Below are 1,082,915 nucleotides of genomic sequence, written 5' to 3'. Positions count from 1 at the left end.
TGTTTTTATTTTGAGAATAACAACAAACATTTCAAAAATTGATTAATCGAGACTTTTTTTCTCGCTGTCAAAATACTAAAATAATAATAAGGGGCTGTCCACATACCATATGGACAACTTTAGGGGGGTAGGAGGTACGAAAATGTCCACGTTTGTCAACGGTGAGGGGGTGGGAGTTCAGATAATGTCCACGTGGACACGTTAAACAAAAGTTTTTTAAAAACACATTCAGATCTGTTTTCAAAAATAAATAAAATCTGTTCTGCAGTTTAAAGAATGTTTAAACTTTTCGCTCATTTTGAGTACTCCATATTTATCCATAAAATGGTTATTTCTAATATTTTTCCATATCAGCGATCTTCTCCGCTCAAATACGTATTCTAAATGAAACTTACATAAACGGTGAGTGATCAAGTTTCCATTGGAAGTAGAGGATCATTGTTTTCAACTTCTAAGCTACGTCATTTGAGCATAAACTGAATTCTGTGCTCTAGGTCCAAGTCTACGAGGGTAAATTTGACATGGCGAACTGCTGATACATTTTTATCTGCAGAGTACTTGTGGAGTGTTGATAACATGATGAAATGACTGGAATATTTGGAGGATTATCTAAATAATTTGGGAAGGACTTAGGGAAATGAGCCAAATCTCTATACCTGCACTCGTGTAATAGAAGAACCAGATTCAGTCCACCTTTTCTGAGTACCCTCGTTCCCGAATATTTCCCGAATTTTGTTAAGCTGAATTAGACATGCTCAGCGCCAGAGAGTGGTTTTTTTGCGGATCACTTTGTCCTACCGAACGAAAGATTGGGATGTTACAAGTGAGTTTTCCGTTAATTAGTACATGTTATTACAACATTCGAAGTGCACCCGTGGCCGAGTGGTTAGCGTCTCACATTATCATGCCGGGTGTTCGGGTTCGATTCCCGTTCTGGCCGGGGGATTTTTCGTCAAAGAAATTTCCTTCGACTTGCACTGTGGTCATGCGTATTCAAGAGCTTGCCCCTCGGAATACATTCAAGGCGTGTTATTTGGCTTAAGAAATCTCGACCAAGTATTAATAAATGACGCTAGTTAATGCATACGTTGAGAAGGCAAAAGTTCCACAAGGGAACGTTAACGCCATTCAAGAAAAAGATTACAACATTCGTGTTGTTTTTCAAGAGGCATTGAATCCGGGATTAGATTACATATTTTGCACCACAGCCAAGCGGAAACTGCTATCAATTAGATCAATGGCATAGTGGAAATCACAAGCGATAAGTCTTCTTATATTTGAAATTGAACTTGACAATTCCACGTTTTATGGAATTAACCGCATCGAAAATTGGAGCATTTTAGGCATCCAAAAAATTAAGCAAAAATTAGAACAAATAAAACAATATATTTGTTCTAATTTTTGCTTCTATATTTGAACTTGTATCTCGCTGTCAAAGTTCAATAAAGAAGTATCCCGAAATCCATTGGTTGTTTCACCATTGGAATGCTTTCGACACATTTTTCTTAATAGTATCTTGATTAGCTTCATTCAAAACAACATTCAATTGTGCTAAATCATTTCAGAAGTCTTCAGAAAAACTATGTTTGATAGACACTTGTTTCTCGCAGGCGAATGATTGCCAAATAAGTTTCTTTAAATGTTATTTCATGCGTCATTTGATTATAGTTTATTGATTCAGCTGTGATTTTACGATTACAAAAAAAGTTTTTGCTAAATTGTGCAGTTCTACTGCCGTACCGTTTTAACCATTAGAAAAGCAGATATGCATTTGTCGTTGGTTTTCTCGAATGTTCTCGAAATGCGATTTTGAAGGAGTAATATTTTGGGTATAATACAAGTTATCATAGTGGAATTATTACATAAATGATTAAATAGATTTCCACAAGCATTAGAACAAATGAGACGGAAAAGAACGAATTTTACCCACCATTTCATACACACTGAGAGGAAAATTTAGTAAATATGACAAATTTTTTGGTACATGTTACCAATTCTCTAGTCATTTTCTACCCTACTAATCATTGGTACATGTTACAAAAAAAGAATGGTAGGCACATATGTCAAACAAACTACAAATTGTTGGTCCAACATTGGTGCAATAACAGTGAAAATTTTGCTTCATATTTGTGAGAGGTTATCATCAGGGATAATGACAATATTTTTTAATAATTATTTTTAATTTAAAAAATTGTATTTGATTGCGTTTAATTCTACATACTTAGAATACATTATACTAATAACTTATTCTATAAACAACATCAATAATTCTCGTTGGAATCATTCTATAAACTGCGTACAATAGGCAAATTTTAATCGCAGCTTCAACCACCTCAATTTGATGAGCATTCCCAAAGCAAGTTCCCGTTCCTCTTCCTGCTGCATCGCTCTGATTTGCATTAGCTGATTAGCAGAGTGACGGTAGAATTAGCACGTTTCATCCGTATTTTGTTCTCTCGTGTCCCTATGAAGAAAAGAAATACATATGTTAATGATATTAAATATGCAATAAATTATGTATGTTCACCTTAATTTTTTTACGGTCGATGATGTGTTGAAGAAAGTCGCCGTTACCTTCAGTCCCATAGCTTGGATGGTTTTTGGTAAACAAGTATTACGAGTCTGGGATCATGCCAGCTGTAAAGACAAGGAAAAAGGTCAATAGTGTTGTAATGTATAGAATATAACTGATGTTTATCCTTGGCGGGAACATGAAAATAGTTTCCCGACCGAGGTGACTGATGTAATGATGTAGAAAAAAAGAATACTTATCTCCGATTTGTTTATGATGAATGATTGTACTGCATATAATTTTAAGACCAACTAAAAAAGAAAAAAGTGCTATTAGGTCAATTATGTTAATATGGATCAAAATTTCTTGTGATATTTTCCCCGCCGAAAATATGAAAACTAATTCTCGGGGGAGATGAATACATAATTGAATTCAATAAAAACAAAGTGCTTGCCTCCGAATCGCTTCGTCTCCAAAAGACAAATGGCGATTGCAAAGTGTGCACATCACAGTTGTTAGGTATGACAATAAAAACAAACTTACTAATGGTATGAAGTAAAATATACGAATTCCTGGTAGGAACATTCATTGCGTTTTTACGCAATTTTAGTAATATTTACAAAAAATGTGTATATTTTACCAATGTTTTTGCTACTAAAGATTTGGTAGCTGCTTTTACTAAACTATTTCTCCAGTGCAGTTGCCATTACCGAACTTTCCCTGCGAACTTTCCTACATATTTTCAAACTGTAAGATATTTTGGTAGGAAGAGGTGCAATCAATCAAAGAATAGAAAACAACCGCAACTACTAATGAAGCCTATTCGCATTTTTTTTTTCTTTTCAAAAAAGGATTTAGGATTATGATCCGAATAAAACGTTTTCAATGTTGCAGGCTCCGGAAGTTAAGCAGTTTGCGTTGCATCGAAAGAAAGATGCGCTGCCTGAGTCAAGAATTGTCTAGGTGTAATTGTGTCTCACGAGCACTCCGATATTCTGGATATTCAATGCAGAATGGTAGCTAGGAATTTGTTATTAAAACAAGTTTTAAATACGAAAAAACCAAAACAAAGGACTTTTTTTTTCTTGTTTTTTATCATTATAAAAACACAAAAAAAAATAAGACTAATTTAAAATCGAATATGGACACAATGCAATTATTTCTTTTTTTACAATTAAAATATTTGGAAGAATGTCCACGTGGACAACAGGGGGGGGGGGGGGGGGTTATAGTCAATGTCCACGGTTGTCCACGGAGGGGGAGGGGGGAGTCTAAAAACGTGCTTTTTCTGTCCACGTGGTATGTGGACAGCCCCTAAACAGAAATAAGTTTCATATATCTTTTGGTTTCATTGATATTTTTTCTACCAGCATATGGTTTCATCACTCAGATGTTTTGTTATTATAGATGTATTGGATAAATCAACGAGTTATAAAAAAAAAGTTTTAAATCTATATGCATGTGCTCCCGTAGCCGAGTGGTTAGCGTCACACCTAACATGCCGGGGTTGTCGGGTTCGATTCCCATTCTGGTCGGGGAAATTTTTCGTAAAAGAAATTTCCTCCGATTTGCACTGTAGTAACGCGTATTCTCGAGCTTGCCACTCAGAATGCATTCAAGGAGTCTTATTTGGCATAGAAATTTCAACTAAGTACTAATAAAGATGACGCAAGTAATACTACGTTGAGACGGCGAAGTTCCTTTAGGAACGAGAAGAACGTTAAGAAGAAGAAGAAGAAATATATATGCATGTACAGTAGAACCCCGATTATCCGCGAGATAGTCGGGCCAGCTAATCACGTATAACGGAAATCGCGGATAACGCAATATAGCACTAAAAATGACGTACAAACACGAAAAAAGATATTTTAGCATGAAAACTATGCTTCATCAATACAGAAAATATTGAACTATCAATCTGTAAGGTCGTGTACATCACTGATCAGATAATGTGAAAGTCATGACCAAAACAAAAAAGCAAGACTCTACCACTCACGGACAAATTTCGGGAAAGTTTATAAAATTACTAGGGAACTCACTTTCGCGGATAATCCGCACCGCGGATCAACCGCTCGCGGATAATCGAGGTTCTACTGTATTTTTTCACAGTTATACAATGAAGTAGTCTAGTTTTTCGACGTAGAACTACGTCTTTCATTAAGGGTGCCAAATCAGAAAACAGGTCACGTTTTTATGAAATAAAGTTAACGTTAATAACTATTTTTGCCGCGAACGGATTTTGGCGATTTACATACCAAACGAATTGGAAATTCCCTAAGATTTGTTTGGTATGCTATACATTACACTCCCATAGTCTGTATATGGTTTAAATTGATTAAAATTGGGAGCATTCCCATTTCTTCATACATTTGTTCTGTCCATTTGTGTGCTTTCCCGAACAAAGCTGTCGATAACGAGCAACTTATCGACGAACAACGAAGGGGAAATCGAAAGATGTAATGTCTCCGTGAACAAAGGAAAAGAAGAAGAACGAAGGGGAATATTTGCCTACAGTATAAACAGTGGATCTCGCTGAGGCAAACTTTCATTCTTCGTGAGGAAATCGATTGAACAACATGGTTGCTGGGCGAGCTGGACGGCGAGGGATTGAATGGTTTTGTCAAGGCAATGAGGGCGGAGGAGTAATATGATGGATAAAGTAAAGTTTCCCAAGAGCCTTTTTGAGGATAAGAGACGAATGAACTGAAGCAGTTTAAAGTCTCAAGCAAGGAAGGAAGGCAAACTTTCAGTATCGTATTCAAAGCAATGAATATCGCTTGTTCTTCCTTGTTTTGCGCCATCGCATGTCTTCGTTTCGGACTTAGCTGTGGACGCGACCAAATTACTCACTCGCTGATGTCTCTGGCATTGCAATCATTGCATCAAACTGACGCCATTGCATTAATGTTTTGAGCTACACAATTGTGTGGGGAATCATCAAGCTAGGCTATCGTCAGCTAACCAAGAAAATGAATGTTCTGGAATTTTGTCAGTGATTTGGTTTCACATGACGGTAGGAAAACTCTCTCCACAAAGGATGACAGCTAAGCTAATCTAGACTGGCAATATTAACAGGAATGGCTTCTGTTGAGAAAAGCGCAAAACAGAGATAAGTGTGTGTGTATATGTAGTTGCTTCAAGCCATCGATATATGGATATTTGTGTGCGTACGTGCGTGCTTCATAACCCGTACGTAAAATAGCGCATCTTCGATACGTTGAAACCCCATTTATAATGATAAATATAAACAAGGAGGGAATATAGCGGGAGGGAATTATTTACGCTAGGGTATTAATAATGAATCTCTGCTGAAGCAATTTTCCAAGCAGTTAACATTGTTTATTTTCTGTCATCATAAAGGCTTCGTTGGTGCCTTTGACATTGCATCAGTGCATTGAACTGTTGCATTGAAGTTTTCTGCTCATTGTTTATTCCTGAAAATTAAAAACAATCTCTATTCTAGGCATCGCAAAATTGAGTGTACACTTTGAATTTCTCCGAACAAATTAACCTTGTAAGAAGAATCTTTGCGAATTAGCGTAGTGTTGGTTTTTGTTTTTTATTGATGTTTGAAAAAGTTTTTATCAAAATGGCAAACTAGAGGAAAGAAAGAGATATTGTTACACATACAATGAATATAAATATGAGTTGTCATGGAAATACATCGCAGGAAATAGTAGATATAGTCGGAAGAACCCACTATACAGCAAAGAAAATCATAAACAAGTGGAAAAAGACGGGTGGGTAATGTCGGGGACATAACCGGAGTGACGTAGGACTATACAAAGAGGACAGCTTTTGTTAAATATATATTTTAAATATATTGTTTTATTTTCTTCTCCTACGTGAATACCTACCTATCTACCTGAAAAATGGATTAGTTTACTGTTTACTTTTTATGAACATGTTGATGGTTCTGAAAAGAACCTTTGGTGTTGTGTTTTTGTTATCACTCGATATCCCCATCTTGTTCGGCTAAACCTTTCTGTTTAGCGATTGCGTTTGCCACTCGCCACAGCTTTCACAGTTAGAAAATTTCTTCCCATCCAGCTTTGTGACATGTTGTACAGTAAATTACATTCAATGCGACGTGCCGAAGCGCCACTCAGTGTCGCATTGGAGGCGATTTTAACCTGTAATTGAACATTTGCGATGACAGTGGTACAGTGTCGACTTTCAATGTGGGGTCATAATTTGGATCTCTATGTTTACAAAAATGTCCAACTAAATAAGTCGCATTACATGTCCGTCCAATTAGCTAAATGTCGAACTAATTGTAAATTACTGTACTCTACTATTACTGTAATCTGGAAACAATTTAAGAATTGGTGAAAATTGAATAATCAGGAAAGTCCCCAACTATCAATAAGCTCAGAACAACTGCCAAATTCACATACTCATCAGATCCTGGCAAACAAATTATGAAAAAATCAATTTGTGTTTTATTATTATTTATTATTTATTATAATGTTTTAGAAAGCATTGAACTGTATTTCCTAAACTCTTTTTTGGAAGGTTTAATGGCCCTGAAAAGCGCCTTGTTTTATGGAATGGTTCCAATTTAGAAAACTTAGTACTCGTGGTTTTGAAAAAAACCCATTTCGAACGCCCTCGATGCCGCCTTGTTCTGGATTTGCCACCAAAGCAGTTTGTATAAAGAACAAACTTTTTTCTTCTGCTACCTGATGCCGTTTTGCGATTGCGTTTGCCACTCGTCACTCGCTGCAACTGTCTGTTGTCTTGATGCCCACCGAACCGAATGTGTTCTGTTCCGAATGCGGGTTTTCTTATCGTCGCGTGCAGCTTTGCCAGCTAACTCGATCAATTCGGCGGCCGCAACTATATAACGCCGGCTAGGTGGACTGGTGCACTGGTACTAACGCGCTCGGCCTAGCTACCCTTGCGGGGAACTCCAGATCAACACGGTTCGAGCGGGATTTTGCCTTTCCCTTCGTTTTTCCTCCTTTACCATGTCCAGACATGGCTGCTTAGGTTGGTTTGTTGATGTGTTGTGATGCGAACCGATGTGGTGTACGGTTTGAATGAGAATGATCGTTACGGCAGCGGAGCGGGGATTTTTAAGCTGACTGGCTGGCTAGAGAATTACGCATGGAGAGACTGCGACCAATGCTTCGTTCTTTTTTTTTCTTTTTCCTTTCCAATCGTGCTTCATTCTATTTCGCTGCTGCTCTGGTTGCCCGTTTTGGTCGTTACGATTTGAGGAGCACAAAATGGACCAATCAAAAATGGGCACATAGTGCATTTGGACAATGCTTGATATTTCACAATTATTCAATTATTTATCTCAAGTAAAATGAAATGTTATTCGTTATGATAGATGCGTAGATATATTTCCTATCAATTGATGCAAAAACCTTTGCGATCTATTGAGATATGCTCGAGTTATAAGCGTTCCAAATCTTGCATTTTTTCCTACTTGTTCAGTGCCTAGATTTCCATTTCACCCCCTATATCTTCCGGTTAGACGTAGTCCTACGTCAATACGAAGGAACCGTGGGAAATCACCTGAGTAGAAGACACAAACGTATTCTGTCTTCTGATGATGAACGAATAATTGTGCGAACATTTCGAAAGAACTCTAAAACAAACATTCCTAAATTGGCTACCGAAGTAGCCCACACCATTGGAAGACCTGTCAGCACAGACACTGTCCGGAAAGCAGAATACAGGAACAATCTGAGAGGTCTTGTTGGCCGTGAAAAGTCTCAAAGGCGAATATGAAAAAACGAGTACAGTTTGCTAAGGCATGTGTAAACTGGAACAAGGTCTTTTATATGGATGAGTCGGAAACCAATCTTTTTGAATCGGATGAAGGACAGATGGTGTGAAGAAAACCAGGATTGTTCCCACAGTAAAACACGGTGGCGGCAGTCAGATGATGTATGGTACGATGGCGCCTTCTGGAACTGGAACCTGTAGAGTAAGCCATCTATCCCCAGTGTCCCCTATCACACAATCCTGAGAGATGCAACGAACCGAACAGAGCGAATGAACGAGAGAGCGCCGAACAGCGCAATCGTAACACGAGTGCACAAAGCAGTTAGTTAGTAGCCAACCTTTGTAATAGGAAGTTCTAATAAATAAACTTCACGTGCTGAACCGCTGTAATTATTCACATACCACCGATTAATCCTATAATTCCCTCGCCCAGAAGATTCTACAATTGGCGCAGCCGGTGCGAAATAAAGTGGGTAGTTTACTTTTTTTCCTTTCTTCCTCTTTTGTCCGGGAGAAGTGATGTGCAAGCGCTGTTGCTAGCTGTGTTTACTGTGAAAGAGAAGAAAAAAAACTACAAAACCTAGCAAAAGCAACGGTAGGAAATATTGTTCGAATGAACCAGCGGAGTATTGTGAAATTTCAAAATGGACGTTAACATACATTGTGTTTGCATTATTATATAATGGCGCTGCATAAAACAAGCGTCACCTAACCGTTCGGTAAAATTTTAATGGTTATGTGACAAATAAACCGTTACGGTCGTATCACATACACACTCGTGTGAGTGCAACTTGGTTGAAGCAGACAGAAGGAAAGAAATTTTATATTTCAACAGCGGTTGCTTCTGTGGTGATTAGCACAGAAAGTGAGAAGTAAAACCAACACCAATGGCGAGGCCGGTAGTGAACCGTAGTACCGAAGAAAAAATGAGTGAAAATTGAAGCGTATTAATACCAATGGCGAGGCCGGTTGAGGACCGTAGCGCCGGAATAAAAGCGAGTCCGACAAAAAAGTCGAAAGGCACCAACACCAATGATGAGGCCGGTTGAGGGCCGTAGCGTCAGAGTGAAAAGCGAGCCCGACAAAAGTCGAAGCGCACCAATACAAATTTATGACGAGGCCGGTTGAAGACCGTAGCGTCAAAGAAGAAAGCGAGTCCGACTGCACGTCGAAGCACTCTAATATTGATAGCGAGGCCGGTTGTGAACCGTAGCGCTGTAGAGCAATCATATCTTGCCAAGAATTAAAACGCACCAATACTAATACGGAGGTCGGGTGATAGTCGTATTGAGAAAATACTCACTGAAAATTTAAAAACATTAATACTTCTACCAATCTAGAAGTCTGGCACGGATGAAGCGTGAGTGATTGTAAAACGGCAACATCAAATCAAGCAATTAGAATTATTGTTTAATCGAATAATGTGTTTGAATTGGTTTGAAATATTCTTTTATTATGAGATATGTCTAATTGCAGAAAATTTCTGCTTATCGAGAAGCAGATTATTGAAATGATAGAATTTCTTCATTATTTTGCAGATGGATTCCGAAAAACAATGCCCACTAGAAACATTCAATGATTCAGTCGATGCTTCCGACTTACGTCGAGAATGGGAGGAGTGGCTAAGAGCATTTGAGCTAATTTCAGAAATGAAGAATATTAATTCCCAACACGAAAAGTTAATATTCATGCTCGCTCGCGGTGGACGAGGTCTTCAAAGAATTTATTATAATTTGAGACCGGTATCAAATGAGATCTATCCAGAGCCGGTCAAAATTCCGCTAGTGCCGCAGGATACACCCGAATATGACAATGCTATTAAACGGTTGTATAGCTTCTTTGTTGGAAAACGTAACGAACGTGTTGAGCTTGAAGTGTTCCGTTCGTTGAAGCAGGCATCTGGCGAGCCGTTTAACAAGCAGCTAGATGTGACTTTCTGGATCGTTAAGAGAGGGAAATTCTACAGCAAGTTACGATGGGAGCGCGAGATGAACGCGTACGCGACAAAGGTCTTGAAAATATCATGAATTTAGACGAACTCACAAACTACGCGGTCAATCGAGAGGTGCTGGCGAAGCAGAAGGAAAAGCTACACCCTTTCGGAATCGAACCGAATGCTACAGCGATTGCTTATGTAAAGCAGGAACCAAGTACTAGTGGAAAATCTACATTCAACAATGGAAGAGCATTGATGAGAAATAGACGCACAGGTATCGAGTGCAGTCGATGTGGATCATGGAAACATCGCGAGGACTCCCGTGATTGTTTTGCACGTAGCGCACGATGCAACGGTTGTGGCCGCGTTGGTCACTTCGCAAGGAAATGTCGGACGCAGGACCAGGTTAATCGTAGTGGACCATTGGCACGTCGTTCATGGAAGCGCTCATCTAAAACAAACGCTGTTCGTGAAGAAAATCATCCGAGGGAAGAACATATTCGCTATGCTGAATCGGGCGAAACGCGGGAGGTAAAATAAGTGCAATTCTTTGTTTATACCATTTGATTCTGTTCCACTGGAATGAAAAAAAAAAACGAGGGCTCGTAGAATCTGGGGCAAATGACATGTTTGTTGAATATTAATAAATATCTAAAATTATTATTATTGTTTCATTGTTCGTTGATAGGGTGACGCTAGCAACAGTGGGATGATCACTTGCAAGATCGATTGCTTTCCCGTAGATTTTTTGATAGACTCCGGGGCAACAATTAACACGGTTACCGAACAGGTATGGAACGTCCTTGCCGCAAACGGAACCACATTGTACAAGAAAAAGTTTAATTGCGATAGGCGTGTTACCGCTTATGCTAGTCAAGCACCTTTTGAAGTATTGGTGATGTTTGAAGCATGGATATCCGTAAATGATACCAAGCATAAAGCCTCCGCGGAGTTTTTCGTTATCCAAGGAGCTTGCAAATCGCTGTTGAGTAAAAGAACAGCTGAAGATCTTAAAATGTTGAAGGTCGGACTAGTTGTTAATAGCATTACCCCAAAAAGCGATGCTTTCCCGAAGTTCCCGAATGTCCAAATAAAGTTATCAATCGACAAATCGATCCCTCCCAAGAAATTGGCATATCTGAGAATTCCGGCCGCTATGGAAGAGAAAGTCGATATGAAAATTGAACAAATGTTGGATAACGATGTTATTGAGCAAGTCCCCCGGAATGGATTTCTCCGATGGTAGTCGTGCCTAAAGGAAAGAACGATATAAGGCTGTGCATCAATATGAAGCTTCCTAATCAGGCAATACAACGGGAACATTACCCACTAGCTATGATTGACACGCTCTTAAATAAGTTGAAGGGCTCAACATACTTTACGAAGTTGGACATAACATCTGCTTTCCATCACATAGAGCTGCACCCGGAATCTCGAGGGATCACAACTTTTATGACAAACAGAGGTCTCATGAGGTTCAAGAGATTGATGTTCGGTATCAATTGCGCGCCTGAAATTTTTCAGCGGGTTATGTGCGACATGTTGGCTGGTGTAGAAGGCGTTATCGTTTACATTGATGACATAGTGGTGGCAGGAAAAACCAAGGAGCAGCATGATGCTAGGTTGGAAGAAGCGTTATCGATCCTTCGTGAAAACAACGCAACACTTAATAAAGAGAAATGTTTAATTGGCGTTAAACAGTTAGAGATCCTGGGTTATAAGGTCAGCGCAGCCGGGATAAGTCCATCAGAAGACAAAATTTCAGCTATCCGAGATTTCAGACAGCCAGAAACCAAAGAAGAAGTACGTAGTTTTCTAGGCCTCTTCAACTTCGTAGGACAGTTCATTCCTCAGCTGTCCACCAAAACAGAACCATTGCGGCAATTCATAAGGGGGGCAGTAGATGACTTCGGTACGGATCAAAAAAGACGGGTGGGTAATGTCGGGGACATAACCGGAGTGACGTAGGACTATACAAAGGGGACAGCTTTTGCTAAGTATATATTTCGAATATATTTTTTTTATTTTCTTCTGCTACTTGAATACCTACCTATCTACCTGAAAAATGGATTAGTTTACTGTTTACTCTTCATGAACATGTTGGGGGTTCTGAAAAGAACCTTTGGTGTTGTGTTTTTTGCGTTTTTTTTTACAAACTTGATTATTGTTTTTTTCTGAAGGCTTTGTACTTATTAAATGTTCAACGCCGGGCATCTTTCGGCGTATACACATATCGTACAATCAAAATGATGGCTGTGATAGGGAATGCATAGGTGGTTATCAGCTCATTCACTATCATATATTTCACTATTGAGCACATTACCGTACCTTAAACTGTGGTTTCGGAGACGAATGAATTGTAAGATTTGTAGTCTCCGCAAACAAAGTAAATACAAATGAAAAAGAACTGAGGTTTTGGAGACGAACTCTACGATCTGTCGAGAAATAAACGAGCTAGAAGCGTTCTGAAAAACCAACAGTGAATACAGCGACGGATGACCTTCGGATTAAAGTCCTTTTACAAAAAGAACAGAGCAGCAGGAAATACATAGCTCATCATGTTGCTCCTTAGTTAATTTTCTATGCAATGCAGATGTAACGTCAGTCAATTTTCAACACCAGTTATCAACCAAAGAAAGCAGTTCTTGCTACCGAGAAAATTCGTCAATGCCATCCTGCATACAATGTGTTGTAATTTGAAGCCACTTTTAATTCGGAAACCAAGCATGGGTTTGTGAAAACTGAATGATCAATTTAAAAGGCCCCAACCACCAATAAGTTCAAGAACAAGCATAAACAAAATAAATCAGTTTATATTATATGTCATATTATGTCACTTTAGAATGCATTGGTATTTTGAATAACTTTTAATAACTCTTCTTTGAATGGTTTAATGGCCCTGAAAAGCGCGGTGTTTTACGGTGGCTGGTTTTGTCACCAAAGCAGTCTGTATAAACAAACTTTTTCCTTCATCTACCTGCTGCCGTTCTGCGATTGCGTTTGCCACTCGCTGAAACTAGTTGTTGCCATCGAACCGAATGTGCTCTGTTCTGTAGGCGAGTTTTCTTGTTGTCGTGAGCAGCTTTGCAAGCCAACTCGAGCACTCCGGCGGCCGAAATTCTATAACCGCTATTAGGTATACTGGTGCTCCGGCACCAATCCGTTGATGCGATGTGATGTGGAACGATGCCATACAACCACACTGATTTACGGTTTGGAAGAGAATGATATATTTTTCAGCGGATCCGCACGTTTTGTACTTTAGCGGTACACGCTCACAGGATAGAGAAAAATCGGCAGACTCAGCCAGAGGGGCGAGTCCAACGAGACGAACGAATGAGCGTTAAAAGGCAGCGATGGCAAAAAAATACATTCATTACGATTTGTTCGCTTGTTGGATTCACATACAGGCTAAAAAGGGTCCTTTTCAGGATCACAAAATTATCTTCAATCTAAAGAGTTTATTGTTTTGTTATCACTCGATATCCCCATCTTGTTCGGCTAAACCTTCCTGTTTAGCGATTTGTTGCCACTCGCCACAGCTTTCACAGTTGGAAAATTTCTTCCCATCCAGCTTTGTGACATGTTTTACAGTAAATTACATTCAATGCGACGTGCCGAAGCACCACTCATTGTCGCATTGGAGGCGATTTTAACCTGTAATTGAACATTTGCGATGACAGTGGTACAATGTCGACTTTCAATGTGGGGTCATAATTTGGACCCCGAACTCTATGTTTACAAAAATGTCCAACTAAATATGTCGCATTACATGTCCGTCCAATTAGCTAAATGTCGAACTAATTGTAAATTACTGTACTTTCAATCTGGAAACAATTTAAGAATTGGTGAAAATTGAATAATCAGGAAAGTCCCCAGCTATCAATAAGCTCAGAACAACTGCCAAATTCACATACTCATCAGATCCTGGCAAACAAATTATGAAAAAATCAATTTATGTTTTATTATTATTTTGGATATTATTTTAGAAAGCATTGAACTGTATTTCGTAAACTCTTTTTTGAAAGGTTTAATGGCCCTGAAAAGCGCCTTGTTTTATGGAATGGTTCCAATTTAGAAAACTTAGTACTCGTGGTTTTGAAAAAAACCTTTTCGAACGCCCTCGATGCCGCCTTGTTCTGGATTTGCCACCAAAGTAAAAAGAATAAACTTTTTTATTCTGCTACCAGCTGCCGTTTTGCGATTGCGTTTGCCACTCGCCACTCACTGCAACTGCCTGTTGTCTTGATGTCCACCGAATGTGTTCTGATCCGAATTCAGTTTTTCTTATTGTCGCGAGCAGCTTTGCCAGCTAACTCGATCACTTCGGCGGCCGAAACTAAACACGGTTCGAGCGGGATTTTGCCTTTCCCTTCACTTTTCCTCCTTTGCCATGTCCAGACATGTCTGCTTGGGTTGGTTTGTTGATGTGTTGAGATGCGAACCGATGTGGTGTACGGTTTGAATGAGAATGATCGTTACGGAAGGAAGGAAGGAAGGTATTGTATTATAGAGACTTTAAACTTTTGCAGTTCATTCGTCTCTAGCCTTGAGAAAGGCCCTTTGAAAACTCTACTCTACTTTACTCCAGCGCTACCACCTCCGCCCTCTTGCCTTGAGAAAGGCACTCGATCCCTCGCCGTCCAGCCCGTCCAGCAACGATGTTGTCCAGTCGGTGTCCACACAAAGAATGATCGTTACGGCAGCGGAGCGGGGATTTTTAAGCTGACTGGCTGGCTCGAGAATTACGCATGTGTGAGACTGCGACCAATGTTTTGTTAATTTTTTTCTTTTTCCTTTCCAATCGTGCTTCATTCTATTTCGCTGCTGCTCTGGTTGCCCGTTTTGGTCGGTACGATTTGAGGAGCACAAAATGGACCAATCAAAAATGGGCACATAGTGCATTTGGACAATGCTTGATATTTCACAATTATTCAATTATTTATCTCAAGAAAAATGAAATGTTATTCGTTATGATAGATGCGTAGATATATTTCCTATCAATTGATGCAAAAACCTTTGCGATCTATTGAGAAACGTTCGAGTTATAAGCGTTCCAAATCTTGCATTTTTTCCTACTTGTTCAGTGCCTAGATTTCCATTTCACCCCCTATATCTTCCGGTTAGACGTAGTCCTACGTCAAAAGGGCGTTTGATGACCTTCGAAATGAACTCTCCGGCACTGTACGCAGGCTAGGATTCTTTGATCCAAAAGACTTAATCGAACTATATGTTGATGCGTCCCCAGTAGGCCTGGGCGCTGTCCTCACACAAAAAGACAAATTCAACAGACCGCGAATTATATGTTTTGCCTCGAAGGGTTTAACGAAGGCGGGAAGAATCTATCCTCAAACGCAACGGGAAGCTCTCGCAGTCGTTTGGGCTGTGGAGAAATTTTATTCTTATTTGTTTGGTACCGAATTCACCATATATACTGATCACAAAACTCTCGAATACATTTATGGAGGTAAACGCCGGGATGGTAAGCGTGCTTGCTCTAGGGCAGAAGGTTGGGCACTACGCTTGCAGCCATACAATTTCCGTATAAAATACATTCCAGGCTCGAGTAATATTTCAGATGTACTGTCACGACTTTGTCCACAGTCTAAAGCTGAGGAACCCTTTGACGATAATTCTGAGCACTATCTATGTGCGATTGAAGATATATTAGCAGCTATCACTCTGGATGAAATCCGGAATGAAACAGCTAAAGATGAAACCTTGATTGCAGTCATTGAAGCGATTCATAGTCAATTATGGCCACCAGGCCTTTTCCATTATCCGCCTTTCTCCAAGGAACTTGGACTAATCGATGGTGTACTAGTTCGAGAAGACCGTATTATACTCCCAGTTAATCTACGTACTAGAGCATTAGATATTGCTCATCGGGGACACCCAGGTGTGGTGACCATGCGACGAATCCTTCGTGAAAATTTGTGGTGGCCTTACATGGACCGTGACGTTGGCGATCGAATCCAAGAATGCGCAGGATGCGCATCGGTGAGTGTACAAGGTCCGGCGGAACCGATGATACGGAAAGAAATGCCAGAACGTGCGTGGCAAGAAATAGCAGTAGACTTCTTCTCTGCGAAAGAATACGCTACCTTCCTGGTGGTAGTGGACTATTACAGTCGTTTTTTGAAGGTCATTGAGATGAAAGGCACCACAGCGGCTAAAACTATAGAGGCCCTTGAATCTATTTTCATGGAACAAACATATCCAGAGACAATCCGCAGCGATAACGGCCCTCCATTCTCAAGCGAGGAGATCTCAAATTACTGTGTTCGAAAGAATATTCGATTGATTCGCACCATCCCCTACTGGCCGCAAATGAACGGGCTCGTTGAGAGGCAGAACCAGGGTGTTTTGCGGGCGCTCCGAATTGCTAAAGCAGTCAATGCAGATTGGCGTAGTGTCGTTAAAGATAACGTACACATGTATAATACGACGCCTCATACAGTAACCGGTAAGGCCCCGTTAGAATTATTGACTGGAAGACCAGTGAAAGATCTTTTGCCTTCTCTGAGAACTGAGCCTTATTGGAATCGTGATCCTGATATACGAGATAATGATGCTATTAACAAGATGAAAGGGAAGATATATTCCGACAAGCGCCGACATTCCAAACCGTCTGAAATAGTTGAAGGCGATACTGTAATGTTGAGAAATTATGAGACTGGGAAGTTGGAGCCCAATTTCAGACTTGATAAATTTACGGTCATCAAAAAGAATGGTAACGATACGATTGTAATGAATGCGGAGGGGATTAGGTACCGACGTCCCGTATCTCACTTGAAGAAATGGCATATACCTTCCTCTGAAACTGTTCAAAGTTCTTTTTCGGAAGATAAAACGATTATTGTTGAGCAAGAACCGGAAACAAATCCCAACATAAGAAAAGAAGCAATGGAAGAAGAATTGACATCTGAGCGTCCAAAAAGGGCACGGAAGATGCCAGCCAGATACAATTGATGGAGTGGAGATGGGATTGTAGAGTAAGTCATCTATCCCCAGTGTCCCCTATCACACAATCCTGAGAGATGCAACGAACCGAACAGAGCGAATGAACGAGAGAGCGCCGAACAGCGCAATCATAACACGAGTGCACAAAGCAGTTAGTTAGTAGCCAACCTTTGTAATTGGCGATCTAACGCAAAACGTAAACGATCGGTGAGACATCTGGATTTTGTTTTTGAACTAAGAAAATGATGCTAATGTAACCTAAAACTCAAAAACAAATCACGTATATTTTACTTCCGGGCTTTCCAAGGTAGTTCTCACATGCAGGAATCGTGCATTTTTCTACTTGTGTTTGATTGTGGTCTCGAATTTCCTTCTTTAATTCAACCGTTGGCAACATTTTTATAGTTTTCACTACTGAAAGAGGTAAATAACTAACATGTTATATATAAAATTGCGCAGAATTAAATTTCTTACAAACTCATCGCAATCAAATAATCTTCTATGATTATAACATTGTAATTTGTGGAAAGAACTACAAACCTTCCATAAGTTCACATGGCAAAATTTAAAACCATCACCACTTTCACCGCAGCGCCGCCTAGGTGTAGATTTGTACGTTAGATCGCCAATAGGAAGTTCTAATAAATAAACTTCACGTGCTGAAACGCTGTAAATATTCACATACCACCGATTAATCCTATAATTCCCTCGCCCAGAAGATTCTACAGAACCATGGAGTTTATCGATTCGGCGATGAACAAGATGGCTTCATTGAACATCCTGAAACGTAACCTTCAGTGTCCCATGCAGAAATTGGCTCTCCCTCGTAATTACTACTTTCAACAAAATGATGACCCGAAGCAAACTGACCTCATCATGCAGGAATACCTATGTGCTCCCTTGGCCGAGTGGTTAGCGTCATAACTAACATGCCGGGTGTTCGGGTTCGATTCCCGTTCTGGTCGGGGGAATTTTTCGTCAAAGAAATTTCCTCCGACTTGCACTGTGATCACGCGTATTCTAGAGCTTGCCACTCAGAATGCATTCAAGGCGTGTTATTTGGCATAGAAATCTCAACTAAGTACAAATAAAAATGACGCAAGTAATACTACGTTGAGACGGCGAAGTTCCTCTAGGAACGTTAGTGCCATTGAAGAAGAAGAAGAAGAAGATGCAGGAATACCTGCTCTATAATGTCCCAATCAACTCAAAACACCTCCGAAATCACCGGACTTCAACACTATTGAGTATCTTTGGTTAGAAATCAGGAACCATTTGAAGAATAAAAACCGAGGGAACAAAGCGGAACTCGAAACGACGATTACGGAGATCTGGGAGGTACTTCCGTCTACAGTGACCAGAAATCTCGTCTCGTCGCTTGCAGGATGTGCTGGACGCCAAAGGGGGGCCATAGTATTTACTAGGGGACTGATTTTTGTTATCTGTTAACATTTCTGAATTTCTGATTTCACTTTTCTTTTTAAGAAAAACTTGAACTGTACACTCAATTTTGCAACGTCTGAATCGAAGATTTTCTATTTGTTTTTAAACAAGAAGTAGAAATGTGATCATTTTAATTTTCTTTCTTATCACTACATGAGAGTGAAAAGAATCAATTTTACGATGAATATGAGTTGCTTTTAATTATTTACTTTTTCATCCCGAAAAACTAAAAAATAACAAACCAACACGGGGTGTACACTTAATTTTGCGATTTACTGTATGCTTCGGTCGGTCACGCATAGTGCTATTGGCGATCTAACGTACAAATCTACACCTAGGCGGCGCTGCGTTGAAAGTGATGATGGTTTTAAATTTTGCCATGTGAGCTTATGGAAGGTTTGTAGTTCTTTCCATAAATTACAATGTTATAATCATAAAAGATTATTTGATTGCGATGAGTTTGTAAGAAATTTATTTCTGCGCAATTTTATATATAACATGTTATTTATTTACCTCTTTCAGTAGTGAAAACTATAAAAATGTTGACAAAACACCCTATTCATCGTTTACTTATTTGAAAAAAATTAAAGTTACAATACTTATAACAAGCCATTCCTCGTAATGTACATAGCACATTGTAAAATGATGATTTTCTAACCTTTTCAGCGTGGAAAGAATTCATGAAACCGGGAAATTTGAAGATAAATTCTGATTTTTCTAGAAAATTTGAACGAATTTCATACCAAAAAAACAAAACATCCTCATTTTACTCGCTGCGCCATCTGGTTGTAAATCCAACGTAAATTCGTCAATTGCAGATCCTTCTCGTATCGGTCGAAAGGAAGCCCCTGTATAATCGACGGTATCAACCAATTTGATGTGATATCGATTGCATCGTCATTTTTCACAGCTTCTGAAAAATGTGCGAAAGTTAGTACTCATATCCAATATTCACTATCAAACATAAACATTTCGAAGATTATCTATGACTTTGGTCCAATCGCGTGTTGAGACCATTGTAAATAGATAAAAATGTAATTTTCTTACCACTTATTGATGAAATTAAATGGCTAAAATGATTTTAAATAGAAATTAATGAGAATAATCACGACCGAATCGCGCTGTTCAGTGCGTAAAATAAACAAACACCCTCACTTTCGTGGTTTTGAGCTCTAATGTAGATGTCGCATAAGCTGATTCAGCTTTGCGTAAATTCGTCAATTGACGAATTTACGTTGGATTTACAACCAGATGGCGCAGCGAGTAAAATGAGGATGTTTTGTAACACAAAACGTAAACGATCGGTGAGACATCTGGATTTTGTTTTTGAACTAAGAAAATGATGATAAGGTAACCTAAAATTGAAAAACAAATCACGTATGTTTTACTTCCGGACTTTCCGAGGTAGTTCTCACATGCAAGAACTATGCATTTTTCTACTTGTTTTTGATGGTGCTCTTGAATTTCCGCGTTTGATTCAACCATTGTCAATATTTATACAATTTTCACTACTGAAAGAGATAAGAAAATAACATGTTATATATAAAAATGCGCAGAATTAAATTTCTTAAAAACTCATCGCAATAAAATAATCTTTTATGATTATAACATTGTAATTTATGGAAAGAACTACAAACCTTCCATAAGCTCACATGGCAAAATTTAAAACCATCATCACTTTCACCGCAGAGCCGCCTAGGTGTAGATTTGTACGTTAGATCGCCAATATATGAAGCGCAACAAATGCCACCCATCATTTACCTAGTGAAAAAATGTAAATTGAACCGAATCATTCGTCATATGTTATGAATGAAACAATGTAAAATGGTGATTTTCTAACCTTTTCAGCGTAGAAGAAATACTTGAATCCGGGAAATTTTCAGATTTTTCAAAACAAATCAAACAAATTCCATACCAGAAAAAACAAAACATCATCATTTTACTCGCTGCGCCATCTGGTTGCAATTCTAAGGTAAATTCGTCAATTGCACAGCGTGAAAATGTGAGCTTTTCGTACAACCATAATAGGCAGCCCTATTCTGTATTCCGACGGATTTCCATTTCGTTCGAAATCGTTATTTCGTTCGAGCTATAATTTCACATCCCCTGTTTCGAACGTTCTGCTCATTTTGTGTTCAGAAACATATCGAACGATCACCCCTATTCTGCATTCCGTCGGATTTGCATTTCGTTCGAAACTGCGAACTCGAACGAGTTTTAATTTTGCTTTCCCTATTTCGAACGTATTGCTCATTTCGATCGAATTATTTCAAACTGTTCGAAAGAAATTCGAACAGTTCGCGTTGACGACTCACCGATGCTGCCACCTGTTTGTTTGTGGGATTGCTGTGAGCTGTTTAAATTACTATGGCAAAAGACTATTTTCAATTTAAAAGTGGTTTGTGAAAACTGTTACCATATGTTTTTTAAATGCTTGCAATATGCATTGCCATTCCTTTACATCGATTACATTTACAATATAATCGAAATGAAAAGAAAAGTTTATATTTATATTAGGAACCATCATAAATCGCTTTTTATTCCACTACTTTATAGACAACTAGTCAAACTATAGTGTAAAATACATTTTTGATACAGAGAACTCAATTTTATTTCATAATTTTTGTTTCGAAAATTTATATTCATTAAGAATGCATCATTTTGTTCAGCATAAAAATGGCCTCCTTACGCAATTATCCTATATGTTTTGACATAATTAGCATTGGAGAAGATTACCCTTTCGTTTGATACTCTATTATTTGTATCAACAAAATCATACAAAACTGCACGATGTTTCCCTCACAAATACCAAACGCCAAAACCCAACGTCGTCGAATGCCAAAATAAGCAAAATAAACCTAAAAGACAGTTGTGCCGCGTGCTGAAATTTAAATTTATTTGAATTGTTCTTCGGTGTGAATAGAAAATAAGTGAGAAAATAAATTAGCCAAATGGATTCCGCCTTATTGTCGGTATTGGCAGTGTATGAAGAAATCGGAATACTTCGTTTTAATCGACGGAATTTGCGCACATCCTGTTATTTAATGAAGCTTTAAGACGATGCGTAAGTGAAATTTATTTGTCTCTGAATTTCTTAGATTTTGACGTAGGACTACGTCTTTCATTTCTATACCGGGGTGTAAAATCAAAGTTTCGAAAACGAAAGCGTTACGCCGGAGACCGAGATTTTGAGCGTTAATAGCTCCTAAACAACTGAACGAAATGGTATGATAAACACTTCATTCGAAAGATAAAATGTCTACGCGTTCTATACTTGTTACTTTTTGATCCAAAAACTTGTTTCAATAGTCTTAAAATTGCTTTCAAAACAGGCTATTAAAATCACCAATCGGTATATAAGAGAGCGCCGCTCGGAAATCCACTCAGTTCTAATTGAACAGCGATTGGAGCATGTTGTCGCTGTTGTGGTGAAGCTCTTCGTTTATCATGAAAGCGCGGATGAACGGTGTCACCAAGAGCCTGTTTGTACACCCTAGGCCAGAAGGGAATCCATCAGGAGGAGAGTGATGCCACAAACGGTTCCCCGGGAAGACATCGCTACACACACATACACGCGCAGAATTCTTTCCGTTTGGATGCCATTCAGCATCGAGAAAGTTCCGGAAAGATCTAATCATTGCTGTAAAATAATCTGCCAGTTCCTCTGGGAATTTAAAAATACATTCATGTGAAAGAGTTTATTTTAATGTTTTCTATCCATGTAACACTGTGACCAAATATGTTTCAATCAAGTGCTATTTACAGATGGTTATCGAGTTAGCATTAACCACTGGTGGGCTTCCAGTATCGAGGAAAATGTGGCAATATTTAATCGTTACTGAAAATAATCTGCCAGTTCCTCTGAGAATTTAAAAATACATTCATATGAAAGAGTTTATTTGAATGTTTTCTATCCATGTAACACTGTGACCAAATACATTTGGTTTTGTGGTTTTTCAATCAATCGCAATTAACAGGATAGCTTCAGAAGATTATTCTTCTCCATCAATAGGATATTTCCGTATCCAATATTGTATGCGCCCGCAATCGATTATTGCTCAGTCGCCGAAAGTTCCAAGCTCAGAGAGTTCATTCCCCTCTAGTTTGCCTTCCAAATTGCCATCGTAAACCACACCTCAAGTGCACCCGTGGCCGAGTGGTTAGCGTCTCACATTGTCATGCCGGGTGTTCGGGTTCGATTCCCGTTCTGGCCGGAGGATTTTTCGTCAAAGAAATTTCCTTCGACTTGCACTGTGGTCACGCGTATTCAAGAGCTTGCCCCTCGGAATACATTCAAGGCGTGTTATTTGGCTTAAGAAATCTCAACTAAGTATTAATAAATGACGCTAATTAATGCATACGTTGAGACGGCAAAAGCTCCACAGGGAACGTTAACGCCATTCAAGAAGAAGAAAAAGAAACCACACCTTCTCTCGATTCAATCACACACAAAAAGCATACTTAAGCGATATTCTGGTGGTGAGACACATTCATTTTTCGTGAGGACATCGACAAGACAACATCGTTGCCTAACGTGCTGGAGGAGGTGGACGGCGAAGGATCGACACATACACGCGCAGAATTCTTTCCGTTTGGATGCCATTCAGCATCGAGAAAGTTCCGGAAAGATCTAATCATTGCTGGAAAATAATCTGCCAGTTCCTCTGGGAATTTAAAAATACATTCATGTGAAAGAGTTTATTTGAATGTTTTCTATCCATGTAACACTGTTACCAAATATTTTTCAATCAAGTACTATTAACAGGTGGTTATCGAGTTAGTATTAACCACTGGTGGGCTTCCAGTATCGAGGAAAATGTGGAAATATCTAGTCGTTGCTGGAAAATAATCTGCCAGTTCCCCTTGGAATTGAAAATTACATTCAAGCGAAAGAGTTTATTTTAATGTTTTCTATCCATAAAATATCCATATAATACATTTGGGTTTGTGATTTGTCAATCAAGTACAGTTAGCAGGTTAGCTTCTGAAGATTATTCTTCAGAACAAGGTTTTTCGTATCCTATATTGGATACATAAAACCTTGTGCCTCCAACGTAACGCTCTCGTTTTCGAAGTCCCCCAAATATTCATTTATTCATTCATTCAGAATGGATTTAGATTCAACTTCAAACAAATGATCTCTAAATCAACGATAGTCCTACGTCACCCTTGCGGTTATACCATAGATATAACCCACTTCCTGTTTTTCATTATCGATTTTCCTCTACTATGCAGATTCATTGAAAGCTTTCGTTTAAATAAAGAGGCATTGCTATACGTTTTGGGGGAAATTGAACACGATTTTTCCAATACAAAGAAAATTGGTATTCATGTTGAGAAAAAGCTGACGGCGTGTTTGAGATTCTTCGCTGAGGGAAATTACCAGCTTGGAGCGGGAAAAGATTTCCATATTGCGATGGCACAGTCCACATTTTCTAAGGTGTTATCTGAAATGTTGAACATACTGGAGCGAAGATTATGTTCTAAATGGATATCATTGGAAATGTCGGAAAATGAACGTGCCAAGCTTTATTTCTATGAGAAATCTGGAATTCCAGGAATAATCATGTGTGTTGATGGAACACATATAAAAATGATTCCCCCTAATCAGAATCGAAATTTATTTTATAATCGAAAGGGGTTCTACAGTCTGAACGTTCTCATTGTAAGTACAGCATGCATTAAATTAAAAATATATAGGGGCTTGTATCCAAGACACGACCGCTTAGGACGTAGGATTACACACTCGGTCTATTGAATTTCTTCGTATATCCGGCAACGATGTTGCTTAGATGACAACCAAACGAGAAATAAAAATTTTCCTCGGAGAAGATGTAATATTTATATGCTAGCAACAGCGTACTTACTGTGCAAGGGTGGAGTTTACGTCGCAAATATTCTCTTTTCGCTATCCCTATCGTTGTTTCTACCCTCGCGACAGCATAAGTTACCCGTTGTTGACAGCACGGTTAGGAAAGTACACAAATAGACATAACAAATGTATGGGAAAATGGGAATGCTTCCAATATTCATCAATTTAAACCATTTCCAGACTATGGGATTGTAATGTATAGCATACCAAACAAATCTTAGACAATTTCCGATTCAATTGGTATGCAAATCGTCAAAATCCGTTCGCAGTAACAATAATTATTAACGTAAACTTTATTTCATAAAAACGTGACATGTTTTCTGATTTGGCACCCTTAATGAAAGACGTAGTCCTACGTCAAAAATTGTATTTAAATTTTTTTTGGCATTATAGGTTTGTGACGATCAGTAGAGGATCCGTTTTGTTGATCCTAGCTTTCACGGATCTAATCACGACGCTCATATATGGCGATTAAGCCCAGTACGAACCTATTTCGAGCAGATGCATCGAAACGGCGAAACACAAACTAAAATACTGGGTAACCAAAATTTATTAAATTTCCTAGATGTGCATTATAGAATTGTTTGTCGAGGCATAGTCGAACGAACAAACGGTGTTCTTAAAAATCGTTTCAGATGTTTACTTGGAGCGCGACAACTACATTATACTCCCACAAAATGTGCTCAAATTGTGAATGTGTGCTGTGCACTTCATAATATATGTGTGGAATACGGATGCTCTCAGTAGGGGGCATATTTTGATGAGTCATGTCAATAAATTTTTGTTCTCTGCCATACTAGCAACTATCATCTATTATTACTTTTTGTATGCGGTAAATAGAATAATACGATTTAGTGATCTTATGTCTAAACTTTGTGTTTATTTTTATAATGCAACATTTCAATGTTCGGAAAAATGTTCTATTTGCATTTCTAATATTCGTTTTTTAACCTCCAGCTTCTCTCGAGCGGTTTTTTCCATTTCGCGGTTATGTCGATTTTGTTCTTTCAACATATCTTCGAGACCAGTGTCTATTGGCGATCTAACGCAAAACGTAAACGATCGGTGAGACATCTGGATTTTGTTTTTGAACTAAGAAAATGATGCTAATGTAACCTAAAACTCAAAAACAAATCACGTATATTTTACTTCCGGGCTTTCCAAGGTAGTTCTCACATGCAGGAATCGTACATTTTTCTACTTGTGTTTGATTGTGCTCTCGAATTTCCTTCTTTAATTCAACCATTGTCAACATTTTTATAGTTTTCACTACTGAAATTCACCTCTTTAATAACATGTTATATATAAAATTGCGCAGAATTAAATTTCTAACAAACTCATCGCAATCAAATAATCTTTTATGATTATAACATTGTAAGTTATGGAAAGAACTACAAACCTTCCATAAGCTCACATGGCAAAATTTAAAACCATCATCACTTTCACCGCAGCGCCGCCTAGGTGTAGATTTGTACGTTAGATCGCCAATTGAGTTGATTGCTTTGGCGAATTGGCGTTGGTAATGTACCATATCATTGAGATTTTTGTTTGAGGTACCCAACAGCGATTGCATTTCCGAGTGAAATTTCTGTTGTTGTTCAATTTGTATTTGAACTAAATTGAGGGCAGATAGCCTAGGTCTCTTTGGTTGTGAGCGGTGAGGAAAAGCCGTATCATTCACATCGTCGGACTCGCCAATGGAATCGCAACTTACATCTGCCTTAACCTCGTTGTTTTTTTTCCCTTAGGTGTTCCTTGTGAAGAACAACCTGGTATTCCTTCTACGGTTTCCAACAGTCCAGTTAGCTGAACTGCTTGCTCCTCTAGCTCAGACAAATGTATCGTTCTGTTGAGTCCTCCTTCAGTTGCCTTTTGCTTTTTTTTGTTGTGAGAGAGTTTGCGCTTCAACGCTGATTTATAATCCGCCCACACCTGCCGGACATGAAAAGTGAAATACGTATGTATTATTTCGAAATAGTTTCAATAAATACCTTTTTCCATCCATACCCGTCACGGATGGGTGGTCCCAAACTGTTTAAATCAGCAGCACAATCGTTCCAAAATGGTCCGGAGTTACCACGTATAAATCCTTTTGCGATGTCGGGATTTTTCTCCAAAAGCTGCACTAGCCGCTCAAACTGTTTCTTTGTTGTTGTTATATTTTTGTTTTATCCCTTTGAATAGAAATTTTATTAAAAGAATCAATTAAAAGCAGCCGATATAAAACTTTACATACATTTTTTTAGCAATCCGCAGTGAAAAAATATCGGGAGAAATTCGACTGCAAACTACCACTCGAACGAAATAAAGAAAGGGTTCGACATTCGAGTAGCGTCGAACGAAAGATGTTATACAATTCAAACGGAATACAAAATGGCATTTCATCAAATCGTTCGAAATATTTTGAATCGATCGAAATACAGGATAGGTGTGAACATGTAACATATGCGTCTACACAGTATTTGCATCGAAACAGCCGCTTCACAGTATGAAAATCTCATTATTCTGATCACATAATCCTTACCAAAATGCTAAAAAGCAAGCATCGATGGGACACACTATTTTTAAACTAGATTTTTCAACAAAAGAAAAATATTTCGCATGGAATCAAGTACCAAAATCGACAAAGAAGAGATTTCTGATGTTTAAAAATATTATTAGGGCCATTAAAAGTATGATTCGTTTTTAAACTAATAAAAAACTCACTCGTATTACCATAATAGGTACTATTGCGGTAATAGGTACTTCTGCCCCAGTGGTTATTCAGATAAGGTTTGAAAATGTCTCCTAAAACTTGACCTAAAATTTGGTTTTTTGATGCATTTGGTCATAGGTGTTCGGATCAAATATGAACTCTGCCGAAAAAATTGAACATTACTTTATTTACGGTTTGAATTTTTATTATAATTATTCTGGCGTCAAGTTACATTTCCCTAGTTTTTTATATTACACTACCGATTATTTGAAACTTCAACTCTGTACAGTATTCGGTGTTCGGATCAAAAATGAACTATGCCGAAAAAATTGAATTACGGTTTGAATTTTTATTATAATTATTCTGGCGTCAAGTTACATTTTCCTATTTCTTTATATTACACTACCGGTCATTTTAAACTTCAACTCTGTTTTGTACAATATACATCACTCAATCTTCAATCTAAGTTTAGTCTTTCACGGAAAAAAAAACCCTTTCCCGCTGACCAATTTGTGTTCGCTAATAAACCTGATACTTCTCATAAATTCAGTCGTTGGAAGCTTGTCATCGAATTCATTTTTGGTAATTCACGAAGCATCCTTATTTATAGTTTTATCCAAAACGTAAAGTACAGCCATGCCATTGTAAAATAAGACTAGCTATCGAAAAAATCATTGTTGGTGAAAACAAAACAAAAATATCGAAAAGAAAAGAAGGTTTATATGTAAAAGTTACCAATATATAATAAATATTATTTTGAATAAACTCCATCATCTGATTACATATGTATGGCTAATGCACAAACAAGTTTTCCGTGCCGCCGGGATGGCACAAAACTAAATATTACAAATTTCTGAGCGAGAAGCGTCCGATCTATTATAGTTAAATACGCTAGATATGTAACGTATTTTCGTTCCGTTCAATCGAACATACAATGATTACTGAATGGTACAGAAAATTGTACCCTATAACAACATAAAGGGCTAGGAGCTACCTTAGCTGTCCGATTTCGTCGAGAAATCAATAATTTCTACTAGACAACGACCAAATTCTTCGAGAATCATGCGCTCCGCTGTGCGTATATTGCAGCCACGTTTCTGACACTCGTCCGCCTGCGCAATCATGCATTGCACTGTTGCCTCAATCACATCCGGTGTCATAAAGTTGTACGGTTGTTTCGAAGGTGGCAGTTGCGTGAGATCCGGCTCCGCTGAGAGCGATCTCTTCATCCCTGCTGTTGCAGTCGAGGTCCCACTAGGACCGGGAGCATTGCCGGCCACCGGTGCAGCTAAACTTGTGCTAGTAGTACCCGCACCAGCACACACCGCAACACCTTCGGCCATTTTTTCGTCACCTGATTGCAGACGTTTTTCCAGATCCCCAAACACTGACTTTACGTCGGTATCAATTCCCGCTGCGACGACCTCGCCCCCAACAGCACCACCCGACGCGTACTCGTACTCCTTCGCGTACTGTTCGGTGTTGCGACAACCTGGGAAAGAGAAAAAAAAGTGCGATAGTCATATTGAGCCAAAATGAAACCGTTTCAATCAGTCGTGTTTGCTTGAAGCTTTGTTTACTTTATACTTTACGGGCGAGCGTGATAATTGAGTGCGAGCGTTATTCTTGTTCTATTTCTCCACATTTCTCTACACATTCAATTAAGCACAGCTACGCGCGATGTGTGCTGCTGTTGTCCGCTTACCTATGCACTTGCAGTTGCCGGAGCAAGGTATCTTCGCTTCGTAACACTCGCAGTAGTTTTTGAGACAACCGGACCGTTTGCAGTTGCAGCCTTTGGTGTGCTGCCGCAGGGCATCCTCCGCGGCACTGACCGCACCGATTTTTGGTCTGAAAGAAGGAAGTGGATGAAAAAAAAACAATGGTTTGGAACGGTTTTTGTATGATGCAAAATTCGTGCTGAATGGCTGGAAAATGTATGCTGAAAAGCAGTGGTTACTTCGATTGAAACAAAATGAAAGAGCTAAAAACTACGCTGCAGTTTAGCACAACGCTGGAAACAGCCACAAACGATCGTGCACATTGATTTGACAATACAAAGATAAAAAGCCGTTCTGGCTGATGTAGCGATAGCGATAGAATCGGAAAATATGTGCAATACCATTTTTAATGTTTTTGATTTGTTTTTTAGATGATAAGTGAATATGCTAATTTTTCCAAGTAATTAGTAATCAAAATTAATCGAATTGTGTGGTGGCATACGATTGCGTAATATCATTCAGATAGCGTTTTTGGTCACGAGATAATTTTACACGATCTATCATAGTTTTTGCTTGTCGATTTTGACGATTTAACGTTTAGTTTTGAGAATACTATAATAACCTGTTTTCCTATTTTTCCACATAATATGCATTGTTACATAGCACGGTAGATTATTTGGAAGATATCCTTTTGCAGTGGTGTAAAGATTGTTACTTTTCTGATTGGAGATGCTCGGGTTTGTGCTTAGTTTGATTTGTCATTCAATCATGAATTATTGGACACATGCAAATTGAGCAGAATTTTATGAAAACCATGGCTTATGCACACGTTAAGTCCAGAATTGTTCTTGCTACGCTTCCCATTCATCCCTACCTAAAACATTTTCACAATATCAGTATCGGTCCACGCTCTCCAAAAATATTTATTGTATAAAAAGAAAATATTTAGAAATTCGGCTAGACATATCGTAAAACATCCGCAAACAATTTTTTGACGTAGAACTACGTCTTTCATTAAGGGTGCCAAATCAGAAAACAGGTCACGTTTTTATGAAATAAAGTTAACGTTAATAACTATTTTTACCGTGAACGGATTCTGGCGATTTACATACCAAACGAATCGGAAATTCCCTAATATTTGTTTGATATGTTATACATTACAATCCCGTAGTCTGTATGTGGTTTAAATTGATGAAAATTGGAAACATTTCCATTTCCTCACACATTTGTTCTGTTTATTCGTGTGCTTTCCCGAACAGAGCTATCAATAACGAGCAACTTATCGACGAGCAACGAAGGGGAAATCGTAAGATGTAAAGTCACAGTGAACAAAGGAAAAGAAGAAGAACGAAGGGGAATATTTGCCTAGAGTATAAACAGTGGATCTTGCTGAGGCAAACTTCATTCTCCGTGAGGACAGCGACTGAACGGCGAGGGATAGAATGCTTTTCTCAAGACAAGGGTGGGGGGGCGAGTAGTAATATGAGGAAAAAGTAGAGTTTTCCAAGAGCCTTTTATAAGGCTGATTCCTCTGGCATTGCAATCATTGCATCAAACTGACGCCATTGCCTTATGTTTTGCTTAATGTTTGCTACACAATTGCGTCGGGAATCATCAAGCTAGGCTATCGTTAGCTCACCAAGAATATGAATGTTCTGGAATTTTGTCAGTGATTTGGTTTCGCATGACGGTAGGAAAACTCTCTTCATAAAGGATGACAGCTAAGCTAATCTAGACTGGTAATATTAACAGAAAGGACTTCTGTTGAGAAGAGCGCAAAACAGATAAGTGTGTGTATATTTAGTTGCTTCAAGCCATCGATATATGGATATTTGTGTGCGTGCGTACCTGTACGTAAAAATAGTGCATCTTCGCTACGCTGAAACCCAATTTGTAATGATAAATATAAACAAGGAGCGGAGATAGCGGGAGGGAATTATTTATGCTAGGGTATTAATAATGAATCTCAGCTGAGTCAAATATTCATCTTTTTTCCAAGCAGTTGACAGTTTGTTTTCTGTCATCATAAAGGCTTCGTTGGTGCCTTTTTATTTGGGGAATACCAAGTTATAAGAAGTCATTATTTTATTTGGGTTCGCGTGCAGATAGAGTTTGTTTCGCTTATTAGGTCACCAAGAAAGTAAATGTTGTTCTGGAATTTTGTATGTGATTTGGTTTCGCTTGCCAGTAACAAAACTTTCTCCACTAAGGATGACAGCTGCGCTTATCTCGAGCATATATTGTTCTGCGAGCACAAGAATGAATCATCAAACAATTATCGTCAAATGATTCTCACATAAAAAAAAACATTTCAGAGCGACCTGGTAGAATGGTTATTTCAAATTTTCTTAGCATTATAAAATAATATCCGCAGTTATAAACAAGCGACTTGAATCAAACTACAGCGTAGTTTTACGTCAACAATGCGGTCGTGTCTTGAACACAACCTCCTATATTTTAAAATGCGCGCCACTCAGTTAGTTGATGTCATAGCGGAGCGCTAGTGGTCTCGTTCAAGAGGGGATACTGTAAAGTTTTGTCCCGACACGGTTCAGTCGCCATCATGCGTTGGAATAGTGAGGAGCGTGCCTTTGCCGTTGAGGTTTACTTTTCAAGCGGATGTTCGGTTATTGCGATGAAGCCCATTTTCATTTGTGTGGGTCGGTTAACAAACAAAACATGCGCTACTAGGCTGACACCAACCGTCGAGAATTGCATCAAAAGCCTTTGCATTCACCCAAAGTCACAGTGTGGTGTGCAATTTCCTCAGCTGGAATTATTGGTCCCAGGTTTTTTGAGGAAAATGAGGTTACAGTGACAGTGAATTCGGACCGATATGTAAACATGCTACAATTTTTTTCCCACGGCTAGAAAATTTGGATTTGGGGGACACTTGGTTCCAACAAGACGGTGCAAAGGCACACACTTCAAGAGCATCGATGGCTGTTTTGAGGGAACACTTTCCAGAGCGCCTTATCTCAATTAGAGGCGATTTGGAATGGCCGGCATACTCTCCCGATCTGTCCCCTTGTGATTTTTTTCTATGGGTTTTTTTTGAAATCCCGTGTTTATGTGAATCGTCCAAGAGCCCTACAAGCTTTGAAGACTAACATCCAAGAAGAAATCGCCAACACAACACCTGCTATGCTAACGCAATGTGCTGAGAATGGGGGACGTCACCTAACAGATTTGATCTTCAAAACAATGTAAATAAAAACTTTAGACATGTACCTACATTATAAAAAATAAATAAATATTTTCCGATGCATACAATAGTTTTTATTGAGTTTTGAAAAAAGGAAGTTATGCTGCCGCACCCTGTATAATCGGTCTAATTATTTTTAAAGGTTTTCCTTCTCAGGATTCCTGAAGATAATCTCTGACGCGTATTGAGGCACATGAAATTTTTGGGATTTTCGTTACGTCGAGTGATCGATAGATCGAGTTTCTTACCTCTCCCCACTAACAACTTTCCCTTCCATGATAATCGCAAGGGAACCACGCTCTCATACCAATATTCCTTCCCTCCCCCTGATGCCCGGCGTCGTTATTGACTATTTGAAGCTCGAACCACCGGAACTTACACAATGAGAATGATATGCTACTCCCAAGCGTCTGTCAATGTGTTCTTTGTGCAATTTCGCTGGTTCAGGTCAATCAGGGAGAGCAACTACGAAGTGTACAGTCTACCCGAGCTCAAGCTCAAGCTAAAATGATAGCTTAATTTATTAGCTATCACTTACCACCGAGTTCATTTAATGTTGTATAACATTATTATTATTAATCAAATATCGCACACATTCTCGCTATTCTGGGGCTTGGTATTATTCCGAGATTGTTTTCTTTCACTGGACTCGCTACTAGTGCCGGGGTATGACCGGCGATGTCGATAGGGTTCCTACGGCACGTTTATCCCATAATTTGCTCAACGTATCTCCACCTGGTCTTGAGCTGGTCTATACCCTTAGCAAAAATGAAGCTAACAAGTTGCTGAAATACTCCGTAAGGAAGTCCGTGACCTCCTGCTTAGATCTGAATTCCCTATTCCTCATACGATTGAGCATAGATCCGAACAGGTGTTAATCTACTAGGCTTAGGTCGGACGAGTACGGAGGATGTTCTAATATCTCAAACCCTTCGCTATTTGCGATTACTGCGCCTTCGCTATTGTTGGCGATTAACAGAACACCTTTACTGTAACCCTGGAGAAAAACTGTTGTTTACGTCTACAATTTGCGACCAATGTCCTCGCGATGAACCTCATCAGCTGATTACGGACGAAGAGGGAGTTGTAAAAAAAAACCGGGTGATAGTAACGGTACGGCTGACTATTGTCGGTACGAGAAACCCACTAGCGGAAGCGAGAACACTACTACTATTGGATAAACGTTGTCTACACTCAGGGCCCGAAATCTTCGAAGGTGAAAAATGAGGACCGACTCTACTCTCAGTAGCTTCGCTTCGACTAGAACTGCTTCGGCAGTCGCCGGCAACAAAAAGTGACTTGACTAGAAAATTAATTGACTAGCGTTGACTAGCGAGGATGACTGGTGAACTAGTCCAGTCAGTGACTCGACTAATGAATACAAATCTGCCTCTTCATTCAACTGACTTCAATCTACACTTCCATTCCCCCCTGACACTAATTCATACCCGCGTACGCAATATTATTTTTACGTCCATATAAAGTGGAACAAAAACATGATTTCTGATGCAAAAAAGAAGTTACCCCATCAATGGACGGTTTATTGTCTACCCATCGTGAACTCAAACCAACGAACTTAGACATTTATCAAGTGTGCTATAAAGGTCCTCGCGTTAGTATTAGCGTGCAAAACAGCGTACACACACTCAGCAGCGTAGTGAGGGTAGACAGCGCCCCTGGCAAACTATGAAAATGGCGCCCCAAAAAAAACCCCTTTTTTCAAATTTATCACTATAATTACAATTAGGTGCCTACTCTTTCAAATTTCTTTTGAAAATCCTATTCAATTTGAACAAGGAACGTGTTATTGCTTAAATAACTGTAAAACAGCATAGCACGGAGAGGCGCCCAGGCATGCGTAACGGAAAAATCAAAAGGGTATTGGTTTAATATGATGTTGGGTGTTCCAATTATTCGAAAATCAAAGAGAGGTTATTGGTTTCATGTACGGAAAGAAGCAACTGCTCATGATGGATGTCTTTTTACTTAATTGAAATATGAAATATAATTCGGGGAAAAAATTGCTTTTGAAAAATCTAGGATTTTGGCACAACCAAAGGGTCAGCGCTTCCGGCAATTGCCGGGTTTGCCACTACGCACACTACGCCGCTGCACACACTGACGCTGTTTTATACGTGTGAGTAATTTTCGTGTATGATACAAAATAATCTAGCTTACCTGTAGCGTATGTCAAACCACGTTGAACTCAAACATCGATGCATGCACACGTACATGGGAGAGAGAAAGAGAGGAACATTCGTTTTGGGGGAAGTAACTTCAAAATGCAATGAGGACAATTTGACTGGGAAGAATGAAATGATATAGTTGAGTCGATAGAGGGAGATAGCGACTAAACGCCCAACTGGCTGTTTATTCGTTTTGGCGGAGAGACTGCGTGAAGATGCCAAAAGTCATTACTAACTGAATACGGGTATAGTCAGTCAGATAGTCAGCCGACTATCCTCAGTTGACTATAACTATGCAGAGCCCTGTCTACACTATTCTCGCCCTTGCGAGACGATAATGATCACAATGAAAGGATCTACACAAAACGGAAGAAAAATCACCACTTTACCGGAGCCGAAGTACAAAACATCGCACAGCGTAAGGATCAACAACAATAGCAGAAATTCGCAGCAGAATGTAAATTTGAGGAGCTGCGGTAGATCAAGATCGACCGCCACAAGATACATATGGATATCGAAGGAAGTGATCGTTAATTATATGTTGTATAATTGTGAAAATATCCTTGTAAATATAAGTACTGTAGTACTGTAGTACTGTTAAAGAACTTGAAATGTGATTAAATGTGTAGTTATCCCAGCATCTGTTTTTCAATTATCCACGTAAAGGAACCAGGGATGGTAAAAAATCACATTCAACGATCAATGAATAAGTATATCCCTCTAGTCGGATGTTTTCAAATCACCCCCAGCAGGCGAGGCTCTTTTATTCTTCATATGTACACAGAGAGAATACTTGGAACTGTGAGCTACCAAGATCTCAAAAAAGCAATATAAGAGCGGAATCCCCACTGCTTGCACTCTCGAAGCATTACTTCTACTACTCAAGTTTTATCGTGAGTGCAAGCCACAAACGATTAATCCCATTCCATAGAGCGGATGATGAGATCTTGATCGGAAAGTGTAACAAGAGACGATCAACTGAAATCTTACGACACTCATCGAGGGATTTTTAATTCTCTATTGCACAGACCGCAGTAAGTGGCTGACTCAGTCTCGTGTCGATTTTATTTTGCTGTCGTCTCCCGCCCGATAAACAGCAGACGGGTAATGGATGCAATTGATTAATTTTATTACCAGCAGATTTGGGCGAATCTCATCCCGCCCAAAATCGTTCCAATAATTCTGAACATTCACATTTCTCTCCAAATAATTTTTCCAATAGTAATTCAATTAGTAACTTCACGAAACACCTTTCGGATTCGATTGAATTTCAGACCCTTTTTTATTTTGTAGATAAAACGGATCACATATTTGATTAATTCAATTCTGTATGGTTACGTTCTTCGTTGCGAATAAATGTAATGAAATAGTATAGACGTATGATATTCATGTATCGTGGACTTCCGACATATGTGGCAGTAGATTTATCGAACGATTAATGTTTTTTTATATCCCTTCAAACTTGTTGCATATCTCAAGTGTACATACTGCTTTGACCGCAGATTTGCATGGTTGAATCTGGTTAATTTCAGGTATTCAGTCTTCATTTTGTCGAATGGATACTGTTGGAACAATAGGTATCGCAGCAAATGATTATCAACATCCTACCTTATTATCAAACGGTATGCGAATAATTTCAGTGAACTGACGGCATTGGAATATATGCTTTGTGAGGACCACACAATTACTATCAGAGCGAATAAACGTCCGACTGGAAGTCATGAACATCAATTCAATGTGCCCAAGATAAATTTAATATTGTTTTTGCTATTATTCTGATGTTTCATAACACGGCACTCTATTGATTATTCTCCGAAAATGAATAAAAAATATCCTTGAAGTTAGCCTACGGTTTTAGTAGCAGTGCAATATGGTGAGCCAGTCTCAGGATAAGAAAACATTTTAAAATAAAGCTTTTTTTTTTTGAATGAATCAATAGTAAAACAAAACGTCAAAAAATTTCTCAGCTTTGTGATAGCAGATAATCATTATCCATTTGAGTTGTATGAGTATTGCATCCCCCCACAAACTGTGGATAGTCTATCGGCATACCAATTATGTAGAGTGCCACAATCCGAAAAAAATATGAGCAAATATTTACGTGCTTACACAAAAAAACACATGTTGACATATTTGCGCTAATTTATGTTTTTTCATTAATTCAAGGTAATCAAGGTCTTTTCTAGACACCAGTTTACTCGGCCCCGAAAAAAGTGGTCTGTATTTGGGCAGACGGAAAAATATATCTCGCAAGACCACGTGTTCGATGTCGTAATAGCCTTGGCCAATAACGCATTTACATTAACTCATAAAATTAGTGATTTGAGAAAGATTATTGTTTGTAGTCTCTTGATTAATTTAAACACCATCTGAGAAATCCTCTGTGAAACATGAAACATTAAAGTCGTCCTATCTGCTGTAGCGCATTTTTTATTTTACCCAGTTTCATCGAAGTAAACGCGCTCGGAAAGGAAAATTAAACGCCCGGACGAGAGAGCGAGAATCGTATGTCATAGAGACACTCATTCCCATGGAGCAAATTCTTGTTAGGAGTTGAAAACAAAACGAGGAAGGAGAGTAACTCAATTATTCGAACTAGTTTCAGTCTAGCAATGCTTTGGTCAACTCAGAGTTACCGAGAGAAAATCATTTGGTTATGATGGGTGAGGATTAATAGTTAGTCGCAGTTTGCACAGATTGCGATCTGTGCAGTTTGCGATTAATCGTAAATCACATCATGCTCCCTTGTTTTCCATCCTTGAAAGGAACTGTTGTGCTGGTCAGTGGTGCTTGCCGTCGGCAATGCGTAACCGCAGTTTGGTTTTATTGTTTCTCCGCCGACGGCAATTCGAATTTGTGTTTTTGGTGCGTTGTTGGGTGCCTGAGATTATTAATTGAGTTATCGAAGGTGACCAGTTTCGCCAACAAAAATATCGCAAAGTTGATCCTGATATCGGTGCTAATCGATTTTTTCACGTGTATCCAATAACTCCCAGTGGATCACGCCATGGTGATTCCAAAATACGCACAACATGAAGGAACGGTAATTGCGGAACTTTTTTGGATTAGATTCCGATGGCATGCCTCTTCTTATCCAGTGCAGTCCTCTGTATGGAGCATACGTCGAATCGATACACAGATCGATAAAAACTTTTGTAAGACACGAATCAAGTCGAACATCAGTAAAGGCATATGTTTCAATATTCGTCCGTTTTTTGTATTAAACCGTTCACATGAAGCTTGTTTCGGATTTATCACACTCAAAGATTCTAGCAAGCGCTACGTAGGTTCGTATCCCGCAGAGGAAGATGTGGATGGTCTCCAAATTTCGTACAGATGAGGGAATTTGATGGCATTTTAGTTCTCCGAGCTTCACATTTTCTAGAATAATTTAAGGCAGCGTTTCGGCACAAGAAATTTTGTTTGCAACACAAACTTTCATACAATATCTTCGACCAATAGAATTATCCATATCAAAAATCGCCAAACAAAAAAAAACAAAACAAAAAGACCACTGACAGTAGTATCAACTTAAAAAAATGAAAATGTTCAGTGGAAAATTTTTAAAATTACAAATTCCCGGTATATATTTGATAAAATGTACCGTGAAGTACCAAATTGTTATGACAATGAATCGTTTTGAATAATAGATTTGACAATGTTTTTTTTTGTTATGAATAAGTGAAATGAGATGAAATTAATAATCGAATGAATTACAGTAGTAATAGATCGTTCATTTCTTGTTCTGTTCCTTTTTTTGTGTTTTGACGACAAGTTTCAGCTCTTTTTTTCTCTGTCTTTCATCTTTTTTCTTTTGTTTTTCCCTTTCATTTTTTTTCTTCGGCTTCTTCAAGGTTTTCATATACAAACGGTAGGCCTGACTGGTAGCTATGACTGGCTTCGCAACACGGCGTTTAGTCGGAGTTTTTGTAGATACAGATGGAATACTAAATCAAGTATTAAATGCGTCATGTGATACGAGACCTTCTGGATTTCGCAATACAACCTGAGTAATTCACATCATCAGGATCTAACGGATGCAATCCACATCGCCGGAAACCGTTGATTAATGTCGATTGTAGGTTCGCTATTCTATCCACAGCTTGTTTTAAAAGTGGTGCAATTTCTTTCCATCTTTCTGTTGGACTAGCGATGGATAAATCACATCCTTGAGAAACAGGAGAAATATGTCCCGGTTCATCCAACCCGATTCCGTTCTTGCAGCGGCCCAGCTTTCGGGCAATCTCTGCCAGTACCTTCGAAAATAGTCACGAATATCGTGAAACCAGTTCCTGATTTGTGGCTCGAAAATGGCCGCACGATGCCTTGGCAATACGCTTGGCACCCGTCTTGATATTTCTGGATGCCGTCTAATGAACCCATTCATCCATTAACGACCAGGTATCCCGTTTTTGAATGAATTGGAACTGATTTTCGCACATAATGTGCTATGCTTGTCAGTAATCGCTTTATGTCCACGGGGAATCCAGCTTTTGCTTTGGCTGGCAGCCATTCAACTATTCGTCCTTCTTCCGTGGCATCGAGAACGATTGTTTTTGGACCTGGTCTAGAATACTTTTTCGCGCAGTGTTGAATACGGAATTCCATGCAATTTGACCGTCTTTCGAACGGAACATCCGATTCTCACCATTCCACAGCGTCTGCTATTTTCCACCTATCAAATTGCATGCGTTTCTGATCGGCGTTTGTTTTACTCATCGCAAGATAGCAAATGAAATCTGTTGGTTAGAATAAGAAACAAGTAGAAATATGGATGTCCTTGTTCCAGCCATGTTTATTTTGGTGATAACCTATCGAATTTGCAATGAAAAGATGTGAAAAAAAAAACTATTAAATCAATGCGTACCTGTTTCGTTCATTTTTTATTACTTTCCGAAGATTTTCAATCGTTTACACTTTCTAAAATGGTAACAACTGTGGACAGTGCTATTAGCCACTTTGCTAAGGAAAACAACGAATATGGCGAATGACAGGTCGACGAACGCTATTGGCTGAAATTTATATAATTAAGGTAAAGGTGGAAGCTAGCCATTGTTGTAGTTTAGTGAACCCACGTGTAAGAATGAAGTAATAGTGTTTGTGAGAGAAGCACAAAGCACACGTAAATAGTTCAATTCACTTATCAGACTGTGTGGCGCTTCATTGACATGAGTCTTTGAATACATTTGAAAAAAAAAGTAACAATTCAATACTAAAGTAAAATGTATAAACGATATGTTCCGATGAACAATTGCAAATATAAATATATATAGAAAGTGCATTTGCATATGAAGTAAAATTCTGATTATACGCGAGCGTAACTTAAGCAAATTTATAACACATGCGAATTGGGGTTCTTTTGGTATTAACAAGTTCTTCCGCATAGTAACATAGTAAATTCCTCAATATTTTCCTTCGTTGATCGTATTGTTTTCACATATTCACGTTGAAGAGCCTTAACCCTTCTCTTCGTTGGCCGAGGCATTTTGATTGAATGTAATACTTTTCCGTTTACTGTTTTTGAAAGCATAAGCAGCCGTGACAGTATTCCGAGCTCTGCAGTACAATTTTCTTACCCAATGTAAAAGTTGCTAAAACTTACATTATAGACCAATAAACGTAAACGTAAAAATAATTATTGTATTGATATCAACATAATTTTATTCTATTGATTTTCATGACATGAAACGCTATGAGTCAGGAATAACATTTTATTGAGTGGTTTGTATAGCTGTTTCGATGTTGTTGTCTGGCATCAGTGTCGAAAAAATAACGATGCTTTCACTAATACAACAAATACAACAAAACCATTGCCGAAAATTGAAAAATACAAATTCAACTTTCAGAGCACTAGCTCGAGTTTTTCACTATACAGTGCGACAGCAGATGAAAATTTAATATCTTGTGAGTAATCGATTAGAGTTTGGTTGATATTAATTGATGGAAAGTGTGCGATAACGATCATTTTCTTCACACTGTTTCGCAAAATTATTGATTTTCGGATGAAAGAAATGAGCGCCATTGTGGCAGCCATTTGTGGTTAGCTTCCACCTTCTCCTTAAGCGTAACTAATAGTACTTGGTTACCAATTTTTCAAATAATTATAATTTTGCAAGCATACACAAAAATAGTTTGTCAGAAGAAATAAGGTAGCCAGTGTGAAAAAGAGTACTTTGTGTCAATTGGGAGGAGTTATGCACTGGCTAGTATACGGTGCTTACTTATCACGGTGGACGCTTTATTGAAGTGGGTGCAAGTTTTCGCCACCAAATCCTGCACAGCGCAAATTGCTTTGGAAAAGCTAGCTGAATGCATTGCCAAATTCGGTGTTTTTGACGAACTAGGAGTGCGACAACGGCACCCAGTTTGCTGTAACCGACGTTCAAACATTCCTGGCAGCGAATGACATACGACATAAATTGACAAGTCCAGGGCACTCTACATAAATATGACCAAAACTTTTAAAACATCCCTCTGCAACTTTTTGATTAGCCGTAGGAAGGCAGTGCATAGAGATGTCTAAATTTTTCATGTATTCGATTATCGATTAATCGTGGGGCCATTTTTAAATAATCGATTCATTCGAATAATTGTCTTTCAGTATTCGATTAATCGAGCGAATATTTATTTCTTGTAATCAAAATGAACAGACACTTATAATAAAAAGATTATGCAGAATATACAGGATAGTAGTTTTTGAATGGTATTTCAGTATATTGACCATTTCATAATTTTGTTGCGGGCGATTGAAAAAAGAGCACATCATGCAAATGATGCAAAATATTTTTATTGCACCAACATACAATTTTTTGTGTTCAAAACTGCCTGTTCTTCGAATGTTGTTGAAATAGCACATTGATTTGAAAATTTCTACTTGGTCCACTAGTCTACTAGTAACTACTAGTTCAAAAGAAGTATTTTTATAGAATTATTGACCACTAGTATTTTCCTTGACACTCTGAATTTGATTACTACCACTTTAGTACAGGAACTTAGATCGCCTCCTCTAATTCCGTCTTTTACTCCTGCAGACGCTGAATTCTTTTCCCCAGTCTCCTCCACCATCAGGGAATTATCTTATGCTTCAACCGTAAATGGTTTAGCATAATCGAAGAATTTCGACAAACAAATTTCACATTGTGCACTGTATTTTTTGAAAAAAATTGTTTCCTTTATCATTAATCGCGATTACTGTGATAATTATTCGATGTACATATTCATATTTTGATTTTTCATTATTCGATACAAAATTAGTCGCTTCAAATTGCAGATATTCGATTATTTCAATTAATCGAACGATTAACCGACGTCTCTAGCAGTGCATTGCTCAACTGGATTCTCTCCTGTCAACATGATGCTGGGAAGGGATATACGAAATTCTTTGGAATTGATGATACCAAATCGCTTACAAATCACGGATAGTGAAGAAGCCGCTAAAGCTTATCTCAAACGGATGCTGAAGGGTCAGATGAGGCATTATCCCGGAACTAGGGAAGCTGTCTTCAGTGTAGGAGATCAAGTCGTAGTACGAGCCATTTCAAATCCCATTGGAGAAACTTGGGCATCAGCAGTGGTTACAAAAATGCTTGGAGATCGGAATCGAGACTATATCATTCAGAAAAATATAAAGCAGCAATCCAGCCCAACCCTGTTTAGTAGTAGCTACTCAAGTATTACCGGTCGAGGGAACCATTTTCACCGTGCTTCTATGCATCTCCAGAAAAGGTCAATTCATCCAATAAACATGGGAATGCTGACCAGTCAATTAAGAACCAGTGTACACCTATTTATTTATTTATTTATTCACAATGATGAAGAGATCGGATCTTATTCACAACATTGTTCCGCCAGTGCACCCGATCCATAGCTACAGTTCTTCAATTTCTGGCCGCACCGATTCTTGCTGAGCCCTGCTCCACCTGGTCCAATCACCTCGATCGCTAGACCGCTCTTCTTCTTGTTTCCACCGGATCCGATGTGAACACCATCTCTGCAGGGTCCTGTCCATCGCACTCGTCCAGCTTTGGCGTCTATGTAGATGCGGGGTTCGCCGTAAAGTTGCGCCAGTTCGTGGTTAGTCCTCCTTCTCCATACTTCGTTCTCCTGTACATCACCGTATATTGTTCTGAGCACTCGGTGTGCGGAAACACCAAGCGCTTGTGAGTCCTCTTCGAGTATCGTCCATGATTCGTACCCATACAGAACAACCGGTCGAATCAGGGATTTGTACATGATGCACTTCATACAGGGTCGAAGTTTGTTGGACCTTACGGATTTGCGAAGCCCATAGTAGGCGCGACATCCGTTGACTACGCGTCTTTGAATTTCACGGCTGTTGTTGTTGTTAGTTGTTATCAACGGGCCAAGGTAGACAAATTCATCTATCACCTCGAACACTACTACCAAGAAGAATTCTGTTGCGGTCAGTCCATCCTGCTATCATGTGTTCAATCTTAGACGCATTGATCCCAAGCCTGTCCTGTTTCGTGTTTTGGTCGGATATTCAAGTCGGTTACCGTCGCATGTGTTCTTCCGATTATGTCCAAGTTGTCGGCGAAGCAGATAAACTGACTGACTAGACATCGAACCCCGCATGTTGAAGCCCGCTCTCCGTCTCAAATACAGGGTCGTTGTCGGTTAATTGCATCATATGGAGCTTTGAAGTCGACGAAGACGTGGTAAGGACGCGTAGGGACGGTACTTTGGTAGGTTCTACCGCAGTGTTAAAATATGGTCTGTCGTCGAGCAACTGGGTGTGAGTGAATCCGACCTTCCCACAAATTTGTTTACTATTGGCGATAGACGGCGAAAGAGGATCTGATACAAAATTTTGTACAATTCAGCTTGTCATTTTTTTATAGATGGGACTTTCCACTCTTCCGATAGTTCTACGTCTCAGATTATGACTATCAACCGGTGTATACACTCTACAAGTTTTCCCTCCCTTGAAAAGCTTCACTGCGAGACGATCCTTACCAGCTGTTTTTGGGTTCTTTAGTTGGTTAATGGCCTTCTTAACTTCACCCATCCTAGGAGGTGGTACATCGTCCGGTACGCCGGTGTCGTCATCTTCAACGCTATCTTGATCTCCTGAATGCGAACTGTTCAGATGTTCATCGTAGTGCTGCTTCCACCTTCCAATCACCTCGCATTCTCTCGTCAAAATGCCTCCTTCCTTGTTCTTGTACATTTCTGCCCGCGGCACGAAGCCTTTGTGCACGGCGTTTAGTTTCTTGAACAATTTCCGCGATTCTCGAGAACGATAAAGCAGTTCCATCTATCCCGTCCCATCTCCATCCCGAAAAAGATGTGTATGCTGCCCTCGTTTCAATCTGTATCGTTCCACGTTTTGTCGAGTCGCTCGTTGCAGCTTGGCTGGGTGTGCTGCATCATACTCGGCACTCGGCACTCGTCGTCAAACCATTCGTTGTCCGTTGTCCACGTTGTTCATACCCGATGACGGTCTCTGCTGTGCTGTTGATTGCTGCCTTCAAGCTGTTCCAGCAGTTCACTAGATACCGTACGCAAATTTTTCGAAATCAATATGCGGAACTTAACCACGAATATAACCGTGTTGGGAAGCAATTTTTCCTACATTATCAACGTGAAATACAAAGGAAACTAAATCCACATCACAAATTGACAAAAAGGAGAATACTCACACAAGATTCAATAATATGTGAACTATTAATATACGTGTTAGTAAAAACATCAAACATTATTCGACAGCAAAAACAATTGGAAAATGATAATCTGTTTTTCTCTCTGGCAAACAGGCAAACAGAATATTTTCTAATTAACACATGTTGCCCGCCCGAGTAGAGATGTATCGTTCAGCAGAAAAGAAAACATGAATGCAAACCTCGTTAACATTTTAGCGAAATTTTAAAACTTACTTGAACGCACTGGGATTTCTCTCCAGCGTGGCCCGGATCGCCTTCTGCCGCTCCTCCTCGTTCTCCAAATTGTTATAACAATCCCGACAGTTACAATTGTAGCAAAACTCTCCGTTCGCAAAGCAATCACAGTACAGCTTCAAGCACTGCGATTTCGTACAATTGCACGGCCGCTTTTTGTAAGCCTCGTCGGGGAAGATTGTACCAATCGCGGGCCCCTTCCGCGCTTCGTCATCCGATCCACTTATCGACTCGCGCTTCACCGAAATAATAGCCGGAGCTTTGCACGCGGTGGATGATAATGTCGCGGCGAGCGAAACGGTTCCCACCTTAGCCTTAGCCTGGTTGTGCTCCGATGGGACCATTAGGATTTTGGTTTTCCCCGATGGGCCCGACTTGAGTTGGTTGATCTGGGAACCCGTCAGCGCGGTGATGGTGTCCGAAGGTTTGCTGTCCTCCTTCCGCATCACCGCATAGTAGCGTGTGGGTTCTCCCTCTTTCCGGATGATGCTACGAAGGAGAAAGGAATTGTAACGATATTCTATCATGGGATTTGGCGAAATTATTACCCCGTTTGATTACTTCCGGGATGTATGGTTTTCCGAACCAGCGTGTGAGCACCGGGAGTAACCGTTCGAACTAGTTGGCTCGAATTTGAGCCGGCTCTTACAGCTGTCACGTTACCATTACTAACAACGTAGGTTTTATCATTTTGCACTATGATTTTCGACCCGGAACCAGTTTTGTTCATCTGCACTTGAAGGACTTTTTGACCGGATCCGACAGAGGGACCGGAGGTGCCGGACGAGCTACCAGAACTGTGATTTAAAAATCGCACATACTGTATCCCTTTCCCGGGAATATTGATCGCTTGGATTTGACCAGATTGTTGCCCCGCCTGGATTGCACTTTGCGGTAGAAGAACTTTACGACTTTGGACGGAGGCTTTCGGCGCTGCGGTAACTGAGTTTGCTTTGATGATAACTTTTTGTGGCGGTTCTTGGATGCTAGGTTGAGGTTGCCTCAGTCGAACCACGCTTGCATTGGAATTTGGACCCCCAGAAGAATTGGACAATATTTTTACCGGTGATTTGCTTGCGATTTGAGATCCTGAAGGTTTGGGTTTGGCCATTGTAACCATTTGTTTCACTTTATTGTTCAAAAGGCCCATCTGATGGGCCTCGGCTACTGTGACCGTTTTGGTGGTTGTTCCAGTTGATCCTTGAGCTTTAGTCTGGATCACAACGTGAGTGGAAGCGCTGGGGATTATCTTGGATTTGGTCAGGGCGGTAGATGACTCCGAGATTGGGACAACTCGTCGGACCATTGTTGGGGTTCCAGTCTTCGGTCGCATCACGACGCCTCCTCCTTCACTTTTAATCAAGTGGTACGACGTGCTACTAACGGGTACCGATAAAGGTTTGCTATTGTTCAGCACCTTTACTGGTACCGAAGAAGTGGTTGGTTGTTTCTGCATTATTACTACTTTCCCGGTAGTGTTAGCAGCGCGGATGAGTTGCGTTGGTTTCGGTGCGATTTTCTGTAGTGTCGTTACTACCGGCTTACTCGCATTGATCAACCGCTTTACCGTTATGTTGCTATTCAACGCGTTCTGGATATTGTTGCCAACAGATACCTGTGCCAAGTATTGTGTTTCAGATAGGAGTTTATGATCGAGAAAAATGCTATGCTTACCTCATTGTTCACGTAAACGATCTCTTCATCTGGTTCTTCCTCGCCAGCGGAATATTCTACCAAATCATCTGATCCAATAATGGTTTCCTCTTCTAAACCATCCATGTCTATTTCTTCGAACCCTGACTGATCCTCAATCGAATAGTCTTCATCTGCACGAAAAGGAAATTTAAATGAATGTATTATTTCAAATAATCAACTGATTTCATGTTTCGAAAAAGTATGCACACATTCTGCCTTCCACCCACAGACGTAAATATATGCTGGCAGCATTGCATTCATTCAGGAGGGATTCGCAGCATTGTCCACTGTCAACGATGAAAACGATAGTATGCTCTGTTGTTGTATTTATTTATATTTCATTTGTTCCAAGTGCAATTGTAGCTCATAGTTATTCATTTCTTCGCGTTTTTCATAACGGTTTCAATATAAAATTTCCACCAACTGTCTGACTGAGAATCACCTCCGTCCATATTTGAATTCAAATTCGAACCATTGTAACCCACCCTAAAGCAGTTTTTCTATAGGCTATATTCAGCCAATCTTTTCTACTCACGACTTACCGACTTCCATTTTACGTACGGCTAACCACACTATACAATTCTAGGCAGAAAATATACATCGGTTGTTCATAAAATTCGTTCACGCGCCCACCATTGGTGGGTCAACAGTGCCTGTTTTTGCGTTCGATATTTGCCTTCCAACAACAGTAGCAACAACAAACTCAAGTAGAGCTAACACACTCGCCGCGATTCCAACTGGAAATCTGTCAGTCCACCAGTCGTTTTTCGCGAAACGCCTCTTCACAACGAAATCAACGCCGCTCGGTGGCTCCAATTCAGCCCCAGTGCCTTCTGTTGTCTGCGAGATACTCTTAGAGACCGTCTAACATCCATAAATTGCCCACGATATGACCAAAATTCAAAGTAGCAAAATAAACTTTTCAAAATCAAATTTATAATTTCTTCGTTTTGCTGCACTTTTGGCTCCTATTTTCTTATTGGTAGAACTGTCAGTTCGGTTTGGCTGCAGTCTATGCGCCGTGAGCGCAACCAATGATGCCAACCGAAAGCAGAGGGCTCCCAGCGTCCGCATCAGACGCTAGCAGACGAAAGCCGTAGCAAACACAGAGTAGAGAGAAATGATTTGAGTTTGAATATGATTATCTATGATTACGATGAAAAGTTCTCTTATCGATGATAATCTTCAAATTTTGAATGTTTATATATTTTACAAACCTATGAACGTAAATCAATATTCTACATGATATTAACACGGTTCCCTTTTCTAAATTTGTATCGTGTCTATAAAAACATGTTGCGAATACCTTACCGTAAGAAATACTTTTTTTGCTGTATAAAATAACACTTTCTCTGCGGCAGGAAAATTAAACACATCTTCAGGAACAAAATTATGAATGAAAATAAATTTCTCCGTATGAAATTAATATTCAATGTAAAAGTATAACGAATTTTCTGGAAGTGGTTAAAAAATCGTGAACGAAAATAGTGTCTAACAATGATTTTTCTCGCGTTTTCTCATATAGTTTCTCGTATAGGTAATACGGACAGTGGTGGTAATATGGACAGGTGGTTGATTTGTATTTGTATCAATTTCAGATTTCTGTTAATGAGAACACCTTCTGCATTCTATAATATTTGAGCCACTTTATGGCAATGAATACTGAGTGGAAAGGCGTCGTGCACAAATTACGTAACACTAAAAATCCGGATTTTGGACCACCTCCCCCCCTACGTAACGCAATTTCCTATCTCTAATACACAGAAAGTAACGCAACCTCGACCCCCCTATCCCTCCACCCCCCCCCCTTTTTCGCTTTACGTCATTTGTGCACGACGCCAAAAGGGAAACAAAAATCGAAAATCATACATTATTCCGCGTGTGGATGTAATTCTAACTGCTTCGATATTTAGCATTTTGAGTGGTTTAATAACAAAATTCAATTCGCTGATGGTTATATTTCGGTTTGTAAGTTAACAGAGAAGCGATATTCGGTATGTACGGAAACGTAATTTTATTTTTGATTGAAATTAAATCACTGAAATAATTATACTGGTGGGGTAAAACGGACAGTTGCCTGTGGGAGTGAGGTGGACTGTGAAAAGTCTATTCCTAAGGACTAGCCTGCGTCTATAAACGGAAATCAAATCGCCAAAGGTGGATTGTCTAGAAGCTGACTGGAACCAAAAGCAAAATAGCTGAGGGCCTGTCCGTTTATACTGCTGAAAAGCACGATATCACTTCCAGGCAGTGTTTGCCAAATGATCCACTCATTGAAAAAATCGCTTTCGTTCGTTCAAATATGATCTTTCAGGAAACATTTCCCCCAGCGGTATTCTATTATTGTTATGTGCTGCAAATCACGACACAAAAGAGAACGAGACAACTCTGCATTGGCTCGCACTTCATTGCACACCAGCATGCAAGCAAAGCTATCACCTATCGACCTCTCCATGCATCATGAAACAGCAGGATCATACGGACAACGCAAAGCGAAAGATTCATATTCAGCTAATGTAGCAGATCCTGATTTTTAAGTCTCAGAGAGTGCAAACTATATGATTATTTAGCTCGATAGAGGCTAAGGGAAGGGTAGTCAGATTATATTTTCCATTTTTAACGCCGCTATCCCTTGAAATGTGTATATTCATATAGACCGCATAGTTTTACTAGCAACACCGCTCCAGTGAGAAGCAAAAACTCTCGCGTTTTATCTCTTTTCCCATTCGCTGCTCTCCGCAAATGGTGACGTAATGATGACGTAATTTTTCTTGTATCATTTATTGCTTTACACTTGTCTGTGCAGTGGGTTTCGCTATAGTAAAATGAGACGATATATGCGGTTCAAACTTGTATGCAGGCTTCGAAAATAGTGTGCCATGTTTGATACAACTCGAATATGCAAACAACAGTCTTCGTTCCTCTCTTAGTTTAATCACTAAATGTTACAAAAGTGATTGCTGACATTCATACAAGTATCTGAATGATCCTCTCATATTTGGTTATATGTTCGTGAGAGTTTACTTGCATGACACATTGTGTATCATTTGATTTTGATCGAAATCCAAACACTGCTTCCAGGTGTATTAGTTCAATTTTTTCATCATTTAACGGACATTTGTGATCTTGGTTGAACAAAATTATTCCTCTTGCGATCGATAAACCTCCACGCTTCATATATTACAAACCTGTCCATATTCCCCCCACTATAGGTCCATATTACCCGCATGGAAAAAAAAATTGTACTTTTCGGTCTGTTTTAATTTCACTTAAAAACATTGAAAAACACATGTTTGTAAAATATTTGGCCAATTTGATAGAAAAACAGTATATTGAATTGCAAGAAACTGCATCAAAGTTTTTGGAAACATGAGTTTCCGAAGATATAATTGAAGTTCTTTTTAACATGTCCGTTTTCCTCGATAAGTCTTACTTATTATCATTGTACGTGTAACAATATCTATTTCTTTCCTCTTACTGGCCATTTTGATGAGAACTTTTTCAAACACCAAAAAGCAAAAACCATCACTGCCCAAGTAGGGGTATGGTGTTGACATTACCCGCTGAGGAAAATAAGTACGCTAATTCGCAAAGATCTTGCTAAAAAGGTTAATTTTAAGGTGTACACTCAATTTAACGATGCTTAGTATAGAGATTGTTTTCAATTTTTGGAATAAATAATTAGCAGAAAACTTTTCGCGAAATTTTCTGACGCGCACAGTTAGTTAAATGTGTATGTTATTAATGTGCATCAAAAGAAGAAATGTATTCTAAATAATTTGTGCCAAATAAATGGAGTGTATCGTCAAGTAGCATTTTTTTTATTAATTCGTTTATTTTTACAGGCTCAGTTACTTAAGTTTAAAGGAGCCGAATTCTTAAATATAAATTTAAAACTTTAAATATACACAATTTACTTACATCTATGTAAGGCGGGAAACCGATTTCTCGCGGTGTACTCGAGTTTAGAAGGGTGACATATTTTTAGGAGAAGGATGGGATATAAGGAAATCGTAACAATGTTGATGAACACTCAATTCTTAAATCTATTCGTATATCTATAAAGTATTTACGTTTCAACTTGTTCTACTGTTTGAGCAATTACCCGCAATGGAAGAAAAGGAAGGTATAAGGATATAGTGACAATCACACACGAATATCGATAGCTTTAAGGAAAACATATATATGGGACATGTAATCAAGGTCTAACCGAGCCAACACATCTCTCGCCGGCACATTGGGCTGTCTTCCTCGGGCCCGAAGGGGTCAAATAGCACGTGTATACTCAATTTTGCGATTGACTGTAGATAATCTCCGGTGCGGTGGTGTTTCGCACGCAGACCTGGGTTCTACTGATTGCCCAGTTAGTTTGAAACATAGGATACGATCCTTTAGCAATGTCTGACCGAGCTTTAGCGAGCGTCGGACGGCATACGATTGCTCGGGGCGATATGTTTGCCCGGTTATTTTTTGTTTTCAAATACAATACCGCGCCACAATATTTCGAGCCTACTACACTTTTTCTGAGTGGTTGTTTCTGTTGCAGTCGTTTTCTCCAGCGTTTTATTCCGCAAACCGTGTTTCCTAAAACTGCCATCAAAACCAAGGTGCCTTACATTACATGGCGTTTGTTCAAATTCTTTACTTACACAGCAATAGAGGCGCGCAAACCAGCTCATCGTGATGAACAGATCAAATCAACTCTTCAGCTCAGTTGTCAGTGTCATCTGGTGGCGACTTTCAATTTGTATCACAATCTCTATCAGATTAAAAGACACGAAGCCAGTTTTAAATTTAAATGAAATTTTTCACACCATGTTATTAAATTACTTGAAACACGTATTCCTTACTCTTATTTAACCATTTTACTATACATTTCCGACATTTTTACTTACTTTACTTTTCATTATAATATAAAGTTGTTTTCAAAAACAATTCTCGCTTAACTTTATAAAAGGTCCTATGTAACAAAAGTAAACAAATCGAGTTAATGGATGCACGCTCTTAGTTTTCAATCATTGAATGCATTACAAAAACAATCGTTCATGTATCTATCTTCTTCATCTTTTTATCGCCGATACAAAAAATATCCAATGTGCAGATTCGTATTTTAAGCACTCGGCTGTTACTTCGGACGCCACTTTCCTCCGACGCTCGGAATGTCCGAAGTAACAAAGCAGTCAAAACAACACAAAGTCGTACTTCGGTCGTTTTGGGTTTTTGTTTCTTACAGGCGTTGTTAGCGATTTCAGTGCAATTCAACGAGTGATAACAACAATAATAAGTCTTTAGAACGAAATGCTGATATTTGAATTGCTGTTTAGTAGTTAGTTTCAGATTCGCATCGTGCAACGTAATATGTCCAATGTGCAAATGCGGGCAGTCAAAAGGTCCAATGTAACATTTTTCGCTCCTAGTCTTCAACTTTAATCTCAAATCACAGAACAACAGTTACGATTGGTTTTTCAGAGTTATTCTTGACTTCTAGTGGTGAAAGTAGCGATAGAGATCGATACCTTTCAATACAATTCGCAGATTAATGTTCGGGTCTTCAACTTCGTTTTTCTCGAGTTGACGAAAATGTTACATTGGACCTTTTCAAAATGTACGCGAGAATTTTCTTATGAGATTTTTTCACCGCCTACAAAGTGCTTTTTAATTGAAATAGAATACTAATTTGATGCACAGAAGTTAATTTTCATTTACAATTTTAATTTTAAAAACGTGTCCATTCTGCCTGAAAGTCAATTATTATCTTTGGTGCCTCCTAAACTAGCGAACAAAGCTCAATGCCGTCAACGCGAATATAACAGTTGAAAAGACGGGTAACATATGAAACTGAACTGATGGCATAACACGAAAAGCGAGAGGTCCTCAGTTCATTTGAATGATACAGCTCACACACTCTCTGCAATTTACAGCTCTTTTCTCTCCTGCATCATTATCAAAGTGAGTTGAAGAGCTGTTTGTTTTTTTGCGAGCTGTTCCGTGTCAACTCACTTCGAAAATCGATTCTTCGGAACAGCTCATGAGCGGATGGCACATCTCTACACAGCAAATATGTTGAATTCAAGCCCCGGTCAAGAGGATATGATTCGCGAGTCAAGATGTCATTGCCAAACTATCAAACTACTCGGTGAGCTCAAGGCAGATCTATGAAACAAGGTGCGCCTATTCGCTAATCATAATTAACTCGAAACAATCGTCAAATTTGCGAAAATTTAAAGAAGGTAGTTTTTCAATCTTAAAATTTGAATGGAGATTCTTGAGTTATTCGATTACTCAAAACACGACGCTCTTTTAACCATTTTTTCACAACACACAACATTTACAAAAACTCGCCATTATGATATCTTCAGACACAATTTAAGTTCAATATTACGTAATACTGTATTGCATAGAATACATATTCGAAACAGAAATATAAATATTCATTCATTATTTTTTATTTTAGAAGTATGTTAATGTCATCCTGTAAATTCATGGCCTTCGAATGGTTTTCACATTTTGACCCACCAGGCGGTATGTTAAGCGCCTTGATTTGAGTGACAGAGTGACAAATTGCATTTGTGACCCGGACATGTTTGACGCTGTCAAATGCTGTGTATTAGTATATGGATGCCCTGAGGGTGATTGAATTCAATTGAATTCGAAAATTGTTTCATTCAATCAAATTCGGTAGTCCCACGTCAACCTTGCAGTTATATCATCAGATATAATCCACCCTTTTTTAGCCGATTCATCGAAATCTTTTTTTATAACTATATTTTTTATAATTTTCCTAGGATTTTCGCTGAAACTTCATCAATAATATAAAATCACTATCAGACACTTGATGGTTAGACGTGATGATTTTTTGTTAAAGAAGAGAAAAAAATAAAATCGTTGGTGGCAACATACCCAGCAAACATTAAATCGCATAACGAGCGTATATATAACATCATATGCCCTAAAATTTGGTTGGCATATAATGCGCCTAACTGGCATATGCATGCAAAAGTGGAGGCCATATACATACATGGCAAATGCTTACCGAATTTGTTTGGATGAATATGCAACTTTGACCGGCTATAATAGCGATTATGTTGAATTGAATTGAATTCATGAATATAATCATGAATTGTCAAAGCACCAAATACGACTTTTGCCATACTCATATACGATTTATTACAGACATAGAAAAAAAACAAATGGCTCAAAATATTTTCGTGAAATGTATATTATAGCCTCACGAATCGCCATTTTTATATATGAGTATTTATGTTTGTAGAAATAACAATTGTTTGATTGACTTGTGTTGGGAGTGGAATATGAATGTTTAAAATGGCACAGATTGATGTTTGGTGAAAACTGCTGCGATGTGGGTTCGAACTCCGGTCGTCTGGATTATCATCCACCAGCTATCTGAAATATAATTCAACAGCAGTTAAAACTTTCGAGTGCATCAGCTTTTCATTGACATTTCAATATGATGTAATATGTTCTTTATTAGGATCTAATATGATTTACTGTTTCATGATTTTCTTCAGCATGCAACACGATTTACTACAGTACTGAATCTATTTAAATTATACGCTTATACGACACACAAACTGCATCAGCGTAATATACGCATATGATGCGGATTAAATATATTTTACGACAATGTACATCATACAATTGATGTTTATTATACCGAATTGCGACTTAATTTGATAATGGCATATAAAATCGAGTTTTTACATTTTATGCGATTTCAAATATACACGATACATACTTTGATTGATATTATATGCGATTATGATTTATTCTGGTTTCTTGTAAGACTTGGCACGTGCAAAATTATACGATTTAATGTTTGCTAGGTAGTAGCCAGTACCCGTTAAAGGGTTGAGGCATGCTGATTCAAAAGAGTGCATTGAAATTTACAACTGTTGTAACGCGGGTCACAAAATAAAAGAGTGATGTCCACGACACGACCTCATTGTTAACTAAGGAATATAAACTTCCCGTATTCAACTCGCCTTCAGCTCATTTTTCATTATCGATATTAACATAGGAAGGGACGAAATGTCATGATTAACTCTTTAGGCGTCGTGCACAAATTACGTAACGCTAAAAATCCGGATTTTGGACCCTCTCCCCCCTCTACGTAACGCAATTTCCTATCTCTAATACACATAAAGTAACGCAACCTCGACCCCCCTCCCCCCCTTATCGTGTTACGTAATTTGTGCACGACGCCTTAGTAGAATTTTTGAATGATGATCATGGTATGAATTATTGAGGCTTCGAAGTATTCTCAGTTCATTTGCCTCTTGCCTTGGAAATAAACAATTTGGAAAACTAAACTAAACTCTCGGCTTCGTAAAAGGCCATTTGGAAAGTCTCGCTGCCGTCTGATCAATGGCTGGATCGTGAATGTTGTGGAATCGCGAATAGTACTCAATTAATAGAAAACGGGCGGAGCTTACGTTACAATATTTCCTGTATCCACGATGAATTTGCTATTTCTATTTCTTATGGCGGGTTTACATTAGGGAGATCTATAGCTATAGATGGATTTATTCACGTGAAATAGGTGTAAACGGGTGAGAATAAATATGATAGACTTATTCGAGGTATATATAACTTGAATAAATTCAGCATATGTAAACGCTTGTGAATTTCTCACTGGTGAGAAACCACTAAAGTTGGATGCAGTTCTACTTCAGGTGAATAAATTCACCGAAGATATGAATATATTCATTATAGAAGTTCACGCTAGTGTAAACGGTTGATGCAATTTCTATAAATCTCATCATATTTCTTCATATGAATATATCACTAGTCTAAACCCACCCTTAGAAACTTGCTCTGTTCTCCAATTTGGCGCCAATACTGATTGATTTGGTTACGGTAATGATTTTTCGTTATGGTTACACGTACCAAATATTTTTAAAAAAACGAACGCCAGATGAACCAACCAGATGAGCCGGCCGGGCCGCAAGTTGAGTATGACTGCATTAAAAAAATCATTAGTTGATATTTGATGCTGCTGCAAGCATAGACTGCATGTGTGAATTGATGGAGACGCGGACGTTTCTTTCCGTGACGTTCCATGTGCATCGCACGTTACACGTGTACCTAGAGGCGAATGAACTGCAAAGTTTAAAGCCTCTTAAAAACAAAGAAAGAAGAAGTTACACGTGTACGCAGCATGAACAACCTTATGTTGCTATTTGGTGTGGTGCATGATAATGATCGCAAAGCCTTCATATCAACAGAAGAACTTCACATTCGAGTGTTCCAATTTTTTCCAATAAATCAATTGTGGCACGCGTGGTGTGGCATGAGGGACGAAGGAACTTTCTTTCAATGAGTGACAACAATGTTTTCTACATCACTTTACATTTTTCAATGAAATAATGAAATCATTTATCAATCAATTCTGTTTGATATCTTCTGAAACTTCGCAGATTAAAACAGACACTTGGATATAGTTTTGAGGTTTCCCTTCATACATTTCTGCATCGCCCCAGCAAATAATAAATAGCTCTCTAGTTGCATTCTAGCTTGTCGAGCATTTGTAGAGTTAAAAAATAAACATAGATATAAATAATTATAACTTTTGTTCGCGCACGCCAATTGACTGTGAATATGAGAAGTATATCGGTCGCTTTCCATTCGTAATGAGTTAAATCTATATAAAACATTAAACGTTTTTTAGGTTCCTTAAAGTAAGATACACAGATACATCACAGGGCAAAGTTTACGAAGCGCAGTACCCTTCCCCTTTAATTCGCTGGTTTTCAGTTTCTTTGGATAAGCTTATCGATGATTAAAAAGGAAAAATAAAGAGTGTCTACACTATTAGACGTAGAGTTTGAAGAGATCGAACGATTAGGAAGTACACGACGTTGCAGGTTCATAGCTTGCAATCACTGATAATTGACATATGCCTCGGCAGCTAGTGTGAACGGGATACTGTGATCGATCTCGCCCGGTAGCCTAGCGATCATAGGTATCCGGAGTAGTTGTTGGTCCAAGCAGGACGAAGGATAGAGAGTGGAGAATGTCGAGACCTGTTCGAGATTTCCGGAACATTCATTACCACCAATCGGTGCTGAAGCCAACGGATCTGCGGGGTATTGTCCCGTAAAGGCGCCGGAGTCTTCGGTGGCGAGTTGCATCAATGCTAGAGCTCCCTCAAACTTTCGATTATTTTCTTCCGGTCGATTCGGTTGAATGGTGGTAAGCGTTTGCTCGCTGAGAGGACGAGCGCAGTCTTTGCTTGCAACCATCAGAACCGTGGGACGCATCTGATTTGGATCCATGGCTGTTCCGTTCGAGTGCTGTTGTCGTAGGTTGCTGCTCTCCTGATTGAGCTGTTGCTTCAGTGCGGCTGTCGAAGTGGTGCTAGAGAGGGCTTGCGGTGAGATTATGTTCGGCTCTAAGGGTTTAGCTAAATCATCCTGCCAGGCGTCGCGCAGCCATTTCTTCTTGGGATTGAAAGTTGACCGAGCAGCTGGACATCGAACAACGGATTCGTCACCAGAGTCATCTTCCTCCTGACTGGTCGGTTCCTGCCACTGAAGCAGTTTGGGAACGTTCGGTTTGGTTTTCGCCGTGAGGGGACTAACCGCTAGTCCCATTCCAGCATTCATGTCTAACTCACACATCAATCCTTTGCGACTCTTGAATGGTGATCGGGGCGTTAAGGGGGACAGGAGCATTTGTCCGTTGATCGTGTGATTTTCATTGTTGCCTATCGACTGGGATCGGTGGTGTTTGTTTTCATTCTGGGCGTTCTGATTGGTTCGCTTTGGAGTTTTCCGTGTAGGAGTCCGATCCTCTCGTTCCATCCTGTACTTCTCCAACCATTTCAGCACGTCACCATTTTGCTCAGGAATGGCCTGAAAGACGAAATCATCACACCGTTTGAGCGTTTCGTATGGATGGTCCGGACAGTGTCGGTTTGCATGGGTGAATCGCATTTGGCAATTGGTGGCCGAGCATATGAAGGGGCGCTCTCCAGTATGCAACCGTTGGTGAGTCTTCAGCTGTCCACTTTGAGTGAACGCTCTGGCGCAACCGGGGTAGTCGCAGTGATAGGGACGCTCGCCTGTAATTATACGGGAAAAGAATTATTTATTAGTATTAGTATTTATTAGTATTAGTATATTCTATATTGGAAGGCTAGTCTAAGAGAAACACAATCTTTGGATTGTATTAAAGTTCATTCGTAAAAGCTCAGATCCCATCTGTTTATTTTATTAGGCTCATTAGGCAACTCAGCTGTGACAGAGCCGAAGTTATTCGTGTACATTTTTATCTACGATGATTTTGTCGTATATTATACAGTAGCTATTTTTTTGACGTGAGAGTATTCCTATCTTATCGATACACATTTTTATCTATTACACAGTAGCCATTTAGGCGTAAGAGTATTCCTATCGATACACATGTCGCGTTTTCTCGGCGTGAGAATATTCCTATTGTTCGAATTTTCACAGTTGGACCGAACACAGCGGGACTGTTGATATGCGGCTTCTATTGTTGTGTTACGAGAGTCACTATTTATATTTCGGGAATTGGCAACACTGATGTCATGTGAGTCCATCTGACGGTTCCATCGTAAAGTTTGACATTTTTGACGATATACGTACTCAGAACATTTTTTCATACGGACGCTATTTATTTATTTTATATTCAGTTGAAAGTTTGGTCTCGGCAAAAAAATGGAACTGAATCGTGAACATTTTCGTGCGATGATTTTTTACGACTTTCGACGTGGATTATCACAACAAGAGTGCGTCAATCAACTTAATTTGACTTTTCGCGATGAAGCTCCATTAAAAACCACTGTGTATCGCTGGTATAGTGAATTCAATCGTGGTTGTAGTTCGCTGTCCGACGAGTTTCGTGAAGGTCGTCCAAAATCGACTGTAGTGCCAGAAAACATCGATGCTGTGCACGAAATGATTTTTTTTTTTTTGTCTTTATTATAGTGACTTTCAACTCATTTGGCTGGTTCGTCACTTTTACTTCCATTTTTGGAAGAATGTCGGGAGTGAGAATTGAACTCGTGACCTTTAGCGTGAGAGGCATGGATGTTACCACTACGCCAGATCGGCTCCACCACGAAATGATTAATATAACCTATTGTGAGATTGAGGCATCCCTAAGCATTAGTTCCACCAGCATATATGCGATTTTACATGAACACTTAGTTGTGCGAAAATTATGTTCACGTTGGATCCCACATAATTTGACAATCGCTCAAAAAAAAAGGCTCGTGTCGATTGGAATAAATGCTTTGAAAATTGGTTTAAGCGCATGCAAAAGTGTATCGATCATCGTGGCGAGTACTTTGAAAAACAATAAAAATATATTCGCAGCTTAACTATTTGTTTTTGTTCCTATTCCCGAAATATAAATAGTGACCCTCGTATAAATAGTACCAATTACCGATGCAGCAGACCGTAATGTGAGCTGTAAGGGACTGAGATTACCGTCACATGATGATTGTTGCGTGGACGTAGTAGCTAGAATAACATACAAAGATTGTCAGTTGAGGGCCCTGAGTTATGCGCTCTTGATCGTTCGGCTACGAAGACCCCCGAATAGATCATAGTTTCAGATAGGTGAAAATATTTTGTTTGATAAATGGACAATGATTGAGGGAATCATAATTTATGGATTATGTATTATGTATTATGTAAAAAATCTTTAGCTTTCAAGAGAAAATATTTAAAAAATATAGCGCCCTCTAGTCCAAAGCCATGAAGAAAACAACAAAAAACCAATACAATCAGTAATTACAAGAACAGAACCCAATTGTTTTGCAGGCGTAATATTTTTTCGATATAGACTAAGTAATTGGCGTTAACACATTGCGGACCGCTCACGAGTTTTCTCGTGTCTCGCGATCCGTCTGTTAGGCAAGGCGCAAATTGAGACGCTGCGTTTGTGGCACGTACGAGTCGTGTTGGTAGTCTCGCGTTCGCTTACGAGCGCTATACGCTTCTCAATTTGCGCCTAGCCTTACGGATGGATCACGAAATAACCCGTGTTTTCTACGCTTGAAGGTTATATCCTTGGTTTACCAAGAATCTAACAAGGCCTACCGATGGCTCGCCTTCATCTCATCCACATCGAAGCAAACGATCTCATTCGTGGAATCCGAACAAATGAAACGTTCAAGTTCGCTCCAAAACGTGCGGTCCTTAATGTGTTAATTTGATATATCGATCATCTGATTCTGTCCAGTAGTTCAAAAGTTATGCATTTTAGAAAAAAGTTTTTTTTTGAGGAAAATGCAAAAAATTGATTATTTGGAAATCACTTCGACGACACGCATCAACCCCTGACTAATCTGGACTTCGATGGACTTTCAAGCATATTGTTGCAAGCATATTTCAATAGTTTGCTTTCAGTGCAGTATTTGAGGAATGGAAACAAAATTTTCAGTCAATACTTATTCATACATCTTTTATCTTTCGAAAGTGTTTGTCAAACCACTTCGTTTAGCTGACAAAGAGATATTATCGCCCAAACCAACATGCTAAATATGCTTTCTATATGCTGTCTCCTAACTGAAGCGAGAATGTGACTTGTATAATGATGATCATGGTTTCAATTACAGAGGATTTTAAATTTCACTAGTTATTAGCCTTAAGCTTTGAAAAAGGCCAATCTGGAACTGAACTAAATTCTCAGCCTTGAGAAAAGCCATTAGAGAGCCTCGCTGTCGTCTGGCCACTAATTGGCTGACTTATTCTCAATAAATTGAAAACGGACAGAGCTTGAATCGCAATATTCATCTATCTACATTGTCCGTAGAACGAACACTGCATTTGCTATTTCAATTTAATAAAGACCTGTTTTCTCACATAGTCCTACATAAAAAAAAAATGTAATAGTTTATTAGATTATCGTTTGTTACACACACAAAATTGTTTAAAATAAAGTAACACCAGGTGGGCCAACCAGAATAGCCCGCCGGCCCCATGCATTAGAAGATCACATCAAATAGGACCTCAAAAATCTACGCAAATTACATCGTTTGGCCTCCAAACATCGAGCTCTATATAAAAACGGCCTGCGAGAGCAATAATCAATTTAAAACGCCTTCAATTTAAAAAGCTCCCCTGCTCCAACACATTGCGAACGCGCGTTCATTGTCCCCGTTGCCGCCGGTGGTTTCCTATATACAACTTGAGAGCCGCTGCCACATCGACCGTGTTGGATCGTGTAACACCGGTGGCTATTAAAACCCAAGCAAGCGACAAGAGAGGGAAAATAACAAGACCAATGTGAACTGTTCACCCCACACAGTTTCCAAACTACATGTGTCTAAGTGTGACCAATTCCGGTTGTGGTTTGTGATGCTTTTTGGGCCTAAAATAAAATAGTTTCTTCACGAGAAAATAACAAACGCACCCATAAACACAAAACACGCCGGAGTCGAGAAGAAAATACGAAGTGGTTTTAAAAACCACGAGCTTTATGGCATCAACACAAAAAATCATACAAACGTAAAAAAGAAGGTGAAACGCGTAAAAGGAAATAAATTCGCGAAAATCGCAGCTCAATTTGGCTCGGTGGTGTTAGATTTTGGCGAATTCCGTTGCATATTTGCTGCTGTTGGACGCGGGGTGGTGTCCGATTCAGCCGAGATGGGCCAAAGCTTCAGCTGGTTCGAATTATATAATTATGGTGCAGAGGTGGTTTGCATGCACGAGCTCGTTTCATACATACGTACATAAATAAATTGAGCCGGACGAAAAAGATTCCGAAATAGGAAGCGAGATTTAATGAACATGAAAATAGTCGGTTTCCGCTTTATTTGCAAATCATCGTTGCAAAATAAGGAGAAAAAAAAGATACAAGAAGAGCAGTGCCACGTAGAAGTTTCCCCCAGATTGCAGATTTTCGTGGTTTGACAATGTGAATGAATGAATGAATGAATGAATGAAAGTTTGGAGTATCGAAGATCGATCGATTCGCGGTAGCTTCGCAAATTGGAACCTGAACATATCACATATCATAATGAATTGATAGATCAATTCTGTAAACAAAGATGTGACTACGATGGTAAATTTAGTGATAAAGTCAACTGTCAATTTAGATTTTTTAAAAATAACAAAATAAGTACTAGAATGTAAAACTTTCTGACTAAAACAACAACAAATACTATACGCGACTATAAAGGGTGGGACGATCAAAATTTGGTTGGAGAAAAAATCGTGTAGATTATTCAAAAAATCATCTATTTTTTCAACAAGTAGTTCAATCAATACTATGCAAAGAAAGAAATATTCATTTAATCTGCCAGGCACAAACAGCCGTGCCTTAAGCTTAATACCCGCCATTAATGTTTTGGACAGCGACCCCGTCGCAGAACGCCAGTTTGCTTTGAACTACCTTCAATTTTCAGTCATTTTTTGTTTCTCCTCCAAATTTCGCTTAACGAAAGTCCAACATCTCTGGGGATTGGGAGGGTTGTGATTTTTAAGCATCATTATCGCGTTATTCATCACTTTTTTACCATAATGACAGGATGCCAAATCCAGCCAAAACATAAAGATTTGGTCTGGTTTGTTGAAAAAAGTTAGGAGACAATTCGTCAGGCATTCCTTGACGTATATGTCCTGGTTGATGCCCTGTTGAGCGCGGAACTCTCCACTTGTACACTACGTCTCGAATTGAGAGGTTGGGATTGCGCTCAACCCTTCCGCTACGAGCGTCGTCGTCAGTATGACATCAGGGTCATACTGCACATCGATCACACCAGCGCGATATGCATACTTTTCGGCGCAATGCTCCGAGCGGTTCAGCGGTAGCACTCCGACGGAGCACACTGCCGTAGAGAAAGGGTTGAAAGTGCACTTTTTCCGTCGTCGCCGAAGCTTCCTATTCAGCCCCGATCCAGGCCCACTGGTAGACGATGGAGTTCCCTGATCATAAGAACAAGCTCAAATATAAATTAATTTTTATATTTGAGGCAACCGCAATGATAAACTTAACCTTGTCTATGGCCGGGGTTGTGAAAACAAATTATTCCAGCTTGCACCGGTTCATGCATATTTGTCGTTCACGCCAAAAGTCGAATTTTAGCGTTACGTAATTTGTGCATTTGTGCCTTTTTGTCGTAATCAACCCGTATCGTATAAAGTGTTCGAAAAATCAAACAGAAGATTTGATGATTTTTCATGGCTATGACTATGGTAATGTTTTTGCCGCAATTGATAGCTTAATTTATTAGCTACCACTTACTATTATTTTAATCTAATGTTGTATAATTTTGTTTAATCTAATTTCGTGGCAAACAATTCGTTTTGAAGAAAGTATGTGCGAGGAAAGTATTGCTTCCTTTCTGTATTATAGTGACTTTCAACATTTTTGGCTGGTTCGTCACTTTACTTTGGAAGAATCTGTAAACTTTTCTATAGTATTACTTTGATAAAAACACATTGTGATGTAAGAAAAAAACCATAGGATGAACCTCCTACAAGAAAAAAAATGCAGGTTTTAGCCAATGCTTTTGTTTGACGATTTTTCGCAATTTTCCTAAAAATAGAATAGGGGAAAAACATTTTTGAGCATTAAGGTTTCTTTAGTGCCAATAATCGAAATTATACCATGGCTTTCGTAAAAAAAATATTTTTGAAGCTTCATAGTTGATATGTTGAAAGGGGTATAGACAGTAAGGATTCGAGTTAATACTTCGAAAGTAGTAACTGCGAATATTGTATAGGCGTAGAACTGTGTGTCGATTCATAAATCAATATAAAGTACCGTTTTTAGCTTGGTAAAACTTCTATAGAAACGCAGCAATTGATAGTATGCTTTAGTGGAAACTACTATTGATTCGGTAGCAGTGTTCTCGAGTGGATACACTTACTTCAAGGATGGCCTGTATCTACAATCATATTATGAATTCAACAAAACGTTTTATACAGGTAGAACACGTTCGCCACCAACGTTTGTCGAGAATAATTTCAATCTAAACAACAGTTTTTTTAAGTTCTATGAAACCAGTTGCAGCAATAGACAGTCGGTTCAAAACAAAATTGTCGCACGATTTCAAAACATTTTTGTCACATGTGTAAAAAAATGTTTTCGCTTTTTCGCTTATCTGTTTCATCGTTTTAAGTTTCTTATGATGATTTCTATCAGGGCTCGGCATAGTCATATTCAACTGAGAATTGTCAGGGAACTATGAAGAAATTCCCCTTCGTATTCAATTGGAAATGACTTTCGGCTTCTTCCAGCAGTTTCTCCGTCAACATGACTCAACAGTCAGTCGGGCGTTTAGTCGCTATCTCCCACTACGACTTGACTAATTCATTTCATCCTTTCCCGTCGAATGGACTTCATTGCATTTTGATGTGACTCCTTCCAGACTGAATTCGTTTCTCTCCTTCATGTATCACGTATGTAAGTATCCGAGATAGAAAATATAAGGTGGGACGATTTTCAAATCTGTGATGTCACAGATTCTGTTTGTGTGTGTTACTTTTCTTATAATAGTTCAGTACATAGGAAAAGCATTGTTTTCAAAAGTAAAAATAATCGGATGAAATAAACGAACTTTTTTTGACGTAGGACTACGTCTTACATTGAGGGTGCCAAATCAGAAAACAGGTCACGTTTTTATGAAATAAAGTTAACGTTAATAACTATTATTGCTGCGAACGGATTTAAACGATTTGCATACCAACTGAATCGGAAATTTTCTAAGATTTGTTTGATATGCTATACATTACAATACCATAGTCTGTATATGGTTTGAATTGATGAAAATTGGAAGCATTCCCATTTCCCCATACATTTGTTCTGTCCATTTGTGTGCCCTTCCGAACAGAGCTGTCAATAACGAACAACTTATGCAGCCGCTAGAATGGAAACACCGTAGGGGGATAGCGAAAAGAGAATATTTGCGAAGTAAACTTCACCCTTGCATAATAAATAAGCTGTCGCTAGCGTATTGCATCTCCTCTGAGGAAAATTCTCAGAATCTTTCTGTGCCCGAAACCACAAAGGTCGCTTATTCTGCTCGATTTGTGTTTTATGTTTCCCCTCGAGCTGTGAACGCTAGCGAATATTCCACTTGAAGTTCATCTGACATTGCAATCAACACAACCATCCGAGCCATGGCAGAGCAGGCGAAAAAATAGAAGAGTGCAAATTAATAAAGGTCGCTTCTAGCCATCAGCGTTTGGCTTTGTGTGTATTGCTTGTATTCGTTGCGCGAAACTTAGAACTTGTTCATCTCCTGTACATGTGAATAGCACACCTCCGAAATATTCAGTCACCATTCGTATTTGCTCTCGTGTGTATCGGCTCTGTTCTGATGCAGCAAGCTCTTAGTTTTGTTGACTGAGAGTCTAGAAACGATTTTCCATAAACGGTCATTCCCGCGATGTTTCATTTTTATCGCTACAACTTTGTGCATCTGTTAGACGCGTGTTTGATACTTGTTGAATGACGATGCACGGAAGATGACTCTCGTTAAATAGTCAGTGCAATGCGTGCATTGATATAAAGAAACAAATTGCGACATATGACCAATTAGTGTATTGTTCTCGCAAAGGCAAGAAAGAATCGTTGCTTCGCGAAATGATTCTACAAAACCACGCAAGCCATTAAACCTTTTCAGGGTCCCCGGAACTTTTTACTAAAGAGTTATTCATGAAATTTCGACGTATTCGCAAATAATATCCGAAATGATAAACCAACAAATTAAAAAAAAAAAGATCGCATAGTCCTACGTCCTAAGCGGTCGTGTCTCGCATACAATCCCTCGAATTTTTCTTAATTAATGCTAGTGTTCATAATCTTATGGGCCCAACTGACATTTTAGCAGGAATTTAAATTTCAGCTTTATTGAGGTATTCTAAACTCAATTACAATTCTTTTTAATTTTGCTTCTCGTCAAATAACGCTAGAATTTTATTAATTGAGCTTCTTCTTTCATCTAAACAGCTAAAAATACAAATTATACAAACTACAGCATTTACTTCATTCAAGTTCATTCAAAAAGCAAAAAAAAATCAAGAGGAATGCATGCGACTTAAAGGGTGTGTCACATCAAATTGCATCACGGAAAAAACGCTGTAGAAATTCGCCCAGTAGACCGATCCTTTTGAAAATTTTAGACAGTAAAATAATTAAACAGTAAAACTATTAAACAACTTTTGGCATTTTCTTTTTATTCATACTTCGAGCCCAAGCCCGTATGCTCGCACCTTCCTCTTTACCCCGTCCATAAGGTTCTGTACAACGTCAGGTTGTAGTTTTTTTTGAACAGAAATCCATTTTCTCTTGAAGTCCGCCTCCGATTTGACAACTTTTGGGTTCTTCCGGAGGGCCTGCTTCATAATCGCCCAATATTTCTCTATTGGGCGAAGCTCCGGCGAAGCTCATAATCGCCCAATATTTCTCTATTGGGCGGGTTCATTTCCTTTGGCACGAAGGTGACCCCGTTGGCTTCGTACCACTCCAACACGTCCTTTGAATAGTGGCACGAAGCGAGATCCGGCCAGAAGATGGTCGGGCCCTCGTGCTGCTTCAATAGTGGTAGTAAGCGCTTCTGTAGGCACTCCTTAAGGTAAACCTGCCCGTTTACCGTGCCGGTCATCACGAAGGGGGCGCTCCGCTTTCCGCAAGAGCAGATTGCTTGCCACACCATGTACTTTTTGGCAAACTTGGATAGTTTATGTATGCGAATCTCCTCCGGAACGCTGAATTTGTCCTCTGCGGAGAAGAACAACAGGCCCGGCAGCTGACGAAAGTCCGCTTTGACGTAGGTTTCGTCGTCCATTACCAGGTAATGCGGCTTCGTCAGCATTTCGGTGTACAGCTTCCGGACTCGTGTCTTCCCCACCATGTTTTGCCTTTCGTCGCGGTTAGGAGCCTTCTGAACCTTGTATGTACGCAGGCCCTCCCGCTGCTTGGTCCACTGGACGAATGAACTTGACAAATTCAGCTTATTGACGACATCCCGGACCGAACTTCTCGGATCACGTCTAAACTGCTTAACTACGCGCTTGTGATCTTTTTCACTGACGGAGCATCCATTTTTGCCGTTCTTCACCTTCCGGTCGATGGTTAGGTTCTCGAAGTATCGTTTTAGTACTCTGCTGACCGTGGATTGGACGATTCTCAGCATCTTACCGATGTCCCGATGTGACAACACCGGATTCTCGAAATGAGTGCACAGGATTAATTCACGACGCTCTTTTTCGTTCGACGACATTTTTCCAAATTTACGAAAAATTGACAGTGAAGCATGGCCAACGTGATCTATACACTCTTATCTGATTATAAGCGGAAGCTGAAGATATAATTCCTAAAAATTAAATTTCTACAGCGTTTTTTCCGTGATGCAATTTGATGTGACACACCCTTTATATGAACATACATCGGCTGTCGCGCTTTGTTTTTCTCATTTTTCAAGGTTTTTCTGTGTTTATTTTTTTTGGAGAAAAAACGATTCAAATCCTGGAAGTTAGGTATAGCTATTTAACCGACAAAGAATTTCAATACAGTGGAATCCCGATTATCCGCGGTAAGGATTATTCACGACAGCAAGTTACAAAGTAAATCTATAAGTCTTCCCGGAATATATCAGTGAGTGATAGGCTCATGCACATTTGTTTTGATCATGGCTTTCACATCATCTGGCGCACTTGTGTACACGACCTTGTAGATGGATAGTTTAAAGATTTATGTATCGATGAAACATAGTTTTGATGCTGAAATATCTTTTTGTCGTGTTTGGAACCCAGTTTTAGTTCTTTATTGTGTTATCCGCGATTTTCATTATTCGCGGCCAGACTATTCCGTGGATAATCGTGGTTCTACTGTATTTCGAATAACCATTTCCTGAATGTTCGATACCTTCGTCTCTCAGCTACATGTAACAAGTATCTAACGTCACAAAGTATTGCAAGAATTCTGCAGAAGGATAATTTTTCTTTGATAAATTCTGGTTCGACCAAAAACGTAAATGAACGAAATCCGACTCACAAAATCGACAGTGCATGTGCACTAGGGGGGCAATGGATGTATAGAAAAAATTCCATCGACGAATTTCTCAAACCGACCATGAACAATTTGTTTATTGGGATGGGGGAGGGTGTGGTTGGTAAAGGAAATTTGGAAAATCGAAATATTTTTTCGATGCCAAACGACTTGAAGATGCATGATCTGGTGACATCTCGAAAAAATTTTTTGGAGAGGCACCTTGGAAGATTTTTGAGGATCAAAAAATCTAAATTCGAGAGCTTTGAGGCACTCCTAAATCATGTCCGATTGAGCTGAAATTTTGCACAGATAATTTTTTTGGGGCCAATATACAAAATGTACGTGGTCGGTTCTTTAATTCAAAAATATTTTTTTTTCCATACTTTCATTCCATTCAAGTCCCAAAAGTCGATTTTCGGCCAATTTTTTTTTTTGGAGATGACACTAGATCTCGACGTTTCGCATTTTGAAGTAACTACTTTTTTGCATGAGGAATCAAGTTTTCGTTTCACTTTATTCAGACGTAAAAATTAGATTGTGTACGCGGGTAAAGAGATTCGTGTCCTGGGGGAAGTAGAAATGTGGGTTGAAGTCAGTTAAATGAAGAGGCAGATTTGTATTTATTAGTCACATCAATTAGAATAATCATTGACTTGAATAGTTCATCAGTCATCCTCGCTCTCAACACTCATTAATTAATTTTCTAGTCAATTCAAATTATGTTGACGGTGAATACCGAAGTAGTCCTAGTCGGAGCGAAGCTACTGAGAGAAGAGTCGATTTTCATTTTTTATCTTCGAAATTTTCGGACTCGATTTCGATGATATTCGATAATCATCGATTTGTTCGCAGTCGAAGGAGTAGACTCGTCAATTCCACTCTTCTTGAGTGGTGGAGACAATCTAACAAGACTCAGAGTTTTATTGTACGTTTGTTCTTAGACCTATGTTCTCGTTTCACACCAGTCAACTTCTCTACGGGTGACTCAGTCCATTGAATAAATTATCGCTATATCAGATGTGGGACCAGACACTGTACTAGGTTCATGAGTCACACTCTGAACATACTTCTTAGGGAGTGATCTTTGCACCAATATAATTTTTAGACTACAAGAAGGCTGCATATGACGTTATTGTCGTTTTAACTGTCTCAGTATTTCTTGATTCTGCAAAAGGAGCATTGGAGATCAGTTTTGTTCTAATTATATTTTGCTCTTTGAGGAAACCGTGCAATTCTGCTGTTTAAACAGTGGTCATTGCACCTGCAATTGTTATTATATAGTTATTCACTCTCGCGAGCCCTTCCAGCATACAGCCTCGTTGTGTCGGGATTTGGTTGAAATCGGCTATCGAACAAGTTGCGGGCAGTTTTTATTGCCTCGCCATTGCCACTGTTCTTTTAAGAAAATCCAACTGTTTTGCCAGCTCCCGAGTTTTTTTTTGTCCCATTTATTTATTTCAGGCTCATTGGCATTTTAGCTGTAACAGAGCTGAATTTGAATCGTGTACATGTCACATATTTATCATATCTATAATTAGCACATTACACAGTTGCCATTTTTCGGCGTTAGAGTATTCCCTTCTATACCATTCCATATGGTACACACATTTACACAGTAGCAGCCATTTAGGCGTAAGAGTTTTCTATCTGTTCTTCCATTATCCAGTTAGACCGGACAGCGGAGACAGTTGATTGATCATTGTTGAGTTATTTATAGAACACATGTCTTGGCAGAGCAGAGCAGTTGTATGGATGAATCGATCATATTTCGACCGTGGATCGATCTCCATCGCTGATGATTGTTGCGTGGACGTAGTTATTCTGTAACAACACAAAGATGGTCAATGAGGGCCCTGAGTTTCGAACTCACGATCGATCGCTTACTAAGCGAACGCGCAACCAATGTGGCTACGGAGGCCCCCATCTCCCGAGTTGACGGTGATGGATTTTGGAGATGATTGTGTATTTAAGTTAATTTTCTTTTTCCTCCTGTATAATGGAAATCTGAGAACAAAACAGCGAAAGAATAGATCGAGCATAACTGTTTACAAACAACGAAAAGCTGTCAAAAGCTTGCATTTCCGACCACCAGGAGTGTCGCTAGTGACACTGTTAGGAAGATCGACCGACGTGTTAAGAGTTGATATCGACAAAGAAGCGCTAATAACATTTTTCTTAGTAATTCTTTTGATTTTAATGACATGTTTCCTGCCTTGCTCATGTCGCACCATGACAGAATACCACCCTCCTGGACATATTTAGAGTATAGTGGAATGATCACTTGACCTCTGTATTATTGATTAGCTTACCAATTTTAACCTATTCACCTACAACATCGAGTCTCATAGATGGTGCACGTGCATATCATAGAACGTTGGACGTTAAACAGAGTAGTGAAGGAACTGACTTTTTCACGCTAAGATGATTGGATGCATCGTTCCGAAGTTGATTAGCTCTTGCTTATTAGGTTGAAATTCGTAGATGTAACTGTATTCTAACTGGATAGAGCACTTTAAAAAAAATCGAGACTACAATTTCTAACTGAGCGAATTAGAATTCATTTTTCATAAATTTATTGTGACGACTTAATTTTGACTGCTGTATTCTAGAAAATCGTGACAATGACGAACTTTGAGCTTCATAGATATATGTCTCGGTAACCCCTTTTCAAATAGAATATCTCGAATGATCGCAAATATTACACTGCAAAGGTGAGCTTAGAGCTAAACAATGCAATGTTACCTAGATACACACGTACCGGATAGCAAAATGTGATTCATCGTATACCCAAAACTATCCCTCCTTTATTGGAATAGCAACCTTCATATGAGAAAGAAAAACTCTTGATCCCTTTCCAAATTCAAAAGGATCCAGTCCCTCTCTCTACCTGCCCAATCAAGCTCGCAGATGTATTGTACAATTGTACTTTCTTCCTTTCCTTTTTCAGAGTTTCATTTCAGCATATACAATACAAAAGAATGCAGGATCCTTAAATACGCAAAAAAAGGAAACCTCTGCCGCTACGTGATGGTAAAGGCAGCAGCAGCACACCTTTGGGCGAGGGTTTAAAAGCGTCGTCGTCACGGAACACGTGCAAACGCATCATCCCCTTTCCTTTTCAAATGTGGAAACAAAATAGTTCCAATGTGATACACCACCACGGCCGCCAGGTCTCGTTGCTGGGAAACACAGCCGAGTAGAAGCGGCCATCAGCGCGTCATCGTAATCATGAACGATCCTGTTAGATTATGGCGTGGCGTGGCATGGCACTACAAACAGGGGCTCACACAACTAAGATGGAAACTGTTTCATTCGTAATAAGAAACACAAAAAAAACCAAACCTGAACGGAATTGGAGATTTGTTTGTTTGCGCAGCGACGACCCGCAAGCAAGCAAAAAGGTAAACCAAAACGGTTCTGTGCCGGTTGACACTTTTTAAATAGCTGCGCATATATTTGAGTTTTGCGTATAGAAACCTGTTCTGGGCAGTGGACTGTGCTTGTTGTTTTGATTAGATGCGTTTTGTTTTGTGTACGTGATGGGAATTACAGTTGTTTTTAATTTGGTGTGCGTTCGCCCCGTCTCGTGGCGTCACGTGGACAAGAATTCAAAACAAATAACACAGGAACTTTGCATAAGAAGAATCACTAACTATCGTTTGAAGTATTCAGATTGATGATCATTTATTCTTGCGTCTTTAAATGAAATCAATAAATTTAGAAACATTCAGTTCTGACTCAACATTTTGGTCGGATTTAAAACAACCCTATTTTGTTCCTATCCGTCATAATCCTATATACCCACGTACACACAATTCGTCTCACTATTCTATTTCTTTCCTGCTACGTTCCCCTGAACATGAGAGCCCATGTGTTCAACTAGTGCTGCTGGTATGCCAAAACGGTCCCCTTCGGTTTACGCTTTGTTGGTTTTCTCCCATTCCATCGCGGTCCCGCCGCGTTCTAAATGTGTAGAGGGTAACACCACACGTAGCAAAAGCAACAGGCTGTTGTTTACTGCGATTCTACTTATTTATTATTGTTTTCCTCTGATCCCCTTTCGATTCGACCGACCGACCGATCGGCAACTTTTTCATTAAATGGTTTAAATCGCTTTCCTTTGGTTCTCTTCTTCGTGTTGCTTTTAGCAACAGCTATGCTTGATCCATGATGCTTTGTGTTGTAGTTTTTTTCCCATCTGTGATGTTAATTTTCCGCATTTTTTTGCGCTGCTTCTGTGCTCATTACATTCCTGCAGGCATTAATTTACTATTTCTACATGCGATTTTCACCTATCATTCTGACATTGATCTGCGGAAAGCTGTTGTAGAACATTTTCGTTCCATTAGTGAAGCGTGGAAACTCACTACCAACGCCGGATTACGACGACGACGACGAATGAGATCTAGCTAGAATTGGGTGATTAGTGACTTCCGGCCGAAAGGGGAAAAAACCTCTCGATTTTGATACCCATTTTACGATTCAACTAATCGGCGAGACGAATTGTATAGGGGAGGCGCGTGTAAGACGGACAGCGGGGGTATGATGGACAGGTTGTTGGTTTGTATAGTTGCAATATGAATTTCAAATTCCTGTTGATGGGAACCCCTTCTACATGCTGTTCTATAATATTTAAAGGTACTTTCGTATTAGCGTCACCGGAGCAGAAATACAATATACAGGTAAACTTCGATATAACGTACATTTCACTTCCAAAATTGTACGTTGTATCGAATTGTACGTTACATCGAAGCATAATAAAGTACTCACAAACGTAGTCTATAATACATTATTGTGTTGCTGTTTTAGTAAAGTTAATGAATAACTTTAATCAGAAAACGAAGCCAGCCTTTCTCATGATGTTTCCCTTCGTACTGTTGATTAACGATTGATTCATTTAGAATCCGGAATCACAAAACCAGCTGTATTTCATGATTGATTGAAGGTACAAAACTTGTTTTAGCATCACAATACAGATGATTCATTGTTCTATCAGAAAAAAAATATTGAAAAAATTTTTCCTTTACACTTTGGAAATGTGTACGTTATATCGAGGTAAAATGTACGTTATATCGAGTGACGTTATATCGAGGGTACGTTATATCGAAGTTTCCCTGTATAGAAATTACTTGACCGGGCAAAAGTATGCTGTCCGACGCTCGCTAACGCTCGATCGGACCTAACTAAAGGATCGTCTCCTACGTTTCAAACTAACCGGGCAATCGATGGAACACAGGTTTGTTTGCGAAAGGCCGCCGCTTCCGACGGCGGGTCCGCGGCCGGCTCGGATTGCGTCACCTCGGCGGCTTAGGGCCGCCTCTGTTCCTTATCCTCGATTGATACGTTGACCTCAGAATAAATTTAATTAAGAAAAACCAATTCATAATGAAAATTGCGCTCCGGTGGCGTTTAACCTTAAATACCCCAAATCCCAAATACGCATTTTCTTAGCACTAAAAAATGACAAAACACTGCATACAACAAGGCAACAACAATACAAATAATATTTGAATGCCAGTGCGAACAATAAGAATGCTATCTATTATATTTCGGCTCCGGTGACGCTAATACGAAAGTACCTATTTAAACCATTCTATGACAATGAATACTGATCAAAAGTGGAATAGGGAAACAAAAACCGAAAATCAAACATGATTCCGCGTGTGGATTTAATTTTTACGGCTTCGATATTAAGCATTTTGAGGGGTTTAATTGCAAAATTGAACTCACTTATGGTTATATTTCGGTTTGTGAGTTGACACAGAAGCGATATTAGGTATGTACGGAAAAGTAAATTCATTCGTAAGGGTGAAATTTAAATTATTGAAATAATTGCACTGGTGGGGTTGAAATGGACAGTCACATCCATAATCACATCCAATGCATGATAGAAAGCGTAGGGAAGAAAACTCAACTCTTTTTTATATTGCTTTCTCTGTTTGTTCTGTTTCAATTACTGGACACTCAAACACTGAGAGAGAGCGAAATTATTCCTCTCGCGAGCGATAAACTTCTACGTTTCGTATATTATTAACCGGTCCATATTCCCCCACTACATGTCCATAATACCCGCATTGATAAAAATGTTCTACTTTTCGGCTTGTTTTTATTTCAGTAAAAATCAATGAAAAACACATTTTTATAAAACATTTGGCCAATTATTTCGAAAACCAGTATATTGGACAGTAAGAAACTGCTTTTAAGTTTTGGAAAATATGAGTTTCCAAAGATACAATTGAAATTCTTCTTAACATGTCCGTCTTACCCCCACTTCCCCTACTAGGTATTTAACTGCTCCGAACGAACAACAACAACAACGACGGAGTTGGCTGCTTTCGTGTCCTCCTTTTTCTTTTACCCAATTCGAATCTAACGAGAAGCTATTGGAAAGTAAAATGATAGGAATCGGTGAAATAAATATGGTGAGACGACGTGGGAAAGCAGCAGAGGTAGTGGAGGAGAGCACCGTCTTGCAACAATGACACCACTCCGTGGTGCAGATGGAAATAAAAGATCGATTGGATTGGAATAAACTTCACAGAGAGTAACAGAAAATGTATTTTTTTATCTCATTTATTTATTTATTAGGCTCATTAGCATTTTAGCTGTAACAGAGCCGGGTTTTAATCGTGAACATGTACATATGTTTATGTTTCTATATATTGTAAATTACACAGTAGTTAGTAGTAGCCATTTAGGCGTTAAGTTTTCTGTTCCATTACATTATGGTAAATTACACAGTAGTAGCCATTTAGGCGTAAGGGTATTCTTTCTGTTCATCCATTATTCAGCAGACCGGACAGCGGAGACAGTTGATATTGATCATTGTTGAGTTATTTATAGAACAGCAGCCCGATGAGTCTTGCAGAGCAGAGCAGTTGTATGGATGAATCGATCTTGGTGGCTTGGATGATGGTTGCGTGGACGTAGACGTATTCTATAACAACACAAAGATGGTCAATTGAGGGCCCTGAGTTTGAACTCACGATCGATCGCTTGGTAAGCGAACGCGTAACCAAGTGGCTACGAAGACCCCCAAACAAAAAATGTAGATCTCGTGCTTGATAGTCGTCATCAGATTCGGGATCGGCTTGATCGGTAGCACTTTAAATGCCAATGTTTTTTGCACAGTAAATTTGGTTTTGAGATAGTCATACCGTAATTATTGGGACTGCTGGAGGAACCTCTTGAGCTTGGTGTGATCTTGGACCACGCGACACTTTTGCACCACAACACATATGGACTATCGAACGATCAGTTCCTCAGTTTCTGTTGCTTCAACAAAGCATGCGCAAAAATGCTTGATTCTAATGTATTTGTATCAAACTTCGTTGTACGCATCCACGAAACGTACTGCTAATGGTCTGCCAGCATTGATACTGGGGCTTTGTGTCAAATTATCAACGATAGTATATGTAAAGTACCCTTCATTGTGTTCTTTGGAGGATTCCGGACATTCAGGTTAATGACGGAGACGGAGAACTACGAAGTGTACTGACTACCAGAATCCAAACTTACATCCAATTTCCGACCTATGTATATTTGATCTATGCTAGACCCATTCAGAGATAATGTTTAACGCAACAGTAATTGTGGCTCTCTCTGATTTAACCTGGCCGTATCGTTGAAATCTTCCACTTCTGGTTTCGTCATTCGAATCGTCGACACTTGTTGATGTTTCCATTATTGTTCCAATATATTACAACTATCATTAATTGAACTCTTTTGATGTAGGATTACGTCTTTCGAGAACATATTGGGGTACAAATTGAAAATCGACAATCGAGCACATCGTGAAAATAGTCCAATTTCAAACGCTTATTGCTCAGTCATTTCATGATGGATTGATGAAATTTTTGCGTCAATCGATTTCGGCACTCCATAACAATTTTTTATATTGAAGAAAATAATATGTCATGAAACTAACTATCGAACAGTCGAAATCATTGAAATTTCATATCAATGACCGATAGTGTATTGTAAACACTTGGTAAACACTGGTGGAGTAAACAAACAATACCCAACAACCAAACATAGTTGCCCTTTTCAGGGCCACCAAATCATTATCAAAGAGTTTAACGATGTAATTCTTCAAACATAACCAAAATCAACATATAGCCTAACGGTATCCTACGTCAACTACGCGGTCGCTATATACACGTATTGGAGAATAGAGCATTTTCTGTTATTTTTCGGCTCATTTAATGTAATAAATCGGGATGCCATAATATGTGCTAAAATTATCTTTGGGTGTACCCTGAACTAATCGAATACTTTTCAGCAGTTTGTTATTCGATACGATTCATCGCTTCAAATAATCGATTAATCACACTGAGAGCAATAATTAGTTAGACTAATATTTTTCATTTGCTAGAAAGCCATCTGGAATCAAATAAGTGCTCATTCTGCCTGGAAATCAATTATTATCTTTAATTTGCGTTGACAGCATTGAGCTTCGTTTACGAATTTAGGGGAGCGTCAAATTTCTGTAGGAAGTATTCGATTAATCGAACGACTATCGGGGATCACTAGTCGGGGCTTCGAGGTAGCCACACCATTGGCTTGATCCGGGCCGATCGGAAGAATACTGCTGTTTTCTTCGCAGTATGCTTGGGGGTTGCATATTGCTGGATGGTGTAGTTATCCTCCAGTCCCATTTTCAACAAGGATTCTTCTAGATTCTCGCACAAAATGTCGAAGTATAATCATTGGCAGTTATAACATCGTTGACCTGCGCTAAGTTTCCCACCCCAGCCCACAAGAAACAGCCCTACACAATGATGCTTACACCATCGTGCTTTATAGTCGGTTGTGGATACTAGGGATATATTCATGTGAAGAAATATGATGAAATTTATAGAAATCGCATCAACCGTTTACACTAGCGCGAACTTATATAATGAATATATTCATATTTTCGGTGAATTTATTCACCTCAAGTAGCACTGCATCCAACTTCAGTGATTTCTCACCAGTGAGAAATTCACAAGCGTTTACATCGCTGAATTTATTCAAGTTATATATACCTCGAATAAATGTATCATATTTATTCTCACCCGTTTGCACCTATTTTAACGTGGATAAATCCATCTATAGCTATAGATATCCCTAATGTAAACCCGCCATAAGACCTTTTTCGAATGTGAACATGTTGAAGTAATCAGATGCAAGATTTCATGCATCACTCAAATTTCATGCAAGATTTCGCCAAAGCAACGAGGAAAGTGTCACCCGTACAGTGATCGTTCGTTAATTGAGCCGGAAAATCAATACAATACTTATACGCTAGCGACAGCTTACTTACAAGGGTGGCGTTTCGTAAATTCGCAAATATTCTCTTTCCGCTATACCCCTTCGTTGTTTCTATTATAGCGGCTGCATAAGTTGCCCGTCATTGACAGCTCTGTTTGGGAGAGCACACAAATGTATGAGAAAATGGGAATGCTTACAATTTTTATCAATTAAAACCATATACAGAATATCGGATTGTAATGTGTAGCATATAAAAGTAATCTTAGAAAATTTCCGATTCGATTAGTATGCAAAACGTTTAAATCCGTTCACTGCAAAAATAGTTATTACGTTAACTTTATTTCATAAAAACGTGACCTGTTTTCTGCTTTGGCACCCTTAATGCAAGATTATGAAAAATGATTTTTTTTTGTAAATTATATAAAAATATATGTATTAACTTCACAATGATTTTAATGTGATTTATATAAACAAGATGTTGTCGCTTGAGACACTTATGCGATTATTTGAATAACATGAGACATTTATGTAAACAGTAGTTATGACACTTATGAACAATCTTTTCCATCACACCAAAATGTTACAATGGCTAAATACTGCTGTTATGATTTTGGTCCCACATTCCTATGCACTCAACGCCCTGTGCGTTGTCTTGTGTGGGTGACTACTTTGTTTGATACTGGGTATTGTTATCTATTACTCATAGGAGCACCGTATTGATTCGTGAACAGACATCAAACTTCGTTTTGGAAAAGCATTGAACTGATACTTGGTTGAGTCAAATATAAGATTGGTATGGTTTCATGCTGTGGTGGCTGAGAGCAGACAAACAACCACAAAGAGTTAATAATTTTGCTCCGGATCAACGATGATTCCAATTGTCGGGGCTTGGAGAGGGGGTATTATTTTCGCTGGGTAGTTCCGAGGAAGAATCGATTTTTCCTTTGAGCGTTATAAATTGTTTTCCGACTAAACGAAGTGGTATGATAGTCACTTTATTCGAAAGAAGAAATGTCTAAGAGTTACATGCCTGTTGTTTATTGATTGCTGAGCCAAAGTTAGTCCTACGTCTACCTTGCGGTTATATCACAGATATAACCCGCCTCGTTTTTTCTGCAACATTTTTAGTAATGCGGGGCGACAGTTTTTGAATTATTGCCAATACATTTGGGCATAAACAGCACGTTTACACCGATAGACAAAGGCCGATTTCAAAGCGGAGTTCAATATGCTAGTAATTATAAACAAGAGTAATAGTAAACTGCGAAAAGTTTACTGGATAGTGTTTGGATGAACGGAACGGAACTGAACGGAGATTAGTTTATAGTTTATTGGATATTATAGGCTGTAAGCCCGTTACCCTTCTTAATAAACATAGAAACAGAAAATACACATTTAAAACTTATACACTCAGTTGGTCTCTTAAAAATAAGCTCAATTTTCTTCGAATTTCTTCTGTTGTCATACTCACAGAAACCACATCATGTGGCATGTCAAACTCACGCATGAATCTAGTTGTCGGTTCATGCTGGGTGTAGTTTCTGTATCTAAGGGGTGGATTAAACATCTATATACTATCTTTGTATGTAAGAAATAAGAACGAAATTTGTCATTGAATCATTTAATTTTGAAACTGAATTACATTTGCAGTTTGAGTCGTTAGAAAAACATTCATTGTAGTTTGTCCGAGGTGCGAAATATTTTCTACATTATTTTGTTCTATAAACAGACAGAACTTTCCGAAGACTTGATACAAACTGTTGCTAATATTGACTTAAAGATTATTCCCCGTGAAACATCCAACATGAACATGATGAATCTTGTGCGAACCCTAATCTTCCCCGAATCATTCCAAACAAGAAATCGACAATGTTGGGTCTGGATTGTGCAAACATTTAGAAACCAGCCATAAATAACTCAAAGAAGTTTTAATGAATGATTAGATGCGGTTATATGATAGATTAAAATTTAATGATTGACAATGCCAAATGCTTTGATACTTCGAAATTCATGCTGAAAAATACGATTACGTGACATGTAGTCCAGTGGATTACAAATTTGTTATTGCTTTAGTTTTTTTGGCCGTGTCAACTATGCTATCGACTAAGAAAATTGACTCAAACCCAAAATGCATCATGGCAATTTAAAACACTTCGGCTCATCAGCACATATGTGCTGATGCGATCCGTTTTGATCTTGATCCCGGTTTCAATTTTGGCGAAACCATTTGGTTCGATCTAGCAGCTCTGTCCGAAACCCCCAACGGAACTCTTGGAGAAAAAGAAAAGCAAAACCCTAGAGGCCTTACATATAAGAGAAAAAAAACTGAAGCCCCTTTATTCTTTTTCGGCGAAGCAGGTGTTTAAAACCTGCTGCTCGGACCAAGTGGCCGTCTGCATTTAACCGAGAAAAAAAAAACCCAAAAGCTGCAAAAACACAAAAAATAAACACTAATATTGGTTTCAACCGTACCTGTGTGCGTCCGGAGATGGGCCTGGAGTGATTTCTCCCTTGGGAAGACTCGGTGGCAGTAACGGCACTTTATTGCCGACGGAGAAATGGAGCCTTCCACCATCAGGGTATTGAGTGCTTCGGATCGCGGCCGGCCACGTTTATTTTCCATTTTGTCCGCCGAGTTAGAACCGGGCTGATGCTTCCAATTGTTATTATTGGTGGTGGTTGGTGTGGATATTTTCGATGGGATAGCCTCTGGAGAGCTGCACTCCGATGCGGGGCTGACCAAAGTTGTTTCCGATGGCCACCCACCAGCACCCGAATGCCACTGATAACTGTGCCTATGATCACCCGGTGTTGTCATAATCGTGCCCAACGCTGTCTGATTTAGCGCAGGAGGACTGTTTATGTACTGTGAGGAAATCGTCTTTATTCGCTTTGGTGTATCCATTTTTGTTTTTTTCGATTCTCTATATCATCGAGCGTAATTTTTGCACAATTCACCTCACCACAATAGGAGAAAATTAATTTTCAACCAATGCAAAATTAAATCACAATTGTTTTGGTAATTATTTATCACTCGATACTTCGCACCAGCGAGTCACGCCGCGCGACGTTTTCAATTAATAAAAGAGACGCTTCTGTTGGCATCCATTTAACTACACACTCGAATGTTTTCTTCTTCTTTCCTTGCCAAACGCGTGATCCGCTTCATCCGAACACAACACAACACATCGAACGCAGCAGATACGACTTGTCTTGCGCAGATTCGTTACTCGACTAGAGGAGATTGTGTGATGAATGTGCAGCAACGCGAGATAGAGAATGGAAAAGTGGAAGACAGTGTCAAAGCTTATGACGTCATAGACTCCGTAAGCATCCATTGAACAGCGGTATGTAGAGATGCCAGCAGAATGTGGTGATAACCAATACTATAAGAATTCATGAAATTTCGTACCCTCTTTGTATCGCTAAAACGAGTTTTGTGTTTTGTTTTGGATTGCAGTGTGTTCGTGTGTCAATTTGCGCGCTAAAATGAAGGAAAATTGCGTGTCAAGATCGTTTTCTTGCATAACAAATTCGTGAACGAACTTTGCTACTACACGTTAAGGCTGAGGACATAGTGAACGCAGTGCGATGCGAAGGCGGGCGCGGGCTCGTTTGCGGGAAAGCTCTTTCGTTCACGAATGCGGAAAACAAATGCAAACCGCCCGTACCTGACATAGTAAATGCAATGCAAACACGATTTCAATGCGGCGAAATTGTATGGAGTGTTTTGCCGCGAGTCAACGTCCTGGAAAAAAGGTAATGAAGATGGTGGTTTTTCGAGCGACATAGCATGCGCTACCATAACTATTTCTGAAATAGTGACGTTAGTCGTTGTGTTTATATTTGATTGCCTACCACATCCATGTGAAAATGTTATTTTCAGCATGTGTTTTATCAATGAAAAACATACATTTTATCGAAGTTCCCGCTGATTATGAATATAATGTGACAGCATGCTGTGGATATTTGTGATATTACATTGAAAAAGTCGAATAAAAGTGATATTTCAGTGCAACATTTTCACTCCCCTACGGTCATAGAAACAAACGAACATTCATTAGTTTCACCATATCATATTGATATTACTATGGCTCTCAGTGTCGGTGTGATGTGGGAAAATAGTGTTCAATAAGGCAGCATTTCACCGGAAATGGTAATGTTTCCGAAGACTAAGCATACGACTGCTCTCTGCATTACACCGCACCGCGAGAGCAAACGAGAGCCACGAAATTTTTTTTCTTTGCTCGGAAAAAAGTTGGATAGTGAACGGAGAATAAAGCTCCAAAAAAAAACAATCTAAATAACTTGAAAATCAAACATGCTAGACTCCACGTGACCTAGTGTAAAAGGGGCTGTCCACATACCACGTGGACAACTTTAGGGGGGGGGGGGTAGATGTAACGCTTGTCCACGGTGAGGGGGGAGGGGTTTTTGATAATGTCCACGTGGACACGTTAAGTATTTTTTAAAGTAAAACATTCAAGTTAATAATCAAAATTGAATGAGTTCTGATTTGTATTTACTAGATTTTTTGAACTTCACGCCCGCCCTGAGTACTGAACTGCCTGAGAGTGCTGCTCGGTCAAACATCCATATTTTTTCATATGACTGAATCTCTTTCCTGAAATGCATATTCTGAAGGTAACGTACATGAACTAGGATCCATCAAATTATTTCAATCGGTAATAGAGGGCCATTAAATCCGTCAGGATAAAAACACCCAATAACACAAAGAATGTTGGATTTTTTCTAGTATTAAAAATCACGACTTAAGTGCGGGTTGAATGAAGCTTTTGCTCTTGATGACAAAACTGTTTGTTTTTTTCGAGAACTCTCAAGGATTTCTGAACATTAAAACGAACAATAAATTCTTCCATGAGTGTACGGGCCGTATCTCTGGAGATCTATTTCTTGCAATCATGTTGTTGTTCATTGATGTCTGATAATTTTTCTAATACGTTTCTTTTGAGTTGTCTGGAAAGTGCTACTGCTGATTAATTAAAAGAAAAATATGCTACCAAATTTGCTCCGCACTCAAACCGTTAACGGGGATAGAGATACGAATTTCGGACGTTTCTTCGAGCTCCGCAAAAGTAAAACAAAACGTATTTTTACCATCCATTATATCACTATTTGTTTATCTATCTTTCAACAATAAAACAAGAATTGAATGGAATAAAATATATCCATAATAAGAAGCTGATCAAGTGAGGGGGTTCAAAAAAAGTTGTGCCATGGTGTACACGATTCCAGCCCTTCTGGTTATCTGAAACTAACAGATTCTGAATCAGTAAAGACGCCACTATCGCATGAACCTCGGACAAGTCAAAAACGTGTTTTTGACAAAATGGCGGTTATTTGAAAAAAAAATGCTGTTTGAAACATTTTTTCAAGTTTCTTGTTTTTTTTTAAATAGTAAAGTTACAAAATTATGATTGTATGATATCGCATCACTAAAATGGCTATAACTTGATAAATAAGATTTACGAAAAATCTCTTCTATGGTATATTCTTAAATGTCTGAATTAGAGAAATATGAAGAAAAAAAATTGATTTTTTTTTTCAAATTTGCTTCTACCAGGCAACTAGTTTCGATGAATTCCATGTACAGCTAGCAGCTGAACGTATTAAACTCAACGATCCAGAACGCTTCTAGGGCACTTCTAAAACTCCACCCGCCTTACTCACCAGATATTGCATCTTCAGATTATTAACTGTTAAGATTCTTGTAAGAACTTCAACTTACTGCATAGCATAAGTTCTGAGAGGATGGGATTCTCAAGTTGCATGAAGGATGCTGAAATATTCAGGATAGAACGATGCATCTATGATCGAAAAGATGTAAGTCTACAAAAATTTGGTTTTGGTTTTTTCCTTAGAATCGGCACGAATTCTTCAGGACAATATTTAGCATGATTTAACAATTAAGGGTTGTAGGTCAACGGAATCATCGAGCACGATGATACTGAAGATGTTTTGTTTTCACTAGGTTTATTATAGCCATCAGGCACTACCGAACCTGTAAAAGCGAAAGTCATTGATTTTTAGACGAGAAAACTCTGTTTTCAAACAAATTTTTTTAAAAATCAAACAACGAGCCAACTTTAATAAAAATACTTGAGAATAAGTTCACAATCGATATTTTAAAATGGATATGGAAATAACGTAAATAGAATTCGGAAGAAAATGATGAGCTCCCGGACAATGTTGAAAAATTGAATATTTCAAGACAATTCGTTAGCATTGGTAAGGCTATAATTGTTATCAATAAAATATGGAATAGAAAATAGGAAAATAGAAACAAACTTGAAATGAAATTCAAGCGAAAAAAATAGAATTTTTTCCTCAAAACCGGAGGAATGTCCACGTGGACCACAGGGGGAGGGGTATAAGGAATGTCCACGCTTGTCCATGGAGAGAGAGGGGGTGTCTAAAATCATGCTTTTTCTGTCCACGTGGTATGTGGCTACCAATAGAAATACTTTTAACGACGCTTTTTTAGGAATTAAAAATATACAACAAACAACAAGACAACTTCACAACTTTTCACAGTTTTCAATATGAAATATCTATGATTTCTAAGATTTCAGCAATGAGCTAAATGAGCTATTCCATCTAATTTTACATTCAATTCAGTATGGTTCTTACTGTGAACGAAGTAATGCCCAGTTTCATATATTTCCGAGCGGTTATGGACTCCCAACAGGCAAAACTGCCTATCGTTTTAGGCCGAGGACATAGTGAATGCGATTCGATGCGATGCGGGCGCGGGTTCGTTTGCAGGAAAGCTCTTTCGTTCACGTATGCAGAAATCAAATGCAAACCACCCGAACCTGACATAGTAAACGCGATGCGATGCGGATTTCAATGCTACGAAACAGTTTGTGGAGTGTTTTTTCGCGAGTGAACGCAAGTGATGGTTGCCACACGATTTATCTATAAGTATCTTCACAACCGAACTCATAGAACGAAAATAAAAATTGAGTTGTTGAGAGAAAAAGTAACCAAATGCCACTAAGAAAAATGTTTCATTTGCTGTACTTTCAATTTAGATTTTCGGTTGAAGCTTTTTTGAGAAAAATACAATTTATTATCGAATTAAATATCTCACAATTCCATTGAGTGGAATGGAACATCAAAAAACGCGCGATCTTAAGCGATCAGTATGTCATAGCATGCGATGAGTATATGAGTATGAGTATAAATAGTTTTTATTTTTACTGATAAAATACAAATGATGTATTTTTATTTTGATCTCAGAGACAAATTCAACCAAACCTGGACAAAATTAAAGATATATTGCGTCAAAGGCAACAAAGCAGCAAGAAGGTGCGAACGATGCAGATGATTCAAAAAATCGTTGTGTTGTTTTATATAATCAAAAAATCTACGAACGAAGAGCATCACCCCAAAGGATAGATACAACTGAAAACATTAACGAAGGAAATGTAGCAGATCGAATGGAGCGGACTCTATTCCATTGAGTGACACGTTCTCTCCAAGCAGGTCGCATTGAATAATGGTGCCACCAGAGACGATGAAATATGAACGATGACCGAAAATGTGATGTGGGTGAGACGTTTTTTCTGATGTGCAATGGAACGTCGGAATTTCTACTTGTGAATTTTTTCACCTACTCTCCTGCTTGCACTGGTTCAGTTGTTTTTTTCGACAGCGTAAAAATGGTTTTAGCTCCGGAAGTATCTTACTCGATAGATTACCATGCTATGTTACTATGTTCGGTAAACTATAGCTGGACTCATCTCATCGAAATCGCAAACGAAAACATCTTCACGAACATAACAAAGTTAAAAACCGGTAGGTATGAGTAGTTTAAACTTATTCTTATATGTTATAAATTTTATTTTCTCAATTTTTTTTCAGAAACAAACTTAACCATTCGACATCTGATACCATTGCAATTAAGTGTTCCAGCTTCCACTGTAGTGCACGAGTGTCACAAAGGTCCCGATGAAGAAATAGTCAGCAGTCGGATTTTCAGTGATACAATCGCTACTGGTTATATAGGAAACACCAACAGTGAAGATCAATTGCCATTTTGATATGTGGATCTTTTCAACTATACTCGTAAGCATATTGCAGAAATATTCATGATCTCTGAGTAAGAGGAACACAAAAAGCCTCTATTTTTGTCCCATCGGAACAAAGAATAGGGCTTTACATACCCCAAAAGTGCATATACTTTAGGTAGAAAATAAATTTTGGTATGTTTTCACACACTTTCAGCCTTTACAGGCAGACTGTTTTTATATACCCGAAGCTGCTTTGAATAAATGGCAGAAATGTTTTATATACCCGAAACTACTTTAAATAAATTCTGCACCCGACCGCATTATTCTATCGTTTATGTTTAGCCAATTTGTTAAGACGAAAAGCCCCAGTGGTTGAAGTGTTTCACCTTCCGTACCTTGAAGTGGGTTGCGTTCTCGGACTTTCTAGTTGTGTCAGAAAATCAATGTTTTTGTTTACTGCGTTGTAAATTGGAAATTCCTGTTTCAATTCGTTTGGTGTATTCCTTTGGAAAATAAATCAACGGAATGGAAACAACTACTTCAGCAGCGGGAAAACCTTCCTCTATGTCGGCACCTTCGACCGCGTCGAAAAGTTTTGCCGAAAAACATGCCGAGAGGATGGAACGCTTGAGGAAACTTCATACGCAGCGAAACGAAGCTCGGAACTCAAATCACCAGGAAGTGATAGCGGAAGATGAACGAAAAAAGTTACCTGCCAATTGGGAATCTCGTAAACGACAGGCTGATTGGCTAGTCGAAGATAGCAAAGCCAAAGTGGAAGCTGATGCCAGGGGACTAGATTACAACCGTGTCAAATTGCTGAAGGTTTCGGCAGCAGAAGCGGACCGTTTTGATAAGTTGAGAGCGAAAAAGAAAAACACCGATCCAGGTTTTTCGGATTACGAAGCACAAACTGCGCGGCAGTATGGGCGACTGATAAAGGGTATGGAACCACGGGATTTGGTCAAATACGAGGAGCAAAAGCAGAAGTATGGTGACGCATTCTACGGAGGTCCGAATGTGGTGTTGCAGGGATTGCATAATGATACCCCAGGGGCGATTGATAAGATGGTGAAGGATCTCGAGCAACAGATCGATAAGAGGAAGAAGTTCTCGCGCAGGAGAACCCACAATGATGATGCGGATATCGATTACATCAATGAGAAAAACGCAAGGTTCAACAAGAAGCTGGAACGGTTCTATGGGGAACATACAGCCGAAATCAAGCAGAATTTGGAAAGAGGAACTGCTATTTAAGAGGGTATTTTTATCAGTGTAATTTACTTTAGATTAAGTAATTCTCAAAAACAGTGGTACAGAGAAAATTAATATGTTTAAGGTGCAGTAGCCTGAACAATTAAAGTAGTTCCCCATTTCTTGCGATCCCTTTCCCGCAATATATAAATATAATAGAAGGTAATATTATTTTATTGTTGCAACCGAATTGAATGAATAAAATACAAATAATAAATCATATTTCCGTGGCAATATTGATGAAGTAATTTCCTAAGTTTCCCTGCTGTGTTGGTCGCTTCAAACTGCTGTGCGCTGTGCCTTTTGTCGAAACTATCTGATCTGTTATCGTTTTTTTTCGAAGAAAACCAGATTTAACACGAGACAAATCACTGTAATAATAAAAAATTGAATAAGTGTTATGTTAAAATTTCTATGTCAGAAAACACGCTTTGAATGTATTCTGGGTGGCAATCTCGAGAGTACGCATTTCTTTGTTCCTAGTTAATGAAGCTGAACATGCTTTTACTTTTCTGAGATTTTTCATTTCAGAAAATTCAGAGAATTGATCAAGTGTAGGTCGCACCCTCAATAGATAGTGGCTAGCACCAGTGAGACCGGAAGAATATCATTTGTTCAAATTTCCTTCCAGAACAGGAATAGAAGTCAAAACATCCATCACGATATGATCTCGTGAGCCAAGATGACCGTGTTTTCCCGACATGACACTTCGAGAATTGAAAATGGGACTGTTAAAAGTATATATATATATATATATATATATATATATATATATATATATATATATATATATATATATATATATATACCCACATTTCATGCCAAACAGATAAAGTGAATCCTAGATTTCCGTTAGAATTGGTAGTTTTGTCTCTTATCCCAATATATTAGACCCGTATTTTTTTATTTTCTGATTAGGGGCCCATTTCTAATTTAAGTGTGGTCCGAAATTTTTTCCTCTTTTCCAAAAATGCCTTTTTTCAAAAATTCAAAACTTTTGAACCACGGAACCTATTTACATGATCAACATGAAACAATGAAGCCAATGAGATAGTCTTCTTTGCAACTGTTAAAGGAATTGAACCTTGTTTTTATAATTATAGATTGTATTTGTTTTTTATCGTTTACATGGTTTCGAGACCAAGAGCGCTATATTTTTTATGTTTTTCCATGAAAGCTGAGGTTTTTTTAATAACATTTTGTTTTGTTTTTGAGTTTATACCGCTTCCGTTTATCTTCCTGGTACTCTTCGTTATAGTGAAGCTTTGAACAAGAACATGCTTGCTTAACGCTGTGTGCTGCAACCTTGGCTCCATTGTAGCGGTTGTATTCCAAACCTTTTTCTTTTAGATTCCTGTTTTCTATGCGTTTTTGAAAAGCTGTTCGTTTGATAGAATGTATGAGATTCCATTAAGGTAAAGGTGGAATCTAGCCATTGTAGTAGTATAGGTAAACCCACGTGTAATAATGGGGTAACAGTGTTTGTGAGAGAAAAGCAACGCACACGTAAATAGATCAATTCACTTATCAGACTGTGTGGCGCTTCATTGACACGAGTTGTTAATACGCCCGTCGATTCGGCGATCCCCTCGTACGGTACACAGTAGCAATGTAACTGCTTACTGATCGATCGTCGTTCGTCGATCGTCCGGTCTGCTTGACCATCACGTAGCAATCGTGATCTGTCAGTGGACGATGATCAGCATTTTTCATTTATCTGCGAGGGACAAAAGAAGATCATTTGCAAGAGCCTTAAGATATACGATTCTATTCTAAATTAAAAATACTTTTCCTAAAAGTTAGTACCTTATTACCTAGTGATTCAGTTCGACTGATTATTATCTATCTATCTATCTATCTATATATATAAAAATGGAGTGATGTCTGTCTGTCTGTCTGATTCTTATAGACTCGGAAACTACTGAAACGATCGACATGAAAATTGGTATGTAGGGGTTTTTGGGGCCGGGGAAGGTTTTCGTGATATTTTGAGACCCCTCCCCCCTCTCTAAGGGGGGGGGCTGCCATACAAATGAAACACAAATTTCTGCATTACTCGGAAATTAACCAAGCAAACGAAACCAAAGTTGGCATGTGAAAGTTTTAGGGTGCAATAAATGTTTCTATGATGGTTAGACAGTCCTTCCCCCACTCAAAGGAGGGGCTGCCATACAAATGAAACACAAATTTCTGCGTTACTCGAGAATTAATCAAGCAAATGAAACCAAATTTGGCATGTGGAGGTTTTAGGATGCAATAAATGTTTCTATGGTGATAAGATACTCCTTCCCCCTCTCTTAGAGGGGGCTGCCATACAAATGAAACACAAATTTTTGCATTACTCGGAAATTAATCAATCAAACGAAACCAAAGTTGGCATGTGAAAGTTTTAGGGTGCAATAAATGTTTCTATGATGGTTAGATAGTCCTTCCCCCACTCAAAAGGGGGGGGGGGCTGCCATACGAATGAAACACAAATTTCTGCATTACTCGAGAATTAATCAAGCAAATGAAACCAAATTTGGCATGTGGAGGTTTTAGGATGCAATAAATGTTTCTATGGTGTTAAGATACTCCTTCCCCTTCTCTTAGAGGGGGCTGCCGTACAAATGAAACACAAATTTTTGCATTACCCGAGAATTAATCAAGCAAATTAAACCAAATTAGGCATATGGAAACTTTAGGGTGCAATGAATGTTTCTATGGTGGTTAGATACCCCTCCCCCCCTCTCTTAGGGGTGGCTGCCATACAAATAAAACACAAATTTCTGCATTACTCGAGAATTAATCAAGTAAATGGGCGGGACGAAGTTTGCCGGGTTAGCTAGTATATTATAAATACTAGGATAACCATAAGGTAACGTATACGTTGAATTTGATTTGAACTTATATTAAGACCTAATGCTCTTTAAATTAGGTTACAGCTACAAATAGAAACTAAGAAGAAATTACTACTTACTATTACGCTATACCTACAAATAATCTTATCGGTGAGAATCTGAACTTAAAACTATTATACAATTCTTAGAAAATATATAATTTATAAATTTACGATATAGAGCAAATAAGGAAAATTCGACACACATTCGGATTTATATGTGGAAGAGGAGTGAAATTACTAAAAGTAAGTCGATTAAAATTAAGATGATTTATTCAAAAACTTATTGTACCTACCCTACTATAGGAATTTATAACACACGTTATTTACTCTCGGTAATAAAGTTAATGAATTCGGTTAATTCTGGCGACGTTCGCGACTATTCTTCCAACACGAGTCTTTGAATACATTTGAAAAAAATAACAATTCAATACTAAAGTAAAATGTATGAACATTGGGCAATTTTCTTACCCAATGTTAAAGTTGCTAAAATATACATTATAGACACATTAAACGTAAAAATAATAGTTGTATTGATATCAACACAATTTAATTCTATTGATTTTCATGATATGGAACGCTATATTTTATAGCTGTTTCGATGATGTTGTCTGGCATCAGTGTCGAAAAAATAACGATGCTTTCACCAATACAAACAAAACCATTGCCGAAGGCTGAAAAATGAAAATTTAACTTTCAGAGCACTAGCTATTTTCTTATTATTTTATTTTCTTCACTCTGTTTCGCAAAATTATTGATTTTCGGGCGAGGAGTGAGGGAGGGAGATGAAGAAATGAGCGCCATTGTAGCAGCCATTTGTGGCTAGCTTCCACCTTCACCTTAACGACTTGGAACCAGGATCATTGATGGCTGCACGTCGGGAAAATGGACCTGTACATCAGAATAATGATCAGTATTTAAATTTACAAGGAACAAAAATATAAATTACTATCGGAATTATTGCTTTCTTTGCACGACTTTAGAGTAGCATAGTTTTCAACATGATCTTCATCTACATCAGCAATTATAGCTTGATTGTGGTAGACCGCAAAGTATTCATGTACTGAAAAATCGTTCAGAAGCGTAGCATCACTTACTTTTCCAATATGGCCTTCTTCATCACCTTCTGGAGTTCACGCCTCCTTTCTTAATAGTGGAGCTTCGTGCTTGTTGGCCTCTATGGCGAAATCACTTTGGCGATTGAACATTGGAAGCATCCGCATCCAGAGCCCGAAATCTTCGAAGGTGAAAAATGAAGACCGTCTCTATTCTCAGTAGCTTCGCTTCGACTAGGACTACTTCGGCAGTCGCCGTCAACAAAAAGTGAATTGACTAGAAAATGAATTGACTAGCGTTGAGAGCGAGGATGACTGACGAACTAGTCCAGTCAGTGGTTATTCTCTAAAACATTATTCTGACTGTTGGGACTAATGAATACAAATCTGTCTCTTCATTCAACTGACTTCAATCCACATTTCTACCCACCTAAGAACGAAATTGTTACCCGCTCACGCAATCTTATTTTTACGTCCATATAAAGAGGAACGAAAACTTGATTTCTGATGCAAAAAAGTAGTTACCATTAAAGGTAGGTTTCGAGTTCCCGTGAACGTGAACGCGAACAAACACTTTTTTTTTTGTTAATCATTCATCAGTCCATATATAAAACGCGAGGAAAACATCTTGAAACGATAGGAAGAAACATTTTCTAGTTCAAAAACATATTTAAATACAGTTCATATTGATAAACATGTGCTCCCGTGGCCGAGTGGTTAGCGTCATAACTAACATGCCGGGTGTTCGGGTTCGATTCCCGTTCTGGTCGGGGGAATTTTTCGTCAAAGAAATTTCCTCCGACTTGCACTGTGATCACGCGTATTCTAGAGCTTGCCATTCAGAATGTATTCAAGGCGTGTTATTTGGCATAGAAATCTCAACTAAGTACTAATAAAAAATGACGCAAGTAATACTACGCTGAGACGGCGAAGTTCCTCTAGGAACGTTAGTGCCATTGAAGAAGAAGAAGAAGATTGATAAACATGGATTAATTCAATATTTCACAGCGATTCTGAATTTCCACCGTGGAATCGAGATGTTGATGATCTCACCATAGTTCACCGACTTCGGTGAACGTGAACGTGAAAACAGTGGTTAATATAGACGTCAAAATGTTTCCTCATTCATGTTCACGTTCGAATGTCCCAAGGCATTCTGAAAATTATTTCACCGTGAACTGTTAAAGGGTGTATCAAGCAACTCTCAAGTTTTCAGTGAAAATTTCCATATGGATGCAATTTCATTCAATCGGATCTCTGCACGGGTCCAAAAACTTTGTTGCTTCAGATTGTCCCGTGAACAACTGTATATTTTATCTAAATTACTTTATTGAAGCTCGAGGTTTATTTTCTTCACGTTTACTGGCGAACTTTTAATGTGAACGTGAACAAGAACATTATAATTACCACAGTTTTCTGATTTGTTTGATCGCAATGTAGTTCATCGTGAAATGATCGTATCATTTCACCACCTGTTCATGTTCACGTTCACGGGAACTCTAAACCACGCTTAAGGTAGGTTTAGAGTTTCCGTGAACATGGATGTGGACAAACACTTTTTTTTGTTAATAATTCATCAGTCCATGTATAAAATGCGAGGAAAACATCTTGAACGATAGGAAGAAACATTTTCTAGTTAAAAACATATTTCAACACAATCCATATTGATAAAAGTGAACTGGAATGTCCTGTAGGGTTCTCAAATCGGAAGCTTGCCCGATGGGTACTAGCATTCATATCCAGCGATGTGAGAAATCTTGGATTATGAGCATACTGAATATTGTTAACTTGTGCATACACAACATATTTAGCACATGTATAAACATGAATTGAAAATATATTTATCCAATGTCATCTGTATTCCTTTTTTGAGTCCGTGATTGCACTCCATAGGGATGATTTGGCTGATACGATTTAATTTGATAAACTATATCTTCGGATGTCTGTGAAAAAACAGACAGTACACAGAAAATATGAAACGGATGCATTCAATAAAAGGACCTAACTTTCGGACGAATAGGCTGTATATACGGCTTTCTCCGGATTGCAGAAATGTTTCCGACATCCACATCTCTTATGTGGTCAGGCTTTCTACTGTTAGCAATTATGAATGCTCAACCTCAACGTTTTCAAGACCCACCGGTGCCAAAATCCCACTCAATGCTTTCTTTGGGATAAATCCAAAGCTCGCCGGAGATCGCAAGAAATCGATTTATATATCGATACATATGGATAAAGTTTGATGACATCTGATGTGCTGGGATCAACAATTGATAGGTATTGAATATGTAGGTTGATGAGACAGTATGTTGTGGGTAGTCTCCTCTGAATTGACTACTCGTCATCGTCTGGTTCAGTATCCAAATATTCCACCGGCCAGTTCTCGTCGTCTTCATCCAAACCCGCGTCGAAGTGGTCATTTTGCTGTGCGATACTCAAACTGCATAATAGTTTTGAGCTTGATTGACTGCCCCGATGTATTGAGCTTGGGTCACTTATATCTTGCCGAAAGTAATTTGAGGACAATAAAGTCACTTTGCTCAAGTTCCGTAACGTTGAACAGAGTTTTTCACTTGATTTGGGATTTCAAAACAGCCCAATCGCGCGAGGTGTCTATATCCACCGTATTTTGCTTTATTAGGTTTAGTATGGGAACACCTAAGAGGATCTAACTCAAAACCAAGTCGCCTAGAAGTATATCCAAAGGTGTGGCCGTTTTGTCACTAAGTTGGTTAGGGGAGCGGTATATGAAAACAGTACGGAAGAAAGCAGAAAGGGAATTATTTGCTTGAAGCGTGAAAGAGACAGACTGATTAGAAGCGAGCTTCGGCACTAGCGTATTTAGTTTTGTTTACAGACAAAACACAGTAGACTTCCAAAATGGCTGAAGTAAAAGCAAGATGGCTGAAGAGTGCTTTTAGCAAGTTGTGCCTTGCTCTAAACCCAGGCGCCTCTATCTATACCAGGTGAAACAATCATATGAAATGCACTTTCAGTCATATTGGAATTGCTGTCGGTATTGTTTACAAACAGCATCAGAACGCTACCGGCGGCTCTCTACAAACTGCTACGACGCTTATTCGAACGATGCCTACTATGTTCGGCTTTCGCGAATTTATGTGAAAAAGAAGGGATGATTTTGTAGAATTTCCTTCCCATCCAGTTCATCCACTACTCTCGCATGTGAAAATGCAAAAATGCCGTATCCTAGCAATAACAAAACAAACAACCCCCGCTCCACAAACCGTAATCCCCTTCTCTTTAAAGTGATGATGTTGCTTCACCTGTTATACATTTATACAAGCGCCTTGCTCAAAACAACACAAACATTACCAGATCAACATGTCGAAAAGGTCTATCTTCTTTGATCGATTCTCTTCATCTACATTCTCTTTCATTAATAACTCAGCAGTAACAGGATTTCCTGATGTGTTCGACGATAAGGAGTTGAAAGGGGACCTCGTTTGTCAAACTACATGGCAAAACTGCAGCAAAATCTGTCTGAAAGGCCGTGGTTATCGAAAGAGAAAGTCGGTGAAGAGAATCGATCAAAGAAGATAGACCCTTTTGACATGTTGATCTAGAGATCAAACAAAAAGGGTTTAACTGAAATCAACAAGTATAAAGGGGCTATACATTAATGTTGTCGATCATTCCAAAAATTTGAAATGTTAATGTTGATTTTTCGTAGTGTCGTATCAATAAGTGAAGAATATATTTTCGCGCTTCTGTTGATGTTGATAACAACGTTGCTGTTGTTATCAACATTTGAAAAAGAGAGTTCAAATTTCATTTGGATTTGAAAAAGATAGTTAAAATTTCATAGTAATGATTCTCGAAACTGTCACATTCCAGTTAGGCCCTATTCACATGTAGCTCTAGAAATACAACATCCCTCTCATATTTTTACCACTGGGAAGAGAAAAGTCACCTTTGTTGTGCGCGATGCTTCGTTTGTTGGTTTGTTACTTTTTGTGTGACAGTTCCATCGATCTCCCGAAAGTTGCCGAATAGTCTAGAATTATTCCTTGAGGTAAGTGTTTCTATCCGCCTGGCCAGACGATCGCAACATTTGAGCGGACAGAAGATTTTCATTTGTGGTACAGTACGTTTAAGCTAGTCAGCATATAGTGGCATATAATCTTTCTGCAATAACCATTCTTGCTTCAAGCGTGAATAAAATTGTTCTCTTTTTAGAACGGCTTGAAAACTAAATAGTTCTGAGAGAAACTAGAGAATTAACCTCAAAGTAAAGCAAGAGGTTTTCTGGAAGTTTTCCCCGTGTGTTCATTCCGCATATATATTAGAGGAAAAACAAATAGAGATGGCCAAATGGGGTGAAGGTGATCCTCGCTGGATTGTGGAGGAACGACCGGATGCTACCAACGTTAACAACTGGCACTGGACAGAGAAAAACGCCACACCATGGTCGAAGGATAGACTGAAAGCTCTGCTACAGGACTTTGTAATCAGTGGATCTGGCCAGGAGTGCAAAGTAGTCGAGATCGAGAAGCTCGAGGGTGAAGCGACGGCGAATAATCGAAAGGGGAAACTGATATTCTTCTATGAGTGGAATATTGTTCTCAAGTGGAAGGGAGAAATCCTCGACGAGGAGGTGACCGGCAAGGTAGTGATCCCGAATCTATCGGAGGAGAACGATATTGATGAGGTGGAGCTGACCGTTTCGATCGACAGTTCGAATGACGCCTCAGAGAAGCTCAAAGTGTTCATGTACAATGTGGGACGTGATAAACTTCGGAAACAGCTCGAGCTGTACGTAAAGGAACTGAAGCGGGACTTCGCCAAGGGTCTCATATTGCCGAAAAAGGGAGAGGAACACAACGACGCACCAACGATCAAACCGGACAAGGAAACGGTTTTCGCCAGTGGGTTCAATAAGCAAAAGATTGAACTGCAGACAGTCGCTAGTGAGCCTAAGAATGTTGGCTGTAAATTGGATGTTAAAACACTGGAGACGGTAGAAACGTTCCAGTGTAAGGCAAATGAGCTTTACGATGCGCTAACGCGGACGGATATGGTGACGGCGTTCACGCGGGGTCACGTTAAGCTGGATCTTTTCAAGGGTGGAGAGTAAGTTTGTGAGGAAGTTCTTATATAACAGCTACTAGAGATGGATTTTTTTCCAGATTTGTTTACTTCGGTGGAAATGTAAGCGGAAAGTTTGACGAGATTGTTCCAAATAAGAAAATTTCTCAGACGTGGCGGTTGAAGCAATGGCCTGCCGGACATTATTCCAATGTAGTGATGCAGTTGGAGCAAAAGGTGAGATAATAATTTAATCAATTGAGTCCAAATAATTGATGTAATGCTTCTCCGCAGGATGACCACACTGAATTGAAGTTAACCCAAACGCTGATTCCGACTGCGGAATTCGAAGTCACAAAGGCAAACTGGAGCCGTTACTATTGGGATAGTATTCGATCGGCATTCGGTTTCGGAAGTTTTCTGTATTAATAGCAAGCACTTCAATTATAAGCCGGATCACATTTCCACAGCGCAATCGTCAGTAATTTTTTTTGTCCGCTTGCCCTTTGTGACCTAAACAAATATGCATTGGGAAAAAACTGTGTTTATGTTTGCAGAAAAATATGATTCTTATCTTTTTCGATGTATGTTGATCAGGAAAGATAGGCATATTGAAGATCGAATGTTGACATTATGACGACGGAAAAGTTATTACGGAAAATAGTTCCGAATCGGATCGCAGTTCATAATAATGGCGCTGATACTTTTGAGCAAACATTCAGTACCTCTACCAAACCGACCGCATCCTTTCCATCCGTAACGTTTAGTTCAATTTTATTCATTTACTTCGATTGGATTAGCGCAACAACAGCATTCTGTAGATTATATTTTATTTATTAATATTGTGTATCGGAAATGTTTATCAAAATGTCAATGCTTAAGCTAAAAATTTAGGGTAAAGATTATGTGATTGGCGATAATTTGAATCCTATTTAGTGAGATAAACAGTGCATCGGTAAAGCATCCCAACCCAAGGCGCTATTATCGAGTCTAAAGAAGTTGAGTTGGAAATGAGAAAATAGGTTGGAATAAATGATGAAAATAAATGGATACGTTTTTGTGTTTGTTGAAAGAAAATGTTCAATCCTAACTGATTCCTGCAAAATTTAAAGCCTCAAAAACAAAGATTGGAATTCCTTTTATCGTGGAGGGGAAGGAACAAGGATCTTCTTGAATGATCCATTGTTCTGACACTAAATCATAAAAAATAGTTCGACATATTTTAAGTAGCAGAAAAGCGCTGCTACTCTCACTCAATCGTCGCTCAAGACATCTCGTATACTCCCGCTAATTCCATGGAGTTTTGAAATTGGCAGTGGTCGCAGAGTAGATAGAAAGGTCCTCCGTATGAATCCATGTGAGACCGAGCAGTGACCGGTCCTCAGTCTGGAAAGGATTCGTTGTTCTATCATTCCTTTCTCGTCGAGGAACCTGACAGTCGAGTACTTTTTTTTTTCTTTCCCCAAAATATATTTTTTATTAAGGCACATGTGGCGTTAGCCTGACGGGGCCGGAAGTCCAATATTTTGACAATTTTTGTCTTACAACTATGTTAGTAATATGTAACCGATTACTCGCGGTTGGCTCGAGGTTAGTATTACAAGTGTTCTCATAATTGGTATGTTGCAGTCTTCGATGCTCTATACGTGTGCCCGACACGGGCTACTTCCTATTGGGATGCAGCTGACCATTAATCAGCAACGCTCCCTAGTCTGTACCCCATATCTAGCGTGGTGCGTCTTTCTCGACTCGAGGAATCCAGGATAGAATGGTCACTAGCCGGCGCAATCATCAGTTCGTGTAGAGTTGTCATGAGCGGTACAACCTTTGGCTCTTGTTGAATGAACAGTGGACTGCACAACCTTTGGCCCGTGCATCTGTAAAGAGTGTGTGTATGTATTGCCGCGACTAAGTAAAAGTTTATCGATCGGATAGGAGGGATATGAAACGGGGACACAACGAAGGAAACATCATTTAACGCTGACATCGGCGTTTCTGAGGAACAGGTATAGATGAAGCAGAAGATCAGGATCCCGGCTACCTAAGATATCCCGGACGGGGATATCCGATTGTCTGCCTTTTGCTCTCAGTGCTCTAGAGAGCTGAGAGCGAGCAGCATGGAACCGGATACACGACCAGACAACATGCTCGATGTCGTGGTAGCCATCGCCACAATCACAAAGATTGTTTGCTGCGAGCCCAATGCGATAGAGATGCGCGTTTAGGTTGTAGTGATTGGACATAAGCCGAGATATCACGCGAATGAAATCACGACCTACATTCATTCCTTTGAACCATGCACTCGTCGAGACCTTAGGGATAATCGTGTGTAACCAACGACCGAACTCATCTTAACTCCACATTCTCTGCCAACTAACGAGTGTGTCCTGACGAGGAATGTGAAAAAATTCATTATAGGCAATTTGCCTTTCAAAAAGTGTGCCTTCTGAAGCGCCCACCTTAGCTAGCGAGTCCGCTTTCTCATTCCCCGGAATCGAGCAATGAGAGGGAACCCATGCTAAGGTAATCTTGAATAATTTTTCGACCAAAACACTCAATAAGACATCTATATTCTTGTTAGGAAATAAGATGAGCGTTTATCAACTTTCATTGAGCGGATTGCCTCTATTGAGCTGAGACTGTCTGAAAAAATAAAATAATGGTCGATGGGCAGTGTTTCAATGATCCCTAGAGCATAGTATATCGCACCCAGGCGTCCCAAAAGTACTGCATTTTCATTACAGTCGGTATGAAATAAAATCGAGACTCACTGTGTGCGCGCTACATTCGCATACAAGCGACAGAGCACGAATGAATAAAATAAACCTGTGCTATAGCAGTCGGTGCTTCGTCGAATTTGTCTGATTTGTCGGGCCCGATCGTAGTGAGCCAAACGTACTGTTAATTTTCCATTTTTTCGTGTCTGCTACTCCATTAATTCTGTCGCTGTAACAGTTGCTCACGATGCGATGAATATCATCGGTTTACCCGAGTTACTGTCAAATTTGACTGTCGCAAAAAAAATGTCATGACCAAGAAATCGCGATCGTAAGACAAGCCTTTATTTTATGCGTTTGTGCTTTTTCACCAGTACGCTCTGGGATTTGGTGTGAGCACAAGTTACGTATATACAGAGACAGCCGATTCAATTTTAGATCGGCTGTATCGAGAATGATGTACTGTTGGGATGGCCGAATCAAGATAGGTACACAAATGAGCAGCAATTCATAGGAGAAACAAGCACGGATTCCTTAATGATTCTAGGCGAGAGTTTCTTTGTTAATATGTATATTGATGACATCGGGAAATACTCAGTGATGGGAATGTTTAGGTTTATCCTCCAAGTAGGAAGCCAACTTTAAACGTTCGAAAACCGATGGATTTCAAACAGGCTCAGTACAATTTTTTTTAGAGGCGAACCAGCTCAGGAGGCTGAAAGTCTCTTCAATAAAGAATTAAAAAAGGACATATTTTTTATTATGTATGGTCCTCATGACCTAGTGGCTTGCGTGGCGCTTGCCATGGGGGCTTCGAGTTCGATTTCCGTTCGGGTTAGAAACTCCATCCGAACGATCCACTCCATCGTTGCTCCTACCCGCTCCACTACCCCCAGCTTCACTCTCATCTGGCCATGCATTTGCACCCGCGAAACTTTCATCTACGCTAATTCCACCCACAACACTTCCTCTCGCATTTCTTTCAACAGATTCTCCCCTGTTGCTCACACTCCTCACTACTCACAATTCGGAATATGCTGCAGAATTCACCAGAAACTGAAAATTATCTTCCGTTTCAAAGCCTACAATCTATAGTTTGCGAATGAGAAAATGAATAAAATACAGGTGAATAAAGAACACACTTTTGTAAGCGAACGACGTTGCATAATATATACAAAGACACCCGACATCATCAGCACGAGGGAAAAAAATCATTCACGACAGTAGCAATGCATTTACGATTGCATTCCGAATCTACAAACAACATGACTAGTTAGCAACCAGGCCTGTCGCAGGCGAATGAACAAAATACTCACATATGGAAATGCAGCCGTGTACAGCACACGACAGTAAATATAAATGTCGCACGACATTTTCACTGTGTGATTGTCGTTAATAGATTGATCTAACGACTGTTACGGGCCAATGATGGTGACAATCGTCAGAATACAGTCGTGGTGCGGTACATTTGGTACCCCTGATCGCACCCATTTCTGCGACATACACGGAACAAGGATCTTTGAGTTTGAAAGAGGCACTGGAATTTTCATTGAAGATGCCGAAGCCAGTGGACCCGTTTATGTATGAACCGTCAGTAAAGAACATTTTATCAGATCCAACTTTCCCATATTTTTCCGAAAATATCGACGGAATAACATTGGAGCGTAGGTGATCTGGTATTCCATGGATTTTTTGTCGCATGGACAGATCAAAAATGACAGAGGAATTGCAAAAGTATGGGAAGCAAACTTGGTTGGAGATGCCTGGTGAAGGGTGCACGTCGTGGGTAAGGTACTCATGGTATAAAGACATAAAACTTGACTGAGGAGTCAGTTGGAGTAGATTTTCGAAGTTATCAATCACCAATGGATTCATGATCTTGCAACGGATGAGAAATCTGTAGGATAATTCTGTGAACCGAAGAGTAAGCGGGGGTACTCCTGCCAAAACTTCGAGACTCATCGTATGTGTCGAATGCAAACACCCCATTGCTATACGCAAGCAACGATATTGTATTCTCTCCAGCTTGAGAATATGAATCCTGGCAGCTGATCGGAAGCAAAAACTGCCATATTCTAACACTGACAATATCGTTGTTTTGTACAACTGAATGAGGTCTCCTGGATGGGCACCCCACCATGTTCCGGTTATTGTTTGGAGAAAATTGATTCTTTGCTGGCATTTCTGTTTCAAATACGCAATGTGTCTCCCCCAGGTACATTTAGAATCAAAATATACACCCAGGTATTTGAAAAACATAGAGTGTTGGATCGTTTTGCCGGATAGGTAAAGCTGGAATTGGGCGGGTTCGTGCTTCCTAGAAAAAATGACCATTTCAGTTTTCTCCGTAGAGAATTCGATACCCAGCTTGAGGGCCCACGTGAACAGATTGTTCATGGTATCTTGCAACGACTTTTGAAGAGCGACGGGATTAGTACCCGTGATGGAAATAACTCCATCGTCTGCAAGTTGTCTCAGCGTGCAGTCTCTAGTTAGACAATCATCCATATCATTGACGTAAAAACTGTACAAGAGGGGGCTTAGGCAGGAGCCTTGCGGTAGGCCCATAAAACTGTAACGAGAAGATTTTGAGTTGCCATGAGAGAAATTCATGTGCTTTTCTGACAGTAAATTGTACAGGAAATTATTCAGAATTGGTGAAAGTCCACGATTATGAAGCTTCTCTGAGAGAATTTCCATGGAAACTGAATCAAATGCCCCTTTGATATCGAGAAAAACGGAAGCCATTTGTTCTTTGCGAGCAAATGCGATTTGGATTTCAGAAGATAGCAGCGCGAGACAATCATTCGTCCCTTTACCTCGGCGGAAGCCAAACTGCGTATTTGACAGCAAATTGTTCGTTTCGACCCACTTGTCCAAACGAAGTAGAATAATTTTCTCTAACAATTTACGAATACAGGATAACATTGCAATCGGCCTATACGAGTTGTGATCGCAAGCCGGCTTGTTGGGTTTTCGTATGGCTATCACTCTCACTTGTCTCCAGTCATGCGGGACAATATTCAGCTCCAGAAACTTGTTGAACAAGTTCAGCAAACGCTGTTTTGCCAAGTCGGGAAGATTCTTCAACAAGTTGAATTTAATCTTGTCCGACCCCGGAGCTGAATTGTTACATGAGAGGAGGGCAATTGAGAATTCTACCATCGAAAAATTCTCATAATCGCATTGGAGCGGAATGTCGCGTACGACGCTTTGTGCAGGAACAGAATCGGGACAAACCTTCCTTGCAAATTTGAAAATCCAACGGTCAGAGTATTCCTCACTTTCATTGGTATGGTTCCAGCCACGCATTCTCCTAGCCGTATTCCAAAGAGTACTCATAGCGGTCTCCCTTGACAAACCATTGACGAACTTCCGCCAATATCCACGCTTTTTTGCTTTAATCAGACCTTTTAGTTTGGCTTCTAGAGCTTGATACTTTCGAAACCATTCCACTAATCCAGTTTTCCTGAATTTTTTGAAAGCGGATGATTTTTCAAGGTAGACCTTTGAACACTCCTTGTCCCACCAAAGTGATGGAGGATGACGTCGGAAAGTGGTAGCCGGTACACGTTTCTTTTGAGCTTGAAGTGCGCTATCGTAAATCAAACTTGATATAAAATTATACTCTTCAAGGGGAGGAAGTTCATGCATCGAAATGATTGCTTCAGATATTAATTCCGCAAATTTTCTCCAGTCAATATTCTTCGTGAGGTCATACGCAATATCGACTGACTCACTAGATTTTGATTCATTGGCGATCGATAAAATTATTGGTAGGTGATCACTACCGTGGGGATCTTGGATTACCTTCCATGTGCAACCCAGGGATAATGAAGAAGAGCAGAGAGATATGTCTAGCATGCTTGCCCGTGCAGGAGGGTTGGCTATCCTAGTTGCTTCCCCAGTATTTAAAACTGTCATGTTGAAGTTGTCGCACAGATCATAAATCAACGTGGCACGGTTGTCATCGTAGAGTGACCCCCATGCTGTTCCATGGGAGTTGAAGTCACCTAAGATTAACCGCGGCTCCGGCAATGCCTCGATAATATCAAAGAACTGATGGCGGCCTACCGTAGTCCTGGGAGGAATATATATCGAAGCAATGCAGAGTTCTTTGCCATTGATTTGTATCTGGCAAGCGACAACTTCAATGCCTGTAATCGATGGGATAGTGACTCTATAGAAGGAGTGACGTTTTTTGATCCCCAATAGTACGCCACCAAACGAGTCGTTACGATCTAGGCGAATAATGTTGAAATCGTGAAAATTCAGCTCGTCGGCTGAACAAAGCCATGTTTCACAGAGAGAAAATACATCACAGTTAGAACTGTGAACTAAAAATTTAAATTGGTCTAGTTTAGGGATGATGCTTCTGCAATTCCACTGTATGACAGTGGTCAAATCCTTGACCTCTTGTGCTGAATTAGGCATCGAGGGAAATGAACGCTGCTAAAAAGCCACATTTTTCTTTCAAAAATGTTCTCACAACCGGAAGCAAACATAATACTATGCTTTTAAGAGGATCATTTATATTTAAAGCATTTAAAATGTTATCCACAAGGTCTGAAAGCGCAAGCAGGCCAGGTAGTGGCTGTTGCTTCGACTGCGAAAATGGAACAGACGTGTTCGTTGTTGTTCCGGGAAGTGCTGAGTAAAAGCGAACGCGACAGACACACAAAAGACTCGAAGACCGAAGGGCTCAGAGAGGAAAAAGTGAAACGAACTGTACTCGTTGAAATCACACTTGGAATGAATTTTTATTATTAACAACAGTTGACACTTCACGAAACGCCACAGTTGATAAACGCAAAGTTGTAGTATTGGTCGAGGGGTACACGCACGTATATTCGGTTGTAATTACACTCTTAATACCCCCCGTCAAGCCGATAACCCGAGCAATTCACGCAACTTCACAAACTGAAATCTTGTTAATCCTTTTGTCATTACATCAGCAATTTGACTGTCTGTTGGAATGTACACTAAGCGAATCACTCCTCTCTGAATCTCATCTCTCACAAAATGATATCTTACGTCCACATGCTTCAACCTCTTCATCGGTTTATCTTCTTCAGCCACTCGAATACACGCTTGATTATCTTCCCTTAACACGGTAGGTTCTTCAATCTTCACTCCCAAATCCGCTAGAAGAAGACGCAGCCAAATAACCTCCGTCACCGCTACGCTGAGCGCCATATACTCGGCTTCAGCCGAAGATAGCGCCACCGATGTCTGCTTTCGTGTGGTCCAGGATACTGTCGATGAGTAGATCTTGAAGATGCAACCGGAGACTGACTTTCTGTCGGTAACATCTCCCGCCCAATCCGAGTCAACAAATCCATGCATGACGCCATCCGTGTCATCCCGATTGAACACCAGCTTCAGGTCAATTGTGCCTCGTATGTAACGCAATATACGCTTGAGATAACTCCAGTGTTCATCCGTAGCACAACTTTGAAAACCGCTAAAATAATTCACCGCTGCACTTATATGAGGACGCGATGTCACGGCTACGTACATTAAGCATCCCACAAGCTCTCTGTACGGTTGATTAGTGTACTTCGACGGGTCAGTACACTTTTCCAGTTTCAATCCAGCTTCCATTGGTGTGTGTATCGCTTTGCATTCTTCCATGCCAAAACGATGCAACAGACTTAGCAGGTATTGCTTCTGGCTAATCCGCAATACGCCCTTCTCTTTATCACGCTCTATCGCCAATCCGAGGAATATATTCACATCATTTAGGTCGGTCATTTCGAACTCCATGCTCAGCTTCTTCTTTAAAGTGTTGATGACGACTAAAGAGTGGCTGGCAATTATGATGTCATCGACATAAATTATCAGGAACACAGCTTCCCCGTTCTTGCACGCGATGTAGAGACAGCTATCCGCTTTACTCTGCCTGAACCCGTGATCCACAATAAAGTTATGGAATCGCTTGTTCCATTCCCGCGAGGCTTGTTTAAGGCCATATAAAGATTTCTGCAACTTGGCCACAGAATCCCTTGCACCAAACTCAGCAGGGAGCCGCATGTAGATATCCTGTTCCAAATTTCCGTTCAAAAACGCGGTCTTAACATCGAGTTGGTGCAGGTGCATGTCTCCGAAGTTCGCTACAGCTAATACCGCACGCAAAGTAGTTAGCTTAGCTACCGGAGAATATGTATCCTCGTAGTCAAAGCCTCTCCGCTGGGTGAATCTTCTGGCAACGAGTCGGGCTTTATAACGATCGATGGCGCCGACCTCGTTCCGTTTGATCTTAAAAACCCATTTGCTGTCGATCACGGTTCGTCCAGCTGGCAACGATGTCAGAACCCAGGTTTTGTTCTTCTCCAGTGCTTCGATCTCTTCCGCTATCGCTTCCTTCCAGCGTGGCCAGTCGTCTCGCTTCTTAAGGCCTGCCACTGTGTTCGGTAAATCCTCGACGAAATTCTCCGCACTTAGCGCCAAACCGGATACCTCGTAGAAATCATACCACACAGGTTCTCTTCTTGATCGTCCACTGCTTCGAACCGCTGGCTCCTGCACTTCACCATCTGGAACACTGTTTTCATCTGATACAACCTCTTCCGGTTGTTCAAACACTCGCTCTGGATCAACCTCTTCTGGTTGTTCACCCACAGACTTCTTGTGAGACAGCTCGACTTGATTTATTGTCACTTCCTTGGCTTCTCGCTTCGCGCCAAACAGTGAGCTCTCGTCGAATACTATATCTCTGGCTACAACCACCCTGCGTTTCTCTGCATCCCATAAGCGATATCCGTTGACTGTATATCCCACCATGTACAGCTTTCTTCCTTTGGGATCCAGCTTCGTTCTCAACCCTTTCGGAATGTGAGTATACGCCGAACACCCGAACACACGCAATTTGCCAACGTTCGGCTTCCTACCGGTCCACAGTTCGTATGGTGTTTTCTTTACATCCACAGCTGCAGTCGGGCACCGATTCGTTATATACGTGGCGGCGCAAACGGCCTCACCCCACATCTTCTTACCGAAACCGCTTTCCGCTAGAATGGCTCTGGCACGTTCCATCAGAGTCCGATTCATCCTCTCGGACACGCCATTTTGTTGTGGCGTGTAAGGGATGGTCGTTTCCATCGCAATACCTTTGCTTCGACAAAATCGACGCATCTCATCCCCGACGTATTCACCTCCGTTGTCGCTTCTAAACCGAGAGATTCTTGTTCCGAAATGAGCTGTCACAAGAGCTTCATAATCACGAAAACATTGCAGCAATTTGTCTTTCGACGTCATCAGATAAATTATCGTAAAATGAGAATAATCGTCTATAAAAGAGGCGAAATATCTTTTCCCATCCCATGTGTATGGAGTTATAGGACCGCAAATGTCACTGTGGACGAGTTCCAGGGGCCGCGTGGATCGTCTTTCCTCAGCGCCCTCGAAAGGTAATCTAACTATCTTATCTGACAGACACGGCTCACACACGATGATATCGTCGTCGAACTCGGCAATATTCAATCCATCCACCATGTTATGCCGGACGAGCTGTTTCAGATTATCGCTACCTACATGTCCATATCGTTGATGCCACTGCATCACATTCCGCGACACTTTCCCGGAAATCAAAGCACATCCCATTTCACTTTGTTTACAGTGCACATCCAGTTCGTAAAGTTTGTCTTTGAGCCAACCTACAGCCCAAACTACACCGTTCTTCGAGATTTCGGCTTTATTCTGATCGAAACTCACTTGAAATCCCAGTCGCGTAATTCTTTTCACTGAAAACAGGTTGCAGCTCAAGCCAGGCAAATATAACGTCTTTTGCTTCGCACTTCGTGGTTTTCCCGTTCAATCTTACATACATCATGACATGTCCACTATATTCCACTAGAAGTTTTTGTCCGTTTGCCACTAGAATCTCCACCGGATTCACGAGACGGCGCATCGACACGAAAAATCTAGCATCATTCACCATGTGGTCTGTCGCTCCCGAATCGAGAAACCAACCGATCTTCACGAAATTGACCTTACCGGCTGCCACGAAAGCCACTTCTGGATTTTCTTCACGCACCGCAACGTTTGATTTCTGTCCATTTCCCACATCACTCTTTTGTTTCTTCTCATTTTCTTTTTCGTTTTTCGACGCGCGACACTCGGCCTTTTTGTGGCCCACTTTTCCACATTGGTAACACTTCATCTTCTTTTTATGCTTGCTCGCTAACGCCACACCGTCGCCGCCTCCGTCAGCAGCGGAGTCCAAATTCCGACGCTTCATGTCCACATCCAGCAGACGCTTTTTAACGAAATCCATCTTAACGCCCCCCGGGACGGTTTCAATTGCCGTAACGACGGAGTCGAAAGTCGACGGCATTGTCAACAATAAGTGACAAATGGCATCCGAGTCCTCGACGTTGGCACCGCTCCCTTTGAGCTCACGAATCAGTCGATCAAATCGCATCAAATGTTCCGACATCGTCGATTTGGCTCCTTCCGTGTACTTTAACGTAAGCAACTGTTTTCGAATATATAGCTGACCTGCAACACCATGCTCTTCGAAGATATTCTTGAGTGTATTCCAAATCGCTTTCGGCGTTTTGCAGTCTTTAATTATTTCCAGTTGACTATCCGCAATCGCCTGCACGATGAGTGACTTGCACTTTTTCTCCTGCGATTTTCGTTCGAGAACTTTCTTTTTCTTCTCAACCTTCTCGGCCGCCGTATCATCGTCGGTCTCCATCAGCTCTTCGATTTCCTCCACCTCATGCTCCAGGCAATCCAGTAAATCGAACGTATCGAGAACCGTCTCCATCCGGAACCGCCAATTGTGGAATCCGGAACCATCGAATGGCGTAACCTTCGTCTTTTCCTCCATGCCTGGGCCCATAACCTAAAAGCGAACGCGACAGACACACAAAAGACTCGAAGACCGAAGGGCTCAGAGAGGAAAAAATGAAACGAACTGTACTCGTTGAAATCACACTTGGAATGAATTTTTATTATTAACAACAGTTGACACTTCACGAAACGCCACAGTTGATAAACGCAAAGTTGTGGTATTGGTCGAGGGGTACACGCACGTATATTCGGTTGTAATTACACTCTTAATACTGAGGACCCCTGGTTGGTAGCATGACCACGTAAACCGGGAGGTACTTGCTTCGGCCTATTCTCAGCACGTTCAGTTCGAGGCTTCATTCCAACTTGGGAAGTTTCGGTATTCTTTCTGGGGAGTGATGGAAAAGAAGTAATTTTTCTTTTCCTGATGGCACCCTGCGATGTACCGGAACATCCGGCATTGGGAGCGTCAGCAACAGGCTCGTCGTTCTGCAGAATGGAGTAGGGATTGTCCTGTGTCGTTGGCACGGAACTCTTAAGCATTTCTGCAAAAGTCCGCTTGGAACGTTCCTTTAAGGAACGCTTGAGTTTTTCCCCTCGTTGTTTGTACACCGGGCATTGAATAAGTTCATGAGGAGTCCTGCCGCAATGAAGACACTTGTGCTCTTTCGCGCAAGGATTCTCATCATGGCTCTCTCCACAATCTGCGCAACGTTTTTTATTGCAACAATAGGCGGCCGTGTGACCGAGTTGCATACATTTGTTGCATTTCATTACCCGGGGTACAAACAATCGAACAGGTAAACGAAGTGCCCCTATTGCAACGTAATTTAGAAGGGCGGAACCCTCAAAAGTCACACGAAAAGAGTTTGTCCGATTGAGAATTCTTTTGTCATTTTTATGTGACACAGATTTCAGTCGATCGCATGCAAGAATCTTCACAGTTTTTAGTGTGGAGTTCTTGAAGCGACCGACACCATCGATTATCTCTTTTCGGGTCAAACCCTTTTCGGTTATTACGCCGTCTATTTCGACGTTGCAACAGGGTACGTATACACGATACTCAATCGCAAAGAGGTCGCAGCGCGTTATTTTGTTCGCCTGGGTCCTGCTTGAGACGACAACTCGTAGTTTGTCTGGCCCCATCCGTGTAATTTCGGTAACGTCAGAAAAATGTTGAGTTAGTTCCTTCGAGATACGAATGACATTGAGAGGTTTGGATTTTCGTCTAAAGTACACAATGAATGGGCCTTTGGAGCCTTCAGGGCATTCTTTAGGACGAAAATCCTGTTTCTCGTCAATTTCCTCATCTTCGGAACTATCAACTTCGTAAACAGAATTTTCTACCTCAATTTCTGCTTCATCCTCCTGCTCTTCAGGAGGAGGTTCGGTATCAGAAATATTCAATTGCGTCAACGGGGGGTCCTTTCTGCCCTCAGCCATATTAGAAAAATCGGCCAACTGTTCGATATGAACAGAATATAATAATTATCAAAATGAATAAGTAAAAAAAAATATTATAAGGTTATGCTGCGGATAATATTTATATTAATTTATTTTATTTATATAAAATTCTAAAATGAAAAAAAGTTCCAATAAAATTTCAACGGTAATGTAACCAAGAAAAAATAGACACCCCTAATGCCAACGTTTGCCGATTTGGTAAACACACAGATGAACAATGGTGTAAATCGAGCACAGATGGTAGAAGGAATGATAGGAGGACAAAAGAAAAATAAACTTATACTTGCCGCTGCTGTGTGGCGTGTGTGATAAATCTGTCTGAATTGTATCCTCTGCGTCTCGGTCGCGCACCACTTTGAGCTTCGCTCTACTCGCAAGCGCAACCGATGAAAAAAAACACAGTCTGATTCGATGTGGAAAAAAACACCTTTGTTGGATCGTTTCGAAAACCTATCCGATCTACTTGCGAGTAGTGATCCCCGATAATCGTTCGATTAATCGATTAATCGAATACTTCCTACAGAAATCGATTATTAATCGAACGAATACTGCACAACCAATAATCGAAGCGAACGAATAATTTACGTCGATTAATCGATTCAAACCCAGAGAGAAAAATACGTACGGCCGCTTCAGTTTTATCATGAAAATCAATCATTATCTTTGACGCTTCCCTAAGTTCGTAAACGAAGCTCAATGCCGTCAACGCGAATTGAGCTTCGTTTACGACTTTATGGGAGCGTAAAAGATAATAATTGATTTTCAGGCGGAATGAACACTTTTTAGATTCCATATGGCTTTCTAGCAAATGAGAAATATTAGTCTAATTAATTATTTCTCTCAGTGTGACGATTAATCGATTAATCGATTATTTGGGGCGATTAATCGTATCGAATAATAAACTACTGAAAACTATTCGATTAGCTGATGAACGATTAATTTCAAAATTCGGGGATCACTACTTGCGAGTTATCGAACGAATGGCTCTCGCATCGTTTATAGACCGCAGAGGTCGAGAAGAAATAAAAACTCGTTGATAAGACGAGGTGGACCGCTTCCACCGTCGTTGGTAGACTGCGGAGGTCGGAAAAAAAATTTAAACGTGATGATAAAGGCCGTTTTATATTATCAGGCACGTAGCGTAAACGGCACGTACCGACACCGGCAGACAAATACATGATGTATTCATATCATCAGGCATAGCAACTTCTCTGTACGAACCGGCAGCGCAGACGGAACGGAGAAATGCTACTGGTGATTGAACCGATGTCGTACCGAAGAGCGACGAACGCACCCACACCACGAACTTCGACGTTGGGTTTGTATGTATGGTGCTACTCGCCCATGTAGTTCGTGCCCGGCACCGGCAAAATATTCTTTTCGAGAATTCCTTCATGCATTTGTCTGAAGCGTGCTGTGTATGCCAGGAGCCGTTCCGCTATATATACGCATACACATTTGAAACACACGCAATAATATTTGTCTTGCATGAAACGTGCCGTGCCGGTTACGCTACGTGCCTGATAATATAATATTACCTTAAGACGAGGCGGACTGTTTCCACCTTCGTCGGTAGACCGCGGAGGTCGAAAAAATTACGAGTTGATAAGACGAGGTGGACTGTTTCCACCGTCGTTGATAGACTGCAAAGGTCGAGAAGAAATTAAAACGCGTTGAAAAGACGAGGTGGACTGTATCCACCGTCGTCAGCAGACCATGAAGTTCGCTGAAAAAGTTCCTGGATAGTAAGAATAATTCCAAAGTATAACGAGTTGAAAAGACGACTGTTTCCAGTCTGTCGGTAAACAGTGGAGCGAATTCGATGAGAAAATACTTTGGAAAAGCGATCGAAAGCACGACGAAAGCTCGGATTCGATTGTGTAGGACTCCTCGTCGGATACTTAAGTCAGCAAGGCCTAGCAGCGAACATACGGATCCGGGTAGCCGCCAGGCAATCAGCGAGGTACAACCGGAGGAAGCAAAATCCGAGACTACTGAGAAGATCGTGCGCTTGGAGAAAGCCATATCGATGCTAACAAAAAGGTTGTGCACGTACGAACGACCACGACTGGTAAGCACAACGCGTCTCAACGTTAACGAGAATTGTAGTGCTCTTTACGGTTCGAGTGCCCGTGGCGACGGTATTCGAGCCATTGTGAGATGGGATCACATTAGACCTTTCCCGAGTGAATTTCCCGCCAACAAAATGTAGTAAGAATGGAACCGCTTCATTCAAATGATGAAAGCAGCTTAATTGCGGCCAAGCCTGACAAAACCCGACTGTTATTCAGTCTTCGTGAACAATGTCCAGCGGTATCTGCAGTCTATGACGGACGCAGCACAGAACACGAGGCGTTCGCAGGGAATAAATCGAGTCGACCAGCATCCGACCAAACAATACTCGTTATCGTTCGTAATCGTTGCCACCGTTGTAATCATCCCTTACACAGAAGCGGTACTACAAGTCCAGAGTTGAACAAGACTTGCCATGGATACGGCGATCGCGGCCACTTCATTGCACTGTACTGATAGCGACGAGTAATCAATGCACAGAGTGATGTCAATCGGGTCAACCCTTCCGGTTGAACTGATGAAGAGAGTGAAGACAAAAAGGTATAAGCAAGTGGAGCTTGTGAATTGTTTCGAATAGATAACTAGTTTCGTTTCGAACTGAACGAACAAACTGTTTTATTTACGTTCTAACGTTTCTGCAAGTTATTGCCGCTTAGCGATATGTTGGTTGATTGTAACATGGGACCTATGATAAACTCCGAGACCATCCCTCATCGAAGGGATGGGTGCTCCTAAAACGCGTATTTCGCATAGGACGAGCTGACCTTCATCCCGTTCATCCGTCTATCAAATAGGTTACACGCTTACGGCTAAAAACTGCCGATAGCCATTATAGCTGCCTTCATAGCTGAAATTATTGTGCATGGAACAACTAAACCTCCTACTGTAGCTTTATTTATGGTTGAAAGTGAAGTACGACGTTCGTTACTTGGTAGATCGACGACTAGAGACATGAGCTTGTTATATGTGGGAGAAGCCAGTTATGAGAAACCAAGCAACACACAAGAGTTTCCCAAAATGCCGGGAATCAATATCAAATTCAGCATCGACAGTAGTGTGGTCCCAGTCAAGAAAGTCTATTACAACGTTCCAGCGGCTTCCAGAGAGGGGCAAGGGTCTTACTATGAGTGATGGAAACACGTGGCATGATAGAGCGAGTCACTAAAACAACGGAATAGATTAGCGGATTAGCGAATAGATGTCTGCAGTTACTAAGGGCAAAGACCGTCTTCGGATGGTCGACAACATGCGAGGACCTAACAAGGCAATTAATTTTAGAGATGAATGAACTGCAAAGTTGAAAGCCTCTTAAAAACATCGTCTACCGTTGATTGATGGAATGAAGATAAAACATTATAGAGCTCGCTCCTTCTCAATTTAAATAACGCATACTACCATCTAGAACTGTGTAATGAATCCTTACAAAATTCCTAACTGAAACGGAAAAGTTTCGTTTCGCCAGGTTAATGTTTGGCGTTAATTGTATGGGTAGACGTTTCACACTCCACATGGATGCTCAGGGAGTAACTTTCATCTTGAATCGAGCTAGGAAAAAGTAGAAGAGAGCCCTCACTCGAGCAGATAGCTGGGAACTTCGTCTCAGTCCGTTCTTTATGACAGAATATGTCCACGGAAGAAACAACATCGCGGACACATAGTCACGGTGATACAGCGCAGTTGATAGTCCGTTTGATAAAGAATCTAGTTTTTTGGAAGAAAGCGCCCTGGTCGAGGCAAACGCGGTTAAATTTCTGACTAATGCAGAGATAACGGAAGCTACTGCTATAGATGAGACACTACGATCAGTGATGAAATATCCCGAAACTGGGTAATGCACCGGCATGTGTCGCAAACTAAAAAAGAGAAAAGTGATCAAATGAACTAGGCAGCACAGCAACGTTCCAATCGCCAAAGAAAGGTACCAGAGTATATGAGTGATTACGTCCTTGCAGTGAAATCCTATGATCTGGAAATGTAAATAAACATAAGCAACTTGATTGTTTTTCTATAAAAAGTGATAAGAATAAACCAGCCATCATCGAAAAAAACACATCCAGTTCTCTTTTTTTTCGTTTGTTTTGATTCTATGATTTGGCAGATACGCTGAATAGCTGAATGAACGAGTACGGGATCAATAACATCATAAGTAGGTTAGCACTAAATATCAATGACAATTCAAGCGCCCTGTGTCAGGTGCTGCACAGATAAAAATTGTCTTAGGATTTGCATGAGCTTTAATAATTTGAAAAATGATGGGTTGAGTTTTTTTCTAAATATGCCCCTCGATAAGAGTAGTACATTTGGAGAGGTTAACACCAAGGCGCGTAGAAGTATATCCTAAGGTGGGCCAACTTGCTAAAACCACTCTTCAGCCATCTTGGAAGTCTACTGTGTTTTGTTTGTAAACAAAACACAATACGCTTGTGCCCAAGCTCGCTCGTGATCAGTATGTCTCTTTCACGCTTCAAGGAAATAATTCCCCTTCTGCTTCCTTCCTTACTGTTTTTATATACCGTTCCCCTAACCAACTTAGTGACGGAACGGCCTCACCTAGTACCATAGACCCGTCTTGGTTAACACCACCTTAATGCGAGCTTTCATTATCGGTACTGGCAACACGTCATAGTGGCGAGAAGATCTGACATGTTGCATAGGCCTCTTTCGACCACGGACCGACCTTGAGGTAAGATGTGCAAACGTGCACTCGAACAAGTGCTCTGTTGCGCCGGATGATTCTCGTCTGGAATTTGGGCCTCACAATCAATATATCTTTGGCACCGTATGGAAACAACAACAATGACAAAACTTGCAAGTATGAAATATCATGCAACATGTTATTTAGTATTGCCTCAAAGGAATCGCACCTCTAGTCATCGTTCGTACAACGTAAACCAAACGCCAAACAAGCGTTCGCCATAGCATGCATACAGAGCCATACATTGGTGGCTTGAAACTACTAGGAATATAAACACTTCTCATCATTTTGCGCTATTCTCAAAAGAAACGTTTCTGTTAATAGTACTGGCCTCGAAAAAAGTTGCATTACTTTCTCATGCACGAGAGAAGCGCAGCTGTCACCCTTAGTGGAGGAAGTTTTGCTACTGGCAAGCGAAACCTAATCACATATAAAATTACAGAACGACATTTACTTTCTTGGTGACTAAACAAGCTAAATAAACTCTTTTTGTTAATAACAACCTCGAGAACAGTAGCAATGCTTCATTATGATCAATATTAGCGCAAATGCAATCCTAGTTGAAGGCAGTTTTGCGACTGGCACGCGAACCCAAATAACTTATAACATTCCAGTAAGACATTCAAGATGCTTGGTATGCCCCAATGTCCTGGAAAAAAGGTAATGAAGATGGTCGAGTTTCTCGCGACATAGCATGCGCTGCCATAACTATTTCGCAAATAGTGACGTCAGTCGTTGTGTTTATCTTTGATTGCCCACCGCATCCATGTAAAAATGCTATTTGCAGGAAGTATTTTATCAATTAAAAACGTAAATTTTGTTAGAGTTCTCGTAGAATATGAAGCTAATGTGACAACGTGCAGTGATATATTTTCTTGTGCCTTTTTCATTCCCCCACGTTCATAGAAACAAACGAGATTTCATTATTTTACCGTTATGAAGATGATGTTTCGAAAGCTCTCAGTGTCGGTGTGTATGCTGTGAGATAATAATCGCCAATTAATCAAAATTTCACCGGAAATGTTACTGCTTTCAAGAACTAAGCTTTTTACCACATGAATAAACGAAATAAACCACGATATAATTGTCATCTGTTAAAAAACAACCAGTTGAACGATTTCATGAGGATTTTGGCTCGAATCATCATGCAACTGTAAGTACTTTCCACATTGTTTGGTTTCTTCAATATACATTCCATATTGAATGCAAATAATTACGACACGACATTTGGCTTGCCAATACAGATACACTTCGCCTACTGCTCCACCTCTATACGTACCTCATTGGGTATGCCCCAGGTGTATGACACGATTATCGCTATCTCACTCTACCTACCGTCACCGCTAGCTCACTATCCCTCTGCTGTAAAGCGGACCTTAAGCGGACCTTACACGGTCAAATTTATTGACAATATGATGACATTTGAGAGCATAATGACAGCTGAACATGGCCGACAACGCAGAAATCCGGATTTTCTGATTTTCGGGCTTCAATATCGTGACATTCCATATGGATGCATGATGTTGACGTTTTACCTCACGGACTTCCAGACTGAGTTGCCAGATATGCAAGCGCACATTTAATTTTTGTTAGTCTTTTTTGCGATTGCAATTAAAATTCATAAACCACTGAAATTGTAGGAATCGTAAATGGAAGCTTTTGGTTTGGAAAACCGATACTTTGAATAGCAAAATACGGTACTTTTCACGATACAAATCAAAACTTCAAAGTAAACTGACAAAGTGATGGTGAGAGAGTGGATGAAACTTAACGTTTTAGGAATTTTTTAACGTTGAACTCGGTCATTCTTTGCGCTAGTGCGCGGGTTGTGTGTTTCTTCACACTCCGCTATAAAATTTAGATAATGAGAAGATCTTGGAAAAGCACAGATGAAAAAACATCATGTGTTAATTCAAGCTACAGTAGAATCCCGATTATCCGCGGAATAGTTGGGCAAACTCACCGCGATTAACGAAAATCGCGGATGACCCATTGAAGGATAAAAAAATGCAAACACAAAAAGAGATGTTTCAACATAAAAACGATGTTCTATCAATACAGAAATCAATCAATTATCCATCTATAAGGTCGTGTACACCAGTGGCTAAATAATGTAAAAGCCATGATCACAACAAAAGAGCATGGGCCTACCACTCACTAACAAATTCCGGAAAGGCCTATTGATTTACTATGGAACTCGCAGTCACGAATAATCCGCAGGGCGGATCACCCGCTCGCGGATAATCGGGGTTCTACTGTCATAGTCTCATTTATGGAATAAAAACATTTGCTTGCAGATAAAATAACCTGCATATATTTTCGCAAACTAAAATAATCTGGCATCTCTGAAACTGAAAGGAACAGTCTGTATTTGTGAAACGAGTATTATGATGTATTTTTGAGAAGAAAAACCGAATTCTAAAGTGTAAATTATGAATGAAAATTAACTTTTACAAATCAAATTAGTATTCTATGTGAATGCAAATAACTTTTTTCCTGCAAGTGGTGAGAAAATCTCATACAAAAATTATGTCTGAAATTGACGTTATATTATAATAATACATTTTAGTAGGAATATCTGAAAATTCAGGGGAAATAGGTTAAGTTAAGGTTAGGACTACAAGCTTCAACTAATTGAATAATACCAAGTAGATATTTTCATTCAAATTTTACCAATTGAAAATTACCTTATAGCCTTCTAATCTGATAGAGAATAGTTTGGATCCCAAACTCAAATGTCGCCACTAGCCATCGCGGATATTTTCGTTGTCTCGGGTTGAGGGCGATATTGACCGTGTAAGGTGGAAAAATATTGATTGAGGTTAGATCAGATGTTGAAAGCCTAGCTGTCACGATATTGAAGACACTTATTGTCAATCCGGTTGATCGTGTAAGGTGCCCATTAAGCGGACCTTACACGGTCAAATTTATTGACAATATGATGACATTTGAGAGCATAATGACAGCTGAACATGACCGACGACGCAGAAATCCGGATTTTCTGATTTTCGAGCATCAATATCGTGACATTTCATATAGATGCATGATGTTGACGTTTTACCTCACGGACTTCCAGACTGAGTTGCCAGATATGCAAGCGCACATTTAATTTTTGTTAGTCTTTTTTGCGATTGCAATTAAAATTTATAAACTACTGAAATTGTAGGAATCATAAATGGAAGCTTTTGGTTTGGAAAACCGATACTTTGAATAGCAAAATACGGTACTTTTCACGATACAAATCAAAACTTCAAAGTAAACTGACAATGTGATGGTGAGAGAGTGGATGAAACTTAACAACGTTTTAGGAATTTTTTAACGTTGAACTCGGTCATTCTTTGCGCTAGTGAGCGGGTTGTGTGTTTCTTCACACTCCGCTATAAAATTTGGAGAATGAGAAGATCTGGGAAAATCACAGATGAAAAAACATCATGTGTTAATTCAAGCTACAGTAGAATCCCGGTTATCCGCGGAATAGTCGGGCAAACTCACCGCGATTAACGAATATCGCGATGACCCATTAAAGGACAAAAAAAATGCAAACACGAAAAGAGATGTTTCAACATAAAAACTATGTTCTATCAATACAAAAATCAATCAACTATCCATCTATAAGGTCGTGTACACCAGTGGGTAAATAATGTAAAAGCCATGACCACAACAAAAGAGCATGGGCCTACCACTCACTAACAAATTGCGGAAAGGCCTATTGATTTACTATGGAGCTAGCAGTCACGAATAAGTGCGATTCACATACAACATCCACGTCACGTTCACGCCCCGTCACGTTCCGTTACGTCAGTTATTCTACCATGCAATTCATATGAAAACATTCACATACACCGGCAACGTAACGACCCGTCAGCATAAGTTCAACGAAAACGACCGGCAGGATTTGTAGAAAAGAATAATTGACGGAGACGGACGGCTCGTTGGGTTTTTGTCTGGGCTTTGTGTCTCGGCTTTTGTTTTGATTTTGGCTGCATTTTTTATGCCAACATATCTCCCAGTTTCAAATTTCTCAGTTAAAATCAATTCACGACTAGCTGAGAAAAACAGTCTATATATTATTATTGTTAAAAAAGGGTCGGGACTACAGGTTTTAGGCATTTAAATAATATATTTCAATGATTTTCCCTGTTTTTTTTTGTAAATTTAGGACTGATTCTAGGTATGCTGATTTGAAAGAGGGCATTGCAATTCAAAATTGTTGTAGATGGCGACACCATGAAAAACATTGAATAGATCATTCGTTTGACATTTGACGTGACGGTGCTGGTGCAAGCATTGACTGCATGTGTGAATTGGTGGAGACGTTGACGGAACGTAGACGTTCTTTTCCGTAACGTTCTATGTGAATCGCACAATAATCCGCAGGGCGGATCACCCGCTCGCGGATAATCGGGGTTCTACTGTCATAGTCTCATTTATGGAATAAAAACATTTGCTTGCAGATAAAATAATTTGCATATATTTTCGAAAACTAAAATAATCTGGCATCTCTGAAACTGAAAGGAACAGTCTGTATTTGTGAAACGAGTATTATGATGTATTTTTGAGAAGAAAATCCGAATTCCAAAGTGTAAATTATGAATGAAAATAAACTTTTACGAATCAAATTAGTATTCTATGTGAATGCAAATCACTTTTTTTCTGCAAGTGGTGAGAAAATCCCATACAAAAATTATGTCTGAAATTGACGTTATATTATAATAATACATTTTAGTAGGAATATCTGAAAATTCAGAGGAAGTAGGTTAAGTTAAGGTTAGGACTACGCGCTTCAACTAATTAAATAATACCAAGTAGATATTTTCATTCAAATTTTACCAATTGAAAATTGCCTTTTAGCCTTCTAATCTGATAGAGAAAAGTTTGGATCCCAAACTCGAATGTCACCACTAGCCATCGCGGATACTTTCGTTGTCTCGGGTTGAGGGCGATATTGACCGTGTAAGGTGGAAAAATATTGATTGAGGTTAGATCAGATGTTGAAAGCCTAGCTGTCACGATATTGAAGACACTTATTGTCAATCCGGTTGATCGTGTAAGGTGCCCATAAAAGTTCATCATCGACATCACGATATGTCAGATGGTGGTAAATTGGTAATTCGCGATGACGTCGAGGTCTGGTTGCGACTTCAAATTAGAGCCATAATTTGGGTCCCAAACTCGTTAGTGTAATCTCTACCAGATTACAATACATGGAGCCGCGTTTCAAATTTTAAAATTTGAATGAAAATTTTCACATTATGTTATTTAGTTAACACGTATTTCTGACTTTCATTCAATCATATGGCCATATAATTCCAACATTGTTGCTGAATTTTTTCATTATAATATAGAGTTTTCTTCATAAACAATATTCGTATGAGACTTTTTCTCCACCTGCAAACAAAAGTGTTTTTAATTTAAACAGAATACTAATTTGATATGGAAAAGCTAATTTTCATTCATAATTGTAATTTTGAAAACGTTCACTCCGATCAGCTATTCTTTAACGCTCCCCTAAACTAGTAATCGAAGCTCAATGCCGTCAACGCGGATCGCTGTTTTGAAGAAAACAAATACTTTTGACGTTTGAGATGTTGGCACCAAAAACATGGCGGGTGCCATACAGTTGGTATGCCCCAAATAATTTTTTGGCGCACAACCTTAACGCCTGCTTTGCTATACGTCAGTTTAATGCATTGATGCATTCTCAAAGGAACCAACGAAGTCCTTATGATGACGGAAAACAAACAATGTTAACTGCTTGGAAAAAGACTGAATTATGCCACACAGCTTGTACTCTGCTGTAACACTCGTCGATGCGAATTCGCTAATGAATTTGTCAAGAGCGACCACCTTCACCACTAGCGGGGGGAGCTTAATTGTGGTTGCTGCTTGGGTAACGGCGTTTTCATTTTCGACCGACGCGCCGAAATCGCCTACTTCGCTGTTGTTCGATGTGGTGTCACACTCGCGAAGGCTCGGTGCAGTGCGAGCGCTTTTCACTGCACCAACATCGCGTGCATCATTAGATGACGCTTGCCTCAAAATTTTATTGCCCCTGGCAATGCGTTCGTTTTTTGCAGGGCTACAGCCTGCCTTCCTCTTCTTCTTGCTCGTCACACACTACGTGAAGCAAATGTATGGGAAAATGGAAACACTTAAAGTTTTCATGAATTTTAACCATTTAAAGACCAGGGGATTCTAATGTATAGCATATTAAACAAATCTTACGGAATTTCCGATTCGTTTAGTATGTAAATTGCCAAAATCCCTTCGCTGCAAAAATAGTTATTAATGTTATCTTTATTTCATAAAAACGTGACCTGTTTTCTGATTTGGCACCCTTAATGAAAGGCGTGGTTTACGTGGTTACAAGTGGTTTACAATATGATTCTTCATTTGTACCCAAATTATATTCCGCTGTTATTCTGGTTGCTCGCTTTTGTCTGTTTTGGTCGGAGCCATTTGAGGAGCGTAAATCGAGCCAATCAAAACGAGGCACACAATGCGTTTGGACAATGCAATGCAATTAATCAATTGTTTATCTCAAGAAAAATGAAATGTTATTCATTGTGATAGATGCGTAGAAATATTTCCTATCAATAGATGTAAACACCTGTGCGATCTGTTAAGAAATGCTCGAGTTATAAGCATCCGGAATCTTTTATTTTTTCCTTCATGTTCAGTGCCTAGATTTTCATTTTACCCCCTATATCTTCCGGTTAAACGTAGACCTACGTCAAAATTCCCAATTGCTGTGGAATACTCATATTTCCTTCAACCCAAACGGAATACAATCTTTCATTCGAATCAAAAATACTCATGTTTTGTTATTTGTCGATTTCATTGCTTTATAGCAATTGATATAATAGTACTGTTGGGGTGAAATGGACAGTTGCCAGTGGGAGTGAGTTGTACTGTGGAGAGTCTGTTTAATCTATTCCTACAGAATGTTCTGCGTCTGTAAATGGAAATTCAATCACCAAAGATGGACTGTCCAGAAAGTGACTGGAACCAAAAGCAAAATAGTTGAGGGTCAGTCCGTTTATACTGCAGAAAAGCAGAATATCACTTTTAGCTGGATTAATTTGATTTTTTTTTTATCGTTTAACGTTTTTCATTCGTGAAGAGTTCAGACCTTGTTTGAATAAAATTATTCCTCTCACGTACGATAAACCTCTACGCTTCGTTATTACAAACCTGTCCATATTACCCGCATCGAAAAAAAATATACTTTTCGGTCTGTTTTAATCCTAGTAAAAACATCGAAAAACATTTTTTTGAAAACATTTGGCCGATTAAGTCGAAAAACAGTACAGGAAACCATTTTTTGTACGGTCGTTTTTGTGCGAATTTTGACGTGGAACTACGTCTAACCGGAATATATGGGAGATAAAATGAAAACCTAAACACATAACATGCAGGTAAAAATGAATGATTTGGAATGCTTATAACTCGAACATTTCTTGATTTTGCGTCAATTAATAGGGAATATTTCCACGCATATATCGCAATTAATAAAATGTTGTTTTTCATTAGATAAACAATTGAATAACTGTAAAATGTTAAGCTTTATCTAAACGCCCTAACTGCCTCGGTTTGATTGGTCCGATTTACGGTTTCCCCAACACAGTCATCAAAACCAAGCAACCTCGGGGAAATCTGCATTGCAAATACTGTAGAACCCCGATTATCCGCGGAATAGTTTGGCGAAGCCAGCGCGGATAACGAAAATCGCGGATAACGCAATAAAGTACTAAAAATGAGGTTCAAACACAAAAAAAAAAAGATATTTCAGTATGAAAACTTTGTTCTATCAATACAGAAATCAAATCTATAAGCTCATGTACACCAGCGTTCAAATAATATGAAAGGCAGCACCAAAACAAAAGAGCAAGAACCTACCACTCACTTACGAATTTCGAGAAGGTCACGAGAATTACTATGAAACTCGCTTTCGCGGATAATCTGCACCACGGTTCATCGTATCCAATATTGGATGCATAAAACCTTGTACCTCCAACGTAACGCTCTCGTTTTCAAAGTCCCCCAAATATTTATGTATTCATTCATTCAGAATGAACTCAGATTCAACTTCAAACAAATGATCACTGAATCAACGATAGTCCTACGTCACCATTGCGGTTATACCATAGATATAACCCACTTCCTGTTTTTTATTCGATGTTTTATATGTGTGAAAAAAACATATTTACGTCTAAATTATCGACTTCTCCAATAACTCCCATACCTCCATCAAATGCTCTAAATTGCGCATGACATGATTTCTAATGGCAACAAGTTTCGACATGCAACTAAAAGCACTACACAGCCACGCACAACTGAAAAGGCAAACTGTCCCATCACAAAGCAGGGAAACAAAAGGAAATCGAACGGTGAACGGCGTGGATTTGGAAAAAGTTTTTTTGACGTAGGATTACGTCTTTCGGGAACATATTTGGGTACAAATTGAAAATCGAAAATCGAGCACATCGTGAAAACTGTCCAATTTCAAACGCTTATTGCTCAGTCATTTCATGCACTCCATAACAATTTTTTATATTGAATAAAATAATATATGTCATGAACCTAACTATCGAACAATTGAAAAATCTCAACACCTATCCTAATGGAAATATCCACTTCTAATTGGTCGAAATTGACGACACATGCGGCGGTTCCCTAACAGAGACATCAAAACCAAGCTACCTGGGGGAAATCGACATTGCAAATATATGAAAGTAAGGGGAGCTTTTGTTCCCACCGAAATGTGTTCCCTAATAGAGACATCAAAACCAAGGTGCCCGAGGGAAATCGATATTGCAAATATATGCAATTCGGGGGCATTTTTTTATTGCATGTAGGGTGAGTGATACGATTAGTTCTAGCAAATAAAATTTAAACTTGTTGAAACTTTAATGTTTGTTTGCTTCGTGAAATTTCATATCAATGACCGATCGTGTATTGTGAAAAATTTAGCACAAGTGTAATTGTAAAATTGTATATGGTAGCAGTTGTGTTAAAAATGACTTGATATATGAAACGATTTATTTCAATTTTCATAAATAAAAACTATGTGTTTTCCCGCTCGAGAACGAGTCGTTCGGTTTTGTTGTGTTCATTTTCACCCAAGGAAAGGGCATGCGGCGAGAAAAAATTGGATAAGTGAAGAAATATTCAAAAAAGGGATTTCCCATAAGCTCTACATATACTCGCATTGGGTTGAATAAACTCTCAGAAAGTGAAAATTATAAAACAAAATTATCTTTTCCATTTCAAATATGTTTTCTCTACATTCATGTAACATGGTTATACTGATGAGAAAAATTTATAATTGTGCTCGTATTGGTAATTATCTAATATTACATTGGTGAGTTTTTTTTTCTTTATTTCATCCATACATAACACAGGAGGCATCTCGTCTAGGGTCACAGAGGGCGGTTTTCATCATATCTCATTCCACTTCGGCATCTTCTATCTGATACACACCACCCAACGACTGTTTACCATACTTCTGTCATCATCACTCGGTAAACACTGGTGGAGTGAACAAACAATACCCTACAACCAAACAAAACGGTCCTTTTCAGGGCCACCAAAGCATTATCAAAGAGTTTCACGATGTAATTCATCGAACATATCCAAAATCAATAGATAGCCTAACGGAATCCTACGTCAGCTACGCGGTCGTATCTCGGACACAACCCTCCTGTGACTTTTTTTTTCAAATTGTGTACCGAACACGATTTTTTAAAAGTTACTGGTGAGGTTTTGTACGATTTTTCGACATAGGACTATGTCTTTGATTTTTATTTAGGGGGGTGACTCTACGAAAAATGTAACGATTTATTAAGAGTTTTCAAACGCATATTACTCAAACTCGTTATTGCGACATATGTTGTGTTATATACCATTAGACAGGAAATTTATGCAGCATTTTAGCATTTGCAGCATTTTGCTTGAAACACGAACAAGAAATATAGTAAAAAAGTTGAGCAATTTGACGATTAAAGTGGGTATTTTTTTCGATGGCACTAACCACTCGTTTTCCCCCCCGACGCAACGAGTAATCTTTTTGCCTGCATTTCGGCGTTTACTCACAATATGAAACGATGCGTATCAGGAGTAAGAAAGGGTGTGTCACATCAAATTGCATCACGGAAAAAACGCTGTAGAAATTTAATTTTTAGGAATTATATCTTCAGCTTTCGCTTATAATCAGATAAGATTGTATAGATCACGTTGGCCATGCTTCACTGTCAATTTTTCGTAAATTTGGAAAAATGTTGTCGAACGAAAAAGAGCGTCGTGAATTAATCCTGTGCACTCATTTCGAGAATCCGGAGTTGTCACATCGGGACATCGGTAAGATGCTGGGAATCGTCCAATCCGCGGTCAGCAGAGTACTAAAACGATACTTCGAGAACCTAACCATCGACCGGAAGGTGAAGAACGACAAAAATGGATGCTCCTTCAGTGAAAAAGATCACAAACGCGTAGTTAAGCAGTTTAGACGTGATCCGAGAAGTTCGGTCCGGGATGTCGCCAATAAGCTGAAGTTCATTCGTCCAGCGGACCAAGCAGCGGGAGGGCCTGCGTACATACAAGGTTCAGAAGGCTCCTAACCGCGACGAAAGGCAAAACATGGTGGGGAAGACGCGAGCTCGGAAGCTGTACACCGAAATGCTGACGAAGCCGCATTGCCTGGTAATGGACGACGAAACCTACGTCAAAGCGGACTTTCGTCAGCTGCCGGGCCTGTTAAGGAGTGCCTACAGAAGCGCTTACTACCACTATTGAAGCAACACGAGGGCCCGACCATCTTCTGGCCGGATCTCGCTTCGTGCGACTATTCAAAGGACGTGTTGGAGTGGTACGAAGCCAACGGGGTCACCTTCGTGCCAAAGGAAATGAACCCGCCCAACGCGCCGGAGCTTCGCCCAATAGAGAAATATTGGGCGATTATGAAGCAGGCCCTCCGGAAGAACCCAAAAGTTGTCAAATCGGAGGCGGACTTCAAGAGAAAATGGATTTCTGTTCAAAAAAACTACAACCTGACGTTGTACAAAACCTTATGGACGGGGTAAAGAGGAAGGTGCGAGCATACGGGCTTGGGCTCGAAGTATGAATAAAAAGAAAATGCCAAAAGTTGTTTAATAGTTTTTATTTTACTGTCTAAAATTTTCAAAAGGATCGGTCTACTGGGCGAATTTCTACAGCGCTTTTTCCGTGATGCAATTTGATGTGACACACCCTTTATTCCATTTTTCGGACAAACAGGCATTTTATAAGTTGGCAGAATCAATCAATGGAGAGGTGATCGTAGAAGATGGTTTTACTCTATTATCTCCAAGATTCAATCAATTCGGGCTCAATTCACGTCTGTATAGTGTATGTCAATTTATGTAATTGTGGTCCTACACGCCCTACAGTACATAAACAGAACTTAGCACCCAATGCGATCAGTTCACTATAGGAGCCACACGAACTTCCCAAGAGAGCACAATATATATCATCTTACAACCCCTCTACAAACAATGTTCCGGACAATGTGGCAACGGAGGAGAAAAAGCTGTTGATATCTATGATATTTTTCTGTGCTCATAGATTTATTTGATTTAGGCTTATATTTATGCAGATCTTAACTATTTAGACTTGTGTTTAAAATGATAAATGATGACTCCTTGTCTTCTACTGCATAATTGAATAAACAGAAGAAAAAGATAGTAATGGCTTTGATAGTATTTTTATGTACATTTTTGAATAGAATGTGATTCCGGATTCTACCACGTTATCTCAGTTAACCCGTTTAAAGGACACAAGTTCATACAGGAAACGGTTTTTCAGGGTTTCCATTTGATGTATTAAAAGAGAATAAATTAAATATTTTGAACAACGGAAAAACTAAATTCAAATGCAATTACAACACACAATCACAGTCCTATGTCAAGTTCCTGTCCGTACCCCTAGGCTCAGACCCTTCAAATTTTTATGCGAGTTTTTGGTGCGGTCTCTATCAATCGCATAAAAAAGGTTTGCCTGTATATTGAATTGCAAGACACTGTATTTAAGTTTTGGAAAAGTCAATAGGGACGAGGGTTCCTACGAGAGAAGCAGAAATGGAAACACCTTCAAAATAGTAACAAGTTGAGTAAAACAGTATTCAACCAAAATTTGATCATTCAACATAGTAACATTCTAACCATTACTGGTATAAAGAGATGTGAACGTGGTTGGACATGAAAATAATATAATATATTTGTATCAACAAAACTTCTCTTTCCTATTTCGGCTCTCTCAACATATTATTCGCTATCATGATATAAGTCGCCGTAAAGCTGTATCATGCGAAGTTGCCAATTCAAGTCAACCAACGGAACTTTGTTTTTATAAAGTTTCTTCAAAATAAACCCAGTGGATAAAAATGAAGTAAAAGTAAACAACTCGCGGTTCCACTATACAACTTGCATTTCATTCCACACTATTCCCCAACAAGAATCTGGCACTCTGTTCTCGTTTATACCCGTATGGGTGATGCTCCATCCTGAATCAATACGACCCGTATGTGCCTCCGGTATTGGTACATAAAACTTAATCCCACGACTAAAAGCTTTATACTAGCGAAATGAAATTCCGCCCTCCTCTTCTTTGGAGTGCTCATAATGCAGCATGATGGCGAAATCATTTTTCAGAGTCATATTCATGAGAGCTATGACAAAAACCCTCGCGATTTCGGAGGATGAGGAATCTTATTGTAGATCAACAATGTCACGCAAGATTTAACAGGACACATGTGTACACACAGAGACACGCGTGGCCATCCCCACTGCTCTTGTTGTTATCTATACCACCAGTATACCCGCCCTTCGGTGGATGTGGCTGAGCGGATCTGAAAATTTATTTCCCTCCTTTTTTCAAAGTGATGGGTGTGTGTGATTGAAAAGCTGTCGTGTTGGCTGCTCAGGGCTGCTCCTTTGGGTTTTGCACCATCTGGTATGCACATGTACCCCGGAAGTAGGAAGTACGATTGAAATGCCTGAATTGGCTCCCAACATTTCCCTTATTTGTGAGCTGTGTCATGTCGCGTGTTTGGATGGCAGGATCCGACATCATCGAACGAAATTTTGCCTGTCAAAGATGATGGAGGCTCCTAGTTGCTTGCTGGAGAGGATAACAAGTGGAAGAAATATATGCACTCGTATTTTTTACGAGCCTGGTAACTTCCGTGCATTGATTTACGTATACAAACTAGTGCATCATGTTTTCGTTTCTCTCTTCGAATATTTTGTTCTGAATTCAATTGTTCGTAGAATATCCTAGCGCCTCAATGTTTAAATAGAAATATTTTTTAAAGAATTAACCCTTTGCGGTCGGAATTATTTTTACTTAAGAATGTAGTGATGTATAACTTTGTGAGTTTACATGCAGAATATGTATAACTTGTGAGATTATGATAGATGAATAAGCTTTATTTATTTTTATATAAATTTCAGATAAGTATCTACTAAACAATGTGTTTTCATGTGTTGTTTTCATTAAAAATTGTAAGGGGTTGTATCTAGGACACGACCACATATTTTCGACGTAGAGCTACGAAATTATATTATGGAATCCACTTGTTTACCACTTCGAATATTGTTTTAGAATGCATTGATTTTTTTTCGTAATAGATTATGTTTTTCGTTACAAATAAATTTGATGAACGTCCTTTTACGTTTGATATGATGCTTAGGACTACCAAAATATTTGAACGGAAAAATTGTCAAACGATCATTGTATTTTACATTTCCCTCTGAAATTTTTGCACATCTCATGTTTACGTAGTTCTCGAACCGCGAAAGTTCATTCACCTCTGGTATCTGAAATGACGATTTTCTCAGGCTTCTCAGTACCAAGCAAGAACAAAAGTACTCAACATTAAAAATTACCCCCGACTTGCATGTATTTGCAAAGCGGATTCCCACAGGCACATTAATTTTGAAGTCAGTGTTAGGAAAACACAGCTCGGTGGAAACAAAAATACCTCCGACTTGCATGTATATTTGCAAAGCGGATTTCCACAGGTACATCGATTTTGAAGTCTAGGTTGGGGAAACCGTAAATCGGGCCAATCAAAACTTGACATTTAGGGTGTTTAGATAACGCTTGACATTTTACAGTTATTCAATTGTTCATCTAATGAAAAATAACATTTTATTAATCCGCGTTGACGGCATTGAGCTTTGTATTACGAAATGGGGGAGTAGGCATGACAATATGGGTTTGCAGAAAAAATGAACACACTTTTAAAATAAAAATTATGAACAAAAATTATTTTTCCCAAATCAAATTAGTACTCTATGTAAATGAAAATCACGTTTGCTTGCAAGTAATGAAAAAAAAAATTGTGTCTAAAGATAATTTTATATTTTAATGGTAAGTGTTGGTGAGAATATCTGAAAATTCGTAGAAAATAGTTTAGAATAGGGGCAGAACAACGTACTTCTAGCAGGTAAATAATGCCAAGAAAAAAATTAATTCAAATTTTAGGAATTTAAAACTGCCTTAGGGCCGACTAATCTGATAGAGAATAGTTTGCCTCACACAAACTAATGTCGTATCGAGATGTCGACACAATTCCGCCGTCAACGCGAATTGTGATAGACGCGCAGAAATATTTCCTATCACTTGACGCAAACATCTTTCCGATCTGTTAAGAAATGTTCGAGTTATAAGGATTCGAAATACGGGTATGGTTAGCACACAAATCGGCATAACAAATGTATGGGAAAAAAGGAACTTTTCAGTTTTCATGAATTTAAACCGTTCAGAGATTAGCGAATCGTAATGTATAGCATATCAAACAAATCTTAGAGAATTTCCGATTCGATTGACATGCAAGTCATGAGAATTCGTTCACAGTGAAAATAGTTAACGTTAACTTTATTTCATAAAAACGTGACCTGTTTTCTGATTTGGCACCCTTCCTGAAAGACGTAGTTCTAAGTCAAAAAATAAATGCTATAATTCGTATAATGTCTTTCGAAACAGTCCTCGAAGTGCAGTTCAGGTGTTCGCATGTATCAAGCGAATTGACGCTGCTATAAGCGTCTTTGCCCAATCCTGGTGGTACTCTGGACGTAAAGCAGCAGTATCACGGTGGCAGTATCACGGGTTGGTCGCAGGCCTTGCAAGCCGCACTACTAAAACACCAAGCAACGAACGATACACAAGAAGATTTGAACCGGACTAATCAACACAGACCCAGGCGACGAAAACGGACTAGAAAAATTGTGAATCAGGCCATGTTGTAAAGATGTTAAGCCAAAATAAATAAATAAATAAATAAAAGGCAATTTAGAGCACAAGATTGACGTACAATCAGTGATTTGAAGTTCCGGAACCACATATCAGAACGCGGAACAACATTAACATAACATGAAAAGTTCTCAGTGAAAATAAACAAATTAACTATCTAAATAATAGGTTGTTCAAAATGTTGTACATCACTTCCGGCAATCTATCTGGCAACTTGAGACATTCTTGACAGTGACTCTTATTTTTTTGAGACAAGGTATTTCACTAGCCAACTTTTTATACCCTGTGCTGAAATATATCGTATCCTTTGCGCTTTGTATCGATTGAAACGAGTAGTAATTAGAAGTGTTCTAGTTCAGCAGGACGCGGTAGAACATCTCTAGCTTAGATCCCTACCACCGTTTTTTGTTCAAATGATTTTCAATCAGCATAGCAACACGAAACCGAGCGTTGTCATGTAAATCGAAACGCGCTGTCAATTGGACTCCTATCAGTATCACAACGAGCAAAATTTCGTATTTTGTAAATCGAGTGAATCTTATTGAGAGGAGCTCTTGCTAGGACTCTGTAGGTGTTGCTAATTGCTTATTTTGAAATGTTTCTGAAATGTTTCCCAAAGCAAAATATCAGGGATTTCAACCAAACTAAACTGGGAAGCAACAAGCATACCAAATTTCTTCTTCCTGAAGAAAATATGTCACCCTACTAAACTCGAGTCGACCGCCAGTAATGGGTATCGTATCCTTTTCAACATAGAATTAAGCAACATTGTTTTCAATTATTAGTCTTAAAAAATAGAGTAAAGAGTTTGACCCCTGTAACTGAGCCTGTAAAAATAAACGAATAATAAAATAAAGCATATCAAACAGCTTGGAAAGTTATGACAGATAAACCGATAGCTTCCACTCGGTTGATGCGACCGACATTATCGCCTCGTGTTGCCAGCGATTCTCCAATTTATGTATCACATCCTAAAGTAATTTTTCGGAAAGCTTTCAAAAAATTCGTCTATTTCTGTAATAAGGTTTACATCCGCAACAATCTGGACCAGGGTCCAATATTTTCGAAGATAAAAAATGTAAATCGACTCTCTTCTCAGTTCGCTTCGATTAGATTCAGCCTTCGTCGTCAACATGACTTGAAATGACTAGAAATGAATTGACGAGCATTAAGAGCGAGGATGACTGGTGAACTATTCTAGCACATTGTTATTATAATTAACGTGACGAATTAATATGAATCTACCTCTTCATTCAACCTGACTTCAATCCATCACTTCTACTCCCCTTGACACGAATCTTGTTACCTGAAAACACAGTCTTATTTCAACGTCCATATAAAAGGAAACGAAAACTTGATTTCTAATGCAAAAATGTAGTTACACCATTAATAGACAGCTCCATTATTTACACTAGGATTGGGCGATCTTTACAAAAAGATCAATCTTGATGGATCGATTTTCTAAACGGCGCAGGGATCGATTCACTGATTAAATCGGTACCAAAGAATCGATCTTTGAAAAATCGAATGCCTTTGTCCAATTTATTTACTTGTTCTATATAAGTATTGTCTTTTCTTTAAACATGCAATAAACATTTCTCTTTTCTATTCTAACCAGCCGGGTGCTGGAATTGATGCTAGGATCGTTAGCAAAATCTCAAGCTGAACTGTCAGTGGGGTACCCAATTCATGTGAAAACAAAGGAAAAATGTCAGAGCCCGATGTGTTGGCTTCTGTCAGTTCAATAGGGGTTAAACTTGGATGTCACCTACGTGATTCAAACATCAAAGGCATTTCAGTTTGACTCTCAAAATGAAGGTCACAAAATACTTAAAGGCCAAGAAAAAAATTATTTTCATTTGATTTTCATCATCATAATTTTCATCAATCATTTAATTAAATAAATTAATTGAAAATTATTATTAGAAATTCCACGACTGATATTCATCTAGAACCCCACTGACAATAATCCAGCTGAATCCTGGCATTTAGTCGAAATCTTGGTAAAAGAACGCTTCATCTAGACCTGATGTCACCATCCCATATCGTCACAATTTTCACTGTCAGGCAAGTGAATGTTGATGGTGTAAATATAGCTTGTTACCACATGTTTTGTAATGATTAAACTTTCACTGCTTCTCTCTAATTTACGACCACTAATTTGACAACCTCGAAAGGGATCCAATGTTAAGACATTTGTCAAGTGGATTGTGGTGGGAATCAATGTTCATTGAAAAACATTTTGCCATTTTTTTTTCTACGATCAAAAAGATCGAAAAGATAGCAAAGAAAAGATCGATTTTCGATTTTTTTTGGAGTAGGAAGAATCACTTCGAAAAATCGGAAATCGGAGAGGGAAAGATCGATCTCTTAAATATCGATCTAATATTGCTCAATCCTATTCACTATCACTAATTTGACATTCTCTAAAGCTATCCAAATAATGACATTATGTTTATAAAATTTGTCAGATGGTGAGATTAAAAATAGATGTACATTAAAAAAAAACCCAAGATCGAAAAAAATCGAAGGAAAAATATCGAACTTTACGATTTTTTCGGGTACATTGAATCGACCCAAAAAATCTGAAATCGTAATAGAAAAGATCGATCTTCTGAAAATCGATTCAAGATCGCCCAATCCTAGTTTACACACCGTGAAATCAAACATCGAAACACGCACATCGTTTTCAGAAACATCATGGGCCCTATTATAGAAATCGGGGCGATAAGAATTTTGCTCGTTAGCTCTGTTTTACTATTACAGAAATCGAGCAATTCGATAGCACCGAGCGAGTGATAACTATCGATGCAAGTGTCAGAACTTTTCGAGTTGTTTAGTTCGCTTGTTGCATATCTTCAGAGAATTATTTTGTTTTGGTTTGCGTCCCTGATATTTCCCTTAGGGAAACATTTCAGAAACGCTTAAATATATATGCAATTTTCAACACATGTTCGTTTGTTTTAATTAGTATTTGTTTTACGGTGCTGCCAGAATAGTCTATACAAGGTAATTGTTCAATCCAGCATTATTTATATTAATCATGTTATAATTTACAATGCAGAACTTACTTCCAGCGCATATTTTAGTGGCTGAAAATGAGTTGACAGACAAGTCACCACCAGGTTGAACGACTCGTTGAACTAATGAAAGCGAATGTAAACATTGCTCGAGGTATCTGTGGAGGCAGTTCAAATAGAATCCCGGTTAAGGAAGAGTGGGAGGAATTCAGTGAGGAGCTTAATGCACTGAGACCATCAATGCGTCTTGGTTCAGAATGATAGGAAGTAAGTGTTTCTTCTACGATACATATAACTTCATAAGTAAATTTTATCATATTCTTTGAATCAACCGAATTTCCTACCTAAAATTGCTTATTCCTGCTAGCGTGCATTAGTACGTATTACTTTTGTCGGCAATTTTCTTTTTTATTGCTATACCATACCAACTTTCTCTACCATATGCTAAAGCTGAAATGTCTTGCAAAACAATAATGATTTTTTTTAAATTACAGATTTGGATTGACATGAGGTGAAAGGTAAAGAAAACACTAGCACACAACAAACGCGAATTCAGGTCCACAGGTGGTGGCCCAATACAATGAAGCTATTGACGCCGCTGCAAGAAATCGACGCTAGAAGAGAATTAAATGCAAAAAAATTGTTTTGCAGAAAAAAGTGGAATTCATGTGTGACTCCTTACGGAATTCCATAGATTGCAGTTGTGAAAATACATGAAAAGATTCATTTTCTAATAATTATATTTTTGTAAAGCAAATTGTTCCATGATGTCGTTTTTATTACAAACCCATGCATGCATTACGCCTATCGAGCTTCATTCGTTGAGGGAATATCAGTTTTCTCCAAAACATAACCATATTAACACTTTTGGAAAAATAGATATTTATAATTTTCATAGCAAATGTCTCAAAAATTGGCATCCTTTCTATAGTGCTTCGTGAAACATTTCAAACTCGTTTCAAAATATTTCTGCAACGCCACTAAAATTCGAGCAGAGTAACGAATCGAGCTGTTTTCCTCGATTTCTATAATTCCAGATTTTACTCGGTGCGATAGTGATAGTGATTGTATCGAATCCTCGATTCGATTTCTATAATCGGGCACCATGAAATTAGAGAGTGTACGCGGAGAGAAGCTGAGTGAAGATCATCAAGCAGCTGACGATATTCAACGTGACTTTGAAGAGTTTGTCTGAATATCTATTCCATGAGCAAGTTTATAATACCAACGAATTGGGGCTTTTTGGAAGTGTCTTCCCACTTAAGCCTTTGAAACTGAAACAAATGTGGCATGTTATCAGAAAAAGAAAGAAATAAGTACAATCAGCAAAAGCAAAAAAAAATTATAATTCCACAATGACAGTTGTACAGTACGAAGGCGAATTTCTTTATAGTACCCTGATTATCCTCAGTTGAATATAACTTTGCCAAGCCTTGATGAGAAAGAAATCAGACACGAAGTGAATAGGCCAAAACGTGGAACAACAAGTGAAACGTAGTAACTGAAAAATAAGGCTAATATTCATTAATCACAAATTCGGGCTAAACTGTTTTTTTCGCAAGCAATTCATTTTGTCAGGTGAACTTCCCTTTAAAGTAACAGCGGAATACAATTTGAATTCATCATTACTACTGCCAAAACAATCGCCACGCCTTCTAGAGAGCCGTGAAATAAGTGTCCTTATTAGTGACACTATCTTTCGCCACTTTATTGTCGAGAATGGCTCACACGATTGAGAACCATCGGGTTGAGATCAGGACTTTGTGGTAGCCATTCCAAGGGGTTTTATTTCGCGTGAACGGAAATAGGCTTTGGTCTTCTTAGCAGTATGCTTCGGGTCGTTGTCTTGTTGGGAAACTGACGTAGAACAATTTTTCAAAGCGATTCCTTGAGGACAATAATATAGACATATGCTGTCCTGATTCTGTGAATTCGTACCAGATTTCCAACACCAGCCCCGGAAAAGCATCCTCACACCTTTACATTGCCTCCTCCGTGCTTGACTGTAGCCTGTGAATAACGTTCCTGCAATCCTTTATCATCCTTCCGCCACACTCTTTTTGAAAAAATCAAATTTCGATTCGTTAGTCCAATATATTTTTTGACGTAGGATTACGTCTTTCGGGAACATATTGGGGTACAAATTGAAAATTTAACTATCGAACAATTGAAAAAATCTCAATCCCTATCCTAACGGAAATACCCACTTCTGATTGGTCGAAATTGACGATACATGCGGCGGGTCCCTAACAGAGCCATCAAAAGCTGCCTGAGGGAAATCGGCATTGCAAATACACGAATGTAGGGGGAACTTTTGTTCCTATCGAAATGTGTTTCCTAACAGAGACATCAAAACCAAGCTGCCTGGGGGTAATCGGCATTGCAAATATATGCAATTCGGTGGCATTTTTGTATTGCAAGTGAGGTGAGTGATACGATTAATTCTAGCAAATAAAATTTAAATTTGGAACTTTAATGTTGGTTGCTTCGTGAAATTTCTAATCAATGACCGATCGTGTATTGTGAAAAATTTAGCACAAGTGTAAGTGTAAAATTGTATATGGTAGTAGTTGTGTTAAAAATGATTTGATATATGAAACGATTTATTTCAATTTTCATAAATAAAAACCAAGGTGTGTTCCGGTTCGTGAACGGGTCGTTTGCTTTAAGCTGTCTGTTTTGTTGTGTTCATTTCCACACATGGAAAGTTTATATGACGAGAAAAATTGGAAAAGTGAAGAAATATTAGGAAAAGTGATTTCCCATATGCTCTACATATAGTATTAGATGTTGTTAGTCCAATTAAAATTAGCATTGGGTTGAATAAACACTCAGAATGTAAAAATTACAAAAGAAAATTACCTTTTCCATTTCAAATATGTTTTCTCTATATTAAAGTAACATGTTTTTACTAATAAGAAAAATTGATAACTGTGTTCGGTATTGGTAATTATCTTATAACTCACCAATTTTTTTTCTTTATTTCATCCATACATATTACAGGAGGCATCTGATCTAGGATCACAGAGGGCGGTTTTTATCATATCTTATTCCACTTCAGTATCTTTTATCTGATACACACCATCCAACGACTGTTTACCATCTTTCTGTCATCATCACTTGGTAAACACTGGTGAAGTGAACAAACAATACCAACCAACCAAACAATACGGACCTTTACAGGGCCACCAAATCATTATCAAACAGTTTAACGATGTAATTCTTCAAACATACCCCAAATCAACAGATAGCCTAACGGAATCCTCGAACACAACCCTCCTGTGACTTTTTTTTTCTTCCAAAAGTCCTTTGCTTCTGGGCAAATTCCAACCATTTCAGTTTATTTTTCTTGTTTGATAAACGGATTTTTCTTGTGAATCTGCTCTTGAGTTCATGCTTAGCTAGTTTGCGGTGTATGGTTCTAGCCAATACGCCAACGAGAGGTTCTTCTGAATGACTTTGACTGATACTTTTGGAGATTTCTTCCGATGATTCGTTGGCCCGTTCGGCTATCGGTCTTCCGACGACGGCCTCTTCCAGATCTATCAGAACTGAACAGTAAGCTTTGTCCTTGTGCACAATTTCACGGAGTGCTCTCGGGCTTTTCCGTTTTTTCTGCAATCTTCCGATGTGAAATCTGCTGCAAATGATCCTGAACAACAAGATTTCAGACATGCATGCTGATTTTCTTCCTACCCATTTTGATTTGGTAGAAAACTGAAAATTGTAGACAACAACAATCGACTTTTATGGGCCAACGTAAAAACACTTTGTTTATATCGCGTCAACTGAACCACTGAAAAGTTGTAAATAATATCGCACAGCCTTAGCTGTTATAACATGCTGAAAGGAGGGGTTACAACAGGGTTTGAATGATTTTATTATTATTTTTTGAGGGTCGGCTTTTATTTTTATCATCGCATATTTTCACACTTTAAAGAAGTCACGTAAGGAAGTGAACAAAATCTAACAAAAAAGGCTTGTTAATTGAAAGAGAAATAGTTAGTATACTTATTTATTTATTCATTTCGTCAAACGATAGTAGACTACAATTACTTACTTACATAATGATTCATAAAAAAACTAACTAAGAAATAATCATTAAAATTAGTTCTATATAACTAATGCGGTGTATTTTACGATGATCTCTCATGATAGATTTTTTTTTAATAAATTTTAGTAAAATTTAGTATAATCCGAGCATACTATTTGCCTTATTGGTCATCGCGTTGCAGTGCTCGACAAAAGTGAGTTTTGAATCGAGAATCATACCTAAGTCTCTAATTTTTACACATCTCTCTACAGTTTCTAGACCTAAAGAACATACGAAGTTATAAGTCTCATGTTTTCGAGTATACGTTATAATATTACACTTTTTAACATCAATATCCAGAAGACTTTTTACGCACCATTCATAGAAAATATCATTTTCCTGTTGGAAGAGTTCGAGATCACAACGCTTAGTTAGTTCTGTGAGCTTCTTGCTATTGATGCAAATCCCCCAACGCTGTAACACGGCTTACCTGAACGAAGGTCCGAAGAGAAAAGAGGGTGAGTAATGGTTATTCTCGCAGTTAATGATTATCCCGTGTAGAGATTACACACACGCACTAATCGAACTCCCTAGCCCTATTTCGCCTCAAGTCAGTCCATGCTACACTGTTCCATATTCAGCCCACACATCTCCCTTCCTCACAATAAAAAGGTGATCCAATCTCTTTGATTTTAAAAGATTTTTTGATTATTCCTAAAATGCATATAATTCTGTTTCTTATACGAAACTTACACATCGGAGATGTTCGTCAAAATAGCTAGCGTACATGAGTCATCAAAACCTATCAAACTGAGATGGGTCTTTTTTCCATGCGTGTGTTTTCTCTAATGGTATTTGGCAACACTTGCCCTGGGTATCAAATACTTCACACTGCGCTGAACTGTCACTTCCAATAATCGAAACAAAAACAACTCGACTAAGATGAAATTATACACTTTTTTTAGCAGTAATTTTCGTTAAACAGTGGAAAGTAAGCAGTTATCTCGAGATTGGAAACATTGGAATTATTTACGAAAGAAATGCTTATTTACTTCAACTCTTTATTTTTCGTTTCAGCAAATTGCATTAATTACATTGTGGTTTTATCATCTATGTCACGCAGATGAGAGGCTTCCAATTTTGCAATGGTTCAGTTTCAGCTGTCTCAATTAATTCTGGCGAAGACTGATGGGATTGCTGGGTAGGAACGACAGTTTCTCCATTGTTACGCCAAGAGGAAATCTTTTACATGATACGTGTCGTTTTGGTACTTGATCTTCACCGTCATTGAGGGTAAGACTACCGTTCCTTTCCTGGATGACTGTATACTGCGTAGGAGCGAACCGTGTCGGCTAATGGATTTGACCGGTCTGACAGAAAGATACCTAGACCTGTGGTCAACGATTACGAGGATTGAAATGATTGAAACCCCTCCAAATTTAACATATATGTATGTCGACTTGAGTTCAGTGGACATTCCTACAGACATTTCTGATTATATGCCACACAACTTCCATGTCCAATTTCATATCATCAGCATAAATTAGAACGTTGAGATTGGTTAGTACAATCGATACACAATTTACAAACAATAAGAATAGTAGGGGGCCTAAATGAGATCCCTGTGGAACTCCGGATGCGACATTCACTGGACTAGAGGTTTTTTTCCCTGAAGCGCACAATCTGTGTTCTATCGGTAAGATAAGAATAAGAATACAATTTTATGCAGTTGAGAAAAGTTTTTAAATGTGCAAGGTGAGCTTTTTTATGCCTATCACTGTAGCTGTCACCAACACAACAAAATAGACATCGGATTTTCTGCTGCCGTTCAGCGGAAGGTAGTAGTTTTGTGAATAATTCCATTGGGAATGTTTTTGGGAAGTTTTGCTAGGAGATACTGGGAAACTACTTGGACATGCAATGAGTTCAGAGTTTCAGTGTAGCTCTAGACATCGAGCAATCAACAGTACATATTAATGCTGAGGCTGAGAGTTAATTAGAAAATTCTATTAGAATGGTTTGCGCCGCTCAGTGTAGGCATATATTTTGCTTACATTACATCACTGACATGTGAATAAGAAGCTACATAATTAACTATTTAGTCCTACGTCTCTCCAGATATGTCTTCGACATTACCCGCATTATTGCTCAAAATGAAGTCGCATTTCCATGAAAAAACAGCGATTTGCGTGAAAGTTAAGATTTTTTAGTCACAATGTTAAATTTTCTCAAATATGCTCTTTCCAAAGCTTGGCGATGATATGTTCCAAATGAATGAAATTAAATTTTCATTAGCTAATTCGAACGAGATTCTATTGCATCATACAATGATTCCCTCGCCAACAAGACCGTTTTGTATTTCAACTACGAAAGTCACGTCAGCTTAGCCAACTTTCCGTACAATCATCCACGGGGTCAATGAACAACGGAGGGCAATTTGTTTTCGCGAATTCTGTAATTGACTTTCTTCTGACTTTTCATCAAATTACAGCTCACTAATATGTCCCGGGAGAAATCATGGTCGCTATCGATGAATGAAATATTAAAACAATCCCGAATGGAAGAGAGAGGGACTATCCAGGGACTAGGCCAGGAAGAGAGATTCACGCAAGGGGAAAGCGTGAGTGTTATCATATGTTCGGTGGATAAATCCTCATGTTTATGTGAGAGTACAAGCAAAACAACATGACCGATGAGATGCGAAACGGTGAAGTCTCACGACTCACGGTCCCATAGATCTTGGTCTTCCTGGGATTGACGGAGCGCGTGCGTGACGCGCCCCGAATTCGCCTGAAAAATTCGCTCCCAGTTACTCATTTTCTCAATCATTCACGGGGATGCTGGGGATGCTGGGGTTGCCATCATACTGGGCTGCTTGAAGCTTTTCATCCCCTGTACTCGCGCGGGAGAAAGAGAGATAGAAGAGCCAGTGCGATGGGATATGGGAGGATGCTGCTCCATCTCGAGAGCGCGAGATTTCATTTCGGGGGAAAAAATTTGTGCTTGATGTACGACAATCAGAGGACAACGGCTGTCACTGCTGAGAGCGAACCATTCCTCGATTAGTCCCAGCCGAGACTTGGTTCAGAACTCCTGTGTGCGATACCCGTGCAGCGCGAAACGAGTGCGTTTTTTTGGGGATTCTTTCCTGGATTACCCTGTTCACCCGCGTGTGGTTGTCGCGTCTCCATCCGAGAACCTTCCCGGATTGCCACGTGCAGAGCAGTGTTGAATCTTCTGCATATAGCATACATACCCATAGCACCGGACGGCTGGATGGTACGGATTTGCTGTAGCAGGTCCAGAACGATAGGAAACGGTGGTACGTGATGCTGCTAGAAAAACATTGAAACCGTAATGGATTTCAGCGGATTTGTTGGGAGATATGCATATCTGTGTAACCCATGACGCGGAGAGATTTGCCCTAGTGAGTGTTCAGTGGATGTGGGATAAGAAAATTAGCTAGTGTTTTTTTTTGTTATTCAGCTTCAGATGCGAGAATCTATGCATTTGGGTTTAGGAGAATTGAACATAATTGTGTTCGCATGAATTGGTCGGTTTGTGCAACGAAAAGGTGTGCTTGTGTCAGAGCAGTGAAAAAACGGTCCGAGTGTACCGAGGAAAATTTTCCACTGATGTAAGAGAGCGAGAGCAAAAAAGTTGAACAACCAAAGTGAATCCCCATGGAGTATACGTACATATTGATAGTTTCAGCCTAGTGAGTGGTAATGAACATAGCCAGTAGGAGAGTCACCAGCATAATTGGAGCATTAATCACCAGCTGTTGGCACGGGAAATACGTGATCAATTAGTGTAAGTGTAAAAATGGCACTTTAGTGTTATCCTTGATGACAGCTTTTGCTGGCTGTCAGATGTAGCGCTCACTTTCATTTTGTATACAAATAAATAATACTGCGAAAAGCCGTGTGGTAAAATGTGCTTCGTGCTACCTTGACCTCGATTCGTTAACCTTTATCTGTTGGAGAAGATGGGGCCTATTACAATAGCAGCCCCTCAAGGGATGAGCCTTCTCGGTTGTCCGTTGTCTGCATATTGTTTTTCAATAACCGTGGTTCAATAACTTCTCGAGGACTCTCATCAGCCTACCCGAGCCGCCGTACGTGGGGAGATCTCATCTGCTTACAGTTTCCTTCACTACCCGTAAGCATCTGTATTCGTACCCACACAGATACATGTTCATTTCTCGCACTTTGGCCATGCATTTGGGGGGCAATCTATTAACGTTGTCTTATCAATTAAACTTAGCATGGGTATACAAGCTTGCGGGTATCCCATGTTAACAATTGTTTGGAGATGAGGGTCTTCCTCTGACCGGTCGCGATTAATGGTGACAGCGTTTGCAAGGGAAAATGAATCTCGGTTTGCTGTACGTGCTTTAGTTTGATTTTCCTGGATCAGTGGCGAAGGTTTGCATAGGGGAGAGGCTGGGAGTTGGGAAGCAACCCGTTTGTTCCGCCTTTCGACCAACTTCCGGACATTTTCTCTGCTCCATCGGATGATTGATGGTGGTTTTATCGGCGAGAAGTGCAATTGCTGGTGGCATTGTTTACCATAGGCTAGGGATTCAGCTATTTGCCCTGCTCGGAGGCTGTTTGGAGAGTGAAACATTCGCCAATGGTGAACCATGAATCCATGAGAAGGAGATTTTCCTGGTGAGAAAGAGAAGGAGAGCGATTATTTCAGCCGGAGCGTATCGAAATGACAGGACTTTCAGCGAAGTGGTGTGGGTAATTGTTCCTTGCCAGGGGGCAGCCGTGTGTTTCACCATTCCTTTTCGGCAGCAGGGAAGACAAAAATTGGAATTTTTAATAAATTCAGAATAGATGGAACTGATATTGCGAGCGTTTCGGGTGGGGATGGGTATAAATACTGTATTTAGGTTATTTTGATTGAAGCGGGAGAGCAGAGCGGAAAACTTCGAATAGGATGTTCCGTAATACACATTTTGATTGTGTTGTTTCACTCTCGGTCATTTATAGAAAAAAATATTTGTTATTACTATCCCGTTGTTGAATTGTTTTCTTTCGTGCGATGGTTTGTTTTATGGTCCTATTCAGCACCGATTTGAGTGAAACTTAGAAGTTCGCTCTCCAGTTGAATGCTTGCGAAAATGAGTGAAAATAATCTAATCAATAATCAATATTCAATCAAAGCTGAGTGTGGAGTTTAGGATACCATTGAAATAGTTTCAGTTTGTACCATAATCTACAAACACATGAAAGATGATTTTATTTTTACTTTTCAGATAAAACAAAGCTTGGCTTGAGAGACTGTCAAGTTGTGTTTTGCGTTTGTGTTCGTTCTTCCGTCATGAACAGCAATCAATTCTACAAGACATTCAATTGGAAGCATAGCTTTCGCATCTCTGATCAACTGTTGCTTTCAGTTATCATCAGTACCCCGAAGCTCTCCGTCATTGTGCTTATTTTTGGGCCACCTGCCGCTCATTATGATCGTCCAGATCTACTAGGCTCTTCATATTTTGTTTTCATACACAATTATGTTCAAAACAATAGCAGCTATTATTTGAAAATTGAAATGAAAATCGAAAATTAGAATTTTCTCCGTGGTGTATTTTGAAGAAAGTTCCAATTGAACAAGTGTATGGTATTTGTTTCACGATTTCAATTTATTATTCATCAACATTACCACATGTTCCAAGAAGTCAGTGTTCTAAAAATGGCAGTACAGTAGAACCCCGATTATCCGCGGGGTAGTTGGGCAAGCTCACCGCGAATGACGAAAATCGCGGGTAACGCAATAAAGGACTAACAATGAGGGCAAAGATGAAAAAACATGTTACAGCATAAAAACTATGTTTTACCAATACAGAAATCGTTAGGGGCTATCCACATAACACGTGGACAACTTTAGGGGGGACAGCTTGTCCACGGTGAGGGGGGAGGGGGTGTTGATAATGTCCACGTGGACACGTTAAATATTTTATAAAGTAAAACATTCAAGTTAGAAGTCAAAATTGAATGAGATCTGTTTTGTATTTACACGATTTTTTGAACTTCACGTCCGCCCTGAGTACTCAGTATCCATCAATAAAAATACTGAACTGCCTGAGAGTGCTGCTCGGTCAAACATCCATATTCTTTCATATGACTGAAACGTATATCCTGAAGGTAACGCACATGAACATGGCCATTAAATCCGCCAGGATAAAGACACCCAATAACACAAAAAATGTTGGATTTTTTGTAGTATTAAAAATCACGACTTAAGTGCGGGTTGAATTCAGCTTTTGCTCTTGATGACAAAACTGTTTGGTTTGTACGGGCCGTATCTCTGGAGATATATTTCTTGCAATGATGTTGTTCTTCATTGATGTCTGGTAATTTTTGTAATACGCTTCTTTTGAGTTATCTGGAAAGTTCATGCTGCTACTGCTGATTAATTAAAAGAAAAGATTAATCTTTCATGCACATGAATTAGTAGATTCACTACAGATGTCGAAAATCACCGAAATCACAGAAACGAAACATCACGAAAAACATGCATGTAACATACAAACATGAAACAATGCATGGACTACATATTAATCCTTATTACGGAACCCGATCGGATTTGACATATCGCAATCCGAACGAAATAAACTTTTGCATTCTGCATTTCAAGGTTGCAAAATTTGTACAATCCGATAGGATTTGACTCGATCAGATTAAGGGGGATAGAGACACGAATTTTGGACGTTTGTTCGAGCTCCGAAAAAGTAAAACAAAGAATATTTTTACCATCCATTATTTCACTTTTTGTTTATTTTTCTTTCAACAATAAAACAAAAATTGAACGGAAAAAAATATCCATAATTAGAAGCTGATCAAGTGAGGGGGTTAAAAAAAAAAGTTGTGCCATGGCGTACAAGATTCCAGCACTTCCGGTTCTCTGAAACAAACAAATCGAACAGATTTTAAATCAGTAAAGATGCCACTATGAACCTCGGACAAGTCAAAAACGTGTTTTTTGATAAAATGGCGGAAATTTGAAGAAAAAATGCTGTTTAAAACATTTTTTTTAAAGTTTCTTGATTTTTTTAAAATAGTAAAGTTACGAAATTATGATTTTTTATAGGTTTATGCGTTTATGCGGATTCCGGAATAAGATTTTATTTTACCGAAAAACACTTGAAGGGACTGCGATTCGTTTCATAAACGCGACGAAAATATATATTTGTAGCGAATTATAAAGGGCAAACCATTTACAAGAATGTTGATTTAAAAAACATCTCAGCAAGTGAATGAGTTCTGAGAGGATGGAATTCTCAAGTTGCATGAAGGATGCTGAAATATTCAGGAAAAAAAGGTGCATCTATGATCGAAAAGATGTATGTCCTTAGAATCGGCACGAATTTTTCAGGACAATATTTAGTATGATTTAACAATTGAGGGTTGTATGTCAACGGTATCATCGATCACGATGATACTGCAGATGTTTTGTTTTTACTAGGTTCATTATAGCCATCAGGCACTACCGAACCTGTAAAAGCGAAAGACATTGATGTTTAGACGAGAAAATTCTGTTTTCAAACGAAGTGCTTGATTTCATTGTCCGATTTTTTGAAAACTCAAACAGCCTGCCAGCTTTAATAAAACTACTCGAGAATAAGCTCACAATCGATATTTTAAAATGTATATGGAGATAACGTAAATGGAATTCGGAAGAAAATAATGAGCTCCCGGACAATGTTGAAAAAAAATCGAAGATTTCAAGACATATCGTTACCATTGGTAAAGCTATAATTTTTATCAATAAACATATGGGATAGAAAATAGAAATAAACTTGAAGTGAGCGAAAAAATAGAATTTCTTGATTTTTTCCTCAAAACCGGAGGAATGTCCACGTGGACAACAGGAGGAGGGGTATAAGGAATGTCCACGCTTGCCCACGGAGGGGGAGGGGGTGTCTGAAATCATGCTTTTTCTGTCCACGTGGTATGTGGACAATCCCTTAAACTATCCATCTGTTAGGGGGTGTCCACATACCACGTGGACAACATTATGGGTGGCTACGAAAATATCCACGAGAGTGGAGGGGGTATGTATAATGTTCACGTGGACACATTAATTTTTTTTAAAACAGCATTTATATCTGCTTTTCACAATACACAGCTTTTCTGCATTTTCAAGATAAGTATAGAAATTTTATTAATCAAGCAAATGAATTTCGCTGTAGAGGTTTCAGGGTTCAATGATTTTACGGTGGTTCAACACTCCCCCCTCCCTCTCTAAGGTTGGTCTGCCATACAAATGAAACACAATTTTCTCGATTACTCGAGAATTAATCAAGCAAATGAAAACAAATTAGGCATATGGACGTTTTAGGGTACAATAAATGTTTCTATGTTTAGATACTCCTCCTCCACTCTAAGGAGGAGCTGCCATATAAATGAAAGACAAATTTCTACATAGCTCGAAAACTAATCAAGCAAATGGATCCAAATTCAGCATGCGATGGTTTTAGGGGACACGAAACGTTTCTATGGTGAATAGACGCTCCTCTCCTCTCTCTGAGGAACCATACAAATGAAGCATACAATTCTGCATAATTCAAGAACTAATCAAGCAAACGGAACCAGATTTGACATGTGGAGGTTTTAAAGGGCAAGAAACATTTCTAAGCTGTTTCAACACTCCTCCCACCTCTCTAAGTGGGGCGAGGGGTTGCTGTAATAGAAATGAAACACACATTTCTGCTTAACTCGAGAACTAATCAAGCAAACGGAACCAAATTTAGCATATGGAGGTTTTAGGGATCGATAAACGTTTCTATGGTAGTTCGACACTCCTCCCCCTCTCTAAAGGGGGGCTCCCATACATATAAATTTTGGGCGGGACGAAGTTTGCCGGGTCAGCTAGTTGTTAATAAATCAATTAACAATTTTATTAACTTTAGATTCAATGACAGCTTGACATCGACGGGACCTACATTCAGCCAGCTTAGCAGTCGATTCTGGTTTGATTCAACCCACTCAGTTACAATGTTTTGACTTGTCGTGATTACTTATTGCTTTTTAGATTATGTTTTTGAAGTTTAATTTTAAAAATAGATCACATATGTTTTATTGGGCCGGGAACAGAAGACTGTGCTGACCACCCCAAAATGTTGATTCTCTTTTCTATGAGCTATTGCGATACCAGCTTCGATGTATGCCTTCATCTTGTATTTACGACCGATCTTGAGTTTTCGCGCACTTGCAAGAAGTCTTCGCTTCAACATGCTACAACCCTCTGCCTACTGCTCAGTGGAAACTAGGATCTGCAGGATCGAAAACAAGAACAATGTACATTAACACTCACACTTATCAATGTTATGTTGTTAGCTGTAATTAACTTATGATTCGGGAATAATCATGAACCAAAACAACGAGGTTCACACTGCCACAGGGTCAACTGTTTTAGATCTAACCTCGCATTGAGGGAGGCATGAAGACACCTTTCGTGTTCGGAGAAAGCAGGAATAGTAAAACGAAGTGATTTCAGAACACCGTGAAGAGTTTTAAACTATTCTAATTATATAAACAATCAACAGAGTGTACTCTCTCAATTTGGAATAATCTGAATATGCTATATAAGTTTTCTTCCTTTAAACCTGAATGTGACGTCACATACTACTACTTGCGGTTTTGTCTAAAAGATTTTTGGGTCTCACGGCGACGATTCAGTATTGTTGTTGTTGTTATGGTGTCGACGTCGTAAGTGATACGATCTGAACACTTCTTCGCATGGTCCTTGCGGTTTCCTTCCCGTGCATCCAATAATTTGCAGGTAGTCTAATTCTCTTGACTCGAGATGGTGGTGCAATGTCTTCAATTGGGGCTAGATAATAGGATCGGGTAGTTCCGAATCGCTTAGACGTCTCTCGTCTCTGAATCAATAGCTCATGAGCTACTGGGACCTTCTATAGAACCAAGTCTATTGTTGGATCTTCTGTCCTGAAAAGCGCCGAGGAACACAATGGCATCTTTGTGCCCAACGAGTCACTGTAAAACTAAGACAAAATGTTGGGCAAAACAAAGGGACGATATCAGAAGTCTCCACTGTCGACGGTCATCTGCCATGGATTTCATTTTCCGCCAGATAAGATTGGCATCAACAGTTTGGATGTCATTGGTAAGGCTACGCCGCTACGAGCCTCTGGGTCTGCCTCTTCTGTGCTGTCCTTGTGGATTCCAGTCGAAGGGCCTCTCTGCAGATCTCGTTTGCTCCTCTCCTCAAGGTGTGTCCGATCCACTTCCACTTACGTTCGCGAATTTCTGGGCGCTGATGACATCGACAATGTAGTTCATTGGATATCCAGTTGTGAGGCCATCATGCTCGAATTATATATCGCAGGCAACGATTAACGAAAACCTGGAGTTGTCTCCGGCGAGACGCACCACGTTTCGCAGGCGTACAGCAGTACGGATTTAACGTTGGAATCAAAGATTCGGATTTTTGTATGTAGAGTGATCTGGTTTGAGCGTCAGGTATTTCGTAGACCTGTAAAGGCAGTCCTGGCATTTTTGATCCGTGTGGCTATATCGGTCTTGGTACCACCATCCGGCGTTGTTTGGCTCCCAAGATATTGGAACGTTTCCACATGTTCAATTCTTTGTCCCGCTACTGTGAAGCTAGAGGTATTATCAGTGTTCACTACCATGGATTTAGTTTTGGCGACATTTACTGCGAGACCTGCTGCTTGAAAGCTCTCGGAGAGGTCGTCTAGCTTGCTCTGCATATCACTTCGACGTCGGGAGAGCAAAATAATGTTGTCGGCTTAATCCAGGTCGTTAAGTGCTCCATTCTTAGAGGATTCCTAGGCAATCCTCTGTTTGGTCCCCTGTCAATAGCTTCAACTAGTACCTCATCCAAAATGCCGTGCATCCATTCCACCGGACAGCGATGGCGCATCGGAGTTTACGCGATTAATGCGACGAACTACAGGTGCTAAGCGCTGCTGGTTGTCTTGGTTAGTTGAGAGTTACTCAAAGTGTTCAGGCCATCGTTTAAGCTGGTCTGTAGGGTCTGTCAGTAACTGACCAGTTCTGTCATTTAGCGGCATCTTCGTATCTATCCTAACATCATTAAGCGCGGCGAGAAATGTCGTACAACAGGCGGATATCACCATTGGCGGCGGCGGTTTCCCCCTCTTCAGCTAGGGAGTTGGTTCAGGCTCTCTTGTCCCGTCTACAAGCCCTCTTAACAGTCTTCTCCAGCTCGGCGTATCGCATTAAACGTAACGCATAAAAATAATAATGTGTGCGTGTGATGCAAAAATACAGACGCCGTCTCCTTCAGATGGCATAAAAAATGACGCAGTGCTCTCTGTGTTTCAGAATCAAGTGAACCTTACACGCTCAATATTCTTATGAATATAATGACATATGGCAACATAATGACAGCTGGCACAGCCGACGCTCAATACTGACGGAGAAATCTGGATTTTTTTTCTCTTTTATAGTGACTTTCAACACACTTCGGCTGGTTCGTCACTTCCACTTCCATTTTTGGAAGAATGTCGGGAGTGAGAATTGAACTCGTGATCTCTGCGTGAGAAGTATGGATCTTACCACTACGCCAGATTGCCTCCACTAGAAATCTGGATTATCTGGATTTAGAGCTTCAATATTTTTATATATCAAATTGATGTATTTTGTTTATGTTTTATCTCATGAACTTCGAAGTTGAGTAGCCAGATTGGCAAGCGTGTCTGTAAACTTGCAGACATTTCATTTTTGTAAGAGTCTTTTTTGCGATTGCAATTCAATTTTACAGACTTTTGAAGTTCTAGGAAACATATCATTTGTCTCAAATTACGAACACTTAAGCTTTGTTGACCATTGAATAGTGTCTCATTTCTCAAAATGGTACTTTTTCGCATAAATAATTAGATTTTTGAATGCAGTAGAGTCATCTCTTCCTCAGCTCAGTTCTCTCTCATGGTCCCTCAGAGTATATGAGGGTAATATTGCTTGTGACGGAATTTAGAGTTTCTGACGGAAACTAGTGCTGCACCCCATGACGATTCTCACGTGGATTTTAGGTGACCTGTGCAGAGATCGGTCATAAAGAATCTGTACAAATACAGATTATCCTTTAATTGTGGCATCCCAGCCAATCTTATGGCATTTGCGGTCGGTTGATTGTTTTCTCTTTCCTATAGCTTGAGATTGGATTGGGATAAATCATCCTTGTTTGTGCGTCTCTCCACAGGCTCCACTAGGGTTGAGTGCCTGAGATTTCCAGGATTTCCTTGTACCTCAAGAAGCATCTGGTTGAGAAAAGAATAGGAGTCTCATAAGTATATATAAGATCAGCAGCATCTCCATCTTTTCATTAAATGCCCTAAGTTGTACTAATTACTATACAGCGGAAGCACCTTTTTCATTGCGAAGCGGGTAAATTCAATCTTTCCGCTATGCTCCCGTTCAAGGATAGGTTTCCGGGCCTATCTTTTTGTCCTGAATGGCCATCCCATCGCGTATCGCTTTCCGCCATCGCATCGCACCGAATTGGTTATGCTTTTTTCACTTGAACATTCTCCAAAGTGCCCGATATTATATCGCTTTTTTTGTCATAGACTGTTTAGTCAACCGGCAAGCCAGCAGAAGCAGCAGTGGCAAGAGCAAAATCAGCCATACACACACAAAAAAAAACGAGATAGGACAGTAGCAACACAGAGATGCCCATTTCCCGATAGCGAGCAGCGAGGCGGAAAAAGGATGTAAAAACTTTTGTTGTTTTCCACTGGCGAAGGCTTTTTACCTGTCGGTGATGTTATTATTTCACTGCTGCCGCTTGCCGAACGTCCCTTTTGATGTTTTCATCTCGTTCTGTGCATCTGGGTAAGATTACATCGCCGGTCGTTTCGGAAGGGGACCCGGCTCGCGGTCGGTGGGTGGTCGCGAAGTTAAGCTCCAAAAGGACGGGAAAGTTACCCAGTCATTTAAAAGTCATTCGGTCACCAGGTTTGTGTTGAATATATTTTAGTATTTTTCTCTCGGTTCGTTCAGCTTTTTTTTCAATGAGGTTGGTCGGTTATACGCAATAGTATATAATGGAAATCGACAAGTATTGAACAAGCGCTCACAATATTTCATTGTGTTATGTTGCACACGTAAGTCTAAAATACGACAGAATATAACCGGAGAAACGTAGGAACACACTGAGAGCTGTCAATGTGAATATATTCTTATATTAGCTGACCCGGAAAACTTCGTCTCGCCCACAATTGCTATTTTGATTCAAATAATTTCGAACATTCACGCTCCCAGAAAATTATTTTATCTGTGTGCGATCTATATTTGCGGTATACGAGGTCTGTTCAAAAAGTATCGCGACTTTCGAATTTACGCGTGTTACGTATACATATTCGATTCTTGATTTTTTGTGGCATTATGTTGGTACTCATGTCTCTCACTTATGCTTACATTATGCGTATTGCCTATCTCTAGAGAAATCCCTTTGTAGCCTTCGTACCTAGATGTCACAATCAACATTCCGAATGTGCTCGCGCACTTAATTTTGTTTTTCACACAAAATTTGATACAGATTATTTGATCCATTTTTGCAATAGGCAAAAATCGAAGATGAACCAAAACATGTGTAAGAAAAGCAGTTGTCAAAAATTATCTGAACATTCAAAAAAGCCGTACTTGTCAGCATAAGCGCGAGATATGAGTACAAACATAATGCCACAAAAAACTAGAATCAAATATACGTGTTTAATCTTCATATTCAGACAAAAAAAACAGTATTAACTCGTAGACCCAATAGCACAAAAAAGCCATAAATCAATCTCGAGCCGATATATAAAGCCCATAAAATTCAATCCCTAAAACAAAAAGGGTCAGAAAATACGTGAACAAATGTCCGAATAGCTAAACGACGAAATTTGAATAGCCATAGCATGAGCAGAACTCGAAATCGCTTTGTAACAGCATCCAATAGCTCTTGGTCCAATTGTACGAACCTTTTTTTCTCATTATCCTTTAAGTTAATTGTGCCGATAGCCACCGGTCAGTTGATATAAAACCAATTGTGAAATGTATAGAGAACACTTGAAATAAATCTGTCGAACCAAACGCATCTATCGTATTTTATCTCGCAAAGATCTAATCCTTTTGTCGCGCATTTAAACCGCTTCTCGCCGAACAGTGTCGATATTATTTTCATTTGTCGTGTCGAAACAATACGTAACCCGCGTAAATTCGAAAGTCGCGATACTTTTTGAACAGACCTCGAGCACTGAATTTGTTTAACATCTAAGTAGATTTTTGGGATCGCTTAGCAAAGTTATGTCTCCAACAGGCCCAAAGGAATAATTCACGAAACTAAGAAAATCTGAAATGCAACAGATTGCATGTGAAGTCCAGCCAACCAGGAACGTCAACACCGAAGCCGAACATCCACGGTGTCAATGTAATGCTCTATTTTTTTAAACGGTTTTTTTTTTTCGTGGGATAAAAAGGGTGTTCCACCACGTGCTGTTAAAATCTGGCCAAACGGTCAAAGGATATTTTTACAGACATCAATTGATTCGTTGAAAGCGAGCTATTGCTGAAAATGTCCAGATTATGCGACCAGACACGAGTCGATAATATTCCATCATGACAACGCGCGGCCTCATGTTACCGTTCGATTAAAATACTATTTGGAAAATAGTGGATGAGAAATTCTGCTTCACCCGCCAGACCTTGCCCCTTCTGACAACCATTCGTTGTAGAATACTTTGAGTGGAATACGCTTTACTTCAGAACAGGATATCAAAAACAGTGGCTAGCGATGCCAAATATTTCGAATAATGTGTTAATTCAGTTTATTACTCAAATGAATGTGTTTTTCATGCAAAAAACGAAACGAACTAAGTTGCACACTTAGTAATATCTGAGTAGTTTTATCTCTTAGCAAAATTACATCTCAAACGCACTCGAGAGCATCATTCCCAAAGAAATAATCCACAAATTGTACTATGCCGTACATTCCGCAGAATTGCGACAGAAAATCCGATCCTAATCAATAGAGGCGATAGCAACAAGTTTTCATGTTCAGTTTAGGATCGAAAAACACAAACTTCAACACTGGAAAACACGTTTTTCACATCTAGCTTGAAATATGTTGCACTTTGATACCACTTTTACCTCCAAGAAATACATGAATTCGCGAAAATTGATCGATCGCACGGAAAAGTTCCCAACAAGTCCAAACCATCTTCAATTTACACAAACCTTTTTCTCTTTGTTGTTAATGTATATTGTAAAAAAATAATAACGAGCGTTGTCTACGAAAGTTTGAGCCTCGCGCGCGTTTGGTAGGTCTGGACTATGTTAATAGTGAACACTGGTAGAATACTGATACACAATGAAATTTTATATGGGGTCTGAAGTGGAAACTGGAATGGGGATAGCTCATTCAGAATTGTCGTAAACTATCTTATCATAAGATGGTTATATCGAGTATTTCTGAATAGTGGCAGATCTCTAATATGTTCTTAGTTGACACTTTTAGATATTGGGTTAAATTCCCAATCAGTCAAGGATCTTCCCGGGTTGGAAATTTTCTTGACCGGCCTTGTGAAAGCTTTGGATCTGAAGTTGAGACTATGATTATGTCAATACGGATAGAAACATTGTTTTTTTTACAGTTTTCGCCAATTTATAATATTCGATTAATAGAAATTCATGCCTGCAACAGAGTCAGTTCGTTTTTGATTTTGCTTTATAATGCTGGTCTCTTAAATTTTATGCAAACATACATACTATCTATAAGATAAATCGACCTGTTCAAACCTTTGTAGGGGTATGAGGTGGGTCGTTATCATCATTATAATAACAAGCTCTCTTCGAAAAAACAACTTTGGATACTACTTTAGAATACATTTAACTTTTTGAAACAACTCTTCAGTGAAAGTTTTGGGGGTCCTAAAAGTGTTGAAGATGGTAGATTCTTGTTCTCGCGAGAACAATACATTAGCTCTGTCCAACTTCTATAAGACCAGGTAATGATCTTGCTGCTTTGTGCCATTGTAAACAAACAATGTTTCAATTTATATTCTAGTGTGTAGGTTGGGGACTACCATACACTGCATGATTTTCATATGTGTGTGTGCAAGCGCTGAGCGTAAACGAATGTTTTTGTATTTTTCAAGTGTCAAGTTTCTAGAAGACCAGTTACATCTTCCGTTGTTTAGTTGTTTTGATCAATAAATCTGAAAGATGCCGAAGGGAAAAGTGCTCACGGAGAGAGAATGAAGACAAATAAATCCATTTCACCAAGAAAATGTTGGTATCAGAGAAATTTCTCGTCGGATTGGACGATCCCATCAAATAGTGTTCAATTATTTGGCGAATCTTCAAGGATACGGTAAGAAGGAAAGAGCCCCACGTAAATCGAAGCTCTCTGACCCGGATAAGCGGAAAATAGCTAGAACAGCTTCGAATACCTAAAAATCACTTATGCAAATAAAGCAATATTTCAATCCTAGAGATGAACCTGCCTTTGGCTGAAAATCTCTTCAATTAAGAAAGAAAAAAAAATTCAATTTAAATAATACTCGAGTGACAATTCGTCAAGCTTTAGTAAAAATCCACACTTAAAGAGGGCTTCAAAGGGGAAAGCTCCTCATGTCACATCATCTCACATCGGAAGACGTCTGAGTTTTGCCAAAGCTCACATGAACAGACAGTGGGACATGGTATGTTGTGACAAAGAATTCCAAAAAATACGTTTTGCTATATAGCATAACGAAAAGTTCTTCAATGTATAGGTTATCTTCACTAATGAAAAAAGTTCAGTTTGGATGGTCCTGATGGTTTCAAGGGGTACTGGCGTGATTTACGGAAGTAGGAACAGTATTTTCCAACCAGGAATTTTGGAGGCTCGTGCATAGTTTGGGCGGAATTCTGTGCAACCGAAAAGCTCAAGATAGCTTTCAAATCATTCAAGGATTACATATATGTTCTGGAATCCTCTCTCTCACTGACAGAAAAACTTCTGTGGATATCGTCAGAAAAAAAATTTATCACGCCGGGTATTAAAACTACTCAACAACTGCTGAGCCTTAATAAAAAAGACTACAGCACATTCATTGATCTTGTAACAGGACACTGTCCGAGTAAATACCATCTCAAAAACATAGGTTTAACACAAGATGATATTTTTCGCTTTTGTAATGCCGAAAGCGAAACCTCGGAACATTTGCTCTGTAACTGCAGAGCTCTAACAAAACGCAGACTTCAACACCTTGATAAAGCTATGGAAATTTGGTCTGCGTCGGCGATCAGGATTATATATTTTATCAAACAGATTACTCCTGATTGGTACCTATCTCGTTATAGCTTTCAGTCTACTCCTTCATCAATAAGCTTGAAGTGTAGTATAAAAAAGGGGTATACCACAATAGTTTAAAATAATGGACGCAGTGGTTCACACCCAACAGGTGAAAAAAAGCTTCCTTTGAATGGAGCAAAATCGTTGTATGTGATATCAGCATTAGGTAATACTGTTGTTTGGCTGCTAGCTTATGCGAGATTGAGCCCACATTCACATTGCAAAACAAACAAAACAAACTTGACAGCTCGACCGAATTGACAGCTTGAGTCCCGAGCGTACACCGGAATGCAAAATAATGTGCCACATCATAATTTTTCTACAGAATACAGATGCACTGGATGTGAGGTCGAAGAATGCTTTTGCCTATCGACCAATCAGAACGTTGGATTTCAATTTGAATAATGGTTGAGAATTTTCAATTGTTTGATAGTTCTTTTCATAGATTTTTTTTATTCATTGTAATGAATTGTTATGGATTGACTCAAAAATCTCATAAATCCACCATGAAATTACACAGCGATAAGTGTTTGAAATTAGGGGGTCTCCGTAGCCACATTGGTTGCGCGTTCGCTAAGTAAGCGATCGATCGTGAGTTCAAAAATCAGGACCCTCATTGACCATCTTTGTGTTGTTACAAAATAGCTTCGTCCACGCAACAATCATCAGCGACGGAGATCGATCCACGGTCCAAATAAGATCGATTCATTCATACAACTGCTCTGCTCTGCAAGACACATCGGGCTGCTGTTCTATAAATAACTCAACAATGATCAATCAACTGTCTCCGCTGTCCGGTGGTCCAACTGGATAATGGAAGAACAGACAGAATACTCTTACGCCTAAATGGCTACTGTGTGAATGTACCATATGTAATGGTATAGAAGGAATACTGGCGAACGGCAACTGTGTAATGTGCTAATTGTAGATATGATAACCATGTGACATGTACACCATTAAAATTCGGCTCTGTTACAGCTGAAATGCTAATGAGCCTTAAATATATAAATGGGATAAAAAATAAAAAAAAGTGTTTGAAATTGGACAATTTCAACGAATTAATCGATTTTCGTTTTTCGATTTGTACCCCCAATATGTTCCCGAAGGACGTAATCCTACGTCGAAACAGTGACAAAAAAGTGCCCGCTACAAAAACCGATATGTTTTCAATAAGTTTTCATCGGAAGACCCTTCGATCCCGTACCTTCCGCTTTGACCTCGTTCGCACCAATCGAACGCTATCGATACATGACTTGGCTCCTCCTCCGTTAATCATAAGTTATGTAAATTAATGTGTAGAGTTTTAGAATAGGTCATATGAAAGGACTAGCTTAGAATGCGGCCCAGAGAGTTCAATTAGAGTTAGTGATAGAATCGATGATAGTGACAGTGATCAGTGGTAATGGACAGTATGTGAGTAGTTATCAACGTGATGATCAACTCAGTTAGTTTAAAAGCAGAGTTATTGACATAGTGCTTGGAGACGGAACGGCGTTTCAATAACGATCAATAAAACATCGGCATCTTCAATGAAAATTCCAGTGCCTCTTTCAAACTCAAAGATCCTTGTTCCGTGTATGTCGCTGAAATGGGTGCGATATACTATGCTCTAGGGATCATTGAAACACTGCCCATCGACCATTATTTTATTTTTTCAGACAGTCTCAGCTCAATAGAGGCAATCCGCTCAATGAAAGTTGATAAACGCTCATCTTATTTCCTAACAAGAATAAGACAACTATTGAGTGTTTTGGTCGAAAAATTATTCAAGATTACCTTAGCATGGGTTCCTTCTCATTGCTCGATTCCGGGGAATGAGAAGGCGGACTCGCTAGCTAAGGTGGGTGCTTCAGAAGGCACACTTTTTGAAAGGCAAATTGCTTATAACGAATTTTTTCACATTCCTCGTCAGCACACGCTCGTATGTTGGCAGCGCATGTGAAGTGAAGATGAGTTCGGTCGTTGGTTACATACGATTATCCCTAAGGTCTCGACGAGTGCATGGTTCAAGGGATTGAATGTAGGTCGTGATTTCATTCGCGTGATATCTCGGCTTATGTCCAATCACTACAACCTAAACGCGCATCTCTATCGCATTGGGCTCGCAGCAAACAATCTTTGTGATTGTGGCGATGGGTACCACGACATCGAGCATGTTGTCTGGTCGTGTATCCGGTTCCATGCTGCTCGCTCTCAGCTCTCTAGAGCACTGAGAGCACAAGGCAGACAATCGGATATCCCCGTCCGGGATATCTTAGGTAGCCGTGATCCTGATCTTCTGCTTCATCTATACCTGTTCCTCAGAAACGCCGATGTCAACGTTTAATGATGTTTCCTTCGTTGTGTCCCCGTTTCATATCCCTCCTATCCGATCGATAAACTTTTACTTAGTCGCGGCAATACATACACACACTCTTTACAGATACACGGGCCAAAGGTTGTGCAGTCCACTGATCATTCAACAAGAGCCAAAGGTTGTACCGCTCATGACAACTCTACACGAACTGATGATTGCGCCGGCTAGTGACCATTCTATTCTGGATTCCTCGAGTCGAGAAAGACGCACCACGCTAGATATGAGGTACAGACTAGGGGGGCGTTGCTGATTAATGGTCAGCTGAATCCCAATAGGAAGTATCCCGTGTCGGGCACACGTACAGATCATTGGAGACAGCAACATCCCAATTACGAAAACACTTGTAATACTAACCTCGAGCCAACCGCGAGTAATCGGTTACATATTACTAACATAGATAATAAGAAAAAATTGTCAAAGTATTGGACTCCCGGCCCCGTGAGGCTAACGCCATATGAGCCTTGATAAAAATATATATTTTGGAAAAAAAATAAAATAAAATAGTGGAATAAAATAAAACATGATTTGTGTTCAACATCTTATTCCGAGAAGCACCTTCATGTATATCACATGGCGACCGTGACAGGCTTCAAGTATATTACACAGGAAACTCTTCAGCTATCACTTTTCGAATAAAAATTCGAGAGGCCTAGAGAACCAAAAGTGCTGGGTTTAAGTGTGACGTGGCGTAGATCGGGTGAGGAGCTTCAGGAGCGCCACATCCAAGCAACGGTGAATCATGGAGGAGGGAATTTGACAGTCTGGGGGTGTGCTTTCGTGGGGTGTAGTGGGGAGCCTCGTGGAAATCGAAGGAGTAATGACGGCAGATTCCAATGTCAACATCCAGCAGGAAAATCTGAAGGTCTCGCTGATTGAGACGGGCCCTGAAGAGATGTTCAAATTTTAGTAGGACAACGATCCGCTGCCAAGAAAAACAAGTGTTTCTGTCGATCTTGGTGGATCAAACTGCTGGAATGACTTCAGCAGAGTCCGGCAGGAATGGGCAAAATCGCATCGAAATTCGTTCAACAACACTCATTCATAGATAAAACTCACCCTTCTATTCTCCGTTTATGCCTCACTTTATTTGAGACAGAGAACATTCACCTATCATCTTCGCAAAGTTCATTCTCGATTAGAACGGAAAAATACTGTCTCGATTCCGCTCATCTATTCTCAGAGAATTTTGTATTCCCTCATTTGCCTCTCGGAATGACGTTAGATGGTGATAGAATCAAATTGGAAACTTTTGCTTGAGCCAGCGAGTGTCTCTGTAAAATCATTCATTTTTCACTCAAATAGCAATCATTGAGTCTCGATCGCGGCAATAAAATATAGGTAGATAGTTGAAATCGAGTTGTTTCCTGTGCACTATTGCAAGGACATTTTTTGTTTCTAGTACGAATCGATCTAATCCATCGCAAAAGACCATATTAACGCAAGTTATTGGTGAGCGGGAAGGTGGATTCATGTGTACTTGAATGCTGACAAGGAAAAGAGTACAAAGAATAATAAAATAATACATACAAGCAAATTCAGTCTATTTTGACTCACTCGTTATTTTGTTTCGTGCGATCCTTCCAAAGGAGTATTCATGCATTGAATGTTGTTTTCCACTCTTTGTTTTGTTATGTTCACTCTCAGTCCCGATTGAAGACGGTCGGGGAGTGAAAAATGATTAATCGTGCAATCTCACGATTGATTGCCAAGATTATTCCAAGCAGATACAATAGTGATTTATAATTAGGTGTGGAGAACTTGGAACCCGGAGACCAACCCCACCGAGAACTTGTGGGTGATTCTTGATGTCAGGGTTAACAAAACTAGTTGTTGTTGTTGTTGTTTATTTGGGATACTTTACACCAAGGCAGCTGGTGCATTCGTATCAACAAAACTAGTGGTACCATTAAAAACAATTATTTGGAAGTCCTGGAGTGTGCCTGGGAAGAGTTGGATCCACTCCATACATTTTTTATAACTATTGATAAGCGATTCAATTACATTGTTTAGCTTATGTTGAGAAATGGAGTTCAAGCCTCGATTAAAGTCATTCGAAAGACCCTAATGTTGTCAAAATATTCCATTCTTAATTTTGATTTAATTTGTAGAAAAACAGAATAGACACAGGGTGCCAAATCAGGAGAATACGGACATGGACGTGATCACAAGAAAAAAAAATTGTCTAACGATTAGTGATTTTGGACTTGGTGCATTATCGTGCAATAGATCCCAACATTCCGGATTGTGATATTGGGGTCGAATTAGGTGGACTAAAATTTTAAAATCTCTGTGATAATATGCTCGAGTAGCCGTTTAGTCAGACATTGTGTTGAGTCCCGGAGCTCAATTGAAACATTGTGCAACTGTAACAAACGGTTAGCCATCTTCAGAGAAAATTCAGTGCTGGGCACTTTTTTCGTGCTCGAACTTTATGTAAATATCAGTAATCTCACATCATATTTATCTGCCAAACGGTAGCGCCAGGCATACAAATGTGAAAAGTGAATCGAAAAAAATTGGGAGGGGTGGACGGTATTTTCTCTCCCCTACCACTGTTTGCTATTTTCCGTTCTATGAATTCGAATATTTAATCGCCAACACACACACACACACACTCACACTTGCACACACATTATATTGTGACCACAGAAGTTCATGTTAGTGGGGCAGTCCGAAGAGCAGACCTGTGGACCGTAATAATTTCGAAGAGAGAAATATGGCAGTGTCTGTTTTCCTTTCTCACCGAGATTGGAATTGGTTGGGCTTTCATCCTCCAACCCAGTCTCCTTGCATCGCTCTTCGGAAAGGAAGCAAGCAAAAAAAAAAGACGGATGATGGAAACTTGGGATGGCGCTACAATCTTTTTTATGGCATAACAGATAATGCTACTTGAGGATAATATGAAGCAGCCCTCTGCTCTCTCTATATCCCAGAGAGACTGTGACGCATGCTGGTAAATGTGGCGTGGAGTCGAGAAGGAACAAATTTTGAGAACGAGCCGGATGAGGAGTGTATACATATATCGAGGGGGGGAATGGTTATGTTTGCTACGACCGGGAATGTCTTATATAGCTTGCGCACTTCTGCTGGTCCAGAGGTGCCGGTCCGCTTTAATGGTTCACTGGCTTCGGATTCTGTCCTGTTACTAGGCATTGGATAGGCTGTTATTTGTTTTCATTTAACGTGTGCAGTCAAGCGGGTGGAGGCAAGCGGCGAAGTCTTCTGCTAACGAAGAAAGAATCACTTTCGGAATTACGGTCTAGTATGTTGTGTCTCCGGAAAACTTTTACGGAAGGACCGGATTTTAATTTCGCTGAAAGCTTCCATTGTTTAATTTGATGCTTTTCTTCTCACCAATCCCGTATAGGGGAGAGGAGGGACTGATACGTTGTGGTAAATAACTACCGTCTTGGGTTGAACCGAATCTTGTTTATCGTGTTTGTTGACGAATCGGAACATCTATCTACAAATTGATGAAGATGTTGTTTTGGGGTTTGTTATAGATTACAGAATAATGACGATGAAGTTGTGTTTTTGTTTTCCATCAGTTCGAGCTGTGATGAAAATCTGGGTTTTCTCATCCTTGTTTCGCGGTGTGAACGAGGCTAATATCCATCCAATGCGTTCATCGAACTCTCGAATCTCTAACGAGAAAATTATTTGCCATTTACTACCTAAATCCGGCGAACTCCCCGTTATCTAAACACTCGCAAAATTAATTGGCAATGGGTTTGCCTCCGAATCCTTTTCTCGTTACATGAATTGGAGCTTGCTTGCAAATATTCACCAGCTGCTGCTAACCACCATAGCACACAGCGGTTGCAATGGAAAGCTCCGTTCCGTGGCTCGTTACCCCAGGATACCCGAAGGAATACGCCCCGGCCAAAGAACGGGGGCTCAACGTTAAGCAGTTAATTTTAATCATTATAGGTATTTTATTCTTCCCGGAAGGTGCCATGAACCACTGTTACGCAGGAAATGAGCGCTAATCAGCATTTTCTTACGGTTGGCCTTTAGGTCGGATTCGTTCGGGTGGATGAAGGGCATAATCAAATGTCTCTGCCGGAAGCCTGCCCCGCCGATGGTGGGGGATGGATATCATCGAACAACGAGTAATTCAGCGCGGATCTTCGTGGGCGTATTCACGCGAACATTTGCACGTTTGCACAGATAATGGACACGATATTTCCAGGGAACTGGATGCTAACGAACGGAGGGAACGTCACAGATGGGCGTTTCCGACCAACGAAAACACTGCTCGAGGTTTGAAGCCTTGCGGAATTGTTGCGAAAGTTGCGGGTCTTTGTGTTATCTGTTTTTATTCGTTGTGATAATAATTTCATAACAGCAATCAGAATGCTTGGTCTACCTTTATCAATTTGTGATACAACTTTAATCTCAACAATAACAAAGTTGTTGCTACCTTCGAAGCTTACTAAAACGTGTTTCCCGTCGCATTTTTCGGCTCGATCGAACAGAAAGAAGTCACAGAGATAAGGTGGAAGTTATTAAAATATTTAAATCATTTGTACTAATAGAGAAGACGGGGTTTTGATTCCCCCTAATTCTCTCTCGAGGATAAGGAACGGAGGCGGGCTCAAGCCGCCGAGGTAACGCAATTCGAGTCGGCCGCCGACTCGCCATCGGAAGCGGCGGTCTCTCGCTGGCAAACCTGTATTCGTTTGTTTTGGAACATAGGAGTCGATCCTTTAGTTGGGCCCGATCGAGCGTTAGCGAGTGTCGGATGACATACTTTTGCCGGGATAATGTTTGCTTTGAAATATATCATCATTGCTATTCAAAATTATTGTACCAAGATCTGAAGAAATTTTCACACATAAAGCTATTTTGGTTTGAAATTTTACCTGTTTTTGGAAATGTGAGGTGATGTAACATTGTGTTATTCTCCGTTGCCATTCCACTCTGCGCTTATTCCCATTGTGATTATGACCTTTGCGTTTTTCAGGGAACCATCCATTTCACGCCGCTCGCAGGAATTGAACTTGTTCCGAATGAAAGCGATTTTGATTTTCATCGAAAAATCATGTTTTCGGAGTGAATAATCGAGTCGGTAAATAATCGAATAATTGTTTCATTAAAAAAATGGGTTGTGTTATATCCATAATATAACCGCAAGGTTGACGTGGGACTACTGTTGGCTTAGTAATCATTTGTTTGTATTGATTGAATGAACAATTTTCGAATTTAATTGAATTCAACATATTTGTTGTGTAAGTAAATAATTTCAACAAACACCATGTAGTGTAAGGTTCCTTGGATTAGATGACTGTGTTTGGGAACACATTTCGGTGGGAACAAAAGTTCTCTCAACTCGCAGGTATTTGCAATGCCAATTTCCCCAGGCACCTTGGTTTTGATGGCTATGTTGGGGAAACCGTAATTCGGTCCAATCAAAACGGGGCAGTTAGGACGTTTAGACATCTTACAGTTATTCAACTGCTTATCTCAGGAAAAATAACATTTTATTAATTGTGGTAGATGCGTAGAAATATTTCCTATAAATTGGTGCAAACATCTTTCCGATCTATTAAGAAATGATCGAGTTATAAGCTTACGAAATCATTCATTTTTTCTGCGTGTTCTGTTTTCATTTTCCTCCCATACATTTCGGTGAGACGTAGTCCCACGTCAAAAAACCCCGCGTCTCCATTGATTCATTATATCCAGATCGCCATTATGGAGACGCATGGGTTTTTTTTTCAAATGAAACAACACTTAAAATAAAACTATATACCGTTTTGTCTCATATTTCGAACACTTAAGCTTTGATGACCATTAAATAGTGTCTCATTACTCAAAATGGTACTCTTTTGCGAAATTAATTTGATTTTTGGATACAATAGAGCCTTCTTTTTCATTTGACTACAAGGAAGTTGATTTACAAATACGTGTTCATGGTGAAAAACTAAAAATATGTTTAATCACTTTTGTCTCGAATTCCGAACACCATTTTTGTCACTGACTCATATTCCGAACTTTTTTGTCTCAAATTACGAACAGCAAAAGTGCATTTTAAAAAAAGTATAACTTTCATACTACTGGACCGATTCATATGAACGATATATCAAATTAAAGTCAATTAGCTAGTCTTCTTTGGAAAAATGTTATGCTCGCAAAAAAAATATGGATTTTGCTCTTGTAATTATTGTAATTATATTGTAATTATTGTAATTATATTGTAATTATTGTAATTATATTGTAATTATTGTACTTATTGATTGTATTTACATGGTTTCGGGACCAAGGGCGCTATATCGGTATCGATACCTATAAATGATGTTAAAATTAAGTCTATAACCCAAAGAATGTCAGGGTTTTTAATATTTAATTATTTATAACATTAAAATTCAGTAAAGTAACATTTAAAAAGTGGTCGGCAATTGAATCATGCGTAGAAACTTGATTCATATTCCGAACACTAATTTTAGTGAAGATTTCTGCATAAAATATCATTTTATTTCATCCATTTATTATAGATTTTAATCATTTATAGCACTTAACATGGAAACAACAAACAAAATAGTTGAAAAAACTACAAGAACTGAAAACTTAACGATGCTTGTTTTTACAGAATTTGCTAACGCAAACATTTTATCATTGGTTTTGAATGTCACTTTTTTGCAAATGTTTAATATTATAAATTATAGGCGGTAGTGATACCTGTAAATGATGTCAAAATGAAGCCTATTCCTCAAAAAATGTCTGTGTTTTCATCATTCAATTATTTATAACATGACAGTTTAGTAAAGTTACATTTAAAAATGAAGTGTTCGGAATTTGAGACTGTTCGGAATATGAAACAAAACGGTATACCGAGAATGACAAATAAGTGTTTCTGAAATTTTGATATTTGATGTAAAAAAAGTCTGAACATTCCGGAACAAATATGAAAAAAACTGAAGTCTGAACATTCCGGAAAAAAAAAGAAAAAAAACTGAAGTCTGTTTGGGAAATTCACGCTCTCTCCTGAAACTATACCTTTGATGTGCACTATAATATTTTTTCAGAAAAGTTTACCAAAATATATTTTACTTGTACTCAATTAATCGTAAATCGGTCATATGCACCAAAAATTATAATCTTTCAAACTTTCAAAATGAGCGTGTTGGTGTTGGATTTTCGGACTGAATGATGGACCCTAAGGGTGGAATAAAAAACACGGTTCTAAGATTTTTCGGAAATAAACAAATAAAGAAGGTATGAGCAAAATCTATGCTATTTTTTCCAGTAGATCGTTTTTTTTTTTCATGGAATTACTGCAATTCATTATAGAACACTACAATGCTACCGTGTGTTCGTCCCTGGTTCAATTTAAACACATCCCAAAATTTGAATGACTAATTAGAGCAGTGGCTTGTATTTATCTTATTGGAGACTTCAGCAAGCAAAAAAATAAATAAAGAACCAAGTTCCAACGTCGGATGGGTCTCCAAGGATCGACAAGACTGGTGCACTGTATAGGCTGTCACCGCTCTCAGACGAACTACGTATTATGTGAAGAAAAAATTGTGTCAGTCACTCCTTGGTCCAGGAGTTTGTCCATTTTATTCTTTAAGTGATAGCCATGGGTAAGAGCTATCACTACCATCCTAGAGGGTCCAAATCTTTGATCTGGTTCTCAATAGTTTCAGGTTCTTTTTCGGACATACTGCTATAAAGATCCGTTATTTGCAGTTGGAGTCGGAGGATTTCTTCCATAGATTCAAAAATAGAGATTAATGGCTTATGAAAAAAGTCACTCTTCTGCATTTTCAAAGTAGACCCAAATTGCTTGACTCGATCGAAGAGTTGATTAAGGTGTTGGATTATGCTTCTCGACCATGTTATTTACTACGATGACGTCGTTCAAGTAACTAGTAGTAACTTCATGTGCAGCGATCAGACACTGCGTTTCATAACTATAGAACCACTCCACCACCATTCGGTTGATATTGAGAAGATGTCTTGTGAAAGTGTCGGCCGATATGGCACAGATACGGAATCGACCGTTCGTTTTGATATATCTACTATCGATACTGGTGTGACGATTCTCAGTTCTTGAAGACTATCCAGCTCTGCATCGTATGGACTTTGAATGCTGCAACGTATGGATGTTCTTGACGACACATTGGATTTGTACCGGGCTTTACAGTAAACGATTTCTATGCAATGTCCGAAGTTGTTCGGAGAATCAACATCTGATAAAATACGACGTTGATTGACGCTGACACTGGTATCTTATATTGAATAACGAAGTCTATCTCCTGAATATAAACGCAATAGTAGTTTGTGTACTTCTAATGCTATACCGCAATCATGTTTCGAAGCAGAAGTCCCACCTTCGCTGCGCGATCCAGGTTCTTGGTTGTTTGCTGGATAAGTCTTCATACCGAGATAACCTTGTTGAAATGTAACGATGGCTCCTGATCGTACGAAAATTTCATAATTTCGATGATAATGACTGCGAAGCAATGCTATGTTCCTTGGCTTTGAAGTATCAGGGATTTTCTTCCTTGACTATCTTACATCTCCTTGCTCCACTGAAGGTTGTTTTGCTATGTGTTGATCGAGAATTTTCTGTTAGTTTTGTAGAATATTCAGATTCCATATCTACATTCCATATCTACAGGACAGATTCCATATCTATATATCTACATGACTAAATAGAAGAGTATTATATCAAATGTTGATGCATCTTAGATCAACAAGAGGCTAGTCGAAGCAAAAATAACAGTTATTTTCGTACTGTTTCGTAAAGAGCTACTAAGGAAATGGCAAGAATTATATCAATAAATGATACTTTGTGAAAACGCTCGCATTCTAATAAAAAACCAATGAAAAGACGTTCAAAAACATTCTCCCCAATAGCGAATGGGTCGATTTTATCAGAATTATATTTCACAGATGACAAACGCATGGCGTTTGTTTTCATTTCTGCCCGAAGGAAAGCAAGTATGTTGTTTTCGAGGGTTTCCACGGATGTGCGATGTGCGGATGTGCGACGCAATATTTCCCCGAAAAGCCCGAGATCCACTTGGGGTATCTGTAATCGCGAAAAGGTATGTCTCCTCTCCCGGTAGGTCGTCGCTTCGAATCTTTTCCGCTCCATTTTTCGGCACTTTTGTGTCCTGTTATCCTAGACTAGGTGGGGCAGAAATTAACCTCCTTTGCTGCTCTGTGTGTAGTCATTCAATCGTGTGGAAGGGATGATTATCTTTTGTGGCAATAGGATCAGATTACATGCCAACATGCCTTTGAGGGGTTGGAGCAGATGGCGACGGTTGCTGTTTTGCCAGGACACATCACTGAAGCTTTGAAATCCGTTATGTGTTTTGTCGAATTTGGTGAGTTCGAGTTTTGACGATGTCGTCGATAACGAATAAATAAATGCTATCTATCATCAGGATAACGCCATTCGTGTGTACCGATTATACCGACAAGATTAGAAAAAAAGAATACATTCCCCTTTCATCATCATGATACCTAGGGTGACAAATTGATTAATTGGTCTACATATTTTTTCCTGTTTTGTTTGCAAAAGATGGGACCCATAAGTAATGACAATAAATTTCCATTCCCTCGTGCTGTGCTATGAAGTGGAATGCAAATGTTATCACCGACAAAACAATCCTTCGTCATATACGAGATTCGGGGGGATTATTTTTTTCAGATGAGATGCCTGACTTGAACGTGTATCACGAACCATCAAAGGCACTCACCAGCTGCCTTCACACATTCTGTGACGCCATTCACTTCGCCTATCGTTTCCTCATTTGCTCACAAATAGGGTACGAGAGGTATATTCCATATGCAAATCACCACGCGACTCCTTCTGCCAAAAGCTCTTTGATTATCCGAATGATCTAAATAAATTTTTTTCTACTTCTCGTTGTTCGATTGTGTGGCACGGCAAATAATCTGGAGGAGATCCTCGGGGATAATGGACTGCCAGCAGGTTTCTCTCCATTTGACGTGTTAGTGTTTATCTTCCGTTTCGAGCCATCTATATGTTCGCACATGTATCTGTTCGGTTGTTCGGTTAGTGCTTTCGATTGTTCGGTAGTGGTTTACGTGTGAGTGTATGTGTGGCGAACGAAATATATGCTGCCCGGAATGGATGCCAGCATCCAGTGGATTTCGTCATGCTCCTTTTTGTTCCCGATTCGCCAGCCTGAAGGGTTGGTGATGGGGAGGGGTGCAAAAAATGGTTTCCACAACAGCAGCAGCTTCATTCCATCTGCTATGTGTTGTCGATAAAGTCGGGAAAGTCGATCGAAAACTCATTTGAATAATTCGATAAATCATCACCACTCAATTGGGCTGTAGCGAAACATTTTGCAGTTTTTTTTTCTATATCTCATTGATTCTATCGAATGAAAAGACGGGAGAAAATATGGATCTCGCATTGGCTCTGTGGGGGAAAATCAATACATGCTTCCAAATATAATGAAATTAATTGCTAAATTCTGACCAAAATCTACCGAAACTAAAATGTTCGGTTTTATTTTACGACGAGAAAGACCACCGTTTGCTCGCCTAGCATTATCTTACAAATGGCACAAAGGAATGGTAATGCCATCAGTGAATATTGGATGCCACTGTACGGATGGCCATTTCCTGATGCTTTGCATCTCTTTCCACTTCAGCTAGCTTCGCAAAAACTCATGCATTTATATGAATCTTGTCCCGGCATTAAGTATTCATTCATTCTCAACTTGTTGCCCTGGCTGCTGCTGTTCGGTGGAGGAAGGCTTCAACGCAAAGCTAGGCGATGTTTTACGCGAAACGGAGCACATTTCTTAATGTGCAGTGGCAGTGGCGGCTTAACATCACAAAGGAAATCATATGCGGCAGCATGTAAACTACGATACGAGTATACGATAGGCTTGACATTATACGGCGAACTGGGGTGAGGATGCTTCCGGTAGCGAATCGGAAAATAGCGTTCGTATTTTAATCCAACTGCGAGAGTGGATGAATAATTCAAGGAGAATGAAAGCAAACGGCGATTCAAACAATCAATAGCGAGGATTTGCGATAGCGAGTGAAAATATTTGTCCCTAATTATTCAGATGTACTGCTTTCTAGTACAAGGCATGAATTCTGATAATTGTACATCAATGAAAGCACCGACATTGATTGACTTGGCTGTGTTGGTTGAGTGCTGGGTATTTCGCCAGTACTGAAGCCCCATAGGTGAACTTGAACGTAAACAATACCTGAGAAAAGTTTGAAGGTAACGTTAATTAATAATTATTATTAAAAAAAGATTCAGCGAAAGTAACTGGAAATGTTATTAGAGCAATTTCACGCCAAAATCAGACGAAAGTCTTCCGATTTCGACGCGACCCTTCCCAATTTTGTTTAATCTTTGCACATAAAGTTACAAATTTTGATGAAGACTAGATCATTTTTTTTTTTTTCCAAATATATATTTTTATAAAGGCTCATATGGCGTTAGCCTCACGGGGCCGGGAGTTCAATACAATTTTTCTTATTATCTATGTTAGTAATATGTAACCGATTACTCGCGGTTGGCTCGAGGTTATTATTACAAGTGGTTTCGTAATTGGGATGTTGCTGTCTCCAATGCTCTGTACGTGTGCCCGACACGGGATACTTCCTATTGGGATTCAGCTGACCATTAATCAGCAACGCCCCCCTAGTCTTTACCCCATATCTAGCGTGGTGCGTCTTCTCGACTCGAGGAATCCAGGATAGAATGGTCACTAGCCGGCGCAATCATCAGTTCGTGTAGAGTTGTCATGATCGGTACAACCTTTGGCTCTTGTTGAATGACCAGTGGACTGCACAACCTTTTGCCCGTGTGTCTGTAAAGAGTGTGTGGACTAGATCATTCTCTTCAATTTAATATGTCGATCATTTCAATCGGTCCAGTAGTTCAATAATTGTGATTTAAAAAAAAAAAATTTTTTTGGAAAAAGGAGGGAAAACCTGCTTTTTCAGACCAATCTGAAATGGAAATTAGCCATAAACATAATGAAAAATTAAAAAAAAACGGACCTAATATTTTTCGAAAAGAAACAAAATTACAACTTATTATATGACTGATTTCGATTACGACTAGGTTTGCCAACTATAATTTTCAAAAATCAGGGAGAGTGAAACAAAAAATCAGTATAGCTTATATTGGGTTTTCCGGAAAATTTGTGTTGAACATCATTTTCGTCATCTTCCACGCAGCTTCAAAATTCTACATGAACACGCTTGCTTTCTCGTCGAAAACTGCTCGAGATATTTTTTATCCGGACCTTATAGATGAAATTTTTGCCTTTGAGAGAATTTTTCAGGGACCTGTTTGAATGAAAGTACAATATTAGTTTAGCTGGTGGGACCGCACTTCCCAGCTAGACTGTAATATAATTTGTCGTGTTGTGAAATAGATATGAAACCTGCCGTTGCCCTGATGGAGCACGACGCCTACCATATTGACTAATGTTGGAAGTTTGTCCTGGATCGTTGCCTTCAATCTATCTAGTTGTGAGCAATACTTGTGGGAATTTTTCGACTGATTGTTTGGTAGAAGCTCGTAATACAGAATTCCTTCCCAATCCCATCAGACACAGAGTATGACTTTCTCCGTGTGTATACCGGTTTCAGGGTTAGCTGATGGTCCATTTCGCTTACCCTATGTTTGCTCAATATTGTTGTAAATGACCCATTTTTATCATCAGTCACAATTTGTTTCAAAACGATATTTTCTTGACGTTTATGAAGCGTATCGTAGATGAAGATACCATTCATTGAAGAATTTTCGGTCAAATTTTGTGGAACTGACACATCGTAATGATTTATGTAACAAAGCTTCACCAGAAGTTCATGAACAGTAATATTATGGCGGGTTTACATTAGGGAGATCTATAGCTATAGATGGATTTATTCACGTGAATATAGGTGTAAACGGGTGAGAATAAATATGATACACTTATTCGAGGTATATATAACTTGAATAAATTCAGCATATGTAAACGCTTGTGAATTTCTCACTGGTGAGAAATCACTAAAGTTGGATGCAGTTCTACTTCAGGTGAATAAATTCACCGAAAATATGAATATATTCATTATAGAAGTTCACGCTAGTGTAAACAGTTGATGCGATTTCTATTAATCTCATCATATTTCTTCACATGAATATATCACTAGTCTAAACCCACCCTTAGATATCTGTAGTGAATCTCTTTATTCATTTGTTGTGTGCCGAGGATTATTCTTGATCAGCGCCTCGATTTGGTTATCATCAATGGCAGCACGAACTTCCCGAATAACTCATTTTTTCCCGTCTGTTTATTTTATTAGGCTCATTTAGCAATTCAGCTGTAACAGAGCCGAATTTGCCGAAGTGCTCCCGTGGCCGAGTGGTTAGCGTCACACCTAACATGCCGGGGGTTCGGGTTCGATTCCCGTTCTGGTCGGAGGAATTTTTCATCAAATAAATTTCCACCGACTTGCACTGTGGTCACGCGTATTCTAGAGCTTGCCACTCAGAATGCATGAGACGGCGAAGTTTCTCTAGGAACAGTGCCATTCAAGTTAAGTCAAGTCAAGAGCCGAATTTATTCGTGTACATTTTTTTTATCTGACGTTAATTTTTGTTGTATATTACACAGTAGCCATTTTAGCCGTAAGGGTATTCCTATCTTATCGATACACATTTTTATCTATTACACAGTAGCCATTTAGGCGTAAGAGTATACCTATACTATCGATACACATGTTGCATTCTTCAGCGTAAGAATATTCCTTTTGTTTGAATGTTCACAGTTGGACTTTACACAGCGGGTCTGCTGATATGAGGCTTCCATTGTTGTGTCATTGGCAGAGTAAACTGGCCGTAGCATCCTCCAAGACTGTCGTCGAAGAATGTAAAGTGTGCCTGGTGGCACTCGTACCTCCCGATTCACTTTCGATTGGTTGTTCAATCGATTCTCATCGTATACTCGTATACATCGTATGCATCGTATACATCCGATCTTCAAGACGCTGAACATGTTCTATGTAAATTATCCCAGCGCGAAATGTTTCCGATCAGTGGTAATCAGTGGACAATCGGTCGACAAGACATTTCCTATTATTTTTTTTCATCTAGAATCTAGGACGGCTTCATCAAGGTTGGTGGTTGATGGATAACCGCCATCAGACATAATTATCGGATACACGACCGTTTTCAGTCTCCGGCGTTGACTATTTCGTTCACGGCGTGAGAAAGTCTGCTAACTTCATTCAGAAATCAGGTGGAAATTCATCCTATCGCATGCACCCCACTTTCGTGTGGGAGGCGAAAGTATGACCGTTCTGAAAAAGACGGTCAAAAATTTTTTCTCGTCTTACTTTACATTTTAGAGGTTGGGTGTCTTCAGAAAAGTTGTTTAGAATGTTGATTCGGATGATTTGACGATTTCAGTAAAAAATATAAAAACTATTTTTTATACTTACGAGATCAATGAGTTATGTTCAGCAACATTGTAGAGCTATAAATTTTATGAAACTTTGTTGAATATACGTTATATCTATGTGTCAGTTCTTCAGAGATATAACTGTTTTTCTGGGGAGAATATCTCAAAACTAGTTAATTGAATCTTCCATGATGTGGAAATAACAATATTTGGTTATACAATTAGTTCTATCATAATAAAATATTACGTTTGTTACAATTTTTACAGTTAAAATTTCACATGTGTGCTGGAGCACAACACTAACGTTTGACCACGTTCAAATACTTAAGGTTTTTTTCTTCAGACGTGTTACCATAGGTAGACCGAGTCGCCTTGCTAGTGGGTTTGGATGATTCTTCACCTTTTCCGCATATTTCCTCCTCGTTTTATGAAGTTCCTCTTTAACCGTCGCCATCCCTAAGTCTCGATGTATGACACTATTGCGGATGTACCAAGGGGCGTCAGTAATTTGTCTTATCAGTTTATTTTGTACTCTTTCGATGATTTCGATATTACTTGCTGAAGCTGTTTGCCAAAGTTGGTAGCCATAATCTAATCACAGCTATACCTAAATTACATTATATCAACTCAACATGTTCCACAAAGTTTTAGATAACATTAAAAACACATAACTTTGCTTAAGACACTGTTAGTGTTAAAAGACATCCTTGCGATGTACAGTGGTTACAAAGCAAAAATATGTCATTTTTATTCATTTACTTACTCAAAAATTTGCACATCTGTGCATCAATACTCAACGTGATTTTGTTCGTCAGAGTTTGGAGTATACGGCAAACTACTTTTTGAACTCGAGACCTCTCGGGAACACCACTTTTTATATCAATTTTTACAGCGCAACAAAAAAAAACATATTTAAAAATAAATTATTAATTTTTTTTTAATTTTGAGGCTCAGTACTGATTTAGTTCACAAATATAAAAAAACACATGCGAACATATTTAAATATAAATTAAACCCGTACTGAGTCTCAAAATTCTAAAAAAATACCAATTTTTTTAAATATATTTTGTTTTGTACCGCGCAACACTGCCAAAATTCTGAAAAGCATCACACATATCTAGAAAAGGCGTATGAACACATTCTAAACCTTCATCATCTTTCAGAGAGACCAGCATTCAGGATGTTTCTGTAATATTGCTTATTACATCCGACCCTCTGATAAGCAGTTTGGGAAAACGAAAATCGAAGAAGGTCCAATTGCTATCACCAACTGCAATAAAACTACTGCAAAATAACTCAAATTTGAGCTTTGATAGTGAGAAAGAATCAGAAATTGATTTATAAATTAATATAATGCAAATAAACATCAATAGCAGATAAAGTATGAAGAAAGCAGAGTAAAATATTGAGTAAATTGCGCGGTAAAAATTGGTATAAAAAGTTATGTTCCCGAGAGTTCTCGAGTTCGAAAAGTAATTTGCCGTATACTCCAAACTCTGACGAAAAAATCACGTTGAGTATTGATGCACAGACGTGCAAATTTTTGAATAATTAAATGAATGAAAATGACATATTTTTGCTTTGTAACCACTGTACATCGCAAGGATGTCTTTTAACACTAACAGTGTCTTAAGCAAAGTTATGTATTTTTAATGTTATCTAAAACTTTGTGGAGCATGTTGAGTTGATATAATGTAATTTAGGTATAGCTTAAGTTAAAAAACTAGTTTTGAGATAGCCTCCCCAGAAAAACAGTTATGTCTCATGTCAGTTATGGACTGATAGATAGATATTATATTAGGCTGTCAAAAAAGTCCTGCGGTATTTCCGCGAGGTGTCGTTGTAAGCGCGTAGTTCTAGTTGTATTCATTGTATCGAGTCATACTATAGCTTGTTGGAAAGGTATTTTTGCGCTATAATATAGTCCTTGACAGTGTTTTGTTTGGTTAAGTCGTTCGTGAGTTATAGTGTCGTAAATATGGAGCAAAATAAAGAGAAAATCCGACATATTTTACAGTACTACTATGACAAAGGCAAAAATGCATCTCAAGATGCCAATAAAATTTGTGCAGTTTATGGACCCGATACAGTTTCCATTTCCACCGCACAACGATGGTTTCAACGTTTTCGTTCTGGTGTACAGATCGTCGAAGATGCGCCACGCTCCGGAAGGGCTGTCGTCGAAAATCGCGACAAAATCGCTGAATTAGTCGAGAAAGACCGGCATAGTAGCAGCCGTAGCATCGGCCAAGAGCTGGGGATAAGTCATCAAACCGTTATTAACCATTTGAAGAAGCTTGGATTCACAAAGAAGCTCGATGTATGGGTGCCACACACGTTGACGCAAAAAAAACATCTTTGACCGTATCGACGCATGTGAATCGCTGCTGAATCGCAACAAAATCGACCCGTTTCTGAAGCGGATGGTGGCTGGCGATAAAAAGTGGGTCACTTACGACAACGTGAAGCGCAAACGGTCGTGGTCGAAGCCCGCTGAAGCGGCTCAGACGGTGGCCAAGCCCTCATTAACGACCAGGAAGGTTCTGCTGTGTATTTGGTGGGATTGTCAAGGAATAATCTATTATGAGCTGCTTCCCTATGGCCAAACGCTCAATTCGGACCTGTACTGCCAACAACTGGACCGCTTGAAGGTAGCTCTCATGAAGAAGAGGCCATCTTTGATAAACAGAGGCCGCATTGTCTTCCATCATGACAACGCCAGGCCACACACTTCTTTGGTGACGCGCCAGAAGCTCCGGGAGCTCGGATGGGAGGTTCTTTTGCATCCGCCGTATAGTCCGGACCTTGCACCAAGTGACTACCACCTGTTTTTGTCCATGGCGAACGAGCTAGGTAGTCAGAAGTTAGCCACAAAAGAGGCCTGTGAAAATTGGCTATCCGAGTTTTTTGCCAATAAGGAAGCGAGCTTCTATAACAGGGGGATTATGAAGTTGGCATCTCGTTGGGAACAAGTCATCGAACCAAACGGTGCATATTTGACTTAAAACAGATGATTGTAACTAATTTTATGAACAAATGAAAATTCAAAAAAAATACCGCAGGACTTTTTTGACAGCCTAATATATTCAACAGAGTTTCATAAAATTTATAGTTCTACGATGTTGCTCAAGACATAACTCATTTATCTCGTAAGTATAAAAAATTAGTGTTTCTAATTTTTACTGTAACTGTATATTTTTGGCCGTATTTTTTTCAGATCGGCCCCACTGTGCGGCGGTGAAAACGGCAAAGAGTCATCTTTTGAAGAAAGTTGGTCATGTAACCGTAACCCACGAAGAATTGCTGACTCTTCTCGTCGAGGTCGAGATGTGCTTGAACTCGCGGTCCATAACTTACATGTCCCATGATCCTAAAAAAAATTGAGGTTCTTACACAGGGTCATATTGCAGAAGCTGACTACAAACACTAACCGGACAACATGTTCAACCGTTGGCAGGTAATGCAAAAACGACTCCAGGTGATTTGGAAGTCCTGTCCTGTCAAACTTACGCTTCTTACAATCCACGGTGAGGGAGGAGCGGGTACAGATAAGTCTGAGCTGCCTGAGAGTGGAACCTTCATTTTTTTCTCACATCGTCGAACTTTTTCACTTCAAAAAAGGGGTCAAGGGAGGGGAGGGTTGAAGCTTCTGTTGGTAGTGGAGAATCATTGTTTCCAATTTCGAGTGTACCTGATTTTCTTGCCACCTTATATTAGAGAATAAACTGAATCTATGTTCTAGGTTCACGTTAGATCAAATTTTACATGTCGGGCTGCTGATACGATCTCGTCTGTTAAGTAAAGTTGCATGCAGGATTTTTTGAATCTCCAACAGATCCCAGGTGAAAGGAATAGTATTCTAAAATAAGTAAATAAAAAGTTACAGGAGCATTATGAAAATTAAACAAATGCGGTCGTGTCTTGGACACCACCTTCTTATTTTTTTTATAATTTCACTATCGAAGTGACTTACTATCTGGCCGGATACCGGATATTATAAAAATATCAATAATTGCTCTATAAAACAAGATAAATCATATTTTTTCAAGATTAGACCCAATATCGTCTTAGACTCAAAGCTAACGTTCAGCGACCATATCTCATACATCACCACCAAGGCATCTAGGATTCTAGGTTTCATTTTTCGCATCACAAAGCAATTCAAAGACCCACATTGTATCAAAGCTCTTTATTGTGCTTTAGTGCGCTCTCATCTTGAATATGCGTGCATAGTATGGTCTCCCTACTACCAAAATAGTGTCCAGCGAATTGAGGTGATCCAGCGGAAATTCGTCCGTTTCGCCCTACGCAACTTGCCCTGGAGCGATCCTTCGAACTTACCCAGCTATGAGGATCGTTGTAAATTGATCGGACTCGATTTGTTGAGCTTACGTAGAGATGTAGCGAAGGCAACTTTTATATCCGATCTAATTTCCTCGAAAATCGATTGTGCTGATCTTCTTCAGTCGATCGATTTTAATATACGCCCTCGTAACCTGCGTTCACATACATTTCTCTGCCTTCCTCACTTTCGCACAAACTACGGTTACAACGAACCCGTATCGAGTATGTCTCGTGTATTTAACCGCTGTTACTTATCTTATGACTTTCACTTATCTCGCGCCAGTTTAAGAAAGGCATTCTTGACCGCTCTTTCCAGTTAGGCATAGTTTTAAGTAGATTAAGTATTTTAAGTTATTAATTTATTAGGTATCATCAGGGCACTCATGTCCAGGCCTGTTGATAGTAATGAATAAACAAACAATTCATTAAGGGGGGACCCCTGTCTGGAAGGTCGAAAAATGATGAATCTTCGTGATTTTTTTTCGGATGTTAGGAATAAAGTGAAGTGTTCGGGTATTTTGGTTATTGTTGAAGGTATATTTGAAGATGTTTTTTCCATTTTTTGAGTGCACGAATAATGATTATTACGCTGTTTAGAGCTGGATGCGTAGATGTTGTCTGAAAAAGATACCTTACTGGTGGTATCGGTTCTGAAGAAACGGGGGGTCGTAGAACGAATTCCAATGAATATTTTGAATCCTTAGGACAATACCTAAAGTGTTACATAGAGGTTTTTTAAAATTCGAAAAATTTCCAAAATGGCGGCCATTTTTGTTAAAAATACGTCATTTTTCATAAAAAATCGCTGTTTAAAAATTCATAAAAAATCGAAAAAATGAAATATCAAAAAACGGCTATGTAACACTTTAGATAATTCATTTCTACATTTTTAGATGCCAATTTCAGCCAAATCGGTCGAGTAGATCCTGAGATATCGATACCACCAGTTGAAAAAACATGGTTTCGAGAAAAACGCGTTTAAAGTTTTTTTCAAGTTTTCGGTCAGCAATGCGTTGCAATAAATGAAGTAGATTATATTGAAATGAGTTTCTTTTTTTCTTTAAGTAGCTGAATACCTGTCCGTTACAAATTTATGAAAAAAAAGAAAATGGCGGATGCAAAATGGCGAATGAAAAATGGCGGATCAGAAACGGAAAACATATGTTTGAGGAATATTAATGTATTTGTAACACAAAATAATACACTTTTAGAAATGATCAACTTTTAGTTAGCTATTCCGGCTCCATACACTTCGCCTTCGGCCTCCAGGAAGCTGTCCGCAGCACTTTTTCTGGCCGCAGCAATCATTTGTCGAGCAATCTTACTGCTCTCGTATTTCTTCACTTCTGCCTTGGAAATTCTTTTTTTGTTCAGTTGCAAATATAACGCATGGCAGCTCGGTCCAATCAGCATTCCCATTAATTTCATCATTTTCAAAACAGAAATATAGCCATCGTTAAACAAACTAACTGCTGTATAACTAGCGAAGTCAACAGTGTGTTTGCCACTATGCTTGGATTTTGGAGCGATTGACCAAATAACTGAATTGAGGCTTTCATTATTGTTCTGCGTAAACCCCCCTTCGCATCGTTGCAATAAATTGTCTGCCGAAAGGTCCTCATAGACTGGTCGAATTGCGTCCTGCACATCTTTCGGCAAAGGTTCGTGGTGATCATAATCCTTCAATGTGTTCAATTCGTTTGCTTTCAGATATGAGCACCAGGCACTATCACATAAGTCATGTTGTGGATGCCTGTTGTTCGAAACTTTGTGAAGAAATGTCGCCCAAATCGCCTTCTTCATCTCCTCTTTACTGTCAGAATTGCGTCGAATTGCTAGACCGTAGTAAACTGTCAATTCATTGATTAGTTTATCGGTCAGCTTTCCTCTTCCTCCCAGGCCTTTGTTGTTCTTTTTAACACTTCGCAGTCGAGTTCCCATTCGCTTCTGTACATGTCCTATGCATTCCTTCTTTACAATGTTGACGCCTTTATACGGATTGCTGTCGACAATTCCCTTGTAAGTCTTGCTGTCACCATCACCAACGTAATTAGTATATCGAACGGAGTACTTTTCCTCGGAGCGCAGAAACATCTCCCGAATCGCGTCAACTTCCATTCTTCCAGCTGATCCCTCGTGGTTGTTGCTGCAGTGGTTCGCGTGATCTTCTAACCACGAATCGTATTCCGGGCTTCCCATCAATTTCTTCCAGGTCTCGCATTCTTTACAGTACGATGATTTTACATTTATATCAACCACTTTTCCACTGTTATACCCAATCAAGGACGACACTCCAAATAGTGAAGAATACCCACGTTTCTTCCAAGTGCCGTCTCCAGAAACCGTGATGTCTCTGCTTCCTCCACTCATTTTTGTTTCATCAGCGACTGCATTTTCCATAGAACTTTCACCGATAACTTCTGCTGCTTTGAAAATGTAGGAACTGATATTGTCGTACGTGCTCTCCGCGACTTGCTTTGGGAGATCCATTAGTCCACAAAACTTTTCCAGCGCAGCATAGCCAAGTCCCAGTAACTTAAATACGAAGGTGATTTCATATGCTTTTCCACGGATTAAAGGACTCGAAAAAACATATGTTGGTTTACAAGACGGACAGTTGATCACCAGTTTAAATCCAAGTCCGCGGCAACTTTCCTCGGAAAATGTTACATTTCCATCACATTTTTTACATTTCGTAACTTTCGAAACGACAGAAAAAACTGTCAAAAAATTGATTATGCGATACCCGAAAGAATCATTCACAGCAATGTCAGACAACTTTGGTGCTTTTAGCTTCTTCGCCGATCGACTTGTATTCTCGATTCTTCCTCCATATCTGTTTATTGGATAATTTTTTCGCTTTAAGGATACACGGTGTGGTCTCGCAATTCTTGAGCCTTTCGTATCGCGATACACACTTTTCGGACTCATGTTTAGGCAAAATTTGTAAAACTGTCTATTTTTATACCTGTCAAACACAAGCGAGTGAACAACTGAACAACAACAAACAGCATAACCAACACCAATTTAGAAAGCTCCCTACACAAATACAAATACAATTCCAACAAAATAAATATATGTATGTACAGAAAAAACTAAAATTACCATCTTTCACTAATCGGCAAAACAGCTGATACTTCACCCTTCTACATCCTCCATTATTTATAACTGTGTATGTGTGTTTCTGTATGTGTATGTGTATGTGTATAAGTCTGCATGTGTATGTGTATGTGTGTATTTGTATGTGTGTGTATGTTTGTGTATGTGTGCGTATGTATGTATGTGTTCGAGAGAGTATGAGAGCAACCAAAAAGCTAGCAAAACGGCTACTGCTACTTTTCTTGAGGTCACCTCATACTTTTGGCTGTAATTTTTCCAACGAAATCAAATATCGAAAAATCCTTTTAGGACAACATTTCTGAGGGCATAAGCTTCCCAAAAATGCAAAAAAAGAAAATTCGATTTTTTCGATTTTCCAGACCGGGGTCCCCCCTTAATACTATTACTCTTATTATGAACTATTTTACCGACCGATTACGCTTTGCTTCGTAAACCAGGCCAGCTTCAGAGAACAATCTTTCTTTGTGAACACTACTGTAAGGAGCTGAAAGACTCTTACGAACCTTGCCAATCGGGGTACTGCTTAGAGCTGAATTACTACCAAACGTGAGGAACGTAATTGCGATACATTCGAAATCTTTTCGCATAACAGTCGATATCGTTAGCAATGAGATTTTTTTTTTCCTAAATGCGACGATGACTATCATTTTCATTTTTCACTTCGTAGAAACTGGTTTAGGTGTCGCGAGCTTCACCTATCAGGTTTAATTCAGTTTCGTCTCTTTCGCTTCGTTTAATTTGATTTGTGTCGAAGTAAGGGGCTGGCCACATACCACGTGGACAGAAAAAGCACGATTTTAGACTCCCCTCCTCCCCCTCCGTCGACAAGCGTGGACATTTTCATACCCCTCCTCCTGTTGTCCACGTGGACATTTTTCCCTATTTTATTAGAATAATTTAAAAAATAACTGAATTGCTGCTTCCCTATGGCCAAATACTCAATTCGGACCTGTACTGCCAACAACTGGACCGCTTGAAGGTAGCACTCATGAAGAAGAGGCCATCTTTGATAAACAGAGGCCGCATTGTCTTCCATCAGGACAACGCCAGGCCACACACTTCTTTGGTGACGCGCCAGAAGCTCCGGGAGCTCAGATGGGAGGTTCTTTTGCATCCGCCGTATAGTCCGGACCTTGCACCAAGTGACTACCACCTGTTTTTGTCCATGGCGAACGAGCTAGGTAGTCAGAAGTTAGCCACAAAAGAGGCCTGTGAAAATTGGCTATCCGAGTTTTTTGACAATAAGGAAGCGAGCTTCTATAACAGGGGTATTATGAAGTTGGCATCTCGTTGGGAACAAGTCAGCGAACAAAACGGCGCATATTTGGCTTAAAACAGACTAATTTTATGAACAAATGAAAATTCAAAAAAAAAAATACCGCAGGACTTTTTTGACAGCCTAATATTTTGAAACTTTAGGACAATACCTGAAGTGTTACATAGGGGTTTTTGGAAATTCGGAAAATTCCAAAATGGCGGCCATTTCTGTTGAAAACGATTTATTTTTCATGTAAAATAGCTGTTCAGAAGCTCATAAAAAATGGAAAAAATGAGATATCAAAAAATGGCTATGTAACGCTTTAGATAATCCATTTTTACATGCTGATAATAAAATTCAGCCAAATCGGTCGAGTAGATCCTGAGATATCGAGGCCACCAGTTGAAAAAACATGGTTTCGAGAAAAAACGCGTTTGAAAATTCGTACAGCAATACGGTATTCCTTGAGGGAACCTCACATTTTTGGCTTGAACTTTTCAACGAAATTATATATCGAAAAAAATTATATAACGAAAATTACATATCGAAAAAAACATTTCTGAGGGCATAAGCTTCCCAAAAATGCAGAAAACAAAAATTATATTTTTTTCGATTATTCAGACCGGGGTCCCCTCTTAAGTTTATTTTGTTTCATATTTTACTAGCTGTACTCTGCTACGCTATAGCACATTGAGGTTTAATGACAGAGAAATGAGTAGCAAAAAAATACGGTCCGCATCCGAATATAAATCATACAATACCAAAGATTGATCTAGAGCAATCTCAATCGAATAAAAATAAATGGATTCAAAATCAGATACAATTTTAGTTCACGATTTTTAAACACTTTCAAAGAAATGTGCTGCCATCACATAGAATACATATTCAATACTAGAAAATTAATTACGTTCACAGCATAATTTCAGAAGTGTGCTCATTCAATCTGAAAATATTAAAGGTTCCTGAGGCGTTGGCAGTGGCCACAACAATCTTTGAAGTAGATTGCATATTGAATCATAATATGTATTCCATCAGTGCCGAACTTTTCAAGTTTTTGAAGCGCACAAAAACGAACAGAACAGTTTTATATGCATGGATTATTTTTTATCAATTAAAAAGAATTTCAAGAAAAGAAAAGATTAAATAGGGAGCATGCACTGATATCTATTGATCCTTTGTCAAGATCGAGGAGTAAACTGTCGAAATTTTTAAGGGATTTTGGAACACTTGTAGCTTCGATTTAAATGATGACATGAAGATAAAAAAACAGAATTTTCAAGCTACAAATTTCTAGATCAGGGATATCGTACGTACATATTTTTAGTGTGATGTGTATAGGCGTTGTAAACAAAAGACATTGTATGAAGATATAAAGCGTTTTTTGTTTGCTTTCAAAGTTTCTATAGATTTTAAAAATAAATGCCCAATAACAATCCAATCATCTCGATTGTTTCGCTTCTATTTGGTTCATAGAAAGTTTCAGTAGAACTATTTACTACAGAAGTATTCTCTATCGAATGAAAAATTATCCTTTAATTTTGAATTAGGAATATTTCATGAAATAATGAACGCACAACAAATCGATGGTCAAATATGCCCACCGCAAACTTGAAAATATTTTATACAAGGTCCAGTTGTGGCTTTTACGAATGCATGATTTTATAACAGAGTTATAGCGTTTTTTAGATGTCGCATTTTGCTCCTCTTTTATTATTCTTTTGTCGAGTGTAGTTCTTTGCCCACTTCGGAAAACGATCGGTCTTAGTCGTCAGCGCAATACGAAACTGCTGATCCGGAATATTTAGGTGATGGAGGATCATAAAAAATATTCCACGCCTATGGTCAAAGATCAACTACGAAAGAATTATTGAACTTTTCCTCGAGACCGGTTTTTACCTTAAACTGACTTTAATTCGAGAAGTACGCTGCTTATCACAATTCAATTGCTTCCATTTGAGGAAATTTTGTATTGAATTCTGTTGTGAAACATTCAAATTAGTGGAAGATAACAAGAAGGATAACAGTGTGGTGTCAAGGAAGGAATTGTAGAGTGGTTGGAGAGCTTTAATTTAGTTGATAGAAACAATCCAGTTTATCATGCACTTTTGGAAAATTAACAAAAAACACAATATTTTAAATTTTTTCTTTTCGCTACATCTAAAAGTTACTTGGTTTCATTTATTCAAATGTTCTACAACTGCATTCAACGCAAAATTTTCTAATCTTTCAAATGAGCAGCATAATTATTCCTAAGCGTAAGCATAAACATAAGTAGTGTACTTTCTAAATTTTACTCAGTTCAAGACATAAAATTAGGCTCGAAAAAAGTTCAAGTTCAAGTCCTAGTGACTAGTGGTGCAAGGGCAATCTCATGCAAATATAAATATTGATTCCTAGAAATTTCTGAAATTAAAATACTTTATAAAAAAGATTTCACACGCAATTCTGTATGAGAAACTATACAGACATTATTATCCTAGAACTAGCTGTTCTCGAGATATAACAAAATGTATAGAAATTATATTTGATGAAAAATCAATTACCCAAATCACGAAATTTCAACTCAAAATGGTTGAGCTTTCATGATATGGATCGTTTAGTTTTAATTAGTTTTAGTCTATAAGGGTCTACGCATACCCCGTAACTACAAAAGTTCGATCATAGGAAATAGTTTGGTCATTCACAGTTCACGTGAAATATTTTTATAATACAGATTTAAATGAAGATCAATGATCAATGAAAAAATATATGAACATTTGATCGGGCAGTTCTCTTAGGTGGCTCAATCCGTTTTTTGTAAAATACGGAGTTTTGAAATTCATGAATATGTGTTAATTAATATCATTTTGAATGTATAAGTGGTTGTATTTAAAAAGAAATTTTCCTATCCACGTGGACCCAGTCTATACCCCCTCCCCCATCTCCGTGGACAAGCGTGGATATTTCCCTACCCCTTAACCCCCCTAAAGTTGTCCACGTGGTATGTGGACAGCCCCTAAGTATACCCTTCTCAGATTATCATCTCTCAATACAGATCCCATTTTTTAATCTTGAATGACAATAATTGGTTGTTGTTTTTAGCTTACTTAAATTTGTAGTACTTACTTTAACTCGATTAGTATGAAAATCATTACAATATATCTACAAAAATTTCATCACTGTAGTAGAAAATTTTTGGCAGAAAAAAATGTGTTCAATATTCCTTGCAGAACACTTGATTCCCTATTAAGGAATATTCATTCAATACGGAGAATTTAATAATTGTTATGTATTTTCATGTGAAGATGTGTTTATTTCTTCCTAAAATGTAAGCTTTTATTAGCTTCATGCAAACATGCAGTTTCTCCCAGTTTCGTCTTGGCAAATAAAGAGCGGAATATCCGACCACCGGAGATCCGGGTACCCGGCCAAACTACTATCCATTTCATCACTAGTATGAATCGAGGTAGCTTCGCACTGTATATGGCTGATAGAAGCACATGCGATATTTGGAAAACTAAATAGTAATTCGAATGAATAATAATGACGGATAGACAATGGGAACGCCTCTCCGATGGTGGATTAAACCAATTGTTTTATTTTTGTAATCTGTGCCAAGTGATTCATTCTCTTCTGTGTTATTTCTCGCAACGTTCCCCTCCACTAATTTATCCACAATTTGACGACCTAAACAATGTTTTATTGCGGTGATTTATAGCCCGGGACACAGAGCAGTTGGGGCGCATCGTAAAAACATAGACTATCGGGTAATGTTAAAATATCGCATTCCATCCGCAAAACTGACTCTATCATGTCAACAGCAATAAACATTAAAATTGAAATATGCACAACTTTTTATTTTGTTTTCTCTTCCCATTTGTGCCATTTTCAGGATCACGAGAGAGCGCAGCGGAGCTAAACCCGAACCCGGATTTCCATCCTCTCCTATGGTGGCGAAAACAACGTGACAGTAATAAAATTGCACAAAAAAAAATCATCAAATCCGTGGAATGTTTTCGCTCGTTTCGCGGAAGCAAAGCTGTCCCGCCCGGAACGAGTTGAACCAAACGATGGACAAAGAACGACAGCGGCCGCGGGTTCCCATGTGAAGTGCTCATCCCCGCCAGCAAGAGCAGGGTTAGTAGGGGGATGCTATGGATAGCGAACAAAGGGGGATTATCGATCACGTAAACAGATCGTCGAGTAATAAACTGGCGCTGAATTAACATCTCCCGGTGTGGCGAATGGATGTTTTCGTTTCCAATATCATAACATAATGGGAGTGTGTGGGGAATATGTGTGTTTATGAAATGTTAGCGCTCATAAATGTTTTCTGAGTCGGTGTGAAGAGCAACCGGAAATTGGCAAATGGCACACATCATTGAATGGGCATCGGTTTAATTAAAATTCGATATGTAAGTGAGAAAAAAGTGGGGTGGAACAACTTAAACAAAGCACGAGAAAAAACGAGTAAATCCGTAAGATAAACATTCAACAAAAGAAAGCAGAAAGAAGAAAAAACACTTGCGTCAGCCCAAAAAATTTGAAGACCAAAACTTGCCGCGTGAGCAGAAATCGGAAAATCGAGATCGAAGGAAGGTAAATCGCTGCATCGAATTGAAGTCTGCCTCCCTTTTTTGGGCACCCGTCTCTGGCAGTTATGTAAGTTATGTGGAATTTATGGAAAGCATTTCCAGCTCAACGAGCCTACGGATGCTGAGTAATGTTCGGGGCGGATCATTTCACGGTGCGGACGGCAACGGATTGACGGGAAAGGACTGCAGGGAGGCGAACGGAATTTGGAATATAATTCATAGCAAAATTGATGAACATCAACGGTTGGACAGTGGTAGCACTGCTGGGTAGGCGTCGGAAGCCGGTGATAGACCGGGAGGATTGGAACCAAATCCAGTCGGCAGCTGAAAATGACCCAAACAATTTCTGGTCCCAGTCGGAAGTGTAGTTATAGCGAGTGATGTGTGGAAATTGGTGAACTGTGTGAATAAAAAGAAGATAAAAGAAAAACGAGGGGCCATTTGTTCGTTTTCGGAGACAGAATTCGTTTCCGATTGGAGTGCTTTTCGGGTGTGCCTCGGTGATTTATTGACAGTGACATGATGGGTAGAGCACATTCGAAATGGATCCACAGCATCAGAACGTAGTCACGCGCGATTGTCATATGATAAGGTGAGTGTTCGTGTGCTCTTTTATGTGTTTGAGCCGATAAAAATCAATGTTGAAAGCCAACATAAATTGCCAATGGCTTCGAGCTGGCAAAGACGTTTGTTAAATCGCATTTTCTCTGCAGCATCAAGATGATTCAATTTGAGGTCGATCCTGTATACACTAGCTACCAAAGCGAAGACAAAAAGTTTGATCTGAGTAGAAAGTTTTGTCTCCCATGGATGGTGGCAAAGGTGAGTTGGAGGCGGTCAAAATTAGGCACACAAAGTTTCGCTGCACGCCAGCACGATGTTCGGGAAAGTAATTAAATAAGTTTTCCGTGGTATGAGTACAGTGCAGTTCAAAATTGTTTAAACTCATATGAGTTCATTATTTGGCCCTTTGGGATGTTTTCATCTACAGAGGCTGCACTGTCGACACCAATGTGTGTGTGATTCAGAAGCGCTAGAAGATAGGCTTCGCCTTCTGTCAGCTAGATGCTGCTGCTGTCAGTGGAAAGCTACTCACCATCACGGCCAACGTGTGATGTGAGATTAATCTGTGCAAGAACAATTTGTGTGCGCTTCGGTGCTTTGTGCTTTGAGAATTTTGATTACAAGCGGACGAGTCTCCGTGTGTGCAGATGAATAATGAATTATAATATAGTCCAAGTTTAATTATGAAATATGTCCTGCTCTGGGGAATTTCGTTGGTGATGGTATACTCAAGGCTGATGAGAGCTAGAGGGGAACAATTGGCCGTTGATGTTTGTTGGCACGTGACAGCTATTTTGCGAAATTGCACCGAATTGGGCTGGTGGTGGGAGTGACCCAATGGCTAGCCCGATTCAATGTCATAAAATCTTGCAAGATTTGCAAACGGTACTTGCTTCGGTGCACCCGTGGCCGAGTGGTTAGCGTCTCACATTCGGTTCGATTCTCGTTCTGGTCGGGGGATTTATGTCAAAGAAATTTCTTTCGACTTGCACTGTGGTCACGCGTATTCTAGAGCTAGCCCCTCGGAATACATTCAAGGCGTGTTATTTGGCTAAAGAAATCTCGACTAAGTATTACTAAATGAAGCTAGTTAATGCATACGTTGAGACGGCAAAAGTTCCACAGGGAACGTGAACGCCATTCAAGAAGAAAGAACTTGCTTCGGTGCCTTTAAAAGAGTCTAAACAGAACCAGCGAAATTTCTGAACGAGTGAGTCCACAAAGCTGTTCCGAAATGAAAGGAACACTTTGCTTCATTGGTACCACTCGCGTGATGCAGATGTCGAATTATGATCGAGCTCTGATCCTCCGTGAATTTATATTGACTCCAAGTCGACCACATAAATACAACAGTTTCTGGAAAATCAAAGCTAATGTCTCTTTTCTTGCTTTATCTAGGTTTATCGGCTTAGTCGATAGGAACAAACCATCGGATTGTTGCTCAAGTTGTATTCCTAAAATTAAGCCAACAGCGAAGAGGATAACTAGAAAATCGAACTTTCCAATTGAGTTCGAAAAAAGCTCGGCATTAGTAGAAGTTGCTTTTTCCGATCATGGTTGGAATAGCTCAATGTATGCTTGGAGTGAGTCATGTCTTTGGATTTAGAGAGTATAACGCATTCGCTCTCGATTGGATTGTCTTCCTTTTTAAAATATACATGCGATTATATAAAAATTGGTTATACAGTTAACTCTCCCTAACTCGATGTTCTGTATCTCGATATTTTCCCTAACTCGATGGATTTCATGGCACCTTCGATTTTACAAGCATTCTTCTCTCCATAACACGATACCTCCCTAACTCGATGCCTCTCTTACTCGATGTGTTTTGATTCATTTTTCCATGGATTTTCACCTCCCTAACTCGATTGATTTTCGCGTACATGTTTTTGTGCGTTATTACCTCAGATTTCAATTGCCCTTGAAAGTGAAGACGGAGTGTTCGTGTCATCAAACAATTTCTTTTCAAGTATGGAAAACCACGAGAAACCTTTCAAGCGAACAATCAAAACGCTAACCATTGCGCAAGGTTTGAGCATCATCGAGCAGGTCGAAAAATATGGACGGAAGGGGTCTGAAGCTGCAAATAATTTCAGTATTGCACAAAGTGCGGTATCAACACTACTCAAACTAAAGTAAAAATGGAATCGGAATGGAAAATTGTATCTAGAATAAAAGCATATAAGGTTGGTCAGAATCGAGAAGCTGGAGCGGTCAATGAATTTTTGTCTTGTCAAGCTAGACAGAATAATTTACCCCTCTTCTATTCTTCGGGATATGGCTTGAGAATTTGTCCAGAAACTGGGAATTCCTAACTTCAAAGCACAACCAACATGGACGAGAGTGATATTCCGCTGGCATAATTAATGCGTCGTGAGCTTGCTGATGTCGACGGTACAATACCGTTCGATTGCTCAATGTCTTTTAATATTTAGTGCAAAAAGGACCAAAACGTGATTTGCTGTGATCTGATGCCAGATACCGATATACTGGGAAGTGTTGAAAAACCTGAGAAAAACGCTGAAGATAGTAGTTCTATTGAGATGTTAATTCGAACGTTTAATCAAACCTGAAGAATATGTCCGGAATATTGAAATCAACTGAAAATGTTCCTGTGAAACTATTCGAACATTTCTTGGTGATTGAACAGTTCCTGTGTGATCGTTACAATTCAGTTTGAGTAACATACTTAATCAATATTTTCTTTGTTAACCTAGTGCCTCATGCAAGTTGGACTCGATTATATACAAACTTGATTATATATGATTCGATTATGTAAAATTTAGGACTTTATACAGTTTGAAAAAAAAAGTTTTTTTTTATAATTCAAATATGAATAATTTCAAGAAAAAAAAATAACCTTCCAGCATTAAGGTGAAATTTAAGTGGCTTTTATAAGTACAGTGGGTTAAAAATCGCGATTTTTGAAGATTTTGATTGAATCTTCTTCAGGAATTGTTTATATCGATATTGCAGCGAAATTAAGAGAGATAGAAGTTGGGCGTCAAAGAACAAATTGTAGAGAGGTTAGAGAGCTTTAATTTAATTTATAGAAACAATCAAGTTTAGTATGAATTTTTAGGATAAAATTAATAAATACAAATAAAAAAAAAAATTTAAATTTTCCACTTCTAAAAAGGTTTAATCCACTAATTTAGATGTTTCACTACTATATCCTGTACTAAATTTTCTCATCTTTCAAATGAAAGCAACAAAATCGGATTACGTAGCATACTTTTCAATGTAGAGTCAGTTTGAGCCAACAGAATCCGAAACAAAGAAAAAGTTCTATAAGTCTGTCATCGTTGAAATTCTAACATATGCGTAGAAGGATTTTTTTCGTGAAATATAACCGTCTATCACCTCCTGAAAGATTCTGGAATTTTTTTTTTTTTTTTATATGAGAAAGGTGTTTTTTCACTTTAAGGGAATGAAATACTAGCTAATGACACTGAAAAAGAAAAAGCCCTTTTAAATTTTTTAAGAGACAGCAATTTGTTCAATGAGATCTAATTAGTTATAATTAATGCAGCGAGAAAATGAAAAATGTAAATCATAAAATGACACGAATGCCACGCATTTTAGTGGTAAAGTGTCACAAATAAATAAATAATAATAATAACTTTAAGGGAATGAATCAAAAATTCAAATTCATACCATAATTGGGACACTTACCCTAATATATGACAATTTGAGACATAAAAAAAAATTAGGAAAAAATGTTCTGTATCTCGATACCTTCCTAACTCGATGGTCCCTTTGGATATCGAGTTAGGGAGAGTTGACTGTATTTCGATAATGGTTAGTCTTAGGGAAAACGTTATATACACCTTTTCATGTAGAATCGCATGTAGGTTCCATGTTAAAGTTACTCTTCGAAAATGGATGATTTTTTCAGAATTTTAAAAACACATGTTTTCGAGAAAAAATATTTTTAATTTCTAAATATTTTTTTCAATTAATTTTTTTTTCAAAAATTTGTTTGATATTTTTTTTATGAAAATCTAAATAATTTAATTTTTTAACTAACAATTTTTAGATCTTATAGTTTTTAAATCAAGATTTTTCGGAAAAAGTTGGAAAAAAACTCTTAAAAAATTTCTGTTAAAGAATGAAATATAGGAAATTTTTCATGTTTTCATTTAAAAATATCAAATAAATTTTCAAAAAAAAATATTTCAAACAATTATTTTCAAAATTAAACTTTTTGAATTCTGAAAAAATGCATATGAAAAGCACTAATAATTCCCAACAAGTCATTCATACATCGGAAGATGGACACGTCACCAGGGAAATAGTTTTTCGAACAACAACTTTTTCATGTTTTTCTTTGTAAAATTACTATTAATGTTTAATTTGTATCATTTTCATGTATAAATTATCGCGATTTACATGCTCTGCAAACTTTTTTCTATTTAGAAACATGCCAAGAACATGTCAAACGCGAGAATTCAGACACAAAATGGCTACGATTAAAGCATTATTTTTTCAGGGGTCTCCATACAAAAATGCCTTATATTCCAGGAAGTGTAAAAACTAGTAAGTTGACATCTTTGACGAATGTTCATATTTTAATGAGATCGAAAATTTGGCCAAATACACTATATCTGACTTTATAATTTTGGATTAGTTGAAATTTTTTGAAAAAATACATTAAAAAGTTGTTGTTTGAAAAACTTTTTTCCTGGTAAAGTGCCTATCTTCCGACTTGTTGAAAACTGTAAGAACTATTCACATAATTTTTTGAGAATTCTAAAAAAATACATTTTTAAAAAAATAATTCTAATTTTTTAAATATTTTGAGTGAAACAAAAAAAAATTTATGGAAATTCAAAGTTTCCTACATTTTATCCGTTGACCAGAATATTGTAGGTTTCATGGTTTTTGAGTTATAATTTTCTGTGAAAAATCAAAAACATTTTTTTGGCTTTATTCAAAAAGTAGTCTAATTCTTTTTTGAATGCTTTGAATATTTCAATCAAACTTGCTCAAAAGGCTCATGTGTTGACACCCACAACATTTCACTGCAATTTGAGATGGTGCTTCCAACGGCCAATCGAGTTGGCATAAAGTTTGTGTATACTTGAAACTTTTTTAATTGAAGGGGTTTTTTTAACAACATTGCTGAACATTTTATTTTCATCAGCTGGCATTCATTTAGGGGGGTCTCCGTAGCCACAATGGTTGCGCGTTCGCTTAGTAAGCGATCGATCGTGAGTTCAAAACTCAGGGCCCTCATTGACCATCTTTGTGTTGTTACAGAATAGCTACGTCCACGCAACAATCATCAGCGATGGAGATCGATCCACGGTCGAAATAAGATCGATTCATCCATACAACTGCTCTGCTCTGCAAGACACATCGGGCTGCTGTTCTATAAATAACTCAACAATGATCAATCAACTGTCTCCGCTGTCCGGTCTAACTGGATAATGGAAGAACAGATAGAAAACTCTTACGCCTAAATGGCTATTGTGTGAATGTCCCATATGTAATGGTATAGAAGGAATACTGGCGAATGGCAACTGTGTGTAATGTGCTAATTATAGATATGATAATCATGTGACATGTACACGATTAAAATTCGGCTCTGTTACAGCTAAAATGCTAATGAGCCTCAAATAAATAAATGGGATAAAAAAAAAAAAAAGGTGGCATTCATTTAGTACTTCAGGCAAATTTTGATCGAAATTCAACTCCCTTACGTATTGTCACAAATTGATGAATTTTGAAATTCTTCGAATTTCAAATTTCTTCCCCAGCTGAAGATCCGTAGAACGAAGTGGCGAATCCAAGTGCGATCTGAAATGATCCTGAGTTGCGATCAGGCCGGCAAGCTCTCTGCTAAGAGATGATATTCTTCGTTCCACGCAATTGAATGCGCTTGTCTTTGGAGCATTAGTTGCAATGAAAATAGCATCTAAGTTGGTCAGTGTTATATCAAAGGAACCATGTCGTAAAATATGAAATTTCGAGTTAATGATTGCATTAGGTTAACACCTTCTATGACCGTGGAAACTAAGCAACGAATCGAATTCAACTTCAGAGAACATAATCCTTACATGAGGAAGAACACCTGTTTACCTTCGATGAAAAATTGAAAGGGGTGTATCCATGATACGACAGCATTTTCGGCGTAGAACTGTGAGATTATATTATTTAATCTGCTTGTTCATCACTCTGGATGTTATTCTGGAACGCATCGAAATTTTCGAAATAACTTTTTTTGTTATTCAGTTATTGAGTTATTTCTACTCTACTTCAGTAGTAAACAGTTTCATTTATGATTTGGACAATTTTGAACTGCTTTCGGGCCTTGTAAGCTGATAGAGAATAATATGCTTCACTGAATGGATATCGCTACCAGACGTCCTCACTGTAGATCTACATATTAGATATGGTCGGGGTTCTGCCAAAACGAACCAAGCGCCAAAAATGTCAATTTGAAGATTGGGCTCCCACTAATTGACTGTGTCGGATCAAATCTATCGTTTTATCGTTCACGTGTTACAAACACGATGTCAAACATAATACTCCCTTTCATGCTGTAAGCGCACATCTTCGTCAATTTCTGATACAGAACCTTTAGAAATATAAAAAAAACAAAATTATGTTTCTGCTGGACACGCGAAACTTCGTTTTCTTTGCAGCCAGAGCGAACCAAGTCCATGCTAGCTATTAACATAATATCATTACATAACACATTAGTATTTTGTAACGGCTCTTGACTAATTTCATGAATGGTATATATGTTGACTCACTTTTGCTGTTTATGACAAAATAATATCTTAATAAATGATAATAAATTGATTTAGGAATGCATTACACTTGGTTCGCTGTGGTTGAACGGAATTTTGAAAAATGCAGATCAGCGCTTCTACATTTCATTGCAGCCCGTAGGCTGTCTTACTTACCGGATCCCTACGACATTTGATTCCAGGAGCTGTCCGAAGCACAGAAATCTGTTGAAGATTCGTATCTGTCTTCTTGGAGAAAACGACCACTATTATCAGATGCCATATTGTGGGTTTTTTACAGTCTGCTACACAGAATTCTTGTTTTGGATCTGTTGTCAATTATCCGAATGACATGGTCAATTTACAGTCGATAGATTATTATTTTCTGCATCCAATGGTGTAAGTAACTCAATTTTGAAAAAAATGGCGTTTGGTTCGTTTTGGCAGAACCCTGACCATACAGAACATATTAGATACAGAATATATTAGATATATAACATATTATATAGGACTGAGATGAACCAGCCCAGGAGGCTGAAAGTCTCAAAAATAAAGAAAAAAAAAATTATATAGGACAATTCCTCGTCGAATCGACCAAAAAAACAGCAAATGTTGACTCGACGCTCGCTTTTTTTTAAACTTGTACTTGACTTGAAACTTGATTATCACCATGAAACTGATCAGAAACTTGAAACTTGAAACTTGGTACTTATGATGGAAGCCACCCAAAATCACAATTTTCATGATCATATGACCAATTAAAATTACGGCTTATTTTTTTGAAAGGACGTTGAAATCATTGATCTTTCTTTAAAAAAAAACATAACTCAAAATCCAGACATCTGATTAAAATATGATGTTTGACAAAGTTGTTGGAAACTGTTTGGAAAAAATTACAATTTTAATACACTGTTAAAAAATCTCACTAACTGGTTGTTTTCCCAAATTCGTGATACAAAGCTCAATATCGTGAACGTGAATTTATCTTCTTGCTCCAAAAACATATATCTCGCTCCGTCTGTGCTGTCGGTTCGTGCTAAGAAGCTACTATTTTTTTTTATCCCATTTATTTATCAGGCTCATTAGCATTTTATCTGTAACAGAGCCGGGTTTTTATCGTGTACATGTACATATAATTATGTTTTTATAAATTGTAAATTACCAGTAGTAGAGTAGCCATTTAGGCGTTAGGTTTTCTGTTCCATTACATTATGGTAAATTACACAGTAGTAGCCATTTAGGCGTAAGAGTATTCTATCTGTTCTTCCATTGTTCAGCAGACCGGACAGCGGAGACAGTTGAAATCGATCATTGTTGGGTTATTTATACAACAGTAGTGCGATGTTTCTTGCAGAGCAGAGCAGTTGTATGGATGAATCGATCTTTGTTCCACCGTGGATCGATCTCCATAGCTGATGATGGTTGCGTGGACGTAGTGATTCTATAACAACACAAAGATGGTCAATTGAGGGCCCTGAGTTTGAACTCACGATCGATCGCTTATTAAGCGAACGCGTAACCAAGTGGCCTCTAGTAACCCCTAGGAAGCTGCTATGTCTGATGATATAAATACTTCATGTATATGTCGGCGCCCGTGCCGGTACGTGCCGGTTACACTATGTGCCGGATAATACAAAACCACATTTATTGTTCTCTGTGTACATCATGCTTCATAGTAAACCCTTATTTTATTCAACAAATATCATACAGGGTTTTCCAACTTTAAATTCCGAAAGTAAATTGTAATAAAACACACTTAGAATTCGAATTTCGATGATACTTTTATTTCAAATTAAAGTTTGGTTTATGCCATTATGTGTGAAATACAACATCATTCAAATGTTCACCTAGGGCTTCCTCGCACACCTTGATCCGGAACAGGTAATTTTGGATGACTTTTCGGCACATATGGGGCGGTATCTCGGGTTTGCGGAGAGTTGGCATAGACACGGTCTTTCGCATAACCTCACAAAAAAGTCTAGCGGGTTCAAATCGCATGATCTGGACGGCCAATTGGTATCACCAAAATGCGAAATTATGCGTCCCTCAAATTTCGTTCGCAATATGGCCATGTTCGGTCGTGTTGTGTGGCACGTGGCGCCGTCCTGCTGAAACCACATGTCATCCGTATCCATATTTTCAATTTGTGGCAAAAAAATTGGTTAACATGCGGCCATAGCGCTCACCATTCACAGTTACCGTCTCGCCGTCCTCATTTTTAAAGAAATACGGCCCGATGACTCCACCAGACCATAATGCGCACCAAACAGTGACTTTTGGCGGATGCAATGGCCTCTCAACAATCACGTGTGGATTTTCTGAGCCCCATATACGGAAATTTTGGGTGTTCACATAGCTCGAAATGTGCCTCATCGCTGAAGAAAATTTGATGCGAAAATTCAGCATTTTGCTGCTGTTGTTCGTTCACCCAATCGACATATGCCCGACGCATTCCATGGTCACCACGCTCTAATTTTTGTACCAGTTGGACTTTTTATGGATGTAGGTGCAAGTTCAAATGCAAAATTCGCCACAATGATGTGTTTGACAAGCCCAATTGCTGAGCACGCCGTGGAATCGAAACATTCGGGTCATCCTCCACACTGGCAGCAACAGCAGCAATATTTTCGGCCGAACGCACATTACGATGATGCACAGGTTTCACAATATCCACTACGGATCCAGTTTGTTCGAATTTACGCACTACATTAGCGATTGTGTGCTCTGTAGGCCGTCCATGACGACCAAAATCCGTCCGTAATGCTCGAAAAACATTTGCCGGTTTTTCATCATTTTTATAGTATAATTTAACAAAATTAACACGTTGTGCGATGCTAAAACGATCCATATTGTAAAATGGCAGACATTCAACTAACGATATGACGCTTTGGTTGACAGCTATGTCAAACGGTTGTCAGCGCAGGGCTGTATACTTTCGGAAGCCCGAAATACAAAACCCTGTATATTGCACAGAATGCTTGCGCTGAGCTGCGCGAGTAGAAATATTTCCTATCGACTATCGAGAAATGGCGAAGCTTAAGAGCCCCCGCAGACTGCAGACTGACTTGTCGACTGATAGTTCGGTCGGTTTCTTAATCAGTACGGAGAGGTATACATGTGCGCACATTACACCGATTCAGTTGGGTCGGTTTTTGCACCAGTAGGCCGATCCGACCAAACTGTCGGCTGAAAAAAAGTCTGTAGTGTGCGGGGGCTCTAAATCGCAGTAATTCCTATATCATCTCTCCATTCCATTCGCTTGGTGAACCTGGTACAATTCTTACAGAATCGAACCAGAATAATCCGAAACGGAAGAAACGTAAATGTCATAATAATGATGATGATAATGTTCTTCAAAATAAGATAAGTTTCGCGGATGTTGTAAGAAGTTCTAACATTGTTAATGAAAATAAGACAACGGATATTAGTGTCAAGCAAAAGAATCGTAAGGCTCATCCAGTCATTGTTATAAAACCTAAAAAGTCCAAACAAGCTTGCGAGGATACTCGAAAGCATTTGAAAACGAAACTTGATCCAAGAACCCACAAAATTAACAATTTTAGGAATGGTAGAGATGGCTCCATCATTGTTGAGTGTGCTACTCGAGCCAATTTAAACGATGTAAAAAATGACATCGAAAGCAATTTGGGTGAAAAATACAGTGCTGTTGTTCCCACATCGGTGCCCAGATTAAAAATTGTGGGTATGAGCGATCAGCATTCCTCCGATGTATTCATTGATTATCTCAAAAGTCAAAATGAAGACATTGCAATAAAAGACGTAAAAGTTTTAAAAGTGTACGAAAATCCACGCTTCACATATAACAAGTTCAGTGCTGTAATTGAAATAGATGTTGACACATACAATAGTTTATTAAATGCGAAAAAAGTAAATGTCGGGTTTGATCGGTGCTCCGTAGTCCCCGCGATAAATGTGTTACGATGCTTCAAATGCGGAGAATTTGGACACAAGAGCACGGATTGCAAACAAAATTGTGAAACGTGCTCTAGGTGTAGTCAGAAACACAAGACATCTGAGTGCAGGTCAACTGTATTGAAATGCGTTAATTGTTTGAAAAAAAATTGGACGTCAATCATGCCGCATTTAGCTCAGAATGTTCAGTGTATCAAAGACTTTTTGTTTGTTATTTTTGTTATTAATGTAGTAGATAATTTCGTTAATAACGATGATTTTGTGAAATTAAAGTGCTGGAGGAAATATTCGAAACATGCCGTCTCGAATCTTGTATTGAGAAGCTTGGATTTTCCATTCGGGACGAGTAATTTAGATGAATCAGCAGCTGTTCTAACTGATGTCTTGAAAACGTATACCAATCGATTAGTTACGCAAAAGTTTGTATGTGTGAAAAACTCGAACAGCTGGTACAATTTGGATTTTTTGCGTCTCAAACGTAAGAGAGACAGGTGGTACAATAAATTTCGTAGAACTAATAATGAAAATCATTGGAATATGTACACGAACGCGCGCAATAAATATTCACAATCTGTTAAGAAAACTCGTTGTGAATATATTCAGAGGAAGATTGATCAGCATCAAAGCAACAGCAAAGAGTTATGGAAAATTTTGAAATCCCTTTTGAAACCTAATAATAGCAAACCGCGATCCATAACTTTTAATGGCACACTTGAACAGTCTAAACAGATAATAGCTTCTAAATTTAACGATTATTTTGTCAATAGTGTTTCATTGATCAATCAATCTATTGAATTGGTCGATGAACCTGATGAAATAAAACAGTCGATTAATATTAATTGTAGTTTTGAAAGTTTTCATCCAATTACATTAAATGAACTTAGAACTATTTGCTTTTCTTTAGGAAAAACGGCTGGAGTAGATAGTGTTAATGCTAGAGTTCTTCAAGATTGCTTTCATGTTATTGACTACATCTTGCTAGACCTTATCAATAAATCTTTACTAACTGGACATGTAACTCAGGTGTGGAAAGAATCCCTGATAGTCCCTATTCAAAAGGTTGCTGGAACGATTGAAGCCGAAGAGTTTCGTCCCATCAACATGTTAGAGAAAATATTAGAATTAGTTGTTAAAGGCCAGCTGTTGGAATATTTAAATCATAACACTTTGCTAATACCAGAACAATCGGGATATCGGGAAGGTCATTCCTGTGAAACCGCATTGAACTTGGTATTAGCAAAATGGAAAGATAATTTAGAATGTAAAGAGACCATCATTGCTGTTTTCTTGGATCTAAAACGCGCTTTCGAGACATTTTCTAGGCCCTTGTTGTTGAACACGATTAAGCGCTTTGGAATTACGAGTACTGCATATAAATGGTTTGAAAGTTATTTGTATGACAGAACTCAACGGACTATTTTTAACGATTTCATTTCCAGCCCCGTAGGGAATAATGTTGGAGTACCTCAGGGAAGTGTCTTCTTCTTGAATGGCGTTAACGTTCCCTTGTGGAACTTTTGCCGTCTCAACGTATGCATTAACTAGCGTCATTTATTAATACTTGGTCGAGATTTCTTAAGCCAAATAACACGCCTTGAATGTATTCCGAGGGGCAAGCTCTTGAATACGCATGACCACAGTGCAAGTCGAAGGAAATTTCTTTGACGAAAAATCCCCCGGCCAGAACGGGAATCGAACCCGAACACCCGGCATGATAATGTGAGACGCTAACCACTCGGCCACGGGTGCACTTAAGCCACTCAACCACTCAGGGAAGTGTATTAGGGCCCATTTTATTTATTATGTACATTAATGACATGCGACGAGTTTTACGATTTTGTGATATCAATCTTTTTGCAGATGATACCTTATTATTCATTGCAGCTAATGATTTAAACCAGGTCGCGTAACATTTAAATGGAGATTTGCATTCTTTAAGTAGATGGTTGAAGTATAAGCAATTAAAATTGAAAATAAGTAAAACGAAATACATGGTAATCTCGCGAAATCGTTCAAATGGAAACGTCACTATTGTTATTGATGATGAGACTATTGATCGCGTTCGGGAAATTAAATATGTTGACGTGATTATTGATGACTAACTCAAGGTCAACACTCACATTGACAATGTCATCAAGAAAATTGCCAAGAAGTATGGAATCTTATGCCGATTGAAAAACGATTTAACTATTTGCAGCAAAATATAGCTATACGAATCAATCATCTCTCCTCATTTTGACCTTTGCTCTTCCATTTTATTTCTGACCAATGAAGCACAAATATCGAGATTACAGCGTTTGCAAAATAAAATAATGCGGTTGATACTAAAATGTAACAGATTCACTTCCTCATCTTTAATGTTGGACGCTCTGCAATGGTTATCCGTGAAGCAAAGGTTTGTTTATTTATTATGGTGTTCATTTTCAAAGTAGTTAAAGGTTTACTGCCTCGATATTTGTGTGATCGAGTTGAAAGAGGAAGTGACTTTCACAGTTATAACACAAGAAACGCGAATGAATTGAGAACACCCAATTTCTTGACATGTGCTTCACAAAATTCGTTGTATTTCAAAGGTATAAATGTGTTCAACTCGATGCCAAGACATATAACACTTACAGAATTTAAGAGGCACTGTATTTCACACGTGAAAGCTGTGTTTCATTAACAGCCGACCGATATATTTTTAAATTTTATGACGAAGATTGTTACTGACGAAGTTTTATACGAACGGATAATTTAATGTGGGATTTTTTTTGCAGTTTGTTTTTAATATTTTCAATGAACCTGAAGAAGTTTTTTTTGGACGGATTATATTTTGCAAACTTAATTTTTTAAATTATCTTTTTTTTTTAATTTGTATTTATGTCCTCTCTATTATGTCCGTCATGATCCTGGTGATGATGGACTATTTTTATTTTTATTTTGTTGTTTTATATTATATTAGTTAAAAAAAATAAAAGTAGTCTACATAAGATTGAGCGTCGCGCGCGTAACACTCAGATATAAAGGATATTAAATTTAAAGTTTTCTAAGTGCTGGTCTAGAAATTTTTCGTTAAGGAAATTTTCTCGATTTCTCTGGATGAGGATATTCATAGTCAATCCAATACAAGGCTGGCGGTTGTGCTTGTGCTCTAGTGGACCACTCGGCTGCAAGGGCCTCGTCGGGACCGTATCGGCTCTGTTGCGGACATGACTGAGTATTGGCTTGTCATTTGACATTGCAATTTTTTGAATCTGTAAATAAAATCAGTTCTTTGTTTTTTTTGTTTGCCTAACTGATTTCAATGCTGAAAAAAATAACTAAATTATCTTTTAGATAACTCGTCTTGCTCAAATCTCTGTAGGGAAGGAGGCGGGGCCATCATCATCATCATCATTTATTCTATAATTCAGGGCCCTCAACTGACCATCTTTGTGTGTTATTCTAGCTACTACGTACATGCATCAATCATCATGTAAAGGGTGTGTCACATCAAATTGCATCACGGAAAAAACGCTGTAGAAATTCGCCCAGTAGACCGATCCTTTTGAAAATTTTAGACAGTAAAATAAAAACTATTAAACAACTTTTGGCATTTTCTTTTTATTCATACTTCGAACCCAAGCCCGTATGCTCGCACCTTCCTCTTTACCCCGTCCATAAGGTTCTGTACAACGTCAGGTTGTAGTTTTTTTTGAACAGAAATCCATTTTCTCTTGAAGTCCGCCTCCGATTTGACAACTTTTGGGTTCTTCCGGAGGGCCTGCTTCATAATCGCCCAATATTTCTCTATTGGGCGAAGTTCCGGCGCGTTGGGCGGGTTCATTTCCTTTGGCACGAAGGTGACCCCGTTGGCTTCGTACCACTCCAACACGTCCTTTGAATAGTGGCACGAAGCGAGATCCGTCCAGAAGATGGTCGGGCCCTCGTGCTGCTTCAATAGTGGTAGGCAGCGCTTCTGTAGGCACTCCTTAAGGTAAACCTGCCCGTTTACCGTGCCGGTCATCACGAAGGCGGCGCTCCGCTTTCCGCAAGAGCAAATCGCTTGCCACACCATGTACTTTTTGGCAAACTTGGATAGTTTCTGCTTGCGAATCTCCTCCGGAACGCTGAATTTGTCCTCTGCGGAGAAGAACAACAGGCCCGGCAGCTGACGAAAGTCCGCTTTGACGTAGGTTTCGTCGTCCATTACCAGGCAATGCCGGTATACAGCTTCCGGGCTCGCGTCTTCCCCACCATGTTTTGCCTTTCGTTCCGGTTAGGAGCCTTCTGAACCTTGTATGTACGCAGGCCCTCCCGCTGCTTGGTCCGCTGGACGAATGAACTTGACAAATTCAGCTTATTGGCGACATCCCGGACCGAACATCTCGGATCTCGTCTAAACTGCTGAAATACGCGCTTGTGATCTTTTTCACTGACGGAGCATCCATTTTTGCCGTTCTTCACCTTCCGGTCGATGGTTAGGTTCTCGAAGTATCGTTTTAGTACTCTACTGACCGTGGATTGGACGATTCCCAGCATCTTACCGATGTCCCGATGTGACAACTCCGGATTCTCGAAATGAGTGCACAGGATTAATTCACGACGCTCTTTTTCGTTCGACGACATTTTTCCAAATTTACGAAAAATTGACAGTGAAGCATGGCCAACGTGATCTATACACTCTTATCTGATTATAAGCGAAAGCTGAAGATATAATTCCTAAAAATTAAATTTCTACAGCGTTTTTTCCGTGATGCAATTTGATGTGACACACCCTTTAATGGTGATCCCAGCCTCTCACTCCACATACGATCGATCTGCTGCATTGTTAATTGATGCTATTTATAAACACAACAATGGAAGCAACATATTAACAGTCCCGCTGTGTCCAACTGTGAACATTCGAAGAATAGAAATATTCTTACGCCGAAAAATGCGACATTTGTTGTGTATCGATAGAATAAGAATGAAAACTCTTACATCTAAATGGCTAATGCGTAGTAGATAGAAATATGTATCGATGATATAGAAATACTTTTACGCCTATATGGCTACTGTGTAATACACAACATGAGAAAAAAATGTACACGATAAATTCGGCTCTGTAACAGCTGAATTGCTAGATGAGCCTAGTAATAAAAATAAACAGATGGGATAAAAAAAAACATGTGATCTTTATTATGAAAAGTAATAATTATGTTGACATAATTTCATTGGATTTTGAACTAGAAAACGAAATGTAAATAATTATTTTATAATAACTTTTTGATAAACGAATTTCACATGTGAAAAAAATTGGGGACTTTGGGGAGACCATTCGAGTGCTGCAATGCATCGAGATCTGAAATAGAACTTTGTCTTTTGGAGATTCGTAATAAGTGTACCTATAATGGTAATAGTCATTGTCGCATGGAAAAAAGTGTTAAAAGGATTCAAATAATACTTCAATAATAATTTTTAAATAAAACTATGCCTCTAAATCTTATTCCTAGTATGCAATACTATGTCGTTGATTCTACACTCGACGGAGCGCGATGTCGAAATTTTTAAAATTTTAGTGATTTTAGAATAATTTTTTATAATAAATACTTTTTCAATAATGCGGTTATTCCCAAATCAGAAGGCAGTTTTGAGAATTCCAATAAATTCTGTACAAAACTCATTATTTATTATTCATTATCCATCAATTTTTGCCGAATTTTAGCTTTTGTTTTGAACGATTCTCTTAATTGACTTTCTTTTACGATAACCATGGCCAGATTGCCACATAATTTAAATGTGCAAAGAAGATCACCCAATTGTTTGTATTCAAAATTAAAAAAATAAGAACTAAAAATAAATAAGGGGATGATAACCTGAGAGAGGACACACTCAACTACAAACCAAAAAAGAATTAACAAGCATTACAAGTTCCGGTTATGATTTATCTTCTGTTAATGAGAAATTATTGTTCTTTGACATAGGACTATGTCTTTGATTTCCACATGGGTCACTCTACGAAAAATGTAACGATTTATTAAGAGTTTTCAAACAAATATTTCTCAAAATCGTTATTACCGACATATGTTGTGTTATATACCATTAGACATGAAATTTATCCAGCATTTTTTTTAGCTTAAAACATGAACAGTAAACATAGTACAAAAAGTTAACAATTTGAAGATTAAAATGTGTACGTTTTCCTTCGATTGCACTAACCGCTCGCTTTCATCCCCGACGCAACGAGCAATCTGAATTCGAGCGTTAGCTCACAACGTGAGTTGATACGTATAATGAATTATTCTCCATTTATCGACAATAGGCATTTATTAGTTCTTGTATTGTATGTTTCCCAATCAATTCGTGCTCAATTCACGTTTTCATCGTGTAGGTCTCGCTACTAACAATTTATGTAATTATTGCCCAGGATGTCATAATATCGAGCATGTTGTTTGGTTATGTAAAAAATGCTGATTTAGAAGATCGAAAGGGTATACTCCCGCATATCAGATTATAATAGCTTGAGTAGTCTCGATCTTGATATTATGCTCCCCATATATATCTTTCTAAGAAACCCGCTTCACTTCCTTGAATGCACATGCCCATTCTTCTTTTCCTTTCCTATACATGGCCATAGAATAATCAATATACATCACTGGGCTATAAAGTTATTACAATCAATATTCCGGACAACTTGGCGACGAAGGAGAAAATGAAAATTGAATAAACAGAAGAAAAGGGAAGTAATGGCTTTAATGGTATTTCTGTGTACATTTTTGAACAGCCCTCAACTAACCCTTAAAAGGATACAAGTTCATACAGGAAACGGTTTTTTTCAGGGCTTCCATTTGATGTAAAGAGATGTAAATGAGAAAAAAAAATTAAAAAGAGAAAATATTACCTATTTTGAAAATTTGCAACTATCACACACAATCACAGTCCTATGTCAGGATCCCGTCTGTGCCTCTAGACTCAGACCCATCAACTTTTTTTCTAATATCCGGTATCCGGCCGTATACCAAATATTGACCGGATAGGCAGGATACCGAATATCCGTTTCATCCCTAGATTGGACTGTTGTTATGTGCTTCCCGGTTGTAAAATAAATAACTGCCTGCTCCTCGTTGCTAGGCCTCTGTGCTAGCTGACAGGTGAATCACAAAGGCGTGAGGGCTGTGATGCAGTTTTCGTTCTCTTCAGGAACTAAACAAAGGATATTAACTCATTCACCTAAGATTTAACCCTTTGCGGTCGTTTTAAATTTGGGCATGGCTGCCGTACTGGTCGGAATTATTTTTCCTTGGTAAAACAGTGATACATGCAAGGTTATGAACAATTTACATATTTTTATTTTTTTTTGTGAACTATATATATGTATTAACTCTTTGTCGTCTGTCTGCTCTCAGTCACCATACCTTTTTTACCGTTCTGGTCGTTTGTCTGCTCTCAACCACCACATCAAGGAACAATGCTAATCTTATATTTTACTCAACCAAGTATTAGTTTATGCTTTTCCTAAAAGAAGCGTGATGTCTAGTGAACCTATTCACGAATCAATACGGTGCTCCTATGAGTAATAGACCACGGTACTCAGCATCAAACAAAGTAGTCACCAACACAAGACAACGCACAGTGCGTTGAATTTATAGGAATGTGGGAAAAAAAAGATAACAGCAGAATTTAGCCATTGTAACATTTTGGAGTGATGGAAAAGATTGTATCAGAACTACCGTTTGCATAAATGTATCATGTCATTTGAATAATCGCATAGGTGTCTCAAGCGAAAAAATCTTTGTTTATCTAAAGAATACGCAGAAATCATTATTCGAGTAATTGCTGGTTTAAATTATGTAGAAGTAGTTGTTTTTAAAGAGCAGAATAATTGTTTGCATAAGTGTTTTATGTCGTCTGAATAATCTCATGTTAAAAAATCTTTGTTTGTTAAAAGTGAAAAGTGCTGATCTCTTCGGAAACACATTGCTGGCATTAATGGATTATTGCACCAATGGCAAAAGTGTCTCATATTCAACGGATAATAAAAATTAATTTATGTATTGATTATACTTCACATTATTTACTGTTGGAGACTGTTCCGAAAGATTTCACACGAAGACGAATTATAAAATATAATTTTTATACAATTGTTAAGTTATACAGTTTGTTAAGTTAATTTTCAACAGAGTGGATCAAACAAATATGCTTCGGTCGGACACGCATAGTGCTATTTCACAACACTACTGAGCGTTTAAAAGCGCCCTATGATATGCAATTGCACAGCGTGAAAACGTGAGGTACAACCATAATAGCATAACAACCATCACATAACAACGTACAACCATAATAGGAGCAAGGCAGCTTTCGATAATGCGATAATTGGCACGTAGATGTATAATTGTACCAATTATGGTTATACAAAAATACATGTTGGTTTCGATAAAATCGTATAAATTGGTCGAATCACAACATCAAGAAGATTGTAATGTAGGCGTCTACACTGTGTTTGCCTCAAAACAGCCACTTCACAGAATAAAAATCTCATTATTTTGACCGCATATTGCTTAGTAAAATGCTAAGATGCAAGCATCAATGGGACACACTATCTTCTAACTAAATTTTTCAACAAAAGAACAATGTTTCGCATGGTATCTAATACCTATATCGACAAAGAAGTGATTTATGATGTTTAAAAATCATATTAGAGCCTTTAAAAATAAAATATGTTTTCTAAAATAATAAAAAACCCACTCGTATTACCATAATAGGTACTATTGCGATGAGAAATATTTCTACCCTAGTTGTACATCATATAGCGCCTAAGTAAAATACACACACCCAGCAGACTAGCGGAACAACTCGATGTGATTGTGTTTGGGTCGTGCTATTGGAAATTAATATGTACGGCAAGGGGTTAATGCAATAAACGTTTGTTTTCTCAACAAAAAAAACCGGTTCCATACCTGTACACATAGTAGGTAAGCTTACCACGAAATAATGACTTCCACTATTCAATTCAGATGATACTAGAATAAAAAATGGTTTCTGATCTGTCACACTAAAGTTTGCTTACACCAATTGCGTTAATTCGAAGCTGCGACAAAAGACCCTATAATGTTATTGAGAAAACGTTTAATCAAACAAGTCCCCGAGAGTCATTCCCAGAGATTCCTGATCCCTTCTTTGTGAATACTGATCCATGCTACGCCATCGCCCCTAATAGCACTCCAAACTTAATTAATTATTTACAAACTGCTGGTTAACTGGTTTGGCTCTCGATGCCGTGCTATTGTGTCGGAGGTACTGGGTGAAAAAAAAATGGCGGACAGCGGCTCCAATGGATTGTGTCAGTGGGCGAGAAAGTAAATTGACTCTAAAGCATTGTTTAAACACCGTCAGCCGTTCTCCCTGGTGTATGTGCGTTTGTGACTGTGTGTATGTCCGTATTTATCCTCCTTCACGAGCCAACCTTCTAGCGACGACTGGTGCTCGGGTCTTCAAAACGTGGGATTAAAGATATTGTTCGGGGGAAAGTTCTTCATAAAACGGTGCATCCCCGGGCGGCGTCGAGAAACAAGAATAAATGTTCTCCGGGCTAATTAAAAATATATCACATTTACCCTCGAGAACCTGACGCCGGGCCGGGCTCTGACAGAAGCACCGAGCACCGAGGCAGGAGAGCGAGCTAACAAGGGTTTTCAACTCGAGGTTTTGATCGGCGTTTGCTGTCACACAATTACCACGACACGAGCCCCAGATTCGGTCGGATTCTGGTGAGGCTGCTGGCAGGATGAGCGAAACCGAACGGAACGAAGGCGGAGAAGCAACACAGCGGGGAGAAAAAATATTCTCACTTGGCTTTCAGAGAATGGAATTAACGTCGCGAAAATCCTTTTCGCGAGTGCTTCAACGCGGGAATGAAATGCTTCTCAAGATGGTGAGTGTAGTTTAAAAAAGTGGAATCACGACGAAGTAGAAAAAAAAAAGTTGAGGCGCTTGGAATTTCTGACCCAAATGCTTTGAGTTGGTTGAAGCATATTTCACAACAAACGAACGAGATATGCAAACGGCAGCATCATATAGTAATGAAATCGTCCATATGCGAAGGGGGAGGAAAAGAACGCTTATGGCTCTGCCGTAAACCCACTTCCTCTTCCTCTGGTCATGCTGGGTTCTGGCGTTTTTATTCAGAGCTCCTTCGCCGTATGTGTGTACATAAGGATTGTAATTTACACAGCAGTAGGTAGCATTTTGGGGGCCGGAAATCCTCCGTTGCGACACTTTACTTTTTGGATAGAATACAAATTTAAGCGTACTTTTGGGAGCCTCCCCCACATAAAGCGTAAGTTTCGGGGGATTTGGAGTATCAAAATGGATGGATTTTTACCGTACGACACGAGCGATAGAGCAGTTCAATTTTTTTATCGCGTTGGCGTAAGAAATTAATACCAAGTATTTCAGACGTAAGAACGCAGATATTTCAAGCAATCGAGGGTGAATAATTCATTTCGGGGAAAATGAGTGCCTTCCTTTTGCTCTCGAGAAGTAATTCCAGGAGATTGTTTGGTGATTGAAAATTTACAGAGCAGAGGATTGACGTCAGCCCGCGTGATCTCACGATGCCGTTGTCTAATGATTTTCGACAACTTTTCGCTTGATTTCGTTGCTCAAACGACGAACGCGGCATGTGTATGTATTTACTTTACAAGAGCGGCGGCGGAGGGTGAGGGTGTTCGTGTGGATAAATTGCGACGATTTAAAAATCCAGGATTTCAGCAACACATCCCAACTTGAATTATGACCGCTGGTTTTTGTCTGTTTTGCTCCCTTCAGGTTTCTCGAGAGTTTTCACTGAAATTCATCCACTTATAAGATACCGAAATCGCATTTTAGCACACTATTTCAGTTCCATTCTAGCGTTCGCTTGGCATTGTGGAACACTTGAGAGCATATGATAAAGTGGTTAAACTGACATCACACGCGGCGGTGACACCCAAGGCTGTAAAACACAAAAAATACGAACACATTTAGTTGAAATTTCAAACTGAATTGGATTTATCAGTATAAAAGATGCGAGTCAGCGTATAATGCGGAATGCTTCATGCCAAATGGTATATGGTTGTGGTTAGGATCACATGGTGTCAGATGACAGAATTTCTCAACAGTTTTCAAATGCTTGTAGATATAGTGCATTGCACAATGGTCCAGGAGATGTATTTAAGTGGAAATTAGCATTTAGAGCTCGACAGTTATTCTCTAGACACAAACTGGCTTCGACAAAGTTGTTATATACAACAGACCGCTTATTTTTATGTTATCAAAAATAGGGTGACCAAAATTGTTGTTAAAAAAATCTAACTTTCTTATCTTTATAGATTTATAGATAGGGGTAAATATAGTTCGACAGTGTTGTAGTCCCAGTTATTTGAGACATCTTCGTAGAACAAAGTTTTTTTCTATCTCTTGAAGTAACCGATATAGCGCCTTTTTTCTAAGTTGCGTTAGGGTCACCATGAAAAAAACGGTTTTTTTGCTCTAACCTTTATATTTCAAATTCTACACACAAACTGTCTTCGGAAGACTTTTAGAACTTTCTAATACAAACAATTTTCGAGACAGAACTTGTCTATATCTTAACTTTACTAAAAGTTATTGATATTTCTTTCCAAAAAACACGCTTTTTTCATTTCTTTGTCATTCTTTCTGGGCAAACATAAAAAATTGAAAGAACAAACTTCACTCTATATAATATGTGGTTTTCGAAACTATGTTATTTTTTATGTTTGAGTAAATTGAAATTGAAATCATGAGTTTTTGGGTAAAAAAACCATCAATAACTTTGAGTAGGATTAAGATATAGACAAGTTCTGCATCGCAAAATGTTGGTAACGATAAACTCTAAAAGTCGTACGAAGACAGTTTTGATGTAGAATTTGAAATATAAAAGTTAAAGCAGAAAAAACACGTTTTTTCATGGTCACCCTAATGCAACTTAGATAGAAAGCGCCAAAAACAACATTGTGGGAGATATTTGTTCTTTAGACAAAAACTGACTTCAACAAAGTTGTTACATATGGTAGAGCGCTCATTATTATGTTATGAAAAATAGAGTGACCAAAATTGTCGATGAAATAAAAAATCTAACTTTCCTATCTTTATAGATAGCGATGAACATAGTTCGACTATGTTTCAGCCCCAGTTATTTTAAACAACTCTGTAGAACAAAGCTTTTTTCTATCTTTTAATATAATCGATTTAGCGCTTTTTTTGTAAGTTGCATTAGGGTGACCATGAAAAAATGGGGTTTTTGCTTTAATTTTTATATTTCAAACTAGCTAACCCGGCAAACTTCGTCCCGCCCATTTACATGATTAATTCTCGAGTAATGCAGAAATTTGTGTTTTATTTGTATAGCAGCCACCCCTAAGAGAGGGGGGAGGGGTATCTAACCACCATAGGAACATTCATTGCACCCTAAAGTTTCCATATGCCTAATTTGGTTTAATTTGCTTGATTAATTCTCGGGTAATGCAAAAATTTGTGTTTCATTTGTACGGCAGCCCCCTCTAAGAGAGGGGGAAAGAGTATCTTAACACCATAGAAACATTTATTGCATTCTAAAACCTCCACATGCCAAATTTGGTTTCATTTGCTTGATTAATTCTCGAGTAATGCAGAAATTTGTGTTTCATTTGTATGGCAGCCCCCCTTTTGAGTGGGGGAAGGACTGTCTAACCATCATAGAAACATTTATTGCATCCTAAAACTTTCACATGCCAACTTTGGTTTCGTTTGATTGATTAATTTCCGAGTAATGCAAAAAATTGTGTTTCATTTGTATGGCAGCCCCCTCTAAGAGAGGGGGAAGGAGTATCTTATCACCATAGAAACATTTATTGCATCCTAAAACCTCCACATGCCAACTTTGGTTTCGTTTGCTTGGTTAATTTCCGAGTAATGCAGAAATTTGTGTTTCATTTGTTTGGGGGAGGGGTCTCAAAATATCACGAAAACCTTCCCCGGCTCCAAAAACCCCTACATACCAATTTTCATGTCGATCGGTTCAGTAGTTTCCGAGTCTATAAGAATCAGACAGACAGACATCACTCCATTTTTATATATATATATATATATATATATATATATATATATATATATATATATATATATATATATATATATATATATATATATATATATATATATATATATATATATATATATATATATATATATATATATATATATATATATATATATATATATATATATATATATATATATATATATATATATATGTATACATATATATATATTCAGAGGACCGACGCATACCAATAGGTTATTGACCGTATTCCGGACCCAATAAAATTGATTCCGAACTATGGTGGAGACCCGAAAACACTCTCTACGTGGATAGAATCTGAAGAATCAAAGCTTTGCTATCTCAGACAAAATCAAATGGAAGTAGAAGAATTCTATACGCAATGTCGGACACTATTATCCGACATTCGTGCAAAAATTACGCTGAATGATGAAACAAAACCACACGCGAAAGTTATGCTTGAATCGTACGAGCTAATGATTACGAACTCCTTCATTGATGGATTACATGAACCATATTCGTCGCTTACTCGAGTTAGTAGACCAAAGGATTTACTAACCGCCTATCAAAATGCGATTGACTTAGTCAATGCCGTAAAGAGGAAGAAGGAAAAATTCCAAACCAGACCTTTTAGACCTGGGGAACAAAGGTCGATGCCACCTCTGATCCAATAGACATAAATTTCCTAACATTTCTGGTAAAGAAATGTACAGAATTGCATGTACGTTATATAACGGAACAATACACACATCTATTAATCTAAAACCTCGAGAAGTCTTTTTCGGCATTAAAAATGGCCAAGAGAGATCTCTCGATGCTACAGAACTGGTTGAATCTAGTAACAAAATATACGATGAAGCCATAATAAAAATTCAGGAAACACAGAAACACAGGCAACTAACCTATCACAACAAAAGCAGAGAGGATCCACCTGCTCTAGAAGAAGGACAACTTGTCCTAAACAAAACCCAAGGAATAAAATCGAAAACTAGAAACCCTTTCCAAGCAGTAGAAGTAGCCCGAGACATTAACGTAGCCTATAATGATGTCGACGGTCGACTTCTACACAAGGCTAAAATGAAGCGGATTCGAGAATAAAAACAATAACTTGAACATAGTTTGTAACTCGATTTTCTTTCTTTTTCAGAAACCATACGAAGACATACTTACCAGGCTTACCAGACGCTATCCCCTGCTCCAGAATTAACCCCAATAAGTAACCAATCTAACTAACAAAATTACTACCATGAAAGTGTTAATAACCCCCATATTAGCCATAATGGTACAACACTCCTTTCAAATAATCCAAATTACCTCCCTTAACGAAAATCCCGGGTTATTAGCACTTCAAAACGGAGAAAGTTACGTGAAAAAAGGAGAACATAGAATTTTCCATATAATCAATCCTAAAGATTATGATCAAACAATTGAAAGATTCTCTGTTCTGCTAAATGGCTTAAAAAACTTTGGAAATTTTTCGGAATTAACCTATAATGGAAACGAAATTTAGAAGTGTCAAAAGTCTATACAACGACCTTCAACCGCTGTCAAGAAATAAGAGAGGTTTGCTAAACTTTATAGGTAGTGGAATAAAAGCGATTACAGGAAATTTAGACAATGATGACTTGATATCAATTTCTAAAGATTTACAAGATTTACAGTTTAACAACAAGATGTTAATCAACGAGAATAACGAACAGGTAAAAATTAATTCCATGTTTCAAGATAAAATGAACAGAATCATTAAACAAATAAATGCTCAACATGAGGAAATAACGAAGAATATCATCCAGGCTAGATATCTAAGCAACCTCACACAAAGTATGAACGTTCTAAAAGAAATTATAAGAATAGGATACAGTCTAGATCATACAAAAAATCATCTCTCAGATATTTTCGAAGCAATGCAAGCAGCACGAATGAACTTTATTTCCAAAAGGTTACTATCACCAGGAGAATTAAATTTTGCAAGACAAATGCTAGATCAACAGAACATAACTATTTACAATACAGAAGAGATTTACGAATTCCTAGGGATATCTGCATTCTACAATAAGACAAAATTAATCTTCATAATTTCAGTTCCAATCATAGGAAAACCAATTTATATGAACTTTATCATAGAATCCTTACCACTAGTAGGCAACAAAGTTATAGAGCTACCGAAACCACTGGTCCTGAATAGCAACGAGAAAAGTTATTTCATCGATGAAGCATGTTCACGCGTAGGAAGCATCAACCTGTGTGAAAGGTCTCATTTAACCATAATCCCCCAAGAAGAATGCGTCACGCAATTGCTGAATGGAAGACCCGCTAATTATACGTTTGTACCATTCAGAAAAGCGTTCGAAATCAAACCTTTGACGAACAATCACATAATATTGAAAAACGTGAACAACGTGGAAGTTAAAACCAACTGCGGTATCAGCGACCGCAATCTCTCTGGAATATTTCTAATTGAATTCCACAATTGTACGGTGAAAGTCAATGATTCCACCTTCTCCAACATAGAGATCACAAGATCCGAACAATTGGCTATATTACCATTAGAAGGATTGAAGATTTCAGCAAAATACTTCGAGCAGTATACAGAAATTGAAAACCTGAACTTCACGAATCGACATCACCTCGAAACGTTCATCCGTGAGCGAAATATCCACACATATTCGTCAATTACCATATCCCTTATCTGCGTTCCGATCGGCATCATTATCGCTATCTACATAACAAAGAAGAAGGAAATCCAGGTGAAAATTCCAACCATAGGAATCTTCCAGAATCGAGACGATTCTTCTTTAAGGGAGGGAGAAGTCAAGGTCACAGCTGATAGCATCAACCTAGAACTGAACGAGCTGCAACAACAACAACAAGCGGTGGCTTCATCTTTACACGCGCTAGAACGGGCGCTGACGGTGTCATCGAAATCGGAAGCCTAGTCTCGGCGAACGACATAAACGACCGGTGTCATCACAACGGACGGCGGCAAAAGTAACTCGAGAACCCGCGGACGCAGCAAATAGCTGAGAACTGGTAGTTAGTAGGGCAACGATAGGGAAAATATGAATTAAAATAAATCACTTTTTGTCAGCAGCTCAAACTGGTAAGTCGTAATCTTTCGAAAACCTTTTCTTTCCTGTTTTTTAAAAACTCCCTCCCGTTCATCAAGAACGTTGTTGTTATATATATATATATATATATATATATATATATATATATATATATATATATATATATGCATATTATCGCGATTTACATGTTCCGAAAACTTTTTCTACTTTGAAACATGTCATGAACATTTCAAACGTTTTTACACACAAAAATGTTACGAATAAAACGTTACTTTTTTCAGGAGTCTTCTTTATAAAAGATAGAAGGTAGACGTCTTCGACAAACCTTCTAAAACCTTGTTTTGACATTAAACAAAATTTTGATTAGTTGTTATTTTTTCAAAGCAAACATGTAAAAGTTGTTTGCTGGAGAGACATTTTCCTTGTAAAAGTGCCCATCTCTCAATGTATGAACAACTTGTTGGAAATTGTAACGGCTATTCACAAATTTTTTTTTAGAATTTAAAAAAATATACCGTTTTGTCTAATACTCCGTACAGTCTCAAATTCTGAACACTTCATTTTTGAATGTAAATTTACTGAACTTTCATGTTCTAAATAATTGAATAATGAAAACCCTAACATTCTTTGGGGTATAGGCTTAATTTTTTACAGTTATTAAGGAATACAGGTATACCGCCTATAATTTATAATATTAAACATTTTCTAAAATGTCAAAGTCAAAACCAGTGATAAAATGTTTGCGTTAGTAAATTCCGTAAAAAAACGGAATTCGGAGCATCGGAAGTTTTCAGTTTTTGTAGGTGTTTTATCTATTTTGTTTGCTGTTTTTATGTTAAGTGCTAGAAAAGGTTAGAATCTACTATAAATGGATGAAAAATGATCTTTTATGCTGAAATCTTCATTAAAATTATCGTTCAAGTAGTGTTCGGAATTTGAATCAAGTTTCGACGCATAATTCAAATTTTTCAGAAAATTATTACTTTTGAACTACTAGACCGAAAAAAAATTAAAAAAATATGGCGCTCTTGGTCCCGAAACGATGTAAGCTATAGGAAACAAATATAATCAATAATTACGAAAACAAAATTCATTTCTCTTCAGAGTGTATTATTTTTTCAAACAAGACTAGCTTATTGGCTTTAATTTGATATGTCGATCATCTGATTCGGTCTAGTAGATCAAAAGTTATGATTTTTTGTAGTAGAAAAAATAGGAAAAAACGATTTTTCAGAACATCGGTCATCTTTGAAAAATAATAACTCAAAAACGAAAAAAAAAGCTTCCCTGGTTTCGAGATATGCTTTGTGAAAAATTCTCAGTTTTCCAGAAAAAATATAAAAAAATATAATGCCCTTGGTCCCGAGACCATGAAAACTATAAACAACAAATACAATCGATTATAACGAAAACATAATTCAAATTTGTAATTGTAAAATTTGCAGCTGTAGTGAAGACCAGCTAATTGGCTTTAATTTAATATGTCGTACATCTGAATTGGTACAGTGGTTCAAAAGTTATGAATTTTTAAAAAAAGTAATTTTTGGCAAAAATGAAAAAAAAAAAGATTTTTCTGACCACCCTAAAAGAGAAATGGTCACCCTAACAAAAAAATAAAAAAATACGACTAATGATTTGCTATAAAGAACAAAACTACCACTTTTGACGACAATCTGAGAAACACTATAATAAAGTTCCAATGATAGTTACGGGTTGATGTTAATAATATTTTTTATTATCTCACCTATTTTATTCTTATAGCCTTCGAATCACCTTGAATGAGAATCATCTGGTTTCGATACTCATGATGTTCTACATTCTGATGCAAACATCTGCATTATTAACATTGTTTATCTTTTTCTCACTAAAGCACAGAGAATATAAAATACAAAAGTGTGCTCATAAATGTCGTGAAAATTCATTTGCTTTGATTTTTTTAAATTTCTAAAAGCCTACAGTGGTAGACATTCGTTTAGCCGCACCCTATTTTTCCTCAATATTTTAAAAATAAGTCAATTCTTTGTACAGTTTTGTTCATAAAACACTATCATTGTTTATTTTCATCGAATTCATTTAAAAAAAAAGTATAAATTCACTTTTTGTTTTCTAAGTAGCTCAAAAATGTGGAATCAGGGTGGACATTCGAAAGTTTCGCTTCGATCTCACGACTTGCCGTTGACCTCAACTGTACCAATAGCAACTGTAACAGTCCGGACCATTCAAATTGAACTTTTTCGCCGGAAAATACAACATTTCTCCATTCTAGTTTCCATTCCATGTATTGGTGAAAATGAGATGGTTCTGCCTATGGATGGCGGTCAGTTTTGGCTTCCCTTGAGGTTTCTTCCACATGATGTTTGGTGACTCATTCAAGATGCGCGCAATATGCCTCTTCGTTACTGGAACAACCGATTCTGCCTTAATGTATGCGCAGGACATCGTTTCCTGGTTGCTTCGTGTCTTATTCGACCTTAAGGACGCAAAGTAACTTTGTTGTTCCCATTTGTTGGTCGTTATATCCCATATTTCTAGCACTATTCAAAGAAATTCCGTACCACTTTCTCAGATCGACCAATTTTTGTTACGATCGAGCGATTAGAAAACTTTTGTTCACTGAGTATCTTTATTATTTTCCGCCCCTCTTCCGTCAATAGAATACCTTTCGCTATTCCTTTCAATTCTACGTAAATCACTAATCTGACCAACTTCTTACGTTGCACATCTAATATTTATCTTGTAAATTGAACATTCCCAAGTATTTTTTCAAAAAAAAAAAACAGATACAGGCTTGGTGATTATGCGAAAACCTGATTTTTATGCCCTGCGGCTAAACGTATGTCTCGGGAAAAAACGACGTTTGAATGTTTATATCCACCGATGCCGCCTTGTGTGTGTGTGATTGTGACACACACGTCCTTTCAATAAAATTGACTTAAATATACTACCACTACAGCAAATAAGTATCCCGATAAAAAGAACATACGTAGTTGTTTTGTGAGTGTTTCAATTTTTTTTCAAGAGTAGCTAAACGAATGTCTATCACTGTATCTGAAAAAAAGCATCGATACGTTCTGGCACAGGATTACGTTTTCTAAAACATATGGGAAGTACAGTAAAACCTGTTTTTGTGCGGTTTTTTGTGCGATTTTCCGTTCTTGTGTGGTTTTTTTGTGCGATTTTTCTTGTGCTGTATATGAAAAGAAGCATATTTGGCGAAGTTGTCGTCCATTCAGTTTTTTTCGATGTTTTATATGCATTTCAGTGCGAAAAAGCATATTTGCGTCTCAATTATCCACTTCTGAAATCATTCCCCTCCTCCCATCAAATGCTCTAAGTTTTTCTAAGTTTTTGCATGACATGTATTCCAACAGCAACACGTTTCGATATGCAACTAAAAGCACAAAACAGCAACGCGCAACCGAAAAGGCAAAGTGTCCCATCGCAAAGCAGGGAAACAAAAGGAAATTGAACGGTGAATGACGTGGATTTGAGTTATTTTCTTGGGGGAAACTTTTTTTATGCGGTCCCTATCTACCGCACAGAAAAAGTTATTTTCAAAATGTCTACCGAATACGTTTTTTTAAAGCTACTTGTGAAGTTTTGCATGATTTTTTAAAGCGATTTTTTTATGCGGTCCCTATCCCCCGCACAAAAAAAAGGTTTAGCTGTACATATAAAAATATTTGTCTACTTTGATTTCATGATTCATGACGTTTTTGCACCAATCGATTTGGACACTACCTAACAATCTATTGGAATGCCATTGTAAAATTGTCAAAATATCGTTGAAAATAGAGCTTTTAATTTCCCATAAATTTATGTCGACCGCAAGGCGTTTCCCTAACCCGGTCTAGAAAATCGGTCTATTCCGTATTAGAAAAACACATTGCGGTCTAGACATTTATAGTTTCTTTTTTCGCATAACTCAACGCGAAAAGAAGGGATTAACTCAATTCAGAGAATATTGAACCATTGAAAATGCTGAATTCGCCCGCAACAAAATGACATTCACTGGAATCCGCCGTAAAACATAGCCTAGAAAGATTCAATTATGGAAGAAACCAAAAAATAAAACGAGGTTTGAACAATTTGAGCGACTGGATGACCAAACCATTTTTTTTACTGTTCTTTGAACTACGTTTTGTTAGCGATGGTTGAATTGCTAACTCAGATTAATTCGAAGACCTGGACACCTTATCTTATTCTCTTGAGTAATATATGCCAAGAATAATACATCCAATCTGATGTAGCAGGACACGACTTTGGGGATTTTGGAAAACATTTGAAGATATCTACGTCGCTGTTGAAGCTGTAGAAACAGATGCTCGGAATTGGGCGAGAACCAAACAATAGCTTTTAGCACCATCTACTAAATCATCAAATAGTTGAACGACGAAGGTTTGAATACAAAAAAGGAATTTAAATAAAAACATACCCGATTCGTTTATTTTGAATGAGAAATTATATCGAAACCATTCTGTTTCTTAACCATTAGCTTTTTGTCCCCTTTTCAAGCGTTGACAGTTCTCCAGTTTTTAAATTGTTGTCTTATCATGCTATATTTCAATTCATCGAAACCATTTCTTTTTTTTTTGTGCATTTGAAATATACTATAATGAAGTTATTTACATTACGCAATGTAAACATGCATGTCCTGGTAACTGAATAAACTTCCATTACACCTCAATGAAGCATTGTATTTTGAGTACAGTGTATATGCTTGCTTGCATACAAATTTAATACAGATTCCAAAACAGATTTTTTTAGAAAAAACGTAGATAAAAATATTTGTTCAGACCAAAAACATAGATTTTATTATGGCAACCCTGCTCGTAAGATGAGTTGGCATGAAATTCGTCTATAATGAAAAAGTGTCGGGATTCAAAAGCATTTCTGTACCTCAAAAGTGGATGCAGAAGAGTTAGCTGTTTTCGCAACAAAGTGTTGTTCCTCCTACAACATCTGTTTAATTGAAACTAAATGTTGCAGCAGCTGTTGTCATTTGTTATTTTCCCTTTTGAATGGTTCTGGGTTGAATTCTTTAAATCGATTTTGAAATTTGTTTCATGAAAGCCCTGAAACACAATGCGTCTCCACCGTAAAGCGCAGATGAAGGAAACGGATGGTAATTTCCCACAACGCTTGTTGCAAGAAGCTTCCCGTTGGGAGGGAGTTTAATCGTGTGGAATCGACCATTGAAATGCAGAAAAATAGACCCCCATATGTTATTTTCATTCTCTGGCAATCAAAATTTCGACACCATTAAATCATACTCTCGGTCCGGTAAAAGCATTCATATTTCTTCACGGAAATCATCCCAGTCGCTTGTGCTGCTGCTGTTGCCGCTATGTTCGGCCAAGCGAGATTAATAATTCTTGCTTAGCAGGTGTTTCAGCCTGATTTCACATACTGAAGCCCGGGTCCCGGCGTCTTTTCCGCTTGGATGATAACCATGGGAATAGGATCTGATACAGCTGCTTATTATGAATTTATTATTTATGAATGGTGTACAAGTCCCAAATTAGCAGGATCATTATTCATGTAGAATGATTTGCTTGTAGCGGTGGCGGTGATAGCAACGTGTTCTGGCTTAATTTATTATTGAAATTTAGCCTCGAGCGAGCGGATAATTTCGCTCCGCACTTGTTTCGATCAACTTTAACCGTTTCCGGGAACAAAACCTTCCGCGTGGGAACTAACTGTTGCTGTTTGCACGAAACTTTACCATCGATTAACTTAATTCGAAGTTTGTCACATTCGCCCACTCATCATCAGCTACAACCGGTTCCGTCATGCATCCTCGTTTGCCAGATTATTATAATTAACGTTCTCGAACTCTAGAGGCTGCCAAGTCCAGTTATCACAGCGTTTGCTCTATAAAGTTGTCAATGTCGAGCAAAGGCGAACCGGTACTGCAAGACGGCACTGATGCACTGGAACTACTGAAACTACTACCACACCGCTCCTTCGGACAACGTGAGAGGATAAGTTCACACTCCAGTCACGTTCATGTCTAAATGAAGGAAAACCCATTTTCCCGGCACTTGGCCAGGGCGAAGAAAACTGCGCCATTGTTATTTCCGCGTTCTGGTAGTTGAGTGGTTTAGTAGGGTATTGTGTTCTGCCCTTCGGAAGCTTAAGTTTGGGACGACGATGTAGGTTGGGGTTTGTTTTTGCATCCTGTTTGAAAAATTATTTTAACAACTCTGCTTACCGGCACATTCATAGAACTCAGTTTCATTAGCCGTTTTCCAGCATTCGTACATTGTTCATCAGAACAATATTAACCTACCGAACCGCTGTGGGAAAAAAATATGAAGACCCTATGGATGGCAAGTAAAACAAAAGAATTTCCAGAACACCACTCAGCCGGGAAGAGAGAAACATTTAATTCTTTCCCGTAGTGAGCAAGGAGAGTTCTCGAGAGGCAATTGTAAATACCCCGAAGAGGATAGTATGCAATAAAAGCAGATAGTGGGGAAAAGGATTTCGGTGTGTATTAAGTGGTGCTTTAGATGCGCAGCGCAATTACATATAATCGTTGAGATCATTTTCATTGCAACCAGCCAGCTGCTATGGGAGCTGCTGCTGCAACTTCGAAACTGTACTCAAAAGGGACGTGAGAACTTTGGTGTGAATTTTTCCCTTTGCTCTGTATTTTTTTCTACATTCTGTGGAGTGATCTTCGTATGGTTTTTTAAAGTTTTGAAACATTAAGATATGTATAAGACAAATCGATTAGAAGAGCTTTAAGCTCTGCTGCTGCTTGATAAAAGTAACTACTGAATAATCTCGCTCCACACAATTGAACATCTGGTGTTGTTCTGTTACTTGTTCTTTCAGCTCAGTCGGACTTTATTTACTGTTTTCGCAAAGACGTCAAAGTTTAAGTCTTCCGAAAACCGTAAAATCCCCCTAGAGGGGGGTGCATGAAATCGAAGTTTTGAAAAAAAATGTTAATGCCTAATGTCTTCAAAATGCATGAAACGTTGGGATCTACTGTCATTTCGATTTTTTGTCATCAAAATTCCGAAATTCAATTTTTGATACGGCTGTGCGACACTAGTAAATAAAATTCGATTTTGCTGAAATTTTGCATAGGGCATTTATTGGTGGGAATCAACATTTTGCAGGAACTCCCTTTTGAAAATTTTAAAGTCACTTTTTTCAAATACATTCATTGACACTCTCATGTGCATAGAATGCAACGAAGCAAAAATTGAAAACTCATAATTTTCTCTGAAATATATTTACGTAATTCTCGCAGCAGGAATTGTCGTTCCAATGGCAATTCGTTTTCATTAGTCCAAGTAATAACTTTTCCGATTCCACATAAGGTTGTTTCATTTGAAACCTAATTTTCGGATTCTTCAATGGAATCAGTCGGTACCTCGTCCCAAGCCTCGGTTACCCAAAACATAGCATCCCTAATGTTTATTCGCTTAACCATGTCATTGAACTCTCCTTGACTCTTGGATACCAAGCTTTTGCTCACGCATAAGCCTTTGCTTGCAGTTGAAATTGACCATTTGAATAATATTTTGGTCCATGAGCTGTAACAAGGCGATGTATTTTTTTCGATTCTCAAAACATGACCCCTATCCCCAGGGAGCGCCAGGCAATTTCAGGCTACGACACTGCAATATATATATACAAATGGGTTTCTGTCTGTCTTTCTGATTCTTATGGACTCGGAAATTACTGAACCGATCGACGTGAAAATTTGTATTTAGGGGTTTTTGGGGCCGGGGGAGGTTCTTATGATAGTTCAAGACCCCTCCTCCCTCTCCAAGGGGGGGCTGCTATTTCTTCCCCTGTTGGGTGTGAACCACTGCGTCCATTATTTTGAACTATTGTGGTTTACAACTTTTTTACTACACTTCAAGCTTATCTACTACTTATTGATGAAGGAGTAGACTGAAAGCTATAGCGAGATAGGTGCCAATCAGGAATAATCTGTTTGATAAAATTTATAATCCTGATCGGCGACGCAGACCAAATTTCTTTGGGCTCCAGAATAGCTTCATCAAGGTGTTGAAGTATGCGTCTAGTTAGAGCTCCGCATTTACAGAGCAAATGTTCCGAGGGTTCGCTTTTGCTAGTATTTACTCGGACAGTGTCCTGTTACAAGACCAGTGAATGTGCTGAAGTCTTTCTTACTAAGGCTTAGTAGCTGTTGAGTAATTTTAATACTCGGCGTAACAAATTTTTTCGCCTGTTTTGAAGTCATCCAATTGGCTGTCACTTCCCGGTGGGACATTTATTCAGCTCACTTTTCAACACACAATCAGAAAGTCCACAGAATGGGTTTGGATCAGTGAAAGGTGAGCCAGGACTCCAGTACAATTGTACCAAACTTATCTGACTTAATTGCCGTAAAAGGGAAATGCATTCCCAGACAATTTTTGAAGAGCATTGAAAAGCATTTAGAACTTTCAAACAAATTTTCATACAAATGAAAAAAAAAAATTCTGCATAACTAAAAAACTAAGCAAGTAAACATAACAAAATTTGGTATGTGGAGGATTTAGGAGGCAATAATTGTTTCTATGGTGGTTTGACAATCCTTCACCCTCTCTGAAGGAGGGGGGGGGGTCTGAATAACTCGAGAACTAATCAAGCAAATAGAATTAAATATGGCATATAAAGGTTTCAGGGATCGACAAACGTTTCTATGGTAGTTCGACACTCCTTCCCCATTTCTTAGAGGGGGGGGGGTCTGCTATACAATTAAAACACTAATTTCTGCATAACTCGAGAAATAATCAAGCAAATGGAACCAAATTTGGGATGTGAGGGTTTTTGGGGTACGAGGAATGTTTCTATGATGGTATGACACCCCTCCCTCCTCTGGAATGGAGAGGGGGTTCTATAAAAATATTACACATATTTCAAACAAACATGACAATTGAAAATTTTCGGAAAACTTTGAAGGAAAATGGGAAAATTCGGGAAATTAAATTTCCATATGTTCTACAATTACATGGTGACAAGCGTTGTTAGTCCATTTGAGCGTTTTGAGGCATCCCTAAACCATGTCCGATTGGGATGAAATTTTGCACATGTCATTTTTTTTTGGCCCAATGAACAAAATGAACAATGAATAATGAATTGCATACTTTAGTGATCAAATTTGAGTCAACATTTTCGCGGATGTTTCCGTGACAACGAAGATATCGCAGCCACAAGTGAATCCATCCGAAACGACCCAAAGCGGTCAATTGCACGGCGTTCTCAATAATTAAGCATCTCCCAAACCTCATTGTGGCTTGTTTTGCGAAAATATCTTGGGCTATATCCTGACAAGATCAAATTGACTCAAGAACTAAAGCCACTTGACCATATGAAGAGCTGAAATTTCTCCAATTGGGCTCTGGCGAATCTTGAAGTAAATGATGATTCTTATCACAAAAGCTTCTAAAGCGATGAGGTTAATTTCAGGCTGAATGGCTTTGTCAACAAGTAAAATATGCATTATTGACTAAATGCAAAGTCATGTGTGCCATGAACCCCATTGCATCCGCAAAAAATGCTGTTTAGTGTGAGTTTCATGCCGTAGAACGTGATTTGGCCGTATTTCTTCGTCGATGAGAGCTATCGTCATGTTACCGTCAATGGAGAGCGCAATCGCGAAATGTTGGAAGACTCTGTTTGGCCAGAATTGGATCTTAACATCAATTATATGGGGTTTCAACAATACGGTGTCATTTGCCACAGTTAGTTTGGTGAATGTGTTATGTTGAGAAATGGACCCGTCGATTGGTCACCTCGTTCGTACGATTTGACGCCATTGGATTTCTTTTTATGGGGCTATGTCAAGTTACTGGTATATGCCAACCAGTCAGCAACTTTAGTCTAGCTCAGAAGTGTGTGACCGAGTAGTGGAAAATAGGGTCCAACGGATCGATTGTTGTAAACGTGCCCGTGGTGGTCATAAGACCGAAATCGAATTTCATTCTTTAAATATAAAAGTTTAGTTTTTTGACGGAGGACTACGTCTTTCATTTCTGTACCGGGGTTGTAAGTTCAAAGTTTCGAAAACGAGAGAGTGACGCTGGAGTGCACGTTAATACATCTTTATCGGCTTAATGGAATCGTCCAATAATCACTTCATTCGAAAGATAAAATGTCAAAGAGTTATATGATTGTCACTTATTGGTCCAAAAATCGTTTCAATAGCTTAAAAATGGCTTTGGAAACAGGCTATTGAAATCATAACAATCTAGCTCATTAATGAGTATTGCTTTTGTGGTGATCGGAATGTGTTCCCGAACATGGACGCAAAATCAGTTTCTATTCTGCTTCCGCGAGTTAACGATCGAGCATCGCAAGGAATTTGCAGACCAGGCGAATATTATGCTGCTTGGCTGATAAACAAAACATCGGATCCGCTAGCGAAGAAATTGGAAGCGTGTTCATAAAATAAACATTATCCGAGGCCCGCCCGCATGGTGCTGAGTTGTCATATGTAGGGTTTAGCAGATAAGCGATTATGTTAGCATTATGAGGGTATAAAGTTAGTCTTAGTTTGACCGTCAAATGGAATACATCATTTTTTAAAAAGTAATCTCGTGCCCGTTTATTTTAAGTCGCGTGGAGTGGTCATGAAAACACTCGTGTATTATTCTCACGAGAACAAAATATAGTTATGTATCAAACTTCATCAGTTGCTTTTGCAAAACCATGCAAACCCAACGGTTCTTTTCTGGACCACCAACAATTTCGAAATAGTTAAATTTTACACTAACAAGGAAGACTTTCAGCAATCTTTAGAAATAATTATTCATTCATTGAGAATTGATTCAAATCCAATTTCAAACAAATGATTACAGAGCTAATGGTAGTCCTACCGCTAGCTTGCGGTTATATCACAGATATAATCCATTTCTAGTTTTTTATTTATTTTATTTCTATAAAATTCATAATACAAGTAACCTAATAATGGTTCTCAAAGTATGTATTACTACCGCTATCTATAACGAATCTAATCACATAAATGCATTTCACCCGCTTTTCTGAATTTATTGAATGAGGTTGTTGATTTGATCGTTCGTGGCAGGCTGTTCCATAGCCTTATTGCTCGATGTTCGTAAGAAACTCTTAAAATATTAGTTTCACATCTTGGGAGTAGCAAATTATGGGTTCGTGGAAGTGATGAAGCAACGAAAAGGTTTTCCAAGCATATTGGGGCATTTCTTAGTATTTTAAAAGTCATAGTCCGGAAATCCAAATATTCGCTGTAGCTACAGTTGAGGATTGATTTTGAAAATTCTGAGATATGGTCAAATCTATTGAGTCCGCGAGTCTGGTAACTGAATTAAAGGCCAATTGCAATTTGCGAAAATTTTGGGTCATTGATTTGGCTTTAAGTACACCTCCATACTCAAATAGTGGAATGATTAATGCTCGAACAAGTTTCAATTTGATATGCTGAGGAGTAAATTGTTTGAGTGCCACCAAGGTCAGCATCGCATAGTACACTTTTTGACACACTGCATTAGTCTGAGCTTTCCAGTTTAGGCTACTGTCCATTAAGATGCCTAGGTTTTTCACAACTTCCGAGTAACTTATGTTCTTAGTATCCATTTTGACAGACGGAGCTTCATGTACATCTATGTGTCTTGATTTAACAATTATAGCTTGAGTCTTACAAGCATTGAGGATTAGTCCATTGTTATTACTCCAAGAAATAATATTTTCAATATCAATGTTGATCATGTTTACGATATTCGTTAAGTCATTCAGCTTACCTGATAGGTAGAGTTGATAGAGTTGAACTTAATATCTCAAAAAAAAAAAAATGTTTTATTGAAAAAAAAAGTTGGCAAGTCCATAATGAAAGACCCGTTATTATCATATCCATAAAATCAAACAAGGAATGCCTTGTTGGAACTGACAACGTTAACGTTCTTCGAAAAGAATACAAATCCTGCCCTTCATCATTATCACCAGTTCACAATTCGATGTGAAGAATGTTCGCTGTGTGACCCTTCGGAGCTCGCTCTATCATCCGATACTAGCATTTTGAAATAGAATAGCTGGCCATGATTGTGCATGTCGTTGCGAAAGTACACACCAGCATCCTCCTTGCTACTCTCGGAACCAAGAAGGACAGCAATTAATGACTCTGCGTGTCGTACGTTCGTACGCTGTTAACTTATGGGCCCCCGCTCCGGTCGACGTCGGTATCTAAACGAGTGGGTGTTGAATTTCCGCAAGCATAGCTCAACTACACGCTCGGAGATGGGCGTTGCAAACATTGTACAGCTGGTGCGCTGTGCTGATGCTTATGCTGATAGCTGTGCACAAGGAATGTATAAGGTTGCCTGCATTTGACTGATGGATGAACTCATTATCATAGAAATTAAATAATGACGCTAACGCATTAATGCAGAAATATTATCAAGGTTCAGGTTTCGCTCGAAGGAATATAATATTGTTAACTGGGGAACAAATTGCGAGATCTGATGTTCTTAGTGGTCTATGGCACTAATCCAATTCAGATCTTTTTATATAGAGTCATTTTTTTTCGCTCGCCCTACATTCCCGGTAGATTTTTAAATATCTGCACACAACGAGTAAATCATTGCCGGTATTATACATGACATTTGTACGCGAATTACTCTCCGGGCGTCCGTATCCACCACTCCAGTTGGGAAACTAATTAGAAGACTCGGAATAACCCAAAACAAACTATGTAATTCCCGAACGTAACTCGCCAAATCACAAACATGTGATTTCCATCAGTGTAATTAGGACGGTACATAGCGCAAAACACACAACCAGAAAATCTTGTTAAGGCAGTCGGAAATCATCAAAGTACCACCAAATGTGCCTCTTGGGGGATTCTGTACAAAGACTCCGTCCAGCAGTATGAACGTGGAATGTGTTTGCATTTTTCGTCCCCCCGACGTGGGTCCAATGTTTGCCTGTGTGACTGCACTATTTGGGATCCTTCCTTAATGTGTATGTGCAGCACACTGCTCGGAACAGAGGATTCTAGCATCAAAACGCCTGCCCGCCTTCCCTTCGGCCCATCTGCTATTGGCTTTGTTTGTTCAGCCCAGCAGATTTTCCTACGTGTGACCTATTTTCCACCCGGGATGCAACCGTTAGTTGTTCTATTTATGAGCGTGCATTGTAATAAATAGAGCTCAATGTATTAGCGTGTACCATAACATCAGAGAGCGATACAAAGAAGCTCATTTGTTTCTCCAGCCTTCAGAATGAACACCTAGTAGGTACCGGGCAGAAGAGTTTCTGACTTGTTTGTGATGGAATATGCAATTTTTCGAAATCCTCCTCCGGCATGTGCCCTGAGCCGTGATTTAAAGCTCAAAATTAAGTATAAGTAGCTGTTCAGTGTGTCCCTGTTGCTTCGCTATTTTTTTGTGTGCTCATAAGGTTCCAAAGACAGTGTAGCACACGTCGGAGGTGTGTTCATAATAACGAAATCGCATTCTAATTCTGATTTCTCCGGTTTTTTCTCCAGCGATCTGCACACATAAACATGAGCTTTCTGGAAATCCATTTGCTCTGATTAGGAACAAACACTTCCAGGTAGTAAGGCGAAAACAAACCGTGTTTGTGCAATGATCCGAAAAAGGAGATGTGATGGAAATACATCGCACATGTATCACAAGAGTGATGGCTGTGACTGATCAACCTTGCCAGCAATAGAATAAACTGTTTGGCTAGCGTGAAAATTCTCGTTATTAGAATGTTTATTTTTATTTTTGTAGATTATCTTGGATATTTGTGATTCTGTTGGATCCTCCGGAAGGTTCATTTGAGGGACCTGTCTACACAATATTAAAATACTTTTTTGGATCTATTGACTACGCATATGCCACGGCACATGATAACAGTACCTTCCGCCTAGTAAAATAATATGAGAAGAAAACTATAAGTAAAGAAGCTTAGAAGAAATTAAACGATAAGTTTTCTCTACGTTTAAACGATTTCTCTCTCGAAACTCCCTAATTTGGTTTTAGAAACGTTTCTAGCCTGACCAAAAAAGGTATTTTTATAAACGAAGATTTTGTTTACAACACTAGGGTAAGTGTACCAATTATGGAGGACATATATCACCAACTTGCAGAAATTGGCGAATAAATACTCTATTTTAGTTCAAAAGTATACTTTTTCTGGCAGTTTGAACTCTATTTTTGAAGATTCTCACTGATAAAGGGTGTGTCACATCAAATTGCATCACGGAAAAAACGCTGTAGAAATTCGCCCAGTAGTCCGATTGAAAATTTTAGACAGTAAAATAAAAACTATTAAACAACTTTTGGCATTTTCTTTTTATTCATACTTCGAGCCCAAGCCCGTATGCTCGCACCTTCCTCTTTACCCCGTCCATAAGGTTCTGTACAACGTCAGGTTGTAGTTTTTTTTGAACAGAAATCCATTTTCTCTTGAAGTCCGCCTCCGATTTGACAACTTTTGGGTTCTTCCGGAGGGCCTGCTGCATAATCGCCCAATATTTCTCTATTGGGCGAAGCTCCGGCGCGTTGGGCGGGTTCATTTCCTTTGGCACGAAGGTGACCCCGTTGGCTTCGTACCACTCCAACACGTCCTTTGAATAGTGGCACGAAGCGAGATCCGGCCAGAAGATGGTCGGGCTCTCGTGCTGCTTCAATAGTGGTAGTAAGCGCTTCTGTAGGCACTCCTTAAGGTAAACCTGCCCGTTTACCGTGCCGGTCATCACGAAGGGGGCGCTCCGCTTTCCGCAAGAGCAGATCGCTTGCCACATCATGTATTTTTTGGCAAACTTGGATAGTTTCTGCTTGCGAATCTCCTCTGGAACGCTGAATTTGTCCTTTGCGGAGAAGAACAACAGACCCGGCAGCTGACGAAAGTCCGCTTTGACGTAGGTTTCGTCGTCCATTACCAGGCAATGCGGCTTCGTCAGCATTTCGGCGTATAGCTTCCGGACTCGCGTCTTCCCCACCATGTTTTGCCTTTCGTCGCGGTTAGGAGCCTTCTGAACCTTTTATGTACGCAGGCCCTCCCGCTGCTTGGTCCGCTGGACGAATGAACTTGACAAATTCAGCTTATTGGCGACATCCCGAACTTCTCGGATCACGTCTAAACTGCTTAACTACGCGCTTGTTATCTTTTTCATTGACGGAGCATCCATTTTTGCCGTTCTTCACCTTCCGGTCGATGGTTAGGTTCTCGAAGTATCGTTTTAGTACTTTGCTGACCGTGGATTGGACGATTCCCAGCATCTTACCGATGTGCCGATGTGACAACTCCGGATTCTCGAAATGAGTGCGCAGGATTAATTCACGACGCTCTTTTTCGTTCGACGACATTTTTCCAAATTTACGAAAAATTGACAGTGAAGCATGGCCAACGTGATCTATACACTCTTATCTGATTATAAGCGAAAGCTGAAGATATAATTCCTAAAAATTCAATTTCTACAGCGTTTTTTCCGTGATGCAATTTGATGTGACACACCCTTTACAACATTGTCGAACTATGTTTACCTCTATCTATAAATATAAGAAAGTTATATTTTTTTTTTAACGACAATTATGATCACCCTATTTTTGATACTACAGTTTAGCGTTCAAGTAAGACAGTTTATAAAAATTATGAAAATTATTCTAGGAGCAAGTTGTCAGGCGTGCAAAATGCAGACCTGTTTTATTACGCATTAGAATATTTTTTGAAACCGATTGAAAACGATATTCAAATTTGATCATTGAATTCTAATTTCGCATTTTTGTCTCTCTTTGCAGGTATGCCCTTCCCAAAGTCTGAATATATTTTCCATAAGTGTGGTCAGTTCTGAATGTAAGTACTCTCGTAAACCACATCCACTGGCAACATTTGTCTGTAGCTGAACGTTTGTAATAATAAAAGCCCTCCAAGAACTCACACGCGGGGAAGCTAATGATTGATTGCAAGTCGGGACAAATACGATGTACCACCATACGAGTGCGTTCCTAGGAACCAACCAACCAGAACCAGGATATTTCGTTCCTCGAAGGAAACGCTTTTGATTTATGATATACTGTGTTGTCAGCTGAAAATTGATGCTAAGTGCACATGGGGTACCCTGGTTCAACGGAACCGTGTGGCCGACAACAAAGAGACTAATATAAAGCGTCATGTGGTTATTATTCCATTCCGTGTGATGACACAGAACCTGGAAAGGCTCTCGGCTTTTAGCGAATCGGCACTCTTATTGGTACTGTTCGGTGTACTGCCATCGTGTAGTATTCCACCCCTCCGGGTTTCGGTGACACAGAAGGCTCCTCAACCCGTTTTGTTCCAACGTTTTAAGCATGATAATGACGGGATGGTTTGAGATTCAACTGGGTGGGTATTTGACGATGAACACTGGTGATGCTTTCTGACTCTACCAACGTTGTTCCCTAAATGCAGGAATGAAAGTACTCGCTTGCACCGATACAGAAGCTAAATCAATAATTGCCATGAACGCATCGACAATGCTAAACGTGGCATTCGCTTGATGTTTACATTGGTTCATTTGTTCGTTTGGGTTGATATACCTTTGAACGAAAATGTTAGCAAACGTCACGATTTAGGGTCAAGTTTGTAGGTATTTCCACTAAAATTTCGAGCTATGAAATGTATTTTAAGTACAGGTGAACCGTGAGCGCTATAACTTCCCATCCGTGCACCTGAACTAGACAAAACAAAATATTTCCGAGCGCCATCAGTATTCCATCGGTGTCACGTATCTGCCCTTCCGAAGGTGAAATAATCATCACTTGACGTGTCATCAACATATTTTGAGAAAGGGAACAAACATCCGGAAGGAACGACAACGGCGATGGTGGCGATTTCAGACCTTCCCTAAGCCGGGGAAAATATGATGGCTGCGAGCAGGAATGGCACACCACCATGGGAAGCCGCCCCGAGCGGGTTTCGGGGATGGAGTATGAGTGCGAGATTATATTACCGGATAATCACGCGGCTGTTCTTTCTCCCTGTGCTTATTTCGCGCTCCGGTAAGGGGCGCACTTGGCAGGACGAAACGCCACTAGAAATCGAATTAGACGTAATGGTATGGAAAAAGAGCAGCAGATAGAATTTGGGGTTGCCGGGCGTGGGAGTCAAAGGCGCAAAGCTAATACACTTCACACTTCTGACTTCACTGTGGTGGCATTCACTGGATGCTGTGAAATAAATTACGAATAATGAACGAGGCGCATTACAAGTGCTGGGAGGACGACGATGGAGGATGGCTACTGCTGGGCGCACACGATGGACCAAGATTTACTATGTTAATAAATTTAATTTAGATGCGAGAGCTAAAAGCAACTCGCAACAGTAGGATTTACTGGTGGATATTTCGAGATAAGGAAGCAAGTGAGAAAAAAAGTATGTTGTTTCATTCGGTTTTGTATTTGGGGCAAAGCTGCTGGAAATTATATTATGATGATGAAAAAATAGGATTTTTACGAAGCGGCGTTCTGGATTATTTATGCAGCTGTGGGATTGACAACTGATGAATGTATGCTTTCTTATGAATGTATGCACACATGATCTTACGTGAATGTTTGTGAAAAACATATTTTTGAAATTAATATGGGAAAGTCGGGAATTTCAAAGACAAACATTGTGTATTGAAAACAATTTGATCCTTCTTCTTTTTTTAAAGATGGCCAATAACTACGTTTGCAAGAGCAACCAGATATCATGGACGAATCAGCAGAGCGGTTTTGAAAACGCTATCCGAATCTGTCATTTCGGATGCTGGAAGCTATTTTAGACATGTAAAAATGAGAAAAATTTCGGGGCCCTTCTAGGTGATTTTAGTCAAGCCTTTTTGTTCAATCATTTTTTTTTTCGAATTTTTGAAGACTTCTAATACTTCGAGTACATAAACTAGAATTTTCAGTGAATACCCATCTTTTCCGTCAAGTGTCCGTCTTTCCCGACTTTCCCGACTCATTATTACACATCCCGTTTTGCAAAATGTCTGCCTCAAAAACAAATTTTAATATAAAAAAAGGGCCTTGACTATCAATTTGTGGTGAGATGGCTATATATTTTTTTGTGAAATTCACGAAAAAAATTAACGTTTACTTAAGGTGTCCGTCTTCCCCATCCTTTCCCAAAATCCTTTTTTCCTCAAATGCTGGATTATTTTGCGAACAATGACCGACTCGCAAAGACGCTCGCGTTTTATTTGCGGTTTAGGGTGCCTTTTCTTTTCGAGTATAGTTCTCCCAATGCGGGTAATATCAGGCAACCGATCACTCACGCAAGCACAACACTAGCTAAGCCCTTCAGTATAGATGGAATGGGTTCGTCAGTGATGTGTACATCGAAAAGAAATGATCTAAGATCAGAGCTTCCAATTAATCACATTATATTAGGCTGTCAAAAAAGTCCTTCGGTATTTTTTTGAATTTTCATTTGTTCATAAAATTAGTTACAATCATCTGTTTTAAGTCAAATATGCGCCGTTTTGTTCGATGACTTGTTCCCAACGAGATGCCAACTTCATAATACCCCTGTTATAGAAGCTCGCTTCCTTATTGGCAAAAAACTCGGATAGCCAATTTTCACAGGCCTCTTTTGTGGCTAACTTCTGACTACCTAGCTCGTTCGCCATGGACAAAAACAGGTGGTAGTCACTTGGTGCAAGGTCCGGACTATACGGCGGATGCAAAAGAACCTCCCATCCGAGCTCCCGGAGCTTCTGGCGCGTCACCAAAGAAGTGTGTGGCCTGGCGTTGTCCTGATGGAAGACAATGCGGTCTCTGTTTATCAAAGATGGCCTCTTCTTCATGAGTGCTACCTTCAAGCGGTCCAGTTGTTGGCAGTACAGGTCCGAATTGAGCGTTTGGCCATAGGGAAGAAGCTCATAATAGATTATTCCTTGACAATCCCACCAAACACACATCAGAACCTTCCTGGCCGTTAATGAGGGCTTGGCCACCGTCTGAGGCGCTTCAGCGGGCTTCGACCACGATCGTTTGCGCTTCACGTTGTCGTAAGTGACCCACTTTTCATCGCCAGTCACCATCCGCTTCAGAAACGGGTCGATTTTGTTGCGATTCAGCAGCGATTCACATGCGCGATACGGTCAAAGATGTTTTTTTGCGTCACCGTGTGTGGCACCCATACATCGAGCTTCTTTGTGAATCCAAGCTTCTTCAAATGGTTAATAACGGTTTGATGACTTATCCCCAGCTCTTGGCCGATGCTACGGCTGCTACTATGCCGGTCTTTCTCGGCTAATTCAGCGATTTTGTCGCAATTTTCGACGACAGGCCTTCCGGAGCGTGGCGCATCTTCGACGACCTCTACACCAGAACGAAAACGTTGAAACCATCGTTGTGCGGTGGAAATGGAAACTGTATCGGGTCCATAAACTGCACAAATTTTATTGGCAGCTTGAGATGCATTTTTGCCTTTGTCATAGTAGTACTGTAAAATATGTCGGATTTTCTCTTTATTTTGCTCCATATTTGCGACACTATAACTCACGAACGACTTAACCAAACAAAACACTGTCAAGGACTATATTATAGCGAGCAAAAATACCTTTCCAACAAGCTATAGTATGACTCGATACAATGAATACAACTAGAACTACGCGCTTACAACGACACCTCGCGGAAATACCGCAGGACTTTTTTGACAGCCTAATATTATTCATTGTGTTTCTAATACTTTGCCTTATGAACACGATATGTATCAAACATGTGAACCATGGTGTCCTCGGCGCATTTTTTTAAATTTAATTTTTAAAAATATTTTTAAATATTCAATCATGATAAATTTGTTGGAGCAGAAATCAGGGATATTCCGAGTTGTCGAAGAAAGAGATGTACATTAGGGTGCCAATGAATGTATGGGAAAAAATCGACTCTAGAATTTCAAAAAGTTACCCTATACAAAATGTTCACCACCCCGAAAAAACACCCTATGCCGATTTTCAGCCGGGCTTAAGGGAGAGTGGCGCAAAGCGGTCAAAGTTTGAGTTTTTTGAAAATCGAAAAATCACCCAAGGGGGGTGGGATTAAAGGAAATCGGGGTGTTAAAAAATTTTTTTTATGCCAAATGTCTTAACACCTTCGTCGCCCAAAGCGATTCGGTCGAGTTTCTTGCGGGGCCCAAATTCAACTGTCGGTGCGCCAGAGAAATAAGCGGGCTACGATAATAATGAATTCGGGTTCGATTCAGGATTAGTTTTCTGTTGAATCAGAATGAAATCAACCGACTGCTGATTAGGTATAAGTTTCCTAATATAAATAAGTAAAGTTTTAGTAAGTTTTCAGTCAATTATACAATGCTGAAAATGATAATGAAAAATGAAATTCAACGAAACGTACTTGCTTTATATACTATATTCGATGGCGATGAATAGCTACAATTTTATTGGATAGTATGGAATATTCTGTTCAATCGATTGCGAAGATTCTGCGGATATATCATACTGAGAACATATGTCACATTTGTGGGAAAATAATCGTCATAAACTACATCACATTTGGCAACTCCGACTTTCCACGTGATTCGTTTTCATTGTTCTTTGCGCTTGGTAGATGAAAAGCTAAAAGAAGAAGCAAGTTGCAGGTTTTTCTCTGAGAATGAGAATAATAATTGCGCAACGCGGAGAAGCACCTGTTTATTCCAAAAAACAATATGTCTATTATTATTTTTTTCGGTTTTTGTCATCCTTAAAATGTTCACCGGACGGCGTAATAGTAAATCTGAAAGCGAGGAAAATAGTAACGACGAAATAGTGTGAAGCGTTAGAAGAAAAGTTTCGAGTATTATCTCATCGAGTTCCGATTAGGATATTGAGGAACTATACGCAAGAGAAAACCTGGACGATATGTTAGAAGAACTTACTATAGACGGTCGGTGTTAAGTCAGACCGGACCATGTGATATTTTTCTGATTTCAAGAAAAACGAGTTTGAAATTTGGTGCTATAAGGGGTTTTTATTGGGCGCTCAAAACAATTTCGATAAATTATTCCTGCTGTACGCTGATAAATGTGGAATGTAGCTTACAAAACGTTTAACCTAATGCAATCAAAAACTCGAAATTTTTAATTTTGCGACTTGGTCCGCTCTGTCTTAACACCGACCAAACGACATAAAGATATTGATTTTTCAACAGTTCTACTAGTCAATTTCGTTTGATACCCATACTGATGAATTGAAAAAATGTCCCATTTTGTGATGGCGGTCATTTTGGATTTACATTTTTCATAAATAACTGTGTTCTACTAGTCAAGCCCTTTCATTTGATACCCATATTGATTGGGTTTTGATAAAATATGTAGCCCGCCATTTTGTAACGGCCGCCATCTTGGATTTTCAAGATCATAGAATATGTAGTTTTATAACGATAGCAGAGATAAAGGCGTGCTCCAAATTTCAGATCAATCGGTCAGCAGGAAGGAGGTTAAATTTCTATCGATGTGGGACAACCCTGCAGATAAACATACAAACATATTTACAGTAGGTAATGCTAAATAAAACCGTTTAAAAGTATAAAAAGTAGTATAAAAACTATATTTTTATGCTTTTGATTTTTTTATCATTCCTCATAACCCATTTTGTCAAAATCGGCATTCTGGGACTGGGAAATCATGGATTTTTTTTAAAAAAATTGGTGCCAAATGTCTTAAAATTAAAATTAATTTGCATGACACGTCGAGATTTACAGTTATATCAAAACAATTTTTTTTGTCAAAAATCGATTTTTCAGGCGAAAAAACGATAAATCTCGACAAGTAACGCAATTTTAAGACATTTGGTATCAATATTTTTTTTTTGAAAACCTCGATTTTTGGAGATTTTTCGTTTTTCAAAAAAACTCAAATTTTAACGTTTATGATATCAGTAAATGAAGCTCGAATGAGCTAATATTTTGCATAGGGTATATTATCGTGCAAATCAACATTTCGTATCAAGTTTCGAATGAAAAATCGAGATAACTATTTTTATTGGCACCCAAAACCATACTTTTCGCTTCGTACTCCGAAAAAAACCCAGAATGCCGATTTTTGACAATTTTTTTTTTCGAGATGGCACTAGATCTCGACGTTTCATGCAATTTCAAGACATTTGGCATAAAATGGAGTGTCTAACCACCGTGAAAACATTTATTGCGCCCTAAAACCTCCATATATCTAATTTGGTTTCGTTTGCTTGATTAATTCTCGAGTTATACAGAAATTTGTGTTCCATTTGCATGGCAGCCCACTCTAAGAGAGGGGCGAGGAGTATCTAACCACCACAGGGGGAGGAGTCTCAAACTATCATGAAAACCTTCCCCGGTTCAAAAACCCCTACATACCAATTTCCATGTCGATCGGTTTAGTAGTTTCCGAATCCATAAGAATCAGACAGACAGACAGACAGAAATCCATTTTTGTAGATATAGTTTTTAGATATTATAAGGTATGTCATTTCAGTCATTTCAGTCAGATTTTTGACGTAGGACTACGTCTAACCGGAAGATATAGGGGGTGAAATGGAAATCTAGGCACTGAACAAGTAGGAAAAAATGCAAGATTTGGAACGCTTATAACTCAAGCATTTCTCAATAGATCGCAAAGGTTTTCGCATCAATTGATAGGAAATATATCTACGCATCTATCATAACGAATAACATTTCATTTTTCTTGAGATAAAGAATTAAATAATTGTGAAATATCAAGCATTGTCCAAATGCACTATGTGCCCATTTTTGATTGGTCCATTTTGTGCTCCTCAAATCGTACCGACCAAAACGGGCAACCAGAACAGCAGCGAAGTAGAATGAAACACGATTGGAAAGGAAAAAGAAAAAAAAATTAACGAAACATTGGTCGCAGTCTCACACATGAGTAATTCTCGAGCCAGCCAGTCAGCTTAAAAATCCCCGCTCCGCGAAAAGTGAAGGGAAAGGCAAAATCCCGCTCGAACCTTGATCTGGGGTTCCCGCTCGTGTTGATCTGGAGTTCCCCGCAAGGGTAGCTAGGCCGAGCGCGTTAGTACCAGTGCACCAGTCCACCTAGTCGGCGTTATATAGTTTCGGCCGCCGAAGTGATTGAGTTAGCTGGCAAAGCTGCTCGCGACGATAAGAAAACCCGCATTCGGAACAGAACACATTCGGTTCGGTGGACATCAAGACAACAGGCAGTTGCAGCGAGTGGCGAGTGGCAAACAAAATCGCAAAACGGCATCAGGTAGCAGAAGAAAAAAGTTTGTTCTTTATTCAAACTGCTTTGGTGGCAAATCCAGAACAAGGCGGCATCGAGGGCGTTCGAAATGGTTTTTTTTCAAAACCACGAGTACAAAGTTTTCTAAATTGGAACCATTCCATAAAACAAGGCGCTTTTCAGGGCCATTAAACATTCCAAAAAAGAGTTTAGGAAATACAGTTCAATGCTTTCTAAAACATTATCCAAAATAATAATAAAACACAAATTGATTTTTTCATAATTTGTTTGCCAGGATCTGATGAATATGTGAATTTGGCAGTTGTTCTGAGCTTATTGATAGTTGGGGACTTTCCTGATTATTCAATTTTCACCAATTCTTAAATTGTTTCCAGATTTAAAGTACAGTAATTTACAATTAGTTCGACATTTAGCTAATTGGACGGACATGTAATGCGACTTATTTAGTTGGACATTTTTGTAAACATATAGATCCAAATTATGACCCCACATTGAAAGTCGACACTGTACCACTGTCATCGCAAATGTTCAATTACAGGTTAAAATCGACTCCAATGCGACACTGAGCGGTGCTTCGGCACGTCGCATTAATGTAATTTACTGTACAACATGTCACAAAGCTGGATGGGAAGAAATTTTCAAACTGTGAAAGCTGTGGCGAGTGGCAACAAATCGCTAAACAGGAAGGTTTAGCCGAACAAGATGGGGATATCGAGTGATAACAAAACAATAAACTCTTTAGATTGAAGATAATTTTGTGATCCTGAAAAGGACCCTTTTTAGCGTGTGCATGTGAATGTGAATCCAACGAGCGAACAAATCGTAATGAATGTATTTTTTTGCCATCGCTGGCTTTTAACGCTCATTCGTTCGTCTCGTTGGACTCGCCCCTTTGGCTGAGTCTGCCGATTTATCTCTATCCTGTGAGCGTGTACCGCTAGGGTATAAAACGCGCGGACCTCAAAAAAATATCTCATTTTCTCAACCGTAAACCAGTGTGGTTGTACGGCATCGTTTAACATCGCATCGCATCACATCATAAAAAGAAAACAAGCAGCAACGTGGACGTGTGGACGTAACAAAGGAGGACAAGTTAAGGGAAAGGCAAAGTCTCACTCGAACCGTGCAGGTCTCCAGTTCCCAGTTGGTCGCATTCACTGATTGCTCCGCAAGGGTAACTAGGCCGAACGGATTGGTGCCGGAGCACCAGTATACCTAACAGCGATTATAGAGTTTCGGCCGTCGGAGTGCTCGAGTTGGCTTGCAAAGCTGCTCACGACAATCAGAAAACACGCATCAAGAACAGAGCAGCTTCGGTTCGGCGCTCATCAAGGCAACAACTAGTTTCAGCGAGAGGCAAACGCAATTGCAAAACGGCAGCAGGTAGAAGAAAGAAAAAGTTTGTTTATACAGACTGCTTTGGTGGCAAAACCAGCCACCGTAAAACACGGCGCTTTTCAGGGCCATTAAACCTTTCAAATAAGAGTTATTAAAAGTTTTTCACAATACCGATACACTATAAGTGACATAATATGACATATGATATAAACTGATTTTTTTTGTTTATGCTTGTTCTTGAACTTATTGGTGGTTGGGTTCTTTTAAATTGATCATTCATTTTTCACAAACCCATGTATGGTTTCCGAATTAAAAGTGGCTTCAAATTACAACACATTGTATGCAGGATGGCATTAACGAATTTTCTCGGTAGCAAGAACTGCTTTCTTTGGTTGATAACTGACGTTGAAAATTGACTGACGTTACATATGCATTGCATAGAGAAATAACTAAGGAGGAACACGATGAGCTATGTATTTCCTACTGCTCTGTTCTTATTTTAAAGGGCTTTAATCCGAAGGTCATCCGTCCCTGTATTTACTGTTGGTTTTTCAGAACGCTTATAGCTCGTTTATTTCTCGACAGATCGTAGAGTTCGTCTCCAAAACCTCAGTTCTTTTTCATTTTTATTTACTTTGTTTGCGGAGACTACAAATCTTACAATTCATTCGTCTCCGAAACCACAGCTTAAGGTACGGTAATGTGCTCAATAGTGAAATATATGATAGTGAATGAGCTGATGACCACCTATGCATTCCCTATCACAGCCATCATTTTGATTGTACGATATGTGTATACGCCGAAAGATGCCCGACGTTGAACATTTAATAAGTACAAAGCCTTCAGAAAAAAATCAAGAATCAAGTTTGTAATAAAAACGCAAAAACACAACACCAAAGGTTCTTTTCAGAACCCCCAACATGTTCATAAAGAGTAAACAGTAAACTAATCCATTTTTCAGGTAGATAGGTAGGTATTCACGTAGGGGAAGAAAATTAAACAATATATTTAAAATATATATTTAGCAAAAGCTGTCCCTTTTGTATAGTCCTACGTCACTTCGGTTATGTCACCGACATTACCCACCCGTCTTTTTATCTCGGTGTCATTCACTCCCTTGTTTTTCACGACTTTCACTTTCACTTTCACTTCACAATCGAAGGTTTTTCGGTTACGTACAATTTGAGTTATTTATAGAAAAATTGACAAATATTTTTGCCATTTAAATCTATCTAGCCCACCCTCATAGAACATTTATTACTTCATTTTTAAACTCATGTAATTTAGTTCGTGGTCGCGCAAAATATATATTTTTATTGAAATAAACTTCAAAATCTCAAGGTAAATTTAATGAATGCTCTATATACGACAATTATCACAAACCTTAAATAATCTATCAAACATTGTTCAAAATTAAGTTATGAATGTTAGTTTCTTTCAATATGACTGTGAAGACATTTTTTTTGTACCATGTGAAAACATCTGAAAAAAATCCCTGCCATCCATGATTGAAACCACACGAACGCAGAAATTGAAATGTCAACAGCAATTGAACGAAAAGGTTGCCGACACACATCGCGCGCCACTCGACATGCTAGGTTGAATCGAAAAAGTTGGTCTGACCTATGTTGCCAGTTGCCTAGTGTACATGCTCCCATTTGATTACACATGCTCTCAAATTTTATGCGACATTTGTTAAGTTGGTTTCCAACCTACGTTGCCTGGTGTGTAAATGGCCTAAAACATTGAACACAAAAAGCTGGTATTATTATTATTCTCTTATTACTAAATTATGAATTAATTATACGACACATTGAGCAAAATTATCACTGCTCCAGAATTAAATCTTGAGGCATATTTCAAATCATTATAGTCTTACCATATTTCCCCAACAAATGAATGATTCCATTATGCCGTGGATAATTCTTAGCCCTGTACAGATCAAACAGTTCAAACCCACCCCAAATGGGTCATCACGTCTCCAACAGATCAAACTGACTCGAATGGTATTATCATTTGTACTGAAATTTCGTCACTCCTATATTTTTAATGCATTTTATATTTGCCCATCAAACAAACAGCCAACCGAGCCACTGCCGCCTCGCCGTTTGTTGCTTATTTCTAGGGTGGATACCGACTGAGCCCATGAGCCCCTCGCGGCACTATGTAGTATTCATAGCGGACAGTCGTAGACGAGGAGGGCTTTTTATTTATTAAATCAAATTAGATTATACGGCCATAACGTGCCGCGCTGCTGCGTTGGCGTACTTTTGCTCTCTGTGGTCTCTTGTTGCGCCGCCATGAATTCAATTATGCACGCGCCAAAGTTCGACTGCCATCAGCCCGATGTGTTTTTTCGCTCTCCACTTTTTTGGCGTAGGAGAAATGACCCCGGGACTGGGCGGTAATTTGTGTGGTGGCGTGTTGTGCTTAACAAAATATTAGCTCCCCAGATCGACCACACCGCGTATCGAAAAGAACGAGCCTGCAACTGTTGGTCGCGGACAACGGATTTGTAATTCGTCCAGCCAACGAACTTTAATTTTCCACTGTCAGCTTCGGTAAAAGTTTTGAGGGTTCGAGTTCAAGAAAAGTCGCAATCATATTCAGCAATTCCAAATGAAATCGTCCTGAAAAAGCAGATTTTAAAAACTTGTATTTTTGATTCCAATGAAAGTGTGTATTCCGTTTGAGTTAGAGGAAATATGATTTTTTGACTCAAGCGTAACTTTTGAAAAGGGCGTATCGATTTTAGTAAGAGAAATCTTTGATAATTTATATCTCAAAAACTATGAGTCGAACCGAAATAGTGTCTTAGAAAGAGTTATAGAGTATTGGTGGTTGAATATGAAAATACGTACACTGAGAAAAAAAATAGTACTCTTTTTTTATTTACAAAATAAAAATTCAATTTGCAATATCCAAAATACATATTTTTTGATTTTTTTTTTTAAATAATATAAATATAATTTTTTCATACAAAATAGAAGTCATGCAGAAAATTGAAAAAAAAGGGCCCAAGATGGTAAAACTATTTTTGACGAACTTTGTGGAACATCGTATTTTTAGGAATTTTCGAAACTTCGAATTTTTGTATGTTAACAATCATTTTTAGCCACAAATTATATATCCGGATGTGATTTAAAACAAAAAAGGTTATTATCAATCTCTTTCTCAATGTAGCCATTCTCGAAATATTTAAAAAAATATTTCCAATTTATTGTCTTTTTTATAGTAAATAATCCCTTTTAATATGTTTGTCGTGTTATACCGTCATGTTAATGAAATTTTTTGAATTTGCTTGTAATTTCCAACAACTTTTCCAAATACATAATCATGGTTCATTTTTTGACTCAAGCGTAACTTTTGAAAAGGGCGTATCGATTTGAGTAAGAGAAATTTTTGATAATTTATATCTCAAAAAATATGAGTCGTACCGAAATAGTGTGTTAGAAAGAGTTATAGAGTATTGTTGGCTTAATTTGAAAAAAATATGCACTGAGAAGAAAAATTAGTACTTTTTTTTTATTTACAAAATAAAATTTTAATTTGCGATATCAAAAAATATGTATTTTTTATATATTTTTTTTAATTTTTTCATATAAAATAGAAGTCATTCAGAAAATTTAAAAAATGGGCCCAAGATGATAAAACTATTTTTGACGAACTTTGTGGAACATCGAATTTTTAGGAATTTTCGAAACTTCGAGTTTTTGTATGTTAGCAGTCATTTTTAATCACAAATTATGAATTCTGATGTTATTCAAAACAAAAAAGGTTATTATCAATCTCCTTCTAAATGTAGCCATTCTCGAGATATTTAAAAAAATATTTGTGATTTATTGTCTTTTTAATAGTAAATAGGCCCTTTAAATATGTTTGTCGTGTTATACCATCATGTTCATGAGATTTTATTAATTCGCTTATAATTTCCAACAACTTTTCCAAATACATCGTTATGGTAAAGACATATGTTTAAGAGTTACGTTACGAAACATTCGAAGACATGTGGGTTAATACAAAACGTAGCGAAACTAAAAACTCTTTTTTATTTTAATACAAACTTCAATCAATCAAAAAAAATGTTGGAAATTATAAGAAAATTCATAAAATTTCATGAACATGACGGTATAACACGACAAACATAATAAAAGAGATTATTTACTATAAAAAAAGATTATAAATTAGAAATATTTTTTTAAATATCCCGAGAATGGTTGCATTTAGAAGGAGATTGATAATAACCTTTTTTGTTTTAAATCACATCAGAATTCATAATTTGTGGCTAAGAATAATTGCTAACATACAAAAATTCGGAGTTTCGAAAATTCCTAAAAATTCCACAAATTTCGTCAAAAATAGTTTTACCATCTTGGGCCCATTTTTTAAATTTTCTACATGACTTCTATTTTATATGAAAAATTGAAAAAAATACAAAAAAATACATATTTTTTGATATCGCTAATTAAAATTTTATTTTGTAAATAAAAAAAAGAGTACTATTTTTTTCTTCTCAGTGTATATTTTATTCAAATTAAGCCAACAATACTCTGTAACTCTTTCTAACACACTATTTCGGTACGACTCATATTTTTTGAGACATAAATTATCAAAGATTTCTCTTACTAAAATCGATACGCCCTTTTCAAAAGTTACGCTTGAGTCAAAAAATTCCCAATTGCTGTGGAAAACTCATATTTCCTCTAACCCAAACGGAATACACACTTTCATTCGAATCAAAAATACTCATGTTTGTCATTTGTCGATTTCATTTGGAATTACTCTATTAGAGCTAATTGCGCATTACGTTGATGAGCTTCCTGGAGCATGACAGCAAAAGTCACGGCATTATGTGACATCGCTCGGATATCCCACCAACTGTATTTCAATTTTCCAACCATGTTATTCACTTTGTCGGGTCGACTGATACACACATACGACAGAAAACAGAAGCCCATGCACATACAGCAAAAAAAAACAAATTGAAACCACGGAGAAACAGGAGAAATGTTTTCCGCGACGGACAAAAAAAACAGAGGTGAACAGAGCGTATGTAGTTTCCACTGTGGGGGAAATCCGCTTGATTCCCACCATGGAGCACAACTGGTGACATATGCTATCCAAAGACGCTCGCTCGTTTCCCACAACGACAATCGGAATAGGCAAAACGGAGAAGCAGGAGAGGACGGAGAATCCATTTCCGATATGTAGGAAGCAGCTCCCCCATTCCAGAGGCTTTGCCCGATTTCTTTACACCGCCTGGCATACAGTTGGGATCGGCATACATGAACAACTGTCTCTCATTGCTTCTTAGCATTTATGTACGAATGTATGTGGTATATGATGTAAGCAAATGGCACGTTGTATCCGGTTGATAAAGTCTTTTCAACGGCCCTGTGTCTTCTCGTCACAATTCTACATGAGGAATTTTTTTCGCCACATTTGGCCTGAGCATCGTAACGATTCCCAGCCCCGCTGGATGGCTTCAATGACGATGGTCCCAGCGAGAGTCACACCACACAGTCAGTGCAAATGAAAAGCAGTGCAGTTTTATAACACGATTTCCACTAAGTCCCCGCCCCGTTTCCGACAGCAACGCCAGATGGGAATGGAAGGCTCGGAACCGGATATAGGCTTCAGACTTTGGAGTATCGGAAAGAGAATGTAGTTAGCACTTTGTATTGAAGGTAAAACATACACCCCCGCAATGGGCGAGTTGGTGTTCCACAGGACCGGTGCAAGCCAGTCAGTCAGTGTACCATCGTAACTGAGTGAGGTGCAACAATGCCGGATAATCAACAGTTTTATCGAGTGCGAAACACCGGAGATGGTTCGTTCACGCTGCCGTTTTGCTTGGCAGGAATGTTTTTATTCCCGGCACCATTTACGAGGTGGCCACATGTTATTTACCTGGATTACCTCTGTGGATAATGTGGAATTCCTTGGCGGGCGGACGCGCGGAACGGTCTATTTTATTTGCCGAGCTGGGACTTTGTAGCAATATAACAATGTTTATTTTAACATATTGTTTTGCATTTTATGCACGAGTGAATTATTCATGTGCCAATTTTACGTTTCAAGAGTGCGAGACTCTGTTCCGGAGATTTAAAAGGGCACGTACGCAAAAAAATACTTAAATTTGCATTGGACAAAAAATGTCACATTTGCTTTAAATTGAAAAATGCTACCGCCTCTAGGAAACGTGAGTTTAGCGGTTCCAATTATGTGCGAAGATATCTGCAGCATATTCGTCAACTGTGACTCTCTGTTCATCCAACCCAGCCATTCCAGCTCAATACTCTTGATCCACTTGCAAATAACATGTTTCTCCGTTACATGGAATAAATGCTTGATATTGAAAATATAATAAAGTGAAGGCATCTCAAATAGGACGATTCATTCCTCGAGTTTTGCGCTTACACATTTTTGACACATTACACAAAACATTTGGCGATCCAGCCCCCCCCCCCCTCAATGAGAAGGGAGGAGTGTCAAATCACCATAGAAACATTTGTTGCCCCCTTAAACTTCCACTTGCCTAATTTGGCTCTATTTGCTGGATTAGCTCTCAAGTTATGCAGAAATTTGTGTTTCCTATGTATTGTCAAATTGTCTTTTCCATTAGAAGGGGAGCCAGAAATTTTTCAAGAACATGATATAACGTTTTTGTTCAAAAATGTGCAAGTGTTAATAAAACTGCAGTTCAAATTCAATTACTTTGGTGTATTCTAGTGTGCAAATCAACAAATGAAAAAATATACCAAAGACAACAATCCGATGTAACTGAAATGTCCACTTTCGTAAACAATCTAATACATATGACCATACTCAATTTTACCTTTTTATAATTTTGAATATGCGACTATACCCTTTTTTTATTTTCTTACATATTACTTGGAAATTCTTGCACCTTGAAAAACTTCGAAGAAAATAATAAAACAAAATGATTTTCAATTTACCTATATCTGGCATCCCTGCTTTCGTCATTGGGTTTATTTACATTACCGGTTTTCTCACGCAAGACGATCATATGATACTAGGTGAGGCCGTTTTGTCACTAAGCAGGTTAGGAGAGCGGTATATGAAAACAGTACGGAACAAAGCAGGAGGGAAATTATTAATCTGAAGCGTGAAAGAGACAGGCTGATCACAAGCAAGGTTTCGCACAAACGGATTGTGTTTTGTTTACAAACAAAACACAGCATACTTTCGAAATAACTACAGAGTGGTTTTCACTTATTGGCCCACCTCAGGATATACTTCTATGCGTCTTGGTCTCTCGAACGAATGTTGTTGACGGTTCAACATCTAGCGAGGATCGTTCAACATTTGGTTGAATGGATGGATACAGAGATGGGCAAAACAGTTCACTTTGATGAACGGTTCACTCGCTAACCGTTCATCTGAGTGAATCAGTTCTTTTGAACCGTTCTTTCGCTCTTTCGTTCAGCGATATTAAGAACAACATAGAATGTTGGCTGGAACTCAACATCAATAGACAGCTATTATTTGATATCGTTGGATTGGACAGTGTACGTATGGGATTTATATTTTTGAAAGTTAGTAGGGAAAGATAAGCTGCTTCATTAAAAGTCGCAAACTTTATGTGAAAATATGTTTATCGTTCGACAAAAGTTTATATAATAATTTGATGCGCACAAAATATGTACAATTTTTCATATTCTTTTTTTGGACAACACGCAGGTTCCATGTAAGATCATATTTCATAATGTTCATTCAGGGAGAAAAATCAGCAGCGATTTTGACTAACAATCAATCATACAAACAATCACGATAACACGTATACGCAATAGGGCAAACAATGAATTGAGAGCAACGAAAAAACTTTTTTCTCAACATGCCCTCACTATAAAATTTTATGTTTACCTAATCCATGAATCGCCCCAGCTTCCCCCAGATTTTTTTCTGATAATCAGAAAGTATATGATATGTATATGATGTTTTGCTTTTGAAACTACGAAAATCTAATTTAATATTTAACCCAAAATTGAGAATACATTTACAAAATAAACCCTGCGTTACATGTATTTTGCTCATGAATGACAAATCATTTTATTTTCCTTACAAGCGTTCTCGTTATATTTATCCATTCCATCCAGCGCAAATCAGTTCAGCTGCACTCGTTCGTTCGCAAACAATTTGCCCGCAAACACTTCGTTCACTCTCAATCAGTTCTTTCCCATACTTTCTCCTACAGTTCACTCTCGAACAGTTCACTCTGAAACCGTTCTTACGGAATCAGTTCGTTCACAAACCGTTCTTACGGAAACAGTTCGTTCACAAACCGTTCGCTCGCAATCAGTTCGTGGGGAGAACTATCGTTCTTTGAAAAAGAACGACCGTTCGTTCACTTTTTTCGGCGAACTAGTTCTTTCGTACCGTTCGTGAACGGTTTGCCCATCTCTAGATGGATATGTGTTCAACATTTAAGGTTACAGAACACCGCTGAAAAAATATGTTTTTTTGAACAATGCAAGCATAATAAATATAACAAGAAATGACGCTTAATGGTTGCTATAGAATGATGCTGGGGAGTTTTCAGTAATTTCATGTGTTATCACGAAGAAATCACAAATATATGAACATGCCTAGCATTTGACGAGTTACCCTATATATACTGTTTGTTCAAATTTTAGGTCGCGGTCTATCAACGTTGACTGTGTCAAAAAGTCATTAGAAAATGGATGTACCGAGATTTGGCTCTAATTGGACATGCCAAAGCATCGTTCAGTGTCGTATTAGAGGCGATTGAGACTTTTAATTGGTCATATAAACAAACACAACACAAGTTAAAACAGGAAAATCTAACAAATAATAAATATAAACCGCCATGTAAAACGTCAAAACAAATCGAGGGGAACTTCAATGAATTGTTTGACTCGCGTTACTCGTAGAATTCTATAAACAAAAGGTTTCCGCTGGAAGTTATGCATTGGGTGCGACAACAGGTATGGTATATAATTTGGGGAAATTATTTTTTTTTGTAATTTAATCATTGTTTTTGTCATGCGAAAATAATCTCAATTTTTATAACATCTCAAATTACATTCGAATGCCCTCTCAGCAAGTCTTCAAATTGAATATGGCGTAAATTGTTTATAAAATTCTGCTTTTTAACTAGGCCAAGAACAGTACAGGTTCAGTTATCGTTATGTTATGATTACTGTGTCAGCTTTTAGTTCGCTTTAGTTTGAATTTGCAAAAAAAGTGCGGGTTCGGTCAATGTTCGATTGTTCGAATAGTCATTCCACGGAGAATGGAAGATGGGAAAAATAATTCTTGAATATCGGGGTTTCTTCAGCGTCAATAATCAAAATTACACCAATGGATTTCATCAAAAAAAATTTTTACGGCTTGGTCGTTAATGGGTTAAGGAAATTGTCATTTTGTATGTTCATAAAGCATTCATTCTCCTTCAGTTATGAATTTTTGAAAGAAAATCATTTTTGGAAGAAAAGAGGAGAAATTATTTTTTCGGACCACCCTGAAATGCACCCTAATGAACAAATTATGAAAAATACGGATCTAATATTTTGCGATAAGGAACAAAACTACCAATTTTCACGGGAATCTGAGAACCACTACTATATTGGTTTGGCAATTTTTTTTAAATATGAATAAAAAACAAAAAAAAAAATACACATAATGAATATTTATTGGAAAAAAATCTTTCTGCCTTCCCATGATGATAAATATTCCTTCAACCGTTTAATATTTCTTCAGTTCACTCCATGGGTGGAAATTCAGCTCATTCCATGGAAATTCCAATCTCTGGCACTGGCCAAACCCTCTTTTTTGCACACTCTCCCGTTCGATTATCCATCAATTGAAATTCAATCCGTCACGCGACGAAATCGAACGTTGCGCAATTTGAATAATATCATTGGTGGTATACAATATTGCGGCATGACTGTGCATACCAAACAGGACGATACAATAGTGAGAGAGAGTTTTATCGCTGTTGCTTGACGCGAAACCTCCAATTCCTTCCGATTCAGATATTTTCCAATAACACGTTCAAAGCTTCCAACGCTGATCCAAATCAGTCGATTATCCCCTCCGAAATTTGGTAATTGGAAAAATGGTACACTAATAGAGGATAACGTTGAAGTTTTTCGCTTCCGGAATTGCTCCGAATAGTCGGTGACTTTTCCGCTATCACGAGAAGGATAGTAATTCCGCTCCAACAACATGTTTCTCGTTTCTAAGTGGGTCTTTGATGAAACATCCGGTTTTTGGCACACTCCTGCATTCAAGAGAGTGAGTTCTCCCGCAGCAATCAGTTCCGCTACAAATCTCGAAACGTTTCCTGTCAATCATTTCAACATGAAACTTGAACAGAGAGTGGGGTTGCGAGCGATGGTATCAAAGGATATCAATGGATATACATAGGTATACATGTTCCCCTTTGACATCTCACAAAGTCCCAATCGGAAACGTTCAGATTCGCTCCAATTCGGAGCCTAATAACAATCGATTCACCCTTTCGGTTGAATGTAAATTTCAGAGAGGTTTTGTTTATGTTGCGGTATCGATAGCTCGGGTCGCTGAGTTTTAATCTAACATGTTGGACTGATGTGTGAGGCTAGTCTGATTGTCGAACGACGAATAAACGTATGGCACAAAATGAGAGTGTAATTACAATACTTCTGCCTGGGTCATTTCCTGGAATGACTTTCCGATGTTACTCCGATGGAGTAGAGGAAAACATGGCTAGATTCAGAATGTGACTTTTTTGGAAATCGGAGAGAAATTTCTACTCCGGATTTGTTACAGACTGATCATCATCAGCGCATGTCGTGGGATACGACTAAAAGTTGGGGTGTAGACCTTGTAGATGAAATAGCGATCGGACAAACAATAATGGATTCAGAACTGAATTAATCGCTTCTGTTTGAATGGCTCATGCTGTGAATGAATATTTATGAATTAAAATTCAATAAACCTACTGCAAGGAGGATTTAATGCCAAATATATTCGCGTGATTACTTCATCCTGTGGACGCAATTGTATGTGAACCCTTTCTTTGTGGCACGTTACATGCGTATCAATCGCTGGGTTGTGTCGGACCAATCAATCAAGAGTTAGTTGAAACAATCGAAGCATTTCAGTCAATTCTCTCCGGAAGAATGTTATTGATACTTCTCCCACTATGTTTCATTCATTGAACTAGAAAGGATGAGAATATTTTCTACGGAAATTTTCTATACCCGTAACTTTATATTGCAGCTAATTCAAACATCGCTGCACTGCTGATTACAGCAGATACTGCACTTTTCCGATCGAACTATAGATGTTGAGAATAGTTAAATAAAGTCATACGAGTATATAAACTTGTTCGTTCGCGATGTCGCTGATCGAGTTTGCTTGGAAAATTGAAAGTCTATTTTCTTATGAAGTTTCTTTAAACTTTTACACCATACTGATATGATGCAATCGCAAACTTCATTTCAATTATTTACGTCTTTTCTATCATCCATAGTGGTGAATCGACTCATGTTCAATGTTTGGATGAATGAATACAAGGGGGTAGAATAAAAATAATTAGAATTAGGGGGGTGTTCAAGAAATGAATGTTAACGTAGGGCTACGAAATTATTGTCGATGCGTACAAACATAAAAATTTAAAAATAAACTTTTTTTTTTTTTTTTATCCAAAATATATATTTTTATCAAGGCTCATATGGCGTCAGCCTAACGGGGCCGGGAGTTCAATATTTCGACAATGTTTGCTTACAACTATGTTAGTAATATGTAACCGATTACTCGCGGTTGGCTCGAGGTTAGTATTACAAGTGTTCTCATAATTGGTATGTTGCAGTCTTCGATGCTCTGTACGTGTGCCCGACACGGGATACCTCCTATTGGGATGCAGCTGACCATTAATCAGCAACGCCCCCCTAGTCTGTACCCCATATCTAGCGTGGTGCGTCTTTCTCGACTCGAGGAATCCAGGATAGAATGGTCACTAGCCGGCGCAATCATCAGTTCGTGTAGAGTTGTCATGAGTAGTACAACCTTTGGCTCTTGTTGAATGATCAGTGGACTGCACAACCTTTGGCCCGTGTATCTGTAAAGAGTGTGTGTATGTATTGCCGCGACTAAGTAAAAGTTTATCGTTTGGATAGGAGGGATATGAAACGGGGACACAACGAAGGAAACATCATTAAACGTTGACATCGGCGTTTCTGAGGAACAGGTATAGATGAAGCAGAAGATCAGGATCACGGCTACCTAAGATATCCCGGACTGGGATATCCGATTGTTTGCCTTGTGCTCTCAGTGCTCTAGAGAGCTGAGAGCGAGCAGCATGGAACCGGATACACGACCAGACAATATGCTCGATGTCGTGGTAGCCATCGCCACAATCACAAAGATTGTTTGCTGCGAGCCCAATGCGATAGAGATGCGCGTTTAGGTTGTAGTGATTGGACATAAGCCGAGATATCACGCGAATGAAATCACGACCTACATTCAACCCCTTGAACCATGCACTCGTCGAGACCTTAGGGATAATTGTGTGTAACCAACGACCGAACTCGTCTCCACTCCACATGCGCTGCCAACTTACGAGCGTGTACTGACGAGGAATGTGGAAAAATTCATTATAAGCAATTTGCCTTTCAAAAAGTGTGCCTTCTGAAGCGCCCACCTTAGCTAGCGAGTCCGCTTTCTCATTCCCCGGAATCGAGCAATGAGAGGGAACCCATGCTAAGGTAATCTTGAATAATTTTTCGACCAAAACACTCAATAGTTGTCTTATTCTTGTTAGGAAATAAGATGAGCATTTATCAACTTTCATTGAGCGGATTGCCTCTATTGAGCTGAGACTGTCTGAAAAAAATAAAATAATGGTCGATGTGCAATGTTTCAATGATCCCTAATGCGTAATATATCGCACCCAGTTCAGCGACATACACGGAACAAGGATCTTTGAGTTTGAAAGAGGCACTGGAATTTTCATTGAAGATGCCGAAGCCAGTGGACCCGTTTATGAATGAACCGTTAGTAAAGAACATTTTATCAGATCCAACTTCCCCATATTCTGCCGAAAATATCGGCGGAATAGAATCGGAGCGTAGGTGATCTGGGATTCCATGGATTTTTTGTCGCATGGACAGATCAAAAATGACAGAGGAATTGCAGAAGTATGGGAAGCAAACTTGGTTGGAGATGCCTGGTGAAGGGTGCACGTCGTGGGTAAGGTACTCATGGTATGAAGACATAAAACTTGACTGAGGAGTCAGTTGGAGTTGATTTTCGAAGTTATCAATCACCAATGGATTCATGATCTTGCAACGGACGAGAAATCTGTAGGATAATTCTGTGAACCGAAGAGTAAGCGGGGGTACTCCTGCCAAAACTTCGAGACTCATCGTATGTGTCGAATGCAAACACCCCATGGCTATACGCAAGCAACGATATTGTATTCTCTCCAGCTTGAGAATATGAATCCTGGTAGCTGATCGGAAGCAAAAACTGCCATATTCTAACACTGATAATATCGTTGTTTTGTACATCTGAATGAGGTCTCCTGGATGGGCACCCACCATGTTCCGGTAATTGTTTGTAGAAAATTGATTCTTTGCTGGCATTTCTGTTTCAAATACGCAATGTGTCTCCCCCAGGTACACTTAGAATCAAAATATACACCCACACATATATTTGAAAAACATAGAGTGTTGGATCGTTTTGCCGGATAGGTGAAGCTGGAATTGGGCGGGTTCGTGCTTCCTAGAAAAAACGACCATTTCAGTTTTCTCCGTCGAGAATTCGATACCCAGCTTGAGGGCCCACGTGAACAGATTGTTCATGGTATCTTGCAACGACTTTTGCAGAACGACGGGATTAGTACCCGTGATGGAAATAACTCCATCGTCTGCAAGTTGTCTCAACGTGCAGTCTCTAGTTAGACAATCATCCATATCATTGACGTAAAAACTGTACAAGAGGAGGCTTAGGCAGGAGCCTTGTGGTAGGCCCATAAAACTGTATCGAGAAGATTTCAAGCTGCCATGATTGAAAAACATGTGCTTTTCTGACAGTAAATTGTACAGGAAATTATTGAGAATTGGTGAAAGTCCACGATTATGAAGTTTCTCTGAGAGAATTTCCATGGAAACTGAATCAAATGCCCCTTTGATATCGAGGAAAACGGAAGCCATTTGTTCTTTGCGAGCAAATGCGATTTGGATTTCAGAAGATAGCAGCGCCAGCCAATCGTTCGTCCCTTTACCTCGGCGGAAGCCAAACTGCGTATTTGACAGCAAATTGTTCGCTTCACCCCACTTGTCCAAACGAAGTAGAATCATTTTCTCTAACAATTTGCGAATACAGGATAACATTGCAATCGGCCTATACGAGTTGTGATCGCAAGCCGGCTTGTTGGGTTTCCGTATGGCTATCACTCTCACTTGCCTCCAGTCATGTGGGACAATATTCAGCTCCAGAAACTTGTTGAACAAGTTCAGCAAACGCTGTTTTGCCAAGTCGGGAAGATTCTTCAACAAGTTGAATTTAATCTTGTCCGACCCCGGAGCTGAATTGTTACATGAGAGAAGGGCAATTGAGAATTCCACCATCGAAAAATTCTCATAATCGCTTTGAAGTGGAATGTCGCGTACGACGTATTGTGCAGGAGCGGTGTCGGGGCAAACCTTCCTTGCAAAGTTAAAAATCCAACGGTCAGTGTATTCCTCACTTTCGTTTGTATGGTTCCAGCCACGCATTTTCCTAGCCGTATTCCAAAGAGTGCTCATAGCGGTCTCCCTTGACAAACCATTGACGAACTTCCGCCAATATCCACGCTTTTTTGCTTTAATCAAACCTTTTAGTTTGGCTTCTAGAGCTTGGTACTTTAGAAACCATTCCACTAATCCAGTTTTCCTGAATTTTTTGAAAGCGGATGATTTTTCAAGGTAGACCTTTGAACATTCCTTGTCCCACCAAAGTGATGGAGGACGACGTCGGAAAGTGGTAGCCGGTACACGTTTCTTTTGAGCTTGAAGTGCGCTTTCGTAAATCAAACTCGATATAAAGTTATACTCTTCGAGTGGAGGAAGTTCATGCATTGAAACAATTGCTTCAGATATTATTTCCGCAAATGTTCTCCAGTCAATATTCTTCGTGAGGTCATACGAAATATTGACTGACTCACGAAAGCTTGATTCATTAGCGATCGATAAAATTATTGGTAGGTGATCACTACCGTGGGGATCTTGGATTACCTTCCACATGCAATCCAGGGATAACGAAGAAGAGCATAGAGATATGTCTAGCATGATTGCCCGTGCAGGAGGGTTGGCTATTCTGGTTGCTTCCCCAGTATTCAAAACTGTCAATTTGAAGTTGTCGCACAGATCATAAATCAAAGTGGCACGGTTGTCATCGTAGAGTGAACCCCATGCTGTTCCATGGGAGTTGAGGTCACCTAAGATTAGCCGCGGCTCCGGCAGTGCCTCGATGATATCAAAAAACTGATGGCGGCCAACCATAGTTCTTGGAGGAATATATATCGAGGCAATGCAGAGGTCTTTGCCATTGATTTGTGTCTGGCAAGCGACAACTTCAATGCCTGTTATCGATGGGGGAGTGACTCTATAGAAGGAGTGACATTTTTTGATCCCCAATAGTACGCCACCAAACGAGTCATTTCGATCGAGGCGAATAATGTTGAAATCGTGGAAATTCAGCTCATCGGCTGAAGAAAGCCATGTTTCACAGAGAGAAAATACATCACAGTTAGAGCTGTGAACTAAAAATTCAAACTGATCTAGTTTAGGAATGATGCTTCTGCAATTCCACTGTAGTACAGTGGTCAAATCCTTGACCTCTTGCCCTGAATCAGGCATCGAGGGAAATGAACGCTGCCAAAAAACCACATTTTTCTTTCAAAAATGTTCTCACAATCGGAAGCCAACATAATACTATGCTTTTAAGAGGGTCATTTATATTTAAAGCATTTAAAATGTTGTCCACCAGGTCAGAAAGCGCAAGCAAGCCAGATTGTGGCTGTTGCCTCGACCGCGAAAAAGGAGCAGACGTGTTGGGTGCTGCTCCGGGAAGTGCTGAGGACCCCTGGTGCGTAGAAGAACCGTTTAAACCAGGAGGTACTTGCTTCGGTCTATTCTCAGCACGTTCGATTCGAGTTTTCATTCCAACTTGGGAAGTTTCGGTTTCCTTTCTGGGGAGTGATGGAAAAGAAGTAATTTTTCTTTTCCTGATGGCACCCTGCGATGTACCGGAACTTCCTGCATTGGGAGCGTCAGCAACAGGCTCGTCGTTCTGCAGAATGGAGTAGGGATTGTCCTGAGTCGTTGGAACGGGACTCTTAAGCATTTCTGCATAAGTCCGCTTGGAACGTTCTTTTAAGGAACGCTTGATTTTTTCCCCTCGTTGTATGTACACCGGGCATTGAGTAAGATCATGAGGAGTCCCGCCGCAATGAAGACACTTGCGCTCTTTCGGACAAGGATTCTCATCATGGCTCTCTCCACAATCTGCGCAACGTTTTTTGTTGCAACAATAGGCGGCCGTGTGACCGAGTTGCATACATTTGTTGCATTTCATTACCCGGGGTACAAACAACCGAACAGGTAAACGAAGTGCACCTATTGCAACGTAGTTTGGAAGGGCGGAACCCTCAAATGTCACACGAAAAGAGTTTGTCCGATTGAGAACTCTTTTGTCATTTTTAAGTGACACAGATTTCAGTCGATCGCATGCAAGAATCTTCACACTTTTAAGTGAAGGGTTCTTGAAGCGACTTGAAGCGAGTCAAACCCTTTTCGTTTATTACACCGTCTATTTCAACGTTGCAACAGGGTACGTATACGCGATACTCGATCGCAAAGAGATCACAGCGCGTTATTTCATTCGCTTGGGTTCTGCTGGAGACGACAACTCGTAATTTGTCTGGCCCCATCCGAGTAATCTCGGTAACGTCGGAAAATTTCTGTGTCAACTCTTTTGAGATGCGAATGACGTTAAGAGGTTTGGATTTTCGTCTAAAGTATACGATAAATGGGCCTTTGGCGCCATCAGGGTATTCTTTTAGACGAAAATCCTGCTTCTCGTCTTTTTCCTCATCTTCAGAGCTTTCTATTTCGTATACAGAATTTTCCTCCTCATCTTCTGTTTCATCCTCCTGCTCTTCAGGAGGAGGTTCATTATCTGATATATTCTTTGGCGTGGGTGGGGGATCCTCCCCGCCCTCTGCCATATTAATAAAAACGAAGAAGTAGACAACTGTTCGATATGAACTGAATATAATAATTTGGAAAATATAAATTAGTGAAAGAAATTATATTTCTATATTAGTTATTGTTGAAAATTTTATTTATTTCAATTTTTGTTATTATGTGTAATTTGAAAATGAAAAAAGTTCCAATAAAAGTTCAACGGTGATGTAAGAAATGAACACCCCTAATGCCAACGCTTGCCGATATGATAAACACAATGATAAATAATGGTATAAATCGAGCACAGAAGCTATACAGAATGATGGAAGAGGTAAGAGGAAAATAAACTTTTACTTGCCCCGCTGCTGTGTAGCGTGTGTGATGATGTGACTTGCTGCCGGATTGTCTCGATAGCAGTGCTTGCCAAATGATCCACTCATTGAAAAAATCGCTTTCGTTCGTTCAAATATGATCTTTCAGGAAACATTTCCCCCAGCGGTATTCTATTATTGTTATGTGCTGCAAATCACGACACAAAAGAGAACGAGACAACTCTGCATCGGCTCGCACTTCATTGCACACCAGCATGCAAGCAAAGCTATCATATACGCTTTCAGTGCAGAAAGCTTATTTTCTTCTTTGCCTCTAACATATGCATACCGACCTCTCCATGCATCATGAAACAGCAGGATCATACGGACAACGCAAAGCGAAAGATTCATATTCAGCTAATGTAGCAGATCCTGATTTTTAAGTCTCGGAGAGTGCAAACTATATGATTATTTAGCTCGATAGAGGCTAAGGGAAGGGTAGTCAGATTATATTTTCCATTTTTAACGCCGCTATCCCTTGAAATGTGTATATTCATATAGACCGCATAGTTTTACTAGCAACACCGCTCCAGTGAGAAGCAAAAACTCTCGCGTTTTATCTCTTTTCCCATTCGCTGCTCTCCGCAAATGGTGACGTAATGATGACGTAATTTTTCTTGTATCATTTATTGCTTTACACTTGTCTGTGCAGTGGGTTTCGCTATAGTAAAATGAGACGATATATGCGGTTCAAACTTGTATGCAGGCTTCGAAAATAGTGTGCCATGTTTGATACAACTCGAATATGCAAACAACAGTCTTCGTTCCTCTCTTAGTTTAATCACTAAATGTTACAAAAGTGATTGCTGACATTCATACAAGTATCTGAATGATCCTCTCATATTTGGTTATATGTTCGTGAGAGTTTACTTGCATGACACATTGTGTATCATTTGATTTTGATCGAAATCCAAACACTGCTCGATAGCGCACCACTTTTTATGAGCTTTACTCGCTCGCAGCGCACCAGATGAAAAAATACACACTAGAAACGGATGTAAAAAAAAACACCTGTATCGGATCAAATATAGGTTCGACCGATCTGCTTGCGAGTTGTCGAAGCAATGTTGTATAAACTTTTTATACAACAAATGTTTACGTTCAGTTTTCTCCGCTGGAAAATGCATCTAGCTTCAAATATGCTGTACTTTGACAGCCCTTTTGACCCGGAAACAATAGTAGAATTCATGAAAATTGAATGGTCGACCGAAAAAAGTCCCCAAATAAGACCGAATACACTCCTGAACTAACACAAGCTCTCCTGTGGCAACGAAAATTATAAAATTCAGTTCGCTTCTTGTAACTTATGAATGCATCAAAACTATACAAATAACTCTTGAATAGAAAGTTGTGGTAACCACGAAAATCGCTATTGACCAATGATTCACACGGTTTTGTGAAAGCAGCTCAATATGGTTGATTAATGAATCATCTTGTCTTCTCGAGATTATCAAACAAGCTGAACATATGTCGCAATTTGTCAATGCACGCACCGCACTGAATATGTATGTGCTTCTGTTAAAACATCAAAATCAAGCTGACCCACACTGCGATTACAGGCGATTATGTATTTGTTCCGCCACCACAACTTCAATCTTCTTGAATGGCTTTGACGTACCCTATAGAACTTTTGCCGTCTCAACGTATGCATTAACTAGCGTCATTTATTAATACACTGAAGTCGCTTTTTACGCGGTTTTTTTATACACGGTTTTATTTTACGCGGGTTTTGGAATTTACGCGTTTTTTTTACGCGGATTTCGAAATTCACGCGGTTTTTCCAACGCGGCTCGCGTTAACCGCATAAAAATTGAATATGCTAATTGATGTGACATTTCACGAAAAAAGTTTGTATTGTATCACTGATTAGTAACTGAGAATTAAAAGAAGATACAGACAGCATGATTGTAGCATGCAAAAAATTGAGGAAATCAGTTGTTAGAGTATGGGTTGCATTTTAAACTACTTATTCACTGTTTGTTAGATTTTTACACGGATTTTAAAAATTACCCAGTTTATTTTTACGCGGATTTTGGAATTTACGCGTTTTTTTACGCCGATTTTGGAACTTACGCGGTTTTCTTTTACGCGGTTTTTGTTTACGCGACACGTATCCCCCGCGTAAATAGCGACTCCAGTGTACTTAGTTGAGATTTCTTTAGCCAAATAACACGCCTTGAATGTATTCCGAGGGGCAAGCTCTAGAATACGCGTGACCACGAAGGAAATTTCTCTGACGAAAAATCCCCCGACCAGAACGGGAATCGAACCCGAACACCCGGCATGATAATGTGAGACGCTAACCAGTCGGCCGTGGGTGCACTATCACTTCAATCTACCTCCGTAATACACAAGCACACTCTACCTGACGGTATGAAAACCGACGCGGTGCTTCTTTCCAACGATCCTCGTTTAGATGAGCCTACACATTTTTTAAAAAAAATTATTGAGATTCGGTGCAACGTATTGTTATTGGAGTTGATTGAGCTTTGAAATCAATTTCTTCAGTTTCATGGATCTCACTGAAAATTTCTTGGAAACGTATTACGTGAATTTGAGTATTACTACTAATTATAGATATAGTAATTATAGAAATAATAGGAATTTATATATTCTCCTATAATCACATAAGATGTCTATCGATGTTTATTCTCTCTGCTTTCCTTGTTAATTTCACAAAAAAATCGAGATATCAGTGGATTTAGACGTTTCATTGTAAGGGGGAAATTTGAAAAAATGGATTTTTTTTCATTTTCTGAAGTTCGGAAATAGATTGATAGAGTTGATAGAGCCCTCCACTGCCGTAATCTCGCAAAGTGACGCAAGCGCCAGAGGGAAGAATTTTCAGTACGAGAGTTTTTGTGAATTTGTATGAAAAATCAGCATACGCGTACATTACGAAAATCTGATCTGTACAAAATGTGCATTGTTGATGGAAAACCATTGCCATCGGTTTGATTTTTGAAAAACTGCAGTTTTTTTCAAGCCATGCAACCAACGCCAATTTGTTGTGGAAACAGCAAATTTAAATCGCTGTTTCCACAACCAATTGGCGTTCATCCATCAACGTATGCGAGAATCTGTTTCCAATTATTTTCTCCAGCATGCCGCCGTTGAGTGAAGCATGAGGAAGCATCATCAGAACCCGATTGTAATAATTATGGACAGAATTCGAATTCAAAATGCAGTTGAAACCATCCGTCTTAAATAAGATAATGCCATCCGAAATTATCCGATGTTAAATAGATACCGATTACGCGAGGATGTTTTGAGTTTTGTTGCAAGATGCGTTTCGATGGAGCATTTAGAAGAGTGCACCTGTTCACCAAAACCGACATTTACCCTTAAATCAACACTAAGCTGTAATTTATCCGAAAGAGGAATTGAGCAGGCGAGGAAAGTAAACATTGTCGAGAAGCTTTGTCCCTTGATGCCTGAAGAAAAAAGACACTACATATTAGGCTTGAAATCAACAATTAAATTGATGAGTTTGAACTATTTAGTTCTTACCGTTATGTGCTATATATGAGAACAACAATACACTTCAATCTAAGATAAATTTTTCCTTTAAGATGAGTTTGATTTTATGAATTTAAAGTACATGATTTTATGAGCTTCTTAGTACATGATTTGTAGTTCTGAAACAAAATTGCTATTATAAAAGTAGCATTGCACGGAGAAGGACTGTTTTTGATTAAAATATTTGGCACGACGAGCTTTTCGGAAAAGTGTTTTTTACAAGAAAGAAGGCATGTGACTTTTATTATGCTAAACGTTCATTATGGAAGGTGTTGTTATGTGAAATTTGTTGTCCCTGTCCGTTCATCCTACGCTATCTTAACAGATTGAAAAAATCACATCGCATCATAATCAAATAACATCACAACGAATGTTCTCACATTTTCCTCAAGATACCTCAAATTTCTATTCAGAACACGTATAATAAAGTCGAAAGAATGATTGTTTAGAGTGTTTAAACGGTAAGGACATGAAGTAAGTTATATAAAGCGTAAAGGGTGTGTCACATCAAATTGCATCACGGAAAAAACGCTGTAGAAATTCGCCCAGTAGACCGATCCTTTTGAAAATTTTAGACAGTAAAATAAAAACTATTAAACAACTTTTGGCATTTTCTTTTTATTCATACTTCGAGCCCAAACCCGTATGCTCGCACCTTCCTCTTTACCCCGTCCATAAGGTTCTGTACAACGTCAGGTTGTAGTTTTTTTTGAACAGAAATCCATTTTCTCTTGAAGTCCGCCTCCGATTTGACAACTTTTGGGTTCTTCCGGAGGGCCTGCTTCATAATCGCCCAATATTTCTCTATTGGGCGAAGCTCCGGCGCGTTGGGCGGGTTCATTTCCTTTGGCACGAAGGTGACCCCGTTGGCTTCGTACCACTCCAACACGTCCTTTGAATAGTGGCACGAAGCGAGATCCGGCCAGGAGATGGTCGGGCCCTCGTACTGCTTCAATAGTGGTAGTAAGCGCTTCTGTTGCCTTTCGTCGCGGTTAGGAGCCTTCTGAACCTTGTATGTACGCAGGCCCTCCCTCTATACATAAATAATTTTCCTAACACTATGGTTAGTAAGGTGGAAATCCGATTACTCGCGGTTTACTCGGGTTTAGAGGGTGACATCTTTCAGGAAAGGGATGGGATATAAGGGAATTGTTACAATGTTGATGATCACACTCGATTCTTAAATCTATTGTATATTTACATTTCAACTTATTTTACTGTTTATACCAAGGGGGCCAATCGCTCGCAATGGATGAAAAGGAGGGTATAAGGACATAGGTACAATCACACACGAAGATCGATAGCTTTAAGGAAAACATATATTTGGGTCATGTAATCAAGGTCTAACCGAGCCAACACATCTCTCACCGGCACATTGGGCTGTCTTCCTCGGGCCCGAAGGGAGTTTTCTAAATTCGATCTGGCGACAAGATACATCTCGCACGACCAAACAACATGCTCGATGTCGTGATAACCTTGACCACAGACGCAGAGATTGTTGCTGGAAAGATTGAAACGAAAGAGAAGCGCATCTAACGAACAGTGATTGGACATGAGTCGGGAGAAGGTGCGAATAAAGTCCCGACTCAAGTCCAGACTTTTGAACCACGGTTTGAGGCTAACCTTAGGGATAATCGAGTGAAACCACCGGCCCAATTCATCTTCGTTCCATTTGCGTTGCCAGTTAGCGATGGTATTTTTACGGACTAAGGAAAAAAATTCATTGAAGGCGATTTGACGCTGGTAAATGTCGCCTTCAATCGCACCTACCTTTGCTAATGAGTCAGCCCTCTCATTACCCGGAATTGAGCAATGTGAAGGGACCCAGACAAAGGTAATGACATAACAGCGTCTGGATAAAGCACTCAAAATTTCTCGTATTCTCTCAAGGAAGTACGGCGAGTGCTTTTCCGGCCTCACTGAACGGATAGCTTCGACAGAGCTAAGACTATCCGTTACAATGTAATAGTGTTCAACAGGTCGTGAGGCGACGCTGTCCAGCGCCCAATGAATTGCTGCCAATTCAGCAACATACACTGAGCAAGGATTCTGAAGACTGTGGGAGGTGCTAAAAATTTCGTTGAACACTCCAAATCCTGTGGACTCATTCATAGAGGACCCATCAGTAAAGTACATATTATCACAATTGATACCCCCATACTTTGAATCGAAGATCGTTGGAGCGATCCTCGATCGTTGATAATCTGAATATCCATGGATATCCTGTTTCATGGACAGATCAAAATGCTCAGAGGAATTGATGTAGTCAGGAAAACAAACACGGTTGGGAATATACGAAGAAGGATCAACCTGCATGGAGATGAATTCATGATATGAACTCATGAATCCGGAGTGAAAATTTAGCTCGATCAGCTGCTCAAAATTCCCGATCACCAATGGGTTCATAACCTTACACCGGATGAGGAACCGAAGAGATAATAAATTGAAGCGATCTTTTAGTGGGAGTAGGCCTGCCAAAACCTCGAGACTCATGGTATGCGTTGAGGGCATACATCCCAACGCAATACGGAGACAAAGATACTGAATTCGCTCGAGTTTAATGAGGTGTGTTTTGGCAGCTGATTGAAAACAGAAACTGCCATACTCCATCACTGAGAGAATAGTTGTTCGATACAACATTATAAGATCTTCGGGATGGGCTCCCCACCAGGTGCCGGTAATTGTACGGAGAAAGTTTATTCTTTGTTGACATTTTTTACTCAGATACCTAATATGGGCCCCCCAAGTACATTTGGAGTCGAACCAGACCCCAAGATACTTGAATGACATAGCATGAGTGATCGGTTTACCCAAAAGTTGAAACTTTGGTTTTGCTGGTCTATGCTTCCTAGAAAAAACCACCATCTCTGTTTTCTCCGTGGAGAATTCGATCCCTAGCCCAATGGCCCAGGTTGAAAAATTGTTCAAAGTATCTTGTAAGGGTCCTTGCAGGTCGGATTCGTTTGATCCTACGACAGACACCACTCCATCATCTGCAAGTTGTCTTAGGCTGCAATTTTGTGTAAGGCAATTGTCGATGTCGCTTACATAGAAGTTGTACAAAAGGGGGCTTAAACATGAGCCCTGGGGGAGGCCCATGTAAGAGAACCGACTTACTGCCGAATCTCCGTGAGAAAAGTTCAAATGTTTCTCACAAAGCAAGTTATATAACATATTATTCAATAGAGGCGGCAGACCCCGAGAGTGTAATTTGTCTGACAAAACCTCTATTGAAACAGAATCGAAGGCCCCCTTTATGTCCAAGAATACTGAAGCCATTTGTTTTTTTTCGGCGTAAGCCATTTGAATTTCTGAAGAAAGCAACGCAAGACAATCATTCGTCCCCTTGCCCCTGCGGAACCCATATTGTGTATCTGAGAGTAAGGCATTCGTTTCAACCCAACGATCAAGGCGAAACAAGATCATTTTCTCCAACAATTTTCGTATACAAGACAGCATTGCTATTGGGCGGTACGAATTGAAGTCGGACGCGGGTTTTCTGGGTTTTTGAATAGCTATAACTCGTACTTGTCTCCAATCATCCGGAACAACATTATGCTCCAGAAACTTATTGAATAAATTCAACAAGCGATGTTTGGCCACATCGGGGAGGTTTTTCAACAAGTTGAACTTAATTCTATCCGATCCTGGAGCCGAATTGTTACTTGAAAGGAGAGCAAGAGAGAATTCTACCATCGAAAACTCGGAATCAAGATCGCACCTATCTTGTGGTATATCTCGAACAATTCTTTGCACGGGAGCGAAATCGGGACAAACCTTTCGCGCAAAATTAAAAATCCATCGATGTGAATGTTCCTCGCTTTCATTCGATGAAGAGCGATTTCTCATGTTTCGAGCCACTTTCCATAATTTTTTCATTGACGTTTCTCGTGACAAACCTCCCACGAAATTTCGCCAATAAGCACGTTTTTTACCTTTGATCAAGTTTTTAAATTGATTTTCAAGGTCTAAATACGTTTGAAAATTGTCAATGGTTCCTCGTTTCCGAAAAGCTTTAAATGCATTCGATTTTTCTACATAAAGCTTTGAACATTGGCTATCCCACCATGGATTGGGAGGCCTTCGGTGAATGGTGGAACCTGGGATGGGTTTCGTTTGAGCGCGAACCGCGCTGTCATGGATCAAACGAGAAAGGAAGTTATACTCCTCCAATGGAGGTAAACCATCTCTGGAATTGATGGCTAGAGCAATCGCGTCCGCATATTTTTTCCAGTCAATGTGTCTTGTGAGGTCATATGCCATGTTTATAGATTCAGAAGAATTCGACCCAATGGTGATGGAAATTTTGATTGGCAAGTGATCACTACCGTTGGGATCCTGGATTACATTCCACTTGCAATCTAACGATAGTGAATTCGAGCAAAGCGAGAGGTCAAGAGCACTTGGGTTAGCAGGAGGTTTAGGCACACGTGTTGTTTCCCCAGTGTTCAAAACGGTCATATTGAAGCTGTTACAAAGGTCATATATCAACAATGAACGATTGTCGTCGTACTGTTCCCCCCAGGCAGTTCCGTGAGAGTTGAAGTCTCCCAAGATCAATCGTGGCTCAGGAAGGAGTGAGCACATGTCAACAAGTTGTTTGCGGCTAACCGCAGCTCTCGGAGGCCAATACAAGCTGACAATACAGAGGTCTTTGCCTTTAATGTTTGCATGACAAGCAACAGCTTCGATCCCTCCAATAGGTGGAAGGTCAATTCGGAAAAATGAGTGGCACTTATTGATCCCCAATAGCACCCCTCCGTATCTGTCAACACGGTCCAAGCGTATAATATTAAAATCGTGGAAAGAGAGATCATCTCGCGAAGAAAGCCAAGTTTCGGACAGAGCAAAAACATCACAATTGAACTTATGAATTAAAAATTTGAATGCATCCAATTTAGGGATAAGACTACGACAATTCCACTGTAAAACAGTGATATCTCCGACCTCTCTATTCAAATTAGACATCAAGAGAGATAATCATTGCAAGGAGGGGCCATGTTTGCATCAATTGTTGCAAAATTGTCTTTAGTACTGGAAGCATTGAGATGACAATGGTTCTGATGGAATCGGATACATTAAAACACGTGAAGATTTGATCCACAAGGTCAGTCAACTTTATAAATCCCGATTGGGAAGTTGAGCTGGACGCAAAAAAAGGGACAGTTGGGGTTTTTGATGTCCCCTCGAGTGCTGGGTCGTTCGAAGGTGAACTATTCCCACGGAAGCCAGGAGGAACCTGATTTTGCTTGTCCGCTGCACTCGATATTTTAGGCAAGCTAACATGGGGTACCACCGATGGGACTTGTCGTTGAACTTTGGGAGTGGACACATTTTTGCGCCGGGAATTCCCTTTGAAAATAAACGGTGTGCCCTCGTTAGCTGTATCCGCTTCCAATTCGTCAACTGGCAGTGAAGCAAAGACATTGTTTGTTGGTAATGGTTGTTGTTGAGCCAGTGGGGAAGCGCCCTTTAAGATATCCGCGAAAGTGCGTTTCGAGCGTTCCTTCAAAGAGCACTTTTGTTTATCCCAGCGACTCTTGTAAGTTTCACAAGCTGAGAGCACGTGTGGGGATCCCCCGCAATATGGACACTTATGCTCAGTCGCACTGCAGGATTTCCCCTCATGTTGCTCTCCGCATGTGGCACAGCGCTCCTTGTTGGCGCAATAAGCTGCTGTATGACCAACTGACTTGCATTTGTTGCAAGTCATGGGCTTTGGCACGAAGAGTCGCACCGGCAGCCTCAATTTGTCCACCATAACGTAGTCAGGGAGGGCGGCACCAGCAAAAGTGACTCGAAACGAGTCGTACGGCGTAAATTTCTTTTCTACTCCTTCCTGGGTAACTTTTCCAAGTTGGCGACATTCCAAGATTTTGACTTCCATCGAAGGAAGCCTCTTGAACCTGCCAACTCCCATACTTTCTATAGTTTTGCACGTCAGACCCGTTTCAGATATAACGCCCCCAATTTCTACGTTATGGGAGGGAATAAAAACTCGATATTCGAGGATGAAATGCTTATCAGCAACAATATCGTTCGCGTCCTTTCGGTTAGTCACGACAACTCGCAGTTTGTTCGGTCTTACTTTGCAAATTTCCGAAACAGAGGTGTATCTTTTCAGATCTGTCATAATCTGTACGACCCTCAAGGCTTTACCATTAGGTTTGGGCCGGAGAAAAACAACCCAAGGACCAGCGTCAGGCGCATCGTCCGGATAAACCCTGACACGGGGAGCGGAAACAATAGGAGAGGAATTCGAGGACAAGGTTTGAGTGGGGACAGTAACATCAGAGGGGGGAAGGGATGTCGATGATTGGGTGGAAGTATTGGAGGAATCAGGGGAAAGGTTTGCAATCTTTTTTTTGGAGGGGGGCTTGGTAGTGTGAGTTGACTCGTCCCCAGAAGAAGAATCTTCGGGCATAGGAGTCCGTTTAAGGGACTTACTACACCCTGCTTGAGCAAGCGAGGGGGAGTCTGAAATGTCCATGTCTAGACCCCCACCCTCCTCCATTCTTAGAACGAACGATTATTATCTTTACAATTTTTTTATCTCACTTGTAAAAAAAAAAAAACTTAAATAAAATAAAAATAATCACATAAATTTGTTGTTCCGATATGCGCTCTGTTACCCTATTAAGGGAGACACAAAAGTCACGCGCTACGGAGACAACACAATAGCAGAAGTTATTGTTGTACTCAACTGAGCGTCAACCACGTGTTGACGATGCCGTTATGGTTATTGATCCACTACAGACGCCGATCCAGACCACTGCAGAGGCGCTGCTTCCTCGGTTCTGGCTGCTTTGGGCACTTTGGGCACTAATTCACCACAGAACACACGAGAAAAAAACACCAACTCGTTGGGGAGAAGAGAAAAAAAAACTTCGAGAACAATGCTTGAGGAGTGATGAATAGCACATCCAGCTCCATCAAGTTGTTAGCGAGGAAATGAAAAGCTGAAGATATAATTCTTTAAAATTATATTTCTACAGCGTTTTTTCCGTGATGCAATTTGATGTGACAAACCCTTTATAAGCGGTGTTTCGATTCGAATTTCAGCGGGAAAACCATCAAGACAACGTAAATGGAATTTGGGGGAAAATGAAGAGCAATAGAAATAATCCCCGGGAAAATGTCATTCAAAAATGACAGTATTGAAAACAACCGCCTCTACTAATAAATAAGCTTGCTTTCATTTTTTACAGAGGTATCATGTGATCTGAGATTATCAAGTGTATAAATATGAAACCGAATTTTCTTTGATTATACATACACGTTTATCATTTTTGAATGGTACAAAATATTTTATTCAAAGCATGCACTAGATGATCACGACTGAGTAGCTCAACAGATTCCCTGGCTGATTTTGTTCGGCGTGACAAGGTATTGTCATCAAGAAAAATCATTTTTTAATGATTTTTGTGATATTCCAGTCATATTTGGAGCAGCACACGTTTCAATTTGAACAGTTGTTTTCGGTAAAGTTCTCTTTTCACCGTTTCACTGGTTTCTGGTGTTCTCGAACACTTGCACATGATGCACATATGCACATGAACACTTGCACATATGCACATGAGAATGGTTTGGGAAGGTTAATTAAAGACCGAGATTCTGTGATCGATAATATAATGGTGAACAAGGTTACCATGGACAAGAGAACTACTAGATATTCAGCCATTCCATGTCAAACCGATATGGTAGTTCTCAGATTTTCGTAAAAAGTGGTGTATTACTGTGTGATTACATGTTCGAAAAACAAAGTGGAGTAGGAGGTGTCTAAAATCGTGCCTTTTCTGATCATGTGGTATGTGGACAGTCCCTTATCTGAAAAAAAGCAAGTGAACATAATAGGGGAAGCCCGGGCAAGACGCCCAGGATGAAACATATATTTTTACTACATATTTCAACGTTTCTTCACATCCCTAACGTAGCCACGCCCGTTTTCTTTGTAATGACATGAGCAAGAACGATTACGAATCGGCTAACCAACAGCATGAACGAAAATTCTAAACGCATTCATATTGCACCATTCTCAACTAAGCGAGGTAAAATGCCCATAAGCGTGTCCAAATGCACCACAACAACGGGTCAAAATGTCAAACGACATAGAAGCGTTTATTTCGGATAATTCTTTATTCGTTGCTTATACCTTCCGCTTCCATTATGTTTCTTCCAGTTAGGATAATCAAATGATCTCGAATTTTCGAGGCATTTTTGAAGTCGAACCGAAAACGCCGACGAATTTTAAATCCAACATTCGTGTTTACAATCGTATTAATATGTGCCGCTATTCATAACAATATTGCTACGTGCCGTTGTTCACAAATGGGCTGCCAGGCTATTGGCCGTTATATTTAGGAGTTTTTATTTTGTTTCTAAGGTTTGTTGTTTATAGCTGTTGTTTATATCATCCTTAATAATGGATGAGTTTTAGTAGTAGGAAACATTGTGTTCGTTCTGGATTTTATTACATAATACAAGAGAATATATTTTAAAATGGTTTTATGCTTTTCAGAAACCATCTAGGCATAAAACAATTGCAGAAAATATCTGAGTGATTTGGTAACACTGGGGCATTTGAAGGAAAACAGGAAACTGTTAGATGTTGAACTTTTACGTTCTGGAAAAAATCTTCTTGAACGCTTCTCATTTGTTGCTCTTGAAATCGGAACACAGATTATCGAGGAAATGAGTGTTGTTTTGATAAAATAATGATAAAATAATATTGCTCTCTAACTAGTATTGAAGTGGTTTGGAAGTTATCTGAATGAGAGAATATGAAGACTGTAAACCATCGGCAGAACGTGAGAATCTGGGTGTGTCTCAGGGAAATTTTTTGGGGCCGTTCTCATACTTGCTTTATTTCAATGACATCGAACAGGTGTTCAATGACAACGACATGAGCATGTTTGCTGACGATACTGAAAATAAAAAACTGATGTTGAACATATACAAAACAAAACACATGATAATATCGATACGCAATCTCTACAGTGGAATTCTTGGTATAGGTATAGATGGGCAACCAGTGTAGAGAGCGTCATCAATCAAACATTTTGACATTATTCTTCGCTTAGTGCTTAGTAGCGTTAATCAATTGTTTACCCATCGAAAGAAATATGACGATCTGCAAACTAATGATTGCTCCGAATTTCGATTATTGTGCATATGTGCCAGTGAAAGAATCTTTCTTTCACTTTCTTTGAGAAGTTTTTAATTCATTAAAAAAGCTATAAACAACATAAGCCAAGAAATGCTGGAGTATGTAAATCTCTATATCATACTCATCGTTCGCTGTGATTGAACTTTGCCTAGCAATGAATGTATATGTGTTCTGGCTCACTATCGACTAGGAACTTTCTTAAAAGATTGCGCGTGGAATGCGCATAGCCACAAGCTTTTTTCAGTTCACTAGACGCGAGTGACATCAATCATAATCGCTGATATGAGACACAATTGAGAGGATAGAGCCAATGTAGTGGATTATTCAACAAAAAATGTTGATTGATTGTGATGAAGAAAAATGTTTATTGACATATAATTCATTCCGTCCCGTCGCGATGATAACACTGTGTACTGTTTTTAGTGTAAACTTCGATCGTCGTTTTTCGAAAGAGCCAACGCATGACATCGTTCCTCGGAACGCCATCGCTATCAAGTGCTCGCCATCTTTTTTTACCATAATATCCAACAGTAACCGAAAAAAAAAGAATCTGCGAACCGAAGCTATTTCTTTTATGCTTGAAATGATTGATTGGATTGTTTTCTGTCTCTTTTTTGCCGACCTGCGCGCCGCCCTATTGTTTAGTCTGCACGGTTCGGTTCACACCGGAATCCCACCACTAAAACCGCCGCGGTTCTCCTTTTACATCAAGGGAGAATACCATCTCTACGCTACGAGATGGCCAAATCGTCGGAAGCGACGGAACACGGGCATCCTTTCGAGAGGAATGAAAGAAAGGACGGAATCGGCTATGTGATTAGAAATGAATGAGCATAGCAATGAAAATAAATAATATCTCTGATCGTTTTCCTTCGTCATTCTACACACACATAAATTAAAGGACTGATTCCTCAGAGGAAGTAGCCACGGTGGAGCACAACAAGAATGGAACGACGGAAATAATGGAAGCCGATATTCAATAGAAAGGAATACACACGCACAACGGATGAGTGGGCCGCCAGGAAGTCTGCTTGGGTGCTATCCTTTGCGCTTTCGTTGTCACTTTTCCGTGATTTTGCCTCCCAGCGGACGAGTGATTAATAGATAATTAAATGATGAGTTCCGCGATTCTTATCTCTGTCGTAGTTCTCGTTGCAGTCGTTGATTCGAAGGCTTGATGGGCTAGGGATGGGTTTTCGGTTGAATTTCGATGTTCAAATGAGTTAAAAGTATTGCAGCTGACCGCAGAAAAGGCTGCCTCGTGTCTTGGCTTCATGTTTCGAGGGAACACCAAAATTTGATTGATTCCTTGCAGAGTGAAACTCTTGCGCACTTGATATAACAAATTGCGCCGCTTCATTCCTCCTTGGACCACCAATCCAGCCGCGGATTCAGTCAGAAATAATTAACTCGCTGAAAAGGTAATCCCCTTTTAATAAAGCACGTACCAGTGAGCGTTTTATAGCGAACAATCTCCGCCTCGCCTGGATGTGACTTGCGTATCGGGACGCGCGGTGGGTTCTCTGGTGAAGATGTTTTCTTAGGTGGGATTTTGGGGATGTGTACCGAATGGGTACGGAATGGCAGTGGGCGTATTGAGAGCGAAATATCGTGGGCGAATGTTTGATTTACGTAACGCGCTTTATGGAGCCTTTTCGCTGCGGAAAGGCGGCACGTTGTTCCGTTTCAGACCACCAGAGGACGCAAGTGCCTCCGTGGCACCCTCTTACGGAACAGATGGAGTGCTTCTGTTTTATTATCTATGATTATCTACGTTTGTGGTGGTGGTGCCACTTTATTCTCGGTCTGTTGAGACTCATCGCATCTCGCGCCGGAATTCAAATCCGTTGTGTGAATTGCAGAGAGAAATATAAAATAGTTTTTGTTTTTCTTTGATTTCTAGGTAATTTTTTGGCAATTGCTGGTGGAATCAGCGGTGAGTTATCTCTTCAATTATAGATTTTTCCATTTCTCACCTTCGAAGCAGTCCAGAACTACGCCCAAAATTAAGTTTTAGCACATGTTTTGGCATCCCGATTTATTACATTAAATGAGTCACAAAATAACATAAAATTCGCTACTCCCTAATACTTGTATATCATTTGCATAATATACTAGCTGACCCGGCAAACTTCGTCTCGCCCAAAATTTATGTTTCGTTATCACATCCACGGTTTCTTACTAAGCGCACATTCATGGGTCCAGCAGCCCCCATGCCCTTAGAGAGGGGGTAGGTGTGTCGAACTATCATATAAACGTTTCGTGCCCCCTAAAACCTTCACATGCCAAGTATTGCTCGACTTGCTTGATTAGTGCTCGAGTTATGCAGAAATTTGTGTTTCATTTGTATGGGAGCCCCCTTAAGAGAGTGGAGAGGAGCGTCGAACTATCATAGAAACGTTTATCGACCCCTAAAACCGCTATATGCTAAGATTGATTCCATTTGTTTGATTAGTTCTCGAGTTGTTCAGCAACCTCCCCCCCTCTCTTTAGAGAAGGGAAGGGAGTGTCAAACTACCATAAAAACATTTATTGCTCCCTAAAACCTCCACATGCCAAATTTGGTTCCGTTTGCTTGATTAGTTCTTAAATTATGCAGAAAGGTATGCTTCATTTTTATGGCAGTAAATCCCCGCCTCCCCCCCCCCTCTCTTAAAGAGAAGGGAGGAGTGTTTATTCACCGTAGAAACGTTTTGTGTCCTCTAAAACCTTCACATGCCAAATTCGGTTTCATTTGCTTGATTAATTCTCGAGTAATGCAGAAATTCGAGTTTCATTTGTATGGAAGCCCCCCTTTAGAGAGAAGGTGAGTGTCTCACCACCATAGACACATTTATTGCACCCTAAACCCTCCATATGACTCATTTGGTTTCATTTGCTTGGTTAGTTTTCGAGTAATGCAGAAATTTGTGTTTCATTAGTATGACAGCCCCTCCCTTAGAGAAGGGAGTGGAATGTCTTAACACCATAAAAACATTTATTGCACCCTAAAACCTTCATATGACTAATTTGGTTTCATTTGCATGATTAATTCTCGAGTAATGCAGAGATTTGTGTTTCATTTGTTTGACAGCTCGCCCTTCGAAAGGGGGAGGGTTCTGGAACAATCATAAGAACCTTCTCCGACCCCAAAAACCCATACATGCCAATTTCCATGTCGATCAGCACAGTAGTTTCCGAGTCCATAAGAATCAGACAGATAGACAGACAGACAGACAGACAGAAATCCATTTTTAAACGGTTTTATTAAGCTTGCCCTGTAATCTGTTTGTTTGTTTGTATGTTTGTAACATGTTTGTCTGTAGTGCTGACCCACATTAATAAAAATTTGACCCCCTTCCTGTTGACCGATTGATCTGAAATTTGGAACACACCTTTATCTCTGTAGTCATTATAAAACTGAGTATTTCATGATCTTGAAAATCCAAGATGGTGGCCGCTACAAAACGGCGGATCACATATTTTCTCAAAACCTGATCAAAATGGGTTTTCCAAACCCCCATCAATATGGGTATCAAATGAAAGGGAACGGTTATTTAAGAAAAATGCAAATCCAAGATGGCTGCCACTACAAAATGGTGGACTACATATTTTCTCAAAACCCCAGCAATATAGGTATCAAATGAAAGGGCTTGACTAGTAGATTATTTATGATAAATGTAAATCCAAGATGGCAGCCACTACAAAATGGTGGACTACATATTATGTCAAAACCCTATTAATAATGGGTATTTATGAAAAATGCAAATCTATGATGGCTGCCACTATCAAATGGCGGGCTGCATATTTTCTCAAAACCCGATTAATATGGGTATCAAATGAAATGGCTTGAATAGTAGATCACAGTAGATCATGAAAAATCCAAAACCAAGATGGCCGCAATCACAAAATAGCAAATTACTTTATTAAACGGTTTTATTTAGGTTGAACTGTTCGTATGTATGTTTGTATGTCTGTAGGGTTGTCCCACATTAATAGAAATTTGACCAATAAAGGGTGTGTCACATCAAATTGCATCACGGAAAAAACGCTGTAGAAATTCGCCCAGTAGACCGATCCTTTTGAAAATTTTAGACAGTAAAATAAAAACTATTAAACAACTTTTGGCATTTTCTTTTTATTCATACTTCGAGCCCAAGTCCGTATGCTCGCACCTTCCTCTTTACCCCGTCCATAAGGTTCTGTACAACGTCAGGTTGTAGTTTTTTTTTGAACAGAAATCCATTTTCTCTTGAAGTCCGCCTCCGATTTGACAACTTTTGGGTTCTTCCGGAGGGCCTGCTTCATAATCGCCCAATATTTCTCTATTGGGCGAAGCTCCGGCGCGTTGGGCGGGTTCATTTCCTTTGGCACGAAGGTGACCCCGTTGGCTTCGTACCACTCCAACACGTCCTTTGAATAGTGGCACGAAGCGAGATCCGGCCAGAAGATGGTCGGGCCCTCGTGCTGCTTCAATAGTGGTAGTAAGCGCTTCTGTAGGCACTCCTTAAGGTAAACCTGCCCGTTTACCGTGCCGGTCATCACGAAGGGAGGCGCTCCGCTTTCCGCAAGAGCAGATCGCTTGCCACACCATGTACTTTTTGGCAAACTTGGATAGTTTCTGCTTGCGAATCTCCTCCGGAACGCTGAATTTGTCCTCTGCGGAGAAGAACAACAGGCCCGACAGCTGACGAAAGTCCGCTTTCACGTAGGTTTCGTCGTCCATTACCAGGCAATGCGGCTTCGTCAGCATTTCGGTGTACAGCTTCCGGGCTCGCGTCTTCCCACCATTTTTTGCCTTTCGTTGCGGTTAGGAGCCTTCTGAACCTTGTATGTACGCAGGCCCTCCCGCTGCTTGGTCCGCTGGACGAATGAACTTGACAAATTCAGTTTATTGGCGACATCCCGGACCGAACTTCTCGGATCACGTCTAAACTGCTTAACTACGCGCTTGTGATCTTTTTCACTGACGGAGCATCCATTTTCGCCGTTTTTCACCTTCCGGTCGATGGTGAAGTATCGTATTCTCGAAGTATCGTTTTAGTACTCTGCTGACCGTGGATTGGACGATTCCCAGCATCTTACCGATGTCCCGATGTGACAACTCCGGATTCTCGAAATGAGTGCACAGGATTAATTCACGACGCTCTTTTTCGTTCGACGACATTTTTCCAAATTTACGAAAAATTGACAGTGAAGCATGGCCAACGTGATCTATACACTCTTATCTGATTATAAGCGAAAGCTGAAGATATAATTTCTAAAAATTAAATTTCTACAGCGTTTTTTCCGTGATGCAATTTGATGTGACACACCCTTTATACAGTGAAAAAAAATCGGAGACTGTATATAATCGAGTCCGCGCTGTATACATATTTGGGTGCCAATGAATGTATGGGAAAAAATCGACCCTAAAATTTCTAAAAGATACCCCATAAAAAATGTGCAATCAACGATTATGATGAGCACGAGGAATCGCTCTGTTTACACAAACGAGAGCGTGAAGTATAAACCAGAATAACATCGGTGAATGAACTCGGTGTATTTATAATGAATTCTACCAAATGTTTACAGTGGCGTGCAATCCGGAATAAGGTTGTACTCACTCCACATTGTTTTCACGTGTAGTGTATTCGGGAATAAGGCCCATCGTGTACGCCAATTTGGAAAAACGAGATTCGAGGAATACACATCAAAAAATTTGAATGAATGACGTACTAGATTAATTACAGCGTCACAAAAATGGCCATAACGAAGCATTTCGAAAATATGTCATCGTGTTAATGTGATTCTGTGATGTTTTGAATATTTCAATGCATAAAATAAATAAATGGTAGCATTTTAGGTGTGTCTGGATTTTTGAGTGTTCAACTTTTATCAATTCTCACATTATTAAAAAACTCCCACGGAGGACAATGAACGAACGGTGTTGAATCATTCGGAAAACCAACACCAATAGACACTATAATAAATGATGAGTCTTTTCATGGATGGCGGTGTAATCGATTAGGAGACCGGTTGCAGAAATTCTCATTTCCGTTTATTCCCCTTATTTACGACATCACAACTGACCCACCCACTTACAATTAAATTAAAGCCCCACTAAACAGCGTGCAAAGCACTGTAAGCCCTACGCAGCACTTTTCCTCACCGGGCATCATAAACTCTCTTATCTCATTTTGATTCAAGCCCTGGCGGTAGACTTCGAATGGACCAATCGCCACACCACGTTACCCTGGGTATAACGCCCGTCCCGTGCGACCCACTCGCAAGACCCAGCGGTAGTGGGCGAAACGAGCAAGACGGACAATGACGGCACGAACGTGAACGGAATTGAATGGAACGGAAATGAAATTTAAAACATTTTTCCCCCAGTGGTACAAGTTTTCCATCGTACTGTGAATTGTACACCGGTGCTAGGAGAGAGAGACCGAGCTACCGGTGAATCCCGTCTCTGTGGGGTTTTGAGCTGACGCAACTCCCTCCCCCACCGGGTTGCGAACGCGATGGTGGATGTCTCGGAGTAAAGTTTGCAGTATTGATATCAATTTCGATATTTCCTTCGGATCGCTGGCTCCGGCAAAGGTTGAATTCGTTTTGAGAGCTTCTTCCCCTCGATGCGATGGATCGATGCAGGAAATCCGAATCGGATACCGAGTCGGTGATCCGAGCATAGTTTTGAGTGCAACGGAACTTTTTTTATCGGGGCTATGCTAGAAGTACCAGAGCGTAATTTTGTTCTGTAGTTCGAGTTTCCCAAAAAGAGTGCACAACTTTTGCGTAGCAATTTTCTAGATGTATCAAATAGCCACCAGATATATCCATCAACTCAAATTCCGACCAATTTGTAAATTGATTGAATGAAACAATGCAAAATGTGTTGATGTCTATTCCCGATGGAGAATGGCGTGGCGTTCGATTGCGAATTGCGTCGTCGCACTCGAACGAACGAATCCCTGTGTCCCTGTGGGGCTTCTATTCCACGCGGTGGGAGTCTGGTGCATCGCAAAGCATAAACGTTCCGGAACATTCTTTCTCTAGTGCACCACAATAATAACAATAATTTATTCTAGTGAAAGATTGTGCAACTGGATCGACCATTCGCTGGCATGAGAAACGATCTCTTCGCTGGCTGCTGTTGCCAGGCTGTGGCTGGGCATCGTAATTGGAAATTGATTCAATCGGTGGAAAATAATTTTTAAAATATTGGCACCCGTGAAGGGAGACCACGAAGAAGAAACATTCAAGGACAGGAATTGGAAGCCAGATGCAAGAGCTGATGAGAAATTGCCCTCTGTGAGGATATTTTTCCACTGGTGGTTTTAGAGGTTCCCTATTTTTCTGATTTTCGTTGCATTGTTGGGAATTATATCAGATGAAGTGTCCACGATTTGATCAACTTATTCTGTTCAATTATTAGCACGTCTGATTGTTGAAAAGGTATACTTTCGAGCGATTTCGAACTTGAAAACGTTGATAGCACACAGAGAGGCGTTTCGCGGTAGAATATTAATTTTGATTGGAAATATAATCGGCATCGAGTCGAGACGCTCTTGAGGGAGCGTGCATTACCATAATCGATGGTTGAGCATCGGTCTGGGCGAGTTTTCGATGCGGGCGGAACAGCCTTGAAGAATGAGAGAAACGTGAGCAGCATTATGGGAGGCGTAATACAATCTAAGCATTGAACAGTGAGTTTGTAATTTTTTATTACATATACACTGCGTTTCATAACTATAGAACCACTCCATTTTACTGAGTTTTCTGAGAGGTATGTAAGAAGTCGGTTGAATTGAGATATATAGTGTAGAATACAATATTTATCATCATTTATATGACTGGTCATTTAAATTTTATTGTTGTGTGCAGGCGCGAAAAATTCAATAAAAAAAAGGAAAAAAAACTTTTCAAGTTAAACGGTTTAATGTACTAAAATCTAGAAAATAATTGGGCAAGTAGCAGTTAATATTTATCACATCACTTCCTTCATTGATATAGGGCAATGATGAGACTGAAATAAAATCCTGGGCATATGATGAAACAACTAACTGTAGATAATGGAAATCCATTGTGCCCCACGATTTATTTTAGTCTCATCATTGTCCTAGATTAATGAAGGAAGGGATGTGACAAGTATTAACAGCTACTTACCGAACTATTTTCTAGCTTTTAGTACATTAAACCGTTTAACTTAAAAAGTTTTTTTTTACTTTTTTTATTGAATGTTTCGCGCCTGCACACAACAATAAAGTTTAAATAACCAATCATATAAATGTTGATAGATATTGTATTCTACACTATATACTTCCTAGTCAAGTCTCTTTATTTGATACCCATATCGATGGGGTCCTGAGAAAATATATAATCTGTCATTTTGTTGTGGCGACCATTTTGGATTTGCATTCCTCATGAATAACTTTGTTCTACTAATCAAGCCCTTTCATTTGATACCCATATTGATTGGGTATTGAGAAAATATGTAATCTGCCATTTTGTTGTGGCTGTCATTTTGGATTTGCATCTTACATAAATTACTGTGTTCTACTAGTTAATCCCTTTCATTCGATACCCATATTGATGGGGTTTTGAGGAAATATGTAATCCGCCATTTTGTGGTGGCGGCCATTTTGGATGTATAACTGTGTTCTACTAATCAAGCCCTTTCATTTGATACCCATATTGATGGGGTTTGAATAAACACCATATAGATAGGGTTTTGAGTACATCTGTAACCGTCATTTTGTAGTGGCCGCCATCTTGGATTTTCAAAATAATGAAATACGCAGTTTTATAATGACTGTAGAGATAAAGGTGTGTTCCAAATTTCAGATCAATCGGTCAACAGGAAGGAGTTCAAATTTCTATTAATGTGGTAAAGCGCTACAGACAAACATGTTACAAACATACAAACATACAAATTATAGGGCAAGCTAAATAAAACGGTTTAAAAAGCTGAAATTCCAGTGTTTCATAACTATAGAACCAGATGGAAAAGCTCTCAATATTTTACAAACTTAAAGTCTATTTCACATGAATTACAATAGGTTTCTAATACGTAGGTCATCTTTAGTTGTCAGTCAGTTCAAATGACCCATTCGGGGTGGTTTCGACCAAGTTGCGCCATGTTGTAATGTGTATCTTATTCTGCACAGAGGATACTGCTCGTTTAAGATCTTCAAATCACTCATACTGCTTGTAAGCTGAATCTACTATTCGTACGATCACTTCTCATAAGTTCTTGATAGGGTTTTGATATGATAAACAAGCTGACCTGTCCAGAATCTGAAGCCCTATTCATTAAACCATGCCATGACCTTCCGGATTTTTTCAATTAATGTTATGTGTGTTATGTAAAAACTCCTCAGTTTTCAAGAAAAATACCAAAAAATATAGCACCCTCTAGTTCAAAGCCGTGAAAAAAATAGAGAACGACTTTAGTCAATAATTACGAAAATAAAATCCATTTTTTTTGCAAGCTGACTATTTTTCAATATAAAACTAGCTCATTGGCTTCAATTTGATATGTCCATTTTCTGAATCGGTTCAGTGGTTCAAATATTATGAATTTTTGAAAAAAGGCATTTTTGGGAAAAAGTGGAAAAATGTGATTTTTCGGACCACCCTAAAATGGAAATGGTCACAAATCTGAGAACCACTATATCGGTTTAGCATGAAATGGTTGCATACACGTCTGACGTGTTATGATTCATTCTGAAAATAATAAATACAAATGCCATACAAATGAAACACAAACTTTTGCATAACTTGAGAACTAATCAAGCAAATGGAGCCAAATTTGGGATGGGGGGTTTTTGGGTACGAGAAATTTTCGTATGATGGTATGACACCCCTTCCTTCTCTGGTAAGGAGGTGGTTCCCCATATATTTGCACATATTTCAACAAAACATATTCCACCCAAACATAACAATTGAAAATTTTCGGAAAACTCTGAAGGAAAATGGGAAAATTCGATAAATCAATTCGCATGTGTTCTACAATTATATATTGACAAGCATTGTTGGTTTATTTGATGTTTGCGGTAACGAAATTGATCTTCGTTCGAAAGTGGAAAACGCACTCCTATAGCGTCTTCTATCTATATAAATAAAAATGGATCGCCGAATGTGTCGAGAAAGGAATAGTCCGATTTAGGGCTGTCTTCATTCTATCTTATTTTCTGTATCAAACATTTATTTCATGTAACGGAGAAACATGTTATTGCAAGTGGATGAAAAATTTTGCACGAGAATTGTGTTTCAAAATAATCTGATATTATAATGTCGAGTTTTGGTAGAGGTACTGAAATTTTTCTGGTAAAAAAAAATTTTAAAGGGTAGATTAGAAGATCAATCAATGAACAGTTCTGCTATCGGATCTATGAACTTGCGCTTAGTAAGAAAACTTGGATGTGATAACGAAAAATAAATTTTAGGCGAGACGAAGTTTGCTGAGTCAGCTAATCATTTATATTTATGGAAAATTCTAGAAAAAATTATTTTCCTGCCAGCTTTATCGCATGCATAAAAAACCTTTATAGCAATGCCTTTTCACGAGTTCTTTTGAGTGGATTCCTTACAGATGAAGCATTCGTTCTTCCGTGAGACAGGGATGTCCATTGAGCATGCTACTTTTCGTTCTGTACATTGAACCGCTACTGAGGAAAATAAGTGATGGCATTGCGGGTGTAGGGGAAAAGGGGGGAATTTGGACAACCTAAGCAAATCGCCTAATATTTCCAAACCAATACGGTCTAAATAAAAAATATCACATTGTATATTAAGCTACACTTGTTTCTCTCAATAAATAATGTTTAATCATTATATAAAGCCATACTCTACCATATATATCATTATATAAAGCCATACTCTACCATATATATCATAAAATAAAAGAGATGATTTTTGGGCATTAACACGTTGACTGCCAAATTTTTTTGTTGCTTTTTTCATAAAAATGGTAAGTAAACATAGGACGAGATAACTCGTAGTTGGCGTCCTTAAAAAGATCGCAATCTACGAGTTATCTCGTAGTTGGCAGTTAACGTGTTAAAATTTGATGCGGGGTGATTTGGACCGTCTGTGGGGTAATTTGGTCCAGTGTGTGTTTTGTCGAAAAAAACATACTTATGTTTATGTAAAGTATTCTGGGATAATGTTACAATCAGTAACAATGTTTTGGGATCGATACCAGGTGTCTTGGCCAGATTCCACACCAGAAAAGTTCGATTGAGACTATCTCGAATCCTGCATGAATCTTTTCACTGTTGGTCGAGCATTTTCAAACACTTTTGATGCTTGGTCAAAGAAATCCGATCTTGATGACCTGCGTTGCTCTTTTAAGTTTCCCTTCTTCCAACGTTGTCTGTCGATCCTCTTTTTGGAATTCAGCGGCATCTGGAATCAATTAGACCAAAGAAAAGTCTCAAACCTGTAAGACCAATTCACCCCACAAAAACGTGTCCATGTCACCCCACACAACATGCAAAAATTAAAACGCAATTAATTTCATTTATTGTTATCAAACTTACAGTTTCGCTACATCAAATTGTTCTTCTTCTGTTCGAACAGAACTGTACGGCACAATACACGAAAAGTTTGTTTAATTCGCGGGAAGAAACCTTAAACCGATCAAAGTGCTTGCTGTGTTCATGCTACCGTTTCCCTCTACTTGTGAAGTTTTACCAAAGTTTTTTTTTTACTTTAGGTACATACGGTTCAACAATAGAAGGAAATGCCGTTATAAAAATCCAAGTTGAGCCGTAATTTTTGAGATAAATGGGTGGTCCAAATCACCCCGTGTTGCCCTACTTATTTCCGATAAGTTCATTTAAACTATCGCATACGCCGACGACATTAATATTTTTATTAAAAATGATCAGGAGTTCGATTTACTAATCCAAATTCCAAACTCCTTTGAATCATTTGGAAAAATTGAAATGAATTATGGAAAGTCGGTTTATAACGCAAAATTAGGTCTTCAAATGTTCCGCGAGGCTCGGAAATTGAAAATACTAGGAGTTGAATTCACAAGTAGTATTAGCGAAACAATCAATTTAAACTATACTAGAATACTTTCTAACGTAAAATAAACTCTACAAATTCATAGCACGAGATTTGATTCAAATTGATTCGCTCAATTTGATTCAAAAAAGCTGGTTACTAAACGCATTTATTCAATGTTTCAATGTTTTGGTATGTATCACAATTATTCCCCCCTTTCAAAAAACATATCGATTCTATCAACACGGCAGCATTAAGATTTCTATGGGCTGGTTATATAGTTAAAACTCACCGTGATCAATTATATCTTGACTATAATGCAGGGGGAATTAGGTTGGTGGAATCTGAATTGAAAATGAAATCTTTTTTCATCAAGAATGTTTTGTATAATGAATATGACCCAACATAGCAATGTTTACTGTCATACCCGAGGATACAACAATTGCCATGAATGTTCAGAGATTGAATAGAAAAGATGCGCATAGTCAAACAAGATAATAAACTATACAGTACTCTATCAATTTACAGACATTTTATATCTGAGAGAAATACTATTCCAAAAATAAAAAACGATCATCCTTCAATCCTTTGGGGAATTATTTGGAAAAACATAAATTACAATTTCATTCCTACAGAAAACCGTGCAAGAATGTTCAGTCTTTGTAACAATTTAATTCCGAACAGAGATAGATTGTTGACTTATAATATTGGACATTTAACAGACAACTCTTGCGAACTGTGTGCGGGCGAAGACAACAATATACATAGAAAAACTGAATGCCCTCAATCTCAGATTATCTCGAATTGGACGTTGAATGTAATTGAAAGATTTTGTGGCTTGAAAATGGAAAGTTTGAAAGATATTTCATCATTCGAAATCGACACAAGGAAAAAAACAGGAAGTGGGTTATATGTGTGGTATAACCGCATGGTTGACGTAGGACTATCGTTGATTTAGTGATCATTTGTTTGGTTGAATCTGAATCTGAGTTCTGAATGAATGAATAAATGAATATTTGGGGGACTTCGGAAACGAGTGCGTTACGTTGGAGGCACAAGGTTTTATGCATCCAATATTGGATACGAAAATATTCTACTGATGGGGAAGAATAATCTTCAGAAGCTTTCCTGTTAATTGCAATTGATTGAAAAATCTTAAAACGAAAGGCATTTGATAGCAGTATTATATGAATAGAAAACAATAAAATAAACTCTTTCGCTTGAATGTAATTTTGAATTCCAAGGGGAACTGGCAGATTATTTTTCAGCAACGTGTGTATGTGGCGGCTGCTCCCATGCATCAAACAAGACTAATTATCGATGCTGGTACTCTCTTGGTCGCCTTCTCTTCTCCTCCTGATGGATCGGCTCCTCTGCGCTCCCTCACAGTTCGAAACATACTGAATGCGTTTCTTTTTCTTCTTCTTTATTGAATTAAAGAGACTTTGAACTTTTCAGTTCATTCGTCTCTAGTCTTCAAAAAGACCCTTGGGAAACTTTCCTACTCGTTCCAATATTGGATACGAAAATATTCTACTGATGGGGAAGAATAATCACAAAACAAAATGTATTTGGTAACAGTATTATATGAATAGAAAACATTAAAATAAACTCTTTCGCTTGAATATTATTTTCAATTCCAAGGGAAACTGGCAGATTATTTTTCAGCAACGATGTCATCTTTCCGGATTCTTCTTAATGCTCGATAACAACCAAACAAAAAGAGTTGCGCGCGTGTACATGTGTGTGTGGCGGCTGCTCCGATGCATCAAACGGAACCAATTTTCGATGCTGTTACATTCTTGGTCACCTTTTCAGTGGCATCACTCTCCTCCCGATGGGTTCTCTTCTGGCCTAAGGTGCACAAACAGGCTCTTGGTGACACCGTTCATCAGCGCTTTCATGATTAACGATGTCAGCCTCGCCACATCAGCGACAACATGCTCCAATCGCTGTTCAATTATAACTGAGTGGAGTTCCAAGCGGCGCTCGCTTATATACCGATTGGTGATTTCAATAGCCTGTTTTGAAAGCAATTCTAAAGCTATTGACAAGCAACAATTTTTTGGATCAAATAGTAACAAGTATATAACGCGTAGACATTTTATCTTTCGAATGAAGTGTTTATCCTACAATTTCGTTCAGTTGTTTAGGATCTATCAACGCTCGAAATCTCGTTCTGCGGCGTAACGCTTCCGTTTTCGAAACTTTGAATTTACACCCGGTAATGGAATGAAAGACGTAGTCCTACGTCAAAAATGAAAATGCTGCTTCATTCCTATGTATTAGAGCAATGCCACATAATTTGAAATGTTATCCCAGATCAAGCTTATATGTATTCCAAAAGGAGTTAAGAGAAATGAAATGGAAAAATAAACTAGCGTTTTAAAATATTTTCGGAAATAACTTGAACATATGCTAGGAGGTTAGAGTAATAAAATAGTTAGACAAAGTATAATCAAGATAGCAATATGTGATAAGTAATTTATCAATCCGTTATTTAGCTTTCGATCTTTTGTTAATTGTAATTAATGTATAACATTCCGAAATAAAACGTAATTTAAAAAAAATAGGCATGGTTGCAAAGACCAGGCCATCATCGTCGCAGCCATAATCGGCCAGGCGGTATATAACCAGCGGAACCTAAGTATGGCCTATATGGACTATAGGAAGGCATACGACTCCACACCTCACCCGTTTCTCGTCCGGGTATTGGAGCTCTATAAAATTGATCCCGTCGTCGTTAGGTTCCTGCAGCATGCGATGAGGCAGTGGAGCACGTCTCTACACCTTAGTGATGGGGAAAATGTTTTGCAGTCTAGAACGCTGCAGATAAAGAGGGGGATATTCCAAAGCGACTCTTTCAGCCCGCTTTGGTATTGTCTCGAAATTGTCTGGCACTGAACCCCCTCAGTAGGACGCTCAATTGAAACGGTCATGGCTATAAAATAAGCTATGGCGACGGCGCCCACGAAGAAGTGACCCATACCTTTTACATGGACGATCTCAAGGTCTACGCTGATTCACGTCAGCGTCTAGGTGTAGCTATTCGAGTTGTCGAAGATATAAGCAGAGACATCTGCATGGAGTTCGGCCGCGAAAAGTGCCGCTATGACGGAGAAGTTTATACAAGACATGGTTCGTGGCGAATCTTACAAATACATTGGATCCCGACAACTCACCGGGATTCGACACTTCGACATCAAGACGGAGCTGATTTCACGATTCCCCTGATTTATTCACGATTCCCCTGCTGACCCCTTGGTGTAGTCAAGTGGCGCAACTTACCTAGAGGACCATGAGAGAAGGATGAGGAAAGCATTCAAAGAGATCGGAATGCACCATCCTCAATCGGCACTGGAGAGATTTTCACTACCACGCAAAGAATAGGGAGTTGGAATCTGCGCCGCTGACAGAGGATACAGTGCTCCGCACTTGGCGCGAGCGGAGTACCAACTCAACTGCAATCTGCAGACAATGGAGGAGAAGATTGCTGCTTGGAAGCAGAAGGCAGTACATGGTGCCCACCCCCATCAACTGGACCGGCCACACGTCGACAAGGCCGCATCTAATCTGTGGCTAACGCGTGGTGAACTCTCTTCAGTAGTAGAAGCCGACATGATATCCATCCAGGACAGGACAATGCCGACGAGAAACTGCAGGCGGTACGTCTGGTATCAAGACGTTGATGATATTTGCCGGATATGCCATCAACCTGGTGAAAACATAAAGCACATTATGGGAGGCTGCCCCGTTTTGGCCAACGCAGCCTACACCGAGCGTTACAACAACGTGGGCCGTATTGGTCATCGACAACTGGCGCTGCAATATGCTCTACTGGAAGACAACGTACCAAACTACCGGTACCTGCCTGCACTTGTCCTGGAAAATGACCGTTTCAAGCTGTACTGGGGTCGCACTGTTCTGACCGTCCTCTCGATCCACTACAATCGCCCACATATAATGGTTTACGACAAGAGCGACCGCAAAGTCACCATCATCGATGTTGCTATTCCATTGAGTTATGAAGTGAGTAAGTCTGCCAAAAAAACACTGATAAATGGATGACTTTTCTAATCTAAATCCAATGGACTACTTGATCTGGTTCATTCTAGACACAAAGTTTTGTACTGAACCTGGCACTCCGTAGGATTATCTGATTGCCATTCTATATTTGAGAAGAAACTAAAGTTCATCGTCGATGATTTTTCTCAGCTGAGTTCGTGACATTGATGATGTAACTAAACACAAAGTTATGATCAAAATATTAAACATGGATACATCTCCCTGGTAACGTTTCACCTTTTTACAAAACGGAATCACCAATTATGACGTGAAATGCATACGAAATCTCTTTATATTATTTTGTTTTGATTACACGAGGTGGAGAGCTTAGACCTCAAACAAGAATCTCACATTTGATTACTCAGTTAGATTACTGTGAGTGCAACCACACCCACTCGACCAGTTGACCAGCAACTGGGATCCGGGTGAGTTTGCAATTTTAATTTATTTTATCGAATCGTACCGTAAATCGTAGCGTATGGAAAGGTAACTCGTAAATCATCGAACGTATCGAGTGGACAAAATCGGAACACTTGTGATACGCCACATTTTATTCGGAAATACGCGCGTGGTAAACTCCTCTTGTATCGAGATGTTGCTATATCCTATTATTGCTCGCGTATCTCCCACGCGGTGGTTCCCTCCATTTCCGAGAAGTAAATGTAATTATCAGCACACTAACGGACGCTTGCGAAATCGAATTCCAATGTTTCGTTTGTTATTGTTCACATGATTGGTTTTTGCAAATAGATGTTACGTGTCCCTACGGGATCGGGAGGAAACGCCGTGCATCCTGCATTTGCTATCTAAAATACACGTAGGAATGGTCAGTAGAAAGGGTTGGATTAGAACTGATAAAAGGGTCCACTTCATTCATGTAGCAAAAGTTAACGGTTACTTTCACCGGCTTGCCATAATTTTCAGGAATGTGAGTGGTTTGCTTACTGAAAACTATTCCAATGGGAAGCTCCCGGAAAGCCGTAAAATTTTATTAACGTTCATAGTTTTGTAACTCTTCGTAGTAAACTTTACAGCGATTTATCTGTCCGGCTACAGGGCTCGTGTGGATCGACCCCGAAATGCCAGTAAATCCAGTGGGTGGGCTGGGAAATTTTCCCGTTTGAAATGCTGTGCATTGCAAACAAGTTTCGGTATTTTGTTACTCGAAAATTTGCTTCTGATGCACCCACGCGAAGCCAATATGAACGGCAGTTACAGGCAGCAACGTTTCGTCCGTTCGATAAATATTGGTCGTCCAATTAGTATGTCACCAAACAATTCGATAAACTCGGTACGGTTCGAGAAAGAGTTATGTATATTAATTGGAGTTAGTCAACAAACAGAAAATGAAAAAAATGAAAACATCGATTTGAAAACTAAATTCCAAACAAATATGTTTTATTTGGAGCTTACCTGACCGCATACTAAACCATCTACGACCAGGGTTACCGTAACTGCCGAACAATCTGTATTTCTACAGAATTTTCGGACTTCATTAAACCGTTATATGCGTTCGAAAAATCGAACAGCAACTTGGATAATTTTTCATGGCTTTGGAAAGCAACCAAATGCTAAGATTATGGTAGGGTTATATCTTTAAGATTTTGGTATGGCTATATTTTTGGCTTAGTCTACTAGCTACCACCAACTGCCAATTTCATTCAAATTTGTATCACGCCCAATATCATGCCCAATAACATAAAAATAGGTTTGAAGCAACGGAAAGGACATAACCTCACATAACCTAACAAAAAACAAAACCTTACAAAATTTAAGAATATCTAAAATTTTCTACAATATTACTTTGATAAAAAATACTACTTCATCACACATTGTGATGAAGGAAAAAAAACATTGGATTGAACCTCCTACAGGAACAAAAAATATAGGTATTGGACAATGTTTTTGTTTGCCACTTTTTTGATTTTTTGCCATTTTCCGGAAAACAGAAGAACGGAAAAAATAATTCTTGAAGATTGGGGTTTCTTTAACGCCATTAATCAAAATTACACCAACGGCTTTTGTTGAACAAATATTTTTTACAGCTTGGTCGTTAATGGGTTAAACTAAGAATCTGTAGTTACAGATTACTAATTTTTTGGGGTATAACATAATATACAGATTTTTTTAAGATGTCGTTTCTATGGCGTTACGTTTTGATATCAACAGTAATTTCTCCCATCTCACCTTTTTCACATGTCATTTGAATCAGTCTAAATGAGAGTCATCTGTTTTTGACATTCGTATGCAGCGTGATGTCCTGCCTTCAGCGTCAGCGTCTTTGGTTAGCATAAAGGGTGTGTCACATCAAATTGCATCACTGAAAAAACGCTGTAGAAATTCGCCCAGTAGACCGATCCTTTTGAAAATTTTAGACAGTAAAATAAAAACTATTAAACAACTTTTGGTATTTTCTTTTTATTCATACTTCGAGCCCAAGCCCGTATGCTCGCACCTTCCTATTTACCCCGTCCATAAGGTTCTGTGCAACGTCAGGTTGTAGTTTTTTTTTAACAGAAATCCATTTTCTCTTGAAGTCCGCCTCCGATTTGACAACTTTTGGGTTCTTCCGGAGGGCCTGCGTCATAATCGCCCAATATTTCTCTATTGGGCGAAGCTCTGGCGCGTTGGGCGGGTTCATTTCCTTTGGCACGAAGGTGACCCCGTTGGCTTCGTACCACTCCAACACGTCCTTTGAATAGTGGCACGAAGCGAGATCCGGCCAGAAGATGGTCGGGCCCTCGTGCTGCTTCAATAGTGGTAGTAAGCGCTTCTGTAGGCACTCCTTAAGGTAAACCTGCCCTTTTACCGTGCCGGTCATCACGAAGGGGGCGCTTCGCTTTCCGCAAGAGTAGATCGCTTGCCACACCATGTACTTTTTGGCAAACTTGGATAGTTTCTGCTTGCGAATCTCCTCCGGAACGCTGAATTTGTCCTCTGCGGAGAAGAACAACAGGCCCGGCAGCTGACGAAAGTCCGCTTTGACGTAGGTTTCGTCGTCCATTACCAGGCAATGCGGCTTCGTCAGCATTTCGGTGTACAGCTTCCGGGCTCGCGTCTTCCCCACCATGTTTTGCCTTTCGTCGCGGTTAGGAGCCTTCTGAACCTTGTATGTACGCAGGCCCTCCCGCTGCTTGGTCCGCTGGACGAATGAACTTGACAAATTCAGCTTATTGGCGACATCCCGGACCGAACTTCTCGGATCACGTCTAAACTGCTTAACTACGCGCTTGTGATCTTTTTCACTGACGGAGCATCCATTTTTGCCGTTCTTCACCTTCCGGTCGATGGTTAGGTTCTCGAAGTATCGTTTTAGTACTCTGCTGACCGTGGATTGGACGATTCCCAGAATCTTACCGATGTCCCGATGTGACAACTCCGGATTCTCGAAATGAGTGCACAGGATTAATTCACGACGCTCTTTTTCGTTCGACGACATTTTTCCAAATTTACGAAAAATTGACAGTGAAGCATGGCCAACGTGATTTATACACTCTTATCTGATTATAAGCGAAAGCTGAAGATATAATTCCTAAAAATGAAATTTCTACAGCGTTTTTCCCGTGATGCAATTTGATGTGACACACCCTTTAACATATAACACTATCTTTTGACGTAGGATTGCGTCTTCCATTTCTATACTAGGGTTTTCTTCTCCTCGGTAGTAGCGGGGACAACAGAAGCTGCGACAAACAACTCAACACCATCAAACACAACACGAGAGATTTTGTTTTGTTCTCAGCATATCAAATAGGTCTTCTCAGAATTCGAAATTTATTTCAAGCGAAAGAGTTTATCAAATACTGTGATCAAATATATTCTTTTTTTTTGTAATTTCTTCCATCAAGTGCGATCAACGTGAAATTGCGTCTATCGGAAACTTTTTAGGGGTGCGTGATGAATCTTGAGAGAGACAATTCATTCACGCTCGACGCTCGCCAGCAAATGATGTTCACTCAACAATTTTCCAAAAGGAAAGTAGGTGTTTAGAGGTAGGGCAGAATGAGCGCAAACTTTATGTAGCCTGATTGGAAATGACAGATACAACGCCGAATATAACGCCTTCAATGTATTCTGGAGTGGCAAGCTCTAGATTACGCGCGATCACAGTGAAAGTCGGAAGAAATTTCTTTGACGAAAAATCTTCCGGCCAGAACAGGAATCGAAGCCGAACCCCCGGCATCATAATGTGGGACGCTAACCACTCGGCCATGATTACATGTCCCAAATATATGTTTTCCTTAAAGATATCGATCTTCGAGTGTGATTGTTCTTACATCCTTTCCCCCCATTTTCTCCTCCTTTTCGTCCTTCGCGAGCTATCGGTTCCCTAACATTAGAATAAGTTAAATAGTTAATACATATTAGATGTGAGGATAGTTTAAGAATTCAGTGTGATGTGTGAGTATGAATGTGAAAGTGAGTGTGAGTGTGAGTGTGAACATGGTTACAATGTCCTTACACCCCATCCTTTTCCTAAGGAAAATGTGTCACCCTTCTAAACTCGAGTCGACCGCGAGTAATCGGTTTCCTATTTCATTAACCGTAGAATTAAGAAAACATGTTAATAGTAAAAGTATAGTTGAGAGCTTGGCTTCTTTAAACCTATGTAACTGAGCCTGTACAAATAAACGAATTATAAAAAAAACCACTCGGCCACGGGAGCACTATTTTATCTATTGGAAATGGTATAATATTTTTTTTGTCTGTAGTATACAGACTTTCAAAACTTTTGGCTGGTTCGTCACTTTACTTCCATTTTCGTAAGAATGTCGGGAGGGAGAATTGAACTCTCGACCTTTAGCGTGAGAGGTACGGATGTTACCACTACGCCAGATCGCCTCCTTACAAATGATATCACTCACAAAGGGGTGAAAGAGTTTGAAGGTTAGTGACAAGCAATTTAGTGCAAACATGAGAAAGCGAGAATAAATTTAGCACCAGCTTGCATGATTGCTTCTTCTGCTGAATATTTGTCTTCGCTACATTCAAGTTGATCGCAGTCGTTGTGGACAAAGCGAACGAAAATCTTGCTTTGCCAGCTGTGTCTTGCAATATAGAAAATAGAGCTATAGAAAAAATTGTTACTGAAAAGGGCGCTGTGCTAGTTGAATTAAAGCTAGGCACACACACACACAAAGTCGCGCTAAACCAAACAGAAAAATACACAACGGCAAAATGATCCGCGCTGTCACTACTACATCTACTGCTAGCATAAACGGAACCCGGTGAAAATCTGTTTTCGGGTTTTCCAAATGAATGTAATTCATGGATTCTGTTGAATTCTGGATTCGAATTGAATTCACTACGGCAGGAGAACCGGTTTGTTACAAATTCACATACTTTTCAGAGCAATAAAACACTATCTACGACCGTAATTTAAAAATAAACGAGGAGCGAGAACGCGCACGTCTATCACCAACCGATGCTTTCTCCAGTGTAGTGATCCCCGATAATCGTTCGATTAATCGATTAATCGAATACTTCATACAGAAATCGATTATTAATCGAACGAATACTGAACAACCAATAATCGAAGCGAACGAATAGTTTACGTCGATTAATCGATCCAAGCCCAGAGCAAAAAACAGGAAGTGGGTTATATCTATGGTATAACCGCAAGGGTGACGTTGGACTATCGTTGATTTAGAGATCATTTGTTTGAAGTTGAATCTAAATCCATTCTGAATGAATCAATAAATGAATATTTGGGGGACGATAAAACGAGAGCGTTACGTTGGAGGCACAAGGTGTTATGCATCCAATATAGGATACGAAAAACCTTGTTCTGAAGAATAATCTTTACCAGCTTTCCTGCTAACTGTACTTGATTAACAAATCACAAACCCAAATGTATTATATGGATATTTTATGGATAGAAAACATTAAAATAAACTCTTTCGCATGAATGTAATTTTCTATTCCAAGGGGAACTGGCAGATTATTTTCCAGCAACGATTAGATATTTCCAAATTTTCCTCGATACTGGAAGCCCACCAGTGGTTAATGCTAATTCGATAACCACCTGTTAATAGCACTTGGTTGAAACATATTTGGTCACAGTGTTACATGGATAGAAAACATTCAAATAAACCCTTTCACATGAATGTATTTTTAAATTCCCAGAGGAACTGATCGATTATTTTCCGGATCTTTCTCGATGCTGAATGGCATCCAAACGGAAAGAATTCCGTGCGTGTATGTGTGTGTGTAGCGGCTGCTTCGATGGTCATCTTCTCTTCTCCTGAAGGATCGGCTTCTCTGTGCTCCCTCACAGTTTCAAACAAACTGTTTGCGTTTCAGGGCAGATCTCGATCCTTCGCTGTCCAGCACCCTCAGCAACAATGTTGTCTTGTCGATGTCCTCACGAAAAATGAATGCGTCTCACCACCAGAATATCGCTTAAGTATGCTTTTTGTGCGTGATTGAATCGAGAGAAGGCGTGGTTTACGATGGCAATTTGGAAGGCAAACTAGAGGGGAATGAACTCTCTGAGCTCGAAACTTTCGGCGACTGAGCAATAATCGATTGCGTACGCATACAATATTGGATACGGAAATATCCTACTGATGGGGAAGAATAATCTTCAGAAGCTTTCCTGCGAATTACACTTGGTTGAAAAATTACAAAATCAAATGTATTTGATCGCTGTGTTATATGGTTAGAAAACATTAAAATAAACTCTTTCACATGAATGTATTTTTAAATTCCCAGAGGAACTGGCAGATTATTTTCCAGAAATGATTAGATCTTTCTGGAACTTTCTCGATGCTGAATGGCATCCGAACGGAAAGAATTCTGCGCGTGTATGTGTGTGTAGCGATGTCTTCCCGGGGAACCGTTTGTGGCATCACTCTCCTCCTGATGGATTCCCTTCTGGCCTAGGGTGCACAAACAGGCTCTTGGTGACACCGTTCATCCGCGCTTTCATGATAAACGAAGAGTTTCACCACAACAGCGACAACATGCTCCAATCGCTGTTCAATTAGAACTGAGTGGATTTCCGAGTGGCGCTCGCTTATATACCGATTGGTGATTTCAATAGCCTGTTTTGAAAGCAATTTTAAGACTATTGAAACAAGTTTTTGGATCAAAAAGTAACAAGTATAGAACGCGTAGACATTTTATCTTTCGAATGAAGTGTTTATCATACCATTTCGTTCAGTTGTTTAGGAGCTATTAACGCTCAAAATCTCGGTCTCCGGCGTAACGCTTTCGTTTTCGAAACTTTGATTTTACACCCCGGTATAGAAATGAAAGACGTAGTCCTACGTCAAAAAAGTACGGCCACTGCAGTTTTATCCTGAAAATCAACCAATGACGGCGCTCCCCTTAACTCGTAAACGAAGCTCAATGCCGTCAACGCGAATTGACCTTCCTTTACGAGTTTAGGGGAGCGTAAAAGATAATAATTGTTTTTCAGGCGGAATGAATACGTTTTTGATTCCAGATGGCTTTCTAACAAATTTGAAATATTAGTCTAACTTATTATTGCTTTCAGTATGACGATTAATCGATTAATCGATTATTTGGGGCGATTAATCGTATCGAATAACAAACTGCTGAAAAGTATTCGATTAGTTGATGAACGATTAATTTCAAAAATCGGGGATCACTACTCCAGTGCACTAGAGATGGGCAAACCATTCACGAACGGTACGAAAGAACTAGTTCGCCGAAAAGAGTGAACGAACGGTCGTTCTTTTTTCAAAGAACGGTAGTTCTCCCCAGGAACTGATTGCGAGCGAACGGTTTCTGAACGAACTGATTCCGAAAGAACGATTTGCGAGTGAACTGTTTGAGAGTGAACTGTTTGTGAACGAACTGGTTCAGAACGAACTGTTTGCGAGTGAACTGTATGGGAAAGAACTGATTGAGAGGGAACTGTTTGGGAACAAACTGTTTGAGAACGAAGTGTTTGCGGGCGAACTGTTTGCGAACTAACGAGTGCAGCTGTACTGATTTGCGATGGACGGAATGGATAAATATAACGAGAATGCTTGTAAGGAAAATAAAATAATATTATTTATGAGCAAAATGCATGTAACGCAGGGTTTATTGTGTTAATGTATACTCAATTTTGGGTTAAAAATTGAATTAGATATTCGTAGTTTTAAAAGCAAAACTATATATTTTCAATTTCATGTATTTTTTCAATTCCGCGTAACATTCATATATTTCCTGATTATCAGAAAAAAATCTGGGGGAAGCTGGGGCGATTCATGGATTAGGTAAACATAAAATCTTATAGTGAGGGCATGTTGAGAAAAACGTTTTTTCGTTTCGCTTATTGCGTGTACGTGTTATCGTGATTGTTTGTATGATTGATTGTTAGTGAAGATCGCTGCTGATTTTTTTCCCTGAATGAACATTATGAAATATGATCTTACATGGAACCTGTGTGTTGTCCAAAAAGAGAATATGAAAAATTGCACATATTTTGTGCGCATCAAATTATTATATAAACTTTTGTCGACCGATAAACCTCTTTTCTCATACAGTTTGCAACTTTCAAAGAAGAAGCAGCTTATCTTTCCCCACTAAATTTCAAAAATAAAAATCCCATTCGTACACTATCCAATCCAACGATATCAATTAATAGCTATTGATGTTGGGTTCTAGCTAACATTCTATATTGTTCTTAATACCGCTGAACGAAAGAGCGAAAGAACTGATTCACTTAGATGAACGGTTAGTGAGTGAACCGTTCATCAAAGTGAACTGTTTTGCCCCTAAGATAAGATCAGACAATAGGGGGTCTTTTACGGACCAAATTTCTGTCAGATACGGACCAAATTTCTGTCAGTCTTTCTGATTTCTGATTGGTCGATTTCGATAAATTTTGTAAACAAAGTCGATTTTTCCAGTGTTGCCAATACAAATAAATTACGTTGGGTTTGTATTGAATTTAAAAAAAAATTGAATTTAATTGATATTACGATATTTAGTTTAGAGGAAATGTGAAGGAATTGTATACACGTTTTACCTAATTATTTTGTTACTATATTTTGATTGAATTGAAAAATTTATATATATATATATATATATATATATATATATATATATATATATATATATATATATATATATATATATATATATATATATATATATACATCCATTTCATGTCAAACCGATATAGTGCTCCTCAGATTTCCATGAAAAGTGGTAGTTTCTTTATTGCAAAATATTAAACCCGTATTTTTTATTTTTTCGTTAGGGTGACCTTTTCTTATTTGAGGGTGGTCCGAAAAATCATTTTTTTCAACTTTTTCCTAAAAGTGCCTTTTTTAAAAATTCATAACTTTTGAATCACTGAACCGATTTAGATGATCGATATATCAAATTGAAGCCAATTAATCTTTTTTGGAAAAATATTAGGCTTGCCAAGAAATCGAATTTTGTTTTCGTAACTATTGATTGTAGTTGTTTTTTGTTATTTTTATGTTTTTTGTTTTTATGTTTTTATGTTTTTATATTTTATGTTTTTTCTTGAAAGCTGAGGATTTATTACATAACATATCTCGATATCAGATAGGCTTTTTTGTGTTTTTGAGTGACTTTTCAAAGTTAACCGGTCGTCCGTAAAATCATTTTTCCACTCTTATCCAAAAATAATTTTTTGCAAAAATTTATTACATTTGAACTACTGAACTGATTGAGATGATCGACATATTAAATTGAAGCCAATAAGCCAATCTTTTTTGAAAAAATATCACACTTACCGGAAAGATAGGATTCTAGTCGCATAGGTCTAGTCTAGTCACATAAGAATATTGAACGAAGACTTAAAACATGTTAAATTTACAAAATAATGACTCTAAAACGAAAAAAACACCTCTCTAGAACCCTCTTTCCAAGTTCAATACTTTTTTCAATATTTTTTCTATTAAAAATCTACCTCATTGGCTTCAATTAGATTTATTGATCATCTGAATCGGTTCAGAGGTTCAAAAGTTATGATTTTTTGAAAAAGTCATTTTTGGGAAAAAGTGGAAAAAATGAGTTTTCGGACAACACTAAAATGGAAATGGACATAAGTTTAGTTTAATAATAATCTATTTGGTTTCTGATACTAATATATTTTATTTCTACCATGCCATGCTCCTGCTATCAAATTTTCGTTTCCTTGTTTTTTTGTTTTCTCCGCTTTTTAAACGAAAAGATATAATTTTTTTTATAATGTCATTCCTTGTTTTTTCACAATGGAATAAAGTGGATGGCAAAACATACATTTCTCCTGCCATTTTCTTCGGCAAATCAGCTTCGTTAGGTTCCAAATGCGATTTCATATTTCGGAATAGAATTTCCATTGCTAAGAAGAAATTAAAAGTCTCATCATTCACTATGCAGATGGGAGAGTTAGAAGCTGTAGGTATTTAAAAGACTTATTTTATCCTTTTAAAGCATATTTTTGAGATTGTCTATTTGAAAATATGCAATAATCATTGAATTCGCACCAACCAAATGTTACGATTCATTAAAATAGAAATTTGAAAAATCCGATATTTTATAATATTTGGCAGCTCTGGCATCTTCATGTCATGGCTTCGTTTTTGGACGACGAAGAAGAGTAAGAAGCCAGTTGTCTGGTCTTGTCTTAGTTTTGCCCATCTCTACAGTGCACCGCTGGCAGTGTTATTTTTTATGATTATGAAACACGGAACGTCGTCGCCATACAGATGAAACACAAATTTCAGAATTACTCGAGATTAATTATTATGAAAACGAAACCCATTTTTTTGCAAGTGTAATATCTATTCAAAGAAGATTGGTTCATTGCATTTAATTTGATATATCGATAATCGAAATCAGTGTAGTAGTTCAAAAGTTAAGAATTTTTGAAAAAAGTCATTTTTGGAAAAAAAGTGTAAAAAGTTGATTTTTTGGACCACCCTCATAAAAAAAACAAGAAATGGGTTATATCTGTATTATAACCGCAAGGATGACGTAGAACTATCGTTGATTTAGTGATCATTTGTTTGAATTTGCATCTGAATCAATTCTCAATGAATGGATGAATTAATAAATTGCAAGATTGGTGAAAGTTCTTCTTGTAAATCTGTGAGTGGATGAGTATATGTATGAAATTATCATAGATATTTAGAAAACTTCAATTGAACTCTTTCAAAGTTATGAAGCGGTCCTGAAAAGAACCGGTTTGGTGTTATATGGACCTGAAATGAGTGATTGCCGGATGGTTTGATTGGTGAGCCCATGTGCGGATTTGAAAAGAAACAAGTGGTATAAATAAAGTCATAACAAGATCTATTTCAAATGTGTATGTGTGGCGGCTGCTCCGATGCCTCAAGCGGAACCGTTTTTCGATGCTGATACTATCTTGGTCGCCTTCTTTTCTCACCAGAATATCGCTTAAGTATGCTTTTTGTTCGTGATTGAATCGAGAAAAGGTTTGGTTTACGATGGCAATTTGGAGGGCAAACTAGAGGCGAATGAACTCTGAAAATGAAATTGAAAATTAAATGATTATACTAGCTGACCCGGCAAACGTTTTTTTTTTTTTTATCTTCGCTTATTTTTCGTCAGCCTATTTCCGCCACTTTAGTGCCAATCACCGACATCAGGGAGGCGACTCCACCTGTTCCTACCTATCAGACTCAACAACTCATGAGCCGGGCCAACTTCTTTTACTTCCGCTCCGAAGGAAGACGTAACCAGAGATTTTTCGCCTCAGAAAATCCCAACGACGCCAGCTGGGATTGAACCCAGGCCGATCGGATTGTGTCGGCAAACGTTGTTTTGTCATAAAAATTATTTCTAGTAAATATGTTGGTTGTTAAATAGAAAATAACTAATGTAGTGTAAGTGTGTTTAAACGTTTTAACGATCTACATATACGTAAAACGCTCGTTACTTTTATGTTTGACATACCGAGGACATATAGAGCGCCAAGTCAATGACGATTGAAAAAAAAACACAAACCATTCTTTGTATTCCATTCCCGATCTATTTCATTAACGAATCTGAAGTGAAAACGAAATATATTGTTGTCGTAAAGTAGACAATTTAAATGAAGAATATCAATATAAATTTCGTTGTTACTTTATCGAACCACAGAACTCAACATTAATATAAGCATTGAATGTTTTTCTCAGCTGAGGCGAATATGGCTCTGCCGAACGATTTTTCATGGCAATGTCAGCGTTGTTAATTTTTATGAATGATTGTCTGTCTTTATCAGTTTCTAGTCGTTGATACATTGGACATCCACCTAAGGTTGCGGTCGTGTCCTTGGTGAAATCTTTAAGAAAATGCATTGTACATTTTCCATCTGCCATGCAAGGCTATAAAAGTTTTAGATTACCGCACGGTCATGAACCATGTTTGTGGTAGCAATATCACCTGACCTGACCTGGAAGCAATTTTAAGTTGTTGAAATTTGTATTCCATAATTTTCATAATTCATTATGTTCATTCAAAAAGTCTTCCAGCTCGCTGGCAATACGCATGGCTTTAGCCGAATTAAGGTTATTGGCGCATGTGAGGATGAATGTGCTCAATGAAGTGAACTTAGCGCCATCTGTCATTTAACAACTTAAATAAATTCGCTCTCTTTGAAAACCAAACTACGGGTCGATTATTTGAATATTATTCATACCAAAATACTGAAATCGCGATTAAAAATAGGAGATGGGGGTGAACCTTTGAGGTTATAATTAGTTTTATGCCAAATTTGAGAAAAAATAGAAATCATAATTAATTAGCATAGGGCCTAATTTTTTTGCATAGGGCCACTCTAATCGGTATTAAACATATGGTAATTGGTACCCTAGCGGTATCATATATAGTTTACGTCCTATTCTCATGCCTACCAAGTTTTTTGTGCATAACTTCTTGGAAATCGTCCGAGCCGTTTCGGAGGAGTTCGACCACGAACATCGCGACACCAGATTTTTATATATAAGATATGATTATATGAACATTTTCCGTTGCGCGCGCATCCAGTATTGGATACGAACATATCCTACTGATGGGGAAGAATAATCTTTAGAAGTTTTTCTGCTAATTGCACTTGATTGGAAAATCACAAAACCAAATGTATTTGATCGCAATATTATACAGATAGAAAACATTAAAATAAGCTCTTTCGCTTGAATGTATTTTTCAATTCCAAGGGGAACTGGCAGATTATTTTGACGTAGGACTACGTCTTTCATTTCTATACCGGGGTGTAAAATCAAAGTTTCGAAAACGAAAGCGTTACGTCGGAGACCGAGATTTTGAGTGTTAATAGCTCCTAAACAACTGAACGAAATGGTATGATAACACTTCATTCGAAAGATAAAATGTCTACGCGTTCTATACTTGTTACTTTCTGATCCAAAAACTTGTTTCAATAGTCTTAAATTTGCTTTCAAAATAGGCTATTGAAATCACCAATCGGTATATAAGCGAGCGCCGCTCGGAAATCCACTCAGTTCTAATTGAACAGCGATTGGAGCATGTTATCGCTGTTGTGGTGAAGCTCTTCATTTATCATGAAACCGCGGATGAACGGTGTCACCAAGAGCCTGTTTGTGCACCTTAGGCCAGAAGGGAATCCATCAGGAGGAGAGTGATGCTACAAACGGTTCCCCGGGAAGATCTCGAAGCAGCCGCTACACACACACACATACACGCACGGAATTCTTTCCGTTTGGATCGAGAAAGATCCGGAAAATAATCTGCCAGTTCCTCTAGGAATTTAAAAATACATTCATGTGAAAGAGTTTATTTGAATGTTTTCTATCCATGTAACACTGTGACCAAATATGTTTCAATCAAGTGCTATTAACAGATGGTTATCGAGTTAGCATTAACCACTGGTGGGCTTCCAGTATCGAGGAAAATGTGGAAATATCTAATCGTTACTGAAAATAATCTGCCAGTTCCTTTGGGAATTTTCAAAATATATTCATGTGAAAGAGTTTAATTGAATGTTTTCTATCCATGTAACACTGTGACCAAATACATTAGGTTTTGTGATTTTTCAATCAATCGCAATCAACAGGATAGCTTCTGAAGATTATTCTTCCCCATCAGTAGGATATTTCCGTATCCAATATTGGATGCATAAAACCTTGTGCCTCCAACGTAACGCTCTCGTTTTCGAAGTTCTCCAAATATTCATTCATTTAGAATGAATTCAGATTCAACTTCATACAAATGATCTCTAAATCAATGATAGTCCTACGTCACCCTTGCGGTTATACCATAGATATAACCCACTTCCTGTTTTTCAGCAATGATAACATCTTTTCGGAATCTTCTCGATGGTGGCTAACAACCGAACGAAAAGAGTTCCGCGCGTGTATGTGTGTGTGGCGGCTGCTCCGTTGCCTCCAGCGGAACCGTTTTTCGATGCTGTTACTTTCTTGTTCGCCTTCTCAGTGGCATCACTCTCCTCCTGATGGATTCCCTTCTGGCCTAAGGTGCTCAAACAGTCTCTTGGTGACACCGTTCATCAGCACTTTCATGACGAACTTCACCACCAGCTTCACCACAACAGCGACAACATGCTCCAATCGCTGTTCAATTATAACTGAGTGGATTTCCGAGCGGCTCTCGCTTATAACCGATTGGTGATTTCAATAGCCTGTTTTGTAAGCAGTTTTAAGGTCATTGAAACAAGTTTTTGGATGTATATAACGCGTAGAAATTTCATCTTTCGAATAAAGTGTTTATCCTATCATTTCGTTCAGTTGTTTAGGAGCTATTAACGCTCAAAATCTCGGTCTCCGGCGTAACGCTTTCGTTTTCGAAACTTTGATTTTACACCCCGGTATCACCGGTATCACCCCAGTATCTATGAAAGACGAAGTCCTACGTCAAAATACGGGTCTAATGTTTTGCGATAAAGATCAAAATTACCACTTTTCAATATGAGAACCACTATATCGGTTTGACATAGAATGGATGTACATCCAGTTTTTTTACGCGGGTGATACGTACCTCGTAAAAAAAACCGCGTAAAAGAAAATCGCGTTAATTAGAAAATCCGCGTAAAAAAACCGCGTTAATTCTAAAATCCGCGTAAAAAACCGCGTTAATTGGAAAATCCGCGTAAAACATCCATGTCACCTAATGATAGATATCAAATGGGACTGTCTTTACGTAGAACGGAAGTAAAAAGTTAAGTGTTGCTCGCTTCCGAAAGCCTTTGGTTTTTTCCTGCAATTTCGTTGGTTACTGGTAGCTATAGTTCGGTTTTCCTCACGAATGAGGTCATCTGCTGTTGCTAGAAGATTTCCTAAAATCAGGGAAATCAGGGAAAGACATTCACGAATCGCTGCCGTAAAAACCCCGTCCCGTGCTGACCAAGTTCGACGGATGTATTCTGATGGACGATGAGACCTACGTGAAGGCGGACTTTGGGCAAATCCCAGGTCAAAAATTTTATTTGGCGACGGCTCGGGGGGATGTACCTGCAAAATTTAAGTTCGTGTTTGCGGATAAATTCGCCCGCAAGTACATGATTTGGCAGGTGATATGCAGTTGTGGACAGAAAACCAAAGTCTTTCTCACTGACAAGACAATGACATCAGAAGTCTACAAAAAAGAGTGCCTACAGAAACGGATTCTGCCGTTTATTCGTGCCCACGACCGTCCAGTAATGTTTTGGCCGGACCTCGCAAGCTGCCATTACAGCAAAACGGTTATGGAATGGTACGCAACGAACGGGGTCAGCGTAATACCGAAGGACCTCAACCCCCCAAACTGCCCCCAGTTCCGGCCGATAGAGAAATACTGGGCAATCACGAAGCGGAGGCTTAAGGCAAAGGGAAAGCTTGTTAGGAACATGACTCAAATGAAGAACTGGTGGAATCAAATCGCCAAAACGGTGGACGAAAAGGGTGGGTGCCGCCTAATGTGCCGTATTACGGGAAAAGTACGAGAATTTCTTCGAAACAGCAATGAATAATTTTTTTTATTTTTTTTAATGAAAGAGTAAAGAAAATGCTACATTTGTATGAAAAACAAATTATGAATTCGTTAATAAATGACTGAACTACACGCAATTGTTAGTGTTCCAATATTAAATGAAGCAGACTTTAATGTTTGCTGCGGAAAGACTACCGTCATGATACGAGATTTCATAAAGGGGTTGGCGCGAAATATCTCAGAAGTAGTGTACGGTTGGTAAGACAAGTTGAGCCTCTTCACTCCTACCTATCCAATTTGAACTCGACGGAGTAGTAATATCGCGTTGAAAGTAATGACTCACCTGCCCCAAGAGGGTCTATTCATTTAGGATTAGAGGTCTGCATAAAAAGATTTCCAACTGTATGCATTACAAAAGGGCTTCTTTAATTACGATGAAGCTCCCTTTTACAAGGTGGTAGAGACAACTGTACCCACAGACGCACAGTTATGAAAAGAATGCTTGGGGGAAATATCCATGGCACGTGTTGGAAGACTTACTTCATGATAAGCTGTACCAACTGTTAAGCAAACATTGGAAGACTTTTCCTAGTCAGCAAGACCTTATTTCTTCTTTACATCAATCGAAGAAAAACAAAACACATGTATGGAATTACCATCAAATGTCAGTTTAAAAATACAGTACGATGTTTGTTTCGATGTGAAACAAGATCAGCGTACCTTGCTACTATTGGGACAATTTCCCAGGAACAGCTGTTCCTAGAAGCAAAAAAACAAACGAAAAACAGTAACAACTTTACCGCTCAGACATCTCAGACACACATCTGCATACACATAGTCATCCTCTACATCACATCATCACACGCGGCGGATGTGATGAGCATAGTTGCACCCGACGACGCACTTCACCCGTAACAGGATGATAGCATTATGGTACAGAATCCTGTACAGCACATTTGCAAAATGAGATAACAATGGGAATAGCTTCTACAGCGTCACCTCCGCCGCCTCGTCGGCTTCGTCGTGGCGCGGCGTGGGAAGATATTTTCCATCTTTCCCGTTTTATCAGGAGATCTTTTTTTTTGCGCCGCGCTCGCAGGCAAGCCGACACTGACTGCCTCCAACTGTCAGGCTGTCTTCATTTTATGATTTTCCATTATCGCGCGAAGGTGCACCTTGGAAGGCGGAAATCGAGGACGTTATTCTAACAGACACTCGCGCTTAGGATGCCGCATACCCGTCCCAAGAGGAGTCCCGTCTGGAGGGCGACACTCGGACCAGGGAGGAGCACATAATCTGAAAGATAATTTTAAGCGCGTTTCCATTTATTCAGCGGATTATATTTCGGTTTGACGAGGGAAGGTGGAACAGGCAAACAAAAAACTGAATACAGAAATAAAGTGATTCGTTCGGAACAAAAAGATTCAAATTTTGATAAGGATATAAATGTTTTAAACAAACGAAACGAAAAAGCATTTATTATTTTTTTTCTCGAGCATGAGATCACCCTACCCCCCAATGGTGGACAACATAGCGATATAAAACACTGCACTTTGCGCTGCCTTTGTTCTTCAAAATGCTCACCCAGAGTCGCTTCGGGGCCTCCTCCAGCTGAGATCCAGTTTTTTTTATCCTCCGCGAAAAGTGGGACGTGATTTGTTCGTTGCAGCAGCTGCAAGTGCATTCGTTGTCACCCTGTCATCCATCTCATGGCCGATGGAGGGAGGAATGGAATAGGGATGCATCTGCGTTTCCGCACACCCCCACTCCCAACAACATACCATTATCCGACGACATGCTAAGCCTTGAGATCCTGAGCGAGCGTGCGAGTTTCTTAAGTGCATTGTTCATTTTTCTTCATTTTGTGCACTTCGTTGACAGCCGGGGCGGAGCGACGGGCTGACGGAAATATTTTGTCGGTTCTATCACTTGCTGAAGAAGACTAATGGTATTAGCGAGTGGCGTTATGTTCGTGTACGATCTTTTTTTTTTGCTCACTATGAAAGGCACCAAGTGTTGCATCAGATTTCACGTTCTAGTGAACAGAGGAACATGGATTTCATTCAGTTCATTGTGTTAAATGAATATTTTCACACAATACGGAATCTTTGTGTAGGTACATAATTTTAAGAGACGATTGTGAGTGTCATCGGTGGTTCTATATGGGCTCTAAATGATATACGCAGCACCATTCCTTTTCATCTAAAATTGCTTTGGAAATAATAGCGGTGCCGAATTAATTAATTATAGTATTATTTTTCATTTTTTTTATCTAACAATTACGAAAGCTCAAAAAATAATTACCTATTTTTGGACGTAGGAGTACATCTTTCAGTAATTATGCTGAACAAGAAAACATGGCAAATTCTTTTGAAATATAAATGCAGCGTTCGTTCTACGGACAATGTGGATAGAGAAAATATTGCAATTTAAGCTACGCCCGTTTTGAATTTATTGAGTACAAACAAGCTTTTTGTGATTTCACGACACTCACGATTTATCAGTCATCCGGCTAGCGACCAGACGACAGCGATGTTTTCCAAATGACCCTTCACAAGGCTGAGAGTTTAGTTCGGTTTTTTTATAGGTCTTTCTCAAGACTAGAGGCAAATGAACTGGGAAAATTTGTAGTCTCTATAATTCAAACCATTATAACAATTATTCAAGTCACAGTCTTGCTCCAGCTAGCAGACGACAGTCTTTCTCAATGCTGATGTCAAACACAACCGTTTTGCTCGACACAAAGGGAGAATGGAGGAAAAATATCGCACACAGTGGTGAAATTTTGTTCGGTGGAGGCACCGCGTGGTTTTTAATGTCGCCTTGTGAAGAGTGCTTCCGTATTGTTGCATCATATCATTCCTGCATCTGTACTTGGGTGTAAGATCAAAATATTAGCGTTACGTTCGGGGTGCAAGGATTTGAGTTTTGATATCTCTTTTCCGGCTGAACGAAATGGTATGACTTTTTTCCGTAGCTCAATATTTGTGAAATGAGCCCAAAGTATTGAAATCACAAAAAATATTGGTGAAATCACAAAAATGTATAAATATGCTTGAAAGTCCTTCGAATTTAAGATTGATCAGCGGTTGATGCATGTTGTCGAATGTCCGCTAAAAATATTGTGCCTGCCCTGGTCAACCTCGGTTGGAAGAGAGCTCCTGTGAATTTAGGAGCGTGTTCGGATATATTGGTATGAGACCTGTCACGGTCTCCATTTAATGTGCTCCGGATTCGCGGAGGGCCAGATATTAAAAGTATAACACAACTGTATGTTCGCTCGTGTTGATTTTGTCTTGTTCTCTTGATCTCTATTAAAAGTCGTCTGCTTGAGAAGGTGGAGCATTCCTTACAATTCTACAACATATTGAATATTCAAAAACTGAGTATCGCGCGAGAGAAAAATGGATATAGAAAGAATGAGGAAAAGGAAGGGAAAATGCATAAGCCGTCTCAGGTTTCCGGTCAAGTCGTGAAGCGCCTAATGATATTAGTCATCCACTAGGCGCTTCACGACCTGACCGGAAACCTTAACGACGTGTGATTTGATATGGTTTGGGATATTGGTGAATCATATTTCACTAGAAGTGAAATGAGATAAACCCTGCGTGGGAAAAAGGATAATTGATTAGAATCGTGGGAAATTTTGTAAGAAAATATAATATTGCTACAAGTTCATTCGCCTCTAGCCTTTAAAAAAAAGTAATTTGTAAACTCAAACGAAACACTCGGCCTTGAGAAAAGCCGTTTGGGAAGCCTCGCTGCCGCTGCCATCTGGTCGCTAGCAGAATGACTGATAACTGTCGATGCTAGCGGGTGTGATGCGACCTGATTCGGTTCAAATTTTCTGTTGCGTTCCATGTGTTTTTTGGAGCGTTGGAAATGTGTTGTTGCTAAGAGATACTGGAAAGCTACCTGGATATTCAATAAGAAATGGTCCGAACGATGCTTCGGAGATTCAAAGCGTTGGATTGTGGTAAACCTCGGTATTTCTGAAGCAGCTCTGAGAAAGTGTTTCATATTAGTAAATAATTCTATGATTTAAATCTTTCTTTTATGGACATTATTTAAAATAGGGCGACCAAAACTGTCGATAAAATAAAAAAAAATCTAACTTTCTTATCTTTATAGATAACCATAAACATAGTTCGACAATGTTCTAGTTCCAGTTATTGTTATCAACTTTGTAGAACGAAGCTTTTTTCTATTTTTTAATACAATCGATTTAGCGCTTTTTTTCTAAGTCGCATTAGAGTGATCATGAGAAAACGGATTTTTCTGTTTTAACTTTTAGATTTCAAATTCTACATCCAAACTGTCTTCGTACGACCTTTGGACCTTATTAATATTTTGCGATGCAGAGCTTGTCAATACCTTATTCCTACTCAAAGTTATTGATGGTTTTTGACGTGGGACTACGTCTAACCGGAGTATATGGGGGATAAAATGAAAACCTAAACACAGAACATGCAGGAAAAAATGAAAGATTCCGAATGCTTATAACTCGAACATTTCTTACTGGATCGGAAAGATGTTTGCATCAATTGATAGGGAATATTTCTACGCTTCTAACGCAATTAATAAAATGTTATTTTTATTTGGATAAATAATTGAATAATTGTAAAATATTAAGCGTTATCGAAACGCCCTAACTGCCTCGTTTTGATTGGCCAGATTTACGATTTCCCTAACACAGCCATCAAAACCAAGCTGCCTTGGGGATATCGGCATTGCAAACACATGAAAGTTGGGGGTATTTTTGTTCTGACTGAGTGTGTTTCCCTAACACAGACTTCAAATCCATGGAGCGTAGGGAAATTGGCATTGCAAATACATGCAGGTCGGGGGTAATTTTGTTCCGATTGAAATATGTTTCCCCAACACAGACTTCAGAACCAAGATGTCTGGGAAAATCGGCTTTGCAAACAAATGCAAATTGCGAGTACTTTTGTACTCGCTTGCCTTTGTGCAAACTAGGAAATGTTTCCTTAACACGGTCTCCTAAACTTAGGAACCTGGGAAAATCGTGCAGACACTAGAGGCGAATGAACTTTCAAGTATAAATCCTCTATAGTATAAAAAAAGAAGTTGAAGTTGTTGATTCATGCAAGCCGGGGTACTTTTTTGCACTCCGAAAAGTGTTTCCTAACATGGATTACAAAAGCGGGTACGAACACAACACTTTGGCTCGGTTATTCGAGATTTCATTGAAGGATATGCCTTCATATCTTCTGCTCACTGAATTTCTACGCATACCATTTGATGATTAGGAAAAATGTTGATAACTATTTGGTTGATTAAACAATATGTATTCGACGCACATGTCAAAATTGAAACTGAGTGCCTGAAGTTTATTAAATCAAGCAAATTCGCTGTTCGTGAAGTACATACACTTGAGAGATGCAAATTTCAGAAGGAAACGTAAAATAAAATAATCGTTTGACAATTCTTCCGTTCACATATTTTGTCCTAGGCATCATACCGAACGTAAAAGGACCGTCATTAAATTTACTTGTAACGAAGACCATAATATATCACAATGTATGAATTGACCATACTTGGCATTATACAATCTTTTTACTCACAAAAAAAATATATTGACGTCAATTGAATTCAGAAATTGTTTCATTCAATCAAAAATTAAACCAATCCAAACAAATGATTGCTAAGCTAAGGAAGTCCCACGTCAACCTTGCGGTTATGTAATAGATATAACCCACCCATTTTTTTATTCAAAAACTCATGATCCCAATTTTAATTTACTCAAACACGAAAAATAACATAGTTGTGAAAATCACACATCATGTAATGTGAAATATGCGCTTTCAAATGCCGTTAATAAACTTTGTTTATGTTTGCCCCAGAAAGAATGACAAACAATTGAAGAGGGCGTATTTTTTGGGAAGAAATATCAATAATTTTGAGTGAATTTGAGATATTGACAAGTTCTGCATCGCAGAATGTTTGTATTAGTATGCTCTGAGAGTCTTTCGAAGACAGTTCGCATGTAGAATTTAAAATATAAAAGTTAGAGCAAAAAACCAGTTTTTTTTATGGTGACCCTAACGTGGTAATTTCAAGAGAAAGAAAAAAATACTTTGTTCTACAAAGATGTCTCAAATGACTGGGACTACAACATTGTCGAACTATGTTTACCTCTATCTATAAAGATAAGAAAGTTATGTTTTTGATTTCATCGAAAATGTTGGTCACCCTATTTTTGATAATATAAAAATGAGCGCTCTGTCATATGTAACAACTTTTTTTAAGATAGTTTTGTCTAGAGAATAACTGTCGAGCTCTAAATGCTAATTTCCACTTAAATGCATCATTGTGCATTGGGCAAAGCGATTCATGATGGTGCCTGGTGATTGTTTTTGCAAAAAAAAAATAAATAAATCCAGCACGGATCCAAACAGGTTACATAGCTGGCAGAAAGAGATTGGACATCTCGCTTCATGAGGATGCATCGTGTGTCTTCCCGAAACCTTAGTGGAGGTTTCTAGCAGCCTAGCCAAAATCATGGGATTCAACAAGGAGCAAGTCAACAATATTCCACCCCCTTCTAGATGATGTCTTCACACGCTACTAATAATGTTTTCCCCTGCTACTAATGATAAATCATTGATTTTTGTTACAAGTTATCTCAAGAGTTCACTTCATCTTCGAAGATTTCGGGCCCTGGTTGTAAACGGTCGACATTTTTGATGACCATCACATACTGTCCTTGAGCGAAAGATACTGCTCAATATGTATGTTCTCTCTTTCTATCGAACTTTTTTTCGGCTAATTTGCTAGTACTATCGACACTTTTACTTCCATTTTTGGAAGAATGTCGGGAATGAGAATTGAACTCGTGACCTTCAGCGTGAAAGGTGTGGATGTTACCACTACGCCAGATCATCTCCACATAAAAGGCATGATCATCCCTTGGTTCTCCTTTATCATCAAATATATTAATTTTGAATTTTGAGTTCAGAATGATGTTCTCTCAATTGGTGCCAACGGCCGGCTGGAGGGATAATAAGCCCTAACTGACACGCATTTGGTACTAAATGAACATGGAACAGATATTGTTTCAGCTTCACAACCTAAAAATAATGATGAAACTTCAAGGATTCAGATCAATGTAGAAATGATTTTTATCACTGTGCTCGTTCCCGGTATTTCAATAGAGCATTCTTCCGTACATCGACAGTAGCATCTGCGGCTGCAACGCTGGAAGCAGCAGTAGCAATAGTGAAACGAAATGAACATTCCCGAACCCACGCGCAGCAGTGGAATTTTTCATAAAATTTAATGAAACATCGCCCGCTGTCCCGCGGGAGTGAATCGTTTATACGTCGTGGAACCCATCCGAGTGTGGTTCCGGCACCGGCAGCCTACCCACTTTCCATTGCGGGGTCCATTTCGAAACCAACCTGCACAGCTCCCGTGCCAGATGACGACGATTACAACGATGACGGAGCAGATGACGGTGATGATGTTTGGTTGCTGACCTAGTTTAAAAGCGTGTACCCAACCATGGGACCGATCTAGTAAGGGGAGAGTTTAAATTCGTCCCACACAGCGTTCCACAATTGCTCCTGCTGGGCTAGTTATCGCACAGTGTAGCGGAAAAGTAGCTGAAGTGGCCACTGTACCGAATGAGAGTGAGTGCAAATGATGTTCAGTCTAATCCACTTTGCCATTACGGATGTTATGAGAGATGTGTGAACAACAGAGGAGCCGTGGAGCCGCAGGGCGCGACCTGTCGGTTAGACTGTTTCACGGCGGAAGAAGCTTTCAGTAGAAAATTACGACAAATTCCACCTTAAGCTGATTTTCGATTCACGATACAGTTTAGTGATACAAAAGTCCCGAACCATTAGTCAGGCGCTTGGGGAAGGAGAACGGTAATTTGCGCCCCATTGTCTACTGTTTGTACTCACAAAAATTGGGCTTTTGTGGAGGGTGTGCTAGGATCGGGCTCCTAAGTGTTGCCGAAGGTGTGCCAGCTCAGTTTCTTCCCTGTCTACCAAACTCTCTGGTCGCGTGGCACTTTCACAATGAATTCGCAGCTCCGGTTTTTGTGCTGTTGCTCTATTGACAGCTGGCGGCTATGTGGTGTGTGTCACGCGAAGGTTGGTAGATTTACTTTCCATGAGCGATATACTGGTGGTGTTTGTAGATATATGTAGTTTCATGTGAGCCACACAGGATATTGCTTAATCCGTTTTTGTCGAACATAAGAAAGGTTGCTTCAATAGCTGTAAGCTGCCATTCTTCAATTCTCCAATGGGTGTAATGTGATTACAGAATTACTTTAAATGCCGAAAGGCAGTACACCTATCCCTCGATTTACACTAAAGATAGGTTCCCGACAAAACCGTGTAAAATATAATCCCCGATTTTTCTATGTAAAACCGTGTAAAACGAAATAAACTCCCCATATGTATTTATTTTAGTTATTTATTTAAGTGAAACAAAAGTAAAACATCTTAAAAATCTACCTATTAAATATATTATTCAAGAAATCAAATATGTAATAAGTTTATTCGCTGTCATCTCTTTCAGGAACTACTAGTCTTTTGTTTCTGATTGATCGGATCAGGAATGCTCTTGTGATGATGTCACTTTCATCACAAGAGCATTCCTGATCCGATTCTGCTTCAACGGTCGACGAATTCGGGAAGAGCATATATTGAGGGGATTTTGTATTAACATCTGTAATTAATAGTTGCGTAGGTTTTTTCGCCAAACCTTTATAGACCTCTTCGTATTGACTTAAACATCTGTTAATATCTTTCTGGAAATGAAGAGCTCGTTCAACATTCGTGTCGCATTGTAGAAAATGATTTCCCAAATTTCTTCCCAAATCAAGTCCCACACTGATGGATTTTGCTGTGAGCGTAACTGGTTCAGATTGATCTTCATCAGAATTATTATCTTCATCTGGTTTGTCGTCTTCATGAATCATGTTAACTAAATCCTCTTCATTTAGTTCGTCATCTGCCAATATTTCCTCAATATCTGCTTGAGCAAAATCTTCAAAACCTTCTCCTCCTATAGAATCCTATAGTTGTCATGAGCGGTACAACCTTTGGCTCTTGTTGCATCATCAGTGGACTGCACAACCGTCGGCTCGTGCATCTGTAAAAAGTGTGTGTATGTATTGCCGCGACTAAGTAAAAGTTTATAGATCGGATAGGAGGGATATGAAACAGGGACACAACGAAGGAAACATCATTAAACGTTGACATCGGCGATTCTGAGGAACAGGTATAAATGAAGCAGAAGATTAGGATCACGGCTACCTACGATATCCCGGACCGGAAAATCCGATTGTCTGCCTTGTGATCTCAGTGCTCTAGAGAACTGAGAGCGAGCAGCATGGAACCGGATACACGACCAGACAATAACGGGTGTTAAATAAAAAATGAGAATTTTTTCAATACCTTCAGTAACTCAAATAAAGAGCGTAAACTTTTCTTTCTCCAAGAAAATTGCTCTTTGGGCACCCTAGAAACAGTAGGCGTGTTTGGTGTTGTCGGAAATATGGCTGCTTTCACGTATTGATCCATCGGACCCTCAAGATGGAAGGAATCGTCTGCAGGAAGAAGACGAGGTCGCCGGAGTACACGAAGGAGCAGATTGAGACGGTTCAATCACAGTGTCGGTGGATGACCAAAAAATACCGCGGGACTTCTTTCGTTCTGGACGACGAAAGCTATTTTCCGCTGTCCAAAACGCATATTCCAGGAAATGATAATTACTACTCCAGCGACCCACACCGCCTGAAGTGAAATACAAGTTCAAGCACAAGTTTGAAAAAAAGGTTATGTTGTACATCGCCATTTCCGACCGGAGCATTTCAAAGCCTTGGCTTAAGCCGAGCGGTCTGGCAGTCAACCAACAAATCTATCGAGAAGAGTGCCTCGATAAAATCCTGCTGCCGTTCCTGAACGAGCATCACGCGGATGGGAAGTACGTCTTCTGGCCGGACGAGGCGTCTTCCCATTACGCCAAGAAGACGCTGGCGTATCTTGAGGAAAAAAAGATACCGTTCGTGCCGAAAGATCGTAACCCAACAAACTTGCACCAGTGCCGCCCAATATGAAATTTCTTTGGCTCACTCAGTGCCCTAGTGTATAAAAACAATTGGAGGGCCAAGGACACGAAGCAACTGACTACAAGAATCCGGAATTGTATCCAGAAAACGGACGTAAGTGCCGTACAACGTTCTTGTGAGAGCATCGCGACAAAGTTGCGTCGAACAGCAGACCACGGCCCTTACTCAAACTTTCACTGACATTTTTTTGAAGAAAATACATTATGTTATTAAAAAAAATACTGAAATCGATGAAAAAAAAACATTTTTTTATATGTGATTGAAAAAGTTCTCATTTTTTATTTAACACCCGTTATGCTCGATGTCGTGATAGCCATCGCCACAATCACAAAGATTGTTTGCTGCGAGCCCAATGCGATAGAGATGCGCGTTTAGATTGTAGTGATTGGACATAAGCCGAGATATCACGCGAATGAAATCACGACCTACATTCAACCCCTTGAACCATGCACTCGTCGAAACCTTTATGGGATAATCGTGTCTGCCAATTAACGAGTGTGTGCTGACGAGGAATCTGAAAAAAATAATTATAGGCAATTTGCCTTTCAAAAAGTGTGCCTTCTGAAGCGCCCACCTTAGCTAGCGAGTTCACTTTCTCATTCCCCGGAATCGAACAATGAGAGGGAACCCATGCTAAGGTAATCTTGAATAATTTTTCGACCAAAACACTCAATAGATGTCTTATTCTTGTTAGGAAATAAGATGAGCGTTTATCCACTTTCATTGAGCGGATTGCCTCTATTGAGCTGAGACTGCCTGAAAAAATAAAATAATGGTCAATGGGGAGTGTTTCAATGATCCCTAGAGCATAGTATATTGCATCCATTTCTGCGACATACACGGAACAAGGATCTTTGAGTTTGAAAGAGGCACTGGAATTTTCATTGAAGATGCCGAAGCCAATGGACCCGTTTATGAATGAACTGTCAGTAAAGAACATTTTATCAGATCTAACTTTCCCATATTTTTCCGAAAATATCGACGGAATAGCATTGGATTGAAGATGATCTGGGATTCCATGGATTTTTTGTCGCATGGACAGATCAAAAATGACAGAGGAATTGCAAAAGTATGGGAAGCAAACTTGGTTGGAGATGCCTGGTGAAGGGTGCACGTCGTGGGTAAGGTACTCATGGTATAAAGACATAAAACTTGACTTAGGAGTCAGTTGGAGTAGATCTTCGAAGTTATCAATCACCAATGGATTCATGATCTTGCAACGGATGAGAAATCTGTAGGATAATTCTGTGAACCGAAGAGTAAGCGGGGGTACTCCTGCCAAAACTTCGAGACTCATCGTATGTGTCGAATGCAAACACCCCATGGCTTTACGCAAGCAACGATATTGTATTCTCTCCAGCTTGAGAATATGAATCCTGGCAGCTGATCGGAAGCAAAAACTGCCATATTCTAACACTGATAATATCGTTGTTTAATACAACTGAATGAGGTCTCCTGGATGGGCACCCCACCATGTTCCGGTAATTGTTTGGAGAAAATTGATTCTTTGCTGGCATTTCTGTTTCAAATACGCAATGTGTCTCCCCCAGGTAGGGTAAATGATCTTGACTTGTTCAATTTGGGGTGTTTTTACGCAACTAGTAAATGCAAATCGATTTTTCTTCATTAAAATCACACATAATCGATACGAGTTTGGGTTTGTTGCAAAAGCCCCAAGTCTCTAGTTGCTAATACTACCATAAGGTGTTGAAATTATCAAAATTTTTATGTTTTTAACGATTTTCCTTAAAGAAGAATTATGATCATGGTTTGACTACCTCTGATCATGGTTTGCTCAAAAAAATGATCATGGTTTGTCCGGTTTTAGAAATCACCATTTCTGAATGAAAACATTCGAATTAACAAGTAGATGTTGCATTTATCATTCCTTGAGTTTACTCTCATCATATTGATTCATTCATAATTTAGGCTTTCTTCAGAATATTGCCTTTTCTTGGGCATTTTAGAAGTGTTCACCTCAACACACTCAACACAGAGAAACTTTATTTCTGCTATCCGAGAAGGACACAAAAACAAAACTGCAGCGCGCCAAGCGGTTGCCATAGAAATCATGTGGACAAAACAACATTATTGAATTGGACAACTCATGATCAGAATTAAGTTCATCAAAATGCGGTAATTTAATGGTTTAGCTATGTAAATCCGATACAAATGGTGAGCAAGCATGATGTTCACAGTATTTATAAGTGTTGTAATCCAGGAAAGGTCTGAATACGTGCCAAATAATCATCTGGTGATCGATTGAAAGTTAGCTCGAATGAGGGGCGCATTGACACAAATAGAAGGTGTATTTTATAATCCTTTAAAACATGTGATTTCGTAAAAATATACTATCAAACTACTATAAATCATGTAAAAGGCAATTTCCTTTATATGTTTCGAAACATTCGAAGGCCTTATTTGACACAGGAGCGCTGAATTAGAGCATTCAAAAAAGTGGGCAAACCATGATCATATTTTCGACTGGACAAATCAAAATCATTTACCTTACATTTAGAATCAAAATATACACCCAGGTATTTGAAAAACATAGAGTGTTGGATCGTTTTGCCGGATAGGTGAAGCTGGAATTGGGCGGGTTCGTGCTTCCTAGAAAAAACGGCCATTTCAGTTTTCTCCGTAGAGAATTCGATACCCAGCTTGAGGGCCCACGTGAACCGATTGTTCAGGATATCTTGCAACGACTTTTGCAGAGCAACGGGATTAGTACCCGTGATGGAAATAACTCCATCGTCTGCATGCAGTCTCTAGTTAGACAATCATCCATATCATTGACGTAAAAACTGTACAAGAGAGGGCTTAGACAGGAGCCTTGCGGTAGGCCCATAAAACTGTAACGAGAAGATTCTGAGTTACCATGAGAGAAATTCATGTGCTTTTCTGACAGTAAATTGTACAGGAAATTATTCAGAATTGCTGAAAGTCCACGAATTGGTAAAGTGCTTTAAATGTCGAAATTATCCATTGGTCTAAGGGCTGTAATAAGGAAGTTGTATTTTTTGGTAAAAAAAACTACTTACACATTTTCGTGTTGTAAATCTGGAGGATGACCAGGTGCATTATCAATCAATAGAAGTGCAGCCCTTTTCTACTTAAATATCTCTTGATATCTGGGACAAAAAAATTATGAAACCATTCCTTGAAGGCCACGGCTGTGACCCATGCTTTCTTATTAGTCATCCAATAAACAGGAAGATTTTTTATATCTACTCCTTTGAATGAACGCGGATTTTTAGATTTGTTTATAACCAATGGCTTCATCATATAGTCGCCTGAAGCATTGCAACAGAAAAGAATTGTTATACGACTTTTTTCTACTTTATGTCTACTGACTGATTTGTGAGCTTTGGCTAAATATGTTCTTTCAGGCATTTTTTTCCAGAACAACCCGGACTCATCAGCATCAAAGACCTAATCAGAAGTGTAAGAGTCAGTGGCAATTAGTTTAGCGAATTGTGTGGGATAATGTCGTGCTGCGTCTGAATCAGCAGATGCGCTTTCGCCTTTCATTTTTATGTTATGTAGAGAATGTCTCATTTTAAATCTTTCAAACCACCTATGGCTTGCGGAAAACGATACCTTCTTTCCATCAGAAATAGTCGACGAGGACTGATTTTGAAGCGTTCCATAAATCCTTAAAGCCTTATTTGTAATAGCATATGTATCAACCGGGATCTTCTTTTGGCTTTGGTCTTCGTTCCAAATCACTAGTGCTTTTTCCATATTTTCCAGTGTGACATCTCTCTCATACTGCTGCAAATTCCAGCTGCTACACTGTTCCTAATGGAATCTCCATTTTTTCGTATTGTCTTTACTGTGGCTTCATTCATGGAAAATTGTTTAGCAACATCCGTTACTCTTTCTCTATCACGTAAACGATCCAATATTTTTATTTTTGTTTCCAAAGGTATTACTTTCCTTTTCTTTTCTATTTTTGTCGATGTTTTTGGAATTATAAAGCTTGAAAAAGTGATACAAATTACCTTTATATAAAAAAGCTATCAAATTGATAACTTACCAGTTCTAATACAAAACATTCGCACTCGTAGTCAAAAATATGAACTGTTTTTCGTTTGCTTCCACATGCACTACTTTGAAATCCGTAAATGTAAACACAACAATACGGGAAGTCTCTCGTTATCGCCATCAGTGATGCCAAATGAATGGGAGCCACAATGTTTGCAATGAAAGGTGTATATGCGAATATTCAGCTGTTTATACATTTTTATAAGTTTTTCAAAATTTGTTAATTTAAAAACCGTGTAAAAGCGAAAACGTGTAAAACAAGTACCGTGTAAATAGGAGGATAAGTGTATCGTGATATCGAGATGCCTTCTAACTAACGTTCGAATTTCTTTAAATTATTGAATTTCGACAAGAGGTTACAAGAGTGATTCACAATGATTCAGGAACGTTTGTTTCATAATTTACGGGCTGCAGAATCTACAGTTTTTTCCAAGAATGGTTCACCTTCCTATGGCTCGTACTATAAGACCATCGTCAGTCATATTGCAATGTTTGCTTTGTTACCTTTTTTTCTAGGCTCAAAAATGATCGGAACCATAGGAAGGTGAACAATTCTCGGTAAAAACTGTAGATTTTGAAGCAGGTACGAAGGAATGTTTCTTGTAAGCATTTCGAGAATGCAACGATTTCAAAAAATCGATGCCTTATCATCGAGCTTTTGAATGCACTTGTCCCACTTACTAAACGTATCCTAGCTTAAGACTTCATGAATTGTGAAATCACACTGTGATATCTCGATGAAGCATTAAACCAGTAGCCAAAATAGATTTGGTTTGTTGAATCGTGGGAGAAATTCGGAAAAAATATAGTAACCATGCCATCAGCTGTCGATTTGGGCCTAGAGGACTAAGGAAAAGTAGAAGGGCCTGTGCCTGAGGGCACGGACAGAGGTTTGACGCATTACTGAAGTTGTTCGCTTCCAGTGTTTTCGTATTGACGGTTGTTTTATGCCGTCTAAGTTTGGCAAGAGAATGTATGAGTATCATAAAAAATAGTAATCAATTTTATGTAATATATTTTCCATGGGATTTTTCTTCGATTTTTGAATGAAAAAGTACAGATGAAAAAGATTTTCACCGCTTCCAGTATTTACGAATATGTAACAACACTGGATACAATGCTCATGCATTTAGTTTCTAAATATTAGCAGGAATCGGCCAGATTTTTTATTTGTATCGATAAAGTGAGGCCAATGTTGATTGATAACTTCGAAAGTCTAGTTCAATTACTTCGTCAGACAAGTTTCTCGTCTTCATCGATGCGATTTATAGACAGCAACGACCGTGTTGCATAAAATTTCAGCAAATTTCTGGTTAATTTCTCGTGTAATGTTTTTTTTTTCGTTTTTTCACGCCGTTCTTAATAGCCTTCAGATACAATATGAAACATTACTAAAATTTCATCTTTCTAAAAAATTCCATCTAATCGGGTTTGGAAATTGAAAATGAAAACCAAATATTTAACATTTTGATTTTTCGGTTCTGCTCCAATTTTAATGTGTTTGTATGTTTATGTATGTTCCGCGCGGGACAAAGTTAATATTTTTTGTTATTATGAGTTTTTTTTTTGTTCTGAGATCCAGTTCTACTTACATCGTTATGTAAATCGTTTCGTTTGTGTATTTTTTAAAATGTGTTCATTTCTTCTAGATTATTAGATTTTTTTTAATTGAAAACTCGAAAAACAGTTTTTTTGTCCTTCGCAATGCTCTAAAAATTCTATAAATACTGGCATACAAAACGTACGAACATATTTTTAAAACAATAAAGTAATACTGGGTATTACGTTTTTCTTAAATTTCAAAATACAAAAAACATTAAGACGAACTTACGATTCGTCGTTAAGTGAAAGAGCCATTTGACGAAGGTTCAACACATTGCAAACACATATCTGCCGTTCTACACATAGTTGTCCCATGTTACTTTTCGACAATTTTCAATTTTTGTTTTTATGCCTAGTCTTCCGGAATAACACAAGAAAAGTTATAGTTTGTTCCCAGTTTTTAAAAAAACAACGTCAAGTTCAATTGTAGAATATCAACATCATAACTGTCCCACCATATATTTTCCGTAGATCCATATCAAATAAATCAGTTCGAGTACAAGAAATTTATGTCACGCTTTTAGCAGGGCTAATGTATTCATCTCTGGTTTGGAAGAACGAACTAATTCTCAAACAAATGAAAAAAAGTTTAACAGAACACGGGTACACCTTGTTAGTGAATGTCTAAAAGCAATGAGATTTATATTCTGCAAAGTATTACAGATCACCCACTTCTTAATAAAACGGTGTTGCATAATCTTTCGGAAAAACACAAAAAAAACTTATTGTTTGTTACCAGTATTTTAAAAAACAACATAAAGTTCAATCGTCTCATGTTGATGTTCTAGGCATAACTGTCTCACCATGAATTTTTAAGTCTGTAACCAATATTGATTGATTTAAATGCTAGATAATTATCCTTGAAACAGTATTTTTATTTTTTTTTATCTTCGCTTATTTTTCGTCGGCCTATTTCCGCCACTTTTAGTGCCAATCACCGACATCAGGGAGGCGACTCCACCTGTTCCTACCTATCAGACTCAACAACTCATGAGCCGGGCCAACTTCTTTTACTTCCGCTCCGAAGGAAGACGTAACCAAAGATTTTTCGCCTCAGAAAATCCCAACGACGCCAGCTGGGATTGAACCCAGGCCGATCGGATTGTGAGGCTGTTACGCTAACCATACAACCACTGGCGCCGTCTCCTTGAAACAGTATAAGCCTTACGATATTTTAAACCATGAAGAAATAAACGACAAGCATTTTGGGAAAAATAGAAAATATCATAAAAGAGGTTGTTGAAAATTATTTCAAGCCAATAAAGGAAAAACAATTGGTTGGAGTTCTATTACAATTTAACCAGCCATCAACGGTTATAGAGTCCGAAGTTTGATTCTTGTTGTTCCCGCCATGTCCAGTGACCCGCCGGGCCCCAAGGTCCCCACTGTTGCTAAAGTCTATGCATCCCAACGAGCACACCTGTGAGAGAATCTTGAGATGGTGATGATTTTACAAACGTCAAAAAATGAGAAGAAGGGTGAACCGATAAAGTGGTTGCAAAAGAATTATATAGATTGTGAAACTATTTCCCTTTCTACCGCATAACTTAATGGCAAATTCCTAAAACTTACCTTATTATATACCCTCGAGTCAATAATTATCAGGTAATTGCCATTTGATGAGTTCTAAATTTAAAAATTTCTAGTCGAATAACATTTCATAAACATGCCTAAATAACCTACAGTTGAAGACCAGGAAAATATCATAATCTCCCGCGAGATTTGAAAGGCAACAAGACTACGCTAGATTGCTCAAATATATTCATTCAAAGCGGTAACGAATCAGCAAAAGTAAGATAAATTTATGTTAGATGCTCGTGAAATAATGCTTCTCATTATATTTAGGATTTTGTAATTGTCTACATTCTGCTGGAATAAACTCACCAAATCAACGATTCGTTTTTTTTTCATCGTCCAATAATTCTTATTCGCTTCATTTGAAAAGAATTTCATTCGGTAATTTTTTTATGTGAATTGGACAACTCATGATCAGAATTGATTTCATCAAGATGCGTTAATTTAATGGTTTAGCTATGTAAATCTGATACAAATGGTGTGCAAGCATGATGTTTACAATATTTGTGAGTGTTATAATCCAGAAAAGGTCTGAATACGTGCCAAATACTCATCTGGTGAACGATTAAATGTTTTAAAGCTCGAATGAGGGGCGCATTGACACCAATAGAAGGTGGATTTTATAATCCTTTAAAACATGTGATATCGTAAAAAATTACTATAAAACTACTGTAAATCATGAAAAAGACAATTTTATTCATATGTTTTGAAACATTCGAATACCTTATTTGACAAAGGTGTGCTGGATTAGAGCATTCAAAAAGTGGACATATTGATCATATTTTCAACTGGACAAACCAATATCATTTACCTTATATGTGTTCGCGTTAAGTTCTGTGTTTGAATTTAAATATCTATTTTGTCTGTAGAGTATCCGAAAATTTCAGAACGGTTGCGCGCGAACAGGTGTAGTAACTTATCATCAATTTCAGTTCGTAACTGAAATAGTTACTGAAGCCTGTCAGTCTGCAAGATCGAAATTTGCATGTGGTAAAGCTTCCAAATAACCATGAACAAGTTCGAAAGCCAACACTCGGTATAACTACGTCCAAACAAAGTTAGATAGATTCGAGAAACAGAGCATAAATCTGATCTGAATGGCGGGCGACCCATTCAATAAATGGAAGCGAAGCTCAGCCTCACCATCAGTACTAGAGGCTCCATTCCATTCCTGAATAATATGAATTTATTCCGTTCTGTGCACATTATCTCATGCATGAGTGTTCGCTGGTTTTTTCTGGTTTAGTTCGCGTTTCCGCAACGATAGTTTTCAATCATCCTTCCCCACCTTGGGTGCCAACTGCATGTAGCGGTTTTTTTGTTGGATCCGGACCACCAGCGAAATGCCCCACCGAGTGAGAGTCGTTTCTTGCTTGTTCTCACCCGCGCAACCAATTCGCCGTTTTTTCCCCATCGAGGTACCATTCGGCAGGATCGCGCTGTTTTAACGCCCACCCCCGCCCCCAAAAAAACATTGCGTGTATGTGTGTAGTAGCACTCTTAGTTTCATAGATTGAATTCAGCGGCGGTAAAAAGCAGAACGACTGAACGTAATCACTTGGGTTGGCGGCTATAAAAAAAGAAAGACCGGTGCTCGGTTTTGCGAGCTGACCAGAGTGTTTCAGTGGGGTGTTCCGGTTGTGGGACAAGCGACGAGAGTAATGAATTCTAGAGATAAACAAATATGTTGGTACGGAGCGGGAGATTTTTATAACGTAAGGGAAATAATGAAATCAGTTCTCCGGCCGGAAACAAATTTGTGTAATTATTTACTCGCAGGATCGGGGATTGTGTTATTTCAATAATCGTTCAGGCTTTTATTGGAATTTTGCTATTCTCTTTTAAGATCGATTCTTTCAAAGAAGAACATTCTACAATTATCACGAAAATTATATCATTATTTATTTGTATTTGTCAATGTATTTAATTCCTGATCGGCAGAGGTTTAGTTTTAGAAATGGACTATCTATCAACATTTCATGGAATGAATGCGTTCAGATAGAGCCTAAACTTGGTTTTTTTTTCAATTAGCGATCTTTATCTGTAGAACAAGTAGTTCTTCTTCTTCTTCAATGGCACTAACGTTCCTAGAGGAACTTCGCCGTCTCAACGTAGTATTACTTGCGTCATTTTTATCAGTACTTTGTTGAGATTTCTATGCCAAATAACACGCCTTGAACGCATTCTGAGTGGCAAGCTCTAGAATACGCGTGATCACAGTGCAAGTCGGAGGAAATTTCTTTGACGAAAAAGTAGTTGGTTCCCTTTTTTATCAAACGGGTTTATTTAGCTTGCCTTGTAACATGTTTGTATGTTCGTAACATGTTTGTCTGTACGCTATACCACATTAATAGAAATTTGAGCCCCTTCCTGTTGACCGACTGATCTGAAATTTGGAACACACTTTCATCTCTGCAGTCATTATAAAACTGCGTATTTCATGATCTTAAAAATGCAAGATGACGGCCGCTACAAAATATTTTTTTTACATATTTTCTCAAAACTACATCAATATGGGTTTTTCCAAAACCCCATCAATATGGGTATCAAATGAAAGGGCTTGACTATCAGAATACAGTTGTTCATGAAAATTCAAAACCAAAATGGCCGCCACTACAAAATGGCGGATTACATATTTTCTGAAAACCCCCTCAATATGAGTATCACTTTCATTTGACCATTTGACCAGGATTGACCAGTAGATCAAAGCTATCTATGGAAAATTCAAATTCAAGATGGCCACGGTTACAAAATATCCAATTACTTTTTTAAACGGTTTCATTCAACTTAACCTGTTTGTATGTCTGTAGGGTTGTCCCACATTAATAAAAAACTAGAAAATAATAAAGAAGGTAAAAAAAAACTTCTTAATTTAAACGGTTTCATTGTGATGAAACCAGAGATCGAAATCTTCGCTCGGATGCACGATAAATATTCAGTCAATCAATCTAGTTTTCGATGAACCGTGTATTGTTGATATTTTCGTCTCTTCCTTTTCACCGAAAATTCTTTTTCAGAGAGAAAGAGATGTGGAAAATCTCTATCTCGGAAGTTCAACGAGAAAGCTTTTTCGTCTCTCATTTGGTACTGAAAATATGGAGCGAAAAATCATAGCTAACTTTACCAACGTTAGTCTGTTAGGACAGCGTCCAAACGATCTACATTTGGACAGCGTCTGAGTTGTACAAATATTAACCCTTTGCGGTCGTATTAAATTTGGGCATGGGTGTCGTACTGGTCGGAATTATTTTTCCTTGAAAAAGCAGTGATACATGCAAGATTATGAAAAATATTTTTTTTCATTTTTTTTAACTATATACTCCAACAGTATCATATGAAGTATAATCAACACATACTTTTATTTTTATTACCCCTTGAATATGATACACTTTTGCCATTGATGCAATAAATGTGTAATTAATGCTAGGAATGTGTATCCGAAAATATCAGAACTTTTCATTTTTAACAAAGATTTTGTTTACATTAGATTATTCAGATGACATAGGACACTTATGCAAACAATTATTCTGCTCTTTAAAAACAGCTACTTCAACATAATTCAAACCAGTAGATACTCAAATAATGCTTTCAGCGTATTCGAAATGAGCAAAACTTTTCACTTTAGATAAAAAAAAGATTTTGTCTCTTGAAACACTTATGCAATTATTCAAATAACATGAGACATTTAAGCAAACAGTTGTTCTGATACTATTGAACAATCTTTTCCATCACACCAAAGTGTTACAATTACTAAATTCTGCTGTTACATTGTTTTCCCGCAATCCTATGCATTCAACGCACTGTGCGTTGTCTTGTGTGGGTGACTACTTTGTTTGATACTGAGTACCGTTATCAATTACTCATAGGAGCACCGAATTGATTCGTGAACAGGACACTAGACATCAAACTTCGTTTTGGAAAAGCATAAGCTGATACTTGGTTGAGTAAAATATTATATAAGATTAGCATGGTTTCTTTCTGTGGTGGCTGAGAGCAGACAAACGACCAGAACGGTAAAAAAGGTATGGTGGCTGAGAGCAGACAAACGACCACAAAGAGTTAATCCATCTCATGTTCACTTCACGATGAAACCCAATATTGTCGCATATTTTCATGCGATGTTTTCAGCTGTACTGAAGAAGTGGAAAACCAACAATAATACAGATATTGTACTAAAGCCTTAAAAATAATCAGGCATGTAGCAGTTAGTAGTTATCACACCCCATCATTTACTTAAGGGCATTGATCTTCTTCTTCTTGAATAGCGTCGTTAACGTTCCCTGTGGAACTTTTGCCGTCTCAACGTATTCAATACCTAGCGTCATTTATTAATACTTAGTTGAGATTTCTTAAGCCAAATAACACGCCTTGTATGTATTCCGAGGGGCAAGCCCTAGAATACGCATGACCACAGTGCAAGTCGAAGGTAATTTCTTTGACGAAAAATCCCCCGGCCAGAACGGGAATCGAACCCGAACACCCGGCAAGATAATGTGAGGCGCTAACCACTCGGCCACGGGTGCACTAAGGGCATTGATGAGACTAAAATAAAATCGTGGCCACATATTGGATATCCGTTATTCATAGTTAATAGTTACATCATATGACCCACGATTTTATTTTAATCTATACCGATACCGATTACTGTTTATTTAATACCGATTTGGGTGGTCCTATGCAAGAATTTTTTTCTGAATAATGTTGTATTTTTGCATAAATTTGACTTGAAAAAATACATATATAGGGTTGGGGAAAAAGAAATGTCGTATTTCTGATCGAAATTTGGCGCTTTATTTAACATACTTAAAATTATCCAATTTAAGTCAAATATGCGCCGTAGAAGGCAACTTCATTATTATCGGTTTCCACGACGATTGGCCTACCAGTACGGGGTGTATCTTCGACAGCCACTACACCAGAACGAAATTGATCAAATCAAAGGTGTACTGTGCGAATCGTTACAGTATCGGGTCCATAAATTACACGAATTTTTTCGGCCGCCTTCGTTGCAGTTTTACCTCGCAGGTAGTAAAAACGTTAAATATGGCGAATTTCTTGCTTGGTGGACTCCATCTTTGACGCGCAATATCTTGAGATTGAAAAGGACAATCACAACACTGTCAAAACAACACTTGTAGCACAGATTGTCGTCTTTAAATAGCCGTATAGTATGACCCGATGCGATAAGTACAACACAAGATATGTTTAAGTGTTGCCATATATTGACAATATACGACATTTCTTTTTCCCCAACCCATTATAAAAATGGATTTCTGTCTGTCTGTCTGATTCTTATGGACTTGGAAACTACTGAACCGATCAGCATGAAAATTTGTATATAGGAGTTTTTGGGGCCTGGAAAGATTTTCGTGATAGTTTAAGACCACTCCCCCCTCTCTAAGGGGGGCTGCCATACAAATTAAATATAAATTTCTGCATTAATCGAGAATTAATCAAGCAAATGAAACTAAATTAGGCATATTGATGTTCTAGGGTGCAATAAATGTTTCTATGGTGGTTAGACACTCCACCCCCCTCCCTCCTTTGGATTGGAGAGTGGTCCCATAAAAATATTACACATATTTCAACCAAAAATATTCCAACCAAACATGATAATTGAACTTTTATTATCATTCAGCTCGCGCAGTCCGAAGACATCGGTCGCAAATTTGTTCGCGTCTATTATAGAGTGGAGATTATACCGTTATCAGTTCGTGGCTGGTGAAGTTATTTCGCTCTAACGGGGTTCTCTTTATTGCGCGAGTGAGGAGAGCAGCAATCACTACCAGCGTGAGGAAGAAGTCCTCCACGGCGGACGCGGTGCGTGTGCCGTATCATCGCTGTGTGTGCTTTAGCATCGTCATCGATTCCATCATCGTGTTGTGGTGCGATATACCGTTGCATCTGTGCCGAGCGATTGCCACGCGGTTCGATTGGGACACCGTTTCATTTCATTCGCATTGGTGTGCGATTTAGGTATAATATATATTAGGTTTAGAAATACAAAAAAAAAATAAAAATTATATTATTTTATATCTGCCGTAATGGCAGAAGGTCAAGTTGAAATGGAGATTGAAGCTACTGTTTCCTCCTCACTAGCTACAACGGGGGCTGGGAAGTCGCTGAAACGCGTTCCCCCCTCAGAAGATGTCTCTTCAGAGAAAGAGGTAATCTACCTTAACAAGCCCCCCTAAAGAAAATTGGCAAACTTTTCCTCTTCGCCCCCTCAATCTCCCGCTCCCGCTTCCGCTCTACTACCGAACTTGCCTCCCAGCCCTACTGATCCCGCTCCCGTTCAACAATCGACCTCGTCCTCCCCCTCAGTTGTTTCCTCTCCTCGTGTCAAGGTCTATCCAGACGATGCACTTGGAGCTGGTCCATGGGTTGTTTTTTTCCGGCCTAAACCAAAAGGAAAGTCAATTAATGTCATTCAGGTTTCGAAAGATCTGGCAAGATTATATTCCTCCGTGGTCGAAATCTCTAAGGTTAGACCGAACAAACTGCGTGTTGTCGTGAGTGATCGGAAACACGCGAATGCAATTGTGATCGACGAGAGATTCTCCCTAGAGTATCGCGTCTACGTGCCCTCCCATGACGTAGAAATCTCGGGGGTGGTAACTGAAACTGGTCTGACGTGCGAAATGATAAAAAAGGAGTTGATAAATTTAAAACACTCCCGTTGGTGGGTGTTAAAATTTTGGACAGCCGCCAACTAGGAAAAGTATCCCAGGAAGAGGGAAAAACTAAATTCACGCCGTCAGACTCGTTTCGAGTAACTTTTGCTGGTTCCGCTCTACCTGACTACGTCATGGTGGGCAAATTGAGATTGCCTGTGGCCCATGACTTGCCAAAAATGCAAGTCAGTTGGTCACACTTCAGATTATTGTGCCAACAAGGAGCGCTGTGCAACTTGCGGAGAGCAACATGTGGGGGAATCCTGCAGTGCGACTGAGCATAAGTGTCCATATTGCGGGGGATCCCCACACGTGCTCTCAGCTTGTGAAACTTACAAGAGTCGCTGGGAGAAACAGAAGCGCTCTTTGAAGGAACGCTCGAAACGCACTTTTGCGGATATCTTAAAGGGCGCTTCTCCACTGGCCCAACAACAACAACCAATCAACACACAAAATGTCTTCGCCACGTTGCCCGTTGACGAAATAGAAGCGGACACAGCTAACGGGGGCACACCGTTCATTTTCCAAGGGAATCCCCGGCGCAAAAATGTGACCACTCCCAATGTTCAAGGACAAGCCCCTCCGGTGATACCCCCTGTTAGCATGCCTAAAAAATCGAGTGCAGCGGACAAGCAAAATCAGGTTCCTCCTGGTTTCCGTGGGAATAATTCACCTTCGAATGGCCCAGCACTCGAGGGGACATCAAAAACCCCAACTGTCCCTGTTTTTCCGTCCAGTTCAACTTCCCAATCGGGATTTATAAAGTTGTCTGACCTTTTGAACCAAATCTTCAAGTGTTTTAATGTTTCCGACTCCATCAGAACCATTGTCATTTCAATGCTTCCAGTATTAAAGACAATTTTGCAACAATTGATGCAAACATGGCCCCTCCTTGCAATGATTATCTCTCTTGATGTCTAATTTAATTAGAGAGGTCGGAGATATCACTGTTTTACAGCGGAATTGTCGTAGTCTTATCCCTAAATTGGATACATTCAAATTTTTAATTCATAACTTCAATTGTGATGTTTTTGCTCTGTCCGAAACTTGGCTTTCTTCGCGAGATGATCTCTCTTTCCACGATTTTAATATCATACGCTTGGACCGTGATGACAGATACGGAGGGGTGCTATTGGGTATCAATAAGTGCCACTCATTTTTTCGATTGGATTGATTCGAAGCTGTTGCTTGTCATGCAAACATCAGAGGCTTGTATTGGCCTCCGAGAGCTGCGGTTAGCCGCAATCAACTTGTTGACATGTGCTCACTCCTTCCTGAGCCACGATTGATCTTGGGAGACTTCAACTCTCACGGAACTGCCTGGGGGGAACAGTACGACGACAATCGTTCATTGTTGATATATGACCTTTGTAACAGCTTCAATATGACCGTTTTGAACACTGGGGAAACAACACGTGTACCTAAACCTCCTGCTAACCCAAGTGCTCTTGACCTCTCGCTTTGCTCGAATTCACTATCGTTAGATTGCAAGTGGAATGTAATCCAGGACCCCAACAGCAGTGACCACTTGCCAATCAAAATTTCCATCACCATTGGGTCGAATTCTTCTGAATCTATAAACATGGCATATGACCTCACAAGACACATTGACTGGAAAAAATATGCGGACGCAATTGCTCTAGCCATCAATTCCAGAGATGGTTTGCCTCCATTGGAGGAGTATAACTTCCTTTCTCGTTTGATATATGATAGCGCGGTTCGCGCTCAAACGAAACCCATCCCAGGCTCCACTTTTCGTCAAAGGCCTCCCAATCCATGGTGGGATAGCCAATGTTCCAAGCTTTATCAGGATAAATCGAACGCATTTAAAGCTTTTCTGAAACGTGGAACCATTGAGAATTTTCAAACGTATTTGGACCTTGAAAATCAATTTAAAAACTTGATCAAAGGGAAAAAACGTGCTTATTGGCGAAATTTCGTGGGAGGTTTGTCACGAGAAACGTCAATGAAAAAATTATGGAAAGTGGCTCGAAACATGAGAAATCGCTCTTCATCGAATGAAAGCGAAGAATATTCACATCGATGGATTTTTAATTTTGCACGGAAGGTTTGTCCCGATTCCGTTCCTGTGCAAAAAATTGTTCGAGATATACCACAAGATAGGTGCGATCTTGATTCCGAGTTTTCGATGGTAGAATTCTCTCTTGCTCTCCTTTCTTGTAACAATTCGGCTCCAGGAACGGATAGAATTAAGTTCAACTTGCTGAAAAACCTCCCTGATGTGGCGAAACATCGCTTGTTGAATTTATTCAATCGGTTTCTGGAGAATAATATTGTTCCAGATGATTGGAGACAAGTACGAGTTATAGCTATTCAAAAACCCGGAAAACCCGCGTCCGACTTCAATTCGTACCGCCCAATAGCAATGCTGTCTTGTATACGGAAATTGTTGGAGAAAATGATCTTGTTTCGCCTTGATCAATGGGTTGAAACGAATGGCCTCCTCTCAGATACACAATATGGGTTCCGCAGGGGCAAGGGGACGAATGATTGTCTTGCGTTGCTTTCTTCAGAAATTCAAATGGCTTACGCCGAAAAAAAACAAATGGCTTCAGTATTCTTGGACATAAAAGGGGGCCTTTGATTCTGTTTCAATAGAGGTTTTGTCAGACAAATTACACTCTCGGAGTCTGCCGCCTCTGTTGAATAATATGTTATATAACTTGCTTTGTGAGAAACAGTTGAATTTTTCTCACGGGGATTCGACAGTAAATCGGGTCTCCTACATGGGCCTCCCCCAGGGCTCATGTTTAAGCCCCCTTTTGTACAACTTCTATGTAAACGACATCGACAATTGTCTTACACAAAATTGCAGCCTAAGACAACTTGCAGATGATGGAGTGGTGTCTGTCGTAGGATCAAACGAATCCGACCTGCAAGGGCCCTTACAAGATACTTTGAACAATTTTTCAACCTGGGCCATTGGGCTAGGGATCGAATTCTCCACGGAGAAAACAGAGATGGTGGTTTTTTCTAGGAAACATAGACCAGCAAAACCAAAGCTTCAACTTTTGGGTAAACCGATCACTCATGCTATGTCATTCAAGTATCTTGGGGTCTGGTTCGACTCCAAATGTACTTGGGGGGCCCATATTAGGTATCTGAGTAAAAAATGCCAACAAAGAATAAACTTTCTCCGTACAATTACCGGCACCTGGTGGGGAGCCCATCCCGAAGATCTTATAATGTTGTATCGAACAAGTATTCTCTCAGTGATGGAGTATGGCAGTTTCTGTTTGCAATCAGCTGCCAAAACACATCTTATTAAACTCGAGCGAATTCAGTATCTTTGTCTCCGTATTGCGTTGGGATGTATGCCCTCAACGCATACCATGAGTCTCGAGGTTTTGGCAGGCGTAATCCCACTAAAAGATCGCTTCAATTTATTATCTCTTCGGTTCCTCATCCGGTGTAAGGTTATGAACCCATTGGTGATCGGAAATTTTGAGCAGCTTATCGAGCTAAATTTTCATTCAGGATTCATGAGCTCATATCATGAATTCATCTCCATGCAGGTTGATTCTTCTTCGTATACTCCCAACCGTGTTTGTTTTCCTGACTACATCAATTCCTCTGTACATTTTGATCTGTTCATGAAGGAGAAAATCCATGGAATTCCAGATTATCATCGATCGGGGATCGTTCCTACGATCTTCAATGCAAAGTATGGGCGTGTCAATTGTGATAATATGTACTTTACTGATGGGTCCTCTATGAATGAGTCCACAGGATTTGGAGTGTTCAACGAAATTTTTAGCACCTCCCACAGTCTTCAGAATCCTTGCTCAGTGTATATTGCTGAATTGGCAGCAATACATTGGGCGCTGGACAGCGTCGCCTCACGACCTGTTGAACACTATTACATTGTAACGGATAGTCTTAGCTCTGTCGAAGCTATCCGTTCAGTGAGGCCGGAATAGCACTCGCCGTACTTCCTTGAGAGAATACGAGAAAATTTGAGTGCTTTAACCAGACGCTGTTATGTCATTACCTTTGTCTGGGTCCCTTCACATTGCTCAATTCCGGGTAACGAGAGGGCTGACTCATTGGCAAAGGTAGGTGCAATTGAAGGCGATATTTATCAGCGTCAAATCGCTTTCAATGAATTTTATTCTTTAGTCCGTAAAAATACCATCGCTAAATGGCAACGTAAGTGGAACGAAGATGAATTGGGTCGGTGGCTTCACTCGATTATCCCTAAGGTTAGCCTCAAACCATGGTTCAAAAGTCTGGACTTAAGTCGGGACTTTATTCGCACCTTCTCCCGACTCATGTCCAATCACTGTTCGTTAGACGCGCTGCTCTTTCGTTTTAATCTTGCCGATGGCAATATCTGTGCTTGTGGCCAAGGTTACCACGACATCGAACACGTTGTTTGGTCGTGCGAGGAGTATCTTGTTGCCAGATCGAATTTAGAAAACTCTCTTCGGGCTAGAGGAAGGCAGCCCAATGTGCCGGTGAGAGATGTGTTGGCTCGGTTAGACCTTGATTACATGTCCTAAATATATGTCTTCCTAAAAGCTATCGATCTTCGTGTGTGATTGTTCTCATATCCTTATATTCTCCTTTTCCTTTTCCTTCGCGAGAAATCAAATCCCTTCTTACTAACAATAGAATAAGGTGAAATGTAAATACATGTTAGATATAAAATTGGCTTAAGAATTGAGTATGATGAATTTGAGTGCGAATGTGAGTGTGAACATTGTCAACATATCCTTATATCCCATCCTTTTCCTGAAACAAAATGTCACCCTTCTAAACTCGAGCAAGCCGCGAGTAATCGGTTCTCTACTTCATTAACATTAGAATTAATAAAAAATGTTTATATATACTTGTAACTATACAGATAGGAGTTTGGCTCCTTTAAACTTATGTAACTGAGCCTGTAAAAATAAACGATTTAATAAAAAAAATAAAAATGATAATTGAAAATTTTTGGAGACTCTGAAGGAAAAAGGGAAAATACGGAAAATCAAATATCAAATGTTCTACAATTACATAGTGACAAGTGCTGTTAGTCCATTTGATGTTTGCGATAGCGAAATTGATCTTTGTTCGAAACTGGGAATAGATTTTAATGTGATGAAACGCACTCCTATGTCTTCTTCTTTCTATACCAATAAAAAAGTATCGCTGAATGTGCTGATTAGAGCAAAACTCGAGGAAGGAATTGTCCGATTTAGGGCTCTCTTCATTATATCATATTTCCTGTATAAAACATTCATTCCATGTAACGGAAAAACTTGTTATTTGCAAGTGGTTGAAAAATTTCGAACGAGAAGTGTGTCAGAAAATATTCTGATATTATAATGATGAGTTTTGTTAGAAATATTAGGAATTTTATAGTAAAAGGTGAATTCAACGGGGTCGATTAGAAGATCAATCAATGAACAGTTCTGCGATTGGACCCATGAACTTGCTCTTAATAAGAAACTGTGAATGTTTGAAGGTATTGATAACAAAAAAAAAAATTTGAGCGGGACGAAGTTTGCCGGGTTAGCTAGTATTGAAATAAAAAAAAAAATTCGGTTTTTTTTTAAATTTTTATCGGCGGTCATCGTCTAAAGCGCTCCATTCCTCTGTATGTTATAGATCTCATCTCCATCTCCACATCACACTCAGATTCGGGAAGTCCACTTTCCCACTGTCCAATGCAATACACGGTCAAATATTCACGTATCTGCTCGATATCCACGTGGAATCTATCCTTCATCGACCACAATCGATTAATTTTATAGATCGTTAAAACATTTAAACACACTTACAATACATCAGTTATTTTTTATTGAACAGCCAAAATATTCACTAGAAATAATTTAAATGACAGAACAACATTTGACGGGTCAGCTAGTTATTTTATATAGCTCGTACTCGTACAGCTCAAGTCAGACAAGAGAATCATTTGACGTCTGTCCAATCCCTAGAAAGATCTGATCTCATGATTTCAACTTCATGTTAAATCGGGCTCAACAGGAGGAATCTCGTATTCTACGAATTGAAATGAAACACACTAAACTCTTCCTTGCCAATCTCTCTGCGGACGCTTGTTACACGAGTATCAGCTAATGCTTTTGCATCCAATAAATTATCGCCGGCACGGATGATGTTGCTTTTGTGCAATCCTCATCTCCAAGCCTTGTCGCTACTCCCATGCTACCGATGAGAACAACTGTTTGAGGCGCAACACGGTACATTGAGACAGCTAGGAAGCATTTACATTCCGTAGTGTTTGAATTCGTAGAAGAGGGAAAGCAGCATCTTGCAAAAGCATCACTAACATGGTACCGTCTTTCCGGTTTGGCCGGATGAAATCGCAAAGCAAGGAGGATGCTTGTTTTACATTGTAAGCCCAGCGCTGTCGAATCCACCACTCTTTCCGTTTGCTCGAGTCTTTCTAAGAGGAGATTTATGGGTGTAAAAGTTATTTTCGAATTGAGAAGTTCCGAAGTGTAATTAATAAAATAGTGGAAGTTGGGCGGTGACAAAGACAAAATTATTATTTTGCCCTCGTTAAAACTGTACTCAATCCGTTGTTTTGTTCCGTTACAAAGTGTTGCTGGAGGGAATGGAACCACCACCCATTTCGACGGAAACTTGAAACCGACAATAAGTCTCACTGCAAGTTCTTATGTACTTCCCAAGGATGGTCTTTCCTGCTGGCTGAGTGACAACGCTTTCTATATAAAACCATCGAGGAGGCAACTCATGCACACGACTTCTCAAGTTACGCTAAACTTTTGTTATCAGCAGACACAGTTCGCTGTAAATTTGAAATGTTCATCATTCCCGGTCTGTGCCATCATCCATGTGGAAAGTTATTTCGCTTCCCGGGCAGCTCGTGCCCAGAAATTCATCGCACGTAATGATTGCTAGAGGAGTAAACCGGAACGAGTTGATCTAAGGAAGTGCGCACTGGTGTGAGGCTTTCCGGGAATTGCTGGCGCTTCCAGGGATCCCAAGTGTTGTGTTGTACTCCATATTTGCTCACTAAAGCGAAGTAAACTCGAGAATGTCTTCCCGCCGTTGAATTCTAGGAGAAAACGTGCCGCCGCTGTTTTGGAATGATTGACACGAACAAATGCGGCACATTAACACAAATCGCTTGTTTATTTCCTTTGATGAGTTATAAGGCATCTTCCACCACGGTTGCTTCTGATTTACACGTCTGATTAGGTTCAATGTGCCACAGCCATTCGAACAATCGTAAATTCATCGGTATTGAAGAAGGTAGACTCGAGTCATAATCGATTTCGTGGAAAGGGTCGATGGGAATTGTCCCCAACATCCAATACAGTTCTTGTTAACTTAATTGCCAGGCTGGTAACCGCCAAAATGATCTCCAGCATTATATTTCACTGCTTTCGAATGGTAAAAGTGTTACCATCCATCCTGTCAAGTCAACCAGTCCCGGGAGGGCGTTTCATCACGTGGAACGAAGACGAGAGATATTTAAAATTTAAGGCATCCCATTATCATAAACTCGCTGCTGCTATGTGTTTTTCATCTCTCACTCGTTTGTTTTGCTGGCGAATAAATGCACCTTCTAGGTGTGGCCATTCGCTGTCGTATTGCATTTTTAATGCGGACTCACGTTAGTGACGTGATGGTAGTCATGGGAGATGGAATTCTTATGAATACTTGTTTTTTTTTCTTATCGGGTAAAGTGGTATGAAAAGAGTAGTTAGAGTTATACAGTGATAGACATTCGTTTAGCCGCACTAAAAAAACTTGAAACACTTACAAAACAACTAGGAATGTTCTTTTTATCGGGACTTACTTATTTGCAGTATATTTAAGTCAATTTTATTGAAAGGATGTGCGTCACAATCACACACACACACAAGGCGGCATCGGTGGATATAAACATTCAAACGTCGCTTTTTCCCGAGACATACGTTTAGCCGCAGGGCATAAAAATCGAGTTTTCGCATAATCACCAAGCCTTCATCTGTGTTTTTTGAAAAAATACTTGGGAATGTTCAATTTACGAGATAAATATTAGATGTGAAACGTAAGATGTTGGTCATTATTAGTGATTTACGTACAATTTAAAGGAATGGCGAAAGGTATTCTATTGACGGAAGAGGGGCGGAAAATAATAAAGATATTCAGTGAACAAAAGTTTTCTAATCGCTCGTAACAAAAATTGGTCGATCTGAGAAAGTGGTACGGAATTTCTTTAAAAAGTGCCCGAAATATGGGATATAACGACCAACAAATGGGAACACCAAAGTTACTTTGTGTCTTAAAGGTCCAATAAGACACGAAGCAACCAGGAAACGATGTCCTGCTCATACATTAAGGCAGAATCGGTTGTTCCAGTAACGAAGAGGCGTATTGCGCGCATCTTGAATGAGTCACCAAACATCATGTGGAAGAAACCTCAAGGGAAGCCGAAACTGACCGCCACCCATAGGCAGAACCAACTCATTTTCGCCCGGCAATACATGGAATGGAAACTAGAATGGAGAAATGTTGTATTTTTCGGCGCAAAAAGTTCAATTTGGATGGTCCGGACTGTTACAGTTGCTATTGGTACAATTTAAGTTAACGGCATGTCGTGAGATCGAAGCGAAACTTTGGTGGAGGAAGTTTGACAGTGTGAGGAGCCGTTTCCTATCACAGCAAGCTTCCCATTTGTTTAATTTTCACCCGAATGAACTCCAAAAAGTATCTTCAATTACTGGAGGACGTTTTGAGTGGCCATATTGAAAATAACGCTACCGAGGATGTCGTTTTTTCAGCAGGATTATGTATAGATCCGCTCTTTCAAGCAATCGAAGGCATGGTTTGAAGAGAAGGACATTCCGCTTCTTGAATGACCTGTTTGCAGTCTATTGCAATCCCATAGTGAACCTATGGAGAATCTTGGCCTAGATGGTCTATGCTAACGGATGACAATTTGACATCATTTCCAGTCTCAAGGCAGTAATTTAGGAGTGTTGGGCTATAATCAATATGGTAACACTTTAAAAGCTGTCTGACTCGATGCCAAATCGAGTTTTTAAAGTGATCCGAAATGGAGGTGGACATACTAAATATTAGCTACCGATTGGACTCGAAATTTGCCGCACAAATTTTCTTTTATTGAAATTATAGGATGCGGCTAAACCAATGTCCACCCTGATTCCATATATTTGAATTACTTAGAAAACAAAAAGTGAATTTATACTTTTGTTTAGAATGAATTCGATGAAAATAAACAATAATAGTATTTTATGAACAAAACTGTACAAAGAATTGACTTATTTGACGAATGTCTACTACTGTATAAAAAAACACTAAACGTATCCGTTTGAGGATTTCTGCAAAATATATCTGTAACTCTTGTAACAAGTAAAACCATATTTATACCTTGAAAAATAACAGATCAAAAAGCCATCGGTGAAAATACTCTGAGGGCTCACTTTTTTGCTGATTTCGATCTCATGAAAGCGGTTCAAACAAATGGCAAATGGAGAACCATAATTTGAACGCAACAACCTTTTACCCCAATCATTGAACACGTATATGTTCGTGTTTGGCGAATTTGAAAGGCAATGTTTTCTACATTAACACATACATCGAATGTATGTTTCAGTGTATACCTGTATACCTTTTGTTATTTTCTTTACTGATGAGAAATATATGTAATGTGTCCTAACTACCGCAACTTGACCTCTGCAAACATTCATATGATATCAGAAAGATTTGTAACTATGTGTGGTCTGAATGAATCGCTCGGCTATCTAAGAAGCACTCAGGTATAGGATTATTAAGTAACTAATTGTATGTATCGCTGTTAAAATAGATTTTGAACAATAGGGCATTGGAGACAGCAACATCACAATTACGAAAACACTTGTAATACTAACCTCGAGCCAACCGCGAGTAATCTGTTACATATTACTAACATAGTTATAAGGCAAACATTGTCGAAATATTGAACTCCCGGTCCCGTCAGGTTGACGCCATATGAGCCTTAATAAAAATATATATATTTTGGATAAAAAAATAGGGCAAATCAGGGTAAAACCGACGGCGGATGGTTTTGTTGTTCAGAGGTGCTCAAAAGTTTAGTTTTGAAATTTCAAGTCATTCGAGGCTCGTTCAAAACAAACACGTATTCTTTCTTGGTACGTAGTGCACAAAACTCATGAACACTACAGCGCAAAATGTGCCCGGCGCAGAATTCAGATACTAAACATCACTTCTCACTTGTGTGATGCGCGACTCATTTTAAACACGCACACATATCTAATTCTAGCGCCTGCTTTGCCTTCGCTCGTTCTAAGCAAAGTATAAAAACAACAGCGCGCCTCCATACGAACCGTATACGCTTGTGTGAAGAAAAAAATCACAGGAGGGTTGTTCCGTTAGGCTATCTGTTGATTTTGGATATGTTTGAAGAATTACATCGTGAAACTCTTTGATAATGCGTTGTTGGCCCTGAAAAGCACCGTTTTGGTTGGTTGTAGGGTATTGTTCGTTCACTACACCAGTGTTTACCGAGTTATGATGACAGAAGTATGATAAACAGTCGTTGGGTGGTGTGTATCAGATAGAAGATGCCGAAGTGGAATGAGATATGATGAAAACCGCCCTCTGTGACCCTAGACGAGATGCCCTTTGCGTTATGTATGGATGAAATAAAGAAAAAAAAAACTCACCAATGTAACATAAGATAATTACCAGTACCGAACATATTTATATTTTTTTCTCATCAGTACAACCATGTTACTTGAATACAGAAAAACATATTTGAAATGGAAAAGGTAATTTTGTTTTATAATTTTCACTTTCTGTGTGTTTATTCAACCCAATGCGAATATATGTAGAGCATATGGGAAATCATTTTTTCGAATATTTCTTCACTTTTACAATTTGTTCTCGCCGCATGAACTTTCCTTGGGTGAAAATGAACACAACAAAACCGAACGACTCGTTCTCGAGCGGGAACACACCTTAGTTTTTATTTATGAAAATTGAATTAAGTCGTTTCATATATCAAGTCATTTTTAACACAAATGCTACCATATACAATTTTACAATTACACTTGTGCTAAATTTTTCACAATACATTTGATATGAAATTTCACGAAGCAACCAACATTATAGTTACACATTTAAGTTTTATTTGCTAGAATTAATCGTATCACTCACCCTACTTACAACAGAAAAATGTCCCCGACTTGCATATATTTGCAATGACGATTTCCCTCGGGCACCTTGGTTTTGATGTCTCTATTAGGGAACACATTTCGGTGGGAAGCTCCCCCTACTTTCATGTATTGGCAATGTCGATTTCCCCCAAGTAGCTTGGTTTTGATGTCTCTGTTAGAGAACCGCCGCATGTGTCGCCAATTTCGACCAATTAGAAGTGGATATTTCCGTTAGGATAGGTGTTGAGATTTTTCAATTGTTCTATAGTTAGGTTCATGACATATATTATTTTATTCAATAAAAAAAATGTTATGGAGTGCCGAAATCGATTGACGAAAAAATTTCATCAATCCGTAATGAAATGACTGAGCAATAAGCGTTTGAAATTGGACAATTTTCACGATGTGCTCGATTTTAGATTTTCAATTTGTACCCCAATATGTTCCCGAAAGACGTAATCCTACGTCAAAACCTATAGAATTGCCATGGAACTAATAACTAATAAACCTCCTGGCGATTTGTACTAGTTCGCGTGAGTTCTCGAAATTGTTTTTCAGAATACCACCAAGCCGTGGTTTTGGCGTAGTAATCTTAACGAAGTACTAATAAAAATGCTGTAAGTAATACTGCGTTGAGTCGGCTAAGTTCCTCGAGGATGCCAAGATGTCCATTGTTAACGCTCTTGATAAAATAATTCTCAGGAAATAAACACTATTAATATGTAATGGTGTCCCTCCAGGAGGGCAATATTTTCCAGGAATGACCGTAACGCTTACCCTGTACAGTAGTGGGTTCCGCTAATTGGTTTTACGCAACGATAAACTAGTTGCAGAAGTATTGAGACAAAAAAGTTATGAACACCGCTTGTAGAGAAAATTAAGAGTGAAAGATGAAAAAAATACAGCAAATATCCAAAGGGAGCAAAGTTTTATGCTTTTCCTTATCGGACTGTTGACTTTGACCATGTTGATGGGAAAAGTTTCTTAATTTATATTTGTCCGCGTTGTTTCTTTCTCCCCGTTCATGCAGCCCAGGTTGCCAGCCTTTCCGGATTCGAAGACATTCGGGTGTTTGAATTCATTATCCAATTTTCCTTTTTCTCGGCGGGCCCGATATGTATTGAGATGTGTATTGGGCCACAGTTTGTTTTCGCTGCCCCACGATAATGCAGCGTAATCCGGGTTGGAGTTGCGAGTTGCGACAGAAATTATTTATTCATATCACCAATCAAGCCATTGAGCTGACCGAAAAAGAAAACCCTAAAAAAGTTTAGTCGTATTAGTTGTTGACATGAGCTTCGGTGAATTTAATTATACGGCGGTTATTCGAGAAATGCGGCATCTCTAATCGCACCAATATCGTATCGGGTATTTCAGAGGACACGTTTTGCGACACGGAATTCCGCTTGGAATTCGATAAGCTTTGCTAAATAGTTTAGTCTGCTCTGTATCCCCCTCTGATATTCTAGCCTCATTCTTTCGGTCATTATAAGATTCCAGTACGGGAAACAATGCTGTAACCTGGTGTCTTCTGGTGGGTGAGGACTTCGGCGCAAAATTTTTCACGTAGCTGCGATATTAATTATCCTATTTCGCTTTTCTTCATTGTTTGCATGAAGTACGTTCATTCCTCTGTCTCCTGGAGTGGATGTTGGCCAGTGTTTCGATAATATCGTGCGATTTTTCGAGAACCATTCGTTAGGTTTTCGAACATCCTTTGCACCCATTTTATTGGTTGGATTATCATTATTGCTGGTAGCTTGGAGGCTATCCGTGGAAAGTTAAAGCCCTTAAGTACATTTAGGGGTTTATTCTCGTGTACGCGATCCGAGTTTTTAAGCGTATCGGCCAATTGATCATATTTTAAATCTACTTTTGTTCTTTTTAGTTGTTGATTGGAAATAATCTGAACACCTAAAAACTGTAACCAATTTCAAAAGTAAGGCTCACAAATCATCACTTTAAAGAACAAAATTAATATGTTCATCACTCTTAGGGAGTCTTCGTAGTCTAAACGACTGCGTGTTCGCTTACCAAGCGAACGATCGTGGGTTCAACCTCAAGACCTCCATTGATTGGTTTACCTTTTTCAAATTTTAGCATGGTAACATGACGATAATCGGTGTTTTAGATGAATGGCGGCAACCATTTTTAGAAGGATTTTCTTATTGATTGCGGTAATAGAACATTAGTTCTTCCTGCCACAAGTATAAGCTTCCCGACAAACAATGTATGTTTTGGGAACTTTCGACTATTTTGGCTTCCTTTCTATTGTCAAACGTAAAATTTAAAATAATAATAGAAATAGATTTCTAATGCGATTCAGTACGTCACCAAACTGTTCTAAAAAATCAAACGGAACATTCGGCCAAGAAAGCCTACATCAACAGAGGATTATCAGATGCATCGCCAGTAATAGTCAATAACACCCGCAGAAATAAGGGACAGGAAGCACTGAGGAAAATCTATCGTTGAGATGAACTTTCGTGCATGACAATGGTCCAAAGTATATGAGTACTTCAAATCTTGTGAAGCAATGGCTCTCAATCAAACTTGATATAAAGTTATACTCTTCCTCCCCTTGAAGAGTATAACTTTATATCAAGTTTGATTTACGATAGCGTACTTCAAGCTCAAAAGAAACGTGTACCGGCTACCACTTTCCGACGTCGTCCTCCATCACTTTGGTGGGACAAGGAGTGTTCAAAGGTCTACCTTGAAAAATCATCCGCTTTCAAAAAATTCAGGAAAACTGGATTAGTGGAATGGTTTCAAAAGTACCAAGCTCTAGAAGCCAAACTAAAAGGTCTGATTAAAGCAAAAAAGCGTGGATATTGGCGGAAATTCGTCAATGGTTTGTCAAGGGAGACTGCTATGAGTACTCTTTGGAATACGGCTAGGAGAATGCGTGGCTGGAACCATACCAATGAAAGTGAGGAATACTCTGACCGTTGGATTTTCAAATTTGCAAGGAAGGTTTGTCCCGATTCTGTTCCTGCACAAAGCGTCGTACGCGATATTCCGCTCCAATGCGATTATGAGAATTTTTCGATGGTAGAATTCTCAATTGCCCTCCTCTCATGTAACAATTCAGCTCCGGGGTCGGACAAGATTAAATTCAACTTGTTGAAGAATCTTCCCGACTTGGCAAAACAGCGTTTGCTGAACTTGTTCAACAAGTTTCTGGAGCTGAATATTGTCCCGCATGACTGGAGACAAGTGAGAGTGATAGCCATACGAAAACCCAACAAGCCGGCTTGCGATCACAACTCGTATAGGCCGATTGCAATGTTATCCTGTATTCGCAAATTGTTAGAGAAAATGATTCTACTTCGTTTGGACAAGTGGGTCGAAACGAACAATTTGCTGTCAAATACGCAGTTTGGCTTCCGCCGAGGTAAAGGGACGAATGATTGTCTCGCGCTGCTATCTTCTGAAATCCAAATCGCATTTGCTCGCAAAGAACAAATGGCTTCCGTTTTCCTCGATATCAAAGGGGCATTTGATTCAGTTTCCATGGAAATTCTCTCAGAGAAACTTCATAATCGTGGACTTTCGCCAATTCTGAATAATTTTATGTACAATTTACTCTCAGAAAAGCACATGTTTTTCAATCATGGCAGCTTGAAATCTTCTCGATACAGTTTTATGGGCCTGCCACAAGGCTCCTGCCTAAGCCCCCTCTTGTACAGTTTTTACGTCAATGATATAGATGATTGTCTAACTAGAGATTGCACGTTGAGACAACTTGCAGACGATGGAGTTATTTCCATCACGGGTACTAATCCCGCCGTTCTGCAAAAATCCTTGCAAGATACCCTGAACAACCTGTTCACGTGGGCTCTCAAGCTGGGTATCGAATTCTCTACGGAGAAAACCGAAATGGTCGTTTTTTCTAGGAAGCACGAACCCGCCCAATTCTAGCTTCACCTATCCGGCAAAGCGATCAGGCACTCGATGTTTTTCAAATACCTTGGAGTATATTTTGACTCTAAATGTACCTGGGGAATACACATTGCGTATTTGAAACAGAAATGCCAGCAAAGAATCAATTTTCTCCAAACAATAACCGGAACATGGTGGGGTGCCCATCCAGGAGACCTCATTCAGTTGTACAAAACAACGATATTATCAGTGTTAGAATATGGCTGTTTTTGCTTCCGATCAGCTGCCAGGATTCATATTCTCAAGCTAGAGAGAATACAATATCGTTGCTTGCGTATAGCAATGGGGTGTTTGCATTCGACACATACGATGAGTCTCGAAGTTTTGGCAGGAGTACCCCCGATTACTCTTCGGTTCACAGAATTATCCCACAGATTTCTCATCCGTTGCAAGATCATGAATCCATTGGTGATTGATAACTTCGAAAATCTACTACAACTGACTCCTCAGTCAAGTTTTATGTCTTTATACCATGAGTACCTTACCCACGACGTGCACCTTTCACCAGGCATCTCCAACCAAGATTGCTTCCCATACTTTTGCAATTCCTCTGTCAATTTTGATCTGTCCATGCGACAAAAGATCCATGGAATCCCAGATCATCTACGCTCCGATTATATTCCGGAGATATTTTCGGCAGAATATGGGAAAGTTAGATCTGATAAAATGTTCTTTACTGACGGTTCATGCATAAACGGGTCCACTGGCTTCGGCATCTTCAATGAAAATTCCAGTGCCTCTTTCAAACTCAAAGATCCTTGTTCCGTGTATGTCGCTGAACTGGGTGCGATATACTACGCTTTAGGGATCATTGAAACATTGCCCATCGACCATTATTTTATTTTTTCAGACAGTCTCAGCTCAATAGAGGCAATCCGCTCAATGAAAGTTGATAAACGCTCATCTTATTTCCTAACAAGAATAAGACATCTATTGAGTGTTTTGGTCGAAAAATTATTCAAGATTACCTTAGCATGGGTTCCCTCTCATTGTTCGATTCCGGGGAATGAGAAAGCGGACTCGCTAGCTAAGGTGGGCGCTTCAGAAGGCACACTTTTTGAAAGGCAAATTGCTTATAACGATTTTTTTCACATTCCTCGTCAGGACACACTCGTTAGTTGGCAGCGCATGTGGAGTGAAGATGAGTTCGGTCGTTGGTTACACACGATTATCCCTAAGGTTTCGACGAAAGCTTGGTTTAAGGGATTGAATGTCGGTCGTGATTTCATTTGCGTGATATCTCGGCTTATGTCCAATCACTACAACCTAAACGCGCATCTCTATCGCATTGGGCTCGCAGCAAACAATCTTTGTGATTGTGGCGATGGCTACCACGACATCGAGCATATTGTCTAGTCGTGTATCCGGTTCCATGCTGCTCGCTCTCAGCTCTCTAGAGCACTGAGAGCACAAGGCAGACAATCGGATATCCCCGTCCGGGATATCTTAGGTAGCCGTGATCATGATCTTCTGCTTCATCTATACCTGTTCCTCAGAAACGCCGATGTCAACGTTTAATGATGTTTCCTTCGTTGTGTCCCCGTTTCATATCCCTCCTATCCGATCGATAAACTTTTACTTAGTCGCGGCAATACATACACACACTCTTTACAGATACACGGGCCAAAGGTTGTGCAGTCCACTGATGATTCAACAAAAGGTTGACAAAGGTTGTACCGCTCATGACAACTCTACACGAGCTGATGATTGCGCCGGCTAGTGACCATTCTATCCTGGATTCCTCGAGTCGAGAAAGACGCACCACGCTAGATATGGGGTACAGACTAGGGGGGCGTTGCTGATTAATGGTCAGCTGCATCCCAATAGGAAGTATCCCGTGTCGGGCACAGGTACAGATCATTGAAGACAGCAACATCACAATTACGAAAACACTTGTAATACTAACCTCGAGCCAACCGCGAGTAATCGGTTACATATTACTAACATAGTTATAAGGCAAACATTGTCGAAATATTGAACTCCCGGCCCCGTCAGGTTGACGCCATATGAGCCTTAATAAAAATATATATTTTGGATAAAAAAAAAAAGCAATGGCTCTCAGATCAGCATATTTATGTTTTACTACCTCAACGTACTGATCTCAATCCAATTATGAATTCATAGAAATTTGATTGGAGTTCTATAAACCGAACGCGCGATGCATAACAGAACATATAGCTGGGACTTTTGTTTCTAGGGAAGTTCTCTCGGTTACCTTACCGTCGCCGTAGCTATACATTCGCATACTCCCTATGCTGACAACTAGATAACTTGTTTTTAATATTCTTACTACGCCTCAATCCTTGACAACCGTCGAGCACGTATTTCTAGATTATGGAAACAACAAAACTAGGTTTTGAAATCGGTTTACCAACGTCAGGAGGAACCTTACATTGCGTAATGGTACAGATTTTTGGAAGAGAAACTACAATGCAAAAGATTTTTAACCTTTCATTACAAATGAATATATGGCAACACTGATTACGACGGTGTTCAAAATGGCCTTTTTCAAGACTGACAGTTTAGGTTGAATTGCAAAAGTTTAAACACTCTAGTTTAGTTTTTAGTTTTAGTTTCAATTTTTAGTTTCACTTTAGATAGTGATCAACCAACATTATGTGTCAAAGCCGAGAGGTTTTTTTTAGAATTTATAATGGATTGAATTTTTGTTGGGAGAAAGTTTGTGTGAATTAACAATTTTCGAGCTTATTGGGGACTTTCTTCGATCCATCATTCATTTTTACGAATTCGTGCATTGTTTTCGGATTTAAAAAGGCGTCGAAGTGCAGCACGTTTCAAGCCGGATGTAAAGCAGATATTTTATTGCCGTGAGATCTGTGTTCTTCGGTTGAAAACTGAAGGTGCATATTTATTCTGTTGCACACAGCCAATTCGGATCGGACTTTTTGTTGCCGCTTTGAGATAGATGAGGCATAGTACAGTTTCTTTGGAATCGAAATTTGTGAAAGCGTTGTAGGTGTAATTTTGCTGAGAGATACTGACTAATTTATTTTCCGGGTAGCTTACTTCACTCACAAATATAATTATCATTTGAAACATTCGAACAAATGATAATCTATATATATATATATATATATATATATATATATATATATATATATATATATATATATATATATATATATATATATATATATATATATATATATATCTATATATATATATATATATATATAAATGGAATGTACTGAACACTGAACCGATCGACATGAAAACTAATATGTAGGGGCCAAACGAATGAAACACAAATTTCTGCATACCTCGAAAACCAACCAAGCAAATGAAGCCAAATTAGGCATGTGAAGGTTTTAGTCGGATTGACCTTCCACCTATCGGAGGGATCGACACTGTTGCTTGTCATGCAAACATCAGAGGCAAAGACCTCTGTATTGTCAACTTGCATTGGCCTCCGAGAGTTGCGGTTAGCCGCAAGCAACTTGTTGACATGTGCTCACTCCTTCCTGAGCCACGATTGATCTTGGGAGACTTCAATTCTCACGGAACTGTCTGGGGGGAACAGTACGACGACAATCGTTCATTGTTGATATATGACCTTTTTAACAGCTTCAATATGACCGTTTTGAATACTGGGGAAACATCACGTGTACCTAAACATCCTGCTAACCCAAGTGCTCTTGACCTCTCGCTTTGATCGAATTCACTATCATTAAATTGCAAGTAGAATGTAATCCAGGACCCCAACGGTAGTGACCACTTGCCAATCAAAATTTCCATCACCATTGGGTCGAATTCTTCTGAATCTATAAACATGGCATATGACCTCACAAAACGCATTGAATGGAAAAAATATGCAGACGCGATTGCTCTAGCCATCAATTCCAGAGATGGCTTACCTCCATTGGAGGAGTATAGCTTCCTTTCTCGTTTGATTCATGACAGCGCGATTCGCGCTCAAACGAAACCCATCCCAGGTTCCATTATTTGTCGAAGGCCTCCCAATCTATGGTGGGATGGCCAATGTATTTAAAGTTTTTCGGAAACGTGGAACCATTGAAAATTTTTAAACGTATTTAGCCCTTGAAAATCAATTTAAAAACTTGATCAGAGGGAAAAAACGTGCTTATTGGCGAAATTTCGTGGGATGTTTGCCACGAGAAACGTCAATGAAAACAATTATAGAAAGTGGCTCGAAACATGAGAAATCGCTGTTCAACGAATGAAAGCGATGAATATTCACATCGATGGATTTTTAATTTTGCGCGGAGGGTTTGTCCCGATTCCGCTCCCGTGCAAAAAAAAAAATGTTCGAGATATACCACAAGATAGGTGCGATCTTGATTCCGAGTTTTCGATGGTAGAATTCTCTCTTGCTCTCCTTTCATGTAACAATTCTGCTCCGGGATCGGACAGAATTAATTTCAACTTGCTAAAGAACCTCCTTGATGTGGCGAAACATCGCTTGTTGAATTTATTCAATCGGTTTCTGGAGCTCCTCTCAGATACACAATATGGGTTCCGCAGGGGCAAGGGGACGAATGATTGTCTTGCGTTGCTTTATTCAGAAATTCCAATGGCTTACGCCGAAAAAAAAAACAAATGGCTTCAGTATTCTTGGACATAAAGGGGGCCTTTGATTCTGTTTCAATAGAGGTTTTGTCAGACAAATTACACTCTCGGGGTCTGCCACCTCTATTGAATAATATGTTATATAACTTACTTTGTGAGAAACATTTGAATTTTTCTCACGGAGATTCGGCAGTAAGTCGGTTCTCTTACATGGGCCTCCCCCAGGGCTCATGTTTAAGCCCTCTTTTGTACAACTTCTATGCAAGCGACATTGACAATTGTCTTACACAAAATTGCAGCTTAAGACAACTTGCAGATGATGGAGTAGTGTCTGTCATAGGATCAAAAGAATCCGACCTGCAAGAACTCTTACAAGATACTTTGAACAATTTTTCAACCTGGGCCATTGGGCTAGGGATCGAATTCTCCACGGAGAATCAGAGATGGTGTTTTTTTTTCTAGGAAGCATAGACCAGCAAAACCAAAGCTTCAACTTTTGAATGAACCGATCACTCATGCTATGTCATTCAAGTATCTTGGGGTCTTGTTCGACTCCAAATCTTATAATGTTGTATCGAACAACTATTCTCTCGGTGATGGAGTATGGCATTTTCTTTTTTCAATCAGCTGCCAAAAAACACCTCATTAAACTCGAGCGAATTCAGTACCTTTGTCTCCGTATTGCGCTGGGATGTATGCCCTCAATGCATACAATGAGTCTCGAGGTTTTGGCAGGCGTACTCCCACTAAAAGATCGTTTCAATTTATTATCTCTTCGGCTCTTCATCCGGTGTAAGGTCATGAACCCATTGGTGATCGGAAATTTTGAGCAGTTGATCCTTCTTCGTAAATTCCCAACCGTGTTTGTTTTCCTGACTACATCAATTCCTCTGTGCATTTTGATCTGTTCATGAAGGAGAAAATACATGATATTCCAGATTATCTTCTATCGGGGATCGTTACTACGATCTTCAATGCAAAGTGTGGGTGTATCAATTGTGATAGTATGTACTTTACTGATGGGTCCTCTATGAATGAGTCCACAGAATTTGGAGTGTTCAACGTATTTTCACACAGTCTTCAGTATCCTTGCTCAGTAAATATTGCTGAGTTGGCAGCAATATACTGGGCGCTGGACAGCGTCGCTTCACGACCTGTTGAACACTATTACATTGTAACGGATAGTCTTAGCTCTGTCGAAGCTATCCGTTCAGTGAGGCCGGAAAAGCACTCGCCGTACTTCCTTCAGAGAATACGAGAAATTTTGAGTGCTTTATCCAGACGCTTTTATGTCATCACCTTTGTCTGGGTGACTTCACATTGCTCAATTCCAGGTAATGGGAGGGCTGACTCATTAGAAAAGGTAGGTGCAATTAACCCCTTCACGTATAACGTCGAACCTCACTCGTGGCCATTAGACAGTGCCAGAACGTACAACATCGAACCTCACTCGTGGTCTATCGATGTGAAATGGATACATGCTTCAGGCGTGTAATGATGCAGGACTGCTACGATCGTAAGTAAGGTACACACACTCAGCAGAGTATTGAAACGACTCAATGTGCTCGTGTTTGGGCACTGTTGTTGGAAATTAAATCGTACGGCAAGGGGTTAAAGGCGATATTTATCAGCGTCGAATCGCCTTCAATGAATTTTATTATTTAGTCCGCAAAAATACCATCGCTAACTGACAACGCAAGTGGAATGAAGATGATTTGGGCCGGTGGTTTCACTCGATTGTCCCTAAGGTTAGCCTCAAACCGTGGTTCAAAAGTCTGGAATTGAGCCGGGACTTTATTCGCACCTTCTCCCGACTCATGTCCAATCACTGTTCGTTAGATGCACTACTCTTCCGTTTCAATCTTGCCAGCAGCAATCTCTGCGTTTGAGGCCAAGGTTATCACGACATAGAGCACGTTGTTTGGTCGTGCGAGGTGTATCTGGTCGCCAGATAGAATTTAGAAAACTGCCTTCGGGCCCGAGGAAGACAGCCCCATGTGCCGGTGAGAGATGTGTTGGCTCGGTTAGACCTTGATTACATGTCCCATATATATGTTTTCCTTAAAGCTATCGATCTTCGTGTGTGATTGTCCTTATATCCTTATACCCTCCTTTCTTTCCTTTGCGGGTAATTCGTCCCCGTGCTATAAGTAGTAGAATAAGTTGAAACGTAAATACACTATAGATATACGAACAGATTTAAGAATTGAGTGTTCATCAACATTGTTACAATTTCCTTATATAAAGGGTGTGTCACATCAAATTGCATCACGGAAAAACGCTGTAGAAATTTAATTTTTAGGAATTATATCTTCAGCTTTCGCTTATAATCAGATAAGAGTGTATAGATCACGTTGGTCATGCTTCACTGTCAATTTTTCGTAAATTTGGAAAAATGTCGTCGAACGGAAAAGAGCGTCGTGAATTAATCCTGCGCAATCATTTCGAGAATCCGGAGTTGTCACATCGGGACATCGGTAAGATGCTGGGAATCGTCCAATCCACGGTCAGCAGAGTACAAAAACGATACTTCGAGAACCTAACCATCGACCGGAAGGTGAAGAATGGCAAAAATGGATGCTCCGTCAATGAAAAAGATCACAAGCGCGTAGTTAAGCAGTTTAGACGTGATCCGAGAAGTTCGGTCCGGGATGTCGCCAATAAGCTGAATTTGTCAAGTTCATTCGTCCAGCGGACCAAGCAGCGGGAGGGCCTGCGTACATACAAGGTTCAGAAGGCTCCTAACCGCGACGAAAGGCAAAACATGGTGGGGAAGACGCGAGCCCGGAAGCTGTACACCGAAATGCTGACGAAGCCGCATTGCCTGGTAATGGACGACGAAACCTACGTCAAAGCGGACTTTCGTCAGCTGCCGGGCCTGTTGTTCTTCTCCGCAGAGGACAAATTCAGCGTTTCGGAGGAGATTCGCAAGCAGAAACTATCCAAGTTTGCCAAAAAGTACATGGTGTGGCAAGTGATCTGCTTTTGCGGAAAGCGGAGCGCCCCCTTCGTGATGACCGGCACGGTAAACGGGCAGGTTTACCTTAAGGAGTGCCTACAGAAGCGCTTACTACCACTATTGAAGCAGCACGAGGGCCCAACCATCTTCTGACCGGATCTCGCTTCGTGCCACTATTCAAAGGACGTGTTGGAGTGGTACGAAGCCAACGGGGTCACCTTCGTGCCAAAGGAAATGAACCCGCCCAACGCGCCGAAGCTTCGCCCAATAGAAAAATATTGGGCGATTATGAAGCAGGCCCTTCGGAAGAACCCAAAAGTTGTCAAATCGGAGGCGGACTTCAAGAGAAAATGTATTTCTGTTCAAAAAAAAACTACAACCTGACGTTGTACAGAACCTTATGGACGGGGTAAAGAGGAAGGTGCGAGCATACGGGCTTGGGCTCGAAGTATTAATAAAAAGAAAATGTCAAAAGTTGTTTAATAGTTTTTATTTTACTGTCTAAAATTTTCAAAAGGATCGGTCTACTGGGCGAATTTCTACAGCGTTTTTTCCGTGATGCAATTTGATGTGACACACCCTTTACCATCCTTCTCCTAAAAATATGTCACCCTACTAAACTCAAGTACACCGCGAGTAATCGATTTCCACCTTACTAACCATAGATGTAAGAAAATTGTTTATACATATAGTTTTAAAATTATATTTAAGAAAAAGCCTGTAAAAATAAGCGAATTAATAAAAAAAAGTCCAAAAGTCATTCACCGGAACCGGAATGAAACTCAACATGCATTTGCTCACCAACTATCGTGTTGTAACTATATGGACAGGAATATTACGTTGTCAAGTTCAAATTGGACCTTTCGGAGTATACTGGAAAAACAAAGTTGTATTGTCAAATTTATTACCAATTGCTTTCAATTTCATGGAAGTCTATAGAACCCTTCTTCTAGATTTGAGGCAATGTCAGAGAGTGAATTTTGCACTTAGTAACACACCACTTTTTCTTTCTTTTCAGAACATCCCACCAGCAAGCGTTCACAGCACCAGCAGTTATCAGCAGTCGGCAGTCTGCACGATGGCGCTCTATGAGAAAACCACGGTCGACAGCTTCCTGTCGCGCTATATTCCCGTCACCGGCGTACCGGTTACGGGAACGATGGCGGCCGCGACGGCCACGACGTTTGATGATCTGTTTTTCAACATCACCTCCACGACAGCAAATGCGACGGTGGGAAACGAAACGCGCAACAGCCAAGACGATGAGCCCACCTATTCGCTGCTTCAAGTCATCATTCTGGGCATCATCGCCACCGTGCTGAGTATCCTGACGGTGGCCGGCAACGTGATGGTGATGATTTCGTTCAAGATCGACAAGCAGCTACAAACAATCAGCAACTATTTTTTATTCTCACTCGCAATCGCGGATTTTGCGATCGGGCTGATATCGATGCCGTTGTTCTCGGTGACCACACTGTTGGGCTACTGGCCTCTGGGGCCGCACATATGTGACACCTGGTTGGCGCTGGATTATTTGGCATCGAATGCGTCCGTGCTGAATCTGCTCATTATTAGCTTTGATAGGTACTTTAGCGTTACTAGGCCTCTTACATATCGAGCGAAGCGAACCACGTCCCGGGCGGCCATCATGATAGGAGCCGCCTGGGGCATCAGTTTGCTGCTGTGGCCTCCCTGGATCTACAGCTGGCCCTACATCGAGGGCAAGCGAACGGTGCCGGAGGATCAGTGCTACATTCAGTTCATCGAGACAAATCACTACATCACTTTCGGGACGGCGATTGCGGCCTTTTACGTGCCGGTGACGGTCATGTGCATTCTCTACTATCGGATATGGCGGGAAACGAAGAAACGGCAGAAAGACTTGAAGAATCTGACCGGCGACCGGAAGAAGGATTCCTCCAAGCGGTCCAATTCGAGGTAAGTGCTCCGTGCCGAATCCATCACAAACGAATAAAGAATTCTGAATTCAAACCCACTCCAATGTTGACAACTGTGAATCCCTGGGCTTGCTCCATCGGCATGCAGTTTGTGGATTACTTTTAAGTTATTACCAGCACCAACCTCTGTTTCGTAATTTGCCCACAAGCGCGAAGTGGCAGTTACTGCCATAGAATCGCTCAAATGGCACGAACGTTTGTGCAAGTACCTCTATTACTGGTCGTTCGGTTGGAGAAGCAGTTTGCTATTGAAAATAAATATTCCGAACATAAATACACAGCTCGTCGCTCCGTTCTGTTGGCGTATCTTTGCCCATTCCGAACACGCTGGACAAAGTGGAAAGCATTGCTCTTGTGGGCAACAATGAGGCGTTTATGTCATGGAACGACCTGTGTACACTTACTCAAGTGGGTCATTGTTCCATTCGGCTCGATGAGTGTTATAGTTTTCTCCTCATCTACTGGGCAGCTAGTACTTCTGGAAAATGGGGTTGGACTGTCATGTTGTACAATTATTCAACAGAGGTGAAGAAGGTGAGACAAATCAGAACATCCTACAGAGTGGCAGCAAGTTGTTGGAACCCATAAAAATCGGCTGGATAATGGGGAACAAAAGAGATGGTTTATAGGTATAACTCAAATGATTTATTTTTACGGAAATTTCTGTATCTCCGATGTTTCTTAAGGAATCTCCGATCAGTATTGAACTCGTAATGAATTTTTGTTTTGTTGCACCGCTTCAACCGAATGGTGCATCTCTGAATATTACTCATGATAAGTTGAAGGCTGTGAGATATTTGAAAAGCAACATCTTTATCATTCAGCAAGAACGGATATAATTAATTTCAATTCATTTCTCTCTCCGAATATTCGCTGATTTCATGAATTAATTCGAATGATAAAAAACAGCGCCGTCGAAAATGTAACCATTACACATTGAATTCGATAATGCATCGGCGGTTCGTGGAATCGTCAGTATCATGCCACTCAGCAGAATCCGTTCGCATAATTTAATTAGCGAAGCACATAATCCACTTTCCATAAATCATTCGCGCCGAAACCGAAACCAGTTAATTCGATGCAGCCCCCCTACTCGGCGGTTGATATATGACGTATATCTATTTTTTCCATTATGGCACCCTCATCGCTGTTGATTACATTCGCAATAATACCACTCTGGCATTTTTTGCTATTCGTTGTTATTCGGTGGAAAATGAACCATTCCGCTAAATTCGCCAAATATTACCCGATACAGCATCTGCATGCGTTTGTCATATTATTTGCATCCAAACGACGGTGCACTTAGTTTGGAAACGCCCATACTCGGGAGCCCCCCTGATGGGATCCCCCATATCGGCCCAAACAAACCGACAATCTCGTTCTCGGGTTTATGTTGAATAAACGTTGTTTGCATCTCATTGTAAAATTTATGCTGCTCGCGAACATGAATTGCAGATGAGCCGAATAGATCATGCGACACACACACATAATACGAATATACATGGTTGTGCACCATCAAGCCACGCTGATAATTAGACAAATTTAATTAAATTTGACACTGCACTGTTCGGAGACAATAATTTATTGAGGGGGAAATTGTTTGCGCGTGGTCTACTGAAATACGGTCCCTCTGGTGGCATTGTTTGACAATGTAGGGCAGGGGTTCTCAAACTGTTTTGGGCGATTGACCCGTTTTCCAGATTTATGTCATACCTTAGATCCCCATAGCCAAATTTCTTTGAAAATCCTATCCTTAATTTTTTGACGTAGAACTACGTCTTTCAGGAGCGTCGAGCGGGAGAGGATTGTTTCTTTGTCGGGTGAAATAGGAGTAGGGAATAGAGTTTCTTTCCACAAGGGCCTTTCTCAGGGCCAGAGGCGGAAACCAAAAATAGAATAGAATGAAAACACAGGGTATGGAAGAGTATCCAGAATTTTGTAATAAAGATATACACTGCATTTATTTCGATAAACATATATTTCATGAAAGTATGCTTTCAAATTCCAGCAGGATAACCTTACTGTTGCATGTTGTGGGGTTCGATCACATCTCAAGCGGAATATAAGAGCAAATGGGTTTATAGTTTGTGATTGCTATCTGAGTGGGAAGGAGAAAGTCTGATGTGAGTTGAACCAAATAAACGAGAAGTACTGATAGCTTTCGACTCTAAGCGACTCTTTCGAGTCTACTGAAGTAATAAAAAAATAAATAGCTAATAAGTAAGATACTACGAAAATTTCGATGCTATCTAAAATAATATCCGAAGTGATAAACAAGTGGATTGAATAATATAATTCCGTAGTTCTACATCGAAAACTGCGGTCGTGTCCTAGATACAACCCATTACAATTTTTTTCTTACTTGACATTAGAAACTCATTTTTTCATTTTTTTTTCTTTATTCAGTTTTTAGAAACTTGACATTATTTTCTCACGGAGGCGATCTGGCGTAGCGGTAACATCCGCACCTCTCACGCAAAATGTCACGAGTTCAATTCACACTCCCGACATTTTTCAAAAAAAAAAGGTAAGGTGACAAACCAGCCAGAAGTGTTGAAAGTCACTATAATACAGAAAATGAATCATTTTCTCATCATATTCAACAAAATAAATAGAGATAAAATTTAGTAAATACCAAGTGTAATAAATAAGTATTAATACAAATTACTCACAAACTATAAAAAACATTCAAATCGCAAACCAATCTATCCACAACTACCAATATATCAAAATACGGTTCAATATTGGTTAGTTAAAGCCTTAAATCTCCGCATACGTTGATTTTCAAACGGTTCCTTCGGTTTCGCGTTGTTTATAACCATAATGAAGCCTTTGAAAAAGGGCTCCAAAGGCAAACAAAATATGATGATGGAAAAACGAGAAGATATTTTTCAGCAATGTCTCACATCGCAGGATACTGTTTTTCAATGTTTCGTTATAACTAGAACATATGACATCCTGGGTTGTGCTTCTGCCTCATCTGAAAATTTTAAGATCTAAAAACATTTTAGTAAATCCTTGTGTAATGTGTCCAGGTGAGTGACATATGATAATATGACATGGTCTTGAAGCTTTTGTGATAATTTGGACAAATGCGGAAACTGTGAATATTCTCTTCTGCTTAAATTTAGTTTTGAAAGTTTCGTCAGAAGAGGCCGATGCCGATGTTATTGATATTGTTTCAATTAAAGGGGCTCTTGGTGGTCAGCGAACTCCAGCGTGTAGAAGTAACCGAGTAGATTTCGTCGTTTTCCTCATATAGTTGAGTAAATAATCGAGTGTTCAAAGAATTGCTCCGAAGGTTTTTGATAGCACTCATAACATATAGTAGAGACTGATGCGATTCTGATTGTGTAAATTCTTTTTCATACACTTTATTTTAGCTCACTTCATTTAGTTATGTGAATAGCTTGTAATCTCTTGAATTAAATTAGATGTTGAGTACATTATCATTCAAGCTTCAACGTATTTCAGAACACATTTGAACTTGCAACCTAAGGGCAAGATTGTTATACAGTAACATATCAGGAGTATGTTTGGACATAAATTTGATGATGACTTCCTTCGTGTTAAATCGTGTATATGTTCAAAATACAGAGAAAAATGTTAAACATACGTGAAGGACTCGTACGCTCAAACACATTATTTTGCACGAACCTATTCAGGTTTTTTTACTTGCCGAATTTTCTATTTTGTACTTTTTGTACTTTTTTATTTTCATCTTGTGCATACTCATCGTCTTGTTAAGTTTTTAAAATGTTTGTCAATAATAGTTTCTATTAAGATATTAGTCATTCTCAGGGTTGCTACGTATAGAGTAGTGCGGGGCAAAGGTGCGCAACTAACAGTTGTCGTCCAATAACTCTTGAAATAAATGCAAATAAAATTCAGTTCACTTACCAAATTGTAACTATATATATATATATATATATATATATATATATATATATATATATATATATATATATATATATATATATATATATATATATATATATATATATATATATATATAGTCTTCGGAACGTAGTACAAGAATTTCTCGAGTTTTGTTTGTAGTTAGGCAAAAACCTTTTTTAATACAAAATGGCAAATGCGTACTTTTGCCCCATAGTGGGAGCAAAGGTGCGCACCGTACGGGGCAAAAGTGCGCACTTATTGAATTGTACTTCTGAGGCAACTTGTATCAAAAATAAATGCTTTATCATTACCAGCGGGAGAAGCAACACTACTAGAGTGTGTAGGCACCATCCAGTGGGGAGGAGGTGGGTGTTGTATAATGTTTTATGGGTGGAGATGGGTCGGTGTTATGGTCGAACATACCAGATGGAAATTTTTGGGAGGTTGGAGACTAACAATCTTGAGTGAAATCGTGATGAACGGATACCAAATCATTTTTAACCATATAGATCATGTTTATAAATACATAATTATCTTCACTTGATTTATTTGAAACTAATTGTTGAAAAAAAAAAGTTATTTGAAGTTCATTGTTGAAAACCATTATCGAATTGCATGATGAAAATAAAAACATTTTTCATTTGAAATTCATTTTGAATTAATTTTAAGCAATTGTTTATTTTTCTTCCTCTTCTCGGAATCGGTTCTGAGGATTCCGACGCTTCGCCTTGGAGCGCTGTTGCTTCGTTGTGCTGTTGTGGCGAAGAGACAGACGATGGTTCCTCATTAAGCTAGAATCCTAATCTCTTCCTGCCAGTTTTGCAACTTGGTTGAATTCATGCTGGAGGTTGTTGGCTTCCGCAAAATCAAACGCTAGATGACGTAAATCTTTGAGAGTCATGCCATAGAAAGTTCTGTCCAGTGCTCTGCAGTGGTCTGCCAGATCATCAGACTGCTCACTCGTAAGTACTTGTCTGAACCGCCCTAGGTGCTCGCTGGCATTTCTGGAGTGCATTTCTTCAGTTTTCGTCTTATGGGTCCCGTTATAAATTAGGTTGAAAACATTTTATAATTTTTTTTCAGAGCAAAACTCTGTGCGAACTTTTGCCCTTCAGGCACTGCGCACCGTTGCCCCATTGTTGAACTATTCGGATTTTTTTTTAAAAAGCCCTTGATCTTTTTCACAAAAACGAATACACACTATCAGTGTAGTTTCGAACTTTCCAGTTATTTTAGGTAAGTTAATCATCATCTCCAAAACTGAAAAAAATAGAACAAAACATCGCAAAACTTTTTTTACCTCATATCTTTTTGCCACTTTTATGAAATATATCTTGTTTATATGTTTGGGCTGCTGGTGTAATATTGTATCAAACGAATACACTGTAGTAGAAATTTGAAGTTCGTTTGCTTCAAGAAGGCCAATGCGCACTTTTGCCCCGTGTGCACCTTTGTCCCGCACTACTCTATAGAATATTCTGTATTTTACAGATTTTCGCCATATTTCAGATACAGAATCAGTATATACAGATTTACAAATTTACTGCAAAGATACTGAATTGAAAGTTATTTTTGAATTCAAATTTAAATGTGAAATAAATTACAGTTCATTTTCCCTGCCTACCTTCTTACTAATAAACTTTAACCGTTTACTTATTTTTTACCTGATTTTTTTTTACTTGATTTAAAAAATTTTGTACCATATATAACGTCACCTCACTTCTCCATTACTGCTAAGGATGTTTTTGGGACACTGTTGGCTTCCACAATGATGGACTCTATTTTGAAAATAAAGAACTATGTATCGGCTCAAGGAGGAGCGTCAAGCAATGTTGCCACATTGAAATCAGTATTTCCGTGCAAAAAAATCTTTTTTATCTGTAGTGAAAATAGCAAATCTGTATTGGAATCTATATAACGGATTTTGTACCTGATAAGACTTTTACATTAGATTTACGTACAAAGTAAAAAATAGCATACTTGTAGTAAAGATTATATATCCTGCTTATCCATATTTCAAAGTTCGTGATCATTGGCACAGCTTGTCAATTTTTTTTAATGAGACTATTTTTCAATTTTCAGGTCTATGCAAAAAGTTTACTGTGCAATTCGTACAGAGGTCCAATTTGATAAAAAATGCGAAATATCTTATATTGAGAGTTTTAGATACATAGAAAATTATGCCATGAAAGCAATGAAAACATTTTAAAATGTATTTTTAGGGAAAACCGCCGGAAACAGTTTATGTATTCATTCAATTCTCACTTTGCTCGTGGTGTTTCGACATCTTGTAGGATTTGGCCACGATGTCGTTTGACAACAGTATTGAAGCACTTCCCCCTCGGATTTTAACAAATAAATACGATTTGATAGTTGCGTTCATGGTTTCTGTAGCGAGACGGTTCCAAACTTTTATTTTATTCGCATTATTTGAGAAAAAATACGATTTCTATCACCAATATATTTGACACATTTGACAGTGGCAAAAATAGTTCATTTCCGTACTGTTCGAATTGTCTGATTGTTAATTGTTGTTGCGTAAACTGATCAAATATTTTAAAATTAGTTTGGTTTGTTACTAAATCTGTATAAAATCAGCATGGATATCCAATAATCTGTAATCTGTATATACAGATTATTGGTCAAAAAACATGCTGAAAATCTGTATAATTACAGAAAAATCTGTATATGGAGCAATACTGGCGTCAAGGATGAAATTGACGGAAAAATTAAGAAAACCATGTGTAAACATCATACAATTTATTATGAGAAAACTTATTTTATGATTTTTGTTGTTGTGTTGATACGACTTAAGCAAACCATAAATACAGCCATTCCATGCCAAACCGATATAGTGGTTTTCGGATTTTCGTCAAAAGTGGTAGTTTTGTTCTTTATCGCCAATTATTAGACTAGTATTTTTTTATTTTTTTGTTAGGGTGATCATTTCCATTTTAGGGTGATCCAAAAATAATTTTTTTCGAATTTTTGCCAAAAATGACCACTGGACCAATTCAGATGTTCGACATATTAAATTAAAGCCAATTAACTGGTCTTTTGTGGAAAAATACTACAGTTGCAGAACATTTCAATTATGTTTTCGTAATTATTGATTGTAATAGTTTTTTATAGTTTTCATGGTCTCGGGACCAAAGGCGCTATATTTTTTTATATTTTTTCTGGAAAGCTGAGGATTTTTCAAAACAACATATCTCGAATTCAGGGAAGCGTTTTTTTTCGTTTTTGAGTTATGATTTTTCAAAGTTAACCAATGGTCCAAAAATTATTTTTCCCTATTTTCCCAAAAATTACTTTTTTCAAAAATTTATAACTTTTGAACTACTGAACCGATTCAGATGATCGACGTATCAAATTAAAGTCTGCTATTAATTGGATTATAGTCACATACATCCAGTCCAGTCACATAGAAATATTGAATGAAAACCGAAAACATGTTAACTTTGAAAATCATAACTTAAAAAGGAAAAATAACACCTCTCTGGTATTTGGATATATTATGTGAAGAAACTCTGCTATCAGGAAAAAAAAATATAAAAAAATATTGCGTCCGTGGTCCCGAAACGATGTAAGCTATAAAAAACAATAATTACAAAAACAAAATCCTTTTTTTTATTCAGAGTGTATTATTTTTCAAAATACGACTAGCTCATTGGCTTTAATTTGATATATCGATCATCTGAACCGGTGTAGTACTTCAAAAGTTATGAATTTTTGAAAAAAGTCATTTTTGGAAAAAGTTAATTTTTCAGAAAACCTTAAAATGGAAATGGTTATCCTAATGAAAAAAATGAAAAAATACGGGTCTATTGTTTTGCAATAAGGAACAAAACTACCAATTTTCACGAAAATCTGAGAACCACTATATCGGTTTAGCATGGAATGGCTAAATAAGAACAATAAATTCGAAATGAAAATAAAGCTTTCTTTCCATTTTTCCCGTTAGTTTTTTGATACATTTTTTTTTGCTGAAAATACAGATACACAGATTTTTTTTCAGAAAATTTTACAGGATCAAATGTGGCAACCCTGGTCATTGTTATAACAGGATGGTTCACGTAACTTAAATATTTGAAATAAGAACATTCAGATCCCGTCGACCCCCAAAGTCAATTTTCGTTTCTGTCGACCCCGGAGAAACCGAAATCGACCCCTATGGGAAACCCTGATGTAGGGGTACTGGTGGTAAAGTGGAAAAGAATATGATCATTTCCTGCATCTACACAACGCTACAATCTCCGTTTTTTCGAAGAACACTGTAGCTTACATAATTATTGTCCAAGATATTAAACGGTTATATAATAACGGTTATCTATATAAATAAAAATGGATGATCAAATGTGTTGCTAAGCGCAAAACCCGAAGAAGGAATGGTCCGATTTGAGTCATCTTTATTTTGATGTATTTGTTTTGGCTCATAGATCAATATAGCGGATAGAAAAATCGGAAAATTTTCGGAAAACTCTGAAGGAAGTTCGGAAAATTCGGTAAATTGAATACCCATATGTTCGAAAATTACATCATGATAAGCGTTGTTAGTCCATTCGATGTTTGCGCTAACGAAATCGATCTTTGTTTGAAGGTGGAAATGGATTCTCAGGCGGAGTAACGCATTCTACCTACCGCTACCGCTATCTACCGCTCCGAATCATATTTCGGACAACGTCATATTTCGGACACTTTGTTCTAATATTTTGAAATGCTTAATGCACTGATGATATAACTATAAAATTAATATCACAATTGTTTCTTTAGAGTAATCCCTTGGTTTCACTATCATTTCATATGATCATATGACACTACATTCGAATTATAACATAATCGGCAAAAATCTGACAACACTACTCATTATCGTTTGTGTCTGACGTTTGCTTAGTGTGAGCATGTAGAATTTGGCCCTTCATCAATATTTAAATTTCTCTCGTGTTTCATCAGTTCTCATCATCGTTATCAGGTTACTGATTGCTTGGTAAGTGTTTCGCAGTTGACTATAAAAGATAATGAAGTGTAATGTAATTTTCGTTCAAAAAAATTACAAAATAAAGTGTCCGAAATTTGAATTCAATCTGTCCGAAATTTGATTTTTTTTTATGAATAGTTTCCGGAGTTTGATTCTTGGCCTACTTTGCAGACCTCGAGAAAACGTATTTTTCAGATGGATTAAAGGAGTTGGAGCATCGCTGGGTCAAGTGTATCGAGCTAAAAGGAGACTATATTGAGAAATAAACCACCACTTTTCCATTTTTTTTTTAATATAGGCTAAGTATTTATTGGACTGCCCTCGTATATACTAGGGTGGCAATGGATGTGTGCAAAAAATTTCATCATCGAATTTAAAAAACCGACCATGTAAATTTTGTTTATTGGCCCCAAAAAATTATCTGTGTAATGTTTTAGCTCAATCGGACATGATTTAGGGGTGCCTCAAAGTTTTGATTTTTTTTATCCTTGAAAATCTTACAAGGGGGTTTTGTGCATTTTTAAGTCATTTGGCATTGAAAACATTTTTTCGGGTTTCCTAATTTTATGTATACAATCCCCCCCCCCCCTTGAGAGATTTTCGAGGGTCAAAAATCTAAACTTTGAGCGTTTTGAGGCACTCCTAAATCATGCCCGATTGGGCTGAAATTTTGCACAGGTCATTTTTTTGGGTCAATAAACAAAATTTACATGGTCGGTTTTTTAAATTTGACATGGCCATTTTATCTGCCACCCTAGTATATACCTTATTAAGTATTATAATTCAAAAACATACCCTCGTTTCACAAACATTGTTCATTAAAGTCTCATGATATATTGATGGTTCAGGTGGATTTATTTCGTTGCGTGTCACTGCAAGTATTTAAGGAAACATACATAATATACATAATACATAATCGTATTGAACCATTTCGACTGGGAACAAACCATTCGAGAGAGAAAACAATTTTGTTATAAAACTGTGAACCAAACAAGTGTATCTAATAGCACAATCCGTTTAATGACATAGAAATTCCGCCACCAGAAGCTTTCGAATGATCCATAGAAAGAAAGTGGGAAATAAAATGACATAAAGTTGTACAGCATAAGAGCCATCATCAAATTTCACCAGTCTAACCACAACATACCCAACTTCTTGTTTTATTATGGTTACGGCTTGTGCCTGGGAAGTACGCCCAATTAAAAGGACTCTTTGCCATTTCCTTCTTCTTGGAAGAAGAAGGCACCGAGGCTGCTGCCCGCAACCCACCCATCTGCGATGTATGTTGTGGTTGAGACTTCCATATTGGTGAAGTGCACAAAAACGAAAAACTACCTTTTTATTCCGAACGATTCCCCCGATACAACGTAAAACAATTTCCAAGTACAGCTGCCAAAAACATGAACAAAACCAGCGTTTTCTTTTCGACATTAGCATCACCGCAGCCGTAATCTCTTCTAGTTGGGCTTGTGCTGGTTAGGAATATTTGCTCTCGTTTGCGTTTGCCTTTTTCATTGTATAAAATGTCTTATTTTACCACCCCTGGAAAATGATGGTGGCATATGTAAATAGCGATGCAGGCGGAATTCATCCCACCCACACTAGCCTCCGATCGTGGGTTTGTTGTCGAAATAACGTCAACCGTCTTCCATAGTAGCATTGTTATTCGTTTCACAATTCCCCGCCCACTCCTTCTCGACCCAACAGGACCGGTGCCGATGTGATGAAAAACGGAGATTTTCCTGTTTGGGTAAGCGCTTCTATCCATGCGAGCCAGCATCTATGGCCATCCCGGCAGTCGATCTCTGTGGTGACATGTATGCATACATATTTATCTTGTCATTCCGTCACATATTGCATTTTCCTGGGGATCTTCGTCGATGGAACCGAACAATTCCGCCTTTGAAAACTACTGATTGGAGCCATTCAGATGTTTTTTGTGGGGAAAGATTGAACTTTTCTCACAACTTGCACCCACATTCGCGAATAAAGACGGACGTGTTACCATACTTTCCGAATGGCTGCACGTGCAGAATTTACATCGATTTCTCATACATCAAACCGAACTCAGCAGCAGTCTAATTTGTGTCCCGTTTAGTATACTCGCCGTGTACAACAAGATTTCGTTTAGCATATTGCAAACATTTCCCGCCACCGAAGGAATGTGTATATGCTCATGGAAACAGTTATAACACCATCAGCAGCAGCAGCAGTGGCAAGAAAATATTCAACCAGAACTACAATAAATTACGGTCTCCTTCAAAGAGCTTTATGCGCACCAAGTTTGCAATGCGATGTCCTGACCAGAGACCGAGCTGCGCTCGGTTGGGTGCAGTAAAATTTCCTTCCTTGTTCCGTAAGTACATGTTATTCTCTTCTTCTCAGGAGAAATTCATTTTTCTTATTTTTTATTATCGCGCTCCTGCACTTTTGACACCTACACCACCTCCTCCACTATCCGCAGCAGCAGTGAAAAGCTAAAACAACGGAAAATGTAAGTCAGGATGTTACAGACTGAAATTGTTTGCGAACCCATTGTTGCTGGAGTAGCGATAACCATTGTGTCCATATTATGCTGTGGTGGTTGAGGGGACTTCGGCAAACCAACATTGATAGGTGTTCAGATGGGTGGATGGGGTGGACGTTTGATGGGAAAACTTTCGTCGATTGATGTGGAAACATTCGTTCGCTAGCGATCTGTTCTGGCAGTTTTCCGCAGTTTTTTGAAGTCATCGATAGTGTGCAGTGAGTGTGAGAGAACAAGAAGTGGGTACATGTTTTTGACTAAGGATTACGTCTTGGAATTCTGTATAGGGGGTCACATTATGAAGAATGTAACGAAAAATTAAAGGATTTCAAATCCATATTACGCAAAATTACGTTATTGTAATATATGTTATACCACACTGCGTTTCACAACTGTAGAATTACTACATTATCCGGAGTTTCCAGAGATATGTAAGAAGTCGGTTGAATTGAAGTATATAGTATAGGATATAATAACTATCTTCATTTATAAGATTGGACATTCGAACTGTATTGTTGTGTCCAGGAGCGAAACATTCAAAAAACTAAAATATAAGTGTTTCATAACTATGGAAAAACTCTCACTTCTTTACAAAATTAACGTCAATTTCACATGAATAACAATAAGTTTCTTATTCGCAGGTCATCTCTAGTTCTCAATCAGTTCAAATAACCCACTCGGGGTGGTTTCGACTAAGGTGTTAAGCCCTCCAAATCACTCATACTGCTTGTAAACTGCATTTATTATTCGTATGATCACTCCTCATTAGTTCTTGATATGGTTTTGATCTGGTGAACAAGCTGACCAGCCCAGAATCTGAAGCCCCTATTTATTAAACCATGCCATGACCTTCGGGATTTCATGAATTGATGCCAATTTACACAATTATAACGGTGTTTTTTTTATGTAAAAACAAAGGTAAATGAATCTGATGTACTGGAAATCATTTCAGCGGGAACTTCTTACACAAACTAGCGACGTGGAACACAACACAAAATAGCAGACTAAATGGTGGAAAAGCACGTTACACATTCATTTTCTATGGATTGGCAGAAAACAACATTTGCTACGGAAAACCTAACTGAACAAAGAACCCCGCAGTTTGGATGGCCACACATTAAATATGCTTAAAAATCTATTTTGTGTACAGATATATTTCTATTCATTACAAGCTGACCCGGCTAACTTCGTCCCGCCGTCCCGCTCGAAATTTATTTTTCGTTATCACATTCACGTTTTCTTACTAAGTGCACGTTCATGGGTCTTACCGCAGAACTGTTCACTGATTGACTTTTCTGAATTTTCTCAAATTTTCCCATTTTCCTTTGGAGTTTTCCGAAAATTTCAATTGTCATGTTCGGTTGGAATATGTTTGGTTGAAATATGTACATTATTTTTACGGGACCCCTCTCCATTCCAGAGGAAGGAGAAGTGTCATACCATCCTAGAAACATTTCTCGTACCCAAAAACCCTCAAATCCCAAATTTGGCTCCATATGCTTGATTAGTTCTCGAGTTATACAGAAGTTTGTGTTTCATTTGTGTGACATTAGAGAGCAGGTAGATGTGTCGAACCACCATAGAAACATGTATTGCTCTCTAAAACATCCGTATGCCAGATTTGGTTCCATTTTGCTTGGTGTAGAAATTTGTGTTTCATTTGTATGGCAGCCTCCCCTTAGAGAGGGGGTGAGGAGTGTCTATTCACCATAGAAACGTTTGTTGCCCCCTTAAACGTCCACATGCCAAATTTGGTTTCGTGTGCTTGATTAGTTCTCGAATAATGCAGAACTTTGTGTTTCATTTGTCTCGACTTTCTATCTTTCCTTCAATATTTTCCTTTCTTGTTTCGATTGCTCGTTTTCTTCCATTTCTTAAAATTATTCGAACCTATTCAACTTTCTTGGTAAATTTTCATTAACCCTTTCCCGTACAACATCAAGTCTCACTCGTGGTGTACTTGCATAACATAGGGCGCTAGGACGCTCGGCGGAGTTGTGAAATCACTTGATGTGTGACGTATTAACCCTTTAACGGGTACTGGCAACTGTATTGTTACCAACCAAAAATATTCTATTCGCTGCACTTGGAATATTATTTCAATATTTTACTTAGCCAAAATCTACTAAAGATATCTGGCAATACTCCAATTTATTTGGGCTGCTGAAAATGTACGATATTAATTTGGAAGTCATTTTTATGTATCAAAACCACGATTTTAGAGCGCCGGCAGAAAATTCTGTTTAAATTCGTTGAAAATGCAACAAGTTGAATAGTTTTTCACTGTAAACGTACTATTTAGGATCTACTGAGTAAGGACATGTAGTTTTCTCATTTAAATAAATGACGAATTTCATGCCAACTCGACTGGCCGTTGGCAGCACCATCTCAATTTACATGCACTGCTATCTTTTCTCTATTTAGAAATATGTCAAGAACATGTTAAACGTGAGAATTTACACACAAAAATGTTTCGAGCAAAACATTATTTTTTGCAGGAGTCTTCTTTAATGACTTATTTCCCAAAAACTATAACAGATAGAAAGTTGATGTCTTCGACAAAAGTTTATATTCTAACAAGATCCTAAACTTTGTCGAATACAGTATATCGCTATCTTGACTTCAAACAAGATTAGAATAAGTTGTATTTTTTCCAAAGAAAACATGAAAAAGTTGTTGTTCGAAAAACTTTTTCCATGTAAAAGTGCCAATCTTCCGATGTATGGACGACTTGTTGGAAATTGTAAGGGCTATTCATATATATATATATATATTTTTGGGAATTACAAAAAAATACGTTTTTGAGAAAAATGCATTTTAATTTTTAAAATAACTTTTTTGTTAGTGAAATTTTTTTCCAAAAAATTTTTGGGGTTTTTTTGTGAAAATTTAAACAATTTTCTACATTTCATCCTTCGACAAGAATTTTGTAGGTATCATAGTTTTTAAATTATAAATTTTTGTAAAAAATTAAGAAAAAAAATTGGGCTTTTTCCAAAAAGTAGTCTAATTCTTTTTCGAATATTTGAAGTATGCAAAGTTGCTTAAATATCCCATGTCTTTACACTCACAACGTTTCACTACTATCTGAGATAGTGCTGCCAACTCCTGAGACGAGTTGGGATGAAATTCGTCAAATGGTGTATTTGATGAAAAATTGAAATTTTAATTTTTTCCTTTGGAACTCTATATAAAAAAACAAGTTTTTTCGTTACACTAGAAATATCGTAAATCGTTGAAATAGTCGGTATCACTGCACTAGAAATATTGTATTGATTTTTGCATAACTAAAGGCGCAAAAAAGTGAAATGTTTTTGCCACCAATTTTTTCAACTATTTCAATAGTTCATTTTTTTTCACATGTAAATATGTTTTATTCCTCATGTAAGGATTATGTTCTCGGAAGTTGGAGTCGATTCGTTGCCTAGTTTCCACGGCTCCTTGAATGGTTTTATAATACGGGAAGGGGTTTAACTCTTTAACGGACCGTGGAAACTAGGAATAACACATATTTACCTTTGAAAAATTTTTATTATTGAAACAGTTAAAAAAATAGTTGCCATTGCCCGTTAACCCCAATAACACTGCCTTGTAAATTTACTTTATTACGCCTTTGGTTATGCAAAAGTCAAAACAATATTTCTAGTGCAGCAAAAAAACCTGTTATTTTTATATAGAGTTTTCAAGAAAAAAAATTTTTTTTTATCAAATACACCATTTATTTCATTGAAAAAATTGCATGATCTTACACAGTAGATCCTAAATAGTACGTTTATAGTGAAAAACTTTTCAACTTGTTGCATTTTCAACGAATTTGAACAAAATGTTCTGCCCGTGCTCTTAAATCGTGGTTTTGTTACATAAAAATGACTCCCAAATTAATATCGTACATTTTCAGCGGCCCAAAAAAAATTGGAGTATTGCCAGATACCTTTAAAAGGTTCTGACTAAGTAAAATATTGAAATTATATTCCAAGTGCAGCGAAAAGAATTTTTTTTGTTACATAGTTGCCAGTACCCGGTAAAGGGTTAAGGCCGTTTCCAATTCGCTCACCTATCCCAATTTTGCTGCGACGACAGAGAACACGATAACCACTCCGACAAACAAGCACAACATAAATCTATTTGTTTCGGTTGGTGTCACAACTAATAACTAAACATTTAACGATTTGACGGCCATGGTGTTTGGCCAAAAAGTTCTTAAAAACCTGGAGGTTGATTCTGGTTGGTTCTTATACTAGATGGTGCCAGGAACCCATCTAGCATAAAATTTCATCCCCATCTGCCATATAAGGGTAAAAACTTCCCCAACTCAAGGTAAACGAGTAAAATATCTATAAAAATCATTATAAAACAATTTATTTTTCTCGAAATTAAGTTTTTTATATCATTATTTCGAACTCGTAAAATGTCTTCTATTAAAACAATCCAGACATAAAAACATTTCGAAGCATTTCGGGTAGTGATAAATGATAGAATAATACAAGCAGTGATGCCTATCTATGATATTGAAGTGACCTACTATATATTGAGGCCAGTAGAAAATGGAAAACACATTAGTTTTAACGTAAAACTTGTATTGTAGCGCACACGTTTTAAACTTTGGAAAACTTCGCGTGTGCAGTGCAGCACTCATGGCCCCAGCGGAATAATTTTTGAGTGCAGTACGGCACTCATGGCCGTCTAAGTGTTAAGGTAGCTTGCTATACCTGGACAATTAAGCCTAACACTTGTTTCCGCCCAAATAAATAAATCAATGAATTTATAAATAAGCAATGTACTGAACAAACAAGCAATTTCAAATAATCTTATAATGCATAAATAAATAAGGAATAAATAAATAAAAAAATAAATCAACAAATAAATAGCAATTTTTATTTTCCTAATACTAAGTAAACACCAACCTGCGGGTCTGCGATTAACTGTTTTATTTGGTTCCTTCCAAAAAACTAGACTCAAACGTTTTCTCTACGACAGTTAATCACAGACTCCCAATACTATTTTTTTATTTGTGACTTGAAAAATTAAATTAAGTCTTCGTGTTTGTCACGTGTGGACACGTACTGTAGATTTCTCAAGTGACAAAATAGACAAATATTTTACTTTTTTTTGATAATCCAACGGTTTACCTTTCCACCAAATTTCACATTGTAACCAAACGATTGGTTACAATCCCTAGAACCAGGGTTGCCACATTCAATTCTGTAAAATTTTCTGAAAAAACAGAAAGTGGGTTATATCTATGGTATAACCGCAAGGGTGACGTAGGACTATCGTTGATTTAGAGATCATTTGTTTGAAGTTGAATCTGAATTCATTCTGAATGAATTAATATTTGGGGGACTTCGAAAACGAGAGCGTTACGTTGGAGGCACAAGGTTTTATGCATCCAATATTGGATACGGAAATATCCTACTACTGATGGGGAAGAATAATCTTCAGAAGCTATCCTGTTAATTGCGATTGATTGAAAAATCACAAAACCAAATGTATTTAATCACGGTGTTACATGGATAGAAAACATTCAAATAAACTCTTTCACATGAATGTAATTTTAAATTCCCAGAGGAACTGGCAGGTTATTTTCAGTAACGATTAGATATTTCCACATTTTCCTCGATACTGGAAGCCCATCAGTGGTTAATGCTAACTCGATAACTATCTGTTAATAGCACTTGATTGAAACATATTTGGTCACAGTGTTACATGGATAGAAAACATTCAAATAAACTCTTTCACACGAATGTATTTTTTAATTCCCAGAGGAACTGGCAGATTATTTTCCGGATCTTTCTCGATGCTGAATGGCATCCAAACGGAAAGAATTCCGCGCGTGTATGTGTGTGTGTGTGTGTGTGTGTTGTAGCGGCTGCTTCGAGATCTTCCCGGGGAACCGTTTGTGGCATCACTCTCCTCCTGATGGATTCCCTTCTGGCCTAAGGTGCACAAACAGGTTCTTGGTGACACCGTTCATCCACGCTTTCATGATAAACGAAGAGCTTCACCACAACAGCGACAACATGCTCCAATCGCTGTTCAATTCGAACTGAGTGGATTTGCGAGCGGCGCTCGCTTATATACCGATTGGTGATTTCAATAGCCTGTTTTGAAAGCAATTTTAAGACTATTGAAACAAGTTTTTGGATCAGAAAGTAACAAGTATAGAACGCGTAGACATTTTATCTTTCGAATGATGTGTTTATCATACCATTTCGTTCAGTTGTTTAGGAGCTATTAACGCTCAAAATCTCGGTCTCCGGCGTAACGCTTTCGTTTTCGAAACTTTGATTTTACACCCCGGTATAGAAATGAAAGACGTAGTCCTACGTCAAAATATGTATAACTGCATTTTTTGCGAAAAAAATTGTATCGAAAAATTAAGGGAAAAATGGAAAAAATAGGTTTATTTTCATTTTGTTTTTATTTCTCTTATTTATTGGTTGAACAAGTTGTATCAATACAACAAAAGGATTCGTAAAAAGGATTTCTTATGATCCTGAGATTTATTTGATGTTCATACATGGTTTTTTTGAACTTTGTCTTCGAAATTTTCGTCCATTTCATCCATGAAGCTCCTCCTTGAGCCGATACATAGTTCTTCGCTTTCAAAATAGAGTCTATCATTTTAGGTGCCAACCGATTTCCGGACTTTGTTTCGTCGCATTGAAAACTGTTTCACGAATTTCACGATTTCATTGAAATCTGTTTCAATATAGTTACTTCTATATCCAATCGATCGATTTTAGGGTCCATACAATCCTTTTTTAGCTTGTTCTGTGTCTATACCAACGCAAACATCCTCAGGCTTCTTCAGAACGTCTTCAAAATCTTTCAAATTAAGCTCAGCATCAGCGAATGACGCACGTAGCTTTCCAATATAAGTTACCCAACATTATCAACAATAACATTCTTGTCTCATTAAAGTATGTAAAACTGATAAATTTCTGATTAAAAAGTGCAATTTCCGTTATTGATCAGCAAAGCAAATTTTAGGAACAACATAATCGGTTTAGTCATAAGATCGTTTAAATGAGTCAATATACGATTTGCCGATTGACTATGGTCATCAGGGTGACAGCGAAAATGGTTATGTCAAATTTCAAAAAATGTGTACATGGTCCATTTTTCGTTTATTGGCCCAAAAAAAAAGATCTGTGCAAAATTTCACCTCAATCGGACATGATTTGGGGATGCCTCAAAGCGCTCAAAGTGACGATGAAGCATATTTTTCCATACGTGATAATACTCTTCTCACGCTATTTGACTGGCTTTGGTATGGTCACCAACGATAATCGAAGTACAAAATTTGTGGATTATCTTTGTGTGAGTACCATCATTTGATACTCACGACAAATCGCAGCTTTGGATTCTGCCAACTGATTGTGTAATATACGTTTAAAATCTCTCATGTCTCATTTTTAATTTCGTAGAGTGACCCCCCTATATAGAAATCAAAGACAACCGTGGGCTGCAAGTTGAGTAAAGCCGCTATATACCATTATATGGAAAATTTATTTAGCAAAACAATTTAACGAATAAAGAATGTTATGAAATTTGTTTTTTTAAATATTTTGCTCGCTGTGGGAGAAGAGCTACAAACAACATGTTCGCATACAATTCGGGCGTTAGCCTCCATGGTAGAGATGGGCGTTCGCGGACGGTACGAAAGAACTAGTTTTGCAATGAAAGAACTGAAGTGGTTTCCAATTGAGAGGGTGTACCCTTTCGAACCTGATAAATAAGCACCGCCTGTTGGAATCAGCTCACTGCAGAATTCACACAAATTTCACATGTAACATCCTGGATTAAAGCCTGTCCACGTTAAATTTCGGACACCAAGATGATGCCAGTAAAATAAAAATTCACGTAATACAACAAAACCGATTGTTTATTTCAGTAAAATAGACTTATATCCAAAAACAAGGAAAGCTTATTTCGATGTTGATTACGTTGTCTGTAAAATTCACGAACTTTCTTTGGAACATCTGCCATTAGGTTCCGTACAGTATCCTCAGATATGATGGCGGCGGCGCTTTTCCATCTTCTCTTGAAATCATTAATGCCATTCGCTTTCTTATTAGTTTCGAATAGTTTTCGATTTCTTCAGAGCCCTGTACTTTTCCACTGGGCGAAGTGGACAATTCGGTGGATTTGCTGTTTTTGGCAAATATTTGACCTCATGTACATTATACCATTCCAGGGTGGATTTTGCATAGTGACAAGAGGCCAAAATCTGGCCAAAACAACGCAGGAGAGTCGTGGTTTCTTATGAATGCTAGCAACCGCTTCTGGAGACATTCCTTCTCGTAGACATCTTTGTTGATAGTGTCGGTAGAGACGAAAGATTTGGATTTTCTGCCAAAACTGCATATGGCCTGCCAAACCAAGTACTTTTTGGGGAATTTAGACTGCTTCTTGGTCCGGACACACTCGGCTACGGCATTCCTTCGTATTGTAGTATAAAAAGCGATACCCGGAAGCTGTTTGAAGTCTTCGAGAACATAAGTTTCATCGTCCAGTATGGTGCATGAACATTTTTGCAAAAACTGGGTGTAGACCATCTTAGCACGGCTTTTTGTAGTGGAATTTTGCTTATTATCACGATTGGGCACCTTTTTCACTTTTCACGCCTTCAGTCCATGCCTCTGCTTCACTTTTTGTACATATGATTTTAATTTTTCAACCTTTCCACATTTCTAACTGAAAGGCTGGGATGTTTCTCAATAATGTAACCACCTTCCGGTCCATCTGTCGGGAGCATACTTTTCGATTTGTTCCGCTTCCAACCTTCCGATCCACAGTTAAGCGCTGGTCAAACGAATTGCACACACTAAACACGGTACTCTTCGACAGTTTTAGCTTTTTGGCGAGATCGCGTACCGACATTGTTGGATTTTGATGCCGTTCGCGCAGAATGCTTTTGCGTACTTCCACTTGATTCGACGCCATTTTACCAAACTGTAGAAGAATGTAAACATGTTGGACATCGAAATAAAGATGAGGGTTTCAGCTGTCATGTAAGTGAAATATTTCATTGATTAGGGAAATATTTCATAAACTACACTGAAAGAAAAGTGTCCGAAATTTCACGTGGACCGGTTTTATCCGCTGAAGCGAGCTCTATAGTAATTTTATGAAACTGTGGTGAGTGGTTGGCTCCTGATCTTTTGTTTTGGTCATGGTTTTCACATTATCTGTCCTATACACGAAGTGTTCCTGGGCATGAGTTTGTTCACCCACGAATTTATTATGTAGCGACATTGGGGTAGAAACCAGTCGCTGGTTTTCATGATGTTTGAGAGCATCACTGTGTAGAGCAATGAACGTTAACTCTTTGCGGTCGCTTGTCTGCTCTCAGCCACCACAGCAAGGAATCATACTAATTTAGCCAAGTATCACTTTAGACTTTTAGTCAAGTGACGAACCAGCCAAATGAGTTGAAATGCACTATAATACAGATAAAAAAAAAAAAATAAAAAAAACTTTAGACTTTTTTTTTTAACGAATCTTAACGTCTGGTGACCTTGTTCACAAGTCAATATGGTGCTTCTATGAACGGTACTCAGTATAAACAAAACACTAATAGCGTGGAAACGTAAGAAGATAGTCGCGAGGCTGAATATCTACGATACATCGGACACAACAGCTATAATAAAAAAAAAATTGAACGAGTTGGCACCGTCTACGTTTGTAATCCAAACTTCTTTTTAAACTACGATATAAACATGGGAGGAAAACAAAAAATTGTGCGAAAGCTGGTCGGATGACTTGTTGGTTCATTGCCTTTATTCGAGAGACTTAAAGCGGTAGGCTGGTTCGTCTGACTTGTAGATTATTATCGTGTGATATACACGAAAGAGAATTTTAAAATGTTAAATTTTTTATATAAAAAGACATAAAAATACACATTGTTCGGTAAATGCAAATTTAAAATTCACAAGAAATAAACATTTATTTAGCTTTCATAATCTTACATGATACATGCAGTGATATATGCTTTCTCAAGGGAAATTAATTCCGACCAGTATGACATCCATATAAAAATTTAATACGACCGCAAAGGGTTGATACAAGAAATTCGCTACACACGCTAGAAAGCGAAATCAATCTTTCACCATCAAGCGCGTCAGCGTCTGCTCGTCTCAGTAAATCCCCTAGATACACAAAAGCCGACACATGTCTAACATACGGATGCACAATAATGAAAATTTCCCAAGAAACGTCTGCGTCTGGGATAATACGAGATCAAACATTATAAATAATGTTCAAATTGCTTCTCTCCGTCATTTTTTGTGCGTCTTTTTGTGCGAGGGACTTAACATCATATTTTTGATCCTACAAACTACGACGACGACGCACCTGATGATGTTTCGAATCCCAACTGAGTTTGGGACTACGTGTAAACAACTGCACGAGGACCTAGCGGGCAAGGTAAATTTACATTCCATCCGGTCTGTCATATTTTATGCTCCCCTTTTTCCCGCTAAAGGTCACGGCTACTGATAAAGCTGTCAAGCAAACCAAAAGCAGGAGTTTCACCAGACATGGTAACAACTCGCACAAACACACATCGCCCAGTCACCACCATGAAGGTCAATATCAAACAGGCTTTCATCGCACTGGCAACCGAGTTCGAGGGTCACTCACCCGTGTGACACCGGTGCGAGTTCAAGATTGATAGTGGCGGGTTCCGAAGGCTTAGGATATTACAAGCCCAAATGCTAAATTTTTCTGGCCTATGGCTGAACTCTGCCAAGCGGCACAGTTCGGTATTTTTGACAGAGAATGATTTATGCATGGGACCCCCCTTCGGGGGTTGGAGATAATTATGTGGAGTAAAATATGCCTCGTTGAAAGCAGCAGCAGCAGAAATTTTCCCGAACAGGTAGCGGGAACAGGTTGTCAAAACCAAAACAAGCATTAGTGTTAAATTATGAATGATTAATTTGAGCCTCCACGAATTTCCTACAGATATGCTTAATTACACTGGAAGGGGAATCGAGTCGATTTTAACATTAACAAGTTTTATCATCATATTTTAGTTTATGCTCACTGTGATTCGTTTGTCTTTTTGACGTAGGACCACGTCTTTCTATCAGGGTGCCAGATCAGGAAACAGGTCACGTTTTTCTGAAATTAAGTTAACGTTAATGACTATTTTTGCTGCTAACGGATTTTAACGATTTGCATACCAATCGAATCGGTGCTCCCGTGGCCGAGTGGTTAGCGTCATAACTAACATGCCGGGTGCTCGGGTTCGATTCCCGTTCTGGTCGGGGGAATTTTTCGTCAATGAAATTTCCTCCGACTTGCACTGTGATCACGCATATTCTAGAGCTGGCCACTCAGAATGCATTCAAGGCGTGTTATTTGGCATAGAAATCTCAACTAAGTACTAATAAAAATGACGCAAGTAATACTACGTTGAGACGGCGTAGTTCCTCTAGGAACGTTAGTGCCATTGAAGAAGAAGAAGAAGATACCAATCGAATCGGAAATTTTCTAAGATATGTTTAATATGCTATACACTACAATTGCGTAGTCTGTATATGGTTTAAATTGATGAAAATTGGAAGCATTCCCATTTACCCGTACATTTGTTATTTCCATTTGTGTGCTTTCCCGAACAGAGCTGTCAATAACGGGCAACTCATGTAGTCGCTAGAATAGAAACAACGAAGGGGATAGCGAAAAGAGAATATTTGCGAAGTAAACTCCACCCTTGCATAGTAAGTAAGCTGTCGCTAGCGCTTAAGTATTACAGGAAAATTCTCAGAATTCCATTCCAATCTTTGTTTTTGAGAGGCTTTAAACTTCGCAGTTTATTCGCCTCTAAAATTCTCAGAATATTTCTGTGTCCGGAACAAAGGTCGCTTATTCTGCTCGTTTTGTGTTATATGTTTCCCCTCGAGCTGTGAACGTCAGCGAATATTTCACTTGAAGTGCATCTGGCATTGCAATTAACACAACCATCCGAGCCATGGCAAAGCAGGCGAGAAACGAGAAGAGTGCAAATGATTATAGTTCGCTTCTAGTTATCAGTGTTTGGCTTTGTGTGTGTTGCTTGTGTGCGTTGCGCGAAACATAGAACTTGTTCATTTCCTGTACATGTGAATAGCACACCTTCGATACTCTTAGTTGCCATTCGTATTTGCTCTCGAGAAACGATTTTTCATAAAAGGTCATTCTCGCGATGTTTCATTTTTATCGCTGCAACTGTGTGCATCTGTTAGACGCGTGTTTGATGCTTGTTTGATGCTTGTTTGATGCTTGTTTGATGCTTGTTGAATGGTGATGCACGGAATATGCCTCTCGTCAAATACTCAGTGCAATGCGTGCATTGATATAAAGAAACAAATTGCGACATATGACCAATTAGTGTATTGTTCTTGCAAAGGCAAGAAAGAATCATTGCTTTTCGAAATGATTGTACAAAGCCACGCAAGCCAACATTTGGATCCCTTCTTTAAGCTTGCTGACAGTCAGTCTGATTCTTCTATGATTTACTTCCGTACAAGTGCTAGTAGCTACAGAGGGACGCGACGTACTGCAACCAGTGGTTACACGATCACTGAACTGGATTATGACATTAGTTCCAGTCGAAAGGTTGTTTTAAGGAACTGACGTTAAAACCAAGATTTGAATTTCAATAAAAATTATAAATAAATAAATAAATAGTAAAAAAGGCTTTCGATTTTACAAAGATGGATTCTATGGTAGAGATTTAAACAGTGAATTGATTCCTACGCTGTTTTGAAAATTGATTCGTCAAGATCGATGTTTTTATGGAGATCGGTCTATTCTAGTCGTAAATATAGGAGATGCAGTTGTGTAAATTTGATCATTACAAAACGAGCGATTGCCCAATAAGATTGCCCACTCCTACATCAAAAGCTTCACAACTCTGAGTGAGTATTTTCAGAAATCGCTTGGTCACAAACTTCTTAGTTTAAAACAGACTGCCGAGATATTATTTGGATCTCAGAAGTTAATAGACATTGTTGGAAAACAATTGGCTAACCAAAAAAAAAAATAAAATAAATAAATTGTTGAAAAACTTACACAAAGTTGAGATTATGAAGTTAAAATGCTTTTTCCAAAAATTCTTTACCTATACATTTTTTTATTCATATAGGGGAAGGTGGGGAAAGACGGATTTTCTATTTCATCGAAATAGCTGTACTCCAGAAATATCGATGTTAAAGGAATACCAATCGGGTAAGTTAAAGGAATACTAATCGGGTAAGTCGGGTAAGACGGACACTCCACCGAAGGGAGATACAAACATTTAGCTTTAAAAACAATTAGATTATCTCCTCCTTTTTTTTAACAGATGCCCACTAACTACGTTTGCAAGAGCAACCAAATATCATGGACCAATCAGCAGAACGTTCTTTAGAACGTAATCCGAATCTGTCATTCCGAATGCAGGATGCTATTTTAGACATGAAAAAATGAGAGAAACCCCAGGTGTCCATCTTTCCCGACTCAATCTTATTTTTTCAAAGGAGCCGGACACAATTTCATTTTTAAAAATTTTTGCCTCAAAGACATATTTTATTATAAAAAGAGACCTAGACTATCAATTTGTGGTGAGATAGCTATATATAAGATGTTCATCTTTACCACCCTTCCCCTACTGAACAATGTATTCAATTTCCTAAAGTATGGTTTGTCAACCATGCTCCGGAACTCAAACTGGTATCAATGAGGTGTTTGTTCCGGCTGTGTCCCATTAATCCGAATACCATTCACAAGAAACACGTTTACCCGAAGAACATTTATCTGAATGTAACACATACCCGAATGATATTCACCCGAATGTAACAAATACCCGAATGTACCGTTTACACGAATGAAGAAGGAAAAAATCTGACAAATAAGGTTACCAGTATGGTCGAATCTCTTGTTTTTTTTTCCAAAATATATATTTTTATCGAGGCTCATATGGCGTTAGCCTCACGGGGCCGGGAGTCCAATACTTTGACAATTTTTCTTATTATCTATGTGAGTAATATGTAACCGATTACTCGCGGTTGGATCGAGGTTAGTATGACAAGTGTTTTCGTAATTGGGATGTTGCTGTCTCCAATGCTCTGTATGTGTGCCCGACACGGGATACTTCCTATTGGGATGCAGCTGACCATTAATCAGCAACGCCCCCCTTGTCTGTACCTCATATCTAGCGTGGTGCGTCTTTCTCGACTCGAGGAATCCAGGATAGAATGGTCACTAGTCGGCGCAATCATCAGTTCGTGTAGAGTTGTCATGAGCGGTACAACCTTTGGCTCTTGTTGAATGATCAGTGGACTGCACAACCTTTGGTCCGTGTATCTGTAAAGAGTGTGTGTATGTATTGCCGCGACTAAGTAAAAGTTTATCGATCGGATAGGAGGGATATGAAACGGGGACACAACGAAGGAAACATCATTAAACGTTGACATCGGCGTTTCTGAGGAACAGGTATAGATGAAGCAGAAGATCAGGATCACGGCTACCTAAGATATCCCGGACGGGGATATCCGATTGTCTGCCTTGTGCTCTCAGTGCTCTAGAGAGCTGAGAGCGAGCAGCATGGAACCGGATACACGACCAGACAACATGCTCGATGTCGTGGTAGCCATCGCCACAATCACAAAGAATGTTTGCTGCGAGCTTAATGCGATAGAGATGCGCGTTTAGGTTGTAGTGATTGGACATAAGCCGAGATATCACGCGAATGAAATCACGACTTACATTCAATTCCTTGAACCATGCACTCGTCGAGACCCTAGGGATAATCGTATGTAACCAACGACCGAACTCATCTTCACTCCACATGCGCTGCCAACTTACGAGCGTGTGCTGACGAGGAAGGTGAAAAAATTCGTTATAAGCAATTTGTCTTTCAAATAGTGTGCCTGTGTGTTCTGAAGCACCCACCTTAGCTAGCGAGTCCGCCTTCTCATTCTCTTGTTGATAAATAAAATTGAATCGAAGCAACATGAGAGAGCAACAAAAATATGAAGTAAAATGAAAAACTGTAATAAGGAAACTTGAAATGATGCTGGAGACTTCGCTGTGTCATTTTTAGAAATTAGTGTAAGCACGATTAACATTCCGTCTTTTTTTCTTTTCCGTAGTATCCGTCGAGGCTAAGAGATCATTTAGAAATGAAAACGGGCTATAGAATATTTCCAAAAATGTGTCAGAAGCGGCGGCCTTGAGATATATCATTCATATTTCAATGCAAACAAATACCGGGCAAACGTTCGCCGTCCAACGCTTGCTAACGCTTTTACGGATATAACTAAAATATCGTTTCCAATGTTTAAAAAAAACAGACAAACGGTGGAACATAGGTTTTTTGCGAGAGGCCGCCACTTCTGACGGCGGGTCGGCGGTCGACTCGGATTGCGTTACCTCGGCGTCTTGGGCCGCCTCGCTTCCTTAACCTCGATAGATGGGAACTTTGTCCCCATTACATTGACCTCAGAATAAATTTAATTACGAAAACATACACGTATAATAGAAATTGCGCTGCAGTGCGTAAGTATCGAAAAAAAAATTTATACAATTTTTTCATTTTAAATTTGAGCTGTTCTTTTGCGTTTATTCTTTTCGTTTGAAATATTTGAATTGGATTTGACAAACGTAAATTTCTCAATTCAATAATTACAGAAAATGATTCCTTCTTTGACGAATGAACTTTTCTGGTGGGAGGTGTTCCACTGATTTTAATTTATTATCAGGATTATTAACAAAATTTTATTCTATTTTTTAACCTTTCTTTTCTTCTCATTCGGGTAAACGTTCTATCCATATAAATGGTATTCGAGTGACCTTGTTTCTCGTAAATGCTCTAGAATATCGTTGTGTTATAATACTATTTTTTTATCTCCTTCCAACGAATTATCTGTCGTTTTTTAAAATATTTCAATATTTCGTTCTACAAATTTTATGGCGACTGTTTGCAATTAACAATTTTCTTGGGCCACGTGATCCAAATGATTGGATAATGTTGATAATCGAATTCGAAAGTCCATCATTCATACAAAATTAATAATTTTATCCAGAATCTGCAGTTACAGATTACAGATTTTTTAAATCAACGTTCTAGTATTAGTTACAATTTATACTTTTTATTTAATAGAGATCCATCTAACTTGTGGTCTACATAAACCAAAATAAGATTAAAATAAAAAGTCAAAAACATCAAGGCACATCCATGGAACAAAATAAATCGAATAAATGAAACACATAATTAAATTCATTTCAATTGTATTCGGTTCGCATAAATCCAATCACAGGAATTCTCATCATCTCAGGACCAAAACCGGTGCGTTTAAATCGCCCAAGAATATGGGAACTATGCAGAGTTTCTATACCAAGCAACTGGTAACGATTCTTATACGGTAGCACAGCATGGCTGGTCCATGGAAGAGATCTCAGTGTAAATTTGATGAACCGTGACTGAACAGCTCAAATTCCATTTCTCCAAACGTGCGCATATGGACTCCATTCAGTAGAAACCGTGTCCAGAGCTGAATGATCAAGGGCGTAGTAGAGTGTTCGGAGGCAATAAGGATATCTAAAGTTTTTTGCAGTTCTCATCATAACGCCTAAGTTCCTGTTTGCCTTAACTATTATGCTAGAGTAATGATCTCCGAAAGAGAGCTGTGAATCGAGATTATCTCCAAGGTTCTTCACCACGCTGAGCTGTTCGATCGTATCTTTGAATTGACGCAGAACAATCGTCGAAACAAGTCGAAGTTGAACTGATTGCGCATTAAATTTCCTTGACGATCGAATTTTGTTCGAATCGAGAAGATCGGACTGAAAAATGCAAAGTTGAGTTTGGTTTGCAAAATTCCGAATCGATCGATAACACCTTTCCGCTTCCAGCAAATACAGAGCATAGGGTCCTATTTCAGAAAACGAGACGAGCAAAATATTCTATTCCAGTACACGAGTTTCATTGAAATGTTTTATTTGGTAGACTGGAGAGACTTTAGTCGCTTTTTCTCGGTATCATCAGTGGTGTCAGATGGATGAGAAGACATGTTTTGATTTTAAAAAAACTACAAACATTTTCAAAATTAATCAATCGATACTCTCTTCTCAATGCCAAAATATTAAGAACATAATGAAAAGGAATATATCTTTTTGTTTCGTTGATATTTTTTCTCGAGCATATGACATTTTTTCTCACTCAAACGTTTTGTTATTATGGACTTATTGGTTCGATTTGTTCGATTTTACAAAAAAGAAAAGTTCCAAATCTATATGCATGTATTTCCAATAAAGTAGTTGTTTTGAATTAATCATTCTCGTTCAATATGATGTAAAGACAGTTTTCGTGCCGTGTTAGTGTATCAAAACAGTCATCTGGCATCCATGGGTATTCAGTGTTTACATTTGGTTGTGTTGTTTGGAGAAGGCCTATTTGAAAATGCAATACTTGTTTAGCCGTATTGCATTTGAAAATGCAATACTTGTTATTTTGCTTATGCAATACTTGTTTAGCCGTGAAACAATTTTCACGTACTAGTCTCGTCTTCTGGAATAGGGCCCATAGGCTTGGAATAAAGAAAATGTTCCATTGAATATGATTGAGTAACTAGAATTGCGAGGGCTAAAAAATTGGTTTTAAGAAAATTTTACGAGGGCATAATAAAAGATGATAACAAGTGGCAAATAAAATTTTGAAATTTTTTTCGATGCCCTATGCTCAACAACAAACGGGCTCAGAGAGAAATGCGAGAGTGCATGTGTTAGATTTCTCTCTCGTTCCCCTCTCTCTACTATGTTTTTATTTTGTTTATGCTTGCTCAGTATTGCTTAAAATCAAATCTGTCAAATCTGTTTTTGGAATTTGGATTATGAAATTTGAATTTCAGTTGCAGAAAAAGAACATTAGAAATTAGAACAGACGAAATTAGAATAAGGTATCAGTTCACACAATTTGGAATTTTTCGAATGAAAATCTTAAATTCGAATTTGGAATCGGTGTTATGGACAATAAAGCTCTCACTAACAAATCCTCTAAACTGGATCTCCAATGAATCTGAATTGAATCTGGAGATGAAATCTGGTATATGCAAACGGGTTTGAGAAATCCTAGAATCGGGGATACCAAAGAGCATTCATTTTGTCTTTTATTTATTATTGGGATTTTTATTCCAGAATCAAGTGTCTAAAACTATGATCTGAAATCTGTTTGATAGATTTGGATTTCAAAATGTGAGATGAATCAATAGGAATCAGTAGTAGTTGATTTGGAGCCCGAAAAGTTGATTGTTGAGCGACCTAAAAATTGTTAAAATTAGAATTCAAAATCTAATTTGAAATTTGGAATGCTAAATGCAGATTGCATTTCAAATTTAAGTTCTCCTGCGTTTAGCTTGTGTTATTAACTAGAGGAATTTGGGCTCTAAAATTCGAAATCTGAAATCGACTTTTGGAATCTAGAAGTCTGAATTTTCAATCCTGAAATTATCAAAGTGTGCTTTCCGTGTGCCTTTTAAGTCTGAATTTGATTTTTACGATCTTGATTTGGAAATTCGAAGACTGGAATATCACGTTAATTCCTTTATCTGACGCTTGAATTCTGGAATATGTAATTGGGATTCACAAGTCCTGTAGTTTTAGATCTGAATATTATAGATTCATAAATAGGATTTGATCATGAAAATGGAATCTGAAATCTGTGTATTGGATTCGTGATCTTGAATCTTTGTGTGGTGTTCGATTCAGGGAAACTGAAATGTGGTGTCTCGATCTGTCACTTGAGTTCGAGTACGGAGAACAAGGGATGGTGATTTGGAGTCCAAATATGAATTGTGTTGTTTGAATATGAAACTAGGATTTGATAACGAATAATATACCATATGCATATGAAATCTGAATGTGGAATTTGGGATTCTTAATTCTAAATTTGAATCCAAAATAGCATACTCTGGATTGGAATCTAAAAATTGAAAATCAAGAATAAAGAATTCAGATGAGAATTTGAGTCTGAATTTGGATCAGAAATCGGTAATCGAAACTAAAACCAGCTGTCGGGAATAATTTTCTATGTGGTGTTTGAATCTGCATCTGGAACGTGGTAATCTTAATTAGTATATGGAGATTGAAATTTGGAGTCTGAAAATTGAAATGTTTATCTGAATTTTGGGATGACGCTTGTTTAATCTGAGATTTGGTTTGTGAATCTGGCATCGGAATTCCGAGAATCTGTCGAAATGTTTGGACAAGGAATTTGGAGTATAAATATTAAATTCAAACATGGATTCGTACTCCTAATTTGAATGGTATTCGAAATCAGATTCCAATCTACAAATGAAATTTGTGTATGCAAATTCGAATTCCATATGCATTCTATTCACATACCATTGGTTGATTAGAGACACTTGAATTCGGAGAATTCTTCGAAATATGAATTCGGATAACAAAATTCCAAATTTTATTATCGTACTCCTGGTTTTGTTCCCCAATTAAAGTCGGTGATTCCATTTACGATTCCAGTTCAAGTTCCTAGATCCAGAATTTCAGATCGAATGTTTCGCATCTGAAATTCGTAAAAATTGATCATACATAACCCAAACGCCGATAAATTTTTTGATATGGATACTGTATTTAAAATTATGAACTTGAAATGTAGTATTTGCTTCAAAACTGATGTCATCACACGGAATATAACGTAATATTCATACTAAAAAAACGATAACATATGGTGTTCTATATCTCGAATATTTGTTCTAAAATTTAGAATCTTGAAACTAAATCTGGAATTGGGGATATGAGTTTGGAATATTTGTATAGATATTTGGGTAGAATCTCGGGTTATGGTATTTTGTATCTGCAATCGAAATCCAAATGTCGGCAATCTTAATCTAGATTCTGTCCCTGAAATTCATATCCTTTAATATGAATTCAAATCTAGAATTTGAAACTGTTCATGGAACCCAGTTTGAACCTGAAATCGGCATTTGCAATTCGGAGTGTTGAAAATGAATGCGGAATTGTGAATATGAAATCTGAAATCAAGAATCTAATCTGAAATTTTGATCTATAAGCCGAGTTTCTTTCTGAACGGGAATTGAGAATCCATAAATTAAGTTTAGAATCGTGATTTTGTTTTTTCCGTTTCAATTTTAAAATGCGGAATCTAGAATATGGTATCGGTATTTGAAATACATTTAAGGCATTGGAATTCGGAATTCAAATCAGAAAAAGTAAACATGAAGAATCCGTACTTCAGAAATTTTGAAATTCGTAGATTTAATAAAAGTGGTAATTAAAAAAGATTGAAAAATAAGTGATAATTCTATCAGGATCTGAATCTTGTATCTGAATTCTATATGTAAAAATGTTAACGTAGACTATGATATTTAAAATCCGTCTTTTCTGGAATTGGATGTTTCGAGTATATGATCGGGATTTGGAACATTAAAATCAGGTATCTAAAATTGTTGATTTGGATTTTGGATTCTGGAATCAGGAATGTCTACATCCTAGATTTGTAGCAGGAGTTTAGAATTCGAATTCTAAAACATCCACTCTTCTTGAAATTTGTTGTCTGGAGGACGGAATCAGATTCATAAATATCTAAATCTAGAGTTCCAAGTCCGTAATTTATTGAGTTTCGAATCGATAATTATCTGAAATCTGGAAAGTGGAATTTGGTATGTAGATTTTTTAACTTGCTCCTCGATATTCAAAAATACCACGAATAGCAAACAGCAAATAGTTGATTGGTAAACTCAAGAGATGCATTCGCAAAGTTAATATGTAGGCCTCTTCCGATACCAAACAGAAGCTTCGCCAAACAGCCGATTACGGAACATTTTCAAATGTTCACTATTTTTTTTTCATCAATGGACGATGTATCTTTAATTTCAATAAATCAGATCCGAGAGAGGTATTTTGTTTTGAGGGAGGAATTCAGAAATTTTTATTGTTAAAACTCTTGAGCCAAAATCAAATAATCAATGACTCCATTCCATCCAATAACATATTTACACCAGTTTACACCAGAAGAAAATTTATTTTTCTTTATATGAAGACAAAAGATTTCTTGCGAGTATTTGGAACAAGCAACACCGCAACAACTCTCACATCTGCTTCTTTACACAATTTAGTAAAAGTGTTTGAAGGATCGTTTATACCCAATAACATCGAACCGAGACGTCAATCGAATGTAAATTCCAACTGAAAGAGGAACAAAAACACCTAAAATATTTAGAGTTATGTAAAATACAAGAAATACAGAAAGAATACAATAGATTTAAATAATTAATGGGGAAGGGCAAACACGTTAGATATTCCGCCGAAGAACGTTACATAAATATTTTAATGAGTTTCACATTTTGAATAGATTGGAAATACTTTCGTTCGTTATCAATACAATATTCTGATAAATCTTAATAATCTGGCTCATATAAATCTGTGAGCAAGGTGGTTATACCAAGTGGAGCATGACATGGTGAGCACGGGGTGCCGCGGAATTGGAGAGAGAGATAGCCACGAACCGAGTTAATTGGAGAAAAATTGTGAATCAGTTGTTGATTGTTTAGAATCAAGAACCGATATGTCCACAAGTATATGAAAAATAATATAAGGTTACGGTATCTATCTCAGTGTTGTGGTAAGCTTTCCAAGCGCAACGGCATGTGATAAAATATAATGGTGGCTTCTATCAGTTCTGTTCAGGCAACAAAACTAAAGAATATCATCGCTCATTTTCAAAAGCGCAAACATACTTAACGGTATCAGCATTCTTTGGCCAGAAATAGAACGCCCACGAGTATTAGACCAGAAAGGAAACTTGTTTGTAGTATCCCGCATCCCCAGAGCACACATTCGTTGTCACACATACCCACAATGATATATATATGCGAATCTACGTTTCAACATCGGGAACTGAGATTGGGAAATATTCATAGAACGACCTTTTCATTTCATGTTTTCTCTGAATGTGGAACGGAATAGCTTCATAACTATCGCTGATGTTCTTGGTACAACGATGTTCATTTTATGCCAATTAGAGCAGAATTGACAACGAAGCCGCCGAAAACACTGATGTTCCGAGTGATGAGCACTGTTCAAGCTCAATTCATTCAGTATTCAGAGCACGCCAAATCGCAATTTTTGAAAAAATGGTAGCACTTCACCTCCTACGTTCATCATGTTCCTATCGCTCAAATCATTCTCGAAGGCACATCACTCTCCGCCAGAACCGGTGATGAAAAACCTTATTCAACTTGCACCCATCTTTAGTCTGAGGCGCGTAAACCTTTCCTTTCCCCCACTAGGCTATCTTTTTCTCAGCAATGGCAGCAAGCATAAAACGAAAAAAAAAGAAAACATTTGCCCAGAGGGAGCCGGATCACCTGTGCTTGTAACTGGAAACCTGACTCACTTTCTCAATCCCCCCAAGCATCTTGATTTTCTTCTTCCAGTTTGATGTGATTGCTGGTATGTGAAATAAGTCTACAATATCACAGAAGCTGGTGAACAATACGAAACTGGGATGAAGACGACTACAATCTATTTCCGAGAACGGGATGTAGCATCAGGTGTCAGTTAACTCCCGAGCTCGAGTATAATGAGAATGAATTGAAATTGGATACCGTGGCCCACTGGTTGGTTACATAATGGGTATATATGATTGCGATAACAGGTGTTGCCAGAACTAGAGCGCGCTGGATAGCCAGTATGGCATCATGACATCACCCCGAAGCACTGAATAACAAACAAACAACAATCGAGTGCTTCAATTAGCGTAAAAGTTTATTGAACTATAAATGTCGACATCGTCACCACATGATTTCCTGTCCCCCAAGAGCTCTCAGAACACTCGCATCCTCCGGGCGGCACTTTCTCGTGTAAAACAATCACCCACAAGCGGCATCCATCATCCCACCCAACTTGGTTTTCATTGCATGCCGCGACAAGGAGGAAAACCGACAAAACCAGCAAGTGATTGATGGCAGCAGACTTTATTTTAGAAATTTACTTTCGGGATTACGACCATTAACGGCCCAGAGAGAAATTCTGTTGCTTCCGGTCGACTTCGTTCGGACAGACACATACACTCCCATCTTGATAGATGGGGATGGGAGAGGCTAGATTTTCATAGCCTAATTGTGCTTTCGATTGATGCCGTCCGCAATCGAACGGTACTTTGTAGGGTCGGTTGGTTCGATTCTAGGACTAATGTGATCAAATTGATATTTACGCTACGCTATCTATGGTACCCCGATGTTATGAAGCTCATGTGTTGAAGTACAGAGAATATTTCGGAACGAAAGTGATTTTTGTTTCCTTTTAGAAAGAGGTCTCTACAATTTTCACAATGTAGCGTACACAATTGTCCAGAGTATTATATAACATTCACTTAGAACAACGACAAACTGCGTTTTTGATTGCTCCATTTAGCAAACGATTTAATGTTGAACATTACTTTAGACATCAAACCGCTTTCTTTTGATTCCTTTAACGCTCCTGTAGGACTAAATGAATAATACTTTCAATACAGAGATATTTTTGTTTGAATGAAAAAAATCCCCTTCATCTTTGATGATTAATTGGATGCTTCAATTGCCAGATCAATTAACTCCATAAAACAAGAAGTTGAGAAAAATGATAAAATATTAAATGTTGTTTTTCAAAATTCTTTTCAAATTACAAATTCAAAAATACCATGTAGAATGTATTATTGCAAAAGCGTATTTGATATCGTGGGCTGAAAACATTTCATCTTTGGCAGAAATGATGCCATTTCGTGTGCTGGAGGGTCAAATGCGCACATAATGAGCTGTTCTAAAAAAGCTTTAAAACGGTTTGTATGTATGCGAGCAAACCTCTCTTTCTGTGTTCTTTTCTCATTTCATTTGGGATTGTGCCTAAAAAAAGACCATACGACGTCAATGGGGATCGACCCAAGGCCGGCTGGAATGCAAAGCTATTTCACACGACCACGCTATCCATATAGCTGCCAGTGCTGTTATATAGAAATATTACACCTCATCATAAAATGAAGTTGGAAAGTGTTTTCTTAGAGGATAAAGAAGAACATGAACGAGAATATATCTTTCTCTGTCTGGGCCGTGTATTTGGCAAACTATATGAAAAGCTTTCATACGCATTCATTTAAATGTGTCTCCTGTTTCGCTCGCTCATATTGGCTCTTCTTCTTCTTGAATGGCGTTAACGTTCCCTGTGGAACTTTTGCCGGCTCAACGTTTGCATTAACTAGCGTCATTTATTAATACTTAGTTTAGATTTCTCAAGCCAAATAACACGCCTTGAATGTATTCCGAGGGGCAAGCTCTAGAATACGCGTGACCACAGTGCAAGTCGAAGGAAATTTCTCTGACGAAAATCTCCCGACCAGAACGGGAATCGAACCCGAACACCCGGCATGACCATATTGGCTCTAGCATATATATTATACAAATGGTATACATGTATTGGGGAGTAGAACATTTTCTGTTATTTTTAAGCTCATTTAATGTAATAAATCTGGATGCCATAACATGTGCTAAAAATTAACTTTGGGTGTAGGATGAAATAAACTTGGAGTATTTGTTATTATTACTACATTTTTTCGTGATTAGGGGATCTAATCGATTTGGCAAGTGAAAGCCAATTATCAATTCTAATTCAGTCTTTGAACATTTTTTATTACGAAATTGAAAATGTTTTTTCAAATGTTAAACGTCCACTTCTATTTCTTCATCGTACACCATTCATTATGTTATGCTTTTGGACAGTTTGGTCCCATTTATCAGTATTACGGCTTCTTTTTCGTCCAGTCGAATATTTTGCTGCGATTCTTTCATTGCTAGGATCAGATGACGAATCCGAATAAATACAAAACCGTTTCCGTTTTGCCGAGCTTTCTGCCAGTAATTTGTGTTGAAGAATTATCCAATTCATTATTTTTCCTACTCAAATCACTTTTATTAACACCATCCATTTTAATGTTATAACGGTTCTATTTTTTTAACGATTCAAAGTTCGATTTTTTTTATCGAACTTCTTTCGTGTAAGCGATTCGCGATGACAGCAGTACGGTTTCGACAACTGGATATGACATTAGTTTGTATGACCATTACAATATAAAATTATCTTTAGACACAATTTTTACACGACATTTTTTCACCACTTGCAGGCAAAGGAGATTTCCATTTACATAGAGACCTAATTTGGTTTGGGAAAAATAATTTTCATTCTTAATTTCATTTTAAGAGTGGGTTCATTCCTTCTGCAAACTCATATTGTCATGCTCAATGCCCAATTCGTAATACGAAGCTCAATGTCGTCAACGCGAATAACGAAATTAAACGAAACAACTTACAGATGACTCCGTAGGAGAGGAAAAATATTGCAGCGGCTTAACTAGATTTCTATTATGATATAAATACATTATAGCATGGAGTTAATCGGATTGGCTTCTGACATAAATTATTGATTCATCAATGGCTAAAAAGATTTTGTCATTTAGGGGTGTTAATACCGTTCTGAATCATATTTCGAACACTTTGTTCTAATATCTTGAAATTCTCAATGTACTGATGATATAACTATAAAATTAATATCACAATTGCTTCTTTATCCCCCCGCTCGGTGTAAGTTGCGAAAATGGCTGCAATCTTTCACGCTTTGGAGAAAATTGAATCCTTGTCGATTGATCACTATTTTATCTAATCAGATAGCCTCAGCTCAATAGAAGCTATCCGTTCTTTAAAACCTATAAGAGCCTTATGTTATTTTCTTATGAGAATAAGACAGCTCTTGGGTAGACCAGTGGAAAAATCTTATAGGATTACATTAGCCTGGGTCCCAGCCCATTGCTTCATTACGGGTGTTCGATGAACGAATGCAGAGCCATCTGTATGAAATGATCGACATTGTTTGCAAGAAAATTTATTACCTTCAAGCTACAAAAAAACATGACAAAATCAATCGAAGTAACCAGGAAATTAAAATTTTCACTTCCGCCAACCAACATCTATAAAAGGCTGTTGAATCGTATGCGGGGTTTCTTTTTACCGCTCGGTTTTGACCGATGAAGACCAGCTGCTCGAAGTTCAGTGAAAAATAATTCGTGAAATTGTTTTATTGAAATACTCTGTGAATTGTTAAATGGTGAAATTATGGAGAAATAAAAATAGTTATACTTACCTGCAACGAAATACAAATAGAATAAACATGTGTATACTTACCTGAATCGAAGAACTCTTATCTATCGCGTCGCCGTTCTGGAGAGTGTTATCTGGGAGAAAACTCACCACGTGTACTGCGTATTTTCCTGAAGATTGCTGCCCAGTGATCCTGCTCTTCTTTGCTATCGACAAAGTGGTCCTTCGAACCGGATTAACGTCGAACTCCGTTGATCCGACATCTCTATCGCTTGTGGAATCCTAACCACATGGCTGTGCGCAGTTGAGGTTAGCTACCTGGTACAATTCCCTTCAGAACGGGCTTCGATCTCTTCATAAGACAACTTACATCACCGCTGGTTACTGCGTTGTTGTAACTCATACAAGGCATTGAAAATTGCCTTGAGAAGGTAATTAGCGTTCCATTCTCTCACATTTATCTGTTTGTGCTGCGCGGTCTTTCGCTTTCCAGATCCCGCTTCATCATGTCCAGCGAAAGGCGAATCAAATCACTGAAAACGAGACAAAAGAGCCTCTTATCATCATTCAACCTCATCGCAACGTTCGTCGACAACTACGATGATGAAACCGATGCTGTTGAGGTATATGTCCGTTTGGAGCATCTTGTCACGATCTGGAATGACTTCACACCGTACAAAGCGATTTGGAAACGCTGAACGAGGCCGGCACCGAAATTCATCTGAAAACCCGCATTGAATTCGAAACTGTTTACTTCCGTGTAAAAGGATTTCTGCTGTCGCTGCATAAAGCTCCATCAACTCCGGTTAACCCTGCGTCTCCAGCCAACCATTCAAACCAGCATTTCCCTACAGCATCACACATCCATCTACCGGACATCAAGCTGCCTGTCTTTTCGGAGAACATCGATCATTGGCTCAATTTCCACGATCTGTTCGTCTCACTAGTTCATTCGTCGCACGAACTCTCTAGTGTGCAGAAATTTTATTACCTTCGTTCGTCTTTGGCTGGGGAAGCATTAAAACTAGTGCAGACAATAGCAACAGCGCCATCTCGAAGCCTGGAATTTGTTGTTGGAGCATTACCAGAACACCATAAGACTAAAGCATTCGTATATTGACTCGCTCGTGTCGCAAATGCCATGGTCACCACCACACTCAGCTCTGCTCCAATTCTTCGTCCACATTTCCTAGCGCCAATGTTCCAGAATCAACACAACCAATGAAAATTCGAGCACAATCAACGGATAATAAACCGCCGATGTCAATGTCAGCAGCCATCGTTGAAACGTCTGTCAACGCTTCATCAGGTCGTGGAGTGAAAAGCGTTGTTCTGGCAACAGCGATTGTATTGGTGGTTGACGACAATGGTATTGGACACCATGCCAGAGCACTTTTGGATTCCGGCAGTGAGTGCTGCTTTGCAACAGAGTCATTCATACGGCGGCTCAAAATCCAACGTCAGAAAATTAATCTCCCGATCGCTGGAATAGGACAACGTTCGAAACATGCTCGCTTCAAAATTGTTTCTACGGTGCGTTCTCTAGTAACCGAATACTCTGCTCCGGTTGACTTCGTTATCCTACCACGAGTGACTGTCGATCTACCGTCTAATTCATTTGACGTTTCATCTTGGAAAATTCCTACCGGGATCCAACTCGCGGACCCATTGTTTCACCAAACTGCTCCCATCGACATCATATTAGGTGCCGAACTATTCTTTGATCTGTTCAAAGCCTCTGGCAGAATTCAGCTTGATTCCAATGGTCCACTGTTCGTGAACTCCGTCTTTGGTTGGATCGTTTCCGGAAGAAAATCGACTGGCCAATCATCAGCTCCAGCATCGGTTAATATTGCCACCGTCGTAGATCTTCATCAGCAAATGGAAAAATTCTGGACTGTCGAGGAAGATAGCGGCTCTGCAAACTACTCGGTGGAAGAAGCAGCATGTGAAGAACACTTTCAACGCAACGTATGTAGAAATTCAGAAGGACGCTATATAGTTCGTCTACCAGTCAGAAACGACATTCTCTCCAAGCTGGAAGACAATCGTCGTACTGCTATTCGCCGTTTTCGTCTTCTGGAAAACCGTCTGTGGCATAATGAAAATCTCCGGAAACAATACTGCGACTTTCTGGAAGAATACCGTGCCCTCGGACATATGCATCGAGTGTACGACCATGAGACAGCACCATCTCCGTCCTATCATCTTCCTCACCACTGCGTTGTTCGTGATGACAGCTCTACAACAAAGTTACGCGTAGTCTTCGACGCGTCTTGTAAAACACCGTCCGGTCCCTCCCTAAACGACGCACTCATGGTGGGTGCAGTCACCCAAGAGGACATCAGGTCAATCATCATGCGATCCCGGATCCGACCTATAATGATAATCGCTGACATCAAACAGATGTACCGACAGATACTGGTGGACGAAAAGGATATTCCGCTTCAGAGAATTGTGTGGCGATTCTCCCCGGACGATCCTCTCGAGACCTACGAATTGAGGACGGTTACCTATGGGACGGCTAGTGCTCCATTTCTAGCGACACGTGTCCTTCAACAATTGGCCGAAGACGAGCGGTACGAGTATCCACAAGCTGCGACGGTCCTGAAAAGGGATTTCTATGTGGACGACTTGTTCTCAGGCGCGGATTCCGTGCAAGAAGCCATCGCACTTCGGCAGCAGCTTGAGTCCCTTCTCAACAAGGGAGGATTCCAACTCCGTAAATGGGCTTCGAATGAGCCAGCCGTATTAGAGGAAGTTTCGTTGGACAACCGAGCTCTTCAGGCATCCGTGGACTTCGATCGAGATTAATGCATCAAAACCCTAGGCTTACATTGGGAACCATCGACGGACAACCTGCGCTACAAGATCGAACTGCCAAATGTTTGCGAGGAGAGGCTTACCAAACGCATAGCTCTCTCCCAGATTGCCCGTCTATTCGACCCTCTCGGCCTAGTGGGGCCGATCGTTACCACCGCTAAGTTATTCATGCAGGCCTTATGGACGCTTAAGGACAGTGACGACAATGTTCTAGGCTGGGACCAAGAGCTCCCCCCACCGATGATCGAACATTGGGCATCGTATCTCTCGCAACTCCCGCTACTAAACGAGCTTCGTATTCCTCGTTACGTTTTATGTCGTAATCCAACAACGGTACAACTTCACATCTTCTCCGACGCATCGGAGCCCGCTTATGGAACTTGCGCTTACCTCCGCTCGACGAACTCCGACGGAACCATAAACGTAGCGCTTCTTACAGCCAAATCGAAGGTAACGCCATTAAAGAAGCAAAGCATACCACGACTCGAACTCTGCGGGGCACTGCTTGCGTCACAATTGTACGAGAAAATTACTGCGTCTCTTCAACTGTCAGCCGAAACATTCTTTTGGGTCGATTCGACGGTGGTACTCAGCTGGTTGAATTCCACCCCATCAACATGGACAACTTTCGTGGCGAACCCTGTTTCAAAAATTCAACTCGCCACGGTTGGATGTCATTTTCATCATGTGGCAGGACAACAGAACCCTGCAGACTGCATCTCGCGTGGGACAACAGCAGAGCTGCTATTCCTGAATGAACTTTGGTGGAGCGGACCCTTTTGGTTGCAACAACATTCCAGCAGTTGGCCAATCCAGCAGCACGACGAACTGGAACCTTCGGATGTCCAACTAGAAATCAGAAAAACACCAGTTGCCTCAGTTCCCGCCATAGCCGAACCCACGTTCCTGGACTTATTCGTGGAGAAATTTTCCAGCTACGATCGCATGCTGCGTGTACTCGCTTATTGTCAACGATTTCGTCACAACTGTCTCGCCAGGCCACGTCCAAAAAGGTCTAGTCTCAGCTCTGATGAAGTCTCCAAGGCCGAGAAAACGCTGATCTCATTAGTTCAACAACAATGCTTCAACAGCGACTGGACTCAGCTTCAGCAGGGAAAACTCATTTCCGCCAAATCACCTCTACGATGGTTTCATCCTTTCCTAGCACCAGATGGCCTGATACATATTGGGGGCAGATTGGAAAGATCGCAACAGCCTTTCGAAGTCAAACATTCAATTCTTCTACCGTCGTCACATCGCTTTTCCCTACTGTTGGTTCGAGGTTATCACCACAAACATCTTCACGCAGCTACACAACTATTGCTCACCATAATTCGTCTCCGCTTCTGGATCACAGGGGCCAGAAAGCTTGCGAAAGCTGTGGTTCACAACTGCACGACTTGCTATAGTTCGTCCAAAACACGTGGAGCAATTTATGTCCGAGCTTCCTGCATCACGGGTCACCGCGGCGCGGCCATTTTCCGTCTCAGGAGTGGACTACTGGGGTCCAATTCTACTCAAGCCAGTCAGTCGAAAGGCAGCTCCACGAAAGGCTTACGTAGCTGTTTTTATTTGCTTCAGCACAAAAGCAGTACATCTGGAGCTCGTTCCTGATTTGAGCACAGCAAAATTTATCCAGGCACTGCGCAGGTTCGTCTCACAACGAGGAATCTGCTCCGAAATCCACAGCGACAACGGGAGAAATTTTGTGGGCGTAGCAAACGAGCTTCGTCGTCTATTCCGCAACGAGCATCACCAGCAGGCAGTTGAACAAGAATGCATGAAGAATGGAATACGCTGGTGCTTCAATCCTCCTAAGGCTTCTAACTTCGGGGGCTTGTGGGAGGCTGCTATCGCGTCAGCACAGAAGCATTTCTACCGTGTTCTCGGACCCAACAAACTAGCTGACGACGACATGCAAACTCATAAGCTTCGAGTAACCGGTCGTGTGCTGTGAGCGTCTCCGTTGAAGCATTGTTTTCGGTTACCGTTGGCTGTTATTATTTTTTTTTGTCGCCCGGGTGTGCTTTTTTCGCGCGTTTTCGAATTGTTCGAGATATCGTGGAACGCAGTGTGAACTCGGAATTGGTGAGAAAGGCTGAATCGTCAAAGCCTGGCAAGGCCAGCCGGCTTTCAGTTATCGCCGATTTGTCGCCATCGCAGTCGAAGTCGGACATCGGTGGTCAGTTGCACGCACACAATACCAGCGCGATTCGCTGCTAACTTACAGCAGTGTGAAGGAGAGCATCACTTCTTAGTGGTGTGTGATAGTGCCGAGCGCTCAAGCGCTCCGATTGAGAAGCAAGCAGCGGTTGCCAGTTCATCAGCACTGGGGTGCATTGTGGTGAATAGAAATAAATAAGATATAAGATTTATTTTTTTTTAAATTTTTTTTTTAAATTATTATTATTATTATTAAAAACAAATTATTAGAATATAAGTACGAATTACAGAATGGCAGAAGGAGGGGGAGGATCTCCAGATATGGAGATCTCTGATGATGACTCCCCTCTGGTTGAAAAAAGTTCTAATAAAGGAACAGCGAAGACACTTAAACGCGTTCCTACATCAGAGGATGTTTCGTCCGGGGACGAGTCTGCTAACTCTAGCAAGCCCCCCTCTAAAAAACCTGCAAATACCTCCTCTCCAACCCCCCTCGCTCCTACAACAGCTCAGATTTCGCCTCCCCATCCTGTTGTCCCCGATCCCCTTCAATCCTCGTCATCTCCTTCTCGTCCTGTAGTCTTCTCTCCACGTGTCAAGGTCTATCCTGAAGATGCACCTGGAACTGGTCCGTGGGTTGTTTTCTTCAGGCCTAAGCCAAACGGAAAAGCACTTAATGTTATTCAGATCATGAAAGATCTGGCAAGATACTCCTCCGTGACAGAAATTTCGAAGGTTAGACCGACCAAACTGCGTGTTGTCGTAGCTGATCGGAAAGACGCAAACGGTATTGTCGTCGACCAGAGGTTTACCCTGGAATATCGTGTCTACGTGCCTTCCCATGACGTAGAAATCTCGGGGGTGATAACCGAAACGGGTCTGACGTGCAAATCAATTATGGAAGGAGATGGCAGATTTAAAAAGCTGCCTTTGATTAAGGTTAAAATCTTAGAATGCCGACAACTCGGCAAAGTCTCCCAGGAAGGGAAAGAATCGAAATTTACGCCGTCCGACTCGTTTAGAGTCACTTTTGCTGGCTCCGCCCTCCCTGACTACGTTATGGTGGACAAATTGAGGCTACCGCTGCGACTCTTCGTGCCAAAGCCCATGACTTGCCTGAAATGCAAGTCAGTTGGTCACACAGCAGCTTACTGCGCCAACAAGGAGCGCTGTGCCACTTGCGGAGAGCAACATGTGGACAAATCCTGCAGTGCGATTGAGCAAAAGTGTCCATATTGCGGAGGAACTCCGCACGTGCTCTCGGCTTGTGAAACTTACAAGAGTCGCTGGGAGAAGCAGAAGCGCTCTTTAAAGGAACGCTCGAAGCGCACTTTTGCGGAAATTTTAAAGGGCGCTTCTCCATTGGCCCAACAGCAACAACCTTTAACCGCAAACAATGTCTTCGCTTCGCTGCCAGTTGACGAAATGGAAGCGGATACAGCTAACGAGGGCACACCGTACATCTTCCAAGGGAATCCCCGGCGCAAAAATGTGACCACTCCCAAAGTTCAAGTACAAGCCCCTCCGGTTATACCCTCTGTTAGCATGCCTAAAAAATCGAGTGCAGCGGACAAGCAAAATCAGGTTCCTCCTGGCTTCCGTGGGAATAATTCACCTTCGAACGACCCAGCACTCGAAGGAACATCAAAAACCCCAACTGTCCCTATTTTACCGTCAAGTTCAACTTCCCAATCGGGATTTATAAAGTTGACTGACCTTGTGGCTCAAATCTTCACATGCTTTAATGTTTCCGACTCCATCAGAACCATTGTCATATCAATGCTTCCAGTATTAAAGACAATTTTGCAACAATTGATGCAAACATGGCCCCTCCTTGCAATGATTATCTCTCTTGATGTCTAATTCAAATAGAGAGGTCGGAGATATCACTGTTTTACAGTGGAATTGTCGTAGTCTTATCCCTAAATTGGATACATTCAAATTTTTAATTCATAAGTTCAATTGTGATGTTTTTGCTCTGTCCGAAACTTGGCTTTCTTCGCGAGATGATCTCTCTTTCCACGATTTTAATATTATACGCTTGGACCGTGATGACAGATACGGAGGGGTGCTATTGGGGATCAATAAGTGCCACTCATTTTTTCGAATTGACCTTCCACCTATTGGAGGGATTGAAGCTGTTGCTTGTCATGCAAACATCAGAGGAAAAGACCTCTGTATTGTCAGCTTGTATTGGCCTCCGAGAGCTGCGGTTAGCCGCAAGCAACTTGTTGACATGTGCTCACTCCTTCCTGAGCCACGATTGATCTTGGGAGACTTCAACTCTCACGGAACTGCCTGGGGGGAACAGTACGACGACAATCGTTCACTGTTGATATATGATCTTTGTAACAGCTTCAATATGACACTTTTGAACACTGGGGAAACAACACGTGTACCTAAACCTCCTGCTAACCCAAGTGCTCTTGACCTCTCGCTTTGCTCGAATTCACTATCGTTAGATTGCAAGTGGAATGTAATCCAGGACCCCAACGGTAGTGATCACTTGCCAATCAAAATTTCCATCACCATTGGGTCAAATTCTTCTGAATCTATAAACATGGCATATGACCTCACAAGACACATTGACTGGAAAAAATATGCGGACGCGATTGCTCTAGCCATCAATTCCAGAGATGGTTTACCTCCATTGGAGGAGTATAACTTCCTTTCTCGTTTGATCTATGACAGCGCGGTTCGCGCTCAAACGAAACCCATCCCAGGTTCCACCATTTCCCGAAGGCCTCCCAATCTATGGTGGGATAGCCAATGTTCCAAGCTTTATGTAGAAAAATCGAATGCATTTAAAGCTTTTCGGAAACGTGGAACCCCTGAAAATTTTCAAACGTATTTAGCCCTTGAAGATCAATTTAAAAACTTAATCAAAGGGAAAAAACGTGCTTATTGGCGAAATTTCGTGGGAGGTTTGTCACGAGAAACGTCAATGAAAAAATTATGGAAAGTGGCTCGAAACATGAGAAATCGCTCTTCAACGAATGAAAGCGAAGAATATTCACATCGATGGATTTTTAATTTTGCACGGAAGGTTTGTCCTGATTCCGCTCCTGTGCAAAAAATTGTTCGAGATATACCACAAGATAGGTGCGATCTTGATTCCGAGTTTTCGATGGTAGAATTCTCTCTTGCTCTCCTTTCATGTAACAATTCTGCTCCGGGATCGGATAGAATTAAGTTCAACTTGCTGAAAAACCTCCCTGATGTGGCGAAACATCGCTTGTTGAATTTATTCAATCGGTTTCTGGAGAATAATATTGTTCCAGATGATTGGAGACAAGTACGAGTTATAGCTATTCAAAAACCCGGAAAACCCGCGTCCGACTTCAATTCGTACCGCCCAATAGCAATGCTGTCTTGTATACGGAAATTGTTGGAGAAAATGATCTTGTTTCGCCTTGATCGATGGGTTGAAACGAATGGCCTACTCTCAGATACACAATATGGGTTCCGCAGGGGCAAGGGGACGAATGATTGTCTTGCGTTGCTTTCTTCAGAAATTCAAATGGCTTACGCCGGAAAAAAACAAATGGCTTCAGTATTCTTGGACATAAAGGGGGCCTTTGATTCTGTTTCAATAGAGGTTTTGTCAGACAAATTACACTCTCGGGGTCTTCCGCCTCTATTGAATAATATTTTATATAACTTGCTTTGTGAGAAGCATTTGAACTTTTCTCACGGAGATTCGGCAGTAAGTCGGGTCTCTTACATGGGACTCCCCCAGGGCTCATGTTTAAGCCCCCTTTTGTACAACTTCTATGTAAGCGACATCGACAATTGCCTTACACAAAATTGCAGGCTAAGACAACTTGCAGATGATGGAGTGGTGTCTGTCGTAGGATCAAACGAATCCGACCTGCAAGGACCCTTACAAGATACTTTGAACAATTTTTCAACATGGGCCATTGGGCTAGGGATCGAATTCTCCACGGAGAAAACAGAGATGGTGGTTTTTTCTAGGAAGCATAGACCAGCAAAACCAAAGCTTCAACTTTTGGGTAAACCGATCACTCATGCTATGTCATTCAAGTATCTTGGGGTCTGGTTCGACTCCAAATGTACTTGGGGGGCCCATATTAGGTATCTGAGTAAAAAATGTCAACAAAGAATAAACTTTCTCCGTACAATTACCGGCACCTGGTGGGGAGCCCATCCCGAAGATCTTATAATGTTGTATCGAACAACTATTCTCTCAGTGATGGAGTATGGCAGTTTCTGCTTTCAATCAGCTGCCAAAACACACCTCATTAAACTCGAGCGAATTCAGTATCTTTGTCTCCGTATCGCGTTGGGATGTATGCCCTCAACGCATACCATGAGTCTCGAGGTTTTGGCAGGCCTACTCCCACTAAAAGATCGCTTCAATTTATTATCTCTTCGGTTCTTCATCCGGTGTAAGGTCATGAACCCATTGGTGATCGGAAATTTTGAGCAGCTGATCGAGCTAAATTTTCACTCCGGATTCATGAGTTCATATCATGAATTCATCTCCATGCAGGTTGATCCTTCTTCGTATATTCCCAACCGTGTTTGTTTCCCTGACTACATCAATTCCTCTGTGCATTTTGATCTGTCCATGAAGCAAGATATCCATGGATATTCAGATTACCAACGATCGAGGATCGCTCCAACGATCTTCGATGAAAAGTATGGGGGTATCAATTGTGATAATATGTACTTTACTGATGGGTCCACTATAAACGAGTCCACAGGATTTGGAGTGTTCAACGAATTTTTTAGCACCTCACACAGTCTTCAGAATCCTTGCTCAGTGTATATTGCTGAATTGGCAGCAATTCATTGGGCGCTGGACAGCGTCGCCTCACGACCTGTTGAACACTATTACATTGTAACGGATAGTCTTAGCTCTGTCGAAGCTATCCGTTCAGTGAGGCCGGAAAAGCACTCGCCGTACTTCCTTGAGAGAATACGAGAAAATTTGAGTGCTTTATCCAGACGCTGTTATGTCATTACCTTTGTGTGGGTCCCTTCTCATTGCTCAATTCCGGGTAATGAGAGGGCTGACTCATTAGCAAAGGTAGGTGCGATTGAAGGCGATATTTATCAGCGTCAAATCGCCTTCAATGAATTTTACTCTTTAGTCCGTAAAAATACCATCGCTAACTGGCAACGCAAATGGAACGAAGGTGAATTGGGCCGGTGGCTTCACTCGATTATCCCTAAGGTTAGCCTCAAACCATGGTTCAAAAGTCTGGACTTGAGTCGGGACTTTATTCGCACCTTCTCCCGACTCATGTCCAATCACTGTTCGTTAGACGCGCTACTCTTTCGTTTCAATCTGGCCGGCAGCAATATCTGCGTTTGTGGCCGAGGCTACCACGACATCGAACACGTTGTTTGGTCGTGTGAGGTGTATCTTGTTGTCAGATCGAATTTAGAGAACTCCCTTCGGGCTAGAGGAAGGCAGCCCAATGTGCCGGTGAGAGATGTGTTGGCTCGGTTAGACCTTGATTACATGTCCCAAATATATGTTTTCCTTAAATCTATCGATGTTCGTGTGTGATTATCCTTATATCATTATACCCTCCATTTCTTCCTTTATGAGTAATTGGTCCGCTTGCTATAAACAGGAGAATGAAATGTAAATTCACAATAGATGTACGAATAGATTTAAGAATTGAGTGTGTGTGATTATCAACATTGTAATAATTTCCTTATACCCCATCCTTTTCCTGAGAAAAATATGTCACCCTTCAAATCTCGAGTTCACCGCGAGTAATCGGTTTCCCACATTACTAACCATAGATTTAAGAAAATTGTTCATATATATAGTTTTAAAAATATATTTAAGATTTCGGCTCCTTTAAACTTATGCAACTGAGCCTGTAAAAATAAACGAATTTATAAAAAAAAAAACATGCAAACTCTACTCAAGCAGATCGAGTGTTGCCTGAACTCTAGGCCACTCATTCCTCTCAGTGACGACCACACCGATTTCCAACCACTCACTCCCGGACACTTTTTGATTAGTTCTGCGATGAAAGCAATTCCGGACATGGACCTCATGAAAATTCCCTCCAATCGACTTCGACACTGGGAGCACACGCAGAAACTTTTCCAACATCTGTGGCAGCGATGGCACAACGAATATCTTTCGACGCTTCAACCACGATCGAAGTGGTGCAATCCACCTGTAGTCATCGAGAAAGGTCGCCTGGTGGTTATAAAGGACGAGAACACTCCTCCTGTGCACTGGCCGACAGGACGACTCATCGAACTGCACCCCGGAGCAGACGGGATCACTCGAGTGGTAACTCTTCAAACACCCAGCGGAAAATTTGTGCGGCCCGTATCGAAGATATGCTTGCTACCCATCGCGACAACACAACCAGCAACACCATCAGAAGAACCAACGAAAACAGCAGAATTATAAATCCGTAAGCTCATCCAGTTTTTCTAAAAAAGCAAGAGGTCATCATAACAACCAGCCATCAACGAGCAATCGACATTTTGAAATTTCTGAAATGGGATTTCAGAGGGGCCAGTATGTTCGATGAACGAATGCAAAGCCATCTGTATGAAATGATCGACATTGTTTGCAAGAAAATTTATTACCTTCAAGCCACAAAAAACATGGCAAAATCAATCGAAGTAACCAGGAAATTAAAATTTTCACTTCCGCCAACCAACATCTATAAAAGGCTGTTGAATCGTATGCGGGGTCTCTTTTTACCGCTCGGTTTTGACCGATGAAGACCAGCTGCTCGAAGTTCAGTGAAAAATAATTCGTGAAATTGTTTTATTGAAATACTCTGTGAATTGTTAAATGGTGAAATTATGGAGAAATAAAAATAGTTATATTTACCTGCAACGAAATACAAATAGAATAAACATGTGTATACTTACCTGAATCGAAGAACTCTTATCTATCGCGTCGCCGTTCTGGAGAGTGTTACCTGGGAGAAAACTCACCACGTGTACTGCGTATTTTCCTGAAGATTGCTGCCCAGTGATCCTGCTCTTCTTTGCTATCGACAACGGGTAACGAGAAAGCGGACTCTTTAGCTAAGCTCGAAGCCTTGGAAGGCACTATTTTTGAGCGACAATTAACCTATCATTAATTTTTTTGTACTTCTCGTAGTTATGTACTCTCCAATTGGCAACACATTTGGAGTGAAGATAATATGGGTCGCTGGTTACATACAATTATTCCCGGGGTACGACGAGCGCATAGTTCAAGGGATTGAATGTAGGTCGGGACCTCATTCGCGTGATGTCCCGCCTAATGTCTGATCATTACTTGTTAGATGCACATCTGTATCGCATTGGGATCGTTGATAGTAATATTTGCGTTTGTGGTAATGGTTATCATGACATGCAGCATGTGGTCTGGTCCTGTATAAACTTTCAGTTTGCCAGGGCTCATCCATCGGATTGACTCAGGGCACTAGGAAGGCAATCTGACTTACCGGTTAGAGACATCTTAGCTAGTCGCTACCTCAACCTTATGCTTTCCCTTCACCAATTTCTCCTCATCAAACCAAACTACCCCACTTGCTCCATCCTAGTCCTAAATCTAAATCCAATCCAAAAATTAATCTAGTGTTAGATTTAGTTATTACTGAATTGTTAATCTTAATTATATACAAATTAAGTTATATTTGAGGGTGACATTTGGCTCTGTAAACGTTAGATAATAAGTAATTGAGTCTGATTAATTGGAAAAAAATTGCTTCTTTATAGTAATCCCTTGGTTTCACTGTCATTTTTTATAAGAACTACATTTGAATTATAACATAATCGGCAAAAATCTGACAACACTACTCACTATTTGACGTTTGACGTTCACTTATTTTTTTTTTTTTTTTTTTTTTTTTTATTATCTGTATTATAGTGACTTTCAACTCATTCGGCTGGTTCGTCACTTTTACTTCCATTTTTGGAAGAATGTGAGAGGCATGGATGTTACCACTACGCCAGATCGCCTCCACGACGTTTACTTAGCGTAAGCACGTAGAATTTACCCGTTCATCAATCTTTAAATTTCTCCCGTGTTTCATCAGTTCTCATAATCGTTAACAGTTTACTGTGATTTCTGTGTAAGTGTTTCGCAGTTGACTATAAAATATAATCAAGTGTAATGTAATTTTCGTCCTAAAAATTACAAAATAAAGTGTCCGAATTTTCAATTCAATCTGTCCGAAATCTGATTTTTTTATAAATAGTGTCCGAAGTTTGATTCTTATTCGCTTCATTTGAAAAGCAAATTATTCGATGATTTTTGACGTAGAACTACGTCTTTCCTTAAGGGTGCCAAATCGGAAAACAGGTCACGTTTTTTATGAAATAAAGTTAACGTTAATAACTATTTTTGCCGCGAACGGATTTTGACGATTTACATCCCAAACGAATCGGAAATTACCTAAGATTTGTTTTTTATTCCCCTGGTGTATAAATGGTTTAATTTGATGAAAAATAGAAGCATTTCCATTCTACCATACATTTGTCATTTGTGAGCATCGCTACCCATGCCGTCAACAACGAGCAACTTATCGGCGATCAACGAAGAGGAATGATTTAAAGTCTCTGTGAACAAAGAAGAGCAGAAGAAGAACGAAGGGGAATATTTGCCTAGAGCATAAATATTGGATCTAGCTGAGGCAAACTTTCAGTATCGTTCTAGATACGAAGCAATATGTGGAGAATCATCAAACTAGGCTATCATCGGCTCACCAAGAAAATAATTGGAATTTTCTGTGTGATTTGGTTTCGCATGACAGTAATAGAACTATCTCCACCAAGGATGACAGCTACGCAAATCGAGACCGGGAATATTAATAGAAAGGGCTTCTGGTGAGAAGAGCGCAAAGCGGAGGACTTGAACAAAATAACAGGGTAGTTCTAATTAAAAATTAGTAATTTATTGAAAATAATAGTAATTAATTACAAATATCAACCAAATAATACCTGTGCATAAAGTTTAGATCTGTTTTCTGCATTATATGCCTTAAGCGTCCGAAATATGATTCAGAACGGTACTTATTATTAAAGAATATGTACAGTTAGGAGTAATCAAGTGCTTTGAATTTGAAATTTAATAATATTCAGAAAATGGAGTTGATCGATTTGGCAAGTAAAGCATCCAATTGTTCAATAAATATTGATCGCGTCGCAAATCGAGCAGCAGCTTTTTGGCTCTTTTTTAAATCGATGCAAAAAATTTCAATAAATTGTTTTTCATAAATGTAACAAATTATCCTCGTACATAATTTCTTGATGTTTTCAAAATATCCTTTCGATTTACTATGCGATCGTTATTTATTGAAAAAATAATCATCAACACGAAGGGAAAATTTTTCACTCAAACAAAAATATCTCTGTGATGAAAGGTCCTACAGGAACGTTATAGGAATCGAATGAAAGCCGGATCCAAACTGTTCAAGCTTTCTATTGGTACTGACCTAAATTATCGGGTACAATATAGCTTTAGCCTAATGTTACAACAGGGTTGCTAAATTAATTAGTCGACGCATCATTTTTTGGGCAACAACGAAGTTGGCTGCGTATTGCTGCTGAACACTACACTATTGTTCATCAGAGGCTATTCGTTACGTTATTTCACAGAATCTTTGAAAAAACAGAAAGAAATCGATGTTCCTCATTGTGTACGACATCACCGCTGCGTAGAGCTCTCTTTTGTGTGCATTGTTTAAATTATTGATTAAACTAGTGAATGAATGAAACTATTTACGAATTCAATTGCAAACAAATCCCAATTTAAGTCAATTCATGCATTATGGTAGTAGTTATCGCAGCAAATAGTTATCACATTTTGCCTTTTGCGGTATGCGTAGATGCAGTCTAGAATAATCGAGCCAAAGCGTTGCATTTGTACTCGCTTTTGTAGACCGTATTAGCAAAATTAATTCCGGAGTGTAAAAACACATGGGAGTATAGAAGTATTGCCGATATGAATGTATCCGCAATGCCGATTTTCCCAACTGCTTGGTTTCGGAATATGTATTGGGACAACACATTCCGGCTTGCAAAAATGCAAGCGAGTACAAAAGTTCCCGCTAATTTGCTATGAGCCTGTGAAAATCGGCTCCATGGTTTTGAGGTCTGCGTTAGGAAAACATTCCGATTTCCAGAAACACAAGCGAGTACAAAAGAACCCGCAGCTTGAATTTATTTTGCAATGTCGATTCCCCCAGGCTCTATGGTTTAGAAGTCTGTATTGGGGAATCACTCATCCCTTCCAGCGATCGTACCTCAATCGTTGCGCAATCATAACTGAGTAGATTTCCGAGCGGCACTCGCCTATATACCGATAGGTGTGATTTCAATAGCCTGTTTCCAAAGCAATTTTAGGGCTATTGAAATAAGTTTTGGATCAAAAAGTAACAAGCATATAACGCGTAGATATTTCATCTTTCGAATGAAATGTTTATCATACCATTTACAGAATCTTCCAAGAAATGGTCAGTGAAGTTGAGATTTCATTAAGGCAACACTGACTTGCAACTCGCACCGATCCGTTGGCCGTCTAATTAATCACATTAATCACATTAATTATATAATTTAAATGCATTAATTGAAGATAGTCGATGTACAACGACGATCGTCACTCAACAGCTTCATGACATGAAGCGGTATGTGGACGCTGGGAATGGGTATATTCCTTAGGGTAACCACTATGCCCCCACTTCCCCTATCTTGCCGCCAGATCGAATTCAGTAAACTCTCTTTCTTACATCCTTTTCCCCTCCTTTTCGTCCTTCGCGAGCTATCGGTTCCCTTCCTACTAACATTAGAATAAGTTAAATTGTAAATACATATTAGATGTAAGAATAGTTTTAAGAATTGAGTGTGATGTGTAAGTGTGACTGAGAATGTGAATGTGAGTGTGAGTGTGAACATTGTTATAATCTCCTTACATCCCATCCTTTTCCTAATGAAAATGTGTCACCCTTCCAAACTCGAGTCGACCGCGAGTAATCGGTTTCCTAATTCATTAACCATAGATTTAAGGAAACATGTTAATATATTCTAGTAAAAATATAGATAGGAGTTTGGCTCCTTTAAACCTATGTAACTGAGCCTATAAAAATAAACGGATTAATAAAAAAAGAGAAACTGGAACTGGTTCTCGGTTCTCTCGGTTCAGTATAAAAGTATAAAAGTATAAGTATGAAAGTTACGCAAGTTACGCAAGTGTCGCAATATTTATCGACTCACCCTTTAGTTAACAACTTTGATGGTGGAACCAAATATTCCTTAACACGTTGATCCCCTAGGGAATGCCATTGAGATATTCGTTAGAAAATCGCAAGGCGGTATAATAAGGTGGAACGTTATGTCAGAACTGCTGTTCAGCCATTACTTGAGTTCGAATTGACAGCGGCCAAACGAACGGCTAGAGTTTTCCGAGAAAGAGGATAACAAATGGCATGCAATGAGGAGTGCATGCCGCTATGTGTTTGCTGCGCATAAATGTTGGTTTTGTTTACGCTGTTGGCATCATTGTAGTGTTTCGGTGACTGCTGCAAGTTATTGTCTGCATTGCTGTTCTACGGGACGTGAGGGTTGTTGCCCTTGCTGCTGGGATTGGAAACTCAGCGATTGTGGGAGCTTTGCTAGTGGGTATATAAAAGAGGTGGCTCTTAATAACCGGTGGGCTTGTGCCGTATTGCTTTAGCTGAAGACTCGCCTGATCGTTCGGGTTGTGAGACACAACAGCTAGTTCGATTGAAACCAGCCCAGCGTAGGTATATGTTGGTGGGGACCGATATGTAGCATAAAGATTTGATCTACTTTGTTTATAAACAAAAAAAGCCGCTGTCATTTTTCATCCCCTCTCGCATCATCCATGCCTTACCCTCATACTGTCGAAAACGAACCACCTGTCAATTCCAGCTCCTTGGAAAATCGTTTATCATTGGGACTGACAGTTACTAAACAAAGAAATAAAAGGAACATGGTTTGCTTTCGAATATTTTACGATATGTGACTACTTTCTAGTCGAATTTCTAACTATTTTATTTTTATACAATATTTATTTTTAGTAGCGGGGACCGACACTGATATTGTGCAAAGACTCTTGACGCGTATTGAATGTAAAGCGCAGCAAGAAAAATCCCGTCAATCAATTAATTTTCAGCTTTCCTGCAATTTCAATGGCGATCAGTATTCTGACAAACATTAAACACTGCACATCTTTTATATTTACATCATAAATTTACAATTCAACAACCCGACCTTTTTCTAGAAATTTTTTTTAGAAAATAAGTTTCAGGGTAGCTTCGTGTAATCGGTATAATGCCCCATATTTGATGTTGCGTTCAGAATGATCCGTGTTCAAATGTTGTTCAAATAGTGACGGCTTCAGAGTTTCGTCATTTATCACACCCATGCACACACTGTATTATATAAATTCCTTGGAGGCAGCAGCGTAGTGTGCAAAATCCAATTATTTTGAATAGCATTTTTTTCATCTTTCAATTCAGTGAAAAAACATCTACCGTGAGTAGGGGAAAAGGGGACCACCTAAGCAAATCGCCTAATATTTCCAAACCAATACGGTCTAAATCAAAAATGTCACATTGTATACTGAGCTGCACTTGTTTTCTCTCAGTCAATAATGGTTAAGTATTATATCAACTTCAAACTACCAAATATATCATAAAATAAAAGAGATGATTTTTGGACATTAAAATTTGATGCGGGGTGATTTGGACCGTCTGTGGGGTGATTAGATGCAGTATGTGTTTCATCGAAAAAAAAACATACTTATGTTTATCTAAAGTATTTTGGGATGATGTTACAATCAGTAACAGTGTTTTGGGATCGATACCAGATGTCTTGGCCAGATTCTAGACCAGAAATATTGGATTGACCCCAACTCGAATTCTGCACGAATCTTTTCACTGTTGTTCGAGCATTTTCAAACACTTTCGTTGTTGGTCAAAGAAAATCGGTTCTTGATGGCCTGAGTTGCACTTTCAAGCTCCTCCTCCTCCAACGTTGTCTGCCCATTTTTGTAATTCCGTGACATCTGGAATCAATTAGATCAAAGAAAAGTCTCAAACCTGTAGGACCAATTCACTCCACTGAATCGTGTCCATGTCACCCCACACAACATTCAAAAATTAAAATGCAATTAATTTCATTTATTGTAGACCGAACAGAACTTTACTGCACAATACACGAAAAGTTTGTTTAATCAGCGGGAAAAACCTTAAAACCACGATCGGAAAACTCACATTTTTTGACAATCAAAGTGCTTGTTGTGTTCATGCTACCGTTTCCTTTCACCTGTTGAATTTTACCAAAGTTTTTTTTTACGTTAGTTACATGCGGTTCAATAATAAAAGAAAATGGCATTATAAAAAATCCAAGTTGAGCCGTACATTTTGAGATAAAAGGGTGGTCCAAATTCCCCCGTATGTCCAACTCACCCCGTTTTATCCTAGTTGCTTCCATAACCTCTCTTTGATTTTCGCAAATTGAAATTGAATCACATTACATCAATACCCTTTGATTTTCACTTCATATGCCTGGGAGCCCTTCCATGCTGTGTGATGTTATATAATTAAAGCCAGTTTCAGTTAGAATTTGATCGCATAAAGTAGGACAATTCTTAGCATAGAAATAACGTTGAAAAAGGGAAGGATGTCATTTTGTAGATTTTTCGAAGAACTTCAAGGGGAAAAAACATGAAAATTATTCGTCAGCTGTTCGAATAAATTTTCGAGCTCGTCGTGTGATACCACCATCATTTTCAGCACAGTACTGCTGGTAACCTTATTTTCCATTTGAGATGGTTTCTACTTTTTCATTTGAGCTGGTTTTTTGATGGTTTGCCTTTCACAATTGCCCAATTTCTCTCGATGGGAAGAGAATCCGGAAAATTTGGTGGATTGATAGTTTTTTCAATGAAATTGATCTAATTCTCCTTATATCACTAGACGACAAATCCTGGCGGTAACGGCCGCTTGCCAAGTCAGGACAGAACTTCAACGGACCTTTATGTGATCGAATGAACGGTAAAATCCTGTTCTTAACACACCTCTTTGTAAATTTTTCCTTTCATTGTTGCCCCAGTGATTAAAATCTTTGTCTTCTCTCCACAACTACAGATCCCTTGCCAAATCAACAACTTATGGGCAAATACATCTGCGTAAACAAATGTGAACCTACCCGCAACAACCCCTTTACGCTTGGCAAGGCAGAATTTTTTACCGGCTATTTGTCCGAAATCCATTTTCACGTATATTTCATTGTCCTTCAAAACGCATCCTTTGTACTTGTTCGTACAACTTCCTTGCACGAGTTTTACCAACCTGGTTTTGTTTCAATGTCCTGTTGAGATGTTTGCTGGCATTATACGACCGCAAGCCTTCTTGCATAATAATTGGCCTAACTATATTGTGGCTAGTCGTGAACTTTTTCGCTAAATTCCGCAAGGAGAGACCAGGATTGTTCTGGACTGTTCGTATCACCTTTGCTCGTAGATTTCGATCATGTGTTCCACCTCTACGTCTGATTGGTTCCGCCCGATCCAACGTAATGGTCTCCCGGTAACGTTTGAGTGCGGTATTTACAGTCGATTTTGGAAATTTCAGAAATTTTTTAATCTTTTTTCCTGACTTCGTCGGGTTCTCAAAGTAATTATGCATATTTTGATTCTGTCTTTCGCGTTTCATCGTCGATAACTTTTGAATGTGTCCTTCAATCTTGATGAAATTTTCACTACTGAATAAACAAACCATCCGCATCAAAACGCTGTCAATCGTTTCTCGATGTGACAACTAGGGGCGCTGCAGTAAATAAAAATAAGCGATAAAATTCTAATTGACGAATTTACGTAAAGCTGAATCAGCTCATGCGACATCTACATAAGAGATCAGAACCACAAAAGTGAGGGTGTTTGTTTATTTTACGCACTGAAAAGCAAGATTCGGTGGTGATTATTCATTTTATTTCAATTGAGATTCATTTCAGCCATTGAACGTCGTCAGTATATGGTAAGAAAGTTGGAGTTTTGTATATTTACGATGGTTTCAACACGCGATTTAACCAAAGTCATAGATAATCTTCGAAAATTTTAAGTTTCATAATGCATACCGGTTATTGATACTATGGATAATTGCGATGAAATCGATATCATATCAAATGCGCTGATATTATTGATAATGTAGGGGCCGATACGAGAAGGATTTGCTGTGTTTTTAGCGCAAAACACCCTATTCATCGTTTACTTAGTTGAAAAAAATTAAAGTTACAATACTTATAACAACCCATTCCTCGTAATACACATAGCACATTGTAAAATGATGATTTTCTAACCTTTTCAGCGTAGAAAGAATACATGAAACCTGGAAATTTGAAGATAAATTCTGATTTTTCTAGAAAATTTGAACGAATTTCATACCAAAAAAACAAAACATCCTCATTTTACTCGCTGCGCCATCTGGTTGTAAATCCAACGTAAATTCGTCAATTGAAACACCTTTATTGCTTAAGCTGCATTATAAGAACGCACACTTCTTAATAATATTAGTGGTATAGAAAGGTTTATTCTCCTTTCCTCGCACCGTGGTCAGACTGAGCATTTTTGTACTGGAATGAAAAAACAGCTAGTCTGATTTACACCAAAGAAAAAATGGCACAGATCGCGCATCGTGCGAACATAGTTTCAGGAACCTTAAATTGATTGAAAATTATCTGCATTCTAAAATGAGCTAAGACCGACTCAATGGCTTGGCAATTATTTCGATCGAGAAAGAATCGCTAGCAGATCTTGATTTAGATGCAATTGTTGACCATTTTGCGTCAGTTGAAGCACATATTACTAGCCTTCTAAGTACGAATAAACTGCTTAGGATGAACATTGGTATAAGTGAGTAGTTTTCTCAAAATATCATAATCTCAAAGTTAGTGAAAAAATCGAAAAAAATGTACTTTTGGGGGCACCATTTTAATAGTTTACCCGGGGCGCTGTCTACTTTCACTACGCCGCTGTTTGGAGCTTAGAATCGTGAATCCCTATGTATTCTTCGGAAAAAAAACTTGTGTTCCTTTATTCAACTGAAGAGATGTAATTTACATAAGATTTTCGGTGTCCCCCTGTTGATCTCGAATCACCAGTTGGAGGTTATTGTATACCAAAATAAACTGAAAATAATATTCATTATTTCATACTGTCTAAAAAGATTAAATGACATTGATTGATAGTGGGCAAAGGGACTCATATCTCACTCTATTCCCTAATTATTCAACTTACTCAGACAATGAGGAGAGGTCAAATAGTTGACCTACAAATGATTTACATCCATACAAATGTATTCACTCGAAAGTAACTTCTACCTTTTTCTTTTAATCACTTTCAGCGACGAAAACACAGCCGTGAATCATTCGGGAGCGATAGCGCAGCTGGTTAACGCCGAACCGGACGGCTGGCGGAGGCCTCGCAGTGAGTCCTCGGCGGACGCGGAGAGCGTCTATATCACCAACGCAGTCATATCGGATTCCGCCTATGGCCATGGGATGCTCTCGCGTCGCTCTAGCGTATGTACCCTATTAGATCAGCTGCACTTTTTCATTTCCAGCCCGCGGTGGAATCAAATCCGTGCTGACCTCATGTTCATGTCTTGTAGATTACCGCCAACGGTCTGCCGAAGAAACCGGTGTCGTTCTTCGGCGGCATCAAGGAGTGGTGTATCGCGTGGTGGCACTCCGGGCGGGATGATTCCGACGAGTACGGGTATGATGGCGAGGAACCCTCGGATCTCGGGTATGCAACACCTGTATCCATAGAAACTCCCTTACCAAGCTCAGTTACCAGGTAGACCACCCGTGCCGCCGTGCGGGACGAAACTTGCTTTCATTTCTCACTAGCAAACTCAATGTCAGTTTTTTATGTATAGAGCTGTTGATGGAACTTTTGGGTATCTGTTTTTATTTGATTTCAATGTTTTTTTTCGTTCTGATGTGTAGATGCATAGTGCATTTATTCTATAAATGGCCGCACCAATATCTTACGATGGTGCCCAAGTGCTAATACACTGTTTCCTCTTGCACTCCAGATGCACCTCGTTGAACGTCATCCGTGACCCTTACTCGACCACGGCTCGGGGTAACGTGGTCAGTATGATACCGGATATTTCGCCCACGCCTATGCGGCCCACGTTGCCACCGATGTCACACCTGCAAGACCTTCATGGACCAAGAGATTCACGCTCACTACCGAATAGCAACCGTCTGGGCTCGCGCTCCGTAAGCCAAGACTCAGTGTATACCATTTTGATTCGTTTACCACCGGAGGGAGGATCCGGCGACGAGCGGGCACCCTCGATCAAGATGATTCAGGACGACGTTCCGATGTCGATGACGGTTCCACCGAGGCGACCACTGCCCTCCCGGGATTCCGACTATATCCTGCCGATCGGAAGACGGCAGTCGACGGCGACGGCAACGGACATCCGGCTTCCACTGACGACCAAGATCATACCGAAGCCGCTGTCCAAACAGCAGCAGATTCACCAGGCCAACATGCTGCAAACTGCCCGGCAGGTGAAGAAGAAGAAAAAATCTCAGGAAAAACGTCAGGAAACGAAAGCGGCGAAGACGCTATCCGCGATTCTGCTCAGCTTCATCATTACCTGGACCCCGTACAACATTCTGGTGCTGCTGAAACCACTGACGGCCTGCACCAATTGCATCCCCCAGGAGCTGTGGGATTTTTTCTACGCCCTGTGTTATATCAACTCCACCATCAATCCGGTGTGCTACGCGCTGTGCAATGCGTCCTTCCGGCGGACTTACGTTCGCATCCTCACGTGCAAGTGGCACACGAGAAATCGCGAGGCGATGACACGGGGTGTTTACAATTAATTTCGGGTTTCCTCGTTCCTAGCGCAGGTCTGTGTGTGTATTCATTGGGGGGGTGGTAAACATGAAGTGTGCATTTTGTCTCTCTCTCTCTCTCTCTCTTTCTCTGTCATTCGGGGACAATCGATAATAGTGTTTTCACTTATTGGTAGAAGCGTTTTGTTGTCAATTCATTAACACTGAATCGAGCTCAATTGCTTTCCTGCTCAAATGAATTTCGCGCATTTGGCACATCTTTGATGTGGATGTGTCGTGGCGAGACGTTGAATTACTAATTGCGGCTGCTTATCAGACAGACACATTAGCCACTGACGGGATCTTGACGATGAATGGTAAATATGGAACCAAATGGGTGCTTTTCGTGCGACGTTTCGGGGGTAGATTTTCACTGCTGAGTCACTAATTAAGCTGTGAATGAGCGGTGGTTTGAACGAAGTTGGAAGACGGTCCTCGTGTGCACTGTATTTTCCATTGTACGTTGTTGATTTCCGTTTGATACTTTGAAGTGCGAAGCTACATTCAGATGGATGCAGATTGGGGACAATGCAGCTGATAGTGAAAATTTGAAGACAGCATTGAAGACAGCCAACGGGCGGCTGGGCGTTGAATCGTGCATGTATGACTCATGCACTCATGGAAAAATATGTGCTGCATTCGACAGGCACTACGGGTGTCACATCACTTGGACAAAGGCAAAGAGTGCAGGAAAACTATTTTCACACTCTCGAGTTCTTTGATGGGAAAACTTTTACGCCTTTGAGTCGGACTTTCCCATTGAATCGCAGCCATTTTCAGCCGTGTATGCTTCGGTTCGGTTGATAATGGATGCACTTTCAATGTACATGACAATGCGGATTGTGAAGATTTTTTTTCTGAATCGCACACAATCACATGTGATGAATAATCATGGAAAAGCCAACATATGTTTATTTAGTGCACGGTTTGATGTAGCATAATGTACAAAGCTAGTAATATGAATCCCAATCAAAAGACTATTCTACTTGAAAAACTATGAAACATTGGGTACTAATAGCGCTTTGAAGTTGGCCGAAACTAATTTTCATTTTCTAACAATGATTTGATCGTCGTTAATTAGGTTCCGGGACTCAAACTATTTATTAAATGGTGATGGAACTACCTAGTTTGTTGCACCTGGCTCAACAATTACCTTCCTTATTTTTTGTTTGTTTGCAAGAGCTTTCATTTTTAGTTCATTCGCCTCTAAACGATGACTGGATGACATGATCTCAGATTTTCGAAACAGAGTTTCGGAATCCACTGAATTCGATCCGAATAAAAACCGTTTCATAATACATTCACAGCTGAGTCAGCAGTGAACATCATAATTTGAATCATGTTTTAATGAACTTATTCACGAACCAAAACGGTGCTACTATGAATAATAGATATCGGTATCCAATAGAAACAAAAGTTGTCATCCATGCTTGAGGAAAGGATTATTGGAAAAATCCATGTATTGCGGCCCTGTGTAGATGTTAGCATCACATATGTGTTTTTTCGAGTAAAAACAATTGCGACCAGTACGACACACGTGTCGAATTTTATTATGACCGCAAAGGATTAAATAAAATATAATATGCCTTAAAATTGGACTAACAAAGTCCAATTTTAAAGCATAATCTTAGCTTTAGTTTTATTGCTTCGCATAGTTATTATGATTTTACACGTAAAAATTCGCATTCACTGTGCTTCAGTAGGAACAATACAAATTGTGTTACTTATTTATTGTAAAGCTAGTCTATGAGGAAGACTTTTGCATCTTTTCGCCTTATGCTGAACATGAGAAAGCAGAACTACACGTTCACCGTTCAATTTCCTTTTGTTTCCATGCTTTGCGATGGGACAGTTTGTCTTTTCGGTTGTGCGTGGCTGTTTTGTGTTTTTAGTTGCATGTCGAAACGTGTTGCTCTTAGAAATCATGTCATGCAAAAACTTAGAAAAACTTAGAGCATTTGATGGGAGGAGGTGAATGATTTCAGAAATGGATAATTGAGACGCAAATATACTTTTTTCGCACTGAAATGCATATAAACCATCGAAAAAATTAAATGAACGATAACTTGGTCAAATATGCTTCTTTTCATATACCGCACAAAAAAAAATCGCACAAAAAACCGCACAAGAACAGAAAACCGCACAAAAAAAATCGCACAAAAAACCGTACAAAAACAGGTTTTACTGTACTTTAACTCTTAAACTAAGGTCGGTGTGGTTTTTTTTTTGGTATCAATTCACAAAATTCTTAAATTTCTTAGATCTATTAATAATAGTTTTTCGCCACAAAATGAATGGAGTACACCTTCCGCTTCCTGTTTGCCGCGAAATTCTCGATGGACTTGGTGGACTTCGGAACAAAATCTATCTTCAAGAAGTTTATCTCCTCCAGCGACTTCTTCGCGTAATGGGCGGAGGTCAGAACTCCACATCCTCGTCCGGATGATATTCATTTTTATATAAAAACACCACATTAAAAGACATTGTTCAGTTCACGAAAAATTAAATGAATCTTGTAGATCTTTCATAATGTATCACCATCTATCTGGCAATTTACGAAGTCTGTCCGAAAGGAACGTTCATCTTTTGAAACCTGGAATGGATCTAAATGGATCTAACAAAATTCTGTTCTGAAGTAAAGTGTATTCTACCCAAAGCATTCTGCATCGGTCCAAACAAGAGGTAGTCGAAAGAGACAAGGTCAAGATCAGTGTTGCCACACATACAGATTTATCGGAAAAGGTACAGATTTTTTTTCGTTATTTTTGGTACAGATTCTGTACGGTACAGAGTACAGTTTTTCGTCAAACAGTAAAGATTGGTAGAGATTTTTTTCCGCGTGTGAAATTTTTTACATTTGAAGTAAGCAACATAAAGGTACATGACGACATGACGACGCCGCAGAATCGCTTGGTGCTGCTGATAATAAAGGATTAATAATGCAATAATTGATCACTTTCATATGGACGAAATTCGTTTACAGGGTTCTACGATGGGAATATACAAGATCTGGAGAATAAATTCCGTACCCTAAAGGTGGAATAACTCCATAAGGAATGATATTCATTTTTAGAGAACGAGCATATGTAGGATTGGTGGACAAAAATTTGATGTCCAAAAAAAATTTATGGTTTAATGTCTAAAAAGAATTGACGCACCCATTTTCGGTGCTTCGATGCCTTGTTTGTATCGTTTTCACTACGTCTCACTCCTCGGCCTTTTTTTTAAATATAATCGGAACGAAAATAAGCTTCGAAATCGGCTCAGCAACGATACGATGAACACTATTTTGAGACCAGAAGATTTGATTAAACGTAGTGGCTTTGTACAGGGTGCGGCAGCATAGCTTCCTTTTTTAAAATGCGCGCCACTCAGTTAGTTGATGTCATAGCGGAGCGCTAGTGGTCTCGTTCAAGAGGGGATACTGTAAAGTTTTGTCCCGACACGGTTCAGTCGCCATCATGCGTTGGAATAGTGAGGGATGAATTCGGACCGGTATGTAAACATGCTACAAATTTTTTTTCCCACGGCTAGAAAATTTGGATTTGGGGTACACTTGGTTCCAACAAGACGGTGCAACAGCACACACTTCAAGAGCATCGATGGCTGATTTGAGCGAACACTTTTCAGAGCGCCTTATCTCAATTAGAGGCGATTTGGAATGGCCGGCACGCTCTCCCGATCTGTCCCCTTGCGATTTTTTTCTATGGGGTTTTTTGAAATCCCGTGTTTATGTGAACCGTCCACAAACCCTACAAGATTTGAAGACTAACATCCAAGAAGAAATTGCCAACATAACACCTGCTATGCTAACAAGAGTCATGACAAACGCCAGAAATCGGTTTACGCAATGTATGGAGAATGGGGGACGTCCCTCAACAGATTTGATCTTCAAAACAATGTAAATAAAAACTTTAGACATGTACCTACATTATAAAAAACAAATAAATATTTTCCGATGCATACAATAGTTTTTATTGAGTTTTGAAAAAAGTAAGTTATGCTGCCGCACCCTGTATAAGCATCATCAAACACTCGAATGACTTGCACATGTAAATGTAGTATTTGTATTAAATAAATGATTTTTTTTTCATTCTAATAAAATATATTGTTTCTACAACGAATATTTTCGATGGTACTGATTTTTTGAAGAAAAAGTACAGATGAGAAAAATCACCGTTCGACATCTCTCGCTTTCATTTTTTATGGAACATAATTTTTCTTGCTTTTGGATGTGTCCTACGACTTTGAGTCGTTTAGAAATAGCTTGGCGAGTTACTCCCAATGATTCTGCAAGCTCTGTTTGCGTTTGACACGAATATTGATCGAGTAATGTCTCTAACTTTTTGTTTTCAATTTTTTTCGGTTGACCCGAACGCTTCCTGTCTTTAACACTAAAATTACCACTTTTAAATCATCCAAACCATTTCCTGCAAAAACTATCCGATAGTGCAGAGTCGCCAAAAAAACTTCCACAAGCATTCAGTGCGCCTCAGCTGTACTTTTATTTAAAAAAAAACAGAAAATCCGGCAAATGGTGTCCATTCGCAACGAAACTTTACATTTTCAACGCAGTAAAAATTGAGCAAGTAATGCATCTTTGAACACAAGTCACCATGCAGCAGTTTAACAAGTTCGTCGCTCCGTCACCCAGATATGGGTGACACTTTCCTCGTTGAAATTGAACAGGATTTTTAAACCGAATTTGATGGAATTAACACCTAAATATAGATTTACGATATGTAGAAAAATCATTAAATCAAAAAAAATATCACTAAAAATATAGTGTTTACTCTATGCTTTTGATTACTTCGTATTACGAATGGTTCGTACTACATTTCCATACGAAAACCATGTTATATGACATTGGCATATGTTATTGTTGTCAGTTCGTCTTGAAACTGAAACACTGAATTGCTAGATCATGCGAAAAATGCGTACAAACATAGTTTGATCTTCATTTGATAATTTATCCGCAAGTTAGGCTTCGAATGAAACTCAGCTCGGTAGCGTTTGGCGACGAACGAGTTAACAGATGTGTTTTTCCATTATTTCTATGTTGAAAATGTTCTACTTTATGCGACCAAATTATAACCGAAACAGTTTTTATTATATTTTAACGTATTTTCCTTATCGCGGCGCAAAGGTTAATCTGAGAAGGTCGCCGTGAGGACTCTTAAAAAATTTCGTGAATCGACGATATGTTTTGTTATTCATACATAGAATATAGTTAAAATGTTATAAACTGCCAGTTCATTGTGCTGCATCACAATATCAACTAAGAGAAATTATACTCTATTTCTAAAATCTTCCTATTTATCTCATATACTTAATTGATAGGAGCTAACTACCAAACAGAAAAGGAATATGAACATGAACTCGTGAATTTTAAAGATTTTTTGAGGCCAACGCTTATAACCAAAATTTGTAAAAAGCACACAAGAAGTGGATTGCAACATGTGGCGAAAAAAATCGGACCTCCGATACTGGCGCTGTTTCCTAAGCAAAAGTAAGGTATTCTATACAGACTATACAGACACAGATTGTAAAAGACTTGAAGGCGTGCCCAATACCTAATATACCCAATGAAAATCAGCATCGAGAATTCCTGTAGAAGAAAAAAAAGTTTTACTAAATTACTTGCCATATAATGTAGTGTAAATCTAAAAATGAGTGTGAAAAAAAACTTCCAGTATGGGGAGCTAATAAGTTTCCTGATGTGAAAAAAGATATTGTTTTCCGAACAAAAGATACGATGATATTTTCACTAAAGTTGTATCACCATCGGAAATATTATTGATTCAGAACTACAACAAATGAACAATTTTATGTCCCAGGGAATTCTCACGTCTAAAATTTGGAGTTCTCTATTCATCTTACAAACATTTAATATTTTATGGTTTTACGTTTCCTTGATTCTGGAATGGCATTCACTTTTAATTTATTTTCTAGCTATATTAGACAATAGAATTCAGATATTTCCATATATTTCACATTAAAATAGTTTAATGTTCAAACTGGTACCGCATCTTTCGTTATATCCCGTTATATATTTATGAATACCTTGGTGGTGATGTAAACCAATGTCATGGATTTTATCACTATTTCTCGCACTAAAGGAAAATCATCGGCAGGTCTGTTTTCGGGATCAAATTTCATCAACATTGCCTTGTTTTGTTCTTTATATATATATTATTTTCTACATACAACCGCAACCCAACCCACAGTCTGTGGCACTTCCTTAATCTCGTCGGACTTCCTGTCATTCATTCGAAACCATTTCCTGGTTTCGTATCTCTGAAACAAAAACAGACGCCCGAGGGTTCTAGCTGTGGACGACACACAATCCACTGTGTCCTCAGGGCCGGCCGGGATAAGTTTTCTATTCATATCTTTGGTTGACCCGGCTCCCTCCCCCTAAAGTTCACAACGAAGTCATTGTCGACGCAACCGTCTTTGCCGACGTGATGGGCTTTCGCGACTTCCAATCAACCTCCCAGCTTGTTTCTCCTGGTGGTTTCTCGTGTGATTAATTAAGATTAATGACCACACAGTGCGAGAGCTATGTTTTGTGATATGTAGCAGAATTATTGCAGATTTATTGTTTGCGCTTAGTCGATGTTTGTGTGCTTAACGTGAATGAAGCAAATGAACCCGATTTGATTTTACTCGGAAATAATTACTGAGCGTTTCGGCGCAAGCCATCCCCATAAATCCATACCGTTCCGATTTACCATCGTAATCTATTTCGTTATCCGGAAAAAATGGCCTCACAACATCTATAATCAAATTAGATTGCTTCTTTCATGCTACGGTCGAGAGAAAAGGGAGTGAAACTTGCTCACGCAACATGTGCCCTGGACACAAACGCATCTCTTTTTGGGCTGGGAAAACCAATTTCCGAACTTCGCCATTGTCGTTTTCACACGTCACTCACCCATCTCAACGCCGGCTCCGGGAGTGTGTGTGTGTGTGTGTGCGTCTGTTTGTGGTGCGTGGCTGCCTTTGGTGGCTTTTATTGCCAGCGTGTTGATGCCTTTGTAAACCCTCCCACGCATTCAGCCACCCGAGCAAACTGATGCGAGAAAACGCTCGTCACGTTCTTGTGGACCTAACCAAGATACAACGAAAAAAAAAATGAGTCCGACAAAAAGGGAGGCAAAGACGATTAGCGGCGTAAAAAGATACTAATTAGATTTTCGCCGCTCGCCTTTCGTTTGGATTTAGCCGGGAGAAAAATTCCGGCGAATCCAAACTTTCGACGGGCAACCCCTTCGGAGTTTCTGTGTGGTCCATGTTTACAAACTTTCGGCGGAACTAATTGGGATCTATTCAGTGTGGGGTTTGTTGAAATAGCCCTTGTGAAATGACGTATGAAAATTGGGACAGTATTCCCGCGAGAGAGGGAGAGACAGATGTGCACTTTCTGTTGCTGCAAAAGAAGAGAATTCATCGAAACAAGATTAAACGGTTAATAAGATACTAAGAAAGTGAGATTAATTGTATCCTCTAGCGAAAAAAAAAAAAACAAAACGAGTGTATAGTGAGAAGTGAACAAGAAAAAACGCATCATTCATTCATTAATGTATATGATAGGGAGCTGTAGTGAACACTGTAGGACATAATACTACTCACATGTATCCCCTAAACCATAAAGTAGTCGAATAGTGAGAGAAATCTTTAAGCGTGCTAAACCATATTAACGGTAAGACTAGTGTTAGACTTCATCTATTCCAGTCTGATTTTCCATTACACGGTTCCTTTGGCCTAGGTTTGACTCATCTCGAGGCGATTGGTTGTTTTACGGCCTAAACGATTTTCAAACTACAAACTCATGAATTCAATCGCCTTCCATTCCAGTCGATTTATGTGATCTATGTTGTGTGTGTATGTACGTTTGCTATCGTTGTTTGGTGGATTATGTTTGTCGGTATCTTTTATTGTGTTTTTATGTTCAGTAGTGTCTATCATATGTTTTGTTCAATGTTGTAAATGGGAAGATTTGAGAGATAACTGACCTACACAAAAATACACACCCAATTCAATTTCAAAAACCGGTGGGAAAGTTTTGAAGCTATCTGAACAGTGATTATATTAACACGTTAAGCCTCAATTGTATCTTGCTGTGCTTTCCATTCAGCCCGCTTTACGAGCGTTTGCACAATATCAGTGGCGGTCCCAGTTCCCAATGATACTTATTGTATAAATAGAAAACAGTCAGCAATTCGACTAGGAAGTAAGCACATTTTGTGAAACATCCGAAAACAAACCGTATATATTTTAATTTTAATATTTTGTAACTGTCAGTCCCAGTTAGTCAGCACTTTCCTACCAAAAAGCTCAACGTCGGCCCCTAGGGTCCGACGTGTGATAGATATATCATCGCTTACCTCCTTGGTAGGGGACGTCAAATACCCGACTCACGATGTCCAACTTCTTCGCTCCGGCGTGGAGCTGGCAGTACGAACAAACTGATTTTTTGTAAGACATATGAATTATTTACAATGGTCCTACATTTCATTAGGAGATGCAATTTTTCAACCTCGAACTACACAAACTTTTCGCAAATCCTGCTTCACCTGATCCAATTCGTCCAATTCGCTTGCCGGGCTTCTCTTGTTCTTTGAAGGACCAAAGCTCTAGTGAACCCCTATTGCAGGAGATGACACAATTAAGTTTAAGTTCGATTCCGCTGAAAATTTTGCTAGAGAAATATAATGTAGCATGAGACGGACGAAAACCCATATTTTCGTTCCAAATAGGAAATCTTAGATGTACAAATACTACTTCAGAACTCCATTCTTCTGTACATCAAAACGAGAGATAATGGTAAGTGGCCTTCTCGACATTTTTTTAAAATTCCGTCCAATTGTACCCATTTTCGCGCAATTTAATTACAGTAGAAGCACTCCGTAAATTTGACTGTGAGTGGTAGGCTCTTACTCTTTTGTTTTGGTCGTGGCCTTCACATAACGATTGCTGTATTACTAAAGCATAGTTCTCATGCTAAAATAACTTTTTCCGTATTTGGACCTAATTACAGTCCTTCATTGTGTTAACTGTGATTTTCGTTATACACGGTAACCTCGCTCCCCAACATCCCAGTAAATCGGGGTTCTACTGTATTGGGCAATGATCGGATGAAATCTAAATAAAATAAGTAAAAAAAACTTTTTAAGTTAAACGGTTTAATTGTGATTCAATTATTATGTTATAAAAAGCTAGAAAATAATTAGGCAAGTAGCAGTTAGCAGTTATCACTTTTCTCCTTCATTAGTCTAGGACATTAATAAGACTAAAATAAAATCGTGGGACATATGATGGAGTCGCTATTTGTGGATAATGGAAATCCAACATGCCCCACGATTTTATTTTAGTCTTATCAATGTCCTAGACTAATGAAGGAGTCGTGTGATAACTGCTATCTGCTACGTGCCTAATTATTTTCTAGCTTTTAGTACATTATTATGATTAATCACAATTAAACCGTTTAACTTAAAAAGTTTTTTTTACTTATTTTATTTAGATTTCATCCGATCATTGCCCAAAACAGTAGAACCCCGATTTTTTGGGATGTTGGGTAGCGAGGTTACTTAACTGCTACTTGCCTAGTTATTTTCTAACTTTTAATATAATAAAGAAAGTTTTCCCACAATTACAATCAATGAACTTAAAACTATTTGCTTTTCTTTAGGAAAAACGGCTGGAGTGGATATTGTCAATGCTAGAGTTATTCAAGATTGCTTTCATGTCATAGATCACATCTTGCTGGACCTTATTAATAAATCTTTGCTAACTGGGCATGTGCCTAAGGTGTGGAAGGAATCTTTAATAGTTCCAATTCAAAAGGTTGCTGGAACGATTAAAGCCGAAGAGTTTCGTCCCATCAATATGTTGCACACGCTAGAGAAAATATTAGAAGTAGTCGTTAAAGGCCAGCTGCTGGGAATATTTAAATTGCAATGCTTTGCTAATACCAGAACAATCGGGATATCGGGAAGGTCATTCCTGTGAAACCGCGTTGAACTTGGTATTAGCAAAATGGAAAGAGAAACTAGAGTGCAAAGAGAATGTCATTGCTGTTTTTTTGGATCTAAAACGCGCTTTCGAAACAATTTCTAGGCCCTTGTTGTTGAACACGATTAAGCGCATGGGATTTACGAGTACTGCATATAAATGGTTCGAAAGCTATTTAAATGACAGAACTCAACGGACTATTTTTAATGATACAATTTCGAATCCCCTAGGGAATAATCTTGGAGTACCTCAGGGAAGTGTATTAGGGCCCCTTTTATTTATTATGTATATCAATGACATGCGAAGAGTTTTACGATTTTGTGATATGAATCTTTTTGCAGATGATACTGTGTTATTCATTGCAGCTAATGATTTAGATCAGGTCGTTTTACATTTGAATGGAGATTTACATTCTTTAAGTAGATGGTTGAAGTATAAGCAATTGAAATTGAACATAAGTAAAACTAAATATATGGTAATCTCGCGAAATCGTTTAAATGAAAACGTCTCCATCGTTATTGATAATGAGACTATTGATCGAGTTAGGGACATTAAATATCTTGGCGTGATTATTGATGACAAACTCAAGTTCAACACTCACATTGACAATGTCATCAAGAAAATTGCCAAGAAGTATGGAATCTTATGTCGATTGAAAAACGATTTAACTATTTGCAGTAAAATACAGCTATACAAATCAATCATCTCTCCTCATTTAGACTTTTGCTCTTCCATTTTATTTTTAGCCAATGACACACAAATATCGAGATTACAGCGCTTGCAAAACGAAATAATGCGGTTGATACTAAAATGTAACAGATTCACTTCCTCATCTTTAATGTTGGACGCTCTGCAATGGTTATCCGTGAAGCAAAGAATTGTTTATTTAACTATGGTGTTCATTTTTAAAGTAATTAACGGTTTGCTGCCTCGATATTTGTGTGATCGAGTTGAAAGAGGAAGTGACTTCCATAGTTATAACACTAGAAACGCGAATGAAATAAGAACACTTAATTTCTTGTCATGAGCTTCACAAAATTTGTTGTACTTCAAAGGAATAAATGTGTTCAACTCGATGCCAAGACATATTAAATGCGCAACAAAACTTACAGAATTTAAGAGGCACTGTATTTCACATGTAAAAGCTGTGTTTTCTTAACAGTTGAACGAGTTTTTGTTTATTTTTATGACGAAGATCTTTACTGACGAAGTTTCATACGAACGGATCATTTAATGTAGACAATTTTTTTGCAGTTTGTTTTCAATATTTTCAATGAATCTGACGAAGTTTTCTTTTGAACGGATTATATTATGTAGATTATTTAATTTTTTTTTTAATTATCTTTTTTTAAATTTGTATTGATCTCTATTATGTCTGTCATGATCTTGGTGATGATGGACTATTTTTATTTTTATTTTGTCGTTCTTATAGTTGTATTAGTTTAAAAAAAATTAAAGTAGTCTACAAAAGTTTGAGCGTTGCGCGGCGAGACACAGATATAAAGGATATAAAATTGAAAGTTTTTTTAAGTGCCGGTCTAGGAATTTTTCTTCTTCTTCTTCTTCTTCTTCTTCTTCAATGGCACTAACGTTCCTAGAGGAACTTCGCCGTCTCAACGTAGTATTACTTGCGTCATTTTTATTAGTACTTACTTGAGATTTCTATGCCAAATAACACGCCTTGAATGCATTCTGAGTGGCAATCTCTAGAATACGCGTGATCACAGTGCAAGTCGGAGGAAATTTCTTTGACGAAAAATTCCCCCGACCAGAACGGGAATCGAACCCGAACACTCGGCATGTTAGTTATGACGCTAACCACTCGGCCACGGGAGCACCTAGGAATTTTGCGTAAAGGAAATTTTCTCGATTTCTCTGAATGAGGGTATTCATAATCAATCCAAAACAAGGCTGGCGGTTGGACTTGTGCTCTGGTGGACCACTTGGCTGCAAGGGCCTCGTCGGGACAGTATCGGCTCTGTGGCAGACATTACTGAGTATTGGCTTTTTTGGACATTGCAATTTTTTGAACTTATATCTGTAGATAAAATCAGTTCGTTTTCCATGTTTGCTAAACTGATTTCAATGTTGAGAAAAATAAATAAATTATCTTTTATATAACTCGTCTTGCTCCAACCTCTGTAGGGGAAGGAGGCGGGACCATCATCATCATCATCAATATTCTAGCTTTATTCAAGCCGTTTCATTTAATACCCATATTAATCGGGGTTTGAGAAAATATGTAGCCCGCCATTTGGTAGTGGCAGCCATCTTGGATTTACATTATTCATAAATAACTGTTGAAGCACTGGTTCTTTCTTTCTTTTCCTTTCCAGTCAGAAACGACGGAACGCGAACCTCACCGGCTCGAATACTTTTATTCAACCTTCTAATTTTAAATATCTACCTTATTTACTAACTTAAAACCTAGGGCGCGCGGTCGTCGCGCTGAACTTCCGCGCACGCAAGCGATCGCACAATAAACAAACAAACTAACGATACCGCCGGCTCACTGTTGCGTCGTCACGCTGAACTTCCGCGCGCGCAGGCGACCACACAATAAACAAACAAAAACTTACTGTAGCACGACAAATTACTTCACAACCCCCAAAAGTGTGCCAAGTTCACAACGGGGTTTTCAAATTAACTAAATACATCCGCTTCGGACACATCCGGGTCGCTACACTGTGTTCTACTAGTTAAGCCCTTTCATTTGATACCCATATTAATGGGGTTTTGACATAATATGTTGCCCGCCATTTGGTAGGATTTTGATGGATTTGTATTTTTCATAAATAACCGTGTTCTACTAGTCAAGCCCTTTTATTTCATACCCATAATAATAGAGTTTCGAGAAAATATGTAGTCCGTTATTTTGTAATGGCAGCCATCATGGATTTGCATTTTTCATAACTACTAGTCAAGCCCTTTCATTTGATGTGGTAACATCCATGCCTCTCACGCTGAAGGTCACGAGTTCAATTCTCACTCCCGATATTCTTCCAAAAATGGAAGTACAAGTGATGAACCAGCCAAATGAGTTGAAAATCACTATAATACAGAAAAAAAATTCATTTGATACCCATATTAATGAGGTTTTGAGAAAATATGTAGTCCGCCATTTTGTAGTGGCAGCCATCTTGGATTCACATTTTTCATAAATATCCGTATTCTATTAGTTAAGCCCTTTCATTTGATATCCATATTAACGCAGTTTTGAGAAAATATATAGTCCGCCATTTTGTAGTGGCACCCATCTTGGATTCGTATTTTTCATAAATAACTATGTTCTACTAGTGAAGCCCTTTCATTTGATACCCATATTAACGGGGTTTTGGAAAACCCATATCGATGAGGTTTTGAGAAAATATGTGATCCGCCATTTTGTAGCGGTCGCCATATTGGATTTTCAAGATCATGAAATACGCAGTTTTACAATGACTACAGAGATAAAGGTGTGTTCCAAATTTCAGATCAATCGGTCAACAGAAAGGGGGTCAAAGAGCCTGGCCGGGTAAGGGAGTTAAAAGTGCCCCCAAACTAAATCACTAGCTGTATGGAAAATATTGTACAGGATATTAAATAAGAAATTTTGGCGGTTTTTTTGAACCCTTATGTGGCTTAACATAGGATCTATAGTGAAAAACGTACTTTTTGTTTATTTCACGTTATCCTTAAAAGCTTCGAAAATTTGAAAAAAATCTGAATGTGCATCTCACTAAGGTGTATCAAGCAAAATTATCAGAAAAATTGCATCAAAAATTGAAGTACTAAAAAAAAATTGAAATTTTGAATTTTTTTTTGGATTTACAGATTCAGTACTACTCTAATTCATATTTGAATGTGTTCCTACGGCTTTTCTAGATATGTGTGATTTTTTTCAGATTTTTTTCAGTGTTGCGCACACAACACAAAATTATCTTTAATTTGAAGAGTTTATTGTTTTGTTATCACTCGATATCCCCATCTTGTTCGACTAAACCTTCCTGTTTAACGATTGCGTTTACCACTCGCCACAGCTTTCACAGTTGGAAAATTTCTTCCCTTCCAGCTCGTGACATGTTGTACAGTAAATTATATTTAATGCGACGCGCCGAAGTGCCACTCAGTGTCGCATTGGAGGCGATTTTAACCTGTAATTGAACATTTGCGATGACAGTGGTATATGTTTACAAAAATGTCCAACTAAATAAGTCGCATTACATGTCCGTCCAATTTGCTAAATGTCGAACTAATTGTAAATTACTGTACTTTCAATCTGTTATATAAGATTTGGTGAAAATTGAATAATCAGGAAAGTCCCCAACTATCAATAAACTCAGAACAACTGCCAAATTCACATACTCATCAGATCCTGGCAAACAAATTATGAAAACATCAATTTGTGTTTTATTATTATTTTGGATAATGTTTTAGAAAGCATTGAACTGTATTTCCTAAACTCTTTTTTGGAAGGTTTAATGGCCCTGAAAAGCGCCTTGTTTTATGGAATGGTTCCAATTTAGAAAACTTAGTACTCGTGGTTTTGAAAAAAACCATTTCGAACGCCCTCGATGCCGCCTTGTTCTGGATTTGCCACCAAAGCAGTTTGTATAAAGAACAAACTTTTTTCTTCTGCTACCTGATGCCGTTTTGCGATTGCATTTGCCACTCGCCACTCGCTGCAACTGCCTGTTGTCTTGATGTCCACCGAACCGAATGTGTTCTGTTCCGAATGCGGGTTTTCTTATCGTCGCGAGCAGCTTTGCCAGCTAACTCGATCACTTCGGCGGCCGAAACTATATAACGCCGACTAGGTGGACTGGTGCACTGGTACTAACGCGCTCGGCCTAGCTACCCTTGCGGGGAACTCCAGATCAACACGGTTCGAGCGGGATTTTGCTTTTCCCTTCACTTTTCCTCCTTTGCCATGTCCAGACATGGCTGATTGGGTTGGTTTGTTGATGTGTTGTGATGTGGTGTACGGTTTGAATGAGAATGATCGTTACGGCAGCGGAGCGGGGATTTTTAAGCTGACTGGCTGGCTCGAGAATTACGCATGTGTGAGACAGCGACCAATGTTTCGTTCATATTTTTTCTTTTTCCTTTCCAATCGTGCTTCATTCTATTTCGCTGCTGCTCTGGTTGCCCGTTTTGGTCAGTACGATTTGAGGAGCACAAAATGGACCAATCAAAAATGGGCACATAGTGCATTTGGACAATGCTTGATATTTCACAATTATTCAATTATTTATCTCAAGAAAAATGAAATGTTATTCGTTATGATAGACGCGTAGATATATTTCCTATCAATTGATGCAAAAACCTTTGCGATCTATTGAGAAATGCTCGAGTTATAAGCGTTCCAAATCTTGCATTTTTTCCTACTTGTTCAGTGCCTAGATTTCCATTTCACCCCCTATATCTTCCGGTTAGACGTAGTCCTACGTCAAAAAAGTTAAACCTGGTCAGCGACACTGGCTGACGAACAAGACTGTAATATGAGATAAATCGAAGAGGTGGATGTACTCGCGGGCTCGAAATTGGCTGGCGCTTCAGAAAATATAAAAATGTAAGGAATGTAACTTCCAAGCACCTTTACACAATGTTTGATGATCAGGGGCGCTTCACATGTAGCGCAATTTCTTCTTGAAATTCTAAGAGGAATGCGCAAAAAAAAAATACTTTTTTGGCCTTTGGGCATTTTTAACTTATTTTGAATTTGGAGGTCCAGTACTGCTCTAATATTTATTTAAATATTGTTTTTATATGTCTAAATTTTGTCGGTATATTTAGAGCATTGCGCTGTACAAAGATTTTTTTCTCGTATCTTAAAATATATGAGAATATCTTTACATTGGATTTAGATGGTTTACCAAATTCACAGGAGCTAGCAGTACGATAGAGTTCTGTGAGAAAAAATAAAATCCTTGTGGAAAGATCATTCGGATTAATGAGAAGAACACTTAAAAAATCCAAATTATTATTATTTTTGTCATTTTAATCTTTCAATTGAAAACCACGAATAAAATGAAATAATCAATTTCAAAAAAATAAAAATAATAATGCAGACGATGATTTTTGTGTCTCGCAATGCTCTTAAAAATTCAGGAAATAAAACGGTTTAACCTCAATTTCTGAAGAATAAAATTTGTCTATATTTTTCTTTTGTATCGTGTTCTCGGATACACTTTCACGTTTCGACGTGTTCTCTTCGTGTTCGGATTTGATCTCTTGTGCTGCAAAAGACTGTTCGACTAACCAGTGAAAAGATTACTTCTCGTCGGGATTATTTTGCTTCGTTGATGTTGCTGCTGTTGCTGCTGTTGTTTTTGTTGCTCTTTTTTCTGCTTCGGTTTATTCGGCTTCGGTTGTCGTTCGTCGTTGAATGGAAATATCGTGAATGTGTGCGTGTCGCGCACTGAATATTCGTGGACTCCAATGGGCGTGGCTGGAAACACGAATCTAATACTTTCATTGAAGACGGAACAAGCGATGAGACTCATTTCTGGCTGAATGGCTTCTTCAATAAGCAAAATATGCGTTATTGGTCAGACAGCAAACCACACATACTCCATGAGTCACCATTGCATCCCGAAAAAATTACGGTTTTGTGCGGTTTATGGTCCGGCGGCGTCATTGGGCCGTATCCGTGATGATCAAGACCGGCATGTTACTGTGATTGGGAATCGCTACCGCTAAATTATAACCGAATACAGGACGGCGCCACACAGTGAAATTAACAATCGATATATTGGAAACCAAGTTTGGTCAGCTTGTTATCTCACGAAATGGCCCAGTCAATTGGCCGCCTCGGTCGTGCGATTTGATGCCGTTAGACCATTTCAAGTGGGGTGGAGGGGCCTGCCATACCAACGAAACACAAATTTCTGCATTACTCGAGAATTTATCAAGTAAACGAAACCAAATTCGGCCTGTGAAGGTTTCAGGGTGCAATAAATATTTTTACGGTGGTTAGATACTCCACCCCCTCTCTAAGGGGGTGCCGCCATACAAATGAGACACAAATTTCTGCATAACTAGAGAATCAATCAAGCAAACGAAACCAAATTTGGCATGTGGAGGTTTTAGGATGCAATAAATGTTTCTATGGTGGTTCGACACTCCTACCCCCTCTTTTAGGGTGGGCTGTTATACAAATGAAAAACAAATTTCTGCATAACTCGAAAATTAATCAAGCAAATGGAGTCAAATTTAGCATGTGAAGATTTTAGGGGGCACGAAACGTTTCTATGGTGAATGGACACTCCTCTCCCCTCTCTAAGGGGTGAAGAGGGGAAGAGTCTGTCTTTATTCTATCATATTTTCTGTATCAAACATTTATTCCATGTAACGGAGAAACATGAAACATGTTAATTGTGTCTGAAAATAATCTGATATTATATTGATGAGTTTTGGTAGAAGTACTAAGAATTTTTTAGTGAAAGGTAAATTCAACGGGGTCGATTAGAAGATCAATCAATGAAAAATTCTGCGATTGGACTCATGAACTTGCGCTTAGTAGGAAAACGTGAATGTTTGAATGTATTCATAACAAAAAACAAATTTTGGGCGAGACGAAGTTTGCCGGGTCAGCTAGTACCAGATAAATTCCACGTAGAACGCAATCAGTTGAATCTTGATAAGTGTATCTTTCGAAGAGTTGTGGCTGTTTGCATAATGACGAGTTTTTTTCTAGGTTCATTATTTTTATCTCAACATTATCATTAATGAACTGAGATGTTATTGAAAAACAACGCTGGAAGTTGAAGCGTGTTGCATTATACATTCTTTCGTTGGTTAACTATCAATCGGTCAAAACCATTGTTACATTTCCAAGAGTTTTTTCCTAATTTGCTTGCACAAGCAAAAAGTTTTCCTGTAGGTTAAGTTATCTCTTTCATCTGTGGTATTTTCCAACATTTTGTCAGTTACATTGTTGGCGAGTTAAAAAGTGCTCACTTTAGTGATATTACAATTGTCTGTAGTATTCTATCTCTGTCGAACGCTATTCCTTTCCCTAGACAAACGTATCAAGTACTCTAGAGATCTTTCCCTAGCGGACATTGTAAAAGCAAAACCGGAACCAAACGGAAGAACACACATTTGAAATATTGCTCACTGCTGTTAGATGATGGTAAAAAAAAACAATGACGAAATGCCCCCTGCATAGGAGTGTCGTGCTTAGAAAACTGTGAAATTTAGTTAAAACTCAAACACAGGTGGTATTGATATAATACAATCAAATTGAGTAGTCAAACGTACCCGAGCAGAGAATAAAAAAGAAAGAGAATTGGGCAGCTAAGGACGATTTTTGTACAGCCCGAAACGAATCGTTTTAAGTGGTGTAGGTTAGGTAGATTGTTAAGGTAGCCCTAAGATAGCGATAAGAGAGTCGTCAAAGGCGCAGCTGAATGTGAATGTGATGGCTTTGTAGCACGGGCCAAACTCGATGTGCGGTACGTAGGGCAGCAAAGTTTTTGTATCCATAGCTATAGCTGAATTAACTGTTAGTGCTAGAGCACCATCTATTTATTTTGACATGAACACTACGGCGATAATACTGGATATTGACAGTGCAGATGTTTAGACGATAAGACCATACAAGTGTAGATTAGACAAAACTATATTTTGCTAGCGTATTCACTAAGTTTCCACCATCGAAAGCTGGCGGCTGACTGAAATGGATTTCCGGTTTGCATGCGAACGGGTCTCCGCTTGCATGATAGCTCGTGTACAAGTTCACTGACAGTGTTATTGTGTTATGCATTACCCACTCACTCGCTCTCATACGCGACCGATGTAACGGTCCAGTTTTGTCAGCCGCAGATGTAACGATGTGTAACGCAATATGTAATGCTCATTCTTGCTCGTGAAATCGAAATGTATCTTCGCTCGAGCTCATTTCTGGCTCAAGGAAATTGAAACAAGCTCACTTATAATCGCGAGGGATATTTTTTACACTCATCCACCCGTTTGCTAGTTTAAACAATTAATGATACCGAACAGAAAATGGCGGAGGAGAGATTTTCTTCTACGGAAGTAAACTGAAGCGAATCAAAGCGTTGTTTAAAACTATACATGAAGTATTTATTATTCTGCAGACAATAATAACAGTAATTAAATATAAAACTGTACTCCTAATGAATGAGGGTTAAACAACACAAGGAAGTTGTAGTAGCTAAATCAAGTGATTAAAAATATAGTTGATAATCATTTGCCGGCGTTCTTGATTCGTTTTCATCACATCCAAATAATTTATGCGAAACTCATAAACTGGTGTTTGATTTAGTTTATCAATGAAAAATACAATCAAGGCCTGTTATTTGGCATCGGAGTATTAACCAAGTACTTGAATAAAACGCAAGTAAAATACTATGTTGAGAGGGCGAAGCTTCCTCTATGCTAGCGAACAAGATGTATGTAAAGTATATTGTTATCGACTAGTGAAACAGACAAAGCTCTATATCTTCTTGGAGGCGTTGTAGTTTTTTAATACTGTAGGAAAGTGTGTAATAAAATCGCATGGCTAAGTGTAAGCGTAACATAATGTCTCATAAGCAAACAACGTGTAATTAGAGTAATTAATCTTAAACAAAGCAAGTGCAAAGTATTTATTAGTTTTAAATTTGAAACAGGGTGATTTGAAACAAAACGAAAAATCAAATTGTGTAAGAGAATATTTTGATCGTGGGTGAAAGAGAGGGAGACACTATCGTTACAATCCTAGAACCAAGGTTGATGTCATGTTTTCTCCAATTTTACACACTCATTCGGGCAGCACTGATTGCAGAGAACCAAATATTGGAAACCACAATCGACATTTTATCCTGAAAATCTGTGTTCTTGGCGAGAAGCGCTTATCCTAAGTTGTTTGTAGACTTCCGAGGAGAAGGAGAAGAAGTATGACTAGAGGTGTGTCTCAGAGGCGTGTACCAAAAACAAACCGAAACCGAAACACTGAATCCAAATAGCAAATGCGATAGTATTGTTACTCACCCACAAACCGTTAACCAGTAACACAGCATCCATTATTCATAAATAAAGATTGTTTAATGAACTCATATAAGTGTTGAAATATAACGAGTAAATTTCATACAACCAAATTAACGCACATTTTGATGTATTATATTGAAACAAGAAAATGAGAAAAAAGTAGAAAAAGGCAAAAACAAAACACAAAAACAATATAAAATTAAGAAGTCGCAAGTACTGTAAAACTGTAAGAGTGGAACAGCTGATGCTGTTTTGTGGAGTTTATCGATATTTTTCATGACATTTGTATACTTATCGGAGAAAACCAGCGATAACACACTAGCTAAGAGAATAAAAAAAACTCATTGAGGTGGTTGCAATCGATAACGATTTCGACCCGTATAGTGGTTGGGGAAACAAGGAAAACTAGAGCAAATAAGAAACTCGAACTAATTGGAACAAAGGAATCAAGAGAATCAAATATTTATACACTAGACAAAACAAAGAAAAAAGTAAATAAGTATAATAGTGAAGCCATATTTATGTTATTCCATTTTTCCGTTGTTTTTATATACAAAAAGAAAAAGAGTAATTGCTAAGAGAAGAGAAAACGGAAAACTGTAAGAGAAATAGAAGCGAACAATTCTGACAGTTTCACTAATAGTAAATGTAATAGTTACACAATATCAGAGCGAAAGAACAGCTGCAAAGTTCTAGCAAACCAGATGGCATACTGTATACTCTCGTCGTCGTCGTCGTCGTCGGTAGATTTTATCGATATCGCAATAGGAAAGAGAAAAAGACACAACTGACGCCAGGTGGGAAGTGACTGAAGAATATTCTGAAGGCAGGAAGCAGCGCAGAGAGCACTCGGTTTGATTCGAGGTCATGTGTGTAGACTTCATGATGGTCGAAGTTATTGTGATGTTAGGGTTTCGCCGGATTTTTTGTATACCTCACTTCTTGGATATCCCTAAAATAATCATCACAGTGTTCTGATTATAGAAAATTACTATTAAGTATGTGTACTCTTTTATCTTGTTTGAAGATTTCTAACGATAACACATCATATTATGTGTACTTCTGTCAGTTATTGGAATTTCTAAATAAGATAAATTAACGATGTAGGACAAAAGTAAGGTGACTAAGTACATTAAGTATCATGACGTAATTTCAGTCGCGAGTTTGACATATTTGATTTCGTTGAGGGCTGCCCATCCGATTTACACCCATTGGTAATATTGTTTACGGGTCTGAAGATCATACTAAAATATCTACGTCTCATCTCCAGTAACTTCCCGACTTTATCTTCTCCCTGAATGTGGGACAATAAACTGTCCCTGATTCATTTTCTCTCATTTTTCAAACCAAGCCTCTTTCTAAAAACATACCAGAAGTGCTATCACAATGAAATCTAAACTGAAACTACATTAAAGGTTCCCTCGAGACCGACTGCAGTACCTGATCAACTCTTTCGAAGAATTACTATTAGAACGTTCAGAATACAAAACTAGAAAAAGCCTCTCGAAATCTTAAAAGGAATATGACTAAAAAGGAATATCTTGGTTCGCTTGGACAAATGGTTTGAAAAAATGGGAAAAATTGCAAGAAACTGCCTTTAAGTTTTGTAAAGCATGAATTTCCATCGATATAGATGAAGTTCTTCTTAACATGTCCATATAACCCCCACTTCCCCTACTCCAAGCAAACGATCACTTTTTTTTCTATTGTTTCTTCGATCCTTCATCCGGTGCGAGGTTACGAACAAATTGATGTTGTTCAAAAATTATGAGCATACAACCAAGAATATTTTATTTGAATCCTTTATACAGGTTGGACTCGATTATCCGGAGTATTGATTTTTTTTTCACTACGGATAATCAAATCCTCCGGATAATCGAGTCATAAAAAAACGAATTTTCTCTCGGTAAACGTAATATAAATATGATTTGCACTAATTTATTAAACGTTTTATTTAGCTTGAACCCGTTTGTATGTTTGTGACTTTGTAACTTTGTAACTTTGTCTGTAGCGCTGTACCACATTAATAGAAATTTAACCTCTTTCCTGTTGACCGTTTGATCTGAAATTTGGAACACATCTTTATCTCTGGTGTCATTATAAAACTGCGTATTTCATGATCTTGAAAATCCAAGATGGTGGCCGGTACAAAATGGCGGATGATGTACATATTTTCTCAAAATCCCATCAATATGGATTTTCCCAAAACCATTTTGGATTTGCATTTTTCATAAATAGCTGTGTTCTACTAGTCAAGCCCTTTCATTTGATACCCATATTGATTTTGTAGTGGCCGCCATCTTGGATTTGCATTTTTCATAAATCACTGTATTCTAATAGTCAAGCCCTTTCATTTGATACCCATATTGATAAATATGGGTATCGAATGAATGGGCTTGACTAGTAGAATACAGATGTTTATGAAAAATGCAAATCCAAAATGGCCGCCACCACAAAATTGCATCATATATATTTTTTTTTCAAAACATCATCAATATGAGTATCAAATAAAAGGGGTTGACTAGTAGAACACAATTATTTATGAAAAATGTAAATCCATGATGGCCCCCGCTACAAAATGGTGTATCACATATTTTCTCAGAACCTCATCAATATGGGTATAAAATGAAAGGGCTTGACTAGTAGAACACAGTTATTTATAAAAAATACAAATACAAAATGGTCACTACCACAAAATGGCGCCATATTTTTTTTCAAAGCCCCAGCAATATGGAAATCATATGAAAGTGCTCGACTGGTAGAACACAGTAGGTCATGACCGAATCCAAGATGGCCAATTACTTTTTAATGGTTTCATTCAGCTTACCCTGTTTGTATGTATGTTTGAGAGTTTGTAGGATTGTCCCACATTAATTGAAATTTAACCCCTCTCCTGATCACTGATTGATCAGAAATTTGGAACATACCTTTAATTCTACTGCCATTATAAATCTGCATATTCCATGATCTTGAAAAATTCAATTTAGCCGCCGGTGAAAAATGGATGAAATTAATGTGGGACAATCCTACAAACTCTCAAACATACATACAAGCAGGGTAAGCTGAATGAAACCATTAAAAAGTAATTGGCCATCTTGGATTCGGTCATGACCTACTGTGTTCTACCAGTCGAGCACTTTCATTGAATACCCATATTGATGGGATTCTGAGAAAATATGTGATACGCCATTTTGGATTTGCATTTTTCATAAATAACTGTATTCTACTAGTCAAGCCCTTATTGGCTATTCAATATGGAATTATTATACAAATTAATCAAAGTTTCTGAAAATCAAAAATAAAATACTCCGGATAATCGAGTCTAAAATTCCGGATAATCGAATCCCGCATAATCTAGTCTCCAGATAATCGAGTCTCCGGATAATCGAGTCCGACCTGTACTTGCTTTTCATAAATTGCGAAATGAAACCTAGGTCTACCCACGGCTATTCAAACAAGTATTTAATTATCCATTCAATGCTATATAGACATTGAAATTTGATTAGGCAAATGCAGAGATATCTTAAGAAACATTAAAATATTGAAGACCTAAATTATGTTAAATATAATATAATATATAGTTCAAATAATGTTTTCAATTTTCTCCTAAAACTAGACTACCGAAATTTGGTTTTTTGGTGTATAATCTCATGAAACGAGTCATTGGTTCAAAAGTCACCAGTGATACTCAATTTCACAATTCACGCATGTAGGGGTAGTGGGGGCAAATTGGTCACCTGCTTGTTTGGTATTGACAATTGATGCCGTATTGATAGTTACCTTATGCTTGAGAAATTTAATGACTTTCGAGTCACCCTATAGTTCAGTAATGCTGTCGCATGTCAAAATACAAATAAAAACAGAAATTACTCTCTCGATAGCCATTTGGCTGTAGTTCTGTGCGCATGGTATCTAAGAAATTTCTCGTGAAATTTAGTTTATTCAATCTGATATATTGGACAAATCATCAGTTTGGACGACTGTTCACATATTCTAGGAGAGCTGAACAGATATTTTGTTTAATCTCAGCGATTAATTAGCATATACATTAACGTAACGTTTCTGGAGATATGTCTGAATTCTGAAAAAATAGAACTAACGACGAATATGTTGCTTTGCAAGTATTGATTCAATTTTTCTCGCCTATTTCTTCCAGAGCGTCTGCAATACTTCTTCTCTTCGTGGTAAACTCTGCCCTCTATCACACTTTTTTTCACGACATGAACCTCCCTCCAATCTGGATTGGACCGTAATGGATTACTTTTTCCCCATACTAATATAAACACAGCCACTTAGTGACTATAGCGTGGCGCTGAAAAAATTATGGGACAACCAAATATTTCCACGGAAAAGTATTTATTTATTCATCAATTCATTGTTCCCATTCACCTTCAGGTATTGATACCAGTGCCACAAATTATCAAAATTTATTCACGAATGAAGAAATTAGCTTTTCCCAGTATCGGATGAATTCTCTTCTGTTGAAACTCAACACCATATTCTGTCATAATGAGTATAACACAAGAGTCGAGACGCGTGAACTTTGTCTGGTATATTAAACGGAAACAGCATGAACAAAATTCGTAAAGCCTGTATTCAGGCACTTTCCGTTTCCGTTTCTTTTTTTATGTTGTATTGAGTAACTTTCAACACTTTTCGGCTGGTTCATCACTTCCAGTTTCGGAAAAATTACGGGAGTGAGAAATTAACTCGTGACCTTCAGCGTGAGAGGTACAGTCAGTTTCCGTTTCCGTTTCCGCTTTATATGCTCTTTTATTACCGCCATTTTGCTCTAACACGATTTTAGTTTCTTTCTTTGTCTAACTGCACTTCACTAACTCCATTTTCGGCCGTTTTCAATGACCCGGAAGCCAGCATCTTCTTTTCCAAAATGGAATACGATATCGATATATTGTATATCGTAGGGGTTGTATATTACTGCTGGTCATTTAGAGCCAGTATCATTAAACCAGAAATCAAAACAAGATAATGTTCGTTTTCCGCTTGTCTGTTATTTATAATTGGGGGTGTACGAGATTCCTGATTAATCGGGAGTAGATTCATAAAACATACAAGAGTTTTACTATACATTCCATTGCCGAAGTCGCCAAAAACAAGAATTTTGTGTGATGAAAGGCCATCTGTTACCATCAATCGAATTCACTCTCAATTGGTTGACGTTGAGTTTCATGCTTTGATTTCCACTAACACGCAATGATCTTCATTTTCGACGTTACGAATATCATGACCAAAATGAAGATGCAATCAAAAAATGAACTTCATGGCAAGCTGATGTTGATGTTCATTCCACTGGTGTTCATTGATAGTGTTGTTTCATATTTATCGACTCTCGCTTGAGCAGTAGGTTATCAATACAAGGCAGGTTGAAAATTGTCGTATTTGAATGTCTTGAACGTGATTTTTTTCGGTACTGATTGATACAGATACACTTGTATGAAGCATGAATGTGGTGTTATTTTTGGCAAAAAATCTCACATCCAATGATGATTAATGTGGTCTTAAAATTCATTAATTGTTTTTCCTATTTTTCAAATTTCAGAGTTTTTTTTTTCATATTGCTTCTCTTAAACGGTACATAACTTTGAGGTAGGGATTTCTATTGACCGTAGGACACTGGGAAAAAAGTTGCACTACGCAACAGTGATCGAAAATAAAAGTGGGCAAAACCTTGATATTTGATCGATTTGATCGACGTCCTTTTTTTAACTTGACTCCCCTGGGCTCTCCTATTTTGACATAAGAATTTGGGTTAGACGTCCACTAATATTACGGGTGTCTGTTATTTCAGGTGTTTTTTCACTATATTCGATGCAAATTCTCCGATCCATTATTTTTGATAGCATGAAATTGTCGAATTTACGTAAACAAATCTAACATTTGTACAAAAACAAACATAATATGGCATAACAGTTTGGTATAAAATCTAACGGCTTTATTCCCGTTTCCACTTCACGGTGAAAACGAAATAAAGTGTATCCGTGATGACAACAATACGGTGTCGACATCTGGATACGAAATTAGTTTTCTACTAAATCTTATCGTTATAATATAAAATTATCTTCAGATACAATTTTTGTGAGAGATTATTTTACCACATGAAGAAAACACTAATTTGATAACGAGAAGGTCATTTTCATTCATAATTTCCATTTGAAAGGTGTTCATTCTGCCTGAAAACCCATAGTTATCTTTGACACTTCACCAACTCGTAAAACGTAGTTCAATGGCGTGCCGTTCATTTCGTTTCCACCGTGAAGTGGAAACGGGAAGAAAGCCACAAGTCTCGTCTCCAAGTATAGTTGCAACTGAAAACATTTGTTCCAACTCAACACAACAAAAAACATAAGTGTTTCGTGCAATGTTCCGGTCGAAATTGCGTCCCTTTCGAGAGATAAATGATATGACCCATTACCTTTATCCGAGTATTCTTGATTCAGAAGATTTCCTTCTTATATGGTGCTTTTTATTATTTTTATTAAAACCGATGAATTGCTTCAAACCAACTGTTCGACAGACGCAATACACTCATTGATCTATCCCGATTACCAACCGATGACAGTTTCAATTAATCTGTAACTGTGACACAGTCAGCTTCCCACCGGCGTCCAACTTGCATTGATCAACGACTAACAGACAAATAATTCGCGGAGCAAAACCATAGCAAGAAAATAAGAAGAAGACGAATTAAGATTTTCAACATATTACTCCACCATACCACTCGAGAAAAGAATCAAACATTTCAAGTATTTAATAGTAACAGATAAGAAAAAAAATCATCACATGTAAATCGTCATTCTAGCCCACACTCACACTCCTCCTAGCAAGGAACTAAAATAAATAAACCAAGTTTAGAGAAAATCAGTAACAACAAGAAAACAAAACAAAAAAAAAAGTCTCAAATATTTAGATGGATGTTTAGATAACTAATATTTCGAGAAAACTCTTACTTTTTTACGATTATAATCGACAAACGGCAAACATGAAGAAAAAAAAACACATACACATTCAAGAGAGAACAAAAAAAAAAGGTTGTTACTTTTCCGGTATTTTGTGTCGAATGCAATCACAATTTTTGTAATACGTAGAGCGCGCGTGACGCAACAAGCACTGAGCGGGAAGAGTAGGGAAAAAATCGCGGACGAGACAAACAAACAACAAAAAGAAAACCCAAAAGAAGGATTTCCTTTCGTGATCAGCCTAAGTATCCTAAGAACAAAGGAATTGAGAGTATCATCATAATATGTTCTTGTGAGGCGAATTGTTTTCTCTTTTGCAACGAGAGATATTTTCCTAAGACACAGAAAGGATTACAAACAGGGGAGAGATTGAGGAGACGAGAAGGACGTTTGGAGTGTTTGTTGGGGAGGGGAAAGGCACAAAAAAAGAAACATATATGGAGAAGTTTTTATTTTATATAAAATATTATACGGGTATGCCAAAGTATTATAATTATTGACTATTGATTATTATTATTATTGAGGATGTGGAATGTTAAGTTCAAATGATCTATATATAACAAAAAATTAAAAGTATATAATGAAAGTGAAAAGATTAATAAATGTATGTTTAATAAAAAACAACGGATTTGTGTTTTATTTTTTATATTTCTACAATTGGCGAGTTAACCTTTCTCATTGTTATCACTTTTTTCTTCTCCTGTTTCGGGATCATTGATAATTGCCTCATCAGTTTTGTTATCTTCCAGATTTTCATCCTCTTCCCCTTCTCCCTCGTCCTCTTCTTTGATGACATTTACATCGGCATTTTCTCCGTTTTCTGCCTTCTCTATCGTGGTTGTTTTATTACAGCGGCTAGCCAAAAACTGCAATTGAGAACCATTTCGTCACACTTCGGGAACCTGTTTTTTGAACAAAACATACCTGCTGACGTCTCATTTCCGCGGTGGCAAGTTTCTCCTCCAGATCCTCGATGCTCTTGGGGGTGGTCGGTCGTTCCTCGAGACGCTTGAGTCGCTTCGGTGGGTGCTTTTTAATGAGACTCTCGGGATTGTCAACGTCCAGAGGTATCTCGAAGGCCTCTGGTGGCGCTGTGGGATAGGGATTGATGTTTCTTTGTTTTTAAGAGGCTTTAAACTTTGCAGTTCATTCGCCTCCAAGTAGGGATTGATTGTTTGTTTCTTTGTTTTTAAGAGGCTTTAAACTTTGCAGTTCATTCGCCTCCAAGCTGTAGGGATTGAGTGACATGTATGTTACTTAAGGATTCAGGAGCATGCTATGGGAGTGATGCCCAATCGATAGGAAAAACATTTCTGTGTTGACACTTCTCTAGATTCGTACCGCACAACCAGAATTTCGATTTATACCAATTATGCGGATGAATCGGTTCTGATCGATTTGCTGGACTTGATAAGGTCAACCGAGTTGCTTAACATTGCTAAACATTTTGCACGAGTCCCTTGAATTGATTAACATTGGCAAGAAAAATGCATGAGAGCACCAATGAGACATGAGAGGTGATTTTTTATTAGTGAAAATAAGGATTTTGGCTTCAAATAACTATCGTTCCAGAAAGATGGAGTTATGAACCACAATGAACACAATCAGTGATTTTGATATTATGTGTCTTGGCCGCCCACCATCGTTAGCAAACGATGTAGGAAGAACTAGGGGGGATGTGGTCCCCCTAAGGTAAACTGACAAGACGTCCCGCTTTCCGCGGGACAGTCCCGCGTATTAGCAAACTGTCCCGCGTTAGATTATGTCCCGCGAAATGTCCCGCGTTTGTCAAAACTTCTGATAAATAAACTTAATTGCTATCGATTGTTCCTGCTAAATTGATCATAAACACCATGAAGTACATATCGACATAAAGCTTATCCCTTCTGTCATACGATTTTCTCGTAGTCGAACACTAGTTAACTTGTAAGATTTTGTGTCACTTCCTGGCGAGGCTTCTGATATTACCGCGAACTGCAGAACAAGATAGCAGGGGATTGTGCAAATAATGCAAACAAGAACTCTGGCGGTCTTCTTAGGAAACAACGTTTATGACGAATTCAGGTGGCAGCGGATCAACTTCTCGTAGGTTATGGAAGCATCATCAAATATTTTTATCCCTTTTTCCAGCTCACAAATTGAGCTTTTTCTTTCGGCGAACATGGTAGTTTGTATGCCTATAGTGCTGAATTTAAAGTGTTTTTTGTGTGTGGAATTCACGGCTGAAATTGCTGAAAAATTGTGCAACAGACGGCGAATTTGAATAATTATCAGATAAGTACAAGTTGCTTGCATGTTGATAATTATTCTGTGTATATTTGTGTGATTTTGCGTCGCGGCTCTACGGCTCGCTTTCGCTCAGGATAGCAACCGTAGCTGTTTGTGTTGTGTTTTGTGTATTGTTGTATTGTTTTTTTTTTCATCCGCTTTAGCCATTGCTGCCGCACGGGGCCTACTCGAGATGAGCGAGTGTAAGGCGTGTGACGGCAAAATAATGATTAGCGATGATCCTGTCGCTTGTGTAGGTAAGTGCGGTGTTCGATTCCATCGGCGCTGTACTCCACTTACAAAGGCAACAGCGAAACTGATTGCAGATAATGCGAATATTCAGTTTGTATGTGACGAATGTTTGTCGAACCAGAAATGTGGCGTGCGAGATGATGGTTTAGATGTTGTGGGATTGCAAAGAGAGATGGAAAAGGTCTCGCTTTCTCTCACTAGCATTCAAGAAAACATCATCGAGCAAATAAACATTGCGATTGAGAAGGAAAGGGATAAGCTTGTTAAATCTTTCGACGAGCTTTTCAAAGAGAAGCTTGCAAGCTTGGAAACCAGTGGAAAATCGATGAACATCAAAATAATAGTAAAGGACTATGGAGAATATTAAAAACATTATTAAATTCGAAAAATAGTATACCGCGTTCCATAGTTTTCGGAGGGTCAGAAGAACAGTCAGACCAAATTATTGCAGAGAAATTTAACAGTTATTTCGTTAATAGTGTTCTGCTGATCAACCAAAGTATTGCGTTGGTCAGAGAACCTGACGAAATAATACAGCCGATTACTATCAATAGCAGACTAGATTGTTTTTCACCTATCACTTTTGTTGAATTGAAAGGTATCTGTTTTTCATTGCAAAAATCGGCTGGTACCGATAATGTCAACGCGAAAGTGATTCAAGATTGCTTTCACATCATTGGACACGATCTGCTGGACCTGATAAATGGGTTTGGCATCACTGCCGTGCTATTGAGTCGTGTTCTCCTATCGTTCCGTTTATTTATTGTTGTTTCATCGAAGTTCCTCATCTACCATCGCTCAGCGCTGCATCTGCTCATCCGCTACGACTCGAATAAACCGCCTACGAAAAATCGCAATATTCCAGTCAGGTAGGATAAGTGAAAAATCATATTTTTCCGAGCTGGCTGGAGTGTGGTCGAAATAAACTGCCCGTCGCCATTGCCCCATATCAAAGGCCTCCCACCTCGCCGCTCTCCACCTGTACTGTTTTTTGCAACACTGTCGCCCCGTGCCGCCCACCGAAATAGAAACATTAGCTCATCTTCCGTTCATCATCTCATCATCAATTTCCACTGTCATAAAAATTCATCTGTATCAATCTGATAATATATTTATCCCGCTGCTGCTCATCTTCTCACTCCGGATTCCGAAACAGACTCACAAGCAGCTCGCACATACATCCATCATCATCAGTTTTTCCGCATCGCGGCAGTTATCACCCTCATCGTCATCCAAGAGCAAAACGTAAACATACCAATCGTGAGTTAGTGTGCGTATTGCTCAGAGCGAATAGTTTCTTTCTATTTCGTCGTCCCGTTCCGTTGCCTATTGTGTGTTTTGATTACCATCTGACATCTATACGTGCGCCCAGGTGGTGTTTTTCGAGAAGTATTACAGTGCTGCCAGTTTGTTTGCTCCTCCGTAAAATGGAAATCTGCAATAGTTGCGCATCAAACATGACATCTGCTGAAGTTGTCTGTGGTGGTTTCTGTAAAGCGTCTTTCCATTTTAAATGCGCCAGAATAACGGATACATTATACAAGGAAATCTCTGGAAATCCCGCTATTTTCTGGATGTGTAAAGGATGTCGCGACATCATGGCAAACGCACGCTTTAAGAACACGATAACATCGATGAATGCTGCCACCAAGGAACTGAACGATGTGTACCAAAAGGTTGTCGATAATCTGAAGACGGAGATAAAAGACAGCTTGATTGCCGAGCTGAGAGTGGAGATACAAGGAGGCTTCAATAAAATTTCTCCAGCGGTATTGTCGCCCCTGCCTCACCGTTTTCAATTTGGCAATCGATCAACACCGAAAAGAGCCCGCGACGAAGATCCCGAACGACCTGAACGGCCAACGAAAATGTTTCGTGGTACAGGTTTGATGGCGAACGGAGCAACTATCGCAGCCACAGAAAGATCAGATAACAGATTTTGGTTGTATCTTTCGAAAATTTCACCCGAAGTTTCTGAAGTGGAGATCCAAAACCTCGCCAAGGAATGTCTGCAGACGGATGATGTAGTGGCAAAATCGCTTATTCCAAGGGGCCGACCGTCAACCACGTTGACGTTTGTGTCGTTTAAGTTGGGAATCAACCAAAACCTGAAGATGAAGGCAATGGACCCCTCTACTTGGCCGCAAGGAATTGAATTTCGCGAATTCGTGGACAATGGCACCTCCACACGGCATTTTTGGAAACCTGTGCCAATAGCCGACCCGGGAGCAACGTCGACGTAACAATTCTGCCAACCTCAATCAGCACTCGTGATTTCTTGACCATTTATTATCAAAACGTCCGTGGTTTACGTACTAAAACGAACGCTTTGCTTCACTCGTTGCTCTCCTGTGATTTCGACGTGGTAATTTTCACCGAAACGTGGCTTCATTCCGACATTGCGAATACCGAGTTGGCAGCTAACTATACAATCTATCGTTGTGATCGGAACTCTCGCACCAGCTCATTTCAACGTGAGTATGACTTTGCACGGTGTGACTTTAACGCTATCAACGAGCGAATCGGCTCGTTGAATTGGACAGAGCTTCTTGACCTCTCTGACATTGATGCAGCCGTCTCTGCCTTCTACGACAACATATATCAAATAATTCAAGACACCGTTCCTGTTAAAAGATGTAAGCCTTCCCTAAATTTCACACAACCATGGTGGAATTCCGAACCCCGTAATCTGCGTAACCGTCTGCGAAAAGCTCGGAAACGTTATTTCCGCTCCAAAACAGCTGCTAATAAAACTGCTGTACAGTCGGCTGAAGCCGAGTATAGTGGTTTACATGAACTTAGCTTTCGGCAGTACATTGACAATTTGCAGAGTAGTTTCAAGATAAATCCATCATCTTTCTGGAATTTCGTAAATTCCCGAAAAGGCTCTGCACGTATTCCAGTGGACGTTACATACTGTAGTCAAAGCTCCTCTGACGCTGCTAGCTCTGCTAATCTCTTTGCGGAATTCTTCCGAACCGTTTACGAAGTCGATCAGGCTCCGACTCCGCAGGAATACATCGATAACTTGCCGAGTTTTGATATTCGTCTACAGCAAATCACCTTCAGCCACGACGATATTTTCAAAGCCCTCTCTTCTGTTGACGCCTCGAAAGGTCCTGGTCCGGATCGAATTCCACCTTCCTTCATTAGGAATTGTGCTGCATCATTGACCATCCCTGTGAAGTTTATTTTCAATCGATCACTTCTTGACGGCGTCTTTCCTGAGTCATGGAAGCTAGCATCCATAACCCCGATCTTCAAATCTGGAAACATTCACAGCGTGGAAAACTACCGTCCAATCTCGATACTGGACTGTTTGGCGAAAGTCCTGGAAAGACTGCTACACGATAAGCTGTACACGGCAGTCCGATCGTTAATCTCGGAATTTCAGCACGGGTTTATGAAGAAACGCTCCACCATTACCAATCTGATGACCTTCACTAACACTCTGGTTGGTGCCATCGAGAAGCGTCGTCAAGTTGATGCCGTGTATATCGATTTCTCCAAGGCGTTCGACAAAGTTCCGCATGGTCTCGCTATCACAAAACTGAGCCGCCTCGGTCTTCCTTCGTGGATTGTTCGCTGGATAGAATCGTACCTTTCGTCCAGGAAAGCTTTCGTGAAGGTTCACGATGCCACATCGAATGCGTTTCAACTACCGTCCGGGGTTCCTCAGGGTAGTCACCTTGGTCCTCTCATCTTTATACTTTTTTTAAACGATGTATGCGACCACCTAAGCTGCTGCAAGCTCTTGTATGCAGATGACCTAAAACTCTACCGCATTATCAAGACGACGGTTGATTGCCTGGCTCTGCAAGCTGATATTGAACGCTTGTCATCGTGGTGTAAGATGAACGGAATGTTGGCAAACCCAGCCAAATGCAAAATCATCACCTTCAGCCGAAGTCGAACACCGGTCACGTTCGAATATTCGATGAATGAGTCACCGCTTGTGTGAGTATGCTCTATCAAGGACCTTGGGCTACTTTTAGACAGGAAATTGAGATTCAACGAGCACATATCGATGACAGTCACTAAAGCAAACTCCATGCTTGGCTTCCTGAGAAGAAATACAGCGCAATTTGACGACGTACATGCCATGAAGTCACTGTACTGTTCTCTGGTTCGCAGCGTATTAGAGTATGGAGTGCAGATCTGGGCCCCGTATCACAGTGTGCACGTAACACGTATCGAAAAAATCCAGAAAAGTTTTATAAGAAGTGCATTACGGCGGCTCCCATGGACAAATCCCGACAATCTACCGCCTTACGAACATCGATGCGCGCTCATCGGACTCCAAACTCTGTCGAGCCGGCGTAGTTTTCTGCAAAGGCTGTTCATCTACGACGTACTAAGCAACAACATCGACTGCGGCAGCATACTGCAAAATATTAATATTCACGTTCCGAACCGCCAACTCCGAAGCACTTCCTTTCTCAGAGTTCAAGGGCACCGTACTACATACGGATATAACAATTCGCTAGATAGATGCTGTAGGCTTTTTAACGATGTGCACGATATTTTTGATTTCAACATAAGTAGACTAGTTTTTAAAGATAGAATTAAGAATGTCTAAATAGTCTGTGTGGTCTGTGACCAAAGATGGTAAATAAAAATAAATCGAATTCGGACTCTTTACGAACTGGGCACGTGCCAAAGGTTTGGAAGGAATCCCTTGTGATTCCAATCCCCAAAGTTAATGGGACGGATAAAGCCGAAGAGTACCGCCCTATTAACATGCTGCACATATTAGAGAAACTGTTAGAACTTGTTGTGAAAGGTCAGCTGATACATTTTATAGATAATAACAGTTTGCTAATACCAGAACAGTCGGGACATCGAGAGGGACACTCTTGTGAAACCGCGCTGAATCTGGTATTAGCAAAATGGAAAGAGAATATCGAGGCGAAAGAGACTATATTTGCGGTATTTCTGGATCTTAAACGCGCTTTTGAAACAATTTCTAGGCCCTTATTGTTACAAACACTGAAGCGCATTGGAATTGTAGGGATGGCGTACAAATGGTTTGAAAGCTATTTGTGCGATAGAACTCAAAAGACTCGTTTCAACGATTCTGTTTCCGATCCCATTGGCAACTCACTCGGGGTGCCACAGGGAAGTGTTTTAGGGCCCATTTTGTTTATTTTATACATAAATGATCTGCGACGAGTTTTACGATACTGTGACATTAATTTGTTCGCGGATGATACTGTCCTGTTCATCGCAGCTAAGGATATAAAAGAAACCGCGGAACACATAGACGAAGATTGGCTCAGTGGCTTAAATTTAAACAATTAAAGTTAAATGTTGGCAAAACAAAATACATGCTCATTTCTGCAGCAAACTCCAGTATTGACGTAAATTTTGAAATAGATGGTGAGACATTAGAACGCGTGAAAGAAATCAAATACTTAGGAGTTATTATTGATGACACGTTAACTTTCAAGTCTCACATCAATAATGTCATCAAAAAGATTGCCAAGAAGTACGGCGTTTTGTGTCGTTTGAAGAAAGAGTTGACAATAAACAGTAAAATTAAATTGTATAAATCATTGATTTCACCGCACATAGATTTTTGCTCGTCGATCCTCTTTCTTGCAAATAATACACAATTAACGAGATTGCAGCGTTTACAAAATAAAGTAAAGCGTTTGATTTTAAGATGTAGTAGATACACTTCCTCCAGTTTGATGTTGGACGCGCTACAGTGGCTATCTGTGAAGCAGAGAATTTATTACATGACAATGGTGTTCATCTTCAAAATTTTGAACGATATGCTGTCGCGATATTTGTGTGATCGAATTGAAAGAGGAAGTGATGTTCATAGATACAATACAAGAAACGCGAATGATGCAAGAACACCCAACTTTATGTTTAGTAGGTCGCAGAACTCGTTGTTATATAAAGGTATAAATTTCTTCAATTCGATGCCCAGAGAAATTAAACGTGCGGCAACAATGGCAGAGTTCAAGAAAATGTGTATTTCACACGTAAAATCTGTTTTGTAAACAGGTTTTATAATTTTTTTTCCTAAATCATTCATTTATGTTTTCAATTGATAAAAATTAATAAAATTTATTTACAGGTTAAACACCATGTTCGTACTGATGATGATGATTTTTTTTGTTTTGTTTATGTATATTGTAAAAAAAAAGTAATAAGCGTTGTCTACGAGAGTTTGAGCCTCGCGCGCGTTTGGTCGGCCTGGACTATGTTAATGGAACACTGGCAGAACACTGATATATAATGAAATTTTTATGTGGGTCTGAAGTGGAAACTGGAATGGGGATAGCTCATTCAGAATTGTCGTAAACTATCTTATCATAAGATGGTTATATCGAGTATTTGTGAATGTGGCAGATCTCTATCATGTTCTAAGTAGACACTTTTAGATATTGGGTTCGATTCCCAATCTGTCAAGGATCTTCCCGGGTTGGAAATTTTCTTGACATGCCTTAAAAAAACTTTGGGTCTGAAGTTGGGATTATCATTATGATAATGTCGATAAGGATAGGACCATTGTTTTTCTTTTAAAGTTTTTGCCTATTTATGATGTTCGATTAATAGAAATTCATGCCTGCAACAGAGTCAGTTCGCTGTTTTGTTTTATAATACTGATATCTTAATTTGGTTAAATATAAATATTATCTATTAGATAAATCGGCCAGTTCAAACCTTTGTAGGGGTATGAGGTGGGTCATCATCATCATCTACCCGTTAGGGTTGAGAAACTGAAAAATTTTAGTGAGAATGCGGAGTTGGTGTATATGAAACTTCTGGGTAAGGTAAGACGGTTATCTTTGATGTCTGCAATCGACCGAATTATGTTCATGTTTAGATCATGGGAATCCTTTGTTTCGTCTATTGACAATTATCAACAGTCAATAGTTCTTAAAAGTGACTTCATTTCAGGCATAATCAGGCTGCAGAATTTCACAGTACTGTGGAGCAGGGCACGGCATAGTCATAGTTCAACTGAGGATAGTCGGCTGACTAACCGACTGACTATATCTCAGTTAGTAATGGCTTTTGGCTTCTTCACGCAGTTTCTCCGCCAAAACGACTGTCGGGCGTTTAGTCGCTATCTCCCTCTACCGACTCGACTATATCATTTCATTCTTCCCAGTCAAATTGTCCTCATTGCATTTTGAAGTGACTTCCCCCAAAACGAATTCGTTCCTCTCTCTCTTTACCCTTTTATTTTTATGCATGCATCGATGTTTGAGTTCATCGTGGTTTGACAAACGCTACAGGTGAGCTAGGTTTTTTTGTATCGTACACGAAAATTACTCACACGTATAAAATAGCGTGCTGTATGTGAGCTATTTTGCACGCCTAATACCAACTAATACTAACGCGAGTACCTTTATACCATACTTGATAAATGTCTAAGATAGTTGGTTTGAGTTCACGATGGGTAGAAAATAAACCGTCCATTGATGGGGTAACTACTTTTTTTGCACCAAGAGTCAAGTTTTCGTTCCTCTTTATATGGACGTGCGTACGCGGGTACAAAATTAGTGTCAGGGGGAAATGGAAATGTGGGTTGAAGTCAGTTGAATGAAGAGGCAGATTTGTGTTCATTAGTCGAGTCAGTTGAAATAACCACTGACTGGACTAGTTCACCAGTCATCCTCGCTAGTCAACGCTAGTCAATTCATTTTCTAGTTAAGTCATTTTTTTGTTGGCGGTGACTGCCGAAGCAGCTCTAGTCGAAGCGAAGCTACTGGGAGTAGAGTCGGTCTTCATTTTTCACCGTCGAAGATTTCGGGCCCTGCTGTGGAGAATATCGAGAGTGTAAATATCACAATCAGTTGTAAGCTGTATCTGAAATGGAAGATCACTTGTTTAAGTTTCGTTAAAGAGCAAGTAATAACTTTTTGCCAACAACTTCATTGTTTATTCACAGAACAAGGTGGATAAATGTCAGGAACATTTCAGGATTGTGGTTCATAAAATGTGGTGCCAAGACTCAACTAGCCAAAATATTGGGTTGGGGAAAAAGAAATGTCGTATATTGTCAATATATGGCAACACTTAAACATATCTTGTGTTGTACTTATCGCATCGGGTCATACTATATGGCTATTTTGCTGTGTGTTTGGTGGGATTGGAAGGGAATCATCTACTATAAGCTGCTCAACTATGGCCAGACCCTCAACTCGGTTCTCTACTGTGACCATTTGAAGCAGGCGATTGACAAGAAGCGGCCAGCAATGAACAATAGGAATGGTGTTGTTTTCCACCAGGACAACGCTCGGCCTCACACATCTTTGATGATCCGTCAGAAGCTACGGGAGCTCGGATGGGATGTCCTATTGCACCCAAGCGTCAAATTTCGATCAGAAATACGACATTTCTTTTTCCCCAACCCTATACTACATCTTTCAATTTAATTTTTAAGTACTTTGTCTGACGTCCTGCTTTTCGCGAGTTGTTGGGGAAAATGGTTGTTTAAAAGGATTCAATGCCAGTGTAAGTAAATTTTATCAGAAATGTATTGATTATTTTGAAGTTCGAGTTGCATAATTTGACCATGTTGATTGTCTTAAGGGGGTATTTTAGTCAAGAGATTTTGAAACATGTCAAAATATTTTTTCTTCATATTTTCTAAAGTTTAGACATTCAAGAATGTGTCCTTGGAGGTATTACTCGGAATTCCATTTATTTATCGAGTTATAGCCATGTTGGTGGCATTCTAAAAGGACTTTGATTCAAAATTTTCCACATCTTTTCTCGAAACATTTTTTTTCAAGCAGGTGTTCACAATATCTCAAATTCTGCTGAACTGATTTATTTCAAATATGATATGAACATATCTTTGTCTAATATCTTATCTATCGCATGATCCAACAATAAAAATTAAATTGTTTCATTTTACTATTTCTAAAAAATTGGGATCATCATAGAATCCAAAATAAAATAAGTAAATAACCCAGAAGAACGAAATTTTGAGGCACTTCCAAAATAATCATATTCCATTCGGTACAATTATATACTTAGCATACAATGTATACAATCACAAATAAGTGTTGATAAGTCGAAAGAAATATTACAGATAAAGTTTAATTTCCAGGTCAAGTGCGAAAAATTCAGTACAGATATCTCCAACAACGTTTCACTTATACGCGAAGTACGCGGAGCCGAAAAATATGTTTGATTTTCGTAGGTGACGTACAAATTGAACCCCTATTGAACTGACAGAAGCCAACACGTCGAGTTCCCCACTGACATTTTCCCTTAGTTCTCTCCCTGAATTGGGTTCCCCACTGAAAGTTCTGCTTGATAGATGTTAGCCTCAATCATAGCATCCGGCTGGTTTGATTTTATTATTAGGTTTATGGAACTTGAGTTTCTTCCATTTCAACCATTCGTCTAAGTTTAGCAGTTCATGGTTCATCTTTATGTAGCTATCTTGCAATGTATCAGCTACAACGAAAATAACAGTGTCGTCAGCAAATAAGTTTACGTCACTGCCATTTAACACCTGTTTGATATCATTGATATAAAGCAAGAAAAGCAGCGGCCCCAGAACACTTCCTTGAGGCACACCCAGATTCAATGATACCGCCGATGATTTACTGTCCGTATAAATAGTGATTTGTGATCGCCCTTCCAGGTAACTTCCAACCCAGTTCAATACAGGTCCAGTTACATTATAATTGCAAAGCAAGTTTAGTAACTTATGTCGATCTATTATTTCAAAAGCCCGTTTCAAATCAATAAAAATACCCAACACTACTTTCTTCGCCTCTATAGCTTGTTTCCACTTCAAGAGCAACAAATTGAGAGCCGTTTAACAGGAGTGATTTTTTTCTAAACCCTGACTGTTCATCTACCAGAATCCCATTTTTCGTTGTATGTTCCAATAATTGATCTTTGACAACAATTTCTAGAATCTTTTCGTACAGTGGTAACATATTAACTGGCCTACGATCTTTTGGTGTGGAAGATTTTGGATTTTTTGGAATCGGTATGACAACAGATTTCTTCCAACTATATGGGCATTCGCCACGAAGCATGGACTCATTTACTATATACAGGGTTTTCCATTTCGGGCTTCCGAAAGTATACAGCCCTGCGCTGACAACCGTTTGACATAGCTGTCAACCAAAGCGTCATATCGTTAGTTGAATGTCTGCCATTTTACAATATGGATCGTTTTAGCATCGCACAACGTGTTAATTTTGTTAAATTATACTATAAAAATGATAAAAAACCGGCAAATGTTTTTCGAGCATTACGGACGGATTTTGGTCGTCATGGACGGCCTACAGAGCACACAATCGCTAATGTAGTGCGTAAATTCGAACAAACTGGATCCGTAGTGGATATTGTGAAACCTGTGCATCATCGTAATGTGCGTTCGGCCGAAAATATTGCTGCTGTTGCTGCCAGTGTGGAAGATGACCCGAATGTTTCGATTCCACGGCGTGCTCAGCAAATGGGCTTGTCAAACACATCATTGTGGCGAATTTTGCATTTGGACTTGCACCTACATCCATATAAAGTCCAATTGGTACAAAAATTAGAGCGTGGTGACCATGGAATGCGTCGGGCATACGTCGATTGGGTGAACGAACAACAGCAGCAAAATGCTGAATTTTCTTCAGCGATGAGGCACATTTCGAGCTCGGTGGCTATGTGAACACCCAAAATTTCCGTATATGGGGCTCAGAAAATCCACACGTGATTGTTGAGAGGCCATTGCATCCGCCAAAAGTCACTGTTTGGTGCGCATTATGGTCTGGTGGAGTCATCGGGCCGTATTTCTTTGAAAATGAGGACGGCGAGACGGTAACTGTGAATGGTGAGCGCTATGGCCGCATGTTAACCGATTTTTTTGCCACAAATTGAAGATATGGATACTGATGACATGTGGTTTCAGCAGAACGGCGCCACGTGCCACACTACACGACCGAACATGGCCATATTGCGAACGAAATTTGAGGGACGCATAATTTCGCGTGGGGTGCTCCCGTGGCCGAGTGGTTAGCGTCATAACTAACATGCCGCGTGTTCGGGCTCGATTCCCGTTCTGGTCGGGGGAATTTTTCGTCAAAGAAATTTCCTCCGACTTGCACTGTGATCACGCGTGTTCTAGAGCTTGCCACTCAGAATGCATTCAAGGCGTGTTATTTGGCATAGAAATCTCAACTAAGTACTAATAAAAATGACGCAAGTAATACTACGTTGAGACGGCGAAGTTCCTCTAGGAACGTTAGTGCCATTGATGAAGAATAAGATAATTTCGCGTTTTGGTGATGCCAATTGGCCGTCCAGATCATGCGATTTGAACCCGCTAGACTTTTTTTTTGTGGGGTTATGCGAAAGACCGTGTCTATGCCAACTCTCCGCAAACAACAACATTCGTGAAGTTATGACCGAGATACCGCCCCATATGTGCCGAGTCATCGAAAATTACCTGTTCCGGATCAAGGTGTGCGAGGAAGCCCTAGGTGGACATTTGAATGATGTTGTATTTCACACATAATGGCATAAACCAAATTTTAATTTGAAATAAAAGTTTCATCGAAATTCGAATTCTAAGTGTGTTTTATTTCAATTAACTTTCGGAATTTAAAGCTGGAAAACCCTGTATTATTCAATTATTCGTATAGAATGAATATTCCTTAATAGAGTATTATAAATTGAAAAAAGTGAAACTGTCTTCAGGGATGATGAACTGAGAAAGGGTACACTTACTTCACAACAAATCAAAACCATCATAGGCGACTAAGCACGCTAATTTGACGACATGACAGTGGGGCTTTATGAAGCAGTGCGCAAGGCTTCTGAAGCCGTTTGAAAAAGAAACAAAAATTATTCCTGCATCCGAAGTTGCCACATAAAAAAAGCATATATGTACATAGAACACCGACTTACTCGTATGAAATTATCTTTTAACGCTGGATTGGGAAGTCATTTCAACTCAGGACAAGATACAAATTACCTATCTGTAACTTTTTTGGACTTGAGGTTAGACTATTTAGATGTTGTTATAATAGCCGAGAGGAAATTTTATTGGAGTGTATGAAATATTTTGCGACGAATTTTCCGAGAATAACAACTCAATGCTGACTTCAACATTTATTAAACGAAGAGACGAAACTGAATGAACGCAAACACGCAAAGCTCACGACACTTTTTGGGACAGTTGGCAAAGTGGCAAGTGGCAAATGAAAATGATAGTCAGCGTCGCGCTCGAAATCCAATTTCTAACGATATCGACTGTTATGCAAAAACATTCGCACATCAAAAACACATCAGTCGTAATCACGTTCCATACGTTTGGTGGTCATTAACCCCTTCACGTACAACATCGAACCTCACTCGTGGCGATTAGACTGTGTCAGAACGTACAACATCGAACCTCACTGGTCGTCTATCGATGTGAAATGGATACATACTTCAGGCGTGTGATGATGCGGGACTGCTACGATCGTAAGTAAGATACACACACTCAGCAGATTATCGAAACGACTCACTGTGCTCGTGTTTGGGCCCTGTTGTTAAAAATTAAATCGTATGGCAAGGGGTCGCCAATTGGATATGTTTGCTAGAATTTATCTTTCAACTCCTTGCAGTAGTGTTTACAGTGAAAGACTGTTGTGGCCTGGTGTGCGAAGCAATGTTTACTTTGGATTCTTTTTTACGCGATTTTTGACGTAGGACTACGTCTAACCGGAAGATATAGGGGGTGAAATGGAAATCTAGGCACTGAACAAGTAGGAAAAAATGCAAGATTTGGAACGCTTATAACTCGAGCATTTGTCAATAGATCGCAAAGGTTTTTGCATCAATTGATAGGAAATATATCTACGCATCTATCATAACGAATAACATTTCATTTTTCTTGAGATAAATAATTGAATTATTGTGAAATATCAAGCATTGTCCAAATGCACTATGTGCCCATTTTTGATTGGTCCATTTTGTGCTCCTCAAATCGTACCGACCAAAACGGGCAACCAGAGCAGCAGCGAGGTAGAATGAAACACGATTGGAAAGGAAAAAGAAAAAAAAATGAACGAAACATTGGTCGCAGTCTCACACATGAGTAATTCTCGAGCCAGCCAGTCAGCCTAAAAATCCCCGCTCCGCGAAAAGTGAAGGGAAAGGCAAAATCCCGCTCGAACCTTGATCTGGGGTTCCCGCTCGTGTTGATCTGGAGTTCCCCGCAAGGGTAGCTAGGCCGAGCGCGTTAGTACCAGTGCACCAGTCCACCTAGCCGGCGTTATATAGTTTCGGCCGCCGAAGTGATCGAGTTAGCTGGCAAAGCTGCTCGCGACGATAAGAAAACCCGCATTCGGAACAGAACACATTCGGTTCGGTGGACATCAAGACAACAGGCAGTTGCAGCGAGTGGCGAGTGGCAAACGCAATCGCAAAACGGCATCAGGTAGCAGAAGAAAAAAGTTTGTTCTTTATTCAAACTGCTTTGGTGGCAAATCCAGAACAAGGCGGCATCGAGGGCGTTCGAAATGGTTTTTTTCAAAACCACGAGTACAAAGTTTTCTAAATTGGAACCATTCCATAAACCAAGGCGCTTTTCAGGGCCATTAAACATTCCAAAAAAGAGTTTAGGAAATACAGTTCAATGCTTTCTAAAACAATATCCAAAATAATAATAAAACACAAATTGATTTTTTTATAATTTGTTTGCCAGGATCTGATTAATATGTGAATTTGGCAGTTGTTCTGAGCTTATTGATAGTTGGGGACTTTCCTGATTATTCAATTTTCACCAATTCTTAAATTGTTTTCAGATTTAAAGTACAGTAATTTACAATTAGTTCGAAATTTAGCTAATTGGACGGACATGTAATGCGACTTATTTAGTTGGATATTTTTGTAAACATAAAGATCCAAATTATGACCCCACATTGAAAGTCGACACTGTACCACTGTCATCGCAAATGTTCAATTACAGGTTAAAATCGACTCCAATGCGACACTGAGCGGTGCTTCGGCACGTCGCATTGAATGTAATTTACTGTACAACATGTCACAAAGCTGGATGGGAAGAAATTTTCAAACTGTGAAAGCTGTGGCGAGTGGCAACAAATCGCTAAACAGGAAGGTTTAGCCGAACAAGATGGGGATATCGAGTGATAACAAAACAATAAACTCTTTAGATTGAAGATAATTTTGTGATCCTGAAAAGGACCCTTTTTAGCGTGTGCATGTGAATGTGAATCCAACGAGCGAACAAATCGTAATGAATGTATTTTTTTGCCATCGCTGGCTTTTAACGCTCATTCGTTCGTCTCGTTGGACTCGCCCCTTTGGCTGAGTCTGCCGATTTATCTCTATCCTGTGAGCGTATACCGCTAGGGTATAAAACGCGCGGACCTCAAAAAAATATCTCATTTTCTTTCAAACCGTAAACCAGTGTGGTTGTACGGCATCGTTTAACATCGCTTCGCATCACATCATAAAAAGAAAACAAGCAGCAACGTGGACGTGTGGACGTAACGAAGGAGGACAAGTTAAGGGAAAGGCAAAGTCTCACTCGAACCGTGCAGGTCTCCAGTTCCCAGTTGGTCGCATTCACTGATTGCTCCGCAAGGGTAACTAGGCCGAACGGATTGGTGCCGGAGCACCAGTATACCTAACAGCGATTATAGAGTTTCGGCCGTCGGAGTGCTCGAGTAGACTTGCAAAGCTGCTCACGATAATCAGAAAACCCGCATCAAGAACAGAGCAGCTTCGGTTCGGCTCTCATCAAGGCAACAACTAGTTTCAGCGAGAGGCAAACGCAATTGCAAAACGGCAGCAGGTAGAAGAAAGAAAAAGTTTGTTTATACAGACTGCTTTGGTGGCAAAACCAGCCACCGTAAAACACGGCGCGTTTCAGGGCCATTAAACCTTTCAAATAAGAGTTATTAAAAGTTTTTCACAATACCAATACACTATAAGTGATATAATATGACATATGATATAAACTGATTTTTTTTGTTTATGCTTGTTCTTGAACTTATTGGTGGTTGGGTTCTTTTAAATTGATCATTCATTTTTCACAAACCCATGTATGGTTTCCGAATTAAAAGTGGCTTCAAATTACAACACATTGTATGCAGGATGGCATTAACGAATTTTCTCGGTAGCAAGAACTGCAACATTTAATGAACATTTAATAAGTACAAAGCCTTCAGAAAAAAATCAAGAATCAAGTTTGTAAAAAAAACGCAAAAACACAACACCAAAGGTTCTTTTCAGAACCCCCAACATGTTCATAAAGAGTAAACAGTAAACTAATCCATTTTTCAGGTAGATAGGTAGGTATTCACGTAGGAGAAGAAAATTAAACAATATATTTAAAATATATATTTAGCAAAAGCTGTCCCCTTTGTATAGTCCTACGTCACTTCGGTTATGTCACCGACATTACCCACCCGTCTTTTTTTGTGTGATTTTATTTTCCGTGAGAGCGTTTGCGAGTGTACACCCAAACTAGCGTTGGCAGAAAACATTTCATCTTTGGCAGAAAAGATGCCATTTCCTGTGCATGAGAGTCAAATGCGCAAATAATCAGGGGTATGACTAGAACGTCAAATCCCTCATATTTCCAGTGTACCCAATATTGCTGCGGTTTACTGACATTTTGGTTCTGTCAATTACTGTTGCTTACAACTCGGTCCGGTTATATAGTCGAATAGTGGCTAACTTTAAACTCCATGTTAAATGTGAACACCGCCATGTGAAACCGAAATATGAAAATCGCTCATGCAGTATAAAGCAGCGCATTTTTCATTATTTTTACTATCTCCGTGATTTCAACGATTTCAATCCTCGCAAATGATATGTTGGTAAACAAATGACGCCATATTGATTTTGATTTTGGGTAGCCTATATTCAATTGATGTCTAACCCCTGCAAATAATGAGCTATTTTGAAAGCTTAAAATGGTTTGTATGTATGTGTGCAGACATATTTTTCTGTTTTCTTTTCTCATTTCATTTGGGATTGTGCAAAAAAAAAATCCATACGACGCCAATAGGGATCGAACCTAGGCCGGCTGCAATGCAAAGCTAATTTACACGAGTATTTGTGAGTCATGACATTTTCTGTTATGTTATGTCTCGTTTAATGTCATAAATTGGGATGACAAAACATGAGCTAAACATCAATTTTGGGTGTAGTTGTGACAAGCGCGTAACTTGCTCGAAATTACGCGATTTTTAAGGCGATTTTAATTTTTGCACGCATAGTTGAGATTTGAGCTTGATGCAGAATGTTTGATAAAGATTTGTAAAATAATAGAATTTTCGAATACCCTTTTAATACCATTTGAAAATTTTCCGAACTATGGCGAAAAAGGTTTCGTATCGCGCTACCGACTAAAGGTAAATCGAGACTACAGAGTGAAGATGAATCAGAATTTGCATTGATCGATCATATTCCGGAGTGGGCAAAGAACTGCACTCAACAAAATAAATAAATAATAAGTAAATTTTGGGTGATTTTTGGAACGCTGTAACTCTGTCATGAAACAATGCATTTGTCAAAGCAATGACTGGATATTGTAAAGAACATTTTCATACTTTCACAACTGCCAATTTTCATTTTTCACAGCGATCGTTATATCATTAAATATTCAAAATCCAAAGTGAAAGGATAATTTATCATTCGATCAAGAATATCTCTGTAGTAAAAAATGTTCTACTGAAATTTCATATGAATCAAATGTGAATCAAATTAATCAGGTTATGTACATTCTTACTGGCGAAGATGGTAATGAATTTCCAGAAGGAATAAGTACTCTTCTGAAATAAGGTTGTGAACTAAAATAAAATAAACTAAAATTGTATTTGAAGATGATTTCAATAAATTCATTAATTTATATTCGACTAGCTGACCCGGCCAAAATTTGTTTTTTTGTTATCAATACCTTCAAGCATTCATGTTTTTTGCTAAGCGCAAGTTCATGGGTCAAATCGCAGAACTGTTCATTGATTGATCTTGATTGATCCCGTCGAATTTACCCTTTACTATAAAATTCCTAGCACTTCTACCAAAACTCATCATTATAATATAGATTATTTTCTGACACAATTCTCGTTCAAGATTTTTCAGCCACTTCCAAATACCATGTTTCTCCGTTAAATGAATAAATGTTTGATACAGAAAATATGATAGAATAAAGACAGCCTGAATCGGACAATTCCTTCCTCGAGTTTTGCTCTTATCAATATATTCGGCAATCCATTTTTATTGGTATAGATTGAAGAAGATAAAGATATTTCGTTAGCGCAAACATCGAATGGAATAACAATGCTTGTCACTATGTAATTGTAGAACATAAGGGAATTGAATTTTCCGATTTTACCTTTTTCCTTCAGACTTCCGAAAATTTTCAATTGTCATGTTTGATTGGAATATTTTTGGTTGAAATATGTGTAACATTTTTATGGGACCCCCTCTCCATTCCAGAGGAAGGAGGGATGTCATACCATCATAGAAACATTTCTTATGCCAAGAATTCCAAATTGTGCTTGATTAGTTCTCGAGTTACGCAGAAGTTTGCATTTCATTAGTATGGCACCCCCCCTTAGGGAGAGGGACGAGTGTATTCATCATAGAAACGTTTCGTGCCCCCTAAAACCTTCACATGCCGAATTTGGCTCAATTTTCTTGATTATTTTTCGAGTTATGCAGAAATTGTTGTTTCATTTATATGGCAGGCCCCCTCTTCTTAGAAAGATGGGAGGAGTGTTGAACCACCTCAGAAATGTTTCTTGCCCCCTAGCCAAATTTGGTTCCGTTTGCTAAATTAGTTCTTGAATTATGCAGAAATGTATGCTTCATTTGTATAGCAGCCCCCCCTTACAGAGGGGGGAGGAGCGTCTAACCACCATAGAAACATTTATTGCATCCTAAAACCTCCATGTGCCTAATTTGGTTTCATTTGCTTGATTAATTCTCGAGTGATGCAGAAATTTGTGTTTCATTTGTATTGCAGCCCCCCCTTAAAGAGGGGGGAGAAGTGTCTAACCACCATATAAACATTTACTGCACCCTAAAACCTCCATGTGCCTAATTGGGTTTTATTTGCTCGATTAATATATATATATATATATATATATATATATATATATATATATATATATATATATATATATATATATATATATATATATATATATATATATATATATATATATATATATATATATATATATATATATATATATATATATATATATATATAGATTGGCATTGTAAAAATTATATCCAGATGCAAATTGTTCCTCACCTGCTCAACTGTACATTGCGTGTTTCTGCGTTGACAAACCAGATAACCTTTATGTCTTCGCTGATGATGACAAAAAATATTTTATACTCAAAAGTATTTCAAAATTAAACTCATATGAAACATGGGCTTTGCACTTTGTACTAGCTAGTCATTTCTCTATCATATAAAACCAATGTGCCACAGCAAAGCAGGTACAGCAGGGTACAGCTAGTAAAATTTGATATAAATTAAACTTAAATGGAGTTAAAATTGAATTTAGGCGCAATTCAGTTTTTGTAACTTTAATTAAATAAGGAAAAATGTCCACGTCGACAAAAGGGAGTAGGGGTATGGGGTAATGTTCACGTTTGTCCACGGAGGGGGAGGGGGAGTCTAAAATCATGGTTTTTCTGTTCACGTGGTATATGGACAGCCCCTCAGTCGCGTAAAAAGAATTCAGTGTAATCGGTTGTGTCAAAAATTTATAATGAAAGAGTCAAGAAAATTATGTTATAAGTTGATATTATTTCTATTTTGAAAAAGAAAAGATTTATCGTGTGTCAATGAGAATTTATTGATTTTTATTTGATATCCTGTATCCGGCCGGATAACAAATACGGTAACGTCTCGATTATATCACTGGGCGTTTTTAGCATGTCTCGTTTATAATACTCTCGATTTCATCACTGAAAGTATTTTATTTATATCACGTTTTTCGAAACAAAAGAAAAAATGTGCAAATTTCAATTCGTCGTTGAGGTATTGAACAAAAAATGAGTATTAACCAGAAAAAAATATTTATAAGTATTCATACCACCTCCAGTGATCAGCCGTATTCATGTAGCTTACGAAAAGTCTTCTTAATTTAAAATTTGTAGGGAATGTTGCGCATTTCTTTTGGAACCCTCTCTGTAAGCTTTGACTAGTTTTTGACGTAGAACTACGTCTTTCATTGAGGGTGCCAAATCAGAAAACAGGTCACGTTTTTATGAAATAAAGTTAACGTTAATAACTACTTTTGCCGCGAACGGATTTTGGCGATTTACATACCAAACGAATCGGAAATGAAACAGGTGTTAAGGTTATGCACCAAAAAATTATTTGGGGAATACCAAGTTATCCAATAAGTTACATTAAGTTATTAATTTATTTGGGCTCGCGTGCAAGTCGCAAAACTGCTTTCAACTAGGATTGCATTTGCGCTAATCTTGATCATAATGAAGCAGTGTTACTCTTTTCAAGGTTGTTGAGATATACAGATAGAGTTTATTTCGTTTATTTAGTCACCAACAAAGTAAATGTCGTTCTGGAATTTTGTATGTGATTTGGTTTCGCTTGCCAGTAGCAAAACTTTCTCCACTAATGATGACAGCTGCGCTTATCTCGAGCAAAGTATTGTTCTGCGAGCACAATAATGAATCATCAAACAGTTATCATCAAATGATTCTAAAATAAAAACAAACATTTCAGAGCGACCAAACTGGTAGAATGGTAAGCGACTTGAATCAAACCACAGGGTAGTTCTACATCAACAATGCGGTCGTGTCTTGAACACAACTTCCTATAATTTTTGGCGATATCCAACTTGAATGTTATAGCAAGCGACCACTTCTATGACAAGACAAACGTGACCAGAGCACCAGAAAGTTGAACATCAAAGATACCATTTTGAAGAAACTAAAAAATGATTCACTTGCGAACTAAATTTGAACGTGGTATAGTAGTTATAGTAGTGCCTTAATTTTAAAAAGAGTTTCGGCATTCATAAGCTTCGAATATGTGCTCCCGTGGCCGAGTGGTAAGCGTCCCACATTATGATGCCGGGAGTTCAATTCCCGTTCTGGTTAGGGGAATTTTTCGTCGAAGAAATTTTCCCCGACTTGCACTGTGGTCACGCGTATTCTAGAGCTTGCCACTCAGAATGCATTCAAGGCGTGTTATTTGGCATATAAATCTCAACTAAGTACTAGTAAAGTGACGCAAGTAATACGTTGAGACGCCGAATTTCCTCTAGGAACGTTAGTTAGCCACTTAAGAAGAAGTGAAAAGAAATATTTCGAAAAGCCTGAACAAAATTGATGAGCTATTGTTTAGTTGTACACCGATGGAACCATCTATCCCATTTCGACCAAAAAAAGAAAGCGTCATCACAAGTATCCCTCCTGATAACACCTACGGTAAGTCCCTTTCGATCCATTCGATGTATTATCACCGTCCACTGGAACTGCTGCCGAGTTGGAAGGCCCACATCCCATAGTTGCAGAGCTGCAGCCGTAATCTTAAGCTAGCCAAATTCACTAATTCACTGTGTTTAGATCGTCTGTATCTCACAAAATCCAGTCCAGAGAGACGTGCATCTATTCGCGGGAGGAGTGGATCCAAACCGTTCAATCATCCGTGGTCAACTAAATTTCCCGCGGCACGAAAGAGCCTGCCAGGTATTGCCCCATTAAGGACACCACCCTCGCAAAGGGATCGAAGTAAATGCGACGCGAAATGGTAATAATAATACACCCCGTTTCCGTTCAATCATGCGCGTTCTCTCCACTCCATCACCGATATCCACAAAAAAAATATGAAAATAAGAACCACTATCAACCGTTCAGAATCGCTGCTAATGTATACACCACATCGGCGTGGTTGGAGTGAAATAGTTTATGAGAATGAAAATTATTACAGTGGGTTGTACGAAATGGGCAGAAGAAAAAATGGAAAACGATGTTTAATTATGATTTGAGTGGGTCGCCAGGTAAACAATAATAACCAACAGTTGGTGATATTCTTGCGGTGGCTTTGAGGGGGGTGGGGTTAGCTTGTTGAATATGACGACCTGCGTGTGTCGACCTCTGGGAAACTTCAGCGCTGTCGATCTGGTCGAAATATTTTACGGTTAGTTCGACGTTTCAGGTGAAGGTTTAGCTGTAGGTAATCAATTAATCATCAAACGGTTGGATTTGAGCAAACGCCCACCGTATGTCCTGCGAGTTTTGCTGAGGGCATTCAAATGTTAACATCATTTGGGATTCAAGTTCAGTGAACTATTCGTAGGTGTATATAAAATTTCAATATTGATCAACAGTAGGGATTGCATTACCGTGCCAAAATTTCAAATTTCGGTTATTCGGTAATGAAAATTTCAAAATTTTCAGAAGAGTAATTGACACGTTTAATGATGTTGGAACGTTTTTATCAATCCGTTTATAGACGTTGAGTTTAGGCTGGACGTTGATACCTTTGATTGCCGCAATCGTCGTTCAAATTTTTCTTTGATGCTCTACTATTCTGCAGGTTCTGCATCGTCCAGTTGATTTATTCCTTCCTGCTGTCCAGTTACTGAATCAATATCAAAATCATCAAATTTCATCAAGTCACGAATGATTTCAAATGCCTGCTTGATCAATGCAATTCATGACTTTTGACAGAAGACGCCGAAGTCATCATTAATTGTGTCACGACCACAAGCAGAATGATTATTCGGATACGCGAACAAATCTGCATATTCGAAAATAAAGAAAATAAATTACTATGATTAATCTGATATCACAATTTTATTAGGTATATATTACTTAACAAACAAAACATATATTGGTGTCAATTGGAGTGTCCCCTGAATAGCCGCAACCGGTTTGATGAACCCTTGCTACCAAAACCTTGTAAACTGGTGGGAGTTCTACAAGGTTTTTCTAGTGGACCGATTTCAATCAATGATTTTTTACGTAATCTATATTTATAAAAATGGATTTTTTTCTTATGGACTCGGAAACTACTGAACCAATCAACATGAAAATTGGTATGTAGGGGTTTTTGGGGCCGGCGAATGTTTTCGTGACAGTTTAGGACCCCTCCCCCCTCTCTAAGGGGGGGGGGGCTGCCATACAAATGAAACACAAAATTTCTGCATTACTCGAGAATTAATCAAGTAAATGAAACCAAATTTGGCATGTGGAGGTTTTAGGATGCAATGATTATTTCTACAGTGGTTAGACACTCTTCCCGCTCTCTAAGGATGGGCTGTCATACAAATAAAACACAAATTTCTGCATAACTCGAGAACTAATCAAGCACAATTTGGGATGTGAGGGTTTTTGGGTATGAGAAATGTTTCTATAATGGTATGACACTCCTCCCTCCTCTGAAATGGAGAGGGGGTCCCATAAAAATATTACACATATTTCAACCAAAAATATTGCAACCAAACATGACAATTGAAAATTTTCGGAAAACTGTGGAGGAAAAACGGAAAGCTCGGAAAATTAAATTCCAATATGTTCTACAATTACATTGAGACAATTGCTGTTAGTCCATTTGATGTTTGCGCTAGCGAAATTGATCTTTGTTCGAAACTGGTAATGGATTTTAATATGATGAAGTGCACTCCTATATCTTCTTCTATTTATACCAATGAAAAAGTATCGCCGAATGTGTTGATAAGAGCAGAACTCGAGGAAGGAATTGTCCGATTTAGGACTGTCTTTATTCTATCATATTTTCTGTTTAAAAGATTTTATTCCATGTAACTGAGAAACATGTTATTTGCAAGTGTTTGAAAAATCTTGAACTAGAATTGTGTCTGAAAATAATCTGATATTATAATGATGAGTTTTTTTTAGAAATACTAGGAATTTTATAGTAAAAGATAAATTCAACGGGGTCGAATAGAAGATCAATCAATGAACAGTTCTGCGATTGGACCCATGAACTTGCTCATAGTAAGAAAACGTGAATGTTTGAAGGTATTGATAACAAAAAACAAATTTTGGGCGGGACGAAGTTTGCCGTGACAGCTAGTCTAAGATCTATTTCCTGTCATCGTTTATTTTTCAAAATAAAAAATATTATAGGAGGTTGTGTCCAAGATACGACCGCATTGTTGACGTAGAACTACGCTGTTATTTTATATTAGTCGCTTGTTTATACCTTCGGATATTATTCTATAATGCTGTGAAACTTTAGAAACAACTACTTAGTAGAATAATCTCTGAAATGGTTTTTTCATTGTAGAATCAGTTGACGATAATTGATTGATGATTCATTCTTGCCCTCGCAAAACAATGCACTAGCTGATCGTATGTCGCAATTTATTTCTTGGTTTACATTGGTGACTTGAAACTACTAGGCATATAAACACTTCTAGCATTTTGCGCTATTCTCAAAAGAATACCTCTGTTAATATTACTGGCCTCGAAAAGAGTTTCATAACTTTCTCGTGCTCGAGAGAAGCGCAGCTGTCACCCTTAGTGGAGGAAGTTTTGCTACTGGCAAGCGAAACCTAATCACATACAAAATTCTGTTATTTTATATTAGTCGCTTGTTTATACCTTCGGATATTATTCTATAATGCTGTGAAACTTTAGAAACAACTACTTAGTAGAATAATCTCTGAAATGGTTTTTTCATTGTAGAATCAGTTGACGATAATTGATTGATGATTCATTCTTGCCCTCGCAAAACAATGCACTAGCTGATCGTATGTCGCAATTTATTTCTTGGTTTACATTGGTGACTTGAAACTACTAGGCATATAAACACTTCTAGCATTTTGCGCTATTCTCAAAAGAATACCTCTGTTAATATTACTGGCCTCGAAAAGAGTTTCATATCTTTCTCGTGCTCGAGAGAAGCGCAGCTGTCACCCTTAGTGGAGAAAGTTTTGCTACTGGCAAGCGAAACCTAATCACATACAAAATTCCAGAACATTTGCTTTCTTGGTGACTAAACAAGCGAAATAAACTCTTTTTGTTAATAACAACCTCGAAAACAGTGTCAATGCTTCATTATGATCAATGTTAGCGCAAATGCAATCCTAGTTGAAGGCAGTTTTCCGACTGGCACGTGAACCCAAATAACTTATAGCATTCCAGTAAGACATTCAAGATGCTTGGTATTCCCCAAATATTTTTTTGGCGCACAACCTTAACGTCTGCTTCGACATAACGGCAGTTTAATGCATTGATGCATTCTCAAAGGCACCAACGAAGCCCTTATGATGACGGAAAACAAAATGTTAACTGCTTGGAAAAAGACTGAATTATGCCACACAGCTTGTACTCTGCTGTAATACCCATCGATGCGAATTCGCTGATGAGTTTGTCAAGAGCGACCGCCTTCACCACCAGCGGGGAGCTTGATTTTGGTTGCTGCCTGGGTAACGGCGTTTACATTTTCGACCGACGCGCCGAAATCGCAACTTCGATGTTGTTCGATGCGGTGTCACACTCGCGAAGGCTCGGTTCAGTGCGAGCACTTTTCACTGCACCAACATCGCATGCATCCTTAGATGACGCTTGCCTCGAAATTTTATTGCCCCTGTCAATGCGTTCGTTTTTTGCAGAGCTCGAGCCTGCCTTCCTCTTCTTCTTGCTCATCACACACTACGCGAAGCGTCCAATTTATGACGCGGAAAGAAAAGCACACAATACGAATAACGCGAACAGAAAAACCAAACGACGATATCCAAGTTGGATTACCACTGGTGGGGTCCAATCTTAGATCGAAGCGCAGCGAAAGCAAAGTGAACTGGATTGCTCAACAGTCCGATGCCGAATGAAAGTTTGCCTTTTTTTTTTACATTAATTTTGATTTTATTCATATTAACTTTTGATATTTACAAAGTTCATACAGGCTAAGTGAGACCTAATGGTTTTCATCTTTGTTACAACGTTTTTTCAATAATTGTCAATTATTTAATTTTGAAATTAATTATGTTTCTAATAAATTGATTGATAAATGTATAAACATTTAGTGATGAGGAATATAAAATTATTAATAAAAAGAAAGCTGCCTACTTAATCTAACTTAACCTACTGTACAGAAACCTTGGGTTTACAGATTTTGTATAATCATATGTTCGGAAGATGAGCACCTCTCTCTGTATTTTTGATTGTAACGGGCAAATTTCACCTCTAGGGTATCCAGGAAAGCCTTCTCGTGTACCTCGCTTGTTCTCGTCCAAGGCGGCAGACTAAGGATCATCTTAAGGATCTTATTTTGTACACGCTGGAGTCTCAGCCTGTGAGTCATGGCGCATCCCTTCCATACCGGGACCGCGTATTCTATCGCTGGATAGATTACTTGTTTGTAGACAGCCAACTGATTTTCTAAGTTCAGTTTTGAAGTTCTACATATAAGCGGGTACAAAGACCGGACAAGTATGTTGCATTTCAAAATTATTTTATTAACATGAGACCTGAAGCTCAGTTGTCTGTCTAGCGTGAGTCCTAAGTAAACTACCTCTTCGGACCACTGAATTATCGAGCCGCCAAGCCGAATTCTGCAATCAGCAGCCGGGATAAGTTTTGGCGATTTTGAATGTGGAAACAAAACGGCCTGAGTCTTTGCCACATTGACAACAATTTTCCAACTAAGATAATAATCAGCTAAAGCATCCAGACCTCCCTGTAACCTACGGGTGAGTGCACGTATAACACGACCTTCGTACATGATGGCAGTATCATCCGCGAATTGAGACAAGACACCACCACCTGGAAGAGGTGGGATGTCCGATGTATAAATATTGTACAGGATAGGCCCAAGGATGCTTCCTTGAGGCACTCCTGCGGGGATATCGAAGGTTTGAGAAAAATTGTTATGCAGAGACACCTGGAATGCTCTGTTGGAAAGGTAGCTTCGGACGATTTTTATTAGGTACATTGGAAAATTGTGTTGAAGCAGCTTGTACACCAGACCATCATGCCACACATTGTCAAACGCTTTTTCAATGTCCAAGAGCGCCATTGCTGTCGTCTTGGACACCGACTTGTTCCGCTGAATTAAGTTGGTAACTCGCGAGAGTTGATGGATGGTGGACCTTCCTTTGCCGAAACCAAACTGTTCTTCCAGGAAGACGCCATTCTCATCAGCGAAGAATAGAATTCGGCTTTGTATAGATCTTTCGAACAGCTTAGAAAGGGCAGAGAGTAAGCTGATGGGTCGATAACTTTTAGGAACAGAAGGATCTTTCCCCGGCTTAAGGACTGGGATCACTTTTGCTAACTTCCACATTGATGGGAAGTAGCAAAGCTCCAAGCATCTGTTGTATATTTTAGCTACAAAAGCAAAAGAGGTTCGACTCAAGTGCTTGAGCTCGATGTTGAAAGTACTGTCAAAACCAGGGGCCTTCATATTCTTAGATCTAAGAGCAAAACCCATCAGCTCATCCACTGTAACCTTTGCTTCCACTGGAACTAAACTGTCGGAATGATCAATAATGGCGACTCCTTCAGTAACCGAACGTTCATGTGGACTATTAATGTGTCTCCCTAAATTGTGTGACATCACAAACTGTTGCCCCAGCGCGTTCACTTTTTCAATGGGTGTGATTAGAAGATGACTCACATCTGCATCTTCGGACGAGACAAGTGGAGGGATTGGCTTGGACTTTTTCTTTAGGATTTTCGTCATGGACCAAAATGGTTTAGAGTGTGGGGGAATTTGACGAATATTTTGTTTAAAATCCCTATTTCGAAGATCTTGAATCCTCTCCTGGATTACCCTAGTGAGGCTGTTGGACATGATCTTTCTGTCTCGGTCACCAGTCCTCTGATATTGACGTCGGAAAATGTTTCGCAGGCGCATGAGGTGTTTAGTGGTGCTGTCTATTACGAGAGAGGTACTCACCTGATGTTGATGCACCGGGACCGCATTGCTGCGAGCGATGTTGATCGCCCGCTGGAGGGATTCCAGCGCCTGGTCAATCTCCTCTGAGGAATCTAAAGGATGATCAATATCGATATTATTATCGACGATTCTCTGGAATTCACTCCAGTTGGCGCGGTGATAATTCCTCCGAGGTAGGCTAGCCAGCGTATCAGCAGAAGCTCCCAGTTTCAGCACCACTGGGTAATGATCGGATGATAACTCCTCAAAGACGACCGGATCCTCAGAGATGGCCATGTTTGTCAGGAAGACGTCCAGAATGGAATGAACTCCTGATTTAGAAATTCTGGTTGGACTATCTGGTGCCAGGATATTATAATGGCCGATATCCAAATCCTCTGCAAGAATGATCCCGTTCCGGTTACGCCTTCGATTACCCCACATCTCATGCCGAGCATTCAGATCACCTGCAACAATGTACTTCGCCCGCCGCCGCGTCAGCTTGGCCAAGTCGTTTCGTAGCTGAGCGGCCGTACCATCCCTAATGGTGACTTGCTTAGGACAGTACGCCGCGATGATGGTGATTGGCCCAAGCGATGTGCAAATCTCGACTCCGATGGCTTCGATTGTTTTAAGTTGAAAGTTCGGCAGCAGGCGATAGTTGATGTTTCGCCTCACAGCAACAGCCACTCCTCCTCTATCTGCATTAGTTCTATCTAGTCTCAAGAGCCGGAACTCCGAAAGATAGATATTGTTTTCCGGTTTGAGGTGCGTCTCGGTGATGATGGCTACGTCAATGTTTTTATTGTTCAGAAAATCGAGTAGCTCGACGTGCTTACTCCTTAGCGAGCAAGCGTTCCAGTTTGCAATGCGAATAACTTCACGGGACATATTTCTTGATCAGAGATAATGCAGCTTGGAGCTGTTCGGTTTGTGTTTTGCAGGTACGCATTATTATAATAACCTCTGATACCAACGTTAGTAATTCCTGCGTTGTGAACATGTCGGAGGAAATACCAGATGCAACATCTGCGTATGTTAATGTTGGGACAGACGAGTATCCTTGCATCGGCTGGGCGGCAGCAACTGCGAGGCGGGGCTGTGCTGAACGACGGAGAGTATCCGTTAGGTTGGAAGAATTCGCAGGAGTGAAGTTACTGGAGCGCTGATTGTTGAGAGGAAGTGGTGCTAAATTAGGGACCTGTCGGCGATGTTGGAGAGCGGGATACTCAGCTTCTGAGTTGATCGGTGGAGTGCGAACGTTGCGCTTGCGTCCGGGCTGGTTAGAAGTTGTCGCTTTCTGACGGATGGAAATGAACTCAGCCCGCTTGGGACAGGCCCGATTTGAGGTGCCATGATCACCACCACAGTTAACACATTTCAAAACGCTGTCATCAACTAAGCCACAGGACGCAGTGCTGTGATCCCCAGCACATTTACCACAACGAGTCTGCATATGGCAGTTTTTGGTACCGTGCCCGAACCTTTGACAGTTCGTGCACAGCGTGACGTCTCGGTGCTGGGGACGATACGGTTCCCATGACACAATCATTCGGAACAAATCCTTCATGTTCTTGAGTGCACTGATATTTGTGGTGCCCTTGGTGAAATGCACTAGAAACAACTGATCCCTAAAGGTTATGTTTTCAATTGAGCGGCGAGTCATTGGATAAACATTAAGCGCTGTCAATCCATTTTTCAATAACTCGGCTTTCACCTCATCCGTGCTGAAAGGCAACAGACCTCGCAGAACCACCTTGAATGGCTTCGTTGATGGCATGTCATGGGTGTAAAACTGCACACCTCCAGCTGTCAGGTGGGCCCCGACTTTTTTGTATTCATCTAGGTTGGAGCAAACTATTTTGATGCCCACACTGCACAGCTTAAATCGCGGGCGAAGGTTTTGTTGAGAGAGTCCGGATTCTAGTTTTACTAAGTCCGTGCAAGATGTGAAGAGCGGGGGAACGCGCTCTTTCTTGGCGAGGACAACGTTACTTCCACTCTCCTCCGGGAGCACCGAGAAATTATTGCTCTGGAGGAGCCGATTTGCTGCTTCCTCCGCTGGGACAGCGGACTGCGTTCGGGCCTTTTTCGGAGGGCCACCAGTGGTTGCTGCACTCGAACGGTGACGTCCCATATTCTTATTTTTGGCGATATCCACCAAGCACGCTAAAGCGTGTGATGTTGAATCGATTTCCAATGTGCAGAAGAACGAATAAAAACAACAAAAAAAACTTTGACTTTTACAGTAAGCGAGAGCGAAAACAGAACACGTGTTGTCAACGCGAGCGTAACACCCTAATGAAAGTTTGCCTCAGCGAGATCCACTGTTTATACTCTAGGCGAGTATTCCCCTTCATTCTTCTACCTTTTCCTTTGTTCACGGAGACTTTAAATCCTACGATTTCCCCTCCGTTGGTCGTCGATAGGTTGCTCGGTATTGACAGTTCTGTTCGGGAAAGCACACAAATGGACAGAACAAATGTATGGGAAAATGGAAACGCTTAAAGTTTTCATGAATTTTAACCATTTACAAACCAGGGAATTCTAATGTATAGCATAATAAACAAATCTTACGGAATTTCCGATTCGTTTAGTATGTAAATCGCCAAAATCCGTTCGTGGCAAAAATTGTTATTAATGTTAACTTTATTTCATAAAAACGTGACCTGTTTTCTGATTTGGCACCCTAAATGAAAGACGTAGTTCTACGTCAAAAAATCCTACGTACGATGACAGGAAATTTAGTGGAGAATCTGGCAAAAACTATTTCATCAAAATCGGATGGACCGTTCCGGAGATAGAACTTCCACCAGTTTGCAAAACTTAGTTTCGAGAAAAAACGCGTTTGAAATTTTGGATCCGCACTCCTTACGCAAAGACTTAGGTCCACTAATAGGGTTGTAACTTTGGAACGGAGCATAGGACAAGCCTGAGACAAAAAATACTGTGAAGTAGACACCCCAGAGAACATTTAAGGCCTGAACTAATTTTTTAAATATTTTCAAGTTTCCATTGGGCCCCCTTAAAAGCAAATATTTTTTATGGTGTAAAAATGAAAATTACCGAAATTTCCGGGTATTGATTGTATAATTACCGGTAATTCGGTAATGAAAAATGACCCGGTATTACCGGTAAAACCGGTAACGGCAATACCGGTTAACAATCCCTAATCAACAGCTCAGCGTTGGGATGCAGAGACTAACCTTTGCAAAGGGTTAATAGAGCAGTGATCCAGTGTGTTATTCTCTCCACCTTTGAATGGTAAAAGCGTGTCGAAAAACTATCAAAATTATGGAAGAAAGTCACAAGGGGGTTGTGTAAAAACATAACCGCATGGTTGACGTAGGATTCCGCTAGGCTATTTGTTGCATACTGATTTTGGATATGTTCGAAGAATTACATCGTTAAACTCTTTGATAATGATTTGGTGATTGCCGAAAAGGAATGAGATGATTTTTCTCACTAGAAAAAAAAACATGTTACTTTATCATAGAGAAAAGCTATTTTAAATGGAAATGGTAATTTTCTTTTATAATTTTTACTTTCTGAGTGTTTATTCAATCCATTTACATTTTCGCTTCAAACCCAACGGAATACGATGTTATATGCCTCAATGCAAATTCCAATTGAACTAACAGCACCCAATACGATATGTAGAGCATATGGGAAATTAGTTTTTCGAATATTCCTTCACTTTCCCAATTTTTCCCGCCGCATGAACTTTGCTTGGGTGTGAACACAATGAAACAGACAGCTTAAACCGGACGATCCGTTCTCGAGCGGGGACACACATTGGTTTTTATTCATGAAAATTAAATCGTTTGATATTTTATGTCATTTCAACACAACCGCTACCATATATAATTTTACACTTACACTTGTGCTAACTGTGTCACAATGCATGATTGGTCATTGATATGAAATTTCACGAAGCAACCCACATTAATTTTTTTTATCCCATCCGTTTATTAGGCTCATTTAGCAATTCAGCTGTCACAGAGCCGAATTTATTCGTATACATTTTTATGTTAAGATAACTATTGTTGTATATTATTTAGGAACCCACCCACATTAATGTAATTAATGTATATTTGAATTTTATTTGCTAGAAATAACCGTATCACTCACCTTACTTGCAATTAGAGACGTCGGTTAATCGTTCGATTGATTCAAATAATCGAATATCTGCAAATTTGATCGATTAATTTTGTATCGAATAATGAAAATTCAGAATATGAATACATCGAATAATTGATAATCGGGATAAATGAGAAAAGGGAACATTTTTTTCAAAAAATACAGTGCATAATTTGTTCAACCCTCCTGTACTCGTGTGCAAAATCATAACACATATACTCGCGCACGGTGTCACAGACCGAAAGTTGAACTTCTCTGTAATATTGCTGATGTATAGTTTTTTAGCTTTATTGGTATTTATTTGAAGAAGAGGGTAATGTCCAGAAATGTGTTTCTTCATCTCTTCAAAACATAGTAATTTTTGATACTCCTACACAAATAACGAAATTTGACATTTTCCCTGTTATTATTTGAAAGTAAGCAACTGAATATAATTCATGATAGTACAAAGAGCTGTAAACTAACATTAAAATGTATTTATCGATATAGATTTCATTAGTAAAATAATCAGAACATACCACAATTGCATGCTCGAGACAAACATATTTTTTACATTTCACACAGTTGTAGCGTGTTTTTTCGGTCTTTTTTTTTGGAGAGTTTGGAGAGAATAATGTATAACAACCTTCTAGAATTTTACCAGATGATAAAATTTCTGAAATTACAAGTTATCCTATATCCAACATTCTGTTCTCGGTTAACCAAAAACTTAATGCTTGTTTTTTTGATGGGGCATAAAAAGATGATATAAAAGGATTTCTAGGAACTTCCTGTGACCTGTTTTCTCGTCGATATTGTTCAGCTCATATATTATAGAAAAAAAAGCTGTAACTGTAAAAATAACCATAAGCCATCGATTAATGTATTGTTTACAGTTTACAATTCTTCCGCGAGTGCAATTCTTTCACAAGTGTGTATATGTGTGACCATTGTATTTAGTGAACAACTATACGAATGTCAAACATTTGTACTTTACTTTTGAATGTATCGATAAATAATATATGAATCCGTTCAATCCGGTGACAAAAAGCACTCAAAAAATATTCCACTGACATTAATTTATACATTTCATTGAACAATATTCTAAAATAGGAAAAAAGTCACTTGTCCAAAAAAGTTACTGCTATACTCGCGTCGGTGTCCGAAAGTGGAAAAAAAGAAAAAGTGATACACGCCCCCTTCGTATCAACTCATACGATACGTCAAACGTCAGTTTCTCAGATTTCTGCGCGAGTATAGGAGTGTTAACCGTCATGGTGTTTCGTCGAAATTCATCGAATATGCTAAACCATTTACGGTTAAATCATAAAAATGATTCCCTGGTGGTGGAGGAGACTGGGAAGAAGAATTCAGGGTCTGCAGGAGTAAAATGCGGACTTGAAGAAGGTGATCTCAGCTCCCGTTCTAAAATAGTAGTAATCGTAGTAATCGTAATACTAACCGTAAATTACGAGTGCCAAGGAAAATATACCATGCTAGTGGTCAATGATTCTATAAATATACTTCTTTTGAACTAGTAGCTAAAATTATGTTCGTGTTTATGTTCGTGAACAGAAAAAAAATTATGTTCGTGCAATAAGAATATTGTGCACACCATGAATGCTCTTTTTTCAATCGTCCTCAAAAAATCATGAAATGGTAAATTTATCAATATACTGAAATACCATTTCATTCAAGAACCATTATTCTGCACCATGTTTATTTCAAAATTATATTTAATGTAACTTTAAAAATTATGACATCATATTTTTTTTTCTTTTTGATTACAAGAAATAAATATTCGCTAGATCAATCGAATACTGAGAGACAATTATTCGAATGAATCGAATATTTAAAAATGACCCAACGATTAATCGACAATCGAATAAACGAGAAATTTAGACATCTCTACTTGCAATATTAAAATGCCCCCGACTTGCATATATTTGCAATGCCGATTTCCCCCAGGCAGCTTGGTTTTTATGTCTCTGTTAGGGAACACATTTCGGTGAGAACAAAAGTTCCCTCTACTTTGATGTATTTGCAATGCCGATTTCTCCGTATCTTCAATTTCGACCAATCAGAACGAGGTATTAGTTCCATATAATATATTATTTTATTCATTGTGATGAATTGTTATGGAGTGCTCGGATCGATTGATGTAGATAACTCGTAAATCCATCAGGAAATAAGGAAGTGGGAGGAAGAATTATTCGAAGGAGGCTCTGTGTGCGCTTGTAACTAGAAGCTTGGATTCTTATCCGGTATCGGGTGATTCAGAAACCAGGGCATCTTTTCTTACAGATTCTCTGCGAACATGTACTAAAGAATTAGTCAAACTTAAGTTGGTCGAGACTGAAAACACAAGCTTTTAGTATTGTCTTAACTTAGTGCGAATGAAACGTACGAGGGATAGATGTTACAAAAAGTTTCGTAGAAATAATAGTGCTATCGATTGGCGTTATCATACAGTTGCTCGTAATAATTATTCGAGATCGTTTAAAAAAGCCAGAACAGATCATATCCAGAGAAAGATCGTTCAGAACAAAAATAATAGTAAACAGTTGTGGAAAATTTCAGAAAGCTTGATGAATTCTATAAACAGTTGCCCGCGATCCAGAACTTTCGAGAATTCAGTTATAACATCAGAAAACCTAATAGCCAATAATTTTAATTCATATTTCGTTGACAGTGTTTCACTTATTAATGAAAGTATCGATTTAGTAAGTGAACCTGACGAAATAGTACAGCCGACGGCCAGTGGATGTAAACTGGATTGTGTTCACCCAATAGCTTTTGCGGACCTTAAAATAATTTGAACAACTGAACGAAATGGTATGATAAACACTTCATACAACAGATAAAATGTCTACGCGTTATATGCTTGTTACTTTTTCATCCAAAAACTTGTTTCAATAGTCCTAAAATTGTTTTCAAAACAGACTATTGAAATCACACCAATCGGTATATTAGCGAGTGCCGCTCGGAAATCCACTCAGTTATGATTGCGCAACGATTGAGGCACGTTCGCTGTAATGGATGGGTGTTTCCCTAACACAAACTTCAAAATAATGAAGCCGGGAAATCGGCATTGCAAAATACATGCGAGCTGCGGGTATTTTCGTACTTGTTTGCTTTTTTACAAATTGGAATGTTTTCCTAACATAGACTTCAAAATCATGAAGCACGGGGAAATCGGCATTGCAAAATAGATGCGAACTGCGGGTACTTTTGTGCTTGCTTGCGTTTTGACGTTGGACTACGTCTTTCATTTCTATACCGGGGTGTAAAATCAAAGTTTCGAAAACGAAAGCGTTACGCCGGAGACCGAGATTTTGAGTGTTAATAGCTCCTAATCAACTGAACGAAATGGTATGATAAACACTTCATTCGAAAGATAAAATGTCTACGCGTTCTATACTTGTTACTTTCTGATCCAAAAACTTGTTTCAATAGTCTTAAATTTGCTTTCAAAATAGGCTATTGAAATCACCAATCGGTATAAAAGCGAGCGCCGCTCGGAAATCCACTCAGTTCTAATTGAACAGCGATTGGAGCATGTTGTAGCTGTTGTGGTGAAGCTCTTCATTTATCATGAAAGCGCGGATGAACGGTGTCACCAAGAGCCTGTTTGTGCACCTTAGGCCAGAAGGGAATCCATCAGGAGGAGAGTGATGCTACAAACGGTTCCCCGGGAAGATCTCGAAGCAGCCGCTACACACACACATACACGCACGGAGTTTTTTCCGTTTGGATCGAGGAAGATCCGGAAAATAATCTGCCAGTTCCTCTAGGAATTTAAAAATACATTCATGTGAAAGAGTTTATTCGAATGTTTTCTATCCATGTAACACTGTTACCAAATATATTTCAATCAAGTGCTATTAACGGATGGTTATCGAGTTAGCATAAACCACTGGTGGGCTTCCAGTATCGAGGAAAATGTGGAAATATCTAATCGTTACTGAAAATAATCTGCCAGTTCCTCTGGGAATTTAAAATTACATTCATATGAAAGAGTTTATTTTAATGTTTTCTATCCATGTAACACTGTGACCAAATACATTAGGTTTTGTGATTTTTCAATCAATCGCAATCAACAGGATAGCTTCTGAAGATTATTCTTCCCCAGCAGTAGGATATTTCTGTATCCAATATTGGATGCATAAAACCTTGTGCCTCCAACGTAACGCTCTCGTTTTCGAAGTTCTCCAAATATTAATTCATTCAGAATGAATTCAGATTCAACTTCATACAAATGATCTCTAAATCAACGATAGTCCTACGTCACCCTTGCGGTTATACCATAGATATAACCCACTTCCTGTTTTTTGCAAATCGGAATGTTCCCCTAACACGGATTTCAAAACAATGGAGCCTGAGGAAATCGGCATTGCAAAATAGATGCGACCTGCGGGTACTTTTGTACTCGCTTGCTTTTTTTGCAAATCGGGGTGTTTCCCTAACACAGATTTCTAAACCATGGAGCCTGAGGAAAAATCGGCATTGCAAAATAGATGCAAGCTGCCGGTACTTTTGTACTCGCTTGCGTTTCTGGAAATTGGAATGTTTTCCTAACACAGACTTCAAAACCATGGACCCTATGAAAATCGACATAGCGAATTAAATGCAAGCAGCGGGAACCTTTGTACTCGTTTGCGTTTTTGCAAATTGGAATGTTCGCCTAACACAGATTTCAAAAATATGGAGCCTGGGAAAATTTAAATTGCAAAATAGGTGCATACTATAGGTACTTTTGTACTCGCTTGCATTTTTGCAAATCGGAATGTGTTTTCCCACTACATATTCCGAAACCAAGAAGTTGGGAAAATCGGCATTGCAGATATATTCAAGTCGGCAATGCTTTTATACCCCCATGCATTTTTACACTCCGGAATTCGTTTTGCTAACACGGTCTACAAAAGCGGGTACAAATGCAACGCATTGGCTCGATTAAGACTGCATTGGAAAATATCTCTCCATGTTGTCAGCTCACTGAACTTCATACCGTTTGATGATTAGGCAAAATGTTGATAACTATTTGCTGCGATAACTACTACCATAATGCATGAATTGGCTTATATTGGGATTTGTTTACAATTGAATTCATAAATAGTTTCATTGATTCACTAGTTTAATCAATAATTTAATCAATACACACAAAGGATAGCTCTGCGCAGGGGTGATATCGTACCCAATATGGAACATCCAAGGTGAGATTATTGCTAATTGAAGAAATACAATTGATTACTAAGCAAACGGCAGTACTACGTCAACCTTGCGGTTATATCATAGGTATAACCCATACATAGTTTTTGCGATATAAATTTATTTGCGGACGATATAGTTCTGTTCATAGCAGCTAGAAAATTGGAATCCGCAGCATTGCACTTAAATGGAAATTTGCATTGTCTTAGTATTTGGTTGAATTATAAGCACTTAAAATTAAATGTTGGAAAAACCAGGTACATGGTATTTTATTCGAGATATTATAACACCGAGTGTTTGGTAGATATAAATGGTGAGACACTTGATCGCGTTAGAGAGTACCTTATCTCTCTTGTAGTTACTATAGATGACAAACTACTTTTTAAGTCTCACATAGATAATGTCATCAAAAAAATACGATATCATGTGCTGTTTAAGAAATGAGTTGACATTTTCGAGTAAAAATCAATTATATTAATCAATAATATCGCCACACATAGATCTCTGTTCATCCATTCTTTTTCTTGCTAACGAAACACAAATGTTGAGGCTACAACATTTACAAAATAAAGTAATGCGCTTAATTTTGCGTTGTAATAGATTCACTTCCTCAGCTTTCATGCTAAACACGCTTCAATGGCTATCTGTGGAGCAAAGGATTGTATATTTAACCATGGTGTTCGTTTTCAAAATCATAAATGGATTGCTGCCTCGATATTTGTGTGATCGAATTGAAAGAGGAAGTGATATTCATAGATATGTAACCCGCGACGCTGGTGGAAGCGCGCGAGCTAGTCGCTACCGGGGTTTTGCGCAGATTAGCGGTTGATTTAAGCGCCACTCCCGCGAGGGAGACCAACCGCCGTGTTCTTAGTTGTTGCCCGACTATTGAGACACTCAACACCTTAGGGCGGGTTTGTCCTTCAATCTCGAAAACCCGGTTTGTTCCACGATTGTTTCCTGCGCTCTACAAAGACCCGCGACACCACTCGTCCGCGATAAAAAGAAAGCACAGAAGAGCTACAAAATCGGTTCCAGAAACGTCGTTTCTGCCGAAAATCTCATCATCGGCCCTACTCGTTATAACGATCTTCCATCCACCTTGAAACTAGCTTCAGAGGTCGGGGAACGGGGGTTGATGAATGTACTACAAAAGAAAAGGAGTCCCAATCCTGGGCTCGTGACCTAATTTCAAACTAAACACGGTTTGTCGGTAATTAGGCTACCGCTGGCCAGTAAATGAATCAGATTTTTTTCTAATTCTACATTGAACGTTATTTATTGTTCATAACAAAAAAAAAAAACAGAACGCCAATTCAATTCTAGCGATGCATAGATATTTAATAAAAAAAAAAGAACAAATCATAATACTACGTTTTCAATATTCAATCATCCTATCATATAACAAAATTTCGTTCATTCCATTCCTGAGTCTTGAACCTCAACTCATCGAGCTCAGAATACGACGCGTCTTCTCACTGACCTAATCCTCCATTCCTATATGCATTCGTTTTATTCTGATGAACTTATCATCATCACTGTGCTATTTTAGCACGCTTCAAAATGTGTGGCTTTGTGCGTGTGGCATTGTTAAATAGTAGGGTGGCATTTTGTTCTCTATTGTTCTCTTATTTTTGGATATATCCCTACATGCGCATGTGTTAATGGGTATATATTTAGAACGGTACTCACGACCTTTTTACTTGGTGAATTTTCCGCCGGCGGCTTTTCCCCACTCATGGGGTGGTTGACGATGAACGCAGGTGGTGAATGCTGGCGGCGTTTCCTGAAGCTTTCCACCCCACACGCGATCGTCGTGCGGAGTTCCCCTCAAACGAGGCGTTTCGCTTATGCAGTTGTATACGCGGCCACCTTCATCGCCAGTGACGACTAGATGATCCCAAATGTTGGTGATGCAGGTGATGATGAACCGATGGTGTTAAGGCGTGATCACCACCGCACACGTGTTCTTCGTGCGGTCTCTCTCCCGGGAGCAAGTTCGCGCCAAAGTGTCCTTGCGCGGCCTCGTTTTTGGATGTAGGCGGCGATGGAATCCCAAAAGCTGATCGTGGGGTCAGAAGCGGCTTGCCCTAAATGCACACACCACAAAGGACGGAGAAACAAACCACACGTATGCCACATTGGTTATTTTATCTAGCCACATGTCGTAAATGCCATTGAAGCTTACCTCTACTTTCTTCGACGGATGCACAGGAGGGCACTAATTATAATATTGTCTCTAACTTGCTAATGCCTAACTAAGAGCTAATAAAAAAAAAACCATTAGCACACCAACCACGAGGTAACTATTACCGACTACCTTTCCGTCTACTTTGCCCGATATAGTGAAATATATCCGCTCCTGTCCTCTTCCACGGTCACGATTGGAATGAAAGATTATAATTTTCGGTCCTCAGATCAGCGGGACATTCTTCGAAACCGGAACTACGTAATTATTAACGAACAATTCCGTAGTTATTCCGATGTTCTTCTGTGCTAGCTTCTATCTCGCTTTTAAACATTCTCGGGCTATATTGTCTTTAACTCCCGAGCACAGTTGAAGTCGATTCGCTTCCCGGGTTTTGAGACACAAAAAAACCCCACCGAGAGATTTGCGGAAAAGTGTTCATAAAGAAAATGAACAAGGTGTATTTGATGATTTCGGGTTTCAATTAGCGTCCTGGCTTAATTGAGCCGCCGAGTCACATCTGACACTCAAAATGGTTAACCGCCCAGATGTAAAAAAAGAGTGGCACTCGCATTGCCGTCCATCCAAGACCCAAACTTCTGAACAGAAGAACTCAGACTCACACAACTGAGTTGTGTTGAATGTGGATTTCAAATATAAGAAACGAGGGGATCTACAATGTTGTAATATGTGGTACCATGCTACAGATATAATACCGGAAATGCAGACGAAGCACGAACACCTAACTTCTTAAGTAGAGTGTCGCAGAACTCCCTATCTTTAAAGGTGTAACTTATTTCAATTCGATGCCTAGGCACATTAAAAGAGCAATCACATTAGTGGATTTTAAACGACAGTGTATTTCACATATCAGAAAGGTAATCTAAATGGTTAAATTGTAATGAACGAAGTTGTTTTTTAACGAATTGTGTTTGTGTATGTGTATGAAAGAATGAACTGCCATCTTCGTCCCAATGATAATGAAAGATTTTTTGTATGCTTATAGAAATGAAAAGATAAAAAAAAAGAAAATAGAAAGTAGTCTACATAAGTTTGAGCACGCGCGCGATAATGCAGCCATGAGAAATCTGAATTGTGATAGCGATTGGAACATGGTTGACTTTGTTCTTATTGTGAGATTGGATATGTTAGTTTCGTTAAAAAGAAGCACAGCTATGATTGGGGTTCGTTTAAGATCGAGGGAACGACTGTTGTCAAGTAAAGAAGGCTCAATAGCGATTTCTGAACGATCAAGCAGACAACCGTCAGAATGTAGGGATAGGCTACAACCTGAAATTCATCCAACGGGTCAATTGTTCGATTAATCTGAAGAGTTAATAGTCTGACAATTTTAGCAGTCAGGTTACAGTGAACTCAGAAGATGCTATGGGATAGCTTGACAGGACAGCAAGCGTTTCTTCTTGAGATTTGACTGAACTGAAAGATTTGCTGTGACTTCTTACAAACATGTCTGTTGCCGCCGCCCTTAAGTATAACATCGGTGGGCACGCTGATGAACCTGTCGGAAAACGATCGTCGTGACAGATCTGAACAGAACAGAGTTTGACGTAAAGGATTGATAGAAAAGAGGAAGTAAAAAAGAATTGTATAGAGAAGAAAGCATTGAATTGAATTAAAAAAGAGAGCTATATTCAAAAGCACTTAAACTGAAATCATAAAATTAATTGAATTAGTTATTCTGTTTGTTTTCGGATAAGTAAGTAAATTGTTTAGATTACAACTATGATTACTACGAAATTTATTATTCCAGGGTTGATCAATAGCGATGCAAGTCGATCTAAGAATTTGTTCGGTTAAAGAAACCGATTAACAGAAACACTAATGTGAGTAAATTGAATGCGTAAATTGTCATAGAAATAAATATATATTTTGCAGTTTTGAGCTGCGTGCTACAACCTGATACAAAAAGGGTTTTTTTCTATTTCGATCCGCACAATGTCCGAAGAAACTTTTGAATAGACGAAGCTAAGTGAAATACCGATATCACAAAGAGGTGATTTCATACCTGCTAATTCAATCAGTTCGTTTCTATTTGTAAAACTGGTTATGTATTAATCAATTACCAACTAGATAATCGACCAATTCAATCCTATGTAGGGGCGGGACCTTCATCATCATCATCAATAACTGACCAATAAATGTAAGTACGTGAGCCGCCGCATATGTCGTCAATTTCGACCAATCAGAGGTGGGTATTTTCGTTAGGATAGGGAGTGAGGAGTGCCGAAATCGATTGGCGCAAAAATTTCATCAATCCATCCTGAAATGACGGAGTGCTAAACGTTTGAAATTGGACAATTTTAACGATTTGCTCGATTTTCGATTATCAATTTGTACCCCAATATGTTCCCGAAAGACGTAATCCCACGTCAATATGTGTTGAACGCTATACATAATAAGCTCTGCGCATTTCGATCGGTTAAAGGTGCCCCCGATGAACAGTCTGACGTCAACATGATGTCCTCATATCAGTCAATCCAGACATTGCATGATTATCATCATGTACTTCGTGGCGCTAGCATGCGGAACACACAAGGACTGAGGTACAGGGACAAACATCCGACAGGGTGCGAGGGCGAGGGGAGCGATGAATTGACGCATATGCAACGATTTGCATTTACATGGAAAAAAGGTGAGGATAATTATTTCCTGGCACCGGCGAAACATCAAAACGGTATGAAAAATCGATAATAAAGCATTTATTCGGCATCATATGATGATGGAAGGGTGATATCGAGTGAAGCAATTGTAGGTCACACTTCCCTACTCGGGTAGATTGACAGGTGACAGACAGGCGCTAATCGAATCAATATTTAATGAATCCTAGAAGTGACACTTCTAGGCCGTTAATCGATGCGCATTAGCGCGAAGGGACAGTTCTTTCGAAAAAGTGGAAAAAATAAGTGTAATTATTTTTATTACAAACACTTTCTTTTTGCAACATCATAATAAATTACCGTTGTAAATTAGAACTAGGAAATAGAACTATTTAGAAAGTGAAAAAAAAATAAACGAAAGGCAAGTGATGGTTCCATTTTTCTGGGCGCTTAACCTAAATGTATATAATGCGTACGTAGATTGAAGATTTTGCTAAAAATAAAGACTTTAACATCCTTTAATTTTTAATAATGACATTATTCGGCTTTTGCAATCCTTCAAAAAATAAATGTTAATCAAGCTTAAACTATGTCAAGTTTCAAAGTTCCAAACTCGGTGATAAGGTAATGCAGCGAGCTCGGTGTGCAAACTCTGAACATGTTTCTGCACACAAAAACACATGAGGTTGATCCGAATTTAATGATGGCAACCAATGCACTGCACTGAGTTAATGTTAATACAATATGAACGAATTGGGTGCTCTAATAATGTGGTGCTGTTGATACGAGCATTATCTGAATCTTCTTCTTCTTTGTTTTTAAACTTTGCAGTTCATTCGCCTCTAAGAGCATTATCTGTATTATATTATTGTTATTATTATGAAGCTATTCCCGGCTCTGAAATTTCTTTTGGCAAAATGGGTTGATTGATGGATGCTTTCGCATGATGAATAATTTTTTGTTTTGGCATCGAAAAAAGCGAACTAATTTCTTCTATGATAATAAATACACAAGTCTTTGAACGTCGAAACGAGAAACATAAAAAAATAAGTAAGATAATATGATACCCTTTTGGAAAAGGCAGAGAGAGTCTCTAATCATTGACTTCCGTCTTGATGGTGATTTCTTTGGAAGACCCTCCGGGCGACCCACCATAATGTCGCCCAGCAGCAGTGGATGATGATGATGAAGATGACGATGATGATGCTATTGTTGCTGCTGCTGCTGAAGATGATCTGGAGTTGGTGGAGTTTGGCTTGGCACTTGATGCGTTGGTCACGTTGGCATGCTTTTGGTCTTGCTTCAGAATCGACATGAGGGAAAGAGGGATGGTTATGTACTGTTGGGCGCCATCTGGAAGAAAATGAGATTGAAGTGTGGTTTAGAAACGTAAATAGTAGATAAAACATAGATGTGGTCCAAGTGGTCGATAGCAGAGCGCGATGGTGATAATACACCTGAGTAATTATATAGAATGGGTTGGAGATGCGGTCGAATACAACACAAAAATAATTTGTTTATTTATTTATATGTATCAAATTTTGATTTTCTGAAAGAAAAATTTTCATTACGAAAATGACCCACTAATCTTTCGAGTTGATGTAATCCTATAGATATATGTGTTATTCAAACAAATCAGTGCTAATTTTTTTACATCCTTTCCATGCTCTTTGATTTATTTGACATATTGGAATAAAACGATGATCACTTATTTTCCACTCTAATGTAAACGTAGTGGATAAGCATATCAGGGATGAATTGATTGTTTCGGTTTATGTTTCAATTCTTCTCTAGACTACAAAAGCTGCATTTGGAATATCTTGCATACCAAGGTCAGGATTTATAAATTATTCTCGAACATTAATTGTAGATTATTGCTAATAATGTTTTTGTTTAGAATAATTTCAGGCTAAATTAACCGGCTTAACTGTCTCCATTTTTCTAATTTTGTATATACGCTGAAGGCTACAAAAAAATATGATTTCTCACTATAATATGATAAAGCATGAATGACGATTGATTATTTTTTAAGGAGGTAGCATTTGTTTTTTTTTCAAAAAATTAAATCTCGTATGCCTGCTGTCTTCTTCAAATATAATATCCGACAAAGTTTTCGATAGAATAATTAATCTATCTGATGAAATTCATACCAACTCGTTTTAGGAGTTGTGGATATCAAAACATTGGTCATTTAAGCAACTGTGTATACTTAAAAAAAAATACACTACTTTTTGAAAAGAGCCAAAGTTTTTTTTCATAAATTTTGACGTAGGACTACGTCTTTCATTTCTATACCGGGGTGTAAAATCAAAGTTTCGAAAACGAAAGCGTTACGCTGGAGACCGAGATTTTGAGCGTTAATAGCTCCTAAACAACTAAACGAAATAGTATGATAAACACTTCATTCGAAAGATAAAATGTCTACGCGTTATATACTTGTTACTTTTAGATCCAAAAACATGTTTCAATAGTCTTAAAATTGCTTTCAAAACAGACTATTGAAATCACCAATCGGTATAAAAGCGAGCGCCGCTCGGAAATCCACTCAGTTCGAATTGAACAGCGATTGGAGCATGTTGTCGCTGTTGTGGTGAAGCTCTTCGTTTATCATGAAAGCGCGGATGAACAGTGTCACCAAGAGCCTGTTTGTGCACGTTAGGCCAGAAGAGAATCCATCAGGAGGAGAGCGATGCCACAAACGGTTCTCCGGGAAGAGCTCGGAGCAGCCGCCACACACACACACATACACGCGCGGAACTTTTCGTTTGGATGCCATTCAGCCTCGAGAGAATTCCGGAAAGATTCAATCGTTGCTGAAAAATAATCTGCCAGTTCCCCTGGGAACTGAAAATACATTCATGCGAAAGAGTTCAATTTAATTACAGGTGGTTATCGAGTTAGCATTAACCACTGGTGGGCTTCGAGTATCGAGGAAAATCTGGAAAGAACTAATCGTTGCTGAAAAATACTCTGTCAGTTCCCCTGGGAATTGAAAAATACATTGATGCGAAAGAGATTATTTGAATGTTTTCTATCCATATAACACTGCAACCAAATACATTTGGTTTTGTGATTTTTCAATCAATCGCAATTAACAGGAAAGCTTCTGAAAATTATTCTTCCCCATCAGTGGAAAATTTTCGTATCCAATATTGGATGCATAACATGAAAAACGGAAAATGTTTCACATCGCGAAAATCATATTATTTTCCAGCGATTATTTGCTTTCTACTCATATAATGTTGCGACCAAATACATTTGGTTTTGTGATTTTTCAATCAAGTGCGAACAACGTAAGACCACGTCTTTCTGCAATTTATTAGAGGTGCAATGAATCTTAAGAAGGAATTTCCGCTCTACACGCGCTGGCAAACGATGTTTACTCAACAATTTCTCAAACGAGAAATGGGTGTTGTGAGAAAGGATGAGCGAACGCAAAAATTATGTAGACTGATTTGATGCAACAGATATTTTGTCTATTGGAAATGGAATACAAATCATATCACAATACAAGCAATGTATTATGTATTATACAACTTTCGTGTGATTGCTTCTTTTGCTGAATATTGTGCCTTCAACGTAACGCTCTCGTTTTCGAAGTCCCCCAATTATTCATTTATTCATTCTTTCAGAATTGATTCAGATGCAACTAAAAACAAATGATCACTAAATCAACGATAGTCCTACGTCACCCTTGCGGTTATAACACAGATATAACCCACTTCCTGTTTTTTAACAAACAAAATCTTACTCAGAAACTATAATAGCTACTAATTTTAGGTAAAAGAATGAAAAAAAATATAGGAGGTTGTGTCCAAGACACGACCGCATTGTTGACGTAGAACTACGCTGCAGTTAAACTCAAGTAAACTCAAGAATCTAAATCACATACAAAATTCCAGAACGACATTTACTTTCTTTGTGACGAAATAAACGAAATAAACTCTTTCTGTTAATCTCAACAACCTAGAAAAGAGTAGCACTGCTTCATTATGATCAAGATTAGCGCAAATGCAATCCTAGTTGAAGGGAGTTTTGCAACTGGCACGCGAACCCAAATAAATAAATAACTTATTATAACTTATTGAAGAACCTGGTATTCCCAAATAATTTTTTGGTGCACAACCTTAATACCTGCTTCACCATAGCGTCAGTTCAATGCATTGATGCAATGTCAAAGGCACCAACGAAGCCTTTATGATGACGGAAAACAAACAATGTCAACTGCTAGGAAAAAGGCTGAATATTCGCCTCAGCAGAGATTCATTACTACTACCCTAGCTCAAATATTTCCTTCCCGCTATCTCCCTTCCTTGTCACCACGTTCGGATCGACATGTTCACCCGCAACAGCACAATACGTTAAAACGCACGTACGTACACACACAAATATTCATATATCGATGGCTTGAAACAATTGAATATGCACACACTTATCTCCGCTTTGCGCTCAACAGAAGCCCTTTTTGTTAATATTGCCGATCTAGATCAGCTTAGCTGTCATCTTTTGTGGAGAGAGTTTTGCTACCGTTATGCGAAACCAAATCACATACAAAATTCCAGAACATTTATGTTCTTGGTGAGCTGACGATAGCCTAGCTTGATGATTCCCCACACAATTGTGTAGCTCAGAACCTTAATGCAATGGCGTCAGTTTGATGCAATTATTGCAATGCTAGAGACATCAGCGAGTCAGTAATTTGGTCGCGTCCACAGCTCAATCCGAAACTAAGCCATATGAGACTTTCAACTTCTTTAGTTCATTCGTCTCTAACCTTCAAAAAGCCTCTTGGAAAACTTTACTTTTTCCTCATATTACTCCTCCACTCCTCACCGTCCAGCTTGCCCAGCAACGATGTTGTTCAGTCGGTGTTCTCACGAAGAATGAAAGTTTGCCTCAGCGAGATCCACTGTTTATACTCTAGGCAAATATTCCACTTCGTTCTTCTTCTTTTCCTTTGTTCACGGGGACTTTAAGTCTTGCGATTTCCCCTTCGTTGCTCGTCCATAAGTTGCTCGTTATTGACAGCTCTGTTCGGGAGAGCACACAAATGGACAGAACAAATGTACGGGAAAATGGAAACGCTTATAGTTTTCATGAATTTTAACCATTTACACACCATGGAATTGTAATGTATAGCATATCAAACAAATCTTAGGGAAATTCCCATTCGTTTGGTATGTAAATCGCCAAAATCCGTTCGCGGCATAGATAGTTATCAACGTTAACTTTATTTCATAAAAATGTGACCTGTTTTCTGATTTGGCACCCTTAATGAAAGACGTAGTTCTACGTCAAAACAATGTGACACAATTCCTATATATCAGGGGTGGCCAAACTTTCGGGCATAACGGACGACTAATTGTTCAAATGTTAGGCCGCGGTCTACCAACGTTGATTGTATCAAAAAGTCATTAGAAAATGAATGTAGTACTAGGTTATAAAACATACTTTTAACCCTCTTTCATTCGCACGCAAAATCATAATTCATATGTCACAGACGGTGCGTGTCTCTTTAATTTTGCAAAAACTTAAACTTTTTATAAAGTAAAAAAGAAAAAAAATAAAGCAAAAAAGAAAAAGAATTGAATGAAATAACTCTAGAAAATATTTTTGTTTCAACTAAATTCAGTTTTAATAGTTATGTAATTCAGCCTCCTCAAAACAAAATTATTGATTTTCGGTCTGCGAGGTTGAGACTGTGAGAGGGTTAATTCAACGAAAAACATAGGTCACACTAATAAATATTCAATAAGAAATTAGTTTATAAAATTAAAAATAATTATCGGTTACTAAATAAATAATAAGTATTACTTTATTTTCTGCAAAGTTTCAATAGTCAATATTAGATATAAAGTTTCATCGTAGCCTAAGTGGTTGCGTGTCCGCTACGAAGCGAACGATCATGAGGCCATATCTCAGGAGCCTTAATTGATCATTTTTATGTGTTATTCTTGCTACTACGTTCACGCAACAATCATCAAGCGACGATAACCCAAGCCCCTTACCGCTCACATTACGGTCTGCTGCGTCGGTAATTGGTATTATTATTAACACAACAATGGAAGCCAGATATCAACAATCCCGCTGTGTATGGTCAAATTGTGAACATAAGAACAATAAGAAAGTTTTTATAATAAGATAGGAATATTCTTAATTCGTCTCTGGATGACTAAATGAGACTGATAAAATAAACAGAGACATAAAAAATATCAAAATAAATATTGTTAATTTTTTAAGGGGATCGTCATTTATAAACATACAAAGCAATTATTTTCCATAAAAATACTCCAGAGATTATTGTTATATTCCTCAATTAGAGATAAAGGGTCATCCTTTAGCGACTCAAAAGTTTTGTGTCTTCGTTTGAACGAACCATTAAAACATTTTAATTATCAGTCAATGTCAAAACGTTTGTCAAAATCAACTTTTTTCATCATATAGAAGTAAGGGGGTCTTCGTAGCCACTTGGTTACGCGTTCGCTTACCAAGCGATCGATCGTGAGTTCAAACTCAGGGCCCTCAATTGACCATCTTTGTGTTGTTATAGAATAACTACGTCCACGCAACCATCATCAGCGATGGAAATCGATCCACGGTGGAACAAAGATTGATTCATCCATACAACTGCTCTGCTCTGCAAGAAACATCGGGCGGCTGTTCTATAAATAACTCAACAATGATCAATATCAACTGTCTCCGCTGTCCGGTCTGCTGAACAATGGAAGAACAGAAAGAATACCCTTACGCCTAAATGGCTACTACTGTGTAATTTACCATAATGTAATAGAACAGAAAACATAACGCCTAAATGGCTACTACTAACTACTGTGTAATTCACAATTTATAGAAACATAAACATATGTACATGTACACGATTAAACCCGGCTCTGTTACAGCTAAATACTAATGAGCCTAATAAATAAATGGGATAAAAAAAAATAGAAGTACACGAGCGAGCAACGCTTTATAATTGTTAAAAATAACTACCGAAATTCGGAGTCGGTGGTTGCAGCTTTAAAAGTGCTTACTCCAATTTTCGGCCGTAATAATCGTCCTAGCCGGAAGGCTGTGCATAGTTTAGTGACAAATTTGAGTCTATATTTGGCTGTTGGATGTTCCCGTGCCAACGAGAAACCGCCCGCACGAAGCAACGAAAATATCATAGGCGCAAATGAATCCATCCGAAATGACCCACATCAGTCAATCGCAGTCATTGGCGTATTTTGCGAATAGATCTTGGGCTGCAGCCACTTGACCATATGAAGCGCCGAAGCTTCTCCGATTGGGCTCTGGTGAATCTTGAAAAAAATGACAATTTTTATCACAAAATCATCTCGAGCGATGAGGCTCATTTCTGGCTAAATGGGCAAAAAATGGTTAACAAGCAAAATATGCGTTATTGGTCAGATGCGAACCCATTTGTGCTTCAAGAAGCACCATTGCAATCGCAAAAAATATTTGGTGTGGTTTTAATGCCGGAGGAGTGATTGGGCCGTATTTCTTCGTCGAAAAGAACGATCGTCTCGTTGCTGTCAATGGAAAGCGATATCGCGACATTTTGGAAAACTATTTTTGACTAGAATTGGAAGATCTTAACATCAATGATATGTGGTTTCAACAAGACGGTGCCACTTGACACACAAAGCAAGTTACAATGAACTTATTGAAAAGTTAGTCTAGTGAACCTATTATTTCGAGAAATGGATTAATCGCCTCGTTCATGCGATTTGACGCCATTAGATTTGTTTTTATGGGGGTGTGTGCAAGCGCTGAGCGTAAACGAATGTTTTCGTATTTTTCAACTATCAAGTTTATATAACACCAGTTACATTTTCCGTTGTTTTAGTTGTATTTATCAATAAATCTGGAAAATGCCGAAGGGAAAAGTGCTCACGGAGAGATGAGAAAGACAAATTGATGCATTTCACCAAGAAAATGTTGGTATCAGAGAAATTGCTCGTCGGATTGGACGATTCCATCAAGTAGTGCTCAATTATTTGGCGAATCCTCAAGGATACAGTAAAAAGGAGAGTGCTCCACGTAAATCGATGCTCTCTGACCGGGATAAGCTGGCAATATTTCAACTACTCAACTACTCTGGTGACAATTCGTCAAATTTTGGTAAAAAAAATCTTCACATAAAGAGGGCTTGAAAGGTTAAAGCTCCTCACCTTACACCATCTCACATCGCAAGACGTCTGAGTATTGCTAAAGCTAACATGAACCGACAGTGGGACATGGTATTTTGTGACAAAGAATGTTTCCAAAAGAATACATTTTATTATAACGAAAAGATCTTCAATGTAAAGGTTATCTTCACTGACGGAAAAAAGTTCAATTTGAATATTGCTCATGGCTCCAACGAGTACTGGCGTGATTTACGGAAGAAGGACCAGTATTTTTCAACCAGTAATTTTGGTGGAGGCTCATGCATGGTTTGGACGGGATTCTGTGCAACCGGGAAGCTTAAGATAGCTTTCACACCATTCAAGGATTACACACATGTTCTGGAATCCTCTCTTCTACCGTTTTTGCTTGGATATCGTCATAAAAATTCACATTCCAGCAAAACAATGCTACTATTCATACCAACAAGGAAACTAAGTCATGGGTTAAGGGCCAAAATTTTTTTAGACTGGCCGGCTCGCCTCCAGACTTGAATCCTGTTGAAAATCTTTGATCCTTGTACGCAGAATCTACACCAAGAGAAAACGGTACACCACGATTGAAAAACTCATAATCGCAATTTCGGAAGCATTGAAAAATATCGAGAAATCCGTTCAGCAGAATTTGGTAAATAGTATTCCAACACGAATTTCCCAGGTTATTAGTCGAATTGGCAAAGTTGGCAAATATTGACATGTAAATCAGCCGATTGTTTTGAATTTTTCATTGATAATACTTATGAATTTTAAAGTGGTCTTATAGAAACTGGACACCTAAAATTATCATATTGAAGCACAATACATAAACAACTCTTTTGAACGAAATTGACGTTAAATATACTTTATTCTAAGCATTCAACAATGTATGTATGTATCTTGTTGAAACTCTAACTGTTTGTGTTGCAACGAAATAGAATCAGGGTGGTCTTATAGAAGTTGGACAGAGTGTAAAATGATCACGGCAAAAGGTGCATGGATATGTAATCCATTGCGTTTGGAGGTGACACTATCCTAGACCAGCGAGCCATACGTTTGGTCATCTCTGCTATATATAATACATCGGCATGAGTAACGCAACCTCGAATACTTCCTCCCCTCCACTTCACGAGTTACGTAATTTTTGCATGACGCCAAGCAACAAAAAACACACATTTTCGACAGAGCATAGACTTAACGTTGCTTAAAAAGCTTAAAATACGTTGTTTCTTTGTGAGTTAAAAATTGTAAGGAGTTGTATATAAGACACGACCGCATTTTCAACGTAGAACCACGGAATTATATTATTCAATCCGCTTGTTTTTCACTTCGGATTTTTTTTTAGAATGCATCGATTTTTTTAATAACTTTTTAGTTATTTAGTTATTTTTACTACCTCAGTAGTAAAAGTTTTCATTTGAATGTTGAACAATGAAGAAAATTGTCGAAAGCTTTCAGCGCTTTTCGGTTATTTGGTTCCGCCCTCATTGAATTGCACTGGGATTTGAAAGCATACTTCCATGAAAGATACGTTGTATTTAAATTAATGAAGAGCATGTTGTATGGTGGATCCTGCTTGGGTCTCCGACCATGCTCGTTTCAATGTTTGTCTTCCGAAATTCTGGATACTCTTCCATATCTAGTACGAATATGGAAATTCAAACATTTCCCGTATACTGCTGACACCTTCTTTCTCGCTCGATGCTCGCCAAATGGATGATTTATCAATGGTTTATTTTGAGCAATGTTAATAAATTAATGTTATGAGTTAATATAAATTCAATTTTGAACAAACATTCTTGCTTTTCAGTAATTAAACATTATTTTTAATTATATATGAATGATGTTAATGAGCGATTTTGTTATGAATTATCTTCTGTTAATGAGAAATTATTGATTTTTTCTATCCGGCCGGTTACTATCCGGTATCTGGCCAGATAGCAAATTTTGACTGGATAGGCCGGATACCAGACAGTTACAGGATATCCGGTTTATTTCTAGTAAAAAAACAGGAAGTGGGTTATATTTGTGTTATAACAGCAAGGGTGACGTAGGATAATCGTTGATTTAGTGATCATTTGTTTTTAGTTGCATCTGAATCAATTCTGAAAGAATGAATAAATGAATAATTGGGGGACTTCGAAAACGAGAGCGTTACTTTGAAGGCACAATATTCAGCAAAAGAAGCAATCACACGAAAGTTGTATAATACATAATACATTGCTTGTATTGTGATATGATTTGTATTCCATTTCCAATAGACAAAATATCTGTTGCATCAAATCAGTCTACATAATTTTTGCGTTCGCTCATCCTTTCTCACAACACCCATTTCTCGTTTGAGAAATTGTTGAGTTGAAACATCGTTTGCCAGCGTAGAGCGGAAATTCCTTCTTAAGATTCATTGCACCTCTAATAAATTGCAGAAAGACGTGGTCTTACGTTGTTCGCACTTGATTGAAAAATCACAAAACCAAATGTATTTGGTCGTAGCATTATATGAGTAGAAAGCAAATAATCGCTGGAAAATAATATGATTTTCGCGATGTGAAACATTTTCCGTTTTTCATGTTATGCATCCAATATTGGATACAAAAATTTTCCACTGATGGGGAAGAATAATTTTCAGAAGCTTTCCTGTTAATAGCGATTGATTGAAAAATCACAAAACCAAATGTATTTGGTTGCAGTGTTATATGGATAGAAAACATTCAAATAATCTCTTTCGCATCAATGTATTTTTCAATTCCCAGGGGAACTGATAGAGTATTTTTCAGCGACGATTAGTTCTTTCCAGATTTTCCTCGATACTCGAAGCTCACCAGTGGTTAATGCTAACTCGATAACCACATGTTAATAGCACTTCATTGAAACTTTTTTACGTTTGCTTAGCGTGAGCACGTACAATTTACCCGTTCATAAATATTTAAATTTCTCCCGTGTTTTATCAGTTCTCATCATCGTTAACAGTTTACTGTGATTGCTTGGTAAGTATTTCGCAGTTGATTATAAAATCTAATCAAGTGTAATGTAATTTTCGTCCAAAAAATTACAAAATAAAGTGTCCGAAATTTGAATTTAATCAGTCCGAAATTTGATTTAGTGTCCGAATTTGATTCTTATTCGTTTAATTTGAAAAGCATTTTATTCGATGGTCGAAATATGATTCAGAACGGTACCTTATCTACCATTCCACCCTGTTATGTGTCCCCCTGATATTCATTAATCATTTTCAGTTAGACAGTTGAATTTCCTGCCAGAAGCTTATAGTCTTTCTCTGTTCATTAGAATCCGTTTGAAGGTCATGAGTACGTACAACAAACGGTCCTTTTCAGGGATACTATTTAGAGTTTCAAAAGAGTTAAACTAACAGATTTATGAACAATGAAAAGAATTACATTTAAAATAACCAAGTGTTCTGAATAATCACAGTCCTACGCCAAACTTCCGCCCGTGCCCTCTAGGCTCAGACCCTTCTACTTTTTTCAACGAAAAGCTCAACGTCAGTCCCAAGGGCCGACAAGGGCCCTCTTGAGAAGATATCAAATGTCAAATCTTGCATCGCACCAGGAACCGAGAAATTGTCTTTCTTCAAAGGGTTTGTAGCATAATGTAACATTTTGTCCGGATAATGTTTCTTAAAGTGTATTGTATTGTGTGTAATTTTATGTTGTGTATCTTATGTTTATATTTTAGTGATTGTTTCATTGAATTACTTCTAAAAATCTTATTTAACTTTGGCAAAAAGCGCGGTTGCCCATACTTTGGCAACGAGGCATCCTAGAAAGTAAATCAGCCACCAAGACAAGGATGACGTCACGACGAACGTGTTGCAGAAACTGTAGGTGCAGTATCATTTTCCTGGGAGTTGAATGGAAGTTTACAATGAATCCCTGATTGTTCAGAAATCTTTTACAAAATTTCGGGAGCTCATTTGAGGGCTCAAAAAATATCAACAAAATATTTTTGCTTTGCTTTCAACCGTATCTGCAATAAACACTATGTCATTGGTCGGATCTATTCCGTTTCTGAATCACGGTGTTGATTGATCAGGAGCAAAATACTTAATATCAAGGATCTGAAAACAATCTTGCCAGCAGCAATCTCTGCGTTTGTGGCCAAGGTTATCACGACATCGAGCACATTGTTTGGTCGTGCGAGGTGTATCTGGTCGCCAGATCGAATTTAAAAAACTCCCTTCGGGCCCGAGGAAGACAGCCCAATGTGCCGGTGAGAGATGTGTTGGCTCGGTTAGACCTTGATTACATGTCCCATATATATGTTTTCCTTAAAGCTATAGATCTTCGTGTGTGATTGCCCCTACATCCTTATACCCTCCTTTCCTTCCTTTGCGGGTAATTCGTCCCCTTGCTATAAATAGTAGAATAAGTTGAAATGTAAATACACTATAGATATACGAATAGATTTATAAATTGAGTGTTCATCAACATTGTTACAATTTCCTTATATCCCATCCTTCTCCTAAAAATATGTCACCCTCCTAAACTCGAGTACACCGCGAGTAATCGGTTTTCCACCTTACTAACCATAGATGTAAGAAAATTGTTTATATATATAGTTTTAAAATTATATTTAAGAATTCGGCTCCTTTAAACTTAAGTAACTGAGCCTGTAAAAATAAACGAATTAAAAAAAAAAAAATCTGAAAAATACAAAAAAACGTTCCAACTCACCTTCATTGTGCAGCTGGATCTGGCCGGACTGCAGCAGGCTAACCAGCACATCCTGAGGTAGATTGGCTAAGGCTGCGGCCGGATAGATAACATTGCTTGACACTTGATTTTGCTGCTGTTGTTGTTGTTGTTGTTGTTGTTGCTGTGATGACGATAGTTGTTGCTGTTGTTGCTGTTGAATCTGGTGCTGTAGAGCTTGCTGCTGTTGCTTGATCTGCTGCTGAATGGCGGAAAGTGCGCCACCGCTTCCACTTGCCGCCGACGCTGCCGAAGCCGACGTATTGTTGGAGGACGACGTTAGCGGCGCTATACTAACACTGTGATTATTACTATTATTGATCTGATCATTAGTTATATTGTTATTACTACAGCTGGGTCCAGGCGAATCTGGAGGCGAGTAGTCGTCGGTATCGCTACCGGAAGACATCGGTGAGCGCTCATCCTGGAAAGGGAAAGAGGGAAATAGAAAACGAAAATTAGAAACGAAAAAAAACAAACAATATGACTGAGTGATCAATTTGTTGGCCGTCGAGATATTACGCAATTTGTTCGTCGCGGATCGGGACCGTAAACGACACAGAAAAAGAGAACACAACGGTGGATTAGCGTGTGCCAAAAGTGGGCTATGCTCGGAGATAAATCGTTCTTCGCCAATTTCAGCGATAAAAGCGAGCGCCAAGTGCGCATACTTCCCTGGTAGCAGCGTCGTCGCCATCGCTCCCATATTGGACGATTTCATTGAGAGACAGTTTTAGCTAATATGTGAGTTGCCCATAATATGGCGGAACGCGAACGCAAAAAAAGATATATTCATGGCGTGTAAAAACACTTATGAAATCTTCACTGGTGCTGGGTACTCACAAGTGATTGCATTGCCGTGTGGGGGGATAAGCAGGGACTTGCGGTAGGACGGATCAATCGTGCCAATTCAAGAAAAGGTAAGGTATTTCATTAATAAAATATTCCACCCGGATTTGGCAAGTCGAGATTGAGCGATCGGATTCGGAGTGAGTGCGATAAGTTAGAGTTTCTTTCTTGTTATCTGTCTGCCGGTGGCATATTGTTCGGACGCAATGCGTAGAAAAGGATTCGGATTCGAGGCCCAACCGGAGATGCGAAGCAACAGCGGAAGCGTATTTATTAATGAAGCGCAAAATTATGACGCGAATCACAATATTTTATAAGCGTCTTTGGAAAGGGATTGATTGTATGGATAGATAGTAAACAGTGTTGCCGAGAAGACGGGAGGAATTCCAATATTTGCAACGGATGAAGGTACGTTTGTTCTGAAAACCCTTCCACTTCATTGTCAATTGTCGTTATCATCATCGTCGTTTTCCAGCAACAGCAGCAGTAGCAGCACATACCAACGCTCCATAAGCATCGTCGACACACTTTGCATCAAAGTTTGGTAAAGCGAGAAGACGTGCGCTCGTTGATCCCGATATGGCCGCCGCTCCGGAATGGGCGAAAATGGACATAGGCATCAGGTCCAATGCAGCCGCAGCCCGTCAGTCTGCCAGAGTTTGCCCACGCTGCCCCTCGGAGCGCGATGTGACAGACGAGATATTCTCTATTTTTATGTTTATATATGACAACCTGTGAGGAGCGATCCGAATTTGGTTGACGGTAGCAGATCGGTTTGTCTGTGCTTTTTTTTGCTCCACCACTCTCGCCCCGCCGCAAATGGAATCGCGAAACATGGTGTTGCGTGTCGTTAGGTGGAAATCAGGTGCGATAAGGAGGATCGGGAAGGACACCGATTCAGCGCTCCTCTGATAAGGCCCGGTGGCTCGCTGTTTGAAGACTTGATTTTCCATAATCAACGCAAAGACAAATTACGAATTCAGAAATTTTCCCGTCCCCAACCGGAGTCGATCGCATGGTAACCAGCCTTGCGAAGAGCCTTTTTCTTCGTTCGAGTTCGAGAGATTCACCTGCTGCAAGAAGCGCAAGGTTGCGAGCTGTCAAATCGTGTAACATAAACATGTTTGCAACAAATAATGCACTGAAGCCACTGACAGAAACTGCCTTCCGTCCTGATGTATTGTAAATGGAATATATTGTACGACATTTTTCACAGTGTCCACAGAGCTATCATCGCTATGCTGGCAAGTGTGACACCGGACGGACCATCGATCAACCCAATCAGCCTCGATCGCATAAATTAAAAACACCAGCCAGACAAACTATTGCCATCGTTAGAATCCCCTTTCATCGGTGCATCAATTGACGTTTGTCACATCAACAAATACCTTTGGGTCCTGCGCGCAGGTAGAGGGGGAAGGAGAGAAGCAGCGATCCACCAGAGAGACATTTCGTCTATCGCTGTCACCGCGTCGAGTCGTCGCAAGTGTCGACTTGCACTGGTACGGATCTTAGAAAGCGCGCTTGTTCTTCAAAGCGCAAACACACATTCGTACGCGTCCATCTGGTTGCCCCCTTTTCGGGACAGCGGTCCGCACGTTTTGACCATATTCGCCCGATTTGTACAGCAAAAATTGTTCGATTCTAATCGTCAATAAAATGCTGTTTGTCATAGGGCACACCATTTATGATCGGTGCGAGACAGTGGCCGGCCCCGGGGCCATGTGAAGGTGAGTATCGCGTCTCGTCCCGCAGGAGCAGAAACCTCCCGAACATGTGTCGCATTTCATCAATCATCACCGATCAGCAGAGGGCTCGAAGGCGCGCATCAGTGCCTGCAGCAGGTTCGTGCAGATTGACGATAATACTGTGTCATTGAGGATAGATTCCATCGGTTGGTACAGTGGAGCGTTGGCATTTAGTGTTTTGGTGGGGTCTCCGTAACCGGAGGGTTGGGTGTCGGGCGCTTATAGGCGAAAGATCGTAGGTTCAATCCCAAGGCCGTCCATTGATCGATTTTAATATTGGTCTTTTTCAAGGTTGGAGACAAATGTTCATTTTAAAAAATATATATATAGTGGGTGGTGTCTAGAACACGTGGTCGTGTTGACGTAGGACCACAGAACAATTCCATTCAATTAGCTTACTTATCGCTTCGGATTTTATTTTAGTATGCATCGAAATTTCAAAAATAATCCTTCAGTAGTAAGCTCTGGCAGTTTGCGTAGTTTTTCTTCATTAGCATCTGTAGATGCTTAATTCATGACGCATTATTGCCCCCGCGAGAACAATACACAAGCTGGCCCTATGTTGAAAGTTGAAACTCCTTCTATTAAACGTGAAGCAGACATACTGGTGCCATGGGCGATTATATTTTTGTACTACATATACTATATACTCGGACCCGATTATATACAATTTTGGACACAAATATATACAGTTTGGAAAAAAAATTTTTTTTTAATTTTTCAAATATGACTCATTTCAAGAAGAAATGTAACCTTTCAACGTTAAGATGAAATTTAGGTGGTTATTACATGTACAGTTGGGTAAAAATAATGATTTTTGAAGATTTTGCTTAAATTTCACCAGGAATTGTTCATATCGATATTGCAGTCAAATTAAGAAAGATAGAAGTTGGGTGTCAAAGAACAAGTTGTAGGGAGCTTCAATTTAATTGATAGAAACAATCCAGTTTTTGGGATAAAATTAATAATAACACATTAAAAATAATTAACTATTAAGATTTTCAATTCCAAAATGTTATTAAAATCCACTAATTTAGATGTTCCATTACTAAATCCTGTACTAAATTTTCTCATCTTTTAAATGAAAGCTATAGAATTGTCTTCACTCGCGTACTTTTTAATGTAGAACCAGTTTGAGGCAGCAGAGTCAGAAATAGAAAAAAAGTTCTATAACTCTGTCATTGTTGGAAATCTAACATATGCGTAGAAGGATTTTTTTCATCAAATATGATCGTTTATCACTTCCTGAGATAATCTGGATAAATTTATTTTTTCATGTGAGAAAGGTGTTTTCTGTCTTTAAGGGGATGAATCAAAAATCAAATTCCTCTTTTATATTCGAAAAACGAACAATACATGCAAAAAAAAACAAATAAAAAATATTTTTTTTGACTCGATTATATACAGTGAAAAGAAATCAAAAACCGTATATAATCGAGTCTGCCCTGTACCATTATTTTTTTATTTACTAGCTGACTAGGCAAACTTCGTCAAACCACCATAGAAACAATTATTGCCTCCTATAACTACCATCCTATTTAAATATATTTTTTATGCCAATTGTCCTAAAATTGCATGAAACGTCGTGATCTGATCTGGATCCCCGATTTTAGGTGATCTTTCGTTTTTCAAAAAACTCAATTTCTAACGTCTTATAAATGAAGGTCGAATGAGCTAATATTTCGCATAGGGTATATTATCACGCAAATCAACATTTCGCAGCAAGTTCCGAATGAGAAATCTGGATAACTATTTTTATTGTCACCCAAAACCATACGTTTCGTCTCGTATTCCGAAAAAAAACAAAGTCCTAGAGTGTCGATTTTTTACACAAAAAGAATCGAAATGACACCAGATCTCGACGTTTCATGCAATTGTAAGACAATTGGCATCAAAAAAAAATTCGAAAACCCCGATTTTCCTTGGGTGTTTTTTGATTTTAAAAAAATTCAAATTTTGACCGCTTTGCGCCATTCTCCCTTAAGTTCCATTGAGCTGGTATTTTGCATGGGGTGTTTTTCCGAGGTTGTGAACATTTTGTATAGGGTAACTATTCGAAATTAGATATGACCATTCTCATTGGTACCCTAGCCTCCACCTTTGATTTGAGAACAAAATTTTAAACAAAAAACATATGGATCGGTTATATCTTATATATAACCATAGGGTTGACGTAGGACTAACGATGGCTTAGTAATCATTTGAGTATATCGATTAAATTATTGATGAATCCAGTGATTGAATGAAACAGTTTCAGATTTCAATCGCCAACAAATCCCAATTTAAGCCAAATCATGCATTGTGGTAGATTACGTTCTTCGACTTCCAAAATATGTGAATATGTGTGTGGAAGAATGGCTAAACGATCAATGTATTTTACATTTTCGTCTGGGTATAAAAGTACCCGCATCTTGTATATTTGCAATGCCGATTTTCTCAGACTTCTTGGTTTTGAAGTCTGTGTTGGAGAAACTCATTCTGTTCTGCAGAATGCATGCGAATACAAAAGTACCGATACCTTGCATCTATTTTGCAATGCAGATTTCCCCTGACTCTTTGGTTTTGAAGTCTGCGTTGGGAAAACTCTTATCGGTCTGCAGAAATGCATGCGGGAACAATAGTACCCGCACCTTGCTTCCATTTTGCAACGCCGATTTCCCTGGCTCATTGTTTTTGAAATCTGCGTTAGGTTGATGTACGATCGATGGAATCTGTGTGTTTCCACAGATTCCAGCTATCGTACATCAACCGCTGCGCGATCATAACTGAGTGGATTTCCGAGCGGATATTCGTTTATATACGATTTGTGTTATTTCAATAGAATGTTTTCGAAGCAACTTTTAAGATATTGGAACAAGTTTTCGGGTCAATAATTAACAATCATATATCTCTTGGACATTTTGTCTTTCGAATGTAGTGATTATCATATCACTCCGTTCAACCGGCAAAGAGATATTGACGTTCAAAACCTTGCACCCCAGCGTCACTCTCTCGTTTTCGAAACTTTGAACTTACACCCCGGTACAGAAATGAAAGACGTAGTCCTACGTCAACATACAAAATTGCACTGTGATATCACATGTTTCAACCTTAACATACTATCGATCATTCGAACCGAATAAGAATTCACAAACGAAACTTATTTTATACTCGCGAGTTTACTTTGTGCATATTCTGTATTTGTTATGTTGCTCCTTATTCTTTTGACGTAGGACTACGGATTTCAGTTTTTTTATGGAAAACAAACTTTTGCATAATTTGAAGATGTGAATCATAATCCAAACTGAAATCCCACGTTCTGGTTGGATCGTTATTTATGCGATATTTTCGGAAACAGTATCGAATGGGTCTCGTATGTTGCCTGTTGTTTTTACCGTTTTGTCGTTGTCGCATTTTATGACTTTTTGTTGGTGTTATTTTTCTTTTGCTCGGCGATTTTTGATACGGATAATACTATTGGTCAAAGATATTGAGTAAAATTTTGTGCTGCAAACAAAATTTCTTGTGCCGAAACTTTGAAAATACTGTAAAATACATTTGGTGACTCAACTATGTCGAAGACACGAGTGTATCAATGGTATAAGGCATTCAATGACGGCCGAGATGAGATGAGAACTATTTGCCACGTCAAGGACGACCTACAATTTTTTCAACTGATAAAAACATCGACAAAATAAAAGCAATGGTGCTCTAAAATCGTCATTCAAGTATGGGAGAGCTGGCCCGTGAATGAAATATCTCTCACGAACAGTATTGCCACACGTACAGATTTATCTGGAATGGTACAGATTTTTTCGTTATTTCAGTTTTTCGTCAAAAAGTACAGATTGGTACAGATTTTTTCCGTGGGTGAAATTTTTTACATTTGAACAAAGCTACGTTAAGGTTACTTTTGATTACTTTCACGCCGCTGTATCGTTTGGTGCGACAGCTTGGAGTTTTTAATAACTGATAGTATGCAATCTAGATTTGAAAAAACCTGTTTCCTAGTACCGGACCCGTTTTGACAGCATTGAAGTCATAAAAACGAATCTCCAATCTTATAGGGTCTGACAAAAACACTGAAACCTCAATAGAGGCGAATTAACATTCATGTTTAAAGCTTATTGTTGCCTCTTACCATTCACAGGAATGGCAGGCCATACGGCTGTAGGAAGCCTCGCTGTTGATAGCTTCGATCGCGAAAAAGTTTTTAATCTTTGACCTCGAAATGAATATGAATAGGAATAATAAGAATAACAGGAATAATAGGAATAATAGGAATAATTGTAATAATAAGAATAATAGGAATAATAGGAATAATAGGAATAATAGGAATAATAGGATTAATACTAATAAAAGGAATAATAAATAAATGTATTCCACGTGATAGACGAACACGTTTTTTTGAAAATCATGAAAAGCATAAAAATGTGTATCTGATAATGATTTCATATTATTATGGTATGTTTTTTTTTTGGACATATCAGAAAAAAGAATAGACAGAAGGTTGAGTAAGAGTCAAGAGTACATGTTTTGACTACTCCTAAAACATCAAGTTATAGGGTTGGGGAAAAAGAAATGTCGTATTTCTGATCGAAATTTGACGCTTTATTTAACATACTTAAAATTATCCAATTTAAGTCAAATATGCGCCGTTTTGTTCGCAAACTTGTTGGCATTCAGAAGGCAACTTCATTATCTCCTCTTATAACACCCCCCCCCCTCCTTATTTGGAAAAAAACTCAGACAGTCAGTTTTCGCAAGCCTCTTTTGAGGCCAACTTAGTATCACCAAGAACGTTTTGCATGGTCCGGAAGAGATGATAATCACTTGGAGCCACGTCCGGACTATACGGTGGGTGCAATAGGACATCCCATCCGAGCTCCCGTTGCTTCTGACAGGTCATCAAAGATGTGTGACGCCGAGGGTTGTCCTGGTGGAAAACAACACCATTCCTATTGATCGCCTGCTTCAAACGGTCGAGCTGCTCACAGTAGAGAACCGAGTTGAGGGTCTGGCCATAGTTGAGCAGCTCATAGTGGATGATTCCCTTCCAATCCCGCCAAACACACCACAAAATCTTCCTGGCCGTCAATCCGGGTTTGGCGATGGTTTGGGCCGGCTCACCACGCTTCGACCACGACTTTTTTCGCTTTAGGTTGTCGTACGTTATCCACTTTTCATCACCACTCTCCATCTTCTTCAAAAATGGGTCGAGTTCGTTCCGTTTCAGCAGTGCATCGCAGGCGTTGATTCGGTCTAAAAGATTTTTTTGCGTCAACTCGTGTGGCGCCCATACATCCAGCTTTTTTGGAATCCACTCTTCTGCAAATGGTTCCAAACGGTTTAATGGTCTATACCCAGTTCCTGGCCAATCGAGCGAGTGCTCACATGCCGGTCTACTTGGATGATTTCAACGAGTTTATCGGTTTCCACGACGATTGGCCTACCAGTACGGGGTGTCTCTTCGACAGCCACTACATCAGAACGAAATCGATCAAACCAACGCTGTGCTGTGCGAATCTTGACAGTATCGGGTCCATAAACTATACGATTTATCGGCCGCCTTCGTTGCAGTTATACCTCGCAGGTAGTAAAAACGTAAAATATGGCGAATTTCTTGCTCGGTGGACTCCATCTTTGACGCACTATAACTTGACACTGAAAAGGACAATCACAACACTCTCAAAACGACACTTGTAGCACAGATAGTCGTCTTTAAATAACCATATAGTATGACCCGATGCGATAAGTACAACACAAGATATGTATAAGTGTTGCCATATTTTGACAATCAGTGTCTTAGAATATCAACAAATATTCACGAGTAACGAATATAATTTTATTTCAGTGTAAATCACTTTTTTTCAGCTCGAAACACACTGCCCTCATTATATAGATGACAATAACAAACGAGTTCATTTTGTTCATATCGCTGATGCATGAACAAAATTGCTATAATGAATGAATGCGGCATAGAGTGGGGTTCATAACTTTATTTTTTTTCCAATTCGTTTATTTGTAATAAACGAAAATAAACATCAAAACATATTGATAAACAAAAGTTCATTTGCTCATATTCACTGGTTGCTTGGATCTGTCATTTTGATTTTCGTTTGGAGTATATAGGTTTTCGATGCAACCTAGCCCGAAAATATAAGCTTTCGAGCTAAACGAAGATGATTTTTTTCAACACTGTTGACAATATACGACATTTCTTTTTCCCCAACCCAATATTATTTTCATTCAAAATATAATGATTGCAAACTGCCCAAAAGTGCTAATCCGATGGAGTATCTTTCTTTCACGCCAACTTCAAATTTTAAGCGGTGAGTGTGAGTGTGAACATTGTTACAATACCCTTATACCCCCTCATTTCCTGAAGAAAATATGTCACCCTTCTAAACTCGAGTCGACCGCGAGTAATCGGTTTTCTGCATTATTAACATTAGAATTAAGGATAAATGTTAATTCCAGTAACAATACAGCTAGAAGTTGGCTCCTTTAAGCTTGTAAAAATAAACGATTTAGATAAAAAAAACTTCAAACAAAAAAAATGTTTCTCCGATAATGCGAATCGCATCGAAAAAGATAGATAATAAACGAAAGATAAGCAATATCATTGTCTTAGAATATCAGTAAATATTAATATTAAAAAAAATATAAATAAGTAACGAATCTGGTTCTAGTGTCGATTGACACTTTTTACTTGAAAAGAACACAAACTATATATACTATATTTATTCATATCGCAGGCTCATGCGCAGATTGGCTATTTGCTATATAGTGCTAAATGGCATTGAGTAATTAAGCTCAAAACTTCGTTGTTAATTATACTTTGGATGTAAAATGCAACAGATTGAAATTTATCGCAATCGATTCAAACAACGTTTCTGGTAGTGACTTTGAGTCCAACTCAAAAAAAAAAAAACAACTAAAAATCAGTGAGATATTTCACTTGAGGTTATTTGATTACATAAACTCGTAGTACTGAGTGTTGTCTCAACAAAACACATCATCATAATGTAAAATTACTATCAGACAATTTTTTTACCACTTGAAAAAGAACATGTTACTCTATTACATAGAGTTCATATTTAATAAGAAAAGATGATTTTCATTTTTAATTCTTACTTTAAAAATGTGTTTAAATCCATTATCATTTCTGCTCCACAAGTCGAATACACGAAGCTCAATGCCATCAACGCGAATAACAGCTGATATTCATTTCACCAAAATGAACTTCAGTTTTGACGTTTTCAATAATCAACATGAATATGACACTAGGTGGAAAAATATTTTAAAGAACAAAAGTTCATCTGCTCATATTCACTGGTTGGTTGATCTGTCATTTTGATTTTCATTTGGAATGTATAAACTTCCAATGGTTTTTTTACGGAAAATTTTATTCTGATGATGCAAAAAGAACGAAAAATGGGAAAAATCTGGATTATTTCAGTAAAACCAGGCAAAATTGAGTGTTTGTCAGGATATACGTTCCAAAAAAATTTGGGAAATCCAGAAAAATCAGGAAGGTTGGCATTTCTGCTCATGATGTATGGCTTGGTGGCGGTCTCGAAATGCTGCCTGTTTTCACTGATGCTGTTCTTGAACATAATACCGAAATGAATATCGGTATTCTAAAGGACCAAGAGCTTCCCTGGGTGAAGAAAAAACATAAGATCTCTTTATAGAGAAATTAATTTGACCACAAAGGGTTGAAGGAGTTGACAGTGGAATTAGAAAAAAAAATACCATAAATTTTCGCATTTTTCCTGCTGCACCCTGTAGGCTACTGATACCACCGAAGACCTTAAGGTAGCATTGTTACGGTACACTTTTTGTCTAGTCCGTGTTAGGGAAACGCCTTGCGGTATATATTAGGCTGTCAAAAAAGTCCTGCGGTATTTTTTTTTTTATTTTCATTTGTTCATAAAATTAGTTACAATCATCTGTTTTAAGTCAAATATGCGCCGTTTTGTTCGATGACTTGTTCCCAACGAGATGCCAACTTCATAATACCTCTGTTATAGAAGCTCGCTTCCTTATTGGCAAAAAACTCGGATAGCCAATTTTCACAGGCCTCTTTTGTGGCTAACTTCTGACTACCTAGCTCGTTCGCCATGGACAAAAACAGGTGGTAGTCACTTGGTGCAAGGTCCGGACTATACGGCGGATGCAAAAGAACCTCCCATCCCGGAGCTTCTGGCGCGTCACCAAAGAAGTGTGTGGCCTGGCGTTGTCATGATGGAAGACAATGCGGCCTCTGTTTATCAAAGATGGCCTCTTCTTCATGAGTGCTACCTTCAAGCGGTCCAGTTTGTTGGCAGTACAGGTCCGAATTGAGCGTTTGGCCATAGGGAAGCAGCTCATAATAGATTATTCCTAGACAATCCCACCAAACACACAGCAGAACCTTCCTGGTCGTTAATGAGGGCTTGGTCACCGTCTGAGCCGCTTCAGCGGGCTTCGACCACGACCGTTTGCGCTTCACGTTGTCGTAAGTGACCCACTTTTCATCGCCAGTCACCATCCGCTTCAGAAACGGGTCGATTTTGTTGCGATTCAGCAGCGATTCACATGCGTCGATACGGTCAAAGATGTTTTTTTGCGTCAACGTGTGTGGCACCCATACATCGAGCTTCTTTGTGAATCCAAGCTTCTTCAAATGGTTATAAAGGTTTGATGACTTATCCCCAGCTCTTGGCCGATGCTACGGCTGCTACTATGCCGGTCTTTCTCGGCTAATTCAGCGATTTTGTCGCAATTTTCGACGACAGGCCTTCCGGAGCGTGGCGCATCTTCGACGACCTCTACACCAGAACGAAAACGTTGAAACCATCGTTGTGCGGTGGAAATGGAAACTGTATCGGGTCCATAAACTTCACAAATTTTATTGGCAGCTTGAGATGCATTTTTGTCTTTGTCATAGTAGTACTGTAAAATATGTCGGATTTTCTCTTTATTTTGCTCCATATTTGCGACACTATAACTCACGAACGACTTAACCAAACAAAACACTATCAAGGTCTATATTATAGCGCGTAAAAATACCTTTCCAACAAGCTATAGTATGACTCGATACAATGAACACAACTCGAACTACGCGCTTACAACGACACCTCGCGGAAATACCGCAGGACTTTTTTGACAGCCTAATATATAAATGTATGATAAATTAGAAGCTCTGATTTCGATGCTGTTCAGAAAAAAATTACTTTCGAAAAAATTGATAATTTTCTATATAGTAATAGATTAAAACTTGAAATCTAATGTTGACTTAATTTTACCGCACAAAACATCGTCCAACTGTATTCCCGCCCGGTCACGTTTATTCGGATGAAGTCCAATTTCGTCGATTTGTTGCTGTCTCTGTGTCCAACGCCGTTACAACTTCGCCGGCCTCTTGTGTAAAATTAATCTATTAATTATTTGTACCAGGAATCGCACAGCCTCCGAGACTGGTTGGCATCAAAACGGAACGTCCGAGGGTCCATCTGAAGAGATCATTGTTGAGAGCTGAGGGGTGGTGGGATAACGCGTTTTCGCTATGAAATATGCGTTGATTTTTCTCACACATGTAGACATTCCGTTCGTGGCCTTGTTTATAGCTGTTCACACCAAGGATACGGAGTTGTTACGTTTATTTTCACATCTGGATCCACGGGATCAACGGTGTCTGCGGACGCAACGAAAACCTTTCACCCACAGAAAGGACTCATCAAGGATTCTGCTCATCTTCGGACTCGCTCACATTCCGAGCAACATCTCAATTATGGTGCCACCCAAAAATTCACAGCAAGAGATATATGTTCTGGCGAGATGGGTGGTCTCGGCTGCTGTTGCGCGATGATCGCAGCGCATTTGTGATGCTCCCAAACCCAGCGGGATGTGATGAAGTGCTGCGCGAACTAAGTGCATTCCTGTGCCTGTGGCTCCCACTGCACACTGGGAGAAAACTCCCAGCGGGATACGATGTCACCGCGATCAACGTCGGCGACGGACGATGGCTTGTCGTCGCGATGTCAACGAATTTTGTTCCAGCGGCGCTGGGGACGTTGCCCGTTGGGCTTTGTTTTTTTTCGACCACGTTCACGTTGGAACATTAATTGTAATGATACTTGTTACGATTTTTAGTGTTTTTGATTGGTTCTTTAAAATTTTCAAAAATATGAATAAGGCGAAATGCAATTTATGTAATATTTTGTAACTAGACATTAGTTTAAAAATACGGTTTATTCATATGACATAATTTGTATTTTCTCCTGAGAATCTTATCAGGTTATTCATGATAGTGTTCTATCAAACCTAAAGATCATATTTTTGCAGTTGATGTTCAAATAAACTTTGACTGTACCGGAGTCACCGGAAGAATCAGCGGTGGTCAATCTTGTAAACAGAAATTCGAGAGACTGAACGAAATTGGTTATCTTCAAACGTAGATGAGACGCAAGCAATTTATATCAATCGTAATAGCAGAAGTTTTTCGCATATTCGTTTTCATTAAGGATAGACTCGTTGAATATTTTGGCAATGTAACTAGTCTTGTCTATCGTAAAAACTCAAAATAACCTAGGATATGCATATACCCTATGATCAGACTGTACCGGGAATTTTAAAATTAAACAAAATAGAGTTAAATTTCAGGCAAATTTATTTGATCTCCTTCAAAGTATGATCCATCTGAAGCAACACACATGTGCCAACGCTTGACCCAGTCCTCCACGCATCCCTGGTAGTCCGACGAAGGAATGGCCTTTAGTTCCCTTGTCGCATTTTCTTTGATCTCCTCGATCGACTGAAATCTCTTTTCACGAAGTGCCAACTTCAACTTGGGGAACAAAAAAAAAAGTCGCACGTGGCCATATCAGGTGAATATGGTGCTTGCTCGATGGTATTTACTTGATGTTTGCTGAATTTATTCAGTACAATTCGGGCTCATTTATCCCTTCCTTCTCCTGAAGAAAATATGTCACCCTTCTAAACTCGTTCCATATGCAATACCAAGTTCACTAGACAAGCTAGCATGTTGATTTTCAAGCACTTTCTTCACGTTTTCATCGGTGTTCGACGTCGATGGACGTACCGAACGAGGCCGATCTTCCAGCACTGTACGATCACTTTTAAAGCCTTTATACCACTCGTATGCTCTTGTTTTAGATAGAGCACATTCGCAAAATGCTTTTCGCAACATTGATGATTTCGTTCGCAACACAAAATTTCAAACAAACTCTTTGTTCAATAAAATTATCCATGGTAAAATGCGACAATTGGAAAAATGTGACTGATGTAAACAAACGCCAGGCAGAAGCCAATGATCGGATGGCACTAAAACCTGACGATATGCGTCTTAAGGTCGTGCCAATATAAGAAAAAAATAAACCGATTCCCGAATGCACGATACGTTTAAATAAAAAAAATCTGGTACCTTCTGATCTGAAAAAATTATGGATGGGTAAGATCCCTAGGCCTAAAAACCAAGTTTGGGATAAAAACTTGGTTTTTAGGCCTTATAAAACCTTTTCAGGGTGACCGAAACATTCTACTAAACAGCAATTCCAAATGAAATCGACAAATGACAAAACATGAGTATTTTTAATTCGAATGAAAGTGTGTATTCCGTTTGGGTTAGAGTTTTCCACAGCAATTGGGAATTTTTTTACTCAAGCGTAACTTTTGAAAAGGGCGTATCGATTTGAGTAAGATAAATCTTTGATAATTTATATCTCAAAAACTATTAGTCGTACCGAAATAGTGTGTTAGAAAGAGTTATAGAGTATTGTTGGCTTAATTTGAAAAAAATATACACTGAGAAGAAAAATTAGTACTCTTTTTTTATTTACAAAATGAAATTTTAATTTGCGATATTCAAAAATATGTTTTTTTTCATATTTTTTCAATTTTTTCATATAAAATAGAAGTCATGTAGAAAATTTGAAAAATGATGTGATGTGATTTAAAACAAGAAAGGTCAATTATCAAATTATCAATCTCCTTCTAAATGCAACCATTCTCGAGATCTTTCGTCGATCTTTCTGAATTTATGTTGTTCAATTCTCCAAAGACAAGTCCATTCATTTTGAGTGGCAGCCAAATTGAATTTTTGATATTATGGAATACGCATAACTATAATGGCAATATAGATAAAGGTGTGTACTAAATTTAAGAGCGAATAATTAAAACGATCTTTCATTTGATACCCCATATGCGTGAGTTGTATGAAAACTTTGTGACTGCGGCCTTCTTGGATTTGAATTTTTTCATGTTCTACTAGACAAGCCCTTTCATTTGATACTCATTTTGAAGAGGTTTTTAGGAAATATGTAGTCCACCGCTCTGTAGCATATGCTATTTTATAATGATTTATCTTGTGTTAATAAGAACTTATAGATTTTATTCAAATATTCGTTATCCAGCTGAGTAGCACATATTGGCCGGATAGGCCGGATAACGAATAGTTACCGGATATCCCTTTCATCTTTAGGATATACACACTGTTGGGTAGCTGGTTCGATGCCAGTACGCAGGACCCCATCCTGCGTTTCGTCGACCTGGGACTGTCGCGGGTTTCCTTCCTGGGTTTATAATTTGGGGGGTGAGTAACCACCAAATAAACACAGCACCAACTTGAATATACAATACTGTCTGTTTATTTATAATTCACAACTCATATATTTACAATTCATTCCCATTTATATTATTTACAGGTAATTTCAATTGGACATAAATAATTCGACCGTTCCAATGGCCGTTTTCTTCCAACTCTATTTCTATAAACCTTCTCCTATTTTGTCTTCCTTTGTTCCTTTTTTCCTTCCTTTCTGAATGATTATTTTGTACACCTTTCTCCTATCTCTTTCTTGTTATCTCGTTTAGTTTTGTTTTGGTTTGCTTGCTGTATTGGTGATTTGTTTTGGTCGAATTGAGACCATGCAGCAAATTATGAAAGTGGAGGTTGGCCAATGCGAAAGATCTCCTTCTCTATTCAGTAATCGACACACATTTTCAAAATTAAAATTTTGAAAAAAGATTAATTTTTATATATTGAAAATTTATTCTATGTAATAAAAAATAGAGATGAAACGGATATCCGGTAACTATTTGGTTTGCTATTGCTGCCGGATATCGGATAATGACTCACTATCCGAACTCTTTATTACCTAATTACTCTTACTCGACCAATATTATAATTTTCTCAATACACTCACACTTACTTACTTACTTAAATCTACTTATTATAATTAATATAAACCATTATCAGAAAAAAAACTGTTCCAAATTCCTTGTAGAGAACATGATACGCTTTTAAATAGGATTTTTTTTTCAACTGGCAATAATCGCACCTCGGTAAAACCTCATTGGTTACGATGCGCAAAGCTAAATAGGATATTTACTCCAAACGAAAAGTTGAATATTCGTTCAAATTTTTTGTTTTGAAATGCGTTCATTTCATTTCATGTCGTTTCTCTTCATTTTTTTATTTGCTAAGAAAGAGCCGAATATCCGGATATCCTGCCTCGAAACTGGCCGGTAGCCGGCCAAACCACTATCCGTTTCATCACTAATAAAAAACACGTCGAGATCTATATTTGATAGTGATTCAATGTTATAATACAGCCATTCCATGCCAAACAGAAAATTGATAGTTTTGTTCTCTATCGTAAAATATTAGACTCTTATTTTTTATTTATTTTTATTAGGGCGCCTATTTCTATTTTAGGGTAGTCCGAAAAACAAACTTTCCTCTTTTTATCCAAAAATGTTTTTTTTTTCAATAATTCATAAGTCACGAACTACTGAACCGATTCAGATGATCGACATATAAAATTAAAGCCAATTAAATAGTATTTTCAGATTTGCCGAAAATTTGTTTTCGTAATTGCTGATAGAATTTGTTTTTTTTATAGTTTACATGGTCTCGGAACCAAGGGCGCTAAATTTTTTTATATTGCATCTTGAAAGCTGAGGTTTTTTTTTCATGACATATCCAAAAATCAGCGATTTGTTTTTTCCGTTTTTGAGTTATAATTTTACAAATTCAATAGATGGTTCAAGAAATCATTTCTCTCGTTTTCCAAAAAATTATAATCGACATATCAAATTGAAACTAATGAGCTAGTCTTTTTTGAAAAAAGATTGCACTTTCGAATAAAATCGATGGGTTGTATCCGTGACACGACCGCTTAGGACGAAGGACTACGCAATCTTTTTTTTTTTTAATTTGTTGGTTTATCATTTTGGATATTATTTGCGAATACGTCGAAATTTCATACATAAATGTTTAGTGAAATCTTCCGGGGATCCTGAAAAGGTTTAATGGCTGGCATGATTTTGTAGAATCATTTCGAGAAGCAACGATTCTTCCTTGCCTTTGCGAGGACAATACACTAATTGATCATGTGTCGCAATTTGTTTCTTTATATCAATGCACGCATTCCACTGAGTATTTAACGAGAGGCATCTTCCGTGCATCGCCATTCAACAAGCATCAAACACGCGTCAAACAGATGTACACAGTTGCAGCGATAAAAATGAAACATCGCGATTATGAAAAATCGTTTTTCGACTCTCGGTCAAGCCCATCATCAAAGCTAGGAGCTTGTTGCATTAATTGCATCAGAGCGCACGAGAGCAAATACGAATGGCAACTAAAAATATCGAAGGTGTGCTATTCACATGTACAGGATATGAACAAGTTCTAAATTTCGCGCAACGAAAACAAGCAAAACACAAAAAGCCAAACACTGATGACTAGAACCGACCTTCATGTGAAATATTTGGTAGCGTTCACAGCTCGAGGGGAGACATAAAACACAAAACGAGTAGAATAAGAATTTTCCTTGAATTCGAATTTTGCTTGAATTTTCCTCAGAGGAGATGCAATACTTATACGCTAGCGACAGTTTACTTAATATGCGAAGGTGGAGTTTACTTCGCAAATATTTTCTTCTCGCCATCCCCCTTCGTTTTTTTTCTATTCGGCTGCATAAGTTGCCCGTTATTGACAGCTCTATTCGGGAAAGCACACAAATGGACAGAACAAATGTATGGGGAAATGGAAATGCTGCCAATTTCCACCAATTTAAACCATATACAGACTATGGGATTGCAATGTATAGCATATAAAACAAATCTTAGAAAATTTCCGATTCGATTGGTATGCAAATCGTTAAAATCCGTTCGCAGCAAAAATAGTTATTAACGTTGACTTTATTTCATAAAAACGTGACCTGTTTTCTGATTTGGCGCCCTCAATGCAAGACGTAGTCCTGCGTCAAACATTGATCGCATAGATCTACTCCACTCACATAGGAATATCTAACGAAGACTGCAAACATGTTATATTTGAAAAAACATAACCCAAAAACGAAAGAAAACACCTTTCTGATTTTCGGGTATGTTATGTAAGAAAACCTCAGATTTCAAGAATTTTTGTTTTAAAAATAGCGCTCGTTGTCTGAATGAGTGAAGAACGAATAATTACGAATATAAAATCCATTAATTTTCCGCAAGTGTAAGAAGTCGTGCACAAATTACGTAAAGCGTGAAGAGGGGTGGGGGTCTGAGGGGTCGAGTTTGCGTTGCTTACTGTGTATTAGAGATAGCAAATAGCGTTACGTAGGGTGAGAGGTCCAAAATCCTGATTTTTGGCGGCACGATGCCTAAGATGTTCTCGAAAAGACTAGCTACTTGGATTTAATTTGATATGTCGATCATTAGAATCGGCTCAGTTGTTTAAAAGTTATGAATTTTTGAAAAAAGAAGTGCACCCGTGGCCGAGTGGTTAGCGTCTCACATTGTCATGCCGGGTGTTCGGGTTCGATTCCCGTTCTGGCCGGAGGATTTTTCGTCAAAGAAATTTCCTTCGACTTGCACTGTGGTCACGTGTATTCAAGAGCTTGCCCCTCGGAATACATTCAAGGCGTGTTATTTGGCTTAAGAAATCTCAACTAAGTATTAATAACTGACGCTAATTAATGCATACGTTGAGACGGCAAAAGTTCCACAGGGAACGTTAACGCCATTCAAGAAGAAGAATTTTTGAAAAAAGTAATTGTAATCAAGTAATCACCTGATGTATGTCTTACTTCCCGACGGGAAAGAAAATTGTGAATTATCGTACTAGTACGACGAAACATGGCAATTTTCACGAAAAATCAAACGCATTCGCTCAGCAACTCATAGAAAACGCGATTACTGTCAATGGAATACGGTGCAAAGACATGATAAACCATTTTAATGGTCAGAATTTTAGATTTTTTTTCGAGTTGAAAGGCAATCAAGTAATTTTCCATCTCAACGGTCTAGTCCGATCTAGATTACATCAGTGAAATACCTTTTGATTAAAAATCACACAGTCTCTTATGTATTCAAGGTTATTAATGCCCTAGAACGATTAAACATCATGTTTTGCATTCCATCCCCACAGCAAACAGTATCATCAGCTTCGTTTATTCAAGAACATGTTATACCAGCACCGTTTGCCAGCACTAATAGTTACAATTCATACATTTATCGAGCCATATTTCAACAGCGATCCATTGCAGTTGATCAATTCAGCCGTCATCGGTTCGTTAACATGATATGCAAAGTGCATATCTTATTACTGTCCTGCCTGTCATGTGTCCTGTTGGTAATACTCGTCAAAAGCATAACGTTAGCCACTCACTGAGTTGTGCATTATATGCATGCACTTCTGGTCGCTAACTGGTGCGTGCAGATTTGCGCCATTAAACCCACCTCGCAGTCATTCAGCGATCCGTTCTCGTGAGACATAATTGGGAAGGAGGAAAACCTATCGAATTCAAATTCCCTCCCCCGGAGTGGTTTCCCCTCACGAATCCATCACATGCTGTCTTCTATCGTGGTTCCGCGTCGCATTATTTGTTTATTCATTTGTCAAAAGGTGGTACGGCTTCATATTTGGATGCAGTTCACCTGTGTGCCTTCTACTCTCGTGCCCTGTTAACACACGATCAAAAAATATAAACAAAAACTGAGCATATCGCAAGCTTTGAAGCGAAACACTACGGGTATTAACGGAGCAACACAAAACTGTTTTCTCGTTTTTCCCCTTCTCCCTTTCCAGTCGTGCCAATGTAAATTGATCGATTTCGATTTCGATCTAGATTTCCTCACTGAATTGTATGCAAATCGCCAACTTTTCGCTGAGAGCACGCGGAATTTAAGACTCGTAAAATGCACACAATTCAAACATACACACAATCGGAGCAGGAGGAGAGAACAACCTGCCACATATCGGGGACATTTCCAGAAAACCACAAAACTAACCGTTCCAAATCAGCTCCGCCACTGCTGGATGGTACGACGCGGCGAAGGAGGAAGAGAGATGCGATACCGGGCTTTACGAACCACGTTGCGGGGGATGCGTTGGCCTGGTACAACTCTAACCGCGTTCCGTTGCAAACCAAGTCTGCCCGTATCTTATCATGTCACGAAAAATGTCGAACTCGGGTACCTGTGTAAGACGTATAACATCGCGCATAAAATGATAGGTTTAAAGTTTCGATCTGAGCATCATGCATGTTATATAAATGGTAAATTGAGTTTGTTTCTGCCTTCTGAGCTTCTTTCGCCGTTTGTAGAACATTGGGAAGAATTTGTTCGATCGATGGGCAAACAATATTTGCATTCATTTCCATTATTTCCATCACGGATAGGGATAGTCCCTGTGTGCTATTGCTACGGTAGCACCGAGAGAGTAGCATCATTATCCTTTCCCAACGATGTCGACGGCGACTCATCTCGTTCAGAAAACAATCATTAGTGATGTCCCGTCGTTGTCGTCGTCCATCGTTTCGCGGATTGTACAAGCGAAGACAAAATGTCAAAACTAATGAAAACATTATGCGCATCTGCTGTAATATCGACAAAACAAAAGTATCGCATTAAAAAATGTAAGCAGAACTGTCCCACTCCTCCACCCCGTGTCGCCAGTCATAGCTGGGTGGACGTTCGTCGATCGTCGATCACACCGAGATAAGATTTATTGCCCCGATGGACGGTTAATTTAACGTAAGAATAACGCATAATGTTCCCTCCAAAAGTGGACATTGGCAATCATCGGCTCGTTCCGGCGATCTCTGCGATGCGAAGGACAATAAATTACGCTACGAGAGTGATTATTGGTTTCACCGGAGGTAGTCTAATTTAGAAATTTATTGCTGACTTGTTGAACATGACGGGGAAATCAAATACTCTGTTGAAACGGTCCCGCGTGAAGGTATAGGTTGAAGAAATTTCAAGTTTTTTAGCTACAATGTATCTCAGCCAGATTTTATTTGTTAGGAAGCGGGAAAACATCATTTTTTTGCAAAAATGTGCAATTTTGATTCATCGAGTCCCCATTTTGAGTCTGATAGACAATCAACAACTCTCTCAGGTCGATCGATTGTTTTACAATCACACGGTTAGAACGATTTTACCTAACTTCATAACATGTAATATGAACTTTATTTGTAACTGTCAGAGTTCCCCTTGACATTGCTATGAAATTTACCCTAACCATCGATCTCCATTTATTATTTTGACGTAGGACTACGTCTTTCTTTTATATACCGGGGTGTAAAATCAAACTTTCGAAAATGAAAGCGTTACGCCGGAGAACGAGATTTTGGGCGTTAATAGCTCCTAAACAACTAAACGAAATAGTATGATAAACACTTCCTTCGAAAGATAAAATGTCTACTCGTTATATGCTTATTACTTTTTGATCAAAAAGTTTGTTTCAATAGCCCTAAAATTGCTTTCAAAACAGGCTATTGAAATCACACCAATCGATATATAAGCGGAAATCCACTCAGTCATAATTGCGCAACGATTGAGGTACGAGCGCTAGAATGGATTGACGTTTCCCTAACATAGACTTTAAAACCATGGAACCAGCGGAAGTCGGCATTGCAAAATAGATGTAAGCAGTGGATACTTTTGTACTCGCTTGCGTATCTGGAAATTGGAATGTTTCCCTAACACAGACTTCGAAACCATGGAGCCTGAGGGAAATCTACATTGCAAAACTGATTCAAGCTACGGGTACTTTTGTACTCGCTTGCGTTTCTAGAAATCGGAATGTTTTCCTAACACAGGCTTCAAAACCATGGAGCCAGGGGTAGTTGGCATAGTAAATTAGATAGATGCAAGCAGCGGGTACTTTTGTACTCTTTTGCGTTTCTGCAAATTTGAATGTTTCCCTTACACAGACTTCAAAATCATGAAGCCTGGGGAAATCGGCATTGCAAAATATATGTGACCGGCGGGTACTTTTGTACTCGTTTGCGTTTCTGCAAATCAGAATGTTTCCCTATCATAGATTTCAAAACCATGGAGGGGAAATTGGCATAGCGAATTAGGTTCAAGCAGCGGGTACTATTGTACTCGGATTGACTATGGATTTGATATGATATGATACGGTGTAGCGGATATGATCGAAGTGGATATTATATTACATATCGAAGAAATCACATTTATAAAAGTAGCGTTATAAAATTATTTGTTTACGAATGCTGCAATCGATCGTCGTTATTGGGAAGTTGGAATTGTTGGGAAGGGGGTCTTATTTTCGCTGTGTTATTCCGAGGAGGAATCCATTCCTTCTCAAGCGTTAATAATCCTGCTCCGGATCAACGACGATTCCAATTGTCGGGGCTTGGGGAGTGGGTACTATTTGTGCTGGGTATTTCCGATGAGGGATCGATTCCCCCTTTGAACTTTAATAATTCTTTTCCGGCTAAACGAAGTGCTATGATAAACACTTTATTCGAAAGATGAAACGTCTAAGATTTATATGCTTGTTACTTCTTGATCGCTAAGTCAACGTTAGTCCTACGTCCACCTTGCGGTTATATCAAAGATATAACCCACTTCTAGTTTTTTGAATTAACTAGCTGACCCGACAAACTTCGTCCTACCCAAAATTAATTTTGACATAGGACTATTAGGCGTTAGCTCATAATGTGAGTTTATGCGTAAAAAGAATTATTCTCTATTTACCGATAATAGGCATTCATTTTATATTATATTGTATGTTGTCCAATCAAATTGTGCTCAATTCATGTTCTTATCGTGTAGGTCTGACTACTAACAATTTGTGTAATTGTGGTTCAGGATGTCATAATATCGAGTATGTTGTTTGGTTAGACGAAGAAGTTAGAAGATTGAAAGAGCATACCCACGTAAATTAGATTATGATAGCTTGAGCAGTCGCGATCTTACAGGGCTATAAAGTTATTACAAACAATGTTTCGGACAACGTGGTAATGAAGGAGATAATGCTATTTTTATCTATAATATATTTTTGTAGTCATAGATTGATTTGACTCAGGCTTATATTTATGTAGGTCTTAAATATTTAGACTTGTGTTTAAAAATGATATATGATGACTCTTTGTCTTCTTCTGCATGATTGAATAGACAGAAGAAAAGGGTAGTAATGGCTTTAATGGTATTTTTGTGTACATTTTTGAACAGAATGCGGTACCGAATTCTACCACGGTTTTTCCAGGGCATCCATTTGATGTATCAAAAGAGAAAATAATACAGATTTTGAACAATGAAAATCTGAGCTTGAGCTTGGGTAGACTACAGATTTTGAACAATGAAAAACTCAATTTAAATGCAATTACTACACACAATCACAGTCCTATGTCAAGATCCCGTCCGTGCCCTTAGGCTCAGATCCATCAACTTTTTTGATATGAATTCTTTCGAACATTCACGTTTTCTTACTTATCGAACGATTGTGGGTTCAATCGCCGAACTCGCTTTTGATTGATTTTCTAATTAGCCATTTACAATTTTCTTTTATTATGATTTATAAATTTACTTCTAGATACCAAAACTCGTCATTGCAATATAAAATTTCGCTCAAGATTCATGACTTACTTGCAAATTACATGTTTCCCCGTTAAATGGAATACATGTTTGATACAGAAAAGTATATTTTCATTCATAATTATTATCTTCAAAGCGCGTTATTCTAGCTGAGAATTGATTACCTATTTCGCTTCACACCAACGGAACACGAATCGTAACATGGTCGGTGTTAAGTCAGAGGCCAAATTCAAAATTTCGAGTTATTGATTACATTTGCTTAAGCATTATGTAAGCTACATACAACATTTATCAGATTTGAAAAATCACGCGAACAGCAGGAATAACGAATCGAAATTGTTGTGTTTGATTAACGAAAACCCCTTACAGTATGCAGTCAGAGTATATTGTATATTGAATTTGAACAATTTCTGAGCGCTGAATTCAAACCGACAAAACATTTTCTTGAAGCTAATAGGTACCGTGTTGAAATGTGCTGGATCCCGTTAGTGTAAAATGTGCACAGTCTGAGTATATTAAAAAATAAACTTGGTCCACTCTGACTGAACAGATTAGTGGAAAATGCTGGTCTTCAGTGTGAATGTTCGCAAAATGTACTATTTCAGAGTGCGATTTAGACTGTAACGATGACAATGAATTCGAATTTAACGAATCTATTGACGAATACTATTTAAGATGATTGAAAATGTGAAGTTTATGCTTTAACATGTTTGCCGTGTAATTCATGCCTGTAATAGATGGCAGAGACTATTATGCTGAACGCAACCAAATGTTTACGCAGTTCCATCCTCACACCCCTTCTCGTTCTAATTTACATGACAGAATGGCACACTTTGACTCACAACTGTTAAATAATTTCGAAATTGTTCTGTCATAGTGAACAAGTCTTAAAAAATGCTTCATTTGGTTCAGCCAGAGTGGACCATGTACGTATAGGCAGCCAAATAACTGCCTTTTTTGGCATGATACTTTTTTCAATTATTATACGTCAAAGTATTGCCAGAGAGCAGCTGACATTTCTGAGAACAATATTGAACGAAAAAATTAAATACTTTGAAAATTGCAGAGCACTAAACTTCAAGTTCGTTTCTCTCTAAATCATGAAAATGTCACCGATCTGAACTTAACGTTTACCATATGGGAACTCAATTTTTCGAATTTTCCGAAAGTTTTCCTATTTTTGATCTACGGGAGGAGACGAATACAACAAAATAAAGACAGCTCAAATCGGACGATTTCCTCCTCGCGTTTATATTTGGCCTTACTTATATACCAAAGGAAAAATTATGGTCATAACGAAATAACCAGTGGCGAGGTCTTGTTTAATGGTTGATTAATGTTCATGCAATATCCGTTTTGTCCTTTCAGAACGGCTGAGGAATTTTCGTCAAAGAAACACTTTTGACTTGCACTTGTAACTCAGAATACACCAAAGCCGTATTGCTTAACATAGAAACCTCAGCTGAGCCGGGGAAAGTCGGGAAAAACGGACAGAGTGGGAAAGGCGAACACTAGGGTGCCAATGAATGTATGGAAATAAATCGACCCAAAATTTTCAAAAAGTTACCCCGTACAACATGTCACCAACTCGAAAAAAAAACCCTATGCAAATTTTCAGCACATTCGGACTTAAGGGAGAGGGACGCAAAGCGTTAAAAGTTTGAGTTTTTTGGAAAATCACCCAAGGCGGAATCGGAAATCAGGATTTTCAAAAAAAAATTTGACGTCAAATGGCTTAAAATTGCATGAAACGTCGAGAATTACGGTCATCTCGAAAAAATTTTTTTTCAAAAATCGACACTGGGACTTTTTGGAATACGAGGCAAAACGCATGGTTTTGGGTGCCAATAAAAATACTTTTTACAATACAATTGACTTGCACGACGATATACCCAATGCAACGTATTAACTCAATCAGACTTCTTTTGCTAGTGTTGCAGACGTTAAAATTTGAGCTTTTTGAAAACCGAATATTTTTTTTGTGAAAAATTTATTCGACATTGAAAATCTCTTTAATAAAGAAAGAAAAAAAAATATTTTTTTTGTACCAAATGTCTTCAAATTGCATAACACGTCAATATTTACAGTTATGTTAGCGCACATTAATTTTTTTTTGTCAAAAACGACCTTTCAGATAAAAAATTATAGGAGGATGTGCCAAGATGCAACCGCATTGTTTACGTAGAACTACGCTGTTATTTTATATAAGTCGCTTGTTTATAACTTCGGATATTATGCTGTGTAATTTTAGAAATAACTGTTTAGTAGAATGGTTTGATCGCCCTGATTGATGATTCAATCATGCCCTCGTAGAACAATTTATTAGCTGTTCGTATGTCGCAATTAGTTTCATGTCAATCATTGAACATTTACCTCAAACGCTATTCCGGTGGCCTTTTTCGCAATTGACATACACTCGGTTACAACGATTATATACTTGTTGCATCAGCACCATTATTCTACATCTCATAACTACATCAATATATCTTTGACATCGCATGAAAACAACAACAATGACAATATCATTTAGCATGGTATCAAATACCATGTTACATTTTATTTAGTATTGCCTCAGTAGAATCGCATCTTTAGGCATAGTTCGTACAACGTAAACCAAACGTTCGCCGTAACATGCATACAGAGCCATACATTGGTGGCTTGAAGCTACTAGAAATATAAACACTTCTCATCATTTTGCATCATTTCATCATTCTCAAAAGAAACGCTTCTGTTAATAATACTGGTCTCGAAAAAAGCCTTTTCTGTTAACATTGCCGGTCTAGATTAAATTAGCCAAATCACAGGCAAAATTACAGAACATTTATTTTCTTGGTGAGCCGAGCCAATTGTGTAGCTCAAAGCATTAATGCAATGGCGTCAGTTTGATGCAATGATTGCAATGCCAGAGATATCAGCACGTGAGTAATTTGGTCGCATCCACAGCTCAATCCGAAACGAAGACATGTGATGGCGCAAAACAAGGTAGTACAGCGATGTTCATTGCTTCGTATCTAGAACGATACTGAAAGCTTGCCTCAGCGACATCCACTGTTTATACTCTAGGCCTTTGTTCACGGAGACTTCATATCTTGCGATTTCCCTTTCGTTGCTCGTCGATAAGTTGCTCGTTATTGACGGCACGGGTAGAAAATTTCACAAATCAGCAGAACAAATGTATGGGAAAATGGACACGCTTATACTTTTCATGAATTTTAACCATTTACACATCAGAGGATTGTAATGAATAGCATATCAAACGAATCTTAGGGAATTTCCGATTCGTTTGGTATGTAAATCACCAAAACCCGTTCGCGGCAACAATTGTTATGAACGTTAACTTTATTTCGTAAAAACGTGACCTGTTTTCTGATTCGGCACCCTTAATGAAAGACGTATTTCTACGTCAAAAAACCACCGATCGCCAAAAAAAATTGTGTTTGACTTTTTTTTTTTCGAGATGACAGTATATATCGACGTTTTGTGCAATTAATATATCAGAAATTTGGCATCAATTTTTTTTAAAACCCCCGATTTCCGGTGAGTTTTTGGTTTTCAAAATACTCAAATTTTAACGTCTGCAACACTAGCAAATGAAGTCCGATTGAGTTAATATTTTGCATTGGGTATATTATCGAACAAATCAGCATCATGCAATTTTAAGACATTTGGCATCAAAACAATTTTTTTAAACCCCGATCTTCGATTGAAATATCTCTTGTCACGGAGTTTCTGGTCAATCTCTAGCTTCAAACGGTCCATTAGTTGATTAATTAAAAAAATAATATTAGAAGAAAACTTAAAAAATGTACTTACAATTATTGCTCAGCAATCTCCGGATGGATTTATGAGATTTTTGCTAGCTATCTTTAATCCATCATGAAATGACTGAGCCTTTGAAATTGGATAATTTTCCCGATGCGTTTGATTTTCGATTTTACTCAACCCAATATGTTCCCGAAAGGCGTGATCCTACATCAAAATTCAATTGACCGTATGTAGCGTGGTACTGGTTTCGACATTTGGAAGCCCCTCGTTTAGTTATTTTGAAGTTCAGATTCTACACCAGCTCACTTGTGTGAATCGGAGCCTCTCTCTTCTTTCAATGTATTGGATGTAAGGCAACGCGAGTGCCGCTCCTCTTTTTAGATTTGAGCAACTTGGCATAATGGGTGCTGGATGTGACTCGACGGCTGTGTTTTAGCCAAGACACCCAAATACCAATACACCCGAAAGACTCATGCTTTCCTTTTTTCATTTTTTTCGTTTGGATATTTCCCCCAAATAGCAGAGTCTTTCGGCGGAGGTTTTCTTGTTCTTGGAACCTCAAAAACCCGGCAAGCGATTCGATTTGAACTGCGCTCGGGAGGTTAAAGGTGATCGCCCGAGAATATTTGAATATGAGACCGATGTAGGGACAAGGGAACTTGGCATGACTTGCGTGATCATTAACTTCGTTAATAATTACGCAGTTCCGGTCCTATTGATTAGTACGCTGATCTGAGGACTAAAAATTATGTTCTTCCATTTCAACGTGGACCGTGGAAGAGGTCGGAGTGGTGTTATTTTCTTGAACCGCGAATTTCACAAAAGGTAGTTGGTGTTTTAATTATCGCGAGTTAGTTGTGCTCATTAGTGTTCTTTTTTTTTTTTTTTTTTTTTTTGTTCAAATTTTGTTAGCTGGATAGTCGATAGATTTAGGCAAAGTTGAAGTTGTACCCTCCCGTGCATCCGTTAAATACATCCGGAGGTAAGAATGGCATTGTGGTTTGGCTCATGTGGCGTAATTTTGAATGGTTCTTGTGTGTGCTTTTCGTGTAACCTCTTTAGGAAGCGCCGCTACTGACCCCACGGAGTCAACGTTGGAATTGACCAAAAATCCAGCCAAGGCTCAAACCTTTCCGCCTGGTTCGAAGACTGCGCTGCGCGAACAATACTGGCAGCCGCAACAGGCGTAAACCGGAAGTTAGGACCGCTCATCGCACGCCCAGCTAGGAGTAGAACCCGTCGACGTAGCGAATCACATAAATCCATGGTAGTGAGTACCTTTTTTCCTTATCCATTATTAACATGCGCATGTAGGATAAGTGATATTGAGCAAAACGCTATAAATAGCTACTAACCACGAAAGCCACACAATTCAAAGCCATACACACACAAATAATGCATGCAGTGGAGAGCTCACTCCATATGACTGTGTAATTTCAATCGCTATAAGCGAAGCCATTCATGAATAGCCTAACGGAGTAAATAGCAAGCGCGCCGTCTTCTCAACCTAGATGTGATGAGATCGAGACTTGGGAGGAAAATTAGAGTAGAGTAATGAAATTTGATTAATGTTCTTAGAGTAAATAAATTTTCTATGTTGATGGATGTTCTTTCCTGATTGACTAAATGTTCAATGTAGAAGAGAAGTGTTGATGAAGCTAATTGATTTAAGTGATTGAGAATGTTGTGAGAGATGTTTTGATATTTAATGTAGTGTAAAATAAACTTTTCCGTTCGATTTATATGTTAAGGTCTAAGAAACAAATGTGTATTTACTGGCTCGCGGTGGCCTAAACACCGACGAACCCGTTCACTCTTCTTTTTGTGTTAATTAGGTCACGAGTCAGGGTGGAGACTCCTTTTTTGTTTACTTCCACTCTCACTCCTACGCTCCGAAGCGAGCTCTGAAGTTGAGGGGAAGATCATTATTAGTAGGTCCAGTGAGGAGACCTCAGCATAAGTGGTAGTCAGTGGGATCGACCCAGACTTCCTTGTGTCTGCATTACGTCTCGTGGACAAACGATATCGCGGGTTCTCCCGAGAGTGCAGGAAAAAAGTCGCGAAGCTAACCGGGTTTGTGAGGAGAAAAGGACAAACCCGCCCTCAGTGGGTGTCTCATTGCCGGGCAAGGAAAATAACACGGCGGTCGGTCTCCCTCACGGGAGTGGCGCTTAAGCCGACCGCTTATCTGCGCAAATTCCCCGGTAGCGACGGGCTCGCGCGCTCCCCCGGCGTCGCGGGTTACATTTGGCGCCCAACGTGGTTTTTGGCACGACATTTGATGTCATTGGAAAATAATTTTGGGAAAATTATTTGAGAAATTATAATTTTTTTTTCTTTGTCTTCGGAAAAATTTATGTTTTTTGGTGAAAGATTTTTTTTCCCTTTTTTGAGTTATTAATTTACATTTTCGTTCATAATATTTTTGGTATATATTTTGTTTATTAATTTCTATGATAATCTTCATCAATTATTACATTTAATTATTTTTTGTTTATTCATACAAATATCTATTTCGGTAAGAATCCTTGAACATTTAACTCGCATGTATAATACATTTATTTTTCTTGTTAATTATTCATCCATATCAGCTCAAACATAAAAACGATATTGGGCAGTTATAATTATTGTCTTCTACTACGTAATTATTCTCAAACACATTTTTCGTATCTAAAACTATTTTTTTTTGTTGAAATTCAGCCTCTCTACTGTATTATTGATTAAAATTGTTCTTTATAAAATTATTGATCAAGCATTCGGAATCAGTCAGCTACGTCCCGTTGTCCTGTGAATTAAAAAAATATATATATATTAATTATTGGTATTGTTTTAATTAATCAAAATGGATAAATTTCCGTCTGCGGAGTACCTTACGATGGACGAAGTAGACTACGAGCTGAGTATTCGGGAGAAACTCGATGAGAATACAATCGGGCTAGACCTCTCTGAGAAACAGCGGTGTTTGAGGAAATTATTTAAGGCAGATGCTAAAATAGGGCGGAACTATCGTTCCAATTTAAGTATACGGGACGAATACCCAGTGGTGGGAAAAAAATTCGACGAAGTGAAGAAGGCTTTGTGGCGATATGGGATGGACACCAGATGGGAGTCGGTTCTTTTACATTGCTATTACAGAGCGAAACGGTGTTCAGCTGAAAACGAGAGCGAGAAGATACAAAAAAGAGATTTGGTTCGCAGTATTGGGGAATTGATGAGGCAATACAAGGTTGGTCCACCAGCATCACCGGTGTTGGATAGGATTAATTACATGATTAACGAGGCAGAGCAAGCCAAAGCCTTGAGTCCTCCACGTACTGAAAACGAACAACATCATCTACCGTTGCCAGAACTGACTACACCTGTGGGGGCAAACAATTTGCCGATTAAAAATACTGGTGCAATACCAAAAACCCGACGAGTGTGGGAAACTGAACTGCAACAAGAGAACAGGGAATTGCGAGAAAAAATCGAACAACTAGAGAAAACCATGCAGAGCGTTCTGGCAACTTCTAATAACAACAGAATGACTTGTGTGGTAGGGAATAGGCTTAATGGCGATAGCAACCAGACAACCAGTGAACCCAGCAGGAGGGAAAAAAAAGTCCGGTTCGATACATTACGACCCGATGCACCACGACCCGTATACAGCGTCTTAGAAGGTCCAAATACGATCACACATCAACCGACAATAACGAGACAAACTCAGAATGTTCGACCAAATTTAAGTGAACAGTACGCTGGAAGTTCGGATGACTATGAGTCCTCAGATGATTCATATTCCTACCGGGAACCGCGATTTACGGACAGAACAAGACACGAAACAAGAGGGCATCGACGTCAGAATCAAGCACACCAGACGGGCAGAGACTTTTACAGAGTCGAAAAATGGAAGCTTAGGTTCACTGGAGAAAACAGGTCGGGAAGTGTGGAGAGCTTCCTGTATAAATTAAAAAAGATTGCGGAGCGAGAGGGAGTTTCAGATAGACAACTTTTACGGGATGTGCATTTGCTGTTGGATGGTCTTGCCTCTGACTGGTTTTTCACATTCGTAGATCAGTTTGACGACTGGCAGACGTTCGAACACCTGATCAAATACAGATTTGGTAACCCAAATCAAGATCAAGGGATACGGCAGAAAATCCATGAGAGGAAACAACAGAGAGGCGAGTCATTCATCGCATTTGTTACAGAAATCGAAAAACTGACAAAAATGCTCTCCAAACCTCTGTCGAAAAGCAGAAAATTCGAGATAGTGTGGGACAACATGCGCCTACACTATCGTTCGAAATTGGCAACGATCGAGGTGAATGATCTGCATCAGCTGATAAAACTGAATTACCGCATTGATGCAACTGATCCTAGCCTCCAGATGGGTTTCCTAGAACCAGCAAGAAGACCGGTAAACAACCTGCAAATTGACGCGGCAGAGTACACGAGTGACGAAGAGGAGATGGTTAATGCAGTGGAACTAAACCAGCCCAGAGAACGTCAAGCAATGAGACCGAGAACATTGATTGCAAGAGGGAATAGGCAAGAGGAACAACCGAATACATCAGCGCCACCTACACGAAGTTGTTGGAACTGTCAACAGCCCGGACATACATGGCGGGACTGTTCGAGACCGAAAACAATTTTTTGTTTTGGGTGTGGCATTCTAGGAAGGACGATTCGATCATGCGAACGTTGCTCTTCGACGATGACGTTTCGCAATCGTACTAACGATTCGGGAAACTAACTCGAGGATGTGAGCAGGGGAATCCTTCCGTCCTTGGAAACCTCACGATTCCCAATACAAAAATAAAAAACTTTGACCCACTAGCAACGATACATCACATCACGATCAATTCAAGTAAATGTCCCCATATCACAGTGAGAGTTTTTGATACCGAAATCGAAGCATTATTAGACTCGGGAGCCGGAGTGAGCGTAACAAATTCGTCAGAATTTGCAATAAAATACGGACTGAAAATCCTTCCAGCAGCGATTCGAGTGAGTACAGCTGATGGAACAGCATACAAGTGTCTGGGATACCTTAACGTACCATACACTTACAAAAACATGACTCGTGTCATCCCGACCATTATTGTACCTCAGATCAGCAGAAAACTCATTTTGGGTACGAATTTCTGGGAAGGGTTCAGCATTAAACCGATGATAGATATGGGGTACGGTTTGGAGAAAATTGAAACATTGGATATCGGGCAAACTTCACAAATGTGTTTCACAGTGGAGCCAACCGTGGAAATTCCGAAAATTCCAGAAAAAGAAGATGAAACACTAGATTTCCCAACATTCGATTCTCCGGCGGAACCGATACCTGATGAGATCGAAACGGAGCATAATCTCACAACGAAAGAGCGAGCACAGCTGATAACGACAATAAAACAATTTGCCTTTACTGCCCCTGATAAACTTGGGAGGACGAACCTCATACAACACGAGATCATATTGAAGGAGGATGCCAAACCGCGGAATCAACCTGTATATAAATGTTCACCCTACATACAGAAGGAAATTGATGAAGAAATAGAACGTTTCAAACAGTTAGATGCGATTGAAGAATGCTATAGCGAGTGGACGAACCCCTTGGTTGCTGTGAGGAAATCAAATGGAAAGATCAGAGTTTGTTTAGATTCGAGAAGGATAAATGCGATGACGGTAAAGGACGCATATCCTATGCAAAATATGCAGGATATTTTCCATCGTTTAGAAAATGCGAAATTCTTTTCAGTAATCGACCTGAAAGATGCTTACTTTCAGATTCCTCTGAAAGAAGAATGCAGAAATTTTACAGCCTTCCGAACATCAAAGGGACTCTTCCGGTTCAAAGTATGCCCTTTTGGACTAACGAATGCCCCATTCACGATGTGCCGGCTGATGAATAAAGTGATCGGATTCGATCTTCAGCCGAACGTATTCGTGTATTTAGATGACGTGGTGGTGGCAACAAAAACGCTCAATGAGCATTTCAAATTACTGCGAATAATAGCGGGGCGGTTGAAAGCAGCAAGACTAACTATTTCGTTAGAAAAGTCGAAATTTTGCCAAAGAAAGGTCATGTACTTGGGGTACCTTTTATCGGAACACGGAGTGGCAATCGATGAATCCCGTATACAACCCATCCTTGATTACGCGAGACCGAAAACAGTGAAGGACGTCCGACGATTAATGGGATTGGCTGGTTTTTACCAAAAATTTATTAGCAACTACAGCGAAATAACTACCCCAATAACAAACCTTTTGAAAAAGGATAAGAAGAAAATTTCATGGACTGAGGAGGCGGAAACGGCATTTAATAAGCTGAAATCAGCGCTCATATCGGCCCCAATTCTGGGCAATCCGGATTTTTCAAAGCCTTTCACGATAGAGTCTGACGCTTCAGACAACGCTATTGGCGCTGCTCTGGTGCAGGAACTCGAAGGGCAAACGCGGATTATAAGCTATTTTAGCAAAAAGCTAAGCAACACTCAACGGAAATATGCAGCGGTCGAGAAAGAATGTTTGGCGGTTCTTATGGCGATAGACCACTTCCGCCATTATGTGGAAGGGACAAAATTTCGGATAGTAACTGATGCCAGAAGTTTACTGTGGCTATTTAAAATAGGGGCGGAATCAGGAAACTCTAAATTGCTACGATGGGCCCTAAGAATACAGTCGTATGACGTGGAACTGGTTTACCGAAAGGGGAAGAATAACATAACTGCAGATTGTCTGTCGCGCTCAATTGAAACCGTAACGGTAACGTCACTCGATCCTCAGTACGACGATCTAATGTCACAAATTGAAGCAAACCCCATTCAATTCAAAGATTACAAAGTAATTGACGGGAGAATCTACAAATATTGCAAATCCCAAAATAAACGATCCGACCCTCGATTCGCGTGGAAGTGGTTCACTCCGAAAGCAGCAAGAACGGATGTGATTAGGACCGAGCATGGGAAAGCCCATTTCGGCTTCGAGAAGACGCTGGGGTCTGTAAAGGAAAGGCATTTTTGGCCAGGTATGGCCAAAGAAATAAAAAACTTCTGTAGAGAATGTGTGCAATGCCAAACGAGCAAAGCGGTGAATATAAATGCAACTCCTCCGATGGGATCGCAAAAGCCGGTAGAGTACCCATGGCAGTTCGTCACTTTGGACTATATCGGACCACTGCCTGTCTCGGGGAAAAAGCGTAGCACGTGCCTACTGGTGGCCACGGACGTCTTCAGCAAATTTGTACTCGTGCAGCCTTTTAGAGAGGCGAAAGCTGATTCACTCGTAGACTTCGTAGAAAACATGATTTTCCGACTTTTCGGAGTTCCAGAAATCGTTCTTACAGATAATGGAACTCAATTTTTGTCCAAAATTTTCCGCGAACTGCTAGTTAAATATAACGTAAACCACTGGTTGACACCTGCCTACCACCCACAGGTCAATAACACCGAAAGGGTGAATCGCGTGGTAACCACAGCCATTCGAGCCACCCTTAAAAAAGAACATAAGCATTGGACGAACAACTTACAAGAGATTGCCAACGCAATTAGAAACGCAGTTCACGATTCCACCAAATATAGTCCCTATTTCGTCGTTTTTGGGCGGAACCAGGTCTCGGATGGAAAGGAATACGCCATCATTCGAGATAACCACCAACAGGAAGAAAACTGTCAGGAAAAATTGTCAGAAGAACGGAAGCAATTGTTCGAAGAGGTGAGGAATAATCTGGCAAAAGCTTATAAAAGACACGAAAAAAATTACAATCTGCGATCAAACACAGATTGTCCACGGTATGTTGTTGGGGAAAAGATCCTGAAAAAGACATTTGATCTGTCAGATAAAGGCAAAGGTTTTTGCAAAAAGCTCGCTCCTAAATACGAACAATGTGTTGTAAGAAAAGTCCTTGGTTCTCACACCTATGAGCTGGAGGATAACGCTGGAAAACGCATTGGCGTATTTTTCGCAAACCAGCTCAAAAAAATGAATTTTCCTTCTGATGCTCCAAAAACCTAAGGGTTATGTGTTCAAGCTATGTACCTTTCAGAAAGGAACTAATAATAGAAAACACACCTATGTGGAAAGTCTACGTCGAATCCCATCGATTGAGGAATCGTTGAGACTTTGGAAGATTGCCTAAAGTCTGGGTTGAAAGCTCACAATGATTCAAAAAAAAAAAAAGTAGCAAAGTTCACGAAGAAAAGGAAAGAGTCGGAGCGATGACCTGTGCAAAGTAGCGGTCATGGTACCGCGAAGCGTAAAGCGAGCACTGATGATGATTTTCGAAACAATCAGTAGTGGACTTTGTGAAGGAACGAAGAGGAGAGCGCCTCAGCACTTGAAAGCAGTCGGAAGAAGAAGAGACTAGATAAACCTCTCGATCTGGGTGATTCCGTAGAATCAAGCATTTGAAAGCTATGTAGCCGAAGTGACTAACGGGAATCCCAACGAAAACATCAAGAAAGAGACCGACCTTCGGAACCGAGTTGGTAGGGAAAAGCGACCCGGATTGTAAATATTTGTAAATATTAGTTGTAGTTAGTTATTATTTTTTCCTAGTTCCCTAACCCTTACTTCTAGTGTTAGTCTTAATTCTAGTTAGATTAGTTTGTTAATTCATTAAAAAGTTATAGTCACTCACGTTTTTTCTTTGTTTATATTCCATATTTTTCGGTTGTTTTTGTTTTTTTCGTCATTTTTGGCGTTCCGGTATTCCATTATTTATTTGTTTTTTTTTGGTTCGAAGAAATTCCGTTTAGTTTATTAGGTTATCCGTGTTGGTACAGTTTCCTTAGTTTAATTCCTAAAATAAGTAAAAAATTAATAGATATTTAGATTGAATAATTACATTTTGGTTATCGTTGTGATTTTGGTCTTGTCACTGTGTCCTCCAGCTCATATTCCGTGTCCTATCCTTGAAAATTTTCCTGTCCGTGTTTCCCTTGTGTTTCACCAGTGTCCAGATCCAGTTGTTCCCGTTTTCTACCGGCTTTTCAGTAGCCTCCATCCTTTTCCATTACTGTGTTTTCTTTTGATGATTTTCATTCCATTCCTGTGTTTTCCTTCAGTTGTGGTTTCCAAGAGTTGTCCTAGTCGTTTTGCAGATTCCTTCATTATTTGTCTCCAATGGTCCCGTTCAATATTCCTCCGTCCTTTTTGTCCTAGTCCCTTTTTGGTCCCGTTCCTGGTCATCCTCGTCCTTCGTCGTTGTTTGGATCGTTTCCTCAGCAACAATCCAGTCCAATCGGTGATGCTGTTCCCCTTGTCGAACCTAATCTGGGAAAGAAAAAGAGAAAAAAAAGCTTAACACCTAAGAATTGGAACGACTCACCATCTTCACTTTCCTTTTCCATCGTTGTCCATATCGCTCACAAGGTTTTTTCTTCATAAACACGGAATCGTCCGTGTGAAACACATAAATTAAAAAAAAAAAAAAAAAAAAAAAAAAAACAAACTTCACTGACCAAACCATCGCTCCGGTTTGTTTACTTCTTAAACACTGTTTAGTTGGCAATAGCTTGAGTGACTTGTGTGAGTGTATTGGGAGAATGAGTGTACATCGCTTGTAAGCGAGGGGTGCGTGAATGTGTGATTGGTTGATTATTTAGTTTTGTTTTGTGATTTTGTTAGGAAAAAGGTCATCTCATCGTTGGAGCATGCCAACGATTGAGAATGGCGAACTTTAAGATTTTTCTTCGGTGGAAGCACGCAATCTTTGGAGTTTCCAAAGTAGCTTCCATATCCGAAGAAATTTCGGGCTAATTTAAGATGGATATTGTTTTCATTCCTTTTTACTCGGGTAAAGTTCTGAGGTCGGAATGAACAATATTCATCGAGTTATTTTTTCGACGTAGGTCGATAGTACGTTTTTTTTTACATCTCCAGAAATACTTCTATTAATGAGAAGTGGAGGATGTAAGGATTTTAGTTATAGTTTTGGGTAATTTTGAGTATATTTTTTCTTCATTTTGTGTGAATAGGATTGTCAACTAATAGTAGTTCTTGAAGGTCAGATCGATTGATGTATTTTCGAGTTTTTCTTGTTTCTCAGTTCAGTAGTTAGTTAGTTGCTGTAATGCCAGTAATTTTTGATGGGCGTTTTAGAGTTAACCTTTTACAGTGGTTCGCATGACATTTCGCTGGAGACCGGAGCTGTAAAGCGTTGATGGTCAGTTACAGACAGATTACCCGATCTGATACTGGAGATAGAGGATGAGTCAATTCAGTTTGACGATGACCACATATGACCCCGAAAATGTTAGTGAACATTCTGCGAAGGGAGACTCTATTTTCGCCTTCGAAAATTTGATTGGTTTATGCCAATCAAATTTTCGAAAATTCAGCAGGGAATGATGTAGCGTGGTACTGGTTTCGACATTTGGAAGCCCCTCGTTTAGTTATTTTGAAGTTCAGATTCTACACCAGCTCACTTGTGTGAATCGGAGCCTCTCTCTTCTTTCAATGTATTGGATGTAAGGCAACGCGAGTGCCGCTCCTCTTTTTAGATTTGAGCAACTTGGCATAATGGGTGCTGGATGTGACTCGACGGCTGTGTTTTAGCCAAGACACCCAAATACCAATACACCCGAAAGACTCATGCTTTCCTTTTTTCATTTTTTTCGTTTGGATATTTCCCCCAAATAGCAGAGTCTTTCGGCGGAGGTTTTCTTGTTCTTGGAACCTCAAAAACCCGGCAAGCGATTCGATTTGAACTGCGCTCGGGAGGTTAAAGGTGATCGCCCGAGAATATTTGAATATGAGACCGATGTAGGGACAAGGGAACTTGGCATGACTTGCGTGATTATTAACTTCGTTAATAATTACGCAGTTCCGGTCCTATTGATTAGTACGCTGATCTGAGGACTAAAAATTATGTTCTTCCATTTCAACGTGGACCGTGGAAGAGGTCGGAGTGGTGTTATTTTCTTGAACCGCGAATTTCACAAAAGGTAGTTGGTGTTTTAATTATCGCGAGTTAGTTGTGCTCATTAGTGTTCTTTTTTTTTTTTTTTTTTTTTTTGTTCAAATTTTGTTAGCTGGATAGTCGATAGATTTAGGCAAAGTTGAAGTTGTACCCTCCCGTGCATCCGTTAAATACATCCGGAGGTAAGAATGGCATTGTGGTTTGGCTCATGTGGCGTAATTTTGAATGGTTCTTGTGTGTGCTTTTCGTGTAACCTCTTTAGGAAGCGCCGCTACTGACCCCACGGAGTCAACGTTGGAATTGACCAAAAATCCAGCCAAGGCTCAAACCTTTCCGCCTGGTTCGAAGACTGCGCTGCGCGAACAATACTGGCAGCCGCAACAGGCGTAAACCGGAAGTTAGGACCGCTCATCGCACGCCCAGCTAGGAGTAGAACCCGTCGACGTAGCGAATCACATAAATCCATGGTAGTGAGTACCTTTTTTCCTTATCCATTATTAACATGCGCATGTAGGATAAGTGATATTGAGCAAAACGCTATAAATAGCTACTAACCACGAAAGCCACACAATTCAAAGCCATACACACACAAATAATGCATGCAGTGGAGAGCTCACTCCATATGACTGTGTAATTTCAATCGCTATAAGCGAAGCCATTCATGAATAGCCTAACGGAGTAAATAGCAAGCGCGCCGTCTTCTCAACCTAGATGTGATGAGATCGAGACTTGGGAGGAAAATTAGAGTAGAGTAATGAAATTTGATTAATGTTCTTAGAGTAAATAAATTTTCTATGTTGATGGATGTTCTTTCCTGATTGACTAAATGTTCAATGTAGAAGAGAAGTGTTGATGAAGCTAATTGATTTAAGTGATTGAGAATGTTGTGAGAGATGTTTTGATATTTAATGTAGTGTAAAATAAACTTTTCCGTTCGATTTATATGTTAAGGTCTAAGAAACAAATGTGTATTTACTGGCTCGCGGTGGCCTAAACACCGACGAACCCGTTCACTCTTCTTTTTGTGTTAATTAGGTCACGAGTCAGGGTGGAGACTCCTTTTTTGTTTACTTCCACTCTCACTCCTACGCTCCGAAGCGAGCTCTGAAGTTGAGGGGAAGATCATTATTAGTAGGTCCAGTGAGGAGACCTCAGCATAAGTGGTAGTCAGTGGGATCGACCCAGACTTCCTTGTGTCTGCATTACGTCTCGTGGACAAACGATATCGCGGGTTCTCCCGAGAGTGCAGGAAAAAAGTCGCGAAGCTAACCGGGTTTGTGAGGAGAAAAGGACAAACCCGCCCTCAGTGGGTGTCTCATTGCCGGGCAAGGAAAATAACACGGCGGTCGGTCTCCCTCACGGGAGTGGCGCTTAAGCCGACCGCTTATCTGCGCAAATTCCCCGGTAGCGACGGGCTCGCGCGCTCCCCCGGCGTCGCGGGCATTGGACAGAACGTATATTCAGGAATGCAGATGATTGTTTCAAATGTCGGCACAAAAGGCTTTTTTCCAAGAACATGCTGAACAAAAGTGTTTAAAAACCATGACATGGCAACCGTTTCCTGTAATATGCGTTTTTACTCGATTCTATGGTGATTGCAGTCGAGTCGAGTGGGTACATTTGAAAGACAGAATATGTCCCCATTATTTGATAAACAATATGACCACGTTTGTTGAAGTTTTAGCATACATTGCTCATGTTGTTTAAGTAAAAACCAAGACATGGCGTAATCGAATTTCTTTCAGTCTTTGCAAAATTACTGTAACTAATCTAAACCTAAAAAAGTCACAGGAGGGTTGTGTCCGAGACACGACCGCATAATTGACGTAGGATTCCGTTAGGTTATCTGTTGATTTTGGATAATTACTTCGTTAAACTCTTTGATAATGATTAGGTAGACCTGAAAAGGGCCGTTTTGTTTGGTTGTTGGGTATTGTTTGTTCATTCCACCAGTGTTTAACGGGTGATGATGACAGAAGGATGATAAACAGTCGTTGGATGGTGCGTGTATGATACGAAAAAGACTATAGTAGTCATAGCAGTAGTGTAGTAGGTAGTCTAAAAAGCTTCACGGTAGTCGTAGTCGAAAAGCTCCACTGCAGCGAATACACGACTGCACTATTTTCCGATAGGTGCCGATCATTTCGAGCAGTACGAAATTACTCTACTGTCGTAACATTGTTACAATATAAAAAGGCGAGGCATCCATGATACCGGCTCTCAGTTTTTGAATGTCCAATTAACAAAAGGCGCACGGCCGGCCATCATAGAAAATATTAGAATTAAAGTAGCTAAGTAAAATAAATGTAGTGTTAATTGTCAAATAAAGATTTCGTCTTGTGTAAATGTAACGTGTAATAAAGTTTTTAAATGTTGTACCATATTGTACAATGTTGTGTGTAATCGCGTGCAATAAATAAGCTCGAAGAGAAAGAAGCTTTCGTAGCGACTTTATACCAAAGAAAGCAGCCCACACAACAAATAAAGGGAGAGCGCGATTCAATCACCCCGGGAATCTAATACGCGTCGGGAATTGGAAAGACCACTATTTTTCGGAGGTCACAACATTGGTGCCGTGACCAGGATAGTGGTTCTTTGGAAACGTACCGACGCAGAGACGCCTTTGGGTCTTTGGACAATTGAATAGGCGCCATTTTCACTCGTTATACAATCACGAGACACCATCACGATCAATGTGAATTCACTGGGCGCTGCGATCACGGATTTTGGAATCAGGATTAAGGAGAGATTGAAAAATAATACAAGGCTCATTAGACAGGCCTTCAAGGTGAGGACCTGTCCAACTATTTACATTCCGCTTTCATCTATACCTGGTCGTTTTCTTGGTCCTTCATTTCAATCTACTTCGACGGAGTTCTTGGTGGCCGGATACTAAAACGGTTCTTACGCGTTAATTGGACTACTGGAGGACTCGTAAGGACACTTCTAATACAGCTTGGTGGACGTTAGACGATATCGAGTGTTTGAGAGCTTCTGGACTGACTGGGGAGTGCAAAATTCAAATTTGGACACCAGACGACGAAGGGAAAAGCAGAGACAACTTTTTTAATTTAATACAAGGCCTATTTGACAGGCTCACCAGTTCTTGCTTGTTATTCGTGAATTCTATACGGTGCCAGCAGCATGTCAACGTCGAGGAAGTACAAGGCCTTGATACGCAGCAGGGACTGCGTCATCAACTTTGTTGAACGGATGGACCACTTCCTGAAAACAACAGAGGAATTCGATGAGCAAGCGGTCAAGATTCGTTTGGAGAAGCTCGATCAAAAATATCAGGAGTTTGAGGATCTCCAGAGCGATATCGAAGGCATGGAGGACAACGAAGAAAGCTTACTGGATTACCAGCAGTCGAGGGCCGATTTCGAGGATAAATAATTCGAGGTAAGGTCAGGGTTGGCCAGAAAATTAACTACAGAACATGCGACACCAAATACTGCCACTACACACACAAACAACGTCCCTCATGTACATGCTTCCGTGCGACTTCCTCAAATAAACCTACCAGAGTTTGATGGCAATTTCCAAAATTGGCTTCCGTTTCACGACACTTACGTGGCTTTAATCGACTCCTCGGTGGAACTAACCGACATACAAAAGTTCCATTATTTGCGTGCTTCTCTGAAGGGCGATGCTTTGAAGTTGATCGATTCTTATGCGATGAGTGAGGCTAATTACAGGGTGGCTTGGGATAGTCTGGTTGATCGGTTCTCCAACAAATACGCCTTGTTCGAATATCCTAGAATCAAGAGGGAATCAGCGACTGGCCTGCATGAACTCATCGACTGTTTCGAACGTAACACGAAGATCCTGGATCAACTAGGGGAGAAGAGGAATGTATGGGGAGCGATGCTGGTGCATCTAATGGTCTCGAAGCTGGACGAGGTCATTCAGAAGCGTTGGGAGGAAAATGTCACACCGGATAGAGAACCGTCGTACACTTCATTGGTCGAATTCCTCAAGAGGCAAACTCGGGTGCTGGATGCTGTCTCTGTCGATCAGCAGATGTTCTCCACGTCTTCGTCGTCATTCAGTGGTAGCAAATTCCGTCCAACTAAAGTTTCGGTTAACTCGGCGACTGAGAACTCGCTCCCAAACTGCTTCGCCTGCAGCGAGAAGCATTGGATTACTCGGTGCCCAACTTTCGCTAGTCTTCCGGTGGATAAACGGCTGCAGCTTACAAACTCCAAGCGGCTCTGCAGCAACTGCCTGGTTCGGAATCATTTAGCGAGAGATTGTCCGTCTAAATTTCGATGCAAAACGTGCTCCAAAAAACATCATTCGTTGCTGCATCCTGGTTTCCCTGGTTCTGGATCTAGTTCTGCTCCTATCCCCACTCCAGCGAATGAAAACGGTAACACTTCTGCTCCATCAATTTCCGGCGGCGCTTCGAACTCTGGTCAATTGGTTTCTAGTTCGGTAGCATCAGTTTCAACCAACATGGCGATGGGGCAGCCAAGGTCATACTCATTTCTACTCACGGTTTTGCTAAACGTGAAGGACGTATGGGGAAGGGCCCACCACGCAAGGGCACTTTTGGATTCTGGTTCCCAAGTCAACCTGATGTCGGAAAATCTCTGCAAGCTGCTTCAATTATTACGGCGGGATAGGAAGGTGGAAATAACTGGAATAGGACGATCACGAAGCCGCACGGCTTTCGAAGTTTCCACCACAGTTTCTTCTCGGGTGCAGAATTTCTCGACGTCATTGGACTTTCTGGTTCTGGGGCAGGTCACCGACGACCAGCCATCTGTCTCGCTTCCACAAACGCAACGGAAAATTCCACCCGATATGGTTCTAGCCGATCCTGAATTCAACAACTCTGGTTCGATCGATTTGGTATTGGGTGCACAGTACTTTTACGATTTCCATGTACGCGATGGTGGCCGGTTGCAAATTCGCAAGGTCGACGATACGCTTCCAGTATTTGTCAATACGGTGTTCGGATGGGTGGCAGCCGGCGAAGCAAAACGCATGGATGAATCAACACGGGTCAGCTGTCACGTTGCCAAGGTAGAATCTCTGGATAAGGCAATCGAAAAATTCTGGACGGTTGAAGAGTTGACGATCAAAACGCCACGGTTACAGGAAGAGGAGGACTGCGAGACGCACTTCGTGAACACATTCACACGCGATGACACCGGCAGATATATCGTGCGATATCCCAAACGCATGAACTTCAGCAGCATGGTTGGCGAATCGAAGCAGACGGCTCTGCGACGATTTCTTCAGACAGAGAAACGATTGGAACGAGACCCAAACCTACGATCGCAGTACGTGGATTTCATGAAGGAATACATCAAGCTGGGCCACATGAAATACATCGGTGAAGCAGACGATTCTCGCTTGGATAAATATAAAACGGTCTGCTACCTTCCCCACCACCCGGTATTTAAGGAATCTAGTTCCACCACAAAGGTACGGGTAGTCTTCGATGGATCGGCGAAAACGTTCACAAATCATTTGCTGAACGAAGCTCTACTCACCGGCCCTACGATTCAGGATGAACTCTTGGATCTGATGCTCCGCTTCCGGAAACATCTTATCGCTTTGATCGCTGATGTCACGAAAATGTACCGGCAAATCTTAATCCACCTCGACGACATTCCCCTTCAACGAATCCTGTGGCGAAGTGATCCATCAGAACCAATTCAGGTGTACGAGCTGCTAACCGTCACGTACGGTTTGTCTCCATCATCATTTCTCGCCACACGTGTGCTGAAGCAACTGGCTTTGGATTCCGCTCACAAGTACGAACTTGCAGCACGGACCGTGCAAGAAGATTTTTACATGGATGACTTTCTCTCAGGAGCAAACACAGTAGAAGAAGCCATAAAACTCCAGAAGGAAGTCCAATCACTACTGGCCGAAGGGGGCCTCGAGCTGCGTAAATGGAGCTCCAATAGTCCAGAAGTCCTGGAGAACTTACCCATCGGAGCGCTTGGAGGAGAAACAATGCTGCACTTCGAAGCGGACCTGAAAATTAAAACGCTAGGAGTGGGGTGGGAAACCGGATCAGACCAGCTTTGCATCGAAGTACAACCATCTACGAACGAAGGCATTTGGACAAAACGCAAAATTTTCTCGGTAATTGCGAAACTATACGACCCACTCGGATTGGTCTCACCGGTTGTGGCATGGGCCAAGATAAAGATGCAACAGCTTTGGCTGTCAACTTTTGACTGGGATGATCCTATATCTGACGATATCGCCCGGAAATGGGAGGAATTCGCGGCCTAATTGACCCTTCTGAAAGGCTACAAGGTTCCTCGGTTCGTCTTTCTGGCCGATTCGATCTCCACACAATTTCACATCTTCACCGATGCGTCCGAAGTTGGGTATGGTGCCTGCCTTTACACACGTTCAACCGGCAAGGAAGGTCAAATTAAAACCGAGCTCGTTGCGGCAAAATCACGGGTTGCCCCTCTCAAACGACTTAGTCTGCCGCGGCTCGAGCGGCTGTGCTGCACTTTTGGGGGCGAAACTATACGCCAAGGTTTCAGCAGCGCTGCGGATGGAGGGTATTCCTTGCTGGTTCTGGTCGGACTCAACGGTCACACTCCACTGGATACAGGCACCACCCAATACTTGGCAAACGTTTGTTGGGAACCGAACGTCTGAAATTCAACAGCTAACTCACGGCCATAGCTGGAACCACGTGAAGGGAACAGAAAACCCGGCGGACCACGTTTCTCGCGGAATGCTTCCCCAGGAATTCGTTGCTAACACCATCTGGCGACACGGTCCTTCCTGGCTAGCGAAATCGGATGAATATTGGCCTAAACCCATAACTGGTACTCCACCGGAAGATCTACTAGAACGGCGAAAAACGGTACTTGTGATACATCAACCACAGGAGCATTCTAGCCTATTTTACCGGTACTCATCCTTTTGGCGTTTGGTTCGGATCATCGCTTTGGTTCTTCGTTTTCTGAATCGTTGTCGTCGCAAACCTAACTCCTATCCTCACCAACTCGCATCAGTCGGGGAGCTAGAGCACGCCAAAGAAACGCTTACGAAGATTGCACAGCAGGAGATGTTCACTGAAGAGTTTAAGGAGCTCGTTAAAACTCGATCCGTTTCCAACAAATCATCGTTGAGGTTACTTGGTCCATTCCTCGACGAAAAAGGTATCATCCGACTCGGTGGCAGACTTGAACACTCTTCAGAGAACTATCAGACCAAGCACCCTATGATCCTACCTAAAATACACCCACTCACACGCCTCATCACCAAACACTATCACGAACTCTGCATGCACTCTGGTCCTCGCATGACTTTAGCCATGATGAGGCAAGAATTCTGGCCAGTGAACGGTAAAGCCATCGTCAATCTTGTGTGTCGCAAGTGTCCGCAATGCTTCCGCCAAAACCCTGTCCCTGTCACGCAACCCGTTGGTCAACTACCGCAGCCTCGTACAGCACCTAGCAGAGCCTTCACTGTGGTCGGAGTGGACTACTGTGGACCCGTGTACACGAAACCAGCGCACCGACGAGCAGCACCACGAAAGGCATACATCGCCGTGTTTGTCTGCTTTGCATCCAAGGCTGTACATCTCGAACTGGTCTGTGATCTGTCCACGGAAGCCTTCATCGTAGCTCTACGTCGCTTCATCGCTCATCACGGAATGCCAACTGAGATTCACTCGGACAACGGTACGAATTTCCAAGGGGCAAACAACACACTCGCCGAACTGTACCGTCTCTTCGAAAATAAACGCACCCGGGAAGCAATTGTCAGCGAATGCAGCAAACATCGGATCCAGTGGCACTTTATACCGCCGAGAGCACCGTCCTTTGGTGGCCTATGGGAGGCTGCTGTAAAATCTGCGAAGACATCTCTGGTGAAAACACTCGGCAACCCCTTTGAAAAATATGCGACTGTGCTGGCCCAGATTGAAGCGAATATGAACAGCCGACCTCTGACGTCCCTATCAAGCGATCCAACAGAGCTGGATGTCCTCACTCCCGGGCACTTTCTCATCGGGTCGCCGCTTATCAGCCTGCCGGATCCGGACTACACCCACGTACCAACCAACCGACTCAATCACTATCAGCAGCTGCAGAAACTCATCCAACAACACTGGGACCGATGGAGGAGGGAATATCTGACCGAATTGAACCACCAGCGGGAGAAATCCTCACTTCCGATGGATATCCGAGTCGGACAAACGATCCTAGTCCAGGAAGACGGAAAATCGTCCGTTTCTTGGCCACTTGCACCCATCGAACAAATTCATCCCGGAGCAGACAGAGTGGTACGAGTCGCGACATTGAGAACTGCCAGTGGAACCTACAAGCGTCCTATTTCGCGAATTTTTCCACTTCCTTATGACAACGAACCGAACGACACTCTAGGAACACAAATAGCTAAAAAGGGAGAAGATTAGTTAGTAATTTTGATCAAAAATTGCATTCCTCGGTGAAATTGTTGCTCCGTGCATGTCATGCCTTTTGTTTTTGTAAATTTGAGCTGTCAAATTTAGGTGGCCGGCTATGTATGATACGAAAAAGACTATAGTAGTCATAGCAGTAGTGTAGTAGGTAGTCTAAAAAGCTTCACGGTAGTCGTAGTCGAAAAGCTCCACTGCAGCGAATACACGACTGCACTATTTTTCACATCAACGGGCACCTCTCCGCTCCAATCCAAATCCAACGTTCTGTCCGACAAGGGGACCCTCTCTCGATGCATCTCTTCGTGCTCTATCTTCACCCACTTCTTCTGCGATTAGAGCAAGTGTGTGGGGCAGATTTAATTATCGCTTACGCAGATGACATCAGTGCCATTGTATCGAGTGCCGAAAAGCTTGATGCGATGCGAGGCTTGTTCCAGCGTTTTGAGAGAATAGCAGGGGCACGCTTGAATGAAGATAAAACCACCGCAATTGACGTCGGATGTGTGAATGATCCAATCACTGCACCGTGGCTTCGCACGGGAGGTTCCATCAAAATTCTTGGGATAATCTTCACCAACTCGGTCCGAGGTATGGTGAAAACAAATTGGGACATACTCGTGATCAATTTTTCGCGTCTAGTATGGTTGCACTCTTCAAGAAGCTTATCACTACACCAGAAGGTAACACTGTTGAACGTTTTTATCTCATCACGGACATGGTACATGGCAGCAAATCTGTCTCCAATGGCAGCACACGTGGCAAAACTGACAACCATTATGCGACGCTTTCTTTTCCGTGGTGCGTGTGCAACCATCCCAATGGAGCAGCTAGCGCGAAGACAGGAGGATGGCGGTCTCAACCTTCAATTGCCAGCGATGAAGTGTAAGGCGCTGTTAATCAATCGGCACCTACACGAAATGAGCTCCCTTCCCTATTACAATTCCTTCCTCTCCCAAACAACCGTCCCCCCCTCAGACCTTCCTTGCCTAAAGCTTATCCTAAATCATCATCCAAATTTCCCCTTCCTTCCGCCAATCTCATCCATCGTTTCTTCATAGAACGTACAGCAAAACCGAAAGTGGAAATAGCAAATCCTGCAATTAACTGGCCCCGTGTGTGGAAGAATATTGCTGTTCGGAAGTTATTGCCTTCACAACGTAGTCTTCTTTACATGTGGGTAAACGAAAAATTCTCGCACCGGCGTCTGATGTTCGTTATGAGGAGAACGGACGATGAACCTTGCTTAAACTGTTCTTCGAGTGTGGAAACAATACAGCACAAATTTTTTGGCTGTCGGACAGTACGAGATGCTTTCAATGTGCTACAACAAAAGCTGCTAGTGGTATCTGGTAGACAACGCGCACTCCATTTAGAGGATCTCCTTCGACCGTCGTTGGAGGGGTTTGAAACAAATGAACGAATTTTGATAATGAAACTGTTATTGACATATATCACCTTCATTGATAGTAGTAATGGTAGGATTGATATAGATGAGTTGAAATTTAGTTTTGAAGTCGAGAATGAATCAACCATGTAAATAAATTTTTACCAAACAAAAAAGACAAATAAACGTATTTATAAAAAAAAAAAAAAAAAAATAGGTGCCGATCATTTCGAGCAGTACGAAATTACTCTACTGTCGTAACATTGTTACAATATAAAAAGGCGAGGCATCCATGATACCGGCTCTCAGTTTTTGAATGTCCAATTAACAAAAGGCGCACGGCCGGCCGTCATAGAAAATATTAGAATTAAAGTAGCTATGTAAAATAAATGTAGTGTTAATTGTCAAATAAAGAATTCGTCTTGTGTAAATGTAACGTGTAATAAAGTTTTTAAATGTTGTACCATATTGTACAATGTTGTGTGTAATCGCGTGCAATAAATAAGCTCGAAGAGAAAGAAGCTTTCGTAGCGACTTTATACCAAAGAAAGCAGCCCACGCAACAAATAAAGGGAGAGCGCGATTCAATCACCCCGGGAATCTAATACGCGTCGGGAATTGGAAAGACCACTATTTTTCGGAGGTCACAACAGTGCGTATCAGATAAAGGATACCGAAGTGGAACGAGATATGATGAGAACCGCCCTCTATGATCCTAGACGAGATGTCTCTTGTGATATGTATTGATGAAATAAAGAAAAAAAATTCACCAATGTAATATAAGATAATTATTAATACCGAACACAATTATCAGTTTTTCTTATCAGTAAAAACATGTTACTTTAATATAGCGAAAATATATTCGAAATGGAAAAGGTAATTTTCTTTTATAATTTTTACTTTCTGATTGTTTATTCAACCCAATGCGAATTTTAATTGGACTAACAATACCTAATACTATATGTACTATATGTAGTGAGAATCTATGTTGTACGGGAAAGGGTTAACACAACGGCTATCGTATACAATTTTACACCTACCCTTGTGCTAAATTTTTCACAATACACGATCGGACATTGATATGGAGTTTCACGAAGCAACCAACATTAAAGTTCCAAATTTAAATTTTATTTGCTAGAATTATTCGTATCACTCTTCTTACTTGCAATATAAAAATGCCCCCGACTTTTATGTATTTGCAATGCCGATTTCCATCAGGCAGCTTGATTTTGATGTCTCTGTTTGGGAACACATCTCGGCGGGAGCAAAAGCTCCCTCTACTTTCATGTATTTGCAATGCCTATTTCCCCTAGGCAGCTTGGTTTTGATGTCTCTGTTAGGGAACCGCCGCATGTGTCGTCAATTTCGACCAATCAGAAGTGGGTATTTCCGTTAGGATAGGGGTTGAGATTTTTCAATTGTTTGATAGTTAGTTTAATGATATATATTATTTTATTCAATATAAAAAATTGTTATGGAGTACCGAAATCGATTGACGTAAAAATTTCATCAATCCATCATGAAATGACTGAGCAATAAGCGTTTGAAATTGGAAAATTTTCGCGATGTGCTCGATTCTCGATTTTCAATTTGTACCCCAATATGTTCCCGAAAGACGTAATCCTACGTCAAAAACCTAAAAAAATATAGTTTTGACATTTGTTTGATTGGAAATATGTCGATATTCATGAGAATGGATCAGGCTGGGCTAGCCGAAAATTATCATATTGAGGAAAAATGCAAAAGAAACCGCATCACATCTGTCTGTGCCGGCCTCAAGTATAACCTCCTAAGGTGTACTCACTCCATGAAGGACAACTATGTGTGCATATGCTTGCAATGGTTCTCGATATTTTCTACAAATCGTTCCCATAAAAGGAAAACCTCGCTCCAAGGACATTCATATTGGCAAGAGCGCTAATTGCACAACAGTTGTTAATTATCCCACGCGTTCGCATTATTTCAGCGGTATTGGAAAACGACGTTTCGCAGTTCTGTTGTGTTTCACGTAAAAATATGCCCACCGATAATTTCCAGTTCGAATATAATTTATTCAAAATGGCCCCCGGGGCGACACTCGACGCTGACAGACTGTCGCAATGTGATCGATCGAAAGGCGTGTCCTCGGCGCACTTCTCCACAGTCGCGTAATGGCAAAGCTCACTCAGCTTTTTCGCGCGTACCACAGCCGTACCTGCTCTGCTCTGTGCGGTTTGTTTAAAGTTGCTGTAATTATCCCCCTCGGCTGTGATCGGCTTTAACCGGAGCGCCGAAGTCATTCGACTGTTTCAACAAGTTCATATGCAATCAAACGCAAACTATTCCAAACTGCGGTTCACCTCCGGCCCCCGGTTTAGACCTATCGCGTAGGACATGATCACTGGGCAGCGAAAATCAAAACACAGTGTGCAAAAAGCTCATGGAAAACCGTCCATCAACAAATCTACTGCCCACAAAAGTGTCACCGTAATTTGAGGCACATTTCTGCATTTTAAATCAGATCCAATCCATCACCACGTGAAAGGCGGTGACGGCGGGAAAGAAACAGCGGTAACCGCGCGAGTGGCGATAGCGTAAAACTTTGAGATCTTCGAGGTTCGTTGCACCGGCAAGGGCCGACCGACTCCTTGTTACTGCTGTGAGTCCTGAAGGCGGGTTGGATCCCAATAACGTCTACCGGTGTGTATGCGCGCCTCTCCGTTTGTGTGATTTGTTGATGGACAACAGGAATTTTTGTGGCTCGGTTTTGTTTCGCTGTGGCATTTACGCGAGAGAAAAAATTACAACAGCAACATTACTGCGAGAAGGGTCGTGAAGGGAGAGAGGTGTACATTACAAACTCGTGCGCATCTTCATGATCATCATTTCGAACAGATCGAGAATGGATTCCCCGTGAGGCTATGTGCCAGAATCGCTGCATTCGCGCATGTTGAACTGTTCTGAGAAAGCGTTTTTTTTACTAAAGTCTCGTTGACACGATCTCCTCAAACGACAGGGTTACCTAGGCGTGTGGAGCTTTCTGACGTTAGAAACGAAGTGCGGAGATTTCATCCCTGGAATCACACGAGCAGCAGCCAAACAGTCTCTCTCAGTGGCACTCCACTATCAACCGTGTTCCTTTTTCAGTCCAAAACACACAGCGAAGAAATTCTGGACTTGTTACAAATCAAACTGCCCGCACTTGGCAGCGACGCTGAGTGAAATGAACGATAAAAAACTCAAGTCAGAGCCAGTGCAAATAAACATATAAATAAGTAGAATATTTCACCGGTTTTTCTGTTGTTTTTGTCCGTTTTCCCCAAACCCAACGGCGTTCTTTGCTTTGACTGGCGTGATACCATTTGGAGCGCGATGAGCTCGCATCGGTCATCAACGTCTTCTGCCCAATGCACCGGAGGAGACGAACTGGGGACACCACATCCCAGATATAGGCAAAAACAGCAAGTACAAGACACTTTGCTACCAAACCCCGCCCTGCCCCGACAGTTGGGGAGGTTGTAACGCTTGCGCAGTCTCCGATGGGGCAAAACAGTATGGCCATTTATGCGCACTGCTAATGCTCCAGCAAAGTGACAGGGAACATGCTCTGAATCGTTGATGATCATCGGAGGGGGCGAAAGTGGGAGGAAATCACAGAGACAGGAGATGAAAGTTGTCGATTGTAAGGTTTGATGTGTGTAATGAGAAGTGATGCGTTTTATGGGAAATGAAATCTCGGTTATTTATTGCAATGTCGCGGCTTCTGGGGTTTTCGGGACCCTTGCCGATCAATTCAAAATTCAGAATTTCTGTTGCGTCGAGGCCGAATTCCAAAGCGTATCGATATCTCGGGTTTCTTTTTCCGACCGATTACTGATAGCACGTATCTACAACATCAACGACGACAACAAAAACTTATCATTTCCATGCGATCATAACTCATCCAGTTGATGGAAGCCTCCGTGATATCGCTTGCAGTAATTGCATTTTTCGCCATCCGAAGTTATTCCAAACATGCTCGCTTGGGCCGCCCCTAAAATGGCAAGCAAGGAATAGAGTTTGAGTCGAGACAGCGCGGATTCCGCGAACATATTTTTCCTGACGAGCCGCGAGTGGAGCTGTCGAAAAAAAAGTTTAGCCCCGAATGAGAAGGAGGAAGAAATACACGCACATACACACACATGCACGACTCGACATGATCATTACACATTTTTCTGATTAAACAATAAAATCGAATCAAATCAGTGAACCATTAAAAAATTCCGTCTGCAGCATCCTGAGCGCACACGTTTTCCATTTAGGAAAATTGCCTCTTGTTTGCCTCAGCCTGCGTGTGCGTGTGTGTGTGTGGCAGCGAAAGGATCCCGATAATCGATGCAAAAACGATGTCAATAATAAGCTTCTTCGGGAGATTCCAGTGACCATAAATTTGCTGGGCACGAGACAGGGTAATGTTTATTATTGTACTTATGTTCGGGTTCATTTGCTGCAGAATGGCCCGAGAAACGATTTCATTATGCGGACGTTTAATTTATTGTGAGTTTATATCTTTGAGCATCAGGTCAGAAATCGTGAGCAGTTTTTGTGGCTGGCTAGATTCGCGAGAAAATTCTGTTCGTTTGTTCAAGCTTATTACTTCCGATTTCGACTGAAACCTCTAGTACTGGATGGGAATTATAAAATACTGATAAGACAGTTCGGTTTTTCAGGATTTACAGGGATCCTTCATCCTTGTTTGGAGGAATGAAGCCGGAAATACTTATAAACTCAGATTATGATAAACTCAACCGATATCGCAGTTCTCGTGCGCTGATAACGTGCAGGATAACTGATTATATAAATACTAGCTGACCCGGCAAACTTCGTCCCGCCCAAAATTTGTTATTTGTTTTTGTTATAAATACCTTCAAACATTAACGTTTTCATACTATGAGCAAGTTCATGGGTCCAATCGCAGAACTGTTCATTGATTGATCTTCTATTCGACCCCGTTGAATTTACCTTTTACTATAAAATTCCTAGTATTTCTAACAAAATTCATCATTATAGTATTACATTATTTTCAGACACAATTCTCGTTCAAGATTTTTCAATCATTTGCAAATAACATGTTTTTCCCGTTACATGGAATAAATGTTTTATACAGAAAATTGGACTCATGAACTTGCGCTTAGTAAGAAAACGTAAATGTTTGAAGGTATTGATAACAAAAAACAATTTTTGGGCGGGATGAAGCTTGCCGGGTCAGCTAGTGTACTATAAAAAAAGACACTAAATTAGAAACATTTTTTAAATATCTCGAGAATGGTTGCATTTAGAAAGAGATTGATAAAGAGCTTCTTTGTTTTAAATCATATCAGGATAATTTGTCATAATTTGTGGCTAAAAATGGTTGTTTACATACTAAAATTTGAAGTTTGTAAAATTCAGAAAAATTAAATGTTCCACAAAGTTCGTCAAAAATAGTTTTACCATCTTGGACTTATTTTTTTAAATTTTCTACATAACTTCTTTTTTATATGAAAAAAATATAAATTTAAAATACATATTTTAGATATTGCAAATTAATTTTTTTTGTATATAAAAAAGAGTACTAATTTTTTTTCAGTGTATATTTTATCACGCTTTAACATCAATACTCTATAACTCTTTCTAAGACACTATTTCGATACGACTCATAGTTTTTGAGGTATAAATTATCAAAAATTTCTCTTACTAAAATCGACACGCCCTTTTCAAAAGTTACACTTGATTAAAAAAAAAACCATTGATGTGGAAAACTTTTATTTCCTCCAACCCAAACGCTCATATGTCAAAAATCTCGTAGATAGCGTTCTGAAAAGACTAAAAGGAGTTGCAATGAACAAGGATTACTATACAAAATATTGAATCATAAAATTGATCAACACATTCGAAATATTCGAATTCTTTTGAATTCAAATTATTTCAAATACCGTACGAATATGTGTTTGAATAATCATACATTCGCCATTTTCAGAAAGAAAATATTATGTTCAAAGCAGATGGCAAAACTTTTCACTCACTTTTACTTGACATTATGATGTTATTTAAATAGAATGTTTCGATAGCTTGTTTTCGACTTTCAAAAGAAGGGAAAAAATCTGCATGGAGGAGTATGAATTCGAGTTTGTATCACTGCATACACCCAAACTAGCGTTGGCAGAAAAGACATTATTCTGGGCAGAATAGAGGTTTTTTCTTGTTTTAAAGCGTCAAATGCATGTATGAATGGGGCAGACCTCTCATTCTCTCGCACTGAATGTCAGCTTGGAATTGTACCCAAAAAATCCTAAACGATACCAAGCAGGTATCGAACCAAGACCGGTTGGGTTGTAGGTTAATTCGATCTTATAAGTATACACGGAAAGGAATTTGTTTTTGCTGATAATAAAACGGAGAGCGTGAGCAACTTATTTTTACATTTAACCCCATGGCGTATGATTTAATTTTCAAAAAAGTGGGTCAAGCATTGAGTAATTCACTACTCTGCTGAACGTCTTAGCGCCTTGTGATATGCAAGTGTACCACGAGAGAGACTCGATGTTGTACGTTTTGGCACCATCATTTCACATAAAAACTGTCTTTGTACAGCTTATCGAGCGTATCAAGATCAACATTTTGCAATGCAGAACTTGTCAATGTCTCAATCTTACTCAAAGTTATTGATGGTTTTCACCCAAAAAACCCATGATTTCAATTTTCATTTACTCAAACACAAAAAATAACATACTTTTAAAAATCACACATTATGTAGAGTGAAATATGCTCTTTGAAATGCCGTCAATAAACTTCGTTTTTGTTTGCCTCAGAAAGGATGACAAACAAATGAAGAGGGCGTATTTTTTGGGAAAACATATCAAGAACTTTGAGTGGAGTTGGAATATTGACAAGTTCTGCACCGCAAAATGTTTGTATTAGTGAACTTTAACTGTCTTTCTAAGACAGTTTGCATGTAGAATTTAAAAAATGAATGTTAGAGTAGGAAAACAGTTTTTTCATGGTGACCCTAATGCAATCTAGAAAAAAGGCGCTGTATTGGTTATTTCAAGAGATAGAAAAAAATTGCTCTACAAAGATGTCTCAAATAACTGCATAAAATTGTTGAACTATGTTTACCTCTATGTATGAAGAAAAGAAAGTCATATTTTTTTTTTCATCGACAGTTTTGGTCACCCTATTTTTTCAGCCATTCCATGTCAAACTGATATAGTGGTTCTCAGATTGTCGTAAAAAGTAGTAGTTTCGTTGTTTATCGCAAACTATTAGACCCGTATTTTTTTTGTTAGGGTGCCCATTTTCTTTTTAGGGTGATCCGAAATATCGAAATATCTTTTCCCCTTTTTTGCCAAAAATGACACTTTACAATGATTCAGAACTTGTGAGTTACTGAACCGATTTATATATATATATATATATATATATATATATATATATATATATATATATATATATATATATATATATATATATATATATATATATATATATATATGTGTGTGTGAACTACTGAACCGATTTATATGGTCGACATATCAAATTAAAGCTAATTAGCTAGTCATTCTTGAAAAAATGCTAGGCTTGCAAAAATTTCAGGTTTTGGTTTTGTCATTATTGATTGTATTTGTTTCTTTTTTAGTCTCGGGACCAAAGAAAACCAGGGAAGCGTTTTTTTCGTTTTTGAGTTATGATTCTTCAAAGTTACTCGAATGACTTTTTTTCAAAAATTCTGCATTTTTGAACTACTAGACCGATTTAGATGATCGGCATATCAAATTAAAGCCTACTAGTTTTTTTTGAAAAAATAACGCACTTGCCAATTAATTGCATTATTGTCACATAAATCCAGTCTAGTCGCATAGAAATATTGAACGAAAACTAAAAACATGTTAACTTTGAAAAATAACTTAAAAACGAAAAATAACATCTCTCTGGTATTCGGATACATTATGTGAAAAAACCTCAGCTTTCAGGAAAAAATATAAAAAATATGGCACCCTTGGTCGCGAAACGATGTAAGCCATAAAAAACAAATATGAGGGGCTCAGAATGCAAGGGGTGTAAGTGATTTGATCGATTTCTCTTCATCAACTTTTTATTTATTTCATAACTCAACTGCAAAAACGTTTCAATTTAAGTTTGTGATGGAATCCGATCGATGAGGTTCTGACCTATCTTCCACATTGCCAAATACAGCTGGGAATGTATTTGCAGCTAAATTATGACCAAAAGAGTGAGTCGAAGTAGAGAAATCGATCAAATCACTTACACCCCTTTCATTCTAAACTCCTCATATAATCAATAATAACGAAAACAAAATCCATTTTTATTCAGAGTGCAATACTTTCTCAAACAAGACAAGCTCATTGGCTTTAATTTGATATCTCGATTATCTGAATCGGTCCAGTAGATCGAAAGTTATGATTTTTTGTGGTGGAAAAATGGGAAAAAATGATTTTGCGAATCATCGGTTCTCTTTGAAAAATCATAACTCAAAAACGAAAGAAACGCCTCCCTGGTTTCGAGACATGTTATGTGAAAAATGCAGACCGGCTAATTGGCTTTAATTTAATATGTCGAACATCTGAATTGGTCCAGTGGTTCGAAGGTTATGAATTTTTAGAAAAAATAATTTTTGGCAAGAATACGAAAAAAATAGATTTTTCGGATCACCCCAAAATGGAAATAGTCACCATAACAAAAAATAAAAAAAAACGAGTCTAATAATTTGCGACAAAGAACTAAAATACCACTTTTGACGAAAATCTGAAAACCACTAGATCGGTTTGGCATGGAATGGCTGTTTGATAACATACAAATGAGCGCTCTATCATAAGTAACAACTTTGTCAGTTTGTTAAGACAGTACTAATAAAAATGACGCAAGTAATACTACGTTGAGACGGCGAAGTTCCTCTAGGAACGTTAGTGCCATTGAAGAAGAAGAAATATTATGTTACTGTTGACAAAAAGTGAGATGATATCAGATGAAGAAATAAACACATTATTAAGACAACGGCATCAGATGTTTTAATTAATTTCTTCACTAGGATGACTGAAATGAGCAGCGCAGGAAAACGAAGTTAAACATTGATCCTTACGAACTTATTTAATAATTTTTTACTGGAACTTTAAGAATTAATTCGACTAATAACATAGTCTGATTCAGCTACATTTAATGAATTAGTAACTCTATTACTTAATTTTTATACTGTACATGATTGCTAGAGGAACGATTCGATACCCACATATGATAAGGGCAGCTATTTTGAAGAAAACCATGGATCAAGCCTAGGTTTACAATAGCGAACGGGAACAGGAGTGTCATATTAGTTAACTATTATACCATTGAATGAATCAACCGCAATATCAAACTCAGGTTACTTATCAAGACAATTCCAGGGAATAGTTGCCAACAAAAAATATCATTCATAGCCGACTCATGGAAAATATATTCCGTAGGATTTGAATAATAAAATACAGCAAATAAATCATATGGATATAAAATTCTATCGTTGGTAAGCCACGTTTCTGTTACGCAAAGAATAGCAATTTTCATATTCAGAAACACACATACTCTGTATATTGACGTGGACATGGCACTTAGAATAGCTTTCTAGATTAAAAAACACATAGTAAGGTACAACACAACGAAATAATCAGTTTAGAAACTACAGTCGAAAAAAAAATGAAGTTGAAAATTTTAAGTAATTTTCGAAATGCTGTAAATTTGAACCAAATTTTATTAAAACAAAGTGTTAGGGAAATCAATACAAATGATGAGTTATATAAGTAACTAGCTGACCCGGCAAACTTTGTCCCGCCCAACATATGTTATTTGTTATAAATACCTTCAACCATTCACATTTTCTTACTATGAGCAAGTTTATGAGTCCAATCGCAGAACTATTCTTATAAACCCTGTTGAATTTACCTTTTACTATAAAATTCCTAGTATTTCTAACAAAAATCAACATTATAATATCAGATTATTTACAATTCTCGTTCAATATTTTTGAACCACTTGCAAATAACATATTTCTCCGTTACATGAAATAAATGTTATATAGAAAATATGATAGAATAAAGACGTCCCCTGTAATTTGTATTTCATTTGTATGGCAGACCCCCCCCCTCATAGAGGCGGGGGGAGGGGGTGTTTAACCACCATAGAAACATTTATTGTACCCTAAAACCTCCATATGCAAAATTTGGTTCCATTTGCTTGATTGGTTCTCGAGTCATACAGAAATTTCTGTTTCATTTCTATGACAGACCGACCACCCCCCCCCCCCTCGGAAATGTGAGAGGAGTATTGAACCACTTTAGAAATGTTTCTTGCCCCCTAAACCCTCCATATGCCAAATTTGGTTCAGTTTGCTTGATTAGTTCTTGAATTATGCAGAAATGTATGTTTCATTTGTATGGCAGTACTTCTCCCCCTCAGAGAGAGAGGAGGAGTGTGTATTAACCACTATTCATGTTTCGTGTCCCCTAAAACATTCGCATGACAAATCTGACTCCATTAGCTTGATTAGTTTTCGAATTGTGCTGAAATTTGTGTTTCATTTGTATGGCAGCCCCCCCTTGGAGAGTGGGGTGGAGAGTCTAACTACGATAGAAACATTTATTGCACCTAAAACGAAAGAGGGGAGGGGTCTCAAACTATAACCAAAAACCTTCCCCGGCCCCAAAAACCCCTACATACCAATTTTCATGTTGATCGGTTCAGTAGTTTCCGAGTCCATAAGAATCAGACAGACAGGCAGACAGAAATCTATTTATATATATATAGATAGATACAATGATAAAGCAACAATTGGTTCGTAAAAGGATATTGGAGTATAGACTTCTAGATGAATTCAAAATAATACTCATATGTCTCTCTGTTTTGTCCCTTCATATTTACTGCATGCAATAAATGTAAATCACGCATTAGTGAGAAAAACATACAGAATACAAACATTAAATCGAACGACCGCTCCCCCGCAATCGCAGAGCAAATATTGGCGGCATTCAATTTCTCGTCCATAACAATCCAATTAACAATCGTTCGATCATCACAGCAAATAAAACATGTAAATAGTGAGAATGGGTATCATTTGTTGGCAATTTACAGCTATTAAATGGTTTTTATACTTGCTAAACCCTGTTCAACACTAAATCACAAATAGACAGCCTCAATTGTTGTCGGTGGCTATACTTGAAGGTAATTAATGCGCCCAGAGAATGGCACACCCGCAACGGGACGACTCGCAGCAGACAAACGGTAACAATCAATTTTCCTTTTAATATCCCACGTCAACGAGTAAATTCAAAGAGGGTTTCAGTGATCATTCATACACAATCGGGCCGAGGATTTATTAGAAAGTTGTCAGCGGTGTATTCTGCGAGCTAAAGTTTCAACAAACTGGATGCTAAACAGAGTGTACCTGCCGAAAGGAACTGAAAGCACTTTTATGAGCCGTCTGCGCACCGCGAAAAAGCAAAATATCGCGCAATGCCATCGGGCAATGAAGGCGAGACATTATTTATTTCCATCTCTCCCCAAGGCAGTGACGAAGTTAACGGGCAGCTAATCGATGCGAATGTTACCTCGATTTCAATGATTCTGAACGGGTCCCCAAGTGGCACTAGCAGAGCAAATATTTAAGCTTTTCAATTAACGGTGGTAATAAAATGACGATTCGCGAAGAAAGCGGCTCAGCGCTTCCACAGCTCGCAGTGTGTGCAAAAATGGAAGCTCGTTTTTAATAGGCAGACATGTCGATGCCCAGAGCAAGCCGCTTAACTCCCGGCGGTTCAATAATATTTTACTCCGCGTTTATCAATCTCGAAAATTTATTTATTATGTACTTTTTGCAGTTAATTAATTAGTTTAATGGTTACATCGGCGGAGGCATCGACGAGAAGGTGGGTGAGAAATGTACCCAAGTGACGAGTTGAAGACTGCGCCGGGACGAGATACGCGTCGAACTTTATGGGTCCACTTAGCAACGGCGTTGATGCAACGCGGTCGGGCCGATGGCGTCGGGGCAGCGATTATTGTGACGCCTTACGTTATTCCAATAATTTGCATTAAAATAGTTCCAGATGGGGCTGAGTCACAGGAACCTCGTTCACTCGAACTCGCTTGGCGAAAGGTTGCGAAACGAAGACAAGTTCTAGCGAAAACGATTAAACAATCATTTGAAGGCACACAGGACTTGTCGTGCGCCGTCAGATGTCCGCAGACGAACAGGAAGTGGACCGATGAATGCATTTTCTTGCCGCCCCGACAGCGTGAAGATTTATGAGGTCTCAATATTGGGGCGCTTGCACAACCCAGGTTCAATGCATTCGTCGACGCGACAAATTGTCGTCGCTGCTGGACAATTGACAAATTTATGCATTGCGTGTGACAATGAACAACATGCATTTATAATGTGCTCTCCCGATGATCGAAGATAATCTTTCCCGGGCCATGTTGGCAGATGGTTGTCAGACAATCGAAAAATGTTTACAATCTGCCCTTTTTATTTTAATCTCAATTGGTTTGATACGATTCAGATGTTGCTTAATTGTTTGCCTTATATTCGTACTACGAGGCAGTTTATGAACCCCATCTTGCTAACCTATTCTGAACGGCCTCCCACTGCTTAAGTTCAACTGCTGTTCATTAAAAACACCGCATGTTCACAAGCAAATGCGCGTTTAGATAGTGACCCCAAAGCTCCTAACCGGCCGCGTGCAGCTGCTTTAGATAAGCTACTTTTTCACAGCGGAGTGGTCCCTTCCGCTCGATTGTTATTTGTTCTAAAGTGTGGGCAATTCGTACACAGCATTACTCCGACCCCGCGGATCGTGTGGAATGCAAATAAGGCACCCTTTATCAACAGCAGGGGTCCAATAATTATCTTTCACCACAAGCGCCACCCACGTATTTCTCTCTCTCGTCTTGCAGGAACTTTCCAACGAGTATAGTGATGTTTTTGAATCCGGACACTTTTTCATTACATTACATTACATTACAACCATAAATTTTTTTTTTCGTTGCAACACAAACAGTTAGAATTTCAACAAGATACATTCATACATTGTTGAATGTTTAAAATAAAGTATATTTAACGTTAATTCCGTTCAAAAGAGTTGATTGTTTATTTGTGTGCTTAAATGCGATAATTTCAACTGTTTCAAGTATTATCAGTGAAAAATTCACAACGATCGGCTGATTTACATGTCAATAATTGGAAACCTTGGCATTTCGGCTGATAACCTGGAAAATTCGTGTTGGAATACTATTTACCAAATTCTGCTGAACGGATTTCTCGATATTTTTCCATGTTTCCGAAATTGCGATCTTGAGCTCTTCAATTGTGGTGTACCGCTTCCCCTCAGTGTAGATTCTGCGTACAAGGATCCCCTTAAGATTTTCAACAGAATTCAAGTCTGGAGAGTGAGCCGGCCAGTCCAAAAAAATAAGTTCTTAGTCCTCAATCCATTGCTCGGTTTCCTTGCTGGTATAAATAGTAGCATTGTTCTGCTGGAATGTGATTATTTGTGACGATATCCACGCAAAAATGGCAGGAGAAAGGTTCCCAGATCATGTATCAGATCCTTGGATGATGTGAAGTTATCTTGAGCTTTCCGGTTGCACAGAATCCCGCCCAAACCACGCACGAGCCTCCACCGAAATTCCTCGTTGGTCCTCCTTCCGTAAATCACGCCAGTACCAGTTGAAACCATCACAACCAACCAAATTGAACTATTTTCCATCACTGAAGATAACCTATACATTGAAGAACTTTTCGTTATGGTATATAGCAAAATGTATTCTTTTGGAAATATTCTTTGTCACAACATACAATGTCCCACTGTCGGTTCATGTGAGCTTTGGCAAAACTCAGACGTCTTCCGATGTGAGATGGTGTAAGATGAAGAGCATTAATCTTTAAAGTCATTTTTTACCATAACTTGACGAATTATCTCCCAAGAAACATTTAAATTGAAATATTACTTTATTTGCATAAACGATTTTGAGGTATTCCTCGCAGTTCTAGCTATTTCCTACTTATCCCGGCTTGAGAGCTTCGATTTACGTGGTATTCGGTATTCGGTATTTTCCAGATTTATTGATCAAAACAACTAAAACAACGGAAATGGTCTTATAGAAACTTGACACTTGAAAAATACAAAAACAAGCGCTTGCACATACACATTTGAAATTCATGCAGTGGAAGGTAGTTACCAATACCTACACACTAGAATATAAATTATAGCATTGTTTGTTTACAATGACACAAAGCAGCAAGATCATCACCTGATCTTATAGAAGTTGGACAGAGTGTAGTACCTAGCAGTTGACAAAAACAAAATGTCAAAAATCAAAATGAATATTTGTGTTTCACAACCCATGTCCGGAATAAAAAGCACATTCAGAAAATTATTTTAAATCCGAAGGGATCAGAAGCTAACGATTAAATTTCTTATTGAAGGAGTTGCATAAGAGTATGTTAGAAGCCCTAGTATGGAGTATGGATTATGGAGCAAAGATTTTCGATCCAGGAGACCGCAAAACTCTTCGGTATACAGGACGGACTCGATTATCTACAGTCTCCTATTTCTGTTCACTGTAGATAATCAAATCTTGTATATAATCGAGCAAAACAAAACAATATTTCATATACCGTCGATGAGGGTGAAAATAATGGGGGTGAAATTGGGTCAAAAATGGAGAAAGTTACTATTATTAGTAGCTTGACAAACATTGCGAATATTTTTGAAAGCTGTGAACCGTTTAATAGGGGACATATTTCCACAACTTCCAGTGCGTAATACTTAACTGTATCATTTAATAATTCATCAAAGTTTGGTATGTAAATATCCATCAAATAACACCACAGTAAAAATCGTATGAGTCATTACTGATTTTGAACATCAATTTTTTTTCCATTCGAATTTCAATATTTTCGAAATAATCTCTTATTTACACTGAATGAGGGTGAGAATGGGTTAAGCACAAAATTGAATTCCATGCCATACCGATATAGTGATTGTCAGATTTTCATGAAAATTGGTAGTTTTATTCCTCATCGTAAAATATTAGACCCGTATTTTTTATTTTTTCATCAGAGTGGCCATTTCCATTTTATGGTGGTACGAAAAATCAACTTCTCCTTTTTTCCAAAAATGACCTTTTTCAATAATTCATAACTTTTGAACTACTGGACCTGGGCAGTGCTCTACAAATCAACCAACACCATACGGTGCGGCAAAGGAGAGAAAGCCATCGGAAACCAACGATGGATGCGGTGCGGCAAAGGGAGCAAAGAAGAGGAAGCAGCGGAGAGCATCGAATTAAATCTAGTGTGCATTGCTGGTGTGCTCCTCTTCACATCAACAATTGGATGCGGCAAAGGAGGCAGAGGAGCGAAGTGCATTGCATCGCATCGTATCACACCCGCTATCCGTCGTTTAGCTCGTGGTGCCAATCAAACCCTCGCAAATCGACGCACAGAAGCCGATGGCGCCAAAGTCAAGGAAAGCATCAGCGAATCCGTAAAAGCTACCGCTCCCAAAACTAAACTGCTACATCCGACTGAAACGCAGCAGATTCCGTACAACCCATTCCAGTCCTTCTCAGGACTATCAATTTGTTTTGAAACAAAAGAGTTTATTTTACTGTTTTCCACTTAACACAAAAACTATATAAAACCGATCAAAAATACTGTTTATTTTTACATTTTCTGCTAACAACTAACATGGAACGTATCACGTCAAAAAAATACACAGCCCGTTAGGGACGAATGACCTTTGGGTTAAAGTCCCTTCAAAAACAAGAACGAACGATACACAGCCCGTATCAGACAAATGCATGAAGGAATTCTATAAAATAATATTTTTGCGGTGCCTTTGCGCCAACTACACGGGCGAGTAGCACCATAGTAGCAAAAAATGTCGAAGTTCGTGACATCTGGTAGCAATATTTTTCTTCTTTTGAATTATAGAGGCTTTAAACTTTACGTTCATTCGTCTCTAGCCCTGAGAAGGGCCCTTGCTAAGAAAACTAGTTCATACTCTTTCTCGACCTACCTTTAGAAAGACATTTTCATTGTCGCTCAGCACTCCTTAGCAAAGGAGTCTGCTTTCGGCGGCACCAAGCGACGCCATGAGCAATATTCATTTAGGGAGGCAGATTAATCTCCAATCGAACTAGCAGGCCCGAAGGCAGTTTTGAATTGATAAAATTTAAATGTATTTATTTTTTGACGTAGGATTACGTCTTTCAGGAACATATTGGGGTACAAATTGAAAATCAAAAATCGAGCACATCTTAAAAATTGTCCAATTTCAAACGCGTATTGCTCAGTCACTTCATGATGGATTGATGAAATTTTTGCGTCAATCGATTTCGGCACTCCATAACAATTTTTTATATTGAATAAAATAATATATGTCATGAAACTAACTATCGAACAAGTGAAAAATCTCAACCCCTATCCTAACGGAAGTACCCACATCTGATTGGTCGAAATTGACGACACATGCGGCGGTTCCCTAATAGAGACATCTAAACCAAGCTACCTGGGGAAAATCAGCATTGGAAATACATGAAAGTAGGGGTAGCTTTTGTTGTCACCGAAATGTGTTCCCTAACAGATACATCTAAACCAAGGTGCCCGGGAGAAATCGGCATTGCACATATATGCATGTTGCGGCCCATTTTATGTTGCAAGTGAGGTGAGTGACACGATAAATTCTAGCAAATAAAATGTGAATTTGAAACTTTAATGTTGGTTGCTTCGTGAAATTTCATATCAATGACCGATCATGTATTGTGAAAAATTTAGCACAAGTGTAAGTGTAAAATTGTATATGGTGGCATTTGTGGTAAAAATGACTTGATATATGAAGCGATTTACTTCAATTTTCCTAAATAGAAACCAAGGTGTGTTCCCGCTCGAGAACTTGTCGTTCGGTTTAAGCTGCAACTTTAGTTGTGTTCATTTTCATCCAAGGAAAGTTCATACAGCGAGAAAAGTTGGAAAAGTAAAGAAATATTCGAAAAAATTATTTCCCATTTGCTTTACATATAGTATTAGGTGTTGTTAGTCCAATTTAGTTTCGCATTGGGTTGAATAAACACTCAGAAAGTAAAAATTATAAAAGAAAATTACCTTTCCCATTTCAAATATCTTTTCGCTATATTGATGTAACATGTTTTTACTGATGAGAAAAATTGATAATTGTTTTCGATATTGATAATTATCTTATATTACATTGATTATGAGTTTTTGAGTTTTTTTTTCATTATTTCATCCATATATAACACAAGGAGGCATCTCGTCTAGAGTCACAGAGGGCGATTTTCATCATACACTGGAGTCGCTTTTTACGCGGGGGATACGTGCCGCGTAAACGAAAACCGCGTAAAAAAAAACCGCGTAAATTCCAAAATCCGCGTAAAAAAAAACCGCGTAAATTCCAAAATCCGCGTAAAAAAAACCGCGTAAATTCCAAAATCCGCGTAAAAAAAAACCGCGTAAATTCCAAAATCCGCGTAAAAAAAAACCGCGTAAATTCCAAAATCCGCGTAAAAATAAACCACCCTAAATTTTAAAATACACGTAAAAAACTAATAGTCAGTGAATTATTGATATAAAATGCAACCCATATTCAAACAATTTGTATATTGTGTGCATATATTGCGTGACACAAGGCTTCACGAAGGTAGCTCCTTGGCCGATTGCATGTAAATACCTGTTTAACCGTTTGAGTGCGGAGAAGCGCGATAGCGCTCCTCTTGTTTCTGCGGGGAGCACCTTTAAACATAGGATTTTGTCTTTCTGGAACATGTTGGGGGTACAGATTGAAAATGTCCAGATTCTACCGCTTATTGCTCATCCATTTTTCGATGGATTTAACACGTTAAGCCCCGATTTTTTCGTGCTCTGCTTCCCATTCAGCGCGCATCAAGAGCGTTTGAACAATATAAGTGTCGGTCCCAGCTCCCGAAGATACTTATTGTATAAATAAAAAACAGTCAGAGATTCAACTAGAAAGTAGTTACAAGTAGGTTTTTACGCATTTTATGCCTGTTTTATCTTTGAATTATCTGTAAATCGCTACAAGTTGTTGTTCCGTCCAACGTGCAACAACCGAGTGGTAAGTAAAGAGCTGTTTGGTTAGGTGGCATGACCAAAATACGTAGAAGCATATTTTAACCCTGCCTCAAATTACTATTTTAACAACAAATTTCAAATGTAAGAGTATACAAACTGTTTCTACAGTATCTTATATATGTATTGGCTACATTGAATTGTTCTAAAAGCATACCTATCTGTTATATGGTCGGTGTTAAGTCAGACCGGGCCATGTGACATTTTTATGATTTCGAGAAAACGAACATAAAGTTTAATGCTCTGCAATTTACAAAGCATTTAATTTTTTCGTTCAATATTGTTCTCAGAAGTTTGAGCTACTCTCTGCCAATACTGTGATGTATGATAGTTGTAAAAAAACATCAAGTATCATGCCAAAAAAGGCTGTTATTTGGCTGCCTATACGTACAAAGTCCGCTCTGACTGAACTAAATGATGTATTTTTTGAGAGTTGGTTCACTATGACTGAACAATTCCGAACAGTATTCGTCAATATATCGTCAAATTTGAACTCATTGTCATCGTTACAGCCTAAATCGCACTCTGAAATAGTATATTTTGCGATCATTCACACTGCATTTTTCACTGATCCGTTCAGTCGGAGTGAACCAATTTTATTTTTATGCAGTCGGGCACAGCGTGTGTTGGTGATGGCTAGCTCATAGTTGCGCTGTGGGCGGGGTACTCGTGGTTTGTGGGGTCGTGTGCAAATTATGTGTGCTGCTAGATGCTGTCGCTTCAGTTCGTTCGGTGTGGAACTGAACACATATAAAAGGACGAAATCGCATTAAGAAGTTATTCGTGATTTAACCTTGCAGTGAAAGTTAAAGTGAAAGTGCAGTTCCTGAACCGTGGTGGTTGTAGAGTCTAGCCAGTTTGTGTTCGGTCGAGTTCGGCCAGTTCCCAGCGAGTTACCCAACCTTGGGGGTAATCGTGTGCAGTTCCGCTTTTCGACAGTTAGCTGAAGACGTCAGCAGTATTCAAAATTTTTGATTAAAGGCATACTCTAAAATGGCTTCGCAAAAAACCGCCTTCAAAAAAAACAGATCAAGAGTGTCTCTTTCTTTGGAAATGAAGCTCAATATTTTGGATGCCCTTCAAGATGGGAAATCTGTTGCAAACGTCGGCAGGAATTTAAAAATCAACGAATCGACTGTGCGTACAATTAAAAAGAATCAAGATAGCATCAGACAGACAGCAGCTCAGGGCACTATCTATGCAACAAAATCCTCATCATATACACGAGATCCATTGATGGTCAAGATGGAAAAGGCACTTCATATGTGGATCGAAGATCACGCGCAGAAGAAAATACCCTTGGATCAGGAATTAATAAGGGAGAAAGCTTTGAGCCTTTACCTTTGGTTAGAGAAGAATGAGCCGTCTTCAAGTAAAAAGAAAGACTTTACCGCGAGTAAGGGATGGTTTTATAACTTTATACGTAGTAATTCCATTCGCAACGTTAAAATCAAGGGTGAATCCGCATCGGCCGATGTTTCGGCTGCAAATAGTTTTCCTCCAAAGCTCGCTAAGATCATAAAAGAAGGTGCGTATCATGGTGACCAAGTGTTCAATGGAGATGAAACGGGTCTTTTTTGGAAAAGAATGCCGTCTCGTACCTACATTACGCAGCAGGAGCAATATGCCAGTGGTTTCAAAGCGGCCAAAGACAGGGTTACCCTGTTATTTTGCAGTAATGCTTCAGGCGACCTTATGTTGAAACCGCTATTGATCAATCGTGCTATGACGCCCCGCTCGTTGAAGGGGGCTGATTTCAACAAACTGCCAGTGCACTGGAAAGCTAACACTAAAGCGTGGGTCACAAAAGCCGTTTTTGAGGAATGGTTTTACGATATGTTTATTCCGGAAGTGAAAACATACTTGGAAGGAAAAGGTTTGGAGTTCCACGTGCTTTTGATTTTGGATAACGCTCCAGGACACCTAGTTATCAAGCACCCAAACGTTCAAGTTGTGTTTCTTCCACCGAATACAACTTCTTTGTTACAGCCTCAAGATCAAGGAATAATTGCTGCTTTCAAGAAGTTGTACATTAAACAATGTCTTCGGTACATCCTCGAAAAGCTTGAAAGCGATGAAACGATGACGGTAATTCAAGCGTGGAAAGAATTTAAGATAAGAGACGCTCTGACGTTCATAGGAAAGGCTCTGTCTTCTATGAAATCTAAAACATTGAATTCGTGCTGGAAGCCACTATGGCCAGAATGCGTGAAAGCTGGTTCAACAGACCCTTCAAATGTGGAAGAATCAGAAATTCTCATTCTGGCACATGCAATTGGAGGGAAAGGATTCAAAGATATGGATAGTAGAGACGTTGAAGAGCTTCTTGAAGACACCGAAATTGAAGATGATGAACTGATGCAGAGTTTAGTCACATCGGAGCCTTTAGAGGACGATGAAGACCGGGATATCAAGCCATGTGATATCGAAGACGGGAATAAATTAGCGGATACCCTCGTAAAACATTTTATGGAAAAGGATCCTTGTGTTGAGAGAGCCGTTTCATTTCGGAATGATTTGAAACTGTGTATGCTTCGCTACAATAGATTGAACGAAAAAACACAGCCAACAGTTATCGATGAAGGTAGTGACATTGATGTTTAAAGTGAAAAGTATTTTAATAATATCTTTACAGATGACGAGGATTTCAGCTTACCATTGGAACGCAGACGATCTCGTCCGATTTCTTCGGATGAGGAAGATATCGCCACATCATCTAACCGCAAACATCCACGTGTTGCTAATGATAGTGATTAGATCAATAAAAGAAATTCTTTTTTCCACTTGACTACAATAAAATTGATTTATGAATACATTGGTAAAAATATCATGGTAAAAAACTAAAAATATGTTTAATTAAATTTGTCTAAATTCCGAAAACATTTGTTTGTATTGTAATTTTTTCAAATTGCAAAAATGCAATTTGAAAAAATTACTTTCGAACTACTGGACCGCTTCACATGATCGATATATCAAATTAAAGCCAATTAGCTAGTCTTTCTTGAAAAAATGTTATACTAGCAAAACAGTTGGATTTTGTTTTCGTAATTATTGATTGTATTTGTTTGCTTATAGTTTACATGATCCAAGGACGCTATATTTTTTTATGTTTCTTGAAAGTTCTGGTTTTTCCACACAAGATAATCGAAAATCAGAAATGTGATTTTTATCGTTTTCGAGTTATGAGTTTGCCGATGGTCCGAAAAATCAGATTTTTCTCTTTTTCTATAAATAACTTTTTTCTAGAAAGAAGAAGCTTTCAAGAAAAAAATATTTAAAATATAGTGCCCTTGGTCACGCAACCATATAAACTATAAAAAACAAGTACAATCAATAGTTACGAAAACTTGGCAAAATTGGTTGTACTGTTCGAAAAATGAGAAAAAATGTTACTCTATGTTTCTATATTTTGTATTTTATATGAAACATCTAAATTGGTAAATTTTATCAACAATTAGAGCGACAAAAACTCTAAAGTTTTTAATTTGTTATTAATTTTATCAAAAAAAAAAAAATGCATAATAAACTTGATTGTTTCTTGAAATTTAATTGAAGCTTTCTGAACGCTCTATAATTTGTTCTTCGACATCTAGCTCCTATATTTTCTTATTCCGCAGCAATATCATTTTAAACAATTCCTGGTGAGTCTTCAATTAGAATTTCCTAATTACCACGGTTTTTACTCCATTGTACTTATAATATCCAATAAACTTTCACCTTAACTTTGAAATATTACTTTTTTTCTTTCTTGAAAAAAGGCTATTTGAGATATAAGACTTTTTTTTCAAACTGAGTGTATTATAGTCCAAAATTGTATATAATCGAACCATAGATAATCGTGTCAGTATATAATCGACTCTGTATATAATAGAGTGAATATATTACTTCAGAAATCCGGTTTCATTATTGTGGTTTTAGTTGAAAACCTGACCAAGAAAATTCATTTTGCTTTCGTTGGATTGCGCCTGCGAACTATGTGCTACAAGAACGGAGCTTACAAACATCTTTACATCAGTTGCTCCACAATTGGACTGTACTTGCATCCTAATTTGTGGACTATTGCTGTATTTGCCTGAAAATAGAGTATCCAAACTACAGTTCGGAATATGAATCATGCGTCGAAACTTGATTCAAATTCCGATCACTACTTTAATACTAATTTTAAAGAAGATGTCTGCATAAAAGATTTCTAGTAGATCCATACCTTTTATAGCACTTAACATGAAAACAGCATACAAAATAGTTATACAACTACAAAAACTGAAAAACTGCGGAATTTGCTAACGCAAACAATGTGTTATTGGTTTCGACACATTTTTTGCAAATGCTTAGTCTTATGAATTATAAGCTGTATCGATACCTGTAAATGTTATTTGAATGTAGCCAATACCTCAAACAATGTCAAGGCTTTCATTATTCTATTATTTATAACATTAAAGTTTAGTAAATTTACATTTGAAAATTAAGTGTTCGGAATTTGAGACAAAACAGTACTTTGAGCTCCATCAACCAAATGTGTCTATCTTTTGAGTCGTAGTAAATGATATCTGCTTCTATGAAATGCTATAATATGCATGAACAAATTCAGTTCAGAAAAAAGCAAAAAGCGTTTGAACTTTTTCACCGTGGAGAAATATTAGGTTGTCTTATGTCCGATTGGGGCAGTCTTTCTTTGGAAAAAGTAAATAGCCTTTGTGAATCACGAATATACATATTTTTACTGGTAGATGAAGAACAATCGCTAAGATCGGACGCAAATAGATAGCATCCTTTTCTCCAGAATAGTAAAAAAAAACTTGAACCCTCGAAACTGTATTTATTTCTATACAAACATTTGAAACAAACCATCTCGATTACTACGGCAAAAAACTTCACCACATATGGTTAAGGGTGCTTCAAGTAACTCAATTTTCAAATTAGGCTTTTCAAAAGGAATTACATTGCTTAAAAGTGGTATCTCTCATTCGTTCAATAGATTATTTTCAAAATTACACAAATGAATTTCGAATACTTATTCAACCATTGATCAAAATATCCGACAAATCTTTTGACATATTGTAAAGTGACAGTCAAAAAATATACGATGTTACATACTTCTGTCCGGTACTGTGAGTAAATTTAACACTTAACGCCCACGTTTAATCTGGGAAAGCAAATAGCGCAAAAAAAGAAAATGTAGAACTGGTTTTTCCTAAATGAACAAATAAATTCCTATTTAACAATCATAACATTTTCCCCTCCAACAAATATGTCACCAGAGGAGAATTTTCGATCATTGCTTTCTACGGAAATCAAGTAAGGACGCAATACATTTTAGATGTAAGGATAGTTTTCAAGAATTGAGTGTGAAGTGTGAGTGTGAATGAGAATGTATGAATGTATGAATGTGAACATTGTTAAAATGTCCTTACATCCCATCCTTTTCCTAATGAAAATGTGTCACCCTTCTAAACTCGAGTCGACCGCGAGTAATCGGTTTCCTATTTTATTAACCATAGAATTAAGGAAACATGTTAATATATTCTAGTTAAAATATAGTGATGAATTTGGCTCCTTTAAACTTATGCAACTGAGCCTGTAAAAATAAACGATTTAATTAAAAAAACAGTAAGGACGTTGGTCCAAATGACGAACTAGCCAAAGGCTGAGTGTCATAAATAAAAATAAAAAACGGGGACATATCTTTCACATTTTTTAGATTGGTGTTTGACATCTCTTGAAATTTTTTTTGAATTCATATCGCTTGGAGTCTTTTGAGTAAAATTTACAAAAGATATTTCATATTAAATTTGTGTTGAAACATATAAAATTTCGCTGAAATACATCCGAAACAAAAAAAGGGGATCAAGCTCACATTACTTACACTATTGTTGTTTATTCTTTTTCCATTCGGTTACCAAAATCGTTTCAACGCTAGCTGAAATCGAACCCAGAATCAGGTACCAATTTCGCCAAGATTGCGACAACGTTATCACGAGAATACTAAATCTTATCCCTCAGATATACCGTGTTAACCTCGAGCAAACCACAGTTATTTAACTCAATTCCCAGGAGACAAACATAGAAAAAATGAATTTGGCTCCAAATATTGAAGCAAACGTACTTAAGTCTTACAAATGAACAAATTGAGAAGAAAATACAACATACCGCGTATAAATCGATTCTTTTGGAAAAACCGCGTAAATTCCGAAATCCGCGTAAAAAAAACCGCGTAAATTCCGAAATCCGCGTAAAAAAAAACCGCGTAAATTCCGAAATCCGCGTAAAAAAAAACCGCGTAAATTCCGAAATCCGCGTAAAAAAAACCGCGTAAATTCCAAAATCCGCGTAAAAAAAAACCGCGTAAATCCCTAAAACCGCGTAAAAAAAGCCGCGTAAAAAAAAAACCGCGCAAAAAAAAACCGCGTAAAAAGCGACTTTAGTGTATATCATTCCACTTCGGCATCTTTTATCTGATACGCACCATCTAACGACTAATTATCATCCTTCTATCATCATCACTCGGTTGTAAACACTGGTGGAGTGAACAAACAATATCCAACAACCAAACAAAACGGCCCTTTTCAGAACCACCAAATCATTATCAAAGAGTTTAATTCTTCAAACATATCCAAAATAAACAGATAAACAGCCTAACGGAATCCTACGTCTATGCGGTCGTGTCTCAGACACAACCCTCCTGTGCCTTTTTTTAATTTATCATCATTCATTCATATAACAATCACTGACAAATAACGTCCGAAATTTGCAGCAATGTTTAAAAAATAGTCGATTTTCACTGGTTTCAACTTATCCCAGGGTTGAAAAAACATGGGTTGAGTTCAAATGCTCAGAGCTTCACGAAAAAAGATTTTTAAGTTTAGTTTTCAAAACCACGTGCGATTCTGGCGATATTTTTGAAAAAATCAGTGTTTTCGAACCGATTCAGTCAGCGCGTAAAAATGTTTGTTTTGATTTCACAGAACAAGGAAAAGTAAACAAAGGCGCGGATTGCGTTAAAGCATCTCAAAATTCTGGCAATGGGTATCATAAGGTGGGTTGAAAGATAATGTTTACTATATATATTTTTATCACGTCAATCTATCATTCCTTGTAAAAGTTATGTTTTCCGTTTTAACTTACCCCGAATTTCAACTTGCCCCTGTGTGTTCTTTCAGAATGTGATAGAGAATCATATTTGATGAAGAAAATCCTCCTAAGCATATGATTGAATTTCAGCAATGACAGAGTTATTGAAATTCTTTTTTGTTCCGAGTTCTGTTTGTTTAAACTGGTTCTACATCAAAGAGTCAGCTACGTAGAAGAATTCTGTTGCTTCCATTTGAAAGACGAGAAAATTTGGATAACCTCTAAATTTGTGGATTTAAATAACATTTTGGAAGTGAAAAATTAAGAAGTTAGTGGTTGTACTATTACCCCAAGAATGCCTGATAAACTTGATTGCTTCTATCAACCAAATTAAAGCTCTCTAACCCCTCTACAATTTGCTCTATGGCACCTAACTTCCATTTTTCTTAATTTCGCTGACATGTCATGTTGAATAGTTTGCGGTGATTCTTCATTTAAATTCTTCAAAAATTTCGATTTTTTCTTTACTTATAATCACCAATTTACTTTCACCTTAACTTTGAAATATTACCTTTTTTTAGATAATTGAATTTTTAATATTTTTTAATTAAATTGAAATATATTTTTAAATATCTACATTTGATCGGTGTTAAGAGGGGACCAGAGGGGCCCAAGTCGCAAAATTGAAAATTTCGAGTTATTGATTGCATTAGGTCAAGGATTTCGTGAGCTACATATCACACTGATCAGATTCGGAAAATCACGCTTGCAGCAGGAATAACGTATCGAAATTGTTTCGAATGCTCAATGAAAACCCCAAACTTCAAGTTCGTTTTTCTCGAAATCATAAAAATGTCAGATGGTTCGGTCTGACTTAACACCGATTATTTGAAATATAAAAAGTCACAGGAGGGTTGTGTCCGAGACACGACCGCATAGTTGACGTAGGATTTCGTTAGACTATCTGTTGATTTTGGATGTGTTTGAAGAATTACATCGTTAAACTCTTTGATAATGGTTTGGTAGCCCTGAAAAGGGCCGTTTTATTTGGTTGTTGGGTATTGTTTGTTAACTCCACCAGTGTTTACCGAGTGATGATGACAGAAGGATGGTAAACAGTCGTTGGATGGTGCGTATCAGATAAAAGATACCGAAGTGGAACGAGATATGATGAAAACCGTCCTTTGTGATCCTAGACGAGATGCCTCTTGTGATATGTATGGATGAAATAAATAAAAATAACTCCCCAATTTAATATAAGATAATTACCAATACCGAACACAATTATGATTTTTTTCTCATCAGTAAAACATGTTCATTTAATATAGAGAAAACATATTTGAAAAGGAAAAGGTAGTTTTTTATAATTTTTACTTCCTGAGTGTTTATTCAACCCAATGCGAATTTTAAATGGCTTAACAACACCTAATACTATATGTAGAGGATATGGGAAATCACTTTTTCTAATATTCCCTTTTCCAATTTTTCTCACCATAGAAACTTCCCTTGGGTGAAAATGAACACAACAAAACAAACAATTTAAACCAATCGACCCGTTCTCGAGCTGGAACACACCTTGGTTTTTAATTTTAGGAAATTAAAATAAATCGTTTCACACATCGAGTCATTTTTAACACAACTGCTACCTTATACAATTTTACAATTACACTTGTGCTAAATTTTTCACAATAAACGATCGGTCATTAATATGAAATTTAACGAAGCAATCTCCGACTTACATATATTAGTAATGCCGATTTCCCCCAGGCAGCTTGGTTTTGATGTCTCTGTTAGGGAACACATTTCGGTAGGAACAACCCCCCCCCCCCTACTTTAATGTATTTGAAATGCCGATTTCCCAAGGCAGCTTGGTTTTGATGTCTCTGTTAGGGAACACATTTCGGTAGGAACAGAAGTTCCCCCTACTTTCATGTATTTGCAATGTCGATTTCCCCCAGGCAGCTTGATTTTGATGTCTCTGTTAGGGACCCGCCGCATGTGTCGTCAATTTCGACCAATCAGAAGTGGGTATTTCCGTTAGGACAGGGGTTGAGATTTTTCAATTGTTCGATAGTTAGTGTCACGACATATATTATTTTCTTCAATATAAAAAATGTTATGGAGTGCCGAAATCGATTGACGCAAAAATTTCATCAATCCATCATGAACTGATTGAGCAATAAGCGTTTGAAATTGGACAATTTTCATGATGTACTCGATTTTCGATTTTCAATTTGTATCCCAATATGTTCCCGAAAGACGTAATCCTACGTAAAAAAAATTGTTTTTGTATATAATTCAAGTTCGACTTGTCCACTCAACATCTCATCTGAGAATGGATTAATAGGTACATGGTTTCAAGCAGTAGGTTTGTATCTCAAGGTTGTTGAAGTTGTGTACACATTTGATGACCCAATAAGTGCCTGTTATCCCAAAAAACTGGGTTTTTCATGGTGACCCAAATGTAACTGAGTACAAAAGCGCTAAATCAGTTGTTTTGAAGGATAGAAAAAAAATTATACAAAGATGCCTTAAATAACTGGAGCTACAACATTATCGAACTATGTTTACCCCTGTTTATAGTGATATAAAAGTTAGATTTTTGGTTTCACTTAAAATCATGATCACCCTATTTTTGACAACATTAAAATGAGCGCTTTATCATACGTAATGACTTTGATTTTAAACCAGCATAGACAACATATGTTGCTCAAATACAATAATGATGGTAACCTTAACTGTATCTCATTCTATTCAGATAGTCTTCAAGCATTAACTTTGACATGGTTATATAAATTATTTCACTGTGTTCGAAACAGAGGTTCGTCACACGATTAATAGGACCACATTTGGCATAATTTTTTCTTCGGTAGTCTATGTAAAAATGTTAGAGTTTCTCAGATGCCTAATGGTTGTGCAAAAATTTAGGTTTCCTAATATTTCTTCTGATTCCACTCGTTGTGATATGATGTCAATAATAACTAGAGTCATTGCAGAGTTCCGACGTTCTTTAAAGGCAGTATTCTAGTCTAGAAATTTGAAAAAAAAACTTTTTTTTTTCTTTCTTATTTCTGTAGTTTAGGCTTTCAAGAATATACCATAGAAAGGACTTATCGAAAATCCTATTATTTACCGAGTTGGAGCCATTTTGGTGATGCGGTATCTAACCTGCTACGGCCATAACAATTAACTTGAAACGCGTTTTTCTCGAAACTAGTTGTTTTAAACTGGCGTACACGATATCTCAAGTTCTACTGAACCGATTCATGTCCGATTTATATGGATACAATCTACAGGTATCTCTCTATCGCATGAACCTCTAAAAAAATATTTAAAAAATTACTATTTTCAAAAAATCGGGACACGTAAGAAAAAACGTTTTGAACCGCATTTTGTTTTTCAAACGGTCGCCATTTTGTCAAAAAAGATGTTTTAGACTTGTCCGAGGTTCATGCGATAGCGACATCTTTACTGATTCAGAATCTGTTCGATTTTCTTGTTTCAGATAACCATAAGTGGTGGAATCGTGTACGCCATAGCACAACTTTTTTTTAAATCCTCTCACTTCATCAGCTCTTAACTATTCTAGTTATGAATATTTTTTCTCCGTTAAATTAGCTTTTATATTGGTTAGCCTGCAACGTGCTTCATATGGAGGGAGATGATTTCTTGATATTCTAATGTTGAGCTGTAATAAACTCCTAGTGCACCAAGTAGTTCATTCTTTATTTCCATATACAGCTTCATATCATCTACGTAGATAAATGTCTTAACACTTTTGAGAAAAACGCAAACATCATTAACAAATAGAATGAACAAAAGAGGTCCCAAATGAGACCCTTGAGGAACTCCAGATGTAACAAATATTAGTTTCGAATTTTTTCCATTAAATCTTACTATTTGCATACGGTCAGTCAAATATGACTGTATGATATGAAACTGTCGCCCGCGGATGGGCCAAAATTTTTCACGCTGGAGGCCAGGGTGAGGCGGCCGCCACCGTGAATTAGTCGTAGGTGGTGAAGTATAGTGAGAAGACGTGTATAGGGGTGAGGATTAGGTAGGAGGATGGGATGCTTTGTTATGTATGGCTGCTCTAGCAAATTCAATCTACCTCCCACTCTGATGATGCCTTCTGGGTCGAGTATGGGGCAAAGACGGCGAATTGGCGATTTTTTGGAAACTGCATTGCTGCTGCGGAGGTCTTTTAATTCTTCCTTAAATCCATCGAACTGGGCTAGCTTTACGAGTACTGATTCGGCAGCGGCAAACTCATCTCGTGTAAGTAGTTTGCTGTGGAGTGGACTACTACTAGAGGGTTGTGTTCGAATTTTCTCACGACAGTGGCGGACAAATCGAAGGCAGTATGCAGTGATGCTAACCATTCCTGTATACGTCGAGAAGCGATCAAAGTAGGGATTTACGCGAGATTCGTTTCTGATTGCTGCGGCCACTACGGCTTTACGACGCTCTTTCCCGTCTTCAGGGTACTCTGGTACTCTTTGACATGGCCATTGTTGTGTGGGTAGGAATAGCCATTTCGGTCCGTGCTTCCATTCCTGGCATTTAATGAAATCGTCAATCTCCATGCCTCTGGATACCAAGTCAGCTGGATTTTGTTTGCCGGCTACGTGGTTCCAGTGTGCCCCGATGGTTGCTGACTGGATGGCAGAAACGCGATTAGCCACGAATGTCTTCCAACAGTTGGGTGGAGCGCGAATCCATTGAAGCGTTACTGTGGAGTCACACCAGAAGTAGGAATCAGAAATTTCGATGTGGAGTGCATCGGTTATTTTAGCGTGAAGTTTCGTTGCCAGATCGGCAGCACAAAGCTCTAACCGTGGAAGGCTGATGCGTTTCAGGGGAGCGACCCGTGATTTGGATGCTAGTAGATGAACAGCTACATTGCCCTCGGTATCTACAGATCGAGCGTACGTGCATGCACCGTATGCTGCTTCTGACGCGTCTGAGAATGTGTGCAACTGGATGTTGGCATTTGGAAGCAGAGCGTAGCGTGGTACACGGAACTCGGATAGTCTCGGCAGCTGTTTTGTGTTGTTTTCCCACTTCTCAGTGATCGATTTTGAAACTTCGTCATCCCAGCCGTAAGGCTGCAACCACAGGAGCTGCATCATAATTTTTGCACGAATGACCACAGGTGAGACAATTCCCAAAGGGTCAAAAAGCTGAGAGATTCCGGATAAGATGGCTCTCTTCGTGATAGGTCCTTGTAGTGGTCGCAGTGCGGACTCGAATCGGAATACATCCGCCTCGGGCATCCAGCTGATTCCCAGCGTCTTTATCGTGTCATCCTTGTTGAATTGGATCGCAGATTGCGTTCCGATTTGGTCAGGTTCGAGCCCCTGCAATACTTCGAGCTTGTTGGAAGTCCATTTCCTCAAGGAGAATCCACCCTTTGCCATAAGTTCTCCCAGTTCGGTCCTCAATTGAATTGCTTCAGGAATAGTTTGAGCTCCGCTGATCGAATCATCAACATAAAATCCTATCCTGAGTGCTGGTCCTCCCAGTGGAAAGGCATCTCCTTCATCATTGGCTAGCTGCACTAAAGTGCGTGTAGCTAGGAAAGCAGACGGTGCCATGCCGTAGGTTACGGTCAGAAGACGATAGGTTTGCACCTTCTCAGTTTTGTCAAATCTGAACAGTATTTGCTGCAGCGATGTGTCGTCAGGATGATGAAGAACCTGGCGGTACATTTTTTCAACGTCACCTACCACTGCCACTGGGAATGTTCGGAAACGAAGACTGATGGAAAGCAGGTCATCCTGCACTACAGGTCCCACAAGAAGTGCCTCATTCAATGAGTAACCTGAAGACATCTTGGCTGAAGCATTAAAAACGACACGTACTTTTGTCGTTGTGCTGGCCTCCTTCAGCACAGGGTGATGGGGAAGAAAGCATTGCATTGAATCGGTAGCTTCCTCCTCGGAAACTAAACTCATGTGGCCTAAATCCAAATATTCGCGCATGAATTTATTGTATTCTCTTTTCAGTTGAATATCCTTATCAAGTCTGCGCTCAAGCAGCTCGAAACGACGTAGCGCGATGGCTTTAGATTTTCCAATCATCTCGTCGAAATTGGGCTTTCGCGGCAAGCGAACTACATATCGGCCCTCAGAGTTTCGACTAACTGTAGAGGCGTATATTTCTTCGCATCTTTTCTCTTCCAACGAATAAGCAGACCTGGATTTAAGCTCTTCTATCTCCCAAAACTTTTTCAGACTTTCTTCGAGGGTAACTAGAGATACGGTCGTAATGGAGCAAGCGGATGCTTCTCGGGAATTTTTGGGAATGCTGGCAGCACCAGAAACTATCCAACCAAAAGTGCTGTCTATTAGCCGTGGTAAATGTTCCGACAAATGGATCTGAGCAGCAGTTTTGAAGCAGGAGAAGAAATGCTCATTTCCGATTATCATATCGATACTGGAGCTTTTGTTGAAGTATGGATCAGCGTAAAATAAGTCCTGTGGTAGATTCCAATCATCAACGGATACATTGTAGGCAGGAAGCTTAGGGATGACGTTTTTCAGTACCAGAAAATCAACATCGAGTGAGAACTCTTCTTTTCGTGAACGGATTTAGGTTCGGACGGAATTTTGTGCGAGCTGCGGATTTTCACCAACTCCATGAATCATAACATTCACCTTGTTACGTCGTAAACGTAGAATTTGCGCCATATTTCGGAGATTATATTCGGCTGGGATGCACAATCGAGCAGAGCTCTCGCGAGATGCTCCTGAACATAGCAATCGATGACTTTGAGAACAACAGTCAACATAAAAACGTTCCGATTGCAACTTTGCATTGGCACACAGCATACACGCTTCTCTGGTTTCGTTAAAGTGGATGCTGATAATAGCGATGTTTCTTCGGAAGTGGTCGCATTAGTTTGCACGGTGGACCTAGGTGAACTTGACGATGACGAATCGACGTTGGAACGGATGGAACTCTCAGTGTACGCAGCATGAATTAATGAATGGTGACGTTTCTGGCAAACCTTACAGTTATATTTTGAAACACAATTCCGGGCGAAATGATCTCTGCTGAAACAGTTGAGACAAAGTCGTTTGGAGTTAAGTATATTCAGCTTCTCTGAGATCGGCAACTTCTCGAATTTATTGCACTTTACTAGCGGATGACGTTGATTGCAGGCGTGACATTTCAACGACGAACTTTCTACAACAGCATGGGAGGAAACTTTCGTTGGGAACGGCTTTCTGGGATACGAAACTTGAGTCTGCATAGACGCTGGTTGATGATGTTGATTCACCGAGATCGATTCGAGGACCCGCATACGACGCTGAAGAAATTCGATGAGATGTTTGTAGGTAACGGAATTCAAAGTAGACGCATAATCCTCCCAAACTTTCAGTGTATCGTCGTGAAGTCGCGTACATAATATATGTTCCAGGATGGTGCTCCACGCATCAACAGCTTCACCCAACTGACCGAGAATTTTCACATGCCTTTCGAAGTCGTCGACTATGGCATGCAGAGCGGACGCAGATTCTCGCTTCATCTTTGGACAGTCCAACAAGGCTTGCAAGTGGCGCTTTTTGAGGAGGTATTCGTTCGCATAACGACTTACCAGAGCATCCCAAGCCAAAGGATAATTGGCTGTGCTGATGCCTATCGATTCAATAAGTTGGGCTGCTTCACCTTTGACAGCAGCCCTTAAATAGTGAAATTTTTGGATGTCCGCCACATCCGCATTATTGTGTATTAGTGCTAGAAAAGTGTCGTGGAAAGCTAGCCAATCTTTGTAGTCACCCGAAAACTCGGGCAAAGAGATAGTTGGCAGTTTCAGACCCTTTAGAGTGGAAGGAGCCCCAGTAGTAGTAGTTTGAGGATTGTTTGCGTGCATGACAGTAAGAGTGGGAAGCTTAGAGCGTTGAAAAGCTTTTATTTTAAAGAGCAGCGATTCAAAATTAGAACGATAAGACAAATTGTTCACCATATCTTCATTGCCTTCCTCCATCTCCTCCAATCCGGATTGCGCATCCTCCAACCCCTTCCAGATCACGTCCAAGTTCTCCAGCCTTACTTCCACCTCGAGCATGTCCCATTCCTCCTGGTATTCCGTCATGAAACGCTCCGCACGGTCCAGCGAGGCGAGTAGGATAGCGCGACGGGATATTAAAACTTGCTTCCTCTGAGCATCAGCCATGATGCTGATGGTCCGACGTCTGGTATGGCAGCGAAATCTGACAAAGGCAGAGAATTTGCCTTGTATATTTATAGTACGCAGCAACACAGCGGAACGCCAACGAAATATTTGCTCCACAGATCACGGAATAATTCTACTGGAAGGTAGAGGTCGTCAACACGTATCCACTACTTGATGTCAGCATGCACAGAAACTTCAGGATTCACAACTGGTTGTCGTCGGAATTTGGAACTGGCAGTGTCCAATTTAGGATTACGTAGAACCACGGCGTGGTTGGGTATCGTCGGCAACTAGCAGGAAAATGTTGACCGCTCGACGTAGGAGCAGATTGAAGAAGGCGGATGTTCACTTCCACCGTAGCAGATCGATTAGCAGCGAATCAGCATGCACATGCAAAATAGAAAATCTAAAAGCACCCGAAATACAAAGAAGGGCAATTGGACCTGCAATTACCTTCTGCCTGATCTAATCAGGCCTTGAATTTTTATAAATCAGGAACCAGAACGGGAATAATTGCTGGTATTCAATGATCCAGATCGATGTGGTAATGATGGCGGTTGGCGCTACTCCAGTTCACAATAGGAGGCCTTTGTTCCTATTCAGGTCAATACGCAGGATGGCGATGGTATTCAAATTGTTCCACTTAAAAGGACACAATGAAGTTCTTTGTTCCGAGCGTGGCGTCCAAAATGGCGAGTCGAACGGGAACTCGTTGTTCCGGGGCGTAATGATAGAAACAGTCGGCGACTTTTCACTCACGTAAATGCCGCTATCCTGGTCACGGCACCAAATTTATGTTGAGGCAACGGCTCAAGAGTGCCAGGATATGGCTTGGCGGACCCTACAGGATTGGCAGCGACTCACCACTTCAACGATCACTTGGTCATTGATGGACCAAATTCACACAAAATCGTTTCGTTTGCAGATTGAATAAACACGTCTGGATAGATTGGACTATTGATAACGACTGAATATTTATTTCTAGTTATAAGATTACAGTGCGTAGTGTTCTAAGTGTAAGTGTGCAGTTTGAACGAAACAATCGATATTCGCATTGCGATTAGTTGGCCTAATCGGAACTGGATTCTGCAGCTGTGACGATCCTGAACACTCGATATTCCCATCTTGTTCGGTTAAACCTTCCTGTTTAGCTATTGCGTTTGCCACTCGCCACAGCTTTCACAGTTGGAAAATTTCTTCCCATCCAGCTTGTGACATGTTGTACAGTAAATTACATTCAATGCGACGTGCCGAAGCGCCACTCAGTGTCGCATTGGAGGCGATTTTAACCTGTAATTGAACATTTGCGATGACAGTGGTACAGTGTCGACTTTCAATGTGGGGTCATAATTTGGATCTCTATGTTTACAAAAATGTCCAACTAAATAAGTCGCATTACATGCCCGTTCAATTAGCTAAATGTCGAACTAATTGTAAATTACTGTACTTTCAATCTGGAAACAATTTAAGAATTGGTGAAAATTGAATAATCAGGAAAGTCCCCAACTATCAATAAGCTCAGAACAACTGCCAAATTCACATATTCATCAGATCCTGGCAAACAAATTATGAAAAAATCAATTTGTGTTTTATTATTATTTTGGATAATGTTTTAGAAAGCATTGAACTGTATTTCCTAAACTCTTTTTTGGAAGGTTTAATGGCCCTGAAAAGCGCCTTGTTTTATGGAATGGTTCCAATTTAGAAAACTTAGTACTCGTGGTTTTGAAAAAAACCCATTTCGAACGCCCTCGATGCCGCCCTGTTCTGGATTTGCCACCAAAGCAGTTTGTATAAAGAACAAACTTTTTTCTTCTGCTACCTGATGCCGTTTTGCGTTTGTCACTCGCCACTCGCTGCAACTGCCTGTTGTCTTGATGTCCACCGAACCGAATGTGTTCTGTTCCGAATGCGGGTTTTCTTATCGTCGCGAGCAGCTTTACCAGCTAACTCGATCACTTCGGCGGCCGAAACTATATAACGCCGACTAGGTGGACTGGTGCACTGGTACTAACACGCTCGGCCTAGCTACCCTTGCGGGGAACTTCAGATCAACACGGTTCGAGCGGGATTTTGCCTTTCCCTTCACTTTTCCTCCTTTACCATGTCCAGACATGGCTGCTTGTGTTTGTTTGTTGATGTGTTATGATGCGAACCGATGTGGTGTACGGTTTGAATGAGAATGATCGTTACGGCAGAGGAGCGGGGATTTTTAAGCTGACAGGCTGGCTAGAGAATTACGCATGGAGAGCCTGCGACCAATGTTTCGTTCATTTTTTTCTTTTTCCTTTCCAATCGTGCTTCATTCTATTTCGCTGCTGCTCTGGTTGCCCGTTTTGGTCGGTACGATTTGAGGAGCACAAAATGGACCAATCAAAAATGGGCACATAGTGCATTTGGACAATGCTTGATATTTCACAATTATTCAATTATTTATCTCAAGAAAAATTAAATGTTATTCGTTATGATAGATGCGTAGATATATTTCCTATCAATTGATGCAAAAACCTTTGCGATCTTTTGAGAAATGCTCGAGTTATAAGCGTTCTAAATCTTGCATTTTTTCCTACTTGTTCAGTGCCTAGATTTCCATTTCACCCCCTATATCTTCCGGTTAGACGTAGTCCTACGTCAAAAGTGTTTTTAACAGCAGTTGAGTTGAGCTGTTCGCAAATGTTCAGATAATTTTCGGGATTAGCGTCAGATTTCTATTTCTTATAAGTTTTAGGTTTAGGTTTAGGTTTAGTTTCTGGTTTTTGTCATTTTTCAGATTCTGTATGTTTTGTATTGATTGTATTGTATTGATTGAATCAAACCGAATATTTTGTGTCTATGTTTCTTCTCTTTTGTCTTGTTGGTATCTCCTGCCTTGTGATTTCATTGATTATCGTGGAAAAAAGCGTCACTGCTTCTTCAATGTTTTCCATATTTCTAAACAAACCCTGCCAATTGATATAATTAAGTTTACACCTAATTGATTGGTAGTTTGCTTTTAGTGTAATTAGAGACTCCCTCAAATTCATAATCAAATGGTTTTTGGATGTTATCTATAAATATAGAGCATTCGATAGCTTTGTGGGAAGCTTCATTTTTCCATGGTGGTGTTAATGATTCAGTCACACAGAAATCTTCGGTCATATTTGTCAACAAGAAATCTAACAATTATTTCTGGCGATTATAAACACTTCTCGCTATTTTATCTATATGTTGCAGAGTCTTATTCTCATCAGCAACTGGAAACAAAATAAATTCATTATCGAAATCAGTGATAAAATCCGCATTTCGTTGATTGGAATCTCCGTAGGGGAGGTGGGGGTAAAACGGTCATGTTAAGAAGAACTTCAATTATATTATTAGAAACTCATGTTTCCCAAAACTTTGATGCAGTTTCTTGCAATTCAATATACTGTTTTTTTACTTAATTGGCAAATATTTTACAAAAAAAAGCGTTTTTCAATGTTTTTCACTGAAATTAAAACAGACCGAAAAGTACAACATTTTTTTCGATGCGGGTAATATGGACAGGTTTGTAATACATGAAGCGTAGAGGTTTATCGATCGCAAGAGGAATAATTTTATTCAACCAAGGAACTCACCACGAATGTCCGTCAAATGATTAAAAAATCTAATTAATCCGCCAAGAAGTGATATTGTGCTCTTCAGCAGTAAACGGACAGGCCCTTACCTATTTTGCTTCTGGTTCCAGTCAGCTTCTAAACAGTCCACATTTGGCGATTTAATTTCCATTAGACGCAGACGCAGGGCATTCCTCAGGAATAGGTTAAACAGACTTTTCACAGTTCATCTCACTCCCACTGGCAACTGTCCGTTTTACCCCACCAGTACAATTATTTCAATAATTTAAATTTTCTACTCAAAAATGAATTTACTTTTCCGTACACACCTGATATCGCTTCTCTGTAAACTCACAAACCGAAACATAACTGTTAGCGAATTGTAAACCACTCAAAATGCTTAATATCGAAGTAGCTAAAATTACATCCACACGCGGAATCATGTATGATTTTCGGGTTTTGTTTCCCTTTTCCACTTTTGATCAGTATTCATTGCCATAGGGTGACTTAAATATTATAGAATAACATGTAGAAGGTATTCTCATTAACATAAATCTTAAATTCAAAATGTAACTATACAAATCAAACACCTGTCCATTTTACCCCCACTGTCCGTATTACCCGCGGTTCCCCTACATGTGGATTTTTGATTCTGGTGCAAAGGAAGATAAAATGTTTTCAGCAACACGTTACGTTACCATTAATGGAAAAAGCCCAGCCTTTTTATGTTTTATTTAAAAACTGTTGCTTGTAGAGCCGTCTGGATCTGAAGAAAAAAACAGTATCTACGAAAATGGTCGCTTTTGGTGCGAAGCGGGATTTTCTAACCTGGCTGGCTGACTGGAGAAATACATGAGGTGTGGCTAGCGACATCATTTTTCCCTTCTATTTTTGCTCATTTGCTTTGGAAGAACGATATGCGCGGTTGCTTACTACGAATGTTTCGCAGTGGTATTGAAGTATTTAAATTATATTCCGATGTTACTCTAGTTACTCCTTTTAGTCAGAACAATTTGAGGAGCACAAATTTGACCAATCAAAACTAGGCGCATAGCGCGTTCGGATAATGTCAAACATTTCACAATTATTCATTTGTTTATGTCAAGAAAAATCAAATGTTATTCATTGTGATATATGCGGCAAAATATTTCCTATCAATTGATGCAAACATCTATCAAGAAATACTCGAGTTGCAAGCGTTCGAAATTTTTCATTTTTTCCTGCTTGTTCAGTGAATAGATTTTAATCCTCTTTAGCTTCCGGTTAGACATAGTCCAACGTCGAAATAGTCCGGATTTAATGTAGAAATTTTGAAATTTTGTACAAATATAAGATGCTTTTGTGGAATTCTGTGATTCATAATGTCATGAATGTCTTCTAATTCTATAGGAACGGTAATTTTTCATGCTATGATATGTTAACACTTTGACGTCCGCACGTTTCGTAAAAAAATATTCGCTTGGCGCAGGCAGCGCTAATTCGGATTATTTGGCCTGTCACCGCCGGTTCTTGACATTATCGGGAAATTATAAATTGTTTAGTTCTACTAATCTCACCGTTAGTTTCCATTAGCTCTCGACCCTGTTCCCTTACTTTCATGAAATTTCGAAGATATATACACTATGTAAAACAAATATAGACACCCTCGTAATAGTATCAGCATTTTTGTTTAAGATATTAACACACTCCTATTATTCAATTTTTCTTTTAGCTGTAAGTGATGTCCCTATTGAGTAAAGCAAAATGAGCAGAATAAATAAATTTTTGTAGTAGTATTTATTTAAAGGCGCAGCAAATAAACATGGCCATCCCTACATATGATGCCAAAAAATTATGCACACCCCTTGAAAAATGACATTAGATGGTAGAGCTTTGTTTTGATAAGTAAACAACCAACGATAAACAAGTTGAAAGTGGAAGTCTAGATCATTTTCTGTGATTTGCCAAAGTGTTGGACAATTTGGTGTGGCAATAATGGGAAAAAGACGCGAAGTTCCTTTGAATATCAAGCAATTGATAATGGTTACCAAACAATAAGTCAAATGGTCAATTTGAACAAAAATACAATTGCGTCGATCATCCAAAAGTATAAACGATTGGGTACAATTGCTCGCCAGAAGGGACAAGGACGAAAACGTAAAACAACACCTAATATTGACAGATTCATCAAACGAAGGATTCAGGAAAATCGGCAACTATCTGCTCCAAAACTGGCAGCTGAGCTTCAAACCTTCTACAATGTTGCAGTACACCCTCAAACTGTCCGGAACAGAATAAAGGAGTTGGGGTTTGGAGGGCATGTAGCTGTAAAAAAGCCATGGTTGTCGAAGAAAAACATAAAACTTCGCTTGAAATGGGCCAAAGAACATGCAACTTGGACAATTGATGACTGGAAGCATGTGTTGTGGTCTGATGAGACAAAAATCACCTTGTTTGGCTCTGACGGAATCATTCGGACGTGGAGAAAATCAGGAGATCGCTTGAACTTGAAGTGTTTGCGACCTACCGTGAAGCACGGAGGAGGTATGACTATTTGAATAATATTTATTGAAGGAGTGAAGCTTTATTGATAGGTTATATTGCAGGACGAGTGATGGTGTGGGGTTCTATGTCCTGGAATGGTTGCGGAACGTTGGATTCATTGACAAGATCATGACAAAGGAAGTTTACTTGGACATTCTGGAACGTAAACTCCACACCAGTGCCATAAAGTTGAAGATGTCTCGGAATTTCATCTTTCAACATGATGGTGATCCTAAACACACCTCGAAACTAGTAACGCAATGGCTTGAGAAAAATAAAATAAAGGTCCTGGATTGGGTTCCTCAATCTCCAGACCTTAGCCCTATCGAACATATATGGTCCATTCTCAAGATAAAAGTTCGAGAACAAATCCCAACGAATCTGGGGGAGCTAAAGCAGGTCATCGTTGATGAATGGAACAAAACCGAGCCATCCGTTTCCCTTAAGCTTGTGGAATCCATGCCGGATCGATGCCAGGCCGTAATCCAGGCAAAAGGAGGCCACACACGATTTTAAATGCGCAAATATCTAAGGGTGTGTTTAATTTTTTGGTGTTGATTTCTCTTGTTATTTTTTCTAACATTTACCTTCTGAAGTATGAGATAAGTTTGAAATGTTTTTATGTTACTGAATAAACGTCAAGTAATAAACGAGTATGTTCATACTGTTTTTTGAGTTTTATTCATTGCCATTCAAAAGATGCCAGCTAGACTAAAAACAGTCAATAGGGGGTGTGTATAATTTTTTTACATAGTGTATATAAAGGGTGTGTCACATCAAATTGCATCACGGAAAAAACGCTGTAGAAATTTAATTTTTAGGAATTATATCTTCAGCTTTCGCTTATAATCAGATAAGAGTGTATAGATCACGTTGGCCATGCTTCACTGTCAATTTTTCGTAAATTTGAAAAAATGTCGTCGAACGAAAAAGAGCGTCGTGAATTAATCCTGCGCACTCATTTCGAGAATCCGGAGTTGTCACATCGGGACATCCGTAAGATGCTGGGAATCGTCCAATCCACGGTCAGCAGAGTACTAAAACGATACTTCGAGAACCTAACCATCGACCGGAAGGTGAAGAACGGCAAAAATGGATGCTCGGTCAGTGAAAAAGATCACAAGCGCGTAGTTAAGCAGTTTAGACGTGATCCGAGAAGTTCGGTCCGGGATGTCGCCAATAAGCTGAATTTGTCAAGTTCATTCGTCCAGCGGCCCAATCAGCGGGAGGGCCTGCGTACATACAAGGTTCAGAAGGCTCCTAACCGCGACGAAAGGCAAAACATGGTGGGGAAGACGCGAGCCCGGAAGCTGTACACCGAAATGCTGACGAAGCTGCATTGCCTGGTAATGGACGACGAAACCTACGTCAAAGCGGACTTTTGTCAGCTGCCGGGCCTGTTGTTCTTCTCCGCAGAGGACAAATTCAGCGTTCCGGAGGAGATTCGCAAGCAGAAACTATCCAAGTTTGCCAAAAAGTACATGGTGTGGCAAGCGATCTGCTCTTGCGGAAAGCGGAGCGCCCTCTTCGTGATGACCGGCATGGTAAACGGGCAGGTTTACCTTAAGGAATGCCTACAGAAGCGCTTACTACCACTATTGAAGCAGCACGAGGGCCCGACCATCTTCTGGCCGGATCTCGCTTCGTGCCACTATTCAAAGGACGTGTTGGAGTTGTACGAAGCCAACGGGGTCACCTTCGTGCCAAAGGAAATGAACCCGCCCAACGCGCCGGAGCTTCGCCCAATAGAGAAATATTGGGCGATTATGAAGCAGGCCCTCCGGAAGAACCCAAAAGTTGTCAAATCGGAGGCGGACTTCAAGAGAAAATGGATTTCTGTTCAAAAAAACTACAACCTGACGTTGTACAGAACCTTATGGACGGGGTAAAGAGGAAGGTGCGAGCATACGGGCTTGGGCTCGAAGTATGAATAAAAAGAAAATGCCAAAAGTTGTTTAATAGTTTTTATTTTACTGTCTAAAATTTTCAAAAGGATCGGTCTACTCGGCGAATTTCTACAGCGTTTTTTCCGTGATGCAATTTGATGTGACACACCCTTTACGTATATATTACAAACCTGTCCATATTCCCCCACTATATGTCCATGAGGGTAATCATGAAAAAAAATCTACTTTTCGGACTGTTTTAATTTTAGTAAAAACATTGAAAAATTTTCGGCCGATTAATTCGAAAAACAGTATATTGGAATGCAAGAAACTGCATTTAAGTTTGGAGAAACATGAGTTTCGAAAGATATAATTGAAGTTCTTCTTAATATGTTCGTATTTCCCCACCTTCCCTACTTATAAAAAACATAAAACTTGTTGGCGTGTGTAAGTTAATGATACCTAAACAAAACCCCAACAGAATGCAAACGATACTAAAGAGCAATCGCCGGCCGCTTAGATACTATGCGCATGTAACCACTGTGGTGTCGCCGGACGCCAAAGTATTAATATTTTTTGCAGTTGAAGTTATTATCGTAAGCACGTAAGTGTCCGGATTTCGATACATTACGATACCAGTGGAGTCTGTGAGAATACTATCTTCAATGCGGCAGCAGTTGCACAGCAGGACCACGCGGAAAATGTTACCCATTTGTCTCACTGGCTCACTGGCAGCAAGCGCAGAGAAAGAGCGCGTCAGGAAAGTAATTTAGGAAGGCATTTGGCGGAACGAGCAGTCGTTAGCCGCAAGTGAGAAGTGCGCGCGGGCAAAATAGATCCAACAGGGTTCGCGCCCTGCAAGCGACGAACCTCCGAAGCATAAATTAACTCTCGAGGATTAAGTGCATACATTGAACGTGACATTCTATTCACCACAGCCACCGCCCTATAATTTCCGCTCCAGCTAAGTGAATTTCTTCGATTGTCCCGCGTGGAAATTGATCGAATTTCGCTGGCGATACCCCGGGTTGGCGCGACGCAGTCGATGACGACGACGCAGACGATGGCGGACTGAAAGTAACTCTTTCCGCAATTTGCATTTAATAAATAGCAAATGAATGAAGCGAACGCTCGGTGTGTTGTGTGTTTGCAGCTACAAACAATTGCGCTGGGCGCTCTGTCGCTGCAATTGTGAAAACAATTGTACGGCCGCCTGGTGCAATCAAATAAACGACGATATTTAAATTTCGATAGCAGTGTGGGAGGGGGGAAGGTGCACGCGCTGGGAGTTGGCCAAACGGGGGTTCGTACCGCGCGCTGCGGATCAAAGCTCCGCATGGGCTAATTCAATATTCAGATAGGCATTTATTACGATTGTCATGTGCATTTGGAGAAGGTGCGTTCCGGTGTAGAGGTCGATACTGTATTATTGCGATGGAAAACATGTGAAGTTGGGGATGCGTAGCGCCATTTAATTATGTCGATTGTCGGTGTATTATAATTTGTGGCAATTTTTGCGAGCTGAATTTGAGAATATCACGAGGGCTTAATCCAGGTTGTTTGAAGAGTAACTATCGGTTTGGCATGGAATGACTGTATATTCCATGCCAAACCGATATAGTGGTTCTCAGATTTTCGCGTAAAGTGGCAGATATGTTTCTTATTACAAAATATTGGACCCGTGCCCATTTCCATTTTAGAGTAGTTTTCGTCTTTTTTCTCGAAAATAACTTTATTCGAAAATCCAAAATTTTTGAACTACTGAACCTATTCGGATGATCGATCTATCAAATTAAAGCGAATTACCTATCCTATTCTTTTTTGAAAAAAATATTACGCTTGCAAAAAAAATGGATTTTGTTTTTGTAATTATTTATTGTACTCGTTTTTTGTTGTTTTCATGGCTAGAGGGCGCTATATTTTTTTATATTTTTTCTTTAAAACTCATGATTTTTTACATAACGTATTCAAATATCAAAGATGTGATTTCTTTCGTTTTAAAGTCGGTTCCGATCCGAGTCCACCGCCGACCCGCCATCGGAAGTGGCGGTGTCTCGCTCAAGGTCAAAAGCAAAATTAAAAAAAAATAAATTAAATGATCATGGAGCGAGTTAACTGTTTCATTCTCTAGACATTATACCAATGCTAGGGTACTTGGAGACTATAGACAAATATTAACCAGCGCAAACCCTCACTTTTGTTGTATGAATTTAGGGTTTTTGCTCTTTGCTCTTTGCTCAGACTCATTTGAATTGACAGAAAATATTTCATCTTCAGCCGAAAAAATGCTTTTTCATGTACTGGAGGGTGACATGAACAAATAAAAGCGCATTTTTCAAAAGCTTTAAAATGTTTGTATGTATGAGCAGACATCTATTTCTCTTAGACTGAACGTCAGCTTGGGATTGTACCCAAAAAAAGTACAAACGATGTCAACGGTGATCGAACCAAGGCCGGCTGGAATGCAAGGCTGTTTTACGCGACCACGCTATCCACATAGCCACTGGTGTTGTTGCATAAATCCGTGATAAAATCACACCACTTCAAAAAAGTAGGAAAGAGTTTTCTAAGGGTAAAAAAGAGAGCATAAACGTGAATTTTATATTTGATTTATATTTAAGTGTTTTTTTTTAATTCTAATTTCATTCATTCTTCAGTGCAAGCCACAACCAAACAGTCTTACTCAAGACCAAAGTATCAGATTTATCCGATTCCCGAGCTATCAGCATTGCGGCCTCCTTCAGCTGAACCATCCTCCATTTCCGTTCAATGGTCAATGGATTTCTTGTAGAAAACAAAAATATCAGCTCAATCGGACTTCATTTTCTAGTGTCGCAGGCGTTAAAATTTGAGTTTTTTGAAAACCAAAAAATCACTGGAGGGGGGAGCAAGTTCGCTTTAAAAATTCGAAGGTCACTTTTTTCCCATACATCTATTGGCACTCTGCTGTATATATTAGGCTGTCAAAAAAGTCCTGCGGTATTTCTGCGAGGTGTCGTTGTAAGCGCGTAGTTCTAGTTGTATTCATTGTATCGAGTCATACTATAGCTTGTTGGAAATGTATTTTTGCGCGCTATAATAGAGTCCTTGACAGTGTTTTGTTTGGTTAAGTCGTTCGTGAGTTATAGTGTCGCAAATATGGAGCAAAATAAAGAGAAAATCCGACATATTTTACAGTACTACTATGACAAAGGCAAAAATGCATCTCAAGCTGCCAATAAAATTTGTGCAGTTTATGGACCCGATACAGTTTCCATTTCCACCGCACAACGATGGTTTCAACGTTTTCGTTCTGGTGTAGAGGTCGTCGAAGATGCGCCACGCTCCGGAAGGCCTGTCGTCGAAAATTGCGACAAAATCGCTGAATTAGCCGAGAAAGACCGGCATAGTAGCAGCCGTAGCGTCGGCCAAGAACTGGGGATAAGTCATCAAACCGTTATTAACCATTTGAAGAAGCTTGGATTCACAAAGAAGCTCGATGTATGGGTGCCACACACGTTGACGCAAAAAAACATCTTTGACCGTATCGACGCATGTGAATCGCTGCTGAATCGCAACAAAATCGACCCGTTTCTGAAGCGGATGGTGACTGGCGATGAAAAGTGGGTCACTTACGACAACGTGAAGCGCAAACGATCGTGGTCGAAGCCCGCTGAAGCGGCTCAGACGGTGGCCAAGCCCTCATTAACGGCCAGGAAGGTTCTGTTGTGTGTTTGGTGGGATTGTCAAGGAATAATCTATTATGAGCTGCTTCCCTATGGCCAAACGTTCAATTCGGACCTGTACTGCCAACAACTGGACCGCTTGAAGGTAGCACTCATGAAGAAGAGGCCATCTTTGATAAACAGAGGCCGCATTGTCTTCCATCATGACAACGCCAGGCCACACACTTCTTTGGTGACGCGCCAGAAGCTCCGGGAGCTCGGATGGGAGGTTCTTTTGCATCCGCTGTATAGTCCGGACCTTGCACCAAGTGACTACCACCTGTTTTTGTCCATGGCGAACGAGCTAGGTAGTCAGAAGTTAGCCACGAAAGAGGCCTGTGAAAATTGGCTATCCGAGTTTTTTGCCAATAAGGAAGCGAGCTTCTATAACAGAGGTATTATGAAGTTGGCATCTCGCTGGGAACAAGTCATCGAACAAAACGGCGCATATTTGACTTAAAACAGATGATTGTAACTAATTTTATGAACAAATGAAAATTCAAAAAAAAAAATACCGCAGGACTTTTTTGACAGGCTAATATATCCTTCTCTAACAATTTGCAATATTTTTAACCCTGAGTAACCCAGCACCCTGTATAATACTAGAGAAATTAATGTTTTTGTTACGGAATGACAATGAGAATATTTACTCACGCAAATTCAATGTGAAACTGAATGTTTAAAACCGAAAGCTTTGATATCTGGGCGTGATTTGTTCGTTTTTTCATTCTGAATAATAGAAAATGTTTACTGCAACTGGAAATCACCGCTGAAGTTTCGAAATTTTACCGAATATACCAAAGATGATATTAATTAAACATAATAATAATCTACATATTTTTTTTCATATAAATTGCGTACACAATCTATGTTTTGCATAGCATTGTTCATAAAGCTTCAATTTGGCAGTATTTGAGATTCATCCTTTTTTTTAAATTTCTATTTCTATTTTCATGTGGCTCCACTAGCCGTTTTACATTGAAATCAAATTAGTTTTTTTTCTGAATTATAGTGATTTTCAACACTTTTGGCTGGTTCGTCACTTTTGCTTCCATTTTTGGAAGAATATCGGGAGTGAGAATTGAACTCGTGATCTTGAGCGTGAGAGGTATGGATATTACCACTACGCCAGATCGCCTCCGCAAATCAAATTAGTATTCTAATAACAAAACATCGAAGCATGATGTTTTGAGATACAGATTTCAATGATAAATTCAATAAAATCCAAATAGTCGAATGAATATCTCGCTTTCACAAAAAACGATATAACTTATTCAGATATCAGTGACTACCTAATAAATGATATATCTCTTAAAATAAGCAATCCTGTAGAACACGTTGCTATGACGAAATCAACTCTTCGCATTCAACAGTGAAATAGTGAATTTCAAAATTAAATATTGACATAGCCATTGCCAATTATTGACATTACTTGTCGATGGATCAAACTCAAAATATTAGAAAAAAGTAAAGACAATAATAACAGTCACTTGCAAAATGTAGCTAAAAACAGCTGATGTTGCTCAGCAGAAAATGTAGAAGTGGGTAAATTAACGAGCCCTTACGTGAAAATGGGAAAATTGAAATGAAATAACGAATAGGAAAAAACAAAATTTTAATATTTAGCTCAACAATAAATGGTTCAGTAAATAACTCATAATTTTGTTCAGTATTGGAACAAAAAATCAAGCAAGTATTCCATGATATGATATAAATACCTCGCATCGCATCTAGAACAAACTATTTTTGTTAGCCCTACTGACGAATTAGTGGTGGCTTTTTTGATAAAGAATTTAGCCCTTGACAGCTAGTGTCTCCGAAATGTCTCCGGGACGGAGACGCTTATTTCTACGAGGTTTTTCTTACGGAGACACTGACCGTAAAGAATTAACACGTCGAGCCCCGTTTCGGCCCCTAGGGATTGGCGTTAAGCTTTTCATTACTGGTTAAAATCATTAGATAAAGTTTATATTTTCACTGTTAGCGACGCGACCAATCTGACCCATTTATCAGAAAATAAATCCAAAATTCTAAATTTTTCAAAATTTTTTGTAAATACTGTATTTATTTAGGTCGTTATTTCAAAACTGTTTCAGTTTTTTCAGTTTTTTGTGTTCTTATCGTAAAAAAAAGTAAAAAAAAATAAATCATTCCCAAAAGCTGCTTTGCGTACTGCCCATGTATTTTCCTTTTTTGAACAATGAAATAATTTATAAATTTCCGCAACACTGCTATATGTGTGTAGATGTTTGAAATTCTTGTTCGTTGCTTGCAATTGGACTGCAACAGACCAACCGATATCTGAATGCGAACGGCAGGCTTCTTGATTTGGCATTCGTAAGCCTACCAGACCAATTAGACATAATCGAACCCAACTCGCCTCTATTGGCAGTGGACAATCACTATCCACCGTTCGTTCTGCTATTCGACGTGGACAGCGACGATCTTATTGAGCACAATGAAATAGACGACAATTCTTCCTACGATTTTAAGCTATGCAATTTCGCACAGCTGAAAATGGCTCTGTAGGCTGTTGACTGGGAAACTCCACTGCAAACCGGATCAGTAAATCTACCACTTTCAGCATTCTATGAAAAGCTCTATGCAGTGCTTAATGACAATGTGCCTCGCAGAAAACGTTCATTCAGCTCAATGTCCAGTAGACCGTGGTGGACCCATGAACTCCGAAACTTGTGCAACATTCTCAGGAAAGCTCGTTACCGCTTCTTCAATTCGAAGTCTACAAACGATCGAAACTACCTCCAATAGATTGAACTATAGTATAAAACAACGCTATCAGACACCTACGGCAACCATATAGCCACTATTCAAACCAGAGTTAAGCAAAACCCGGCGTGCTCCTGGGACTTTGTGAAGAAAAGATAATCATCCACTCGCATACCACGTAGTGCGAGCTTTAATGGTGCCCAAGCCAACTCAATCGAGGAAACCGCAAACCTTTTCGCTACGTTTTTCGAGGGCGTATTCAGCAAAGCATCACCCGTACCAAGAGGGGACTGTTTCGCTCACATTCCTGCGTACAACATCGACCTCCCTGTCATCCAGTTTACCGAAAACGAAATTGTGAGAGCTATCGACGACTTGGATATCAAAAAAGGATGCGAGATGGATGGAATACCTCCCATACTGCTTAAAAACTGTTCCAAAGAGTTAGCGGCTCCGATTACACATTTACTCATCCAGTCACTTTGCCAAATGACCTTTCCGGATGCCTGGAAAGCTGCTTACATCGTTCCCATCCACAAATCTGGTAGCTGCAAGATGGTGGAACATTATCGGGGTGTTACAATACTATGCTCCATTGGCAAAGTATTCGAAAGACTGGTGCACAATGTTTTGTATAGCGTAATGTCTGCCATTATTTTTGAAGGCCAACACGGGTTCATGGGGCGTCGATCTACAACATCGAATATCATGTGCTACGTTACTGCCTTGTCTCGCGAAGTAGACGAGAGACGACAAGTTGACGCAGTATATGTTGATTTCGCGAAAGCATTCGACACGGTTCCACATGTCCTTCTCATCGAGAAGTTGAAACACATGGAATTTCCGGATTCACTTACGAATTGGATTTCCTCGTACTTGTGTGACAGAACCGCATATGTCGCCCTTTACTCAACTCGATCCCGTGTCTTGAACATCACGTCTGGAGTACCGCAGGGCAGCGTTCTTGGGCCGATGTTGTTCAACATGTTTATTAACGACTTGTACTTTTTGCTTTCTTCGTCCAGACTTTCATTCTCCGACGACCTAAAAATCTTCCGCACCATCGATTCGTCTTCAGATTGTGATGCGCTCCAGGCAGACATCATCATTATGTTGGCATCAGTGTCTTAGAATATCAACAAATATTCACGAGAAACGAATATGATTTTGTTCCAGCTTGAAACACAGTGCCCTCATTATTTTGATGACAATAACAAACGAGTTCATGCGCTGTTGCATGAGCAAATTTGCTATTGAATGAATGCGACATTGAGTGGGGTTCATAACTTCGCTGTTGTTTATACATTGAATATCAAAAGCAACAAATTGATCTTCATCACATCCGAAACGATATTCGTTCTGGCAGTGAATTTAAGTTCAAAATAAATTTTATTTGGCAAGACGGTAGCAACGGCATATGCAGAATGGATACAACGAGTGGTTTTAGCTACCGTCAAGTCATTTGCGACATCGGGAATTTCAAAAGGTATTTCCGATTACGGCATCCGGCAACTGCAAAACACAACCGCAAACAGCAGTTTCAGGTTAGAAGTTAATAAAAGCTGATGTTCATTTGGCTGAAATGAAATTCAGTTCTAACGTTTCCGATAATCAAAATGAAAATGACACTGGGTGGAAAAAATAATCATCGAAACATATTGAAGGACAAAAGTTCATTTGCTCATATTCAATGGTTGCCTGGATCTGTCATTTTAATTTTCGTTTGGAATATATAGGTTTTCGATGCAACCTAGCGACAATGGGATGCATGTGAACAGTAATAAATTCAGTCATTTCCTTCGCCCGGTGTCAGAGCCCTGCCAGTCATCAATATTAGATGGAAACGGAAGTATTGGACCGTGTATCGTCCATTTACGACCTTGGAGTCACAATCGACTTCAAACTCAGATTCGGTATGCACGTGGCCGCTACGACGGCGAAAGCTTTCTCCGTACTAGGCTTCATACGACGCCACGCAGCGGAGTTTACAGATATACACGCACTGAAAACACTTGTTCGCTAGTTCGTAGCACGCTGAAGTATGCAGCGCCTGTTTGGTCCCCTTACCACACTGCTCCTGTTATATCTATCGAGCGGGTTCAGAAAAAAATTATTTATGTTCGATATTCTCATAGGATCTATGGACTGTGCTGAATTGCTTGCACAGATCCCGTTCAACATTTCTCCTAGACGATTTCGGAACTCCCCACAATTAGCAGTGCCATACCATAGAACGAACTATGCCTATAACAACCCGTTCGATTCCTGTCTTCGCCAGTTCAATCTGACAAATAACGAGTACGATTTTAATCTGACGAAAAACGCATTTAAAAATAAAATAAGAAGTTTACCATAGTTATAGGAAAATTACAGTCTGTGCGACTTGTCGTAGACAGTGTGAATAAAATAAATTGTACCTAGAAATTTTATTGATTTTTCAGCATAATATAGGGTTGGGGACCCATACATCTAGCTTTTTTTTGGGATCCAATCTTCTGCAAATGGTTCCAAACGGTTTTATGGTCTATACCAAGTTCCTGGCCAATCGAGCGAGTGCTCACATGCCGGTCTACTTGGATAATTTCAACGATTTTATCGGTTTCCACGACGATTGGCCAGTACGGGGTGTATCTTCGACAGCCACTACACCAGAACGAAATCGATCAAACCAACGCTGTGCTTTGCGAATCGTTACAGTATCGGGTCCATAAACTACACCATTTTTTTTCGTTGCTGTTTTACTTCGCATGTAGTAAAAACGTAAAATATAGCGACTTTCTTGCTTGGTGGACTCCATCTTTGACGCGCTATAACTTGAGATTGAAAAGGACAATCACAACACTGTCAAAACGAAACATGTAGCACAGATTGTCGTCTTTAAATAGCCGTATAGTATGACCCGATGCGATAAGTACAACACAAGATATGTTTAAGTGTTGCCAAATATTGACTATATACGACATCTCTTTTTCCCCAACCCAATATATAATTTAATTTGACCGTTGGCTTTTGAGGTGTGATTTATGAAAATAGGTCATTGGAGGAATGCTGTTAAAAACAAAGTTGCAAATAAATAGGTTAATAAAAAAAAAAAGGAATTTTCATTGCAAGTTCGAAAATAAAGGAAAGGGTCGGAGGAGAATTAACTGTTTTACTGCTGTTTTGACGTGGAATTGCTCTATTGTATTTAACATTTCGTATTTTGTTGCTTATAGCTTTTCAAAATGTCAGCTAAGTCAAGTTCTACTTTATTTAATAAGCTTGATATATAACCAACAACATTTGGGCATCGTTCCCAAAAAGTCAATTTATCTAAATGATATATCAATGATTCGTTCATTGATATAACATTTAGATGAATTGATTTCATAGAAAAAATTATAAAAAATCCCTAGACGACTACCAATTTCCCTAAATTTTTGAAGCTTTAAATTCTGCCCCCAGTAATATTGATTCATTACTTTATATGTCCCTTTATTCGTTTTATTTGTAATTGAATCAGAAGAAATTATTTCGCTCAGTATTAGTTTCAATGCGTATCGCAGCAAGCCACGCCCGATGGTTGACGTGGTTTTTTTTTCTGCCGGAAAAAATGTCAAGCTCTAAAAAGCTTGACAAAAAAAATTATGAAGAAAATTAAAGTTGGTAATTCAGTGCATTTCTTGGACGATCACTCGACCTGATCGAGATAATATTGTGAGAAAAATAGTGCATGACAATAGTCTCATTGGCACCTATTGTGCTAAACAAACAATAAGTGGAATCTTTTGAAAACAAAAAAATAGAAATGGAAACCAGAGTTCGAAAGAATACGGTTAAACTGGTGTGCTCATCAGGAAGCAAGACCCCCACGCATCTGGAAGTACTGAAGTTCGCGCTACAGCACCTGAAAGTTCCCCCAGCAGACCTTCATTCCATATACCGGGATGAAAATAAAAACAGATTTTATATGAAGTTTATCGATGAAATAAAGTTTTCGGATTTTGTGAGAAATATCGAGGAGACATACATGTTCCACTACGACGATGGTACCATAACTTAAATAATAAAATAATAAATTCATTACTTAAAGATTTCATATGGGACAATGACTTGGATGTTATATTTCTCCAGGAAGTGTCATTTGAGTGTTTCGGTTTCATTTTGACGCACCAAGCTTTTGTTAACATTAGTTCGACACACAAAGGCACAGCCATTCTTCTACGTAAGAATATTGATCCCCGGAACATTCTTCTTAATCCTAATGGGAGAATATCGTCTATTATTTTTGATAACGTGAATTTTATAAACATTTACGCGCACTCAGGCTCCCAGTACAAGAAACAAAGAGATCTTTTGTTCAATGAAGACATAATACCCCATTTATCTAATGAACATCCAAATATTTTATCGGGAGATTTCAATTGTATTCTAGATTCAAACGATTCTAATTCAGCCGTGGAAAATTTCTGTGCAGGATTGAACAACCTTGTATTGTCAATGGATATGAAAGATATTGAGAAATCAGTTAATAATTCAACATCATATACCTTTTTTAGAGCAAATTCGAAGTCTAGACTAGACAGAATGTATTGTCCGGAAGAATTTTTGAAACAAGTAATATCGATTGACATTCTACCAACAGCATTTTCTGATCACCATTCAGTGATCATGAAATATAAAGTATCTGATTCAAGCTGCATGACATTTTCCGGAAGGGGATATTGGAAAATTAATCCAACTATAATGGATATTCCAGATGTCACTAACCGATATATTCAAATATACGATAGTTTGAAGCATCACAGCTTTACTGAAAATTTCAATGTGTGATTTTTTTTATGAATTTTAAGAATAAAACTAAATATTTTTTCAAATCAGAGACGTTTAAAATGAATGAAGAAATACGAATGGAAAAATCGTTTTTGTACGCATGCCTAAAACAAATTTCTGCATCTATGATGAACGGACAATCTCATCCAGATGAAATGATATATGTAAAATCCAAACTAATAGAAATAGAAAACAGACGCATTCAAAGTTACCGCCAAAAATACCAACCAAACACTCTGCTTGAGGATGAAAAGCTAGGGTTTTTTTTTCAAATTTCATCTAGAATAAACCGAGATAGCAAATCCAATTTGTTAAAACTGGAAGTAAATGGTGCAGTAACCACCAACAATGCAATCTTGAAAACTTTTTTAGAAAATCATTTCCAAGAACTTTTTGACAGAAAAGAATTTGATGCAACAGGTGTTGAACAAGTTTTAAGTCACGTTAATAGATCCCTGAATATGGCTGATCAAAATAGATTATCATCTCCAATTTCAGACGACGAGTTTGAAATAGCTCTAAGGCAGGTGGCAAAAAATGAAGCCCTGGTCCAGACGGGCTAACGTACGAGTTTTACAACACTTACAAAGAACATCTGAAAAATGGCATGATAAAAATATTCAACATGTATCTCGTTGAAAGTGTAACACCACCTGCGAACCTTTGATTCGCATGATATATGAAAACATTAATGGATGCTTCATAGACAACAATTTCATCAATATAGCCTTTGCTGACGATATCAATATCTTTGTTCTCAATGATATGGAATTTGATACTGTTCTTACTCTCATAAACTATTTCAGTATTTATTCAAAGATTAGATTGAACATGCAAAAATCAAACTTTTTGTGATTTAACAACTGTTTTTCTGGTCCACATCAGTTAAACGAAGTTAACAAAATGAAAATTTTAGGTGTTTCATTCACTTCGAGCTTCAAAACTATGATAACAGAAAACTATGATGACATTATTAATAAACTGAAACACGCCATAAAAATCCACTCTAGAAGAAATTTAAATTTGTTTCAAAAAGTTCATATTCTTAACTGCTATATTTTATCTAAAATTTGGTATGTTGCTCAAATATTCCCGGCTGATAATAAACAAATTGCACAAATTCGAAGAATTTGCCAGAAATTCATTTTCAATTCAATGATTTTCAAGGTTCAATTGCAGCAACTATATCTAGATGTAGAAAATGGAGGCTTATCCTTGATCGATGTGGAAAATAAAATGAAAGCTTTGTTCATTAAAAACATAGTTTTCATGCAAAATGATCAGCAAGTTGACAAGTTCATGATGGCACAAAAATCTAACCAACTACTAACACGCAACACTCGTGAATGGATAATATTGGCAGAGGAAAAAAGGAAATACACAAGATCTAACACATGTAGTCTTATATATGAAAGCTTGATATATGGACTGAAAATCGTTCCGAGGATAGAATTAGAATTGCCAAGTCTTGAATGGGAGATTATTTGGAAGAATGTGCACCAGAGTTTCTTATCCACAAGTGGAAAAAATGCCCTATTTATAGTTCTAAATGGCATTGTATCATGTAAAAATAAATTGTTTCGTCATTCTATACGTGACACAGTCTCTCAACTTTGTGACACCTGTGGAACCGAAGATTCATCCATGCATCGCATAAAAAAGTGTACAATATCCAAAATTATTTGGAACTGGGTATTATATATAATCAATGAAAAAATGAGGACAAGAATTTGTGACCCAGAAGAAATGATTGTTAGAAAAATTAATGGCAAATCAACTAGCGAAAAGTCAGCTCTATGGCTATGCACAGAGGCTATTGCTTATAATTTGATATATTTTGAATCTGGTTCAATGTACCATTTCCGCAAAACCATAAGAGAAAAAAGATGGAACAGCCAATTATTGTTTAGAAAGCACTTCGGAAATTACTTGAATGTTTGTTAATGTAGGTTTAGATAGGTTAAGTTAGTATAATCCCGAGTAGGCCGCGGGTAAACGGCCTACCATTAAATTTTAAGTTAGGTTAAGATTGTCAGTTCAATAAAGAAATGGGTAAGGGATTTGTGGGTGGATGTGTGAATGGTGAATGTGTGAATGGTAAAGGTGTGAATGGTAAATGTTCGAATGGTAAATGTGTGAATGTTATGTGAGAACGTGAACTGACCCCGTGTAGGCCACGATAAACAGTCCCACAGACAAATCTTGAATTAAGAATGATGGAAGCAAAACGAAAATGTAATAGTTATATTGGACACTTTGTATAGATGGATCACTAATTTGCAAAAAAAAAGTCATTATCTTGGAAAAAAAAATTAGTTTTCGGTACGAATTGTTGTTATCAAATCTGCTTCTGGAATCAATAGCAAACGATTCAGCACATTTGTCGCATGCGCCAATAAAACTCATCTGATAGGAACCTTTTTTATTTGCAAATTAACAAACTGGCGCTTCTTTCGAACAAACCTACCGCGATTTAGTCTCTGCTACATTCCCCATAGAGCGTATCGAGGGAATACATTCAGCTGAGTCAACTGTGTTACCCTACTGCTGCACAATGGTCAAGCGGCAGTAGATATCGCTACCACTTCCAGCGTGACATCCGGTCCCTAAGCCCTGCATGCTTTACCATATAGCTAAATTGGATAACAAAAATAGTAACAAACAATAATCTACTTTTAATATGCGCACGCGGAATAATAACAGACAAACCAGCAACCAACCGCAGCGGGACAAAGCGAAGGGCAGCGAAACGGACACGAACCTTGGTTATGCGCGATATTCCCCGCAATTCCAGCCGTGGCGGTTGAGAATCCGATCGATCGCCGGAGAGGATCAAAGGCGAACTCTGCGAATCTCTTCGCAAACAGAAGCGCGATATGTATACCGGTAGCTATTGTTTTGCCAGCCTTTCCGCGAGACCTCCCTCGCTTCACTTCTTCTGCATCATCCAACCGATGGAAATGTTTGTAAAGATCTTTGCAGGCTATGTTACGCTTTTCGGTGCCTGAATTGCGGCGCGATATATGTGTGTTTTCATCGCACGCCGCACGCTGCTGACTTCCATTAGCGTGTGTGACCTCCAACGGAAGCAAGCATATAGGTATGCACACAAAACGATAAGTGCCGTCCCCATGGCGCGCGGTGCGGTGCATATGCTGGCATATGCTTGCTCTGACCCACGGTTCTTACCCCCTCGCGGGGTATCTTTTCCCGATCCCAGTCTTGGAATATACATTCAATTCGATTCACATTAGGAGCGTGCAATAGGCGAGCGCAACAGCGAAAATCCTCCAGCGCGCGGCGTAGGAGTAGAATAAAACGATTTCATTTCATGCATCTTCCAGCTTGGGATGAAACTGCCGGCGGAAAACGGAGGGTTGACTCGGGGTGAGAAGGGCAAAAATTGAATAATAAGAATTAAATTGAATTAAATTTATTTATTAAAGAAATTTAAAAATAAGAAACTGCCATCAGGATTGTGCATGTTGTTTCGCCTCGTCTTCCTCTCTTGTTCACGGCGAGATACAAGCAAAAGAATGAAATGCGCAATTGCCTCCCGACTTCGCAGTTCGGAAGCGGAGGAAAGTAATTGCACTTTGGCAAACGTAGCAGCTGCGGTAGAAGCGGCACAGCAGCTCAATTGAAATTCGTTTATAATTTCCTATTGGTTCAGTTAATTTAATTTAATTGACTTGGAATACATTACCGGTAGTCGCGATGCACGTTCTTGCGAAATTATGGTATGGAGGAAATTGAGAGCAAACGGCAAGAAATGAAACGAAAAAAAAAAACAGTGCACTAGTTTGCTCTACAATGGGGCCTTATGACGTTTGTTGTTTGTTGAGTTCGCGAGCACGTAGGTAACGACCCGTTTGGGATGGTGAAACAACTGACATCCGGCAAACATATGCAAATGATTTACTAGAAGCAAATTGGTTTTAGGTTCCAAGGGTTCTGTAATACAAGGGCTTCGACGAACAGAATGCCACAAATCGCGGAATGCATATGTACTTCAGTACTTCAACTATAACTAGAGAGAACAAGACGAACATAAAGAATTTCTGATATCACTTTTGCAGAGCGCAATTATTCGTGGAAAAGAAATGCTGTTGGAGCTTTCATTATAAAATCTACAAAAAAAAAAACGTGTGCAACAACCGTTTGAAACGCCGAATCCATATGGAAGGAGCGCAGAACTTTGAAACTTTGCTATCAGTTTCAGCCTCACAACTTCCAACTTTTGATTTCAAATTATGTATTCGCAAAATTCTGAGGTTCCGATCTTATGTTGCAGATGTTCAATGCCATATACCGGATTGTAGAATTAGATTCATTGTTCCAGGTTCGTATTTTATGTATATATTTAAGATTCAAGACACTTGACCTTGCTCCCGTATTTCAGTCATTCTGATTTACGTTCAAGATTCTGGGTTGGGATTACAAATACAAATCCCATATTCAGTCAACCAATTTCACATTCAAGTATCGAGTCGAAAATTTCGAATTTAAATTTATTTCAATTTAATAACACAAGTTTAGATCCATGATTTTGATTCCACTTTTGGATTCTGGAGAACATACTGTAGGTTCTGGTTTTCGACTCGGGATCCAGAGATCCTTTCGAATTATATGTTCTTAAAACGGATTTCATTTCCAGAAACCACTTTTTACATTTTTTATTATGCCAGCTGACCCGGAAAACTTCGTCCCGCCCAAAATTATGAAGAAAGTCGTATCACAATAAAAACATTTCTTGTCCCCTAAAACCTCCTAAAACCTAAAAACATGCCAAATTTGGTTCCGTTTGCTTGCTTGGTCCTCATGTTATGCAGAAATTCGTGTTTCATTTGTATGGTGGCCCCTTCCCCTTAGAGAAGGGGGAGGAGTGTCGTACCACAATAAAAACAGTTCTTGTTCCCTTCACATGCTAAAGTTGGTTCCGTGTGCTTGTATAGTTCTTGAATTATGCAGAAATGTATGCTTCATTTTCACTTCATTTGAATCGGTCCAGTAGTTAAAAAGTTATGAATTTTTGAGAAAAGTCATTTTTGGAAAAATACGAAAATAGGACGACAACCGTAAAATAATGAATGAAATATGGCTCTAGTATTTTTTGCGATGAAGAACAAAACTACAATTTTTCACGAAAATCTGAGATCCACTATATCGGTGTGGCATGGAAAGTTTGCATACAGAAATGTGATGAAAAAATTACTACCGAAATAATGCTCTAATTTCTAAATTTTATTTTATTTATTAAAAATATATCTCAAAACCCAAACATACCAGCATTCGAGCCATGTGGAAAAGTCTCAGTTAGGGTATCTTTGATTTATTCTGGTGCTTGTGATATCCATTGAATTATTCAATTTAAAAAGGTTGTGAGAAATCTTCTTTATCTGATAACTACAACAAGAACATCGATATTTCTGGGAACAACAATGGTTAAGTTTCACATTTTTGAGTGAACTTGGGAGAACTTTCCTCTCTACTTAGGAATATCTGGGGGCACTAATTATGCGTGACACTAACATATCTCATTCACTTTTGTTACTGGTAGCTAAAATCGGTTGTTTTCGTGCAATCTTTATTTGAATGTAAATAGAATTGGTGGAGAAAGTAAAGAAACTATGGCAGGGGAACGAAAAAAAAATTAACTTATTTAAGTTGAAGAAAATTGTCTCCGAATAGAGAAAAGCGAAAAATAATACAAATTATTGAAAAGGCACCGGAAACTTTTTCGTCAAAAATGCGCGTCGAAAGAGAGCTGCCGAGGATCAGTGGGAAAGAAATTCATTCAAGTTCAAGAAGTTCATACCCGTAGGGTAATTTCTTTTGAAAATTTGGGTAGAAGTAGAGCGTATTGTTCACACTGTATTTTTGCCGCTGTCAGTTTTTCGAAAATTGAATAAAATTGCGTCATCCGAAAAGCAACGTCGCGAATTAGTTTTGTGCAAGCACCTGGAAAATCCTCAACTCTTTCATCGGGACATCAGAGAGCAACTCGGAATCGTGCAGTCAACAGTGAATCGTGCGATTAAACGTTATTACGAAACTCTGAGCATCGAACGGAAGGAGGAATGCGGTCAAAATGGATGTTCTATAAATGAATGAAATCAAATGATAAGGATCACAAGCGTGTCGTGAAAGCGTTTAAGCGGAATCCCAATGTTTCGGTCAGGGATATGCTTAAAATGTTGAATCTGTCCAAGTCTTTCGTTGAGAGGGGCAAAGACCGGGAGGGACTACTTACGTAAAAAGTGCAGTAGGCTCCGAATCGTTTTAAAGATGTCATGGAGTGGTACGGGGTCATTTTCGTACCCAAGGACATGAACCACAAACCCCCCCCTCAGATTGAAATTGAAAAATATTGAGCAGCATTTTATCTTTCAACACGTTAAGCCCCGCGTCGGTCCCTAGAGACTGACACTGAATTTTTCATCTTTTTCGCGCCGATCTCACCGGACTGACAGTAGACTTTTCTTTCGGAGAGTGTCTGGAACCGACACGAGCCTGACGAAAAGTTCATTGTCGGTCCCCTATTTCGGTCGGGGCTTAACGTATTAACCATAAAACAAAAATTGAACGAAGAAAAAGAAATTTCACAACGAGAATAGTAAAAAGCTGATGAAGTGATAAAAAAAAAGTTGTGCCATGGTTTACACGATTCTAGCCCAGACAGATTCTGAATCAGGGTTGCCATTATAAAATCTGGGTTTTTGGTTTCAAAACATCTTTTTATCTGAATTTTTTCTCGGAAAACCTGTATTGAAATCTGTATGACCCTTTGCGGTCGTTTGTCTGCTCTCAACCATCACAGCAAAGAAGTATACTGCCATTTTACTTTATACAACAATGTATCAGCTTTTTCTAAACGAATTTTCATGTCTTGTGAACTTACTCACGGACCAAAACGGTAAATACTTATCAGAAGTTTACAAAAAAACAAAGGAATCTTGTTCATCTTTCATAATCTAACATCTCTGGTTTTCCAAGTAACAATAATAGCGACCGGTACGACATACATGTCGAAATTTGATACGACCGCAAAGGGTTAAATTTTTAATTTCACTTCTAAAGTATAATCTTAGCTTCAGTATCATTGATTGCCATAGTTATTATGAATTTGACGATGTTGATAGTCTCCACTTAAAAATTCGCATTCACTGTGTTTTAGTAGGAAAAAAGATAAACAGTGTTATTTATTTTTTGTAAAGCCGATTTTTTTATCCCATCTGTTTATTTTATTAGGCTCATTTAACAATTTAGCTGTAACAGAGCCGAATTATTTTGTGTACATTTTTATCTCACGATAAGTTTGTTGTATATTACACAGTAGCCATTTTTTTAGCGTAAGAGTATTCCTATTCGATTACACATGTCGCCTTATTTTCGGCGTGGGAATATTCGTATTGTTCGAATGTTCGCAGTTGGAATGAACACAGCGGGACTGATGATATGAGGCTTCCATTGTTGTTTTATTAACCCATTTTAGGCCAAACGTTCGAAAAATCGAACAGCAACTTTGATAATTTTTCATGTTTTTGGACAGGAACCATATGGTAATGTTTTTGCACCAAAAAGTAGCTCAACTTATTAGCTACCACTTATATCGATTTCATTCAGTTTTGAGTAACTTTATTGGATAATAAATTCGATTTAAAACGAGTATGTTCGGAAGGTGTTTTCAATTTCAATTAAAAACCCCAATAAAAGACAAAAATATGTGAAGTTTTCTACAATATTGCTTTGATAAAAGAACATACATTGTGATATAGAGCGAAAATCATTCGATTGAGCCGCATACAGGAAAACAACAGCCGGTACGTTGGCCATTACGAACATTTTTTTTCTGCTGAATCAATACCAACACATCTAACCTCCGCTGCGCATTTTGATTTGTTTACTTTAGAAGATGGAAGGTGTTTCCTTTATTCTTGCATTTTCAGTTGTGAATGTTTGCGAATATCGATTAATTTAGCAAATATTATTGAAAATCTTTATGATTTTTTGTCCGTAACAACCTTAGGTGATGGCGGCCCGTAGGATTATTTTTGTGGGGGAGCTGGAGGAAATGATCAGTACGTGTAACGAGGATTCTAATGAGATTGTTTGTGTGAATATTCTTCCGCCGGACAGAATAATAACCTCCCAACCCTCTATGCCATTGTTTTTTAGCAGTACTCTGGCAGGTTTTGGAAAATGTTCGATTATTTCGGGAAATCGATAATTGGAGAGGTTAGTTTTTAAGCATTGACATTTCTCCACAGTTAACAATAAAAAATAACAGCATATGCTTTCGTTTGAAAGAAAAAGCCTGTCAGTAATGTGTTAAAATTACATGAAATAAGAAATGCTACATCTCACCTTAGGTGGATTAATTTGGATTTATACTTAGAGACCTCCATTCTCTTGTTCTTGTTCTTCCGGGAATCCAAAATTGATGCATCTATGAATACCGTATATTTGCTAATTGAAGTGACTTTTAGTTCGTAGTATGTTTGTACTTGCAAAAAAAAGTGCGGGTTTCGGCCAATGTTCGATTTTTCGAACAGTCATTTCCCGGAAAATGGAAGATGGGAAAAAAATAATTCTTGAACATTGGAGTTCCTTTTTTATAATCGAAAATACAACAATGGCTTTCGTCAAAAAAATATTTTTTCAGCTTGGTCGTTCATGGGTACTTAATACTTAATAGTATTAGTAATATTAATAATAGTATAGCTAAAACTTGAGATATCGTGTACGCCAGTTTGAAAAAATAATTCCGAGAAAAACGCGTTTGAAGATCATTGTTATGGCTGTACTTTGTTAGATACCGCATCACTAAAATGGCTATAACTCGGTAAATAATAGGATTTTCGATAGGTCCTATCTAGGGTATATTCTTGAATTCCTCAACTACAGAAATATGAAAGAATTTATTTTTTTGATTTTTTTCAGATTTCTAAACTAGAATAATGCCTTGATATAGAAATCGATTATTGGAGTAGAAACAGACAAACAATTATCAAAGTAAAAGTCATTAGAAAAATGTGTAAAAATGTTGGTTAATTATAAGATGTGTTTACAAAACATGAAAAAAGTTACATTGGTTGATTAACCCTTTGCGGTCGTATGGCTGCTCTTACTCGCCAAAGCTAGGGCCTATACTAATCTTATATTATATACAACCATCATCTGTTTACACTTTTTCTGAACGAATTTTAATGTCCCGAAAACCTAATCACAAACCAATACGAATAATTCGATTCGATAAATTCGGTTTTTTTAGCTCGAGCGAAAACGATAAAACCTTGTCCCGTGTGCGAACTTCCATTTGATTTCACATACTCTCAACTTTCGTCAAGTGGAGGGTGAGTTTGATTTGGGCCGTGTTTTTTTTTGCATGATAAACTTATTTGTTTGAAAAAATAATTCATTTAATACATTATTCTAAGTATTGGTCATCGCTAGCCACTACTTGTTCCCGTCTTTCTGGCAATTTACGGATTCTGTCGCGAAAGAAGCGTTCATCTTTTGAAGCCAAGAATAAATCCAGCCAATTGTTGATTCCCAATCAGAGTGTTCTGCGTCGATCGGAACAAATGGTAGTCGGAAGGGGCAAGGGCTGGGCTATAAGGCAAGTGAACCAGAATTTCCCATCCGCTATTCTCCAAATAGTTTTTAACCTGAACAAAAAGACTTCCTTCTGTGCAATTTAAGCAACATTTTGTACATGCAAAATCGTCGTTCGACATCTCTCGCTTTTAATTCGTATTGAGCATAATTTCCTTGCTTTTGGATGTATTTTGCGGCTTTGAGTCGTTTAGAAATAGTTTGTCGAGTTACTCCCAATGATTCTGTATGCTTATTTGCAATGAAACTCGACATTTTCAACGCAGTAAAAATTGGACTTGTTGTGCAAAACGCAAAGACTTCAAAGCAATATTTGGTTGATAGATGTCGACACTGCACGATTCCGCAAAAATCAGCCGTCGACTATTTATAGCATTTATAGACAACTTCTACATGATTTAGCCTTTTGAAACTGACAATCAAAATAAGGTCAATATTATAAATGAAAAGATTTCGTAAAAAACAGTAGCACATACCATCCGAAATATAAATTAATAAATAGTATGGTATAAAAATGATATTTCATTGGTTTTCATTTTATGATTATTTTACATATCCTAAATTTATATTTAGGTGTCCAACCATCAATTGAAAAAATGTTTAATTATATGGAAGATTGGGAAAAAATAATTCGTGCGCATTGGGATTTGCTTAGCGCTAATAATCAAATCGTATCAAATAATGACTGTGGAGCTTGGAATCACTTCTTTTATAGAATAACTAAGAATCTTCTTCCGATTGCTTTCATCATTGATTTTCTTAACCATAATTCACGTTCATCATTGTACAAATCACTCAAAATCATCATCACAGTCTGGATGACTGGACCAACAGCCAACCAAAGATTTTAAAATTCAATTCATGATCCCAGCTGAAAAAAACCGGGTCCGATAGAAATTTATGGCCCCATTGAACTTGTCTCCGGCGTCGATTGAGAAATGGTTATCTCGCCGTCATAATTTCATTAAACAGGGAGGGAGTTTGCCGTTGTTCCTGCGGCGATCGCTGCCCGTAAAAAGTGGTGGCGTTGAAAGAACACCGCCAATCGGGGTGGCCTTAAAAGGCGCGCGCGCAAAACAAAGCGTCAGCAAAAACTGGCCCACCTACGCAAGTTCTCAGGCATAACTCTGGCTGGCCGGGCTGAAGCTTTGTTACTAAGACCCGTGGTGCTTAGTCTCAGTCAGTAGCGAAGCGACGTTCTATTTCGCTACTATCAGTGGGGGCTACTGATGCTGCGGCCGCTAGCCGTTAGTGGATGCGTGCTGCTTGCTTTACGTAAGAGACACGGCGACGACATATCTATCAGTAGCTGGACCAACCGAGAGCCGGTGTGTGAGAGAGGCCCCCAGTGGGGACCATATTTGGAGAGGTCACCGTAAATGGGCATACGTTACGACGACAGGGCGGCGAACGGTAGCTGGTAGGACGACCACGAAGACGACTGCGACGTTCGGGAAGATCTGTAAGTTGGCCAATGGAGGGAAATGGACCGGTGAAGGTGCGCGCTATCGTGATTCGTTCGCTGCGTAATAAAATTGCATTGATAAATAAATTGCGTGGTCTCCTACCTGTGAGACATAGCCGAGCGCGCACGGAGGGAGATACGGTTGTCCGGTGAGATAAGTCGCGGTAATTGAAGCTGATTGCGAGCACTATCGCAGCTCAATCTCCACCGCTTTGGACTTGGAGGGGAAGTAAGAGCCTCAAGCACGCCCACTTTTGGAATGGCTATTATCACGATCGGCCTAAACGAGATGAAGAACTGGAAGAGCGAAAGAGATGACCATAGGCTAGACACCGAATACAATCATAAAAGCCGAAGGCTTACTACCACTTTGAAAGCTCGGCGTTCGGGTCCGATGGGTTTGTGCATATTGGTGCGAGCTTTTCTGTGCTTAGCCGAGGATCGATCGCTCAGTCAGTTGTAGTGAGCCGATGCGGGATTGATGTCAACGCTGCCATCGCTTAACACCACCAAGAGCAAGAGCAGCAGCTTACGCGGCGAGTTACCAGCTGTTTGCACCAAAACCCGGCACATGTTTTCCCGAGCTAGGCAATGCCGATGCGATGCAGCCACAGGATCGAAGATTTTGCGAACACGCACCTGAGCCAATCGGTCAGTTACAGTGTTCCCCAGGATCCGGGCTGGTCAGATTTGGGAAAACTCTGCCGCGGGCGTGAAAAATCGCCGAAAAATGTGCCAGATGGTAGCATCCAGATTGCGCCGAATTGTCGAATCTAGTTCGCCGCAAGATCGTGAGTGTGATCGAAAGCGACAGTTGGGTTTGGTCGGTGGGGGGGGGGGGTGTCGCGAGGAGAGGTACAAAGGGCCGCTGGACGATGTGTGTGTGTGTGTGTATGTGTGGCTGATGTGGGAAGATGATCGGAGCGGGAGACAGCGGGAGAGGTAAAGAATCATACGTCATGCGGTGAAACGCGACTTGTTTGTTGCGCTATCTTTTATTTTGGTGGTTTCTTTTGCTTGGGCTCATCTCTCTCTTTTCTGTCGCACCTCGGTCCCATTCCTGTAGGCTGCAGAGTGTTTCACACTTTTTGGCAATTTGATGATGTATTATCATTTTCTTTTGTGGCTGCGGATGCTGCCGTCTTTGGGATAGCCCAGCAGTGGAGCCTCGTCTCTCTGGCTTACGGGCATCGATACTGGCATATCGAAATCTTGTTAGGAGCGTAGACTATTTAACTTCATGATTAGTTTGTGTATTGTCCGGTAATTAGATATTGTTTTGGCTCGGACTAGTATGAAAGAAGGGGCACATACAGGTGTGAACTCGTTGTGTTCGACTGGATGACAAGACGTTTTTACATTATGTTTTTTTTTGTATTTTAAGGGTCTCGAGGCTATTAGAAAGCTTATCGCTGGGGAAATCTTTGGCTAATTGATGAGGTGAAAGTATCTATACGTTAATTGAAATCACCTATCAGCAGAGAAGTCGGTTGATAATGGATTTAACATCTGATGTGCGTCATAACCTCTATTATTTAGCTGAACACTGCTTTTTGAAAGATCAAACGTCGATTCATTACTATTTATTTAGGTAAATAGAGGTTTTTGATTCGGCCGTCTTGGGAAATATGTCAATCTGAATAACCGATGGTGAACCAACATTCACAAGAAGCAAATCAATTCAGATTGTTTTTTGAAAGGCAGTATTCGTGCGAAGTTCAGTATTGGATGAAACATTGGCAATCAATTATGCACTATTATAAGCTGTGTTTAAGTGGATATTGGTAGGCAATCCAAAGGAAAATAAATGCAAAAATTTCGGAACATTCACTATTCGTATCCAAATTATAATTGATTTCAAATAATTCATTACGAATTCATTATTTTCGAATATCGATGAATTGATCCGTAATGTAGATGCAGTAAAACCTGTGTTCGTGCGCTTTTTTACGTCTGAATACACTCGATTATATATTTTTTTTTATAATTCAACCTTAAGATGAAATTTAATTGGCCATTACAAGTACAGTAGTGTGAAAATAGCAGTTGGGTGTCATAGAACAAATTGTAGAGCAGTTAGAGATTAATTTGGTTGATAGAAAAAATCAAGTCTATTATATTTTTTTTGTGGAAAAAAATAATAACACCTTCAATGCCGCTATCTTTTAAGTTATTCACTTCCAAAACGTTATTTTAATGTTTAATAACTACATTTTTCTCGTCGTTCAAAGGTAAGCAACAGAATCGTCTTACGTTGTGTACTTTTTAATGTAGAGCCAGTTTGAGGCGAACATAGCCCAAAAAAGGTCTATATTTCTGTCATTGTTGAAATTAGACCCAGAAGAATTTTTTTATCAAATATTATCGTATACACCCAAACTAGCGATGGCAGAAAATATTTCATCTTCGGCAGAAAAAAATGCGTTTTCGTGTGCTGAAGGGTGAAGTGACCAAATAAAAGCATCTGTTTAAAAAGCTTTAAAATGTTTGTTTGTATGGGGGCACACATCTCTTTCTTCTTTCTTTTTTCTTCTCTTTTAGGATTGTACCCGAAAAAAAGTCCAAACGATGCCAACGGGGATCGAAGGCTGTTCCACACGACTACGCTAATCACATAGCCACTGGACTGTTGCATAAATGTGTGATTACATTACACCTCATTATACCATGAAGTTGGAATGTGTTTTCTAAGAGCAAAAAGGAGAGCATGGAGATATAGATTCTTTTTTCTCTGTCTGGGTCGTGTGTCAAAGTATGCGAAAAGCTTCAATGCGTGCTTATTTGCAATGTGTCTCGCTCACTCATATTGTTCTTATATTGCTATAGCATATACGAGGTCTGTTCAAAAAGTATCGCGACTTTCGAATTTATGCAGGTTACGTATATTCGATTCTAGATTTTTAGTGGTACACCTATACCTTGCTTTACGGCCTAGATACGTCCCTGTGCCGCTAAGAGAAAAGCCGTATAACAAATCAATTATTCCAATACAAATTCATACGAACTCTATCGGATCGGTTCCATGCTTGTTCAACGAAAAGCCATATAAAGAGCAGCCGTATAGCGAGGTATGGGTGTATTATTTTGGTACTCATGTCTCTCACTTATGCTGACAAGTACGGCTATTTTGAATGTTCAGTTAATTTTTGACAACTACTTTTCTTACACGTGTGTTGGTTCTTCTTCGATTTTTGCCTATTGCCTATCTCTAGAGAAATCCTTTCGTAGTGCTGAAGCAAAATCGGTGAGAGACATAAGTACCAACATAATGCCATAAAAATCAAGAATCGAATATACGTAACTATGTATGATACTTTTTGAACAGATCTCGTATGTTATTTTATTTTTTACCAGCTGACCCGGCAAACTTCCTTCCGCCCAACATTTGTTTTTTGTTATCGATACCTTCAAACATTCACGTTTTCGTACTATGAGCAAGTTCATGGGTCTAATCGCAGAGCTGTTCATTGTTTGATCTTCTAATCGACCCCGTTGAATTTACCCTTTACTATAAAATTCCTAGTATTTCTAACAAAACCCATCAGAGAGGGGAGTGTAGTGTCTAACCACCGTAAAAACATTTATTGAAAACCTAAAACCTGCACATGCCAAATTTGGTTTCATTTGCTTGATTTATTTTCGAGTTATGCAGAAATTTGTGTTTCGTTTTTATGGCAGTCCCACCTAAGAGAAGGGGGAGGAGTATTTAACCACCAGAGTATCTAACCACCACCATAAACACCATAAAACAGTCTAACCACCATAGAAACATTTATTGCACCCTAAAACCTTCACGTGCCAAATTTGGTTTCATTTGCTTGATTAATTCTCGAGTAGTGCTGAAATTTGTGTTTCATTTGTATGGCAGCCCCCCCTTAGAGAGGGGGGTGGTGATCCTAACCATCATAGAAACATTTATTGCACTCTAAAATCTCCATATGTCTAATTTGGTTTCATTTGCTTGATTAATTCTCGTGTAATGCAGAAATTTGTGTTTCATTTGTATGGCAGCCCCCCCTTAGAAAGGGGGTGGTGAGTCTAACCATCATAGAAACATTTATTGCACCCTAAAACTTCAATATGCCTAATTAGGTTTCATTTGCTTGATTATTTCTCGAGTAATGCAGAAATTTGTGTTTCATTTGTACGGTAGCCTCCCTTAGAGAGGGGGAGGGGTCTCAAATTATCACGAAAACCTTTTCCGGTCCCAAAAACCCCTAAATACCAATTTTCACGTTGATCGGTTCAGTAGTTTTCGAGTCCATAAGAATCAGACAGACAGACAGACAGACAGACAGACAGACAGACAGACAGACAGACAGACAGAAATCCATTTTTATATATATAAATTCTTTTATTTGCTCAGATTAATTGTGGCGTAAGACAATATCTTGGTGCCAATGAATGTATGGGAAAAAATGACCCAGAAGTTATCTCATACAAAATGTTCGTCACCTCGAAAAAAGACCCTATGCAAAATTTAAGCTCAATCGGGCAAAACTCTGGGGCTAAGTTTGTTTTGGAACTACGAGACGAAACGTATGGTTATCTCGATTATAGTTATCTCGATTTTTCATTCGTAACTTGCTGCGAAATGTTGATTTGCATGATAATATACCCTATGCAAAATAATAGCTCTTTCGTACTACATTAAAATTACGTAAAAAATCGTTAAAATTTGAGTTTTTTGAAAACCGAAAAATCAACGAAAATCGAGGCTATCAAAAAAAAATTATGATCCCAAATGTCTTAAAATTGAATGACACGACGAGATTTACAGTTATCTAAAAAAACTTTTCTGTTATAGTTCCATGTCAAACCAATATAGAGGTTCTCAGATTTTCGTGAAAAGTTATACTGCCGTTCTACGCATAGTTGTCCCATGTTACTTTTTGGCAATTTTCACTTTTCTTCATAAAACGATGTTTTTATGCATAATCTTCCGGAAAAACACAAAAAACCTTATTGTTTGTTCCCAGTATTTAAAAAAACAACATCAAGTTCAATTGTCCCATGTTGATATTCTAGGCATAACTGTCCCACTATGTATTTTTTGTAGATCTATAATAAATGAATCGATTCAAGTACAGGAATGTTATGTGCATTATTCATATAATAACATAAACTGCTAGGAGTGCTTTTGAAAGAAAAGGGTCATCCATAAACCACGTACATTTTCAGGAAAAGAGGAGGTTTGGTCGATTTGTAACGATTTGTAAAAAAAATCCAGAAATGTATGCATCAAGAGAGAAGAAGAGAAGGACTGAATTGACTGAAAATGAACTTACGTGGTTTATGAATAGCCCCAATTGATATAATCTAATGGAAGTTTAATGTGTAAATTGAATGTGATGGCAGCATAATAAACATTGAAATATTTTGGTATAGTTTTTTTAAATTTTTATTTTTAGTATATCTATCATTTTAAGCTCTATCACATGGTAAATAAAACGCTTTGTAAATGAAGAAGTATATAAGCATTAATTTGTTGGCATGTTCTCGAAAAAAACCTTCTTGGCTTCTGGAACAACTATAAATATTGCTGCCAATAACAATTTCTTCCGTTGCTTTTGAATTCCTCTCGGAACTTTTTGCCACTTCATGCTGCCATCTAACGAAAAGTGACCAGCTGCAAGCATCTTTTGCTGTTTCTTAGATAGCAAAACACAATAATTCAGTTGCTTGCTGTCAACAACATCAGAATAGCCGATATCATACCGACCTTTAGCAATTCTGACCCATCTAATATTCTCAATATATAGCCGCGGATTTAATTTATTGAGAGTGTATTGAGTAACGGCAAATTCAGTTTTAAAAAAATGTATGCTTTGCATGTCCATCACATCGACGCGCTTCTTGGCCCCTCCAACAGCCTTTTTGAATTCTTCGAAATCCACTACTCGGTCGTGTCGCAGTTTCAACAGCAGCATGAAAACTGTCAGCCGCCATGAACGTATGACCGGATTCGAAGTATTTCAATACAATCTCCTTAACGTCAACTTTATCGTCGTTCAATAGGAGAACAAGATGTAGGAAAAAGTTCCAGTACTGATACTAGGGATACTACATTACTATATACTACACACCGATGCCACTTGCTAAGGCACCAATTATGACAGTGTCGTTTTACGCATAGTTCTCATATGTTACTTTTTGACAATTTTCACTTTTGCTTCATAAAAGAATATTTTTATGCATAATCTTTTGGAAAAACACAAAAAACTTATTATTTGTTCCCAGTATTAAAAAAAACAAAATCAAGTTCAAATGTCCCATGTTGATATTCTACGTATAACTGTCCCACCATGCATTTTAAGACCCTAATCCACCTAGATTGCTTCAATTGAGGGAATCTCTCCACATTTCATTAAACAATAGCTTAGTGCTTATAAAATATATCGTACCTAAAACTTCTGACCAAAAAAATGTTGCAACCTTGAGTTCTATTCATTGTTACACTTCTCTTCTGCATATATTCGGGGCATATAACGTGGCATATACTCAAAAGAAAATTCAGGAAATCGATATTCAACATATGCATTTTAAAAGATCTCCAAAAAGCGTAACTTATGTTAGCAAGTATTTGTTTACTTGATTGTTTCCCTAAATTCACGCGTTAATACCAGACGTAGGTGCTTACCGAGACAGAAGAATGTTATTCAAGAAATGATGCAAAGATCTTGTTCGCCATCCCGCAACCAGTGATGTACAACGACAAGGATGAAAATTTGTTGACTGATGGAGCTATCTTGGCTGCCAGGTGTAAGGAACACTGATACTGTTACTGAATGGACCGGGTAATGGAGATCAGGGCTTGACCGGGTAATGGAGATGAGGGTCATTTGAATGGGCTATACATCACTTCCAGTTTCACATGTGAGAGAACGATCACTGCTTTCAATTGAAAGTTTCATTCGATTTCATTTCTCGAAACTGTATTTTCCCTGACCGTCTTTCAAAAAGAAAAAAAAAATTGAATTAAAAGAGACATATGAGGTCATATTAGTCTTACAACCAGCGCCGACAACTGATTACGCCTGCTGGCATAGTGCACATTCTTCCACATCGTCATTTTCATCATCACGGTTCGAGCTCCAACAAAATTTTCATTCGAAATAAGACGCTTCCATTTGATATGGAATCCTATCATTTTCATTTGACGATTTGATAACTTCGCTTCAGTGTGAAGAATGAAAGAAATGAACGTGAAATGAAACTAGAATGTACGGAGGTGAAGTGAAATAATTTTTATTGAGCATGAAAAGAGAGAACCACTATTTTCAGCCTGCATGAGTTTGCATGAAATTGAAAGGCAATAGGCTCATTATTGAGTAACGATATGTCAATTGAATTGAAATTGTAATGCCCTGATGGAGATAATTTCTGAAACCGAACACGAATTGAGTATGCTGGTCAGGCTGTGAAGTCGCCCACGCTAGTAGAAGTAAAAAAAACCATGCAACATGAAGTCAAAAATGAGAAGGTTGCTGAGAAAGTCGGAACTCTGGTAGATCTTCTTAGAGTGGAAAGTGAGCCGCTGCACGAAGCAATCCATTATACGATAGAAGAGACCTAGTTGGTAGAAGAAATCGTTCCGTTGTAGCTGAATGGCCTCATTGTTTCACTATTCAAAAAAGGAAATCGACTTGATTGGGGTAATTATTGGGGAATTATACTAACCAACTCTTCATATAACATATTCTACCGTAAACCGTTCATCTGTTTGTAGATTTGTAGGCGGTTATGATTTGGTAAAAATGAATGTATTGTTACAGGTAGTACACGGCTTTTTTCATGAATCCTAAAACACTGGATAGATAAAAGCCAAACGTCAGAATAGCTGGTAAAATGTCAAATTCCTTCGTAACAACGGCTAAATTGAAGCAGCGCCATGAACTCTCCAACCTTCTGTTCGTAATAGCACTCGAAGGGGCGATACAGACTTTTCGGAATATTCAGACATCCAGACTATTCTTTGTGTAGTCCAGACTACTCATGATTTGTCCAGATTTCTCCAGCTTTTCCAAATAACATTTATAGAAATTAGTCAATGGCATAGCTGATTTTACTGTTAAGCAGACTATGATGCTATTTTGACAACAGGGAAAACTATTTGAGTTATCGTTTTACAAGCTTTTGTTCATTAGTTTCATCGATTGATGCATGTTGCTGTTAAGAACAGGCTATTGATTTTTGTGCATCAAAACAGAATATTTGTTACGTTGGTAGTATAGCATAAATCAAGGAATCTATCCAGCATTTTCATGGCGGAAAAACATATAGAGGCTCTAGTTGAACAATTTTACTGAATTAATAGGAATATTTTTTATTAAACTCGCCACTCGTATTCTTCCACAATGCCACAAACAATACTATTTATACAACTCGGACATCGAATATGTTGACAAAAAATACACCAATGATTGAGAGACTAGACTTAGTCGGCATGCTCAAAGTAAAGTCAAGTATGCTGTTTGTAATAAGGACATCCAGTTTCTCTGTGGCTCGAAAGATTTGCTGAAGCCGAGAAGTACCAGGAAAAAGAATGTTTTCCCACAGGAATTCAACATTGGGACGGTAGACAGTCCAGCATTGGAATGGCAACTGAACTTCACTTGTGTGCTTGGGAAGCCTCACATAACAAAGCACGGAAAGCAACGGCTACAGAAATTGAGTAATTTGCTTCATTTATGCGGCAAGTATGTGTTGATTCGAACGTTTGCCAAAAATCAAGATTGGTTGGACTAATGTAACATTTATGTTCATAAATTCTCTGAGAAAAGGCCAACTTGGGGAGCCCATGATATGTTTGTTCAATCACATTTTTTTTTATTTCAAACGAATCGTTGTGTCATTGTTTCATTGAGATGTTTCATTTGTTAAGATTTTTTGCAGAAGTAACTTAATTGGATTTGGCACAGAAGATGTAAACAATATGATGTCACCAGGAACATAACTAGGCACTATCTTGAAGAGAGCAAGCCCTTCGCTTTTCGTCATGAAATGTATTTGTTTGAACGTCGCCCAGATATTTTATATGAGCGAACAAAACTCCCAATTTAAACAATTAAAAACGTTGCTTTAAGAAAATATCCAGATAAATCCTGACTTTTTGTTCTTCGAGAGCCAGAATTTGCTGAAACACACTTGGAAAAACTGGTGCAAAGAAACGATACAATCATCACTGAGTCTCACATGCTCCTCCGTTTCGAGGACGACATCGTGATTGTTGGAGTTGATCGGAGAGCTGGAGGCATTTGTAAAATTAAAAAAAAAACTTGTTATGGAATAATTATTCTTTCATTATAAAAATTCTCTAGAGATATTTCTAGAATCGTTTCAATAAAACGACCATTAGATTAAAATAATTTCGACACATACGTCCACGTTCGGAGAGAAAAATTATATACATTGTTGCAAAGTATCAATAAGTCGATGTGGTAGGCTCCGATGCTGTAAAACCCAATGCTCAGCCTGAAACAATCGAGTTTACTGTGAAAACAACCGTTCCGAGCAAATCAGCTTAGATTTGCATAACATTATCTCCCTGTGGTCCACAGACCCGGAGTCCATGAAACGAATCGACGAAGAAAACATTGTTAAAGAAACAAAGCCGAATTCCCCGCTGTTTTCGGACATTCCAATGCTTTCAATGTCTTATTGAATCAACCAAAATCAGAGAAGAAGTAGAAAAAAAAACTTGCTTCTGTTCGCCAGTCAATCAGCTTGTCCTTTTGTTATTTCACTGAATTCCCTCCAGCAACATTTAAAAAAAAACAGCAACAAAAAACAAAATAGCGTCATCAACAAACTCTCCTCGGTCCGCTTGGTGCCACCAATCACTCTTTGAGCGCACATTTTTCTATTCTGCATATTTATGTACTTTCCACCCGTCATCGTACGCGGCTTAAGACCAAGGGAGTGTGTCCCAGTAGCCTATCGAGCCTATCAGGCTACCAATTTTACCCCCATGCCAACAGTACATACACACGCACAGGCGCACACAAGCACATAAAACTACCTTTCCTCAATGAGATGCCCCAGAGCCACGCGGTCATCCGTCGTGAACAATCAGGAGAACAAATAATCACGCATTTCATTGCGACTGGCAGCACACCTTGCGGGGCTAACCCACCCGTCGATACCGGTAGGACTAAGAGGAGGGGGTGGGTGGCGGTACGATAAATTTGAATATCATCATTACAACTCATCAAATTATCAAAACAAAATGAGTAGCTAACACCATCTAAAATGGGTCAAGCAACAACAGCCGCACAGAGATAGATAAGCCAATGGTGGGGTGGAAAAAAAAATAAAAGAAATGAACAGTGGTTGAGAGGAAAGCTTTGTTCGACCGTTGCCATTGAAAGGTGTGTGTGAATGTGTTTTGTAGCATTGTCAACTCCAGCTGATTTGGAGGATGGAGACCTCTGCGCGAAAAATACAACTTCAAGTGGTAAATTTGACACACGCAAGATTAGAGGATTTGATGAATGAAACACGAGACGGTGTCCATTCGATAGGGGTTATAGGGAGGGGGTGGAATGAAGTAAGATCGATTTGTGCGCTGAGAGTTTTAAGAGTTACGTGTACCTGGAGGAGAATCGTTGAACTAAAGGTGATGGGGTTGAACACTAATGGGGCGGGATTTCTACAACGGGTTAATCGCTGGGATTTCTTCGTGCAAATGGAAGACTCCAATCTTGATCGCTAGATGGACCGCAGATGATTTCAACGGGGAACACTCGGAGAACATTCGGGGGACACTCGGGGGACACTTTATCGAACAACGAACGACTCGTTACACTATTTCGGGGCATTCATAAAATCTCGCGGAATTTTTAACAAAACTTCAGTCCCTTCAATACGTCTTCCATTTTTGAAGGTTCGATACAAAGTAACAAACTGGGTGAAAAAAAGTTGCTATTCGCGTCATCGAAGGTACGGTGTCGCCACCTATGAAAGTTTCGCATGTGAGTGAAAAATATGTAAACAAACCGTTGCATATTTTCTCTATAATTAATATACTGATTTCTCGAAAACTTGTACCGTGTTTATCTTACAATTAGTGTAAATTGTTGAAAAATAGTTTTTCTTAGCTGTTTCGATGCTCCGAACCAAAATTTATTGTCATTTAGTAGTGAAAAAAAGCCGTTGAAGTACACCCTCTGTCAATCTACCTGCGAGAGAGGTAAACCGAATTAATGAAATTTGATATAAAAATATCCGCTTAGTGTTCATAAAATACCTAAAATACAAAGATCTTGCTTCTATTCAATCAGTGCTCTAATTATTTTCAAAATATTTTTCTTAGAACGTGTGAAATATGGACGTCAAAAGCTGCGCAAATTGCCCGGAGAACATGCAAGTCGGACGAAATTTGCTTGAGGCTGACTCCGAACAATCTGCAAAATTCAAAAGCCGTATTGTTTGTGTCGTCCCCGGATGTAAGCAGAGATATCGCCCCGGAATTTCTTTTCATGCCTTCCCTCCGAAAACGGACAAATCGCGGTATCTAGACTGGATCCTACGACTACGGCTAAAGATAGAACCTACAAAAACCTCCCGTATTTGTAGCCTCCATTTCACCGTGTCGAACTTCTACTCTCCAAGTATTCACATTTTCGCACTTTTGAAAAAGTGTGAAACAGTCCAACTTGGTGCAAAATGTGCGATAATAAAGAAATAAAATAAAACATACTTAAGCAAATGATACAAAACAGCCATGACGTGTTTTCACTTCCCTTTGCCAGCTTTAAAGGAACAAGAAAACAACCATTTGGAGAAGGAGATTTTCGTACCAATTTTTATTGTATGGGGTTCCGAGCTTGGAGATGATGACTGGAGGCAGGACGAGAAAATACTGAAGCCTTCATCGTGAACTTCTTCAACAGCAACTTTTAAAAGATGTCCAGCTTTGAATACTCTTTCGCTTTCGACGACTAAACGGCTTCCACCCGCAGCGGAATCGAACACATCCGCAAACTCCACAGCCACGTAGCAGGTTTCATTTTCTCCGACTGATGACACTTATAAATTAAATTCAGCTTAAGCTACAGCAAAGTTTTTTTTCACTGCATAAGGGAAACTCATTTTCCAACCGTTTGGAAGATAAATTTTGCACACAATTATTAATTTTTATTAAAATTTAGTATCCTAAAAGTTTGTTTACTTTTTCACAAGTAAAGACAGTGTCCTTTGGATGCGGTAAGAAAACGTTTTCCCCTGCAGTAAATTTATGTGATTTAACTAAATTAGCATCCTAGAGGATAGTTCTTTCGATATATACTCACCATTACGAAAATTTCTGCTAAAAACGTTAAAAACGGTGCGTTTAAAAATCACATTCTTTTTGCAATTCTTTGTTGACATTCGCTTCACGCACACAAGCTGTCAAATTCAGCTTCGTAGTCGCGAATAGGAGCGAAAAACATTGAGTTGCTAGATTGCACAAGTCGCAAGATTACTAGATGGCTCGATTAACACCTTTCGAATCCTGATACAGATTGAGCAGCTGGAGCTTAAAATGTATTGAAACCAACAGTTTTTTGCGTACAGCCTCGTCGTGGAATGTCTTTGGTTGCACTACTTTCATCAGATACAATTTAGTCGCGTTCGTAGCTTGGACGAGAAGCACTCGGACATGGATCCGGCCATATTTTGAGCGTATAGTACAGATGAAGCGGATTACCAAATCCACTATATTCAGTAACATATTATATGACGAGAACCGCAGGAACAGTTTGCGGGAGAGAGTAGCTTGATGAGTGAGTACTTGACGTTGTTCGAGTTCTTCCGTTAGGAGCTCGGAGAGAGGGAGATTTTGAATTGGCCATATTTCCTTGGACTCACAGGATGCTACGAGAGTAGCACTCAGCTCGAATAGTGGAAAGCTGATTGGCTTCAACGGGGCTATCTCCAACTTGGACACTTTGACGTTGCTATTAGCATCTTCCAAACGTATATAAATTCATGCTTCATATGAATTTTTTAATGTGCTACGGTACTGATTCCGGGATTTTCCAATGGGTAGTATAATATGAAACTGCTGGGGTATCGCTGGTAACTTTTCGCAGAACGAGAAAATTCATTCGCTGCTTGAAATCATTCACTCTGGATCGGAGCCCAGTTGTCACCTGATATTTAGCGTTCGTAAGGGTGCCGTTTACACCCGTTATGGGACGTTGACTGTTGTGCGAGTAAGATGCAATTGCTGACACAACCGTTCACTGATTGCGTTCGGCTGCGACCCTGTGTCCAACAGGGCTCGAGACAAGTGCTCTTGTCCATATGCATCTACGATTATTAGAACCACGGTAGAAAGAAGTACATTCATTTTGTTTCCTTCTGCAGCTGCACTGGATGCTACTACGTGAGCATTATTGTCGGCAGCCAGAGTCTCGGTGGTGGCAATAGCAGTTACCACGCAGGATGGACCAGGTAGGGACTCGTTTTCTGTTTTTGGGGTTTGTCTCTGATTTAGGTTCCGGATGCGATTGAACTTCGATGTAACCGGGATGTATCATCGTGTGGTGTCGATTGGTGCATTGCAGTGCTACGGAAGCAATTGCTACATAACTTTTCGTCGTTTACGACCCTCAAACGTTCTTGAATATTCATTTCGTTGAATAAGAGGTAGTCCATCAGCGAATGCCTCTGTTTTTCACAGGAGGGACATAACGGATATTCCTTGTTGACACTTTCAGCCATAGCGTTGGAGCTGACACGGGAGGCGTTCTGCTTTTGGATTCCAGAACTGTGGTTTCCAGTTTTGGATTGGGATGGGCTAGGGCGGTTGACCATAACCGTCTCCAGTACTCGAGTTCTTTTCTGCAGGAACTCGACCATTTTTTCGTAGGTCGGATTTTCATTTGATGCAATTGATTCCTCCCATGCGCTATGTGAGGCGTCATCTAATTTGTCTACCAGCAGCTCTATCAGAATGGAACTAAATTGTTCGACAGGTTCTCCTAACTGCTGCAGTACCTTGGTGTGCCGTTGAGAATCATCAAGAATGCGGTGGAGCGCCTCCACAGAATCATTTGGGATCTTTGGGTACTTCAGGAGCGCTCGTATGTGCTTTTTCCGTAGTAAACTCTTATTGGAATAACGCTTGATAAGCGTGTCCCACGCAACAGAGTAGTTCGCAGCGGTGATGAGCAGCGCGAGGATAGTGAAATTTCTGCACACTTGATATCTCCGTTGACGAGTGAATCTTGGAAAGGAAGGTATCGTATCGAACTCGGGCAGCGTGATCGTCGGCAGTTTAACGTTCGACAGCGGGGTGGAAAATGGTAGATGCGCGGGGATAACTTGAGTAGAGGTTGATGCCACAGCAAACTGTTGGGTTGGGCGCTTCGCTAGCAAACCAGCTTTCACTTGAGAATATTTTTCTTCTTTCTTTCTTTCTTTGTTTTTAAGAGGCTTTAAACTTTGCAGTTCATTCGCCTCTATATTTTTCTTCGACCTTGGCTCTTATTCCGGCATTTTCCAGTGCAAAGTTTTCATCAACATCCAGCTCTTCGTACTCTGATTGTACCGTTCGAAAGACTCCATGAACTTCTCTATACGCTCCAGTCGTAGTGGAATTTCGTGCCCATGTTCATCAGGATCAAAATTCCGCAAGAATGTCTCCAAACGCGTTCGAGTCAAGAATGTTTTTTCGCTTCAGCTCCTTAGCTTTCATTCTTTTCTCGTTCTGAAATGACTTATTGACGTTAGCTCCGAACACAAATGGGCAGCTAAAATGGTCGAAAAAGACCCACCAGTACCGAAAACTTGAGTAGACGTTATTGGAATGGTACTCACCTTGTACCTTTTCCAAAGAGGCCTTGCATAGTTAATAAAATCAGCAACTGACGGGAAATAACGGACTTTGATAACTGGACAATGGGCAGCTATACACGGGTGTGCGTGGCAGCATTAACGAATTTTACCAATTTCCTTAGAAGTTCGGGCAACGGGCTAGTAACAACGGGGTTTATCTCTGTCAATCTTCTTGATATCGTACGGATACCGGATGCTTTGGGTGTGTGTCGGTTTTCATGTTATGTGACCGTTCTCGTTTGCGGGGCGAATTGTGTGACCTTTATCCTGGTCACGCCACCAAAATTGATGGGGTTGAACACTAATGGGGCGGGATTTCTACAACGGGTTAATCGTTGGGATTTCTTCGTGCAAATGGGAGACTCCAATCTTGATCGCTAGATGGACCGCAGATGGTTTGGACAGGGAACACTCGGGGGACACTGTTTGACTTCTGCTATACAGCAGTAGTATCGAACAACGAACGACTCGTTACACTATTTCGGGGTATTCATAAAAAACTCGCGGAATTTTTAACAAAACTCCAGTCCCTTCAATACGTCTTCCATTTTTGAAGGTTCGATACAAAGTAACAAACTGGGTGAAAAAAAGTTCCTATAGGAGCGAAAAACAGCGTTGCTAGATTGCACAAGTCGCAAGATTACTAGATGGCTATACTTCTACAATATTCCATTTCAGATCTAACAAAAGGTATGTGCTATTGATACAAAACTAATTCTTGGAATACTTTGGGTCGCATAATTCAGCTACGCGGGAGTCATTTTTTATCTCTGTAGGTTTATTCCGAAATCATGTTACCATGAGCTAACTTCATGCAGGTTCGTTTATGCGCTACTACCACACCTACTATTTTTGTTCAGGAAATATGGCTGTTTTTCTTTTATTTATTTAATTTGCTACAATTGGATGAAGAGCCATCATCTAGCAGTACTTTTTATATATTTTTATCTTTGTGTGTGTAGTGGGCAACAATATCGGGAAGAAATCATTTCTACCTTTGCCCTTGCGGAAACCGAACTGTGCATCTGATAATATTTTTTTCGTTTCGACTTATTCGTCTATACGTCGGAGTATCAAACTTGGAACACCTTGCCGTGTTCAAAAGATTGCTCATAGATGCTTCCCTTGACAAACCATTAACATACCGCCGCCATTGAGTCATTATTGCGAAAATTTTTGAAAGCGGAGCATTTACCGAAATAAGTATTTGAGCACTTTTTGTTCTTCCAAGGAGCACCAGGATGTCGGAAAAATTTCGCACCAGGGAAAGTTATATTTTGTGCTCCAATGGCAGTGTTGTAAATCAAGCTGGCAAAGAAACCGTATTCTTCATGAGGTGGGAGTTCGAGTGTCGTATTGAACTGACCCAATATCAACTTGGGTTCAGGTAAAATGTCGATAATGCCAACGAGTTGGTTGCGTGAAATCCCGACTCTGGGAAGAATATACACCTTATTGTTCTCTGACAAGCGACTACCCCGATTCCTAGAAATGACAATGGCAATTTTTTAAATCCCCAAAAGAACATTGCCGTGTGAGTCTCGTCGGTCTATACGGATAATATCAAAACCGTGGAAATCCAAATCCTTAACAAGGGAAATCCATGTTTCATAAAGAGCAAAAACGTCAGTAGATGAAGGTGTTTGCTTTAGAATTGTATCATTCCCAGAAGACCTTTCCATTGGTTTTACATTTTCTTGCTTCTTGCGAGAAGTCGGAGGAGTAAGAGAAGTGTACATTTTTTCGAACCTTTCGGTGATGACTTGAATGTTTCTTCATTGGACGTAAAATCTTCACCTTCATCGGTTTACAGAATTGCGTAAGGGTTCTCTTCTCAGGATTGGGGATCTCTTTTACCACAGCCCTTTTGAGCATTTCAGCATAAGACAACTTTAAGTGTTGTTCGAGAGAGTACCTAACTTTTTTTCTCCCGCGATTTGAAGAAGGATCGTAAACATCACCTTTACAAAAAATGCAACTATCGGACGGATGCATGAGGATAAATGCAACTTCAGAGCATGATTTATCCTCATGCATCCCATCATATTTTGCACAAAGTATCTTGTTGCAGTAGTGGGAGTCTGTATGCTCCAATCGCTGACACTTCAGACCACTCATCACTATAGGTACGTGAAGGTGCACCGGAAGCAAAGCATTTGCAATTTCCAAGAATTGTGGAAGAGCTTCTTCGGGAAAGGTTACCCGAAACGAACTTGATTCGAAATATCCTTTCCCTTTTTCGGAATAAGATAGTGAATTCAATTTCTTACAAGCGAGTATCTTCAGAGGATCAAGATTGGCATCATTGAACCGACCTTTTTTTTCGTGTAATATTTCATCACACGTTAGACTGGGATCGGTGATGACTGTCTGCAAGCCGGTGACGATGTTGACAGAGGTCCAGGTAGTCGATGGAAGCACCGTTCAGATCCTGAACGCTAGTCGTCGATTAGATCGTCCTCGATTACTTCCTCTGGGGGTACGTGAAGGACCGTTGCTATGTTAATAAACCACAAAATTTGGAGGAACTTAAATAAGAAATAACTCGGTTTTTCAACAGCATCGAAGTCGTTATATTAGAGTGGTGAATGAAGAATTTTGTTCACCGTTTAAAACGAGTTATCGAAAAAGGGGTGGTCATATCGAACATGTTTTGTAGAAGTTATAAAAATTAGTTGCGTGAGCTTTTAATCTGAGAGACCCTGTACTTGCAAAAATAATAATTTTGAATAGCGTGCAAATAAAAATAAAATTTTGAATACAGCAAATAAAAATAACCTGATACTTCCTTTCCACTCTCGAGCGACAGAAAAACATGTTCTTCTCCGATGAGATCAGGGAAGGAACCAAGAAATATGGCTCGAACGTTGCTCTTTTTCTTTTGATTATTACGGTGGGTTTAGACTAGTGTTATATTCATGTGAAGAAATTTGATGAGATTTATAGAAATCGCATCAACCGTTTACACTAGCGCCGTAGCTAGCGTTTACACGTAGCCCCGTTTACATTTATTTTCGTGTGAATGAATCCATCTATAGCTATAGATATCCCTAATGTTAACCCGCCATTAGATTTTAAAAATGGGAATACACTGCGTTTCACAACTATAGAACCACTCATTTTTTCTGGGTTTCCAGAGATATGTAAGTAGCCGGATGAATTGAAGTATATAGTTTAGGACACAACAACTATCTTCATTTAAAAGACTGGCCATTTGAACTTTATTGTTGTGTTCAAGCGCGAAACATTAAAAAAACAAAAAATCTAGTGTTTTAAGCCAGATAGAAAAAACTCTCACTTCATTAAAAAATTAACGTCAATTTCACATGAATTACAATAAGTTTCTAATTTGTAGGTCATCTTTAGTTCTCAATCTGTTCAAATAACCCATTCGGGGTGGTTCTGATCAAGCTACGGCATGTTGTAGTGTGTATCTAGTTCTACGCAGATGATACTGCTCGTTTAAGCTCTTCAAACCACTCATACTGCTTGTAAGCTGCATCTACTATTCGTACAATCATTCATCATAAGTTATTGATAGGGTTTTGATCTGGTAAACAAGCCTCTGTTCAACAAACCATGCCTTGATTTTCCGTATTTTATGAATTGGTGCCAAATTACCCAATTATCAAATTGTTGACGTACCAAGTGGAGGCGATCTGGCGTAGTGGTAACATCCATGCCTCTCACGCTAAAGGTCACGAGTTCAATTCTCACTTCCGACATTCTTCCAAAAATGGAAGTAAAAAGTGACGAACCAGCCAAATGAGTTGAAAATCACTATAATACAGATAAAAAAAATAAAAAAAAATTGTTGACGTAGGACTACGTCTTTCATTTCTGTACCGGGGTGTAAGTTCAAAGTTTCGAGTGAGTGACGCTGGACTGCAAGGTTTTGAACGTTAGTACCTCTTTACCGGCTGAATGGAGTGATATAATAATCACTTCATTCGAAAGATAAAATGTCAACGAATTATATGATAGTCACTTATTGGTCCAAAAAATCAAAGCTTTAAAATTGCTTTGAAAGCAAGCTATTGAAATCATGACAATCTAGCTCATTGATGATGATTGGTGATTGCAATGTGTTCCCAAACACGGACGAGAAATCTAGGCACCTGGAGAAACCGTCATAGCGGTTACATGCAAGCTGTGATTTGTTTTGCTCGCTTGCATGAGTGTTTGGGAAGCCACAGCGGACACACGCAAGGCGTGAGTATTTTCACTCGCATCAGTTTCTGTTCTGCTTTCGCATGGAACAATCGTGAAAAAATGTTTGCGTGTGAATGCGTCCGAGCGAAGGAATATTCGCACCCATTTACGCATTCGGCTTGATGGTCCCGTGATGAAATCCTAACGCATCAGTTTCTTTTCAGCTTTCGCATGGAACAGTCATGAAAAATTGGCACATCACGATAAAAACGGAATGAATTTTATGCAAGATTTTAAAACTTTATTTCGTTTTCACCGTGAAGTTACGCCCTCAGTTTCTATTCTGCGTATGGAGTGATAATGGAAAATCTCGTGTTATTCTCAAGAAAACAATAAAGAATCATGTATCAAACATTTTCAGTTGCTTTTACAAGGCCACTCAAATTCCATCGGTTCGTTTCGGGACCACCAACAAATTCGAAAGAGCTGAATTTTATGTTAATAACAATGCCATACTTATACTCATTCATCCACAAATTAATAAGAAAAACTTTCAGCAATGTTTCAAAATATTCATTTATTCATTCATTAAGAATTGATTCTGATCCAGTTTCAAATAAATGATTACCGAGCCAACGATAGTCCTACGTCTCCCTTGCGGTTATATCACAAATATGACCCACTTCTTGTTTTTTTGATGTAAAAACAGCAGTTTATGATTCTGAAGTACTTCTTTGCACTTCTGACTGTTCATTCTTGTTGATGGTAAGCTACCTAAACCATACCTTTTTGAGAAAATACTCCCCGAACCATAAAAATCTCATCTACAAATCTGCGGGTCCAAAAACTAATTTAGAAACTAATCTCATGGGTTTTACTGTATCAGGAGAACTTCTCTGATAAAAAGAAATCCAACTTGAATAGAATTTCTTCATACTGGAAGGACTTACGGAACGTGTCATGTAATTTTTCAACTCGTAACTTTACAGGCGGCAGTTTGATGGTTTGAGGAAAATATTTTCAAAACGGCCAATGTACAGTCAGAAGTACAATGTAGTACACAGAATCGTTTACTTCTGTTTTGGATCAAAAACACCGTAATTTGGCATCAATTCGTAACATCCGGAAACTCGAGGCATGGTTTATTAAATAGGACTTCAGATACTGTACTGGTCAGCTTGTTTACCAGATCGAAACCTTATTAAGAACTTATGAGGAGTGATTGTACGAATAGTAGATGCAGCTTACAAGCAGTATGGGTGGTTTGAAGAACTTAAACGAGCAGTATCCTCTGCGTAGAACGAGATATACACTACAACTAACGCAGTTTGATCAAAACCACCCCGAATGGGTTATTTGCACAGATTGAGAACTAAAGATGACCTACGAACTAGAAACATATTGTAATTCATGTGAAATTGACGTTAATTTTGTAAAGGTGTGAGAGTTCTTCTATCTGGTTCTATAGTTTTGAAACACTGGAATTTTTATTTTTTTAATGTTTCGCGCCTGAACACAACAATAAAGTTCAAATGACCAGTCTTTAGAATGAAGATAGTTGTTATTTCCTACACTATATACTCCAATTCATCCGACTTCTTACATATCTCTGGAAACTCAGAAAAAAATGAGTGGTTCTATAGTTCTCAAACGCAGTGAAAAAAACGTTTGTTTTTCGAATTGTGGTGTACAGTTGTGCCGTGCCGGTTTCACAGAAATTAAAGTTCTCTTTTCATTTATCAGAATTTATATCAAATAATTGCATTTGATGTTTTGTCTGGCCTTTAATGTCAAACTGGTTCGAATGAAAAGCAACATCTAGAAATCGAACAATTATATTTTTGGATGTATTTTCTGTAGGTTATAGAATATTACAAGCAAGCCAACCTGAGCTTATCAATCGGATACAGTTTGCAATAACTGTAATCTGCCAATTTTACATAAAAAAAACTCTGCACAGCTGTTTCAATTCAATTCGTTTTATTACGATCCTGCGGACCCCAGATGTATTCGCCCTTCGCCCAAATCCACCAACCGCTATCCCGCCATCGTCCTGCCATCACACAGCCCAATTAATTATCTAATTAACATGATTTACAGCTTAACGAGAGACCCTTCGAGCGCTTGTTTTCGGTTCTTCGCAGCAAGAGGAAAAAATACCCTGCCACAACTTTTTTCTCTCCTTTTCTCGTTTATTGCCCATAAAAAAAGGTTGCAAAGAAATGAAACCATCAACAAACGCTGATTTTTTCCACCTTCTTTCACATTCGTCCCGAGAAGCAATGCCAACCACACGAGAGACACACAGATCAGCCGTTCGAGACTCGAGACTCGAGAGATGCGCAAAGGTGAAAAACACAATCCGTCCCCCGAATCGTAATGAAAACAACATACGCTAACGACACTGGAAATCCATCATACTCGATCGATTGGTTTGATGCTCCCAAGACGCATCAAAACTCTGCTAAACTGTCGCGACGCGACAGCGCGAAACCACAGTTACATAAGCAGCATTAGTACATAGATTGACCATTAATTATATACACAATCGGAAAACGGTTCTGCCCGCGCGAACATCTCGTTTATCAAATATTATGACTGTTTAGAGATATTCAGCAATGAATTAGCCGCCCGGAGGATCACCGTCGGGGCCGGTGAGAACTGTCTCTGGAGAGGAAAGGAGTGGGGATCGGTGCGAGGGCAGAAACCACGCTCAAATCGAAGGCTCGAGCTTATGTCCAATGCTCTTAACGAGAACATCGCTACTTGTGTTATTTGTCGCCATCTCCCTGCCTTCAGTTTTTAAGCTGTTGTGATGTTGGGACTGCTTAGCAAAGTCACGAGTTTTTGCTTGTTGTTTGGATGCTGGAGATGCTGCAGGGACCTCGCGCGCTGCCGTACGAATCGTAGCGGCCTAGCGGACTAGAGTGCAGCAGCAGTAGCAGGAGTGGCGAAGCACTGCGGGGAAAGGAAAGAGAGCGAGAAAAAAACAGCGCGCGGAGATAATGTGTGTCTGATATAAATTAAGTGTATGTAAATCGATGTTTTAGTGGTTCGATTTTTTGTTTTCTTTTTCTTTTGGCTAAAGTATTCTTCCCCTTCTCGCAGCCCACCTGGGTCCACCTTACAGATCGCTTAATTTATCTACATTTCGTTTAATTCATTGCCGCCATGCGGCGGGCGGTAAGCAGCGGATTTTCCACCACGAGCCACGCGGGTGTTGTTTATAGTGAAGAATCCCCCACGGACTTTAGCCAGCCAGCCAACACCGGTGGGTGACGTAGAAAAGAGGCTCAAGTCGCGAATGCCAAGAATGGGGAAATGTTGTGCCTTTGAACCCGGGCCATTACCACCCCGACAGTCTTCGCATAGACACGAACTGCGGCGGATGCTATTGCTGCTGCTGCTACCGTGGATTGTTTTTTTGTTTTTCCTTTCGTAACTTATTAGCCAAAATAAGCTACTTTTGCGGACGCGAGCGATTCGGTGTCCGGGTAGCTTACGGATCGTCTTCGCAGAAGAGACACTTAATTTGCCACTAATTTGAACATCGGTTCTCAATTAGCATTGCGGATATATGGTGTCAGGCGACTTGCTTGACAACGGAGCGAAAGGCATCTGGAACTGAGGTCATATCGGAGGAATGAACATTAAGGAACAATACAATTTATCGATAAAAGTGTCATTAGGAACAGAGAATGTAAATTCATTCTAACTTTTTCACTTTTCCTTTATCTGTCCGAAAAAATCTTAACTACTAGAATATATAAATAACAGAAATTGAATGGAATAAAAGATTTTCGAACATCTCATGGCTAAATAAAGACTTCTTTGAAGAATACATAATCATCAAGTAAGAATAGCAAATCATGTTAGACGAGCTTCCACTAACGCCGGCCAGCGTATATAATTCTAAACTTCATTTTGGACAAGTGTATATTGGACAAAATGGAGCTTTGAATTTTATACACCGACCAGTATTAGTGGAAGCTCATCTAACATTATTTACTTTTTTCGCTTGATGATAATGTATTCTTCAATAAAGTCTTCTATTGCCACAGTATATTTTACAGTTGGTGTCAGTCTTCCGTGTTTCACATTGAACACTGGGTACAAGACGAACAATGTTCTTCCTACTGTCGCAGCTTTATGATTGCAGACAAACATTATTTTTTCGTACCTGTTGTTTAAAAAAGTGACATGTTTGTTTCACATGATGTTCAAACATGATGTTCAGTTTCTCTCGCATTTTCATCCCAAGCAACAGCAGTGTGTAGAGCAGTGGTTTTCAACCATCTTTGCTCCATTCCCGCCTTTCCGAAAATTAATTCCAGTGCTTCCCCTCTTTCAGTATTTTGAAAGAAAGTCTGTAGCATATCAGTAAAATAATAACACCTCATGTCATCTGTTACGATGTTTTGTTTGTTGATGGTTTGGTTTGTTGTAAGAAATCCAGATTCACATAAATACTACACACAAGACAACAACACTCGTAACGCTTAATTCGCATATCAGGATAAAAATCGATCATTTGTAGATCGATGAGTTTTTTCTGAAATTGATCCGAAACATTCGTCACTGCCAGTCGGAAGGGATTTCAAACAATGTCCAAATATTGTTCTTTGATATAAGTAAAATATGTTTCACGTTTAACTTGTTGTTAAAAATCTTAACAAATGCTGTACAATTTCCTTTTTAATGGTCTTCTGTACTGTTTCGTCGTCTGTTCCATCATCATTCCCTAACGAAAGTCTTTCAAACATTGTGAAGTTGTCCAATTGAATATTACATTTCAGATTTGGAAGTGTTTGCCGAGTTTTGTGGCAATTTTTGCTAATCATTGTCAAATTCAAAGCGAAGTGAATGTGCAATAGCCCCTTGCAGAATTCCCCCTTTTTAATGACTAAATTCCCCATTAGGGGGGAATTCCCCACCGGTTGAAAATCACTGGTGTAGAGTAAAAGAAGCGAATTAGACACCACACCACCACCACTCAACAAGAGGTGTGTTGGTGTGATGATATGAAAAGGGAAGGGAAGCATTTATCATGACAATGGGTGCTACATCTAAAATTTTGGGCAAATAAAATACACCTCTTTATCTGTTCTGAACAAAATAAGCGTCAATTGATATCAGATTTTTTCAGAATTAATATTATTTAGTCCACGCATCAATTTATAAATTGAATTTTTGTAACATCGGCTATTACCAGCTTTTTGAACAAGTACTAAAATTGAATAGAGCGTGGCGGAGATGTTTAGCTACCCACATCAAAATACCACGAATAGGTGTGAACTTTCCTGAAACTGCATCCTAAAACTTATTTTTGGGTATTTATTTATTTGGCCAGTATTTGTATGACGTTGCGCCGCTGTGCATTCGGTTCCCCAGACTTAAATTGGCAACATGCGCGGAGAAGAAAAAAATCATAGAAAGCTACTTTCTATTCAGATAATGTTTTCTTTTCACGGGAAATAGCTATGGATTATTTAACCCTTTCGTTACGAGCGTCGTCTATAGACGACATCCGCGCGACGTCCTGTGTGTACGAATGACGTCTATAGACGACATCCGCGCGACGAGCTGTGTGTACGAGCGTCGTCTTTAGACGACATGAAATTCATATTGCTCTTCGATCACAACAGCGCGATGTGCATACTTTTCGGCGCAGTGCTCCGTACAGGGGTAGCACTTCGGCGGAGCACACTGCCGTAATGAAAGGGTTAAACAGACTTGCAAAACGTGCATGAACTCATAGCCTCTGAGGTCACGTACTTTTTGCAATACGAACTAATTTTCTAGTTAGTTTCTGTGAAAAAATACTCTACAGGGTGACAAAAAAGTCCGGTCACACAGGAAAATCTCAATATTTCAAAGAATACGAAGAAAATCTGATTCTGGCTTTCATAGCTTTATTAGTATTATGAGTTACTTAAAGATACTTCACAGACGATATCTCGGAATTACACCACCTTTCTCTGATCGAACCAGCTTTAGACGTCTCGGAAAGTCGTCGCAAGCGGCGCGCACGTGCTCCATCGGCATCTCGTCCCAGATTTTCGTGATAACTCGCTTGAATTGCTCCAAATTTGTTATTTTATAGTCGTTCAGCTTCGACATCATGTATCCCCACACGAAATAATCCAGTGGATTCAGATCCGGAGACGACGGAGGCCATTCATTCTTCGAAATGTAATCGGTCAAGTTTTCCTCACACCACGCCTGAACAACCTTTGCGGTGTGGGATGGGTCCGAAAAAATATTCTCGTCATCTGCGCGCCAACCGAGTAACTCCCGCGACTTTGTAGCTTTGGTAACCCCATGAACCACCTGTTTTTTGTACGGTGTAAGTTTTAAATCCTTGCGCAGAAGCAGGCGGATTGATTCTCGGTTCATTTTAAGGTTCCTGGCCAGCTTCCCTGCAGATTGGGCGGGATTCCGGCGAACCCGGTCTCGTATAATCTTTTTCAGCCTTGGAGTTCTCACAGATCTTGGTCGTCCATATCGTGCCTTGTCCTCGGTGCCTCCGGTCTCTAGGTGCATAAATCGTCCGGTACACGAATTTCCGGTTGATTACGAGTAAGTGTTTTTCGGAAGACTGGTTGGCGCCGTTATTTTATCAGTTCAGTATTTTCTACATAGAACGGTCTCAATGAAAAATCATATCCATAAAATAAAGAAATTTTCAAGAAGCACAAAAATTCTGTTGAATTGGGATACTTCTGCTTCTAACGAGATGTGGATTGAATTTTCCAACAATTTATCCAATGCGGACTCCATCCTTCAGCGATCCCATATGATATATGGTTATGGCCCACAGAATCAGTTTGTGTGACATGAAATATAGTCGAACGCAAACGAATATATTTCACCGAAAATGCTACTATTCCCGATGACTCAGAATAAGACTTTTAATAAGAATAAGACAATGGAAAGAACGCGCAGTACCATAGTCATCCATTAAAAATAAATCAACTTCATGATTTCATGTGTGCTTTGCCTCAAAATATGTCTTAAAATTGCATCAAACATCGAGATCCACTGTCATCTCGAAAAAAAAATTGTCAAAAATCGACACTCTGGGACTCTCTTTTATTCGGAATACGCAGAAAACGTATGGTTTTAGGTGCCAATTGCTAAAAAAAGTTAATTTGCTGACGATAGTATACCCAATGCAGAATATTAGCTCAATCGCACTTCATTACCTAGTGTCGCAAACGTTAAAATTTAGGTTTTTTGAAAACCTAAAAATCACCGGAAAAAAGGAGTTTAAAAAAAATGTTCACCTCGATCAATGCATAAAAGTCACCACAAGAGATGGAATAAAAATGTAGACGATTTCTGTAATTCTCCTTATAAAATTCGAAATGCGTCAAAATGATGCGTCCCGTAAACCTTGTCTTAAATATGATGCACACAGAATAACGATCATACACAGGGTGACCAATTCCATACTATCCCTACACTTGGTAGTTGAAAAACAATGGTCATTGCATAAAGACCGTTGTTAGTATATTTTCAAATTTTGTGAGTATAATAAAGGAAAATCAAAAGAACTCGGTTTCAAAAAACGATCATATAAATTACATCCAAGCTCATAAGAAATGAAAATACCAACAAAAAAAAAACCAGGTTTCGGGCGAAAATGCACTTTGCAGAACAATTCAGTTTGAGCAAAATTGAAAGCGGAAACGGCAAATCTATTTTCTAAATGAACCGGATTAGAAACTATATCGCATGTGTTGGTGCGCAGAGGGCGTGTGTTACTTTTGACGTAGAACTACATCTTTCAGGAAGGGTGCCAAATCAGAAAACGTTAACGTTAACGTTAATAACTATTTTCACAGTGAACAAATTCTGATACTTTGAACACCAATGGAATCTGAAATTCTCTAAGATTCGTTTGATATACTATACAGTACAATCTACTAATGTAAAGTGACCAGATGGTCAGAGGTCTTACGCGGGACACGCAAAACAAAACGTTATGTATATACGTTATGTGAACATAAACCATAGTTTAGCGAGTCTCAACTGATCAGTATTATTTCTTTCTGAGTATTGGCATTCAGTTGTGATTTTTCGGTGGTTTAGATTTTGTTTACGCCCGAAAATCACTCGCTCAATCAGAGAATTTACGCCTGGCAAGCACGATTCAAATTCTTCAATTTTCTTCAAATTACTGAATGGAATGCTCGAAAATTCCAATTCATTTTTCATCCATTTTAATGTTAATGTATGCATTAAAAAAATGGACTAATTTCGGATGGCGATGAAAGATAATTTATGAGAACAAATTTTGCTCAATTTTAACGTTTATTATTTCTACAACAAAAATGATTCAAAGCTCTTGATTCGCAGCAGCAGTACTGTCATGCAACTTCATGATTTTTCCATACTGCAAGCTCCACCCCACAGCGAAGGAGTTGGACATCCTGAGGCACTTTGTGTCCGCCAGATATAGCCGATCCGGTATTTACAATATCATCTCTTTGCTGCTCCTTAAGCCGGGAGATCGAAGCAACCGGCCAAACGGTGGAGAAGAATCTGGCCAAAATAGACATTTGTATGCGGAAGCGTCAGACGAGATCGGCCGTATCTGAGCAGCAGGCAAATAATCCAGAAGGAGTAGCTTGAGGTACCGGTTAAAAACTTCTTTCCGGCGAAAGAATTGAAAAACTTTTTTCGTGCTCATAATGAAAGACGAGACGTACTTGATGCTAGAATTCAACGAATGGCAGGAGACCGAGTACTTTACGTTCCCCAGGTAAGCGATGACGTCGAATATATCATCCACATCAAGTTCTCGAAGAAGTTCCTTCACTGACAGACGTGGAGGGAATGTCCGAACCGCTCTTCTTTCGAGTCATATGGTGAACGAGGAGATATATAGTACGAAGTACTTGCTGGAGTTGGGAAGGTTTTCATCGGCCATGGTTCAGGTTCCGGCCAACTTCCGTAAGACCGCCCAGCGCTTCATTTACGATACTTCATCAAACAACCCTGACTCTACCTGTCGAGTATACACTTTTTCTTCCGACTTATTTAAAACATTAAGCCCTGACCGAGCTAGGGGACCAAAATTGAACTTTTCGTCTGGCTAACGTTGGTCCTTGTGGATCAATAGGGGACTTTTATAAAAATCATTTTCCAATTTTGTTGCCGTCGCTTCCAGTTGACACTCTCTAAACAAAAAGCTCAATGTCAGTGTGATGAAACCAGCTCAACGTATTAATCTTTGGATGCATTAGAAGCGCTCTTGAACAGTTTGCCAAATAAAATAGTTTTGCTTAATTGTTTAATTGTTTATTTGTTTGTTATCAACAGGCCTGAACAAGAGTGCCCTAATGATATACTTAAATCTAACTTAAATTCTACTTAATATCTATGGGCATTAGAAAAAATCCTCTTCAGATGTGAACGGGTCAAGTTAAAATCGTACGAAGTGTACGAGCGGTTGAAAACTCGGCATATACATGAAACGGGTTCATTATACCCGTAATTAGTGCGTGAAGAGGGGACACAAATGAATGTATGAAAGCGCAAAGTTCGTGTCCTTATATTAAAATTGATTAATTGGAGAAGAGTAGAACAGTCGATGTTTGAGAGGATCAGGTCTGATACGAATATCGCTTTAGCGACGTCTCTACGTAGATTTAAGTGCGATTCACATACAACATCCACGTTACGTTCACGTCCCGTCACGTCACGTTACGTCAATGATTCTACCATGCAATTCTCATGAAAACATTCACATACACCAGCAACGTAACGACCCGTCAGCATACGTTCAACGAAAACGACCGGCAGGGTTTGTAGAAAAGAATATTGACGGAGACGGACGGCTCGTTTGGTTTTTGTCTGGGCTTTGTGTCTCGGCTTTTGTTTTGATTTTGGTTGTACAGTAATTTATATCTAATTCAACATTTAGCTAATTGAACAGACCTGTGATGCAACACGTTTAATTGGACATGTTTACCTCTAATCGGAGATTTTTGTAAACATTGTGTTCGGGGTCCAAATTATGGCCCCACATTGAAAGTCGCCACCAGTTGCGAATGTCCAATTACTGGTCAAAATCGCCTCCAATGCGACATTAATTGGTGCCTCGACATGTCACATTATAAGTAACTTACTGTACTTTGTACTTATGATCCAAATTTCAGAGTGAAAATCATTCGCGATTAGCTGAGAGAAACAGTCTATATATTATTATTGTTGAATAACGGTCGGACTACGGGGTTCAAGCATTAAAATTCAATGATTTTCATTCAATTTTCCAAAATTTAGAACTGATTCTAGGCATGCTGATTCGGAAGAGGGCATTGCAACACCATGAATAACATTCAATAAATCATTCGTTTGACATTTGACGGGTCGGGCTGGTGGAAGCTTTGACTGCATGTGTGAATTGGTGGAGACGTTGACGGAACGTAGACGTTCTTCTCCGTAACGTTCTATGTGAATCGCACATTAGTGAGTCTAGTCCAATTAAATTAGAGCGATCTTCATAATTTGGAAGATTCAAAGGATTGTTCCAAGGCAAATTTCGCAGAGCGAAACGAACGAATTTGCGTTGAATCGCTTCGATTCGCTGAACGCCATTTTGATGATAAGGCGACCATACCACACAAGCATACTCGAGGATTGAGCGGACCAACGCACAATATAGAGACCTTAAACAATGTATGTCCCTGAAATCTTTCGTAACACGAAAGATGAATCCTAGGACTCTGGATGCTTTACTGGTGATATAAGCTACGTGTTCTTTAAATGTTAACTTAGATTCGAGAATATTGCTATTGAAATATATTGATATAGCGGGACATTTTCGTTTCTTTTGCCAAATGCGGGACGTTTCGCGGGACGGAATCTTACGCGGGACATATTGTTGAAATGCCGGAGGTCTTGTCAGTTTACACTAATGCCTAAGTAGTTTAAATTAATGAAAACTGGAAGCATTCTCATTTTCTCATACATTTGTTCTGCCAATTTGTGTGCATTCCCGAACAGAGCTGTCAATAACGAGCAACTGATACATTCGTTTCTGCCAGTTTTCAACATATTTGGTTTAAATAAGCCTTTCGCGATTTGAAGCCACATCACAGGGATGAATGACCATCGGGTTGATGTCCTCAAAAGCAAGAACTGAAAACTGAACTGAAGCCACACCACTTCTCGTTTAGTGGTTATCGAAGCAACATGGTTACCGCAGAGCGTCGAACGAGTATGGAGAAGTGTTTCTTTCCACAAGGGTCCTTCTCAGGGCTAGAGGCGGAAACCAAAAATAGAATAGAATAAAAACACAGATGCGAGTGAGCTAGCATAACACAACGAGCGGATATCATTCATGCCCGAGATGATGAATTGAAGGTGGGAGGATTCACGAGTTTTGATAATGTTAAACTTTGGTTGCATTAGTAGCCAGGAAGATAGCAAGTTCACATACCAGGCATACCAGTCAGTTACTCAAATGGTAAAAAATTGAATGTGTCAACGAATAACGTTGAAGGAGAATATACAGAAACTAATTACATATTTCAAAAAAAAAATTTTCGCATTATAAAAAAACATAACACGTAACGAACTTCAATTTTTCTCTGATGTCTTCTTATATCAGAAATTGTATTCTAATGTCTACTATGTTTGGATTTTAGAGCAACTTCATGGAGTTTTATCTCTTATCAGCAAATGTAATTACTTTTGACGTAGAACTACGTCTTTCATTAGGGGTGCCAAATCAGAAAACAGCTCACGTTTTTATGAAATAAAGTTAACGTTAATAACTATGTTTGCCGCGATCGGATTTTGGCGATTTATATACCAAACGAATCGGAAATTCCCTAAGATTTGTTTGTTGTGCTATACATTAAAATCCTATAGTCTGTATTTGGTTTAAATTGATGAAAACTGAAAGCATTCCCATTTCCTCATACATTTGTTCTGCCCATTTGTGTGCGGTCCCGAACAGAGCTGTCAATAACGAGCAACTTTTCGAGAAGCAACGAAGGGGAAATCGTAAGATGTAAAGTCTCCCGGAACAAAGGAAAAGAAGCAGAACGGAGGGGAATATTTGCCTAACGTATAAACAGTGGATCTCGCTGAGGCAAACTTTCATTCTTCGTGAGGAAATCGAATGAACAACTTCGTTGCTGGGTGAGCTGTACGGCGAGGGATCGAATGCATTTCTCAAGGCAATGAGCGTTGAGAAGTAATATGATGGATAAAGTAAAGTTTTCCAAGGTCCTTTTTGAAGGTTAGAGACGAATGAACTGAAGAAGTTTTAAGTCTCAAGCAAGGAACGAAGGCAAACTTTCAGTATCGTTGCAATCATTGTATCAAACTGACGCCATTGCATTAAGGTTCTGATCTACACAATTGTGTGAGGAATCATCAAGTTAGGCTATCGTCAGCTCATCAGGGAAATAAATGTTCTGGAATTCTGTCAGTGATATGGTTTCGCATGACGATAGGAAAACTCTTTCCACAAAAGATGACAGCTAAGCTAATCTAGACTGGCAATATTAACAGAAAGGGCTTCTGTTGAGAAAAGCGCAAAATGGAAATAAGCGTGTTATTTAGTTGCTTTAAGCTGTCGATATATGGATATTTGTATGCGTACGTGCGTACTTCATAACACGTATGTAAAATAGTGCATCTTCGCTACGCTGAAATCCCATTTTTGTATCTGCTCCCGTGTGCATTGGCCCTGTAACAATGCAACAACCGCATAAATTTTGTATGCTATGATTGATGATTGTTTGGTGTTGCAAATTATGCAGTCGTAATTATAAATATAAACAAGGAGGGAAGAGGAAGGAAGCGGTATGAAAATATTTACGCTAGGGTATTAGTAATAAATATCTGCTGAGGCAAATATTCAGCCTTTTTCCAAGCAGTTAACATTGTTTGTTTTCTGTCATCAATGCATTGAACTGCTTTCAACTAGGATTGCATTTGCGCTAATCTTGATCATAATGAAGCAGTGCTCCTCTTTTCGAGGTTGTTGAGATTAATAGATAGGGTTTATTTCGTTTATTTAGTCATCAAGAATGTAAATGTCGTTCTGGAATTTTGTACGTGATTTGGTTTCGCTTGCCAGTAGCAAAACTTTCTCCACTAAGAATGACAGCTGCGCTTAGTATTGTTCTGCGTGCACAAGAATGAATCATCAAACAATTATCGTCAAATGATTCTACAATACAAAATGATTTCAGGGCGGCCAAACTGTTAGAATAGTTATTTCAAAATTTGCGTTGCATTATTAAACCACAGCGTAGTTCTACGTCAACAATGCGGTCGTGTCTTGAACACAACCTCCTATATTTTTTTCACAATTAGGGTGCTGAACACTTCATTCGTTTAAAACTAAGACACAAGCGGAAAACTTTTCGTCTCAATCTAGGTCATACGGAGTCAATTAAATTTATTTTTCAAGTGCATTTTACATGAAAAAAACTTGCAATCTTTTTTCCATGCACTGTCGAATGTTTCTCCGTCAAACGAAAAAAATATTCTGTGAATCTAACTTTGTTCATTTACGTTTTTGGTCGACGTAAAAAGAAGTAAAATTGAATTGAAATTAAGTTTAGAACACCTCAATTATACTGAAATTTCAGTTTCTGCCAAAATGTCAGTTGGTCCCTTATGATTTGGAACGCTAGCACTGATTTAAGAAACAAAAATAGTTCGTTCATTTCATCTGTTTATTTTTACTTTTAATAACAACACTTTTTCTATGTAGTGGACTTTTATAAGAAAAGTAACATACATGAACAAATTATGTGATTGAGAGGTGTTCAGACTTCCTATGCGCGCGCCCAAATTTCGAGAGACGTGTATTAATTTTCTCCTCCTCACAACCCTCCCATGAGCAAGCGATGGGACCGGGCTTTAGCACACGAGCCTGGGTTCGGCTCCTTCTCTTCTATTCAGTAAAATATTGAGATGCGTTCAATAATACCTCGTTGCACCTCAACATGAGCGATGCACACGTGTCGGTGCACGCGAGACTTTCTCGTGTACCTGAATCAAAGTGACATTTGGAAGTTGTGCTTCTGGTGTTAAACTTTTAATCTTCGTAATATGGCACGTAGAACAATTAGTGATAAAGAACTGTTTCACATAAATATCGCTGCTAATATCCAATTAATTCATTAATTTATTGCACACAGCTTGCAATGATTGTGTGAGATACAAGGCTGATTGCTACAACGTGCTATGCGAGATCTCAGAAGGCTTAACCGAATGTCACTTTGAGGCAGTTACACGAGAAAGTCTCGCGAGCACTAATGCTAATTCGTGTATACAACACATGTGCATCGTTCGCATCGAAACGCGACGAGGCATTCCTAACCACATCACAAAATTTTACGTAAGAGAAGAGAAAAAGCCAATCCCAAGCTCGCGTGCCCGGTCTCATCGCTTGCAAATGGAAGAGTTGCGAGAAAGAAAAAATCGACACTCGTCTCTCGAAATTTAAGCGCGCAATGAAAGTCTGCTCTCTCGGTTGCCTTCTGCCTCGCTCATTTGTTGCAGACAGCTCCCAATGACTTTGTGAGATGCGAGACTGGTTAACGCAAAGCACACTGTCTCTTTTGCGTGCTGTGCGAGATCTCGGAAAGTCTAGCTACGACAAAGAAGAACAGCATACGAGATTCTTTTTGTGCTAGTGCAGATATGGAAGAGTATTCAGTAGTGTAGTGTCTCATTACTCAAAATGGTACTTTTTCGCGAAATTTAAGTGGTTTTGGGATACAATAGTGCTTTTTCTTCCATTTGCCCACCATGAAATTGATTTACAAATACATATCCATGATAAAAAACTAAAAAATTGTGTGATTACATTTGTCTCAAAGCATTCGTCTTCCTAAGCTCGAAGCCGCCGGACGGTTTTATATCGTTATCGTCCATCGTTGAAGTGATACCGTTATTTTCGTGGCTGGTGAAGTGAGTGTTGGACACTAACGGGATTCCCTGTGAATTCATTGGAGCAGACACAACAAGCGAGAGGAAGAAACGCTGCACGCGAGCGCTGAGTGCTGGTGTGTTATCGCCGTAGCACCGTCTTCGACATCATCACCGCGTGGTGCGATACACGGGTTCAGCTGTACCGAACGATCAACACGCAGCACCGTTATAAATAATCCGCACTGGTGTGCATAATAAGTATACTCAAATTAATAGGTTAAGGTTATTAGGTTAAGGAATTATTAAAAAAAATTGCAAAAATTATAAGAAAGTGTACATCTGCCATTTTAAATGGCAGAAGGGGAAGAAAGCGTTGACATGGATATCGAATCCACTGTCTCCCCCTCCCCAGCTACGGGTGCTGGGAAGTCGCTTAAACGCGTTCCCCCCTCAGAAGATGTCTCTTTACAGGAAGAGTTAACTCACCTCAACAAGCCTCCCTCAAGAAAATTTGCAAACCTTTCCTCTTCACCCCCTCATTCTCCCGCTCCCGTTTCCGCTCAACTCCCGAACTTGCCTCCCAGCCCTACTGATCCCGCTCCCGCTCAACAATCGACCTCGACCTCCCCCTCAGTTGCTTCCTCTCCTCGTGTCAAGGTCTATCCAGAAGATTCACCTGGAGCTGGCCCATGGGTTGTTTTTTTCCGGCCCAAACCGAACGGAAAATCCATCAATGTCATTCAGGTTTCGAAAGATCTGGCAAGATATTATTCCTCCGTGGTCGAAATCTCTAAGGTTAGACCGAACAAACTGCGTGTTGTCGTGAGTGATCGGAAACACGCAAATGCAGTTGTGATCGACGAGAGATTCTCCCTAGAGTATCGTGTCTACGTGCCTTCCCATGACGTAGAAATCTCGGGGGTGATAACTGAAACGGGTCTGACGTGTGAAATGATAAAGGAAGGAGTTGGTAAATTTAAAAGACTCCCGTTGGTGGGCGTTAAAATTTTGGACAGCCGCCAACTAGGGAAAGTATCCCAAGAAAAGGGAAAAACTAAATTCACGCCGTCAGACTCGTTTCGAGTAACTTTTGCTGGTTCCGCTCTCCCTGACTACGTCATGGTGGGCAAATTAAGACTGCCTGTGCGACTCTTCGTGCCAAAGCCCATGACTTGCCAAAAATGCAAGTCAGTTGGTCACACTTCAGATTATTGTGCCAACAAGGAGCGCTGTGCCACTTGCGGAGAGCAACATGAGGGGAAATCCTGCAGTGCGACTGAGCATAAATGTCCATATTGCGGGGGATCCCCACACGAGCTCTCAGTTTGTGAAACTTACAAGAGTCGCTGGGAGAAACAGAAGCGCTCTTTGAAGGAACGCTCGAAACGCACTTTTGCGGATATTTTAAAGGGCGCTTCTCCACTGGCCCAACAACAACAACCAATCATCACACAAAATGTCTTCGCCACGTTACCCGTTGACGAAATGGAAGCGGACACAGCTAACGGGGGCACACCGTTCATTTTCCAAGGGAATCCCCGGCGCAAAAATGTGACCACTCCCAAAGTTCAAGGACAAGCCCCTCCGGTTATACCTCCTGTTAGCATGCCTAAAAAATCGAGTGCAGCGGACAAGCAAAATCAGGTTCCTCCTGGCTTCCGTGGGAATAGTTCACCTTCGAACGACCCAGCACTCGAGGGGACATCAAAAACCCCAAATGTCCCTATTTTTCCGTCCAGCTCAACTCCCCAATCGGGATTTATAAAGTTGTCTGTCCTTTTGGACCAAATCTTCAAGTGTTTTAATGTTTCCGACTCCATCAGAACCATTGTCATTTCAATGCTTCCAGTATTAAAGACAATTTTGCAACAATTGATGCAAACATGGCCCCTCCTTGCAATGATTATCTCTCTTGATGTCTAATTCAAATAGAGAGGTCGGAGATATCACTGTTTTACAGTGGAATTGTCGTAGTCTTATCCCTAAATTGGATACATTCAAATTTTTAATTCATAACTTCAATTGTGACGTTTTTGCTCTGTCCGAAACTTGGCTTTCTTCGCGAGATGATATCTCTTTCCACGATTTTAATATTATACGCTTGGACCGTGTTGACAGATACGGAGGGGTGCTATTGGGGATCAATAAGTGCCACTCATTTTTTAGAATTGACCTTCCACCTATTGGGGGGATCGAAGCTGTTGCTTGTCATGCAAACATCAGAGGCAAAGACCTTTGTATTGTCAGCTTGTATTGGCCTCCGAGAGCTGCGGTTAGCCGCAAGCAACTTGTTGACATGTGCTCACTCCTTCCTGAGCCACGATTGATCTTGGGAGACTTCAACTCTCACGGAACTGCCTGGGGGGAACAGTACGACGACAATCGTTCATCGATGATATATGACCTTTGTAACAGCTTCAATATGACCGTTTTGAATACTGGGGAAACAACACGTGTTCCTAAACCTCCTGCTAACCCAAGTGCTCTTGACCTCTCGCTTTGCTCGAATTCACTATCGTTAGATTGCAAGTGGAATGTAATCCAGGACCCCAACGGTAGTGATCACTTGCCAATCAAAATTTCCATCACCATTGGTTCGAATTCTTCTGAATCTATAAACATGGCATATGACCTCACAAGACACATTGACTGGAAAAAATATGCGGACGCGATTGCTCTAGCCATCAATTCCAGAGATGGTTTGCCTCCATTGGAGGAGTATAACTTCCTTTCTCGTTTGATATATGACAGCGCGGTTCGCGCTCAAACGAAACCCATCCCAGGCTCCACTTTTCGTCAAAGGCCTCCCAATCCATGGTGGGATAGCCAATGTTCCAAGCTTTATCAGGATAAATCGAACGCATTTAAAGCTTTTCGGAAACGTGGAACCATTGAGAATTTTCAAACGTATTTGGACCTTGAAAATCAATTTAAAAACTTGATCAAAGGGAAAAACGTGCTTATTGGCGAAATTTCGTGGGAGGTTTGTCACGAGAAACGTCAATGAAAAAATTATGGAAAGTGGCTCGAAACATGAGAAATCGCTCTTCATCGAATGAAAGCGAAGAATATTCACATCGATGGATTTTTAATTTTGCACGGAAGGTTTGTCCCGATTCCGTTCCTGTGCAAAAAATTGTTCGAGATATACCACAAGATAGGTGCGATCTTGATTCCGAGTTTTCGATGGTAGAATTCTCTCTTGCTCTCCTTTCTTGTAACAATTCGGCTCCAGGAACGGATAGAATTAAGTTCAACTTGTTAAAAAACCTCCCTGATGTGGCGAAACATCGCTTGTTGAATTTATTCAATCGGTTTCTGGAGCATAATATTGTTCCAGATGATTGGAGACAAGTGCGAATTATAGCTATTCAAAAACCCGGAAAACCCGCATCCGACTTCAATTCGTACCGTCCAATAGCAATGCTGTCTTGTATACGGAAATTGTTGGAGAAAATGATCTTGTTTCGCCTTGATCGATGGGTCGAAACGAATGGCCTACTCTCAGATACACAATATGGGTTCCGCAGGGGCAAGGGGACGAATGATTGTCTTGCGTTGCTTTCTTCAGAAATTCAAATGGCTTACGCCGAAAAAAAACAAATGGCTTCAGTATTCTTGGACATAAAGGGGGCCTTTGATTCTGTTTCAATAGAGGTTTTGTCAGACAAATTACACTCTCGGGGTCTGCCGCCTCTGTTGAATAATATGTTATATAACTTGCTTTGTGAGAAAAAGTTGAACTTTTCTCACGGGGATTCGACAGTAAATCGGGTCTCCTACATGGGCCTCCCCCAGGGCTCATGTTTAAGCCCCCTTTTGTACAACTTCTATGTAAGCGACATCGACAATTGTCTTACACAAAATTGCAGCCTAAGACAACTTGCAGATGACGGAGTGGTGTCTGTCGTAGGATCAAACGAATCCAACCTGCAAGGACCCTTACAAGATACTTTGAACAATTTTTCAACCTGGGCCATTGGGCTAGGGATCGAATTCTCCACGGAGAAAACAGAGATGGTGGTTTTTTCTAGGAAGCATAGACCAGCAAAACCAAAGCTTCAACTTTTGGGTAAACCGATCACTCATGCTATGTCATTCAAGTATCTTGGGGTCTGGTTCGACTCCAAATGTACTTGGGGGGCCCATATTAGGTATCTGAGTAAAAAATGCCAACAAAGAATAAACTTTCTCCGTACAATTACCGGCACCTGGTGGGGAGCCCATCCCGAAGATCTTATAATGTTGTATCGAACAACTATTCTCTCAGTGATGGAGTATGGCAGTTTCTGTTTTCAATCAGCTGCCAAAACACATCTCATTAAACTCGAGCGAATTCAGTATCTTTGTCTCCGTATTGCGTTGGGATGTATGCCCTCAACGCATACCATGAGTCTCGAGGTTTTGGCAGGCCTACTCCCACTAAAAGATCGCTTCAATTTATTATCGCTTCGGTTCCTCATCCGGTGTAAGGTTATGAACCCATTGGTGATCGGAAATTTTGAGCAGCTTATCGAGCTAAATTTTCATTCAGGATTCATGAGCTCATATCATGAATTCATCTCCATGCAGGTTGATCCTTCTTCGTATACTCCCAACCGTGTTTGTTTTCCTGACTACATCAATTCCTCTGTACATTTTGATCTGTTCATGAAGGAGAAAATCCATGGAATTCCAGATTATCATCGATCGGGGATCGTTCCTACGATCTTCAATGCAAAGTATGGGCGTGTCAATTGTGATAATATGTACTTTACTGATGGGTCCTCTATGAATGAGTCCACAGGATTTGGAGTGTTCAACGAAATTTTTAGCACCTCCCACAGTCTTCAGAATCCTTGCTCTGTGTATATTGCTGAATTGGCAGCAATACATTGGGCGCTGGACAGCGTCGCCTCACGACCTGTTGAACACTATTACATTGTAACGGATAGTCTTAGCTCTGTCGAAGCTATCCGTTCAGTGAGGCCGGAAAAGCACTCGCCGTACTTCCTTGAGAGAATACGAGAAAATTTGAGTGCTTTAACCAGACGCTGTTATGTCATTACCTTTGTCTGGGTCCCTTCACATTGCTCAATTCCGGGTAACGAGAGGGCTGACTCATTGGCAAAGGTAGGTGCAATTGAAGGCGATATTTATCAGCGTCAAATCGCCTTCAATGAATTTTATTCTTTAGTCCGTAAAAATACCATCGTTAACTGGCAACGTAAGTGGAACGAAGATGAATTGGGTCGGTGGCTTCACTCGATTATCCCTAAGGTTAGCCTCAAACCATGGTTCAAAAGTCTGGACTTAAGTCGGGACTTTATTCGCACCTTCTCTCGACTCATGTCCAATCACTGTTCGTTAGACGCGCTACTCTTTCGTTTTAATCTTGTCGATGGCAATATCTGTGCTTGTGGCCAAGGTTACCACGACATCGAACACGTTGTTTGGTCGTGCGAGGAGTATCTTGTTGCCAGATCGAATTTAGAAAACTTTCTTCGGGCTAGAGGAAGGCAGCCCAATGTGCCGGTGAGAGATGTGTTGGCTCGGTTAGACCTTGATTACATGTCCCAAATATATGTCTTCCTAAAAGCTATCGATCTTCGTGTGTGATTGTCCTTATATCCTTATATTCTCCTTTTCCTTTTCCTTCGCGAGAAATCAAATCCCTTCTTACTAACAATAGAATAAGGTGAAATGTAAATACATGTTAGATATAAGATAGGCTTAAGAATTGAGTATGATGAATGTGAGTGCGAATGTGAGTGTGAACATTGTCAACATATCCTTATATCCCATCCTTTTCCTGAAACAAAATGTCACCCTTCTAAACTCGAGCAAGCCGCGAGTAATCGGTTCTCTACCTCATTAACATTAGAATTAATAAAAAATGTTTATGTATACTTGTAACTATACAGATAGGAGTTTGGCTCCTTTAAACTTATGTAACTGAGCCTGTAAAAATAAACGATTTAATAAAAAAAAAAAAATTTGTCTCAAATTCCGAAACTCAGCTTAAATTCAATTTAAAAAATATCGTAACTTTTGAGTTACTAGATCGATTCAGATGATCGATACACCAAATCAAAGCCAATTAGCTATTCTTATTTGGGAAAATGTTATACTCCCAGGAATCTTGATTTTGTGCTTCGAAACTTGATTCAAATTTCGAATTTACTAACGAACTCATTTTATTTTATCGCTGGTTTTGTCAGTCTCTTTTTCGCAAATACTTAGTATTATAAGTTACAGGCAGTATCGATACCTGTTAATGATGTTAAAATGAAACCTATACCACAAAGAATGTCAAGGTGTTTATTATTCAATTATTTATAACTTTGAAGTTCAGTAAATTTACATTTAAAAATGAAGTGTTCGGAATTCGAGACAAAACGGTATATGGGCAGAAAAATATCGACCAGAAAACAAGACGCAGAAAGTTCCTAAAAATCTTTTTATATAATCTTTTTGTGCCCATAAAAAACAGGCATTAATTCTTAGTTTACCAAGAACACAGAGACAAAGAATATTAGAAATATAAAAACTTGAAATTTCAGAACCTTTATCATCAGGTTCATCAGGCTATCCAGAAGGTCATTATACATTCTTTTTTCTAAAAAAACCCCGAAAAACACGCTACAACTGCATGAAATGTAAGAAATATGTTTGTCTCGAGCATGCAGTTATGGTATGTTCTGATTATCACACTAATGAAACCATAATCGATTAATACGTTTCTATGTTATTTTATGGCTCTTTACACTTTCATGAATCATATTCAGTTGTTCACTAAATAATAACAGGAAACAAGTCGAATTTCGTTATTTGTGTTGGAGTATCAAAAATTACTCTGTTTGATGAGGCTGAATGACTATTAAAACTGAATGAAGACAAATTTCCTGGCGTTTTTTCATTCAATTATACATGTTCTTCCAATAAAGCCTGAAAAACACACAATAACAACATTACAGCGAAATTCAACTTTCGGTCCGTGACACCGTCGCGAGTATACGAGTTATGATTTTGCACGTGAGTATAGGACGGTTAATGTAGGTCCAGTTACGAACGATCGGGGAATCTCTAGTTCAGCCACGGTTTTTAATTTAAATATTCACCGTTTCCATCTTGATACCAGGGTGATATTTTCTTATCTCGAAATGTTCTATTTTTCCATATTTTCTTGCATACGTAGTAGTAGATGTTCCTGCTATAGTTCTCTTCTTCTTCTTCTTCTTCTTCATCCTCTTTCTCTTCTTTCATGTGCTAGTTATTTGCGACAGAGCTTCTCGTTTGGTCGGTACATATTCACTGTTAATTTCTTTAACTCTGTATTTGACGCAGTCAGATTTCGTATCCAAGAGAACTACTAGAACTCGTTCAGATTTTGCTGTCTTTTCATCAAACTCCTTTCTAACACAGGAGAGTGATATTCGATTATCTGGTAATGCCTTTAACCCTTTGTGGTCGTTTGTCTGCTCTCAGTCACCACAGCAAGGAATCATACTAAATGCTTTATTCAACGATGTCACATTTTCACATTTTCACATTTTTTTCTGAACGAATTTCAATGTCTAATGAACTTTTTCACGAATTTATACAGATTTTCTATGAATAATAGGTAACGGTACTCGGTATAAACAAAATTTTATTAGCGTGGAAGATAAGAGGATCACTTTCAGGTGAAATTAATTCCGACCGCAAAGGGTTAATATTTCTTGATCGTTGTGACAAACGTTATGAAGGTGTTTTGGGGAACTTCTGACGACCAGAATGCGGAATAAACCGAAACTAGCATGTCACGATGACTGGAAGAATTGCGGCTCACGTTTTCAAACGTTATCCTGACCTATCCATCAGAGAAGTTGGATACAAACTTCGTTGGAATATTAACCACTACATTGCAAAGAGTGTAGAAACGAGCCGGACAGTCATCGCACAGGTTAGGATCAAAGCAAGAGCACGTGTGTTGTACATGATATTGATTGTGACCAAGTTTGAGTGCATCATAATGGACTGAGAAATATACAAACGGCTAAGAGATAAAGTTGTTAAAGTCCCCGAATACTTGGTGCGGCAGGCGATTCGCATCTATGGACTGAAAAGCGAAATTATTCAAGGATAAAAACAAAACCAAAACTCACCAAACTCGGAAATGTATAAATTTAGCAAACCCCAAGAAACCAAACTCTGAGAACATTCGAAAAGGAGTTCAAATCAAATTGGCATTTAGCATCAAATAAGGTGGATACAACAGTGGTACAGGATCTAAGGAAAAGTATAAAACGTAAAGTCCGAAAGCTTGCATTTGAAAAATCAGAAATCTGATGCTATACTTTCCGGTTTTTTGTAGTTGTCGGATAAGAATTATTCCTTATGGAAGCGATGAACACTATTATCAGATGGTTTTCAGGGAACAGGTAAAATAAATTAGAATTGGGTAAGGCTGGCCACAAAATGGAGGGCATGAATTCTGAGATTTTGTTTAATTGATTATATTTCATTACCAATACAAAATTACCCCATTGGAACAACAGGAAAAATTTTTGCATAACGTACAGCTGAAACCAAATAAAAAATCCAACTTTCACGAACCAACACGTAGCATCCAGCTCAATCTGTTACAAAGTTAATAGCGAAGCGATTTCGCAACTGAATAAAACCGAACCCGCATGTTTGCTGCTGTTGAGTTTTTTTTCCTGTGTACTTATAACACCCGAGTAGTTGAATAATGTGCTCCTGATAATCCCACTTCAATGTACCCGTAAATCTTGAGCACCCATTCAACCCATCCAAAGCACGAACACAACACTCTATAAATCTTCCAAATTGCCCAGTGGCTTGTCTGAACATCGAGCGAAAACGAAAAAAAAACTTCGGAATAAAATTAATGTAGTCCAGTCCGGGCCCTAGGATGCTTCCAGTAGTCGATCGATACCAACCAACGATCTCCACGATTGCACGAGGGGTAAAATTTCGCAAATCTGCTACCAGTGTTGAGCGATTGGTGGCCACATTAAAGTGGTCCTTGCGTCCCTGCCGGCGTGATGGCTAGAGTTGATCTATTTGCTCAAAGGTCGTCGCCGACAGCCGACAAAGATACAGCGCGATCGGTGACTGCAACCGATGTCTGTCCATTTTACACCTCTGAAGATGCAAATCATCGGCTTCCGTTCCGACTGACCACTACTCCTGTCTCTCCAGGGTGGACAGTCGATTTTTCACAAAATAGCAAGCAAGCACCCCATTTATTATGTTTTGCCCTTAATTAAACACAGATCGAACGCAGCCCGGGAGGACTTTAGGTGGTGAAACAGGTGTCACACCTTCGGAGTTGCGCGCGGGAGATTTCTTTGCTGCGCTGCTTTTCAACTTTCGTCGTTTTTTTTATCGGGGGATCCGATTCAAGTGTATCTCTGTGTTGTCCACCCCCGTCTGCTCCTCGTGCATTCAAACCGATGGACTGTGTTTTTATCTTCTCCCATACATTTCGGGATCTCCCTGGGTTGCAATAATCATCCGGGTAGGCGCGGGATGCACGGACGTCGTCAACGTGGCAATGATAAATTATCGCTGGAAGATGCGAGCACCGGGAGCACTAGGGAGGCTGTGTGAAGGCAGGGGGTGGTGTAAAAGCAAAACAAAATATCAGAAAACCATCGACAATGCGATGGTGGGACGATGTTCGGCTTGGTGGAAGGGCCAACCCAACCCGAAGATCAGACAGAGAGTGTCGGAATTCGCGATGCGAACAATCTGTATTTATCACACATTAGGCTAACGATTCATAACACGCTGTAATTAGGGCAGACACCGAGGGCGGGGGATCTCACGAGGGGTACAGTAAATCGTGATAACAAGGTAAGTGAATTCCGATTTTTATTATTGCCCCTGTGAGCAGGACTTCTTTTTATTTGCAACTGTGTTGCCGCTGGTTTGCCGCCGATTTCGCCCGCCTTTTTTACGACCGGTCGTATTTTTACTGACTACCCTTCCGATCGATGTTGTGGCAAACAGAGCAAAAATCAGGTGTCTCGCGAAGGGTGTGGATAAACTGGCGATGGTTCTCGATAGAAGTATATATTTGTGTTGGGTATTGGCTGGATGTACCTATAAATATGATGTAGTTTCGTGAGGATGAATCGAAGACGTCTTCACATGACCCAAATGAGCACGACTTGTAAAGTGAAATACGAAATATAATTTTTCCAAAAAAATTGTCATACCATTTAAAGAGGATTGATCCAGGTCATAAGTTCAATACTCACCTGTTAATAGAGAAAGAGAGAGAGAGAGAGAGAGAGAGAGAGAGAGAGAGAGAAACATTAGGAACAAATATCGTGATTGTTGGCTGCCATAGATTAAATTTAAGATACAATTTGTTATAATGTCTAGAAAAAAGTACTCTACATTTAGTCATAACTTTGAAGTCAAGTGTTTGAATCGTACCGCAATAATCAATATAACTGTTATTTATCATGTAGGTATATCATATCGCGTAATAAAGATTGTAAATCTTGAAATCTAAAAAATCTCTGAAAAAATTTTTCGAAGTAGTCTTTCTTCTCGAAGGTTTTGTCGAACTGTATGTATAGACGAAACCGACGCAATATACACCCAAACTAGCGTTGTCAGAACGCATTTCATTTTCGACAGAAAACATGCCATTTCGTGCCTTGAAGCGTCAAATAGGCAAATAATGTCATCTGTCCCCCAACGCTTTGTATGTATGGAAGCAGACATCTCTTTCCTTTTTTCATTTTTCATCTTGTTTGGGATTGCACCTACAAAAAAAAGTCCAAACGACGTGTTAACGGGGATCGAACCAAGCCCGGTTGGAATGCAAGGCTGTTTTATACGACCATGTTACCCACATGGCTAATGATGCTGTTCAGCAAATGTGTGATAATATTGCACCTGATTATAAAATACATTACATGCATCACATTTCGATTCACGCGCACTTCCAGTGAGAGCATTGTCTCTTTTAACGAAGTGGGATCTAGCACAACTCACATCCAATTTTGCTTTCATCTAGCTATAAACGGTTATAAGCACTTCTACTTCTTTGCGGATGAATTTTTGAAAAAGCAGTAATTTTACATAGTGGACGAACGAGTTGCTCACAAGCCTGGTGATAACTGTGCGAAAAAGATTGTCACTGTCCAGGAAGGCTGGCGCTGATTCTAATAGAAACTATAAACCTCAGATGAAAGGCTTTCACGGCGACAACGTTGAACGATGTGTCAAACAGGACGGCTGGTACATGGCTGCTTCCAGTAAATTAAGGATCGATGTTGTTTCTGACATGACTTCCTAATGCATATCCAAACGAGTGCGTGAGTTAACGACGCTGTTAGCCAGACTTGGTCAAAGTCCAACGACGGTGCCATCAGAGTCAGCAGAATTCGTCAACACGGCAACAGCCGCGATCATCATATTTTTTATATCACATTCTCAACGATATCGATGGCGATCGATGAACTTGCTGAGCGTCGCCACGAGCTGCTGTGCATGCAGAATTATTGGGGGGAACTGTAACATTAATGTAATCAATAAAGTTAGTCTGAAGTCAGGTGTCGACGAGTGTAGTTAGATTTATTTTTAAAAACCCGAAACCCGGTCGGAAAAGTTAACTCGTGCAACACCATTTTTTCATAAAATATATCGGACCAAGTTGCTCCTAACAAATTGCTTTGCAGCTTGTTTGACTTAAGCTATGTTGTGCTCTGATTTTAACGCCATTGGTAACGCATTATAACGGCTGTTACCATAATACGTGAATGATCTCTTTCCGGTTTCCGTATTCCGACATGTCATTATTAAGTTACCACGATTTCTTGTTTCATAAGAATAGTTGGTTGTCGAAATAAGTAGTTATGGTCAATCAGAAGATTATGGAGAAGATTTTGCATGATCACCACAGTTTGTAGTTCACGTAGAGTTAATATAGGGCTAGTCGAGATGGCTGTATATGAGTACAGGTCTAAAGTTACTTTGAGTCGGGGTTTGCCATATACGATTTTGAGACATCTATTTTGCGTTGTTTCGTAGCTGCTTCAATACAGATTTAGATGCAGACCATATATATACACTAAATATTGCAATTTCGACTGCACAAATGCATGGTGATTAGTTGTTTTTAGGAAGCAGCTTCGCGAAATAGGCCACGGTATGAACTAATAATTTCTTAATCTACCAACATGAGTGTTTTCTAAGAGTAAAAAAGGAGCGCACGAAGGAGAGCAATATCTATCTCGGTCTGGGCCGTGCATGTGGCAAAGTATGCAGGAATCTTATTTGTGTTTTGTTTCACTCGCTCGTATTAATCGAAATGTTATTCCACTTCTGCTCCTCCGAGAACAACAGATTATCGGTGGTTTAGTGAATTTAAAATGGACCGTACAAGCACCGCAGATGCACCTCGCTCTGGAAGACCTAAAGAGGCTACCAGAAATCGTAAAACAAGTGAATCGACTCGTTTTGAACGATCGTAATTTGAAGTTACGCGAGTTAGCTGAGACCATAGTCATTTCAAAAGAATAAGTAGAATACATTTTACACGACATTTTGGACATGGAAAAGCTACCCGAGTGGACTTCTTTCGACGTTTTTTGATAATGGATGAAACGTGGGTCTATTACCACACTCCTGAGTCCAATAGGCAGTCTGCAGAGTAGCACTCAGACATATTTCGAAGACTTAAACGTTTCGTACTACAGAAAGGGAATCGGAATGTTGGAAACTCGCTATGCCAAGTGTATTGCCCTCAAAGGAAACTATCTTGAGGAATAAATACAGCTTTGCCTAAAAAAACTATTGTTTTCATTAAATATCCCGGGACTTTTCAGCCCATGTAGTATTTAGTCAATTCACTTATGAATAATTTTCGACAGAATTTTATCAGTTTCTGCCATTGATAGCTGACAGAAAGCGGATCCGAAGAGATCATCAGCGAAGAATTGAAGGAACTAAACTCAAAAACAATTCTTCCGAACATTCACAGTCTTAGGAGAAGCTTCCATGAGTGCCTTTTCTACTTTTAACTGCAAAATGTCTAAAATCTACCATTGAATATGGTTAATTGCAATTTGTTTTTAACATAAAACGGAGAATATTTCAACGCGCTTTTTGAGGAATTGCACTGTCTACTGTTAGATGAATCATCGAAAAATATATCATTCTTATTGTATTTTAGATGTTCATACGAAAGAGATCTTAGCTTAGATCTTTTTCATTGGAACATTCTGACATGGTTACACAACATAACAATAATTCAGGAAGGTATGTTTTTTTTTTCGTTTTCGAAATATATTCATCATGTTTAAAACAAATATTAGACCCAATGTTTGTCTCAAAACTACCGTTAGTTAGATGTAACAAGATTGGATCGATGGATGTAAAACATAGAACTTAATATACGAAAACAAACATAAATCGAATTCAAACAATACTTTTCTGTATGTTTGATATGTTATGTAAGAAGTCTAAGTTTTCAAAAGAAAAAAACAACACTTAAAAAATTACAATATTACCAAATCAGAGAAATTTTTGGCTGTTTCTTTTTCTTGAAATTTCTATTTCTTATATATTAAGTTTGTTATATCTCAAGAATGGCTAATCTTAGTTTAACAACCTTCACGTGGTTATTTGCGTTTAAGATAAAACAGCAAATTTGTCATATGATAATCAAATATGAACTTATGGAGGGGCCTGAGCAGAATTAGTCGACACCACGTAATTTTTGGAAATATTCATAGCACAGTTAACTCTCCCTATCTCGATGTTCTGTATCTCGATATTTTCCCTAACTCGATGGATTTCATGGCACCTTTGATTTTACAAGCATTATTCTCTCCATAACTCGATGCCTCCCTTACTCGATGTGTTTTGATTCATTTTTCCATGGATTTTAACCTCCCTAACTTGATTGATTTTCGCGTACATGTTTTTGTGCGATTGAGCATCATCGAGCAGGTCGAAAAGTATGAACGGAAGGGGTCTGAAGCTGCAAATTATTTCAGTATTGCACAAAGTACGGTATCAACACTATTCAAACTAAAGTAAAAATGAAATCGGAATGGAAAATTGAATCTAGACCAAAAGAATATAAGGTTGTTCGGAATCGAAAAGTTGATGCGGTTAATGGATTTTTGTCTTATCAAGCCAGAGAAAATAATTTACCTCTCTCAGGTTCTATTCTTCGGGATACGGCTTACGATTTTGTCAAAAAACTGGGAATTTCCAACTTTAAAGTACAACCAATATGGACGGGAGCGATAAACTGATCAATGGAAAGAGTAAAAACCCACGATGTTTTAATAAGAAGAAGTCATTACCAGTGATATACGAGAGCAACACCAAGGTCTGGATGGCCTTAATGCTTTTTGAGGAATTTTCCAATGGAAATAGAAAGGTATTATTTCTGGAATTATGTGTTATGGTAATGTATCATACTTATATCTATTTCTTCTCAAAGGTGGTCATGTTCGTTGATAACTGTACTGGACTGGACTTCGACATAATCAAGAACCTGAATCAGTACTATCGCCATCTTCGATTAATTAGTTCGATTAGTTAGACGAAGGTTGCAAAAAATTGGGGGATATTTGTCCTTTTCAACCTTCATGTTATTCAGCATTCTTACTGTATTTTAATGCACCCTAGGACCCTTCAGATATACCGGTATTGGATGCATATTGAAATACTTTTACCCTCTAAAATCAATAAGGTTAAATCTGAGACTATTTAAAATTGCTTAAGGAAGCCGAATTTTCCTTCAATGATGATGGTGATATTCCACTGGCATAATTAATGCGTCGTGAGCTTGCTGATGTCGACAGTACAATACAGTTCGATTGCTCAATATCTTTTGATGATTAGTACAAAAAGGACCAAAACGTGATCTGATGCCAGGTAACGATATACTGGAAAGTATTGAAAACGCTGAAGATAGTAGTTCTATTGAGAGGGAGAATTTTCAGGAAGGTTCAGATAATTGTGTCCAAATTACATCTGCGAATGTTAAATCAAACCTGAAAAATATATACGTAATATTGAAATCAACTGAAAATGATCCTGTGAAACTACTCGAACATTTCTTTGTGATTGAACAGTTCCTGCGTGATCGTTACAATTTAGATTGAATAACATACTTAATCTATATTTTCTTTGTTAACCTAGTTCCTCATGCAGGTCGGACTCGATTTTATACAAACTCGATTATATATGATTCGATTATGTAAAATTTAGGACTCGATTATATACAGTTTGAAAAAAAAGTTTTTTTTTATAATTCAAATATGAATAATTTCGAGAAAAAAAAATTAACCTTTCCACATTAAAGTGAAATTTAAGTAGTATTGATAAATAGAGTGGATACAATTTTATTAGTACAGTGGGTTAAAAATCGTAAATTTAAACGAAACTGAAAATAATCGATTTTTTATTTCTCTTTTACACCGGGAGTTCGTAAAATATTCCAAAAAGTTTAAGTAATATTCCAAGGTTTAAGTGTTAAAATGAATTATCCAAATAGAATATTTCGAAAGCTTGTTTTCGACTTTCAAAATTAGTGAATAGTGCGGTACGAATTCGAGTTTGAGTCATTGTATATTAAAATTTAAGAAGTTGTCTAGACACTAAAGAAGAAATAATTCACACAACGTTTACAGAAAATCTGACCCGAACCGATTGGGATTGGGGATGGCGTCGACGACAGCAACCTATGCGTCACAAATTTTCAAACCTTCTGCTTTCCATCGGAAAACAAAGCTCTCACCAGTGTTACCACACGTACGTATTTATCTGGAAAGGTACAGGTTTTTATCGTTATTTTTGGTACAGATTCTGTACCGTACAGAGTATAGCTTTTCGTCAAAAAGTACAGATTGGTACAGCTTTTTACAATTGAGCAAAGCTACATTAAGATACATGACTACTTTTACGCCGCAGTATCGCTTGATGCGGCAGTTTGAAACTTTTAATAAATTATAGTATGCAATCTAGATTCAGAGAAACTATGTATAAGCATCATCATACATACGAAAGATGAGTGAAATGTAATTGTGATATTTGTAGTAAATAAATGAGTATTTTTTATGCTAATAAATGTATTAGGCTGTCAAAAAAGTCCTGCGGTATTTTTTTTTGAATTTTTATTTGTTCATAAAATTAGTTACAATCATCTGTTTTAAGTCAAATATGCGCCGTTTTGTTCGATGACTTGTTCCCAACGAGATGCCAACTTCATAATACCTCTGTTATAGAAGCTCGCTTCCTTATTGGCAAAAAACTCGGATAGCCAATTTTCACAGGCCTCTTTTGTGGCTAACTTCTGACTACCTAGCTCGTTCGCCATGGACAAAAACAGGTGGTAGTCACTTGGTGCAAGGTCCGGACTATACGGCGGATGCAAAAGAACCTCCCATCCGAGCTCCCGGAGCTTCTGGCGCGTCACCAAAGAAGTGTGCGGCCTGGCGTTGTCCTGATGGAAGACAATGCGGCCTCTGTTTATCAAAGATGGCCTCTTCTTCATGAGTGCTACCTTCAAGCGGTCCAGTTGTTGGCAGTACAGGTCCGAATTGAGCGTTTGGCCATAGGGAAGTAGCTCATAATAGATTATTCCTTGACAATCCCACCAAACACACAGCAGAACCTTCCTGTCCGTACATGAGGGCTTGGTCACCGTCTGAGCCGCTTCAGCGGGCTTCGACCACGACCGTTTGCGCTTCACGTTGTCGTAAGTGACCCACTTTTCATCGCCAGTCACCATCCGCGTCAGAAACGGGTCGATTTTGTTGCGATTCAGCAGCGATTCACATGCATCGATACGGTCAAAGATGTTTTTTTGCGTCAACGTGTGTGGCACCCATACATCGAGCTTCTTTGTGAATCCAAGCTTCTTCAAATGGTTAATAACGGTTTGATGACTTATCCCCTGCTCTTGGCCGATGCTACGGCTGCTACTATGCCGGTCTTTCTCGGGTAATTCAGCGATTTTGTCGCAATTTTCGACGACAGGCCTTCCGGAGCGTGGCGCATCTTCGACGACCTCTACACCAGAACGAAAACGTTGAAACCATCGTTGAGCGGTGGAAATGGAAACTGTATCGGATCCATAAACTGCACAAATTTTATTGGCAGCTTGAGATGCATTTTTGCCTTTGTCATAGTAGTACTGTAAAATATGTCGGATTTCTCTTTATTTTGCTCCATATTTGCGACACTATAACTCACGAACGACTTAACCAAACAAAACACTGTCAAGGACTATATTATAGCGCGCAAAAATACCTTTCCAACAAGCTATAGTATGACTCGATACAATGAATACAACTAGAACTACGCGCTTACAACGAAACCTCGCGGAAATACCGCAGGACTTTTTTGACAGCCTAATATTATGGGATATTTTCGATGGTACAGATTTTTGGAAGAAAAAGTACAGATGGGTAAGATTTTTAACCCCTCTGGTATAGATTAAAATGTGGCAACACTGGCTCTCACTCCTGGAAAACACTTTCTCCACATCCGACTTAAAATGCGCTGCACTTTTTGCCACTTTTTACACGAAAACACGAAAACTCACACAAACTCTCTCCCAGCAAAAAAAAAAAAAATTATAAACATTAATTATTATTCCTTAGAATATTATCTTAGAATGCATCGACATTTTTTAGTAGAAAGTTTTGGTTAGGCTGACCTTGACGTATCGTTTTGAGCTGGACTGTAACAGTTTTTGATTGTCCTGTCCAGGGTCTGGTATCTTCGAAGGTGAAAAATGAGGACCGACTCTACTCTCAGTAGCTTCGCTTCGTCTGGAATTACTTCGGCAGTCGCCGTCAACAAAAAGTGAATTGACTAGAAAATTAATTGACTAGCGTTGACTAGCGAGGATGACTGATGAACTAGTCCAGTCAGTGGTTATTCTATCTAACTCGACTAATGAATACAAATCTGCCTCTTCATTCAACTGACTTCAACCCACATTCCTACCCCTCTATGTACGAAATTGTTACCTGCGTACTCAATCTTATTTTACGTCCATGTAAAGAGGAATGAAAACTTGATTGCAGATGCAAAAAATAGTCACCCCATTAATGGACGATTTATTGTCTACCCATCGCGAATAGAAAGAGAGAGAGAAACAATTTGACAATTTCTTAGAAAGTTGTGACTTTTTGTACAACTTATTAATAAACGTATTAATAAACTCCGCCTGTGAATGACGTATCTCTATAGTAGCATGTCCGAAAAAGAACCTGAAACTATTGAGAACCAGAGCAGAGTGTCCAAAGCCCCTAAGGAGGATGGTTGTAACAGCTGTTATCCATGGTTATTATGCAAAGAAGGAAATCGATAAAATCCTAATTACATCACTTACCACAGTGAATCCTGATTCTTACCCCACTAACAACTATCCCTTCCTTGACAAACGCTAGGGAATCACGCTATAGAGTCGACCCTTCTATCATACTAACATTCCTTCCCTTCCCCTGGTGACTGTGAGGACGTGGCCGGCGTCGTTATTGACTATTTAAAGTTCGAATCACCGAAACTTGCACAATGAGAATGATTTGCTACTCCCAAGCGTCATTCGGTGTAATCTTTGTGCAATTTAGCTGGTTCAAGTCAATCACGGAGAGCAACTACGAAGTGTACGAAGTGTATTAATAAACGTATTAATAAGTTGTACAAAAAGTCACAACTTTGAAAGAAATTGTGTCATAATTAGTTTTCTAATTGAAATTGAAAAGCAGTCAAAATGCCTTGCTTGAGCAATAGACAACATTACTTTAAAAAGTACGCTAGTAGGATAATTCTGTTGCTTCTATTTGAAAGATGAGAAAAATTTGATACAGAATACAATTGTAAAACACCTAAAATAGTAAATTTAAGTAAAAATCATAAAAGTAAAAAAAAGACGTTTTTAAGACGTATTAATTTTATCCAAAAAAATTATAATAAACTTGATTGTTTCTATCAACCAAATTGATAGAAACCCATATCACTCTAAAAATTTGTTCTTTGACACCTAACTCGTATCTTTTTAAAATTAACTGCAATATAATTTTAAACAATTCCTAACGAGCTTTCAATTAGAATCCTCAAAACCTCAATATTCACTCCACTGTAGCCAATTCATGTTGAAACGTTGCAATATTGCATATTTTATAAATAAGTCATATTTGACACACAAAATAAATCAAACTGTATATAATGAAGTCTAAAATTCGAATCATCTTCATCTATACAGCCATTCCATGCTAAACCGATATAGTGGTTCTCAGATTTTCGTGAAAATTGGTAGTTTTGTTCCTTATCGCAAAACATTAGACCCGTATTTTTTATCACTATACTATAAACTATATAAACTATAAAAAACAAATGCATAATAATAACGAAAACATAATTCAAATTTTCTGCAACTGTAGTATTTTTTCCAAAAAAGACCATTTGATTGGCTTCAATTTAATATGTCTGTAACTATGTAACATCTGAATTGGTCCAGTGGTCAAAAGTTATGAATTTTTGAAAAAAGTCAGTTTTGGCAAAAATGCAAAAAAATGGATTTTTCGGACCACTTAAAATGGAAACGGTCACCCTAACAAAAAAATAAAAAAAAATACTGGTTTAATAATTTGCGATAAAAAACAAAACTACCACTGCCATACAAATGAAACACAAATTTCTGCATAACTCGAGAACTAATCAAGCAAATAGATCCAAACTTGAGATGGGAGAGATTTTGGACTCAAGAATTAATTAAGCAAATGAAACGTAATTTGGCATGTGGAGGTTTTAGGGTGCAATAAATGTTTCTATGGTGTTTAGACACTCCACCCCCCTCTCTAAAGAGGGGCTGCCATACAAATGAAACACAAATTTCTGCAAAACACGAGAATTAATCAAGCAAATGAAACGAAATTTGGCATGTGAAGGATTTAGTGTGCAATGAATGTTTTTACGGTGATTAGACACTCCATCCCCCTCTCTAAAGGAGGGCTGCCATACAAATGAAACAAAAAATTTCTGCATTACTCGAGAGTTAATGAAGCAAATGAAACGTAATTTGGCATGTGGAGGTTTTAGGGTGCAATGAATGTTTCTATGGTGGTTAGACAATCTACCCCCTTCTCAAAAGGGTGGGGGGGGGTTGGTGGTGATGGAGTTTGGTGTGCCATACAAATGAAACACAAATTTCTGCATTACTCGAGAAGTAATCAAGTAAATAAAATAAAATTTGACATGTGGTGGTTTTAGGGTGCAATAATTGTTTTTACGGTGGTTAGACACTCCATCCCCCTCTCTAAAGGGGAGCTACCATATAAAAGAAAGATAAGAAATATTTATAAGTATATTTAACACTCTTACCACCTTTCTAAGGGGGGCTGCCAGAGAAATGAAAAACAAATTTCTGCATTACTCGAGAACTAATCAAGCAAATGGTACCAAATTTGGCATATGGAGGCTTTAGGGAGCAAAACATGTTTTTATGGTGGTTTTACACTCCTTTCCACTCTCTAAAGAGGAAGGGAGGGTGTTGACCAACTCGAGAACTAATCAAACACATGGAATCAAACTTAGCATATAGAGGTTTTAGGGATAGATAAACGTTTCTATGGTAGTTCGACACTCCTCCCCCCTCTCTTAAGGGGTCCTCCCATATAAATGAAACACAAATTTCTGCATAACTCGAGAACTAATCAAGCAAATTGAGCCATATTTGGCATGTGGAGGTTTTAGCGGGCATGAAACGTTTCTATGGTAGTTCGACACACCAACCCCCTTTCTAAGGGCATGGGACTTGCCATACAAATGAAACACAAATTTCTGCATAACTCGAGAACTAATCAAGCAAATGGAGCCAAACTTGAGATGGGAGAGATTTTGGGTACGAGAAATGTTTCTATGATGGTATGACACCCCTTCCTCCTCTGGAAAGTAGAGGGGGTCCCATAAAAATAATGCACATATTTCAACCGAACATATTCCAACCGAACATGACAATTGAAAAATTTCGGAAAACTTTGAAGGAAAGTGGAAAAATTCGAAAAATTCAATTCACTTGTGTTCCACAATTACATATTGACAAGCGTTGTTAGTCCATTTCATGTTTGTGGAAACGAAATAGATCTTCGTAAGAGAGTGGAAATGGAATTTAATGGGATAAAACGCACTCCTATATCGTCTTCTATCTATATAAATAAAAATGGATCGTCGAATGTGTTGATGAGAGAAAAACTCGAGGAAGGAATTGTCCGATTTAGGGCTGTCTTCATTCTATCATATTTTCCGTATCAAACATTTATTCCATGTATCGGAGAAACATGTTATTTGTAAGTAAATGAAAAATCTTGCACGAGAATTGTGTTTGAAAATAATCTTATATTATAATGTCAAGTTTTGGTAGATGTACTGAAATTTTATAGTAAAATTAATTTTAAAGGGTAGATTAGAAGATCAATCAAGGAACAGTTCTGCGATTGGACCCATGAACGTGCGCTTAGTAAGAAAACGTGGATTTGATAACGAAAAATATTTTTTGGGTGGAACGAAGTTTGCCTGGTCGGCTAGTAATATATATAATTGAGTCTAATCTGTATTATGCATTTCATGTTTTTATTTCGACTTTTCAATTGTGCAACCCAAAGTAAAACAGAAAAAACAGTTTATCCCGACAGGTGCCAATTTAAATGACCAATCGTTCAAAAACCCTTTCGCATTGCGGGTGCGTTGGAAGTGATTCGTTTTCAGACAATAATCAGGCCGAAATTAGTGCACCGAAATAACAAGAGGTTAATTTGCAAATACGTATCGTAAAATTTAATTACCACACTCACGAACAGCATCAAAACAGCAATTGAAGCTGGGGCCAACCTCAAAACGTGACCTCTCCTCCTCCTCACCACCTTCTGCCGACACATATTTTTTTATTCGATGCGTTCAGGCAAAAAATCACACCGATAAAGGCAATATAAATTCGGATATCAAGTTTCCGAGTGTTCTTCTTGTAACACTTTAACGTGATTTTCGATATTTTTATTTCTGCTGCGCGCTCAACTGGCGCACTTGCAGAAGTGATGCACCCCAGTCCGCAGCAGATTCCATCGAAGATGCTGCACGTCTCATTTATCAGTGAGCATTAAAATCACACGTGATGGGGGCGGTGAGGAGTGATGAAGGAAAAACTGATGCTACGATGGATGTGCACCTATTTATCTTGACTGCCGAGCAGCGCGCAGGGACCTGTGCGGTCTATAATCATCTCGAAACGGGGAGAATCGATGCGTTTGCAGGTGAACCGTTACGAAAGCCGTGTCTGACGCTTGAGAATTTCGCAACTCAATTTAATTTTACCCCGAAAAAAAAAACGCGAGGAAAAAAACCAAAGTAAAAGATGGCACCATTTATCGCGCCTCATCCCAAGTGGTGTTCCCAGGGTCACAACGAATCGAGCCGCGGCTTCTCCGGTTCCTACCATCTGCGGGCGCTCCCTGCTATCGCAGTCGAATTCCATTTTTCAATGATTTGTTTTTGTTATCGTTTCGAATCGCCCTTTTCTCCCACTGTCGCCGGGCGGTTCGACCAAAATTCTTGAAGATCCATAGAAGCGCGCGTGCTCCTCGCTCCGATGGAAGCATATGGAGTGGGGGGCTGGTAGACAGGAGGATAACACACGATCGGACGCGATCAAGCGGAACTGATTAGATCAATTTATTTAATCGCTAATTTGCTACAGTCGTTTATGATTTATTGCGGCGCGTTTACTGTTGCGTTGGTCCTTTTCCCGGGAGTGGTTTTGGTATCACGTGTTCGCGATCATCACGTTCAAAATCTAAACGAAATAATTATTACACTCTCAATTCTGTTCCCACTCGAAATATGCTCACAAAGAGCAGTTTGAAAAAAAATATAGAAGTTATTTCAATGGATGTTTTTTGTTCTTAAGTCGTAATTTTTGAAATGAAGTCGTCGCGAAAGAGTTTGTCCTTCGAGCAGCGTCAGTGCACTCATGCACATTCAAACTTTTGCGATACTAAGTCTGCCCTCAGCTACCACAGCATGGAACCATACTACACCCATACCTCGCTATGCGGCCGCTCTTTATACGGCATTTCGCTATAACGCTAACGCTATAACCCTCTTCAATTAAGGCACGTTTTCGATTTACGGTCTAAACTGTTTCGCTATAACGGCAAAAAAAACTTTTTTTCGATGTAAATATACAGCCACTCCATGCCAAACCGATATAGTGGTTCTCAAAATTTCTTGAAAACTGGTAGTTTTATTCCTTATCGCAGAATATAAGATCCGCATTTTTCAGTTTTTCATTAGGGTGCCCATTTCCATTTTAGGGTGGTCAGAAAAATCATTTCTCTTCTTTTTTTCCAAAAATTACTTTTATCAAAAATTCATAACTTTAAAACTTCTGGAACGATTCAGAAAATCGATACATCAAATTAAAAAAGACTCATTGGCTTCAATTTGATATGTCGATTTTCTGAATCGTTCCAGGAGTTTTAAAGTTATGAATTTTTGATAAAAGTAATTTTTGGAGAAAAGAAGAGAAATTATTTTTCGGACCATCGGTTAACAAAAATCACATCTCTGATTTATGAATATGGTATGCAAAAAACTCAGCTTCCAAAAAATATATAAAAAATATAGCGCGCTCTTATCCAAAGCCATGTAAACAGCAAAATCCAAATACAATCAATAAGTACGAAGACAAAATCCATTATTCTTCACAAGTACAATTTTTTTTCAAATTAGACTTGCTCCAATTCGATATGTTGATCATCTGAATCGGTCCAATAGCTCGAAAGTTATGATTTTTTGAAAAAGACATTTTTAGAAAAAGGCCAAAAAGTGGTTTTTTGGACCCTAAAATGGAAATGGGCACCCTAATGAAAAAATAAAAAGATATGGATGATGCAGAAGAAGGAAATTTCCTGAAATCAGGCGAAACGTTTAGGATCTAGCACATGATCTCGGCTATGAAGGTTTGAACCGATCGTGATGTTCTTGATCTACTTGAAGCTAATAGGGAACCCCTTTCATTTGAGGAACTCATTCAGTTGCAAGCATTTTGAATGATAAACCATGTAACATACATAACAAATTTGAAAACGATTCGATTGAATATGTATGAATTTCTGTCAGAATAATTGATTCCTTATACGACTATTCTCTTTACGGCCATGTTTCGTGAAACGTATCTGGGCCGTGAAGTGGGGTATGGGTGTAATCTTATATTCCCTTTAACACGTTCGCAACCCCGTCACCCAGATATGGATGATACTTTCCTCGTTCAAATCTAATACGAATTTTGTACCGAATTTGATCGAATTGGAACTTAAGTATACATTTAGGATTTATAGAAAAATCATAAAATCAGAATCATAAAAATATGATGATCCTTGTATACTTTTTATTAATTTACATTACGAATAGTTTGTACTACAGTTTCATACGAAACCCATATTATATTACATCGGCAATAATAACTGTCAGTTCGTCTTCAAATTTAGAAAAAATCCTGCTCGATCATGAAAAAGTTGTATACAAACAAAATTTGACCTTCATTTGATAATTGTTGGCCCTGCAAGAAACTCAGCTCGATCACGTTGGGTGACGAACGTGTTAACCTTGTATCAGTGTACAGTTTTTCTGAATTCCTAGAGAACCTGTTAATTAATACGGAGCACCTACAAATAATAGATAACGGCACTAGATATAAACAAAAGATTATTAGCGTGAAAATATAAAAGGTTAGCCACAATGAAGGGTATTCTTCTTCGTGGATTACAAAATATTATTTTTAAAGAACACAGCAGATTTAAACACATGGTTTAGCGAATTCAGCGAAAAAAAATAGACGGATATCTTTCATATACCTTGAAAATGGGTCAAAAACGATTAATGATTAATTATTAAACAATAACACAGTTAATTATAATACACTAGCTAACCCGGCAAACTTCGTCCCGCCCAAAATTTGTTTTTTGTTATCAATACCTTCAAACATTCACGTTTTCTTACTATGAGCAAGTTCATGGGTCCAATCGCAAAACTGTTGATTGATTGATCTTCTAATCGACCCCGTTGAATTCACCTTTTATTATAAAATTCCTAGTATTTCTAACAAAACTCATCATTATAATATCATATATATTATATTATTATTTTCAGACACAATTCTCGTTCAAAATTTTTCAACCACTTGCAAATAACATGTTTCTCCGTTACAAAGGAATAAATGTTTTATACAGAAAATATGATAGAATAAAGACAGTCCTAAATCGGACAATTCCTTCCTCGAGTTCTGCTCTTATCAACACATTCGGCGATACTTTTTTATTGGTATAGATAGAAGAAGATATAGGAGTGCGTTTCATCATATTTAAATACATTTCCAGTTTCGAACAAAGATCAATTTCGCTAGCGCAAACATTAAATGGACTAACAGCACTTGTCACTATGTAATTGTAGAACATATGGGAATTTAATTTTCCGAATTTTCCTGTTTTCCTTCAGAGTTCTCCGAAAATTTTTAATTGTTATGTTTGGTTGGATTATTTTTGGTTGAAATATGTGTAATATTTTTATGAGACCCCCTCTCCATTCCAGAGGAGGGAGGTGTGTCATACCATCATAGAAAAAATTTTCATACCCAAAAACCCTCACATCCCAAATTGTGCTTGATTAGTTCTCGAGTTATGCAGAAGTTTGTGTTTGTGTGCGCCTAATTTGGTTCCGTTTGCTTGAATAATTTTTCGAGTAATGCATAAATTTGTGTTTCATTTGTATGGCAGCCCCCCCTTAGAGAGGGGAGTGGAGAGTCTAACCACCATAGAATCAATTATTGCCCCCTAAAACCTTCACATGCCAAATTTGGCTCCATTTGCTTGATTAATTTTTGAGTAATGCATAAATTTGTGTTTAATTTGTATGGCATCCCCCCTTAGAGAGGGGGGAGGGGTCTCAAACTATCACGAAAACCTTCCCCTGCCCCAAAACCCCTACATACCGCCGAACGCCTGTTTCATCCCCGTGCTATTGTGAAGTTTTGGACCGATTAAGAACAGCGATTAATAACAAAAGGCCAGGTTTATTGATGAAAGGAGTGTTCCTCATCCACGATAATGCGCGGTCCCATTCTGCTCGCTAAGCTCAAGAGCAATTGAAAAAAAATCAAATGAACTGTGCATCCTTGTGAACTCGAGCATCCTCCTTACTCCCAAGACCTCGCCCCTAGCGACTATCACTTATGCCCGGTGATGAAACAGGCGTTCGGCGGTCAACGATTTGATAACACTGAAGAAATTCGTGACGCAGTTACATCGTACTTCAAAAAGTTGGACGCTACGCACTTCGCGCTCGGAACAGAAAACGCTATGTCACGCTATGAAAAATGCTTCGAACGTTACGGCGATTATGTTGAAAAATAGAAAATAAAACGTAGATTACGAAAACCACTTTGTTTTTGTCCTAACTTTATTTTTCCGCGATTTTTGAGGCACTGAAACTTATTTTTTGAACGTATGTATGTAAAGTTTGACCTTCATTGATTAAATTATGGCTGAGATTAAAATTTGTTGGTATATATTTTTTTCTAATCTCCATATGTGTTTAGACTTGTTGCAAACGGAAAAAAATGAAAAACTTGAACGTTCGGATTTGTCATAAAGCTTAACATTCTCAAATTTCGTGCATTTTTTTCAATTTTTTGGAATTTTTTAATTTTAAAACATTCAAATAAATTTAAAATTACTATCAGTAAATCCACATCGATGCATTCAAGATGTAGGGGAACCGGGGTAAGCCCGGCACCGGGGGGTAAGAGCGGCACCTCTTTAGTTTTACTAGGAAACTCTGATTGACTACGTTTTTAACACTGTACATATTAGTTTTCATTATTTTAGACGTTTCACATCTCATCGAACCTACCTTAATGTTTCAAATGTAAAAATATTGATCAAAACAAACGCGAATGGCAATAATGCGAAACCGGGGGTAATTTTTCGGTAGTGGAATGCAAACTTTTATTCTTGAACGAGGTGTCAAATCCTTTTTCATTGCTTTACAGTTTGTCTCCTGGATTGTTAACTATCACTGACATTCGAGTTGAGGTAAGTGAGAGCAATAAATCAATAGAAATATTCATCTTAAAAAATGAGTGCTGTTGTGTTAAGACCGTCACCCTTTTAGTGACGTAAACCCGGCATGGTTTGCGGTTAGTTGAATTTTATTGAGGCATATTTTCCATTTATTTCAGATGACTCGCAGCTACCAAAGCAAACCGAATCGTGGGATTTGGGCCCAGGAGAACCTCGCCTTTGAAAAAGAGGTTGGTGGAGTTTCTGTCAGACGTGCTTCCAAGACTTTTGGAATGTCCAGGTTTACACTACATGATCACGTTTTACGGAAGGTGGTAAGCTCGAAACTAAGACCAAAAGAGGCCATATTCAAGGCAGAACAGGAAGCAGAGCTCATGAAGCGCCCACTTGACCCTGAAAGCCGATTTTATGGGATCATAAAGGATACCAACAATACTAACTGCGGTCAATGAATTTCGAACATGCGGATTGCAGCCATGCAACCGGTTGATATTTGATGAAACTTTGTTCGCGCCGTCGCTGGTCACTGAACAAGCATTGACCGCTGCGGAATCTGCATCCACTCCATTCAAGCAGGCAGGGCCCAAAATCTTCGAAGATGAAAAATTAATATCGACTCTCTTCTCAGTCGCTTCGCTTTGACTAGCACTACTTCGGCATTCGCCGTCAACATAATTTGAATTGACTAGAAAATGAATTGACGAGCGTTGAGAGCGAGATTGACTTATGAACAATCTAGTCAATGGTGACTAATGAATACAAATCTGCCTCTTCATTCAACTGACTTAAATCCACATTTCTACTTTCACTTGACGCGAATCTCTACCCGCGTACGCAATCTTATTTTACGTTCATATAAAGCGAAAAATTAGATTTTTCATGCAAAAAAGTAGTCTGATGTGAATGTTATGTTGGATTTAATTTGTTTGATAAGATTAATTGGATTGATTGAATCCCAGTGTGTTTAAAGGCATCGTATAACGGATATTGATTTGAGTAAAAAATCAGCTGTTCACCTTGGGGTGTTCGGAACATTCCCGGAAGTATTCAAGATGGTCCTAGATTCAATAAAAACTAGTAATTGAATTGTGGTGTGGTTTGAGTTGCCGCTTAGATTTGTCTAATTTCATGTTCCTCTCTTTTCCATATTCCATGTTCATCGGGGCTTGTTCCGATCATATCTCCGAAATCGGTTGAGCGATTCGAACAAAATTCGACAGCGATCTCTAGAATTATAATTTCCATTTGGCGGTTCCCACAATCAAACTGGTTCAGCTATTGTCAAGTACATTTATTGATTAATTGAGATGACGTTCTAATTCCTGATAGTTTTTACTTGATTTTAAGCTGGTTCTTTCGACGCAGCTTGGGTCGTTTGCTGAGGAATCTCTGGGGGAACTTCACACAAATTACTCACGACGCGAAACACGGAACAAAATGGTGGACACAATGGTGGAAAAGCACAATTACAACACTTTTTATCGTCGGCGGAAAACAAGACTTGCTACGTAAAACCTAACAAACAAAGAACACCGCGGTTTGGATGGCCACACAATTCACGCTTAAGAAATAAATTGATTTTTATACATGTATTTTTGTTTTATTACAAATTTTGATTTTTTTATGGCTCGAGCTCACCGGTTTCGTTGCGGCCGTTCGCTGCGTTGGTCGACTTCCGGTTCTTCTTCGAGGGCTGGAACAGGCGATGGCGGGAACGGGACGGCTTCGGCAGGACTCAGAGACGGTCACACGACGATGGGGGATCAAACTTATTTCTCACGTCGCACGGCCGGATGTGACGATGGCCGGCAACACTAGTCGGTCAGAGAGTTGAGACGGCGTGTAATTTTTTCACACACGGTTCCGGAACCACTTTTTAAGAGCCTAGCAAAATTGCTATGCGAGCTCACGAGCACGGATAACCGGATCCCTCTTCGGTGGCGGGATTCTTTTAAAATTTCAGCAGCGATTACAACTGCGTCCGTGCTGTTCCAAATCTTCGCGAAGACTCCCGGATCCTCGCTAATTTCCTCCTCTCAACGCTTTTCTTTCCTTTTTAAATTCTTTGCTCGTCTTTTGAAATTCTTTCAACCTATTGAAGCTTTCGCCCCTATTCAGGTTCCCTGGTATTTTTCCACTAAGGGTCGTTTCCAATTCATACACCGAGCCGTCCCCTTTCGATGCGATGACAGGGAAGTTGGTGTCACGACTAATAAATAAACATTTAAAGTAGTTTGCTATACCTGGACAATTAAACCTAGCACTTGCTTTCCGCATATAAATGAATAAATAAACAATGAACTGAATAAACCAAACACGCAATTGTAAATAAACTTTTTTTTTTATCCCTTTTGTTTATTTTAGGCTCATTGGCATTTTAGCTGCAATAGAGCCGAATTTCAATCGTGTACATGTCACATGTTTATCATATCTAAATTAGCACATTACACAGTTGCCATTTTCGGCGTTAGAATATTCCCTTCTATACCATTGCATATGGTACACATTTTTACACAGTAGCCATTTAGGCGTAAGAGTTTTCTATCTGTTCTTTCATTATCCAGTTAGACTGGACAACGGAGACAGTTGTTGATTGATTATTGTTGAGTTATTTATAGAACAGCAGCCCGATGTTTCTTGCAGAGCAGAGCAGTTGTATGGATGAATCGATCTTATTTCGACCGTGGATCGATCTCCATCGCTGATGATTTTTGCGTGGACGTAGTTATTCTGTAACAACACAAAGATGGTCAATGAGGGTCCTGAGTTTTGAACTCACGATCGATCGCTTGCTAAGCGAACGCGCAACCAATGTGGCTACGTAGACCCCCTGTAAATAAACTTTGAATGTATAAATAAAAAAATAAATAAATAATTGAATAAATAGATGAATAAAGAAATAAATAAATAAATAAATAGATAACTAAATAAATAAGTAAATAAATAAATAAATATCTTTCTTCCCTACTACTAAATAAATAAATACAAAAAAACTAACTAACGAAAAAATAATCTATTGTGAAACACCAACCTGGGGGTCTGCAATTACCTGTTTTTTTGTTTTATTGCAAAAATTGAACTCATACGTCATCTTTTCTACGACAGTTAATCACAGACTCCCAATACTACTTTTTTTTATTGTCATATGAGAAATAACATTAAGTCAAAGACAAGATGTGGACATGAACTGTAAATTTCTCAAATGACAAGACAGCACAAACAAATATTTTACAAAATATATTTACAATGTTGCTAAGGTCCAAACAGACGGGAAGGCCCACCAAATTTTGCATTGTAACCCAACGTTTGGTTACACTCCAAAGGTTGCCCCCCTGTGTTACCCCCATGGTGAGCCGGTTTCACTCGCACAGATTGGTTGTGTTCTTATGTCAGTTTTGGAAATTGACTATTACTCGCAGAATTACCCTTCAGAAGTACTGATATTTCTTGTAACTCACGGAAAATAATCTAGACAATGATTCTGTGTGTGAAGCATAACAATACGTTCCCCTATGAGGCCGTGCTTACCCCCAGTTCGCAAATATTAAAAAAAATTGCGCAAACATAAAAAAATCATTTTTTTTACAGAATTTATTTCTGAATACTGAAAAAACAGAATAGCTCATACAATACAAATGTTTCTAAATGGAGAAAAGTTTTCCGAAAGTGTCAATCGCGAGAATTCACACACATACGAGTACATTAGTAATAATTTTTCAAACAAAATATGAGAAAGTTCTTGTTGGTAAATCTTTGAAGTGCCCATCTTCCAATGTATGGAGAACTTGTTGGTTATTGTATGGACAGTTCATATTGTTTTTCAGAATTAAAAAAAAATCAGAATTTTTTGGTTAAAAAAAAGAATTTTCTCCACATTTTTTTCTCTGTCCTAAATTTCATAGATTCTATAATTTTTGACCCATAATTTTTTTGTAAAAATTTAAGAACAAAATTTGACACAGTTGTTTTTTTGGGATTTCAAGTATGCAAAGTTGCTTAATTGACCACTGTTTTTACATCTACAACGTTTCACTGCAATTTACGATGGACTCCTAGGACGAGTTAGCATGATATTTGTCATCAGTACATTTGAGATTTTCTTTTGCAGCAGGTTGAACATAACAAAACATTCAATTTACAATATTTGAAGCAGTTTCGACCAACAACTTCAAGTGTTTTGGCATCATATTTTTTCTCGACCTTCTAGGTGGATCCATTCGAATTTCTTTCCTCATCGCCCTCATTGTTTACAAAACGGCAAATCACCAAGTCATTCCTATGGTACACACAAAACCAATCATTGTTCATTTCCCTCGCGCGGGTCAACCGCACCGGAGAGCTATCTAATCAACAAGTGTTATCTTTAATTGGATTGTCTGCACGACAAAACACACACACTTGACGGCATTAACAGCCCATGGCTAATGCGGCACCAAACATGCCACTATTGACAAGGGTCGGCTTGAGTTGACATATCATTTGAGGAAACAGCGGATCAAAATGCAGAGCATGACGGGGTTGATATAGACTTTCTCCGAATTTCGCCGTTCGTCGAAGAGTTCAGGAAATATCCTCGCCATCAGTGTGCACACCCAAGCAATTCGTTCCGCCATAGGTTTCACTCGTTGTAAATCAAAATCACACCCCGCCCGTCTCAATTAGAACGCCCCACTGAGCCGCCTATCCGACATGCGAACACATGCGAATATACTCTCAAGTCATTGCGATTCGATCCCACCTTTGGAAGCCACGGTGGCTTTGGAAATAGCACCGGTAGCCAACATTGGATTGAAATCCAATTTCCAACCTGTTTGCACCGAAATCGATCAATTTGATATATTCGAGGTGTACACGAACGAAGTGGCGGAGCGCCCGCAGCCAAAGGCGCGATCATATCTCTTGGCTTGGTTGCGGCTCAAAGAATCGAACGGTTGGAAGCACTCTTCCCCTCGTTAAGGCAAGAGCTTTGGCTAATCGAACACCGGGGCGCTGCTGCTGCTACTGGAAGGGCGCAAAGGACGGCGGGGAGAGATCAATAAATAAACAACAAATCAATAAGCACCCCCTTTCGATAAAAGATTAGGACCCGAGCCAACACACCGCTGGCTGGCTGCTGGGAATGTAAGCACAACCGCGTGCAAGCAACACAAATAGCCTGAAGAAAGTTTGGCTTGGGCTGTGCTTTTGCCACTGCACCGAGCCAGCCCAAAGATTATGATTAAGTATTAAAATATTTAACTTCGTAATGATAATAATTCATTTCATCGCTCCCGCTGTCTTTGGGCAGAGGGCTTTTTCCTCACTCGTACGCGTTCGTACACGCTGTTTTCTGCAGGTCGTTTGCAGGCACTGCTGCAGCAGAAGTATTTTCGCGCTGCGGTATGGCGCTTTTCTGTGTTGTGATAAAGAAATCGAAGCTCAATAATAATAAGGCACGAAGGGTGTAATCAATTTTTTACATCTCGCACATTTGAGAGGTACCTACATGTTGTTTTTATTTCTTGCTTCGCTTGACAGCGGCGGCACAGTTACACCACAGCAGCCCCCGAAGTGCCGTAAACCATATGTGACCTGGTCACACATTGCGCGCTTCGGATTGGATGCTGGACGCACGGCAGTGTGGGAAAGCAACGGATTTTGTTTGATAGTGGCATGATATACAGGAACGTATGTCATCATAAAACGATGTTGTCCAGAGGAATAAATGTCATTCAAGTATCACGTTCATAACTGATCTTTTCCTCGCCGAATTATTCGGTCTAATTCGAGTGGTTCCGATTGAATGAAACTTTACAAAACCAATTAGCCATTTTCTACGAGTTGAATTTTTTTTTTTTGACTAGAGAGTAATTTTTCAAAATGGATTGTGCGTTTCAACATAAATGTTATTTCTCTTCTTGAGTGGCGTTAACGTTCCCTGTGAGACTTTTGCCGTCTCAACGTATGCATTAACTAGCGTCTTTCATTAATACTTAGTTGAGATTTCTTAAGCCAAATAACACGCCTTGAATATATTCCTAGGGGCAACCCGGCATGATAATGTGAGACGTTAACCACTCGGCCACGGGTGCACCTAAATGTTAATTCTAACATAGCTCGAAACCTCCTGGATGTATCAAAAACTGTCTAGAAATAAGTTGTATGGAACTAAAAAAAAGCTTCGGAAAAAATATGCAAAGAGAACTATTTCTTTTAGGCGCAGGATTACGTCTTTCGGAAACATATTGAGCTTGAGCTTGAGCTTGGGTAGACTGTACAATTCGTAGTTGCTCTCCGTGATTGACCTGAACCAACCAAATTGCACAAAGAATACACATAATGACGCTTGGGACTAGCAAATCATTCTCGTTGTGCAATTTTCGGTGATTCGAGCTTTATATGGTCAATAACGACGCCGGCCACGTCCTTACAGTCACCAGTGGGAAGGGAAGGAGTATTAGTATGATATTCGCCGCCCAAAGGCCAGAAGGGTCGCTTCTGTAGCGTGGTTCCCTAGCGTTTATCATGGAAGGGATAGTTCTTTGTGGGAGAGCTAAGAATCAGGATTTACTGCGGTAAGTGATGTGATTATATAAACACGAATTAACGACAACTCTACGAAACGAAAATCTGAAAATCTGATATGTCACTACACGCGGCAGAAATTATCTTGAGGTATCCTGAGAAGGAAAACCAATAAAATTAATTGAACTCTTATATACCATCTTGATCAAAAAGTTCCCGGAATCAATACCGTGTGGCGCTTAAAATAAATAAAATAGAAATAAAAATGGGTGACTGATTTTTATTTTTATTTAATTTTGTAGGTTGGCACATCTGTCATTGAAATTCTATGAAATTTGTAGTGTGATAGTTTTACACTTCTAAAAGTTACGTCGTATTGGATACATTTGCTATTGTGCATGTCTCGATTTTGTATAATTTGCAAAATTTGCAAAATCAATCATTATTAGTGAATATTTGACTAAAAACGAAACGAATACCATTCAGCAACCTCCGAATTCACCTGATTTGGCTTCCTGCGACGTTTTCCTATTCGAACGACTCAAAAAACTACGTTTCAGAACCCGAGATGAGTTAAAATCGAAGATGGCGCAGATGGCCATACCGCAAATTAAATATAATAAATGTTTCGAGGATTGGAGCGCTGGCATAAGTGTGCTGTAGTCGATGGGGAGTACTTTGAAGGGGACAATATCGATATTGATGTATAATTTTGTATGTTTCATTTCCTGAAGAAAAACCGGGAACTTTTTGACCAAAGTGGTATTCTAACGATTCTTTTCGCATCGTACCCATCGCACTTTTTTATCGCAACCCAACTAAGAAGATGGAGAATTTACTGAGGGAAACCTGAGAAGGTAACCATAAAACCTGTTTAAAAACAATCGGACCTATAATCCGTTATTCCACACGCGTAGTCTTCATTCAACCCCATTTGTAGTGATGGAGATCTTTAAGAAACCTGAGAAGGTCACCGAGAGCAATCAAAAATCAATCGGACCTGCGCATAATTCCGTAAACCATCGAGCGTATTCTTTATAGAACTTCGATTGCGACGGCGGGACGGATTGAAAGAGTTATGAATTAATGAATTGAAAGATTGAAAATAGGAATATATGAGTATAATGAAAAATGATACGAATTTTTGGAATCTATGGATTAAAAATTTATGAATTTATGAATCTGTGGATCTATTCCTGAATTCATGACTCTATAAATTCATGAATCAATGAGTATATGAATTTATGAACTCATGAACTCACGAATCCACGAGCCCACGAATCCACGAACCCACTATTCCACGAACTCACGAATCCATGAATTCATGAAGATCGATTAACACCTGTCTCAGTTTTTCACATCTTTCACACTACATTACTGCAACTGTCTCCAGAAAAGAAAGAAGCAAAATAATAATGAGAACATGAGAGACAAAAGCACGAGAACAATTACAATCGTGTTCTTTGCTATGAAGTGAGTAGCGGGTTTAACTCTTTAGATGGTCTACAATTTAGACTGCAAAGTAAATTAAGCTGTATGTGTGTATGGAAAAAGAAAACTTAGCTGACGCCACCGCATGCTCAGTCCATCCATGTTCGATGGGTTTCGGTTGTGATTAGAGATGGGCAAACCGTTCACGAATGGTACGAAAGAATTAGTTCGCCGAAAACAGTGAACGAACGGTCGTTCTTTTTCAAGGAACGGTAGTTCTTCCCACGAACTGATTGCGAGCGAGCGGTTTGTGAACGAACTGATTGCGAAAGAACGGTTTGTGAGAGAACTGTTTGAGAGCGAACTGATTGAGAGTGAACTGTTTGTGAACGAACTGTTTGCAAGTGAACTCGCAAACAGGAGTGAACTGTATTGGAAAGAACTGTTTAAGAACGAAGTGTTTGCGGGCGAACTGTTTGCGAACGAACAAGTGCAGCCGAACTGATTTGCACTGGAAGGAATGGATAAATATAACGAGAACGCTTGTAAGAAAAATAATACGATATTGTCATTTATGAGCAAAATGCATGTAACGCAGGGTTTATTTTGTTAATGTATACTCAGTTTTGGGTTAAAAATTCAATTAGATTTTCGTAGTTTTAAAGGCAAAACTATATATTTTCAATTTCATGTATTCTTTGAATTCCACGTAACATTCATATACTTCCTGATTATCAGAAAAAATCTGTTATCGTGATTATTTGTATGGTTGATTATTAGTGAAAATCGCTGCTGATTTTTTCCCCTGAATTAACATTGTTCTTCACCGCCTAGCACAAATCCGGAGGAAGCAAGGAACGAGAAACTTTCAAAGTTTGCCAGGAAATACATGATTTGACAAGCGATCTGCTCATGTGGCAAACGAAGAGCAACACGAGGGATCAAGCTTCGTTCCACTATTCAAAGGATGTCCTAGTATGGCACAAAGTTATCGGGGTCACTCTCGTACTCAAGGACATGATCCCCAAAACGCATCGGAAGTAAGGCTCATCGAAAAATACTAGGCTAATATGGAGCAGGCACTACGGAAGCATCCCAAGAAGGTCAAATCTGAGGAAGACATGAATAAAAAATGGGTTTCCGTACAGAAGAAACTGCAGTTATATCTATATATATAAAAATGGAGTGATGTCTGTCTGTCTGTCTGATTCTTATAGACTCGGAAACTACTGAACCGATCGACATGAAAATTGGTATGTAGGGGTTTTTGGGGCCGGGGAAGGTTTTCGTGATATTTTGAGACCCCTCCCCCCTCTCTAAGGGGGGGCTGCCATACAAATGAAACACAAATTTCTGCATTACTCGAGAATTAATCAAGCAAATGAAACCAAATTTGGCATGTGGAGGTTTTAGGATGCAATAAATGTTTCTATGGTGATAAGATACTCCTTCCCCCTCTCTTAGAGGGGGCTGCCATACAAATGAAACACAATTTTTTGCATTACTCGTGAATTAATCAAGCAAATGAAACCAAATTTGGCATGTGTAGGTTTTAGGATGCAATAAATGTTTCTATGATGGTTAGACAGTCCTTCCCCCACTCAAAGTGGGGGCTGCCATACAAATGAAACACAAATTTCTGCATTACTCGAGAATTAATCAAGCAAATGAAATCAAATTTGGCATGTGGAGGTTTTAGGATGCAATAAATGTTTCTATGGTGTTAAGATACTCCTTCCCCCTCTCTTAGAGGGGGCTGCCGTACAAATGAAACACAAATTTTTGCATTACCCGAGAATTAATCAAGCAAATTGAATTAGGCATATGGAAACTTTAGGGTGCAATGAATGTTTCTATGGTGGTTAGATACCCCTCCCCCCTCTCTTAGGGGTGGCTGCCATACAAATAAAACACAAATTTCTGCATTACTCGAGAATTAATCAAGTAAATGGGCGGGACGAAGTTTGCCGGGTTAGCTAGTGTTATATAAAACCTTATGAGTGGAGTTAAGCGTAAGGTGCGAGCATAAAGTTATGGTATTGAAGTTGAATGAAATAAATATGCCGAAAGCTAACTAATGGATCATGATTTATTGTCTGAAAGTGATTTTCTACAGCTTTTTTTTCCGTGATGCAATTTGATGTGACAACTTTTACCATTGCTTCACATCTTTTGATTTCAACCTAACTCGGTCAAATTTAAAGAATTCGTTTTGTACAGCTCTTAGGGTGGGTTTAGACTAGTGATATATTCATGTGAAGAAATATGATGAGATTTATAGAAATCGCATCAACAGTTTACACTAGCGTGAACTTCTATAATGAATATATTCATATTTTAGGTGCATTTTTTCACCTGAAGTAGAACTGCATCCAACTTTAGTGATTTCTCACCAGTGAGAAATTCTCAAGCGTTTACATATGCTGAATTTATTCAAGTTATATATACCTCGAATAAGTGTATCATATTTATTCTCACCCGTTTACACCTATTTTCACGTGAATAAATCCGTCTATAGCTATAGATCTCCCTAATGTGAACCCGCCATTAGACAGTAAGTATATAATACGCATAGTTTTATTATTATGGACTTATGTTCAGGTCTGTTTCTAATTGTAATAAAAAAAATGGGTAGGTTATATCTATGATATAACCGCAAAGTTGACGTGGGACGACCTTAGCTTAGCAATCATTTGTTTGTACTGATTAAATTTTTGATTTAAATTAAACAATTTCCGAATTCAATATATTTGCTTTGTGAGTAAAAAGATTGTATAATGCCATGTGCATTGTGACAGATACGATCTATTTATCTATTTACGTTTGGTATGATGCCTGGGATGAATTATCAAACGATTATTTTATTTTACATTTCCCTCTGAAGTTTGCATCTCTCAAGTGTACGTACTTCTCGAACCACGAATTTGCTTGATTTGATGAACTTCAGGCACCCAGTTTCGATTTTGACATGTACGTCGAACGCTTATTGTTTAATCAATAAGCGTTATCGCAGCAAATGGCTATCAACATTTTGCCTAATCATAAAATTATATGCGTAGAAATTCAGTGAGCAGAAGATATGAAGGCATATCGTTCAATGCAATCTTGAATAACCGAGCCAAAGCGTTGTGTTCATACCGCTTTTGTAATCCGTGTTCGGAAAACACTTTTCGGAGTGCAAAAAACATGCGGGTGCAGAAGTATCCCCAACAACTAATAAACAACTTAAACTTCTACTTTTTATTCTATAGAGGCTTTAAATTCCAAAGTTTATTCGCCTCTAGTGTCTGCGCGATTTTCCCAGGCTCCTAGGTTTAGGAGACCGTGTTGAGGCAACATATGCTAGTCTACACAAAGCCAAGCGAGTACAAAAGTACTCGCAGTTTGTATTTATTTGCAAAGCCGATTTCCCCAGACATCTTAGTTTTGAAGTCTGTGTTAGGCAAACACATTTCAGTCGGAACAAAAATACCCCCGACTTATATATATATATTTGCAATACCAGTTTACCCACGTTCCATGGATTTAAAGTCTGTGTTAGGGAAACACATTTCAGTCGGAACAAAAATTCCCCCGACTTTCATGTTTTTGCAATGCCGATTTCCCCAAGGCTGCTTGGTTTTGATGACTGTGTTGGGGAAACCGTAAATCGGGCCAATCAAAACGAGGCAGTTAGGGCGTTTAGATAACGCGTACCATTTTACAGTTATTCAATTGTCTATCTAATGAAAAATATCATTTTAATAATTGCGATAGAAGCGTAGAGATATTCCCCATCAATTGATGCAAACATCTTTCCGATCCAGTAAGAAATGTTCGAGTTATAAGCATTCGGAATCTTTCATTTTTTCCTGCATGTTCTGTGTTTAGGTTTTCATTTTACCCCCCATATACTCCGATTAGACGTAGTCCCACGTCAAAAATTGAAAGTTCAAATGGATAATGCTTCTGTTTACCTTTCTTTTAAATAACTCATATTTGATTTGATACACTTTTGCAAGCCATCCCGGAATTCAATTCTTTGGAATAGTCAAGATTCTTGTTCCGGTGGAATCCAATCCGAATCATTCCGATGATTCACATCATACTGGATACGGTGGTAAATTCTTTTCTCGTGGCAACCAGTGAAAGGGGACAACAATTCGGACGCATCACAAAAAGTCCGCCCAAAAATGCTTTTCTCGCAGAAACGAAACCAAAAAAAAAACCGAAAACATTTTCGCACAAATCACCAGAACACAAGAAATATGTCAAACGTATAAAATATTATCCATAAATTACGACATTTAATTACAACGAGCAGTTTGTTCGATACATTTGATTTCGGTTGTCGTACAACACCACCGCACCAACCGACTGGTCGGCATCATATCGATCGGTCGGTCACTCATATCGACCTGCTCTGACTTTCCCGAAAGTATGCGCAGCTTCTCGCAAAGATACTCATGAAAATAAAACTCAACGTATGGGGGAAAAAACCGGGCTACCTCCAGCGCCAAATTTGATGAGAAAATCTGGCACGGAATTCAGGAAGAGTAAACCCAAGACCCGTCTCCCCTCCGCCGCTGTCGTTCGTCTCCCGTCCGTGCGACAAGTCGCAAGTCGCGGTCGGAACGCGGGTGTACATTTCAATCAGAAAGTGCTCACATCATCTTTCGTGCGATCGCGACCATCGCGACGGGTCCACTGGCGGCGGTCAAAACCCCGCGACCCCGAAATGATGACACCGATAATGGACAATTTGCAGGTTTCTTTTGGTACTCGATTCCTTGCCGGACGCTTCGTGGATGCGGAGGGACCGGGTGGTGAGGTAGATGTGTGGTATGCAGTTTTACGACAAGGATTTTCAATCAAATTAAGTATCGCTTTTCGATAGTGCGATAGTCCCTGGAGACTGCATTTTTGAGGTTGGATCATAGCTGCGTGTCTCGTTAGATTGGGCTTCGGAAGGAATGCAGCACTCGTGATAGGCCACAAACCGAACTTCTTGATCGGTTCGAGGAGGAAATAAATTCGGTGATTTAATTTCAACACACACACATCGCGCATCTTCGTTGACGGGGGCGATGGCCGAGGAGCGCTGAACTTTCCAGTAAGCTCGTAATCGTAAGGAAACGCATGATGTCCTATTTACAGTCGGCAGGAACAATAAGTCTTTGGCTCTCGTCTCTCCGACAGGAGCAGCAGCAGCAGCGGCAGCGGAGATATTTTGTGCGACTTGAAAGTACGCTCGCTGGGGCTACTTTTGTTACTTTTTTGCATGTATCGCAATCGCGCATGAGCAAAAGGGGGCGCTGTCGTTAAAATAATATATATACAAAAAAAACACACCGCGAAACGAAGGACCTTTTAATGAGTTTATTGTATGGTTCGGAATAAAATTTCCGATTTTCAATGGCTTTTCGTTATTACCACTATTATTTTCGTCTCTTCGAGTTCGAGCTCAGCTCTGCTGGCGGACAGGTGCCAGCGACGGGGGGAAGATGTTCCCGCTGATGTCGTCGTTCATTATAAGGTAGATTTCACTCTTTTTGTACGAACTCTTTTCATCCGAGAGCTTCCTCTGCTGACGGGCGGCATTTTTCGGTCGCCGCCGATGTCTCTCTGGGCGCAAGGCTCCAAGCGGGTATTATTGTGCGCTTGCAAGCAGGATAATAATAGTTACATCGGTGGAGCGATTAAAGCCGAGCATGCGGGGCAGTAGGGTCTTTGCTAAATGAGCTGAATAACCGAATGTTTCGGGGCGTAATAGCGAGAAAAAGGTTGCGCTGGTGTTATGCTAGTTAACATATTATCGCAATTTGCGCAGCACTTGTTGAACTTGAACAGCAATTAGTGCGTGTACCGTTAATTTTTGGTGTGACCTACTATTTATGAGCAGCTTTATTTCGAGTTGAGTACAGAAAACCTTTCAAGTAACGGATTTAGCGTACTTTTTGAGAGCATTGCAATACAATGACATATTGCCTACAATGAGTAACCTGAAAATATCCGATAGTCAACCTGATCATCTACGTTGTTGATGAAACTTTTTTATTTACATCACGATTGGAAACATAATTCCAACAAGAGAGTAATTTTCGAAAATGATGTAGTGCCGTGTGAGGCTGTTTTGACCCCGTGGCTATTTTGAACAGTTTAGGCTTTTTTTTTAACAGAAAAAATGTTTGAACTTATATAATGCGTTCGATTTTTTTTTTAATATTATTTTTGACACCATTAAGCATTATGTATTATGCTACATAGAAGCCACATAGTCGTTCGGAACTGATTTACAACTCCAGCAATGTTACTTATACCCAAATACGACAAATATACCAATACGACAAATACACGAATGCGTCATTTTCTCGAATGTCGCATTTACCCGAATGCAACATTTACCCGAATATAACACTTACCCGAACATACTATTTACAGCTATATTTAATTAGAATGCATTTTTATATTTAACTAGCAGACCCGGCAAACTTCGTCCCGCCCAAAAAATATTCGTTATCACATCCACGTTTTCCTACTAAAGGCACGTCCAATCGCATTTTTAATATAAAATTTCAGTACTCCCACCAAAACTCGACATTGTAATATCAAATTATTTTCAGACACAATTCTCGTGCAAAATTTTTCACTTGCAAATAACATGTTTCTCCGTTACATGGAATAAAGGTTTGATACAGAAAATATGATAGAATGAAGACAGACCTAAATCGGACAATTCTTTTCTCGAGTTTTGCTCTTATCAACACACTTTCGAATAAAGATCAATTACACGTTACGTTACTGCAAACATCGAATGGACTAACAACGCTCGTCAATATGTAATTGTAAAACACATGCGAATTGATTATTTCTCATTTACCCATTTTCCTTCGGAGTTTTCCGAAAATTTTCAATTGTCATGTTTGGTTGGTATATGTGTATTATTTTTATGGAACCTCCTCTCCATTCCAGAGAAGGGAGGGGAGTCATGCCATCATAGAAACATTTCTCGTGCCCAAAAACCCTCACATCCCAAGTTTGGCTCAATTTGCTTTATTAGTTCACGAGTTATTCAGAAATTTGTGTTTCATTTGTATGGCAGCCTCCTCTTAGAGAGAGAGGGGAAGAGTGTCGAGCCACCACCATAGAATAGAATTTTTATCGATCCCTAAAACCTCTATATGCCAAGTTTGATTCCATTTGCTTGATTATACCCCCCTCGCCTCTTTAGAGAGGGGAACGGAGTGTCAAACCACCATAAAAACATTTATTGCTCCCTAAAACCTCCATATGGCAAATTTGGTTCCATTTGCTTGATTAGTTCTGGAGTAAACAATTTGTACAGCGGTTGTCCGCTAACTGGGCGGGCACCACCCAGTTAGCGAATCCCGCTCGTTAACAGGGCTGACATTTCAAACGCAAATACTCAGAAAAAATGTGTATTGAAAAATAAGGAAGCGCAAAATGAAAACTACACTAAGAGAAATAATTTGTAAATATAACGTTTTTTTTGGTAAATGCAACCAATCTTGTGCTCCCTTGGCCGAGTGGTTAGCCTCATAACTAACATGCCGGGTGTTCGGGTTCGATTCCCGTTCTGATCGGGGGAATTTTTCGTCAAAGAAATTTCCTCCGACTTGCACTGTGATCACGCGTATTCTAGAGCTTGCCACTCAGAATGCATTCAAGGCGTGTTATTTGGCATAGAAATCTCAACTAAGTACTAATAAAAATGACGCAAGTAATACTACGTTGAGACGGCGAAGTTCCTCTAGGAACGTTAGTGCCATTGAAGAAGAAGAAGAACCAATCTTGTCATTTTTCACTGTACTAATAATTGGTTTAGCCTACGAGCACGGCAGTGAAATTCCATACGAATCACTCTTAAAAAAGTGTCTCCTTTTTCACCGCTTGTTTAAATCGACGAATATATTTTATCCACTATGTTTCGTAGGAGAGTGTATGCATACTGACAGATTTCTACTACGAGGTGTTTAATGAAGGTGGAATGTTTATGTTTATATATCATTATCGTACGATTTAATTGAATGCATAAAAGATGTCAACAAAACCGGAGTTGAGCACATCTTTCAATTGTAACAGATATTGATCAGAGATTTCCAGCAGTTCTTGATGTTTATTGCGTGATTTGATTACTGTATAAGTTGTTTGAAGCGAAGGTTTAGTGTAGTGATTTTATTTTGAGGTTCATATTCACAAACATACAAGTATGACTAATAGAAATTGCATGTATATGGTGCGCCTAGCCAGCCCATACATGCAAACGTGGAGGCGATATACATACATCCCAGCAAAAATTAAATCGTATAATTATCGTTTATATAACATCATATACCCTATATACATGTATATGGCCTCCAATTTCGTATACATATGCCAGTTATACACATCATAAGTGGCGTCGCCTGGGTGGTGCGGAGGGGGCGGCCCAACCCCGGGTGCAAGGTTTTAGGGGTGCAGAATGAACCGAATTTATATGAAGAAATTGGATAAATATGATTTCTGATATCATTTCTGCAAATCAACTCTCCCGCCCCGGGTGCAAAAGCTTCACTCGACGTCACTGCACATCATACAAGTAATGTGTCTTGGATGTATGTATATCACCTTTAAGTTTAGATTTTTTTACGATTTAATGGGCAGGTCCAAAGGCAGTTTTAAATTATTAAAATATTAATGCAATTTTTACTTCATGTTATTTGATTACTTGAAACATGTTCTGTTCAGTACAACTTTATTTACCCATTTCTATACAAATTTTGCGATATTTCCACTAAAACACAATCGACAGCCACGAATGCCGTATTCGATTACAACTATTTCGTATCATATGTAAGAGCTTTCACTGCCTAGAATCATATTTCAGATAGCCGTGCGAGATAGCTGCGACTTGATAATCCAAACTACCGGAATTTATATCCCATCGGAGCAATTTTATGACCATAGCCATTAGGGATTGTTAACCGGTTTTACCGGTAATAGCGGGCCATTTTCCATTACCGAATTACCGGTAATTTTACAATCAATAACCGGTAATTTCGGTAATTTTTATTTTTACACCATAAATAATATTTGTTTCTATGCCTCTTTGAAATATTGCTCGAAAATCAAATAAGATCGAAAACACGTAACTGGCAGTGTAGCGCCGATTCTACGACCTCAGAACTACAGTTCAAAAATCGCTGCTAGATCTGAAAACGAAACACAAGATAAGCTTCAGCGATGAAGAACTGACAGCGATAAAGGAATTGGTTGATGCCCTCGAAGCAGTTCTGGTCGCTGTTGAACTGGCATTGCGGAAGAAATGCACCCTTTTTGAAGCTGACGTCAGATTGCAATTTATGCTAGAACAGCTATCGGAGTAACCATCAAACATTTCGAATCTGCTGCTTGAAGCCCTGATTGGAAGGATTGCAAAAGGACGTTTCGTACATGCAGATTTGTTCCCGTATATGAATTATTATTCGGCTCGTGGTCGTGACACAATTATGGAGACTTTGGCGTTTTCTATCAAACGTCGCGGACTGCATTGATCAAGCAAACATTTGAAATTGTTCCTGACTTGATCAACTTTGACGATGATGAAATTGATTCAGTAGGAGGACAACAGGAGGAGAAAATCCACTGGACAAGGTTTCCCATGCTTCCCATGTTTCCCATGTTTCCCAGAACTGTTGAGCATCAAGGAGCATCAAACTGGAACGACGATTGCTACAGTCAAAGGTATCAACGTCCAGCAACGTTCGTACAGAGGGCATCAGAGGCAAATACATGACAATGGTATTCGACACTCTTCTACCCAACATAATTGGACTCTGAACGAGCGCTTTCCTCTTCTGGAAATTTTGTTAATGAGATCCGATCTACGACAAAATTGACATTCTCTGTGTATATTACTTTAACCAGCAAAAACTTGCAAAATCTTTTTTTGTAAACCAATCATTAACCAATTTCTACAAGAAAATGGTTTATTTTAAAGTATGTTTTACCGGTAATTTACCGGTTTTTTCGGTAATGAAATTTTCATTACCGAATAACCGGTTATTCAAATTTTGGCTCGGTAATGCAATCCCTAATAGCCACCACTTATATCAAACATTGATATCCCTAAAAGTTGCCAGTGATCAATCGTATATTCGTATGACAACAAACTTATTAGGTTATTTGGTATTGCCTCAAACCTCACATGTACAGTAAGTTAACTCTAATTCGACATCTAATTAATTGGCCAGACCTGTAATGGGACACAAATAATTGGACGTCTTTGGATTGCCTACTGAAATTTGTGAAGAACGATCCAGCAGACGTTAGCCGACTTAAAGTGTTGCGCACAAAACTAATTGACATGGAATGGCACAAGAAAGCATGTGCGCACGCTATTGTAGTGTTTTGTTATTTTTTTTATTCGCTTTTTGAAATATATTTCTTTAAAATTCTTCTTTAATGTAATAATGGTTATTTCTACCTTTGAAGGCGAGTCTGAATCGATTGTAAATAAATTGCATTAGCGATACGGTTGTTTATGTTAACGTTTTATATGGTTTTTCAACATCGGATTAAAAACTTCTCCCCGATAATTTGGTAAACTAGAACAAATCAAGACGTCCCTGAAACATCATTAGATCATTTTCTTTGAGTGAAACAATTCATCCACATTACAATTAACACCAAACACATATTAAAACGACCGCTACTAAATATATCACTGAGCAGCAGCGGTGGTTCAAAACGGAATAGATGTGTTCCACTATTCGTATTGGTGCTTATTCGATTGAGTCTTCAATCCCAAAGAAAGTGCATTCCTACGCCTATCGATCGTAAAACCGTTGGTATGTGCACTTATACTATGTAAATTCCGGACCTACTTATGATTCCCTCGAACTAAACGGGATCAAATCTGTCCTTTTGTTTTCCTTCTAGGTTAACTTGAAGAGTTTCTGGGAGCCGCTAATGCCAACTTTTCAATAAATCTTCAGCTGGTCCACTTGATCTATCGCACAAATATTGTGCCAATGAAATTCATCCGATTTGTGTGCTACGGGAACTCGCCAGACAGCACCGACAACAAAACACCAATGCAGATATGCATTAGCAGAAAAATTCTCCGAGTGTGGAAGTGAACCCATCTGCAAATTGTGCCAGCATAAACAAGTGCTCAGGTCCGAAAAGTCTCGGACCATCGCCAAACAGTTCATTCGCACCAAGCTCCGATTTTCTGCTTCTCGAATTAATCGATTTCATTTTGTATGTTGAAATTTTATTTGATGGAAATAGATGAACTAACGATAACTTTTTATGTGTTTATTACAAGAACTGAAAATGCATTCGTATTGCAACTTGTTATTAATAAATTGGACGATGGTCCGAAAATCCGAAAGCAGGATCGATGTTGGGCCGATATTCTGCTATATATTTTGACACTTGTATTTGTCATTTATATATAATAGAATAAACAAATTATTTCTCTCAGTGTATTGATGATCATAGATCCGTGATGCATTGGGGAACCCCTCTCCAATGGTGTTGTTTACAATATATTTGACGTTTAACTGATTTTTAACTGGGCTATCGCCCAGTTAGCGAGCGCCCAGTTAAAACGCAGCCCAGTTAAACAACGCCCAGTTAAACAACGCCCAGTTAAACAACGCCCAGTTAAACAACGCCCAGTTAAACAACGCCCAGTTAGCGAACGAGTGCTGTATTTCATTTCTATGGGGCAGGGGGCAGGGGTCTCGAACTATCATAAGAATCTTTCCCGACCCCAAAAACCCCTACATACCAATTTTCATGTCGATCGGTTCAGTAGTTTCCGAATCCATAAGAATCAGACAGACAGACAGACAGACAGACATACAGACAGAAATCCATTTTTATATGTATGTCTGTCTGTCATTTAAATTGTTTATAGGGAATATTATGGGTGTTAAATAAAACATAACTAATGTATTTTAAGCGTGTTTGAATGTTTAACGATCTACAAAATTATTAGAATGTGATCGATAAAAAGAACGAATGAAACGATTTCAACGGAAGTTGGTATGAGGTTTCATGATGCAATGTATTTCATTGTCGCAAAGTTAAAAAATGAAATAAAGAAAATCAATATTCATATCGTTCAAATGCTGTCTCGTTGGAAGAAAGTACGCGCTTCTCTTTTATAAGCACGGCTAAATTTATAACTGCTAGATCTCGTTCATGAATTGGGATACCAACGATACGCTAGATAATAATGGAGCTGATATATCGTCCTTATTTGAAACCGCATTACTTCGTTGTTCAATCAATCCAGGAGTATTCAGGAGTAATTTAATTTAGAATCACAGCCGTATTTCCACTTCCTTTTTCCACGGACTTGCAAATGTATTAATTGCTCTTTGCTCAGCTGAGGCGAATATGGTACTATTCAAAGATTTTCATTTTCAATGTCTGCGTTGTTGATATTTGTGAATGACATTATCAGTATTTATTCGTTGATATATAAGATATTAGATATTGTGATATTGCAAGGCGATAAAAATTTCGAATCACCTCATGGATCATACACCATTATTGTGGTAACAGTATCGAATAGTTCATATTCCGGAATCCGATTGGTTTGAAACTCGATCGAATTTCACGATCACTCGATGCCGTTTAAATAATACATAGAAGACATAGTCCTAACCATTCAGCTCGCGCAGTCCGAAGACATCGGTCGCAAATTTGTTCGCGTCTATTATAAAGTGGAGATTATACCGTTATCAGTTCGTGGCTGGTGAAGTTATTTCGCCCTAACGGGGTTCTCTTTATTGCGCGAGTGAGGAGAGCAGCAATCACTACCAGCGTGAGGAAGAAGTCCTCCACGGCGGACGCGGTGCGTGTGCCGTATCATCGCTGTGTGTGCTTTAGCATCGTCATCGATTCCATCATCGTGTTGTGGTGCGATATACCGTTGCATCTGTGCCGAGCGATTACCACGCGGTTCGATTGAGACACCGCTTCATTTCATTCGCATTGGTGTGCGATTTAGGTATAATATATATTAGGTTTAGAAATACAAAAAAAATAAGAATTATATTATTTTATATCTGCCGTAATGGCAGAAGGTCAAGTTGACATGGAGATTGAAACTACTGTTTCCTCCTCACTAGCTACAACGGGGGCTGGGAAGTCGCTTAAACGCGTTCCCCCCTCAGAAGATGTCTCTTCAGAGAAAGAGGTAATCTACCTTAACAAGCCCCCCTCAAGAAAATTGGCAAACTTTTCCTCTTCGCCCCCTCAATCTCCCGCTCCCGCTTCCGCTCTACTTCCGAACTTGCCTCCCAGTCCTACTGATACCGCTCCCGTTCAACAATCGACCTCGTCCTCCCCCTCAGTTGTTTCCTCTCCTCGTGTCAAGGTCTATCCAGACGATGCACTTGGAGCTGGTCCATGGGTTGTTTTTTTCCGGCCTAAACCAAAAGGAAAGGCAATTAATGTCATTCAGGTTTCGAAAGATCTGGCAAGATTATATTCCTCCGTGGTCGAAATCTCTAAGGTTAGACCGAACAAACTGCGTGTTGTCGTGAGTGATCGGAAACACGCGAATGCAATTGTGATCGACGAGAGATTCTCCCTAGAGTATCGCGTCTACGTGCCCTCCCATGACGTAGAAATCTCGGGGGTGGTAACTGAAACTGGTCTGACGTGCGAAATGATAAAAGAAGGAGTTGGTAAATTTAAAAGACTCCCGTTGGTGGGTGTTAAAATTTTGGACAGCCGCCAACTAGGAAAAGTATCCCAAGAAGAGGGAAAAACTAAATTCACGCCGTCAGACTCGTTTCGAGTAACTTTTGCTGGTTCCGCTCTACCTGACTACGTCATGGTGGGCAAATTGAGATTGCCTGTGCGACTCTTCGTGCCAAAGCCCATGACTTGCCAAAAATGCAAGTCAGTTGGTCACACTTCAGATTATTGTGCCAACAAGGAGCGCTGTGCCACTTGCGGAGAGCAACATGAGGGGAAATCCTGCAGTGCGACTGAGCATAAATGTCCATATTGCGGGGGATCCCCACACGAGCTCTCAGTTTGTGAAACTTACAAGAGTCGCTGGGAGAAACAGAAGCGCTCTTTGAAGGAACGCTCGAAACGCACTTTTGCGGATATTTTAAAGGGCGCTTCTCCACTGGCCCAACAACAACAACCAATCAACACACAAAATGTCTTCGCCACGTTGCCCGTTGACGAAATAGAAGCGGACACAGCTAACGGGGGCACACCGTTCATTTTCCAATCCCCGGCGCAAAAATGTGACCACTCCCAAAGTTCAAGGACAAGCCCCTCCGGTGATACCCCCTGTTAGCATGCCTAAAAAATCGAGTGCAGCGGACAAGCAAAATCAGGTTCCTCCTGGTTTCCGTGGGAATAATTCACCTTCGAATGGCCCAGCACTCGAGGGGACATCAAAAACCCCAACTGTCCCTGTTTTTCCGTCCAGTTCAACTTCCCAATCGGGATTTATAAAGTTGTCTGACCTTTTGGACCAAATCTTCAAGTGTTTTAATGTTTCCGACTCCATCAGAACCATTGTCATTTCAATGCTTCCAGTATTAAAGACAATTTTGCAACAATTGATGCAAACATGGCCCCTCCTTGCAATGATTATCTCTCTTGATGTCTAATTTAAATAGAGAGGTCGGAGATATCACTGTTTTACAGTGGAATTGTCGTAGTCTTATCCCTAAATTGGATACATTCAAATTTTTAATTCATAAGTTCAATTGTGATGTTTTTGCTCTGTCCGAAACTTGGCTTTCTTCGCGAGATGATCTCTCTTTCCACAATTTTAATATCATACGCTTGGACCGTGATGACAGATACGGAGGGGTGCTATTGGGTATCAATAAGTGCCACTCATTTTTTCGAATTGACCTTCCACCTATTGGAGGGATCGAAGCTGTTGCTTGTCATGCAAACATCAGAGGCAAAGACCTCTGTATTGTCAGCTTGTATTGGCCTCCGAGAGCTGCGGTTAGCCGCAATCAACTTGTTGACATGTGCTCACTCCTTCCTGAGCCACGATTGATCTTGGGAGACTTCAACTCTCACGGAACTGCCTGGGGGGAACAGTACGACGACAATCGTTCATTGTTGATATATGACCTTTGTAACAGCTTCAATATGACCGTTTTGAACACTGGGGAAACAACACGTGTACCTAAACCTCCTGCTAACCCAAGTGCTCTTGACCTCTCGCTTTGCTCGAATTCACTATCGTTAGATTGCAAGTGGAATGTAATCCAGGACCCCAACGGCAGTGACCACTTGCCAATCAAAATTTCCATCACCATTGGTTCGAATTCTTCTGAATCTATAAACATGGCATATGACCTCACAAGACACATTGACTGGAAAAAATATTCGGACGCAATTGCTCTAGCCATCAATTCCAGAGATGGTTTGCCTCCATTGGAGGAGTATAACTTCATTTCTCGTTTGATCTATGACAGCGCGGTTCGCGCTCAAACGAAACCCATCCCAGGCTCCACTTTTCGTCAAAGGCCTCCCAATCCATGGTGGGATAGCCAATGTTCCAAGCTTTATCAGGATAAATCGAACGCATTTAAAGCTTTTCGGAAACGTGGAACCATTGAGAATTTTCAAACGTATTTGGACCTTGAAAATCAATTCAAAAACTTGATCAAAGGGAAAAAACGTGCTTATTGGCGAAATTTCGTGGGAGGTTTGTCACGAGAAACGTCAATGAAAAAATTATGGAAAGTGGCTCGAAACATGAGAAATCGCTCTTCAACGAATGAAAGCGAAGAATATTCACATCGATGGATTTTTAATTTTGCACGGAAGGTTTGTCCCGATTCCGCTCCCGTGCAGAAAATTGTTCGAGATATACCACAAGATAGGTGCGATCTTGATTCTGAGTTTTCGATGGTAGAATTCTCTCTTGCTCTCCTTTCATGTAACAATTCTGCTCCAGGAACGGATAGAATTAAGTTCAACTTGTTAAAAAACCTCCCTGATGTGGCGAAACATCGCTTGTTGAATTTATTCAATCGGTTTCTGGAGCATAATATTGTTCCAGATGATTGGAGACAAGTGCGAATTATAGCTATTCAAAAACCCGGAAAACCCGCGTCCGACTTCAATTCGTACCGCCCAATAGCAATGCTGTCTTGTATACGGAAATTGTTGGAGAAAATGATCTTGTTTCGCCTTGATCGATGGGTTGAAACGAATGGCCTACTCTCAGATACACAATATGGGTTCCGCAGGGGCAAGGGGACGAATGATTGTCTTGCGTTGCTTTCTTCAGAAATTAAAATGGCTTACGCCGAAAAAAAACAAATGGCTTCAGTATTCTTGGACATAAAGGGGGCCTTTGATTCTGTTTCAATAGAGGTTTTGTCAGACAAATTACACTCTCGGGGTTTGCCGCCTCTATTGAATAATATGTTATATAACTTGCTTTGTGAGAAACAGTTGAATTTTTCTCACGGGGATTCGACAGTAAATCGGGTCTCCTACATGGGCCTCCCCCAGGGCTCATGTTTAAGCCCCCTTTTGTACAACTTCTATGTAAGCGACATCGACAATTGTCTTACACAAAATTGCAGCCTAAGACAACTTGCAGATGACGGAGTGGTGTCTGTCGTAGGATCAAACGAATCCGACCTGCAAGGACCCTTACAAGATACTTTGAACAATTTTTCAACCTGGGCCATTGGGCTAGGGATCGAATTCTCCACGGAGAAAACAGAGATGGTGGTTTTTTCTAGGAAGCATAGACCTGCAAAACCAAAGCTTCAACTTTTGGGTAAACCGATCACTCATGCTATGTCATTCAAGTATCTTGGGGTCTGGTTCGACTCCAAATGTACTTGGGGGGCCCATATTAGGTATCTGAGTAAAAAATGCCAACAAAGAATAAACTTTCTCCGTACAATTACCGGCACCTGGTGGGGAGCCCATCCCGAAGATCTTATAATGTTGTATCGAACAACTATTCTCTCAGTGATGGAGTATGGCAGTTTCTGTTTTCAATCAGCTGCCAAAACACACTTAATTAAACTCGAGCGAATTCAGTATCTTTGTCTCCGTATTGCGTTGGGATGTATGCCCTCAACGCATACCATGAGTCTCGAGGTTTTGGCAGGCGTACTCCCACTAAAAGATCGCTTCAATTTATTATCTCTTCGGTTCCTCATCCGGTGTAAGGTTATGAACCCATTGGTAATCGGAAATTTTGAGCAGCTTATCGAGCTAAATTTTCATTCAGGATTCATGAGCTCATATCATGAATTCATCTCCATGCAGGTTGATCCTTCTTCGTATACTCCCAACCGTGTTTGTTTTCCTGACTACATCAATTCCTCTGTACATTTCGATCTGTTCATGAAGGAGAAAATCCATGGAATTCCAGATTATCATCGATCGGGGATCATTCCTACGATCTTCAATGCAAAGTATGGGCGTGTCAATTGTGATAATATGTACTTTACTGATGGTTCCTCTATGAATGAGTCCACAGGATTTGGAGTGTTCAACGAAATTTTTAGCACCTCCCACAGTCTTCAGAATCCTTGCTCTGTGTATATTGCTGAATTGGCAGCAATACATTGGGCGCTGGACAGCGTCGCCTCACGACCTGTTGAACACTATTACATTGTAACGGATAGTCTTAGCTCTGTCGAAGCTATCCGTTCAGTGAGGCCGGAAAAGCACTCGCCGTACTTCCTTGAGAGAATACGAGAAATTTTGAGTGCTTTATCCAGACGCTGTTATGTCATTACCTTTGTCTGGGTCCCTTCACATTGCTCAATTCCGGGTAACGAGAGGGCTGACTCATTGGCAAAGGTAGGTGCAATTGAAGGCGATATTTATCAGCGTCAAATCGCTTTCAATGAATTTTATTCTTTAGTCCGTAAAAATACCATCGCTAACTGGCAACGTAAATGGAACGAAGATGAATTGGGCCGGTGGTTTCACTCGATTATCCCTAAGGTTAGCCTCAAACCATGGTTCAAAAGTCTGGACTTAAGTCGGGACTTTATTCGCACCTTCTCTCGACTCATGTCCAATCACTGTTCGTTAGACGCGCTACTCTTTCGTTTTAATCTTGCCGATGGCAATATCTGTGCTTGTGGCCAAGGTTACCACGACATCGAACACGTTGTTTGGTCGTGCGAGGAGTATCTTGTTGCCAGATCGAATTTAGAAAACTCTCTTCGGGCTAGAGGAAGGCAGCCCAATGTGCCGGTGAGAGATGTGTTAGCTGGTTTAGACCTTGATTACATGTCCCAAATATATGTCTTCCTAAAAGCTATCAATCTTCGTGTGTGATTGTCCTTATATCCTTATATTCTCCTTTTCCTTTCCCTTCGCGAGAAATCAAATTCCTTCTTACTAACAATAGAATAAGGTGAAATGTAAATACATGTTAGATATAAGATAGGCTTAAGAATTGAGTATGATGAATGTGAGTGCGAATGTGAGTGTGAACATTGTCAACATATCCTTATATCCCATCCTTTTCCTGAAACAAAATGTCACCCTTCTAAACTCGAGCAAGCCGCGAGTAATCGGTTCTCTACTTCATTAACATTAGAATTAATAAAAAATGTTTATATATACTTGTAACTATACAAATAGGAGTTTGGCTCCTTTAAACTTATGTAACTGAGCCTGTAAAAATAAACGATTTAATAAAAAAAAAAAAAAATAGTCCTAACCCTAACTTAACTTTTTGTCTATAAATTTCCTTGCATTCCCATCAGAACCTTATACATAACATGAAATCATCGTCGGACACAATTTTCGTTCAAGATTTATCTCCCAATTGTAGGGAATGTGTTGTTTTTTCACATCGAACACATTTTTGATATGTAGAATTAACTTTCATTGACAAAATATGGTTTAATAGCGTGTTTATTCCTCCCGAATATCCATTTTGCATTTTTGCTTCACAGAAATGGAACACAGTGCTCAATGTTGTCTATGCCGAATTGCGTCGCAAGGTTGACACATTTGCACAACTCGATTGGACCTGATACGAACGGATTCCAGAATGTAAAATTTCAATCCGTTAGAATGATTTCGACTCTGACACTGTTACGGTGTTGCTCATGATAGCGTTTCCTAAGTCTATTCATAAACATTATTTCGAAATGAGTAATGATGTTCATAATGAATGGAGTATCTGTGGCAGGATCACGTTGTCTAATGTGCAATATTCATCTTGTTCTTTCAGAACGGTCGGGCATATTTCATCAAAGACATTTCTTCTGCCTTGCATTGTGGTCAAACACATTCTAGAGCTTGCCACTCAGAATACATTCAAGGCGTGTTGTTCGGCATATGAATCTCAACTAAGTACTACTAAAAATGATGCAAGTAATACTTAGTGTGATTTGAAATATTTCAATAATTCGTTGTGCTCATTCAAAAATATTCCAGCTCGCCGGTGATATGCCTGGTATTAAACGAAGTGTTGCTTGCGAATGTGTGGATGAAAGTTCGATCTAGTGTCATCTGTCATTTAACAACATAAATCAATTTGGTCTGTTTGAAAAACTACCGACGGTAAAATTATTTTATTACTGTTTGTACAAAACTACTAAGATCGCGATAGAAAATAGGGTATAGGGGTTTAAATTTGTGGTTATATGTATTGTTTGCAGCAAAATTTGAGAAAAAAAATATACCGATTATTTTTCTGCATAGAGGCACTCCAATCGGTTTTAATTATTTAGTAATCGGTATCCTAGCTGTATCGTATTTAGTTTACAACCTATTCTCATGCTTACCAAGTTTTTCGTGCATAATTTCATCAAAATCGGTAGAGCTGTTTCGGAGGAGTTCGGTAACAAACACCGTGACACGAGATTTTCTAAATATATATAGATTCTGATAAGCGTTTTCAAAATGATCACATTTACACATCAACTGGTATTCAAAAACTCGTATATTTCGTGAGTAGAGCAGAAACCAGAAAAAACGGCGTTGTTTACTATATTTTTCAAAAACATGAAAAAGATATATACGAGGAACATTTAGAAACAACTGTCAGTAAAATCGCCGAAAATCGAAAAATGCATTTATTCAAAAAAGTCAATTACAGATTTTCAAAGTACTTCCCTTCCGATAAAATACACGGTTCCCAGCGAGTTTTCCACTTTTGGAAGGTCTGATAAAAGAAGTTTTTCCCGAGCTTCTTGAAAATCGCCTCCGATGCTTTTACTACTGATATATTCTTAGTGAATCCTGGCCTCTAAGGTGTTTTTTATTAGCTCGGGAAACAACGAAAAATACTGTCCATCTTTCTCATTCCAGGTGTCCATCATTTGAAGTGTTCATCTTTCCCGACTAATTATTATTTTTTTCAAAGCTACCAGACACATTGGTTTTTTGCAGAATTTCTACCTCAGAAATAATTTTTATTATAAAAAGAGACTTAGACTATCGATTTGTGGTGAGATAGTGATATATGTTTTGTGAAATTCACTAGAAAAAACAACTTTTACTTTAGGTGTCCGTCTTTACCGCCCTTTCTTTACAGCGAATGAACGCATAAAGATGTGATGTACATCGTTAAAAAGCCTAAACTCTCATGTCTTCTAATACTTTAAGAACAAATTTTTATCTTGGTGTGTGTAGATATGTAGTGGACAAATATATTGGGAATAAATTACAAATCAATTTCTTTCTGTTTTTTTCAAAGATTTTTTGGACTAACACAATTTTTTTTGCCAACTAACTCAATAGCAAATCGATTTAGCCTTATCAACCAGCTTTCGTTTGATTCTTATAACGTTCCTGTAGAACCTTTCAATACAGAGATATTGCTGTTTGAGTGAAAAATATCCCCTTCGTTTTTGATGATTAATTGTTCAACAAATAATGATCGCAAATCGAAAGGCATGTTCGGAAACTTTGGTGAAATAGATGCAGTACTTAGAGGAGTACTGGTAAGTTTCTTCGTTTGTTTTCAAAAATTAATGCTTTATTCTGCAAAAATGGTTACAATCTTAATATTCAAAGTATTGCCCGTCGCTAGTCACAACTTTTTCCCATCCTTCTGGCAATTCACTGATCCCTTTGCGGAAATAATCGGCCGGTTCGTCGGCTAACCACGAATCGATTCAATTTTTGACTTTATCAAAATTGGAGAAGTGCTGGTCAACCAGGCCATGTTGCATCGAAAAAGGTAGTAATCGGACGGCGGGTGAGATAGGATCTCCCATTTCAGCGTTTCCATTGGTCATTGTCGTGCGGTAAAATAACTTATTCGTGTCTTTACTCATATTATGGCCAATTTTCCTTCGGTGCACGGCTCAAACGCATCAATTGTCGTCGGTAGATGGCCCCCGTAATGGTTTCATTCGGTTTTAGCAGCACATAGTCCACCACATCCAGCTCGTCCCATCAAATAAACAGCATAACCTCCTGGCCGCGAATATTCCGCGCGGCCGTCGATGTTGATGCATGGCCGGGATATCCATACGTTGCCCGACGTTTATGATTGTTGTTATGGGCCCACTTTTTATCGCCAGTAACGATTCGATGCTAAAAACCCTTTCTTTTATGCCGTTGGAGCAGTTATTCGTACGTGAAAAACGACGTTCGACATCTCGTGGCTTCAATTCATACGGCAATGTCCTATGTTTCGGATCATTTCCATTTAAACGATCGGATTTGGTTTGCTGAGCTACTTCAAGTGTATCTGAAAGTTCTTGTTGCGTTTGTAATGGATCTTGATCGAGTAAAGCCTCCAATTCTTCATCTGCAAACTTTTTTGGCGGTCCGGAACGTAGATTTGCGTTAATTTATTGGGGGAAACTTTTTTTATGCGGTCTCTGTCTACCGCACAAGAAAAAGTTTTTTTAAAAATGTGTACCGAACACGATTTTTGAAGCTTCTGGTGAAGTTTTGCATGATTTTTTATGCGACTTTTTTGGCGGTCCCTATCCCCCGCACAAAAAAAAGTTTGCCTGTACTGAAGAAGACGCACAATGACAGTAGCATTCCAACGAATGTCTCCAATGCTTTTGCGAATTTAAAAACAAAATCAAATTAAATACTATAAGAACTACTGAATCTGAATGGTCAGACAATAAATTATAGGAGCTTATATCAGACAATAAATTATAGGAGCTTATTGTTATTGTTCAAGCTATCATCCAAAATTTTCAAAAAAAAATTAAATTCGTTTTTCTCAAAAACATATTTTTTTAAATTCTGAATGAAAATGATATGAATAGTCCATACAACTACCAACAAGTATCCCATACATTGGGAGAAGGACACTGTTACCACGTGTATACGTCTAAACATGTCTACATGTCTACACGTACAGATTTATTTGGAAAGGTACAGATTCTTCCGTTTGTTTTGGTACAGATTCTGTACGTCATAAAATACAGATTGGTACTGATTTTTTTTTCCTCGTGTGAAGTTTCTTACTTTTTGGCTCATTATTATTACTTGAAATCCCTAGAAATAAATCTCTTAGCATGAATGAAATGAAAAAAAAAAACAAAACGTATACGTGAAGTTTGATGTGAGGAACAAATCTGTTGTGGTTCTGTTTTCTCTTTCAACGTTGTAGCGTTTCCTGGGTTTCCTGGGTCTAGGTTCTGGGTACGACAGGAACAAAATTTGGAGAAATAAAATCCGTATTCGAAAAGTAGAATTGTGGAAGAAAAACTGAATATAACTGAATATAATTGAAACAAAAATAAACTCGAAACCGGCTCAGCAAAGACACGATGAACGCAATTTTAAAGTCAAAAGATTTGAATAAACGTCGTGGCGGCAGCTCGGGAATTTATTCGAATGATAGTATGTACTTTAAATTTAGAAATACTATGTACAAGCGTCATCAAACACACGAGTGGTTTGAAGCTTGCAAATGTTAATGTACATTTACAATAAACGTATCATTTGTTGTTGTTTATAAATGTGGATATAACGTTAGTAAGTAAATATAATATTTTGTAGTAAATCAATGAGTATTTTTTCAGGTTAGTTTTATCTTTACAATAAATCTTTTCGATAGTACAGATTATTGTAAAAAAAAGTACGGATGAAAATGTGACAACACTGACTGTTACTTTTGGCAATTTTTAATGGATTTTTTTGAATTTTGCAGCTCAATATTAAAAAAGTTTTGATATTTTTTATTAAAATTCAAAATATTTCCTACATTTTATTATTTTAACCAAACTTTCGTAGGTATTATAGTCTATAAATTAGAATTTTTGAAAAAAAAGAAAAAACCTTTTTAGAAAAGTAGTCTAATTATTTTTTTTAGATTTTCAGTATACAAAGTTGTTCGAAAATCCAATGTCTTTACATCCACAACGTTTCATTGCAATCTTAGACGGTGCTGCCAACTCCTAAGACGAGTTGGCATGACGTCCATTGAGAATGTGTACATTATAACAATGGTTACGTTATATCGAAGATCCCCTGTATAAGGGTCAGTCTATAAATTCTGTATTCGTGGGTTAGGCCAATCATATAAACTGTATTACAATCTCAGTAACATTGGAACTAATTTTGATTTGAATCATACTAATGAAAAATAAAGATATAAAAGATAATGAAATGTTATTTGTGTTTTTTTTTTGAAGCTCAAAAAAACATCCGAAATTCGTGCTTGTACACTAGAATACCCCCTTAAGTTGAACATCAAGAAACAGAAATCTGGTACGATTTATATTTTCTACGCCCTCTGATGGCGTCAGAATGCCCTCTGATGGCATCAGACTGAGATAAAATTGTGCACATCAATTGAATGTAGGGGAAATGCAGTAATAATGGACAGGGGTGGTAAAATGAACTAGTGCTTAAATCTCAATAATTTAACTAAAAACCAACTGATTATTGACTCTATTCTTAGTCAAATGTTGAAAATAATAAACAAAAACAGAAATTGCTCTCTCGGTAGCCATACGGATTTAATTTTACGCGCATCGTATTTAAAAAAATCATTTTATGTTATTGATATCTTCGACAAATCATCAGTCTGAACGACTGTTCACATATTCTAGAAGAGGTAAACGGATATTTTGTTTGATTTCACCAAACTTTCGTAGGTATTATAGTCTATAAATTAGAATTTTTGAAAAAAAAGAAAAAACCTTTTTAGAAAAGTAGTCTAATTATTTTTTTTAGATTTTTTTTTAGATTGGTTTGCATTCGAAATTACTCTGTTGTTTGGGGGCAAAATGAGCTGTAACAAAGTAGCCAATTACTTTTTTAAACGGCTTCATTCAACCTGACCTGTTTGTATGTCTGTAGGGTTGTCCCACATTATTAAAAATTTGACCCCGTTCCTTTTGACTTATTGATCTGAAATTTGGAACACACCTTTCTCTCTATTGTAATTATAATACTGGGTATTCCATTTTCTTGAAAAATCCAATTTTGCCACCGATAAAAAATGGCTGAATGGCTTGACTTGGAGAAAACACTACATTATGAACAACATAAATTCAAAAATTTTAAATTTTTCAATTTTTTTTTTGTAATTTTCTCAATATCGGTATCGAATGAAATGATTTGACTAATAGAATGCAGTACATCATCAAAATATTAGGCTGTCAAAAAAGTCCTGCGGTATTTCCGCGAGGTGTCGTTGTAAGCGCGTAGTTCTAGTTGTATTCATTGTATCGAGTCATACTATAGCTTGTTGGAAAGGTATTTTGCGCGCTATAATATAGTCATTGACAGTGTTTTGTTTGGTTAAGTCGTTCGTGAGTTATAGTGTCGCAAATATGGAGCAAAATAAAGAGAAAATCCGACATATTTTATAGTACTTCTATGACAAAGGCAAAAACGCATCTCAAGCTGCCAATAAAATTTGTGCAGCTTATGGACCCGATACAGTTTCCATTTCCACCGCACAACGATGGTTTCAACGTTTTCGTTCTGGTGTAGAGGTCGTCGAAGATGCGCCACGCTCCGGAAGGCCTGTCGTCGAAAATTGCGACAAAATCGCTGAATTAGCCGAGAAAGACCGGCATAGTAGCAGTCGTAGCATCGACCAAGAGCTGGGGATAAGTCATCAAACCGTTATTAACCATTTGAAGAAGCTTGGATTCACAAAGAAGCTCGATGTATGGGTGCCACACACGTTGACGCAAAAAAACATCTTTGACCGTATCGACGCATGTGAATCGCTGCTGAATCGCAACAAAATCGACCCGTTTCTGAAGCGGATGGTGACTAGCGATGAAAAGTGGGTCACTTACGACAACGTGAAGCGCAAACGGTCGTGGTCTTCCATCAGGACAACGCCAGACCACACACTTCTTCGGTGACGCGCCAGAAGCTCCGGGAGCTCGGATGGGAGGTTCTTTTGCATCCGCCGTATAGTCCGGACCTTGCACCAAGTGACTACCACCTGTTTTTGTCCATGGCGAACGAGCTTCTGAAGTTAGCCACAAAAGAGGCCTGTGAAAATTGGCTACGAGTTTCTGAAGTTAGCCACAAAAGAGGCCTGTGAAAATTGGCTATCCGTGTTTTTTGCCAATAAGGAAGCGAACTTCTATAACAGGGGTATTATGAAGTTGGGATCTCGTTGGGAACAAGTCATCGAACAAAACGGCGCATATTTGACTTAAAACAGATGATTGTAACTAATTTTATGAACGAATGAAAATTCAAAAAAAATACCGCAGGACTTTTTTGACAGACTAATATTCCGAAGAAAATTAGGTAATGAATAAAAATTAAAAAAAAAGAACAGTTTTATTGTACAGAAGTATACTAATCATACAGATAACGTACTGAAAACTAGAAAATAAAAAAGGAAAAAAAAACTTTTCAAGTTAAACGGTTTGATGTACTAAAAGCTAGAAAATAGTTAGGAAAGTAGCAGTTAGTAGTTATCACATCTTCTTCTTCTTGAATGGCGTTAACGTTCCCTGTGGAACGTATACATACATACAGTGCAAGTCGAAGGAAATTTCTCTAACGAAAAATTCCCCGGCCAGAGCGGGAATCGAACCCGAACACCCGGCATGATAATGTGAGACGCTAACCACTCGGCCACTAGACGGCGCCAGTGGTTGTATGGTTAGCGTAACAGCCTCACAATCCGATCGGCCTGGGTTCAATCCCAGCTGGCGTCGTTGGGATTTTCTGAGGCGAAAAATCTCTGGTTACGTCTTCCTTCGGAGCGGAAGTAAAAGAAGTTGGCCCGGCTCATGAGTTGTTGAGTCTGATAGGTAGGAACAGGTGGAGTCGCCTCCCTGATGTCGGTGATTGGCACTAAAGTGGCGGAAATAGGCCGACGAAAAATAAGCGAAGATAAAAAAAAAAAAAACCACTCGGCCACGGGTTTTATTTTAGTCTCATTATTTCCCCTCGATTAACGAAGGAAGAGATGTGATAACAACTAACTGTTACCTGCCTAATTATTTCCTAGCTTTTAGTACATCAGACCTACTAACTTAAAATATTTTTTTTTCCTTTTTATTGGAACCGATCATTTTTTAAGTCATCGTTCACAATATGTTGTCTGTGTCAAATAATATCTGTTTAGTGTGTAAGTAAAATTTTGTTTTGTTCGATTCATCCATACAACTGCTCTGCTCTGCAAGACACATCGGGCTGCTGTTCTATAAATAACTCAACAATGATCAATCAACTGTCTCCGCTGTCCGGTGGTCCAACTGGGATAATGGAAGAACAGAAAGAATACTCTTACGCCTAAATGGCTACTGTGTGAATGTACCATATGTAATGGTATAGAAGGAATACTGGCGAATGACAACTGTGTAATGTGCCAATTATAGATATGATAACCATGTGACACGATTAAAATTCGGCTCTGTTACATCTAAAATGCTAATAAGCCTTAAATAAATAAATGGGATAAAAAAACCTCCTTCCTCCCAGCATCAACGGCGATCCGCTGCGCGACGACGACCACGAAAGACAGCAAGGGCCCCAACGATTACGGTAACATACTATCCCGATAAACTACAATTTTAAAGAAAAATCAACTCTAACTACTCTCCATTTTCCTCTATCATCAAAGCCAGTCCGTTTGTCCAGACAACTTCTCGTGTCCGCATTTCGGTTCTCCGCTTTACTGGTCTTCAGATGTTTGGAACAGTCTTCCCGAGGGCCAAAGCCGACCCTAAGAAATATAAAACACTAGGTGAGCTAAGCTGGGCAGTAATGCTAAAGCAGTAGTTAACATTTTATAGTAAAAATCATTCGATATCTTGAACAACGCTTAGTTAGGCTAGAATGTTATTCGAAAACCGGAAATTGTAGCGGTATGTGGACACAGTAAAAGAGCATATTCCTTAGCACCTCTTTCCCTATATTAGTAAGTCCAAATGAAATACATGAGGAATTGTGGATGTACAGACTTATTCAGTACTTTTAATTGCGATGAAGAACGTAAATGTGAATGGGACGAAGTTCACTGGAACTGCTAGTGAAATAACATCAAAACCGTTTCTATGTTAGAAAACTTTGTAGAACAAGAGTTTCGAAATATGGTACTTTAACTAGACTTATGTTTCCACTCGCGAGAATTGTTTAATCTCTTATATCGGAAACATTAGCAAAGGTTTATTGAGGACGATCGAGTTTGATCGATGCATCATTTGGTGCAGATTTTTTTTTAATGTTACCAGTTTCGGGTTACCATTTCTCCTCAAGTAATGATTAGGCAGCCAATTGGTTATCGCTGATACACTCACCTGTAAGTAGAACAAACAGAAAAGAAATGCATCAGTAAAAACCTCTGTTTCTGCCCTGAATTCTTCGTGATTATAGAAAAGACAGTTAAATTGTAGCGCAGAATTGTTCCCAAGCATTGACCATTGTTCTCCAGCTCTTATCAAGTCCGCCGAAACGTCATCGTTTCCGTTCTTTGATATCCCGGGGAACAATTGGACGTCGGAGTTCACATTACGCCAACAATTGGACAAGGGGCGTGCGTGCACGCATATCAGTGAACCTGCCAGCTCAGAGTACCTTTCGCGGCTGCGGAGATGCTTCAGTGGAGAAAAAAACTCAACCAGTAGGTGGAAGATGTAACAAACAACAATAACAATAACAGTTCGCGCAGCTTCAGCTTTGTTTTGAAAATAAAAGCAGCTCGAATCACGGTAAAGAACCGGCTAATAGGTGCCCGCGATGCGATGATGCAGACCGCGGGATAGCCAATTTACGTGTGCAACTTGCGCCGTTGATGTCGTCTCTGCCAGTAGCCACTTTTTTGCGTTGCTTATCGGTCTCTGTCCTGCATTCTGTCTCTCTTTCCCTTTCTGTCTTTCAATACCCCTCTTCGACCAATGTCACCAAAGTCTGTCTGTGAAACGGGGCGCGCACCGAGATGACTCATTGGATTGGTTGGATAATGTGTAATTGAATTTAATATAAATAATTCAATACAGGTATTATTTATTAGTCTTTTCCCTTCGATCTTTTACCCCGCGTACAATCTTCTTGGCTCTCACTCACTTCCATTTTATCTTCATCTGATTTTCCCCCTTCGACTCTTACATTATGGTCCCATGGTTGGCTTAGTGACATTTATCTGCCTCCTGCTGCCAGCAGCAACAGCCCGATGTTCCGAGTCCGCTGTCACCGGACTGTGCGAAGCTTTCACCGTCGTCAGAGCCCATCCACTGGAGTGAACATAACAACATTCAATTTAAGAAGTCTATTTAGGTGTCAAAATCATTTGTTCCTTACGTCGTCTAAGCATTTATGTACCCGCGCTCCCGTCCAACATTCCAACCATTTCTTGGCCACTCGTCACCACGCGAAATCTATTCCTGCTCTCGCAAATAGCAATACCCCGTCCACGCACACCCATATTTCGATTGCCACTGGCAGCACCGGACTGGGTATCGACGATAAGGGGGGGGGGGCGGTATCTCAACACCCTGCCAGTAGCCCCCTGTCATCGCGGGAGGAGATAGAATATGTAGTTGCAAAATTGTGATTGACATGAAAATTACAGCTTCTCTTGGTTTTGGCTTAACTTGAGGTGCTGCTACTGCCGCCACTTGACGGGTGTCGTCCCGTTTTGTGCAAAAAAAAGCAAAACAAAACAAAATTCAAAGAGCTACAAAGTGGGTAGATACGAGGGCGTGCGCGGGCGAAAGGCAGATCGAACTGCATTCATCGGAGCAACATCACCGTCGCTGTCGATTGGTGATTGTTTCAAACGGTGACTGGGGCTTGGGATCGAATTTCACCGTAAACGTCTCCACAAATCAACGGCCTTTGATCCCTGTCGAAAATTGGGTCCTTATATGGAGAGTGCTAATCTCATTAGACGGCTCAGTGAATTTTGGTGTTTTCGAGAAAAGGGTGGTGGGGGATCTGAATCTGGTATTGTGCCTTACGGGCAGTGTCGTCAGAGTCTATTGATAATCTCTGAAGAAAACTCATCTTCAAATTGATTTTGCATGACATTAGGGTAAATGATCTTCGAATGTGCGATTTTGGGTGTGTTCACGCTACTACACCCAAAATTATTTTTAGCACATGTATGGGTATCCCGATTTATTACATTAAAGAGCCTAAAAATAACAGAAATTGCGCTACTCTCCCATACTGGTATAGCATGACGGGTTCTCAAAGCAGTTTGATTGAATCCAAAGTTTGCCCCAATGAACCCAGAAGTAGTTGCTGCAGATACGAGATCATTAAATGTGTCCTTGAATGTTATAAGCGAAGGAATGAAATTTCCTTTCGCAGCCACGAGTGGCCGAGTGGTTAGCGTCATACCTAACATGCCGGGGGTTCGGGTTCGATTCCCGTTCTAGTCGGGGGAATATTTCGTCAAAGAAATTTCCTCCGACTTGCATTGTAATCACGCGTATTCTAGAGCTTGCCACTCAGAATGCATTCAAGGCGTGTTATTTCGCATAGAAATCTCAACTAAGTACTAATAAAAATGACGCAAGTACAGGGTTTTCCATTTCGGGCTTCCGAAAGTATATAGCCCTGCGCTGACAACCGTTTGACATAGATGTCAAGCAAAGCGTCATATCGTTAGTTGAATGTCTGCCATTTTACAATATGGATCGTTTTAGCATCGCACAACGTGTTAATTTTGTTAAATTATACTATAAAACTGATGAAAAACCGGCAAATGTTTTTCGAGCATTACGGACGGATTTTGGTCGTCATGGACGGCCTACAGAGCACACAATCGCTAATGTAGTGCGTAAATTCGAACAAACTGGATCCGTAGCGGATACTGTGAAACCTGTGCATCATCGTAATGTGCGTTCGGCCGAAAATATTGCTGCTGTTGCTGCCAGTGTGGAGGATGACCCGAATGTTTCGATTCCACGGCGTGCTCAGCAATTGGGCTTGTCAAACACATCATTGTGGCGAATTTTGCATTTGGACTTGCACCTACATCCATATAAAGTCCAACTGGTACAAAAATTAGAGCGTGGTGACCATGGAATGCGTCGGGTATACGTCGATTGGGTGAACGAAGAACAGCAGCAAAATGCTGAATTTTCGCATCAAATTTTCTTCAGCGATGAGGCACATTTTGAGCTCGGTGGCTATGTGAACACCCAAAATTTCCGTATATGGGGCTCAGGAAATCCCCACGTGATTGTTGAGAGGCCATTGCATCCGCCAAAAGTCACTGTTTGGTGCGCATTATAGTCTGGTGGAGTCATCGGGCCGTATTTCTTTGAAAATGAGGACGGCGAGACGGTAACTGTGAATGGTGAGCGCTATGGCCGCATGTTAACCGATTTTTTTTGCCACAAATTGAAGATATGGATACAGATGGCATGTGGTTTCAGCAGGACGGCGCCACGTGTCACACAACACGACCGAACATGGCCATATTGCGAACGAAATTTGAGGGACGCATAATTTCGCGTTTTGGTGATGCCAATTGGCCGTCCAGATCATGCGATTTGAACCCGCTAGACTTTTTTTTGTGGGGTTATGCTAAAGACCGTGTCTATGCCAACTCTCCGCAAACTCTTGAACATTTGAAAGACAACATTCGTGAAGTTATGACCGAGATACCACCCCATATGTGCCGAAAAGTCATCGAAAATTACCTGTTCCGGATCAAGGTGTGCGAGGAAGCCCTAGGTGGACATTTGAATGATGTTGTATTTCACACATAATGGCATAAACCAAACTTTAATTTGAAATAAAAGTTTCATCGAAATTCGAATTCTAAGTGTGTTTTATTTCAATTAACTTTCGGAATTTAAAGCTGGAAAACCCTGTAATACTACGTTGAGACGGCGAAGTTCCTATAGGAACGTTAGTGCCATTTAAGAAGAAGATGATGATCTTGCTGATGATTGTAAACAAACAACGCTTCAATTTATATCCTAGTGTATTTGTATTGGTAACTATCATACACTGCATGATTTTCATATGTGTGTGTGTGCAGGTGTTGAGAGTAAACAAATGTTTTTGTATTTTTCAAGTGTCAAGTTTCTATAAGACCAGTTACGTTTTCCGTTGTTTTTAGTTAGTTTGATGAATAAATCTGGAAAATGCTGAAAGGAAAAGTGCTCATGGATAGAGGAAAAAGATAAATCGTTGCATTTCACCAAGAAAATGTTGGAATTAGAGAAATTACTCTCCGGATTGGACGATCCCATCAAGTAGTTCTTAATTATTTGACGAAACCTCAAGGATACAGCAAAAAGAAGAAAGCTTCACGTAAATCGAAGCTCTCTGACCGGGATAAGCAGGAAATAATAAGAACAGCTTCGAATACTTCAAAATCGCTTATGCAAATAAAGCAATCTTTGAATTTAAATGTTTCATGGGAGACAATTCGTCAAGTGTTGGTAGAAAGTCCTTACATGAGGAGGGCCAAAAAGATTAAAGCTCCTAATCTTACACTATCTCACATCGAACGTCTGAGTTTTGCCAAAGTTGAATTAACAGTGGGACATGATATGTCATGACAAAGAACGTTTTCAACAGAGTACATTTTGCTATATACCATAACAAAAAGTTCCTTTTTTTTTACTTTTAACTTCGTTAGGTTATCTTCAGTGACGAAAAAAAGTTCAATTTGGATGGCCCTGATGGTTTCAACGGGTATTAACATGATTTACGAAAGAAGGAATAGTATTTTTCAACCCGGAATTTTGGTTGAGGGCATGGTTTGGCTCGGGCATGGTTTGGGTGGGATTCTGTGCAACTGGAAAGCTCAAGATAGCTTTAACATCATTCAAGGATTACATAAATGTTCTTAAATCCTCTCTACTATCGTTTTTTCGTGGATATCGTCACATTCCAGCAAAGCAATGCTACTATTCATACCAGCAAGGAAACTAAGCAATGGATTAGGGACCAAAATTGACATGTAAATCAGGCAATAGTTTAGAATTTTTCATTGATAATACTTATGCATTTTGAAATGGTCTTACAGAAACTGGACAGCTGAAATTATCTTATTTAAGCACAATACAGGGTGGGCCATTTAAAGTGGAAGGATTTGTTTTTGCAATAGCAAAGTAAAGAAGTGGAATTTAAAAAAAAATTTTTTGAAATTCATTTATTTTGGTCCAAGGAGATTTGTTCTAACTACTTTTTGATTATGATATCTCGTAAATGACCGCCTCTGGCCTTGACCGCAAAATGTGCCCTTTTTTCGGCATTTTCCATCACTTTGCCCAATGTTTCGGCCGATATGGCAGCAATTTCTTGTCGGATATTGTCTTTCAGCGCAGCCAGGGTCCTTGGTTTACCAGTGTATACCTTGGATTTTAAATATCCCCATAAAAAAAGGTCAGGAGGCGTCAAATCAGGTGATCTCGGTGGCCAGTCATAATCGCCGTTTTTCGATAATTATCTTCCGGGGAACATTTCGCGCAATAATTTGGTCGTGGCAGCCGCTGTATGGCATGTAGCGCCGTCCTGTTGGAACCAGTAATTGTCCAATTCATTTTCAAGAACAAATGGCAATAAAAAATCGGTTATCATTGTCCGATAACGCTCCCCATTCACGGTTACCGTTGCTCCATTTTCGTTTTCAAAGAAGTACGGGCCGATGACTTTATCGGCATAAATGCCACACCACACAGTAACTTTTTGGTCGTAAAGAGGTTGCGTTTCGATGAATTGAGGGTTTTCAGTAGCATAAAACCGACAATTTTGTTTATTCACTCCTCCATTCAAGTTGAAATGCGCCTCATCAGACATTATGATTTTTTGCCAAAAGCCACGTTCATTTTTGGCCATTTCGATGGTCCATTTCGCAAAATCAAGTCGACGTGGTAAGTCAGATGGGTTAAGTTGTTGAGCCATTTGAATTTTATACGGAAACATTTTCAAATCAACACGAATTATGCGTCGGAGAGTGGTTCGAGCGATGCCTAACTCTTGCGAACGATGGCGACCTGATGTCGATGGAGTCTCTGCAACACTGGCTCGAACGGCATCAATATTCTCGTCGAAACGTCTTGGTCGTTGTCTGGACAGATGACTGGCATTAACAACACTACCAGACGATATAAATTTGGCATATAATTGACGTATAGTGTTGTCTCCAGGCGATGTTTTAACTTTATTTTTATTTTTCCACGCACGTTTAGTTAACACAATTGAGAAGTTATTTTGAATGTACAGCTGAACAATTTCAGCGCGTTGTTTAGGTGTGTATTGTTCCATGGTTAAAATTGTACTGAAATGACGCTTCCAACGCGGTATGACATTTGTTAATCTGACATCTCTGTCAAAAGTTTTGGGGTTGCCAGATGCTTCCACTTTAAATGGCCCACCCTGTAAATAAACAAACTCCCGTGGCCGAGTGGTTAACGTCACAACTAACATGCCGGGTTTTCGGGTTCGATTCCCGTACTGTTGCACTGTAGTCACGCGTATTCTAGAGCTTGCCACTCAGAATGCATTCAAGGCGTGTTATTTCGCAAAGAAATCTCAACTAAGTACTAATAAAAATGACGCAAGTAATACTACATTGAGACGGCGAAGTTCCTCTAGGAACGTTGGTGCCATTGAAGAAGAAGAAGAAGAAGAAGAAATAAACAAACTACTCATTTGAACGAAATTGACGATGAATATATTTTATTCTAAGCATTCTACAACGTATGGATGCATCTTGCAACGAAATAATTTCAGGGTGGTCTTATAGAAGTAGGACAGAGTGTATGTGCAAGTTATATTTTCCTTTGCTTTTCCGCGTTCAACATTATATTCAACTCTGCTTCTTCTTCTGCATACACCTTGAGAAGATCATTAGTCGAAATTATTTGATATGTTGAAGTAGTTGGATTGGAACTAAATTTATAATACAAAATTCAGAGTAAGCGTATTTGAAAAGAGATCATTACCCCTTTCGTTCCCAGCACAAAATCTGGTGGATCAATGCGTGTTGCCAGCAGGGAAGCCAAACTTTTCAGAATTTCCGAGACTTTTTGGTACGTTCCCTGATATCCTGAAAAACTCTCAGTCTCAGGATTTGCCTGTCAAATCCAAATAGTAAATATATCTATTGTATGTTTGTATGTTTGTATGTTTGTATGTTTGTATGTTTGTATGTTTGTATGTTTGTATGTTTGTATGTTTGTATGTTTGTATGTTTGTATGTTTGTATGTTTGTATGTTTGTATGTTTGTATGTTTGTATGTTTGTATGTTTGTATGTTTGTATGTTTGTATGTTTGTATGTTTGTATGTTTGTATGTTTGTATGTTTGTATGTTTGTATGTTTGTATGTTTGTATGTTTGTATGTTTGTATGTTTGTATGTTTGTATGTTTGTATGTTTGTATGTTTGTATGTTTGTATGTTTGTATGTTTGTATGTTTGTATGTTTGTATGTTTGTATGTTTGTATGTTTGTATGTTTGTATGTTTGTATGTTTGTATGTTTGTATGTTTTTTTTTTTTTTTTTTTTTTTTTTTAAAGAGGTGAGGAACGCTCTACCAGCCTTACCTGGGAAGGGTTAACCCAGACGTCGAGTGGGGATCGCACCCACAAAAACCAAGCCCTCTACTCGTTGCCTTATTCCCCCTGGGACCACATCTAGGCGACTACTTCAGGGGGCGGCTGTGCTCATGCACTTCTCGAGTTTTCAACGCAAACTAGCGTTGTCCTTCCCTTTTTCTCAATATTTTTTTCTTTCCATTCGTTATTAATTCCACTGCGCTGATGTCCTCTTCGCAGGCATTTTGAATTTACCCGTCGAGACGTGAACCGATTAGGAATTGCCCTCCAACTTGACGCGCAACCCGTCACAGCCACCCTCGCGGGGTTTCTCACCTGTCGAGACGTGAACCGATTAGGAAGCGCCCTCCAACTTGACGCGCGCCCCGTCACAGTCACCCTCGCAGGATTTCTCTTCCCAACGGAGCGCCGATTAGGCAGTGCCCTCCAACCTGACGCGCACTCCGTCACAGCTACTCTCGTGGGGTATTCACCATTTTGATCGTGGCTTCATCCTTGATGCTCGTTCCTTCGAAATGTTCGCGGTGTTCCTCCATCCAGGCCACGATCAGGCGTTGTCAGGTAGGCCTTTTGCTGTTCTCCGCGGCAGTATCCGTTTACCTGTCGAGACGTGCACCGATTAGGAAGCGCCCTCCAACTTGACGCGCGCCCCGTCACAGTCACCCTCGCAGGATTTCTCTTCCCAGCGGAGAGCCGATTAGGTGGTGCCCTCCAACACAACGCGCACCCCGTCACAGCTACTCTCGTGAGGTACCATCTCTTGCAACAGCCGTCGCCGTTGTTCACCTTTCACCGTCGGACGTTGTCAGCACTTTGGTCAGCCCTCCACCTTCGCTGCAGCTCCGACATGATTTGTGTGATTGCACTGCTCACGGCATTCCAGATCATCTCGTCGCGACACATCTCCTCCACAATATTCTCGACATGAAGTGCAGGCAGCCCCTCGCGCCTTTCGATGAACCTGGGACAGACAAAAACGACGTGCTCCGGTGTTTCCTCCATATCTCCACAGTCCGGACAGAGGGGTGAAACTGCGTGCCCGAACCGGTGTAGATATTGCCTGAAACAGCCATGCCCAGACAGAAACTGCGTCAAGTAAAAGTTAACTTCACCGTGTTTCCTGTTCAACCAGGTCGAAAGTACCGGTATCAGCCTGTACGTCCATCTACCATTTTCTGCCGTATCCCATTCATACTGCCATTTGTCCAACGACTCCGCTCTCATCAATTTCCGGATACCTCTGCTTTCCCGTCGCTTGTAGCACTCGCTATCTTCCGCCAGAGTGATGCAGATGGGAATCATTCCGGCGATTACACACACAGCTTCTGTCGAAATGGTCCTATAAGCACTTACGACTCGCATGGCCATGAGTCGGAATGTGCTGTTCAGCTTCCTCCGATTTCGGTGGGTTTCCAGAGCCGCCAACCAGGCAGGGCCACCATACCTCAGTATCGACGAAGATACACTTGCCAAGAGACGCCTCTTGCTGCTGCTTGGGCCAAAGCTATTTGGCATGATCCTCGCCACCACGTTGATGGCCTTTGACGCCTTCCCACATGCATAGTCGACGTGCTGGTTGAAGTTCAGCCGGTCGTCGATCATGACTCCGAGGTACTTCACCGCCCGCTTCGAAACGATGGTATGTCCTCCGACCGATACCTCTGCCCGCAGCACTGCCTTACAATTGCTCACTAACAGCACCTCGGTTTTGTGATGTGCCATCTGGAGCTTTACGCTGTCCATCCAACTACCGATCATGTCTACAGCCTCAGTCGCCAACATTTCCACCTCCTGAAGCGTCTCGCCGATTACCGTTGTTACGATGTCGTCCGCGAAGCCCACGATCTCCACACCTCTGGGTAGCTTCAGCCTTAGAACACCGTCGTACATCGTGTTCCAAAGCGTAGGACCTAGGATGGAGCCTTGTGGAACTCCCGCCGAGATATTCTTCACTATCTGTCCCCTGTCTGTGTTGTATACCAGGATCCGATTCTGGAAATAACTCCTCAGTATCCTGTACAGGTAGCTAGGGACCTTCAATCTGTGTAGCGCCTCGGCGATGGCCTCCCAGCTGGCACTATTGAAGGCGTTCTTCACGTCAATCAAAATCACCGCGCAGTAACGGTCGCCTCTTCGTTTTTGTTTAAGCGAGACCTGAGCTTTCTCGATAACTGTCCGAATAGCGTCCACTGTCGACTTTCCTTTCCGGAACCCGAACTGCATTTTCGACAATCCGTGGTCATCCTCCGTGCATTTCACCAGTCTGTTGAGAATAACCCTTTCCAAGAGCTTTCCCAAAGTATCCAACAAACAAATAGGCCTATACGACGCTGGATCTCCAGGTGGCTTTCCTGGTTTCGGGAGCAGCACCAACTTTTGTATCTTCCATTCCGCAGGGAAGAGACCGTCATCCAGGCATTTCTGCAGCACCACCCTGAACATGTCGGGGAAAGCAAGGATCGCCGATTTCAGGGCCACATTGGGGATTCCGTCGGGGCCGGGTGCTTTTTTCAACTTTAGACCTTTTGCCACCGCGATGAGTTCTTCGTTGGTGACTTGTGCGTTCTCTGCTTCGTCCTCACCGTACAGTGTGGGTGGCCACGTCGGTGGGTCGTGCTGCGGAAAGAGTCCATTCACAATGACCTCGAGTTTTTCCGGACATAATTCCATGGGAGTCGTTGAACTACGGAATTTCGCCATCACGATTCGATATGCTTCACCCCAAGGATTTGCGTCGACGTCACGACACAGCTCCCTATAGCAGTTCGATTTGCTCCTACGTATCTCTCGTTTCAAGGCGGCTCTGGTCGCTCGGAAAGACGCGCGGTGCTCCTCTCTCTCTACATCGGTTCGTGCCCTCTGGACTCTTCTTCTGGCTCGTAGACAGTTAGCGCGGAGGATGCTGAGTGTCTCGTTCCACCAGTAGGCTGGACGTCGTTCATTCGTCGGGTTCAGTCTTCTCGGCATCGCTGTATCGCATGCCCTCACCAATGTTCCTGTTAGCCCGTCGGCGCTCAGATTAAGAGTTCTGCTGTCTATGCGTAGTGCTTCGACGAAAAGCTCCTTGTCAAAAACCTTTGTCCTCCACTTCCGCTCAAAGGTTTTTGTATTCCGTACCGCTGCGGGATTCCGTTGGCCGACACTATACAGGATTGCCTGGTGGTCGCTGTGTGTGTATCCCTCCGACACTCTCCACTTCGTATTAGCCGCCAGTGATGGACTGCAGAAAGTTACATCGATGATGGATTCGCGGCCGTCCCTTCGAAAGGTGCTGCTAGTGCCTTCGTTCAGAAGTGTGACGTCTAGTTTTGCGAAGGCTTCTAGTAGGCTGTACCCCCTGGCGTTGGTGCATCTGCTTCCCCACTCCTCAGCCCAGGCGTTGAAGTCTCCTCCGATGATGACTGGTTTGCGGCCGCTGACCTTATCCGTGAGTACGTCCAACATCTCGTGAAACTGCTCCGCTGACCATCTTGGGGGTGCATAGCAACTACACATGAAGATTCCGTTGATTTTGACGATCACGAAACCTTCCTGTGAGCTTTCCACCACTTCTTGGATGGGGTACCTTCCCATCACTAGTATTGCAGCCATCCCTGCTTTATCCACCACCCATTTTCCGTTATCGCGAGGAACTCGGTACGGTTCTGCGATCATTGCAACGTCGCATTTAGTTTCAGTTGTTGACTGCCACAACAATTGCTGTGCTATGTCGCAATGATTGAGGTTGAGCTGGGTAACCTCCATTACTGCGAACCCGCAATCGCCTTTTTGTACGCCGGACATTTGAAGCTACCTGTGACGTGGTCGTTTCCGTCCTCCTCCTTGCACAACATGCACCTCGGTTGCTTGGTGCAGTCTCTAGCAACGTGACCTTCCGTCCCGCACTTCCTGCACAATTTCGATCTGTCAGGACCACCGCAGTTTTTCGCCTGGTGACCGAAGCCCATGCATTGAAAGCATCTCTCCATTTGCTTGGCCATACGAGGGGGAGCTTTCATCGGGCACACGGACCACCCCACTTTTATTTTACCCTTCTCCACCAGTTTATTCGCAGCTTGTTTCGAGAGCCGTATCGAGGCCGTTTGTGTCCCACCGTATGCCTTTCTCAGTCGGATTGTCATTGGCACATCGCCAAGGTCACATTGTGACTGTAACGCAGTTCTCAATTCCTCAACAGTCGTGATCTCGTCCAGATACCGGCACTCGATGGTTGATTCCTGAGAGAGAGCTCTCACCTTCGCCTCCTCCCCTAGTGACTTCTCAATGAGTTGTTTGAAAGCGGAGCTCTTAACCGCTGGATCTTTTTTAAGCTCGAAGAGCATCTCGCCTTTCTGCGTGCGCCTAGTTTTCACGACGTTCTCGCCCAGTGTCTGCAACTCCGGATCGTCTCTCACTTTCCGAAGGATAGCTGCATACGATACTCCTGCTGACACTTCAACGATCAAAGCATCGCCCTTGATTCGCTCCACTCGAGGTCCGAGTTTCTTCTTTTCCTGCTCAACTTTTTTCTTCTTCTCCTTCTGTTTTTTGCGTTTTTCTGCCTGGTTATCGACAGTACGCCATTCACTGCTTTCACCTCCTTTCGCGTTACTCAGATCGTTCTTGGCCTTTTTCAGCTCTTCTTCTTCTCCTGGGGTGTCCCTCCTTCTCTTGTCCGATCGTGTGTTCAGAGGACCCTTCGGCGTCTCAAGTATCTCGACGGGTTTCTCATTCGCCTCGAGCAGAGCCTTTTCAGCACCCTCTGCTCTCATCTGCAGCTCCTTATGCTCGCGTTCAGCAACCATGACGACCGATCTGATGCTCGTCACCAGATGTTTTATTTTTAAGTGGACATTGTTTTTGTCCTTTACGAACTCGTAAAGTTCGTTGACCTTTTTCCTAACGTCCGTGATGCTGAGCCTCCCAAGTTGCCCTTCTTGGGATGCGCTTGAGGTCAGCGTAAACAACTGGCTCTGTACGGAGCCAAGATCTCCTTGGAATGCTTGGGCAGCAAACACTTCTTGTGGTTTTGTGTTGCTTGTACTCGTTGTGGCTACTCGAGTGACAGGTGACCTCAGCATTCGTCCGCTTCTCGCGAACACATTCTCCTCTCCATCGTTTGTTGGTGTGTTATTGCAACTATTCATATTTTTTTTTTTTTTTTTTTTTTTTTTTTTTTTTTTTTTTTTTCTGGGTCCCAACTTCGGGCCGCTATCTCCGCTCGTTGTACATAGTCGCTACCAGTGATCCCATGGTTATCTATGCAAGCAGTGAGGCCATGCAGGGGTTGACACGGTCCTTCATGGGGACCGTGTTCAGAGCCAGATCAGCGCAAGTCAGGAATGTGACATCTGACGCCTAGTACCTAGTGCCTGGGCCTAGACGAGCATCGAACGTACCCGAAGACTTGCCAAGTTATTACCGGGACGGGGGCAACCGCACTATTAGCCCAAACGCCATTTCAGGACGGTGTCACCCTTCCTTACTCAGGGAACAGGATAGTACGACTGTCAGCCTTTAGCGTCGTGTTGAAATCGTTTCCGTATCGTGTCCGTTTTCTATGTCGTAACCAGTATGTCGTAATCAGGATCTTACTGGCGTCAATCCTGATGTGCTTGGCACTCCTTTCGTGGCTCCTGTACACGGTATTTCCCCCGTGCAATCTCCAATAGGCTTTACCGCGCCCTTACTCGCGTTGTCACCCGATTAGTCGCCTCATACGACAGGGACAGGGACCAAGACCCGAAGTGCTATTCTAGGCCGGCAACTCCACGGCCAAGTATGTATGTTTGTATGTTTGTTTGTATGTTTGTATGTTTGTATGTTTGTATGTTTGTATGTTTGTATGTTTGTATGTTTGTATGTTTGTATGTTTGTATGTTTGTATGTTTGTATGTTTGTATGTTTGTATGTTTGTATGTTTGTATGTTTGTATGTTTGTATGTTTGTATGTTTGTATGTTTGTATGTTTGTATGTTTGTATGTTTGTATGTTTGTATGTTTGTATGTTTGTATGTTTGTATGTTTGTATGTTTGTATGTTTGTATGTTTGTATGTTTGTATGTTTGTATGTTTGTATGTTTGTATGTTTGTATGTTTGTATGTTTGTATGTTTGTATGTTTGTATGTTTGTATGTTTGTATGTTTGTATGTTTGTATGTTTGTATGTTATATTGGAAAACCCCATCGATATGGGTATCAAATGAAAGGACTTGACTAGTAGAATACAGTTTTTTTTATGAAAAATGCAAATCCAAAATGGCCGCTACCACAAAATGGCGTCATATATATATTTTTCCAAAACTCCATCAATATGGGTATCAAATGAAAGGGCTTGACTAGTAGAACACAGTTATTTATGAAAAATTCAATCGAATGAAATAGCTTGACTAGTAGAATACGGTTATTTATGAAAAATGCAAATTCAAGATGGCTGCCACTACAAAATGGCGGACTGTATGTTTTCCCAAAACTTCATTAACATGGGTATCAAATGAAAAGGCTTCACTAGTAGAACACAGTTATTTATGAAAAATACAAACCCAAGATGGCTGCCACTACCAAATGGCGGACCACATATTATGTCAAAACCCCGTCAATATGGGTATCAAATGAAAAGGCTTCACTAGTAGAACACAGTTATTTATGAAAAATACAAACCCAAGATGGCTGCCACTACCAAATGGCGGACCACATATTATGTCAAAACCCCGTCAATATGGGTATCAAATGAAAAGGCTTCACTAGTAGAACACAGTTATTTATGAAAAATACATACCCAAGATGGCTGCCACTACCAAATGGTAGACTGTATGTTTTCTCTAAACTTCATAAATATGGGTATCAAATGAAAGGGGTTGACTAGTAGAATACAGTTATTTATGAAAAATACAAATCTAAAATGGCTACCACTACAAAATGGTGGACTACATATTTTCTCAAAACCCGATTAATATGGGTATCAAATGAAAGGGCTTGAATAGAAGGTCACAAGATGGCCGCAATCACAAAATAGCAAATTACTTTATTAAACGGTTTTATTTAGCTTGAACTGTTTGTATGTCCGTATGGTTGTCCTATATTAATAGAAATTTGACCAATAGGAACTGACCGAATTTATAAAACAGCTTTATCTCTGCTGTCATTTTAAAACTGCTTATCTTGAAAAATCCAACTTAGTCGCCGCTACAAAATAGCTGATTCCACATCATCTCAAAAAAAGGTTGATTGAGATATGTGTATCAAACGAACGAACTTTACTTGGAGAACACACTATGTATTTTCTGCAATCCACTCAATATCGGTATCAAATGAATCATTTGACTGATAGAATACAGTACAATGGTTTCATTGTAGAGAAATATTCTAATGAAGCAGATAATGTACTAAAAACTAGAAAATAAAATAAGGAAAAAAAACTTTTTAAGTTAGACGGTTTAATTGTGATTAAACATAATAATGTACTAAAAGCTAGAAAATAATTCGGCAAGTAGCAGTTAGTAGTTATCACACCTTTCCTTCATTAGTCTAGGGCATTGATAAGACTAAAATAAAATCGTGGGGCACGCTGGATTTCCATTATCCACAATTAGCGACTTCATGATATGTCCCACGATTTTATTTTAGTCTTATCAATGCCCTAGACTAATGAAGGAGAGGTGTGATAACTGCTAACTGCTACTTGCCTAATTATTTTCTAGCTTTTAGTATATTATTATGTTTAATCACAATTAAACCGTTTAACTTAAAAAGTTTTTTCTACTTAATTTTTTAAAATTATAGTTGACAACTCTGGTTGCCAGACCATTTCCAAGCTTTTCCAGTCAACTACTTTAAATTATTCCTGTGTTTTGCCACAGGTAATTGTTAGTATGCAAAAAGCATCAATCGCAAGTGTACTTCTATTTTAAAATGGAAATCTAACAGAATTTCTATTCCGATGCTATTTTTGGAACGAGTATATTCATGTTGGCAACCAGCTACTAGCATTCTCGTGGTTGGCAGGGGTTAATGAAAACAACAGAGATATAGCATGGTTTGTTAGTCATAATGTGTAGAATCGATTACCCTATTTCTTTTTGTAAAACACAGCATAAAAAACAAAAAGCCTGTATATCCTAGCATAGATTAAGTTAATATTTAAAAAAAAACTCTAGTAGATAATATTCGTCGTAGTGCATATAACGAAGCTCATGTTTACAGTTCTCATTTCGACTGATCCAAAATTGTATTTCCATTTTTTTTATTGTAAAAATTCACTTGTTCCAAGGGATTTTCTTACTTTAGAAACAAACAAACCACTTTTTCGCAGCTCGTGTATTTTTACTAACGGCTCAAAACTGTAAATTCACAAAATTAGTTTTTTTACAATACAGAAATATATAGAGGCTCACATGTGTAGTTTTCTATTTCCTACACTTTCTGAATCCTTTCCTTCGATTTCAAATCCCTCCTTTATTTCTGTAAATCGCTTCTCTTCATATACGCTTTCAAATTTCCATCTTATTCTCAAAATTCAATCAACTTTTCTAAACTAATTATAATTTAACTTTTCTCCAATAATCGAACTATTCACATCTATTCAATCAATTTTTCTAGTCTCTTTAACACAATAGTGGTTTGTTGTCAACTTGTTAACACCTTGATAATCATCAAGGCTACTCCTATCAAGGTAGCATGATTAGGACAAACAGCTCATCGGTGCCTCAACATCACTCATGTCGTAATTTCTAGCCTTTTAAGGAACTTTTAAGGAACAGGATTAGTAACAACATTTGTTTCATCCACGTTCCACCATGATGATATGATGGCCGAATCATAACCTCGGGTTTATCCGTTTCTTTCAAGTTGAATGTACGCAAAGTCGAAATATCCCTTTAGCCGATCATGCGTTAGAGGGGTTAACGTTTTCCTCAGTGCCTTAGGGGTACGTTTCGAAATACTAGAATACCGTTCGTTTCATAAAGCTATTGAAAAATCATAGAAGTATGATTTTAATACAATTCAACTATAGCATTTTATATATCCTATCAAAAATTTAAATTCGGAATGCTCAATAGCGTAGATAAAAAAAACTTCTAATGGTCATGTTAAAATTATGCTTAAAATTGTCATATTGATTATTGAATACGTAATTTTCGCAAAACAAACTGACATGTTGACGTTAATTTGGTAAAATTTAGTTTTCGTAATTTAAGATGGGAGCCAAAGGGAAGATTCATTTGGCAAATATAAAACACAGATGTATCAGACATTCGGTTACTGGCAGACTGGGTTACACCTCTTATCTGGAACAATGAATCATATTTATAATACAAATAATACAAATTCAAACATATATTTTGTTAAACGTTAAACATATACAAAGTCTGTGTGAGTCGTATTCTTTCAAGTTGATTAAACGTGAACAAAAAATAAAAGATCAAATAAAATTTAGGCATGCTTTTGGAGGCATATGTAATTGAGACGATATAGCTTAAAACACTTTCCCTTTCCCAAACAACCAGATGTCGAAGTTCCTCCTTGAAAATTTTGTTTACCTCCAAGGAAGCAGGATCTTTTGCAGCATCTAGGTTTTTTCTTTCGTGGTTTTTGGACAATCAGAAGCTGCGCAAAGTATCACTCATGCAGCCAGTTGTTTCCCCAGATCAGCACTTGAAACCATTTCCTCCCCCGTATATCTAGCGATTTTTTTCCTTTCATTTTCAATTTTTTTCTTGGGCATTTTAGAGGTGAAAAGCACTCAATTCAGAGAAATTTTATTTCTGCTACGCGCGAAAGATGCCATAAACAAAGAGCAGCGCACCAAGCGCTTATATGTTTGGAAAAATTGAAAACCTGGTTTTTGCACCGATGCGCGGAACTAGAGCATTCAAAAAAGTGGGATCAGATTTTCGATTGGACAAACCAACATTAAATACGCTAGACTAGCAAAGGTTGGCATTCCGAGGTCAATGTAAATTCATTATGTGTGTAAAAAGAAGTTGACTATGACTATATCCTATTTCAAATTGGAGATTGGGACAATTCTGTGTCCCAGATTCTGGAATCATGTTTAGAATCAAGAGTTAGAGAAAAGACTCGTAATTCCAGACTTCATGTTGAAAATTCCAAATGGTATATACCACCTTCAAGAGACTAGATGATATTCAAGATTCCAATGTTTGAATTTCTCATTAAAGATTGAAATTATAAAATTTAGTGTTAGAATCTTGAATTGTAAAAGCAGTTGTCTCAACAATGTGACATTTTGATTTAATCTGTCAACACAAAATATTTCAATACTTCGAAAATAACGTAGCGATCGTATTGTGATTTAACACACTCTCCAATTCCAGAATAGCGAGACCCCGGAAAGTCGATGACCACACGGAGATCATTGAACGAGCAACCCGGAAGGCTGTTTTTTTCGGGTATCCTCATTTGCATTGGCCCCCGCTCGTCAATTAGTCATCGCGTTCGAAAAAAATCCCGTTCGCGACGCAAAGAATAATCGCCCCAACCCGGAACCTCTTCCCTTGTCACCCTATGAAATCCTCTTCTAAAACATAGTTTTTTTTCGGTAGTCTTCCTCCTTCCTCAGTAGAGTCAGGAAACGAATCGCGCGGAACCGTGACCACGAAAAAAAGCCACCCGCTTATTATTCGGTGCGCCTTTCACCGGGCCCAATGGCCAATTTGCATGTGAATCGAAAGAAGTCGGAAGCACTTGTCACTTTCCGGTTCTCACCTTTTTCGTTAACGACGACGACGACGTCGACGATGGACTGCGACCAGTTGTAATGGGATTGATCCGCCGTAATCGTATTCAAATCACGATCAATCAGTTAATCACCATTTGCTAAGGGAACACCGAAACTGAAGGGAGTCGAAGGGAGCGCGAAGGAGAAGAAAGATTAACGGCCGTGTTCGGATGGGTTCTAACAGTTATCAAACATCACATTAAACACGATGCTGGTTTTTTTTACGGGCTATGGTGGAGTCTCCATGTGATCGCTTGGGCTCTATCAAGTGCAACCGATTGCTGTATGCTGTTGTCGTAAGTATCAGGGAAAAAAGAAAGAAACGCAACAGTTAAACACTGTGAACATACGTTGGACAGTTGTTTGGGCTTGCGACAGAGATGGATTTGGGATTAGCTTGAAATGAAGACTGATGATTTACAATGTTACTGCTAAAGGTCGACTCAGACACTCGATTTCGGAATAGTTTTGATGTAATAAAATTTTTGAAGTACTGTTTTGATTCATATTCCGAACATAGCCGATATTTCCGATTTTTCATGGGTTTTTCACACGTACTGGCGAAACTACCCATACAGCATCAATTATAGTAATCCATCCAAAAAAAAATGGCAGCTCTATCAGTCGAACTCTAACCGTGATGGCGAAAACAATGAAGCTACTCCGTTCAGAAGTGTGCGCGTTCAAAGAACGGTACCCCGTCGCGTCGAGAGCGGGCATCGAGCGGCACTTTGTGGACGCCGGATACGCCCGTTCCGGCATCTACAACATCTTGGCACTATAGGACAACAATCAGAGCATCGAAAGAAAGCCCGGTTCCGGACGGCTGACGACCCTGAGCGACATGGAGCTCCAAAGGATGCTGAAGAGGAAGATCGGGGGAAAAGTGACTACATCGCTGCGTGCGCTTGGCCGGGAGGTCGGTACAACCGGACAAACAGTGAAGAAGTGTTCGCCAGGCACTGGCGGTGCACTTCGTATTTCACTTCCCCCACGAAGGAAGTGAGCTCCGAAGTGGAGTTTATCTCACACACAAGTTCTCCAAGAAGGTGCTGCTGTGGCTGACAATCAGCGAGAAGGGGATGTCAAAGCCACTCTTCTTTAGCTCCGGACTGACCGTGAACGGGGAAATTCATAGTACGAAGTGCCTGCCGAGAGTTGCGTCGTTCATCAAGAAATACCATATAGGAGAAAACGCGGTGTTCTGGCCGGATCACTACTCGAAACGATCGTTAGAGGAGATGGAGCGGCTAAATATCGATGTGGTACCCAAGTCGGCGAACCCGCCCAACGTCCCATCGAGAATTTCTGGGCAAACCTGAAGCGCAAGATCTACTCCCACAATTTTATGATGGAAACTCCATATACTGCGGCCAAGAGTATTGTTCTGTATGTTCAAACAAAAAGATAAAAGGCAGAAGAAACCAAACTAATTGTTTTTGTGATACATGCGAACATCTGAACTGCCTGTTGGGGACTGTTTCGAAGATGTCATACAAATTATAGCATATACTTTTTAAATGAAAACGACACACTAAAACACATTGTTTAGTAAAAACTTCTCTGAACTTTACATAAAAATGAACAAATCAGGTTCATCTTTCATAATCTCACAAGTTGTTCATCCCTGCTTTATCAAGTAAAAATAATTCCGACCGCAAATTCTCGAAAAATTACCCAAAAGGGAATACATGAAATAGTGGTTAAAAAAAATGATGCTAAATGACTTAAAATTGCTGTTAACTGTTATCTCGAAAACAATTGTTTTATGTCAAAAATTAACTTTTTGGCACTCGGTCGTTTTTTTCGTCTGAAAAGTCGACTTTTGGAAAACGAAAATTTTTTTTAGATGACTTTCCATTTCATTCTATCTCGAGGTATCGTGCAATTTTAAAACATTTGGCATGATTTTTTTCGAAAACCCCGATTTCATTTAATCCCTTGGGTGATTTTTCGATTTTCAAAAAAAAATCAAACTCTGACTGTTTTGCGCCACTCTCCCTTAAGTCCGATTGAGCTGAAATTCGGCATAGGGTGTTTTTTCGAGGTGGTGAACATTTTTTGTGGGTTAACTTTTTGAAATTCGAGATGACTATTTTCATTGCCACCCTTCTGTCCATATTCCCCCCACTATATGTTAATTATACCCGCATCGACAAAAATGTTTTATTTTTCGGTCTGTTTTGATTTCACGAAAAAAAAAAACATTGGAAAACACTTTTTTGTAAAGCATTTGGCCGATTAATTCGAAAAATAATATATTGAATTGCAAGAAGCTTCATTTAAGTTTTGTGAAGCATGAGTTTCCAATGATATAATTGAAGTTCTGCTTCATATGTCTGTTTTACTCCCACCTCCCCTACTTATATAAAAAAAATATTTGAAATATCTCAAACACAGTTTTTATTTTTTCTATCGAAAATAGAAGTAATTTATGAGGTTTTTTTTATAGAGATGGGCAAATTATTTTTCGCGAATCTTGTAGAACAACGATTTTTTATGATTTTTTGAAATTTGGCAGTTTTGCATATTAACAATGAATTTTGATCACAATTTAAAAATTCTAATGTAATTTGAAACAATAATGCTCATGGTCAACATGCAACCATTCTCGAGTTATTTAAACATAAGGTTATCAATCAACTCAAAGATATTTTTTTCATTCATTTTCACTAGAATTTCAACAGTGTTGTCGAAGGCGTGATCAGTGCAAAATAATGGAAGAAGTATTAGGCGTTAATAAATATATGGCAATTCAAGGCAAAAAAAGTTAATGAAAAAGGCGTTCTACACCGTACAGCAAATGTGGACCAAGTTGAAGTGAAGATGTCAAAAATCTAGTTTTGGAATTTTATTATGACGACGATGTTAGTCGATCATGATCAGAAGAAAGAGACTATGTTCCAGTATCCAAGAATGGGAAGCGTCAACATATCCAAAAAAGGCTATTAATAATGTTATTGCGGGAAATTATTAACAGCTTTAAGAAAATTTATCCAAATTGAAAAAATTTGATTTAACTGTTTTGCATTAATGCGTCCAAAGTATTGAAAATTGCGGAATAATTCAGGAACTCATAATATTTGTGTTTAATTCTTTTGTACCTTTAATCGAAAATAAAGTAGCAGCGAAGTTGTAATCTAATGACAGTGTAACAAGTTATCATAATAAAAACACAAAGAAAATTATGCACAATAAAATTGTTAGGTAAGGAAAATAAATGTTATTTAAAAAAGCTAGAAAGTCTAGGGTTATTACTACTATTTCTTAAGCTCCGAAACATCTGATTGAATTATATAGAAGATATTTGAACGAATTGTTGAGAACCTATTTCTGTTTTGCCAATTATATTTATAAATATTGATTAGTCTTAAGTTAGTTTTCATTGTAACTCCGAAACTTATATTTTGACCATGATGTATTTGGAAAAGTTGTTGGAAATTATAAGCAATTTCATAAAATTTCATGGACGTGATGGTGTAACACAACAAACATACAAACCACACTCAAACGGAAAAAACATCGATTCTGTACAACTTTTTCTGAGACAGCATTTCAGTATGACTCATAGTTTCGAGATAAAATCGATCAAAGATTTCTTTTACGCCCTTTTGAAAAATTACTGAGTCAAAGTGAAACCAATTCCTGTGAAAATCTCATATTTCCTTCATAACAAATGCAAGCTTTCATTCAAATCGAAAATACTCATGTTTTGTCATTTGTCGATTTGACTTGGATCTGCTCAGTGGTATCAATTACATTCTTATTATTCGTTATAATGATCATTATTTCTTTTCTAGCGTAGTAGTGATATATGTATGCTTCACTTGTCGATTAACTCCATTTTTTGAATATTATTAAATTTTAATCGGGGTTTTCGAAAAAAAAAAATCAATGCCAAATGTCTTGAAATTGCATGAATCGTCGAGATCTAGTGTCATCTCGAAATTCTGTTTTTTTCGTCAAAAATCGGAATTCTAGGACTAGGTTTCTAGGTTTTTTTCGGAGTACGAAACGGTGCCAATAAAAATAGTTTTCTCGATTCTCAATCGGAACTTGCTACGAAATGTTGGTTTGCACGATAATATACCCTATGAAAAATATTTGCTCATTCGGACTTCATTTACTAGTGTCGCAGGCCATAAAACTTGAGTTTTTTGAAAACCGAAAAATCACTGGAAATCAGGGTTTTATAAAAAAATGATGCGAAATGTCTTAAAATTGCATGACACATCGAGATTTACTGTTATCTCAAAATTTTTGTTTTGTCAAAAATCGATTTGACGGCGCCAGTGGTTGTATGGTTAGCGTAACAGCCTCACAATCCGATCGGCCTGGGTTCAATCCCAGCTGGCGTCGTTGGGATTTTCTGAGGCGAAAAATCTCTGGTTACGTCTTCCTTCGGAGCGGAAGTAAAAGAAGTTGGCCCGGCTCATGAGTTGTTGAGTCTGATAGGTAGGAACAGGTGGAGTCGCCTCCCTGATGTCGGTGATTGGCACTTAAGTGGCGGAAATAGGCCGACGAAAAATAAGCGAAGATAAAAAAAAAAAAAAAAAAAAAATCGATTTTTCAGGCGGAAAAACGACCAAGTGCCAAAAAAACATGGAGGTGGTGAACATTTTTTATGGGGTGACTTTTTGAAATTCGAGGTGACCATTTTCATTAGCACCCTACTGTACATATTCGAAACCAATTTCTTCAATAATAAGTATTAACACCACTAAATGAATAATAAATAATTTATGTCAGAAGCCAATCTGATCAACTCCACACTATAATGTATTTATATCATAATAAAAATCTATTTAACTCTCTGCACTATTTTTCCTCTCCTACAGAGACTTCTGTAAGTTTTTCGTTTAATTTCGTTATTCGCGTTGACGGCATTGAGCATGACAATATGGGTTTGCAGAAAGAATGAACCCACACTTAAAATAAAAATTATGAATGAACATTATTTTTCCCAAATCACATTAATACTCTATGTAAATGAATTTTTTTTTGTCTGCAGGTGGTGAAAAAATGTCGTACAAAAATTGTGTCTAAATTATAATGGTAAGTTTTGGTGAGAGTATCTGAAAATTTATAGAAAATAGTTCAGATTAGGGTCAGGACAACGTACTTCAAGCAGTTGAATAACGCACAAAAAATTCATACAAATTTTGGCAATTCAAAATTGCTTTCGGGTCGATTAATCTGATAGAGAATAATTTGCCTCATACAAATTGATGTCGTATCCAGATGTCGACACCGTACCGAACGAAGTTCGAGAAAAATAGTTGCATTTGAGCTGCTACAAGTGCAGACACTTATAAATTTCAAATTTAGAGTGAACTGTTAAAAAAAATAAAAATTAAACCGTCATAACATTAAAGTGTTATGATGTTAAATGATGGTCTTAATAACAATTATTTCAGTAGGGAAAATAATGAATCGGATGGTTCTTCAATACAAATTACTTTGTACTAACGGGTGTTAAATAAAAAATGAGAATTTTTTCAATACCTTTCAGTAACTCAAATAAAGAGCATAACATTTTCTTTCTCCAAGAAAATTGCTCTTTGGGCTCCCTAGAAACAGTAGGCGTGTTTGGTTTTGCTAGTTTGAATTTAGTCAAAGCAAAGATGGCGTCGAAACAGCACGTGCTCCGCGAACGCATTGTACGGTTCTACGAAACGCATTTCCAGCAAGGAAAAAAGTTCACGGTGGCACATTTTAAGAAAGAAAATGTACCTGTCAGTACGGTATATCGTATCCTGGGTTCCCTGAACGTAGAGCGGAAGGTCGGAAGTGGTCGTCCGGTGACGATAATGACGAAGCAGAGGAAGACATCGTTAAAGAAGCTGTTTGACAACAAGGACGCAACCAGCCTGCGTGACGCCGGTCGGAAATATGGCTGCTCCCACGTATTGATCCATCGGACCCTCAAGATGGAAGGAATCGTCTGCAGGAAGAAGAGAGGTCGCCGGAGTACACGGAGGAGCAGATTGAGACGGTTAAATCACAGTGTCGGTGGATGACCAAAAAATACCGCGGGACGTCTTTCGTTCTGGACGACGAAAGCTATTTTCCGCTGTCCAAAAGGCATATTCCAGGAAATGATAATTACTACTCCAGCGACAAGTCATTCACACCGCCTGAAGTGAAATACAAGTTCAAGCACAAGTTTTAAAAAAGGTTATGTTGTACATCGCCATTTCCGACCGGGGCATTTCAAAGCCTTGGTTTAAGCCGAGCGGTCTGGCAATCAACCAACAAATCTATCGAGAAGAGTCCCTCGATAAAATCCTGCTGCCGTTCCTGAACGAGCATCACGCGGATGGGAAGTACGTCTTCTGGCCGTACGTCTTCTCCCATTACGCCAAGAAGACGCTGGTGTATCTTGAGGAGAAAAAGATACCGTTCGTGCCGATAGATCGTTACCCAACAAACTTTCCCCAGTGCCGCCAAATAGAGGATTTCTTTGGCTCACTCAGTGCCCTAGTGTATAAAAACAATTGGAGGGCCAAGGACACGAAGCAACTGACTACAAGAATCCGGAATTGTATCCGGAAAATGGACGTAAGTGCCGTACAAAGTTCTTGTGAGAGCATCGCGACAAAGTTGCGTCGAACAGCAGACCACGGCCCTTACTCAAACATTCACTGACATTTTTGTGAAGAAAATACATTATGTTATTAATAAAAAATACTGAAATCGTTGAAAAAGAATAAAAAATATTTTTATATGTGATTGAAAAAATTCTCATTTTTTATTTAACACCCGTTATTCGGATTCGTCATCTGATGACAGCAATGAATGAATCGCAGCAAAAAAATCGGCTGAACGAAAAAGAAGCCGCACTGAATTTAAATTAATAATTAACTTTCACTTGCCAAATCGATTAACTCCCCTAATCACGAAAAAATGCAAAAATAATAACAAATACTCCAAGTTTATTCCATCTTGTACTTTCTATATGTCGTCAGATCAAATATGGGTTTGCAATAATACATTCTACATCGTATTTTCGAATTTGGAAGAATTTTCAAACACAACATATAATATCTTATCATTTCTCTCAACATCTTGTTTTATGGAGTTGAACGATTTGGCAATTGAAACATCCATATGTTACATAAAAAAATCATTTCTATCAGCTATCCAGAGACGGACCAGCTCTAATAAAGCATTGAAACAAGAAGCTATCATTCATCTCCCCGTTTCAATATTTGCATACGCTCTTTATTTCTAAGATATATAAAAACAAATTTCCTCAATAGAAATAAATTTCCCTATTGTCAGAGACAAGTAGATAAAAAATAGATAGTAGCTGCAGGTGCTTGAATATAATTACGGATGTTACGGACGGAAATGTCAAATCAGGGCCGGTGGTAAAATTTGTTTACGATCTAGGGATAATAAAAGAAATATGTGTTTCCCTATCTCGAGCAACGGCGAGAATAGGAGAAACTGAATTATGAAACACATGTTTTCCCCGTATCTCGTATAGGAGCGAGAAAGGGAGAAAACAACTAGAAAATAGGTACTTACAATGACGCAGGCAAAAAGAGATTGCCGGATAAGCAGGTAGAACACATGGCAGGAATAACTGAAATGACGCAGGCAAAAAGAGTTTGGCACCAAGGCAAAAGAGAAGTAATGAATACCCTTGCGCACCAACAGGCAGTTATTATTGTGATAAGATGTTCAGGTAGCTTATCGCTATGTGTGGTGAGGGTAGAATTAAGAACTGGGGAGATAGTTTTAGTATAAAAACTGTAGAAATCACAGAAATAAATTACTCTCGATTCGTCCACGGAAGAAGCGTTTTCTTTGTGAGTAGAATCCGAACCAGCTAGTCAAATTACTAGCATCTAGGGAATTTTGACATTCCCTAGATTAACAACGGAGATGGGTAGCATGTTCGAATGTGCGAATGCTATACTTTATTCTAGTTATTCATGAAGTTTAGATTTCGAATTCTCGATTTGAAATTTTTGTTTTAGAAATCTGTTGAATTTGGACTAAGGAAATTTGAAAAATTATGCTATGGTTTTATTTTATTGAGAATCGTTTTTTTCTGTATTATTTCTTGTTTTGTGTCGGATTTTTTAGAGCTCCCGCCTACAGTTATTTTTTTTGGTTTTTAACTAGTAGGTAGTTTTCGAATTTTAGTTTTTTTCAGGTCCGCTTTCAATCCTAGAATTGGACAAATTTTTAGTTCAACCGTTCAAGAATTTTATTTTAGGAGTGCAGTTACCTTAATCGCTTAAGAGATTCCTGCGCGTTTCCGTCGATTAGGTTCATTATACACATACTTTTGTAGGATAGATATATACAAACTATCTGAGGAAACAAGAAAAACTCCGCAACCGAGCATTGACATTTACGATATATTATAGAGTATTTCCTATAATAGATCCTATATCCTATAATATATCGACTGGCCTATCTGTCATATAGAAATTCACTCGATTGTCCAAGGATAAACCCCTCCGCCGTAAATTGAAATATACGGTAGAATACAGAAAACAGTATGCGGATCGAGGTTTTCCTCGGTAATCTTCCTAGGTTGTCCAAAGATACCTTTCAATGCCGTGTATTGTAAGTATGTAAAGTATTCGAAAGTTCACAAGTGAAAAGTCTCGAAACATGTCTTCGTAGTTTTAGTAGTAGTAGTTACTGTGAACACTTTTCATGAAGTGCACTCTTTTTTTTCACTCAAAATCCAATAGAGACCCATCGAAAAAGTGTCGTCTTCTATCTCGCAGCCAATGGATCGTCGGGGCAAGATGATTGCACCGATTACATTATATAAAATGAAAACAAAATGTTTTTTTTTCAATATAGGTATTAGGGTGCCAATGAAAATGGTCATCTCTAATTTCAAAAAGTTATCCCATAAAAAATGTTCACCACCTCGATAAAACATCCTATGCCAAATATCAGCTCAATCGGACTTAAGGGAGAGTGGCGCAAAGCGGACAAAGTTGACAATCAAAAAATCATCCAAAGGGGGAGTAAAGGAAATCGGGGTTTTCAAAAAAAAAAATCTGATGCCAAATGTCTTGAAATTGCATGAAACGTCAAGATCTAGTATCAGCTCTCTGAACCGACACTCTGGGACTTTTTTTAGATAACTTTTTCCTAGATAACTGCAAATCTCGACGTGTCATGCAATTTTAAGACATTTGGCATCAAAAAAAAATTGAAAACCGCGATTTCCGGTGATTTTTCGGTTTTAAAAAAACTCAAATTTTAACGTCTGCTACACTAATAAATGAAGATCGAATTAGCTAATATTTTGCATAGGGTATATTATCGTGAAAATCAACATTTCGTAACAAGTTCCGAATAAAAAATCGATATAACTATTTTTATTGGCACCCTAAACCATACGTTTCGTCTCGTATTTCGAAGAAATAACTAAGTCTCAGAGTGTCGATTTTTCACCAAAAAAAATCGAGATGACACTAGATCTCGACGTTTCATGCAATTTTAAGACATTTGGCATCAGATTTTTTTTTAAAAACCCGATTTCTTTTACTCTTAACTAACCGCAAAGTTTTTTAAAGGATGATTATCTTGTATAGATAAATAAAGATGATATTTTTAAAGAAATTTGGCTATGGGGGTCGATGGCATCACTTCATTCTGGAAAAGGGGTCTCTTATCCAAAATAGTTTGAGAATCATGCATCTAGAAGATCGACCTTTTCCTCTTCGATTTTCACGATTTTTTGAAGTACAAAGAATTCGTACTTCAAAAAATCGTGAAAATCGATCTTCTCTTTCCGATCTTTGGGATCTTTTTGATCGTAGAATTTTTTTGTAAATTAGTTTTTAAGTTAACATTAATACTAATCTCACCAAAAACCACCTGAAAAATTCCATAAACATTGGATTCCTTTCACGGGTTTCTAATTAGTGGTCGTAAATTTATGAGAAGCAGTTTTGTAAGATTGTTCGATACGAAACAAGTGGCGTGATCACTTATTTACCCCACCACATTCACTAGGCTGACAGTGAAAGTTGTTAAGAAATTAAATAGTGACATCAGGTCCAACTGAAGCGTTATTTTTCTAGAATTGAGGCTTCTACCAAAATTTCGACTAAATACCAGATGTGTGGCACAATTGGATTTTATGGGATTATTGTCAGCGAACATCTGGATAAATATCAGTAATTTATAATATAAATATTCAATTAATTTATTTCATTTAATCATTCCTTGACGGTACGAGATGAATTCCCTGGAAAATTAAATTTTTCTGGGCTTTCAAGTTTTTTTTGTGACCTTCATACTGAAAAAAATATTAGGCTGTCAAAAAAGTTCTGCGGTATTTTTTTTGAATTTTCATTTGTTCATAAAATTAGTTACAATCATCTGTTTTAAGTCAAATATGCGCCGTTTTGTTCGATGACTTGTTCCCAACGAGATGCCAACTTCATAATACCCCTGTTATAGAAGCTCGCTTCCTTATTGGCAAAAAACTCGGATAGGCAATTTTCATAGGCCTCTTTTGTGGCTAACTTCTGACTACCTAGCTCGTTCGCCATGGACAAAAACAGGTGGTAGTCACTTGGTGCAAGGTCCGGACTATACGGCGGATGCAAAAGAACCTCCCATCCGAGCTCCCGGAGCTTCTGGCGCGTCACCAAAGAAGTGTGTGGCCTGGCGTTGTCCTGATGGAAGACAATGCGGCCTCTGTTTATCAAAGATGGCCTCTTCTTCATGAGTGCTACCTTCAAGCGGTCCAGTTGTTGGCAGTACAGGTCCGAATTGAGCGTTTGGCCATAGGGAAGCAGCTCAAAATAGATTATTCCTTGACAATCCCACCAAACACACAACAGAACCTTCCTGGCCGTTAATGAGGGCTTGGCCACCGTCTGAGCCGCTTCAGCGGGCTTCGACCACGACCGTTTGCGCTTTACGTTGTCGTAAGTGACCCACTTTTCATCGCCAGTCACCATCCGCTTCAGAAACGGGTCGATTTTGTTGCGATTCAGCAGCGATTCACATGCGTCGATACGGTCAAAGATGTTTTTTTGCGTCAACGTGTGTGGCACCCATACATCGAGCTTCTTTGTGAATCCAAGCTTCTTCAAATGGTTTATAGCGATTTGATGACTTATCCCCAACTCTTGGCCGATGCTACGGCTGCTACTATGCCGGTCTTTCTCGGCTAATTCAGCGATTTTGTCGCAATTTTCGACGACAGGTCTTCCGGAGCGTGGCGCATCTTCGACGACCTCTACACCAGAACGAAAACGTTGAAACCATCGTTGTGCGGTGAAAATGGAAACTGTATCGGGTCCATAAACTGCACAAATTTTATTGGCAGCTTGAGATGCATGTTTGCCTTTGTCATAGTAGTGCTGTAAAATATGTCGTATTTTCTCTTTATTTTGCTCCATATTTGCGACACTATAACTCACGAACGACTTAACCACTTAACCACTAAAACACTGTCAAGGACTGTATTATAGCGCGCAAAAATACCTTTCCAACAAGCTATAGTATGACTCGATACAATGAATACAACTAGAACTACGCGCTTACAACGACACCTCGCGGAAATACCGCAGGACTTTAATATAATGCCTTTAATATAATGCCTTTGATGTTTGAACAGTAAAATGTTTATTACATTACTTATATAGAATAAGTAAATAAATTGGAAAAAAACATTCCATTTTTCAATGATCGATTCAGCAAAGATAGATTCTTTTGTACCGATATAATCAGTGAATCGACGCCGTTCAGAAAATTGAACCGTCAAGATCGATCTTTAGATCGCCCAATTCTAGGACAAAAACTCAGCTCATTAATGAAGTTTTTATGTACAAAGAGAAATGATAAAAAACTCTAGCGCCCAACGTGGGGCTCGAACCCACGACCCTGAGATTAAGAGTCTCATGCTCTACCGACTGAGCTAGCCGGGCTATGTTGTTTCCTACTCACATATTAGTGGGACGTTTGATAACATTAATCACATAAAGTAGAACATACAGTCTTTCAAAAAACAAAATTGAAGAAAAAATTAATTTGTCACCATGCATTGGATTTATTGCTAAAAAGTACTTCTACAAACATCTCGTAAATCCATCAAGAAATGACTGAACAATGAGCTCTTAAAACAAGAAACTTAGTAACATGAAGAAATCATATGGATCTCCCACAGGAAGAGTACAGGTAAACTTCGATATAACGTACATTTCACTTTCGAAATTGTACGTTGTATCGAATTGTGCGTTATATCGAAGCATAATAAAGTACTCACCAACGTAGTCTATAATACATTATTGTGTTGCTGTTTTAGTAAAGTTAATGAATAACTTCAATCAGAAGACGAAGCCAGCCTTTCTCATGATGTTTTCCTTCGTACTGTTGATTAAAGCTTGATTCATTTAGAATCCGGAATCACAAAACCAGCTGTATTTCGGGATTTATTGAAGGTACAAAACTTGTTTTAGCATCACAATACAGGTAATTCATGATTTTATCAGAAAAAAATATTGAAATAAATTTTCCTTTACACTTTGGAAATGTGTACGTTATATCGAGGTAAAATGTACGTTATATCGAGTGACGTTATATCGAGGGTACGTTATATCGAAGTTTCCCTGTATTACGGATCTCAAAAAATGTTCACGCCCCCGGGTGGACTCGAACCACCAACCTTTCGGTTAACAGCCGAACGCGCTAACCGATTGCGCCACGAAGGCGGTTGAAAATTTTGGTTTCAATGTCCGACACTTGACGTAGGATAGTTTGATTTTCCATTTCATAACAACGTCTGCAAATCGTGTGGTTTTTTTACGAAAACCATGGTTATGCTTATGCCGGAAATCATATTCACATATAATTAACTATCCTTTGAATGAAGTCAAATTCAGTTAGCAATTAGGATCATTTATATTTTTCCAATATGATTCTAAAAAAATACCTAGTACATGAAGACTGATAACTGATAATTAGTTCAGGAAGTAATGGACAACCACAACTGCATTTAGGAATTGAAAGCCCCGAAACTTATTCCGGCCCTGCATCCCATATGCATAACACAATGTTGTACATCGATCGACTCATAGCAACAGGCACCGCACTCTTCACCCATTCGTTCCCGCTTTCCACCCCATCACTCGATTGCCATGTATCATAAAACTCGAATAAAAGGAAATGATGCGATATGAAACGATTGTTCGACCACTCGCGCCTCATTATTATTCATGTCCGATCGCTTCATTTGGTCGGTAGACCTCTTGCTGATTCGGCAAGTTTCCTTGGGACAGTTATGTCTCGTTCCGGTTTCCCCGGGGAGAGAAGCTTACCCCCGTTAGGCCACCGCTTATCACGTACGAGCTATCTTGAGCTAGCTCTCGTTATATTTTTCGTTTTTTTTGCTTTCCACATTTACCTTATCTCCACCATGAACAATCCGCTCCATTTCCCGCTCCCTCCCTTCTCACTCCACCATCGATTTGCTATCTGTCAACGATTGAGATCAACTCATTTCGTCATCATCAGTGTTAGTAAGCCGGGATCCGGAATAAAAAGCTACGCGTCTTAATCCGGATTAATTGCCCATCAAGATCGCGTTTGCCACCGGTTTTCTGCGGCGCCTGTGAACCGAACTAACAGTTTTACACGCAGCACACATACAAGGCGATCGATGTTGGTCGTGATCATGATAAGGCTGGGCAGAATACATCCCTATCCCTCTACCTGCAGCACTGTTGTGGATCCTAGCGATAGCGATCGTCGTTTGGAGCTAGCCGGAGCTGAATGCCACGCAGACAACCTAATTGATCACTATCAGTAGCTACAGCTACACGGCGGCCTTCTGGTACTGCCACCCTAAAGCTCATAATTATTTATGGTGGCCCCCCGCCGCTGGTCAGCGCTGTTAAGCCAGATCATTGATGAAAATATGCTTCATGGTTGATCATAGCAATCCCACGACTCACTTGTTGTGGCTTTCGAGTTGATTTCGTTTGCTGAAGGCAATATATGCGACTGCTCTCTCCCCCACATCACGAGCTGCAACTGGACGGGAAAACAAAATATGAAAAAAATGACGACTATTTAAGCTGGCACTAAGTATAAATTTTCATCATCGCTCGCAACATGGGATCGATCTCCCTCTATTGCCACCGACGAAGGCTCCTTGCCCAGTGCGGCGCGGGCCCAAACGAATCATGATCTCTGGGATCAGCAGATAATTAAGAACCGGAGGTAGCGACCGTGCCGCGTGCGCCAACCCAACTGCCCAGCTGCTGCTGCTGCCGGACCCGGACCCGGTGGTAATATGTAATTGAATTACGATCAAACTGGGCACCAGAACCCACGCATCTATGCGCGATGATGATCGCGTGAAAACGACTCGTTAATCGAAGACGCTGGAGGGCGCGACAGCAATTCACACGATTATTAGCGAGCCGGAGAAAAATGAATTGATTAATAATTTTTGTCACGATCGGCACTTCATCTAGACGACTCGCCGCAATAGATGAGAGTGGTGGGGCGATGGGAAAGCCAATCTTGCTGATGATGAGAAAATAAGTGAATGAAAGTGCTGATGTGGGGAGAAGGAAGGTGGAGGAGGAAGCCCAATGTAAGGCGTATGTGTGAGTCCGATAGCGTGAGGAATTGTGACAGGCTCAATGAACGGTGACAGCTTTATCAATTAAGTGGGAATATCAATTGATCGTAACTATAGTTCCGGCTGGGTCAGTCTCTATTACTATGATTTATCGATTTAATAGCTTTCAAATCAATCAAATTCTATTATCCACGATTCAGAGGGTTTCGATTATTGCAGGCAATTCGCTCATAACGAGCATTGCGATCGAATGATCAAAGTTATTTTCACTTATTTGGCATTTTTAATTTCCGTTTCACATCTTGTTTTGCATAGAATCATAAACAAGATATGCGCCGTTTACGAAAAAGGTGCCCTAGCAAAAACATCGTGTCCAGGTAATTATTTATGTTTAATGATGGTGTCCTAAATTTTACAGATCAAAAACGCTCGGGGAGATATACACACGAAGCTCAATGCCTTCAACGCGATTGGTAAAGAATGAAACTATATTTAATATATCCAAAAGCTAAAAAAAATTTCTGACGTTCAATTTTCACCAATATTCGGGCACACAAATGTTTGAAAACCCGAATTAAAAACTGTATAAATATGTCACCTGCTGTCCATGGGGAGTTATTCGAAGGAAACGATGTAGATGGCTAAACATTTCTTCTCAAAATACTTCATAAAATCAATGGTTTTCAAAAACTCACGATCAGAGTTGTTCTTTAGTAATTTAGGAATTTCGAAAGATAAATTCCAAATCATTGAGGTTCATCGAATTTCAAAAATATACAGTGACAACAAAAAAACACCCTCAATGTATAAAATAAAACGGATACCCGGAAACTATCCGGCCTATCCGCCCAATATTCGCTATCTAGCCAATATTTGCTATCCGGCCGGATAGTGAGTCACAGGATATTTGAAAAAAAAATCTTATTAACATAAGATAAATCATAACACAATTGCATATAAACATCATTCACACGTGATCAAAAATAAGGTGTGATTACTGACATGTCAAAATGTTATTGAAATTGAATTATTATCAACTCATACCATCAAAGTTTTATTCAGCTCAATCACTTCCGTTTCGTTTGACGTTTCGTTGAAGACAGAAATTCTCAGAAGATTCGTCTCAATCATAATAATTTCGATTTGTAGTGAAGTAAGTGTTCCCCCTCTCAGACTACCATCCCTGAAGATAGTTCTAAGTTTGTTCTCAATCTCAATGAAAATAATTGATTGCTGATTGCATGTAACTTTTACTCGGTCAGTGTTCGAATTATCTCAATGCACTCACAAAAATCTATTTATAAAAATATAAAACCATTATCAGAATAAAACTGTTCTAAATTCCTTGTAGAAAACAAGATTCACTATCAACTAGCAATAATCGCACCTCGGTATAACCTCATCAGTTACGATATCACCACTGTGCAAAGCTAAATTGGATACTCATTCCAAGCGAAAAATTTAATGTTCGTTCAAAATTGTTATTTAAAAATGTGTTTATTTCTTCCTCACATTTAACACTTTATTTGCACCATGTCACATGCCGTTTCTTTCAATTTTATATTTGCTAATAAAGAGTCGAATATCCGGCCTCGGAGCTGGCCGCGAAAAATCACCCAAGGGGTGAGTGAAGGAAATCAGGGTTTTAAAACAAAATTTTTGATGCCAAATGTCTTAAAACTGCATGAAACGTCTAAATCTAGTGCCATCTCAAAACATTGTTGTTGTGAAAAATCGGCACTCTGGGACTTGGTTTTTTTTTCGGAGTACGAAACGAAAAGTATGGTTTTGGGTACCAATAAAAATAGTCATCTCGATCTTTCATTCGGAACTTGCTACGAAATGTAGATTTGCACGATGATATACCCAATGCAAAATAATAGCTCATTCGGACTTCATTTACTGGTGTCACAAACGTTAAAATTTAAGTTTTTTTAAAAAAACGAAAAATTACCGAAAATCGAGGTTTTCAAAAAAAAGTTTGATGCCAAATGTCTTAAAATTGCATTAATCGTCGAGATTTACAGTTATCTAAAAAAAATGTTTGTCAAAAATCGATTTTTCAGAATATTTTTCCGTATGTAAGAAAATTTGCCCCGTTAAGTAATTCTGTTCCGTTAGGTATTCCTATTACTTCCACTAAATCTGGTCATTATAATATAAATTTATTTCCAGATACAATTTTCGCTCGCGATTCTTGATTCACTTACAACTAACATGTCTCTCCGTTACTTGGAATACAGTAAGTAAATCTTCATTCATAATTTTTATTTCCAAAGCGCGTTATTCCACCTGAGAATACATTGCTCAATTCCGCAAACACGAAATCCAACAGGGCTAACAACGATGTCATTGTAGAAGTTATGGGAATTTTTTTCAGAACTTTTTCTCAAAGCTTTTCAAGGATTTCAAAATTTTGACCAGAGCATAACATCGATCTACGGGAATGTAACAAAATAAAGACAGCAGACAAGTACGATTCCTTTCTCGGGTTTTTGCTTTCCAACACATTTTTCCTACCATTTTCATTTATATGCATAGAAGATATAGGAGTGCGTTATTTCGCCTGAAAATCCATTTCCACTTTCGAACAAAGGTCAATTTCGTTAGCGCAAACATCGAATGGACTAACAACGCTTATCATGATGTAATTGTAGAACACATAGAAATTAAATTTTCTGAATTTTCCGACCTTCCCTCATAGTTTTCCGAAAATTTTCAAACTTTTCTCTCCGCTATAGTGCAATTCCAAATGAAATCGAACTCAAAATGCCGATTTTCGAAACTTGTATTTTTGATTCGAACGAAAGTTTGTAGTTCGTGTGGGTTGGAGAAAATATGAATTTTCCACAGCAATTGGGAATTTTTTTTACTCAACTGTAACTTTTGAAAAGGGCGTATCGATTTTAGTAAGAGAAATCTTTGATAATTTATATATCAAACACTATGAGTCGTATCGAAATAGCGTCTTATAAAGAGTTATAGAGTATTGATGTTAAAACGCAAAAAAATATACACTGAGAAAAAAATAGTACTCTTTTTTTATCTACAAAAAACTTTAATTTGCGATATCTAAAATATAGGGTTGGGAAAAAAGAAATGTCGTATTGTAGCATACTAACTAACCCCAATTCCAATTAAACACAAAACATCCTGACCCTCATTCTTTCTCATCCTCAATTCCGCATTCTTACTTATTTCCCATAACCACTTTTCCGCATACCATATCTAACAACATTTACATAATCTCTACCTAACACCTGTTCGTCAGCAACTTTTGATTTCCTTACGGAAATCCCCCAAACCAACTGATTTCATACATCGGCTGAATGCTATTATGGCACGCCAAACTTCCCTGTATACGACCTCCAACAACTAACAACAATAACATACCGCCCCGCTCGACGCTTGTCGTAGACAACAATAATGATAATAAATAAACATGTAATATCATATGCGAACTTAGCTCGTAAGTTAGTTGGTAAGAGAAATACACTCTTGTGACAGACATCGACTCGTGAATTACTAAAGTATATAAGACATGTATCATGGCGACCGCGTATCATGATCCTGTATCATGGCGACCATTGACACTCTGTCTGGCGGACCAGGCAGAGCGTGAACGACAGTGAATTAGTGTACGGCGACCTGTGATAGTTTCCATATACGTCAGTATTTCTGAACGAAATTTTACGCTTTATTTAACATACTTAAAATTATCCAACGTAAGTCAAATATGTGCCGTTTTGTTCGCAAATTTGTTGCCATGCCTTCTAGGCAACTTCATTATCCCCCCTTATAAAACCCCCCCTCCTTAATTAAAAAAAACTCAGACAGCCAGTTTTCGCAAGCCTCTATTAAGGTCAACTTAGTATCACCAAGAGCGTTTTGCATGGACCGGAAGAGATGATAATCACTAGGAGCCAGGTCCGGACTATACGATGGGTGCAATAGGACATCCCATCCGAGCTTCCGTAGCTTCTGGCGGGTCATCAAAGATGTGTGAGGCCGAGCGTTGTCCTGGTGAAAAACAACACCATTCGTATTGATCATTTCTGGCCGCTTCTGGTCAATCGCCTGCTTCAAACGGTCAAGCTGCTCACAGTAGAGAACCGAGTTGAGGGTCTGGACATAGTTGAGCAGCTCATAGTGGATGATTCCCTTCCAATCCCACCAAACACACAGCAAAACCTTCCTGCCCGTCAATCCGGGCTTGGCGATGGTTTGGACCGGCTCACCGCGCTTCGACCACGACTTTTTTCGCTTTAGGTTGTCGTACGTGATCCACTTTTCATCACCAGTCACCATCTTCTTCAAAAATGGGTCGAGTTCGTTCCGTTTCAGCAGTGCATCGCAGGCGTTGATTCGGTCTAAAAGATTTTTTTTGCGTCAACTCGTGTGGCACCCACACATCCAGCTTTTTTTGGAATCCAATCTTCCGCAAATGGTTCCAAACGGTTTTATGGTCTATACCCAGTTCCTGGCCAGTCGTTACAGTATCGGGTCCATAAACTACACGATTTTTTTCTGCCGCCTTCGTTCGGTTTTACTTCGCATGTAGTAAAAACGTAAAATATAGCGAATTTCTTGCTTGGTGGACTCCATCTTTGACGCGCTATAACTTGAGACTGAAAAGGACAATCACAACACTGTCGTCTTGAAATAGCCGTAGCCGTAGTATGACCCGTTGCGATAAGTACAACACAAGATATGTTTAAGTGTTGCCATATATTGACAATATACGACATTTCTTTTTCCCCAACCCAAAATATATTTTTTAATTTTTTTATTTTTCCATATAAAACAGAAGTATAAAATAGAAGAAGAAGAATAAGTTATTGTCTTTTTTATAGTAAACTAGCTGACCCGGCAAACGTTGTCCTGCCATATAATGTATTGCCAGAGAATATTTTGGTTGATAAAAATAACGAATATACCTCAAGAGAGTTTGTATCTAATCGTTCAGATCTGTAAAATTGAGCTAAATGATGATTTTCACAGCGAAACATACATATGCGTATCTCTTATTTTCGAATTTTCCCTTTTTATTTTAAATATCCTTCTTATATATAAATATATGCATAGTCAATTTTTTCGAATTTTTCCAATCATCTCAAATATTTTCCAAAGTACTCTATCATTCTAATTTGGGTGAAGATAAACTCACGAAATATATGGACGACTTAGATCTGATCAGCCGTTCTCCCGTGATGATGAGTTATACGTACGTGGGAAACTCTCTTTCATATATACAGATAGGCTATTTAAATATGTTTGTCGTGTTATACGTGTCGTGTCGTGTGGAACAATGATGCTAGTGAAACACAATATAAACGCTTCATTCACGATTAATTTATAATTCAGCTAGAGATCGGACGGCAGCGGTGGCGAGGCTCCCCAAATACCTTTCTCAAGGCCGAAAGTTATAGTTTAGCGTTAGTTCTCCAGAAGAACCTTGCTCAAGGCTAGAGGCGAACGAATTGCAAAAGTTTAAAGCCGTTATAAAAGTTCAAAGCCGCTATATAGCCACCAAACAATAGCCACTCTCTTTTCAAATTTGCTACTGCGTCGAGCGGATGTGCTATTTTTTTGTTCCAGAATGCACCTTCAGAATATGCACAAAGCAAGCATAGTGCAAAACTTGTACTGAAGCTTCCATTAACGCAAAGCAGAAAAGAGTTATCAAACTCGAATTTGCGAAAAACATACATTCTTCAGCGAGGAAGCAGAGTATTTTGATGTCAAACTGCATGGTTGAAGTGTGTGTGTGTGTGCGTGTGAGTGTCTGGAGAAATAGATGCATTACCTATATTGGCAATATAGACAAACATTTCGACATATGACTAATTCTGAAGCAGATGCTTTTATTTGCTCATTTCACCCTTCAAAACACGAAAAAGCATTTTTCTACTGAAGATGAAATGTTTCTGTCAACGCTAGTTTGGGTGTACTTGGATATTCAATGAGTTTAGTTTTTCGCTGTAGACGGCGAACGATCAACAATACATGTTAATGCAGACTTGATTTATTGATTTAACAATCTGCTTAAGTTGGCGCCTTATTTCTTCACGAATTGTTCACACCCTTCATTCAGTACAGACATTCGTTGCTCGGTCCTTGTGAGTGTTCTCAAATATTGGCACTAAAGAGGTTTTTATTTTTCTGGAGTTCCTATAATACTTGTTCTCGTCGGAATAATTTCGTAGTCCTATGTCAACGATGCGGTCGTGTCTTGGACACCATTTTTTCAATTTTTTTTGGTATGTAAAAATACTCAGGATATTATTTTTGGAAGCCTTGATGGCTTAATATAAATAGAAAAACTAAAAATAGGTCGCGTCATGAAAAATTGTCCAGTTTTGGGTGCTCATTGTTCAGTTAATTATTGATAGGTTTCCGAGTATTTTGAAAGAATCGATTTGAGCACTCCCTAACAATCTATTACAATACAGAAAAATATTAATTTGTCAACAGTTAATTTTGTTAAAATGACGCTGTTTTTCTCATACATTTCTGCATAGAGTTTCTCTATCACGGACTAGAAAAAACACCATAACGCATCGAGCGAGATGGCCACGGATAGGTTGACGTAAGTAAGTAGGTAGGATAGCCTTAACCCATTAACGACCAACCCATTTTGTTAGGTTGTGTGAGGTTATGTACTTTCCGCACATAGTTGCTTTCAACCGAGTTCTATGGCCAATAAAGTGATACCAATTTGGATGAAGTTGATAGTAGGTAGTGATACCAATTGCTTTCCAAAGCAATGAAAAATTATTGTAGTTGCTGTTCGCTTTTTCGAACGCTTGGCATAAAACGGGTTAATAATTGGAACATTGCAATGATCTGTCTCCCTTTGCTCGTAAACGTTAAAATTAGAAATTAATTTTCAAAAAATAGTCAGTAGTAACAAAGTTGAGAGGCAAATCGCTAAGGACTTAGATTGTAAGGATAGTTTATGTTGTAAGCAAAATTTAATTGAATAAAAATACAGTTATTGAAAAAAATAAGTTGGCGATATTGGCGGTATAATCGTTGCTGCATATGGTGAAATTGTTGGTGAAGTGAATGTATCCATCTTCAATTAGAATAATATTAACTAGTCTTAAACATTGATTGATGCCAAATTTGATGGAAAATCCTTAGTATTAGATGAGTCCGATACATAAGAGGAATTTGGAAAAATGTTCTAAATTATTACAACAAAATCTACAGATAAGAAAATATAATGTTGGTAAGTTCTTAATGTCACAAAATGAGTTTTACCGAATGTCGGAAGATATATCAAGGAAGAAGGAAAGTATATTATTCATGTATTCATTGAAGAGAGAGAAATAAAAAATATCTGATACAAAATATTACAGTTGAGGGGCTCAACATGAAAGGGGTCTAAGAGACATCATCGATTTCTTTACATTGACTCTCTCTTTTGGTCATAAGTTGGCTGCAAACACATGACAATGTCGAAGATAGGTCAGTGCCTCATCTAGTGGATTCTATAGCAAATTCAAATTGGAACATTTTTGCAGTTGAATTATTAACTAAAGAAAAAGTTAATGAAGACAAATCGATCAAATCACTACACCCCTTTCATTGCAAGCCCCTCAGTTGTAAATATGTTATAAAGATAATGAGATTTGGAAAGATAACAACTCGATATTAAATAAGTGTTAATAAAATTTGTGTTTATTTTAAGAATACTTATTGATTTTTTTCTAAATCACTACTCAAAGGAATATTATCAGCTTCAAAAAAATATAGTGCAAGTATCGATTATGAAAAGTTTAACAAACCCCGATGTAAATCAAAGTATTGAATTCTCCCCAGCAAGGGCCTCGCGTCAAGTATACATAAATATTTACAGGCATATGACACATTTCGCTACAGTATCAGTAAATTATTATTCCACACGCGAAATAATCGAGCCGTCAATAGCAAAAGTAGGGTATTCAAACCTTGAACCAACCCCAAGGACAATCGATCGGACTTCTATCTAGAAACTGAGCCTGCAATAAATCTATTTTACATAGCTATCATCAGTATGGCATTCATGACGCTCTGGCAGTGATGACTTTCGGTGACGTCATATCTACTATCGATCGCACACCAATACACCCACGCTGTTCATTGATAAAATCTGAGGCATGCGCCCTGGTGATTTCGCCCTTTGCGACAGTGCGCCCCTACACAAACCTGCCAGCCTGTTCCAATTCTGATTAACATCCTCAAATCGCCAGGACAAAAACTAATCGCCTTTATATGCGTCTCCCTCGCTCACACGGTCTCATTCGTCCGGCTAAAGATGTCATGGTGGCACGTGAGCCAGCCAAGTCATTTCCATAGCCGAGAATCATTTAGCTTGCCGAGATGACTTCGTAGGAAAATGAGTACCTTTCGATTGACAGTAAAAATCAGGAGCGTATGCTGCCTGCGTATAGCTGGTCGTACTGCTATTTCCGAGGCTTCAGAGAAGAAAACAACGAGACTCTCCCCTTCGCGTGCACTCAACACTCCTGCGGAGAGAAAGCAACCCGGGCTCGGAATGAGAATAATCACGCTGAATATCTTAATCGGCGACGGAATTATCCTTGCGTGGCGTAGTGCGAGAGGGGACACGAATATAGGGGAAATTAGCGAGCGTTATACGAAGATTCGAGCCACGTGAAAATGACTACGGTCAAAATGAAAATTCAACGTAGCCTCGGCTACTTCCCGGTGGCACCAGCTCGAAAATATTGATCGATTTTTCATGACCCGCTGAGGAATAATTCGGCCATCGAAAATTTTGCTGACCAGCTCGACGGACGGCACCACTCGCCGGCCATGGTCGCCTGGTGTCCATCTCATTAAGCATCCGATAATGAGCTGTGGTCGACCCGGGAAGCCCAATTTTTAAACCGACTTTCCACGGCGCAAAATTTAAATTCGGTTCCTTCGCGCTCCCTCGCATTCTGCGCTGGGGTAGTTATGATAAAAAGTAAAATTAAGGGGAAAGTGTGTACTGCGCGCTCCTACACGCAACGGAGAGAATCTTAATGTGTCCGTATGTTGAGAGAAAGGTGGTGCGTGCTAATGGATGTCGGCCCAAGCGGCAGTGGGAAACTCTCCACATGGGTTCGCTGTTCATTTGACAGTCCTTACTCCAAGGGCCGAGTCTTGTTTAGCGTGGATGTGAGACATATTTTATTAGAAGGTCATGGCGCCATTTTTCCATTCTCAGCAGGGGAGAAGGAATGTGCTGAGATATTCGAACTGGAGCGCGCGAGTAAGTTTTCCACGATGGCTGGAAAAACCACCCCCAAGTGTAGCACTTTTTTATCAATTTCTTGGTGAGGGATAGAATTTTCCGGCACCAGGCAAGCAGGATGCTCAGGATGTGTGTGTTGTGTTTCGATTCCAGGAAAACTCGGTCAATTGCATTCTGTTATCGGTGGACATGCGCAGGAGCGATGCTGCAATCGTTGTCGTAGTAAGGGCTGCGCTAAATGTTCCATGAAATAAAAAAAATGGATTTGATTTCTAGTTCCTCGAAAAAAGCACTCTGAGTAAATTGTGTTTAAACTTTGACATAAAAAACGAATAACTAGACATCATTTGATAAGATGGACAAATATGATTGCTATTTTGACGTGAACTACGTCTTTCGTTTCTATACTGGGGTGTAAGTTCAAACTTTCGAAAACTGAACGAAATAGTATGATAAACACTTCATTCTAAAGATAAAATGTCTGTTAGGTCTCGAAGAATCGGATTATCCCTGTACCAGATTCCATCCGTGAAATATTTCAAACCACTCAATAGTACCATACGAGTATAAAACGGCAACCGTTAAGGCTATACTCATGTTTATCGCTTGCTGTTTTTTCGTTAGGCTTTAGGCGTTAGGCTCTTATTCCATTGTATTGAATTCCCGCCGCAGTATTCTAGTTTCCGGTACTGAACAAAACACAGAAATTTGATCACGTTCCGCTCAATTCGCGAGTTTATATTATATTATATCAAAGATACAACCCAATTCGAGTTTTATGAAATAGAAAATACCGCAACACTTTTTCATAAACGTTGATAAATAAAGTCAACACATGTAATTCGAATCAGGCTCGTCGAGAGGAACATCTGAAGTAAATTAATTCTACGAAAATAACGAAGGACTACTATAGAGCACTAGAATTTTTGAGTATTCAGTATGTTACCGCATTTTTGTCGAGCTGTGAACTGCAGTGTCCGATGGGTTTTTAATTTATCGAGGTTCTCAAGAATGGCTGCCCATTTTATGATTTTATTAAACTCCGTTATTGTTTGGCAACCTATAATATCGTTCTCAAAGGCCCTCGGTATCTGTTTGAGAAATTCGAGCTTTTCAGGAACACAAGAACCAGAAGTTTTAGTCTGCCGCACTTCAACACTTCTCATTATCGCAATGCCTTCATTGTACGAGCAACTATTTTATGGAACCAACTTCCCGTTGCTATCAAAAGTATTCCGTCCCGAAGAAGGTTCCATCTTGAGTGTCTTGGTTGGCTTAATGGAAGGAATTAGTTGTATACTAGTATTAGTTGTATTATGTATACTTTAGTTGTTAGTATGATCTTGCTTCGCACAAATATGCAACCGATTGTAGAAATTGAAAAGGAGTTTTTTTGTTGTTTTCTTCTTCTGAATTTTTTGTAAACATAATTTCAATCTATTTTTTCTACGTGAACCTGTTTTTTTTTCTAAAAGTTCAAAAACTTTGTTTATTCAAACAAACAAATCTGAAAAACTTTGTGGAAAGAACTATATTTTGAAATAATTTATTTTTTTATTTGTATTTTTCTCATTTCTGAAAAATATAAAAGGAGTTATAAATTACGCACATCAACAACTGCGACGGTGACTTTCCTGGATGGCTTTTTTTGAATTCCTGAATCGTCGGTAGTTTAGGAATGAATAAACTGTAGTAATCAATAAAAAAAGGAGAAAAAAACTTTTTAAGTTAAACGGTTCGATGTACTAAAGGCTATAAAATAACTAGGCAAGTAGCAGTTAGTAGCTATCACATCCCTTCCTTCATGATTCTAGGGCAATGATGAGACTAACATAAAATCGTGGGGCATATGATGAAACAACTAACTGTGGATAATGGAAATCCGACGTGCCCCAGATTTTATTTAAGTCTCATTATTGCCCTAGATTAATGAAGGAAGGGATGTGATAACTACAAACTGCTACTTGCCTAATTATTTTCTAGCTTTTAGTACATCGAATCGTTTAACATATTTTTTTTACTTTTTTATTTTCTAGTTTTTAGTACATTATCTGTATAATTAGTATACTTCTGTGCAATAAAACCATTCATTTTATTTTTATTTTTATTACCCAATTTTCTTCGGAATATTTTGATGATGTACTGCATTCTATTAGTCAAATCATTTCATTCGATAACGATATTGAGAGAATTACAAAAAATACATACATCTTTTTGAATTTATGTTGTTCATAATGTAATGTGTTCTCCAAGTCAAGCCATTCAACCATTTTTTACGGATGGCCGCATTGGATTTTTCAAGATAATATAATACACAGCATTATAATGACAGCAGAGAGAAAGGTGTGTTCCAAATTTCAGGTCAATAAGTCAAAGGGAACGGGGTCAAATTTTTATTAATGTGGGACAACCCTACAGACATACAAACAGGTCAAGTTGAATGAAACCGTTTAAAAAAGTAACTGGCTATTTTGTTACAGCGGCCATCTTGAATTTGAATTTTCCATAAATAGCTGTGATCTACTGGTTAAGCTCCTTCACTTGATACCCATATTGATGGGGTGAAAAAATGAGAAAATGTAATCCGCCATTTTGTGGTGGCGGTCATTTTGGATTTGCATTTCTCATGTATAACTGTGTTCTACTAGTCAAGTCCTTTTATTTGATACCCATATTGATGGGGTTTTGAGAAAACATGTAATCCGCAATTTTGTTTTGGCGGCCATTTTGGATTTGCGTTTTTCCTAAGTAACTTTTACTAGTCAATCCTTTTCATTTGATACCCATATTGATGGGGTTTTGAAAAAATATGTAATCCGTCATTTTATGGAGGCGTCCATTTTGGATTTGCATTCCTCATGAATAACATTGTTCTACTTGTCAATCCCTTTCATTTGATACCCATATTGATGGAGTTTGGGAAAAATCAATATTGATGGGGTTTTGAAAAAATATGTAATCCGCCATTTTGTAGTGGCCGCAATCTTGGATTTTTAAAATCATGGAATACGCAGTTTTATAATGACTGCAGAGATAAAGGTGTGTTCCAAATTTCAGATCAATCAGTCAACAGAAAGGGGTTCAAATTTCTATCAATGTAGTAAAGTGCTACAGACAAACATGTTACAAACATACAAACCTTATTATATTTTATTAAACGATTCAATGTTAAAGTTGTAAAAAAAAACTCTTATAAGGTTAATCTATTTTTTGACCAAAACAATTTTATTCAAACTTTTCGCGTCGATTTACTAAAAGAGCCAATAACAGGTGTTTTGTAGTATTTTAGAAGATAATCTTTAATTTTACAAATATAAATTCGAAAGTTCGAAATTTTTAGCTCAATGTATCCTCAAAACACCGGTGAACGTTTCATATTTATAAATTCATCGGTTTTTTTAGATCGATCAAAATTTGGAGTAAATTAGAGGAGCACTTTATCGCAAATTATACCATAAATACAGAATACTATGTGTACTCTCAGAATGAACGATTCGTAACTATCGTTTCCAAAGAAGCGAGAGTTCCTTTAGTACGAAACAATACTATCCAGATTGATTTTCGCTTGCATCAGAGAAAATCACCTGAAACAGTGACGTTAATTTCAAATCCGCAACTTTGGGGGCGGAAATTCGATAATTTGGGGGTCTGTCTCAGGCTAATTCAGATTTTTCATCAACACGAATAAACAGCCAGGAGTTCAAGCAAGTACTACTGAATCATTTACTGCCGTTTTTGCACCGAATCCATCGTGATAATTGTTCTAACAGGATAGCACATTAGTTCATAAAAGTAGAAAGGTCTGTGGCTAGAGGCACGGACGGAAACTTGACGTAGGACTGTCAAGTAGAATAATTTTTAATATGCACCGATCCTCCTTGTCCGTCACGAAAAAACATGTAAGAATGAAGAAAGAAATTAGACCATGGAACAGAGATGGACAAAGCAGTTCACTTTGCTGAACGGCTTAGTCCCCAACCGTTCACCTAAATGAACCAGTTCTATTGAACAGTTCTTTCGCTCTTTCGTTTAGCGGTATCAAGAACAGCATTGAGTGTTAGCTGACACCCAACAAACATAGGCAGCTTCACAGCTATTCATGTCCTGGCATTGATATCGTTAGATAAGATCGGACATTTTCTAATTTATATGCAATTTATTTTTTGTTAATTATTGAGGAGGGAAAGGAGCTTTTTCTTAAAAACTCGCAAATTGTTTATTAAATGTTTATTATGTTAATTATGTGATAATTTGATTAGCGGAATTTTTCACATTTTCTGTTAAGACTCAACCTAGGTTTCATCAACAATCATATTTAATTATAGTTCAATGAGAGAAAAAAAAAACCCGTGACGACGTTTTTCAATTTTCACGATAACACATACACGAGATAGGCCAAAAAATGAATTCAAAGCAACACAGAAATATTTTGACGTAGGACTACGTCTTTGATCTCTATATAGGGGGGTCACTCTACGAAAAATGTAACGTTTATTAGTAGTTTTCAAATACATATTACGCAGAATCGTTCATAAGTTATTTGTTATAATATATACCATTAGGTGGAAAATTTATCCAACATTTTTTTCACCTGAGACAGTGGAAATATTAAAACAAGTTAGCAATCTTCTATATATATAAAAATGGATTTCTGTCTGTCTGTCTGTCTGCCTAATTCTTATGGACTCGGAAACTACTGAGCCGATCGACATGAAACTTGGTATGTAGGGGTTTTTGGGGCCGGGGAAGTTTTTCATGATAGTTTAAGACCCCTCCCCCTCTCTAAAGGGGGGCTGCCATACAAATGAAACACAAATTTCTGCATTACTCGAGAATTAATCACGCAAATGGAACTAAATTAGGCATGTGAAGGTTTTAGTGTGAAATAAATGTTTCTATGGTGGTTAGACACTCCACCCCTCTCTCTAAGGGGGAGCTGCCATACAAATGAAACTCAAATTTCAGCATTACTCGAGAATTAATCAATCAAATGAAACCACATTAGGCATTTGGAGGTTCTAGGGTGCAATAAATGTTTCTATGGTGGTTAGACACTCCACCCCCCTCTCTAAGGGGGGGATGCCATACAAATGAAACACAAATTTCAGCATTACTCGAGAATTAATCAATCGAATGGAACCACATTAGGCATTTGGAGGTTATAGGGTGCAATAAATGTTTCTATGGTGGTAAGAAACCCCCCCCCCCCCTCCTCTCTAAGGGGGCTGCCATACAAATGAAACACAAATTTCTACATTACTCAAGAATTAATCAAGCAAATCAGGCATCTGGAGCTTTTAGGGTGCAATAAATGTTTCTATGGTAATTAGACACTCCGCCCCCCTCTCTAAGGGGGGGGGGGCTACCATACAAATGAAACACAAATTTCTACATCACTCGAGAATTAATCAAGCAAATGCAACCGTATTAGGCATCTGGAGGTTTAAGGATGCAATAATTGTTTCTATGGTGGCTAGATACTCCACCCCCTTCTCTAAGGGAGGCTGCCATACAAATGAAACACAAATTTATGCATTACTCTAGAATTAATCAAGCAAACGAAACCAAATTTGGCATCTGGAGGTTTTAGGGTGCAATAAATGATTCTATGGTGGTTAGATACTTCTCCTCCCTCTCTTAGGGTGGGCTGTCATACAAATGAAAAACAAATTTCTGCATAACTCGAAAACTAATCAAGTAAATGGAGCCAAATTTGGCATGTGAAGATTTTAGGGGGCACGAAACGTTTCTATGGTTAATAGACACTCCTCCCCCCTCTCTAAAGGGAAAAAGAGGGAGGGGTCTGCGTCTGAAAATAATTTGATATTATAATGATGAGTTTTGGTAGAAGTACTAGGATTTTTTTAGTAAAAGATAAATTCAACAGGTTCGATTAGAAAATCAATCAATGACACTTGCGCTTAGTAAGAAAACGTGAATGTTTGAAGGTATTGATAAAAAAAACAAATGTTGGGCGGGACGAAGTTTGCCGGGTCAGCTAGTTTAACAAATAAAAGAGGTATGTTTTGCGAGCGGATGCGATGGTAAATCATGTATTATACATTCTTTCTTTCAACTTCATCCCCATGAATGTTGTATACAACACAAAATTGTGTGCAATAATTCGTTCTATCAAACAAATTGGCAAACCCTTTCCGAATGTAAAAATGTTGACCGCTTTGCGCCTCTCTCTCTTAAGTCCGGTTGAGCTGATATTTGGCATATGCTGTTTTTTCGAGGTGGTAAACATTTTTATGGGGTAACTTTTTGTAATTCGACCAGCATCACGTCATCTTGGCGACTTGGGTCGCCTAAATTCCTTATCATCTTTCAATGGAGACTTCGCTCCCATTTCATTGACCTCAGAATAAATTAAAAAAAAAATGGGTGGGTTATATCTATGATATAACTTCAAGGTTGACGTGGGACCACCTTAGCTTAGCAATCATTTCAGTGAGCTGAAGATATGAGGGCATATCCTTCGATGCAATCTTGAATAATTGAGCCAAAGCGTTATGTTCGTACCCGTTCTTGTAATCCGTGTTAGAAAAACACTTTTCGGAGTGCAAAAAACATGCAGGTGCAGAAGTACCTCCGGCTTGCATGAATCAACAACTTCAACTTCTACTTTTTATACTATAGCGGATTTTATACTATAGAGGATTTAAATGAAAGTTCATTCGCCTCTAGTGTCTGCACGATTTTTCCTAGGTTCCTTAGTTTAGGAAACCGTGTTAAGGAAACATATTCTAGTTTGCACAAAGGCAAGCGAGTACAAAAGTACTCGCAGTTTGCATTTATTTGCAAAGCCGATTTCCCCAGACATCTTGGTTTTGAAGTCTGTGTTGGGCAAACACATTTCAGCCGGAACAAAAATGCCCCCGACTTGTATGAATTCGTAATGCCAACTTCCTCAGACACCTTGGTTCTGAAGTCTGTGTTGGGGTAACACATTTCTGTCGAAACAAAAATACCCCCGACTTCCATGTATTTGCAATGCCGATTTCTCCAAGGTTGCTTGGTTTTGAAGGCTGTATTAGGGAAACCGTAAATCGGGCCAATCAAAACGAGGCAGTTAGGGCGTTTAGCCAACGCTTAACATTTTACAGTTATTCAATTGTTTATCTAATGAAAAATAACATTTTATTAATTGCGATGAAAGCGTAGAAATATTCCCTATCAATTGATGCAAACATCTTTCCCATCCAGTAAGAAATGTTCGAGTTATAAGCATTCGGAATCTTTCATTTTTTCCTGCATGTTCTGTGTTTAGTTTTTCATTTTACCCCCCATATACTCCGGTTAGACGTAGTCCCACGTCAAAAGGCTGAATACAGTACACATGCATTGGCAGTAAGGACACAATTAACGACATATTGTCAGCTTTTGTTCTTTTCTGGCGAGAAAAACAATGAATGAATCGATCTTCAGTTGCTTCCATAAAATCCTTTAACCATCGGCCCTTATTTAGGATCACCAAAACTTACTACCTAAGGGTTTTTTTTTAATTTCGATGCATTTTAAAGAAATATTCGAAGTAATAAGAAGCTTATACCCTAAGAAAAGTCGTCCTTAAAGAAATTTTTGATATTTGATTTCGTTGGAAAGTTACAGCCAAAAGTTTGAAGTCACCTCAAGGGATATAGTATTGCTGTACGAATTTAAAAACGCGTTTTTCTCGAAACCATGTTATTTCAACTCGTGGTATCGATATCTCAGGATCTACTCAACAGATTTGGCTGAATTTTTTTATCACCCTGTAAAAATGAATTATCTAAGGCGTTACATAGCCGTTTCTTGATATCTCATTTTTTCGATTTTTTAAAAATCACTATTTAGAGATTTTTCATGAAGAATATCTCATTTTTAACAAAAATGGCCGCCGTTTTGGCGATTTTTCGAATCATCAAAAATCCCTATGTAACGCTTTAGGTATTGTCCTAAAGTTTCAAAATATTCATTGGAATTTGTTCTACGACACTTCTACGACATACCACCAGCAAGGTACCGATTTTCAGACAGCATCTACGCATTCAGCTGTCAACAGCGTCATAATCATTATTCGTGCACTCAAAAAAATAGAAACTTCATCTTCAAATATTTCTTAAACAATAACCAAAGTACACGGAAACTTCACTTTATTCGTAACATCCGAAAAAAAATCCACGAAAATTCATTATTTTCCGACCTTCCGGACAGGGGTCCCCCCTTAAGTGAAAAACTGATGGTGGAAATTAGTTCCGCAATGCTATCGCGGCCTCACACATCACGATCCCACAATTAATTACAAATTGGAGAACAAACGAACAGTGATAAAATCTACATCAATAATACAAGATTCTCTTCAAACATTCGAAGCATTTCCTGATGACCAATAACATTTAATCCCCATAAACACTATGCTTCTCCTTGAGAAGCGACTGCTTCTCTTCTATATCCTTTCGTCCTTACCGGCTTACTCCGCTCTACTCGTTACTTCTAATCGTCGTTCTTCGAACTGCCGCAAACAAAAATCTACATTGAATAATAATAACAATACACAAAGCGGGTCCGCGAGTCCATTGGCAAAACTATGTGCGCCCTAGGAAAAAAGAAATAACACACGTGGCAATTTCCCGGACCGCGAACCGACCACCGGCCGTGGCCGGCACAGGGCTAGATTAGAAATCTAATGAGACGGTATGGAGAGTCCATGACTGTAAGGAAAGCATTTTCTTCACGCGTCAAAAGAAGGGACACTGGTCTGACCACTTTCGCCTCGCTGCTAGTGGGCGAAACTGACCAGTGAATATTTTTTCTTCTGCTAATGTTTCGTTGGAGTAGGAAGGGTCGCCATAAAGCAAACAGACTCGAATTTGTATACACGTTTCGTGAGGGGATAGGAATAATGATATTCGGGGTCTGGGAAAGGATAACGGTTTGTTCATCGCCTGAGGGGTGAAAAATGAGTACGTGACTATTTTACCCAAACGATTTTCTAGCGCGTTTTCTTCGCGGACCGACGGAATCCTTCGTAACGGGAAGCCAGAACTCTGCTGTAGGTGGAAAACGGAATGTATCAACAAGTGGTCAGTCACGGCGAGGATGAGTTTTCCGATCGCATTTTCCGCTGAGAAACCGCCGACAGTTTGTCTGGCGAAGACGTTTTGTTTCACTGATGTTAATAAGAAGTGGTCAAGCTCTCAGACCCGGAGGAAGGTATCCTTGCATCCTTGCAAAGTGATAACCACCAAGGCCAGGGGATAGTGGTAGAGAAATTAGTTATCCTTGTTTACTATAACGCGGAGTGAGCGGTGCTGTTTTGCCTTTTTCTATTTCTAATAAACAATCTAACAATTTGATAAGTTAATAATCTCATACCAAGAATCCAGGACTCAGCAGAGGAAGGCGGAGTTTCCAAGCGTTGACCGAAAGTGAACCTTTCTTGACAGAAGCATTGAAGAGGGTGAGATTCAGCATAAAAAACAACCCCTCTTGAGAGCACAGCAAAAGCGTTTCAGATGGGTGTGGTGTGAATATTACGGCAAATAGAACGGAATGGATCGGAGAGATTTTCCGAATCACTACGGGTTATGTGCATATCAGTACATATGGGATTGTAATATGTAAGGGATAATCATTGCCATATATTCGTAATAATAGTTTTAACGTTTCTTTCAAAACGATCGAAGCCAAATAAGTGAATATGTTTATATACACCGAATTGAGAATGATGGGTACATAATTAACCATTAAGACATACTTTTCAAATGGCTCTATGTTTGATCCTACGCAATGCGTTTTCCTACTACTAACATCAAATTGCCTCCTCATTTTTCGCAAAGTGAACCACCAAACCGTTTTCTCACAATAGGTTTATGAGTTTCCCCTTTGCGAACTGTGCTCATAATAATTTCAAAATATCTCCGATGAATAATTCATCGACCACCTGAAGCATTAAATTTGTACGGAATCAGTTGTCGAATTAAAATTCCCAAAAATCCATACCAGTCACATACTGTTCCTCCGCAATCGCATTCAATTGTTCATGACAGCGTTCTCTCTCTCTACCCTCTGATGAGCCATCTTCGCATCAAAAATACGAATTCGAGTTCCCGTCCCCGGGATGAAAAGGGCTGACCAAAAATTCCCGAATCATATCACAATTATTAATATTCCATCATTTCTTGGACGCGAGCTTCGCTTTATGACCGATCCTGGACCACATCACAAAATTGGCGGGGCCGGAATTGTTGTCATAACAATGCGTGCTACCGGCGGGAGGCATCCCAGCCATCCCGAACGACGAGCGCCGAGATTCCCATCTCATTTATATATTTATGAATTCCGAACGTTGTTGGTCCAGGATCGCCAGCCACCACTCCGCGCGCTCTGTCCCCATCGGGCGGCCACCCAGTTCCCATCCATTCCGGCTCGAAGTTCGCCAACGAGCAAACCGACTGTCGACCGTTGAGCATAATCAAGTGTCCAACAGTCACACACGACGATCACGATCTGCCACAGAGCAAAGCGCGGAGGAGTTCGACTCACGGATCCAACTTGTCTCGGCGTCCAATGGGCATGCAGTGGGCCGTGGGAGGGGGCAGGAAGACAGGAAAAAAGAAGATCGCAAACGCAGAGAACATCTATCATATCTTGCAGAAAACATAAACATTTATGAAATTTATGTTATTTATGTTCCAACTCGATGACGATGATGAAGTTGCACACGATAGCAGCCCTGAAGACCGGGCGCACGATCCAATCGGATCGGTTAGTGGGTTGAATCGCACTATCCGGGTTCTGTGCGGCTTTGATGGGTGAAGTTGTGCTGATGCTGTTGCTGCTGCTGTGGCCACTCACCATGGACAGCAGTGGGATTTCGGTTAGGTCTGATCCGGTTTGAACGACGGAGGGAGAGAGTTCAAAAACAGAACGAGAGAAATGAAAAAAAAAAATACTTCAAGTGATTGTCGTAAGTCCAAGTGCGGAACACTGTGTAAACATCGAGTTTCCCGCACTACCTGTGACGGGAAAGACGAGGGGCGCTTGACGTGTGACTTGGAGTGGAATCTTGGATTATTAGGAAATTGAGAAAATTGTGCGATAGTTTTGAGGTGTCAACATTGTCGCTAATTTGTTAATGAACACTATTCGACACTTTGTTAGGTATAGGCGTAAATGAATCAAGTATTAACACGTTGAGCTCCGAATTGTTCTTGCTGCGCTTTCTATTCAGCCATCATCCAGAGCATTTACACAATATCAGTGTCGATCCCCGCTCCCAAACATATTCACCGTATAAAAAATTGTCAAAAATTCAACTAGAAAGGAGTCGCATATCGTAGAAAATTCGAAAACAATAATTTTTTCATATTTCTTTGTTTTGTAACTGTCGGTCTCATTGATCAACGTTATTCTCGCGAAAAGTTCAACGTCAGTCCCTATGAACCGAACGGGGTAGACCATCCGTAATCGATCAGATCAAATGGTAGCCGTGAGGACGATATCTGGGAAATATGGAGGGTTGAATAGGTGTTTCAGGTCAGTTTGAACTACTCTTTTAGCAACCTAATAATACATTCTACTAATAAATACCGAGTTTTTTTGAAGAAAATGCTTCATTTATAATTTAGTAGCTGATCCAGCTAACTTCGTCCCGCCAAAAATTTGTATTTTGTTATCAATACCTTCAAACATTTACGTTTTCTTACTATGAGCAAGTTCATGGGTCCAATCGAAGAACTGTCCATTGATTGATCTTCTATTCGACCTCTTTGAATTTACTTTTTTTATAATTCCTAGTAGTCCAACAAAACTCATCGTTAAAATATCAGCTTATTTTCAGACACAATTCTCGTTCAAGATTTTTCAACCACTTGCAAATAACATGTTTCTCCGTTACATGGAATAAATGTTTTATACAGAAAATATGACAGAATAAATACAGTCCTACATCGGACGATTCCTTCCTCGAGCTCTGCTCTTATCAACACATCCGACGATCCTTTTTTTGGTATAGATAGAGGAAGACATAGAAGTGCGTTTTATCACATTAAAATCCAATTCCAGTTTCGAACAAAGATCAATTCCGCTAGCGCAAACATCAAGTGGACTAACAGCACTTGTCACTATGTAATTGTAGAACATATGGGATTTTAATTTTCCGAATTTTCCCCTTTTCCTTCAGAGTTTTCCGAAAATTTTCAATTGTCATGTTTGGTTGGAATATTTTTGGTTGAAATATGTGTAATATTTTTATGGGACCCCCTCTCCATTCCAGAGGAGGGAGGGGTGTCATACCATTATGGAAACATTTCTTATACCCAAAAACTCTCACATCCCAAATTGTGCTTGATTAGTTTTCGAGTTATACAGAAATTTGTGTTTCATTTGTATGACAGACCCTTCCTTAGAGAGCGGGAGGAGAGTCTAACCACCATAGAAACATTTATTGCACCCTAAAACTTCCATATGCCTAATTTGGTTCCATTTGCTTGATTAGTTCTCGAGTTATGCAGAAATTTGTGTTTCATTTGTATGGCAGACCACCCCCCCCCCCCACCTTAGGGAGGGGGCTGGAGAGTCTAACCATCATAGAAACATTCATTGCACCCAAAACCTCAATATGCCCAATTTGGTTTTATTTGCTTGATTAATTCTCGAGTAATGCAGAAATTTGTGTTTCATTTGTATGGCAGCCCCCTTAGAAACGGAGGTGGAGATCACATTTGCTCCTTCGGAAACCTCTGCCATATCCCCGGAGAATGGTTCTTTTCAAATTGACCACTGTGTTGGCACGGGCACCACCATAGAAACATTCATTGCACCCTAAAACCTCCATATGCCTAATTTGGTTCTATTTGCTTGATTAGTTCTCGAGTTATGCAGAAATTTGTATTTCATTTGTACGGTAGACAACCACACCTCCCTCCCACCCTTAAGGGAGGGGGCTGAAGAGTCTAACCATCATAGAAACATTTATTGCACCCTAAAACCTCAATATGCACAATTTGGTTTCATTTGCTTGATTTATTCTCGATTAATGCAGAAATTTGTGTTTCATTTCTATGGCAGCCCCCCTTAGAGAAGGGGGTGGATAGTCTACCTACCATAGAAACATTTATTGCACCCTAAGACCTCAATATGCCTAATTTGGTTTCATTTGCGTGATAAATTCTGTAGAAATTTGTGTTTGATTTGTATGGCAGCCCCTTCTTAGAGAGGGGGAGGGGTCTCAAACTATAACTAAAACCTTCCCCGACCCTAAAAACCCCTACATACCAATTTTCATGTTAATCGGTTCAGTAGTTTCCGAGTCCATAAGAATCAGACAGGCAGACAGACAGACAGACATAAATCCATTTATATATACATATAGATTTCCTTTTCCTTCCCTTCTAAAATATGCCTCTTCTGAAGCACTTTTTCCAATGACCAATTCAGTCATCGATACGCTTTTTTAGCTGTGTTCAGGAGATGCCTTCTGTTCACGGAGCGAATTCATTTTTATGTCTTCCATAATGTCAAAATGGGCCAAACGAAGCGGCAATTTGAGTTTCGGAAACGCCTCGTAACGTCAATATGAAGAATGACCGTTGAATATATAAAGAAGAAACTGACCGTATGATCCTCCGGAAGGAATTCCGAACGTTCAAGTTAAATTTGAAAAATGTTCAGCGGAAAGATTTGGAATTACATAATTCCGGTACATATTTGACAGAATGTAAAAAAGAATGCAGAATAATCGATTCTGAAGTGCTACCAGTGTTGAATCGGTTATATCTCAACATGTTTGTGACAACGCTTCAAAAATTTACACTCAAAGTTCATTGTATTGTTGACAAGTTGGCGAAAACGAGAAAAAAAAAGTTTGCCGTTGAAACACGAAAAACCAGAAGGAGTGATTTCACTGACTTTGACAGGTTTGTTCCCGCATGGTCTCTGGACCGAATAGTGAAAAAAAAATTATTCGGGGTATCTTCCAGGTCAAGGTCAGTACCAAAAGGTACCAATCAGTGTGTTAGCGCAAACCCTAGCATAGCTTTACGATCAAGTGTATAAGGCCGTATTGATCGCACTCGATCACTCTCAATTTTTACCCTTCCTTATCATTAGCCTTCGGGTAACGAGTGAAGAGAATCCCATAGTAATAGTTCATTTTTTCGTATCCCTTATCACCACTGAATTTGTATATATTGCTATGCACAAGCCAGAATAGTGCAGAACACGATAAAACTTCAGAGCGTACACGTCAATCTTCTATCTTATCATAAGTAATCGAGTCAACCAAGAATTGTTTTATTGGAATAAAGTGTTGAGTCAAATTCGGTCGTTTTTCCAAGTGCTAATCCAATTCGAGTCTTTGCCTAAGTGCCCGTGCCAACGCAGTGGTCAATTTGAAAAGAACCATTCTACGGGGACATGGCAGAGGTTTCCGAAGGAGCAAATGTGATTTATTTATAGTTCGTGCAAGAACTTAATGAACCGAATGTTCAAAATAAAATCCGAAACATAGAAGTGTTTTCGTCGCAGGATTACTTCTTTCAAGGAGTGAAAATTGAATAAAATGGATAATCATTTGCATCACAAAATTGATCAATTTGGAGCTCTTATTGCTCTGTTGTTTCCGGATGGATTTCAGATTTCATCAATGGAGAAATTTATATATTATATCATCGAAAAATTCAGAAACGTCAAACATCATTTAAACGCAAATCCCGCTCCACATGATCGATTGGCATAAGAAAACTGTGCTTTCCAAATTGTTCGTTCAGTGCATTTGCACTCCATACAAATAGAACACGACGACGACGATGTTGAATTAAAGAGACTTTAAACTCTGAGAGAATAGAACACGAAAATGCGCAATGAAATATATGTTTGGTGTTCGATTTCTCTGCTGATGTTCGTCACATATGGCATGTGTTTCTGACGGTTTAGTTTAAGTAGTTGTTGCGTTGAATTACAGAGGGTTGAAACCTCGCTCGGAGAATTCATCTGCCTCTAGTTTTTATGTTTTCTTAACTGGCCATTTGCATCCCTCTATTATCTAAACCTAATAATTTTCACTAATGAAACAAGCATACTTAATCGTGAAAATGTCTCATACATTTGTGCAGATCGCTAAGTATTCAAATCCTAAAATTTCCAAAAGTTATCCCATAAAATATGTTCACCACCTCAAAAAAAAAACCCTATGCCAAATATTAGCTCAATCGGACTTAAGGAAGAGTGGCGCAAAGCGGTCAAAGTTTGAGTTTTTTGAAAATCGAAAAATTACCCAAGGTGGAGTAAAGGAAATCGAGGTTTAAAAAAAAAATTTAGATGCCAAAATTGTATGAAACGTCGAGATCTACTGTCATCTCGAAAAATAATTTTTTGTCAAAAATCGGCACTCTAGGACTGATTTTTCTTCGGAATACGAAACGAAAAGTATAGTTTTGGGTGTCAATAAAAATAGTTATCTCGATTTTTCATTCGGAACTTGTTACGAAATAATGATTTGCACGATAATATACCCTATGCAAAATATTAGCTCATTCGGACTTCATTTACTGATGTCACAAACGTTAAAATTTGAGTTTTTTTGAAAATCGAAAAATCACCGAAAATCGAGGTTTTCAAAAAAAAGTTTTGATGCCAAATGTCTTGAAATTTCATTACTCGTCGAGATTTACAGTTATCTCCATTTTTTTGAGCTTGAGCTTGAGCTTGGGTAAACTGTACAATTCGTAGTTGTTCTCCGTGATTGACCTGAACCAACCAAATTGCACAAAGAACACACAGAATGACGCTTGGAACTAGCAAATCATTCTCGTTGTGCAATTCGTGCTACGGTTATCTCCATTTTTTTTGTTAAAAAAATGTTTTTTTGGCACTTGGTCGTTTTTCCGCCTGAAAAATCGATTTTTGAGAAAAAAATTTTTTTTAGATTTTTGAATAGGTTGATCAAACGTACAGTTTCTTAAACTATTTTTGATTGTCCCGTCTTTTCGTCAATCTGTACCGTATTTAGAGTATGGAGAGAATAATTTATGTTTTGTTGTAATACGCGATTCGTTCTAAATTCCGTGCCTCAAACTATGGTTGCTTCTTACTAGATCGGTTAGTGACCTTTCATACAATTATCGGTTTTGTTGGAAGAGACAATGTCACTGAAGTTGTTTTTCTTTTTGTAATTTTAATAGAATTCTTCAACGTGAAAGGAGACAAGTACTTTTGACTAGTAAGGTGCAAACTGTTCTTAAAACTCTAGTTGACTCAGTAGAAACATAGTATACAATTTTTTTTATAATTGTGAAAAAAAATTGATACTGCGTTGGAATACATTGAATAATGGAAGGCTAGTTTAGGAGAAACACAATAGAATTTTTGTATTTTGTATTAAAGTTATATTAAAGTTCATTCCTAAAGGGTCAGATGTTCAAAGTAGCACTGGTGAAAAAAATGTCCTGTTCAAATAGAAGAACATATTTTGTTTGATAAGTCAACAATGGTTGAAGGAATTATAATATTTGAGATAAAAATATGGAACAAAGACTCTCTGCCAGTTACAAATCGGAAGGTGTAACTATTTACAAAAATGGAAAACGAATTTTTAGAGTGCAAAAATTCGTGAAGTCGACCGTTGCCCCGACACTCTTCATTTTTTTTTAAATTTGTACGTAAGGTGGCAGGTACCAAAATCACTATTTTCGTTCTCGAATTTAATTACCAATTTTATTTACGACTGAACTTTTTATGAGGCGTATCTAGAATCATTGACCCTTCTTTGCCAAAAATAATAACTCGGAATACAGACATCTGCTTAAAACATGATATACGACAAAGTTGTAGAAAAATAAATGGACAATTTTGAGAAAATAATATGGGGTCATGTTATGAGCTATGAAAATGTTTAATATTGACCTTAGTTTTTGAATGAGATTTTATAACGTTGTTATAACACAATTTCACTAAATAGTTCATTGATTTCTTAACAATTTCGAGTAATGATTTTTGTCGCCAAAAAGACCAATTGTATTGGTCATCTAATAATGAAAATCGTGATTTTGAATAGTTGCAACAAGGTTCAAAAAATTGAAAAAGATAGAGTTCAAGACACGAACGCATTGTTAACGTAAGGCTACAAAATTATGCCGGCGAGAACAAGCGTTGCGGAAAAAACTTTCATCTTCAGTTTTCTCCGATGAACACAGCTTTATTATATCCGGAACTTTGGAGCCACTTTTACCGGAAGCAATGCACAGAGTTCTCTGCGTTTTTAATTATTCATGAGGCAATTTTTTGTTTCGCCGGATGCTTCGAAAGTTTCTCCTAACTCCGAGAAGTTAAAAGTGTTACCGTAGTTTAAGCCTCTACCTCTGCATCCCTTCAGCATACGTTTGGAGCGCAAAGCACCATCGGAAGCGCTTGACGACCCCTCTTGACGATTTTGCCGGTTAGTTTGAAACATAGGAGACGATCCTTTAGTTAGGTCCGACCGAGCGTTAGCGAGGGTCGGACGGCATACGTTTGCCCGGTTAAGTTTTGCTTTGAAATTTATCATTTATATTTCAGTGGCGTTCATATTTAAATACCGCAAATCATAAAATCGCATTTTCGTAACAATAAAAAATGACAAAACACTACAGACAACAAGGCAGCAACAATACAAAAGATATCGGAGTGCCAGTGTGTACAATAAAATTGCTATCTATTGTATTTCGGCTCCGGTGACGCAAATACGAAAGTACCGAAAGTACTCATTTACGTTAATTCTTTTTCATGAGATCGCAATCTGTTTTCTGATGAAAGACATATTCCTACATAACAAAATTGGAAGAGTTTCGCTTCAAAATCTGCTGTTCTATATTATGTGTCTACCTACTAGTATCGCATCTGCAAAAATTTTTTCTGCCATGAACAATATGTGGACAAAAAAAAAAGGTCCACATGTTGAAACCATGAAAGTTAAGGAATGTTTCGAAAATTGAATTTTATTAAAGAATATGAGGTTTACCATGAAATAAAAAAAAAATCAAGTTTATTGTTGATTTCTAAAAAAATGATCGAACCTAAGATTTAACTCCATTTCTGCAAAGTAGCCTTCGTGCACTTTCTGGAAACTGCAGACCAATTCTTCTTGAACTCTGACATATTTTAGTCACTGTACCTTCCTTCTTGAACGATTGCTCAGTAACGTTCAATTGGCCGCAGCTGGGAACAGTTAGGTGGATTGGGGTCTTTTTCGACGAACATGATGTTGTTTTCCGAAAACGATTGCAGAGTGGATTTGGCATAATGTGCCGATGCCAAGTCCGGCCAGAATAGAGGAGGAACCACGTGGTATACTTTCTCCAATCGATTTGGTATAAAATTGAGGTCCCGGCACCATTCTGGAATCTTCTCTGTCGTATGTTTCGTCATCCATGAGAATGCACTGATTGGAATTGTTCGAAATACACTTATATAGCTTTCGAGCTTGTGGTTTAGCGCGATCTTGCTGCTCCGGTATTTGTTTGGCCACTTTTTGATTATTATAGGTCTTTAGACCATGTCTTTGTTTGATCCGCTGAATCATTCAACACTGGTCTTGGTCAAATCACGAATAGATGCAGACCCGTTCTTCTGGATATAATTTACAACTTTTCGGTCCAACTCGGGATTACTTGGTCCAGGCTTTCTTCCACTTCTGCTGAGATCCTCGAAAGAACACTCATCACCGAACTTTGCGACGATTCGTTTAACACTTTCTGGACAAACTTTGATTTTTTTTGTTGCTATTTTGTGGTATGTAACACACTTTTCGGCGAACCAATTGATTTTTGACATGTAAACAAAGCGTGCTCTGATTACACGATAAGAAAAAGCTCACCCGTTTGTGTGTAATAACGTGTTGTTAGATTACTTTTCGATACACTCCTTACCCATGAAAACTCACGAGCAAAATGAATAGTTATATTTACAGGAAATAACCGGGAAGAGGTTGCAGTTTGACAGTCTGGAAAAGATACCATAACAAAGAATTTAACCAATATATAGCTGACCCGGCAAACGTTTTTCTGCTATATGAATTATTTCTATGTTTCGAATATTTTGGGTGTTTAATAAAACATAACTTGTGTGTTGTAAGTGTGTTTGAATTATTTAACAATCTATATAAGTAATCAAATGTGATCAATGAAAAAGAACGAATACAACGGTTTTAAGGAAAGATTGTGTGATGTTTCTTGATTCAATGTCTTTCATTTACGTAACTGACAATTTGTTTGATCTGTTGAAAGTGAAATGTAAACAAAAAATGTTATATATTTTTTATCGCAATGTAAAAAAAATTTATAAAGAAAATGAATATTCATTTCTTTCAGTTGTTATCTCGAATTTACTTTACACTTCGATCGAAATTGACATTTATCGCCTTGTCGTCAAAAATCGTGAACAAACGTCAAAATAATGAATTTGACAAATTCGAACAAAAACTCACCGTTCACATGGCTCTCGCTATGTCAATTGTGGAGCAATTTACTCTCTATCAGATTGGCAGACCCGAAAGCTATTTTGCATTGTTGAAATTTGAATGAAAATTATTACGATGTTGTTCAAATACATAGATGACAAACTCTAACCTCAATTTTTTTTATATATTTCCTTGCATTTCCCCGGAAACTTTATTCATAATATAAAATCATCATCAGACACAATGTTCGTCCAGGATTTTCTACACTCGCAGAGAATGTTTTACAATATTTTTACATAGAACACATATAAGATATGTACATTCAGAGAAATCCATGATAAAAAAGTACTCAATAGCTTTGGTAATGACGAATTTCATGCCAACTTGTCTCAGGAAGACGTCAACTTTCTACCTTTTATAGTTTTCGGAATATAAGTCATTTTTGTATGAAGACTCCTGGGAAAATAATGTTTTGCTCGTTACATTATTGTGTGTAAATTCTTACGTTTGACATGTTCTTAACATGTTTCTAAATTCAAAAAAGTTAGCAGAGCACTAAATTGCAATAATTTATACATAGAAATATTACGAGTTTAACATTAATAGTAATTTTTCAAAGAAAAACACGAAAAAGTTGTTGTTCGAAAAAAAAATTCCATGTAAAAGTGCCTATCTTTCGATGTATGGATGACTTGTTGGAAATTCCAAGAGCTATTTATATCTATTTTTTCAGAATTTTAAAAACACATGTTTTGTAGAAAAATGAATTTAATTTTGAAAATATTTTTTTAATGATTTTTTTTTCAAAAATTTGTTTGATATTTTTTTTCGTGAAATCATAATTTGAAAAATGTAAAATAATAAGAGAATAAAAAGTAGGAAATTATTCAGGTTACCATTAAAATAAATCAAACAAATAATTGAAAAAAAAAATCACTGAAAAAATTATTTTTTCTCGAAAATATGTATTTTAAAAATTCTGAAAAAATATACGTAAATAGCCCATAGAAATTCCAACAAATCACCCATACATCGGAAGATGGGCACCTTTACATTGGAAAAGTTTTTCGACCAACAACTCATGTTTTCATTTGGAAAAATACTATGTTCATTTCGTGATATTTTTATGGGTAAACTAGCTGATCCGGCAACATTTACTTTTCGTAATCACATCCACGTTTTCTCACCAATCGCAGAACTGTTCATTGATAGATCTTCTAATCTACCCTTTAATATTACCTTTTACTATAAAATTACTATTACTATCATATTATTTTCAGACACAATTCTCGTTCCAGATTTTTCAACGACTAGAAAATAACATGTTTCTCCGTTACATGGAATAAATGTTTGAGACAGCTCTAAATCGGACAATTCTCTCGAGTTTTGCTCTTATCAACACATTCGGTGATCCATTTTTATTTATATAGATACAAGACGATATAGGAGTGCGTTTTATCATAATAAAATGCATTTACACTTACGAACGAAGATCAATTTAATTCCAGAGGAGGGAGGGGTGTTATACCATCATAGAAACATTTCTCGTACCCAAAAACTCTCACATCCTAAATTTGGCTCCATTTGCTTTATTAGTTCTTGGATTATGCAGAAATTTGTGTTTTATTTGTATGGCAGCAAAACCCCCCCCCCTCAAGAGAGGGGGCAGGAGTATCTAACCACCATAGACTCATCTATTGCACCCTAATACCTGCACATGCCAAATTTAGTTTCATTTGCTCTCGAGTAATGCAGAAATTCGTGTTTGCAGCCCCCCGAAAAGAGGGGGCAGGAGTATCTATCCATCATAGAATCATTTATTGCACCCTAAAACCTCCACATGCCAAATTTGGCTCTATTTGATTGATTAGTTTTCGAGTTATGCAGAAATTTGTGTTTCATTTGTATGGCAGCCTCCCCTAAGAAAGGGGGGAAGAGTATCTATTTACCATAGAAACGTTTCTTTCCCCCTAAAACTCTCACATGCCAAATTTGGCTCTCTTGCTTGATTAGTTCTCGAGTTATGCAGAAATTTGTGTTTCATTTGTATGGCAGCCCCCTCTTAGACAAGGGGGGGGGTTGTTTCGAACTATCATAACAACCTTTCCCGACCCCAAAAACCCCTACATACCAATTTTAGTGTCGATCGGTTCAGTAGTTTTTGAGTCCATAAGAATCAGACAGACAGACAGAAATCCATTTTTATATAAAGGGTATTTGTATCCCATTTATTTATTTATTTATATTAGCATTTTAGCTGTAACAGAGCCGAATTTTAATCGTGTACATGTCACATGGTTATCATATCTATAATTAGCACATTACACAGTTGCCGTTCGCCAGTATTCCTTCTATACCATTACATATGGTACATTCACACAGTAGCCATTTTTAGGCGTAAGAGTATTCTTTCTGTTCTTCCATTATCCAGTTGGACCACCGGATAGCGGAGACAGTTGATTGATCATTGTTGAGTTATTTATAGAACAGCAGCCCGATGTGTCATGCAAAGCAGAGCAGTTGTATGGATGAATCGATCTTATTTCGACCGTGGATCGATCTCCATCGCTGATGATTGTTGCGTGGACGTAGTTATTCTGTAACAACACAAAGATGGTCAATGAGGGTCCTGAGTTTTGAACTCACGATCGATCGCTTACTAAGCGAACGCGCAACCAATGTGGCTACGGAGACCCCCTTATATAAAGGGTGTGTCACATCAAATTGCATCACGGAAAAAACGCTGTAGAAATTTAATTTTTAGGAATTATATCTTCTGCTTTCGCTTATAATCAGTTAAGAGTGTATAGATCACGTTGGCCATGCTTCACTGTAAATTTTTCGTAAATTTGGAAAAATGTCGTCGAACGAAAAAGAGCGTCGTGAATTAATCCTGTGCACTCATTTCGAGAATCCAGAGTTGTCACATCGGGACATCGGTAAGATGCTGGGAATCGTCCAATCCACGGTCAGCAGAGTACTAAAACGATACTTCGAGAACCTAACCATCGACCGGAAGGTGAAGAACGGCAAAAATGGATGCTCCGTCAGTGAAAAAGATCACAAGCGCGTAGTTAAGCAGTTTAGTCGTGATCAGAGAAGTTCGGTCCGGGATGTCGCCAATAAGCTGAATTTGTCAAGTTCATTCGTCCAGCGGACCAAGCAGCGGGAGGGCCTGCGTACATACAAGGTTCAGAAGGCTCCTAACCGCGACGAAAGGCAAAACATGGTGGGGAAGACGCGAGCCCGGAAGCTGTACACCGAAATGCTGACGAAGCCGCATTGCCTGGTAATGGACGACGAAACCTACGTCAAAGCGAAATGAACCCGCCCAACGCGCCGGAGCTTCGCCCAATAGAGGAATATTGGGCGATTATGAAGCAGGCCCTCCGGAAGAACCCAAAAGTTGTCAAATCGGAGGCGGACTTCAAGAGAAAATGGATTTCTGTTCAAAAAAAAAACTACAACCTGACGTTGTACAGAACCTTATGGACGTGGTAAAGAGGAAGGTGCGAGCATACGGGCTTGGGCTCGAAGTATGAATAAAAAGAAAATGCCAAAAGTTGTTTAATAGTTTTTATTTTACTGTCTAAAATTTTCAAAAGGATCGGTCTACTGGGCGAATTTCTACAGCGTTTTTTCCGTGATGCAATTTGATGTGACACACCCTTCATATATAGATTATCGCGATTCACATGTTCTGTTAACTTTTTTCTATTTAGAAACATATCAGGCACATTTCAATCGCGAGAATTTACACACAAAAATGTTACGAGTGAAACATTATTTTTGCAGAAGTCTCCATACAAAAATTCCTTATATTCCAAAAACTATAAAAGATAGAAAGTTGACGTCTTCGACAAAATAATAATATTATATTTTATTAATTAATATTTTAATAAAATCTAAAACTTTGTATTATAGATATTATAGTTTTTGAATTATATTTTTTTTGTAAAAGATCAATAAATTTTATTTGGCCCTTTTCAAAAAGTAGTCTAATTCTTTGTTGAATATTTCAGGTATGCAAAGTCGCTTAAAAGATCCATGTGCTTACACCCATAACGTTCCTTCGCTATCTGAGATGGTGCTGCCAACGGGTTGGCATGAAATTCGTCTAGCGCAAACATTTATGGAAAAAGATATTAATTGTATATATAATCGCTGGCTGAAGTGTATTAAACCTAAGGAAGAACACACTGAAGAATAAACTCATTTTAGGAACAAGAAACTTTTTTTTTTATTTTCGCCCTGAACTTTTCATTCAGCCTAGTAGCTGTGAACAAAGAACCGCTTGTTATTAATTATACGTCATCATTTACCATACCCTATGTGTGTTAATTTTAACATGTTATATTCAGCACTCGCTTGAGAAATTATTCTAATAAACAAACAAAGAAATAAAGAGAAACGATTGCAATCCTTTCTCATATTTTTTTCAGCCCCAATAGCAATTGGAACCAAATTCCTTTTTTTCACCCCTTGCTCGATTGCTGCCACCCCTTTCCCACCACCAAACTCCTCATCATCGCAGATTAGTAACAGGTTTTGATTTGATTGTGATTTATGAGAATCAAAGTCATCGCCTTTGGCCTTCTCTCTAGCAGGCAGTCACGCACGCACCAGCCAGCAGTGCCTGCTCGAAAAACTCCATGCTTGGAGGGAAAAATTAAGCCTTTAATCGACGGATACTCACGCTAGAGCTAGCGCACAGCCATCGATCTCGAAACTCGAACTTCAGCCGCCCCGACAATCACGGGTAGGTGTTAATGGATCGCGATATTTCGCTCCGCTCACCCCCGGGGCATAAGCGCATAATGGTTGAGTTATTCCACTCTCTTGACACGCGGAATCGTCGAATCTTCTTAACCGCGTTTGAAAGCCGCGCCGCCCTCCGTTCCGCGCGCGGGTTCATCTTCCCAATCCATCGTGTTATGCTTCGTTACGTGACCGCTCTGTGGGGGCATTTTGCGCTGATGAATGAAGATGAATCTGGCGCGTTGTTGTTTAATTCCCAGTTGATTATCGGGACCAGCTGTTTTTCGCGCCAAAGATCACCGGCTACCAGTGCCTGCGGAAATCGCCGACGGCTAGCGGTGAGTGTGGGTTGGCCCACAACGCCACCACACTTCTTTTCGTTGGCTTTCAATTGATCGCTCCGAAGCGAGGAACGACAGGTCATCTCCACCGGTTGAATCTCCCACGACCGACTTGGGGCTTTGTGAATTTATGTTTTTTTTTTATAATTTGTTTAATTTATATCTAAGATTTTGTTTGTGCGGACGATGGAGAGAATATATACGGCGTTGAGGAAGAGGAAAGATTCGACAATATTGATAAATTCGTATGTCGAAAGTTTACATTTGCATATATTCGGATCAACCCGATTGGTGACTCATTGGCATCTAAGTGAACATAGGAAATCGTAGGTGGAAAACCTGATTTCTCAAAGTGTAGTTTCCGTCAAACCATCGCTTATTTGCACGGCAAATCCCTCGCTCTGATTCACTCTGTTCTCAAACGTAAGTTGATTATATAGCAGACAAGCTCATCCGACGGTGCCGTGTAAATATACGGCATATATCCACCATCTGACACATCCGATGACTGTATATAGGAAGAAAGACACTTTCATCACCAATTTCCCTTCGGTCCGTTCTTCATTTTCACCCCAAAATAACTTTTCGCCTTGTAGGGTTTCCCACGTTTCCGTCCCGAAGCATATATGTGTGTGGAAGAACCTCATGAATTTGGGTCTTTCTTCCCCACAGAGGTTTGATAATTTTATCATTCCGCTATCTCTTCTGGCGAGAAGTGACCTTTCTTCTTCTGACTCTAGCATATACATATGCCCAGTGAAACCCCTTTCTGACAAAGTTTTTCCCGTTGCTAGCATGTGTGACTGTTCTTTCGTGAAACTAAACTAATCCCATTTCGGCCACGACATGTAGTTTCTCCAGTCCATAATCTATTCCTAGAACTATCGCTCGTCCTCAACGCATGGCGAGGGGCTACTGGAGCAGCTCTAGCTAACTCCGTCCCACTGGCCCTAAACTATCCCAGCTATTCTAATATAGTACAAGTGTCCAAGAACTCATGTTTGCGGAAGAGGACAATCCGACACAAACCCTCAAACCCGAACAAGACCAACCACCGATCCGAAGTTCGAAGGAATCTGCTAGCATTCCTACTCCCACCCCACCCTGGCGGATGACGGTCGAACGGATATCTTCCTATATACAAACAAGAAGGACCATTTCGTATCATCGTCGCCCTCCCCAAGCTTGGCGGCAGCACACGGTCGTCACGTGGTCCACGTCGTCGTCGTCATCGTCGTCGTCGGAGCAGTCCGGGAGCAAAAAATATGAGAAAGACCAAACCTTTCCCAGGAATTCACTTTCACCATTTGCTGTGTTTGTTGGTGCCATGTCGCACAGAAAACGTTCTTCCCACCAGTCCAGTCCTTCTTCTTGGCTCTCTGAAGACAAAAAGGAGCGCCGAGGATGGAGGGGGGCAAGAACTGGAGAGGGCGCTTGGGATTATAGAGAATACTGAAGGTTCAGAACGTGGGAATGCAAGTCCAGCCGGGCGAACGTGAGCTCATTAATTTGCAACGGTATTTCACGGGGCGGAATATTTGACTATGAACCGAAACAACAGTTTTGGAAGATTAGGAAGAAAAAAAAGCACTGGTAACTATTTTAATATTCTGATAATTCAAAACAAACTGTAGATTAAAATTTTGTTTGAAAAATCCGATGTCCAATACATCAGATATTTCCAATGCAGCAAAAACCTACACGATATCAACAAAAGTATCAGAAAAAAAATATAGAAGATCGAATACAATTGCGCTTGGCTTCCCAAAGGATTCACTTCAAATTACATTTTCCCTTACATTGAGCTATCTCAGACATTAATTTTTTTCTAATTGAATTTTGAGCTGAGACGTGACTGTCGATGAATTCCGTCCCAACTCTTCTATGGTGCAGTCAGCATCCTCTCAGAATACATTAAAATTTTGTGGACGTTACACTAAAAAAGCTTTTTTTTTCAAAAATGATTTTAATTCGATTTCCTAAAAACGGTCATTTCATTAATGGCTAATTCATTGATTTTTACGAAAGAAACAACACTTGGATGCAAATCGTCCGTACATCAAAAAAAGTGTTTATTAAAGGAAAACAAAGTTTTCTAACAACACTTTCTTATGTTCAAACTAAAACCAAAAAGAGTTTTCCAGTGTAACATACTCCAATGTTTGTTGTTCAATTGAAATTTATTGAAATTCTATAGTGTCCGCAACTATTCATATTTCACTAGCACTAAAATATCACCGTTGCTGGTTCCGCCCTCCCTGACTACGTTATGGTGGATAAATTAAGGCTTCCAGTGCGACTCTTCGTGCCAAAGCCCATGACTTGCAATAAATGCAAGTCAGTTGGTCATACAGCAGATTATTGCGCCAACAAGGAGCGCTGTGCAACTTGCGGAGAGCAACATGTGGGGGAATCCTGCAGTGCGACTGAGTATAAATGTCCATATTGCGGAGGATCCCCACACGAGCAATCAGCTTGTGCAACTTACAAGAGTCGCTGGGATAAACAGAAACGCTCTTTGAAGGAACGCTCGAAGCGCACTTTTGCGGAAAATTTGAAGGGCGCTTCTCCACTGGCTCAAGAACAACAACCAATCAACACACAAAATGTCTTCGCCACGTTGTCCGTTGACGAAATAGAAGCGGACACAGCTAACGGGTGCACACCGTTTATTTTCCAAGGGAATCCTCGGCGCAAAAATGTGACCACTCCCAAAGTACGCTTGGACCATGTTGACAGATACGGAGTGGTGCTATTGGGGATCAATAAGTGCCACTCATTTTTAAGAATTGACTTTCCACCTATTGGAAGGATCGAAGCTGTTGCTTGTCGTCGAAACATCAGAGGCAAAGACCTCTGTATTGTCAGCTTGTAGTGGCCTCCGAAAGTTCAAGTTAGCCGAAAGCAACTTGCTGACATGTGCTCACTCCTTCCTGAGCCACGGTTGAACTTGGGAGACTTCAACTCTCACGGTACCGCCTGGGGGGAACAGTACGACGACAACCGTTCATCGTTGATATATGACCTTTGTAACAGCTTCAATATGACCGTTTTGAACACTGGGGAAACAACACGTGTACCTAAACCTCCTGCTAACCCAAGTACTCTTGACCTCTCGCTTTGCTCGAATTCACTATCGTTAGATTGCAAGTAGAATGTAATCCAGGACCCCAACGGTAGTGATCCCTTGCCATTTAAAATTTCCATCACCATTGGGTCTAATTCTTCTGAATCTATAAACATGGCATATGACCTCACAAGACACATTGATTGGAAAAAATATGCAGACGCGATTGCTCTAGCCATCAATTCCAGAGATGGCTTACCTCCATTGGAGGAGTATTACTTCCTTTCTCGTTTGATCCTATGACAGCGCGATTCGCGCTCAAACGAAACCCATCCCAGGTTCACCTTTCGTCGAAGGCCTCCCAATCCATGGTGGGATAGCCAGTGTTCCAAGCTTTATGGAGATAAATCGAATGCATTTCAAGTTTTTCGGAAACGTGGAACCATTGAGAATTTTCAAACGTATTTAGCCCTTGAAAATCAATTTGAAATCCTGATAAAAGGAAAAAAAAAACGTGCTTATTGGCGAAATTTCGTGGCAGGTTTGTAACAAGAAACGTCAATGAAAAACTTATGGAAAGTGGCTCAAAACATGAGAAATCGCTCTTCAACGAATGAAAGCGAGGAATATTCACATCGATGGATTTTTAATTTTGCACGGAAGGTTTGTCCCGATTCCGTTCCCGTACAAAAAATTGTTCGAGATATACCACAAGATAGATGCGATCTTGATTCCGAGTTTTCGATGGTAGAATTCTCTCTTGCTCTCCTTTCATGTAACAATTCTGCTCCGGGATCGGACAGAATTAAGTTCGACTTGTTGAAAAACCTCCCTGATGTGGCGAAACATTGCTTGTTGAATTTATTCAAATGGTTTCTGGAGCATAATATTGTTCCAGATGATTGGAGACAAGTACGAGTTATAAAAATTCAAAAACCCGGAAAACCCGCTTCCGACTTCAATTCGTACCGCCCAATAGCAATGCTGTATTGTATACGGAAATTGTTGGAGAAAATGATCTTGTTTCGCCTTGATCGTTGGGTTGAAACGAGTGGCCTACTCTCAGATACACAATATGGGTTCCGCAGGGGCAAGGGGACGAATGATTGTCTTGCATTGCTTTCTTCAGAAATTCAAATGGCTTACACCGAAAAAAAAACAAATGGCTTCAGTATTCTTGGACATAAAGGGGGCCTTTGATTTTTTTTCAATAGAGGTTTTGTCGGACAAATTACACTCTCGGGGTCTGCCGCCTTTATTGGATAATATGTTATATAACTTGCTTTGTGAGAAAAATTTGAACTTTTCTCACGGAGATTCTGCAGTAAGTTGGTTCTCTTACATGGGCCTCCCCCAGGGCTCATGTTTAAGCCCCCTTTTGTACAACTTCTATGTAAGCGACATCGACAATTGCCTTACACAAAAGTGCAGCCCAACCCAACTTGCAGATGATGGAGTGGTGTCTGTCGTAGGATCAAAACAATCCAACCTGCAAGAACCCTTACAAGATACTTTGAACAATTTCTCAACCTGGGCCATTCGACTAGGGATCGAATTCTCCACGGAGAAAACAGAGATGGTGGTTTTTTCTAGGAAGCATAGACCAGCAAAACCAAATCTTCAACTTTTTGGTAAACCGATCACTCATGCTATGTCATTCAAGTATCTTGGGGTCTGGTTCGACTCCAAATGTACTTGGGGGCCCATATTAGGCATCTGAGTAAAAATGTCAACAAAGAATGAACTTTCTCCGTACAATTACCGGCACCTGGTGGGGAGCCCACCCAGAAGATCTTATAATGTTGTATCGAACAACTATTCTCTCAGTGGTGGAGTACGGCAGTTTCTGTTTTCAATCAGCTGCCAAACCACACCTCATTAAACTCGAGCGAATTTCAGTATCTTTGTCTCCGTATTGCATTGGGATGTATGCCCTCAACGCATACCATGAGCCTCGGGGTTTTGGCAAGCGTACTCCCACTAAAAGATCGCCTCAATTGATTATCTCGTCGGTTCCTTATCCGGTGTAAGGTTATGAACCCATTGGTGATCGGAAATTTCGAGCAACTGATCGAGCTAAATTTTTACTCTGGATTCGTGAGTTTATATCATGAATTCATCTTCATGCAGGTTGAGTCTTCTTCGTATATTCAAACCGTGTTTGTTTCGCTGACTACATCAGTTCCTCTGTGCATTTTGATCTGTCCATGAAGCAGGATATTCATGCAATTACAGATTATATTCGATCGGAGTTCATTCCAACGATCTCCAAAGCAAAGTATATGCGTGTCAATTGTAATAATAAGTACATATATTACTGATGGATCCTATATAAATAGGGTGCACCCGTGGCCGAGTGGTTAGCGTCTCACATTATCATGCCGGGTGTGCGGGTTCGATTCCCGTTCTGGCCGGAGGATTTTTCGTCAAAGAAATTTCCTCAGACTTGCACTGTGGTCACGCGTATTCTAGAGCTTGCCCCTCGGAATACATTCAAGGCGTGTTATTTGGCTTAAGAAATCTCAACTAAGTATTAATGAATGACGCTAGTTAATGCATATGTTGAGACGGCAAAAGTTCCACAGGGAACGTTAACGCCATACAAGAAGAAGAAGAATCCTATATAAATGAGTCCATAGGATTTGGAGTGTTCAACGGATTTGTTAGCACCTTCCACAGTCTTCAGTATCCTTGTTCAGTGTATATTGCTGAATTGGCAGCGATTCACTGGGCGCTGGACAGCGTCGCCTCACGACCTGTTGGACACTATTATATTGTAACGGATAGTCTTAGCTCTGTCGAAGCTATCCGTTCAGTGAGGCCGGAAAAGCACTCGCCGTACTTCCTTTAGAGAATACGAGAAATTTTGAGTGCTTTAACCAGTCGCTGTTATGTACCTTTGTCTGGGTCCCTTCACATTGCTCAATTCCGGGTAATGCGAGGGCTGACTCATTAGCAAAGGTGGGTGCGATTGAAGGCGACATTTATCAGCGTCAAATCGCCTTCAATGAATTTTATTCTTTAGTTCGTAAGAATACCATCGCTAACTGGCAACGTAAGGGGAATGAAGATGATTTGGGCCGATGGCTTCACTCGATTATCCCTAAGGTTAGCCTCAACCCATGGTTCAAAAGTCTGGACTTGAGTCGGGACTTCATTCGAACCTTCTCCCGACTCATGTCCAATCACTGTTCATTAGACGCGCTACTCTTTCGTTTTAATCTTCTCGATAGCAATATCTGTGTTTGTGGCCAAGGTTACCACGACATCGAACACGTTGTTTGGTCGTGCGAGAGATATGTTGTTGCCAGATCGAATTAAGAAAACTCTCTTCGGGCCAGAGGAAGGCAGCCCAATGTGCCGGTGAGAGATGTGTTGGCTCGGCTAGATCTTGATCACATGCTCCAAATTTATGTTTTCCTTAAAACTATTGATCTTCGAGTCTGATTGTTCTAACATCCTTTCCCCTCCTTTTCGTCCTTTGCGAGCTATCGGTTCCCTTCCATTAGAATAAGTTGAATTGTAATACATATTATCTTGTTTCACTATCTTTTCACTAGAACACTATATCGATTCACTACAATTATTCATAAATAACGAACAGCTAATGCAAGTAGATGAAATTAATTACTTAGGTCTAATACTGAATAAAAACTTAAAATGGAAAAGTCAAATGACATCGGTGAAAAAAAAAACACCTATTATTTTCGCTCTCAAGAAATCTAGAAATTGTTTAAACATGCACACCTGTTGGCAATTATATAACGCATTCATAATACCTCGTCTTTGTTACGTGAGTACAGTTTGGGGATCTGCTGCAGCAACACACCAAAATGTACTAAAAACTCATCAGAATAGAGCCGTAAAAAACATACATAAACTGCCGGTATTGTTTCCAACCGCAAGATTGTATTCTGCAGAATTGCTTTCATTTGACAATATGCACAAGTATAACGTTTTGCTACTGGTATTCAAAATCAAAAATGGCTAGGTGGAATATAATATTCAACTGATTGAATGTCAAAACATACATTATCATAATACCAGAAACAATTTCTACGTTTCGAGGTCTAGAACAGAAATAGCACTTGAACTTTTTTTCAACTCTGGTTCAATGCACTTCCAAATAATTTGAAGACAGAACAGAACATTTCAAGCCTTAAAAATAATTTGAAGATATATTTAAGTAGCAATTAATAATAAATTAGTGAGGATTAGATATAAGCTTGCTCTCTAGGAATAAGTTACAAGCTAGTGGCTGGCCACAGTTTTTTTTTGTAAACTTTGACAGCAGCAATCAACAAATAAAGCAAAAAAAATAAATATTACATTTTTTCTTGAAATAAGCCAATTTGTAAAAAATATAAAAAAATGCATTTCATCTGCTTGAAAGCGATCCTACGATAATAAAAGAAAAAATATGCCTAACAATTGATCGGTGTTAAGTCAGAGGGAACCAAGTCGCAAAATTGAAAATTTCGAGTTATTGATAACATTTGGTTAAGCTTTATGTAAGCTACACACCACATTCATCAGTGTTAAAAAATCACGCATACAGCAGGAATAACGGATCGAAATTGTTATGATTGATCAACGAAAATCCCTCATAATATGCAGTCAGAGCGGACCATGTACCATTTACCATAGCGAAATGGCTCTATATCATGTGCAGACAGAGTGGACCATGTGACAATTATTTGTATGAATTTAAACAATATCCAAACGCCGAATTCGAATCAATAAAACATTTCCTTGAAGCCAATAGGTTGGTTGGTTCTTTATTTTTAAGAGGCTTTAAACTTTGCAGTTCATTCGCCTCTATAGAGCTAATAGGTACCTTGTCGGAATGTGCTTGATCCCTTTAGTGTAAAATGTGCACATTCTGAGTATATTAAAAAATTAATTTGGTCCACTCCGACTGAACGGATCAGTGAAAATGCTGGTCTTCAGTGTGAATGATTGCAAAATATACTATTTCAGAGTGCGATTTAGGCTGTAGCGATGACAATGAATTCAAATTTGACAATTCTATTGACAAATACTGTCCAAGATCATTGAAAATGGGAAGTTAATGCTTAATATGTTTTCCGTGCAATCATATTTATGTCAGCAGTAGATGGCAGAGGCTATTATGCTGAACGCAAATAAATGTTATGCAATTCCAAACTCACAATCCTTCTCGCTCTAATTTTCATAGTAGAATGGCACACTTTGACTCACAACTGTTAATTGATTGTTAATTGACATATTTCGAAATTGTTCAGTCATAGTGAACCAACTCTTGAAAAATGCTTCATTTGGTTCAGTCAGAGTGGACTATGTACGTATAGGCAGCCAAATAACTGCCTTTTTTAGCATGATACTTGATGTTTTTTTACAACTATCATACGTCAAAGTATCGCCAGAGAGTATCTATCATTTCTGAGAACAATATTGAACGAAAAAAACTTTATGTTCGTTTTTCTCGAAATCATAAAAATGTCACATGGTCCGGCCTGACTTAACACCGACCAATTCAAACACTGATTATCTTCCGGTTCACAACAAGGAACGCATCTGAAACACAATTATCCCACTTCACGAATTAGCATAAAATAAACATCCCCCCGTTTTCACGCCCTAAGCAAAGGATCAACTCACAATTCACCCCAACCTCTGCCGAATTTCGAGATTTGAAAACATCAAAGACACCACGAGAGGCTAGAGTCGAAATTAAATAATCCGGGTGGAATTTAATCAAAGCAGCAGAGGCACGTTTGATGTCCGTGCCGGGGAACAAGTGCCCAGAACACCGATAGCGCGTTTTTGGAAGGAAAAGCAGGAAATGCACCCTCTCTGCTGGAGGATACAGCATTAGATGAGCAGCTGTTTCTGTCAGACATGCGCTTCGTAATCCAAACATTTGCCCTACAGCGAGGACATGTGCTCCTGGTGCAGCAAATATTGGCAACCACGAATTGAATTGGGGTAAAAAAAATTCCACTTTTCGTGGGTGGGTTTTCTCGTCAGCTGTTCTTATTGTGTGAGTAAAACGTTCGTTAGTTTTTATGATTTGAACCTAAGAAGAAAAACGATTTTTCTACTGTTTTCGCATCCTGATTTTACACAATTTATCGGATGAACTGCTCCAAAACCGACCGGAATATCAAGAAAGGCAACACAAATTAGTTTTTCTTGCTCTGCCAACGCTCTGTCGCAACCGAACAAGACCTCCCGATTGAGCTTCTCAATTTGGATCAACTACACCTTGCAGCTTATTCACCAAACTTGGCTAATTTCGATTACCATTTGTTTTCACCAATGTGAGAATCGCTTTGAAGCGCTTCAATCTTCTGAAAATGTGCGAAAATGTATCGATGACTGGTTTGGCACAAGAAACATAGTTTTTTTCTTTGCAGAGGAATCCATGAAAGGCCTGAAAATTTTATCTTCCAGAAGCTTGAAACGATAAAAATCGTTTCAATCGAAGACATGAATCGAAGAACAAAAATGATAACATGTTTGAAACAAGTCGGAGGCCAATAACCCATAGTTAAGAAACCACAATAAGTCGGATTCCAAGAAATATCGAGTTTAACTATCCCGACACTTTTTTTCTACACCGATAGTCTCGCCCATTTTCGTGGATGTTAATCAGAATTTTCCCAGGGCAGCATCCCACCAACCGACGAAGAGAAAGTTCTCGGCCGAAATCTTAACCCATCCCATCTTTCATTTCACCTCCTATAGTTCCGCCGGGATTCAATCCACTTTCCCTGCGACAGAACACTTGTTGCTTCCGGTTTTAGTGGAGCTTTCCACAACCGGAATTGCACTACCAGAACCGCAGACCGGTAGCAAGCGGCCGACCGGAAGTGAAGTTCCAGCGTTGCTTGTCTCGTCGTTGAACATTGTTTTCCACAACCCGATGTTAGTGGTGCTTCCGGTCGAGAACATGAAAGCGAAAATTTGGAATGTGCACTCAGGCTTTCATGCGAGCACGGGTATCCTGGAGTCCGAATTGTGCCCTTGATAAGTGATGCCATTTGCGTACCATTATTATTCTCTTTCTGATGGAAATGAAACCAAGCGGTATGCGTTAAAGCGCAAATAAAATTTGTAGTTCATCAGCGCAGCAGCTGGGCACAGTATCCTGGAGAGGAAGTTGATTTTTACCTAAAATTTGAATTCCATTTTTTCCATTAGGTGAAGGCTGAGTAATGAGTGTCCGAACAGGACAGAAGGACCGACAGCAGGCGCTATCGTGTGTCTCCTATGGCTACCTGTAGCTGACCAGTGGTCATCAGATCGAATCCTTATCGATACACAATCCATCTTATGTTCTTTCTATTAAATTCTCGGGATTCTAATGGTCTTAGATGGGGCCTCCCAATTCCACGTGGGAATGTTTTTAGAATCGAAAGTGGATCTCAGTTTCCGTGCTTCGTGAGCACTCTCCTAGGTAAACAATTGCGATTCCCTTCGCTTGTTTTTTACCCCCGTTATCACCGGATAGTAATTTCCCCTGCGAACGTTTGATGCTCGCATGCGCACAATTAATCGCACAATCTCTCCACAATATTTCCCCGTTTTCATCCTTGTCGGCGCTCCTGAAAACAAATGATTTTTCTAAATGTAAATGACCCTCACATCTGCGATGAGAACGTAGGCGCTGATAAGCGTAAACATTCGTGGCGGAGCGAATCCGTGGAAAACTACCAACGGAAGCAGCACTTTGCGGGAAAATTTGCATTAATAAGAGCCTCATAGGAGAGCAGATCCGCGAGGATGTTAGCTCGGGGATACCCGGAACAACAGCTATGCGAAACTCCACCACTTTAAACGTGTCCTTCTCCCGTGTGCACGCCTTGGGAGCCATCGGTGTGATGGAATTTGCGGAAATGTGTTTGATTTTAAAGGTATTTTAAGGTTTGTGGGAAGAATAGTTCGGTAACAAGCAAGCAGGATCCGGCGGAAGCATGAGAGCAAGTTTAGGGCTCCTCTCTGCTCCCGAAACGAGAAGTGGAATATCAGCAGTACGTGACCGTTGAGTGAATAAACTTCAAGTGTATCCTGTGGGGGGTGACACGCTGAGGGAGGGTTAGGGACGGCATGTTCGACGTGACCGGTGTGTAAAATCGTGGCTTTCGGAGAGAGGAAAAATCTAAAACCGGCGGCGGGTTTATTTATTGGTGGGACGAATATGTGGGACGTTTGGAACGTCAGAGCATGAATTCTTGTTCGATTTTAAACCATTTTAAATTCCAAAATAGGTGGAAACGACCCCTTTAAAAAGGGGAGTATCATCGCGATTCACTGCGGTAAAATAAAACTAATTGTTTCGTTTGTCATTTTCTGATTGGTGCGATGTTTTTTTTTTCGAACGATATTTTTACATTTTACCGTGCACTGAGCAAATTTAAAAAAAACTATTAATGCATAGAAGGTTCCTCTTAACGATTAGAGTACATTTGAAATGTGCAAAATTTATGATTATTTTGATAAGCTCGAAAGCTTACAAACTTGAGATCTGATTCGTCAATGAACGCGTGAAGTAAAATTGTTTTCGTGTGTTAGCCAAGTTCAATAGCAAAATCTAAACAATTGCTCTTCTACATGTTTACTGAGGTCTACATACCCCTTTCTAACCGAATTCTTATAAACTGTTCATCCTGGTAATTAGCAATGTTGGCGAATATCACACAGAAAGTTTCTTAAACAAATTCTTCAGTGTTGACAATAAAACACAAACATGCAATGATATTTACATCTTTGCTTGATTTAAAAAAAAAAATCGGAAGTAGTAAAAACAAATATACGAGGTATGACTATTAAATAACGAGACTTGTTACGAAAAAGGGTTATATTTTCTAAATTACGGTACAACGATATGCTCCCCTTCAATATACTCCCCTTGGCTCCTCACACACCTTTCTATACGTTTTTTCCATTGTTCGAAGCAGTGCTGAAACTCTTCTTTTGTGATGGCGCTCAAAAGCCGCGTCGCTTTTTCCTTCGCCTCTTCTACGGACTGAAATCGGGTACCTTTCAACACGGATTTAATCTTGGGGAATAGAAAAAAGTCGCATGGGACTAGATCTGGCGAGTACGGGGAATGTTCGAGCACTGGAATGCCCTTATCGGCTAAAAATTGCTTCACCGACAGCGCGTTATGGGCAGGTGCGTTATTTAATAGCCATACCTCGTAGTATGAAGGATTAATTGACAATTTGCGGATTTGGAGACATTTTTGTGTGTTCATTCTAACTTACCATTCTAAATTAGTCTAGACTGTATACTGGGTAGGGCGAGGATCATTCTACACTGTTGACGTAGGACTACGTCTTTCATTTCTATACCGGGGTGTAAAATCAAACTTTCGAAAACGAAAGCGTTACGCCGGAGACCGAGATTTTGAGCGTTAATAGCTCCTAAACAACTGAACGAAATGGTATGATAAACACTTCATTCGAAAGATAAAATGTCTACGCGTTCTATACTTGTTACTTTTTGATCCAAAAACTTGTTTCAATAGTCTTAAAATTGCTTTCAAAACAGGCTATTGAAATCACCAATCGGTATATAAGCGAGCGCCGCTCGGAAATCCACTCAGTTATAATTGAACAGCGATTGGAGCATGTTGTCGCTGTTGTGGTGAAGCTCTTCATTTATCATGAAAGCGCGGATGAATGGTGTCACCAAGAGCACAAACAGACCTTAGGCCAGACATGAATCCATCAGGAGGAGAGTGATGCCACAAACGGTTCCCCGGGAAGATCTCGAAGCAGCCGCTACACACACACACATACACGCGCGGAATTCTTTCCGTTTGGATGCCATTCAGCATCGAGAAAGATCCGGAAAATAATCTGCCAGTTCCTCTGGGAATTTAAAATTACATTTATGTGAAAGAGTTTATTTTGATGTTTTTTATCCATGTAACACTGTGACCAAATATTTTTCAATCAAGTGCTATTAACAGGTGGTTATCGAATTAGCATAAACCACTGGTGGGCTTCCAATATCGAGGAAAATGTGGAAATATCTAATCGTTACTGAAAATAATCTGCCAGTTCCTCTGGGAATTTAAAAATACATTCATGTGAAAGAGTTTATTTGAATGTTTTCTATCCATGTAACACTGTGACCAAATATGTTTCAATCAAGTGCTATTAACAGATGGTTATCGAGTTAGCATTAACCACTGGTGGGCTTCCAATATCGAGGAAAATGTGGAAATATCTAATCGTTACTGAAAATAATCTGCCAGTTCCTCTGGGAATTTAAAAATACATTCATGTGAAAGAGTTTATTTTAATGTTTTCTATCCATGTAACACTGTGACCAAATACATTCGGTTTTGTGATTTTTCAATTAATCGCAATTAACAGGATAGCTTCTGAAGATTATTCTTCCCCATCAGTAGGATATTTCCGTATCCAATATTGTATGCGCCCGCAATCGATTATTGCTCAGTCGCCGAAAGTTCCGAGCTCAGAGAGTTCATTCCCCTCTAGTTTGCTTCCAAATTGCCATCGTAAACCACGTCTTCTCTCGATTCAATCACGCACAAAAAGCATACTTAAGCGATATTCTGGTGGTGAGACGCATTCATTTTTCGTGCGGACATCGACAAGACAACATCGTTGCTGAGGATGCTGGACGGCGAAGGATCGAGATCTGCCCTGAAACGCAAGCAGTTTGTTTGAAACTGTGAGGGAGCACAGAGAAGCCGATCCTTCAGGAGAAGAGAAGGTGACCATCGAAGCAGCCGCTACACACACACAATACACGCACGGAATTCTTTCCGTTTGGATGCCATTCAGCATCGAGAAAGATCCGGAAAATAATCTGCCAGTTCCTCTGGGAATTTAAAATTACATTTATGTGAAAGAGTTTATTTTGATGTTTTTTATCCATGTAACACTGTGACCAAATATTTTTCAATCAAGTGCTATTAACAGGTGGTTATCGAATTAGCATAAACCACTGGTGGGCTTCCAATATCGAGGAAAATGTGGAAATATCTAATCGTTACTGAAAATAATCTGCCAGTTCCTCTGGGAATTTAAAAATACATTCATGTGAAAGAGTTTATTTGAATGTTTTCTATCCATGTGATACTGTGACCAAATACATTTGGTTTAGTGATTTTTCAATCAATCGCAATTAACAGGATAGCTTCTGAAGATTATTCTTCCCCCTCAGTAAAATATTTTCGTATCCAATATTGGATGCATAAAGCCTTGTACCTCCAACGTAACGCTCTCGTTTTCGAAGTCCCCCAAATATTCATTTATTCATTCATTCAGAATGGATTCAGGTTCAACTTCAAACAAAGGATCACTGAATCAACGATAGTCCTACGTCACCATTGCGGTTATACCATAGATATAACCTATGACGTGCACCCTTCACCAGGCATCTCCAACCAAGTTTGCTTCCCATACTTTTGCAATTCCTCTGTCATTTTTGATCTGTCCATGCGACAAAAAATCCATGGAATACCAGATCACCTACGCTCCAATGTTATTCCGTCGATATTTTCGGAAAAATATCGGAAAGTTGGATCTGATAAAATGTTCTTTACTGACGGTTCATACATAAATGGGTCCACTGGCATCGGCATCTTCAATGAAAATTCCAGTGCCTTTTTCAAACTCAAAGATCCTTGTTCCGTGTATGTCGCAGAAATGGGTGCGATATACTATGCTCTAGGGATCATTGAAACACTGCCCATCGATCATTATTTTATTTTTTCAGACAGTCTCAGCTCAATAGAGGCAATCCGCTCAATGAAAGTTGATAAACTCATAAACTGATAAAGTCTCAGCTCAATAGAGGCAATCCGCTCAATGAAAGTTGAAGTCAGCTCAATAGAGGCAATCCGCTCAATGAAAGTTGATAAACGCTCATCTTATTTCCTAACAAGAATAAGACATCTATTGAGTGTTTTGGTCGAAAAATTATTCAAGATTACCTTAGCATGGGTTCCCTCTCATTGCTCGATTCCGGGGAATGAGAAAGCGGACTCGCTAGCTAAGGTGGGCGCTTTAGAAGGCACACTTTTTGAAAGGCAAATTGCCTATAATGAATTTTTTCACATTCCTCGTCAAGACACACTCGTTAGTTGGCAGCGCATGTGGAGTGAAGATGAGTTCGGTCGTTGGTTACACACGATTATCCCTAAGGTTTCGACGAGTGCTTGGTTTAAGGGATTGAATGTAGGTCGTGATTTCATTCGCGTGATATCTCGGCTCATGTCCAATCACTACAACCTAAACGCGCATCTCTATCGCATTAAGCTCGCAGCAAACAATCTTTGTGATTGTGGCGATGGCTACCACGACATCGAGCATGTTGTCTGGTCGTGTATCCGGTTCCATGCTGCTCGCTCTCAGCTCTCTAGAGCACTGAGAGCACAAGGCAGACAATCGGATATCCCCGTCCGGGATATCTTAGGTAGCCGTGATCCTGATCTTCTGCTTCATCTATACCTGTTCCTCAGAAACGCCGATGTCAACGTTTAATGATGTTTCCTTCGTTGTGTCCCTGTTTCATATCCCTCCTATCCGATCTATAAACTTTTACTTAGTCACGGCAAAACATATACACACTCTTTACAGATACACGGGCCAAAGGTTGTGCAGTCCACTGATGATTCAACAAGAGCCAAAGGTTGTACCGCTCATGATAACTCTATACGAGCTGATGATTGCGCCGGCTAGTGACCATTCTATCCTGGATTCCTCGAGTCGAGAAGACGCACCACGCTAGATATGGGGTACAGACTAGGGGGGCGTTGCTGATTAATGGTCAGCTGCATCCCAATAGGAAGTATCCCGTGTCGGGCACACGTACAGAGCATTGGAGACAGCAACATCCCAATTACGAGAACACTTGTAATACTAACCTCGAGCCGACCGCGAGTGATCGGTTACATATTACTAACATAGATAATAAGAAAAACTGTCAAAATATTGAACTCCGGCCCCGTCAGGCTAACGCCATATGAGCCTTGATAAAAATATATATTTTGGAAAAAAAAATAAATACTTTCTGTTTTTTCATGAATCGATATAACTCAAAATCTATTCCAGTTTAATTAGTTCCCAAAAAAAGGGTCCTGCAAAAAATAATAAGAATCACATCGCAAAAATGCATTATCAAACTTTCCTCAAAATGGGAAATGGGCATAGCAGTAGGTATATGTAAATGCTCCCGCGATCAAGTGGTTAGCGTCACATATTATCATGCCGGGTTCGGGTTCGATTCCCGTTCGGGTCGGTGGATTTTTCACCAAAGAAAGTTCTTCCGACCTGCACTGGTACACACGCATTCTAGAGCTTGCCACTCAGAATGCATTCAAGACGTATTATTCGGCATATAAATCTCAACTAAGTACTAATAAAAATGACGCAAGTAATACTACGTTGAGACGGCGAAGTTCCTCTAGGAACGTTAGTGCCATAAAAGAAAAAAAAGAATAAGAACAAGAAGAAGATGGGTATTTAAATATATAAAAAAATATTTTATATTTTCTTTGTACAGGTCGAACTCGATTATTCGAAGTATTGATTTTTTTTTCACTCCGGATAATCGAGTCAAAACAATTTTTTTTTCTTTATTTGTTTTTTTTTGCATGTATATTTCGTTTTTTGAAAATAAAAGAGGAATTTGATATTTGATTTATCCCCTTAAAGTTTTCTTAAAGTTGACTGACCTTTCTCAAATGAAAAAAAAAAAAAATTTATCCAGATTATCTCAGGAGGTGATAGACGATCATATTTGATGAAAAAATCCTCCTAGACATATGTTCGAATTTCAACAATGACAGAGTAATAGAACTTTTTTTTTGTTTCGGACTCTGTTGCTTCATACTGGCACTACATTATAAAGTACGCTACGGAAGACGATTCTGATGCTTTCATTTGAATGATGAAAAAATTTAGTACAGGATTTAGTAGTAAAACAACTAAATTAGTGAATTTTAATAACATTTTGGAAGTGAAACACTTAAAAGTTAATATTTTTTAATGTGTTATTATTAATTTTATCCTAAAAATTATTATTAAACTAGATTGTTTCTATCAATTAAAATGAAGTTCTTTAACCGCTCCACAATTAGTTCTTTGACGCACAACTTCTATCTTTCTTAATTTGCCTGCAATATCGATATAGACAATTCCTGGTGAAAATTCAAGCAAAATCTTCAAAAATCACGATTTTTACCCCACTGTACATGTAATAGCCACTTGAACTTCACCTTAACGTTGATAGGTTACATTTCTTCATGAAATAAGTCATATTTGAAATATACAAAAAAATATTTTTTTCCAAACTGAATATAATCGAATCCAAAATTGTATATAATCGAATCACATGTAATAGAGTCTGTATACCATTTTGTGACGGCGACCTTTTCGAATTTATGTTGTTCATAGTATAGTGTATTCTCCAAATCAAGCCATTCAGCCATTTTCTGCGGCGGCCAAATTAAATTTTTCAAGATCATGGAATACGCAGTTCTATAATGACAGTAGAATTAAATGTATGTTCCAAATATCAGATCAACCATTCAACAGGAACGGGGTCAATTTTCTATTAATGTGGGTCAACCCAACAAACATTCTAACATACATAGAAACAGGTCAAGCTGAATGAAACCATTCAAAAAGTAATTAGTTGTTTGAGGACTGTGGCCATATTGAAATTGGATTTTTCGTTATCTGCTATGTTCTACTAGTCGAGAACTTTTTTTTGATACATTTTTGGGCATTTTTCATAAATAACTGTGTTCTACTAGTCAAGCCTTTTAATTTGATACCCATATTGATGGAGTTCTGAGAAAATAGGTAATCCGCCATTTTGTAGTGGCCGCCATCTTAGATTTGCGTTTTTCATGAATAACTGCAGTGACCCTCTCCCACGAATAGAACATCTCAGACAATTTCAATATGAATAAGTATTTACAATAAGAAAGATTCCTACTGAAGATAGGGGAGAATCCAACCAAGGATTTTCCAACAGGAACGATGGAATTTTCCATACTGTGCAAGTGGAAAATTCCCTACACATAGCAGGTAGCCAGTAAGTTAGTTCTAACGTTTTTAGAGTTCTGTACATCCTCACAGAGGGATCGAGGATTAGAGAGAAAAAATAAGGCAGTTGATAGTTGAACATCGAGAAGAACAGTTGTTTCTCTCGATAGAATAAAAAAGAAAAGTGCCCCAGACCGCTCGGGCGTTACATAACTGTATTCTCTAGTCAAGCCCTTTCATTTGATACCCATAATAATGGGGTTCTAAAAAAATATGTAATCCACCATTTTGTAGTAGCCGCCATCTTAGATTTGAATTTTTCATAAATAACTGTATTCTACTAGTCAAGCCCTTTTATTTGATACCCATATTGATGGGTTTGTGAAAAAACTATATATGGCTCCATCTTGCGGTGGCGTCCATCTTGGATTTACATGTTTCATAAATAACTGCATTCTACTAGTCAAGCCCTTTCTTTTGATACCCATACTAGCTATTCAATATAGAATAATTATACAAATTATTCAAAATTTCCGAAAATCAAAAATAAAATAACCGGATAATCGGATCCCGGATAATCGAGTCTCCGGATAATCGAGTCCGACCTGTATTTTGAAATTTAATAAAAGGGATAAAAGGGATTTAATAAAGATTGCGAGATCCAGTTTTTAATTGAATTTTCATTTAAATGGGTTCTTACATGTTTAAATATATTCGTGTAAATATTTTCAAAATTTTTAGAGAAATACTCTGTATAAAAAATAATTTAATTTTTTTTTTTCGTCTGCATTTTCTACTATCTTGAAATCGATTATTTTATTAGATTCTTGGATTCAATGTATTCACATGTAAGAAGTACCCCAAAACCTAATCACCAGCACTATGAAAATATTGTATAAGGTTCCAAATAATACATTTAGCTTTATTTGCACTATAAGAACTGTGGTGAAAAACGTATTTTTTGGTTTTTTTTCAAGCCAATCTCAATAGTTTTGAGATAAAAATTTATGGTGAACCACGATATATGATTCAAAAAATTTCTGTGTTTCTTTTTTATATTTTGAAACGCTGACTATTCTGATTTGGGATTTAAAAAAAACTTCTAATTTTATTTAAGTACAATATGTTTGTACCTTTTTTCAAATGTGTGATTTTTACATCATTGCATGGTACAAAAGAAGTTATATTTTTATGTATTTCGAAATTTGGATAAATTTTTCTTCAATTTTTCATCATAGTCCTTACAGTGATCCATATAGGGTTTAAAATTTTAACCTGATATCGGATTTTGTACTCTATGTAGTATTTGCCATAGTGCTGGTGAATAAAACATCAAGATGGTGCAAATTTTTAAAGATATTTTCTACCGTTGCAATAATCTAAAAATTCTGGAAAAATTCATAGATAAAGAAAAACGTTAAAAAATGGGTCTAGAAATTCGGTTTGTTTTTCAATTTCGAAGTACAGGGCTGAATCGATTATATACAGTCTCGGATTTCTTTCCACTGTATATAATCGTATATAAACTCTGTATATAATTTTTTTTATTCGTTTTTTGTGCGAATATTTCAGATTTTTTAAATATGAAACAAAAAATTAAATTTTGAGTCATCCCCTCAAAGCTAGAAAACACATTTTCTTACATGAAAAAAAATACATTTATTTAGAATCTCTCAAGAAGTCATTTTTGATGAAAAAATCCTTCCGCGCATATGTTCGAATTTCAATAATGACAAATTATAGAACTTTTTTTGAACTTTGCTGCCTCAAACTGGTTCTACAATTAAAATTACGCTACGGAAGACGATTTGGTTGCTTCAATTTGAAAGATGATAAAAATACTATAGGATACAGTAGTGGAACATCTAATTTGGTGGATTTAAATAACATTTTGCAAGTGAAAAACTTAAAAGTTAGTAATCTTTTAATGTGTTGTTATCAATTTTATCCTAAAAATTCATATTAAACTTGATTGTTTCTATCAATTAAATTAAAGCTCTCCAACCGCTCTACAATTTGTTCTTTGACACCCAATCAGAATTTTGGAATATATATACACTGCATTTATTTAAATAAACGTATATTTCATGAAAGTATGCTTTCAAATCCCAGCAGGGTATTCTTACTGTTGCATGTTGTGGGGTTCGATCACATCTCAAGCGGAATAAAGGAGCAAAAGGGTTTATAGTTTGTGGTCGATATCTGAGTGGGAAGGAGAAAGTCTGATGCGAGTTGAACCAAAGAAACGAGAAGTGCTGATAGCTTTCGACTCTACTCGACTCTTTCGAGTCTACTGAAGTAATAAAAAATAAATAGCTAAAACGATATTACAAAAATTTCGATGCATTCTAAAATAATATCCAAAGTGATAAACAAGTGGATTGAATAATGTAATTCCGTAGTCCTACGTCAAAACTGCGGTCGTGTCCTAGATACAACACATTACAATTTTTTTTACGGTATTTGCGATCATTTTTCAAAATTTGAATCAAATCATGTCATTGGTGATGTAGTAACATATTTCATTCGCATACATACATACAAATCTTACATGATTTGTATACTTAGGAGTAAAAATCAAAAGAAAAGAAACATGAAAAAATTTACTGAAGGAAAATGAATAAACGATAATGGAGATGAATAATAATTACAAACAAAGATATCTAAAGATACCTCTAAGCTTCTAAAATAGGGGTCCATTTCAATGTTTAGGGTGGAAAAAGAATAGATTTTGAGTGTTAAATTGTTTCCCAATATCGGGAGGAGGCGATCTGGTGTAGTGGTAACATCCATGCCTCTCACGCTAAAGGTCACGAGTTCAATTTTCACTCCCGACATTCTTCCAAAAATGGAAATAAAAGTGACGAACCAGCCAAATGAGTTGAAACTCACTATAATACAGATAAAAAAAAAAATGTTTTCCCAATACCTGAATTAATAAGAAATATCCCCAGCAATATTTTTGCCTCAGACATATACTCTGTCCATCTTCTATAAGACCAGGTGATAATCTGGCTGCTTTAAGCCATTGTAAACAAACAATGCTTTAATTTATATTCCAGTGTATTGGTATTGGTGACTACCATACACTGCATGACTTTCATGTGTGTGTGTACAAGCGCTGAGCGTGAACCAAAGGTTTTGTGTTTTTCAATTGTCAAGTTTCTATAAGACCAGTTACATTTTTCCGTTGTTTTAGTTGTTTTGCTCAATAAATCTGAAAAATACCAAAGGGAAAAGTGCTCCCGGAGAGAACAGAAAGACAAATCGATGCATTTCACTAAGAAAATGTTGGTATCAAATGAATTTCTCGTCGGATTGGACGATCCCATCAAGTAGTGCTCAATTGTTTGACGAATCCTCAAGGATACGGTAAGAGAGAGAGCTCCACGTCCATCGAAGCTCTCTGACCGGGATAAGCGGGAAATAGCTAGTACACCCAGGTTTTTTTTACGCGGGTTTTTTTACGCGGTTTTTTTACGCGGATTTTTGAATTAACGCGGTTTTTTTTACGCGGATTTTCCAATCAACGCGGTTTTTTTTACGCGGATTTTCCAATTAACGCGGTAACCGCGTAAAAAAAACTGAGCTATATCAAATCTGTCCCTCATGCTTCCTGAGACCATATGACGGAACTTAGTGCTATTGACGGATATTAGTGCCGCACCTATGTGCCAGGTTCGATGCATCTGTAGCGAACACAGATTCAATTTGCCCGCGTTGTTCACCACCGCCTATGCCAGTTTCGATGGGAACGACCACGTCAAGTCGGAGGACAGATTTTGCAATGCAAATGCCTAACAGAACAGAAAGAATTAGACCAGAAGCAGTTAGAGTTGGAACAGAGGCAATTAGCGCTGCAGAGAAAGCATTTCCAGGAGAAATACAAGCTGGGTCGCTAGCTGATGAATCTGCAAGTGCAAGAAGAAGTATCTCGAGATAGCATAAAGCTTGTGCAAGAATGGGTTGATGAGCACACCACTGCGAAGCAGAAATCCTCCGTACGACCTTCGTGTGCAACGAAGTTTCATCCAACCCCACATAACGGCTGGGGGAAAAAAGATTCATGTACATGTATTTAAGTCCGCTCGTCGAGAGCCACACACAATGAAATTCATGCATAGCATCAATCCCATTTAGGAATGAAATAAGCGCGATTTTTGCGCGTAAACCTGAGCAACATCACTTCTCTCTCTCAGTTCATATCTCTCCCTTTCAAGCTCCCTCAGAGCGTATGCCGCACCTCATCACGATTCTCAAGAGGAATTTAAGTGACCTTTTTTTCTTTACGGGGAGTTTCCAATTAACGCGGATTTTCCAATTAACACGGTTTTTTTTCGGATATCGTTACAAAAAATTCACATGCCATATCATATTTGTATCAGCAAGGAAACTAAGCAATGGATTAAGGACCAAAAACTTATTTTTTTGGGCTGGCCGGCGCGCTCTCCAGACTTGAATCCTGTTGAAAATCTTAGGGCAATCCTTGTATGCAGAATCTACACCGAGGCAAAACGGTACACCACGAATGAAGAGCTCAAGGTCGCAATTTCGGAAACATGGAAAAAATATCGAGAAAATATTTTCCAGGTTTTTAGCCGAAATGGCAAGGTTGCCAACCAAGGACATGTTAATCAGCCTATCGTTTTGAGTTTTTCATTGATAATACTTATGAATTTTGAAATCGTTTTATAGAAACTGGACAGCTGAAATTATCATATTCAAGCACAATAAAAAAACAACTCTTTTGAACGAAATTGACGGTGAATATACTTTACACTAAGCATTCAACAGTGTATGAATGTATGTAATGGAATAGAATCAGGCTGGTCTTATAGAAGTTGGACAGAGTGTATATATTGGAAAAAAAAAAATCAAGTAAACAATATAACGAATAATAATGTAGGTTTTTTCAAATTAACTCGTGCTCACAGGCAGCGATCAGTCAACTTCATGTGTTTTTAACCCAGTTTTTTTTTTAATAAATATTGATTTGACATTCGGTTTCCCACACAATGCATCGAGTGAGAGGTATAAATACTCTGTGGTTTAACACCAATAACGATTCGGCAGTCATCCAGCTAACAACCAGTCGTCGGCGGGGGAAAGGTCATCCTAAATAGCCTTTCTCAAGGCTGAGAGTTTAGATTTAGGCTCAGGTTCTAAATTGATCTTTGTAGACGCTAGAATGAACAGCTCAAGTTTAAAAGTTTAAAAACTCTAGGATTGCTTCCGGGCGTTAGAATGCAGCACGTTCAAAGCCGGATGTAAAGAAGAAATTCTACTGGGGAATATGTCTCCGACATTGGTTCAGAAGTGACTTCAAAACGTGGTTGTAACACGACTTAGCGAGGTCGAACTGATTCACCTCGACGATTTTACAATATTTTGGACTAAATGTTCATATCCTATTATTACTATTGGATCATCTTGGAAGAGAGTGTGAGCAGTCCAACAATACCAAGCTTGAGGCACATTAATCATAGTCGCCTACCGGGTTTTTACCGGGTTGTACATCCGGATATGAAATCGAACTTCAGGAAATATCAAACCGCTTGGTGTCATCACACATCGCCCAGCTGCTAACAATGTGCTCCCAAATCTTCGATGCACTCGCAGTGCAGTGCTGGTACGATTCCAAACATCCGCCGACAGCAAGAACAACATCGGGAAGAAAATACGAGAGCTCAGTAGCGAAATAATTGCGAGAAAAATCTCCCGCAAACGGACAAGAAAAACCTGCAGCAATGATAGCAGCAAACGGGTAGACTTTCGCAATTTTTCCCTCGCTGCGTGCCGCGGTCACCTTTTCGCGAAGCGAGAGATAGAGAGAGAGCGCGCGTTGAACAAACGTGCGCACTTTTCCGCGTACGCAACATTTAGTATGTGGGAAAGTTTCGCTGTTTCGACCTGTTGCTGCTGAAGGGAGTGATAACGCTCCACTGATACCACGCCACACCGCGTGTGTTCGCCGGCTCGTAACTTCCCAGGAGCCCGAAAGTAAGCCGGTGGCTTCGTCAGCGCAACGCAATTCTCTTCCCACTTCAAGGTAGTTTTGGCTATTTTCGTCACCGAAAAGCTCACTCCCTTACATCGGGGGCAACCATTGCAACCGCTACCGTAACGTACAACTCGGGAACGGTACGATAGTAAACCCCGGAGCAGGTCGCTGATCCAGTTTGGCAACCGCATCCTCCGAATGCGCGATGGTAATGGCCTGGAATGTCTGATCAAGTACGTACGTACGATCTCTTTCCCTTCGCCACTAGGAGGAACAATGCCGATGGGTGAAATAGGGAGGACCTACAACCATGCAGTGCAGATCGCGTAAATCTTGAAGATGAACGACGAAGACGATGCGCGCACCGCTGCTGCAGCACCGGCAGTAGCCGCTTCGAAATCGAACAACAATCGAATATCGTTCAGAATTTTAAATTAGTTTTTTTTTTCTGCCCGCGCCGCCGCTCTTCCCGAGTCAAGTTTCAGGCAGCGCGCGATCGATCGGTCGTCGGAGGCTCTTCTTTCCCAGAAGTCAAAGGATGCATGCGGGGGAGCCGAAGGCACTGCTTGTTATCAAACTGCCAAACGAAAGGGGCTTTTATTCCGCGGGCATTATTTGCTACCGTTTGTGCGTAAAATCTGGCCTCTTTTGTCGCCAAGTGGGCGAATCCGATGAAGTTGCCGCCGCCTTTGAAAACGTGTGAGAAGAGCGACTTTCAAATTTTGCTTCGGAAGGAAGGATTTCGACGCTGTGGAAACTGTATTTTTACCATTGTATTAAAACTCAAATTCATTCTTATCAAGTTTCAATATCTATTACTCTTAATAGCTTTGAAAACATAAGCTTAGAAAGATCATAAACATTGCTCTTCGTAATCGAATGAAAATTCCTAAAGAACCCATTGGTCTCGATGACTCGAACATTAAATAGCCGATAATGAAGCTGACCACGTCCTTACGGTCACCAGACAAGGGAAAATAATGTTAGTTTAATATTTGCGGCCAGACTACCCCTCTCTACAGCGTGGTTCCCCAGTAATTGTCGTTGAAGGGATGATTGTTAGCTGTGAACAATCAGGATAACCAGCGGTAAGTTATGTGATTCTGTAAACGCAAATTTTCGATCGCTCGACGAAACGGAACCTCGAAAATCGAATCGATTTCAATACGCGGAGTTTGGTTTGCTATGAGAAAATTTGTTACTAAATATAGCTGCAAAACATTTTTTTTCTATTAATTCGTTTATTTTTACAGGCTCAGTTACTTAAGTTTAAAGGAGCCGAATTCTTAAATATAATTTTAAAACTATATCTCTATCTCTATATATATAAAAATCTCGTGTCACGGTGTTTGTTACCGAACTCCTCCGAAACGGCTCGACCGATTTTGATGAAATTATACTCAAAATACTTGGTAGGTATGAAAATAGGTTGTAAACTATATATGATACCGGTAGGATACCGATAACCATACATTTAATACAGAATAGGGTGGCTCTATGCAGAAAAAAAGATTTTTTTCCAAAAATTTGACTTCATAACATACATATAACCTTAAACTTTGACCCCAATTCCCTATTTTGAATTGCGATTTTATTTTTTTTTTTGTCAAAAATATTCTAATAATTTAACCGTTGATCGTTTTTTCAACAGAACGAATTTATTTAATTTGTTCAATGACTGATGGCGTAACGCCCGCTTCATTGAACATCCATCTACAAATACACAAGTAACATAAATTCATCTAAAGCTGGGAGCATCTCCGACGAGCTGGAAGCCTTTTTGAATGAGCACAATTAGTTATTGAAATTCTTCAAATCACATTTGCTCGGATTACAAAATGACAATCACGCTATTGCCATCAACCCTGATAAAACATCAGCTGGAGAGCACGTGTGTACATCCAAAGCACAAGCGCTGCTGGAATCATGATAGCACGGTGACACGAGAAATTTAATGTGAAGAAAAAACAATAATCTGGAATTCATCGTTGACACACACCGTTCATACGACCCTCGCTATGTTCTTCTTCAATGGCACTAACGTTCCCAAGGTTTGCCTTCTCAACGTAGTACTTCTTGCGTCATTTTTATTAGTAAATAGTTGAGATTCCGATGACGAACAATACGCCTTGAATGTATTCTGGAGTGGCAAGCTCAAGAATACGCGTGACTACAGTGCAAGTCAGAAGGGTTTCTTTAACGAAAAATCTCTTGCATAAACATTAGACCAACGAGACCCCGTCACAGATACTTAATTCATTATGAACATCATTTCTCATTTTGATTTAATATTTATGAACATGCGACGAAACAAACAGAGGGCACGCTTGAAGGATTTTTATGTTTATCATATGGTGATTTGACATGGTCAAGAAACGCCAATTCAAGATATCGTAAGCTGTGCCAACAATTTATGGTCGACATATACGCGAAGGTAGAGATTGAACGACTGCAATTCTTACTACACAATCAACAATACATTCACTTGCGAGACACTATCATGAGCAACGCCGACACAGCTTTAGTTATAGCCAGGCCAAAGCGCAATGCATTGTCATGACATTGCGCGTGTGTTCAAACACAAAATGAAGTTCGATCGTATTCGTCCCCACATATTGTTGGTTGTATTCTGTTGAATGGAAAAAGCGCAATTTTGCATTGTGTTCAAGCTCAAGTCCAATCGAGTTGAGCAAATGTGACAACCTTGCCACGCAATTCGACGTAAACAACATTGGTCTCCATGTTCCATTTCTATGAAGCAAAAATAGTAATGGTTTTTCGGGTGGAATGAACACGCAAAATTTAGCATTCAAACACATTCAAAACAAATTTAGCATCCAAACGAAATCGAATAATAATTTTCATTCAAATTTCAACAATTTAGAATTATTTCCGGAATTATGCCGATCAGATAGAGAGTAAATTGAACCACAAATAAGGATGACTTATTTTGACCATTGTTTCGCGACAAGGCGAACGAATTTAAGAGTGTAAAAGTCGATTTCGATTGAATTGTAAAATCCGATCACTCATATGCATATATAAATATTGAGTTCTACAAATCGGTGAAGAGTAATAAAAACATCCATGAATAAAGAAAGCAATATGGCTGTGTTTCAAACTTAGATTACCGATGTGAATACTCCTCGATTGAATGACAACGATAAAATAACGCGATTCCAAACAGGCCGATTAATTTGAACGTTTTCCAATTTATGAACGAGACCAAGCTGTTATAAACCAAGCCATGTTGAAAATCACATGCACGTATTTTCTAACAAGGAGACAGCAATAAATATTGATTTTCTATATTTCATTTTTTCTACTTTACGACAAACTTATATTACTTTTTTCAGTTGACGTTCAACTTTTAAGAGATCAAACATGTCAGTTACGTTAATGAAATACACCAAGAAACATCATATAACCTTTCGTTCAAATCATTTAATTCGTTTTTTTATCGGTCACATTCGATTTATTTTAAAGATCGTTAAAATATTCAAACACACTTACAATACATTAGTGTGTTTTATTCAACACCCAAAATATTCACTAGAAATAATTTATTTGGCAGAACAACGTCTGCCTGGTCAGCTAGTATATAAATAATTTTCTTACATCTATGGTTAGCTACAAACATTGTAATTAGTTAATTAAGGAGGTATTCCAGTATAGAAATTTGTAAATAAAACCTAAATTTGTTTTTTTTCATATTTGTGATGTTTAGACATTCAAAAATACGCCCTTGAGAGGATTTTTTGAAATTCCGGTGATTTACCAGGTTATAGCCATTTTAGTGACGCGGTATCTAATCTGGTATAACCTTGGTTCAAAACATAAACGCGTTTTACTCGAAACTACTTTTTTTCAAGCGTACGTACGCATGTACACGATATCTCAATTACTACTGAACAGATTTGATATGAATACATCTTTATACATCTGTCTATCGCAAGAACCAATTATTTTTTATTTTATTTTTAAAAACGTGCTATAATCAGTTTATTTGTATATTATTTGCTTGATTTCTCGAAAAATCGATAACACAGAAAAGCGAACAAATTATTAGAATTATTATTACAGGCAAACCTGTTTTATGCGAATTTGTGATTTTTTGCGATTTACTTTCTATGTGTGATTTTTTTCGTGCGAAAACGTTGTATCAAACAAAAAAGTTGTTCGTGACATCAGTATTAGGAAACACTGATAATGAAACGGATAATAGTTTGACCGGATACCGGATACCGGATATTCGGCAAGCTTCCAGGCCGGATGGTCGTATATCGGTAAGCAAGATATTCTGCTCTTAATTTGCAATTTAGAAATTGGGAGTAACGGCATGTGTGCAAAAGCCCAATAAAGGATAACATTTTAGGGAAAAAACACATTTCTACATAAAAATAATAAACGATGATAAGATTTTCCATTTAGAATGACTATCCTTGAATAGAATATCGAGTTTTCTGCAAGGAGTGTTAAACTTTTTTTTTCTGATAAGAATTTATTATGGACGAATTTTGTGCTCGACTGGCCGTTGGCAACACCATCTCAGATAGCAGTGGAACGATGTGGGTGTTAAGACTTGGGTCATTTAAGCAACTTTGCATACTTGGAATATTCGAAAAATAATTAGACTACTTTTTGAAAAAAGCCAAATTTTTTTTCTTAATTTATGACTTAAAAACTATGATACCTACAAAATTCGTTTCAAAGGATGAAATGGGAAAAGGGAAAAAGTTTTTCTAACAACAACTTTTTCATGTTTTCTTTGAAACAAATACAACTTATCCTGGTTTTGTTTATAGTCAAGATATCGATATACTGAATTCGACAATGTTTTAAATATTGTTAAAATATGAACTTTTGTCGAAGACATCAACTTTCTATCTTTTATAGTTTTTGGAGTATAAGTCATTTTTGTATGAAGACTCCTGAAAAAAATAATGTATTGTTCGTAACATTTTTGAGTGTAAATTTTCACGTTTGACATGTTCTTGACATGTTTCTGAATAGAGAAAAGTTAGCATGTAAATTGCGATAATTTATACATAAAAATGTTACGAATTAAACAGAGTTGAGTGCTTGAAATCCGAATATGTACATTGGATATTTTTGTATCGGTAATAAAAAGGTAAAAAGGGGTAGTGAAATTATCACCGAGTGAAAAATACCGCTAAAATGATATCAATGTGAACTGCCGACAGAATTCAGCTAAGTTACCAGTTTTGGGTTAAGATTTGCCTTTTGAGTATCGGGTGTGTGTTTTGTGTGGTTGAGTAACGTGTTTTAGGTTGCCGGGGTTGTGTCTGACGGTGATTTTATGCTGTAGTGGTGAGTTTTTGTGGAAGTGTGAAAGATTTGTAGAGGAATGGTTGCGTTGGGGGCTACATGTTTTGAGAGGTCGGTTGACACGAGTGAGAGTTTTTATTCATAGTTTCAAGAATTCTAATTTTCATTCGGGCCTTCCAATGTGACAGAGTAATTTGCCTCATGAACACGACGATGCGGCCAGAGTGTTATTGCTGTGAACTCAAGGAAGAGGTGTGTGTTTATGTGTCTACTTTGTATCTCCTCCATAGGTTTTTATGTGTGCGTGGTTAGATGTTCAGGGACGCCAGGTGTTTTTTAAATTTTACTTGTGTTCAACAAAATTTTGGGAAGTCTGTAAATGTTTTCACATGAATAGGAATGTCTTCAATGTAAGTTTTCAGAGTGAAATACGTCGCGATATAGTTTCTTATAATTTGGTGGTGGATGTGTGGTGGTGTAATATAATGTAAAATATTTCTGTATTTTTTTATATTGTTTGTTTTCTTTCTTATTTTCATGTTTGTTTGTATACAAAAGTTTCGGGAGTCCTTGTTGGTTTTAGAGGAGTTTTCGAGGTTACCTTTTAAGGTTTCCAAAAGATAACTCTTCGTCGTCGCGCTTAAAATTCAATACAGAGTACGCACGATAGCAGGTCTGATTGGTGGTAGAGTTCTTTCGGTTACCTTATCAGGTTTCCCAAAAATGACGCTCCGCCGTCGCAGTTGTAGTTCGATGAAGAATACGCGCGATGAATAACGTTCATCTAGGGTGCTTTAAGTTACCTTCTCATGTTTCCCAAAGATAATTCCTCCGTCGGGTTTGGATTTCAATAAAAAGTACGTGTCATGAATAAAAGAATATATATAGACGGCCCAATTAGTTCTACACATATTATGTACGCATTTTGCATTTTGTACGTTATATCGAAGCATAATAAAGAACTCTGAAACGTAGCTTAAATTACTTCATTGTGTTGCTGTTTGAGTTGAGTTGATGAATAAAATCAATAAGAAGACGAAGCCAACTTTTCTCATGATGTTTCCCTTTGTTCTGTTAATTGAAGTTTGATTCATTTAGAATCCGGAATCACAAAACAGTAGTATTTCGGGATTGATTAATGTTACAACACAAGCTTTAGTATCAAAATACAGATAAATTATTGTTCTTTCAGAAAAAAAAATTTAAAAAACATTTTTTTTATGGACTTCGATCATGTGTACGTTATATCGAGGTAAAATGTACGTTATATCGAGTGACGTTATATCGAGGGTACGTTATAACGAGGGTACGTTATATCGAAGTATATACATATATATATATATATATATATATATATATATATATATATATATATATATATTTTTTTTTTTCAGTTGCAATTATATAATCGCATCACTTACCATAGTGAATCCTGGTTCTTACCTCTTCCCACTAACAACTATCCCTTCCATGGTAATCGCTAGGGAACGCTATAGAGGCGACCCTGCTGGCCTTCGGGCGGTGATTATCATACTAACATTCCTTCCCTTCCCCTGGTGACTGTAAGGACGTGGCCGGCGTCGTTATTGACCATTTAAAGATCGAATCACCGAAAATTGCACAACGAGAATGATTTGCTAGTCCCAAGCGTCATTCCGTGTGTTCTTTGTGCAATTTAGTTGGTTCAGGTCAATCACGGAGAGCAACTACGAATTGTACAGTCTACCTAAGCTTAAGCTGAAGCTCAAAAATGTTACGAATTAAACATTAATTAAACATTAAAAAATTACTAAGATGTTATTCGAAATACTTTTTCCATGTAAATGAACCCACTGTCCGATGTATGGAAAACTTGTTGGAAATTTTGAGGGCTATTTATATCATTTTTTTTCAGAATTTTAAAAGCATATGTTTTCGAGAAAAATGAATTTTAATTTTCAAAATATTGTTTTTCAATGAATTTTTTTTCCAATAATATTTTAATGAAAACCTAGGTATTTTTTTCATTTAAGTATAATTTTGTAATTTTCGAAAAAAATAGTTGAAAAAACTCAAAATAAAAAAAACGTACAAAAAATTATGCATTTCTATAAAAAAAAATGCTATTAATATCCAATTCGCTTCATTTTTATGTATAAAATATCGCATTTTATGCTCTGATAACTTTTCTCTATTTAGAAATATGTCAAGAACTGTTACAAGCAAAACATATGTTTTTTCAGGAGTCTTCACACAAAAATGAACTATATTCCAAAAACTATGAAAAATAGAAAGTTGATGTCTTCGACAAAAGTTTATATTTGAAAAAATCTAAAACTTTATCGAATACACTATATTGCTATCTTGACTTTAAACAAAATTAGGATTAGTTGTATTTTTTTCAAAGAGAATATAAAAAAGTTGTTGTTAGAAAAACTTTTTCCCTGTAAAAGTGTCCATCTTCCGATGTATGGACGACTTGTTGGAAATTGTAAAGGCTATTCATATATATAGTTTTGGAAATTTTAGAAAAACACGTTTTTGAGAAAAATGAATTTTAATTTTTAAAATAACTTTTTTGTCAGTATTTTTTTGTATTTTTTTTGGAAATTTAAACAAATTTCTACACTTCATCTTTTGACAAGAATGTTGTAGATATCATAATTTTTAAGTTATAAATTTTTGTAAAAAAATTAAAAAAGAAAATTGGCTTTTTTTTAACTCTTTTTAGAATATTTCAAGTATGCAAAGTTGCTTAAATGACCCATGTCTTTACATCCACAGCGTTTCACTATTATCTGAGATGGTGCTGCCAACTTCTAAGACGAGTTGGCATGAAATTAACGCTTACTTAACGCTGAAATAAGACATTTTTTCTTGAGAAAAATCATTTGAAATATATAAAACAAATTTAACTGCATATAATCGAGCCTAAAATTGTATATAATCGAGTCCAACCTGTAATTAAAAATCCGCTCGCGAATGACGGATCTCTATTGTAGCAATCGTCGAATGGGTTTAATAACAGTTATCCATAGTTATTACGCAAAGAAACAAATGGATAAACTTCTAGGCCAGGAATTTCATCTGTTACCTTCCCAGGTTGTGGTAACAAAGTGGTTCTATCCAATACACAGTGGCATGTTTGAGTGGTTTGTTCATGATCACATGTCAGCAAAGACGAAGAATGTCATGACCAGCTCTGACTTCATCAGAATTCCCGAAGGTAAGAAGCATTCATTAACATTTATTAATTTGATCAGGCAAATATACTATAAGGTGCAACATCCAAATAAGAAATTCGAAAACAGAAGCAAAAATTACATGAAAAACACTAAATGACCTCACTCGAAGAGAAACTAGAAGAGAAGATAGTAAACTGACAAACAAAATGTAAAAAAGGTAAATATTTATTTAACTGCTACTTCACTTGTGGCCCGGAACGTATGCTTTGAGAATCAGCGATGAACATTGATTCGCTTCTTGTTCACCAATGGCTAGTTTGTAGAAACGCGTCATATATTTGTCACATATCTACATCCGGAATGAATTTAGTGTTTAAACATACCTGAAAGTGAAGAGAGAAAAAAAACATTGGTTAGAAAAGAAACACTTGTGAAATAATTTGAGCAGTGATGAAAATAATTACAAAAAGGGTGCACAACATACTAACAGCTCTTAACACTTTCGACGCCCCGTCACCCAGATATGGGTGACACTTTCCTCGCTCGAATTAAGTAGGATTTTTATAAGGTATTTGGTAGAATAGGCACCTAAATGTAACTATAGTATATGAAGAAAAATAATAAAATCATAACTTATAATATTATACTGTTTATACTATACTTTTTATTAATTTATAGTACGGATGGTTTGTACTGCAGTTTTTTGCAAAATCCCTATACTATGACTTTGGCATTTGTTATTGTCATCAATTCGTCTTCAATTGAAAACAAACATTGCTAGATCATGTAAAAGTTATCTATAAACTAAGTTTGATCTTCATTTAACAATTTAATCGCAAGTTGGGCTCTGCAAGAAACTCAAAAACGTCGCGTTGGGCGTTGAACGGGTTAACAGATGACTTAATGAGTGAGCACTTCAGCATTTGGAAGGTATCTGGGTGATTGGATAAACGTAGCCATTTTTGTAAGACGAGTGATAAGAATGACACGTGCGAGGGTCAAATAAGCTATTTTGCCCAACCGCTTTAAATGTATTCTAAACGCTGTTTAGATTTTGATCCAGTTATGTTATATTCTAAGTTTGATTAGTAAATTTTCGATGTAATATTATAGATCTATAGAAATAGCATTTAGCGCGGTGAAAAATCTCCATGTTACATAGTATCAGTTTTGATGCACTGAAATAACATTCGTCGATCACGCATCAAAGTTGCAGCTCTCGTGTTTTTTTCGAGCGATGCCCCTTCGAGCTGATTACGCTGCATCAAACCACCGCCGAAACACACCAATCATATCAAACGGCTATCCAAAGTGGTTCCAAAAATAAGTCCAAAGAAGAAATACGCCCCTTCGACTTGACGATAACTGCCCGTGTTAATTAGGCTCTTAAATCTTCGTCGCTGGCAGCGATACAATCTTCACGGGCAATTGAAAGCTTCATTTTTTGCCCTATCATCTCGTCGTCGTCGTCGCCGTGGCCGTCATCGTCTCGCGTACTAGACGTCGCACTCCAAGGAGTGCTATTTAAGATTCCCGTACTCATTAGATACCGCTCGGGTGGAGGATCGATGGAAGGAACGGACGAGGGATAAAAAAAAACAAATAAACAGAACGTGGTTTGCCTCTCGATATTCACTCTGACGGCTATGTCTCTACTTCAACCTGTCGATCACCGTCCATCAGCCGCGGGTTGACGCGATCATCTTGGAACGGCGCGGAGAGCGCCTTCCTCCCCTTTGCTTCCAGAATTATCATTTTGATACAAATAAAACCACCATCAACAAACAAAACTGCTTTTTATCGGGCTCCTTTTTAATCTCGCAGAAACCAACGCATTCGTGGTAACATCACGAATTCCGGTAGCACTTTTCCCCGACATCCCGCGCTTCTCCCAGGGACGAGTACGCATCCACGCGGGGGTGGATGTGGCACGGTGGGAACGCGAACAAAAACCTCCCATAACCAGCCCGTCATCGTGTCGCATCGAACGATCGATGGCTGGCTTCGATCAAGTTCTAAATTCTTTCCGCATCCCCCCTGAAAGGTCGCAATCTTTCTCTCTATCTGTCTGATGGTGGAGAAGGTGCAGGTGGGTGCAGGCAGTGTGTATGCGCCGAGAGCACGTCCAAAGTGATCATCGTAAATTCTTCGAAGAAAACACTCCCCAACCCCAGCATCCGTGCGTCTTCTACTATCGGTTATTGTGTTTCGTCGAATCTTTCGGGCGGAAAAAAGGCTACCGAGTAGAACTTGTCAGTGTCGGGCCTGATCACGTGTATAGAAAGCGTCCTCTTTCTCTCGGGGGAAATGTCGATCGAAATGGCAAACGGGAATGCTGCGTGTAACAATTCTTAATTTTGAAGGTTGCTTTTCGTACACAGCGTTCTCTCACAGTTTTCACGATGAAACATTTTCAATATCCCATTCCCATGTCACCATAGGTCACCCAAACACGCGCCACGAGAGACCACTTCGAAGGGCAGACGCACGTGCGCCCATCCCGCGCCTAGGCTTTCCATCATCTCCAGCTCATTTCATCGATATTTTATCTATTAGTCACGATCGAGCTGGAAATAATAAATAAGTAATGAAATTATCTCCCTCGCTTGCTTGCTCACTCGAGAGACCTCATATTTTTATTACGATTAAGACACCGTCTCACTGTCCGCGGGGCTCTGTCACTTCCCCGGATGTACCCGCGTGTAAAGTGCCAATAAAACGTCCAGCGGGGCGCAATGAGCCCGCGAAAAAAAGAGAGAAATAAATAAAATAAACTAAACGAGAGGAAAAAATATTTATCTTTTCATGTTTTTGATAGATTGTGCATGAACTTTGGAGCATGAAAAGAAAGCTCTTAGCCTATGAGGACGCGATGCTGGGGTCCATCCAACGCTGCGACCCCTACAGACCCAGAGATATATCGATTTCGAGTGTATGATTTATGTGTGAATTGATCGATTGATACGTTAAGCAGCGGATTTGAGCCGCGCGCATACACACATGTGTACTCGCGGCGGGAACGGCGGAAAAAATAACAATAAAGCATCTCATAGATCGGATTAGCGGGCTTATGCCATTGCATTCCGCTTCTGACCGATCGATGGTGTATGACTGTATGTTATGTTTTTTTTTCTTTTCTAGGAATTTTTTCGCTCCCACCATCACTGCTTATGGGTGAACTGCACTGGGGGAGGAGGTCAAGGGCCCGCCGAGTGGCCTCATTCTTTCCGCCAACTGAGACGGAACGAGGCGCGTGCTTATCTCCTCAACCTCAACCTCGAACGACGATTGAGTTTTCGAGAGTGATATATTAATTACGGGACACAGGCATCAATTCAACTCTCAATTCACCGTTGTTTGGGGATCTGATGGGAATTAGACGAGAGCGCTTTGAAAGGTGCTACCATTCATTCCTTCGAGCTGAAGTATGATGGATGGCATAAAAAATATAAACAAAATACACTACAACATCAACAGCGGACGTTCGGTGATAGTTTTCCAGGAACTGCGAATACGGTTCTTGGACATTCAACTTAATGAAATTGTTCGATGCGCTTGTAAGTCCCCATACTAGTTCGTTGGGATCCCTGTGTTTGGTAAAAAGTGTTGATACTCAGGTAAAAGGCAGAGAAAAAAAGATAAATATTTTATTACTAGCTGACCAGGCAAACGTTGTTCTGCCAAATAAATTATTTCTAGTGCATATTTTGGGTGTTGAATAAAACACACTAATGTATTGTAAGTGTGGTTGAATATTATTAACGATCTTTAAAATAAATCGAATGTGACCGATAAAAAACGAATTAAATGATTTGAACGAAAGATTATATGATGTTTCTTGGTGTATTTCATTAATGTAACTGACATGTTTGATCTCTTAAAAGTTAAACGTCAACTGAAAACAGGAAGTGGGTTATATCTATGGTATAACCGCAAGGGTGACGTAGGACTATCGTTGATTTAGAGATCATTTGTATGAAGTTGAATCTGAATTCATTCTGAATGAATGAATATTTGGAGAACTTCGAAAACGAGAGCGTTACGTTGGAGGCACAAGGTTTTATGCATCCAATATTGGATACGGAAATATCCTACTGATGGGGAAGAATAATCTTCAGAAGCTATCCTGTTGATTGCGATTGATTGAAAAACCACAAAACCAAATGTATTTGGTCACAGTGTTACATGGATAGAAAACATTCAATTAAACTCTTTCACATGAATATATTTTGAAAATTCCCAAAGGAACTGGCAGATTATTTACAGTAACGATTAGATATTTCCACATTTTCCTCGATACTGGAAGCCCACCAGTGGTTAATGCCAACTCGATAACCACCTGTTAATAGCCGCGCGTGTATGTGTGTGTAGCGATGTCTTCCCAGGGAACCGTTTGTGGCATCACTCTCCTCCTGATAGATTCCCTTCTGGCCTAGGGTGCACAAACAGGCTCTTGGTGACACCGTTCATCCGCGCTTTCATGATAAATAAAGAGCTTCACCGCAACAGCGACAACATGCTCCAATCGCTGTTCAATTAGAACTGAGTGGATTTCCGAGCGCCGCTCGCTTATATACCGATTGGTGATTTCAATAGCCTGTTTTGGAAGCAATTTTAAGACTATTGAAACAAGTTTTTGGATCAAAAAGTAACAAGTATATAACGCGTAGACATTTTATCTTTCGAATGAAGTGTTTATCATACCATTTCGTTCAGTTGTTTAGGAGCTATTAACGCTCAAAATCTCGGTCTCCGGCGTAACGCTTTCGTTTTCGAAACTTTGATTTTACACCCCGGTATAGAAATGAAAGACGTAGTCCTACGTCAAAAAAGTAATATAAGTTTGTCGTAAAGTAGAAAAAATGAAATATAGAAAATCAATATTTATTGCTGTCTCCTTGTTAGAAAATACGTGCATGTGATTTTCAACATGGCTTGGTTTATAACAGCTTGGTCTCGTTCATAAATTGGAAAACGTTCAAATTAATCGGCCTGTTTGGAATCGCGTTATTTTATCGTTGTCATTCAATCGAGGAGTATTCACATCGGTAATCTAAGTTTGAAACAAAGCCATATTGCTTCCTTTATTCATGGATGTTTTTATTACTCTTCACCAAGCAAACCATTTGTCATGACAATTGTCATGCGTAAATGCGAAAACAGAATAGAAACATACGGTATGAGGCATGATGTCGACGCCAACCTCTCTCAGTTTCTATTCTGTTTTCGCATTTTCGCATGACAATTGTCATGACAAATGGTTTGCTTGCTTTTCACCGATTTGTAGAACTCAATATTCATATTTGCATATGAGTGATCGGATTTTACAATTCGATCGAAATCGACTTTTACACTCTTAAATTCGTTCGCGTTGTCGCGAAACAATGGTCAAAATAAGTTGTATTCAACAGAATACAACCAACAATATGTGGGGACGAATACGATCGAACTTCATTTTGTGTTTGAACACACGCGCAATGTCATGACAATGCATTGCGCTTTGGCCTGGCTATAACTAAAGCTGTGTCGGCGTTGCTCATGATAGTGTCTCGCAAGTGAATGTATTATTCCTCGCACCGCTTTTGTTGATTGTGTAGTAAGAATTGCAGTCGTTTAATCTCTACCTTCGCGTATATGTCGACCATAAATTGTTGGCACAGCTTACGATATCTTGAATTGGCGTTTCTTGACCATGTCAAATCACCATATGATAAACATAAAAATCCTTCGAGCGCGCCCTCTGTTTGTTTCGTCGCATGTTCATAAATATTAAATCAAAATGAGAAATGATGTTCATAATGAATTAAGTATCTGTGACGGGGTCTCGTTGGTCTAATGTTTATGCAAGAGATTTTTCGTTAAAGAAACCCTTCTGACTTGCACTGTAGTCACGCGTATTCTTGAGCTTGCCACTCCAGAATACATTCAAGGCGTATTGTTCGTCATCGGAATCTCAACTATTTACTAATAAAAATGACGCAAGAAGTACTACGTTGAGAAGGCAAACCTTGGGAACGTTAGTGCCATTGAAGAAGAACATAGCGAGGGTCGTATGAACGGTGTGTGTCAACGATGAATTCCAGATTATTGTTTTTTCTTCGCATTAAATTTCTCGACTCACCGTGCTATCATGATTCCAGCAGCGCTTGTGCTTTGTATCTACAAACGTGCTCTCCAGCTGATATTTATCAGGGTTGATGGCAATAGCGTGATTGTCATTTTGTAATCCGAGCAAATGTGATTTGAAGAATTTCGATAACTCATTGTGCTCATTCAAAAAGGCTTCCAGCTCGTCGGAGATGCTCCCTGTTTTAGATGAATTGATTTTTTTTCCCCCCAAAATATATTTTTTATTAAGGCACATGTGGCGTTAGCCTGACGGGGCCGGTAGTCCAATATTTTGACAATTTTTGTCTTACAACTATGTTAGTAATATGTAACCGATTACTCGCGGTTGGCTCGAGGTTAGTATTACAAGTGTTCTCATAATTGGTATGTTGCAGTCTTCGATGCTCTGTACGTGTGCCCGACACGGGCTACTTCCTATTGGGATGCAGCTGACCATTAATCAGCAACGCTCCCTAGTCTGTACCCCATATCTAGCGTGGTGCGTCTTTCTCGACTCGAGGAATCCAGGATAGAATGGTCACTAGCCGGCGCAATCATCAGTTCGTGTAGAGTTGTCATGAGCGGTACAACCTTTGGCTCTTGTTGAATGATCAGTGGACTGCACAACATTTGGCCCGTGCATCTGTAAAGAGTGTGTGTATGTATTTCCGCGACTAAGTAAAAGTTTATCGATCGGATAGGAGGGATATGAAACGGGGACACAACGAAGGAAACATCATTAAACGTTGACATCGGCGTTTCTGAGGAACAGGTATAGATGAAGCAGAAGATCAGGATCCCGGCTACCTAAGATATCCCGGACGGGGATATCGATTGTCTGCCTTTTGCTCTCAGTGCTCTAGAGAGCTGAGAGCGAGCAGCATGGAACCGGATACACGACCAGACAACATGCTCGATGTCGTGGTAGCCATCGCCACAATCACAAAGATTGTTTGCTGCGAGCCCAATGCGATAGAGATGCGCGTTTAGGTTGTAGTGATTGGACATGAGCCGAGATATCACGCGAATGAAATCACGACCTACATTCAATCCCTTAAACCAAGCACTCGTCGAAACCTTAGGGATAATCGTGTGTAACCAACGACCGAACTCATCTTCACTCCACATGCGCTGCCAACTAACGAGTGTGTCTTGACGAGGAATGTGAAAAAATTCATTATAGGCAATTTGCCTTTCAAAAAGTGTGCCTTCTAAAGCGCCCACCTTAGCTAGCGAGTCCGCTTTCTCATTCCCCGGAATCGAGCAATGAGAGGGAACCCATGCTAAGGTAATCTTGAATAATTTTTCGACCAAAACACTCAATAGATGTCTTATTCTTGTTAGGAAATAAGATGAGCGTTTATCAACTTTCATTGAGCGGATTGCCTCTATTGAGCTGAGACTGTCTGAAAAAATAAAATAATGGTCGATGGGCAGTGTTTCAATGATCCCTAGAGCATAGTATATCGCACCCATTTCTGCGACATACACGGAACAAGGATCTTTGAGTTTGAAAGAGGCAATGGAATTTTCATTGAAGATGCCGAAGCCAGTAGACCCGTTTATGAATGAACCGTCAGTAAAGAACATTTTATCAGATCCAACTTTCCCATATTTTTCCGAAAATATCGACGGAATAACATTGGAGCGTAGGTGATCTGAATGAATTGATGTTACTTGTGTATTTGTAGATGGATGTTCAATGAAGCGGGCGTTACGTCATCAGTCATTGAACAACTTAAATAAATTCGTTCTGTTAAAAAACGTACAACGGTTAAATTATTAGAATATTTTTGACACAAAAATAATAAAATTGCAATTAAAAATAGGGAATTGGGGTCAAAATTTAAGGTTATATGTATGGTATGAAGGCAAATTTTTGGAAAAAATATCCAGATCTTTTTTTCTGCATAGAGCCACCCTATTCGGTATTAAATGTATGGTTATCGGTATCCTACCGGTATCATATATAGTTTACAACCTATTCTCATACCTACCAAATATTTTGAGTATAATTTCATCAAAATCGGTTGAGACGTTTCGGAGGAGTTCGGTAACAAACACCGTGACACGAGATTTTTATATATATAGATATAGAAGATAAGAAAAACTGTTTTTTTAATGTGAGGTTAAAGTATTCACCTAGCGTGTGATAAATGAACATTTGCAAATGATCAGGCTAAATGCTAAATGAGATATATTTCTGCGTTGTTTCTTGTCCAAAAGGTCTGTCTGGGTAAGCAAGTAAAAAGTGCCCCCAAATCAAATCACCAACACTAAGGAAATTATTGTGTAGGGTACCAACTAAGAAATTTTAGTAATGTTTTTGCCCCCCTACGTGGTTCGCCATAGAATCTGTGGTGAAAAACGTAATTCTCAATTCCTACACGCCATTCTCAATAACTTCGAAATCTTCTTCTTGATTGGCGTTAAAGTTCCCTGTGGAACTTTTGCCGTCTCAACGTATACATTGACTAGCGTCATTTATTAATACTTTTGAGATTTCTTAAGCCAAATAACACGCCTTGAATGTATTCCGAGGGGCAAGCTCTAAAATACGCGTGACCACAGTGCAAGTCGAAGGAAATTTCTCTGAGAAAAATACCTCGGCCAGAACGGGAATCGAACCCGAACACCCGGCATCAACATTTTGCATACAGCAACGAATGTGCTGTTTATAAAAAACTAGTTGCTAGGAAGCAACAGCTGCTGGAACGGAACCAATAGCAATCACTCGCTCGCCCTCAGCCTTCAATACCGACAAGCTCACATTCAAATTCGTCGTTAGAACCAAGATGCACGGAACTTAGCTTTATGGAAGCTGAACCCGACGTGCCCAAAGCTCATCGTCAGTACGAGGTTCTCCGATCATTTCCGAGACGCAATACCCTTAGCACTATGGAAGCCCCTTCTACATCCGTCACAGTCGCGCCGTATGTTGATGAAAGTAGTCGAAGTCGTCTCGGACCTGTGTACGGAATAGGAGAAGGGGTTTTCCAGCCTGTTTTTCCAGGCAAGTACTCAATCAGCAACAATATTTCTGTCCCTCATGAGCCTCTGCTTGGAGCCATCGACAGAATTGCCATGTTGACGAGGTCATCCGGTCATCTCCGAGACGCACAACTCAAAGCATTTTGGAAGTCCCTTCTACATCCGTCACAGTCGCGCCGTATGTTGATGAAAATAGTCGAAGTCGTCTCGGACCTGTATACGGAATAGAAGAAGGGGACTTCCAGCCTGCTATTCCAGGCAAGTACTCATGCAGTAACAATATTTCTGTCCTTCATGAGTCTCTGGTTTGCAGCGATCTGGTACAAGAGGCTCCCGTCGTGAATGATTTGGTCATAGCTGAACATCAATTAAAGATCTATTACCAGAACGTTAGAGGTCTACGCACTAAGATATACGACTTCTTCCTTGCTGCACAGGACTCTTGTTACGATGTCATAGTGCTCACCGAGACATGGCTCGACGACCGAATTCAATCTACGCAACTGTTTGGTAGTTTGTACACCGTTTTTCGAACCGATCGAAGCCCTAAAAATAGTGCTAAATCCCGGGGTGGTGGTGTTCTCATCGCCGCATCTTGTCGTTTGAGTTGTTGCTTAGATCCTACACCTGTATGCGATACATTGGAGCAGTTATGGATTAGGATAAAGACACCCACCGGTAATGCCAGCATCGGAGTGATCTATTTACCACCTGATCGAATAGCAAATGTTATTGACATTAAAAACCATATCAGTTCTCTTGAAGCGATTCTTTCGAACTTGAATGTCTCAGATAGCGTGATTCAATTCGGAGACTACAACCAATCCAATCTGGTTTGGTCAAGCTTACCGCACCACCTTCCGGTCATCGATATTCTGCAATCACGATTCTCACCATCTTGCTTAATTTTGCTGGACGGACTCAGCCTAAATGGCCTTACTCAAATCAATCCCATTGCTAATCAAAGCTCCCGTATTCTTGATTTTGCGTTGGTTAATGATAACATCATAAATAGAAGTACCGTTTGCAATGCAGCTGAGCCACTGATCGAGCTCGATCGTTATCATCCCGCCCTGGAACTAACTGTTGAAATGCAACTCCTCACAGTATTCGTGGATGTCATTGATCTACAAAGCCTGGACTTCAATCGTGCTGACTAAAACCTATTGCGTGAGAGACTTCTTGAGATTGACTGGCAAACCCTCGAAATCGCAACCAGTATAGATGACGCAGTTGATTACTTCAACGAAAAAGTAAATCAAGCTATTGCTAATTGTGTTCCTCTTCGTCGACATCCCCCAAAACCACCGTGGTCCAATCGTCGATTACGGCAGCTAAAACGAATGAGATCATATGCTCTGCGAACTTATTGTCGTTCCCGCTGTCCAATGTTGAAAGTCGCCTTCACGCAAGCCAGTAATCGTTATCGACTGTACAACCGTTCTCTTTACAAGCCTTACGTGACTCGTACCCAGCGCAACCTTCGTAGGAACCCGAAGCAATTTTGGTCTTTCGTGAATTCCAAAAGAAAGGAAAATGGTTTGCCCGTGGAAATGCATCTCGGTGACAGGCACACCAGCACGCTGCCGAGAAAATGTAACCTTCAGTTGCATCGAGTTCTCAAATAATTGCCGCACTTGATGAAACTCCTAGGGATGTAATCGAGCTCAATACTTTTGAAATCTCAGTGCACCACGTAAAATCAGCCATAGACAAATTGAAGGCTTCCCACTCTGTTGGCCCTGATGGAATTCCGGCAGCGTTCGATCGTGTTGATCATGGGATATTATTAGCAAGGCTGACGAAAATTGGAATATCCCCCGCTTTCGTCACATGGTTCAGATCCTACCTGTGTGATCGCATGCTGTGTGTCAAAATCGGATCTGAATTATCTGAAACATTTTCCAACTCATCCGGAGTACCACAGGGGAGCAATTTAGGGCCACTGCTATTAGTATTATACAAAAACGAAATCGACATAATCCTTCCACCTGGATGTCGGACATTTTATGCAGACGACGTTAAGATATATATGATTAAAGGGTGTGTCACATCAAATTGCATCACGGAAAAAACGCTGTAGAAATTTAATTTTTAGGAATTATATCTTCAGCTTTCGCTTTAAAATCAGATAAGAGTGTATAGATCACGTTGGCCATGCTTCACTGTCAATTTTTCGTAAATTTGGAAAAATGTCGTCGAACGAAAAAGAGCGTCGTGAATTAAACCTGTGCACTCATTTCGAGAATCCGGAGTTGTTACATCGGGACATCGGTAAGATGCTGGGAATCGTCCAATCCACGGTCAGCAGAGTACTAAAACGATACTTTGAGAACCATCGACCGGAAGGTGAAGAACGGCAAAAATGGATGCTCCGTCAGTGAAAAAGATCACAAGCGCGTAGTTAAGCAGTTTAGACGTGATCCGAGAAGTTCGGTCCGGGATGTCGCCAATAAGCTGAATTTGTCATGTTCATTCGTCCAGCGGACCAAGCAGCGGAAGGACCTGCGTACATACAAGGTTCAGAAGGCTCCTAACCGCGACGAAAGGCAAACATGGTGGGGAAGACGCGAGCCCGGAAGCTGTACACCGAAATGCTGACGAAGCCGCATTGCCTGGTAATGGACGACGAAACATAGTCAAAGCGGACTTTCGTCAGCTGCCAGGCCTGTTGTTCTTCTCCGCAGAGGAAAAATTCAGCGTTCCGGAGGAGACTCGCAAGCAGAAACTATCCAAGTTTGCCAAAAAGTACATGGTGTGGCAAGCGATCTGCTCTTGCGGAAAGCGGAGCGCCCCCATCGTGATGACCGTCACGGTAAACGGGCAGGTTTACCTTAAGGAGTGCCTACAGAAGCGCTTACTACCACTATTGAAGCAGCACGAGGGCCCGACCATCTTCTGGCCGGATCTCGCTTCGTGCCACTATTCAAAGGACGTGTTGGAGTTGTACGAAGCCAACGGGGTCACCTTCGTGCCAAAGGAAATGAACCCGCCCAACGCGCCGGAGCTTCGTCCAATAGAGAAATATTGGGCGATTATGAAGCAGGCCCTCCGGAAGAACCCAAAAGTTGTCAAATCGAAGGCAGACTTCAAGAGAAAATGGATTTCTGTTCAAAAAAAACTACAACCTGACGTTGTACAGAACCTTATGGACGGGGTAAAGAGGAAGGTACGACCATACGGGCTTGGGCTCGAAGTATGAATAAAAAGAAAATGCCAAAAGTTGTTTAATAGTTTTTATTTTACTGTCTAAAATTTTCAAAAGGATCGGTCTACTGGGCGAATTTCTACAGCGTTTTTTCCGTGATGCAATTTGATGTGACACACCCTTTATTAGGAGCCTGCACGATTGTTTGGAACTTCAAAGAATGGTAGATCGTTTTGAAATGTGGTGCACTCACAATTTCATGACAGTCAGCATCTCAAAATGTAGCATCATTTCCTTCCATCGAAAGACCAAACCAATTGTATTTGACTACTCGATCGCAGGACAACCTCTGCCAAGTGTAGCTCAAGTACGAGACTTGGGCGTTATACTGGATAGTGGCCTGACATTTCGAATACACTATAGTGACGTTATCTCTAGAGCAAATAGGCAACTTGGGTTCATTTTCAAAATCTCAACAGAGTTCCGGGATCCTTTATGCCTACGATCTCTATATTGTTCATTGGTGAGATCTATTTTGGAGGCAAGTGTGGTTGCTTGGTGTCCATACCACGCTAATTGGATTGCCAGGATTGAAGCAGTGCAGCGGAAATTCGTTCGATACGCTCTCCGCTCTCTCCCGTGGATAGATCCGCTTAACTTGCCGCCGTACGAGGATCGGTGCCAGCTTCTCGGTCTTCACACCCTTGAAAAACGACGATCTGTAGCTCAAGCAGTTTTTATGGCGAAAGTGCTGAAAGGAGAAATTAATGTCTCAAATATCCTCGCCGAAATCAATTTATATGTACCAGAGAGAAGACTGCGACAGCGAAATTTCTTACAGCTTGGTACACGAAATGTAGAATATGCTCAACATGAACCAATTCGATATATGTGCAGTATTTTTAATGACAATTTTGAGCTATTTGATTTTTACTTGACTACTAAGACGTTTCAACAACGACTCTATTTTATTTTATTTTATTTATATATACATTCATCGGACTTAACATGGTCTACATGAAAGAAAAACTACAAATATACATGTGGGCAACAAACACTACGTTGAAACATAAACAATTAAGAGATTCATCATTTTTAAGCCGCTTAAATTATCTAGTTGAGCTAAGCAGCTGGAGCACTTTCAGTTTGAAGACAGATGAGGACTCATTGAAATCAAATAAATGGTAAAACTCATTAAATGCTGAACACATGGATTGAAACGGTGAATTTTTTTGTGAAATCCGAACGGTTCCGCGGCATGCGCAGAAATCCGCTGCGCTGGCGAAGATTACGGGGTAACACGTTTGCTTGCAACGATTCCAGTAATATTGGGCTGTCCACTTCAGATGTAAGAATTTTAGCTGCCAAAACAGCTTTTGCCAGTTTTCTCCTTTTCTCGAGAGTAGTCAGTCCAAGTAACTGACAGCGAGCTTCGTAAGGCGGTAGATTCTGCGGATTATTCCAAGGTAACTCTCTAAGGGCGTACCGAATGAATTTACGTTGAATGGCTTCTATTCGATTCGTCTAGTTGCTGTGGTACGGTGACCACACGATTGAAGCATTTTCCAAATGAGAACGAACGTGCGCGCAATATAAAGAGCGAAGGCAATGCGGATTATCAAACTCTCTCGCAATCTTAAACATAAATCCAAGTTGTCTATTCGCTTTGTCGATTACGGCAGACTGGTGGTTTCGAAATGTCAATCTGGAATCAATCAGGACGCCTAAATCCTTGACGCACTCCACACGCTCAAGCTTTCGATCATTGATACGATAGTCAAAATAGAAGATCTCACGGCTTTGTTTTCGATGGAATGAAATAACGATACATTTCTCAATGCTAATAGTCATTCTGTTCTTTTTACACCAGTCGTAGAATTTGTTCAGCAGTGATTGTAGAACGTAGTGATCGTCCAAACTTTCCACAACGATGTATATTTTCAGGTCATCGGCATATACCAGTTTGCACCTTCCATCAAGCGGTACAGTGACATCGTTAAAAAATAGTACAAATAGCAAGGGACCGAGATTGCTGCCCTGGGGAACTCCAGTTTCATTCACGAAAACATTCGACAACGAAGAACCTACTTTGACTTGCAGTATTCTATCCTTGAGGTACGATTCCAACCAGCGGCAGAGGCTACTAGAAAATCCGAGTTTAGCAAACTTCTTCAAGGCAATGTCGTGGTCAATCCTATCAAAGACTGATTTCAGATCAGTGTAAATAGCATCAACTTGGTTACCGGATCCAGTATTGTCAATGCAAAACGTGATGAACTCCATGAGATTTGTATGAACAGACCTGCCTTGTACGAACCCATGTTGTTCTTGAGCAATGTAACTCCTGCAGCTGAAGCGAATTACTTCACTCACAATTATTTCCAGCAGCTTAGAGCCAGCGCACAGCGAAGTGATGCCTCTGTAGTTACGTACAGACCGCTTACTGTTTGTATTGTTTATTGTGTGAAATTTTGTTCGTAGAGTATAAGAATTGAAATGTTCAATAAGACAAAAAAAAGTCTTAATAATGTGAGACGCTAACCACTCGGCCACGGTTGCACTTAACTTCGAGATAAGAATATTATAAATAATACTGAAAGTACATCTTACTATGGTGAAATTTTGAAAATGTTGCAAGGTACAAAAAATATATTCTCAAAATTAAATTTTTTCAGAGTTTTTGGAGTAATGGTATAACTTATATTCAAATGTGTTCGTATGTGTTCTTAGATATGTGTTGTTTTTCAACAGAAAATTTCGAGCATTGCGTGGTATGAAAATATCTTCCAGTTTTTTCACGTCTACAATTTTTTTAACCCACCCAAAATCTGAATTGTATTCGTGTATTCGTGAAAGGTGCTCCAAACTTTATCACCAGTGCTATGGGAAATATTTTATAGGGTACCAAATTAGGAATTCAGGTCATTCTTCTGTATCCCTATATCATGGGTGGTCAAACTGTAATCCGCGGTTTACCGGTCGTCCGCGTAGGTATTCCTAGGCGCCCGCCAGCTAGTCTAGGATAGTGTCATCTCCAAACACAATGGATTAAATATCACTTTTGCTGTCTTCACTTTTTGCTGAGATCATTTTGTAAGGTGTTCATTAGGGTGCCAATAAAAATGGTCCATCTCTAATTTCATAAAGTTACCTCATAAAAAATGTTCACCACCTCGAAAAAAAATCCTATGTCAAATATTGGCTCAATCGGACTTAAGGAAGAGTGGCGCAAAGCGGTTAAAGTTTGAGGTTAATATCACCCAAGGGGGGAGTAAAGGAAATCGGGGTTTTAGAAGAAAAAAAATTTCAAAAAATTTCTGGGACTTTTTTCCAGAATACAAGACGAAACGTATGGTTTTGCAATAAAAATGGTTATCTCGATTTTTCATTCGGAACTTGCTACGAAATGTTTGCACGATAACATACCCTATGCAAAATATTAGCTCATTCGAACTTCATTTATTAGTGTCACAGACGATAAAATTTGAGTTTTTTTGAAAAACAAAAAAAATTGTTGATGCCAAATGTGTTGAAATTGCATTACTCGTCGAGATTTACCGAAAAAAAAATTGTCAAAAAACATTTTTTTTAGATAACTGTAAATCTCGACCTGTCATACAATTTTAAGACATTTGGCATCAATTTTTTTTTTAACCCCGATTTCCGGAGATTTTGCGGTTTTCAAAAATCTCAAATTTTAACGTCTGCAACACTAATAAATGAAGTTCTGATGAGCTAATATTTTGCATAGGGTATATGTATTATCGAGGAAATCAACATTTCGCAACAAGTTACGAATGAAAAATCGAGATAACTATTTTTATTGGCACTAACCATACGTTTTGTCTCGTACTCGAAAAAAAAACTAAATCCCAGAGTGTCGAGTTTTGACAAAAAAAAATGACACTAAATCTCGACGTTTCATGCAGTTTGAAGACATTTGGCATCAATTTTTTTTTGAAACCCCCGATTTCCTTTACTCCTCTCTTGGGTGATTTTTCGATTTTCAAAAAACTCAAACTTTGACCGCTTTGCGCCACTATCCCTTAAGTCCGATTGAGCTGAAACTTGGCATAGGGTGTTTTTTCCGAGGTGATGAACATTTTGTATAGGGTATCTTTTTGGAATTTTAGGGTCTATTTTTTCCCATACATTAATTGGCACCCTAATATATATGTCGGAGGTACATTTGTGTAAATCGGTTGCGTGACTTATGCGCCACGCTGTACATTTGCAAGAAAATTATTATAATATGTCATAAAATAGTTATTGAAAAGACTACAATAATCAGATCACATCTGCAATTACTCCAGATTTTGGTTATCTTCACAACAGTAAAATAAAAACAATAATCAAATTTGGTTATAACAATCATAATTTAGTTGTTGCACAATATGACTCTTTTTTTGGAATCTGCAAAAAAAATCGTGAACCTTAAGACGTCAATCCGAGGAGACCGCATACACAAGATCTTCTGACATAATAATGGAAGCCAGACCCATCAAATCCCGTCATGCAAGTCGAAAGTTCCACGTCAACATACATGATCGCATACGTCATTCCTTAGACAACCAACACACGATCGTTCGGTTTCCGTGAGCGCGTGAACAATGAAAAGCATCCTCACCCCATTATCACGCCTTCATTTCTCCACCATAGATGCAATTGTTCGTCATCCACTCCGCAGTTACAATGTTATTTATACCCGTGGAACGATTCCGTTCACATCTCGCATATATCTCATCGGATCGTTTAGTGGGTGATCGACAAAGGCAATGTAGATCACACGCTTGTGAAGTTAGCGCGTCTGCCGTTGCGCATGGGAGGGGGGGAGATGGAAAAACACTCTCAACTTCCTCCTCTCGAGCCTTCGCCCCTTGCGTCCGTGAGGCATAGAGACCTGCGCGCATTACCAGTCGATCACCAGTTTGAGGTTGGTAAGATCCTCATCGCTAATCACGATCTCGTATGGTTTTGGTTTTTGTGGTTTCAAACCATTCCCTCCGCTTCCTTCTTCTTGTCTCTTCAAGCGTTGGAATATGATCCACTCTTCGGTTGTCTACTGGGCTGTGTGCCGGGCGAGGAGGGACAACTATGTGCGAGGTGGGTTATGACCACAGAGAGCAGTTATGCGCTCTTTTCCTAACGATTTGAGCGCTACCTTTCAACTCGCCGATTGCGACCGACCCGGGTAGAAGGAGTGCTTCAGGAGTGTGTTCAGGTATTATGATCGCACCTTTCTGGTAGCAATAAATGCTGTGGCGCGACTCCAGTGGCATTTGTTTCCGTGGCCGGAGATTGAGCGACCTTGCTGTAATTGGAGCTACGATCCGTGATCTGTGATTGACTGCTACTGGCTTGTTGTTGACAAATGCTGCCCTACTCACGGAGTGATGCTTGTTCGATATTGTTTGTCGCTGTCGATGATCCGCACATGGTTGGGAGGTCAATCCTTGCGGTTATCGGCGATCGGCCACATTCCCGTTCGTCAGTTAATGCCGATGTGCTTTAACCTGCATTTTAACGAATCCGCCGACTTTTCTAGGGCGTATCTCTGTGGCACATTCGAAAGCGCGCATGAACCGAACCCATACGCAAATTCCGCAATCAAGCATTTCTCCCTCGGCACTCGATAAAGGCTCTCCCCCTTGGCAACGTATCTATCGAAACCTGTTCAATAACTTACATTGTTTTCGACTCGGCATGAGTTATAAGAGAACACCAAAGGGGAAGAAGAGTGCTGGCAAGAAACTACCCGCACGCGGCTGGATACTCGCGGTGAGGATAGCGGCAGTGATGAATAAAACAAAAGTGAGCATAATAAATACACAATGCAGCAAGAAGCTGGAAATTCTCGATCGATAATAAAGTGGTGATTAATATTGGAATCGTTAGATTCGATTCTCCGATAGTCCACAGTCTTATCGTTCTTCAATCGTAGCCCGAATGATGAACGACGGGAGTCGATGATTAGCTCCCATTCGCCCTGCTAGGTGAGTAGATTCCCCGCCAGCATTCACTCTGCTCTCCATTAATCTGCGTCTTATCGCTTTCTCATAACAACAATATATGAAAATGTTTATTGTGTCGGTAGATTAGCCCTCTTTCTCATCTCTTGCCACTGGATTCCCGGTGCCTCCCCTTATTGGCAAGACTTTCGGAACACGGCCAGAAAAAAGGAACGATTGATCGCCGCCTCGATTTTGCAGTGCTCCACCGCCGCCACCGTCTGGTTGTCTCTGGAGGTTCGTTCCGCCGCTGCACTTGAGCTTGCGATTGTTTTTTTCTTTATCTTACTTCGGTTCACAGCTTTGGGGTCCACTGCTACCGGTGAACCTTCAGCCCCCCGATTTCTTTTCTCTTTGGTTTAATTTCTTACACACACAAAAAAAACCGCACAAAATCCTCGCTGTCATCCCCCGTTCCGGGGCTTATCAATGGAGCGGTTAAAATATAAATTGAAAACACAACAACGTGAAACAGTACCGTGTGTTCGGGTTCGACCGGGGTTAGATGCACCCGTGGAACGCAAGGTGAGATTAAGATTGGCCCCGAAGCATCAGCGCGTCACCGCTGGCGTGCTGCTACCGCGGTGAGCGTTGTGGCCGAACCATTACGCTGGTGGCGCTTCCGAAAGGGCTGACCCCCTGTCGAACCGTTCCGTTATGGGTTTCTTATCATAATTTTATGGACGCTCGAATGCGGCTTGCAGTCGGCTGCGGCAGTGATGAAGGCTTCGCCGGTAGAGCCTCCGACACAGCTTTTGGTAGTGAGAAAAGCAGCGTTTCATAGGTTCAAGGTATTTAATGTTCATCATTCATTTCAAAAACTATAAATACAGGTTGGACTTAATTTATCCGGAGACTCGATTATCCGGGATTCGATTATCCGGAATTTTAGACTCGATTATCCGGAGTATTTGATTTTTGATTTTCGGATATTTTGAATAATTTGCATATATTTTTTTTATCTGTATTATAGTGACTTTCAACTCATTTGGCTGGTTCGTCACTTCTACTTCCATTTTTGGAAGAATGTCGGGAGTGAGAATTGAACTCGTGACCTTTAACTTGAGAGGCATGGATGTTACCACTACGCCAGATCGCCTCCATTTGCATAATAATTCCAAATTGAATAGCCGTTATGGGTATCAAATGTAAGGTTTTGACTAGTAGAACACAATTCTTTCTGAAAAATGCAAATCCAAAATAGCCGCCACCACAAGTTGGCGTCATATTTATTTTTTTCACAACCTCATCAATATGGGTATCAAATGAAAGGGCTTGACTAGTAAAACACAGTTATTTATGAAAAATGAAAATCCAAGATGACGGCCACCACAAATGGCGGATTACATATTTTCTCATAACCCCATCAATATGGATATCAAATTAAAGAAATTGACTAGTAGAACACAATTGTTTATGAAAAATATAAATCCAAAATGACCACCACCACAAATTGGCGCCATATTTTTGTTTCAAAGCCCCATCAATATGGGTATCAAATGAAAGTGCTCGACTGGTAGGATACAGTAGATCATGAAAAACCATGAATCATAAATTTACTAAAAACTAGAAAATAAAATAAAAAAAAACTTTTAAAGTAAACGGTTTAATGTACTAAAAGCTAGAAAATAATTAGCCAAGTAGTAGTTGGTAGTTATCACATCCGTCCTTTCATTAATCTAGGGCAATGATTAAAATAAAATCGTGGGGTATATGATGAAACAACTAACTGTGGATAATGCAAATCTAATCTAATAATAATAACCTAATTTTCTTCGGAATATTTTCATGATGTACTGTATTATATTAGTCAAATCATTTCATTTGATACCAATATTGAGGGGATTGCAAAAAATACATAGTCGACCATTTAGTGGCGGCGACCTTTTTGAATTTATGTTGTTTATTATGTTTTGTGTTCTCCAAGTCAAACCATTCAGCCATTTTTTAGCGGCGGCCAAATTGAATTTTTCAAGATCTGGAAAACCACTTGAATGCACATTCATTTGATACCCATATGATTGAGGTTTTGAAAAAAAAATATATATATATGGCGCCATTTTGTGGTGGCTACCATTTTGAATTTGCATTTTTAATAAATAACTGTGTTCAACTTGTCAAGCCCTTTCATTTGATACCCACATTGAAGCTGTTCTGAGAAAATATGTAAGCGGCCGCCATCTCGGATTTACATTTTCCATAAATAACTGTGTTCTACTGGTCAAGCTCTTTCATTCGATACCCATATTGATGGGATTTTGAGAAAATATGTACATTATTCGCCATTTTGTACCGGCCGCCAGATTGGATTTTCAAGATCATGGAATACGCAGTTTTATAATGACACCAGAGATAAAGATGTGTTCCAAATTTCAGATCAAACGGTTAACAGGAAGGGGGTTAAATTTCTATTAATGTGGTACAGCGCCACAGACAAAGTTACAAGGTTACAAAGTTACAAAGTCACAATCACGTTTACCGAGAGAAAATTAGTTTTTTTTATGATTCGATTATCCGGAGGATTCGACTATCCGGAACGAAATAAAAAATCAATACTCCAGATAATCGAGTCCGACCTGTATACCATTTCATGGCTTTTTCATCAAAACTTTCTGAATGATGGCAATCACCGATATGAACTATATCATGCCAAAATTTATAAAAAATCATTCCTGGTTAGCCGAATACTTTCATGACTTTACAACTTCTGGCTTTTTGTGATTTTTGATTGTTGATTTTTTAGTTGAACCTTATTGTATGATTTGTTAACAATACGAAAACATAAGTTCCTGTGTATTCAGTTTTTCGAAAAGATTGCAAAAACGTGAACCAGGTGTGATAGTTGTTTCTTCCGGGTTTTCTATGAACATATAATTTTTAAGAGAACCCCACTAGGGGAACTGGGGGGGGGGAATGTGGTCACCCTAAGGAACATGCCCATTTCCTGTGTCCACAAATCACTAAGATTCCCGTTCTTCGAATAATATTGTAGCTCAACTTATTGTAGTTCAAGATAGTGAGCGGTTTTTAAGATGAAAATTGAAAATAGTACATTTTCATTTTTTAGTGAGGAGGTAAAGTAGTCACCTGAGGGGGGCAAAGTGGTCACTCGCACATATCACGCTAGAAGGGATAGATTTATGCACGTTTTCTTGGCCAAATTTGTTTAAATCATTATTGGAATAGTAGGTACATGTATGGAATGAGCTAGGCAAAAACCTCAAAAACCAAAAACCTCTCAAAACCTCATCGATATGCCTTTTCCAAAACCCCATCAATATGAGTATCAAATGAAAGTGCTTGACTAGTAGAACACAGTTATTTATGAAAAATGCAAATCCAAGCTGGCTGTTATTTATGAAAAGTACGAATCCAAGATGGCTGCAATGTAGGTGACCACTTTACCCCCACAACCCCCAATTTTTTATTTGAAGTAAACCTCGTTTGATTCTACACATTTCGCTCATTTCTCAGCTTTCATTGAGATTAACAGCTATTCAATTGAAAGGTTCACCCATTCCATTTTATCATAATGGATTGTCCCGGATCGTCATCTGAAAAAAAGTATTGAAAAAGCAACTGGTTTTTCTTGCTGGCATACTACACAGCTTTTCACTTCACTGTTTTCATTTATTTCAGTGTTTATGTTTTGAACACGCCAACATTTTTTTTTAATGTGATCTGCTCGAATAAGTGATTCGCTTCAATTTGCTCTGAAAATTACGATTGAAAACTTCGTTCCTGTGTGATGAATAAAATAAATCTTTAACGTAGGAGAAAAGATATTTTCTTTATTAAGCGAGAAAAGAGAGCAGCAATATATTGAGCCATTGTGGTGTAACTTTGGATGCAGTAAACTAATATCACGTAATCTTCACTAGCCATTGGCAGCACCATCTCAGATTACAGTGAAACTTTGTGGATGTAAAAACATTGGCTATTAAAGTAACTTTTCACACATAAAGTCTAAAAAAAATGGTTTTTCTCAATTTTTACAAAAATTACTAGCTGAAAAACTATAAGATCTACAAAGAAAAAGTAGGAAGTTGTAGGTAAACTTGTATAATTTTTGAGTGTAAATTCTCACTCGCTTTCTTTTCGAGGACTGTCTCTTCACTACCCATTGCTTGGAAGAACACAAATAGAAAATAAAATATGGCAGATGTGGTTCACACATTTGTGTTATAGAATTGAGAAAACTTTATGGATAACATTTTACCAACATCCTTTTCTCCCCGTTTATCAATTTAATTGTAATAGTGTTATACATCCTGAATGCCTCGAATGATGTTGAATAGCGTTTGGGTGAACTTCAAAATGCCCATTTTTCTTCATTCCGGGGAAATAATATCGATTTATACCACAACTTGCGGTCTGCTTCATGTCTTCTTCGGTTATATCCATTACATTTATACTCTGTAGATTGTCCAGAGCAATCCTGACAAAATCTTTTGCATTATCTACGTCTTAAGCTTTGGTTGGTTTATCAACATCAATGAAGCAACATTGATTCGTTTCTTCCTACAACAATTTGCTCTCTCAAAAGTATATTTTTGATTTTGAAAGTAGTACTTTCTTTACATCGTTACAAATGACGAAAGTATCTGTAGTAGTGTTTCTTTGGTGTTGAATCGTTTATTATGATACAATTGGACCGATAACAAAAAAAAAAGGAACAAGTAGGACATTTGAATTTGAATGATTTTTTAATGAATTATATGATTTCAAAGCCTGATGTATATGTGTTTCAAATAATTATGAATTGCTTCAAAGAATTATGAATTTTCATGCATGAATATGAATTTGGAAAGTATTGATAGTATGGATTCAGATATATTTTTTAGTTCTATCCAAAATCTTGATTAACATTCTGGTTTGCTAGTACATAATCTCATGGAATGGATCATTCAAATAAGCATACTTGAGGGAAATAAATATTCAAGTTTTCTTTCATTTGTATTTCTTTGTCGAATGATTGAGGATCTATTTGATATAAATCACTGAGATGGAACAAATGAAACAATTAGTAATTCGACATTAGCTCAATGGAAGTCTATTGAATGACTAGCGTATAATATGAAACAATAACAGGCTTTTTGACAGTAAGTCATCGTTAGTATTTAAATAAAAAAAAATATTACAGAAAAATTCAAGCTCTTCACAAGACTTTTTTTATGTCGTGTATAGGAGGTATGAGGTAAGAGCTATATAAGGTTATTCAATGAGTTTCGTCGTTCGATAAGCGGAGGCGCTATTCTGAAAAAATCTATTAATTTTTCTAAAAAAAAGCTCATTACCAGTGTTTTATGCACTGGTATACGTTTGTTTGATTTTTTGGATTTTTAGATCTGCAACTCATCCGTATATCACATCCTTACACCCAAATTTAAGTCTTAGCACATTTTTTGACATCCTAAGACATCACTTTAAATGTGCTTAAAATTATCATAAAAAGTAACATCCACCCATACTGATGAATCATTTACTCAAGCGGGAGGCAAGTTTGTGTATTATATTAGATTGGGGAAAAAGAAATCCATTATTTTTGCGGCGGCTGGCTTTGGTGATCAATATCTCGCGTAATATCGATCATACAATTTTAAGCTTATACTCGATGTAAGATGACATTTCTCACTGAAAAAAAAAGATGCATTTCACACTTTTTCTTTTATAAATGGAAGTCAGAGCCCTGGAATTATGAATGGTGTTTATAGTGCCGATACTGTGCCGATACACATAATTATATTTTTTCATTTTAATCAATTTTGAAAATTAAAAAAAAAATTTTTGAATTTTTGAAAAAAATTTTGAATTTTTTCTGTGCAATACACTAAATTCAGATCTATACTGCCCAGAACTGGACCGTTTGAAGCCAGCAATTGGCCAGAAACGTCCAGTATCGGCCAACGGAATAGGTGTTTTTTTATATCTATACATCTATACATGTCTATACTGACTCGCCAGAAACTCCGCGAGCTTTATTGGGACGTTTTTATGCATCCACCATATAGTCCGGACCTGACACCAAGCAATTACCATCTTTTTCTCGCATTGCTAAACTTCCTGAGTGATAGGACATTAGGATAAAGAGAAGATTGTAAAAATCGATTGCTAGAGTTTTTCGCCAATAAGGACCAATACTTCTATGATAGAGGCATGATGAAGCCTCCTTTAGATTAGCAAAAAAAAATTGCAATTCCACGAAAAAATTATGGTTTTTTTCCCCACAGTCACAGCAATATGAGAGCAGTATAGGAGAGCAAAATAAGAGGCTCTTTGCAAATACTTATCAAAGGTTGCACACGTGGGGGATCGAACTCCTTTTCAATTTAATGTGCTCACTGGTTAGTATGATGTAATAAACTCAGTAACTCAATTATTATCAATAAGATAACTCGTCCCGCTCAAGCCTTTGTAGGGGAAAGAGGTGGGACCATCATCATCATTTTTTACTAAACTGACAGATGTCAACACATCGTGTTCGCCACTGACAGTTGAGTTGAGTTGAGTTCCTTACTGACAGTTCTGCTTGAATTTTTTTAAATTTCCATTTATATGGGTTAGGTTGCTCGTTCAAATACGCTCTCCGTTTTACTTTCTCTCCGTAACTCTCTTTCGTGTATACTTATAAGATCCAATTTGATTTGTAATAATAGCGTAATATTTGCATGTATCGGCATTACAACACTGGTGATTATGTGGATAGCGTGGCTGTGAGGAACGCCGTTTGGTTTTTTTGGTACAATTCCAAAATCGACATTCACTCTGAGAGAATCATTTCTGTCAACGCTAGTTAGGGTGTAAGATCAATGGATTGGCGTGTCTATTTAGAGGCAATTGAAGATGGTTCATACATGATTAAGCTATTTTTTAGTTAATATCATGCAAATCAATTATGTCCACAGATCGTAGTTCGTATGCACATAGTCCACCATTTTTAACACCAAAAAATATTATGTCTGCATGAATCTTCTAATATTTTGAATTGGATAAAGTTGACGTGGTTTCTAGCAGATTCAAATTTGCTTTAGCGGATAAGTTCACAAAACAATCATAATTTGGCAAGAAATCTTTTCCTGTGGCATAGAAAAACGGCTTTTTTGTGACGATGGAGAATTGTTGGAACTATCTGACCAAGACCGTGACTGTGGTGTGCGCAGACTGATGAGAGGTTTTTTTTAACTTTTAAAAATATAACTCACTAACGAAAGGAAACACCTCTCTAATTTCTGAATATGTTATGGTTAATTCTATGGGTATTAAGGTATGAAACCGTTCACTCGTGGTCGATTCGAGTTTAGAAAAATGACAACTTTCCTTCAGGAAAAGTGTAATGTTTTTGTTTCATCCTAAGAAAGTGTTTCGATTGAAAGAAGGGTTAGAAAAAACATACACGCTTTCAAAGGGTTTCAATTTCTAAATGATCTAATAAACCCAAATAAACTAGTAATACTTGGAGAGAAGAGCTATGAGGCCGCCTAATTGAGCCGGTTGGTTCAACTGAACACATGGCTCTGAGCCACCCATTGAAATGAATCATCTCTACACATAATTCATTACATTTAATCTCCCTTTTACCTCCAATTCACCCACATTACAAACAATGTTCCATTTTCCGGTCGAAGTAAACGAAGTAAACGAATTTCAAAAAAATATTTTTATAGAGTATTTGACCAATTAATTTCAAAGCTAGTATATAAAACACACAAACCGCATTGATGATTTGGAAAACATAAGTTTTTTAATAATAAAAAGCTCCTGTGGCCGAGTGGTTAGCGCCACACATTATCATGTCGGAGATTCGAGGTCGACTTCCGTTCAGGTCGAGGATTCTTTGCCAAAGAGATTTCTTCCGACTTGCACTGTAATCACAGTAACCACGCTTATTCTATAGCTTAACAAATTAAATTAAATTAGGAATAACAAATCTCATTTAATAAAAAAAAAATTGACGCAAGTAATACCTACGTTGAGACGGTGAAATTTCCAACGAGAACATTAGTGCCATTCAAGAAATAGTTCCAATGATACAATTGAAGTTTTATTTAATCTGTTTGTCTTACCCCCATTCCGCAGATAATTGTGAGACAAGCCTTGTCATGCATCATAATCGGCTACAAAGCTGAATTGATATCCGAATTTAATCTTTTCGGAATTATCTTTCCGAATTTAGAGATGTACTCTTATAAAGATTTTTATAATTATGAAATTTATCATGATTAATTAGGAGCTGGTGATCGGGAGAATGCATTTAAGACGAGCATTGAAGGAAAATCGGCTGCTATACGGATACACGACGATGTGATTTATTAGCATATCAACCCTCGAGAACAAGGATGGAAAACAAGGGAGCATGATGAGATTTGATTAATCGCAAACTGCACAGATCGTAATCTGTGCAAACTGCGACTAACTATTAATCCTCTCCCATCATAACCAAATGATTTTCTCTTGGTAACTCTGAGTTGACCAAAGCATTGCTAGACTGAAACTAGTTCGAATAATTGAGTTACTCTCCTTCCTCGTTCTGTTTACAACTCCTAACAAGAATTTGCTCCATGGTAATGAGTATCTCTATGACGTACGCTTTACGATTCTCGCTCTCTCGTCCGGGAGTTCAATTTTCCTCTCCGAGCGCGTTTACTTCGATGAAACTGTGTGAGGAAAAAATGCGCTACAGCAGATAGGACGACATTAATTTTTAATGTTCCACAGAGGATTTCTCAGATGGTGTTTAAATTCATCTACAAGAGACTACAAACAATAATCCCCCTCAAATCACTAATTTTATGAGTTAATGTAAATGCGTTATTGGCCAAGGCTATTACGATATCGAACACGTCTTCTTCTTGTATGGCGTTAACGTTCCCTGTGGAACTTTTGCCGTCTCAACATATGCATTAACTAGCGTCATTCATTAATACTTAGTTGAGATTTCTTAAGCCAAATAACACGCCTTGAATGTATTCCGAGGGGCAAGCTCTAGAATACGCGTGACCACAGTGCAAGTCTGAGGAAATTTCTTTGACGAAAAATCCGCCGGCCAGAACGGGAATCGAACCCGCACACCCGGCATGATAATGTGAGACGCTAACCACTCGGCCACGGGTGCACCGAACACGTCTTGCGAAATATATTTTTCCGCCAGCACAAATACAGAACACTCCTTTCGGGCTCGAGTAAACTTGTGGCTAGAAAAGACCTTAATTACCTTGAATTAATCAAAAACATAAATTAGCGCAAATATGTCAACATGTGTTTTTTGTGTAAGCACGTAAATATTTACTCATTAAATTTTAGGACTGTGGAACTCTACATAATTTGTATGCAGATAGACTATCCACAATTTGTTGGGGGAATACTCATACAACTCAAATAGGTAATGATTATCTGCTATCACAAAGCTGAGAAACGTTTTGACGTTTTGTTTTACTACTGATTCATTAAAAAAAATTAAGCTTTATTTTAAAATGTTTTGTTATCCTAGACTGGCTCACCATACCGTAGGCTAACCTCAAGGATATTTTTTATCCATTTTCGGCGAATAATCAATAGAGTTCCGTGTTATGAAACATCAGAACAATAGCAAAAACAACATCACGAACATAAGGTGTTGGTTCGGTTATTCCAGACGACATTGGAATATATTACATTTGATCATCTTTAGGAAGGTTAACGACCTTCAAAGGATAAATTTATCTTGGGAACAATAAATTGATGTTCATGACTTCCAGTAGGACGTTTATTCGCTCTGACAATAATTGTGTGGTCCTCACAAAGCATATGCCGTCAGTTAACTTAAAATCTTCGCATACCGTTTGATGATTAGGTAGGATGTTGATAATCATTTTCTGCGATACCAATTGTTCCAACAGTATTTATTCGACAATATGGAGATTGAATACCTGAAATTAACCAGATTCAACCAAACAAATCTGCGGACAAAGCAGTATGTAACTCAAGAGATGCAACAAGTTTGAAGGGATATGAAAAAAAACATTGGTCGTTCAATAAATCTACTGCCACATATGTCGGAAGTCCACGATATATGAATAACATATGTCCATACTAATTCATTACATTTATTTGCAACGAAAAACGTAACCACACAGAATTGAATTAATCAAATATGTGATCCGTTTTATCTAAAAAATAAAAAAGGATCTTAAATTCCATTGAATTCGAAAAGTGTTTCGTGAAATCACTAATTGAATTATTATTAGAAAAAATATTTGAAGAGAAATGTGAATGTTTAGAATTATTGAAATCTTAAAAACGATTTTGGGCGGGATGAGATTCGCCCAAATCTGCTGGTAATAAAATTAATCAATTGCATCAACTTCCCGTCTGCTGTTTATCGGGCGGGAGACGACAGCATAATAAAATCGACACGAGACTGAGTCAGCCACTCACTGCGGTCAGTGCAATAGAGAATTAAAAATCCCTCGATGAGTGATGTAAGATTTCAGTTGATCGTCTCTTGTACACTTTCCGATCAAGAACTCATCATCCGCTCTATGGGATGGGATTAATCGTTTGTGGCTTGCACTCACGAAAAACCTTAAGTAGTAGAAGTAATGCTCCGAGAGTGCTTGCAGTGGGGATTCGTCTTTCATATTGCTTTTTTGAGATCTTGGTAGCTCACCGTTCCAAGTATTCTCTCTGTGTACATATGAAGAATAAAAGAGCCTCGCCTGCTGGGGGTGATTTAAAAACATCCGACTAGAGGGATATACTTATTCATTGATCGTTGAATGTGATTTTTTCTCACATCAACTCTCGAGAACATGTAGCAAAACCGACGAAAATAACTTGGAAACTTTCCCATTGTTGTTTGTTTTCCTGACTGAGATACGCCCTCATTATTTTTTATCTCTCCATACGTATGTATTATGAAACATAGAAGGAAATACTAATAAGCAATCCATTTTATTTGAGAGAGTATGTTCAACCAATTGACAAGCGAATAAATTTCATGGCAATTCAGTTTTTAATGATACAGTGGTGAAAATCATAATTTCGTGTGTTTTGTTTTGATGAATGCAAAATGATTGGAAATGGTTATGATAATAATAACAATAAAAAATGTTCTTAAAAAATTCACTTAAATTCATAATTTGTTTTACATTATAATATAATACTACATTTCAAGTGATCAACCTAGGGTTCTAAAGGGTGTGTCACATCAAATTGCATCACGGAAAAAACGCTGTAGAAATTTAATTTTTAGGAATTATATCTTCAGCTTTCGCTTATAATCAGATAAGAGTGTATAGATCACGTTGGCCATGCTTCACTGTCAACTTTTCGTAAATTTGGAAAAATGTCGTCGAACGAAAAAGAGCGTCGTGAATTAATCTTGTGCACTCATTTCGAGAATCCGGAGTTGTCACATCGGGACATCGGTAAGATGCTGGGAATCGTCCAATCCACGGTCAGCAGAGTACTAAAACGATACTTCGAGAACCTAACCATCGACCGGAAGGTGAAGAACGGCAAAAATGGATGCTCCGTCAGTGAAAAAGATCACAAGCGCGTAGTTAAGCAGTTTAGACGTGATCCGAGAAGTTCGGTCCGGGATGTCGCCAATAAGCTAAATTTGTCAAGTTCATTCGTCCAGCGGACCAAGCAGCGGGTGGGCCTGCGTACATACAAGGTTCAGAAGGCTCCTAACCGCGACGAAAGGCAAAACATGGTGGGGAAGACGCGAGCGCGGAAGCTGTACACCGAAATGCTGACGAAGCCGCATTGCCTGGTAATGGACGACGAAACCTACGTCAAAGCGGACTTTCGTCAGCTGCCGGGCCTGTTGTTCTTCTCCGCAGAGGACAAATTCAGCGTTCCGGAGGAGATTCGCAAGCGGAAACTATCCAAGTTTGCCAAAAAGTACATGGTGTGGCAAGCGATCTGCTCTTGCGGAAAGCGGAGCGCCCCCTTCGTGATGACCGGCACGGTAAACGGGCAGGTTTACCTTAAGGAGTGCCTACAGAAGCGCTTACTACCACTATTGAAGCAGCACGAGGGCCCGACCATCTTCTGGCCGGATCTCGCTTCGTGCCACTATTCAAAGGACGTGTTGGAGTTGTACGAAGCCAACGGGGTCACCTTCGTGCCAAAGGAAATGAACCCACCCAACGCGCCGGAGCTTCGCCCAATAGAGAAATATTGGGCGATTATGAAGCAGGTCCTCCGGAAGAACCCAAAAGTTGTCAAATCGGAGGCGGACTTCAAGAGATAATAGATTTCTGTTCAAAAAAAACTACAACCTGACGTTGTACAGAACCTTATGGACGGGGTAAAGAGGAAGGTGCGAGCATACGGGCTTGGGTTCGAAGTATGAATAAAAAGAAAATGCCAAAAGTTGTTTAATAGTTTTTATTTTACTGTCTAAAATTTTCAAAAGGATCGGTCTAATGGGCGAATTTCTACAGCGTTTTTTCCGTGATGCAATTTGATGTGACACACCCTTTACTTCTTTAAGTTAATAGTTTTTCCTGATCAGTCAGTCCTTCTAGGAAAGCAACGAATTCCTATTTTCAAATAAATTTTCATTCATTTCCAATATTGCCGTCGTGCTTTGAAGAATAAATATGCTCTACTATGAAGATACATAATTCATAAAAGAACCAACATATGGTCTTCTTTAGGTAAGTAATAAATTTTCAGCTTTTACTAATGTAAGCAGCTCACCGTTCCATTTTCGCTCGCCAATTCGGGGACCGTACCGACAACACTTCCGGCAGTATCATATCTCATGCTTTATATCACACATTCATCAGCCCTGATCTCACCTGGGCTAATGTTTGCCGAACGTGTAGGCAGGACCCAAGATTCGAGCTGTGATAATAATTGAATTTCATCGGCGTTTCAACGAAACATGCAGCAAACAAAAAAATCGGTGACGGGCAGAACCGTTTCGCTTTCAACTCTCCAGATCATTTGCTGTTGTTGTTGGTTTGTTTTTCACCCTGTGTAAACTTGTCAAAAACCGGTCGGCTTGTGCTGCATTTGACCGGTGGCGATAGTTATCATCACCCTGGGGATAAGACCCACATGGGGGGAGAGATATGTGTATGCGCATTTTTTGGTCGGTAATAACGCAAAAAAAAAATGCGAAACGAGATATGCCTACCCCACAGCACCTGTGCCTCTTGCTGCACCGTGTGGCGCGGTGTTTTTGTACTCGCAGCTCCCCGAAGATCCGGCCGGGCGTTCCGATGATTGAGTTTCAACCGTTCAAATCGACGCTGACAGGATGACAGCACATGGCGGCGCTTCAGTTTATTGCATCTTGCTGAAAGTTCTGTTCCGATGAGATCTCAACTTATGGAAATGCGGTAGGTTTCGGCATGAAATTGAGCCTCTCTCACTCCGAAAGGTGGTAAAGATGAAGGACGAAGTGGAAAAAGTAGAAGAAGAAGAAGAAGAAGAAGAAGAGGTCAATGATTCAATTGATTTAGCCCCCAAACCATCGTCCGCTAAGTGCACGACGTTGTAGCGATTGTTGCGAATTTGAATAAAACGGGGTGGTTTATGGGCCGAAGACGCAAGCAGCCACAACTTGCGCCGTGATCCCATGTTCGAAAGTTTAATCAAATAATTGAAATCGAATCATCCGGACAGTTCGTGGCGAAACTCACCTCCTCAATCTGATACCACGCAACAATTCGTGACCGGCACACATGCTGGGAACGGTACAGTACCCACCAGATTCATCTCGGAAACGCATCTTTATGACACCTAACTCTACCCAGCAACCGCTTGGTTTCGATGTCACTGCGAGTCGCAGTCTCTCTGCCCAGGCGGCGGCTAACGGGATAAACAAAAACAAACCCCCGATCGATCGGTCGCATATCGGTGACTCTCCATCTACAGGTCCACCATCCCCAGCTCCTCCCGTCTTTCTCTCTTCGGCCAGAATCAATAATCAACCGATCGAAAACAATCAGAAACAATCGAAAGCAACTCCGAGCTCGGGAGGGAAAAAGCAAATCAATTTTGATTATGCGTCGATTATGTCAGAAATATAAAGTTCATAAATATTTCTCTACGAGGTGAAGTCGCGGGTTGGAGCGTAGCTTTGCTCGTTTCGGTGGGCGGGAGCCAGCCTGGGTTCGTCGTTTCATCATGTGCCGGTATCGACCCCATGACTAACTGACTGAGTGACTGACTGCTAAGCTCGACCGATCGTTCGATCGAAATGTGTGATCTCGAGGTAGCGAGATAAGAACAATGACTTTTCCGGAGGGAAAGAGAGGCAAGCAATGGCGGAAGATATATGATCGCACGGGAACTCGTCGCGATTATTATTATTATTATTATTATATTCCGATTGTCATTTAAGAAATTTGAATTCAATGTGGGGACGGATGATATGTAGTGAATTTGGCTGATATACTGCCATTACAGTATTAGCCATCGTCGGGTGAATCGATAATTTAGTTTGGAAGTTCTCGACTAGTGCATTTCTACTGATGATAACTCTGATTAGAAAGGTCAATATTATTGGGATGATTAAGTCAATATAAAATTTTGTTTGAAAATTAAATTAGTATTAAGATCTGTCTGCACCTGATATTTTTTTTGGCCCAAAGACACGTAAAAAATATCAGTGTTACTTCAGGAAACCGTGCAAAACAAGTGTTCACGAGACTTAGAGATTGAAAAAACAACCATGATCTTTGTATAGATATTCCAGCATAACTATAGAATGCCTGAACCGATTTCCGATTCTTAGTCTCCGAAGAAGGGGGTCACAAAGCTATCTAAAAAGAAGACTCTGATAAAAGAAAGACATCAAAGAAAAAAAACCAGGAACTGGAATTTGATAATGTTATCGGTCATTAAGATTCTAAAACGTGAGCATAAATCTTGAATCCGACTGTGGATCATGAAACAGGAACGCCGAATAAGAAACCTGTTTCCTAGGATTATGATTTCAATAAGCGGAATCGGGAGAATTTGTTTTTGCAAGTGGAAATTTCATTTTTTCAGATTTTGAAATTTAATTTTGGAATCTTCAATCCTGGAACAAATTTGCTAGACTACGTAACAAAATTAATTACGTTATTAGAAAGTCAAAATCAGCATATTTCTCACCACAATTGAACCCTAGTTTATCATCTACGAAACTATGGAAAAACATAAATCGTTTAGGTCTTACAAAAACACAAAATCGAAGAGATTTCGGAGACTTGGGTTGCGTAACGGCAGATTCATTGAATCGATTTTTCATTTCTGATTTGTCCCCGGTATCCTCTAATGAAGAGCCTGAAATAGACTATTTCTCAAACTTTCCATTCCGGTCGGTTAGCTTTGATGAAATTTTAACAGAACTCAACCTCGCCAATTGTGAGGCAATCGGTTATGATCAGATTAGCCTAACGATACTGAAGAAAACATCTGATGTGCTGCTCCGCGTATACACAGATATTTTTGATTGCATAATTACTAAATCTACATTCCCAGGAGCATGGAAAATCGCTCGCATTGTTCCAATTGCCAAAAACGAAAACCCTACCGAAAACAAAGATTTTAGACCAATTAGCATACTGCCTGCTTTATCTAAAATCGTTGAAAGTCTCCTACAACTAAACAACTTAACGAATATTTGCTTAGCAATAACTTATTATGTCCTCTTCAGTCAGGATATCGTAAAAAATGCAGCACAACAGCATTAATAAAAATTGAACTACATAAGATGCGCATTCGACGAGAAGCAAGTTGTAGTTCTGGTCCTCCTCGATTTTAGTAAGGCTTTTGACTCTATTAATCACTAATTGCTTTGTTGGAAATTAAACCCACAACAAAAAGTGACTTAACTAGAAAATGAATTGACTAGCGTTGACAAGCGAGGATGACTGGTGAACTAGTTCAGTTCAGTGGTTATTTTAACTGACTCGACTAATGAATACAAATATGCCTCTTCATTCAACTGACTTCAATCCACATTTCTACCCCAACAGGAACTAAATGTATACCCGCGTACGCAATCTTATTTTTGCGTCCACATAAAGAGGAACGAAAACATGATTTCTGATGCAAAAAAAGAAGTTACCCCATCAATGGATGGTTTATTGTCTACCTATCGTGAACTCAAACCAACGAACTTAGACATTTATCAAGTATGCTTTAAAGGTCCTCGCGTTAGTATTAGTAAGAAAGAGAGAAAGAGAGGAACGAATTCATTTTGGGGGAAGTCACATCAAAATGCAATGAGGACAATTTGACTGGGAAGAATGAAATAATATAGTCGAGTCGGTAGAGAGAGATAGCGACTAAACGCTCGACTGACTGTTTAGTCGTTTTGGCGGTGAAACTGCATGAAGAAGCCAAAAGTCATTACTAATTGAATACGGATATAGTCAGTCAGATAGTCAGCTGATTATCTCCAGTTGACTATGACTATGCAGAGCCCTGACTGTAGATATCATTTATATGCCGACAATTTTCAACTCTATTGTTCTGGTATGCCCGGAAACCTAATCGATATTGTTGAAAAAAAAATTAACAATGATATAGAGAAAATTAACTGAAGTAACAGGAATGGACTTAAATTAAATGCCAAGAAAACTCAATCGATAATTTTCAAGACTCCTTTTGCAACAGCCTGTAACCCACCACTAATAATGGTAGACCAGGTATTGATTCCTTTTTCGAGAACGGTCAGGAATCTGGGAATATGAATGAATTGCCACCTCGATTGGAGAGCTCAGATTAATGACACTTGCAAAAAGATTTTTTCGGCTTCACTCATTAGTTTTACTACAAGACTCTACACCAGAACGAATTCGACTCCAGTTAGCCAAATCTTTACTTATCCCACTTTTCAACTACGCAGATGTTACATATTATTCAGTCTAACTAAATGAAAATTGGCATTTAACTCTATCACGAGATACGTATTTAACCTCCGTCGTTCAGAACATATAAATGAATATCAAATATAATTTTGGGAACTTCTTTCGAAAACCACCTAAAACTAAAAATGTGTTATCAAACTTAACTGGGGATCCATTATATTTACAAAACTTTTTTATGTATTTGAGATCCTCACGATCTACGAATTTGATGGTTTGAAGTAACAGAACAAGCATAGTGAAAAAATCATTCCGCCAAAGTGCTGTAATTTTATGGAACAACCTTCCTTTAAGATGCAAGCGTGCCTCTTCATTTTCTGCATTCAAAAGATTGTGTAGTCAATACTTTTTATCAAGGAACTAATCATCATATTAGTGTAGTGTATGCTTTGAGAACCGTTAGGTTATTTATACTATGCTTTGGTTTTATACAAATACATGAATAAAAATAAAAAATAAAATTTGGAATTCAGAACCTAAAATTTTGGGACAATGGATCTGAAATTTGAGAATAGGTTTTACATAGACGATCGATTTGGCTCTGATCTCTACAATTTGAATCCGTATCTCTGGTTTCCAATCTGGGTTCAGTTAACTGAATTTGAAATATGTATTTGAAATCGAAATGCATAATATATATTTTAAATGTGGTTCCCGGGACTGCGTCGTTAGGCTCAAACAAGTGATGCCCGTTTTTCTTTCGCCAAATAAATTTCCTCCGATTTGCGTGTTGCCACTTGCCACTCGGAATGCATTCAAGGTTTGATATTCTGCATAAAAATCTCGATTAAAACATGAGAATGTGTGAAAATATGTGATTACTAACGATGAAACGGTTAAGTTCCTCTAGAAACGTTATTTACAACGAAGAAGGTTTTCCTTCTTGGAAGTGAAGTTTGATTTTATTTTCTAATGTTTCTAATGTCTTGAGTCCGACTCTGGATTATGGAATGAAAACATCAGAACAGATACCAGTTTTCTGATTTTTGAATACGGGATTTCTGTCTGGAGTTTATTTGTTTACAATTGGAAATTTCCTTTCAAGTTTCTAGTTTTGGAAATAGAAATTCGAGATTCTGAAAAGTTTTAATAATATAAAACTGTATCTGAAATGAATCTGAACTTGAGATTTTAAATCTGAATTTTGAATTTAAATTTTGAATTTGAATCTGTAATTTGTTCTTAAGATAACGGAATTAATAATCTGAAAATAGTGATTTATACATGGGTGTTTAGTGTCTCTTGCTTGAATCTGAAAACTGAATTTGAAATCATGAAGATCTAGATTTTAAAATCTAAAATTTCTGATCGTGACTCTAATCTCTTATCAAAAAAAAATTTTTTTTGGATTTCAATTTGCAAATAATTGATTAGGATCTCGTTTTCCGGGATTAGATTTTAGATTCTGGTTCAAATTTAATAATTCTAAAAACAGAATCAGATTTCATATACCAAATTTATAATTACTCTATATTCTATATTCATCCATCGCAGCATATCGATGAATAAGAGAATTTATGCACGAATTCAGTTAGTTGATATATGACTGTCTCAAACCAGAATACGTGCCGGGAATATAAAATACAGAATTTGGCATCGAATTGGAGGATTTGTAATGGAAATCTGAAATCCGAAATTTGGCTTGTGCAATTTGAACATTTTCTGAATAATGAATCAGATGTTTGAGTTTGATTCTGAATGTATGAATGTATAATATTAGTTCAGATACCGGAATTCGTACCAAGACTCTGTATTAAAATATTTGGATTTCGAAACAGCTATTGAATCTCAGTTTAAAATTTCAGAAGTTAAAATTATTTTCGATAATCCCCAGCGTATAGAATCAATATATGGAAGCTATATTTAGAATCGAGGAATCAGGGAAAGAATCTTAAATATGAATCTGGATTCCAGAGCCTGAATAAGGGTTGATCTATAATTTGGAATGGGTTTATCTGTAATTTGGAATTAGAATACGGAACATTCGTCCTTTACTTTCGCTCATTTGCGTTGAAATTTAGAATTGCAGTGTGAGCTCTGAGTCCGGAACACGAAATCTGGATCAAAATCACAATGTGGAATTTGGGATCTAGAATATAGAATTCAAGTACAAAATCTATATCTGAATACAGGTCGAACTCGATTATCCGGAGTATTGATTTTTTTTTCACTCCGGATAATCGAGTCATAAAAAAAACGAATTTTCGTAATATTCGTTTCGTAATATAACTATGATTTGCACTTATTCATTGAGCGGTTTTATCTAGGTTGACCCGTTTGTATGTTTGTGACTTTGTAACTTTGTCGGTAGCGCTGTACCACCTTTATAGAAATTTAACCTTCTTCCTGTTGACCGTATGATCTAAAATTTGGAACACATCTTTATCTCTGGTGTCGTTATGAAACTGCATATTCCATAATCTTGAAAATCCAAGATGGCGGCCGCTACAAAATGGCGGATTATGTACATATTTTCTCAAAATCCCATCAATATGGGTTTCCCAAAACCTCATCAAAATGGATATCAAAAGAAAGTTCACGACTAGTAGAACATAGCAAATAATGAAAAATCCAATTCCAAGAAGGCCACAGTCCCCAAACCTTTTAACTTTTTATTTTTTTTTACTTTTTAAATGGTTTCATTTAGCTTGAACCGTTTTCTATGTATGTTTGAATGTATGTAGGGTTGTCTCACATTAATAGAAAATCTTACAAAAAAAAACTTAACTGAGGGGATTGCAAAAAATACATAGTCGACCATTTTGTGGCGGCGACCTTTTCGAATTTATGTTGTTCATAATGTAATGTATTCTCCAAATCAAGCCATTCAGCCATTTTTTTGCGGCGGCCAAATTGAATTTTTCAAGATCATGGAATACGCAGTTTTATGCATTTTTCATAAATAATTGTATTCTACTAGTAAAGCCCTTTCATTTGATACCCATATTGAAGGGGTTCTGATAAAATATGTAATCCGTCATTTTGTAGTGGCCGCCATCTTGGATTTTCAAGATTATGGAATATACAGTTTTATAACGACACCACAGATAAAGATGTGTACCAAATTTCAGATCAAACGGTCAACAGGGGGTTAAATTTATTATTATTATACAAATTATTCAAAATTTCCGAAAATCAAAAATAACTACGGATAATCGAGTCTAAAATTCCGGATAATCGAATCCCGGATAATCGAGTCTCCGGATAATCGAATCCGACCTATAATATAATTTGTAAAACGGACAGGTTATCAATGTATGAAGGGAAAGAGGGAATAATTTCACTCTCCTCATCGTTTTGTTTATCCAGCGTATCTAACATAAAAGAAACAGAGTATTAAAGAGAAAAAAGAGTTGAATACTCTTTCCATAATTTGTCACATCCAACAAAATATTTCACTTTCCATTAGTACAATTATTTCAATAGTTTGAATTTTCCACTCACCAATGAATCTACTTTTTGGTGCATGCCTTATATTAAAATCGAAGCCGCAAAAATTACATTCGCACTTACGATTGCCGGTTTTTGTTCCCCTTTTTTTAATTTTGATTAGTCTTCATCGTCATGGGGTGGTTCAAATATTATAGAATAACGTTTAAAAACATTCAGTTCACGAATCGTACGATTCGATTTTGTGTATGTTTCTGAAGGATAGATCTCCAAAATTAAACACGTAATGTTTATGATAAATTCCACAATCATCCGAAAATGAAAGGTGAGATCTGAGTCTTAAATATGAAATATAAATTTGAAGTGTGAATATTAAAAATATTCTGGAATTCGTTCCATAATATGAATAAGGGAATTTATGTTCTGGAATAGATATTGGATCAGTATCCGGAATTTCAAATTATAATACTGAATATAGAACCAGTACCGAATATGATCTGACATCTGGAAGCCAAATCAAGAAACTGGGCACTGAAACTTGCGATCTGAAAGTCTGGAATGGGTGATTAGAATCTTTATCCTATTCTAGAACAAGGATATTACTTTTGAATGAAGATTATGTCTCCAGAATTAGCCTGAAATCTGAATTTGAAATTTGTAAACCGAATATTTAGAATGTGTTGTATTAACATAAAAAAAAACGCTTGATAATCAGCCATTGGCAGCATTGGAAGTCGCAAAATAGATATATCTCCCTCAAATATTGTCAAAAAAGTAAAACAAATCAGTTCTCGAAGAGGCTTGGAGATATAGGCTGCGGACAATTTGACCTGTAGCCGGCCAGTCAGAAAACCACCGATCCGACAACTAAGGGTATAATTTTCAATTTTCATGTGAGATCAGCGTTCTGTGTTTAGAATGTGGAATCTATATTTAGAATCCCAGTCTGGAATCTTTAATCTGAGTCTGGAATCTATAATTCTGAATATAAATCTGGAAAATGTAATCGGATTTTGAAATATATCAGACCTGGAACTGAAATTTTGAATAAAAATGCAAAAGAATTTGAAGTTTGTAATCAGGTTTTAAAATGATTTCTAGAATCAAATCTAAGAATGAACTGAATTTGGATCCAGTTATGGAATCCGAATTTGGTTCCGCAATTTCAAACCTAATTTCTTAATGAAGAATATAACACTTAATATACCGTTCTGTATCATATTTTGAACACTGTTCTGATATTGTGAAATGCTTAATGCACTGATGATCTATATATATAAAAATGGAGTGATGTCTGTCTGTCTGTCTGATTCTTATAGACTCGGAAACTACTGAACCGATCGACATGAAAATTGGTATGTAGGGGTTTTTGGGGCCGGGGAAGGTTTTCGTGATATTTTGAGACCCCTCCCCCCTCTCTAAGGGGGAGCTGCCATACAAATGAAACACAAATTTCTGCATTACTCGAGAATTAATCAAGCAAATGAAACCAAATTTGGCATGTGAAGGCAATGAATGCAATAAATGTTTCTATGGTGTTAAGATACTCCTTCCCCCTCTCTTAGAGGGGGCTGCCGTACAAATGAAACACAAATTTTTGCATTACCCGAGAATTAATCAAGCAAATTAAACCAAATTAGGCATATGGAAAATTTAGGGTGCAATGAATGTTTCTATGGTGGTTAGATACCCCTCCCCCTCTCTTAGGGGTGGCTGTCATACAAATAAAACACAAATTTCTGCATTACTCGAGAATTAATCAAGTAAATGGGCGGGGCGAAGTTTGCCGGGTTAGCTAGTATAACTATAAAATTAATATCCCAATTGCTTCTTTAGAGTAATTTCCTGATTTCACTATCACTTTATTTGAGAATTACATTTGATTTATCACATAGTAGGGAAAAATCAAACATCACTACTAGTTATCGTTTGTGTTTGACGTTTGCTAATTGTGAGCACGTAGAATTTACCCCTTCATCAATATTTAAATTTCTCTCGTGTTTCATCAGTTCTCATCATCGTTATCAGGTTACTGTGATTGCTTGGTAAGTGTTTCGCAGTTGACTATAAAATATAATCAAGTGTAATGCAATTTTCGTTCAAATTTTATGAAAAAAAAATTTGATTTTTTTTATAAATAGTGTCCGAAGTTTGATTCATATTCGCTTGTTTTGAAAAGCATTTTATTCGATCATTATTTCATGTTTTCAATCAAATACCAAAGTAGAAAGCTTAAAAGCATATTGATCTATATTTTTAAAAATATCAACCAAATAATACCTGTGCATAAAGTTGAGATCTTTTTTCTGCATCATATGCCTTAAGCGTCCGAAATATGATTCAGAACGGTATCCATTGTAATTTTTTTGTTCTATTATTTATAGTGACTTTCAACACATTTCGGGTGGTTCGTCTTTTTTACTTCCATTTTTGAAAGAATGTCGGGAGTGAGAATTGAACTCGTGATCTCTGCGTGAGAGGTATGGATGTAACCACTACGTCAGATCGCCTCCGCCCATTGTGAATATGAAACTTGTTCCTATGATGAGGAATCCATAACATTAAATGTGAATCATGATCTGAACTTCAAAATAAAAAATTGGAAAACAAAAATTAATGCGGTGAAATAATTGTTTTTTATTGCGCCGCACAATGCTCGAAAATTCGGACACTTCTAACTTCTAAAATTCGGACACTTTCAACTTCTAAAATTCGGACTGTGTTCTAACACATTTGAGATAAGGGATTCAGAAAAGATACCCTATTTATTATTTGACACCTTATACAATATTATAGTTGGGGGTCTCCGTAGCCACATTGGTTGCGCGTTCGCTTAGTAAGCGATCGATCGTGAGTACAAAACTCAGGGCCCCCATTGACCATCTTTGTGTTGTTACAGAATAACTACGTCCACGCAACAATCATCAGCGATGGAGATCGGTCCACGGTCGAAATAAGATCGATTCATCCATACAACTGCTCTTCTCTGCAAGAAACATCGGGCTGCTGTTCTATGAATAACTCAACAATGGATCAACGACTGTCTCCGCTGTCCAGTCTTAACTGGATAATGGAAGAACAGATAGAAAAACTCTTACGCCTAAATGGCTACTGTGTAAATGTGTACCATTGCAATGGTATAGAAGGGAATACTCTAACGCCGAAAAATGGCAACTGTGTAATGTGCTAATTATAGATATGATAAATATGTGACATGTACACGATTAAAATTCGGCTCTGTTACAGCTAAAATGCTAATGAGCCTAAAATAAACAAAAGGGATAAAAAAAAATATTATAGTAAAATAATTGAGAGATATTTTTTCATCGATTTGTAACAGAGACGAGTTTTAATCGTGTACATGTCACATGTTTATCATATCTATAATTAGCACATTACACAGTTGCCATTTTTCGACGTTAGAGTATTCCCTTCTATACCATTGCATATGGTACACATTTACACTGTAGCCATTTAGGCGTAAGAGTTTTCCTTCTGTGCTTCCATTATCCAAGTTAAACAGCAGCCCGATGTGTCTTGCATAGCAGAGCAGTTGTATGGATGAATCGATCTTACTTCGACCGTGGATCGATCTCCATCGCTGATGATTGTTGCGTGGACGTAGTTATTCTGTAACAACACAAAGATGGTCAATTAGGGCGCAAAGATATTTTTGTACCGAGATAAACATTGGGTCTCAAAACTATGATTATGTGTTCAAAACTTCGGAATACAAAAAAAAAATCAAATGAAAAAATGACACATATCTAAAAAGCACGTACACTATGTCCAACTTCAATAAGACCAGGTGATGATCTTGCTGCTTTGTGTCATTGTAAACGAACAATGCGCCAATTTATATTCCAGTGTATTGGTGGTGACTAGGGTGTCATATTCATATGTGTGTGTACTAGCGCTGAGCGTGAACAAATGTTTTTGTATATTTCAAGTGTCGGGTTTGTATAAGACCAGCTATATTTTCCGTTGTTTTAGTTGTTTTGATTAATATATCTGGGAAATGCCGAAGGGAAAAGTGCTCATGGAGAGAGAAGAAAGACAAATCGATGCTTGGTATCAGAGAAATTTGCTGGTCTCATCAAGTAGTGTTCAATTATTTGCCAAATTGTAAGAAAAAGAGAGTTCCTCGTAAATCGAAGCTCTCTGTCCGGGATAAGCGAGAATTAGTTAGAACAACTTCGAATACCTCAAAATCGCTTATGCAAATAAAGCAATCTTTGAATTTAAATGTTTCTCGGGAAACAATTAGTCAAGTTTTGGTAAAAAATCCTTACATAAAGAGGGTTTAAAAGATTAATGTTCCTAATATTACACCATCTCACATCGGAAGACGTCTGGGTTTTGCCAAAGCTCGTATGAACCGACAGTGGGACATGGTATGTTATGACAAAGATATACCATAACGAGAAGTCCTTCAATGTATAGGTTATTTCAGCAAAAAAAAAGTTCAATTTGGATGATCCTGATGGTATTAACGGGAACTGGGGTGATTTACGGAAGGAGGAACAGTATTTTTCAATCAGGAATTTTGGTGGAGACTCGTGCATGGTTTGGGCGGGATTCTGTGCTCTCACATCATTCAAGGATTACATATATTTTCTGGAATCCTCTCTTCTACCGTTTTTACGTGAATGTCGTCACAAAAATCACATTCCAGCAAAACAATGCTACTATTCATACCAACAAGGAAACTAAGCAATGGATTAAGGGTCAAAAACTACATTTTTTGGACTGGCTGGCTCGCTGTTGAAAATCTAAGGGGGATCCTTGTACGTAGAATCTACACTGAGGGGAAGCGGTACACCACGATTGATGAGCTCAAGATCGCAATTTCAGGAGCATGGAAAAATATCGGGAAATCCGTTCAGCAGAATTTTATTAATAGTATACCAACACGAATTTCCAGGTTATTAGCCGAAATGGCAAGGTTGCCAATTATTGACATGTAAATACGCCGATCATTTTGAATTTTTCATTGATAATAATTTTGAAGTGGTCTTATAGAAACTGTACAGCTGAAATTATCATATAATAAGCCCAATAAATAAACAAACAACTCTTTTGAACGAAATTTACGTAAAATATTCTTTATGCTAAGCATTCTACAATGTATGAATGCATCTCGTTGAAATTCTAACTGTTTGTTTTGCAACGAAATACAATCAGGGTGGTTTTATGGAAATTGGACAGAGTCTACGAACACATGTAAATAACAATTAGAACTATACTGGGCCTTAATTTCTAAAAAATCTTATTTTTATGGACATTTTTTGACGATATTTCACGATACACCATAGAAAGATGCACTTCCCGTTTTTTTCAAGTTTTTATCTCAAAGGCAATAAGAATGACGTGAAAAAAAAAAAAAAGTACGTTTTTCACCATAGATCTTATGGTGAACCATGTAAACATTCAAAAAAGTTACCAAACTTTCTTATTTGGTACCTCATAGTTTCCATAGCTGATAATTCAATTTGGAGGAATTTTTTATTGCCTACCCAGCCAGGTAATATAACTTTCATTCACTTTTTATATCATTTTAATATGCATCTCTGTCTTGCGCAGGACGAGAGTCTTAAGTAGATTTAACTTGCGATTTTCAGTCCAAAGAACGGAAGACTTCCTGGTCAAACTATCTTAAAAAAAAAAACCTAAACAGGACGGATTTTCATTCTAGTCTCGCTTTAGCCAGCAAGTAGCCAACAGCCTTTCTTAAGCCTAAGAAACAATTTGAGGATTTTTCGACCGATTTGTTATGATATGTGCCAATGGAAAATCTTATATTAATACATATTAAAGAATAGCCATTCAGATTCTTTCAAACTATAAATTAAAATGTAATAAAATGAATCATCCACTTAACGTCATGGATAACTCAAAGATTTACCGGAAATGGTATGTTTGACAATAATTCCATGTTCCCCAAAAATGCTGAAAATGAACGTTCGAAAAAGCTTTTACAGATTCATATAGGTACAAGATTTTGAATATTGTAAAACTTAATGTATCTTTTTCTCTCGGTTTTTTTACTCTAAAGGACCTATCCGGGTAAGGGAGTAAATAGTGCCCCCAAACCTAGTGATTTGGGGTTTGGTTTGGCTGTATGGCAAATATTGTATAGAATATTAAATAAGAAATTTTGACGGTTTATTCGAACCCCTATGTAGTTTAACATAGGATCTATAATGAAAAACATACTTTTTCGTTTATTTCACGCCATCCTCAAAAGCTTCGAGATAAAAATTTGAAAAAAAAACTGAATGACCATCTTACTACGGTGTATCAAGAAAAAATATAAAAAAAAATTCATCAAAAATTTTAGTACTAAAAAAAATCTTGAAATTTAGAAAAAAAAATTAGGGATTTAGAGATTCAGTACTAAATACTCTAATTCATATTTAAATGTGTTTCTACGGCTTTTCTTTCAGTGTTGCGCGGTACAAAAAAATATATTTTTTTATATTTCCAAAGGGTCTGGCTGGGTAAGGGAGTAAAAAGTCCTCCAAACCAAATCAACAGCAGTATGGAAAATATTTTATAGGGTACTAAATAAAACATTTCGGCAGTAGTACCATATATTTGAGTCCTTATATGGTACACCATAGTGAAAAATGCACCTTTTGATTTTTTTCACGCCACTCTCAATAGCTTCGAGACAAAAATATGAAAAAAAAACCCGAAAGTACATCTTACTTAGGTGTATCGATCAATATTTTCAAACAATTTTCTCATCAGAAAATCAAACACTAAAATTAATTTAAATTAATTTTTATTTTTATTTTAAATTAAATTAAATTTTTTTTTATTCTGAAACTTTTCTACTTTGTATTCAAATTTCTTCCTACGTCTATTTTAGGTATATGTGATTTTTTTCCAGAATTTTTAGAGCGTTTTCGCGGTACAAAAAAATTATATATATTTTCAGGCATTTCGAAATTTTGAAAAAAAAATATAACTCTGAGACCCAATTTTACTCGAATTTTTATTTAAATGCGTTCGTATGTGTTGTTTTTTCTACATGTAGCGTAATTTTTTCTTGAATTTTAAGGAGGATTGCGCGAAAACAAAAATGTTTTGGCCTTTGGCCTTTGTTTAGCCTTTGGGCATTTTTAATTTATTATGAATTTAGAGACTCATTACTGTTTTAATATTTTTAAAATTTTGTTTTTCATATGTCCAAATTTTGTCGGTATATTTAGAGCATTGCGCTGTACATTTTTTTTTCTCGTATCTCAAAATATATGAGACTATCTTTACAATGGATTTAGATGGTTCACCAAATTCATAGGAGTCACAGTACGATAGAGCTCTGTGAGAAAAAAATAAAGTCCTTGTGCAAAGATCATTCGTATTAATGAGGAAGCACTTAAAAAATCCGAATTGTTTTTTTTTTAATTTTAATCTTACAATTGAAAACCACGAATACAATAAAATAATCGATTTCAAGAAAATAAAAATAATAATGCAGACGATGAAGAAAATTATTTTTGTGTCTCGCAACGCTCTCAAAAATTCGGGAAAAATTACGCCACATGTAGAAAAAAAGACACATACGATCGCATTTCAAAAAAATTGGAGCAGAAGTGGGTCTCAAAGTTATATTTTTTCAAAATTTCGAAATGCCAGAAAATTATAAAAAAAAGTTGGTGCTGCGTATTTAGCTTTTTTTTATTATTAGATTTTTTGATGAAAAACAGTTTGAAGATATTTATCGATACACCTTAGTAAGATGTACTTTCAGGATTTTTTTCATATTTTTGTTTCAAAGCTATTGAGAATAGCGTGAAAAAAAAACCAAAAGGTGCATTTTTCACCATAGATCCTATGGTGTACCATATAAGGATTGAAACACATGGTACTACTGCCAAAATGTTTCATTTAGTACCCTATACAATATTTTCCATACAGCTGGTGATTTGGTTTGGGGGCCTTTTTACTCCTTTACCAAGCCAGACCCTTTGGAAATATAAATAAAAAAATTTTGAACCGCGCAACACTGAAAAAAGTCACACATATCTAGAAAAGCCGTAGGAACACAGTATTTTTTTAAAATTTTAATCTCGAAGCTTTTTAGGATGGCGTGAAATAAACGAAAAAGTACGTTTTTCATTACAGATCCTATGTTAAACCACATAGAGGATGAAAAAAAACGCCAAAATTTCTTATTTAATTTCCTATACAATATTTGCCATACAGCTAGTGATTTGGTTTGGGGGCACTTTTTACTCCCTTACCCGACCAGGCCCTTAGACTAAATCACTGTTCAAGCAAGTATTCACCGATTAAAATTGTGGCCAACTCACTGACTTACAAGTCCTTCTGTCCCATAATATATTATTAAAATTCCTTCTTCTCTAAATACCCACCGAAACAAAAAAAAAAAGCAATTAAACCGCAGGAATTTTTCAATTAATTCCACTCATGCTAACCGTCTCCTCTTCGGTGACCATCCCAAAGTGGGGCCGTATCCTCATTCCAGAATCACCACGCGATGGCTCCGCCAGCCGTCACTAGGCCAGCGCCATGCACAGGGCAACGCAGGCTTACAAATCACGAGGTGAGAGTCATCGTCACCGATAAGCAAATGAGAGTTTAATTAGCTGGCAGACGAACGCACCTTTTGCCTTCGATCCGCGGCATCGATCGTAAAACACTTCGTCCGTGGTCAGCGTCATCGTCGTGGTTGTTGTTGTTGTTGATAAATAGTCCACCGTGTAACAAGGCTGATAATTATCTAATAACAAACATTTACCGCCGTGGTAACATTCGCTCCGTTCTGTCTTGAGAGCCCCCGTGCGGGTAAGACTCGTGTGCGCGAGATCACTTCGGGAGTCAAAGCCACACTTTATCATAATTATAAACAAATCAGCCATCTACACGGTTGTCCGACTGGTTCGATGGAGTGTGGGGAGTCCAACCGCGTAAAGGAAATCTTTAACCCTTGATATGCCAGGGATTGTGTTTTCAGCGATCAGTGAAGAACTTGAAACCCCTGTAGAAACACCATCGTTGGTAGAGGAAGGGCGAAAATCGATCCAATGAAAATGAAGGAAAAAAAACAATCTACTTCTTCTGCGTTACAGTTTACACAGATTATAATTGATTCACGTGTTAGGAGCAACAAAATAAAGGAGAACGAAGCTAAGCTCTCGGTAAAGGAATCGACGCCACTAATGTGTCGGATAAGTTCACCTTCGGTTCATGAAATATGTGCGCACAATGCTTTTGCATTGCAAAATTACTGAGCAAAATTTGTATATTTTTCCCCTAATTCCGAACCGTGTGATAATGAAGATCTGATGCGTTGAAACGCCGTATCTCTACGGCACATCTCCGCGTCGCCAGAGCTGTAGACGCCACCGGCCACCGATCGATCGTTCGATCGATTGGCGGTCGCTTCCATGCATAAAGACCGGTCGAAGGGGAACCATTCTTTTAAATCTTTCTGACACATTATAAAATAATAATCGTGTAGAGCGGAGCAGCAGAAGACGCTCGAGCTAGAGCGGAGAAGACTCCACCGTGTGGAGAGCTCCGAGGGAGGGCTGATGATAGATTTATTGCGTAATGAAGTCAGACGTTAAGCGCGTCTGTTCGCGTCTGTGAGTGAGGAGCGCGCGACCCGGCAAAAGCCAGCCCCGCAAACGGACAACAGATCGACCGAATGAACGGCCGATATCGATTGAGAGCGTTAATTGGAATTTTTTGGAATTTGTAAAGGTTACGCCAAATTTCGCACTATGCGCGGCGGCGGCGCAAGAAGCGTTCACACATTCGGTGTGGTTTGCATGAGTACGCATATTCGCGGCGACGACTCGAATTCAGCTCGAATTGTCGTTAATCGCGGTGCTGCTATTAAAAAAAATGTATTATTAATATTTCATAATGATCGTTCACTAAAACTCCGTTCAATATAATTTATTGGTTCCATTATTGCGCGCGCAGATAATGACGAAATATTAACCGTACATCAAGGCAAGGCAAGGTAGAATTTCGGCCTTTCGTTCGGTGTTTGCGATTTTTTCGGCCGGCAGACAGATAGCTCATTATCGGCGAAGCTGCGTTCCTTTCGGCGGAGATAACTTTCTCTCCGCGATCGCGCCGTGTGGCCCGCGGGAGCTCAAAATTCAGACTTTCAATCGTTAAAATCCACATCAGGGGGGGGGGGGGGAGACGAAGAATCTCGCGCCGTATGGATGCATCTGAGTGGTTCCTGCTCGGCAGTTCGGTATCGAACCGACGCCGTGCGGCAATTGCGGTATCGCATATACACAGCTTTTATTTTTTCTTATTTTTCACACGACACTGTTCGGGGCTTCCTGTGTGAAGTGGGTTGTTCTTAGTGCACTTTGCGTTTCGCGTGCTAGGGATGTACTGAATAACTGACTTAAAACTTGGTAACAAATAGTTGGCACATTTGATTTTTATTAATTTTTATATTATGATGTACCTGCTACTGCTCAAAAATTTCATTAAAATTCCATACTCATTCAAGATAAACATGTGCTAGAGCGTTGTCGTACAACGAAATCACCTTATTGTATCGACCGTTTTCTTTACAATGCTCGACTCAAAAGCATTAGTTGTCCTGTGATTGTTCCACCTGGTTTCAACAATTCATTATATAGTGTCCATGGGAAAAAAAACTCATATGTTTTTTCATGAACTACCGTTCCGAATCATATTTCGAACACTTTGTAATAATATCTTGCCCTGATGATATTACTATGGAATTAACACCCCAATTCATTCTTTAGAGTAACTCCTTGATTTGACTATCATTTTAAATGAGAATAACATTTGAATTATAACATAGTAGGTAAAAAACTAGCAGCACTTCTTATTATCGGTTGTGTTTGTCGTTCGCTCAGCGTGAGCATGTAGAATTTAACCGCTCATTAATATTTAAATTTCTCCCGTGTTTCTTTAGTTCTCATCATGGGTATCAGTTTACTGATATTGCTTGGTAAGTGTTTCGCGGTTGACTATTAAAAACAATCAAGCATGATGAAATTTTCCTTCAGAAAATTCCAAATAAAATGTCCGAAATTTGATTCAAATTTTTTCCCTACGATTCATATTTCGGACACTTGAAATTTGTGATACTACAATGTGAGTTATCAGGGTAACTATGGATGCAAAGTGTAGATTCAGATAATGCACCAACATATTTTGAAATCTTGTATAAATAATACACATGATCTTCAACTACAGACCAGCATATAGATATGAGGGATTCTGAATAAATAGTGGACAATATGTAACTAGATGAACTTCCAACAGAAGAAACGTTGATTCCTCCCTATGATGCCGTGTATACTGGCAACTCGTCAACTCACTGTAAAAGTAAGCTTTACGTTACTCCTGCAGTGGCCACAAGCGAGTCCTGGGATATGTTGGATAAAGTCGCAGAACCTGCGAAGATGTTGATTGAAATGACGAAGCGTCAAAAACTTGAGGAAAGGAAACTGAGTTGAAACGGATAACCTTGAATTATTCTATTATTTTGAACAACAAATAACTTAAAATCAATTATATATTTATCACTAGCTGACCCGACCAACTTCGTCCAGCCCAAAATTTATTTTTCGTTATAAACGTTTTTTTTTACTAAGCGCACGTTCATAGGTCCAATCGCAGAACTGTTCATTGATTGATTTTCTAATATACCCTTTAAAATTACCTTTTACTATAGAACTCCTAGTACTCCTACCAAAACTCGTCATTATAGTATCAGATTATTTTCAGACACAATTCTCATTCAAGATTTTTCAACCACTTGCAAATAACATGTTTCTCCGTTACATGGAATAAATGTTTGATACAGAAAATATGATATAATCGGACAATTCCTTCCTCGAGTTTTGCTCTTATCAACACATTCGCTGATCCATTTTTGTTTATATAGATAGAAGAAGATATAGGAGTGCGTTTTATCACATTAAAAAAAAAAATCAATTTTCATGTTTGGTTGGAATATGTGTATTATTTTACGAGACCCCCTCTCCCTCTCCATTTCAAAGGAGAGAGGGGTGTCATACCATCATAGAATCATTTCTCATATTCAAAAACCTCCGTATGCCGAATTTGGTTTTATTTGCTTGATTAATTCTCGAGTAATGCAGTAATATGTGTTTCATTTGTATGGCAGACACCCCCCCCCCCCTTAGGAGAAGGGGGAGGAATATCTAACCACCATAGAATCATTTATTGCACCCTAAAACCTCCATATGCAAAATTTGGTTTCATGTGCTTGATTAATTCTCGAGCAATGCAGAAATTTGTGTTTCATTTGTATGGCAGCTCCCCTTAGAGAGGGGGGAACAGTATCTAACCGCCACAGAAACATTTATTGCATCCTAAAACCTCCACATGCCAAATTTTATTTCATTTGCTTGATTAATTCTCGAGTAATGCAGAAATTTGTGTTTCATTTGAATGGCACGCTAAAGATCACGAGTACAATTCTCACTCCCGACATTCTTCCGAAATGGAACTAATGAGACGAATCAGACAAAAAGTCACTTGAAAGTCACTATAATATAGAAAAAAAAGCTTTTTTTTTAATTTTGATTTTTTTCAACTTTTTTTCGAAAAATCTCAACTCAAAAACTGTAAAATCTGCAAAATGTTTGAATTATTTAAGTTATTAAAAAATACCAAACAATTAACAGAATCATTGAATAAAAAATATTTTGGAAGTAAAACTTTTTCTCAAAATGTACATTTTTCTTTAAATTGCGAATAAAATATACATGAATATCCCATACAAATTCCAACAAGTCATCCATACATCAGAAGATAGGCACTTTTACAGGAAGAAAGTTTTTCTAGCAACAATTTTTTCATGTTCTCTTTGAAAAATTACCTGTTAATTTTCAGCTCGTAACATATTAGTGTGTAAATTATCGCGAATGACACACTCCACAATTTTTTTTCTGTTTACAAATACATCAAGAACATGTCAAACGCGAGTTTTCAGGAGTCCGATACAAAAATGCCATATATTCCAGAAACTGTAAAAGATAGAAAATTGAAGTCTCCGACAAAAGAATTCACTATATCGCTATCTTTATTATAAGCAAATTTAAGATAAGTTGTTTTTTACTAACATTATTTTCATCATAAGAAATTGGTTATATCTTGAGAACTGTTAGTCCTAGGATAAAACGTAATAACTAATGTAAATGTAATAGTTATGCGTGTTGATTGTTGATTCATGTTCAGTTGAGCCATAAACCAAACTATCGGCCGATTAGAAGTCTGCAGTCTACGGGGCTCTTAGAGGTTTCCCCTTGAGACGGATGAATACCACCCAACGCTCTGTATCTGTTGAAATCTGTTGAAACCTTAACATCCATGAAGGGTTGTCAAATGTATAAAGAAATATAAATTTGTTTTCTCTCTAACATCGACTGAAACGATGGATTGTTTTTTTTCTAAATAAACAAAAACAAAACAAATTGGCGTTTTTATGGTACCCTATAAAGTAATGCTTATTAACAGCAGTAACCGTAGCATTTTAAGAGCCCTATATGTCGCCTTGTTAGTATTATATCTGCCCTAGATGAGAAGCATAGCAACCATTCGTTCAATGTTATGTACTGCCGTTCTACGGAAAGTTGTTCCATGTTCCAAAATCAGCAACTGAGAAAAACGCAATCAAAGTTTTCTAGCATATTTGTCTACAAGAAGCTTCAAGCATTTCAGTTTAGAAATACACCGGGTTCTTTATGTGCAGTAAGCTATTGTCTCATGAAATGTGAAAAGTTTCCCACGCTTGAATCAATTAAACTTGATTATCCGATCCGATTTCGGGATCCGACATGTAAGATTAAAATCTGAAACGGAATATTGATTTTGGAACTAAATTTGAAAATTTGTAAGAAGTATAACTGCCGTTCTACGCATAGTTGTCCCATGTTACTTTTTAACGATTTTCACTTTTCTTCATAAAATGTTGTTTTAAGGGGGTATTCTAGTCTAGAAATCTGAAAAAATCGAAATTTTTTTTTTACCATATTTCTGTAGTTTAGGCATTCAAGAATATACTCTAGAAAGGACTTATCGAAAAACCCTATTATTTACCTAGTTAGAGTGTGGTATCTAACCTGTTACGGCCATCACAATGAACTTCAAACGCGTTTCTCTCGGAACTAGTTTTTTTCTAACTGGCGTACACGATATCTCAAGTTCTACTGAACCGATTTATGTCAAATTTATATGAAAATACATCTCTCTATCGCATGAACCAATAAAAAATTATAACTTTTTAATTTTACTATTTTTAAAAAATCGGTAAACGCAAAAAAAAAAACGTTTTAAACAGCATTTTTGTTTTCAAACGGCCGCCATTTTGTTAAAACCCATGTTTTTGACTTGTCCGAGGTTCATGCCATAGCGACATCTTTACTGATTCAGAATCTGTTCGATTTTTTTGTTTCAGATAACCAGAAGGACTGGAATCGTGTACGCCATGGCACAACTTTTTTTTGAACACCCTCACTTCACCAGCATGTAACTATTCTAATTATGAATATTTTTTTTCCGTCCTATTTTTGTTTTATTGTTGAAAGATAGATAAACGAATAATGATATAATGGATAGTAAAAATATTCTTTGTTTTATTTTTACGGAGTTCGAAAAAACGTCCGAAATTCGTGTCTCTACACTAGAATACCCCCTTAATGCATAATCTTACGTAAAAACACAGAAAAACATATAGTTTGTTCCCAGCTTTTAAAAAAACAACATCAAGCTCAATTGTCCCATGTTGATATTCTATTCATAACTGTTCCACCATGTATTTGTTGTAGATCCTTATCGAATAAATCGGTTCAAGTACAAGAATTTCATGTCACACTTTCAGCAGGGCTAATGAACTCATTTCTGGTTTGAAAGAACGAACTAATTCTCAAACAAATAAGAAAAAGTTTACCAGAACACGTGTACACCCTGTTAGCGAATGCCTAATAACAATGAGATTTATGTTCTGCGAAGGTGTTGCAGATCACTCATTACTTCAAAAAAAAAAGGATGTTTCTATGCATAATCTTTCGGTAAACCACAAAAAAAAAATTTATATTAAAAATCAACATCAAGTTCAATTGTCCCATGTTGATATTCTAGGCATAACAGTCCCACCATGAATTTTTAAACCCGTAATCAAGCATGATTGATTTAGTGAGAGAAACTCATCACATTTCATTAAACAATAGTATAGTGCTTATAAAACACCCGGTGTATTGCTAAATTGAAATGCTTAAAGCTTTTGGTAGACAAATATGCGAGAAAACTTTGATAGCGTTTTTCTCAGTTGCTGATTTTGGAACATGGGACAACTATGCGTAGTATAAAGCTTGAAATTCTCATATAATTTCTGGTACTTTATCAATTTCTGGTGAAAACATTAGATAATTTCGAAACCCGGTTTCTACAAGAAATACGAATTTTGAATATGGAATTTGGATCTACAATGTGCAATATAAATTTAAATTTGAAGCCAAGATCCGTTATTTGGTATCAATGAACTGGGATTTTCTAACGGGAATCTTTATTTGAAATGCTCTGTTCAGTGTCATAGAAAATCAAAATATTTCGGTTTCCGATGTAAGGTTGCAGAGTTTGAAATCGACAATTTTTAAACCAAAACAAGAAAACTAAAATATAGAAACCAATAAGATGAACCTCAACTTGCAGCTAACATTGAAATCATTGAAATATTTGATTCTGGAAGTTGAAATCCGGAAGCTGAATCTGGAGTTTAGAATTGAAATTTAAATTTTGAAATTTGAGAAATAAAATTATAATCTATAATTCAAAATTTGTAATAGAAAAACTATTATCTGAATCCGGAATATGATTTTGGAATTCGGGAGAAGGATCTGGAATCAGAAATCTGTATCTGTGAATTTGTATCAAAAACTTACTTTTAAAAACAAAAATATATTTAAATCTATCTGGAAACCGGAATCGATAATTCAAGTATCGAATTCGACAAACAGCTTCGACAAGCTGTTTCGATAATTTGGAAACTGATATTGGAATTGCACTCTGGAATCGGAAATCCGGAACAAACTTCATGTCCGAGATTGAACCTGAATCTTGAATTTTAATACAATTTTGGAATTTGGAGTTCGGGAGAGCGAGTTGAGCAGCATACGGGAGTGGACGTGTGTTTTCTTACTCCGCGATGTCTCCTCTGTGTGCTTGCTTCTTCTGTCGTTTAAGTGTTTTATAAATCGTGAAACCAATGAAAGTGTTCTATTTATTAAGCTAAGCTGAAAACCAGTGGAATTTGGTTGAATTCGTTGGAGTGATTGTGGAAATAAGTATGCACAGTAACGCATCAAATCGGGTGAAGCCATTTTTTTTAGCTTGCATTTGTCTCCGATCGTTATGCTCCTAATTTTTTTTTCACTCTTCGCCGCTCCCAAGTGTCGTGCTCTCCGTTTCGCAATTTACTCTTAGTCGGTGTACTTTTGATTTCGTATAGTGCTTTCAGCCGTCGCGCTCTCGGATTCCCAATGAGCTTTCAATCGTTTCGCTCTCGGTTACGCACAGTGCTCTCAATTGTCGCGTTCTCGATTGTGGGTATCGTAATGCGAATTTTTAGTGCCGCAGTGAATGTATCACTCACCACAAAAGGAATCGCTGATATGTGAAGACCTAGGATAGCAGATAAGTTTTTATCTAACGATAGCACCCCTCTCTCATACACATACATATTGAATTTGCATTTTTTTTCACACATCTACAGGTAACATGTGAAGTAGTTTCATTAATTCATCAGTTCATTTGTCTCATTCAAGAATTCATAACTTTGAATTCTGGAAATCAGATATTGAATGTCGTATTTCGAACATCGTATTTCATTTCAGATATCATAATCAGGTACTGGTTAGCAACGGCAAAACAAACGCGTAGTATAAAATTGAATATGTTTGCATATTGATCAGGCCCTGTGTTATTCGTGCAAAGTAGTGTAGGTTTGATGCTTACTGTGTGTTGCGAGTGATTTCAGTTTTTGGATGTTAGGATCAAGACTTATATAATTCAGACTTTTGCCCTATGTAATTCTTCGATTTATTAATTAATTAATTCTTCAACCCTTTATTAAGTTTCAAATCACAAATCATATGGTTCAATATAACGGAATATATGGTTGGTCGATTGGTTACAGAGGTTCTCTCGGTTGCAATATCGGGCCCTCCGCCGTCGCGATTAGATTCCTAATTGTGACGGCGAGTGATGTCAATGCAAGGGACCTGATGGGGTGACCGGGAGGGCTCGATTGTTACTAGAGAGGTTTTTTTTCGGTGACCTTCTCAGGTTTTCCAAAAATAACCAAATTAAAGTTGCGATACAGAGAGCCTGATTACGAGCGTCACTTCACGGTGAGAGCGAGAAGATTTATATGCAAGGTTTCATACACTTCATCTCGTTTTCGCCGTGGGGTGATGTTCGTGATCAGGCCCGAAGTAGGCGTGATGAACAGCGAAACATATCGCCAAGTCGATTGGCCTTGGAGGAGTTGTCTCGGTTACCTTCTCAGGTTTCCCAAAGTTATTTTTCTGCGATGAAATTTCGACTAAAAAGATGCGTTAAATAATCAAATAACAAAAGCTGGTCCAATAAATCCAATAAAGATGTCGTAAAAAGTTTTTATCTCAGGATTAAATGTTCTCGTGAATTTTTTCAAGGGTGTCATTTAAAGGTAATTCAAAGGTTTTTAATAAACTTTTGAATTTAATTTTTGAGCTTGAGCTTGAGCTTGGGTAGACTGTACAATTCGTAGTTGCTATCCGTGATTGACCTGAACCAACCAAATTGCACAAAGAACACACAGAATGACGCTTGGGACTAGCAAATCATTCTCGTTGTGCAATTTTCGGTGATTCGAGCTTTAAATGGTCAATAACGACACCGGCCACGTCCTTACAGTCACCAGGGGAAGGAAAGGAATGTTAGTATGATATTCGCCGCCCGAAGGCCAGAAGGGTCGCCTCTATAGCGTGGTTCCCTAGCGTTTATCATGGAAGGGATAATTGTTAGTGGGAAGTGGTAAGAATCAGGATTCACTGTGGTAAGTGATGTGATTATGTAAACGCAATCTATTGAATGGAACTAAATTTTGAAAATCTCATATCTCAACACGCGGCAGAGATCTTTAGGTATCCTGAGAAGGAAAACTTGTAACATTAATTAGATTTTAAATTTTTCTGCACATATTTGTTATCGAAATCCAATCGCAACTGCGAAGTTTTAACTGTGGGGAAACCTGAGAAGGTAACCGAGAGAACTCATCTAGAAACAATCACCCTCAATTAGAGTATAAATTAACACACTAAAGCTACTATGTTCATACTAGTTCCATATTTTGGTTAAATTTCATGAACCTTTGTGCGAAAATGGGGCCACTCGAATCGTATGCAATCGCGAGAAGTAAACAGCTACACAGAATTGCACCGGTGCGACTGTCAGTGTCCCCTCCCGCCACCCGAAATCGGCCAGACCAAGCGAACAAAATAGCTCGTCTCCTTACCTTAGCTATCGTACAATCAAACCATATGTACTCGGATTCAACATAACTGCACTCAAGGCTACGTTGACAGTGGATCCGATAAACTATTGAATTTAATTTTTGAGTATATTTATGTATATTGACTAGCTAACCCGGCAAACTTCGTCCCGCCCATTTACTTGATTAATTCTCGAGTAATGCAGAAATTTGTGTTTTATTTGTATGGCAGCCACCCCTAAAAGAGGGGGGAGGGGTATCTAACCACCATAGAAACATTCATTGCACCCTAAAGTTTCCATATGCCTAATTTGGTTTAATTTGCTTGATTAATTCTCGGGTAATGCAAAAATTTGTGTTTCATTTGTACGGCAGCCCCCTCTAAGAGAGGGGGAAGGAGTATCTTAACACCATAGAAACATTTATTGCATCCTAAAACCTCCACATGCCAAATTTGGTTTCATTTGCTTGATTAATTCTCGAGTAATGCAGAAATTTGTGTTTCATTTGTATGGCAGCCCCCCCTTTGAGTGGGGGAAGGACTGTCTAACCATCATAGAAACATTTATTGCACCCTAAAACTTTCACATGCCAACTTTGGTTTCGTTTGCTTGGTTAATTTCCGAGTAATGCAGAAATTTGTGTTTCATTTGTATGGCAGCCCCCCCTTAGAGAGCGGGGAGGGGTCTCAAAATATCACGAAAACCTTCCCCGGCCCCAAAAACCCCTACATACCAATTTTCATGTCGATCGGTTCAGTAGTTTCCGAGTCTATAAGAATCAGACAGACAGACAGACATCACTCCATTTATATATATATAGATAGATTATATCTAAAGTGTTATTTTTCTAGAAAGATCATTGACTTTACAACAGTTTTATCGAGCACCACATTTCAATTAAACATCTGGATTCCGAGCTACAAATCAGTCAAATTTTTTTTATTATTTTGGCCCTAAAAAAATAAGTCGCAATTAAACCGAGCCATGCAAATTGCAGTTTTGGGTAGTATGACTTATACACAAAGTTTTAAAAAATCGGAGAGAATCGAGTCAACATTGGTTGTAATGCGCAACCGAAAAACGTGAACAACCCTACATCAAAACAAATATGTGTACACACAGCGGTTACGTTGTCAATCTAAAATTGCCATTTCAGCAGTGTCCAAAAGCACGCACTGCTGAAGTTCGAGTCATGTTTCTCCCTACTTTTACTTTAGATTTAGATCTTTCCGATTCGGTCTCCGGGACGGTCCAGCGGAACCGCGCGAAATCGATGGCGCGCTGCTCGCGTCATCAGAAGGCTCCAGGCACCAGCAAGTCAGCAGCTTCTCAGGCCCGCCAGCATCGGCCCTGCCAGAAGCTGTGGTGTAACCCGGCTCCTCCGGCCGCCGCCACCTCCGCCACCGTATCATCTTGCGAGCACCGAACGCGACCCAACCGAAAGCACCACAGAAAGAGAGCTAATTTAACAAGCTTCCAAATATGGATGCACATGTTTGAATACGGGGGCTATATTACGTCACCTGGATGCGGCAGCATAAATTTCGCCCCGTTCTTGACTTATTTGCGCAGGAAACGTAATAATTTCGCGATCGGAACTGTGCTGCGAGTTGCTGAAATTAGATTAAATGAATATCGAACTTCCAGATGGTACCTTTTGCCCGAGAGACGAGCAGCAAAACGCCGCTCGGTCTGCTCACGACAGTTGCGGCGCTGACTTGGCTTAAGTTAAAGGCAAGCACACTGCACACGTAGCGAACGAGAGTTTCATTCGGCGGATTCGGCGCGTATTCTGTTCCCGGTTGCTGGGAAGCGGCCGAGAGATAGTGAGAGTTTGTTGTTGTTTTGTTTTCTTTCCACTGGGTGAGAAGAGAGGGGATCTAGGGGGCAAACGGGGGGCTATCCACGATTTTTTTTCTGTCGGAGAGATGTGTGCTATATAATGGTGTGGCTGCCAGAAATGTGGTGTGGTCTGAATAATGTTGCGCCGTGAAATGCTTGCTAATTAATCATATTAGCGCGGCATATACGAGTGTTTCATGTATTTATGTAACTTTCTTGGCACAAGGATTGGTATGTTGGGTATTTCACATTTCAGTGTCTTTTGATAAACAGTACCTCCGTAATCGTAACTCCTATATTATTTCAGGGTTTAGAAGGGTTAGTCAAAAACTAAGTCCTTATTTTTTTGGAAACCCGGGTGTAACTTAAATTTACCGAAACGAATAAACCCATTTGAAACTTGAAACATGTTCTGCAAAAATATGGATCCACCTATTTATCATTATGGCAAATCCAGAATATTTGGTGGGACTATACTGCTGTTCTACGCATAGCAACTGAGAAAAACGCAATCAAAGTTTTCTAGCATATTCATCTTACAGTTGCATTAAGCATTTCAATTTAGCAATACACCGGTTTTTTTTATAAGCAGTAAACTACTGTTTGATGGAATGTGAAAAGTTGTCCACACTGAATCAATCAAGCTAGATTACGAGTTTAAGAAATCATGGTGGGGCAGTTATACCCAGAATATCAACATGGAACAATTGAACTTGATGTTGTTTTCGAAACATTGAGAACAAACAATATGTTTTTTTTTGTCATTTTACGAAAGACTATGCATAAAAAACATCGTTTTATGAAAAAAGGAAATTTATCAAAAAGTAAAATGTGAGAACTAAAGGGTGTGTCACATCAAATTGCATCACGGAAAAAACGCTGTAGAAATTCGCCCAGTAGACCGATCCTTTTGAAAATTTTAGACAGTAAAATAAAAACTTTTGGCATTTTCTTTTTATTCATACTTCGAGCCCAAGCCCGTATGCTCGCACCTTCCTCTTTACCCCGTCCATAAGGTTCTGTACAACGTCAGGTTGTAGTTTTTTTTGAACAGAAATCCATTTTCTCTTGAAGTCCGCCTCCGATTTGACAACTTTTGGGTTTATCCGGAGGGCCTGCTTCATAATCGCCCAATATTTCTCTATTGGGCGAAGCTCCGGCGCGTTGGGCGGGTTCATTTCCTTTGGCACGAAGGTGACCCCGTTGGATTCGTACCACTCCAACACGTCCTTTGAATAGTGGCACGAAGCGAGATCCGGCCAGAAGATGGTCGGGCCCTCGTGCTGCTTCAATAGTGGTAGTCAGCGCTTCTGTAGGCACTCCTTAAGGTAAACCTGCCCGTTTACCGTGCCGGTCATCACGAAGGGGGCGCTCCGCTTTCCGCAAGAGCAGATCGCTTGCCACACCATGTACTTTTTGGCAAACTTGGATAGTTTCTGCTTGCGAATCTCCTCCGGAACGCTGAATTTGTCCTCTGCGGAGAAGAACAACAGGCCCTGGCAGCTGACGAAAGTCCGCTTTGACGTAGGTTTCGTCGTCCATTACCAGGCAATGCGGCTTCGTCAGCATTTCGGTGTACAGCTTCCGGGCTCGCGTCTTCCCCACCATGTTTTGCCTTTCGTCGCGGTTAGGAGCCTCCTGAACCTGCTTGGTCCGCTGGACGAATGAACCTGACAAATTCAGCTTATTGACGACATCCCGGACCGAACTTCTCGGATCACGTCTAAACTGCTTAACTACGCGCTTCTGATCTTTTTCACTGACGGAGCATCCATTTTTGCCGTTCTTCACCTTCCGGTCGATGGTTAGGTCCTCGAAGTATCGTTTTAGTATTCTGCTGACCGTGGATTGGACGATTCCCAGCATCTTACCGATGTCCCGATGTGACAACTCCGGATTCTCGAAATGAGTGCGCAGGATTATTTCACGACGCTCTTTTTCGTTCGACGACATTTTTACAAATTTACGTAAAATTGACAGTGAAGCATGGCCAACGTAGATCATACACTCTTATCTGATTATAAGCGAAAGCTGAAGATATAATTCCTAAAAATTAAATTTCTACAGCGTTTTTTCCGTGATGCAATTTGATGTGACACACCCTTTATGTGTAAAACTGCAGTTTAATAGCATGAAATAGTAAACACAGTTGATGCCATAGCAAGTAGCATCGGAATGTAGTATATGGTAGTGATATCGCTTGTCAATCGAACGGTGGTATGAGCGCAGTGAGTGATCTGCAACACCTTTGCAGAATATAAATATCATTGTCATTAAGCCTTCTCTAACAAGGTGTACACGCGTTCTGTTAAAATATTATTTTATTTCTTTGAGAATTAGTTCGTTCTTCCAAACCGGAAACGAGTGCATTAGTCCTGCTGCAAGCGTGACACAAAATTCTTGTACTCAAACCGATTCATTTGCTATCGATCTACGAAAAGTACATGGTGGGACAGTTGTGCCTAGAATTTCACCATGGGACAATTTAGCTTGATGTAGTTTTTTTTTTAAAGCTGAGGACAAACAATTTTTTTGTATTTTTCCGGAAGATTATGCATCGTTTAGGAAGAAAAGTGGAATCTGTCAAAAAGTAACATTGGACAGTTATGCGTAGAGCGGCAGTATAGCTCTTAAACTTTCAGAGTCACCTGAGATTGTTTGTAATGGTAATCTATTGATGGTGCACTGGAGTGCAGGCTTTGCTCTGCCGTAATCTTGCAAAGTGACGCAAGCGCCAGAGGGAAGAATTTTCAGTACGAGACTTTTCGTAAAATTGGATGTATAATCAGCTTACGCGTACATTACGAAAATCTGAAGATGCGTTTCGATGGAGGATTTAGCTTTTCACCAAATCCGACATTTACCCTTCAATCAACACTCAGCTTCAATCCATCCGAAAGAGAAATGAGCTTGTTTAGAAAGTAAACAGCGTCAAGAAGCTTTATCGCTTGATACCTGAGGATAGAAGACAACATTGCCATCAAAAGACATCAATTCTGGTAATCAACAATTAAATTGATGAGTTTAAACTAATTAGTTACAATTTTTATGTGCAATATGTGATCGATCGAGGATAATTTTTTCCTTTGAGGTGAGTTTGATTTTATGAATTTAAATATTTGACGAGATTTATAAACAGAGTAAAGTACATTATTTGTAGTTCTGAAACAAATTGCTATTATAAATGTAGCACTGCATGATGGACTGTTTTGGATTAAAATATTTGACAAGACGAGCTTTTCGGAAAAGTGATTTTCATTATGCTAAACGTTCATTACGGAAGATGTTTTTATGTGAAATTTGCTGTCCCTGCTAATCCATTCTATGCTATCAGATCAGATAGAAAATCACTTCCTATCGCAATTGAATCACGTCACACCATAGGGAAAATGGCGCTTGCGCCACATCACAGTGGAAATGGCGCTTGCGCCACTCCGTTTTTAGACTTTTACGGGGTCATTTTTTCACATTTCTGTAAAACTTCGCAGTTGTTCTGTGTTCCATAGTTCCTCAGGTTCATTGTTCATTTATCATGAAATAGTAGCTCTTCAAAAGCCCACGGTGGTAAGTGACAAATGTGGACAAATTTTTGGATGTGTTAAAAATAGCTTTCGATGATCGGCATGTCTATTTTAAACAACTATAAATAATCATAACGTTCCAAAACATTGAACATCAGAAACCATATTTGAGGTTTTGAATTTGCCGAAGAATCGCTTGACCAAATTGGTATCATTTTATAAATGTATAAATTATGGTGATGTTTTTTTAATCTATAATTTAATTTTTTTTTCTTTGAGCGGCAACTATCTTTTGATATAGAAAGCGTTGGGTTTGGTACATTTTTAAACGACGGGAAAGAAATTAAAAAAGTAATCGTCTAATGATAAGTACACAAGGATTCCCAAGATACCGTTTTATAGCTGTTCTCATCAAACCTGTTACTCCTTATATTTCTCAGGTAGTCATTTCTAACAAAGAAACAACGGCCTTTCACAACTATTACAGTCACGTGTGTTGATTTCAAATGCTTATATACTGGAAGATATAGACTATTAATGATAATTAACGTAGATCAGATGATTAACACGTTGACTCCACGTCAGTCACCGGTGACTGACACAGAGTTTTCGCTCAGGTTGTGTCAGTCACCGGCGACTGACAGTATAACATATGATAATAAAGGTAACTAATATAAGCATATGAGCTTATATGCATTCCCTCTCGTACAAAAATACCTTCCACTACGATAAGAAACGATGGCCCTAATACGTTCAAAAATTTCCGCTCTAAAACCGTGACACTCAACGTGTTAACTGATGTACTTCAACCTTTCGGAACCTTAGATATTGTACAACAAAGGTACTGGGAATGTTTTTTTTTCAAGACGCCAAAATCATAAAATTTCTAATCAAACGCGTGGAATTTCCGAAAGAAATAAACACGATAAATAAGTCACAGGAGGGTTCTGTCCGAGACACGATCGCATAGTTGACGTAGGATTCCGTTAGGCTATCTGTTGATTTTTGATAGGTTTGAAGAATAACATCGTTAAACTCTTTGATTAGATTAGATTTGGTGGCCCTGAAAAGAGCAATTTTGTTTGGTTGTTGGGTATTGTTTGTTCACTCCATTAGTGTTTACCGAGTGATGATGACAAAAGTATGGTAAACAGTCGTTGGGTGGTGCGTATCAGATAGAAGATGCCGAAGTGGAATGAGATATGATGAAAACCGCCCTATGTGACCCTAGATGAGATGCCTCCTGTGTTATGTATGGATGAAATAAAGAAAAAAAAAACTCACCAATGTAATATAAGATAATTACCAATACTGAACACAATTATCAACTTTTCTCATCAGTAAAAACATGTTACTTTAATATAGAGGAAACATATTTGAACACTTTTTCGAATATTTCTTCACTTACCCAATTTTTTCTCGCCGCATGAACTTTTCTAGGGTGAAAATAAACACAACAAAACAGACAGCTTAAACCGAACGTCCCGTTCTCGAGCGAGAACACACCTTGGTTTTTTTTTATGAAAATTGAAATATTTTTTTCACAATACACGATCGCTCATTGATATGAAATTTCACGAAGTAACCAACATTAAAGTTACAAATTTAAATTCAATTTGCTAGAATTAATCGTATCACTCACCCTACTTGCAACAGAAAAATGCCTCCGACTTGCACATATTTGCAATGTCGATTTCCCTCGGGAACCTTGGCTTTGATGTCTCTGTTAGAGAACACATTTCGATGGGAACAAAAGCTCCCCCTACTTTCATGTTTTTGCAATGTCGATTTCCCCCAGGCAGCTTGGTTTTGATGTCTCTGTCAGGGAACCGCCGCATGGGTCGTCGATTTCGACCAATTGGAAGTGAATATTCCCGTTAGGATAGGGGTTGAGATTCAATTGTTCGATTGTTAGTTTCATGACATATATTATTTTATTCAATATAAAAAATTGTTATGGAGTGCCGAAATCGAATGACACAAAAATTTCTTCAATCCATCATGAAATGACTGAGCAATAAGCGTTTGAAATTGGACAATTTTCACGATGTGCTTGATATTCGACTTTCAATTTGTACCCTAATATAATATGTTCCCGAAAGACGTAATCCTACGTCAAAAATGAATTTAAAAAAGGTGTGTTTTATCTATTATATAACTGCAAGGTTGACGTAGCATTACCGTTGGCTTAGTAATCATTTGTTTGCATTGATTAAAGTATCCATTGAATAGAACAATTTTGAATTTTAATGAAAATCTGACTGTTCTTTATCCTTTTACGTATGGCACGACGCATTGGTCATTTCATTCATTTATCGTGGTCTTTAAAAATATGTGTACGGAAGAATTGTCAAACGATCATTGTATTTTCGATTTTCCTCTGAAGTTATCAAAGTAGTAAATTATATTTACTTGATTTAATAAACTCCAGGCAATCAGTTTCGATTTTGACATGCACGTTAAACGCATACTGTTGATTCAATCGACGCTCTCGCAGCAAATGGTTATCAACATTTCGTCTAATCATCAAACGGTATGCGTAAACCCGCTTTTGTGGTTCGTATTACGAAAACACATATAGACTCAAAACCTATAGAGACTTGAAACTTGAAGGATTTAACCAGGCCCTTGGTTTAGTAGTCCGTGTTGGGGAAACACATTTCGGTCTGTAGTATTCAGTGCGTTTGGACAGTGCTTGACATTTCACCATCAATCGATTGTTTATCTCAAGAAAAATATGAATGAATTAATTGTGATAGATACTTAGCAATACCTCATATTAATTAATGCCAACATCTGTAAGTATTCAAAATATTTAACTTTATCCTACACTATCATTGTTGAGATTTTCATTTCAATTTTCCATATACTTCTGTTAGACGTAGTCGCACGTCAAAATTACCATTTCCGGTATCAAGTTTCCTTATAATGACAAGTCTCTATAATACAAAACCTTCCTTCCTGATAACGACAATAATTATGCCATACAGGAAAATCGTTAGCACAGCAATGCTATTCATACTCGTGAACCCTTAAGCGGCCCATAGACGTTCAATATAATGGCGCAATATTTTGGTTTGTGCAATGATTGGCTTGAAAATATTCAATATTATTACAATATTTTTACACTGGGGTCGTTTTTTACGCGAGGGATGCGTGCCACGTAAACAAAAACAGCGTAAATTCCAAAATCTATATGTACAAAAATGGATTTCTGTCTGTCTGTCTGATTCTTATGGACTCCGAAACTACTGAACCGATCGACATGAAAATTGATATTTAGGGGTTTTTGGGGTCGGGGAAGGTTCTTGTGATACTCCGAGACCCCTCCCCTATCTCTAAGGGTGGCTGCCATACAGATAAAACACAAATTTCTGCATTACTCGAGAATTAATCATGCAAACGAAACCAAATTTGGCATGTGGAGGTTTTAGGGTGCAATAAATGATTCTATTGTGGTTAGATACTCCTCCCCCATTTTTAGGGGGGGTAGCCATACGAATGAAGCACATATTTCTGCATTACTCGAGAATCAATCAAGCAAATGAAACGATGTTTGGCGTGTGGAAGTTTTAGGGTGCAAAAAATGATTCTATGGTGATTAGATACTCTTCCCCCTATATTAGAGGGGCTGCCATACGAATGAAACATAAATTTCTGCATTACTCGAGAATTAATCAAGCAAATGAAACCAAATTAGACATATGAAGGTTTTAGGATGCAAAAAATGTTTTTACGGTAGTTAGACACTCCACTCCACATAACCATAAGGAGGGCTGCCATACAAATAAAACACAAATTTCTGCATAACTCGAAAACTAGTCAAGCAAATGGAGCCAAATTTGGCATGCGAAGGTTAGGGGACACGAAACGTTTCTATGGTAAATAGACACTATGGAGGTTTTAGGGAGCGATAAATGTTTTTATGGTGGTTTGACGCACCTGCCCTCTCTAAAGAGGGGGGCGGGGTGTGTGGTGAACAACTCGAAAACTAATCAAACAAATGGAATCAAACTTAGCATATAGAGGTTTTAGGGATCGATAAACGTTTCTATGGTAGTTCGACACTCTTCCCCCTTCTCTAAACGGGGCTCCCATACAAATGAAACTCAAATTTCTGCGTAACTCGAGAACTGATGAAGCAAATGGAGCCAAATTTGGTATATGAGGGTTTTTGGCTACGGGAAATGTTTATATGATGGTATGACACCCCTTCCACCTCTGGAAAGGAGAGGGGGTCCCATAGAAATAATGCATATAATTCAACCAAACGTATTCCATCCAAACATAACAGTTGAAAATTTTCGGAAAACTGTGAAGGAAAATAGGAAAATTCGAAAAATTTAATTCGCATGTGTTCTTCAAATACATATCGTTAAGCGTTGTTAGTCCATTTGATGTTTGCGGTAACGAAATTGATCTTCGTTCGAAAATGGAAATGGATTTTAATGTGATAAAACGCACTCCTATATCGTGTTCTATCTATATAAATAAAAATGGATGGCCGAATGTGTTGATAAGAGCAAAACTCGAAAAAAGAATCGTCCGATTTAGGGTTGTCTTCATTGTATCATATTTTCTGTGTCAAACATTTATTCCATGTAACGGAGAAACATGTTTTTCGCAAGTTGATGAAAAATCTTGCACGAGAATTATGTCTGAAACTAATCTGATATTATAATGTCGAGTTTTGGAAAAAGTACCGAAATGTTATAGTAAAAAAGTTGATGGGTCTGGACCTAGGGGCACGGACGGGATCTTGACATAGGACTGTGATTGTGTGTAGCAATTGCATTTAATTTGAGTTTTTTATTCTTCAAAATCTGTTTTCTTTTACTCTTTTGATACATCAAATGGATGCCCTGGAAAAACCGTTTCCTGTATGTACTTGTATCCTTTAAACGGGTTAGATGACATACCTTGGTAGAATTCGGTACCACATTCTGTTAAAAAATGTACACAAAAATACCGTTAAAGCCATTACTACCCTTTTCTTCTGTTTTATCAATCATGCAGTTGAAGACAAAGAGTCATCATGTATCACTTTTAAACACAAGTCTAAATAGTTGAGACCTACATAAATATAAGACTGAGTCAAATCAACATATGACTACAAAAATATATCTATATAAATAAAAATGTAAGGCAAAATCTGTTGGTAAGCGGAAAACCCGAAGAAGGGATGGTCCGATTTGAGCTGTCTTTATTTTGTAATATTCTCTGTATCAAACATGTATTCCATGCAACGGAGAAACATGTTATTTCCAAATGCTTGAAGAGTCTTGAACGTGAAGTGTGTCTGAAAATAATTTTATATTATAAGGACGAATTTTTGTAGAAGTACTAGACAATTTATAGTAAAAGGAAATTGTAAAGGGTCAATAGGTAATCAATCAATGAAGGGTTCGGTGATTGGACTCACAAACGTTCACTTAGTACGAAAACGTGAATGTTTGAAAGTATTCAAATCAAAAAATCTTTTTTGGGCGGGGAATTGATTAGGCAACACGCAATACAATAACTTATAAATGCCTATTATCGGTAGATGGAGAATAATTCATTATACGCATCAACTCACATTGTGAGCTAACGCCCGAATCTGGACAAACATATTGCTCGTTGCGTTGGGGAGGAAAGCGAATGGTTAGTGCAATCGCAAGAAAACATACCCATTTAAACCGTCAAATTGTTAACTTTTTTACTATATTCACTGTTCATGTTTTAAGCAAAAAAAAAAATACTGGATAAATTTCCTGCTTCCTGATATATAACACAACATATGTCGCAATAACCATTTTGAGTAATATGCGTTTGAAAACTCTTAATGAATCGTTACATTTTTCGTATGGTGACCCCCCTAGATAGGAATCAAAGACATAGTCCTATGTCAAAATAATTTTAAAGGGTAGATTAGAAGATCAATCAACGAACGAGCGATTGGATCCATGAACATGTGCTTAGTAAGAAAACGTGGATGTGATAACGAAAAATAAATTGAATACGAAGGTGAATTCCTTCATAGTCCCCTGACTATCCTCAGTTGAATATAACTTTGCCGAGCCCTGGTATTTAACGTGTTTATTTTTTGTTTCATGAAAATGCGAGAATATTCAATATATTCAAATGTTCAACGAATCAGGAAATATATGCGATGAAAAATGCAACGAAACTAAGAAGAACATTCGCAGCATCACACTAATATTTATATTGCAGCATTTTATTGCCGCTCGAGGATTCGACCACCAGCTGACTGGGCCCCGAAGAAGAAATAAAAATATCAACCGTACAATATTGCCCGATAAAAATATGATTTAGGTGCCTTAAACACCTTTAATTGTTTTCACTCCACCCCTACCATAGTGAGACTTGGTTTCCGCCGATCGACATTTTATGTTGTGAGCTTTTTTCTGCCTTTAGGCTGTAGGCAGACACATTAGAATACCTTCTTCAGTTATACGTCTGATGTGAACCCAAGTGACCGGTTTAATCTGTCCAATCTCTTGACAGTAGCCCATCGATCCGAGCACCGGATCCGGATCCGCACGTTCGCATATCTCCCGAGTGACGTAAATTATTCAATTTGCTGTTGGGTAACATGTCTCGTCTGCCGACAAGACCCAAGCTTCCATCCGGTCGAAATCCCCCCAAAATTTATCGCAAGCGAACACCTCGAAACTTAATCATAGGGGGAAAGAAGCAAAAGTTGCTCACTATAAAGGAAAAGAAATTGTCAAAATATTAACTACCTTCTGCGACTTTGCGACGACTCGTGACGACCTGCTGGCGGATTATATGTGGGGATATCTTCTTCACTTCGGTTTTGTTTTTATTCGAAAGTGAAGAGGTTCGCCTTCGTATACACGCAAATTACCACAAACTGTCATTAGCGGACAAGATAATCCAATATAAACCGCGTGCAGTGCCCTGTCTCCGGCCGAGAGGCATGTTGATTAATCGATAAACGATTAACGCGGATATGCGGAGAGGATTGGCATTTTGGCGTGTGAGCCCTGTTGATTAACACACACACTCTCTCTCTCTCTCTCTCTCTCTCTCTCTCTCTCTCTCTCTCTGTCTCACTCGCTTCAAGTGAACCTGTCAGTAGTGATTTGGAAGGCTTCGGGGGCTTACCTTTGCCTCTGTGGGTCTATTCTCGTTAGGGACGGAATAATGAACTCATTAACGCATTAATGGATCAGGGGTCGTTAATTCGAGCGGTGGTGATTTGTGTACTCGCTGACGACGAACAAACCCACTCCAAAGTGATGGATGAGCCACAAAGCGCTAGCTGATTTTTTCGCCGATTCTAACGAGCTTTTTTCGAGGGTTGATTAGTCTAATTATCTGCGATCAAATTATCTCTCGTGAAAGGCGAAGTTTGATTGCCGAATAGTGATTTGGTTGTTCGGTTTTATCAAATTAATGATTAGGATCTGTTGGCGCATTCCGGGTTGGCTAGGATCGAGTTCAGAGAAAAACCCGTAGACGAAAGACGTTCGAATGATGTCGCTTGCGGATGTGCAATAATAAATCAATCATACATTAATCGATTCCGAAGTAAATAAATTAATCGCTTTCGCTTTCCCTACCCAAGATCCGCGACACTCTTCTATGTTGCACTTCTGTTTGCGTTGCACAATTATGCACTAGGTAATCACGAGTGTTTTCCTCTGCCTTACAAACACTACACCACAAATTATCGTCACCTTAAGATCATTATTGAAAACAGAACTCATGAGTAGGAATGAATTGAGCATTAGCAGCTGATGATGGAAGTCGTCGCGTGTCATAAGCGGTATAAAAATTACTGGTCTTGCCAGGGAAACTATAGGCCTGGCAGACCAATGGATATGTAATGGGGTGGAGCTTTGAAACTTGGCAGACAATATTCACAGCGAGACAGAATTGCAATAGCTCATATAACTGTCGCTTTCGATGAAGACACTAGTACCCTAGAGAGCAGAATGGGTCAGCGATAAATAACAGATAGACCAAGCGGAATTATTCAATTTACATCATTATAGAAAATCTCCAGGTAACCTACAATTTAAATCAGTATGTAGACAGTAGTCATGCAAATGTATTACTTATGGCTGCACATCGGATACGGCAATTTTGCTTATCAACGTATCCGTTCAACCAAAAATGTGCTTCATCTTCAATTACAATTTTTCGATGAAACGAAAAAAAAAATTGTTAACAGAACATTGATTTTGATAATAGAATTCGATTATGGTGCACCCGTGGCCGAGTGGTTAGCGTCTCACATTATCATGCCGGGTGTTCGGGTTCGATTCCCGTTCTGGCCGGAGGATTTTTCGTCAAAGAAATTTCCTCCGACTTGCACTGTGGTCACGCGTATTCTAGAGCTTGCCCCTCGGAATACATTCAAGGCGTGTTATTTGGCTTAAGAAATCTCAACTAAGTATTAATGAATGACGCTAGTTAATGCATATGTTGAGACGGCAAAAGTTCCACAGGGAACGTTAACGCCATTCAAGAAGAATTCGATTATATGAAAGTGTCTGTTCGTCCATAATAACATGACAATGAAAACTACACAACTTTAATTTCAATACATGGCACGCATTATCTGTCAAAAACAGCTGAAAACCCAAACTGCAAAAAAATCCCCCGTTAAATAATTCAACACGCTTTGGAGTGCTATCTCAGAACTGATCCGGAAAAAAAAACTTTGTCAAAATCAACCTAAAGTAATGGAAATATTGACTATTTGAGTTGATTATCATAGTGTTGTACACTTGGATTTAATGCCAGAAGGTCACGATACACCAGAGGATAATTGAAAGCAGGATATGCGATAGATTTTTTTGAAATAATTCGAAAACAGGCTATCGTATCATATTCATCTGGTAGTGCTCTGGTTGACGTTTCTCTGATTCCAAAACCTGAAGAACCGTCTTCAGTTCTACACTACAAACAATGAAATAAGATATGCATTTTTGCTCAGGCTGGGTTGAGAGTATAGTTTCCGATAATTGTCCGATGTTTTTCATGATATCTAAACCCTGTACTACACTCGACAAAAAAATTAGAGGAACAGAATGCGAAGTCAGAAATTTTTAAGTTATTTTTGGTACGCTGTAACTTCGTGAAAATTCAACGCATATCGATGGGAGATGCATCATTTTGGAGCTACAATTTTCAGGTATTAGAATAGTTTATGTAGATATTTTTATCTTGGTGTGTGTAAGTGTAGTGGGCTACAATATCGGGAAGAAATGAAAAATTGATTTTTCTTTTTTTTTTTGAACAATATTCTGCACTAACACAATTTTTTGATAACCAACTCAACAGCAAATCCAATTAACCTCATCAATCAGCTTTTTTTTGGTTCCAAGAACGTTCCTGTAGGACCTTCCCACACCAAGATATTTCAGTTTGAATGAAAAATGTCCCCTTGTCTTTGATGATGAATAATTCAATAAACAACCATCGCACCGTAAATCGAAAGGCAGTTTTGAAATTTATAATAAATTCTGCACAAGGATATTTTGTTACTTTGACGAACAAAAATTATTTAAATTTTTTGCATCGATTTTAAAAAAGTGCCAAAACCTGGATTTTCATAGTGCTTTACAACTACGACAATACCGCAATAAGTTCTAATGTTTCCAGGCATATTTTAAGCCTAGTGTATTCCCTACACATCTGTGAACGTGCCATATTGATACATTCAACCGTTTTTTCTAGCCGATTTCTCAAAGTTTGGAATAAATTAGAGGAGCACTTAATCGCAAATCGTATTAGAACATTATTAGAAATTTCAAAACTGCCTTTCGATTTACGGTGCGATGGTTGTTTATTGAATTATTCATCATCAAAGACAAGGGGAAATTTTTCATTCAAACTGAAATATCTCGGTGTGGGAAAGTCCTACAGGAACGTTCTTGGAACCAAAAAAAAGCTGAATCATTTGGTTATATGGATTTGCTGTTGAGTTGGTTGGCAAAAAATTTTGTTAGTCCAGACTATTCTAGAAAAAACAAAGAAAAATTTATGTTTCATTTCTTCCCGATATTATTGCCTACTACACCTACACACACCAAGATAAAAATATGTACGTAAAATATTCTAATACCTGAAAGTTGTAGCTTCAAAATGATGCATCTCCCATCGATACGCGTTGATTTTTCACGAAGATACAGCATGTCAAAAATCACTTAAAATTTCCGACTTCGCACTCTGTTCCTCTAATTTTTTTTGTCGAGTGTATTCTAAAAGTAAGAGTAACATGACGCGACCAATTTTTGATTTTTTTCAATTTGTATATTACCTAAGGACGTAATCTTACGCAAAAAAATAAATTTCAATAGTTTACATTTTGAGTGGCAAAGTCAATGTCAATAAAGTATCGTCCTTAGTTGGATCCTACCCTGCAAAGCGGTATTCTAGTGTAGAGGCACGAATTTCGGACGGTTTTTCGAGTTCCGAAAAAAAATTATTTCTACTATTCATATTATATCTCTCAATAAAACAAAAATTGAACGGAAAAAATATATTCATAATTAAAATAGTTACAAGTTAATGAAGTGAGGAGATTTCGAAAAAAAAGTTGTGCCGTGGCGTACACGATTCCAACCCTTCCGTTCATTAGAAACAAACAAATTGAACAGATTCTGAACAAGTAAAGAGGCCGTTATCGAATGAACCTCGGACAAATTAAAAAAAAGTTTTTTGACAGAAAGGCGGGAAAAAATCGTTTTTGTTACGTTTCCCGATTTAAAAAAAAAAGTCAAATTATGACAAATATGATTTTTTATTGGTTTAAGCGATAGAGAGAAGCATACAGATTGTATTCATATAAATTCGAGAGCACTTGTGAACTTGTGAACTTGAAATATTATGCACGCCAGTTTTAAAAAAAATATTTACGAAAAAAACCTGTTTGAAGTTGATTGTTATGGCCGTACTAGATAAGATACCTTCACTGAAATAGCTCTAACTCAGTAACTAATGGGTTTTTTCTAAAAATCCTTTCAAGGAATGCCTTCTTGGATGCCTAAGCTTTGAAAATTTTATTATATTTTTTTTTCTTATTTCTACAGTGATAGACATTCGTTTAGCCGCACTTGAAAAAAAAACTTGAAACACTTACAAAACAACTAGGATTGTTCTTTTTATCGAGATACTTATTTGCTGTAGCGATAGTATATTTAAGTTACTTTTATTGAAAGCATTTCCGTCACAATCACACACACACACAAGGCGGCATCGGTGGATATGAACATTCAAACGTCGTTTTTTCCCAAGACATACGTTTAGCCGCAGGGCATAAAAATCGAGTTTTCGCATAATCACCAAGCCTTTATCTGTGTTTTTTTAAAATACTTGGAAATGTTCAATTTACAAGACAAATATTATACGAGCAAAGCAAGAAGTTGGTCGGATTAGTGATTTACGTAGAATTTAAAGGAATGGCGAAAGGTATTCTATTGACGGAAGAGGGGCGGAAAATAATAAAGATATTCAGTGAACAAAAGTTTTCTAATCGCTCGATCGTAACAAAAATTGGTCTAACCTAGAAAGTGGTACGGAATTTCTTCAAATTAGTGCCAGAAATATGGGATATAACGACCAACAAATGGGAACACCAAAGTTACTTTGCGTCTTAAAGGTCGAATAAGACACGAAGCAACCAAGAAACGATGTCCTGCTCGTACATTAAGGCAGAATCGGTTGTTCTAGTAACGAAGAGGCATATTGCGCACATCTTGAATGAGTCACCGAACATCATGTGGAAGAAACTTCAAGGGAAGCCGAAACTGACCGCCACTCATAAGCAGAACCTTCTCATTTTCACCAGGCAATCCATGGAATGAAAACTAGAATGGAGAAATGTTGTATTTTCCGGCGAAAAAAGTTCAATTTGGATGGTCCGGACTGTTACAGTTGCTATTGGTACAATTTAAGTCAACGGCATTTCGTGAGATCGAAGCGAATCTTTGGGGGCGGAAGTTTGACAGTGTGAGGAGCCGTTTCCTATCACAGCAAGCTACTCATTTGATTCATTTTCACCCGAATGAATTCCGAAAAGTATCTTCAATTACTGGAGGACGTTTAGATTGGCCATATTCAGAATATTTCAGCAGGATCATGCATAGATCCACGTTTCCAAGCAATCGGAGGCATAGTTTGCCGAGAAGGACATTACGCTTCTTGAATGACCTGCTGGCAGTCGATTGAAATCTCATAGAGAACCTATGGAGAGTCTTGGTCGAGATGGTCTATGCTAACGGATGACACTTTGACAACATTTCCAGTCGCCATGCCCAACATGCCTGAATTACTGGGCTATAATCAATATGGCAACACTTTAAAAGCTGTCTGACTTGATGTCAAATCGAGTTTTCAAAGTAATTCGAAATGGAGGTGGACATACTAAATATTAGCTACCGATTGGACTCGAAATTTGGCGCAAAAATTTTCATTTATTGAAATTTTAGGATGCGGCTAAACGAATGTCTACCCTGATTCCACATATTTCAATTACTTAGAAAACAAAAAGTGAATTTATACATTTTTTTAAGAATGAATTCGATGAAAATAAACAATAATCGTCTTTTATGAGCAAAACTGTACAAAGAATTGACTTATTTTTAAACATATTGAAAAAAAATAGGATGCGGCTAATCGAATGTCTACTACTGTATACTAGAATACTGGGTCAAAAGGTTTAAAAATAACAGTGTTCCATAGTCTATATTGGATTATATTGAAAAATTTATCATAAATCATAATATTTATACTCAAACTGTAAAACAAAAACTGTTTTCAATAACTAAAACACGTAGCATTTTTAAGTTAGTTCAATCAAACAGGAAGAACTTGCAACTATGTTAGATGATTTCGATGATTATTCATCTTGCACTTAGTAAAAGAAATCGAAAACAATGTTGGCATTGTGGGATGGTTACCAGAAGTTGTGTGTCTACAAATTAACTCTTGTTTTTTTCAATTTGTTTCACGTTTCATGCTGAAATTTCAATATTAGCTGTATGACTGTTTGCCCAAAATTCATAGCGCATCAAATCGTTGTAATCTTTGAAAGCCTCGTCTACTTGGAAACGACGTGACTTTTTCAGATTTGGTTCATATAACAATCGTCATTCATTCGTAGTCCTACGTTACCAATGCGGTCGTTTCTTGGAATTCAACGGTATAAATTGTTTTTTTTTCTGAGGTTGAAATTGTTAGCAGCAATTACATTCTTGGCTTTCCTCAGGATTGAAAGCATAGGTTATGTTTTCTAAATTGACTTTTTCAAGGATAAAGTGATAGAACATTAAAAATTTTAAACCTCCATACTGCCGGTCCACGCATAGTTGTCCCATTATACTTATTGAAAATTTTCACATTTCTTCATAAAACGAGGTTTAGGTCTTCCGGAAAACACGAACAAAAACTTATTGTTTGTTGCCAGTGTTTGAAAAAACAACATCAAGCTCAATTGTCCCATGTTGATATTCTAGGCAGGGTTGCCAACTAAAATTCTCAAAACTCAGGAAGACTGAAAATAAAAATCAGGAGAAATCAGGGTAATCAATATTGAATTGTCCGGAAAGGTCGCGCTCATTTTTGGAAAAATAAAAGCAACATTTTAGTTTTTAATTTCAATTTTATATGTACAATTTTATTCCACAATCATTCGTAATCTTATATGAATATGTTTGCTTTTGATATATTTATGGCTACCGTTGTATTCAAATGTGAACATAAGTCGATGTGCCTCTTCAGAGGCCAACCATTTCCCCAAGATTTCGTAAGAATTTAAGCGCTGCTTAACAAGCGTGTTTTCTATCGAAGCAAATGGAAGTCGGAAGTAGCTAATTGTAATGAGTGAGCCACACGTGAAAGAACTTTTCAATCAAATGGCTCAATCGTGTTCTTGTCCGATTTTACAGTGTATCATGCAGGAAAAAAACACTTTGTGTCGCTATTTGTTGTACTCTGATTGTTTTTCACCAACAGCTTGATACAAATTGATCATTTATTGTTGGTAGCGCTTAGCACTAACGTTCACGTTGAGGGGGGCATAATAATGAACATTTCCAGCGATTTTTCAGCCTTTTAAACCAAGAATCTGTTAAAGATTAAATAATTTTGACAGTTCATACAGAGTTCACAGATTTTTCAAAAAATGTGTCCTGTATCAGTTATGGCTGCATGCCAATAATATGTTCATAGTGCAAAACACCCTATGCCGAATTTCAGGTCAATCGGACTTAAGGGAGAGTCGCGCAAAGCGGTCAAAGTTTGAGTTTTTTGAAAATCGAAAAATCGGGGTTTTCGAAATTTTGTTTTTGGTGCCAAATGTCTTAACATTGCATGAAACGTCGAGATCTAGTGTCATCTCGAAAAAAATTTTTTGTCAAAAATCGGCATTCTGGGACTTAGTTTTTTTCGGAGTACGAAACGAAAAGTATGGTTTTGGGTGCCAATAAAAATAGTTATCTCGATTGTTCATTCGGAACTTGCTACGAAATGATGATTTGCACGATAATATACCCTATGCAAAATATTAGCTCATTCGGGCTTCATTCACTGGTGTTACAAACGTTAAAATTTGAGTTTTTTAACAAACCTAAAAATCACCGGAAATCAGGGTTTGAAAAAATATTTGGTGCCAAATGTCTTAAAATTTCATGACACGTCGAGATTTACAGTTATATAAAAAAAATTTTTTTTGGCAAAAATCGATTTTTCAGGCGAAAAAGCGAAAAAGTGCAAAAAAAAAATTTTTTTTGACAACAAAAATTTCGAGATAACTGTGAATCTCGAAATTCACAGTTATCTCCGGAGTTTCGTACTCCGAAAAAATTGTAAGTCCCAGAATGCCGATTATTGACAAAAAAAAATTTTTTCGAGATGACACTAGATCTCGATATTTCATGCAATTTTAAGACATTTGGCATCAGATTTTTTTTTTTCGAAAACCCCGATTTCCTTTACTCCTCCCTTGGGTGATTTTTCGATTTTCAAAAAACTCAAACTTTGACCGCTTTGCCCCACACTCCCTTAAGTCCGATTTAGCTGAAATTTGGTGTTTTTTCGAGGTGGTGAACATTTTTTATGATGTAACTTTTTAAAATTAAAGATGACAATTTTCATTGGCACCCTAGCGTAGGTGCGTGCTTCATAACCCGTACGTAAAAATAGTGCATCTTCGCTACGCTAACACCCCATTTGTATCTGCTCCCGTGTGCGTTGGCCCTGTGCAGCCGTAATGATAAATATAAACGAGGAGGGAGGATAGCGGGAGGGAAATATTTGCGCTAGGGTGTTAGTAATGAATCTCTGCTGAGGCAAATATTCAGCCTTTTTCCAACCAGTTAACATTGTTTGTTTTCCGTCATCATAAAGGATTCGTGGGTGCCTTTGACATTGCATCAAGGCATTGAACTGACGCTATGGTGAAGCAGGTTAAGGTTGTGTACCAAAACAATATTTGGGGAATACTAAGTTGTACAATAAGTTCTAAAAAGTTATTAATTCATTTGGGTTCGCGTGCCAGTCGCAAAACTGCCTTCAACTAGGATTGCATTTGCGCTAATCTTGATTATGATCAAGCAGTGAAGCAGTGCTACTCTTCTCGAGGTTGTGGAGATTAACAGAAAGAGTTTATTTCGTTTATTTAATCACCAAGAAAGTAAATGTCGTTCTGGAATTCTGCATGTGATTTGGAAACGCTTGCCAGTAGTAAAACTTCCTCCAATAAGGATGACAGCTGCGTTTATCTCGAGCATGTATTGTTCTGTGAGGACAAGAATGAATCATCAAACAATTATCGTCAAATGATTTTACAATACAAAAACATTTCAAGGCTACCGAACCGGTAGAATGTTTATTTCTAAAATTTCGTAGCATTATGAAATAATATCCGCAGTTATAAACAAGCAACTTTAATTAAACTACAGCGTAGTTCTACGTCAATAATGCGGTCGTGTCTTGGATACAACCTCCTATACTTTTTTCAGATTCAAATGATGGACATATCAAATTGAAGCCAATGAGCTAGTCTTCTCAATATCACACTTGCGAAAAAAAATGATTCTAGTCCTATAAAATAATTGAACAGAGACTGAAAACATGATAACTTTGAAAAAGCATTACTAAAAAATTTAAAAAATAACTGATTTATGGATATTTTATGCAAAAACAAAACTTTCTAGAAACAAAATACAAAAAAGCGCCATGTAATCAATAAAAAAAAACAAATACAATCAATAATTACGAAAACAAAAAGTAATTTTATTCGAAAGTGTAATATTTTTTCAAAGAAGACTAACTCAGTGACTTCAATATGATATCTCGTTCGTCTGAATCCAATTGTTTAGAAGAGTAAAATGAATTTTTAAAAAAGGGCATTTTTGGAAAAGGAAATTTTGTAAATAATTGGACCACCCTAAAATAGAAACCTAATTAAAAAATAAAAAAATAAATTGGGTCTAATACTTTGCGATAAGGAACAAAACTAGAAATTTTTACAAAAATATGATAACAATTATATCGGTTTGGCATGGAATAGCTGATACTAACATTAACATTAAATTTGGTAGTCCTTCAAAGTAGTGGCGAAAAATGTCCCGAACAAACAATATCATGGAAAACAATGATTCATGTTCAGTCTCTTTGTAATGAACATTCATCGCTCGAAATAAATCGCAAATCGTTAGTCTGATCACACTCGATTAAAATTGATTAAACCCATCGGAGCAAAAAAATAAAATAATAATAGAAGGAAACCCTAGCTTCAGCGCCACGATTTATTATCATTCATAGGCATCTTAATGAGTCGCACCTCCACCATACAATAAAACAAATCAGCTTCCCGTGTAGTCACACACTTTTACCAACCCCGGATAGACGGGGCGCTGCTGCCAGACCATAGTCTCTTGTCTAAACGGAAGCACTTTATTCGCTCATCTTGTAGCGTTGATGTTAATTGGGTGTTATTAATTAAGGTGATAATGATTATCGATCATTTTAACATTTCTCGACCGAGGGCACTACGCTTCGGCTAGAGAAGCGATTGCAAACGCACGAACGCCTGGAGCCATCGACATCAGGCGAGCATCTTCTTCGTCGCGTGCAGCGTTGATAAATCGATTAGAGATAGTTTGTAGGCCCTCACCCAAGAAGACCCTTTTGCGTGTGAGTGTTAGTAACCATCGGTCTTCGGTGGTGCCTCGACACCTCAGTGGGTAAACACGGTGCGATCCCTTCCTGTGTATTCTTTATCATTCGTGCCAGTCTTGATGTTCGATTGACGTTCGTTATTCTTTCTCATTTGGGACTAAGGTTATTTGTTGTCCTGTTCCGTCTGTGAGAAACGATGGCCCACGTAGGGGCGTTTCCCAATATATAATTATCATAAACGATTGCCTAATTGATTTGAATACATGAATATTAACTAAGCGCAGCATTGGGGCAGAGGTAATCTTCTTCGTGGAAGCTAATTGTTGATGCCCACGTTCGAAGGAGTCTCTGTTTTTCAAACTTACAGTTCCTGACTGTTCGAATGAATCAGGTCGAGTGGAATTACATACCTTCACTGGATGGGAGCGTGAGTGCGAGCGATTGATATGCAATGATCTACATATCACCGACGGTAATTTTTCAAATCCTGTCGTAAAACGCTGTTTACTGGTACGAATGCCAATCATTCACTTGTTCAACAATCCATTGAGGAATCTCCATCGCACTTGATGATAGTTAATCTCCTGGAAGTGCAGTTTCCACAGCTTTATCTGAATCTTAACCCATTCACACAGACACACAGCGCAAACATCTTGTCCTCTTCACCTTAGGCATAGACGTCATCATCGGCCAATTATATCCTATAGAGTCGTAATATATTTTATTACAACTGCTCTCTCATTCACTTTCCGTGCCTATTTATCGTTCAACTTCCTTGCCTCGATTTCTTCCGCCTTTTGCCATGCTTTTATTTTCATGTTTATGGCCGTGGGATTAGCTAGCGCGTGCTGTTGCACCCAACAACAAGAGGCTCGGAAGAAGGAGCGCATTACCAATCTAAGCGCCACTCTACCTGTCCAACCAACAACGCAGACGCTTCAGATTGCAGTATTCCCTCTGGTCCAGAGGTGATCATCAGCATAAGTTTATGACGCACGGGAAGAATGAACAGCTCGTGTTGGCAGAGCCGACTGCAAGCCGGTGATGAATACACATTGCTAGGCGCTGCTGGGCTTAAAGGGTGTGTGGATAAGATAAAAGGCGAGCCAGGTTTTCCGTACCACTTTAGAGAGTCATCCACACCAACCGGGTAGAGGTTAGGTCTCGTCAGCGTCTAATCGTAGGCCGCGTCAGCACGCGCGGCTCAGATTAGCAAATGGCAACGAATGGGTTGCCAAATTAATTCGTGAAATGGTTTTCAATGTTCTTTCGTAGATTTTCCGAGAAATCTAATGTGCGATTCACAAAGAACGTTACGGAAAAGAACGTCTACGTTCCGTCCACGTCTCCACCAATTTTCACATGTAGTCAATGCTTGTACCAGCACCGTCACGTCAAATGTCAAACGAATGATTTATTCAATGTTATTGATGGTGTCGCCATCTACAACAATTATAATTTGCAATACCCTCTTTCAAATCAGCATGCCTAGAATCAGTCCTAAATTTAGAAAAACAATCAGTGAAAAACATTGAACTATATTATTTAAATGCCTAAAACCTGTAGTCCCGACCTTTTTTCAACAATAATAATATATAGACTGTTTTTCTCCGCTAGTCGTAAATTGATTTTGACTGAGAAATTTGAAACTGGGAGATATGTTGGCATAAAATATGCAGCCGAAATCAAAACAAAAGCCGAGACACAAAGCCTAGACAAAAACCCAACGAGCCGTCCGTCTTCGTCAATTATTCTTTACTACAATTCCTGCTGGTCGTTTTCGTCGAACGTATGCTGACGGGTCGTTACGTTGCCGGTGTATGTGCATGTTTTCATATGAATTGCATGGTAGAATAACTGACGTAACGGAACGTGACGGGGCGTGAACGTGACGTGGCTGTTGTATGTGAATCGCACTTAATTAGAGTTTTTTGAAACGGTGAGATTAGAAAAAAACTAAATAAAAATAAAAAATAAATGATCAGAACATAATCTGGAAATGAAAATTTCTTTGAAGAAAAATTAGCGATCAGAATGGGAATAGAACCCGCACCCCCGGCATGTTAGGTTTGACGCTAACCACTCGGCTAAGCACATGAATCTCAATCTCAATGTCAGTTATCTATGAACTATTAAACCTAAAGTACAGTTTGGGCGGGAAGATGAAATGTTATTTTGGCTGATTCGCGGGTTTTTCATTCGCCACAATGGAAGGGAAGTGATATGACTTGATATAGAGCTTTTCAGAAATAGATTCCTTACCAATCATGATTTTGAATAAAATTACATGATTTTTAAAGGACCTGGCCGGGTAAAGGAGCAAAAATCACTAGCTGTATGGCAAATATTGTATAGGATATATGTGGAGGCGATCCGGCGTAGTGGTAACATCCATGCCTCTCACGCTAAAGGTCACGAGTTCAATTCTCACTCCCGACATTCTTCCAAAAATGGAAGTAAAAGTGACGAACCAGCCAAATGAGTTGAAAGTCACTATAATACAGATAAAAAAAAATGTATAGTATATAAAATAAAAAACTTTGACGGTTTATTTGAACCCCTATGTGGTTTAAAATAGGATCCATAGTGAAAAATGTACTTATTCGTTTATTTGACGCCATCCTCAAAAGCCTCGAAAAAAAAAATTTGAAAAAAATGCTGAATGTGCATCTTACTACGGTGTATCAAGAAACATTATTAAAAAAATAAAGTTCATCAAAAATTTAAGTACTAAAAATATATTGAAATCTTGAAAAACAAAAATTTTGGTTTCATTTGCTTGATTAGTTCTCGAGTAATACAAAAATTTGTGTTCCATTTGCATGGCAGCCCTCCCCTAAGAGAAGGGGGAGGAGTATCTAACCACCGTAAAAACATTTATTGCACCCTAAAACCTTCATATGCCAAATTTGGTTTCGTTTGCTTGATTAATTCTCGAGTCATGCAGAAATTTGTGTTTAATTTGTATGGCAGTTCTCCTATGAGAGGGGGGGAGTATCTAACCACCATAAAATCATTTATTGCACCGTAGAACCTCCACATGCTAAATTTCGTTTCATTTGCTTGATTAATTCTCGAGTAATGCAGAAATTTGTGTTTCATTCGTATGGCAGCCCCCCTAAGAGAGGGGGGAGGAGTATCTAACCACCGTAACAACATTTATTGCACCCTAAAACCTTCACATGCCAAATTTGGTTTCGTTTGCTTGATTAGTTCTCGAGTATTGCAGAAATCTGTGTTTCATTTGTATGGCAGCCCCCTCTTAGAGAGGGGGGAGGGGTCTCAAACTATCAAGAGAACCTTCCCCGGCCCCAAAAACCCCTACATATCGATTTTCATGCTGATCGGTTCAGTACTTTCCGAGTTCATAAGAATCAGACAGACAGACTGAAATTCATTTTTTTATATATATATATATATATATATATATATATATATATATATATATATATATATATATATATATATATATATATATATATATATATATATATATATATATATATATATATATTATCTTTACATTGGATTTAGATGGTTTACCAAATTCATAGGAGTCAGCAGTACGATAGAGCTGGAAAGATCATTCGGATTAATGTGAAGAACACTTAAAAAATCCCAATTATTTTTATTTTTCTTATTTTAATCTTACAATTTAAAACCACAAATACAATAAAATAATCGATTTCAAGAAAACACAAATAATGCAGACGATGAAGAAAATTATTTTTGTGTCTCGCAATGCTCTCAAAAATTCAGGAAAAATTACGCCAAATGTAGAAAAAAAAAGACACATACGAACGCATTTAAATAAAAATTAGAGCAAAAATGGGTCACAAAGTTATGTTTTTTTTCAAAATTTCGAAATGCCAGAAAATACAATTTTTGTACTGCGTATTTAATTTTTTTTATCATTTGATTTTTTATGAATAAAAAATGTTTGAAGATATTTATCGATACACCTTAGTAAAATGTACTGTCAGTATTTTTTCATATTTTTGTCTCAAAGCTATTGAGAATGGCGTGAAAAAAACTAAAAGCGCATTTTTCACCATAGATCCTATGGTGTACCATATAAGGACTAAAGTATATGCTACTACTGCCAAAATGTTCTATTTAGTACCCTATACAATATTTTTCATACGACTGGTGATTTGGTTTAGGGGACTTTTTACTCCTTTACCTAGCCAAACTCTTTGGAAATATAGGTCGGACTCGATTATTCGGAGGCTCGATTATCCAGAGACTCGATTATCCGGGATTCGATTATCCGGAATTTCAGACTCGATTATCCGGAGTATTTTATTTTTGATTTTCGGAAATTTTGAATAATTTGTATAATAATTTCATATTGAATAGCCAATATGGGTATGAAATGAAAGGGATTGACTAGTAGAATAAGTTATTTATAAAAAATGCAAATCCAAAATGGCGGCCACTACAAAATGGCGGATTACATATTTTCTATAGATCCTATGTTTAACCACGTTCAAATAAACTGTCAAAATTTCTTATTTAATATCCTATACAATATTTACCATAGGAGGCGATCTGGCGTAGTGGTAACATCCATGCCTCTCACGCTAAAGGTCACGAGTTCAATTCTCACTCCCGACATTCTTCCAAAAATGGAAGTAAAAGTGACGAACCAGCCAAATGAGTTGAAAATCACTATAATACAGATAAAAAAAAAAAAAAAAATATTTACCATAGAAACAACTGGTTAGATAGCCAAACAGTCGGTGGCTTGCGCTTTGTACAATTAGATATAAAGGGCAATGGCGTTGTTTAAATTCAATTTGTCAATATTGAACCGCTGAACCGATTTGTAATCATTTACCAGCAAATTAATGATATTCAAGTGACGGAAGTTTTTACGGAAAACACTGTACTGACGCCAAATTCTAATTCCAGAAGACACCATTAAAGATTGAAGTTTTTTTTGAATCAGGGGTGCGTGAAACGCTCGCTCGAAATGCAAAGGCAGTGCTCGTTGTACGGACACTGCACTATGTGTTTTCAGTCGAACAAACATCCGAAAAACGACTTCCACTAGTCCTTTTATTACAATTTCCTATCAGAAGTGAACACTTTAACTGAAAAAAGCTCAAAATTACAGCACTGTAGCACATTTTGTTCCTTTTTTGTTTTGTTTTTTTTGTTGTGATAATGTGAAAATTGCAAAACAATGCAACTTTTTTCGCTAGAACACGATTCAGTAAAAATAAATTTGAATTATAAAGCTTTGATATGCTTTTCGAAAAACAGATGATTTAGTTGGATTTGTAGATGGGAATTAAAAAAATAAAGAAAGAAAGAAATCATAAGATTAAAGAGAAAAAAAATCAACTTTATTGGGCGGCATTCTTTTCTCTCGTATACTCTCAGATCGATTTTATGTTTTGTTGAAAATATTAGATTTCAACCAACAAGAACAAGAAACCTCAACCTTCAGCCTGACTCTGAGGGGTATGGAGCATTCGAAAAATTTCGTACGATATAGAATATTTCAAAATAAAAAAAATTATAATAATACAGCCATTCCATGCCAAACTGATATATCAGATTTTCATGAAAAGTGGTAGTTTTGTTTCTTATCAGAAAATATTAGACCCGATTTTTTATTTTTCATTTAGGGTGCCCATTTCTATTCTAGGGTAGTCCGAAAAATCAATTCTCTCCCTTTTTTCAAAAATGACTTCTTTCTAAAATTCATAGCTTTTGAACTACAGGACCGAATCCGATGATCTACATATCAAATTGAAGACAATGCTTAGCTTAAAGAAATATTACACTTGCGAAAAAATGGACTTTTTGATTGATTGAATTCATTGATTGTATTTGTTTTTTTTATGATTCACATGGTTTCGGGATCAAGGGCACTATATTTTTTATAATTTTTTCTTGGAAGCTGAGTTTTTTACATAACATATCTAAAAACCAGAGATGTGCTTTTTTCGCTTTTGAATTATGGTTATTTAAATTAACTTGCTTTCATTTTTCGTTCAATATTCTTATACGATTAGAATCCAATTTTTTCGCAAGCGTAATATTTTTCCAATGAAGTCTACCTCATTGGCTACAATGTGATATTTTTATTATCTGATGAATTCTTGAAAATCTTAGGAAAAAAGGAGGAAAATGATTTTTTGGAAAAATGATGAGAATACTTTTGTCCGCCAGCTTGTATGTATGATAATCCATAGTGCCTCTGTCTTTAGTTTGAATGAAGATTGTGATTTTTCACTAGAGATGAATGTAATTTACCGTTCGCAGGTGTCCAATTTACACCTATCATTGAACGTTTTGTTTTTTTAGATCTGTATACACTTAGTCTCGCCACAGATTAGATGAATTATCAGTAAAACGCATTGTCGAAACTCCAGTAGCAATGTAAAGAATTAGTCTAGATGGAAAATTTAAGTTTTTTCTCGAGAAGTCCTGCTAAATATATAAAAATCCAGACTATATAGAATGATTCGGAAGGCCATACTTAGTAATAAAAAAATACCCACAAACCAAATCACCAGCACAGTGTAAAATATTGTGTAGGGTACCAAATAAAAAGAGTGCGAAATTTTTGACGTAAGACTACGTCTAATAGGAAATAATGAGTCTAATAGGAAATAATGAGAGATTCCAAATGCTTACAACTCGACCACGTCTTAATAGATCGCAAAGATTTTTTGTATCAATTGGTTAGAAATAAAGGCAACTAGAGCAAGAGCGCAATACAAAGCGCACGCAAATTTGGACACTTCAACACTAATGCTAAAAAAAGGTTGCTATCCACCATACATATCATTCTATCCAAGTCAGCGAGCTTTTGTATGCTACCATTTTCTTTCCTAATGGTGCAGTTGCATAAAACGAATTTGCACAATACAATGGAAGCCTCAAGAGAAGCGGAAAATTGCATCGCATACCCTACAGCCCACACGCATTCAAATTCTATATCCATCGAATAAATTTCACTCGCTCCGTTCCGAATCGATCATTTATTTTCTAATCGGGAAGCAAACCAGACCAGGAAGAGCGAGAGCGTAGCAGTAGCCAGGGCTTGACAATTTCGAAACCAAAAGATGAAAATGACTTTTTACTTCTTCCTTTCTTTTCAGTCAATTTCAATTTCGATTATGTGTATTTACTACGCATACTGAAACATCTATTATTCAATTTCGCTGTCGTTTCCTATGAATTTGAAAGCAGACTTAACGATTGAAAGTGCCCTATTCATTATCATTTGTATGGGTTTTATGTCGCTTTCAGTTTCACATTCAAAAGGACGATCACTACTTTCAATTGAAAATTTCATTCGATTTCATTTTCCCAAACTGGATTTTCCCGCACCGTCTTTCAATAAAAATGGAATTACAAGAGGCATATGAGGCAATATTAGTCTTACAATATTAGTGCCGGCAATTGATTACGCCTGCTAGCATACTGCATATTCTTTCACATCATAATTTTCATTAGTTCCAGTGAATTTTCAATGGAAATATGACACCTCCAATCGATATAAAAATCTTTCATTTTCATTTGATGTTTTGATAATTTCGCTTCAGTGTGAAGAATGAAAGAAACGAACGTGATGCGAAATGAGACGGTATGAAGGTGAAGTGATAATCTCATTATTGAGCGTGAAGAGAGAGTAGCGCTATTTTTAGTCTGCACGAGTTTGCAGCAAATTGAAATGCGATAGGTTCTTTATTGAGTGACGATGTGTCAATTGAAGTGAAATTGTATGGCCCTGGCAGCAGCACCAATATCGTCAGCAGCAGTGTTCGAAATCTTCGAAGGTGAAAAATGAAGACCGACTCTACTCTCAGTAGCTTCGCTTCGACTAGAACTGCTTCGGCAGTCGCCGTCAACAAATGAGAATTGACTAGAAAATGAATTGACTAGCGTTGACAAGCGAGGATAACTGGTGAACTAGTCCAGTCAGTGGTTATTCTAACTGACGCGACTAATTTACAAATTTGCCTCTTTATTCAACTGACTTCAATTCACATTTCAATCCCTCTAGGAATGAAATTGTTACCAGCGTACGCAATCTTATTTTTACGTCCATATAAAACGGAACGAAAACTTGATTTCTGATGCAAAAAATTAGTTAGGGGAACCGCAGGTAAGACGGACAGTGGGGGTATAACCGACAGGTGGTTGATTTATATAGTTGCATCATGAATTTCATATTTCTGTTGATGGGAACCTCTTCTACATGCTATTCAAAAGTGGAATTGGGAAATAAAAACCGAAAATCAAACATGATTCCGCGTGTGGATGTAATTTTTGACGTAGGACTACGTCTAACCGGAAGATATAGGGGGTAAAATGGAAATCTAGGCACTGAACAAGTAGGAAAAAATGCAAGATTTGGAACGCTTATAACTCGAGCATTTCTCAATAGATCGCAAAGGTTTTTGCATCAATTGATAGGAAATATATCTACGCATCTATCATAACGAGTAACATTTCATTTTTCTTGAGATAAATAATTGAATAATTGTGAAATATCAAGCATTGTCAAAATGCACTATGTGCCCATTTTTGATTGGTCCATTTTGTGCTCCTCAAATCGTACCGACCAAAACGGGCAACCAGAGCAGCAGCGAAATAGAATGAAGCACGATTGGAAAGGAAAAAGAAAAAAAGAAAGAAACATTGGTCGCAGTCTCACACATGCGTAATTCTCGAGCCAGCCAGTCAGCTTAAAAATCCCCGCTCCGCTGCCGTAACGATCATTCTCATTCAAACCGTACACCACATCGGTTCGCATCACAACACATCAACAAGCCAACCCAAGCAGCCATGTCTGGACATGGTAAAGGAGGAAAAGTGAAGGGAAAGGCAAAATCCCGCTCGAACCGTGTTGATCTGGAGTTCCCCGCAAGGGTAGCTAGGCCGAGCGCGTTAGTACCAGTGCACCAGTCCACCTAGCCGGCGTTATATAGTTTCGGCCGCCGAAGTGATCGAGTTAGCTGGCAAAGCTGCTCGCGACGATAAGAAAACCCGCATTCGGAACAGAACACATTCGGTTCGGTGGACATCAAGACAACAGGCAGTTGCAGCGAGTGGCGAGTGGCAAACGCAATCGCAAAACGGCATCAGGTAGCAGAAGAAAAAGGCGACATTGAGGGCGTTCGAAATGGTTTTTTTCAAAACCACGAGTACTAAGTTTTCTAAATTGGAGCCATTCCATAAAACAAGGCGCTTTTCAGGGCCATTAAACCTTCCAAAAAAGAGTTTAGGAAATACAGTTCAATGCTTTCTAAAACATTATCCAAAATAATAATAAAACACAAATTGATTTTTTCATAATTTGTTTGCCAGGATCTGATGAGTATGTGAATTTGGTAGTTGTTCTGAGCTTATTGATAGTTGGGGACTTTCCCGATTATTCAATTTTCATCAATTCTTGAATTGCTTCTAGATTGAAAGTACAGTAATTTACATTTAGCTCGACATTTAGCTAATTTGACGGATCAGTAATGCGACTTATTTAGTTGGACATATTTGTAAACATAGAGTTCGGGGTCCAAATTATGACCCCACATTGAAAGTCGACACTGTACCACTGTCATCGCAAATGTCCAATTACAGGTTAAAATCGCCTCCAATGCGACACTGAGTGGTGCTTCGGCACGTCGCATTAAATATAATTTACTGTAAAACATGTCACAAAGCTGGATGCGAAGAAATTTTCAACTGTGAAAGCTGTGGCGAGTGGCAAACGCAATCGCTAAACAGGAAGGTTTAGCCGAACAAGATGGGGATATCGAGTGATAACAAAACAATAAACTCTTTAGATTAAAGATAATTTTGTGATCCTGAAAAGGACCCTTTTTAGCCTGCATGTGAATCCAACGAGCGAACAAATCGTAATGAATGTATTTTTTTGCCATCGCTCCCTTTTAACGCTCATTCATTCGTCTCGTTGGACTCTCCCCTTTGGCTGAATCTGCCGATTTGTCTCTATCCTGTGAGTGTGTACCGCTAGAGTATAAAACACGCGGACCCCAAAAAAATATCTTATTTTCTTTCAAACCCGTGTGGTTGTACGGCATCGGCATCGTGGACGTAACAAAGGAGGACAAGTTAAGGGAAAGGCAAAGTCTCACTCGAACCGTGCAGGTCTCCAGTTCCCTGTTGGTCGCATTCACTGATTGCTCCGCAAGGGTAACTAGACCGAACGGATTGGTGCCGGAGCACCAGTATACCTAACAGCGATTATAGAGTTTCGGCCGTCGGAGTGCTCGAGTTGGCTTGCAAATCTGCTCACGACAATCAGAAAACCCGCATCAAGAACAGAGCAGCTTCGGTTCGGCGCTCATCAAGGCAACAATTAGTTTCAGTGAGTGGCAAAGTGTTTCTCCGGCACGTCGCATTAAATGTAATTTACTGAACAACATGTCACAAGCTGGATGGGAAGAAATTTTCCAACTGTGAAAGCTGTGGCGAGTGGCAAACGCAATAGCTAAACAGGAAGGTTTAACCGAACAAGATGGGAATATCGAATGATAACAAAAACACAACACCAAAGGTTCTTTTCAGAACCATCAACATATTCATAAAGAGTAAACAGTAAACTAATCCATTTTTCAGGTAGATAGGTAGGTATTCACGTAGGAGAAGAAAATAAAACAATATATTTAAAATATATATTTAACAAAATCTGTCCCCTTTGTATAGTCCTACGTCACTCCGGTTATGTCCCCGACATTACCCACCCGTCTTTTTCGGCTTCGATATTAAGCATTTTGAGTGGTTTAATTGCAAAAATGAATTTGTTGATGGTTATATTCCGGTTTGCGAGTTGACAGAAAAACGATATTTGGTATGTACGGAAAAGTATGTTCATTCGTAAGTGGTAAATTTAAATTATTAAAATAATTGCACTGGTGGGGTTGAAATGGACAGTCACATCCATGATCACATCCGATGCATGATGGAAAGTGAAGGAAATAATATTCAACTCTTTTTTATATTGCTTTCTGTTTGTTCTATTTCAGTTACTGGACACGCAACACTGAGAGAGAGCGAAATTATTCCTCTCGCGAGCGATAAACTTCTACGCTTCGTATATTATGAACCTGTCCATATTCCCCCCACTACATGTCCATCATACCCGCATCGATAAAAATGTTCTACATTTCGGCCTGTTTTAATTTTAGTAAAAAACATGAAAAAACAATTTTTTATAAAACATTTGGTCAATTATTTCGAAAACCAGTATATTAAACTGTAAGAAACTGCTTTTATGTTTTGGAAAATATGAGTTTCCAAAGATACAATTGAAGTTATTTTTAAAATGTCCGTCTTCCCCTACATTAATGGGTACGGTTTATTATCTACCCATGGTGAACTCAAACCAACGGACTTAGACAGTTATCAGGTATGCTATAAAGGTCCTCGCATTAGTATTAGTAAATAGCGTGCAAAATAGCGCGCACACACTGCACGTTATTTTTTACGTGAGAGTAATTTTCGTGTACAAAACAAAAAAAACTAGCTCACCTGATTAACATCTTTAGCTCACTAACACACAGTGATGTGATGTTCAGATGTAAAATCGCCTGATGTAGCTACATTTAGTTTGTCTAGAAGAGAAGATGCAATACACGTGCGTTGTCAATAAGGACACAAATTTCGACATATGGCCAGTATGTTCTCGCGAGAATAAGAATGAATCCATTCCATAAACACATGGCGCTTTTCTGGATCACCGATCCACTCACTGAAGAATTATTCCAATACAACTCAATTAACTGTTCGATACATTCTAAAGTAATATCCGAAGTATGAAAAAGTAATTTAATTTTTATATTTTTTTTTTGCCGGGTTAGAGCATGTGTGAATTTTGGTGACTGATCGTTCATTCAATTTCATTCAATTTTCTTAAATTTCTGCCTTGTTCCCGGGTTGAAAGTGGCGTCAAAGTACAACACATTGCAATCCAAATGAAAAAAAGGATCTTTCCAGTAGTGAGAGCTGTGTTCTTCGATTGAAAACATAAGGTAAAAATTCGTTCCACATTCGAATATAGAAATCGACGAAGTATGCCGGGAATCATGGGTACAATCAACAGCACATGTCAATAGTAAAAGGACGACGATGCGAAATTATAACAAAGAAATAGAATGAATATTACAGAGAAATATTTGAAATCTAGAAACTCATTTGGATTTCAAACTGACCCTCCGACAATACATGTCATACGCTGTCTCCAGATTTTTCGCCAACATACAGTGCTTCAATTGTACAAGGACAGTGGTCCATTTAGTATGTTTTTTGCACAGTTTTGCTGGTTCAGGTCAATCACGGAGAGCAACCACGAAGTGTACAGTCTAACCAAGCACACAGGTCATCGTTATCTCGTTCAATTTTCAATCTCTATCAAATAAAATAGATTGGAAAATTCTGACACTTTATATATTACATTAGTTCAGCATTACAGTATGTACTATGAAACGAATGTGACATTTAGGATCGGATAAAAGAGTTTCAAGCAAATATGCCTGCATCAACAACATTTTTGTTTATATAAAGTTTTTGGAATTTAGAAAAACCACATATCTTTAAATCATTATGTTCAAGAACATATATTTTATTTTGACGTAGAATTTGTTCTACTTAAAAATTATGTCCATGTACTAATATGATATGTATTGTCCAAATGGATACACAAATTGCGCCAAGAACATTTTTTTTATCCAAAGTATATATTTTTATTAAGGCACATATGGCGTCAACCTGACGGGGCCGGGAGTTCAATATTTCGACAATGTTTGCCTCATAACTATGTTAGTAATATTTAACCGATTACTCGCGGTTGGCTCGAGGTTAGTATTACAAGTGTTTTCGTAATTGTGATGTTGCTGTCTCTAATGCTCTGTACGTGTGCCCGACACGGGATACTTCCTATTGGGATGCAGCTGTCCATTAATCAGCAACGCCCCCCTATGTGCCAAGAACAAATATCAAAAACCATTTTCCTCGAAGCTGGCAACATTTCTCCACCCAGTCGAGTCCCTTGTGACCCTGTTATGATGTAGCGGGTTGCACCCGCGCGGCCAATCTCGGGCGATAAGTGAGTGTGTATTTATCTTAATAATAACCCAGCTAATAATTATGATTGAAATGCAAAACAGCGTGCTAATAGAATTGTTAGTCTGCAGTTTGTGCTGCTCTTTTTTTTTTTTTTGCTTTCCTGGCCCCAACGATCCGCCCTCTCGGACACTGTGTGTGTTTGGGATCACTAGAGATCTGTCAAAAGCAAACCGACAACAGCCCCTGCTGGTGGTGTTAAGGTTTGTTTTGATGTTGATTGCACTGGGCGATGGGATGTGGGAAAGCGTGCAAATCTCATTGCTGCGAGCCTGGAAGGTGTACAGCAAATAAAGTGGCGAAGGTGGGCGTTTCTCGGGGGAGTCGTGACATGCCTATTCAGAAGCGATTACAGAGCGAACGGGACGTTTAAAGGGTATAATTGATGAGCAATCGTTCGGTCCGAGAAGTGAGAGTGATTGAAAGTGCGCTTACTGTACCTGCTGATGTAGAGTGATTATGATGCCGGGGCTGGCATCATTTGAATCTGCTACAAGGTGTTGAAGACTTGTGATAAAGGTCATCCGTGCAGATACCTCACACCGTTCGTTTGTGAAAAAAATTTATGACACCGCAAGTTTTTCGTCGATGGACACTTGCCCTCACACCAGTGAATGACGGTTGTTTATGACGGCTATTTAAATCCGCAATCTCGTATCGCGGATGATTTGCATTGGGGTCCGCGCGAATGTGACGCTTCTTGTAAATTACTTCGTGGAATGCGAGCCTCACGGAAAAGCAACACAGCCGGGACGGGGGAATCACCCAGGAGATGGAGGTGCGTTGATATTCGGGAGAAAGTTTATGATTTAATATGTTTCAAGCAGACAGGGAACATCAAATGACAGAAATGATCGTTGATAATGAATTGTGTACAAGTTGTTGTTGCATGAATGAATGCTCGGCATTCGTGACTTGCAGATCTGTACATTTATTGTCCATGTCGCGACAGGTAACGCTCCCAATAGTCGCTCGTTACCATGTTCTGCAATACATAGTTTTCGTTTGTGCGTGTGCACAAGCGCACTCTGAAAACCCAAGTCCAATACTCCAATGTCCACGGGGTTCAAGTGGCCGTCAGACGGCCGAATTGTTTTGGTTTTTTTCCAAACTCATCGTTTTCGGCTGTTGCGTTGTTTTATGAATTCCATTTTACTGTCAATCTAAACAATGTATCGCGCGGCCTTGATTGATGGACGCGTGTTTACATGGAATGTATGTGCCGTGTTTTATGGGATATGTTTACCACCCATGTTATGCATGCGTGTGGGTAATTCCGTACAGCGTCTACAACGTCTATGATTGAATAGCATCATGAATAGCAACAGCTGCAATCTGTTACATATTTGCGCTAAATCTTAAATAAATAATAACCCTCTACCGCCCAAGTTTTTTATTTATCTAAAAAACCTATTCCACTTTTATCTCGAATTTCCGACTTTCAACATAAAATACTCCTAGCAGAAAGCTGTCAGCATATAAACAATGTGTATGTGTGATAGATGAAAATATTCTAAAGACGTTCTAGTGAGGGTGAACATTGAAAATAATGTCTGAATAATTTGAATAGAGAAGGGTTAAAGTTTGAAGATTCGGGAAAGCTTTTACACCAAATAAAATGGAAATGATGGAACACTTTCGATTCTATCTGGTATCGCAGTTCAACTCCGAGTGATTGCCTACTTTCCAAATGTAAGATGTCAATGGACTAAATCTACAAGCTAGTCTTGTCCATTATTTTTTCCCTAGATCATTTTCATCGTAGGTGCAATAATTATTTTGGATCACACATACCTTGAACAGTTTGGGTACAATGAGCATGAACCGCCTGCGAATGACGGATCTTTATAGTAGCATGTCTAAAAAACGAACCTGAAACTGTTGACAATCAGAGCAGAGATTCCGAAGCCGCTAAGGAGGATGGTTGTAATAGCTGTTATTCATGGTTATTGGTTATTATGCAAAGGAAGAAATCACATCACTCACCACAGTACATCCTGATTCTTACCTCCCCCAATAATAACGATTCCTCCCTTGATAATCGCTAGGGAACCACGCTATAGAGGCGACCCTTCTGGCCTTCGGGCGGCGATTATCACACTAACATTCTGGCCCTTCCACTGGTGACTGTAAGGACGTGGCCGGCGTCATTATTGACTATCTAAAGCTCGATTCACTGAAACTTGCACAATGAGAACGATTTGCTACTCCCAAGCGTCATTCGGTGTGTTATTTGTGCAATTTCGCTGGTTCAAGTCAATAACAGAGAACAACTACCAATTGTACAGTCTACCCAAGCTAAAGATCTATGTTAGGGCGCCAATGAATGTATGGGAAAAAATCGATCCTAAAATTTCAAAATGTTACCCTATACAAAATGTTTACTACCTCGAAAAAACACCCTATGCCAAGTATCAGCTCAGTCGGACTTAAGGGATTGTGGCGCAAAGCGGTCAAAGTTTGAGTTTTTTGAAAATCGAAAAATCAACCAAGGGGGGAGTAAAGGAAATCGGGGTTTTTGAAAAAAAAATTGTTGATGCCAAATGTCTTAAAATTGCATGAAACGTTGAGATCTAGTGTCATCTCGAAAAAAATTTTTTATCAAAAATCGACACTCTGGGACTTGATTTTTTTTCGGAGTACGAGACAAAACATATGGTTTTAAATGCCAATAAAAATAAATATCTCGATTTTTCATTCGGAACTTGTTGCGAAATGTTGATTTGCACGATAATATACCCTATGTAAAGTATAAGCTCCTTCGAACTTCATTTATTAGTGTTGCAGACGTTTAAATTTGAGTTTTTTGAAATCCGAAAAATCACCGGAAATTGGAGTTTCCAAAAAAAATTGTTGGTCCCAAATGTTTTAAAATTGTATAACTTGTAGAGATTTACTGTTATCTCGAACAACAAATTTAGTAAAAAAAATTTTTTTTTGACACTTGGTTGTTTTTCCGTCTAAGAGTGCCGATTTTTGATAATTTTTTTTCGAGATGACAATAGATTTCCACGTTTTATGCAATTTTAAGACATTTGGCATCTTCAATTTTTTTTTCGAAAAACCCGATTTCCTTTACTCCCCCCTTGGGTGATATTCGATTTTCAAAAAAACTCAAACTTTAACCGCTTTGCGCGCCACAATCCCTGAAGTCCGATTGAGCTGATATTAGGCATAGGGTGTTTTTTCAAGGCGGTAATATTTTGTATAGGGTAACTTTTTGGAATTAGAGTTGACCATTTTCATTGGCACCCTAATCTATATGCATGATACTCCAATTTGGCGCAGTTGAATGTTAAAAAATGAATGATAATAATGGATTTTGTTTTAAAAATTTTTTGCATCCATTTACGAATATCGTTTGTTTTTTTTTTTGAGAAAAAAAATAATCAAGACATCTAAATCTTTATTTTTTTCCTTTTCCCAATTTTGCAAAAAATGGAGGGTCATGTACCTACTACCTACTTCATTTTATAAAAATATTTCAAAAACTAATAATGCCATGATTAATAAAAATTTTACCGCATCCATCCAAACAGCCTATCCAACAATATTTATCTCTGGATGAATAGTAAAAAAAATTTTTACATTTCAAAAATATTACTATGAATTGCAATATACGCAACCAGTACTTCTACCAGAAAGTGTCAATACAAGGCATACCGGATACGGGCGTATGAGCCAATGGTTCGAAAAAATATGTATCTCGGAAGAGAACCAATTGCTCCTTTTATAACCAATGGAAAAAAATATTTTTGAAAATGATACATATTCATATCTTATTGAATAATGTTCACTTTAAGTATTTTAGAATTGTCAATGTTTGCAAGAGCAATTTCACTTAGAATCCTTCTTAGCTAAAATTCAATTATTCTAGCTACAACAGCTAATATGTACAAATTATCAATAGATGAATCAGTGAATTTTTTGGTCAATCCTGTGTGGGGTTCATCCTGAACAATTATTTACAGGTTTTCTTAATAAATTTTCTAAATTCTATTTCGCAATAGAGGATATAGCTGTGATCTATTTTAAATTATATTCGTTATTGAAACAACTTATTATATTCTAATGAAACTTATGAAACTTAATATCTTGCGACCCCTTTCGACATAGATCTACGACATTCAGTAAAGGTACCAAATAAAAAACAAGTCATGTTTTTATGAAATGATGTTAACGTTAAAAACTATTTTCGCTACAAACGAATTTCGATGATTAGCATACCAATCGAATCGGAAATTCCTTAAGATTTGTTTCATATGCTATACATTATTGCTCCCTAGTCCGAATGCCGTTTAAATTGACGGAAACTGAAACTCATTTTCCCATACATTTGATTTGTCTATTATTGCCGTCGTTTAATTTTGTAAAGGGGTTACCTACCTTAGGAGAATAATAAAGTATTCACTCGTTTCAAATCGTCCCTCATATATCAAAATACGCATAGAAAGCTGTCGAGTCGTTGAGAATCTGTCCGTAGAAACAAAGCAAAAACCAGACGACGATCAGGTAGTTGCGATGTGAAACAAAAATTTTCCAGCTCGTTTTCTCGACTTTTAGTTTTCTTTTCTCCCCTTAAGTGGCGAGCATAAAAAAAAGCATTGAAAAAAAAAATTATTTAATTTATGTTCTAATATTTTTATAGTAGCCAATTTTTGTTTTTATTCTGAAAACAGCTCACTTTGAGTTCCAAAGCTCTGTAATATTGTAATTTTTGGATTTATCCCAGAATTATGATAATAATAATAACTTCAATTGTTTGTTATTGTATTTGTTTGTTTATCTTTTACGATTTTACCAAATTGGAAACTTCAGCAATGCTAATCAAATGTCTTGAGATATTTTAACTGAAAAAATATATACGTATACAACTATTCCACAAAAAGAATAAAAAAATCTTTGAGTATTATTCTAGAAGAACAACAAAAAAACGTTCATTCGAATATAAACTGATCGAATAAATGAAAGGTTTTATCCGCTCTGTTAATGACGATTAAAAACGTCGCCTCAGTGTGAATGAAATGAAAAGCCGTGAAACGAAAGGAGCGTGCACGAAGGAGAACATATTTTTAAACGGTTTGATTTAGCTCGCCATGTAACATGTTTGTATGTTTGTAACATGTTTGTCTGTAGCGCTGTACCACATTAATAGAAATTTGATCGCCTTCCTGTGGACCGATTGATCTGAAATTTGGAACACACCTTTATCTCTGCAGTCATTATAAAACTGCTTTTTTCATGATCTTAAAAAATCCAATATGACGGCCGCCACAAAATGGCCGATTACATATTTTCGCAAAACAAACCCCATCAAAATGGGTATCAAATGAAGGGGCTTGAACAGTAGACACAGCAATTCATGGAAAATTCAAATCCAAGATGGCCGCAGTAACAAAACAGGAAATTTATTTTGACCTGTTTGACCTGACCTGTTTGTATGTATGTTTTTGTATGTCTGTAGGGTTGCCCCTTGTAATTTTTGAAGCACCGAAGATAGTTATTGTACTCTACATTATATACTTCAATTCAACCAACTTCTTCCATATCCCTGTAAACTCAGAAAAATGGAGTGGTTTTATAGTTATGGAATCCAGTGTATCTTAAAAGTTTTAGAGAAATTCCGATTCAGTAGGAATGCAACATACACTTGACAAAAAAAAAATAGAGAAACAGAGTGTGAAGTCGGAAATTTAAAGCGATTTTTGAAATGCTGTAACTCAATGCATATCGATGGGATGCGCATCCTCTCATTTATTCGCAAATCGTATCAGAAGTACAAAATCCTACCGGACTCTCAAAATGAACGATTCGTAAATTTCGTTTTCATGCGTTTGTAGATACAAATATTGTAAGGAATGATACTCACACATATACATACGCATTTCCACACATACACACACTCTTCACCCACAAACTCATAAAGACGAAAGTGCTCCTTCCACAGCGAAATCATGACTAAATGGATTTTTGAGCCAGCACCGGCTTATATACAGGTTTGGTGATTTCAATAGTCTGTTTTCAAAGCAATTTCAAAGCTATTGAAACAAGTTTTTGGATCAATAAGTAACAATCATAAAAATCTTGGGAATTTTTTTTCGAATGAAATGATTGACATGCTCCTCCGGTCGGACAAGGAGGTATTAACGTTCAAAACCTCCAAGTGTAACGTTCTCGTTTTCGAAACTTTGAGCTTACTCCCCGGTGCAGAAATGGAATGGAGTCAGTATGATGTAATGATACAGAAATGAAAGACTCAGTTCTACGTCAAAACATGAAGAAATTAAAGATAGATTAGCTAAGGAACTGCTAAATAAAAGTAAATTGAGTATCAGCTCACATTGCATCAATATTGATTCTTCCTTAATAATCTGGTAGCCTCAATCCATGTCGTTGATACTGGGTGAAACAAAACAGGAACTGATCCAACCAAACCGAACCGATTGACTCATCACAACAGGTTATTGTCATCCACTGCCAGCAAGCAAGCAGCCCGGAGCAATCCACGCACAACAGGCGTTCGCATCGGTGCGTAGGCGGGCGCCAATCTTCAAACTGGTTGCCGATGTGCTGCGCACAGTTGCGCGTCCCAATCAGCGGGGGACGCATGTATGCCTTGCCCTCATCGTGCATGCGGTGGGCTCCTAGCGCACGTAAAATTACTAAAATATAGTGAAACGTTTCCCGTCGTTTTGGCGCAGAGCATAGATTTACCCGCGCCGCTGCTGGATAATGGTATAATTTACACCGATCAAATCGATAAATAACGATCTGTGCCGACTTGTCATCCGGTCGGTTGTCGTACTAATTTGTGGGCTCGTACACACACCAGCCCGGTTACGGTCTGCATCCTCCGGTCGGAACTGTTTGAACTGCTGCTTCGCTGGTTCACAGAACTGCGACCATTGCGACGTAAGACAACTTTGTCCTCGGGACTATTTAAAACCGTAAGACAATTGGAGCATATTCCCGCTACTCTCCTCCACACGTCACGGAATTGCAGTAAGATCGAGAATAAATAAATAAAGAGCATATAATTCAACATTAATTTACTTTTAAGAAGATTTATTAGCATTATTATCGGGGGTTTGTTTTTTTCTTCGCCCAGGAACGTCGGTAAAGCCCCTTGGGGAAGGCTGCTCACGACGAACCTTTCCTGAATGGTGGGTTGCCGTTGGTGATTTAGTTTCCCAGTTCCCAACGACGTTCCGGGAGAATTTGAATGTAAACAAATAAATGTTAACGTGGCTGAGCTTTTTCTTTCCGTCCTCTCGTGTCCTCGCGTTCCATCGAAGGGATGCAAAATTTATTGAGACAATTTGCGCGCGCTGGGATGGCTGAACAACGTCACTCAGCGGTCAGAGTGGGGAAGATTTATGCGTCAGGATTTTTCGCCTTTCGAAAGGAGAAGGTCATCCGTGAACATCTTATTTCGAACGATGATGGCGACGATGGTCGAATGGAGCCGGAACCCTTTGCATGCTCCCCAAAATCAACAGTTTCCATTACAATTATTTTTTTTTACGTAGAACTACGTCTTTCATTAAGGGTGCCAAATCAGAAAATAGGTCACGTTTTTATTAAATATAGTTAACGTTAATTATTTTTGCCGCGAACGGATTTAGACGATTTACATACCAAACGAATCCCTAAGATTTGTTTTTTATATTATATACTAGCTGGCCCAAAATTAGTTTTTTGTAATCAATACCTTCAAATATTCACATTTTCTCACTATGAGCAAGTTCATGGGTCCAATCTTCAATTCGTCCCCGTTGAATTTACTTTTTACTATAAAATTCTTAGTATTTCTAACAAAACTCATCATTATAATATCAGATTATTTTCAGACACAATTCTCGTTCAAGATTGTTCAACCACTTGCAAATAACGTGTTTCCTTCCTCGAGTTCTGCTCTTATCAACACATCCGGCGATTCTTTTTTTTTGTATAGATAGAAGAAGATATAGGAGTGCGTTTCATCACATTAAAATCCATTTCCACTTTCGAACAAAGATCAATTTCGCTAGCGCAAACATCAATTGGACTAACAGCACTTGTCACTATGTAATTGTAAAACATATGGGAATTTAATTTTCCGAATTGTCCCTTTTTCCTTCGGAGTTTTCCGAAAACATTCAATTGTCATGTTTGGTTAGAATATTTTTGGTTTAAATATGTGTAATATTTTTATTGGACCCCCTCTCCATTCCAGATGAGGGAGGGGTGTCACACCATTATAGAAACATTTCACATACCCAAAAACCCTCACATCCCAAATTGTGATTGATTAGTTTTCGAGTTATGCAGAAATTTGTGTTTCATTTGTATGACAGCCCACTCTTATAGAGCGGGAGGAGTGTCTAACCACTATAGAAATATTTATTGCATCCTAAAACCTCCACATGTCAAGTTTGGTTTCATTTGCTTGATTAATTCTCGAGTAATAATGAAATTTGTGTTTCATTTGTATGGCAGTCCCCTCTTAGAGGAGGGGGCGGAGAGTCTAACCATCATAGAATCATTTATTGCACCTTAAAACCTCCACATGCCAAATTTGGTTTCATTTGCTTGATTAACTCTTCTGTACTCGCGTGCAAAATCATAACACGTATACTCGCGCACGGTGTCACAGACCGAAAATTGAACTTCTCTGTAATGTTGCCATTGTGTATTTTTCAGGCTTTATTGGCATTGATTCGAAGAAAAAGGCATGATTGAATGAAAAAACTCCAAAAAATATTTTTTCTTCGTCTTTATTATGTTTTAGTAGTCATCTAATTCAGCCTCCTCAAAACAGAGTAATTTTTGATACTCCAACACAAATAACAAAATTCGTATTTTTCACTGTCATTAATTAAAAGTAAGCCACTGAATATAAATAATGGAAGTATAAAGAGCTATAAAATAACATAAAAATGTATTAATCGATTGTAGTTTCATTGGAGTAAGAATCGGAACATAACATAACTGCATGCTCGAAACAAACATATTTTTTACATTTCATGCAGTTGTGGTGTGTTTTTTGGTCTTTCTTCGAAGAGAAGGATGTATAACGACCTTCTAGATGATAGATGATAGAGGTTCTGGAATATAAATGTTGCATATTTCTAATAGTCTTTGTCTCTGTATTCTTGGTAAACTAAGAATTATTCCCTTTTTTAGATGGGACATAAAAAGATAATATAATAGGATTTCTAGTAACTTCCTTTTCTTTTTCTTGTTTTCTTGTCGATATTGTTCATTATAAAAAAAATATCCCCGAAACTGTAATTGTTAAAAATTACCATAAGCCACCGATTAGTTTATAGTTTACTGTTTACAACTCTTCCACAAGTGAAATTCTTTCAGAAGTGTGTATATTTGTGACCATTATATTTATCGAATAACTATACGAAAGTCAATTATATTATGTCTTTATATTATATTATATTATTATAATATTATTATATTCTATTATATTATTTATATTTATAATTATGTCTTTATATTTTGCTTTTGAACGTATGAATCTAACGACGAATATATCGACGAATAGTTAATATATGGATCCGTTCAATCCAGTTACAGAAGGGACTGAAATCAAATAAGAATAGTCCGGTAATGATCTTATGCATTATATTCTATAAATATTTCATGCCACTAACATTAATTTATACATTTCATTCAACAATATTCTAGAATACGAAAAAAGGCACTTGTCTAAAACAGTTACTCCTATACTCGCGTCGGTGTGTCAGACCAAAAGTGTTAAAAAAGTGGCACACGTCCCCTTTGTACCAACACATGCGATACGCTAAACGATGACGAACGACGAATAACGAAGCTAGAGAGAATCGCAAAGTCGTAGTGTTGATATTTTCTGAGAAATGAACGAATTATTGATTTCTCGGTGTGACAGAGCAATGCGCGAGTATAGGAGTGTTAATTCTCGAGTAATGCAGAAATTTGTGTTTCATTTGTATTGCAACATACCCCCCCATTAGGAAGGGGGGGGGGGATGGAGAGTCTAACTACTATAGAAACATTTATTGCACCCTTCAATCTCAATATGCCTAATTTGATTAATTCTCGAGTGATGCAGAAATTTGTGTTTCATTTGTACGGCATTTGTAGAGTTCGGTTGATATTACTTGATGGGTAGTGTGCGAAAACGATCGTTTTCTACACACTGTTTCGCAAAATTATTGAATATCGGGCGAGGGGTGAGGGAGGGAGATGACAGAAGCGAGCGCCATTATGGCAGCCATTTGTGGCTTCCTTCCACCTTCACCTTAAGGTCCTGAACTACACAATTGTGTGAGGAATCATCAAACTAGACTATCATCGGCTTACCAAGAAAATAATTGTTCAAGAATTATGTGTGTCATTTGGTTTCGCATGACCGTAGCAAAACTATGTATCTCCACCAAGGATGACAGCTCAGCTAATCGAGACCAGAAATATTCATACAAAGGGCTTATTGTGAGAAAAGTGCAAAGCGGAGATAAGAGTGTGTGTGTAAAGTAATATCCGAAGTTATTAACAAGCAACTTGAACAAAATAACAGCGTAGTTCTACGTCAACAAAGTGGTCGTGTCTTGGACACAACCTTCTATATTTTTCCCCAAATTTTGATTACTCAACAAGGAGAAAGGCCTCGACAGCCGATTCCCCAAAAAATGTGGCACGCGCCCGTTCGCCAGCATGGTGCATTTCACATCCTCATCGTTGGCCGTTGGCTTTCAAGAGAGGGAGGTGGACGCAAAACAAAAAGTATGTTACTTCACTTAACAACTTTTTCTTGCTCATGAGGCCCCTCGAACCCTTGAACCTCGTGTCTGCGGCATTCGGTTTATCCACGCGAAATCTGCCTTTTTATTAACGCATTATCACATGTGTTGGATTTAGGATTCGTTTTTTTTTTGGTTTCTGCATTCGGATTTTTGTGTCTCACTTTTTCTCCTGTCTGCCCGGGTGTGAGGGTCACTTCCTCGACCACGAATCATCTCGGCCCCTCCCAGGCGGCGTTTGTAGTGGCCACTTTTTCGATTGTGATAAAACAAATATTTTATAAAGCGCAGAAACATATTAGGCCCGAATGGATGAGAAGGGAGGATTGAGCTGCAAAAGATGCAAAAGGTTATACACTAGAGTATTATTGAGCAGCTGTCAGAAAATTTGACATTTGTAACATGCTGTCGTGTGCTGTGAAAAGTCGCCGCAAGATGATTGGGCGGTTTAGAAATATATGTATGTTAATGTGTCATTGCAGCGTTATCAGTGCTCTATCAAATGATAATAACAGGCTTTGTTTCTTGAACCGTCGCCATGCTCCAAAGAAATCCATAAAATCTACAGTCCACCTATCATAACACATGTTATTTTAAATGAATGAATGAACTCCTCTGTTCAATCCATCTCCCAGAAGTTTCAAAAGTTCAAGGACACCCTCTGCCCTCGTAACGTAACATTTTTCATCAGGGTACACACTTTGAGATCACACCAACGCCCTTTCGCGAGCGCGCGTTGGATCAAACGCGATTGAAGCAGCAGGTAATCGCTTTCATGAATGACTCCAACCAACGTTTTGCGTGAGTGGGCAAACCCGCTCCAACTACGCGACCTTGAAGCAGGAACTAGCGGTTATAGTTACACAGCACAACAAGCACATCACAGCAAGTTAACCTGCGGAAGGCGCATATTCTAGTCAGTAATCTGGAGATCTGCTATGATCCTCGGTGCGGGGGAAGTGCCCGGTTGGGTTTAGAATGGTAAGAAAGATACGGAACAGCGCGTGGAGAACCGCCGGAGATTACATAAATTACATTACCGCTGTTCGTTCGCGTTCGCGTCTAAGCTGGTTTGGGGTTTGTTTCATTCAGAATAATTTCGGCAGAAAGCTGGCTGGAGCCTGGAGATGACCGACGACCGGATCACTCGCCCCCGCACACTGCGAGCTCGGAGTTTGTTGGCTCTCTGTTGGTTTCACACAAAACTGACCGAAGGGAGTTATAAATATAAGTTTTTGTTTGATATACGATTCGCGCTCAGCGCGAGCGAGGTAAGTTTGTGGAGGATTTTGTTGTTTTGTAATTCATTACCAAGGTTTCGTTTCCCACCGGTGCCAACCGGTGCGGCCGTGGGCTGGGGATACTACCTATATATACTAACAGTTTGTCACTAGCGAACTTATAGAAAGCTTGCTGCCAGCTGATCGCAAAACAACAAGTGGGTGTTGATGTGGCTGTTGAGTTGAAAGCGTCTTCCAATGGCGAGGTTATGTGGTGGGTTCTCTGCTTGTTTGGTTGATTGTTTTCCATGTTAAGCGTATAACTGTTTCGTAGATAGAATAAGAATGATTCAAAATCATATTTGGATCATTAATTTTAATTGATGACGTTCTGCATCACTACAAAGCACGTTCAAACAAGAAACACTTTGCTGCATGAACAGTAATTTTAAGACTTTTGACATAGGACGTCCTTTGATGAGGTTTCAAAAGTAGAAAATGTGTTAAGTTTGAATGAAATGAAATGGTTCCAACGTTAGTGACAATTGTTGCTTAGAACCAATTTTGATGATTCGTAGATTCTATATGATTTGTTCGACATGTTGTACATTACAATTTCTTAGTCCGTCATGGGATAAAATTAACAAGAACTAAAAACATACCCAATTCCTCATACATTTTATGTTTCTGTGCTTTCTTATCCGCGTACTCAATAACGAGCAACTAATGTAGCGGCGAGGCACAGTTTTTATATACCATTGCGAATAGGTGGCCGTAAATCATTCGCTCGAAATGCAAAAGTAGTTTTGCACTACGGGAATTGAGATAAATGAAAAGAATGCAAATTAAGTTCCATTCGGTTGCAACGTATTACAACGGGCGAGAATGTGAAAGTAATTCAACTGAAGATCCCACTTTATACCAAATATTGATAAATCTTTCCAAATTCGCTTGGATTTTTTTCATATATACACAAAAACAGGAAGTGGGTTAGGTCTGTGGTATAACCGCAAGGTTGACGTAGGACTATGGTTGGTGTAGTGATCATTTGTTTGAAGTTGCATTTGAATTAATTCTCAATGATTGGGTGATTGAATATTTGGGGGAATTCGAAAAATAGAGTGTTACGTTGGAGGCACAAGGTTTTGAGCCGCAATTGTCGACTGAACGAAGTGAGATGATAATCACTTCATTCAAATAATAAAATGTCCTCGAGTTATATGCATTTAAAGCAAACTACTGATATAGTCGAATGATCTTTTAAGTTTTAAGTACCTATAATTCATGACAGCAACACCAAATTATTGGAATCACAAAAATCTATAAATATGGGCACCTACTTGAAATTTCATCTCAGTCATGATTAATATGCAAGTGATGCAAGACACGGCTAGCAAAGCAAGATTGTCGTTCCCTTTGTGCACACAACTTGTATGTAGCAAAGCCGAATATTCAGCAGAAGAAGCAATCACGCAAACTGATGCAAAATATATTCTCCGCTTTCTCAGTCTACATAAATGGTGCGTTCACTCATTTTTCCTAACAATATCCACTTCCGATTTGAGAAATTGTTGAGTTCGTTTGCCGGTGAGCATAAAGCGGGAATTGTCTTTCTTAAGATTCATTGTATCCTTAATAAATTGCCGAAAGACGATCTTACGTTGATCGTACTTGATTGAAAAAAAAAACTAAACAAAATATATGATCGCATTAACGCTCCAAAGTAATTCAAAGTTCTAGGAAGAACTAGCTTTGATTTGTTGAGAACAAAATCCCTCGTGCAGTTCTCAGAACCACTCTGCTCTTCTCTATTTTTTTGTTTTTTTATATAAATCGTTTATTTTTACAGGCTCAGTTACATTAGTTTAAAGGAGCCGAATTCTTAAGTATATGTTTTAAAACTATACATAAATAATTTTCCTAACACTATGGTTAGTAAGGTGGAAAACCGATTACTCGCGGTTTACTCGAGTTTAGAGGGTGATATCTTTGCTCTTCTCTATGGCATCGGTGATTCTGGCTTCCATTCAACGGTTTTGGATTATTTAGTAATTTTTTCTTTGCTACAGCCGATAGTAGATAGCAGGGCCCGAAATCTTTGAAGGTGGAAAATGAAGACCGACTCTACTCTCAGTAGCTTTGCTTTGACTAGAACTGCTTCGGCAGTCACCCACAACAAAAAGTGACTTGACTAGCGTTGACTAGCGAGGATGACTGGTGAACTAGTCCAGTCAGTGGTTATTTTAACTGGCTCGACTAATGAATACAAATCTGCCTCTTCATTCAACTGACTTCAATCCACTTTTCTACTCCCCTAGGAACGAAATGTATATCCGCGTACGCAATCTTATTTTTGCGTCCATATGAAGAGGAAAGAAAACATGATTCCTGATGCAAAAAAGAAGTTACCCCATCAATGGACGGTTTATTGTCTACCCATCGTGAACTCAAACCAATGAAATTAGACAATTATCAAGAATGCTTTAAAGGTCCTCGCGTTAGTATTAGTTAGTATTAGGCGTGCAAAACAGCACACACACACACACACACTGCACGCTATTTTATACGTGTGAGTAATTTTCGTGTACGATACAAAAGAATGTAGCGTATGTCAAAACACGTTAAACTCCAACAGAGAGAAAGAGAGAGAGAGAGAGAGAGAGAGAGAGAGAGAGAAAGAGAGAGAAAGAGAGGAACGAATTCGTTTTGGGGGAAGTCACTTCAAAATGCAATGAGGACAATTTGACTGGGAAGAATGAAATGATATAGTCGAGCCGGTAGAGGGAGATAGCGAATAAACGCCCGACTGACTGTTCAGTCGTTTTGGCGGAGAAACTGCGTGAAGAACCCGAAAGTTATTACTAACTGAATACGGATATAGTCAGTCAGATAGTCAGCTGACTATCCTCAGTTGACTATGACTATGCAGATCCCTGGTAGATAGTAGCCGATAGTAGCAGGAGATTTCTTCTTGTTGCTCACCTTCTTCACAGTAGTAACTTTGAGTTTTTTTTTGGACAACGGTAGCTGTTTTCTTCTGCCCGGTAACAGCGGTAGATAATTTGTCAGCAACGATGACATGTTTTCGGTTTCTTCTCTTTGACGCCCACCGGCAATCAATGCTGACTCGATGACCTCCAAACGAAAAGAGTTGCGCGCGTCTGCGTGTGTGGCGACTGTCTTCAATGCATCAAGCCTTTCGATGCTGTTGCTTTCTTGATCACCTTCTTCCGATGGATTCCCTTTTGTCCTTAGGGGGAATCTTTAATGAACTCGACGCACCAATGCCACTGTGTTTCTGCGATCACCAACTTCTCGTCCGCCGGTAGAGCAATTTTTTCGGCCCTTTTGAGCTCCCTCACAGTTCGAAACATACTAAATGGTTTTCGCCACTAGACCATCGCTTAAATATGCTTCTTGTTGGTTAACAAATCGAGAGGATGTGGTGTTCACTATGGGAATTTGGAAGATAAACTAGAGGCGAATGAACTGAGTTTAAAGCCTCCAGCGACTGAGCAATAATCGTTGGAAAATTATGATTCTCGCGATGCGAAACATTTTCCGTTTTTTTTTATACACCAAATAAGTACGTAGCCTCACATCAGAAAAATAGTTTATTACAATATATAACAGTTTCGTGTCACACAAACGACAACATTTTACTACTATTTAGAGAATTCAGCCATCAATGTATTTTACTGATGGGGAAGAATAATCTTCAAAAGCATTCCTATTAATTGCACTTGATTAAAAAAAATACAAAGCAAAACGTATATGGTCGCAGTATCATATTATAAATAGAAAACCAAGAAAACCTTTTCGATTCAACATAATTCTAAGTTTTAAGCAGAATTGGAACATCTTCTCCTCGACGCTCGACGCCCGCCGGCAATCAATACTGACTCGATGACCTCCAAACGAAAAGAGTTGCGCGCGTCTGCGTGTGTGGCGACTGTCTTCAATACTTCAAGCCTATTCGATGATGGTGCTTTCTCGGTCGCCTTCTTCCGGTGGATTCCCTTTTGGTCTTAGGGGGAATCACTAATGAACTCGGCGCACCAATGCCGTTTGGGTGTACAAACAGGCTCTTGGCGACACCACTCTTCAGTGCTTTCATGACGAACGAAGTTTGCTTCGCCACAATAGCGATAACATGCTCCAATAGCTGTACAATTATAACTGAGTGGAATTTCGTGTGGATTTTCCCCAGGCTCATTGGTATTGGAGTCTGTGTTAAGGAAACACAAAGATTCCAGCTCCAATAGCTGTACAATTATAACTGAGTGGAATTCCGTATGGATTTTCCCCAGGCTCATTGGTATTGGAGTCTGTGTTAGGGAAACACAAAGATTCCAGCGATCGTACATCAACCACTGCGTAATCATAACTGTGTGGATTTCCGAACGGGCACTCGTTTATATACGGATTTGTGTGATTTCAATAGCCTGTTTCGAAGGTGGAAAATGAAGTTTTTGGATCAATAAGTAACAAGCACATAACGCGTAGACATTTTATCTTTCGAATGAAGTGTTTATCATACCATTTCGACCATTTGTTAGGAGGAATTAACGCTCAAAATCTTGTTGCTCCGGCGTAACTCTCTCGTTTTCGAAACTTTGAACTTACACCCAGTATAGAAATGAAAGACGTAGTCCTATGTCAAAATGTTTTTGTCGTAGTTATCCAGTGTATGGTAGAACATATGCTTTTTTCGGTCTCTCTTGCTGGTACATTTTCGAGTCCATAGCCCTGCTTGGAACGAAAATCAGCGCAAATTCCCTACCAGTTTGACCAGATTTTTCCAAACAATTGGTAAGAAAAAAGAAAATTAAACTTCTTTTTGGGACATATCTTTGAGCTGTCCCCATCACTTTTAACCTGAAAGTCACAAGTCCTTGGTGCTTCGGAGATAACTGGCCATAAAACTTCCGAGCGTTGCCCAACGTTTTGGCCTCTAGAATCTGCTTTAAGGGGGTATTCTAGTGTAGAGACACGAATTTCGGACGTTTTTTCGAACTCCGTAAAAATAAAACAAATAATATTTTTACTATCCATTATATCATTATTCGTTTATCTATCTTTCAACAATAAAACAAAAATAGGACGGAAAAAAAATATTCATAATTAGAATAGTTACATGCTGGTGAAGTGAGGGTGTTCAAAAACAAGTTGTGCCATGGCGTACACGATTCCAGTCCTTCTGGTTATCTGAAACAAAAAAATCGAACAGATTCTGAATCAGTAAAGATGTCGCTATGGCATGAACCTCGAACAAGTCAAAAACATGGGTTTTAACAAAATGGCGGCCGTTTGAAAACAAAAATGCTGTTTAAAACGTTTTTTTTACGTTCACCGATTTTTTAAAAATAGTAAAATTAAAAAGTTATAATTTTTTATTGGTTCATGCGATAGAGAGATGTATGCAGATTATTTTCATATAAATTTGACATAAATCGGTTCAGTAGAACTTGAGATATCGTGTACGCCAGTTAGAAAAAAACTAGTTCCGAGAGAAACGCGTTTGAAGTTCATTGTGATGGCCGTAACAGGTTAGATACCACATCACTAAGATGGCTCTAACTAGGTAAATAATAGGATTTTCGATAAGTCCTTTCTAGAGTATATTCTTGAATGCCTAAACTACAGAAATATGGTAAAAAAAAAATTTCGATTTTTTCAGATTTCTAGACTAGAATACCCCCTTAACGCCCGATTTGGCTGTTTCGTGTCACGGAAAGAACGATAACTGTCTTGCAGACGAATTCTCCGGACAGCAGTTCAATTCGAATTATATATATATATATATATATATATTTTTTTATTTCGTTTATTTTTACAGGCTCAGTTACTTAAGTTTAAAGGAGCCGAATTCTTAAATATAATTTTAAAACTATATATATAATCAATTTTCTTACATCTATGGTTAGTAAGGTGGAAAACCGATTACTCGCGGTGTACTCGAGTTTAGGAGGGTGACATATTTTTAGGAGAAGGATGGGATATAAGGAAATTGTAACAATGTTGATGAACACTCATTTCATAAATCTATTCGTATATCTATAGTGTATTTACATTTCAACTTATTCTACTATTTATAGCAAGGGGACGAATTACCCGCAAAGGAAGGAAAGGAGGGTATAAGGATGTAGGGACAATCACACACGAAGATCTATAGCTTTAAGGAAAACATATATATGGGACATGTAATCAAGGTCTAACCGAGCCAACACATCTCTCACCGGCACATTGGGCTGTCTTCCTCGGGCCCGAAGGGAGTTTTCTAAATTCGATCTGGCGACCAGATACACCTCGCACGACCAAACAATGTGCTCGATGTCGTGATAACCTTGGCCACAAACGCAGAGATTGCTGCTGGCAAGATTGAAACGAAAGAGTAGTGCATCTAACGAACAGTGATTGGACATGAGTCGGCAGAAGGTGCGAATAAAGTCCCGACTCAAGTCTAGACTTTTGAACCACGGTTTGAGGCTAACCTTAGGGATAATCGAGTGAAACCACCGGCCCAATTCATCTTCATTCCACTTGCGTTGCCAGTTAGCGATGGTATTTTTGCGGACTAAAGAATAAAATTCATTGAAAGCGATTTGACGCTGATAAATATCGCCTTCAATTGCACCTACCTTTGCTAATGAGTCAGCCCTCTCATTACCCGGAATGGAGCAATGTGAAGGGACCCAGATAAAGGTAATGACATAACAGCGTCTGGATAAAGCACTCAAAATTTTTCGTATTCTCTCAAGGAAGTACGGCGAGTGCTTTTCCGGCCTCACTGAACGGATAGCTTCGACAGAACTAAGACTATCCGTTACAATGTAATAGTGTTCAACAGGTCGTGAGGCGACGCTGTCCAGCGCCCAATGAATTGCTGCCAATTCAGCAATATACACTGAGCAAGGATTCTGAAGACTGTGTGAGGTGCTAAAAAATTCGTTGAACACTCCAAATCCTGTGGACTCGTTTATAGTGGACCCATCAGTAAAGTACATATTATCACAATTGATACCCCCATACTTTTCATCGAAGATCGTTGGAGCGATCCTCGATCTTTGGTAATCTGAATATCCATGGATATCTTGCTTCATGGACAGATCAAAATGCACAGAGGAATTGATGTAGTCAGGGAAACAAACACGGTTGGGAATATACGAAGAAGGATCAACCTGCATGGAGATGAATTCATGATATGAACTCATGAATCCGGAGTGAAAATTTTGCTCGATCAGCTGCTCAAAATTTCCGATCACCAATGGGTTCATGACCTTACACCGGATGAAGAACCGAAGAGATAATAATTTGAAGCGATCTTTTAGTGGGAGTAGGCCAAAACCTCGAGACTCATGGTATGCGTTGAGGGCATACATCCCAACGCGATACGGAGACAAAGATACTGAATTCGCTCGAGTTTAATGAGGTGTGTTTTGGCAGCTGATTGAAAACAGAAACTGCCATACTCCACCACTGAGAGAATAGTTGTTCGATACAACATTATAAGATCTTCGGGATGGGCTCCCCACCAGGTGCCGGTAATTGTACGGAGAAAGTTTATTCTTTGTTGGCATTTTTTACTCAGATACCTAATATGGGCCCCCCAAGTACATTTGGAGTCGAACCAGACCCCAAGATACTTGAATGACATAGCATGAGTGATCGGTTTACCCAAAAGTTGAAGCTTTGGTTTTGCTGGTCTATGCTTCCTAGAAAAAACCACCATCTCTGTTTTCTCCGTGGAGAATTCGATCCCTAGCCTAATGGCCCAGGTTGAAAAATTGTTCAAAGTATCTTGTAAGGGTCCTTGCAGGTCGGATTCGTTTGATCCTACGACAGACACCACTCCATCATCTGCAAGTTGTCTTAGGCTGCAATTTTATGTAAGGCAATTGTCGATGTCGCTTACATAGAAGTTGTACAAAAGGGGGCTTAAACATGAGCCCTGGGGGAGGCCCATGTAAGAGACCCGACTTACTGCCGAATCTCCGTGAGAAAAGTTCAAATGTTTCTCACAAAGCAAGTTATATAACATATTACTCAATAGAGGCGGCAGACCCCGAGAGTGTAATTTGTCCGACAAAACCTCTATTGAAACAGAATCGAAGGCCCCCTTTATGTCCAAGAATACTGAAGCCATTTGTTTTTTTTTCGGCGTAAGCCATTTGAATTTCTGAAGAAAGCAACGCAAGACAATCATTCGTCCCTTTGCCCCTGCGGAACCCATATTGTGTATCTGAGAGTAGGCCATTCGTTTCAACCCAACGATCAAGTCGAAACAAGATCATTTTCTCCAACAATTTCCGTATACAAGACAGCATTGCTATTGGGCGGTACGAATTGAAGTCGGACGCGGGTTTTCCGGGTTTTTGAATAGCTATAACTCGTACTTGTCTCCAATCATCTGGAACAATATTATTCTTCAGAAACCGATTGAATAAATTCAACAAGCGATGTTTCGCCACATCAGGGAGGTTTTTCAACAAGTTGAACTTAATTCTATCCGATCCCGGAGCAGAATTGTTACATGAAAGGAGAGCAAGAGAGAATTCTACCATCGAAAACTCGGAATCAAGATGGCACCTACCTTGTGGTATATCTCGAACATTTTTTTGCACAGGAGCGGAATCAGGACAAACCTTCCGTGCAAAATTAAAAATCCATCGATGTGAATATTCTTCGCTTTCATTCGTTGAAGAGCGATTTCTCATGTTTCGAGCCACTTTCCATAAAAATTATATATTTAGCTATTGCGATTTATGATGACGAACACCACGGATGGCAGGAAGAATGTTTCCAAGGAAAAACTATAAATTCAATTTGGGGGTTTTTGACTCGAAACATTCGAATATGCAACACAATGTGGGATGGCGCATCATCCTTATGGTTAATCTAATATCTGTTTCACTAGAGTATTGGTTATTTCTTGCGAATAACATAACGGCTAGATACTATTTCTTATCGGTTATGAATTAAATTAGAGAACATTGTTTTCCCATTCAATTGGAATGATCTTGGGGTTTCATTGGCTCAAATTTTGACTCACAGTCTACTTGCGCTAACGTGTGGTACTCATATAACGACGTTTTTCAATCTGTTTGAGGATGCATTTTATGACTGTATGTTTTGAGAGATTTTGCTGCATCATAAAATCTCTGCAACATTTTCCATTTTTACAGCAGAGCATTTTTACACATAATATCGTTTTTCTTTTCTTTGAATTATTTTAACAACCGCATTACATAAACAAGTAATTTAAACAAGTTATTATCCCAATGACTAAAATTCTATTAAGGGGGAATCCATGCCTGAAAGGTCGAAAAATGATGAATTTTCGTGATGTTTTTTAGGAATAAAGCAACGGAGTATCGCAGAACGAACTCCAATGAATATTTTGAAATTTTAGGACAATACCTAAAGCGTTTCATATGGGTTTTTCGAAAATTCGGAAAATTCCCAAAATGACGACCACGTTTGTTAAAAATGAGTTATTTTTCATGAAAAATAGCTGTTTAGAAGGTCATAAAAATCACAAAATATATTATATCAATATACGGCTTTAGATAACTCATTTTTACATGCTGATAAACAAAATTCAGCAAAATCGATCTGAGATATAGAACTAATTGAAAATAACATGGTTTCGAGAAAAACGCGTTCAAGAATTCGTACAGCAATACTATATTGCTTGAGGTGACATTATAATTTTGGCTATGACTTTCCAACGAAATCAAATATCGAAATATGCTTTTCCAGCCATTCCATGCCAAACCGATATAGTGGTTCTCAGATTTTCATGAAAAGTGGTAGTTTTGTTCTTTATCGCAAAATATTTGACCCGTATTTTTAATTTTTTTCGCTAGGGTGAACAGTTCCATTTTAAGGTGGTCCAAAAATCAATTTTTCCACTTTACCCAAAAATGACTTTTTTTTAAAATTTTATATGTCGATCATCTAAATCAGTTCAGTGGTTCAAAAGCTATGAATTTTTGAAAAAAGTCATTTTTGGGAAAAAAATGGATTTTTTGGACCACCTTAAAATGGAAATGGTCTCCCTAACGAAAAAATAAAACAAAATACGGGTCTAATATTTTGTGACAAAAAACAAAACTACCACTTTTCATGGAAATCAGAGAACCACTATATCGGTTTGACATAGAATGGCTGTTTAAGGACAACATTTCTGAGGGCATAATCTTTCCAAAAATGCAATAAAAACAAATTTAATTTTTTCGACCTTCTAAACCGTGGTCCCCCCTTAAGTGAAATCTGAAAATTAATTTTTCAGCAGACCTGGAGGAGCTACTTGTAAGCATAATCTGTTGTGGGACATATTGAGAAAGTATTAAAAATTGCGTAATGATAAAATTATGTAAATCATTATCATATAACTGATCGAAATTACGAATGATTTTTTAAATGTGCCGATTCAAAATAATTGACCCTTTTTTTTAAAAAACTTAACTCAAAACCCAATACTTCAACATGAGTCGTGAACATTATTTCGAGGGAGCCAAGTTTGGAGAATAGGGAGGATGGGACACAGATTGGAACTCTATTTGGGCCCGTTGATGGGAAAAAATCACTAGGCTTCCTCGATGCTAACGAATGCCGAACGAAAAGAAACAAATCGAGCTGTCTAAAAATTAGTGAGTTCTTCCACACCAAACATAACCCCGATACGCGCCAGTAGTTCCATCTCTCTAACTTTGAATGGACTTTTCCAACGACTCTCCTATTTTTCTTTCCTTCCGCGACGAGGACTATTCCGCCGTTTACCAAGTAGAAGGAGTTCTCTTATCAGTTCTTTTCAGAACTATTTATTCAATAGAGTTTCCGCTGTGAACTTGCAAGTTCAAACGTCCAGAAGCACGTTTTCACCGAAGAAACGTGAGCTCTCGTGCTATCGATCCAACACGAATAATGATGTAATTTTGTTCGGTTGAGCACCGCTTCGACTATCATGTCGTCTGGTGGAGAGTGTCTCTATATTTTTGCATCACACGCACACATTGCTGTTGTTTCCATGCGTTGCCAAAGGGCGATTGAGGTGGTTAAAAAATAATGTTGTTGGGGGCACAAAATTTAATCACCTCATTCACGATTCCTCGGTCATCCAGACGGACGGTAATGGCGGCGAGACTTCCAAATTGTTTTGTCCCAAGGCCGATGATTAGGCTGCGCAGAAGCTATGGGAGAAAATATTTAATATAAATTGCATTTGCGGAAAAAACTCAGCAAGGTTTCGCTCGGCGGGGAACCGCTTCGGGGGAGAGTTGTAAGTATAAAATGTCAAATCGCATCACGATTCTGATTTTTTAAATATTTTTTATTTTGAATACAACGTGGAGACAAGATGAAAATGTACTTCGCGACGGTTGAAAACCATCAGGCAAAGAGTGTTTCTATATGACTAAATCACACGTGGGTATTTTTTATTTTATGCGTTGTCAATGGTGTTGATGGTACAAATATAGAATCACATGGCGCTCTGGCGCATGTCTAGAAAAAGAGATTCATTACGTTCATTGGCAATAAGGAAACAAATTTAAACAAAAAAGGGCCAGCTTGTGTAATGTTCTTGCGAGAACAATAATAAACTATGTTCAGCTATTTCCAAATACTACGCATACTATCGATTTCTATTAAAGACCTGTTTTGAAAAATTTCGAATGACATCCGAAATAATGGAAATATTTTCATAATTACATTGCCGGGAGAAAGCTTTTGTAAACTTGAGAATGTTTCCAGACTTATTTATGACTTTTTTTCCGATCGAACATTCAATTTTCGCGAATTTGTTTCCGGGTCAAAAGTAGCGTCAAAATATAGCGCATTGAAATTGCCATCGATTGCGCCACCTCACAATCGATTTGGTTCGGAGTTTCTGTTGCCGGTCTGCGAATGGTGCTGCATAGTATAATTCATGGATCATTTCTTTAGAAAATAGAGTTTATGGAAGCGTTGGAGATGTCGTTTTGCTAAAACACTGAAAAAGGAAACAACTAGATTTTATTGTCGGTGTGAGGAATCGGTTGACGTGTGATCTCAGTCGTTGGTTGTGAAGCGTCCGTAAAGTTTCATCGAAAAATGTTATTTTGTGTTTTCAAATCGGGTGATAAAAATAGTAGTAAAAAGAAAATGTTGTAATTAAATAGAAGGAAATGTGCTGAAGGGAATACGGGGTAAGCGTGCGCGTTGTTCTCTATTCGAGAGTGTTTTTGTTGCTCGGTTCAACAAGAGTAGAATTATTTCGTTAGATAATTTGCTTTCTACCTCAGCTCATTAAAGCTTGATGGATTTTTTCCAATTTCCTGGAAATGATTTCAATCCAAATTTTTATAAACCGTTCCACTTGGTCTGTATTTATACGCCAATATGATTGAATTCGTCGTTCACTCGGTTTCGTGTTGCGAAATGTTTCTTTATTCGTGCATGTGTATGTGTATATGATTTTTGACGAGTATAGCATAACGGATTCCACTCTACAATGTGTGTATGAAATACACGAGTGTAAGAAAGAGAAACGCATACAGAGTGCAAAAATCAGAGCGAATTTTAGGAACGCAACGAAATGCAATGCAAAAGTATGTGACAACTCCTAACATCAATCAAAGTGTTAGAAATTTATTATAGGTGTGTTAGTTTTAGCTTGAAAGGCGCGTATGTTTGCTTAACGGAAAGGTTGATACGGATTTTATGTTCTGAGGGAGCTATTTGTGGACGCGATCTTTTGTGAAACATAGTTGTAAAATTTGAAAATTTGCACATGTTTAGTATGAGTATGTCTGATTCACAGTGGGTTCGCATAAAATTTATCTAATAACTAATAGCTAATATTTGAAATCTAAAACTCTAAAAATATGAAATCATAAATTATAAAGTTAAAAAATCATGGAATAATAAAACTATTAAATCATAAAATTGTATAATTGTAAAATTCTGACAATTTAATTAATAATTCCTTTTATTTTTCAGTTTTTAAATTCTCAAATTCTATTACGCCGTCGCGATTAAAATTCGATGAAGAGTACACTCGATGATTAAAACCATTCGTACCAGAAGGTTAGAGGAGTTCTCTTGTTTACCCCTCTCAGGTTTCCTAAATATAACTCACCACCGTCGCAATTGGAGACAACTGATTTTCAATGAGTTCACTCGGTTACCTTATCAGGTTTCCTACAGTTGCCGAGATTAAAAATCGCCAAAAAGTATGTGACAATAATAGATTAGAATAATAGTTACCTAATCACATCACTTACCTCAGTGAATCCTGATTCCTACCTCTCCCCACTAACAACTACCCCTCCCACGATAAACGCTAGGGAACCACGCTATAGAGGCGACCCTTCTGGCCTTCGGGCGACGAATATCATATTAACATTCCTTCCCTTCCCCTGGTGGCTGTAAGGACGTGGCCGGCGTCGTTATTGACCATTTAAAGCTCGAATAACCGAAAGTTGCACAACGAGAATGATTTGCTAGTCCCAAGCGTCATTCTGTGTTCTTTGTGCAATTTGGTTGGTTCAGGTCAACCACGGAGAGCAACTACGAATTGTACAGTCTACCCAAGTTCAAGTTCAAGTTCAACACTGAAAAAGGAAACAACTAATTGGATGTTCAATAATTCAGTATTTATGTATCGCGATGGATAGGGAACAATGTACAATACATGTTAATGTTGAGAGTTCCTTTGATAATCTGAAATTGTTTTTTTTATTGCTTTGTGAGTGTGATTCCTTTAGTGCAAGCATTCATTTGTTGGTCCTTTTCAGTACTACCAAATATTTCTACTAAAGAGTTTCATTCTTAATTTTCTTTATTGTTTGTTCTTGCCGGCAGCAATTTCTTAGTCCTAAATTAACAATCTTGGACTCAGCTCTTCTAATTTCATTAAACATAAACGTTTATTATTCTTGAATGGCTTGGAAAATATATAGCTATACATTTTCCCTATCTTTTAAGGAATTTACGAACGAGTCGCAATTTCATTGTTTATTTGATAAAAACCAGTCATCGAGCCATCGAAGCATATCCAAAATAAATGACCCTTTTTGAAAAAAATCATCATCGTTGCTGCGTTTTGACTAATCCGGAATGGATCTGCTTGCATGTAAAATTGAAGCACGAGGGATGCCGTTTCTACTAGGTCCGAGAAAGAATAGATTCAAACATAGAAATGTCAATTTCCGAAGGTGGAACTTAGATCTGTCACGTTATGGATTAAGCTGTATCGCAGTTTCACAAAAAAAAAAGATGAAAAAGTCGTCCTATTACTTCGGCTCCTAACAGACAACACAACGTGTCAGCATCTGCTTTCACTGGTCGACGTTTAGATTTCTAAGACGCATAATGAGCGGGAGAAAACACGAAATCCACGCTCCAGAGGAGGCGTTGGAGGCGTACAATAGCACCCACCCGAAGACAGGATTTTCGCCAAGACTAACTGACTGACTGGTTGTGTGCGCTGGGGCTGTTTTACGCCGAGGTGGAATACTAATTATTTATTTATGCAAATACGCCTCGATCAACCATCAATCGATAATTACCGATTCGCTACGCAACTAAGCGGCAGCGCATTCTCGTCGTTGTCGCCGCGCAGAGGAAATTGACGCAAAGTGGATAAAATAAATTATTTTTTACGACCACTTCCTTCCCTTTTTGGCGGGGGTTTGATGAAGTGATAAGCAGCTCCTTATAGGTCCAACAGCCGCCACCAACTTCCCCAGGTCGCGCTTTCAATTTGCAAAAGTTTTGCGCTAACCATAGTGCGTTAGAATTAACTGAAAAACTGTTTTGAACAGAAACAAAAATCGCGATTCGATATCACGAACGCAGTTCCAGTGTCTAGTTGTTCATAATGCAACTTTACCCATAATTCAACGAAGACCACGGTTTCGCAATTCGCAAGATGCGCTGCAGCGCGTAGGAGTGCGACGGTGACGACCTGTTGTGCTCGGAATAAATAAACCAATAAATTAAGTGTAATTAGTCTTTCAGCTCAGTAAAAACCGGCTGCTTCCAGTTCCAACCACCAACTGTTTCTCTCCCTCTCTCCCTCTCTCACTGTCTTGAGGATGATATGCTAGGTCTTTCGGCCAGTCAAGAATAAATTATTGTGCTGTCCATTTGACCACTCGGCGTGTCTGTCGAGAATTGACCAATTGGCGAAACCTAGGAATGCTATCCAACCGTCCGATCCCCGTTCGGAGTGACGCACCGCAGAGATGAATTATCAATGCCTGCGAAGTATGGTTGAACCGCCCCATTTGTCATATCCCTTCCGCCGCAAGTTGGTAGAAAAAGTGGAAGAAAAAGGGGGGAGCTTTCCCCCGGTTCAATTGATTCATAGAAGTTATTGATTTTACGCACGTTTCGTCGCCATTTGGGGGTGGATTTTTATGACAACAGTCGCCCAATTGGGAACGCGGGTAGCGCAATTTTCATGCTCTGCCGTCATGACGGTTGAATTTACCGGAACGCCTTATTGGTTGGCTTTCGTTATTATTATTATTATTGTTTCGGTTCGTTACCAGGCATTTCAAATTCCGGCTGCGTCGAGCGTTTAATTTCAAGCGAAAAACAATCGAACAAAATGGCGGCTGTTCGTTAATATTGACGATATTTCATTGGCAAAATTCATCGATTTACTTGCGGCGCGTTGATTGCTGGTGGTGCATGGACTGACCGGATGTGGTTTATAATTCGGAACCGCATACCCTGGCGATTGTTAGCTGGTAGTTTTGAATATCGGATTAATTAATCAGGTGTTGTTTTGCTTCTGTGTTTTGGACGAAATATCAGAAAATTAGTACAGATAAATTTAATACAGAGAAATTTCTAACTAACTCTAACTAACTAACTTTTCTCACTATCTCTGGAGAGGATAGACCAGGATTTTCTTTTCGTGCGTGCAGGGTTAATCGCGATGCGCTTGCTTCAGTGCAATCATGATGTAAACAAATGAAATTATCCTGTCAACCAATGTCTATCGTGTTTATACCGTATTGTCTCATATTCCGAACACTTAAGCTTTGATGGCTATTAAACAGTTTCTCATTACTCAAAATGGTACTCTTTCGTGAAACTAATTTGATTTTTAGATACAACAGAGCCTTCTTTTTCATTTGACTACAATAAAATTGATTTACAAATACATTTACGATTCATATGATCGCTATGTCAAATTAAAGTCAATTAGTTAGTCTTTTTTTGGAAAAATGCTATGCTTGCAAGAAAAATTTGATTTTGCTTTTGTAATTATTGATTGTATTTGTTTCTTATAGTTAACATGGTTTCGGGACCAAGGGCGCTATATCGGTATCGAAACCTGTAAATGGTGTTAAAATGAAGTCTATAATCCAAAGAATGTCAGGGTTTTGAATATTAAATTGTTTATAACATTAAAGTTCAGCATATTCACATTGAAAAATGAAGTGTTCGGAATTTGAATCATGCGTAGAAACATGATTCATACTCCGAACACTGAACACAATTTTAATGAAGATTTCTGCATAAAATGTCATTTTATTTCATCCATTTATTGTAGATTCTTACCATATCTAGCACTTAACATGAAAACAACAAACAAAATAGTTGAAAAAACTACAAAAAACTGAACAATTAACGATGCTTGTTTTTTAAATAATTTGCTAACGCAAACATTTTATCATTGGTTTTGACTGTCACTTTTTTACAAATGCTTAATATTATAAATTATGGGCTGTATCGATACCTGTAAATGATGTTAAAATGAAGGCTATAACCCAAATAATATCAGGGTTTTGATTATTCAATTACTTACAACATTAATGTTCAGTAAATTTACATTTGAAAATGATGTGTTCGGAATTTGAATCATACGTAGAAACTTGATTCATATTCCGAACACTACTTAAATTTTAGTTTTAATGAAGATTTCTGTATAAAATATCTTTTTTTTTCACCTATTTATTGTAGGTTCATACATTCTCTAGCGCTTAACATGAAAACAACAAACAAAATAGTTGAAACAACTACAAAAACTGAAAAACGAACGATGCTTGTTTTTTACGGAATTTGCTAACGCAAATATTTTATCATTGGTTTTGGCTGTCACTTTTTTGCAAATGTGTAATATTATAAATTATAGGCTGTATCGATACCTGTAAATGATGTCAAAATGAAGCCTATGCCTCAATGAATGTCTGTGTTTTCATCATTCAGTTATTTATAACATAAAAGTTTAGTAAATTTACATTTAAAAATGATTTGTTCGGAATCTGAGACTGTTCGGAATATGAGACAAAACGGTATACACTATTAGCTTGATTCAGTGAAATTTAAAAAAATATATATTACTGCTTTAGTGGCAGTATTTTTTTAGAGTTCGGAATTCTTCGTGTTCCAAATTTACGGACTCACAGTTGCACCGAAGATATATGATGTTCACATTTCAGATTCTATATTCTAAATTTAGAATATCAATACGTATTCCACATTCAGACTCCGGGTTCCGGATCGATCCAGCCGTGTACTGAATCCACAATCAAAATAAAACATTCAGATTCAGGACTTCAGATTCACAAACAATTTCTGAGATCTGGTTTCATGTTTAGTTTATTTATGGTATTCCATATTCTGATTTTTAATACGCAATATACGTTCAGATTCCAGGTTTTGAATTCAATAATGAACTGAAATTTATTATCTATTCCGAGGAATGGCATAAACTTAATTTCAAACAGGATAACATCACACTCTGGGACTCTGGGTTTTTTTTCGGGACACGAAACGAAACGTATGGTTTTGGGTACCAATAAAAATAATTATGACGATTTTTCATTTGGAACTTGCTGCAAAATGATGATTTGCACGATAATATACCCTTTGCGAAATATTAGCTCATTCGGAACTTGATTTATTAGTGTCACAGACGTAAAAATTTGTTTTTTTTTTGGAAAACGAAAGATCACCGAAAATTTATTTCAAAAAAAAATATTGATGCCAAATGTCCTAAAATGGCATTATTCGTCGTGATTTACTGTTATCTCGAAAAAAAAATTTTGTCAAGAAAAAAATTTTTTTTTGGCGCTTGGTAGTTTCTCCGTCTGAAAAGTCGATTTTTAACGAAAAAAAGTTTAAATAACTGTAAATCTCGATGTGCCACGCAATTTTTGCAATTTTAAGACATTTGGCATAAAAAAAAAATTTGGAAACCCCGATTTCCGGTGTTTTTTCGGTTTTCAAAAAGCTCAAATTTCAACATCTGCAACACCAATAAATGAAGTTCGAATGAGCTAATATGACACTAGATCTCCACGTTTCATGCAATTTTAAGACATTTGGCTTAAAAAAATATTTTTCGAAAACCCCGATTTCCTTTACTCCGCTTTGCGCCACTCTCCCTTAAGTCCGATTGAGCTGATATTTGGCATAGGGTGTTTTTTCGAGGTGCTGAACATTTTGTATAGGGTAACTTTTTGAAATTTTAGGGTCGATTGGCACCCTAATATTTACTTATAATGCTATTGTAATATGTACAAAAAAAAAGAAAAATTTCGAGAAATAGAAGATTTTGACCATTTTTTGAAAAATCTCAGAGGCTACAACAGTCGATTGGAAGAGATATTTCCAATCCGAACACCTCAGTGAAAGGGTTGAGTTAAAGGGAATTATTTTTTTAACGTAGGATTACGTCTTTCATTAAGGATGCCAAATCAGAAAACAGGTCACGTTGTTATGAAACGTTAGTTAACGTTAATAAATATTTCCGCTAAAAAAACGAATTCTAATTATTCGTATACCAATCGCATCGGAAATTCTCGAAGATTTGTTTGATATGTTACAAATCCGTTCAAAATTGATGAAAATCGGAAGCATTCATATTTTCCCATTCAAATTGTTATGCCGATTTGCGTGCTTACCTACCCGTACCGTCAATAACGGACAACTAATACATTTGAGTGGCTCAACATGACGTCATCGTTTTTGCAGTTGAGTTATTAACTAAAGAAAAAATTGATGAAGAGAAATCGATCAAATCACTTACATCCTTTTTGTTCTGAGCCCCTCATTTGTTTCTGCACGTTTTCGACTTATTTGGTATAAATAAGCCATCCGCGATTTGAAACCACAGTCTCAAACCGACTGGCGATCGGACCACATTCAACAGCGATTGTTATGTTCGAATTACGGCGCTGAATGCCAACCAGTGAGCGTTATTTCATGTGAGAGAATTGAAGAATATTATCACAATCATTTACCTTTCGGTTGCCCTGGAGGAATCATGTTTCTGTTCCAGTTACCAAGCAGGACAAATATTTGACATACGGGAGTTTTGTAGCTTTCGCCCAACAGACAATGAGAGAGGAGAGAGGAAGTATTGTGATTTGGGCAACGCCATATCTCGATAGATCGCAAAGGTATTTGCATCAATACGTAGGAAATATTTCTAAGCGCCTATCACAATAAACAAAGCTATATCTAAATGAAAATCTAGCGTTCTGGTTGCTGTAATAATATTTGTGCTCTCTTAATTGAGCTGTGGAAAAACAAAAAAGTAAAGTAGCAATAATGATGCAATATGTCACGTTGCATCTAACGGAGAAAATACATGACTACGACATATTCTGTTAGTGACACTCTAAACAGCGATCAGCCAACGTCATATGTTAAGACTGAGAGTTAGTTTTGAAAATATCGCTGCTTTGCCGATCGTTCACGTAGCTCCGCGCAATGAATTATACGTTTGTTGAATAGGTTTGCTATGAAGATAAGAATGCGTTTTGTTGGTAGTGTTGATAAGTTTAAACCCTCTAACGAACAAACAAAGCATGCAGCATTGAATCGGGCGAGAGGTATAAACTATTTGACTCAGTAACTTTTTATCGATTTACTTGAGGACGCGATCAGTCATATACCGAGGCTGAGATTTAATATGACAATAAGAATCTGTTTTTGAAGACTAAAATAAATCTTCCAAAGAAAAAATCATAAAATTTCCTTTCATCCCAAGATAGTATCGAAAGTTATAACTGAACGAAGCCGAATTGAATGCAATTAGTTCGTGATCCCAAGTTGACAGTATCGCTCTCTCTTTCTCTCTCTGTCTCCTGCTCTCACACTCTCACTCTCACTTTCGCTCTCTCGCATTCTTTTTCTCTCTCTCTCTCTCTCTCGCATTCTCTTTCCCTCTCCCTCTCTCTCTCTTCCTTCTCTCTCTCTCTCTCCCTCTCTCTCTCTCTCCTTCTCTTACTCTCTTTCTATCTCTCTCTGTCTTTCTCTTACTCTCTCTCTCTTTCTCTTACTCTGCCTCTATCTCTCTATCTCTCTTTCTATCTCTCTCACTATCTCTCTCTCTCTCTATCTCTCTCTCTATAACTCTCTCTGTCGTTATCTGCCTTTTTTTCCTTCATCATTATGTTAATTCTTTTATCAAAGTAATACTGTACACATTTTACATATTTCTGTATTTTTTTAGGTTTGGTTTATTTTTTGTTTTGTTATTGAGACACCTTCCGCACAAATTTACTTTCAATCGATGTTTTCGCCCAATAACGTTATACAGGGAAACTTCGATATAACGTACCCTCGTTATAACGTACCCTCGATATAACGTCACTCGATATAACGTACATTTTACCTCGATATAACGTACACCTTTTCAAAGTGTAAAGGAAATTTTTTTTCAATATTTTTTTTCTGATAGAACAATGAATTATCTGTATTGTGATGCTAAAACAAGTTTTGTACCTTCAATCAATCTCGAAATACAGCTGATTTTGTGATTCCAGATTCTAAATGAATCAAGCTTTAATCAACAGTACGAAGGGAAACATCATGAGAAAGGCTGGCTTCGTCTTCTGATTGAAGTTATTCATTAACTTGACTAAAACAGCAACACAATAATGAAATGTACGTTGTATCGAAGTTTACCTGTATTAAATAATAAATAATAATAATTAATTTGGTTATCATTTGGTGTAAAAACATTTTTTTTGAGTAGGGGAAGGGTGGTAAAAACGGACATCTTTTTTCCGTGAATTTCAAAAAAAAATAAAGTTATCTCACCACAAATTGATAGTCTAGGTCTGTTTTTGTGGAATCCATTATGTTCGGGCAAAAGAGAATCGCCATTCAAAAAGCATCAAACACGCGTCTAGCAGATGCATACAGTTGCAGCGATAAAAATGAAACATCGCGAAAATGACCGTTTATGAAAAATCTTTTCTCGTCTTTCGGTTGAAACCATCAACAAAGCTAGGAGCTTGTTGCATCAGAACAGCGTCGATTCGCATGAGAGCAAATACTAATGGCAACTAAAAGTATTGAAGGTGCGCTATTCACGTGTACAGGAAATGAACAAGTTCTAAGTTTCGCGCAACGAAAACGCGCAACACACACGAAGCCAAACACTGTTGGCTGATCACATCTCGAGGGGAAACATAAAACACAAAACGAGCAGAATAAGCGACCTTTGTTGTTTCGGGCACAGAAAGATTCTGAGAATTTTCGGGAGTCTCGATCGAGCAGGCATCGAGTGCGGACTAGAGATGGGCAAAACAGTTCACTTTGATGAACGGTTCAGTCACAAACCGTTCATCTAAGTGAATCAGTTTTTTTGAACAGTTCTTTCGCTCTTTCGTTCAGCGGTATTCAGAACAACATAAAATATTAGCTGGAACCCAACATCTATAGACAGCTATTCATATATATCGTTGGATTGGATAGTGTACGTATGGGATTTATATTTTTGAAATTTAGTGGGGAAAGATAGGGTGCTTCTTCTTTAAAAGTCGCAAACTGTATGTGAAAATATGTTTATCGAACGACAAAAGTATAATTAATAATTTAATGCGAACAAAATATGTGCAATTTTTCATATTTTCTGTATGGACAACACACAGATTCCATGTAAGATCATATTTCATTCAGAGGAAAAATTCAGCAACTATTTCTACTAACAAAAGATGCACACAGATTCCATGTAAGATCATATTTTATTCAGAGGAAAAATTCAGCAACTATTTCTACTAACAATCAATTAATAAACAATCACGATAACACGTACACGCAATAAGCCAAACAATAGATTGAAAGCAACGAAAAAACTTTCTTCTCAACTTGCCCTCACTATGAGATTTTATGTTTACCTAATTCTTGAATCGCCCCAGCTTCCCCTAGATTTTTTTCTGATAATCAGGAAGTTTCGCGGAATTGAAGAAAATACATTGAATTGAAAATATACAGCTTCGCCTTTAAAACTACGAAAATCTAATTTAATTTTTAACCCAAAATTGAGTATACATCAACAAAATAAACCTTGGGTTACATGCATTTTGCTCGTAAATAACAATATCGTTTTATTTTTCTTACAAGCATTCTCGTTCTATTTATCCATTCCGTCTAGCGCAAATCAGTTCAGCTGCACTCTTTCGTTCGCAAACAATTTGCCCGCAAACACTTCGTTCTCGAACAGTTCGTTCTCAAACAGTTCACTCCCAATCAGTTCTTTCTCATACAGTTCACTCGCAAACAGTTCGTTCACAAACAGTTCACTCTCAATCAGTTCGTGGGGAGAACTACCGTTCTTTGAAAAAGAACGACCGTTCGTTCACTCTTTTCGGCGAACTAGTTCTTTCGTACCGTTCGTGAACGGTTTGCCCATCTCTAGTGCGGACGCTTATTGTTGTCGTTCCGTGCATTGTTCGGGAGAGAGAAAATGGTGTAAGCGTTCGAGCTCAGTTTTTTTGTGAGTAGTTTGCACCCAAAAGTTTGTGTTTCTGGTGATAAATTCTGTGTTTCTGCTTCTATTAATTTTTTTCAGTTGTTTTATGGATGAATCTCAGAAATTAAAGCGTAAGGTCAAAAGTTGTTCATCGGACGAAGGTTTTTTGATTTCGTATGTGTGAGTGATGTTTCAGATTTAATTTGTGCTCGCGTTCACCACTCACTTTGGTGTTATGGCGTATGTAATTAGTTCTGCGTAATGCGTGTTGACATCGTACAAGTTTTTAATACAGTTTGTGAACTTATTCATAATCGAGTTTTGATTTTTTAGTTAGTGCTCCATATCAATCGTTCTTTGAAAATTTTGCTTGGTGTATACGAAGAATAGTAAATGGTGAACTTGAACTTGTGTGAGAAAAGTGTATGTGAGAAGAAAAACCGCTCTACAAGCATGTGTTACCAATTCGCAAGTGAAGTCGATATTTATGTCTTGTCAAGTTCTTATGCGCCTGTTTGTGAAGCTATTTGAAGTGAGAACTATGGAAACAAACGAATTCTTCATTGAATTATGAATATATGCAGTGGGGATATCACTGATAAAAAGATTCTCGAGAGCAGAATAATGCGTAGGAAACAACTAGGCATCCTTATTGAGCGATTTTCTTTTAATCATAAAATAGAAAAAAGCTCAAGTTTACTCGCATCAGTGCGAACAGTCACAGAATAACTAAAAGATTTTATGTGATTGACTCGACTATGACAGGTTTTGAGGGCGTGGAATATTACTACTGCAAATGATTCTGGTGGTAATCATTGCAAGTGAATACCGTGCGAAAAAATGTTTGTTTTTATATAATTTTCACTTGAATTTCAAGATGATGCTCTGGTCAAGAGAAGATATATATTTTTTATTTCAGTTTATTCTGTTTTGTGGTTTTCTTTTAAATTTCTCGGTATGTAGTATGTAGTCGGTTCGGTTTGTAATAAAACAGTTCATTAATAGCAAATAAATGCACAAAGAATCGCGAAATATGTAGCCGATCTGGTTTTTCATACAGAAGTTATTTGGTGTCCTTCTAAATTGCCGAAAGAAATCTCGGTGTACTCAATGTTATTTATACGCGGAAGTTTCGGGTGCCAATATGAGTGAGTTCGAGTAAGAAATTGATAGGAAATATAACAACTGCTGGCAGCAACCAAAGTAATTTAGAATTCACTACAGGTGTGCTACATTTTTAATATCGTACATCAATTTTGTGAATTTAACTATCTAAAAAGTGATTATCATTACCGGGTTTTAGTTGAAAAATTTCGCGTATTTTTCGCATGGAGTAAATAGGATAAGAGGTTTCTGTTAATTCAATAAGTTTCTTCCTCAGATTACCTAAAGATAACTCTGCCGCATTTAAGACTTTCGGAACTCCGTTTCATTGAGGGGTTGATAGTTCCATACCTCTCCCCACTAACAACTATCCCTTCCATGATAAACGCTAGGGAACTACGCTATAGAGGCGACCCTTCTGGCCTTCGGGCGGCGAATATCATACTAACATTCCTTTCCTTTCCCTGGTGACTGTAAGGACGTGGCCGGCGTCGTTATTGACCATTTAAAGCTCGAATCGCCGAGAATTGCACAACGAGAATGATTTGCTAGTCCCAAGCGTCATTCTGTGTGTTCTTTGTGCAATTTGGTTGGTTCAGGTCAATCACGGAGAGCAACTACGAATTGTACAGTCTACCCAAGCTCAAGCTCAAGCTCAGAAAGATTCTGAGAATTTTCCTCAGAGGAGATGCAATACTGCTAGCGATAGCTTACTTAATATCCACCCTTGCATAACTTCGCAAATATTGTCTTTACGCTATCTAATTTCCGATTCGACTGGTATGCAAATCGTTAAAATTCGTTCACAGCAAAAATAGTTATTAACGTTAACTTCATTTCACAAAAAACATGACCTGTTTTCTGATTTGGCACCCTTAATGTAAGATGTAGTCCTACGTCAAAAAAAAGATTTGCGTCCGAGACACGACCCAAAAGGAAATAAAAACAAAACCATTTGTGGCGATTGGAAAATTCCAACAATCTGCCTCAGCCCCGAAGTCATTTCCAGGAAAACTGCTAGCAGATAGTGCCACACTTACACCCACATCAAACGCTCTACAATGCATGATCAGTCACAGCAATAGAATTTCGCGAAGCAACCAGTATGTCATGCAGACTCGCATGTATACTGCATATCGAATCATCGAGAAACACCAACAGAAGGCCTCGCAATGGTGATATATGAGAAAAAAAAACTGCACGCGAAACCGGTTCGAAAGTATCGTAGCAATCCATATTTTCGTCAAATCTACGCTTGAAACTTTTCACCTGCTTGATAACGAGCCCCACTAACTATATAATTGTCTCAATGGTGATAAACTTCTAGAGAAGCCCAATTCGTTCGATGTGAACATCTAATAAAATTTTCAGTAATTAACTGAGAAATAAGTGCTTGAAACTGGGCAAATCATAGCGAAGCGACTGATTTTATGATTTTTCAATCTGCACTCCATGCACTTTCCCGAAAGGCGCAACCCTTTCGCAAAAAAATATGAATACACAAACATTATTCAATTAATAAGTGGCTCACCTTGAGGTTTGGTCAATTTTCACAAAATCACAATTTCCTATTTTTCTTCACTTCACTTCTGAAATCGCGCAGCGTATATAACACTATTAGCTGGTCATACAGAATGGGAGATTAAAAAAACACTTATGACACTGTGTATTGGATCACTTTTCCTTTTATTGGAGTCTCCAAAACATGCAGCTTCATTGGGACGATTCTCTTTTGCAGTATTTGAAATTATTTGTTCCTTTTTTGACGTGGGACTACGTCTAACCGGAATATATGGAGGGTAAAATGAAAACCTAAACACAGAACATGCAGGAAAAAATGAAAGATTTCGAATGCTTATAGCTCGAACATTTCGTACTGGATAGGAGAGATGTTTGCATCACTTGATAGGGAATATTTCTACGCATCTATCGCAACTAACAAAATGTTGTTTTTCATTAGATAAACAATTGAATAACTGTAAAATATTAGGCGTTATCTAAACGCCATAACTGCATCGTTTTGATTGGCCCGATTTACGGTTTCCCTAACACAGCCATCAAAACCAAGCAGCCTTGGGGAAATCGGCATTGCAAATACATGAAAGTAGGGGGACTTTTGTTCTCATCGAAAAATGTTCCCTAACACAGACTTTAAAAACGCGAAATCGGCATTGCAAACACACGAAAGAGCCCAGAGGCGAGTGAACTGAAAAGTTTAAACCCTCTTAAAGCCAAAAAGAAGAAAAAGAACACACGAAAGTAGGGGGAGCTTTTGTTCCCACCGAAATGTGTTCCCTAATAGAGATTTCTAAACCAAGGTGCCTGGAGAAATCGGTATTTCAAATTCATGCAAGTCGGGGGTATTTTTGTTCCGACTCCATGAAGCGTGGGGAAATCGGCATTGCGAATTCATACAAATCGGGGGTATTTTTGTTCCGATTGAAATGTGTTTCCCTAACACAGACTTCAAAACCGAGGTTTCTGGGGAAATCGGCTCTGCAAATAAATGCAAACTGCGAGTACTTTTGTCCTCGCTTGCCTTTGTGCAAAGTGGAATATGTCTGTCCTAACATGATCTTCTAAACTTAGGAACCTGGGAAAATCGTGCAGCCACTAGAAGCGAATGAACTTCCCAGTTTCAAGCAAATTCGAGATTCGAGAAGTATGTACACTTTTGGGATGTAAATGTAAAATAAAATAATCGTTTGATAATTTTTTTTGTCTTTATTGGAAAGATTTTCAGCCTTAGGCTGGTTCATCAAACGTTTGATAATTCTTCCGTACATATATTTTGTTCTAGTCATCATACCAAACGTAAAAGGTCCGTCATTAAATTTACTTGTAACGAAGAACAATCAATCACAATAAATGAATTGACTTTACACGGCATTTATTAATTTTTTTCACTCACAGAGTAAATATATTGAACTCAATTGAATTTGGAAACTGTTTCATTCAATCAAGAATTTAATCAATACAAACGAATGATTGCTAAGCTAAGGTAGTTCCACGTGAACCTTGCGGTTATATCATAGATATAACCCACTCATTTTTTTTTTTTAAAGGAACAAAACCTGTCACATGTCGCAATTGTGGAATCCATTATGTGCAAAGGAGAATCGCCCCCGAAGCATGCATGAAGGACTTACCTCGTAGACGGACGAATATCGAATGAATGGTGTTTCAGCAAGTGCTGACGTAGCCGAGACGATGACAGATCGGGTCGCTAATTTTATGCTTCATTTGTTGGTAGCGCTGTGGAGGATGTGTTGCAAAATGCATTATTTGGTACTAGCGTAAGCCAGTGCGATATTTCATCCAAGGGGTTCTAAACCCCCACAGTTTTGACGTAGGACTACGTCTTTCATTTCTATACCGGGGTGTAAAATCAAAGTTTCGAAAACGAAAGCGTTACGCCTGAGACCGAGATTTTGAGCGTGAATAGCTCCTAAACAACTGAACGAAATGGTATGATAAACACTTCATTCGAAAGATAAAATGTCTACGCGTTCTATACTTGTTACTTTTTGATCCGAAAACTTGTTTCAATAGTCTTAAAATTGCTTTCAAAACAGGCTATTGAAATCACCAATCGGTATATAAGCGAGCGCCGCTCGGAAATCCACTCAGTTCTAATTGAACAGCGATTGGAGCATGTTGTCGCTGTTGTGGTGAAGCTCTTCGTTTATCATGAAAGCGCGGATGAACGGTGTCACCAAGAGCCTGTTTGTGCACCTTAGGCCAGAAGGGAATCCATCAGGAGGAGAGTGATGCCACATACGGTTCCCCGGGAAGACATCGCTACACACACATACACGCGCGGAATTCTTTCCGTTTGGATGCCATTCAGCATCGAGAAAGTTCCGGAAAGATCTAATCATTGCTGGAAATTAATCTGCCAGTTCCTCTGGGAATTTAAAAATACATTCATGTGAAAGAGTTTATTTGAATGTTTTCTATCCATGTAACACTGTGACCAAATACATTTGGTTTTGTGATTTTTCAATCAATCGCAATTAACAGGATAGGTTCTGAAGATTATTCTTCCCCATCAGTAGGATATTTCCGTATCCAATATTGTATGCGCCCGCAATCGATTATTGCTCAGTCGCCGAAAGTTCCGAGCTCAGAGTTCATTCCCCTCTAGTTTGCCTTCCAAATTGCCATCGTAAACCACACCTTCTCTCGATTCAATCACACACAAAAAGCATACTTAAGCGATAAATAATCTGCCAGTTCCCCTTGGAATTGAAAATTACATTCAAGCGAAAGAGTTTATTTTAATGTTTTCTATCCATAAAATATCCATATAATACATTTGGGTTTGTGATTTGTCAATCAAGTACAGTTAGCAGGTTAGCTTCTGAAGATTATTTTTCAGAACAAGGTTTTTCGTATCCTATATTGGATGCATAAAACGCTGTGCCTCCAACGTAACGCTCTCGTTTTCGAAGTCCCTAAAATATTCATTTATTCATTCATTCAGAATGGATTTAGATTCAACTTCAAACAAATGATCTCTAAATCAACTATAGTCCTACGTCACCCTTGCGGTTATACCATAGATATAACCCACTTCCTGTTTTTATAATAAAATATGTCTTTGAGGCAGACATTTTGAAAAATGAATGTGTCCAGCATGTTAATAAAATTGACTCGGGAAAGACGGACACTTGGCGGGAAAGATGAATACTAACTGAAAATTCAAGTTTATGTTCTCAATTTTTGGAGGGTACACAAGTTTTGGAGGGTCTTCAAATAGGCCTTACAATTATCGAACAAATAGGCTTGACTAAAATCACCTAGAAGGGCTTGTAATTTTGACGTGGGACTACGTCTAACCGGAATATATGGGGGGTAAAATGAAAACATAAACACTGAACATGCAGGAAAAAATGCAAGATTTCGAATGCTTATAACTCGAACATTTTCTACTGGATCGGAAAGATGTTTGCATCAATTGATAGGGAATATTTCTACGCATCTATCGCAATTAATAAAATGTCATTTTTCATTAGATAAATAATTGAATAACTGTAAAATGTTAAGCGTTATCTAAACGCCCTAACTGCCTCGTTTTGATTAGCCCGATTTACGGTTTCCCCAACACAGACTTCAAAGCCAAGCAGCGTTGGGGAAATCGGAATTGAAAATACATGAAAGTATGGGGACTTTTGTTCTCTCCGAAATATGTTCCCTAACACAGACTTCAAAACCAAGCAGCATTGGCGAAACCGACATTGCAAATACATGAAAGTAGGGGCAGCTTTTGTTCCCACCGAAATGCGTTTCTCTAACACAGACTTCAAATCCAAGGAGCGTGGGAAGGTTGGCATTGCAAATACATTCAATTCGGGAGCATTTTTGTTCCGACTGAAATGTGTTTCCCTACCACAGACTTCAAATCCATGGAGCGAGGGAAAATTGGCATTGCTAATACATGCAAGTCGAGGGCAATTTGTTCCGACTAAAATATGTTTCCCCAACACAGGCTTCAGAACCAAGGTGTCTAGGAAAATTGGGATTGCAAATTCATGCAGGTCGGGAGTATTTTTGTTCCGACTGAAAGCCGATTACCTATAAAGGCTTCCAAACCAACTGCGAGTACTTTTATACTCGCTTGCCTTTTGCAGACTCGAATGCGTTTCCCTAACACGGTCTCCTAAACTTAGGTACCTGGTAAGATCGTGCAGACACTAGAGACATGGCATTTGTTCAAACTTTTTACTCACAACGCAAATATATTGAATTCAATTGAATTCGGAAATTGTTTCATTCAATCAAAAATTCAATCAATACAACATACAAATGATTATTAAGCTAAGGTAGTCCCACGTCAACCTTGCGGTTATATCATAGATATAACCCACCCATTTGTCTCACTTTTTCTTGTCTAAAATAGCTTTCGGCATTCGGAATGACGAATTCGGATTACGTTTTAGAAACTTGCAAACATAGTTAGTAGGCATATGTTAAAAAAGAAGGAGGAGATAATCAAATTGTTTTCAAAACAAAATTTCATTCCCTTCGGTGGAGTATCCGTCTTACCCGACTTGATTATTATTTTTTTCATCAATATTTCTGATGGCGATGATGGTAAAACACTGACGTAACGAAAAATACCCGAAAAAATAACTCAATAACAAAGAGAACCTTATTTTTTGCTCTTTGTAAATTACTTTTTTGTTTTTATTTACAATATTAAAAGAAGGCCAGCTAGATCTACACAGTAAGGGTAAAGGTATTGATACACTGTATTGCAAGTTTGTACATCATTAAAATTTAAAATAAAAATGTAATTTATCAATCATGCATAGATTTCCGCCTCAGAAGTAGATTATAGCAGCAAGAATATTCATATTGATAATGTCCGTCACCAATCTCATATCAAAATATTTTGTCCAACTAATTTTGAGTGATTCGAAAAAATCAATCTTTGACGGATCGAATCTCCCAAATGTCCGCAAGCACTGAGATGAATACGTGAATGTCACCCAATATCTCTTTAAAAGGTGCATACATAACAGCACTTCAATCTGCGCCAAATTGGCCGCAGGCAAATAAGCGTGTCAACAAGCAGGTAAACTCGCGAGATCACAAACAGTTAGCCTTTGACAATGAAACCACTGTGACCGATTAGGAAGGTTGCCTGACTATTTACGGGCTGCGTGGCGTTCCCGAATGCACTTGTGCCCACTTGGCCGTCGCACCAAGTCGAGGAATCGTTTGTTTACGATTCCGTTTCTGGAACTGAATACTACGGCTACTACTACTGATGCTTGCCTGGCTGCTGCTGCTGTTGCTGCCTTCACTGTCTCCGTTTCGGATCTATATGAAGATCACTCACCCCTCCATGTGGGGATCGGGCGCGCGATCCGTCGAAAGTTCATTCACCACGGACCGACCCATTGTCCAGATTTGGCAGAACACGGGAGTCCAACAACACAGTTACGTATGCGCTCCGTTCCGTTACGTTGTTTTTTGGCGCGTTTGGTTCGAATATGGCCACGCTAATGTCAATGCTTCTGCCGGGGTATTCAGCGTAGGATTGGGCGATCTCGGATCGATTCTTAGAAGATCGATCTTTTCCATCCCGATTTCCGATTTTTTGGATCGATCTTTTGTACTCGAGGAAATCGAGAAAATCGATTTATTTTGCTTTCGATCTTTTCGATCTTTTTGTAAATTTGTTTATAGTATATATCGATTTTTTATCCCACCAAATGCACCTAACATTTATTTTTTTTAATGTCTACATTTGGATTGCTTCTCCTACGATTTACTTCTGTTCAAATGCTGACAGAGACGGAACTAGTGGCAACTACTGAGGGGATGAATGGAATTACGATTGCGCATAGGATCACTGAACCTGATGTTGACATCAATTACAGGCGAAAGATTGTTTTCTGGATCTGGCGCCAAAATCAAGAATCGGCTTCGACTAGATGACAGATGTATGGCACGATTGGCTCTTATTGTCAGCTGAGTTTTGGGCGGTTGTTGAATTTCTAATTATGCTTTTTCAATTAATTTATTTAATAAAACGACTACCTGACAGCACAAAATGAATGCCCTGTAGCTATGGCCTTCATGCTGAGGGACAAAACAAAATGCCTTTGATATTCAAATTGATATTCAAAATTCAAAATCGATTCGGTAAAGATCGATTCAGCAAAGATCGATTCTTTAGTAGCGATTTAATCAGTGAATCGATCCCTAAGCCATTTGAAAAATCGATTCGATAAGATCGATCTTTCTATAAAGATCGCCCAATCCTAATTCAGCGGGTCGCGATCGCACTGTGTCAGTAAGTCGTGCGGAACGAATATGGTAGGCTTTTAGCGGGGGCTGGGAGCCATTCTTGACAGTCAATAGGATTTGGCAGCTTTTTTTTTGTCTGATCGCAAATGGCTTCGGGACAATTTGACACAAAGCCACAACAAATTTCGATAAATCACCTTCCCCGGATGGGGGACGATTAGGGTGGCAGCGAAAATGATCATGTCAAATTTCAAAAACCGACCATGTACAAGTTGTTTATTGGCCCCAAAAAAAACGACCTGTGCAAAGTTTCAGCCCAGTCGGATTTGGTTTAGGGGTGCCTCAAAGCGCTTAAAGTTTAGATTTTTTGTTTCTCGAAAATCTTCCAAGGGAAAGGAAATTTGGAAAATCGATTTTTTTTACGATGCCAAATGACTTAAAAATGCATGAAACGTCGAGACCTGGTGTCATATAGAGAAAAAAAAATTGGCTGAAAATCGACCCGTTGGGACTTGACTTGAGAAACAAATGAAGGTATGAAAAAAAAATCGAATTTAAAGAACTGACCATGTATATTTTGTTTATTGGCCCGAAAAATGACCTGTGCAAAATTTCAGCTCAATCGGACAAGATTTAGAGGTGCCTCAAAGCTCTCAAAGTTTTGAAACTTTGCCCAGGTCATTTTATTGGACCAATAAACAAATTGTACATGGTCGGTTTTTCAAATTCGATGATGAATTTTTTTTGCCATACATCCATTGCCACCCTAGGGACGATATATTCAAAACAAGCAACTCTTCTTCAGACGATGCTGACTCAGAACGCCTTAGCAGCGGGAGAGTAATTCCCTCCAAATTATTGACTTTCGAAATAGATTTCTGCATTCCTTTTGTTCACGCTTCATTTCGTTCTTGGTACCAAAATCTGCGTCCGGCATAAAATATATGACCACAAATATACCTTGCCGACTGTCTGAGTGTACCCCTCTTTCAGCCTCCGTCGAAGACAACACCACGATTGTTTGCGGGACGAACATTAATTTCACGCTAAACTGCGGGGGCGCATCAGTAGTGGCGATGCGATTTTTGTTTTGTTTTTGAATCCAAAGCTAGGAAGTGAGTCCAAATAACATTTCTTTAATCTAATCCTCCAGACGTTCTACCAATTATAGTTCAAATTTGTGTTGTCAGCAAAAGATGTAGTAAAGTCTTTTTAAGATTGTCCCGTAATGCAAAAAAATTATAACAGTGATTTTTGTTCTTCCACCATTGAATGTACGATACTGAGACCGAGGCTGAAGACGCGCCCGACCCCGAATATACGCGTGTGATGATGAAAACTCAACAGCTTTATTTATGCGGATTTCGCTCAGGTTTGCCTTGTTTGTTGTCGTCGCAGGAAATCAACCGGCTGGCAGTCAAATGTAAGCTAAAATGACACGTACGAAAGCGCAGGTTGTACGGATAATCTTTGGATGCTCGACGTGGGCGACATTGAGAGATTTTTACCTGGCCTTCGCTGATGCGAACGCCGCTTTCCCCTCGCGAATACACCAATGATAGAGGAAGCAATCAAAATCGAAGCCATTTGGCTGATTCGTGAAATTGTTGAAATGTTCTATCGAATAACAAAACGCTATTTTGATTTTTGAACAAAACTGGAGAATGCTGTCAACCTCAAAATAAATAAATTAAAAAAAAAAAACGATTGTACACATATTTTCACATTATATTACCCTTTCCAAGAGAAATTCGATTTGATAAGTGAATAAATACACGTAATATCAGTTAGATGATCAAGTCTCAACTCCCGTCTCTATACCATGCATCATCTCTCACCCACGAGGCACTCATCTAATCAATGTGTTCATGCAAAATATATATTATTTCGGTATCGGCTCGTAAGTCGATAACAATAATATAGTTCTTTCCCCTAAAGACAATAGTTACACAATTTACGGATGAACTCCAATTTCTGATACTAACATTTTTTCTTTAATTAGGCGATTGCAATAGAATATTCAATTCAATATTCAGTATATGCATATACAAAATCATGGTTTATTTTCAGCTTTTTGATTCGCGAAGTAGTCGTTGGATTCACCATTGGTTCCGTGTTGAGGTTTTCGCTATTCATCAAGCTTACGTCACCACCCTTTTCCCATTACCATTACGTTCAAGGAATGGCCTCCATTCTGGATTTGCATTTTTCATAAATAACTGTGTTCCACTAGTCAAGCCCTTTCATTTGATATCCATATTGATGGGGTTCTTAGAAAATATGTAATCAGCCATTTTGTAGCGGCCACCATCTTGTATTTGCATTTTTCATAAATAACTGTGTTCTAATAGTCAATCCCTTTCATTTGATATCCATATTAATGAGGTTCTTAAAAAAGATATGTAATCCGACATTTTATAGTGGCTGCCATCTTGGATTTGCATTTTTCATAGATAACTGTGTTCTACTATTCAAGCCATTTTATTTGATACTCATATTGATAGGGTTGTGAAAAAAATATATTTGTCGTCATCTTTTGGTGGCGGCCATTTTGGATTTGCATTTTTCATTAATAACTGTGTTCTACTAGTCAAGCCCTTTCATTTGATTATTCAATATTGAATTATTATACAAATTATTCAAAATTCCGAAAGTCAAAAATAAAATATTCCGGATAGTCGAGTCTCAAATTCCGGATAATCGAGTCCGACCTGTATTGGGAATTCCTTCTGGGATTCATTCATTGAAAAGAAAGTAAAACAGATTGGCTTTTCTACTCCCTCGATCACATGAACCAGAACAAGACCTAAAACGAGTTTTTATGGTCAGAATACTCCAAGAAGTTAGCGTTGAGCAACTGATTTTTGCTAACCTCGAAAGATTCTTGGCAATCTTTTGTACATAAAAATCTCATATTTCTTCTCAAAAGGTTGTATAACGTCCTAAGTTTGGCTGATAAATATGGAATGAATCATCCATAATAGTTGACTAGTCCCAAATATGCTTTCAATTCATTAGTATTGATATTACCGCTGTTTTACCATTTAGAGACACAGAGCACCGATGCTAATTTAATAACTTTAAAATTTAAGTTTATTGTTTAAGATTTATAGACTTTTCATGGACCGGCCTTTCTTTACTCAATAGAAGGTTGCCACCAATTAACACGAATTTTAGAAGAATTTTTTAATTTCAAATTTTTGATTTAGCTTGAATTTTGCCAACTTGTTCTGCACTAGGTACGATGTCATTTCACGGTAACCTTCACATGCTAACTTTGGTTCGGTTTGCTTGACTAGTTCTTGAGTTATGCAGATATTTATGCTTCATTAGTTTGGCAGTCCCACCTTTGAGAGAGGGAGGAGTGTCAAACCACCATAGAAACATTTTATGTACCCTAAAACCTTCACATGCCAACTCTGGTTTCGTTTGCTTGATTAATTCCCGAGTAATGCAGAAATTTGTGATTCATTTGTATGGCAGACCCCCCCCCTTAGAGAGGGGGGAGGAGTGTCTAACTACCATTATGCACCCTAAAACCTTGCCAACTTTGGTTTCGTTTACTCGATTAATTCCCGAATAATGCAGAAATTTGTGATTCATTTGCCAACTTTAGTTTTGTTTGTTTGATTAGTTGCCGAGTAATGCAGAAATATGTGTTTCATTTGAATTCTCGTTGGAAATTGTGGGAAATTGTTTGAATTTTCATCAAAAAATACCAAAAAAAGAATATAAACTTTTATCGAGGACGTCAAATTTCTATCTTTTATAGTTTCCGGAATACATGGCATTTTTGTTTGGAGACTCTTGAAAAGAGAATGCTTTACTCGTAACATTTTTGTATGTAAATGTTACGATCTAAACAGTCATAGTAATTTTTCAAAGAAAACATGAAAAAGTTGTTGTTAGGAAATCTTTTACCCTGTAGCAGTGCTCTTCATTCGATGTATTGATGACTTGTTTGTAATAGTATGGGCAACTCATACATATTTTGTTCAGAAATAAAAAAAATGTATTTGGGAATTTTTGGGAAAATGAATTTTAATTTACAAAATATTTTTTTTCAATGATTTTTTTTTAATTGTTTGATACTTTTCAATGAAAACATAAATTATATGCTCAATTTATTTCTTTAATCAACATTTTGTAGGTCTATATTTTTCACAAAAATTTTAATATAAAATATTATATCTATAAAATTACCAACAAATTATCTATACATCGGAAGAAGGGAACTGCTACAGGGAAAAAGTTTTTCTAACAACAATTGTTGCATGTTTTCTTCGAAAAATTACAATTTTTCCATTTTTAAACTTTATTTTCATTTTTTTCGGAAAAAAAAAGTTTTTTTTCAGTAATTTTTTTCACAACCGCAAAATTATAATCTATAATTTTTCCTGAGACACAATTCGATAAAAAAACCCGTTTTCACGTTATAGTTTATATTCTGAAATGATACCATTTCAGCCCTTTTCAAAAATTTGTCGTGATAGTTTTAAAAAAAACTAATAGTGCAGAACAAGTTGGCAAAGTTTCAGCTAAATCAAAAATATGAAATTAAAATGGTTTTGTGTTTGTTCGCGACCGATGCGAGAAGTTTGAGCAAGTGTCCCAAATCCTCAATTTTTAATGTCCATCCCTATCCTTTTTCCCATCCAAACCTCTTTCTCCTTCCCGAAATGCAGTGTGTGGTGCAAAACACAACTAAAGGGTGTGTCACATCAAGTTGTATCATCAAATTTTAGACAGTAAAATAAAAACTATTAAACAACTTTTGGCATTTTCTTTTTATTCATACTTCGAGCCCAAGCCCGTATGCTCGCACCTTCCTCTTTACCTCGTCCATAAGGTTCTGTACAACGTCAGGTTGTAGTTTTTTTTTGAACAGAAATCCATTTTCTTTTGAAGTCCGCCTCCGATTTGACAACTTTTGGGTTCTTCCGGAGGGCCTGCTTCATAATCGCCCAATATTTCTCTATTAGGCGAAGCTCCGGCGCGTTGGGCGGGTTCATTTCCTTTGGCACGAAGGTGACCCCGTTGGCTTCGTACCACTCCAACACGTCCTTTGAATAGTGGCACGAAGCAAGATCCGGCCAGAAGATGGTCGGGCCCTCGTGCTGCTTCAATAGTGGTAGTAAGCGCTTCTGTAGGCACTCCTTAAGGTAAACCTGCCCGTTTACCGTGCCGGTCATCACGAAGGGGGCGCTCCGCTTTCCGCAAGAACAGATCGCTTGCCACACCATGTACTTTTTGGAAAACTTGGATAGTTTCTGCTTGCGAATCTCCTCCGGAACGCTGAATTTGTCCTCTGCGGAGAAGAACAACAGGCCCGGCAGCTGACGAAAGTCCGCTTTGACGTAGGTTTCGTCGTCCATTACCAGGCAATGCGGCTTCGTCAGCATTTCGGTGTACAGCTTCCGGGCTCGCGTCTTCCCCACCATGTTTGCCTTTCGTCGCGGTTAGGAGCCTTCTGAACCTTGTATGTACGCAGGCCCTCCCGCTGCTTGGTCCGCTGGACGAATGAACTTGACAAATTCAGCTTATTGGCGACATCCCGGACCGAACTTCTCGGATCACGTCTAAACTGCTTAACTACGCGCTTGTGATTTTTTTCACTGACGGAGCATCCATTTTTGCCGTTCTTCGCCTTCCGGTCGATGGTTAGGTTCTCGAAGTATCGTTTTAGTACTCTGCTGACCGTGGATTGGACGATTCCCAGCATCTTACCGATGTCCTAATGTGACAACTCCGGATTCTCGAAATGAGTGCGCAGGATTAATTCACGACGCTCTTTTTCGTTCGACGACATTTTGCCAAATTTACGAAAAATTGACAGTGAAGCATGGCCAACGTGATCTATACACTCTTATCTGATTATAAGCGAAAGCTGAAGATATAATTCCTAAAAATTAAATTTCTACAGCGTTTCTTCCGTGATGTAATTTGATGTGACACACCCTTTACAACAGCAGCATGTTTCGATGCCGAACAGGAGCCGAACGCATACGAACAAACGAAAAGTGCATACAGTTTAGTACCACTGCCATACATTCATTCTAGGTGGGCAAAACGGTTCACTTCAATGAACCGTTCACTGATCAACTGTTCACTCAGGAGAACTAGTTCTTTTAAGCAGTTCACTCACTCTTTTGCACAGTAGAGGGATATGTCAATTCAAGTATAAAAAAGTGTGGGATGTTATGTAAGACTGTTCTGTTCATTCATAAAATGCTATTTATTAGCAAATAATTATTCTCCGAATTTTGTGCAAAATATCTCAATTCAAATATTGATTTTGAATTTTTGATTTAGTTCGAATCGTGATTTACTTTTCTCAGCACAAACTAGCTTTGTATGCTCTTCTTGGAATTGATGTAGTCAGGGAAACAAACACGGTTGGGAATATACGAAGAAGGATCAACCTGCATGGAGATGAATTCATGATATGAACTCATGAATCCGGAGTGAAAATTTTGCTCGATCAGCTGCTCAAAATTTCCGATCACCAATGAGTTCATGACCTTACACCGGATGAAGAACCGAAGAGATAATAATTTGAAGCGATCTTTTAGTGGGAGTAGGCCTGCCAAAACCTCGAGACTCATGGTATGCGTTGAGGGCATACATCCCAACGCGATACGGAGACAAAGATACTGAATTCGCTCGAGTTTAATGAGGTGTGTTTTGGCAGCTGATTGAAAACAGAAACTGCCATACTCCACCACTGAGAGAATAGTTGTTCGATACAACATTATAAGATCTTCGGGATGGGCTCCCCACCAGGTGCCGGTAATTGTACGGAGAAAGTTTATTCTTTGTTGGCATTTTTTACTCAGATACCTAATATGGGCCCCCCCAAGTACATTTGGAGTCGAACCAGACCCCAAGATACTTGAATGACATAGCATGAGTGATCAGTTTACCCAAAAGTTGAAGCTTTGGTTTTGCTGGTCTATGCTTCCTAGAAAAAACCACCATCTCTGTTTTCTCCGTGGAGAATTCTATCCCTAGCCCAATGGCCCAGGTTTAAAAATTTTTCAAAGTATCTTGTAAGGGTCCTTGCAGGTCGGATTCGTTTGATCCTACGACAGACACCCCTCCATCATCTGCAAGTTGTCTTAGGCTGCAATTTTGTGTAAGTGTAATTGTCGATGTCGCTTACATAGAAGTTGTACAAAAGGGGGCTTAAACATGAGCTCTGGGGGAGGCCCATGTAAGAGACCCGACTTACTGCCGAATCTCCGTGAGAAAAGTTCAAATGTTTCTCACAAAGCAAGTTATATAACATATTATTCTATAGAGGCGGCAGACCCCGAGAGTGTAATTTGTCCGACAAAACCTCTATTGAAACAGAATCGAAGGCCCCCTTTATGTCCAAGAATACTGAAGCCATTTGTTTTTTTTCGGCGTAAGCCATTTGAATTTCCGAAGAAAGCAACGCAAGACAATCATTCGTCCCCTTGCCCCTGCGGAACCCATATTGTGTATCTGAGAGTAGGCCATTCCTTTCAACCCATCGATCAAGGCGAAACAAGATCATTTTCTCCAACAATTTCCGTATACAAGACAGCATTGCTATTGGGCGGTACGAATTGAAGTCGGACGCGGGTTTTCCGGTTTTTTGAATAGCTATAACTCGTACTTGTCTCCAATCATCTGGAACAATATTATTCTCCAGAAACCGATTGAATAAATTCAACAAGCGATGTGTCGCCACATCAGGGAGGTTTTTCAACAAGTTCAACTTAATTCTATCCGATCCCGGAGCAGAATTGTTACATGAAAGGAGAGCAAGAGAGAATTCTACCATCGAAAACTCGGAATCAAGATCGCACCTACCTTGTGGTATATCTCGAACAATTTTTTGCACAGGAGCGGAATCAGGACAAACCTTCCGTGCAAAATTAAAAATCCATCGATGTGAATATTCTTCGCTTTCATTCGTTGAAGAGCGATTTCTCATGTTTCGAGCCACTTTCCATAATTTTTTCATTGACGTTTCTCGTGACAAACCTCCCACGAAATTTCGCCAATAAGCTCGTTTTTTCCCTTTGATCAAGTTTTTAAATTGATTTTCAAGGTCCAAATACGTTTGAAAATTCTCAATGGTTCCACGTTTCCGAAAAGCTTTAAATGCGTTCGATTTATCCTGATAAAGCTTGGAACATTGGCTATCCCACCATAGATTGGGAAGCCTTCGGGAAATGGTGGAACCTGGGATGGGTTTCGTTTGAGCGCGAACCGCGCTGTCATAGATCAAACGAGAAAGGAAGTTATACTCCTCCAATGGAGGTAAACCATCTCTGGAATTGATGGCTAGAGCAATCGCGTCCGCATATTTTTTCCAGGCAATGTGTCTTGTGAGGTCATATGCCATGTTTATAGATTCAGAAGAATTCGACCCAATGGTGATGGAAATTTTGATTGGCAAGTGATCACTACCGTTGGGGTCCTGGATTACATTCCACTTGCAATCTAACGATAGTGAATTCGAGCAGAGCGAGAGGTCAAGAGCACTTGGGTTAGCAGGAGGTTTAGGTACACGTGTTGTTTCCCCAGTGTTCAAAACGGTCATATTGAAGCTGTTACAAAGGTCATATATCAACAATTAACGATTGTCGTCGTACTGTTCCCCCCAGGCAGTTCCGTGAGAGTTGAAGTCTCCCAAGATCAATCGTGGCTCAGGAAGGAGTGAGCACATGTCATCAAGTTGTTTGCGGCTAACCGCAGCTCTCGGAGGCCAATACAAGCTGACAATACAGAGGTCTTTGCCTCTGATGTTTGCATGACAAGCAACAGCTTCGATCCCTCCAATAGGTGGAAGGTCAATTCTAAAAAATGAGTGGCACTTATTGATCCCCAAAAGCACCCCTCCGTATCTATCATCACGGTCCAAGCGTATAATATTAAAATCGTGGAAAGAGATATCATCTCGCGAAGAAAGCCAAGTTTCGGACAGAGCAAAAACATCACAATTGAACTTATGAATTAAAAATTTGAATGTATCCAATTTAGGGATAAGACTACGACAATTCCACTGTAAAACAGTGATATCTCCGACCTCTCTATTTGAATTAGACATCAAGAGAGATAATCATTGCAAGGAGGGGCCATGTTTGCATCAATTGTTGCAAAATTGTCTTTAATACTGGAAGCATTGAGATGACAATGGTTCTGATGGAGTCGGAAACATTAAAACACTTGAAGATTTGATCCAAAAGGTCAGACAACTTTATAAATCCCGATTGGGAAGTTGAACTGGACGTTAAAATAGGGACAGTTGGGGTTTTTGATGTCCCCTCGAGTGCTGGGTCGTTCGAAGATGAAATATTCCCACGGAAGCCAGGAGGAACCTGGTTTTGCTTGTCCGCTGCACTCGATTTTTTAGGCAAGCTAACAGAGGATATAACCGTGGGGACTTGTTCTTGAACTTTGGGAGTGGTCACATTTTTGCGCCGGGGATTCCCTTGGAAAATAAACGGTGTGCCCCCGCTAGCTGTGTCCGCTTCCATTTCATCAACTGGCAACGTGGAAAAGGTATTGTGTGTTGAGATTGGTTGTTCTTGTTGTTGGGTCAGTGGCGAAGCGCCCTTTAAAATTTCCGCAAAAGTGCGCTTCGAGCGTTCCTTTAAAGAGCGCTTCTGTTTCTCCCAGCGACTCTTGTAAGTTTCACAAACTGAGAGCTCGTGTGGGGATCCCCCGCAATATGGACATTTATGCTCAGTCGCACTGCAGGATTTCCCCTCATGTTGCTCTCCGCAAGTGACACAGCGCTCCTTGTTGGCACAATAATCCGAAGTGTGACCAACTGACTTGCATTTGTTGCATGTCATGGGCTTTGGCACGAAGAGTCGCACAGGTAGTCTCAATTTGTCCACCATAACGTAGTCAGGGAGGGCGGCACCAGCAAAGGTGACTCGAAACGAGTCGGACGGCGTAAATTTAGTTTGGTCCCCATCATGGGAAAGTTTCCCGAGTTGGCGACAGTCCAAGATTTTCACTTCCATTGAGGGGAGCTTCTTGAACTTGCCTTTTCCTTCTGCTTTTATTTGTTCGCTCGTCAGACACGTTTCAGTTATCACCCCCTCAATTTCTACGTTATGGGAGGGTATAAATGTTCGATATTCGAGAGTGAAATGTTGATCAGCAACAATCTCGTTTGCGTGTTTCCGGTCATTCACGACAACTCGCAATTTGTTCGGTCTAACCCTGCGAATTTCAGATACAGAAGTGTATCTGGCCAGATCTTTCATGATCTGAATCACGTTAAGGTTTTTTCCTTTCGGTTTTGGCCGGAGGAAAACAACCCACGGGCCAGTTCCAGGTGCATCTTCTGGATAAACTCTGACACGTGGAGCGGAGACAACAGAGGGCGAAGACGAGGACGAGGACGAGGACGAGGACGAGGATGAGGATGAGGACGAGGACGAGGATTGGGTTGGATCGGAAGCATCAGAAGGGTGAAGCGAAATCGATGATGGGAGAGGGGGAGTGGAAGTAACAGTGGGTTGAGAAGGGAGGCTTGCAATTTTCTTAGAGGGGGGCTTGGTAGGATGAGCGGATTCGTCCCCAGAAGAATTATCTTCCTTATGAGGGACTCGTTTATGTTTTTTCCCAGATCTTGTATGAGATTCATTATCGGAGATCTCCATCTCTGGAGATCCTCCACTATACTCCATTTTACAAAGATTTCTGTCTTATTTTTAATTTATTATTGATTTTAACAATAATCTCAAAAAAAAATGATAATAATTGATAATAATATTAAACAATGAACAAATGAATTGAATAATAATATTAATAATAAATATGTGTACCTTAATATAAAAGTTGTTCCAATAATGCGCTCTACTGCCCTAATCAGGGAGAGACATAGGCTACGCGCTACGGAGACAACACAATAGCGCAAGAATAGCTTACGGAGCCACGTGGTGATGAATCCCGTTTGCGACAGTCACGCGATGTCGATCCCGTTATGCCGAATCAGTTCAACAGCCGCAATCCGGCTCGCTGCAAGAGCGCTGGTTCCTTTGTTCCTTCGTTCCACTTAACAAAAGGTCAGGTCGAAAGCGGACAGCAATGACCTTCACTCGTACACGATTCACTCGTACCGATAGTACAATAGCAAAAGTGGCAACGCACAATACCGACACTGAACTTCACTCGTCAAGAGTTGGATAGCGAATGAACTCTCAACTTAAAAATATGAAATTATAATTTTGTTTGATCAATAATCAAACAATTCAATTTAAAAACCATTCGTTCCCGTTCCCTTGCAACACCATTCATCTATCACTCGTTCGTTTTCTTTCCTCTTATACATCGATCACGTTCTGAACTGTATATACATTTCCGCCAGCAGTCATCGTACACAGTTCGTTCTGAACTGGTTCTGAACTGCATACACAGTTCATCGTTCACCGTACACGGTTCGTTCTGAACTGAACTGTATACACAGTTCAGTCAGCGGTCAGTTCGTTCTGAACTGGGTATACAGTTCATATGAACTGTTGCCCAGTAGAAAAGAACGACCGTTCGTTCACTCTTTTTGGTGAATTAGTTCTTTTGAACAGTTCATGAACGGTTTGCCCATCTCTAATTCATTCCATATCCAACCATTGCAAGTGAAGCATCGTTAATAAATCCAGTGTTTAGAGTATTATTCCAAAGTGTGTTTAAGTCTCCATACAAGCCGCATTCCAAATCCTGAGCTATCATCCAGGCCTCCTTCAGCCGAAGGAACCGCCATAATCCTCAATGGTGTGATCCACCAGTGTTGATTGGTGGATTGCCTCAATAGCGTAGTGGATTTTTTTTAAATTTTGTTGCACCCATTTTGATTGTCTTGTTCCAACTTTCTGATATGGGCAGAGGCTACTGTCAAAGCAACGCGAATTCATATTTTCTCGCAGCAAAACCTTGGAAAGTTCTATCTTTTTTCGCACTTTCGCACCTTTTTGGGGTGGTATATTTTTTCAGGGTCAAAGCTACAAAAGGAACCCATTGAAGAGCAACATATAGATAAGGTATATCAGCTTTAGAAAACATAACATTGTAAGTCGTTATTCAGTGGTGGCTCATTTCGCCCCCGAACAACAAAGTAATTTCGAAATCGCATTCGCAAACACTAGAATCAAACAAAATATCTGTTCACCTCTTCTAGAATATGTGAACAGTCGTTCAAACTGATGATTTGCCGAAGATATCAGGTTGGTGAAAACAAATTTCACGGAAAATTCCTTAAACTCGTGAGAGAAATTTCTGTTTTATTTATTATTTTCAACATTTTACATTTTTATGCATAATAAGGTGTCTTGAATAGCTTATTATGTTCTAAGAATAGGATAATCAAGAGGTATCGATTGGTTTTTAGTTTAATCATCGACATTTGAGCACCCGTTCACTTAACCATTCCTGTTCATTCTAATCGCATTTCCCCTATATATAAATTCGGTGTCGGTTCATAGATCGATATCAATGATACTACAGAAACAATGATTGAGAAATAAATAGATAAGTACTAAATAATTTCCAACAAATTAATTTTAAAAACATTGCGTTTTTCTCTACTTTACCATATCACTTCGTCATTTATTAGGTGCATGAGGTTTTTTGAATCACGATGTTACATCGTACAAATTAATTATAATTAGGAGAACTTCGAAACAAATATGTGTAATGTTCAGTACCGTTTCTGTTAAGTGAATAAATGAATGACAACGAATGGTGGTTAAATATAAAGTAATAAAAATCGAAGCTCCATTAAACTTTGCTTTCGATTTTGACAAATCCTCACTTTTGTCAAAAACAATCGACAAAATTGGTAGATGAAATAAGTTTTTTTTGCTCCCACTTTCTCAATATCGTTCCATTTTCACAATTGAGATCAGTTTGCTGAACAGGCCTACAGCTTGTCTTTCTTTTCTGCCGAACCTCATTAAAATCTTCTATTTAAATTTTACGACCGCTATTCAAAATAGTGGCACCCATAAAAACAAGCTGCCCCAAAACCATTAATCCCTCCCACGTTGTCTAGGCAGTGCGTGGTGCTGTGATCGGACGGACGCCTCTTTTCGCCGCCGATGATTCATAACATAACGTGGTGGCAGCCAGCCATCTCCTGTTATTATTTTCGTCCATATAAAACTTCATATTTAAAAACAAACTTTCGCCGAATTATAAATCCCCAAGACAAAAGACAGTCAAATTTGGTGGTTGGTGGGAAGAAAGCACCGCAACCATGCGCAGCTAATCATTGTCGTAAAGTGCTCAACATTATAAAGGTTTTAAACTTCTCAGTACATGACCCGGGCGCGCGCGTTCGGATAAGGTTCCATTAAAATTGATCGCACGAAGGAACGGATCTTGCGGTGTGTGAAATTGGCAAAATAAAACAAATGGTTGAAAACAAAAAAAAAAGAACGAACATGGCACCTCTTTTATGTGCTTTTAAATGCGCTCATCTTCAGTGTCTCGTGCCGGGCTTCTTCTCATGCAGAAGAAGTACCCCCAGTTGGTCATTTCCGCGACAATAACAGTCGGCCGGGTGCGAATTGGAATAAGGTAGAGAGGAGGCAAGAAGACAAAACAACTAAAATTCAAAAAAAAAAAAACACCATCGACACTATGGCGCAAACGACCAGACCAAAAGTGTGGGTGTCTCAGTTGGTGGAGGGATGTTAGATTTGTGGTGGCAAGGAACCTTTTTTTTTGTTGTGTTTCGCTGGACGCGTAGGCGTTTTGGACTGAAAGAGCTTTCATTACATCACCTCCGTGTGAATTTGCATAAATTTGAATGGCCAGAGAGACGGTGAGACGTTCGAATGAATGAATATTTTTTCCATCGTGGTTTCGCGATTTGTGAATTGGTCGAATTTGATTCAATGAAATCGTTTCTGATATTTTTTGAACAAATAAAAAAAATAGGAGCAACCTGTTTTCCGATCACACCAAATTAGTGGGCTCCGAGCGTTTATTTGCAAATCATACATATTGATGTGCTTTTTTTTGTTTGGAATATCTAATTCTGTTCGCTACAGAATAATCACCTCGAAAAACTGCATAGTTAATGTGAAGACATTGCTGATAAAGAATTAACTATTGCTCATCTATGCATCAATATTATTTCACCGGAAAAGTAATCTGAGAGTTGAAACCAGATTTCGAATAACAGAAGCATTTAAAATTAGTCTAAAATAATGTTGCATTAAACAACCATATATGCGATAAAAAATTAAATCTCAATGTTGATATTTTCGATGCTTCTCAAAAATTTCGACCATCTTCACATCAATTTCTCAAATTTGATACCTAAATGCATGTTTCTAGATTTTTTCCAGGCTTGAAGGTAAAATTTATCCTTCCACCCGAAATTCAGTAAACAGAAAAAGTATTATTTTTAAAAATGCAGCTTTCACACTTCGAATTTCTGGATTAAGAATCGAATTCAGAATATACCTCAATACCAATAATATCTTCAACACCAGAAACATGTAATATTCCTATTTAGAGTCGGTCCTAGCAACTTGAGACTGTAACTACAAACTGATCTAAGATTATAGAACCGGCCTCTAGATTCTATATTCAATTCACAATTTTGGTATACAATTTTCATCTATTTCAATTTAATGTTTCCGTATTGGATTCAGAATATAGTTTTTGAAGCTCCAAAAGCGAATATAGCAGTCAAGCCATGCATACTTAAGATACCCGAATGTCGATGCATGAATACAAGCTCAGATTTCTGATTCAGTTCCTGTTATCAGCTTCAAATACGATCCTAGCTGACCCGGCAAACTTCGTCCCGCCAAAAATTTGTTTTTTTGTTATCAATACCTTCAAACATTCACGTTTTCTTACTAAGCGCAAGTTCATGAGTGCAATCGCAGAACTGTTCATTGATTGATCTTCTAATCGACCCCGTTGAATTTACCTTTTACTATAAAATTCCTAGTACTTCTACCAAAATTCATCATTATAATCTCAGATTATTTTCAGACACAATTCTCGTTCAAGATTTTTCAACCACTTGCAATTAACATGTTTCTCCGTTACATGGAATAAATGTTTGATACAAAAAATATCATAGAATAAAGACAGACCCCCCCCCCGTGTGGAGGCGATCTGGCGTAGTGGTAACATCCATGCCTCTCACGCTAAAGGTCACGAGTTCAATTCTCACTCCCGACATTCTTCCAAAAATGGAAGTAAAAGTGACGAACCAGCCAAATGAGTTGAAAGTCACTAAAATACAGATAAAAAAAAAAAAAGACAGACCCCTCCCCTCTTCCCCTTAGAGAGGGAGGAGGAGTGTCTATTCACCATAGAAACGTTTAGTGTACCCTAATCTTCAAATGCCAAATTCGGCTTCATTTCCTTGATTAATTTTCGAGTTATGCAGTAATTTGTCTTTCATTTGTATGGCAGCTCCCCATAATAGAGGGGATGGAGTGTCTAACGACCATAGAATCATTGATTGTACCTTAAAACCTCCACATGCTAAATTTGATTTCATTTGCTTGATTAATTCTCGAGTAATGCAGAAATTTGTGTTTTATTTGTATGGCAGCCCCCCCTTAGAGAGGGGGGTGGAATGTCTAACATAGATATCATAGAAACATTTATTGCACCCTAAAACCTCCAAATGCCAAATTTGGTTTGGTTTGCTTGATTAATTCTCGAGTAATGCAGATATTTGTGTTTTCTTTGTATGGCAGCCCCCCATTAGAGTGGGGTGTGGAATGTCTAACCCCCAATGAAACATTTATTGCACTCTAAAACCTCCACATGCCTTATTTGGTCTCATTTTCTTGACTAATTCTCGACTAATGCGGAAATTTGTGTTTCATTTGTTTAGCACACCCTCCTTAGAGAGGGGGGTGGAGTGTCTAACCACCATAGAAACATTTATTGCACCATAAAACCACAACATGCCAAATTTGGTTTCGTTTGCTTGATTAATTCTCGAGTAATGCAGAAATTTGTGTTCCGGGTATTCAGTATCTGAATCCTCAGTATAAAGATGGAATTTACACTTGTAATCTGGAATGTGCATCCAAGATTATAATTGAAAAAATAAAGAAAAAAAAACTCCCTTCGAGTATAACAGCAAGCTTCTGGAATCGATCAAAGAAATACATTCAACGGATACCAACTTTATAAGAATCCTGGAATTTGTATCCGAAATCTAAGCCTTGAATTTAAATCTGGAATCAGGATCTGAATCTATAATCAGAATCTGGTATTAGAATTTGTATCATGCATCTGGTTATGAATATGAAATCTGAATCTACGAACAAAACCCAGGATCTTTTTTTCAAAGCCCAAAACTGTATCTTGAATCAGGAACATGAATCTGAGATTTGAATGTAGCAGATCCAGAATCCAGAGTCCAGAGCCTTGAATGTAAATTTGGAATCTGGATCTGAAGCTACAATCTGAATCTGATATAAGCATCTGGAATACAGGAATACGAATCTAAATCTGAAATCCGTATCCGTAATCTGAAACTGAATATGAATATATATTCATATTCATATTTATAGATAAAATAGATATATAATAAGATATACAATCTGAATCTGGGATTTGAATCTGGAATCTGAATCTGAATCTGAATATAGGAACAAAATCTACAATTTGAAGTAAGAATCTAAGTCGGTATTTTAATTTAAAATCTTAGTCTGAATTGGGAATCCAAAGCATTCTCTGAAATCAGAAAAAACTAGAATCTAAATCTCGAATATGTTGTCTATAATTTAGAATGTGTTTGGGATCTAGAAAGGAAATCCGGTATTTAGAATATGAAATTCGAAGTATAAATATGGAATTCACACCTGAAATCTGGAAAATGAATTCGAAGATTATGTGAGAATTGAAAAAAATATAGCAATTAACCCTTTGCGGTCGTATGTCTGCCCTCAGCCACCACAGCAAGGAATCTTTTTACATTTTACATTACATTTTTTCTGAGTGAATATTAATATCTAGTGAACCTGTTCGCGAATTAATACAGAGCTTCTATTAATAAAAGATAACGACGAAGATAGTTAGCATTAAAAAATAAGAGCATAGTAACGATGCGGAGTGGCAAATATAATTTATATAAAAAATGGTCACACAAAACATATTGTTCTGTAAATACACGCCTAAAATACGAAAAATGAAAATATCTTATTTATCCTTCATAATTTTACATGTTATGTATCACTGCTCTTTAAGGGAACTTAATTCCACCAGCAGGACACCCATGTAGAAAATTTAATACGACCGCAAAGGGTTAAAACAACCTGCTGGAATCTGTCAGCGAGGTACATTCAATGATACATTCCAACTTTAATCTGAATTTCTAATCTTAATTTGGATCTGGAATCTACATAGGAATCTATAATCTGAATCTGATTCTGGGATATGGATCTGGCATCTGGAGTCTAAATTTGGAATCTCTGAATGTGAAGTCAAAGTCTGAAATCGAATACTGTAATCTGATGTCTGAACCTGTATGTGGAACATGAATCAACAAACTAAATTCAGAATCTGAAACTGAAAACTTAATTGTATATCTATATCTGAATGCGGAACCTGAATCAAAAATCTGAAACTAGAAAAATGGAATCAGAAATTCGAATCTACACTGAATTTGCAAACTGATTCTTGAATCTGAACTCGGAAACTGAATTTGAAATCTGAAGCTAGAATCAGAATATAGCATCTGAATCTGAAATTTCAATATAAATCTGGAATCAGAATCAGTAAACATCTGGGATTTGGAATATGAGTTGGGAGTCTTAACCACGAATCTGAATCTAAATGTGGAATCTGAATCTGGAATCTAGAATCTGGAATTTGAATCTGAATCTGAATCTGAATCTGGGAACTAAATCTGTAATCAGAATTTAGAATCCAAATCTGGAATTTAAATCCGAAATCAGAGTTTAGAATCAGAAATCTGAAATCTGAATCTGGAATCTCAATCTAGAATCACAATCTAGAATTTAAATCTAAATTTAGATCTAAACCAGATACTGGTGTAATAATCAGGAATCTCTAATTTTGTAATCTGAATGCGGAATCTCAATCTAGTATCTGAATATGGAATCAGAACCAGAATCTGGAATTCAAATCTGAATATCTAGGATATGAATCTGAATCTTATTTCGATTCTGTATCTGGAAATTAAATCTCCAAATCCAGAATCTGAGTTTCTAAATTCTAAAATTCTAAAGCTTGAAAGTTAATCTAGAATCTGTTTCTATAATCTGAATCTGAGTATGATCTGGTAAGGTATGATCTGAAATCTGAATCTGGAATCTAAATTTGAATCTGAAACTGAATATGAATGTGGCATCTGAATCTGAATCTGGAATTTAAATTCAAAATGTGAACTGGAATGTGAATTTAGATTCTACAATCTGAAACTGGAATCTGTAATTTATATTTGGAATCTCGAATATGATATCTGAAGAATCTGAACCTACAATCTGATTCTGTAATGTGAAACTGATTTGTGAATTTGGAATTTATGCTCTAAATCTGGCAACATCTGTTATTTAGAATCTAGAATATAGTGTCTAGAATCAAGAAAAAAAAAACTAGAATTCTGAATCTGGCATGACGCTTGGAGTTCAAGGTTTTGAGCGTTAAAAACTCCGACGGTTGAACGAAGCGATATGAAAATCACATCATGCGAAAGATAAAATGTCTGAAGTTTATATGATTGTTATTGACTGCCTCAAAAAATAGTATAGCTTAAAAATACTTTGAAAACAGGCTATTGAAATCACACGAATCTGTATACAAGCTCGAGTCCGCTCGGAAATTCGGTTAGTTGTAATTGGAATGCGACGGGAAGATCGCTCGCTTGAACACTCTTCTCTCACAAATCCTCCGATACAGATTGTTTACAAATGGTGACTTCGGCTATGGATTTGATGGCGGAGAAAATGAAATGTCCCATATGGTGTAGAAAATATCCTACCATGTCAAAGAAACCATATTGTTTGATGAGAGCACGAGTTTCAATATCATTTGTTAACGAATGCCACAATCGATCGATGATTCTAATTGCCGGGGATGGGAGAAATACCATTCTATTTTGAGCTCTAATAATTATTTTCCAACTAATGCTGTTGTAATCATTTGATAAACTGTCTAAGAGTCATATGCTTATTAGTTATTGACCCGAAATTTGTTTCAATAGTTAAAAAAATGCTTTGGAAATAGGCTAATGAAATCACGAATCTATATGTAAACTGGTACCCGCTCGGAAATTCATTTCAAAAAGGTCGTTTGATGTTTGCTGGAGCGTCGAACGACAATGAAGGCGAGAACGCAAGCCGGGCGTTTAAAAATGTGAATAACTTTTATGGTCCTGAAACCGTTACATACAAATATGAGGGGAAGACATATTGGAATTGTTTTAAAAATGACAACAATTTGTCGAACAAAACGGTAAATATTCATCTCCAAAGAGATCACATTGTTACTATCAAATTCATGAAGTGGTCGAAGATTGTATTAATTATATTCAATCAGTGTCATCAACATTTGTATCAATAACAAACATTCGTGTTCTCATTGCATTGTCATCATACAAATATCTCAAGGGGTATGCGCTATTGCACTTTCTGTGCTGTTTCAGTTTTTAAATACCTGTTCAGATATACTGATCCGAACAAAATATTCAGTTACACCGCTTCGGCCATAATTTCATGGGTCGACATGGCACATGGAAAACCCATTTCCCCCAAAAATAAACATCATTACAGTTTTATGCGGCTCCTAGAATGCCGCACACACTGATTTACCTTCGCACCATGTTCCAATTACGTCATCCAATTTCTTACTGTAAATGGTGAGCGTCATGCATCGTGAGCACAGAGTAGTGGATCGGCAGCTGCAACGCAGAAACAGCCTCCCACGCTAGCTTCTCGCGCGTACCGCGTACTATTGACTGGTAGTGGTGGAAAATGGAAGCAACAACCAGCCGCGGTGCATCAATCTTGCTGCTACGGTTCTTCCAGAGTCGAAGCGATGGTTGTTTATTTCTAAGAATAGTTCATTCATATGGTGACTATTGGCCGGTTGTAGGAAACCACGGGAGATATATTCCCATTTTTAGGATATAAATATACTTCATCCAAAAACACAAATAAGGCAAATAAGAAGAACTTACAAGTCGTCACAGCAAACACGTGACAATTTGGACCAGTTTTCGGAGCTACATATCAGACACACGGAGAGCTTGTAATGGTTTCTAATTTCTTGTTTCACCTATTTACTATTGGCTAAGACTATATTTAGAAATTATTCCCATAGATCGAACAGACAGCGCGATTTGAATTTTCCTGTTTTCTAGAGGGTTTCAGTTGGAAAACCCCTTCCTGGTTACGCACATAACCATATCTCTCCATCAACAAAGTGAAACATTTTCTCAAAATGATTAACTATTAAACATTATTGACACAGAAGCGAAGTTTCCCGCCGAAGGGATTCCCACTGAAATACAACCACCATCCATCATGTGTACAGCAGCTCATGGTCTGTATGTAAATATTTCAATTTTAGAATATTGTGTCTGAGCGCGCGTTGGTCCGAAAGTGTTTGTGCTCTAATTAGTTTGTGTTTTGCTCGCCGGTTTTATTGCTTGATGTGTTGTTTTCGCATATTTTCCGCAGTTTGAAACCGGAAAGCGTTGAGTCGTGAGTAGATGGAAATTTTTGGAAATGTGTAACGTTTTGTAGACATGTTTGCTCTTTTATTTGTCTATTTATGAAGTTGATCTTTTTTTCTGATAAAGTTAAAATCAGAAAAAACAAGATTATTAATTAGCAATTAAGGAAAATACAACATATAATTTTCATCTATTATGCAAGTCTACGTTCGTAATAAATGCTCGGAATTCGAAGATTGCCACTACGCACATATCATACGGATCTGACAATAGTAGTACAATCTATGTCATTTAAAAATGCATTAGAGAATTGGACTTTTTAATTACTATGTAATTGATACTAAAAAAAACATATAAATTCAAGATAACGTCATTTCCTTTTTTTTAATTTTATTCGAATCAGTTCGATATAAGTAGGGCGTTGTGTTTTTTTTATCCCATTTATTTATTTAAGGCTCATTAGCATTTTAGCAGTAACAGAGCCGAATTTTAATCGTGTACATGTCACATGGTTATCATATATCTATAATCAGCACATTACACAGTTGCCATTCGCCAGTATTCCTTCTATACCATTACATATGGTACATTCACACAGTAGCCATTTAGGCGTAAGAGTATTCTTTCTGTTCTTCCATTATCCAGTTGGACCACCGGACAGCGGAGACAGTTGATTGATCATTGTCGAGTTATTAATAGAACAGCAGCCCGATGTGTCTTGCAGAGCAGAGCAGTTGTATGAATGAATCGATCTTATTTCGACCGTGGATCGATCTCCATCGCTGATGATTGTTGCGTGGACGTAGTTATTCTGTAACAACACAAAGATGGTCAATGAAGGCCATAAGTTTTGAACTCACGATCGATCGCTTACTAAGCGAACGCGCAACCAATGTGGCTACGGAGACCCCCTAGGGCGTTGTGTTGATTATTTTCATACTTCACATCAGGGGTTCTCAAACTGTTTTGGGCAAGAGACCCCCTTTCCAGAATTAAGTCATACCTTAAACCCCACTAGCCAAATTTCTTTGAAAATCCTATCTTTAGTTTTTCTTCTTACTGAATAATAATCAATTTGAAAACATTGCAGTTGGTTTATTGAATAAACTTGACATTATATTCTCGCGAACCGATCTGGCGTTTTGGTAACATCCACACTTCTGACGCAAAAAGTCACGAGTTCAACTCACACTACCGGCATTCTTTGAAAAAATGAAAATAATGTGACAAACCAACCAAAAGTATTGAAAGTCACTATAATACAGAAGAAAAATTATTTTCTCATCATATTCAACAAATTAAGTAAAAATCAAGTGAATAAATGATTATTAATACAAATTACTCACAGCCTATAAGAACATTCAAAATATCCAAATAACAAATTATCAAAATACGGTTCAATATTGGTTAGCTAAAACCTTAAATCAAATGGTTCCTTCGATTTCGCGAAGGATCCGTTGTACTCCTGCCTCATCTATGCTGATGATAATCAACTTATCTTGCATTATCACCTTGACTCTTTCCATGGTACTGATTATTACCAATTGAGGAATTTGAAAATTTTGAAGATCTAAAAACATTTTAGTAAAATCCTTGTGTAATGCTTCCAAGTGAGTGACATATGATAACATAATATGGTCTTGAAGCTTTTATGATAATTTTGACAAATGCGGAAATTCTCTTTTGCTTAAATTATGTCTTGAAAGTTCTGTCAGAAAGTGCCGATAGAAAGTGCTGATACACAAATTAAAAACAGGAAGTGGGTTATATCTATGGTATAACCGCAAGGGTGACGTAGGACTATCGTTGATTTAGAGATCATTTGTTGAATCTGAGTTCATTATGAATGAATGAATATTTGAGGGACTTCGAAAACGAGAGCGTTACGTTGGAGGCACAAGGTTTTATGCATCCAATAATGGATACGGAAATATCCTACTGATGGGGAAGAATAATCTTCAGAAGCTATCCGGTTAATTGCGATAGATTGAAAAATCACAAAACCAAATGTATTTGGTCACAGTGTTACATGGATAGAAAACATTCAAATAAACTCTTTCACATGAATGTATTTTTAAATTCCCAGAGGAACTGGCAGATTATTTTCAGTAACGATTAGATATTTCCACATTTTCCTCGATACTGGAAGCCCACCAGTGGTTTATGCTAACTCGATAACCATCCGTTAATAGCACTTGATTGAAATATATTTGGTAACAGTGTTACATGGATAGAAAACATCCAAATAAACTCTTTCACATGAATGTATTTTTAAATTCCCAGAGAAACTGGCAGATTATTTTCCGGATCTTTCTAGATGCTGAATGGCATCCAAACGGAAAGAATTCCGTGCGTATATGGGTGTGTGTAGCGGGTGCTTCGAGATCTTCCCGGGGAACCGTTTGTGGCATCACTCTCCTACTGATGGATTCCCTTGTGGCCTAAGGTGCACAAACAGGCTCTTGGTGACACCGTTCATCCGCGCTTTCATGATACGAAGAGTTTCACCACAACAGTGACAACATGCTCCAATCGCTGTTCAATTAGAACTGAGTGGATTTCCGAGCGGCGCTCGCTTATATATCGATTGGTGATTTCAAGAGCCTGTTTTGAAAACAATTTTAAGACTATTGAAACAAGTTTTTGGATCAGAAAGTAACAAGTATAGAACGCGTAGACATTTTATCTTTCGAATGGAGTGTTTATCATACCATTTCGTTCTGTTGTTTAGGAGCTATTAACGCTCAAAATCTCGGTCTCCGGCGTAACGCTTTCGTTTTCGAAACTTTGATTTTACCCCGGTATAGAAATGAAAGACGTAGTCCTACGTCAAAAAAGCTGAAAATATTGCTAGGCAAGACTCTTGGTGGTCAGCGAACTTCAGCGTGTAGAAGTAACCGAGTAAAGATTTCGTCGTTTTTCTCCTATAGCTGAGCAAATAATCGAGTGTTCAAAGAATTGCTTCGAACGTTTTTGATAGCCCTCATAACATATAGTAAAGACTGATGCAATCTAGGGCTCAGAATTTTTGCTACTAAATTCTGTCTTTGAATCACGCAATGAATGGCCAGTACCCTACGCAGTTGTAACTTTGAATGAGGTGTAAAATCACGATGACGACCAACCATAGATGGTGCACCATCAGTCTCAATGTTCTTCTATGGAATAACTTTTTCGGTAAAAAACCGATCGATTCTCCTTTGGTATCAGTGTTTGTATATGTAGCAAAAATCATTTCTTGGCACATATTTTCATCTTTAATATATCGAACATATCCTAACAACAGAGCTTCATTGCTGGGTAATGTAGACTCGTGCAGCTGGAGAGAAAATCTGTTGGTCTCGACAAAAAAATTAGAGGAGCAGAGTGCGAAGTCGGAAATTTTAAGTGATTTTTTATATGCTGTAACTTCGTGAAAAATCAACGCCTATCGATGGTATGTACATCATTTTGAAGCTGTAGGTCCAGTGAGCAATAATATCGGAACTAATATTTAGAGCAATACGCGTTTGAAGTTCATTGTTCTGGTCGTACCAGGCGAGGTGAGATATCGCATCAACAAAATGGCTCTAACTTGGTAAATAATAAGATTTCCGCTTTCTATGGTATATTCGTTTGGATTAAATAAAATGGGTTTACAGGATCCAGTTTTCTTCCAGTTTTTTTAAGAGCAATCTTCCAGTTTTTTTGAAAAATATTGTTGGCAACCCTGCCCCTGATACCGCGTGGCGAGTGACATGAGATGACTCAAGTCACGGTATTCCTGCAGACGAATTGCGTGACTATAGATTGTCACTTAAGTGAGATTTGAAGTCGTGTTCTCATATGTTATCGACTCGGGTATCAAAAAGAAGTTGAAAAGTAAGGTAGCTTCCACAATGAAGCGAGAAACTTTACTATCTCATGTCATTCGCCGCGTGGAATAAGGGGGAGTATTCTAATGTAAGTGCACCCCTGGCCGAGTGGTTAGCGTCTCACATTATCATGCCGGGTGTTCGGGTTCGATTCCCGTTCTGGTCGGGGGAATTTTTCGTCAAAGAAATTTCCTCCGACTTGCACTGGTGGTCACGCGTATCCTAGAGCTTGCCCCTCAGAATACATTTAAGGCGTGTTATTCGGTTTAAGAAATCTCAACTAAGCGTTAATAAATGACGCTAGTTAATGCATACGTTGAGACGGCAAAAGTTCCACAGGGAACGTTAACGCCATTCAAGAAGAAGTATTCTAATGTCCACTATGTTTGGGTTTCAGAGCAACTGCATGGAAGTTTATCGCTTGTCAGCAATTGTAATTACTTTTTTCACAAGGAGGGCGTTGAAAACTTGCATTTTACATGAAAAAAAAACTTGCAACCTTTTTTCCCATGCAAATGTTTATCCGTCAATGGACCAATAGATTCTGTGACTCTGACTTTGTTCATTTACGTTTTTGGTCGACGTAACGAGAAGTAAAATTGAAATGAAATTAAGATTAGAACATCTTAAAAATACTGAAATTTCAGTTTCTGCTAAAATGTCAGTTGGGCCCTTAAACCTATGGGCCTTTGAACGCTTGCATTGATTTGAGGGAAAAAGCTAATTCGTTCATTTCATCTGCTTATTTTTACTGTTAATAACAACACTTTTCCTATGGAGTGGACTATTACAAGAAAAGTAACATACATAAACAAAATCTGTGACGTCACAGATTTAAAAATCTTCCCACCTTCCATTTTCCATCTCGCACTCAGATACTTGTATGAATGACAGTAATCACTTGTGTTACAATAAACGATTAATTCTTTCATTACGGCAGTGTGCTCCGCCGAAGTGCTACCCCTGTACGGAGCACTGCGCCGAAAAGTATGCACCTCGCGCTGGTGTGGAAGCACGAAGAGCAGTATGAATTTCATGTCGTCTAAAGACGACGCTCGTACACACAGCTCGTCGTGCGGATGTCGTCTATAGACGACGCCAAACATCGCACACCATTTTCGAAGCTTGCATACAAATTTGAATCGCATATATCGTCCCGTTCTACTATAGCGAAAAATGCTACACAGACAAGTGCAAAGTAATAAATGATACAAGAAAAATTACGGCATCATTCGGTCACCACTTGCGGAAAGCAACGAATGGGAAAAGAGCTAAAACGAGAGTGTTTTTGAGAGTTTTGCCGGTTTTACTTGCGTGCTGGTGTATCATGAAGTACGAACCGAAGAAGAGTTGTCTCGTTCTCTTTTGTGTCGTGATTTGTAGCACGTAACAACAAAAGAATGCCGCTGGGGAAAAGATCATATTTGAACGAACGAAAGCGATTTTTTCAGTGAATGGATAGATTGGCAAACACTAAAGGTGAATGAACTTTGTAGTGTAAAGCCTCTATAAGAGAAAAAATAACCATCACGGACGATCATCACAATTCCATATCACTATTCGATACGAGATTAGGCTCAGCCAAATCGCGACAAAATTAGCGTGAAAGCGCTTAAAATTTGCGGCTAATTCGACACCGAGAACGAGAAATATTCCATCCGTATTCTTTCAAGTAAACGAGAAACGAAAAAAGAAACGTGTTACGGGCTCAACTGGTTTATTCAAAGTGAACATATCTTTATTTTGTGGCTGGTGGTCAAGCGCGGCAAAGAACAATAGGTTTTGATAGTGCTGGACAAAGGTTATTGATTGGGTATCGATTATCGTATTGTATATTCAATTTGAGGCAAGTATTTTTCAAGATGGTTCACTAAACATTGCCCTTCAATTATTTTTAAGTATGGTTTGAACATAACTTACCCCTTTTTTTGAATACTGTTTCATTTATCGCAACTAAGTGTTTGCATTATTTTTTAGTGAAATAAACATATTATTGGGACTGAATCAAACGTTATACGTGAAGCTCACTCCTTCGATCAAGAAAAAAAGAAGAAGAGTGGAGTCCAAGACGCGACCGCATAGTTTACGTAGGGCTACGCAATTATTGTCGGTACAACAACAGCTTCAATTTTACCACAGTTTTAACCCGAAAAAAATGTTCGATCTCACGACAATTCAGTGATCTATCGAAAAAATGTATCATAAAAAAATAATTTAAAAAATCACTTTTCATTACCTCGGATATTATTAGCATCAAAATTTTACAAATAACTTTTTAGTAGAATGTATTGGTGGTCCTGAAAAGTACTCTAGTTTCGTAAAAGTAGCCGATGATGGTTAAATAATAACTCATTCTTTCCCTCACGAGAATGAAGGCATGTCTGTTTTTGTTAGGGTTAGGGACCGCACATATACGAAGCCAATTTAATCTACATTTGGCAACGCATAGATACTAGGGTGGCAAAGGATGTACGGAAAAATTTGTCTTCGAGATGATACTAGATCTCAACGTTTCATGAAATTTGAAGACATTTGGCATCAAAAAAAAAAATTCGAAAACCCCGATTTCCTTTACATCCCCCTGAGTGATTTTTCGGCTTTCAAAAAACTCAAACTTTGACGGCTGTGCGACACTAGTAAATGAAGTCCGATTGAGCTGATATTTTGCAGAACGTAGTTTTTTGTGGGAATCGACATTTTTAATCAAGTTCGCGTTTAAAATGAGTTGGCCATTTTCATTGGCACTCTAATGTGCATATTCCACCTGACAGTCCATTATTATTTTCACAATATATAGAGAAACAAATATCGAAACATGAATCTCAATGTCAAAGTTAATTCCAAATGAAGAAATCAACTTCGATTGGACCAACTATTCATTACAGAATAAATGAGCAATCGATTTTTTCGATTTTTTATATTTATCTTTAATATTTTCGAAGTATTCTAACATTCTAATTTGGGTAAAGAAAAACTCAACGATATATAGACGAATCAAATATGATCAACCGTTATCGTGTGATGATGAGTTATACGAACGTGGAGAAGAGCTTATCTATATCTATAAAAATGGTTTTCTGTCTGTCTGTCTGTTTGATTCTTATGGACTACTGAACCGATCGACATTGGTATGTAGGGGTTTTTGGGGTTGGGAAGGTTCTTATGATACTTCGAGACCCCTCCCTCCTCTCTGAGGGGGGGTCGGGGGTTTTGGCTGCCATACAACTGAAACACAACTTTCTACATAATTCGAGAATTAATCAAGCAAACGAAATCAAATTTGTCATGTAAATGTATTGGGGTGCAATACATGTTTCTATGGTGGTTAGACACTCCTCCCCCTTCTCTGAGGGGAGGCTGCCATACAAATGAAACAGAAATTTCTGCATAACTCGAGAACTGATCAGTAAATGCAAATGGAACCAAATTTGGGACGTGAGCGTTTTTGGGTACGAGAAATGTTTCTATGATGGAAAAAATGTTTCCTCCTCTGGAATGAAAGGGGGTTCCAAAAAATTAAAACACATATTTTAATCAAACATATTCCAACCAAACATGACAATTAAAATTTTTCGGAAAACTCTGAAGAAAATGGGAAAATATGCGAAATTCAATTCCCATATGTTCTACAATTTCATAGTGACAAGCGTTGTAAGTCCATTTGATTTTAGCGCTAACGAAATTGATCTTTGTTCGAAAGTGGAAATTGATTTTTTGTATGTGATAAAATTCGCTCCTATAGCTTCTTCTATCTTTTTAAATATAAATGGATCGCCGAATGTGTTGATAAGAGCAAACTCGAGGAAGGAATTGTCCGATTTAGGGCTGTATTTATTCTATCATATTTTCGTATCAAACATTCATTCCATGTAACGGAGAAACATGTTATTTGCAAATGGTTGGAAAATCTTGAACGAGAATTGTGTCTGAAAATAATCCTCTAATAATAATATTATAGTGACGAGTTTAGGTAGAAATACTGGAAATTTTATGGTAAAAGGTAATTTTAAACGGTAGATTAGAAGATCAATCAATGAACAGTTCTGCGATTGGACCCATGAACGTGCGCTTAGTAAGAAAACTTGAATGTGATAACGAAAAATAAATTTTGGGCGGGACGAAGTTTGCCGGGTCAGCTTGTTTTATATATAAGATATGTCGAAGCAATATGAGACAACGAAACAAGAGACATATTGCAAATAAGCACGCATTAACTCTTTCTGCATACTTTGCCACATACACGGCAACCGACCGATGAGAATACAGATTCCCGTTTATGCTTTCCTTTTTACTCTAATTTGTGTGTACTTTATTTTATAAGTTTGTTTCAAAATAACTTGACAGAAAATGTCATCCGATTCCAATCAAAAAATAAAATCGAAACAAATATAAAAGTTCAATGTGAAGATGAGACTGAAACACATAAAGCCGGTTTGTTTCAGTCTCGTCTTTACATTACACCTTGTGCGTCAAAGTATAAAGAAGAAAATAAAATATTTAAGATAAGGATAAGGTATTCTAAAGTCTTCTAGAAATTGATTTCTATAATCCAACCCACATTCAACATTAGACATAACAAGAATTAGAGTATTAACCGATTGGAAGCAAGTGGATACCGAAGTTTGCGATACCTAGTCCATATGTCAATGTACAGTTTGAAATTTTACAATTCATTTTTGATTTTGTAAAGTTCAATTGGTTCGAGCCGTTGAACCGAGAATAAGAGAAATTAACATTAGATACGAATAAATTCAAACGCATTGAACTGGTCACAAACCGAATGCATAAAATATAGTTAAACTTGATTTTAGAAAAATCTGAAATCACTGTTCTAGGACCTTTAATTGTGATATATTCCTGAAATATGATTGTTTAAGTTGAAAAAAAAAACATAATTGTTTGCTACTTACCAGCTGCACATTATAGTATGGAAGACAACGGGAATAAAAACGAAACTGTTAGTACAACAACTCACAAATGCACATTAGCCATTCGAAGCGATTATAACATAAGCAGCAAAAGGACATACAGGGTTCGAATGTGTATCTCATCAACATTTATTATTAAAGTTCGGTTTTTTTTTCGTTATTAAATTCACTACATTGTATAGCACCCATCTGGCCATCGAACCGATCGACCAGATTGGTGTGCGTGTTTCCTTATACCTTACATCGGATTGAGTATACTGACTTTGTTTGTTGTATTTTATTATTGTTCATTGATTACTCTGTGCGTGTATCTAGTTACATTTATTTTATTAATTATAATGGGGAAAAATAAGTTAATTTGTTCGACTAACAATAAATTGTGCTTAGATTTGTCGTAAACAATTGTTATAGAAATCATGGTCTACTGCTAACGATTCCACTTTCCGCGCTACACTCTAGAGATTATCCTTCGGGATTGCTTCGTTTCTATCGAAAATTAGAATTAAAAAATAACTATTTACAGAGATACAATGGATTACAAAATGAAAATACTGAATAAACTGGAATGTTAATAAATTAAACATAACTGGAACAACAAGTACTAGACATCTGATAGAGCTTACGGACTAAGATTTGTTTTTTTTTTGTTCTATTTTGTTTGTTTGTTTGTAACGTGTTTTTATGACACAAAATTTATAAGCTAATAAGGCACACAAACATATTCACGCACACATACAAACAAATGAGGAAACAACAAACTATCTGCGCTCTGAGCAGCGTTTCATGCACCATTCTTTGATTTGTTTCTGTTTCTTAAGCTAATAATTCTTCCCCCTCTCGGGAGGGGGGAACTCAATTAAACTACTAAACAAATATTTGTTGTGTGATGATTTGCTAACCTGGCTATACTACACAAATGAGCAGAAATCTTCGATTACATATTATAGCACACGGAAGAGTGGGTGGGGGGGAGCAAACAAATTTGGGCTAACGCAATTTTCGGAGAATTTTATTGACCGTCTCGATAACATAGTTTGGATTACTACACGCGACAAAAAGCGATTATGCGGAAAACAAAAATAAATACATTCCAAATTCACACATTAACTAAATAGATAAAAACGAAAAACGATTCACTACAGGAAAAAAATAAACACAAACCAAAAACTTTTAGGGGGCAATGCTCATCTGGCGTTGGAATGCCATCTTTCATGGCTCATCGGGCCCCGCCGTGTTTGGGAAACCGCGGTACTTTTCCACACGCACCATTTAAACCACTCAGCCGCCGTTGGTCTCAAGTGATCAGCTTTTGTCACCTCTCCCGGTATTGAATTCCCGAATGCCACTAGACCCGAACCATCCCACCATTTCAGAGAGGCTTTAATATAATTACTGTCAATTAGCGATCGGTTCACTGATTAGTCGCCCCGAAGCCAGAAGCCACACGGTAAGAAGTTTTGTGAAGAAAAAAAAATATACTGAAGAAAGAACAAAATTGGAACGCGAAGGAGTGCGAATTATTTTTATTTAGCACATCTTCCGCGAAGTGAAATCCGTCGCATTGAGGCAATTGAGTTGACGAGGAGTGAAGAAGAAATTCGCGTCTCGATTTTAACCATTAATTGCCGGCTCTCTCGGCTGTCGTTCGAAGATTCATCATAAAGTTTGGAGCGAACAGAAAAAAAAATCCATACAATAATAATATAATATAATATGAAAATTGTCAGCCGAACAAGACGTAAATATTTATGTCATCCACAAATTACTTTCATTCGTGACTTTAACAACTTTTTGACGCTGGGGTACAGTGCTAGAGAGGGGTGGGGAGCAGCCTCACAAACAACAATTGAAAAAAGTGTTTTGTTCGATGCTTTGTGGTGAAGGTGCTGATGGCGGCCTTGAGGGTTGTTGCGAGAGGAAAGGTTTGACGAATATCCCTTGCGCAAGTGAAATTAAAACCGTCAGCTCGAGAGCCATACACACACGCACACACATACAAAGGCCGGATACAGTGTCCGAGGATGACGTGTCGCCTGTCAAAATAATCGGGAAGAATCGAGCCGATGTGGAGGAGTGAAAGAGGAGGGATCCATAAAGACGACTACTTAAAGCCATCGTGCCGTGTGTTGGTTGACTGTGGTGTGAGATCTCGATGGAATATTTTATAATTATTGTTTATGAATAATCGAAGCTTATTCGTGTGGATTTTGCTTCACTAGCAAACTTATTCGGTGGAGAGTCACGGTAGGCGGAATAAAGAAAGACTGTTACGAAAACAAATGAATGATCGGAATGAATTTTGACCCTGTTTTTACGCGAATTCCAACCATAAAATGAACTGACCCGTAAATAATGTAAAATCCTTTTTCAAAGGCGAATAAATCCATAACTATAACCTGATGTCTGTGCAAGCTTCTGTAACTTGTTCAACCTAAACCAAATTTATTTAAATGTGGACAAACAAAACGAATTTAAAATTCAAATAATGTTGTTTGATTACGGGACAATGTTGGATACCATCGAAGAGAAAAAAAAGCTAAATTTTACCGTTTTACTTCGACAGAAGCGAAAACGCATGCCAAGCGGTTGAAAATAAGAATTGTGTTTTTGGTACTCATACTGCAATTTTCATTGTAAAGATGCACGTTTTGGTCAGACAGTTGTCGATAAAGTATGAGAGAACATCGACTGAGCAAGGCTGCGATTACTCTAGAGATAAACGATGCATAAAAGCCGTTTAGAGCCAGTTCAACATCGCTGGATGTAAAAAGGATCATTATGTGGGTACCACATGAATTAGCGCAAAATACCTCATGCACCGAACGAATTTACAAGAATTCTCACTTAAACCTTGATTCTCGATTAGTGCATTAATTTCAGTTTGCAAATTTTAATTCAAATATCGCGAACTTCATATCCTTGATTGAACATTTTATAATCGTCAATTAAAATCCTTACTGGAATTATCAAATTCCAAATTCCAATTCTTGATTTCTAATTTCAAACACCAGACACATACCTATGATGTATATTCTACATGCAGATTTCAGAATCGAATCCGTTCAAAATCACATGGAAAGTTATTGTTTTAGTTGCTGATTTTGAATGCAATTTACGAAATCGAATTGATCTTCATAGTTACCAAATTCTATTTTTTAGTCCAAATTCTATAATCAGGTTTCAGGTTTCAGATAATTGATTGAATCCTTCGATTCAGTATCAAAGTTACAGGCTTTGAATCCCAGACAAAGATATTTTGATTCGAGTACCGAATTCCACATCTAGACTTAAATTTCTGGAACGAATTACCAATTTCTGACTCAAATTTCGAACCGTAATTAGTACATTTCAAATACAATGTTATAGAAAATACATTACAAATTATACAAATATTTAAAATACAGTAGAATCCGTCAGAATTCTGATTCGCAGAATTGAATTTCTGGATTTCGAATTATAGTTTTAGATTTCAGATCACAAATTCCAAATTGCATATACCGGAACCAAAACATAATTTCGTGGCAATACAACATATTTTATTTCCGGACTCTAAGTCCAGATGACTGATTCCAGATTTTTAGTTCGTGATTCTGAACTCAAGTTTCAGATCAATTTTTTAGATTTTATAACCAAAATCCGACAAAAAATTTGAGATTAAAATTTCAAAGTTTTCATTCAGAACTGATTCCCTAAATCAGATTCCGGAAACATTCAGATAATTTTAGATCTAGTTACTGGCTTTGAAGTCTACTTTCCGTAAATTGAATATAGAACCCATTCAATTCACGGAAACCAGACTTTCAGTTTATAACAGTCCAAATTCTGATCCCTAATTCATATGCATATGGCAAATTATTGGTTCTTACATTGAAATCTGGATTAAGATCCCGAATTACTCAATTCGCAAATTATTTATTACATACTCAAGTCTGCCCCATGTTCAGATTCCAGATCAAGATTTGAGATTTCCGGTTTCATAATACGAATCCCAAAAATAAAAATTCAAATTGCAAATATCAGTTATAGATTTCTCATCTAAGTTCTATATTTAGAATTAAACTCTCGATATTACCACTATTTCCATGAGTCAAATTCCAGAATTCCAATTCTGTAATTCTCGCAACCTACAAATTTCAGACATCAAATCCAACACACTGATTTTCGATTCCAGATTCAGGACGAAACTTCGGTTCCACACACATAATTCACAATGCTCAGAAACACAGATAAGTGTTTGATTCCAGATTTCAAATTTCTTAACGGCAATCATATGATTCAGATTCAAACTCTAGAGTCGCGCGGAAAAATGTTGTTCCAGTTGATTAGATTCCAGACCCAGATTCAAGAATTTGATTCCAAGGATTTCGAATTACGTGTACCGGTAATCATATGTAAAAACTCATGTGTTCATATGTTGTAACTCCAAATGAAGATTCAAGATTTTCGATACCGGTTTCTGAACTCAAGTTACAAATCAGTACGCAATCACATTCCAGTGGAATACAAAAAATGAACGGAATCCAGACATCGAATCTGAACTTATATAACAGTGATCGAAAGTTCCATGTTCTGATTCCATATTCTTGTACATATGCCACATTATTGGGTCTAATATTGGAATTTGGTTCTTGAACCCGAATTTCTCAGTTTGAAAATTTCCAAATCGAGATTCCTGATGTCCAATCTCTGGTTTTCTAATGCTGGTCGTAAGAAATGAATCCGCATTTCCAGTTTATAACTGAAGCTCCATATACAGATTCAACCTCATGTCAGGATTCTGGAATTCAGATCTTTGGTTTCAGAATACGGATTTCAAATAGCAGAAAATCTGTATTTCAGATCCAAATCTCATATTTAAAATCAAGACCTAGATGCGAACCACAATTCCAGAGTTCAGCTTCCGCAAATCCAATTCTGTAATTCTCTCAATTTAGTACTTGGCTCTTTGTGTAGACATCGGGTTGCACAAACTACCGAAAGAACAGTTTGCATTCCTCAGCATAAATGTTAATCAAGCTATACTTCAAGGTAGAGTTGATAAAGGAGTCAACCCAATGGAAAAATCGACGAAAAAAAACGTAAGTCTGTATTCTTATTCAAATAAATAATGTGTTTAAATAAAAATGGGTGGGTTATATCTATGTTATAATCGTAAGGTTGAGATGCGACTACCGTTGTTTTAGTAAGCATTTGTATTGTATTTATTAAATTATCGATTGAATGAAACAATTTTCGAATTCAATTGAATTCAACATGTGTAAGTGAAAATTTTCTACAGTTGTCATGTAAGATCAATTCATGCATTGCAACAGATTGACCGTCCTTTTACGTTTGATATGATGCCTAGGACTACTAAAATATGTGAACGGAATAATTGTCAAACGATCATTGTATTTTATATTTCCCTCGGAAATTATTGCATCTCTCATGTTTACGTTTACAAACTTTCTCGAACCGCGAAAGTTCATTCACCTCTAGTATCTGAAATGTCGATTTTCCCAGGATTCTCAATTTAGAAGTACGATTTAGGGAAACATATTCCGGTCTGCACAATGACAATCGAGTACAAAAGTACTAGCAGCTTGCATATATTTGCAATGCGGATTTCCCCAGGCATCTTTGTTTTGAAATCCATCTTAGGGGAACACATTTTGGTGGGAACAAAAATACCCCCGACTTGCATATATATTTGCAAAGCGGATTTCCACAGGTACATCGATTTTGAAGTCTGTGTTGGGAAAACCGTAAATGGTGCCAATCAAAACTTGGCATTTAGAGCGTTTAGATAACGCTTGACATTTTACAGTTATTCAATTGTTTATCCCATGGAAAATAACATTTTATTAAGTGTGATAGACGCGTAGAAATATTTCCTATCAATTGATGCAAACATCTTTCCGATCTATTAAGAAATGTTCCAGTTATAAGCATTCGGAATCTTTCATTTTTTCCTGCATGTTCTGTGTTTAGGTTTTCATTTCACCCCCATATACTCCGGTTAGACGTAGTCCCATGTCAAAATGTGTTAAGCTCCAGTAGTTTTCACAACCACTCTTAATCCGACCCTACCTTGACCGTGACTTTAATCCGACCGACGAACAAAAAAGTTTGACAAAAAAAATCCTAAGATGAAGCGACTCTATTCGGACGTAATTTCTCCTGAACGCCTACACTTGATTCCCCACCCTTCCGGGGTCACAGAATTCGAGTGGTGGAGATTGTTCACACTTCCCACACGACACACATGCAAAACAATGATTACCATAACAATAAAGTGACACAAACGGAAACGAAACCCTGCGGCCGCGGAACCACTACCGTTGCGCGTGCGCATGGCTCATGTGGGCGGTATGGGAGTGATGCGGGATGTGCGAATGGTGCGAATGACCCGAGTGGGGCGGGTAGGTTTGGGCGTGGGACAGCGGCGAACCCTGCCCACTGACCGGGTAGGGCTGCTGCATGAGACTTTGGTCCAGACCGTAGTGACCCGACTGCGGATGCGCCAGATGAGCATGCCCGTGGTGGCCGTGGCCGTATACTAGCTGTCTTACTTTCGAATCTTCGTCGCCGATGTTGTAGCTGAGTTCGGTTTCCTCGAACCCGGTGGCAGACATCCGCTGATCACCGCTCGATCCCGAGGGGGGATCGGGCGAGTTCAAGCAGGTCTGGATGAGCGCTTTGCCCGCCTCTGACGTGATCATCGGCTGGAGCTTGCGCGTCGCGAACGTGTACACGTGACCAGTCTCGGAAGCCACCAGCAGCATGACCTGCGTGCCGGTAAGGGTAGACAGTTCATAGGCCTGTGGAGAGATAAGAAGTAAAAAATGAAACGAATTAATTAATTGCAAACACAGAAAATGATCAAATGGGGTCAATTTCAATTCGCCATCACCAACCAGCAATCAAGCACACGTTGAAGTGTGAATAGTCGCTCAAACATATGTTTCATCCTGCCCGTCTCTGTCTGGTCTCGGGACAGGACAAACAAGACACCGACAGAAGCCAAAAATCCGCTCAGATTCCGAACCCATTTTCACACCTTCCGATCTCGGGACTTGTCGAGAGTGGAAATAAGAGTTTCGACCCCCGCCCCGTACTCAAGGACCATTGTGTCAACCACAAACCCCATCTCCACCACCTCACCTCAACCCTCCTCCGGGTAGCCCTTTTGTCGTCCGAAACGGGCGGTATGTTTGAATTGCCGCGCGCGAACCGAGAACGACGAAAAGAGCTATGGGGTGCTACTGGCAGAATTCACATTTTTTTTGCTCGCTCGCATTTATACTGCTCGCAACACCGAGGTGTTGAATACCTTAAGCGCATTCGGTCCATGTTGGAATCTGGCGCGGAAGAGCACATGCATCGCTTGAGTGCACTGCTTTCGAAAAATACGCTCGCAATGTTGCAGAAAATTAGCATAATCGCAGCAGCCGCTGCCGATGGAATCATGCCCCCGGTCCGGGAGAGGATCCGGGAATTTAAACGAGCCGAAAAGTGCACTGCAGAGGTGCGAAAAACAAAAAAATGGCAAAGAATGTCAAGCTTGCTGGAATAGCTTGGAAGAAGTGAACTACATTGTTCAGATGGTTTTTATCAATTTCGAAAAAGCGCTCATCGTCGTACTAATTGAGACCCATAAGCCATTGGTTGACTCTACCCTTGCCAAACTTCGAAGGTACATCAGGCTTAATCTTAGGGATCCCTCAACAAATTCAAAGGTTTTTTCAGCAGCAGCGCGCATTCATGGGGCTGCTCCAAATTGTGCTACTTCCAAGTCAGAATGGGTGGAATGAAGAAGACACAAGGATCCAGAGAATCCAGGGCTCGAGCCAAAGAGTCCAAACATACCGCGCGAATGCTAAGAGATTGGATTTAAATTGAATGTTTTTGCCATGTTGATGCGCGCAGTTTGTCGGTCGATCCAAGACGAAGGTTTGACGACGAGAAGCGACGACAACTACCGGAGTTCGGTGTTCGGTTCGGTTTTTATTTCGATTGCTCGAGGCTCTCTATCGCTGCTACAACTATTGCTGCAATTGGAATTTATTGACTTTGTTAGAATTTCTTGTAGCGTTTTCAGGTTGCATACCGCGCATACCGCTGGCAATGGAAGAAAGTAGATTGCTATTTCTCGGAGTACAAGCATTTAGGGAGGTTAACGATTCGAGCTATTTCAAGTTCGCGGAATCGTTTTCTATTGTCGATTGTTTGTGTGCCACAGACAAATGTAGGTGAGTGGATGGACGATTTTGACGTAGGACTACGTCTTTCATTTCTATACTGGGGTGTAAGTTCAAACTTTCGAAAACGAAAGCGTTACGCCGGAGAACGATATTTTGAGCCTTAATAGCTCCTAAACAACTGAACGAAATAGTATGATAAACACTTCATTCGAAAGATAAAATGTCTACGCGTTATATGCTTGTAACTTTTTGATCCAAACATTTGTTTCAATAGTACTAAAATTCCTTTCAAAACAGGCTATTGAAATCACACCAATCGGTATATAAGCGAGTGCCGCTCGGAAATCCACTGAGTTATAATTGCGCAACGATTGAGGTACGATCGCTGGAATGGATGGATGTTTCCCTAACACAGACTTCAAAATCATGGAGCCAGGGGAAATCGGAATTGCAAAATAGATGTAGGCAGTGGATACTTTTGTACTCGCTTGCGTATCTGAAAATTGGAATGTTTCCCTAACACAGACTTCGAAACCATGGAGCCTGAGAGAAATCAACATTGCAAGACAGATTGAAGCTGCGGGTACTTTTGTACTCGCTTGTGTTTCTGGAAATCGGAATGTTTCCCTAACACAGACTTCAAAACCATGGAGCCAGGGGAAATTGGCATAGCAAATTAGATACAAGCAGCGAATACTATTGTACTCGAATTGACTATGGATTTGATATGGTATGATACGGTGTAGTGGATATGATCGAAGTGGATATTATATTACATATCGAAGAAATCACATTTATAAAAGCAGGTCTTATTTTCGCTGTGTAATTCCGAGGAGGAATCCATTCCTTCTCAAGCGTTAATAATCCTGCTCCGAATCAACGATGATTCCAATTGGCTTGGGGAGTGGATACTATTTGTGCTGGGTATTTCCGAGGAGGAATCGATTCCCCCTTTTAAAATTAATAATTCGATTAGAAGTGGTATGATAATCACTTTATTCGAAAGATTAAACGTTTAAGGTTTATATGCTTGTTACTCATTGATTGCTGTGCTCCCGTGGCCGAGTGGTTAGCGTCCCACATTATCATTCGGGTTCGGGTTCGATTCCCGTTCTGGCCGGGGGATTTTTCGTCAAAGAAAATTTATCCGGCTTGCACTGTGGTCACGCGTATTCTAGAGCTTGCCACTCCAGAGTACATTTAAGGCGTGTTATTCGGCATAGAAATCTCAACCAAGTATAACTAATAAAAAATGACGCAAGTTATGCTACGGTGAGAAGGCAAAAGTTCCACTGGAACGTTAGAGCCATCCAAGAAGACTTATTGATTGCTAAGTCAACGTTAGTCCTACGTCCACCTTGCGGTTATATCAAAGATATTACCCACTTCTAGTTTTTGCTATGGATAATTTTATACATTTTGACCCTAACTTAGTTTCCGACCGCAAATGTTAGTAGGGATATAAATGGTTCCAATGCAACAATGTCAATGTCAAACCACAACAAAATTTTCATTTCAATGTAAACTGACGCTGATAATTTCTGAAAATAACGATTGAAACTTCACTTCAGTGTTCAGGAAGATTCAGGTAGATACACCCAAATTAGCGTTGGCAGAAAACATTTCATCTTTGGCCGAAAAGATGCCTAGGGAACAAACCTAGGCCGGCTGGAATGCAAAGCTAGTTTACACGACCACGACATATAGCTGCCAGCGCTGATATACGGAAGCGTGATAATATTACACTTCTTCATAAAATGAAGTTGTAAAGTGTTTTCCAAGAGGATAAAGAAGAACATGGACGAGAATATATCTTTCTCTGTCTGGGCCGTGTATTTGGCAAACCATACGAAAAGCTTCATATGCTTTCATTTAAAAGTGTGTTCTGTTTCGCACGCTCATATTGGCTCTAGCATATATTTTATACAAATGATATACATGTATTGGGGAGTGAACATTCTCTGTTATTTTTAGCTCATTTAATGTAATAAATTGGGATGCCATAACATGTGCTAAAAATTAACTTTGGGTGTAGAAATGAATGATGGATTGCATTGAAACTGACATCGTTTTATCGAGAGGGTATAACCAAGTTGTCAGAAAAATGAGATAAATGGAAAAATCGGTTAAATCAAATAGGGCTCAGTTTCACAAATCTGTTTTCCAAATGACCAGGCGCATGTTATTTTAACGTAGAACTACGTCTTTCATTAAGTGTGCCAAATCAGAAAACAGGTCACGTTTTTATGAAATAAATTTAACGTTAATAACTATTTTTGCCGCGAATTACGATTTACAAACCAAATGAATCGGAAATTCCCTAAGATTTGTTTGATATGCTGTACATTATAATCCCATAGTCTATATATGGTTTAAATTAATGAAAATTGGAAGCATTCCCATTTCCTCATACATTTTTCTGTCCGTTTGGGTGCTTCCCCGAACAGAGCTGTCAATAACGAACAACTTATCGACGAGCAAAGGAGGGAAATCGTAAGATGTAAAGTCTCCGTGAACAAAGGAAAAGAAGAATAACGAAGAGGAATATTTGCCTAGAGTATAAACAGTGGATCTCGCTGAGGCAAACTTTCATTCTTCGTGAGGAAATCGACTGAACAACATCGTTGCTGGTCGAGCTGGACGGCGAGGGATCGAATGCCTTTCTCGAGGCAATGGGAGTAGAGGAGTAATATTATGGATAAAGTAAAGTATCAAGCAAGGAAGGAAGGCAAACTTTCAGTATCGTTCTGTATTCAAAGCAATGAATGTTTCATGTTTCGTTTCGGATTGAGCTGTGGACGCGACCAAATCACTCACTCGCTGATATCTCTGGCATTGAAATCATTGCATCAAACTGACGCCATTGCATTAAAGTTCTGAGCTACATAATTGTGTGGGTACTCATCAAGCTAGGCTATCGTCAGCTCACCAAGAAAATAAATGATCTGGAATTTTGTCGGTGATTTGGTTTCGCATGACGGTAGGAAAACTGTCTCCACGAAGGATGACAGCTAAGCTAATCTAGACTGGCTATCGTATATGGATATTTGTATGCGTACGTGTGTGCTTCATAACCCGTACGTAAAAATAGTGCATCTTCGCTACGCTGAAACCCCTGTGTGCATTGGCCCTGTAATGATGCAACATTCGCCTAATTTTTTTATGCTATGATTGATGATTGTTTGGTGTTGCAAATTATGCAGTCGTAATTATAAATATAAACAAGGAGGGGATATAGCGGGAGGGAAATATTTACGCTAGGGTATTGGTAATAAATATCTGCTGAGGCAAACATTCAGCGTTTTTCCAAGTAGTTTTTGTTTTCTTTGTTTGTTTTTTGTTTTAGTTTTGGTTTCTATCATCAATGCATTGAACTGACGCTATGGTGAAGCAGGTGTTAAGGTTGTGCACCAAAAAAAATATTTTGGCAATGCCAAGTTATTCAACAAGTTATATGAGGTTATTAATTTATTTGGACTCGTGTGACAGTCGCAAAACTGCTTTTAGCAAGGATTGCATTTGCGCCAATCTTGATCATAATGAAGCAGTGCTACTCTTTTCGAGGTTGTTGATATTAACAGATAGAGTTTATTTCGTTTATTTAGTCACCAAGAAAGTAAATGTCGTTCTGAAATGTTGAAATGTGATTTGGTTTCGCTTGCCAGTAACAAAACTTTCTCCACTAAAAATGAATGAATCATCAAATAATTATCGTCAAATGATTCTACATAAAAAACACATTTCAGAGCGACCAAACTGGTAGAATGTTTATTTCAAAATTTTCGTAGCATTATAAAATAATATCCGCAGTTATAAACAAGCGACTCGAATTAAACTACATCGTAGTTCTACGTCAACAATGCGGTCGTGTCTTGAACACAACCTCCTATATTTTTTTCATTACGAACGAATTTTGATGATTTACATACCAAGCGAATAGAAAATTCATTAATATTTCATTGTTTGATCTGCTATACACTATGATTCCCTAATTCGTAACGGTTCCCGACAATTGGAAACGACGATCGATTGCGGCATTAGTAAACAAATAACACATAACTGCTGCTTTCGCCAAATGTGGTTTCATTAATATGGTAAAATATCCTCTACCTCACATCAAACATTTCGTTTTCTCCGCTATCAGATGCAAAGTCAGTCAATGGCCTTTTTCACTAAATGCTCCGTACAGTCCGGCTGCAGGGAGAAATGGGATTGGGAGAGAAGAGCATTTCTTTAATCGAATTTTAAGGTTTAGTGAACCTGTTCACGAGTCAATACAGAGATACTAAGAAAGATAGAAAACGGTACTCGGCATAAACAAAATATTATTAGCGTGGAAAGAGAAGATGATCTCTTTCAAGGGAAATTAATTCCGAAAGCAATGGGTTAACATTGTCAACGACGCTTTCCAGTAAACCAAATACAACGGTTGACTCTGTAAACGTTGGATAACAAGTAATTGAGTCTGATTAATAAACGTTTTTGGAAAAAAATACTACAGCTAAACGGTGGCCTCTGAAGGGTCGATTGGCCGGAATCGTGTTGAGCCTGTTGCTAGATTCACAATGTGATTCTATGGAAGTTACACCCGGGATTAATATCATTTTTACTTCATATTGCCTACAGATGCCCAAAACCCTAACTGGGTTTTTTTTTATATGAATCGTCAACATAAATAAATAGATCTTTTATTTCCGAAAATGGGGCACAAAAATACGTTTGAATTGCTGATTTGAAAAAAATATTTAAATGATTTTGTCGTGAGTATTAAAATATCATAAAAATTATCGATACATTTTTTCAATGTGTGCAATAATTTTCAATCGATAATACAAAAATCAATAGGGATAGTCGAGGCAAATTGGTCACCTGCTTGTTTGGTAGTATAACTATTGACTACAGATACCGCATTGATAGTCACGAAATATAAATAAAAACAGAAATCATTTTCTCGGTAGCCATTCGGCCGTATTTTTGTGCACATCGTGTTGAAGCATTTTCTCGTGAAATTTAGTTTATTCGACCTGATATCTTCGACAAATCATCAGTTTTAACGACTGTTCACATATTCTAGGAAAGGTGAAGAGATATTTTGTTTGATTGCAGTGATTAATTCGCATAGGAATTACATTGATGTTTGGGGGCAAAGTGGTCAGTGGTGGATAACGACTTACAATGTTATGTTTGCTAATGCTGATATACCTCATCACATTCTGTTCTTAAAGGGATCCCTTCTGTGGTTTTGACCCTGGAAAAATATGCCACACCAACTAAACCAAACCTCATTATGTGAAACGTTCTGTGTTTCACATAATAATATGTGTGCCATCTAGGATAACAATAAGTATTCTTCCAAAAACGGTGATTCAAGCGATATGTGGGCGCAGGAAATGGGCATATTCCTTGGGGTGACTATGCCCCCGCTTCCCCTACAGATGTTAATATTGGAACAATAAATTGCATTTTGATGTCCAGACGCGATTCGACATCCTTGAATCCGTCATATCTTGACGATCTCTGAGTAATTTGCAACCTTTTCAGTAATTTTATCGCTACCTGCTTAATTTGTTAAATAACAAATATGCTGACAGGGAAATTATTGCTGGCAATAAAAGGAGCCCTCCTAATAAATTACGTTTCGCTTTGACCACACTTCACAACAAGTGACAAGAAATGTAAGAAGACTGTGCAAATTATTCCCAACTCTCGCCCCGACCAAAGAGTTCGCGAACAGCCCAAACACTCTCGATAAAAATGTCAACCTCCGTTGGTTCAATCAGAGCTCAACCGATCGTTATCGCTTCTTGCCGCGAGCCTTCAGCCGGACCGAAAACAGTCAGCCGCTCACTTTTTCGGCACAGCTCCTCAGATCCTGCAAACTTATCTTATCCGGACCGTACGGACATCGTCGTTAAATTGATGGGCAAAGCCGATAGCGATCTGCACTCCGAGTTCCATATGCGCCCACTGTCAACAGTATGCCCTCGAGGGGATCACAGAGTGCATCCCCGTGCAATCGATAATTCTGCGTCGCGAGGAAGCTCACACACTCACAATATATCCGTTTTGAAATTCAAAACATCCCGGCACGATCAGAATAGGAGAAAAGAAGAACTCGAAAGCAAAAAAAAACATCGATTCGATATAAATAAAACATTCACAGCAGCCGCAGCATCGGCATAAGGTAAAATTGTCCAGGTAATTGAGAACTGGTCAGAGAATAAACTATCGCTCGCGAGAAATGTCGGTCGGAAAACGAGCGCAGCATCGTTTCCGCGCGAACATCCGACCAAAAGCTGCAGTTGCACAAACAACACGAAAAATTTGTATTCAGCGAGATCACTTTTATATTTAACACCGCATAATAATAAGGTTCACGCTAATGTGGAAGGGACTGTCATCAGGGGGGTGGGAAGACAATGGATAGGCACATTTACACAAAGGCTTCCACAAATTGAGCCGCTGTGAATAAGAATTGGGAACAAACCGAACTCACGAAGAAGTGGACGAAAAAATCCTGAAGAAACAATTCTTCGATTCGCTTTATTTATTAGATGTTTAAGCGGTACACAACTGTTGGCCGGGAAAGGTGAAGGGAACCCTCCAGGCAGGAGCCCTACCGGCCACACCGAGCAGTAGCGGTATGCATTGGAAAAAAAACAAATAGTATCGTTCGCTCTGGAAACAGTAGCTCAAAACAGAAGTCAAAACATATTGAAACCAGGAGGCAGTAACAATAATATTATTTGGCCGCCTGCCGCTGTCGTGCTGCAAATTCTGACCAACAAACAAGCGAAACATAAGCCTGTAAGTGGTTCAGAGATGGTTCGAAAATTGCCTAGAAAATAACATTATTTTACTCTGCAAAGTTTGACCCGTTTGGTCTCTTTTCCATTGCGCGGCAATATTCGCATGATTTGTACATCTTTTGTAACTGACCAGATCGGACACGGTCCAAATCAGAGCCGCTCAATCTGGATCCGCACCTGACACCCGGTTCTGACTGGTCTGAAGATCCTATTCAAAGCGACCGGCCGATAGCAGCAGCGAAGACACGCTCAGAACATCCCGACGACCTGACGGCAGCAGCAGCCGCAGCCACAGAAGACGACGACGACAACGGGTGACAATTATCACGATCTCTATCTGAACATAAATCTCGAACAAACGAGTGCGAGAGAGAGTCTTGTCGCCTTCGTCGTCGTCAGGGCTACCGAGATAATGTTGGGCAGGCCAATCGCGCGGCATTCAGGTCGATTTCCATTCATTCACGCCTCGCTTCGGCCGGTCGGTGTCGAAGCTCCGCGTGGCGGTAATTGATCAATTGTTCGCTGAAGAGCGAGCTGGGAGCTCCTTCAGGATGCGGAACAGAATGGGGGACGAATAATGCATTATTGTACGAAACGTGATTCGGGGTGAAACCGATGTTCAATGCGAATGAAATGTCGTTACCGCGCGGCGGGGATACAAATAACAAGGGAGATCCGAAAGTGTATGTCAACCGCACCTGCGTCACTTTCAGGTTAGCATTTTGGTTTCTGCACGAATGATTGTAACAATGATCCCTATTGATTGTGCATCCTGAGTATATGCAAAAATTTATAGTGTTTAATATATTTTCAAAGAGCATTGTAATATCTGTTGAAATCTAACAATTTGTTAATTTAATTGTCTATCGAATAACTAATTCGCTGCGTGGACTGGAGACAATTTCTGAATATAGCTATAAAAAGTGTATTGATGACTAGATTGTTCGTTAGTTTATTGAATAAAGCATTTTCTTCAAAAACGCAAATTCCTGGTATATATTAGGTTGGGGAAAAGGAAATCCATTAGTTTCTCGGTAGCTGGTTGTAGTGATCAATATTTCGATCATACCATTTTAAATTGATGCTCGTTGTAAAGGTGACATTTCACACTTAAAAAAATCTTTTGTTGTTTTTTGTTTTTTCCATTCAGTTGTGAGTTATAGGGTGTTAACAATGAAAGTCAACAAACAGAAAATTCGGTACTTTGTCTTTGATGAAGGCGAAAATGCAAGCCAGACCGCTGATAATGTGAATGGTGTTTATAATATTGTAACAGTTAAACACGTGCAATTTTATTTTTTTTCCAAATTAAATTTATTTTCTTTTTTTCATTTTTTTTATATTGTTATATTGTTTTATGTTGTATTCATCTGTCACTAAGGTGAACGTCTCAGAAACATAAATAGACTAGCATTTACGGCGGATTTTTTTTATAATGGCCTATGTCTTATCAACCTTATTTAAAAAAATGTTTTTAACATTAAACATTAAATTTTTCGTAACGTAAGATTTTTGACGGTGCATTTGAAATGTTATTTTTGTTAAATATTTCAATGGTTCCTCAATAACTTTGCCATACATCATATTCCGCTCAGACATCTAGATTTCAAGTTACGATTTTAAAAAAAACCGATTCTGCATGCACCCTTACAAAAAATCAGTCGTAATTAAAATTGGACATATGATAATGAAAATTGTGATTTTGGGTAGCTACCACCATATATACAAGGTTTCAAAAAGAGGGTCGCAAAAAGGTTGGCGTGAAATTGCTCAATATTCCGAATCTGACACAAAAAATACTTTTTGAGAAAAGTATCATTCGTTTCATACATTATATTATTTTTTTCTATGGACGATTCATCGCATGAACTGCTATTGCATCATGGTTCAACAATCATACGGAAACTTACAGAAACCTCAATATTCGCCATCTAGATATAATAAAGTCGCAAACTGCGAGGAAGTTGATCTTCTGTCGAAGCATATTTTAGTTCTTGAGAAAAGAAGACGGTTGTTTTCGCAGAGCCATGAGTTAAGTTATAATCATGAATACCAACGGTTATTTCTGCATATACAGGAAAACCTTTTTTTTTGTGCGGGGGCTAGGGACTGCGCAAAAAAAATGGTACAAAATTTCACCAGTAGCATTAAAAAATCGTGTTCACTATTTGAAAAAAAAGACTTTTTTGTGTGGTAGATAGGGACCGCATAAATATAGTTTCACCTAGAAAATAACTCAAAACCACGCCGTTCACCGTTCGGTATCCTTTTGTTTTCCTGCGTGGCGATGGGACAGTTTGCCTTTTCGGTTGCGTGTGGCTGCGTTGTGCTTTTAGTTACATGTCGAAACTTGTTGCTATTAGAGATCATGTCATGCGCAACTTAGAGCATTTGACGAATTTCATGCCAACTCTTCTTAGGAGTCGGCAGCACCATCTCAGACAGCAGTGCAACGTTGTGGGTGTTAAGACATGGATCATTCACGCAACTTAGCATACTTGAAATATTCGAAAAAGAATTAGACTACTTTTTGGAAAAAAAGACATTTTGTATCTTGATTTTTTTAACAAAAAAATATAATTTAAAAACGATGATACCTACAAAATTCTTATCAAATGACGAAATGTAGGAAATAGTTAAAATTTTAACAAAAAAATTTCGCTGAGAAAAAAGTTATTTTAAAAATTAAAATTCATTTTTCTCAAAAACGTACTTTTATAAAATTTCACAAATATATATATATATATATATATCGTATATATATATACATATATATATATATATATATATATATATATATGTATATATATATATATATATATATATATATATATATATATATATATATATATATATATATATATATATATATATATATATATATATATATATATATATATATATATTTTTTTTTTTTTTTTTTTTTTTTGAAAATTGAAAAAAAAACTTTTTTAAGAAACATGAGGTTTAACTTTTACAATAACTTTTTTGGCAGCGAAATTTTTTTCCAAAAAATTTTGGAGTTTTTAAAACGGCTTTCCGATTTGCAATGCAATCCTATTTTTCAAAAAATTAATCATCAAAGACGAAGGGGAAAATTTTCATTCAAACGGCTATATGTCTGTATTGAAAAGTTCTACAGGAACATACTAGCAATCAAATGAAAGCTGTTTGATAAGGTTAAATGGATTTGAAAATTGAATTAGTAAGCAAAAAATTGTGTTAGTTCTCAAAATCTTTGGAAAAACAGAAAGAAATTGATTTTTCATTTCTTCCCGAAATGTTTACATACTACATCTACACACACCAAGATAGAATTTTGTTCATAAAACGTTCCAAAATTTGAAAGTTCAAGCTTTAAAATGATGTACATCCCTTCTTCATGCGTTCATTTTATGTACAAAAAAAGGTATTTTATTTGTAATGAAAAAAAAGCAATTACTCTTCGGGAAATCCAATATTTAGCTGATACCATTTTTAATGAAGGCTTTTTATAAATTTTAAAAACATCAATATTATGGGCATCACAATTGGTTTTCAAGGCGCATAAAATACAAAAAGATCACTCTGAAGTGTGAGCTACTGCTGTTCGAAAAGATATAGTTCGCTTTGCTGGAACAACGCCAAAAACATTGGTATTGAAGATAAGACCCAATGTATTAATCAGGGAATCAATGAAATCTGAAATCTGAGTATGCAAAGAACTATTATCTGATTAAAGCTGCCTAAAGTTTTAGAATTAATTTTAAATATTGTTATTTTATTTATAATAGTTATTTTACAAAATTTAAATATATATATTTTTTATTTTTTTCGAAACTTGTTTCTTCAATATTTGTTCAACGGTTTTTGCGTATGGCTTCTAGTAGTTTCTTCGAGATAACTCATCAATAATGGAGGTAGTTGTGCTCCCGTGGATGAGTGGTGAGCGTCACTTACATCATGTCGGGGGTTCGGGCTCCAATTCCGTTCTGGCCGGGGATTTTTGTAAAATAATTTCCTTCCGACTTGCACTGTGGTTACGCGTATTCAGGAGCATGCCACTCAGAATGCATTTATGGGCTGTTATTTGGCGTAATAAACTATGTACTACTAATAAAAATGACGTAAGTAATACATACGATGAGGAGGCGAAAGGTTCACTAGCAACGTTAGTAATAAGGATGAAAATGTCTATTATAATCCACATAAATACCGAAAATTCTCAGCTGCCAACATTAAAAATCCTGAGTAAGTTACAGGCTAATAACCTCTACCGACGGGATGTCATCCAATGCAATACGGCATTCGGACGACACGCCACACTGACAACATACACGTGCCCCGTTGCTTGTCAAAATTATCTTGCGTAAGGCTAGCCCAGCGGTTGAATCGGTGGATAGGGGGACAGTAATACCCGTCTTCCCATTCAACAATGAAGGAGAGAGAGAGAGACCGAGAGTATAAAGGACTTTGGCCCCAAAAAATCGCAAAACTCGCGAAAACGTTAAACGTGATAGCCACCGGGGTTGAACCTGCTGAGCTTCCATTTCGTTGGTTCCGACAACAGAAGAGAGAAAAAAAGCATCTCATTTGTATAGCACACGACATTTGTATAACGGTGACCCCGATGGGGCGTGTGTCTGTGTGCGCTTGAGCACAAAAAAAACAAAAAAGTTCAGAGCCCATGAAGCGGACATAACAAGCCGAAAAAATGGACCGCTGGGCAACCGCACACGCGGTTCCGCTTAGGGTCCGCGCGTACGCTTACAAAAGGGCGAAAGCGAAAATCTCCCTCCCGGAGACAGCGCAGCGCGCGCCACGATCAGAGCGAGTAGGAGATAAGTCGAAACAAAATCAGATTTTTATAAACACAAATATATTTGGCTGGATTGTAGCAAGGGTGGTGGTGAAACGACCGAGGGCTGTTTGGAGGAAGGGTGCTTTCGCGGAGCACGAGGTCATGAATGGGGAAGCATTAGCGCACACAGCTGCCCTAGCACATGTTAGATCTTTGTCCCATTTGCTCGGTGTGCGGTGGCGAGAAACGCGAGGAATTTGGAAAATTCGTTAGAATTTCGCCGAAACAAGCGACCGGACTGGTTCGGGAAGGCGCTCCTCCACTGCGATGCGATGGAAATGCAGCTAAACCGTGACATTTGCGTTTGCCGCAAAAGACCGCGAGAGGTGCGCTTTTGTCGCAGAAAAAAAAGCCGCAAGAGAAACGAAACTCCAAGCAGCGCCTGAGTCGTTGCCGGCATTGTGCCTTGCTTCGAAGAAAACGAAAGCTTTTTCGGCGAGTTTTGTTTAGCAGCTTTGGTGACCCTGGGGCGGTTCGCGATCAGATGTAGTGCGCGCTGCGCGCTTCTGGTATAGCGGGAAAGGTTAAATGGAATTTATTATTTTCCCTACTGAAAAGAAAAAAAAAAGTTGCACATGGTCAAATTTGTTCTATTTTATGTTATGGGGCATCTAATTTTGGAAACCATTTGTTGACAATCTCGTATCGCTGTTACAGTTAGGTGTTTAGCAATTATGTGAATAAACCTTGTATATGTACACTTGACAAAATGAGGAAATAAAAAATTTAATTCTTGAAAACTTCCATATACAGAAAGAAATTGATTTTCCCAATATGTTTGTCCACTACATCTACACAAACCAAGATATAAATATTTTCGCATAATATTTCAAAAAATTGGTTTTTTATGAATTTACATTTACAGCATTTCAAAAATTACCTAAAAAATTCGGCTTCGCACTCTGCTTCTGAATTTTTGTTTGAGTGTATTGATTAAAATAAATATTGTAGAACGCACAGATGCAGATGTAGCTTTTATCTAGAATGATTTGGAAATGAGAAATAATAGCCAAAAAGTTATAATCAGAAAGTCAAAATTCAAGTGAAAAAAATTAAAAAATCAAATTCAGTGTTTTTTTTCAAAAAAACAGGAAGTGGGTTATATCTATGGTATAACCGCAAGGGTGACGTAGGACTATCGTTGATTTAGGGATCATTTGTTTAAAGTTGAATCTAAATCCATCCTGAATGAATGAATAAATAAATATTTGGGTGGCTTCAAAAACGAGAGCATTACGTTGGAGGCTCAAGGTTATATGCATCCAATATTGGATACAAAAAACCTTGTCCTGAAGAATAATCTTCAGAAGCTTTCCTGTTAACTGCACTTGATTGACAAACCACAAAACCAAATGTATGTGGTCGCAGTATTATATGGATAGAAAAAATGAAAATAAACTCGCTTGAATGTAATTTTCAATTCCAAGGGGAACTGGCAGATTATTTTTCAGTAACGATCATTTCTTTCCAGGTTTCTTCTCGATAACCAGCAAACGAAAAGAGTTGCGCGCGTGTATGTGTGTGTGTGTGTGTGGCGGCTGCTTCAATGTCTTCCCGAGGAACCGTATTTCGATGCTCTCTTGGTCACCTTCTCTTCTCCTTCTGATCGATCGGCTTTTCTGCGCTCCCTCACAGTTAAAACAAACTGATTGCATTTCAGGTCAGGTCAGGCCAGGTAATGAATCCCTCGATCCCTCGCCGTTCAGCTCGTTCAGTAACGATGTTGTCTTGTCGATGTCCTCAGGCGTCGTGCACAAATTACGTAACGCTAAAAATCTTGATCTTGAACCACCTCCCCCCCCCCTTACGTAACGCAATTTCCTATCTCTAATAAACAGAAAGTAACGCAACATCTACCCCCTCCCCCCTTATCGCGTTACGTAATTTGTGCACGACGCCTCACGAAAAATGAATGGGTTTCACCACCAGAATATCATTTAAGTATGCTTTTCGTGCGTGATTGAATCGAGAGAAGGTGTGGTTTACGATGGCAATTTGGAAGGCAAACTAGAGGAGAACAAACTCTGAGTATGAAAATTTCGGCGACTGAGCAATAATCGATTGAAAATTATATAATTTTCGCGATACGAAACATTTTCCGTTGCGCGCGCATACAATATTAGATACGAAAATATCCTACTGATGGGAAAGAATAATCTTCCGAAGCTTTCCAGCTAATTACACTTGATTGAAAAATTACGAAATCAAATATATTTGGTCGCTGTGTTATATGGTTAGAAAACATTAAAATAAACTCTTTCGCATGAATGTATTTTTCAATTCCCAGGGAACTGGCAGATTGTTTTTCAGCAACGATTAGATCTTTCCGGAATTTTCTCGATGCTGTATGGCATCCAAACGAAAATTCTCGTTTCAGTTTGGCCTGCAAAAAACTTTTCTGAACTCTAATCCATCAAATTTGGAGCCCTGAAAAGGGCCGTTGATTATATGCTAAGCTAATATAGCACGCTCTCCTCGGATACGATGGGCCAGCTGGATGTCCTTGGGCATGATGTGACGCGTTTTGCATGGATAGCACACAAATTGGTATCTTCGAATAGGACTCCTGCAGCGTCATAACCGCGGAACTTTGGAAGCGCAAGTCGGTTTTGAAATCCTGAGCAATTCCACGATCCAAATGCTGCAAAGGTAGCTTGCGGATCAGCGACTTCTGATAGCGACGAATTTTACGCAAAGTTCCCGGTCGATAGCGATGTGGCTTCTCCACACTTCCTGCGGCTGGTGCGCTTATCCGAGCTGCTTTCGTGGTGCCTTACCACCGAAAGACTAACGAGCTGTCTGCTTTGTCCCAAACAAACGAGTCCTCAAGGTGCGAGAGTAGAGTAAGAAATGAACGAAAGCAGGCAGGCAGGTATTGTATTATAGAGACTTTAAACTTTTGCAGTTCATTCGTCTCTAGCCTTGAGAAAGGCCCTTTGAAAACTCTACTCTACTCTACTCCAGCGCTACCACCTCCACCGTCTTGCCTTGAGAAAGGCACTCGATCCCTCGCCGTCCAGCTCGTCCAGCAACGATGTTGTCCAGTCGGTGTCCACACAAAGAATGATGAAAACGAAAGCAAAGGAAGCGTCATTTTATAAACCATTAAAGTATAGAATCTAAACCCCACCCTTATTATATTCGTTGCTTACCCTGAGAGAGAAACGAATAACATCGAAGTAAGTATACAGTAATGTATTTGAATCCGGACACTTTGCGTTACATTTAATACCATACCGCAGCCACAACATTTTCTGCATGTTGAATTAATGCGATTGATTAGTAACTATCAAGAAACTATCAGTAACTATATTAGTAGCTATTATTCACATAAATTCAACATGAAAAAAATGTTATGGCTGTGGTATGATATTGAATGTAATGCAAAATGTCCGGATTCAAAAGCATTACTGTAAAAAAGAGTTAACTCGACTGAAAATTTTTCGGTTCGGCCTGCAAAAACGAAATTAAGAGCCCCCGCAGACTGCAGACTGACTTGTCGACTGATAGTTCGGTCGGCTTCTTAATCAGTACGGAGAGGTATGCATGTGCGCACATTACACCGATTCCGTTGGGTCGGTGTTTGCACCAGTAGCCGATCCGACCAAACTGTCGGCTGAAGAAAAGTCTGTAGTGTGCGGGGGCTCTAATTGAAGTGTACAGCATAATGCATAGACGTTAGTATGAGCTTCCCCATCTCACATTCCAATAAGATTAATGGGTTTCCAAGTGGGCGCGCTACATACGGATACGAATGATTTCAATAACCTGTTTTCGAAGCTATCATTAAGCTATTGAAACAATTTTTCGACTCAATAAATAGCAATCATATAACTCTTGGACATTTTATCTTTTGTATGAAATTATTATCATACTGTTCCGTTGATCCGAAGCAGAATGAATCACGCTTAAAGAAGGAATGGATTTTTTCTTGGAATTTACTCAGCAAAAATAATGCCCTTTCCCAACAATTAAAACGACAAACGGTAAACAGTTTCATCAAAATGATTTCTTCGATATGGGGATATATTCACTACATCATGTCATATATTTCATATTCTTCATTATGATATCCATATCCATGGCACCTATCGGTATCGAATTATCATCGACACCACGATTTTCGCTAAATGTTCCTTTCAGTTCGGCCTGTAAAAAACTTTTCTGAACTCTAATCCATCAAATTTGGAGCCCTGAAAAGGGCCGTTGATTATATGCTAAGCTAATATAGCACGTTCTCCTCGGATACGATGGGCCAGCTGGATGTCCTTGGGCATGATGTGACGCGTTTTACATGGATAGCACACAAATTGGTATCTTCTAATAAGCCTCCTGCAGCGTCATAACTGCGGAACTTTGGAAGCGCAGTTCGGTTCTGAAGTCCTGAGCAATTCCACGATCCAAATGCTGCAAAGGTAGCTGCGGATCAGCAATTCGGTCGACTTCTGATAGCGACGAATTTCACGCAAAGTTCCCGGTCGATAGCGATGTGGCTTCTTCACGCTTCCTGCTGCTGGTGCGCTTATCCGAGCTGCTTTCATGTGCCTTACCACCGAAAGACTAACGAGCTCGAGTCCTCACGGTGCGAGAGTAGAGTAATTGATTGAATGATTGAATTTTCTAAAGTTTTTTTTTGAGAAAAAAATCTTGACGAGGCATTAGTATTGGATAAATTTTCTGGCGCTTCCTGATAATAATGTGGTTATGCCTATAATGGCAATATCTGAGACATTAGGCAAATTGCTATGTCCACTTACCAAAAATTTTATCACAATTGACTAAGCACCTAATTTCATACTTTGAACAAATTACAACAAAGTTAGGATGGTTATAAAATTTCTATTTTACCCGTTTCATAAATCACAAATCTGAATATGTTATTATTTTTACAAAATGTTTAGTATTGTATTCATTTGTGGATTATTGCTTATACTTTTTGTTGTGTATTTTATTATTTTATTATTTTTTATTTGACAAACATCACATGTTTGGCATGTATCGTTGGATAGTTGTTTGAAATATAAATCAAAATTTTAAAGAATACGTTAAACGAATATTCAAGTTTTACTAGTACTTTACTTTCCTTTACACGTCGTTCGACGCATAGTTCATACACTTTCTCATAATTAAATCTATTAATTTAAATAATCTAATAGAATTCAAATATTGACGACTTCTTTTATGAACTCTACGATAGTGACAAGTGCAAACTGAAAATGTTTTGATATGTTTAATGTGTGTCATCTATATCATTGCCAGCTATTCAATCAAAAACGTAACATGTTTCTTGAAAGTTGATAGAGATAAATGAATTGAAAATAGTCGCATTTTGATCGCCGTTTGCAGGCAGATAATCAATACCCTGTAAAGGCCCTATATTCGCATTAGTGATTAGAGAATGCTTTCGTTCGAATGTTTGTAAACATTACACGGTAACACTGAATGCGAATGTAGAGCTATCATTAATGCTCCTGCCCCAAAGCTTGTAAGAATTATAAGGTAGCACTGTGTGCGCGTTTGACGTTTCCAATAATGCCAATTTTGATTAATTTTGAGAAACATTAACAATGTTAATGTACGGCTTAAAAGCAATTCAAATGCTGATATACAATGTTGTGGCATCAGAACTGCTGATTTCGATAATATGACTGCAAACTAATATTAACGTTATTTGGGTAGAAATCTTCACTTTTGCTGTTGATGAGTGTATATTAAGCGAATCTTGAATCTCGAATCCTTTCCAGTTTCGGATTTAGGATTTCAGATTAAAAATTTTATATTTCAGATTGCAGTTCCTAGCTTCAGATTCCAGATTCAAGATTCGAATTCCAAATTCAGATTCAGATTCCAGAGATTCAGCTTCAGCTTCAGATTAAGATTCAGCTGCCACTCCAGATACCAGATTCAGATCCCAGATTCAAATACAGATTCCTAATTCAGACTACAGATTCAGATTCCGATTCCAGATTTCAGTTTCCAGATTCAGATTCCTGGTTCAGATTCCAGATTTAGATTCTGAATTCAGATTCCAGATTCAGATTCCAGATTTAAATTCCACAATCAGATTCCAGTTTCGGATTCTAGATTAGGGTTCCAGATTCAGATTCCAGATTCAGATTCCAAATTCAGATTTCAAATTTCAGATTCAGATTCAGTTCCCAGATTTATCTTCCAAATTCAGAATACCGATTCCAAATTCAAATTCAGATTCCAAATTCAGGTTACAGATTCAGATTCAGATTCAGATTTCAGATTTAGATTCAGATTCCAGATTCAGATTCAGAATTAGATTCAGATTCCAGATTCCAGATTCCAAATTCCAGATTCAGATTCCAGATTCAGATTCCATATTCATATTCCATATTCATATTCTAGATAAGGGTTCCAGATTCAGATTCCAAATTCAAATTCCAGATTCAGATTCCAGATTAGGATTGCGTATTCTGATTCTAGATTCAGAGTCTAGCTATAAATTACAGATTTCATATTTCAGATTCCAGATTCAGATTCCAGGTTCGAATTTCAGATTCAGATTCCAGATTCAAATTCCAAATTGAAATTTTAGATTCAGATGCGATTCCAGACTCCACTTTCAGTCTATATTAGGCGAATCTTGAATCTCGAATCTCTTCCAGTTTCGGTTTTAGGATTTCAGATTAAAAATTTTATATTTCAGATTGCAGTTCCTAGCTTCAGATTCCAGATTCAAGATTCGGATTCCAAATTCAGATTCAGATTCAGATTCAGATTCAGAATCAGATTCCAGAGATTCAGCTTCAGCTTCAGATTCAGAGTCAGATTAAGATTCAGCTGCCACTCCAGATACCAGATTCAAATACAGATTCCTAATTCAGACTACAGATTCAGATTCAGATTCCAGATTTCAGTTTCCAGATTCAGATTCCTGGTTCAGATTCCAGATTTAGATTCCGAATTCAGATTCCAGATTCAGATTCCAGATTTAAATTCCACAATCAGATTCCAGTTTCGGATTCTAGATTAGGGTTCCAGATTCAGATTCCAAATTCAGATTTCAAATTTCAGATTCAGATTCAGTTTCCAGATTTATCTTCCAAATTCAGAATACCGATTCCAAATTCAAATTCAGATTCCAAATTCAGGTTACAGATGCAGATTCAGATTCAGATTCCAGATTCAGATTCAGAATTAGATTCAGATTCCAGGTTCCAAATTCCAGATTCAGATTCCAGATTCCAGATTCAGATTCCAGATTTAGATTCCAAATTCAGATTCCAGATTCATATTCCATATTCATATTCCATATTCACATTCTAGATAAGGGTTCCAGATTCAGATTCCGAATTCAAATTCCAGATTCAGATTCCAGATTAGGATTGCGTATTCTGATTCGAGATTCAGAGTCTAGCTATAAATTACAGATTTCAGATTTCAGATTCCAGATTCAGATTCCAAGTTCGAATTTCAGATTCAAATTCCAAATTGCAATTACAGATTCAGATGCGATTCCAGATTCCACTTTCAGATTCAGATTCAGTTTCCAAATTCATCCAAATTCCACATTCAGTTTACAGATTCAGATTCCAGATCCCAATTCAAGAATCAGAATTCAATGTAATATTTCAGTTCAGATTTCAGATTCATGATCTAGATTTCAGATTTCAGAATTCAGATTCAGATTTCAGCCTTCAGACTTCAGATGCCAGGATCCTAGTTCCAGATTCAGATTCAGAGATTCCATATTCAGATCCAAACTCCAATTTCAGTTTTAGATTTGAGTTTCAGATATCAGATTCAAGATTTCATATTTAGGATTCTGATTCCAGATTCCAGAATCCAGATTTAAATTCCAGGTTTTGATCTTGTATTCAGATCCCGGATTCATTTCCAGATTCCAAATTCAGATTCCAGATTTCGATTTCAGATTCAGATTCTTATTTCTGATTTCAGATTCATTCTCAAGATTCAGAAATCAGTTTAAAATTTTAGATCAAACTTCAGATTCATGATTGAGATTTCGGATTCCAGATTCAGATTCCAGTTTCAGATCCCAGATTCAGATTCCAGATTCAGATTCCAGATTCGAATTTCAGATTCAGATTCCAGATTCAAATCCCAAATTAAAATTTAAAATGATTCCACATTCAGATTCAGATTCAGTTTCCAGATTCATCTTCCAACTTCAGAATCTCGATTCCAGATCCAGATCCCAGATTGAGATTCAGATTCAGATTCCAAATTCAGGCTACAGATTCAGATTCAGATTCCGGGTTCAGATTCCCGATTTAGATTTCAGATTCAGATCCCAGATTAAGATTCAGAATTCAGATTCCAGATTCATAATCAAGATCCAGATTTCAGATTCAGATTCCAGATACGGATTCCAGATTCAGATTCCAGATCCCAATTCGAGAATCAGAATTCAATGTAATATTTCAGTTCAGATTTCAGATTCCGAAGTTCCCGCTTCATTATTGCCCAGTACTGCTCCACCGGGCGCAGCTCCGGACAGTTTGGCGGGTACGTGTCCTTTGGAACAAAATGGACAAAATTGGCCTCATACCACTCCAGGACACTTTTAGAATAGTGGCATGATGTCAAACCTGGCCAAAATAGCGGAGCTTCGTCGTGCTTTTTTTCAGATTTCAGAATTCATATTCAGATTTCAGCCTTCAGATGCCAGGATCCTAGTTCCAGATTCAGATTCAGAGATTCCATATTCAGATACAAATTCCAATTTCAGATTCAAGATTTCATATTTAAGATTCTGATTCCAGATTCCAGAATCCAGATTTAAATTCCAGATTCTGATCTTGTATTCCGATCCCAGATACATTTTCAGATTCTGAATTCTGATGATAGTTTCAGATTTCAGATTTCAGAATTCAGATTCAGATTTCAGCCTTCAGATTCAAATTTCAGCCTTCAGACTTCAGATGCCAGGATCCTATTTCCAGATTCAGATTCAAGATTTCATATTTAAGATTCTGATTCCAGATTCCAGAATCCAGATTTAAATTCCAGATTCTGATCTTGTATTCAGATCCCAGATACATTTTCAGATTCTGAATTCTGATGATAGTTTCAGATTCCAGATTTCCATTTCAGGTTCAGATTCTTAATTCTCATTCCAGATTCATTTTCATGATTCAGAAATCAGTTTAAGATTTCAGATCAACTATTTTGGCCAGATTTGGCATCATGCCACTATTCTGAAAGTGTCCTCGAGTGGTATGAGGCCAATTCTGTCCATTTTGTTCCAAAGGACATGAACCCGCCAAACTGTCCGGAGCTGCGCCCGGTGAAGCAGTACTGGGCAATAATGAAGCGGGAACTTCGGAAGAGCAAGAAGACAGTCAAAGACGAGAAGGACATGTTAAGAAAATGGAAAAAAATGAGAAACTGGTACCGGATGACACTGTAATGACTTTGATGGAGGGCATCAAGCGAAAATGCGTTCAATTTTACACTCAAGGCTCCATCTATTAATTTTTTTGATTTTTGAAGTAAATATATGTATAAAACTACCCTAAAATTTTCGTTTGATTCTAAACATTATAAGAAAATTGGCATGACATTATCGGTGTCGCAATAATTTCGTGTTCGCCCCTTAGATACAGATTCCAGATTTAGATTCCGTATTCTGATTCCGGATTCAGATTCCAGGTTCCAGATTCGGATTCTTCCTCAGATTCGAGATTGAAAAACAGATTTTTATGAGCTCCGAGTCCTTCGAGTTCGAATTCTAAATATTTTGCTAGTTTCTAGGAAATAAATATGAAAAAAATCGGGTTTCAAATATAGTACCAGGTTCAAACTTCAGATTGCGAAGTTCATGTGCAAGAATCTCAGTTGAAGCCGGGATTTAAGAGACGATAGAGTGAATTCCTTATCCAAGTCTAAGACTCCAGATGTTGTGTTTTCTATATTTCGAATTTCAAGATTTATATAGATTTTAAAATTTACAGGTTACACATATCAGATCCATATTTTGAAACAATTACATTTCGGTCACCTCAGACCTAAATTTCCATAAACAAACATCTGGTTAAGATTACTGTTTTCTCAGATTTCAGATACCGATTGCAAAATATGACATTGGGATTTAAAATTTCGGGTTCTGACTCCATAAGGATGTTTTGGATTCCGAATTTGGATCTCTAACTTCAGAATCAGATTGATCATTCAAATTGATCTCTTCATGCACTTATGTGATTGTTATTGTACCCTACACTATACATATAATTTTTAATGAGCTTTCCACACCTTTGAAAACTCAAAAAAAAAATTGAGTTTGACGAGTGATTCGAACGTTATGACACGTAGTGTAGGAATCTCATCAATAGTTTGGCATGATGCTGACTTACTAAAGGCTTGATAGGACGACGATACTATTTTCGAATTGTGTAAGAAATTATAATGTGATTTCTTTGGGCGTTCTTAGTACCCTACATCATAGAAGCATAATGCAACATTCAATGGACATGTGAAGAAATGAGCGAAAAAAGGACTTTCAAAATTACCGCCCCAACGTTATGCCATCTCTGTAAGACTTACGAATATATTGTCTTTACAATCTCACAAGTGTCACGCCAAATCTCAATCATAAAATATCCAAACTCGTGCCCACTTCTGAACGATCTCTCGCGAGATTTTGTATCAATCAGGTTCCACCGTTCGGGTTGATAGTTTACGAAGGAAAAAGCCAATTTTCGCAAATAACGGCACCAATTAGCCTACCCAAATGAGGTAGCAGTAAACCTCCCTAACGAGCCCCAAAACCCGCCCCACGCCATCTCCGAACCGTCGCCACGCACAGCTGGTGTAATTAAAACTTTATGAACAATTCTTCGATTCGACCCCAAGGGGGTGAGTGACACTGGGCGGCCGGTAGGCCGAGTGGTGGATTTGCCCCTCATGCAAATATTTTCGCCAAAACATCACTTTTTGCACCTTGATGGTTGCCGCGGCGCACCTCTCGCGCAATCTGAATACCATAAAATGCAGAAAAACACGAGCGCAAACATCGGTTTAAAGTTGCTCTTGTTTATAATAAAATAATTACCTCAAGTTTTTATTTTTCTTCCTACTTCAGTTGTCGCCTGTCTCAGTCCGCCCGGCGGTAGTAAAGTGTTTGCGGATTTTTTTTTTCTCGCGCCTACCTCTCTCCGAACCGCGGTGTGAGGAGATAATTAACGACGGGCGACAAACGCACGAGGCGTTCATTTGGCCCTGTCTCCACTATAAAACATAAACGTTCATGTTCGGCCGAAACATTAGAGTGATCCACCGGGCGCAAACCCCTCCTTGCCGCTCCCCGCGTGGCGATTGTCAATCAGAAATTGTACAATTCGCCAATTATCCACCCTTTCTCTTTTCAGGGGTCTCCATGTGTCCTGGAAAGTGATCGTCCCATTTCTTTTCGATCCCCGATGCATCGGCTATCCGCACCCGCACGATGAATTATAAATATATAAAACTGCAATAAAATGTGTTCATTATTTTTTGTTGTTTTTGTTCAGCTTGCCGCCGTCCCCCGGCAACCCCTTTTCCGAGAGAATTGGATTCGAGAAATGTTTCGAGCGGTTCACGCGAAAAATTGTTTATTGCACTTGTTTGTTTGGAATGTTTATAGGCATTCTTGTGGGCTCCCTCGGCAGTGCGAGAATGCGTCCGCTTTCCCGCCTTCGTGCCGCAAATCGTCAATTGGTTGGGGAGCTGGAGCGAAAAACGACAGAAACCAACCAATTATTATACCTTTGCACTTGTTTGCCGATATAAAAAGGCCCAGGCGAAGGAGGTTGCAATTTGTTCCTGCGGGAAAGTTGATGCATAATTTAATTAGTTTGATGCTCTCCTCGCACCGCTTGAAACGTATCGCGAGTTATTATCGGGGGGCAATAAATGGTCGACCGACGGTTTGGTTTGACTCGAGATCGGGAGGAAATGGTTAATTTTTATGTGCGGCGAACAGCTGCGTAATGTTGCCATCATTAATATCTCGGCTATCGGCCCAGACGTGTGCGGATGATGTGTTTCAAAATTCCACACTTCAAAGACTGAAACGTAGCCACAGAGTTTCGGGGGAAACCTGCCGACCTGTTCCACGCGGTCAATATCAACCGTAGTCGTCCTCTTTCTTTTGTTAGCAACCTGAGCTAACCCCGCTGAACTCCGCAGATCGAGTTAGAGATAATCATTAATCGATTTTTGCTACATCGTTGCTTCTGAGTATTCGAGCCGTCTCAATACTGGCGTAATTTGGTAGAAAACGATCCATTGGATATGAAAAACACACAACCCTTTGAATAATTGGGAGTTGCATTTTCAGATAAAGCAGATCATGCTTCGGTGACTCTCGTCTGTAGAAGTGCTAGTACATATTATATGACAACGAAATTTCTGTCTGGAAAGGCTGGAAAATAGCATTCATTTGGAATTTTTTTTAATTTATCCAAAGAAAGTTGTTTTCATCATTTTTCAAAACATTTTTCCACGTCCCCCCCCCCTCTTTCGAATAAAATTTTGTTGTAGAATTTGAAATATTGAAGTAAGAGTACACCCTCACCTAGTGCTACTTAGATTAAAGCAGTATTTTAGCCTACAAATTTGAAAAAAATCAAAACCTCTTTTCTTCATATTTCTGAAGTTCAAGAATATATCCTAGAGAGGACTTTTCGAATCTTCAATTATTTACCGATTTTAAGCCATCTAGCGATAGCGGAATCTTTACTGATTCAGAACTAAAGGAACGGGAGGACTAGAATCCTGTACGTCATAGCACAACTTTTTTTTATAATCCTCTCACTTCTTCAGCTTATAACTATTCTAATTATGGATATTTTTCTCGTTCAATTTTTGTTTTATTATTGAAAGATAGATAAACAAATAATGATATTATGGATAGTGAAAAAATATTCTTTGTTTTATTTTTCCGGAATTCAAAAAAAAAAACTTCGAAATTCGTGCCTCCACACTAGAATACCGCCCTAAAACCACATAAAAATAAAATAAATAAAAAATATAAATTAATATAATAATTTGTTTCTTGATTTTATCAAAATATTTTTTCTTGTTTTCGGTTGCTCAATAGATTTACTGCAGCGAAACCAAAAATATGAACACAATTTTGTTCCGATTGCTTCCTTTATTTGATATTGTAGATGGTTCGATAGCCTCTATTGTAATTTTATCGAAACATGTAACCTATTTTCTTGTTCAGTAAATAATGACGATTCTGTCATCCCTTTGAACAAGTTACTTATATTTTTGTTAATTTTAACAGAATAATTATTTTAAATACATTTTGTACATTTTTTATGTACAGTAAAACCTATTTTTGTGCGGTTTTTTTTTGTTCGGTGTATGAGAAGAAGCATATTTGACGAAGTTTCTCGTCCATTTAGTTTTTTTTTTCGATGGTTTATATGCATTTCAGTGCGAAAAAAAGCATATTTGCGTCTCAATTATCCACTTCTGAAATCATTCCCCTCTCATCGAATGCTCTAAGTTTTTCAAAGTTTTTGCATGACATGATTTCTAACAGCAACACGTTTCGTTTTTTGCTTGGGGAAAACTTTTTTTATGCGGTCCCTATCTACCGTACAAAAAATGTTTTTTTCAAAATGTGTACCGAACACGATTTGCTAAAGCTACTGGTGAAATTTTGCACGTTTTTTTTATGCGACTTTTAAAATTTGAGTTTTTTGAAAACCGAAAAATCACCGGAAATCGGGGTTTTCTAAAAAAAAATTTGATGCCAAATGTCTTAAAATTGCATGACACGTCGAGATTTACAGTAATCCCAAAACAATTTTTTTGTCAAAAATCGATTTTTCAGGCAGAAAATCCACCAAGCGTAAAAAATCGAGATAACTGTAAGTCTCGACGAGTAATGCAGTTTTAAGACATTTGGCATCATTTTTTTTTATTTGAGAACCTTGATTTTCGGTGATTTTTCGTTTTTCAAAAAAAATAATATTTTAACGTTTGTGACACCAGCAAATCAAGTCCGAATGAGCTAATGTTTTGCATAGGGTATATTATCGTGCAAATCAACATTTCGTAGTTTCGAATGGAAAATCGAGGTAACTATTTTCATTGGTACCCAAAACCATACTTTTCGTTTCTTATTCCGAAAAAAAAACGATTCCAGAGTGTCGATTTTAGAAACAAAAAATTTTTCGAGATGACACTAGATCTCGACGTTTCATGACATTTTAAGATTTTTGGCATCAACAATTTTCTTTCGAAAACCCCGATTTTCTTTACTACTGCTTTGGGTGATTTTTAGATTTTCAAAAAACTCTATCGCTTAGATCGCTTTGCGCCACTCTTCCTTAAGTCCGATTGAGCTTATATTTTGCATAGGGCATTTTTTCGAGGTGGTGAACATTTTTTCTGGGGTAACTTTTTGAAATTCGAGATGACCATGATCATTGGTACTCTAATGTAGATAGTTACGTTAGTTGAATCTTTTGTAGGTTCAAATGTTTCAAATAACTGTAACTTGTATGATTGTTTAACTATTATCTCTATTTGTATCTAGACAAAAAAAAAAGCTAGAGAAATTCTCCGTCTAATGGTATATTATTTGTCATACATCACAACAACAATACTGCGTTATATGTATTTAAAATCGTTACATGAATCATTTTCAATTTTGTGGAGTGACTCCCTATATAGAAAGCAATGACGTAGTCCTACGTCAAAACGTTCTCCCTGTTTGCGCTAAAACTAAAGCAATTTCGGTTCATCGTCACATAGAACAAGTAATGAATTCAAATTCTCCGTATAATTGGTAATTCCATTTACCATAGAAGCTTTCATGAAATTTGTACTTAACTTCAATGAATTTGAATGACCTGTTATCCGGTTTTTCATTCACAAAAAAATGTTTTTGTCCGTTTTTTTATGCACAAAAAATGCATCAAAAATCTCGTGCGATTTTTTCGTGCGGTATTTGGAAAAAAATTAAGTCATCAGTCATTTATTTTTTTCTATCTTTGATATGTATTTCGTCACTCTACATAAGGACTGTGTCAGCTAATTTCTATTGTCATGTGTTGTTTTGCTTGTTCTAAGGTGTCAATAGGAGCTCATTGTAAGGAGCAAAAAGTTGATTTTATGATCTGCGCAAATAAATAGGCCGCATATTAAAGTGAAAAAAACAAATTCGAATGATGATCACGAATGGAATCATTAGGATTTGGGTTATTTTCTAGAGAAAACTTTTTTTATGTTTTTGTTCAAATTGTGTAGCGAACACTATTTTTTAAAGCTACTGGTGAAGTTTAGTACAATTTTTTTACGCGTTTTTTTTGCGCGTCCCTATCTTCCGCACAAAAACAGGTTTGCCTGTACAACTATACAATGTTTTTTACTTTTATAGATTTTTCTCTACAACGAATATTTTTATTGGTACAGATTTTTGGAAGTAAAAGTACAGATGAGAAAGATTTTTAACCCCTCTGGTACAGATGAAAATGTGGCCACGATCAGTGGTGTGTTTGAACAAAGCTCATCTAATCGCTCACCAGTCGTTTTTCAACTTGTACGTTCCTTCCGAATACTTTTAATCTGTTAACTTATATAGAGAATAATCAGAATATGTGATTTATCAATTATTGTTTCATAAGTGCATAGTATTATTATATTTTATAGTATTTTTTTTTTGCATAATATTCATAGTATACATTTGTTCTGTCCATTTGTGTGCTTTCCTGAACAGAGCTGTCAAGAGCGGGCAACTTATCGATGAGCAACGAAGACAAATCGTAAGATTTGAAGTCTCCGTGAACAAAGAAAAAGAAGAAGAATGAAGGGAAATATTTGCCTAGAGTATAAACAGTAAATCTCGCTGAGGCAAACATCATCCTTCGTGAAGACACCGACTGAACAACTAGTGATGTCTAAATTTTTCATTTATTCGATTCATTCGAATAATTGTCTTTCAATATTCGATTAATCGAACGAATACTTATTTTTTGAAATAATCACGTATCACGTTGTCATTCTGGTCGCGTGGTCAATCGGGTTGTCGATGTTAGATGGTTGGATAAAAAATGTTAAATAAAAAAAATTATATAGCCTAATTCTTAGCCTCAAAATGCATTAACCTTGAGGAAGATTCCTTCTTTCATTAATCGCGATTACAGTGACAATTATTCGATTCGATTCATATTTTGATTTCAAATTATTCGATACAAAATTAATCGATTATAATTTCAGATATTCGATTAATTGAATTAATCAATTAATTAACCGACGTCTCTATGAACAACATCGTTGCTTATCTTGGTCATAATGAGGAAGTGCTACTTTTGTCGAGGTTGTTGAGATTAACAGAAATAGTTTATTTCGTTTATTTAGTCACCAAGAAAGTAAATGTCGTTCTGGAATTTTGTATGTGATTTGGTTTCGCTTGCCAGTAGCAAAACTTTCTCTACTAAGGATGATAACTGCGCTTATCTCGAGCATGTATTGTTCTCCGAGAACAAGAATGAATCATCAAACAATAATCGTCAAATGATTCCACAAGAAAAAAAATCAGAACGAACAAACTGGTAGAATGGTTATTTCTAAAATTTCGTAGCATTATAAAATAATATTCGCAGTTATAAACAAGCGACTTGAATTTAACTACAGCGTAGTTAGACGTCAACAATGCGGTCGTGTCTTGGACACAACCTCCTATATTTTTTTTTATATTTCTGTTCAATATGATTTTGAAGACATGTGAAAACATTTTTACGTGCCATTCGAAGATATTTGAAGAAATCGCCAGGAATTTCTATGCCAATGAACCTGAACTTAAGGACACCTTACAAGCTGTCTCTGCCCATAAAGGTATCTGAACGGAGTTCCGAAGAGTTGTGTATAGAGTAGAGTATCCAGTCTACAGCCACAAAATATCCTGTAATCATGTAATAATCCTGTCTACAAAATGTCTCCGCCCAGAGAGTTATCTGAGTAGAAATCTAGTAGTAGAGATGATAGTAGACTAGCTACCCGTTGATGCAGATAAAATTTGATCGAATAAAGTCAAGACGGTTGAACTTTACTGATCGATGATGTTTTTGCGACAGACCTGCTATGAACATTTCGTGCCCCATTTATATGATTGGTCCCATAGTCATTTGAATAACGAAATCTTTGTTTGGGTTGCGTCTGGAATATTCGCCATAAACAGTTGCTCTTTGTATAGCGAATCCGTTTCCATCCGTTCCTATCTATTGACATTCTTTTGTTATTGTTTGTAATTGTTATGATTGTGTTTTCAAAGGTAATAATTCTGTGTAGTTCAATTTGGTGTGGTTCGCGATCTTTGCAGGCTTTGCAAAACAGCTAGAGGTAAGTAAGCATAAATCTTTGTGCTTATAATTCAATAACCATCCTTTTTTTCAGGTGCGGCCCAGGACTTCTGATAGTGAATTTTGATGTGTGTATAGTGTTCTTTTGTGTTTTGCTTTTGTTTCCTAAGTGTAAAGTGTTTTGTATTTTTTTTGTTTTGGTCCAAATATAGTGTTGAACAATAAATTGTGTGTTTTTTATATAGAGTTCCGTCTGGGCCGTAACACCATCATAGCCGCCATTTTAGCGGAAATTGTGCACCAAGTCATTGAGAAGTAAAGCACGCTTATACACCAATGCAAACAAATCGCAATGTCATTTGTATTATATTGTGTTCAAATTATGAAGGTATAACATTTCCCATCAGTTCAAGCTATTCGCACTATTCCTGGTTGATATTTCGTTTTTTTTTCAATTTGAAATCTTTTCGCTCTGATTGAGAATAGCGGCTCTACGGAATTATAAAATGAGACGAATGGTGCCTTGTTGAAATTATTTTGAAGATGGCATTCGTATTTCAAAGGCTGTACTTTAGCTTCAGAACAGTTAATTTGATTGAAGTGTAAATAGTCAATATTTTTATCGCATTGAAAACGTCGGATTTTGTACTTGCGTGAAATTAAAAAAAAGGAGTTTTATTGGTTCATGCGATAGAGAGGTAATTTAAGATATCGTCTACGACAGTTTGGAAAAAATAATTACGAGAAAAACGCATTTGAATTTTTGTGTCAAGGTCGTTCTAGATTAGATGCCGCATCGCTAAAATGACTAAATCTATGTGAATAATCGGATTTTCGAAAAGTCCTTAATAGGGTATATTTTTTATGTCTTCAGTCTTAAACTTCAGAAATATAAAGAATTTTATTTTTGATTTTTTTTAAATTTCTTGATCATTGCATTAGTTAGGAACACATTGTTTAGGGGGGTTTTAAAAAATGTGTTCCTAGCCAATTCAATAATAACACCTATTAACCTAATTAAGAGCATTTCAGTAGGTCCTAAGAGTACAGAGATATTTCTGATTGAATGGAAAAAATACCCTTTCGTGTGTGATTTTAACTATTTCATGATGATTTTTTTTCAAAAATTTAAAAAAAGTGCCAAAAACGGTGTTTCGTAGTGTTTTGGCTAATTTACTGTAATTTTTACTATGTCATAAACACACATCTTGTGCTCGACCCTTGCTCTCAATTTCTTCTGGAATCATGTACCCAGGGACATTAACTGGTCGTAAGACGTGTTCTCTTTCTGGAAAAAGAGCAAAAGAAGTGATTATCGTGTTATCAATTATGCCAATTACAGTAATCAACTTGTTGGGTCGAGGTCAAGTATGTGGTGCATATGCTAATGACAGGTCGGTCTCCGCCAGGGGGAACGGTATATTGTTGAACGAGTGTCAGAGTCTGCAGTCGTATAATTGATCACTATATTATTTAAAGCGAAGTGTTCTGCCAAAATTTATCGGAACATGATTTTGATGAATCGTTTAAACCATTTTGCACTCATACTTACCGATGGAACATATTCTTTGTAAACATCGACAAGCAAACTTTGGCTATCAATTGCACTTGTCTTAAGAGAAAAATAATGCAATAAAATTTTCTGCAAGTACAAAAATCGACATTTCCAATGCGATAAAAATATTGAAATTGACGGTTTATATTATAAAAGCAGTGGTGTAGCGCGACTGGGTGACACCCGGGGCGGGTTTCACCAGGATATAATTAGAAAAGGTGATTTTATAAGCGTTTGGATTCTAATTTATAAAACAAACATAGGTAAATTGTAAGAAAAACAACATATATGTAAATGTTGGTCACAACTACGTTTCAGGTGATCCATACGTGAAGTTATTATGCTCACATAATTTTTGGATTTTGGTCTAAAAGTATTTTTTTTCTTTTTTTCCAAAAATGATTTTTTTTTTAATTTCATAACTTTTAAACTACCGGGCCGATTCAGATGATCAATATACCCATTTGAAGCCAGATGTTGTCCAGTCAAATAGGTATATTAAACGAAAACTGAAAACACGTTAACTTTGCAAAATGACTCGAAAACGAAAAAAACACCTCTCTGATATTTGGATATGTTACTTAAAAAAAAGCTCAGCTATCGAGAAAAAATATAAAAAATATGGTGACCTTAGTTCCGAAACCATGTAAGCTGTGGAAAACAATTACAATCAATATTTACGGGAACAAAATCTGGTTTTTTTTTCAAGTGTAATGTTTTTCAATAAAAACTTACTCATTGGCTTTAATTTGACATATCGATCATCTAAATCGGTCCAGTGGTTCAAAAGTTATGAATTATTGAAAAAGATCATTTGTAGAAAAAAGGAGGAAAAGTCAAAGAAACTAAAGTAAATAAAGACAAAAATCTCTTCTAATATTTTACGATGAGGAATAAAACTACCAATTTTCATGACAATCTGTTAATCACTATATCGATTTGGCATGGAATTCAATTTTGTGCTTGACCCTACTCAGTGTAAATACGAGGTTATTTCGAAAATACTGAAATTCGAATGGAAAAAATTTTTTGATGTTCAAAATCAGTAATGACTCATCTGGCAAGACTTTAAAGAATAATTCCATCCTATATTTACAATTTTAGTTGTTCTGTATAATGCTGGAAATGAGATTTTTTCTGAGGTGTTATTTGATGGCTATTTACACATCAAACTTTGATGAATTATTAAATAATAACTATTTGTACTACAGTTAAGTATTATGCATGGGAAGTTGTGGAAATATGTCTCTTATTAAACGGCTCACAGATTCCAAAAATATTCGCAATATTTGTCAAGATATTACTAACAGTAACATTCTCCATTTTTGACCCAATTTCACCCCCATAACCCATTTACACCCCCATCGACGGTATATCTTCACTAGTAACCCAGTCGTTAGCTCAGTCGGAAAATTAACCTTTCTCCCATCCAAAACGAACATTTCCATTTTGAAATTTCTCACTAAATAATACCACCAATCATTGAGCAAAGGCGAATGAACTTTCAGGTGTAAAGCCTCTATGAAATAAGCAAAGAATATTCACGCTCATTCCAAATTTTGAAATATTTTTTTCGAAACAATATAATTATTATGGTCGTGGGTGTCACCCTCAAAGTGACCACCCCTCCGCCCCCCACCCTGCACTACGGCACTGTATAAAAGAAAATAATTTCTACACGAAATTTTAGTTTACTATGCATACACATCAAGTTAAAAATATGTATGAACGGAATTCAAAAACAATTTGTAAATGTTATCTTTGCGTCGATTGATAATGTAATTTTCTATTGTGAATGTTTCTGTATATACTCGTGTAAATATATAGTAATAGTGAATCTTCTCATCTGTTCCTTGCCCACATTCTTATATTTTCGAATCAAATGCATTACGGAACTGGTTCATTGTTAGTCAAAACAAATGATTGGGAAGGCCGTCTATAATTCCCATCCTCACAAACTCATCGCCCCCAACCTTGTGACCACAATTATGGTCTCCGACATCGTTCACCAGAATAGACAACCGAAAAGGAGGGCAGCAGGCAAGTCGCGTTACGTTGCTGTCGCTAATCGCCGCGAGAGCGAAATGGACCAGAAATGACACGACAGCTCCCAGGCCCAAAATTAAATACTCAAACTTTTGCAACCGAATGCAGAACGACAACGGCCAGAAAATAGGCCACTGTGCGAGATGTTCACTACTCAACAACATATGGGGGGCTGGCCGTATGCGTTTGCGTGCGCGCCGGTCGCCATTAGAATCAACAGCAGCAGCTCGAACAATTGCTAAATATAGCGCATAACATACCGCGCGTATGCCAAACCGAGCTAAGCAATGTGCAATGCACTTCCTTATGGCGAGCAAACCCGCTCAGCGGTGGTGGCGGCGAAGAGACCATTTGGGTTGAAATAGTTGGACCACATCTTCGTCGACACCGGCTCCGGCGCGGTCAGTCTCGCTCGTTTGATGGATGAATAATTTACGGCCCTGGAAATGATTGAATGTGTCAAAATCTTAACCGTAGACAATCAGCGAGCGGAAAATCGAGCTCGAGAAATGTGCCCGAAGTGTACATTCGATAAGGATTGCCGTTCCAATCCGGGATAGCAATAAACCAGTTTCAGATTTTCTCAAACCTCACTTTCTTCCCGCGTCCAAATATCTTCCTGGCTTAGTGAGTGAAAACGATTAGCCGCCACCGGAGCGCACCACATCATGCAGGGAAGCGAAACAACATCAACGAATGATCATCGGATTGATCCAGTTCGATCTTTCCCGGGAGGAGACGGAGGACAGGCGGACGAAGGACGCGCGGCTGATCGATAAGAAAACATAATAACTACAATGACCAATCTTGATGGCAATCGACGGACCGAGAGACGTGGACCGTTAAAAGCCAAAACACCTTGTTATTGGAGGGGATAATGAGGTCTGGATGAAGCAGAGCATCGTTGTTCCGAATGAAAAGAATGGGCATTTAGTTTTGGGACTTTGCGCGATAAGCATCGCGTGATTCGATGAGGGTTTAATCAAAAAATAAATGTTTGTACGCATTTAATGCCTCGTGAGCAGTGTCACCATATCTACAGAACAATCTGTATATTACAGCTTTTTAGGATTTTTTGAAACCAAGTAGATACAGATTACAGATTTTTTGGGTTTCATACAGGATATACATTTTTTTTTTCAAATAACGTTCCAGTAATAGTTATTGCTTAATATTAATGATATTTTTCTCCCACCTCACCTATCTTTTCATATAGCTTTTGAATTTGCTTAATTCTGATGCAAACGTTTACGGTATCGGTTAGCGTTACAATAAATAAATAACACTGTATATATTTATCTTACCAAAGCACAGAACTGGAGAGAATGCAAATTTCAAAAGTGCACTCATACTGTCGTGAAAAATTCGTTTGCTTTGAAACTTTTTTTAGGAGTTGAAAATATCTCAAACAACCATCGACCATCAACGTTTTGACGCAGGATTATGTTTTCGGACAGCATATAGATAGTACATATAAAAAAAAGTTATCGGTCGCGTCACAAAAATTGTCAAATTTTGAATGCTTTATGTCCAGACATTTTATGATTGGATCTTTATGTTCTTGCACCAATCGATTTGAACACTTTCTAATAATCTATTTCAACACAATTATAAAATTCCCTATAGTCAATATGTTAAAATAGCGTTAAGAATAGAGCTTCTAATTTTCCGTAAATGTGTGTAGACCGCAAGGCATTTCCTTAACGCCCATAAGTAAATCAATCTAGTTAGAAAAACACATAGCGGCCTAGACATTTGTAGTTATTTTTCACAGAGCTCAAAGCGAAAAGAAGGGATTAACTCAGTTCAAAAAACATTGAAACCATTGAAAATGCTGATGTCGTCCGTAACAAAATGGCTTTCAGTCGAATCCGTCGTAAAACATTACCTAGAGAGATTCCACTACGGCCGAAACCGAAAAATGAAACAAAGTTTGAATAATTTAAACGACTTGATGACCAAACCTCTTTTAGACGAATTCATGCCAACTCGTCTTAGGAGAGGCAGCCAGGGTTGCCAACTATTTTTTTTCAAAAATCAGGGGGAATGGAAATTAAGATCAGGAAAAATCAGGATAGCTCATACAACATTATATCACATTATTCGGAATGTTTGTGTCAATTTTTTGAAGAACAAAAGCTCAATTTTTATATGCAGACATACATTTATTTAATTTTATATGCAAAATTATCCCCAATGTTCATTCATTCAATTAGCGTTGACATTGAGCTTCATTTTCTGTCATAGTGATGCAAAAATCATAATGGATTTTCAGGTGGAATAAATGCACTACGTGTTTTAAACATTCAAAAAACATCAAGTAATTATTTTCTTTCAAAACATAAAAATTTGAAACTGTATTCGAAGGTTCCAATCTGATAGTGAATCTTTCTTTCACGTCAACTTCAAAATTTAATAAATGTCGACACTGTACTTTCAAAAACGTGAATTGCTTCGGAATAAATAATTAACGAAAGAAAGACCAATCATTATATTCTACTTTGAGCTTTTTTAGGTAGGCTATTCTGACAGTTCTCATTTCATACCAGGAATCGGAATTCCGGTATATTCATTACGGATAGTTTTTATTGTGATAAAGTAAAAAACTCAAAAATCAGGATAAATCAGGATCATTTCAGATCATTTAAAAAAAAATGAATGGTTGTCAGGATATCAGGATACGAGCCAAAAAGTCTGGGAAATCCTGAAAAATCAGGGAGATTGGCATCTCTGGTAGCAGTACTATCTCAGATAGCAGCGAAACGTTGTGGGTGTAAACACATGGGTCTTGAGGGTGAAGGTGGAAGGAAGCCATTGTAGTAGTATAGGTAAAACCACGTGTAAAAATGGGGTAATAGTGTTTGTGAGGAAAGAGCAATTTGTTTCGTTTGTGTTGATTTTTGTACGTAAATAGATCAATTCACTTATCAGACTATGTGTCACTGCACGAGTCTTAGAATACATTTAAAAAAAAGTAAGAATTCAATACTGAAGTGAAATGTATGAACGATGTGTTCCGATGAGCGTTTGCAAATATAAATATATATAGAAGATGTATTTGCATATGAAGTAAAATTCTGATTATACGCGAGCGTAACATGAGCAAATTTATAATACATGCGAATTGGGGCTCTTTTGGTATGTTCTTCCGCACAGTAATTCGATGTTGATAATTCCTTAATGGCATCAGTGTCGAAAATATAACGATGCTTTCACCAGTACAAACAAAACCATTGCGGAAATTTGAAAAATAAAAATTTAATTTTCAGAGCACTAGCTCGAGTTTTCCGACGTTTTCCACTATACAATGCGACGGCAGATAAACATTTTATATCTTGTGAGTAATCGATTAGAGTTTGGATATTACTTGATGGGAAATGTGCCAAAAAGATTATTTTCTTCACACTGTTTCGCAAAATTATTGATTTTTGGGCGAGGGTGTGGGAGGGAGATGAAGGAAAAAGCGCCATTGTGGCAGCCATTTGTGGCTTACTTCCACCTTCACCTTAAGCAACTTTGCATACTTAAAATATTAAAAAAAATTAGACTACTTTTTTAAAAGGGCCAAAAGGGGGGATAAAATGTAGAAAATTGTTTAAATTTTCATAAAGAAAATACCAATATTCTTTTGGAAAAAAATCGCTGAAAAATAATATGCTAAAAATGAAAATTAAGTTTACTATTTTTTTTATATTAAAAAAAAATAACATAAAAAGCTCTTACAATTTCCAACAAGTCGTCTAACATCAGGAGATGAGCACAAAAGTTTTTTCAGCTTTTTCATGTTTTACTTGAAAAAATTACAACTAATCCTAATTTTGTTTCAAGTCAAGATAGCAATATAGTGTATTCGACAAAGTTTTAGATCTTATTAAAATATGAACTATCGTCGGAGACGTCAATTTTCTATCTTTTATAGTTTCTGGAATATAGGGCATTTTAGTATGGAGACCCTTGAAAAATAATGTTTTCCTCGTTTTATTTTTGTGTGTGAATTCTAGCGTTTGACATGTTCTTGAAATGTTTCTGAATAGAAAAAAAAAGTAAGCAGAGCATTACATGCGATAATTTATACATACAAATGTTACGAATTAAACATTAATAGTAGTTTTTCAAAGCAAAACATGAAAAAGTTGTTGTTCGAAAAACTTTTTCCCTGTAAAAGTGTCCATCTTCCGATGTATTGGTGACTTGTTGGAAATTGTAAGGGCTATTCATATCTATTATTTCTATTATTTCTATTTTTTCGACAAATGTATATGTAAATATTTTAAAATATTCTTTTTCGAAAAATTTTTTGAACAAATTTTCTTGATATTTTCTAATGAAAACATTAATAATTTCCTACAATTCATTCTTTGACTAAAATTTTGTAGGTCTGATAGATTTTGTGTGAGAATTTTTTTTTTAAATTTGAGTTTTTTTCAACTTTTTTTCAAAAAAAATTAATTTAAAAACTTTAAGATACACAAAATGTTAGTTGAAGAATGAATTGTAGGGAATTATTTATGTTTTCATCAAAAAATATCAAGCAAATTTTTGAAAAAAAAATCATTACAAAAGAACAATGGTGCCAATGAAAATGGTCATCTCGAATTTCAAAAAGTTACCCCATAAAAAATGTTCACCACCTCGGAAAAACACCCTATGCAAAATATCAGCTCAATCGGACTCAAGGGAGAGTGGCGCAAAGCGGTCAAAGTTTGAGTTTTTTCGTTAATTATTTTTAAATTTCCGGTGATTTTGCGGTTTTTGAAAAACTCAAATTTTAACGTCTGCGACACCAGTAAATGAAGTCCGAATGAACAAATATTTTGCATAGGGTATATTATCGTACAAATCAACACTTCGTAGCATGTTCTGATTGAAAAATCGAGATAGATGGCACCCAAAAACCATACTTCCCCAAAACCATAGTCCCAGAGTGCCGATTTTTGACAAAAAAAAAATTTCGAGATGACACTATATCTTGACGTCTCATGCAATTTTGAGATATTTGGCATCAACATTTTTTTTCCGAAAACCCCGATTTCCTTGGGTGATTTTTCGATTTTATTTTCAAAAAACTAAAACTTTCACCGCTTTGCGCCACCTTTCCTTAAGTCCGATTGAGCTGATATTTTGCATAGGGTGTTTCGTCGAGATGGTGAACATTTTATATAGGGTAAATTTTTAAAATTTTAGGGTCGATTTTTTCCCATGCATTCATTGGCACCCTAATATATTAGGCTGTCAAAAAAGTCCTGCGGTATTTCCGCGAGGTGTCGTTGTAAGCGCGTAGTTCTAGTTGTATTCATTGTATCGAGTCATACTATAGCTTGTTGGAAAGGTATAATAGTCCTTGACAGTGTTTTGTTTGGTTAAGTTGTTCGTGAGTTATAGTGTCGCAAATATGGAGCAAAATAAAGAGAAAATCCGACATATTTTACAGTACTACTATGACAAAGGCAAAAATGCATCTCAAGCTGCCAATAAAATTTGTGCAGTTTATGGACCCGATACAGTTTCCATTTCCACCGCACAACGATTGTTTCAACGTTTTCGTTCTGGTGTAGAGGTCGTCGAAGATGCGCCACGCTCCGGAAGGCCTGTCGTCGAAAATTGAGACAAAATCGCTGAATTAGCCGAGAAAGACCGGCATAGTAGCAGCCGTAGCATCGGCCAAAAGCTGGGGATAAGTCATCAAACCGTTATTAACCATTTGAAGAAGCTTGGATTCACAAAGAAGCTCGATGTATGGGCGCCACACACGTTGACGCAAAAAAACATCTTTGACCGTATCGACGCATGTGAATCGCTGCTGAATCGCAACAAAATCGACCCGTTTCTGAAGCGGATGGTGACTGGCGATGAAAAGTGGGTCACTCACGACAACGTGAAGCGCAAACGGTCGTGGTCGAAGCCCGCTGAAGCGGCTCAGACGGTGGCCAAGCCTTCATTAACGGCCAGGAAGGTTCTGCTGTGTGGTTGGTGGGATTGTCAAGGAATAATTTATTATGAGCTGCTTCTCTATGACCAAACGCTCAATTCGGACCTGTACTGCCAACAACTGGACCGCTTGAAGGTAGCACTCATGAAGAAGAGGCCATCTTTGATAAACAGAGGCCGCATTGTCTTCCATCAGGACAACGCCAGGCCACACACTTCTTTGGTGACGCGCCTGAAGCTCCGGGAGCTCGGATGGGAGGTTCTTTTGCATCCGCCGTATAGTCCGGACCTTGCACCAAGTGACTACCACCTGTTTTTGTCCATGGCGAACGAGCTAGGTAGTCAGAAGTTAGCCACAAAAGAGGCCTGTGAAAATTGGCTATCCGAGTTTTTTGCCAATAAGGAAGCGAGCTTCTATAACAGGGGTATTATGAAGTTGGCATCTCGTTGGGAACAAGTCATCGAACAAAACGGCGCATATTTGACTTAAAACAGATGATTGTAACTAATTTAATGAACAAATGAAAATTAAAAAAAAATTCCGCAGGACTTTTTTGACAGCCTAACATATATATATATATATATATATATATATATATATATATATATATATATATATATATACATATATAATATATATATATATATATATATATATATATATATATATATATATATATATATATATATATATATATATATATATATATATATATATATATATATATATATATATATATATATATATATGTATATATATATATATATATATATATATATATATATATATATATATGTATATATATATATATATATATATATATATATATATAAGTTATCAACACAGTCAACCAATCTTCAGTATCGACCAACGCCAACATTACTTATCAGCAGGAGACAGAGCAAACATCACGCATCAATGTTCTAGCGCTTAAGTAAACACTTAAGCATAAATAACGCCATGTGGTAAATGCGACCGACGAACAATTATGCAGCCACAGATAAGGACTCGAGTCGACACCATAAAACGGTTAAACATTCTTTCTGAGAAGAAGGAAGAAGGGAAACATAGAGATAGGCAGATAGGGTAGATTATAAGCTAGCTTTGTACATGAAATAGAAAATAAAGATCAGTCTTGTCGTAACCTTAACAGGAGCAACATAGCTCACTAGTTTTAGTTTTCATTATCCGAAATTCTTTCGCTACATAACTGGCGCAGTCGGTAGGATAGTGTTTTAAGTGTTCGCGAAACGTTAGTTTAATTTCAGCAATTGCGCCTGCGCGAACGAATATCGTGTAGTGGTGATTAATCTGACGAAACCGGACGCAACACTAGTTCCAGCTCTAAAAATCGTAAGTAACAAAATTTTTCTTTTTTCTAACTCATAAATCGGATCGGCGCTTTACTGAAACAAATAAAAGCCCGTCCCCGAAAACAAAAATTAAAGCAAGTACTAATTCAGAGTGGCGAGGCCCTACCCGAGGTAACCGGACCACTGTATATCACAAGAAACACACAAAGCTAACATAAAACAAAAATAAATTAAATTATCGAATTACAATTAAAATTCTAACCCTGAAAAAAGGTGATAGTGATTAGATAGTGATTTAATAGTGAAAAATGAACCCTGAATTGGCAGGTTTCACAATTCCTGTAAATACTCAGGATAGTGACTGCATTGCTCAAACGAACGAAATGTTCTGCAATGCAGAAAAAGTGCTGAAGGCGATGCAAACGCCTCAAGCCATAAATAATTTGCCATCCTTCGACGGGAATCCCGTCAAATTACATTCATTTATAAGGTCAGTAGAAAATCTACTACCTTTCTTAAATATTATGAAAGACACACCTTTCGAAGAGATCTGGCTGCAATCTATTCGTGCAAAGATCACAGGAGACGCAGACCAAGCTCTAGAAATATATGGCACTCCGCTTAAATGGAGCGAAATTAAGGCAAACTTGATTGCCTATTACAGTGACAAGCGCGATGCTGTCACACTCACAAGGGAGCTATTCCAACTCCAACAAACGGGCACCCTAGAAGAATTCTATGGGTCAGTCCAACAAATTTTATCGCTCTTAATTAACAACACGAGCATCTCAACAACAGACACGAGCTTGCGAGAAGACCGTATAAAAACACATCAGGAAAATGCGTTGCAAGTTTATCTAGCAGGGCTTAAAGAACCAATAGGGGGCAATGTTAGAGCCCGACAACTGTCAAAATTGAAAGAAGCATTTGACGCCTGCGTGGAAGAAAGAAATTTCCAAAACAGACATGGATTAAACAAAACTGAACATTATCGACCCGCTAAAATATTTCCACTGGCACCGCAACTTCCCCCGAAAACAAGATACACAAATAATCAAATTAGGAATCCACAATTTTTCACTACACGTTCCCACCAATCACGATCAATTCCACGTTTCCCACAACAACAATACCACCAACAACATTTTCAACAAATTTCCCCAAAATATTTCCACCACAATAGCAATAACATCCCTCCGCAAAATGTTTTTGCCCCTAGACCGATACAAGTGTCAAAACCCATTCCCATGGAAGTTGATCCTTCCATAAGATCAAGGCACGTTAATTACATGAATAGGCCAAAACAACCGTTCAATTATTCACACAGATCAATAAATTGCCATGAGGGAACAGAACTGTACGACCCTCATTATGCAAATGATTCATTTAATTTTCACCAATACTATGAATCGGCACCTAGCACGTCTAGAGAACCACAGTTATCAATTACACCTAACACATCTAGAGAACCACTAGCACTATTGAAAAATGACAATGAAGAAAATGACGAACTAAATTTTCACCTAGTAGAGGAATCGAAAACAAAGGATTAAACAATTTTCTTCCATATATAAAACTCTCTACGAATAAAGGATCCTTGAAGTTTCTGATAGATACAGGGGCTAATAAAAACTACATTAGCCCAAAACACGTCAACTTAGACAAATGTCACTTCACACAAACAGTGAATATTAAGAACATTTATGGCTCACATTCCGTGGATAGATTTGTCAACTTTAACCCGTTTCCAAGCGTAAAAAATGCAAGCAACCAAATATTCTACATTTTCGATTTCCATAATTATTTTGATGGTCTAATAGGATATGAAACATTACGCTCATTGAAAGCTGACATTTTAACGGCGGAGAATGAACTCAAATTTCCTTCAAATATAATAAAAATGTACCGAAAATATCCTGAGTCTGTAACAATACACATGAATTCGAATGAAACAAAAATTGTACATCTCCCAACCAATGAATCCAGCGGCGAATTCTATCTAGAGCATGATGTTTTAATCTCACCAGACATAATGATACCTTCTGGAATATACAAATGCTCAGAAAATCGCGTCTTCGTAACAGTAACTAACCTATCAGATAAACCAGTAAAAATTAACACAGCGCAACCTCTAATAGTAGAAGTGAATAACTTTTCACTAACCACGCCCGAAGAAACGTTGGATGTTCCAAAATCAAACATTTTCAACCAAATCAGACTAGACCATTTAAACCAAGAAGAGAAAATTAAAATAATTAAATTAGTCGCGGATTACACAAACATATTTTATACGGAAGGACAGAAGTTAACCTTCACTAGTGCTATCAAACATAGGATCACAACAACAGACGATGTTCCTATTCACACAAAATCATACCGTTACCCTTTTTGCCATAAAGAAGAAGTTCAACGGCAGGTTTCGAAAATGCTCGAACAAGGAATAATTCGACCTTCGATCAGCCCATGGACTTCTCCCGTTTGGATAGTCCCAAAAAAATTGGATGCATCCGGACAGAAGAAATGGCGGATTGTAATAGATTATCGAAAATTGAATGATAAAACGATTGATGATCGTTACCCCATCCCTAACATCACTGATATTCTAGATAAATTAGGTCGCTGTATGTACTTTACTACTTTGGACCTCGCATCTGGATTCCATCAGATCGAACTAGACAAAAATGATATCGAAAAAACCGCGTTTAGTGTCGAAAACGGGCATTACGAGTTCTTAAGGATGCCTTTCGGTTTAAAAAACGCCCCATCTACGTTCCAGCGTGTAATGGATAATATTTTAAGGGAGCATATTGGTTCCAGATGTTTAGTATATATGGATGACATAATCGTGTTCTCTACAAGCCTACAAGAGCATCTGGATAATCTGAGGAAAATTTTTGAAACACTACAAAAATACAATATGAAAATCCAACTTGATAAAAGTGAATTTCTTCATAAAGAAGTTGCATTCCTTGGCCACATCGTAACACGTGATGGAGTTAAGCCTAATCCAGAAAAACTCGGAGTTATCAGAGAGTGGCCACTACCAAAGAACGAAAAAGAGTTGCGTGGTTTTCTCGGAATATTAGGATATTATCGCAAGTTTATTCGGGACTTCGCAAGAATATCAAAACCGCTTACTCAGTCGTTGAGAAAAGGAGAAAAAATTGATCACAATAAAGATTTCGTAGATGCTTTTGAGCGATGTAAAAACATCCTCACATCAAGCGATATCCTGCAATACCCTGACTTTGAAAAACCTTTTGTTTTGACAACAGATACCTCTAACTATGCCGTAGGCGCTGTTTTGTCTCAAGGACAAATTGGTAGCGACAAACCAATCGCGTTTGCCTCCAGAACACTTAATAAAACGGAAGAAAACTACTCCGCCATTGAGAAAGAATTGTTGGCTATTGTGTGGGCTTGTAAATATTTCAGACCGTACCTCTACGGACGAAAATTCACACTCTATACAGACCATAAACCTCTGACATATAGTCTGAACTTAAAAGACTCCAACAGCAGGCTTATACATTGGCGCCTCTATTTAGAAGAATTTGACTTTGAGATAAAATATAGACCTGGAAAACAGAATATAGTAGCGGATAGTCTCTCCAGGATGCGTCAGGAAATAAACCATAATGACGCTGAAGTTAGTACCTGTGAAACTTCAGTGAAGTTAGTAAGCGATGAAACCTCTTCTTCAGACGATGCTACAATGCACTCCGCCGACACCGACGATTCAGCATTTATCCCATGCACCGAATCGCCGTTAAATAGTTTTAGTAACCAAATAATTCTGAAATTGGGAACGGAAGAAGAGGAAACACTCGAAGAAATATTTCCGCGTGTGTACAGACGAACCATAATGAAATCAAATTTCAACGTCCCTTATCTCACCAAACTCTTCAAAGAGTTCATAGATCCTAAACGATCAAACTGTATATTATGCCCAGAAAATCTGATCCAAACAATCCAAATTTTTTATAAAAATTACTTTAGTAGAGGGAAACCATTTAAAATATTTATTACTCAAAAATGTTTAACTGATTTGAAGACCGCTGAAGAACAAAACCTAATAATAGAACAAACACACGAAAGTGGACATCGAGGTATATGGGAAAACAACAGGCAGATTTCCAATCGATATTACTTTCCGAAAATGAAACGTAAGATACAACAGTTCATTAGGCTTTGTCGTACATGCAACAAAAACAAATACGAGAGACATCCGTATAAAATTAAACTGGGATCTACGCCAAATCCTGCAAAGCCTCTAGAAATAGTACACTTAGATTTATTTATCCATAAACCTAATATATTTCTATCCTTTTTAGATAAATTTTCGCGATACGCATCGATAATCCCAATTAAATCCAGAAACATCCACGACGTGAGAAAGGGGTTAACAAAATACTTTTCACTGTATGGTACTCCAAAATTGATAATCTCAGACAATGAACCTGCACTCAGGTCCATCGAAATCAGAGCCCTCTTGGAAAATTTAAATATCGAGATTCATTTCACTCCACCCAACCATAGCATAAGTAACGGTACGGTAGAAAGATTTCACTCAACTCTAGGGGAAATTTTTCGTTGTACGAAACCAAGTTACATCGACCTAAGTGATAAAGAAATATATCGAATCGCATGCACTACCTATAACAATACAGTACACTCAACAACTAAATTCAAACCTCGCGAAATATTCTATGGACTCAGAGAAGGAGAAGAAAGGCATCTCGATATGAACAAAATTCTAGAGAACAGAAACAAGCTCTATGAAGACGTTATGCTTCAGTCAAATAAAACAAAAGAATACAATTTGGAATACCATAATAAGAAAAGAGAAGACCCACCAACGTTACAGGAAGAAAGCATCGTATACAACAAAATACAAGGCATCCGAAACAAAGCAAAAGAAAAATATCTTCCAGTCAGAGTTATCCGGGATAAAAACAAAACCTTCCTAGATCACTCCGGCCGAGAGATTCACAAAGAAAACATCCGACGAAACTAATAATCAAATGAAATTATTTTCCTAATCATTTCAGTATGGCGTGGATACCATTCCTGTATTCGGCCTTTGCCATCGCATTCCTGTCAATGTATCTACCAAAATCGATTGCATTTCCGCAACAAACATCCATACAACTCTACGACCTCAGCAACAATCCCGGCCTCGTGACATTGAGCCTGAACGAAGGAAGAATAAAGACAGGATCACATAAAATATTCCATGTAATCGAATTAAAAAGTTTCGAGCCAACCTTTCACAAACTAGAGAAAATTATTGAAGGCCTTACCATATTTAATCTAAAAGAAACTACAGACCTTGTTAATCTAAAATATAACTCAATCAAGAACACATATAACAACCTTATCCCAAAACAAAGAAACAAAAGAGGTTTAATCAACATCCTAGGAAGCACCATAAAATTAATAACAGGCAATCTAGACAACAATGATCTAATCGAAATCAACAATCAGTTGGAAACATTATTCAAAAACGAAGAAACAATTGTTACACAAAACAACGAACAAATAAAAATCAATAAACAAATTGAAACCAAAATGAATAGAATAATCAAAAAGGTTAACGAGCAACAAGATATTTTAGTGAAAAACCTAATAAAATCAAGAGACGCTTATGTAAACAATAAAGGCTATGCAGAACAGGCTACAATCATTAAAGAAGTCATGAACCTGAACATGGCACTAGATTTATTACGAGAACAAATACAAAATATTTTTGAAAGCATTCAACTAGCAAAAGCAAAGGTTATCCATTTGAACGTACTGACACCAGAGGAACTAAATGAAGCGACCACAATTTTAAGAAACAGCAACATTACAATCAACACATTCGACCAAACCTACGAGTACCTTGATCTAGCAGTAATACACAAAGATACGAAAATAATATTTGTGATTTCAGTCCCAAATCTCAAACCATCCACATTTACACATATCATCATGGAACCGATACCCAAGGAAGGAAAAATCCTGAAACTGCCAACGAACAGAGCACTCTTCAATGAATTAGAAACATACCTCATTAAAAACGATTGCCAGGAAATTGGAGAGGAAACCCTATGTAACAAAAACCAACTAGAAGACGTTTCCCAAGACAACTGTTACTCCAAAATTCTCAGAGGAGTCTCGGGCAGCTGCGATTATACAGAAGACAGGTACACCCAAGAAACGAAGAAAATAAGCAGTAACCATCTGCTAATCAGAGGAAACGCCACACTAATGCAAACAAACTGTGGGCTACCTTCCAGATACATTTCTGGAACAATGATCATCTACTTTCGCAACTGTACAGTCACAATTAACGGCACGCAGTTTAGTAATGTAGAATATTATCATGAAGATCCACCACTACTCATCCCACTCTACGGAATCCAAATATTCTCAAATAACACCGAAGCAACTCTGACATTGAAAAAACTAGACGAAATTCATCTACAAACCAGAGAACATCTGGTGTTATTAAACAGAAGACACCTCTCACTCACCCTCGGGACAGGAGTTCCAGCAATAATTATTTCATCATTTCTTGCAATCTATCTGTTGAGGAATCGTTTGAAAACTCTCTTCAGATCCACAACCAAGGAGAGTGCAGAGCCCAGTGTACCGAGACGGTCCACTCTTGAAGAGGGAGCAGTTATCAACACAGTCAACCAATCTTCAGTATCGACCAACGCCAACATTACTTATCAGCAGGAGACAGAGCAAACATCACGCATCAATGTTCTAGCGCTTAAGTAAACACTTAAGCATAAATAACGCCATGTGGTAAATGCGACCGACGAACAATTATGCAGCCACAGATAAGGACTCGAGTCGACACCATAAAACGGTTAAACATTCTTTCTGAGAAGAAGGAAGAAGGGAAACATAGAGATAGGCAGATAGGGTAGATTATAAGCTAGCTTTGTACATGAAATAGAAAATAAAGATCAGTCTTGTCGTAACCTTAACAGGAGCAACATAGCTCACTAGTTTTAGTTTTCATTATCCGAAATTCTTTCGCTACATAACTTATATATATATATATATATATATATATATATATATATATATATATATATATATATATATATATATATATATATTAGGAAATAAATGCTTCGGAAAACTCATATTTCCTCCAAGTTTTTAAAATCTGCATTTTTAGTTCGATTTCATTTGGAATTGCACTACAGTGTATATGCTTGTTAGCTTTACGTGGATACAATCAACATCGTCGAATCAATAATAACTATGTCTGCCCATGATACAGAAGCTAAAATTATGCTTCAAAATTGGACTTATAAATTTAATACAGATTTTTTGAGAAAAAACTAAGATTAAAAGATTTTTTCAGGCCAAAAACACAGATTTTATTATGGTAACCCTGCTCGTGAGGTGCTCGGTGATTTTTCCGAATTGAATTAGTGGTCAATCTGTTTTCGACATTGATAAAAGATTCGAGAAAATTCGGATGAACGCTTGCATAACATAATGCGTCACAACATTCCACCATAAACTGTCTAGCTAAGTTAAACAATAATTACCATCTGATTACACAAGTCTTGCGTGCCGCTGCTTTTCGATAGGCATATCAAGTCATTAGGAGACTTCTTAACGACTAATACCTCTCCATTAAACCGCCACTAGCAGCAGTGGCCTCGCGCGTCTAACAGGAATTGCGCCTCCGCACAACGTATATTCGCGTTTCGCAGCGCTGATTTCGGCCCACTGACAATCGATGATTAATCAAATGTGTGCGCGAGCGAACGTTGCCCACAGACTCAGACCCATCTTCCCTCCGGGGGATATCACGGTGAGGCTTCTTCAATTAATCTCTAATTAACGATAGAAAACACTCGCCTTTTTGGCGCAGCCGCCAAAAATGTGCATTGTCCGCTCAAGTGGGCATCATTTGTTTCTGTGTGCCTCTCGAAGAGGTGCCTTCGAGTGCCTTTGAACCTGCGGTCTATAATTTCTCCTCATCCACGCCCGCATGAAGCCTTCGTTCGACCCATAGCGTTCGTTCGGTCGACAGGGTAACGGACCGGTCACCATTAACCCAACCTCCAATCAAATTTGCTTGCGAAAATCGGCGCGATGTTCCGCAGAATTTCCAAACGCGGCTCAATTAAAAGGTTTCCACCAGCAGCGCCTCATTACTCGATATTCGGTTTCTAATGACATCAATCCCACGCATCCATCCCCGCAGCCGCCTCAATCGTGTGGGGATCGTGTTTCCGTATCTTGTTCAGTTCTCCAAACGTCGAATGTTTATTTTTTATTCCTACGGCAGCATCGTCGCGCTTGCTGATTGAATAATTTAATTTATTTTTATTATTTTGCGTTTGCCAACCGTTGTCTATTGTAACGTCAATCGGCAAGGCGGAAAGAAGGCAGCCACAGTTTGCGGTGGTGGCTGATTGTGGTGACTCGGGCGCGCTCGGATCAGGTGGGTGGAAAATTATACGCGTTTTGATGTTGGTGAATGTTCTGTTGCTTCTTAGGCTCTCAATTCCGTCTCTCAATGAGACGAATCTACTGGAGAGGTTACTTAGTATGCCAAGTTGTTTGACATATAAAAAGCGCGATTTAGAGTTTTTAAACGGTGCAAAATCACGACTTTGTTTTACTCTGAATTAATTGAATGTGATTAGCTGGTTAGCTTAGCTTTTCATTTTTATATATATTGAAGTGGTCTCAGTAAAGGAACTGGAAGTAAGACTGACAGATATTCAAGAATATGTCCTTGGATTTTTTTATTATTTACTTATTTATTTAAACTATTTTACGCGGTATCTAATCTGTAACGACAATGACTCAAAATTTCAACGCGTTTTTCTAGACAACATTTAACCAGTGCTCTGGAGTCGGAAAAAAATCTCGACTCCGACTCCCCGCAATTATGAGTACCGACTCCGAGCTCTGCTGAAAAAAAAAAATAATTCAAAACTAGGTTTTTCATCAGACCTTCTTGTTTACGATTTTATTTGATTAAACAATTATAATAAACGTCAAAACATGGAATGATCGTGAAAAACGAATTACTTCAGCCGAATCTTTCTTCATGGAGGCTCGAAAATCTGACTTCATAATTTTCAAAGTAGAGGAAATAGGAAATCAATAAGAACGAAACCGATTCTTTTTTCACATATTTTCAGCTTTCATTGCGTCTATCAAGTGAACGTCACCGATTGAAAATAGATATAAATACAACCTACGCTTAACCGTCCCTAAAGGAACATTGATAAACACTTATTGCATCCAACATCCACAGCTTTCGCTTATGAATTAGCGACACAAATTGCGATGAAGACGATTATATATATTTCATGATTCACTCCTGTTGTAACCCTACTAGGATTTCACATATACAATCTAACGTCAAGATCCAATATTTGTTGTACACTCAGGTTTTTTTACGCGGGGGATTCATACCTCGTAAAAAACGTTAATTCGAAAAACCGCGTTAATTGGAAAATCCGCGTAAAAAAAACCAGGTCACCTAAAATCTACGTAAGCATCGTGATAGAGTGCGGTACCCGCGTAAAAAAAAACGCGTTAAAAAAAGAACCGCGCTAATTGGAAAATCCGCGTAAAAAACCTCGCAAAAACCGCGTAAAAACCTTGGTGTATTGCGGTATGTCTGCAGTTGGTCAAGAAGTAGTGATGGTCGAGTGGTGATATGGTGCAGGTTTAATAATCGCGATATCTCTGGTTTCAAACCTCGATATTGCTTTTCATATTTTTACATTCAACAGGGTGTGTGTTGGAAAATGGAAAAATGTCTCTAAATTGGTCTTATTTTCAGTGCAGTCTCTAAAATGTTAAAGAATATGACGGCCCCTGGTTGGGTGTATCGTTAAAGTGGATACTTATAATGAAATAAAATTTTGTTTAACGATCTAAATGTTTTGATTTTGCATAAAATACCACGTGGACAAGTTTAAGGGGGTAGTATAATTGAAGTATTGAAGGTTGAAGTATAATTACCTACACATTCTAAATTAAATAAACACTGTTCCGTAAGAACTTTAAAACATTTCACCCAGCCTAAATATTCCGTGTTTATCAATACAGATTGAGCCTGAGAGAGATTCATATATTTTTACTAATATCATTGAACTTCTCACTGAAATCTATACTCTGAAAATAACTCATGTAAACTGTGATCGACCGAGCTATTTCCTATAAACCTTTGACTTTTATAAATACGGACTAAGCATAGACCACAGCAATGGAACTCCATACAATTCATTGACTAAAAAGTATCCAGATTTTCAATCCTTGTTTACATGAGGAATATTTTTTTTCAGGCATACTTGATTTGAGAGTGTATCGATTTTTAGCTGTCTTGACGCAAGGTCTTTAATGAAGAATGATAAGATGGGAAGGTTTATATAAACATGATCATAATTACATAAGTTTATTCAAATATTATTATTGATCTTATATTAACTATTCAGTGCAATTTTATCGAAATTAAAAAAGGAATCTGTTTTTTTTCAATAATCTTTCTGGTATGGTTATTAAAAATCTATGATATCCTTTGCTTTACCGTTTACCCCCCATTATTTGTCAATTTTTCCTGCTTTTCGAACTTTGACCTATCGTTTTGACAGTTCAATTTTAGAGGTTTGAAATTGCGAAAAAAAACGCGACAAGATAGAAATTTGTTTTGAAAGAGTAAATTGTGGGAAATGAGGTGGCAAATTTTATTAGCTTTATAATGGAAGTTTTTCTGTAGTCCTAAATTTCTGAGTTTGTTGAATGATAGATTGGAGTTTATTCTTAGAAGAATAATGTTTTTATGTGTTTTTTGAGTTTTATGTGTAATTCTTAACTTTTAAACCAATGATCTTATTTCAAGGATCGACATATTAAATGAAATTTTTTTTTTCTATGAATTCGCAAATATGCCTAGTAGTAATTTAAAAAAAAACTAACTTAAAACGACAAAAAGTGTCTTCCTTTGTAGGATATGCAATGATAGAAGAATATTATATGATAAAATTTAATTATATATAAAAAAAATTAAACTTGCTATGGTGATATCCGGAAAAATATTTGAAAAAATATGAATATACATACAGTACACATTTGTTTATTGGCATTATTTTTAGTTGGAGTGCTTTCGCTAATTTGAGTGGGGCACGTGTCAATCAAAAAGCAATCATCGTTCATAATTGTATATCACTTTTACTCTGTTGTTTCAATGTCATTTTTATTGCAGGGTTTTCAATGTGAAAAATTAAGAAAATAAAAGCACAATATAAAATGTTTTAGTTTTGCAGTTTGTTTGACTAATGTTTTCTTTTAAAAAAAATATATATAAATATATAAAGTGGATTATATCACATACAATATTCAAGGAAGTTAATGATACTTATATTATATTATGTTATTATTATATTATTAGTCATCCCATGCCAAACCGATATAGTGGTTCTCAGATTTTCGTCAAAAGTGGTAATTTCGTTCTTTATCGCAAAACATTAGACCCGTATTTTTATTTTTTCATATAGTGCCATTTCCATTTTAGGGTGGTGCGAACAATCTTTTTTTTTCACTTTTTCCCAAAAATGACTTGGGAAATTGAAGTCAATGATGCAGAAGTATGCAGAAGTTTTCAAAATATATTATTGAATATTGAACCCGAAAAAATGGATTTTATTTCCATAACTATTGATTGTGGTAATTTTTCATTGTTTTTTTGGCTAGAGAGTGCTATTTTTTCTATTTTTTCTAGAAAGCTGAGGATTTTTTACATAACATTTCTTGATATCAGAGAGTTTTTCTCGTTTTTGAGATATAATTTGTCAAAATTAACCGATGGTTCAAAAAAAAATCCCTCTTTTTTCCACTACAAAAATTTATAACTTTTGAACTGTTGAACTGATTCAAATGATCGACAAATCAAATTGAAACTTATGAGTTAGTTCCCTTTAAAAATATATTACATTTTCCTTTGGTCCTTCAGACTTTTCCGAAAATGTTCAATTGTCATGTTTGGTTGGAATATTTTTGGTTGAAATATGTGTAATATTTTTTGGGACGCCCTCTCCATTCCAGAGGAGGGAGGGATGTCATACCTTTATAGAAACAATTCTCATACCCAAAAACCCTCACATCCCAAATTGTGCTTAATTAGTGCTCGAGTTATGCAGAAGTTTGTGTTTCGTTTGTATGGGAGCCCCCCTTGGTGAGAGGGAAGGAGTATATTTACCATAGAAACGTTTCGTGCCCCGTAAAATCTTTACATGCCAAATGTTTTTGAGACCCAAGGGAGGGGTGCTCAGAGGAGGGAGGGGTGTGATACCATCATAGAAACATTTCTCATATTCAAAAACCTTCACATGCCAAATTTGACTCCATTTGATTGATTAGTTTTCGAGTTATGCAGAAATTTGTGTTTCATTTGTATGACAGCCCACCCTCAGAAAGCGGGAGGAGTGTCTAACCACCACAGAACTTTTTATTGCATCCACTTTTGACTTCCATTTTTGGAAGAATGTCGGGAGTGAGAATTGACTCGTGACCTTGATCGTGAGATGTATGGCAGGCCCTCTTAGAAAAGTGGGTGGAGAGTCCAACCATCATAGAAACATTTATTGCACCCTAAAACCTCAATATGCCCAATTTGGTTTCATTTGCTTGATTAATTCTCGAGTAATGCAGAAATTTGTGTTTCATTTGTATGGTATCCCGCCCTTAGAGAGGTGGGTGGAGAGTCTAACCACCATAGAAACATTTATTGCCCCCTAAAACCTCAATATGCCTAATTTGGTTTCATTTGCTTGATTAATTCCCGAGTAATGTAGAAATTTGTGTTTAATTTGTATGGCAGCTCCCCCTTTGAGAGGGGGGAGGGGTCTCAAACTATCACGAAAACCTTCCCCGGCCCCAAAAACCCCTACACGCCAATTTTCATGTTGATCGGTTCAGTAGTTTCCGAGTTCATAAGAATCAGACAGACAGAAATCCATTTTTATATATATATAGATTTCCGTAAAATTTGGATTTTCGCTTTTGCAGTTATTGATTGAGTTAATTTTTCATAGTTTTCTCGATTAAAGATAGAGGACGCTGTATTTTTTAATATTTTTCTGGAAAGCTGAGTTTTTTTACATAATGTATCCGAATATCAAAGAGGTGTTATTGTTCGTTTTTGAGTTATTATTTTGCAAATTTAACATGTTTTAAGTCTTCGTTCAATATTCCTATGTGACTAGATTAGACCTATGCGAGTAGACTCCAATCTTCCCGTAAGTGTGATATTTTTTCTAAGAAGGTTAGCTCACTGGCTTCCATCTGATGTGTTGATTATCCTAATCGGTTCAATGGTTCAAAAGTTATGAATTGGTAAAAAAAAAGTCATTTTTGGGAAAAAGTGGACAAGGAAATATTTTTCGGACGCAGAAATAGGAATGGGCACCCTAAAAAAATACGGGTCTAATATTTTGCAATAAAAAACCTAATTAGCGCTTTTGACGAAAATCTGAGAACCACTATATCGGTTTGGGATGGAATGACTGATTACTTATATTTACTATTATCATTCTAAATATTTTCTGAACTCCTTATTGCACAGAATTCAAGCCAATGAGAACAAAATTGACTTGGGCTATAAATAAATCAATGCGGTTTATCGTGTTCACATTCGATCGAAATTGAAGCTTACCGTCTTGCTGTATTATAAAATAAATCGTCTCTTGAAATGAAACCATTGAAACTTTCACAGTTTTCAACAGAACATATTTCCTTTCCCATTTTTATGTTGTTTTCCTAAGCGTAGATACGTTTTTTAGTCGTATAATTATTCAATCATTCAATTTATTCCGATGAAAATGCTTTAAAATTTTTTTTCACAACTGATACTCTAACCACGTTTTGATTTTGTCCAGTTTCTATGGTGAAGTTTTATTCGTAAATTACGACACATTTGTCATCATTGGAGGAATACGACCATAAATGTTGTGATGAATAGCACAGCAAGTTAAGATTCCAATAGATGTGTATGTTTTGATCAGTGATCGAAATGCTCGCCGATTTGAGACGAAAAACATCCATTTTCACCCACAGAGAAACATAGCTGAAAATATAGGAGGCGTGAGAATATAGAGAATATTATATATACGCTCACTTCGATTCTCGCGAGAAACGCAGAGCCGATTTTTATTTTTCGGTGAGTTATGATTGCCGAAAAATGGTTTCGTTTTCAGTGACTCCTTGATGCCGATAATGGTTTTTCACTTCTTCAGTACAGCTGAAAGCATGCGGCAATATTGGGTTTCATCGTGAAGTGAACATGAGATGGATTAATATTTGTACAATTCACATGCTGTCCAAATGCAGATCGTTTGGACGCTGCTCTAACAGACTAATGTTGGTAAAGTTAGCTTTGATTTTTCGCTCCATATTTTCAGTACCAAATGAGAGACGAAAAAGCATTCTCGTTGAACTTCCGAGATAGAGACTTTCAACATCTCTTTCTCTCTGAAAAAGAATTTTCGGTGAAAAGGAAGAGACGAAAATATCAACAATACACAGTTCATCGAAAACTAGATTAATTGAATGAATATTTATCGCGCAGTCGAGCGAGAATTTCGATCTCTGGTTTTGATAATGCAAATATTAACGACATTATGCATAAACCGATTAAAATGCGCTATATTTGTCCACAGCTCTTTCAGCGTCTATATATATTTTATTCAATGTTCAGTTCGTAATTTCTATCCAATTCGCCGTGTTTATCATGATTATGCTAACATTAATAACATTATATACGAACCTCCCACCTTATACATCATTCCCACCGTTTTAGAGACATCTCAACATTCTGTTAAATTTTTAGAGCGTAAACCATTTGTCAATTTTGACGTAGGACTACGTCTAACCGGAAGATATAGGGGGTGAAATGGAAATCTAGGCACTGAACAAGTAGGAAAAAATGCAAGATTTGGAACGCTTATAATTCGAGCATTTCTCAATAGATCGCAAATGTTTTTGCATCAATTGATAGGAAATATATCTACGCATCTATCATAACGAATAACATTTCATTTTTCTTGAGATAAATAATTGAATAATTGTGAAAATATCAAGCATTGTCAAAATGCACTATGTGCCCATTTTTGATTGGTCCATTTTGTGCTCCTCAAATCGTACCGACCAAAACGGGCAACCAGAGCAGCAGCGAAATAGAATGAAGCACGATTGGAAAGGAAAAAGAAAAAAATGAACGAAACATTGGTCGCAGTCTCACACATGCGTAATTCTCGAGCCAGCCACTCAGCTTAAAAATCCCCGCTCCGCTGCCGTAACGATCATTCTCATTCAAACCGTACACCACATCGGTTCGCATCACAACACATCAACAAACCAACCCAAGCAGCCATGTCTGGACATGGTAAAGGAGGAAAAGTGAAGGGAAAGGCAAAATCCCGCTCGAACCGTGTTGATCTGGAGATCCCCGCAAGGGTAGCTAGGCCGAGCGCGTTAGTACCAGTGCAGCAGTCCACCTAGCCGGCATTATATAGTTTCGGCCGCCGAAGTGATCGAGTTTGCTGGCAAAGCTGCTCGCGACGATAAGAAAACCCGCATTCGGAACAGAACACATTCGGTTCGGTGGACATCAAGACAACAGGCAGTTGCAGCGAGTGGCGAGTGGCAAACGCAATCGCAAAACGGCATCAGGTAGCAGAAGAAAAAAGTTTGTTCTTTATACAAACTGCTTTGGTGGCAAATCCAGAACAAGGCGGCATCGAGGGCGTTCGAAATGGTTTTTTTCAAAACCACGAGTACTAAGTTTTCTAAATTGGAACCATTCCATAAAACAAGGCGCTTTTCACGGCCATTAAACTTTCCAAAAAAGAGTTTAGGAAATACAGTTCAATGCTTTCTAAAACATTATCCAAAATAATAATAAAACACAAATTGATTTTTTCATAATTTGTTTGCCAGGATATGATGAGTATGTGAATTTGGCAGTTGTTCTGAGCTTATTGATTTTCACCAATTCTAAATTGCAACTAGATTGAAAGTACAGTAATTTACACTTATCTCGACATTTAGCTAATTGGACGGACTAAATATGTCGTATATTTAGTTGGAAATTTTTGTAAACATAGAGTTCGGGGTCCAAATTATGACCCCACATTGAAAGTTGACACTGTACCACTTGTCATCGCAAATGTTCAATTACAGGTTAAAATTACCTCCAATCCGATACTGAGTGGTGGTAATGCGACGTGCCATTGAATGTAATTTACTGTAAAATATGTCACATACTGGATGGGAAGGACCCTTTTTAGTCTGCATGTGAATCCAACGAGCGAACAAATCGTAGTGAATGTATTTTTTTTGCCATCGCTCCATTTTAACGCTCATTCGTTCGTCTCGTTGGACTCGCCCCTCTGGCTGAGTCTGCCGATTTGTCTCTATCCTGTGAGTGTGTACCGCTAGAGTATAAAACACGCGGACCCCAAAAAAATATTTTATTTTCTTTCAAACCGTAAACCCGTGTGCTTGTACGGCATCGGCATCGTGGACGTAACAAAGGAGGACAAGTTAAGGGAAAGGCAAAGTCTCACTCGAACCGTGCAGGTCTCCAGTTCCCTGTTGGTCGCATTCACTGATTGCTCCGCAAGGATAACTAGGCCGAACAGATTGATGCCGGAGCACCAATATACCTAACAGCGATTATAGAGTTTCGGCCGTCGGAGTGCTCGAGTTGGCTTGCAAAACTGCTCACGACAATCAGAAAACCCGCATCAAGAACAGAGCAGCTTCGGTTCGGCGCTCATCAAGGCAACAATTAGTTTCAGTGAGTGGCAAAGTGCTTCTCCGGCACGTCGCATTAAATGTAATTTACTGAACAACATGTCACAAGCTGGATGGGAAGAAATTTTCCAACTGTGAAAGCTGTGGCGAGTGGCAAACGCAATAGCTAAACAGGAAGGTTTAACCGAACAAGATGGGAATATCGAGTGATAACAAAAACACAACACCAAAGGTTCTTTTCAGAACCATCAACATATTCATAAAGAGTAAACAGTAAACTAATCCATTTTTCAGGTAGATAGGTAGGTATTCACGTAGGAGAAGAAAATAAAACAATATATTTAAAATATATATTTAACAAAAGCTGTCCCCTTTGTATAGTCCTACGTCACTCCGGTTATGTCCCCGACATTACCCATCCGTCTTTTTTTCACTGTTTACATTTTCTTACCACTTTTTTCTCTCGAGTTTCACTTCTCTTCTCAGCATAGACGTTCGTAGCCAAAAACTACAAAAAATTAAACGATTTTTCATAATATTACGCAAATGGTTTTTTCATCGAATATAATTTTCTAGAAAATTGTTCTATTTCGAGAACAGTTAGTCTTAGGATAATAACGTCTGTATAGTTTTTCTTATGGAATTACGTGTAAAATCTTTTTTTTTTTGTATTACTTTTCTCGGAACACTACAATTTTTCAAAGTATTGGCAATTCGTCAAGGAATTTGTTTTTAGGAATTATTATTTACACTTACGTGAAATGATCCACGCACTACACCAAAAAGGTGCTCCCGTGGCCGAGTGGTTAGCGTCATAACTAACATGCCGGGTGTTCGGGTTCGATTCCCGTTCTGGTCGGGGGAATTTTTCGTCAAAGAAATTTCCTCCGACTTGCACTGTGATCACGCGTATTCTAGAGCTTGCCACTCAGAATGCATTCAAGGCGTGTTATTTGGCATAGAAATCTCAACTAAGTAATAATAAAAATGACGCAAGTAATACTACGTTGAGACGGCGAAGTTCCTCTAGGAACGTTAGTGCCATTGAAGAAGAAGAAGACTACACCAAAAAATTGATTCATAGCTCAAGTTTTGTCATCCAGATTTATGAAATTAAGGTGAAGGTGGAAGCTAGCCACAAATGGCTGCCACAATGGCGCTCATTTCTTTCATCTGCCTCCCTCACCCCTCGCCCGAAAAGCAATAATCATCAAGCAATATCAACCAAACACTAATCGATTACTCACAAGATATTAAATGTTCATCTGCTGTCGCACTGTATAGTGAAAAACGTCGGAAAACTCGAGCTAGTGTTCTGAAAGTTAAATTTTCATTTTTCAATCTTCGGCAATGGTTTTGTTTGTATTGGTGAAAGCATCGTTATTTTTTCGACACTGATGCCAGACAACATCATCGAAACCACTCAATAAAATGTTATTCCTGAGTCATAGCGCTTCATGTTATGAAAATCAATAGAATAAATTTGTGTTGGTATCAATACAATTATTATTTTTACGTTTAATGAGTCCATAATGTAAGTTTTAGCAACTTTAACATTGGATAAGAAAATTGTATTGCAGAGCTCGCACTGCCACGGCTGCCTATGCTTTCAAAAACAGTAAACGGAAAAGTATTACATTCAATCAAAATGCCTCGACCATCGAAGAGATGGGTTAAGGCTCTCCAACGTGAATATGTGAAAACAATACGATCAACGAAGGAAAATATTAAGGAATTATCAACATCGAGTTACTGTGCGGAAGAACTTGTTAATTCCAAAAGAGCCCCAATTCGCATGTGTTATAAATTTGGTTTCCAACTTTATTATATAATCAGGTAGAATAATATCACGTATTTGCTGAACTACTGCCGAAGCATCATTAGCCATGTGAATAGCGTGGTCGTGTAAAATAGCGTTGCATTCCAGCCGGCCTTGGTTCGATCCCCATTGAAGTCGTATGGACTTTTTTTTTGGCACAATCCCAAATGAAATGAGAAAAGAAAACAGAAAGAGATGTCTGCTCGCATACATACAAACCATTTTTGAGCTTTAAAAACAGCTCATTATCTGCGCATTGGACTCTCCAGCACACGGAATGGCATCATTTTTGCCAAAGATGAAATGTTTTCTGCCAACGCTAGTTTGGGTGTACAAGTCGGAAATTTTCGCATAGAATGCAGTTGTGAAACACTTATGGGGGGAAATCTGAAAGGTCAAAAATCACGGATACTCGTTATTTTTTTTTCGAATGTTTGAATTAAAATTGGTGTTGGGACATTTTGGTGATTGGTTAAGATATATTTGAAGATGTATTTTTTATTTTTTGGATTTTGGATAAAAATTGAAAAAAAAATCACTATACTAGCTATATTGGTATCCAAAAAATTAAAACTACATCTTCGAATTCACCTTAACCAATCACCAAAAAGTCCCAGCACCAACTTTCATTCCAACATTAAAAAAAAAATCAGGAAAATCCGTTATTTTTCGACCTTCCAGAGGGCGGATCTTGACTTGACGGATCTAATAACTATAAACGCTTGGTTTTTTTTATGGTTTTTTAGTATTGTTCTCCCAAAAATGCATGATAAATTTGATTATTTCTATCAACAAAATTGAAGCTCTCCAACCCAATGTTGCCACACGTACAGATTTATCTGGAAAGACGCAGATTTTTTTCGTTATTTTTGGTACAGATTCTGTACGGTACAGGGTACAGATTTTCATCAAAAAGTACAGATTGGTACCGATTTTTTCCGCGTGTGAAATTTCTTACATTTGAACTACGCAACTTTAAGGCACATGGCGACTCTTACGCCGCAGTATCGCTTGGTGGTGCTGATCATAAAAGTATTTACAATGCAACAAATAATCAGTTTCATAAGGACGAATGCCGTAATTTTTTTTCTGAATATAATCAGAACAAAAATGAGGCTCAGTAACGATACGATGAACACTATTTTGGGATCGAAAGATTTGATTAAATATAGTGGCTATGTATGAGCATCATCAAACACACGAATGATTTGCAAATGTGAATGTAGTATTTGTAGTAAATAAAAGAGTTTCTTTTTCCATTCTAATGAAATAGATTTTTCCTACAACGAATATTTTCGTTGGTACTGATTTTTGGCAGAGATTTTTAGAGGAAAAAATTACAGATGAGGAAGATTTTTAACCCCTCTAGTACAGAGGAAACCATCCTTCAATTCGTTCCTTGACGCCACAATGTTATTTCTCTTGTTTTCGTCCACTATTTAAAATGTTTTACAACAGATTTTTATGTAAAATTTCCTCATCTTTCAAATGGATGCAGTTAAATCGTTCTAAGTAGCCTACTGAATTGGAATTTATCTAAGATGAAAAATAAGTCTCAAGAAAAGTTCAATCATTCTTTCATAGTTGGGAATCAATGAATCGTGAGTTTTCTGATGTCATTTTTCCCCGCGAGCACTTTGAAAGTTATCTAGACACACTCAATGCAGAATGGTCGATAATAATTCGAAAAATAATAAAATATTTTAATACGCTTTTAATACCCTCTAAAAATTCTCCGAACTATGACGGAAAGGGTTTAGTATTTCGCTAACGGTTAAAGGTGAATCGAAAAATCGATAGTGAAGATGAACCGGCATTTCCTGTGATCGAAGTGGGCAAAGAACTGCACTCAACAAAAAAAATGGAGCAGAATGCTTCAAAAATGCTTGATTTAATCAAAATCAATTGGATTATCACTGGCGAAGATGGTCATGTATTTCCCGATGGAATAGGTGCATTTCTGAAATAAAGCTGTGAACGTAAATTAACTTTCTTGTTTCAAATATGTCTATGTGATAGCAACACTTTTTTTTGTTGCAAAATCGTGAACTAAAGTTGTATTTGAAAATGAATTTAAATCATTTTTTTCCGATTGACGCTTGTAATCCCAGAAGAATGCGACATCAGTAAAGCTCAAGATCATTCTTTGGAGTTGTGAAGTTTATATTCTGATGGGGATTGTTCCTCACCTGGTCAACTGTACATTGTACATTGTGTTGGCAAACCAGTTATCATTTATATATTCGTTGATAATGGAAAACTAAAAGTATTGTATACTAATGAATATTTCAAAATTAAACTCATATGAAACATACGCTTTATTATGCTATTCATTTCTCTAATATACAACTTCATTGGGCCACAGCAAAGCAGGTACATATTGCAGTGCAGATGTAATGTAAGTAAATTAAATACTTGCACTGAGCGGCGCAAATCATTCTCAAAGCAGCGAAACAATATAATTTACATATTATATGCCAAATTGGACGATTATCAGCGAATATTCTGAAGCATATCGCGAGTCCATGATTCAGGGTGACGATACAAATGCCAAAAAAAATTCAATGATATTACAGTAATTTTATAGAAAAATCCCAGATGTAGACTAGTCATAAAATTTCTCTACAGATTCTGTAGTTTATTAGCAACCGAAAAATATCTGCGAACACTTAGAACCTATAAATTAATGAACATTTGTCGATATCTTCCAATAAATGAATTTACTTGAATCTAATGACGACTGTGAACATGATTTATTGATAGAGTTCAAATTGATCATGTAGGATACTCATTTTGGTTCAGATTAATTTCACGAAACTGTTATGGTTTCAACGAAGCGATTTTTTTTGCTATTTTCTTCAATTGATATCAAAACAGCAAAGTTCATCGTGAGTGCATCTTAGTTGTCACAGAAGATGACATATTCGGCATAATAGACATAAATAGAAGCGTCCAAAAAATTAAGCGCACTGAAAACAAAAAGAACATAAGAACTGGCGCTTGAACAACAAAAATGTTTGAACATTGGCTGATACATCGCAGTGCAATGAACGCCATCTGTTAAAAATCATTAAAAACTTATCGGAACGTCTACAAAGTATAAGAGCATTCTTCCAATGCTTTTCAAATTCTATGAAATTACTCCGAAACATGGCCAACCCATGCTGAGAAACAGCTGATGAAATCGCTTGATGAACAAAAAATAACAGACAACAAATTTTAACGCTAAAGACGACTGCCGGTGACCGAACCAAAAAACCAAAAGATAAAAACTCGCCGCTTCTCATCGATATGCTCGTTCATTCAGCATGCAACCGCGTTGCATATACATACCCCGTCGGGGTATCCTACTGCATTTATTCGTTCGCTTTTCCCTCGAATAACCGCGACCAGACGAGACTTCCAACAGCACCATCAACACAGAGCAGTCCGCGACTAGGGAAGACGAAAAAAATATCCCAAAGAATTCATAACATTGCACATTTGAACCGTGTGCCGTCGGGAGAAGAAAACAAAAACCAGAGGCTAAATAAAACATACGAATCTGGTAAGAAAAAGAAAACTGCTCACAGCATAAGAGCATTAACCATAGGTGCTCTAGGAGCCGCACCGATGACTCTCACTCTCAGTGAGTGACGACAACGACGACGGCAGCGGCGGCTAGATGCACCGGCAGCATCGCATGAACACACGGTTCATGTATGGCGATGTGGCGGCGACTGCACATTGCCACCACACCATACGAGTGAGTGGTCGGAGAGAATTTGAGAGGTCGACATTGGGCGCATTGGTGTTTGTGTGACGCGCGAAGCGGAGAGGAACTGAACGAATGAACATAAACATTTGCGACAGTGGGGCCAAATGTAAGGGATTTTTGAACACGTTAAACAGACGTGCTTTTCGTCTAGAATTGCAAAAGCAGTAGACTCAAATGCCATAAAAATCAAATGAATTCCACACATAAAAGAAGCAGTGATAAGCATTATTTTTGAAACAAAAATGTTATGCCCTAATTTCAATAACATCAGTCGATAAGCTCTTAAATCAATATTACCTCTAAACAATTCAGAAAAAATCAAATTTACGTTAATTTGATTTGTATTAATACATAAAACACAATGTAAAAAAATCAATGTAGAGAATATTTAACACTAGGTTTACGGACGTTTCTTATATACCTATCTCTACGAACACGCATCATTTTGACGCAACACGCATATACAACCATTCCATGACACACCGTTATAGTGTTTCTCAGAGTTTCGTGAAAAATGATAGTTTTGTTTCTTATCACAAAACATTAGACACCTTTTTTTTATTTTTTCATTAGGGAGATCATTTCGGTTTTAGGGTGGTCCAAAAAATCAGTTTTTTTTTCCACTTTCCCAAAAATTCATAACTTTCGAGCTTTCGAGCTACTGGACTGGAGGTGATTGACAAATCAAATTAAAGCCAATTACGTGGTCTTTTTTGAAAAAAATACTACACTTGTAAAAAATTGTTCTCGTAAATTCGTAAAATACTACACTTGTAAATTTAGTTCTCGTGATCGTTGATTGTAGTTGTTTTTTTTATAGTTTACAGGTCTCGGGACCAAGGGCGCTTCATTTTTTTATATGTTTGTCCTGGAAACTGAATTTTTTTTTTCATTTTTGAGTTATGATTTCTCAAAGTGAACATGTTTTAAGTCTTCGTTCAATATTCCTATGCGACTAGAATCAAATTTTTTCGCATGTGTAGTATTTTTTCAAAGTAGACTAGTTCAATGACTTCCATTCAATATGTAGATTATCTGAATCGGTTTAGTAATTCGAACGCTTTCAGTTTTTGAAAGTCATTTTTGAAAAAAAAAAGTGGGAAAAATGATTTTCCAGACCATCGCTTAACTTTGAACAATCATAACACAAAAACTAAAAAACAAATCTTCGATTTTCGGATATGTTAAGTAAACAATCCTTAAAAATTCTTTGAAGAAAAAATCCTTTCAAAAAAAAATATAGCGCCCATGGTCCTGAGACCATGTATACTATAAAACTACAAATACAGTCAATTATTACGAAAAATAAATTCTATTTCTTTAATGTTTAATATTTTTTCAAAAAATACCAACTAAATACCTTCAACTAAGTATATCGATCGTCTGAATCGGTCGGGTAGTTCATAGTTATGATTTTTTGAAAAAGTCATTCTTGGAAAAAATGGGAAAACCTGATTTTCGAAGATCATCCTAACGAACAAAATTCAAAAAAATACGGGCCTAATATTTTGCAAAAAGAAACAAAACGATCACTTTTGACGAAATTCTGGAAATCAGTATATCGGTTTGTCATGGAATGGCTGTATAACAACATTTAAAAAGTAATTTCATTATATACTAACAGCTCTTCTGAAAAGTTTAGAAGGTTGACGTCTAGATGGCGCCTCTTGCAAAAATCTACTTGACTATCATAAGGCACCATCTTTCAATGAATACGTGTCAAAATTTGACAGCAATCGGTCGATTGGTTCGTGAGTTACAAGCATTGAGAGTGAAGCAACTTTTGTTTTGTGAAAAAAATGAAAAATCCGAATTTCGTGTATTCATAAAGCATTGCCTTTTGATGGGAAAAAATACAGTGCAAACCAAAGCATGGCTTGACAAACGTTATCCGAACTCTTCTTCAGCAGATTATTACAACAAAAATGGCAATACTTGCAACTATCAAGTATCATGCTTCATTATATTTACTGTTCCCTCAGCGGTATAGCTCTTCTAGGCATCTTCCGAGCCTCGACATTCAACAAGCCTTAAACACGCGTCTAACAGATGCACACAGTTGCAGCGAAAGAAATGAAACATCGCGAGAATGACCGTTTTTGAAAAACCGTTGCTCGACTCTCGGTCAAAACCATCAACAAAGCTAGGAGCTGTTGCATCAGAACAGAGCCGATGCGCACGAGAGCAAACACGAATGGCAACTGAAAGTATCGAAGGTATTGACATGTACAGGATATGAACAAGTTCAAAGTTTGGCGCAGCAAAAACAAGCAAACACAAAACGAGTAGATAAGCGACGTTTTCGGGAACAGACGATTCTGAGAATTTTCCTCAGAGGAGATGCAATACTTATACGCTAGCAACAGCTTACTTACTATGCAAGGGTGGAGTTTAGTTCGCAAATATCTTTTCACTATCCCTATTAGTTGTTTCTATTCTAGCGGCTGCATAAGTTACCCGTTATTAACAGCTCTGTTCGGGAAAGCACACAAATGCACAGAACAAATATATGGGAAAATGGGAATGCTCACATTTTTCATCAATTTAAACCATATAGACTATGGGATTGCAATGTATAGCAAACACAACAAATCTTAGAAAATTTCCGATTCAATTGGTATGTAAATCATTAAAATCCGTTCGCAGCAAAAATAGTTATTAACGTTAACTTTATTTCATAAACCTGTTTTCTGATTTGACCCCCTTAACCCTTTCACTGCGGCAGTGTGCTCCATCGGAGTGCTACCGCTGAACGGAGCACTGCGCCGAAAAGTATGCATATCACGCTGATGTGATCGATATGCAGTATCACCCTGATGTCGTCTATAGACGACGCTCGTACACACAGATCATCGCGTGGATGTCGTCTATAGAGAAAGGGTAAATGGAAGACCTTAATGAAAGTCCTACGTCAAAATATTCAAATGGCCGCCGCCGGGTCAGCTAGTATTGTATAAATAGTAAATAGTCAGGAATTCGACTAGAAAGTAGTCACATTTCGTAACATTTTGTAACGATCAGTCCCAGTCAATCAGCGCTTTCTTACCAACAAACTCAACGTCGGCCCCTAGGGACCAACGCGGGGCTCAACGTGTTAAGTAAACAAAAAGTGATGCTTAGGAAAAAAAATGGGTGGGTTATATGATATAACCGCAAGGTTGACGGGGAACTACCTTAGCTTAGTAATTATTTGTTTGAATTGATTAAATTTTTGATTGAATGAAACAATTTATGAACTCAATTGAATTCAATATATTTGCTTTGTGAGTTAAAAGATTGAACAAATGTCATGCCAGGTCAATTCATGCATTGTAATAGATATTGTTCTTCGTTACAAATAAATTTAATGACTGTCCTTTTGCGTTTGATATGATGCCTAGGACTTACAAAATATGTGAACGGAAGAGTTATCAAACGATCATTGTATTTTACATTTCTCTTTGAAGTTTGCATCTCTCAAATGTACGTACTTCTCGAACAGCGAATTTGCTTGATTTGATAAACTTCAAATACTCAGTTTCGATTTTGACATGTACGCCGAACGCATATAATTTAATCAATAGGCGATATCGCAGCAAATGGATATCAACATTTTGCCTAATCATCAAATGGTATGCGTAGAAATTCAGTGAGAAGACGATATGAAGACATATCCTTCGACGCAATCTTGAATAACCGAGCCTAAGCGTTGTGTTCGTATCCGCTTTTGTAATCCGTGTTAAGAAAACACTTTCCGGAGTGCAAAAAAGCAATTAGTGAAAAGAAATCAGAAACTGTATATAATCGAGTCCGCGTTGTACAAATAATATAAATCATCGTTATTTAAAAACATTGAATATCCGAATGGCAATACTGGCTTCATTCATAGCCGCTAGAAAACCCAAACAGTACCGATTTTAATTGTAAACAAAGTAGCAGAATCTGTCATATCAAAATACAAATATGAATATTTTTCATTCATTTTGGCAGTGAATCCAATTAGAATTTGAAACTCCCAAACACTGTTCTTTCGAATAAAACGCACACCACTTTGGCATTCGCACGAAGCGGAACTCACAAGCTGATTTTGACAGTTCTCTCCCACACAGCAGCAGAATCAATCCAAAACAAAAACACAACTCTCCGGGCAGCCGTTTTTGAGGTTAAAGTCACCATCATCACCCGGGAAGACGAAAAATACCCGGTCCACCTACCTTCTTCATGATTCCGGTTTTGCGCTTCGAGAAGGTCGTGTACCGTCGCAGTTTGTTATCGATGTATTCCATCTTAATCTTGACACGGCCCTTTGTTTTCTTCCCGTTGCTCGGTGGTGACTTTTTCGGCTGCAGCGATGTGTAGCTATCATCCACCACATCGGAACCAACGTTGCAACCCTCGAGGCCGGTCAGACCCTGGGAGCCGCCAACCATCTGCCGGCCATCGTCGTAACAATCCGAGTTGGTCCGTTTGATACCACGCGATAAGCCCCCACCACCGCCTCCTCCGCCGCCGCCGCCACCACCGGCACCGCACTGTAAACCATTCGCGGCGTTCATGAGCCCACCCCCGCCGCGGGACATTACCTGTCCGACGAGGCCACCGCTCGGGGGACGGGCCAGCGAAACGTTCGGATTACCGTAGATCTCCGGCGTTTCGCTCATCATGCTCATGCTATAGTTCAGATTGTAGCGCGAATCACGCGCCGCATTCGGATCCATTATTTCCCAAATTGTTACGGCTTTTTTGGGCACTGGGATCAAAGGAAGATTCACGGCTTGCGGCAGGTTCTCTGTCACTATTTTGATTGCGCACTTTTGAAACACTACTCCCGGGAGGGGGATATGCACTATTTCACAGCTAGAATTTTTTGCTTTTCTTTCAAACGTTTGTCGTTCACTTGCACCACGCACACTTCCGGTTCTGCGGAACGCAGATACCGGCGTTTAGTTTTCCGGGAAAGGGCCGTATCGAGTTTCTTCGTGTTTTCCACACACACACACACACCGTTTTCCCTCGAAGGAAAAATTCGCACCCGCAAAAATCCGCGATTCCGAGCAAACTGAAGAATGCGGTGCGGCCGTGGGAACTCACTCTCCCTGTTGTTTGACAGCTGGATGAATCCGCAGCGAACGGTACACGACTTCTGGTTGACAGCAGCAGCAGCAACAGCTTATCCGGAGGTCACTCAGCATCAGCAGCAGCAGCAGCAGCAGCAGGTCACTCACGCTCGTTCCTCGTTCCTTAATACTCTCGTTGTTCTCTCCAAACACACCTTCGCCAACCCTTTTTTTTATGTTGCGTTTGAAACGCTGGGAAATATCATCAGCAGTAGCGGCACCGCATCAAAAAACATTAAAAAAACACGCGTCGACCGATTTAATTCTCGGCCGAGATTTGCTCTTTTGCTCCTTTTTGTTTTTCTTGTTTTGGGTGGGAATTTTTCTAATGTTTTGATCCCCTTTTCGAGATTATTTTTATCTTTCGATTTTGGTCGCAGATGAAAGATCTCGCTGCTCCTCACTTTCTGTTTCTGGTTTTCTGTCTTGGAACAGACTTTATTTAATCAAATTCTTGCAGGCACCAACGTAGTTTTTCACGCCGGGAAATGTTTGATTGATTGAAGATGGTTTAGTTAGATTCACTTTGCACAAAACCAGATTGTATTCTTCGTTTTGATGCTCACTTTTTTAATATTGACCGATTATTGAATGGAGATTCACTTGTTTCCGTTTGTTTTTTTCCTTTGATGGTGAACTAAACGTTTTGGAAGGTTATTCAGGCAAACCAAGAATCTCCCGGCGGTCCCAAGGTGTTCTCACTAGCACGCGTCGGTGACTTTTTGGTTTCGTCAAAATAAGACCGAAAAACATGAAATCTCAAACCACTTGTTGCTTTCGGCCGTCAATCCTGCCGTAGGCTCTCCTTCTCGCCGCACAATTTTTGCCAAAAACTCTTTTTTCCCGCAAATTGCACACGTTCCCGTCACCGGTTGCACCAACTTTCGGACTCCTGGGGACAAAGTGCGTCCTTCAAAATTCGGCTGTCACCCGGATGGTTCTCTCCAAAAAACTGACTCCAACACACCTCGCGGCAGTCGATTTTCGCCTTCGTCGTCGCTCGAGACGTGTAACCGACCGATACGAGAGCAGCACACAACAAAACACAACACACCGCGCTCTTAATGGTAACCGCTCCTGGTTCGCGTCTGCTACCCACTACTAACTACTCTTGGCTGTTTCGTTTCGTTTCGTTAACGCTTGCACGCTTGCACGAGGAACATTCTACATATGGCTCCAGCTGACCACTGCCGATATAATAAAATTACGAAAATAAAATAATATAAAACCGATCCAGCGCCAGCGTCTTCGGGACTCGGAACGGATCGTCGTAGCGTACGAACGCTGCCGTACCGTCGGACAGTGTGTGCGTGACTGTGCGCGCACACGCTTCGACGATCTTCGGCGATCGGATCGCGTTGGTGTGTGCAGCACAATACGATTCGCCCACCGCGATCTGTCCACGTGTTTACACGGCACATCATGCTCCACGATCCACGATGGTGGTGTTTGTCTGTGTCGGCCCCCCTCAAATGCGGATCGCGGCACACGTGATCGCACACCACCACCACCGAGGAAAAAAAACCACGACTGAACCGTCCGAGTCCGGGACCTCACGCGGAAAGGAGACAACCCGATTCGCATGGGGCTTTTGCGGGTCGCGTGCTACCTGTGAAGGACCCTCACACTATCGCACTTTGCTTCTCCAGCAGCCACATGCTGCTGCGAATAGCGCGCAGCAATATGATCGTCGTCACACCAAGCAGCGTAAGGCGGCAACTTATGGTTACGCCTATTTTTAGCAGAAATTTATTCATCGCTCAAATGCTTATTATGCCCACCCGAATGCAGAGTGTGCTGCCGATGGATGAGGAGGGGGGGAGGAACCGTTGATGAGCTGTTAAGACTGATTATAGTCTTCATATGGTCGGCCGTGGACATCGTTTGTACGCCAGTGGGGGAACTAAAAATAGCCGCCGCCGCCGGTAAAGGTGCCAACGCGATCTAGGATAGTGTTTAGTCGCTCGTTTGAGGGAGAAATATTACTAGCGCGATCGCTAGAAAGGTGAAAAAGATCACATTTGCGCACCATAAGGACCTTGGGCTGTTTACGGATCAATGGAGAGATTCGCAAACGGTGGGTCGGGCCATAAATTTTGGTTGCGTTAGCAAGTACTTGTGGATCCGATGCGGATATGTTCGATTGAGACCTTAACACCTTAAGACCTTAACTTTTATTTATTATGTACATCAACGACATGCGACGAGTTTTACGATTTTGTGATATTAACCTTTTTGCAGATGATACTGTGTTATTCATTGCAGCTAATGATTTGAATCAGGTCGTTTTACATTTGAATGGAGATTTGCGTTCTTTAAGTAGATGTAATTGAAGTTGAATAGAAATAAAACTAAATTTATGGTAATCTCGCGAAATCGTTCTAATGAAAACGTCTCAATTGTAATTGATGATGAGACCATTGATCGCGTTCGGGAGATTAAATATCTTGGCGTGATTATTGATGACAAACTCAAGTTCAATACTCACATTGACAATGTCATCAAGAAAATTGCCAAGAAGTATGGAATCTTATGCCGATTGAAAAACGATTTAACTATTTGCAGCAAAATACAGCTATACAAATCAATCATCTCTCCTCATTTAGACTTTTGTTCTTCCATATTATTTTTAGCCAATGATACACAAATATCGAGATTACAGCGTTTGCAGAATAAAATAATGCGGTTGATTCTAAAATGTAATAGATTCACTTCCTCATCTTTGATGCTGGACGCTCTAAAATGGTTATCCGTGAAGCAAAGAATTGTCTATTTAACTATGGTGTTCATTTTTAAAGTAGTTAACGGTTTGCTGCCTCGATATTTGTGTGATCGAGTTGAAAGAGGAAGTGATTTCCATAGATATAACACTAGAAACGCGAATGAATTAAGAACACCTAATTTCTTGTCATGTGCTTCACAAAATTCGTTGTACTTCAAAGGAATAAATGTTTTCAACTCGATGCCAAGACATATTAAATGCGCAACAACACTTACAGAATTTAAGAGGCACTATATTTCACACGTGAAAGCTGTCTTTAATTAACAGTTTTTTTTTTAATTTTATGACGAAGATTTTTATTGACGAAGTTTTACACGAACGGATAATTAATGTGGACAATTTTTTGTAGTTTGTTTTAATATTTTCAATTAACCTGACGAAGTTTTTTAACGGATTATATTATGTAGACTATTTAATTTTTTTGAATTATCTTTTTTTTTAATTTGTATTGATCTCTATTATGTCTGTCATGATCTGGTGATGACGGACTATTTTTATTTTTATTTTGTTGTTTTTATAGTTGTATTAGTTGAAAAAAATAAAATAAAAGTAGTCTACAAAAGTTTGAGCGTCGCGTGCGAGGCACAGATATAAAGGATATTAAATTGAAAGATTTTGAGGGGCCGGTCTAGGAATTTTTCGTAAAGGAAATTTTCTCGATTTCTCTGAATGAGGATATTCATAGTCAATCCAAACCAAGGCTGGCGGTTGGACTTGTGCTCTGGTGGACCACTTGGCTGCAAGGGCCTCATCGGGACCGTATCGGCTCTGTGGCGGACATGACTGAGTATTGGCATGTCTTTTGACATTGAAAAAAAAATTTTTGAACTTATATCTGTGAATAAAATCAGTGCGTTTTTTTGTGTTTGCTATACTGATTTCAATGTTGAGAAAAAATAAATAAATTATCTTTTAGATAACTCGTCTTGCTCAAACCTCTGTAGGGGAAGGAGGCGGGACCATCATTATCATCTATCTATCATCTATAACATTGGCTTGTCTACGAGCGGAAAATAGGGAAGACAAATGTAATACCGGGCTGATTTTGCAGGTGTAACGTTCAGGATATAAGGGACGTGAACAACTTTAGGGGGGATAGGGGGTAATAAAATGTCCACGCTTGTCCACGGAGAGGTGGGAGGGGGTGTAGACTGAGTCCACGTGGACATGAAGAATATTTTCTTAAAAACAATCACCTGTACATTCAAAATTAAATAAAATCTGTTACACATTAAGAAATTCAAAACTCTTCGTATTTATCAATAAACAGTTTTAGCCATCTGAGAATGCTGCCCAGTCAAACGTAAATATATTTTTTCTCAAATCATTGAACTTTTTCAGTATTTTAAAAATACCTCGCGTAAACACGCGACCAAACTATTTCCTATGATTGAACTTTTCTAGTTACGGGGTATGCATAGACGCTCATAGCCCAAAACTAGAAAAATTAAACAATACCATAATGGTTGAGGTTTCATGATATGAGTAAATGGTTTTTTATCAAATATAACTTTCTATACATATTGTTATATCTCGAGAACAGTTAGTCTTATGGCGGGTTTACATTAGGGAGATCTATAGCTATAGATGGATTTATTCACGTGAAAATAGGTGTAAGCGGGTGAGAATAAATATGATACATTTATTCGAGGTATATATAACTTGAATAAATTCAGCATATGTAAACGCTTGTGAATTTCTCACTGGTGAGAAATGGAGTTAGGTAGCTGATTCGAATTATTTCAGGAAATGATAGGGGTTAGCATTTGACGAAAAAATCCTTCTCCACATATGGTCAATTCCCAACTAGGACAGAGTTGTTGAACTTTTCTTGAGCCCAATGTTATGCATTGAACAGACTCTAATTTAAAAAGTACGCTCCTTAGAATGATTATGCTGCTCATCTGCAGTTTTGCATATGTAGAATGTAGTTGCAAAACATTTTAATTAATGAACCAAGTGCTTTTCAGAAGTAAAGAAGAAACATGAAATGTTGTGTTTTCATGGATTTTTATTAATTTTACATAAATGCATGATGAACTGGATTGTTATCAATCAAATTGAAGTTCTCCAACTACTCTTCAATTCCTTCCTTGGAACCACAAGAATTTTCTTCCACTATTCCATTCCATTCGCTACTAATCTTCCACTATTTTAAATGTTTTATAACAAATTTTTATTCAAAATTTTCTCATCATTCAAATGCAAGCAATTGAAACGATCTAAGCAGCGTACTTTTTGAATTTGAGTCAAATTAAGCCAAAAAAGAAATCGATCTCAAGGAAAGTTCAATAATTGTTTCTTAGATGAGATGTGACCACAAGCGAGGAAGGTTTTTGACGTAGGATTACGTCTTTCGGGAACATATTGAGGTACAAATTGAAAATCGAAAATCGAGCGCACCGAGAAAATTGTCCAATTTTAAATGCTTATTGCTAAGTTATTTCATGATGGATTGATGAGATTTTTGCGTTAATCAATTTCGGCATTCCTTAGCAATTTTTTAGATTGAATAAAATAATATATGTCATGAAACTAACTATCGAACAATTAAAAAATCTCAACCCCTATCCTAACGGAAATACCCGCTTATGATTGGTCAAATTGACGACACATGCGGCGCGTCCCTAACAGAGACATCAAAACCAAGCTGCCTGAGGGAAATCGGCATTGCAGATACATGAATGAAGGGGGAGCTTTTTTTCCCACCGACATGTATTCCCTAACAGAGATTTCAAATCCAAGGTGTCTGGGGGAAATCCGCATGTAAATACCCTCGTGGTCGATAGTTTAACTAACGACGCACACAAATGGATAGTGCTCATTGTATCTAGCGTGGACATTGCTGATTGCATACGTGCTGGCGAATAAGTTGGGAGCGATGAACGAGTGTTTTTTTTGTTATTTTCGTTCCAATAAAATCTTTCTATGGGTTGATTGAAGAATGATGTTTCAATGAACTGAATAGAACTTATGCTTGATAGAATATATATAAAATTAAAATTTGGAACTTTTATGTTGGTAGCTTCGAGAAATTTCATATCAATGACCGATCATGTATTGTGAAGCTTTTAGCACAACTGTAAGTGTAACATTGTATATGGCTATTGTGTTAACATGACTTTAAATATGAAACGATATTTTTTCCCCAAGGAAAATTCATGCGATGAGCAAAATTGGAAAAATGGAGGAGTATTCGAAAAAGTGATTTCACATATGCTCGACATATCGTATTTGGTGCTGTTAGCCCAATTGAAAATCGCATTGAGGCATGTAGCATCGTGTTCCGTTGGGTTCAAAGCGAAAAGAAAATGGATTGAATAAACATCCAGAAAATAAAAAATTATAAATTAAATTACCACTTTTTTTCTGGTGAGAAAACTTGTGTTCGATAATGATAATTATCTTATATTACATTGATGAGCTTTTTTTTTCTTTATTTTATCCATACATAACACAGGAGCCATCTCGCCCAGAACAACAGAGGGCGGTTTTGGTACGTGATATGCACCATCTAATGACTGTTACCATCCTTCTATCACTATCACTCGGTTATGGAAACTGGTGGAGTGAACAAACAATACATAACAACCAGACCAAACAGACCCAAATCGTTATCGAAGAGTTTAACAATGTAATTCTTCAAACATATCCAAAATCAGTATGCAGCAGATAGCCTAACGGAATCCTACGTCAACTCTACGGTCGTGTCTTGAACACAAGCCTCCTGTGACTTTTTACATTTCTTTTCACATTTACATATTACCTCTCATATATTCTTGTTAGACATAGTCCTACGTCAAAAAGTGAGTTGATTTTTATACTGTTTTGCTGGCAGAGCGCTTGTGTGGATTCTCTCATTTGCTCTGTATGTTATACTTATTGAACTAAATAGAAAAATAGTTTGATATTTTTAATCAAATAAAATTAATCAATTTACACGTAGGGAAACCGCGGGTAACACGGACAGTGGGGGTAATATGGACAGGTGATTGATTTGTATAGTTACATTTTTAATTCATGGTTTCTGTAAATGAAAACACCTTTTACATATTATTTTATAATATTTAAGCCACCCTGTGGTAATGAATACTGATACAAAGTGGAAAAGGGAAACAAGAACCGAAAATCATACATGATTCCGAGTGTGGATGTAGTTTTAGCTGCTTCGATTTTAAACATTTTGAGTGGTTTAATATCAAAATTCATAATGGTTATATTTCGTTTTGTGAGTCAACAGAGAAGCGATATTTGGTATGTACGGAAAAGTAAATTCATTTTTGAGTGGAATTTTTTAAATTATTGCAATAATTGTACTGGTGGAGTAAAACGGACAGTTGTCAGTGAGAATGAGATGGACTGTGAAAGTCTGTTTAATCTATTCCTAACGAATGCCCTGCGTCTATAAATGGAATTCAAATCGCTAAATGTGGACTGTTTAGAAGCTGATTGGAACCAAAAACAAAATAGTTAAGGGTCTGTACGTTTATACTGCTGAAAAGCACGATATCACTTCTAGATGGATTAATTCGATTTTTTCATCATTTAACGAAGATTCGTGATGATTTCAGACCTTGGTTGAATAATATTATTCCTCTCGTGAACGATAAACCTCTACGCTTCATATATTACAAACCTGTCCGTATTACCCCCACTATATGTCTATTAGGGTGGCAATGGATGTATGGGAAAAATTTCATCATCGAATTTCAAAAACCGATCATGTACATTTTGTTTTTTGGTCCAAAAAATGATCTGTGCAAAGTTTCAGCTCGATCGGACATGATTTAGGGGTGCCTCAAAGCGCTCAAAGTTTTGATTTTTTGATCCTCGAAAATCACTCAAAAGGGGAGTAAAGGAAATTTGGAAAATCGATTTTTTTTTTCGATGCCAAATGACTTAAAAATACATGAAACATCGAGATCTGGTGTCATACCGAAAAAAAAAGTTTTGGCCGAAAATCGACCTTTTGGGACTGAGAGGCAATGAAGGTATGGCAAAAAAAATTATCGAATTTAAAGAACCGACCATGTACAAAAAAATCACCTGTGCAAAATTTCAGCTCAATCGGACATGATTTCGGGGTGCCTTAAAGCACTCAAAGTTTTGATTTTGTGGCCACTTATGCTAAGTCTGAAAAAGTAGTTTTTCGGCCATTTCCGTGCATTTTATGCATTTTTAAGTCATTTGGCATCGAATAAATAATTTCGATTTTCTAAATTTCCTTTACTCCCCCCTTGGAAGATTTTCGAAGATGAAAAAATCAAAACTTTGAGTGCTTTGAGGCACCCCTAAATCATGTGCGATTGAGCATGGTCATGGTCGGTTTTTGAAATTTAACATGACCATTTTCGCTGCCACCCTAATGTCCGTATTACCCGCATGGAAAAAAATGTTGTACTTTACGGTCTGTTTAATTTCAGTAAAAAGCAATGAAAAACACATTTTTTGTGAAATATTTGGCCAAATAGATAGAAAAACCAGTATATTGAATTGCAAGAAACTGCATCAAAGTTTTGGGAAACATGAGTTTCCAAAGACATAATTGAAGTTCTTCTCAACTTCTCATTTAACACCTTCGTCGCCCTTAGCGATTCGGTCCAGTTGCTTGCGGGGCCCAAATTCAACTGTCGGTGCACTAGAGAAATAAGCGTGCAACGATAATAATGAATTCGGGTTCGATTCAGGACTACTTTTCTGTTGAATCCGAATGAAATCAAACGACTGCTGATTAGAAAACTTATAAAAATAAGTTCTCAGTCAATTATACAGTGTTGGAAATGATAATAAAAATGAAATTTAACCGAACGTACTTACTTTATGTACTATATTGGATCGCGATGAATAATTACAATTTTATTGGAGAATATGGACTATTCTGTTCAATCGATTGCGAAGATTCTGTGAATATGTCATACTGAGAACATGTGTCACATTTGTGGGAAAATAATCGTCATAAACTAAATATATCACATTTGGCAACTCCGATTTTTCACGTAGAGGTAATATTATATTATCAGGCACGTAGCGTAACCGGCACGGCACGTTTCATGCAAGACAAATATTATTGCGTGTGTTTCAAATGTGTTTGCGTATATATAGCGGAACGGCTCCGGACATACACAGCACGTTTCAGACAAATGCATGAAGGAATTCTCGAAAAGAATATTTTGCCGGTGCCGGGCACGAACTACACGGGCGAGTAGCACCATACATACAAATCAAACATCGAAGTTCGTGGTATGGGTGCGTTCGTCGCTCTTCGGTACGACATCGGTTCAATCACCAGTAGCATTTCTCCGCTCCGTCTGCGCTGCCGGTCCGTACAGAGAAGTTGCTATGCCTGATGATATGAATACATCATGTATATGTCTGCCGGTGTCGGTACGTGCCGTTTACACTACGTGCTGGATAATATAAAACGGCCTTAATTCGTTTTCATCGTTCTTTGCGCTTGGTAGTTAAAAATCTAAAAGAAGAAGCAAGTTGCAAGTTTTTTTGACGTTGGACTACGTCTAACCGGACGATATAGGGGGTAAAATGGAAATCTAGGCACTGAACAAGCAGGAAAAAATGCAAGATTTGGAACGCTTATAACTCGAGCATTTCTCAATAGATCGCGAAGGTTTTTGCATCAATTGATAGTAAATATATCTACGCATCTATCATAACGAATAACATTTCATTTTTCTTGAGATAAATAATTGAAAAATTGTGAAATATCAAGCATTGTCAAAATGCACTATGTGCCCATTTTTGATTGGTCCATTTTGTGCTCCTCAAATCGTACCGACCAAAACGGGCAACCAGAGCAGCAGCGAAACAGAATGAAGCACGATTGGAAAGGAAAAAGAAAAAAATGAACGAAACATTGGTCGCAGTCTCACACATGCGTAATTCTCGAGCCAGCCAATCAGCTTAAAAATCCTCGCTCCGCTGCCGTAACGATCATTCTTTGTGTGGACACCGACTGGACAACATCGTTGCTGGACGAGCTGGACGGCGAGGGATCGAGTGCCTTTCTCAAGGCAAGAGGGCGGAGGTGGTAGCGCTGGAGTAAAGTAGAGTAGAGTTTTCAAAGGGCCTTTCTCAAGGCTAGAGACGAATGAACTGCAAAAGTTTAAAGTCTCTATAATACAATACCTTCCTTCCTTCCGTAACGATCATTCTCATTCAAACCGTACACCACATCGGTTCGCATCACAACACATCAACAAACCAACCCAAGAAGCCATGTCTGGACATGGTAAAGGAGGAAAAGTGAAGGGAAAGGTAAAATCCCGCTCGAACCGTGTTGATCTGGAGTTCCCCGCAAGGGTAGCTAGGCCGAGCGCGTTAGTATCAGTGCACCAGTCCACCTAGCCGGCGTTATATAGTTTCGGCCGCCGAAGTGATCGAGTTAGCTGGCAAAGCTGCTCGCGACGATATGAAACCCCGCATTCGGAACAGAACACATTCTGTTCAGTGGACAGCAAGACAACAGGCAGTTGCAGCGAGTGGCGAGTGGCAAACGCAATCGCAAAACGGCATCAGGTAGCAGAAGAAAAAAGTTCGTTCTTTATACAAACTGCTTTGGTGGCAAATCCAGAACAAGGCGGCATCGAGGGCGTTCGAAATGGTTTTTTTCAAAACCATGAGTACTAAGTTTTCTAAATTGGAACCATTCCATAAAACAAGGCGCTTTTCAGGGCCACTAAACCTTCCAAAAAAGAGTTTAGGAAATACAGTTCAATGCTTTCTAAAACAATATCCAAAATAATAATAAAACACAAATTGATTTTTTCATAATTTGTTTGCCAGGATATGATGAGTATGTGAATTTGGCAGTTGTTCTGAGCTTATTGATTTTCACCAATTCTCAAATTGCTTCTAGATTGAAAGTACAGTAATTTACACTTATCTCGACATTTAGCTAATTGGACGGACCTGTAATGCGACATATTTAGTTGGACATTTTTGTAAACATAGAGTTCGGGGTCCAAATTATGACCCCACATTGAAAGTCGACACTGTACCAAATGTTCAATTACAGGTTAAAATTACCTCCAATCCGATACTGAGTGGTGGTAATGCGACGTGCCATTGAATGTAATTTACTGTACAACATGTCACAAGCTGGATGGGAAGAAATTTTCCAACTGTGAAAGCTGTGGCGAGTGGCAAACGCAATCGCTAAGCAGGAAGGTTTAGCCGAACAAGATGGGGATATCGAGTGATAACAGAACAATAAACTCTTTAGATTGAAGATAATTTTGTGATCCTGAAAAGGACCCTTTTTAGCCTGCATGTGAATCCAACGAGCGAACAAATCGTAATGAATGTATTTTTTTGCCATCGCTCCCTTTTAACGCTCATTCGTTCGTCTCGTTGGACTCGCCCCTCTGGCAGAGTCTGCCGATTTGTCTCTATCCTGTGAGTGTGTACCGCTAGAGTATAAAACACGCGGACCCCAAAAAATATCTTATTTTCTTTCAAACCGTAAATGCGTGTGGTTGTACGGCATCGGCATCGTGGAGGACAAGTTGAGGGAAAGGCAAAGTCTCAATCGAACCGTGCAGGTCTCCAGTTCCCTGTTGGTCGCATTCACTGATTGCTCCGCAAGGGTAACTAGGCCGAACGGATTGGTGCCGGAGCACCAGTATACCTAACAGCGATTATAGAGTTTTGGCCGTCGGAGTGCTCGAGTTGGCTTGCAAAACTGCTCACGACAATCAGAAAACCCGCATCAAGAACAGAGCAGCTTCGGTTCGGCGCTCATCAAGGCAACAATTAGTTTCAGTGAGTGGCAAAGTATTTCTCCGGCACGTCGCCTTAAATGTAATTTACTGAACAACATGTCACAAGCTGGATGGGAAGAAATTTTCCAACTGTGAAAGCTGTGGCGAGTGGCAAACGCAATAGCTAAACAGGAAGGTTTAACCGAACAAGATGGGAATATCGAGTGATAACAAAAACACAACACCAAAGGCTCTTTTCAGAACCATCAACATATTCATAAAGAGTAAACAGTAAACTAATCCATTTTTCAGGTAGATAGGTAGGTATTCACGTAGGAGAAGAAAGTAAAACAATATATTTAAAATATATATTTAACAAAAGCTGTCCCCTTTGTATAGTCCTACGTCACTCCGGTTATGTCCCCGACATTACCCACCCGTCTTTTTTTCTGAGAAAGAGAATAATAATTGCGCAACGCGGAGAAGCCCCTGTTTATTCCAAAAAACAATATGTTTGTTATGTTTTTTTGGACACACGTGTTTTTTCATTCTTAAAATGTTCACCGGACGGCGTAATAGTAAATTTGAAAGCGAGGATATTAGTAACGACGAAATAGTGCGAAGCGTTAGAAGAAAAGTTTCGAGTATTATCTCATCGAGTTCCGATTTGGATATTGAGGAACTATACGCAAGTGGGGACCTGGACGACATGTTAGAAGAACTCACTATAGACGACATAAAGAAATTGATTTTTCAACAGTACATTTTAAAATGTGATTTTTCACAAATAAGTATGTTCTACTATTCAAGCCATTTCGTTTGATAGCCATATTGATAAAATGAAAAAAATGTCCCATTTTGTGATGGCGGTCGTTTTGGATTTACATTTTTCATAAATAAGTGAGTTCTACTAGTCAAGCCCTTTCATTTGATACCCATATTGATGGGGTTTTGCTGAAATATGTAGTCCGTCATTTTGTTGCGGCCGCCATTTTCGAGATTATAGAATATGCAGTTTTATAACGACAGCAGAGATAAAGGCGTGCCTCAAATTTCAGATCAATCGGTCAACAGGAAGGAGGTTAAATTTCAGGTTATGTGGGACAACCCTGCAGATAAACATACAAACATATTTACAGTAGGTAATGGTAAATAAAACCGTTTGAAAGAATAGTATAAAAACTATATTATTATGTTTTTGATTTTTTGATTATTCTACATAACCCATATTTACATTTAAGTGCCCATTCCATTAAATTTTGTTTAAAAATCCTATTCAATTTGAACGAGAAAAGTGTCACCCACATCTGGGTGACGGGGCCTCCCAGGAAATACACCCGTCACCCAGATCTGGGTGACGGGACGTTCAAAGTGTTAACAAGTTCTTGGTAAATCCGAATAAGTTTTGACGTAGAACTACGTCCTTCATTTCTGTACATTTCTGTACCGGTGTGTAAGTTCAAAGTTTCGAAAACGAGAGAGTGACGCTGGAGTGCAAGGTTCTGCACGTTAATACCTCTTTACCGGCTGAATGGAGTGGTATAATAATCACTTCATCCGAAAGATAAAATGGCAACGAGTTATATGATTGTCAATTATTGGTCCTAAAAATCGTTTCAATAGCTTAAAAATTGCTTTGAAAGCAAGCTATTGAAATCATCATTGCTCATTGATGATGATTGGTGATCGCAATGTGTTCCCAAACACGATCGCAAAATCTAGGCATCTGGAGAAACCGTCATAACGAATACAAGCAAGCTGTGACTTCTTTTGCTCGCTTGCATTAGTGTTTGGGAAACCATAGCGGACACATGCAAGGCGTGAGTACTTTTACTCGCATCAGTTTCTGTTCTGCTTTTGCATGGAACAGTAATGAAAAAAAAAAATTTTTTTATCCTTTTTGTTTATTTTAGGCTCATTAGCATTTTTCGCTGTAACAGAGCCAAATTTTTAATCGTGTACATGTCACATGTTTATCATATCTAAATTAGCACATTACACAGTTGCCATTTTAGGCGTTAGAATATTCCCTTCTATACCATTGCATATGGTACACATTTTTACACAGTAGCCATTTAGGCGTAAGAGTTTTCTATCTGTTCTTTCATTATCCAGTTAGACCGGACAACGGAGACAGTTGTTGATTGATTATTGTTGAGTTATTTATAGAACAGCAGCCCGATGTTTCTTGCAGAGCAGAGCAGTTGTATGGATGAATCGATCTTATTTCGACCGTGGACCGATCTCCATCGCTGATGATTGTTGCGTGGACGTAGTTATTCTGTAACAACACAAAGATGGTCAATGAGGGCCCTGAGTTTTGAACTCACGATCGATCGCTTACTAAGCGAACGCGCAACCAATGTGGCTACGGAGACCCCCCAGTAATGAAAAATTGTTTGCGTGTAAATGCGTCCAATCGAAGGAATATTCGCATTTACGCATTCGACTTGGTGTTCCCGTGACGCAATCCAATTGACGAATTTACGCAAAGCTGAATCAGCTCATGCGACACCTACATAAGAGTTCAGAACCACAAAAGTGAAGTGTTTGTTTATTCTACGCACTGAAAAGCAAGATTCGGTTGTGATTATTGATTTTATTTCTATTTAGATTCATTTCAACCATTAAATGTCTTCAGTATATGGTAAGAAAGTTAGGGCTTTGTATATTTACGATGATTTCAACACGCGATTGGATCAAAGTCATTGATAATCTTCGAAATTTTTGAGTTTGACAATGCATACAGGTTATGAATACTGTGGATAATGGTGACGAAATCGATATCATATCAAGTTGGATTATATAATAGATAATGTAAGGGCCGATACAAGAAGGATTTGCAGTATTTTCAGCGCAACACATGCTACTCATCGTTTATCTAGTTGAAAAAAAAATAAAGTTACAACACTTATACTAAGCCATTCTTCAAAATATACATACCACATTGTAAAATAGCGATTGTCTAATCATTTTAGCGTAGAAAGAATACGTTAAACCGGGAAATTAAAAGATGAATTCTGATTTTTCTAAAAAAAATTAACGACCAAAAAAATCAAAACATCATCATTTTACTTGCTGCGCCATCTGGTTGTAAATCTAACGTAAAGTAACGTAACGTAAAGAACAGAAACTAGTGCCTGTTCTGCTTTTGCATGGAACAATCATTGCCACATCACGATAAAAGCGAAATTAATTTTATGTAAGGTTATATAGACTTTATTTCGTTTTCGTTTTTGAAGTGGCACCCTCAGTTTCTATTCTGCGCATGGAGTGATCATGAAAAATCTCGTGTTATTCTCACGAAAATAAAAATGAATCATGATACATATATTGATGTTGTTAAATTATATATATTCTAACCAAACAACTAAAGCAACTATTTTCTGCAAACTATTCCATCGTCAACAATTGTCTACTTCGTTCAACAAGAGTATCAATCTTCTAGCTCAGTTTTCGCGTCCGATCAAAACCAAACCGCGAGCATAAATCATCGGAGGAAAGCTTCTTCTAGCTGAACAAATCGAAACCATTTATCTGACGGACATTCGCGCCGCGCATGGGGCAACTCTTGGTAGTGCGGTAAATCACAACCCGCAAGTTTGTGCGTTTTTCATACTTCCCGCACTAATTTTATGCGCTTATTCCACTGGATGTGTGAGAAAAATCTTCCCTCCCCACCCAAAGGCCAACGCAGTGAAATTCATCCTAGCAGCGAAGATCGGTGCGAGATCCGCTTGGTGATGATTCTTCGGCTGCTACCTTTCCGACCGCTGTTGCATTGATATGTGGTAACGGTAATTCATCTTCGGCCACATCTTCACGTCTGCCGGACACGCAAAGACATCCCCCGGCGATGTAGGGAGGGGAGCAGCAGCAGCAGTATCTGTTGCAGTTCCTCACTCCCCCAGGGGGAAACCTGCGTTGCGCAGCTAGACAAGAGTTCTCCTCGTCTACAGCATGAACAGTTTTCTTGTACCGGCAGACGCATTTTTCATTCGCTTTTCTTCCAATGGGTCCATCATCGGAGACCCGCAGTCGGACTTTGCAGCTATTTGCGGTATTTTCTCTATTCAATGCACACACTCGCTCTGTTTGGGATGAAACTTTCTTCGTGATGCGTTTGTATCTGCCGCTCCTGCTCTCACCTCAGCCATCTCCACCCAAAGGAAAAGTTTCAATGAACGATCCATCCGATGCAGACGTGCAGGAGGCACCGTGGGAGAGTTTGCCTTAAATTGGAACGCTGGGTCGATACGATCGATGAATTCGGAATCAGCAGGCAATAGTTGTCAGACGGCTGGTCCACTTGTGAGAGTTTCGAACGACTATCGGGAGCAGTAATGCTGATGGGATGTTCAATCAAAAATCTTAAAATACAACATTCATCAATGTTTATCGATTCGTTCGATTTGAGTCCAGGTTCCGTTACCCTCTGTCGAAGGAAGCTTCGTTCCGATTCGATTTCCGCACCCGCAATTCTATTTCCTTCGTCAAGAAAAAAAAGAACAATGCCCACGAAACAAAACACAATTCAGCCAATCGAACATCGATTAACCCGGTCAGGTTAAACATCAATCACCGGTTGCTGTTACTTGTACTTGTGGCAATATTTCCATATAACAGTACCTTCGCACGTGCAGTGCGAGCAAACCCAACTTCCTTCCGTAGTTGGATCGCGGTAATTGTCTATTCATTCAATCAAATCCTATGCTGCGAGGGCTTTCAATTCTGTCACCGCGCGGTGTGGGAGGAAGACGCAAATTGCGAAAAAAAAAGACAACAGAACCTCGATAGATTCCGTTGTGCGATTATAACCGATTCTTTGTTTGCGTTAACCCATTTGGGTCGAACTTTGGGTCTTCGCCGCTATACCCGGAAGTGTAGAACCAGTGGACGGGGGCGTGGGGATCGTAGAACAACCGAACGATTGAGGTAATAATATGCGCTGGCGACAATCATCGGTACGGCACCGAAAGTTATAAAATGTGTGTTCCGGAAAAGGAAACGCTAGCCGCTGCAGAAATTGCGCTAGATAAGAGCGCTATAAAAATGGGCAGTAATGACTGGCTCCTGGTGCGAGGTGAATTGGTAATGTGAGCAAATGGGAGTAATGTTTTGCTCTGCAGGCTGGATATTGACTGAGACTCAAAGATTCGTGGTTTCATTCCATGATTGAAAAAAAACAACGAAATTCTACTGAAAACTTTTTATCACATGATCAAACATGTTTTGTCGTTCGTTAAGAGACAGCGCTATTAGGCTCATCGCTTTATTCTATTAAAAACAATAAAAGAAAATATATGAACAGTTTTATTTTCAGGAAATGTAGGGTAAATGATCTTGGTTTGTCCAGTCGAAAATATGATCATGGTTTGCCCACTTTTTTGAATGCTCTAATTCAGCGCTTCTGTGTCAAATAAGGCCTTCGAATGTTTCGAAACATATAAATGAAATTGCCTTTTACATGATTTATAGTAGTTTGATAGTATATTTTTACGAAATCACATGTTTTAAAGGATTGTAAAATACACCTTCTATTTGTGTCAATGCGCCCCTCATTCGAGCTAACTTTTAATTGATCACCAGATGATTATTTGGCACGTATTCAGACCTTTTCTGGATTACAACACTTATAAATATTGTAAACATCATGATTGCTCACCATTTGTATCGGATTTACATAGCTAAACCATTAAATTAACGAATTTTGATGAACTCAATTCTGATCATGAGTTGTCCAATTCAATAATGTTATTTTGTCCACATGATTTCTATGGCAACCGCTTGGCGCGCTGCAGTTTGTTTATGTTTGTTTATGGTGTGCTTCGCGCATAGCAGAAGTATGGTTTTTCTGTGTTGATTGTGTTGAGGTGAACACTTCTAAAATGCCCAAGAAAAGGCAATATTCTGAAGAAAGCCTAAATTATGAATGAATCAATATGATGACAGTAAACTCAAGCAATGATAAATGCAACATCTAATTGTGAATTCGAATGTTTTCATTCAAAAATGGAGATTTCTAAAACCGGACAAACCATGATCATTTTTTTGGGTAAACCATGATCAGAGGTGGTCAAACCATGATCATAATTCTTCTTTAAGGAAACATAAAAACATAAAAATTTGAATAATTTCAACACCTTATGGTAATATTAGCAATTAGAGACTTGGGACTTTTCAACAAACCCAAACTCGTATCGATTATGTGTGATTTTCATGAAGAAAAATCGATTTGCATTTACTAGTTGCGTAAAAACACCCCAAATTGGACAAACCAAGATCATTTACCCTAGTAACGATGCAGATAATGTGCAATAAAATTTGTTTTATTCTGATAAATGGCCTAGATTGACTAGGAGAGTGGTGTGGTGACTCGTACCTGGCATCTCCAAATTATTTTTTTCAAGCTTTTAGTGCTTTATCTTACCATTATTATGTTTACATACAATTAAACTGTTTTATCTAAAATGTATTGACTAGGTTTTCTTCAGTCATTCAATATTTTATTCAGTTCCACATTATCACAAGGATTACTTCCTATTGAAATATAACACCTCAATACATAATATTTCTCAAAACATCACTCAACTTAATTCCTTCTTCAACAATTCCGAGTCAAAATAAATAACTGCATGGTCTATAGTACCCCAATGCCTCTTTGTGGACTGTGGAGGTCCGTGACAAAATTATACATATACAAATACATTATACATATACAAATACATACATATACAAAATATTCTCTATTTTACAGATTTTTCGTCAAATTTCAGATACAGAATCTGTATGTACAGAATTATGGGGAAATGAGGTTAAAATGAACTGGGTTGGTAAAATGAACCAGTGCCCAAACTTCGATAATTCAACTATAAACAAATTGATACTTCTTCATTATCCTATTCTTAGAACATTTGAAGTTGTTTAAGACACCCTGTCATACATGAAACTGTCAAATGTAAAAAAATAATAAATAAAACAGAAACTTTTCTCACGGTAGCCATTTTGATGTAATTTTGTGCGCATCGTAAAGGGAATGCCACATCAAATTGCATCACGGAAAAAACGGTGTAGAAATTTAATTTTTAGGAATTATATCTTCAGCTTTCGCTTATAATCAGATAAGAGTGTATAGATCACGTGGGCCATGCTTCACTGTCAATTTTTCGTAAATTTGGAAAAATGTCGTCGAACGAAAAAGAGCGTCGTGAATTAATCCTGTGCACTCATTTCGAGAATCCGGAGTTGTCACATCGGGACATCGGTAAGATGCTGGGAATCGTCCAATCCACGGTCCAACCTAACCATCGACCGGAAGGTGAAGAACGGCAAAAATGGATGCTCCGTCAGTGAAAAAGATCACAATCGCGTAGTTAAGCAGTTTAGACGTGATCCGAGAAGTTCGGTCCGGGATGTCGCCAATAAGCTGAATTTGTCAAGTTGATTCGTCCAGCGGACCAAGCAGCGGGAGGGCCTGCGTACATACAAGGTTCAGAAGGCTCCTAACCGCGACGAAAGGCAAAACATGGTGGGGAAGACGCGAGCCCGGGAGCTGTACACCGAAATGCTGACGAAGCCGCATTGCCTGGTAATGGACGACGAAACCTACGTCAAAGCGGACTTTCGCCAGCTGCCGGGCCTGTTGTTCTTCTCCGCAGAGGACAAATTCAGCGTTCCGGAGGAGATTCGCAAGCAGAAACTATCCAAGTTTGCCAAAAAGTACATGGTGTGGCGAGCGATCTGCTCTTGCGGAAAGCGGAGCGCCCCCTTCGTGATGACCGGCACGGTAAACGGGCAGGTTTACCTTAAGGAGTGCCTACAGAAGCGCTTACTACCACTATTGAAGCAGCATGAGGGCCCGACCATCTTCTGGCCGGATCTCGCTTGGTGCCACTATTCAAAGGACGTGTTGGAGTGGTACGAAGCCAACGGGGTCACCTTCGTGCCAAAGGAAATGAACCCGCTTAACGCGCCGGAGCTTCGCCCAATAGAGAAATATTGGGCGATTATGAAGCAGGCCCTCCGGAAGAACCCAAAAGTTGTCAAATCGGAGGCGGACTTCAAGAGAAAATGGATTTCTGTTAAAAAAAAACTACAACCTGACGTTGTACAGAACCTTATGGACGGGGTAAAGAGGAAAGTGCGAGCATACGGGCTTGGGCTCGAAGTATGAATAAAAAGAAAATGTCAAAAGTTGTTTAATAGTTTTTATTTTACTGTCTAAAATTTTCAAAAGGATCGGTCTACTGGGCGAATTTCTACAGCGTTTTTTTCCGTGATGCAATTTGATGTGACACACCCTTTATTTAAGGAATTTTCCGTGAAATTTAAACTATTCGACCTGATATCTTCGACAAATCATCAGTTTGGACAACTGTTCACGTATTCAATGAGAGGTAAACAGAAATTTTGGTTGGTTTCAGTGAAATAAGTCACCACTGGATAACGACTAACAATTTAATGTTTTCCAAAGTCGATCTACCTCATCAAATGTTGCTCTTCAATGGGTTCCTTTTGTGCCTTTGACCCTGAAAAAATATGCCACCTCGATCAAAAACAAGCCTCAATATGTGAAGCGTTATGTGTTTCTTACTACTTTATCGCACGTATGAGTAAATTCTAATTATTACTCTAGGTGAATAAGCTCAGCTTGATTCATACATGCACCTACTATTTCAATAATGATTTAAACAAATTTAGATAAGGAACAACGCATAAATCTATCCCATTTAGCATGAAATGTGTAATTGTTCATTTTACTATAACCATGTGATCATTTTAACTGCACGATAAAAAAATGCTCCATTTTACATCTTATTTTATTGAATGAAAAATGTACTGTTTTTATTTTTTATAATAAAAAGACGGGTGGGTAATGTCGGGGACATAACCGGAGTGACGTAGGACTATACAAAGGGGACAGCTTTTGTTAAATATATATATTTTAAATATATTGTTTTATTTTCTTCTCCTACGTGAATACCTACCTATCTACCTGAAAAATGGATTAGTTTACTGTTTACTCTTTATGAATATGTTGATGGTTCTGAAAAGAACCTTTGGTGTTGTGTTTTTGTTATCACTCGACATTCCCATCTTGTTCGGTTAAACCTTCCTGTTTAGCTATTGCGTTTGCCACTCACCACAGCTTTCACAGTTGGAAAATTTCTTCCCATCCAGCTTGTGACATGTTGTTCAGTAAATTACATTTAATGCGACGTGCCGGAGAAACACTTTGCCACTCACTGAAACTAATTGTTGCCTTGATGAGCGCCGAACCGAAGCTGCTCTGTTCTTGATGCGGGTTTTCTGATTGTCGTGAGCAGCTTTGCAAGCCAACTCGAGCACTCCGACGGCCGAAACTCTATAATCGCTGTTAGGTATACTGGTGCTCCAGCACCAATCCGTTCGGCCTAGTTACCCTTGCGGAGCAATCAGTGAATGCGACCAACAGGGAACTGGAGACCTGCACGGTTCGAGTGAGACTTTGCCTTTCCCTCAACTTGTCCTCCACGATGCCGATGCCGTACAACCACACGCATTTACGGTTTGAAAGAAAATAAGATATTTTTTGGGGTCCGCGTGTTTTATACTCTAGCGGTACACACTCACAGGATAGAGACAAATCGGCAGACTCAGCCAGAGGGGCGAGTCCAACGAGACGAACGAATGAGCGTTAAAAGGGAGCGATGGCAAAAAAATACATTCATTACGATTTGTTCGCTCGTTGGATTCACATGCAGGCTAAAAAGGGTCCTTTTCAGGATCACAAAATTATCTTCAATCTAAAGAGTTTATTGTTTTGTTATCACTCGATATCCCCATCTTGTTCGGCTAAACCTTTCTGTTTAGCGATTGCATTTGCCACTCGCCACAGCTTTCACAGTTGCAAAATTTCTTCCCATCCAGCTTTGTGACATGTTGTACAGTAAATTATATTTAATGCGACGTGCCGAAGCAACACTCAGTGTCGCATTGGAGGCGATTTTAACCTGTAATTAAACATTTGCGATGACAGTGGTACAGTGTCGACTTTCAATGTGGGGTCATGTCGAACTAATGTGGGCAAATGTCGAACTAATTGTAAATTACTGTACTTTCTCTCTGGGAACAATTTAAGAATTTGTGAAAATTGAATAATCAGGAAAGTCCCCAACTATCAATAAGCTCAGAACAACTGCCAAATTCACATACTCATCAGAACCTGGCAAACAAATTATGAAAACATTTGTGTTTTATTATTATTTTGGATAATGTTTTAGAAAGCATTGAACTGTATTTCCTAAACTCTTTTTTGGAAGGTCTAATGGCCCTGAAAAGCACCTTGTTTTATGGAATGGTTCCAATTTAGAAAACTTAGTACTCGTGGTTTTGAAAAAAAAAAACCATTTCGAACGCCCTCGATGCCGCCTTGTTCTGGATTTGCCACCAAAGCAGTTTGTATAAAGAACAAACTTTTTTCTTCTGCTAACTGATGCCGTTTTGCGATTGCGTTTGCCACTCGCCACTCGCTGCAACTGCCTGTTGTCTTGATGTCCACCGAACCGAATGTGTTCTGTTCCGAATGTGGGTTTTCTTATCGTTGCGAGCAGCTTTGCCAGCTAACTCGATCACTTCGGCGGCCGAAACTATATAACGCCGGCTAGGTGGACTGGTGCACTGATACTAACGCGCTCGGCCTAGCTACCCTTGCGGGGAACTCCAGATCAACACGGTTCGAGCGGGATTTTGCCTTTCCTTTCACTTTTCCTCCTTTACCATGTCCAGACATGGCTGCTTGGGTTGGTTTGTTGATGTGTTGTAATGTGGTGTACGGTTTGAATGAGAATGATCGTTACGGCAGCGGAGCGGGGATTTTTAAGCTGACTGGCTGGCTCGAGAATTCCGCATGTGTGAGACTGCGACCAGTGTTTCGTTCATTTTTTTTTCTTTTTCCTTTCCAATCGTGCTTCATTCTATTTCGCTGCTGCTCTGGTTGCCCGTTTTGATTGGTACGATTTGAGGAGCACAAAATGGACCAATCAAAAATGGGCACATAGGGCATTTTGACAATGCTTGATGTTTCACAATTATTCAATTATTTATCTCATGAAAAATGAAATGTTATTCGTTATGATAGATGCGTAGATATATTTCCTATCAATTGATGCAAAAACCTTTGCGATCTATTGAGAAATGCTCGAGTTATAAGCGTTCCAAATCTTGCATTTTTTCCTACTTGTTCAGTGCCTAGATTTCCATTTCACCCCCTATATCTTCCGGTTAGACGTAGTCCTACGTCAAAACCGTTTGATATCTTGAACAACAGTTAGTTAAGCTATAAGATTCTTCGAAGAACGGAAATTGTAGCAGTATGTGGACGAAGTAAATATGCATATTGCTTAGGGTGTTCATTTTAACCGCTTTTCCCCTTAATGCAAATTGATTTTTCTTCATGAAAATAATATATAATCGATACGAGTTTGGGTTTGTTGAAAAGCCCCAAGTCTCTAGTTGCTAATACTACCATAAGACGTTGAAATTATTCAATTTTTTATGTTTTTTACGATTTTTCTCAAAGAGGAATTATGATCATAGTTTGACCTCCTCTGATCATGGTTTGTCCAAAAAATGATCATGGTTTGTTCGGCTTTAGAAATCACCATTTTTGAATGAAAACATTCGAATTCTCAAGTAGATGTTGCATTTATCTTTGTTTGAGTTTACTGTCATCATATTGATTCATTCATAATTTAGGCTTTCTTCAGAATATTGCCTTTTCTTGGGCATTTTAAAAGGTCGAAACTTTATTTCTGCTATGCGCGAAGGACACATTAAACAAACTGCAGCGCTCCAAGCGGTTTCCATAGAAATCATGTGGATAAAACAACATTAGTGAATTGGACAACTCATGATCAGAATTGAGTTCATTAAAATTCGTTAATTTAATGATTTAGCTATGTTAATCTGATACAAATGGTGTGCAAGAATGATGTTTACAATATTTGTAAGTGTTATAATCCAGAGAAGGTCTGAATACGTGCCAAATAATCATCTGGTGATCGATTTAAAGCTAGCTCGAATGAGGGGCGTCGACACCAACAGATGGTGTGTTTTACAATCCTTTAAAACATGTGATTCCGTATAAAAATACTATAAAACTACTGTAATCATGAAAAAGACAATTTCATTTATATGTTTTGAAACATTCGCATAATTGATTTGACAAAGGTGTGCTGAAATAGAGCATTCAAAAAAGTGAACAAACCATCATCATATTTTCGACTGGACAAACCAAAATCACTTACCTTACCATGATTTATAAGAATATTGAATGCAACGCAACGAGACGGCTTTGTGGAGACAGTTGTTAGGCGAAATCTTGATCGATTTAAAGAGCTTAAACTATTCTATTCGTTCCAAGTTGAGTGTGACCATAATCAATCCGCCAATTGTATATTGTCTTATTTCAACGATCCTATGACTAAACCGATTATACTGTTCCTAAACTTTGTTCTACCGCTCATCGATAACGTCAATTGCTCTTTTCAATCAGAAAGTTCTGAATTTTGCGAACTTCATAATGAGAGAAGAATGTTTTAGTTGATCATGTTGAGTAACTTTTGTTTGTAGAGCACCGTGCAACGATTCACTAATGCTGACCTTGATTTTGAAGACTTTCTGAAAAAAGCCTGAGTATGTTTACGTTAATTTCGATGCGGAGGAAACTGAAAAATGATTGGATGCAACTAAGAACCTGACCTTCAAATCTATTTGTCGTGATTCCTATATCGAGTTTGTTCAATAATCACCAGAGATATAAACGAAATTTGTAAATATATATAAATACTCACTAACACGACGCACTCACCACACCTAGAATATAAGACACACCTGCAATGAAATACTTACCAGTTTTTACACGCCGCACACACTGTGCGAACCCAACGACTGACAGTCAAACACGCATTGTTTACGATACACAAACCAACAAAAAACACGATTGTAAATAGAACACAAAAGAAAAGGAGTATACAAATAGAAACGAGACAAGTTGAATTGCAAAAGCGAACGGAAGGTGTTGAGAAAGTTTATTTTAATCGCTAAAGAAGTTATTCGGAACATTGGTGGAGGTTTATGAGTCGATCGCGAAGTTTTCCAGTTGGTGAAAATACGAGAAAGAAGGTGCCGCAAGTGATTAAATCAGTACTGCGGCAATCAGTGCTTGAACAGAGCTCGTGAAACACATTTCAAAGAGATTTGATTTCAGCGATCCGGTTATCAAAACTGCGGCCTTGATAAACCCTCAAAAGTTCGTCTACCAAACCTTAATGATTTGATGTGCTAATTTTTTCAATTCGTTGAAGCAGGTAATAGACAAGACTTAGATAACGAATTCAGGCTACTCAAGGTAAATTTTGTGGGGCAAAAATCGAGTGTCTCAGATATAACTTGGTCCACAGATGTTGGATGTCAAAAGGCGTTATGAGAAATTTTTGTATCCATTGCTAAGGTCGTTTGTGAGACACTTTTTGATAATACAGGTCGGACTCGATTATCCGGAGACTCGATTATCCGGAGTATTTTATTTTTGATTACCGTAAATTTTGAATAATTTGTATATTAATTCTATATTGAATAGCTAATAAGGGGATCAAAAGAAAGGGATTGATTAGTACAATGCAGTTATTAATTAAAAATGCAAATCCAAGATGGCGACCACTACAAAATGGCGGATTTCATATTTTCTCAGAACCCCATCAATATGGGTATCAAATGAAAAAAAGCCCTTTGGCTAGTAGAAAACAGTTATTTACGAAAAATGCAAATTCAAAATGGCCGCCACCGCAAGATGGCGCCATATATATTTTTTCACAACCCCATCAATATAGGTATCAAATGAAAGGCTAGTAGAATACAATTATTTATGAAAAATGCAAATCTAAAATGGCGGCCACTACAAAATGACGGATTATATGCCTTCTTAGAACTCCATCAATATGGGAACCTAATGAAAGGGCTTGGCTAGTAGAATACAGTTATTTATGAAAAATTCAAATCCAAAATGGCCACCACCACAAAATGGGTCCATATATGTTTTCTCAGAACCTCATCAATATGGGTACCAAATGAAAAGGCTTGACTAGTAGAACACAGTTATTTATGAAAATTGCCCAAAAAAGTATCAAAAGAAAGTTCTCGACTAGTAGAACATAGCAGATAATGAAAAATCCAATTTCAAGATGGCCGCAGTCCCCAAACAACTAATTACTTTTTGATTGGTTTCATTCAGCTTGTCCTGTTTCTATGTATGTTTGAATGTTTGTTGGGTTGTCCCACATTAACAGAAAATTGACCCCATACCTGTTGAATGATTGATCTGAAATTTGGAACATACATTTAATTTTACTATCATTATAAAACTGCGTATTCCAAGATCTTGAAAAATTCAACTGAATGGCTTGTTTTGGAGAATACACTACATTACGAACAACATAAATTCGAAAAGGTCGCCGCCACAAAATGTTCCAATATGTATTTTTTGCAATCCCTTCAATATTGGTATCAAATGAAATGATTTGACTAATAGAATACAGTACAGGTCGGACTCGATTATATACAGACTCGATTATATCTGATTCGATTATATACAATTTTGGACTCGATTATATTTAGTTTGGATAACAATATTTGTTTTATATTTCAAATTTGACTTATTGCATGAAGAAATGTAACCTTTCAACGTTAAGGTGATGTTTAAGTGGCTATTACATGTACAGTGGGGTAAAAATCGTGATTTTTGAAGATTTTGCTTGAATTTTCACCAGGAATTGTTTATATCGATATTACAGCCAAATTAAGAAAGATAGGAGTTGTGCGTCAAAGAACAAATTGTTGAGCGGTTAAAGAACTTCATTCTAATTGATAGAAACAATCTAGTTTAATATAATTTTTTAGGATAAAATTAATAATAACACATTAAAAATTATTAACTTTTAAGTGTTTCACTTCCAAAATGTTATTAAAATTCACTAATTTAGTTGTTCCACTACTATATCCTATACAAATTTTTCTCATCTTTCAAATGAAAGCTTCAGAATCGTCTTCCGTAGCGTACTTTTTAATGTAGAGCCAGTATGAAGCAACAGAGTCCGAAACAAAAAAAAACGTTCTGTAACTCTGTCATTGTTGAAATTCGAACATATGCGTAGGAGGATTTTTTTCATCAAATATGATCGTCTATCACCTCCTGAGAGAATCTGGATAAATTATTCTTTTTCATGTGAGAAAGGTGTGTGAATCAAAAATCAAATTCCTCTTTTATTTTTAAAAAACGAAAAATACATGCAAAAAAACAAATAAAGAAAAAAATAGTTTTGACTCGATTATCCGGAGTGAAAAAAAAATCAATACTCCGGATAATCGAGTCCGACCTGTATTCATCAGCGTGTGTTGAGTAAATATTCTCGCTTTACGACGTCAATAAAACAACGTCCGGAAATCGGTTGACATCTACAATTATACACTCTTTTTTGAAAGCGAAGAACTATGTATTGAGTACGAGAACTGTTTCTATGATAGTATGACACCCCTCCCTCTTCTGGAATGGATGGGGTGTCCTATACAAATATTACGCATATTCAACCAAACATGACAATTGAAAATTTTCTGAAAACTCTGGAGGAAAATTGGGAAAGTTTGGAAAAAATTTACAGTTCTGCGATTGGACTCATGAATGTGCTTACTAAGCAAACGTTATCGTGAAGGTATTGAAAACAAAAAAATAATTTTGGGCGGGACGAAGTTTGTCTAGCCCCGAGTAATAATAAATGAAATGTGTTTATTTCTCCCTAAAATGCAATTCTTTATTCTTCATGCACATATGCAGTTTCTCCCAGTTTCGTATTCGAAAATGAAGAGCTGGAGATCTGGCCGCCGGATATTCGGCTATCCGGCCTCGAAGCTTACCTGATATCTGGTATCCGGTATACGGCCAAACTACTATCCGTTTCATCACAACTTTAAATAAAAAATGGGGAAAACATGATTTTTTGGACCATCCGTAATAACTTTGAAAAATCATAACTCAAAAACCGAAAAAAACGCCTCTCGACACATAACATATGTCGAAAATGTTATGTGAAAAATCCTTAGCTTTCCAGAAAAAATACAAAAAAATATAGCGCCTTTGGTCCCGAGACTATGAAAACAATATAAAACGAACATATATGCTAATCTCAAACGCTTGAAGTCACTGAAAAGGTAATACCTTCGAAAATTTGCTAAGTGTCGCAATGATTTGTGGAGTAGTCACTATTCTTTTTTGAACAAAACCTACAAACGCCTGAACAAAGTTTTACACGTCGACTATTTAAATCGCATTCAAACGAATCTGCGTGCTCACCCAAGTGGGTTCTGGAAATACGTCGATAAACAAAGGAAAGAGTTTGGTTTACCCACCGTGATGACACGTAACGATACTGAAGCTTCCACCAGTGAAAGCATTTGCGAGTTGTTTCGTGCAACCGTTAAAAATGAACCCAGCCTGTCATCGGTCGGAGCCAGCCCTACGATTAATCGTAATGTTGTACAAGATGCCTGCTCTAGATTGAAGAAATCTACGAATGCTGGACCCGACAGCATTCCATCTATCGTACTGAAGATGTGTTCCAGTAGCCTCTCGCTACCGTTGAGTATTTTGTTCCACCGCTCCATCCTGAGTGGGACTTTCCCGGACTGCTTGGAAAAATTCTTTTGTTTTCCCTGTCTTCAAAAAATGCTCTAGGAAGGATGTAACTAATTATAGAGGAATCGCGTGCCTTTGTGCCATCTCCAAGCTATTCGAAATCATCGTATTGGATTTTATCACCCATGCTTGCAACAATTACATCGTCGAGGAACAACATGGTTTCGTGTCTAAACGGTCGACTTCCACGAATCTTCTTCTGTACACATCATACATCGCTCGTTCACTTGAGCTGCGACAGCAAATCGATGCGGTATATACCGATTTCTGCGCAGCATTCGACAAAATCAACCACAACATCGCTGTAGCTAAGCTTCAACGTCTTGGTTTTAAAGGTCCCTTCTTATTCTGGCTATGGTCTTATCTCACTGATCGTATTATGTCGGTGAAAATTGGAGACACTATATCTTCTCCTTTTCGTTTAACGTCTGGTGTTCCGCAAGGGAGCATCCTCGGCCCATATATTTTTCTGCTATACCTTAATGACATTAATTTTCATCTGAAGTGCCTGAAGCTCTCCTACGCCGATGACTTCAAGTTGTTTTTCCGTGTGAATTCCACTGAAGATGCGAAGTTTCTGCAAGAGCAGCTGAATATTTTTGCTGAATGGTGCGCAACGAATAAAGGGTGTGTCACATCAAATTGCATCACGGAAAAAACGCTGTAGAAATTTAATTTTTAGGAATTATATCTTCAGCTTTCGCTTATAATCAGATAAGAGTGTATAGATCACGTTGGCCATGCTTCACTGTCAATTTTTCGTAAATTTGGAAAAATGTCGTCGAACGAAAAAGAGCGTCGTGAATTAATCCTGTGCACTCATTTCGAGAATCCGGAGTTGTCACATCGGGACATCGGTAAGATGCTGGGAATCGTCCAATCCACGGTCAGCAGAGTACTAAAACGATACTTCGAGAACCTAACCATCGACCGGAAGGTGAAGATGGATGCTCCGTCAGTGAAAAAGATCACAAGCGCGTAGTTAAGCAGTTTAGACGTGATCCGAGAAGTTCGGTCCGGGATGTCGCCAATAAGCTGAATTTGTCAAGTTCATTCGTCCTGCGGACCAAGCAGCGGAAGGGCCTGCGTACAGACAAGGTTCAGAAGGCTCCTAACCGCGACGAAAGGCAGGACATGCTGGGGAAGACGCGAGCCCGGAAGCTGTACACCGAAATGCTGACGAAGCCGCATTGCCTGATAATGGACGACGAAACCTACGTCAAAGCGGACTTTCGTCAGCTGCCGGGCCTGTTGTTCTTCTCCGCAGAGGACAAATTCAGCGTTCCGGAGGAGATTCTCAAGCAGAAACTATCCAAGTTTGCCAAAAAGTACATGGTGTGGCAAGCGATCTGCTCTTGCGGAAAGCGGAGCGCCCCCTTCGTGATGACCGGCACGGTAAACGGGCAGGTTTACCTTAAGGAGTGCCTACAGAAGCGCTTACTACCACTATTGAAGCAGCACGAGGGCCCGACCATCTTCTGGCCGGATCTCGCTTCGTGCCACTATTCAAAGGACGTGTTGGAGTGGTACGAAGCCAACGGGGTCACCTTCGTGCCAAAGGAAATGAACCCGCCCAACGCGCCGGAGCTTCGCCCAATAGAGAAATATTGGACGATTATGAAGCAGGCCCTCCGGAAGAACCCAAAAGTTGTCAAATCGGAGGCGGACTTCAAGAGAAAATGGATTTCTGTTCAAAAAAAACTACAACCTGACGTTGTACAGAACCTTATGGACGGAGTAAAGAGGAAGGTGCGAGCATACGGGCTTGGGCTCGAAGTATGAATAAAAAGAAAATGCCAAAAATTGTTTAATAGTTTTTATTTTACTGTCTAAAATTTTCAAAAGGATCGGTCTACTGGGCGAATTTCTACAGCGTTTTTTCCGTGATGCAATTTGATGTGACATACCCTTTAGAATGATTTTAAATCCATCCAAATGTTCGGTTATTTCGTTTTCTCGAAAGCGCACATTGATATGCTTTGAATATATTTCGAGACGTGTGAACATTATTAAAGACCTTGGAGTTATGTTAGACTCTAAACTAACCTTTTGTGATCATATAGCTTACATTACTTCTAAAGCATCCAAAGTCCTCGGCTTTATTTTCCGTGTCACGAAGCAATTCACAGATGTACATTGCATCAAGGCCCTATATTGTGCATTGGTTCGATCCGTTCTAGAATATGCTTGCGTTGTATGGTCACCATATTACCAAAATAGTGTACAACGTATTGAGTCGATTCAGCGAAAATTTGTTCGATTTTCCTTGCGAAGTCTGCCATGGAATGACCCATTTAATCTGTCCAGCTACGAGGATCGCTGTAGTCTCATAGGATTGGATTCATTGGGCTCTCGAAGGAATGTTACCAAAGCGCTTTTTGTATCTGATATTATTTTATCAAATATCGATTGCCCCGAATTGCTATACTTAATTAATTTTAACATTAGTCGTCGCAATTTGCGTACCCGTAACTACTTGTACCTTCCACCATCTCGAACAAATTACGGCTACAATGAACCCGTAACCAGTATGTGTCGTGTGTTCAATCTTTGTAGTTCGTCTTTTGATTATCACCTTTCCCGTTCGTCCCTCAAAGCGCTCTATTCTGCTGTTCTTAAGTAGTTATAATTGTTATAGGTTTAATATTTAGTTCTATAGTTTTATTATTTAATAATTAATTCTCGGTCATTAGGGCAAACATGTTAAGCCTGTTGATGCTTGTAAAATAAAATAGAATAAAAAATATAACTCCAATTTTCACGAATTTCTACATTACTCGAGAATTAATCAAGCAAATGAAACCAAATTAGGCATATGAAAGTTTTAGGGTGTAATAAATGTTTCTATGGTGGTCAGACACTCCACCCCCCTCTCTAAGGGGGGGCTGCCATACCAAAGAATCACAAATTTCTGCATAACTCAAGGACTAAGCAAGCAAACGGAACCAAATTTAGCATGTGGGGGTTTTAGTAGGTAAGACATGTTTTTATGGTGATTCGACACTCCTCCCCTCTCTTTAAAGGGGGGCTACCATACAAATGAAACACAAATTTCTGCATAACTTAAGAACTAATTAAGTAAACGGGATCAAATTCGTCATATGTAGGTTTTAGAGAGCACGATACGTTTCTATGGTGTTTTGACGCTTCTCCCCCCTCTCCAAGAGGGAGAGGTCACACATCTCGAGAATTAAGCAAGCAAACAGAGCCAAATTTGGTGTATGGAGGTTTTAAGGGGCAAGAAATGTTTTTATTGTGGTGCAACACTCCTTTCCTCTCTTTAAGGGGAGGCTGCCATACAAATGAAACACATTTTTTTGCATATCCCGAGGACTAATCAAGCAAAGAGACAAGCACAAAACTTGAAGAAGCAATCCTCATATTTGAAATGTCATAATTTTAGTATATTTTCTCTATCAAATATGTATTCCATGTAAGGGCGAAACATGTTATTTGTTAAATGTGTCTGAAAAAAATTTCATATTACAATGACGAGTTTCGGTAGAAGTACTAGGAATTATTTATAGTGAAGGGAATTGTAAAGGGTCAATTAGAAGATCAATCAATTAAAAGTTCCACGTTTGGGCCAATGAACGTTCGCTTAGCAAGAAAACATGAATGTTTCAAGGTATTGATCACAAAAAAATCCATTTTGGGCGGAACGAAGTTTGCCGGGCCAGCTAGTAATATATATATATAATAATATTCCGACCTTGAAGAAAAGTACTGGAACATTACCCGTTCGTTTTTCTGTGAATTCAGTGTTTTTACCAAGAGAACGTAGCTTTTGATTTTGCACAGTTCGATTTGGACAACATGCAATTCTTGAACGCGTTGACTAAGTCGAATGGGTCTGTAATTGAAATATTCCACCGCGATGAGTCAGAATATACCTCCCCAGTTTGTTATTTGGGAGGGGTTTCAGCATTTGTTTTACCTTAAATAAAGGCATAACATTCTAGCGAACCTAGTATTTTTTTTTATAGATCTCCGGCTAAAACATTCCAAGAAGTTTTATATTTTGATTCAAAATGTTTATGTATGTTTTATGTTTTTAAATCTACCAGAACCCCTTAGATCGATTGTGTTGATATCGATGGCTTCGCGAGTGGGAAGCCAACATCACCTCATTCCTTTCAGTGCGTGCTGTAATTACATTCAATTGCCGGGACTCATTAAAAGCTGAAGACGGGACTGTTCTCACATAACATCACTCCTCCGATCACAATCATCTTCTTCTTCGTTCTAGTCGTTGTAATATCTCTGTTTCTCTGGGTTGTCAATATTGTTCAAACGACATCATTCGACAGCAACACGTTTTGCGATTTTGATAAGAGCAGAAGCAGTGGCAATCGAAGAAGAAAGCATACATATTTTCTGATTTATTTCCAGTCTCTATGCGCTGGATGCTGCGAGCAAGTCATTCCACGGGTCATTGTTATTCCAATCAGATCAGTTACATCAAATCGATCCCGCGAAGTTCGCTCGTTTATCACACGCAATTATAAATTCTCGCGAACTGGTAATGTGCCGAGTTTTGTTGTCCTTCTCCACCCTCTCTCCCACCTCCTCCCATCGACAAACTTTTGAGGTCAAACTTTCTCCCTCTTGCACCCCCCTTTGGAACGTGATTTTTTTCAGCTACCTTGCAATTAGACTACATCTCGCTCTCGTTTACAGTGTTTCTGGAATTGCATCAATTTGAAGATATCATCATGACGAATGTGATTGCTCGCAGACAGCCAACGCCAACGGCGGTGTGAAATGTGCTGGATTTAATTTAATAACTTCTGAGGAATGTGCTGCTTCATTAAAATGTCGTCGATATAAGGGCTGGCTGGAAACTGTCGTAACTTTCATAACTACCCGCTGATTGAACCAAAAACGAAACAGTATTGCACCGGAGCATATTTGTTCGCATGCTTTCTATTCTCGGAAACACCGCACACCGCTAGTGGACCTTTTTTCCGCGATCTAACCATCTATATAATATTATTTAACACGCAGAGTGCATCATTACCTCAGGGGACAACCAAAAAGGGAACACGGTACGGTATGCACTTCTGCACACGGACGACCAAAGAAGGAAACATCACGAAATGTGTCGCCGAGTTGTCTTCCAGAGCTCCTTCCATCAGTCACCACCTTCCATTCGCGGGCGCACACGCAGTCGAAGATGTTCGACGAGAAACGTCGGCGGGTTGAATGCCCAGTGGGGAAAAATGTTGCATTTCTCCAGCGAGACAGGATTGCATCTTTTTTTTTTCTGCTGCCACTGATGCACTTGGAACAACTCTCTGTTACATTAACCATTCAATGCGCATTTCAATCGGTTTTCCTCGGTTGTGTTGACTTTTCCTGGAAAATTTCATCGAACCATCAATCGTCTGGCAGTGAGTGGACAGATTTGTACGGTTGCTGGTCAGTTAGACATTGTGGCATTTTCGTGCCCCGAGCGATCATTTGCTCGGATGCTGCTTGGTATGTTCGATCATCACAGAGATATGTATGTTCATTCGCCGTGGGTGCTGTGCAAAACGGTTCGGGATGGCGTTTGTTCAATATCTGCTGTATTCAATTGTATTCGAGTTCTCACCATCTCAAATTCGACATTCGGAATTTTCATTACGAATCGATTTCTAATATAGACGAATTTCATGCCAACAAGAAATAAACAACTTTTTGAAAAGGGTAAAAAAAATATTTTTTTGATTTTTTACAAACAGTCATAACCAATCTTCAGAATGCAACTCGGTGCTGATGCGCAACAAGATTTTTGTACCCAGTTGAGCTCTCACTCCTTGTGCACACATGCGCCATGGCGAATGAGTTTTACGCTGAAATTTGCGCCGTTCCTGCGCCGTATTTCTATACTGCGCGCTTGAATCTGGATTGCTCTCTCTGTAGAGGTATTTTTCTTCACAGCGTATAGGGGAGATGGAGGTAAACATGGTAAGGAAAACTTCAATTGTATCTTTGGGAACTCATGTTTTCAAAAATTTAAAAGCAGTTTCTTACAGTTCAATGTACTGGTTTTGAAATAACTGGCCAAATGTTCTATAAAAGTGTGTTTTTCCATGTTTTTACTGAAAATAAAGTAGAACATTCTTATCGGTGCGGATATAATGGACATGTAGTGGGGGGGGGGGGGGGTGATATGGACAGTGTTCATAATACACGAAGCGTAGAGAGTTATCGCTCGCGAGAGGAATAATTTCACTCTCTCCCAGTGTTTGTGCGTCCAGTAACTGAAATAGAACAAAAAGAGAAAGCAATATAAAAAAGACTTAAATATTCTTCCCTTCACTTTCCATCATGCATTGGATGTGATTATGAATGTGACTGTCCATTTCACCACCCACCCCCCCCAGTGCAATTATTTAAATAATTTAAATTTACCACTTACGAATGAATTTACTGTTTCTCTATTTCACTTTTGATCAGTATTTATTGTCATATGATGGTTTAAGTATTCTAGAATAGCATGTAGAAGAGTTTCCCATCAACAGGAATTTGAAATTCATAATGCAACTATACAAATCAACCACCTGTCCATTATATCCCCACAGTCCGTCTTACCCGCGGTTCCCCTACGGTTCAAATGGGGGCGCGCTGTTGTTTTTATGCTTTGCTTAGAACGAACGAAGACAAAGCGGGTGCTAGAATTGGATGTGTATGTGTGTGTATAGAATGAGACGCGTATCACACAAGTGAGAAGAAATGTTTAGTATCTGAGCTTAGCTTATGAATATTGTGCTCTTCGTACCAAGAGAGAAAACGAGTTTTTTTTTGAGCGCGTGCTGATGAAAATTAAACTCAAGCGCAGCGTTGCGTTTGTTTTCTGAAGACTGGTCATAACTCAAAAACTATGATACCCACAAAATTCTGTTCAAAGAATAAAATGTAGGAAATTGTTTCAATTTTCATAAAAAAAATCCGTGAATCGTTTTGAAAAAAAATTGGCTGGAAAAAAAATACTTTAAAAATTAAATTACTTTCTAAATTACTTACTTACTAAATTACTAAATTACTAAAAAATAAAAAAAACTATACAAGATTGATCCCGTCGTCGTTAGGTTCCTGCAGCATGCGATGAGGCAGTGGAGCACGTCTCTGCACCTCAGTGATGGGGAAAATGTGTTGCAGTCTAGAACGCTGCAGATAAAGAGGGGGATATTCCAAGGCGACTCTTTCAGCCCGCTTTGGTTTTGTCTGGCACTGAACCCTCTCAGTAGGACGCTCAATAGAAACGGTCATGGCTATAAAATAAGGTATGGCGACGGCGCCCACGAAGAAGTGACCCATACCTTCTACATGGATGATCTCAAGGTCTACGCTGATTCACGTCAGCGTCTAGGTGTAGCTATCCGGGTTGTCGAAGACATAAGCAGGGACATCTGCATGGAGTTCGGCCTCGACAAGTGCCGCTGTGTCCATCTGCTGAAAGGGCAGCTTACCGAATCCGGAGGTTACGAGGTCTATGACGGCGAGTTCATAAGAGACATGGTTCGTGGCGAATCCTATAAATATCTTGGATTCCGACAGCTCACCGGGATTCGCCACTCCGACATCAAGACGGAGCTGCGAGACAAGTTCTTGAGTCGAGTGAACTGTGTCCTGAGGACTTTCCTCAACGCGGGGAACAAGGTACGCGCGATCAACACATTCGCGGTTCCCCTGCTGACCTTCAGTTTTGGTGTAGTCAAATGGAGCAAAACTGACCTAGAGGACCTTGAGAGGAGGATGAGGAAAGCATTCAAAGAGGCCGGAATGCATCATCCTCAATCGGCACTGGAGAGAGTTTCACTGCCACGCAAAGAAGGGGGACTTGGAATAGTCGACATATCTGCACTGTGTGTTGCCCAGGTACGACAACTGCGCGAGTACTTCGCAGAACGCGCCAACCAAAACGCGCTATACCGGGCTGTCTGCGCCGCCGACAGAGGATACAGCGCTCTGCACTTGGCGCAAGCGGAGTACCAACTCAACTGCAATCTGCAGACAGTGGAGGAGAAGATTGTAGCTTGGAAGCAGAAGGCAGTGCATGGTGCCCACCCCCATCAACTGGACCGGCCACACGTCGACAAGGCCGCATCTAATCTGTGGCTAACGCGTGGTGAACTCTCTTCAGTAGTAGAAGCCGACATGATAGCCATCCAGGACAGGATAATGCCGACGAGAAACTGCAGGCGGTACGTCTGGCATCAAGACGTTGATGACATTTGCCGGATGTGCCATCAACCAGGTGAAAACATAGAGCACATTATGGGAGGCTGTCCCGTTTTGGCCAACGCAGCCTACACCGAGCGCCACAACAACGTGGCCCGTATTGTTCATCGACAACTGGCGCTCCAATGTGCTCTACTGGAAGACAGCGTACCAAACTACCGGTACCTGCCTGCACCTGTCCTGGAAAATGACCGTTTCAAGCTGTACTGGGATCGCACTGTTCTGACCGACCTCTCGATCCACCACAACCGCCCAGATATAATGGTTTACGACAAGAGCGACCGCAAAGTCACCATCATCGATGTCGCTATTCCACTGAACCAGAATCTGGAGGAGACCCACGGTCGCAAAATCTGCAAGTACCGACCATTGGCCGTGGAGCTCAAGGAACTGTGGGGGCTAAGGGAGGTCCCAAGAATTGTTCCAGTCGTTCTCTCTGGAACTGGAATTGTCCCGAAGACACTTCTGGAAGCGCTAAAGGTGTTGAACATGGAGAAGGAATTGGCCGGCATCCAAAAGTCGGTTATCCTTAGCACCTGCGCGATTGTCCGACAATTTCTCGGTCAGGACTGAAACAGCACGAGCATGCAGATACGTGCATTCCGCAGAGCCTAGTCCCCCTTTGGCATTCAGAAGCCCGGGGGCAGGTGAAAATTCTGGCTAGGTTCGCCTAGTTAAGAAGTGAGATAAGTCTGCTAAAACAAAAATTCGTTTTTCTCAAAAACGTTTTTTTTAGTGTTCAAAAAGTCTATATGAATGTTACAATTTCCAACAAGTCCACCATACATAGGAAGATGGACACTTTTACAGGGAAAAGGTTTTTCTGACAACAAATTTTTCATGTTTTCTTCGAAAAAATTACAACTGATCCTAATTTTTTAAAAGTAAAGATAGCGATATAATGTATTAAACAAAGTTTTAGATCTAATTAAAATATGAACATTCGTTGAAGAAGTCAACTTTCTATCTTTTATAGTTTTTGGAATATAAGGCATTTTTAATGAAGACTGAAAAAATAATGTTGTTTTACTCGCAACATTGTTGTGTGTAAATTCTCGCGTTTGACATGTTCTTCACATGTTTCTAAACAGAAAAATGTTAGCAGAGCATGTAAATCGTGATAATTTGTACACAAAAATGTTACGAATTAAACATTTATAGTAATTCTACAAAGAATAACAAAAAATTTCAAAAAGATTTACGTATTTTTGCATTAAAAATTTGAAACAATTTCCTACAGTTTACCCTTTATACAGAATGTTGTAGGTATCACAGTTTTTGAGTTATAATTTTTTGTAAAAAATCACTAAAAAATGTTTGGCCATTTTTAAGAAATTATTTAATTCTTTTTCGAATACTTCAAGTATGTAAAGATGCTTAAATAACTCATGTCTTCACACCCAAAACGTTTCACTACTGTCTGAGATTGTGCTGCCGACTCCTAAGACGAGTGTTGTTGAAAAATCATTAAATAATTTAATCATTTCAAACTATTAGGTTGTGATTGAAAGTAAAACGAAACTGTTATAATTATTTTGTCGATACATCGATATTTCATTTAATTTTCATTTAATCATTCAAGCATTTAATTCGTCACAACACTAAACGCGGACGTAAAAAATAATTATAAATGGTAGATTAGAAGATCAATCAATGAACAGTTCTGCGATTGGACCTATGAACGTGCGCTTAGTAAGAAAACGTGGATATGTTAACGAAAAATAAATTTTAGGTGGGACGAAGTTTATCGGGTCAGCTAGTGATAAATATAAACAAGGCCGGAGGGAAATATTTACGCTAGGGTATTAGTAATGAATCTCTGCTGAGGCAAATATTCAACCTTTTTCCAAGCAGTTAACATTGTTTGTTTTCTGTCATCAATGCATTGAACTGACGCTATGGTGAAGCAGGTGTTAAAGCTGTGCATCAAAAAATGATTTGGGGAATACCAAGTTTTACAATAAGTAATATTAAGTTATTAATTTATTTGGGCTCGCGTGCCAGTCGCATGCACTAGGATTGGATTTGCGCTAATCTTGATCATAATGAAGTAGTGCTACTCTTTTCGAGGTTGTTGAGATTAACAGATAGAGTTTATTTCGTTTATTTAGTCACCAAGAAAGTAAATGTCGTTCTGAAATATTGTATGTGATTTGGTTTCGCTTGCCAGTAGCAAAACATTCTTCAATAAGGATGACAGCTGCGCTTATCTCCAGCATGTATTGTTCTGCGAGCACAAGAATGAATCATCAAACAATTATCGTCAAATGATTCTACAATAAAAAAAGACGGGTGGGTAATGTCGGGGACATAACCGGAGTGACGTAGGACTATGCAAAGATACAGCTTTGTCTAAATATATGTTTTAAATATATTGTTTTATTTTCTTCTCCTACTTGAATACCTACCTATCTACCTGAAATATGGATTAGTTTACTGTTTACTCTTTATGAACATGTTGGGAGCTCTGAAAAGAACCTTTGGTGTTGTATTTTTGCGTTTTTTTACAAACTTTCTCATTTTTTTCTCACTGTCTTATAGTTGATTCTTGATTTTTTTCTGAAGGCTTTGTACTTATTAAATGTTCAACGCCGGGCATCTTTTGGCGTATGCACATATCGTACAATCAAAATGATGGCTGTGATAGTCTAATAGTCTCCGCAAACAAAGTAAATGAAAATGAAAAAGAACTAAGGTTTTGGTGACGAACTCTACGATCTGTCGGGAAATAGACGAGCTATAAGCGTTCCGAAAAACCAACAGTATATACAGGGACGGATGACCTTCGGATTGAAGTCCTAAAATAAGAACAGAGCAGCAGGAAATGCATAGCTCATCGTATTGCTCCTTAGTTATGTTTCTATACAATACAGATGTAACGTCAGTCAATTTCAACATCAGTTATCAACCAAAGAAAGCAGTTCTTGCTACCGAGAAAATTCGTTAATGCCATCCTGCATACAATGTTCGTCGAAGGTGGAGCAATTATGGATCACGATTCTCACGACTGACGCTATTCTCTACCTATGTGTAAAGGGTGTGTCACATCAAATTGCATCACAGAAAAAAACGCTGTAGAAATTCGCCCAGTAGACCGATCCTTTTGAAAATTTTAGACAGTAAAATAAAAACTATTAAACAACTTTTGGCATTTTCTTTTTATTCATACTTCGAGCCCAAGCCCGTATGCTCGCACCTTCCTCTTTACCTCGTCCATAAGGTTCTGTACAACGTCAGGTTGTAGTTTTTTTTTTGAACAGAAATCAATTTTCTCTTGAAGTCCGCCTCCGATTTGACAACTTTTGGGTTCTTCCGGAGGGCCTGCTTCATAATCGTCCAATATTTCTCTATTGGGCGAAGCTCCGGCGCGTTGGGCGGGTTCATTTCCTTTGGCACGAAGGTGACCCCGTTGGCTTCGTACCACTCCAACACGTCCTTTGAATAGTGGCACGAAGCGAGATCCGGCCAGAAGATGGTCGGGCCCTCGTGCTGCTTCAATAGTGGTAGTAAGCGCTTCTGTAGGCACTCCTTAAGGTAAACCTGCCCGTTTACCGTGCCGGTCATCACGAAGGGGGCGCTCCGCTTTCCGCAAGAGCAGATCGCTTGCCACACCATATATTTTTTGGCAAACTTGGATAGTTTCTGCTTGCGAATCTCCTCCGGAACGCTGAATTTGTCCTCTGCGGAGAAGAACAACAGGCCCGGCAGCTGACGAAAGTCCGCTTTGACGTAGGTTTCGTCGTCCATTACCAGGCAATGCGGCTTCGTCAGCATTTCGGTGTACAGCTTCCGGGCTCGCGTCTTCCCCACCATGTTTTGCCTTTCGTCGCGGTTAGGAGCCTTCTGAACCTTGTATGTACGCAGGCCCTCCCGCTGCTTGGTCCGCTGGACCAATGAACTTGACAAATTCAGCTTATTGGCCACATCCCGGACCGAACTTCTCGGATCACGTCTAAACTGCTTAACTACGCGCTTGTGATCTTTTTCACTGACGGAGCATCCATTTTTGCCGTTCTTCACCTTCCGGTCGATGGTTAGGTTCTCGAAGTATCGTTTTAGTACTCTGCTGACCGTGGATTGGACGATTCCCAGCATCTTACCGATGTCCCGATGTGACAACTCCGGATTCTCGAAATGAGTGCACAGGATTAATTCACGACGCTCTTTTTCGTTTGACGACATTTTTCCAAATTTACGAAAAATTGACAGTGAAGCATGGCCAACGTGATCTATACACTCTTATCTGATTATAAGCGAAAGCTGAAGATATAATTTCTAAAAATTAAATTTCTACAGCGGTTTTTCCGTGATGCAATTTGATGTGACACACCCTTTAGTATTTATTCCTCCCGAGTTGTGTTTTTCTACGTTGTGAATGACGCGGATCTGATTGAGAATCATCTTGACTCGCTATACTGGGTGATTTCGCAGATGGGACCTAGAGATAACATTATAATTATTGGCGACTATAACATGGGCACGATATCGTGGCAGCACAATTCGGTTGGATCGCTCTATCCGATCAAATCTCGATCCTCGGTTGGATTAACATCGCGAAAATTGCTTGATGCATACTGCACTGCTGGACTCAAACAGATGAGTGGAATCGTAAACGAAAACAATCGTTTGCTCGATTTGTGTTTCGTTAGTCAAGAGCTGTGCCAGGACGTTAGGGTTATGCAAGCTCCATCACCGCTCGTTAAAATCTGTAGACTTCATCCTCCCATACTAACGGAATTGAAAATATGTCCACAACAACGCTTTTGCGACACTACTGAGAGCGTTTTTCTCATGAACGATTTCTTTTTACGTTTGCAGTGGAACGAAGTTTCCAAGATTGCGACGCTAACCTCACTGCTTCTACTATTTCTGGTATCCTTTTTCCATTTTCTTAACATGTCCTTCTCGTCTTTGACTGTCTTCTTGCTCTTCCGAAGTTCCCGCTTCATTATTGCCCAGTACTGCTCCACCGGGCGCAGCTCCGGACAGTTTGGCGGGTTCATGTCATTTGGAACAAAATGGACAGAATTGGCCTCATACCACTCCAGGACACTTTTAGAATAGTGGCATGATGCCAAATCTGGCCAAAATAGCGGAGCTTCATCGTGCTGCTGCAAGAACGGCAAAATGCGCTTCTCGAGGCACTCAGATTTGTAGACCTCGCCATTTACTGTGCCCCTTGTCACGAAAGGCTCACTCCTCAGTCCGCAAGAGCAGATGGCCTGCCAAACGAGATATTCGGAGGCGAACTTCGACATTTTCTTCTTCTTAAATTTGTCGTCCACGTCGAACTTGCTCTTGCCGGTGAAAAACTCCAACACAGGTTCCACAATATCCGCTACGGATCCAGTTTGTTCGAATTTACGCACTACATTAGCGATTGTGTGCTCTGTAGGCCGTCCATGACGACCAAAATCCGTCCGTAATGCTCGAAAAACATTTGCAGGTTTTTCATCATTTTTATAGTATAATTTAACAAAATTAACACGTTGTGCGATGCTAAAACGATCCATATTGTAAAATGGCAGACATTCAACTAACGATATGACGCTTTGGTTGACAGCTATGTCAAACGGTTGTCAGCGCAGGGCTGTATACTTTCGGAAGCCCGAAATGGAAAACCCTGTATATAACGCCGGCTAGGTGGACTGGTGCACTGGTACTAACGCACTCGGCCTAGCTACCCTTGCGTAGCAATTGGCGGATACACCTACGGAGAACTGCAGACCAACACTGTTCGAGCGGGATTTTGCCTTTCCCTTCACTTTTCCTCCCTTGCCATGTCCAGACATGGCTGCTTGTGTTGGTTTGTTCATGTGTTGTGATGCGAAACGATAAGGTGTACGGTTTGGATGAGAATGATCGTTACGGAAGGAAGAAAGGAAGGAAGGTATTGTATTATAGAGACTTTAAACTTTTGCAGTTCATTCGTCTCTAGCCTTGAGAAAGGCCCTTTGAAAACTCTACTCTACTCTACTCCAGCGCTACCACCTCCGCCCTCTTGCCTTGAGAAAGGCACTCGATCCCTCGCCGTCCAGCTCGTCCAGCAACGATGTTGTCCAGTCGGTGTCCACACAAAGAATGTGATCGTTACGGCAGCGGAGCGGGGATTTTTAAGCTGAATGGCTGGCTCGATAATTACGCATGTGTGAGACTGCGACCAATCTTTCGTTCATATTTTTTCTTTTTCCTTTCCAATCGTGCTTCGTTGTATTTCGCTGCTGCTCTGATTGCCCGTTTTGGTCGGTACGATTTGAGGAGCACAAAATGGACCAATCAAAAATGGGCACATAGTGCATTTGGATAATGCTTGATATTTCACAATTATTCAATTGTTTATCTCAAGAAAAATGAAATGTTATTCGTTATGATAGATGCGTAGATATATTTCAATTGATCAAACACCTTTGCGATCTATTGAGAAATGCTCGAGTTATAAGCGTTCCAAATCTTGCATTTTTTCCTACTTGTTCAGTGCCTAGATTTTCATTTCACCCCCTATATCTTCCGGTTAGACGTAGTCCTACGTCAAAAAAACGTGCATACAACGGGGAAATAAAGGTTTATTTAATAGATAAAATTATGATTTGTCTTCGGATTGTGGTGGGGCACAACCGGACATCGTTCACGGGGCACATTCGGACACTGTTTAATACTGTAAAATTTGTGTCTGATTGTTGTTTACCAATAAACATCAATTCAGTCTGATTCTCAGACCTAATGATGGTTCGAAACTACAAAAAGGTATATAATGCTTCTTTAAATCTGAGTAATATCACTAGCTGGATTCTAAATGACAGATTGCTATCCATTCTCAAGAAAGGTTTTTTCGGACAATGGTTTTGAATGCTCAAATGATTTCACCTACTGGAGCGGAGGTAGCAACTGACTCTTAGGGGAATATATCAGTGCTGCAAAACATTGCATCCACAGCACAGCTAGATTTTACGTTGGCAACTTTGTCCCCGGAAAAGGTTGGACCTTTTCCAAAAACTTCACCGCGGAAAACCACCACTCGGAAACGGAAGAAAGCAAAATCACGATTTTTTACTGACTCTCGTAGCAAGAATGTTTCTTTCAGACAAATACTGATAAACAGAAAAATGCAGAATATGCTGGAAATAAGAGGAAACGGAGGTAATTGTTGATAAAAATTAAATTATAAAATTTTTTTTCGTTGTCCAAAAGTGCCCCAGGACTGTTGGAAACTGCCCCACACATGGGGCACATTCGGACAAATAGGCAATTTTTTTTTGAATAAACCATTCGTGATCGCATCAACGCACACCTCTAACACGCTCATATGATACATTGATGTCCGAATGACAACCAGGATGAATTCAGAGTTTTTTTAAGTTTACAAAAAAATATTAAAAATCAAGGAAAAAAAGACGGGTGGGTAATGTCGGGGACATAACCGGAGTGACGTAGGACTATACAAAGGGGACAGCTTTTATTAAATATATATTTTAAATATATTGTTTTATTTTCTTCTCCTACGTGAATACCTACCTATCTGCCTGAAAAATGGATTAGTTTACTGTTTACTCTTTATGAATATGTTGATGGTTCTGAAAAGAACCTTTGGTGTTGTGTTTTTGTTATCACTCGATATTCCCATCTTGTTCGGTTAAACCTTCCTGTTTAGCCACAGCTTTCACAGTTGGAAAATTTCTTCCCATCCAGCTTTGTGACATATTGTACAGTAAATTACATTCAATGCGACGTGCCGAAGCGCCACTCAGTGTCGCATTGGAGGCGATTTTAACCTGTAATTGAACATTTGCGATGACAGTGGTACAGTGTCGACTTTCAATGTGGGGTCCTAATTTGGATCTCTATGTTTACAAAAATGTCCAACTAAATAAGTCGCATTACATGTCCGTCCAATTAGCTGAATGTCGAACTAATTGTAAATTACTGTACTTTCAATCTGGAAACAATTTAAGAATTGGTGAAAATTGAATAATCAGGAAAGTCCCCAACTATCAATAAGCTCAGAACAACTGCCAAATTCTCATACTCATCAGATCCTGGCAAACAAATTATGAAAAAATCAATTTGTGTTTTATTATTATTTTGGATAATGTTTTAGAAAGCATTGAACTGTATTTCCTAAACTCTTTTTTGGAAGGTTTAATGGCCCTGAAAAGCGCCTTGTTTTATGGAATGGTTCCAATTTAGAAAACTTAGTACTCGTGGTTTTGAAAAAAAAAACCATTTCGAACGCCCTCGATGCCGCATTGTTCTGGATTTGCCACCAAAGCAGTTTGTATAAAGAACAAACTTTTTTCTTCTGCTACCTGATGCAGTTTTGCGATTGCGTTTGCCACTCGCCACTCGCTGCAACTGCCTGTTGTCTTGATGTCCACCGAACCGAATGTGTTCTGTTCCGAATGCGGGTTTTCTTATCGTCGCGAGCAGCTTTGCCAGCTAACTCGATCACTTCGGCGGCCGAAACTATATAACGCTGGCTAGGTGGACTGGTGCACTGGTACTAACGCGCTCGGCCTAGCTACCCTTGCGGGGAACTCCAGATCAACACGGTTCGAGCGGGATTTTGCCTTTCCCTTCACTTTTCCTCCTTTACCATGTCCAGACATGGCTGCTTGGGTTGGTTTGTTGATGTGTTGTGTTGCGAACCGATGTGGTGTACGGTTTGAATGAGAATGATCGTTACGGCAGCGGAGCGGGGATTTTTAAGCTTACTGGCTGGCTCGAGAATTACGCATGTGTGAGACAGCGACCAATGTTTCGTTCATTTTTTTCTTTTTCTTTTCCAATGGTGCTTCATTCTATTTCGCTGCTGCTCTGGTTGCCCGTTTTGGTCGGTACGATTTGAGGAGCACAAAATGGACCAATCAAAAATGGGCACATAGGGCATTTTGACAATGCTTGATATTTCACAATTATTCAATTATTTATCTCAAGAAAAATGAAATGTTATTCGTTATGATAGATGCGTAGATATATTTCCTATCAATTGATGCAAAAACCTTTGCGAGCTATTGAGAAATGCTCGAGTTATAAGCGTTCCAAATCTTGCATTTTTTCCTACTTGTTCAGTGCCTAGATTTCCATTTCACCCCCTATATCTTCCGGTTAGACGTAGTCCTACGTCAAAAGTGTCCGAATGCCCCCTCCCTCTCCCCTACTTAACATATTTTAATACTTCCAAGTTTGAGCAGATGCAAGATTTGCGACCGTCGTTATAGAGAATTGTCACTATAAAAGATTGTTTTTATAGAGAGCTCAGATGTCGCTGTACGGAGAGAAACGCCAAAGCTCCCAAAAACCTATCAAATTATATTAGAAACAAAAGCAATTGTTGTCTAATCATTCTGAAACAAAAAACATTAAACAATGAATATGAAATTCAGCTCATTCGTCCGATACAAATTTTTCTCTAGATAGAAAATAGATAATAGATAATCTGGAATCACCTGCTTGCTGGTTTTGAAAGGGTGGGCTTATAGTGGGCTTGTTGAATGCTCCATCAGTCTCTGATTTTTTTGAATGTTTTGACGTAGGACTACGTCTTTCATTTCTATACCGGGGTGTAAAATCAATCTTTCGAAAACGAAAGCGTTACGCCGGAGACCGAGATTTTGAGCGTTAATAGCTCTTAAACAACTGAACGAAATGTTATGATAAACACTTCATTCGAAAGATAAAATGTCTACGCGTCATATACTTGTTACTTTTTCATCCAAAAACTTGTTTCAATAGTCTTAAAATTGCTTTCAAAACAGGCTATTGAAATCACCAATCGGTATATAAGCGAGCGCCGCTCGTAAACCCACTCAGTTATGATTGAACAGCGTTTGGAGCATGTTGTCACTGTTGTTGTGAAGCTAATTTCGTTTATCATGAAAGCGCTGATGAACGGTGTCACCAAGAGCCTGTTTGTGCACCTAAGGCCAGAAGGGAATCCATCAGGAGGAGAGAGATACCACGGTGCCGCTTAAAACATCGGAGCAGCCGCCACACACACACACACGCGCGGAATCCTCGTTGTTATCA

The 1,082,915-nt window shown here is 38.7% G+C and overlaps 8 protein-coding genes, 1 long non-coding RNA gene, 3 other non-coding genes and 1 pseudogene across 17 annotated transcripts; 5 read left to right on the top strand and 8 right to left on the bottom strand.

Moving 5' to 3' along the window:
- Positions 1-27,348: 27,348 nt before the first annotated feature.
- On the bottom strand, positions 27,349-46,856 carry LOC129768361 (protein lin-54 homolog). Its single transcript, XM_055769962.1, has 6 exons — positions 46,427-46,856; positions 45,864-46,015; positions 44,738-45,804; positions 44,169-44,678; positions 28,866-29,011; positions 27,349-28,652 (listed from the first exon to the last, which is right to left on the bottom strand). The coding sequence occupies exons 1-6, from the start codon at positions 46,434-46,436 to the stop codon at positions 28,156-28,158; spliced, it is 2,382 nt and encodes a 793-aa protein (XP_055625937.1). The 5' UTR covers positions 46,437-46,856; the 3' UTR covers positions 27,349-28,155.
- Positions 46,857-55,236: 8,380 nt separating this feature from the next.
- Positions 55,237-79,384, bottom strand: LOC129767062 (zinc finger protein 1-like). The gene is made up of 2 exons (XM_055767678.1): positions 78,603-79,384; positions 55,237-56,967 (listed from the first exon to the last, which is right to left on the bottom strand). Exons 1-2 carry the CDS (start codon positions 79,033-79,035, stop codon positions 55,784-55,786), a joined length of 1,617 nt encoding a protein of 538 aa, XP_055623653.1. The 5' UTR covers positions 79,036-79,384; the 3' UTR covers positions 55,237-55,783.
- Positions 79,385-84,592: 5,208 nt separating this feature from the next.
- Positions 84,593-85,668, top strand: LOC129768790 (pre-mRNA-splicing factor Syf2). The gene has a single exon (XM_055770673.1). The coding sequence runs from the start codon at positions 84,692-84,694 to the stop codon at positions 85,421-85,423; it is 732 nt and encodes a 243-aa protein (XP_055626648.1). The 5' UTR covers positions 84,593-84,691; the 3' UTR covers positions 85,424-85,668.
- Positions 85,669-93,301: 7,633 nt separating this feature from the next.
- On the top strand, positions 93,302-95,445 carry LOC129767531 (activator of 90 kDa heat shock protein ATPase homolog 1). 3 transcript variants are annotated; one of them, XM_055768529.1, is made up of 4 exons: positions 93,302-93,386; positions 93,551-94,444; positions 94,501-94,636; positions 94,694-95,445. In XM_055768529.1, exons 2-4 carry the CDS (start codon positions 93,678-93,680, stop codon positions 94,826-94,828), a joined length of 1,038 nt encoding a protein of 345 aa, XP_055624504.1. In that variant the 5' UTR covers positions 93,302-93,386; positions 93,551-93,677; the 3' UTR covers positions 94,829-95,445. The 3 variants fall into 3 exon arrangements, with proteins under 3 accessions (XP_055624504.1, XP_055624505.1, XP_055624503.1); XM_055768530.1 differs by having other exon boundaries at positions 93,373-93,458; XM_055768528.1 differs by having other exon boundaries at positions 93,379-93,453.
- A 39,983-nt stretch (positions 95,446-135,428) lies between these two features.
- On the top strand, positions 135,429-414,242 carry LOC129764343 (muscarinic acetylcholine receptor DM1). 4 transcript variants are annotated; one of them, XM_055763322.1, is made up of 7 exons: positions 135,429-135,482; positions 135,569-135,784; positions 181,189-182,483; positions 343,579-344,498; positions 403,406-403,583; positions 403,673-403,860; positions 404,102-414,242. In XM_055763322.1, the coding sequence occupies exons 4-7, from the start codon at positions 343,639-343,641 to the stop codon at positions 404,907-404,909; spliced, it is 2,034 nt and encodes a 677-aa protein (XP_055619297.1). In that variant the 5' UTR covers positions 135,429-135,482; positions 135,569-135,784; positions 181,189-182,483; positions 343,579-343,638; the 3' UTR covers positions 404,910-414,242. The 4 variants fall into 4 exon arrangements, with proteins under 4 accessions (XP_055619297.1, XP_055619299.1, XP_055619296.1 ...); XM_055763324.1 differs by lacking the exons at positions 135,429-135,482; positions 135,569-135,784 and adding an exon at positions 137,573-138,304 and having other exon boundaries at positions 403,673-403,809; XM_055763321.1 differs by lacking the exons at positions 135,429-135,482; positions 135,569-135,784 and adding an exon at positions 137,573-138,304.
- Positions 414,243-432,555: 18,313 nt separating this feature from the next.
- Positions 432,556-455,042, bottom strand: LOC129770841 (uncharacterized). Its single transcript, XM_055773952.1, has 3 exons — positions 454,828-455,042; positions 432,815-432,981; positions 432,556-432,756 (listed from the first exon to the last, which is right to left on the bottom strand). The coding sequence occupies exons 1-3, from the start codon at positions 454,904-454,906 to the stop codon at positions 432,556-432,558; spliced, it is 447 nt and encodes a 148-aa protein (XP_055629927.1). The 5' UTR covers positions 454,907-455,042.
- Positions 455,043-475,742: 20,700 nt separating this feature from the next.
- On the bottom strand, positions 475,743-1,037,731 carry LOC129771628 (serum response factor homolog). Its single transcript, XM_055775474.1, has 4 exons — positions 1,035,536-1,037,731; positions 967,558-967,806; positions 488,218-488,659; positions 475,743-476,732 (listed from the first exon to the last, which is right to left on the bottom strand). Exons 1-4 carry the CDS (start codon positions 1,036,037-1,036,039, stop codon positions 476,473-476,475), a joined length of 1,455 nt encoding a protein of 484 aa, XP_055631449.1. The 5' UTR covers positions 1,036,040-1,037,731; the 3' UTR covers positions 475,743-476,472.
- On the bottom strand, positions 504,058-504,193 carry LOC129772111 (U4 spliceosomal RNA). Its single transcript, XR_008742569.1, has one exon. It is a non-coding gene; the product is annotated as a U4 spliceosomal RNA (small nuclear RNA).
- On the top strand, positions 525,949-527,732 carry LOC129771629 (uncharacterized). The gene is made up of 3 exons (XR_008742428.1): positions 525,949-526,348; positions 526,436-526,505; positions 526,586-527,732. It is a non-coding gene; the product is annotated as an uncharacterized LOC129771629 (long non-coding RNA).
- On the top strand, positions 554,969-557,734 carry LOC129771627 (tigger transposable element-derived protein 1-like). Its single transcript, XM_055775473.1, has 2 exons — positions 554,969-556,858; positions 556,910-557,734. Exons 1-2 carry the CDS (start codon positions 555,268-555,270, stop codon positions 557,029-557,031), a joined length of 1,713 nt encoding a protein of 570 aa, XP_055631448.1. The 5' UTR covers positions 554,969-555,267; the 3' UTR covers positions 557,032-557,734.
- On the bottom strand, positions 726,269-726,341 carry Trnak-cuu (transfer RNA lysine (anticodon CUU)). Its single transcript has one exon. It is a non-coding gene; the product is annotated as a tRNA-Lys (tRNA).
- On the bottom strand, positions 727,051-727,124 carry Trnan-guu (transfer RNA asparagine (anticodon GUU)). Its single transcript has one exon. It is a non-coding gene; the product is annotated as a tRNA-Asn (tRNA).
- On the bottom strand, positions 730,301-730,433 carry LOC129772213 (U4 spliceosomal RNA; annotated as a pseudogene).
- Positions 1,037,732-1,082,915: the final 45,184 nt, after the last annotated feature.

Source organism: Toxorhynchites rutilus, chromosome 2, assembly GCF_029784135.1.
Source record: "Toxorhynchites rutilus septentrionalis strain SRP chromosome 2, ASM2978413v1, whole genome shotgun sequence".
In the NCBI taxonomy this organism is placed as follows: Eukaryota; Metazoa; Arthropoda; class Insecta; order Diptera; family Culicidae; genus Toxorhynchites; species Toxorhynchites rutilus.
This window is presented reverse-complemented; position numbering and strand designations above follow the sequence as displayed.

What these genes read in the sequence shown, in the direction of transcription:
- LOC129768361 (XM_055769962.1), bottom strand. An exon ending in TCGTTTACGTGAACAATGAG is followed by an intron (nt 45,805 to 45,863) that starts GTAAGCATAGCA and finishes TACTTGGCACAG; the next exon opens with GTATCTGTTGGCAACAATAT. An exon ending in CCCGGAAGTAATCAAACGGG is followed by an intron (nt 44,679 to 44,737) that starts GTAATAATTTCG and finishes TCTCCTTCGTAG; the next exon opens with CATCATCCGGAAAGAGGGAG.
- LOC129767062 (XM_055767678.1), bottom strand. Translation starts at nt 79,035, where the DNA reads ATGGATACACCAAAGCGAATAAAGACGATTTCCTCACAGTACATAAAC. An exon ending in CCATCTCCGGACGCACACAG is followed by an intron (nt 56,968 to 78,602) that starts GTACGGTTGAAA and finishes GTATAATTACAG; the next exon opens with GCGAGCGTCCCTATCACTGC.
- LOC129768790 (XM_055770673.1), top strand. Translation starts at nt 84,692, where the DNA reads ATGGAAACAACTACTTCAGCAGCGGGAAAACCTTCCTCTATGTCGGCA.
- LOC129767531 (XM_055768529.1), top strand. Translation starts at nt 93,678, where the DNA reads ATGGCCAAATGGGGTGAAGGTGATCCTCGCTGGATTGTGGAGGAACGA. An exon ending in GATCTTTTCAAGGGTGGAGA is followed by an intron (nt 94,445 to 94,500) that starts GTAAGTTTGTGA and finishes ATTTTTTTCCAG; the next exon opens with ATTTGTTTACTTCGGTGGAA. An exon ending in TGATGCAGTTGGAGCAAAAG is followed by an intron (nt 94,637 to 94,693) that starts GTGAGATAATAA and finishes GCTTCTCCGCAG; the next exon opens with GATGACCACACTGAATTGAA.
- LOC129764343 (XM_055763322.1), top strand. Translation starts at nt 343,639, where the DNA reads ATGGCGCTCTATGAGAAAACCACGGTCGACAGCTTCCTGTCGCGCTAT. An exon ending in TCCAAGCGGTCCAATTCGAG is followed by an intron (nt 344,499 to 403,405) that starts GTAAGTGCTCCG and finishes AATCACTTTCAG; the next exon opens with CGACGAAAACACAGCCGTGA. An exon ending in TTACCAAGCTCAGTTACCAG is followed by an intron (nt 403,861 to 404,101) that starts GTAGACCACCCG and finishes CTTGCACTCCAG; the next exon opens with ATGCACCTCGTTGAACGTCA.
- LOC129770841 (XM_055773952.1), bottom strand. Translation starts at nt 454,906, where the DNA reads ATGGGATGTGGGCCTTCCAACTCGGCAGCAGTTCCAGTGGACGGTGAT. An exon ending in TGGATCGAAAGGGACTTACC is followed by an intron (nt 432,982 to 454,827) that starts GTAGGTGTTATC and finishes CCTATCCCACAG; the next exon opens with CGCCACCAGAGGCCTTCGAG. An exon ending in CGGAAATGAGACGTCAGCAG is followed by an intron (nt 432,757 to 432,814) that starts GTATGTTTTGTT and finishes TCTCAATTGCAG; the next exon opens with TTTTTGGCTAGCCGCTGTAA.
- LOC129771627 (XM_055775473.1), top strand. Translation starts at nt 555,268, where the DNA reads ATGGCTTCGCAAAAAACCGCCTTCAAAAAAAACAGATCAAGAGTGTCT. An exon ending in GCCAACAGTTATCGATGAAG is followed by an intron (nt 556,859 to 556,909) that starts GTAGTGACATTG and finishes ATATCTTTACAG; the next exon opens with ATGACGAGGATTTCAGCTTA.
- LOC129771628 (XM_055775474.1), bottom strand. Translation starts at nt 1,036,039, where the DNA reads ATGGATCCGAATGCGGCGCGTGATTCGCGCTACAATCTGAACTATAGC. An exon ending in AAACCGGAATCATGAAGAAG is followed by an intron (nt 967,807 to 1,035,535) that starts GTAGGTGGACCG and finishes ATCTCTCCACAG; the next exon opens with GCCTATGAACTGTCTACCCT. An exon ending in TCGGCGACGAAGATTCGAAA is followed by an intron (nt 488,660 to 967,557) that starts GTAAGACAGCTA and finishes TTCCCTTTCCAG; the next exon opens with GATGAGCGCTCACCGATGTC.